The sequence below is a fragment of the Cetorhinus maximus genome, chromosome 3, assembly GCF_964194155.1.
Source record: "Cetorhinus maximus chromosome 3, sCetMax3.hap1.1, whole genome shotgun sequence".
NCBI classification, from domain to species: domain Eukaryota; kingdom Metazoa; phylum Chordata; class Chondrichthyes; order Lamniformes; family Cetorhinidae; genus Cetorhinus; species Cetorhinus maximus.
Genome location: NC_135881.1, coordinates 117421438 through 118574870, shown reverse-complemented (window position 1 = coordinate 118574870; position 1153433 = coordinate 117421438). Strand labels below are relative to the sequence as shown.

The 1153433-nt window shown below is 44.4% G+C and overlaps 2 protein-coding genes, 1 long non-coding RNA gene and 1 pseudogene across 4 annotated transcripts; 3 read left to right on the top strand and 1 right to left on the bottom strand.

Annotated features, from left to right (window-relative positions):
- Nucleotides 1-168637: 168637 nt before the first annotated feature.
- Nucleotides 168638-170603, top strand: LOC144678864 (twist-related protein-like). The gene is made up of 2 exons (XM_078538857.1): nucleotides 168638-169296; nucleotides 170009-170603. The coding sequence occupies exon 1, from the start codon at nucleotides 168776-168778 to the stop codon at nucleotides 169274-169276; it is 501 nt and encodes a 166-aa protein (XP_078394983.1). The 5' UTR covers nucleotides 168638-168775; the 3' UTR covers nucleotides 169277-169296; nucleotides 170009-170603.
- Nucleotides 170604-205976: 35373 nt separating this feature from the next.
- On the bottom strand, nucleotides 205977-841046 carry LOC144678862 (histone deacetylase 9-like). 2 transcript variants are annotated; one of them, XM_078538855.1, is made up of 25 exons: nucleotides 840529-841046; nucleotides 721999-722240; nucleotides 718388-718538; nucleotides 701813-701936; nucleotides 699141-699262; nucleotides 624591-624722; nucleotides 590276-590379; nucleotides 574810-574947; nucleotides 568421-568631; nucleotides 540830-541056; nucleotides 529900-530166; nucleotides 406782-406959; nucleotides 400961-401094; nucleotides 384376-384496; nucleotides 374938-374987; nucleotides 367148-367255; nucleotides 346756-346811; nucleotides 346411-346498; nucleotides 335785-335904; nucleotides 335410-335507; nucleotides 284941-285059; nucleotides 261130-261263; nucleotides 227443-227527; nucleotides 219444-219597; nucleotides 205977-207045 (listed from the first exon to the last, which is right to left on the bottom strand). In XM_078538855.1, the coding sequence occupies exons 1-25, from the start codon at nucleotides 840641-840643 to the stop codon at nucleotides 207006-207008; spliced, it is 3318 nt and encodes a 1105-aa protein (XP_078394981.1). In that variant the 5' UTR covers nucleotides 840644-841046; the 3' UTR covers nucleotides 205977-207005. The 2 variants fall into 2 exon arrangements, with proteins under 2 accessions (XP_078394981.1, XP_078394982.1); XM_078538856.1 differs by having other exon boundaries at nucleotides 574810-574944.
- On the top strand, nucleotides 235810-256616 carry LOC144678863 (uncharacterized). Its single transcript, XR_013576199.1, has 4 exons — nucleotides 235810-236047; nucleotides 247280-247428; nucleotides 255600-255723; nucleotides 255951-256616. It is a non-coding gene; the product is annotated as an uncharacterized LOC144678863 (long non-coding RNA).
- A 9654-nt stretch (nucleotides 841047-850700) lies between the features above and the next one.
- LOC144674249 (large ribosomal subunit protein eL32 pseudogene) lies at nucleotides 850701-854089 on the top strand (annotated as a pseudogene).
- Nucleotides 854090-1153433: the final 299344 nt, after the last annotated feature.

Genomic DNA, 1153433 nt, shown 5'->3' with positions numbered 1-1153433 from the left:
GCGGGATTGGTACAGTACGGCACGAAAAGCAGCCATTGCGGCTGGCGGGTAAAGCCTTCTTTTTCCCGTCCGCTACCACACTTAGTGCAAATGTGGGACGATTCTGCCCATAATGTTACTGATATCTGGGTGGATTGTTGAGAAACCCATGGACTCGTTTCTGGGAAGTGGGCCTCTCTGGCTAGGCCAGCATTTATTGCCCATCCCTAATTGCCTGTTTTAGAGGGCTTTTAAGACTCAACCACATTGCTATGGATCTGGAGTCACATGTAGGCCAGACCAGGTAAGGACAACAGATTTCCTTCCATAAAGGACATTAGTGAACCAGATGGGTTTTTCCGACAATGGTTTCATGGTCATTATCAGACTTTTATGGCAAGACTTTCCCTTCATCGGGCGGGCGCGGCAGCGAAACAGACTGCTGCCCGCAATTGACCCCGACCATGATTTCACGCTGGCTGGCCAATTAACAGACAGCCAGCATGAAAGGCGCGCTGAAAGGCTCAGCGCTGCCAGGGTGGGAGCGGGATGAGGGCAAGCGCGAAAGTCTGCATATGCCCGGGGGAGCGTGCGCTGACAGCTCCCCGAGGACACAGAGCTGCCTCAGGGAGCTGAGAATTTGGACAAAGGAAAATAAAGATTTAATAAATGATATAAACATGTCCCTACGTGTGACTCAGTCACATGGTGAGGGACATGTTTAAAACGAAGTGGAAATTTTTTTTTGTGTTTTTTACTTACCGTTGAAACCTCATCCCGAGCGTGGATGAGGTTTCGTTAAAAAATGCAAAGGCCGCCTGGCCTATTCACCTGCCCGCCAGCCAACCGAAGGGTTGAGCTTGCAGCAAAAAATACAACTTAATTAATTGTTTAACAGCCTTAATTGGGCTGAATTATACAGCATCAGTTTTCAACCCACCGACCTCTGTGAAGGAATACATCATTGGCTTTTGATTCTGAGCTCTGGAACCCATGTGAAACAATATTTTTTTTCTCTGTGATCTCTGCACTGTAAATCTTTCTTTTCTTTATTCCGTCTCTTTACTATCTGAGTGTGGGGGCAATGTTGCGACCCTCTTTTTGCATTTTGAGTGTGTGCAAATAAAGTAACCCTTTGAGTTCATCTTATCTCAAGTTTGCTATGGGGTTGTTCATAGAAAATCTCTGCGTATCTTAATTGTTGGCCGGGGCGCTACCGACTCTCTGTGTACCCGCCGACCAAAAGAGTGCATGATGATGTCAAGATACTTGCCTGACGCCATCGCTCATGATTTTACACCCGATCAGGTCGGGCATGTGCCCACCCGTCAAATGTAAAATCCTGCCCTTGATTCCAGGTTTTTCAGCATCTGCCATCGTGAGATTTGAACCCAGGTCCCCAGAGCATTACCCTGGGTCTCTGCAATACTACCCCAGCAACAATACCTTTATGCCACTGCCTCCCTTTGTTTGTTTGAAACCCATGGAATCTTGTGGCTTTATTCATGGAGCAAGTGTTTGAAATCTCAAATTTTGTCTTGTGAGAGGATTAGGAACGCACACTGTATATTTTTATGATTTTATATAGATATCCTCATGGCTTTTTCTAAAATTTTAAAAGCTGAACAGAGATCCTTAAAATGGCTGAAACTGTGTCTGTCTGCAACCACAGAACAGAATAAGCCACTTTGCAGTTTTGGGAAATCTTACACCTCATTATCTCTACGGAGTTGCTAACAATCACCTGGAGACCACGTGGCCCAATTTCAAAGACAGCTTTTCAAAGGCCATCTGCATTTAATAACCTAGGCTGGCCAGAGGGAGATGGATCATCTGCTAAGGTAAAAGCCCCACAACCTTCCTTTCATTTCCTAATGACTAAGACTCTTTGGAATCCAGATGATGGATACACATCCTTTGTCAAAGATGGTGGACAGATGGGAGTCATGTATCATGGGCCTCTGGATCTTTGGCCGCACCAAGCAGAACACCACTGCTCTAATGGGCTACCTTTCCCCAGTGGCACACAGCATGGCTGCCTTCTTCACTCAAAGTCTGCTCGCCACAGAGAGGGCTGCTTGGAGCCTGGTTCTCTGGTCCTCTCTTTTTAACTGAACTGGAGCTTTTTCCTATCTCTGTCCCCTCTCTGGGACTCTTCGTTTGGAAGTAATATTGCCTTGATGAACTGCATATCTCAGCCTGCTGTTTACTATCTAACTGGAAACCTCACAGAAAAGGAGCTCTGCCCAGGTTGAACACCTGGCCCCATCTACACTGCTTTTGCTGCAAATTCTGGACCATTGCCGACAAGGCTGATTAACTTCTGCATGCCTATCGCATTGTGTGAAGTCAACACCACTGGAAATGTGAATTATACAGCATCAGTTTCCAGCCCACCGACTTCTGTGAAGGAATACATCATTGGCTTTTGACTCTGGACTCTGGAACCCATGTGAAACAATATTTTTTTTCTCTGTGATCTCTGCACTGTAAATCTTTCTTTTCTTTATTCAGTCTCTTTACTGTCTGAGTGTGGAGGCAATGTTGCGACCCTCTTTTTGCATTTTGAGTGTATGCAAATAAAGTAACCCTTTGAGTTCATCTTATCTCAAGTTTGCTATGGGGTTGTTCAGAGAAAATTGGATCACACCAAATCCAAGGGGCTGGGAAATACGCCACCAATTATAAAGAGAGAAACAAATCAAAACACCTTTCTGTTTACAGAAGGGTGGTGGGAGGAGAAATTAGTGCTGTTTAAATTTACCCCCTTCCTGCCCGTAACAGTCCACTTTAAAGAAAACATTATTGTTCTCTAACCAGATTTTAGCAACAACTTGGGGGTCTAGCTAAGGATCATAACAGATTTTTAATGTTTCAAAAGGGAGAAGAGCAATATGCTATTTTCATTATATTATAAAAAAGTGAGGATTTGACAAACATCACTTGTTGGTAAATAAACAAGGTCAGTTTTTAATGAAGTTGGCTCCCCTTCAGACATGCAAGTTATTTAAGAAAGTGGCTAGCCTTGAAACGAAAACACTATTATTCATGTTGTCTGCTCAGTATCTCACTTTCAGTAAGAAACTGATTTGTCTTATAATTGTTTTGTGTTTCGTATCTGAGATTATTTAGTATACAAAGCATGTGCATAGGACTGAACCGTGCAGCTGTTATCTGTCAATGTCAGATGCATAGTCCAACAATTAGCAAAGTTGTATTTCCTGGTAATGTCAACATTTGATTATTATCAACTGCTTGAATGGAAAAGTGAAGCTGACATTAAGAGTCGTGTGTTGCGATATATTATGTTACTTATATTACAGATGTTGTGAATGTGTTACAAGGGCTCTCCACAATAAATGGAATCTCCAACCGATATACTTTGTGATCAAGTACAGTTACTTTTAAGGAGTTATTAAGCATTCATGAAATGTTCTAAACTGTACAAAAGAAGATTTTCTGGATATTGAAAGGCCTTTAAAGCTTAGACTGCAAGAACACAGTAGATCTATTTAGTTAATATTGCAGTGATTTTTCTGTGCTGGCAATAACTGGCACACTAGGTTACACTGAAACCTAATGTCCAACATTATTTAGACCAGAAAGCCACCCACTGGTGACAGAAGGGAGAGGGTGGAAAGTCTACCTGAAATAGAAAGTGATGGCTACGCAAAAGGTTTTTGTCATGGTCGCCCACCCACCACCTGAATGGCATCTGAACACAGGAGTCTTGTTCAGAGTCCTGTCCCACCAAGAACAAAACTTCTCCTGTGACTCCTGCTGGGAGAGGGCACATATCTGTTTGTTTTGTTTTAATCAGTGGAGTAGAGTTAAAACCAACCTATAGAAGGTAAAAAGAAATCAAAGATCTGGTAAAATTATGATGAACTGCAAATTTTAGTTCCAAACATGTTTTTTATTATTTCTAAACTAGATGTGTTTCCTTATATTGAATTTGCTATTAAAAAACCCACAGTAGTAAAATTTAAGTTTAAAAATTTAATGACATTCTTGAACATATAAATTTGATATTATTTGCTTTGCACATGGGCAATGACCATTTGCATTTGGAATGTGTTTTGATTTCTGACAAATATTAAACAGTGCCTGTTGTCACATTGTAAACCTTTTGCTTCTAAAAATATACTCAAATTATTAAACACTAACTAACTGACTTTTCAGTAAGTTCATCATATTCATATAGGCTCCTTAAAAAGTGGATAAGAAAACCCCATTTTTTTTTTAAAAAGGGACACTATAACCAGTTTGTATTTCCCCCCTCGTTTTCTCTCCCTTTGTTTATTGGAGTCTTTGGGCCAATTTTTGTACTCGCCCCTCTAACCAATCGCAAGTCGGGCAATGTGCTCAAGAGAGGTACCTCAACCAAATGCATCTGCACCAGCCTAAATTTTCAAGTTCAGGTAGTTTAAATAGTGTGGGCATGAACCTGGCAATCCTTTGACCTGCAATTGGGTGCATGCTTATTAGAGGAAGAACTTCATGCAATGCTATGATATTTAACGGCTGCAATAGCTTTAAAATACAGTTTGGGTGTCTGTAATTGAAGATGGAATTTTCCTGTGGAAGTTGCCTCTGATGTCTGACGGCTGTGTTGGAAGAAGCAAGGCTCTCCTGCTTTGACAACAACAATATTGAAGTATGAATGTAGATAGTGGAGCAAAGAAGCTTCCATTTCCCTGACATAACCGTAGGTTGTGTAATAAACTTGGAGTGCAGGACTGGTTTCTTGTAAGAAACAGTAAACTTCATTTACAAACTCCTGGTGAGGCTACATGCTTGTTCCAAGACCAAGGAACAAGCATGTAGCTCTGCCCCTAAGATTCCCCATGCTTAGAGCTGATTCGTCTGTACACTCAAATGATCACCATAACAGTAAGAAATGGTTTAACTTACAATTACAATATTCCTCCCCCTTTAATTTTGTTTTGCCCTCTTATTTACAAAAACATCTCAACCCATATTATATACAATTATATACAGTTCATGCCATTATGAATTTAGTCTTCAGGTAGAGCGATGCAACTCTACAACTGGAGGTTCTTCCATTGGATCAACTTGAACAGGAACTGCAGCTTCAGGGACATCCTAGACAATGGCTGTTCAGAACTATCTACTTCAACGGAGACATCTGGTATGTCTATTCTTTGTCAATCTGGCACCTCAGGGGCCGAAGTTGTGACTTTGATTTCAGGTGGGTTAACTGGTTGTTGGAGTGTGTCTTGACTTCTGAGATGATCCACATGTTTCCTAACAATCCTGTTTTCCACTTCTAGATAAGATAACGGTCATGTTTCAGAGGCGATTGTACCAGGGGCCCATCTCAGTCCAGTTGCAAAATTTTGTACAAAAACTGTCGCTCCCACATTACACACTCAACCTTTACTGTGAACATCATGATTCACTTTCTGACTACCCTGGTTCCTGTTCACCTTCCCCTCTAAATTAGGGAATACTAGGCTCAATCTTGTACAAAGTTGGCGCTTCATTAACAATTCTGAAGGTGTTAAACCAGCGGTCACATGAGGAGTTGTGCGATAGTGGTACAGGAATCTTGAAATTCGCATTTCTAATGTTCCCTCTGTAAGTTTCTTCATGCCTGTTTTAAAAGTTTGCACTGCTCTTTCTGGTAACCCATTGGATGAGGGATGATACGGTGCTATTCTGATGTGTTTAGGTTCACCAATCTTTGGAATTCAGTGCTATTGAAAGCAGTGCTATTGTCTGGCACAATAACTTCAGGTAAACCATGAACACTGACACTCTAGTGCAGTTTTTCAATGGTTTCAGATGAAGTAGGTGATCTCACTTCATACACGCCCATCCACTTTGAATGTGCGTCAATGATCACAAGAAACATGGTACCTCGGAATGGACCTACATAGTCTATATGTAGTCTAAGCCAGGGTCGACCAGGCTACTCCCATAGATGCAGTGGGGCTGAAACAGTCAACTTCTGCTGTTGCTGACACTGGAGACAGTGTTTCACCATTTTTTCTATATCACTGTCTATACCTGGCCACCAGATATAACTTCGTACGAGCATCTTCATTTTCAAAATACCAGGATGTGCACTATGAAGTTCTTTCAATAATGGTTCTCTTCCTTGCAAAGGGATAACGACTCTTTTTCCCCATAACAAGTTACCATTTGACAACGCAGTTCAGAACTATGTACAAAGAATGGTTTTAATTCTTCAGGGATTTTGCATTTGACCATCCTTGTAATACCTGTTCATGGACTCTTGCTAAAATTGGATCCCCATTTGTCCAATTCTTTACCTGTCTCGTACAAACTGGTGAGGAGTCCAGGAAATTCAACACAAGTACCACCTCTTGATGTACTGGAACATGTGTAATACTATCAGGCAAAGGGAGATGACTGAGGGTGTCTGCATTTGCTATATGCACAACTGAACATTGCGTAAAAGTATACTCGTAAGCCAACAAAATTAAAGCCCATCTTTGAATTCTAGCAGAGGCTATTGGTGGGATTGCCTTATCTTCACTAAACAACCCTAACAGTGGTTTGTGATCTGACACTATGGTGAAGTGTTGACAGTACAAATATTGATGGAACTTCTTTACTCCAAATATGATAGATAAGCCTTCTTTTTCAATTTGCGAGTAACCTTTCTCGGCTGCAGAAAGGGTTCTGGATACATATCCTATCACTCTCTCCGATCCATCTTCTATCTTGTGTGACAATAACGCTCCTACTGCATATGGAGATGCATCACAAATGAGTATCAATTGCTTAGATGGGTCATAGTGCACTAACAGACACAACGAATGGCGAAGCTTCTTGACTCTTGTGAAAGCTTCCTCTTTCTGTGCCTTCCAGGACTATCTGTGGTTCTTCTTCAATAATAAGTGTAAAGGGGCTAACACTGTAGACAGATTAGGCAAGAATCAACCGTAATAATTTACCATGCCCAAAAAAGACTTGAGCTCTGTGACATTGGTAGGAAAGGGGGCTTCCTTGCTTGCCCTGACTTACTCCTGCAATGGATGCAACCCTTGGCCATCCACTCAATGACCCAGATATGTAATTTCCTTTACTTGGAAAGTGCACTTTTCTTTTTTGAAACGAACATCAGTCTCTAAAAATCTCTTCAGAACCTCTTCCAGGTTTGCCTCATGCTCTGTTTCTGTGATTAGGACATCATGCAGATACACTATAACTTGGGGAAGCCTTTGTAGTAAGCTTTCCATGGTTCTTTGGAAAATTGCATAGGCAGAGGACACACTGAAGGATAGGCGTGTATATTGATACAGGCTCTTGTACGTGTTTATGGTGACATAGCCTCTGGATGTGTTGTCCAGCTCAAGCTGTTGATATGTATTACTCATGTCCAGTTTAGTGTAGGATCTTCCTCCTGAAAGTTTGGCATATAGATCTTCAATCTTTGGGATTGGGTATTTGTCTAATTTTACAGCTTTGTTTACCATTAATTTATAATCTCTACAGATGCGAATCATTTGGTCTGATTTCATCACAGGGACTATGGGTGCTGCCCATTCTGAAAATTGGACTGGCTGGATTATTCCTAACTTCTCCAAATGACATAGTTCCGCATCTGCCATTTCTTATAGAGCGTAAGGCACAGGTCTTGCCTTAAAAACCCGTGGTGTTGCTTCAGAGTCCAAGCATATTTTAGCTTGTAGACTGTTGATTTTCCCCAATTCATCTTGGAATACTCTGTCATACTTTTTTAGCAACTCTAGAATTCCTCCTGTCCTGACCTTAAAAATTTCTGACCAGTTTAGTTTGATTTCTTTCAACCGATCATGGCTCAGAAGGTGAGGTCCTTCTCCGGTTAGAACAATTATTGGCAGCTGAGCTATCTGTTGCCTGCATGATACAGGTACAGGGGTAATGCCTTTCAATGCTTCTCCTTTATACGTTTTAACTGAGCAGCCGTTTTCGCCAAACTCAAGGGCTGGGTACCTCCTCTGAGGTATTTAAAGATGTGTTCTCCCACCGCTGTGGTCGATGCTCCTGTGTGAACCTCCATGAGCAAAGGCTTTCCATTTACTTGAAGGGTAAGAGTGATTGGTTCAATTTTCCTGGCCTCAGTAACTTCTGGTTCATCTATATTGTGCACTTCATTTAACTTGACCTGCTGTCTGAATGGCTGTCTTGATCCAGCACTGCATTGTTTAACAACATGCCCTTTTTTGTGGCAGTAGTGGCATTCTGCCTCTTTAAATCTGCAGACTTCAGGTGCATGATTTCCCCCATAATGGTAACACTTTAACTTCTGGGTTACCGGTGAGCTGCTTCCAGCATTTCTTTTTTGTTTTTCTAGCAGTAGGGGCCATGTCCTGCTTTGCTGTTGCTTCCCTGGTCTTCACACCACGCCTGACAACAGGTTCCCACCCTAACTGCAGAATGGCACCATGTTGCACACTCTGCAGAGCCTGCGAGTCCCTCTCAGCAGTCTCCATTGCTATCGCTATCTCCATGGCGTACTTCAGGTTCATCTCAACTTCTGCAGGTAAACGGTGCTGAATGGCGTTGTCATTTATGCCGCAAACCAAACCATTTCGCAACATGTCGTTTAAGTATCACCGAAGTCACAGTGCTCTGTTATTTGTTTTAACTTCGCAATGTACATTGCGATCGACTCACTGGGGGCCCTTACTTGAAAGTTAAACTTGAATATTTGCATAATCACCAAGGGGTTAGGCTAAAGATGTCCCTTCATAAGGTATGCTAACTTTCTTTCATTAAAAATCAAAATACTCACAGTCGCAAGGCAAGGTACTGCGTGGTGCTATCCCATCCTCCTCACCAATTATAATAAACTTGGAATGCAGGGCTGGTTTCTTGTAAGAAACAGTGAACTTCATTTACAGACTCTTGGTGAGGCTACATGCTTGTTCCAAGATCAAGGCTAAAAAGCTCCGCCCTTAAGATTAGGGCTGATTCGTCTGTACAGTCACATGATCCCATAACAGTTAGAAATCATTTAACTTAATTACAACAATTGACTATGAAGAAAAGAACATGGCAGGAGGTGACTGATAAGATAAATGCCATAAGCACTGTACAGAATTGTGACTGCAGTGCCAGAAAAAAAATATTCAATTACCTTACCAGGCGTGACAAGTTAGCTGGTTACAATGCCGCCTTACATTCATGCTCTAAATCAAATAGTCTTATCCATGTATTTCTTTACTTTCTCTGCACTTTACCATAGGTGCTCCATGCACTTTCCACCATTTTCCATACTCTGTATCATTTCCTTCATTGCAAAGATTGCCAGGACATTCTGCTGACACTTCCCATGCCAGCACCATCATGCTGTACATTTCTGCATTCACAGACACCACAGGAGTTCAGAAGATTTCAAGTAGCTAATGTTAGATCATCAGTGCATGCTCTAAACTTATAGTAGAAGGCAGCGCATAATATGATGCACGTGTCCATAACTGGAGGAGTAGCGGAAACCTGCATCCTTTGACTCCTTTTTAAGAGTGGTCCCTTCAAATTTAAGGTTAGGACTTGGAGGAGAAAGTAGGATATTGGGAAGAAGGAGCATGACAGCAACTTGGAACTTGCCTCATGTTAAATTTTCCTTTATACTCTATTCCATTTGTTCATATAAGCACTGACAGGACAGCATACATTAGCAGCTCTTTGGCAAAGGCAACTGTCCAATAACTTCTAAGGGAACTTTCTTTCCTGTACCCGCAAGTAGGACAGAAGAAACTGCCATAAAGGCCTCAGAAAAGGACTTAATAGCACCCCTCCTGGTATCTCATTATTCAATCTCAGTCAGGCAAACACCAGCCTGGGTCCATTGATTGGGGCATTTAGGCATACACTTTTGGAACAGAACACAGGGTGATCCATGAAGAACAAGCAAGCATCAATGAAAGTGAACCAAGCAGAGATGGAAGCACCTGGCCACAAGTAAGGAGGACAGGGATTCTTCCCAAAAATGAGAAATTGTTGAAGTTGTTGGGCTTTTCACCACACAATGGCAAAAATAGAGGACTACACAACCTGTGACTATGGTATGCTTATATACAGCATGGGAAACATACAGTCAACATTGGGATGAGTAGTAACTCATTCTTAATCTTAGCATCCCTCCTGAAGGCTCAGGCTGCTGTCATATACACCTTCTGCTGCAATGTCAGCTCCTCCTCGGAGAAGATAGACAGTTATCGAGGTTGAATGTAGACTTCACCAAAGTCCCCTCACCCAAAGATCATTAAGCAAAAGTGGCATTGATGCCAACAGAAATGGCAGACTGAATCTGGAAATTCAGGTGGTTGTCTCTTCCATTGGCAATATAACCCTACCAATCTGAACTCCTTCCCACCACCAAACTCCCTCCAATGACTTACTGGGAGTTAAGGATAACTGGGAGATAAGCTTGCCCCATGCCAGTGGAAATGCAGCTACCAGCAATAGTTTCACCCAAAAGGCAATGCAGAAAGAGGTCCAGAACCAACCCATTCCAAAGAACTTCTTAGACGTACTCAGTTCTTAATAATCTCATGGGTTCCATTCCAGGGAATTGTACTGTGAAGAAACACTAGGTTAAGTAAACATGATCATTCTCCCATTGCTCCTCCACATTACAACCTCCCCTCCCACCGCCGCCACTGCACCCCCCACCCCACGCCACCCCCCCAAAAAAGTAGTAGCATGGAGACTGGAAACTTGCTGCGGAGAAATTGTGGTTTCCAAAATTATGTTCCACATGTTAACCATTCCTCAATTTTTACATGATGCAATGTATAGAATCCATCCTATTTGCTTTTACATAAAATATTTGCATCCACTGAAGGTAGATTCTTGTACTTTTACTTGGTTCAGATTATGCAGCTTTTAGCCTGTGACAAAATGATTCATGGATACTGACTGTAATTGGGAAGCAAATATTTCAGAAAACATAATACATTTGGACTAAACTGTCCTACATGGCTGTCTGAACATTCCTTCATGTATGACAGGAAGGGGAAATATGAAAACCACAATGAAGGAGTGGTTCCCTCTGCAGCAGGGTTTGTGGGATCAAGCAATAAATATGAGAATAACTGTGCATATATAACAAGTGAAAGGTTAGCAATATAAATATAAACAAGGCTGCCCAGTACTGCCTTTGTTGGAATATGAATCAAGTCTTATATGTTCTTCCTGCATAATTTGTGGGGCCTTTACCGGTTTAAAAAATCACTTTTCATGACAACCGGATGTCTCAATTTGCTTTACAGATAATGAAGTACTTTCTTGAAGCTTAGTCACTGTTGTAATGCAGCAGTATGGCAACCAATTTTGTGCACAGCAAACTCCCACAAACAGCAATGTGATAATGACCAGATATTGTTTTTTTAATGTTGATTGAGGAATAAATATTGGCCAAGGCAATAGGGATAACATCTCTGCTCTTCTTCAAAATCGTGACATGGGATCTTTTACATCCACCAGAGCAGACAGATGGGACTTTGATTTAACATCTCATCTGAAAAAGGGCACTTCCAACAGTGCAACAACCCCTCAGTGCTTGACTAAAGTGTCAGTCTTGCTTTTTGTGCTCAAATCCTGGAGTGGGACTTGAACCCAGAACATTAGTCACTGAGGGAGCTGTAAGGTTTTGTGTTAATAATTTAGTTATCATTGGGTCCGGTGCTAGTTCAATAAACTGGATGGATTTTCACAGACTCTGCTGACCTTTAAAAATGGTGGGTGGGACCCGGATGCAAAGGCCCCTTTTCCAACAGATCAAATTTTTTCCAGCAGGGGAAGGGGAAGGGTCAGAATCACACAAAAAGGAAATCCAAACTCAGCGGGGCCATTTCAACTTAGTGCTGAGTTCAAACAGGCCTTATTTTGCCCGGTCCATGGAGCTTTAAACCACAGTATGAAGTCACAAATTGATGGAGTGCACATAAACGCTCTGAAAGAGCGGGTAAGGTCTTTTTAGGTGTCATGATTTGAAGTTTTCTAAATCCCCTGCTCCATTAACTTGAAAAAGCTGTCAGTGAGTGTTAAAAAAAAACACCACCTACTTGACTGCTTTGTTTCACAGACAAGCTGTTGCAGGTTAGAAAAAAATACCATCTATTAGTATGGTTTCAATAGCATTCTTTGCTGACATATTATTATGGCATTATGAATTCTTGGTTGAATTCAGAAGTTACAATTATCTCAGCGGGACTTCTGAATTCACAGTTTGATTGACAATTCAAAGTGGTTATTAAAGGATTAGCTGTCTTTGATGTGGGGTCTGAATAGAAGTTTGTTTTTTCTAAGAGATTGAACACATGAGGAGATTTAAAAACTTCGAATGGGTTTCATGAATGGAAATGTTTTCCACTATCAAGTATGTAACAGTGAGGGGTGTATTAGATTGTTAAAAGTTTATTTTTTTCATCTGCACATGGCTCCTGAGGTCTGCCCATGGGAGATACTGGGTGAGTGCCAAGGGGTTGAAATGGGCATAAGCCCCATGGGGAGTGTACGGTAGGCACAAATTGGTTTGGAGGGGCCATGGGGTGTATGAGGGGCATGGGGTGTGGGTGGAGAGCATGAGCTAGTGGGGGTGGCTTGGGGAGATGAGAGGGTGTGAGGTTCAACTATTAGACCTAAAGGCTAACAGGTTCCCAGGACCAGATGGATTGCATTCTAGGGTCATAAAAGTGGCTGCAGAGATAATAGATGCATTGGTAATAATCTACCAAAATTCTGAGATACTGGAAGAGTTCCAGTGGATTGGAAAATAGCTAACGTAACATCTTTATTCAAGAAAGGAGGGAGAGAGAAAGCAGGAGACTACAGGCCAGTTAGCCTAACATCTGTCATAAGGACATTTCTAGAATCCATTATTAAGGAGCTTACAGCAGGATACTTGATGCCCGACTGGCACTTAACATGGCGGGCCTTTCCTAAAGGAGGTAACACAGGGCATTCGCCTGAGAATGAGATTATTGAGACCCTTGTCAGCTCATTAAATCCCACCCATAGATTATGAATCCCACACTTTGAGCTGGATTTTGTGAAGCCCACTGGAGAAGGCAAGATGGCGGGTGGGCAAAGAGAATTGGGTGGGAGACCACGCGCCAGATTCCCAGTGGCAGGAAAACTGTAAGCACTTAAGTCAGCAGTGGAAGGTAACAAAACGGGAAACTATGTGTAGTTGCCCACTTGCATATAATTTGAAGACAATTTGACATATTTTAACCCTGCCTCCCCAATTTAATGATTTTCATGCCTTCAGTGAAAGCTTATAACTTGTAGGTGGCTTCCTTGACTTAGTGAGAGAATCCTTTGGACTTCCAGGAGACTGAGTCACAGGGCTTTGGATTGATCTTGGAGACATTTTCTCTGTGTAAGTAAAAACTTACTGAGCTGACACCCTGAAGGGTAGAGCCTCAGGCAGGAAATTCAGAACCAGAAGTACTGGGTCCAAAATTTAAAGGGGCAGGGCATTAGGGAGGTGCAGAGGGGCCATCCTTAAAGTGGCATCACACATCTGAGTCCCTAAGGGGAAGACACTTAGGAGGCTGCCTGCAAGGAAAGGGAGAGGTTGTGGCTGCATGGGAATCATCCACACTGTCCCTCTTCATCTTTGAGCACTCAAGGGGATGCGCTGGCTGGAATGTGACACCTCAGGCCTCGGTTGAACCCGTTGATGAACCGAATGATCTTGTGTGATGGCGGAGGAATCTTCTCCCTGGGCTTTGGAATATCTTCTTGTGCTGGAGCAACAGAAATTCAGATGCAGGAGATTTAAACTGTAGGGCTTTCTTTCAAAGCCCGAAAGACGATTTCCAACTCTAACATAGGCCTGCCTGCCCTTTAAATATGGCGCCAGCTCTGCATGGTCATCGGGTGATGCGGGCTTCCCGAAGTCAGAGCCACACCACCCCCCCCAACCATGTGACAAGCGCACGTCACCTGCGTTCATGACGCAATTGGGTTCATCCGACCGCACCAGATCCAGACCACCAGCGGGTGCCACGATGATGGGACTAAATCCATCCCCTTAGTTTTTCTATTTTTCTCTTTCTTAGGTCCAATAACATCTTAAAAACACCAGCTTCATTTCCTTGACCTTGTATGGATATTTTTCCCACACACCATTCACTAAGACAATGAGTATATGTATTCTTTCCACACAATCATGTTTAATTTTAACAATCCCAACAGGTGCCTTACCTCCCCCAAAGGGTGTGTTACCTCTCCCAAAGGTGTCCTGGGCCCATATCTGGTTTACTCAGTTAAATAATGTTCCTCCTTGAGTGATCTTTCATCAGTTGCCAAAATACTGGCTAATTCCAACTAATTTCACAGTTCTCAAATGTCTTACCAGCCACTTAAATAATATGAGGCACAAACTGTTATTAATCCAGTTGAATAGAGCACAAAAACTTACATAACTTATTTTACATTTAAGATTAAACTGATGGACCTAAGGCTTGAACAGAGAGAAACAATTTTGGATAAGTGAGAGTCAGTGCTATCAAAGCTAGCAGATGAAGGCTATGCCCCAGATTTTCATCATGATGGAGAGCCTCTCCGTTCTGGTGAAATGACGGGCGAGCCTGGAAATGCTAAGTTCCACCCCCACACACAGAACTTCCAATTTTTGTGATGATGGGACTGGAGTCGGTTGGGGGTTTGCACATACAGATATTATGGAGGCAGCTGGCCATCTAAATCACCAGCTGCCTCCACTAAAGTGTGATCTTGGTAGCCCATAGGTGTGAAACCTGGAATGTGCAGATTAGACCAGTAAGAGCAAGTATGATTTGGTGGATTTGTTTGGATAGCCCTTTGGGAGAGGTGAGATATCCCTTTGGATATGGGCCCAGGACACCTTTGGGAGAGGTAACACACCCTTTGGGGGAGGTAAGGCACCTGTTGGGATTGTTAAAGTTAAACATGATTGTGTGGAAAAAGTGCATATACTCATTGGAACTGTCAAAGCTGTCAAGGAACTTTCAAGGAACTGTCAAACTTGTCAAAGCTGTCAAGGGATTTTCACGGATATGTCAAAGCTGTTGAGGAGCTGTCAAAGCTGTCAGGGAACTGGCAAAGCTGTCAAGGAACTGGCAAGGCTGTCAAGGAACTGGCAAGGCTGTCAAAACTGTCAAAAGATATGAGGTGACTTGGCGTGGAGGGGATAAGGGCAAAGGGTAGTATGTGGGGAGTATGGGTTGGCATGAGTTGGCACTAAATTGACAGTGGCTATAAGCGCATAGGTGTTATTAAGTGCCATGGGATGTGTGCAGAGGAGCATGGGTTGGCATAGGGGATATGAGGGGTCATGGGATGTATAGAGGGACATGGGTTGGCATAGAGGTGTGAGGGGCTTTGAGGGCTGGGCAGGTGGCATGGGTTGGTATAGGTTGGCATGAATGCAGATGGGGAGTATGTGTGGGGGGGTGAGGGGTGAGGTCTGGAGGTCTATTTTTTTAATTGTAATTTTTTTTTTAAATTCAGCTCAACAAAGTGCTGAAGCACAGAGGCAGGCCTTCCACCCAGCCTGTCCCTGCACCAGGCAGCCTCCACAATCACTCTGGGGATGGCGGGCTCAACGTCTAATCCAGCCTGCATCCTCCGAGTGAAAATCCCAACTGCGGGCAGCGATTTTTAAAGGTTGGGTTTACAGAGCTGGGAATTCTCCCATCTCTGCACACCCAACCCGGGAGAAAAATCTGGGCCTATGCGCTCAGTCTCTTCAAACCATTTTAATGAAGGATTGAAGGACTGACAAAAATATTTCATATTTTTCCTTTTGATGTTCCTGCCACACAATGCTTTCATTCTGTGACACCCATCCATGATCCATGCCTTCACTTATCCACCCTTCCAGGCCCACCACACCTGAACAACACAGATGCAAAGAGGACCATGTAACCACCCAAAAAATCATCAAGCATACACACCATTGGCACTTGGAAGTAAAAATTCAAGTACCTGGATTCCCCTGGAGGTTTCTTACAACATGGCCCAGGCAAGGTGGTTTGCTGCATTCTGCAAAACCTGGCAGTGTCAAGAGGAGGAAAAATTAGATGAAGGTGAGGGAGAAACACAAGGAGGAGGAACAGCAGAATGCTTTGCAGCTAGATGGGCCAGGGAGCAGTTGATATAGGACCTTCAGTGACCTCCTCAACACCTAATCTGAGAAATCAGGAAAAAGCCCCTCAGCATTAACACTCCTTGACACCCTTTCATCACTCCCTGATTCAGTGTTGAAGAACACTGAAACCATTTGGATGGGAAACTTGCTTGTAAGATTCCAATGAAGCCAAGCTGTTAAAATACTATGCATTTGTTTTCTAGAGATAAAATCAGGGTCTTATGATGAACTTCTTAGCAGCAGTATTACAATTGTCAGTTAATGAACAGCTTGCAGATCAAACAGATACCTGATTTATCTGCATGGCCTGCTCTTTCATCCCCCTTTTTTCAACTGAACAGCATGACACAACTGTCCTATGTCACTATAAGGCTGCAATTCTTAAAATACAAAATATCACTCATGGCTTCTATATGCCCAACCTGAAGTCCATGTCCATATTAGTAAGTGTATACTGGTGGTTTGATGTGAAGCTTTTGAGATATATGAATGCGGAAACATTTTGAATTGTACCTTGCTGAAGTAGGGTCCTAACTTAGATATAACGAAAGAGCTATAAGGTTGTTTCAGAACTTGATTTTGGTTCGTGATATCCATGGGCCAGGTTGAAAGGGTACATTTTATGGCACTTAATCTTGCCCCTTTAACCACCTATGCAATATCGTTGAGTAGTCTTATCCTGTCAGGTTCCTTAGAATACACTAGTGTTGTCCCTGGAAGATTTGGAGTAAAAGGCCCACTTTATTTGAGTCTTCCTAAGACCCATCAATAATCAGCAAGGCAGTAATAATAACAAAAGAGGTAAATTTAGGCTGGTTTATGCTCAGGTGTATGTTTGTGCATGTATACATGGTATGTCTTTATTGCAGGTGTCTGTGTGTGAGTGTGTATGTGTGTCTACATGTACATTTTTGGGCTTTATATGTTTGACACTGAAAACCCACAGGAGGGATGCATGCTCATATAAAATCTCCATCGCTGACCCTTCTGAATTTCACAGAGCAGTGGGTGACTTCCTCAATTACCAATGATGGGTCCCATTTGGGGCATGTTTGCAGTACCCACCTTTTGACAAAAAGTCAGGAAAAAGAACGATTGGCTGGGAGGCAGAGGTGATGCAAAGCTGAGTTTACCTCTCAGTTTGCCCCTGGTGGCTCCCTTTATAGAGGACGCAGCTGGCTAGAAATAAATTTCCAAGTGGGCCTCACATGCCATTCAGCAGATAATATGCTAGTCTTGACAACTGTACCTCTACCAGCTGTGTGTTGGGTTAGTGTGATGATCAGAAAAGGGGAAAGCCCCGACATAGTGTGGCAGTTTCTGTGCCCAGGCCACAATACCCCCTTGCATCAATGAACATGTTTGGGTCAGGCTGGTGCTCCATCTCTGCAAGATCATTTAGAGTGTCCAAAATTGGGCCAGGATCTTCTCCCATTACAGTCCTTTTGGCAGCATTCTGCTGAAGTTACAGCAGGAGTATGCTGATGGAGCAACAGATTTTCAACACTTTGCATATGACTGCATGTGTTTGTGTGCTGTGTATGTCCATATGTGACTGTGTACATGTGCAGGCATGGTTGTGTATGTATGTTGCCTGTATACATATGTGCCTGTGTCTCTATCTGCTTGTGGTGCCCATGTGTACATGTGAATGTGCGTTGAAAGAAAAGCCTCCTTTAAGGATTGAGAATTTTGCCGAGCACCAGGCCCACTTGTACAATCATCACTCTTGGATGAAAACTACTACAGAGAGTTGTAAATAAAGGTACCTGGAACATGTTGTTATATCGGGCACTTTAGACATGGAAAATCTTCCACACAGTAATGAAGACAGGAACAAGCCAGAAAAATGTATGGCATTCTCCATACCTGAAGGTATTTCTTTTCATCAACATTTTTGTTATTCTACTTGTTAATTATTAACTTATGGCACTTGGCAAATAATATAACAACATTAAGTATATCTCTGACAAACTGGAAGGAGGGAATTCCCTATTGATCTGGCTGAGGCAATTTGCCCTCAAACAGTCTAGCCTGTTTCATGATGCCATAATCCAATAAAGCCTTTGTCAGTGGCAGATACTTCAGGTAGACTTTATCCTGACCACCTCCCTTGCAGGCTATTATCTTATCTCAATGTGCATCTGGTGGATGCCTTGGAGAGCCTGAACTGAGCCCTGTAGGCACTTAAGGTGCAGTTACATTTTATAAACATTTTTAACCATTATCTGCACTCCATAATTGATGAGCTCTGGGGTTGATTTGAAAGAAAAAAACAAAATGATTTGGACAGCAATCACACAACCTGAAAGTGCAAGAGTACCATCATCCAGGCTGTAATTTGGTTTTGAACCGCATGGTGGAGCCATAACATAGAACAGATTTGATATAGGAGTGACTGCAATTGCCTGAAATTCATTTACTCTTACTTAAGCACATTTATTGAACAGGCCAAATACACACAACACATTTTTACGTCAAGTACTTCAAATCTAAGTTGGTGTTGAATGAAAAATTGATTATCTCTCACTTTCTACCCGCTCTCTGTCTCTCTCTTACACATACATCTTACTCTTATCAGAAGCTTGGCAGCAATAAAACTCTCAGTTTTAAATCTATGAATCCTGGCTCTCTATTTCTTCACATTCTAATCAATGCAATATTAAAACTATTTTCTGTAGCACCCATACAACATTCTGTGCAAAATAAATGGTTATTATAAAAGGAAAGGTATTTTCATATAGCATCATTTGTGATCCCAGGACACCCCTAATCGCTTTGCACCAAATGAAGTACTTTTGAATCGTAGTCACTGTTATAGGAAATGAATGATCATATTTCAACATTGATATAAATTATCACATACTATAGGTGTCGCAGTATAACTCCACCTTTGAAGCCTCCATAAATAGTTCCAAAAACAAGGGTTGACTAATAGGCTGAGTATAAAATGTGAAGCGCTGATGTGGGTGTATGTGGTCTCTATGTTGAAATGTTAAAAACCATAAGACCGATAATTCATATTAAATTAATGTTTAGAGAAGAAATTGTACTGATATAACTTTAACGACAAAGATAATTTTTTAAAGCCCATCAAATTCATTGGCTTCAGCATCCAACACTAAGTTTATCAAATTCGTCTTGAGTCACTTTAGCCAAAGGTATGGCATCATTGAAAGGATCACATTCTAATAAGCTTCATTCTTTGTGTAGGCAACGTACTCTACACATTATTAATCCATACGTTCACTCTATCCTCATCCATCCAACTGTTGTCACGAAATATCTATAAGGAACTTGATTTTTGACATGGTTTAGCATTTGAAAATTATCATAGGTTTTAATTTTGTTCTGTCGGCCTTGTAGGCTAGTACAACTGTGAACCTTGTCTTCTCGTGTCCTGTGGTTTTCACTAGACTTGTTTTTGAACCTTTCCACTGCACAATTAAGTTGCTGGAAACTCATGGGGTGTTTCATCAATGTTGCCGATGTGGCATAATGGGTACTTTTTGGCCGCTGTCTGATGAGTTGCTGGAAACTGGTAATTTTGACATTGAGGTCTTTTGGTAGTCTCTGAGCAATCTTGATCTTCTGCCACAATACCATACATTTTCGTTCCACAATGCCGTTACACCAACTAGTTACTCTGAAATCTTTGTTGGACTCAGGGTTTGATTTCGCCCACATAAGTGTGTATATACACGTTGCATTTCTGGTGATGATATAACCATTCTGAAGATTTTCAAGGGTGCATTCCGACACATGCTTCTTAAGATCAAGCCATTGGCTGGTTCCTGTTCAAGTGGTGCATTTGCTGTTGGGCATCTTCTTCAGGGCATATTCCTTCTTCTCTCATTCTCACACCAGTTTTTTAATAATACTGAATTCCTTCACTGCAGCACAGTTATTTGACAAGCCAGTAAATATTACAACTTTTAACTTTAAGATTGCTTCATATTTCAGTCATTTTGTTGGAAGACCCATTCCTCTTAATCGTTCGTCATGTGAGGACTGCTCTGTGTAGGCATATCTTCAACTCCCATGCATCTACGCAACACAGCCTACACTGCCTGCTCAATGCTTTGTGGTCAGTTATAAGGTAAGTAAAACATACTTTTGTGGGGTGAAAAATTGAGGCTGACTACTGTTATGACTGGTCCCCCGGTGAGGTCCCTCAATTTTTATGATCCCCGATGAGATACCCCAAATTGTTAACTTCCAGAACGGGTTCCCAATTTTGTTATGTTCCTGGGTGGGAAGAATGAGCTGGCTTCCCTCCTTTATTCAACCCCCTTGGTTGGTCACAACAAGGTTTAATTTAAAAGGGATCTCTGCCCTCATGGATACCTTTTCTCAGTCCAAATGTATTTATCTTTTAGAAGGAGCCAATTCAACCAATTGAGTCAAAGAAAGAGTAAGTTTATTAGTTACTAAAAACCCAAGAAAAATAATAAAATTGCAACACACATACATACAGATCAGTAATGAGAAGTTGAGTCCAAAAATAAAAGTTAAAAAAGATATATGAATCAGTCTTTGGCTTATTCATGAGGAGTAGATGGCAAAACGCTGCGGCTATTAAGTTGGGTGATTCCAGTAGAGCTGGCTTTGGCAGTTGAGCACTTGGTTTGGAGATGCTTGGTTCTGCAGATTAGCTGAAGGAGTTTCCCTGTTTCCTTTTTGTCTGTGGCTTTGCTGACTTGCCTCCAGCCAGAGAGAGAGAAATAGACATTTACCTGCAAGCTGCAGGAATGTCTAGTTGATGTTCTTCTGCTGTGACCTTCACGGCACACACTAGCACATCAGAACTAGGTTTGCAGCTGGCTTTTTAACCTATTTCCCTGGAAGGGGAAAAACAAACATGTCTTTTGCCCAGAATCTGCTTTCTTTCAACTCAGACCATTTCCACATTCTGAGGTATAACTCAACAGGAGATGGTTTCTACTGAGATGTGGTAATCAGTCTCCATTGTCTCTGAGACCACATGAGATTGTCTCTGACAGGATTTCCGCCTGTCTCTTCTGCCTTGTTCACCTTCATTGCTTTCCATTTCTCTCCTGGTGTTTGACAAGGTGTTTACTAAAACCCGCTTTCACAGCCATATTTCCTTTCTCAGTGACTGTCTCCGTCTCCAACTTACCCCATGTGGATTTCAACTGAAATTCCATCCCTCTTGTTTCGAACCCACCCAGGATTACAGGTATCTCCGGGACATAAAACGTTTCTCGGACTGCTGTTCCCATCGCATTATAAGATCCACACTCAGTGCCATGCGCCACCATATGAACACACTCGACCTCTCCATCCAGCAGCACCGCCGCACCCTTTTTCAAAGCTGCGCGTGCCCCCAGTTTCATTTTATTCTTCATCTCATCCGACGCCTCAACAAGAAACTTTTTCTCTTTCTCTCAAGTGCTAAGGAACGCAAGCTCCAACAACTCATCGACACCAACACCCATCTGGGACCCTCCACCCCTGCTTGTCCCTCCGTCCCCACCCCATCTTCCAATCCCAGCCCCAGCCGCGTAATCACTGTACCCCCTGACCATCCCCTCTCCGATGCTGAACGTTCAGTGCTCAGAAAAGGACTTAGTTTCATACCCTTACGCCCTCATCTCAATGAATTTCGGGCTCGGCACGATGCTGAACTCTTCTTCCGCTGTCTTCGTCTCCGTGCTCACTTCTTTGGGCAGGAGTCCTCTCCCCGTTCAACGGATCCTTTTACCCACCTCCAATATTCTCCCTCCACCTGGACCCCTCCTTCTGGATTCTTACCTTCTCTTGATCTTTTCATTGAGAACTGTCGGCGTGACATTAGTCGTCTCAATTTCTCTGCTCCTCTCACCCATTCTAATCTGTCTCTCTCTGAACTTACTGCACTCCGTTCTCTCAGGTCCAACCCCAACATTGTCATCAAACCCGCTGACAAGGGTGGTGCTGTTGTTGTTGTCTGGCGCACTGACCTCTACCTCGCGGAGGCTGAGCGTCAACTCACAGACACTTCCTCCTACCTCTTCCTGGACCATGACCCCACCACTGAACATCAAGCCATTGTTTCCAGGACTGTCACTGACCTCATCTCCTCTGGAGATCTTCCTCCCACAGCTTCCAACCTGATAGTCGCCCAACCTCGGACGGCCAGCTTCTACCTCCTACCCAAAATCCACAAACAGAACTGTCCGGCAGACCGATCGTGTCAGCCTGTTCCTGCCCCACGGAACTCATTTCTCGTTATCTTGACTCCCTTCTCTCTCCCCTTGTCCAGTCCCTTCCCACCTACATCCGTGATTCCTCTGATACCTTACATCACATCAACAATTTCCAGTTCCCTGGCCCCAACCACTTCCTCTTCACAATGGATGTCCAATCCCTCTACACCTCCATCCCCCACCAGGATGGTCTGAGGGCCCTTAGCTTCTTCTTTGAACAGAGGCCCGAACAATTCCCATCCACCACTACTCTCCTCCGTCTGGCTGAACTTGTTCTCACACTGAACAATTTCTCCTTTAACTCCTCTCACTTCCTCCAAATAAAAGGTGTGGCTATGGGTACCCGCATGGGCCCCAGCTATGCCTGTCTCTTTATGGGGTATATGAAACATTCCTTGTTCCAGTCCTACTCCGGCCCCCTCCCACAACTCTTTCTCCGGTACATCGATGATTACTTCGGTGCGGCTTCATGCTCTCGTTGGGACCTGGAAAAATTTATTAATTTTGCTTCCAATCTCCACCCCTCCATCATTTTCACATGGTCCATCTCTGACACTTCCCTTCCCTTCCTTGACCGCTCTGTCTCAATTTCTGATGATAGACTGTCCACCAATATCCATTACAAGCCTACCGACTCCCACAGCTACCTCGACTACAGCTCCTCACACCCCGCTTCCTATAAGGACTCCATCCCATTCTCTCAGTTCCTTCGCCTCCGTCGCATCTGTTCTGATGACGCTACCTTCAAAAACAGTTCCTCTGACATGTCCTCCTTCTACCTTAACCGAGGTTTTCCACCCACGGTCGTTGACAGGGCCCTCAACCGTGTCCGGCCCATCTCCCGCGCATCCGCCTTCACGCCTTCTCCTCCCTCCCAGAAACATGATAGGGTCCCCCTTGTCCTCACTTATCACCTCACCAGCCTCCGCATTCAAAGGATCATCCCCCGCCATTTCCAGCATGATGCCACCACCAAACACATCTTCCTTTCACCCCCCCCGGCGACATTCCGTAGGGATCGTTCCCTCCGGGACACCCTGGTCCACACCTCCATCACCCCCTACTCCTCAACCCCCACCTATGGCACCTCCCCATGCCCACGCAGAAGATGCAACACCTGCCCCTTCACATCCTCTCTCCTCACCGTCCAAGGGCCCAAACACTCCTTTCAAGTGAAGAAGCATTTCACTTGCATTTCCCCTAACTTAGTCTACTGCATTCGTTGCTCCCAATGCGGTCTCCTCTACATTGGAGAGACCAAACGCAAACTGGGCGACCGCTTTGCAGAACACCTGTGGTCTGTCCGCAAGAAAGACCCAAACCTCCCTGTCGCTTGCCATTTTAACACTCCACCCTGCTCTCTTGCCCACATGTCTGTCCTTGGCTTGCTGCATTGTTCCAGTGAAGCCCAACGCAAACTGGAGGAACAGCACCTCATCTTCCGACTAGGCACTTTACAGCCTTCCGGGCTGAATATTGAATTCAACAACTTTAGATCTTAAACTCCCTCCCCCATCCCCACCCCCTTCCCATTTCTTCTCCCTCCCTTTTGTTTTTTCCAATAATTTATATAGATTTTTCTTTTCCCACCTATTTCCATTATTTTTAAATCTATAACTGTAATACCTCAGTCTTTCCACCCCACCCCCACTACAGCTGTACCTTGAGTGTCCTGCCATCCATTCTTAATTAGCACATTTTCACATTTTCTTAGATAATATCAACACCTTTAACACCTCTTTGTTCCTTTTGTCTGTGACATCTTTCGATTATCTGCTCCTATCACTGCTTGCTTGTCCCTACAACCACACCCCCCCCCTCCCACAACTTCTCTCCCCGCCCCCCACCCAATCCCCCAACCTTAAACCAGCTTATATTTCACCCTCTCCTAACTTCACTCAGTTCTGCTGAAGGGTCATGAGGACTCGAAACGTCAACTCTTTTCTTCTCCGCCGATGCTGCCAGGCCTGCTGAGTTTTTCCAGGTAATTCTGTTTTTGTTCAACATTCCATGTTCTCTCTGGACTAGTCCACATAGCAGTTTTCCAGAAAGTGGTTACTTTACATTCTCAGCCAGCATTTGCTTGCAGGTCTTTTTAAAAAACAATGTCTTACTTAAAATTTCAATATGTTCATAAGTAATTTGGGGCTGTGATCCGCTGTCATGACACTACTAATGCGGGTATAGCATTTCATGGCTGATGGGGTGGGGGGTCAAGTTATATGCTGAGTGCATGCAAGAACATGATTTTTGGGTCTGGAAAAACGGGGCTCTGTTGAATGGTATATGTGGTACTTTCCGCATTCTCACAGAGTTGAAAACAAAGTGCTGGAAAAACTCTGCAGGTCTGGCTGCATCTGTGGAGAGAGAAACAGAGTCAACGCTTCAAGTTCAATATAGCTCTTCCGAAGAACACTTTCTGTTTTTATTTCAGATCTCCAGCATCTGCAGTATTTCGCTTTTATCTCACAGGGTTGATGTTTGTTGAGTACATTTCTAACCAGACAGTAAAAGAAAGCAATGATTCAGATACACTCAAATCCAAGTATTCAAACCATAGCAAGGAACATTAGTTAACTTTCAACCAACACAAATCAGATAGTAAAGAGTTTTTGAGATCAAAATAACTTGTTCAGTTCAGAGTGTTCTCAGGGGAGGTATAACATACCTTAGTTACAGAATAACTTTATTTTGTTTGCCCTAGGAATGTGATTGCTACCTCAATTGTAAGGGGGAATTTGTCATTATTGGCACCCCTGAGGTAAATAGCAGATTTGTTGCCTAAAGCCAGCAATGTAGAGGAAGCGAGGGGCCTCAGGCGGGCTACTATCAGGCAGGCCTCCGAAGCAGTACCCCTGCTGCGCCAAAATAAAAAGCAGGCCACAGCTCAGCTGCCATTTAGCAATGGAAGGTACACAGGAATGTAACATCACTACACAAAGAAGCAACTCAAGGATTGAGTAATAACATCATGCTCCTGCATGGCTCCCATTTGTTACTATGGAAACAAAGGGGGATTTTAACCCCCAAGGACAGGCAGGAAAGGTATGGGGGGGGTAGAGTTTAGAAATAAAAAAAATTGGGGAGCCTGACGCTAAACTGTCCACTTCCAATTTTAATCGAGGTAGATTGAGTGGAGGGGCGGTGGGGGGTGGAACAGGGGCAGGGTGTGGGCAGCCATCCTGTTCTCTGGAGGCAGGCCAGTCATTAAAATATTTTAATGAGGCTGCATTTCTAAACTTTTATCTTTGTTCCAGAATTAATACTTGCTGACAGGTTTCCTGGGCCTTGGAAAAACGATCAATCAAAAGGGGTGATGGCAATTGACTAGAACATGTAAGTGCCTTTCCAGCATAGTTGTGGACCAAGAGGTACAAGGCCCTGCAAGCTTACTCACTTCCCTCCTCATAATCGGGCCTCCACAATTGGAGCCCTGCACCGCTGTCCCCATCACCAAATGGGTCTACTCCACTCCTATGATCAGGCACTCTAAATCTCCTACACAGAGCCCCCCTCGCCCCCACCACAATTTTTGACCCCCGCCTGGATCCTGATGCGGCAAGCCTACCTACATGACAGCCAGCGACACTTTCAATCAGGCTGGCTATGGCCAGGAAACTGATACAAAATGTTATAAGAGGCCTTGGTGTTAAATTTGGCAGGACCTCCCGGAAATCTATTCCTCCAGATTTTCCAGGTGCTAAACCTCTCCCCCAGCTCCCACCTATCTCCCTGTTGTTATCAGTGTTAACGTGGCTTGTGTGGCATGGCAGGTAGTGGCCAACCCACCCAACTCTAGACTGTACCAATATGAGTATTTCTATTTTCCACACCAGCTGTTCTGATGAGTCAGATGCCAACTTAGAGCCAAGAGCAAGCAACTGTATAGTGTCAGCCTTTGTCCATTAGCAACTGGCTTGAAGCTATCCAAACTTACTTTAAATGCAACTCTTCTATGCAGTAGAGAAGGGGGTGAGCGGGTTTCAGTCCTACTACATGAAATAGAATAAAACCCAGGACCCAGAATTCTAACGCCAGTCCTCTAAAACTACTACATCATTCATCATTATAATTTTTAGCTAGAATAGCAATTCTGGGATAGAATTGAAAAACAATCCTCTACAGGAAACTAAAAGATCATTAAACTGCACACAAGCGAGCCAGAAGGCCGACAGAATTATAAAGAACCTAAACCACGAAGCATTCAAAACAAGAAGAACAAACAATCTAATGGACATCACATTTTATTTTCAATAGTTAGATATCTGCCACGCTGAATTTAAAAGAAATGCGAGATAGTGCACTTGAAAAAGTATTAATTTTTCTTCGACAGATAAGTGCACAAAATGTGAGTACATTAGTTTAACGAGTGTGTATGTGTGCGTGTATCTGTGTGGATATATGTGGGTAGTCAGAGGGTAGAGTGGATAAAGATGGGTAATGTAGAAGCAACAAAGGAACTAAGTTGTGAGTTCTTGATATAACACAGCAAATGAGTTTGGGATTGTCTTTTGTTACTAAAAGTGTCTTAAGAAGGTACTGATAGCATCGCTGTGATGTTATCACAATATTTTGTGCAGTAACCAAGCAGTAATGGATGTGGGAGAGTGCTGTAAACTGTAACATGACTGTAGGCTAAGTCTGTCAATTATATAGTTGTCCTTTGTATACAGTCCACTGGACAAACACATTGCTTCATTGATTATACTTAACTAAAAGAATAAATATGTAATCAAAAAAGATGCTATTGGGCCCCAGTAAGGTCAGAGGCAGCAACATAAACTGTAACTTTAAGAGTTCCTCCCACAGTTAAAAAAAAAGTGGCTTAGAGAGAAAGAGGGCAACAGAATTTCTAGCGCCATTAACTAACGTACTAGTTCACACATATCATTCTGTTATGGCTATTCCTGCTGCAATTCTTGGATCTCCTTGAAGTATCCCTCAATAAAAAATTCAGTGCAGCCATGTGGCAAATCAAAAGTCCAAAAAAGGTATGATGTAATAGCTATAATAGATGGAGAATGGTGGGGGTGGGGGGGTTGGCGGGGTTGCAGGGCAGGGAGGGTAAATTGCTAGTTGATCTGGGGAGGACAGTGATAAAAGGCCTTCTTTATTGTCGCAGATAATTTTAAGGTGTTACCTTTTGATTGCCCGTGATCAAATATATTTGCATGTGGATGCATGTATTTTCTTATCCTCAGAGTGACTGATTCAAGTAAATAACCCAGTAACAAGGTTTCATATTTTAGGAAATTAAGAAGTTTACTTTATTTCACACACACTTGCCCCAGAGGTTAATGAAAATGTAACACCTCACTCACACAACTCACCACACTAACATGCACACAAAAACTAGATGCAGATGAAGGTAAAACAATCATTATAAAAATAGAATTTAACTCAGTCTCTATTTCAGCACAGGCCTGATGTTTCATAGTCAAGTTGTTACTTTAGCTGAAGTGAAGGTCTCAAAAATGCAGAGATTTCTCAGTAGCTGTTGTGATGGCATTTTCCTGGAGGTTATTTTCACAGGTAGGTTTGAAAGTGGAGCAGGTTTGAGAAGAGAGATTTTCTTTCAAGTTATTGTAGATAGTTACATTGCTGCTTATAACTGGCTGCAGCTTTCGATGACTTTGCCTGTCAGACCCTTTCTCTCTCTCTCTGATGGAATTCTGTCTGCATCTCTAAGGATATCTCTGAAAAGCAGTGTGAATTTTCTGCTATATCATTAGCAGGGAGTCAAAATGGCCACTGTATCATGTGACCTCACATCAGTGTCATGTCATGGTTCCAAATAAGGGATTGTGGTAATTTAATTAACAGGCTGAAGTCCCACCTGTGTTTTCTTTTGGTGGCCAAAGCCTTTAGATCTAACAAGACAAATTTGCATTTTTACAATGAAGGCGTCAATGGAGTTTTGTTTATCTCTTGGCCGAAACTACAGTTAGGCAATGTCAGAAAAGAAAATCTGTCCTCTTGAAAGATAAGACCCACAAAACTGTCCTGTAGCTCTAAGGGGCCACCTTAAGTCCCTGTTTTATTTATTTTTAAAATGTAGGCTCTTGAAATATGCCTTTAAATATGTATAATATCATCATGCAAATATGTTTCCAGAAGGTGGAGCTGAAAAATAATGGTATTTCAAAAAGGTTGATTAATGTCTAGTGTAGAATTAAAGTGGGAAGTGTGCATTCAATGGGATAGAAATTGACCTCTTTGTGTCTGTTCTTAAGGCATAAAACAGGCACAACAATGCCTAATCACAAGTTGTCAGCCTTAGCTGAGTTGTAGCAACTCTTGTCTCTTGAGTCAGAAGGTCAAAGATTTAAGCCTCACTCCAGAGCCTTGAGGACTAAAGCTAGGCTGACACCTCAGTGTAGCACTGAGGGAGTGCTGCAGTCAAATGTATTATCTTATAATAAAATATAAGAATAAGACATCAAACCAAAGCCCTTCCTGTCCTCTCAGATGGACATAAAAGATCTATGGCACTCTTTGAAGAGCAATGAGTTCTAAAGCTCCTGGCAAACATTTATACCCCCAATAAGCATCACTAAAAACAGATTATTTGAACATTACCATGATAGGCCAAATCTTCCAGTCTCCGGATCGTTGGAGACTGGATGTATGACGCACGTCAGGACCTTGTGGAAGTCAGGACCTGGGGAAGCCCTGGCGTACATACCTACATGGCAATTGCCTGGGAAGTTTCAATTTATAGGCAATTCCCCTGCTCCCCAGGACCCTCTGCGAATGCCTCCAACTCTAAGTTAGTGTTAGACACTTGAGGGAGTCCCACAGTACTTACTTGGATAGTTACCCAGGAAATATTAGACAGATTAAAACCTATATAGTCTAACGTCTGGGTAACTATAAAACTGATTCCCCAGACTACCCCGACCCCCTCAACTTGCCCTGATCCAATCCGACTACCCCCACAATTGACCTGACTATCCACCTGATCTGACCTGATTACATCACCGATCTGATGACTCCAAGACCTGGCTGCCCACCTACCCCCTACCCACCTCACCCACTTACCCACCTACTCACTTATCCACTTCACCACCTCACCCACTCACCCGCTACCCTATGGGAAGTGTGCATTCAATGGAGTAGAAATTGACCTCTTTGTGTCTGTTCTTAAGGCGTAAAACAGGCACAACAATGCCTAATCACAAGTTGTCAGCCTTAGCTGAGTTGTAGCAACTCTTGTCTCTTGAGTCAGAAGGTCAAAGATTTAAGCCTCACTCCAGAGCCTTGAGGACTAAAGCTAGGCTGACACCTCAATGTAGCACTGAGGGAGTGCCGCAGTCAAATGTATTATCTTATAATAAAATATAAGAATAAGACAGCTACTTATCCACCATGCCCACCTCACCCATTTACCTACCTCCCTCACTCACTTACCCGTTCATCCATACACAAACGTTCAAGTAACTTACCATGTGGCAAATAGTGCAGCTAGTCTGTTGTACTGATCCTCTTCACAGGTCTCTGCTGGAAAATCTCAGCAGGTCTGACAGCAGCTGTAAAGAGAGAAAAACAAAGTTAATGGTTCGAGTCCATATGACCCTTCTTCAGAGCTGGATGCTGCTTCAGAAATCGGACCCTTTCAAGATTACCAGGTAAATGCACAGTTTACTGACTGATCAGCATCAGACGCAGCGGTTCCAGCACCGATCAGAAGATTTGGGCCATCGTTTTCTGTGGGACCTTGCTGTACAAAAATGATCTCTCCCTACAGTATGACAATAATTACATTTCAAAAGTAATTCATTGGTTCTAAAGCCCTTTTGAACAACCTGAGGTTATAAAAGACACAATATAAATGCAGGTTCTTTCTTTTTCAAATTTGGGGACGAACATCCTGCATCCAAGAATGCTTGAAAAATGTCCCACCTCAAATTGAGTCAGGCCAGTTCCTCCAAAATCGGTGTTATGTATGTAAATCAGGACATTCAAGTTTGGGTGACCAATACAGCTGCATCACCACCTTCACATCTAAAACCAGGCCCTAATGAATTTCTCCATGTGCGTTTGTGCACATCATAGATAAAGTAGTAGAATTTAATAGAACAATGGTGCTTAAACATGTACAAAGGTGCATTAATTTCACATTCATAGTCACTAACATTACAGGGGAGAAATTTGACTTCCAAGTGTACCAGTTGTGAAGTCGGACACATGGCCACTTTGCTCATCATTCATGTTACTGTGTCATAAGATGCAATGAGATCTCAGCAGAACATTTGACTATCATTGCAATTTATGTAATGACCATTTTGAAATGTCAGTAATGCTCATAGAACATCATTTCAATGCATGAACTTCAGATCCTTGCAGGGCATTCATTGATTCATTATAAGTTTTAGTGAAGTGTGGTGTAAAATCCAGAATAATTTAACGTATAATTTAAAATATTTAAATAGAAACTTTTCATTGATTGAATATATGTAATCCATTAACTCTATCTATTTTGTACATGGAGTAAAAAGCTCTGATAATCACATAAAAAGAATGAAAGAAAACAGTCATTTACTGATTCCAAAAGTATATTTTGAGATTGAAAAAAGATCTTCTGTCGACAGCTCATTAACTGTCTGGTAGACATAAAATCTGGTCAGGCTCCCCCAAATGGCCGAGGCAGCGTTGATGCTGTCTGCTTCATGTTATTTTTTCCCCCCAGTCTGATATTCAAAGAATCATAGAAGCTTACAGCACATTTGGTCTGTCATACCTCTGCTGCCTCTTTGAAAGAGCAGTCATAGTTAGTTCCACATCCCTGCTTTTTGTCTGCAGCCCTATCAGCTCCTCATCCTCACCTACCTGTTTAGCCCCCTTTGTAAATGATTTATGGATCAACTTCTACCACCTTTTCAGGTAGAGTTTTCCAGACCTTGACAACTCTCCTAGTATAATCATTTCTCCCCATGTCCCCTCCGGATCTTTTACCAATGATTTCGAATCTATAGCCTCTAGTTATTAACTCAGTTTCCAGAGGGAATAATTTTTCTGTATCTGTAAATTTTCTAAATTTCCTAAATATCTGAAAAGGAGGCATGTGCAAGAATGTGGGGAGAGGGTGGGAAGTGGCTGCATGTGAATTGCTCCTATTAGGAGAGCCAGCACAGACATGATTGGCCGAATGGCTTTCTTCTGTGCTGTTCTGACGCTATGATACTCTACGCTATGTTCTTTGATTGTATTGAAGCACCTCAGAGTGTATCATGATCTATGTAGAAAACTTGAATATTATTGCACTATGATGGCCATTTGGAAATGTTTTGTAATGTTCTTTCAGATATTTTATGAATAACATAAATCTTTGCAAAAAAAAATGACTGTGTCATAAGTAATCAGGCAGATGACAGAAGGAGGCGGACAATAGTCTCTTCCCTACCACAGCCACATCAAGGGCATTGTCTAGAGGGGGTGAGATTCTGTGCACATAGGAAGGATCTGATGGGGAGGGCCTTTCTCATCATCAGCTAGTCAACATCTAAGTGCTTGTTTGAAAGTTCTGGCGATGAGGCATTCTGCCAAATAACTTTGACAGTCTGTTCAGAGAACCATCCGACAGGATCCACCATTTACTTTCCTCTCAGGGCTTCGAGGGCATCATGCGCTGAACACTACCTGATGGACTTGTGGTGAAAGGTGTTTTTCTGCATAAACTTATCCATGAAGGATACCAAGGGTCTTACACATAGCTCGATGCAGCCACACAGAAAAGTGGCCATCAGCATAAGGGTGATGTTGGGCACTTTTCCCTCCTTTATCGAGAGGTTTGTACATGGTGTCCCTGCGAACACGGCCCATTTTTGACCTCCAGATAAAGCAGAAGATGGCTTGGGTGATTGCCACAGCACAGAAGTGAGGAATGGGCCAGGCCTGCGCCATGTACAGCAACACCGAGAATGCCTCGCACCTAATGACCAGGTTCTTACCCACAATGGACAGGGAGCATTGCTCCCACATGCCCAGTTTTTGTTTCACCATGGCTACATACTCCTTTCAGTTTTTAACACATGCCCCAGTCCCTCTGAAACATATCCCCAGCACCTACAGGTTGTCTGATCTGATTCCTCCGGGATGTGCCTTTGCAAAGAAGATCCAGAGAGAGATGCAATGATTTTTTTGTCAAGGTTCATCCCATCAGCTGGACTCTATGCTCTATGGGCTGTTCCCAGGGATGCACACCAAGATAAACATCAACTGCAGCTGGAGGACCATCGACATGGTGAAAGACGCTCTTTGGTCTGCCTGAAACTTGCTGGTCTTCCAGTGCAAAGAGTTGTCTGCATCTGATTGAAACGTATAAAATTCTGACACAGCTGGGCAGACTAGATGCAGGGATGATGTTTCCTTTGGTGGGGGGGTCGGGGGTCTAGAATAAGGGGTCACAGTCTCAGGACACGGGGGTGGCCATTGAGGACTAAGATGAGGAGAAATTTCTTCACTCAGAGGGTGGTGAACCATCGGAATTCTCTACCACAGAAGGCTATGGAGTCCAAGTCACTGAATATATTTAAGAAGGAAATAGATAGATTTCTGGACTCTAAAGGCATCATGGGGAGAGAGCAGGAGTATGGCGTTGAGATAGAGGATCAGACATGAGCATATTGAATGGCGGAGCAGCATTGGAGGGCCGAATGACATAGGGCAGAATTTTCCTGTTGGCGTGTGGGGGTGGACCCCGCACTTCAGGCCTTTGAGGCACCAATTGATGCTGATTTTTCAGGGCCTGTGCGATCTTCGGTTCGCCACATGGGTGCAATGGGCAGGCGGGTAGGACACATTTGTATAAACCTCATCCACGGGTGGGATAAGAAGGGTCAGTGGGGTCGCAAATGTGCTCAGTCAGATATTTAATTTGGAAAGTTACTGACACTTGCCTGTGTGAGCAGAAATACTTCAAAACTCATACCAGATGCTTGGACAGGATTCACAATCTTCAGGTCAGCACTCTACAGTGCAGATCCTTTTAGGGGCCCGCAGGTTTCAGGAAGCCTTCCCTTAGCCTGGGAATAGGAGTTGTGCTCTCCACTGGAGGCACCTCCTCTGAGAAGGAAAGAAGGGACAGAAGGGGGGATGAGGGTGGGGGGGGGAGACCAGGAGTGCACATTCAGCCTCCAGGGGATCCACGTTTGGCAGGCAAGGCGCAGGCACAAGGGGTGCGGGGCCAAGAGGTAGTCCAAGGTGGAAAGGGCTGCAGAAGACACCACTACCCTGTGCCTAGGTGCAGATCCTCCAGGCTGCCCCCAAAACAGTAATGTGGGTGTCACTGTATCACATGCTGCGGGTGCAGAATCCATCTCATCACCACCCTCTCAGGGTGACCTAGGCATGGGCAATATCTGCCGGCCTACCCAGCGAAGGACACATGCCGTCAATGATTCAATGCAGTAACTACACTCAGAGTTAGGGGGGCAGTGGCCAGGGGGGAAAGCCCACCTGCTGGGCTAAGTGAGCAATGAAAACGTGGTACTCACCCTTCCCAAGCGCAAGAGGTCGTTGAAACACTTGTGACACTGGATCCAGGTGCGCCGCATCACGTCGTGAGAGCTCACCATCTCTACCACCTCCTCCCAGGCACGTTTGGTCTTGTTGGGGGGGCCTCCTCCTCCCGTCCCTGGGAACGGAGACCTCCTGCCGTGCTGCCACTTCCTCGAGGAGGGCAGCAAGGCAATTGTCTGAAAAATGACTGCCCCCCTGCCCTACCCTCCTGCCTGGCCTGCTCACCAGCAGTGCTCTGGGGAGCCCTTCTGCTGACCATGTTTGACAGCCTTTGCAAGGTCGCAGGAGCACTTTTAAATAGGCCACCAGATCGCCATTAGACCCAGCAGTCATAGAAGTCCCGCCGCCCCCCCCACCCACTCCCGCTGTCCTCAGGAGCCGCGTTTCATGCTGGTCAGGCCTTAATTGGCCCACCCGCGTAAAATGGCGGCACGGACCCGATCGCGAGCGGCGATTGGGTCCGCGCCTGCTCCCGCTCCTGCTCCCGCACCGCCCGCCCAACAGGCAGAAAATTCTGGCCATACTCCTGCTCCTATTTTCTATGTTTTATGAGTGTTGCAGACTGGCACATTCCAAGGTCCAAGACTACATGCTAAGGGATGCACTAAAGCTTGGGACAGCCAATGTAGTGTTACAATGGGGAAAGGCCACTGTTTAAGGCCTTTCAGTCATAGTACACAGAGGGGCTAGTAACTGTGTAAAACCCCTTGGGCTGTACGCCTGACATGGAATGTAAATTGTGAATATCAAGAGTATTGAAATTGTATTGTACTGGATCAGAGTGAACTATGCTGTTTGGAGAAAAGTTGAATTCCATTGCACTTTCTGTAATTTCCAATTTGATATGTCTTGGAATGTACTTTTACAAATTTTATGAATGAAGTATATTTCTGGAAAAAACATTACAATGTCACAAGCGAACTGCAGGCAGCAAACGGACGTCCTACTGCAGCTCACTGGATCCTTGCAATGCAATAACTTTTGCACTCACTTTTATGGGACCCCTCTCCCACAATTAGTTGGAGCATTCATGATGCATGTTCTGCTCATTTGTACCTGAATCTTCCAATTGGGATCCAGCAAGCTTGATACATGATGCCCATTAACAAGCCTACCTGAATATTGCATAAGGTGAGCCTTGGCCTGAATTTTGCGTTCGTCGGGCGCAGGAGCGGACGGGAAAAAAGCCCCTGACCGCGATTTCACACTGGCTGGCCAATTAACAGCCAGCCAGGATGAAATGCATCCTGAGAAAGGCTCAGCACTGCCAGTGGGAGCGGGAAGAGGGTGGGCATTACCACGGGTCTGGTGAGCGCTTCCACTAAGCTTCCTGAAGGTAGACAGATGCCTCAGGGAGCTTCAGACCTCCAAATTATAAAAGCACAAAAATGCTGCAAAAAATGCCCATGCAGCACAATCAAGCACCTGAAAGCATACCTCCTAAAAATGCTGTCCCCAGATGTTTCTATTTATTTTATTTCCTAACGGAAATTTCATCCCGCCCTTGGATGAGGAAATGATTAAAACGTGAAATCCGCCTATCCGATTTGCCCGTGTGACAAGCTAAAAATCACACAGACAACGTAAAATCGTGGGCAATAGGCTTTTTAATGCCCTTAATTAGCCCTTTGTCAGCGGGCGCTGCCCCGACTCCCGTGCACGCCCACTGACCTCAATATTGCACACATGCACGATGATGTCAGACGCAGACCTGATGTCTTTTCACGCTATTTTACTTGCGTTTGGGTCGGTCACTTGCCTGACCTCGGAACGCAAGACTCAGGCCTTTGGTATCAATGGGTGTCTGAGGTGCCTACTCCCTGCCCCAACTTTGAACTGTCTGCTGCTCATTTCTCAGGCAGAAAACAGGTGACCGTGAGTTGAATTTGATATCTTTTGATATCCTTGGTATTTTTGTTTACCTCTTTAAGAGCATTCTTTAAAAAATACCGATCTTCACAAAAAAGTGCAAGGCAAAGCTTTTCATTAAATTTGCTTCCATACAATGAGGTAAATTGCATCAAAACAGGTGGGCCACGTATGACATTGTATCAAATATGATGCAAACCTCTTCTGAATTTCCTTTTCCTTTAATGAGAAAAGATTTTCCTAACACCTTTTCATGAGGGCCTGAAATAATCTGTTAAAAAGAGCACCTTAGCTTTAAAAGCCACAGCAAAATGTAACAGTGGAGAATTAGTCTGTTCATTAAACAATCTTACTTGTCATCATAGTGACTATAATATGGAAAAAAGACTACGCAAGGAAAGTTTTCCTTTTATCAGAGTTTAGTCCATTGAGATAAATTATCGTAGGAAAATAAACCTAAGTGCGTAGCAAACCCTTAAAAGACAAAATACATTTAACTCCCTGTTAAGTTTGCACTTGTGTGTAACTTTATGAAACAAACATTCAGTGTTAAACTATGAAGAGAATGTGAAAACCTAATTCTACCAAGTGCTATAACAAAAACTGTTTGGAGAAGGGGAGAAGGGTAAAAACCACATTCCCTTCATGGTGCTTATGTTGCTTACAGTTTTATAGTTGCTTTTCTGAAGCAGTGTTTACCTAGCCTCTAGTGCCTGAGATTACTTCATAGTCTCACAGCTACCCTGGTGCAGCTGTAGTTTCTCAGCATTGTCATAGCAATTACTGGAATGTGAGCATCATGTTTCCCGTTAGTAAAGAAAACAAGGAAAGTATAAGAAGCAACTACCACCAGGGGGTAGATTGCAGACTGTCCAAAAATACTGCTAGGAAAATGAATTTATGTACTGCTATTTTAGAAGTTTGGCAACAAACACTTTGGCTGTGAAAGGAATGTGAAATAAAACTTAAGCAGCCCAGAAACTTTGGTTGTTAGAGTGGCATGCTGTAGCAGTTGGAGCATGATTTGCAGAAAGTGTTGCCCTTTGCTAAATTTCATGTTTGATAAAAACATAATTTAATGCCAACAATAATTCACAAGGTAGAATTTTAAATGTGCTTTTTCCTCAATAACAAAAACAATTCTTTATTGTCCTATCATCCATCATTAATTTCAAAGTTAGCCAATGATGTAGCTTTCAACACAGACTGACAGGAGCACCTCGCGCCAATAACTAATAGAGCCGTGTATGTCCCCTCTATCTTATATGTTTATTTTCCCCAATAGTTTCGCATGAGTTTCTTTTATCTTCTGCTGAAGCTACTGACTGTTTCTGAAGTATAAGGGTAAATTTTCCAAAATTGTGGCAGCATAGATTAGAATACTGATCAAAAAAAGGAGAGTGTGACTGATATGCAGTTTGTCAGATTTTCTACCTGTTCAAATTAATGGACATAAAATCTCCTGAACTACAAAACAGGAACACTGTCCTTTGTGCCCAATATCCCAACATGACTCCTTCTAGGATGACTCAGAATACACCAAGTGATGCATTCACCCAAGGAACAATCACAGAAATCTGACTAATTGGGAGGAATTTTGACTTTGCTCAATAGTGTAAAACTAGTGATCGTGAGCTGGCAGTGCATTTCACAATTGCTATTTTTACTTCCTTCGATTTCAATGGACATAAAAATCAGGAAAGATGTAAAACTGGCTACCGATTCCATATCACCCATGTTATACAATCGCAAAGTCAATATTATCTGCAAATAATTCTAGAGCTGCTTCTTTTCTGTTTCTGCAAGATGCTGAAATTATATTTTGCCTTTTCACTTTGCCTCTCTGAGAAATACACAAAATATTTGTAATAAATCAGAATTATCAACAATACATCAGAGGGTGGATTATCCAAGTCCCTGTATACGGTGAGGTATCTTGCATGATACAAGTGTTCATTCAGAGGCCTAGTGCCTGCAGTCCTCCACCCATTTATTTCCATGGATAAAAAATCACTGATGATGGGCCCATAGTTTTCATGACGTGCAAGGTGCCTCACCACATGTGAGGACTCGGAATATCCACCCTCAAATGTCAGCTTGCTTTCTAATCTAAATGCAAAAAGTTCTTGCAACTAAATAGATATAAGACTGCCAAACAGCAAACATCTGATTGGATCATTTGAAATGTTTCAGCAGACTTGTGGCTTCCTCTGAACCAACTGCTATTGATAACTGCAGAAAAATAGATAATTGCAACTCTCCTGGCACTGGAAGGTTAGCCACATGACCCCTGACCCAGCTAGAACAAAGTACTAATTGCCACAGGCAATCAAAATGGCTTTTCTCTAATTTATATAATTATGTTATTAACATGTCCAAGTAGAAGGGTAATATTGAAGTCATAATGTGATCCTGGGAACCTGACATGGTGTTCTGGCAGGTGTCAAGGAATGAAAACAGGGCTGATCTCTACTATTTTTAATAGATGTAAGAAAATTCAGTTTAAAATTGATATCAGGTGTTCAAAGCACTGGAGTTACTGAATCACGTCCTTAGTGGCATTCTTCTTTCCCATTGGACAGGATAAAAGACCAGGGAGGCCTGTTTCCATTTGGTCAGCTACTTTTGGAAAATGGTTGTGAAAGGAACTGCTTGAATTACAGATTTCCCGTACATCCTGGGTGGATCTTTGGCCTTCACTGGTTAACTACCTACTCTAGAGTGCTCACAGTGCATGTTGATAGAAGGTAACTCAATGGGTGCCCCAAGAAAATAGTAGTGGACGAATAACCTGTGATAGACAACTCAATCTGAAAGCAGATTCCTCCTTTCTGTCACTCTTTAAGGATGCTTTCTCCCAACTCAATACTAGATGTTGGTCTTTCAAGTACATATATCAGAAAACAGCATTCTGCATTCACTCACTATACCAAGCTCAAAATGCTTACTAACAGAGCAAGCTGGGGAGGGGAGAAACTTTTATACAAACACAATGGAGCAGAAATTTCTTTGTTGATCCTCGAAGATCATTGCTCCCATTATTCTGGCCAAAGTAACAGAAGGCTTTGAAGTAAGCTTGTAGATCTGGCCTTATTGAAGCTAACCTTTAATATTCCACTCACATTTAAGTCTGCTGTCCTTCTATTTAGTCACAATATATGTCTTCTAAGTCTGATCCCTGGCTACATTTCGGTTTGTCTGTTTTTATTGTTGTGACTCTTGAGAGAATATTGGCCCAGAAATTGCCGGAGTGGGCCATCTCATGATATCATCCTAGTACAGGCATGAAGATATTACAAATTCTAAAACAGGCGTTCTTTTTAAAACAGACACTGATGAACTGTTAAGATGGTTGCCACATGGTTCAGGTGACCTATGCAGCTTCAACACAAACTATCAAGCTTCCAGAAAAGTTCGGAATTGTAATGGGCAGGGTGTCCCCCTTAAATGGACATGTCTTAAACAAGACACAGAGACAATAGACCCCAGGCTCTATGTCTCCAGGTTTGAAATATAATAAAAGAAAGCTGACGAGGCCAGTCATCCACAAGTTAAATGCAAAAGGCCTACATTTACCTTATATTGTATATCAATGACTGTCAATCATGTGATTGAAAGTGATTCTCTGACCCCACCGCCCCGCCACCACCCAGCCATCTGAACTCACCTGAATTACAATCCCAGAGTGGGAAAAGCTCTCTTTCTCACTGGGCTCTCAAAGACATATGAACTATTGATTATTTTTGTTGGTTTAATACTTGTGAAGTTCACAACCTTCTTTCATTGTGTCTTTCTTGAGTGAGTGCTGCGTGCCTGATGCAGCATTTTGGATTCTTCGGGGTGAGTCTGTGAATAAATAATCCTCTTGGTTTAAGCCAAGAATGCTGCTAGTGACTTTTAAATTGCCAACACACCAACAGGGGTTTAGAAAAACACACACATCTAGCTTTTAAAACTAAACCACACGGATTATAGACAGAAGAGCAGAGGATTGGAAGTTTCAGCTTATCTCTCCACCCTGTCCATAACAATGGCATGTGTCATGTGTTGCATTTTTCTCTTACTCATCAGCTCTAATTAATGTTGCAATATGGCAGGTGGTAATTGCAGGGCTGATCAAATCCCAAGAGAAACATGGCCAAGCTATCACAACTTGCAATTTGTATCTTATTACAAGAAGGTATGTGCGCTGAAGTCATAAGTAAAGATTCCACTACCACTTTTGGAGATTTAAAATATTAAATTAAACCATTTATTAATAAAAGAAAAGAAAAAAATCTTAAACACACAAGATTACAGTTAGACAGTTAAGTTTAGAAATCTTTTGGGAAACGCTATAAGACTACTTAGCTAGACTCACAAATAAACATCCTTTTTCAGGTACCAGTCCCTATAGATTCTTAATCTATAAAACATCCAGTAATATTACTACAAGGAACCCACTGTTACCATAAGGGAGGTATTTCACAAGCTTCTCTCTCCCTCGCACTCGACAATGAAAATCCAAGGCTTGTAACAAAACCTTGCTTTCTGGAAGAACCAGACACTTCCCAGGGGTGGCTAGAAGCTGCTGTTTCACAGGACTGTTTTCACACAGCCCATCCTTCAAGATCTCACAACACCACTCACCTCATACAGCTTTCTATCTTTCATTAAATATATTTTACCCCCTTTCATTAAATATATACTTAAACCCATTGTTCTTAACCCTTCTTTTGAAAGTTATCTTTCCGAGAATCCACAAATCTTTCATGTTGTCATTATAGCCAGCACTTTCAAGAAAAATAGACTCAATAACTTTGCTTTATTTATTTATGATCTTTGCCAGCTGTAAAGCGTCCTGTTATTTCTCTTTGAAACTCAACAGCTAAAACTTCACTTCTCATTTATCTCCTAATGCAAATTCCTATTCAGGCTATATCTACTAGGATAAAAGCAAAATACTGCAGATGCTGGAAATCTGAAACAAAAACAAAAATTGCTGGAAAAACTCAGCAGGTCTGACAGCATCAGAGAGAAAGAAAGAGTTAACATTTTGAGTCCGTATGACTCTTCTTTAGAACTAAAGAGAAATAAAAATGTGGCAAAAATAAACTGATTAAGGGGGGTGGCACAGGTGAAGCTGGAAAGAAGGCCAGTGATAGGTGGAGGCAAAGGAAGGATTGCAGCAGATGTCATAAACAAAAGGTAGAAGGGGCGTTGATGGTGGTGATACTGGCTAAAGGAGGTGCTAATGGTGATATTAAGAGTAGAAAGCAGGATGAGCAAGTGAGAGATGGCCCTAGTGGGGCAGGGGAAGGGGATGCTGTGGGAGAAAAGATCTGTCACTTGCTCATCCTGCTTTCTACTCTTACTGTCACCATTAGCACCTCCTTTAGCCAGTATCACCACCATCAACACCCCTTTGACCTTTTGTTTATGACATCCTTTGCAATCTCCTCTTTGCCTCCACCTAGCACTGGCCTTCTATCCAGCTTCACCTGTCGCACCCCCCCTTAAACAGTATATATTTTACCATATTTTATTTCTCTTTAGTTCTGAAGAAGAATCATACTGACTCGAAATGTTAACTCTGTCTTTCTATCCACAGATGCTGTCAGACCTGAGTTTTTCCAGCAATTTTTGTTTTTAATCTACTAGGATCCCATCTTGTCCATCTCCATTTCAAAATGCCTGCTTTTACACCTTAGCCCTTTGATGATTTAAACCTTGCAGTCTGACCATCTTCAGTTTAATTAAATTAGTCTCACACACACACACACACACACAACATGCACACAGCCCCCACAAGCCTGCTTCACAGTATCCCACAGTAATATTGGAAAAAATTATATTTTCTTTACATTAACAAAACCTCTAGGGATGATTTACTACCTACAAGAGTGAGGCTTTGCAGTTTCAATTGTTTCCTTTCTGCAAGTATTGCAAAAATGTCTAATTTTATTATTCATGTGTTTTAGGAATATAACTTTTAGTTTGGCAATTTAAATTTTTAAATGTAAAATAAACAAAAACTCCTGGTTAGGATGATAGTAAACAAACCTAAAGTAATTGCAATTCAGATAGTGGTCTGTGTTTATTTAGTAAGGTCAGGGTTGGAAATGGAAATAAAAAAAACAATAGGTGACCTCTTTCTGAGTTTCTTGGTGGAGACGAGATGTCGACAGTTGTCCTCATAAGGAACTTAAATTATTCATATGGTTTCCTAGAACAAAGAGAAGGTTTGGGAATGGGAGATAATTATTTTAACTTACTATCTGGGACATCCCAGGGGTGCCACATGATCATGGGGATAGAGTGCAGTGAGGTATTTTTTGGTTGGGTTTTATATATGTGATTTATCACAGAGAAAGACAGTTGGAGCTAGAAACCAGCTTTGAGACAAGCAGGGAGAGAAATCTGCCAGAAGCTGTAGATCAGAAGCAAAGGATTTTCAGGAGCCAAGGCTGTTTTCTGACTTGGAATCACTAAGCAAGAAAGCAGTGAGGTCCATGCTCGAGCTGGGGTGTCCACCATCATGAGGTGCTTAAAGAAAGTTGTAAGATTGCCTTTGCAGATGCCAGTGGAAGGACACCAAGGTCCTCATACCAAGAAATCTCATACCTCAGAGAATAGTGAGAACACTGAGGAGAATCAAAAAGAATTCCTGAGAGTTGTGGCACACCTTGGTTTGGTCCCATGAGTAGTAACCCTCAAGATCCAGGAACATATAGTGGAACTCTTGGGTTGAAGTATAGAACAAGGTGTGTACTGTTCGGATTTTCGTATGTAAAGTATTTACGAAATATAGGCCAGAGTTTTCCCATTGGCATGCGGGGGCGGGCCCCACACGCCAGCGTGTAAAATGATGTGCGGTAATGTCGAGCGAGCGTCCTGACCTCGCCGCGCGCCATCACGATATTTCGTTGGGCAGGCACGCGTTGATCTCCGATGCGCATCCACCATTAATTAACGGGCCACTTAAGGCCTTTGAGGCGCAAATCGATGGCGAGTTTATGGCGCATGTGCAATCTTCGGGTCAGTGCATGGGCACAACAAGCAGGCAGGTAGGACACATTTGTTTTAATCTCATCCACGGGCGGGATAAGAGGGCTCAGTGGGGTCATGAGTGTGCCCTGTCAAATATTGTTTTTTCAAAGTTACTAATTCTTGCCTGTGTGATCTGCAATACTTCGAAATGCATACCAGCTGCTTGGTCTGGACTCACAACTTTCAGGTCAGCACTCTGCAGTGAGTAATCTTTTCTGGGCCTGCAGGTTTCACGAAGCCTTCCCTTAGCCTGGGAATGGGAGCTGAACTCTCCACTGGAGGCACCTCCTCTGAGGAGGGAGGACTAGAAGGAGGAGGAGGCCAGGAGTGCACATTCAGCCTCCAGGGGAGCCACCTTTGGGAGGACAGGCGCAGACATGAGAGGTGCAGGGCCAAGAGGTTGTCCAAGGTGGGAGGGGCCACAGAAGACACCACTATCCTGCTGCCAGGGTATACAAGCAGCGAAGCAGCTACCTCAATATGTCTGAGGTGCAGTGACGAAGGAGGCTCCATCTCTCAAGGGAGACAGTCAACTATATTGGTCAGATGATTGGGCCTGAGAGCTCTGTGAACTGTATGGATGGACACCCCATGCCAGTGGCTCTAAAGGTCACAGTTGCCCTCAACGTCTCTGCCTCTGGTTCCTTCCAGGGTCGGTGGGTGATCTTTGCAGTGTCTCCCAATCAGCTCACTTGTGTCAAGCAGGTTACAGACGTTTAGGTGTGCATTGACTTTCATCCACTACCGTTGGGACCAGGCAAGCCACACATAGCGAGCCAGAGGCTTTGCGGCCATTGCTGGCTTCCCACGCGTCCAGGGTGCAATAGACTGCACACATGTGGCCAAAAAGGCACCAGCAGGTGAGCCCGGTGCCTTCGTCAACAGGAAGGGCTTCCACTCCATGAACGTGCAGATAGTGTGTGAACACAGGATGCTGATTCTACAAGTCTGTGCAAGGTACCCAGGCAGCTCCCACGACGCCTACATCCTCAGACACTCCCAGGTGCCGGGGCTCTTCAATGCTCTGGCTCGGCTGGATGGATGGCTGCTGGGTGACAAGGGCTATCCCCTCAGAAGGTGGCTCATTACGCCTCTCCGCCATCCAAGAACAGAAGCCGAGCAGTAGAACAATAGGAGCGACGCCTCCACAAGGACTGTGGTGAAGAGAACCATCGGTCTTCTCAAGATGTGCTTCCGATGCCTGGACTGTTCAGGGGGCGCACTCCAATACCCTCCAGATCGTGTGTCACTGATAGTAGTTGCATGCTGCACTCTCCACAATCTTGCACTGGAAATGGGGGGGACACAGTGGATGATGAAGATGTAGGCGCAGTTGCTCCGGATGCACACAATGAGTCCAGCAGTGAGTCCGAGGATGAACATGCACAGGGAAATGCTGAGGGGGTAGACGCTGACCCGAGCATACTCCAGGGAGGCAGGGACACCAGGGAGACTTTAACCCAATGAACCTTCAGCTAGCACACCATATATGGACCTCCAGGACAAGCCTGGGCTGCAGACTCCATACTCGATACCTTAGTGCAAAATCTGCCAGGTTAAGAACAGTAACTAAGGGCCTTGTTAATAAAGCTGAATGTCCCACAAATCACTCATAACATTTTTGGAAACCATCAACCTGCAGAGGAAAAGAGGCACCCTCAGCCACGGCGACAAATCTGAATTTAATAATAAAACCAAAGGAACTTAAAAAAACAAAATGACAAAGGTGTTAAAAATCGCACCAACTCATAAAGACCTCATTGCGGGCCAACACAACAGCACCAGTGATAAACCCGTGGTGTGCCTAAGGTGTCTTATGTTTATGTTTTCGGATGCTACATTTTGGTGCTGACCCCTCTCTGGGAGTGGCATCTGAGGCAGCCTGTTCACTCTGCTGTCCTGTTGGCCTCGATGACCTTGGCGACCACCCTCTAGCCCATGGAGCCTGTGCTGGCCCCGCCTGGGAGGGAGCTGCCAGTTCCACAGCTGGCATCTCCCTCGTCATCGTAGCCTCACCAGATGCAACAGTCACTGGCAGAGGGGCGGAGGAGCTGCTGCCCTCATCTGGAGTGCCCTGAGAGGAGCCCGCAGAGATGACAGGCAGCTGCTGTACCAAAGTGAGGTCGCTTCGGACCTCCCTGCTCATCGTGGATGGATGGGCTGGGAAACTTGGTGCCCAGACCATCTCCCACATTGGCACTGACCAGCTGAGGTCAATGCCGATGAGAGGGCTTGCTACTCCAGGCACATCCCCAGGAAGTCCTGATTGGTCTCCTGGAGGAGCCTCTCCATGAGAGTCGCCATTCTCTCCATGGAGGATGCATGGTGCACGGCCATGAGGTTCATTGCTTCAGCGATAGTCCATGTAGACTCCTCCACCACGGATACCAAGCCAAGCATAGCCTCATGTAGCTCCCCCAGATGCTCCCGCACACCCTGCTGCATTTCCTGCTTTTGCTGTGTCGTGGAGTCCAGAGACACAGCATCTGGCACCGACTGAGCATGTGCCTGATCCCCTGCAGCCCTCGTACTGCTGGCACCATGGGCACTCTCTGTCTCTGCCAGCACCTCCAATGGCTGTGGAGTGCCCTCACCGCTGTGCCCTGGGACACTAGCCGATGTTCTAATTCCCACCGAGGTGCTAGTATCTGCGCTGGTGCCTGTCTGGCAGAGATGGTGTGACGCTGGTGAGACTTCAGGGCCCTCAGGTGTGAGAGGGGCGCCTCTGCTGCTCCTCCTCCTGGCCCTGCTGCGCTGATGCTGAAAGGAGGAATAAGGACATTGGATCAGTTAACGTGGAGACAATGTCAATGTGCATCCCTGTCCCCCAGATCATTATGCGCTCATCCTTCCATAAGCATTGGTCAAGCCATGTTTCAAACTTCAATCACTGATTATTCAGCACTGCCATAGCTATTGGGAGAACAATGGTGACCTCAGTGCTGGGCCAGCCTCTCCGACACCGGTGGACCTGGGAGCATGGCACCTCTCCAAATTTAGGGCCTCCTGTTCAAAGCGGCTGAGAATTGCCAACTTTGCCGGGCCGCCACCAGTCCTCACCTGCTCAGCGGCATTATGTGTATTCTCCTCCTGCAAAAGAGAGAAGAGCATTGATTAGTGCTACTTGTACCTGGATTCTCTTCGCGGATGGCCCACCCCAAACAGAGTGGGACATTGCAGGGCTCCAGTGCCTCCTCACCCCGCTGCTGCTGAACACTCACAAAGATGCTAGGCCTGTCCCCCCCGCCCACCACCCCCTTGGCCAAATGCTGCGTACATCACATTATGCACCACACGGTCTAACGGGCGCCAGGGGGGAAAGCCTACCTGCTGGGTTAAGTGATGAATGCCAACACAGTACTCACCCTTCCTTAGCGCAACAGGTCGTTGAAGTGCTTGCGACACTGGACCCAGGTGCACCACACCATGTCTCGGGAGCTCACCACCTCTGCAACCTCCTCCCAGGCACGTTTTGTCATGTGGGGAGCCTCCTCCTCCCATCCTCGGGTACTAGGACCTCCCACCATACTGCCACCTCCTTGAGGGCAACAAGACAATCATCGGAAAAACAAGGGGCACAGTGCCCCCCTGCCCTACCCTCCTGCCTGGTCTGCTCACCAACAGTGCTCTGGGGAGCCCTTCCACTGGCCATGATTCACAGCCTTTGAAAGGCTACAGCAACTTTTTAAAACAGGCCGCGGGGTCGCCATTGGGCCTGGTGGTCATTGCAGTCCCGCCGCCGCCCGCCCATTCCCGTTGTACTCGGGAGCCGCGATTCACACTGGGTTGGCCTTAATTGGCCTGCCCATGTAAAATGGTGGCACGGACCCAATCGCGGGCGGCATTCGGGTCCGCGCCCGCCCACGCCCACTCCCACATGGCCTGACCAACAGGCAGAAAATTGTCCCCATAGGGTTAAGTAGTACTTGTTTTGTTTAACTCTTATAATGTAAAAGTTTTTATTTAAAATGTGAAACCTTGTGGCACAATTCTCTCAGTTAATAACTGGGAGTTTGAATTTATTTTAAAAAGTTATTAGTCTCCCTCAAGATCATAACACAAGATTAAGTAACAGGTCATGACCACACATCATCCCACGAACAAGATCCTTAGGCTGCAAGGTAGCAGCCCAAACTTTCAGCAAAAAGCACGTGTTCAGCAATTTCTTGAAACTCATGAAGATATTGACAAGAAGACCCTGTTTTTGTGAGGCTAATTGCAGCGAGGTGCAAATTGTCTAGTAATTTGTGGTGATTTGCAACTCACAGATATCTCCTCCTCTTCCAACTTGCTGAGTGTTTTATGCGTGAATGAAGGTTTGAGTGCTAAACTTGCCTTTATTTTCCCAGCAAATTTTGAGTCTGTATTGTTCCCAATAGTATTACGCTTATTGGCTATCAGACCATGTCCTACCCATTCCATTGCACCAGAGACACTATTCACTATTTTTAATTGTTGCCTTAAAGAAAACTTTGCATTTGTCTTAATAATAATGCCAACAATATGTTTTGTACCAGCACGGAAACTGTAACATTGCAATTGCATGTATAAATAAATATAAAAAAGTATGCACTAGATAGAAATGAATGAGGATTTGCTAACAGGACATTAAGAAGGACTCCGTAACAAGATATAGACAGGTGCTCATTAATACAACAGAAAAAATCAATTACTAGCAGAGCATGGAAGAATATTCTCCAAAAGGGCATAGAAACTTTTCTCTTACCCATCTTTATTTTATTGAAAAGATTCCCATGTTCTCTCACATCTCATAATTGGAGCCTCTCACCCTGCTCATTCTGAAACAGTGTTAAAATTTGGGTGTAGTGCATAGTTGCTGGAGCATATGGCTCACGTGGAAAGGCTACAACTCGCACAGACACGCAGTGCTGAGCATCCATAACAAACTGAAGCCAGTGAAGTCAGTGGGACAGGGGTATTGTAACAGTTACGAACAACTGCAGTGCACATTCAAGATTGGACTTTCAAGCCTGCAAAACAGAAGAAAATTTAAAATATAGAAGTATAAGGATAACTGATTTTTAAATTAAAAATAATTATCAGACATTCTCCATAGAGTCAGAGATGAGGGCCGGAATTTTCCAGGCCGCTGGGGCGGTGCCAGCAAGCCGCTGAAATCTCCACTCACATTGGCGGGACTGGAAGATCCCATTAGCGCGAGGGTCTGGAAAATTCCAGCCAAGAAGAATTTTTTTCTCACAAAGGGTAGTGAGCCTTTGGAATTCTCTTCCTCAAAAGGTGCTGGAAGCAGAGTCTTTCAATATTTTTTAAGGCAGAGCTAGATAGATTATTGATAAGCAAGGGGGTGAAAGGTTATCGGGGGTAGGCGGGAATGTGGAGTTGAGTATATCAGCCATGATCTTACTGAATGGCAGAGCTTTTTTTTTGAAAAATATACTTTATTCATAAAATACCTGGAAGAACATTACAAAACATTTCAAAATCGCCATCACAAAAAGTACAATCAGATTCAGCTTTTACACATGGATCACGGGGTGCATCAATACAATCAATGAATATTACAATCATTTCAATATGGTCATTACAGACAATCAGACAATGGTATTGAAGTTATCAACATACATCATGTTGCACACTGAGGTGCTTCAATACAATTATAATACAATTAGTATTCAATGCATACATTCATTGTCAGCTGTACAGCCCGAGGAGCTCTAAACAGTTCCCAGCCCCTTGATGCACTATGGCAGAAAAATTTTAGACAGCAACCTTTCCCCTTTGCGCCTTTGCGGCGGCTGCCCCAAGCTTTAGTGCGTCCCTCAGCACCTTGGAATGTGCCAGTCTGCAACACTCGGTCGGGGACAACTCTTTGCGCTGGAAGACCATCAAGTTTCAGGCAGACCAAAGAGCGTCTTTCACCGAGTTGATGATCCTCCAGATCTTATTGAATGGCAGAGCTGGCTCGGGGGATGGGTTGGGGGGAAGTAACCTACCCCTGCTCCTAATTTGTATGTTCGTATGTAGAACACTAACACATCTCAGTAAATCTCTTCTATACCCTCTCTATTACCTTGACATCCTTTCTAGCATGAAGTGCCCAGAACTAAACACAATGTTGTACCTGCAGCTTTGACAATCATTTATACAGATTTAACATTGCCCCTTTTTGCATAACATCCCTATTTACGAAATCCTATTTGCTTCCTAACAGCCCAGTTTGGCTGAAGTATTTGCAATCGTATTCAATCAAAAATAACAAGTCTTATTTGGCCTCCTTCTGTAGGCCCCACCATCATGAATGCAAATGTGCAGCCACTTTGTTTCCCTTCACATGACGTTAAGAGGCAGCTGAGTAAAAAGAGAAAGAAATTTACATTTGTAATTTTAATGCCTCAAGCAGGACAAAGGATTTTACAGTCAACAAATTACTTTGAAGTAAATAATTCTATTTACAAACATGGGAGCTAATATGTGCTAAGCAAGGTCTCAATCTGCTTAGTCTGGACACAGCAAAGAATACGACCCTGAAAACATTCCAGCTGAACTGCTGAAAGCCTGCACAACAGAACTAACTAGCCCCTCAACCAAGCTAGTCCAATGCAGCTATTGCAGATGTTTATATCCAAAAATGTGGAAAATTGCCTGGTATGACCTTTCCATGAAAAGCAGGGCAGACCTAACCTAGTCAATTATTGTTCTATCTGCCTTCTTCAAATCATTATCAAATTGTGGAAGATATAACAGTTCATCAAGTGATGCATACTCATCAATATCCTGTTCACTGACATGTGGTTCACTGACATGTGGCTCAAGTCCCATCAGAACCATATGTTTTCAGACTTCATCATGGTCTTCATCCAGACATGGATCCAAGAGATCAATTCCAAAGGAGAAATGTGACTCGTTGCACTTAGCATCAAGGCAACATTCAACCAAACATGCCACCAATGAGCCCTCAAACAACTGAGTTCAATGGTAAAACCCTCCAGAATTAGAATCTATCCTTCTAACAATGCCACGAAAACAAATCCACTGTCATGAATCGCATGGCTGTTCATAGGACCTTGCTGTGTACATAATTGGCTGCTGCATTGGCTTTCATCACTGCAGCAAGCATGCTTCAAAACTTGAGTTACCATCTACGAGACTCCTATCAGGAATATGATGGAATGCTCGCCATTCATGTGGATGTGTCCAGCAACAACCAAGAAATGGCACATCGTCGAGGACAAAGCAGTTCATTCCTGCCACTGAATTCAATATTTGCCCATTTATCACTGGTACATGGTACATGCATCACTGCATAATCTAGAGGATGCACTGCAGCAACGCACCTTGTTCACAGAATCACACAGTGCAGAAGAGGCCCTTCGGCCCATCGAATCTGCACCGACACGTGAGAAACACCTGACCTACCTGCCAAATCCCACTTCACCAACACTTTCTTTCTTATGATTTCCTCCATCTGGAAGGACAGGGAAGACCATCAGCTTGTTCCCTTCACATACTATTTTGACTTGGACAAATATCGCCAATTCTTCATCAGTACTAGATTAAATTCCAGGAACTCTTTACCTTGCAGTATGTTGGGAGCACCTTCATCATATGGTTTGCAGTGGTTCAAGAAGAAGGACCACCACCAAACAACTACATATGGGCAATAAATGCCAAATGAATAATTAAAAAGAAGTACAAACCACTTGTATTGTCAATATGCATATATTAGAAGATATGCTAGAGTGGCCTCGACAAGGAGACTCACCAAGTGCTAGTGCGCAGGAGCATGGGCAGGGATATAGGATGATCTGGGAAGCAACTAAGCAGAAGGACAGCTTGCCTCTTTTCCCAGCTGCAGAGGACACAGATGAAGGTCTTCAGGGAAAAGCCTAAAATCAAACTGATCCCTAAAGACCAGGACCTCGCACTGGGCAGCCAGAGAACTTGCGGTCAATGGCACAGAGCATACAGGAATCATGTGCCAGCTTCAGTGCCGTCACCGAGCAAGGCATTCAGATCATGTAGTCAAACATGAGCAAGTGGGTCAGCTCTGTGAACATTATAGTGGAGCCTACAATGATGGAGCCTGTGGTGACATCCTTGGCAGGAGTTCAGACTTCCACCATTGTGGCTCTGGCATCTAGTATCCCCGCAGTCTTTCAACTCTTGAAAGCAAGCCTGGATAGGAAAGTGGAAAGTATGAACAGTGAATAGGGGCTTCCAGAGTATCATTACACTCCTTTCACTCTTCTTATGGATAGAAGACACTTTAGAATTGCAGCCTTCAAAACAATGAGACTGGTTCCACGGGAGAGTCTATTCTCAGTAGCACATTTAGGAAATCAACAAAATCTAACAGCATGTCTACCTCCCAAACTCCCATAATAAAAGCCAACAATTTTCTATCCAATGCCCTTCAGGGTCAAATGTCTTGGGTCTTTGTAATTGAAAGTTACGTTTTCAATGTTCTTTAATGCAACGTGAGGATGATACACAATACAATATGTGAGGCACCAGAACTCTGGGTAACAAGAAGCTGTGAGTGTGTTTGCATATGTGAGTTCACTGCTCAGGTTGAGACTGTACAGAAGAGAGGGTGAGCAGGTACAGGTCATGCTGGTGAAAGAGCTGGAAGAGGCAGACAAACAATACCTGGAATGAACAAAGAGAAATAAACCTGAAGAAATAAATTGCAAGGGAGGTGGCTGTCAATGCAATGAAGGCAGACAGACAAGAAAGAGTGGGAGAAAAAAAAATCAAGCACATTAAAAGGAAACAGATGAGGCAAGTCTACAAGACAGGCAGGAGATGGATATAGTTGGCAAGCATGTTCTGAGCTACAGCCTACCGTTAGGGAGGAGGAGGCAGACGGAAATGATGGAAGTAACTCCAGATCCATAAACTACTGAGTCTTAACCATGCATAGAAGTGCCACGCATGTAATATAAATCACTCATGCCACTCCCCCACCCGCAAATGCCCATACAAATCCAGCTGTGCTGAAAAAATGTACTTGTATTTAAAATAATGATTTTTTTTTGAGAATCGTGGCCATATGGATTATGGAAATTTGCTTATACTTAATCACAATTTTGTTTTAGTTTCACTTTGTAAAGACCAAACTTTTCATGTTTTGAATGCACTGCAAAAATTTTGGGTTTGGATTAAATGAATGAAGTTCTGGCTTTAGATATGGTCAATTATTCTGTTCAGTGCACATACAGTCAAAGATACAGAGGCAGCCATCCTCCATCTTGACTTAGTAAAGATGTATCTTCTGTATGTCCACTCACCTTTGTGTGCACTTATGCCTTTCCCATAGCTAGAATTTGCTGTTGTCAAAATATCTCAATTAATACTACTGGTGAAATAGCAGGAAGATGACTGCCATACCAATGCATTTAAATTATTACCAACAGCAATTGCACTGTTTTATTCATCAACACAGATATGTTGGTAAAGGCGGTGCATCCTCAGCATGTAGGTGCACTGGTGCATTGCCCTCTCTCTACATCCGTAGGGACTTTTCATTCCCTACCACTTGAGCCGAATCTAAACACATTCATTCATAGGATGCAGGCATTGCTGATTAGACAACCATTTATTGCCCATTCCTAATTGCCCTGAGAAGGTGGTGATGTGCCACCTTCTTGAACTGCTGCAGTCCAGATTTTGTAGAAACACTCACAGTGCTGTTAGGGAGGGAGTTCCAGGATATTGACCCATCGACAATGAAGTAAAGGTGATATAGTTCCAAGTCAGGATGGCGAGTGGCTTGGAGGGGAACATGCATCTGCTGCCCTTGTCCATTTAAGTGGTAGAGGTCATGGGTTTGGAAGGTGCTGTCGAAGGAACTTGCTGAGTTACTGTAGTGCATCTTGTAGATGGGACACACCACTGCCACTGCACATTGGTGGTGGAAGGAGTGAATGCTTAGGTGGTGGATGGGGTGCCAATCAAGCGGGCTGCTTTGTTCTGGATGGTGTTAAGAAACTTGAGTGTTGTTGGAGCTGCACTCATCCAGGCAAGTGGAGAGTATTCCATCACACTCATGTGGACAGGCTTTGGGGAGTCAGGAGGTGAGTTGAGTTACTTGCCACAGAATTACCAGTCTTTGACCTGCTCTTGTAGCCACAGTATTTATATGGCTCTCCCAGTTCAGTTTCTGGTCACAGGTAACCCCACAGGATGTTGATAGTGGGGGAATTCAGCAATGGTGATGCCATTGAATGTCAAGAAGAGATGGTTAGATTCTTTCTTGTTGGAGATGGTCATTGCCTGGCACTTGTGTGGCATAAATGTTACTTGCTACTTATCAAACCAAGCTTGAATATTGTCCACGCCTTCCAGCAAATGGAGACAGACTGCTTCTGTATCTGAGGAGTCCTGAGTGGTGCTGAACATGTTTGCTGATGATTGCACAATCCCCACTTCTGACCTTACAATGGATGGAAGGTCACTGATGAAACAGCTTAAGATAGTTGGACCTAAAAAATGTTAAGGATCAAGTATATACATGCAATAAAAACAAAAAATACTGGGAATACTGTGGTAATCTGAGGGGCAATACACCTTTAAGAGAATGTGAGCAGATTGACCACGTGACTATACAGCCCAATAGCTGTGTAGCACAGGCTACAATGTTAATATTGGTCTAGAATAAGGTCAGGTTGGAGAAGTACACATGTTAGTGCTCTATTGTCTTTGTAAATAAATAGCTTCACCTCATATTAGTCTCTGCATCTGCAGTATATAGTTACCAACTCACCCATCAACAGATAAGCGTGCAACCGGTTCGCAAGCAAAACGACCCATAGTAGAACATAACTGGCGATGAGGCAAAACACGACCAGTCAACGACACCAAGGAAAGCTATGAAAACTCAACTGTAGTGAATCAGCCGTGCCCTGCAGGCCGATTGTAAGTACATTACAATTGTAAACCCTCATCGTAGTCGAAGTTATCTCGCTCCCGTATGCCACATTTGGCCACATTGAACCATTTGATCAGGCCACTGATGACTGGTCACGTTATATTGAACGCCTCACATTTTTCTTTTTGGCCAATGACATATCAGGGGAGGAGAAGAGGGCGGGCGATCCTCTTGGCGACATGTGGCAGTAAAATGTACGGCCTAATCCAGAGTCCAACGGCACCCAACGCCCCAGATTCCAAGGGCTTTAATGAGTTGGTGAATCTTGTGAAAAGCCACTTTCAGCTGAAACTCTTGGTAACAATGCAGTGTTTTAAATTCAATTCAAGGTGTTGCGCCCCTATGTAGCAGCCATGAAACAACTGACGGAGCATTGAGAGTTTGGGACATCAATTAATGACATGTTAAGAGACCGATTAGTATGTGGGATTAATGAAGACGCCATTCAAAAAGTTTGTTGTCAGAAACAAATTTAAACTTCAACAAGGTGCTGGAGTTGGCGTTCGCAATGGAAAGCGCAGTCAGGAATTCAGAAGCAATCAAGGGAGCACAAATTGGTGCCGTCCTCCGCATTGGGAGGGAGGCACCGGCTAGAAATGGTGCAAAAGCGCAGGGCTCCACGGAAAGGTGGGAAACAGCCACCATTAACAGACCAGCAAAAAGCAATGGTTTAATGGGTAGAACCCACATTAATAATGGCAGAATTGGAACCAGACAGCCTGCAAATGAGCAACAAATTAAAAGAACCGAGTGTTTCTACTGCCATAATGGGCACATTCTGCAATATTGCAAAGACAGGTTGAGACAAAATTTCAAACAGAAAGGCAGAAGTTGTGAAATTCATATAATGGAGGAATCAGAAGAAATAAAGACAGACATTTACTCGCTACACAACATAAATAGGTAAAACAGAGCGAATCTACGTGACAGTAGAAGTCATCAGTAAACAATCCAAATCGAGGTGGATACAGGGGCAACCACGACAGTTATAGGGGACACACGTTTAAGTATCTGAATGGAGGCAGCCACTCACTAGAGCTGGAAAATTCAGTTGCTAGATTAAAGGTGTATACTGGCGAAGACATACGAGTAAGAGGTACATGCAAGGTTCCAGTACAATATAGAAGTCAGTCTGCTAATCTACCCCTGATAGTGGTAGCAGGGGAGGATCCAACTGTACTTGGTCAGACCTGGCTTAAGAAAATAAAGTTGGAACGGACTGAGATTTTTCAACTCAGAATGAAAGTTCTGCAAGAATCAATACAGAAATATGCCTCTATGTTCAGGGAAGAGCTTGGGAAGATTCAGGGGCTGCAAGCTAAAATCCACGGGGATCCTGGGGCAACCCCCAGATTCTTGAAGGCGAGGCCAGTCCCCTGTGCATTACGAGGAAAAGTGGATATTGAATTAGACAGGCTGGAAAAGTTGGGAGTATTTACAACCTGTACAGTTTTCTGAATGGGCAGCACCCATAGTTCCAATACTAAAGCCTGACCAGAGTGTGCGAATATGCGGGGACTACAAGTTGACTGTTAACAAAGTGGCCAGACCAGGCAGGCACCCTATACCAAAAACTGATGAATTGTACTCCAAGCTAGCAGAGGGAACCGCACATGCGAAACTCAACATGAGTCACGCTTACCAGCAAATCGAGCTAGAAAAGGCCTCTTGGGATTTTGTGACTATCAACACACATAGGGTAACCTGGTACACTGGTATAACCCCCTTCAGAGTCTCATCAGCTTGTGCCATTTTCCAACAGACTATGGAAAATTTACTTCAAGGTTTACCCCATGAGGTGGTTTATCTCGATGATGTCCTCATAACAGGACTGATGATGAACACCTGGCAAACTTGGAAGAGATAGTGAAGCATTTCTCACAAGCCGGAATACGTTTGAAAAGAGAAAAATGTATCTTCCAAGTAAAAGAAGTCATAGGGTCGACTCACAGGTCTTCACCCAGTAGAAGACAAGGTGAGAGCTATTCATGAGGGGCCAGCACCAAAAAACGCCACAGAACTCAAGTCCTTCTTGGGAATGGTTAACTACTATGGTTGTTTTCTCCCAAATTTGTCAACAGTACTGGCTCCATTGTACGGGTTACTCAAGAAAAACCACAGGTGGACTTGGCAAACTCCACAACAACAGATTTTTACGGCAGTAAAGCAGTTGTTACATTCATCGGCCCTGTTGGTACATTTCGACCTAAAGAAAGAATTGATTTTAACATGCAGTGCATCCCCTTATGGAGTAGGGGCAGTACTCTCCCACCGGATGGCGGATGGGTCCGAACGGTCCATTGGCTATGTCTAAAGAACACTCAGTGTGGCTGAAAGAAGATGCTCACAAATAGATAAAAAAGGCTTATCCATTGTATTTGGCATTAAGAAATTCCACCAATACATCCATGGTCACCACTTCACCATCGTATCCGATCACAAGCCACTACTAGGCTTGTTTTGGGGGAGATAAGGCAATATCCCCAATTGCCTCTGCACGTATACAAAGGTGGACACTGATTCTAGCTGCTTACGAATATACTTTTATCCACCGGCCAGGAAACCAGATCGCCAATGTCGAAGCGCTGAGCCGATTACCTCTAAAGGACAGCAATGTGAACGTCCCCAGCCCTCAAGAACTTTTCTTGTTATTAAACTTCTGGATTCATCATCAGTGAATGCCAAACAGATCAGAAATGGACAGACTGCGATCCAATTTTGTCTCATGTCAGGGAACAAGTTTTGCAGGGATTGTCTAACAAGCCAAAGTCAGACAAAATGAAGCCCTTTTTTAAACAGGAGATACGAGCTCACCTGCCAGGATGACATCTTCCTGTGGGGAACGAGAGTCATTGTGCCTCCCAGAGAAAGACAACCATTATTGATAGCACTACATAGCGCTCACCCCAGCATCTCTAGAATTAAAATGTTGATGCGCAGCTACTTATGGTGGCCAGGGATGGAGTTGAAATCAAAAACATGGTCAAGAGCTGCATCCAGTGCCAACAGGTGCAGAAATTACCTCCTTCTGCTCCACTGCATCCCTGGGAATGGCCAGGAAGGCCATGGGTCTGCCTCCACATTGACTACATGGGTCCCTTTTTGGGCACGATGTTCCTCTTACTTGTAGACATTCATTCCAAATGGATGGATGTATACGAGGTGTGGTCACCCACATCTGCCGCCACCATAGACAGATTGCATCAGAGTTTTGTGATACACGGTTTACCAGAGATAATAGTGTCTGATAATGGAACGGCATTCACCAGCGGGGAATTCCAAAGATTTACAAGTCTCAATGGTATAACACATGTCAAGGCCTTGCCATAACACCCTGCATCCAATGGTATGGCCCAAAGGGCAGTCTAGACCTTTGAGGCCGGAATGAAAAACTAGGTGGAGACTCTATAGCAATTATCACGTTTCCTGCTCAGTTACAGGACGACGCTACACATGACCACCGGTATTCCCCCTGCAGATTTATTAATAAAGAGACGTCTCAGGACATGGTTAAGCCTCATAAGACCAAATTTAAGAGGCAGGCTCGAAAGAAGTCAGGAGGCCCAGAAAAATGAACACAATTAACACAGTCATGAAAGAAACTTCACTGTAGGAGAAGCAGTTTTTACAAAGAACTTTGGAGATGGGCCCAAATGGCTATCAGGTGAAGTCAGTGCAGTGACAGGACCCTTGTCCTACCATATATGGGTTGAAGGTTGGATAATCAGGAGACATGTAGATCACCTCAGGAAAAGGGAATCGGATCCACGAGAAAAGATGCACCAAACATTCCCTTTGGAGTCTACGCCACAGGTAGAAGGAATTCCTCTTGCTTTGGAAGTATCTGTAGGACCCATTGAGCCTGAGTGTGTCGAAGAGGCAAACCTACAGGCTTCTACTAGGCGCCTAGTGGACAGATAACTCCTGAGAGAGAGGCTACAGATAAACCAGCCGAAGACATAAAACTATGATGGTCGACATGTTTAATAAAGCCTCCTGAGAGGCTGAATTTGTAAATAGTTTATTTACGTAAATAGTTAATATATTGAATTGGTAATCTGAGGTGCAATACACCTTTAAGAGAATGTGAGCAGATCGACCATGTGACTGTACAACCCAATAACTGTATAGTGCATGCTAGTATTAATGTTAGTCTAGAATAGGGTCTGGTTGGAGAAGCACGTGTTAGTGCTCTGTTACCTGTGTAAATAAATAGCATGCACTTCACCTCATATTGGTCCCTGCTTCTGCAGTATATAGTTATCAACTCACCCACTGTCAGATAAGCATGCAACCGGTTCGCAAGCAAAGCAACCCCACGGTAGAACATAAATACTCAACAAGGCCTGGCAGCATATGTGGAGAGAGAAAAATAGAGTTAACATTTCTGGCCTGTACCCTTCTCTCTGAAGTGTATTTATACTCTTGCTATTAGTTGAAGCAGAGTCTACAAAATTTTTCCCTTAAGTGATTTATAAGCAACAACTTCACAAACTTCACAATGTATAAAAAAGGGGTGATTTTAAAAGAACCAGCCCACTCATCCAAAATTGCATGTGTCTATTAATCCGTGCTTGCAAGCCCAATGAAAATTCTACAGAAATGTGATGGCAGTGGGGTGATTTAGAAGCACACATAAATGTATGGATATCTATTTCCCTTCATAACATTAAGAGGGTAATTTTTTGAGTTTAATGTCAGTGAGGGAACAGCACACACTAGCTTCACATAGGGGAAATTGTACATGTGATGTCCACCATTTTCTATACCAATCAGCCCAGCCATTATATCCTGATTTGCCAGCAAACTCCCCACCGGAAGTGACATCAGAAAGTTATTCCCCCAGACTGTTGCTCAGGATATAGCTGTTGTTCCTCAAATTTTATACCAACGAATTGGCACATAAAAACACCAACATCTGACTCAACCACTCACTTGAGCATTAAGGTGCAGCTCAGCAGCTACTTTCACAATAATTATGCAAGGCACATTAAAGCACGACACAAGCAACAACAGAACCTAGAAACGAGGCTAATGATCTGACTTTAGTGGCTTCAAACTCCCACTTCTGCCAGACGTGCTGCTTGTTTTTACACTAGAGCCAGACCAAAGGCTTATTTTCTGGACCTGCCCAGGAGCATTCTTCTTAATATTCTGATGCTAGAAGAAAGTAAATAGACTGCTGCAACATTAAAATTGTATAGGTGCCCCAGGAATGCAGCTCAGTGTACATGCGCAGTGCTGCTTTGTCGTTGATCTCAGAGAAGTGCAATGAAGGCCGCACTGTTGATAAACAGTTTGAGTCTTTGTAGTTCAGCTGCAACATTGACAGTACACTGCCACCGACAACGACCGGGAGTTTTGCAAATCAGACAGCAGCGCAGTTAACCGGCTGAATTATAAATCACCGTGATTAAGACCAATATACTGAAATAATTGAGCAGGGGACACACCCGGAATCCTCTCAGACCTATCCAGTTACTGGTCCCTGTAATCTTTCTCTGTAGTTACAGCGTGGCATGGAGACTGCTGAGAACTGGGAATGTTTAGTCTTTCCTCCCGCTAAGCGTGGACTGCTTGCTCCTGCACTTCAACACGGTTCAAATATCACAAGAGTCAAAGAGAAGGAGTCAAGTCCTATGACCAAGGTCAACAGCCCGTACTTAAAGCTCCCTGCAGTATCTCCAAACTAAACGACAAGATTTATGGCGAGAGGGTGAGCGCACACAAACACAGTTTCCAGATCCGCTCCCTCTCCCTCACAAGTGGCTGGAGCTGCTCGGTATCAGTAACAAGGGACTCCTTAGGATTTAATTAATCGTGTACTAAAAGTGTATCGTGTCTCACAAATAATTAAACCACAATAGTCCCAGCAGAGCAATTGAAAGTGTAACCTAAATCATACACAAAGGGCTGCTGTTAATCTTTACTGTTGTTTAAAAGAATTACTGCAGAGAACGGGATACGTTCACATGCACTTCTTTGTGGTTTACAGGGCGAGACTTGCTGCTTTATATTAATGGTCCTGTTTTTCCTACATGTGGTCAAGTTTCACTCGCCCAGTATGGTCCCGGTGCTGCAGAAGATGAATTCTAATTATTATGTCACTCAGTGAAAAAGTCCGATGCTATCAATTTTTATTTTGCAGTAATTACTCGGCAGCTTCCTCGGCACTAATTCAGTGCAGGCTTTCCCCTTGTTTGATATATGATCTCCAGCGAGAGGACTCATGACAGAGAAGCTGCAGCTCACTGCTGTGATTCTTTCTGTGGCGAAGGGTGCACAGTACCGCCCAACTCCTTAAAGTTGAAGTACACATCACAAAAATTAAGCTGACCACGCTACTGTACAAGGAGGCAGTGTTCTACTTTACAAGTGGAGGGGACTGTCTCCAGGAAGCTGTGTTTGGAATCTGGGTAAATGTCCTCATAGCGAAGGGAAAATTGTAAGGGAAGTGAAGACAGAGCGCGCTGGAAAAACTCAGCAGGTCTGGCAGCATCTGTGGAGACAGGAACAGTTAACGGTGGGTGGTTTTGGCAGCGCCCAGCCTGCCGTCCGTAATGGCGGCAGCGCGCAGAGGTGCGTTTAGCTCCGAATCACCTGGCGGGTCGGGAGCTGATTCGTCCGTCCGCCCGCCATCAGCTGGCAGGTTCGAAGGTCCGGGTGCTATATTTAAAGGCCAGTCCAACACACAATATTACACTCTCCAGCCCACCAGAGATGTCTACAGCACATAAAAGAAAGGCCGAGAGCCTCAGGACGAAGCCTGCACCCCGCTTTACCCACCAGGCCCTCCAGGCTTTGGTCAGAGGGGTGCAGGAACAACTGCACGTGCTCTACACCACAGGTGGCTGCAGGAAGCACAGCGACCTCACCCCTCGGGCCTGGGACACCATATGAAGCAGGTCAGTGTGGCTGACACCTGCCTGTGAAGTGCCACCCAGTGCAGGAAGAGGATGAATGATCTCATCCACTCTGCCAGGGTAAGTCATCCTTAAGCACCTTCCAATATCAAACTCTCATCATGGCATCATGCACTCAAACGGCTACTCTCTTCAGGGATCTCACACAACCATTAGCGGGATACACATATCAACACTTATTCTCTCACTGAGACTTTCACATCACCACCATCCCATCTATCATGCTGCTCACACTCCATCCTCTGGTCCTTCTGGGGAAGGCTCACCACACACAGGGGACATGCATCCCACCCAACCTCTGCTCCATCCCTTCTCATCACATGCCTTTCTTTCTTCTTCATACAGGCCAAGCTGGTGCACAACAGGTGTGAGAGAGTGTCGACCGGGGCAGGGACAGCAGACATCATTGTCCTCACTGAGTTTGAGGAAGCTGCAGCCAAGCTGGCTGGGGAGGACAGGGGTCGCTCCTGTGGGGAAGGGGAGATCGGCCTCTCCCACCAACCCAGTACAGATCACAGCTCCATCACTTCATCAAATCCTGACATTCACAGTGAATCACGTGCAGTCTTATCTAGCTCATGCTCATTTACTGAAACTCTCTTTTCCACTTTCTAGGCACCAGCAGATTGAGACCCCTGAGCCATTCTAGCACCACCAGTGTGAGCCCATGGACCTCATCCAAGGACGAAGCTCTGGAAGAATCGTCACGGTGCTCACACACACCCTCCACCAGCTCAGAGACACACACGCCGGTAGGGCACAGCTGTAGATTAGGCTCGGGCTCACTTTCTGGGGAACACCTCACTGACACGTCCCCACAGCAGTCGGAGACAGGGACAGCCCAGGTCTCCGGCACTTGGAGGGCTGCTGGAGACCAGCCACCAGCTCAGTCTGAGTCAGGTGATGAGCCTCTGGAAGCAGCTGCCAAATCTATGCTGGAGATGCAATGACAGGCAGCGGAGATTCGACAGTCACTCAGCAGACCAGAGCGAACGATGGAGGAGTCCATCTGCGTTCTGTCTGATGTTGTGGCTCCAACATCCGAGCGCCTCGAGGTCACCACGGGAAGGCTGGTGTTCACCATGGAAACGTTGATCCAGCAGGTCTTGTCGGATTTGCGCTCGGCCCTGCAGTCCATGGCCACACACCCTGGTGGGCACCATCAAGATGTAGGCGACATAGGAACAAGGCATCTTGACCTCCCTCCAGGTGCATCATCTCCTGCAGGAGTCAGGGCGGGGCCTCGGGCACCCACAGGGAGAATGAGCGTCAGCCGGACACCCCAGGGGCGGCCTCTCAGGACACTCCAAGGATGTGCAGCCGCTCACAGCCCCCTCTGACTGTGACCCCATCCACTCCAGCTACTCAGGCTGCTAAGGGTGCTTCTGCCCCTGATCAGGTGACCCTTATCAGGCCAGAGCCTTCCAGGCCTTGGGTCACCAGGGGACATCTGCCAAGGTCATCACAGACATCAGGACGTAACAGTCAGCGGCTGCCTCCACCTCTGCTGCGGATGTCGGGGCTGCACCCAGGCGTAGCGCTAGAGTTAGGAAAGTTAAGAACAATTGATGTCACTTTTTGGTCACGGGTGTGCTAGACATGTAAATAAATTACCCAATTGTTAATACATTTGATAGTTATGTGAATGTTCCTGTTAACTGAAGGTGTTGTGATTTTCTACTTTGGAATCCTCTTATTTCGAGGTTTAGCCTTCCTCCCCCTCAGTGATAGTGTCCCACTGTGAGATTCACATTCCTGTGATGTCAACCTCAGTTGAACTGGTCTCTGCGCCGCTTGTGTGCTGTCTTGGAGATGTGTTGATATCTTAATTGGAAATGTGTGATGTAAGCGTTTCTAACCCTTCTTCCTCAAGGAATACCATTGAGTGAGGGCAGCTCATCAGCATTGATATTCTAGTGGAATTTGTGTCTCCTCAGTGGTAGTGGCAGAAGAAAAGACATGCACAGGAGGAGAAGATCCCCAGGCATGTCCACATCTCAGTCGCAGCGGTCATTGCATCATTAGATGGTGGCGAAGGCTTCAAGCCTTCTCCCACATTGATCTTGTTCCTAAGTGAGCTCTCAGTTCTGAGTAAGCTCACTGACAGGTCTCCACGGACCAAAGCAAAGATCATGGCCTAGTGATTCATGAGGCAAGTGTGCACGCCGGACTCGCTCTCGCTGCAAGTGGGTGGATATCCCCTGAGTTGAAAGGAAATGGCATTGAGGGCTAGGAGAGATGTGGCCATATTCCCTCACTTAACTTTACTTTTCCTGGAACCTGCCAGCGATCACAGGCCCGTCTCCCACGCCTTCCTTCCTCCATGGCGTAATCACTCTCATATTGACTCTCAGCAGCCTCCTGAGGTTCCTGAGCCTCTGGATCTTTATCCTCTTAAGAGCTCTCATCCTCTTCCAGGTCATCCTGTGGCAGGAGGTCACCTCTTTGCATTGCCAGATTTTGAAGGGTGAAACACACTGTGATGATGCGGGAAACTCTGTCGGGATTGTATTGGAGTGAGCCACCTGAATGGTCCAAGCATCTGAAACGCATCGTCAGAAGCCTATGGTCTGCTCTATAAGGGAGTGTGTGGACCTGTGAGCAGTGTTGTACCTCTCCTCAGACGGACTCTAAGGGCGACGTGCCGGTGTCATCAGCCAGCGTTTCAGTGGGTACCCTTTATCCCCAAGCAGCCTTCCCTGCAGACATAATGGCCCCTCGAAAATCTCAGGCACCTGGGAGTGACTCAGGATGTAGGAGTCATGACAACTCCCAGGGTGCTGTGCACAAACTGCAGTATGTGCTTCCTGTGATCACACACCAGCTGAACATTGATGGAATGATAGCCCTTGTGGTTTATAAACATTGGGGGCTGCTGCCATGGAGCCCATATAGCCACATGGGTACAGTCTGTTGCACTCTGCACTCTAGGGAAGCCTGAGATGGCGGCGAAGCCGGCGAATCTTGCAGCCTGGCTATCTTCATCCAGAGAAATCCTGACATAATGATGGGCTTTTTTGTAAAGGGCACCAGTGGCCTCCATTATGCATTGATGTGATGCGGATTGACAGATGCTACACAGGTCCCCTGTTGATCCTTGGGAAGAACCAGAGGCCAAGAAATTGAGTGCTGTGGTCACCTTCGAAGCCACTGGGAGGGGATACCCTCCAACTCCACATGGCGTCAGGTCTTCAGGAAGAATGTGGCACATGTGATTTACCAGATCTCGGGACAAGCGCAGATGTGCACAGCATTGCCTCTCACTCATTTGTAAATAGGAGACTCTTGGACGATAAGCCCTCAGTCTGGCAAGTCACCCCAGTTGTCCCGGTCTCTCCTCCTAACCCTCCTGTTCATGCTGTGGCTCCACTTGACCATGTACCTCCTGCAGGGGCTGCACACTGAGTCACCTCTACTTCCTTCACCGCTTCCATTGCATGAGGACCCTGACAAAGGCAGCATTTATCCCTGGATCCATATCTGCTTTTGCCTTCTCTCTGAAAGAAAACATTGAAGACATTAATGATTTAAGGGGCAAGAAAGTGAAGCTCAGAAGATGACATATTTTGAAACTGTGGGCTGAATTTTGCTGTCGGTGAGCAGGTGGGGCCCGCTCGCCAATGCGTAAAATGACGCGGGATGACATCGGGGGAAACCCCCGCCATGGAGGAAGGAAACCCCTGACGTCATCCCGCCCCATTTAAATTTTCAGGAAGGCGGGCCCACAGCAAAATCAGCTGTGGGCCCACGACCTGTCAGTGGCCAATTGAGGCCATTGACAGGATCATTCAAACACTTAAAGGACCTGCCCGTCCAACCTTAAGGTTGGCGGGCAGGCCAGGAGCCCTGGTGGGAATTAAAAAAAACATGAAACCTCATCCACCAGTGGGATGAGGCTTCATGTAGGGATTTAAAAAGTTTAATAAATATTTAGTGTAAATTATGAACATGTCCCATCTCATGTGACATTGTCACATGAGGGGGACATGTTAAGGATTGTTTTTCTATTTATAATGTATTTAAAACTGTCAGTGATCTCAGCACTTAGCCTCATGGAGACGTGCACATGCGTGAAAGAGCGCACTCTCGCTTTTGGGGAATCCCGCCACCTCCCCCCCCACCGCCCCGCACAGGAAGTGCTGGGCAGGCCGTAATTAGCCCGCTCATGTAAAATGGCGGCGGGGCCCGCTTCTCCGGTGGGGATCGGCTCCCCGCCCGCCGGAGATTGTGTTGGGCCCGCCCGCCCGACAGGCAGAAAATTCTGCCCTAAAAGTTTTTCCTGCCCTACTTGCATGGTGGCTGATGCTGCCTTGTCCCTGAGACACTAACACACACATTGAGGTGACCAAGATGGCATTGCAGATGTAACATCCTGAGCCCTGCATGGGATGCTCAAGTTTAAATGAGATGATTGATCCAACCTAGCTCTGTGCTCCAGTCTCTGATGTGGCTTATTAATGACCAATCAGTTGCTCATGATCAATGAGCGGATGCCCTTTGGCCTGTTAGGAGTGTCAAATCTGGTGAACACGTGACATGCCTTTATTGATGGAATGCCATATATGATACAGCTGTGCCTCCTTCACTATTGCCTACATTCCGAAATTCAACATTCCTATGTGTTACTCTTGAGATGCAGTGACTGTGATGTGAAGCCACTGAATTCTGAGTAGCCCTTTAACAGTGCTAATGAAGCCATTGGCTTTCATCGCAAGGAGGCCTTCCTCCGTTCTTTCTAAACAGGCTCCTACTTACCCTGGCGGCGACAAGAAGTTAGAGGGCGACCCCAGAAAGGCCTCTCTCATTTTCACCCTCCTGACTGCCATTCCACAGCCTTCCCTCCCTGTTGCCCCCGACGTGTTCATCAGCCCGACCCCTTGCCTCACAGCCACCACCAGTTGAAATGCTAGTCTCTGAAAGTAGTGGCCCGCATGAGTACCACGGCACAGTGGTGTTCTTTGGGACGATGAAAGCAAAGAGAAGGAGACAGTCCAACCCTACAGCCCCAGCAGAGTGGCATTCATCGCAACAAGAGCGGCGCAGCGCTATTGCTGGTATGTTCCACTCACCTCAAAGTTACCAGCTAACTGAGGTCCGATTTATGCACGCCACCCCTTTTTGAAATGGGTTTGACACTGACGTAATTTCCCGCAGGCGTGATGGAAGATTGGAAGGTGTGGCAAGATTCCAGCGAGCAGCTGTTTTAATGAGCATTCGTGACATGCTAATGAATGCAAATGGCATTCGCGCCACTAGTCAGTGGGATAACCGGCCCGCCATGAACACACCAGGACAATTTTGACCTGTTTTTACAATGGCGGGTTTACGATTTTTTTACCTCCTGCTGGATTCTCTCCTCTGCTGGATTCTCCACTCCCACCTACCAGGAAACCCGCCATGGGTGAGATGGGAGAATTCCACCCAACATTTCAAGTCAAATAACTATTCTTGGGAACTGAAGGGAGGTAGAAATGTGATGGGTTTTATGCTGTTAAAAGTGGGAGAGGTCTGGGATTGGATAGAGGGTGGGAGAGATTAAATAACTGATGTCATTGAACAAAAGGCAAAGGGAGTGGTCCTGGTAAAGAAACAAAGCATAGGTAAGGAGTAACTGTTAATGGTAGGATAACAAACAACTCTGAAAGCAAAAATCATGAAAACGATACAGACTGGCATTTGGCCAAAACAAAAATCAAAATGGTGGACAAGAGTTCATGGTCTGAAGTTGTTGAACTCCATGTTGAGTCCACAAGGCTGTAAAGTATGTAATCAGAAGATGAGGTGCTGTTCCTCATGCTGATGTTGGCCTTTATCGGAACATTGCAGCAAGCTGAGGATAGAAACGTGAGTGAGAGAGCAAGGTGGTGAATTAAAATGGCAAGCAACCGGAAGCCCAGGGTCTTGCATGCAGACTGAGTTAAGGTGTTCTGCAAAGTGGTCACCCATTCTTGATTTGGTTTCCCCAATATAGAGGAGACCCCATTGTGAGCAGCTAATACAGTAGACTGAATTGAAAGAAGTACAAGTATATCATTGGTTCACTGGAAAGGAGTGTTTGAGGCCTTGGACAGTGAGGAGAGAGGAGATAAAGAGGCAGGTGTTACACCTCCTATTGTAAGGTGCTTATTTATAAATTGTTAGGTGTTTTTGCCACCTTCTCAAGTTATTAACGGAAATACAATTTATACAATATCGGAGATTGTGTTGTGCCAATGCTTGTCAATAGCAGCTATTTTATACTTAAGTAAACAATGATGCAATAAATACTTTATTTTTTCACCTTGCTGTGGGAAGCACCATGGTTTGGGGGCAAATTGAGACAACCCACGGGCAGGCCTCGTCATCATGTTCTGGAGCTGGTTGCAGTGAGGTGTGAGAGAAAAACCCTTAGCTTTTTGTCACTTCTCTGTATGGAGGTACTTCACCTTTTCTCAGCTGTGTTTTGCTTTCTCCCTTAATGCCATACAATGTGCCATTCTTCAGTGGAGTGAACAAACAACTTGCACCCAAACATTTGTCGATGTCGATATAAAGTTGGTTATTCAGAAGTGCATGAGGGTAATCCTTGCACTCCAATATTCCCTATCACCGCGTACAGAGGTGATCACCTACCCTGAATGGCACAATTAAGACTACAGTTATATAGCTAGTTTCATGCTGGTGCTACAAGCTCATCAACACAGAATTGGCGTCAGACTGTGGATGAAAGCATAGTGGCAGAAACTCTCAGCTGACACCAGTTTGAGATTTTAAAAATTTGTTCATGGGATGTAGACATCGCTAGGCCAGCATTTATTGCCCTTCCCAACTGCGCTTGAGAAGGTGGTGATGAGCCACCTTACGAACATACATACTTACAAACGTATGTACAAATTAGGAGCAGGGGAGTAGGCCATTCAGCCCCTTAAGCCTGCTCTGCCATTCAATAAGATCATGACTGATCTGATTGTGGCATCAACTCCACATTCCCCCTACTTCCAATAATCTTTGCTTCCCCTGTTAGTCGGCAATCTATCTACCTCTGCCTTAAAAATGTTCATTGACCCTGCCTCCAATGCTCTCTGGGGAAGAAAGCTCCAAAGACTCAAGACCTTCTGAGAGAAAAAAAATCTTCTCATCTCCGCCTTAAATGGGAACCCCTTATTTTTAAACTGTGTCCCCCAGTTCCAGTCTCTCCCACAAGGGGAAATATTCTTTCAGCATCCACCATGTCAAGTACCCTCAGGATCTTATATGTTTCGCTAAGAGCACCTCTCAATCTTCTAAACTGCAATGGGTACAGGCCCAGCCTATCTAACATTTCTTCATAAGATAACCCCCACCATCCCAGGCCTTCTTGAACCACTGCAGTCCATATGTTGTAGGGACACCCACAGTGCTGTTAGGTAAGGAGTTCCAGGATTTTGACCTAGCGACAATGAAGGAACGGCAATATAGTTCTATGTCAAGATGGTGTGTGACTTGGAGGGAAACTTGCAGGTTCCCATGCATCTACTGCCCTGTCCTAGATGGTAACGTTTTTGGGTTTGGAAGGTGTTGAACAAGCCTTTGTGAGTTGCTGCAATGCACCTTGTCAATGGTACACACTGCTGCCACTTTGGGGAGTCAGGAGGTGAGTTACTTGCCATGGAATTACCAGCCTCTGACCTGCTGTTGTAGCCACAGTATTTATATGGCTGTTCCGGTTCAGTTTCTGATCAATGGTAACCCCCAGGATGTTGATAGTGGGGGATTCAGTGATGGTAATGTCAGTGAACATCAAGGAGAGATGGTTAGATTCTCTCTTGTTGGAGATGGTCATTGCTTGGCACTTGTGTGGCCCAAATGTTACTCACCACTTGTCAGCTCGATATTGTCCAGGTCATGCTGCATTTGGACATGGACTGCTTCAGTATCTGAGGAGTTGCAAATCATATTGAACATTGTGCAATCATCTGCAAACATCCCCATTTCTGACATTATGATGGAGGGAAGGTCTTTGATGAAGCAGCTGAAGATGGTTGTGCCTAGGACACTACCCTGAGGAACTCCTGCGGTGATGTCCTGAGACTGAGAGGATTGGCCTCTTTCTTTCCATCACATTGCTGACCAGGAATCTCTCCCAGCCTCTGACCTGCTCTTGGAGGCACGTCATATGTCTGGTCCAGTTAAGTTTCTGGTCAATGATGACAGCTAGGAAGTTGATGGTGGAGGTAATGCCATTGGATGTCAAGGAAAGGTGCTTAGATTCTTTCTTGTTGGAGGCGGTCATTGCCTGGCACTTGTGTGGCACGAATGTTACTTGCCACTTGTCAGCCCAAGCCTGAATCTTGTCCAGATCTTGCTGCTGCTTGAGTTCAGACAGGCTGTCTTTTAACTCCATCCAAAAATAAGCAATTTGGTGTGTGAGTGATTAATTACCATTTAATGCATTTATAACTAACAGATAATTAACAAACAATGTGACAGAAAGGACATTACCCAAGTGAACTATTATCTGCAGTATAAAGCACTAACCTTAAGATTTCTAAATGCAACAGACTTTCAGCTTGGAGTAAATGAGAAATATTTCTGCTTTGCCAGACATTACCTGACAAAACATACACCTACTTCTGTGGAATTTATGAGCTTTCCCCTGGAGACAGCAGGATTCAATATAAATGTTCATCTAGCAGCCATTACATATTAAGGCTGTTGGCTGCAGATGCTATTGTAGATCTGTCTGGCAGATGCATGTACTGTCAATTCAAGTTTATCTTTTTTTTTATGAATTTTGAGTATATCAAGGTGAGAGATGCATTTTTTTGAAAATGCAGCACGTTCCATTTCAAGCAGCCAGTTTCAGCATCAGGGCCTTCCAGGTCAAAACAAAAAACTAGATAAAAACAAAAAACTACTGCGGATGCTGGAAATCCAAAACAAAAACAGAATTACCTGGAAAAACTCAGCAGGTCTGGCAGCATCGGTGGAGAAGAAAAGAATCGACGTTTCGGGTCCACACGACCCTTCAACAGGTCGGTTATACGCAATACATTTGATACATGTATCATGTGAAATGAACATCCCAGTGCAGTTTACCAGGGTACGCAGAGAGAAAGAGGGACAGCAAATAGGAAGTATAGGAATTTGGGAAGAGATCAGTCAAAGAGATAAATTTCAGGAGGTTTCTGGAGGTAGTGAGAGAGAAACAAGGTGGAAGAGTTTTAGAAGAGTTCCAGAGGGGATTGTGTTGCTGAAAGATTGGGTCTCTGATAGACTCGCAGGGTTGGAGAATGTGGGTGTCATGTTTAGCTGAACAAGTTACCTCAATTAGATGAGCTGAAGCATAAGGGATTTAAAAATGAGCCTGAAGACCTTGAAACTAAAATATATTAGGCAATAAATGGAGTAGAACGTGTTAATCCTGACTGCTATTCAAAATGAAACAATAGTTGCAGGACAAGGTACAAACTGGTAAAAGGAAAGCTCAGGACTGATGTCACAGGATACTCCAAAACAAAGCAGTCCGCTTGACTGGCACCCCGTCCACCAACTTAAACATTCATTCCCTCCACCACCAACACATAATGACAGTGGTCTGTACTATGTACAAGATGCACTGCAGCAACTCCACAAGCCTCCTTCAACAGCACCTTCCAAACCTGCGACCTCTACCACCTGGAAGGACAAGGGCAGCAGACGCATGGGAACACCATTACCTGCAAGTTGCCCTGTACGCCACACATCATCCTAACTTGGAACCATATTGCCATTCCTTCAGTGTCACTGGGTCAAAATCCTGCCACTCCATTCCTAACAGCACTGTTGGTGTACCTGCACCAGGTGGACTGCTGTGGTTCAAGAAGACAGCTCACCACCACCTTCTCAAGGGCAATTAGGAGTGGGCAACAAATGCTGGCTGAGCCACCAACACCCCACATCCCACGAAATAATAACAAAAACTTCACACAAGCTGTGTCGGATGCCTGAAATGGCCATCTGGGCAAGAGTAATGGATGCCAGAGCTCTGGAGTCAGTCATGAGGCAGATAATGAGAAATGTGATGAAGAGAGAAATTGTAACTTTTTATAGAAGAAAGGGTTAGATGGGCTGAATGATCTCCCACACCCAGCACTCCCCTTTGTAATCTTTTTGGTTACCTGGTACAAGGAGCTGGTGGAGCTGGACAATTGACACCGAGTATGTACTTTGAAAAGAAAGAAATTAGTTTGCAGAGCTGTGGGTTAGCAGGGATTCATAAAGGGCAAAGGCCAGTGAAGAGAACATCTTTGAGGAAACAATTGATTGCATGAGAGTTTCAGGAAAAATAGGTGAAGTCGAAGCAAAAATGAGCAATGTTCCAGCATTGAGTGGAACTGATTTTGGCAACGAAACAGATGAGTGATATGAAGCTTAGCCTAGGACCCACTCTGAGTAAGCAACTAAAAAAATATTACCTGAAGCACTGAAAAAAGACAACTTGCAAAACTCAGTGTAACACAACATTAAGAAGCTGAGTTTATAACAAAATTCTCATTGCCTACCATAGCCAAGCCCCAAGTTTCTCTTACAAAAACAGGCACCATGGTTTAGTATAACAAAACAGTGTTAGAGCTGAGAATATTAAAACAATAGTAAAGGCATTACAAATCAGAAGGAAAAAGAGACTGGTTAGTGAGTAATGGATTAATACTTGACCTGCTGGGAGGAATGATTTTTCAAGTACACAGTGGCAGTGGGGTCTAAATATATATATACATATAAATCATGAGCAGCACCCTGGAACAGTTCAGAAAGGAGTCCTGCAGTCAGTATATACTCAGAAAAGCCATTGCACTGTTCTTTCAGTTTGGGACTTGGGTTTGAATCTGCTCCAGACTAATTTCATGAAAGTACTGTACAGTATGTGAAATTAATCTGGGCAGACTCAGCAGAGTTCCAAGAGGTTGCAGATCAACAGTACAATATAATTTAGAACTGAATTGGCCATGGAAACAAAATTGAGGATGCTGTTCTAAGGCTGAAATTATGGCACATATTTGAAGCAGAGTAACAGGAACTTCAGTCTGTTTTTCATGGTGCTGTTCCTACCCTGTGATTGTTTAATAATGTCACCAAGTGCCAAAAATGGAAAAGCCACCTCATTGAACGAAAAAAGCACATTGAAAAAAATATTGAAAAGTCATATTACATTTTCTTTAAGACAAGTTTTGAATGTTTCCCAGAAACCACGTAATTCAATACATGTTTTATAGTCCTCTTAATATTGTTGAATATTGTCATGTACACAGGAAATTCAGATCTGGATTTTTTTCACAGCTATTTTTAGGGATTTATTAAATTGGGTATATCAAAAAGTATAATGTCAGATTTTTCCCAGACAGATTTTGGATTCTATGACAGACCTTTAATATACTAACTGTTAAGGATTTAGACAGTAGTTAGAGACTGGAGTATTAGAATCAAACGGGAACAACAATTGCCTTCAAGAGTTGCTCTTTTGGGCAAACTCAGATTTTGCTTTGCCTTCTCGCGGGTCAAACATTTATACTTTAAGGCGACATTGCTGAGCAATGCACAAGGTACTGTATAGATACAGTTGGTAAACAAGATCAAATTACAGTTATTCGTATCTGTTCTGCATTATGCAATGGTAACATAAAGAGGACAGATCTGCTAATGCCCCTTGTGTAGTTAAAAAAATTCAAGTAGAATGGTTGAATCAATGTTATGGTAGGAATCACACAGGCACGCTTCTCATAGTTGTGGGCCATATTGGTACCGATGACATAGGTAAAAAGAGGGATGAGGTCCTGCAGACATATTTTAGGGACCTAGGAAAGAAACTAGGTAATAAACTCTGGATTATTCCCAGAACTGCGTGCTAGTGAGTATAGAAATAGGAAGATAGAGCGGATGAATGCATGGCTGGAGAGATGGTGCAAGAGGGAGAGCTTTAGATTCCTGGGACACTGGGACAGATTCTGGGAGAGATGGGACCTGTTCAGGCTGGACAGGTTTCACCAATGTCCTTGCAGGATGATTTGCTTTGCTATTGGGAAGGGTTTAAACTAACTTGGCAGAGATATGGGAACCAGGAGGTAATATTAGAGAGGAAAAACAAAGTGCACAGGGAACCAGGAGAGAAGTATAGTGCCAGGAAATGGTAAGGTATTAAATGCTCTGTTTCCTACATTACAACAGTGACTACACTTCAAAAATACTTAATTGGCTGTAAAGCACTTTGAAATATCCAGTGGTCATGAAAGTTGCTGTATAAATGCATGTCTTTTTTTAATTAGACTGCTAAGGATTGGACAGATTTACATTAATTATCAGGCCACACACCTCCTTCTCCTCCTTAAACTCCTATTGCTCAGATAGACCTATAACCCCTATGTTTCAAAATTCTTTCATTCCAACCTCCACATAATGAAAAAGAATTGGTGCTTGAAGTGACAAGACTTAATTTATGTGACAAGTTTAGTTTGTATCTACTGTGCAAATATAGCAACTTCACACCATTCAATGGATTGCACTCACAGGCAGACAGCAAGATACTTATTCTGAGTCAATGGTAACTCTTGGATATTTGTGTTACCCATGCATCTCACCCACACCTAAATTTGCTGTACTATTCTTGCATAAACAAAGGCAATTGGCATTAGCCTCACCGTTACTTTGACAGCAAATTCTGCCTTGGTCAGACCAAAAGAATCAGACTGTGTTGGAATCTTTCAGTTGAAATATAAATTCAGATGTACCATGCACTTTTAATTTACCTAGTTTTCCCATGTTGTGCTGTTAGGTACAGGCTAATCATATTTTAGTTATATATTATGTGGTACAAAGTCACCTATAAATTAGTTTCGCTGAAACTGAAAAAGAGTCTGAGTCACACACAGGTTTTTAATTTTTCAGCAATTTTAGCTGGAGAATCAGGTATGTTCTCATTCTGGAATTAACACGGTCAAGTACAGAATAGAGACTATTCTACCTTGTCCCAATAACACGCCTTGGAAGTAGATTTTCATGGAGATACTCGTACACATCTGCCATAGCCAAGTTGGAAGAGCCTTGGAAACCCAGGAAAGATTTACAGGCATCCATAGCAAAGATAAAATGGGTGAATGGAAAACTCTCAAGGCAGAATTTTCCCAGCCAAGTCGAGACAGGTTTGGTGCATGTAGGGTGTCAGATCCCCTGAAATTGACTTTTGGTTGGATCCCAATATCATCCTCTCCTCATCCAACTTTCCCTGGAGCAGGTCTAGCAGGAAAGCACTTAAAAAGGCAACAACAAGCCTTCTTACTTCTGGATTTCTTCCTTCCCGACAACACACAAGTTCCATGTTGTATCTGCACCTTGCCAGGGTCACTCAGATGAGTGCAAAGTGGGAAGAGCTTCTTCAGTGAAACTAGCAAACTGGGGAGGCTTTGATAAGTGAAATTGAAAAGCTCCAGCAATGGCCATGTGACAGCCTGTTGTCAAAGAGTCTCCAAGAGTGCTATCACTGTTTGACACATGATTGCCAACTGCTTGGAAGACACTTCACCTGTCTAGTACTTCACTCGCCTTCAGCTGTACTACCCTGCTGCCAGCCTTAACCATGGCATGGGAGCAGTTTATGTGGCCCAACCTTCCATCTCTTTTTTTTAAATTAAATTCGTTCATGGGATGTGGTGTCACTGGCTAGGTCAGCATTTATTGCCCATCCCTAATTGTCCTTAAAGAGCAAGAGCCAAAGGAAAACCACTGCCAATAGCACCAACAGCATTAGGAGCTCCACCAATAGCAAAGCACCAGCTGCGTTTTCCTCAGCTGCATGTGCCTCCACAGGGAAGAGGGGATGGACATCAAGATTCAGCTACAAAGCAGTGAGACTACCCCCAACCTTGACCCCTCCAACAAACACAGGATCTACGGCAGAGGATCAGCTCTCTTGACGTGTGAGCATCAGTGCTTAAGGAAGCTCAGGTTCTTGGGGCAGGTCACTGCTAATATCTGCAGCCTCCTAGAACAAGACCTCCTTCCCAATGGAGCAGGTGTACATGCATTGCCAATGGCCAACAATTAGTCCTTCATTGTTCCTGGTAGTTTATGTAGTCAGAAAGGCTAGTGGCCTATTGTCCTTATGTTTTGTAGAGAGTTCAGGCAATGGAAGGTGTGAAGTCCATCAGAAGAACTGCCTACAGGCATGTCTCCTGGTAAATCCACATTCAGAGTTTCCAGACTTGGCAATTTGTAGATCAGTTGATTTCTGCAGACATTTTAAAGTAATTGCCTTTGCTTTGCATAAGTCCTTTTAAAGAAGTTCAATATATATCTAACCAGCCGATGAAATCAAAGATTAATATTCCACATCGCCGTGACATGGTGCAGGAGTCACCTGAGATGGGGTGCAACTATGCTGCCATGGCTGCCATAACCAAGGCTGCTGCCTGGCCCTTTTATCAGGAATTATGGTGGATCTTTACTGAGCTGACCACACTCCTCTCCACATACAAACCACTAAGGCAAGCACATTGTGATATCCCTACCTTGGTGAATTGCATGAGGCCATTCGCTCTCTAGTGGAACTGCAACCAGGTTCTAGGGGCCACCCATGGCTGCTGACCACCTCTACAATCTCCATCCAGGCTTCCTTGGTGCGCGGGGTGGGGATGCAGATCTCCTCCTCCCAACCCTTGTTCGAGCAGCATTAAGGAGACACTGTAGGGAAGCATTGCTAAACCATGGGGCCACCCAGGATCTTGCTCCTACCAGTATTGCAGTGACCTGCTCCCTGTTGCTGTACCTTTCAGTCTTGACTCCAGCGCTAACATTTCAAAAGATTTCTAGCAGTCCTTAAATGATGGCACCAGTACTTCAAATGGTGTGATCTCACACCATCTCCGTGCCCCAGTGGATGCTGCACTTGCCTGCCAGAAGTTAATTGGCTAACTGTCAAATAACTGCAATTCTCAGGCCATACTCCACCATGCAAACGGCAGTGGAACTATAGGTGACACTGAACAATTCAGCCAGAGTATGGGGTTTGGCACCTGAATGTGTTATGCCACTCACCCGTCATGCCCTCCTGAGGTCCTGGATCCTCTTGGTGCACTGTCGCCAGGTTGAAGGGACCACACTTCTGCTGCTGACTCCCTTGTCCACTTCTACCCCTAGTTGCTTAGTTGGAGAGGTTGTCCTTTTCCTCCTCTCCTTAGAAGAGTTCACCTCACTGTAGCCCCTCAGGACTACCACAGCAAGACCCCCAGATAAGAGTGAGAGACCTGGGGAGCTGCCTTCCCAAGTCTGTCTCTTTCCATTTCTGTGGGTGCTTCAGTCTCAAAAATCAAAGTGCTCGTGAGCCATATAAACAATACCTCCTCCTTCAGTTCTCTGCCTGAAGGCAGATCTGACCCATAAATATCACGACCTCTACCAGTGGTAGGGCAAGGGGGCAGATCCTGAATCTAATCCCAGCCAAAATGGAACTCTGTGCTGTTGGCACCAATCTGATCCAAACCAGCTGTCCATCCAACGGAGCCCACACCAGCACCCCCTTCCTGCCCCCACCCCCCCAACCCCAAAGTGTCCAGGTTGCTGTGGCACCATGCACTTTTACATGCATGTTGTAGCCCAGAGCTCTGAAGAGTGATGGTAGAGACTCCAATTTTCTTTTCATCACATTGCTGACCAGGAATCTCTCCCAGCCTCTGACCTGCTCTTGAAGCCACAATATTTATATGGCTGATCCAGTTAAGCTTCTGGTCAATGATGACCACTAGGAAGTTGATGGTGGAGAACTTAGTGATGGTAATGCCATTGAATGTCAAGGAGAGATGGTTAGATTATCTGTTATTGGAGATGGTCGTTGCCAGGCATTTTTGTGGAGTGAATTTTTCTTGCCGCTTATCAGCTCAAGCCTGAATATTATCCAGGTTTTACTGCATATGGACACAAACTGCCTCAGTACCTTAGGAGCTGTGAATGGTACTCAACACTGTGCAATCAGTAGCGAACACCCCCATTTCTGACTTCATGTTGTAAGGAAGGTCATTAATGAAGCAGCTGAAGATGGTTGGGCCCAGGACACCACCTTGAGGAACTCCTGGAGCGATGTCCTGGGGGTGAGATGATTGGCCTCCAACAACCATAACCATCTTCCTCTGTGCTAGAAGTGACTCAAACCAGCAGAGAGTTTCCCCCCTGATTCCCATTGACTCCAGTTTCACTAGGGCCCTCTGCAGGAGAAGGGAACGCACAACTCCAGGGAGAGACAGAGAACCAGGGATAGAACAGCAGTCATAGCCACTCTAAGAACTGCAAAGGAGAAGGCCATGGAGGTCAGCAGGGTGATGGAGTGCATGCCCATTGGCGGTGCAGAGGTGGGAATTTCCCAGATATCCAGTGGCAGAATTAGAAACCATACTGCCACTTGGCACATAACAATCACCCAATAGTAGCTGAAATATGATGATCTGCATAATGATGAATTTGAATCCATCTCAGTTCTAATTCATGTATTTCATCTCCCACAGGTTCTTCAAATGTGATGCAAGAGTTGATATGGGGAGATGCTGAGGAGTTCTGAGAGGAGGTCACACTTTCTGAGGAGGTACAATTACATGACTCATGCGCACCCTCCACCAGTTCACATGCACACACTTCAGTGGGGTCTCCAAGTCTACCTTGTCACACCATGAGCCACACATCATAAGTGAGCAAGAGCAGATGCCAGATGTAGATACAGCAGTGGAGAGTCCCCATTACTATCTCTTACTCTAACTAGCTATGGAAAAAATACATAAGTATGTACTTTTTCTGCTTTATGTATCTCTAGATGTGGGAAGCCTTCTAAGTCTGAGTCTATTTCTTACTCTAGTGCTCTCTGTCTGTCCCTGCCCTCTGTGCACTTTGTTTCTCCTTTCTAGTGCTACATCCTGGTTCCCATCCCCAAGCCAAATTAGTTTAAACCCTTTCATACACCACTAGCAAGCCACCAGTGAGGGCACTGGTCCTGTCCGGCCTCTTTAGGTCCCACCTCCCCCAGAACCTGTCCCAATGTCCCAGGAATCTTAGACCTTCCTCCTGCACCATCTCTCCAATTACACATCCATCTGGTCTCTCCTCCTAATTCTGTACTCACTAGCCCCTGGCACCAGAAGTAATCTGGACATTACTGCCTTTACGGGTCTACTTGCAGTTTCATTCCGAGCTTCCTAAAATCTGCCTGTAGGACCTCATCCATCTTTCTACCTCTCTTGTAGGTGCCCATAAGAACCACAACCTCTGGCTGTTCACGGTCTCCCCTCAGAATGTTCTTCAGCTGTTAAGTGACATTGTGGACCCTGGAACTAACATACCATCCTGGAATCACGTATGGAGCTGCAGAAATGCCTGTCCATAGAATCTAGCTGTAGAATCTAACAGAATCCCTGACACTATTGGCCCTCTTGGAAGGAGGTCTTGATCCAGGAAGCTGCAGATGTCAGCAATGACCTGTCATGAAATTCTGAGCTTCCTGAGGTATTGGTTCTCAGTCAAGTCCAAGAACCCATGTCATTTAAGCCAAAATGCAGGATTAAATCTTCAATCATTTGCCACATTGCAAATGGTAGTTGTCAATCTGCCTGTCCCATGAATGTTCTCAGACACCACGAAATGTAAACTGTTTCAATACAAAAGTCAGTGGGAGCATGTCAAATTTCTAACACAGGGGCATCTTTTTCAGGGGCAGAATTTTATGGCCCCGTTGTGGCAGAGATGGGGCCATAAAATGCAGTGAGCTGTTCAAAAGTTCGTTGACTTCGGCAGGACCAGAAAATCCTGCCAACAGGAGGGGCTGTAAAATTCCACCCATGTTTTAATCCCCCCACACACACACACTGAGACTTCCCTCTAACCTCCATGAATGTCATTTATCAATACGTTGATGCTTCTTTGCAGTTCCTGCTGCTTAGGGAAGGTAGACACCATAAGAATGAGATTAAAAAGTGACAAAAATAATGGGAAATCTGATTTCACTGATGTATGCTGATAAGGAAGGATAATATTCTGACTAGGTTGGTATAAAAAGGGAGGAATATAAATGATGTCATCTCAAAGAGAAAATTCCAACATCAGCACTGAATCTCTGATGGATCTCTCTTGGAAACAATGGAAAATCATGCCAAGCAATATGGAATTTGATGATTATCTTTTTTGGTAATTTTGAAATGTTTTGGTTTCCCTGTCTTCCTGAAAATGACAATTGTTGCTGGCATCTGGAACTATGGATGCCAGCAGTCCTCCAGTACCTCAGCTAAGTGACCATTTTATATTTGTGGTTGCAGAAAATGAACAATAATAGTTTATTTGACCAGTGTTTGGTTATTTGTGTCAATCTTGGCCTCAGAGTAAGAAGGTTGTGGGTTCAAGTGCCATTTCAGAGACTTGAGCACAAAATCCAAGCTGACCCTCCAGTGCAGTGCTGGAGGCACTATTGGAGGTGTGAGCTTTTGGTTGAAATGTTAAGCTGAGGCTTTGTCTTCCCTCTCAGGTAGATGTAAAAGACTCCATGGCACTAATCAAAGAAGGGCAGCGGAGTTCTCCCTGGTCTCTTGGCTAATTTTTATACTTCAACCAACATTACTAAAGCAGGTTATCTGATCATTATCTCATTGTTACCTGGGGGACCTTGCTGTGTGCAAATTGGCTGCTGTGTTCCCTACATTGCAACCGTGACTATACTTCATACTTCATTGGCTGTAAAGTGCTTTGGGACATCCTGAGGTCATGAAAGGCAATATATAAAGACAAGTTGTTTCTTCCTTTTTCATACAAGGCATCATAGCTCAGCTCAATCCTGTTCTTAATCCAACATCAACACACATTTGATATCCAGTCGGGCCCAGTACAAAGTAATTTAAAATGGAACTGATTTTTTTTTTTTTTTTTTGCTGTCTAACCAGGGATTGCTGTAACCAATTCCAGTGCCCCACCTATGGTTCTGGTTGAGATCGGGTATCTAAATACAGACAGGGAATCAAACATGTGATCTTCCAGTCTGGAAGCCTCACTGCTGCACTAGATGTTGCCTTTACACACGGTGCTATTAAGAAAGCTCTTGCTTGTGGATTAATAGTTTTAATCATTTGCTTACGTGACAGGCTCACTCTGCAGTGGAGGCAAAACAGTCAATGAGGGCGAGGTAAACACTGTTTTGCAGCAAAAGTGTGTTTGTTTTCATAGAAAATTCTTTGTCACACTATGGAGAAATATTCTTCTTCGACCCAAATTGCCACTGTGCATCTATTTAATATAAGCACAGCCAAACCTAGCTCAAGTTTTTTAAAAAAATTCTTTTACACAAACACACATTGTGCCCTTGGCACTTATTTGTGCCCGTTGGACAGAGTGACAGATATATCTGAATCCAAAGTGTTCAAACTTGGGGGCAATAGAATCTCAGATAAATTCAATATGAATGACTTTGGGTTCCTTTTAGCTTCCAAATATTAAAGATAAACATTTCTGTGTCTGCAAAATGTTATAGTTTCTATATAGATTATCCTAGCTTGCTGCTCATCCTCATGGAAATCCAACTACATAAGAACATGGGAATCCATGGGTGCAGGAAAAAATGTTGGCCTCCGCAAGTCTGTCCAAAGATGTGATTCCTTGCTTTTCCTGAAAATGTAGTTTTGAAATTAGTAATGATATTGCAGGGGCAAGGAGCTACTCCACTGGAAAATGCTGCCCAGCGAATTAGTGAGGAAAGAAGCCTCAACAATCGAAACAAAATTAGCAGAAAACAGGAGCAATTGATTTTCATACAGAATGTTTTTTTGCTTTAGTTTCATTCTTCATTGATAATGCTTTCAAATGGTTGTGCAGACTATTTAAAATGTAGGAGTTGGCAAATTAACATGCTTTCTTCACCAGATTTGTCCATAACTGCGTAATGGATCCAACATCAACAGTGCAGTTGAAAGAAAATGATTCTGTCAGCACCCATGGGATATTCTGTGTAGAAACCATAACATTTTGCAGACACAGATATGTTTATCATGAATAGTTGGTGGGAAGCAGGCCACTAATCGCTGAAATATGCCATTTTTGAATCCTGGCTTCTGTTTTAGGTGGGGAGTAGACTACATTTTTGTACAGATGTTGGGAAATTCTGTCTGGATACAAAGGAGTGGGGCCTCATTTGCACTGTTGTGTACAACATTTGTTTTATTCTAACTGGGTAGACATTCTTGGGGCCTGACTCAACAAAGGGTGCATGGCTGCAAATATAGAAAGTATATACCTTTTCTGTACATGCCTTCTAGAGACTGATGTTGAACTTTCAAGAAGTCAGCTCCCATATTTCTGTTATTTGAGGAATAAGATTTGATTTGGCTTAAATAACTTTGGGATTGTCTCTTTCTTTAAAAAAAAATGCTATTTTTGTTGAATCCGGACTCCTTGACTTATGACTTAATTTACAGGTTAAGCAATAAATATAAGCATATCCTGATGATCAAGTTGGGTTGGTGTAAGGGTTGTCTTTAACATAGTAAAACATCCCAAAATGATTCACAGGCGCTTTGTCAAAGAAATTTGACGCCAAGCCACATACTAAGATATTGGATGACTAAAGCTAGGTCAAATAGGTAGGTTATAAGTGTCTTTAAAGAGGGAAATTTGCAGAACTGAACATTTAGGGAGGGAATTCAAGAGCACATGTGCTCTTTACCCTGTCCAGAGAAGACCTGAAAATCTAGGCCTAGATTTTGCCAAATGAGCAGAAGTCTCAATGCTGGGGTCATGTGCGGGTCAGGCGGTCACACAGGTGGGTGCAGGACTTCCTCAGCAATCTTCCCATCTGTAACTAGTTAACATCTGGCAGGTGGGGTGCCAGTCAATAATGGGTAACAGTGGGAGGTAGTGTCAGCAGGTCAATGGAAAGCATCGTTTTTAAAGGCCAGTTTGGAGCCTTAATACAGGCTTCACATTAGAGGGCATTGGAAGGTGTGCAGTGAGGATGCAGGAAGCCTGTAGATGAATGGCTATAATGAAAGAAAGAATGGCTCCACAGTTCATTGTTGCCTCCCGGGAGGTGCTCCTGCAGGTGGCAAGGGAATGAAGAAAGGTTTTCTTCCCAGTGGATGGGGGGAGGAAGTCAGTAAGCCTCATGAAGAAGGTATGTCTGGAAGTGGCTGAGGAAAAAAGCAGCTACAGGGTGGTTGCACGATCATGGGTGCAGTGCTGGAAGTGATGCAATGACCTGGGGCAGTCTGGCAAGATGAGTTGCATACATAATTTCAAGCTTGCAGCCCTACATGTTGTAAATGCAATCCATGAGATGTGAGATGAGCTGGCTCATGCCATGGCCATGCATCGGTCATGACCAGGCACCATCCATCCGCATTGAGCCACAGAGTTGCCTCACTCTAGAGATCTTTGTCAGTCAGAGGTGATGGCTGCATTGACCAGGCTGAATGGCTGCTTCTAGTATGCCTCCAAGTGATGCAATGTTGCACGTGGAAAGTGGGATAAACTGAAAAACACAGCTGGGCAATGAGACAAGACTGACATTGTGTATATCTGTGGTCACAACTGAAGAGTGTACTAAATGGTAGGGAGCAGAGATGAACAAGAGATGGTGTGCCCTTCATTGCTGTGGTTGATGCTGATGGAGGAGGAGGTGATGGAAATAGAATGGGCTTCAGGAGGGCAGCCTATAGCTGAGGGCAAGGTGGGTGTGGAACCCATAGAGAATAAAGAAAATGATGGACATGGGCATCAAACTTTCTGATCAGTTTTAGCTAAGGCACCTATGTGGGCTTTGATGAACACAGGAGTCTCCTGATCAAGGAGGCAGCAGGACTTGGTTGAAAATGCAATTTGTTGACATCAATCTTGTCTCTCCCAGAGGTCCAGTAGCAGCTGAGACACTGACAATAACTCCAGGTCCGCTTGAGACCTCAGAGGAAGATTCGCCATCTGAGGAAATAGCATCACATCAGTCTAGCACACCCTCCACCCGTGCAGATATTATCACCAGTCAGTGAGTGTTCATGCGCCTTCAGAAAGAACGGCTGGTGTGCACGGCATAAATGCCCGTGAGTAGGTAAAAGGCAATGACTGCTGCACCCACTCTAAATCCACGGAGGATTTAGAAAAAGCCCAGCGATAGTCCGCTTCATGCAGATGGTGAGCCTCGTGGGGTGGCAGATGCTGGAGCAGGCATGTGAAATATGTGACATCTGTCAGAGTTCCCAGAGGCTGTTCGCTCCAATGTGCAAGTGATGGAGGAGTTCATCCATGCGCTGGGTGGGGCCCTATCCCTGCATGTGGGTGCATGGTCTCCTCCATTGGGAGAGTGGCAACCCCTATGGAGAGTCACATGCAGCAAGCCACTGAGTGGATGCAGGAGATGCACACCAGCTTGCACAGTATAGCCTCCTCCTTGACCTGTGTTGAGCACTGGCTGGGTAAGATGGCCCCAAGATGCATGGACCAATGCCAGATGTTGAACCACTCCAGGTAAGCAGGGTGAGCCTAAAAATGGTCAAAGAGTGGCTTCCTAAAGACTTATGGGGGCTCTTCTCAAGGTGTTCTTTGGGTTTACGGTAAATCCTTGGCTCCTTTGATTCAATCACAGCATGCAGCCCTGATGACAGTGGCAGCCCCCACACAGATACAGATGGCTCCAAATGTGCCAGGCCCCTCTAGGGCTCAGGCACCCAGAGGTCATCCACTGGCAACATCTCATGCACCAGAGCAGGAAAGGCAGCAGCCTGTCTCCACATCAGCTGCAGGTGTCAGGGGAGCACAATGTTGAAGCACCTGGACACATTCATATAAATGCAGCTAGTAGCACTTCAGGTCTCACTGGGTGATATTTATTTGCTGAATGCCGCAGCATTAGGGCTTTGTGCAACTTCAAATTTCTTACAATACATACTTTAACAGCTCGTCTCTTCATTTCTGCACTAGTGAGATGAAGGGTATGAAAATGTGTGTGCAGAATGAGGGTAATGGTGAATGTAACCCTGGCACGATGTAATGATGGATCCAGTAAGATAGTAGAGGCATTTAATGAAAGGCCACAAGGCTACCACAGGGAGAATACTGAATCATTTCCAGGGTCATTTAATGGTATCTCAGGAGAAATATGTGCTTATGAATAAGTCACAAATCTCTGACACACATCTCAATACCTGTTGACATCGGATTTGTTGGTGCATTTCCATTAGCCACCTGTCTGGAAAGCCACCATTTCATCCTCCCCAGTGGAGGCAGCACTTTCAATACGGTCAACCATTTCCAATGCAACTCCCCTCTGGAGTGCCAGGTTGTGCAGAGCACAACATGCTAATACAAAATCCTTGATGGGACATATGGCAGAGCTCTGCCAGATCTATCTTGAAACCTGAACTTCATTTTCAGAGGGCCTATGGCTTCTTCAGTGGTCACCCTTGTAGTCAGATGGCAGCAATTGTAGTTGAACTGGGGTTACGCACAGGTAAGCAGCCATGTCTGTAATGTCACCTATCCATGAAAGTGTTCAGGTGGTCTGAGAGCTGAAATACCTGGGACTGTCTCAAGGTGTGCAAGTCATGACAGCTTCCTGGGAACCTAGCACTCATCTCAAGCCTCTTTTTAGTGTTGCAGATTATTTAAACATTCAGCGAGTGGAAACCTTTCCTGTTCACGAATGTGCCTGGCCGCTCTGTGAAAGCTTTGATGACCACATGCGTGCAGCTGACTATCATTCTGCACCTGAGGGAATTCAGCAATAAACCCTAATATAATCGCCCTCTTGGCCTCACTGGCTTGATTGGTGCGATACCTGATGTATTGCCCTGCTTTCTGACATATGGCATCCTGCTTGATGCTGTGATGGGCCGCTGACAGAGATCCTACATATGTCTCTGGACAAGCACTGGAATGACTCTGAAGAAAAATGTTGAGCATCATGGTCACCTTCACTGCCACAGGCAATGAGTGTCCACTACATTCCACTGGTCTGTATACTCTTTCATCTAGGTAATGGCTTCTGTGAGCTTTAGTCTGTCTTATTTCCCCTATACAGTCTCCTTGTCCATGTCCCATCACAGCTTCATGATGTTGGTGCTCCTCTGGCCGCTGCAGCCCTGCTCCATGTGACTGATTCCATAGCTCTCTCTCTCACTCTCCTCACCGGGGCAGTCAAACTCAGAATGTGGAGCACACACTGAGATTTGGAGCCTTCAAAGCCCAATGCTTCTCAACTCCCTAGTGTTGCCTGCATGCACTGCAGAGGACCTGGGACACACCCTTCCATTAACTGCCCTCCGCCATGGTCTCTTACTCTGTAATCTCTTCAGCTGTACAAACCTTCCCCTTAACCTCAGCCTGCCTGATTAATAATACAGCTGTACTCAATGGCTGCCACTTCCAGCCAATACTCACCTGCTGCTGAGCTCTCGCCACCTTTGAGCAGGTGAGCTGCTGATGTTCTGTGGAACCAGTGCGCCAAATGGAAAACTGAAAAAAACACCATAAAAGTACCTCAATTGCCTGCCTGCTGCCATCCTCCTCATTCAAAATCCTGCAGCCTGACAGCCCCTGGGAAATCTGCCAAATGGAGAGAGGACATTTGAGATCTGCTCTGGCATTGCTCCCCACCATTTACCAGCCCACACCCCACTCCTCCAAGCCAATGGCCACAGGGTCAGTGAAATTTATCTCCATATAATCGATGTAGATGGCCACTTAAGTACCCTGTCCAGAACTGTTTTAGGATATTCCATTGAAGTTGCATGCACGTGATATGTAGCAGGTTCTGTGGAGAATTGTTTAAAAACTGCCATTGACTCTGACGTGTTCACTTTTCCTGCAGCTGCAGTTTTTTTTCTTCCCAAGCGATAGTTAGAACACTAAGGACTACATTCATTTATGGAGAGCCAAAAGGCATTAAATGGTGCAGTCCACTACAGCCAGTCATTTCTGACATGTCCTGCACAGCAGCGATGCTGGGCAGGGTGTCCCTGCATGCATGATCTATACATTCACCAGTAGCCTGAGCAGAGACCAAGCAATCCCCTGTAGCAGAACTGGTCTGCAGCCTTTTGTCCAGTGACTGGCACATAAACTATCCTTTTCCACTGGCTTGGCTACAGCCAGTTCATGCACAGTGACTCACCACATGCAGATTCTGACACTATACTGGTCTCTAAAGTTTACACAGTGCCAGTATCTGAGTTGGTGGCTATCAGTGTCAGATCAAGTGACAGTACTTCTTCATCAGTGTGGTGCTGTTTATTTCTCTTCATCCTGGAGCTTCTGTGGCTGGGAAGGCAACAGTTCTTGGCTATCTGAAAGTGAAAAAAAAAATCACAGTTGGAGGGTTGGGGTGACGGTGAAGGTGGTGGGGATGAGGTGTAAAGCAAGAAGCCCATGGTCACACCATCTGCAGCTTGCACATAATGCCATATAGCAGGAAGAGGGTGAGGTAAGAGTCGAGAAGGAGCACATGGCAATCACCATCATCCTGAATGCTCTTGATGATGCCAGATGCCACATACCCTGTCACAGCTGGCCCTTTGATCCACATCACCACCTATTCTGTCAGGGGATGATGATGAGCCTGTCCCACCACTGGCCACACACCCCATCCCCTGCCGCCACTCACCACCACCACCCCCCACCCCCCATCCACCCACCCCCGCACCCCTGCCTCAGCTTCAGCTTTGCTCCCTTCTATTGTGGATAGCCTTGTCCTGAAAAAGAGAGGGAAGAATGACAGTGATTGTCTTGTATTGTGTTTGGGTGATGTGCCTGTCACAGCTGAACAGCTGGAGATATGCAGAGGCAGCGAGACATCGATGTGCAGCTAGCATCATTGAAGGGTGTGTGAGGGTGAGGGGAAGTATCTGAAAGTTAGACATAAGTCCTGAAAACTAGTGACTAGGGTGTGGAGCGTTGATCTGTTTGAGAGGTCAGCAGTGTGGTAGGTATGCATTCACTGACCTTAACCACCTGTGTGAGGTCATTAAACTTCTTCCAGCATTGCTGCTAAGTCCATGGGGCCAATCTCCAGGAGTTCAATGTTGTGTTTGTTGGATCCCATTCCTTTTGAAAGACATCCATTGAGAGCCTTCTGGCCCCCTGCAGAAATATAGCATTTCTCTTTCTGTCCAATTGCATGACTAAAGTCTCTAGCAACACATCTGTAAACTGTAGACGCACTTTCTGCCCTGATGCTTCATTTTGTTTCTCTCCAATTGCAGCACTTCCCATCAGCAGCAACCTCCTTTCATTCAGTGCATCTTCCCTTCAAGAGGGAGAGACTGCCTTTAAGAGCTGGACAAGCTGGGCTACAGACGAGCCTCACACACTTTTGGGACTCTTGTTCAGCATGCAGCCAGCAATGCAGGCCATGCTGAGCTGCACACTGAAATCATTCAAATGAGAATGCAGTATAAAGTTTGCATACTGCCTGCCTCAATGGAACAGATGCGCACAGATCATGAATTGCAACTCCTGCGCCCAAAAACAGGTGCGAAAGACCTTCTAGTCAGACATTTTCAAATCAATGGCACACTTGAGTGGGAAGTTATTATTTCCTGACTGTTCAGACGGTATACAATATTCATTTGAGAATCATGCATGTCAATGTTCTGTATGCAAGAGTTCATACAGCTCCTACATTCTCAGACGGTCATGTGTGCCAAAACTTTTCAAGGGAGAATTAATTTTCGACGGGTGGTTTTAAGTTTTTGAAATTCTTGGCTTTTTAAAAATTTTTTATATTTTGGCCCTCCATGTTTGAGTCTGAATTAATAGATGAGCTATTGCTCCCAATGTCTCGGAAAAAACATGTTTTTGCTGGCCTTGATACCTAGATAAATATATCGCATTTTCAGAGAGTGAGCTGAGAACTCTCTTCTTGTTTCAGCCATTAATTTTATTCTCTGTATTCATGTGATTCTCAGTTACTTTTGAAGGTTTTTGAACAAGAGTACATGAGACTAATAGCATTGATACAAAACATAACATTACAGCTTAACTAAATCCTGGTGCAGCAGAGAACTAAGTTCATCACCACTATGTCAAACTATGATTAAAACATTATTACTCTGCGTAATTCTTTTCTTTGTGTTACCTTTCCTGGATGCTCTCTTCCCTGATTAGCTCTCTTTGAGGGTACAAGCAGACTTCCTATGTTGAAAATTCAGGTTGATAATTAGCTGGGAGATTATGACTGGGAAAAAGATAGTTTAAATAAAACTTTAGTTTGAAAACAAAATGTCAGTGAGACACAAAGTTGAAGAAATCCCACAAGATGTTTATGCTTGACTTGAATGTCTTGGCTTGTCTCTTGGATATCAGATACAAATGAGCTAGCTAACATCTGAAACAATTCAATGAATCAAGTTAAACTGAGCTATTATTTTTTGTGAGTGTTATCACACAGCCGGTGGTAAAGGCTGAGTTGTTCAAATCCCAGAGGGAAACTTGAAACAACTGTCATAACCCATTTTTGCAATTTGTATGTTTCGAGGTGCAGGCTTTGAATTCAATAATAATAAGACCACCGAGTCTCAAGAGTTTTATAAAACTAAATTAAACATCTATTAATACAAGAAAGATTGTAAGCACATACATAAGTCTATAAAATTACTATTATAATAACTACAAAGATCCCTTAATGAATCTGACTCTCAGTTAGACCCCTGGTAAGGCAACAGTAAAATACATAGATAAAGACAGATTTTGGCAAAGCATACCCAGGACAGTCATATTCAAAATGAGTTTCTTTCAGCTCTGGGTCCTTGCAGACAGACTCGAGGCTTACAGACTAGAGGCTTTAAACCTTAGAATCCCTCCTCCTTTTACCAACAGCCTTCTCTTCCTTTATACATACTTTCCTCTTTGAATGCAAATTCTCATTGTCACTAGGTTTTTTTTAACTTGAAATATTCTAACAATAAAGCCCTTTCATAATACCCACTTTACCAGTAAGCTTAAAAAAACACATTGGGCGGAATTTTCTGAGCCCACTGGTGGCGGGCATGATAGGTGGCGTGCGCATAAAACATGGCGAGACCCACTTCATGACGGCGTGAAGGCAGGTCGCAAACTTTCGCTCAGCCCTCCCGCCATCGGTCATGGGGAGCTAATTGTAATACATTAGCATATAATTAAAAGGCCATTCCGCCAGGCTCTTGGAACCTTGCCAGTTCATCCATGCACATCGGCGGGAAAGCACGCCCATGTGTTTTGCAACAGCACACAGGCAATGTGCACCTGGCAGCCTTCACTTTAGGGGAACAAAGGTGAGTGAGTAGCAACGTTCTCCACAGTTCACCTCATTATTTACAGGTCTCAGGGGCGCCAGGGGTTGGGGTAACTGATGCCTGGCCCCACAGGTGACTGCTGAGGAGTGGGGGGTGTCATGGGGCAGTGCTGGCCAGCCTCAGAGGCGACTGCTGAGGGGTGTCATGGGGCAAGAGCTGGCCAGCCTCGGAGGTGACTGCTGAGGGATGGGGGGTGTCTGGAGGTAAGTGCTGGCCAGCTTCAGAGGCGATTGCTGAGGGATGGGGGTGTGTCTGGGGGCAAGTGCTGGTCAGCCTCAGAGGTGACTGCTGAGGGCTGGGGGGTGGCATTGGGCAAAGTGCTGGCCAATCACGGAGGCGATTGCCAAGGCCTGGGAGGGTGTCTGGGGGCAAGTGCTGGCCAGCCTCGGAGGTGACTGCTGAGGAAGGGAGGGAGGTCAAGTGCTGCCCTGGCGCTGCATCTGACGCACAGGCATTCAAAGTGGGGGGTAGGGTAAGAGAGGGAAATGGCCACACATTAGGGACACCTACATAAACTGACCATGCCTCTGTAACTAAGACAGATCAGGCACTGCCACAGTGATATGATTGGGGTCGGGCTTCTAACCTGCCCGCCTACGCAAGCATCGCGAAGGCACCAAAGGGCCACCAAGCACTCCAGACTTTACCCCACCCCCACACCAAGCTCCCCGCCCCTCCCACCCTCCCGGCACAAACTTCGAATCTGCCACCACCTTATTGGGCCGTGGAGCAATTGGACTGCACACATTGTACACCTCCTCACCAGTGCTGGCCATGTAGCAGTCACTGCTGGAGCCACTCACAGCCCCTTGCAATCTCAGCATCCTGATTTGGACCAGTGTCCCCCATGTCGCAGGTTGACAGAGCAGCCATGCAGTGGCTCTGCCATCTTATGGGTGACCAGCACTCATCTCTGGCCATCTTATGGGTGACCAGCACTCTCCGGGGAGCATTCAGGGTCAGTCACACAAGGCCAGGAAAGGTGCTAAGTACAGCCATGATAACCACGTCTCTTTTTCATGCTGCAGGAGCACCACATCAGGATCATGGATCTTAGAGACCTAGCTGTATGCCTGATGGCCTACAGAGACCGTAGCAGATGGAGGAGAGAGCGACTGAGGCTCCTGGCTGCACAAAGGCAGGAGCAGCAACCTCATGAAGAAGGGGCAGCAGGGGTTCCCACACACGCTGCCCAGGAGCGACAGCGAGCCGTGGCTGGTCGGCGCCTAGCGACACCCAGGGTCTATAGACGCCGCCTGCCATTCCTGCAGATGACTGAGAACCAGTGTTGCTGACAACTGCGCATGTCTAGGGACCTGGTCGCTCACATCTGCTATTTACTGCAGGACTTGGCTCCAAGGGGACATGGAGGCCATTCACTGCCTGTGGCTGTGAAAGTGACCGTGGTGCTCAATTTCTATGCCAGTGACTTCTTTCAGGGCTCCACAGGTGACCTCTGTGGGATTTCACAATCCGCCACCCACAGATGCATCTATGAGGTCACGGATGCCAGCTTCTCCATGGCACACAACTTTGTGCATTCGCCTGGGACTGGGACAGCCAGGATGCAAGGGCCATTGGATTCACCCCGATCTCGAGTTTCCCACAAGTACAGGGTGTGATTGACTGCACTCATGTGGCGTTCAGGTCTCTGTCGCTACAACTACAAGGGCTTCCACTCACTAAACGTGCAGCTGGTATGTGACTACCAGAAACACATCCTGCAAGTATGCGCACAGTTTCCAGGGAATGTGCACGATACCTAAACCCTGAGTCGCTTGCAGATCCCTGAAGTCTTCCAGGGTCCACAGAAGCTGCAGGGTTGGCTCTCTGGGGACAAGGGCTACCCGCAGAGGCCATGGCTGATGACACCCGGACGATAGCCTCAGACTGCAGCAGAGCGACACTGTAATGAGGCTCATGTTGCAGCTCACAACTTGGTGGAGCAGACCATCGGGAGGCTGAAGATGCAGTTCCGGTGCCTGGACCAGTCTGGTGGAGCCTTGCAATACAGTCCGCAGTGGGTGTCATGCGTCATTGTTGTCTGCTGCGCCCTTTACAACCTGGTGCTGCAACAGGATGAGGAGCTGGCTGAGGAGGAGATGGAGGAGCTGCATGTCTCCTCTGATGAGGACACTTCGGGGATGAGGATGAGTAGGTCCTCAGTGGTGACGATGACGGGGATGAGGCTTTCGCACTGGCTAGACGAGGCAGGTGCAATCGGGAGGCCCCCATAGCTGCCAAATTTGTGGAGGATGATGACGACACGTAGTGGGGTGTCCCTGTAGATCCTCACATCGCAGTTGTGAATATTTGACTTTAGTCTGGCTTATCTCAGAGCCAATACCCTCTGAGAGAATGCTACTGTTATGGAGATGCAGTGGAGGCCCTAATAGTTGTTCGATCGCAGGAGGATGATGACAAAATGCAGTGAGAACACTCCATAGATCTTTACATAGCCTCTGAGGATATCTGACTCCTGTCTTGCTGAGGGCAGCACGCTTGCGCTCCATGATCAGGACCATCTCATAGACGCAGCCATGAAACTTTAGAAGCATCTGATGCTGTGTCTGCCTTCAGCACCTCAGCCCTTCAGGAGCTGGTGCACAGCACCACTGGTCACAGATGCTGGTGTGATGGGGGCCAGCCCCACCTTAAAGGTGCTGAGAGCACACAGAGAGTAGGAGAGAACTCTGTGACGCCTGCCCACTACGTTCTGGCAGTAATGACCAGCACCACCGAGGTGCAGGCAGCAGTAATGTTTCCAGGGAGTGTGAGACTGGACCATCACTGTGGTCTGAAGGCTGCACAAAGCACAGGGAAGAGGCCCTGGACCGAGACACTTGCCTTTTACCTTGTGCAGAAATATTTCACATCTGAGTGACAAGAACACTGCTCATCAGAGCAAGGAGCCACAGGCAGGGAGACGTTCTTGGGAGTTTATTGACAATAGTGAACAGTATGTACCTGATTAGCACCCGTGCTCGAGCTGTGCAACTACATCATCTTAACTTTCCTAACCCTGCCGCTACGCCTTGATGCTCCCCAGACATCCACAGCAGAAGTGGAGGCAGCCTGCTGACTGTGACGTCTTGTCTGTGATGACTTTGGTATCCTCTGGAGGGCCGAGACTTGGATGGCCCCAGTCAGCTTTCAGGGTCCTGCTGTGTGGCAGTGGCACCCTCCCCAGCCTGTGAAGATGGAGCTGCGGAGGTCACAGGTAGAGGGGATTCAGATGGGCCGGTCACTCCCAGAGTCACCTGGGTGGATAGCCCCGGAGTGTGCACCTGCTGATCCTCCTCCCTATTGGTGCCCGAGGGCCACTGGCTGACTTCGTGAGCGGAAGGGGTAGCTGGAGTGAGATCAAGCAGCCCAGCACCCCTCTCATGTACACACTATTGGAGGTCAACTATGGCCTCAGCGATAGGGTTAAGCCTGCGCTGCAATGCAGGAGTGATGTCCTGGACAAAGGTCTCCATGGCGACCACAATCCTGCCAGTGTTGACCTCAGTGCATTGCAATACCAGCGCTATCACCTCAGCCTGAAGACGGACGGACTCCTCCATCGTGCCTTGCAATCTGAAGAGTGCAGCGGACATCCCTTCCTGATATTCCTGAGCTTGCCTTTGCTGCTCCAGCAACTGTGCCATGACCAAGTACAAAGGCTCATCATCTGACTCAGACTCAGCAACTTTCTGGCCTCCAGCAGTCCTCCGAGTGCCGGGGACCTGGGAAGTCCCTGCCTTCGCCTACTGTGGATCAGAAAGTGTGATGTGCTCACCAGATTGTGGTCCCGAGGCCACTCTGAAGCTAGGTCACTCTGAGGTGTGTGTCTCTGCACTGGTGGAGGGTGTGGGTGAGTGCTGTGATGGGATTTCAGGGAGGGTGCCTTCAGATTCCTCTTTGGAGGTTTCTTCGGAGCTTGCTTGGAGGCTTTGGGTCGTGGATTTCGTCTGCTGCTTCCCAGATGTGCCTGCGAAAGCAAGGGGAGACAATTAGTGCACGGCAGCGGCCTGTGAAAGAGGACACATCACTCACGGCATGGTTATCTGATGGATGTTGCACTACTGGATCCTCATTTGGTAGAGCACCACTGACCTCACCATCAGCACAGGACCAGTCCCGGTCATCGCTGCCCAGCTGGATGGCTCTGTTTTCAAATTCTGTCAGAACTTTGAATTTCGGCATCTTTCCACCTGTCTGCGACCTTTCCCTCCAGTTTTGAGCCAGTTTGTTCTGCATGGATAAAGATGGGGAGTGTATCAGGACACCTGCCATGCCAGATGATAAGTATGCCTGGCCTATGTGGGTGGTGAGTGGTCCTAGGGATGGGATGAGGACAATGGTGGTGTATGTGAAAGAGTGAATAGTGAATGAGTGCCCTGTGGGTGTGTGATGGGTTTGTGAGTGTGTGAGTTGAGAGTGATGGAAAGAGTGGCTTACCCTGGCGGAATGGAGGAGATCATTCATCCTTTTGCAGCATTGGGTGGCTGTCCTCTTCTGAAGGACATTGGTGCTGGCCGCCACTGCCACTGCCTCCCAAGCCAGGTTGGTGACATTGCTACCTATCCTGCGGCCAGAGCGGGGATGGAGTACATCCCGGCGGGCTTCCATGGCATCCAACAGTCGCTCGAGGGCCCATCATTGGAGGGGGGGGCTGTGGTCTTTTTGCCTTTTCAGGCCATGTCTCCCAGGCAGTGGTGGTGAGCTGGTGGCGATGAGCGCTTTGTTGGCAGCTGCCTTTTAAAGATGGCAGCAGGCATGATGCAACAGTGGGGCGACGGCAAGCGGGTGAATGAGAGCCCGCCCGCCATAGAAATGGCATGTTTCACGGGAGTGAATATATAATGAGGTGGGTTCGGGAATATACGTTGTGAAAACCCACCATTTTCATAGTGCAATTCTGGGGAAATTCATCCCATTGTTTCTGAACTTCACCTGATTAGGTGTAATATGTCACTCGCTCTTTTGAATGGTCTATTTAAAAATGCAAATTGTCCCCTTTACACCTCACCTTCTACTTCCCTATGTTTATCTAATTACCATTTCAAACCTACTTCTCTTCTGTACATCAAAGCCTCTAGACCAGCTAGCTTTAATCCAATTAAGACACACACACATACATACACATAGACACAGACACCACCAAACTCTACTTTAAATTAATTTCCAATAACATTATTGACATCATTATATCTTCTTGACATCCCTCCTTATCGAAAAATGAAACATCATAATTCTAAAAGACAGCTTCATTTTTATTAACCCATTTTACACTATCTCCTATACTTAACTATATACTTACACTATTATATTACCAGATGCATGCATTATCATAACAATATATATACAAATCCTTGGTATCAGCAGAAATCATTCCAGTTCAGTGTCCAGGTTTTAAAATGTCCAATTTTCCCTTTTAGCTTCAAACTCTTGATAATGCATCTGCAATCAGATTCTCTCGTCCAGCGACACATATTATTTGTAGATTAAATGGTTGCATTAATAAACTCCACCTAAATAGCCTTGTACCTTTGTCTCGAAATTTGCCCAGAAACGTTAAAGGATTGTGGTCTGTATAAACAATTGTTTCTGCTGAATTGTTTGCCACATAGATTTCAAAATACTGCAATGCTAACTCCAAACTCAATATCTCCTTTTTAATCGTTGAATATCTTCTCTGTTGTGCATTCAACTTCCATGAAAAATACCCTATCGGTTTTTCAATTCCAGTGTCATCTTCTTGTAACAGTACGGCCCCAATGCCTATATTGCTTGCGTCAACGGCCAACTTAAATTGCTTGGCATAATTGGGTACTACCAAAACTTGTGTCATACTTAATAGTTTTCAAACTATCAATGCCTTCTGACACATTGAAATTTCTTGTTCCTTTTTAATAGTTCAGTCAGTGGAACAACCACACTGCTAAAATTTGGTACAAATTTGCAGTAAAACCCACCATTGCCCAGAAATGTCAAAACTTTTTGTTTTTTGTAGGCAGGGGGAAATCCACGATAGCTTTGACTTTCACATCTCTCGGAGCCACCTTACCATGTCCAATCGTATCGCCTAGATATGTAACTTGCGCTTTTGCAAATTCACTTCCAGCCAAGTTCATCACCAAAATTAGCTTCTTGTAATCGAGTAAATAATTCTTCTAGATGTTTTAAATGCTCTTCCCACATTTGCCTGAAGACTATTAAGTCATCCGTATAAACAGCACAATTGCTTAGACCTGCAATTACTTTGTCAGTCTTTGAAATGTCACAGATGCATTCTTCATACCAAATGGCATGGCTTTAAACTGATATAGTCCATTTGGGTCACAAAAACCAATATCTCCTTTGCTCTCTCTGATAACGGTACTTGCCAATATCCTTTTAACAAGTCAACCTTTGTGATAAATTTTGATTATCCCACTTTCTCAGTACAATCCTCCACCCATGGTATAGGATATGAATCTGCTTTTATCACCGCATTCACCTTTCAATAGTCCACACACAGTCTTTGTGTTCCATCTGGTTTCGGTACCAGTACAATAGGCAAGCTCCAGTTACTGCAACTAGACTCAATGATATCATTTTGAAACATGAAATCAATTTCTTTCTGTGCTTGTGATAACTTTGCTGGATTTAATCTATAAGGATGTTGCCTTGTCGAAACTGAAACTTCTACAGAGACATCATGTATAGCTAAATCTGTCCTCCCCAACTTATTTCCACAAATAGCTTTGTGTGACTGCAATAGTTTTTCCAAATCACTTTGACACTTGTCTGGAAGGTAACTCAATACTACATTTAAATTTTCAAATATTCCCTTATTATCCAATTTTATTAGAGGAAAATCAATTTCAGAATCCTGCATTTGTTCTTCTTTCTCATTATGTAACACTGCCAACACCTCCTTTTGTTCCTCTTCCCTGTCAAAATACTTTTTAAGCATATTTACATGACACACCTTCTGCTTCTTTCTTCTACCTGGAGTATTTACTAAATAATTTACTTCACTCAATTTCTTTTCAATCCTGTAAGGCCCACTAAACCTTGCCCTTAATGAGTCACCCAGTACTGGTAACAGGACTAGCACTTTCTCTCCAACAATAAAATTCCGAGCTGTAGCCTTCCTGTCTGCTTTCACTTTCATCACTTGCTGTGGTATCTTTAAGGGCAGAATTTCACCCATGTCGGGTGGGGTCAGCGGGGGTGGGCGGGGGCATTTGGGAAGCCAACTGCCAACCACGATTGGGACCGGAAGGCAATTTCACGCTGGCGGCCCAATTAAGGCCTGCCCAGCGTGAGACGCGAGCGGCAGCACTCAGCGCTGCCTGTGCAGGCTGGGCTGGGGTGGGGCGGGGGGGAGTGCAAGCCGGGCAAGCGCAATCTTCATGCATGCCCACGAGTGCGGGCTTCATAGTCCCCCTGAGGCACGGAGCTGCCTCAAAGAGATGAAGAGATATGAAAGAAAGATGTAATGAAACATGTCCCCTTATGTGACTCTGTCACATGAGCAGGGACATGTTATTAATGGAAAATTAAAATTTTTTATTTTTATGTGCTTTTGGAAACCTCATCCTGCCCACAGATAAGGCAAATAAAGACGGTTGGACGGGTAGCAAAAATTTCTTTTAATTAACTTTCTAATGGCCTTAATAGACCTTTTAATTGCCGGCAGGCATGCTGCCGACTCCAGCGCGTCCAACCATCCCTCCTCCTTTACCAACAGCCTTCTCTTCCTTTATACATATTTTCCTCTTTCAATGCAAATTCTCATTGTCACTAGGCTTTTTTTAACTTTAAGTATTCTAACAATAAAATCCTTTCATAATACCCACTTTACCAGTAAGCTTAAAAAATAAACACATTGTTTCTGAGATTCACCTGGTTAGGTGTAATATTTCACTCTCTCTTTTGAATGGTCTATTTAAAAATGCAAATTTCCCCCTTTACACCTCACCTTTTATTTTCCCATGTTTATCTAATTACCATTTCTAATTACCTACTTCTCTTCTGTACATTAAAGCCTCTAGACCAGCTGGCTTTAATCTAATTAAGACACACACACAAACACACACATAGACACAGACACCACTAAACTCTATTTTAAAATAATTTCCAATAACATTATTGACATCATTATATCTTCTTGACATGAATGAATCTTGTTTTAAACCCTTAAATACCTTTACAGGATTGAAGAAATCAATGTCTTGCTATATCTTTAAAAACATGTCTCATGTTGTCACACATAGCTACTGGTAGATTTGGCTTAATCTGGACTTCATACGTTCCTGTGTACTCCATGTTCAATAAGATTCATTTGAGTGCCAAGACTAAAACTGGATATTTGAGGCGTTCATGTCATGTTTTCATGCTCAGTCTCAGGAAGAGGGCAATTTGTTGTGTGAATCAGAAAATATGTACAATATAATTTTGGGTTGTTGTATAATTTCTTAATCTGGCCGTTCGTAAAATCATATTATCTATCAGGACAAAATGATTCAACCCATTATGACTGTGCTAGATCTTTGAAAGGGCTATCCAATTAGATCTACTCTTGCTCTTTCCACGTGGCCCTACATTTATTTGCCTTTTCAAATTTTGTATCTATTTCCATTTTGAAAGTTACTATTGAAGCTACTTCAATCATTCTTTCATGCAATGCATTCCAGATCATAATAACTTGCTGCATTAAAAAAGGTGTCCTCAGCAACTTATATTTATCTAGTACCTTTAATGTAATAATGCATCCCAAGATGTTTCACAGGAGTGTTATAAAGCAAAATTTGATACTGAGCACATAAAGTGATATTAGTGCAAATTCCCAAAAACCTGATTAAAGAAGTAGGTTTCAAGGAGCTCTCTGAAGGATGATAAAGAGGTAGAGAGTCAGAAAGGTTTCAGGAGGAAATTCTGGTGCTTAGGACATTCAAGAACATAAGAACACAAGAGATAGAAGCAGGAGTAGACCATATGACCCATCAAGCCTGCTCAGCCATCCAATACGATCATGATTTATCTTGGGCTTCAACTCCACTTTTCCATCTGCTCCCCATATTTCTTGATTCCCTGAGAGACCAAAGATTTGCCTATCTCAGCCTTAAATATAATCAACGATGGAGCATCCACAACCCTCAGTAAAGAATTCCAAAGATTCACAACCTTTGGTTCTTTGAGTGAAGCAATTTCCTCTCATCTCAGTCCTAAATGATCGACTCCTTATTCTGAGACTGTGACCCCATGTTCTCGATTCTCCAGTCAATGGAAACAATCTATCAGTGTCTACCATGTCAAGCCCCTTCAGAATCTTTTATGTTTCAATGAGATCACTTCTCATTCTTGTAACCTTCAGAGAATAAAGACCCAATTAACTCAGCATCTCATCATAGGACAGCCCTCTCATCCCAGGCACCAACCGAGTGAACCTTTGTTGTACTGCCTCCAGAGCAAGTATATCCTTCCTTAAAAATAGAGACCAAAACTGCACTCAGTACTCCAGGCGCAGTCTCACCAAAGCCCTGTATAATTGTAGCAAGACTTCTTTATTCTTGTACCCCAATCCCCTTTCAATAAAGGCCAACATGTTATTTGCATTCCCAATTGCTTGCTATATCTGCATGGAAACTTTCTGAGTTCTTTGTAGAAGCACATCCAAGTCTTACTGAACATTAACATTTTCAAGTTTCTTGCCATTTAAAAATATTCCTATTCTTACGACCAAAGTGAATACCCTCACAATCCCTGATATCATACTCCATCTGCCATCTTGTTGCCCACTCTCTTAATACATCTATATTTCTTCGCAGCCTCCATATGTTCTCCTCACAACATACATTTCCACCTAGCTTAGTATTGTCAGCAAACTTAGATACATTGCTCTCTGTCTCTTTGTCTAATTCATTAATATAGATTGTAAATAGTTGAGGCCCCAGCAGTGATCCTTGATGCACTCCGCTAGTCACTGCCTGTCAATTTCAGAATACCCCATTTATGTATACTCTTTGCTTCCTGTCCTTTATCCAATCCTCTATCTGTGCTAATATATTGCTATCAACTCCATTAGCCCTTAATCTTGCCTATTAACCTTCTGTGTGGCACCTTATTGAATATCTTTTGGAAATCCAGGACCAGAATTTTTCACTTTCGGGTGAGCACCCCGACATCATCACGCACTCGCACGATATTTTGGTCAGCGGGCACATGCAGGTGTCAGCAGCACACCCACCAGCAAATAACAGGCCTAGTAAGGCCATTAAAGTAATAATTAAATGCAATTTTTCGCTGCCCATCCAACCTTACTGTTTGCGAGTAGAAGAATCAGCCAGGAAGCCTTTGGATTTTTTATGAAACCTCATCCACAGTTGGGACAAGGTTTCCAACAGGAATAAAAAATAAAATGAAAATGTTTAAATCTGATTTATAAAATGTCCCTGCTCATGTGACAGAACACATAAGGGGACATGTTTTTAACATTTTTAAATCCTGTATTTGTGTTTTTAAAATTCTTCAGCTCCCTGAGGCAGCTCTATGCCTTCAGAGAGCTTTCAGTGCACGCACCCACGCGCATATGAAAACTTGCACGCTCGCCCTCCTCCCGCCCCACCCCGGCAGCGCTGTGTTGCAGCACACGACTCACACTGGCTGCCCATTAATCCCACCTAATCCCACTCCCCTGTTTTACCTCACAACCTTGCACACTCTCTCTTTTCAGATAGCAATTCAATTCCCTTTTGAATACCTCGATCGAACCTGCCTCCACCAACTTTTCAGGAAGTTTGTTCCAGACTCCAACCGCCCTTGAAGGTGGGCAGGGGGGTGGGCAGGTGTGTGGGGGTGGGCAGGTATGTGGGGGTGGTGGGGGTGGGTGGGTGTATGGGGGCAGGGGCGGGAGTGTAAAATTATGGCCATATTTGCAGTCCAAAGAAGGTTCACTCAACTCATTCCTACAATGAGGGATAAAAGTTTTGAAGAAAATTTGAACAGGTTGGGCCTATACCCATTGGAGTTTAGAAGAATGAGAAGTGATCTGATTAAAACATATAAGCTCCTGAGGAGATTTGATAGAGTAGATACCAGGAGGATGTTTCCACTTGTGGGAGAGACGAGAACCAGGGGACACATTTTGAGAATAAATGGTTTACCGTTTAAGACAGAGATTAGGAGAAATATTTTCTCTCAAAGGGTTGTTATTGTGTGGAATTCTCTTCCCCAGAAAGCAGTGGAGGCTGGGTCATTGAATTTATTCAAGGCTGAGTTAGACAGATTTTTGATAGACAAGAGAGTCAAGGGTTATGGGGAGCAGATGGAAGAGTGTCGTTCAGACCACAACCAGATCAGCCATGATCTTACTGAATGGCAGAGCAGGCTCGAGGGGCCAAGTGACCTATTCCTGCTGCTACTTTGTATGTATGTATATAAGTAAAGATAGCCTTTCCTACATCTCCTTCCTCTCAATTGTAAGTTCTTCTAGTGTACCAGTTAGCTCCTCTCGCCTCAGCCTGTGTAGCAAGTTCTTCCTTCGTAAAGACAGATGCAAAGTACTCATTCAACACCTCCACTATTTCTCCAGCCTCCATACGCATGTCCCCTTTTTTGTCCCTAATCAGCCCTACTCTTTCTTTTACCACCTTTTATTATTTACATGCTTATAGAAGACTTTGGGATTCCTTTTTATGTTTGCTGCCAGCCTCTTTTTGTGATCTCTCCTTGCTTTTCTTATTAGTTTCTTCACTTCTCCTCTGATCCTTCTATATTCAGCCTGTTTCTCCATTGTATTTTCTACCTGACATCTGTCGTACATGCACTTCTTCCTTTTCATCTTTAGCTCTATCTCTCTCATCATCTAGGGTGCTCTGGATTTATTTGTCCTACCTTTCCCCTTCAAGGGACTTTACCTTAACATTGCCTGCAATACTTTTTATTTGAAGTTGGCCCATTGTTCAGCCACTGTCTTTTCTGCCAATGTTTTATTCCAACTCACTCGATTCAGATGCATTCTCATCCCATCGAAGTTGGCTTTCCCCTAATTAATTATCCCTGCTCTGGATTGTTCTCTGTCCTTTTCCATGATTAACTTAAACCTTGCGATACAATGGTCACTGTCCCCTAGAGGCTCTCCCACTGGTATTTGATCCGCGTGGGCAAACTCATTCCCCAGAACCTGGTCCAAAAGTGCATGTCCTCTCATTGGACTGGAGACATACTGCTGTAGAAAATTATCTTGAACACATTCCAAGAACTCTCGCCCCTCTTGTCCTTTTGTACTATTCCTATTCCAGTCTATATTTGAATAATTCGAAGTCCCCCATTATGATTACCCTATAACTCTTTCACCTCTCTGTAATTTCTTTGCAAATTTGTTTCTCCACATCCTTTCCACTAGCTGGTGGTCTATATGCTACATCAATCAATGTTATTGCACCTTTCCCATTCCTTAACTCTAGCCAGAGATTCTGTCCTTGACCCCTCTGAAACATCCTCTCTCTCCAGTACTGTAAAGCCACCTTTAACCAATATTGCCACTCCGCACCCCCACCCCCCCTCCACCCCCCACCCCCCTCGCCCCTCCACCACCACCTTTTCTTCCTTTCCTGTCACTCCTAAACACCTTGTACCCAGGAATATTTAACACCCAGTCCTGCCCTTTGAGCTATGTCTCTGTTATAGCAATAATATCATAATTCCATTTGTCAATATTGAACATAAAAGTAAGGACGTTATTCTTCAGTTATATAGGGCATTGGTGAGACCACACCTCGAATACTGTGTGCAGTTTTGGCCTACTTACTTAAGGAAGGATGCAACTGCATTGGAGCTGGTTCAGAGGAGGTTTACTAGATTGATACCTGGAATGAGTGGGTTGCCTTATGAGGAAAGGTTGGACAGACTGGGCTTGTTTCCACTGGAGTTTAGAAGAGTGAGGGGTGATTTGATTGAAGTATACAAGATCCTGAATGGCCTTAACAAGGTAGATGTCGAAAGGATGTTTTCTCTTGTGGGTGAGTCCAGAACTAGAGGGCACTGATTTAAAATTAGGAGTTGCCCTTTTAGGACAGAGATTAGGAGAATTTTTTTCTCTCAGAGGGCTGTGCGACTTTGGAACTCTGCCTCAGAAGGTGGTGGAGATGGGTTCATTGAATATTTTTAAGGCAGAGGTAGATAGATTCTTGTTAGGTAAGGGAATCAAAGGTTATCGGGGTTAGATGGGAATGTGGAAACGACACACAAGAAGATCAGCCATGATCTCATTGAATGGCGGATCAGGCTAGAGGGGCCGAATGGTCTACTCCTGCTCCTATTTCTTATGTTCTTATGTAACCTGTGCCCGCAGTTCACCAATCTTATTAATCACACTCTTTGCGTTCACATACATGCACATTAGCCCTGAATTAGGCTTTTTTACTTTCCCGCTAATTCTGACCCCATCTAATGACTTACTGTTGCCTACTCTAATTCTATCAAACTCTCCAAGTATTCTATGTACCTCAATACAGCTCTCTGATATATCCTCATTATCAGTTGATACTTCACTCCTTCCCACTGCCAGTTTTTCTCCTCTGCACTTTGAATTTCCCCCAGGTTCCCATCCCCCTGCCATCTGCAGACTTTCTTGGAATTTTTTATCAAGACTTCACCAACACTCAATATTTATTCTGGAAATTCTTTGAGGCCATCACCTAAAAGGAGTAAATACTGTGCTACTGCACTTTAACGGACACTTAATGGGGAGTGGAAAATGCTTGATCTTGCTAGGGGTCCCCCTGGAACTGCAAGAGAAATGTGAGGAGCAGATCAGGCTATTCAGAGCAGCAGCACCTGTTGCAGGAGACAGGGACAGGAGGTCAAGGTGGACTGCTTCCTCCATGGGTACAGAACACCCCTCCTTTTTGTCATATAAGGGTCTGGCATTGTAAGGGTTAATGTGGGACTGGCTACAGTACCGCTCACAGTGTGATATAAAGGAACACTTGACTTGAGCCTAGAGGGCAGTCTTGCATCGGACAGAGATATGAAGAGGCTCCTAGCTTATACCTTATACTGTATGTGTGTATATATTATAAGTAGTTAATATACACTTACTGTTAAATTATAAAGATCAGAACCCCTTCATGAGACCTACTAAACTACACACATCTTGCAACACCATGGACCTCCTCCACCAGGACCTACAGGGTCACATCTGAGAACCTGTGCACTGTCACTCGATGTCTGAGCTATCCCGAAATCTGTTGCTGTGTGTCAGCCAATGTATTCCACACCTTCAATAGAGGTGGATGCATGGAAATCACATAACCTACTCCAAAAATATTGCATCTAATCAGCACTTGAGTGCTAAGTTTGCGGGTTCCTGATTTAGTATCTCCAGGCAGGTTCAAATTATTGTAATCAGCAATTAGGACCAGACTCTAAAATAGGCAGCTTTTGATTGCACAGCACCAATTTAATGCATGTTTTCACCCTTTCATTAAAATAACACCCTGGAACTGTTTGCCAAGCTATTTCTCTACCATTTTTCTAGAAGTTCCCCAAACTCTCATTTCCATTCCTAACTTGGTTTATATCTCCTGCTCAATATCCATCATGCTTACTGTACATATTTATCTAATGAAATTTGCAATTTAAATCCAAATTGTTTTCCAAGTTAATGAACATTCTCCATTCTTCACTAGGCATAATCGTTCCTGAGCACAGCGTGAGTGAGTTGTGTGTGTGACACTATCACCTGGCTAGCAGTTTTGCTTGTATGCTGCAGTACTGAAGCCATGAGTGCTGGCAAACTCTCATGAATTGTGCTTTGCTGTTGCTTACTAACAGCTACATTACCAATAGGCACTGCTCACTTATAATAAATTATTAACTTTTTATTTACTGGGTAAGTGCTGACAATTAATTCTATAGCTAGTTAGTTCACATTAACTGAAGGGATGCTTGGGGCCAGTGATGAAACACATTGTGCTGGAAGTGCAGTGCAACAAGATAATAGGATCTATCAATTTTACATGGCAATAGTCTAATTTTTCATGTGTTAGTGTATTCATGTGTTAGGATAATGTCTAGTCACAGTTGTAATATAAATCCAAAGTACTATCAATATAGATGTTCAAACTAAAATTGGGAAGCAAAACACTCGGTGAGATTTTCCTCTTATTACACTTTGTAATAGCAATAATATCATAATTCAATTTGCCAACCTGTGCTTGCATTTCATCAATCTTATTAATCACACTCTGTGCATCTGTTTATTGGATTGCATGGGCACAACAGATAGAAGGAAGTCAGACAGGAAGAATTGGACACCCGAGCAAAGTTCACCTAATTTTTCATCCATTCATTTGAATGAGTTGAAATTTGGGTGTGATCCATTGCAAGTGTATGGTCCACCTTACCTGAATTTCTTCTATTTGCTGTGCTCAGTTGATCATTTACTCCCAGATGCAGTAATAATCGTCTCCAATAACATTTTATGACAGACTTTACACACTTTCTGAGATACATTTTCATGACTTATGGGCTATTTGTTGCAGCTCTTTCATGATTCTTTTATTTAGACATTGTTATGGAAATAAACTTATTCTGACAAAGTATTTGAAATCTGGAGATTCATCAGGAAATGTCATTTGTTCTACACCAGTCTAAAAGATCCATGTAAATTCAGCAAGATGATCATGTAATTATCGACATACATTGATCAGCTCTTAAATTCACTGAAGAACATAAAACAGGATCCCTCAGAGCCCACTTGCTTTCTTTTTTCAATTTTACAAATGTCAACCTGCTTTGTAAAAGAATGCAATGGCAGAATTCTCCAAATATCTGAGATGTCACATGTCATAATGCATTGTCTTTTAAAGACAGGAGGCATGCCATTGTTTAGCACTAGTTAAATCATTTAAATAACTTTGATTTGTTTAACTCTCTGGGTTCCTTTGTTACCTTAAACAAGTGAATGCTACACTTGTGGGATCATGTTGCCAAAGGCTGAAAATTGATTCAATTACTTGTATCTGGTTGATAAACCAGAAAATGGCCAACATAAATCCTCAGTTTTCTACTAGTTGTCATAACCTTACTTATTCAATTTATTTTAATCTGTTTAAGGGAAACTTGCCTTTATTTAAAAATGATCATGTTAACAGTTTCTACCAAAGTACTTTCTCCCACATATTCAAGACCATGTATTACTGATACCACCAAATATTGTGGAATTAAGTGGAGGTCTCCGGTTTTATATGGCAACAACAGGTACCTGCACCATTGAGGTACATGTACGGGGGTACTGAGGTGCCAAACATATTAGAGAGGCCACATCGTCTGGCACAAATAGCCAGGTCTGTTTGGGGGTGGGATGGTGGACTGCAAATGCAGTCGACAGAGCCTAGCTATCTAATGCACGCACAATCACTGACATACTATAGGCTGCACGGTGACCATGTGGATGTGGTCAGTTACCCTTTGTGAAATGCACAAGTCACTAACCATGACCTGCTGCTGTCACTATATAGTACGAATTGAAGTAGAAGCACTGGTCTTACCAAACAATGCATCTAGGTTGATGCATCTTGGCTGATGCATCTTGGTTGATTGATCTGTGGACAGCAAATTAGCCATTTCAGCAGTTGATTCTTATGCTACCCTGAAATGAGAGGAGCATAATATTGAAGAGATAACACCAATTGCCAATGCTAATGCCATACCCTATGGTGATGGCTGGTTACGGGTGTTCTTCCAGAGATTGCACAGCTCTGCAATTATCTCTTTGGTGATGAAGAGACTGTGGAGGCAATCCAACTTAGGGCATTGCCAGATAGCCACACGAGGTCCAAACTATAGGTGTGATTACTTAATGGTGGGACTATTTGGATCTGGTGCCAGCTGATCTCCCTGGCATACATTGTTTCATCTTTTGTGCCTTCAAGTATAAAAGCCTGTAGCAGAGGTACTTTGAAAACATATAGAAAGTACCCATAAAAAAAATCACCGTGTGCCTTTAAGAGCTCCTGTCTCCATATGCAATAATATTGCTGCCTTTTAATGCCATGGTGGCAGAAAAGGAAGTTGAGACGTCAGCAGGTTATTGGGAATGGTGCCAAGGAAGCAAAAGTTTGGTTTCACTGTCAAATGAACTCAAGATAGGGCACGAAGGGAGATAGAAAAGATATTGGCAAAAGAAACAGAATTGAGGCTCAGGCACAAATGTTTGTAGGAGGATGCAGAGGGAGGAAGGATTTGGATTGGTTAACAAGGGGAAAGGGGGTATGCAGTAGAAGCAACTAAATAGACTACCTCTTTGTGGCAAAAATGTCCATCAGCCACTTACACTTATTCTTGTGGAGGAGCAGGGGAAATGGTTTTGAGGAGCGAGTTTTTTAGTAGAGAAATTATGCCAAAGGCTGTTTTTCCTTTCAAGGAGGCTCCTGGTGCAGTGGGCAATTTTGGGAGAGTGAGACTGAACAGCACTTGTTTTGATCCAGCCAGATCTGATGACGGATAGCTAAACCTGTATCTGGCACAAGGATGAAAGCCATTCCAGATGAAAGGACCAGGATGGGAGAGAGTCAAGATTTTAATGAGGACAAAGGGATTAAAGGTGGAGAGGACAGCATGTTTGAGCAGTTTGAAAGATATTTAAATATTATGGTAAATGGTTGGGGATTTTATCAGCCATTTGGGTGAGCTTTGCAGTTGTGGACAGAGAAAGAAGTGGGTTGGAAACTGATAGGGGATGTAGTTCTTTTTTTTAATTCATGGGATGGGGGTGTCACTGGCTAGGGCAGCATTTATTGCCCATCCCTAATTGCCCTTGAGAACTGAGTGACTTGCTAGGCCATTTCAGAGTCAACCACATTGCTATGGGTCTGGAGTCACATGTAGTCCAGAGCAGGTGAGGATGGCAGATTTCTTTCCCTAAAGGGCATGAGTGAACCAGATGGATTTTTACAGCAATTGACAATGCTTTTCTGGTCACCATTAGACTTTTAATTCCAGACTTTTTATTGAATTCAAATTTCACCATCTGCCATGGATTTGAACCTAGGTCCCCAGAGCATTACCCTAGGACTCTGGATTACTAGTCCAGTGACAATACCACTATGCCACCACCTCCCCCTGGAAGCTTAAGGTGGCGTAGTGAGTAGTGAGTAGTGGTGTAAGTGGGGAGTCTATATGAGGTGGTAAAGTTGAGGATGACATTGAATATTGGTCAGAGGGTTTATATGGGTGGAAAGGTTCAGGGAGAATAGGAAGGTAGTGAATTTAGGGGAAAGAGGGCAAGGTGAGCAGAGATGGAAATTTAAATCCCAAGAGCAAGGGATCACTCAATGCAGAGGTTGAGATAGGAGTAGAACAAGGAAACTCAGTGTGATCTTTTGTGCCCTAATGAATAAACATTTCAAAGGAGATGATTGAGTTTGAAACATCAATAAGGACACCACTGAAGAAGTCCTTACTGGAGGTGTTAGATTTTAAATGACACTCCTCATCCCATTGCTCACTGTGAGTTGGAGGTTTTATAAAAGCCTAAATTATGCATTGTCAGGCACACTGACCACAGCATTGAGGGTATTTATGGATTTGTCATTACAAATTTAGGGTCTTAGAGTTTAACAGCACCTTGTGGTATGTTTCCAGGACCTGGGAGCACTGAGCGGGAGGAAAACTGGAGAGAGAGATTGTAGGAATGCTGAGGTAAGTGTGGAATCTGGAAGCACTCAGCAAGGTATCCTGGACAGAAAATTATAGGAGGGCAGAGCAATGTCCTGGACATGCTCCAGAATGCACCATTTGTGAGTTTGCTGTCTTATACTCTCATTAACAAATACAAATTTCCATAAATAATTTCCCATAAAATGCTTGAAGTTTATTTTTTGTGCAGTTGCTGAGAATTTAGATGAAAATAATCATTGTTCAGATGAGGTTTTTAAACTCAATATATACAATCAAAAGCAATCTAACCATGAATAGCTCTTATTATTTATCCTTGTTTTGCCGTAAGGAGAAAATAGAAAAGTACCACTTTGAGATATTTATATAAGTCCATCACTTGTCTGAAATGAAGCATTTGAGATGCCAAATTTCAATGTCTTTAAGTCATCTTGGTAAAGTCATTCTTAAATCCTCACAACAGAAGTGGACAAGAAGGTTCATCCTAACACCATCATCTCATCATGACCATCATAAACTCCTTTGTGAACAATATTTTCGAGAGCATCACAGGTGAGTGAGGTTTCCCACCTGGGTCAATACAATAAGTGCTCAACAATCGGCTCCTGGAAGATCCAGCGCCTGCTTTTGCTCAAAGAGTTGGGCGAGCACAGCATGTCAAAGGGGACAAAGGCAATGACCGATGGTACCTTCAAGTGGAACTCTGCAATGAAGTGAAAAACTCACCCTTCTGCCCTTTAACACCTGTTACTGCACAGATTGCATGCTGGAAAGTTCTGCAAAATGCACATTGACCGGCTGTACAGATGTGATTAAAAGCTATCTCTTACCTATTATGAAGTAAAACTATCCAATCCAAACCCAGCCTTTTTGAGGCAGGCTGAGGCCTTCGAGGCAAAATGTTATGGAAGACATTAAAAGACCCAAAAGACAATTCAATAGATAACCATAATTCTGTTGTTGCGACAGGTGTATTTTTAAATGTTATTTGAACTCTTATTTTGGAAATTAAAAGTTACAGTTAATGATGAAAAAAGGCAAATGAAAAAGTATTCGGATGACGGTTGAAACGCTGTCACATGAATAGGAGAGATGAGACAGGGCAGGTGTCATCAGATATGGGGCACAAGGAAAAATCTGTAGATACTGTTCACATTGGAGTTCTGAATGGAAAGATGGCAAATATGCCATTCTTGATATAAGGCTATTATAACACACATTTAGGGTTTTTTTTTTATTTTTCAAAGACCCTGCAGATGAAACCCCTCTTATATGCATTGAAGGATTAGGCCCATTACCTTCTAATCAAATGGGTACAACCATATTATCCAGAACAATAGTAAATCCAGATACCCTTAGAGTAGACACATCATAATTCACGTGATTGTATTTCCATGCCTGGACACTGGATAGCATTGTAAATCACATGTGTCAACTTTCATCTGCATACTTTTTCATTTGCCTTTTTTAAATAATCAGTAGCTGTAACTTTTGTTTTCCAAAATAAGATTTCAAGTAACATTTAAAAATGCATCTGTCACAATAACAGAATTAAGTTTATCCATTGAACAGACACATCATAATTCACAAATGATGGTGTATATTGAGCATGTCAATGACTGCCATCCCAAAATCTCTGTTGTTTATGCAGCAGTGTGTGCAGGTGGTATGTCAACATGCTTGGAGTTTTTTTTAGAAAAACACTAACTACATCTTTCCTTTGAAAGATGGATCACGAGACTGTTTAGCATTTCACGCATAAGCAACTTAGTTACAACATTGGTTGGATGAAGTTAATATTGTTACGAATTGTTAAAATGCAAATAAAAGGATGAGCGTTAATAAACTCTAAATATTTAGTGTGGCTGCCAATGTGGATCATGACACTTGCTCTGTATACGAGTTTTAGTTTCAGATTATTCGCAGTTTGATTTGAAAGACTTGAGTTTTGCTTTGTACAAACCCAATGTAATCACTAACACAGAGTGGAAGCCTCATCCTCCTCCCTCCCGGGGAATTGCACACGTCCCTCGGCCTTTCTTTTCAATATGATAATCAGTTTCTAAGTTGAATCTAATCAAATGGCCTCTTTTGTTCCTTTCATCCTGACTTTAGCAGCTCGGAAGCAAGTGGCTGTTCAGTTTTAAGAAGGAAAGACACCTCTGAATGTGGCCTTGGTTTGTGCGGGGCCAGAACTTTGACCAAACTTTCCGCGCGTACGAAGGAGACGCAGTGGAGTAGGAACATTATGGACGTTTTGCGTGGGATTCGTGCAGAAAATAGTGACCAGGAGAAGAGGTCCTTAAAGAAAAAGAAAGTGCGAAGGAGGAAGAGGATGCTGACAGGAGTTAGCCGTCAAAGAAGGGCCGCCAACACCAGGGAGAGGCAGCGGGTTCATGGAGTCAACCTGGCTTTTCAGGACTTGCGCAAACTTCTGCCGGTCCTGTCCGAAGTGGAGGTGTCGAAAATCGACATCCTCAGACTGGCCGCTAAATGGATTGCGCATCTTACTGCCATCCTGCTGCTGGATGATCAGAAACGACATCAGCGCGAACATGGTTTGCGGGCGGAAGCTGGCGAAAAGTTCGCAGTTGTGAGCCGAGTCTGCAAAGAACTTGCGACAGATTTTATCATCTGTCAGACTGAGGACCCGCTCTGCCTCGGCGGCCGTGTCCTGGGTGGCTTCACCAGTCTCAGTTCTTTGGCCAGTAGTGAAATATCCCGGGAAAATGGCTATTTCTCTTCGTGCCTGCACCAGACGGACCAAGCATGGTGCTGAAAGCTAAGTACGTGTCAGTTTCTTCAAGGTTTCGCGCGTGAATGGGCTGAAACTGACACGGAAACTGCCGAGAGGCGTCCAATCAAACCCATGTTTGTAAATTTAAGCCGAGGCTTTTGATCAGGCGGAGAGTGTTAAAATAAATCTTGTGTATATCGATGTTGGGTTTTTTTTGTTAGTATGGAAATGTAGCTCAAACCAAGCTGAGTTAAATTGTGCTGGGCGAATTTGGTTGGTCATTGCCCTACGGGTTGTAAGTTCTGTGAACGGATCTGCCGCTGTCCTAAACACTGTTCAAAGTACTGAATTAAAACATACTTCTCTAAGGACAACAACCAAATGTAAACACCATCTCGAGTCTTGCTTTCCCGGGTTTCTGTGAACGAACAGTCTCTTTGAGGTCTTCAATTACAGTTCGCCTAATATTATATTGCCAGAGATCAGCATTTAATGCTCCAAAATCTCAAACGCTCCATGTGTACATACATAAACATGTGAATTTCTCAAAACTTCTTGACAATCTTGTCAACCCCGAAGTAAAATCGATCTTGATGTGCGGTCATCTGTTTTCGACGCTAATTCCACTTGATGTAAGATGGAGACTTTATATTGCTCCCTCATTTCCCGGGGCTCTCGGTCTTTTCAACCTTATTGATGCCCTGCAGCATGCACGGGCCTTTGGGTCAAACCCTTGGTTTCTCAATTCGAGATCCAAAAATTCAACCGGTGTTAACGATACTCAATGTCTTATTTCCATAGTTCTCAGTGTTCCTAAATATTCATTGAATCTAGTGGCCGTCTTTTAAAACTCGATTGTTTTTAATAGGGGCAGGGGCGGCGATGAATAAATCATTTGTCTGAAATGATAATGAATGAAAAAGAACTTTTACGGGATGTAGCATAGCATTATGCGCACTGGTCGCCATTTTACAGCTTTATAAAGAGTTTCAGAATTGCCAAAAAAATTTCATCCCTCAAAGTTAAAATATTGCTTTAACATAAGTACACATGTAGACATGTAAACTACTTTCATTAAAGGAAAACGAGATGGAACCGCACAGAAAAATAGCTTCCTTTGAGACGCAGATTGCTGAGCTGCCTTGAAGGCTCTTTCAGATCTGCATGGGCCACAGCTATTCAAGGTTTGAGCGCAGCGTGAAGACTATTGATACTCTCGGGGAATGCTCGGAACCTTGAGAACTTTCGAGTATCAAGGGTGAGATTAGGCAGCACAACACAAAGAGGCGAACGACTCTCAGTGTCTCTCTACATTCAGGATCAGCGCCCTGTTAAAAATTGTCTGATTCCTTTGTGTGTGGCATTTTATTAGGTCTTCTTTGTCTGCCCTGCAGCCCAGTTTTCAGCACTGCGGCTCTCCATTGGTGAGATGGTGCTTGTTTTGCAGGGTAGATTAAAGACTTTAAGATTAGGGGTTTTTTTTTTGGTTTAGAATATGAAAGCTGTGTGTTTGGTATTGCTTTGAAATCGAACTTTCAAGTGTGATGACGTGTGCCCGCTGTGCATAAAATGAGCAATAGCCTTCCTGCACAACTGAGGTCTCAAGTCAGTGTTTTCATGTGCAAGGCGTGACATGACGTTTTATTATAATGACCTGCCAAAATTAGTTGGCGCAGTCTGAATCTGACCTTCCCTACAAATTATTGTCTGACAACAGGGAGTCATCATTCACTTCATCAATGATTTGTTTCTTCCAACTTCTGCGAGGTAATTGATCATCTGTATTGATTTAGCCGCATGGTTTCCGCATGCACGACCAGAGGCGCAAATTTGCCGCACAAGGCTAAGGTTGTTAACGAATGGATATGTATGCAATCTCTGATATGCTAGCGTTGTGAGGTAACATCTCAATTTGCTTCCAGTAGCTTGGACTTGGTATAGGGCCTCATTGAGAATTTTGAAACAAAGCTTTTAAAGTGTGCCTGAAAGACTGTGGGAAGCATGTTTTGGTGTTACATTGCTGTGTTAAAAATGACCATGGAAGATAAAAGCGTCTGCAGCATCACAAACCTTCTCCAATGGTCCATAAGTCACCGCAGCAGGCTAGTTCTGTTTTCTCAAGGAGCTGTGATTTTCCCAGAAGCTGCCTGTCAAAGTAATGATGTCCCCTCATCTTAATGACAGGAAAAACCTGAATTCTACAATTCTCCTACATAAACAATGATTATGGATAATAAAATACTGTAGATGGTGAAAATCGCATCTGGAGTATTGTGTACAGTTTTGGTCTCCTTATCTAAGGAAGGATATACTTGCTATAGAGGAAGCGCAACTGAGGTTCACCAGACTAATCTCTGGGATGGTGGGATTGTTTTATGAGAAGAGATTGAGGAAACTGGACCTGTGTTCTCTAAAGTTTCAAAGAATGAGGTGATCTCATTGAAACTTACAGAATTCTTGCAGGGCATGACAGGGTAGATGTAGATAGGATGTTTCCCCTGGCTGGTGAGTCTAGAATTAGGAGACACAGTGTCAGAACAAAAGGCGAGCCATTTAAAATGGAGATGAGGAGGAATTTCTTCACTCAGGATCTTTGGAATCCTCTATCCCAGAGGGCTGTAGAAGCTCAATCTTTGAGCATGTTCAAGATATAAATCAATAGATTTCTGGATACTAGTGACATCAAGGGATATGGGGATAATGAGGAAAATGGTGTAGAGGTAGAGATCAGCCAAGATCTTTATGAATTATAGAGCAGGCTTGATGGGCCAAATGGCCTACTCCTGTTCCTATATTCCTGTGTTCCAAAAAGCAGAGAATGCTGGAAACACTCAGCAGCTCTGTTGGCACTTATGAGGAGAACAGACATGTTTATATTTCTGATGGGAATCTTCTCCCGAATTTAAAAAATAAGAGTCAGGCAGGCAGTTTAATATAGTCACACTAAGGAGATGGGGAGAATATATATATATATATAAAGCAGAGGGAAAAGGATCACGTGTAATAATGTAACAGATAATCTAATTCAATAATAAATAGAAGCATTAAGGCATTAACCAAACAAGGAGTATATAAATAGTACAAGGAAGTGGAGGCCAAGAGAAATGCAAGAGAATGGGAGAGATGGAAGATGTGAAAGGCCTGGATTTAGATATAAGATTAAAACAAGCTTCATGATAAGGATATAGCTAACGTTTGTAGTTATCAAAATAAAAATTGCCAGCAGAGAGTTGAACTTTGGTGGAGCAGAATAAAAAACCACCGGCAGAGAGATCACTGTAGGAATAGGAGGGGAAGCTAAAGGGGAAAGTCATAGGTAACTAGAGGACCAAATGTTTTTCTGTTTTTACTTCAGATTTCCAACATCCACAGTATTCTGCTTTTTGACAGAATGGAGGTATTTGGAGTTATGTAATCCACATTTCGTTTCTCCAAAAGTAGAGGACATGAGTAGCAAATACTGAACACTATATTAGAGGAAGCACACTACTTCACATGGAAGGAAAGTTTGGGGCCCTGCATAATTGTGTGTGAGGGATTTATTGGGCAGGTATTTCAGCTCCTGTATTTATGCAGCAAGATGCCAGGAAATGGTGGAAGACTAAACCAAGTATTGTGGGTGGAATAGTCTGTCTGAAAGTGGAGAATGGAGGAGAGGAGTGCAGGATCAGGAATGGGCCATTCAGCCCCTTGAACACATTCCACCAAAGATGTGTTTGGTCATGGGATTATGTTGGAGTTGGCAGAAATAGCCAATGATGATCTGGCAAATGCAGAGACTTGTAGGTTGGAAGCTGAGGACCAGGCAGGAACATGTCTTTGTCACTATTGCAAGAGGAGGGGGAGGGATTTGAGGCAGAAACATAGGAAATGGGGCAGACCCAGTCAAAAACTGACTGTGCAGAGAAAAGGAAGACATTTTGAAAGTTCTGATGCTGAAGTTAGAGTCATCAGAGCTGATTTGATGGAAGGCAAAAACTGGGAGAAGGGGATTGTGTCTTTACAGGACATGAGAGGGAAAGAACTCCAGGGATTTTCTGGAATTGATGTACATGGGATAAATATCAGTGAAAACCCTCAAATGCTAGAGATTGAGAAGTCCAGAAAAGGGAGAGAAGATTCAGATAGGGGCTGCATGAAGCTGAGTGATGGATGGAAATTGCAATGTTAACATCATTCAGTATTGGTGAATGAATACTGCTTTGAGGTGTATCAAGATAAGAACATTGTTCTTAACTTGTGATTTTTTAAAAAACAGATTGTAGGTTTCTCTCCAATGGTTATATTACATAATAGCAATGGAAAAAATTTCATCCTTCCCTATCATTTTGGATCAGTTGGTAGAACTTTCATTTTTCAAATACAGCATGGGGTTCATGTCACTTCAGGTTTTGAACACATAATCTAGTTTTACTGAGAGTGTATTGCATCATAAAAATGCAGTTGCCTGCATGAGACATTAAACAAAGCTGTCTGTTCAGGTGGAAATAAAAAATCTAAATCAATTGGATTGTTAATGGCCTTAATAGGCCTTTGATTGTCAGTGGGCACTCTGCCAACTCCCGCGCGTGCCTGCCAACCGAAATAGCGCATGAGTGCACAATGATGTTGGGATGCTTGCCCGCCATCATTGCATGTCATTTTGTGCTCGAGTGGGTCAGATGCACGCCTGTCCACTCAGCAAAATATCCTGGCCGTGGTACTGTTCTGCATTTTGCCAGGATACATTGTGCCACTGCTCATTGGAACACCAAAAGCTCAATTACATGAAATAGCCAGATGAGCTTCTGAGTTACTCAGTTCCCTAACTCAGCTTTGCTGCTTATTGAGGTATCACATGTAGGCCAGGCCAGGTTCATCAGAGCGGAATAAAATCAGTAGAAGTGACTTTACTGTCAAGCCTCAATGAGTGTGATAGCGAAGTTCTGATGGTACTGACATAGCTGCCCAGAGGTCTTCAATGCAAATCCCACCATGGCAAGCTCTGAAACTGTATCCAGTAAATCTAGCAATTGCTGGGCTAGCTGCAGAAAATGCCTCTGAAAATTTCCAGATTTCCACAATCGTTCATGAATTCCTTTCAACTCAGATTAGCTGATCAGCTAACACAATGCAGAAAAGAAAACCAGCCACTCCTACCAGGTCTGGACTAAATGTAATAAACTCTTAAAAGAAAAGCAAAATACTGCAGGTGCTGGAAATCTGAAATAAAAACAGAAAATCCTGGAAATACTCAGCAGGTCAGGCAACATCTACGGAGAGAGAAATAGAGTTAATAGGCAGAATTTTCCCGGTGGCGTAAAATGACACGCAATGACATTGGGTGAGTGTCCCAACGTCACTGCCCGCCTTTGCGATATTTCGTTGGGCGAGCGCGTGATGATGTCCGATGCATGCCAGTCATTAATTAACGGGCCACCTAAGGCCCTTGACTCACCAATCAATGGCAATTTTTCGGTGCCCGTGTGATCTTTGGATCAGCGCACGGGTGCAATGGGCCGGTGGGTAGGAGAGATTTGTATAAACCTCACCCACGGACGGGATAAGAGGGCTCACTGGGGTCGCGAGTGTGAATTATCCCGGTATTTATTTTTCAGATAAACTTGCCTGTGTGATCTGTAGTACTTCAAAACGCATTCCTGCTGCTTTGTCTGGACTCTTAACCTTCAGGTCAGCACTCTTTAGTGAGGAATCTTTTCTGGGCCTGCACGTTTCAGGAAGCATTTGCTTAGCCTGGGAATGGGAGCTGAACTGTCCACTGGAGGCAGCACCTCTGAGGAGGAAGGGAGGGCTAGAAGGGGGAGAAGACCAGGAGTGCACATTCAGCCTCCAGGGGAGCCACCTTTGGGAGGATAGGCGCAGGCACAAGGGACACAGGGCCAAGAGGTAGACCAAGGCGGAAGGGGCCGCAGAAGACACCACTATCCTGCTGCCAGGGTATACAGGCAGAAAAAGCAGCTACCTCAATATTTCTGAGGTGCAGTGCTGAAGGAGACTCCGTCTCTCAAGGGAGACAGTCAACTTTATCTGTCAGATGATTGGGCCTGAGATCTCCACTAACTGTGTGGGTGGACACCCCATGCCAGTGACTCTGAATGTCACAGCTGCCCTCAACTTCTATGCCTCTGGGTCATTCCAGGGGTTGGTGGGTGATGTTTGCGGTGTCTCCCAATCAGCTGTCCATACTTGTGTCAAGCAAGTTACAGATGCTCTGTTCAGCGATGATTTGACTTTCATCCACGACTGATGGGACCAGGCAAGCCGGACACAGCGAGCCAGAGGCTTTGTGGCGATTGCTGGCTTCCCCCACGTCCAGGGTGCTATAGACTGCACACATGTGGCCATCAAGGCGCCAGCAGGTGAGCCCAGTGCCTTTGTCAACAGGAAGGGCTTCCACTCCATGAACATGCAGATAGTGTGTGATCACAGGATGCTGATTCTACAAGTCTGTGCAAGGTACCCAGGCAGCTCCCACGACACCTACATCCTCAGACACTTCCAGGTGCCGAGGCTCTTCAGTGCTCCAGCCTGGCTTGATGGATGGCTGCTGGGTGACAAGGGCTATCCCCTCAGAAGGTGGCTCATGTCGCCTCTCCGCCATCCAAGAACAGAAGCTGAGCAGCGGTATTATAGGAGCCACCCATTCACAAGGGCTGTGTTGGAGAGAACCATCGGTCTCCTCAAGATGCACTTCCGATGCCTGGACCGCTCGGGGGCGCACTCCAGTACCCCCCATATGTGTTGGTGATAGTGGTTGCATGCTGCGCCCACAATCTTGCGCTGGAAAAGGGGGGGGGTGCATTGGACGGTGAAGACGTCGACGCAGTGGCTCTGGCTGCACACGATGAGTCCAGCAGTGAGTCCGAGGATGAGCATGCACAGGGAAATGCCGAGGGGGTAGACGCTGACCCGGGCATATTCCAGGGAGGCAGCAATGCCCGGGAGGCTTTAATCCAATGAACCTTCAGGTAGCACATCACATATGGACCTCCAGGACAAGCCTGGGCTGTAGGCTCCATACTTGACACGTAAGTGCAAAATCTGCCAGGTTAGGAACAGTCACTAAGGGCCTTGTTAATAAAGCTGAATGTCCAACAAAGCACTCATTACATTTTTGGAAACCATCCACATGCAGAAGAAAAGAGGCACCCTCAGCCATGGTGAGATATCTGAATTGAATATGTCAAGCAAACAAACTTATGCAAAAAAAAAGACAATAGTGTTACAAATCAGAACAAATCATAAGGACCTCATCTTGGGCCAACACAAAAGCACCAGTGAAAAACCCGTGGTGTGCCTCAGGTGCCTTATGCTTCCATTTCCAGGTGCTACGTCTTGGTGCTGCCCCATCGCTGGGAGTGGCATCTGAGACAGCCTGCTGACTCTGCTGTCCAGTTGGCCTCGATGACCTTGGCGAGCGTCCTCTGGCCCGTGGAGCCTGTGCTGGCCCTGCCTGGGAGGAAGCTGCCAGTTCCACAGCTGGCATCTCCCCAGTCATCGCAAATTCACCGGATGCTGCGGTCACTGGGAGAGGGACTCCAGAGGCACATCATCAGGCACCGACTGAGCATGTGCCTGGTCCCCTGATGTCCTCCATTTGCTGGCACCATGGGCACTCTGTCTCTGCCAGCTCCTCCAGTGACTGTGAAGTGCCCTCACCACTGTGCGCCGGGACATTAGCCGATGTTCTAATTCCCACCGAGGTGCTGGTATCTGCGCTGGGGCTTGCCTAACAGAGATGGTATGAAGCTCGTGAGACTTCAGGCCCCTCAGGTGTGAGAGGAGGCCTCTGCTGCTGCTCCTCCTGGCCCTGCTCCGATGATGCTGAAAGGAAGAACAAGAACAGTGCATTAGTTAACATGGAGGCAATGTCAATTTGCATCCCTTTCCCCCGGATCATTATGCGTTCGCCCTTCCAGAACAAAGCCATGTTGCAAAATTAAATCATTTAACATTCAGCAATGCTATGGCTGTTGGGAGAACAATGCTGGCCTCACTGTTGGGCATAAATACCTGGCCGTGGCACACCAGTCTCACTGACACCAGTGGACCTGGGTGCATGGCACCTCTCCAAATCCAGGGCCTACTGCTCGAAGCGGCTAAGAATGGCGATCTGCGCCAGGCCGCCGCCAGTCTACACACACTCTGCTGCATATTGAGCATTCTTCTCCTGAAAATGAGAGACGAGCATTGATTAGTGCAAATTATACATGGACTCTCTTCGCGCATGGCCCTACCCCACCAAAGTGGGACATATCAGGCCTCCAGAGCCTCCCCACCCCGCTGCTGCCGAACACTTACACAAAGATGCTAGGCCTGTTCCCCATCCCCCACCCCCACCTTGGACACATGCTGCCTACATCACATTAGGCACCACATGGTATATCCTTCCATAGCAAGGAGGCACAAGCACGTGGAGTGCAGAGTGCAGTGGATGGTTTGTTGCCACAACACCTTGAAGCTCCCCTCCCAGCATGTCATCACCCTGACTTGGACACATCCTGCAGTTCTAACACAGCGTCTAGGTGTAGCTCCTCCAGGTTACCCCCAAACCAGTCATGTGGGACTCAATGTAACACATGCTGCAGGGGCAAAACACATCTCTTCATTACCCTCTCAGGGTGACCTCAGCATGGGCAATATCTGCTGTCCCACCCAGCAAAGGACACATGCCGTTAATGATTCAATGCAGTCACTACACTCAGACTTGGAGGGGGGGTGCAGCAGTGGGGATAAGGCTACCTGCTGGGTTAAGTGCCCAATGCCAACATTGTCCTCACCCTTCCAGAGCACAACAAGTCATTGAAGCGCTTGTGACACTGGATCCAGGTGCACCGCACCAGGTCGTGGGAGCTCACCACCTCTGCCACCTCCTCCCAGGCACATTTCGTCATGTGGGGGGGCCTCCTCCTCCCAGCCTGGGGAACCAACACCTCCCGCCATGCTGCCACCTCCTTGAGGAGGGCAGCAAGGAAGTCATCCGAAAAATGAGGGACACATTGGCCCCCTGCCCTACCCTCCGGCCTGGCCTGCCCCTGATGGCCTATCCTCCGGCCTGGCCTGCCCCAATGGCCTACCCTCCGGACTTGTATGAACTTCATTGCCCCTCTGCACAGCCCTTCACCCAGCCATTGAGAGCAGCCTTTCTAAGGTTGCCAGGGCCTTCCATTATGCAGGCCACCGGGTCACCATTGGACCTGGCGGCCTGAGCGCGCCCGCCCACTCCCGCAGTGCACGGGAGTCGTGAAATACGCTGGGCAGGCCTTAATTGACCCGCCCGCCCGACCCCCCCACCCCCCCACCGCCAACCAGAAAATTCAGCCGGATGTTTCAGGTCAATCCTTGACCTTAATTGTAATAAACTCTTAATGGCCTCAGAGCTACTAACGATGGACAATAAATTCTGCATCGCCAGTATTGTGTATATCCCAGGGACTAATGTATAATAATCAGGCAATATTCTGGGATGAAAAACCCCACCTTGTCTCTTAGCCTCCAATATGGATGATAGAAGAGCATTGAATTGATAGTTTCAAGCTACAGCAGGTAGAATATGATAAAATTATACTGCTCCACAATGGTTTACTGGGTTCATGCACTGGCCAGTGTGATATTGAAGCTTACAGAGCAGAAATCTGATCTGCATGAAGTTAACCAAACTGATAAGATTTCAGGTGCTAACTGCTGGATTCTCCTTTGTTGATGGAATTAATGGCTGCCTTGTGACTTCACTGATAACCCACTGCAATTTCTTCCTGAGACCTTTATTTTACACAGGGTGTAAAAAACATTCCAGTAACTTAAAGAAACGTACCTTTCTCAGCAGAACAGAATGATAGCCTTATGGGTGTCAGCAACTGGCATGGCCCCAGATTCTTCAACATATACACGGAGGCCTTTTTGGAAGAAATGAGCTTCAGAAGAACATTGTTGTTGGGTGTGAAGGGTGACCCAGTCTGTCTGGAGGGAGGTGACAAAGGTAGTCAGTGGAACCTGCAAAATCACAAAAATGCTGTACAGGTTTGGAAGAGGTTCAATGGCCTCACAAAGCATAGCAAAGGCACGACTAGGCATTGCGGTCAATACCTCTCTCATTCATACTGCCTTCATTCACCTTCATTTACTTTCTCTTTCAGTATCTAGGGGTGTTGGGGAATTGATTAATACATTGTGCAAACTCTCAAAACATTTAATCATCACTTGACCAACGTCCACTCTGTAAACTCATATTGCCTACCAAAAGAGTTTCTGGTAATCCTCAAGGGCATTTTATTTTAAATGTAAAAAGCACTTTACCTCATCATCATGCATGCTTGCACTGTATTGGGCAAATGTCTACCCCACTCATATCCTTTAAACATGATGAAAGCATTATAATATTTCCCTTGATATCTGGCATTGACCTGCAAAATAATGTGGTTGGTATCAAACAGTAACTGGACATTAATAGAATGAGGATCTTTTCTGTAAAATTGAGCAGTTGTCAATTTTCCTGTCAATTACTCTGTACACATATAAGAACCCTGCCAGTCTGAAGAATTGGATAGCTCTCTCTCTCTCTCTTGCACATAGAATTATATAGAATGTACAGCACAGAACCAGGTGATCAACCCAACTGGCCTATGTCACCATTTATATGCGCCTCCCACTCTACTTCATGTAACCCCATTAGAATATCCTTCAATTCCTTTTGCCCTCAACATACATATCTAGATTTCCTTAAATTCATCTATGCTATTGCCTCAACTACTCCTGTGGAAGTGAGTTCCATTCTCTGGATTAAGTTGTTTCTCCTAAATTCCCAATTGGGTCTGTTAGTGACAATCTCATATTTATGATCCAGAGTTTTGGACTCCCCAATAGACCTTCCTTACTTTGGCTCTAGCAAATTCCCTTTATTTTAAAGATCTCTTTTTGGTCACTCCTCAGCCTATTCTTTTCTAGAGAAAAATCCCCAGCCTGCTCAGTCTTTCTTGATAACTATAACATGATATTTACAATCTCTTTGTATGTTTCTATTGGGAAGAATATGAATTGTATAACCCTCCTGAATATAAAATCAGTGACCTTCTTGTGATGAGCAGCTTCTTAAGTAATATGGAAAAAGTTACCAGATGCCACCTGGAAGGATCCAATCACAAATAAATTCAATGCAATGGTAATTTCGACTGATGTAGAAATGCCATTCCCTTGGTGAATGTAGGCTGCAGTCAGCTGTTGATATATTTCCCTGATAGTCACCAAGTGAAGCACAGCCTTTCACCACCAACAATCAGAAAAGTCTAAGTAAGGCCTTCTTGGTAAGTAGAAACTGATGACTGGGTATATGCGTGTTGGGAGAAGATTTTTTCTGTGATTCTTTATTCTAAGAACCTCCAATATATGCTCTTCCAGAAGAAGAGATAAACAAGTAGCAAAAGCCCTTCCAAAGCACTAAAGAGATCAATGACCAGTCAAAGTCAACCTTCAGTAGTGGCACATAAAATGTCCTCCTCTAGCACCAGTTATATAGTGGCAGAAATTATTTGGAGCAGATTTGGGTGAAAATTATGTGGTTAGCCATTTCCCAGCAATCTAATTGGCTTAGAGCTGATTGGACAGCCAGGTTCCTTAAAGAGGTCTGGCAATATTTTTAATGGATAACATGTTACAGTTTGTTGGCAACAGGTTTGAGGTAGTAAACTTTAGGACTTTTGCACAGCAGTAGCGCCCTTACTCCTGATACAGAAGGTTGTGGGTTCAGGTCCCATGCAGATACGAGTATAAAATTAAGTCTGACAGTTCATTACAGTGCTGACAAAGTGCTGTACTGTCAGAGGTGCTGTCTTTGGGATGAGATGTTAAAGCAAGGCCTTGTCTGCCTTCACAGGGGGATCTATAAAATCCCATGTCACTATTTTGAAGAACAGCAGGGGAGTTTTCCCTTGTGTCCTGTTTAACCTTTATCCCTCAATCAAACTCACTAAAGCAGCTTTTTTGGTCATTATCACATTGCTGCTTGTGGGATCTTGCCATGCACTAATTGTCTGCTACATTTTGTTTGAATTCATTCATGGGATGTGGGTGTTGCTAGCTAGGCCAGCATTTATTGCCCATCCCTAATTGCCCTTAAGCAGGTGGTGGTGAGCTGCCTTCTTGAACTGTTGCTGTCCATGTGGTGTAGGTACACCCACAGTGCTGTTAGGGAGGGTGTTCCAGGATTTTGACCCATTATACCCTCTACATTATAACAATGACTATATTACTTAATTGGCTGTGAAACACTTTGGGGTGTCCTAAGGCCATGAAAGGCATTTTATTACCACATGAATGTTATATTGGCCCAGTCTACCAATCAAGATCATCAGAGACCAGATGCATAACTGGAGATGCACATCGGGACCCTATGGGCCTTGACCTAAGTGGGAATTGCCCGGGAAGTTTAAACTTCTGATGGACAACTTCCCAGCTCCTCAGGACCCTCCTCAAAAGTCTCCGACTCTAAGTTGAATACAGAGACTTTGGACAATTTTGATGTACTTACCTGGATAGTTACCCAGTTTTTTCTTATTCTTTCATGGGATGTGTGCATCACTGGCAAAGCCAGTATTTTTTGCCCAATTGTCTTTAAACTGAACATTTCAGGGGACAGTTAAGAGTCAACCACATTGCTGCAGGTCTGGAGTCACATGTAAGGTAGAACGGCCGATTTCCTTCCCTCAAGGACATTCAAGAACCAAGTCGGTCTTTTACAACAACCAGTGATAGTTTCATGGTCACCATTACTGAGAGTAGCTTTATATTCCAAATTTATTAAGAAAATTTAAATTCCACCAGCTGCCATGGTGGGATTTGAACCTACATGCTGAGAGATTTAGCCTGGACCTGTGGATTACTAGTCCTGTGACATCACCATTATATCACCATCTCTCAAGTCAAGGATCATTCATTTCGATTATAAAGTTGTTTATGTTGCTCTGCTATTAAAGAAAGGTAACAGAGGGAAACCAGGGAATTATAGAGCATATATAACACCTACTGTCAGGAAATTGCTAGGGCAGCATTTTCGGGTCATAAAATGACGCAGGGTGATGTTGGGCTTGTGTCCTGACATCACCCGCATCATTTAGATTCTCAGTTCGGTGGGCGCGCAGCCAAAGGTTGGCGGGCAGGCGAAGAACCCAGGCGGCCTTCCAAAAAAACATGAAACCTCATCCATGGGCGGGGGATGAGGTTTCATGAGGGATTTAAAATGTTCGGAAAATTGTTAAATTAAAGTAATGGGCATGTCCCAGCTCACGTGACAGTGTCACATGAGGGGACGTCAGGAAAATTTTTTCTTGCCTTTAATAAATTTTTAAAAGTTCAACCAATCTCCCTGAGGCAGCACATTGCCTCAGGTAGATCTGTGCGCCCTTCCGCACACATGCGCGAAAGATTGCACAGACCTGCTCAGGGAGTCTCCCCCCCACCCGCACAGGGAGTGCACAGCGCTTCCAGGCGGACGTCACGCTGGGCGGGACTTAATTGGTTTGCCCACGTAAAATGGCGGCTCGCCCCTGACCGGGGCAACGATTGGGAACCCGTCCGCCCGCATGCGTGGAGGCCTGTTAATTGTCGGCGGGTGTGCTGCCGACTCCGGCGCGCACCCTCTAACCCGAAATATCGCACGAGTGCTTGCCTAATGTCATCACGCATCACTTTATGCTCAAGTGGGTCGTGTGCACGCCCGCCCACTCAGCGAAAAATCTTGCCTATCATATTTATTAACATCATAGATGATGGAAGAGAAAGCCACATGTCCATATTTGCTGATGTCACAAAGATAGCCTTCATTTTAAGCAGGATGGAAGCATAACATTCAAACATTGATGGGTTAAGTGAATGGGCAAAACTGTGACAAAATAAAAAGGATAAAGCAGAATGTTTTCCAAATGGTGAAAAGCTGGAAACTTTGGAGGCCCCAAGTAACTTGGGGGTCCAGGTACATAGATCATTAAAATATCATGAACTGATATAGGAAATGATCACAAAAGCTAATGGAAAGCTGGCTTTTATATTTAGAGGACGTAGAATGCTTCAGCTATACAATGCCCTGGTTAGACTGTGTTTGGAGTACTTTGAACAGTTCTGAGTACAAGACATTAGGGAGGACATATTGGTCTTGGAAGGAGTGCAGCATAGGATACCTCAGCTCCAAGGGTTAAACCACAAGGAGAGATTACTCTAGGGCTGTATTCCCTGGAATTTAGAATGTTAAGGAGTAATTTGATCAGTTTTAAGATACTAAGGGGACAAAAAAATATGGGCAGAATTTTTTGTCCTACGGGTGGCCGGGGGACCGACCTAAATGAGAGTGGAATAGTGCGAACGTCGGGCAAACGTCCTGATGTCATCGTGCTCTGTCTTTTGGTCGGTGGGTGCGCGTGAAAGGTGGCAGCGTGCCCGCTGACAATGAAGAGGCCTATTAAGGCCCTCAAGTAATTAATTAAGCTGCATTTTTCGCTGCCCACTCAACTGTTCGGTTGGCGGGTAGGCAAATAGGCCAGGCGGCCTTTGCATTTTTAATGAAGCCTCATCCATGGGCAGGATGAGGTTTCCAGCGCTTACTAAAAAAAAGTGAACACTTTTTGTTATCCTTTTTCACATGTCCCTCTTCCTGTGACTGAGTTACGTGTGGGGACATGTTTATCTCATATGTTAAAAGTTTATTTTTATATTTCAAATCCGTCAGTTCCCTGAGGCAGCTCCTCCACGCATGAGCACACCTCAGCGCTCGCGCATCCCCCACCCCCACCCCGGCAGCGCTGAGGCTCCCAGCGCGCGTTTCACACTGGCTGGCTGTTAATTGGCCGTGAAATCGCAGTTGGAACTCGATCGTGGGGGGCGGTCGGTTTTGTGGCTGATCCCAGGCCCGCCCGCCGCATCCTCCCAACGAGGAAAAGTTCTGCCTATATTTCTGCTGATTGGGGAGCTTAGGACAAGGGGGCATAATCTAAAAGTCAGAGCCAGACCTTTGAGGAATGAAATTAAGAAACATTTCTGCACGCAGGGAACTCTTTTCCACAAATGACACTTGGTCAATTGTTAATTTTAAATCGCGATCGATAGATTTTCATTAACCAAAGTTAGTAAGGGATATGGGCAAAATCAAGGTCGAGGAATTAAGTTGCAGATCTCATTGAATGACAGAACAGGCTCAAGGGGCTAAATGACCTATTCCTGTCCCATGTTCCAATGTACACAGTATAATTCTGCTAAGTCTTCTTCAGTCCACAAATCTAAATGTTTTTGAAAGCGTATTGTGCATGCAAAATAAATAATTTATTGCTCCTCACAATACAAACCCGAAGCCAGGAAATTACATACATGGGGTGGAATTTTCCCAAGTGCGGTAGAAGCGTGGGCAAAATGGCGTTCCACCCGCCGACGGCGATGGCGGGTTTTCGCGCTGTATCATCCCGAGCCCGCCAGATTACTAATGCATTCCCGGGAAATGCACTGTTTCCATGGTGAGCGGGGTCTCATTTGCCCACCTGCCATCGCCCCGCCTTTGCATCACAATGGCCACCGTGTTTAAAAGGCAGCCACCAGCACAGTGCTCATCGCCACCAGCTCATCACCACTGCCAGGGAGACATGGGCCAGGAAAGGAAAAAAGACCATAGCCCCCCGCTTCAACGACAGGTCCCTTGAGCAACTGGATGCCATGGAGGCCCGCCAGGTTGTCCTGTACCCTTGCTCTGGCTGCAGGATGGGCAGCAACGTGACCAATCCAGCTTGGGAGGTGGTGGCAGCGGTGGTCAGCTCCAACGCCCTTCAGAAGCGGACAGCCACGCAGTGCCATAAGAGGATGAATGATCTCCTCCATTCTGCCTGGGTAATTCAGTCTTCTCATCACTTGCAACTCACACACTCACAAACCCATCACACATCCACAGGGCCCTCACTCACTGCAGTGCAAGGGACATCACCATTCACTCTCTCACACTCACCATCTTTGTCCTCATCCTGTCCATGGGACCACTCATCACCTACACAGGCAAGGCATACTTATCATCTGGCCTGGCAGGCATCCTGCTTACGCTTTCTCCATCTCTAGTCATGCAGGACAACTGGCACATGACAACAGGGAGAGGTCACAGACTGGTGGAGGAATGCCCGAAATCAAGGTCCCCACGGACTTTGAAAACAGGGCCATCCAGCTGGCTGGCCATTTATCGGGACTGGTCCTGTGCTGACGGTGAGTTTGGCGCTGCTCCACCAAGTTAGGATCCAGCAGTGCAACATCCATCAGACAACCATGCTGTGAGTGATGTGTCCTCTTTCATGGGCCACTCCCATGCACTAATTATCTCCCCTTGCTTTCGCAGGCACATCTGCCAAACAGCTGACAGAGTCCATGACCCAGGGGCTCCAATCAAGCCCTGAAGAAACCTCTGGAGAGGAATCTGAAGGCACCCTTCCCTGAAGTCCTGTCACAGCGCTCACCCACACTCACCACCAGCGCAGAGACACACACCTCGGTGGGACCTAGCTTTAGAGTAGCCTCGGGATCACAATCTGGTGAGCACATCACACTTTCTGATCCACAGCAGGCGGAGGCAGGGACTTCCCGGGTGTCCAGCACTCGGAGGACTGTTGGAGGCCAGAACATTGCTGAGTCCGAGTCAGATGACGAGCCTCTAGTATCGGACGTGTCGCAGTTGCTGGAGCTGCAAACGCAAGCTTGGGAACAACAGGAAGGGATGTCAGCTGCACTCCTCAGATTGCAAAGCACAATGGAGGAGTCCATCTGCCTTCAGGCTGAGGTCATAGCGCCGGCATTGCAAAGCACTGAGATCAATGCTGGTTAAGTGGCGGCCGCCATGGAGACCTTGGTCCAGGACATCACTCCTGCACTGCTGTGTGGGCTGAACTCCATCACTGATGCCATAGTTGGCCTCCAACAATGTGTACACGAGACAGGTGCCGGGCAGCTTGATCTCACTCAAGCTACCCCTGCTTCTCAAGGAGTCAGTCTGGGGCCCCCGGCTCCCATAGGGAGGAGGATCAATGGGTGCACACTCCGGGCCCATCCATCCAGGTGACTCTGGGAATGTCCGGCCCATCTGACTCCCCTCTTCCTGTGACCTCCAGCTCCACAGGTCGAGGAGGGTGCCACTGCCACACAGAAGAACCCCGTAATGCAGGCCGGGGCCCTTCAAGTCTTGGCCCTCTAGAGTTCGCCCGCCAAAGTCATCACAGACAGGGTGTCACAGTCAGCAGACTACCTCCACGTCTGCTGTGGGTGTCCAGGATAAACAAGATGCAGCAGCAAGGTTAAGACAGTCAAGGAGAATTAGTTGCACAGCCTGGGCATGGGTGGTAATCACTTGTGCCTAATGTTCACTATTGTCAGTAAACTCCCAAGAATGTCTCCTTGCGTGTGGCTCCTGGTTCTGATCAGCAGTGTTTGTGTCACTGAGATGTGAAACCTTCTGCACAAGATAAAGGCTGGTGTCTCAGTCCAGGGCCTCTTCCCTGTGCTCTATACAGCCTTCAGACCAAAGTGATGGTCCAGCCTCACACTCTCTGGAAACATTCCTGATGCCTGCACATCGGCGGTGCTTGTCATTGCTGCCAGAATGTAATGGACAGGTGTCGCAGAGTTCTCTCATTCTCTCTGTGTGCTCTCAGCACCTTTAAGGTGAGGCTGGTTCCATGTCTTCGATATCTGTGACCACTGATGCTGTGCTCCAGCTCCTGAAGGGCTGAGGTGCTGAAGGCGGACACAGCATCAGATGCTTCTAAAGTTTCATGGCTGCGTCTCTATGAGATGGCCCTGATCATGGAGCGCAAGCAAGCTGCCCTCGGCCAGACATGAGGCAGACATTCTCAGAGGCTGTGTGAAGGCTTATGGAATGTCCTCACTGCATGTCATCATCATACTACTGCAATCGAGCGACTATTAGGGCCTCCACTGCATCTCCATGACAGGAGCATTCTCACGGAGGGTATTTGCACTGCCATAAGCCAGACTAGAGTCAAATGTTCATAGATGCAATGTGAGGATCTACAGGGGCACCTCACTGCATGTTGTCATCATCCTCCACAAATCTAGCAGTTATGAGGGCATCCTGAGCACCTGCCTTGTCTGGTCTGCCACTCTCTAGCCTCATCCCTGTTATCGTCGCCTTCGAGGACCTCCTCACCCTCATCCCCGTTAGTGTCCTCCTCATCCGAGGAGGCCTGCAGCCCCTCCATCTCCTCCTCAGCCAGCTCCTCTCCCCATTGCAGCGCCAGGTTGTAAAGGGCTCAGCAGATGACAACGATGCATGTCACCTCTGCGGACTGTATTGCAGGGCTCCACCAGACCGGTCCAGGCACCGGAACCTCATCTTCAGCATCCCGATGGTCTGCTCCACCAAGTTGTGAGCTGCAGCATCAGCCTCATTATAGCGTTGCTCTGCTGCAGTCTGAGGCCACCGCATGAATATCATCAGTCATGGCCTCTGCGGGTAGCCCTTGTCCTCGAGAAGCCAACCCTGCAGCCTTTGTGAACCCTGGAAGACTGCAGGGATCTGTGACTGACTCAGGATGTAGGCGTCGTACACACTCCATGGAAACCGTGCATATACCTGCAGGATGTGTTTCTGGAGGTTGCATACCAGCTGCACATTCAGTGAGTGGAAGCCCTTGCGGTTGATTAAGTCCATAATGTGTAGCGACTGAGACGTGAGCGCCACATGGGTGCAGTCAATCGCACCCTGTACCTGTGGGAATCCCGAGATCCGGGAGAATCCAATTGCCCTTGCATCCTGGCTATCCCGGTCCCGGGCGAAATGCACAAAGTTGTGTGCCATGGAGAAGATGGCATCTGTGACCTCATGGATGCATTTGTGGGTGGTGGATTGTGAAATCCCACAGAGGTCACCTGTGGAGCCCTGAAGAATAGAAATTGAGCACCGCAATCACTTTCACAGCCACTGATAGTGGATGCCCTTCATGTACCCTTGGTGCCAAGTCCTGCAGTAAGTGGCAGTGTGAGCCACCACGTCCCTAGACATGCGCAGTCATCGGCGACACTGGTTCTCACTCATCTGCAAGAATGACAGGCGGCATCTATAGACCCTGGGCGTCGCTAGGTGCCGACCAGCCACGGTTCGCTGTTGCTCCTGGGCAGTTTATGCGGGACCCCCTGCAGCCCCTTCTTCTCGAGGTTGCTGCTCCTGCCCTTGTGTAGCCAGGAGCCTCGGTCACTCTCTTCTCAGTCTTTTTCGCTCTCTGTAGGCCATCAGACATACAGCTAGGTCACCAGGATCCATGATCCTGATGTGGTCCTCCTGCAGCATGAAAGAGAGAGAAACGTGGTTACCATGGCCATACTTAACACCTTTCCTGGCCCTGTGTGACTGTCCCTTAATGCTTCCCGGAGAGTGCTGGTCACCCCTCGGATGTCCAGAGATGAGTGCGCTGTATGGCTGCCCTGTTAGCCTGCAACATGGGGGACACTGGTTCAAACTGGGATACTGAGTTTGCAAGGGGCTGTGAGCGCCTCCAGCAGTGACTGCTCCATGGCCAGCATTGGGGAGGAGATTGTACAACGTGTACAGTCCAACTGCTCCGCTGTCCAGTAAAGTGGTCGCGGCATTGTAGTTTGTGCTGGGGGTGGGGGATGGGCTGAGGTCTGGAGCGCTTGGCAGCACTCTGGTGCCTCCGCATTGCTTGCATGGGCAGGCAGTCTAGGATCCTGACCCCAATCATATCACTGTGGCTGCGCCTGATCTGTCTCAGTTGCAGAGGAATGGTCAGTTTATACAAGTGTCCCTACTGCGTGGCCACTCCCCTCGCCTACCCTGGCCCCCACCTCGATTTCTTGTGTTCGGGATCCAACGCCAGGGCAGCAGTTGCCTCCGGACACCCCCCAACAGCAGTCACCTCCAAGGCTGGGCAGCAGTTGCCCCCAGACACCAACCCCCGACAGTAGTCACCTCCCTGGCAGGGCGGTGCTTCACCCCGGCCCCCCGGCACCCCTGAAGCCTGCAAAGTGACAGGCGACCCTGATGAGCTCTGTGGAACGCTGCTGTTCACTCACCTCCAGTTCACCAAAGTGAAGGCCACCAAGTGCACGTCCCCTGTGTGCTGTTGTGAAACACGTCAACGTGCTTTCCTGTCGACATGGACGGACAATCCGGCGGGGGGCCCATGAACCTGGAGGGATGACCTTTTAATAATATGTTGATGTATTACAATGAGCTCACGGATGACCATCGGTGGGAGACGTGGCCCGCCATTGGCCTGAGCCTTCCTGCCGTCGTAAATCAGTTCACGCCATATTGTCCACACGCGCCACCTATCACACCTGCAGCTAGCGAGCACGGAAAGTTCTGCCCAAGGAATTTACAGCATAGAAGAAGTTTCTCTTTTTCAAGGAAGACCGTAGTGGCAATGACACTGGGATAGTAATCCAGAGGCCCAGGCTAATGCTTTGGGGACATGGGTTAAAATCCCATCATGGCAGCTTGTGGAATTTAATTTCAATTAATTAAATATGGAATTGAAAGCTGTCACTGATTGTTGTAAAAACCCATCTGGTTCGCTAATATGTCTTAGGGGAGGAAATCTGCCATCCCTACCTGGTCTGGCCTACATGTGACTCCTGACCTACAGCATTGTGGTCGACTCTTAACTACTCTCTGGCATGGTCTAGTAAGCCACTCAGTTCAAAGGCAATTAGGGATGGGCAACAAATGCTGGCCTTGCCAATGATGCCTGCAGTCAATAAAGAGAAAAAAAAAGAAACTTGCCATTCGGCCAATTAGCCTATGCTGGTATTTATACTCAAAATGAAACCTTCCAACCTACCCTCATATGCTTTCATTGCCTTCTCCCTCATGTACGCATCAAACTTACCCTTAAATGTGTCACTGCTATCTGCTTCAACTTCACATGGCAGTGAGTTTCATGTTATCACCACTCTGTGTAAAGAAATTATTTCTAAATTCTTTATTTGATCAGTTAATAAATATTAAGGTGTGCCTGCAGGCCATCCTGTGGAGCCTCTTCAAATTTTTCTGGTTCACTTTCTTTGTTTTTGTAAGTGTGGTTGCTAATGTTATTTTTAAGTCACAGGTCCCAGACATTCTGTGTTGATAATTTATGTTCAGCTGATGAGAAGTTTTTCTCTACATTTCAAAAGACTGTTTAACTTTATCCTTTATAAACATAATTTTGGAGGGAATTTGTTTATGAACTAATGATCATGATATAGTGAATAGGGGAAGCATGCACATGCACTATTTATATTATAAAAACGCTTATTAATAAGAAAATAACACATATTTAATCTACTTTTTAAACAGTGTTTATCTCGAAAAATACATTGAACCTATATAGTCGTATAGTGAGTCTTGTTTTCTTAACTAACTATAAATGGTCTGTAAATAAGTATATCATCTTTGTTTTAGGAATGATTGTTAAAATATGATAGGAACTTAGAGTGTCTTTTTAAAATTACCATTCGTATGGAGCATCCTTGTGAGGATGATGCATCTGACATGCCACAACATACTACTCAGAAACAATATATCTCTCTCCACAAACACACAAGCAGACACATTTATTTTATGATTAAAGCTCTAAATTTCACTTTACTTTTTCATTCAAAATGTCAATCACATGTTCCAAGGGATGTTCCATGAACAGCTTTTACAAGTGGTGGCATTGTAACACCCTGTTTTACTGTCCTCTACTGGACAAACAATGAATAGTGTCTGAAAGCCTTTGGTTTAGTTTCTCTCCAACTCCATCTGCATTTCACTGAGGGGATACTATTCTTCATTTCTGTGTCTCTGATTGTGACACACTATCAAGCTGTTTCTGATATTACAAAGGTTACGTTACTTTCTTTCTTTCTCACTGGATGTGTTTTGCGGTTTAAGACAACTAAATCATCCAGAATTTAAAATGAGCAAAATCATTGAATATTCTTCCCTACTATTTGAATAGCACCATGGGATCATTTACATTCATTTAAACAGGTGGACTGGGCTTTGTTTCAACATCTCATCCAAAAGGCAGCACCTTCAACAGTGAAGCACTCCCTCACCACTGCACTGAAGCAACAGCCTAGATAATGTGCTCAAGTCCTGGGCTGGGATTTTCCGTGTCCACCGGCATTGGGCATGTTCGGTGATTGAGCAGACAATATGGCGGAAAGGCGAAAAATCGGTTTCACGCCGTCGTGAAACCAGTTTGCGATCATCCACTCAGCCTGTAGATGGCGGGCTGTGTTCCCCACCATCAGATGTTGGGAACTGCATTGTAATACATCAACATATTATAAGACCAGCCCGCTGGACTTATCACCCACGTCGGCAGGAAAACATGTCGACATGTTTCACAACAACATTTGTAAGGCGTGCACTTGGCAGGCTGCACTTCGCTCAGGACTTCAAGGTTTGTTTGCCGACCTTGCTTCGGTCAGCACTCGCAGTCATCAGCGCCAAGCTTCACGGACAGCACCACATCACTTTTAGGGGGACTCACGGGTAGGTCTCTACCTGCCTGATCAGCCGTATGTGGGTGGCTTTTCAATGGCTGCAGGGCTAGGGCTTGCTTGGGGAAGGGGAAGAAGGCGCCTCAGGCAAGAGAAGAGGCTGCAGGATGAGGACTGTACTGGCGAAGGGAGGTATTCCAGGGTGTGTGGGGGGGCACATGTTGATCTGTGCAAGTGGCCAGAGGAGATGAGGCCAGAAGTACATGTGAGGGTGTGTGTGTGAGAATGGGTGGCGATGTCCCTTGAGCTGGCAGTGAGTGAGATGCCAGTGAATGCATGTGAGTTTAGAGTGATGAGATGGTTGCCATACCCTGGCTGCATGGATGAGATCATTCATCCTCTATCTGCATTGGATGGCCAACCTCTTCTGTGCAACATTAGCACTGATCACCACTGACATCACCTACCAAGCTGGAGTGGTGATGTTGCTGCCCCTCCTGTGGCCAGAGTGGGTGTAGAGGACATCACAGCGGGCCACCAGGGAACTTGAGGGTTGCAGTCTTCTTGCCTTTTGGGGCCATGTCTTCTTTGCTGCAATCCTGGGCTGCAAGCACTGATCACGCCTGTACTTTAAATGTGGTGCCTGGCATGATGAAACGGCGAAGTGACGGCGTAGGAGGCGAATTGGAGCTGGCCTGGCATTGAAGCAGCGTGTATCTCAGGAATGCATAATTAATACAGCGGGTTTGGGACGATACGGCATGAAAAGCCACCATTGCGGCCAGCGGGAAAAACAAAGCACTTAGTACAAATCTGGGACAATTCCACCCCTAGAGTAGGGCTTGAAATAATAGTCAGAGGTGAAAATGCCACCACTGAGCCAAAAGACATTTAAGCCAGGGTTTTTTGTTCGTCGGGTGGGCGCACGCCCAACCCGAATGAGCATAAAATGATTCGCGATGACGTCGGGCGGGTTTCTCAACGTCATTGCGCACTCATGCGATATTTCGGTTGTGCCCGCTATTAATTAAACAGCCTATTAAGGCCTTTAAGAACCAAATTGACTCGAATCTTTCACTGCCCGTCAAAACGTTCGGGCGAAGAGGCCAAGCGGCCTTCGCATTTTTGGCGAAGCCTCATTCACGGGCGGGATGAGGTTTCAACCAGCGATTTTTAAAAAATTTAAAACTTTTTACACTCATATTTAACATGTCCATGCTCCTGCGACAGAGTCACGTGAGGGGACATGTTTTCATTGTTTTTAATATGTTTGTTTTTATTGTTTAAAGTCTTCAGCTCCCTGAGGCAGCTCTGTGCCTCAGGGAGCTTTTACTGTGCGCAACCCCGCAAATGCATGAACTTCCGTGTTCTCCCTCCTCCTGCCCCCACCTTGGCAGCGCTGCAGCACCTGATTCCTGCTGGCTGGCCGTTCATTGACCAGCCAGTGTGAAATCCATGCTGGGGCTCGATCGCGACCCCTCCTGGGCCTGCCCGCCCTGCCCGCCTGACGAAGGCAAAATCCTGTCCTTAGTAATAAATTGAAAATATCTCCTATCAATTTTTTCTGTCTCATTTTGTGAAAATGATTGTGTTTTTTGAATCTTATGTGACATCACTGCAAGAGTTCAATTCTTCTCAATCACCATTGAAACAATTCTCCAAGTCATCAAATTTTAAACCATTTAACAATCCTTTACGATGTTACTTTGTAACTTTCTGGATTTTCCCAACCAAAACATAGCTGCAGGGGGTGCACCTGTGCTATTGTGTTTGTTGGAGCCTAAGACTTACAGTTTGCATATTAAACCCCAACTGACATACTGGGACATTGTTGGCTCTGTATAATCACACGTATACACTCTTGGAATTGCATTGTGGGTTGCACTTTTAAGAATTGGCATCTTGCATTCCCTCTATTGTGCAAATTATTTGCATTTGGGAACATTTCAAGACCTGGCTATGATCGTGTTGGAAAATGGTGTTTTCTCATGAGCTGCAAGTTAACAAGAGAACTGCATATTTGGCAAGTTGGTTTATTTTTTAGAGCTATGTTTACATTCTTTGGCTCAACATCTTGAATCTGCAGGTTAGCTAATGATTTCTTATGCTTTTTTAATTTATTTACGGGATGTGGGTGTTGCTGGCTAGGCCAGCATTTATTGCCCATCCCTAATTGCCCTTGAGAAGGTGGTGGTGAGCTGCCTTCTTGAACTGCTACAGTCCCTGTGGTGTAGATACACCCACAGTGCTGTTAGGGAAAGAGTTCCAGGATTTTGAGCCAGCGACAGTGAAAGAATAGTGATATATTTCCAATTCAAGATGGTGAGTGGCTTGGATGGGGACTTCCAGGTGGTGTTGTTCCCATCTATCTGCTGCCCCTGTCCTTCTGGGTTTGCAAAGGTAAAGTATGTATAAATGTATTGTACAGAGCCATAAATAGATGTCTGCGCCCACATAATAAAATTTCCTTTTTTTAAATATTACTTTAAATAAGATCAAAAAGGAAAAACTTTAGTGTATTTTTAGCATTATGGTCAGGATCAATTTTGCAGTAAGAATGCTATCCATAGATGCACACAGCTTGAATGGATTATTCAGTCAGTGAGTACATAATGGAAAACAGTAGTTCCCTAGCAACTCTTTAATACTGTTTGCTTAATGACATGGCATCACATCTCATCTCCACTTTAGGTAGGGCCAGTCAGCCATAGCTGTAGCTCTGCCTATTTGACACTGAGCTGTTGTGATTATAGTATCTGCTTCCTTAGAAACTGAAAACAAAATTCCCTCAGTTTTCTTAGATTTAAGGCTGCACATAGCACGCAAATGCACCCTTCTTCTGTCAGATTAAGAAGTAGAAAATAAGTGAAGTGCTGATTGCTGTCGTTCTTCACCTCACGCCTAAAATAACAGTTCTGTGCACAGCTTTTTGGTGGAGTCTGGAAGACTGGACTTCATAAACATAATTTTTTATTCATTCATGGGATGTGGGCATCGCTGGCTAGGCCAGCATTTATTGCCCATCTCTAATTGCTCTTGTTCAGAAAGTGCTTAAGAGTCAACCACATTGCTGTGGGCCTGGAGTCACATATAGGCCAGACCAGGTAAGGACAGCAGATTTTTTCAACAATCGACAATGTCATCATTAGACTTTTAATTCCAGATTTTTATTGAATTCAAATTCCAACATCTGCCATGGTGGGATTCAAACCCAGGCCCCCAGAGCATTACCCTGGGCCTCTGGATTACCATTCTAGTGACAATATTGTCACTAGACCGGTAATCCAGAGACCCAGGGTGATGCTCTGGAGACCCGAGTTTGAATCCCATCATTGCAGATATCATAATATAAATATCTGGAATTAACAGCCTAATGATGACCATAAATCGATTGCTGTAAAAACCTATCTGGTTTGCTAATGACAGAAAGAAATCTGCTGTCCTCACATGGGCTGGCCTACATGTGACTCCAGACCCACAGCAATATGGTTGGCAAAATGCCCTCTGAACAAGGGATGAGCAACTTCCACAAACAAAAAATGTTTTTACCCAGTTTAAGAATTGTAGGATTGATGTAAACAAAAGACTTTCAGAGCTAAGGCATAAGGAACTCCCAGCACAGTAAATTTATCTTCCCTCAGCTAATAGATACCACTGACTATGAAAATATTCCAGTTTTAAATTGGTTGTTACTTAAGGAACATTCTTCCCAGCTTTAATAGCCTCTGACTTTGAACTAAAGAGCTGCACATTGGTTCCTAATTAAAGGGAAATGGGGCAAAGAAAACCCTGCATCATTTAGAACTTCCTTCTCTAGGTTTTTAATCCTGACATTGTCAAGACATCATACCCGCTTGTAGGTCAAAACATATATGGCAGATATCTATTAATTATCAAGTCCTAATACTTAGAAACAAGTTATATTACCTTAGCTTTTACAGTAATACTAAATTTAACATTGTCAATCTGCTTACCTTTTGTAATTAAACTCTACAGTGTTTTCAGAAACAAAAGAACCTCTAGGAAGAATACAGCAATCCATCAACATCTGTAGTGACAAACAGTAGATTAACATTTTGAGTGCGGAATTTTGATGGGAACAAGTCATCTGATGAAGGATCTACACCCAAAATATTGACCTGTGTTTTCATTTTACAGGTGCTGACTGGCCTGCTACATGTTTCCAGCATTTTCTGTTTTTATTTCAGATTTCCAATATTCATAGATTTTTTTTAGGCTCCAGTTGATAATTGTATTATTTTTAAAAGGTGATGGAGTCGATGTATGAAAAGGAAACAATTTTGTAACATGCAATAGGGCCTTCATCTTATTTGATTTAACTCATATATTAGAGGGGCTGAATTGTATCTTTATTATTCACAGAAAATTTCCCTTTTTTATCCTAATGCTTTTCCTTGCCTCACAGGTTTCATGTAAATATAATTATGGGTTCTGAAGAGCACCACTTGTTAAAGTTAATAAAAACATTGAAACAACACAATCAATAAGGAGAAACATTTTGATATCTGCAGGATTAAAATTTCTGTGCATGCTGTGCTAAATTCCATGCTCTATTTCTGATCTACTACTGGAGTCATGAAACACTCAGGGATCACTTCCAACGTAGTTTAACGTTACATGAGTGCAGCACATTTAATTCCACACAAAGAAAGAACGATTTGCATTTCCATAGCACCTTTTATGACCTTAGGAAATTCCAAAGCACTTTAAAGCCAATGAAGTATTTTTGATGTGTCGTCATGGTTATAATCATAAAATTATAGAATTATACCACTGCCTTCTTGAAAGAGTTTTCCAATAGATTCTGCTCTACTCAATTTTCCCAATGCCCCTGATTTTTGTTCCTTTTCAAGTATATATCCAATCCCTTTGTAAAAGTTGTTATTGAATCTACCTCCAGCAGCATTTTAGGAAATGTGTTTTAGATCATTACATCTTGCTCCACAACAAAAGAATTCTCCTCACCTCCGTGCTGACTTCTTTTTGCCAATTATCTTAAATCTGTATTCCCTGGTCACCCAACTCTCTTTCCAGTGTAAACAGTTTCTGCCTATTTACCCTATCAAAACTGCTTGTAATTTTGAACACCGCTAATATATTTTCCCTCAACCTTCTCTCATCTCAGGAGAAGAATCCCAGCTTCTCTAGTCTTTGCACACAACTGAAGTCACTCATTCCTGATACCATTCAAATCTGCTGTGCATACTCTTCAAGGCCATAACTCCTTCTTAAAGCATAGTGCCCAGAGTTGGACCAAATATTCTAACTGAGACCAAACCAGTGGTTTATAAATGTTTATATGCAGCATATAATGCTGCATATAATGCAACAATGCAGCAGCCATTTTGCGCACTGCACGGTCCCACAAACTGCAATGTGATAATGAACAGATGATCTCTTTTAGGTGTAAATAATGGCCAGGACACTGGGGAAAACAACCTGCGCTTCTTCAAAATAATGTCATGAGATTTTTTTAAGTTCACTGAGAGGACAGACGTCGGTCTTGTCCAAACATTGTCACCTCTATCAGTGTACAGAGCTGAAGTGTCAGCCCAAAACTTGCGCTGAAATCCCTGCAGTGAGACTTGAATCTACAACCTTCCGACATTGAACTGAAAGTGCTATCACTGAACTATAGGGTAACAAAAGGGTAACATACAATCTATGGTGGTCCAAGAAAACATAGCAGTACAGCAGAAACAATTTCCAGTGTTGTCCACAGCTGCTCAATAAGGTATGCATAGCATCAGTCACACCATGTATTCCAGTTACAATGAATGGAATGTGTTGTAATCAAGGAACAATTGCAATAAAATGCTTGTCAGTAACCTGTACAATGTAAGTACCAAAGAGCCAAAGGTTGCACTCTATCTTTCAGCGAGCTTGCAATAAGAGATAAGAAGATATAAAACTTGAGTTGCTTCAGATTTAGGGGTCCATATAATGAGAACGGCAGGGGTTTGTACCATAGTCAAACAATAAGATTGTGAAAATTAAGCTGCATTAAATAAGATCAGGCAAGATTACTTAAAAAGATGTTGAGAATAAATGATTGGATCAAACTATCATTGCACCACACAAATGCCAAAAAGAGATGCATATTGTTCCAGCCCAGGATCTCTGGAGCAGAAGCATGAAAATTATTTCTTTTCAGAATGAAAAAATGCTGCAAGTGAGCATTAACTTCAAACACTTCTCTGGAATCTGTCTGTCATTTGTTGAGTTCTTCCCTGTCTTGAACTATTTCTTTGCTGAAAAATACTATAGAAGATCGAACTTGTCGAGGAAGAAATGTCAAGCCCTCTAAATCAGAAACTGTTACCAGATGAGTAAAGAAAAGGAAACTCCAAAAGAGCGAGCTTAAAATAAAAAATTGCATTCATTCATAAATTAATAACGAAACAATTCTTATTGTAGCCAACGAGGGAAATGAACTGAAAACAATATCTAAGAAAAATAGGAATCCTTAAAAGAGGATAAATGTGATAAGTTGCCTGTATACCCCTCAGGACAGATGGGCGGATAGGTTAAAGAAGATTGCCAGAATACCTGTTAAAGTTAGGAAGTTGCTACACTGCAGACATGAAAATTGAGAAATATAGCAGACTACTTGAAAGAGCAGGAAAAGGGAAAGTCATTATCTGAAGAAATCATAGAATTGGAAAATGTTCCATTGTTGACAGAAGCCATTTGGCCCATAAAGTCTGTGATGATGATTTCCTCTGCATAAGCCACTTAGTTTAATTTGATTCTTTTGACAGTCTTCCACCAAAGTCATGGCAAGAAATTTGGAGAACCCTGCCTGAAATTATCCTGTCACAAGCTCTAATAGTTTAGCAACAACTAAAGTAAGATGAACTGATCTATGATTTCTTGGTTTATCTCTGTCTCATCTTTTGAAAAGGGATGTCACAGTTGTCTTATTCCACTCCTCTGTCAGTATTTTCCTTTCCACAAAACTTAGGAAAGTTACTTTAAGAGCTTCTATAACTTCTTATCTGACTTTCCTAAAGAATCCTGAAATGTAAACTAGCAGGTTCTTGGGATTTGTCTACCTTAAGCCTAAATAACTTAGTTAGCTTTAATGTTCTTTGAGTAAACAAAAGCAAAATACTGTAGATGCTGGAAATCCGAAATAAAAACAGAAAAAGTTGTAAATTCTCAACAGGTCAGGTAGTATCAGTGGAGAGAGGAACAGAGTTAATATTTCAGGTCGATGACCTTTCGTCAGAGCTGGAAAATGTTAGAGATATAACATAAATACTGAAGCTGCAAGAACAGATCAGAGACTGGAAATTCTGTGGCAAGTGACTCACTTCCTGACTCCCCAACTACAAGGAACTCAGATGTGTAATGGAATACTCTCCTACTCTCTTGCCTGGATAAGTATAGACCTACAACAGTCAAGAAACTCAACACCATCTATGTCAAAACAATCACTTAATTGGCATCACATCCACCAGCTTAAACATCCACTCCCTCACCACCAGTGGCAGCAATGTGTACCATTTACAACAACTTGCAGCAACTTGCCAAAACTTCTTCGGCAGTACCTTCCAAACCTATGAACTCTACCACCTAGAAGGACAAGGGCAGCAGGCTTATGGGAAGACTACCACCTGCAAGTTCCCCTCCAAGTCACACTGACTCCAGCAGTTAAGCTGACTACACTTCCTCCCATCTTCCTGTTCCATTCTCCTAGTTTATCTTTGTTGCATCTATTCTGATGAGGACACTTTCCATACCAGTGCTTCTGATATTTTGTCCTTTCTCCTCAAGTGATGATTTCCCTCCACTGTGGTTCACAGGGCTGTTGACCATGTCTGTTCTGTTTCCAGTACTTCTGCTCAGTCCATTCCCTCCTTCTCAGATCCATGGTAGCATTCCCCTTGTCCTCAACTTGCAGGGCACTAGCCTTCAACAGATCATTCTCTACTATTTCCACCACCTCTATCACAGCGCTGCCACCAAAGCGCCCGCCCTTTCAGCGTTCTGAAGCGACTGTTACCTCTGTGACACGCTGGTCCACTCCTCAATCATTCCCAACACCCGTTCTCTACCAATGCAAGCGTAAGAGATGCAACATCTGCCCTTCTACCTCTTACCTTTCCCCTGTCCGGGGCCCTAAACATTCCACCAGGTAAATTAGCAATTGACTGCATTTCCTTAAATTTAGTATACTGTGTTTGTCACTCACAGTGTGGTTTACCCTACACTGAAAAGACCAAACACACTTTGGGTGACCACTTTGTGGAACACCTCTGTTATGTTTGCAAGCATGACCCTGAGAATGCAGTTATCTAGCATTTTAATTCTCTGCCCCACTGCCACTTGGACCTCTTTATCCTCAGTCTCCTAATGCTTTCCAAATGAAGCTCAATTTAAGCTCAAAGGATAGCACCTCACTTTTCAGTTAGGTACACTACAGCCATCTGAACTCAAATTGATCATAATCCCCGCCCCTATTTTTTGTATAACTGCTGTTGATAATGATTCTGCTATTCCCATTAACACCTTCAATAGACCCATCTTTTGTTTCTTTACTTGTAATGTTACCATCCCCTTTGGTCTTGCACCATCATCTCTTTGTCAATAATCTCTCCTGCCTTTCACCCTATCACAGGCATTTGTCATTTGTTCTTTCTTCCCCTTCCCTTCTTTCTTTGCTGTTTAAAATCTGTTACATCTATAACTTTTTCCAGTTCTGAAGGAAAATCATTGACCAGAAACACCAACTCTGCTTCTATCTTCTGACCAATTGAGTACTTCCAGCATTTTCTGTTTTTATTTCTACACCCGCCACTGGCAAGAATAATGTGCAACAAAACATAACATGCCTGAAATGGTAGATGAAGTAAAGAAGCTAATTTCTCTCCAGATCAGTAAGGCTATGCAGGCTGCACAGATGTTTTAGATAACCTGTTCTTTCCCATTGTGAAGTTACCTGCTATTGTGCTCTGCGCTGTTGGAATTTGTACTGCAGGAAGAAATGTGGGTGGATGGCTGGCTGGGACATGTGGACATCTTGATAAGACAACAACTGTCCCGCTGTCTCACAAAATCCAAAGATGAGAGCCTTTGGATACTTTGTTGAAGAGGAATACCGTACAATGTCAGGTAGTCTCCTAATGCAGTAGTCAAAGTTTTTGAAATAAAATATCTCAATTAGTCTTGGAGGCCATTGAATGCTGTTAATGGAGGAAAGGAAAGACAACATGAACTGTGTTCAGTTGTCCTTAAACCAAAATAAAACGTATTGGCTGTTGTGATGATTTGTCCTGATTGTTATTTATTCTTCCTTAGACAAGATTATGGAGGTTTCTATATTACAGGAAGAGAACAGAGGCAGCTGTGAACTACTGAAGAGCATACAATAAAGAGAAGATATACTACCTGACTTTGAACATGGATTGTAATACCAATGTCTCCAAGGACAGCTCATTAGAAGTTAAATAGTAAGCAAGAGAAACGATGGGTGGAAACTATGGACCAGAAAAAGATCGCCATTGACTAATGTTTTAAATCCACTGAAGACTTTGCAAGTTAATGTGACAAGTGATCTTACAGTGAAGCATACTGAGCAGAAAAGTCTTTGTTTCTATACTAGGAAAGAAATTGAATAGGGTTTCCACTTCCTATTATGTCCAGTGGCTTTGCTGCAAGTGCATTTGTCAGGTGAATACAGGAATAGGTTTGATGACAATGTTCCCTGCAACTGAATAATTACTGTTCAGGTTGATGCATGAAGAATAGTTATTTGGGTGATACACTGAGAGTTGCCACTGCTTTTGGAACTGTATCCTCACAAAGGTCACCATTTCAGGAGAAGAATGGTGAAAGACAAAAATAACCTTAAGGCTCGCAAAAATGAGCGAGATCCAGGAAATGACCTGAGAGTGTAAATAAAGTCCACCACATTCTCCTGCCAAGGGAATGGGTTACTTCTGAATAATGCAGCATAATTAACTTACTAATGACAATTGTTAAGCCACATTTCATGACTTTTCAGCTACCTGTTCCATGTGAAAAAGTTGTTATATCTAGGTATATTGGAACCGAGGACTTTACTGCTGATGCCAACCTTCAATTTACACCAATATACAGTGCTTCCTTAAGCTGTTGGAGAGACTGAAACTTTAGTAAACCTTTTATGTACTATTGTGATATTGTTTCTGTCAATGTAAAATAAAAATCAGACAAGAGCTAATGTTCAAGCGATCAAGTTGATACTTTGATCTGAGATGATTGTGATATTCTGATTAAAATTACAAATAGCAACATAATTATAACAGTAGGGAATCCCATGTCTGAAGAAATCGATTTGATGATCACTGTGAATGCCTGAAAAATTTGACATTTGAGTGAATCTTCAGAATCAAAAATATACATTCCATCCTAGCTACAAACTTACATCATTGGATTATGAATTTTATCTTTGTTAGTTGTATGTAATGTATTCCTATGATCAACCAAAAGCAATTAAAAAAAAATCTGTGGTAAATAACTGAACAATGCAAAACAAACCTTGAAATTCTGAAATTCTGGGTGGCCAGTTTTTAAACTCTGAATGACAGAAGCATATACGAGAGGCAGCAAGGTAATGTTTTTCACAATGAATTATCAAGGGCTTTATTTGATAAGTATTTGGAGACACTGGAAGAAAATCTCAATAAGTTTTGTACTACTCAGAAACAGTTTCAATTTTGAACCAGTGTTAAAAGTATGGGGGTAGAATTACCAAGGGTGTTCTCCTGATGACCTGCCACAACTTCAGTAAAGGATCAGCTGACACATGAGAGAACCAACAAAACAGCTATTTAAATCACCAAAACAAAAGCAAGGTACTGTGGATTCTGGAAATCTGCAATAAAACAGGAAATGCTGGAAATGCTCAGCAGTTCTGGCAGTATCCATGGAGAGAGAAAAAGAGTTATCATTTCAGGTCAAAGACCTTTCTTCAGAATAATTCTTTAAACCATGAAAATTCCATCCTATGGAGTGTAAATTTGGTGTGAAGGTCTCAATTAACTATGAAGCAAAATACAGTAGTGCGAATACCCTGACCAGAAAACGTCATTCCACTTTTCCACAATACCAGGCAGGACCCTGACTCCAGAAATAGGATTCATTTCCAGAATAACTGCAGCATAGGTGTAAATCAAACCAGCCTGCAGCAATGCTACACTATAGAGCAAATGCATCCTCGGAACTGGCTGCTTATCCATAAAACAGCGATAGAAATGAAATGTCCAGTTGTTCTGTCAAGTCTATTCCATACTCTCATTTTTAAAAATTCTTTCATGAGATGTGGGTATCACTGACAAGATCACCATTTGTTTCCCATCCCTAATTGGCTTTCTAGGCCACTTCAGAGGACAGCTAAGAGTCAGCTACATTGCTGTGGGTCTGGAGTCACATGTAGGCCAGACCAGGTAAGGATGGTAGATTTCCTTCCCTAAAGGAACTGATTGAGTTTTTATGACAATCAATTATAGTTTCATGGTCACCATTACTGAGACTAGCTTTAGATTCCAGATTTATTAACTGAATTCAAATTCCATCATTGCGAGATTTGAACCCAACAACATTACCACAATGCCACCATCTCCCCTCATGGTAGAACCTATGCATACCATGACCACCCCAGCGAAGAAGCCAAACAATATCCTGAGAAAGGGAAATAAAGGAAACACACTGGGCCAATTTAGTGGTAAAATAAATCTTTTGGAAATTCATCTCTGAACCCTCATGGCAATCAAACAAGTTCCAGGAGATTATGGTGATTGGGAGGTATACCCCACCTACCTTATACGATTATTAATGTTGGCCATTGTTAGGAACTAATGTAGCTGCCTATTGAACATGTACAACAAATCCACAATCATCGTTCCCTAGATTGAAGGCTCCCTGTGAAAAGAAAGGCCTTCTGACATTTAACCTAGTTTTTTTTCATTCATTCACGGGATGTGGGCTTCGCTGTCTGGGCCAGTATTTATTGCCCATCCCTAGTTGCCCTTGAGAAGGCGGTGGTGAGCTGTCTTATTGAACCGCGGCACTCCACGTGATGTAGGTGCACCCACAATGCTGTTAGGAAGGGAGTTCCAGGATTTTGACCCAGCGACAGTGAAGGAACGGCGATATATTTCCAAGTCAGGATGGTGAGTGACTTGGAGGGGAACTTGCAGGTGGTGGTATTCCCATGTATCTGCTGCCCTTGTCCTTCTAGTTGGTAGTGGTCATGGGTCTGGAAGGGGCTGTCTAAGGAGCCTTGGTGAATTCCTGGAGTGCATCTTGTAGATGGTACACACTGCTGCTACTGTGCTTCAGTGTGGAGGGAGTGAATGTTTGTGGATGTGGTGCCAATCAAGTGGGCTGCTTTGTTCTGGATGGTGTCAAGCTTCTTGAGTTTTGTGGGAGCTACACTCATCCAGGCAACTGGGGAGTATTCCATCACACTCCTGACTTGTGCCTTGTAGATGGTGGACAGGCTTTGGGGAGTCAGGAGATGAGTGACTCGTCACAGGATTCCTAGCCTCTGACCTGCTCTTGTAGCCACAGAATTTATATGGCTAATCCAGTTCAGCTTCTGGTCAATGGTAACCCCCCACGATGTTAAGAGTGGGGGATTCAGTGATGGTTATGCCATTGAATGTCAAGGGGTGATGGTTAGATTCTATCTTCTTAGAGGCGGTCATTGCCTGGCACTTGTGTGGCATGTATGTTACTTGCCACTTGTTAGTCCAAGACTGTATATTGTCCAAGTCTTGCTGCATTCAGACATGGACTGCTTCAGAATCTGAGGAGTCGTGAATGTTGCTGAACATTGTGCAATCATCAGCGAACATCTCCACTTCTGACCTTATGATGGAAGGAAGGTCATCAATGAAGCAGTTGGAGATGGTTGGGCCGAGGACACGACCCTGAGGATCTCCTGCAGTGATGCCCTGGAGCTGAGTTGACTGTCCTCCAACAACCACAACCATTTCCCTTTGTGCTAGGTATGACTCCAACCAGTAGACAGTTTTCCCCCAATTCCCATTGACTCTTGTTTTGCTAGGGCTCCTTGATGCCACACTCGGTCAAATGCACCTTGGTGTCAAGTGCAGACACTCTTTTCTCACCTCAGGAGTTCAGCTCTTCTGTCCATGTTTGAACCAAGGCTGTCATGAAGTCAAGAGCTGAGTGGCCCTGGCGGAACCCAAACTGGGCCTCAGTGAGCAGGTTATTGCTAAACAAGTGCCACTTGATAGCACTGGCAATGACCCCTTCCATCACTTTACTGATGATCAAGAGTAAACTGATGGGGCGGTAATTAGCTGGGTTGGATTTATCCTGCATTTTCTGTACAGGACATGCCTGGGCAATTTTCCACATAACCAGGTAGATGCCAGTGTTGTAGCTGTACTGGAACAGCTTGGCTAGGGGTGCGGCAAGTTCTGAAGCACAAGTCTTCAGTCCTACTGCTGTAATATTGTCAGGGTCCATAGTCTTTGCACTATCCAGTGCCTTCAGCCATTTCTTGATATCATGTGGAATGAATTGAATTGGCTGAACACTGGCATCTGTGATGCTGGGGACCTCCGGAGGAGGCCGAGATGGATCATCCACTTGGCACTTCTGGCTGAAGATTGTAGCAAATCCTTCAGCCTTATCTTTTGCACTGATGTGCTGCGATCCCCCACCATTGAGGATGCAGATATTTGTGGAGCCTCCTCCTCCAGTGAGTTGTTTAATTGTCCATCACCATTCACGAATGAATGTGACAGGACTGCAGAGCTTAGATCCATTGCTTGTGGGATAGCTTAGCTCTGTCTATCACTTGCCACTTATGCTGTTTGGCATGCAAGTAGTCCTGTGTGATAGCTTCACCAGGTTAACTCCACATTTTTAGGTGCTGCTCCTGGCATGCCCTCCTGCACTCTTCATTGAACCAGAGTTGACACCCTGGTTTGATGGTAATGATAGAGTGGGGTACATGCTAGGCCATGAGGTTACAGATTGTGTTCAAGTACAGTTCTGCTGTTGCTGATGGCCCACAGCGCTTCATGGATGCTCAGTTTTGAGTTGCTAGATCTGTTCAAAACCTATCCAATTTAGCACGGTGGTAGTGCCACACAGCATGATGGAGGATATCCTCAATGTGAAGGCTGGACTTTGTCGCCACAGCGACTCTGCGGTGGTCACCCCTACTGATACTGTCATGGACAGATGCATCTGTGGCAGACAGGGTGGTGAGGATGAGATCAAGTATGTTTTTCCCTCTTGCTGGTTCCCTCACCACCTGCCACAGATCCAGTCTAGCAGTATGTCCTTTAGGACTCAGCCAGCTCGGTCAGTAGTGGTGCTACCGAGCCACTCTTGGTGATGGACATTAAAGTCCCCCAACCTGCGTGCATTCTTCACTGTTTCCACCCTCAATGCTTCCTCCAAGTTGTGTTCAACATGGAGGATGATTCATCAGCTGAGTGGGGGTTGGGAGGTGAGGGGGGTGATACGTGGTAATCAGCAGCAGGTATCCTTACCCATGTTTGACCTGATGCCATGAGACTTCATGGGGTCAGGAGTTGATGTTGAGGACTCCCAGGGCAGCTCTCTTCTGACTGTATACCACTGTGCCACCACCTCTGCTGGGCCTGTCCTGCTGGTGGGACAAGACATACCCAAGGATGGTGATGGTGGTGTCTGGGACATTATCTGTAGGATATGATTCTGTGGGGATGACTATGTCAGGCTGTTGCTTGACTAGTCTGTGAGACAGCTCTGCCAATTTTGGCACTAGCCCCCAGATGTAAATAAGGAGGATCTTGCAGGGTCGACAGGGCTGAGTTTGCTGTTGTCGTTTCCAGTGCCCAGGTTGATGCTAGGTGGTCCGTCCTGTTTTATTTCTAAGTGCTAAGTTATGTAACTGTCCCTGGTCCTCTCTAACCCACTGAACTTAAATAACATACATATAGGAACATAAGAGCATGACTAAGTCATTCAGCGCTTCAAGCCTGCCCTGCTATTTATTTAGATCATGACTGATCTGTATTTTAACTACACCTACTCACCTTCATTCCTTAATTCTTAATGCACTTGCCTTACAAAAACCTAGCAGTCTCAGTTTTGAATCGTCTCTTTTTCCACTATTTTCAAGACATCAATAAAATCTTTTCAGTATCTATACTTTTCTAGATTAAAAGTACAAAGTACATAAATACTGCTATAATGAAGGACATTTCCAATGGCATTAGCACTTAGCTTAAAAAGTGTTTAATGTTCTATCCGTAAATTGTAAATAGTTTTTGTAGTCTGTATCTGAGTGCAATATCCGCCATTTCCAGAAAGTGTAATGGTGTTTGTGTCTATGGGGTAAAATGTGGCAAGTAATGATCGGGTGCAAAACTTGTTCGCGCGTTTGTTGCTTATGAGTGACGAATGTGGATTATAACCCAAAAATTCCTCCTTACATTTGTTTGACTACTTCAGTTAGCTTGATCATCCTCGGTATTGGTAGGTACAGTTTGTTAAAGCCAGCGCTGAGCTTCGATTTCCTAACCACGGGCTCAGTTTGTGCTGTAACAGGACAAAGTGTAACAACCACAGAGACCTAGAAGTGCCCTGGCTATGCCTATTGGTCCGCAAGCATCTCATCTGCCTTCCTAATGTAGCAATGCAAGTTGGCAAACTGGTGTTTTGGGGTCAAAAATGTTGGCGTAGCCTTAGATCTCTGACAGTTTAAAATGTAGCCGAAGTGGAGTGAAAGAGGAAAAGGCTTTTTTTAGAGAATCAACTTGCTCTGTTATACACAAGCTACCAGTGTAAGCAGCGTGAAAATAATACCCTCATTTAATTTGTACGTGAAAAAGCTCAGTAGCAGCCAAGCAGTCGTGATTGTGTCAAATAACACAACACAATCCTAGCAACAACTGAACAACCGGGAGCAGAGCTCCTCTTTGCTTGGATAGCAGAGTTCTATTGGAGACAATACAAAGTTCGAAGGGGAAGTTTCATACTTTCCCTTGTAAATGGCTCACCTGAGACTGATGCACAACTCAATGTAAATTAACCAACTTCGATTTGAAAGTGTGTTGCACATGAAAGTGATATTCGTATTGAAATATTTTCAACAATTGAGAAACTGCTAAAATTGGATTGAAGTACAAAGATATTTTTTCAAACCATGGAGGATAAAATGCCAAACAGTTCCAGCCATATGATCCATAGCACTGTTGTAAGAATATTGTTATTTCCTAACATCGAATTAACAATTTAAATAACGGTAAAAAGAAATGACAGCAATTCCTGGCACAAACTAACCAACGTTGAAAGTTTCAATGGCCCCGGTTGTGTACAAAAGATAAAACTCAATAAAAAAAATCTTGGTTCTTTATTTTGGCTGCTCCTTGGGGAAGATTGTTTAACTCATTTGTCGAAGAAAGCTGTCTGAGTTATTCAGGGGAATGTTATATACGGTTCTTCCACTGCTTAGTTAGTATAATGGAGATCCTATTATTCAGCTTCCATTGCACTCGGATACAACGTCAACAGTTCACGGTGACCCTTTGTGTGCAGGTCCTGTCTTCTCAACATCATTAAAGCATACATGCACTTGTCAAGAGGCCTGGAGATTTCAGCAGAGTTTACCAGATCAGTCCAAGAGAAAGGGAAACAAACTGACTGCTTTGCAAAACACGAAAGAATTGCGTTCCCAAGTATGCTAAGAAGATTTAAGAACACACAGCAGGTAAGATCTGGGGACTATTGCCAACAAGGATCTAAAGTTGGTGGTTTTGAAAGGATGCTATCATTTTTAAAGTACTCCTAGAGGTATCCACGCGCCTGGAAGTGTCGGTTGTCTGCACTCATCAATGTTAAACTCGGCTATTTTCTTTTGTGCTCTCTATATTCCCTTTTTAATCCCATTAGCTTTGTGGTTATAAATATTGATGTCCTCACACAACAGGCAATTACAGCAACCGGGATTGTCCCATAAATGACATGTCATCACCTGTTTCACCAGACGCACTCCTGAAGGTTATCTTTTGAATCTACACACACAAAAAAAAACAATGGAATTTCAAGAAAACCTCACGGATTCTTCTGTTCTGGACTTTGTTACAGAAACAGATTTTGTCCTGGGCTCCCCAGAATCAGACCAGACCGAAGTGCACAGCGTGGACCTGTGCGACAGGCTGTGTGATTTTGCAGGGATACGGACGTTTTCGGATGAGTCAGCTCCATTTACAGCAGCCAGGGATCAGGTGGAAGGATTTGGAGAACAGGGAACATCCCTTAAGATGGGGTCTCTCGCTTCTCTGATGGTCAGACCCCAAAGGAAACGTGTGATCACCTATGCTCAGCGTCAGGCTGCCAACGTCAGGGAGAGGAAACGAATGTTCAGCCTGAATGAAGCATTTGATCAGTTAAGGAAGAAAGTACCTACCTTTGCTTACGAAAAACGACTGTCCAGAATTGAGACCCTGCGACTCGCCATTGTCTATATCTCATTTATGACTGAACTTTTGAATAATAAAGAGAAAAACCCAATTCTAGAATAATTATATATATATTTGACAGATACTTTATTACAACATGCAAAGGAACCTTCATCGTATTCGTATTGTTTAAAAAGATGCGCTAATTATAGCTCAAATCTTCACAGGAGACGAGGGCGTCACACTGCTAAACCATTTCACTTTAAGGACTTGGTTTAACTATGGATGATTTAAGCATTTTAAGTATAATCTTGTCTTTCCATGACCCTACCAGACAAAATGCTAGACATTTATGATTTCAAATGTGTTTAAAATTGTGCACGCCAAAATATTTTGGATATGGGGGATTTCGTATCAACATTGCAATATAGGCGGAACGAATATGCCACAAAATTCAATGTCACAGCTCAAACCAGCAGAGTGTATAAACTATTAATATTTTCATGAGGTAAGCTCAAACCTTTTGCGACATTTTACACGATTATGTTAAATTAACTTTGGAAAGGAAATAATGCTAATGTATATCCATTCAGATGTTACCGTGATTGTAGAGAGACTAACTTGATGTTTAGCGAGAATTGCATTTAGGAAATTGAGGGGGAAAACTGTTGAACATTTTGATTTTTCAATTTGGAACTGCTGATGTAAAGAATCTTTGAGAACTACAAATGTTGTTCTAGCAGGATAGAAAGAGGGGAGCTCAATGTTAGAAAATGTGGATGCCACTTATCTAGTCATTGTTCTCAAACATTGCGGCCGGATACCTTAGAAACGGCGGCTCTCCTTTTGTTGGAGGTTCACACGGGGACTAATTGGCTTTTGATAACTGTTGATTCTGGCTAGTTATACCTGCAGGTGGGAGGGCTGAGGCTTCACAAGAAAAGTTAAACGAATCGCAACTTTAATTATTTTGGCATTAACCTTTAAAACGTATTCCAGTTGGACACTGTTACATAATGGATATCCTTAAAGGCGGGTAGAGCAAATCTCCGTCTACTCTTTCTGAGGCAAGAGTATATGTGTGCCGTTGTACTGGCTGCTGCTTGTGAATGGAATTAGTAACCGCTGTGTGGCATTCTTAGTGAAATGACTGAAACAGAAGTAAACATTGGCACCTGTTTGCAAACAGCGAAGTAAATAAACATCAAAACAAAAGTCACACTGTTGCACTCTTCCAGTTCTGTATAGTGCTTTCACCGTTTGTTTTGTGGTGTTGTGCTGATGCTTTCTGAATTTCCCTGAGGTGTTCACACTTATTGCTTGACCTCTTGATGGATTCTGTTCTCTCCCCTCCCACACACACCCTCTCTCTTTCTCTGACCATTACAGATGAAACAACGAACAATCTTGCGCGTTGAAATATAGTGAATGGAAAAGTACAGCGACTTATTTCAAAATAAAAACGTGAAGTTCTGCTGCACTTGAACCTAATCGAACACTTAACGCTGTCTTATCCGGAAGGATCACTGTGGTGCATTCCAGGGATAACTGTGGAACGTCAGGCAACTGCAATAAAATTCATTTTTATTTGTTTGTGTTTATTTTGGAATTCGATCTAACTGGCGTCAAACAGTTGTTTCTGTTTCTGCGGCTTGCACTATAAGGAGTCTACTGTTATCAATGATCTCCATCAAATCTTGCTTTTAATACAATATTCTCTGCCTCGTTACTCGGAATTTTTCAGCCTTTGAGCGAACTGGTGAGAATTGGAAATATTACACTGGTCATTGTAATTCTTCCTACCCGCTTAATAATGTCCAGTATGGTGTGTGTGTGTGTGTGTGTTGTGTGGGTGTGGTAGGGTGGTGTACCTGTACTACTGTCAGCCTGAGCTCCGAGCTTACAGCAATTCTCCCCTGCACTCGCCACATGCCACATTGAAGATATATGAATTTCAGCATCACTGGTCGTGATTCTGGTTCACCAGGCCATTAGTTCCACTTCCTTTTAAAAAAAGATTTCAAAAGAACGAAAGTAGACGGACATCAGTTCCCAATGCGAGAATTTAGTTTCCAGGCGTGCTTGTAAGTACAAATTATACGGTGGCCACCCTATTAACTGGACGTTATCATGTTCACAACTTGTCAGTGTATCTTTTATTGCTAAATTCAGAAATGTGCAATCTGAAACAACATTGATTACATGTTTGAGCAATTAAATTGAGTATTTTCTAATTCTAGGCTCGGTCAGGATGAAATTACATTGACATGTGTCAGGATTTGTAATATTAGGTGCCAGGCTGACTATTTGCCCAATTCGAAACTTACTGGATAGACCGAAGATCAAAGCTTGCACACCCCTATGTGTCAGCGTGACACATCCACATCCACATCCACCAGTAACCAACTGATAGTTGCATTGCACGGACTTATTGCAAGCGTATTTCCCAAACAGGCTTAAAGCTTCACAAGTTGGGAAAACTGCATTCGGACTTGTAAAATGAATTGCATTCAGACGCTAATTTCAGGTGTAACGGTTAGCCAGCCGTCTGGTATCGAATTTAATCCTAACACAAGAGCGCCTCCTACAGCACAAGTGCGGCACTTTTATTCCCTACGCCAGTGCCGAGGTTTCCCACTACCAGAAGAGGTTTCCATTCCAGCAGGAGTCAAACCTTGGTTAAGAACAGTTTGTAAACAAACACAGTCACAGCACAGACTGGAGGGGAGTGATACAATGGAGGGGAGAAAGTGAATAACAGGTGAACTTACAAAACTGACCCTGTCTGTCCCTTAAATATTTTTTTCATGGGATGTGGACTTTGTAGGCAAGGACATTTGTTGCCCATCCCTAATTGCCCTGGAACTGAGGAGCTTGCTAGACCATTTCAGAAAACAATTAAAGCCCCTTTTGCTGTGGGTCTGGAGTCACATGTAGACCAGACCAAGTAAGGGTGGCAGATTTCCTTCTAATGAACCAGAAAGGTTTTTACAACAATCGATGATGGCTTGGTGGGTACTATTGCTGAGACTGAATGCTGCAGTGGGATTTGAACCCAGGCCACAAATGCATTGGTCTGGGCCTTTGAGCTACGCGCCCAGTGACATTACCATTACAGCACCATACCTCTCCCACCTCCTCCCATAGATATCAGAATATATAAACTTCCTATCAACCAGGAGCCATATATTCTTTTAGGAGCAATAAAGAAAAAAACAAGCCAAATAGGGTGGCAAAAAAAATCCTGTAAGTTCTCTCTGACCCCTTTGGAAACTAGACATCCCATTCGCCATAACTGCTGCAGGATAAAGGAAGGGACCAGTAGCTGAAAACTCTGTGGATCCTGCTGTCCCCAAAGATCTGTGGCCGGACTTAATTCGATTTCCAGTTTAAACTGAGTTGGGCTTCAGCACGAGGAGTGACGTTGAGTGTTTGCTGATACCAAACTGAGGAGTGGGAGGAACGTGCGAGGAACAATCTGGGGTCGCAGGAGGACATCCATATGTTAGAGGAATGGGCAGATGGGTGGCAGATGTTGATCTATGCAGATACATTTGAACTAGTTCTTTTAGACAAAGCGAAAAGAGGTGTAAATTAATGATAAAGAGCTCTAAGGGTGAACGCATGACGAGGGAGAAATTCACCCACAAACTACCTGAACAGGCAGCGGTGCTGCGGCCGCGTTTTCCCCTCAGATATCATTGAGAAAGTCCGCCCCAGATAACGCAAACAGCCATCAGCAACACTGCCTGCCTTAGGGAATCGACGTAGTTTGCGTAGCCCGCTTAAAGTGGTATGACGCTAACAATGTTCTCCTAATGTCCTGAAACTCTGTATGGTTCTCCCAGGCTCTTGTAACTGTGATGAGGAACTGGTCGGAGGGAGAGCCTAAATTACTCATTTCAGCACTTTGTACTGTCTCTGAGGATTCTGCTGGCCCCCAGCCAAATTTATACTGGAAACCGGGTGAAATCCCATGAAATTTCATGGTCAGCGGTTTTTAACGATATGAGCTCAGTTAAAGGCTATTTTTAAAAAATGAGATTCTGGGCTTTATAAGATCATAGACTTGTCAAGGGGTAAAGTTGAATTCGCACAAGACATTGATTAGGCCACAGTTGGAATATTGATTGCAATTCTGGGTAGTCTTTTAGGAAGGGTATTGGAGACATAGAAAGGATACAGCGAAGATTTGATAGAATTATATGAAGAGCTTAAGTTATTTTTAAAAATACTTGAAAATAGGAACACAGTAGGTTCAGGGACATCCAATTTAAGTTGACATAATTTGAATGGGTAAATAGTAGGAAAAAAGCTGTTCGTAAGAGAGAGGCATGGACTATTATTATTCAAAGGAGGAAGAGGCAAAGTAGAAGACGTTTTCCATTCTGGAGATAATTGGAGCATGAAACGCTTTAACACAAATATTGGCTAAGGCAGTGGTATAGGGTGGATGATACAATCTCAGTACAGTAATTGCAGGCCAAACAAATAAAGGGACATGAACACAGGTGGCTTAATTACAAGAAGATTAACACCCCAGAGGGAAAAAAATCATTTAAAAAATGGGCTCCCCTTTGCCCATTGCTAACAACAAGTGGTGTGGATTTGGAGTACTGCTCAGGCATTCCTTTCACTTTATGGGGCTTCGGCCTGATTTGAATAACTTCCATGGTCTTAACAGACCAGGTGCAAAATTGTGAGAAAGTTCCTGGTGCACAAGGCAATTCCTGACTGAATTGGCCTGAACTGATTGCATTGGCATGGAATGGGTCACAAATATGGATCACAGGTCACCTAATAATATGGGACTGACAGCTGAAGTGTTTAGTGCTTGAGGACACTTCATTGAATCATTTGCCTCAATAGCAGCATTTGAAATGGAATTGGATAATATTTCAAAAAGAAGAAAATAACAGTATATGGGGAAAGAACAAGAAAATTGGATTATAAATACAGAGCTCAAGTTCAAAAAGCTAGAATTAGCACAGCCATCATGGATTGAATGGCTTGCTTGTACCCTGCAATTTCTACAATTATGTGTGTTAGTGTATCACATTGTGCATTTATTGCACAGTATGCTTTAATAGAATAATGCAGCATAGGAAGAGGTGATTTGGCCATTGTGCTTATGGTCGTCCTTTGGAACAGCTATCCAGTCACAGCCAATTCCTTGTTTTTTACTCCGTACCATTTGAAATGTTTTGATTTCAATTATGAATCCACTTCTCTTTTAAAGCTATTTTGGATATGTTTTCATCACCATTTCCGATAAGGTATTATGCCTTAAAAAAACCTTCCAGTATCTTCCTTTTTTTAATGATAATCATAAAATATTATCCTTGTTTTATGACTCACTGACCAATAGAAATCCTTCTTTTGATCAAAGTTTTTCAATAATTGTCAATATTTCAACTAGTTTTCCTTCCATGTTCCAATGCAATGAGTCCCAATTGCTGCAATCATAATTACAGATTCTATTTCTCTGTATTGTCTTAGTCAACCTTTTCTGCTTCCTCTTATTGGTTTATCTCTTCCTTTTTCCTTCAGTGAAAATGTGGCAAATGATAATGCTTCATTTTTCTGGCACAATTTCCATATCCGCGAATGTTTGAAAGACTGTGGCAAAGGCTCTGCTATTTCCTCTCTGACGTACCCCAGCATTCTAGCAACATGCCATAAGTGTAAAGTAAGTTAGTGACTATGCTAACAAACTACCAGCCCAATGTCTTGGCTTGAAATCCTACTACTGCAATTTATGAAATTCAATTCAATGAATCTATGTGTTGGTGTTTGAGCTTTTGCCACAAAAATAACCATGATACCTTCTTGATTGTTGTAAAACAAAAACTAGTTCAATAATGCCAATAACCCTCTGAGAACAAATTAAGAAAAACTGAAAGAAAATTTGTTAGAACCACAAGTGGAAAAAACATCACTTTTATGGCATGTTGCAATATTCAATTTTGAGGGCTGTGTTGTTTTATATTATTTTATGCCAATTTGAAGCCTAAATGTTATGAATACATGATGAGTTGAGAATATAAGAATGAATCACTGCGACATTACTCAGATTTTACCCTCCAGTCTTCTTTCTTCTCTTGAAAGTAGGAATATAGAGCATAGGAATACAGGAAAAGGTATAAATCCATTTATCCCCTCAAGTTTGTTCCACCATTCAATTAAATCATAATTGATCTGTGGCCTAACTGTACTTCCCCATCTTTGTCTCATATCCCTTAATATCTTTGATTTAAATAAAAACTACCAGTCTTAGATTTTAAATTAATAATTTACCTAGCATGGGTTGCCATTTGCGGAAGAGAGATCCAAACTCCTACTACCCATTGCATGTAGAAGTGTTTCCTAATTTCACTCATAAGTTTAGATCATATTTCATAGGCACTGTCAATCTTCCACTAATTTGTTGAAGTGGTCATTCTTCAACAACATTCTTCTAAACAGTGATTGTCAGTTTACTGTTCAACTCTTGAGCACCATCATGCCAGATCCTATCCTGATCTTGTGCTCATCTACACAGCAAATGCGTGCTCTTGACATTGGAGCAAAATACTGAGAATGCTGGAAATCTAAACAAATACAGAACATGCTGGAAACACACGACAGGAACAGCAGCCTTCCCAGAGAGAGAAAAAGAGCGAATGCTTCAGGTCAATGACCCTTCATCAGAATTGCTGCTATGTTTAGCTTTTTCTACTTCAAGTGAATTCTAGCAATATTTCATGGTGATGTCATAATTCATGCAGTCCAAGATTTTCTATCGTAAATCATCACAGAGCACAACAATATTAAATATTGTAAAATAAAGCAAGCTATCTTAAGAAAATGTGATCAAACTATGTATATCCTTACTCATATCCACATTTTATAAAGGTGATGCAACATTGCATTCTCCTAACTTGAATTGTTGTTCGGTAAAAATTTGGAAAAGATATTAACTGAATAAACTCATATCTCAGAATGGCATTTGCACTGTTTCCAGCTGGATTGAAGCTGTACTGCAAAAGAACCCAATGCATCATTAAACTCACTCACTACTTTTCCAGAACTGCTTCATCCAATTCATGGTCTCAGGGAGTCAGGGCCTACCCTGACAGGCAATGGGCATTAAGCGGGGCACATCCAGGATGGGAAACCAGTCCATCACAGGGCACACTCTCACATGTAGACACACACAGACTGGGGGACAATTTACCATTGTCAATACATCTAACCACCATGTCTTTGGGCAGTGGGAGGAAACTAAAGCACCCGACGGAGACCCACGCAGACACGGGGGAAACGTGCAAACTCCACGCAGACAGGCACCTGAGGTCAGGATCGAACCCAGGTCCATAGAGCTGTGAGGCAGCAGCACCAAGCCACCATGTCACCCCCATTATTAAGTTTGTGTTTTACTAAAAAAAACTTTATAAAGTTCTTTCTTAGATTAAGCAGGATACAACATGCAGATTCAAGGGATGTGTTTTCCATATCACTCATGAAGATGTCCACAACTCACTTTTTTATAATATATGAAATGTGGGTGTCAGTGGCAAGGTGGGTATTTATTGCTCATCCCTAACTGCCCTTGACAAGATGATGGTGAGCTGCTTTCTTGAATACAACTGAATGGCTTGCTAGGAAATATAGATGACAGTTAAGAATCAACTATATTGGTGTTGGCCTGGAGTCACATGTCGGCCAGACTGGGTGAAGACAGCAGATTTCCTTTCCTAAAGCATTTAGTGAACCAGATAAGTTTACTCCAACCCCATAGTTTCATTGTCACCTTGGCTGATACTAGATTTTTATTCCAGATTAAATTCTCCAGCTACTCTGGTGGGATTGAAATCTATCACAAGATTATTAGCCCAAGTCTCTGATAAATTAGTAAATTAACTCAACTACGATGCTACCATACCTTCTCACTGCTGAATGATCAAGTCAGATCACACATAGGATATCAATCATATCCTTTGGATCTTCATGTGAAATTCTCTATTTGTTAGGAACAATTTTCTTAATAAGCAAGATGTTATTGGTATTTTACTTTCATTTTTCTTTTCTCATTAATTTTCAGCAACAATTCTCCCTCCCACCTTCTTATTCTTTGACTCCTTGTTGCAATTCACAATCTGTATAAATGATTTGGATGTGGGAACCAATTGTAATATTTCCAAATTTGCTGATGATGCCAAACTGGGTGGGAATGTAAGTTATGAGGAGCATGCAAGGTGGCTTCAAGAGGACTTGGGCAGGCTAATTGAATGGGCTAGAGCATGGCAGGTGGAATATAATATGAATAAGTCTGAAGTTATTCACTTTGGTCGAAAAAAATAAGAAAGCAGAGCATATCTTAAATGGTGAGAGGTTGGGAAGTGCAGATGTACAAAGTAACCTGGGTGTCCTTGTTCATGAGTCACTAAAAGCTAGCAGGCAGGTGCAGCAAGCAATTAAGGGGGCAAATAGCATGTTGGACTTCATTATGAGGGGATTTGAGTGCAGAAGTGATGATGTCTTGCTGCAGTTATATAGAGCCTTGGTGAGACCTCACCTGGAGTATTGTGCAAAGTTTTGGTCCCCTTACCTAAGGAAGGATATACTTTCCATAGCAGGGGTGCAACAGAGGTTCAGCAGGTTAATCCCTGAGATGGCGGGTTTGTCACATGAGGAGAGATTGAGGAGACTGTGTCTGTATTCCCTAGAATTTTGAAGAATGAGGGGGTGATTCATTGAAACTTACAAAATTCTTACAAAGCGTGACAGGGTGGATGTAGATAAGATGTTTCCCTTGGATGGTGAGTCTAAAGCCAGGGGACATAACCTCAGGGTGAGGGGTAGGCCACTTAAGACTGGGATGGGGAGGAATTTCTTCACTCAGAGGGCGGCGAATCTTTGGAATTCTCTACCCCAGAGCGCTTTGGAAGTTCAATCATTGAACATATTCAGGGCAGAAATTGATAGAATTCTGGAGAACATTGACATCAAAGGATATGGAGATCATGCAGGAAAGTGGCATCGAAGTAGATGATCAGCCATGATCAAACTGAATGGTGGAGTAGGCCCAATAGGCCAAATGGCCTACTCCTGTTCCTATGGTGGCAAGTACCTTGAGGACCAGTCACCCTTTGGTTCTTCATCTGGATGACCCTTATTCATGTTTCCTCAACATCCTGCATCAGAAAGTCATTTGACTGCAAGGGGCTTTGCGGATGAGTGTGATTCTACCCTCACCCAGCATCCACATGTACATTTCCAGGAGGAGTCATTTGGATACAGATCAAGAAGCTGGAACAGTTATCCCCTCTAGAATGCAGAAATGCTTTGACCATTTTTAGCATCCATGCTATTGCTTTAGGTAAACTCAGGCAAGCCAGGGCAAATTGGACACAGGACCTTTCTGATCTGTATGATTCAGTTACTTAAAGAACACCCTTGATCAAAATTGTAGACAGCTTATCTTTTGCCTTCATCACTTCCCCCTTTTCTCCCAAAAATGTTCCACCCTCCAATTGTGTGAATATTAATTTACTCTTATTTTCTCCCTCCCTCACCTCACTAGTGATCTTTTATATCAATTAATAATTATTTCATGACACAATTTGCAAGTATTTTGATTCATCAACTCTCTTTTTGCATTTGGCAAAACTTACTTCACCATTTCCTCTGTTTTTCCAACCTTACTAATAAGCCAGTTTGTCTTTTAGCTATTAACCTGTCTCTTATTTTTACAGGTGCCAGCTTACCTGCTGTACATTTTAAATTCAGATTTCCAACATCCATAGTGTTTTTTTCCCCCTTTATATTATGGTAAAGCTCAAGTTTTATTTGACATGCTTATAAATGTTTACTAAACAACCTTCAACACATATGAAGTATTTACTGTATACATTTGATTTTCACATGTGACCGACATATAACATTTGTTTATCAAGGTTAGGAGTGACAGTGTTAGGTAATGGAATATTTAATCTGAGTCTGTGTATCAATCTTCACTTTCAGGAGCTATTGGTGAAGAATTTCAGTTCCTTGCAGGGCGCCACCTAATGCTCCAAATGGGCATTCTAATTGTATATTTGTGTTCTGTCTGTGACCTCTGAGGGCAATACTGCTGAAACATGGTTTGGGACATTTATTGGGACAGCTGGCAGACAGGAAGGGATCCTTGTCTCCTCTCTTTCTCTCTCTGGGATGGTTTTCAAATCTGGTCATAAAACTGAATGGATACTATTCTAATATGTAACAGCAGTCTATTCACTATGACCCTATCATGCCATTCTTGCTTTATCTTAACTTACTACTGAGTATAGTAATAAATTTAGGAAATCCTTATCTAATAAAATTCTATAGTTTTTTTTCTCTCTGTTTTGCCAAAACCAAGGGTGCCTGTCTTGTGCTAATGCAAAGAAGTTTTGGTGTACATGGATGAAAAAAAAGCCAGCAAAACTCAAAAGTCAGGTCACTTATTTATGTGTGTTCAAAACCAGGACTATGTATAAGACATGGAGGTAGCCTCATGCCACTGAGAGTTTTCACTGAGTGCTGTACAACTCCGACATGCCACAAAACAATGTTGTACAATGCCCTGGTGACTTATTCGTAAGAACATAGAGACTCAAGTAGGCCATTTGGCCAATCAAGCCTGTTCTGGCATTCACTGACATCATGACTGATCTGTGACCTAAGTCCTTATATTTACCTTTGCCCCATATCACTTAATGCCTTTGTTAACAAAAATCTATCAATCTCAGGTTTAAAATTAACAATTGACCTAGCATCAATTACTGTTTGAAGACGAGAGTTCCAAACTTGTCCCATCTTTTGCATGTAGAACTGTTTCCTAATTACAATCCTGAAAAGTCTATTTTTTTGACAATGCCCCAGTCCCCTTTACCAGTGGAATTAGTTTCTCTTTATCTCTCTGTTCCCTTTAATATCTCAAAACTTTGATTAATTTACCCATTAGACTTTTAAATTCCAGGGAATACTGCACTAGTATGTGTAATTCCCTCCCCCCCACTAATTCAACCTTTAAAGTCCAATAATCGTTGGTAAATCTGCACTCCATTCATGACCAATACATCCTTCTGAGGTGTGGTGCTCAGAAGTGCTCACCAGTGTGGCTTTACCAGAGAGTAGCTGTAATATAACTTGAACCCCTTGTATTCTAGTCCTCTAATATAAAGACCAGCATTCCACCAGTCTTTTTGATGATTTGCTGCACTGATCCATGATATTTTAATGATCTAGGTACATGGACACCCTAGGTCAATTTGGACATCCAATGTTTCTAGCTTTTCACCATCTAGAAACACTTTGCTCAATCTTTTTTAGGTCCAAAGTGGATGACCTTACATTTGCCAAAAACGAAATATATTTGCTGCAGTTTACCCCATTTGCTTAACATCTTCTTGTAATTTTACATTATCATCTCCAATGCTCACAATGCATCTATCTTTGTTCCTTTGGAAAATTTGGATATGTGGCCTTCTATCCCATCACCTAATTAATAAATATAATGAATGGTTGAGACTCCAATACAGGTCCTTGCGAGACATCGATAATCATATCCTAAGTACTTTATCCCTATTTTCTGTCTCCCACCATTCAAACAATTTCCAAACCAAGCCAATAATTTTCTTCAATTCCATGAATTTCAGCTTTAATTAATAATTTCTTATGAGGCACTTTATCAAATGCCTTCTGGAAGCCCATATACATAACATCCATAGGCATTCCCTCATCCACTACTTTAGTCATCTCTTCAGGCAATTCAATTAGGTTCCCCAGGCCTGACATATCATTTACAAGTCCACTCTGTCTGATCAGCTGAAAATTTAAGGCGTTTAGTCACACTATCCTTAATTATAGACTCTAATTTCCTGACAACAGTCATTAGGCTAACTCATCTATAATTCCTGGCTTCCCTCTCTCACCGTTCTTAAACAATTTGCCTAATTTTCCAAACAAAAGGAATGGTTCTTGATTGAGATTATAGTTAGAGCATCTACAACGTTCTCACTTCCTTCCTTTAAATCCTTGGGATGGAAACCATCTGGTCTTGGGGATCTGTCGCTCTTTAGTGCCATTATTTTCTTCATTGCTGTTATTTTGTTAATGTTAATTCTGGTGAATCCTTGCCCTTTTCAATATTGGTTTTTCTGAGATCTCCTGCACTCTATCTTCTTCCTTTACTGTAAATACCGACACAAGCTAATTGCTCAATGTGCCCACCAGTTCTTTATTTTCATTAAAAACATCAATGTTGTCAGTTTTTAGGGGACCCATATTGCTGCTGATCATTCTCTTTCTCTTAATATAATTGTAAAAATTGTTTGTTTTGGTTTTGAAATCCCTTGTATTTTGTGATCCCTCTTCTAGCTCCTACTATCAGTTTTGTATATCTCCCAGTCGCCTGATCTGTGCTAGTTTTTGCATTTTTTTTCTTTTGACTTTATGCTGTCTCCATACTTCTTTAGGTGCCCATGGTCATTTATTTTGGCAAGTGGAGCTCTGGTTCCTTAGATATAGAAACTCATTCTGTATCACATTAAAATATTTTTGAATATCTGTTATCTGTTCCACTAGAATGACCACATTATGCCTTCCAGCACACCCTCCCCCCAAAAACCCCCAACATCTGCCCCCATAATGAGCACATACAATAACTTTCACTAAGCACTGAAATAATGGAGAAACTTTTAAGTACTTGCTGCCTCAAGTTTAGATGAACTACTACAAGTATTTGAAGCAAAATTCATCAGCTCCTTCTGCTCTGTACCAAATTCCCACTCTCACCATATTTACAAATTGATGCTCTGTTTATGTCAAATCTGTGAGATCACTCTGCGCATCAGCAACTAACTTTTTTACTTTTATGGAATTTTTTTGAGCCACACCCAAGTTACAAATACTGGCTCAGCTTTCTGCTCATAGTAACTAAGCCCTGTTCAGGCAATCACTTACAGTTGAGTAATAATGCACTGTCACTGACAACAGTAAATGTTGAGTAAGTTGAAGTTTCTTTTGCAGGTATCAAAGTTCTAAATTCAAAATGTTAAACTAAATTTCAGTTTCACTTCAACCTCTTAGGCCTTGAATGCAGTCAACAGAACTGTCTTTGTCTCTGAGCTTTGTGTGAGGTATATTCAGCAGTACAACTTGGGATTGTCAATTGAGGATTGTACTCGACCGATTTTGGTTTCAAATTGGTAGCTATTGTATAACAACACCCCGGTAAGTGCATAGCACTAGCAGGATATCAAGAGAATATTGTTTCATCCTGCTCATAGATATGCCTTTTTAGTTGAATAAGTGTAGTGCCAACAACTTTATTCCACTTCCCTACCTCCTTCTCTGAAAGTGATAGACAAAAATCCTGAATGTAAGGGAGTGAGAGTTCTCAGTTGGTAGTACATTACCTCTGGGTGAGATTGTGGGTTTGAATCCCACATGAGTGCTTTCCAGGGTGATGTTCTGGTGCAGTGCTGAAGGGGTGGTGCACAGGTTGAGGTAGTGCTGTTTGGATGAGATATTAAACCGAGGTATCTGTGCATTTGATAGATTTTAAAAGCAGCAATGGGATGATTATAGAGGATATACGGCACAGAACCAGGTCATCCAGTCCAACTAGTCCATGCCAGTATTTATGCTCCACTCAAGCCTGATGGAAGGATTGGGATTTAGGAAGGATGAGGTGAAAATGGACAAAGAGCTTTCTTCATCCAAAAGTTATTTGCTAAAAGGCATTTATGTATTCCAGGCCTGATTTATTTTTTAGCAGCAACAGTTTCATGGGCAGTCACACAACAAGAAATTAGTTGAAATTCACCTTCCTTTCTCGACAGCAGGCTGTCATCTTAAATCCCTCTACCCTGTCCCCTCCACTCTCACATCTGACAAAAAGTGTGAGGGATTCATGGGCTTCTTCCTCACTAAGATTAAGACAAATCGATTAGCTGCCTCTGCTGCATCCCTCCCTTCCACTATCCCACTTGGCCAAACTTTCTTTACTACTTCCCCCTGCCCTTGCTCTGAACTTGCCTCTTTAGTTTCTTTCCTATCTCCTCACATGCCCTCTCTGAGCACATCTTGCCATGAGACTCACCTCCTGTTTCTTTGATCCTATTCCCACTAAACTTCTGATCAGCCAACTTCCCCTCCTAGCTTTCATTTTAGCCGATATTGTAAATAGGTCTCTCTTCAGCGGTTAGTCCATCCCTTCTTTTAATCAACTACCATCATCCCTCTCCTCGAGTACCAGTCCTTGGCCTTGCTGTCCTTTGCAAACTACCTCCAACCTCCCTTTTCTCTCTAAAATCCTTGAATGTGTTGTCATCTCCCAAATCCATCCCCATCTTTTCGGGAACTCCATGTTTGAATTCCACCCCCAAGCAGGCTTCCTCCCTGCCACCATACCAAAACTGCTTTAATCAAAGTTACAAATGATATCCGATGTGACAAAGGTAAATTTTCCCTCCTCATCCTTCTTGATCTGTCTGCAGCTTTTGACCTGGTTGACCACACTATACTCCTCCATCACCGACCCCCCCCACCACCCCCCCCCCCCGCCCCCCCGCCCCACTGTCATCCATGGGTGGGACTGCTCTTACCTGGTTCCATTTATTTATTTAATCATAGCCAGCATATCACTTTCAATCATTTCTCTTCCTGCTCCTGCACTGTTACCTCTGGTAATCCCAAGAATCAATCATTGCACCCCCCCCTCCCCTATTTCTCACCTACATGCTGCCCCTTGGCAACAACATCCAAAGGCACAAAAGCAGTTTTCACATGTATGCTGAGAGCACCCAAATGCACCTCACCACCATCTCTCTCAACTCCTCCACTGTTGCTAAATTATAAGACAGCTTATCCAATGTCCAGTACTGGATGAGCAAATATTCCCTCCAATTAAATACTGGGAAGACTGCAGCATTGTTTTTGGTGCCTGCCCCAAATCCCATTCCCTAATTACCAACTCCATCCTCCTCCATGGCAGCAGTCTGAGATTAAACCAGTCTGTTTGCAACTTTGGTGTCACATTTGAACATGAGATGAGCTTCCAACCTCATATTCATGCCATCTCTAAGATCACCTATTTCCACCTCAACTTCGCTCCTGTTTCAGCTCATCTGCTGCTGAAACCCTCATCCATTCCTTCATTACCTCTAGACTTGAATGTTCCAACGTGTTCCTGGCTGGTCTCTCACATTTCTACCTTTTGTAAACAAGAGGTGATCCAAAACACTGCTGCCAAAGTATTAACTTGCAGCAAGTCCCATTCCCCTATCACCCCTGTGCTCACTGACCTACATTGGTTCCTGATTAAGCAACAGCTTGATTTGAAAATTCTCATCCTTCTTTTCAAATCCCTTCATGGCCTTGCTCCTCCCTATTTCTGTCACCTCCTCCTGCTCCACAACCCTCTGAGATATCTGTGCTCCTCTAATAATGACCTCTGGTGCATTCCCAATCATAAATGCTCCACCATCGGTCGCAGTGGCTTCAGTTACCTCGATCCCAAGCTCTGGAATTCCCTCACTACACCTCTCCACCTCACTTGCTTCACTTTCCATCTTTCAGACACATCTTAAAATCTATCTCTTTGACCAAGCTTTGTCACCTGACCTAGTATCTTCTTAAGTGGCTCCATGTAGTATTTTGTTTTATAATGCTCCTGTGAAGTGTAACGTTTCATTAGCTTAAAGGTGCTATATAAGTATAAGTTGTTGTTGTTACTGAATGCTAAAGTTACCGATCCCCCTACTTCAGCAAAAACACAGCATCAAATTAGTTTGATCTGCAAATACTAATTAACTGTTGAATCCAAAAAATAAGGATTATTTTTACTCATTTAGGTTTATTATCCTGGTTACTATCGCGTTGTTTATAGCAGCAGGAGAAAGTTTAGAGGATGCTAGGATACATGCTAAGCAACATAAATGACCAATTCGGACAATAAGCGTTAAATTCCTGACCTGCCACAATATCAACTCAATTCCCTTTACTTTGGATTACCATCGCATTTTATTTCTATATTTCCACGCCCTAAATCCTCCTTTCAGTAATTACCCCTCTGGTATTCATTCTCTATCTTCTCGCTTTCGCGGTATTCACCCACTCCTGCTCTAATCCAGTCTTTCGCTTTCAATCAAAGCAAAATATTGCAGAGGGGCGAAATCTGAAATAAAGAAAAACAGAAAGTGCTGGAAAAACTCAGCAGGTCTGGCAGTATATATGAGGGAGAAACAGAGTTAACGTTTCAAGTCGAATATGACTCTTCTTCAGATGTGAGAAGAGTCATAAGAATAATCAGACAGTATTGGAAAGTTAACTCTCGCTTCCAATGTTATTTTTCTTTTGACGCTTTTGCTAGGAAATTGCTCCCTCTGTCGCTCACAGTTGGTCGGTGCATTAGTGAACGAAAAGCTTCAACTTGTATACATTTGAAACGTTGAAATAGTGGTGCTTGAAACATACTAAAAATGAACCGTTTGAACTGCTAGCGGGACATGTTCATAAACGGATTTTTGTCACATCTTTTTGAAAGTTAAAGAGAAAATTGATTTCTATCGCAACTCTGAGATGAAAGGCGATGCAGCCTAGGTTACTATTAATTAATATTGCTATGTTTAGCGGCGAGCTATCACCAAGTACTATCTAGATGATTAAAAATGTTATCTAATGGAACAGCCACCACATTCTGAAAGTGATTCGCGTTTAGATTGCAATGCAAGTATTATTTAGAATAGGATATTATCCAGTCAAATAGGAAATATATAAATAAATGCGGTTAATAAATCAAAAATGCATTTCATGTACAAATATATGAAATTCCCTGTATAACATGTGTTCATGTATATCTGTGCTTATGTGTGAGTATATATCTGATTCAATTCTCCAAATGCACCAAAGATTGTTTTATTTGATTGAAACGAAGCCGTTACACAGGAGAAGTTCAATGCCCTGGTGAACAATTACTACTGGTCATTTAGAAATACTGACAACGATTAATGACATACCATATAGGCAACTTTAAACGGCACCAGGTCACATTAAACCGTTTTATGTGCTGTTCTTGGACGGTTTTCCTTTTTTTCTCTCACCAGGTGATGTTTATGTTGCATTTGGGCCTCACAGTTTGACTGTTACTCGGAGATCCTGCTGTGTCTGGAACTTTGCACGAGAACTCCTTGTCCCTGAAGGAATAAAGTTGATGTATCCGGCTGGGGATTTCAATGAAAGCATTCAACGAATTATGCTGCACTGCACAGGTATCCTTTCTATATCATGTATTTAAAATAGGTATTATTTTGGGCCTAGTTTTTGGAGCATTCTGAATCCGGGACTTTTGAAAACCAAGTGCTCTCAACTTTTTGATTGTAACAATTTGTGCCCCTGTTTGATGTTATCTCTCCATTTGCTCTGACTAACTCTCCTCGCTAATTCATCTCTTATCTAATTCATTTAGCAATGAAGCCACTCTGTGTTAACTTGGTTCTTGCCACGATTTAAGAATTAACCGCACTTAGTGTCCTTTGCGTTTTTATCAATTTATTTGTTCCCATTTTGCTTTTTAGTTAATGTGCGCCCTTATTAAACGTGCAAGCAACTAGCAGACGCAACCACCTCACCCTGGGGTAGATGCTGTACACTGGTGCAAGCTTACGTCCCGATGTGCAGATGTACGACATTAATTGAGAAACCACCCCACTGAGGGAAAGGATGTGCTTTGTAGATAGAATATTTCTTTGTTCGCCCCAAGTATAAAAATTCCCTTACAGATGAAGTGCGGGGTGTAGTGCATGTTTCCTTTTCTATTCATTGCCAAGAATTACGTGGAATGTCTGTTTGACACCAATGCAGTGCCTGGCGGGAAGGGAATAACTCACCAATGGAACTATTAAAGATGGTAGAAGATGGAAAAGATAAAGGTCAACTAGTTAGAGCCTGAGTTAGTCATATGTAGTATAAGCCGTCAAACGCTTCATGGTTCATCTTCAAATCACTTTCGGCCAATGTTCTCAAGCGTGTAGATAAATTTGACCTAAATCTGCGTTGTTCTTTGAAGTAATCAACATCTTTGCAGCAGACACCGCCCAGAGTTGTTTCTCATCTGCTTTATGTACAATTTATTTTTAAAAATGCACATAATGTCATGAACCCATTGCAATGCAAATCAATCCTCTAAAGGCAATACGAATGGGCAAACTAGCGGTCCTGGACATATCTGATATGACTCCTCTAACAAATGATCGTTCGTTGAGTTGATAAGCAAATGCCAAGTGTTTTCCTTTTTAAAAAAAAATATTCTGTATGGAAAGATGACGCCACAAGCCGCTTTAGAAGCCTGTGTTTAAAATATTTGCTGCAGTGGATCTCTTAACTGATGGTCTTTGCAACAAGGCTCCACCTCATTTCGTGATGAAAATTCATAATAGCCAATCAGGTCGATCTCCCAAAAGATCCAGGCACCCAGAGCTATATTACCCCTTTGAAAAGTTTCCTGTAACTCAGAGCCGTCTTTCAGAAGTTATCGTTTGGATAAGTTCAGCTCCTTTTGATAATTCATTTGATTAAAGTCGACCCCTGTAACCGCGCCGCGGCTGGCAGCTGGATATCCCAATATTATACATTTTCCTTTCTTTAAACCGATGTTAGAAGCAATCATGCAGGACGAAGAAAACTCCCCAGTCTCTCCAGTAGAGAGCCTGAGCAACAGTGAGGACGAAGGAGACAGGCAGCTGAAAAAAAGTGTCAGAAAGAGGCGACCGAGCAGGAAATCTGGAGAGGAAACAGACAGCCCTGCGTCAGTGAAAAGGGGCAAGAAGAGGGACGGTAGCCCCCAGTCCTTCGAAGAACTGCAAACCCAGAGGGTCATGGCCAATGTAAGGGAGCGCCAGAGGACACAATCCCTCAACGAAGCCTTCTCTGCCCTGCGCAAAATCATTCCGACCCTACCGTCGGACAAACTGAGCAAAATCCAGACCCTCAAGCTCGCAGCGAGGTACATCGATTTCCTTTACCAGGTCTTACAAAGTGACGAGCTGGACAACAAAATGTCGAGCTGCAGTTATGTGGCACACGAGAGACTCAGTTACGCTTTCTCAGTGTGGAGGATGGAGGGAGCCTGGTCCATGTCCACATCACACTAGCAGCTACCCTTAGGACAAAGGTAAGCATCAGCATGGCATATTTATTAAATGTGTTTTACACCCCCACCCACCCCCTCCCTCCCAAAAAGCGCTTATTAAATGGTCAATAAAGGAAAAGCGGGTTTTCACGTTCCCTGTATGCCCAGGCCGGATTTATTTTCAATAAAATGGCATTTCAGCGGGACATTTAAATCCAAATGCACCATTTTCAAAATGTTTGACCACAGATTTATTTTGGAAACGGTGATTGATGTTTCTCACTTTTGCTGGTTTAGTTTTCATTTTATTAATTCACGCGTCCACTTCCCCTTCACCTTGCTTTCTGGGGTCTCTTCCTTATTTCCTCCTCCTCCCAGCACCCTCCCCCCTCCCCCCACTAGGACACATGTATCTCCATTTCTCATCATTAACGATCCTCTTCACTTCTTCACTCCTCACCCCAAGTTGTTCCACCACCTTTGCTACAAGAATTCAACAACTTTCACTTCCTGTCCTTTCTCTAGGGCCACTGTCCAAAACCATCATTGGGTGCAAGTATCAATGGCAGGACGCCAAGAAGGCTAAAACTACAAAATTCACAACTGCAGGATGCAACACTTTATCTGAATTGAGATTCCCCCCACCCCCCACACACACACCCTCCCGCCTCCCCAAGCCCTGACAAATAGAGGTGTCAAAAGCAGTGGTCCTTTGGCTCGCTAATCCCAATGTAATCCATTGCTGTTTTCCTAGGTGAAAAAGATTTGCCACAAAAGGGCCAACGGCTGGACAGACAACAGAGTTTGACGTCTGGATACTTAAACACGTTGATCTTTGCCACTGATGGATCATAAGAGAAAAGTTAAAAAAAAAATTCTAATGGAAAGGGCGTGGGAAGCACTTACAGAAATCGAGTCCTGGACGTGGACCCATCCAATCGTGCGGCTATACAATCATTTGTACATCTGAGGTGTATTTTGCCATTCGCATCATTTTATCCTGACGATGAATGTTGTTGGAACTCATTCCTCCTTTACTATGCATGCCTTCAACAATCATGTCTATATCTGCTATTGAGGACGCAGGAAAGATGAATTACCTTATTTTCTTTTTTCCAAAACTACTACGGTGACCAGGTCTAGAGTGACAATAAGTTTTAGAAAATGGACCAAACTGTTATTGCAAAATCCGGTTGGTTAGCCTTTCCTCTCTTGAGAAAACATTTATTTATTTATTAATGTGCCATGTCTCAATGCATAAAGATCTGGTGTCTAAATGCATTCATATTTTTGTGATCGTTTTGTAAATATCTTTGTATATTTTCTGCAATAAATACCTATGATCTAAACTTTAAGGCAAAGCTATATACACATTCGGCTATTTAACGGTATAATTCGGTTGTTACTGAGGGGGTAAACTTGATGATGAATAGCTGTTTGTAGTAAGTTGTAACGGCCCCCAGGGGAGAGTGGAATCTAACAAACAAACGGTGCACAAAAGACAAACAGAGCGGCTACTGACAGACAAGGCGAGTGAGCTAGAATGAGAGGGAGAAAGGGTGAACACCGTCTAACACGGGCTGATTACTGACCTTTTAGAGGGCTGTAATTAAAAGCATGCACAGCAATGTTGTGTTGCTTTCAAGATCTGGATTCATGTCAATACTGCAGTGTTTGCTTGGACATAACTACGGGCTGCGAAAAGAAGGACCAAAAGAGCGAATCGCGCCCTTACCATTTGTATATAAACTAGTTCGTGAATGCAGAAGGTATTTGTGAATTAAAGCTATCTTTCACAGACTGATATAGCATCGTGCATGGACTGTGGAACATAAACACCCGTACATCTTAAAACACGTGACAGAATAACTACTTTAGCAGGGAGTTAAGTGCAGAATGCTAAGGAACTAAGTGAATGATTTATCTAAGCTCAGTATAGGTTGTTCTGTATACTTCCTTGGAACGAATTGGACAGTGCAATTTTTAAAAAATTACCCAAAATGCAGAATAAAAAGAAATCTACCTTATTTATTTCGCTGGTAATGAAATAAGATGTTAATGTTCTTCAGCTTTCTAATATAAGCAGCGCGTTTAAAACATTTGTCTCTCATTATGCTTCTGCTAAACTGCACACATATTCTAGTTTAAATTCCTCCACATGAAAGCTGAACGGTTCGCGCTTTGGAAGGATAGTTCTGTACAAAGGCGGAGAAGTTTGGCTTTGTGAAGGGTTATTCCAAATGGTGCAGCCTGACAAAACCCTACACTTAATAGACGAGCAAGTCATTGGCGCATACGCTGCTGCTACTTTCTTACAGTACTCGATTTTTCCAATAAAGTGCGTGCCAATGGTAATGTGTAATTGAAATGTTTTTGTAATTTTACTCTTGCGCTAGATATTACCACACAGGGTGATTGCCTTACATTGCTTTCTTATTGATGGATTGGCTATCGAGGTACATCATTCCGTTATAACATTCGTTCTTGAGCGTTTTAACTGAAATATCAAAAGGTTCAATATATAGCGCATTTTTCACTTAAAGGGGCTTCCATTTTCAGTTTTATTCGTTGCTGTTTGCCACAGTAATGCGCATGGTACCCGAATCGAGCAATTCTTTTTCGGTTTGATCACGCTTGAGCAAGGTTGAAATAGTATGGTATTAAATGTTACATCCATAGGATAATGTATATGCATGTAAAGGGAGAAAGCAATGAATTAGGATCAAATCGAGATTAAAGTAGTACGTTTGAGTTATTATGGATACTGTAATTCCCACATTCCTGTCGATCCTGGGAATGTGAGTTCCACAGCGCGATTTTATATGGCTTCGGCATCAATTGCTGTTCGCCTGTCTTTGACATTTCATCACACATCAAAGACCTGTCCAGAGATCTACATTCCGTCACACTTTTAAAGCTGTACCGAATCCTCCACCCTCCCCCGTTTGTAGGCCCAAAGGCTGAATTTCAACCCCTTAGGAAAAAAAAACTGCCCAAAATATAACCCGCACTAAATCTCTGTCAACGCATCCAAGCAGCAGAAATAGTTGTACAATATGGACGGCGCTAACGCTCAATTCAGAAAACAATTACATTACACCGAAGGTCGATTTAATCTTCAACTGTTTTGAACCAGTGAAGGGGATGGTACCACCCCCGCCGAATATGATTTCATGATATTGAAATTGAAAACCAGAGTTAATGCGACGAATGTGTCCCCTGGAAGGCTGGACACTACGTTGCACTGTATTGTGCGAGGGGCTCAGAGTTAAAGGCCACTGTACTTAGAATTCCATATCTGGGCCTGCACAGGCTTCATTCCAAAGCCCCAGAACGCGACCTCCCCACCACAGTCTCATTTCCTCAGGAGTGTTTTAAAATCCTCACGGATCCTCTTAAAAGTCAGTGGCCGAGGACGGGGGAGGGTGGGGGTTGGGGGTGGAGGGGGAGAGTTATCAAAATAAAAGCCAAATAATAAAAGGGTCGACCCCTTACTTAGAAAACAAAAACCCGACAAGCCTGTGTTTAAGCAAGTATTTTTTTCTCTTAGAAATGAGTGCAGCTCGGTTCACAGTTAAAAGGGTTATGCCTTGGTTGAATGGGAAATTGCCACAGCATTTGGGTCCCACTAGGTTAGAGGAGGATGGTAGTGCGGCATTTGTGGCTGGAAACAGATTTTTCAAGGCTGCATTCAACCTTGTGTGCTGCATGGCTTATTATCCCGAAAGATAATTCTTCAAAATATGGATTGCACACAAAGCCTTTCTCGGTGGTTTTTGGAGCTTTTTAAAAAAAATCCCCGTGTGATGTAATTTGTCTGTGCTGCCAGAGGGAGTTGTAGCTTGTATTGTGGAGTAACATGTTCCAATCATTTATTTGGATAAATCTCTAGCTGACCAGTGTTCGAATGGGGAATCCATATTATTGTTTCGTGAATAACTCCTCCGCCCTGCATTTCCCCTGAGCGAATCCATGACTGTTGTATTTTAAATGATTCACCAAACAACTTTAGACTCAAACAAATGACGAGCATACGGTTTCTGCAAGGCTTGCGGGGACAGTGAGCAGCTTGCATTCCCATTCGATCATCTTGTTAACTTGCATCCGCGCCAAAAGTGATTAAAATAGAGTGAACTCATTGAAGAGCCGCCCGCCGGAATACAAGCGAGTTGTATAAAGCTGGGAGTGGATGGACGTTATTGGGTCCAGATCGGTATATTTGTTGTTCAGGATATTACTGAAGCTTTTCTCGGGGTTTCTGGTCGGCGATAGCGGAACCCTGCTGCCTGTGGTGATCAATAAGGGGCGACAGCATCGCGGGGCTGCGCAGCAACAGAATGTCAAACCAGCTTTTGTCAATGTTATTGCAATAACCTTGTTTCTAGGAGGAAAATGATGTTATAAACCATAAGTTGGAGTGTTATTAAAGGCAAGGCTTGGATGGTTTTTTTTTGTGTTAAAGCTGTGGTGTTCTGTTAGCTCGACTTTGGCAGATATTCTGACCTTGTACAGTATCGAATTCTTCCAAGGCACATGATTTCACTTGAAGTGCTGCCCAGGAATGCTCCGAAGTGACCGTTTCTCCCAATGAAATGATGTAAGGCTTTTCTTCTTTCACCCCATCCCATAAACAGCTTAAACAAAAGTTGAACAAGGTGACGTGGAGGGTTTTGGGGATGGTGGGTGGGGGGTGGAGCTGGTAGCTCGTTACAGAATTATAAACAGCATTCTTCACCTGGGGGCTGTGCGCAAAAGAAATCCCGAGCCATTTGAGGATGAATGTTAACTGTTAACGTGTGCCCTCCTCCCCCCCCACCCCGCAACAAACACACACACAAAAGTGAACGAATGTTCCATGACATAGACATTTTGCTGCTCGATAATATTAGTTGCCCCTAATGTGGCTTTTAGAATTGAAATGAAGCGCCTTCCCTGTGAAGGTGCGTGATTAGAGTTTTCAGGCACCCACGACATCACCAGATGTCCATACAATCAAAACAGCAGGCGGCAGGTCAGTACCAAGAACGCCAATTTAAAATAATTCCCCACCAATTGAGTTTCCAACTTATTTTTCTTAAGATAAAAGAGCTGGTGACTTATGGAGTGGCACTCATCTAGCATGGTTTTCTAATTACTAATTTATTATAGCAAAGCCCAACATTGAATGGCCGCGTATTAATGCCAACGCACTCCAATTTAAAACAAACTTGCTTGGACATTACGTGGGATAGCTTTGAAACAAGGTTAAAAACAATCCCAAGTCCTGAGATGGTCTGTAGATGATACGCACACCTGCTTCCAGGTTTGTTTTTAACGGAGTGGGGAACATGTGTCTATGCGGAGTTATTTGATCTGTTCAACTCTGCGGAGTGAAACAAATGTGTGTTCACAAGAGGGGAACGTCAAGCCTGATCTAATGGGCATCCTTTAGGCTCCACACCCCTTCTGAAATCAGCTGGGAACTTCCTGACTTCTAGTTCATCACGCTGTGCAACTGTGGGGGCGGGGGAGAGGGGATATTTGCACAACCCGTTGCTTCTTACCGTCTATTTTAAATGGTATTATCCGCAAAAGTAGTGAGTTGAAATATTGCTGTTTTCCGTCGCTGCATTTCGGGCCTTAACCCAGAAAGTGAGAGAGTTAGCAAGTGATTATATCAACCCAATATGTTGGCCAGCGCAATCTACCTGAATGGGGTTAAGCAGATGTTATAGATGGTGCAAAAAAAGTCACGTGCCGCAGAGCCCAGATGTGCAGGTTTGCGAATACCACGCCTCCCCAACACTTGCAAGCAAAATGGATTGAGGTGGGACGATAAATCACTGGGCAGAATCAAGGAGAGAAAAAAAAGTGATTTTTATTTCGTCGGGGTGCCGGTGACATTAGAGCGAGCAGGTCGTATTTTCTTTTCTCTCTCTTTGCTAGAGATGGGTGGCTGTTTGATCCTTGGGAAAAGTATCGGATTCGGTGCCAGAAGGCTGAGACGAATCGATTGCTGTTTGATGGGGTTTGAGGATGATAAGACGAGAGGGAGCATCATGAAGCAGGAATGTCAGTTCTGACAGCCGCACCAGCCACAAGATGCATGGATGATATGAAAGAGACAGCGGTACGCTTTATAAATGTAGCGAACAGAAACCATAATTCCAAAGGCCTGTTTAATTCACGTGTCGTGAGCAATATTTAAAAGGATAGCAAACAATATTTAAAAGGATAGCAGTCTTTAATTTTATTCCCTAATTAAAATAGATACATACTCATAACAGAGCTCCAGCTTCACAACAACTATCCTGCATAGCTTTCATTATATGGCACTGGTTTAAATGCATCTAATGCACCATAACTTTATATTGCTAAATTTTGATCAGCAGAAAATAGCTACAACGAATGATGATCAGCAATACAGAAATATTGGTTTCTCTGGTAAATACAGGTTATTGTTAACTCTTGTAGAAGCCTCCAAAACGAATATTATTTCATTGAGGCACATGAGTTCCTGCGTACATTTTCTCCGAGTAGACACACTTCTCTTAATTTGTGTGAAGGGAGTTTTTTTTATTGTAAGTTAATTCCCCCTCCTCTCCCCGCCCCACCCCTTCCCGAGTGCTTCATATTTTTCGCACGGGTTTGAGTGAAGTGGTTCTTGAATGTCCTGAATTTCCATTGATAAGCGATGGTTTTACTGGTTTTGTATTGTGAATACAACATGTTGAAAAGAAATGCATGACGCACATTTTCGACCCCCCTCCCCACCCCGCCCAGCCACCACTTTCCATTTTCCCCGCACAATCTGATCAGTCGGAGCTTTTGACGAAGGTCTGCAGACAAGATTTAACACGTTAGAATAACTAAATGTATTTAAAAAAAAAAGAATCATCCAGCACAAACATAACATTATCGCACGTTATAAATTTGCTAATTTTGTATTTGTACAAAAATACTGTAACGGATTAATTTAACATTTACGACAACTGAATGTCAAGGGCCTCTTGCTTTACTTATCAGTACAAGGAATAAGTACACGACAACAAATCTCTGTATACCTCTATAGCTACTGCATGATTTCTCTCATCGCCCCAGCTTAGAGGTTTTAGAGTCTCCTGCCCTGGTTCTATTTACAGGTGACAGCTTTCTTGTAAATTAAAACACGCCCCACTTAAAATTCACAGCTTTTAAATAATATTGAAATTTGACAAAGCGTAAGATTGCTCGGTGAATAGACACAATTGTCCTCTGCAGAGATTAACGTCCTAAACCTCTCTTTCTAGATGAACAAAACCTACTTCTTAAAGTGTACAGAATATCTATCTTGTGTTTATTTACAGAGGCGTTATTCTTTGTGTTGGTCTGTGAAACCACTGGTACTGTTTGATTGGAAGTCTTACCGTCTTTATGCTTTGATGTAAAATGCAAATACGAAATGGACGCATTAAAGGTCTAGCATAGTCAAACTGCATGATATAAACCTGACTTCTTTGATGAGGGAGAGGAAAAGAAATATTCTCTTAGGGTAAGGAAACTTCTCCGCTCACCTCCTTAGCGGCCAAATTGACTCCACTATTCCATACTTAACACCCACTCGCTGTTACATTGAGATGATAACATCGCCCAAAGATATTGACCTACAAATCCCAGGAGATACTTCTGCCCCACTCCCATTTTATTTAAATTACCGAAGTTACGTGATGAATTATGATCAAGCTATATTAAAATATATCTTACTGAAGATATGAGATTTTTTTGGGGAGGGGCATAAGTGGCGCTCCCGTTCTTAAATACAAAAGGTGTATGTGCAGTGAATCGTGGCAAATCAAAGGTAGAATTTAGATGGACAAATACACTGAATGTGATTGAAAATCTGAACATTAAATGGATAAAAGTAAGCGTGTGCAGCAAGATACATGAACAATCCAGTTTCAATCAGGCCTTTGAAGTTTTATTCCCACATTATTCTGAAAGTAAAACTAACAATTACTTAATGGTATTAGCTCCAAGAGGCTTTCAAGCAGAAATGAAATCAAATCAGGCTATGTCTGAATAAAACTGGAGCGCAATGGTGTTTATGCAGAAAGACACCTTTCTGCCGGGCTCAGGAGAGAGGCACCAATCTTTGTCACAATATTTAAAAGTTATCATCTGTACTTGTAATGATCAGTGACAGTAACTCGCTGCAACAGGGCGAAATTCACGAATTGCTGGAGGAAGGGAAACGATGAGAAAGAGTCGCTTTCTCATCACCGAACTTCCCAAATCACCGTGACACCTCAATTCCCCACAGTAAAACGCACGTGTCGGCGTTACGATAAACTCCTAAACTGTTTGTATTACACTTTGTTCTATTATTATATTGCCTTTTGCTTAATATCATCATGTGTGGCAACATTCCATATATTCATCCAGAAAGCAAATGTACTTCTCTAACAAGTTGTAACGCTGCTTATGGACCTTGTGCAATGTAAACGGGTAGAATAAACAGAGCCCTGAAGAAAGAGACAGTGCTGATTGTGTTGGCGCAATAATTGGGGAGAAGGCAGGTTGGTTTACATGGCGCCTTCTCTTTTCGTCACAGTGTAGTCTTATATAAATGGAGGCGTACCTATAAGTTGCTCACATGGCGTTATGTAATCTTCATTTTTTTTGCAGAATGTAAATTTTAGCACTGTAAAAGGCCAGCCGTACCTTAAAGAGATGAGCGTTCCCTTTCATTTACTTTGATGTCTGTTCTCTTCACGAGCTGCTGTAGTAGTGTCCTGCAATGTGCTGAATTCCATGACCGTTCCCACTCCCATCAGTGAATGGAAAGGACAGATGGATTTAATAAGCCACGAGTTAATTTCTTATAAAACTGGGTGTAGGGCTCCTTATAACCGTGATGTACGTATTGAACAGTAAATTATATTTTGGGTTAATGTACTCGGTAAGACATGTAATATTTGTCATTTCCCCTTGAGTGATAAATTGAGTCGGCAGCAAGGTGTTATATTCGCTTTGCATTTCCTTAGCCTCGCAGTTTCATTCGCTACAATGTCCAAATGCCTAAGCTAAGGCAAACTGAGAGGTTTTCCAATCGTTTGTGAGTTCAGTCTGTGGAGGTTAACATTATCAGGTCTGACAGGGTTTAGAGCACTGATTTTCACTGTGCTCTCCGATCAAACCGACCCGGGTGTAACCAGGACAGTGAGTTTATGGCTCAGATACACAGCCTTTGATCGTTCAGGTTTTTTTCTGTGCTCTATAAGGAAAGGCTCTCGGGACGCTCGTTTCATTTGGCTGCTGCACGATGATTTATTGCAAACGTTTCTTTATTTGGCAGCACCAGATGTCAGACTTCAAATACCGCTATCTTCCACAGTTTGGAAGAAGAGATGGGTCTAATAGCCATGAAAGCACTTCACTGGCCTTGAAGGGATTGGAAGGGTTAACATATGTGTGCCTGCGCAGTTTCTTACCAATGCGTGATCAGGGCAGTACAAGTAACATACGATTTCTATGTATGTGCTACGCCGAAACAAAGCGTGGCCTGCAAAGTTACCCATTGCTGTTTATTTTATATTGGTACAACTCTAGTAATAAAAAGAACTGGTAAGATATGCAATATTTAATGAATATTGCATTGATGGTGGAATTTCGTCATCAACTCGACTTCATTCGCTACAGCACTTCTACCTCAAATTGAAATATATATAAAATTTACTATTTATGTAGCGAGGCATATCCACAATTAAATCATCAATCTATTTGGCAACATGGTGATGTGTTTTAACGTTTTAATGGGTGACATATCTGTAATACATAAATGCAACCTCTGACATAAGTGTCAGAACTGAACAATTGTTTAACTAACACATTTTCCCAATAAATAACAGGCCCGCCAGCGGTGCTTCATTAAATGGATATTTCGAATTTTCAGATGGGGACAGTGTTCAAGTGATGTCATGGAGAGAATTCCATGACTAACTCTTCCACCTGGAACAGACGAGGCACCAGTCAGTGTTGATTTCTGGGTGACTCAGCCCTTCATCTAATCGGTTTAGTGCAGTGATACTGCATCACATGGAAACAGACCAAGCCAACCTTGTAATTAAGTTGCAGTAATGCTGGAGCTACTGGCCTAAGCGGGGTATAGTCTGTGGCTTGCAATGTTGCAACTGTTGCAGACACGATGGGCCGAATGGCCTCCTTCTGCACCGTAACAATTCCGTGATTCGGTGAATATTGCTGCATCCATGGCCACCAATTTTTAATGCTAAAAGAGAGGCTAGCAGAATGAGCAGAGAAGTGGCAGATTCAAATTAACAGAGAAATTTAAAGTAATAGGAGAAATGGTGGAGTAGTGGTAATGTCGCCTAACTAGCACTGCAGAGACTCAGGCTAATGCTCTGGAGGCAGGGATTCAAATCCCACCATGGCAGCTACTGAAATTTGAATTCAATTAATAAATCTGAAATTATAAAGCTAGTCTCAAAAATGGTGATCATGAAACTCTAAAAACCCATCTGGTTCGCTATGCCCTTTAGGGAGGAAAATCTGCCATCCTGTCTGGCCTACATGTGACTCTAGACCACAGGAGTATGTGGTTGACTGTTAACTGCCCTCTGTAATAGCTCTAGCAACAAGCCACCCAGTTCAAGGGCTGTTAGGGATTGACAATAAATGTGCATTACCAGCAACACCCACATCCCACGAAAGAATAATAAATAATAACATTCTGGGGCCAAAGCAAGTAATGAGTGTATACACTCAAAGTTGAAGGATATGAATGATCCAAGATCACACTGGCACATACTCATAAACTCAGATGCATAATGGTAACTCTGGAAATGCAGGTAGATAAAGCTGTAGAGCATAGTTGTACAAGGGCAACAAAAATATAATTTTGTACAAGGCAGTGGTTAGGCTATAGATAAAATATTGTGTATGGTTTTGTTGCCCACTATAGAAATGGCATTAAGTCATAGAAAATGGTCAGGATAAATTCATCAGCATTATACAAGGGCTGGGAAACAACAGTTATGAAGGAAATCAAGTTATTGGAGACCTTTTTCTACTACAGCAATAAAGGCTAACAGGAGATTTAATAGAAGATTTAAAAATTCTGAATTGTTTTGATAAGATTGGGAAGTCATCGATGAGGAGCTATGAATTTAAAATAGTTACCAATATCAATTGGATAGCTCTTCATAAGTATTTAAGGGAGAGGTTAAGATAAATTTCTTGATATCAAAAGTTGTTAGGGCATGGAATATTTTGCCACAGCAAATAGTTTAAGACAACACTGTTGCATCTTTTCACCTCTAGCGGCACAATATGAATGTTCTTGGCCACCCTCTTAATGATGGCCCAATAGAACTAGAGTCCTATTTTGTGAATTGTCACAAGATGCTGGCTGATTTGCACTGATCTGCCATTAGATTCATGAAATCCAAACTTGCGTTTAACCTCCCCATGATTTGTATGAAGTTGCTATATTTGCACATTAATTCCTCATGAAACAACTTGCTGTGGAGGGTTTAGTAATTAACAGTATAAGCACATTTTATCAATGTCTTTGTCCAAAAAGAGAGTTTATAAGTGTGGAGTCTCATTGCTTCATGCTGTTGAATTGATTTAAGAGATTTTAAAAATGTTGGTTTAAATGGTTTAATTCCTTTCTTACTTTTCCTTTCTCTTTTTTCTCTCTTTCTTAATCCAAACTTTCTTTTCATTACTTTATTTCTTTTTCTGTGTTTGATTAGACATTGAATTCACACATTCTAATTCACCCGCCTTCTCAGTCCTTCCTCTGATAATTTCTCAACCATCAATCTCATTGCTCCCAATTTTCATCAAGGTCCCACTTGCCTGTTTGCCTTCACTGCATTGTTATCAGCTCTCACTTGCATTAACAATTTGAACAACATTTTTAAAAGTTATACGTATGCAAACATGCCTAAATAATTGGGACTTCTGTGGGATTGACAATTTATAATCAAATCTTTTTGACAATTCAAATTGCAGTGAAAATCAAATTAAACTTAATGTGGCTCATAAATGGAATTATAATAAACCTTGCAATGAGCTTCCACATTATACTTATTTTTACTATTCTACTTTGATTGTCCGTTGGTTGCCAGAATTTCAGGAGTTAGAGCCAAACATTCCTGATGAGATTTGCCACTTGATAACACTCAGTGTAATACTGAAATCTGGCTGCTTAAAAGTTATAATTTCTGATTGACAAGTAGCAAGCTGAATTGATGGCATTTCATTGAGGTCTTAATACCATTAAGTGTTAAATGATATTAAATTCAACCCAAGTACCCATGGTTCACAGGCAATAAGCTGTGGAAAAATATAATAGTGATCTTTAGGCTGTGATAATGATAGACCACCTCTACCTTGCAAGACCAAGATTTAACTGACTTGATTCACATACTTGGGCCTTTGGTCTAACCTTTCTCCAGCTGCAGAAGACATTAATACCACATTAATATTTACTGCCTTTGATGTATTTAATGGAATTAAATGTTTGACACATAGAAAAAAATATTTTAGCTACCATTTTATAAGCAGAACTAAGTTCTGCTGAAGAGTCATATGGACTCAAAACGTTAACTGTGTTCCTCTCCACAGATGCTGCCAGACCAGCTGAGTTTTTCCAGGTATTTTTATTTTTGTTTTGGATTTCCAGCATCCGCAGTTTTTTGCTTTTATTTTATAAGCAGAATCTGACAAAATTGTCTGCCAATCGGGTTTCTAGGCACCTGCTAGTATAAGTGATTTTCTGTTGTCGGGGACTGGTCAGATGTGTGTGCAAGCAGAAGTTGATGTGATAGTCATAAATACAAGACAGAAAAGCTGCAAGTACAAAGGAAATACCTTTTTGGACTATCTTTTAGTTTTCCAAACCTCCAAGGTTTATTCTTGTGGTAATAAAATGAATGTCAGGCGACTGTCTTCGATTGTAGACACTTGTGCTTTATCCTCATATTACAAAGAACATTCCTTCCATTTTTTTCGAGAAATTACTTAGCTTTCTAAACCTCAAGTCCATTTTCAGTTTGTAGAATTTATTCAAAATGCTTTTAACATTGTCCACCCTCATTGTCTGTGATTCATCAGCTTGTTTATACATGACAAGTAGATGAAGGTCAAGTGCTAACTCAGGTTTTGTATTTTCTTTCCAGCATTACATTGTTGCAAAATGAATTGTGTGGTTTGGATGCAGAAATACTTGAAGTAAACAAAGACAATAGGCATGAGATTGCTTCTCGGCAGCCCTCTCACACCAACTCAGTTTCATATCCACTGCATTACAACTGCAGCAATATGAAGAGAAGTTTAAAAAGTTCCTTCTGTGCTTACATACACAGGAGTTAATTTCCTCTGGCCAGAGAGCTCCTTGGAACCAGTGTGATAACTCTGGTCAGTCTGAGCAGGTACCAGTTTTAACTGTAACATTTCTGTTGATTATCTTTCTCTTGTGACAGACCACTAACTAAGCAAGTGTATAAAAAAATGCATACCAGTAATTTTGATATTTTATGACTGATTTGGTGAAAGGCCTGTGACCTCCTTTCGCAGTGCTGTATATAGCTGGTGACAATACTATGCATTTTTTTCCCGAAGTAGGTGGCTAGTTAGGGTCTGATAATACTTTTCTACATGCCAAAAATGGGCTGGAAGGAGTTGTAACCCAAAAATGAAAGAGAACATTATTATGTTGGCCCTGTCTACGTTCCATACATTTGATGTCTGTGGAAGTTAATATTTAATTCTCTATAGTCCTTTATTGCATTACACTACATCCAACTCAGCTGTCTGCAATTTTACTCTCTTTCTTTATAAGTCTATTTTATAAAAACAAAAAGGAATTCAGACATTATTTCCTCCATCTGAAAATTCCAATAAATAACTGTTTCCTTTCTATTCTGCAAAAATGGTAGGAACTTCCTCCTCATTGATACAGTTTATGTAGATAAATAACTGGTATCATTTTATGAATGAGTTCCTTACAAATTTTATAATCTTTTATGAGGAAACATTTTTTCTTGCTGCTTCAAAGCTTTCCTTTAATTCTATGCTAATCAAATATATTCTTTTGTGCGCTCCACTAATAATACACTGTCACACAATCTGAACAATATTCATGAATTTCTTGAATGTGAACCAACTCAAATGGTATCCTGGGATCATGTCCAAAATAAAATGCTCTTTGAAAATAAACCCTGCACTGCCATCCTCAGTAAAAACTGAACTATGGCAATTTGTGGCCTATTACTGAAGATGTTAAAATGGAGATTCAATAAACCATAAAATATCCTTAAGGGACATTACTGACAATACATTATCAAATGTTCTCATGTCATTGTATAATTTGTGAATAAATCCAACTGAATCTCTTGAAACTTTAGATAGTCTATTGTTATCCTGCAGGACAAATGATACATCAAACAAGGAACTTCAGTTTAATGATATGCACAAAGCAGGTTAGCCTATTGATCCAGTTATGTCTCACTAAGTATAATTATATATAGCATATTAAATTAAATTATTTTCACAATTATTATATTGTCAACAGAAGAAGTACGCTTGGCAACATTACTATTAATATAAAAATATCCCCAATTTAATTGTTTAGGATGATTTCATTCTTTATCACTATTACAGGTTTCAGGACTCCCTTAGATATTCTCTTGGATGCACTGGCACAACAGGAAGCAGCCTTGACCATTTGTGTTCTGAACTGTGCCTGTACTGTTTCATATCTAATTATATGGTAACTTGCATTAGGGGTATAAAATAGGACCCTCTAGTAATCTGAACTGAATGTTGTATTTTTTCCCTCATTTACATTTCTCCAATCAGGAAGGTGGACTGTAACACCTTGTAAGACATGGCCAGGCACAAAGCATTAAGTAACTTATAGACAGCAAGTCAATGTACAGCCCCCATTCTTCCCTTAGTCTCACTTCTGGCTGTGAAAATGGAATAAAATAATAAATCACCTGCCCTGTTCCTTTTGCTTCCACTGAGCTTCACTGGAACAGTGCAGCAGGCCTGAGGACAGCGATGTCAGCATTCTACAAACTGCCTCATCTGGCTTTAACACACATGTTCAATGTCCATAGTTTGTGACTTCGTTAAAAAGGAGACTCTATAAATTTGTTCTAAAACACAACATTTAACTATAACCCAATCTGTATTGAAAAGAATGTCAAAATCCCAAAATGCAATAATGACTTTTTGCCAAATTTCAGCAAGTTCAGCTTGAAACATAGCAAAGCAGCATTTGTAATGTGAACAAAAGATTAAACTGTAACATGTATCCCTAAACAAAATTCTTATTATATACGTCTTCTAGAATCCTCATTTTCTTTTTACACATCCTAACATATAAATATCCAATATATCTATTCTAACAATATTCATCTCTTCTATGTTGAAATGAAGTCTATAAGCAAAGCAAACAATACATGTGTTTTATCCATAGTTCCCATGATGATCATTCTTACGTGTAGATTTGATGATGGTACTTTCCCCCTCCAGCTGTCACTGTTGGATGCCATAGTGTCCAAAGATGGATAGTCCCCAAAGGTTATTGTGGTGACCCCTCAACTTCATCCTTGACTTATGATCAGACAATAAACACTCTTGGGTTTTTACCTGTAGCTCAAGATTCCAAGGAGGAGTCTTGAAATCAAACAAAACTCTGAAAATGTACATTTTCTCCAGCTGAGCCATACACTTGATGGATCACATAACTTTCTACTCAGAAACCTAATTCACTGGTTTGTTCTGATCTTATTACAACAGCTATATTCTGGCATCCGATCTTCATTTGTCTTGTGAATAAGTGTTTTTTAAGGATTGTGTGACAATGCATCTGGTATTGCATAAAGCTTTTCCTTCAATGTTAAACTTAAAAGTGGAATTCCTGAGCAGCATAGCCCATTCTGAGAACCATTTACTTTAGTTTCTTTTTTCCATTCACTACTTCTAACCACAGTGAAACGGTCCCTTGCACCATATGATTAAAATATTTCCATCGCCCACATCAACTCAAGGCTGTCATACAGAATGGCTGTGAACCTGACATAAGCATCCTTTGGTGACTTGAATAATGACTTTTATCTTCTATCATTCTCAGAACATCTTTTGCTTAAACCCAAGTCATGGTGCTCTGATTTTTCTTTTAGAAATTGCTACATTAAAGTCACATGTCTTTAATATAACTATCTTTCCCATATTGTTCGGCCTTATGCTTCCCATATTCATTCATAAAATATTGTTTATTTTTTCAATTCATTCATGGGATGTGGGCATCACTGGCTAGGTGCCAGCATTTATTACCCATCCCTAATTGCCCTTGAGAAGGTGGTGGTGAGCTGCCTTCTTGACCCGCTGCAGTCCCTGAGGTGTAGGTTAGGGAAGGAGTTCCAGGAATTTGACCCACCAATAGTGAAGGAATGGCGATATGTTTCCAAGTCAGGGTGGTGAGTGGCTTGGAGGGGGACATTCAGGTGGTCATGTTCCCATGTGTCTGCTACCTTTGTCCTTCTAGATGGTAGCGGTCATGGGTTTTGAAGGTGCTGTCTAAGGAGCCTTTGTGAGTTCTTGCTGTACATTTTGTAGATGGTACACACTGTTGCGACTGTGCGTCGGCAGTGGAGAGTGTGAATGTTTGTGGTTGTGGTGTCAATCAAGTGGGCTCCTTTGTCCTGGACAGTATCAAGCTTCTTGAGTGTTGTGGGAGCTGCGCTCATCCAGGCAAGTGGATAGTATTCCAACACACTCCTGACTTGTGCCTTGCAGATGGTGGACAGGCTTTGGGGAGTCAGGAGGTGAGTTACTCACCATAGGATTCCTAGCCTCTGACCTGCTCTTGTAGCCACAGAAGTTATATGGCTAGTCCAGTTCAGTTCCTGGTTAATGGATGTTGACAGTGGGGAATTCAGTGACAGTAATGCCATTGAATATCAAGGGACATTTTGTTCTCTATTATTTTTGTTTTTATTTTTGCACCATTGCTAGGCCTGTCATATCCAAACCCGAGGAGGGCAGCAAACTTTCTGACCAGTTACTGAGAAGCTTCAGAGTGACTGACTTGTGACTCATTCTCTGACTGTCGTCTATTCCATGTGGAAATGCCTTTTTTCTACTTGTGCTCTCCTTATGGTATGACTGAGATCAGGGGCTATTTGACCTGAAAAATCCTCACTTTAAATATGTCAGATAATCATTGGTTGAATACTCCTTTATATTTGTTTCTAATATTCATTCATGTCCTGCCTACACACAACACTTAGAGTGCTTGTTTTTTGTAGTCATTCTAAGCATTAAGGTTTTTGCTGTCTTCTAATTTGAAACAGAAACATGTGCGTATGAATGTATGATTCTTAAGGATCCTGTTTGTTCAGGCTCCTTTCAAAAATATATTAATGTTCAGGGTCTTCAGATCATACATTTTATTTTAATCTATAAGATCTATAAATAGATGTGTCTATTTTGGAAATACATCCTTTATTGATTATCTTTGATAACTTATGTATCAAACATAACAGTGTCTGTACATGGCACATTCTACCAGAAATAGAGTACAAACGGAAGACATATAGTTCACAAGCTGGTATGGTGATTAAATCATTTCTTAGTGACTTAATTTTCTGAAAACCACTTCCCCCTCTGTATTTTGTTTATTGCACATACCAAGTAGAAATGCAGTTCTTTTGAAATACTCTAATATAGTTTTTAATCAACTACAATACCTTTTGATTTCTCTGTTCTTTAGTTTAAATATAGTTGACAAACTGACTCAGAAATCAAGGTTCTATCCCATTAGATACAGTCAAAAGTTTGTTGACATTTATTGGATCACCCATTAAATTAAATGTGAACCTTTTAGCATCAGGTGAAAAATAAACCATTATAAATAAATCAATGCTTTCTAATCCAAGCATATGATTTTTTAAAAAAAGCGTCAGGCTTTTAGTGAAAGTGAACTAAAAAAACTGATAAGTTTGTGATTCCTCATGTGTTTTTCTAATTTTGCTTTATATTGATTTTACAGTAAGATATAAATTATTAGATGGAGAAAGACCAAGGTCAATTTAATCTGTATTTAGCATACTGGTAGCCACATGATGCAACATAATGGATTTCTTGACTAATTGTAGCATTCAATCTCTCACAATTAGTCTACAGTAAACCCAGGCATGATATGAAGAAAACCCAAGTGATGGAAATCTTTGGAAATCACGTATGTTTATTACATAAACCTTTAATTTGACATTGATTATAGAAACATTGTAGGCTACTATTTAATTTAAAATGTTAATGTTTTTGAATTATTCTGCCCTTGGGTCAAAATTCTTAATTATGGGCTGTAGGAGCCAATTTTAAGTTTTGGCAGGCATTGGACAGATGGTGGGCAAGAATGACCGGGCCATCTGCCTGATATCATCAGCAAGAGACTGGAACTGTTGATGGTGGGCTCATTCGAATCACACTGGCCAGCTACTCATGCATTTTCAATGATGGGCAATTCACTGACTTATTTAAGCTGGTAAACAGGGATTCTGCCTCATTTCAAGTAACATTAAGTGATGGTGTAGCAAAAGCAGCTCCAAGGGAATTCAGCTCCTGTGTCTACAGGGTGATTCTACAGTAGCTATTGACCTTGTTGGTCAGTGGTTGGTAATCACTGGACTGGTAAGAAATTGTGTTCAGAGTTCTCACTGCAGTAAGGGGGAGGGGAATAAGTCAATTGAAGTGCTCCTCAGTTATCTGTCGCTGAATAGCTCTGGTACAGGCTGGTACTTTGATGTGGGCATTATGCAAGCAAATTTTGTGTCCTCTGAATATGTCAAACAGGTCATTGTTGCGTTCCTCACAAAAACCAACCAGAGTATGCCCATGGATACCACTATCCAGCAAGAAAGAATTCTAAGTTTTGTAAATAGAGAAGGCTGTGATCATGTGATCAACCATGTGAACATCATGTGCTAGTAGCCTTCATGATCAGGAGGAACTTCCACTCAGCTGGCAAGTGATCATCCCAGCACATCATGCAGGTCTGTGCCACAATTTTGGGCACTAGTGCCCCACTCCTGCCAGGTGGAGTCTAACAAAATAGGCCCTATTGTTTCAAACGTTACTTTATATCTGGTGTGTATGCACAGCCGTAAGCTAATAATTCTATTTTGAATACACAGTAAAATTCTTTTTTTTCTGTAGTAATACATCTTCATATTCAATTGTAATTTTAAAAAATGAATCCTTTGAAGAATATGACTGAATAGTTATCTCATGATGTGACTGATGTATTTCGACAAAAGGAAATGAAAAAAAAGTAGCAATGTCTGTGGAACATATGCACAGAGATTTAAGCTGCCATCTGAGGCTGAGAGGCAGATTGTAATCTGCTTCTTACAGACCAGAGTGATACTGTTGGGTGTGTGTTCCTGGGTCTTGGCAGCCATATCAGCCAGGAGAGGGCTCTACACATGCATGGTTACATGCCTGCACAGAGCTCTGATTGTATGTCTACAAATTTATAATGGCTGAAAATCTCCAACCCATCTTGGACACTGCCCCATAGCTGGCCTGCAGTACAACGAAAAGCATAAATTAAGCTAAGACCTATAAATTAGGGTTCTAGGCTTTCTTGGAGTTTCCAGGTGGCTTCTCCAGGGCAGAGCCTCTGCCCATCCCAAATCAAGACAGTGCCAGAGCATTGAAAGGGAGCAAGGTGGGGCAGGGGTTAGTTGTTGGGGACAGGAGGGGTCCTTCCAAGGGTGTGGCCCTTGCTGCCAGCAGGGGTCCATTTGTGGCTACATAGTACCTGATTAGGAGGCGTCCCCTATTGTGAGCCTGGAAGAGTAAACCTGGCAGCTTTCCACATGGCGGAAGGCCCATTTGCCACTGGTAAAATGCCAGCCACAGCAGAAAAGCCCTTCAGTGGCTGCTTAAGAGTCTCAATTGGCCTCTGGGAGGGAAGGGCATCCTCCACCTGCCCTGCTGTTGGTAAAATGCCAAAGGTGGTTGGAAGGCAACTGGCACGCCACCCCCTGCCCTTCCACACCCCCCTCTCCCCCGCACACACCCCCCCCCCCCCCCCCCCCCCCACTCCCAACCCACCCATCCCGGACTATCCCAGCTCTTTCTCTGAGACCTGGTAACATCCTGGTCCATATTTTCAAAATTTAAGACATTTACACCAATATTCTTTATCGGTATAATGAGAATGGGGATGTATTGATTTTTAATAACTTTACCAAGGGTCCCAAGTGTTTGAATGAATGTATTCATGCATACAACCTAGAAAGTTCCAGACATAGCTGCTGGCGTGTGCTGAGTTAGCTGATTCCAGGCAGGACATCAGTAGAAGCACAATTAGTGTCAGAATGATGCATTAGGAAAGGCAAAAGGAGTATGGATTTCACTCTCAGTTCCTATTGGAAACGCATATGTCTGTGCTTCATTGGGACTTCTCTCCTCATAGCTGTAGTTTTTTTTTATAGTTTCTTATCACTGACATCAGCCTGATGAATGCACATTGTAAGCTTTCTATTGTTTTAATAGAACCATCGAAGGTTGCAGAATAGAAGGCCATTTGGCCCATAGGTGGAATTGTCCCAGATTTGCACTAAGTGCGGTAGCGGTTGGGTAAAGTGACGTTTTACCTGCAAGCCGTGATGGCGGGTCTCCATGCCGTATCGCCCCAATCCCGCCATATTATTTATGCATTCTTGGGAAACACACCATTTTGATGGCGGCCAGGGTCTCATTTGCCCACCACCACCTCACTGCTTCATCATGCTGGGCGCTATATTTAAAATCCAGCTGCGTGCACACATCTCAGTGCTTCCACACCACGACTACTGCAGGGAAGATGTCCACAAAAGGTAAGAAGACTGCAGCCCCCCAGGTTTAGCAACGCGTCACTAGAATGCCTTTTGGATGCTGTGGAGGCCCGTCGCAATGTCCTCTACCTTCAGTCTGACCGCAGGATGGACGGTGGTGTTACTAACCAGGCTTGGGAGGTGGTGGTCAGCGAAAATGCCCTGCAAAAGAGGACAGCAACCCAGTGCCGCTACAGGATGAATGGTCTCATCCGTTCCAGCTGGTTAATTCACTCCTCTCATCACTCTCAACGTAGACACTCTCAAACCCATCACACATCCACAGGGATCTCACACCTCAAGGGACAACACCACTAACTCTCACACACACACTCACATCTCCATCAGGCTCATATCCTCTTGAGCTCACATCCTCATCCCATCCATGGCTCTGCTCACCACACAAACATTTCATGCAGTGCCATGTGTCCGGATCATACTCTCTCCATCCATTTTCACGCAGGAGAAGCCTGCTCACGTCAGCCGGGGGAGGTCTCAGACCGGGGTTGGATGGCCCACATTAGGCCCCTCACTCACTTTGAGGACCGTGCCACGGTGCCAACTCGTGAGGATGTGGACCCTGCCTGTGGTGACGGTGAGGTCAGCAGCGAACACCCACTTGAGGATCCTGTACCATATCATCCCTCCCTCAGCGCAGCTGTGTGTGCTCTCTCTTCTGCTTTTGAATCTGCTGTCATGCACTACTTATCTTTACTTTTGTTCACAGGGAGATCTGCCAAGGGAACAACAGCCAGCCAGTCCCTCAGCTCCATCCACGTCATCATCTGCAGCCAAGAAGACACCTCCTCCAGTGAAGAGCTGGAAATAAGCAGTCCGGCAGACCTGTCACCGCAGAGGGAGTGAGTGATTCTGGAGGGAAAAGTGTGTGTGGGGGGCAGGGCCTTTTGGAGCCTCATGCACACATGGATCCTTTATGTTTCACACTCAACTTACTGTCCTGAGCATTTTGAATGCTGGCTACTGGGGTTCGTTTTCAGTTGTCCACCTGAGCTGACCTGCATCTCCACCCATGCACTGATCACACTCCCATGCAGCACATGATCTCGCCCACCATGACTCACGTTTCACTTTCGATTTAGCCAGCATGATCTGGTTTCACTTCATTGTGCACTCCCACGTCTTTTACCCTCCCCCAATTCAACAATTTCCTCTCCCCCATCACAGTTGACTCCCACCCACCCCGGCAACCCTTTGCACTTCCCCTCTGTTACCTACCAGTCACAACTCTTTTCCTTCAGGGATGTCCAGGTGAATGTATACGTTCCTTTCCTTCCCAAAAATCTCACTCCCATCTACATTCACCTCCCCAAACTCCTCCTTCCTGCCCCTAGGGTGCCTGTCCCTCGGTCCCCAGTAAACACCCCCGCCATCTCTTCAATTGCTACCATCGAGCCCTCAACATCTCACCCTACCGCCTTGCTCTGCCGTAGGTCATTGTCACCCTTCCTCCATACCACACCCGTCCTCAGTTCGCTCCACAGGAGGCAGACATGGACCTATCCTTCCCCTCCTGCGCACGTTCACCTGCACATCACCCACCTCTGCACCCCTTGCCCCCGAACCTCTTCCTCCCCCCCAGAACCCCTTCCCCCTCCCAATCCTCCCAACCCCCCAAACCCTTCACTGCTTAGTCCCTGCCCCTCCCAACTCCTTTCTCCAGCCTTATCTCTTCCTCCAGCCTCACTTCTTCCTCCAGCCTTAATCCTACCCCCTTTCTGACTCCTTCCTCCACTCTTACTTCTTCCTCAACCCTTACTCCCTTCCTTCTCCACACCTGTTCCTCTCCCCCAGACACCCCTCTCTGCACCCATTCCTCCCCCTGGACACCCTCTCCTCTCTGCACCTATTCCTCCCCAGAACCCCTTCCCTCCCGGAACCCCATCCCCTTCGAACCCCTTCCTCTCCCTAGACACCCTCCTGTCTCTGCACTCCTTCCCTTGCACCTTCCACCCTCCCTTACACCTCCCCCATTGTGGTCTTCTCCCCCATTACCCCCTCCTCCCCTTGTTCTCCCTCCCCCCGACATTTTCATTCCCCCCTCCCAATCTCACCATATCCTGACACCCTCATTCCCCCCTCCCAACCTCACCCCCCCCCCGTCACCTCTTCCTCTTCCAGTTGATCCTAGACCTTCCTTTTCCACCCTCTCGACCATCATTCATTGTGAGCATCAACGGTGACTTTCCAACTTCTGTGAGCTGCTTCACAGCAGAGCCATGTCCATGAGAATCCACCCAGCGTGCCATGGACGCTCCACCAGTGTGCCGCTGGTGTTGGGCTCCAGCACCTTCTGCTCTTTGGATGTCCGCGATGTGAGCAAGGCCCTGGCAGCAAGTCCCAACTTCTGCATATCACAGTTGTCAAGATGTGTTCTACACCGGCATGCTTTCCCACCGACGTGGACAGATGATCCAGCCGAGGCCAGTGGGGGAGGGGTTACAATGCCAGCGGGCAGGCCTAATAATGATATGCTGATGTATTACAAAGAGGTATCTGACATCCGATGGCAGAGATGGCAGGCTGGGTGGATGATCGCGAACTGGTTCCATGCCGTTGTGAAACCGATTGCGCCATATTGTCTGCTCATGCCACTGAACATGCCCGATGCCGACAGGCATGGAAAATCCTGGCCATAGTGTCCATACAAACTCTTTCCTATAACAGTCCAAGACTAATTCTGTTCTGCTTTGCCCCCATATCTCCTCTGCTTTAAACATTTAGCCACTTTTCATTTGAAAAGTACATTAGTTTCTTTACTCAAGCATTCGCTGTGCAAGAGATTCCATGCTCCCAACACTTCAGCCTATCACTTTTTCTAAATTTTATGTTGATGATCTCCCATCATTGATTCCCCAATTGGTGGATGTAATCTTTCCTTATTCTCTCTATTATATCTTCCTTAATTAAAAAAATCTTGCATTAAATCTCCTCTTAAACTACACTGCAATGAAAATAGTCCCTGTCTTTCTTCATAACTAAAGTTTTCCATCTTTGGCATTAATATTTTGAATCTACATTGTACATTATTTGTTTTTAATGTTCCTTCTACAATAGAACACACAAACTTTACACAGCATTCTTAATGTTGTCTTTATTAATTCTGTGCTTTAATACACATCGCCCCTTTTTGTAAAGCCCCAAATGCTATTGGACTCTTTATCACTATCAATCTGCACTCAAACTTTAAGGTTATTTGAATCTCTTGGTCAGTCTGCCTGTCCGTCTCCACTCTTCGGTTTCGTTCCATTGAGTATATACTTCCCTTCCTTGTTTTTCCACCCAAAATATATTACCTCATAGTTCTCCCCATTCACTACTTCTGATACTTGAATGCCCACTTCATTCAACCTGCTTCTGCTTCCCCTGAAACCTTTTACTGTTCACCTCATTGTCACAGAATGCTCCTTTACACTGAAGATGCAAAGTGATTGCAAGTTGTTAGCTTCAATTATGAAGAGTTATGGGTGACTGCAACATTACTTGATTGCCTTAAGGAGTCAGAAAAGGATTTGTCATGGGTTTTTTTCTGAATTGACCTCTATTTCTCTGTATTTTTGTCTCATCCAGAAGAATGCATGGTTGGGAGTGGGCAAATGACCTGTGATTGTCATGATGGGATGGGTGTTACGGGCCTAATGATGCTTTCTACACTCTTGTGTTTGTACATGCAATTAGTGCTCATCAGTACTGCACCACCAGGCTCTGCAGTCTTGAATCACTTTATAATGTGCTCTTGTCAGATGTTTACTAGTTCTCTCCCTTCTGAGATTCTGTTTTAATTTTCCTTCCCAACAAATTAAATACCTTAACTTTTAGTTGAACAAAAATGTAATGAGCTTGGGTTTCTTTTTCTATTTCTATAAAGTGAAAATCCCTAAAAGCTGTCACTTTGAAACTACTTGTCTCTTCATTCTGTTAGTCTGGTAGCTTGAGACATTTGCTCCAATCATAAGGGTATTGAAAACAATTAGCTCAAGTTGATTTCAATTCCTCTGGCGATAAAATAACTGGTTAAAGATTAGGCAAAATGAATGGCTTTAGGAGAAGTTATATATCTTTTATTTACATCAAGACAATATCAAGTTGTCAAAACATGGTACAAAATACTGGACTATAACAATTTATACAACACTTAGTGACTAACAGCTAGACAAGACAGCAACTAGCACAATTTCTACAGTTAGATTGCTGTAGACTTGCTGCCTACAGTTTACATGTTATCAGCAATATATGACTTTTCACTAAAGAATTCTCTGTTAATGAATGCTTGGTATGGATTCATTAAGAGTAACCTATTTCACTTCAAGATATTATAAATTCATTTATACCTTAATTAAGACAAGTATTGGTAGTGCATGTAAGAGTCAAAATAATGATGCACACACTTTGCGCCCATCTTTAATTTCTCATCCAGAAAACAAACAATCACAGGTGAATTGGTTTCAATAACTGGAATCAACTTGTTAGTCATACAATATGGCCTATGGCCCGCCTGGTGACAAATCCAATACCAAGTGTGGCAATGAGTCATTCATACCAGAAAGGCCCCAGCTTCAACCACTAGGCTCTAGAATCAACTGATCTCAACAGGGTAGTAATTATGATTAGTTTCAGTGGGGGTGAAATTGGTCAATGGCAGTCACTCAAAATGGTCTGATGGTGAATCGACTTCAAATTAAATGTCGATTCGCTATTAGCCTATTTTGCACAACAGGCAATGGATAATTTCACCTCCAATATCTCTAAGCAGGGGAAGGTCAAAATCATTAGAGACTCCCCTTTCTATTTGCTATTAATTGCATCCTTTTGAACTTGCAGGTGGGCCACCATGGTGGAGGACAGGATTGGCTTTAAATGTGATGCCCTCCGTTGTCAAAAATAGCATATCTGCATTCATTGCCTGCTTCACATATAGTGAATGGTCATGTAGTTTAGGTACTTAGAGCTGCTAGAACCTGTGGAAGCATTTCCCTCATTAGTTACCACATTCAGAAGAGGATAGGAGAAAATTGTGGAAAAAAATACAAATCCAGACACTGTAAATGTGATACTTTTTCATTACACTGAGCTGGTTCATAATTCCCAATTTGCTCCTTTACACACCAGAACCCAATTCACTGTTACATTGCAATCTTCACCACTTTGTTCCACACAAAACAAAAAGAAGCAGCACATCCACAGAGCTTTATATTTGGTGCTACAGCTCAATGTACAATAATTATATATCACCTTTTTCAGATAGATGAATATCAAAGGCTGGATTTAATGGGACACTGGGATCCCCGCCCACCTCCACATCCCCTCACCCCCGCTGCCCCCATCTGCCCAGGCAGAAAAGTAGGGGATGAGCCCACCCTTGCTCCGATGGCTTGTTCCGCAAGCATTTAACACTCGGACGGGAGATAATTGGTTTAAGGCGGGACTTCTGCCCCCATCTGGGCAGGAAATCCTGCCTCAGAGAACTGCTAGCAAATCAAATGGCTGGTAGCTCTCAGGTCCCAGCAGTGCCACCGGGAGCGGTGGCCAGTGCTGGGACTACAACAATTCTCAATGCCGAGGAGCCAAAGCTGGAGTGAAAGGTAGGAAGGGAAGGGTTATTGCCAGGGTCAGGCTAGAAAGCCACACAAGGCGGGTGAAGTTGGTGGGGGTTTGGGCTAGACAGACCGGGAGTGGGGGGTGTGGAGGTGAACCGGGAAAACGCCTGGGTGGGGGCCATCTCATGGGTCCAGAGGGCCCCGTTAAGGAGGCACTTCTCCCCCCCACTCCCTACCTCCCCAGCCACCCCCACTACCTGCCACCAGCCTGGCAGTGAAAGTTGCCAGGCTGTACGGTCTGTGTGGGCCTTTTTCCCCCTCCGCTGGTTAAGTTCCAGCAGTGGAGTGATGAGCGCATGGGTGGGTGGGCCACCTCCTACCTCCTACCCTCCTCCTGGTAAAATTGCGCCAGAGGCAGAGGTGGGTGGGTAGGCGGTGGACATGGCGCCCACGGCATTATACAGGCCCCCGCCTGCAAACCAGCTGCCAGGAGGCCATAAAATCCAGCCCCAGATTTGTATTATCCACACAAATTATATGGACAACCTGTGTCACTGCATCTCTGAAAGAATATTTGGCTCAGTTGCACACTGGTACTGTATTTTCACCCATGAGGAGAGAGAAGAGTGTAATTATACCCATATTGTCCATGATTTCTAACTCCTTAGCCAATATATCCCTCTCTAATTCAATCTGGTTTGAAAGAGCTAATTATCTTAAACATTAGAACAAGATGGTTGTGAGATTTTGTTAATAATAAATAATTTTGGAACATAACATGAATGGTATAACAGTATATCTACTAATAAGAGTGTTCTGTAATTTTTAGGAGCTCAATTCTCCCAGCTGTTCCACTGGAGTTCTGTTGAAACTGGAGTGGAAGTCCATCAGAATGGTTTAGAAAATGCTTGGGACATAGATGTGCTGGATCCTGGGAATTCCCTCTCGGGTCTTGTTAGGGGGCAGAGCCTCTGCCACCAAAAGTCCTTTAAGCAAAGGTGCTTGCTGCAGGCACTTCCAGCACTGGCAGTTTCCACTTTGCCAGTCCATACGGGACACAGTACAACAATAGCGAGTACACACCAGCTGTTAGAAGAGTGAAAGTGGACCTCATTAAAGAGGAAAGAGAAGCAACCTGGACATCTGAAGGAGAGTAAGAATTTAAAAAAGCTATGTTATATGGATCAGAAACCTTCCTAGAGAGCTGAGGGGAGGAAATGGGGTCTCCAGTGTCAGGAAATCTGGAGATGCAGCTGAACATGGCTGTTCTGCTGTTTCTCTGAGAGTTCTGCTGATCTCCTGCTTGAGTTATTGTGGGAGACTGGGGCGACCCTGATGGAAATTCAGGGTTAATATATCCTGCAAAATACATTGCAGGAGGGGAAAAAAAGTGGAGAGCTTGTAAGTTGTTGATATCTTCCAACAAAGGTATTAAAAGGGTTTGAATATCGATTGTCACATGGGTAATAATACACAAACACCTGGACTTTCCACTGGAGTTTGTCCAGATTTTGGTAAGGAAAGTGGAGAAGTGGAGCAAATGCAAACTGAGAAATTAACAGCCATTTATTTTGGAAAGGGAAATTCACCCCCAAACAGGCCAGGCCACCAAATAGGGTAACACTGTCTAGTACAGTCTTTGGTAACACTGCCTATTACCAATTATCTACACATCACACAGAAACACACCAAGTGATGATTATCAGCTTCTTCAGAATGTAGGTTGTTCAAGCAACATATAAAAGAACAGACTTTGTTGTAACTAATATTAATATCAACCTCCACGCACAATACATTTAGACAAATAAACTTCTTATATTGGATGGGATGGAGAGAGGGAAGTATGAGCTTCAGCATTTGCAGTGAGCAGTTCCAATATGAATGGACAAGCTAAACCTTAGTCTAATTCTCATTAAAAGTAATTTCATTTCAATGTTGTTTCCCAAAGAAATTTGTTAAATTTATTAACACTTCTTATTTAAATGAGTGGATCTTCTGTGATATTACTCAATAGTCATCAGAGGCACAGTTGTAAAATCTAGCTGTTAATCTGGTCAGTACCTTTAAAGTCACTGCTCAAGTACATCCTGTGAGAAGAGTAACTGGAACTGAGATTAGTTAGGCATTGTTAACTTATTGTAAATTTCAGACTCCAGATGATTGATTGACTTTCTTTCATCTCCTTTTAGAAAGATTAATTTGGACCTATCATGAAGTGTCACATCTGCCATGTGAGGGCTGGTGTGTGACATATGAACATATAAATATTTCAAAATTTTGACTCTTGTGTTTTAATGATGTCCAGAGCTGAAGCTCTGGAATTCCCTCCCTAAAGCTCTCTGCCTGTCTTTCCCCTTTTGGGATGTTTCACTACATTCAAGATGCTGCGTAAATGCAAGAGGGCTGGCTAGTTCAGTTGGCTGGATAGTCACTGCATGGTTAAGAATAATGCCAACAATTCCTATTCAAACTGAGGTAAACCTGGGACCTGCTTTCACACTCTGCCCCTGAAAGTGGAAGGCAATGGCAAGCCACCACTGACAAAAACTGCCAAGACAAATGGCTCAGGATGAAGCATGAGAAGACAGTGAGTCAAGGACCTACCTTGGGGCAGAGCACTCATGGAATAAATGCAAACTGTTGATTTTGCATATGATCTCATTCAGACACTGTCCAAGACTAATGAAAGAAAAAAGAACATGATGTAGATTTTACAAATCTATGTTCTTATTATGGAGTTTCATATACTGGGAATATTTGATGGGCATTCGGGCATGCAGGTCATGACAGAAAATCTGTAGGGCCTACTTCTAATCTTGCCTGAATTCCCAGTAAGCACTTCCACTGCTTGGAGCTCTGTGTCAGGAGATGAAAATCATAAATTTACTCTTATTTCTCTCAAGACACATGACAGATTGCCTGTTAACTTTCTAAAACTGATTGGTGTTAATTTTTCAGTGATGTCAAACCACATGTAGCTTGCATTTCAAATGTGTTATCTAAAGTATAAGATAAATAAGGATTGCACGACAAATGGAAATTTAAATATAAAATGTCAAATGTAAGGAAATGCATTGACCCATGCTGGGAAATATATTCATAGACAAAATTCAACTCCAGTGTGATAGTTCACTACAGTTAAGCACTCACTCCATAGAAAAATACCACTAAATGTCAGTCTCCATTAAGCATGGAATGCTGTTTGATGCAATGATTTCACAGCCAAACTGCCAAGAAATATTGCAACAGTGTAGTGAGTACCAGTTAGTCTTTGCATTTATTGATTTCTTAAGATGTGGTTCTCATTCATCTGAAAAAGATTAAAGCTGACTGAACCCTTCACAATTCAAAACCAGAGTTCAGCATTCAGCCAACTAAGTTACCCAACAAAACTATCGAGACTCATACATGCAATCTCAGATGGTTTATTCATTGTTGGGTTGTGGGTGACAGTGATATTTATTACCTTTCCCTAGTTGCCCTGGGAATGTTTGATACAACTGACTAGTTGCTAGGTTATTTCATAAGGTAGTTAAGAATCAACCACATTGGTATGGGACTGGAGTCACATATAGGCCAGCCTGCATAAGGTTTCCTTCCCTAAAGATCATTAATGAACCAATAGTTGTTTTAAAAAATAAATCCAACAACTTCATGGTCATTTCTACCGATATTAACTTTTTACTTCCAATTTTATTCTCCCCAAACTGCCATGGTGGGATTTGGACTCAATTTCTCTGGATTATTAGTTCTCTCCCGTAAGAAAAGCATCATATCTGACTGATTATTTGATCAACTCAGTCAATATCTGTCCATTTAGGTTTTAATCAAATTTCTAACCAGACATTTACTCAACCCTTTTTTTTGAAAGATCTAAGTGACACAGTTTTTACTTCATCGTTTTGGACATCCCATGGTGAAAGTGGATACACTTTATGTATTAAATTTAAATTCTAAAATAAAAAATACATAAGTCAGCTACATAAGCCAACTGAGATATTGAAACTTTAAGCTACTGCAAAAACTTTCAAACAGTCTTCAAAGGCTCCACTTAATCAGCCTTAATAAACTCATTTTTATTTTTGTTGATGTTGGATCCTTCAACTCTGCCTGAACTCACCCACCAAAAACTTGGGAAACATTCGACCTTTGCATTCACTCTGACCTGGTGAGACTTAAAAGCAACACGACCTGCAGCACCTGCAGGTAACACAGAAAGACAAAACCCAATATCTACACGGTCATTTTAAAATTGCAATTGCCTCTGAAGGAAGGTTACATTCTTCTTTACCTCTTCTACAAATGATATCCAACCCTGTCAGTTCAATTAAGTGTAAAGAACATGAACACTGAAGATATATAACAACATCCGAGGCATGAAGCAATGAATAAATCAACAAACAACAGAGTATCCCTATCAGATCATTGCTGTTAACTGTGCTGATTCCACTGTTTCTGGGTAATGCTAATGTCAGCGATGCATGTTCATTCGTTTGAGAATTATATGGTCAAGTTACCCAAAGGGCAAAAACACAATGGCCGGAATCTTGCTATGGCATTAAGTGTCCCGATGGCAGAACTGAAAGTGCACCGGACATCCACTTGTAGGTGGCATGGCTGGCCAAGTGCAATGACGTGGCAGGCAGCCAATTAGATGTTCATGGAGGAGGTTCCCTGCAAATCGTGTAGCGGAAGTGGGTAGGAAGTCGATAACTCTGTCACTACTTCATGCGGTCGAAGGTATGGGTGCCATATTTAAAGGGCACCTGGACAGGTATTCATTCCCTGAAATCCAGCAGCATCAGTCTGGCTGTGTGAATGGGTGCCTTGAGACTACAGTTGCTGCTAGAGTGCTCTGACCTACTCACCAACCACCCCCCCCCCCCCATCCCCCACTCCACATGAGATAACCCCAGCTGCTGTAACCATCTGCTCATCTTTCCCCTGGATCATCTCAACTGCTGCTTCTGCCTCAGTCACTTTTGACCTTCCCTTTTTCAGCCTTAACCCCCACTCCATCACCTTGATCTGCCCTCTGTTACTCTGGACTGTCAAGACCTAACTATTGACCTTTCCTCAATAACCCTGGATCTCCCACAATCATGCTTGACCTCTTGCCTGTAAATATTGACCTTCCTCGTGTAGTTCAGCTTCCTCCCTCTGTCCCCCATGAGCCCTCGTAGGTCCGCTCTGAACTACCCTCCCGATCTGCCAAGCCCCAATCCCCTTGCATTGTCTAATCTCAGTGCATCATTGACTCCTCTCCTGTGGTACAACTAAGCTCCCATACAAGAAAAGCAGCTCCTACTCAGGCCAAATCCACCAGGAAGACGACCTCACCTGCTGCATGCCATCCCTAATCAGCAGTGAATCCAAAAACAAGTGTTTCTGATTCGCTGCTAAGGTAGCATTCAACCTGGTGAAATGGTGTTTTAATGAGCTTCCATTTCATGCTAATGCATTCAAAATAGGTTTCTGCTGCTTGCTGTCAGGAAGCTTGATCTGCCTTCAATCCACCACAAACTTAATTCCCTATTTTTATCTTGCTGTTAGGAAGCAGACATTTTGCCTCTCACACAGTTAAGTGCACCCGCCTTACTTCCCGCAGCCAGTAGCAGCACAAGATTCTGCCTACGATACTGTATAGCATTTCAACCATATGTCAGAATGTGGCAGAGGACAAAGCAAAAACAACTAATGCGTTTTTAAATTTACAATGGGCTGGCGATGCAGAATATAATGAATCAATCAAACAACCGCCATTGCATTGGGTAGTACAGTGCTGGATCTAAATGTACATTATTCTTGGGTGAGTGAATGACAAGGCAAGAAATGGTATTCATGCTACATGAAACAGACCTGACCTGGACATGAAAGTAGGGTCATGGATTAGAACAATAACAAATAAATGTAAAAGTAATTCATGCATGAGCAATAAACATATACAAAGCTTAACACTGTAAACATTGGTGACACTAAAATTGCAGTGACTTGCGGTAAATTTTGAGATTGGAACTTTTTAAAAGAGCGATTTTTCCTTGGCTAGACAGTAGTAAGAGGTTCCTAAGCTATTCAGAGGCTGGGGCCAAATGAAGTACTGGGACAAAAATAAAAATACCTGGAAAAACTCAGCAGGTCTGACAGCATCTGCGGAGAGGAACACAGTTAACGTTTTGAGTCCGTATGACTCTTCAACAGAACTAAGGAAAAATAGAAAAGAGGTGAAATATAAGCTGGTTTAAGGGGTGTGGGACAGGTAGAGCTGGATAGAGGGCCAGTGATAGGTGGAGACAGCCAAAAGATGTCATAGACAAAAGGACAAAGAGGTGTTGAGGGTGGTGATATTATCTAAGGAATGTGCTAATAGGTGACATTAAGGGTAGGAAGCAGGACGAGCAAGGTACAGATAGCCCTAGTGGGGGTGGGGTGGGGGGAAGGGATCGAAATAGGCTAAAAGGTAGAGATAAAACAATTGATGGAAATACATTTAAAAATAATGGAAATAGGTGGGAAAAGAAAAATCTATATAAATTATTGGAAAAAAGGGGGATCGGAAAGGGGGTGGGGATGGAGGAGAGAGTTCATGATCTAAAAGTTCATGAACTCAATATTCAGTCCAGAAGGCTGGGATCCTTTTCTCAATGAATGGAGGATCTAAAGTTTTCCAATATACAAGTAACTGAGCTTGCACAAACTGAAATGCTGTTAAATAACTTGCACTATTTGGACAGTGCATTGTATTTTGTTCTTAAAGAGTTTAGGTGTGGGTGATTGTCAAAAGAAATAGTGATTCACATTTTTTTTTGTTTCTTTTTCTATAAATTAACAATAATACCAGGGGAACTAACTTGATAGAGATGTACAGCCCGGCAATGGTGTGAGAGATAGAATTGAACAGCCATAATTAGAATAGCTGCATCACTTGTTGAAGCGTCACCTTTGTTATTGCACCTCTGTATGATTTTGTGGCTTAGTCATTCCTCAAAGCCAAGGATTCCCCACTAATGTCATTGTATTTATTGTTTAAGTGAACCAGTGGTGAAAGTAAAAAGGACCTTGAGTTCTTCATCATTCTATTACAGTTTCATTTGGAGCTGCTGCTCTTTAAAAGCTGTATTCCTGTGAGCTGCATATTTTGCCAATTTGCTCATTATTTTTATTAGGGTCTGTGTGCATTAGATAGATTGATTGTGTGGTATAAGACTATGGGAGAATTTTCAGATGAACAGCATCAATGCTACCTGATTTCTCAATAGTACAATTGCACATCCACCATTCTCCACTCCTTAAGGGTGTTGCTCTTAGCCCTAATCTGAGCAAGTGGTGTAAAACTCAATAATGCTATTAAAAAAAAGTCAATAAAACATTTGTAATCTTTCCAGTCCCACAACTCTCCAAGACATCTGCATTTACCTAATCCTGGCCTCTTGAGCATCCCCAATTTTAATTACTCCACTATTAATGGTCATGCTTTCAGTTGCATAGGCCCTAAGCTCTGCACTTCCCTCCCTACACATCACCACCTCTTTACCTTGCTTTGTTCCTTGAAGACACTGCTTAAAATCTATCCCTTTGACCAAGCTTTTGGTTACCTGACCTAATATCTCTATATACATTATACAATATAAAATAGAGCAGAAAGTGCTGGAAAAACTCAGCAGGTCTGGCAACATCTGTGGAGAGAGAAACAGAGTTAATGGCCAGGGTTTTCCCCTCGGCGATTTGGGGGCGGTGCCTGCTCGCCGAGGGGAAAATGATGCGGGATGATGTAGGGAGGAACCCCCAACGTCATCCCAGTCCCTTTAAATATTCACAAAGGTGGGCGGACAGCGAAATCAGCTGTCCACCTGCCTACCTGTCAATGGCCAATTAAGGCCATTGACAGGCTAATTAACCTTATTAAACACCCTGCCCAGCCAACCTTAAGGCTGGTGGGCAGGCCAGGAGCCCCAGCGGCCTGCAGATTATTAATGAAACTTCATCCACTTGTGGGATGAAGTTTCATGTCCATTTTTAAAAAATTTAATAAATTTTATGTGTTTATTACTAACATGTCCCATCTCATGTGACATTGTCACATGAGGAGGACATGTTAATAATTTTAATATTTATCTATTTTTAGAGTTTACTTATCTCTCACGAATCTCCCTGAGACAGGACTTTGCCTCAGGGAGCAGTGCGCTCTTTCATGCGCATGCACGAAAGAGCGCACTTTGACAGATGGGGATTCCCTCCAACCCCCGGAACAGGAAGCGCATAGCCTTAATTGGGCCGTCCACTCAAAATGGCGGTGGGCCCTGTTTCGGCGAAGGGGTTCGGCTACCCACCCGCTGTCGAGCCGGTGGGGCCCGCCCGCCAGCCAAGGGCTAACTTCTGCCCAATATTTGAGTCCAATATGAATCATATTGGACTTGAAACATTAACTCTATTTCTCTCCCCATAGGTGCTGACAGACTTGCTGGGCTGAATTTTACCCCCGTGTGGGGGGTTGTGCGGGAGCGGGTGGAAGTGAGCGCGAACCCGATCGCCGCCCCCGATTGGGTCCATGCCGGCATTTTATGTGGGCGGCCAATTAAGGCCCGCCCAGCGTGACATTTGCCCGGAAGCCCTGAGCGCTCCCTGTGCGGGTGGGGGGTGGGATTCCCTGAGTCCGGCCCTATGCTCTATAGCTCCCTGTGCCTCAGGGAGGTCAGTTTGATATTTGATCAGTAAAGGAAAAAAAAATCTTATAAAATGTCAATGAATTTTTATAATAATTTTTATTGAATTTTAAAACACTTCATGAAACTTCATCTCGCCCTTGGAGGAGGTTTCATGAAAAATGCAAAGGCCGCCTGGGCTCTTCGCCTGCCCACCAACTTTAAGGTTGGACGGGCAGCTCATTTAACTGTTTTAATTAGTTTTTAACAGGCCTTAATAGGCCTTTGACAGTTCGGCGGGCGTACAGCCGACTCAGCTGCATGCCCGCCGAACTGACAATCTAAGTGACACACAGTGACGTTGGGACGCCCGCCCGACGTCACCGCGCTCGCCGATCGGAAAATTCTTCCCGCTGAGGTTTTCCAGCACTTTCTATTTTCATGTCAGACCACCAGCATCCTGAGTATTTTGCTTTTATTCTAATATCTACTAATGTGGCTCAGTGTCATGTTTTCTTTCATAATGCATATGTGAAGTGCCATGGCAAGTTTTATTACATTAAAGGCACTATTTAAATATAAGCTTTTTTGTTGTGTTGAAGGGATCAGCGAAAAACAAAGATTTTCCTTATCATTGTCTGGTCAGCATGTTGGCCCTTCTTAAGTAGCTGCTATTCTCAGTGAGGTGGAACCCCAGCTTTGGGAATTCTCAGCAATTACTGGCCAATTTAACATTTACCTGGTTCTTTCTCATAATTTGTATTTTTTGTGCTGAATTTTTTTGCTCTCCAGGAATGATCAGCGGGGAATGGTATGCACTTTTTGCACCCAGTTCAGCATCAAGCATCCTCAGGTCAGATAAAATGTAAGGTCCTCTCAACTTTGTGATATCAATGAATGTTAACCCTATCCTCAGGAAAGTAACCCTTACTTTACTGATGTGAGATTTCCCTGTAGCCGCTGAGTAGTTGCCAATTAACTGCCATTTGGCTTTGGCTAGCTTTGCACTGTGGGGCTTTATTAGGAACAGGGTGAGACTGACAAACTCAGTTAAGCCAGCAGAGAAAATAGAAAATAGAAAACTTCATCTCAATATTATGGGCTGGAGTTGAACAGTGATCACTAAGGGTGAGTGGGTAATTGCTCCATCTAGTCCCTTTTAAGTATTATTTCATTTATAATCTCACTTGCACCTGTACAAATGCTGCTAGGCCAGAGTCTCTCCCTCTTATTGGAAAGGGAGTATTTCTCATTTCATCCATAAAAAAAACACTAATTATCCACACCACAAAATGCAAATATTAAAATATTGGCAAAAATTGAAAAATTGTGGAGCTGAGATCATAGCCATATTAACAAGGCTCGTGACCAGGATTATGATCAAATAGTAATATAATCAATTTATAACACAACATGGCAAGGCTATGACTAAGATCTCAGTCCATCCAACTTTCAGTGATAAGTTTTTTCTTATTACCCAAGTAATCCACAATGTTCTTTTGTCGCTGAAGTCCGAAAGCCATCAGAAACAGCTTCTGAACTTGGTCAAATGCGGTCATTTTATGGGCTGATCCTGTCCTTAGTTAACTTTGAGTTTTCAATGAGAATACATTAACATATATTGTATTTATATATTTTTCTTGATTAGCACGCAGATGTGTTATAAAACAAAATTGAAACAATAAAACAATCAGAATTATCCCTCAAAACTCTCAGAAGAGAAACATCCAAACTGTTAAAATTTGACAGCCAACAACACATTTAATTTGCTGTAACACAAACATTTATAAAAATATTTGAAAACGGAAAAGGTCTGACCTTAAACATACCCATATGTACGGGGAAAATTATTGCCTGACAAAAAGGAAAAATATTGTCATTTGAATAAAACCGGCTCCATTTTTCCCCCCGTTCTTCTCATTAAGGTTTAAGATAAGTAAAAACATGTTAAAAAGTACAAGAGATGCTTGTTTGAAATCAAAGTTTTGTTCAAATTTACAAATCAAAGAATGACAGTGGGTGCTCACTTATGGCCTTAATACAATGGTTGGAACCTATTTACAGCTCAAAAAATACAAAAATGAATTATGAACTTGGTCATAAAATCAATACTGATATCAAGAATATTGTAGACAAATAAATACTTCAAGGTATTATTGTATCATTAATGATTCTTGACATTGAAGGAGCACAAAATAAAAACTTTTCTTTTTTTAACCAGTATTTGTAAGGCATTTTTGTTAAAGTGTTAGGTACTTTTCCCCCATCTTTTCCAAAGGCACAATGACAATATCAACCTGACCTCAGTTCTGAAGGTTTCAATGCTTTTAAAACATCCATCCTTCATGAATAAACAGAATGGTTTCAGTACATCACTGAAAATCTATGAGTACTTCAGCATCCAAAGAAAACAGCCAGCGATAGAGTCAAAAGAAAGAAATTTGTGAAAATATTTCTGACCTGTAAGACATTCCTTTATTTGAAAAAATAACTTTATAGATGTGTCCTTTTAAGTATTCCAAGATCAAGAGAAATTGTCACTGTTTGCAGGCTGCCCTGTCTGAAAGATCCAGCTGATTTATACTACCCAAACAGCAGACACGACATGTCTGGGAGAGTCTTAGGGGACCGACAATGATGTCATGTTAAGGAAATAGCTGGATGAACTTGGCACTTCACAAAGCTGGCTCTTCTTCCATTGGTTCATCAGACGTTCTAGAAAAATAAATATGCAATCAGAATGATACACATAGACATTTACAATCTCTACGTGGGGTCACAGTTGAATTTGAATTATACATGATGTTTATTTGTCTTATCCAGTCACTTATAAATAGAGTATCTTTTCCTGAAGCAACATTAAAGGGGAATAGCTAACAGTCAAGGACTGTCTCCAAATATATTATAATAATGGCATCCTCGGGAACTGAAAATTAAAGTGCACCTGAAGAAATATTCCAGGATTCTGACTAATCTCAAAGGTTCAAAAGCATTGCCATGCCAACAATGGTTATAGCGTGAAGGACTGTCAAGTTTTAAGTGCCCCTGGGTTTATAAACAATTTGGAGCTATTATTATCTTGAAGCTCATTTTGCCTTTAAATCAACGTAAAAATATATTTTAATAAACTGAGAGTAAAATTAATGAATATTCATTTAAAATAGATATCAGAGACAGTTCTAGGCCTATTGCTAAGATCAAGTGTGGTGCTCGTTTGATCTGAGTCACAAGTCTTTTAGTTTTAAAAAAAAATTTGGGTGGACCTCAATGCTGGCTTTGGCCTTATTCCCCAACGACATGCAAGTTTCAATGTGATTGGTGGATCTTCATGCTGGCTCATGCTTAACGCCAATATGGTGCATACTCAGCATCCCAGAATAGCCACAATCAACATCTGAGCTCCAAGCCAGAGGGTGTCCTGTCACAGAGACAGTCAAGAAATCAGAAGGAGGCATGCCGATGGACCGAACCTTCTTTGTGAAGATGATCCTGTTTGACTGCGGTAGTTTTCAAACAGTGGATACCTTCCACCTGTAAGGTTGCCCTACAGAAGATATTTTGACGCTACCTTCAAAAATGTCGCAGGATGCTGGAAATACTTGAAGGTATTCAAGGGGAAAGAAAATGGGGTGCCACCATCAATCCTTACTGCAGAGCCGCTGATTGATCTGTCATTGCAACAAAACGGCATTGTGATAATCCATCTGTACGATTCCTAGGCCAGAATTTCACGCTTTGTGGGCAGACGCACGCCCAACCCAATCGGGCACGAAATAGCGTGAGTAGACGTCAGGCGAGTATCCCGTCGTCATCCTGCACGCTCACAATCTTCAGGTCGGTGGGCACGCGTAGGAGTAGGAGCCGCGACTAGCATCAATAAAGAGGCCACTTAACGCCATTAAAAAGCGAATAGAAGCCGATTTTACGTTGCCCATGCGATTTCGCACTCATCACACGGGCAAAACAGGCAGGCAGGCAGCCCACATTTTGCAAAACCTCATCCAAGGGCGGGATAAAAAGGTTCAGCAGCATTGCCAGTGTGATTAATGAGGAGTTGAGGAGATAGTTTGCTGCTGGTTGCTTATTTAAACTTGACAGCTTCATCTCTGTTCTGAGCTTCATTCTTAGCATTTCTAAGCTTCATTTCAGGTCTCCTTTTTGTCTCCAAGGACTCCGGAGGATTCAAACCATGTGGACCCTTCCAGATATCAGATAGCCTTCTGTAATCCTGATAATGGGGATTGTGGTCTCTGCTGGAGGCACCTCCTCTGAGGAAGAAGAGAGGGGCAGAAGGGTGAGGAGGCCAGGTGTCCCAATGCAGCTTCCAGGGGAGTGACCTGTGGGAGGAGAGGCGCAGGCACAGGGGGTGCAGGGCCAGCAGGAAGTCCAAGGTGGAAGGAGCCGCAGAAGACGCCACTATCCTGCTGTCAGGGTTTACAGGCGGTGATGCAGCTACCTCAATATGTCCGAGATGCAATGCTGATGGAGGCTCCACCTCTCTAGTGAGACCATGACCTCCATTTGTCAGATGATTGGGCCAGGGATCACCTCCAACAGTGTGTGCGGAAACCCTTGCCAATGGCCCTGAATGTCACAGTGGCCCTCAATTTCTATGCCTCTGGCTCTTCCCAGGGATCAGTGGGGGATCTGTGTGGAGTCTTCCAATCAGCTGTCCACAGTTGCGTCAAGCTGGTGACAGAAGCTCTGTTCAGGCGGGTAATGACATTTATTCATTTCCATATGGACGAGGCCAGCCAGAGAGTTTGCAGTGATTGCTGGGTTCCCCCCTCTGTCCAGGGTGCAATCGACTGCATATGTGGCTTTCAAGGGGCCAGCAGGTCTGCTGGGTGCCTTTGTCAACAGGAAGAGATTCTACTCGATGAACGTCCAGATAATTTGTGGCCACAAGACACAGGTTCTGCAAGTCTATGCAAGGTACCCTGACAGCTCCCATGACGCTTATATCCTGAGACGTTCCCAGGTGCCAGGGCTATTAAGTGCTCCAGCCCGACTGGATGGATGGCTGCTAGGTGACAAGGGCTATCCATTGAAACGGTGGTTCATGACGCCTCTTCGCCACCCAAGAACAGAGGCAGAGAAGCGTTACAATAGAAGTCATGCATCCACAAGTGTAGTGATAGAGAGGACTATAGGTCTTCTGAAGATGCGCTTCCGGTGATTGGACCAATCAGGGGGAGCACTACAATATCCCCCCAGAGCGGGTATCATCGATAGTGGTTGCATGCTGCACTCTCCACAATCTGGCACTGGCAAGGGGGCACCCACTGGAGGAAGAGGACCTTGACGCAGGTCCACTGGCCACAGCGGCTGAATGTAGTAGTGAGTCAGAAGAAGAGCATGGTGAGGAGAGCGCTGAGGTTGTGGAGGCAGACCTCTGTATCTTTCAGGGAGGCTAGGACACCAGGGATGCCTTGATCCAATGCTCCTTCAGATAGGCTGCCAAAGGTCTGCTTCCACCTCATGCCAGGGCTGCTGCCTCCATCCAGGATGTCTGAAATGACCCTTTCAATTGGACCCAAAATCCACTCAATTCCTGTACAATAAAGTTTAGAGCCACTCTTGTTCAGCATTACATACTGGCGTACCCTGCACCAAAAAAATACAAAGATGGCGAATACTCAGACCACGAGGACAAGAACAAAGTTTATCTCATTTTGATAATCCAAAAAAAATTAACTTCACCTTCTCTGGTCTTCATTCCCAGACCAGAAAACATAAACAAAACATTACACAACAGAAGATCACCTGTGGACAGTTCCCCTTGTGCTCATGGTGACTTAAACTTACGTTTGCAAGTGCTACATCTTGGTGCCACCCCCCCACCCCTCGCTTGGGCAAGCATTGGGGGCAGCCTGCTGACTCTGGCGTCTTGTTGGCCTTGATGACATAGGCAGTCATTCTTTGGCCGGTGGAGCCTGTGCTGGCCCCACCTGGAAGGAAGTGGCCAGTGCCATGGCTGACATCTCCCCAGTCATCACAGCTTCATTGGATGCCACGGTTACTGGAGGAGCTGCTACTTTCACCCAGAGCACCCTGAGAGGAGCCTGCAGAGACGACAAGCAGCTTGTGCGCCAATGTGAGGTCGCTCTGGACCTCCCTCCTCGCCATTGATGGACGGACACCTAGCAAGGGTACTGGGTGCCTCATCCATCTCCCACACTGGCACTGACCACCTGAGGTTATTGCCTGTGTGAGGGTTTGCAAGCCCAAGTGCAACCCCAGGAACCCCTCATTCTGTCCCTCGAGCTGCCTCTCCATTAGAGTCACCAATCTCTCAATGGAGGGGGCAGTGCACTCGGCCATGAGGGTCAACACAATGCTCACGCTCCGCATGGACTCCTCCAAAACAGAGACCATGGCCTCATGGATCTCCACAAGATTCTCCCGCACATCACACTGGACATACAGCATCTGCTGCCTAATGGACGACTTCACAGGCTCACCATCAGCCTTCGGCTCAGCAACATCCTGGTCTCCAGCAGTCCTCCAACTGCTGGCGCCCTGGGCACTCTCTGCCTCCGCCTGCTCCTCAAGTGAGTATGAAGTGCCCTCATCGCAGTGCTCTGACATTCGAGCCGAAGATCTAACGCCCACCGAGGTGCTGGTGCCTAGTGCAGAGAGCGGGTGCGATGCAGGTGCATGTGAAGACTGGCGGTCCTCTGGAGTCAAGGGTGGATCTTCGGGGTCCTACCATTGAGTGCATGCTGGCGAATCTAAGGGAGAACAACAACATGTCATTAGTTTAAGTCATCACACTAACACTGTACATGCGAGGCACCATGGTGAGACAATGGGGTTTTGCATCATGGTGCCATCATCTTTTAATGATCAATGGGGAATCCAGTTTTGAGGCTCCCATCAATGAGGCTACACAAGAATGTTTGCAACAACTGAAACTCTCACCTCTGTGCACTGCACTCTTACCTTCATCTGACACCACAGCCTCTCCATGGCCAGTTGTCTGAGGTGCGTGGCACCTCTCCAGCTCCAAGGCGTCCTGCGCAAATCTGGATAGGATTAGAAGATTTGGGGGTCCTTCGCCCATCTGTTGCCTCTCAATGTTATTATGGGTAATCTTCTCCTGAAAGGACAGAGGAGCATTGATTAGTCCACTCTCTACCTGCAGCGCCATTGCAGCCTGGCCAACCTCATCTGAGGAGCACCTTGTAGGGCACATCCGAGTTGTGGCCCTCGAGCCGCAAGGCACTTAGTCCAAGCAGCCAGGGTCACCACCTTGGCCAGTTCTGGCATCATTGACAGTTGTCACTCAGACTCTAGCACCCCTGAGATCCATGGGGGGATGGCCAGACTTTAACACATCAACACACTGATCCATGGCAACACGTTACTCACCCTTCCGGAGTGCAGCAGGTCGTTAAACTTTTTGTGGCACTGCACCCATGTACGTCGCACAACCTCATGGCTGCTGACCAGCACTGCCACCTCCTCCCAAGCTCTTTTTGTTAGGAGCGGTGGTCTCCTCCTTTCATCCCTGGGAACAAGGAGTCCTTCCTGGCAGTCACCTCCTCCAGGAGGACCGTGAGGCACTCGTCCAAAAACCTGGGGGCCGAATGCCCACCTGACCTGCTGTCCTGCCTGCATCTCCAGCCACACTTGATGCCACAACTTCATTGTTCACAGTGCAGGAGATATGTTCTTCCCTGGCAGCTTTCACGGAGCTGCCTGTGCCATTTTTAAACCGCCTCCTGGTTCGCCATTGAACCCAACGGCCGACAGGTCTCCGCCATTGCCCACCCCTTCCCGACCATTGGGAAGACATGTTTCACGCTGGGTGGGCCTTAATTGGCCAGCCAGCGTGAAATCGCAGTCAGGGACCGATCGTGGGTGGCGGCCCTTTTCCCGACTGGGCCCGGACGCGCCGATCATGCCCGCTCGCCAAGGGTAAAATTCAGGCCCTACATTCCCATCATGGATATTCTCACATTATCGTCAGGTACATTGAGGCAGCTTGAAACAGCATTGAGGTCAATGCCCTGTTCAGGATTTGGATAAGCAAGTGGCAGGTCCAGGTGACCTTGAAAGTGGTTGCCACGGGAACCATCCTTCACCCTCCTTCCAGCTCTACTATAGGGGGAATTCAAGGCTATTCAGTCTACCTGGGGCTGTCCAGAGTTTGTTGGATCAGACTAGCTTAAGGCATGGGGATATGGTTTGGAAGTGTGCAGCGAAAACTGGGAGGAGCTCAGAGCTAACATGAAACAGAAACTCAGCATGTGGGACTGATGTTCCATTTCCATTGCAGCTAAAAACCTAGTCATTAGGAGTGTAGTGCTCTTGGTGTTGCTGTATGTGGTACAGGTCTGGCCCATACCCTGCTCCTGCACCATGGTTGTCACCTGAGCAATCTACTTTATCTGGAGACCAAAAATAGACTGTGTTCTCAGGGATATGATATAGGAATGTCTGGATTATGGGAGGAAAATCTTTCCCAACAGCATCCTCATCCTGATGGTCACCTTGGTGTGCAGCTGCCGCAAGTAATGCATAGACCCTTGGTATGCAAACACCAAGGGCTAGATTTTACCAGCCTTCTGGAAAGGGACTGGAAGTTGAGATGTTTTGTCAAATGGTGACAGGAGCCATTGGAAAAGGAGCAGCTTATTAAACCAATTAAGTAGCCAATTAAGGGCACTTCACTCCCCTGCCAGCACTTTAACAGCATTGGAAGGGACTGCCAGCCCATGGGGAGATCGTCAAGTAAACCCTGGTGGCTTCCCAGTTTATTCCCGGGGGAGGGGTGGAGGCCTCCTTTATGGCTGTTCCAATGTTCACCAAGGATGTGCTCCCCTGATTGCTGGGGCATGCCTGTTTGGCCCCGGCATGGTCAATAAAAAAAAAATTACCTTGCCTTCTTCCTGCGGCCTCAACAGTGGCTACCTCTATTGGTGGCATAACTGGGGCTGCTGGCCATCACCAATAAAGTGCTACCCAGGGCCCTGCTTTCAGTGCTAGTAGTAGGTCAACACTGAACTTGAGAAAATTCCAGCCGAAGTCTCACTGCACGCTGAGGCTCGATCTGTCCCCAGTGCCTTTTTTAATTTGTTCATGGGACGTGGATGTCACTGGCAAGGACAACATTTGTTGCCCAGTCCTTGAGAACAGTTAAGAGTCAACCACATTGCTGTGGATCTGGAGTCACACATAGGTTAGACCAGGTAAGGATGGCGGATTTCTTTCGCTAAAGGACATTAGTGAACGAGATGGGTTTTTACGATAATCAATGATGGTTTCATGGTCACCATTACTGAGACTAGTTTTCCATTCCAGATATTTTTATACATTGAATTTAATTTCTACCAGCCGTGGTGGGATTTGAAGGCATGTGCGAGAGCATTAGCCTGGGCCTTTAGATTACTAGTCGAGTAACATTACCACTACATCATGGTTCCTTAAAGAATGGGTCTGGCCACATTGCCATGGAAAGCTCTATCAGTTGCACCATGCCACATTGCCTCATGGAAAAGTTTGTCTAGAAAAACACCATAGACCACAATTCCAGGCTGTGATCCGCATGTAACATCTTTGACGCCATGTGGGTAAAGGAGATGGTAGATCTTGTCAGATGGTTCTCTGAGCGGACTAGGTCATTTGGCAAGCTGACTTTTCACCAAAACTTTCAAACAAGCATCAAGACATAGCTTGGCTGATTGTCAGAAGGGCCCTCCCCATCAGAACATTCCTGCACACCCTGAGTCTCAGTGTCACCAGACGTTGCCCTCAAGGCAACTTGAGTGGGGGAGAGACTTTGCAAAACAAGACCTGGAAAGAGAAGCAGTGGTTTTTATTGTGGTTCATCCTGAACAGTTACATGACGCAGGACTCTGTGGTTTACAGGCTGTTCCCAGGGACGGACACTGGAAAAAAACATCAGCTGCTGCTGGAGCATCAATATGGTGAAAGACACTCTTTCATCTGCCTGAAACTTGTTTATCTTCCAGTGCAAAGAGGTGTCCATGACTGAGCATTAAAGACTAACACATTTCAAGGTCTAGGACTACATGCTGAGGTCTACTAAAGCTTGGGGCAGCCACTGCAAAGGCTGAATGGCCCTCTTGCCATAATATACTGAGGGGCTGGAACCTATGTAAAGCCCCTTGGGCTGTATGCACCCCAGCGAACATTTGACATGAAATGTATATTGTAAGTGTAGTGAGTCACCTCAGATTGCCAACTATTTTACTGGAAGAAATTGAACTGTATTTATGGGTGGAATTTTATGCTCTCTCTCGAGGCTTGTTTAGAAGCGGGGAGGGCATTTAATCAGGTGGGAGGGTGGGTGTGCGAGAATCCTGCTGCCTTCTCACCTTTATAAAATTAAGCTGGGGGTGGGAAGACTGGGGTTGGACTTCCCACCATGCTGCCAACTGAGATCCTTAAGTAGGCTGTTAATGACCAGTTAAGGGCATCATCAAGCAGCTGCTAGCATTAACCCAGCAACGGGGAGCATGACAAGCAAACCTATGCAGGCTGCTTGTGGTCTCCTGGGTGGAAGGGGGCCATTGTGCAAAAGCAGTCACTTCTCGATTGAAGAACCCAGTATTGGGAAGGTGGGGGGGGGTCCTGCTGAGACCCTGCCCTTGCAGCTGACTCCCTACACTCCCGCCCCGCGACTCCCACACTGTGATACCCCTCCCACCATTACTTACCTCTTACCTGGACCGCTCCTCAATCCTGGCCTCAAGTGGGTATCTTTTCAGCAGCAGCCAAAGCTGAGCTAAAGAGCTGATGGCCTCTGGCAGTTCTTGGTAGATGGGACTTCCACCCCCGGGGTCCTGATCCCAGGGAAGGAAACACGCCTGCCAGGGGCATGAAAAATACAGCTGAGAGAGAGAAAGAGGGAGAGGCAAACTGTGGTGAAGAGCAGGAAAAGACTATTCTTGTGTTAGCCACCCAGCAGGATGCTGGTGAGAGCTGATACTCTGTTTGAAAGGAAAAGAACAGAATAGATGGGACCTTTGGAGATTAAAGGAACAAGGAGTCATTGAGGTGGGCCTTGCTGGTGAAAGTCAGTTCAAGAATACTCAGGCTAAGTGGAACTATTTTCAAAGGACACTGGAAGAATCAACCTGGTGTGGCAGGATGTAGTGAAAAGCTCGGAATAACTTGGGACTTAAACTTGTATCGCTTCACATCTGCCAGAAGTGTGGTGCACCTTAAAATAAGTTATAAGATGTATCTCAACTACGCTAATTAGTTAAAGCAAAAGTACATTTGGTGTATTTGTTGCCTGTTAAATAATGTTTGACCTAGTTGATTTTAGAAAAACTCTTAAAATGTGAAATTTTGTCCTCTGGTGTTGGTCACTGGGAAAGTCATTTAAAAAAAAAAGTTATTAGTCTTTTTGATCTTTCTTGAAGTGTTAAAGTACCCATTTTGTAAAATATTATTACAATATATAATCATTCTTAATTAAAAAAGCAATTATTAACCTATAAATTACACAAAATGAGCAGAGCTGCACATATTTGCTCAGTATGTAAATTATTCTTGGGGCATGGTCTTAGGCCACACAGGTTGAGTAAATGCCAGGGTTCATCCCTAGCCTGCGTTGAGTTACATATTTTGGCCTCTGTTAGCATCATGCTTGCATCACTAAAACTCACCTCAAGATGCTTGAGCGAGGAAGGAGGAAAGATAACCAGAGACCCGTTTTTCATTGCTAGCCAGCAAACCCCTGTCTGGCAAACTGTTCAGAACAAGCAGGGGAATGGGACCAACTGGATAGCTCATACAAAGAGCCTGCACAGGAACAAGTGGCTGAATTGTTCCTTCTTTTTTCTTCAAAAAATTCTTCAAAACCAGTTCCTCTGACATGTCCTCCTTCTTCCTTAACCGAGGTTTTCCACCCACGGTCGTTGACAGGGCCCTCAACCGTGTCCGGCCCATCTCCCGCACATCCGCCCTCACGCCTTCTCCTCCCTCCCAGAAACATGATAGGGTACCCCTCGTCCTCACTTATAACCCCACCAGCCTCCGCATTCAAAGGATCATCCTCCGCCATTTCCGCCAACTCCAGCATGATGCCACCACCAAACACATCTTCCCTTCACCCCCCCTGGCGGCATTCTGTAGGGATCGTTCCCTCCGGGACACCCTGGTCCACTCCTCCATCACCCCCTACTCCTCAACCCCCACCTATGGCACCTCCCCATGCCCACGCAGAAGATGCAACACCTGCCCCTTCACTTCCTCTCTCCTCACCGTCCAAGGGCCCAAACACTCCTTTCAAGTGAAGCAGCATTTTGCTTGCATTTCCCCTAACTTAGTCTACTGCATTCGTTGCTCCCAATGCGGTCTCCTCTACATTGGAGAGACCAAACGTAAACTGGGCGACCGCTTTGCAGAACACCTGCGGTCTGTCCGCAAGAAAGACGCAAACCTCCCTGTCGCTTGCCATTTTAACACTCCACCCTGCTCTCATGCCCACATGTCCTTGGCTTGCTGCATTGTTCCAGAGAAGCCCAACGCAAACTGGAGGAACAGCACCTCATCTTCCAACTAGGCACTTTACAGCCTTCCGGACTGAATATTGAATTCAACAACTTTAGCTCTTGAACTCCCTCCTCCATCCCCACCCCCTTTCCGTTTCTTCCCCCTCCCTTTTGTTTTTTCCAATTATTTATATAGATTTTTCTTTTCCCACCTATTTCCATTATTTTTAAATCTATACTTTTAATCTATACCCAGTCTTTCCACCCCACCCACACTAGAGCTGTACCTTGAGTGTCCTGCCATCCATTCTTAATTAGCACATTCGTTTAGATGATATCACCACCTTCAACACCTCTTTGTTTCTTTGTCTGTGACATCTTTTGATTATCTGCTGCTATCACTGCTTGCTTGTCCCTACAACCACCACCCCCCCAACTTCTCTCCCCCCACCACCCCCCCTACCTTAAACCAGCTTATATTTCACCCCTCTCCTAATATTACTCAGTTCTGTTGAAGGGTCATGAGGACTCAAAATGTCAACTCTTTTCTTTTCCACTGATGCTGCCAGACCTGCTGAGTTTTTCCAGGTAATTCTGTTTTTGTTTTGGCTGAATTGTTTCTTTTTGTGCTGTATGATTCTGTGGCTTCTAATTCATGTAAAAACTCCTAACTTCTGATTCTCCATTCTTCATAACATTGTTACTGTTGCACAGATCCCTTGCCTCAGCTTTGACATCATTGTTCCCATGAAATCCTACACTGCTTACAATCTCTGCTGCTTCCGTCGTATAGTCTACAATTTCATTCTCCTTAGTCTGATAGTTATAAACGCAAGCACAGCTGATACACCACATTCGGTGGGATTTTCTGATCCCACCAGTGGTGGGCATCATTAATTGACATTTGGTCGCTCTCCAAATTTTCCTGTCCCACCTGCGATGATGCCCACCGTTGGCGGGATCAGAAAATCCCACCGACAGTCACTACCAGATTTGACTCAACCATGTCAAGCCATACCATGCCTTGTTCTTCCTTAATCCCCTACTACTCAAGGATTATTTTTGAATGCAAGGGAAGCAAAAACTCCTTTTCTCCTTGACTAATCGCTTCTGCAATTTTCTTTCCTTCTACATTTCCTACAATCTCTTTGCTCTCAACTCCAATACTAGATATGAACAGTTCATGGATTTCTTTGTTTCCAAGACTGAGACCATCCATATAGCTGTCTCTGTCGCCACTTCTCTTTTGTGCCTTAATGCTTCTGTTCTCTTCTACCCACTCTAGCTTTCAGGCTTTCCTGTCACTACAGATTCTTTCTCATCTCTTATATTCTTCAATTTAATCTCTTTAATGAAACCTACCTTCTGCTCCTGGATCCCTTCCATGCCCAACTTCTGATATTTAACTGCCCCACCTAAACCCCTAAGGTAGCGAATGTTGTTAATGGCTCCTTTTGTTTAGACATATCCCTTTCCTTTCAAATCCACTGTGGTCACAACTCCCCAACTTTACTACTCCATCCTTAACCCACTCTTGTTCTCATTTATATGCTGTCATTTGGTGACATCATCCACAGTCAAGGAATCAGTTTCCTCTTGTGTGCTAATGATATATTGCTTTATTTCTTGACTGTTTATCTTGATCCCAGAGCCATCTCCGTTATGTCGCACTGTCTTTCTGACACCAAGTCATGGGTGAGCTAAAATTTCCTCCAGCTAAATATTGGGAAAATGGAAGCTATAGTTTTTGACACTACTCCTCTGCTACAAGCTCCATTCCCTTTACTGGTTACACTCATGAAGGTTCAACAAGACCATTTGAAACCTCTGTATCTTGGTCAACCTGAACTGAGCTTCAAATCCCACATCCTATTCATCATCAACACTGCTTACTTCCAACTCTGTAACATTGCCCTACTGTGGTTCATACTGCAGCTCTGCCACTGCTGAAATCCTTACTTATTTTCTTGTAACCTCGAAGCTCAATTATTCTAATGCCTTTCTTCTTGGCCTTTCACCTTCCGTTCCCCAATATCTTGCCTCCTGTATCCTGTCCTACACTAAATACTGTGCATGCATCGCTTTGATGCTTGGTGATCTATGTTGATTCCTTGTCTGCTAATACATGGCTCAATCTTCACTGTTTTATTTATTTTATTCCTCTGAAAGGTCCCTTGGAATGTTCTCCACACTAAAGACTCTTTACAGGTAAATTGTTGTTTAGCTGCTACCTTCATAAAAAGGGACAAAAATGTGGGGGGGGAAAGGAAAAAATCCTCCATTTCTGTTTTCCTTTTATTTCCTCCCCCATGTTACTTCTTGGGATGTAAAGTAAACTGAAATAATGAGTAATTCAAAAATAGTGTATGTACTTCATCCATACTTGAAAGCAGCAAACACTCCTATGGCACAACAGGCTTCTAAAATTATATCAATCACAGGCTACCCCACGGTACTTTTTTCCATTGGGTCTTGTTTGAAATGAAGTCCATATATCACTCTTTCAGAATATCATATTCGATTTGTGAAATAATTTTTCAGCTGAAGTTGAAACACAATCATATACATGTCATTCATTTCTCTGCTGTCATTAATGCTGTATTTTTTTTTCTTTGCTCTGCTCTCTATGTAGCTGCTGACCTGCTCTCTTTCTGTGAGTGTCTCTGTTTGGTATCCACTGAAAGTGATGCCATGGCAGTCACTGTTTCTGTTTCTTTTCTCTCCAGGTTCTGGGCATCTTTGAGAGACCAGTCAACTTCTGAGGCATATTGTTGTACAGATTTCCAATATTTTCCTGAGAATGAAAGTAAAGGTGGTTTTCATGTCCAATGATCAAAAATGCTGTAAAGTTGACTCAAAACCCATTCTAGATATCACAATTGTAACATAATTTTCTTAAAAGATTTGCAATATCAATCAAGAGATATTGGGTGGCATTTAATGGCGGCAATGGGGGTTTTGCCCCAGCTAGCGAGGGCCCTAGTGTTATCTGTCAGGAAGTGACAGTCAATGCCTCATTCAGATTCAGTTAAATGGTATTGCATATGCATGTCATGGAACCCTGATTTGCATTTATTAATGAGATTCTCGCCAGAGTCTAGAGAAAGCCCCATCTGCAGCCAACGCTAGTGCCATTAAAATGGGAAATCAACAGGAATTAAGAAGGAAATGGAGTCACTCTTTTCCTGCAGGTTAGGGAGAGTTAAAATTCATGCTTGGGTGTCTAATAGAGTTCTCTACAATCACTTGCTGGGTGTTGCCCAGAGTGACTTGCCCAGTAACGCTCCCATTTCACCTAGATTGCATAGTTGAGATCAGAAGCTTACTGCAGCCACACTGCGTGCATCACCCCATATGATACCTCTCAGTAGCCCAGCATGCATGAACAGTATCATGCTGTACTATCCTAGAGATCATAGTTCAAGTTCTGATGAATTAAGCTCTTTAAACATTGTAAATGTAGCATGGAGGTGCTCAAGGCACCTTGCATCTGCTCATTGATCACTGCTTGTGTGAAGCCTCATTTGACTTGCAAGAAGCTGGGACTCCCAGCTAATGGTCTGAATTTTACTCTTGGTGGGCGGGCGTGATCAGCAGGCCCAGGATCAGTCGGGAAACAGGCCCCTAGCTGCGCTCGGCCCATAATTGCGATTTCATGTTGGCCGGCCAATTAAGGCCCGCCCAGCGTGAAACACGTCTTCCCAATGGCTGGGAAGGGCCGGGTGGGGGTGGGGGCCTGTTGGGCGCCAGGTCCAATGGCGACTCGGGGGGCGGTTTGAAAACGGCACAGGCAGATCCTTGAAGGCTGCCAGGGGAGAATCATATATTCTGCGTTGTGGAGAGTGAAGCTCTTGGTGCTCTTGGAGGAGGCGGCTACCAGGAAGGACGCTCTCATCCCCAGAGATGGAAGAAGGAGGCCACTGCACCAGACAAAAGAGCCTTGGGAGGAGGTGGTAGCCTCGGTCAGCAGCCACGACGTTGTGCGATGCACATGGGTGCAGTGTCGCAAAAGATTCAATGGCCTGCTGCGCTCGAGAAGGGTAAGGATTATGTTGGCATGGATCAGTGTGCTGAAGCGTTAAGGTCTGGCCATCCCTCTGTGGAGCTCAGGGGTGTTAGAGTCTGAGTGCCAATTGTCAATGACGCTGGAGCTGGCCAAGTGGGTGAGCCCTGGCTGCTTGGACTGAGTGCCTTGCAGCTCGAGGGCAATGACTTGGATGTGCACTGCAAGGTATTCCTCAGGTAGGGTAGGCCAGGCTGCAATGGCGCTGCAGGTAGAGAGTGGACTAATCAATGCTCCTGTTTCCTTTCAGGAGAAAACGAGCCATAACAACATTGAGAGATCACAGACAGGCGGAGTCCCCCTGCCAAACCTCTTAATAGTGATTAGGTTTGAACAGGACACCTTGGAGCTGGAGAGGGGCCACGCATCTCGTTCAGTTGGTCGTGGAGAGGCTGGGGTGCCAGATGAAGGTAAAAGTGCAGTGCACAGAGGTGAGAGTTTCGGATGGTGCAAACATTATTGTGTAGTCCCTTCATTGATGGGAGCCTCAAAACTGGAGTCCCCATTGATCATTGAAAGATGATGGCACCATGATGCAGATCTCCATTGTCTCACCAGGGTGCCTGGCATGCACAGTGACAGTGTGATGACTTAAACTAATGACATGTCCTTGTTCTCCCTTAGATTCGCCAGCTCGAAGTCAATCGCGGAACCCAGAAAAGTCACCCGTGATGGCAGAGGACCGCTGGGCTTCAGCCGCACCTGCGTCAGACCCGCTCTCTGAACTAGGCACCAGCGCAGATACCAGCACCTTGGTGGGCGTTAGATCTTTGGCTCGAATGTCAGTCCACAGTGGTAAGGGCACTTCACACTCGCTTGAAGTGCACGCGGAGGCAGAGAGTGCCCAGGGCGCTGGCATTCGGAGGGCTGCTGGAGACCAGGATGATGCTCAGCCAAAGGCAGGTGATGGGTCTCTGGAACTGTCCATTAGGCAGCAGATTCTGGATGTCCAGCAGGATGTGTGGGAGGATCTGGTGGAGATCCATGAGGGTATGCGTGCCATGATCTCTGTTGTGGAAGAGTCCATGCCGAGCATAAGCACTGCGTTGACTCTCATGGCCGAGCACAGAGTCTCCCTCACTGAGAGAGTGGTGACTCTCATGGAAAGGCAGCTCCAGGGACAGAATCAGGGGTTCCTGGGATTGTGCTCGGACCTACAAGCCCTCACACAGGCAATGACCTCAGATGGTCAGTGTCAGTGTGGAAGATGGATGAAGCACCCTGTATCCCAGCTAGGTGCCCGTCCATCAATGGCAAGCACAGAGGTCCAGAGTGACCTCACTTTGGCACACAAGCTGCCTGTCATCTCTGTGGCCTCCTCTCAGGACGCTCTGGATGATGGCAGCACCTCCTCTGCCCCTCTGCCAGTGACCATGGCATCTGATGAGGCTGCAATGACTGGGGAGATGCCAGCCATGGCACTGGCTGCTCCCTCCCAGGCGGGGCCAGCACCGGCTCCACTGGCGAGATGACGTCCACCAAGGTCATCAAGGCCAACAAGACAGCAGAGTCAGCAGGCTGTCTCCAATGCCGGTGCCAGTGAGGGAGGGGCGCCAAGACGTAGCACTCATAAATGTAAGTTTAAGGCACCATGAGCACAAGAGGGACTGGTCACAGGTGATCTTGTTTTGTAATGTTTTGTTTATATGTTTACTAGTGTGGAATTGAACACCAGAAATGGTAATGTTAATTTGTTTTGAGTTTGAAAATTACATAAGTTTAGTTTTTGTCGTAATGGCCTGAGTATGCTTCACCATTTATTTTTGGTGCAGGGCAATCCAGTATGTAATGCTGGACATGAGTGACTCTAAATGTTATTGCACAGGCACTGAGTGGACTTTGGATTCAAATAAAAGTGTAATTTCAGACATCCTGAATGGAGGCGGCAGCCCTGGCATGAGGTGGAAGCAGGTCTTTGGTAGCCTAGCTGAAGGAGCATTGGATCAAGGCATCCCTGGTGTCCCTGCCTCCCTGAAAGATACAGAGGTCTGCCTCCACCACTTCAGCGCTCTTCTCACCATGCTCCTCTTCTGACTCACTACTGGGCTCATCCTCTGTGGCCTGTGGAGCTACATCAAGATTCTATTCCTCCAGTCTGTCCCCACTTGCCAGTGCCAGATTGTGGAGAGCGTAGCATGCAACCACTATCAGTGACACCCACTCTGGGGGGTATTGTAGTGCTCCCCCTGAAGGGTCCAGGCATCGGAAGTGCATCTTCAGAAGACCTATGGTCCTCTCTATCACCGCCCTTGTAGAGGCATGACTTGCATTGTAACGCTGGTCTGTCTCTGTTCTTGGGTGGCGGAGAGGCATCATGAGCCACCTTTTCAATGGATAGCCCTTGTCAGCCAGCAGCTGGAGCACTGAAGAGCCTCAGCACCTGGGAGTTTCTCAGAATATAAGTGTCATGGGGCCTGCCAGGGTACCTTACACAGACTTGCAGAATCTGCGTCTTGTGGTCACACACTATCTGGATGTTCATCATGTGGAATCCCATCCTGCTGACGAAGGCAATTGGCTGACCTGCTGGCACTCTGATGGCCAGATGTGTGAGGTCAATTGCACCCTGGATGCGGGAGAACCCAGCAAGCGCTGCAAAGCCTCTGGCTCACTCAGCCTGGCTGGCCTCTGTACGGAAATGAACGAAATTCGATACCTGCCTGAATAGAGCTTCTGTCACCTGCTTGACAGAACTATGGACAGCTGATTGGGACACTCCACACAGATCCCCCACTGAGCCCTGGAAAGAGCTGGATGCACAGAAGTTGAGGGCCACTATGACCTTCAGAGCCACTGGCATGGGGTGTCCACCCACACAGTTGGAAGTGATCTCAGGCCCTATCATCTGACAAATGGAGATCACTGTGTCCCTTGAGAGGTGGAGCCTCCTTCGATTTTGCACCTCTGAGATATTAAAGTAGCTGCATCGCTGCCTGTAAACCCTGGCAGCAGGATAGTGGTGTCTTCTGCGGCCCCTTCCACTTTGGACTGCAAGCTGGCCCTGTGCCCTCTGTGCCAGCGGCTCTCCTCCCACAGGTCCCTCCCCTGGAAGCTGCATTGGGACACCTGGCCTTCTCTCTGTTCTGCCCCTTTCTTCCTCCTCAGAGGAGGTGCCTCCAGCGGAGGCCACAATCCCCATTACCAGGGTTACAGAAGGCTGTCTGATACCTGGAAGGGCCCACATGGTCTGAATCCTCCGAGGACCTTGGAGACATAAAGGAGACCTGAAATGAAACCTGGGAATGCTAAGAATGAAGCCCCAAACAGAGATGAAGCTGCCAAGTACCAATAAGTCACCAGCAGCAAACTATCTACCAAACTCCTCACTACTCACGCTGGCAATGCTGCTGACCCTTTTTATCCCACACGTGGATCAGGTTTTGCAAATTTCTGGCTGGCCGCCTGCCCGTTTTTCCCATGCGATGAGCGTGAAATTGCACGGGCAATGTAAAATTGGCATCCGTTGCTTTTTTAATGGCCTTAACTGGCCTCTTAATTAATGGCAGACAAGGCTCCGACTCCCACTGAATGAAATATTGCGCGAGTGCGCGATGATGTCAGGATGCTCACCCAACATCATCGTGTTATTTTACTCTCGAGCGGGTTGGGCAAGCGATCACACGCTCAGCGAAAAATTCTGCCCTAGTGAAATAACTTTGAAGAATTGCACCCCAGTCCATAATAGACATGGAGCTGGATTTTAAGGCCCCATGAGCCATGCTTTTGGCAGGACATGAGACATGTCGGGCGGGCAGCCCACCAACTTCCAGCTCACCCCCAACCAACCTAGTCCCCATAATATTGGGGGTGGGGGCAAGTAAGGTGCCCTCTAGCCTGACTGCCCTGAGGCCCATTGAGGGCCTTATGTGGCCAATTATTGCCCACTTAATCCCCTCAATCTGCCTCCACTGCTGAGCAGTGGCAGGAGGGCGAGTGGGAAGGCCATGTTTTGAACAACTATATTGAAAAGGTAGGAAGGAATGGGATGCACATCATTTGGGGGTGTTGCCCACTTGTGCATCAGGCACACTGCCCCAAGAAGTTACCACCCCCCGTGCCTTCGCTCCTCCCTGCCTGGCCTCCAAAACCTGCCCCCCAGCCCCTTCACCTCAGTCCCTAGGCTTCCTGTTCCCTCCTCATCCAAAACCCCAGACTTCTCTCTCTCTGGTGGCCACGTCCTCTTCATCCCGGGGCCTATTTGTAGCCCCATCAGCACCCACTACGGGGTTCTGCACTTCTGGGACTGCTAGAGCTGCCAGCCAATCAGATTGGCCAGAAGTTCTTGAGGGTGGGACTTCCCCCCACAGATTCAAGATCTTGTATACTTCAATCAAGTCACACCTCGCTCTTCAAAACTTCAGTGAAGTCTGACCCTCAGCTTTCGGCCACCAGCAGCATGTTATCGCTGCGGGCAGCCTTATTTAAAGTTGGTCGGCTAGGAACTGACTTTCCTATCAAGGGTAGTGAGTAATGCCTCCATAAACTCCAGCCCATGGAACCTGTAACACAAAATTTACCATGAACTGGCACTGCCACTCAGAGAGGTGACAAGAATGGTTGCTATAGGAAATGGAAGTGCTAAGCTGACGCTGTGGGCATTTATCTAAGGTTGAAACTAAGACACATTTTAGAGAATATTGGGGACATTATAGTTGACTCTGCTATATCTGTCCGGTGATTGCTTGATACTGGCAGTGGGTGCCTGAAATGAGAAATTGTTCCTTTCCTTCGTTTTAATACCTCTTACCTCAAGAGCACAAATAAACTGACCAAAACATTTTAAACAGAAAAAGGAGCAACTTACAACCTGCAAGAATCTGTAATATCCTACTTTTCACATTTATACAATGAGAATATATTAAAAGTGGCTTATTATTTTTGAAAATTGAAAACAAACATGTCAGCATTTGGCTGAATTAAACAATCAAACAACTCTTTTGACAAGAAGAAGAGTCATACGGACTTGAAACGTTAACTCTGTTTGTCTCTCCACAGATGCTGCCAGACCTGCAGAGTTTTTACAGAATTTTCTATTTCTAATTCTTTTGGCAAACTATGGTAACCTTTCTAAGTTATGTCTGACTCAAATAGCTTTTTCAAGCTGTGTTATATAGTGCTCCCAATAATATTTCACTGACAAATAATGAGATTCTGATTTTAGGCAGATCCCTATGGCAATGTGAGAATATCTGGGAATTTGGAGTGGCATAGCCAGGTGAAGGGAATGAGATACGAGAGATCATGCAGTTGAGTACCATATAACATAGTTAAAAATGAATGAGAAAATGCACTATTTTTTCAAAATTATATTAGATCCAATCTTGGCATGAGTTTATTGGAAGTCTGCAAGATAAGGGAGAACAAGTTTCTTTTAGCCAAATCTAGCTAAACTGAACCATTTTATGTAATTTTAAAAAGGTTGATCAAATCAACCTAGTGCAATACAAGCCACTTAAAGCTGCTCCTTCTTACTCATATGGTCATGTACTTCTGAGCAAGTTTGTTTTCATTGTGATATTTCACTGAATCGCCTCAACTTCCACAGCCATTGGTTTTGTGCAAAGCAACAAAGTACTCTCAGCAGAGTGAAGAGAGGGATTGAGTATAACTTTTAATAAAGTCTTGTGTCTTTTAGAACATTTTCAGTCCTACCTGTTGAGATTGGGATGTCTCCATTAACATAGCAACAGCAGAATTTGGGGAATAGAACAACAGGAGTGATCAATGGGATAGGGTGGAAAATCTTCAATCGCATTGATTGTTTTATGTCCAATTAGTGTAAAATATTAGTGGAAATTTTGTGCATAAGTGGAAGACTGATAACATAAATTCTAATTTGCCAGGGATGCAGAAACTATTTCAATGGCAAGCAGGAGCTGCAGTGTTACTTACTGGGATGCATTCTTGGCAACACATTTTCTGCAGCCCCATTCATTTTGTACAATTTTTGATAATTTTACAAGATACGTATTAGGAGTTGAAAGAGGTTGTGGTGGAAAATATTCCAGTTCTCATAACTGCAAAGCAAATTTAACATGCCAAGAGTTAATGGACCACTCACTCTCACCACACAGTTCTGTTGCCAACATCGTTAGATTATTTGCTATTCATCTAAAGAAAAGGCTGCCAGTTTTGCTTCACTATTGAATTCTGGATTTTATAAGTCAAGAATGGAAGATTTTAATTTCTGGACTTTTATTATCAATGCAAATACACATGATAGTTTATACTGGAGAGCTTCCAGGATTTTTTCTCTTTTGGAATAGACAAAGTAAAGCATTTATACTCTGAAGGAATAGACCTCCAGCCTGAAGCTTATTTGTTTTAGGAAAGATTTCTGAGTAAATCATTATCTTCAGTTATTTTATAACCTTAGATAAAAGCTTTTTTCATTGTGTTTTTATAATTTATTTGTGTAAACATAATTTGTTTCTTCTTTGAATATGAGCCCGTGTGCAATCAGATGCAAACTGACATATTGGTTTAGAAAAGTAGTAAACAGAGAGACCTTCCTGGCACTTGCTAGATAATAAATCATTTTCCTGTAATTAAACAAATGTTACTCAAACGACTTACTTTGAATTTCAATTGTTTTTTCCAGAGAAGCTACGGCATTGGCATTTGGCTTCTGAAGCTGAACTTCTTGGGGAAGAGGCTCCAGCTGTAAAGATTCAAATAACTTTGTGATAAGATGAGTCAATTTGCTGTTTAAAAATGAACTCCCCCTCAAACATTTTCCTGTGACTTTCTAACCCTTTTCCAACCTGCAACCTTTTGAAGAAGAGCTCCAGTGTACCCTATTGGAGAGCACTTGAGAGTAATTTTTAGTTCATTTTATTAACTGTTTAACTGTCTACAGAGGCTTGAAGTCTATGAATATTTACTGAAATGTGCTCATTTATCACAAAAACTATCTCAATTACTTGTCTTTACATTTATAATGTTCGGTTAAGCAAAGGTCAAATGCTTTTTGTTGAATTATTAATCTTCATTTTAAAAAAATGATGAATAGTTTTTTTTCCTTCGCCACCTTTTGTCAATGGATGGTAGCTTTTCCCCCCTAGTTGTTAGTAGAATACAGGCCTGCAGTGTTTTTGTTTCAGCTTATTAAAGAACCCAGCTGATTAATCCCCTTGTACCTCGCTGGATGTTTTCTTCCAGGAAAGCAACAATGAGTCCTTTTAATTATCTTGGAAGTTATTGGACAACTTCAGTTTTGACGTTATCACACTATACTGTTAAAGTAACTACACAGTGTGCTATTTACACAATATACAAAACTGAACTGAAGTGAGACTACTACTTCCAGTGACTAAAATATTTGAAATGATCAGCTAAGCATCAAGTACATTGAAGCCATTGTCCCTGCCCCCACCACAAACTCTGTTGCCTCACCAGCGATTCCATCCCCCTCCCTGGCTATGTTCTCAGTTTTAATCAGACTGTTTGCTACCTCAGCATTTTATTTGACCCCGAGATGAGCTTCTGATCTGTATACACCCTCCATCATAAAGATTCCCTGATTCCACCTCTGCTGTCCATATCCTAACCCACATCAAGTCCAGCTCACCTATCCCTCCTTTGTCCACCAGTACCTCCAATTTATAATTCTCATCAAAGTCTTCAAAGTCTTTTATGGCATTTTCTCCACCGTCACAAACAACCCTGCACCCCCAACCCCTCCCATATCTCCGTACCCTCCCGCAGCCCTGCAACCCTTCAAGAGACCTTCCAACTCTGGCTTCTTATGCATTTTCCAATCCCATATTCCGCTATCAGCAGCCAAGTCTTCAGCTGTCCATACCCCAAGCTCTGAAACTCCCTCCTTGAACCTCTCCATCTCTCTCACTCTCATGCTTCAAGATCTTCCTTAAAACCTAACATTTTGGCTAAGTTTTTAGTCACTCCTCCAATTTCCTCTTTTTTGTTCAGTGTCAATTATTTTGTCAGATTACACTTTTGCAAGCTCTGGGGTGGAAACTTCTGGACTTAGTCCCTGCTGGAATGACGGGACCATTTTTGAGTTGGGAACCTGATCTAGAAATGGACGGGCTTAATCAGAGGCATTCCGCCTCTGGGTTGCCTGACCAACCAGCGTGGGTGGGTGGGATGACATGCCCTTTCTGTCATAGGAAGAATTTCTAATTAAAGGGTCCACAGCATGTGTTACATGGGCTTACCAACACTTAGATTTTTAAGACGGCAGCAAACCCAGCAATGGAGAGGAGATTTGGAGACTTGGGTTGGGGGGGTGGGGGGGGTGGGCTCTTGCCTTCTTCTAGCTGGATCTTGGTGCCCATCCTCTCTGCCCTGTAGAGGGGCATGTGCCCAATAGAAGACAGCTGGTGCTATGTGCACTGATGAAGGCTGGCAGCAGGGAAGTGCAGCTGAAGCTGAGTGAAGTGCAGGACAGGTGAAGTGCTATCCAAGAAGTTGGCAATGACACTTTAAGCGGCGAATGTACTCTGAGAAAAGAAGTGCTTTGGACAACAGTCCCTCTTCTGGCCATGGCTGGAGCTCTTCAGTGTAACTAATCAAAGCCTTCCCAACTTGTCAGTTTCACTGAAGAAACTCTTCCCATTGTACATTTGCCTGCATGATCCTGACGAGTTGCTGGCAGATTGGGCAACAGGTGTTCTGGCTAGGAAATCCAGATGTTAAGGTTTAAGCAGTCCTTAAATGGCTTTTTAATTACCTTAATAACATACCCAACAGATCCAAAGGGGTTCGCTGTTCAGCTTCAGTCCTGCCCCGCTGAAAGCCGGAAGAAGGTGGATGATGTCAGAATTCTGACATGATGTCAATTTGAGGAGATTTAACTCTCCACACGCTTGCAAGTCCACCTCTCTTTACTTGGGAAAATTCACCACCCGCCCCCTCCCTTGCCTATGGTTTCCTTAGACTCAAACATTCAAGACAATTTTGGTTTCTAAGGGATTCCATTTTACCTTGGATAATCCATGGCCTGCAGTTTGGGGATTACTTCTGCCATTGCTTTCAGGATTTGGTGGTCTTTCTTAAACATCCTCTTCAATCGTCTCTTCAAACAATTCACAACTAAAGTTGTTTCTAACTGCCTTTCTTGGGAGACTTGGGGCCAGAACTTTGGGCTTTGGACCGTGACCCCAATTTTGGGGTCAAATGCAGGTCCCAGACCCACACTGTGTCAGGAGTAGTCACACGGCAGTGATTAAGCATGATTGATCAATCAGTGGCCAGAGGACATGTTCATCATCCAATTAATGTGGATGGGTGGGCTCTTGAAGCTGGAGGGTTGATATGAGACCCTTCAGCCTGGAAGGAACTGCAGCCTGCCATTGCTGCTAAGAGAGAGATTCCCTCACAGCGACCTTGGAAATAGTTGGGAATAAACAATGGCCACAACTGCCGAGCCACCATTGTGGAGGGGGAGACCCTTCCACAGGATAGTCTGTGGAGGCAGCTATAACCTATAAGTGGGGCAGGGGGTGGGGTGCATGGAGGTGTGATGGAGCCTCAAAGGCATCCTGGAATGCTGGACCCCAGGCATGTTGCCAGGAGGGTGCCTCCAGGCAGCTGCCATGTTCCTGATGCTCCGGGGAACAGGGGCAGCAGAACGTTTCGAAAATTCCAGTCAGCCTCTGATAATTAGCCTTAATTGGCCTTTAAATCATCTCAACAGGTTACCTGCTACTTGCGGATGGGTAGCCGTTCCACCCCCGAACTGGCCTCCAGCAAAATGGCTCAGGGGCAGGATGGTGCTGGGAAACTGGCATGTCCGCCCACATCCATTCTCACACCGATATCACACCAAAAACTCTGTGATGGATTTTAATGATTTTAATGTGTAGCAGGAGTCCCATTGAGATCTTGCTGCACACAAACTGCCTGTCACTTTTCCCTGCATTACAACACTGGCCTGTCAAGGTGAACTAAGGACTGAGCATTAAAAGGGTTCAGGACTCCTGCTGCTGACACTAGCAGGTGTCCCCATTGCCTAATGTACACAACATGTAAAATCACCCCTATCATTTTTAAAATCTGTATTCATGAATCATAACTGGTCACTTCAATTTTGACAAGAGCTAACTTGCTTTTCTCCCTTGCTTCAGTGACTATGGCCAGAATTTTTCTGTTGGCGTGTGGGGGGCGGGACCCGCATGTCAATGAGTAAAATGAAGCGCGGTGGCATCGGGCGCGCGTCCCGGCGTCGCCGCGATATTTCGCTGGGTGGGTGCGCGACGATGTCCGTTGCACGCCCGCCAGTAATTACCGGGCCAATTAAGGAAGTTGAGGCTCCAATTGTCGTGGATTTTAAGGTGCCCGTGCGATATTTGGCTCGTCGCACGGGCGCAACTGGTAGGCGGGTATCCGAAACTTTAATGAAGCTCATCCACGGGCAGGGAAGAGGGATCAGTGGTTTTGCAAATCCAGACATTTAATTGTTAGTTCTCAGAAGTTATTGAAACTTGCATGTGTGAGGTGGAGAACGCATAGCAGCTGCTTGGACTGGACTCATTACCTTCGGGTCAGCACTTCTCAGTGAAGATTTGTTTTGGGGCCTGTAGGTTTCAGCAAGCCTCCCTGAGCCTGGGAATGGGAAGTGATCTCTCCACTGGAGGCACCTCATCTGAGAAGGAAGGGAGGGCTAGAAGGGGGAGGAGGCCAGGAGTGCACATTTAGCCTCCAGGGGAGCCACCTTTGGGAGGACAGGTGCAGGCACAAGGGGTTCAGGGCCAAGAGGTAGTCCAAGGCGCAAGGGGCCGTAGAAGAAATCACTATCCTGCTGCCAGGGTATACAGAGCACGAAGCACCTACCTCAATATGTCTGAGGTGCAGAGCTGAAGGAGGCTCCGTATGTCAAGGGAGACAGTCAACACTATCTGTCGGATGATTGGTCCAGAGATCTCAGCAAACTGTGTGGGTGGACACCCCATGCCTGTAAATTTTTCTAATGGTCACAGTTGCCCTCAACTTCTATGCCTCTGGCTCTTTCCAGGGCTCAGTGGGTGATCTCTGCGGTGTCTCCCAATTGGCTGTCCACACTTGTGTCAAGTAAGTCACAAACAAGTAGGCATGCACTGACCTTCATCCACTACCGCTGGGACCAGGCCAGCCAGACAGAGCGAGCCAGAGGCTTTGCAGCCATTGCTGGCTTCCCCCGTGTCCAGGGTGCAATAGACTGCACACATGTGGCCATCAAGGCGCCAGCAGGTGAGCCCGATGCCTTCGTCAACAGGAAGGGCTTCCACTCCATGAACGTGCAGATAGTGTGTGATCACAGGATGCAGATTCTGCAAGTCTGCGCAAGGTACCCAGGCAGCTCCCACAATGCCTAAATCCTCAGACACTCTCAGGTGCAGGGACTCTTCAGTGCTCCAGTCTGGCTACATGGATGGCTGCTGGGAGACAAGGTGGCTCATGACGCCTCTCCGCCATCCAAGAACAGAAGCTTAGCAGCGGTATCATAGAAGTCACGTCTCCACAAGGGCTATGGTGGAGAGAGCCATCAGTCTTCTCAAAATGCGCTTCAGGTGCCGGGGGCACACTCCAGTATCCCCAAGATCGAGTGTCATTGATAGTGGTTGCATGCTGCTGCGCTCTGCACAATCTAGCTCTGCAAAGGGGGAATGCTGTGGATGAAGAAGATGTAGACGGAGTGGCTGGGGCTGAACATGATGAGTCCAGCAGTGAGTCCGAGGATGAGCAAGCACAGGGAAATGACGAGGGGGCAAAGGCTGACCCGGGCATGCTCCAGGGAGGCAGGGACACTCGGGATGCTCTAATCCAAGGAACCTTTCGTTAGCACAGCACATATGGATCTGCAACACAAGCCTGGCATGTAGCCTCCATCCTGGAGACCTCACCTGTCTAGATAGGAGGATTGGCGATGGGCGTAGTCAATAATTCTAAAAGATACACAAATCACTCATCAAATCTCAGGAATCCATGCACCTTCCCAAAAAAAGAGATACCCACAGCCATTTGAGACAACATAAATTTAATACTGTAACCAAAGTCTCTTTACATAACAGAAATAAAGTAGTGTTGCAGTTCACTTAAAGCTCGATACAACTCATAGTGGAGGAGACAACAGAAAAGCACCAGTGATGAACCCAGGGTGTGCCTAAGGTGCCTTCATCTTTTGTTTGCGGGTGCCATGTTTTTGTGGTGCCTCGTCACTGACACTGACAACTGAGACAGCCTGCTCTCTCTGGTGTCCTGTTGGCCTTGATGACCTTGGCGGACGTCCTGTGGCCCATCGAGCCTGTGCTGGCTCCGCCTGGGTGGAGGCTGCCAGCTCCACAGCTGGCGTCTTCCCAGTCGCCACAGCCTCATTGGGTGCCGCGGTCACTGGCAGAGGGGCGGAGGAGCTGCTGCCCTCATCCGATGCGCCCTGGAGGCACCAGCAGAAACAACAGGCAACTGCTCCACCGACGTGAAGTCCGTTCAGCCCTCCCTGCTCACCGTAGATGGATGGGCACCGAGGTGGGATACCTCGTGGCCAAACCACTGCCCACACAGGCACTGAGCAATTGAGGTCAATGCCCCTGTGAGGGCTTGCAGGTCTGAGCACAACCCCAGGAACCCCTGATCCTGTCCCTGGAGCTGCCTCTCCATGAGAGTTGCCAATCTCTCCATGGAGGAAGCTTGGTGCTCAGCCACGATGCTCAATGCATCAGCCACAGCCCGTGTAGACTTCTCCACCACTGACACCAAGCCAAGAAGAGCCTCATGTATCTCCACCAGATGGTCCCACGCACTTGGCCATATCTCATCAGTTTGCTGCATGGCCCACGACTCCAGAGGCTCATCATCTGCCACGGACTGAGCATGTGCCTGGGACCCTTCAGTCCTCTGACTCCTGGCGCCATCAGCACTCTCTGTCTCCGCCAGCTGCTCCAGTGACTGTGAAGTGCCATCACCGCTGTGCCCCGGAACACCAGCTGAAGAGATGATGCCCACCGAGGTGCCAGTATCTGCGCTGGTGCCTGCCTGGCAGAGAAGATGTGATGCTTCTAAAGGTGCAACTTCATGCCCCTCAGGTGTCAGAGGGGCCCCTGCGCTGATGATGCTGAAAGGAAGAGTAAGGACATTCAATCAGTTAGCCTGCGGACAATGTCAATGTACATGCCTGTCCCTCGGATCATCATGCACTCATCATTCCATACGCAATGGGCAAGCCATGTCGGTAACGTCACTCACTCAACAATCAGCATTGCCATGGATGATGGCAGATTACTGGTGACGTGAGTGCTGGCCACACATACCTGCCCGTGGAACCCCAGCCTCTCCGGCTCTAGTGGACCCAGGCGCGTGGTGCCTGTCCAAGTCGAGGGCCTCCTGCTCAAAACGGCTAAGCAGCAAACTCTGGCCTGGCCCACCACCAGTCCTGAGCCACATGGCATTGTTATGAGAATTCTTCTCTTGTAAATGAAAAAATTGTATTGATAAGTGATAGTTGTACCGTCAATCTCCTTGCGGCCGGCCCACCCCAAGCCCAGTTGGCCATTGCAGGGCTGCAGTGCATCCTTCCCCTGCTGGTGGCTGGCACTTACACTACTATGCCTGGTCCTTTCCCCCGCTGCCCCCCACCCCCCACCCACATGCTGCCTTCATCACAGTTAGGAACACACAGTTGAACCTGCCATTGCAAGGAGGCACAATGACGTGGAGCGCGAAGGGCAGCAGATCCATCTGTGCCACAGTGCCTTAAACATTCCCTCACACCATGTCATCACCCTGACTTCGACATGTCGTGGAGTTTGACCAGTGCGCCTGGGTGTAGTTCCTCCAGGTTGACCCCACCACAGTCATGTGGGTGTCACTTCACCACATGCTGCGGGTGCAGAACCCATCTCATCACAACCCTCTCATGCTGACGGACACATAGGCAATATCTGGTGGCCCACCCAGCTAAGGACACATACCATTACTGACTCACTACACTCAGGCCACTCAGACATGGGTAGTCAGCCAGCAGGGGAGAAGGTTACATGATGGGTGCAGTGAACGATGCCAACATGCTACTCACCCTTCCCATGTGCAGCAGGTCGTTGAAGTGCTTGCGGCACTGGATCCATGAGCACCGCACCACATTGTGGGAGCTCACGGCCTCTGCAACCTCCTCTCACGCACGCTTGGTCAAGTGGGGTGGCCTCCTCCTCCTTTCCTCGGGGACAAGCACATCCCACCATGCTGCCACCTCCTCGAGGAGGGCAGCAAGGCACTCACCTGAAAACCTGGACGCAAAGTGACAACCCACCCTACCCTCCTGCATGGCTAGTCTCAATGTGCCTTGGCCTCGACCTCTGGCCATGTACAGCAGCCTTGGTGCGGCTGCAGCTTGGCCTTTAAACAGGCTGCCGGGTCGCCATTGGACCCGGTGGCGATTGCCACTCCGCCTGTGCCCGCCCACTCCCGCCGTCCCTGGGAGTCGCCAAACAGGCTACGTGGGCCTTCATTGGCTCACCTGCGCAAAATGGCGGCGCGGTCTTGATCTTGAAAATTCTCCCCTATATATTATGATTTGGTATCCAAATAGTCATTTTCAGATGCATTATTTATATGCAAATACATTTTAATTGCAAAACACTTAGAAAATACCCGAGTAAAATGGAAAAATAAACTACTGGAAATCTGAAACAAAATTGCAAATACTAGATCTTTATCTCATCTACTTTCTTCACACCAGCTGACTAACCCACTGTTTTAACTTTTGAATCTCCACTCAGAATGTTGGCTTTGTCTCAAAATCTTACAAAATTAAGATAAAGTTCCTGGAAATGCACAAATGAGAGAGTTGTCCTCCATCAGAAGGAAATTTAGGAAAATCTTGCACTAAGTTGATAATCTTGTTTCCCCTTATGTTTTGTTTTTTTAACTCGCTCATGGGATGTGAATGTTGCTGATAAGGCCAGCATTTGTTGCTGATCTCTAATTGCTGTTGAGAAGGTGGTGGTGAACAACCTTCTTAACCACTGTAGACCATGTAGTGTAAGTCTACCCATGCCGTTGTTAGGGAAAAAATTCCAGGATTTTGACCCAGTGACAATGAGGGAACGGCGATATAGTTCCAAAACAGGATGCCGTGCAGTTTAGGGGCGAACTTACAGGTGGCTGTATTCCCATGCGTCTGCTGCCCTTGTCCTTCCAGATGGTAGAGGTTGCTGGTTTGGAAGGTGCTGTCAAAAGAGCCTTGGTGAGTTGCTGCAGTGTATGTTGTGGATTATCAGGAAGAAATAATAATGTCCATATTATTATTGGAATTTATTGTAAAATAGAGTCTGCATGTGTATATGTGTGTGTGTGTGTGTGTCTTAATTGAATTAGAGTCAGCTCATTTGGGTGCTTTGATGTAAGAAGAGAAGTTAAGTTTGAAATGTTAATTAGGTAAACATGGGGAAGTTTTAGAATGTGAAGTGTAAAGGGGGCAATTTGCATTTTTAAACAAACTAGTGTGCCTTGAATTCAAAAGTGGGGGTGTAATGTATACCTAACAACAGAAGTAGTAAGAAATCTTGTGTTTATTTATTTTTACAAAAGGTTACTGGTAAAACTTAGTGGTATGAGGGATTTTTATTACCAGGAAGGTAAAGTCCAAAGACATAGGGGCCAGAATTTTTGGCTCAGCAAGTGGGGGCAGGGCCCGCTTGCTGAGGTGTAAAATGACGCGGGGTGACGATGGCCGTGAGTCCCAAATTCACTGCACGTCATTTAGATTTTCAGTTCAGCGGGCGTGCAGCCGAGTTGGCTGTGCACCCGCCGAGCTGTCAAAGGCCTATTAAGGCCATTTAAATGTCAATTAAAGTAATAAACTGAGCTTCCCGTCCAACCTTAAGGCATTTTGAGATCTAACAAGTACGAAAAGCCTTCAGCATCTATGCCTCTAGCTGCTGCCTCCAGGGACTGAAGTTAAGAGAACTCACTTTGTGTCTGACTGTTCAGGGCATCGTTTACTTTGCCTGGGTCTTTTAAAATCTATGGGCAAAATTTTTAGCTCGGTGGGTGGGTGCACACCCGACCCGCTCGAGCGTGAAATGACGCGCATTGATGTCAAGCGAGCGTCCCAACATGAATGTACAGTCACGCGATAGTTCGGTTGGCGGGCGCGCGTGGATTCGGCAGCCCCTCCCCCACCCCCACTGAGCCCGTCCGACATGGGCTAAATTCGATCTTACTATTGCGTAAATGAAAGTGTAACTGAGAGTTAGATTGATTAGGGGATTTAGGAGTTATCATTGTAATTTGTAGATCTATGTATGTATTTAAAATCATTTCTCTTATTAATAAATGTTTAATCTAGTTTTGTAAAAATCTATAAGACTTGGTGGTCTTATTACTATTGAATTCAAGGCATGCATCTCGAAATTTATACAAACTGCAAAACAAGTTGTGGCAGTTGTTTCAAGTTTCCCTTTGAGATTTGAACAACTCAGCATTTACCAAAGGCTGTGCCATAACATGGATGGTACACACTGCTGCCACTGTGCATTGGAATTAATGTTAAGGGTAGTGGATGTGGTGCCAATCAAACAGGCCGCTTTGTCCTGGATGGAGTTGAGCTTCTTGAGTGTTGTTGGAGCTGCACTCAAACAGGCAAGTGAAGAGTATTCCATCGCACTTGTGCCTAGTAGACGGTGGACAGGCTTTGGGGAGTCAGGAAGTGAGTTACTTGTGCAGAATTCCCAATCTCTGACCTTGTTCTTGCAGACACAGTAATTATATGGCTGGTCCAGTTCAGTTTCTGGTCAATATTAAACCCCAAATATTGATAGTGGAGGATTCAGCGATGGTAATGCTGTTAAACATTAAGGGAGATTGTCAGATTCTCTTCTGTTGGGGGTGGTCATTGCCTGACAGTTCTGTGGTGTGAACGTTACTTGCCACTTATCAGCACAAACCTAAAAGTCATCCAGATCTAGTTGGTTGTTGGCAAGGATTGGTTTAGCATCTGACGAGTGGCAAATGGTACTGAACACTTTGCAATCATCAATGAATATCCCCATTTCTGACATAATGAGGGAGGGAAAGTCACTGATGAAGTAGCTGAAGCTGGTTAGACCTAGGACACAATCCTGAGGAACTTATGCAGCGATGTCCTGGGCTGAGATGATTGGCTTTCAACATCCTCAGCCATTTTCCCTTGTGAGAGGAATGATTCCAACCAGATTATATACCAAATCCTAACTTCAAATAGTATGAGTTATGTTCTGCACCCAGTGGCTGTTTGTCCCAATGCAAACATAGTGAGATACGTATTTTATTTCCTATGTTGCTGGTTCATGTTTAACTGGGGTGGAAAGTATGGGATAATCTTCTTGGATCAAAACTATTTGCAAGGCCTTCATTAATGCATAGTTAATCAGAAGCTGGTGGGTACACTCCCTACCTTTTACCCTCTATTCTCAGATAATCTTTCTCCAGTTCATCATTCTTCCGAGACCATCAGGTCTGTTACTGAGCATCCAGAGCACCTGCTTGACTCAGGCAGGTGACCTTTCTAATTTGCAAACTAGAGCCCTAAAAAGCAAATAGGACTCAGTTTGCCATTTTAAGGCAGTGTTAGGTGGAGCATGCTCCTCAGAGATCCAGAAACCCAACCTGAGTCACTGCTTCTCCACATTACTACTCCCCACTCCCACTACACTGCCCATGAATTCTAACTCATCCACCAAGGACTTATCATTTTCTGGTTCAGAGGTCAGCCAGTCCACCCAACATTGTGGTCTCTGGTCTGGCAGACTGCCTTTGGGGATTTGTATTCTGCCTGCAACTGGTTGGCTGAATGCTAAATATGCCCGGCCCTCTAAATGGCCCAGGACTTTGGTAGGAAGAAGGCGGGACAGCTGGCCTGTGTCTCTGGCTGACTGTCCAAGGTCTGTAGCAAAGAGAAAATCCCTCCTTGTTGGTCCAGCAAACCCCTCAAATAAGTAATGTTACAACTAACTCAGGGCTGGCATTATTGCAAAAAATAGAAAAGGGGCACATTCTTTGTCATTTTGGTATTGAAGAACTATAAAGTTCTGTAAACCTGCAAATTACTTTATTGTCTATTGCTGTTGCTTGTCTGTTATTTTTAATAGACCTGTCTTGCAGTTTAGGGCTGAGACTGTAGGCTGACAGAATGATTTATGAAATCTAGCGATTATGAAAGAACTTGCATCATATCCAGTAATCTAAATATAGCAACAAGGGTTTACTTGACATCTGGGCAATGCTATACAACAGATATTGTTCATCTAAGGTTGCACAATGGTTCATCGTAAGGACTTGCTTATGGGAATAGTCCTTTATGTAGGTTACAAGTAAAAATTTGACTAAAATCCAAAAATATAACATAAACTTTTGAAATAGCTTAATCATCTGTAGAGTATTATCTATTGAAGTGGAAATGCATTAACTTCATAACAAATTGTATTTGTACCATTCTTGTTGGTGGATACAATTTATTGATGCATCCTAGTTTGTAAAATGCCCTGAAACTACAATTTCTTGGATTCTTTCTTGCTGCACAGGAGACTCCTGCACTTTGTCTATTCTTGGAAGACATCAAAGCAACTGAAAGAAACATTGCTCAGTAGCCATAGGGAGTTTGTAAGTTTTGCCTGCCTGTCTTGAACTAAGAAAGCTTGAGTCAGACCCTTTAAAACTGGACCATAGGAGAAAAGAAGAAATAATCAATTGTCAACAATAACCTCCAATGAGTTATGACCTAATTAACCACCAACAAGAATGGTACAAATACAATTTGTTATGAAGTTAATGCATTTCCACTTCAATAGATAATACTCTACAGATGGTTAAGCTATTTCAAAAGTTAATGTTATATTTTTGGATTTTAGTCAAATTTTTACTTGTAACCTACATAAAGGACTATTCCCATAAGCAAGCCCATATGATGAACCATTGTGCAACTTTAGATGGACAATATCTGTCCTATAGCATTGCCGAGATGTCAAGTAAACCTAAATTAATAAACCTAAGTTATGACCTAAAATCTCATGGGTAGAAGCAAATATATAACTAAAATTTTTTCAGCATTGAACTCATTAATGGTGCTTTTCACAAAAGGTGACCAGTTATGACTGTTAGAAACATTGGGGAGAATTTTCCCCATGTTGAGGGGGTTGTGTGGGGGCGATTAGGGGCGGGCGCGGACCCGATTGGCACCCCCGATTGGGTCCGTGCCGCCATTTTATGTGGGCAGGCCAGTTAAGGCTTGCCCAGCATGATGTGTGCTCGGAAGCACTGAGCACTCCCTGTGCAGGCTGGTGGGGGGATTCCCTGAGTCGGGGCCTGCACTCTTTCGTGCAGAAACCACCTGGAGGCACAGAGGTGCCTCAGGGAGATTAGTTTAAGTTTTAAAAATTTAAATAAAGAAAAGAAAAAGTTTTAAGACATGTCTTATACTTAAGACAGTGTCACATGAGCTGGGGCATGTCAATGAACATTAATGAAAAAATGTATTTAATTTATAAACCTTTCATGAAACTTCATCCCACCCGTGGATGAGGTTCCATGAAAAATGCGAAGGCTGCCTGGGCTCTTCGCCTGCCCGCCAACCTTAAGATTGGATGGGCAGCTCAGTTTATTACTTTAATTGATATTTAAATGGCCTTAATAGACCTTTGACAGTTCGGCGGGTGCACAGCCGAACTGAAAATCTAAATGACGCGCGGTGACGTTGGGACGCCCGCCCAATGTCACCGCGCATCATTTTACACCTCGGTGAGCGGGCCCTGCCCTTGCTCGCCGAGCTGAAAATTCTGGCCATCATGCCCTTATTATGCTTTAGAATAAGATTACCCACAAAGGGTAAAATAGGGGTGGATTTTATGTTTAGAAATTAGGATCGTTGCCTCCAACACCATACCCCAGCACATGCGTAAAAACTGTCAAACCGCTAATTGCTAACCTGACATCATCACGTCGATCTCTTACAATACAGAAGTTGGGCAGGCACCAAAATCAGCAGCTCACCAGCCATTTAAAGAAAACTAATTAACAAGCTATTAAGCTTGTTAACAATGCAACAGGCCTGCATTTTATATTGCCCATGCCACATTTTGGTGGGTGCATGTTCAGAGAGAGTCACGCCAGGTATCAGGATGTGCTGCAAAGGCGGATATAAAGGCTCAAAATGGGGTTGTAGCTGCATTCATCAGAAAACTCTGATGCTGAAGGTGGGAGAGTTTCAAAGTAGTTTAATTCTGATTTTTCATAGTTTTCAGCCTGTATTAGGTCACTTTCTCAATGTAAAAGCACATCAGAGGGAACCCATATAGGCACTAACTCCCTTGACAGCATGCAGTCATTACAAATCAAAACCATCAGCTCACACACACAAAATACAAAAGCAGGTGAGGCATCAAGTGAAAAGAACAATTATGTAATAACAAAATGAATCAACAATTTTCATAACTGTCAATGAACACTCACACATGTGAGCCCATTTCTTACTAAAGTGATGTTTTCTTAAATTGTTTTGGGGTGCTATGGCGTGGTCCTCTCCCCTCGCTGTCAACTGTGGTGGAGATAGGCTACTGATCCTTACACCTATTTATGGCTGCCCTGTGGTCGCCTGAGGCCATGAGGTCCCCGACATGCTGCACAGTGGCATGAGGCTTATCTGTCCCATTGGCACTCTGAGGCATTAGTGTCAATGGCAGAGGGGCAGAGGAGAGGCTGCTCTCATCAGAAGCGCCTTGTGTGGTGTTCAATGGTGACAGCAACTGCTTATCCGTTGCCGCAAGGCCCATTTGGCCCTCCCTGCTTTCCTGTGAAAAGTGACTCCAAGATCCTCATCCCCCTCTAGCCCCGGCTCTGGACATCAGAGCTCAGAGACAAGGTGATGGAATGCAGGTCGGCACACATACCCAGTATCCCATCCATGACGTGTTGGGTTGCCATCACAGTTGCTAGTGTCTAAATGGTGGAAGCCATGCATTCTGAGGAGCAGGCGTTCGCAGCGCTGGTGGTCTGGATGGACTCCTCCAATGTCCGTGCCAATGTGCCCAATCCTTCTGGAATCTCTCCACATCTCCATGTACCTTGTGCTGTACACCCAGCATCTGCTGCATGATGGATGACTCTAGAGGCTCATCACCAGACTGGGGCTCAGCATCTAGGTCGCCTTTAGCGCTCTTCCAACTGCCAGAGGCCTGCTCCATCTTAATCTCCAACAGCTGGTTTTGTGACCGTGATGTGTTCACACCAATGTGTGGATCTCTTACAGCGGACACATACACATCCACCATGGTATCTGCACTTCTGCTGGGTGCGGAGCAAGGATGTGATGCTGCACCCTTTGAGGCTTCTCTTTGTCCTCAGGGGTTAATGTTGGTCCCTCAGGACTAGTGGCTGAAGCTGATGGTATTTCATCCGTGAGGGCAAAAACAAGGAGAACGAAGGACACCAACATCATCTGAGGTGACTTCAGACAGACACACTCACTAAAAACACACACTTGTGATATTGGGAGATGGTAACCAGGGTTTGAATCATGGGCCCTTCAACATGTTGCTCCCCGAATTCTGCAGGCCTCCAAAGTCAAAAGCCTCCTCATCCCTTCCCCAGTTTCCAATTCTCCCTTCCTTCAGCACTGTTTACTGGAGAGAGATATGCGCCCTTGGAACCTCATCACCCTGGGGCCTTCCTCCAACCTTGTCTTGCCCATTGGTGTGACTGCACTGATTTTCTGACAGCTCCAGCACTTCCTCCTCAAGAGGAGTGAAAATGGCCACGTTGGCTTGGCCATCTCTGGTTCTGGCCCTCGCTTGGGCATTTGTGCCCTCTTCTCCTGCAAATAAAAAGGGGCATTGTAATGCTGTGCGAGGAACATGCTTCCAAATATGTGACCAACATGTCCTTTGTTGGCGGCCAACAATTCTTAATGATCCTTGCTAACTAGCAGAGGTGCCTCACCCCACACACCCACTCCATGCACCTCCATAATCCCCTGTGCCATGCAGAGCAGTATTTCTGCTTCATGCTGCCTTGTGTACTTGGTGAATACACTAGGAAATCCCATACTTGACACACATCACTCTCTCACACCCTTCCATATAGGTCCATCTCCAAAATGGTTACACACTCACTCTGGCAGCTTGTAATTGGTCAATCAACCTCTTACGGTGTTGTAACCAAGTTCCTTGGATGACCCCATGGCTGCTGACCTCCTCTGCAACCTCCGTCCAGACTGCTTTGGTCTGGCTGGTGGGTCTCATTTTCCCGTCATCAGGCATGAGGACCTCCCGCCGACCCATCACAGACTGGGGAAGGACTTGCAGGGAGTCAACATCAAACCGTGGGGCCCTCCTTGGTATGGGCCCCTCAGCAGCTCCTCTCTCCACCATACAGTGGCCTTTCAGCCTCTGTGGAGAGACAAAGAAAGCTAAAGGATAGATATTGAGTCTTTTCCTAAACACTTGTTATTCAGAAGGGAAATGGGGCAAGTATGCTCAAATGTTCTTTCCTCCTTGGCAAGGGTCCTGATTGAGACAGTACAGGCAAATAGTCACCAAAATTTAAAATCAAGCTCCTACCTGCTGCTGTTCCAAAAGCTCAAAGGATTTCACAGTCTTCTGGCTCTAAACTTTGGTCTGAAATCCATTAATATGGTGCAGCTGCCACCAGCCCGTGGCAGGGTGCCTTTAAATGGGTGGCCATGTCTGACTTTCAGATCACAGCCTGTCCCCTCTCTTCCAGGATGTCCCACCCTGGAGGCCCGATTAGGTGAGCTGACCACCCTTCCCTTTCCTAGTTGGCTGGCTTCATGCCGGGTGGCCATTAATTAGCCACAAGATGCTTTATTCGGCATTTTTATCAGGCAGGGGAAACCGCACATTCTGGGACGGACTCCTGCCCACTGCCGATAAGCGTAAAATTCATCCTACACTCCAGGAATAGACTATTCAGCCCCTTAAGCCTGTCCTACCATTCAGTCAGAATCATGGCTGACACGCATCTCAACCACACTTACCCACTGTAGATTTATAAGTCTTGATAGCCTTACTGAATATAAATCTATCAAACTCAGTCTTGAAAATTTCAATTATTTCAGAACCCACATCCTTTTGGAGAGGAGAATTCCAGATTTCCTCTACCCTGACATGAATGGAAAGCATGCCAACAGAATCAGCATAACTGCAACAGAGACATTTGGCTCCAGATGTTACATGAAGGCACTGGATAAAACTGATTCATTGACCTTTCTGAAATCGAACCAACACAACTTAGGATGTTAAATCCTGAAAAACTGCTGACATGGATAATCTTCTGCTCAACCAAGGACTTCTTAGCCTAATTTTAGCTTTGCTATTTGACCAAGATTTGACCAAGATATTCCCCAGAGAAAGAGGTTCCAAAATCACTCACAGCTTCTGACTGTGCTTCCGGTCCATGTACGTCAGCCAGAGTTGAAAACAACCTCCTTGGAATCAGCAGTACTCTTTGTAATCACGTGCATCAGTTATAGCAAATGCAGTCCTAAGTTTGGATATCTATTCCAGCAGCTGTCCTTCTGACAAAAATGGCAGCTGCAACTTTGGTTAAAGCGTTGAGACAATACAAAAAGACTTGGGGGTGAAATTGGTCAATCCCAGTAGAGCAAAACAGGCTGATAGAGAATCCATTTTAGATCAACTTCATTATTTTTTCATTGATTTCAGTGGAGAAGAAAATCAGGTGGAGTGCAAAGCAGGCTGCCAAATTGCTATGAGCCCATTTGAGCAATTTCACCCCTTTTGAGACAGATACACCAATACTGTTCTACAGTCATTTCTCTCACATAATCTATGGCATCTCATCTTCACGTTGAAGACACCACAGTGACAAGTAGAATAGACTAAGAACAGATCTATCAGCTCAAAACAGCACATCCACAAGGTGCTGTGTGCCATCAACAACAGCAAAATTGTATTCCACCACAATCTGTTAATGTTCATAAGATGCTCAATAAGGAACATTGAAGAGCATACCAGCAGCAGTGCCAGGCAAACCTGAGGAGGTATCCTAGTGAAGCAACAGCACAGGACAATGTGCTTCTTGAACTATATAAACAGCATGCTATAGACAGAGCTTAGTATTTTGCAGGCTGCAGATTCAATTCTAAGGAACAAAGTTATGTTGAAGAGAGTCACCTTGACTTTGATCAAAAACTCAACGACAGAGCATACAACATTTAAAGCCTAATGTCTGATATCAAGTGGAATCCCCAAGTTGTTCAAAAAATGTGCTTTCCTCTTCCATTTCAAATGCTACTTTTCTCTTCAACTCTTCATAAATCTCAAGTTCATCATAATGCGAATATTGGTCTAGTGTCTGAAATAGTCTTCAAACACCTCTCTAACATTCCTGGACAGGATATAAGACAAATTTAGTAGGTTATCCCTCTCTTATCTGAACATTTCTACCTCTCTCTTTCCACTTTAATTCATTCTTGTATTTAGTTTATTGATGCCACTATGGTCAGTGCTCTTTTGAATTAACCTCTTTTGTTTCTTCTCAGCTCCTAGTATGCTGTCCTATTCGCTCTTTATTAAATTCCCATTGTGTTTACTTTCATAGGATCTCAAAACACTGGAATTCATTACCTCGTTAGTCTTCCCTTCCTCTTAAAATCCATAAGATTTTAAAAGTTGCTCCTTTATGCTGAGGTGGAAAACTTTCCCCATAACTGTTTCATTACTACGACCATCTTTCTTCCATTAACATTTCCTATCTCTCCTCCATGGCTGCCAAGACTCTAATCTATACCTTTATTACTTGATGCCTGCCTTCCTGAGGATCTGCCAACCAACTTCCTCACTTTTGCTTTCTGAAAACCACAACTCATTCAGAATGCTTTGATTCATGTCCTTGCCTGCTCAAAACTCCACATCCCTATCAGCATCGTTCTTGTCAGGTTTCACTGGCCTATGCCTGTACAAATTAATTTCAAGGCATTTAACTCCTACTTCAAATGTCTCTCTGGCTACACCCCAGCCTCCCTTAATGATCTCCTACAGCTCTGTGTTCTTACTTACAGGCTTTGCGCTTCTGTCATTGGTCAACATTATGGGCAGAATTTGACCCATGTCGGGAGGGCTCGGCGGGGGCAGTTGGGAAGCCACCCATGATTGAGGCCGGACTGTGATTTCACGCTGGCAGGTCAATTAAGGCCTGCTCACCGTGAAACGTGAGCTTCAGTGCTCAGCGCTGCTTGTGCAGGCGGGGGCAGGAGGAGCGCGAGCGGGGCAAGCACCATTTGCAAATCTCCCCGAGGCACAGAGCTACCTCAGGGTGATGAACAGATCTTTTAAAAAATAAATGATTTTATAAATGTTATAAAACATGTCCCCTCATGTGACTCTGTCACATGAGCAGGGACATGTTATTAATGAAAGAATAAAGTTTTTATTTTATTTTTATTTGCTTTTGGAAACATCATCCCGCCCGTGGATGAGATTTCCAAAAAAGTGCAAAGGCCGTCTGGCCTTTTCGCCTGCCCGCCAACCATAAGTTTGGATGTGCAGTGAAAAATTTCTTTTAATTAACTTTTTAATAGCCTTAATAGGCCTTTTAATTGTTGGCAGGAGTGCTGCCGACTCCGGCCTGCGCACGCCGACCAGAATATTGTGTGAGTGCACGATGATGTCAGGATGCTCACCCGAAGTCATCACGTGTCATTTTATGCTCGGTCGGGTTGGGCGCGCGCCCGCCTGCCGAGCTAAAACTTTTACCCTATGTTTTCCAACCTCTTTACTTTAGCCACTGCTTTTTCAACTATTATGTCCCTGCCCTCTTGAACTCCCATATTAAAAACCTGTGCCTTACCTCTTCCTATCCTTCTTGCAAAAGGGTATTAAAATTAATTTAATTTAACCTTTTAACTCTCAGTTTGGCTCTGCAGTGTTCTCATTTCTAAGTCAAAAGCCCATTAAGAGCTTTTGCACAAAACCTATGTTGACACTGTCAAGGAGGGTGATGCATTGTCAGAGGTGTTGCCATTTAGGTGAAATATTAACCTAAGGCCCAAGCTGCATTTTGAAGTGGACTTAAAAGATCCAACAACTTGATTTGAGGAAGAATGGAAAAATTCTCCCACTTGTTACAGACGGGAGACAGGCAAACTGAACTTCTTTATCCTCTCCCTGTCTATCCATAAGCAGAGGTGTTCTTGAATTATTTTTAAAGCAGGCTGTGGTGGGTTTCCCCAACTCTCGGTTTTTGTGGTCTAATTTTATAAGTACCATGCAAAGTATCATGCAGCAAACTTTCTTTAGATTTAACTCAAAGGGTTAGTTTACTTTACATTCAAACCCTGGGGGTGGGGTTATTCACAACTTCACATGTACATACACAGGGGGATGGAAAAGAGGGAGATTTTACAACTATGGGTAATGACAGTAAAAGAACCACAGAAATTAATTTTCTTTCACGTCATTTTCAGAGTCCAAGAGGTCAAAGTCCAGAGGTTGTTTCCTTCATGGCAGAGTTCAGCCCAGATGAGTTCCTGGTTGGAGACAACAACATGAAAATCATTGAAATGACTGACAATGCCGCATGATGAGGGATTTCTATGCTTATACCTCTTGGAAGGTGATGATCAGAGACTTTTAAAAATTAAACAGGCTTCGAAGAGTTGAGAGCTGGTGGCAGGCTGTTTGGTCTGCTGAGAGATCCGCTGGAGTTCTTTCTGGTTTGTGTTAAATCAGCAGACTGAGCTGTAAGGCTAGAAATGTAATATTAAAATGGCCCAAAAGGCTATAAGCATGGGGCCATGTGACATGGCCCATTAATGAGTTAATTGCAGCCTCACAAACAGTTTCTGTACTCCTGGCCAAAATCCATTGTTTCCCTTAGGAGCAAAATGGCGGCTATTAACACTTCTTCAGGTATAATGAGTTTCAATGTCTCTATCTTTGCTATCATCCCGGTTGGTTGGGAGTCAGTTTGTTTGTTAGTTGCCTAATTTCCTGATTATAATGCGGCCTTATGATCAGGTGTGAGATTCCATTAGGATGAGAGTGGAATGCTTTTGTTCTTGTAATCTCTGTTGGCAGCTTCTAGAACAGATCTCCAATCTTGTGAGTCAGTTGACCTGTAGCAGTCATCTTGTGGTTCAGCAAAAGTCAATTTTAAAAATAGTAAAAAGAATAAAGTTTTGATATACACAGTTTTGATTACTTTTCAGGTCTTATTAACCTGATACATTATACTAACCAAATTTTATGCTGTAACCAATATTTACAAAAATTAGCATTTTACCAAAACATTTGCTGTTTGTGGGACATTTATGTGTGTAGAATTACTGTTATTTTTGTCTATGCAACAGTAGCTGCACTTAAGTTCTTATGTTTTCCAGTCACATGGTGTTCATTCTACTCCCTAATCTGTATAATGTGCTGGGACATCTTAACATTGTGAGGAAAATTATGCAAGAAAGTTACTATTTTGTCTTGTGTTCATGGTCTAGATGCGGTTCTTTATGCTTTGACTGTTTCCCTAAAAAAACTACTTAAGAATGTAGTTTGTAAAAATCATTATTATATGTTTACAGTTCTATGTACATCTCACCGATTCTACACAAGGTTGAACTTCTCCTTCCCTTCAGATCGTTGTTACTTAGTCATGTGACATTGCATCATATTTACATCAGCATCAGGTGCTTATGATGTTAACCCTTTACTCTACATCTCCCCCAAATCTATCTGTATCTAGGTGAGCTAGTAACATGCGTCAAACCATATTCCTTTGCAAAGTTGTGGAATAATTTGACACTATAATGTTTGGGATACCATGTGTTAAAAAGGTTCTCTTCATTGATTGAATGACTGATTCCTCCATGATACTGTGCAATCTGTTCACTTCAATCCTTTAAACTCAAATAAACCCATTCCCAGGCATCCCCATGGCCTGGATGGAAAATTGGAGGTTGGCAGTGATTCTCCTTGCCCTTGGCTATTCACTTCACACTGAAGGGAATTCACGATTAGTTTTTGTACAAAATGATGAAGGCCTGGCCACAAGACTGACTGTTGGGCTCTTGCTCAACATTTTTCTATCTCCAAGTGACCTTGGTGAGTTTTCTGGAGAATTTCAATTTGAAATGTTTCAAGGATGATTAATCTGTCATTAAAAACTAAGAAATTATCAGTGATTGTGAAATGCTTTCTCTGTTCGAAGTACAGAGTACTTCGGTGTAGTGCTGCATTGTTAGGAGTATAATCTGGTCCCCCTTTCTGGCAGTATTCCATTATTTTAATACATATGTCATCCTGATGTTGTGCTTGTTTAATCTCCTGCGATCTCTTTTCAGTGGTCGGTAAGTGTATGGTAATGAGTGATATATACACATCCACTTCCTCAGTGAAATTCAAATTCCATGGTGGTTTTTTCCATTGATATTCCTGACAGCATCTGTTGTCATATGGTACTTACCTTGAACATACTCAGTTACTGAATCATTCCCCATTAGCCTCAGTCTGAAACATTGGAATTTTACAGCTCCATCGTAACGGGGAGGAGGCCATAAAATGTGGCAAGCCATTCTAAACTCCATTCATTTTGGTGGGACTGTAAAACCCTGCTGGTATAAAATTCTGCCCATTGAATTCTAAGTGGCATCTTTGCAATCTCCTTTAGGTTAAGAAGAATGACCAAAGGCTTGTGGTCAGTTTCAATTTTAAACCATGATCCAATCATGTAATCTTAGAACTTCTTGCACGCCCATGTTGTTGCTAACGCTTCTTTCTCAATTGGTGCATATCTTTTCTCTATGTCTGTGAGTGATCTTGAAGCATGATAAACTGGTCATCTTTTACCATCTTTTTGAACTTGAAACAAAACTGCACGCAGACCTGTTGATGATGTATCTGCTGCTAATACAGTCAGCAGTTCTGGATCATACTGCACTACGATTTCAGCTGAAATTAAAAGACTTCTAACTCGTCAAAATTATTTTGCTGGTCCATATTCTAGCACCACTGTTGACCTTGTTTCAACAGCTTTCTCAATGGCTCATTGATTTCTGCCAAATTTGATAGGGTCTCGCCTACTGCCATCCCAAAGAATCTTTGCAGCTCTGCAACATTCTTGGGTTGTGGTCTTGGGTTGTGGGAACTCTTTAATTACCTTATTTTTCTGTGAGTTGGCTGTTATTCCTGAAGTTTGCATAATGTGCCCCAGGAATTTAATCACTGACTTTGCAAACTCACATTTCTCATTCAATGTCAAACCTGCTTCCTGCAGAACTTTGAGGTCTGTTCTCAATCTTCTTGTTCTCAATGTTCTTCCCTTGAGGAACCGTGTGATCCATATGGCAAATTACTCCTTCCATGCCTTCCAGGGTCTGGGACAATGGGCAGAATTTTCAGGATGGCAGGGGGGCGGAACCGGTCCGTGCCACCATTTTACGCAGGCGAGCCAATTAAGGCTCACGCCGCATACTTCATGACTCCCGTGCATAGCAGGAGTGGGCGGGTGGTGGAGGGCGCACTCAGCCCGCTGGTTCCAATGGCGACCCGACGGCCTGGAAAAAGGAAGGCCTGGCAGCCTTGGAAAGGCTGCTCGCAATAGCTGGGTGAAGGGCTCCGCAGAGGGGCAATGGATGTGATGCAAGTCCGGAGGGTGGTCCATTGGGGCAGGCCAGGCTGGAGAGTAGGGCGGGGGGGCCAGTGTGCACCTTGCTTTTTCGATGACTGTCTTGCTGCCCTCCTCGCGGAGGTGGCAGCACAGCGGGAGGTGTTGGTTCCCTAGGATAGGAGGAGGAGGCCACCCCACATGAGAAAACGTGCCTGTGAGGAGGTGGTGGAGGTGGCGAGCTTCCGCAACGTGGTGCGGCGCACCTGGATCCAGTGTCGCAAGTACTTCAACGACTTGTTGCGCTCTGGAAGGGTGAGGACAATGTTGTCATTGGTCACTTAACCCAGCTTTCCCCCCTGCTGCCTCCCCCCCCACCGCAAAACCTGCTGAGTGTAGTGACTGCATTGAATCATTAACGGCATGTGTCCTTTGCTGGGTGGGCCAACAGATATTACCCATGCTGAGGTCAGCCTGAGATGGTGGTGAAGAGATGTGTTTTGCCCCCGCAGCATGTGTTACACTGAGATCCACATGACGGTTTTGGGGGCAACCTGGAGGAGCTGCACCTAGGCACTATGCTTGAACTGCAGGACATGTCCAAGTCAGGGTGATGACATGTTGGGAGGGGAGCTTCAAGGTGGCATGGCAATGAACCAAATGCTGCACTCTGCGCTCCACGTGCTTGTGCCTCCTTGCTATGGAAAGATATACCGTGTGGTGCTTAATGTGATGTAGGCAGCATGTGTCCAAGGGGAGGGTGGGGGGGTGGGGAGCAGGCCTAGCATCTTTGTGTGAGTGTTCGGCAGCAGCGGGGTGAGGAGGTTCTGAAGCCCTGATAGGTCCCACTCTGGTTGGGGTGAGCCGTGCGTGAACAGAGTCCATGTGTAATTTGCACTAATCAATGCTCGTCTCTCACTTTCAGGAGAAGAATGCTCATAACGCAGCAGAGTGTGCGAGGACTGGCAGTGGCCTGGCGCAGATCACCATTCTCAGCTCATTTGAGCAGGAGGCCCTGGATCTGGAGAGGTGCCATGCGCCCAGGTCCACTGGTGTCAGTGGGGGTGCCACGGCCAGGTATGAGTGCCCAACAGTGAGGTCAGCATTGTTCTCCCAACAGCAATGGCACTGCTGAATGTTAAGTGATTTAATTTTGCAACATGGCTTGACCATTGGTTATGGAATGATGACCGCATAATGATCTGGGGGACAGGGATGGACTTTGTCATTGTCTCCACGTTAACTGATACAAAGTCCTTGTTCTTCCTTTCAGCATCAACGGAGCAGGGCCAGGAGGAGGAGCAGCAGAGGCCCCCTCTCACACCTGAGGGCCATGAATTCTTACCAGTGGCACACCATTTCTGTGAGGCAGGCACCAGAGCAGATACTAGCACCTCGGTGGGAGTTAGAACATCGGCTAGTGTCCTGGGGCACAGTGGTGAGGGCACTTCACAGTCGTTGGAGGAGCTGGCAGAGACAGAGAGTGCCCATGGCGCCAGCAGTTGGGGGACAGCAGGGGACCAGACACATGCTCAGTCGGTGCCTGATGATGTGCCTCTGGCGTCATCTGCGATGCAGCAAGGGCAGGAAATGCGGCCAGGTGTGTGGGAGCATCTGGGGTAGATACATGAGGCTATGCTTGGCTTGGTCTCCGTGGTGGAGGAGTATACGCGGACGCTTGCCAAAGCAATGAGCCACATGTTCAAGCGCCATGCGTCCTCCATGTACAAAGTGGCAACTCTCGTGGAGAGGCTCCTCCAGGAGACCCGTCAGGGCTTCCTGGGGATGCGCTCTGACCAGCAAGCCCTGACATCGGCATTGACCTCAGCTGGTCAGTGCCAGTGTGGGAGATGGTCTGGGCACCAAGTTTCCCAGCTCGGTGCCCATACATCCACGGTGAGCAGGGAGGTTCGAAGCGACCTCACATCGGCGCAGCAGCTGCCTGTTGTCTCTGCGGGCTCCTCTCAGGGCGCTCCGGATGAGGGCGGCAGCTCCCCACCTTTCTCCCAGTGACCGTAGCATCCGATGAGGCTGCGACGATTGGGGAGATGCCAGCTGTGGAACTGGCCGCTCCTTCCCAGGCAGGGCCAGCTCAGCCTCCACGGGCCAGAGGACGACTGCTAAGGTCATCGAGGCCAACAGGACAGCAGAGTCAGCAGGCTGTCTCAGATGCCACTCCCAGCGATGGGGCAGCACCAAGACATAGCACCCGGAAATGTAAACATAAGGCACTTTAGGCAGACCAAGGGTTTATCACTGGTGCTTTTGTGTTGGCCTGAGATGAGGTCTTTATGATTTGCTTTGAATGGGAACACCATTGTCGTTTTTTTGGCTTATGTTTCTTTGCTTGTGATATTAAATTCAGACATGTAACCATGGCTGAGGGTGCCTCTTTTCTTCTGCATGTGTATGGTTTCCAAAAATGTTAGGAATACTTTGTGGGACATTCAGCTTTATTAACAAGGCCTTTAGTTACTGTTCCTAGCCTGGCAGATTTGGCACTTAGGTACCGAATATGGAGCTTACAGTCCAGGCTTGTCCTGGTGATCCATCTGTGGTGTGCTAGCTGAAGGTTCATTGGATTAAAGCCTCCCGGGTGTCCCTGCCTCCCTGCAGTATGCCCAGGTCAGCGTCTACCCCCTCAGCATTTCCCTGTGCGTGCTCATCCTCGGACTCACTGCTGGACTCATCGTGTGCACCCAGAGCCACTGCGTCGACGTCTTCATCGTCCACTGCGTCCCCCCTTTCCAGCGCAAGATTGTGGAGAGCGCAGCGTGCAACCACTATCACTGACACAAGATCTGGGGGATACTGGAGTGCATCCCTGAGCGGTCCAGGCATCGGAAGTGCATCTTGAGAAGACCGATGGTTCTCTCCAGCACAGCCCTTGTGGAGGCATGACTCCTATTGTACCACTGCTCAGCTTCTGTTCTTGGATGGCAGAGAGAGGACATGAGCCACCTTCTGAGGGGATAGCCCTTGTCACCCAGCAGCCATCCATCAAACCGGGCTGGAGCACTGAAGAGCCACGGCACTTGGGAGTGTCTGAGGATGTAGGCATTGTGGGAGCTGCCTGGGTACCTTGCACAGGCTTGTAAAATCTGCATCCTGTGATCGCACACTATCTGCACTTTCATGGAGTGGAAGCCCTTCCTGTTGACAAAGGCACCGGGTGCCTTGATGGCCACATGTGTGCAGTCTATTGCACCCTGGACATGCGGGAAGCCAGCAATCACCGCGAAGCCTCTGGCTCGCTGTGTCTGGCTTGCCTGGTCCCAACGGTAGTGGATGAAGGTCAATGCATGCCTGAACAGAACGTCTGTAACCTGCTTGACACAAGTGTGGACAGCTGATTGGGAAATACCGCAAAGATCACCCACCCAGGAAGGAGCCAGTGACATAGACTTTGAGGGCATCTGTGACCTTTAGAGCCACTGGCATGGGGTGTCCACCCACACAGCTATCGGAGATCTCAGGCCCAATCATCTGACAGATATAGTTGACTCTCTCCCTTGAGAGATGGAGCCTCCTTCGGCATTGCACCTCAGACATATTGAGGAGGCTGCTTCGCCGCCTGTATACCCTGGCAGGAGGATAGTGGCATCTTCTGCGGCCCCTTCCGCCTTGGTCTACCTCTTTGCCCTGCACCCCTTGTGCCTGTGCCTGTCCTCCCAAAGATGACTCCCCTGGAGGCTGAATGTGCACTCCTGGCCTTCTCCCCCTTCTCCGCAGAGGAGGTGCCTCCAGTGGACAGTTCAGCTCCCATTCCCAGGCTAAGGAATGGCTTCCTGAAACCTGCAGGCCCAAAAAAGATTCCTCACTGCAGAGTGCTGACCTGAAGGTTAAGAGTCCAGAAGAAGCAACTGGTATGTGTTTTGAAGTATTGCAGATCACACAGGCGAGTTTCAATAACTTTGAAAAATCAATATGTGAGAGAGCACACTCGTGACCCCAGTGAGCCCTCTTATCCTGCCCGTGGATGAGGTTTATACAAATGTGTCCTACCCGCCTGCCCGTTGCGCCGACCGGAAGATTGCATGGGCGCCGAAAAATCGGCGTCGACTGGTGAGTCAAGGGCCTTAAGTGGTCCATTAATTAATGGCGGGCGCGCAGCGGGGATCATTACGCGCTCGCCCAACGCAATGGCGCACGGTGACGTCGGGACGCTCGCCCAATGTCACCATGCGTCATTTTACGTGCGGACGCGTAGGGCCCTACCCCGCACGTCAACCGGGAAATTCTGCCTCCTGTTCTCAAGAATATTTCTGGTGCAGATGCAATTCCGAATGGTAATCTATTAAAGCAATAATGACTGAATGGTGTTCTAAAAGCGGTCAGCAGTCTGGATTCTGTGTCTAGAGACAGCTGCCAAAAGCCACTATTTGCATCTAGTTTGGTTAATAGGGCACTCTGCTAATTTGGCAAAACTTTCATCCACTGATCTCATTGGTTGGATGTCACATTCCTCTGAGTTGTTTAATGGAGTCAAGTCCATGCAGATTCTGATTGAGCCATTAGGCTTTGGGACTGTGACCATTCCAGAACATCACTTTGTCAGTATGGTTACTGGAGAGATAATCCCCTGCTGTAACATGTGCCAAATTTCACTCTTGACTTTGCCCAGGAGCGGGTGAGGGACTTTCCTTGGTGTGAAGAGGCAGATCGGTTCAATATCAGCTCTTCGGGTTACATGATATTCGGTCTTCAGCTTTCCCAAGCCTGTAGGTGATGTTGGAAATTCATTCCTGAATGTATTACTGTCCTGTTCATCAGAAACTTAATTAGCTATGTAAATCAGCCTCAATTGTAAGCATCCCTTCCTGCTTAATGATGATAATTCTTGGATCTGTATGACATAGAAAGATTCAATGATTTTGCTATCCTTGTATTTTAATTTTGCCAGGTGTTGTCCTATAACTTTCAGTGTATGCTCATCTGGACCTTGTAATTGGATGGATGATGGCTGTAATGTGATGTTCTTCAGCCATTTTACTTTGTCAGATCAGAATGAAACACCCGCCCCTGTGTCTAACTTGAACTCTGTGGGGTGTCCACCCATTTCTAGTTTAATGCTCCAGTAATTATTTTATGTTTCATTCACTTCCCTTAGGAATGTTTTTGGCTTTTTCTGTGGTTTTTTTCACTTCTCGTACTGACCTGATCCTTTTGTTTCTTCCTGTGCAAACTAGAAGCGGTTCTATACTTAACAAAACTCTTCCTCCAGATATCCCACTTCTGAGCTGGTCACAAGCATTCAGAACTTTGGAAGGGTTTCTTCTGTGAGTGGCACCCACAATTCTATGAGTTTTTCATGTGAGTCTTTGATCAATTTTCTTTTTTATCCTTCTTCCAATGATCTCTCGGTCTGTCAGGTCCATAGACTTTTCCTGGAGTTTTTCTATGCTTTTTACTTACTGTCCACTGCCACAATGTTTCATCTTGTGTTCGGGGTCTAGATGGAGTTCTTTAGGGTTTGACTGTTTCCCTAAGAAAGCTACTTAAGACTGTAGTTCATGTAAATCATTATTATTTATTTACAGGTTATGTACATCTCAACAACTCTACACGAGGTTGGACTTTGACTTCCCTCCAGATCTCTGTTACTTAGTCATGTGACACTGCATAATAGTTACATCAATATCAGATGCTTCTGATGTTAACCCTTTACTTTACCATTTCTGATGTTGATGTTACACCGCCGCTACTTCCTGGTTTCAGGAGCCTTCTTTATTATGATTTTCAACTTTGATGATGCCTGATTTCTCAAGTAAAAAGGTGCATATGAATACTTCCAAAGTTTAAAGTAAAACAATTAATATGTTTGGCAAAGATGGAAATAGTAATGTTTAAACTACTTTGCAGCGATGTTCACAAATTAGGATCAGCTAATTTTAAAATATGAAACTATTTGTGAATTTCTGTCCTTCTGGGGAGTGGAATTGAGCCTGCTGCTTCCTTGAGGTCCTCTCCACTTCCTATACATGTGGGAGCTTCAGACACGGGCCCAGCAAACCTTACCACTGTAACAAAAAGGCTGTTACAGGATGGATTCCCTGGGATAGCTGCTTTCCTGAGACAAGAGTCATCACAGGCGTCTCAGTGCTCCAGGGAAATCATCCCAGTCACCCATCGCTGAACCTCTTCTCACTCAGTGAACCTCTTATGTTTGTAATAGATTATGAGCTGAAGCAAGTAAGTAAACTAGATATGATGCTAAGAAGTTGTAAATCGAGTGATTAAATGTTTTGGTATTTAGCGAACACTCTTTGTGAGGTAAAATCTGCTTGTTGCACACAATCCTGAGTTCATCTCCACATATGGGGCAACATTTTCTCCCCGTCAGGGGGATGTGCGGGAGCGGGCGCGGACGGGCGGGTTCCTGATCAGCGCCCCTGATTGGGGGGCACACCGCCATTTTATGTGGGCAGGCCAATTAAGGCCCGCCCAGCGTGACGTCTGCCAGGAAGCGCTATGCGCTCCCTGTGCGGGCAGGGGGGGATTCTCTGAGCCGGGAGTGCGCTCTTTCACGTATGTGCACGAAAGAGCGCACAGATCTCCCTGAGGCAAAGTGCTGCCTCAGGAAGATCGGCTCAAATGTGAAAAACAGTTTAAACAATAGAAAAAATTTTGCTGCCATGTTCTCTCATGTGACATTATCACATGAGTTGGGACATGTCCATAAATTTTATTTTAAAATATTCTGAATTTTTTTAATCCCTCATGAACCCTCATCCTGCCCATGGATGAGGTATTATGTTTCTTCAGAAGCCCGACAGGGCTCCCGGCCCGCCCGCCAACCATAAGGTTGGACGGGGAGGACCATTAATGATTTCAATTACTTTTTTAATGGCCTTAATAGGCCATTGACAGGTCGGTGGGAACACAGCCAACTCGGCTGCGTGCCCGCTGACCTGAAAATGTAAATGATGCAGGGTGACATTGGGACACCCGCCCGACGTCACCCCGCATCATTTTATGTGTCGGCGAGTGGGCCCCGCCCCCTGCTCGCCGACCGGAAGATGCAGCCCGTGCTTTCAGCTTATCAGTGTTTGGAAAATGGTAGTGGAAATGTGGGCTTTGTCTTATGAAGAGATTTGGCAAAAGTGTTTGACAGTGAGGTATCTGTGAAGAGCAGGCAAGTGAACTTGCGTGTTGATGTACCAACTTTTATTGAAAGCACAGGAATATCAGTTGTATCTCCTTTTTCATGCAGCACTACCCCACATCATCTCCTCCTGTGCACCCTTTTCATGGTGTGGGAGGAATGTCCTTTATCCCCCTCTATTATTGTCCCCTTCAGCTTCAAGAAGCAGCAAGTTTATCTTCATTGTAATATGTAAGCAGCATGTTGCCTTGATTATTGAGACACTCACTGGGCTGTAGGGCATTTACTAGATTTATCTAATGGGACTAAAATGGGCTTGAGAGTTCCTACAGTGTGCTCTATGACAATTCTGGCATGGGATTAATTATACTCATTGTGTGGAAGCTTTACTGGAATCAACAGCCAAGGTAGTGGAAAAGTTCTGATTGCCAAGTAAATCTCCAGATCGATGATCCTAAGTCACGAGGGCTGGAATGATGGATTGTTACATGCATGAAGGCTTCAGGGGACTTCCCTGGGTATCTAGCACTAAAGTGTAGGATAAGGTGGTTGATATTGACTGCTAACTGGATGTTAATCAAATAAAACTTTTCTTGAGAGGGGTGTCATACGGGGCTTTGAGTTGCATGAGTATTCTGTCGCCTCCTCCTTTAAGCTTTGGGAACCCTTCCAGCCTGTAGAACTGGGTGACTTTCCTTCTTTGTTTATTTGTTCCAATTGAAAGGATATGAATTGCATTGTCCTCCATTAGAGCATCAGTAATCTTGATTCAGTGGTGGACAGCTGGCCAGCTAATGCGGCAGAGGTCACCAAATGTTACCTGGAAGAATTCCACCATAAAGAATTCAAGTATTAACTGATACAGATGGTTTTGTTCTCTTGGTGGAAGTAGGCTGCAGATGTCTAGCCAGTTGTTGATATATCTCTGCAATCGTCTCTAGGAGAAGCACAGCCTTCAGTCACTGATAGTCAAAAAAGTCTAAGACCTCCTTGTTCTTTAAACATTGGTGAGTGAGTACAAGTATACATAGAGCCAATGACTTTTGTGCAGCCTGACACTAGGAGCTTCCAATCTAGTTTCTTCCATAACCTCATCCATCCTTTCATCATAGTATAAGAATACAAAGTTTTCTACTGGAAAGTCCCTGGTGCCGATGGAAAACAGAGCAGAGCTAATTTCAACCAAATTCAAACATCCTGACTAAATCTCTAAACTACTTAAAATGATGGATATGCAAGCATAGTACACCACCCTTCAGTAGCAGCACACAAGAAAGCCTCCTCAATGTGTTATCTGCCTCATAATCAACATCGTGGGGGTTACCATTGACCAGAAACTGAACTGGATCAGCTATATAAATACTGTGGCTACAAGAACAGGTCAGAGACTGGGAACTCTGCGATGAATAGCTCACCTCCTGACTCCCCAAAGCCTGTTCACCATCTACAAGACACAAGTCAGGACTGTGATCGAATACTCCCCACTTGCCTGGATGAGTGCAGCTCCCACAACACTCAAGAAGCTTGACACCATCCAGGACAAAGCAGCCTGCTTGATTGGCACCACATCCACAAACATTCACTCCCTTCACCACCGACGCACAGTAGCAGCAATGTGTACCATCTACAAGATGTACTCCAGGAATTCACCAAGACTCCTTAGATAGCATCTTCCAAACCCACAACCACTACCATTTAGAAGGACAAGCGCAGCAGATAGATGGGAATACCACCACCTGGAAGTTCCCCTCCAAGTCACTCACCATTCTGACTTGGAAATGTATCGCCGTTCCTTCACTGTCGCTGGGTCAAAATCCTGGAATTCCCTTCCTAACAGCCCTGTAGGTGTACCCACATCACATGGACTGCAGTGGTTCAAGAAGACAGCTCACCACCACCTTCTCATGGGCAATTAGGGATGGGCAATAAATGCTGGTCCAGCCAGCGAAGCCCACATCCCGTGACTGAATAAAAAAAACAATTGGGTAGATTCCAGTGAAGAGGCAACAGCTTCGGGAGAAGAGAGGAGCAAAGAATAATTGGCAGTGAAAATAAAAATAGCCGTAACATGAATGTTAGAAGTGCCGTTCTTGTTTTGCTACTTTCACCAGAGAAACTATATGGAGTAGACATGAATAGCTGCACAACATTGAATGATAGATGGAGCAAATGAATTTAGCTGGGAATTTCCTTGGACCTGCTCCCGCTTCACTGACTTTTCCGAAAATGGAGTTCTCGCTTACTGTGAATACAGGATTTCTAACAGACTTTCTGCAAACTTATAGCAACAGATCAGAAATAACTCCAAAAAGTCTCAACTGTTCTTATTTTTTTTTTTACCTTGCTGCTACAGAAAGGACAACATTTGTTTTCTTATTTAAAAGAGACTGATTATTATTTTTATAAAACCATAACTAGAATGCACTTATGTTGCTTGTGCCTTGTTTTCTATGGCATAAGCAAAGTGTGACAATCTGATTATTTGCTTCAAGAAAATGATTTGAAAACAGTTTTGCATGAAGCTTTTATACCGGCCCCATACCAAGTTTAAAGAGAGATTAGGGCTCTCCAAACAAACAGAAATAATTGCCATGGCCACAAAATGAAATGCTAAGAACAACTGAGGTGGCACATATCCTCCTGAAGCAGAAAAACAAACTGCTAAATAGATTGGCTCCATATTATTCCTTGAAAATAACTTCCAAAGAATACATAATTAATAATTCCATGTACAAACTGAACCTTTTTATATGCTGTGGTCACCTCTAAGTGATTGATTTGTTTTCCTTTTATTCAGTAGGTCAGAGATGCTTGCACTCATTGATAGGAATGAGGATTAATTGCAGGATTTAGCCAGGCAACCACTATCATTCTCAATAAAATTAGGCAAATGTCTCTATGAGAAATTCTTTAAAGGTTGAGATAATTATGTTATTTATTAAATATAACCTAGGCAAACTATCAAATAATGGCCTCTTGCCTTTCTGGAGAATAACAGTGCTTCTATCGAAGTATTTTGCTGACAGTTATTTGGAAGGAAAGAGTACCACAGGCTTTCCGGTTGCAATTAGCCCACACCTACACATCTGACCCACTTACAAAAAGACTTCAAATTACTGCTAATCACACAATTTGTTTCTATTATTCTGTGGATAATCAAAGCTTATGGACTAGTGTGTTGCTTATTTCAGAAACTGGGGCCAAAAAAAACAACATACAAAGGAATATACTTTGGAAGAAAAATGTATCAAATGTTTATGAACTTAAATTCCCAGCACATGAATAAGTACTTGTGAGAACGCACAGAATATCTGCACAGGGGTCCTTGGGTGTTTTTTTTTACAACCAGAAACCATTTAAATTGCCTGAATCTTAAAAAGCCAAAACAATTGTAAATTAAGGCTGTTGAGATCCTGTGTTGAAGTTCTTCCACATTTTAGTCAGTGGGAAACTGGTCAAAGAAAATAATTAGACTAACGATGAAATTCATCACTTTACAAATGCAACTCTGTTAATGCTTGAACAACTGTTTTGAAAATGTGATCACAACAGGAAAAATAGACCAGCAAGTTTGAAAGTTTCTAACAGAGCATTGACTTGCTTGAAAATTGTACCTCATTTCCTAGCAGGGCGTAAAAGCAGGCTTCTGATGCTTCACAGATGGCAGTAAGATTGTGCCCACCTTCCAGAGCCAAAATCACACGTCCTTTTGCCAAACTCATTAGCTCCTTAGTCAGGTACTGAAAACCTAAGATAGAGAAAAGAATAAGTCTCAACAATCTTAAGTAATCCAGACGCTGATGCATTAATTTAGCACAGTATTCAACTAACAATGTACTGTGCATGCTGTTCTTCTTCAGATTGTAGCCCAGCTACTTTGTCTAGCATGTTTATTGTTTCTTTTTGCCTGGAGCAATAGAGATAGGAGCCTGTTCTGTATTCAAAATATTTTTTTCTTGGTTTCCCCTTTCTGGGATTCCCTATACCCCACACTACAGTTAACAAGCTACGGACAAACCTTTGCTAGCTCTAGGACACTGCTTTCATCTTCATTTGCTCCTCATGGGGAGGGTTTTGGTTTCTGCTGAGTATTTCCCTCTGAAGACACAGCTGAGATCAAGAATTCACCATGTGTCGGTGGGGGTGGACAACTTTCTCTGTGTGCCCTTTGCAGCTGAAACTATAAACCTGTTCTTTTTAAAACTGGCATGAACCTGCAACAAAGAATCTTTGGAGTCCCAATGGTCTTCGCTACTATGTCACAAATTTTTGAAACAGCACAATACAATTCTTCAATACTATTTTAAAAATTATATGACAAGGTTTCAATGCATCTAATTGTTTAGTTGCATTGAAAACCAATTTATCTATAAGTGTAAAAGTATTTTTGTCATTTTTATTTTGAATTAAGTTTAACCTTAAAATGAAACATGTCATTTGTAACATGTGAAATTATGGATTCAGGATATAAAGCTTTAATATTGAGATTATATAAACTAAAATAAGATGAAAGTTGAATAATCTAATTAACCTTGACAGTAAAACTGAAGCAATGGCTACATGCTTTCTGAACTGTTAGATTGTACTGTAGATTTTCTTTTCTCACCAATATTATTTAAACTAATATTGTGATATTCGGGTGTGAGGGGGGAGGAAGCCAAATCAATATCCTATTTCTCAAGACTTTTGTACATTCTTGTGTTGTGATCAATCTAGACCATAATTTTAAAACTTAACTCATTAATAAACAATATACCAGCTAAAACAGAACCACGGTCCATATTTTATATTCCTCTTTTGTTTCATTTGCATCAAATGGAGACAACATTCATACTGATGTCTCCATCTCACCTAAGAACATTCCTGTTATTAATTGAGTTAAAAAAACATTACTTGGCGGTGGGCTATCCCAGGTTCCTTTGTAATGTGAAACCAGCCTGTTTCCTGCAGTTAAAATAGCCTGTTTAAGACTGCAGCTGATAATTCTGTGTCCTAAGTGTACTCCTTGACTCATGCTACAAAGCAAGATGAGAAAGACAGTAGTGGTATTTAACATGGAGTCTAATGGGTTGAAGATTTTGACAAAAATTAGACTGAATAGTTATCATGCAGCCATAAAGTTAAGCATTGGCTGGAATGTGTGGTAGCAATAACAGCTAAACTGACAGTGCTCACCATTATTATTGGGTAAAACTAACAGCAAAGTCTGGCATTCGCACATGAGCAGTTAAATGTGGAAATTCACAAGTTTCTGTAAGAGATGCCCTGCTCCTCCACAGGGTGTACTGCTGTAGTTTTCAGAGATAGAATCAACATAGAAATCAGTGATTTGCCATGTACTTCAACTAATTACCCATTATTCTTGCTGAAAAAGTTAATCCTTGTTCAATCAAGAGTAACTGATTTTTAATGGTTAACTGTACTGCTGAAAAACCTCTCATGTCTGAAATTTTTTTTTTACAAATGTGGAGTCGCATTCCCTCCAAAGAAAATTAAAAGGTTGCAGATGTTTTAAAAATGTATTTTGAAAATGTTTGTGTTTTGCTGTTTATGTTTCTCCCTTAATTCAACATGTGTGTCCCAATCTTTATTTAGCTTTCTGTACAATTATTTAAATGTAACTTATGTGTCTTGCTTTTTACTTCTTGCTTTCTCATCTGTGAAAATTCTCAATCTGACTGGCTCTTCAGCTTGTCTGCTGGCTGCCCTGTTGCTAGATATCCACAAATCCCCTGTAGAAGATGCAAAATTCAAATGGACATCAGAAAAAAAAGGAAGTTTGTGCTCCAGAGAAAAGGGACAGTGTCATAGTGGAATGTTACTGGTCTAATAAACCAGTAATGACTAATGCTCTAGAGACATGAGTTCAAATTCCTTCATGGCAGGTGGTGGAATTTAAATTCAATTAATTAATAAAATTGGAATTAAAAGCTAGTCTCAGTAGTGGTGACCATGAAACTACTGGATTGTCATAAAAACCCATCAAGCTTGCGAATGTCGTTTGGAGAAAGAAATCTACTAATCTTACCCAGTCTGGCCTGCATGTGACTCCAGACCAACAGCAATGTGATTGGCTCTCAACTGCCTTCTGAAATGGCCTAGCAAGCCACCTAATTGTGCCAAACTGCTACTGAAAATTCAAAAAGAAATGAAACTGGATGGACCACCCAGCATCGACCCTGCTCAGCAGACTCGGTAAAGTACTCTTCACTAACACCTGGGGACTTGTGCCAAAATTGGGAGAGATGTCCCACAGACTAGTCAAACAACAGCCTGATATAGTCATACTCATTGAATCATACCTTACAGCCAGTGTCCCAGACTCCTCCATTACCATTCCTGTGAATGTCCTGTCCCACCGGAAGGACAGACCCACCTCAGTGGTATACAGTTAGGAGGGAGAGGCCTTAGGTGTCCTTAACATTGACTCCAGATCCCATGAAGCCTCATAGTACCAGGTCAAACATGGGCAAGGAAACCTCCTGCTGATTATCACCTACTGTCCTTCTTCAGTCATGAATCAACACTCCTCCATGTTGAACACCGCTTGGAAGTAACACTGAGGATACCAAGGGCACAGAATATACTTTGTGTGAGGGACTTCAATGTCCATCGCCAAAAATGACTTGGTAGCACCACTACTGATCGAGCTGGCTGAGTCCTGAAGGACATAGCTGGCAGACTGGGCCTGAAGCATGTGGTGAGGGAACCAACAAGATGGAAAAACCTGCTTGAGCTGGTCCTCACCAATCTACCTGTCACAAATGCATCTATCCAATACAGTACTGGAGGGGAACCACACAGTCCTTGTGGAGATGAAGTCTAGTTTTCACACTGAGGATACTGTCCATCAAGTTGTATGAGACTACCACCAAGCTGGATGGAATATCTTTGGAATAGATCCAGCAGCTCAAAACTGAGCATCCATGAATCACTGTGGGCCATTATCAGCAGCAGCGCAATTATATTCAACCATAACCTGTAAACTCATGGCTCAGCATATCTTGTACTCTATCATTACTGTAAAGCCAGGGGATCAACCCTGGTTCAATGAAGAGTGCAGGACAGCATGCCAGGAGCATCACCCGTTATATCTAAAAATTAGGTGCCAACCTGGTCAATCTACAACATAGGACTACATTCATGCTAAACAGCAGAAACAGCATGCGATAGACAGAGCTAAGTGATCCCACAATCAATGGATCAGATCAAATCTCGGCAGTCCTGCCAAATCTAGCCGTGAATGGTGGTGGACAGTTGAAGAACGAGCCAGCGGAGGACTCTACACAAACATCCTGATCTTCAATGGTGATGGAGCCCAGCACGCCATTGCAAATGCCAAGACTGAAACATTTGTGACCATCTTCAGCCAGAGGTGCTGTGCTGAATGGATGATCCATTTCAGCTTCCTTCTGAGGTCTCCAGAATCACAGATGCCAATCTTCAGCCAATTCATCCACATGATATCAAGCAATGACTGAAAGCACTGGATACAGCAAACACTATAGGCCCTGAAAAAATCCCAGCAGTAATACTGAAGGCTTGTGCTCCAGAACCAGCCCTGCCTCTTGCCAAGGTGTTTCAGTGCAGCTACAACAATGGCATCTACCCAATAATGTGGAAAATTACCCAGTTATGACCTCTCCATAAAAAACAAGACAAATCTAATACAGCCAATGACTGCCCCATGAGTCTACTCTCGATCATCACATACCATTGCTACAAGAGCAGGTAAAAGGCTGGGAATTCTGTGATGCATAACTCACCTACTGACTCCCGAAAGGCTGTCCACCGTCTATAAGGCACAAGTCAAGAGTATAATGGCATTCTCTCCACTTGCCTGGATGAGTGCAGCTCCAACAACACTCAAGAAGCTTGACACCATCTAGCACAAAGCAGCCCACTTGATTGGCACCCAGTCCACCACCTCAAGCATTCGATCCCTTTACCACAGGCATACAGTGGCAGCAGTGTGTACTATACACTAGATGCATTGCGGAAACTTGCCAAGCCTCCCTTGACAGCACCTTTCACACCTATGACCTCTACCATCTAGATGAACAAGGGTAGCAATCGTATGGAGCGAAATTTTACGGCCCTGTCACAGCAGGGGGCGGGGCTATAAAATGTGGCAAGCCATTCAAAAGTCCATTGACTTTGGTAGGTCTGTAAAATCCCGCTGGCATAAAATTCCACTCATGGACACATCACCACCTGCAAGCTCCCCTCCAAGCCATATGTCATCTTGACCTGGAACTATATCACCGTTCCTTCTCTGTCACTGTGTCAAAAACCTGCAACCCCCTGCCTGCAACACTGAGGGTGCACCTACACCAGATGGACTGCAGCAGTTCAAGAAGGCAGCTCACCACTAACTTCTGAAGGGCAATTAGGAATCAGCAACAAATGCAGGGCTTGCCAGCAACGCTCATATCCCATGAAAGAGTTTTTAAAAGTAAGTCTGCTAAAATGATTTTGCCAGCTTTTCTCAAGGTGAAAGGCATGTACCATTCTTTCACTACAAACTATAAAACCTGGGCCATTACCACAGAGGCAGAGGACTAAAGGCAAGGGCTGAGGTTTAAAGGTGAATTAAGGAGCGAGTAATTGATAACTTTTATAGTGTATGGTGTCAGGGAAGCAGTGTGGGTCATCCTTTGTTGAGAACTATAAAAAATAGTAAAATGTGTGGGTTGCACCAAATAGAGCCATTCAGTTGATATTTATAGTGACCTTCCTCTGAATGAATCCACAGAATTGATGTAGATTGAGTAACTTAAGGTTATAAGATTAAGTTTTGATAGAGATGGCTAAATGTTTTGTGTAACACAATTGTTGCTGATCATGCAATATTAACATCATGGATCTGTCATGCCAAGATAAACAACTGGTCAAATATAAGGTAGAGTCAGACAGGTAATTTAAAGTTTCACTCAATTAAATTTGGAGGAAAGGGGAGGCTTTTTGCAGAATCTTCCCTTTATGGGGTTAAATACATTGGGTAGAATTTGTCATAGTGTAAATTGTACATGGTCTGTGGAAAAACATGATTGCTTGATGAAATTATCTATTGCCCTCTTGCAACCATGCCTCACAGTCACCCTCCACAATTGTTGTCTTTCCCTCCTCTCCTCACAAGCAATTACGAATCCTCACACTCCTCTGTTTTATTGGACTCTGGCAACATGTGCCCACCTGCTCCACTGGTAAAGGGGTGTCGTTCCAGAAGGCTGGAGCTGTCAGCAGGGACCTGTCATGAGCGCCTGAGCCTCCTAAGGTACTGCCTCTGGTGCTCGGACAAGTCAGGAGAGCTGACCCTCAACCTGTAGACCCTGTGCTGAAGATGGCACCTCCTTCCGGCTGGATCTCAGTGTTAACCCCCCTGCCCTGTAGAGGGGGCATGTGGCTGAGGTGAAGACCATTGGTGCTGCTGTGCTGCTGGTGCTGTTGCTGGTTGTGCTGCTTCTGCTCTTGCCCTCATTAGAGGTCCACGGTGGAGCGGCATAAGCTGCTTCCATGCCGTGGCGAAGGCTGGCAGCAAGGGAATGCAACTGAAGGTGAGTGAAGACAGGTGGAGAGTCTTCCAAGATGTTGATAATCACTTAAGAGTGCACCAGCAGACAAGGCTGGCGTGTGCAATAATATTAAAAAGACAGAGTCAAAGGCTCTGTATCTGAATGCAACATTCCTAACAAAATGGATGAATTGTTAGTACAAGTAGAAATAAATAAGTATATCCTGATATCCATTACAGAGGCATGGTTGCAGGGTGACCAAGGCTGGGATCTAAATATTGAAGGGTATTTGATATTTTGAAAAGACAGGGAGCTAGTAAAAGGTGGTTGGGTAGCTTTGTTAATTAAGGATGTTGTTAGAACAGTAGGGAGAGATGACCTTGGCTCGAAAGAGCAAGAGGTAGAATCAGTTTGAGTAGAGATAAGAAACAGTAAAGGCAAGAGGTCATTTGTGGGAGTAGTTTTTCGGCCTCCTAACAGAAGTTACATGGTAAGGCAGTATATGGGAAGAAATAAATGAATGAATTGGCTGAATGGCCTACTCCTGCTCCTTGTTTGTATGTTTATATATTCTTGGTAAGCAAGGGGGTGATAGTTTATTGGAGGTAGGTGGGCTGCAGATTCCAGGTTACTATCAGAGCAGCCATGACCTTATTAAATGGCAGTGCAGGCTTGAAGGGCGAAATGGCCTACTCCTGCTTTGTGCTCATATGTTCATCTGTTCACATGTAAGAAAGGTACCGCAACAATCATGGGTGACTTTAATCTACATGTAGATTAGACAAATCAGATTGGCAAATGTAGCCTGGGACATGAGTTTTTGGGACACTCTCAGAACAGTATGTCCTAGACCCAACCTGGGAGCAGGCTATTCTGGGCCTGGTAAAGAGTAATGTGACAGGGTTAACCAATAACCTCATAGGAAAGGAGCCTCTAGGCGACAGCAATCATAACATGATTGAATTTCATGCTCAGTTTGAAGGGGAGAACTGTGACTCTAAGACTAGAGTTTTAAACCTTAATAAAGGTAATTATAAGGAAATACAAGATTATGTCAGGCATGGACAGGGTGGATAGGGAGCAGCTGTTCCCCTTAGTTGAAGGGTCAGTCACAAGGGGGCATAAGTTCAAGGTGAGGGGCAGGAGGTTTAGGGGGGATGTGAGGAAAAACTTTTTTACCCAGAGGGTGGTGACGGTCTGGAATGCACTGCCTGGGAGGTTGGTGGAGACATGGTTGCCTCACATCCTTTAAAAAGTACCTGGATGAGCACTTGGCATGTCATAACATTCAAGGCTATGGGCCAAGTGCTGGTAAATGGGATTAGGTAGGTAGGTCAGGTGTTTCTCATGTGTCGGTGCAGACTCGATGGGCCGAAGGGCCTCTTCAGTAATTCTGTGAAAAGCTGATCTAGCAGATTGGGAAACTAGGTTAAAAGGAAGGACAGTAGAGATGCAAAGGCAGATATTTAGGGAGATATTTAATAACTCTCAGCAAAGGTTTATCCCAGTGAGAAAGAAAGACTCTTTGAGAAAGGTGCATCATCCATGGCTGAATGAGGAAGTTAAGGATAGTAACAAATTGATAGAAACACTGGGCAAACCTGCAAAAATTAGAGATAGGTCAGAAGATTGGTCAAATTTTAAGAACCAGCAAAGAATGACTAAAAAAAAATTAAAGTGGGAGAAAGAAGAGTATGAGAGAAAGTTAGCTAGTAATATAAAAGCAGATAATAAGACTTTCTACAAGTGTATTGTCACAATGATGGGAATTTGCGACTGAGTGAGATCTACCCATAACTTCACCAGCTAACCAAAAACATTTTGAACTGTTTAAAGAGGACCTGTTTTTTAAAAAAAAACACAAGAAAAGACACTGATCAAAGATGTCTACCACATGGGGCAGGATTTTTATCTCGTTGGGCAGGCAGCCCGGGAGAGGTTGCAAAATGACTGCCGCCTGCGATCAGCCCCCAACCGCGAGTTCATGCTGGCTGGCCAATTAACAGCCAGGCAGCATGAATCGTGCGCGGCAACACTGAGGGCTGCCAGGGTGGGGACGGGAGAAGGGCGAGCATGCAAGTTTGCACATGCACACGGGTGCGTGCACTGAAAGCTCCCTGAAGGCACAGAGCTGCCTCAGGGAACTGAAGAATTTTAAAAACGTTAATAAATAATTTAAAAATGTTAAAAACTTGTCCCCTCATGTGATTCTGTCACATGAGCAGGGACATGTTATAAATGAGATTTAAACATTTTTATTTTATTTTTAATTTCTGTTGAAAACCTTATCCCGCCTGTGGATGAGTTCCATAAAAAATTCAAAGGTCGCCTGGCCAATTCGACTGCCCGCCAACCGTAAGGTTGGACAGGCAGTGAAAAACTGCATCTAATTGTTACTTTAATGGCCTTAATAGGCCTGTTAATTGCCAGCGGGCACACTGCCGATTCCTGAGTGTGTATGCCGACTGAAATATCGCGCAAGTGCACGTTGACATCGGGCAAAAAAGGGACTCTTGAAAGGAAGGCATATAGAATGCAAAGTGCTGAATTTTAATCAACAGTAAAGGTAATGGGCACTACTAATCAGCCAGATACACCAAACAGACATTCAAAACCCCATGTGGAGGTTTCTACTGTTGGTTTCTAGTATCTTGAAATGCGTTTTAAACGTTTCTGAGATGAATGATCAAAAATATGATTACTTGTTCTATAACAATGGCTGCATGATATGTTAATCAGATTCCCTCTTGGAATACCCAAGATTGTAAGAAGCCTTCTATTACTGTCAGTGAACACCCATAGAACACAACTTCTGCTCACATCAGCTCTGATTTCAGGATCCAGTAAAGGTGATGAACCATCAACACCAAATACTTCTTCCTGTCCAACTCCTGTGACGATCACTTGCATTGCCATAACCTCCAGGGCTATGAGCCAAGCGCTGGAAAATGGGATTAGTGTAGTCAGATCTTTGTTGACCAGCGTGGACATGATGGGCCGAATGGCCTCATTCAGTGCTGTAGGCATCTAAGTCCATGAATATACAGACAGGAGGTTTTTAAAGAATTGTTTTTCTGCCTAGCCAGAAATAGAGGGGAGTCATCAAAGTCATCTGGAAAAACTGCAGCAAGGAATCTCTCTCCCTCTCTGAAGCTAAGGTAGTCTCCTGCACATTGCAGTTACCTAACATCAATTCAACTCCAGGATTTTAAAGGAAACCAGCTAACTTCAAACGGCTGCAATGTTCAACAGCCTATACCTCAAGGACAAGCAATGGACTTAATTGTATATTCTTTTAACTTTTATTTGGACTCTAACATTTCTTACTGCTGCAACGTGTGTGTGTGTCATTGCGTCTTTATTATTTTTTTCTTGGGTTTAATAACTAATAAACTTACTCTTTCTTGACTAAAGAAAACCTGGGGCAGGATCTTCCGGTCGGCGAGCGGGGGCGAGGCCCGCTCGCCAACGCATAAAATGACGCGGGATGACGTTGGGTGGAACTCCCGATGTCACCCCGTGTCATTTCCATTTTCAGGTCATCGGGGGCGGAGCCAAGTCAGCTGTGTGCCCGCCGGCCTGTCAACAGCCTATTGAGGCCATTGAAAAACTAATTAAGGTCATTAATGGACCTGCCCGTCCAATCTTAAGGTTGGCGGGCAGGCCGGGAGCCCTGGCAGGCTTTGGATAAAGGGTTGGTTAGCTAACAGGGAGTAGAAGCAGGGATAACTGGGTCTTTCGGGGGTTGGCAGGCTGTAACAAGTGGAGTGCCATAGGGATCAGTGCTGGGGCCTCAACTATTGACAATCTACTTCAATGATTTGGATGAAGGGACCAAATGTATGGTAGCTAAATGTGCCAGTGACACCAAATAGGAAAGTAAGTTGCCAACAGGAGGTAGAGAGGCAGCTTAAGTGAATGGTCAAAAAATTGGCAGGTGAAGTATAATGTGGGAAAATGTGAACTTGTCCACTTTGAAAGGAAGAATAGAAAAACAGTATACTATTTAAATAGAGATTGCAGAGCTCAGTGGTACAGAGGAATCAGGGTGTATTGGCACATGAATCACAAAAAGTTAGTATGCAGGTACAGCAAGTGATTAGGAAGGTAAATGGAATGTTGGCATCTAGTGCAAGGAGAATAGAATATAAAAGTAGGGAACTTTTACTGCAGCTGCACTGGGCCTTGTGAGACCACATCTGGAATACTATGTATAGTTTTGGTCTCCTTATTTGAAAAAATATATAATTGCATTCGAAGCAGTTCAAAAAAGGTTCACTCGACTCATTACTGGGAGGAGGGCCTTATCTTATGAAGAAAGGTTGAACATATTGGGCCTATACCCATTGGAGTTTAGAAGAATAAGGGGTGATATTATTGAAACATATAAGATCCTGAGGGGATTTGATAAGCTAGATACTGGGATGATGTTTCCACTTGTGGGAGAGACTAGAACCAGAGGACACAGTTTAAGAATAAGAGATCTATTGTTTAAGACGGAGATGAGGAGAATTTTTTTTCTCTAAGGGTTGTAAGTATGTGGAATTCTCTTCTTCAGAAAGCAGTGGAGGCTGGGTCATTGAATTTATTCAAGGCAGAATTAGATTTTTGATAGACAAGGCAGTCAAGCGTTAGCGGGGACAGATGGCAAAGTGGATTTGAGACTACAATCAGGTCAGCCATGATCTTATTCAATGGCACAGCAGGCTCGAAAGGCTGAATGGCCTACTCCTGCTCTTAAGTTCCTTCCTTCCTATATTTCAAGCAGTGAGAGAAGAAGTGCTTTAAGCAGCAGCCTCTCACCTTGCCATGCCTGCAGCTCTTCAATTTCACTGATCAAAGTCTTTCCAGCTTGCCAGTTTCACTGAAGAATTTTTTCCCATTGTGCACTCACCTTGGTAACTCTGGTGAGTTGCTGACTGGGGGTCAGAAGCCAGGTGCCCTGGCTGTTAAATCCAGAACTGAGGGTTAAAATAGTTCTTAATTAGCTTTTTGAACAAACGAGTTACTTACCCAACAGATCCAAGAGGGTCTCTTACCCTCAATCCCACCCCATTAAACCCAGAATAGGGATGGATGATGTCAGGATCCCAACCCAATGGCAGTTTCAGGGGATTTAACTCCCCACGTGCACCCATGCAAGCCTGCCTTCCCTAGTTTGTAAACTTCTAGCCAGAGTGTCAACATCTGGAGCAGGACCCTCTAGTGCCACATTACTAAATCTTTGGTACAGTTTCAGGTTAAATGAATCAAATGCCTTGCTTCCTGGGAGAAATAGGAAACAACACCTACATCCTCTTTCACTGATAACTTGAACATCCACGGATAGATTCACAAGCTGCTAATGCTTCATCTTCACGGTGACATATGGTCTATATACGCTTGCTGTAGGAATGAGGGTGATAATATTTCCAAGAAACTCCTGATGGATTAACACTAAAAACTTCAGGATATACAATCCTGTCAGCCAGCAGTCAGTGGTGACATACACTTCTCACAGCCCAATTGCCAATGACCTGGAATTAGCTTAGATCTCTGCTCACATCCTTTAGTCAGAACTTGATGACTTCAGTTTCACTGAAAGGGATATCTTGTCCATAACCTTTAACAAGTTGACATAAAAAATAAATTTTGCATAGAAAAACTAAATACCTCAATTTGCTATTGATATTGTTACAAAGCATGGTTTATCCATTTGTTTTCAATTAATTCCTGATTATTTTTCTCCCTTGCACTTAAAGAGAAAAACATTTGGGGAGGTATTTAATGTAGGCGACGAGAGTCTTGCCCGCCGGCTGGGGAGCTGGCGAGAGCTCTACATCACCTATTTTAGGGAAGGTCCCCCGACCCCGTGTTAAGTGTTACTCAGGCTATCCTCGGGCTATCCCGCCACGGGCTTAATTGGGGTGGAGGCAGCAAGGTGGCGGGGTCCTCACCTCCCACCATCCTCCCACCTGATTAAATGTCCCCCACTACCAAACTCAACATGGGACAGGGCATTAAATTCTGCCCTTGGAGTGGAGTGATGAAATTGCTCCATTCAACTCTGATGCAGCACTCCTAACATTACATCCTGATTGCAGAAAGGCATTATAAAGGGACAAGTGCTAAATAGTTCACTATGTAATTCTACCCTCACAACACAGCAGTGTTGATATCACACAATTTTTTTAAACCATTATAAAACTTCTGACTGCTGCACATCATCAACATTAAATGTGTGAAGCAATGAAATAAGAGAGCATCAACCTATATCTGGGATGGAGGAAGTCATGCATTATGTTTGCGATTCCAGAAGGCTGGTATCCCTGTTGTATATTAAGTTCAAAGAGGACTCAGATATCCTGCCAAGTTTGACATCAGGCTGCAATAAACAGACAGCCAGGAATAATTTACCTTTTATTTCTTTAATGTCAAAGTCAACCCTGCATATGCCTTGGACAACTACAAACCACAGGCCCCAAATGAAGAAACTGAATGTTTCCTTTGATCATTCTGCATTGCACAAATTGTCATATTTTCTGTAATTAGGCACATTTCATTTTCAGTCTTCAAATGACCAGAATACGTGCACAATTTATAGCCAGTTTTTGAAAAGACAATTTTCCAGAATAAAAATCAGAATATTTTGTACTTTCTGTGAAGCATAGCAGGATCTGAGTCTCATTTAAACTGTACAATTGCATGTTTTAATGATTAAATCAAATCCAGTTTTTTTTACATTTAAATTCAAAATGGAACAAGAATAAAATTTCCCTCTTCTCCCGCTTAAAAAAAGGCTATTTCTACAGTGCTGCTGTGCTCAGTTTTAGATTTTCTAACTAACTAAAATTGTGATAAAGAACAAAATGCAGATTTGGTGTGACCCAGTTACGTGGATTACAGTTGCAAAATATCACTGACTGTGAGCTCCTGTGTCACCTGAAACAAAGGCTGTCCTTGTATGCTTATCTAACCTCGTTTTTGTTCAGATAACAATTGAGAAATGTTAATAGCAAAATATTGCGGATGCTGGAAATCTGAAACAAAAACAGAAAATGCTGGAAAAACTCAGCAGGTCTAACAGCATCTGTGGAGAGAAAAAACAGGGTTAATCAGAGCTCTGAAGAAGAGTCAAACGGACTTGAAATGTTAACTCTGTTCTTTTTCTCTCCACAGATGTTGTTAGACCTGCTGAGTTTTTCCAGCGTTTTCTGTTTTTGTTTGAGAAATGTTAATGTTGGAGCAAGGAGCAGAATCAATTTTGGGTAACCTATACTGGCATCAGGCACTTTCTGTGCCCAACCATACTGTACTGGAACTAAGTGAGACTACCAATTTAAGGGCTGAAGATCCACTCCCATATACCAGTGGCACTGGCACGTGCCAGTTGCAAAAGAAATAGAACACCAACAATACGAGTCAATGCAATTGATTTGTGCTTGCCCTGGTTTTTCATATGTGCCTGCAGTGGGGGCGCAGGAGTCTTGGCCTGCTCCATGACACAAGCTTGATGACAACCTTTCTTTTGGGGCATATTCTTGCTGACCTAGGAATTTCAATCAATTACGTGCTTAGTGATGTATACCTTTAAAATGTCGAACTTAAAGCAGACTTCTGCAATTGGAAGTAGCTTTAAAAGCCCCTTAATAACCTGGAACCCTAACAGCACTGAGGATGTACCTACACCACACAGACTGCAGTAGTTCAAGAAAGTGATTCACCACCATCTCTCCCAAAGGTAATTAGAGATGGGCAATAAATGCTGACCTTGTATTAATGAATAATAAAAACACCAAATCACTAATATTTTTAAATTCTTAACAAAAAAATTGCATTGTAATACAACTTTTTATAAATTTGCAGATGTATGTTGCTGTTATTTTACAACAACTTCCATAGATTTACATCTTACACTATTCGTGAAGCTCATTAAAAATCAATGGCTTTTAGCAGAATTTGTTTTGGCAGAGTTTGATGTATTTCCATAACTTGAATTAATTTTATATAAGATTTGATTTTATTTGATTTTATATATATTTTATATATAATCATATATATATATATATATTCTCCTGAGGTCTGATCCTCAGCAGAAAGCTTTAAACTAAGTTCCTCCCCATTCCCTCAATGGTAAATAAAACCAGATAATATCATTATGACACCTCAGGCTCCCTGGAGCTAGGACCAGCCCAATCTCTAGACACTAGCAGGGTGTGAAAGCCTGAGGGTTAGCAGACCAAAGAACAGATGGTTTCTAATCACCACATGCAGCTAAAACACACAGAGACAGGCATCGGAGTCTCCTCAAAATCAGCAGGACCTTTCCTAGCCTTAAATCCTGGCAGTGGAATGAGTTGCTTGGTAATCGCTTGAGTTCTTTTTCTATCATTTATCTACTTTCCATTGCTTATGTTTGAAATGTGTTGGAAATTAAACTATGATGCTCAGATAATTCAGAATAAGTACTTGAAACAACAATTCACATCACAGAAACACTAAATAGATGATGATTCTTGACATAAGGTGTTAACAACAAATTATCTGCAGGTCACGTAAAATGCCTGGCACCTCAAATTATTTGTATCTTTTAATATAGAAATCCAACAGAATGCATTCATCTTGTGAACTACAGAGATAATTTCTGATCAGCTACATCAGGTGGGACAAACATGCTGTCATCCAGCAAGGTTCATCATAGGAGCTCTGCTCATCTATTGACAACACTAACTTTATAAGGAACGTTGTGCCAAATATTTTGCAAAGTTAATACCATTTATCTTAGCATCATGGAGTGCTTTGCAGATTTTACAAATTAACCTAGTCATCCAGCAGGTTATTTGTAATGTTGCCTCTGTAGGGATGTCCAACATTTTGGAGCTCATGGCCAAATATTTTGTGTCAAAGCTAATGAAATAGCTTATGAATTCACAGTAAACAGACCTGATTCACAGAAAATTCAAACAGCTCAATGAACAGATATCATGGGATGGCATACACAAGAAATAACACCACATTCATGAAAAAATTGGGACCTCACACAAAAAGTCTCATTCCCCACTCATTAAAAAGTTAGACCATGGATATGCACAAAAAGCCAGACCCCTATACAAAAAGACAAGGGGGTGGAATTTACATGGGGAGGGGGGGGGTCTTATTCACTCCCCCTTTAGAAAATTCTGTCGTGGGCTACCTTAACAAGATCAGCATGGGATTTCTGCCCTTAATTGAAGGAAGTCCCACCCTCGTGAATGATGACCAATCTGATTGGCCAACAGCTCTTGCAGTCCCAGCAGTGCCAGAACCCAGCAGTGGGCACTTCTGATACTGCAAACAGTCCCACAAAGAAGACAACAATGGACACTGGACTAAGGTAAGTCTGGGATTTTTGGGCAGTGGGGAGGGGATTGGGCCCCCTAGGGAAAAGTGGGAGATGGTGGGGGCTCGGTTTTGGAGGCTGGTGGGGGGAGGCACAAAGGGCGGGTACCATCTTGGGGGTTGGCCCAGATGTGCATAGGCACACCGCAAAAGAGGTACCCCGCTTCCTTTGTGAAAAAGCAGCCTGCCCACTCTTATCCGCCTTCCACTGCCAACCACATTATGGCGGCAGAGGCAGAATTAGATCTTTAGGGGGGAATCGTTCCAGATTTGCACAAAGTGTGGCAGCGGGTGGGGAAAAAGTTGTTTTACCCACCGGCCGCAATGACGGGTTTTCATGCTGTACCATCCCATTTCCGCCTCATTAATTGTGCAGCCACAGGGAACAGACTGTCTTGTTGGTGGGCGGCCTCCGATTTGTCCATCATGCCGTTTCCTTGCCATTTCCTCCTGCAAGGTGCCATATTTAAACTGTAGTTGCGCGCACACTTCTCAATGCTTGCAGCCCAGGACTGCTCTGGTGAAGACATGACCCCAAAAGCCAAAAAATGTGCAGTCCCCTGATTCAGTGATGCATCCCTATGATGCCTTCTGGGTGCTGTGGAGACCGCTGTGATGTCCTCCACCCTCGCTCTGGCTGCAGGAGACGCATCAGTCTCACCTCTGCAACTTGGGAGGTGGTGGCAGAGGTGGTCACTGCCAGTGCTGCACACAAGAGGTCGATCATCCAGTGCAGAAAATGGTTGAATGATCTCATCTGTGCTGCCAGAATAAGGCAACTGTTTCATCACTCTAAACTCACAACTCACAAGGCCATCACACATTACCTGGCATCTTACTCACTGCCAGCTCAAGGGACATCAACATTCACTCACTCACACACACCCTCACACCTCCATCTGCCCTCCTCTCCTTTGGAGACTGCCTCCCCAGCTCTCACCATCTTGAGGCCACTTGCACAGATCAACTTGTGCCCCCACACACATCCTGGGATATCCCTCTTCCCCAGTTCAGCCCTCACCCTGCAGCCTCTTCCCTTGCCTGAGGCCACTTTTCCCCCTTCCCCAAGCAAGCTCGAGCCCTGCAGCCATTGAAAATCCACACCTGCCGTAGGTAGAGACCTGCTCGTGAACCCCCCTAAAAGCAATGTGGTGCTCCCTGTGAAACGTAGCGCTGATAACTGCGAGTGCTGACCGAAGCAAGGTAGGCAAACAAACAGCAAAATCCCGGGCGAAGCGCAGGTCACTAGGTACATGTCGCTTATGTACAGTTGTGAAACACATCGGCATGCAATCATGCCGACATGCCTGGATGATCCAGAATGGGGGGATGATTCCGGTGAGCAGGGCTTATAATGAGATGCTAAAGTATTGAAATTAAGATTCCCAACTTGTGGTGGCGGGAAACACAGCCTGCCATTGACAGGTGGAGTGGACGATTGCAAACTGGTTTCACAGGGCATGAAACCGATTTTTGGCCTTCTCGCCATATGGTTCCTACCCCCTGCCCAGTCCCCCCCCGGCTCGCCATAATGCCTGATGCCAACGAGGCCAGAAAATTCCGGCCTTAATTGCCCCTTAATTGGGCAGTTAAGGGTCTTAACAGGCCTAAGGGTGGGTGGGCTAGCAGGTGCTTTACTTACACACCTTATTATGAGGAACCAGTCAGGGGTGGGCGGGAAGGTGATGGGTTAGTCACCCGTCATATTTTATGTGTCCTTCCACCAAAAACAGCCCAGTGGAGAGCCATAAAATTCAGCCCCAGGTCCCCTGGCACAAGAATTCCAAAGCTCAAAACACAAAGCTTAAGGCCTCTCCTTTCCCTACCAATTTCAAACCCTATCTTTCTCTGCTCCCCATTCACACTCATCCTTCTATACTCCCAACCTGACTCCCAATCTTCCTTCACCATCTTTCACCTCACCCAAAGTTTGAAATCCAATAAGATTGTTTCAGCTCTTTAATCCATCTAGTTCTTCAAATTCAGGGAATTTGAATGGTTGCAGCTAAACTTCATCCAGCCCACAATTAAGTGCACAAAGCACAATGGCCGTTTCAACTATGAGTAACTTCATCTTCACAGAACATGTAAAGAATTACAAACCATATCTAGCTGGCCTTAATATGCTGTTTCTGTTTTAACCAGCAAATGTTGGGCTAGATTTCCAATTTGTCACCCAAACGTAAAATTGTCACTGTGGATCATTCGCCCATTGTAGAAATGGCCCAAATTTCATTCCCATCAAAATCAACAGCAATAAAATATCCAGATAATCTGTTTTCATGATACTGGTTGATAAAGCTTAGTTTTGTTGATTAAGGGACAACCAATTATGTCTAGGGTGGCATTTCTCTGGTTTTGTGCCAGGCAGTCTGGTTCTCAATGCATCTGGCCGCATTCTGGTACCCTTAGGTCTAGTGTTTTGAGGTTTGAAATGCTGAGGCCCAGCCTGAGGGGAAGATCCATGATTCACAGGCACTCTCTGTTTGTCGCGACCAATGGAGATGATTTTAAATGATTGATATCAGAATTGACAAATGATTGAATGTTAGAGGCTGGGCAATTCAGCTGGAATTTTGTGTACAGTTCTGGTCACCAGGCTACAAGACGGACGTAATTGCTCTGGAGAGAGTACAGGGGAGATTTACAAGAATGTTGCCAGGGCTTGAAAATTGCAGCTATGAGGAAAGATTGGATAGGCTAGGGTTGTTTTCCTTGGAACTGAGGAGGCTAAAGGGTGACTTGATTGTGGTGTGCAAGATTACGAGAGGCCCAGATAGTGTAGACGGGGATGCCCGATTTCCCCTAGCAGAGAGGTCAATTATCAGAGGCACAGGTTTAAGGTGATTGGTAGAAGGATTAGAGGGGACATGAGGAAAAACTTATTCACCTAGAGGGTGGTGGGTGTTTGGAATTTGCTGCCTAGTTTGGTGATGGAAGCAGAAACCCTCAACTCATTTAAAAGGCAGCTGGATCTGCATTAGAGTGCTGTAACCTGCTAGGCTACAGACTGGGTGCTGGAAGGAGGAATTAGAATCGGTAGCTAGTTTTTTCTTTTTTTCTTTTTCGGCTGGTGCAGACACGATGGGTTAATCTGTGCCATAACTTTCCTATGGTTTCTAATTACAAATGACCATGTAAACTTTATTGGTTAATATTAATGTTGGTCGTATGAAATCATTTCCAGATCAGCGAGTGTCTATGAAGAAAGATCCTATTGGACATGTACTGTATCCTATGACACCACCATCAACATTATACAATGGGAGGAATCTTCAGTGCTCGTTGGTGTCGGGCATGCTTGGCGGCTTGAGTGGACAATATGGCGAGAAGGCCAGAAACCAGTTTGCGATCATCCACTCAGCCCGTTGATGGCGGGCCGTGTTCCCCACCATTGGACATCAGGAACCTCATTGTAATACACCTGCATATCATTATAAAGCCAGCCTGCCGGAATCAGCCCCTCACCCCCGCTGGATCATCTGCCCACGTCGGTGGAAAAACACGCTGTGTAGAACACATCTTGACAACCTTGGCATTCAGAAGTCAGGACTTACCACCAGGGTCTTGCTCACCTCATGGACATCCGAGGAGCAGAAGATGCCGGAGCCCCACAGCAACGGCACACTGGAGGAACATCCATGGCATGCTGGGTGGATTCTCATGGACATGACTCTGCTGCGAGCAGCTCATAGAAGTTGGAAAGTCATCAGGAATCTCAGAGGCTGTCCTCTCCCTCTGAGTCCCCTTTGTCTGTGAGCTCCTCAACCTTGTCCTCTGTCACCAGCTGGCCAATGAGTGGTTCTGGAGGGCGAAGTATGTGTGTGATAGGGCCTTTCGGAGCCTCGTGCAAGCACCCTCACTCGCCTCAATGTTCTGAGCATTTTGAATGCTGCCTGCTGGGGTTCACTTTCAGTTGTCCATCTGAACTGATCTGCATCTTTGCCCACCCAAAGCTCTGAGAGGTGTGCACACGGCTGCACTTGAAATGTGGCGCCTGGCATGATGAAGCGGCGAGGTGATGGCGTGGTAGGCAAATGCCAGCCTGTTCACCATGGAAACTGTGTTTCCCAGGAATAATTAATGCCGTTTTACCCGCCTGCTACCGCACTTAGTGCAAATCTGAGATGATTCCGCCCAATGAACATGGAACTGTTGCCCTACTGACCTCAATGGGAGGCAATGGCATAGTGGTATTGTCACTGGGCTAGTATTCCTGAGACCCAGAGTAATGCTCTGGGGACCTGTTTGAATTCCACCACAGCAGATGGTGAAATTTGAATCCAATAAAAGTCTGATGATCACCATGAAACCATTGCTGATTATTGTAAAAACCCATCTGGTTCACGAATGCCCTTTAGAGAAGGAAATCTGCTGTCCTTACCTGGTCTGGCCTACATGTGACTCCAAGCTCACGCCCACATCCCATGAGGAAGTAAAAAAAAATGTCAGTAATGTAAAATCATTTCCAGGTTACCGGGTGCCTGTGATAAAAGATCCTATCATGTTGTTCTCAACATCCGCATTCAAAATGCCTAAGAGAAAAGCATTGATCAATGTGGAATGATGAAAAGAATGTGACTTCATAGCAAAAATCAGAAGCATCATGCATTCTTGCCAATGTGATACAGATGTCAGCCACTGAGGTAAGGGTAATGAGAATCAGCATGTTTTGTCAAAAAGCAGAAAGTTAACACTCGATGTGCAGGTACATCATCATTGAACTTTTTAAAAAATTGCCTGCTTTGTCTCGAAATGACTGCAGCTGAACGAAGTAAAGTCTACCATGCCGTGAGGCACCACCAGACTTATAGGAGTATCGACTGCAGTGTAAAAGTTGAAAAAGAAATCTATAATGACTTTTCCATGATGAGAGACCTTACATGTGGGAAAAAAGTTGAAAACACTGAACAAAAATGTTCTATCACCATATTCTGCATAGAAGCACTTGAATTACATTAAAGCTAATTATCTTTTTTCCCCTTGGCAATTGATGCCTCAAAGAAGGGTACAAACAAAGTGTTTCCCCTTAGTTTTGAAATATTTAGTTTTTGAGAAGTGAGCCCAGCATTCACTTTTGGATTTATATAGTGAAAGCCAGGAAACCTCAGAAGCAATCGCAACAGAAAAATTATCCAATATCTGTTGCCTTCGATCTCAGCCTAGGGAGACTTCTGTGTATTCAAATGGTGACGCAAACATTAGTTACGGAAGGCACAACAGTGTTATCCAAAAATTGAAAGGTGCTCAAAAGGACATTTTTGCAGCCAACTGTTTGGCTCATATTTTACACAACGCAACAAGGTATGCTGTTAGAAACCTTGATGTTGATGCATAAAACATCATTCTTAAAGTCTATGCTCACTATAGCATTTCTGTGAGCAGAACACAGCAATCAAGGGAGTTCTGTGACTTTGGTGAAGTGGAGGAGTGAAAACTTTTGAGACACATTGTGACCAGGTAACTTCCTCTACTGCCGGCTATTGACAGATTGCTGAAATGCAGGAAACCTTCAGCTCCTTTCAGAGTTTAGTGAGGAAGACTGTCCCAAAATAACATGGAAATGCCTTGAGAATGAGGGGGTTGCTAATGAAGTGGCACAGCTTTACTTTCTCTTTCTCAGCAATGCTCCGAAACTACTCATGGACTGTATTGAAGTTTTAGAGGCCATTCAGCATCCTCTCAGTGTACGAGCTGATGAGTGACATGAATAGGAACCTGGAGAGAAGGATTCAGGACATGTTTTTTGGGTTCACAGTGAATGGCAGACTGAAATGATTAACACCAGATGTGGCAGGAAAATGTGAGAGAGACTTTGTAATTTTTTTTTACAAGAGAGTCCAGAAGTATTTGAATGGCAGATATGACTTGTCTGAAAACAACTTTCACAACAGAATGTCCAAATTAGCCCTTGCAAAACTGTGTCCTTTGAAGAATCTTGCGATGGTGTTCAAGCATGCAATCTTAAAGAGACTGACATGGACGCGCTTGTACGAAGAATTCAGCAATGTGGAAAGTGCTACATCCTCCCGAGATGAAGAATTACCAGACTAGTGAGGAGAGCTACCTGAAACTTTTCAGCAAAGCCCAGGGAAAAAATTCATGAACATGAAGGAAATCCACTCCTATGTTTTTAAAAAATATTTTTGGGGAATATGGTGTTATTCTGTGGAAAAGGCTATGTGTCTGTGTGTGTGTATCTCTGTGTGTCTGTGTGTGCATGATTTAATTAAGCTGGGCAGAGATTAATAGGATACAGGTTGTCTGGGGGTTTTGGAACATGAAAAGGATAGAGGTGTTAGGTTTAAGGTACAATTGAATAGGTTAGATCTAACATTTACATTTTCAGATGAGTAGAGAATTTGTTTGAATATCAAAGACAATATTCTAATGCTCTGAGAGAGGATAGATCTCGAGATTCATCACAGACTGCTGTGCCTTTCAAAAGTGGAGTGTACACAAACAGTGGGTTAGGATGTCATCCTACAGATAGCACTTTAGCATCCATCCTGAATTGTGCTTTGAATTTGCATACCCTGTTGGCTGGGTTCACCATTGTACATGATGCAGTTCAGGGAACCCTCAGAAAAGCACCCTTGGTTCAAGCACCTTCAGTTCCTTTATCATTGACATAAGGCCAGGAATTGGGGCTGCCACTGACAATTCCTTAGTATTCAGCTCCACTCATAATTTCTCCAATATTGAAGCCTATGCCAGTGTACAAAAGGACATGGATAACATCCAGACATGGGCTGACAGGCAGCTGGTAACATTCGTACCATAGCAGAGAATTCCCAATCTAAGTATGGCTGCTGAAGCAAGGGGCAGAGCTGTGGAGCAAAGGCCCAGATGCTAGCCTCCTTGGGAAAGATGATGAGCTCTTCTCCTCCATAAATGGTAGATATAAATAAGAGAAAATCTAATCATTTTCCCTTGAACTTGAATGACATCGCCATTATCAAATCTCCCAGCATCAACACCTTGGCAATTACCATTGGTCAGAAGCTTAACTGGACCAGCTGGACTGTTAACAACATGGCTATAAAACAGGGCAGAAGTTAGGTACTATGCAATGTGGATTACCTCTTGACCCCTCACTGCTTCTCCACCATCTAAAAGACTCAAGTCAGGAGTGTAATGAATACTCTAGGGAGAGTCATATTTGGCTCAAGACATTAATGTTTTCCATGGAGGCTGCCAGGCCTGCTGAGTATTTCCAGCACTTTCTATTTTTATTTCAGATTTCCAGCATCTGCAGTATTTTGCTTTAATTTTCTGATCTGATTTTCTACAATAGTAAGAATGCAGTGAACTGGTAGTCCACAGATAACTGAAATATAGTTGGTGTCTGCAGAACAGAAAATGCAGACAAACCAGCAAATGATGTATGTCAAATAGCTGGAAGTCCGCAGTATTGAACAAACCAGTGGAAGGCAGAAGTACTGAGGACACCTTTTAATGTCACATTTTCATGTTATCCCTCATTTAGTTACCAAACAATTTTTGATCACCACAGGTTCCAAGGCACAACATAGCATGAAAGCTATAGTCTGTACATGGAGAGATACTCATGGCTCGTAAGCTTAACTGTGTTTGTGGTATGACTGAGTTGATGGCTTTGTACTGTTGCAGCATTGTGTTGATAATGATATATAAGGGTGTTGTGTAATCGCAGTGCTAGAATTAAATAAAGCCCAGTTTGCATTCTTTTCTACTTGCATCTACATCAATCTTTAAACCTAGATTAAACTTGTTTTGACTGTTGCCTCAGTGTATGGCTGCTCTATACTATATAGAAAAAGTGTAATAAGATAAATGTTGAATTGTCAACTTTATGCAGTGAACTGGCGATCTTTGGAAAATGAATTGAGATGGTCTGATATCTTTTCACTTGAGATTCTCATCAGCGGTTAAGGACAGCTGACTTTCATCTGAGCAATCTGAGACGGCATGGAACTAGAATATCAGTATAAAAATATACAATTCTATATAAAGGAGATTTTGTGAATTTGCACTCCAGAGCTTTGAAATGAATGAGCAAATAATCCTAAGCGGTGTGTTGACCTCTATGCCCCAAAACACAACTGAGAGAACAAAATCATAAAACATACCCAATAGCATAGAAACGTCAACCTGGATATGAGACTTGACTGCTGAAAATATTTAGTAAAGGTTAAAACCTTGCCAAATGACACGTTTCTACAAATGTTTTCCACAATTTTTTATTATTTTGAAAGACTGTAAAACTGCTATCAGTTAAAAAGTCCTGAGCTGAAATAAGTATTGGGGTCTGGGCCAGTTGAATCAGCCAAGTTCAACAGTTGGAAGGGAGGAGTGAGGAAGAACCTTCCTGCCAGTGAAGTTGTGCAGTAGTCTGTAGACTCATTTGTCAGATCTCCCACATGCATGGAAGAGAGCAGCTAAGTTATAATGGTAGGAGGATATAACCTGATGGAACAGAATCCAAAATAACAGTTGTGCTTTGAGTGTTTGTTTTTCACAGGTTTTCCTACTGTGTAATCTTAGTCACAGCACAGAGTTGGAAGGACTTACATTTGGCTTTGACTTTGTATCCACCCAATGGAGAGGCATGACCTTCGACTGCATCAAAACCAGCTGATACCAAAACCACATCTGGATTGAACTCACTGGCGATTGGCATGACCACAGTCCTGTGGGACAATGATAAAAACTATGAACGAGTCTGCAGTAAATTCTTAACTTCATTCTCACAGCAAGCCACCTGGAAAAATTCAGTTTCTGCTTTCTTATTTCAAGAAATTTACTTTTCTATACATTGCACAGAGAACCTCATAATACAATTTCATGTCAGTTGACTATCATTTAAAATTTTAGTTGAGCAGTCTTTAACTCGTAAAGTTGGGCAATGTTACATTCTAAAATCAAGTTTTAAATTTTGAACAGCAAACAGAAGAAGGCTGCATGAAGCAAAAAACAAATATAAACTGCCCAACAAAGTTGTTTAACATTACTAATGCAAACAAATGGGATAGGTCGTGAGTCTTGTAGTCAAACCAATCACTTTTAAGAGCTAGTCTATCTAAGTTTTTTATCAAAGTCAAAGTTAAAATTATTGCTGTTGCTGGTGATTCTGTTTATCCCATTTGTATCTCATCTAGACACATCTTTTGTTTCTTTACTTGTCCCATTAATATTTCCTTTTGCCTTGAAGCATCACCCTTTTGGCATTTAATTTCTCTTGTCCTTTCAAAGACTTTCTCTTCTGTTCTTCCTCTCCCACCCCCCACACCTCATTTTTCTGTGTTTGCTTAAAGCTTGCTACACTTCTAATATTTTTCAATTCTGACGAAAGGTCACAAACCTGAAACGTTAACTTTGTTTCTCTTCACAGATGCTATCAGACTTGCTGAGTATTCCCAACATTTACAGAATTTTTATTTTGAACATAATTCTATATTTCTTACTTTTTATCTGTTCTAATGTATTTCAAATCTATATGCCAATATTGGTGTAATTTTGCGAGGCTCCGCTTCCACAATGATGCCTTACTTGGGGAGAGCAAATGTTGGAGAAAGCGTTACTATATAAGAGGAATGAATCCACAACCTATGCTCCTGTCTAGATAGGCTTCCCACCAGGTGAGTAGACTAGCAAAATCATCCCTTTTGTATATGAATTCAATGAAATCACTCCTTGAACATCTATTATATATTAAAATTTCTGCATTCCATTTCAAAATACATTGAAATGTCCTACTGAGAAGCTGCAGGACAAAAATATTACAATTTATCTACAGTGCTAGTTATGCCTGTTGATGGTGCCATGATAGGGATTCAGAATGAAAAATGCGACATAATGTTAACTGCTAAAATAATAACCGTGAAATAACATATTGCGTGATAATATAAGAAGAAACATTTTCATCTGAATGGCTCTACCCATGAATGTTGTTGTGGAGTGTCCTAGATTTTGAGGCTTTATTGTGGCAGCCAGCAGCCATGTTCATATAAATAAGTGGAGAGGTAAGTAATTCTGTTTAAAAGCAAACAATATATGTTTTTAAAATTGCTGCATTGAAGTTGTCACAGAGTTACTTCCACCCCATTCTACTGACCAATCGTTTTTAGTGCTGATAAAATGTTCCACCCTGGACCACCTTGCAAGGAAGTTTACCCAACTAGAATGCCAGGCCATTATTACGTCCACCTTGCTCCTCCAGGCCACTGGATTGCTGTGCCTCTTTGTGCACAGATTCCAGCACTTACCAACCCAATAATCTCCCCGGGTGCTCTGCAATTCACTGAATTTTGATCAACAGTATTGCTCTCTCATCACACTGCCCCATGAGTCAACAGGCATGGTTGAAAAGCTGTTCCCCATGAAAAACCTTGCACCCTTCCTCATTCATTTTCTTTTGCAATGCCCCCTTCCCCACTGTGTAGTGTTTCCCCAAAGGGAAATTGTCCCTATGCCACTGCCCTATCACTAAACAGCAAAATGTGCCCTCAGAAATTATAACCCACCACTAATCATCCAGACCTCCTCCACCCTCTCTTCCCCATCCTCCTTCTTTACTCATCTCCTTTTTCCCTCCCCCACTTTGTTCCCTTTCTCCCAGCTTCCTTCCCAATCCTTCACCCATCTCCACCCTTCTTAGCCTTTATTTGCTTTGCCCTTCTTTATTCTGCTCTCTATATCTCTCTCTCTCTCACTCTCTCTCTCCCTCTCCTCTTCTGTTTTTCTCCCCCACCCCATGCCCTCTTGACCCCACCTCGTCCCATGTTCCTCCCTGCTCCCTAATCCTGCTGGGCCTGAGTTTGAATCCCCATTTGCAATGCCATATGAAATTGATTAGCTCTTCTTTAGATTTCAATGTGATATGTAAATATTAACAGACCAATGATGTCACTTATTGGTGGAATTCTCAGCATACTCTACTGCTGAGTTTTAAAATCTAGCAGTACAATCTCTGAATTATGGTCTGGGAAACAAAGATTATTACATGTGGGACTGTTTGTTAAAATGGCGAATCAGTGGAGTTAAAATATTTCTGCAGGGGTTCTGTTGGTCTCCTGCTGTTACCTCAGAGGGAGACTGGCAGAACTCCTAGAGAAACGGTGTAAATGGCTGAAAATGACTGCTTATGTCATTTCTCTGGGGCTTCTTTAGGTCTGCTGCCAAACTAACAGCAGTTTTGAGGTAGCCCTGCAGAATTACAGGGCCCTGGCTTTATTCAACTGAGAATATTAAAATGAATGATCCTGAAGTGAAAGAATTTTTGTTTGATATTCCTACTATTGCTTTTGATATGGAGTAGCTTTAGAATATCATCAATGCAAAACTAGCATTATAATTCAGGTAACAGGTCAGTGATTGCAGGACCTTGTAAAGGTAATAGGTGTGAGACTGTGAGAACATTTTCAGGAGATAGTTACAGTCATTGAACCTTGAACCCCAGTCATTATAAAGCTGCAATCAATTTGATTCCATGTTCCCAAAGTTCAATTAGACCATGGAGGGATCCTTGAACTTAACTTTTAATGTTTGCAATGTTAGCAGGCTGTTGACTCTCTCCAAATATTCAAGTTTAATTAGATTTCAGAGACTATCGAGTGAGATTATGTACAAATGTGCAAGCAGGTTACTTGCAGAGCTTCACTGTCACTGCCCAGAGAGAATTTGGGAGGCAACAATATTACTAGGCTCTATCTTCATCAAATTCTACAGATACCTGTTCGAGACCAGTATGTGTAATAAACTGCCCAAAATTGCTTTTAAATGGTATGGCTTTCAGCAAGGTGGGAACTACTTTGGAAGAGAATGCCTTGAGTTGATTAATAAAAGGCAATGTTCGTGTTAGATTAAGTGTACAGAGGGGTCATTTTACAAACATATACTTCTGGTACAGTCTTGTGCACTGTAAGCGTGTATCTGGAATTCAGGCGTGGATCTAAGCAGGCCCTACTTAATTTCCCATCCATTACAGAAATGAGAAACCTCACACCAGGGATGAAATTTGTAGGATCTACCTGATGAAATATTTACTCTTAGATCTGTCAGACAATAGACAGTTTTAAGCAAACCCTGCTTCACTAAACTTATCCTCAGTCTGATGGACCTTCTACAGATCCACTCATTTTAGACAAGCAGATTCAACGCAGACATGCTCCAATGATGCTGAGCAGAAGGATCCCCATGGAGTGCATGCACTAACAGGCATTGAGTTTCATAGAGTTCTTTTAATATGTGCCAATTGAGAGCTGTTATTTTATTCCTGAACCTGGCCTGCTGAGTTTTACTGTTGGTCCTAAATAGACTTTGAATGACCTTTGACAGATTTATAATGCATAGTATAGTCCGCTTTGATGTCCGTATGTAGCATGGAAACTATTTCTAATTACAGATTGATTTACTTTATGAGAATTGTAAATGAAGCTAGGTGGGGGCATTCTGAGGATGAGCACTGCTCCCCAGGAAGACTTCACAAGGAAGTGAGCTTCAACAGTAAACCCGATTGCAAAAGCTGAAGCTATTTTTAAAGTTAGATCAACAACTTCTTCATTGTTCATGACACACATGCGTGTTATATGTCATCATGCAAACTTCAAACTGAATTATAGCAACTGATTCATTGTTTATAGCACTGTGCTCAAAGAAAGTAGCAACAAGCTAATGGCTGTAACCTTCTGGGTAGTGCAGCACATTCACAGGCAGGGACAACAACTCTGAGGTTAATGTTGAGACCCTTATAGTTGGTAGGGACTAGTTTAAAGACTTGAGAAAGCTTGTGAAATTAAGTGAAATCATGGAAAATATCAGCCACTATCCTTAAGGAAAATGGTTGTGATCTTGTGGATGGCTGTGCCACACAGTGAAGGAGAGATAGTCATAGTCATTACAGCACAGAAGACAGCCATTCAGCCCATTGAGTCCATCTCACTGTAGAGCAGTCCATTCAATCCTATTCTCCAGCTCCATCCCCGTAGCCCTGTGAAATGGGGAACATGAGCTCATAAATAGAACAGGGTTTCAGGGAATTTGGCAGTACTTTGTTGATGAGTGAAACTGCAAATTGAACTTTGTACAAAATAGTTATAATCTCACCACTGATGCCATCCTTGTGTATGGAAGCTGGTTGCCAATCTTAAACATAGACCAAGTATGTATAGAACAGTACTGGTGGAAAATAACTAGTTTCTCTTGGATGCTGATACCCCCCTCCAGGTGTAGATAATGATGTCAACCCTAAGGCATGGATGTAACAAGTGCCATTGGATGAGGGAGCAACAGCAACCTTGTTGATGGCAGCTGCAGCTACATAGAAGGTGTAGCTGATTTAATGGGCAACTGTGGTATTTTTGAAGTTTGATATGTCACTACCATGGCTGGATGATGCAACTTTTCAAAAGGTCAAGACATTTGTCTTCAATGTTTCTGAGGGCAATATAAATGTAGGATGGCAGCTCGCATTTATGGTTTGTATCAGTTATCATGAGCAGAATCCTCTGGAGCTGGGGAAAGAGAGATGACAGTTCAATGCCACTAGTGATCTTATGACATAACTGTTCACAGGTCACCTAGTCCAGTATTGGGAAAAAAATAATAAATTATAGCAAAATGTGAAATGTGCAATAACTAGCAAAGTAAGCAGTCTTGCCAATATATATTATGTTTCTTATTAATTCAATGCATGCTAAACCACAAACCTGTAAATGTGTTATTCATGTTTCCTTGTTCAAATAATCAGATTTTCTGTGAATTATAATTATGTGTTAATGAAGAACCCTATCAATTAAAATTAGCTTTTAATCATTACATTTAGCATTTATTTAGTGAAAAATAGCTTTTATATTTTCTTTTTAATGTCCCCCCAACTATGACAAAATACTTTCACTTGCAATGTGTTCATGATCCTTTTCTAAATCGTTTTGCTTTTTAAGGATTATCACAGCCATGGGTTAAATTTCTTCTGTTTTGTGGCATTAACACTGTTGCAAATTCCTATGTGCACTATTCAACTGAAGTGATTGGTTGACGTTTTTTTTGTGGGCTAACAACTGCGCATAGAAATCTCGCAGAAGCACGTTAATCAATGTACTTAAAATAGCACACAGGAATTCAACCCCTCTGATGTGACTTCCTATCATTATTTTTTCATGTATTTTATCTACAAGAAGTAGTAGAATATAATTTATTATAACTGTCTGGAAAATCCTTTTTCATTTAGGTTGAAATTATTGCCAACGATATTATCACAATGTGCTTGTATCAAATTCTTCTTCCCATTATTTTATGGGAAGTTAACCCTTTAAATGGGTAGATAACAGTAATTTCTATCCTTTAGTTTACAAACACGCAAAGTTATGCTGTAATATGTTGAATCATAAGAGTGACTCTGATGATTATGTACTCCTGACCCAAAGCCCCACCTCATGGGAGAACACATCTGGAATTTGAGCACAGAGGTCAGCAGGTCAAATAGCATTTTCTCTCCTTTAATTTAATAAATTTGCAAAAAATAAAGTGTATATAATGACCCCATAAGGCCTCAATAGTTATTGAGTCTGCCATTGGTCTCCCACTTTATCCCTGCTGCAAGATTAGCAGAAACTCTAGAAAAAGTCTGGATCACAACCCCCATGGTCCCCCGCACCCCAATCCTGCCTCAAGCATCACAAGAATAGAATTTTGTCTTGTACATTATTGTTGCCAGGGGTTTGAGAGGAATTGTGGCTGAGACAAGAGGTTGTGGATGGTGGGCAGTTGCTGGAGTTTCCAGAAGTCATGGGAAGGTGGGTGCTGAAGATATGCAAAAAGTGCTGCTGTCCCGCATAAATAAGGAATCCTTCTACTGACCCCATTAATTCTGACAGAGACAGGGCACATGGTCTTAATTCCAGTGCAACTGTTGAGCTCATAACCTTAGGATTTTTTTATTATTCATTCATAGGATGTGGGTGTTGCTGGCAAGGCCAGCATTTATTGCCCATCTCTAATACCTAGAGAAGGTGGCAGTGAGCCACCTTTCTGAATTGCTACAGTCCATGTGGTGTACACCTACCGTGATTTTAGGGAGGGGGTTCCAGGATTTTGATCCAGCAACTGCGAAGGAACAGTGACATATTTCCAAGTAAAGATTGTGTGTGCCTTGGAGGGTATCTGAGAAAGGATGATGTTTCCCTTTTCTTCTAGGTGATAGAGGTCAGAGGTTTGGGAGGTGCTGTCAACGGAGCTTTGCTAAGTTGCTGCAGTGTATCTTGTAGGTGGTACAGGCTACAGACACTGTGCACCAGTGGAGGGAATGAACATTTAAAGTGGTGGATGGGGTGTCAATTGTCCGCTTTGTCTGAAATGGTGTCTAGTATTGTTGAGGCAGCACTCATCGCGGCAAGTGGAGAGTACTCCATCACACTCCTGCTTTGTATCTTTGAAATGGTGGAAAAGCTCTAAGGAGTCAGGAGGTGAGACCCGTTGCAGAGAACCTGGACCAGGATTTTATGTCCTGAGGGCGGATGCGCGCCTGACCCAAACGGATGTGAAGTAGCGCGAGATGACGTCGGGCGAATGCCCTGACGTCATCGCGCACTTGCACGATATTTCGCTCGGTGGGCGCATGCGGTAGTCGGAAGTGCACCCGCCGACAATTAACCAGGCAATTAAGCCCATTAACGATTCAATTAACAGCAATTTTACGTGGCCCTTCCAGATTTAGGGTTGGCGGATAAACCATTCTCCCAAGCAGCATTCACATTTTTGCTCAAACCGCGATCTAAGGTGGGATGAAATTTCTGTGGGAAAATAAAAAGATGTATTTGGGGACTGTTTATTTATGAGGTATGCTTTCAGGTGCTTGATTATGCTGCATGGACATATTTTGAAGCATTTTTGTTATTTTCTTTATTCTGTGGTGGTCTGCAGCTCCCTGGGACAGCTGTCTGCCTTCAGGGAGCCCAGTAGAAGTGCTCACCCGCACCCTCAGTTAGGTCAGCACCCGCCCTCTCCCTGCCCCCACCCTGGTAGCACTGAGCATTTCAGTGCGCATTTCATGCTGGCTGGCCGTTAATTGGCCAACCAGTGTGAAATTGCAGTCGGGGCCGGTCACAGCCGAAGGCCCATTCCCCATCCGCTTCCAGGCCCACCAATCACGCATGCCCGATAAACGATAAATTCAGACCCTGGTGTCTGACCTGTTCCTGTAGTCACAATATTTCTGTGGCTATTCCAGTTAGCTTTCTGGTCAATAGTGACACCCAGGATGTTGATGGTGAGGGATTCAATGATGGGAATCTTGTTGAAAGTCAAAGGGAGGCATGTTTACATTACCTCTTGTTTAAGATAGTCATTGCCTAGCACTTGTGTGGTCATAATATTGAAAATTACAATGTTTTCTGACTCTTCTCCCATTTCAAAAAACTTTGCAATTTCCTTTTCATTAAAGCTGTTCCTTCAAAATAAATTGATCAATTTATTGGGTAATACGTTTATCTGCACAAATTAGGAAAGTCTCAGGTTTGGTAGCTGGTCTGTACCAAGTTTGCGTTGGTAGGGGTAATATATTTGACCTAAGCAATTGGCCATATCCAAAATCGTAATGACTATTCACAAATGCCTGCTACAAATGCAATTCTGTGGGAATTGGGTGAAGATGGTGTAGGATTCAGCTACATGATTACCCTACATCTATGTAACTTGTCAATACTCATAGCCAACATGTAAGTGACTACTTGGTGAGAAGCTGGGAGGGTGTCAGGTATTCTGTAGAACCTTACCCAACAATAAATCAGTATGTGCAGAAAAGGAGCAGGGGAAAAACTGGCAAGAAAAGTGACAAGTCTCAGAATTGGTTACAATGTCAAAACCAGAGGCGATTGCTAATTGGGTGAGGAATTAATTTCATTAAAAAGAAATGTAGCATCCATTCTCATAATATTAAAGTATGTGGAACCGATGTTCTTAATGGGAATTAATTGGATCCCCAAACCTTTTTAAAAAAAAATTCTTACTGGAAAATACTAGCACCATGGAAGGCAGCCATGTTTCCGATATTACTTTTTCAGCGATTAGAAAGAGCTCAAGCTCTCCATCTACAGGCCTTAAAACTCATTGCACCACTCTTCCTTCAATATAAGCGAAACACAATTCCAAAGTCAGGTATTGTTTGACAGCACGGAATTCCCGAAATGATTTATGTTGGGAATTCTGGTACCCTATCGTTGATAAAATAAAGTCTATATGATAAGACTGATGCCAATCCACTGCAGATTCTGGAAAAGGCAGCGCAAAAAACCGGACATGAGAACCTATTAGGGCAGAATTTACTTATTATGCTTGCATGTAAAGGATTGTCGAGGTGTAGGAAAATCAATTTGGGAGAATTTTACATCTGTATTAATATATTTCCAATTTTCTTCCCATTAATTTAAATGGACAGAAAATCGACTAGGGTTTGCCCTCATGTGTGATTCAATCTAGTCTCTTTTCCACTATAATTTGCTCCCAGGAAATTCTTTATGCCCAAGTTTAATAAGAGGACAATTGGCTTCATTATGTCTTGAGTTTCGTTAATGAGAAATATACTGGGGTAACTGCAGTCCTGGGACTAAATGGTCAGGAGCTCAGTGGCCAGCATACCATTTGCTCAAATCACGCAGAGCAGATCCAGCGGGATCTCCCAAGATTGATCTTATTACATTTTCACAGCGAGTTCCTGGCACAGATAGGGCCTGCCTGTGGAAGCTTGCTGTGAGTGGAGGCAGGAAATAACACGTGGCTGCAGTTCTTAAATTTGCAGCTGCAATTTAAAGGAACTGCAGGCAGAAACTCTGTTCTTGAACACAAGTTTGGAGCACTCTTCGAAAAAATACTTTAATTTTTTATTGGATAACCAGAATTTCTCTGATCCTTTCAGGAGGTTGGATTTAGTGGTCATTACTGTTACAGTAGAGTTGAAATAATGGCAATACTAAGTCAAGAATATCCTGAGTGGGTTTATTTCAGCAGCTCTCGGTGCCCACCAACCCCCACCCCGAGTGCTGTTTGCAGGGTCAGTGGAAGTGGCCTAAGATAGTCCAGCTACAACCTAGAGCAATCAGACATGGAGCAGCTGCAGCTCCTGATAGAAGCGGGGCTTTGTTTGAGCGGTTCTAATTCATAAACTGATGCAGTAGCTTTAACCCTTTGGCTTTGTCAGGTTCCTATTAGTTTCCTTTCATTGACTCATGCATAATGGGATCATTCAGGAAGGTGATAGCAAACCTTTAAGTGTATCAAGAGGTGTCATGCTATGTCACAGGGCTGAAAATTCTTAATCCAAATATATGAATAATAGTTTTCAAAATAAATAATCACTAGCTTGTATTAAGCCTTGATTATTTTTCCGATGCAAGTGCACAAATTGTATTTTCCCTGGGGCTGCACTTAGCATGATCATTAATGTTAAGAATAGGTGTGTTGGGACTGGGTCCAACTGCCATGTTGTATCATTTACTGGTTAAGCTCTTGGATGTACTAGCTGGGAAATTCCAGAGGTGGCTTTAACCTGTTGGAAGCGAAACAGGGCGGAATTCCCAACTGCCGCCTTGATGCCTCACTATCGCGGTCAGATATCATGGGGTCGGCTGTTGTCACCTGCTGCAAGCTGGAGTGACCTTGTGGCCACATAAAAGTTAAGGGCCACAGTGATCTTGAGAGCCACAGGCAGTGCTGTTCACATCCTTGCTTCAAGGTTTGATTTGTGTAGCAGGTGTTGCAAGTCATGGATGGCCTCCACAGTGAACCAAAGGCACCCAAGACATTACTCCTCATAGTAGCTGGGGTTTGAGAAGTGTTCCTTGAAAACCTGTCTTGGGCATGGTCTCCTCTCCAATGCCCACCTCCACCCTCTTCTCCTAGCTGCTGTTCCTCGCTCCTGTCTTCTTGGCTCATTCCTCTTGACCTCCAAGTGCAAAAGCCATGAGTAGTAAACAAAACAAAAGCAGTCCAGCGCCAGAAAAAAAGCAGAAGTCAGAGATCAGATGTAGGAGGCAGAAAATGCCCAGAAATAAATCAGCAGCCTAAAAGGAAAAAGCAAAAAATAAACTACATGTCGTGGATGAACCTTTTCAATAACGCTGTTGAAGGTTCTTTGCTGAGTGCTAGCACCATGAGTTGCTGAGTGAGCTTATCATGTGCCAAGTCAGATGCTGGCAGGGCAGGTCAATTTCATGAAAGGATCCTATAACAATTGTAGTTCACTTGTTTAAAAATGATAATGAGACTTTTAAATGATTCCAGAAGGCCTAAGGAAGAGACTGATTCAATGTGGAGGGTGGCACACCTCCTATGCGGAAAGAGCGCCTGCCATATTGGATTCTTAGGTATCTGTTTTAGGCCTGTAAAACAGGCACGATGCAATCAAATTTCTAGGCCATTATTTCTGAATTTTGGTCAGGATTCTCCTGATATGACACAATAACTTTAGTGGGAGATCACTGGAGAAAGAGAGGAATAACCAAAACAGCCAGTTCCACCACTTCTTTAGGGTTTCTCAGATCTTCCACCAAAGTTATAGCAGGAGATTGGAAATTCAGAGCTAATAATATCTAGTTCAGGTCAGACAGACATATTTACATACCCCCTCCCGGATTATGCAATTGTAATTTTATATATCACCACTATGGGCATATTCCAAAATGCAAAACGTTAGATTTCTTGTGGGAGTGATCAGGTTGCTGTACCTGAAGGAATAGCTAACACAATCCCAAAACTAACATGTGTCTTAAATTGAAAGGCAGCCAATAGACTCCTTTACCTGCAGTAGAACACACACACACGCGCACACAAAAACATGAAAATGCTTCACTCAATGCTAAGATATTAAACATCACTGTATTAAGCCAATACTGCTTGAACAAGTGACCTGTTGTACGTGCATGTGGATGGCATACCCATGGGCATGAGTCAACATAAATACAGCACTGGCACTAATTATGAGACTTCTGATGGATTTTGTCAGCCCATCATTATCCTGTCATTCACAAAATTCACTTCTTCTGCCAAAATTTACTTGGTATTATCAAAGGTGGAATTTTGGCATTTCTGAGTCCTGTCCCGAATCTTGACCCATCCACCAGAAATCCATAAGTTTTTTTGTTGTTTCAAAGCATCTTTCAATATATTCCTGGGTTGGCGGAGCAAGTGGAGTTCAGGAATAGCACAGAGTGACTAGAAGGCATGATTATTTTGGCCTCCAGCATGATCTTCATTCTTACAGGGAGGCGGGAACTACTGCCCAGCCTGCCTAAAGATCAGGAACTTATGTTGTAGGGAATTATGGGTGCAAAAAGACATCACTCAACAGTTTCTTGTCTGCAATTTCAGAAACAAATTGACTTGCAGCCAAAGCCAGTTAATAACAAGTCTCATCTTACACACCACATCTGGGGACAGAAGCTAGGGAACAGATAAGTTCACAGTTTCAAAATGTTTTCCAAATTTTAAGGTGAATATGAAGAAAAGAAGAATGGTCATTTCGCACCAAATACCTCTTCTTGGTCCTTAAGTAATTGACCTCAGAGAGTGCCTGTTCTGTTATGCACTTAAATATGATTAGCAGCCTAATTTATTTCAGTGAAGGTAGATATCCAATCTTTTACCATTCTTGCAGTAATGCTCAGGGGAAAAAAAATAGGTACTGCATAGTGTTTTTGTGATGAAATTCTTTTGCTCTCTTATATTCAGATCCAGTGCAGTCAAGCCAAACCAAGTTTTTGAGTCCGAACACAGATGATATTTTGGTAAAATATAATAAAATATTATTATTGCATACTACCATTAGCATATGCTTTGGACTGGGGAGGCTTTCTGATTGTTGGACATTAAGGCATTCATGGCAAGAAATTCAGCTCCATAACACCCTTGGTGCTGGGACTACAGAAGCATGAAACTTCAAAAGCATCTAGTGGGATGCTTCTGGTCACCTTCAGCACAGCCCATGCTGTGCACCCCAAATGAAAGGGCACTGCCAGAATCATGTAGCAGAGGTGGATCATAAAGCCTCTAAGGCTGATTTGGTGCATGATATGCCATGTTAGACCTTGTATCAATGCCCTCTCTTAATCACATGTCTTCAACCACATGGAGCCCCTCCTTCCCTCAGCGCTACTTAAAGGAATCACTATGGGACTTCCAGGTGAGGTGCTTTTGATTTTCTTTTGCTGGTGCAAAGTTAGCAGAAGTTCTGTGGTAAACGTTATTGGAGGGGGTTGGGAAAGCTTCTGGATTCTCAAGGGAGTAGTGCCAGCCTTTGATGGGGAGATCAGCGAAATTGGAAGGCCTGTCAGGAGAAAGTCTGCTTTCAGTAGTTGCAGCTCCTCTTGGACTGTAGCATGATATGGAAATGCAGCACTGGCAGCACAGAGACAGAAGGAGGAGGTGGACTCTCAATAGAAGGCCTTACCCAGTACAAAAGCAGGGAAGTTATGCTGAACATTTATAAAGTTCTGGTTAGCCCACAGCTAAGGTATTGTGTCCAGTTCTGCACACTTTAGGAAGGATGTGAAGGTCCTTGAGAAGGTGCAGGGAAGATTTACCAGAATGGCTCCAGGGATGAGGGATTTTAGCCACAAGGTTAGGTTGGAGGAGTTACAGTTGTTTCTCTTGGAGCAAAGAGATTGCGGGGAAATTTGATAGAGGTTTACAAGATTGTGACAGACTCGGATAAAGAAAAAAACTGTGCTCATTAGCTGGTGGCATAAGGGCTAGGGGGCACAGATTTAAGGTTTTGGACAAGAGATGTAGGGGCAGATATGAGGAAGAACTTGCCTAAGGCAGCAAATAGCAATGACCTGGAACTTGCTGCTTTCGAGGGTGGTGGAAGCAGAGGTGATCAATGATTTGAAAATGAAATTGGATGGGCACTTGAAGGAAATAAACTTGCAGGGCCTCAGGAATAGAGCAAGAGAATGGGACTGATTGGATTGTGCACTTTAAGGGGCACTTCTCCGACCTTCAACTGAACCAGAAGCAGTGTCAGAGATTCTTACATTTCATCAACGTGTTGGTGATTGAATTATACCACCTCCTATAACCCGACTCGCTGCCACACAGTATGTTGACGATAGCGCTACTATCGAGAAGATCACCATGGCCCTAAATTTCTATGCCAGTGGATCTTTCTTGGTGGGAGAAGGTGACATTTGCAACATTTCACTGTTTGCCATGCATCGCTACATCCAGGAGGTGAAGAAGGCCCTGTATAGAAGGAGAGGGGACTTATAAAACCATTGGGTGATTACAGCACAGAAAGAGGCTATTTAGCCCATTGTGTCTATGACGGCTCTCTGCAAGAGCAATTCACCTAGTGCCACTCTCCCACCTTTTCCCTATAGCCCTGAAAATTTTTCCTCCTCTAGATACTGATCCAATTCTCTTTTGAAAGCCACAATTGAAACTACCTCCAACACACTCTCAGGATGTGCATTCCACAGCCTAACCACTTGCTACGTAAAAATATTTTTCCTCATGTCACCATTGTTTCTTTTGCCAATCATCTTAAATCTGTGCCCTCAAGTTCTCAATCCTTCCACCAATAGGAACAGTTTCTCCCTATCTATTCTGTCCAGACCCTTCATGATTTTGAATCGCTGTATCAAATCTCCTCTTAACTTTCTCTTCTCCAACTACTCCAATTTATCTACATAACTGTTGTTCCTCATCCCTTGAACCATTCTCATGAATCTTTTCTGCACCCTCCCTAATGCCTTCAAATCTTTCCTAAAGTGTGGCACCAAGTACTGGATGCAATATTCCAGTTGAGGCTGAATCAGTTTTTTTATGCAAGTTTATCATAACATCCTTTCTTTTGTATTCTATATCCCCTTTCATGAAGCCTAGGATCCCATGTGCTTTTTAAGTGCTCTTTCAACCTTCCTTGCCACCTCAATGATTTATGCACATATGTCCCCAGATCTGTGAGCTCCTGCACTCCATTTAAAATTATACCCTTTATCTTATATTGCCTCTCCTCATTCTTACCAGAATAAATTACTTCACATTTCCCCGTGTTAAATTTCATCTGCAATTTGTCCGCCCATTCCACCAACCTGCCTATGACTTTGTTGTCTTCTCTTTTACCAGAGAGAACCAGAAGGACTTGAGCACATGGGCTTGCCAGAGTAGTAAGATTCCCAAATGTGCAGAGACTACAGAATGCGTGCACATGACTTTGCAGGTCCCACAGATTAACAGTGAATGTTAAAGTCTACCAATAACAGGGTATTGGTGTGTGTCCATGCCCAGAAAATCCTCTCGGTGAATGATCACTATTCCAGCAACAGCCATGACACATGAATCCTGTACAATTTTGTCATGCTCATCATCTTTGGGCCACCACAAAGAACCAGAGGCTGGCTGTTGGCTGACAAGGCATACCTATTCTACGCCTGTCTCATGATTCCCCCTCCACCACCCGACCACACGTGGATAGTGCGCCTACAATGAGAGCCATGGAGCAACCAGAAACATCATGGAGCAAACCATCAGCTTCCTGAAACAAAGGCCGGAATCTAGTGGTCGTGGAGGTGGGCCTGTCTCATGGGTCGAAAGCTGGTGGCAGCCTCGCCACGGCCATTTCCGGAAACCCCGTTGGGATTAAGCCTCAATCACGCAACCTGCTGGCTCCTGTTGGGGTTCCTGGCTCCTACAGGAGGAGGAATTTCCCGAAGCAATTTCTCCTGCAAGGCAGATGCCCCACCTCTGAGAGCTGCCAGCCAGTCAGAGGTTGGCAGCTCTTCAGTACCAGTAGTGCTACCGGGAACAGTAATGCTGTAGGTCCCAGGGTGAGGATTGTCGCTGGAGCAGTGGAAAGCAGGTAAATGGGATGGGATTACTGGGGCCAGTCAGGGAGGCCCTGGCAAGTGTGGGGGGGGGGGGGGGGGGGTGTGGGCGGGGAGGGGGAAGGGGAGTCATTATATAGAGAAGGTAGACTCCTCTGTTGGGCACAGGGTGTCCGAGAAGAATGGACACCCCCCCCCCACCCCACCCACCACCATTGCCTGACCACAGGCATGCCCGCCAGGGTTTATCTGGCAGTTTGCCCACCAGCTCCAGAGAGCAATTCAGGAGGAAGAGGTTGAGGGGGAGGACACCTTCAATCCAGATGGGCTGTCCATGTATATTCGGACATTGATTCTCCCGCAATGTCCTCCCCATATCACAGTTACTCCAGAATTCCCCACCTTTTAATCCATCTGCTATGTAACGGTGTTCTCTTGGCCAAAATCATGAAATAAAAGTCGCCAACAAAAAACATTTCACTAACAACTTTATCCAATAACACTTCCTATGAAACATACAAAATTGAGCTATTCATTCTCATGTATTCCCTTAGTATCTGTCCTGTCCTACTGCTCCTATGCAGTTATACTCCAGTGACAGCAACATGGCTGCAGGAAGGCTGCTGATGTTCACCGAAGGAGATTGCAGATGGCCTTGCAGGATGTCCCATGGGCCCAGCTTCTCAACGCACTATCTCAGCATGGGCTGGCTGGCTGAGCGATAACTGCTGGGGCATTGGTGGAGTGGCAATGTTGGGAAGCACAGTTGCTGTTGTCCTGAGAGAGGACAGTAGGTTTTTGCACCACAGAGCCACTGCCACTATCCTGGGGTGGCACCCCAGCAATCCTAGCAATCTGCTGCAGCACAGATGGCTGGGTTGCTGTGACACCCTGCAAGCCCTTTTGAGCATTGGTACCCGCAGCTATATATCCGCAGACTGAGCCTACATGGTTCGGCTTGCACAGGAACAAGTCTGGATCTCATGATGTCCATCCTCCACAGCAGCACTGAGCTGCTGGGTGGATCCTACCTGTGCTTCAACGGGCACTGAGACATTGGCCATCATATGCTGCATTACAGCTGAATTCACAAGTGTTCTCATGGAGTTGACCACCAATTCCATGCTGGAAAGGATGGATTCCAAGCTTTGCACAGAGCCCTGCACTAAGTTGGAGTTGGACTCCTCCATGCTCCTTGACAGTGGCAACAGGCCTGCTAATTCATCAAGCATCCTGCTTTGTATGCCTGTCAAAGACACCCCATTGCAGTTCACATCGGAGTCCCCTGTAGCAGAATTCATCTGTGACCTTGTCTTCTGTGGCACAGGCACATGAGCTATCCTTTCCTGTTATCCTGGCTGCAGCCCACTCATGTCTGATGGCTCACCATTTGCTGACAGTATGTGCAGTGCCTATATCTGAGCTGGTGGCTGTGAGCATCAGGCGGTGCTTCTTCACCAGAGATCTGGTGTTGCTCTCACTCTTCCTGACCTGATGAGGCTACACTTGTTGACCAAGTGGCAAATCTTGGTTATCTGAAAGCAAAATTGCAGAAGGGGAGGGTTAGGGTGAGAACAGTGGGGTGGAAATCAGAAAGTTCATGGTCACACCATCTGCAGCTTGCACTTCATGTTAGATAGCAGGATGAGGGTGAGGCGGGATTTGAGAAGGGGCAGAAGACAGGAGCATACAATCATCCTGATGTTCTCAATACTTGGCCTCAGTCACAGCTAGTTCCATGATGCGGAGCACCAGTTGGCTCAGATGATGCAGGCATGCCCGTTCCCCCACTAGTTCTCTGCTATTCCCTCCTGTTATGAGCCACCTTGTCCTCCAAGAGATACGAAAGAATGTCAGTGATTGTGTTGCAATGTACTGGGGTGATGTGCCTGTCCTAGCTATATGGATACTGCAAGAATTGGGTATGAGGCTGGCAACATTGGCAAGTGTATGAGGGTGAGTAGAAGCCTCTGAATTTTAGGCATGAGTCTTGAATGTTGAATGGTGTGTGATGGGAGTATGGTGCATTGAGCAGCGTGAGGTGGGTGGTACATTGAGCAGTGTGAGGTTGGTGGTGCGTTGAGCAGCGTGAGGTGGGTTGTACGTTGAGCAGTGTGAGGTTGGTGGTACGTTGAGCAGTTTGAGGTTGGTGGTACATTGAGCAGTGTGAGGTTGGTGGTATGTTGAGCAGTGTGAGGTTGGTGGTACGTTGAGCAGCGTGAGGTTGGTGGTACATTGAGCAGCGTGAGGTTGGTGGTACATTGAGCAGTGTGAGGTTGGTGGTACATTGAGCAGTGTGAGGTTGGTGGTGCATTGAGCAGTGTGAGGTTGGTGGTACATTGAGCAGCGTGAGGTTGGTGGTACATTGAGCAGCGTGAGGTTGGTGGTACATTGAGCAGCGTGAGGTTGGTGGTACATTGATCAGCGTGAGGTTGGTGGTACATTGAGCAGTGTGAGGTTGGTGGTACATTGAGCAGCGTGAGGTTGGTGGTACATTGAGCAGCATAAGGTTGGTGGTACATTGAGCAGCGTGAGGTTGGTGGTACATTGAGCAGCGTGAGGTTGGTGGTACATTGAGCAGTGTGAGGTTGGTGGTACATTGAGCACCGTGAGGTTGGTGGTACATTGAGCAGCGTGAGGTTGGTGGTACATTGAGCAGCGTGAGGTTGGTGGTACATTGAGCAGCGTGAGGTTGGTGGTACAGTAAACAGGTGACATCTTTGGAAGAAGCGTTCACTGACCTTGACCACCTGTATGAGTTTTTCCAGCATTACAGTCAGGTTCTCAGAACCAGGCTTCAGGCATTAATTTCCATGGCCACCTACTCCTATTCCCTTCACATGGTATGCCCTGAGGGGGTTCTGATTTCCTCTGCAAACATGGTATCTTTCTTTTTTCGACCTCAATCACTTAGACCTCTAGCATCATGTCTGAAAACCTAGAAGCTCTCTCTCTCAGCTTGCTGCTCCTTTTGCAGTGCTGTAGCTTCCACCAAAACCTTTCTATTCCAACAGCTGAGTGCAGTCCCCATTTAAGAGGCACAGGTTGACCTACATACGTGCAGGCTAGCTGTGCATCAAACTAGCCACAAAGGCACCTCAGGCCTCCGCTGAGCATACAGCCTGTCAATAGTATGTTTCACCCTGGGTTTCACGCTACAATCACATTCATGAGCAGGCAGCATGAAGATTGCACGCTGCCTTCTTCAACACGACAGAGCACAGATTAATTGCACTTTGTAATCTCTACAATTTATATCAGGCCTTATTGAATTTTTCCCCCAAAAAGTACTGTCGTAATGTGTACGCTTACCAGCCAGTGGGAACACTGCACTTTTCGAAACGCAGCACACCCATCTACTGGTTAGTACTTTGTCCTCCACCCTGGACTGTGTGATCTGTGAAATTAGCAGCAATTGGACCAGTTTGGGCCAACATTGCAAGAATGAATGAAGTGCCAAAGTCTTCCAGATGAGTGACATTGCCAAGACAGTTATGTTCAAAGAGAAGCTCCTCTAAACCTCTGGAATTGGAGACCCCCCAAAAAAACATTTCCAGAATGAGGCTTAACTGAAACTTTGGGCAGATCTAACACTTCAGCAGTTAAAATAGTTAGACATGGTCAGTCAGTCTGCTGGTGCTTCTGACTGGCAACCACTGCCTGTTTGGTCTGCAGGCACCTTATCCTGGAAATTCCCAGGACAAAAATGTTACAAATGGGACAAAATGTCTAACTCTAGATGAGAAGGTTTGACTCACACCAGGGGAAGGGATAGAGTATTGGATTCTTTATCAAGATTGAATGAGCACATGTTTTTCTTTCAGCAATCTTTGGGTGTAATGGACTCAATATTCTAATTAGGTATATCTCTGATGGCACGAGATTTCTGCCATGGAGATGTCCCCACCCATGACCCCAGCTACATTTTTTATTACAGAATTAGGAAGTAAGCTCTTCAGTGGAGGCTGTGCAGCACATGACAGGGTGTTGGAATCATGATGCGGAAGGCCGCAGGGATCTGCAACTGTGTCAGGATCGCAGCAGGCCCTGTGCTGTTGGGAAAAAAAGTGGCTAGTATTTTGTTTAAAATCTCAGTTGTAGCCTTGAGTCTACAAGGCAGTGCTCTGTGAGCACCTGCATATGACTTATGAGTAATAAAGATTGTTTCACCTCGTCCATTGACCAATGGCTGCTGAGTGGTTGGGCCTAATGAATTCTTGTGTCCAGCAGTCAAAGAGATCATCAGACAGGATGTATGGCGGTAGTCTATATTTCCCTTATTTAAATGTATGTGCACCATCCCTTATGCGAGCAGGTGTACTTTGAGTCCGCTGTGAAATGGGAGGGTTTGGACTCATCCATGCAGCCTCACTAAAGTTTAACTTGTTTTTTCCTTTTAGCAGAATATATTTTTCCTGCATTCTGTTTAACACTGTTAAATGTTTCCCTACAATGTTGTTTGCCAATATTGTTGCACATTTTATTTTCCCAAGTTCAATTAAGGATGGCAGCCCGCCTCTCCGAGCTGTCTCTTTGAGCCGGTCAGTGGGGCCACCAAAAAATTGTCAGGGCTTGGAAGAAAATCAAGTTCAGTACTTTTATTTAATTACACTTTTTGTTTCTTGGCCCCTTGTTACTTTAAATGGTGCTACAAATGTTGTAAGGATATTACTTTGCTCTACAGATGCAGATTTCTGTTTGAAAATGGGAATTGATTTTAGTTTGGTTTTTTTTAAATGTAAACTGTGTCCTTCTAAAACTGTTCACAAGGTGATGCATGTGATATCTAGGGCATGAGATGTTCTTTCATGGTTTGCATATATTCCAATTTTCCAACCCATCCCTTAGGGAAACTCCTTGATACTGCATTGCAAGCCCTGCCTCCACCCTTCAACCCACTACACCCATGGCCAAAAGCCCTGGCTGAAGTCAGCTTGATATAAAAGTAATTATGTAACATAAGCCTATGTCTACCGCATAGTGGCACTGATAGCTTGATTGCAAAGTGCATATTACGTCCTGTGTGGCTATGTAATAGCAATATTGGTAGGAGAATAAATGCTTTAAAATGGGTTTAAAGATTGTATCCATAAATGTGCGTAGCATTAAATCTACTACGCGATGTGTTGTGACCTTGGACTACCTAGCCAAGGTCAAAGCTGACCTGTTGTTTCTGCAGGAGTGTGCGATACCGCACCTCAGCTCCTACAGGCAATGGTCACGATGGTGGTCCCACGGGCCATCGATCTGGTCGGGCGGAAACGACTCTCGTTCCTCCGGCCTGGGTATTCTGCTGCGGGGAGGCAACTTCACCGTCTCCGAGGTCAAGGAGGTGGTGGGCGGGCGACTCCTCGTAGCAGACGTAATGTACAAGAACGCTCCACTCCGGTTAATTAACGTGTATGGCCCGGCACAAGGGGCTGAGCGGCTGGAGGTTTTTCAGCAGCTCCCACTGCTGCTGGCGACCTCCAGGCCGGTCATTCTGGGTGGTGACTTCAACTGCATCATCGATGCGGCTGGACGATCCGGCAGGGCCGGCAGCAGATTGGACGCTACGTCCAGATCCCTGATGGAAACAGTTAAGGATGCCAAGCTGCACGACGTCTTCAGCAACCCTGCAGACGGAGCGCAGCGTAGATACACCTGGTCGCGGCCAGACGGGTCCATTCGTTCCAGGATAGACTTCCTGTTTGTGTCCCGTGCATTCACAGTCAGATCCACCGAGGTCAAGCCGGTGTTCTTCTCTGACCACTGCCTCCTACTGGCGGACTGCCACTTGGAGACGGACCTGAGGGTGGGCAGGGGGGCATGGAAGCTAAATGTGCAACTGCTGACCCCAGAGAACATTGAGGAGCTCAAGAGGGATTACAAAGGTTGGAGAACCGTGAAACCCCTCTTTGAGTCCCTGACACACTGGTGGGAAGCGATCAAGGGAAGCATCAAGAGGTTTTTCATCCTCAAAGGCACCCAGAAAGCTAGAAAGGAACAGAGGGAAATGTCCCGACTCCAGAAAAAGATGCAGAACCTGCTCCGGCTGCAGTCGATGGGGGTCGATGTCAAGGAGGAGCTCCAAGAGGTGAAGGGCCAGCAAGCCTCGCACTTTGCCTCGGAGGCCTCCAAGATCATCTTCCGTTCCAGAGTCCGCTCCGTGGAGCAGGATGAGACGTGCTCACGTTTCTTCTTCCAAAAGGTACACAGAGAGCGCTCTGTGATCAGCAGCCTGAAGGAAGAAGACGGCTCAGTAAAGTCATCACGGTCCGACATTCTGAGGATCAGCAAATCCTTTTATGCCGGATTGTATGACGTGAAGCCCACGGACAGCACGGCCTCCCAGTCCTTCCTGTCCTCTATCACGGAGGTCTTAGACGACAGTACGCGGGAGAGCCTGGACAAACCGCTAACTCCTGATGAACTGACTAAGGCCCTCAAGTCCTTCGAGAAGAGTAAAACCCCCGGAAGCGACGGCTTGCCGGCGGAGTTGTATTCGGCTCTGTGGGACTTGATCGGCCCAGACCTGCTAGGGGTGTACGAGAGTATGCTCCTGGCCGGTAGTATGTCAGAATCCATGAGGAAAGGCATCATCACCCTCATCTACAAGCACAAGGGGGAAAGGGAGGAAATTAGAAATTGGCGACCCATTTCACTGTTGAATATGGACTATAAGATTCTGTCCAAGGTCATCGCCAATCGGGTCAAATCCGCTCTGGAATTGGTGATTCACCCTGACCAGACCTGCTCTGTGCCAGGCAGGAAGATCTCTGACAGCCTGGCGCTGCTCAGGGATACGATTGCCTATGTACAGGACAGGGGTGTGGATACCTGCCTCATCAGCTTGGATCAGGAGAAGGCCTTTGACAGAATATCGCACACCTACATGGGGGATGTGCTCTCCAAAATGGGGTTTGGGGAGGGAATTCGAAATTGGATCCAACTGCTCTACACTAACATCAGTAGCGCAGTCTCAATCAATGGGTGGGAAACAGATAGCTTTCCGATTAAATCTGGAGTCAGGCAGGGCTGTCATCTCTCGCCTGTTCTTTTCGTGTGTTGCATAGAACCCTTTGCCGAGTCCATCAGGAAGGATCCGGGCATAAGAGGAGTGACGATCCCAGGCAGTGGAGGCACTCAGGTAAAAGCCTCCCTGTACATGGACGACGTCGCCGTCTTCTGCTCGGATCCGCTGTCGGTGCGCAGACTGATGCACATCTGCGACCAGTTCGAACTGGCCTCGGGAGCCAAGGTAAATCGTGGGAAGAGCGAGGCCATGTTCTTTGGGAACTGGGCTGACCGATCCTTTGTCCCCTTCACTGTCAAGGCTGACGGCCTGAAGGTGCTGGGGATATGGTTCGGAGGGACCGGGGCATGCGTTAGAAACTGGAAGGAGCGAGTGGCTATGGTGAAAAGGAAACTGGGCATGTGGGAGCGACGCTCCCTCTCCATTGCGGGTAAGAACCTGGTCATCAGGTGTGAGGTACTCTCGCTGTTGCTGTACGTGGCGCAGGTCTGGCCCATTCCAGACTCCTGCGCGATGGCGATCACTCGAGCCATCTTCCGCTTTATCTGGAGGTCGAAAATGGATCGTGTCCGCAGGGACGCGATGTACAAGCCTCTAGATAAAGGGGGAAAAAACGTGCCCAACATCGCCCTCATACTGATGGCCACCTTTGTGTGTGGCTGCATCAAGCGGTGCGTAGACCCTCAGTACGCAAACACCAAGTGTCACTACGTGCTGAGGTTCTACCTGTCCCCGGTGTTGCGAAGGATGGGTCTGGCCATGCTGCCGCGGAACGCTCCAAGTAGTTGGACCGTGCCGTACCACCTGTCCCTGGTGGAAAAATTTATGCAGAAAAACACCTTTGACCACAAGTCCATCAGGCAGTGGTCAGCACGTAACGTCCTAGAGGCCCTGAGGGAAAAGGAGAGGGTGGACCCTGTGGGATGGTTCCCCGAGCAGACTGTCAAAGTCATTTGGCAGAATGCCTCATCGCCAGAACTTTCCAACAAGCACCAAGACGTAGCTTGGCTGGTGGTGAGAAAGGCCCTCCCCGTTAGATCCTTCCTACACGCCAGGAGGCTCACCCCCTCTGCACGTTGCCCTCGAGGTGGCTGTGGTGGGGAAGAGACCGTTGTTCACCTCCTTGTGGATTGTGCCTTTGCAAAGAAAGTCTGGAGAGAGATGCAGTGGTTGCTGTCGAGGTTCATCCCGAGCAGTTCTGTGACACAGGACTCTGTGCTCTACGGGCTGTTCCCAGGGACACACACCGAGACAAACATCGACTGCAGCTGGAGGATCATCAACTCGGTGAAAGAGGCGCTTTGGTCTGCCCGAAACTTGTTGGTCTTCCAGCACAAAGAGTTGTCCCCGACCGATTGTTGCGGACTGGCACAATCCAAAGTCCAGGACTACGTGCTGAGGGACGCACTAAAGCTTGGGGCAGCTGCCGCAAAGGCGCAATGGGGAAGGGTCGCTGTCTAAGACCTTTCTACCACAGCGCACCGAGAGACTGGGAACTGTTTAGAGCCCCTCGGGCTGTACAGATCAAAATGAAAGGCTGTAAATGACTGTAATATTGTTTGTACTGATGCACCTGGTGATACATTTTGTAAAAGTTTAACCTGGATTGTACCCTTGTAATGTTGTTTTTGAAATGGTTTTGAATGTGATTGAAGATAATTTATGAATAAAGTATATTTTTACAAAAAAAAAAAAAAAATGTAATAGCAATATTACACGCCAGGAGGCTCACCCCCTCTGCACGTTGCCCTCGAGGTGGCTGTGGTGGGGAAGAGACCGTTGTTCACCTCCTTGTGGATTGTGCCTTTGCAAAGAAAGTCTGGAGAGAGATGCAGTGGTTGCTGTCGAGGTTCATCCCGAGCAGTTCTGTGACACAGGACTCTGTGCTCTACGGGCTGTTCCCAGGGACACACACCGAGACAAACATCGACTGCAGCTGGAGGATCATCAACTCGGTGAAAGAGGCGCTTTGGTCTGCCCGAAACTTGTTGGTCTTCCAGCACAAAGAGTTGTCCCCGACCGATTGTTGCGGACTGGCACAATCCAAAGTCCAGGACTACGTGCTGAGGGACGCACTAAAGCTTGGGGCAGCTGCCGCAAAGGCGCAATGGGGAAGGGTCGCTGTCTAAGACCTTTCTACCACAGCGCACCGAGAGACTGGGAACTGTTTAGAGCCCCTCGGGCTGTACAGATCAAAATGAAAGGCTGTAAATGATTGTAATATTGTTTGTACTGATGCACCTGGTGATACATTTTGTAAAAGTTTAACCTGGATTGTACCCTTGTAATGTTGTTTTTGAAATGGTTTTGAATGTGATTGAAGATATTTTATGAATAAAGTATATTTTTACAAAAAAAAATGTAATAGCAATATTGTGCAGGACCGAGCTGACAGCACATGCCCGATACAGGAAAGAACCATTATATCATAGATGCTGTATCACAGTCCTGTCCCTGTACAGTGCTATTATATCAGTTATTTATTGTAGTGGCTCAGTGATAGCATTATTGCCGATAAGACAGAAGGTTGTAGATTCAAGTCATAGCTCAGAGGCTTGGGTTGGAATTTTACCAGCAAGAGTGAATCCTGATATTGGGTGGAAATGTGTGTCCTGAGCTCACGCTGGTGGCAGCAGGACCTCAGAGACTGTTTTACCAGTGGCAGCCAATTAAGAGGCCACCATCAGGGCCGCCGTCTAATTAAGGATGGCGGCCCGCCTCTCCGAGCTATCTCCTTGAGCCGGTCAATGGGGCCAACAACTCTACAGCGCCAAAGGTAGAGGTGGCCACTGGTGAGGTTGCAAGGAGAAAAAAAAGGGTGCCGCGCATGTACATTGAAACTTTTATTTCTGTGCCAGGGCCAGGGAGGCAGTGCCCGGCAATCGGAAGGTCTACCCACCAGCGACTGAGTAGGAATGTTGGTGAAGAGCCCATCATGGGTCATCTAACCTCCAGAAAGGATGATCCCCATGGGAAGCTGCTGGGAGGACATTTTGCTGAAGTTGGCGGACTCCTCAACAGTCAGGGGGGCATTTTGACACTGGTAAAATGCTGGTAAGATTGTAAAATGGCTGCTAACAGGCCAATTAATGGAATTAAATGCAGATTTGATCGCTCAAGTCCCTGAAATGGAAAGGTTAACTCTGTTTTCTCTTCACAGAGGCTGCCTAACCTGCTGAGCATTTCCAATATTTTCCATTTTTATTTCAGATTTCCAGAATCTGCAGTATTTTGCCTATCAATAAGTTGGATTAATTGGCTGCCCACCTCCAGTCAGTGAGTGGTTGCCATTCCTGCTTCTGGGAGTACCCTCAACAATGGGAACACGTGGGCTTTCCTCCCGATGCTTTGCGCTACCATATTAATACCCCTCCCGCATCCCAGCCTACCTCAAAGGGCTAGTAAAATTCCAGCCCTGAATATAAAATCTAGACTGACCCTCCAGTACAGTACTGAGGTAGTGCTATGGTATCTGGGGTGCTGTCTCTTGGCCCTGTTAACCCTCTCCAATGGACATAAAAGATCCTGTTTTGAGGAACAGCAGGAAAGTTCTCCCCAGTGTCCTGTTAAAATTCTATCCCTACCAACATCACTAAAACAGATTATTTGTGTCATATATACATTACTGCAGTAGATACACTTCAGAAGCACTTCTCTCTCTCTTCAGGTACCATGCCCTGAGAGAGCATTGGTGACCATGGGCTTCCAGGTGTTGCTCTATGGTTATAATTGGCAAGGTACTGCAGTGGTTGCTGCTGCCTTCTGTAGGTTCTGGCTGACCAGGAGACTTTCCTGTTCTTACTGCCAGCCGTAGGCACATTGGAAGGATTTACAGGTTGATGTTCAACCTGCTTGACCACATTACGTATGTACTTTCCTTGGCCATTAAGTCCCGGAGTGGGACTCGAACCCAGAGCTTCTGGCTCAAAAGGTAGGAACACTATCCACTGCAGCACAAGACCTCCTCCCAAAACAAAGCACTTTGGGATTTCCTGCGGCCCTACAAAGTGCAATATAAATGCAAGTCTTCCCTCCTTCTTAATGGAAGCACTGATAAACGTCCATGTTTTCATGTTACATTTCTCCATGTTATGGAATCTCATGCCCCATATATAATAATAAAAATAGAATAAAGGAAGAACGACATGTGATGTGCAAACATGGGAAGGGAGAATGTGACCATAAATGAACAAGGAGAAGAATAATTCAGAAAGATGTAGCCTTTCAATAAAAAAATGAAATATTGCTGGAGCAACTGCCCAACAGTATGCTGTTAATGAGCTGAAAAGAAATAAAAAGAAAAAATGCAAAACTTTAATATATTGTCAGATCTGGTGCCAAATGCCAAGTCCAACCTTAGTGGATGAACTCGTAATGAAATAAGTGCTAACAAATGCCAGAATGGGAAAGTCTGCTTAGTTCCAGAAACGAAAAGCCAGGCTTCTCTTGAAAAACTTCAACTATGTTTAGGCAATTATCTCCAATTTCTGTATGCTAACATCATTGTGACTAATTATACAATGGCTTCCAGTGCAATGTGAAACGTAAATTCAAACAAATCCATGCGTAGGCTGAACACAAATTGCTGTAATCAGGTACTTCGAACTCTCGTGTGAAGTGTTCATTAAAGTCTTGCCTCATAAAATCTAACTTCTTTTCCATCAAATTTTTTCCACATCATGTGGACTCAAGTTTTTTGGGGCGGAGGGGGAATATAATGAATTAGGTCCATGTGAACAAATGCCTACGCAGAAAAAGAATGGCATTCTTGACACTGGAGAATACTTAATGCACCATACAGTGTGGGAAAATTCCACTGATCCTGCTGCCATTCCAGCTAAAAGTTTTCAATAAAACATCCTGATGGAATTGATATTTATGAAAAGGGAAATTGTCCCTATGTTAAAGCCTGGTGGTGGAAAGAAATGTGATTTTAGGCCTGTGCTTACTGCAGTGTTTCCTTTTAGTCTCGAGCCAGATAGTAATCTGAAAATGTGTCAGACTAGTTAAATTACATTGTTTATGTTTAGTGTGAAGTGGTTGCAGCTTCACATCCACGCAAACTCTGGAGCGTAATTCAAGTCTTAATCAGCCAAATTGGGGTGAGACTGTCTCATTCCCATTCCCATTGGTGGAAGGCTGAGAACCAGAAGACATCTGATTTAAGGTGATTGACCTTAAAACAGATGCAACATTTTTATGCAGCAATTGGTTAGGATTTGGAATATAGTCCCCAAAAGTGTGGTGGAGGTAAATTCAATCGTGGCTTTCAAAAGTGAATTGCATAATTATCCAAAGGAAAAAGAGTTGCAGGGCTAAGGGGAAACACAGGGGAATGGGACTAGATGAGTTGCTCTTCCAGAGAGCAAGCACAGGCATGATGGGCTGAATGGCCTCATTCTGTGCTGTAGTTATTCTATGATTACATAAGCAGTCCTGCACTATGTTAACTTTGTACCAGCTGCAGTGTAATTACAGACCAGTGTAAAATGAACTGCAAAGATGAAGTTCAAAATGTTTATTGTTGATTGGACACTCAACTACCCGCTGAGATTAAATTTTGTTTTGCAGTGGGATGTTTTACTACATTAAAGTAACAAATGCAAGTTGTTGCTGTTCCATCCACTATTCACATGCTGGTAAGTGCATTTCTAGTGGAAGACCATTTTGGGTTGCACTGTGTCTCCTGCCAATGCAAGATGGCTGTGCAATATGGCCACCGATGCCTGTCTGTGCATGAGCACTTGACTGTGCCTGCACAGAATCCTATGTCATCATTTGCAGAAGACACAGTGCTGGTTGGAAGCTGATCACCCAGTTTCTGGGCCCTTTGGTGGGCAGGCAGTCATGGTGTGGCCTCCCTGCAGGAGATGCATTTGATTCCGGAAATCGGGATGTGGAGGGAGAAAAGGCGCCTGATCCCTGAAGCCATTCACTCAGTTTCTGAGCCCCACCGCAGGCAGGCAATCGGGGCGCGGCCTCCTTACAGTTTCCGAAGATCGGGGTGGGGAGGGAGGGAAGGTTTCTATTCCACTCGGTGACGGCTGCAATTCCATTTGCAGCTCTGGGGCTTGTTTCTCCCAGCACAGCACATGTATGCAACAACAGGCAGATAGATGATGGAATACAGGCTCAGTTACTATACCATCACTTCCATGCTGCTATAACAAGATGGTTTATTGGAAGAAAGGTGCCTTCCCTAAAGAAAGGGGGACAAAAAGGCAAGAAAAATGTTAAGGAAATCAAAGGGGATAAAGAAAACTGTGGGACCCCTGAGACATTCTGATGCTGGCGAAGTAATATTTGTACTTCCAGAGCCAGTGATCAGCCCGCATGCGCCCTGCTGGATATTGCTCTCTATAAAGATGATGGCCACGCATACAACTGAACATGCACAGCAGTGGCAGTAAATGCAACCATTTTGTGGCCAAAGGGCATTGCATTGCCAGACATCTCAGCCGGGATTTTCAATCTAGGGTCAGGACCCAATGCCCTGATAGTTTTTGGGTCCCAACACTGCACCTTGCCTGTGTTGCTCATGCAACGCTACCCTCAAATGCAGAAGTGCCAAATTCTTAGCTCTGAGCATTGCCAGAAGGTGGGGGCTGACTGCTGATTACAATCTTCAAAGGCAGACGGCAGCCATGACTGGGCAAGCAGTTGCCTTTCAGAATGAAAGAGGCAGAACATCAGAGGACCCAGCAGCCTCATGGTGCAGAAAAGTGACAAAGCAGCCAACTGAAAGGTACTGCACCCGATTTGAGAAAATAACCCTTATTGCCAAACATTTTGTCATCAGAAAAAACATTTCTTGATGGCTCGCCGCAACGCACCTGATAGCTGTGCACTAACGTTCAGCAATTTGAAAATTGCCTTCTGGCCCACCCACACCCATTGACAAGCTCCTCAAGGAGCTTAATGGGCAGTTAATTGGAGGCGAGCAGGTTCCCGGCTCCACCCCAATGCCACCCAACCCCCCAGCTTCCTCATCCACGCCCACGCTTTGAAAATGTCAGCACATCCTGGAGGCGTCGGGACACTGACACACCATCCAGGAGTGCTGTTTTCAAAGTGCTCCCGCTCCCATTCTCACCCCCATGAGGGATTGAAAAATCAAGCACCTCATCTGAGTTTGCTGGACATGCGTAACTCTTGGTAACTATTGGTGTCAAATCGATCAACATCCTAAGTAAATGTAATATAGAGATCCTGAAGACGTATTAGAGTCTACGTTAATCTGTTACTTCATTATAGGATTTCCTCATAAGCGATAGCACTGTCCACCCTGTTCATCTGTTAAAATCATTCCTTGTTAGTGAACAAGGTTTATTTTATTTATATGGAGCCTTTACCATCGAAAAACATCCAATGGCACTTCGCTGAAACTTAATTAGACAGAAGTGAACACAGAGTCAAATGAGGAGATCTTGGGGGAGTTTTAATTTCAAAATGGGCAGGTTTGGTGTCAGGTAGAGATTAAAATCTTAATGGCCTTAACCCCAACTCAAATCCGCCTCCAAACCGCCCATTTCTGATTTTAACTGAGACAGGAAGATGAGCAAGCAACCAACCCATTTAAGGTAGTGGGTTGGCACTTTAAATATTATAATTAGGCTGAAAACTTCCATTGTTATTCTCATTTAAAATTTAGCTGAGGATGGCCAGACGTCCCAACCTTCAGCAAACCCAGCTGTTAAACCCAGACCAGAACTTCCGTGACGTGACTTCTAGCCCAAAGCTTCTGAATTCCCCCACAAGACCTCCGATAATACCCAGATCTCTGATACACCCTTCCCCAAAGCCTTTGTACCCTCCCCACTGAGGCACCCAGTCCACTCCAGGCCTCTGATACTTTCCATCCACCGAGCCATCCAGTCCCACTCCATCCAGACCCTGGGATTCATGCCCCTGGGCTCCGGGATAGACCCCTCTCAGCCTTTATCAGCTCCTCACCTTGGTATTGAACTCCTTGATCAGAAGCCAAGACTATCAGTCAGGCTAGCTTCTGAGTGTTATCTAGGGAACCATCTGCTGATATCACATACCAGCTGTGGTGTTAAATTCCGACTTCTGGTTTCCCGGTGCCTTAACAACCCCCACCCCACCCCAACTTCCCAACTCCACCACTCCCCTGCTCCTGGGTCAGTAAGTTAAAATCCATTATGTCTAAATGCTTGGTCAAAGAGATAAATTTGAAAGAGAGTTGGATGAGGTTATTGAGATTTGAACACAAGGGTGGGGCTTTTAAATTTGAGACATTAAGGGCACTGGGATCCAACCTAAAACAGCAAAGGAGATAGGTAGGTGGGAGTTCATGTGAGACAGGAAACAGGCAGCAGAGTTTTGGATGAGCTGAGGTTTATGGAAGGTAGAGGATAGGAGGCTGCCTGGGGAGCGTTGGAATAGTCGATTCAGGAGGTGACAAAGGCAAAGGTGTGGGTTTCGGCACCAGATGAACTGAGATGCAAAGTCACCCATTGGTATTTAAATGAAGCTCAGATATTAAAATAGATATCAAAACTCAGTCACTGAAAAATGTTCTGCAGTTAAAGTCATGAGCCCTGTCTTTAGATGATAGGAGGTCATCCAGGAGAGCATCAAAGGCAATGAATAAATGAGGAAGAGAAGGGGACCAAGAAGAGGTTCCTGGGAAACTCCAGATGGAACAGTACAAAAACAGGAAGAGAAGCCATTGCTGATGATAGATGAAAAAGGCTTCATTCTGAAGAGAAACATGGCGAGGGGCAGAGAATCCACGGGCAGAATCCAAGGGTACAGTGTAGGGTGGAGTATACAGGACAGGAAGGAGGTTAAAGTTAAATGCATTGAGTGAAGAAAATCAGTGAAGAATCAGTAAAACAGATTATCTGGTCATTATCATATTGCTGTTTGTGGGACTTAATTGATTGTAAAATGCTCTGTGACCTTTTGAGATCATGAAAGGGGCTAGACAAATGTAAATTGTGTATTTATTTATTTTTATTATCCAGTTGGATTCTTCAGATAGATATGACAGGAGGAATACAGGGGCTCCACTGCTCACACTGGTACAAATATTGAGATATTTTTTAGGATTTTTATGAAAAAACAAATATTTCTCATATTTTAGACCTTGACTTATTTCAAGATAGGACTTTTAGTAAACCATATTGGAAGAAACGATAGGACAGATTGTTGTGATAGTAAGTCCCAGTTTTATGACCAAAACCACATGACATGCTAAACACACATTGTGTAGAATCTTTGTTGTTTTAAATCTCTATGTAGAGTGCCCATTTGCTGCAAATGGCCCAGCTATTATTGACATGAAACTGTACCAAAATATATATTGCTGTTAGACACCAATCTATTAACAAACTATTTCCTGATTCTGTTTTAAATGGCAGGAAACAGCTGACAAAATGGTTTCCCTTTAACCCATAACAAACTCGCATAAGAATCAGATACTTATTCTTTTTACTTCTTAACATTTTTAAAAAATTCTCAAGAACAAAGACATTTACCAACCCCTTCAAGAGTACAATAACAATGAACGATACTGAAGATAATTTCTACATTAAAAACAATATAATTTTTTTACAATCATGAGCATAGTGACTGCAGGGATGAATTTCTGCTTGCCAGTTCATCCAAGGTGTCCATTGATTGTATGTGTACATGAGGTGGGGGTGTTGAGTAGAATGATATCAATCAGGCTGTGTTTCAGGGAGTAATTCCAATCAGGCTGCTTGTGTGAAGAAGTAAGTGATGTTGATCAGACTGTGAATGTCAACAGGAAGTGATATCAGTGAATTGAGTGATGCACTCCTGGCTCAGCCAAAAGACTCAGGCTTCTCATTGGTTTCAAGGGCTGGATTTTACAAGCCATCCAAGGGCAGGAAAGCAGGCAGGTGGCAGGTGGACCAGTAAAGTAGACATGCACCATTGGTGGTCCGCCCACCAATGGCCTGTTTGCCCTGATTTTATGAGCAGCGGGGGAGGTGAATGGTGGGCCCGCCCTCGACCCAATTATGGCCCTTAAGTGACCAATTATTGCCCACTTAAGGGCCTCATCCTGCTGCCACTCAGATTTAACAAGTAACTTGCAGCCCACTTGGCCCTTCAGGCTGTGGGCCAGTGGAAGGGGGTGAGCCTCCGTTCCAGGCCCCTGGTGGCAATTGGAACCCCCCCCCCACACCACCCCTCAGTTTTTGCTCCTGTACCCACCCTCTGCCCCATGCCCTACCCTCAACGGAGCCTGCCAGTCCAACCCCAATAAGGACCCAGACTTAGCTGGAGTTCTGGATCCATTGATGAACACCTACTCAATGTCCTCGCTGAAGAACCGGCTGTGACCACCTTTCCTGCTGGAGCTACAAGTACTGTGTAGCTGCTGGCATCCAATCTGGCTGCAATCTTCAGCCAGAAGTGCCAAGTGGATGATCCATCTCAGCCTCTTCCGAAGGTTCCCAGCATCACAGATGCCAGTCTTCAACCAGTTCAATTCACTCCATGTGATATCAAGAAACAGCTGAAGGCACTGATAGTGCTAAGGCTACTGGCCCTGACAATATTCCGGCAATAGTACTGAAGACTTGTGCTCCAGAACTTGCCGCACCCCTAGCCAAGCTATTCCAGTCAAACACTGGCATCTACCCGGCTTTGTGGAAAATTGCCCAGATATGTCCTGTACACAAAAAGCAGGACAAATCCAACCTGGCCAATCACCGCCCCATCAGTCTACTCTTGATCATCAGTAAAGTAATGGAAGGAGTCATCAACTGTGCTATCAAGCGGCACTTGGTTAGCAGTAACCTGCTCACTTCACTGATTCCCAGTTTGGGTTCCGCCAGGGCCACTCAGCTCCTGACCTCATTATAGCCTTGGTTCAAACATGGATGAAACAGCTGAATTCCCGAGGTGAGATGAGAGTGACTGCCCTTGACATCAAGGCCACATTTGACCGAGTGTGGCATCAAGGAGCCCTAGCAAAACTGGAGTCAATGGGAATCAGGGAGAAAAATCTCCACTGGTTGGAGTCATACTTAGCACAAAGGAAGATGGTTGTGGTTGTTGGAGGTCAGTCACCTCAGCTCCAGGACATCACTGCAGGAGTTCCTTAGGGTAGTGTCCTCGGCCCAACCATCTTCAGCTGCTTCATCAATGACCTTCCTTCCATCATAAGGTCAGAAGTGAGGATGTTCGCTGATGATTGCACAATGTTCAGCACCATTCGTGACTCCTCAGACACTGAAGCAGTCTATGTCCAAATGCAGCAATACCTGGACAATATACAGGCTTGGGCTGACAAGTGGCAAGTAACATTCGCGCCATAACTGTGTCAGACAATGACCATCTCCAACAAGAGAGAATCCAGCCATCGCTCCTTGATGTTCAATGGCATTACCGTTACTGAATCCCCCACTATGATCATCCTGGGGGTTACCATTGACCAGAAACTGAACTGGAATGGCTATATAAATACTGTGGCTACAGTATTGAGGCTAGGAATCGTGCAACGAGTAACTCACCTCCTGACTCCCCAAAGCCTGTCCACCATCTACAAGGTACAAGTCAGGAGTGTGATGAAATGTTCCCCACTTGCCTGGATGAGTCCACAACACTCAAGAAGCTTGACACCATCCAGGACAAAGCAGTCCATTTATTGGCACCACATCCACAAACATTCACTCCCTCCACCACCGTCGCACAGTGGCAGCAGTACCATCTACAAGATGCACTGCAGGAATTCACCAAGGCTCCTTCAACAGCATCTTCCAAACCCCAAACCCACGACCACTACCATCTAGAAGTTCTCCTCCAAGTCACTCACCATCCTGACTTGGAAATATACCGCTACTCCTTCACTGTTGCTGGAACAAAATCCTGGAACTCCCTTCCTAACAGCACTATGGGTGTACTTACACCACATGGACTGCAGCAGTTCAAGGTGGTAGCTCACCGCCACCTTCTCAAGGGCAACTAGGGATGGGCAATAAATGCTGGCCCAGTCAGCAAAGCCCACATTCTGTGAATGAATTTTTAAAAATCCAGTTGGCTGGCAGCTCTCTGAGGCAGGAATTCTTCCTGGAGATGGGTGGAGGTCTCGACTTATAATAATTAAAGGCCCATTGGCTGAAAAATTAAAGTTGGTCGAACCAGCCAAGTGGAGGCGGGCTCACCCACAAATTTACACTGGGCTGCGGGGAGCCCACCCTTAGCATATAATCCAGCCTAATGTGTTTGAAGAGGGAGATCTGACTGTTTTCCATCAAATAGAGGATTGGAGGTGGAGCAGGCATTAAAAGTTCTCAAAAAACAAGTTTTTGCCTCAGATGCTTAACATCAGGACATTGACATTTTAATATAACTATTATTTAATATAGACAGTCATGTATGAGTTATATTAGAGGGGTAGGAACCTGATATTATTATTAATAAAACAGCCCCATTTAGGATTTACAGGTACGAGCTAGTGAAGTTTTTTCAATTTTAAATGTAAAAAAAATCTTGCCCATAATCCAGAGGAGGTATGCTAGCATGTCATCTCCTAGATCCTATTTAAAATATTAACATATATGGCTGTTTGATATTTGCATTTCAATTTGTGTGACATCTGGATTAATTTAAATAAAACTATCTTGTAATAAATGCAATGCAAACATACCACAAATACTTGGGTAAAAGTTGAGTTTCTAAGACTAAATTTTTAGTCAAAATGTAGTGGGTCGACTTTTAAACGAGTAATAATTTCGAGAGGTTGAAATCCACCCTCTCCCATCATCAATTGTCAGGACGGAGACTATTCCTGCCAACCCTGCCCTCAAAGTTGCACAAAAGAAGCAAAAATGTATTTTTATTATTGGATTTTTATTTATAAACAAATAAATAATAACTTCCAAGGAGACAGACATTAATTTGTGTAAATTAATCAAAGCTATCAAATTTATTATAAACAAAAGCCATGTATATAAATTTATACAACTTAATTCAGTGTTTTTCATGGTCGGTTATCTTCGCTAACACTGCTTTCTCTCCAACTTTGCTCACCACTTGACTGGCTGGTATGTCAATCCTTTGAGTTTGATCCACGTTCCCAATACAGGCCAATCTGTATCCATTCTTCTGTTGATATTTGAGTACAAACCACTGAAATCGGTAAGCCTGTCATCAAGTTCTGTTGGGAGACACTCTGAAATCTTGGTCTTCTGACACAGTACAAGATTCTTTCTCTTCATAAACCTGGTACACCATCCAGGGCTGGCTTTGAAATCTGCAATGCCTAATATTTTTGCTTGTTTCAGGGCAAGGATTCAGATAGATCCGCGAGTAGCTGAGAGTCCATTCTGGAGATTTTTACTGACGTGCTTTGCAACTTCATTTTCCAACTGCGGCCACATCTGTTTCCACATTTGTTCTTAAGCATCTGCCTAAACTGAGTAGGGAGATTCCTCCAATCTCTAATGTTCTTCTCTGATAGCTTGAATTCTCTAGCTGCTGCACAATTACTTGTCTGCTCTGCAATCTCAACAGCTTTAAGTTTGAACTGGACTGTGTATCTGCCATTCCTTCTTGATACCATGGGCAGAATTTTGCCGTCGGTAAGCAGGGGGCGGGGCCTGCTTGCCGACATGTAAAATGATGCGGGATGACTTCGGGCGGAACCCCTGACATCATCCTGCCCCATTTAAATTTTCAGGAAGGCAGGCCTGGAGCCCAAGCGGCAAATAGATAAAACATGAAACCTCATCCAGCGGCGGAATGAGGTTTCATGCAGGATTTTAAAATTTTTAATAAAGTTATTATGTAAATTATGAACATGTTCCACCTCATGTTCAATTCCATATTTTATTAATTGAATTTAAATTCCATAGGCTGCCATAGTGGGATTTGAACCGGTGTCCCCAGAGAATTAGCCTGGGTCTATGGAGTACGAGTCCAGTGACATTACTACTATGCCACCGTCTCCCCTATCCTTGTCCCATATCCTTTAACAATTTGGGTTAACAAAAGTCTATAACTCTTAGTTTAAAATTAAAATCTAGCATCAATTAACATTTGCGGAAGAGACTTCCAAACGTCTAATGTAGAAATATTTCCTAATTTCACTCCTGAAAGGTCTGGCTCTATTTTTAGACTGTGTTCCCAGACCTACACTCTCCAAAAGACAGAAATAATTTCTCTCTATCCACCCTTTAATATCTTGGAAACTTTGATCAAATCACCCCTTAAGCTTCTAAATTCCAGAGAATACAAACCTCGTTTGTCTAATCACGCTCCATAATTTAACTCTTGGACTCAAAGGCAGGAATTTTCCTGTGGTCTTCAGGATCCCACCATCAGGCTCAAGCGTGGTTCAGAAGTCTGCACTGTAACTCAGCTGGGATTTTCCCTGAATTAGCCAATTAATGGTCAGATCCAATTAAGGAAGATGCGCGGGTTGTCGGATCAGGAGGGCCTATAAGAAGCCCTCTAGCTTGGAAGCAACAGATAAGTGAGGGATGAAGCATCCAAAATGTAGATGCCCCCTCTAACCTTTTTAGGATTTATAATAGAAAATAGATCCAGCGATTGGGCCACCAATGTGAGGGATGGGGTGGGGCACCTCTCCACAAGGCAGCTTGTGGCAGTTACTGAACAGGTAGGCAGGTGATCCTCTAAGCCTACCTAGCGCACTGAATCTCCAACTGTTGCCAGGAGGCTGTCTCCAGGCAGTTGTACTGTCTCCACACTCCACCCCACCCCACCCCTGCTACCCTTTGGACATACACAATTTCTAACTTTCCACCGTTTAGAAAGTAGCCTAATCTGCGGGGTCCTGGATGCTGACTAGAAAACCATAGTCGGCTTCTGCCGAACCCCCATCCCACTTCTAGGAAAATGACCCATGGCTGAATGGAGCTGGGGAATTAGCACGCCAGCTGATGACACTATATTTGGCGTTGCTTGCCTCCGTGCTCGCAGGGCCCAAAAATCCAGCCCCAGGTATCAATCGGATAAATCTATGATGCACTCTTTGCAAGGCCAATACATTTTTTCTATGATGCAGTGCTCATAACTGCTCCCAGTACTACAGGTGTGATCTAAACAGGGTTTAGTATAGTTGAAGCATGACTTATATCCCCTTGTATTGTCCTCCTCTAGATATAAAGGCCAGGATTCCATTAACCTCTTTAATTATTTTCTGTACCTATCCATAAAATTTTAATAATCTATGTACCTAAGCGCCCAAAGTCCCTTTGGACATGCACAATTTCTAACTTTCCACTGTTTAGAAAGTAGCCTGTTGTATCCTTTCTAGGGGAAAAGTGGATGACCTCACAGTTGAAATCCATTTGCCACAGTTTGCTCACTTAAGCTATCAATACCTCTTTGTAATTTTATGTTTCCATTTACACTGCTTACAATACTGCCTATCATGTGCCATTAGCAAATCTGGATATGTAGTTTTCTATTCCATCAATGATGTTGTTAATAAATATGGTGAATAGCTGAGGCCTCAAAACATATCCTTGCAGGACATCACTAGTCACATCCAGTCAGTTAGAGTACCAGCCCATTATCCCTGCTCTCTGTCTCCCGCTGCTCAGCAAATTTTCTAACCAGGTCAATAATTTGTCTTCAAATACATGAACTTCAACTTTAGCTAGTAGTCACTTACAAGGGACTTTATAAAATTCATTTTGAAAGTCAGTATAAATGACATCAATAGGCATTTCCCCTATTTACCATTTTAATTGCCATTGCAAACAATTTGATCGGGTTCATCAGGCATGACCAACCATTTTCAGAGCCATGCTTGCTGTCTGTGATCAGCTAAAAATTATCAAGGTGCTCAGTTACCCTATCCTTACTTATAGACTTTAGTGATTTCCCAACAACAGGTGTTAGGCTAACTGGTCAATAATTCCCACTCTCACCTTTCTTAAATAACAAAGTGATGTGCTCAATTTTTCAATCTAAAGGAATGGTGCCCGAATGAAGACAATTATGAATGATTATAGATGGAGCATCTGTAATGTTCTGAACTATGTGACACCAATGTGCTCAGTGACCTATATTGGCTCTCTGTCTGGCAATATCTTGAATTTAAATTTCAGATCTTTGGGGCTGGATTATACGCTGAGGGTCGGATCCCTGCATAAATATCGGGGTGGGGGTTTGGGGGCGAACCCACCTCTGGTTGGCTGGCTCACCCCACTTTAATTTTTTGACTGACGGGCCTTTATTTGTTATGAGGCTAGACATCTGTCCACATTGAGCCTTATAGACCTGCCGGCCAATCAGAGGCTGACAGCTCCACAGTATCAGCAGTGCCATCAGGAGTGGCCACTGCTGGTATTATGCTGAGGACATCGAGGAAGCATTCAGCAATGGATCCAGATCTTCACCTAAGTCTGGGATCTCCCAAGGCTGGGCTGGCAGGCCTTGGTGAGAGAGGTGAGGGGGGTGGGGGGATTTCGACAGAGAAGGGGTGAGGGAGGGGTGAGGGAGGGTGGACGCAGGGAGGGAAAACTGTATGTTGGGGGGAAGGTTTTGATTGGCACCAGGGACCCGGAGAAGAGGCACATTCCCACTTTTCATTGGCCAGCAGCCCACAGGCCTCTCCCACTGTCTGCTACATCTGAGTGGTGGTAGGATGAGGCCCTTATTTGGGCATTAATTGTTCACTTAAGGACCTAATTTGAGTCACGGGCGGCAGCTCACCCAATGCATCCCTGCTGCTTGTTAAATTGTGGCAGGGTGGGCCGGCACCGGGCACATCGCCGATGATATGGCACCCTATTTTAAGGGTCCACCGGCCTGCTTTCCACAGATGGCCCCTAAAATCCAGCCATTGGTTTCAAATCCCTCAATGATCTTGCCCCTCCATATCCTCCTCCAGCCTGACGGCCCTCTGAGGATGTTTTCAATTCCCACCTGTTCCACTTTCCTGACTTTTATCAATCCACCATTTGCAGCCATGTCTCCAACTGACGGCATGAGCTCTGAAATTTGCTCCCTAAACCCCTCCACTTCTTTTCCTCTCTTTCCTCCTTTAAGGCATTTATATCTTGGGTAAATGAGTTCATTGGCCAACCGAACTCTAACTGCATGCCTTTCTATATTCTCCTCAATTGCCGCCTGCAATCAATAATGAGGAGACACTGATGTAGGAATACACAGTGATGGTTTATTGAGACACAGGGAAGAGCACCAGGTCATACGCACTCACTCAGAAACTTCCAGAACTAGACTTACAGTTTCCAGTTGCCCGCTCTGCACAGTGATTCGTCAGTGCTCTCACATGATCAGTACACCTGCATTCTCTTAAAGGGACTGGGTACCTCACTTTATCACATCCCTCCCCCTTTACTTTAAAATACAGCTAACAAGCTTAAAACACGCTAACTATTTACACAATAACTACTTACAGGTCAAGTCTGTCATGAGGCCTTCTTTGATGGATTGGGCGTTGTAGCCCAACAGCCTTGGCTGGTGTTTCCAAGACCTCCTTTTCAAGGGCTGTTGCCCACTATGTCTCTCAGTGGATGATTTCACCATCTTCCGGGTGCAGTCATGTTCACTCCTGCTGCTCCTTCCTTCCAAACTGAACCAGAAAAAGGGCAACAAGCACAAAGCAATACGGCGATGAGCTATATGATGTGTGAGGAGAAAGAGGAAGTGGAAAATCTTTGTGATTTTCTTTCCAAGTATTGTCAATAATTTCTCTTTTTCTTCCTGCATTTCCTTTTCTTGGTAGCACTGACCCGTATCTCTGTCTTCTCTTTAATTTCACCGTTGGCTGGACCAGACTCAGGCACGAGCTGAATGTGAATGAGCTCAGTAGTTGGGTTTTCTGACAACTCGTCTGAGAATTCAGGGCCTTCTAGCTTTAAAACTTCAGGGCTTTTACGCAGCTGCTGCTTCAGCTCTTCCAATTCTTTCCTATTCTCATTAATAGTTTCCTGGCTATTCTCAGCTAATTCATTCCTTAACTTGGCCAGATTGGCTTAATTCTTCTTTTTCTTCTTCATGGAGCAGAACTTCACATTTGGCGTGTGGGGGTGGGCCCGACACGCCAGAATGTAAAATGATGGGTGATATGTCGGCCGTGCGTCCTGACTTCATAGTGCTGTCTCGTAATATTTCATTTGGCGGGTGCGCACTGGAGTCGGCTGCGCACCCACCTATAATTGAAAGGCCTATTAAGGCCATTAACATACTAATTAACTTCAAATTTATGTTGCCCATCCAACCTAACAGCTGGCAGGCAGGCAGGTGAAAAGGCCAAGCGGCCTTTATGTTTTTTAGGAAACCTCATCCACAAGCAGGATAAGGTTTCCCAAATAAATACTGATTATATAAAAACTTTATTTTAAAAGTAAAAACATGTCCCATCTCATGTGACACAGTCACTTAAGGGGACATGTTTTATTAAATTTTTAATATTTTTAATAATGTCTTTAAAAAAGCGCTTCAATCTCCCCGAGGCAGCTCCGTGCCTTGGAGATTGAAGCGCTCTTTCTCGTGCATGCCCAAAACTCCCTCCTCCCCCCGCCCGCACACGTAGTGCTCAGCGGCTGGGCCTTAATTGGCCCACCCGCTTGAAATCGTGGTGCCGAGCCGATCACGGGTGACGGTCAGCTCCTCGGCCACTTGTGCCCGCACCCGCTCCCGCCAAGCCTGCCCGACCAATGTAAAATCCTGGCCCATATCTTTTTTGTGGTACAAATTGGGAGTTGATTGTAATTTTTAGCACATTAAAATCCTTTAATAGATTTTCCATTTCCTTTCGAAGGATGCTGACTTCAGCTTGATCTCTGTCCCGGTGTAACACTTCTATGGGCTTCTCCCGTTGCGTCTTTGCGTACTCATTTTTTCTTGCAGCAACACTTCTGGTTTCGAATTGGGAACTTCGCGGGCCTTCGAGATTTATTTCTCCCAGCCAGTTCCTTCCGAGGAGACTCGGTCCCCTGCCTGACATTACAAATAGGGGTAATTTTGCAGACTGTTCCTCATACTGCACCTTGACTTGACATATCCATTTCACATTCATTTCTTCGCCCATGTTTGTCCTCAGCTTTGTGTCCGAAACTTCTAACTTCAAAGGATGGGTTCCTTTACACAGATATCTCAATGTATAATCTCCAATGATCGGCCAGATGGACTGTGCCATTTTGTGTATCTTCTTTAACTTCAGAATTTCTAACAGCACTCTCCATTGCGGTAGCTTATTCTAATGACTTACTGAAGTCTAGACTAGGTTCGGCTAGCAAACGCCTTTGGATAGCATCATCTCCAATCCCGCATATCGGCAGGTCTCTCAACATATTACTAATGGACGTTCCGAATTTGCAATGCTCAATTAAAGCCTTTAAAATTGCCACATAATCAGCTATTATCTCCTCCGGAAGCCTGTCCCTTAAATTGAACGTGAAGCGCTACATGGTAATTGAGGGCTTTGGTCTCAGGTGGCTCTGTACAATTTTTATTAACTTGTCGAAAGTCTTTGAGACTGGGGCGCTAGGTGACATAAGGCTGTGGATTAGCCCGTAAATTTTGCTCCCGCATGAGAACAAGAGAATTGTCCTCTTCTTCTCTTACTCCGTGGTGTCGTTAGCGGTAAAAAAGAACGCTAGGCATTCGACATACTGAGACCAGTCATCTGAAATGGGGTCGAATGGATCAACACACCTGAACTGCGGCATCGTGAACGACTGCAAGGGGACTGTGCTTCCAATGGGCTTTCCAGGTAATGATGAATTTAGGTATTTGGCTTACCACGGAGTTGCCTTCTCCCTGGGGTCTTTTATAATTTTCTGTCCATAGCCATTTTTCATGTATTTATTCTTTTAAATGTATTACCGCTTTAAGAGTAGACACTTTTTTTAAACTCTGTCTCTGCAGCTGTCGGCTTTTCTCTGCAGGGCTTTGCGCTCTTTTTGAGTTTTGGCAGGATCCCCATGATCATGATTCTGCAGCGTTTTTTTTATTTCAAACTGCAGCACTGCTTTCTGCACTGATTGCCGGCTTTCACCTATTTTACAAGAAAAGTATAGATGCTTTTTCCAATGCTTTGCTCACCCATCTTGTGGACTGACACTCGGAGGTCTTGCAATGTTTTCATCCTCATTGCCACTTTTATGTCTTAGGTAAATGAGTTTGTTGGCCAACTGAACTCTAACAGCACGCCTTCCTATGTTCTCATTAATTGCTGCTTGCAATTAATAATGGGGAGAGACTGATGTAAGTATAAACAGCGATGGTTTATTGAGACATAGCGCAGAGCACCAGACCATATGTGCTCATTCAGAAACCTGCAGAACTAGATTTACAGTTCCCAGTTGCCCACGCTGTACAGTGATTTGTCAGTGCTGTCACATGATCAGTAAACTTGCATTCTCTTAAAGGGACAGGGTACCTCACTTTACCACAAAGACGCTCCTTAAAACCTACTTTTTTGACCAAACTTTAGGTCATCTGCCCTAATATCTCCTTACATGGCTCAGTGGCATTTTATGCTTGATAATGAACCAGTGAAACGCCTGAGATGTTTTACTTGTTTCGTTCCTCCAATAAAGAAGTTTGCTAAACACTTTTCCATGATGACAATAACTTCTTTCTCACTGCCGGCTGCTGGTCAGTGGAGAGGGTGGAATGCCTCCTTTCCGGGCTCTGCTGCCAATTGGAGGTCCCCCTCCCACAGTTTTCCCTCCTCATGTCCACACTCTCCTGCTTCCCTGTCCAACACGACCCCTCTCCCCACCCCCTCAACTCTGTCACCCCCTTACCAGAACCTACCTGACATCCCTGGAGATCTGTGTCCATTGCTGAACTCCTCTTCTTTAGCCTATCTGAAGTTTCAGCAGTAGCCACCGCTCCTAGTGGCGCTGTTGGCACTACAGAACTGCTGGTCTCTGATTGGTTGGCAGCACTATGAGGCGGGACTCTCTCCTGAAGCGGGTGGAAGTTTCGCCTCATAATAATTAAAGGCCCATTGGCCGAAAAATTACAGCAGGGCAAGCTTTTCCCAGAAACGGTGGGGGCAGGGTTGTCCCCAGCTTTCTGGCTCGCCATCAGGGCTACTGCTGCCAGCATTAAATTCAGCTCAGTAAAACATTAGAAAAGGATACAAGCAATGTTAATGGGAATGCAATTCCACTGGGATTCTCACACTGCCTTAAATTGAAAAAAAAGCTTTGCAACAACACCAGAAAAACAATGGTTCTGCCAAAGTTATGGTGGATGTTAGGGAGAATCATCCACGGAATTTTGCCCCAATACTACAACAGGTTCAATCATGGGGAAAGTGATAATGAACTAGCTATATATACAGAGGACAGGGTAGATTTTTGTCTTTAACACCTGAGCATTAAGTATCATCTGGGTGTACTGTGCAAAGAAAAATCTGGTGGGGAGGATCACATGCTGCGAACATATTCTGCTGGCATTTCCTTCCATGTTGAAATTACAAAAATCTAACATGGTGCCTCAACACTAGGTGACTGCTTTTGTACAGTTCAAATACTTACAAGAATGAGAAATGTTTAATACCAGTGGGTAGTAATTCATCAGTTGGGAGCAGAAAGGACAAAGTATGGCTAATCTAGCAGAGTGGTCATATATTGTCGGAAAGCAGCAAAGGGTGGGCTCCCTCCATGTTAGTGAGCATGAACAGATAAACTAAGAAAACTCACTAATGAGGTAATCAGGTGCGTGCTTGTGAAAGCATTCGAAAATTAAAGTTGGAAGGTGAAGTTCATGGATGGCTGGCAATGTAACGTCGATGTAACTCTCATGAAGTTTTCTGTGATGTGAAGCTATTTTGTATGGCACACAAAATACTTGAAAGTATAAGGTTGCAATAAATTTCTGTCAAAAGTTTTTTTAAGAAGGTTTCAACCAGTTCATTTATCCCCCTGCCTTTTTCCATATTGACCTTTACCCTTGCTTTTCCTAAAATCTGAAAACAGCCAATGTTGATGAAACATATAATGGCTCCTTTCCTGTGCAGTAAAGTCGGCTGTAAAGTCTGGTAATTAAGGTAACCAAGGAGGCTGAGCCCAGCAGGCTAATGGTGCACCAAACACTTTTATAACTTCAAACGATATCAAAGTCACAGGAGTGGGCTCAGAGTTGAACTGGTTTGAATTAAGCTCACTTCCACACGCTCTGCCCAAAGAAAGCTCCAAACTTCTGGATTTCATTAGAGCCAATTATCTTATCTTTTTCATCTCAGGCCTGACCCTAAGGCTGGCAGGCAGCGAGTCAGCATGTTTGTGTGGTTGTTTAAGAAAGCCTGTAGTCATTCAATGTCCCGAGGACCTGCTAATTAAAACACTTACCCCCTGCCTCTGATAATTAAATATGATAATAATGCTTGTCCAAATAATTTTCCTTATTATTTTCATTAATTTTATTGTTTATCATATAAAACATCCTTAACTAGTTACTTTTATTGTTTACTCACACAGTATGATCTTGAAGGACCTATTGTTCATATTTTGAATTTCAAATTTATTCTCAATGCAGAATTCCTGATAAATTGTACAAATACCGAGGCTGTATAATTTTGTGAGGCCTGAATTTAACCCAGTTTGTCCAACAGGAATGAAATGTGACGGTTCATAACTTTCTCTTCTCTAAGCAGAACAACCCCAGCTTCTCTAATCCATCCACGTGACTGAAGTCCCTCATCCCTGGAACCATTTTTATAAATCTTTTCTGCACCCTCTCTAAAGCCTTCACACCTTTCCTAAAGTGCGTTGCACAGAATTGGACACTAATACACCAGTTGATGCTGAACCAGTATTTTATCGATTCATCATGATTTCCTTGCTTGTACTGTATGCCTTAATATATATATATAGTATTGTATATGCTTTTTAAAATGACTTTCTCAACCACCCTGACAAACTCAAGGATATGTGCACATATAGCCCCTGGTCACCCTGTTCCTTCACCTCTTTTAGATTTCTATCCTTTATTTTACCTTTTCTGGTTCTACCTACCAAAATATATCAATTCACATGTCTTTGGATTAAAGAGGAGACAGTGGCATAGTGGTAATATCACTGGACTAGTAATCCAGAAGCCTGGGCTAATGACCTGGGGTCATGAGTTAAATCCCATCACGGCAACTGCTGGAATTTAAATTCAATTAATAAACCTGGAATATAAACCTAGTCACAGTAATGGTGACCATGAAACTATCACCAATTGTTGTAAAAACCCATCTGGTTCACCAATGCCCTTCAGGTAAGGAAATATGTTGTTCTTACCCAGTCTGGCCTACATGAGACTCAAGACCCACAGTTGACTTTTAACTGCCCTCTGAAATGGCCTGGCAAGACACTCAGTTCAAGGAAAATTAGGGATGGGCAATGAATGCTGGCCTTGTCAATGACACCTGCATCCCATGAATCAATTAATAAAAAAAAAATTAAATTTCATCTATCATGTGTCTGCCCATCCCACCAACCAGCTTATTTATTTTTAGTAGGTTTCTTTGTAGGCTAGGAGGAGTAGGATTGGTCCTAAGGAAACCTTATGCCTCCCTTGCTACCCAGATTCCCTCTTTTAATCCCGTTTCCTACCTCTTCACTGCACCTCACCATTTGCCTTTGTGGTGGGGTCTGTTCCCTTGGGCTCCCTGCAGCAGCCTCCTGGTGTGCGAGATCTCACTCACAGCTGTGGAATTCCTTTCATTTTTGCTAGGTATGGTTGGGAGTCAGTTTTAAAAACTGGTACTGAGGCCCAGGATTTTAAATAGCTCAGGAATCATGCCAGTGCCATCAGGAGTGCTTCCACTCTACAATGGTCCCTGTATGCTGCACTTATACCCTGAGATAAAGTCAAGTCTATAATGTGCAATTCAGTTAATGAATTGATCAAAAATCAATAAGTTTGTTGAATCAATTTACTAAAAAAATCATGATCTGATATGCCATTTGGTACTTTCAAATTTATTGAAATTGCCCTTCTAAAATCATTTTCACATTGAAAACAATGGTAGCTTGAAGGGGTAACACAGTGTAAGCCCCGAGGACAACATTTCCTTTACACATTCCAACCATTCATTCGGTTGGAATGGGGGCAAGTATACAAATCCTTCTACTGATAATTTATTCTACCATCACATAAGAACTTCCAAGAAGAAGTCAAACCTTACTACAAGAGGCCTGAAGTTATTGGCAGGATTAACTGGCTGAATGTTAAAAGCATTGTCCTGTAGTACTAAGTGCACAATATACCCTTGGTCCCCAAAGAGCTATTCAATGCTGTCAGTGTGCACGTTAAAATGTGATCTATTAGGGTCAATTTTCATCTTCACTGCCTGGATGGTTATCTGTTGACAGGGTGAATTGCATGGCCATTATAAAATAACTTAATTTTCATCCCAGAGTGGTTGGTCACATTGCTGGAAAAGATGTCCTATATCAATTGATGTGGGCCTTGGGCAGACTTGAGAAAGAAGATAAGGTTCATCGTGAAATTGATTTGCTGGGACACTAAAAACCAATAAAGATTGACAGGGACATGGGTGATGGGAGAAATTTGTGCAAGATAGGATTTGGGATAAGATTCAGATTATCTGAAGGTTATAAGAATGTAGCTGGGAAACTGCCAAGTAAACCCTTCAACAAATTGATCCTCAAGATGACAGTAATGTAAATAAGGCTTCAGTAGTAGTGAGGTAAAGTGATTCTTGCTCTTAATTCTTTCATGAGATGTGGGTATCACTGGGAATGCCAACATTTGTTGCCCATCCCTAATTGCCCTTGAATTGAATGGCCATTTCAGAGGGCAGTTAAGAGTCAACCACATTGCTGTGGGTCTGGAGTCACATGTAGGCCAGACCAGGTAAGGATGGTGGATTTCCTTCCCTAAAGGGCATTGGTGAGCCAGGTGAGTTTTTACAACAATGAATGATAGTTAGTTTATTGAATTTAAAGTTCAGCAGCTGCCATGTTGGGATTTGAACCCATGTCCCTAGAGCATTAGCTTGGGTCTCTGGATTACTTGTCCAGTAACATTGCCACTACACCACCATCTACCCTACAGCAGCATAAGTAGATAATCTTCTGTTGTGTTTTGTAGTAATTATATTCAATAATGAGATATAACTATAATTAGCAAGACTGCCACTGAGTGTTGTAAATATACTCAGGTATATATATATACTCAGGTATATACTCAGAGAATGCTGCATGAGCAATTCATGGATATTAAATTTTATGAGGTTAAAGAAAGCATCATATTTGCATGTTTATGATTTTTAACATTATTGCTTTGCTTTTAACGTTATTAACCTATATTGGGAAGAAAATCACTGTTATAGCTACACTATACAGGCAGGATGAACAAGATGACATTACTATTGAGGGACATTCCCTCCACATAGTGGTTTCAGTCAGGGAGTTATATAGCACATCTGTTGCAATGTGGTTACAGTCACATAGTTATATAGCACATCTGCTATAATGTTTCAGTGGAATTATGACCTTAACATATATACCACTTGAATTATCAGGATGATTGAAATGCTCACACGCTCAGAAATTTTAAAACCACCTTTGCTGAAGTGACTTGAAAATAAATTGCTGGCAATCCACCTCTCAGCTATAAAGGCAGCACCTATGCATAATGTTCAATCACAAATGTTGTTCCTTACTTTATTCCTTCACAACAAGGTTCTAAAATGGACTCATAAACAAAATATGATCCTTGTATGTGTGTGAAAAACATAATTCGAGGTTTATTGCGCGGTTTAATATATTATCATAATAGTTTATCAAAGTACATCAAACATTCAAGTGTTTGGATGAGTATCAGTGTAATCACAGCACCAGTGACTAATTCTATAAGTAAGAGTTTCTTACTGTATCTTATGTATTTTACTGTAGCATTTTCCAACTTCCTAACAGTTCCTAGATGATGATAAGTTCTATGGCAATAAAACAGAGAAAAAACATTGACGGGGGAATATGAACAGGCTATGACACACTCAAGTGGCTTAAATAGTGGCACTAAATCATTCAACCCTAAAAAAATGCTGCTTGGGACATATTCTCTCAACTAGAGTTTCTTTTTTAAATATAAGCAACAGTCTGGCGATACTTTAAAATAAAATATCACTGTGCAATGTTCCTATTGGATTTGCATCATTCATTATCCTTACTGACCACCATTTGGACCTTTAATTTGTTTCATGTACATGTAGCGCTATGTCATGAAGTGAGAAGATTGGTGCTCAGCAATATTATGATGTTCGACAAGGTTTATGATGTGTTCAGCTGAGTGTTGTACTGAGAACCAGTACACTTTTACAGAGGTCCTGTACACATTATGCACATTGTGTGTGACACCACACGGTCAATCTAGTTTTAATAGGTTGAGACAAAAATCCCAAATAAACAGCACTCAACATGGCATCTTGTCTGGGAAGATTCTGCCTGACCGACCTCTTTGATTTTTCCAATGAAGCAACAACCCAAGTCAACTGTGGTAAACCCTACAACATTATGTATTCAGTCTTCCAAAACACATTTGATAAAGTTCTACATGAAAGGTTGCTAATTAAGCTCAAAGCTCTGGAGATTAAGAGCAAAGCATATGTTTGAATAAAAAGCTGTCTGAAGGGTAGGAAACAATGGGCACTGGTTAGAGAGAGAATATCAGGGTGGGAGTTTGGGGTGGTGGGGGTGTGGAGGGGTAGGGTGGTGTAAGCATTAAATGGGATGTCCAAGGACTCAGTGTTAGAACTAGCTCTGTTTTCAATTTACATCAATGAGTTGTATTCTGAAACCCAATGCAAATTAGTTAAATTTACAAATTATACCAAATTAAGAGGGATGTTGGAATTGAAAGGAGAGATCAGAAAATGCTGAATGAGCTAAACAAAATATAGGAGCAGACGCATAAAGGCAGATGAAATTTAATGCAGATGAGTGAAGAGTGTTGAACATAGAAAGATAAAATTAGTAATATAAATACTACCTGAATGTGCTGAAATGGCCACGGATGAAGTTAAGGGAGACTTGGACTCAACACTCAACATGTTCAAGCAATAGTGCAGTAATCAACAAAGCCAATAGGGTGTTGAATTACACAGCCAAATCAGAAGAATACTAGTCAGACTGAGTAATGGTCAAACTGTACAATGCTCTGGTTAGACCACATTTTGAGTACTGAATCTAGTTCTGGATATTGAGAAACAAGTGAGACAGTCAAGAGGTGGTGTAGTGAACAGCCAAAATACTGACATCCAGGGGGAAATTTCAACCCCCAAAAACTGGTGGGTTTAGGTCAGATGGGACATTAAAGTGTTAAATATCTGAATTCCAACCCCAACCTGCTTCCAATCCATCCACTTGCAGTTTTAATGAGCTGGGAGGGGAGGTGGGGAACAGAGGACAACCTGCTCCCAAGAGGAAGGTTGACAATTTAAATATTATAATGAGGCTGCATGCCCCATATCCTCATAGTTATCCACTATTTCAACCCAACTCTGTTCATCCAGGTTTCCCAAACCTTGTGAAAACCAGCAGCTACAGAAAGGTGAGGACTGCTAGATTAACGAGGTAAATGTCATTGCAGTTACCTGTTGGATCCAATGTATCTGGCCTGCCAACCCTCCTGTGATTAGACACTCATCCCCAAATTTTCCAATCTCTCCTTGACCTCCCAACTGCTGAGGACTCCCATCTTCCCATCCCAACTCCCAAGACTTCTATCCTCCCACCTCCAAGGTGACTGGTCTTTCTCCACTTCCCCCCACCACTCCAATGCCTCCACCAATCCACCACCACTGACCTCACACTGCCCCCCGTTTCCACCCCCCACCACCCTCTCGGTCAGGAATTGGTGCCCTCCTCACGCTTCAAGTCAGGGCTCAGACCTACCCGGTTCTACAACTCTTCCTAATGCTCCCAACAAGCTGGAAGCCAAGCTTTGCCTGTCAATCAGATTGACTTCCGGGCAGGGAACCTGCTAGTAATGGCACACGTGTGCTGAGGAGTTAAAACTTCAGAGAATGCGGGAAAACCCTAACCTCCAGATTCCCCACATGTTACCAGATAACCCTGTTCCCAGTGGGTGGAAAAGTTAAAACCTCTACCTCGCTCCCCCGTCCAAAGTGGATACATTTGATTTGAGATGAAATCTTATACACTTTTCCAATGATCTCTATATTCAAAAGAATACATTAGCTTTGAACTTGCCCAAATATCACTATAGGTGGGAACACACCTGAAAGCTGTAAGGTATTCCACATCTCCCATAGGGGGATCAAGACCACCTGTCCAGGCGATATTCACATTGAAGCCTTCACCAGGGCCGCTTCCAACCTGAAAACAGGACGGCACCAAGAAAGAAAAATATATATTTTTGGATAAAATAGCTTTGAAACCAACATCAAAGAACATGCCGAAATCAACCAGACGATGCTTGACAAGCACTGGTTGGGGCCGTGCACTTGGTCTGTACTGGGACACAGTCCCGGCGGACAATTTTGCAATCCACAGCAATTTAAAGTGCAACAGCGAAGAATGAGCTAATTAGGAATAATCATGCAACGCAATTAGACCAGAACGATAAAAGAGGCCGATGAGAAATGCAACCTACCTCGTCTGGGGCTCCACTACCAGGGAAGAAGTTTCCTTCATCATAACGGTGGAGGGAAATATAAAGCACGTTGGGGTCATTATAAAAGGCTTGCTGTGTACCGTTACCATGGTGAACATCCTAAAGGTGAAAGGAAACAAATGACAAATGTAATAATGTCCAGCTCCTGCTTAAAGGTCACTTTTGCCTTCCCCCTCCTCCCCCTCACAAACTTCCTGAACCTTCAAACAAATTACTCCTTAATGTGCTCATTTTTTAAGCTTGTTTCTCTAGTCAGGAAACCATAGCAAACATGCCCTGGAGACTCCAGAAGAGCAGTCACTGAGAAATTCCAGCTCTTTTCCACATTTAGATATTTATACCCTGGGTCTTTGTACTATTTGTCTCAGTGATAGAATCTAGCATCCTACTTTATGCAAGAATTTTATGACTTATTAACTGCTAACAGTTCATAACCCCTCAGGGTCAATTAGCTGCTTGAATTAGCCTCTAAAGAAAGCCAAGTGTTACATTACAAAAACTGTATTTTTTAGTATAATCTGTAGGGCACAACAATTATGTGAATTTCCAATCAACAGGAAGTTTAATTTTCAAAAGTAATGTGCAGTGAGATTTATTACAGCAAGTACAGTTTTCCTGGAAACTTCAGAGAGACCCAGTGCCAGACTTGCGAGGAAGTGACAATACTTACAGAGGAAGTGATGCAAAATGTAAGTTTAATAGAAGGTTTATCCCATTTACAGATTTGTCAGCTGTTGAAAGGTTTAGGCCAGTTCTTCATAATCATATTACATGTACTCCTGATGGTAGATTGTTTGCAATTTTTCTTTCCCTGCAAAATTATTCTAGCCTATTGTAAAAAGCATGTTTTCCTAATAGAATCAATGTAATTTCAAAAGATTTAAACTGATCAGATTATTCCAATGACTCTAAACATTTACAGACATATATGCACATTTGAAAGGCCTTTAGGATGGTATCCTTTATCCTGTAACTGGTCATAAATAAAGACTTTTGGTATGAAAGTTTTTTTTCTCCTTTTTCAGGGATTACGATTCAGGATAGTGATGATGTGATTTATTACTTGCAAAAAAAAAATGTGGCAGTTACAGGTGGGACTCATTATTATTCGATGCCAAGCTTGATTTCCTCTGCATTCTTTTCACTGGCTAGCTTATCACATCACCTTGTGAGCTGTCAGGACAGTCAAATATAGTTTATCCAATTATCAATATTTAGTACTCTTGAGCCTAATGTAAGTGTAACAATAACAGAAAAGGTCATATGCGTTATTATTGAATTAGAACTTAAATATTTATACAAACTTACGAAATAGGAACAGAAGTAGGCCATTTGGCCCTTCGAGCTTGCTCTGGCATTCATTAAGATCACGGCTGATCTGTTTGTGTTTCGAATTCCACATTCCTATCTACCCCCAATAACCTTAGATTCCCTTACCCAACAAGAATCTATCTACCTCCGTCTTAAAAATATTAAATTACCCCGCCTCCAGTGCATTCTGAGACAGAGTTCCAAAGTCGCACAACCCTCTGAGAGAAAAAATTCTCCTCATCTCTGTCTTAAAAGGGCAACCCCTACTTTAAAACAGTGCCCCCAAGCTCTGGACTCACCCACAGGGGAAACATTTGATGGAGATGGGCATTATTCTTTAAAGGTAATAAGAGTTTATCAACACTACCCAGAGCCTGCTTGCTAATCCAAATGGTCTGTGTATTTTTACTTGCATTGCATACTTAGTTGTGTACATTCTTAGTAATTCATGCAGATTAAGCATATTGTTATTGACACATGCTATGGTCATAGAATTTTGCCTTCAAATTACAAAATAATTACTTTGTTCATAGGGTTGCCAGAAATTAGCTAGCTTATTTTCTGACAAATTGCCAAAAGTTATTAATCCAACATTGTGAATGTCAACAATAGTAACAATTTGTAATAACATAATAAAACATCCACTTGTGATTCACATTGGGGATAGGGGGTGCCAACCAAGAGTAGAAGAATTAGATTATATGAACATTAGGAGAGAAGTTTTGAAAGAGGGGAAAGAAGCAATGAAGTGGCTATAGAAGGGAATTACAGAAGTATGATCTGGTTGCCTGAGGATTCTGGCATTGAAAAAGGAATGGCAAGGAATGGACACAAGGTGCACTGAATGCTTACAGGGACTTGGCCAGTACACAATCAAGTCCAAAACTCAATAAATTCTCCATATGTTTGATTAAATATTTTTAATTCTTAAAAAATTGAATACAATTGTGCCATTTCAAAGCAATTCAAGGATTTAAATGAATTTTCTAAAATTTTGAATTTGGCTCTGGGGTTTAAAAGACTTCTGAATCCTAAGATTCCATTATGGATTTTAATCATTCCTAGAGTTCACCATATTGTATCATAATGTGAATCATGAAATAATATCCTTCTGAAATTTTGACAATATACTTCAACCAGTGTGATTTTCTGTCATCAATAGAATTTTCATTTTTTAATCACAGCCTATAATAATCAAAAGCAATCCTAATGCTAGTGAGTAAGTAAAAGGCTGAAATTTAATCTCAGGGTTCATATGACGTCCATAAACTACTTGGACTTTGCTCTTGTGGTTTATAATGTTATTTGAAACCTTCAAGTAAATTACAACCTTCTTACTCATTTCCTACTATCTGTAATTGTTTTGGGGAGTAGCTCTTACTAGTGTACACTACAGTTGCTTTAAGTGTGTGGATGATTACCACTGAATATGCTTGTTCTGCCACTACAGCACTATTTTCTGTCCTTAATAAAATGGATATCTTATTAAGGCAAAGGGATGGCAATGCTAACAATTGGGTGCAGTATGATATACAATATGCTCACAATATTTGGGGTGGTTAGAACAGGCAGTCCTTTTACCTCTGGAATCAGGGATCAAACCCACGGGCAGATTAATACGATGAACATTTCCTGTGGATGGCCTAAGACGTATTTGGAAAAGAATTCTTTTAGGTGCCAGATGCAGTGAAATCGTAGGCACATTGGCCCAGACCATCCGGTCTCTGTATAGTCGGAGACGGAATGTACACCCCAAGATAGGCTACAGGATCCCTCGGAAGTCTCAACACAATAACTCTGTTGGAATTGCCCGGGAAGTTTGAACTTCTGATGCGGCAACTCCCCTGCTCCCTGGGACCATCTGAAAAATTCTCCATCTCTGAGTTAGAGTCAGAGGCCAGAATCGTCCCAGATTTGCACAAAGTGCAGTAGTGGGCAGGAAAAAGGATGTTTTAACCGCTGGCCGCAATGACGGGTTTTCAAACCATATCATCCCATACCCAGCACATATAGCCTCATTAATAATGCATTCGCAGGAAACACTCTGATCGCTGGTGGGGTGGCCTCTGATTCACCTACTCCGCCGTCACCTCAGGCCTTCAGTAATCTGGGCGCCATATTTAAAGGTTGCCCTTGCACAGAGCTAGCACTTTCTAAGAGATCAGAAACAGCTGCTAAGTCATGTCTGCCAAACATGCTGCCTCCAAATTTAGTGATGCCTCCCTCCAGCGCCTACTGGACGTAGTGGAGGCCCGCTGCAATGTCCTCTACCCCCGCTCTGGGCGAAGACCAGCATGCAAGCTCACCAATCCAGCATGAGAGGCGGTGGCAGCAGTGGTCAGCGCCAATGCCCACCAAAGAAGGACAACCACCTAGTGCCGAAAGAGGATGAATGATCTCCTCTGTTCCACCAGGGTAAGCCGCTCTTCTCATCACTCTCAACTCACACGCTCACAAACCCATCACACACACATCCACAGGGATCTCATTCATTGCCATTTCAAGGGGCATCACCATTCACTCTCTCACACACCTTCATTTGCCCTGTGAATTGTGCCTTTATCCCACCCATGGCACCACTCACCACCCACACATGCCAGGCCTGCTTCTCATCTGGCCTGGCAAGCGTCCCACTTACACTGTCTCCATCTGTCTTCATGCAGGACAAGCTGACAAAAGGGAGAGGTCGCAGACTGGTGGAGGAATGTCTGACATCAAGGTCCTGACAGACTTTGAAGATAGAGTTATCCAGCTGCCAGCGATGATCGGGACCATTCCTGTGCTGACGGTGAGGTTGGCAGTGCTTAAGCAAGTAAGGATCCAGCAGTACAACATCATTACAAGACTTTGTCTCCGAGTGTGATGTCCGGTAGAGGCAAAGGCGGTAAAGGTCTCAGTAAAGGTGGTGCTAAACAGCACCGGATAATCCTCTGAGATAATATCTATGGGATCATTAAACCCTCCATTTGCTGCCTCACTTGATGTGGAGGTGTTAAATGCATCTCCGGCCTTTACGAGGAAACTTACGGTGTTCTCAAGGTCTTCTTGGAAAATATCATCCATCTGACAGCCATGGTGTGAGTGTGTTCCTCTGTTCTGCAGTCCCCTGCCATGCACTAATTATCTCCCCTTGCTTTCGCAGGTACACCTGGGAAGCAGCCAAGGAGGTTCATGTGCCAGGCCCTCGACTCTAGCCTCGAAGACACCTCGGAAGAAGAATCTGATGACACCCTCCTTGAAGTCCCATCACGGCGCTCACCCACAACTTCCACCAGCGCAGAGATACACACCTCGGTGGGACCTAGTTCTAGAGTAGCCCCAGGGATCACAATCTGGTGAGCACATCACACTGTCTGATCCACAGCAGGCGGCGGCAGGGACTCCCCAGGTTTCTGGCATTCGAAGGACTGCTGGAGGCCAAAAATCTGCCGAGTCCAAGTCAGATGACGAGCCTCTGGACTCAGTCATACCTCAGCTGGAGCTACAAAAGCAAACTCAGGAACATCAGGAAGGGATGTCTGCTGCACTCCTCAGATTGCAAGGCACAATGGAGGAGTCCGTCCACTTTCAGGCTGAGGTGGTAGCACTGGCATGCCAACACACCGAGGTCAACACTGGTAGGATGGTTGTTTCCATGGAGACCTTGGTCTACGGCATCGGCCCTGCACTGCTGCGTGGGCTGAACCCCATCGCTAAAGCCATAGTTGGCATCCAAAAGTGTCAACGTGAGAGGGGTGCAGGTCAGCTCCAGCTTCTCCTTCTCCTCAAGGAGTCAGCCAGGTGTCCTCGGGCACCCATAGGGAGGAGGATCAGCAGGTGCACGCCCCGGGGGCATCCACCCAGGTGACTCTGGGAGCATCAGGCCCATCCGTACCTCCTCTTCCTGTGACCCCAGCAGCTCCAGCTCCACAGGCTGAGGAGGGTGCCACTGCCACACAGCAGGACGACGAAAGCAGGATGACAAAAGCAGGCCGGATCCTTCCAGGTCTCGGCCTCCAGAGGACACCCGCCTAGCTCATCACAGACAGGGCTTAGCAGTCAGCAGGCTGCCTGCACCTCTGCTGTGGATATCAGGGGAGCACCAAGATGTAGCGGCAGTTTTAGGAAGGTTAAGAAGATGTAGTTGCACAGCCTGGGCACGGGTGTTAATCACATGTACATAACATTCACTATTGTAAATAAACTCCCAAGAATGTCTCCCTGCCTATGGCTCTTTGTTATGATGAGCAGTGTTCTTGTCACTCAGATGTGAAACCTTGGTCCCTGCACGAGATAAAGGCAGGTGTCTCTGTCCAGGGCCTCCTCCCTGTGCAGTGTGTAACCTTCAGATCAAAGTGATAGTCTGGCTTCACACTCACTGGACACATTACTGATGCCTGCAGCTCGATGGTGCTTGTTATTGCTGCAGGATTTGTGGGCAGGCATCACAGAGTTCCATCATTCTCTCTGTGTGGCTCTCAGCATATTTGAGGTGGGGTTGGTCCCCCATCTCTTCAGCATTTGTGACCCGTGATACTGTGCTCCTGAAGGGCTCAGGTGCTGAAGGCTGACAAAGGATCAGATGCATTTAAAGTTTCACAGCTGTGTCTCCATGATATGACCCTGATCACAGAGCGCAAGCGAGCTGCCCTCAGTCAGGCAGGAGTCAGACATTCACAGAGGTCATGTGAAAATCTATGGAGTGTCCTCACTGCATGTTGTCATTATCCTTCTGGAATCTAATGAATATTAGAACCTCTGCTGCGTCCATGAGCACTGAGGGTATGTGCGCTGCCATCAGCCACACCGGAGTCAAACATTCACAGATGCAAGGTGACAATGTCAGGACTGTCCTCACTGCATCTCATCATCCTCCATGAATGTTGCAGCTATGAGGGCCTCTTAAGCACGCCTGCCTCTTCTGGCCAGTGCAATGGCCTCATCGCCAGTGTCCTCGCCTTCTCGGACCTCATCATTGACATCCTCTTCGATGTCCTCCTCATTGGAGGATACGTGCAGCTCCTCTAACTCCCTCTCTGCCAGGTCAAGTGACAATGATGTGCAACACCCTTTGGGGACTGTATTGTAGTGCTCCACTGGACCTGTGGAGGCACCAAAAACTTATTTTCAAGATGCCTATCATTTGCTCCACCAAAGTCCAGACCGTGGCATGAGCTTCGTTATACCGTCGTTCTGCTGCAGTCTGAGGCCACCGCACGGATGTCATCAGCCACGTCCTCTCTGGGTAGTCCTTGTCCCTGAGGAACCAACCCTGCAGCCTCTGTGGACCCTGGAAGGTGCCAGGGATCTGAGACTTGCTAAGGATGCAGGAGTCATGGACGAATCCCTGGGAATTGTGCACAGACATGTAGGATGCGTTTGTGGTGGTCACACACTAGCTCAACATTCAGCAAGTGGTAGCCCTTGCAGTTGACGTAGTTGACTGCTTGTTTCCACAGAGAACTAAGCGCCACGTGAGTGCAGTCAATGGCACCCTGCTCATGTGGAAAACCTGAGATCTGTGCAAATCCCAGCGCTCTTGCTTCCTGGCTTTCCTGATCACGGGCAAAAAGCACAAAGTTGTGTGCCTTCATGAAGATGATGTCCGTGACCTCCTGGATACACTTGTCTGTGGAGGCTTGCACGATCCCACACAAGTCACCTATGGACCCCTAGAAGGAGCCACTGGCATAAAAACTGAGTGCTGCAGTCACTTTCTCGGCCACTGGCAATGGATGCCCTCCTTCTCCCCGTGGTGCCAAATCCTGCAGCAGATGGGATTTGTGACCGGCCAGTTCCCTAGACATGCACAGCCTTTGGCGACAATGGTTCTCAGTCATCTGCAGGAATGATTGGCCCTGTCTATAGACCCTGGGTCTAGCGAGGTGCCTAAGAGCGATCGCTCGCTGTGGATCTTCAGCTGTGTGCACAGCAGGCCCTGCTGCATCTTCACCTTGGAGGATGTGCTCCTCTCTTTGCCGACCCAGGCACCTCTGCCGCTCTCTTATTCTTCTTCTGCCTTCAGCCATGAGGCATACCGTTAAATTACCATGATCCTGATGTTCTCCTCCTGCAGGATCAAAGAAAGAGATAAAAGCAAAATACTGTGGATGCTGGAAATCTGAAAAAGAAACAGAAGATGCTGGAAAAACTCAGCAGGTCTTACAGCATCTGTGAAGAGAGAAACAGAGTTAATATTTTGAGTCTGCATGACCCTTCTTCAGAGCTGACCCTTCTTCAAAGAGAGAGATGCCTGGGTTAGCATGGGTGTACTAAGAACCTCTCTTGGTTAAGTCTGAAGGCCCCTTCATGCATGTTGGAGAGTGCTGACCACCACTTGGATAGCCAGTGTGTAGTGCACTCATTGGCTATCTGAAATCCTACCCAGCTCCACCCCACTCCACTTGACTGATTAGCTGCAACTTTGACCTCTGGACTGCATGCTGTGCTCTCAGCTTAGGCACATGCATTCTCCTAACACACACTGCAAGGCTGCACTGTTAGCTTGGACCATAATGGATACTGGTCCAAATGTTAATGAAGACATTTCAAGGGGCTGTGAGTGCCTCCGCCGGTGACTGCGCCATGGCCACCTTTCGCAAGGGGATTATACAACGTACTCAGTCGTCCGATTGTTCTGCTGCCCCCTAGAATGCACATTAATTTGCAGTCTGCGCCTGAGGGGTAAAAAGTTCTGGAGCATTTGGTGGCACTTTCATGCTTTTGTGTTGCTTGTGTGGGCAGAAAAGCTTCAGAGGCCCAACTCCAAGCATGTCAATGGAGCTGCTGAACGGTCTCAGCTGCGGAGGAATGCTTTCCCAATTGCGTGGCTGCTTCCCTCATCACCCCACTCACTCCAACCCCCTGGCATGTGCTTGAGTATTTCCTTCAGTCTGTGCTACCAACCAACCAACCCGTGCTTGCAAAACTGAAAACAGTGTCCAACATTAGGTGTGATTTTACAATTGGACAACATTTGCTATATAATCCTCAGTATGCTAAGAATTACGCTGACAACAATTTAAGATTGTCAGTCGGGCTCACATGGCGCATTTGCGTGTATTGAAAGCTACATATATTAATATACAGGGCCCTGATCTTTGCACACAGAAAGAGCATGTACACACATTGTGCCTATTTCAGCTAAACAAAATAAGTGACAGCCATTCACTGACTCATTCCTCAGGGGCAATGCCTTGACCAATCAGGTTCAGGCTGCCTAGTTTAAATTTCAAACAATGTTTGGAAGTTAACTGACAGTCACCATCACTGGTACATTCTCCATGGCAAGGCCACTTGCCAATCAATCAGCACTCTCTTCACATACAGTATAAATTGTTTCCCCTTATATTGGTATTCTTGCGAAGTGTCCTGATGAGTACAAGACAAAAAGCTCAGACATTTTTCTTTTTTCAGCAATATTCCATTTGATAAACACAGATTTACCAAAACATAAATGCTTAAAATAATTGCTCATCTATTAATAATGGAATTGTCTATGTTGAATGTACAATGGAGATGAAGTTGATCTACACCAGTAGCGTAAAACAGGTTCATAGCAAACTGGGAGCCCATTTACACAGCTGCTGTTTTTCTAGAAAATCAGGTGCAGTATAATATGAACTGTTGATTCACAATGAGTTTGTTTTGCGATGCTGTTGTAGGTCAATTTCACCTTCAATATTTGCTTCTTTTGAAAGCATATTAAGAGGAACATCAAGATGCACAATGATGCAACATCATGAGCTCTATTCAAGAAGTCCACAAGAAAGAACCAGGTCTATAAAGCAGAACTTAAAATAAGTAGCTACATTTACACAGGAGTTATAGTCTCACAATTCTTAACAAATCACCATAAAGCAGATGGGTCAGAAAAGATTTACTAAGATGATTCCAGGGATATGGGGCTTTAGTTGTGGATATGGGCCTCTTTTCATTACAGCAGAGAAGATCCAGAAGAGATCAGATAGATAATTTCAAAATCATGAAAGGTTTGATAAGATAATCAGGAAAATGTATTGTACTTGCCAGTGAATTATTAGATAGAGGGCATTATTCTATACATTATCCCAGATAGCTCCAACTCTCTCTAATAGTTCAACACATAAACAATGAATACAAGTAGTGGAATGATGGGAGAGCCTAGGAGAATTATTTATACAGACAACATTGTTACCACATTGAAACTCTATCAGAAACAATGATGAAGGAAAAATTAATAATCGCGTTTATAAAGGAAGTGGCAAAATATTTGAAAAAGGAAAAACTTAAAAGTGGAAAGAGAAGGGGATTGGCATGAAGTGCATAGCTTTCAGAATCCGTGCACAGGCACAATGAGCTCTTTCCCTACAGTGAAGCTTTATTATCATATAATTTTATACATTAAACAGGGTTACTGTCCAGCTTTCATTTTGATTTAGTTTAAAACACTTTCAAAGCTGTTCTTTCAGATTAGAATCTTAATAATAATCCTAAGTAATGTTGGTCCATAGGAAAACTAAGAGCTTCCTGAATTCATTTGTGATAAGAGGGTAAATCAGAAATTCTTCCAAAATGTCTTTGGTTTTGTGATGATTTTGATGTCTTTATACATGCAAATAAATACTATTACCAGACAAAAATATTGAATATACTGCTCTGGTGATATTATTACAATTATCAGTTGGTGCACATTTTTGACTAATTAACCATCCATTTTTAGTTCCACTAAGTGCACTAGATCAAGGATACAAAGTTTTCCTCTTTCCTGATCATGTAACTTAAAATAAATACCACAAGAACAACTGTTACTTTCACCAGTAAAATATTTTTCTTTTATAAATTGTCTTCTTTTATGATCTGTCTTCTGCATTTGGGTCAGCTCCTATCGAATCCTATCGTCGATAAAATTCTGAAACTTGGCAGTACATACTATGACAGCAAGTCAGGGTTGACTCTGCCATTGATTTTACCAACCATTTCCTTGTAGGGAACTGACTAATCTCCATTCTATGTTCCCCTAAAGTGATGCATCTCAGCTTAGGGATTCAGTGCATGCAGATGGTATATGTGACACTGGCCATCATTAGCCCAATATCCTAGTACAATGTATTGTGACACTATATGTCATTTCTTTAATTGCACTGAGCAAAATAACATTAACAACTCTCAAACAATTGAATAATCGAGAATCATGAAGTCGAGCAAATTTGAAACTTGTCTCCTGTTTAAAAAATTATTGAGATAGCAGTCCTCAATATCTGGTAAAGGGCAATATCTAAAACATATCATTCATAAAATATCTCTGTATTGTGCCTTGAATATTAATATACATACCCAGTCCACGATTAATATCTTGCCTATATTTAGCTTGTGCTTCAAGTACTTGGCAGTAATTGCCACAGAATTAAAGAAGCAGAACCCCCTATGGAATAGAGAAAAGAGAGAAATAAAAAGGCAAATCTGTCAGGAAAATGGTTATAAATAATGATCTGGGGCATTTTTTAAAATGCTATATGATCTCTGTGGCCATAAATCTGCTTCTGGGAGTACCTAGAAAGCTTTTCCTTTTGCGTTTTACAGCCATCTGTTAATAATTAGAGTGTTGTAGAGGCCAGAGCTATGCAGGTGACTGGCAGTAACCCCAGCGCTGTTAAAACAGGCAATGCCTCTGGTACTTACATGGCAGTGGACTCTTCGGCATGATGGCCAGGGGGCCTGACAACAGCAAATCCATTCTATAAAACAGAAAATAAATACTGGTTTAATCTAATGACAGATTTCCGTGAGCTTTGAAGCATTTATTTATTTTTGTTTTAGCGCACGTAAATCGAGAGCTGACTGTGATGGAATAAACAGAACATTTTTCTACTCTGCATTTACAAAGTTCTCAAGCATCCAGAGAATTAGTACACTGCCATCCATACACCAGTTAGAGTAGAAAATTAACACCCCCCACCCCCATTCCCACACAACAATTACTTTATATGCAATTGAAGGGAACCAGAACCACCCAAAGGAGAAAAAAAAGAGCATTATTATTATGGGGGGAAGATTAATTTTGGTTCATTGTGTGATGTGTTTCATTATATACAGATTTGATTTTGTTATAATAAGAGCACTGAACAAATCTGGTCACCATTTTTGTAACAATCCACCATTTAAAAGTGCAACAATGCTCTGCAGTTTTATAGCATCTTTAACATACAAACTTTCCCAAGGCTTTTTATTGTGCAAAGAAAGAGGGAGGGGACACCAAGCTGGGGAAGTTTAGCAGGGATGACTGAAAGCTTTTGAAGAACATCTTCTAAAGGGGAAGAGAAAAGTAGAGAGGAAGACGGATTTAGGCAGGGTGTTCCAGAGAGCAGGGTTTATATGCTGAAAATGCTGTTAGAAATTATGGTATGCAAAACTGGAAACAATTGATGAATTAGTGAATTAGAGCTGAAAATCAAGGGGTGGAAAATCCAATCAGATTTCTAGCATCCACAGTACTTTGCTTTTGTTTTAGTGTGACTCATCCAACACTCAATGTTAGGGAGGAGTGTCTGAAAGCACAGAAGATGTTGCGGGGTTAAAAGACGTGGTCAAGAGGTAGAGATAAATATCATCAGCATACATATGGAAGGTAATTTGTATTTGCAGATGATGTAAATGATAAATAGCATTTAACTGAAGAGAAAGTGAGAGTTCAGGATAGTGCCTTCTACTGAAAAATACGTGCGTGGACGTTCAGGATGAAGCACAGCTGTGATTCCCCCAGTGTTGAGTTACCTGTTAACATTCACTGGTCAGGTTTATGCTTGTAGAATGACCGCTTGAGCGATTAGAGAGGGCATTCCTTTCTCCATTTAATTAACAAAAGTATATAATTATTTGATATAAACATGTTGAAATAGGGGAATGGGTAATATGTGAATGCATAATGCATTTGCCTGTGAGCATCAGCAAAGGTAACTTTCAGGCTACAAACTCTCTCTTAACATAGGAAGGATGCAGTTGATATGGAGGATTTTTATTCCAATTAACATGTTGTGGCACTTGTTCCTGAAGCTCTTCAGACAAAGCGCACTGATTCAAGTGATGATTAAGCCAACAATTTGCATCTTCTTAGAAGGCAATGCAGGCCTGGTTTCTTACAGCTTGTAAATTTTTGTCTGTGTAGTGTTAATTAAAGAAGAAGAATGTTTCAAATATATAAAATCTCATTGGCCAGACAGACAAAAAATCTAGAACAGAATTTTACATTCCACGGGCGGGCGCACGAGCATAAAATCGTGCAAGGAGAGGTCGGGCGAGCATCTCATCATCGCACATTCGTGCGATATTTCGTTTGGTAGGTGCGTGCGGCAGTCAGAAGAGCACCCGCCGACAATTAAGTGGGCAATCAAGCCCATTAAGGGAGTAATTGTCAGCGATTTTTCATGGCCCATCCAACCTTACGGTTAGCAGATAGGCAAATTGGCCAGGCGGCCTTTACATTTTTGATGAAGTCTCATTCAAGGGCAGGATGAAATCTCCATTAGGAAATAAAATAAAAAGAAATATCTGGGAACAGCATTTTTATGAGGTATGCTTTCAGGCGCTTGATTGTTTTGCATGGGCATTTTTTGCAGCTTTTTTGTGCTTTATTTTAATATTTGCGGGTCTGCAGTTCCCTGAGGAGGTGCCTGCCTTCAGGGAGCTCTCTCAAAGCGCTCACCCGAGCCCGCGGTGATGTTGTCGCCCGCCCTCTTCCCGCTCCTACCTTGGTAGCACTGAGCTTTTCATTGCATGTTTCACGCTGGCTGGCCGTTAATCGGGGGCTGATTGCGGTCAGGGCCCTGTTTCCCGACTGCTCCCGGGCCCGCCAATTGTGCGCGCCCAATGAGGGAAAAATTCTGGCCCTATTGCTAGGAACACTCACAATACAAAACTCCCTTCACCAAGTCCATCTCAAACAGCTGGATTAATTGGTATTGGCCCACTGTACCATTTCATAGGTCTTTTTTGTAAAAGCTCTCATTTTGTGCATACATCCATATATCTATTATGCGTGGGTGTGTGAACGTCAGGTGCTGCATAAAAATGAAACATGTGCTTGCATATAGAAACTGCTTTTGGAGAGGTTAATACAAGTCGCAGGAATGGACATGGGGTGCTAGAGGAGCATGATTACTACAGTCAGCGGCAGGAAGATGGGGGAGGGATAAGGCATCAATGTGTTAAAAAATGTGGTTCTTACTGGAATGCATTGACCAAGCTAGTAAAATCTAGACTCTATCTGGCACTGATTCTGATCCACAATTTACAGTGCAAAAATGAAACAAATTTTGTCAGCTGCAAGGTAAAATTCAGTTTGTCGCTATCAAGTGATAGGTGATATAGAAAAAAAATGTGCCCAATTGCCTCATGATAATTAAGAGATTTGTACTGTCATATTTTTCTGCAATCATTCCCATTTTAATAATCCCTACCCATCCCAATCATAGTTATTTGCCACAATATATCATGTACAGTGAGTCAGCTGAGAAGAAAACTAAGGGCAGGATTTTTCAGTCATTGTGCTGGGGTGGGCCCGACATGCCAACACGTAAAATGACACGCGATGACGTTGGGCGTGCTTCCCGACGTCATTGCGCTGTCTTGCAATGTTTCGTTTGGTGGGCATGCGCTGGAGTCGGCTGCGTGCCCACCGATATCTAAACGGCCTATTAGGGCCATTAAGGAAGTGATTAACAGAATTGTTAACATTGCCCGTCCAACCTTAAGGTTGGCGGGCAGGCGAAAAGGAAACCTCATCCACGAGCGGGGTAAGGTTTCCTAAAACTTTTATTGATTAAATAAAAAAATGTTCCAAAATATAAAAACAGGTCCCATTTCATGTGACACAGTCACATGAGGGGACATGTTTAATTAAATTTTTAAACCATTTCTTTAATAATTTCAGTAGCGATTCAATCTCCCTCAGGGAGATTGAAAGGCTTTTTCTCGCGCACGCGCGAAACAGTGCTGACCCTGAATCTCCCTCCTCTCCCCGCTTGCACAGGTAGCGTTGAGCACCATGGCTCGCGTCTTATGCTGGGTGGGCCTTAATTGGCCCTCCCGTGTAAAATTGTGGTGTGGAGTTGATTGCGGGCAGTGATCGGCTCCGCGACCACCCACGCCCGCTCCCGCCGAGCCCGCCTGCCGCCTGAAAAATTCAGGTCTAAGTGCTCTATTTGCAAAAGGCCTACAGGTCACTTAAAGCCTACAGGCAAATACTAGTACAATGCTCACACTCCTTAGTTCCTATAGGCTCAAATAGGAATCTTACTAAACCTATCCTGAAACATGGCATTATTGTTGACCAAACAAGACCAAGGCCTGATTCTGCACGGTACCCTGTACAATTTTGCATTCTTACACAACTCTTACATATAAAGGACAAAACACATCATCTATTACCGAGCAACCTGTTTCAGCATTAGAAAGTTCAAAGCTTTGTTTTTCAAACTCTGGATGCAAGTTCCTGGCAAATGATAAACATCTCTAAAAGCTGAAGGTTGAAGATTGTAACCCAAAAATCTGCTACCGGCATGTAAATAGTAACTGCGTAGTAAGATGTGGGATGGGTCCTATTGGGGATAAAGAGGGTGATGTATGCTTAGAGGCACCAGGCAAGGTAGAATACTTAATGAGTGCTTTGTGTCGATTTTACTCAGAAAAAGCATGCTGACAAAATACCGGTAGAAATGGATATGTTAATGATGGGGTGAAAATTGATAGGCAGGATGTACTGGAAAGGCTGGCTATACTTAGAGTGGGTAAGTTGTCTCATCTAGATGTCTTGCATTTAAGGCTGCTTAGAGGAGTGGAGGTGGAGATAGTGGAAGGCTTGCCATAATCTTTCCATCTTTCCTAGATACAGGGAAGATGCGAGGGGATTAGAAAGTGGCAAATGCGACATCTGTGTTCAAGGAATGGTGTTAGGATATTCTTATAACTATAGGCCGGTCAGTTTAATGCCAGTGGTGGCTAAGGTTTTAGAAACAATAATAAGGGAAAAAAAAAACAGATACTTGGGGCAGAATTTTGTCCTCATCAGGCGGGCTCGGTGGGGGCGGGCAGGGGGTTCGGGAAGCCGACCGCCGCCCGCGATCGGGGCCGGACCGCGATTTAATGCTGGCGGCCAATTAAGGCCCGTCTAGCATGAAACGTGTGCTGCAGTGCTCAGTGCTGCTTGTGTGGACAGGGGAGGAGGGCGAGCGCGCAACTTCGCGCATGTGTGCGGGTGCGCGCTGGAAAAGCTCCCTGAGGCACAGAGCATGCCTCAGGGAAATGAACAGTTTTAAAAATTAAAACTAAAGCATTGTAAGATGTTAAAGAACAAAGTCACATGAGTGGACATGTTTTTTAACATCATAGAATGCTTTATTTGCATCATTTGCCTTTTACAAATCTAGGCTGGTGCTCTTGTGACTCTGTCACATGAACAGGGACATGTTAGAAATTAGTATGAAAATTTTTTATTTTTTTAATGACGGATCAAAACCTCATTCCGCCCGTGGATGAGGTTTTGCAAAAAATGCAAAGGCCGCCTGGCCTTTTCGCCTGCTTGCCAACTGTAAGGTTGGACGGGCAATGAAAATTTTAAATCAATTGGATTGTTAATGGCCTTAATAGGCCTTTTAATTGTCGGCGGGTGCGCTGCTAACTCTCGCGTGTGCCCGCTGACCAAAATATCACGCGAGTGCACGATGACATCGGGACGCTTGTGCAACGTCATAACGTGTCACTTTACGTTCATTTGAATCAGGCGTGCACCCACCTGCTAAGTGAAAAATTCTGCCCTTGGAGAGGCCTGAGTTAATCAAGGAGTGCCAGCAAAGATTTGTAAAAGGCAAATGGTGTTTGACTAATCTAACTGAACTTTCTGATGAAGCAACAGGGAAGGTTGATGAAGGGGAAGCAATGGATGTAGTTTATATGGATTTTAAGAAATTGCTTGACAAAGTATCACATAAAAGGCTTGCAAACAAAAAGGCTTATGGAATAGCAGGGTTAATGTCAGTTTGGATTAAAAAAAAGCTTAAGGACAGACAGCAGTAGCCGAAATTTTCTGGTCCCACCCTGTGATGATGCCCGCTGGTGTTGGGGCCCTAAAATCCCACCCAGTGAGTCTGTATATAAATAACTTGGATATTGGAATACAGTGTAAAATTTCAAAATTTGTTGATGATACCAAACTTAGAAATGTGGCAAAATCAACAGCAAATGGATAGGCTAGCAGAGTTGGCAGTCAAGTGCTAAATGGAATTTAATACTGAGAAGTGTGGGGTGTTGCATTTTGGCAAGAGGGATAGGGAGAGGCAATATATACATATTGGGCAGAATTTTGCCCTCGGATGGCGTCCGGGCCCCACCTCGCCAACAAAATGGGGCCTACTGCCATTTTGAGTGGGCGGGCCAATTAAGGCCCGCCCAGTGGCCTGCCCAACAGGAAGCGCTATGCGCTCCCTGTGCTGGGGGGGAGGCGGGGATTCCCCATCTGTCAAAGTGCACATTGATCCCTGAGGCAAAGTCCTGTCTCAGGGAGATTCGTCAGAGGTAAAAGTCTAAAAATAGATAAATATTAAAATTATTAACATGTCCCCCTCATGTGACAATGTCACACGAGATGGGACATATTAATAATAAACACATAAAATTTATTTAATTTTTAAAAAACGGACATGAAACTTCATCCCGCCAGTGGATGAAGTTTCATGATTAATCTGGAGCCCACTGGGGCTCCTGGCCTGCCTGCCAGCCTTAAGGTTGGATGGGCAGGTCTTTAATTATCTTAATTAGCCTGTCAATGGCCTCAATTGGCCATTGACAGGTCGGCGGGCGGACAGCTGATTTCGCTGTCCGCCTGCCTTACTAAAAATTTAAAGGGTCCGGGATGAAGTCGGGGATTCCTCCCGATGTCATCCCGCGTCATTTTCACCTCGGCGAGTGGGCCCCGCCCCCAAATCGCCGAGGGGAAAATCCTGGCCATTGTCACAGTTCTAAAGGGTGTGAAGGGACAAAAGGGCCTGGTGGTTCATGTGCATGGATCTTTGAAGGTGGCAGGACATACTGGACTAGCTGATAGGTTCCCCGCAGGCGGGTTTGAAGGTGTATGTAAAATTCAGTGGGCAGCCTTCCTGCTGCTATCCCCCCTGCCCCTGCCACCAATGCAATTTTACCAGCGGTGGGGATGGGATCTGGTGACTCACCTGCCAGTGTGCCAATTGAGGCCCTTAAATGGGTGATTAATGCCTACTTAAGGGCCTCATCAGATCATAGGACCATTAGAAGTAGAAGCAGGAGTAGGCCATTCGGCCCATCAAGCCTGCTCTGCCATTCAATAAGCTTACGACTGATCCGAGTGTGGCCTTAACTTTCCTGCCTGTACCCCATAACCTTTAAACTGCGTGTCAATCAAAAAGTCTAACTCAGCCTTGAATACATTAAGTGATCCAGCCCCACTAGCTCTCTGTGGAAGAGAATTCCAAAGACGAATGACTCTCTGAGAGAATTCCTCCTCATCTCATCTTAAATGGGAAAACCCTTATTTTTAAACTGTGATGCCTAGTTCTATATTACCACACGAGAGGAAACATCCTCTCAGCATCTACCTTGTCATGTCCCCTCAAAATCTTATATGTTTCAACTAGATCACCTCTCATTCTTCTAAATTCCAATGAGTGTTGGCCCAACCTGCTCAACCTTTCCTCATAATACAATCCTTTCATCCCAAGAACCAGCCCAGTGAACCTTCCCTGAATTGCTTCTAATGCAAGTATATCCTTCCTTAAGTGAGGAGACCAAAACTACACAAAGTACTCCACGTGCGATCTCACCAATGCCCTGTACAGTTGTTACAAGACTTCCCTACTTTTATACTCCATCACCCTTGCAATAAAGGGCAACATTCCATTTGCCTTCCTACTTGCTGTACCTGCATGCTAACTTTTTGTGATTCATGTACAAGTACTCCCAGATCCCTCTTTACTGCAGCATTGTGCAGTAAATCTCCATTTAAATAACATTCTGCTTTTCTATTCTTCCTGTCAAAGTGGACAACATTACATTTTCCAAATTATATTCCATTTGCCAAATTTTTGCCCACTTATTGAACCTATTTATATCCCTCTGCAGATTCTTTGTACCCTTCTCAAAACCTGCTTTCCTACCTATCTTTGTATCATCAGCAAATATGGCCACAATACACTCGGTCCCTTCATCCAAGTCATTAATATAGATTGTAAATAGTTGAGGCCCCAGCATTTATCCTGCGGCACCCCACTAGTAACAGCTGAAAATAATTCATTTATCCTGACTCTGTTTCCTGTTAGTTAGCCAGACCTCTATCCATGCTAATATATCACCCCCAACACCATATGGCACCTGGTTGAATGCCTATCGGAAATCCAAGTACAATACATCTACTGGTTCCCCTTTATCCACCCTGCTTGTTACATCCTTAAAGAATACATATCTTTGGGGATCCTTTAGCTCTTCCTCTGTTAATCCTGACATGTTCAGCCTGTGTAGACCTTCATTCCCAATTGCTAGGTGAATTTTTATGGCTTGTTTATCTAGTTTAGATATACTTGAATGAAGAATCCATACCTCTGTATGCTGTTTAAACATTTTGATTTGGATAATAAGTCAGCTGGATCCCAGTTCAAACTGGGGGATTTTGAGGACATTCTCACGATATCCCTTTGACCCTCCTTTTTCTGTAGTACCTGGGATGAGTGTCACTGTGGTCGCTTTCACGCCCTATTCAAAGGTTTGCCCACGATGACAAGGAATGCACCATGGAGTGATGGTGTCTTTGCTTTTTATTCAATTTATTGTTCAGCAACTATCGATGCTGCTCATTGTAATTGCAACCTTCTCTGGCCGATTTTTATGATTTTTTTGTTTATCTCTCCCTTGCTCACTATCAATCCGACCCACACCCTGGTCACTCACCATTTCTGGCTGAGCTAACCCGGTGCTGGTCCTCTTAATGCACTGTCCCACTCACGGAACTGACAGGCTATGCGCTGCAAAGAGGGATCCATCTGCTTATCAGCTCTTTATTTCAGCACTAGCTCGGTGCTGTGTCTTCAAAGCTTTCCTTCACAGGCACCATGCTATGTTTTCAACACTCTCTGATGCTGTGACATTGTTGTGATCTGACCAAAGCGTTGAATTGTCTCATGCCATGTGGCACAATGTAAGGCTGTTCACCATGTTGGTACCTCTTTGACAACCAGTGATCACCATGTTGTGTTATTATAATGATGTTATACCTTGGGCTTATCTACTGTGCAAGACACATGGCACCAATCGCTCATTAGAGATTGGGTAAACACATTGTGGGTTCATTTATTAAGACTAGGAGCATGAGAACAGTTATACATAAGTATAAAGCTTGAAGACATCAGAGCTCTGTGTGTGTATGTGCTCTGCTCAAAGCAAAAGTGAAACCAAGACTGGATCACATGACATGTTTCCCTTCGAGTGATGGCATGCAGATACCCCTTAAAAGCAAATTACAACGCTCTCCACTGGTTGGAATCAGACTGAGCACAAAGGAAGACCATTAATGTTCGAGGTCAATCATCTCACTTCGAGGACATCACTGCAGGAGTTCCTCAGGGTAGTGTCCTAGGCCTAATCATTTTCAGCTGCTTCATCATAAGGTTGGAATTTGGATGTTTGCTGATGATTGCATAATGATAACACAATTTGCCACTCCTCAGATACTAAAGCAGTCCATGTCCATATGTCCAGTCCAGCAAGACCCGGATAACCTTCAGGTTTGGACTGATAAATGGCAAGTAACATTTATGCCACACAACTGCCAGGCAATGTCCATCTTCGACAAGAGAGAATCTAACCATCACCCTTTGACATTCAATGGCATTACCAGAGGCTAATCCCCCATTATCAACATCCTATGGGTTACCATTCACAAGAACCTGAATTGGACCAGCCATATAAATACTGTGGCAACAACAGGTCCGAGACTGGGAACTCTGTAGCAAGTAACCCACCTCCTGACTCCCCAAAGCCTGTCCACCATCTACAAAGCGCAAGTCAGGTATATGATGGAATACTCTCCATTTGCCTGGGTAAGTGCAGCTGCAACAATATTCAAGAAGCTTGACACCATCCATGACAAAGCAGCCTGCTTGATTGGCACCACATCCACCTCTTTAAACATTCACTCCCTCCACCACCGATGGGCAGTGACAGCAGTGTGTACAATCTACAAGATGCACGGCAGCAACTCATCAAGGCTCCTTCACCAGTACTTTCCAAACTCGCAACCTCTATCCCCTAGAAGGACAGGGCAGCAGACGCACGGGAACACCAGCACCTGCAAGTTCCCCTCCAAGCCACATACATCATTATATGGAAATATATCACCATTACTTCACTGTCACTGGGTCAAAATCTTGGAACACCCTTTCTAATAGCACAATGGGTGTACCTACACCACATGGACTGCAGCGGTTCAAGAACTCGGCTCACCAACACCTTCTCAAGGGCAGCTAGGGATGGATAATAAATGCTGGCCTAGCCAGCGATGCCCACACCCAGTGAAGAAATAAAAATATCCCCAGTCTCACCCTCTAAGGGACTAATGTTCACTGTCACTACTCTTTTCCTTTTATATACTTGTAGAAGCTCTTACTGTCTGTTTTTATAATTTTTGCTAGTTTCCCCGCATATTATAATTTCTCCCTCTTCATTATTTTTTTAGTCGTCCTTTGCTGGCTCCTAACATTTTCCTAATCTTCTGGCCTACTATTAATCTTCGCAGCATTGTACATCTTTTCTTTTGATTTGATATCATCCTTAACTTTCCTAGTTAGCCATGGATGGTGCATGCTTCTTGTGGAATCTTTCTCAATGGAATATATTTTTGTTGAAAGTTAAGAACATAAGATAATTAAAATTAATAAGGGCACTGATGACAATCGAGTAAACAGATTAATTGTGGTGATGTAGTCAAATAAAATTGGAGTCACCCATTTAAATTGAGATGATATTCATAATCTTTATTTTCCTCCAGTGATCAGGACAGACTCTTTGCAATCATCGAAGATTGTGTTAAACAATGTGATCACAGCAGAAAGAAAAACATAAGAACATAAGAATTTGGATTTAATCAGCGGAGTGAGAGTGCCACATCAAGTGACCAGCCCAGCAGGTTTCCGTGCATGGGCAGTTAGTAGGTGGGGGAGGGGCACTGCTTAATGAACCCATTGGCCCCATCAGAGGGTCCCCCCAAAAGGTGTTAACCATCAGGTTCCACTTTTCCCAAACTCCAGCACCCCCACCCCACACGCTGGGGCCTGCTAGCATGGGCCAGTAGAGATGCCCACACAGTCACCAAGTCCTGATCAAGTGCAGATCGCCTCGTCAGATCCAGAGTGTAGTACCGGCAGTGGCCACCGCTGCTGGTGGCACTGCTGGTGCTGGAAAGCTGCTGGCCTCTGATTGGCTGGCAGTTCCCTGAGATGGGACTTCCTGATCCAGATTGGCAGGCGTCACGCCTCCAGCTTTTTAACGGCCAATAAATGTCTGCAGGCAGCTGGTGGGGGCAGGATATGAATTTATGCCACACATAATTCATCCCATTGAGAGATTAGTTAGCAAAACATATGGGATCTTGGGCTTCGTAAATAAGAGATATTGGGTTTGATTTTCGCTACTGAGGCAGGTAACTCGACGTGGGAAATTTCTTTTACCCGTTATTTTCAGACCTGGGAGGCTGATGTGGGATGGAGTCAGGCCTGTCACTGCCCAGACACAGGCCAGAGACTGCCACTGGGGTGACCAAGTTCTGAGGTGGGCTGTATAAACAACCCACTTAAGTTCTCTGGGACTTTGTCCCTGTTGTTTTGATACATCTTTGGCCCTCTAGCCCTCATTGCTTGTACTCCTTCACCCATTCCCCATGCCACCTCCATGCCAACTCATGCCTCCATCCACCTCCATGGCCCCTTATAGCCTCCATGCCAATTCAATATTAACTCATGCACCCCACCCACTCCCTATGGCCCTCATACCCTCCATGCCTACTCATGGCCCTTCCATGCCCATTCATCCAATATGCACACTGCACAGATCCTATAGTAACAATGGCATGAGTTAAGCGGCTTAAAAAACATCCATTCATAATATTTTGAAAAAGGACTGGTATTCCTACAATCCCAACAAAGTGTCAATAAACCAAACTATTAAAGTTTCAATAACAGAACTTTTAAGCACTTGACACATTTTAATCTTGTGCAAATAAATATTGAGAGATTAACAAAAGAGATCACAGAGAAAAAAGTAACTTATTAACCTCATAGGGTTGTTGATCAAGCAAAGCCCAACACTTCTCTCCAACCATGTAAACAGAGTTAATCCTTTTAAAAGTCTGGGTTCTCAGCTGGGGATGCATAATGAGGCTTGGCTGAGATCTATAAAGGGGGCTATCATGGCCATGGGGGTGGGAGGGGTGCTTTTGAGCAAAGTGGAAACTGGGGGTTAACACCTTTTGGGGGTGTCCACTGATGGGGCCAGTGGGTCCATTAAGCAGGGCCCCTCCCCCCACCTACCAATCGCCCATGCACAGAAACCTGCTGGGCTGGTCACTTGATGTGGGCCTCTCCCACCGCCGATTAAATCCAAACTCTTATGTTCTTATGTTTTTCTTTCTGTTATGATCACATTGTTTAACACAATCTTCAATGACTACAGTCCTGATCACTGGAGAAAAATAAAGATTATGAATATCATCTCAAGTTGCTCCCATTAGCTGATGGTACAAGAATTTTTAAAAGTCGTTTGTGGGATGTGGGCATCACTGGCTAGGCCAACATTGTCCTTCCCTAATTGTCCTTGTTCAGAAGACATTTTTAAGAGTCAACCACATTGCTGTGAGTCTGGAGTCGCATGTAGGCCAGACCAGGTGAGGATAGCAGATTTCCTTCCCTAAAGTACATTAGTGAACCAGATGGGTTTTTATTACAATCATTTTGTGGTCATCATTAGATATTTATTGAATACAAATTCCACCAACTGCCTTGGTGGGATTTGAACCCTGGTCCCCAGGGAATTACCCTGGGTCTCTGGATTACCAGTCCAGTGATAATACCACTATGCTACCACCTCCCTATTCATCCAATGGAGGATACAGATTTAATGTTTTGGGCAAGAGATGCAGAGGGTAAGTGAAGAAGAGCTTTTTAAGCAGTGAGTGGTAATGACCTGGGCCTCCTCAGGTACCAAGTTGCCAGAAGCTGAGACGATCAATGATTTCAAAAGGAAAGTGGATGAGCACTTGAGGGAAATAAACTTGCAGGGCTATGGGGATAGAGCAGGGAATGGGACTGACTGGTGCCATGACAGCAGGTCATAGCCCCAAATTATTTAAGGGCATATTGAACTTTTAAGTAAGGCATGTGTTTTTTTCAAAAAGGACATACAAACAAAAGCGGGCTGAGAATGTAAAGTAGCCACTTGCTAGAAAATTCCAATGTGGATTACACTTGACCAGAGTCCAGAGAACGGAATTGTGCACCTAAAAAAGTGTCAAGGCCTACTTCAGACAGAAACACTTCAAAGGTAAATATGCAATGCAAAAACTGAACTGTAATCTCCTGTTGTTGCGCAGGTGATGGAGCCTCCATTACCATCCTAGCAGAAACCGTCTCCTGTGAGTTATATCCCAGACTATGGACATGATATGAGTTGAAAAGAAAGCAGATCTGGGTGAAAGGCATGTTTGATTTTTCCCTTCTAGGAATACACAAGAGAAGGGGTTAAAAGCCAACTGTAATCCTGGTCTCTGTGTCCTAGTTTTGGTGTTCCAGGCGAGGGTGTGCTGTGAAGGTCACAGCTGAAGAACATCAACTGGGCATCCCTGCGCTTGCAGGTAAAAAAGTTTACTCTCTGATTGCTGGAAGCAAGTCACAGGTCAGCAAAGCCACAGTCAAAAAGGAAACAGGGCAACTCCTTTCAGCTAACCTGCAGAACAAAGAATCTCCAAACCAACTGCTCAACTGCCAAAATCAGGTCTACCGGAATCATTCAACTTAACGTCTGCAACATTTCATCATCTACTCCTCATGGACCAGCCAAAGGCTGATTCATATATCTTTTTAACTTTTGATTCTAGACTCACTTCTCATTTCTAATCTGTGTGTAAGAATGTTGCGGTTTTATTATATTTTTCTTGCATTTTAGTAAATGATAAATGCACTCTTTCTTTAACTGAAGAAAGCCTGGCTAAATTGGCGCCTTTGAAAACATAAATACATTTGGACTGGGAAAAGGTATCCATGACAGAAGGGATCCTTTTTAAATTAACCTTGTTGCAATCAACCAAGGGGGTTGAATAAACAAAGGGAGCCAGTTCATCCCTCCTCAGCCTAGAGCAGAACAATTTGGGGTACCTCGTCCAGGATCATAACAAATTGGGGGACCCTCACCCAGGGACCGGTCGTAACATTGGATTTCTCTACACAGAGCTGACGTCGACTTGATGGACCAAATTTCTTCTTTCTGTACTGCAATGACTCTGGGCAGAATTTTGAGGTGGGTGGGTGGGCGCAGTCAGCAGGATCAGGAGCGACCGGGAAACGGCCTGCCGCCCGCGATCAGCCCTGACTGCGATTTCACTCTGGCCAATTAAGGCCAGCCCAGCATGAAAAGTAGCTCATCACTGGTTGGGAAGGGCCGAGCGGGGGCGGGAGCCTCTCTGCCGCCGGGTCCAATGGCGACCCTGCGGCCGGTTTAAAAACAGCCCAGGCAGCCCCAGAAAGGCTGCCACGGAAGGATGCCTGTTCTGCATTGTTTTGATGGAGTCGAGTGCGGCTGGAGACGCCAGGCAGAAGGGCAGGTCAGGTGGGCACTCGGGCCCACACTTTCTGGCTGAGTGCCTCACGGTCCTGCTGGAGGAGCTGGCTGCCAGGAGGGACACCCTTGTCCCCAGAGATGGGAGGAGGAGGCCACTGCACCTCACAAAAAGGGCATGGGAGGAAGTAGCAGCGCTGGTGAGCAGCCATGACATGGTGCGGTGCACATGGGTGCAGTGCTGGAAACAGTTCAATGACCTGCTGCGCTCAGGAAGGATGAATACCTTGTTGGCATGGCTTAGTGTGCGGTCGCGTTAAGGTGTGGCCACCCCCCCATGGACTCAGGGGTGCTAGAGTCTGAGGGCCAGCTGTCAATGATGCCATAGGTGGCCAAGGGGCTGAGCTCTGGGTGCTTGGAATGAGTGTCTTGAGGCTCGAGGTCCACAACTCGGATGTGCCCTGCAAAGTGCTCCTTAGCCAGGTTGCAATGGTGCTGCAGGTAGAGAGTGGACTAATCAATGCTCCTCTGTCCTTTCAGGAGAAGACAAGCCATAACCAAGCAGAGAGGGCACGTACAGGCGGGGGCCCACCCAACCTGCTGCTGCTCTCCCAGTTTGAGCAAGATGCCCTAGAGCTGGAGAGCCAGCACACTCCCCGTGCAACCGGGCGTGGAGAGGCAGGGGTGCCAGACGAAGGTAAGAGCACAGTGTACAGAGGTGAAACTTCTGGACTGTGCAACCATTCTAGTATAGTCACTTCATTGATGGAAGCCTCGAACCTGGAGTCCCCATTGATCATTGAAAGACACTGACACTAGGATGCAGATCTCCATTGTCTCACCAGGGTGCCTGGCATGCACAGTGACAGTGTGGTGACTTTAACTATTGACATGTTCTTGTTCTCCCTTTTAGGTTCACCAGCACACACTCACTCTCTAGACTCCGAAGGGCCAGCCCTGACACCGGAGGACCACCGGGCTTCACTTGCACCTGCGTCACACCCAATCCCTGAAGCAGGCACCAGCGCAGATACCGACACCTCAGTGGGCATTAGATCAGCAGCTAGAATGTCAGTGCACGTTGGCGAGGGCACTTCACACTCACTTGAGATGCAGGCGATGGCAGAGGGTACCCAGGGTTCCAGTAGTTGGAGGACTGTTGAAGTTGAAGACTGATGATGAGCCTCTGGAGTCGTCCAGATGCTGGATGTCCAGTGGGATGTGCAGGAGGATCTGACGGAGATCATGAGGGTCTGTGTGCCATGGCCTCCATTGTGGAGGAGTCCATATGGAGCATGAACACTGTGTTGTCCCTCATGGCCGAGTGCACTGCCTCCTCCATTGATAGAGTGGCAATTCTCATGGAGAGGCAGCTCCCGGGACAGAATTAGGAGTTCCTGGGATTGCGCTCGGACCTGCAAGCCCTCACACAGGCAATGACCTCAGGTGGTCAATGCCAATGTGGGAGATGGATGAGGCACCCAGTATCCCAACCAGGTGTCAGTCCATCAATGGCGAGCAGTGGGATCCAAAGCAGCCTCACGTTGGCGCACGAGCTGCTTGTCATCTCTGCGGCCTCCTCACAGGGCGCTCTGGATGACGGCAGCAGTTCTTCTTCCCCGTCACCAATGACCGTGGCATCTGATGAAGCTGCGGTGTCTGGGGAGTTGCCAGGCGTGACACTGGCTGCTCCCTCCCAGGCGGGGCCAGCAAAGGCTCCACTGGCCAGAAGACAACTGCCAAGGTCAACAAGACAGCAGAATTAGTGGGCTGTCTCCAGTGCCGCAGCCAGTGAGTTGGGGGAGGGGGGTGCACAAAGATGTAGCACTTGCAAGTTTAAGGCACCATGAGCATGAGAGGAACAATTCATGGGTGATTTTCTGTTCATTTCTATTTGGTTTACATGTCTGCTGATGTGGACTTCAACACCAGTAATGGTAATAGCATAATGATTTCAATGTGACGATAACATTAAATTTGCTTTTGTTCTGATGGCTTGAGTATGCTTCACGTTTTTTGTTTTTGGTGCAGGGTATGCCAGTATGTAATGTTGGACGTGAGTGGCTGGATATTTTATTACACAGGAATTGAGTGACATTTGGATGCAAATGAAAGGGTCACTTCAGGCATCTGGGATGGAGGTGGCAGCCCTGACGTGGGGTTGAAGCTGATCTTTGGTAGCCTAACTGAAGGAACGTTGATCAAGGCGTCCCTGGTGGCCCTGCCTCCCTGGAGGTTACCGAGGTCTGCCTCCATGCCCTCAACATTCTCCTCCTTGTGCTCATCTTCTGACTCACTACTGGACTCATCCTCTGTGGGCAGTACAGCTACGTCAAGATCCTCTTCCTCCAGTGGGTCCCCCCTTGCCAGTGCCAGATTGTGGAGAGGGAAGCATGCAACCATGATTAGTGACACTCACTCTGTGGGGTATTGTATTGCACCCCCTGAATGGTCCAGGCATCGGAAGCGCATCTTGAGACTACCTATGGTCCTCTCTATCACTGCCCGTATGGAGGCATGACTTGTACTGTAATGCTGCTCTGCCTCTGTTCTTGGGTGGCGGAGAAGCATCATGAGCCACCTTTTCAATGGATAGCCCTTGTCACCCAGCAGCCGTCCATCCAATTGGGCTGGAGCACTGAAGAGCCTCGGCACCTGGGAGTGTCTCAGGATATAAGCAACATAGGAGCTGTCAGGGTATCTTGCACAGACTTGCAGAATCTGCATCCTGTGGTCACACATTATCTGCAGGTTCATGGAGTGGAATCCCTTCCTGTTGACGAAGGCACCCAGCTGACCCACTGGCCCCTTGATGGCCACATGTGTGCAGTTGATTGTACCCTGGACACGGGGGAACCCAGCAATCGCTGCAAAGCCTCTGGCTCACTCAGCCTGGCTGGCCTCATTCGTATGGTAAAGAATAAAGGTCAGTACCCGCCTGAACAGAGTTTCTGTTACCAGCTTGATGCAACTGCGGACAGCTGATTGGGAGATTCCACACAGATCCCCCACTGATCTCTTGAAAGAGCGAAAGGCATAGAACTTAAGGACTGCTGTGACCTTCAGAGCCACTGGCATGGGGTGTCCATCCACACCGTCAGAGATGATCTCAGGCCCAATCATCTGACAACTGGAGGTCACGATCTCCCTGGAAAGGCGGAACCTTCTTCGGCATTGCACATCAGACATATTAAGGTCCCTCCCGTGGGACACGTGGCCTCCTCTGCCTTCTGCCCCTTTCTTCCTCCTCAGAGGAGATGCCACCAGCGGAGACCACAATTCCCATTACCAGGGTAACAGAAGGATGTATGATACCTGGAAGGGTCCACATGGTCTGAATCTTCCAGGGGCCTTGGAGACACCAAGGAGACCTGAAATGAAGCCTGGAGATGCTAACAATGAAGCTCCGAACAGAGGTGAAGCTGCCAAGTACCAATAAGTCACAGCAGCAACTATCTACCAAACTCCCCACTACTGACACTGGCAATGCTGCTCACCCCTTTTATCCCGCCTATAGATGATATTTTTGAAATTGCCGGCTGGCCACCTGCCCATTTTGCCCATGCGATGAGTGCAAAATCGCACGGGCAACAAAAAATTGGCATTGATTGGCTTTTTAATGGCCTTAAGTGGCCCTCTCAATTAATGGTGGGCATAGCCCTGGCGCCGGCACGCACCTGCCAACTAAATATTGCAGGACGTTGGGGCGCTCACCGGAAGTCATTGCACGCTATTTTACGCTCCAGCATGTCGGGCGCGCACCTGCACGCCGAGCGTAAAATTCTGCCCTATAACTTTATGACTCTAAGGGCAGAATCGTCCCAGATTTGTACAAAGGGCAGTAACGGGCAGGAAAATAGTCACTTTACCTGCCAGTCGCAATTGCAGGTTTTCGCACCGTATTGTCCCATTCCTGTCTCATTAACTATGCAGCCACAGGAAACACGCTGTCATGCTGGCAGGCGGTATCCTATTTGCCTGCCACACCGTTACCTCGCCAGTTCCTCACGCAGGGCGCCATATTTAAACTGTAGCCGTGCATACACATCTCAATATTTGCAGCCCAGGACTGCTCCGGTGAAGACATGGTCCCAAAAGCCAAGAAGAGTGCAGCCCCTGATTCAGCGATGTCCTCTACTCCCGCTCTGGCCACAGGAGGCCCATCAGTCTCACCACACTGGCTTGAGGGGCGGTGGCAGAGGTGGTCAGTACAAATGCTGCACACAAGAGGTCGGCCATCCAGTGCAGAAAGCGGATGAATGATTTCATCCGTGCTGCCAGGGTAAGGCAACTATCTTATTACTCGAAATTCACACACATACAAGGCCATCACACATTCACTGGCATCTCACTCACTGCCAGCTCAAGGGACATCACCACTCACTCTCTCACACGCATCCTCACATCTCCATCTGGCTCATTTCCTCTGGGGACTTCCTCCTCAGCCCTCATCATCTTGAGGCCACTAGTACAGATCAACATGTGCCCCTACATATACCCTGGGATACCCTCCTTCCCCAGTACAGCCCTCGACCTGCAGTCTCTTCCCTTGCCTGAGGCCCCTTCTCCCCCTTCCCCAAGCAAGCCCTAGCCCTGCAGCCATTAGAAAGCCACCCCTACCTTACGGCTAGTCTGGTAGGTAGAGACCTGCCCGTGAGCCCCCCTAAAAGTGATGTGGTGCTGCCTGCGAAACCTGACGCTGATGACCACAATTGCCGCCCGAAGCAAGGTAGGCAAACAAACCTCGAAGCCCCGAGTGAAGTGCAGGTTGACAGGTGCATGTCACTTATCTACAGTTGTCAAACATGTTGATGTGCCTGGATGATACACCGTGGGGAGATGATCCTGGTGAGCAGGGCTTATAATTAGATGCAAATACACTAAAATGACATTCCCAACGTGTGGTGGTTGGAATTGCAGCCTGCCATTGGCGGGTGGAGCGGACAATCGCAAACTGGTTTCACAACAGCGTGAAACCAATTTTTGGCCTTTTCGCCATGCTGTCAATCCCACCCCCACCCCCGCCTGCCATGATGCCCCATGCCAACTGAGCTGGAAAATTCCAGCCTATGCGTTGGCTGAAGAAGGTTTTGCAACTATGGTTTGTAGATTACATTGTCTGATCCAGAGTAAGTGGCTCAGAGATGAAGTGTCTTTTAACTTAATTGGGATGCAGGGCTGAGCTGGCAAGAATTATTTTTAAATTTAAGCAGTAGGGCAAGGGAGGACACAATGGGATGAATTATGAAATTAGAGAGCAATTACAATGTGGCATTCCCAGAACAGGAAAGAGTACACCTGAAAAAATTGCCAGTGATTTATTGTTCAGCAGAACGAGAGCTCCTATTCTGAGTTGAAGCAGGGGTTACTATGGAATCGTTTAAAAATTTAGCAGGCAGTTTATTTTAATTTATAGTCAGTGGGATATGAAGAGGTGGGGATCTAACAGATGACATATAAAAAAGCAGGATTTTCAAAATTTTCAAACCATGTTCACATTTCTACTCTCTCGCAGTTTTGTAGGTATTATGTGATAGTGTTAAAATTACTCTCCAGCCTGAAAGGACTCTCTGCAATATTCATTATAAAAAGGGAAAATATCCACATATTTTCTGCTGGTAGCCTGGGACCTTCCTGTCAAATTATAGCCACACAGGGTGTATACATTTCCCTTAACGTGTCCAGCCAAGACTGACCAACTCATCACAAATTTATTCCACAAAAGAGTTCCGCAGTAAAAGGACATTCTATGTGTGAGGAATTTTAATTTTAATTCAATGTACTGTTTTTTGCTCTTCCTATTTTTAAAATGTTTTGCTTTGGGTTACAATAAACTCTCAACAAAAAGAACTTAGTTAGAAAAGCACAAACAGATTCTATCCCATTCTGAGTAACCTTCAACTGGGTCAAGGCTGTATAAATTTAAAACTTTTCACCAGGCCCAGATTTGCAACAGACTTTTTGCACTGGGAATATTTCTTTTCAGGAAATAAAGCTTACCAGACATTTTAGTATAAAGAAAAGTGAAGTTAAAAGTACAGTAGGAGGACAACAATCTGCAGATATAATTTATCTATTTCATAATGCATCACAATTATGTGGGCAGTTACCCTTCAGATCAGCAATTTCTCAGTCAACCAATTATTTCCCAATGAACAGGCCTTATTATTTGAATTAGCTTTCTCTGTCTCTTGTTTCCTCAATAATTCCCACACACAACGTTGTTGGACCTCACCTTTAGCTCTCCAGAGGCCACTTTGGAAGCCATCTCAATGACACAGCCAACGGCCATGCGTGCAGCACTGGACGAGTGCATCTCATTCCAAATGGTGTCACTGTCCACCTGAGCAAACAGACAGCAAAGAGAAACAAATCTGTGAGGGAGGGCTGGCAGGATGACAGCCAATGTACAATAACATTAGTCTTCCTTCTTGGCCAGCTGAACGGACCTTCTGGACACGGATTGCTTATGCTTTTTTATACACAGCCATGTCCAATGGAAATACATTCCTGTCATGCCTCACTGCCATTCTGTGTTTAGACTTCATTACAAACAACATCACATGCATGGACCGGATCTGGCTTACTTTGCAAGACTGTTATACACAGGCCACAGTAGTGGTTTGATATGAGCCAGGGGTCTGTGGTATGTGCATGACTCTGTTATACAAGTGCCAAAGAAATTGAAAAGAAAACCAAGTGAATGTTTATCACATTAGATACTAACAGAAAGCATACTCAGCAATTTTAGAAGCATTCTTTAAAAATGCAATTCTACCTCCAGTATTTTTAGTTACATAAAGCAGTCTAGTTATTTAAATGAAAGTAGCTAGATTATGCTTTATTAAATGAATCTGCCTACATTTCATTTATAAAAATACAATTCCGGTACTAGTATTTCTTATCCATTAATAAAGATTTCAGTTTATAACTGTTATAATTTCTGTCATTTTATCCTCACTTTTTATGCTATTATAGTCAAAGCAGTAATGTATTATTTTTACAAGATGTACCATTCAGAAATTAACCGAATAAGACAATCACTGAATATATTAAACATATATTTTGTTACTGCTGCTTGTAAGAGAGGGATATTCAACAGTAAAAATTCTTAGTTTATTTATAGTCAACAAGAAATAATCGTCAGTATTTGCCATTTTGATGCCAAACACTAATGGTTCAGCTGACTGAGACAATTTATGAAGCAGATCAATTTTATTATTAGGATCCATGAATTTATTGAGAAAGAAAAAATATGTATGCTAATCTGTGCTGCATGATGACAGGATTTCAGTATCACCAGAGTATTTTAGTTATAAACAGGATGAACAGCCATTCAGGGATGGCCTTAGGGTAGCTGGTGAGACCTGAGTATTATTAAATGCCTCAGCTCACTGTTAGTTTGGGAATTCTGGAATAGAAATTGGTCTTTGTTGCTCCCATTTTATGCTGTATCTAAATTAGCCAGTGGCTGAGGAAATATGATGCTTGTACGAAAGGATCAATTCATCACTGCAATATCTAATACCCCAACAATGCCTGAAAAACATGTGATCTGAAATTGGTTGGAGCCATTTTCCAGGGATCAGTTGCCTAAAACAGTCATTAGTGCCCTTTAAAGAAGAAACAACGCTGCCTTATTAAGTTTATTTTATTTAAATGAGGGTGGGTGTGTCATATATAGGCATCTAATAAATTGTATACTGTCTGAACATAACTAGGAAGTGTGCATTGTGCAAAACTTAACTCTTTCATCAACACATGTTTTTAATTTACAGTTCTCTACTGCATTTGCTGATTGCACTGTTAACTTCACTTTTCATTTAAAGAGTCTTGTCAGTACACTTTTAAAAAACCACAAAATATTGTGACATATCTTTGCTTTCCATTGGTCTAGACTTGTAATTAAAATATTTTGTCTAAATGGGTAGTGCAGCTGAGGTAATTGGGAGGGCACTGTCAGAGAATTTACTGAGTCTGCTAGTGATAAGAAGATGCAATATTTTACAGTCAGGGCACTTTTTCTTGACTCCTCAAGGCAAAGGGCTGAATTTCCATGGACCCATGGAGATGGGGTTGGAGGCAGTGAGGGATGTGGTGTCAGGAACAAAGGGAGGAGCCACGTCAGGAGACTTCCCTGATACATTCCTGCTTCTGGGAAAATTCTTGGGTGGAGTCCAGCATCAGCTGCTCAACATACGCTGGCGGGCAGGCAATTAAGGCAATTGAAATCCCACTTATGGACCATTTTGCATTGGCAGTGATATTTTCCCACTGTCAGAGCAGCCTCCCTGCTTTGTGTGGAGGCTGTGAGCTTGTCCATCACTGCTCCTGTGGAGGGGTTTCCCCTTCACCCCAATGTCCCTACCAGCTTCAGGTCACTTTATTTGTTGACTTCCCTACAGGCAACTGAGGGTGCCTCCATGTTTAAGCGCCTTCATACTCGCCTTCCTGCCTCAGCAATGTCCACCGCTCCTGGTGAGGCTGCCAGCCCCCACTGATTGATCATCTCACGTCCCTAATCCACCTGCCATCCTTAGTTGGACTCCTGGAGCTCCTGGAGGCAGCTTCTTAATTGGTCGCCTCCAGGAAGATCACAACTGATAACCTGCCTCAGCCACTTCCACGTTCCCTATCCGGAATTGAAGCCAACGTTGGGATCGCAGCCCAGCCAGGAAAATCCAACTCATTTGGTGGATTTTCGTTGCTGGGATTGGGTCAGAATGGAGATGGGTAATGGAAAATAAAATGGCACCAACATCATGCCTCATAAGGTCCTGCCACTGGTCCCAACCCTGCCACTTTTCATGAGGGCAGTAATGGGCAGGGTGAGAAATAAGGTTTTCCACATCATTAATTGGGCGCATTTAACTAATTAACTAGCTCCTTAAGAACTCGCCTTCTAAGCTACTGGAATTTTCGCGGTGTTGGGCAGCTGTTGGGAACTGTATAAAGCAGAACAGTTCCAGCCTATCAGGAACAGTGTTGGGCAGTGTGGAAAAAAATGTCATTTGATTGAAAAAAGTGGAAGTCTTGAAGAAACTCTATTCCACATAAATAAAACTTGCATAACACGAGCATTTCCCTTCTTGATCCTGGATTGCAGCTCTCCATCCGCCCTGGCCAATTTGAAGATTTGTATGCTTTAGTTATTTTTTAACACCAAGCACAGGTGGTAGCCACAGCAATGGTTGCAAAGTTGGACCAGAAATGACCCACTTCCATGGTGTACCACCTCCACTCCCACACTTAGAACATAACAACATAAGAAATAGGAACAGGAGTAGACCATTCGGCCCCTCGAGCCTGCTCTGCCATTAAATAAGATCATGGCCGATGATCTTGTGTTTTGCTTTCCGCATTCCCTTGCCTAACAAAAATCTACCTACCTCTGCCTTAAAAATATTCAATGACCGCACCTCCACCACCTTCTGAGGCAGAGAATTCCAAAGTAGCACAAACCTCTGAGAGAAAAGATTTCTCCTCATCTAATTTTAAAACAGTGTCCCCTAGTTCTGGACTCACCCACAAGAGTAAACATCCTTTCGACGTATACCTTGTCAAGGCCATTCAGGATCTTGTATACTTCAATCAAATCATGCCTCACTCTTCTAAACTCCAGTGGAAACAAGCCAAGTCTGTCCAACCTTTCCTCATAAGATACCCCACTCATTCCAGGTATCAATCTAGTAAACCTCCTTTGAATCACCTCCAAAGCATTTACATCCTTCATTAATTAAGGAGACCAAAACTGCACACAGTATTCGAGGTGCAGTCTCACCAATGCCCTGTATAACTGAAGCATAACGTCCTTACTTTTATGTTCAATCACTCTCGTAATAAAGGATAGCATTCCATTAGCCTTCTAAATTGCATGCTGCGACTGCATACTGACTATTTGTGACTCATGTACTAGAACATCTAGATCCCTCTGCACCTCAGAATTATGCAGCCATTTACCATTTAAATAATACTCTGCTTTTTTGTTCCTCCTGCCAAAGTGAACGACTTCACATTTTGCCACATTAAACTCCATTTGCCAGATCTTTGCCCACTCACTCAAGATATCTATATCCATCGGTAACCTCCTCATGTCCTCTTCACAACGTACTTTCCTACCAACCTTAGTGTCATCTGCAAATTTAGCTACCATGTCTTCACTCCTCTCACCTAAGTCATTGATGTAAATCGTAAAAAGTTGAGGCCCCAGTACAGACCCCTATGGGACTCCACTCGTCACATCCTGCCAATCAGAAAAAGACCCATTTATGCATACTCTCTGCTTTCTGCCAACCAGCCAATCTTCTAGCCATGCTAATGTGTTATCCACTACACCATGCACTTTTATTTTCTGTAATCTTTGATGTGGCACCTTATCAAATACCTTCTGGAAATCCAAATACAGTATGTCTACAAGCTCCCCTTTATCCGCTGCATATGTTACTCCTTCAAAAAACTCCAATAAATTGGTTAAATATGATTTTCCTTTCACAAAACCAGGCTAACTCTTCCCTATTTCCTTGAGCTCTTCTAAGTGCCCAGCTATAACCTCCTTAATGATCAACTTAATGATTTCCAGCCACTAATTGGCTGCCAATGCCAACCCCTCACCAACTAACCCCTCACCTACGCCAAAATCAGTAGCTTTGTCTGCTTCATGTTGCGGGAGGGTTCGTGATCAGAAAACAAGCCTGCCTCTTGAATCCTGCCTTCTCAGCCAAATTCGGGCTCAAAGTGTTAGAAATGGGAAATTAAACTCTCTTCTATCTTGGGTATCCAGTATCTGTATTAAGCACCCTCCTGACAGAAGAAAAGGAAGAAATTACATTTTTTTAAAGTTTTTTTTCCCCCTAGCAGAATAGTTAGTTGCAGAATCAAGCTTTATCTATGCTGTCCAATAATATTATTTAAGCCCAACGTTAGAACAGCAACCCCCATTGCACCAGTAGCTTTCCATTTTTATACTAAGCATCCTTGTGGCCCTGCAGTGTGAGATTACCAATAATTAGTGTCAGATTATGGATAGGTTTGTGCTGTAGGCTCACTGAGAATTGGGTTGAGACTACTCAAATATGTTTTACATAGAAGTATTGCAGCTGGCAGGAGAGAGCTTTCATCTTATCATTCTGGACTTGATTCAAACCCAGACCCCTGATGTGAAATTCAGTGTCCAAACACATTGCATCACTCCGTCCATATGTGAGTCAAGTTCGACATTTAAATGGATATATTTCAATATTATTGTGCAGAATATAAAAATTAATTAGCAAAAACCAGTATGCAAAGTCAAGTGTGATCATTAAATTCACTATAATGAATATTTATCCCACATTGAGAAGCATATGGTTAGTAAATTAGCAAAATTAGTTGTTGCGTAATTTAATTTAAAAAATGTTTAAATGCTCCCTGCAGGATTTTTCTTTGATGAAGTTAAGATGTGCTGTGTTTTCATTTTTCAAAAAATTAACATTTGCATTTCAGAGTACTACACCCTTAGATTATTGGTCCCTATAGGCCCTTTACTTGCTCATTGTCAAGTTCAGAGACAGGCATATAGTGAAACCATTGCATCTATTCTTGCATAACATGTCATAAAGGAAATGGAATCAGCCATCACGAAAGATAGTAATGCAGGTCTGCAGTTTCCCTATCTCAATACACACTGATTTTCAAAGTGGTAGATCATTGGCATGGGGTGGGGAAGCAAGGTTCTACTTAGTTCTTTTAAATTGGCTACATCTTTAACTTTTCTTTTTAATTCCTATGATAGTGATTTTACTACTAATGATTTGGACTTGGATCTCGGAAATGCATCTTTCAGAGCCAAATGTCTCAGTGAGGAAATTACTGTCAGAATGCAAAGTGACTGACTCAGTTCATGTCAAAATTAATTCCAATGATCCAGTCATTTGTCAAAGTGATCCAATGTTATTTCTCCACCAATTTTGCCATCCTGTAGCTTTTAGGTACAATTTCAGTGAATTGCCCCAATTCAGATGATACAAGTCAACTGGTATTCTCTGATGTGTGCTGGGTATTCTCCAGGGCATCAGGAAAGAAATCACCTTATATAAAATCATATTCTGGTTGCAAACATCATATTCCCTCAGCCACCAGCTAATCTAGATGTATTAACCCTAGCCAACCTAAGAGCCCATTTCTCATCCAGTGTCATGAGCACGGCCCTTTTATATTTTTATGACCCTGTCAAAAAATAATATTTGCTGCCATTGGTGATGATTTGAATTGCCTCCTCTGAGCTGTGCAAATGGAGAAAAAGGTCTGTTATCAATTTTGCTAAGCGTGCCTAGAGAATTGTGGATTGTTTCAGGTCCAAGTTATAAATGACAACAAACGCTGCAAAGCCTTTTGAAGTAGAGCAGCTGATGATGGTATTGTCATAAAATCTGGCTTGTTCCTTTTTGCAGCACTATTTGCACTCGTCCAGGAGATTAAAGGCTATGATTATTGAAAAGAATTGATACTTTTATAGCCAAGATCAGCTAACATGCAAACTGGAGCTCAGTTGTGTGCTGATTTACTCCAGTATACAACAGTGTATTAGTTTAAATACATCCACACATCCATGGAATCTTTTATTCTACAATTATATCAAATGAAATAACAAGGAAATACCTGAAAATGTAGAAATATGAAATAGAAGGAGAAAATGTTCAAAACACTCATCAGGTCCATCAGCACCAGGCAACGAATCTCTACCTGTTATTTCACTTTTCAGATGCTGAGAGACTCAATGTGTATTTCCAACATTCACTCGCATGGAATCATAGAATGGTCACAGCACAGAAGGAAGCCATTCAGCCTATCAGGTCCATGCTAGTTCTCTGCAAGGGAAATTCAGCTAGTCCCATTCCCTTGCCCTTTCATCACAAGTTATAATTTTATTTTTAAAGAGTTGAACCAATAATGGATATAACTGTTGCAAAAATGTTCTGTGTTCTAACCCTATTTTCAAAGACACGTTTGGACAAATTTTTTTGCAGCTGCAAAGGCTTTCGAAGGTATTTGCTCCTTCAAATTATGCAATGGGCTCTGCTTCAATATAGTTTGCAACCTCTAATCTAGAAATTAGGACAGTTATAATTTCTGGCATCAGTAATCACTCCACAAATATTCAGGCCAGCAACTAATAGGACTCAAAGCCACAGGCATTGGCATGAGTTGAAGTGGTCGTAAATTGCTAGTGCAGTGGCAATAGTGAATCATTTCAGCCAGAGAACGATTGAGGAGGCTTGCAGCAATTACTGATGCACATTCTTCATCATAATATGTGTTGTTTGCAACATAAGCAGATGATGGCTTTCCCATTCATTTTTATATAGATTTTCTTATATCTCCCATCTCTACACAGGACAGTCTTTACACAAGACTTGTGGGCTTGTATTATTTCCTGCAGCATGTCCCTCTCCAGCTTATCATAGGTTGTTTTATTGTCCTTAGTAATTTTTTGGGGAGGGGGGCAAGTTTAAAAGTCAAAATTAAAATTCCAGAAGAGTTTTATTATATATTTTACTTCAGGATGAGTCACTAAGCTTTCTTTTTATTGCTGTTGTAAGATATATCACAAGACAAATATTTCCACTAGTTTGCAAATCATCAGTGCAATGACTGCCACTTCCTGTTTGGTGAATGGTGAGGTCAGCCTCCAGTTCTATTAAAAGCAGGGAAAACTTTAGGAAAGCACGACTTTATGACATGTTTTTGAGTTAACGGTGTATCACTAAGGCTCCTTTGGATTGAATGTAGGAGGATATTTGTAAAGAGTAGTAGAAAAGACAGCATAAAATGTCACACAGAGGGTGCATAAGTGATGTCTTTTCCATCTGGGGTTAAATATTCGAGAACATTTAGTGACTCACTGAGCAACCAGTGTTTTGCTTAAGAATAGTTGGGGGAATTCTCCAGCTGTCAGACTTTAATGAAAGCCTGACTAAGACTTAATACAGTGCACAGATTTTTTAAAAACTAACATATAGAATGAACAGCAACAAAAGTTATACTTACTCCGAGACCCCCACATGGGAGAGCAGTGAAGAAATTTTGCGTGACAGATCCTAGGTGAAGAAGGAAAAAAATAAGTAGAGTCTTAATTGTTGCTAGTTCAGATTTGCATTCTTTAGATTTTAGAAGCCAAGTTCCATGTAATAAACAGAGGAAACTTGGTGGAAGAGCACGGAGTACAGAAAACATTCAAGTCTGCATAGCCTCACAAGATGTTCATTTCAAGGTTGAGCTAATGTGGAATATTTTCTGTTCATTACACAGATGCCCATTACACATTTGTTTATACCCCAAGATCAGCACACATGGGGATTTTAAAATTAAACTTTTCTCCCTTCCTTGCCTTCAAGTGCTGACTTATGGTAACATAGGCCTGGACTTTCCTCTAGTTGGCATATTAGCTGTAAGACAGAACTTCGAACCATCACTTTCGACCAATATCCTGATTAGATATTTAATGCGGGCTCCCGGCGGGATCGCTACCACCAGGATGGAGCCAACACAGCAAGACATGCAGCACGTGAAGGGGGGGAGAGGTTTTAAAGGGAGCTGAAGTGTCCCAAAGTGAGGGATTTTTAATTATTTTAGATCTCAGTCTAGTTTGAAGTCTAAGGAGTACGTGTTTGGGGCCTATATGGAGGTAGTCTCTATTTCTAGACTCTCTCCTCTTGCATGTATCAATTTAGGAGGCTCAACACTTCTAATCCAGAAATCACCATGATCCTCTCCTTGTTGATCCTGGCACTAGAGGTCGTGGCAGGAACATTGTAGTCTTCCCAAAACCTGAATTTGCCTCATTAACCATCTTTGCCCTGTCCAATTGCGGATGACATAATGGAGGAAAAAGCAGCCACATTGTCCATACATCCTCCAAGTTCCCTCACACCAATAAGTAATCAATAGGCTCTCAGGTGATTTTGGGGGAATAAAATATATGTATAGTTGAACACATCAATCATTATTAACATTTTTAATGTGTAACAGTTTGAAGGGATAACTTTAACTTTTGCTGATGGTGTAAGTTAGATGGTATCAGATTGGCTGCCCATTAGACTTCCTGCTTGAGTTTCCTTTCCACTGAAATCAATTAACAGGAAATTTTGGCAAGCTGTTTAATGGCTGGTTGATCCAATATTGCCTATTTCCACGATTGCCCAAAATTAAAATTATTTCCAAATGCTTTTGAAAGTCTTTATGTCATTTAATTTAACATACTATTGATTTACCTAATCTTTTCCCAACAATTTTCAATCTTGATAGTTTCCTGCACTTAATGTTTGGGTCCTTCATCCAGGTTTCTAAATTTAAAAAATAAAATAAGCCTTGCTCATTTCTTACCGCCTAACCAAATTGCAAAAAGAAACTTTCTATTTGTTCTAGGAATTTGGAAATGCAGTCAAGGCAGCATTTGTTACCCATCACTAGTTGCCCTAAGGGCATTAAGAGTCGACCACACGGTGTGGGACTGGAGTCATGTACAGGCCAAATTGGGTCAGGATAACAGGTTCCTTTCCCTGAAGGACGTTAGTAAAACGGTTGGGTTTTTTCCTTTCAACGAGATTTCCTCATGCCATGCTTTGTTCCATACTCTTTTTTTTTTGTATTCCTTCAACACTCTGCTTTTTGCATTTCTTGTACCAAAAAAAGAGTAAATATTCATTCCGGAAAGAATTACAAGTGAAAATGCATAACCTCGCAGTCTGCAGTGAAACATGTTTCACAGCTAATCTAATATATTGACTGCAGTACTATTGTAGTGATATAGTAATAAAAAATATTGAAAAAGCAAACATCTCAAGTACAGATTTGCACAGTATTTTTGAGGGATGATTTTAATCCACTTCAGCTGGACTAAATGGGGCAGTGTGGCCTGAAAATGGCATCAAGTCACTTACCACCCCATTCTGATGGTGCTCAGGTACTTGTCACCTTCAATAGGATCCTGAGATGTGAGGCTGTTGGGGTTCTGTGAAGCATGCTCCACCCATTTGACCCAGGTGTTGAGCAGCCTAAACAGTAATCCTTAAAAGGACTGCTGGAGCTATCTCAAAAATGAACGCAGGAAAGGTTTATATTTTTTTTGAGTGGAGGGCAGGTGTCCTAGACTCACAACTAGGGCAGAATTTAGCCATGTTGGGCGGGCTTGGTGAGGGCGGGTGGGGAAGCCGACCGTCGCCCGTGATCGGGGCCGGACCACGGTTTCACGCTGGTGGGCCAATAAAGGCCCGCCCAGCATGAAGCGCAAGTGGCAGTGCTGCCTGTGGGGGGGTGGGGGGGGAGGAGGAGAGTGAGCGGGATGAGCACGAACTTTGCGCATACGCGTGAGTGAGTGCTTGAAAATCTTCCTGAGGCACAGAGCTGCCTCAGGGAGATGAAGCACTTTTAAAAAAATAATAAAGGTTTGAAAAATGTAATAAAACATGTTATTAGTTAAATTTTAAAACTTTTAATTAATTTTTTTTGCTGTTGGAAACCTCATCCCGCCCGTGGATGAGGTTTCCAAAAAAATGCAAAGGCTGCTTGGCTTTTCACCTGCCCGCTAAAATGTAAGGTTGGATGGGAGTGAAAAATTTAAGTTAATTGAATCTTTAATGGCCTTAACAAGCCTTTTAATTGTCGGCAGATACGCTTCTGACTCCGGCACCGCTGCTGACTGAACTATCACGTGACTGCACATTTACGTCAGCGCGTTCGGCCAACGTCAACACACATCATTTCACGCTCGTGCGGGTTGGGCATGCACCCGCCTACCAAGCTAAAAATTTTGTCCGTAAATTCTATCTCACTGACGACTGTAGTAATTATGGTTTTATTTAGTGCGTAATGTACCTTTAATGCTTGTTAAGGAAGATCACACGATCTGTAGTAACCAATAGGAGAGTAGCGCGGGCTACTTCAGGAGACAGGGTAGAGATAGAGTTGAAGTTGAAAGCACACGTGTAGTTGCTGTTGAGTACATTGTAAATAAACTTAATGGGCAGAAATGTCCCCCTGTTGGAGGGGGCGGGGGTGGCGGAGAGTTGTGCGGGGGCAGGCGTGAGCATGATTGGCACTGTGCTGCCATTTTATGTGGGTGGGCCAATTAAGGCCCACCCAGTGTGACACGCGCCTGGAAGCACTGAGCGCTCCCTGTGCGGGCGCGTGGTGGGGGCGGGGGGGGGGGAGGGGAGACGACGGTTCCCTGAGTCGGGTCCTGCACTCTTTCACCTCAGGGAGATTAGCTTAAGGTTTAAAAATTTATTGTAGAGAAAGATTGAGACCAAGGCTCAAACAAAAAGGCAGAAGTTGTGGAATTTATATAATGGAGGAGCCAGAAGAAACAGAATCAGGTATTTACTCCCTGCACAATTTAAAAATGGGTAAAACAGCCAATCTACCCGACAGTAGAAATCAACAGAAAGCCCCTTTGAATGGAGGTGGATACAGGCACATGTTTAAGTATCTGAATGGGGGAGGCCACTCACTAAAGCTGGAAAACTCAGATGCCAGGTTAAAGACATATACTGGCAAAAACATATGAGTGAAAGGTATGTGCAAGGTTCCAGTACAATATGGAGGCCAGTCTACTAACCTACCCCTGATAGTGGTAGCAGGAGGGGGTTCAATTCTACTTGGTCGGAACTAGCTTAAGGAAATAAAGTTGGAGTGGGCTGAGATTTTCCAACTCAGAATGAAAGATCTACAAGAATTATTACAGAAATATGCCCCTGTATTCAGTGAAGATTCAGGGACTGCAAGCTGAAATCCACGTGGATCCCGGAGCAACCCCCAGATATTTGAAGGTGAGGCCAATCCCCTATGCCTTATGAGAGAAAGTTGATGTCGAATTAGACAGGCTGGAAAGGTTGGGAGTCTTACAACCTGTACAATGGGTAGCGCACATAGTTCCAGTACTGAAGCCTGACCAGAGTGTGCGAATATGCGGGGACTACAAGTTGACCATTAACGAAGTAGCCAGACTTGGTAGGTTCCCTATACCAAAAATTGATGAATTGTAGTCCAACCTGGCAGGGGGAACCGCATACACGAAACTTGACATGAGCTACGCTTACCAGCAAGTCGAGCTAAAAAAGGCTTCTCAGGATTTTGTGACAATCACATAGGGGGTTATACCAATATACCAGGTTACCCTTTGAAGCCTCATCAGCTTGTGCCATTTTCCAACGTATTATGGCAAATTTGCTCCATGTTTACCCCATGTGGTGGTTTACCTCAATGACGTCTTAGTAACAGGACTAACTGATGAAGAACACCTGGCTAACTTGGAAGAGGTATTGAAGCATTTCTCGCAAGCGGGAATCCACTTGAAAAGGGAAAAATGTTTCTTCCAAGCAAAAGAAGTGGTTTACCTGGGTCATAGGCTCGAGTCACAGGACCTTCACCCAATAGAAGACAAGGTGAGCGTTATCCGTGAGGCACCAGCCCTGAAAAATGCCACAGAACTCAAGTCCTTCTTGGGAATGGTTCATTTTCTCCCAAATTTGTCAACAGTACTGGCTCCATTATACAGGTTACTCAAGAAAAACCACAGGTGGATTTGGCAAGCTTCACAACAACAGGTTTTTACGGCGGTAAAGCAGTTACTACATTCATCTGTTGGTACATTTCGACCCAAAGAAACAACTGATTTTAACATGTGATGCATCTCCTTATGGAGGAGGGGCAGTACTCTCCCACTGGATGACAGATGGCTCCGAATGGCTCATTGGCTAAGTTTGAAGAACACTCAGTGAAGTAGAATGAAGATACTCACAAATAGAAAAAGAAAGCTTATCCATCATATTTGGCGTTAAGAAATTCCACCAATACTTTCACGGTCACCACTTCACAATACTATCCGACACAAGCCAATACTAGGCTTGTTTGAGGAAGATAAGGCAATACCCCCAATCGCCACGGCATGCATCCAGGCGTGGGTGCTGATTCTAGCTGCTTACGAATATACTTTTATCCGCCAGCTGGGAAGCCAGATTGCCAGTGCTGATGAGCTGAGCTGATTACCCCCGTGGACAGCAATTTGAATGTTCCCTTTCCTCAAGAATTTGTCTTGTTATTAAACTTTCTGGATTCGTCACCAGTGAATGCCAAACAGATCAGAGGATGGGCCAACCGTGATTGAGTTTTGTCTCATGTCAGGGAACGTCTTGAGGGATGGTCTAAAGAGCCAAACTCAGATGAAATGAAGCCCTATTTTAACAGGAGATATGAGCTCACCTGCCAGGATGGCATCTTACTGTGGGGATCGAGAGTCATTGTGCCTCCAAGAGGAAGACAACCATTATTGATAGAATTGCATAGCGCTCATCATGGCATTTTCAGAATGAAAATATTGGTGCACAGCTACTTATGGTGGCCAGGGAAGGACACTGAGATCGAAAACATGGTCAAGAGCTGCATCCAGTGCCAACAGGGGCAGAAATTGCCCCCTTCGGCTCCATTGCATCCCTGGGAATGGCCACAAAAGCCATGGGTCTGCCTCCACGTTAACTACATGAGGCCTTTTTTGGGCACAATGATCCTCTTACTTATCGACGCTCACTTCAAATGGACGGACGTATACGAGATGAGATCATTCGCACCTGCCGCCACCATAGACAGATTGCGTCAGAGTTTTGTGATACATGGTTTACCAGAGATAATAGTGTCTGATAATGGAACGGCATTTACCAGCAGGGAATTCCAAAGATTTACCACTCTCAATGGCATAACACATGTCAAGACCTCGCCATAACACCCTGCATCCATTGGGTCGACCGAGAGGGCAGTCCAGACCTTCAAGACTGGAATAAAAAACTACAGGAGGACTCTATAGCAACAAAATTATCATGCATTCTGCTCGGCTACAGAACCATGCCACATATGACCACCGGTATTGCCCCTGCAGAGTTATAAATGAAGAGACATCTCCAAACACGGTTAAGCCTCATAAAGCCAGATTTAGGGGGGAGGGTAGATAGAAGTCAGAGGGCCCAGAAAAATGAACACGATTACCATAGTTTTGAAAGAAACTTCACTGTAGGGGAAGCTGTTTTCGTGAAGAATTTTGGAGATGGGCCCAAATGGCTATCAGGTGAAGTCAGTGCAAAGACAGGACCCCTGTCCTACCAAATATCAGTTAGAGGTCAGATAATCAGGCCCCACATAGATCACCTCAGGATACAGGAAACAGATCCACAAGAAAAGGTGCGCCAAGTATTTCTGTTGGAGTCTACACCACAGGTACAAGGAACTCCTCTTGCTTTGGAAGTACTTGCAGAACTCATTGAGCCTGAGAGAGTTGAAGAGGAAAACTTGCAGGTTCCTATTGGGGAGCCTAGTGGACAGATAACCCCCGAGAGGGAGGCCTCAGAGAAACCATTCGAAGTCACAGAACCAAGATGGTTGACACATTTGAAAAAGCCTCCTGAGGGACTAAATTTGTAAGTAGTTCATTTTTGTAAATAGTTAATATATTGTAAAACATACTTTCAAGTAAAGGGTGAGGGATGTGGTAATCTAAGGTGTAATACACCTTTAAGAGAATGTGAGCTGATTGACCACGTGACTGTAAGATGCAATAGCTGTGTAGCACAGGCTACCATGTAAATGTTAGTCTAGGTTCTGGCTGAAGAAGCACGCATCATGTTAATGCTCTGTTGTTTGTGCAAATAAATAGTATGTGCTTCATTTCATATTGGTCTCTGTGTTGGCCGTATGTAGTAATGGACTCGCCTGTCGACAGATACACGTACAACTGGTTCGCGAGCAAAGTGACCCATCGCTAAAACATAACAGTAATCTATTTAGGTCACTGGGTAGATTCACAGGGCCTCCACCCGGTTGAGGAGAAAGTGAGAGCCATAACAGAGGCACTTGCACCAAAGAATGCCTCAGAGCTCAAATCATTCCTAGAAATGATCAACTATTATCTGCAATTCTTGCCCAATTTGTCTACAGCGCTGGACTCCCTGCATTCTCTACTCAAAAAGAACCAACGTTGGTCTTGGGAGGTGCCCCAGAAAGAAGCTTTCATAAAGGTGAAACAGTTGTTGCACTCATCCAATCTATTAGTGCATTATGACCAGATGAAAGAATTGGTACAGACATGTGCCACATCTCCCTATGGAGTGGGAACAGTGCTCTCTCATCGGATGGACGACGGGACGGGAGGGGCAATAGGTTACGTATTAAGAAGGCTCATCACAGTGGAAAAGGGATACTCACAGGTAGAAAAAGGCCTGTCTATCATCTTTAGTGTCAAGAAATTTCACCAGTACATACACGGCCGCTATTTTGCAACCATTTCAGACCACAAACCATTGCTAGGATTGTTTAGTGAGGGCAAGGCTATATCACCCATAGCCTCAGCAAAAATACAACAATGGGCTTTAATTCTGGCAGCATACAAATACACTTTCATACATGGGCCTGGTAATCAAATCGCATACGCTGACAACCTTAGTCGTTTGCCTTTACATGAAAATGATAAGCATGTCCAGTTCCACAGGAATTTGCTTTACTGTTAAATTTCTGAGATTCCTCACTGGTATGTGCTCGACAGATCAGAGACTGGACAAATCGGGACCAAGTCCTATCTCAAGTACAAGAACAAGTGCTACATGATTGGTCACAGGAGCCCGTATCTGACGAAATGAAACCATACTTCAACAGAAGACATGAAATAACCAGCCAGGATGGCATCATATTGTTGGGAGCACGAGTGATAGTTCCTCCAAAGGGAAGGGAGCCACTTTTAATTGAACTACACAGTACCCATCCAGGAATTTCCTGAATGAAGACCATAGCATACAGCTATCCATGGTGATGGATAGCGAAATAGACAGGTTGCTAAAGCACTGCGTGTAATGCCAGCAACTTAAAAATTTCCAGCGACAGCTCCGTTATGCCCTTGGAAGTGGCCAGGTAAACCCTGGGTCTGGTTACACATTGACTACATTGGACCTTTCCTGGGAACATTGTTTCTGCTCATTGTCAATGCCCATTCAAAATGCTTGGACATATACGAAGTAAAGTCACCAACATTAACCGCTACAATTCAGAAACTAAGTCAAGGTTTTGCCATTCACGGACTACCAGAAGTAGTCATTTCCGATAATGGCACGGCATTTATGAGTGCTGAGTTTAAACGGTTTATCAGCCTCAACGGTTATCACTCATGTAAGAACTGCACAGTACCACCATTCCTCAAATGAATTGGCTGAAAGAGCGGTTCAAATGTTCAAGGCAGACATGAAAAAATTAACTGGTGATTCCTTAGCAACCAAGCACACTTTCTGTTTCATTGTAGGACTACCCTTCACACAACAACAGGTGTCATACCTGCGGAGTTATTGTTGAAACACCGTCTCAGGACGAGATTGAGCTTCGGGGGGGGAAGGTGGAAAGGAGTCAGGGAAGCCAGAAAACTAGAAACAACTGGTATAGTCACGAGAGGAAATTACCATGGGAGAGACAGTATACATGAAGAACTTTGGGGAAGGACCAATATGGTTACCGGGTGAAATAAGTGCGGTGACTGGACCTCTATCTTACCACGTGGAGACAAAAGGCCGGATCATCGAGAAACATGTGGATCATTTAAGGAAGAGAGGGACAAAACAAAAGATTTTGTTTCACCAGTCTGTGTTTCCAGTTGAGAATTCTCAACCCAGGACAGACATGTCTGATGTTCCTGTAAGAGTTGAGGATACAGAACTACAAGTGCCTATCGAAGCACCTGATGGTCAGGCAACTCTGGAAAAGGAGGTTCCTGACAAAGCATCTGAAGTTGTGGAGCTGTGACATTCCACACATACCAGGAAACCTAAAATACTGAACTTGTAAACTCCTCACCTTGTGTAAATGTTATGTTGTCTTGAAAAATTTGTACTTATAAATATAATATAGATAGCTGTGATAAAGGGGGAGGAATGTAGTAATTATGGTTTCATTTGGTGTGTAATGTATCTTTACAAATAATGCTGGTTATGGAAGATCACATGATCTGTAGTAACCAATGGAGAGTAGCGCGGGCTACCTCAGGAGGCAGTGTAGAGATAGAGTTGGAATTGAAAGCACACGTGTAGTTGCTGTTGATTACATTGTAAATAAGCTTAATGTTTTCACCCAAGAAATGTCTGCAGATCAACTCTATCAATAGTAGCAACTTGGCCACCCTCTCAACACAAATCTTCCTGAGACCCTCCGTTTGGTTCGCTCTGTATACCTACAGGGGAATCTTCAAACTTCAGGCTCTGCCTTAATAGGATGGACACACATTTTACTATAACTTTGCCTTCGGTCAAAATGGCAACAAATAATATAAGAATATTCCTAAATTTGGATAAATATGTTGGAAAAAGTAACAATTCGACACACTTCTGGCCACTTTATGCTGATACTAGTAAAGACTTATGAGTGTTATGCAATATGCTGCTATCAGTAGAAAAAGTCTCTACAAACCTAACAGCTTCCTTGTGTCCAGCCTTTGCCTGTTGAGGAGGTTGGTACCAAAGAGCAGCGAATGATATTCAGAGTGAACCATTTGTATTTCCTCCAAAGTGGCTTTTCGACCTCGGATTTGCTAAAGGAAGATTACAGTAAAACATATATTCACTCATAGAAACCTGCACAATCTTATTAGCAATTGTTATTCTTACAGAGAACACTATTAAAGACACCTTGACCTACAAATTAATCTGAGGTCTCAAAACCTTTCTGCAATTTTGTAGTAAATGACACAGTTATGTTCTAATCACATTCTGACATATTACCCATCGCAATAACCAGATTGCATAGGATGTGCATGACTTAGGAGGTCATGTTGAACTTGTATAAAACACAAGTTTGGCCTCATCTGGAGGACTGCTTCCAGTTCTTTGCATCATGCTTGAGGAAGGATGTGAAGGCATTGGAGACAGTACAGAGGGGATTCACAAAATGATTCCAGGGATGAAGAGCTATAGCTATGAGGATAGATTGGAGAGGTTGGGACTGTTTTCTTTGGAGAAAAGAAGGCTGAGAGGACACTTGATAGAGGTATTCAGTTTCCTGAGGGATATGGACAGGGTAAATAGTGAGAAACTGTTTCCACTCAAGGGACCATCAAGAACATATGAATAGGAGCAGAAATAGGCCATTTGGCTCCTTGAGCCTGCTCCGCTATTCAATATGATCATGGCTAATCTGTTTGTGTTTTGAATTCCACATTCCCATCTACCCCCGATAACCTTTGATTCCCTTGCCTAACAAGAATCTATTTCCTCAGCCTTAATTATATTCAATGACCCCGCCTCCTCTGCCTTCTAAGGCAGTGAGGTCTAAAGTCACACAACTCTCAGAGAAATATTTTCACCTCATCTCTGTCTTAAAAGGGTGACCCCTAAGTTTAAAACAATGCCCCCTAGTTTTGGACTCACCCACCAAAGGAAACATCCTTTTCTTGTTCGCCTTGTTCAATACCATTCAGGATCTTATATACTTCAATCAAGTCACCCCCCACTCATCTAAGCTCCAGTGGAAACAAGCCCAGTCTGTATAATCTTTCTTCATAATACAACCCGCTCATTCCAGGTATCAATCTAGTAAACCTCCTCTGAACTGCCTCCAACACATTTATACCATTCCTTAAATAAAGAGACCAAAACTGCACACAATATTCGAGATGTGGTCTCACCAATGCCCTGTATAACTGAAGAATAACACCCTTACTTTTATGTTCAATTCCTCTTGTAATAAAGGATAGCATTCTATTAGCCTTCTTGATTAGCTGCTGTACCTGCATACTAACTTTTTGAGACTCATGCATTAGAACATCTAGATCCCTCTGTACCTCAGAATTCTGCAGCCATTCTCTGTTTAAGTAATACTCTACTTTTTTATTCTCCCTGCCAAAGTAAACAACTTCACATTTTCCTAAATTATACTCTATCTGCCAGATTTTTGCCCATTCACTCAACCTATCTATACCTGTCTGCAACCTCCTTAGGTCCTCTTCACAGCATACTTTCCTACCTATCTTTGTGCCATCTGCAAATTTAGCTATCATGCCTTCACTCCCATCATTTAAGTCATTGATATTAATTGTAAAAAGTTGAGGCCGCAGCACAGACCCCTTCGGGACTCGACTCGTCACATCCTGCCAATCAGAAAAAGACCCATTTACACATACTCTGTGTTTTCTGCCAGCCAGCCAATCTTCTATCCATGCTAATATGTTATCCCCTACACCATGAGCTTTTATTTTCCGCAGTAAACTTTGATGTGGCACCTTATCAATTGACTTCTGGAAATCCAAGTACAGAACGTCTACAGAATCCCCTTTATCCACTATGCATGTTACTCCTTCAAAGAACTCCAATAAATTGGTTAAACCATGCTGACTCTTCCCGATTACCTTGAGTTTCTCTAAATGCCCAGCTATAGCCTCCTTAATGATTGATTCTAACACCTTCCCCATGACAGATGCCAAGCTAACTGGCCTATAGTTTCCTGTTTTCTGCCTCCCTCCCTTCTTGAATATTTGCTACTTCCCAGTCTGATGGAACTTTTCCAGAATCTAGGGAATTTGCACACTCTCTTTAAGACGCTAGGATGAAGTCCATCAGGGCCCAGGGACTTGACAGCCTGCAGCTCCATCAGTTTGCTCAGTACTGCTTTCCTAGTGATGGTAATTTCACCAAGTTCCCCTCTCCCTTCCATCTCCAGATTTACAGCAACCAGAGGGCACCAATTCAAAATAATTGGCAAAAGGAGTAAAAGTGATGTGAGGAAAAATGTTTTCACCCGGAGGGTGGATGGAGTCGAACATACTTCCTGAGAGGGTGGTGGAGGCAGGTTCATTTGAGGTATTCAAAAGGCCATTGGATTGCTATCTGAAAAGAAAGAATGTGCAAGGTTATGGGGATAAGGCAGGGGAGAGGGACTATGTAGAATGCTCTTTTAGACAGTCAGTGAAGACTCAGTGGGCCAAATGGCCTCCTTCTGCAACGTAAAGATTCTGTGAGTTCTATTTTTAACATGAATGACCAAACTAAATAACACACAAGTTACATATTGGTCGTAATTTTAACCTAATAATCTAGGCAGGAAGCCCATAGGGTTGAGCTGACGCTTGTTTTACATCTTGCCCAATATCACTCTCAACTGAATTCAGTATAGAGTAAAATCGAGTGTGGTATGGAACCAATGATGCACCTGACTCTGTTAGTTTCCCAACAGGCAAGATAGGTTAAAATTACCCCTACTGAGTCATAACTACGTTATGAAATTGGGCTCTGTTGTATTAACATGGTGATATCTGAAGGAAGCTTGTTGAAAATATGTTGATTCTGACCAGGAGAAAGGAAATATAGGGTAGAATCGTCTGCCCCTGTCGGTGGCAGGCATCAGGGCAGGTGGGGCGGACAATGTAGCAGGAAGGCCAAAAGACTGTTTCACGTAGTCGTGAAATCTGTTAGCTATCATCCGCTCCGCCTGTCAATGACGGGTGGCCGTCCAATGTCGGGAACGTAATTTCAATGCATTTGCATCGCATCACCTTGCCTTCCCACCAGAATCATCCCCTCACGTCAAAGTTACCTCCCACGTCGGCGTGACTTCAGAATGACGTGGTTCACAACACATGGTGAGCTGAGCTTCGAGCGGAACTTGGAGATGAATGCGCACTAATGTTGTCCAGTGCTTGCAAGGGTCGCCTGTTCGGCTTCAAGGAAGAACTTCCAAGCACATTCAGGCGGGAGCACAGGCAAGTTGCTTTTTTCCGGCTGGCTGAGGGCTTCCCGGGGCAAGGGCTGAACTGCGGTTGGGCTGAGGGCAGGGGGGAAAGGCAGCATGGTCTGATGGTAGTGCAGAAACACAGGGAGGGGGTTGGGGGGTGGGGGGGGGGTTGAGGGAGGGAAGTGGCCATGTATTAGGGAAACCTTGCATAAAGTGAGCATTCTTCCGCAGCTGAGACAGTTCAGGCGCAGCTACGTTGACATGCCTGGAGTCAGGCCTCTAGTTTATCTGCCCATTCAAGCAATGCAAAGTGCCACCAAATGCTCCTGAACCTTTCACCCCTCAAGCACAAATTGTAAATTAATCAGCATTTTAGGGGGCTGCAGAACAATTGGCAAGTTGTACAATCTCCTTGTGAAAGCTGGCCATGGAGCAATCAGTAGTGGAGGTGCTCACAGCCCCTTGCAATGTCTTCATTCAGGTTTGGACCAGTCTCAGCCTTGGTTCAAGCTAACAGTGCTGCCTTGCAGTGTGGGTTAGGAGAATGCCTGCACCTGAGCTGAGAGCACAGCATACAGTCCAATGGGCAAAGCTGCCGCCAATTGGGCAGGTGGAGTCGGGCGGAGGTGGCACTAAACTCTGGCCATCTAAGTAGTGGCCAGCACTCTCCGTTAAAGGACCTTGAGATAGAGCCGGAGCTGCACATGTAACCATGAGAGGTCCCTAGGAGACCAATGCTAAGCCATGTGTCTCTCTCTTTCATCCTGCAGGAGTACATCAGGAGCATGGAGCCTGGTGACCTAGCTGTATGCCTCATGGCTTACAGGGAGCGGAGATGAAGGCGAAGAGAGTGGCAGATGCATCTGGCTGGGCAGAGGGAGGAGCAACATCCTCAAGAAGAAGGGGCAGCTGGGGCTCCTGTGCACGTGGCTGGACAGTCACAGCGAACCTCGCGGGTTGGTGCTTAGCTAGACCCAGGGTCCTGCAGAAGACACTTGTCATTCCTGCAGATGACTGAGAACCAGTGTCGCTGAACACTGCGCATGTCCAGGGAACTGGTTGGTTACATCTGCCACCTGCTGCAGGATATGATGCCACGGGGAGGGACTTGGAAGGTATCCACTGCCAGTGGCCTTGAAAGTGAGCATGGCACTCAATTTTTACCCCAGTGGCTCCTTCCAGGGTCCACAGGTGACCTGTGTGGGATCTTGCAAGCCTCCACACACAAGTACATCCAGGAGGTCAAGGACACCTCATTCGCGAAGGCACAGAACTTTCCACAGGTGAAGGTGCCATCGACTACATTCACACGTGCTTAGATCTCCATAGCAACAAGCAATGCAGTATGTGAACCACAAGAATTTCCACTCGCTGAATGTTCAGCTGGTCTGCGGCCACAGCAAACACATCCTGCAGGTCTACGCAGGGAGTATCCATGACTCTTCAGCAGGTCTCAGGTCCCTGACGTCTTCCAGAGTCCATAGAGGCTGCAGGGCTGGCTCCTTGGGGACAAGGGCTCCCCACAGAGGACGTGGCTGACGATGCTTGTGCGGCAGCCTCAGACTACAGCAGAGTGAAGGTATAATGAGGTTCATGCTGCAACTCGCACTTCGGTGGAGCAGGCCATCAAGATGTTGAAAATGAAGTTCCAGTGCCTGGACTGGTTTGATGGAACCCTGCAATACAGTCCGCAGAGGGTGTCACACATCATCATCGCCTGCTGTGCCCTTCACAACCTTGCGCTGCAACCGGGAGAGGAGCTGGCTGAGGGGAAGATGGAGGAGCTGCACGTCTCCTCTGATGAGGAGGGTGTTGACAGGGATGAGGGTGTCCAGGCGAGGAAGACATGCTTGGGAGGACCTCAAAGCCACTAGACTCATGGTGGAAGGTGACGGCAGGCAGTGAGGAGACACTTTAGATCCTCACATTGCATCTGTGAATGTTTGACTCTTATCTGGCTGATGGCAGTGCACATTCCCTCTGTAATAAGTCTCCTATTATGGAAATGCAGCGGATGTCCATAGTCCCTACATTCCAGGAGGATGATGATGACATGCAGTGGGGACATTCCATAGATCCTCACGTAGCTTATATGAATGCCTGAACCCTGCCTGGCTGATGGCACCTCGCTTGTGCTGTGAACAGGGTCATATCATTGAGATGCAGCGGGGAAACTTTAACTTCTCCTGATTCTATGGCATCCTCCATGAGCTGAAGCTTTCAGGACCACATTCACTGGACCAGATGCTGGTGAGATGGGGGCCAGCCACATCTCAAAGGTGCTGGGAAGCGCACAGAGAGAATGATGGAACTCTGTGCTGCCAACCCAGGACATTCTGGCAGCAATGATAAGCCCCATCAAGGTGCAGGCATGACTGATGTGACCAGTGAGTGTGAAGGCACATCATCAGTGTGCTGGGGAGGTTGCACAAAACCAAAGGGAGAAGGCCTTGGACTGAGACACCTGCCTTTGTCTTGTGCAAGAACCAAACTTTCACTTCAGACTGCCATGAACACTGCTCATCATAACAAGGAGCCATAGGCAGGGTGACATTGTTAGGAGTTTATTTACGAGAGTGAACATTAAGTACAAGTGATTAACGCCTGTGCATATGCAGTGAAACTACATTTTCTTAACTTTCCTAACCCTACCGCTACATCTTGGTGCTCCCCTGACATCCACAGTGGAGGTGCAGGCAGCCTGCTGACTGCTACACCCTGTCTGTGATGACCTTGACGGGTGTCCTCTGGAGGGCCGAAACGTGGAGGGCCCCGGCCTGCTTCCAGGGTCCTGCAGGTGGCAGTGGCCCCCTCCTTGGAATGTGGAGCTGGAGCTGCTGGGGTCACAGGAAGAGGGGATTCGGATGCTCCTGGAATCACCTGGGTGGATGGGCCCGGAGTGTGCACCTGCTGATCCTCCTCCCTATGGGTGCCTGAGGGCCCCTTGCTGACTCCGTGAGGAGCAGGGGAAGCTGGAATGAGATGGAGCTGCCCTGCACCCATCTCACGTTGACACTGTTGGAGGCCAACTATGGTGTCAGCGATGAAGTTCAGCCTGCGCAGCAGTGCAGGACTGATGCCCTGGACCAACGTCTCCATGGCGGCTGCCATCCTACCAGTGTTGGCCTCGGTGCATTGGCATGCCAGCGCTCTCACTTCAGATTGAAGGCGGATGGACTCCTGCATCATGCCTTGTAATCTGAGGACCACAGCAAACATTCCTTCCTGATGTTCTCGAGCTTGCCTTTGCAGCTCCAGCAACTGAGGTATGACCGAGTCCAGAAGCTCATTATCTGACTCAGACTCAGCAGATTTCTGGCGTTCAGCAGACCCCCGAGTGCTGGAAACCTGGGAAGTCCTTGCTGCTGCCTGCTGTGGATCAGACAGTGCAATGTGCTCACCAGATTGTGACCCTGAGGCTACTCTAGAACTAGGTTCCATCGAGGTGTGTGACTCTGTGCTGATGCAGGGTGTGGGTGAGCGCTGTGACGGGACTTCAAGGAGGGTGCCATCAGATACTTCTTCCAAGGTGTCTTTGAGGCTTAAGTCGAGGATCCTTGGCTGCTTCCAAGATGTGCCTGCAAAAGCAAGGAGGGATAATAAGTGCATAGCAGGGGACTGCAGAACAGGGGAACTGACTCACAGCACAGTTGTCTGATGGATGTTGTGCTGCTGGATCCTCACTTCGTTGAGCACTGCCGAGCTCACTGTCAGCACAGGAACAGTCCAGATCATCACACGCTGCTGGGGTCACAGGAAGAGGGGATTCAGATGGGTCAGATGCTCCCGGAGTCACCTGGGTGGATGGCCACGGTGTGTGCACCTGCTGATCCTCCTCCCTACGGGTGTCTGGGGGCCCCTTGCTGACTCCTTGAGGAGCAGGGGAAGCTGGAGTGAGATCGAGCTACCCCGCATTCATCTTGAATTGACACTGTTGGAGGCCAGCTGAATAACTCTATTTTCAAAGTCTGAGAGAATTTGATGCCAGGCATTCCTCCACCACTCTGCGACCTCTCCCTTTTGTTGTGTGTCAACTTATCCTGCCTGAATACAGATGGAGAGAGAGAGTAAACAGTACATCTGCCAAGCCAGATGACAAGGATGCCTAGCATGTGAGTGTTGAGTGGCGCCATGGATGAGGACACGATCCTCAGGGGAGATGTTGGCGCGTGTGAGAGAGAGTGAATGGTGATATCCCTTGAACTGGCAGTGAGTGAGATTCCTGTGGATCTGTGATGAGCGTGTGTGTGTGTGAGTTGAGAGTGATGAGAAGAGTGACTGACCATGGCAGAATGGAGGAGACCATTCATCCTCTTGCGGCTCTGGGTGGCTGTCCTCTTTTGCAGGTTGTTGGTGCTGAGCACCACTACCACCGCCTCCCATGCTGGATTGGTCATCTTGCTTGCTGGTCTTTGCCCAGAATGGGGTTAGAGGACTTCACAGCAGGCTTCTACAGCGTCCAGCCAGCGCCCCAGAGAGACATCACTAAATTTGTGGGCTGCCATCTTCTTTGCTTTCAGGGCAATCTGTCGCCTGGAGTAGTCCTGGTCTGAAGACATGAAGCAGGCATGCGCTCTGGTGTACTTTAAATATGGTACCTGGAGCAAGGAAAAGCTGAGGTCACAGTGTGGTGGGCAAACCCGAGCCTGCCCACCAGTGTTCTGCCATGTTTCCCAGGAATGCATAATTAATGAGGCTGCGGGAATGGGACAATAAAGCATGAAAGCTGCCATTGCGGCTGGCGGGTAAAACGTCGTTTTTTCCTGCCCATTATCACACTTAGTGCAAATTCGGGATGATTCTGCAGCCGGAGGTGGGGTGGGGGGGGTGGGTGGTGTGTGTGTGTGTGTGGGTGGGGCTGATGGCGGGGTACAGTGGGATGTGCTGGGATATTGAGATCTGTGGATTTTTGGATTTCTGGGCGCCACATAGACAATTACAGAACCATAGAATGGTTACAACTCAGATAGAGGCCATTTAGCCCAATGTGTCTGAGAAACACACCTAATTCCACTCCCCTGCCTTTTTTAAAAATTCATTCACGGGATGTGGGTTTCGCCAGCATTTATTGCCCATCCCTAGTTTCCCTTGAGAAGGTGTTGATGAGCTGCCTTGTTGAACCTCTGCAGTCCCTGTGCTGTAGATACACCCACAGTGCTGGTAGGGAGGGAGTTCCAAGGTTTTGACCCAGCGACAGTGAAGGCACGGCGATATATTTCCAAGTCAAGATGGTGAGTTACTTGGAGGGGAACCTCCAGGTGGTGGCGTTCCCATCTATCTGCTGCCCTTGACCTTCTAGGTGGTAGTGGGTTTGGAAGGTGCTGTCTAAGGAGCCTTGGTGAATTCCTGCAGTGCATCTTGTAGATGGTACAAGCTGCTGCTACTGTGCGTCGGTGGTGGAGGGAGTGAATGTTTGTGGATGTGGTGCCAATCAAGCGGACTGCTTTGACTTGGACGATGCCCAGCTTCTTGAGTGTTGTGGGAGCTGCACTCATCCAGGCAAGTGGGGAGTATTCCATCACACTCCTGACTTGTGCCTTGTAGATTGTGGACAGGCTTTAGGGAGCCAGGAGGTGAGTTACTAGTCGCAGTATTCCTAACCTCTGACCTGCTCTTGTAGCCACAACATTTATATGGCTAGTACAGTTCAACTTCTGATCAACAGTAACCCTCAGGATGTTGATAGTGGGGGTTTCAGTGATGGTAATGTCATTAAACATCAAGGAGCGATGGTTGGATTCTCTCTTGTTGTAGGTGATCATTGTCTGAAACTTGTGTGGCGTAAATGTTACTTGCAACTTGTCAGACCAAGCCTTGATTTTGTCCAGTTCTTGCTGCATTTGGACATGAACTGCTTCAGTACCTGAGGAGTCGTGAATGGTGCTCAACATTGTGCAATCATCAGTGAACATCTTTACTTCTGACCTTATGATGGAAGGAAGGTCATTGATGAAGCAGCTGAAGACGGTTGGGCCGAGGACACTACCCTGAGGAACTCCTGCAGTGATGTCCTGGGGCTGAGATGACTGACCTCCAACAACTACAACCATCTTCCTTTGTGCTAGTTATGACTCCAATCAGCAGAGAGTTTTCCCACTGATTCACATTGACTCCAGTTTTGCTAGGGCTCCTTGATGCCACACACGGTCAACTGCGGCCTTGATGTCAAGGGCAGTCACTCTCACCTCACCTCAGGAATTCAGCTCTTTTGTCCATGTTTGAACCAAGGTTTTAATGAGGTCAGGAGCTGAGTGGCCCTGGCGGAACCCAAACTGAGCATCAGTGAGCAGGTTATTGTTTAGCAAGTGCTGCTTGATAGCACTGTTGATGACCCCTTCCATTACTTTACTATTGATTGAGAGTAGATTGATGGGGCAGTAATTGGCTGGGTTGGATTTTTGTCCTGCTTTTTGTGTACAGGGCACACCGGGGCAATTTTCCACATTACCAGGTAGATACCAGTATTGTAGCTGTGCAGGAACAGCTTGGCTAGGGGCCCAAGCACAAGTCTTCAGTACTATTGCTGGAATATTGTCAGGGCCCATAGCCTTTGCAATATCTAGTGCATTCAGCCGTTTCTTGATATCACATGGAGTGCCCCATGGCCCTGAAAAATTGTCCAATGTTATTTTAAAACCTCAGTTCTCCTTCCACCACACTCTCTGGCAGTGCATTCTAGATGCTAACCCCATGCTTCTTTTGCCACTGAATTGAATTGGTGTCCTCACCTTCTTGAGCCTTCTGCCAACAGAAATAGTTTCGCCCTATCTACTTGGTCTTGACGCCTCTTGATTTTCAACACCTGTATCAAATCTCCTCTTAATTTTTTCTTCTCCAAGGAAAACAGTCCTAACCTCTCCAATCTATCCACCTGACTGAAGTTCCTTATCCCTGGAATCATACACACAAATCTTTTCTGTACTTTCTCTAATGCCTTCACATCCGTTCTAAAGTGTGGTGCCCAGAACTGGACACAATGCTCCAGTTGAATCCAAACCAATGTTTATACGGGTTTATCATAACCTCCTTGCTTTTTCACTCTCTGCCTCTAGAGCTTAGAATCCCATTTGTTTTATTGACCCAGAAGTATCGCATAGATGATTCATCTCGGCCTCCTCCAGGGGTCCCCAGCATCACAGATGCCAGACTTCAGCCAATTCGATTCACTCCACATGATATCAAGAAACAGCTGAAGGCACTGGATACTGCAAAGGCTGTGGGCCCTGACAATATTTTGGCAATAGTACTGAAGACTTGTGCTCCAGGACTTGCCATGCCCCTAGCCAAGGTATTCCAGTACAGCTACAACACTGACTCCTACATGGAAATGTGGAAAGTTTCCCAGGAATGTCCTGTACACAAATAGCAGGACAAATCTAACCTGACCAATTACTGCCCATCAGTCTACTCTCCATCATCAGTAGCTTGATGGAAGGGGTCATTAACAGTGCTATCAAGAGGCACTTGCTTGACAACAATCTGCTCACTGAAGCTCAGTTTGGGTTCTGCCAGGGCCGCTCAGCTCCTCATTACAGCCTTGGTTCAAACATGGACAAAAAGAGCTGAGCTCCTGAGGTGAGGTGAGAGTGACTACCCTTGACATCAAGGCAGCATTTGACTGAGTGTGGCATCAAGGACCCCTCGCAAAATTGGAGTCAATGGGAACCAGAGGGAAAACTCTCCTCTGGTTGGAGTCATACCTAGTACAAAGGAAGATGGTTGTAGTTGTTGGAGGTTAATCATCTCAGTTCCCAGGCATCACTGCAGGAGTTCCTCAGGTTGTCCAAGTGTCCAGAGTGTCCTAGGCCCATTCAGCTGCTTCATTAATGACCTTCCCTCCATCATAAAGTCAGAAATGGGATGTTTGCTGATGATTGCACAATGTTCAGCACCATTCGCGACTCCTCTATACTGAAGCAGTCCATGTCCAAATGCAGCAAGACCTGGACAATGTCCAGGTTTGGTCTGACGAGTGGCAAGTAACCTTTGTGCCATACAAGTGTCAGGCAAAGACCATCTCCAACAAGAGAGAATCTATCCATCGCCCTTGACATTCAATGCCATTACCATCACTGAATCCCCGTTATCATCATCCTGGAGATTACCATTGACCAGAAACTGAACTGGACTAGCCATATAAATACTGTGGCTAAAAGAGCCGGTCAGAGGCTAGGAATCCTGTGGCAAGTAACTCACCTCTTGACTCCCCAAAGCCTGTCCACCATCTACAAGGCACATGTCAGGATGTGATGAAATACCCTCCGCTTGCCTGGATGAGTGCAGCTCCAACAACACTCAAGAAGCTTGACACCATCCAGGACAAAGCAGTCTGCTTCATCGGCACCCCTCCCACAAACATTCACTCCCTCCACCACCAATGAACAGTGGCAGCAGTGTGTACCATCCAGAAGATGCACTGCAGAAACTCACCAAGGTTCCTTAGGCAGCACCTTCCAAACCCACAACCTCTACCGTCTAGAAGGGCAAGGGCAACAGATAGATGGGAACACCACCACCTGGAAGTTCCCCTCCAAGCCACTCGCCATCCTGGCTTGGAAATATACCACCGTTCCTTTACAATCGCTGGGTCAAAATCCTGGAACTCCCTTCCTAACAGCACTGTGGGTGCATCTACACCACAGGGACTGCAGCAGTTCAAGAAGGCAGCTCACCACCACCTTCTCAAGGGCAACCAGGGATGGACAATAAATGCTGGCCTAGCCAGCGATGCCCACATCCTGTAAATGAATTAAAAAAAACTTTCTCAACCTGCCCTGCCACTTTCAATCATTTGTGCACATTCATTCCCAGGTCCCTCTCCTCCTGTAACCCCCTTAGAATTGTATACTTTATTTTACATTGTCTCTCCATGGTATTCCTGCAAAGAAAAATCACTGCACACTTCCCTGCATCATCTGTCACATGTCCGCCATTTTCACCAACATGTCTGGGACTTCTAGAAGTGTATCACTCTCCTCCTCACAGTTTACAATACTTCCAAGTTTTGTGTCATCTGCAAATTTTGAAATTGCCCTGTACACCCAAGTCTCAGTCATTAACGTATATCAAGAAAAGCAGTGATCCTAACACCAACCCCTCGGAAATGCCATTATATACCTCCCTCCATTCTGAAAAACACTTGTTCACCACTGTGTTCTGTTTCCTGTCACTCAGCCAACTTTATATCCAAGCTGCCACAGCCCTTTTTATTCCATGGACTTTAACTTTGCTGAAAAGCCTATCATATGTCACTTTAACAAAAGCCCTTTTGAAGGTCCATTTTATCCACATCAGCCAAATTACTCCCATTAACTCTGTCTGTTACATCATCAAAAAACTTAGTCAAGTTAGCTAAATGTGATTTGCCCTTAACAAATCCATGCTGGCTTTTTAAAATTAATCCACATCTGTCCAAGCGACTGTTAATTATGTCCCAACTTGTTGGCTTGTAACTTTTGAGCTCCAGGGCAGTGTAACCCAAAGATGCGCTGGAGAACACTGCTCCCCACCCCGCCCCGGATGATCCCAGGTAAGGATTGCACGGCAATCACCTGGAAAGTTCAAACTTCCAATGGGCAATTGTCCTGCACTGGGAACCATTTAAAAATGTGATTTAAATTGCAGACCTCAGATGGTTCCTAAGTTCTTACAGTAATCGTTACAGACAAAAACACCACTTCTAGCTTCTTTTTTCTAAAATGGGGGCATGGCCTCCTTGCGCCTGACTTTGCAGCCCTTGACAGAAGGCCTCAGGATTGCGCTGCAATCCATGGTCCTCGCCTGGCCTGAGTCACAAAGTCGGGTGAGAAAGAATCAAAAGAATTTTCAGGCAAGAAACTAGGAGTGGAGTGGCATTCTGGCTCTGACTGCCATTCTGCGGAAGTTCAGGTCCATTGTTTCTGAAAGCTTTCCCACCACCCCTGTTAAAGTGACAGGCCTGTAGTTGCTGGACTTATGCGATAAGGCTGTAACATTTGCATTTCTCCAGTTCCTGGCACCATCCTTGTGTCTAAGGAGGACTGGAAGATTATGGACAGTGCCAAATTTCCACGCTCACACCTCCCTCAGTATCCTCAGTGAATGATTAGTGTTAAGTACAGCAAGCCTATCTAATACCTCCTATTCATCAATTTTTAGCCCAACAGTGTATTAACAAGAATCTCTTTTACTATGACTTGGGCAGCATCTTCATTCTAGGTAGAGACAGAGGCAAAAATAGCTCAGCCATGAATGCTGCCTCTATGCATAAATCCCCTCCCTAATTGATACCGCTCCTCCTTTTACCAACCTTTTACAATTTGTATGCCTATATTCCCTTTTATGTTAACTGCCAGTCTCTTCTCATACTCTCTCTTTGCTTCTTTGTATTTCTTTTTCACTCCCCTTTGAACTTTCTATATTGAGTCTGGTTTTCAATTGTATTATCCACCTGACATCTGTCAAATGACCCTTTCCTTTCCTTTATCTTACTCTCTATCGCTTTTGTTACCCAGGGAGTTCTGGACTTGTTTGCTCTACTTTTTCACTTTATGGGAATGTATTTTGACTCTACCCAATCTATCTCCTCTTTAAAATTAGCCCACTGTTCCATTACAGTATTGCATCCTAATCTTTGATTTCAATTATCCGGGCCAGGTCCATTCTCACCAATTGAAGTTGGCCCTCCTCAATTCGTGATAATTTTTATTTCTGGGTATGATCTCTTTTGGAAGTGCATCCGCTGCCAAATTGGCAGAGAGAGAATTCCAATTCCCCAGGCTACCAGCCAAAATCAAGCATTTACCCACTGAAATATGCTTATCGGCACCTAATGGGGAAAATACATGCTTCGCTCAACTTTTCTGGGTTGACAGTGGAACTCTGCAGAGCACCAAAGACCAAGTAATTTTTAATGTAAAAAAAAAATTACCTTCATGTTGATACAGAAAGGGAGAAAATGTACTTCCTGGCTCTACATCAATACTGTAGGCAACTACCAACTTGCAATCACATCCCCACTCCTGTTCACCTCTCCCCTAGGAATTATCTCTGGTAGTGTCTACTTCAGAACCGTACATGTTTTCCAGGTGAGCTGCATTGAGACACTCAACTGGCATCTACAGCTCACTGGTTTGATGTGTACTGTTTCCAGTAGGCCTTCATCCTTCACCTCTGGATTTACTGGCATGTTACAGGCTCATTGTGTGTTGCATTGGTATTAGGTGCACGATGACAAGTTTCACAACTATTATCTGAAAGATATTTACAAATGTGTCAACTGACAAAAATTCAAATTGAAAAAGTGAAAAAAATGATGGTCCGTTTAAGTCTTACAACAAAAGATATTAGGTGGAATCTTGTAGAGGCAACATGGATCTCACCTGCCAGCTGGAGAGCCGGTGACAGACCCATGTTGCCTCCTTTGGGGAAGGCCACTGAACCACGAGTCAATAGGCAGTTGAGACACCACTGTTGGGCCTTTCCCCAGGATCAGGGCCCCGGAGGCAGTGGCCCAGCCTGCCGAGAGCTGTCAACCAATCAGAGGCCAGTAGCTCTTTTGCTCAGCAGCATCTCAGGGAAGGCAGTAGCTACTGCCGGAATGGCAGCCACTTTAGGCCCACGATCACGGAGTGACCCAAGTCAGAGAATAATGATGGGAGGGATTTCATCGGGTGGGGGTCATGGAGTATGAAGGGAAGGGGGATGCAGGATAGATTGGCAGCAAGGGCAGGGAGTTGGCTCTCAGCGGGCCCCCACTTCCCGCTGCCAGGTCCCTTAATTGGGCACTCAGTGCCTGTGAAGGAGGCACATCCCCCCTTCAACCCCAAGATACAACAAACAGCCCACACAGTTTACTTGTTATGTTCCCACATGGTGACAGGTCCACCCACAGTTGGGTTAATACTAGTGGCAGTGGGATGAGGCCCTTGAGTGGTCATTAATTGTCCACTTAAGGGCTTCAATTGGTGGTGTGGCGGGAAGGCCGACCACAGGCATTTCCTCCCTGGACCTAATTGGGGTGGAGGCGCGAAGGCGTTGGGGTGCTCACCCGCCAAGTCCTGCCTGATTAAATGCCATCCTTGCCTCTAAACACCGCCACAAGAGAGGGCAGAAGATTCCGCCCATTTCAGTAGAGTTAAAGCTGGAAATGTTTTTCTGTCAAACAATGAGGATTTTCCATGTAATTATCCCATTGAAAATTCATAACCAATAGATTTAGAGACAGGAAGCGTATTGTATGAATGGTTTGAAAACAGCCAGATCTGATATTGTTAGTATTTATTACATTAAACAATCACTTACCTGGTCATTTATCAAACAAATATTGAAAAAAAATCACAGGTTCAAAATGTGTGCTTTTGTGAAAGTATTTATAATTAATGTCATAGAAATGATAAAACAACGTTTAATATAAACATCATCTGGGATTTTCCAGTCCTGCCGTGGCAGGACCCACCATGGGAGATTCAGTGGCCCAGGCAAAAGTCCACTGGCCTACGGCGGGATTGGATGATCCCGGCGATGGGCAGGGCTGGAAAATTCCGCCCCTCATCATCTTGGTAACATAATTGGCCAATCAACAAAAGCAATAAGTTGTGTTTGTTTTTAATCCTTTAATATATTAAAATCAGACACAGTGAAATGCTTCATTTTTTGACTGCATCAAACAGAATATTGAAGTTGAATGCTAGCATCGAAACCCATTAACTTTGGTGTCCGATTCAAATCTTCACTAAGAAATTGATGCATGAGTCGTAATTGCTTTATCATAATTAAAGGGTTGTTTTTGTAAATTCTATGCTCATTCAGAAACACTTTTGTGAATTCTAATTTGAACTTGTATTGCTGGCTGTAAATTGAATTGGTCATAGATTTTATACCTGGTGATTTTGTTTCCATACTACCTAAACTTAAAATTACCCCTATATATAATTCTATGAAATGCATCAGAACCTCATATTTGAGACACTGTCTGGTAATGTATGCACTTTTTATTAATTGTATTCAAGATGTTCAGCTTATGGGATTCAAAATGTAAATTCAGCGGTGGCTTTCTTTATGCATTCACAAGATTCTTAACGATCTACTATTAATTTAAATATATAGTTGAAATATTTGTAGAGCTTTCCTTTGAGATCCATGGAATTTTAACATTCAATAGATATTGCATGTCGGTGCAAATAATTAATATTAAATAATTGCAGGCTTTGCCGGAATGTTTCATCGCTTAACTCTTGAAATGTTTATTCAGTGTCTGGAAGTAGTTTTAGAAATTTATGTCTACTAGTCCATAGTTCAAGGTCACAGTTCCATGACATGAAAATGAGTAATTTCTTACACCCCACCTCACCTCACAAATGCTGAGCAATCCTGTTTCCTGCAACCTTGACCAGATGCTCTGTATCCTCCCAGCATGCTCAGGGTGATTGCTATGGTTACCACAGATGCACTGGTGTTTAAGCATGATGGTGTCATAGGCTACTCCTGTAGTAAGAGAATAGCAAAGGGATAAAGAAAAGAATAATGGACTTTTAAAGTTAAAAACTGTATTCATGTTACAAACAATAAGGAAAATAACCCAACATAAGAGAAAAATAATTTAGACTTTTCTGAGGTGAAGATTTTCCACTTTGCTGCAGTGGTAAGTAGAATTTTATTAAAGTTATACATTTTATATTTTTTAAAAGTTAATTTGTTCATGAATTATTTAAATTTACATTTTAAATAACACTTTACTTTATAAAATAAACAAAATTCTTCCAGGTCAATGATTTGGGCTGCAAACTTGCCAATAGAATAAATAGGAATAAAGAAATAACAACTTCCAGAAAGGCAACAGAAATTTAAAACACCGCAGCTCTTGTTATATCAAAACCCTTCGTGATGATGAAATCTGAACTAACAGAACTTCTGAAAACATCAGTATCTTCCAGTAATGCCACCTTCAGAACACTCCAGCTCTTTCATTTTTTCTGATAATTGTAATGTGATGGTAGTGTACTCGGTAGTTATCCATTAGTACCTTTTGGTAGGGTGTGTCTAAGAATGGACATTTAACTTAATTTTGAGGTCAGAATTGAATGACTGAAATATTGTCAGACTGTGTTTACATTCAGCAGGAAACATAGACACAAACGTATTATCAAGTGGGTGAGATTGGTAGAGAGTTTCAGATATTTCTAGAATGTTGTGGAAATACAAGTCATCTGCATAGACCTATCTAACTACCATGGAAACTGAAGCCTCAATAAGATAGGGTCGTCTAGGAACAGGAAATGGTTACATCAACTTAATCAAGTCTCAAGGGATACCTTATCCACCGGGCTACCATATACATAAGATAAACAGATGAACTGCATAGAAATAGTGATAGAAATTAAAACATAGTTGCAAGAAACACGTACCTTTCAGATAGTCCCTTTCAGCTACTGAAGTCAGATGCAAACAAAACATGCAAATGTTTGGCTTGAGAAATCCAAAATAGTAGTACACATACGTAGTATAGACAAAAAGATCTAAACCTCCCATTATACATACAGACCCCAATATTTATTAAAACGAACGCATGGAATTAAAAATAATTGGGTTAAAAATTATATTCAGAGTCATCCTTACTAGGAATCAAAGCCAGCAACAGGAAAACTAGCTATCATTTTATACTATTTTATACCTCTCAATCATTGAGCTCCAAACATCATTCATGATTTTACTGTAGCCTGCATTTAATACTAATTTTGTTTACATTTTATCCCATTGAGTTCCTCAACTAATTTTTCTTTATAAATCTGAATTAGTTTTCATTAAACTCAAGCTGGAGTTGGCTCAGTTTCTTGGGTCTGTTCAACTAAAGAAGGAATTACTCAATTTATGTTTCTATGGGAGTAATATTAACAACTGCACATCCTCCTGCCTGCCCCTCATAATGGACAGGAGAGGGTCTAGGATGGGGTTAAAATAGTAGAAGTGTGAAACCCAATACCAGCCTGACACCAACGTGTCCACGGCGGGTTTGTGGCATCCAAGTAACCTGTTCTAGAGGCACGGGTTTGTGATTATAATATTTAAATGAGGCTCCATTCCTCAGATTTTGGGAATCATTTGAATTTGTCAGATGCAATCTAAGTTCCCAGGGTTCATTAAATTCTGTTAGACTGCTCCGTTTCTGGCATTTCTGGACTACCCCAACTTTCCTGCATATATTCTCCCCCACGCCCCCCTGCAAATATCAGTGCACATGTCATTATATTCACTAACATTGTTTTTATTCGCCTCCCAGTTCTCCCAAGGCACTTGCAACCATACCACCGCCTCTAATGTTTCTGCTCATGGGGTTTTCTCCAGGGTGACTGAGTTTTTATCAGATCTTAAATAAAGCTGACATTTTTTTTATTGTTTATCTAGTTTTAGCAGGATTTGTACACATGTAAGGATTATGTATCTTAAATAAGGTTCCCGTCGTGTTTGTGATGGGTTGTTTCCTGAGGGTTGAGGTGGATAACTTTGTTAGTTAAACTGAGTTCCTGTACTGATTTGCAAAAACACCGTTTTCAGTAATTTATCAGCAATGAGTCATTTGTAGTGTATTTACAGAAAAGTTCACCAACAGGCAAGAGAGTAACCGAAAGCTGCAATTTAACAGATTGGGAAAAGCTTTGTGAACATGGCCCTAAGGTGCTACCCGTTATCCTGCGGGGCCTCCCTGATATGCTGCAGCTTCTTCTTCACCATGAGAGCCTTGTCTCCCACAAATAGAATGGCTTCTGTCTACTAGTGATCTGATGACCCCACTGTCTATTGAGTGATTGGATAGGTTAGGTGAATGTGAATGACTGTCAGTGCCTTTATGCATTCTCAATGTGAGAGAGTTAATTTACTTGTAATCATGACTTAACAGGGCTACTTCATTCTACGGACAATTTAATAGAGGGATAAATGCCATTCAGAAATTCTTTAAATTGCTCTTGTATTGAGGCCTCTGCACATAAAATGTTGAAGACAGGGGGGAAAGATGATATGTAGTGTCCTTTGCTTGCAAGTTTTTCCATATAAATGCTAGGTATAATGTGAGTCAGGAAAGAACATATAGCTGTGATTTCAATCTGTCCAATGTACGACCTCTGTAAGACAAAATAATTGTTAGCCAGATACAAATTCACTGGGATTATTACATAATTTGGGTGTACCCATTACATTTTGTTGAGGACCTTTACTTTGAAGGATATCTTGTTGTCCCTAATGGAACAGGGACCTACTGAACTATTGATCAGTTTTAAGTCCAATGTGCTTTGGTTTACGTTTTTCACATTTGACTGAATGCTCCCAATTCCTACCCAAGGATGGGCATGAACCAGTCCAGCTACAGGATCAGCAGAAAGGTTTAAGGCACAGTATCATTTTAGTAAATCCATAAAATTATTTTATATTTCCAAGAAAAAAAATACTGTAAGATCTGATACTTTCACCCTTACACTATAGTAGACCTGTAATTTAAAAATAATTTTACAAAATTTTCAAAACTCAAGTTACTTTGAAAATGATTACAGTGCAATTTGAATGCTGTATTAAAGATTGTGGGAATAACACAGAAACAAATAAAAAATACATTTATTAAGGATTTAAATTTTTATTAAGTTTTCAACACATCATTACATTTTGATTGAATTCTTACGACTTCTGCAGCAAAGTGGTTAAAATATACATCACTTATAATTAGAACTCTAAAGCTAGCAGCCAGTAGCTGTTATTAAAAAAAAGCAAAATTTAAAAGTTCACATTTTAAAATAATACAACCTTTTAGTTTAAAGTTTGACATTGTCTTAAAGGGCTGAGAATAAATGTAATTGTCAGCTTTGGTTTATTCATTGCCTCAACTGATGAAATATTCCATGCATCAAATCCCTTGGACACAATTTAATCCCATCTATGTCAGTGTGAAGCATGTCATTCCTTCTTTTTCACTAACCTCCAACCCCACTCTCCCCACAATCCCTACCACAAAGCAAGCATTGGTGCAAAAATTGAGGTACACAAATATACATTAGAAATGAAAAGAAAAACATGTAAATAATGGAAATATAAAACTGTTGGAAATACACGGCAAGTCTGTTTTGCATCTGTAAAAGGAAAAGTGAGAAGTCCAAGGTTTTCTACCTGAAATATTAAGCTGTATTGTCTTATTCAAGATGCTTACTGGACTTGCTGTGTATTTCCAATGTTTTCTGTTATTGTTTAGGTCTATATACATGGGAGTCTAATTTCCACCGGAGTATCCAGGACTCTCCCTGTAATTTGGCCAGAAGATTCACAAAGACTTCAGACTGGAATCATAATTGCCCATTTTTTAGCTATGTGTGACATTCTCCAGGGCTTCTGCCATTCTTCTACCCAAGCTCTGGCAAGAGATCAGGACAGCTGCTATGGAAACTTCACCCCATGTTTTCCAAAGTAAAATACGACAGTAAAAGATCATAACCCAATGTTAAATACAAATGAAGCAAATTCACTGACTGTGCACAAGCAGCAACAGGGGGACAGGCAATACCTCCTGGAACAAGTTATTAAAGTTGGCACCATTTCCAAAATGTTTTGTTCTTATTTTAGACTTTTCCACCTTACCATAAATGAATCACAAAATAAAGCTGGATGATGTAGTCCTCTCTCAAACTTAAAAGCATTTTTTTGTTATTTGAAGACTAAAAAAGGCAAAAATCTATAAGAATAGAGGAGAAGCCACTCAACAGGAGCTTTCCGTTTCTTTATACTGAATAGCACATTTAACCATAACTTTCTGACTAATTTTTCACTTACATTGAATGTTTGTGAGCACAACACTGGTCCAACAGAATGTTCTACAGTACATAAATTCAATGCAACTTAATATTAGACTGTGAATTTCCATAACAGCTCAACACAATTTTTAGTAGTGACAAAACAGCACAGTACTGCAGCAAAATATTCAATTGAACCCAATGAGTCATGTAAAATTAAAAACTGTAAAAAGCTATTTGTCAGTTAATTTAGAAAAATAGCAAATCAAACAAATGCTATTCCTTTAGTAACCTTTTAAGGACAGAGCTCAAAAATCAAATGTAGAGCAAAATTACAACTTGCTGTTTATTTTCTGAATACAGTTATGCATTTCTTACTTTCTGTACAATTCCTTAACTGTACTTTAGAACATTAATTGCTGGAAACCTGCAGAGAATAACTTTTGCAGTATTAAATGCAAAATACAAAATAAAAAGGCCAATTCTAAAAAGTAACATACCCTTTTTAAAAAAACCCCACAAATTCCCAATAGCAAAATGACTGCAAAATTGAAAATTTTTCCATGATCACAACAACAATTATTGATATTGTTTGAATTGAGCTAAAGTGATCCTTTAATTTATTTATATTTTACTTAATGTGAACCTATTCTGTTTAGCCTTCCAAAGCAACAAGACATAAAATCACTCGTCTTTTTTTCTCCCCATCTGTGCTGAAATGTTTGTCAGTTTAGTTGGGTTATGATTTTCTACGGGCCTATTGGTTCCAGCTAATGTGGGCCAGAGAGTTTTCCATTACAATTTTGTCAATATACAGCTATCTGAACCTTTCATATGCTTATTTTTATACTTTTTCTTTCTTTGCTATTCAGAAGAAAGCAGTGTTCCTTATGAGCTGAGCTTACGCATTGATTTTCTTTCCATATGCTAACATTACATGTCAGCTAAACTTAATTTGGGAGAAAAAGAGCACAAGCACAGTTATAAAGAGATTAATCATTAGGTGAATGACTTTCTGGACTAGGTAACTGATTAAAAAATAAAGCAATAGCCAGGTGCTTTGTTGAGCTGCAGTTCTCTAGTGTGGAACAGAGTCTGCACGTTCAAACACAATATCCAGTAGCAGTAGTATTCTGACAGAATGAGTTCTAGGCTGCTTTTAATTTGAAATTGGTTGGCTGTGTACAGGTAGGATTAAAAAATGAGTGTAGAGCAAATTAGTACTCACTGATCACTGATTTTAAATAATTGAGGATTTACGTGACATCAAATAGCAAATAAAACAAGTAATAACAGAAGTGTAACAAAAGTGCAATTTGTGGCACTTACAGCATTGGAATTTGTTGAGCTCCTAAGCATACTGAATTTAGAGCGCCTATTAAAGAATTCCTTTGGGGCTCCTACCAGTGGTGTAGACGTGCCTGATGGGATGGTCCATAGAAGAATGTGGTAATGTGGAAGCAGCAGGGGACGACTGTGTCCTGGAAACAGGCCTGTGTTTGTCTAATCCTGTCATGCCAACCATAGCCATCTGAGCTTGGTACAGTCGAAGTTGGTGGACACGCTGGTGATCCAGGAGCTGCTGTTACCATAGAAACAACACAGTAGGAAGAAATGTGAGAGGGATCAAATAAGACACTTGGAGAAACATGTCAACAAATTAAGTTCATTCGGTCAGAACCATAATAAACACTGCGAAGACCTGAGGCCTAGTCAATAAATCCCTTCAACAGATGTTCTCACACTGTCAGTCATTACAACCATTTAGTATGGGAAACTTCTTGATCCTATTGATTACTTTTTGAGACAGTATTCTTTGTATGAAATATACTACAGCTGTCTGGCATTTCAATTGTACAAAAACATAATGAGTAAAATTCAGATATTTCACAAAAACATCAAAATTAAAATGTAACATTATGGCACACTGGATGTCATGTTACAACCCAATGGGTGTGATTACCTCTCATAGTTGGAAACTTTTTTAATAATGCAGGATATTTGTGTATTGCTATTAGATTGTAGTATTAGTATGTAGTCTAAGAATTTCAATTCTTTGCAGAGCTCAGTTTATAAAATCAGGTAACCCTAATCCTGTGACGCCTTGTCCTCCCAATCACAGAGCCAGAAACAGTACAATAGGACTAATGTAAATTGAAATTCAAAATAGATTTATATAGAAAGATATCATATCCTGGAGTAGAGAGAAACTAAACACCATGCTAACGCAAGCTTGAAGTGTATTGCACGAGTAGAATATTTCACAGCCACATAAGCTTTTCAGTGCATTTTTACATTAATTTTAAAATTTATTATATACAATTAATTTGCAAATTTAAGAATACACTTCATTCTTTGAAAGTGCCAAGAATGTATAATTTGGAGCACTTCCTATTAAACAAAAATAAGTAATTTGGTTTTGACATACAATTTAACTTATATAGTCCTCACTCAAACTGTTGAAAATGTTAAAGCTGACATGATACTTACTATAAGATTGAATTTGTGAAAAAAAACAGAATTAGATGATTTCTTATTCCAAGATGGTTGTAGTACAATCTTTGTTTACAAATTTCATGAAACAGATCTGCAGAGCATGTGGTTAAGGTAAATCAATAACAGCTTTTGAAGGGGATTAAGTTGCTTGTAAATTGTTATAACTTAATATTATACAAAGTATATTGCACCAGGAGCAATGAATTCCAGAAGTTACTGTAAAAATCTAATAATTCTTGCATACTTTAGTCAGGAGTCGATTTTACTGCTCTGCCATACATAATTACATTGTGAAGAAGAGAAGCAATAAGAGAAGGATCTTGGTTGCCAAGATGGTGTCCAGTCCCAATATTTTTCTATCAGCCACTGCTCCCAGTTTACCTATGGTGGCACATAGTTTTCATGTGCATTCCCTCATCTGAACTGTGATTACACAGCTTGTTTTGCAGTCAGTACTACATTTTTCAGAATCAAGAATAATTTTGTGCAGTATTGAAACCAATGAATTTCATGTATCCAAAATGCTAATAGTTAAATGTCAAGAGTGACTTACTGTAACATGATGCATCTGCGCAAATATCAATTTTAAGTAAACCTACAGGCTAAACAGCTCTTAGACACCTATGGCCAGTAAGCCATAACATTCAGCTTCCCCAGTTTAAAAGAAGTACGACTGCTGCCTGAGTGGCTCAGTGAATATATGTCCCATGTTGTGTGGTACTGGAACTGAACCATACAGAGCAGGAAGGCCCAGGCTTCATCCTTGGTCTATGCTGAGGTAACTGATTTCAGCTGGCACCACTGGATTAATGAGAGGAAAAATCAGCCAGGGTTCCCACTTTCAGAACACATGTCTGTTTCTCATCAAGGAGCATTTATAAACTCAGTAATATTTAAAACATTATTAAATTGCACAAACAAGAATGATTGCTAGTCTTTGGAAAGTATGCGTGTGTGAGGACTGGACTGGACTCAACTGTAATATAATAAAAGAGCAACTAGCAGTTACAATCTTAATTTTAAGAGTCATAGACAGGTTATTAGCTGGTATTAATATTCTAGACATAGGTATGCTCCAAGTAGCAATCACAAAGCAAGCTTTTCCAAACCTTGTAACTAAAAACTAACATTGATCTATCTGGTGAAATATATGGACTAATTTTAAGCTTTAACTTCAATGGAAAGGAAAAACAAGATGGATGATTAATGGGTGGTCAATCTGACATCATCCATTTTTACACAGTTACCCAAAATTAAGGTTATTTCTATGCTTACGTGAGAAATTCAGTTATACCACATAATAAAGTGACATCATAAAGCAAAGCCACCCCAATTGCTCAGGCTAGTTGAATGAGAAAAATTATTGATAAAAGTAGTTACCTCAGTTAAAGGCTAAGTATCCTAGATTCACCGGGCTTTATTTTAACATTTGTGCCCACTCGCAGTGAAGGAGGCCCGCAGCAGGTCAGGAGCCCAAAAGGTAGTGGAGCAGGTTCCCCTTGGCTCTTTAACTCAGCATTGATGTTCCACTTCTGGGTTGCCCGAACAATTGGAGCTAGCAGGTGTGATCACAACCTGCACCTGACTGTTGAAGCCTCAGTATTTAAAGGGACCCCAGTGAAGGACAGAAAGGAACCATTTTACAACTGGTAATAGAGGGGCAATAACTTGAGTGATGGAGCCTCATTGAGGGAAGGTTCTCCAAGGTTTTCTGAAGCAACCCAGGAGATCATGCTGTAGGCTAAAAGGGCCTGCAGAGACAATTTGTTCCCAGTGGGCATAAGAACATAGAACATAAGAGCATAAGAAATAGGAGCAGGAGTAGGTCATTTGACCTCTGAGCCTGCTCGCCATTCAATAAGATCATGGCTGATCTGATCATGGTCTCAGCTCCACTTTCCTGTCAGTCCCCCAAAACCCTGGGTGCTCTTATAGATTAAAAACTGGTATAACTCAGCCTTTAAAATATTCAATGACCCAGCCTTTACTGTTCTCTGGGTAGAAAATTCTAAAGATTAAAGATGGTAATGACACATGTGCTTTGGGAAGCATGTATTTTATTTTTGTGCAATGTCCCTTTAAGACCAATGTGAGCTGGGGAGTATTCTGAAAGAGGGTTAATTGGTTTCCTGATTATTACATCATTAGGTTCTAAGAAATGCCCATGTGATTGGGGTTGCTATGGTTATGAGCAGCTAAGAAGCAAAGCATAAATAGAAAGCTAACTGTAGTGGGGTTGGGCCAGCCTATCTTTTCTGTTTAGCAGTTCAGGTCACACTGAGAATTTTTGCAAAGGGAAAACAAGTAAGGTTCTCTCTGAATGGAACAGTTTTCTGTTTGACAGTTTTAGCACAGAACCTGGGGCAGAAAGGGCCGTGAAGGGTTGTGTGGGGGCGGGCACGAACCCGACCGGGGCCACGCTGCCATTTTACGTGGGTGGGCCAATTAAGGCCTGCCCAGTGTGACACGTGCCCGGAAGCGCTGAGCGCTCCCTGTGCGGGCGGGGACAGGGTGGGGCGTATTCCCTGAGTCGGGGCCTGTGAGCGCAGAAATCTCCCTGAGGCACAGAGGCAGATTAGTTTAAGGTCTAAACATTTGAATAAAGGAAAGAAAATATTTTAAGGCATGTCCCTCATGTGACAGTCACATGAGCTGGGACATGTCAGTGAATTTTCTCAAGATTTTTTATTTAATTAATAAACACTTCATAAAACCTCATCCCGCCTGTGGATGAGGTTTCATGGAAAATGTGAAGGCCACCTGGACTCTTCGCCTGCCCGCCAACCTTAAAGTTGGACGGGCAGCCCTGTTAATTGGTTTAATGACTATTTAAATGGCCTTAATAGGCCTTTGACAGTTCAGCAGGCGCGCAGCCAAGTTGAAAATCTAAATGATGCGCAGTGACGTCGGGACGCCTGCCCAATGTTACCGTGCGTCATTTTACGTATCGGTGGGCGGGCGGCGAGCCCCGCCCCCACTCGCTGACCCGAAAATTTATCCCCTGGTGTTGAAGCAGAGCTCTGAAAATAGAGCAGAGACTATGGGGCGGAATTTTACGGCCCCGTCGCAGTGGGACGGGGCCATAAAATGCAGCGAGCCATTCAAACGTCCATTGACCTCAGCAGGACCATAAAATCCTGCAGGTGTAAAATTCTGCCCCATGTTACTATGGGCAGAACTTTGCCCTAGGTTGGCAGGCAGGGCCCACTGGCTCGGCGGAGAGTGGGCAGCCGAACTCTGCCGCCGAAGTGGGCCCCACCGCCATTTTAAAGTGGGTGGGCCCAGTCTGCCCAACGGGAAGTACTATGTGCTTCCTGTCCGGTTGCGGGGGGAGGGAATCCCCAACTGTCAAAGTGCGCTCTTTCACGTTGTCTCAGGGAGATCACTGACAGTGCTTCAAAGTGTCAAAATAGAAAAATAAAAAAAAATACTAACATGCCCCCTCATGTGACAATGTCACACGAGATGGGACATGTTAATAAATCTCACATGAAGTTTATTTAAGATTTTTAAAACGGACATGAAACCTCATCCCGCCAGTAGATGAGGTTTCATGTTTTATCAGAAGCCCGCTGGGGCTCCTGGCCTGCCCGCTAGCCTTAAGGTTGGATGGGCAGGGCCTTTAATTACCTTAATTATCCTGTCAATGGCCTCAATTGGCCATTGACAGGTCGGCGGGCGGACAACTGATTTCGCTGTCCGTCCGCCTTCCTGAATATTTAAATGAGGCGGGATGACGTCGGGGGTTCCTCCCGATGTCATTTTCCCATCAGCGAGCAGGCCCCGCCCCCAAATCGCCGATGGGAAAATTCAGGCCTATGTGTATTATACAGTTGGAAGGGACAGAACATTGAAGGTGAGAATGGTGAAGAATTATCGATTTGACAATACCCATGGCTATTGTATCAGTGTTGCCAGAGCCAACCAGACCATCTAAAGAGAAGGCAGTCTCCGGGACTCTGTGCCATCAGGACTGTTGTGGTTTGAGTGAGAGAGAGTTTGTAGACGTGTGCCTTGTCGGTAGTAACTGTGTCCGGGGATTTCAGATGGAATATGACTGCTGGTGAATGTGACTCAAGGGCTGAAATGGTTGGATGGGAAGTGAGAGACCCTACAGAATGAAGGCCCAGATGGAAAGACTGTGAGATTACGTGTGGTCAATATTTGTGAGGGAAGTAATGCGAGCGCTTGTAACTATGTGAGGCGTATCTTTGTTGTAACGACTGTTTAATGTGAAATTTACCTTTTTTTTTGAAATATCCTTCACCTGTTAAATAATTTTTGTATTATATTGATTTTAGTTGGTCTGTTACAGTATAAGTTTGGAGAAAATGTTGTCTTTTCCAGTAGTTTTCTTTCCATTGGCATTGTGGGGATTCCTTTCTTTTAACAATGTTATCAGTCTACCAGGGGGATCATAACAAATTGGGGGCTCATCCAGGACCTCAAAGCACTGTGACAGGAAAACAGGTACACTGGAATTTTCAAGAATTTCAACAAACAAGATATTGCATTTTCTTTTGCTATATTTAATGAAAATCGATATGGCTACCTTAGTGCTCAGACCCTTCTGGAGAGTATTGATTTATCTCTTGGTAGCTTGGAATAGTCAACAAAGGTTAATTTGAAGATTGTAGCAGAGGAATTAAGGGCCAACTTGAAATTGGGAGCTTGGAAAGCATAGATAGTTGAAGTAGTGGTTCAGCATTTGCAGCTCAAGGGAGAAGAGGATGATTCTATGCATGTTAAGGGTGAATTAGCAAGAATTGAATTAGAAAAAGAGAGAATGAAATTCAAGAGAGAAAATGAAAAAAGACTTGAATTTGAAAAAGAAAGATTAGAAAATGACAGAGGAATGCAAAAAATTGAAATAGAATTGGAAAAAGAAAGACTCAAAGCTGATGCATTGGAAGGAAATAGTGAGGGTAGTCCATAGCCAGCAGCTCATACTTTTGATTTGGCAAAGAATATTCACTTGGTACTGAAATTTATTGAGTTAGGGGTAGAAATGTACTTTGTGTCATTTGAGAGAGTTGCCGCAAAACTGAAATGGCCCAAAGACAATTGGCCTGTGATCCTACAGAGTGTTTTTGTGGGAAAAGCTTTGGAGGTGTATTTCTTTCATAAGAGCATTCAGAACAATCAATGATAAGGTAAAGAATGCTATTTTCAATGCCTATGGCCTGAATTTTTCAGGCAGCAGGCGGGCTTGGCGGGAGTGGGTGGGGGTGGTTGCAAGGCCGATCGCTGGTCGTGATTGGCTCCGCACCACCATTTTACCCGGGTGGGCCAATTAAGGCCTGCCCAGCGTAAGATGTGAGCGGTAAAACGCTACAGGGACGGGGGGGAGGAGGGAGACTCGGGGCCAGCGCTCTTTCACGTGCATGCGCGAAAGTGCGCTTCAATCTTCCTGAGGCATAGAGCTGCCTCAGGGAGATTGAAGGGCTTTTGAAATTATTAAATAAAAGAGTAAAAAATATATTTAAACATGTCCCCTCATGTGACTGTGTCACATGAGATGGGACATGTTTTTTATATTTATTAATTTTTAAAAAATTTAATTAATAAAAACTTTAGGAAACCTCATCCCACTCATGGATAAGGTTTCCTAATTGGCCTTTCTGCCTGCCCACCAACCTTAAGGTTCAACGGGCAGCATTTATAATTAACTCAATTAGTTCCTTAATGGCCTTAATAGGCCATTTACATATGCCCGCCGAACACAACATCGTGATTCAGCGTGATGACGTCGGGACGCACGCTTTGGTGTGTCGGCCGCCCCCTCCTCCGCCTCTCCCCTCCCCCCCGCCAAGCCAACTGAAAATTCCTGCTGTATGAGAGAGGACCAGAAGTCTAGACAGAATTTTAGAAATTTGAGAAGATAAGAGAATCAAACCTTTGTGGAATTTGCTAGAGAGAAGGAAATAGTATTTGATAATTTGTGTGGAGCAATGAAGGTTGAACAAGACTTTGAGAACCTTAGGGAGGTGATTCTGGTGGAAGAATTTAAAAGTAGTGTCCCTGTGGGAATAAGGTTCCACCTAGGTGAAGGTAAAGTTCATAAAATAAAGGATGCTGCAGAAATGGCAGATGATTACAAACTGACTCACAAGTATATTAGTAACAAGCCCCAGTCTGGAAACTCAGAGAGAAACTGGAGAGTAGGGAATTTGATGGCAAAAAGAAACCTAGTTCTATTGAGGAAGAAGGTCAGGGTGAAAAGATTAGTGGTTTTCCGGTTAGTAAAAGAGAAAGGCTGGGAGATAAATTTGATTCAAGGGGACCAATATAATATTCTCGTCATAAAAAAGGGACACGTAAAGCTGGGACGTTGGAAGTGGAAAAACAAGGCTGTAGCATTGGCACAGTTGCACAGTGTAAAGCATATGACAAGCTGATAGGTTCTCCTATGTTTACTGATGGAGTAAATCAGGGCGCAGGAAATTATAATAGTTTTCTGTTTCAGGGTGAAGTGTCCCCAGTTTTGACTGGTGAGAGATACAGGAGCAACTCAGTCACTGATGGTGGCAAGTGACAGGAAGCTCTCTCGAAGAAGTCCACTGAATAAAGATATATTGCTGAAAAAAGAGATATATTGTCAAAGCTTTTCGTCTTGCACTCATCAGGACAATTCGCAAGAATACCAAATTGTAAAGGGAACAACAATTTATACTGCTTGATTGGTTGTCAATTGGATGCTGATTGGTAGAGGTGTTGCCATGGAGAATGCACCAGTTAATTGATAACTGACAGCTAATTGCCAAGCTTTGTTTAAATTCAAACCAGGGAGCTTGACCCTGACTGGTCAAGGCACTGCCCTAGGGAATGAACCAGGGATGGCTGTCGCCTATTTTGTTCAGTTGAAAAAGGCACAATGTGCGTATATGTTCTTTCTGTCTGCAAAGGACAGGGTCCTGTGTATTAATGTACATAGCTTCTAGCATACGTAGCTGAGCCACACTGTAAGCCTAACTGATAATCTTAAATTGGACATCAATGAGCAGGTTATTGTTGTATATGTGTCCCTTGATAGCATTGTTGATGACACCATCCATCACTTTGCTAATGATTGAAAGTAGACTGATGGGGCGGTAATTGGCCTGATTGGATTTGTCCTGCTTTTTGTGGATGGGACATACCTGCAGGATTTTTCACGTTGTGTAGATGCCACTGTTGTAGCAATGCTGCAACAGCTTGGCTAGGGGTGTGGCTAGTTCTGGAGCACAAATCTTCAGTACTGCTGCTGGGATGTTGTCAGGGCCCACAGCCTTATTGTATCCATTGCCTTCAGCCATTTCTTGATATCATGTGTTGTAAATTGAATTGGCTGAAGACTGACACTTCTAATGCTGGAGACCTCAGAAGGAGGCCGAGATGGATCATTTCCTCAGCACTTCTGGCTGAAAATATTTGCAAATGCTTCTGCCTTGTCTTTTGCACTGAAATGCTGGGCTCTGCCATTGTTGAGGATGAGGATGTTAGTGGATCCTCCTTATCTGTTTAATTGTTTAATTGTCCAGCACCATTTCAGGTAATGTGGCTGTTGCTATTTCTCTTGTTGCTCGTCAGAGATCCAAGGATGGGGGGTGGGGCTGGGGGTGGGGGGGCCTGCATTAGCTGCTCCCATGTTGTTTTGTAGGCTGGCACCTGGGAAGTGCAGGTCAAAGGCAAAAAAAGGTCAAACATAGCAGATATGATCTCCAAAATCTTAGAAATTACTGCCAAAGCAGTTAAAGCTCTCAGAACAAATCCCGTGAGCAAAAGCCTTTCACCTTGGTAAAGAAGCAGCTGTCAGCTCTCAGTATTTAAAGGCATTCCAGCCTGTCATATTGCCCAGCCATGTCTTTCTTTGCTGTCCTCTCGCCTTGTTAAACTAGGTGAGGTTCAGACAGTCGAAGAATGTGCACTGGCATTAAAGCTAGAATTCAAATTAAAGATCCATTCAATTGGCTCAATCATAGACGCTAAGATGAAAGCAAAATACTGCGGATGCTGGAAATCTGAAACAAAAACAAAAAATGCTGGAAAATCTCAGCAGGCCTGGCAGCATCTGTGGAGTGAGAAACTGTGTTAACGTTTCGAGTCCATATGACTCTTCTTCAGAGCTAAAGAGAAGTGGAAATGTAACGGATTTTATATGTTTAAGAAGGGGCGGAGCAGGTTGAGCAAAATAGAAGGTCAGGGATAGTTAGGAACTAAGGAGAGATTGTCAAAGATATCATGAACATTTTACATGTTTCTTTAATTTTAATTAATTTATTTATATTTATTTATTTATTCAGTTTTTTAATCCTTTTCCCAAACACTGTGCCCCACCCCCATCCACCCACACATCTGTCACTGGTTTCTATGGGCAGAATATTACACTCGGTGTGCGGTGGTGAGCCCAAATGACGCACGATAGCGTCGGGCATGCGTCCCGATGTCATCGCGCAGTCTCGCGATATTTCATTCGGCGGGCATGCGTCAGAGTCCTCTGTGCGCCCACCAATAATTAAAAGGCCTATTAAGGCCATTAACAATCTACTTAAATTCAAATTTACACTGCCCATCCAACCTAATGGGCAGGCGAAAAGGCCAAGCGGTCTTCACATGTTTTAGGAAACCTCATCCACGAGTGGGATGAGGTTTCTGAAAGCAAATAAACATTAAATAAAAACTTTATTTTTGAATTAAAAACATGCCCCAGCTCATGTGACAGAGTCACATGAGGGGGCATGTTTTATTAAATTTTTATTCTTTTCCTTATTCTTTTTACACAGCATTTCAATCTCCCTGAGGCAACTTTTTCTCATGCATGCACAAACTGTGTGCTAGACCCGCTCTCCATTCTCACCCCGCCTGCACAGGCAGTGCTCAGCGCTGCAGCTCGCGATCCACCCGGGGCGGGCCTTAATTGGCCCACCTGCGTAAAATCGCAGTCCGGAGCCAATCGCAGGTGACAGTCGGCTTCCTGATGCCCCCGCCCGTCCCTGCCGAGCACCCCTGCCAAGGGCAAAATCCTGCCCAATGTTATGCTTTCACAGAGCGCTGACCCTTGTTCTGCTATAAATATATTCTGTTCTTACCTTTTTGCCACTATCACCACCTTCTTTAGCCTTTACCACTACCATTAGCGCTCCTTTATCTTGTGTCCATGACATCTTTGTTAATCTCTCTTTAGCTCCTACTATCCCTGACCTTCTATCTTGCTCCACCCGCTCTTAAAAGGTGCAAAATCCATCACATTTCTTCTTCTCTTTAGCTCTGAAGAAGAGTGATATGGACTTGAAACGTTACGCCTGTTTCTCTCTCCACAGATGCTGCCAGACCTGCTGAGTTTTTCCAGCATTTTTTGTTTTCAATCACAGGTGTGCCTGTTGCACGGGAACTTCCTACACGCCAACAGACATACAAGGGTTAAATGCGGAAATTGGTGGATTCCTGCCAACTTCCCATCGCTCCAACATGTTTGCTTCTTTAATTTCCCACATGCACCCATCCACCCTGGCAGATTAAAATTCTGTGTTAATAAAACTGTGTGAATAAAAAAAATCCATAGCTAAGTCCTGATCTCATTACTCAAAGTTTAAGCAAAGAAATTTTATGCAAAAAAGTTTCTTGTGTCATGGCTGATAGTAAGATAAATTTAGAGATCTATAGTTTGGAAATTCCCACATGCATATGACAATTATATTATAATGAAGTTAAAATAGAACATTTACTTACTAAATGTGTCTTGTTTCTTTCACATATGTCTGCTTTCACCAGTCATTGTTTGCCAACTTTATGTTTAAAGAATTATTACGATATTATTCAAATAAAACACAGCCCAATAACGGAGCGCTCATAAAATGAATTCTGAAGACCATTCACTGTAAAATTCTAAAATAATGCTCAAAGGAGTTAATGCATTTACTGTGAACAGAACATTTGCAGATTTTGGTGTGAAATATGTTGTTAATTTACACATCAAGATTCAAATTTACCAGAAGATTGGCGAGTTTAACTCTCGTGACAAATTTCATTTGACATCTGGAAACTATGAGCTTTAAAAAAATGTCTATTTAATCTGCTATCTGACAGCTACCAGAAGGTTAATAATGTGACAGAAACAGTAGTGTGAAAAAAATCCTACTGAGACTAGATTAAATCACTTACACCAAAGGTGCCTTGTTTGGCTGCAGTTAAGATTCCTTATAAAGTTTGAGATGACTCTAACACCAGTGCTCGCTTTATAGAAAATTTCTTTAGTGAGCCTGAATGCTCTTTAAAGGCAATTGAACAAAAATGTACATTGTCTCTTAAATAATTATTCTGCTCTGCTGTCCTTGATGCGTCACAGGCAATGGTGGTAATGTGCAGGTTTCCTGTTAGATATGTGGGTTCTGCTTGCTGAAATGACCCAGATGATCATACTGCCATCCCATCTTCATTAGAGTTCAGCTTCTTTTGTATACTGCTGACCTGCACTAAGAAAGCAAATTACTTCAATGTTCCAAGAAGCCAACAGAATGTGTTATGCAGGGACACCAAATGGTGAAGAGAAATCCAGCAAATTATTTTAACATCAGTGGTATTACATTTAGCTATAACTACATTCAGGATTTGTCATTAACTAGTTGCTCTTCCAGCGCTTCCACTTGGAATTAGCAAACTGGACCACCGGTTTAGCTTTTCTTTGAGATCTCATCAACCACAGCTCATCAAACAGGAAGATAAGAGTAGACTTTGAATCTCTCTACATCACCACAGTGAAGAGTCTGCCAAATTGGCCTTGATGTTGCATCTGCATTTCCCCAGTGGTACTCTTATCCTTAGTTGGGTCATTTGAATGCATATGCTTCTGAAAGCAGCTCAACCAAAATAACTGATGAAAACTGACCCAGTTCCTTCTCAATGACTACTGATATCTATAATGCTCCACAATTGTGGAGCCAATCTTGTCTTATTTCTGGTTCAGTGAAAGCAAGCAATTGCAAAGTCAGATCAGCTTGGGTGTTGTAGGTGAGAATATCAGGCTCTGGTTAAAAAAATCTTAACTTTAAAATAAGAATACTGATGTGACAGAGAAGTATCAATCACAGAGGAATCCTTGCTATTTCCATTACAGATATGGGCATGCTCAATAGATATTTACATTTAGTTCACGTGAATTAATTAATCTATCATCTGCTGCTACTTTGATCAAGACTCTATTTCAAAAGTATTGGATTTACCTCGGTTTCATAATACACCTGAAATGATGAGGCTTGATACCAATTCAAACACTGTTCTCGGTGGCACTGCTGGGATGAAAGAGGTAAGACTTCCTCCCCAGGTGAGGCAGGAAATCTTGCCTGAAGATAATTAATGTCCCAACGGATATTAAGTCACTGTGGGGGCACGAGACTGGGCAGGAGCAGCCATTATACCCGCTTCTGCCCATACAACCTGTGCCCTCAACTCCCAATTCTGCCAGCAATTTTCCTAAGTTATTAAGGTATTGTTTACAGCATTTACAATATTACACCATGAGACATTACAATACTAATGCATAAAATAATGCATCATGGTTGGATTGATGATGTAATTGTTTATGTCTCTATTTACTATTTTATTCAAACAGTATGCCTTGTGAAAGCTGGGCAGCACAAAGGCCTTAAAATAGGATATCAGTGTACAATCCAACAGAGGGCATTAGTGAGAAGTGACTGAGCAGCATTCTGGGAGAAGTCAGTGCAGTCACCACAACTCAGAAGGGGATCGAGGAGAAGGACCCTTGCACTCAACAGGTGGAAGAACATCCAACAGAGGGCGGTAGTGAGAAGTGCCTGAGAAGCATTCTGGGAGAAGTCAGGGCAAGGTCGTGAAGCAAATGCCAAAACCAATCGAACCCCATACCATGGGGTACCTAACACCGTCCGAGTCACGGTGAGGAACAGCGAAGGAGGAGCACCTATGGATCGGGCCTTCTTCACCAAGAGGATCCTGTTAAAGGCATGTGGATTCGAAGCTGCGGAGATCTACTCCCTGCAGGACTTCCCTAACGCTGGATATTTTGATGTGACGTTCAAGCAAGTGGCAGCCTGCGTCAAGTTCCTGAAGGTGTTCGAGGAGAAGAGAGACCTGCCGGAGATGAAGATCCTGACGGTGGAGCCGCTCTTTGCTCTGCCGTTGCAACGGGACCATGTGGTGACTGTGCATCTTTACAACCCCTACGTCCCTGTCGCTGACGTGCTCAATTTCCTCACCGGTACTTCGACAAGGTTGGGAGCTGCACCGAGGTTAGAGACGATTTGGGGATCTGGACATGCAAATGCCAGGTTAAGGTCACGCTCAAGACCGAAGGTAGGGGAGCCACCTTCCACCCTCCTTCCAGATTCGCTATCGGGGGAAGCTGTGGCTACCTTGTCTACGCTGGGCAACCGAAACTTTGTCGCTCATGCAGCAAGCCTGGTCATATGGCGGCCAACTGCAGTGCCACCCTCTGCAAGAACTGCAAACAGGAAGGGCACCAGACAAAGGACTGCAAACAGACTAAGTGCTGCAACCTGTGTGGCAAGGCAGGTCACCTCTACAGGACCTGCCCCAAACGCTGCCTCACTTATGCACAGGCAGCCAAAGCCAACGAGGGGGAAGCAGAAGAAATGCTTCGTGTCACTCCGACCACCAAGGCCCCCAGGGAGAACAACAGGACAAAGGAGGACACAGAGAGAGACAAGGTGGAGGAAAAGATTGAGGCAACAGACAGCCAATCAACAGCACTGCCCCCTGAACCTCCCACTCCTCAGGAGAGCGAATCAATGGAGGAGGTGGAGGAGGCAGCAGTGGAAAAGCAGCAGGGGGAGAGAGCCAAAAGGAAGAAGGGGCTAAGAAGGAACCAAGCCATTTCCCAGACAAGTGGCAAGAGGCGTCTCCCATCCGACACAGAAGACAAAGGCAGCAGCTCTTTGGACGAAGAAGTGCCAGGGCGGCACCGACAGAAGAAGCGGCAAAGCTCTAGGGATTTGGAGGACGAGACACCCGAGCTCCAGAACATGGGAGTCAATGAGAAGACCAGCGCACCCCAACTTTGCCTACAACCCGAAGAGGCCAGTGCACCACAGCCCCAGGAATCTGGGAGCAGTGAGGCGCTCAGCGCACCCCAGCTCCGGGAAGCCGGGAGCAGCAACGCCCCAGAGGGGGAGAGGATTGGAGAAGCTTCTCCAACAAAGGTCATTTCAAACCCCGCTCTCTGCACGGACCCCCAGATGCCACCCGAGCAGAACACTGCCAATGGGGATTTCCTCAGCCCATCCAAAGTGAGGCAATTTGAGCACACTACGGGTATGAAGGAGCAGACTAAAGGTCTGGGACTCTCAGAGACAACAGGTTTGGTAAGAGAATAAATGCTTTAAAATGGGTTTAAAGATTGTATCCATAAATGTGCGTAGCATTAAATCTACTACGTGGTGTGTTGCGACCTTGGACTACCTTGCCAAGGTCAAAGCTGACCTGTTGTTTCTGCAGGAGTGTGCGATACCGCACCTCAGCTCCTACAGGCAATGGTCACGATGGTGGTCCCATGGGCCGTCGATCTGGTCCGGCGGAAACGACTCTCGTTCCTCCGGCCTGGGTATTCTGCTGCGGGGAGGCAACTTCACCATCTCCGAGGTTAAGGAGGTGGTGGGTGGGCGCCTCCTCATAGCAGACGTAATGTACAAGAACGCTCCACTCCGATTAATTAACGTGTACACCCCGTCACAAGGGGCCGAGCGGCTGGAGGTTTTTCAGCAGCTCCCACTGCTGCTGGTGACCTCCAGGCCAGTCATTCTGGGCAGTGACTTCAACTGCATCATCGATGCGGCTGGACGATCTGGCAGGGCCGACAGCAGATTGGACGCCACGTCCAGATCCCTGATGGAAACAGTTAAGGATGCCAAGCTGCACGACGTCTTCAGCAACCCTGCAGATGAAACGCAGTGTAGATACACCTGGTCGTGGCCAGACAGGTCCATCCGTTCCAGGATAGACTTCCTGTTTGTGTCCCGTGCATTCGCAGTCAGATCCACCGACGTCAAGCCGGTGTTTTTCTCTGATCACTGCCTCCTACTGACTGACTGCCACTTAGAGAAGGACCAGAGGGTGGGAAGGGGGGCATGGAAGCTAAACATGCAACTGCTGACCCCAGAGAACATTGAGGAGCTCAAGAGGGATTACAAAGGTTGGAGAACCGTGAAACCCCTCTTTGAGTCCCTGACACACTGGTGGTAAGCGATCAAGGGAAACATCAAGAGATTTTTCATACTTAAAGACACCAGAAAGCTAGAAAGGAACAGAGGGAAATGTCCCGACTCCAGAAAAACATGCAGAATCTGCTCCAGCTGCAGTCGATGGGGGTCGATGTCAAGGAGGAACTCCAAGAGGTGAAGAGCCAGCAAGCCTCGCTCTTTGCCTTGGAGGCCTCCAAGATCATCTTCCGTTCCAGAGTCCGCTCCGTGAAGCAGGATGAGACGTGCTCATGTTTCTTCTTCCAAAAGGTACACAGAGAGAGCTCTGTGATCAGCAGCCTGAAGGAAGAAGACGGCTCAGTAAAGTCATCACAGCCCGACATTTTGAGGATCAGCAAATCCTTTTATGCCGGATTGTATGACGTGAAGCCCACAGACAGCACGGCCTCCCAGTCCTTCCTGTTCTCTATCATGGAGGTCTTAGACAACAGTACACGGGAGAGCCTGGACAAACCGCTAACTCCTGACGAACTGACTAAGGCCCTTGAGTCCTTCGAGAAGAGTAAAACTCCCGGAAGCGGCGGCTTGCCGGCGGAGTTGTATTCGGCTCTGAGGGACTGGATCGGCCCAGACCTGCTAGAAGTGTACAAGAGTATGCTCCTGGCCGGCAGTATGTCAGAATCCATGAGGAAAGGCATTATCACCCTCATCTACAAGCACAAGCGGGGAAGGGAGGAAATTAGAAATTGGCGACCCATTTCACTGTTGAATGTGAACTAAAAGATTCTGTCCAAGGTCATCGCCAGTCGGGTCAAATCCGTTCTGGAATTGGCGATCCACCCTGACCAGACCTGCACTGTGCTGGGCAGGAAGATTTCTGACAGCCTCGCGCTGCTCAGGGATACGATTGCCTATGTACAGGACAGGGGTGTGGATACCTGCCTCATCAGCCTGGATCAGGAGAAGGCCTTTGACAGAATATCACACACCTACATGGTGGATGTGCTCTCCAAAATGGGGTTTGGGGAGGGAATTCACAATTGGATACAACTGCTCTACACTGACACCAGTAGTGCAGTCTCAATCAATGGGTGGAAATCAGATAGCTTTCCGATTAAATCTGGAGTCAGGCAGGGATGTCCTCTCTCACCTGTCCTTTTTGTGTGTTGCATAGAACCCTTTGCTGAGTCCATCAGGAAGGATCCGGGCATAAGAGGAGTGATGATCCCAGGCAGTGGAGGCACTCAGATCAAAGCCTCCCTGTACATGGATGATGTCGCCGTCTTCTGCTTGGATCCGCTGTCGGTGCGCAGACATCCACATCTGCGACCAGTTCGAACTGGCCTCGGGAGCCAAGGTAAATCGTGGGAAGAGCGAGGCCATGTTCTTCGGGAACTGGGCTGACCGATCCTTTGTCCCCTTCACTGTCAGGGCTGACGGCCTGAAAGTACTGGGGATATGGTTCAGAGGGACCAGGGCATGCGTTAGAAACTGGAAGGAGCGAGTGCCTATGGTGAAAAGGAAACTGGGCATGTGGGAGCGACACTCCCTCTCCATAGCGGGTAAGAACCTGGTCATCAGGTGTGAGGCACTCTCGCTGTTGCTGTACGTGGCGCAGGTCTGGCCCATTCCACAATCCTGCGTGGTGGCGATCACCCGAGCCATCTTCCGCTTTATCTGGAGGTCGAAAATGGATCGTGTCCGCAGGGACGCGATGTACAAGCCTCTAGATAAAGGGGGAAAAAACGTGCCCAACATCGCCCTCATACTGATGGCCACCTTTGTGTGTGGCTGCATCAAGCGGTGTGTAGACCCTCAGTACGCAAACACCAAGTGTCACTATGTGCTGAGGTTCTACCTGTCCCCGGTGTTGCGAAGGATGGGTCTGGCCACGCTGCCGCGGAACGCTCCAAGTAGTTGGACCGTGCCGTACCACCTGTCCCTCGTGGAAAAATTTATACAGAGAAATACCTTTGACCACAAATCCATCAGGCAGTGGTCGGCACGTAATGTCTTAGAGGCCCTCCGGGAAAAGGAGAGGGTGGATCCTGTGGAATAGTTCCCTGAGCAGACTGTCAAAGTCATTTGGCAGAATGCCTCATCGCCAGAACTTTCCAACAAGCACCAAGACGTAGCTTGGCTGGTGGTGAGAAAGTGAGAAAGGCCCTCCCCCTCAGATCCTTCCTACACGCCAGGAGTCTCACCCCCTCGGCACGTTGCCCTCGAGGTGGCTGTGGTGGGGAAGAGACCGTTGTTCACCTCCTTGTAGATTGTGCCTTTGCAAAGAAGGTCTGGAGAGAGATGCAATGGTTTCTGTCGAGGTTCACCCCGAGCAGTTCTGTGACACAGGACTCTGTGCTCTACGGGCTGTTCCCAGGGACACACACCGAGACAAACATCAACTGCAGCTGGAGGATCATCAACTCGGTGAAAGACGCTCTTTGGTCTGCCCGAACCTTGTTGGTCTTCCAGCGCAAAGAGTTGTCCCCGACCGAGTGTTGCAGACTGGCATATTCCAAAGTCCAGGACTACGTGCTGAGGGACGCACTAAAGCTTGGGACAGCTGCCGCAAAGGCGCAATGGGGAAGGGTCGCTGCCTAAGACCTTTCTGCCACAGTGCACCGAGGGACTGGGAACTGTTTAAATCCCCTCGGGCTGTACAGCTCAAAATGAATGCCTGCAAATGATTGTAATATTCATTGTTTGTATGATGCACCTCGTGATACATGTTGTAAAAGTTGAACCTGATTGTACTTTTGTGATGGTGATTTTGAAATGGTTTGGAATGAGGTTGAAGATATTTTGTGAATAAAGTATATTTTTGCAAAAAAAAACAAGCACCAAGACGTGGCTTGGCTGGTGGTGAGAAAGGCCCTATCTGTCAGATCCTTCCTACACGCCAGGAGTCTCACCCCCTCGACACGTTGCCCTCGAGGTGGCTGTGGTGGGGACGAGACCGTTGTTCACCTCCTTGTAGATTGTGCCTTTGCAAAGAAGGTCTGGAGAGAGATGCAGTGGTTTCTGTCGAGATTCATCCCGAGCAGTTCTGTGACACAGGACTCTGTGCTCTATGGGCTGTTCCCAGGGACACACACCGAGACAAACATCAACTGCAGCTAGAGGATCATCAACTCGGTGAAAGATGCTCTTTGGTCTGCCCGAAACTTGTTGGTCTTCCAGTGCAAAGAGTTGTCCCCGACCGAGTGTTGCAGACTGGCACATTCCAAAGTCCAGGACTACGTGCTGAGGGATGCACTAAAGCTTGGGGCAGCCGGCGCAATGGGGAAGGGTCGCTGCCTAAGACCTTTCTGCCACAGTGCACCGAGGGACTGGGAACTGCGTAGAGCCCCTTGGGTTGTACAGCTCAAAATGAATGTCTACAAATGATTGTAATATTCATTGTTTGTATGATGCACCTCATGATACATGTTGTAAAAGTTGAACCTGATTGTACTTTTGTGATGATGATTTTGAAATGGTTTGGAATGTTCTTGAAGATATTTTATGAATAAAGTATATTTTGGCAAAAAAAAAGCATTCTGGGAGAAGTCAGTGCGGTCACCGCAACACAGAAGGGGATTGAGGAGGACCCACTATCAAAGAACGGATTAGCCCCAAACATTACATTGCTGTTGTGTTTCCATCCCTCCCTCCTTCCTCAAGCCAAAAAAAAGAGGGAGTGGCAGTACCTTCAGGAGTGCACCAGACCTGCGAGGGACACTCTTCTGAAAGTGGATTTTTAAAAAAAGCAGCTGACTGGTGAGTAAATCCTGGTGAGTTTTTTTTCCAATCTATTAAAGTAATTCATTGCTTAATACTGAGGTAGGAGCTAACAAAAAAAGTATAGAGTAGTACTGTACAAGTATAATTAGTCAAGAAACAAGGTTCCTAGCTAACATAAATAAGGCGCCGAGCTAGTGTATTTTTTAAGGGAGTAACTAGCTTAATCAAGAGGGACGCCATGGCAGGAGAACTCAGACCTGTGATATGCTTCTCCTGCAGGATGTGGAAAATGAGGGACGCTTCCAGCGTCCCTGGTGACCATGTGTGCGGAAGGTGTGTCCAAATGCAGCTTCTAGCTAATCAGATTTCGGAGCTGGAGCTGCGGGTGGACTCATTGTGGAGCATCTGTGATGCTAAACAGGTCGTGGATAGCACGTTTAGCGAGGTGGTCACACCACAGGTGGAGATTACACAGGCAGAAAGGGAATGTGTGACCATAGGAACAGTAAAAGACTCAGGAAGGTAGTGCAGGAGTCCACTGTGGTCATCCCCCTCTCTAACAGATATACCGCCTTGGATACTGTTGGGGGGGTTGGCCTCTCTAACTAATTATCTAAGTAGAGATGGCTGGGCAGGTGATGTGCTGTAGCTGTATGATGTGGGAGCTGGCAGATCCCATTGCGAGCCGCAATGACCACATCTGCAGCAAGTGTAGGTTGCTGGAGGAACTCCGGCTCAGAATTGATGAGCTGGAGTCCGAGCTCCGGACGCTGCGGCACATCCGGGACGGGGAGAGTTACCTGGACACTTTGTATCAGGAGGCGGTCACACCTGGTAGATTAAGTACCTCAAGTCTGGTCAGTGGACAGGGTCAGCAGGGTGTGACTGCAAGTGAGGCAGGTAGATGGATCCTGTGTTCAGGAACAGAGGAGCCTCAGCTCTTTACCTTGTCCAACAGGTACAAGGTACTTGCTCCCTGTGTGGATGAGGAAGCGGGCTGTCGGGAGGAAGAGCCAGCCGACCACGGCACCGTGGCACAGGAGGCCATTCAAGAGGGGGGAGCAAAAATACGTGGTAGTTGTAGGGGATTCTATAATTAGGGGAATTGATACCTTCCTTTGTAAGCAGGATCGAGAGTCCCTCATGGTATGTTGCCTGCCCGGTGCCAGGGTGAGGGACATCTCTGGCCGGCTTGAAAGGATATTGGAGAGGGAGGGGGAGGATCCATTGTTGTGGTCCATGTCGGGACAAATAACATAGATAAGACAAGGAAAGAGGACCTGTTTGGGGATTATCAGGAACTAGGAACTAAATTAAAGAACAGGTCCTCAAGGGTTATAATCTCCAGATTACTACCCGAGCCACGTGCAAATTGGCATAGGGACGCGAGAATAAGGGAAGTAAACACGTGGCTAAAGGAATGGTGCGGGAAAGAGGGGTTCCATTTTGTGGGGCACTGGCATCAGTATTGGAACAGGAGGGATCTGTACCGTTGGGACGGTCTCCACCTGAACCGATCTGGGACCAATGTTCTAGCGAAAAGGGTAAATAGGGTGGTCAACAGGACTTTAAACTAGAAAGTAGGGGGGGGGTTAAAGTCTCCAGAACACAAAATAGGACAGAGTGTTTGGAAAGGGCTAGGAATCTAACTTCAAGCACATCAGATAAAGGGACGACAATGAGAAAGGGGACGGGAAATACAGGACTGAAGGTGTTGTATCTGAATGCACGCAGTATACGAAATAAGGTAAATAAGCTTGTGGTGCAGATTAGAATTGGCAGGTATGATGTGGTAGGCATTACGGAGACATGGCTGCAAGGGGATCAGGGCTGGGAGCTAAATATCCAAGGGTATACATCCTATCGAAAAGATAGGCAGGTTGGCAGAGGGGGTGGGGTTGCTTTGTTAGTAAGAAATGAAATTAAGTCGATAGCAAGAAATGATGTAGGGTCAGATGATGTAGAATCTGTGTGGGTAGACTTGAGGAACCGCAAAGGTAAAAAAACCATAATGGGAGTTATGTACAGGCCTCCGAACAGTAGTCAGGATGTGGGGCACAAGGTACACCAGGAGATAGAAAAGGTGTGTAAGAAAGGCAAGGTTACAGTGATCATGGGGAATTTCAATATGCAGGTAGACTGGGAAAATCAGGTTGGTAGTGGATCCCAAGAAAAGGAATTTGTGGAATGTCTCCGAGATGGCTTTTTGGAGCAGCTTGTAGTGGAGCCCACTAGGGAATAGGCAATTCTAGATTTAGTGGTGTGTAATGAGGCACATTTGATAACGGAGCTTAAGGTGAAGGAACCCTTAGAAGGAAGTGACCATAATATGATAGAATTTACCCTGCAATTTGAGAGGAAAAAGCTGGAATCAGATGTAATGGTATTACAGTTGAATAAAGGCAACTACAGAGGCATGAGGTATGAGCTGGCCAGAATTAACTGGGAGATGAGCCTAGCAGGAAAGACAGTGGAACAGCAATGGCAGGAGTTTCTGGGAGTAATTTGGGAGACACAGCAAAAGTTCATTCCTAGGAAGAAGAAGCATACTAAAGGGAGGACGAGGCAACCATGGCTGACAACGGAAGTCAGGGACAGCGTAAAAGCTAAAGAGAAGGCATACAATGCGGTGAAGAGCAGTGGGAAACCAGGGGATTGTGAAGCCTACAAAGACCAAGAGAGGACAACTAAAAAAGAAATAAGGAGGGAGGAGATTAAATATGAGGTTAAACTAGCCAGTAATATAAAAGAAGATTGCAAGAGTTTTTTTAGATATATAAAGGGTAAGAGAGAGGTAAAAGTGGACATTGGGCCGCTGGAAAATGACGCTGGAGAAGTAGTAGTGGGGAATAAAGAAATGGTGGAGGAACTGAATAGATACTTTGCGTCAGTCTTCACAGTGGAAGACACGAGTAACATCCCCAAAGTTCAAGAGAGTCGGCGGGGGCAGAGGTGAGTATGGTGGCCATTACCAAGGAGAAGGTGCTAGGAAAACTGAAAGGTTTGAAGGTGGATAAATCACCTGGACCAGATGGATTACACCCCAGAGTTCTGAAGGAGATAGCTGAAGAGATAGTGGAGGCATTAGTGGTGATCTTTCAGGAATCACTGGAGTCAGGGAGGGTCCCAGAGGACTGGAAAATCGCTAATGTAACCCCCCTGTTTAAGAAGGGAGTGAGGCAAAAGACGGGAAATTACAGGCTGATTAGCCTGACCTCGGTCGTTGGTAAGATTTTAGAGTCCATTATTAAGGATGAGATTTCAGAATACTTGGAAGTGCATGGTAAAATAGGGCAAAGTCAGCATGGTTTCATCAAGGGGAGGTCATGCCTGACAAATCTGTTAGAATTCTTTGAGGAGGTAACGAGTAGGTTAGACAAAGGAGAGCCAATGGATGTTATCTACTTGGACTTTCACAAGGTGCCGCACAGGAGACTACTCAGTAAGATAAGAGCCCATGGTGTTAAAGGCAAGGTACTAGCATGGATAGAAGATTGGCTGTCTGGCAGGAGGCAGAGAGTGGGGATAAGGGGGTCCTTCTCAGGATGGTGGCCGGTGACTAGTGGAGTTCCGCAGGGGTCAGTATTGGGACCACAATTTTTCACTTTATACATTAATGATCTAGGTGAAGGAACTGAGAGCATCCTGGCTAAGTTTGCAGATGATACAAAGATAGGTGGAGGGACAGGTAGTGTTGAGGAGGCGGGGAGGCTGCAGAAGGATTTGGACAGGTTAGGAGAATGGGCAAAGAAGTGACAGATGGAATACAACGTGGGGAAGTGTGAGGTCATGCACTTTGGTAGGAAGAATTGAGGCATAGACTATTTTCTAAATGGGGAGAGAATTCAGAAATCTGGAGTGCAAAGGGACTTGGGAGTCCTAGTCCAGGATTCTCTTAAGGTTAACTTGCAGGTTGAGTCAGTGGTTAGGAAGGCAAATGCAATGTTGGCATTTATTTCGAGAGGACTGGAATATAAAAGCAGGGATGTGTTGCTGAGGCTTTATAAGGCTCTGGTGAGACCACATTTAGAATATTGTGAGCAATTTTGGGCCCCGTATCTCAGGAAGGATGTGCTGGCCCTGGAGAGGGTCCAGAGGAGGTTCATGAGTATGATCCCAGGAATGAAAGTCTTAACACATGAGGAACATTTGAGGACTCTGGGTCTATACTCGATGGAGTTTAGAAGGATGAGGGGGGATCTGATTGAAACTTGCAGAATACTGAAAGGCCTGGATAGAGTGGACGTGGGGAAGATCTTTCCATTAGTAGGAGAGACTAGGACCCGAGGGCACAGCCTCAGAGTAAAGGGAAGACCTTTTAGAACAGAGATGAGGAGAAACTTCTTTAGCCAGAGAGTGGTGAATCTATGGAATTCATTGCCACAGAAGGCTGTGGAGGCCAGGTCATTGAGTGTATTTTAGACCGAGATAGATAGGTTCTTGATTGATAAGGGCATCAAAGGTTACGGGGAGAAGGCAGGAGAATGGGGTTGAGAAACTTATCAGCCATGATTGAATGGCGGAGCAGACTTGATGGGCCGAATGGCCTAATTTCTGCTCCTATGTCTTATGGTCTCTCAGGGGAAAGCAGCAACAGCCAAGTTCACAGCACCGTGGGTGGCTCTGCTGCTCAGAAGGGTGGGAAGAAAACAAGTGGCAGGGCTAAAGTGATAGGGGATTCAATAGTTAGGGGCACAGACTGACGCTTCTGTGGCCGCAAACGTGAATCAAGGATGGTATGTTGCCTCCCTGGTGCCAGGGTCCAGGATGTCACGGAGCGGCTGTAGGACATTCTGGGGAGGGAAGGTAAACAGCCAGTGGTCGTGGTACACATTGGTACCAATGACATAGGAAAACTAAGGGATGAAGACCTGCGTACTCAGTACAGGAAGTTAGGAGATAAATTAAAATGCAGGGCCTCAAATGTAATAACCTCAGGATTACTCCCAGTTCCACGTGCTAGCGAGAGCAGGAATAAGAGGATAGACCAAATGAACACGTGGCTGGACAGATGGTGTAGCCAGGAGGGATTCAGATTCTTGAGGCACTGGGACCGGTTCTGGGGAAGGTGGGACCTGTACAAACTGGACGGGCTGCACCCAGGCAGAGCTGGGACCAGTGTCCTTGCGGGGGCTTTTGCTAGTTCTGTTGCGGAGTATTTAAACTAGTGTGGCAGGGGGATGGGATCCTGGGAGTAGGATCAGATAGGTCAGATTCAGATCAGAAAAATGGAGGTAGAACATTAGCTAGAGATGTTGTGATAGGCATGAAGTTACAGGAGAAGCAAAGTTTAAAAAGTGTCCAGCAAGGGAAATTGACGGGGTTAAACTGTTTATACTTCAATGAAAGGAGTATTACAAAAACAAAGTAGATGAGTTAAGGGCACAGGTAGACACATGGCAGCAGGATGTCGTTGCTATAACGGAGACCTGGCTAAAGGAGGGACAAAACTGGTAGCTTAATATCCCTGGTTATAGAGTCTTCAGATACAATAGAGTAGGAGATAAAAAAGGGAGGGGGGTTAGCACTAATGGTTAAAGAATCAATTCCAGTTGTGAGAAGGGATGATATATTAAATGGGTCAATAAACGAGGCTTTATGGATTGAGCTTAGAAATAAAAAAGGGGCAGTCACACTACTGGGAGTATACTACAGACCCCCAAATAATGAAAGGGAGATAGAAGAACAAATATGTAGGCAAATTTCTGCTTGTAAGAACAAGAGGGCAATAATAGTTGGAGACTTCAACTCTCCTAATATCAACTGGGATTCAAACAATATAAGGGGCACTGAGGGAGAAACATTCATGCAGAGTGTCCAGGAAAATTGTTTCAACCAATTAATGACAAACCCAGCGAGAGGAGATGCAATTCTAGACCTAGTCTTGGGGAACAAAGAAGGGCAAGTGGGTGAAGTGACAGTTGGCGACCATATCAGGGGCAGTGATCACAATTCAGTTCGATTTAGCATTACTATGGAAAAGGACAGAGATAAGGCAGGAGTAAAAGTCTTGAACTGGGGGAAGGCAAATTTTGCTGAAATGAGAAGGGACTTGGCTGAGGTGGACTGGACAGCACTGCTGGAGGATAAAACAGTGGAAAACCAGTGGGAAGCACTAAAAAGCGAGATCCTAATTGTACAAAGTAGACATGTCCCCTACAAAAATAAGAGTGGTACTGCCAAATCTAGACCCCCCTGGTTGTCTAGAGGAATACAGGGAAAGTTCAAACAGAAAAAGAAAGCATACGATAGGCACAAAGAACTAAGCACTGCAGATAGCCTAGACAAATATAGGAAGTGCAGGGACGAAGTAAAAAAGGAAATAAGGAAATCAACGAGAGGGCATGAAAAAAGATTAGCAAATAAAGTTAAAGATAACCCAAAGATGTTTTATCAATACATTAATGCTAAAAGGTTAGTTAAGGAAAAGGTGAGACCTATCAGAGATGAAGATGGAAACTTGTGTGTAGATGCAGAGGCTGTGGGAAGGGGTTTGAAAGAATATTTGTCTCCATGTTTACAAAGGAAAGGGAGGATGTAGATATAGTAGTCCAGGAGGAACACTGAGAGATATTGGACGGGATAGTCATAAAGAGAGAGGAAATACTCGAAGGGTTGAAATCCTTGAAAGTTGATAAGTCACCAGGGCCAGATGGATTGTTTCCGAGGCTACTGAAGGAAGTCAGGGAGGAGATAGCAGATGTTCTGAGGATGGTTTTCCAATCTTCACTAGATACAGGGGAGATACTGGAGGACTGGAGAAATGCAAACATAATTCCATTGTTTAAAAAGAGATCAAAGGAAATGCCAAACAATTATAGGCCAGTTAGTCTTACATCGGTGGTGAGCAAATTAGTAGAATCAATCCTGAGAGATAGGATTAACTGTCATGTGGAAAGGCATGGACTAGTCAGGGATGGTCAGCATGGATTTGTTAAAGGAAGGTCTTGCCTCACAAATTTGATTGAATTCTTTGAGGAAGTGACAAGAAGGGTTGATGAAGGTAGTGCAGTGGATGTTGTGGACATGGGTTTTAGCAAGGCATGTGACAAGGTCCTACATGGCAGATTGGTCAGGAAAGTAAAAGCCCATGGGATTCAGGATAACGTGGTAGACTGGATAAAAGGTTGGCTTTGTAACAGGAAAGAAAGGGTAATGGTCGATGGTTGCCTTTGCGAATGGAAAGTTGTCTCAAGTGGTGTTCCACAGGGCTCGGTGTTAGGACCCTTGCTGTTAGTGTTATATATTAACGATTTGGGTGTGAACGTGGAGGGCATGATTGGGAAATTTGCAGATGACACAAAGAATAGCCAAGTAGTGGATAGTGTAGAGGATAGCCATAATCTCCAAAATGATATAGATGGGTTGGTGGAGTGGGCGGTAAAGTGGCAGATGGATTTTAACATAGAGAAGTATGAGGTGATACATTTAGGGAGGTCAAACAGTTACGGGGATTACACAATGAATGGGAATATACTAAGAGGGGTAGATGAAGTGAGAGATCTTGGCGTACAAGTACATAGGTCCCTGAAGGCAGCAGTTCAAGTAGACAAGGTTGTAAAGAAGGCATATGGAATCCTCTCCTTCGTTGGCAGAGGTATAGAATATAAAAGTAAGGATATAATGTTGGAATTGTATAAAACACTGGCGAGGCCACAACTGGAGTATTGTGTGCAGTTCTGGTCACCACATTACAGGAAGGACGTAATAGCTCTGGAGAGAGTGCAGAGGGGGTTTACAAGAATGTTGCCAGGGTTAGAAAAGTGTAGTTACGAGGAGAGATTGGATAGATTGGGGTTATTTTCCTTAGAACAAAGAAGGCTGAGAGGTGACTTGATTGAGGTGTACAAAATTATGAGGGGAATAGATAGAGTGGACAGGATAAAATTGTTTCCCTTGGTGGAGAATTCTAGAACCAGGGGACATAAATTCAAGTGGCTGAAGGTGTAGGGTAGACATGAGGAAGAACTTTTTTACGCAGAGGGTAGTGGGTGTCTGAAATTCACTGCCCAAGTTGGTGGTAGAGGCAGAAACTCTAAACTCTTTTAAAAAGTACCTGGATCTGCACCTTAAGTGCTGTAAGCTGCAGGGCTATGGGCTGGGTGCAGGAAAGTGGGATTAGAAAGGGCACCTGGGTGTCCTTGGGCTGGCATGGACAAGATGGGCCGAATGGCCTCCTTCTGTGCTGTAACTTTTCTATGGTACAAAAGGCTTAATACAGTCATTTGAAATTCCTCTCTCCACTGTTTTAACTGAGACATATAAAATATATTAGCTAACATCCCTGCTTTAATAGCAAGCCCAATTTTTTCAGAAGACCGTGCGAACCATCCCTAAACTACTAGAGCATAACTTGAAGAATGTAAGGATTGAAATTCTTTTAGGACAGTGCATTTGAAGTGAAAGTCTCAACTGGGGTCTGAAGCTAATCTTAAATTGGACTTCAGGCCTCATTGATATTAACTGGGTGAGCTGTTGGCACTTATTGTGCTTCTATAGGCAGCTCACCCATTGAGGCAGTAGGCCAACATGGTGAAGGAAGGCAATTGGAATATTGTGCCGATCCTTCTGGCTCCACATCAACGTTTTAAAGGATTGTTTTTAAAAAATCCTACCTTTTGTTGCTGCCCCAGTAGTTGTTCTACTCTGAAATCCAACTTGCCAGGGGGCCTAAGACAGACTTTAGGTCCCTCGTGTAGGTATGTAATGAGCCTTATATCTATAATAGGTGACCTCCAGGCATACCTGAAAAATGGCCTAAGCGAATCATGGGTTAGATACCTTTTAAGCATCCTTTGGGCAGGGGCCATTGTTCAGAAATTGACACACAGTGCATCCACTTTACTTGCGTAAAATGGGTGTATCGAGGTCCAATTCCACCTCATAGTGTTTGATGCTATATTCAATTATGGCAGAGCTGGCTGCTGCTAGCTTGTTCTAGAATCAACCTAGCCCAAAAGCGATCAATGTGAGCATAGTGTTCTCTTAAAAAGACCCTGTTTTGTGATGGCACTTCATTTCTTTTATATTCTCAAAAAATATTGAAAGTGTTTGCAACTATAAAACTGGAAAGAAGAGTAACAAGTGCAAACAAAACACAGGGGCTCATTTCTAAAGGAATAGAATTCTAAAGGAGAGAAGTTACATTAAATTTATACAGAACCTTTTTTGGCTCAAATCTAGAGCATTGTGGAATTCCGGCCTCTGAAGCACAGGGGAAAGTGCAAAAAAAGAAGAGATTTACACAGATGATACCAGAACTAAGAGGGTACAACTATCAGGAAAGGCTGGACTTGGTGGGGCTCATGGATTTCAAAACTGGAGGATTGAGAGGTGACCTGACAGGGTCCTTTAATAGTGTGGACGTAGAGAAGATGTGTCCACTTGAATGGTAGCCCAAAATTTGACATCATGGGCAGGATTTTTAGGTTGGCATGCGTGTGCATTCGGTGGACGAATGGACCGCTGACCGCGATTGGCCCCCGACCATGATTTCACACTGGCTAGCCAATTAACAGTCAGCCAGCATGAAATGCACGCTGAGAAGCTCAGCGCTGCTGGGGTGAGAGTGGCCGCTGACGTAAGTGTGGGCACAGGGGAGTGCGGAATGAAAGCACCCTGAAGGCAGAGGGCTGCCTCAGGAAGGTGAAGAATTTAAAAGCAATAAATAAAGTTTTTAAAATCTGGAAAAAAATGTCCACGCATCAGAATCAGTCACCTGAACATATACACGATGAAAATTCTGTCCATACACTTTGCTTTAATAGTGGAAACCTCATCCTGCCCCGGATGAGGTTTCATCAAAAATGCAAAGTCCGCCTGGCATATCCACCAGCCAGAAGGTTGGACGGACCACGAGAAATCGCGGACAATTGGAACTTTAATGGGCTTAATTGCCCCCTTAATTGTTGGCGGGCTCGCTTCCGACTTTGGCATGCACTGGCTGACCGAAATATCGTGCGAGCGGGGGACGACATTGGGATGCTATTTTATGCTCGAGTGGGTCAGGCATGTGCCCGCTGCCAAGCTAAAAATTCTGCCCATGTATATAAGATAGTCACTAATAAATCCAATAAGGAATTCAGGAGAAACTTCTTTATCCAGAGAATAGTTAGAATGTGGAGTTTCCTACTGCATGGATTAGTTGAGATGCATCACATTAAAGCACTTGAGGGGAATCTAGATAAGTATATGAAGGATAAAGGAATAGAAGAGAATGTTGATAATTTGTGTTGAAATGAGGTGGGAGGATGCCCATATAGAGTATAAATATCTATATGGACCTTTTGGATCGAATGGCCTATTCCTGCACTGTAAAATTCTATGTAATCTATATAAGAGCTTTAAATAATTCAGGGAGTTGTGAAAATTCAAAAAACTGAAATAGTTATATTGTTTATGCAATATCTAAAATGTGTCACCTATACAAGATTATAGGTGGAGCCAACCAGAATTACAACTGAAAACATTCTGGCAGCGAACAAGATGTTGTCAGTCTCTTTTGTCTCTTTCTCTCCATTTCGTCATAGTACCTGTTTATTATAGACATCTCTAGACCAATTATATTGGGCGGGATTTTCCACACCCGTCGCCGGCATCTTCCGGTCCCACCGCAAGTCAATGGGCTTCTGGCTGGGGTGCCGCCTCATCCGCGGCAGGGCCGGAAAATCCCGGCCATTGTGTCACTCTGAACAGCCACCAGGGAGCGCAAGCAGGGCGAAAGTAGAATATTAGGCAATTGTTTCAGAATTTCCTCCTTTGTCTTGGAATGAATTGTCATTCTGGCGGATGATCTTTTGAATTTCTGGACACTTTGTGGACATTTCTTTTAAAAAGTGGCACGTTGCTATTTTGAGTGCACTGTCCAAGCAGATTATACATATCACAGATAAGTCAAAGGCAGCTTTTCTGAAGTAGTGAGTCAGTTCCAAAGTCTCATATTCTGGTGGTGCTGATTCTATGGAATATTATTTACAATGATGATACAGACCACATCCTTTACATTATATATCATATTCGCACAAATAATTTGGTAACCCTTCTTTCTTTCCTACACTGTTTAATGTAGACACAGGCTTTGTTGTTGACTTTTTTTTTAGATCAGGAAGTTAGACATGTTTTGACAAAATGATCTATTGATTATGAGACCATTTTTGTGGCCTCTCTCAAAATAAATCAATTATCTCTAAATGAGGCATTCTCCTAATGTTAAGCAATTACTGACCACTACAACCCCTATAAAGAAGAGTCACAACAATCGGACAGCACAGTGCCCGCAAGACAGCAAACAGTGTTTATAGTAATTCCTTTCAGCTGTCAGAGGCAGGAAGTCTCCAAAAGGGCTATTCACTCTCTCAGGGGTGAAGGGCTTTGATAATGTAGCATGTTTTCTGCCCAGTGTAGCAAGGTCAGGCGAACATATAAAGAGCAGCGATTAAAGAAATACAATATTAGCAAAGTGTGGCAAAACTTTCAAAGAAATTTTTGACATTATGATTCCATTTCAGAAGCACCTTGGGCTATTTATGTTAGATATATAGCGAAGGATAACTCATTTAGCAATGGCATTCCAGAGAACTTTTTGAAGTCTGCCGCTAGAGAAAAGCGAGACACTATTAAAAGAAAACAGCACTGATCTCGACAGATAAATGACTTAATTAAATTTTCATTAACTATGCAGTCAATTTAATTGAATATCCTTTATTCTTAAGAGGTCGGAAGATTCTCTTCCCTACATTTGAGATTTGGTGAATTTAACAGGAGAATTATTACAATGCAAAAAATCAACAACATTTTCTGATTTTGTCGTCTATGTAAAATATGACTTGTAAACAAATATTTCAAGTTGAAAGCAAATATATTTGTGAGCACATTTAAGATTCATATGTCATTTACAGTGGGTGCAGCACACGACAGGAATTTCTCCTGCTGGTGACCTGACTGGGGTTACTGTTGGGGAGGTCATCAGATATTTAACGGTTGAGTTGCAGAAAATTCAAAAAAATGCAAAGTCTAGTTAGGAACATAGTAATTACTACATGAGCAAAGACCAAGGTCCATCTAGTTCACTGTCTATCATCCTGGTAGGTGTATGATACAATGAAAATGAATTTAATTACTTTTTGGTAGTTTATATTTCTCACTAGAGCTCTTATTTTGGTGCATGCCACAAAAAAAATTGTTTAAAAGTAGATTCTGTATTTCTCTTAATACCTAAGTGGGAAAATGCATCATGTGCAATGATACAAGCCAGGAAGATCCCAGATTCAATTCATGGTTTGCGTTAAGTTAGTTAATATCAGCTGGGGCAACAGTTCAAACACTACAGCCGGCTCGTGTCCCTGGGCTAGTTGGGAAATGGGAGAAAATGGGGGTGGGGGGCGGTGGGGGAGTGGAGAAAAAAAAAAAGTATTTCTTCATGAATTAACCTCATGGGCAAGAAAACTGCTATTGAGAGGATTTGAAAGTGTGCTTTATTCATCAGCATTAATCTTACTGTGATAACTGTTGCATTTCCAATATATTGAAAAAGAAATTCTTAGGGATCATCATCTCATGTTTGCACATTCACTATTTTGAGCGTGAAAGGGAGGGCTGATAGCATTTATGACGCCATCACACCAGGGGCGTAATTTTGACTTTGAATGATAGTGTACAATGGGCAATATCAATTCAGCCACCAATTCTATGGGCTGAAATTTCCCCCCATCGGTGGGGTTGTGCGGGGCGGGCAGGAGCGAGCGCGAACCCGATCAGTGCTCCCGATTGGGTGTGCGCCGCCATTTTACGTGGCGGGCCAATTAAGGCCCGTCCAGCGTGACGCTGAGTGCTCCTTGTGTGGGCAGGGGTGGGATTCCCTGAGTCTGGGCCTGCGCCCTTTCATGCATACACGTGCAGAAATCTCCCTGAGGCCCCGCCCCTGCTCGCCGACCGGAAAATTCTCCCATACATTTCTGCCTATTTTTATTTCCATTGAAGTCAATGCAAATGAAAATTAGGAGGAATGTATAATGGGCAACTGAATTGATATCTCCCAGCTTACACTATCACCTAAGGTCAAAATTGGCCCTAGGTGTGCAGCTGAAACAATATAAATCATGGAGTCATTTTCTAGATTGTGCCTGGATGGGAAAATCATGGTGGCCTTTTATTTTCCAAATTAAAGTCTAAACCCTCATTTAAAGTCCTTTCCAGGTCTTAGCAAATAGGAATATCAAGCACTATTTAAACTGGTATGCTCTTAGATGCAGGAAGAAATGCTTCATTAATATAATGATACATGTGCAAACGAATGAGAGCCTGCCCGCCATGGAAACGGCGTGTTTCCCAGAAATGCACAACTAATACAGCGGGTTTGGGATGATGTGGCATGAAAAGACGCCATTGTTGCTGGCAGATAAAATGTTGTTTTATGCTCCTGCTACCGCACTTAGTGCAAATCTGGGGCGATTCCGCCCCACATCTTTCACTCACGACTCACAGGCACACACATTGGAGGAAAAATACAGTTAAAGAGAATGCTGCACTTCTACAAGTTTTAGACAAAATAGTCATGACTCACAACAAAGTTATATCCCAGTGAGAAAGAAGAATTCTAGGAAGGGGATAAATCAATCATGGTTAACCAAGGAAGTTAAGGTTAGTTTCATATTGAAAGAGAAAACATACATTGTGGCAGAGATTAGTGGAAAGCCAGAGAATTGGGAAAATTTTAAAAATGAACAAAAGATGACCAAAAAAATAATAAAGAGGGAGAAATGAAACTTTGGGGGTAAACTAGCAAGTAATATGAAAACGGACAGTAAGAGCTTCTTTAAATATATAAAAAGGAAGAGAGGGGCCAAAGTGAACATAGACCCCTTAGAGAATGAGGCTGGGGAAATAATAGTGGGGAACCAGGAAATGACAGAGTAATTGAATAAATACTTTGCATCAGTCTTCACGGTAGAAGATACTAATAGCATTCCAAAAATATTAAATAATCAAGGGGCAAAAGGTGGGGAGGAAATAAATACAATAACTATCCCTAGAGTTAAAGAAGTAGGGAAACTAATGGGGCTAAAGGCTGATAAGTCTCCTGGAACTAATGTGTTTCATCCTAGGATATTAAAGGAAGTAGCTACACAAATAGTAGATGCACTGGTAGTAATCGTCCAAGAATCCTTAGATTCTGGAAAAGTCCCAGGAGATTGGAAAACTGCCAATGTAACACCCTTATTCAAAAAGGGAGAGAGACAAAAGAAAAAACAGGTAACTATAGGCCGGTTAGCTTAATATCCATCATTGGGGAAATGTTAGAGCCGATTATAAAGGGTGTAATAGCAGAGCATTTAGAAATGCATAATATAATCAAGCAGCGTCAGCATGGCTTCATGTAGGGGAAATCATGCCTGCCAAATTTATTGGGGCGAATTTTCTCCCCATTGGGGGGGTTGGGCGGGAACAGGCGCAGGCGGGCGCGCAGCCAATCGGCACTCCCGATCGGCTGGGTGCCGCCATTTTACGTGGGCGGGCCTTAAGCATGACGCACTCTGAGAATAAAGGTAAAAAAAATTTTAAGGACACATGAGCTGGGACGTGTCCATTAATTTTATTTAAAATTTTTCAAACACTTTAAAAACATTCATGAAACTTCATCCCGCTTATGCTGAGCCAAAGATTCTACCCAGTAGAATTCTTTGAGGAGGTAACAAGCAGGATAGATAAAGGGGAACCAGTAGATGCAATATATTTGGATATCCAAAAGGTGTTCAATAAGATACCGCGCATAAGGCTACTTAATAAGATAAGAGCCCATGGCGTTGGGAGTAGTATATTGGCATGGATAGAGGATTGGCTAACAAATAGAAGACAGTTGGGATGGGGGGGCATTTTCAGAATGGCAACCTGTAACTAGTGGAGTGCCACAGGGATCAGTGCTGGGGCCACAATTATTTACAATATATATTAATGACTTAGGTGAGGGAAGTGAATGTACTATCGCCAAGTTTGTGAATGACACAAAAATAGGTGAGAAGGCAAGTGTTGAGGGTGACACAAAAAGTCTACAGAGGGACATAGACAGGTTAAGTGAGTGGGCAAAAACTTGGCAGATGGAATAAAATGTGAGAACATGTGCATTTGGCAGGAAGAATAGAGGAGCTGAATATTATTTAAATGGAAAAAGACTGCAGAAAGATACAGCACAGAGGGATTTGAGGTTCCTCGTGCATGAATCCCAAAAAGCTAACATACAAGTTCAGCAGGTAATAGGGAAGGCAAATGGAATGTTGGCCTTTATTTCAAAGGGAATAGAGTATAAAAATAGGGAAGTCTTACCAAAACTATACAAGGCACTAGTTAGACCACAACTATAATACTGTGAACAGTTTTGGTCCCCTTATGTAAGGAAAGATATACTGGCATTGGAAGCAGTCCTGAGAAGGTTCACTAGGTTGATCCCGGGTATGGAGGGATTTTCTTATGAGGAGAGGTTGAGTTGGTTGAGCCTGTACTCATTTCAGTTTAGAATAATGAGAAGTGACCTTATTGAAACAAATAAGGTTCTTAGGGGGCTTGACAGGGTAGATGCTAAGAGGTTGTTTCCCCTTGTGGGAGAGTCTAGGACCAGAGGGCATAATCTTAGAGTAAGGGGTCACCCAGTTAAGACAGAGATGAGGAGGAATTTCTTCTCTCAGAGGGTAGTGAATCTGTGGAATTCTTTACCGAAAAGGGATGTAGAGGCTGGATCGTTAAGTATATTCAAGGCTGAGATAGACATATTTTTAATCAGTAAGGGAATCAAGGGTTACAGGGAAAAGACAGGAAAGTGGAGTTGAGGATTTATCAAATCAGTCATAATCTCATTGAATGGCGGAGCAGACTCAATGGGCTAAATGGCCTACTTCTGCTCTTATGTCTTATAGTCTTATGGTTTGTAATTCACGTGATTGGCTCATTGGAAAAAAAGCATGTGTGCAGGCTCAGTGAAGAAGGTGTTTTCACTCCTGTGGGGGAGTCTAAGTGGATTCAATAGCCGGAGTCGTATATCAGAATTTTTGCAGGATTCCTTCAAAAAGATGGATTTTTAGCAGGTCATGAAGTTGTTACTTATAGTTTTGTAACCAGGCAGTCAATTTTCTGCACTGGCCAGACTTGAAAAGGAACAGGTTTGGAAACCTTATGATGTTGCAGCCTCCAGGTCTTAAAGGTGCAGATGTTGCTGCCCTTTCTGCTGCTGCTGATTCCACAGTTGTTGTTCTGTGATCTGCAGACAGCACTTAAGCATTTTTGTTAAAGGGTGACCAACATTGGTTTTTCTATGTGCTGCTCCACAACTCCCTTCCAAATATGGGCTTAAGTTAATCAGCCACAACCTGGGTCTTTGTGTGCAGACATTCAACCTGGGGGTCTAAAACAATTGCCGTCTTTTGTTCCGAAAATATCCATTCAAGTCAGGAAACACCCTTTGGATGCTTTCAGGAGATGAGTATTGAAACTTCTTAGTCTGCAAGGTGTCCTTTCATCCTTTTGAGACACTGTGGCAGTTTGAATCCACAGATCAAGTCAGGTGACTCTCAACAGTTACATTTTGCAGCATTTTAATGTCAATTTTTACAAGAAAAGTTAGTTCCAGATGACTTCAAACCAATTACAGTTTGTGTTTTTGAACGTTATGGATAGGACATGCCCCTGTTGGGCATGACACAAATATTAAATGCAAATCATTGTATCCTTCGCTATTTAATCAGGAGGTACTCTAAAATATCTCTCTTGCTTATTTCAAACTCACTCACTTTCTCCTTTCTTTTCTTCACACCAGACACTAACGCCATTCTTTTCTCACATGTAAATACTTGTGCAACCACCATTTAGTCCCAACAAGGTGGAAGGGGTTTAAAAGTAGGGAAGTCTTGCTACAACTGTATAGAGTATTGGTGAGACCACACCTGGGGCACTGTGTGCAGTTTTGGTCTCCTTATTTAAGGAGCGACATACTTATACTGGAAGCAGTTCAGAGAAGGCTCACTAGGTTGATTCCTGAGATGAAGAGGCTATCTTATGAGGAAAGGTTAAGCAGGCTGGGCGTTTACTCGTTAGAGTTCAGAAGAATGAGAGATGGTCTTATTGAAACATATAGGGCTGAATTTTGAGGTCGTAGGACTGGCGCAGAGGGTGGGCCTGGGAGCTGCCAGGAAAAGATCCACCGCCCATGATCAGCCCCCGACTGCGAATTTACGCTGGCTGGCCAAGTAACAGCCAGCCAGCATGAAAGGTGCACTGAAACGCTCAACGCTGCTGGGATAGGGCTGGGAGGAGGGCGAGCATGGAAGTCTGCGCGCACACAGGGGAGTGTGCACTGAAAGCTCCCTGAGGGCACAGAGCTGCCTCAGGGAGCTGAAGAATTGGAAAAACAAAAATAAAGTTTTATAAGATGATATAAATATACCCCCACATGTGGCTCAGCCACATGAAGAGGGACATGCTTAAAATGAAGTTGAAACATTTTTTCAGTTTTTTATTTACCGTTGGAAACCTCACCCTGCCCGTGGATGAGGTTTGTTAAAAAATGACAAAGGCCGCCTGGGCTATTTGCCCACCCACCAATCGAACAGTTGAATGGGCAGTGAGAAATACAAGTCAATTAATTGCTTGAGGGCCAAAATAGGCCTCTTAAAAATAGGCTGCCGACCCTTGCATGCGTCTGCCGACTGAAAGATCGCGAGAGTGCGCGATGACATCGGGACGCTCGCCCAATATCAGCGTGTGATTTTGCGCCTGATCAGGTTGGGCATGTGCCTGTCTGACAAACGTAAAATTCAGCCCCTAAGATTCTGAGGGGCCTTGACATGGTAAATGCTGAGAGGATATTTTCCATTAAGGGGGAAACCTAGAATTAGGGAGCACAGTTTAAAAATAAGGGGTCTCCCATTTAAGATGGAGATGTGGAGGGATTTCATCTCTCAGAGGTTTGTTAGTCTTCTCCAGAGAGCAGTGGAGGCTGTCATTGAATATATTCAAGGCTGAGTTAGACAGATGTTTAACGGAGGTGAAGGTATGGGGAACAGGCAGGAAAACAGAGTTCTGTAATTGTGCTACTCATGGCTTTGTTAACCACTCAGAGCTTGGAAAGTTCTACGGCTTTTCCTTTCAATGCCTCCTCTTTGCCATTCAACTGCTTCTTCAGCTCTTCAGTTTGTTTCTTGTAGCTTTCAGCTTCTGACTGGAATGTAGAACATTGCTGAGTCTTCTCCATCCCCAACTGGTTCTTCAGTTTGTTCAGGGTGACATTAAATTCATTTTCTTTCCCTTCGTAATTTTCCAGAGGAATAAACTTTGACCTGAGGGATCTTGTAACATATAAAAATTCTTCAACAGGTTTTCCTTTTTTTTGCTAAACTTGTTTGCTTCACCTTGAGTTTTCCCGTAATTCAGTAGAGTCTCCTTGAGTTTCTTCTGCTGTGCTCCCATTCTGCTCAGGATAGTCCTCGTTTCATGTTGCTGAATGGTTACGCATTCCTTTTGTATTTGATCTTGAAGGAGAATCAATTGTTCTTTCAACTGTTTATTTTCTTGTTGATCTCTTGCCAACTCACTCTGGGCTTCAGTGCATCATTTTGTTGCTACTGATAGTTCCAGTGCCGCTTTTTCTGAAGTGATATTCAATAACCTTTTTAGCTCCTCATGTCTTTCCATGGCTACATATTGATTCTTCAAAGAGTGTTTCAGGGTTGCAACTTCTTTGCGTGCCTTTTCTGCCTGCTGTTTTACCTGGCTGTACATTTGATTGAGTTTTTCCAACTTTGCCTTTGATTTGCCAACTGGGGAATTAAGGGTCATTATTTCCTCCTCATACCTTTATATCATCTCTGAAATTTGTTTGTTCAGATCTCAAACAGCTTGGTTCATTGAAGACTTCAGTTTATCATGCATTATCAGAGGCATGTACTCATCTTGAATCTTGCACTTCAAATCTTCCAGTTCAACTCTGATGCAAACATTCCCCTGTAGAACAGCTTCATTTTCAAAAATCTCTATCTTTAAGCCTTTCAGCTGCTTGTCAGCCATTTTGTTCTTCTGTATGAAACTCTTTGGCTCGTGCATTTCATTGCCTTGACATGGTCAGCAATCATATTGTGGTTTACTTGAATATTGTCTCCCTCGTTCTGGGGTCTTTTGTTTCTCTTGATTTGGGGTCTTTTGTTGCCCTCACTCTGGGCTCTTTTGTTGTCCACTCTGAAGACTTTTGTTGCCCTGTCTCTGGATTTTCTTGTGGCTGTTGCTCTCCGTCACTCTCTAGGGCCCTCTGTTGCCCTCTGCACTTTATTGGGGGTGCACTAGACCTTCTTCTAGGGTCTGTGCTCTCCACAACTACAATATTTTTCAAAGCTTTTCAATATCTCACCAAACGTTGTTGAGTATTGATCTATATATTAGCTGTGGAGTACTTCACCAGCAAACGAACCAAAGATGAATAAAAGTTTATCAACTTGTACTTCTTCTGATTCCTTGGGAAGGATCTTCTGCTCGGCGTCTGTGTGTGTGCCTGACATGCCCGTGCGTGAAATAGCACATGATATTTCGGGCGGCAGGCGTGCGTGAGAAGCACGCCTGCCGACAATTAATAGGCCTATTAAAGCCATTAATCAATTAATTAGCCACAATTTTTTGCTGCCATCCAACGTTATGAGTGGTGGGCGGGTGAATCGGCCAAGCGGCCTTTGGATTTTTGAGGAAACCTCATCCACGGGTGGGTGATATTTCCGATGTTAATTAAAAATAAAATTAAAATGTTTGCGCAGCATCTTTGTTATCCACATGTTGGGTGAGTGAGTCCCACGTGTGGGCATTTTCTCTGCATTTTTAATAACTTTATTCATTGGTTTAAAATTCTCCGGCTCCCTGAGGCAGCTCTCTACCTTTAGGGAGCTTTCATTGCGTGTTCCCCAGCGCCTGCGCTGACTTCAGCGCTCGCCCTCTTCCCAACCCCACCCCAGCAGCGCTGAGCTTCTCCACGTGCCTTTCACGCTGGCTGTCCAGCCAGCATGAAATCACGGTCAGGGGCCGGTCGTGGGTGGCGGGCCATTTCTCGGCTGCCCGACGACCTCAAAATCCTGCCCCTTATTTAGTCTTAAACGTCTCCTGTACGCTAAAGATTGTCTTCTCCAAAACTCCCACTCTTGGGTCTGGTTTAGCCCTTTCCTGAGCAAAAATGCATCTGGCTTTTCTAAGTTGCTGCCCAAGGCTTTTTTTTCTTGTAGTTACAGCTTTGAACGTCATTGCCCCTTTAAGGTCAGTACAGTAACCGTTCTTTCTACTCAGCCTGTCTGCAGCCTGTCAGTTCTGTCTCCGTTTTACCTGTGCTTTTTTGGGATCACTGCGATCGTGGGCTTTTTTTTTCAAACATCTGAAATAATTACTGCAGAAATTTCTTCTCTGGGCTGTGAAAATCAATTTCAAGACAATTCTTTCTCTTTTTTGAACTCTGCAGGTTTTTTTTTCTTCTCTGTAAACATCCCGTGGTTTCCCAATTTTACTGGGCTCACTGGCAATTAGCCACTTTGCTTTTTTATTATGGCTTTTGAGCTTTTGGAACTTTGTCTTTTAAAAAAAAACAAAACGCCACTTTTAAAATCTGCAGGTTTCCCTCTAAGCTTTAGGCTTTTGTTTTTCAATTTCAGCCTGGCCACCACGTGTTATATAGTGCCAGCTAACATTGCAGCTTTCCTCCAGCTGCCTTATGGATATGCTGAGCCCTGGGACTATCGCCTATTCTACAATGTAAGTACAGCTTTTTGTATTTTTTCTCACCGTCTCATGAACTGTCCCTGTACTTGAACTCTGCGTCACTCAGGGTCTTGCAATTTTCTGCAGTGTTGCTCACCTAACTTGTGATTCAGAGGCCTTGTAATTTTTGGTAGTGTTGCTCACCGTACTTGTGATCTGAGCAGTCTTTTTTTCTTGTTTACTCTGCATCACTCGATGGTCTTGCAATGAACTTCCACTCTCTCAGGTGGATTCCTCAATTCCTAAGTCTGTAGCGAAGCTTCTTCAACTGTTTTTTCAAGGTTTCTTCTTAGGTGCATGTCTCCCTAGTCCGGCTTCAGCTGCTTTTAGTTGTTCATATCTTGGGATGCTGTTCCAGGTTTATTGCTTAAAATTCCACCTTTCATATCACCACTGCTGTTCATTGTGTTGTATTATAAGCGACCACCGCTGCCAACCATGTTGTATTATCACCGTTGATCACCAAATTGGCCCTTAAATTGTTAACATTGGCTATGCTATGGTGTCTCATTTATGTGAGCTTGAAACTTTTATGCTTAAACATGAGCTGATTATTGTTAATTTCTACCTATTTACAGATCCCAGTTTCTGCTGTCATGCATGGTGCTGCTCCATGCAGGCTGGTTCCAGAGTGTTCTCTCTAGACTGTTCTCTTCGTCTATTACCATGTGACTCTATGCATCATACCATGGGCAATGCTATTCTCCAGTCTCACATTAACCCTTACTCTGCAGAACACATTTACATTACAACGGCATGTGGGCACATACAACATCATACAACAAACATCACAATGTAATTGGCCACCTCCATGTTAGCCGTTCTATTTAGGATGCTACAAGTCCAATCTGAGGGCCACCAAATCTGGAGCCTTGGCAGCCCCACTGGAAGAGCTGGGCTAGTGGGGGATGACAAAGGCACCTCAACATGGCTGGCCAGAATACAGAACAAAAAGACCTCTGAAGCTAGTAGAGCCATCAGAGTGAAGGATAAATCCCTCCACATGATTGTAAGTGGCAATGATTGTGTTTTTTCATTTCTGTAGCCCCATCTGGCTCCGATGACCACAAAATTGCCCCTAACTGGGATCTTAGCCAGGGAATTGGTTGCTTGCCACCTGATATCAGCCCAGCCCTCAGAAAGTTCCCTGGCAATGGGAATAAGTCAGGGAACCGACCTGACGCAACTCCCTTCTATTTTTTCTGCAGTACCTCCCACCACCTAACCATACCTCCAAGCCCAACTCCATGGGCCGGGAAAATCCAGCCATTGGGGCCTGTAGGTTTCTTGGGGAAGTCATGAGCATCTTAAGGTATTCCTTGTCACCTAATAGCCAGCCATGTCCATTACATTGGGGCTCAAGGATCTGTGGGACAGATTACTAATTGCTATAACTGGTTTGTGGTAGCTGACTGGATAGCAGGCATTTACCTGCATGGCGCACTTCTGGTGATCACAGACAAGCTACACTTTGAGGGAATGGAATTTTTTCCTGTTCCTGAAAACCTCTGACTTGCAAGGGCACATGTGTAGAGTCAACAGTCCCTGCAACCCAGTTGAATCCTAGAGCTCTCTAGCTCTCTGACTCTGGTCTTCTCTGGTAATGCTGAATGATATATAAACTGTATATATATATCATCATTTCTCAGCGCATATAGGACCACAGAGACCTCCCTTATGCAATAGTGTGCAGAAGATTGTAACATGTGACTTATATGATCTGTGGCAGCCTGGATAGTTTCAGCAGCATACCCGTGTGACCACTGCCACAAGCAATGCAGTTTTGGATGTGCTGCGATATTTGCATCTTCCATGAGACCACAGATCTCTGTGACAGCCTCCTTTGTAAAACATGGCCTTCTCATGCTCCGGTCTTGGGCCATGTGAATGTAGGATTAGTGCTCTCTGAAGACCCTGGATGGATTAAGGCCTCTTGCCAAAAGCCCTCTTTGACCTCCTGTACTTTTCTCCTCCAGCATATAATGCTGCTCTGACTGGCCTCATGTCTTATTCCAACTTCTCATCCAGAGCAAGGGCACCCCTAGCAAAATGCCCATGACCAAGCACCCCTTTCCTCATGGTGACTCTTATTAGGTGTCCAATGATGTAGAGTAGCACAGCACTCTACTTAGGTGAAATGCTGAAGAAGATTTCTGCAAAAAATGTTAATAGAATTTGGTGGACGTTTGTCAAAATGGCCCAGAAAATCACCCATAATGTCACAAAAGTCCTCGTCAAATGCAGTCGATCTCAAATAGAAAGTGAACACTGAAATCTGAGCGTGGTTATTTGCATGAAATGCTCAGCAGTGAATTTTTCACGCCTGTTAAACCAGTCAACATTATGAGAAGTCATTAAATGAAGCGTTATCTGCCTAAATCACATGCAGTCTCTTTAATGAACAATATAGTAGGCAATTTAATTGTCAATCAAAACTTTAACGATCCTCCAAGCAGATGTTACTAACTTAAACTTCAACTCTTTTCCCAAAAAGGTGTCCTGCATTAAACACGGGTTAAACCAACAATGCAGTTTAAGATTCTGATTTTGATCTGGTTGTGATGAAAAGTCATGACCTAAAACCTTAACTTTGTTCCCCTCACCACAGATGCTGCCTGAACTGCTGAGCATTTCCAGCATTTTCTGCTTTTACTGCAGCTTAAGACCGCATTTTAACCATTTTGGAGCTGTTTTAGCATCTAAAGTATCCGTGGAAAATTGCCTCCTCTCGCGACCCTGTGAGCATCAGCTAAGAGCCCTCTATTTCACTGTTCAGGAGCTCTCAAGTCACCAATCCCACTAGATTTTGCTGATGGGTCTGAGACTACACAGGGGATCCATGCATTGGAATGCAGGGCCCGTAATAACATGAACAGAGTGCAACGTTTAAGTATGTTTGCCTGGTTGGGTGCCTGACACAGCCAAAATCTGTCAAGTTAAAATGATGAAGGACAGGACTGGAGCCCACATATGCAATTTTAACCCTCAACTGCCCTGTTCTTGCCAGGTGGGCTGGGTTAAAATTGGTCTTTAAATTGTTAACATTGGCTATGCTGTCAGAGGAAGGCAACAAGCAGGAGCTGTAGATTCAAAGAAAAACTTGGGAGGCAGGAGCAATTACCATGATCTTTCTCAGTAGCCTCAAGGAGGGCGGAACTTTAGTAACAGCTCACTTCCTCAGCTGAGGAATGGAGAATGGGAAAGATAAAAACCAGAAAATAACATATTACAGTCTTGCCAACATTTTATATCCTGTGATTTGAAAGAGATTTTTAATACTTGTAATGCACCGTAGCTCTTGGGAGGCAGGAAACGAGTGAAGACTAACAGTGGCCCACAACTGTTCTAAGGAGCCAGGAGGAGCACCCCTAGCTCCAGACAAGGTAAGTTAAAAAGTTAGGTTGCATAAAGAAACAAAAAAATGAAGCAGAGCATGCCAGTGCATATTCCACTCAGTCTCTGACCAATTTTGGATAGGGGTCCTTAACAGGAATTAAACCTTGTATTTGCAAGAGTCTTAGGGCAGAACCATCCCAGATTTGCACAAAGTGCGGTAACAGGCGGGTAAAATGACTGCAATGGCGGGTTTTCACGCCGCATCATCCCAAACCCGCTGCATTACTTATGCATTCCCGGGAAACACGCCATTTCCCTGGTGGATGGGCTCTCGTTCACCCGCCACCCCATCACCTCACCGCTTCATCACGTCAGGTGCCACATTTAAAGTACAGTTGCGTTCAGTACTTAAAGTTCAGGATGGAAGCAAAGAAGACATGGCCCTGAAAGGCAAGAAGGCTGCAGCCCTCGAGAGCCTTTTGGACACCATGGAGGCCCGCTGTGATGTCCTTTACCCCCTCTCTGACTGCAGGAGGGGCAGCTACATTACCACTCTGGCTTGGTAGGCGATGGCAGTGGTGATCAGTGCCAATGCTGCACAGGAGAGGTTGGCCATCCAATGCAGATAGAAGATGAATGCTCTCATCCACGCAGCCAGGGTATGGCAACCAACTGATCACTCTAAACTTACACACTCAAGCCCATCACACATTCACTGGCATCTCACTCACTGCCAGCTCAAGGGACATCACCACTCACTCACTCACTCACACATACCCTCACATCTTCATCTGGCCTCATCTCCTCTGGAGACTGCCTCCTCAGCTCTCACCATCTTGAGGCCACTTGCATAGATCAACATGTGCCCCCACACACAACCTGGGATACCCTCCTTCCCCAGTACAGCTCTCGTCCTGCAGCCTCTTCCCTTGCCTGAGGCCACTTCTCCCCCTTCCCCAAGCAAAACCTTGCCCTGCAGCCATTGAAAAGCCACCCACATATGGCTGACCTGGTAGGTAGAGACCTACCCGTGTGCCCCCCTGAAGATGATGTGGTGCTGTTTGTGAAGCCTGGCACCGATGACTGCGAGTGCTGACCAAAGCAAGGTAGGCAAACAAACCTTGAAGTTCTGAGTTAAGTGCAGCCCATCAAGTGCATGCCTTATATATGTTGTTGTGAAACATGTCAGTGTGTTTTCCAGCCGATGTGGGTGGACAATCCAGCAGGGGGTTGGGGGAAGGATGAGTCTGGAGGGCTGGCCTTATAATGATATGCTGATGTATTACAATGAGGCTCCCGACGTCCAATGACGGGGAATGCGGCCTGCCATCGGCGGGCTGAGCTGATGATTACCAACTGGTTTCATAACATCGTGAAAGCCTTCTTGCCACATTGTCTGCTCATACCACCGAACACGGAAAATCCCGGTCTCAATGTCTTTTTAAGGTGAACATCAAGGACAATTTGAACAGCGACCAAACCAATATGATGTTAAATGTATTTCAGGCAGATTGGTGCCCATGACAGAACCTTGCAAAATTGACCTATTGCTTCTATTTCATACCCATGAAATGAGTGAAACAATGTCCAGTTTTGTCCCTCTGCATTTTTAAAATGTTGATTATAACTTAAAAGTGCATTATTGCACCATCTGTCACCTGCTTTATAATGTCACTTTGATCTCTCATGTAATTTATAGATGTACATATTATTTTTGACATACAGGTAATTGTTAATCAACAAAGGTCTTTCCCTTTGGTCCTGCTCTACTGAAAATAAATCCTTAAATTCACAGATACTTTCTGTTTCACTCAACAAAGATCTGGGATTACCAAGATTGCTTTTATTACTAAAATAAAAACATCTATTACAATACCTCATACATTTTAGCAAAATATTTCATTCAAGTCATTACACACATAATTCATTTAGGAAAGAAGCTAGTCATATCAACTGAACATTATAACAGTTCATGTTTGTTTCAAGACTCCAAATGCAAATTAAATTGCTCAGCACTATACACTCTAGTAATGAGTTGAAGTATAGCCATAATTTGAGTATGAAAGAAAGCATGTTGAGATTTTATTTAACAAATAAACATTGTTCTGTTGTGCCCTTCAATTTTATGTTGAACTACATAGTCCCATTTTTTTGCTTTACCCAACATGCAAATGAGTCTCTTTTGATTCTGTGCCAAACATCTCAAGCAAATAAATGTTGCTGATTCTCCTGACTGTGATAGCCTTACTCCAGAAACCTAAATATTTGATGTCAAGATCAAGAAAAGCAATCAAAGAGAACAAAGTGCAGGACCCAGCCAGGAAATTAATGGCACCTTAATCAGCGCATAGGTATTTGCGGTGATGCTCAAGTAGATCAATGAGGGGATTGGTTTAGTTATTGATGCCCCCTCCTGCTGGGGGAGGCCAAGTTTGCCAGCCAGTCACCCTGAATGCTGCCTCATTAATCAAGCTGGGATGGTAGCTGTGCATCAACTGTCAAACACACCAATCAGATGTTGAGTTAAACCAGATCTGATCCACTTGATACTCTTTGAACACAGGAGGTGCTCATTCTCTTCACCCTTTATCTCATTAAAGTTAAAAAGCAAAATTAATCTGTTCAATAGTGTGTTTAACATTACCCTGGATAGCTGATGATTCATTTTGACAATAATCACTCTTTTTTCTTATCAGATAATACTTGGTTGTTTTAATTCTATCCACAAATTTATCAGAAATGACCTTTACCTAATCCCACTGACCTCACCCTTTGACCCAGGATGATGAAAAGGGAATTGAATCAGGAATAAAAGTGAACATGAAATCCTTTCACATGAACAAATATGCATGAAAAAAGTATAAAACAGCCTCCAGTTATCTTAAAGAAAACTTTTATTATAACCTCTGGAGAAAAAAATAGTTAAAATGGATCGTATTGAAGAAATATGATATTCATATTTTAACAAAAAAACATATTCCAGTATGATTTCTAGTTAGAAGTCATGCCTATAGAACTAAATGCTGCAATATAGTAGGTCAATTAATAAACACTAGGCAGTGGTTTCTGCTCGCTCAGGGCTGTAGGAGTACTTCAGTGGAGAGTACCCCTGGACAAGTTTATTCCATTCTTAATGTTGACTCTGTGGAGCCCAGAGTGCCTGAACTAGGGGGTTGTTCCTTTTTGTCTTCTTTGCCTAGTCAGATATTTCTAGAAAACAGGCTTGAGTTCTGCTCACAATAAGTTTTTAACCAAGAAACGCAAAGCAAATATTGTGGCTGGGATAATGCACTTTGTGGAGTTCCCCACAGGTAAGTGTACTGATGGGGTGAAATTGGTTGTTTTTTTTCACTCATTCATGGGATGTGAGAATTGCTGCTAAGGTCAACATTTATTGCCTATTATTAGTTGTTCTTGAGAAGGTGCTGGTGAGCCACATTCTTGAACTGCTGCAGTCCATGTAGTGAAGGTATACCCACATTGTGTAAGGGAGGGAGTTCAGGATTTTGACCCAGCGACAGTGAAAGAACGGTGATATATTTTTCCAAGTCAGGATAATGTGTGCCTTAGAAGGAACATGCAGCTGCAGGTGTTCCTCCATGTCTACTGCCCTTGCACTTCTAGATTGTGGAGGTTGCGAGTATCATTTGCAATGGCTTCTCTTCCTGCTCCTGCACCGTTATATCTGCTGTCCCCATCATCCAAAAGCACAGCGCTAGTTTTCACATGTATGCGGATGACGCCCACCATCTCTCTTGACTCCTCCACTGTTGCTAAGATTTCAGACCACTTATCTAACATCCAGTACTGGATGAGCTGAAATTCCCTCCAATTAAATATTTGGAAGAATTTGATGGGATTTTCCGGTCTAGAAAATTCCAACCATTGGGCAGCATTTTATGCCGCCAGGATTTTGTGGTCCAGCCGAAGTCAATGGACTTTTGAACGGCTCACCACATTTTATGGCCCAGCCTCACCGTGACAGGGTTGTAAAATTCAGCCCATGGCCATAATTTTTCTGTCGGCAAGTTGGGGGAGGGGCCTGCTCGCCGACGTGAAAATGACGTGGGATGACGTTGGGGGAACCCCTGACGTCATCCCGCCCCATTTAAATATTCAATGTAATATTGAGTTAGCTCCTAAACACATGTCAAAATGATTTGGGGAATCTATTGCAGTCACACAAACCTATTTATGCGAATAAGCTGGGGAGGGTAAATTTAGCTATACATGATGTACATGTAGGAGTTTCATCTTCGATAAGGCAACATCCTTATAGATTTATTCCAGCAAAGCTATCACAAGTACAGAAAGAAATCGAGTTCAGGCTTCAAAGTGATATCATTGAGCCTAGTTGCAGTAACTAGAGGTCTTCTATTATGCTGATACTGAAACTGGGTAGAACACAAAGACTGTGGCCAGGATTTTCCTGTCGGCGATTTGGGGACGGGGCCCGCTCACCAATGGGAAAATGACGCGGGATGATGTCGGGAGGAACGCCCGACATCATCCCAGTCCCTTTAAATTTTCAGGAAGGATGGACAGCACGATCAGCTGTCTAGCCACCGACCTGTCAATGGCCAATTGAGGCCATTGACAGGATAATTAAGCCAATTAAAGGCCCTGCCCGTCCAACCTTAAGGTTGGCGGGCAGGCCAGGAGCCCCGGTGGGCTTCTGATAATACATGAAACCTCATCCACTGATGGGATGAATTTTCATGTCTGTTTTAAAAAACTTTAATAAACTTTATGTGATATTTATTAACATGTCGTGTGACATTGTCACATGAGGGGGACATGTTAATTTTTTTTTATCTTCCTATTTTTTAAGTTTATAAAACTTTCAGCGCTCTCCCTGAAACAGCACTTAGTTGGGGAATCCTCGCCCCCCCCGCACAGGAAACGCTTAGCGCTTCCCGTCGGGTGGCCCGCTGGGCGGACCTTAATTGACCCGCCCACTCAAAATGGCGGCGGGGCCCGTTTCAGCAGCAGTGATTGGCTGCCTGCCCGCCACCAAGCCGGTGGGGCCCGCCCGCCCATCAAGGGCAAAATTCTGCCCCATGTCTTTGGTCTCCATTCTAAACTCCATTCCCAGCTATCAACTCCATTCCTCTCCTTGGTAAAAGTCAGAAATTAAGCCAGTCTGCTCACAACCTTGGTATTTGCCCCTGAGGTGAACTTCCAACCTCATTTTCATGCCATCACTAGGACTGCTTATAACATTGCCTTAAACATTCACTGTCCCCACCACCAGCGCATAGTGGCTGCAGTGTGTACCATCTACAAGATGCACTGGAGCAACTCGCCAAGGCTTCTTTGGCAGCACCTTCTAAACAACACTAACAGCAATTTATACTTATATAGTGCCTTTAATGTAATAAAACACTCCAAAGCATTTCACAAGAGCATCATGAGCAGAACCTTGCCCTTATCGGGAGGGCTGGTGCAGGCTGGGGCGGTTTGGAAGCCGACCACCACCTGCGATCAAGGTGGAAGGCAATTTCATGCTGACGGGCCAACTAAGGCCCGCCCAGTGTGAAATGCAAGTGGCAGCGCTCAGCGGGAGGAGGGCAAGTAGAGCGAGCGCGAACTTCACACATGTGCGTGAGTGCATGCTTCAGAATCTCCCTGAGGCACAGAGCTGCCTCAGGGAGATGAAGAGTTTTTTTTAAAAAGTAAAGAAATTAAAAATGATATAAAACATGGTCCTTCATGTGACAGTAGGGACATGTTATTAATTAGATTTTAAAATTTTTAGTTTATTTTTATTTGTTTTAGGAAACCTCATCCCGCCCATGGATGAGGTTTCCTTAAAAGTGCAAAGGCCGCTTGGCCTTTTCGCCTGTCCATCAACCGTAAGGTTGGATGGGCAGCGAAAAATGTCAGTCAATCGATACTTTAATGGACTTAACAGGCCTTTTAATTGTCGATGGATGTGCTGCCTATTCCCGCACATGCCCGCCGACTGAAATATCGCTCGAGTGCTCGTTGATGTCGGGACGCGTCATTTTACGCTCGAGCGGGTCAGGCACGTGCCCGCCCGCTGAGCTAAAAGGTTTGCCACATGAAAAAATGACACTGAGCCACATAAGGAGATATTAGGTCAGATGACCAAAAGCTCGTTCAAAGAGGTAGGTATTAAGGTGTGTCTTAAAAGTGACCTTAAGTTGGAAGGAAGGTCATTGATGAAGCATTTTAAGATGGTTGGGCATCAGGACACTGCCCTGAGGAACTGCTGCAGTGATGTCCTAGGGCTGAGGTGATTGACCTCCAACAACCACAAATATCTTCCTTAATGCAAGGTATGACTCCAAACAATGGACAATTTTACTCCCTGATTCCCATTGACTCCAATTATTCTTTGGCTCCTTGCTGCCTTGACATTTAGGGCAGTCACTCTCACCTCACCTCTAGAATTAAGCTCTGGAATCCATGTTTGGATTAAGTCTGTAATGAAGTCAGGAGCTGAGTGGCCCTGGCAAAACCCAAACAGAGCCTCGGTAAGCAGAATATTATTAAGTGCTGATTCATTCATAGCGCTGTCAAAGGCACCTTCCATCACTTTGATGGCCCAAAATGACCAACATGAATCAGCAACACATTTTACACTGTGCCTCATTTTCTTTTCCAGATTCCCAGTGAAAAAGAAAAGTGGTCAAGAGTGTAAAACATGCCGGCAATTCACTTTTACCAACTTTGAACTGTCACCCAAGACCTATTTCGCCCCACGGATGTTACTCAGTGAGATGGGTAGGTCCCAAGTTCGATCCCTGCTTTATGTTGAGTTAACTGACTTAACTTGCAACAGCAGTGAAGAGATGTTACAATTAACCTCATATCTGCACCTCTCCCATCCACCCACTATGGTTGAATAATGTAGCTGAATTCATAGTCCAGGCTCCCACTTCAGCTGACGTACTGGAATATTGCCACTAATTTTGGAACTATTCCCCTAGAATGGAAAGCCATCCTCTAGTAAGTTACTCTTTGTTAAATAACAATGCAAAGAAAAATATGGTCAGCAGGCCAGCAGTGCCAGTGACCCAGCGTTTTTTTAGAGTAGCATCACAGGTAAATACATAGTTTCTGATAACAGTAGAACCTAGTGCAAGTTGCCTGATTTTATTTAACCAGTTTGTCTCAAAGTCACAATAATTAGTGACTCTTTCATATGCCTTTTGTTCCACCAGTTACTGCGTCTATTTTAGCATTTAAAGAACGTAACATGTGTCTCCTGATACACTTCTAGAACAAAGGTGACAGTGTCAGACAATTTTAACATAATTAAATTGGCTTAATGTATCTGCTAGAATAGTAGGCCAAACATTTTCATATAAGCCTGTAAATGGTTTGTACCAATATCTCCAAATATCATTTCCAGCTGTAACATTTTTAATATTCTAGAAAACTAATACAGTCTAAACTCAGATTTTTGCTGACTTACCCAGGACCACCGCAGGCCTGAACGTGAAGGCACATTTCCATTAAGGTCCTTTGATGAAATAGTAGTTGTATCTGCACTGGCAGTACAGTCCATGACACTTTGTCGTCTATAAGCATGGTTCAATCGTATCGCAAACCTTATAAAATCAGAACCGCGTGTCTCAAAGTTAACTGGCATACTTGTTTCAGATAGATCAAGCTAAAATGTTTTCAACAATAAAATCAGAAGGCTCAACCAAACACAGCAAACGTTACCATGACTGGTCATTATTTTATTTGTAGCATAATTATGCTACAGGGTGTTCAACCAACCAATAGATAATAAATTAGCATGATTGCCTGTAATAGAAATTTTAAAAACTTTAAAACGTCTTCATGTGATTAATATACAATGTTTATTAGTTAAACAGGGGATAATAGATGGTTAGCAATGCATTACATGGCAGTAATTTGAATTATGTGATTTAAACTGCATGAGCAAGGCTCGAGTAGTTTGTGAACCTCAGAAGAGCCTTGAGATTCAATTACGGCCTTAAGCTCACTGCCAGATGTCTGTTATTCTTCATAATAATATAGTTTATTTTTTTTAAATAACGTTTTTTTACTTTTCTTATCCTTACACATTAGGCAGACGGCACGCTGCAGAGGCGTGATATGGGTGAAAGGGTAATGCAATGAAAAGTGACATATGTGGCATTCCGTGACTTGAAGAAGAAAGTCTTGCACTTATATAGCATGTCAAATACAATGAGTTACATAGGATTCCTTTTTATGCACAGCAAGATCCCATGATGACTGAATAGCTTATCTTTTTTTTGGGTGGTGTTAATTGGAGGAATGAATGTTGACTAAGATTCCAACTAAAAACCTCGCTCTTCTTCAATGCACTCACTTAGAAACACTCTCTCATTATTGCTTTCAAGTGTCAACCTACATTACATATTAAAGTACTAACTGACTCAGAGGCAAGAGTGCTAACAACTAAGCCTTGCTGAGAGTAAAATTAACTCATGCTAAATAGAAGATATTGTATAGCTATCAACAGATTACAAGGCAATAATTCAATCTGTGCTTCAGTTGGTATTCTAAATACCAAAAGTAATTTTTAACAGGTTATATCCAATAGTTGTACAGAGATATTGGATTTTTGCTTGTAATTCATGGGCATCAAATATTATTTATAATAAATGAAAGTAATACTTTTTTGGGGAAAAGAATTTAGGCCTGCTTTTGAGTACAGCAGTCATCACAGTGATCAGTCTGTGCCCAGCTCCATTTAGACAGCAGCATGCAAACTTCTGCTGCCTCCTCATTTAAATGACTTTAATGTGCATCCTTAGGCACCCAGGATGCTGACTGGCTGCATGCTGAATAGGGGGCCCCTGTGCATGGCTGGCAAGTTTTTCAGCTAGCCTACACATCTTAAAGGTAATTTGTCCCTCTTAAAGGGATGATGCACTCATGAAACAAAATTTCCAGTGTCAGCCATGCCACTGTTGATAACACTCTTGCCTCTGAGTCAGAAGGTTGTGGGTTCAAGTCATGTTTCAGGATTTGAGCACATCAATCTAGGCTGAGGGAGTGCTGAACTGTTGAAGGTTCAGTCTTTCAGATTAAAGTAAAACCAAGACTTTGCCTGTCTTCTGAATGTGTAGCTACAAGATCCCATGACACTATTTCGAAGAACAGGGGAATTATCCCCGGTGTCTTGGCCAATATTTAATCTTCAATCAACATCACCACTGGGAGCAGAGTCTGCTGCCTGTAATACAACTGAATCTTCATCAGGGATCATCGTTGGATTCCTAGAGAAAAGTAAGTGAGGGCAGGGTGGGAGGTGCAGGGAGGGGGTCGGTGGCGATGAAGTGGGAAGGACGTCAGAGTAAAGGACAGGGGGGTGGCTCTCAGCAGCTATCCCCTTCCAGATTCTGGGTTCCTCGATCAGGCACTGAGTACATTTGAACGAGGGGTGCCCTCCCACTAGGCAACAAGCATTCCTTGCCTGTCTTACCACATGGTGTCCCCTGCCTGCAACTGCTTGAATGCAAAGGATGGCAGGATGAGGACCTTAGGTGGGCATTAATTACCCATTTAGGAGCCTCCATTGGCATCAGGGCGGGAAGGCTGTCCTTGAGCCTTCGTTTCCCAGACTTAGTTGGGTGGAGGCAGGGAATGATGGTGTCCCTGACTCATGCCCTCCCATCCAATGAAATGGCTCCCCACCTCCAAGCCCACCTCCAGGTGTGGCATTAAATTCTGTCCAATGTTTCTGTAGGGGGTCAAGATACCCTTAAGGCAAATCCTGAGAAAGGAATGGGAGCAGGCAGCCAGGAAGATGAACTCCAGGAGTCTGGCTTGGAGGCAGCAGTGCCCAAAAAAGTTCAATGACTACGCATGGGTGATCGAGGTGAGTGAATGCATCTTCTCATGACATCTCCCACCCACTGCTCTACCCATGCTGCTCAATGTGCTGTCCCATCAGCTGTCCCTTGGATGAAGGATGATGTCTACTTAGGGTGGCAAGTTTCTGCCATGGATCTTCATGTGACTGAACAGGCTGATATTCAGCTCACACATCTTTGAGCACATGGGGGAGGATATGCCATGAGCTAGTGGAATCTAGGATGCAGGATTTGTTTTCTTTTCTTCCCTTCACTGCCGTTGCTCTCCTCATCATTAAAAGGTTGTGACTCAAAGAGTTATGGACAAGTTGTCGCCATTTTGAATGATTGGTAGCAAGATACTCCCAGTCATTAAGGCCAATGCTGCTATGATTTAAGGAGGACTTGAGAGTGTCTTTAAAAATTTTCTTTGTCCTCCCCTGGAACCTTGGCCATTTGAGTGTTGTGAAATCAGGTCCTGCTGGGGGAGACGCTTTCCGGCCATCCAAACAGTGTCCAGTTTATCATAGTTGTCTTTGCAGGAGTTTTGCCTGAATGCTTGTGGAGCTGACTTCAAGAAGGACACCAGCATTTGATCGATGGTCCTCTCACTGAGGCCAAAGGATGCGGCAGAGGCATTGCTCATGGAATTTCTCTAGTGCTCTTCTGTGTTGCTGAGTCCAGGTTTAACTGCAGTACAGAAGTGTGATGACAACAATTACTCAAGGACTTTTTTTGACTTGCAGAGGCCTTTATTGACAAACACTCACTGCCGTTGTTTGTAGAAGGCTGGCTGGCACAGCTGATCCAGTCTTGGATCTCCTCATCAATGGTGGCCCTTTGATAGACGTGGCTGCCAAAATATGGGAAGTGCTCAACTTATTCCAGAGTCTCTCCTTCAACGTACACAGGAGGTGGAATACTTGGCTGAGTTTTTTTGGGCAACATTCAAGGACAGGCAGAATTGAAGAGGTTGAGAGTGACTTGCAAATCTCGTGCAGTGGGCAATGACACCGCAGTCATCTGCAAACCACAGATCATGTATGTCTATGGTGGTCAGTGTAGTTTTGACTTGGAGATGACTGACATTAAAGAGTTTTCGATCTAGGCAGTAGTTAATACTCACACCAGAGGACAGTTGATCTTTGATAAGCCACTGTCAGGTAGATTGTAAATAGTGTGTCGGCTATCACACAGCGTTGCTTGACACCAGTCTGGATATTGAAGGGGTTTGTTTCAGATCTCCCACTCAAGACAGTTGCAGTCACATCATTAGGAAGCATTTTCAGGATTGTGATGAAGTATCTTTGGAGCGCAATCCACGAGCCTCATGATTTACTGAGTCAAATGCTTTGGTCAGATCAGTAAATGTAATGAAGAGTTCTTGAAATTTTTCTTGGATTTGTCTGGCAACAAAGACTATGGCCGGGATTTTCCAGCCCTGTCGCGGGTGGGACCCACCACAGGCGAGGCAGTGCCCCAGCCAGAAGTCTGTTGAATTGCAGCAGGACCGGAAAATCACGGCAGCGGGCGAGTGCGGAAAACTCTGCCCTATGTCAGAGATTCCTCTGGAAGGCCTTAAGCCACACCCCCAATGTATCACGCACACCATCATTCATTCATCAGCAATCAGGCCTCAGGTCTATCATTCAGATACTATTTATCTTCATGCTTTCCACCCAGTCCCTCCTTCAATCCAAACCACCTCTTCTACATTTCCGCTTTCAGATACCAAAGAATTGTCAACTGGCCAACCACTCCAATCTCATGAGGAAGGGTGAAAGCAACAGGTCTCTGATGAAGAAGCATCATTACTTAATCTGACAGTCATAGCCCCTAGTTCAGATGCATACACTATGCATACCTTAATGGGTAGTATAGAGTCAGGATATGCATATGGTGAATCACCAGACATGAATGGGCTGCAGCCAGGCTTGGGGGAAGGATAGCCAGCTCACTGTTCACAGACGAGTTCTGCTGCAAATGACTGAAGTGAGAGTTTCAATGGGGCAGCATAAATAGTGATGGGCATGCACACCGAGATGCTGTGTGTATTGCCAGGCTTGTCAGACAGCTTGTGGCCACTGTCAAGGAGCATGGAAGTGTCTGGCTTCAACTTGGTATAGAGCTTTTCACAGAACTTGTAGCCCATCCTTTACAGCATTGAAGTGGTTGCCAACTCCATGACACCCCTGTGGGCCCAACCATGATGCAACATCTGGTGGGCAATATCTCACCTTACACTACAGCACAGGCAGCAGCCACCTAACCTCTGGGTGTTGCAGTGGATAATCATACTGAGGTCACGAGGTCAATGCCCGTTGCCATGCAGGCTCAGGCTTCTGCCATCATGGCTGTGAATACCAGTGTTCAATAGCCTTGCAGGCTTTCACAGCAGTCCAGCAATCTCTGCTCCAGCACATTACTAGGACTGCTAAGGCACAGCCCTAGGGGAGTGCCAGTGGCTCTGTAGTGCATGAACCTCTGTCCTCTCTTAGGATTATAGTATTCGTGCTCCTACCACTGCCACCCTGCTAGTGCCCTTAATGTTACCTTTATCCAGCAAATCCAGACTGCTGCCAGACAAACTGGGAATGTTCAGGAGAGGTTGCTAACTTGACCTGTATGGTTCAAAATGGCAGATTGTGTGCCAAATCAGCATTAGAGGATGTTTGATCTCACGATCCACCCATTATGCATGCTTCTGGCACATGCATGGCATGCCTGCAATAGCATCCTGATAGGCATGCCATGTGGGCCAGTCCAGAGGTGGTCAGAAGCATCCAACCACCATTATTTCACTTCAGAACTTCTGTTGTACTGGCACCAGGGTGCTAAGAAGCCCAATTTCGCAGCCTTTATCTTTTTAATTAAAGATAGAATGGCACATACAAACATACAAACCATGAAGAGGAGTAAGCCATTTGGCCCTTTGAACCTGTTCTGCCATTTGATAAGTTCACGGCTGATCCAATTGTGACCTCAATTCCACTTTCCTGTCTACCCCCTATACACTTTGACTCCGTCAAGAATCTATTTAACTCAGCCTTAAAAATATTCAATGACCCCGCCTCCACTGTTCTCGAGGGAAGAGAATTCCACAGACTAATGACCCTCTGAGAGAAAAAGTTTCTCCTCATCTCCTTCTTAAAGACCCCTTGTTTTTAAACTGTGTCCCCGAGTTTGAGATGCACCCACAAAGGAAAACATCCTCTCAGCACCCACCTTGTAAAGTCATTTCAAGGTTTTATATATTTCAATAAGATCACCTCTCATTTTTCTAAATTCTGTCCAACCTATCCTGTCCAAACTTTCCTCATAAGATAACCCCTTCATCCCAGGTGTCATTCGAGTGAACCTTCTTCTCAAGCAATTATATCCTTCCTTAAATAAGGAGACCAAAACCATACACAGCCTTGGTTTAAACATGGACAAAAGAGCTGAACTCCTGAGGTGAGGCGAGGGTGACTGCCCTTGACATCAAGGCCGCATTTGACCGAGTGTGGCATCAAGGAGCCCTTGCAAAACTGGAGTCAATGGGCATCAGGGGGAAATGGTTGGAATCACAGCTAGCACAAAGGAAGATGGTTGTGCTTGTTGGAGGTCAGTCATCTCAGCATCAGGACATCATTGCAGGAGTTCCTCAGGTTAGTGTCCCGGGCCCAACCATCTTCAGCTGCTTCACCAATGACAATCCTTTCATCAGAAGTGGGGATGTTCGCTGATGATTGCACGATGTTCAGCACCATTTGCGACTCCTCAGATACTGAAGCAGTCCATGTCCAAATGCAACAAGACCTGGACAATATCCAGACTTGGGCTGACAAGTGGCAGGTAACATTCGCGCCATACATGTGTCAGACAATGACCATCTCCAACAAGAGAGAATCCAACCATCGTCCCTTGATGTTTGATGGCATCACCATTACTGAATCCCCCACTATCAACATCCTGGGGGTTACCATTGACCAGAAACTGAACTGGACTAGCCATATAAATACTGTGGCTACAGTATTGAGGCTAGGAATCACGCAACGAGTAATTCACCTCCTGACTCCCCTGTCTACCATCTACGAGGTACAAGTCAGGAGTGTGATGGAATACTCCTCACTTGCCTGGATGAGTGCAGCTTCCACAACACTCAAGAAGCTTGACACCAGCCAGGACAAAGCAGCCCACTTGATTGGCACCACATCCACAAACATTCACTCCCTCCACCACTGACATACAGTAGCAGCAGTGTGTACTATCTACAAGGTGCACTGCAGGAATTCACCAAGGCTCCTTAGACATCACCTTCCAAACCCACAACCACTACCATCTAGAAGGATAAGGGCAGTAGATAGATGGGAATACCACCACCTGGAAGTTCCCCTTCAAGTCACTCACCATCCTGACTTGGAAATATATTGCTGTTCCTTCACTGTCACTAAATCAAAATCCTAGAACTCCCTTCCTAACAGCATTGTGGATGTACCTACACCACATGGACTGCAGCGGTTCAAGAAGGCAGCTCACCAGCACTTTCTCAAGGGCAACTAGGCATAGGCAATATATGATGGCCCAGCCACTGAAGCCCACATACCGCGAATGAATAAAAAAAGCTCCAGATGTGGTCTTACCAATGCCCTGTACAACTGTAGCAAAACACCTCAACTTATACACTTGATTCCCCTAGCAATAAATTACAACATTCCATTTGCCTTCCTAATCACTTGCTGTACCTGCATATTAACTTTGTGTGATTCATGTACCAGTACACCCGGACCCTCCTCATTAACAGGTCCAGGCAGCAGGTGATCGAGGGGGTCATCCGACCCCACTGTCTGCTTCTCTTCTCCAGCCACGTTTGCGGCTGGGTGTCTCTGGAGAGGGAGAACACGATGTCTGCTGGGGAGGCTTTCTGTGCTCGGGCACCTCAGGGACTGGGGGGTGTTTTATATACCCCTTTAATAACATTTTGATTTAATATTGGTAAGTTTCCTTTGTATTTTGTCTTTTGTTTTTGCAGTTTCCCTTTAAGGGGCTGCTTTTACTTTTTCCCTGATTTGTTAATTTAGTTTAATTGTTTTGACTGAAAAGAGTTACACCCAGAACCCTTTATACCAGTTCTGCAATTTCTCTTCATTTAAATAGTATGGTTTTTTTTTACATTCTTCCTGCTAAAATGGACAGGTTCACATTTTCCTACATTATACTCCATCTGCCAAATTTGTGCTCACTTATTTAATGTATCTCTATTCCTTTGCAGACGCCTTGACCTGGGTTTTCACGGAGTTGGGTTGACTCAGGACCCTTTAAAAATGGCGGGCGGGATCCAATTCCAAGATTCCCGACCCCATTGCCAGGCTGTCCGATTTTCTGGAGTGCCTTTAAAGGGTGTGGGCTGGTTCCTGTCAAAAACCCGCATCTGGCACTCCCGACCTAGCCAGCTCCACTGCAGAGATAGGTATCTCCTATGCCTCCGCAATTTCCATGGAGCCTGGCCAGGTTCTAAAAGAGTCATAGTTCATGGTCCTTAGAGGGATTGTGAATTCTAGTCTGCATGAGGGGACCTTTTAAAACGTAAGTTCAACTGGTCCCCCTCATGCCCCCTAGGCCAAGCTCTATCCTTCCACCCCCATTCCTGGGCTCACAGAAGATCTACAGAATTGGACGACTTATACCTACCAATAACAAAGGCTCAATAACTTCCATCTCCGATATCTATGACCTTAGCATCATATAGAAAGACAAAGATACCAATGAAGCAGTCCTTTCTCAGGCAAACATGCTACGCATGGTAGCGCTAATCAAGTAAAAAAGGCTTCACTGGCTTGGGCATGTGCACAGGATAGAAGGTGCCGCATCCCCAAAGATATGCTACACGGGCAGGGAGCCCATGCCAAGAGACCATTAGGGCTTTGATTCAAGGGTGCTGTCAAAAGAGACATGAAGGCCCTCAACATCAATCACAACAAATGGGAAACTAGCTGACAATTGATGTAAATGGTGACATCAGCTGTGGGCAGGAATTTGCCACCATGACTAGATTTGGTTTCAGAAGCTCCAAAGCAGACACCAGCTGTGGAAACAAAACATCGGCAGAGACCATTTTGCACTGGTAAGGAACAACTTCATGCGCAGCACTTCTGGCAGACTTTGCTTTTCCAGAATTGGCTTGTTCAGCTATCAAAAGACATGCAGCAGATGATCTCATCTGACTTCACCAAAGTCTGCATTCCCATCATCTCCCATCGATGGAAGGATGCCAACTGATAAACCAATGCAGGAGGCGCTAATTTCAAATCATTAGAAAAATCTCAGGGTCAGGGCCTAAATTGAATATTATAATTATGGTTGTGCCTCTCCAAGCAGGTAACTCAAATCTTCCGAAACCCATTGCAGTTAAAACAGAAACAAGGGTGTTCATGGTGGGTTGAAATCAGATTTCACAAATTTGCTGAATTAATCCCCTCCCGACCCTGTCCTGCCCATACTGTTGGGATATGTTTAAAAGTCCTCAATGTTTAAGAACCTATAAATTAATTGTTTATTCAGAAAAAAATTACTTTTTTGAAACAGCTCTTCTAATTTCAGTTGACTTTGCGAACTGTGCAAGACACCTGTAAATCATCACTCTGATCACATTATGCTCCATTAGATTATATAATCACTGTATATAAATGGAACAGCAGTTAAAATCATCGGTATCATATGACAATTATAGGGTCATGAGAGGCGTGGAAGAAAGTGTAGCAATACCAAGGGCACAATCATGAATAGCTGACTATGTAGTGAGCGCACACTTCAGAAATCCCTACAATATGAAACATATCTAATTGGCACACCTCTCAACTGTTCTGCTACAGTTGGGGATGTCTTGATGTTAAAGAGCATGCTGACAAAAGTGATAAGCAAATCTCATTGGCGAAGTGAGCTGAACTCATCTAAGAATTCCACCAGTTCAATACATTGCAGGTTGACAGATACTTTAATGGCTGGCTTAGTGCAACTAATGCTATTATTTAACCTCTGGGCCAGACTTATATGCTCCACCCACTCCTTGTGGGTTCTGAGGTGCAGAGGGGGGAGTGTGAAATTGCATGGAAGGGATTCCCTCCGAAATCCCACCCACCCCGACTTGGTTGCGATTTTACACTGGGCGGGCAGGGCCTCAGACAGAAAGCCCGTTCTTTCCCCCAATGAAGGCCCTTAATGGCCACTTAATGATGGGCAGAGGTCCCGTTTTATGCCAATCAACATTTGTTAGAGCATGAAATGGTATCAGGCCTGCTGGAGTCAGCAGGGATCTGCTCTCTGTCTCTGTAGGTATCCAACACACACCTTAATGTGGGTGTTATAAGTAGAATGTCAAACCTGAGGAAGGACAGAAGCTTGTCAAAATATTCCAAGGAATGTGATATAATTCAATTGAATGGCAGCTCAGAGGAAATTTTAACCCCTCTTCTGACAGAAACCAGGTGGTTAAAATAGACTGGGGAGCTTATTTACACATTCCTATTGACTGTGATGTTAAATTGCAGGTATCAAGGATACCCACCCAAAGCCAGCAGATTCAGTCTGTTATTGGAGCTGGGTCCGCAATTTTAACCTAAGGTCTGACAGGGGGCGCAGTGGTGCCTTTTCAGCCAGGCCAAATCTGTTAGGAACAGGATTCAGAGGCACAAGAAGCCCAGAAAGGTAGGTTTTAAAAAAATTAACTGGGCCTTACATTTACACAAAATTGTCAATGATTCATTAAGCAGTGGTTGGTTTGATAAAAATAAAATTTTCACACTGGCAGTGAGCATAGTTGTTCAGAGGTTGAGAAGAGGGTCACCTCAGGCTCACAGTTGACTCCCACCACAAAGCTTTCCAGGGGCTGAGCCTCTACCAGGAGTGCAACTGGGCCATTTAAATGACTGGCCTACCTTATTCAGATGCACAGAGTTCCTGTTCACACACAAATCACTCTGAATGCAGCCAGCCTCTACTCTTTCTAGGCAAGGGAGAACCATAAAAATTGGTCACATTGTCTCACAGATATTTCTTTCATGCCATAGTCAAACTACCCACTGCCAAAAATTTATTCTTTGCAATATTGGCAATGAGAACTTAGTGTGTTCAGATGATATTTGTTAGTTATTAAACATTGGCTCATTTATTTTAAAGTTATCAGTAGCTGCCTGATCTTACTTTCCATTGACAGCCAATTCATTATCGCTCATTTTGTGTTACATTCAAAGTTTCACCCCCTACTGTTTGTAACATTAGCATGTGTCATTTTTAATGGGAGAGGTGAAGCAGCAGGGTGTGCTTTTTGTAAGTATGGAAGTCAGACTGTGCAAAAACTCATAAATGAATTGGAGCGTGTGGCGTCTGTTTGTAATTGGCTTTGAAGGTAAAATGAGACCCAAAATTGTCCAAAAATCCAACGGAGTAAATGATGTGCCCTGAATCAATAATTTTATGCCTTAGATGTTACAACAGTGGCATCTACTCAACAATGTGCAAAATAGGTATATCCTGCACATAAAAAGCAGTATAAATCCAATCTGGCCAATTACCACCCATCGTCTACTCTCATTCATTAGCAAAATGATGGAAGGTGTGGTTGATAGTGCTCTAAATCACACTAACTCAGCATTAACCTACTCACTGATGCCCAGCCAGGTCACTTGGTTCTAGACCTTAATACAGCCTTGGTCCAAACTTGGACAAAAGAACTGAACTCAAGAGATGAGGTGAGAGTGACCTCCCTTGACATCAAGGCAGCATTTAACTGAGTGTGGTATCAAGGAGCCCTAGCAAAATTGAAATCAATGGGAATCAGGGAGAAAACTCTCCACTGGTTGGAGTCATACCTTGCACAAAGGCAGATGATTATGATTGTTGGAGACCAATCATCACAGCCTCAGGACCACCCATCACTACAGGAGTTCCTCAGGATAGTGTTCTAGGCCCAACCATCTCTTCAATCGTTTCATTAATGACCTTCCTTTCATCAGAAATTCAGAAGTGGGGATGTTTGCTGATGATTGCACAGTGCTTAAGTGCCTTTTGTAACTCCTCAGGTACTGAAGCAACTAATGCCTGCATGCAGCAGGATCTGGACAGCATTCAAGCTTGGGCTGATAGGTGGCAAGTAACATTCATGCTGTTTAAGTGCCAAGCAATAACTTTCTCCAACAAGAGAGAATCTAACCATCTCCCTTTGTTCAACAATGTTACCTATTGCTGAATCCCTCACCATCAACTTCCTGGGGTTTACCATTGACCATAAACTTAATTGGACCAACCATATAAATACTGTGGATACAGGGACAGGTCAGAGATTGGTAATTCTGCAATGAGACACCTCCTGTCTGCCAAAGCCTATCCATCATCTAAGGCAGTTTGGAGTGTGATAGAACACTCTTCAGTTGGCTGGATAAGTGCAGCTTCAATAACACTCAAGACGCTTGATACTATCCAAAACAAAGGAGCCCACTGCCCATTTGATCAGCAGCCCATCCACCATATTAAACATTCACTCCTTCCATCAGTGGCTGCAGCATGTGCCATCTGCAAATGCATTGCAGCAACTCCCCAAAGCTCCTTCAACAGCACTTTCCAAACGTGCAACCTCTACCACTTAGAATAACAAGGACAGCAGCCACAGGGGAACATTACCACCTCCAAGTTCCCCTCCAAGCCACACACCATCCTGACTTGGAACTATATCGCCATTCCTTCATTGTGGCTGGGTGAAAATCCTGGAGCTCCCTCTCTAACAGCATTGCAGAGGTTCAAGAAAGTGGCCTACTACAACCTCCTTAAGGGCAAGTAGGATGGGCAATAAATGCTAGCCTTTCCAGTAATGTTCACATGTCATGCACAAATTTTTAAAACTATATTTTAAAAATACAATGGGCTATAATGTAAATAGCATAACATTGTAACATTTGTGTCATAAAGCTAGGTAGGAAATATTTAGGTTGTTCCCTTTCTCTGAGCATTTTACACCAAATAGCATGGCACAACCAGAACTTCGACCACTTTTTGTGAAGCATATATTTTTTAAATTGGGCCTTAAGTCTGAAACAAACACATGGCAGACTAAACATTTTTTAAAAAGTATTCCTTTCATATTTCAATCAATTTCACCAATTCATCCAAAAATATGCAGTTTTCATTTGTTCATAAATGTTTACATAATGTTTTCCACATGGGGTACATATGAATGTTCGCCAATGCCAGCTTATGTGACAAATATAATAGAGTTTCCTGCATGGCACCTAAATGAATAAAGACCGCCAAGAAATTAGACAAAAATTATGCTAAAGTCATTATTAATTCAGTGCCAAGTTCACTTATTAGAGGTGGCCCATTTTTCCAATCCACAAAAATTTTCCATAGCAAAGAGTAACAAGACCACGCCACACACTATCTTCAGCCCTAATATTTAACACTTACCTTGAACTTCCCATTCTCGGTTCTCTTATTCCTCTGCCATGGCTTGAGCTATATTCCCCCATGAGAAAAATCGTAAACAATGTCTGCATTTTAATGATCTGTGACCATGACTCCAGGTAACAATAAGGTTTTGGATAGATTCCCTCTCATTACCATGTCTCTGGAAAACTTTGCAGAAGTCAAATATTTGGATCGTTTTCCTGAACCTAATGTCATAAAGTTGGCATTGGGTCTGTGTCCCCAATAAATATATTCTTGCCAAATCATATTAAGAAAGCAACTCTGTAGCCAAAGTCTCTGACAAGCTGCCAAACCTCTGCTAAATAATCCTATTCAATTTGCAATTATTTGTTCAATGAGAGTGTATTAGATCCTCAGAAACACCAGATTAACATCACTTCATACAGCTCCTGTTTTCATTTTTGAAAAAGCTATTGGGGCAGAATATTTGACCTAACTTTTTAAAATAAATGAAACCACGCAAAGAATTGAGATTAAAGCCAAAGTTTGGAATTGCCTGTGTTTTGTTGCATTTTTCAAGGATACCTGTGTTGACCTATGGAGAAAAAAATCAAAAAGTGTTGAGGCCCACCTTTAGGTTGTTCTCTCAAACACTGGGCAGTGGACTTTCCTCAGACCCAGCTGGGACAGAACTAAGGAACATAGGAACATTGGAATAGGAGTAGGCCATTTAGCTCTTCAGGCGTGTTCCACCATTCAATGAGATCATGGCTGACCTACAATTTAATTCCATATACCCATTTTGCTCCATATGTAATTCCTCACTTAATGTCCTAGTTGCATTCCTGAAAAGTGTGACTTTAAGTGAAACAACATTAAATGAATCAGATTTTCCCATAAGAACTAATGTAGAAATTGGAGTTAGGTTCTTTTGGGCATTTCTCTTCAGGAAAAAAATTATAACTTGAAATACTGTACATGTAACAATATTTTCCCAAATGAAATAACTTTAAAAATGAAATAAATTTCTATATATAAAAGAAATATAATAAAAATAGAGGCTGATTTCATCAATATATTTAAATTTGCCTTGTTGTAGCCCCTTGCCAAATGGCACAATAGTGACGTTAAAGGCATATATGTTCCCAGTTGTATCAACGATATTATAACTTGACGATGTTGACTCAATCAACATTAATTGATGATTCCATATATTCTTTAATACTTTTGCCCAACAAAAATCTAGCAATATTTTAAAATTAACAATTGATCCAGCATCAAATGGTATTTTCAAAAGAGAGTTCCAAATGTTTACCACACTTTGCGTAAAGGGTTTCCAAATTTCAAACCTGAAATGTCTGCTTCTAATTTTCCCTCAGTTCTAGACTTCTTAATCAGTAGAAATAGTGGGTTGGGTTTTAGTTCTGGGGCTGAGGCCCCGACCTCAGAAGAATTTCTGGGTCCCAACCTCACACCACGTCAATGTCAGACATCTGACACGATTTTTGAAGGGGTGCCGGGGTGAAATATAGGACTTAGGAGCAGGAGTAGGCCATTCAGCCCTTCGAGTCTGCTCTGCATTTGGTAAGATCATGGCTGATCCAGTTGTGGTCTAAACTCCAAGTTCCTGTATGGGAGCGGAGATAGCCAGACCTGAGAGGGACACCTCTACTCGGGCAGTGGGCAGAGTTTGAAAAAAAAGTCCAGGAGTGACATCACAGGAAAACTGTAAGTTCATTGGTTGGTGAGAAGCTGCAGACAGGGAGTGTGCTTAAATAGCTTAAAACTAGAAAAACGCGTCATTTATAAAGAAGTAGCTACTTGAATTTCAGTAAGGAACACTAGCAATAGGAAAGTAAAGTTAAATCAAGTTAAATCAAGTCAAAGTGAAATAAAGTAATAAAGTAAACCAAAGTCAGAGAAAGTTTGCATAAGTGTAGGAAAGCTATGTTACTAGTAATTTATTCTACTCATTCTACTTACTCTAATGTAATAAATAGTTTTTAGAGTTACGGGATGGCAGGTCAAGTGGAGTGGACATCCTGCGGTATGTGTGAAGTCATGGATGCACCATGTGTTCAGTTTGGGGATCAAAGGTTACGGGGAGAAGGCAGGAGAATGGGGTTGAGAAACTTATCAGCCATGATTGAATGGCGGAGCAGGCTCGATGGGTCGAATGGCCTAATTTCTGCTCCTATGTCTTATGGTCTTATGGTTTTATGGTTCCTCATAAACACATCTGTAGGAAGTGTCACCAGCTGCACAAGCTTGAGCTCTGGGTTTCGGAACTTGAGCGGCAGCTGGAGTCACTGTTGTGTATCTGCGAGGCAGAGAACTACATGGATAGCACATTTAGAGAGGTGGTCACACCGCAAGTCAGAAGCTTACAGCTAGAGAGGGAATGGGTGACCACCAGGCAGTCTAAGAGAACCAGGCAGGTAGCGCAGGAGCCCGAGTCTATCCTGCTTGCCAATCGGTTTTCCATTTTGGATGCTGACGAGGGCGATGGTTCCTCAGGGGAGTGCAGTCAGAGCCAAGCCTGTGGCACCATAGGTGCCTCAGCTGTGCAAGGGAGGAGGAAGAAGAATAAAAGGGCAATAGTGATAGGGGATTCCATTGTTAGGGGATCAGCATTTCTGCAGCAGTAAACATGACTCCAGGATAGTGTGTTGTCTCCCTGGTGCCAGGGTGAAGGATGTCATGAAGTGGCTGCAGGACACCCTTCAGGGGGAGGGGGATCAGCCAGAAGTCGTGGTCCACGTTGGTATTAACGACATAGATAGGAAGAAGGATGAGGCTCTGAAAGCAGATTTCAGGGAGTTAGGAAGGAAATTAAAAAGCAGAACCTCAAGAGCAGTAATCTCAGAATTACTCTCAGTGCCACATGCTAGTGAGCATTAGAATAGAAGGATTGGTTGATTAAATACATGGCTGGAGTGCTGGTGTAGGAGGGAGGGCACCAGATTTCTGAGGCATTAGGACCGGTTCTGGGGCAGGTGGGACCTGTACAAGCTGGACGGGTTACATCTTAACAGGACTGGGACTGATATACTCGCATGGAGTTTTGCTAGTGCTGTTGGTGTGGGTTTAAACCAGTTTGTCGGGGGGTGGGGTGAGAACCTGAGGGGTGGCCCAAGTTAGAAGAAAGTAAAGTTGGTAACAGGAAGTAGTAGTGAGACTAGAAGGCAGGAGAAACAAAGCAGAGCATTGAGTATGCTTCAAATGCGGAATGGTGTAAAAAAGACAAAGTTAAGGGCACTCTACCTGAATGCGCGCAGCATTCTCAATAAGGTAGATGATCTAAAGGTACAAATAGAGGTAAATGGGTATGATATAATTGAAATTATGGAAATATTGTTGCATGGTTACCAAGACTGGGAACTGAATATTCAAGGATATTCAACTTTTAGGAAGGACAGACAACCTCAGATTTACTACTACTTTTGGCAACTTTATAACCCTTTTCTTTTAATCTTATACAATCCCTTAACTTCCTTTGTCAGCCCTGGTCGACTGACTTGTTTCGGTTTTTGCACCTTGAAGGAATGTATAGGTGCTGTAAGCTATGTAATAGTTCTTTGAAGACTATCCATTGCCTATGTACAATCATACATTTTAATGTATTTTCACAATCCACCTCAGCCAATTTGTCGTTCGTGCCTTCATAATTTCCTTAATTCAACTTTAACACCATTGCTTCAGATTGAAGCAAGTCACTTTCAAACAGAAAGTAAAATTCTATCATATTGTGGTCACTCATCCCTAAAGGCTCTTTTACAACACAATTATTAATTAGCCCTTTTTCCTTACATAATACTAGATCTAAAATTCTTGCATTGGCAGGCTGTGACTAGTGGGTACTGCAAGGATCAGTACTTGGGCCCCAGCTGTTCACAATATATATCAATGATTTGGATGTGGGGACCAAATATAATATTTCCAAGTTCGCAGATGATACAAAGCTAGGTGGGAATGTGTGTTGTAAGGAAGATGTAAAACAGCTACAGAAGGATTTGGACAGACTTGTGAGTGGGCAAGAACATGGCAGATGTAATATAATGTGGGAAATGTGAGGTTATTCACTTTCATAGAAGGAACAGATGTGCAGAGTATTTCCTAAATGGTAAGAGATTAGAAAGTGTAGATGTGCAAAGGGACTTGGGTGTCTTTGTCCATAAGTTACTGAAAGCTAACATGCAGATGCAGCAGGAAATTAGGAAGGCTAATTTGAGTACAAGAGTAGTGAAGTCAATTGTATAAAAGCTTGGTTAGACCACACATGGAGTACTGTGTGCAGTTTTGGTCCCCTTACCTCAGAAAGGATTATTGCCATAGAGGGGATGCAATGAAGGTTCACCAGACTTGTTCCGGGGATGGCAGGACTGTCTTATGAAGAGAGATTGGAAAAACTGGGAGTGTATTCTCCAGAGCTTCAAAGAATGAGAGGTGATCTCATTGAAACCTACAAAATACTTAAAGGAATAGATAGGGTAGTTGAAGGTAGGATGTTTCCCCTGGTTGGGGAGTCTAGAACCAGGGGACATCATTTCAAAATAAGGGGGAAGCCACTTAGGACTGAGATGAGGAGAAATTTCTTTACTCAGAGGGTTGTGAATCTTTGGAATTCTCTATCCCAAAGGGCCATGGAAGCTCAGTCTTTGAGTATGTTTAAAGTAGAGAATGATAGATTTCTGATTAACAATAACGTAAAGGGTTATGGGGATAGTGTGGGTAAAAGGCATTGAAGTGTTCGATCAGCCATGATCGTATTGAATGGTGGAGCAGGCTCGACAGGCTGAATGGCCTTCTCCTGTTACTATGGTCCTATGTCTGCCCCTACTTTCCCCAGTACTGGTGCCAGTGCCCCATGAATCAAAACCCATTTCTCCCACGCCAATCTTTGACCCACGCATTCTTCTCTATAATCTTATTTACCCTATGTCAATTCATATTCATACTCCCTAAACAGAATATCTTTCCTAGTCCTATTTATGTCGTTGTTACATACGTTGACCATGACAACTGGATTCTCCCCCTCCCACTGCAAGTTCCTCTCCAGCCCCAACCAGGTATCCCAAACCCTGGCACCGGTGAGGCAACACAGCCGTCTGGAACTCTCCCTCTTGGCTGCAGAGAACTGTCCATTCCCCTGACTATACTGTCCCTCACTATCACAACATTCCAATTTATTCCCCCCACTTGAATGGCTTCCTGTACCACAATGCCATGGTCAGTTCCCACATCTCTCCGCCTCTCTCCTTGAAGGTAACATGGCATCCAGAAACAACCCAGCACCTGAATTGGTCCATGAATGGGGATACCCAATGAAGCAGGGATATTTACACAGGTCAGGTTTCAACTTCCAGCTCTCATTGTATGAACAATGTCAACAGAAACTGCCAGCCCTTGCTGAAAATGTTTCTTTAACACTTCTCAGCTGGCATTGCAATAGGTGTGCTTTATTGCTTATAGCACATACGGAATTGTCAATATTATTACTTGCTTTTCACTTAAGGATGGCCAGCAGGCTCCTGAAGCTGCCGGGCCAATAGAGGACCCTTCAGCCCTGAGAGAGAAGCGGCCCCACAGTCAGAGGTGGGTGCTACCAATGCTGGCAGGAGAGGGAGAGGGCATCTCAAGATGGAGGCGCCGTCTTCAAGCTTATAAAATTTCTGCAGTAGAAACTGGCCACAGCTGCCAGAGAGGCATTGTGGAGGGAGAACCCCTTTACAGAGCGGCCTTTGGTCATGCTGCATTATTTATAAGTCGCAGCTGTGCGAGGGGGTTTAAAAAACCAACTGGAGCACTGGCTCTCCGGTCTGATACCTGGAGGACACCTCCTTGGCCAGGATCCGGCCACTATTGGGGAGTTAGTGTGCCAACTGTCCTTTTATTCCTCTGTTGTAGTTTGAGTTTATTCCTCCATGATGGGGGAGATGGACATTACTAGATATGTTAATCTATATAGTTGACTACTCACCGCTTGCAGGTGGATAGTCGTTTCTCACCCAAACGTCTAGCATGTTCCAAAATGGCTCAGAGGCAGGAACATTCCAGAAAACGGATATGCTGGCTGGTGTTGGGAAATTACGGGCCCACCTGTCTCATGCGATTGAAAATTCTGCCCAGTTTGTCTCTATCTACTCTATCTATTCCCCATATCATCTTGAAAATTTCAATCAAATCACCCCTTAATCTTATAAATCCCAGCAAATACAACTCTAGTTTGTTTGATCTCTCTTTGCAATTTAACTCTTGGAGTCCAGGGATCATTCTAGTAAATCCTAGGCCACACTTTCTCCAAGGCCAGAATATGCTTCCTATGACATGGTGTCCAGAACTACTTGCAGTACTCCAGACATAAACTAAAGCATTACATTTATCACCTAGTTTTCTATTCCTCTTGATATAATATGAGCCTTTTTGATTGTTTTCTATACCTGTTCACAAAAGTTGAATAATCTATGCACCTCAACCCACTGTTTCCAGCTTTTCACGACTCAGAAAGTTTCATCCTTTCTAGGGCCAAAGTGGATAGCCTCACATTTGCCTACACTGAAATACATTTGCCACAGTTTTGCTCATTCAGTTAATCTTTCAATATCTCTTTGTAATTTTACACTTTCACCTATGAACAAACAAATATATGAAATAGGAGCAGAAGTAGTCCATTTGGCCCCTCAAGCCTGCTCCGCCATTCAATAAGATCATGGCTGATCTGTTTATGTTTCGAGTTCTACATTCCCATCTACCCCGATAACCTTTGATTCACTTCCCTAACAAGAATCTATCTATGTCTGTCTTAAAAGTATTCAGTGACCCCTGCATCCACTGCCTTCTGAAACAGAGAGTTCCAAAGATGCACAACCCTCTGAGAGAAAAAAAAGTTCTCCTAATCTCTGACCTACAAGGGCAACATCTAATTTTAAGACAGTGCCTATTAGTTCTGGACTTACCCACAAGAGGAAACATACTTTCCACATCCACCTTGTCATGGCCATTCAGGATCTTATATACTTCAATCAAGTCTCTCCTCACTCTTCTAAACTCCAGTGTAAGCAAGCCCAGTCTGTCCAGCCTATCCTCATAAGACAACACACTCATTCCAGTTATCAATCTAGTAAACCTCCTTTGAACCGCTTCCTTTCTTAAATAAGGAGACCAAAACTGCACACAGTATTTGAGATGTGGTCTCACCAATGCCCCTTATAATTGAAGTATAACATCCTTACCTTTATGTTCAATTCCTCTTGTAATAAGGATATCATTCCATTAGCCTTCTTGATTACATGCTGTACCTGTATACTAACTTGTTGTGATTCATGCACAAGAACACCTAGATCCCTCTGCATCTCGGAATTCTGCAGTTGTTCCCTGTTTGAGTAATACTCTGCTTTTTTATTCTTCCTCCCAAAGTGAACAATGTCACATTTTCACACATTATACTCCATCTGCCAGATTTTTGCCCACTCAACTTATCTCTATCCATCTGCAAACTCCTTATGTCTTCTTCACAACATACTTTCCCACCTATCTTTGTGTCATCTGCAAATTTAGCTACCATGCCTTTGTTCCTCCCGTCTAAGTCATTGATGTAAATTGTAAAATGTTACGGCCCCAGCACAGACCTCTGTGGGGCTCCATTAGTCCCATCCTACCAATCAGTCAAAGACCCATTTAGGCATACTCTCTGTTTTCAGCTATCCAATCCTCTATCCAGGCTAATATGTTATCCTCTACACCATGAGCTTTTATATTTTGCAATAACCCTTGATGTGGCCCCTTATCAAATGCCTTCTGGAAATCCAAGTACAGTACATCTACATGTTCCCCTTTATCCACAGCACATGTTACTCCTTCAAAGAACTCAAATAAATTGGTTAAACATGATTTCCCTTTCACAAAACCATGCTGACTCTTCCTGATTATTTTGGGCAGCATTTTCTCCCCGTTGGGGAGGATGTGCGGGAGCGGGCACGGGCAGGTGGGTTCCCGATCGATGCCCCTGGTTGGGAACGCGCCACCATTTTACATGGGCAGGCGAATTAAGGCCCATCCAGCGTGATGTCCGCTTGGAAGCGCTGTGCGCTCCCTGTGCGGCCGGGGGGGAGGGGAGAGGGGAGGGGGTATTCCCTGAGCAGGGAGTGCACTCTTTTGCGCTTGCATGCAAAAGAGCACACAGATCTCCCTGAGGCAAAGTGCCGCCTCAGAGAGATCAGTGGAAGTTCTAAACATTTTTGGAAGGGTAGAAAATATATTCCTGACATGGCCCCTCATGTGACATTGTCACATGACCTGGGACATGCCAACTTCTTTTATTTAAACATTTTATACAAATTTTAAATCCCTCATGAAACCTCATCCCGCCCGTGGATGAGGTTTCATGTTTTTTCTGAAGGCCGCCTGGGCTCTTCGCCTGCCCACCAAGCTTAAGGTTGGGTGGGCAGGTCCACTAACTGGTTTAATTACTTTTGGCCGTTGACAGTTCGGCGGGCGCACCACCAAACTGAAAATCTAAATGACATGGGGTGACGTCGGGACGCACGCTCGACGTCACCCCGTGTCATTTTATGCGTCGGCGAGCGGGTGGCTGGGCCTGCTCGCCGGCCAACAGATACAGCCCCTTGTGTTTTTCTAAGTGCCCAGCTATAACCTCTTTAATGATCGACTCTAACACATTCCCCACGACAGACGTCATGCTGACTGGCCAATAGTTTCCTGTTTTCTACCTCCCTCCCTTCTTGAATAGAGGGTTTACATTTGCTACTTTCCAATACATTGCTTACATAAGAAGATAAGAAATAGAAATAGGAGTAGTCCATTCAGCCTCTTGATCCTGCTCCGCCATTCAATAAGATCAGGCCTGATCTGATTGTGGCCTCAACACCATTTTCCCACTTGTCCCCCATAATCCTGGACTTCCAATTGTTCAAAAATCTGTCTAACTCAACCTTGGTTATAGTCAATGACCCAGACTCCATTCCTCTCTGAGGTAGAAAATTCCAAAGATTAATAATCCAATGAGAGAAAAAAAATCTTCTTTATCACAGTCTTCAATGGGTGACCCCTTATTTTTAAACTCTGCACCCTAGTTCAAGATTCCCCCACTAGGGGAAACACCTTCCCAGCATCTACCCTGTCGAACATCCTCAGAATCTTACATGTTTCAATAAAATCATCTCTCGTCCTTCTAAACTCCAATCAGCTTAGCCCCAACCTGCTCAACCTTTCCTCATAAGGCAACCCCTTTATCCCAGGAATCAAGCTAATGAAGTTTCTTTGAACTGACTCCAAGGCAAGTATATCCTTCCTTAAATAAGGAGACCAACACAATACTCTAAGTGTGGTCACACCAACACCTGTATAGTTGTAACAAGACTTCCCTACTTTTATTCTCCATCCCCCTTGCAATAGGTGCCAACATTTCATATGCTTTCCTAATTGCATGCTTTACCAGCATTCTAACTCTTTGTGATTCATGTGTGAGGATACTCAGATCCCTCTATACCGCAATGTTATGTAGTCTCTCTCTATTTAAATAATATTCTGCTTTTCTATTCTTCCTATCGAAGTGGAGAACAAGTTCCCACATTATACTCCATCTTCCAAATTTTTGCCCACTCACTTAATCTATGCATATATCTCTTTGCAGACTCAATGCCCTCTTCTTAACTTGCTTTCTCACGTATTTTTATATCGTCAGGAAATTTGACTAAATTGCATTCTGTCCTTCCATCCAAGTCATTAATATAGATTGTGAATAATTGAGGCCCCAGCACTCATCCCTGTGGCATGCCATTTGTTAGATTACCAACCTGAAAATGACCAATTTATTCAGACTCTCTGTTTCCTGTTAGTTAGCCAATCCTTTATCTGCACTAATATATCACTCCCAATGCCATGAGCTATTATCTTGAGTAGTAACCTTTAATGTGGCACCTTATTGAATGCCTTTTAGAAATACAAATACATTACATCTACTGGTCCCTCTTTTTCCACCCTACTTGTTACATCCACAAAAAACTCAAATTTGTCAAACTTGATTTCCCTTTCGTAAAATCATGTTGACTCTGCCTGCCTGTATTACGATTTTCTAAATGTTCTGCTACTACTTCCTTAATAATGGACTCCAGCATTTTCCCAATGACAGATGTTAGACTAACTGGCCTATAGTTTCCTGTTTTTTGTATCCCTCCTTTCTTGAATACGGGTGTTACATTAGCGGTTTTCCAAAGCACTAGGCCTTTCCAGAATCTAGGGGCAGGATCTTCCCCCCGTCGGGGGGGTTGTGTGGGAGCGGGTGCGAACGGGTGGGTTCCCGATTGGCGTCCCTGTTTGGGGGCATCCCCCATTTTACGTGGGCAGGCCAATTAAGGCCCACCCAGCGTGACATGCGCCAGGAAGCGTTGGGCGCTCCCCGTGTAGGCAGGGGGGGATTCCCACATGCGCACGAAAGAGCGCATAGATTTCGACTCAGGTTTCAAACATTGAATAAAGATGATTAAAAAAATTATTGACATGTTCCCTCATGTGACACTGTCACGTGAGCTGGGCCATGCCAATTTCTTTTATTTAGAGATTTCATACAAATTTTAATGCCCTCATGAAACCTCATCCCGCCCATGGATGAGGTTTCATGTTTTTTCTGAAGGCCGCCTGGGCTCTTCGCCTGCCCGCCAACCTTAAGGTTGGACAGGCAGGTCCATTAATCAGTTTAATTAATTTTTAAATGGCCTTAATAGGCCTTTGACAGTTCAGCCAGTGTGCAGCTGATTCAGCTGCGCACCCGCCGAACTGACAATCTAAATGATTGTCGGGGCGCATGCCGCTCGCCGACCGGAAGATGCAGCCCTAGGGAATTTTGGGAGATTGCAACCAATGCGTTCACTACGTCTGCAGTCATTTCTTTTAAGACCCTAGGATGCAGAACAACAGGTCCAGGGGCGTGTCAGTCTTTAGTCCCATTCATTTTCCTAGTACTTTTTCTCTAGTGATTGTGATTGTTTTATTTTTCTCCCTCCGTGTTACCCCTGGACTTTCTACCATTGGAATGATTTTAGTGTCTTCTATCATAAAGGCAGAAACAAAGGGCGGGACTTTCCCCTCCGTGGACTAACTGTGGTGGTGAGCAGGAAAGGCGGCGTTCTCCCTGCCGGCCGCAATGGTGGGTTTTTGCACCCGATTGTCTGTTTCTCACCTCATTAAGTTTGCATCAGCAGGCAACATATCGTATCACTGGCAGGCAGGCTATGATTCACCAGCCCTGCCATGACTCCAGCCGAACCTCACTCCCGGTGCCATATTTAAACTGCACCCACGCACAGCTTTCCCAATGTGGAAAGGTGAAGGTTTGGTGTAGAAGGAGGAATGTAGATAAGCATGGAGAAGGGTAATCTTTCCTTGAACTCTGTATACCCTCTGTCATCCGTGAGGCTTTGCAATCTAAAAGCCCATACTTGGTGCTCGTGCACGCTCCTGTCTGCTTTATGTATTGTCGACTCTACGAGTGTACATCTGCTAAGCTCACCAATAAGTGTGTGCACCTTCCCTTCAATGTGCCGGTGCCCAGCCCACTGCAGGCACATAGCCCACAAGGCTACCATCAAAACAGGAACCCTTGTGGGATGGTTCCCCGAGCAGACTGTCAAAGTCATTTGGCAGAATGCCTCATCGCCAGAACTTTCCAACAAGCACCAAGACGTAGCTTGGCTGGTGGTGAGAAAGGCCCTCCCCGTCAGATCCTTCCTACACGCCAGGAGTCTCATCCCCTCTGCACGTTGCCCTCGAGGTGGCTGTGGTGGGGAAGAGACCGTTGTTCACCTCCATGTGGATTGTGCCTTTGCAAAGAAGGTCTGGAGAGAGATGCAGTGGTTGCTGTCGAGGTTCATCCCGAGCAGTTCTGTGACACAGGACTCTGTGCTCCACGGGCTGTTCCCAGGGACACACACCGAGACAAACATCAACTGCAGCTGGAGGATCATCAACTCGGTGAAAGACGCGCTTTGGTCTGCCCGAAACTTGTTGGTCTTCCAGCACAAAGAGTTGTCCCCGACCGAGTGTTGCGGACTGGCACAATCCAAAGTCCAGGACTACGTGCTGAGGGACGCACTAAAGCTTGGGGCAGCTGCCGCAAAGGCGCAATGGGGAAGGGTCGCTGTCTAAGACCTTTCTGCCACAGTGCATCAAGGGACTGGGAACTGTTTAAACCCCCTCGGGCTGTACAGCTCAAAATGAAAGGCTGTAAATGATTGTAATATTGTTTGTACTGATGCACCTGGTGATACATTTTGTAAAAGTTGAACCGGATTGTACCCTTGTAATGGTGTTTTTGAAATGGTTTGGAATGTGATTGAAGATATTTTATGAATAAAGTATATTTTTGCAAAAAAAAAAAATGCAGCACTGGCCCACACATTCTGCTTAGCATAAGCTCACCTAAACATTCGCTGAGCTCAGTGATACAACATCCATATGGTGATGTGTTGCGGTCAATGAGTATGATCTTGATATGGATCTCCTTGATGTATTTTGTCAGACATAAGGCACGCTGCCATGAATGCACTGAGGATTGCTGTGCAACTCCTGTCTCTTGTAGGCTGCTGTATTGACTAGGATGCTAGATAGATGCTTGAAGATGTAGCACCTTCTGTTCTCATCCTTCAAATGGTGAGCCTAATGTGTAACTATTCATTCTCAGATTGAAGAGGATGATTGAGATGAGAAGGCTAGCAATGCTGGTGGTGATGTGAGTCTGTCATGGAGGGTACTTGTCTGAGAGGATAATCTCTGCTAGTCGTCATCATCTTCCTGGAATCTGATGGCTATGAGTGCCTCACACCTGCCTCGTCTGGCTCTTGCTATGACCTCTTCCTCTGCAGTCTCAACTTTGTCGACCTCATCAGCCTAAGCCCTCTTGGTATCCTCCTCATGGAGGAGACATGCAGCTCCTCCATCTAACAAGTCCTTCCCCCTTTGCAGCACCAGGTTATGCAGGACGCAGCAAGCCACGATGATTGGTGAGATCCTCTGGGGAGTGTACTGGGCTGCTCTGCCAGATCTGTCAAGGCATCAAAATTGCATATTCAAGATGCTAATGGTTTGCTATATCAATATCCATGTGGCAGAATGAGTATTGTTGTACATTCCTTCAGATGGAGTTTGTGGCTGCCGCATGGGTAGCCTTTGTCACAGAGGAGCCATCCCTGGATCTTGTGTGGTCCCTCGAAAATGTCCAGGACCTACCATCTACTCAGGATGTAGGAGTTGTGGCAGCTTTCTGGATGTCTGGCACAAACTGGCATGATTTGTTTCTTGTGGTTGTAGGCCAGCTGTACATTGAGTGAATGAGCCCTTTCCTGTTGATGTATTGCATTGCCTATTGCCAGGGAGCTCTTATAACCACATGAGTGCTGTCAATGGCTCCCTGCATCTGTGGGAATCCCAAGATAGCAGCGAAGACCAGTGCTCTGGCTGCCTGGCTGCCTGGCTAGCGAAGTGCACGTAATTGTGAGCCTTCGCAAAAAGGGCATCCTTTACTTCCTGTATGTACTAGTGAGTGGACGCCTGAGAGATCCCGCAGAGGTCCCCAGTGGAACCCTGGACTGAACCACTTGCGTAGAAGTTAAGAGCAACAGTGACTTTGACAGCCACTGGCAATAAATGTCCTCCCAGGCTATGTGGCATCAACTCCTAGAGAATGTGGCAGATGTGAGCCATCAGATCCCTGGACATGCAGAAGCATTGATGACACTGATTCTCACTCATCAGGAGAAAAGACTTCTGTGTTCTGTCTTCTGTGCACCCTCGGTCTTGAGAGTTGCCTGCTTGTAGCATTTCTGTGCGGAGTCCGGAGGATGAAGTTCCTCCCTTTGGCGAGCCTAGTGCCGCCATAGTGCTCTTCTCCTTCTTTGCTCCTGCCTGCTTGCGATGATGCAGGTAACATTAAATGCATCTTCCAACTTCCTCAAGTTCTCCTCTCTGTATGATCATTGCAAAAAAAAACGAGTGAGCACCAGCTTCCAAAAGTTCTCTTTCTGTTGCTGACTATTGAGTCACTTTGGGTTCAAGGGCTTAGTTAGAGTCTAGGCACATATTCACCATTACAGTCCTGGGCAGCGCAATGAGTGCACACAGTATCACAGTGTCCTTTCCCCCCTCCGCCCACCCACCTCCACAACATGACTAGAAATATTGCTATGAGATTGCTTTGGCCAGGTGCTTGAATGTCCTGCATTTATTCCATGCACTAGATTCCTCATTCAGTGCACTCTGAGTTCCTACTGTGGAAAACACTTGAGGGCCAATGTTCAGTGAGAGGATAAGATAACTTTAGGAAGGGGTTGCTGGGGGTTTCCAATCTCTGAACCTGCCAGCCGCAAGGTTTGAAGGTGCCGGTTCAAATAGGCATCTGCAGTTTGTCCAGGTGCCTACTTCACAATGGGGAATCCATTTGTCCAGGTGCCTACATCACAATGGGGAAGCCCTGGGCACACCATGCTGGCACAACTGACACTGGACTGATATGACCTCCCCCTTCCTCAACTGGGACAAGGACAGTCTTTGCAAGCTCATCTGACAAAAGTGAAGTTTTACTATTTGGCTCTCTAGCCATTCTGGCCACGAGGACTTTTCTCTTCTCCTTCACACTCTGCCCCCTCTCCCCCAATCATGTGTCTGTGTGCACCCTTCTTAGTCTTCTCCCCCCAGTCACGTGTCTGTGAGTACCCTTACCCAGTCTTCCTCCCGCCCCCAGCGAAGCCTGTGCCCTCCAACCCCTTCCCTTGCCCCTGCCTTGTCTCTGCCTCACCCGGCCACCCAGACAAGTCTTTGCCCTCCAGTTCCTTCCACCACCCGCCCCCGGCTGGCTTACCGCTTACCTTGTTTGTGAAGCCCCCATGAAATCAATGTGCTGTTACCTGCACAGCCTGTCACGGAGCCGGAGGAGCCAGGAGAGCAGTGCGATGCAAGGTAGGTGCCCATACTTTGAAGTCACAAGTGAAGTGCAGTTCACCAGGTGCACGTTGCTTAAGTCCAATCGTGAATCATGTTGATCTAATTAGACGCAGGCATGGCCTTTTGATCCTGCGCGAGGACGTGATTCGGGTGAGCTGCCTTGACAATGAGCATTCATGATATTCTAATGTATTCAAATGGCATTCCCAGCATGGCGCAGTGGGAAATGTTCTCCTCCATTGACGTCTGTAGCACTCGACCGCAACCTGTTTTCACGCCGACGGGAAACTGAGTTTTGCTCCTGCGATATTTTCCCATCCTGCCTGCCATTACATCTGCCACGGGTGGGATTGGAAAATTCCAGCCATAACACTTGTACAAAGTCTCTGCCATTTCCTTGTTTCTGTTTATTAATTCCCCAGTCTCATCCTCTAAGGGACCAATGTTTACTTTAGCTACTCTCTTCCTTTTTATGTACTTACAGATGCTCTTGCTGCTTTTATATTCCTTGCTTATTTACTTTTTTATTCTAATTTCTCCCTCTTTTTTTAAAGTAATCTATTGTTGATTTCTAAATTTTTCCCCAATCTTCTGGCCTTTCACTAATCTTTACAGCATTGTACACCTTTTCTTTCAATTTGATATCACCCTTAACTTTCTTAGATAGCCACAGATGGTTCATCCTTCTCATAGTTTTTCTTTCTCAATTAAATATATCTTTCATAAGAATTATGAACTACCTCCTTAAATAGCTGCCACTGCTTATCTACCATCTTACCTTTTAACCTATTTTCCCAGCCTAATGTAGACAATTCTGTCTTCATAGCTTTGTAATTGCCTTTAAGTTTATGACACTAGTTTCAGACTCAAGTTTCTCATCCTCAAACTGAATACAAAGTTCTACCATGTTATGATGACTCTTCTAAGGAGAATCCTTTCTCACAGGTACAGTGCCTCAAATCTGGCTATCCGAATACCGGTGATGTTCAACAACTGGACATGTTTTTTAAGCTGCCACCTATGAATTTTAATTATTATTAGATGAGTAAAATAACTTACCGCCTTGTTCGGCTAGGTGCTGCATTGGTGTGGCGGCCTGCCTTTTCCTGCACTCCGAGTGGTTCAAGCAACCCTTGACCTCACTTGAGCCTCCTACCCAAATCGCCTGACTCAAAAGCTGGAAAAATCCACAATCCTGTACAAACTTAGTCCTGAGGTTGCCGGCTTTGAGACACTTGTAACTGTACTTAGAGATCATTAATTAATCCAGATTATCAGGTCTAAAATAGTCTGTTCCCTGGATGATTCCACAACATTTTTTTCTAAGAAACTGTCCCGAATACACTATACAAACTCATCCTCCAGGCTACCTTTGCCAATTTGATTTGTCTAATCTAGATGAAGCTTAAAATTGCTGATGATCATTGTAGTACCTTTTTAAGAGCTCCTGTTATTTCTTGATTTATACTCTGACCTACAGTGTCACTAGTTTTAGGGGACCTGTAAATGCTCCCACTAGTGACTTATTTCCATTGCTATTTCTTATCTCCAAGGCAAACTGTATCTACATTTTGATTTTCTGAGCCAAGGTCATTTCTCACCACTGCACAAATATCATCCTTTATTAACAGAGCTACCCACCTCCTTTTCTTTTCTTCCTATCCTTTTGAAATGTCAAATACCCTTGAATATTCAGTTCCCAGCCTTGGTCACCTTGCAACCACATCTCTATAATGGCTATCATATCATACCCAATTATTCCTATTTGTGCCACCAATTCTTTAATCTTGTTACAAATGATGTGTGCATTCAGATAAAGAGCCCTTAATTCTGTATTTTTACCATTTTCCCTACTGTGATCCTATTTGCTGGTGCCCTTTTGTGTTTGTATGCTTTGACCCTTTCTGATACCCTTTGGTTATCATTACCCATATGGTTACCCAACACCATTGCTTTGTCCTTTCTCTTCAACTTTTAAGTTTCCTGTCACCTGAACCCTGAAACCTGCACCCACCCCACCCCACCCTGCCTCCTCAATACACACTATTTAGTTTAAACCCCTCTCTACAGCCGTAGCTGTACAATTCACAAGGGCACTGATCCAAGTGTAGTTCAAGTGAATCTCGTCCCAGTGGTACAGCTCCCTCCTTTCCCAGTACTGGTGCCTGTGTCCCATGAATTGAAACCCAATTCTCCAATTTGCCAATCCTTGAGCCACGCATTCAACTCTCTGATCTTATTTACCCTTGGCAATTTTGCTCGTGGCTCAGGTTTATGATTCGATTTTTAATTTAGCCCCTAGTTCTTCATACCCCCTTAGCAGAACCTGTTTCTTAGTTCTGCATATGTTATTGGTGCCCATGTAGACCACTACAACTGAATCCTTCTCTTTCTATTCCAAGTTTCTCTCCAGCCCCAAGGAGGTGTCTTTAACCCTAGCATCGGGAAGGCAACACAGCCCTTGGGACTCGTGCATGGCTCAAGGGAAGTATATCTATCTCCCTTACTGTATTGTGCCCATATTACTCATTCTTTTTTGCTCCCCGAACTTGAATGGTCCTCTGTAGCTTGGTGCTGCGATCAGTTTGTTCAGCTTCCCTGCAGCCCCTGCTCTTGTTTACCAAGGCGGCAGAAACCTCGTACCTGTTGGACCAATGTAAGGGCTGGATCTCTTCCAGTGTTATATTTTGGATCCCCATAGCTGCTGTTCTTTTAGTCACACCCTACTGTCCCTGCCTATGGACCAAATCTGAAGTACTTAACCTAAGGGGTGTGACCTGCCTATCTTTGTGTCATTGACAAAATTCGAAATATGGCTTTATATCCCATCATCTAAGTTGTTGATGAATATATGAACATTTGAAGCCCCAAAACAGATCCTTGAGGGATACCATCAATCACATCCTGCTAATTAGGGCACCCGTCCATTAACCCCACTCTCTTTTATCTTTCACTCAGCCAGTTCCTTAACCAGGTCAATAATTTGTCTTCAATTCCATTACCTATAACTTAAGCTGTTTCGAGGAACTTTGTCAAGCGCCTTCTGGAGGTGTATATAAATAACATTCATAGGTAGTCCCATTTCCTCTATTTTAGCCACCTCTTCAAAAAATTCAATCAGATCTGTCAGGCAATATCTACCCTTTATGAATCCATGCTGGCTGTCTCTGATCAACTGAAAGTTTTCAAGGTGTTCAGTCATTCTGTCCTTAATTGTAGACTCTAGCAATTTCCCAACAACAGTTGCTCGACAAACAGGCCTACAGTTTCCTGGTTTCCCTCTCTCTCATCTTAAATAATGTAGTGTCTGAACATCTTCAGTTGCTGCATGCCTACCCGGTGTAAATGAGAGCAGGTGGATTGGGTTCTCTGCAGCATCACATTTCCCTTGCTTTCCAAATATCTGAGAGGAAAAAGTGTTGGGGAGTCTGTCTGTGACAGGCTAGAGGAGTTCTATCGCCGAAGGCCATAGGGACCAAATTAGTATGTGTTTTCTTAATGTTAAAGTTGGTTTAATTATGATTTTAGTGAAGTTTCCTTTTTAACATTTCCTTAAATTTATTTGTTTTTAAGTATTTGTCAGATTTTAAATTATTTTAATTTTTTAAAAACTATCTTAAAAAAGTTTTACTACTGTAAATTTGGCCTTGGGAAGAAGTAGGATATCCTTTAGGTCTCTTCCGTTCCTCTGCTTTAAGGTGCAGGAAGGGAATGAGGATTAGAAGGTCCACCTCAAACATTGTGGATGGAACCCACCTGGCATCCACACCTTCCCACTTGTAGCTGCAGTCAGGCTCCTTCACTACAATCCCCAGCAGTGCTTGAGAGGGTTGTGTCCCCTCACAAAGTGAAAACTGTGTTGTGTCAATTGACAGGCAGCTCAAAAGCAAAATCTTTAAATCCAGTGTATCCTGACATCATGATTCCCTTTTGATAATAAATTTATCAGCTGTCGTCTGCCTGATATATAACCCTCCTGCAGGATCACAAAGGCTAATATTTGGAAGTCATTACTTATTGGTGCAGCCTCTCCCCATTTTGCTCCAAATCAATGGCTGGGATTTTCCAGTCCTGCCCATGTTGGGACCCATTGTGGGCGGGAACAGAAAATTTGGAGAGCCAGCCAAAAATCCATTGACTTTTGGCAGCACCAGAAAATCTCTACCATTCTGCACATACTAGGCTGGATTTTACCAGGCCTCTGGGGATGGGTGCCTATAAAAAGGAAGGTGGGGGATGGAGACCATGTTGCCTTTCTGCCGCCATGGAATTTTACCATCAGCTAGGAAGGTGGCGACAGCTCTCCTGCCTAGTGGCCAAAGAGCCACTGAAGTGGCCAATTCAGGGCTTCCTCCTGCCATCACAGGCATTTTATCAGTGGCAGGTAGGCCCTCTGCTATGTGGAGGAATTGTCCGGGAGCCTCCCTGCGAGCTTGATGTGGGCCCCTCCTAATGGGGCATTCTGTAGCCCACAGAGGGACCACTGGCAGCAACGGCCGCCTCTGTGATAACAACTCTCTCTGCCCTTACCCTCTGCACCCTGCCAGGACCTACCTGACTGTCCCCAGCAACCCCAAACCCCATTCAGTCATCATTGCATTCTCTCAGTTTGATGAAATCCCAGCAGTAGCCATCACACTTGCAGGCTCTGCTGAGACTGAGAGCTGCTGGCCTTCCAATTGGTTGGTGGCTCTTGGAGGTGGGATCTTGTTCTTTAAAATGACGGGAGCCCCAACAGAAACTAATTAGTTGCTGAATGGGCCTGAATTGTGGCCAAGGGTCTTCTAAATGGTCAAGGCGGGGATACTCCCAGCTTTCGGGCCCATTGCCTTGGCCCTTGCCACCCTGACTAAATTCAGCCCATTGTATCAGTGACAAAAACATCTTACTGACAATAGATTTGACAGCCTTCCTTCAGTTTAAGGCCACTGTGAATTCCCTTTATGCCTACGCTAGTGGGTCTTTTCAATCTTACCAACCTATTAACTAATGATCGCACAAACATGAAGGCCAGGATTTTATGGCCCCTCCTGGCCGGCGGGATATTATGGTCCTGCCGAACTGAATGGAGATTTAAATTGCCCACCGCATCCGCCAGGGGGAGACACGCTGTGGTGGGGCCATAAAATCCTGGCCTAAGTGTTAAACTTTCCTTTGTGCAACACTCTAGGCATAATGTGAAGCTGCTCTGGAGCCCACAATTCAGAGTTCATCTACTGGTTTCCCAAACTCCTACCCAGCTTCCCATCAAAACCCTTTCTCCACCATTTAACTTCCAGCCAAAAAAATAATAGTATTGAGGTGGTACTTCCTGAACTTCTGCTGTGGGCAGTTCTGGCTTTGAGTAAAAAGTAGGGAAAGTGAAGACAATCTGAATGCCATTATATAGAATACAATCCAGGTTTCAGAGGGCATTGCTAAATGTATTTGGTACCAAGGACACCTTCCATGGATCTAATCATACCTTTTTTAGGCCTCAGGGCCTAAAAGCTGGGCTTTATTGGATTGCTCTGATGAGAAAAATGTGTGCATTTTACATTCTAAAGGAAAAACAGCATCTGGTACAGTAAACAAGGATTTGCTGCAAGGTATCGGAATGTGGCCCCTGGTCAGTGAGGAGCCACCCAGCTGATTTTAAGACGGAGTATATTTTTTCCACATTGTGGAAAATCATGGCTCTAAATACAAACCATTCAGATGACAATCCTGATGCTGAATTAAGCATCAACAATTTTATATAGTTATGCTGAATAATTTATTAAAGTATGAGATGACTAAAGATTATTTGTCTCACCAAAACCCTTTGTTCAACTGATCATGTACTATGTACTCTAACATAGAGTTTGTCTCACTTTTTTAATTTTCTGGAGAAAATATCTTCATTAACACCCCATAATCTGCAAACATTAGCAAACAATACTTCAAAATGTTCTTCTATTTCCACATAATCACTATTCAACCTTGCCCTCTACAGATAGGATTATCTCCTGCTCCAGCAACACGAGATCCATCATGTCTCATGAATTATTTAGTTATAACACCAAAAGAAATAGGAGCAGGAGTAAGCCATTTGACCCCTCGATCCTGCTCTGCCATTCATGAAGGTCGTAGCTGATCAGTTATGGCCTTAACTCTGCTTTCCTGCCTGTCCCCCATAAGCATTAACACCCTTGTCAGTCAAAAATCTGTGTATTTCAGCCTTGAATACATTCAAAGACCCAGACTCCACAACTCTTTGGGGAATAGAATTTCAAACACTAACAATCCTCTCACAGAAGAAATTCCTTCTCATCTCTATCCTATATGGGAACCCCTCAATTTGAAACTGATTACAAAAATAGAGGGCACCAATGGCATGATGGCATTTAACCATGGGGAGGTGAGTTTTCAATTTGAGGAACTGGGCCAAGACCAAGTGCAAGTGTAATAGGTGAACAGGGCTTGATGTGGGATGGGACATGGGCAGTGTAATTTTGGATAAGCAGAAGTTTATAAAGAGCAAAGAAAGGGATGCCAACTGGAAGATCGCTGGAACAGTTGGTGACAAAGACATGAATGAGATTGGCTGAAGTAGAAGCAGAGGTGGATGATGTTACAGAGATGGAAGGTTTCACGATGGAGATAGGATTGGAAGCTCAGTCTTGAGTCAAATAGGATGTTGAGCTTGCAAAATGTCTGGTTTAGTCTGAGGTAATTGCCAGAGAGGGTTTGGAATTGGGGGCTGATATCATAGTAATAAAGCCACTGAAATATCAGGATATTAAATAACCTTAATCCTGTAGTATAAATTCATCTGAAAAATAAACATGTGGCTGTGAACATAGAGGACAAAAGGCGCTACCAGCTGAGCTGATCCTGTTCTCATCCTGCATTTACACATGTTTTTCTTGCAGGGATCACTGGATAATTGAGAACAAGAATATTGGCTGATCTTAGCCTTTAACATCAGCTTTCTTCATTATCATCTGATTAACATGGATAATCTATATGAAACATAACAGCATGTAGGAGTTGACAATATGAAGCGTGTCAATCTGTAACAGAAGAATTAAGGATCAAATCACTGTGTTATGATCTCACTTAATTTTAGTATAAGGGCCCACACATTGGCATGGGCCAACCTGCTGGCACAGGGATCGGTGCCTTCGCTAGGACTGAGGCCCACCTAATATTGGTCCCCATTTACATCAGATCAGCAAGCTACAGACTCTGGCTAGGCAGCAGCTTGTCAGAGAAGACCATTTAAATTTCAGGTAGGTCTTGGGGAAAGGAGGCGAGGAGCACAATTGGAGCAAATGGAAACAATTGGTAGAGGTGGGTGATAGGTAGGGGTGGGGGTGCTGGGCAACCAGGAGAAAGGAAATGATCAGGAAGAGGATAGAGGAAATGATCAGGAGGGTGCTTATTTTTAAACGCAATATTTTGGAGACAGCCATGCCAGCTGCATGTAAGGCAAATCAGTTTGATGATGAAGGCATCAAATAGGTAATAACCCATTTATTAGCATAAGTAAATTCCAGATGTGGTCCCTGATTGCCTCTTTGATACATTAACCGTTATGGTGGATGGATCACTTCTGGCTCAGAATGTGTGTGCACATATTGAACACTATGGTGCCAAGTTTTACTCCAGTAAAATGGAAAAAGCATCACGAGATTTCTATACTATGGATTTCTGCTTGCTGGGAGTTCTTACACAAAAATGTTTGAAAATCTTTGGCCTAAATATCATGGCGAAACTAAATAGTAGGTAAAGAATTGTTTCTCCTTCATCATTCGCAATGAGCTCTGGAGGTAGATGCTTTACTGACATGCCTGCAGGCTGGCACGTGAATCTCGTAATTAAATTAAATGGCAGGAAATATCTTATCCATATGCATGACCACACAGGAAGTGCAACAGTAAGTCCTTTCTTCATGGAGGAGTTTAGATAGTTTAGAAATAAAATATTCTCAAAATGTTGGTTAGGTTTGGGGGTAAAGAGGGATAAAAATAATGTACAACTGTGAGTGAAAGGTGGCTGTGTCTGGCCAATTATTTTGAAACAAGAGATTCTCAAAATTTTTACACTGTTATTTCATCAATTTTAGTCAGTTTTATGGTTTAGTTAAAAAAATTACTTGCATATATTCTGTAAAAAGATGATATTTTGTGATTGTGATTTAAGATGTTGATGATCTCTCTCCTTCACACCCTGTGGAAATATTTCCCAACTGCAGCACCATTAAACTTTAAGGATGTGGGAATTTCTCTGATGAAACTACAGGGGTAAAGATTTTGCTGGGTCTGCTCTGCCGCTGCATGTAATATGGTTAGGGTTGGGGAGAGGAAGCAGGTAGAGGGTGGACAGGAAAGAAATCCACGAGAACTGACCCTGTCTAAAATTGAAGAAATAAATTCATTAGCCTGGTTGTGGCAAACACATCACATTCATACAGCTGCTTCAGCAGTTTCAGAGCAGTACCTCATCATCCAGATGCATCAAATGCACCTTGGACTGTCAGAAGTAATGGAGAGTAACTAATGCTTTTAGCAGATATTCTGTCTGCATATATTAGAAATTAATATATATATGCTGCATTCAATAATCCTCAATCTTTGCTTCTGTATATTGTTTAAGGGTAAATTAGCTAGATAGCAGTTTTAACCTGTGCAAATATAGTTTAGTGCAGGATCTTTTTCACCAACTGATGGACTGAACATATTGGGAACATTTTTCCATATTGGTAAGCGATTGATTTTAATTAAAATCACTTTTGATTTTGTAAGTCTTTAATCTTAGTTTTTTAACTTCACAAGGCAGTAAGCGTAGATGCAGATTTTAGACACTAAGAAATTACAGAAACCGTAGGGAAGCTAGTTGATCAGGAAAAAGTGTTGGAAGTATCTGAATTTTAAGTCGTCATAGTTGCTACAAACTACATGGTGTACAGTATAATATTACCAAGCTAGCTTTACAAAAAAGTTCAATTTTAAAGCTTTGTGTTTATTATACATCTGGGAATTAGGCATTTCATCAATTTTAAATAAGATAATTTACCTTCATCTTACCTGAGTTTCTGGATGGATTTGTCGGGTCCCGTCGGTGGCGGGCGGTGGCCATGAGCGGACAATATGTCAAGAAGGCCAAAAATTGATTTCATGCTGTCGTGAAACCAGTTTACGATCATCCATTCCGCCCATCAATGGTGAGCCGCATTTCCTGCTTTCCATTATTGTGCTCTCATGCCAGAATTAATCCCCCACGACAAACTTACCGTCCACGTCAGCGTGACTTCAGAACAATGTGCTTCATGACTGATTTTAAAAAGCATGCACCTGGCAAGCTGAACTTCTGAACTTCGAAGTGAGTGCACACAACCTTGCGCAGTACTCATGAGGATCACCTGTAGGACATCAGGAATCGGCATTTGGGAAGGGAGGTGGCAGGCAGCACAGGCAAGTCGCTTTTTCCCAGCCGGCTTTCAGTGCTGGGACAAGGGCAGGGTTGGGGGGTGGGGTGGTGTGGACAAGGCAGCACAGACTGAAGGAAATGCACAAGAACATGCTGGGGTGGGGGAAGCTGCCACGCACTTGGGAAAGCTTGTCAAAAGTGGGCATTCTTCCGCAGCTGAGACCATTCAGCTGCAGCTCCATTGACATGCTTGGAATCGGGACTCTGAAGCTTTTCTGCCCACTCAAGCAACACAATAACATGAATGTGTCACTAAATGCTCCAGAACCTTTCACTCCTTGGGTACAGATTGCAAATGAATGTGCATTTTAGAGGGTAACACAACAATTGGATGACTGGGCAAATTATAGAATCCTCTTGCGAAAGTTGGCCATGGCGCGGTCACTGGTGGCGGTGCTCACAGGCCCTTGCAATGTCTTTATTAAGGTTTGGACCAGTATCCATTATGGTTCAAGCTAACAGTGCAGCCTTGCACTGCGGGTTAGGAGAATGCCTGCGCCTGAGCTGAAAGCACAGCATTCAGTCCAGTGGCTGAAGCTGCTGCCAATCAGTCAAGTAGAGTGGGGCAGAGGTGGGTGGGGTTTCAGACAGCCATGAAGTGCACTACACACTGGCCATCCAAGTGGTGGCCAGCACTCTCTTGCATGTATGAAGAGGCCTTCAGACTTAACCATGAGAGGATCTTAGGAACCATATGCTAACCCACGCATCTTTTGCTTTGATCCTGCAGGATCATGGAGTCTGGTGATTTAGTGGTATGCCTCATGGCTTACAGGAAACAGAGAAGTAGAAGAAGAGTACAGCGGAGGCGTCTTGCTTGGCAAAGGGAGGAGAACCTCCCTCAAGAAGATGCGGCTGCAGGGCCTGATGCACAGGCAGCTGAAGATCCACAGAGAGCCGTCGCTCTTAGATGCATCGCTAGACCAAGGGTCTAAAGATGGCACCTATCATTTCTGCAGTTGACTGAGAACCAGTGTCGCTGAAGACTGTGCATGTCTATAGAGGATACAAAAAAAATTCCAGTAATTTCTGTAAATCAGGAGATGGAAGGAAGAGGGGAACCTAGTGAAAATAAAATCGTTAGGGAAGCAGTACTGAGCAAACTGATGGAGCTGCAGGCTGACAAGTCTCTGGGTCCTGATGGACTTCATCCTAGGGTCTTAAAAGAAGTGGCTAATGAGGTAGTAGACATGTTGGTGTTAATTTTCCAAAATTCACTAGATTCTGGAAAGGTTCCATCAGACTGGAAATTAGCAAATATAACCCCTCTATTCAAGAAGGGAGGGAGGCAGAAAACAGGAAACTATAGGCTTGTTAGCTTGACGTCCGTTGTGGGGAAGGTGTTAGAATCGGTCATTAAGGAGGTTATGGCTGGGCACTTGGAGAAACTCAAGGTAATCGGGAAGAGTCAGCAAGGTTTTGTGAAAGGGAAATCATGTTAAACCAATTTATTTGAGTTCTTTGAAGGAGTAACATGCACTGTGGATAAAGAGGATTCTGTAGACATTCTGTACTTGGATTACCAGAAGGCATTTGATAAGGTGCCACACCAAAGGTTATTGTGGAAAATAAAAGCTCATGGTGTCAGGAGTAATGTATTAGCATGGATAGAAGATTGGTTGGCTGGCAAAAAACAGAGAGTACTTATAATTGGGTCTTTTTCTTATTGGCAGGATGGGACAAATGGAGTCCTGCAGGGGTCTGTGTTGGGGCCTCAACTTTTTACAGATTATATCAATGACTTAGATGAGGGGAGTGAAGGCATCTTAGCTAAATTTTCAGATGACAAAAGATAGGAAGAAAAATATGTTGTGAAGAGGAGACAAGAAGATAGCGGATGGATATAGATAGGTTGAGTGAGTGGGCAAAAATATGGCAGGTAGAGTATAATAAACTTGAAGTTGTTCACTTTGGCAGGAAGAATAATAAAGCAGAGTATTACTTAAACAGAGAACAGCTGCAGAATTCCGAGCTGCAGAGGGATCCAGGTGTTCTAGTGCATGAGTCACAAAAAGTTAGTATGCAGGTACAGCAAGTAATTGAGAAGGATAATGGAATGCTATTCCTTATTACGAGTGGAATTGAACATAAGAGTAAGGATGTTATATAGGACTTCAGTTATATAGTAACTCAAATACCGTGTGCAGTTTTGGTCTCCTTATTTAAGGAAGGATGCAAATGCATTGGAGGTGGTTCAGAGGAGGTTTACAAGGCTGATACCTGGAATGAGCAGGTTGTCTTGTGAGGGAAGGTTAGACAGTCTGGGCTTGTTTGCACTGGTGTTTAGAAGAGTGAGCAGTGACTAGATTGAAGCATACAAGATCCTGAAAGGTATTTAAAAGGTGGACGTGGAAAGGATGTTTCCTCATTTGGGTGAGTCCAGAACTTGGGGCACTGTTTAAAATTAGGGGTTGCCCTTTTAGGACGCGCTGAGGAGAAACATTTCCCTCTCAGAGGATTGTGCGACTTTGGAACTCTGCTTCAGAAGGCAGTGGAGACGGGGGTTCATTGAATATTTTTAAGTTGGAGGTAGATTAATTCTTGTTAGGCAAGGGAATCAAAGGTTATCAAGGGTAGATGGGAATGTGGAATTTGAAACACAAACAGATCAGCCATGATCTTAATGAATTGCGGAGCAGGCTTGAGGGGCTGAATGGCCTAACTCCACTCCTATTTCATATGTTCGTATGTCAAGAGAACTGGTCGGTCACATATGTGACCTGCTGCAGCATTTGGCGCCACAGGGACATGGAGGGCATCCACTGCCAGTGGCTGTGAAAGTGACTGCAATGCTCAATTTTTACACCAGTGGCTCCTTCCTGGGCTTCACAGGTGACTTGTACGGGATCTTGCAAGCCTCCACACACAAGTGTATCCAGGAGGTCACGGATGCCATTTTCACGAAGGCACAGAACATTGTGCATTTTGCCTGGGATCAGGGAAGCCAGGAAGCAAGAGACCTCTGGCTTTCCACAGGTGCGGGGTGCCATTGACTGCATTCAGCTGTCACTTAGATCTCCATGGCAACAAGCACTCAACTATGTCAATCGCAAGGGCTTCCACTTTTTGAATGTTCAGCTGGACTGCAACCACCACAAATGCATCCAACAAGTCTGCGCACAATTCCCAGAGAGTGTCCATGACTCCTACATTCTTAGCAAGCCTCAGATCCCTGAGTCCACAGAGGTTGCAGGGTTGCTCCTCGGAGACAAGGGTTACCCGCAGAGGACGTGGCTGATGACGCCCCTGCAGCGGCCTCAGACTGCAGCGGAGTGACGGTACAATGAGGCTCATGTGTGACCCAGACTTTGGTGGAGCAAATGATAGGCATTTTGAAAATGATGTTCCGGTGCCTTGATAAGTCCAGTGGAGCACTGCAACACAGTCCACAGAGGATGTCACGCATCATTTCAGCTTGCTGCTTGCTACACAACCTGGCGCTGCAGCTGGGGGCAGACCTGGCTGAGGGGGAGATGGAAGAGCTGTACGTCTCCGCCGATGAGGAGGACTTTGAAGGGGATGACGGTGATGAGGTCCTTGAAAGCGAGGATGCCGCTGATGAGGCCATTGCACTGGCCAGATGAGGCAGACACACTCAGAAGGCACTCACAGCCACAAGATTCGTGCAGGATGATGACGAGATTCAGTGAGGACAGTCCATACATCTTCACATTGCCTCTGTGAATGTCTGACTCCTGTCTGGCTGAGGGCAACTCGCTTTTGCTCTGCGTTCAGGGTTACATCATGGAATCGCAATGTGAATCTTTAAATGCACCTGATCCTTTGTCAGCCTTCAGCACCTGAACCCTTCAGGAGCACAGCATCACTGGTTACAGATGCTGAAGAGATGAGGGGCCAGCCCCACCTCAAATGTGCTGAGAGCACACAGAATGGCAGAACTCTGTGGCGCCTGCCCATGACAATCTGGCAGCAATGACAAGCACTATCGAGGTGCAGGCATCACTAACGTGTCCAGTGAGTGTGAAACCGGACCATCACTTTGGTCTGAAGGCTGCACAAAGCACAGGGAAGAAGCCCTGGACTGAGACACCTTTTCTTGTGCAGGAACCAAGGTTTCACATCCGTGACACGAACACTGCTCATTAGAACAAGGAGCCATAGGCAGGGAGACACACTTGGGAGTTTATTTACAATAGTGAACATTATGTACAAGTGATTAACACCCGTGCCCAGACTGTGCAGCTACATCTTCTTAACCTTCCTAACCCAGTTGCTGCGTCTTGGTGATCGCCTGAAATCCACAGTGGAGGTGGAGGCAGCCTGTTGACTGGTACGCCCTGTCTGTGATGACTTCGGCGTGCGTCCTCTAGAAGGCCCTAGCCTGCTTTGGATGTCCTGCTGTGGGCCAGCTGCACTCTTCTCAGTCTGGGGAGGCGGAGCTGCAGGATCACAGGAAGAGGAGATTTGGAACCGCTGGACATTCCCGGAGTCACCTGGGTGGATGGCCCCAGGGTGTTGAGCTGCTGATCCTCCTCTCTATGGGGGCCCAATGGCCCCTGGCTGACTCCTTGAGGAGAAAAGGAAGTTAGAGTGAGATAGAGCTGCCCCCATCCCTCTCGAGTTGACACTGTTGGAGGCCAACTATGGCGTCAGCAATGGTGTTAAGCCCACACAGCAGTGAAGGACCAATGTCCTGGACAAAGGTCTCCATGTTGGCTGCCATCCTGCCAGTGTTGACCTCGGTGTGTCGGCATGCTGGAGCTATCGCCTCGGACTGAAGGTGGATAGGATCCTCCAATCCTCCATCATCCCTTGCGATCTGAGGAGTGCACCAGACATCCCTTCCTGATCTTCCCGTGATTGCGTTCATAGCTCCACCAACTGATTGAGAGCTGAGTCCAGAAGCTTATCATCTGACTCGTACTCAGCAGATTCCTTGCAGCAGCCTCTGAGTGCCAGTGATCAAGCGTGTCCCTGCCTCCGCCTGCTGTGGAACAGATTGTGTTCTGTGCTCACCATATTGTGATCCCTGAGGCTGCTCTACATCTAGGTTCCATCGAGGTGTGTGTTGCTGTGCTGGTGGAGGGTGTAGGTGAGCATCGTGATGGCTCTTCAACAGTGCTGCTTCAGGGTCATCCGAGGTGCTCTCGGCGCTGGGGTTGGCATCAAGATTGCCTGATGGTGATGTGTCAGATGTGCCTAGGAAAGAAAGTTAAGATTATTAGTGCTTGGCAGCCACGTTGAACAGAGAACACTGTATTCAGAGTAGCATTGGGAGAGGGATGACGTAGTGCAGGATCCACACATGGGTGTTCGCTGCTGACCTTACCATTGCCACAGGAACAATCCATGTCCTCTCTGGCCAGCTCTATTGTGCAACTCTCGAATGGAGTGAGGACCTTGATATGCGGCACTCCATCCCTGATCTGGGACCTCTCCCGTTGATTGTATGCAATCTTGTCCTGCATAAAGACAGACGGAGAGAGTGTGATCAAGGCGCATGCCAGGCCAAATGAGAAGGATGTGTGCTGAGTGGAGCCATGGATGGGATGAGGAGGCTACCTCCAGAGGAAATGAGGCCAGATGGAGATATGATGGTGTGTGTGAGAGAATGAGTGATGATGTTCCTTGAGCTGGCAGTGAGTGAGATGCCAGTGAATGTGTGAATGCTTGTGACTGCTTGTGAGTGCATGAGTTGTGATTGATGAGATGGTTGCCTTATCCTGGTGGCATGGATGACGTCATTCATCCATTTTCTGCACTGGGTGGCCGACCTCTTGTGTGCAGCATTGGCACTGACCACCTCTGCCACTGCCTCCCAAGCCAGAGTGGTGAGACTGATGGGCCTCCTGCAGCCAGAGCAGGGATAGGACATCACGGTGGGCCTCCATGGCATCCAGAAGCTGTCCCAGGGATGCATCACTGAATCAAGGGCTGCACTCTTCTTGGCTTTTGGGGCCATGTCTTCACCTGAGCAGTCTTGGGTTGCAAGCATTGAGATCTGTGCACGCAGCTGCAGTTTAAATATGGCACGCTGCCTGAGGAAGTGGCGAGGTAACAGCGTGGAGGGCAGATTGGAGGCTGCCCGCCAGCAATCTGGCATGTTTTCCATGACTGCATAATTTACGAAGTGGGAAGGGGACGATATGGCGCGAAAACCCGCCATTGGGGCCGATGGGTAATTTTCATTTTGTGGCCGCTACTGCGCCTGGTGCAAATCTGGGATGATTCCGCCCTCTGTTTATTTAGCTGGTCTTACTAAGATACTAATCTAAATCTGTCACTAGAACACTAGTTACCCAGCAAAGGTCAGCATCAATGTGTATGTATAATCTACTAGTAACTTTGGTAGAATAGCAGGACTGCTTTTCCTCTTGTCATTAATATAGCGAAAATTATAATTTTATTTTATAAATGGTATAATTTTAATTGGAAAATCATCAGCTCTAGATTGTCCACAATATCAGTAATTCTGCCATAATCACTGGCAAAGTACCTCTCTGATGGTGTCATCGTTAAGGCTGACATCAAGATTATTCACGTCTCTGTAAAGATACATCCAAAATGTTTCTAGCAAACCAGGCTGTTAGTCAACACTAATCAATAGTTGATTTATAACAATTGATTGGCCCCTTGATTGCGTTTGAGAAATCACATCTTCATTAAGTAACAGATTCAGCAATTTTCACAATCTTGTTACCTTAAAATTACAAAATCTTTAGTTTCACCAAGTGTTTTAGGTTGAGTTGATTTCAGAATGGCCTCTGTCTTTAGAACTGATGTAGATTCAATTCCCTGACATATCTCATTACAAGGAATTCACAGAATAAAAATACTGCCATAGGACAAAACTCAGTTAAGCATTCCAGAAGAAAGGAATGACTACACAAAATTATATTAAATATCATTTACAGCTCCCCTGATGATTCAACCAGTGAAGTCAGTGAGCAGCTGAGCCATAAAGACCAGTAAGTTCCCATGTTTGATCTGTGGTCTGTGCTTAGTTACCTGGGACAGAATCTTCCCATCCTGGCATCAGTGGGATTCGTGACACACGGGGCAGAAGATTTTTGGGTATTTCAGGTGGGTCTCCCAACATCGGGAAATGAGATCAGGATCTTCTCCTCCCAACATTCATGGCGGGTTGATGGCAGGTTGGGTTTCCTGCTGAAGCTCGGTGGGAACCCATTTTTGATCGCATGCATGCTTATTAAAACTGCAACAGATCAGAATTGTGCGCCCCATGAAATCTTCTGCTCCGCCAGTGAGAATTTATGCCATTTTGTTACCTGACTGCATATACGTGGTGTGCATCCAGCGAGGGAGAAATTTATAGCACTTACCTTACAGTTGATGCTGGCTGCACCATTGGAGCTGACCACAGGTATGGTGTGCGCAAAGACAAGAGTTGGGGGAGTCCAGAGGAGACAAAGGGGGAGGTGGGTGGGAGAGACGAAGAGGGGGATGTCCACAGGAGAAGAAGGTGGGGGGGTGAATGTCCAGAGCAGAAGAAGTGGGGTATGTCCAGAGGAGAAGAGGATGCCCGGAGTCAAAGAAGAGGGGAGTGTCCATCCAGAGGAGAAGTAATGGGGGAGAGCAGATGAGAAGAAGCGGGGGGATGTGGGTGGGGTGAGGGGCAAGGATGGCTTGAAAGGGAAGGGTGAGTGAGAAAGGCATGAAGGGGAAAGGGGATCGGGGGATGGGTTGGGGTGGGACCAGAGTGTTTCAGAGGGAAGGGGCAGTTGAGTCAACATTGTAACCCTGGGGGGAGAACTGAGAGTGCTGGTGACAGGAAGGGATGGTGGGAGAGTAGAAAGTGAGCTGGGGTAGGGTGGGAGGGTCAGGGTCTTCATATAGTTTTCATCTAGGGGAGGTAATTGAGGGGGACAGGATAGTGGCACAGATTACAGGAGTGGAGAGGATCAGGGTGGGCACAGGAACAATGACTGGTGCGAGCTCAGCAAGGAGGGAAGACATGTCCAAATTGACTGTGGTAGGGTCCAGCATGATGTGGGGAGGCTCAAGGGTTATCAAGGGGAGTGTGATGGTGACATTGGGGGTGTCGATGGGGGGGGAAGTTGGTGGGTGATGGGGAGGGTAAAAGATGGTGAAGACAGCCTGATATGAGACACACACCATTCTGAGACAAAGGCATCTCAAGACCAAGGCAATGCCCTTGATGTCCAACTGTAGAACATCGATGCAGCAAGGATCCAGGTGAGTGGCGCTGAAGGACAACTAAAAGGAACTCCTAATGCTAATGTGGAGACTGCATGAGAGCTTTTTGCTTTGCAAATCCTCAGTCTGGCGAAGACTACATGGCAGCAGATGTGGCCCAGAGGATTCTCATTACAACGAGATCCCAGCAAGGTGTAGAGTTGCTGGTCACTCTGAGCCATTTGCCATCAGCTCCAGGCAGAATTAGGGAAGGAGGTTGAGAGGTAGGGAGCGGGATGCCTACAAGGGATATGCAGGTGAATGGCAGCCAAATCATGACTGCAAACCTCTATCCTCCCGGGGGAATGGACCTGACTGACAAGGGCTTATGTGGTTAGTCTTTCCATTGTCACAAGGTCTCTCCATCGAGTCTCGAGGGCAGTGGTGGCAAGCTGAATAGTGTGCCTGGGAAGCTCCTCACACATGGCAGTCATCACCCTTCTCAAAGAGTGATGTCTCCATGCGCAGGCATATATTAGGGGAGGGGGAAGACCCATCCTTGGTCCCCAACCCCCTGGAAGGGGTGGAGTGTGTGCGACCACTGAAACAACTCGCAGTAAGAATGAATCCAGGAGATTTCCGAACAGTGCAAGGTAACATGTATTTCAAAGTGCAAAAACTATATACAATGATTATACACCCATGCCACCAGTGTTAATTCAATATTTCTTAATTTTCCTAACTCTACTGCCACAGCTAGGTGCATCCCCGACATCTGCAGCAGAGGTGGAGGCAGCCTGATAACTACTATGCCCCCTTGTCTGTGATGACTTCAGTGGGCCTCCTCTGGAGGTGCAAGGCCTCAGGGTCCCAGCCTGCTTTGAGTCTCCTGCTCAGGGGCAGGTGCACCCTTCTTGGACTGAATAACTGGAGCTGATAGAGTCACAAGCAGAGAGCATTGAAAATGCCTAGACACACTTGGAGTGTCCTAGGTGGATGCCCCTGAGGTGTCTGCATGACGGTCATCCTCCCTTTGGGTTCCCGAGGGCCTTCCCTGATTCCTTGAAGAGAAGGGGCACCTGGAGGGAGATTGAGGTACCTCATCCCCCTCTTGTGTAGCCACTGCAGAAGCTGACCAATGACCACAGCGATGAAGTGCAGGCCTGAGCGAATCTCCAGCAGAAACTGGGAGGTCTGCTGGACCAGGGTCTCCATGACGACTGCAATCCTCCCCATGGAGACTTTGATGCATTCACATGTCGGAGCCACGACATCAGGGCGCACACGGACGGACTCCTCTGCCCCTTGTGCCACACTGTTGGGTGCCTCTGCCACATCTGCCTGATGTTCCCCTGTGACTCACTGACAATCCAGCATCCTCTACATGGTCACCTTCTGCTTGTACCGTTACAAGACTCGATGTGAACCACGTGCATGCATAGCTAATGAGGCAGGGAGCGCACGATTGAACATAAAAGCCTGCCCCATTCCATTGCGGGAATCACTCTGACTTTCTGATCCCACAGCAGAACTCAGGGTGGGAGGGGCGATTCTGTCCCTGGTGTCAGGCAGGCAGTGACAGCAGCAATATGTCCTTCTCAATGCTCCTCGGTTCAGAAGGAGAAATTCGGACAGGGTTCCCAGTTTGGAAAGTAGAGACAACTCTTGCTGCAAGTTTGTGTGTGTGGACAGGACTGGTTTGGTTAAGATGTTTCCTTCTTCCTCCATCCTCTTGAAAATATACAGGCTCCTTTGTGAATAATGCCACATGGGCCAGGGCCTGGCTCCTATGGAATTACTACTCAGCAAGAAGTCAACTCCACCAGGAGAGAAGGAAAAGGAGAAAAAAAGGAGGAAGCAGCTAATTAAAAAAAGGCTAACAGCTAAAATTTCCTGGATTTTAAATGTTATTCAAATTTTGATGAAAAGTTCTACTTTTTCTCAAGTAATGTATAATACTGCAATTATTCCTTAATCTCAGTGGTACAAACTGCTGATGAGCAAACTGCTCATTTGGTGGTAGCAGTGTTTACACGATACCATTATAATTGGATAATTGTTTGTGCCAGAGCAAAAGATTATCTCCACTTACAAATATATAAATCAAATCAATGACCATTTGCATGAAGGAGCATGGGTGGGGATAGTGGGGGTATAACATTCCTGGGGTGAATGCTAAATTCACTGAAATTTGTTTGAAATGACTCTTACTCCCCTGCTCTCCATAATAGATAAATAACAGACTGTGGGGATTAATTTGTATAGTACTAGAAACTGGGCATGGGAATCATGATGTGTGATTAACTCACACCTGTAGATTAAAATGCAGGCAGCATGCCAACTTCCTGCTGCCTGCCCATCTGAATGATTTATGTATCCAGCCAGCATCAACTTTACTGTTCATTAGCTAGATGCATTAGCAGGGATCAATATTGTGAGTGGCTAGACCACTTAATGCTAGCTTACATTGTTTAAAGCTAGCCTGCATCTCTTAAAGGGGAGGTGTATTATAGTTAGAGCAGGTGCTGCCAGGTGTGATTGAAGAGAATCTGACCTGGGAAAGGATGAGGAATGGCACAACAGGGGAGAGCGTGGGGTTCCAAAGTTTTTGGATGCGGCAGTGTAGGCCTTGGTGAAAGTGACGGAAAGGAGGAGCGATGTCCTGATACTGCAGGGGAAAGGAGGCCCTCCATATATATGATCCAAAGGCAGTGGGAGCAGATAGACATGGAGGCCATTGCCACAAGTAAAGTCCAGAGGTCCTAGATGCAGTGTCGTAAGAAGTCAAATAACCTACAAGCAATGTTCAGAGTTAGCAAATCATCTTCAAATGCCAAATGCAAGAAACTGCACCACTAGCCTCACACACTGGCCAATGCACCAGACCTCCTCCCCTCATTATCACCTACCAACAATCTGAATGAATCAGGGCTCATACCTTGCATTCATGTACTTTACTTCATCCTCACACACTTAGCATGACTGCAAACCTCACACCACATGTCAAAGGTTGTACCCACTATCAGCTATTCAATAAGAAGAGCCAAATCAGCCAAACAGATTGTATCACATTCACTGACATACTTGTTTCTCTCTTTCGGAACAAGATGGCACACAGCTGGAAGCAGCAAGAGCTAACCAGACAGGCATGACTACATGTCCTCACTTCCATGGAGGAGATGATGCTTGCCATTATTGGGGCAGCCAACACTGAGGCCATGGCCAGTGGTGGGGCTAAAACAATCTAAGATGCTAGTATCCTCATACCTAATCGTTCTTCTCATATTCCACTTTTCCCCTCAACTCACATTCTTCTGATTTACAAGTTGTAGATAATGTAAGCATGCACCTCTTACGATCCCCCCACCTTCCCACACCACAACCTTATCTTTGTACTTTCAGATATCCAAGTGGTCCAACTTGGCCAGGTAGTGCAAGAACAGCAAGAAGAGAGCCATGATGAAGACACAGCAATATCACTTGATTTCATGCTCTCAGCCATCAGTTCAGTTACTGACACTGTGTCTGTCTTAAGGGGATAGATTCGAAGCAGACACCAGGCATGAGTAGCCTGCAGCCAGGACAGAGGCAAAGGATATCACAGGTGCCAGCTTAGCAAAGCACAATGTCACACACAGGTAATGCTGCAGGGGACTCAGGTGAGGACTTTGAAGGGGCAGCCTACAAAAGAAAGCTGATGGATGTGCACACCAAAATGCTTGGTGCACTCGGAAGCCTCTCAGGATGCTTGCAGCCAATGTAAAGGGCATGGAGGAGGCAGCACCAACAATGCAATTACAAGTACACAACTTCAGAATGAGGCACAGATATTCTCCCACAATCTTCTGATGAATGTGACTAGTGCTTTGGACCACAATCCTTCTGTAAAAACCTCCTCAGGTAGCCCTCCAAATGCTTGACACAACATTGCTGTGTCGGCTGCATGCAATTCCTGTTTATTTAGTAGGTTAAGTGTTATATGGAATAATATATCGGTGGATGTCTGATAAATCAGTTTCCATTCTCATGAACTGCTCCCTAGATGATATTTAATTTTGTAATTTAAAACATCTCACAGCCGTGCAGTAGTCTGGAATGTTGTCGTTTTCCTCAGGAATTTAAGTGAGCCCCTTTGCAAAAGTCTGCAGTTGCCACTAATTACTTCTAACTCCATTGAAAGCTAATACACTTCAGGTTGAAAAAGTAATACACATTAAGCCTTTTTCTTCAAATTATTTACAGCCTCCTAATTTCTCAAGTTCTGACATCTATCGTTTAATTAAACAGCCTCTTGTCTGCCTAAGTTTGAGCTGTTTACCACCCCAGGAACTGGTTGATGCAAGGTAACCACTCGAACTCAAGCATACTGCTATTGTAGCTCAGTAAATTATTTAACAGCTTAAATATTGTGATAGATAATATTCTAATGTTGCTGAGGTAGCTCATCTACTCAGGGTTGGAGAACAGTATTCTCACATCTGCGCACTGTCATGGCATAACAGTGTGACTAAGAAGGAGGAAACCAGTAGAATGTTACTTATGCAGTTGTGGAGCACAGCATGCTACCTTGGAGTGACAGCCGCAACATCCACGGCTCCACGCATTTGTGCAGAGTTATTTCCTCCACCACACTTTAACAGTACTCATTGATCACATGCTGAAAATGATTAGTGGGTGTAAACATACGAAAGTCAATGAGAGCATTTTAAGATGCATGGCTCACGATCCTTTTGCCTTACAATTGCCCTGCTAAAATATCACGCAGAGGACACTGTGGGGAAGGAATGGGTCCAGCTGCTCCACAGTGCACAGATCAGGACCCCCAAATATTAGTTGCCGAGGTGTAGAAGAGGAGAGAGTGCTGTACTCTGCTGGCCAGCGCAATCCTCCAGCCACCACAAAGAAGGCCTGGCTTGAAATTTCTGCTGTGGTGAGCTCTTGGATACAGTGCTGGAAAAGATTCAATGACCTGCTGCATTCCAGCAAGCTGAATAGCTTTGTTCGTCCACACGGAGGTCCAAGTGAGGGGTCAAATCTGCTTGCTGCAGCTAAGGTGCGAGATCTGGCACATGGCTCTGCTTCAGCATTGAGGCTTGTACATGTAAGCCATTCATGCAGGTGCGCACAGAACAGATGTGAATGAGCAATGTGATGCGGACTCATCTGATGTGAATGAACAATTTATTACAGAGAATAATCCCTGCATGCACTTTATATCGAACATGAATTCAAGCTGCCTTTGCAGTTAAAGAGGGTGAAGAATGCCAAAGAGATGGCCCAGACTGGGGGTGGTTCAGACTGGTTGCAACAGATTAGATCGGTGGAACAGATGGCCATAGATTGCCAGAGCAGCTGTCTGTTGGTGATGGTGAATTGCCAGTAGCAGATGATAAAGGCCGTGTTAAAATCATCTTGGAACATGGTGGTAATGGTGGAGGTTATAATGTGAGTTCACTGAGCACAAGAGGACATTGGCATGGGAGGGAGTACAAGGATGAGGTTGTATCATAAGTGCAGCGCGGAATGGCATGCATCAGAGTGTGCCTTCACAATGTGAAGGGCTACACTTAAATAACTCAGTTTGTGTCTCATACAAGCTCTCTCAGCTCTGCTCCCTCATCGCCACCCCTCAGTCCCCCCTGGGCCAGATCATCCTTGGGCATCAAGAGGAGGAGGATATGTCTGAAGAGGCAGCGTCACATCTGACTAGCCTACACTCCACCAACTCAGATACCAGCACATCAGAGAGGTGTAGCGCGCATGTGGAGTCAGTGGCATAAGGTGAAGGGCACTGCACCAGAGTGCAGGAGGAGGTGTTAGAGTCAGAGACATCTGTCCACAGTCCCCTCGGAGGAGGGAGGTAGGTCACAATGATGCCCCACTGAGCAGGAATGTGGATTCTCAGGAATCACCTTTTGGGGAACAGTATTTAGATAATCAGCAGCAGATGTGTGGGCATCTGGTGGAGTTCCCTGAGGCAGTGGACTGGAAATGGAGGAGTCCATCGCCATCATGAGCTCGACATTGTCCAGGTGGCTCAATCGCTTGAGCTCCAACTATGAGAGATTGGCCAATCTCATGGAGAGACACATGCAGCGACACTTGGAGTCAATGCACGAGCAGGGTCTCAGCTAGGAAAGGGTGAAAGCCTCCCTCAGTATCCTGGATCAGTCTGCTCAGAGTTGCACTGACATCCACGGAATACATGAGGAGCTGCGTACCCTTAACAGGCCAGTCCACTGTTGGCCCAATGTTTGCTGAAATGGATGACTGCTGCACACCAGCAGCCAGCCCTATCGATCCCATTGAAGATCAATTGGGGCTGTGGAGATCACTGAGGAGGATGAAGATACTGAGAGCTTCTCAGTACCCTCTTCTTCTCCCACCTCCCCAGCCCATCCGCCAGAGACCTCATCTGTTCTGCAGTTGCCAGTGACTATGGCTGCCAATGCAGAGATGCAGAGGTTGCAGTCTGAAGCAGGTCCCCAATGGGTGCCTGCATGGAGAGGCCAGCAACAATGCTTCTCATTTCCATAGAGACCAAGAAGTGAGTAGCCTGCCTCCACCTCCTCTGAGGCAACACAGAGGGAACTTAGTTGGAGTGTGCGTGAGTGCAGGGTGCTGTCGCATGCAGAGCATTTGGTTACACTTTTTAATTTGTAAACATCACAACTGAGCACTTTTTGAATATATGTACACACAGTCGTAGATGCCTCGGTGTGTTTTTGTACATGACAAAACTCAACAAGATTGTTAACATAGGACAGGATTTTGAGGTCGGTGGGCAGGCCAGGGAGCAGCCGGGAAATGATTGGCCCCCAGCCACGATTTCACGCAGGTGGGCCAATTACGGCTCGTCACTGGTCGGGAAGGGCCAAGTTGGGGTGGGTGCCTGTTGTCCGCTGGGTCCAATGGCAACCCGGATGCCGGTTTAAAAACAGCCCAAGCAGATCCTTGAAGGCTGCAATGGAAGAATGTCTGTTCTGTGTTAGCAAACTCAAGTGATGGAGTCAAGTGCAGTTGGAGACGCCAGGCGGTAGGGCAGGTCGGGTGGGCACTCGGCCCCCGGCTTTTTGGATGAGTGCCTCGCGGCCCTCCTGGAGGATGTGGCTGCTAGGAGGGACACCCTTGCCCTAGAGATGGGAGGAGGAGACCAACGCACCTCACCAAAAGGGCATTGGACAAGGAGGGCCGCGCCAGTGAGCAGTCTTGACATGGTGCGGCGCACATGGGTGCTGTTCTGAAAGCGGTTCAATGACCTGCTGTGCTCAGGAAGGGTGAGCGCTGTGTTGGCATGGGTCAGTGTGCTGAAGTGTTAAGGTGTAGCCATCCTCCTGTGGACCTCAGGGGTGTTAGAGTCTGAGTGCCAATTGTCAATGACGCTGGAGCTGGCCAAGGGGGTGAGCCCTGGCTGCTTCCACTGAGTGCCTTGCGGCTCGAGGGCCACAATTTGGATGTGCCCTACAAGGTATTCCTCAGGTGGGGTAGGCCAGGTTGCAATGGTGCTGCAGGTAGAGAGTGGACTAATCAATGCTCCTCTGTCCTTTCAGGAGAAGACGAGCTATAAGCAAGCAGAGAGGCCATGCACAGCAGAGGCCCACCCAACCCCCTGCTGCCCAGCAGGTTCGAGCAGGACGCCCTAGAGCTGGAGAGCCAGCACACTTCCCATGCAATCAGGCATGGAGAGGTGGGGGTGCCAGGCGAAGGTAAGAGTGCAGTGCACAGAGGTGAGAGTTTCAGCTTTTCTGGTGTAGTCTCTTCATTGATGGGAGCCTCAAACCTGGAGCCCACATGGATCATTGAAAGACAATGGCACCTTGATGCAGATTTCCATTGTCTCACTCATGTGCCTGGCATGCACAGTGACAATGTGGTGACTTTAACTAATGACATGTCCTTGTTCTCCCTTTTTAGGTTCACCAACAATTGCCCTGTGGACCCCAAAGGGCCACCCTTGACGTCGAAGGGCCACTGTGACCTTCAGAGCCACTGGCATGGGGTGTCCACCACACAGTTGGATCTGACCTCAGGCCCAATCATCTGACAAATGGGGGTCACTGTCTCCTTTGAGAGGTGGAACCTCCTTCGGCATTGCACCTCAGACATATTGAGGTAGCTGCATCGCTGCCTGTAAACCCTGACAGCAGGACAGTGGCGTCTTCTGCGGCCCCTTCTGTCTTGGACTTCCTGCAGGCCCTGTGACCCTTGTGCCTGCGCCTCTCCTCCCATAGGTCCCTCCCCTGGAAGTTGCATTGGGACACCTGGCCTCCTCTCCCTTCTGTTCCTCTCTTCCTCCTCAGAGGAGGTGCCTCCAGTGGAGACCACGATCCCCATTACCAGGGAAAGCGAAGGCTGTCTATTACCTGGAAGGGTCCACACGGTCTGAATTCTCCGAGGGCCTTGGAGACACCAAAAAGTCCTGAAATGAAGCCTGGAAATGCTAAGAATGAAGCCCCAAACAGAGATGAAGCTGCCAAGTACCAATAAGTCACTAGCAGCAAGCTACTACTGACACTGGCAATGCTGCTTGTCCTTTTTATCCCACCTGTGGATGAGGTTTTTGAAAATGTCGTCTGGCTGCCTGCCTGTTTTGCCCGTGTGACGAGCGCAAAATCACACAGGCAACAAAAAATTGGCGTCAATTGGCTTTTTAATGGCCTTATGTGGCCTTTTAATTAATGGCGGGCATGGCTCCGGCACCTGCTGATGCCCACAGACTGAAATATCGCGAGAGTGCTCGATGACGTCGGGACACTCACCCGATATCATCACCCGCTGTTTTACGCCCAATCAGGTCGGGCGCACGCCAGCCCGCGGGACGTAAAATTCTGCCCATAATGAAGGACGTTCTTACCAGTCACACCGCAGGTGGCATGCTGCAGTTGATCTCACATTGATGTCATCAGGACCAAAGGCGCGGCCAGATTTGTGAGACAGTGGAAGGCTTCTTCATTCTCTGGTCCTTCATATAACGTTGCAGTGTTCAAAGGCTCAAGGACAGGGATGCTCCTTGTATCATTGTCTATCCATGCTTGACTTTAAGTGAGGCTCAATGATCAGACTCCATGAATAGCTGCTGGGTTGCAGGTGCATCTCAAACATGAATGCTGGATGCAAGGCACTCATCCGCAAATCAGTGATATGCATTGGCCTAGGTGTAGGCAGCGTAGCTCAAGATGCCATGTATGCTCCAGGGAATATTACTCATCTGCTGTCCCCACTACTTTGGATGCCTTTGTATTCCAGTTAGCAGAGGATGTGTTTTGTGAGGGAAGCAGAGGTTTATGGAAGCCTGGAATGTTACATATGGCGCCCACCTCAGAAACTGGACCATTGGCTGAAATGGATGCTGCACAAATTGATTCAAAGAGCACAGTTCTGGCCTCATTCTGCTATATCGGCATGTATGTTGGCACATACAATCCTGTCAAAGGTGTAAAGTCTTAAGTCCTACTGGCACTCTTAGCATTGTGGTCATGGTTTGAGTATGCACAGGGTTTAGCACCTCATTTACAGGCACTGGTGTTTATGTGAGGGGGCCAGGCTGTGAAGGACCTCTTTGCAATATGTTGAGGCCCATGGTTATGATGGTGAGGGTTGCATCCAATTTAATGTGACTGTGAATCAAATTCATTGATGTTGTTTTTCTCTCTTGTTGGGGATGGGCATTCCCCTGAATAAGTACAGCTTCCATGTAAAAAGTTCTTTAGTTGGAAGTTGCTCACCACCCAGAAGGAAAAACCAGTGATGGCAAGGGTGATTTTGGAGGACCCTATGTAAATCTATTTTGCATAGGGGCACGTCTGGTGATGAGCCCCTCCGGCATAAAATCAGCCCTAGCTACATGGCCATGCCTGCCAGCTGCTCTGTTATTGGCGGCCTCCTCATCCTCCTCTATTTCATAATCATCAGATTGGAGAGGGGCTTCCTCCTCCTCCTCAGAGGTTGGAGTTCTGGCCATGGCATCTTCCTCTTTGAGTTGTTGGCCCTTCTGTTGTGCAATGTTGTGCAGCATGCAACACACCATTACTATTCCTGATACCCTTGCTGAGGCATATTGCAGAGCTCCACCTGAGCGATTGAGGCGCCTGAAGCACACTTTAAGAAACCAATGGCCTGCTCGATTGTACTCCTTGTGACAACATGGCTGTTGTTGTAGTTGCGTTCTGGCTCAGTTTGAGGGTTTCTAAAGGGGGTCATTAGCCAAGTTCTTATCTGCTAGAAGCCAACTACAGATCTGTGAAGGTAGCTGCAATAGCTAAGGGAGTTGGGAACTCCTTAGCATGAAGGAGCCGCGGCAGTTGCCAGGGAACCTTGCACCGACTTGAAGAAAAACCTTGTTGTGGTCACAAACTACCTGGACATTGAGAGAGTGGAAGGATCATCAGTTGATGAAGGTGTCCAAATTATGGATTGGAGCCTTTATGATGAAGCGGATGCAACCAATAACATCCTGCACCTGAGGGAAGCCTGCCACTTGGGCAAACACCATGGCTTTCTGCGCCTAAGATGCTAAATCAACAAGGAAATTAAGGTAAAAGCAAAATACTGCAAATACTGGAGATCTGAAATAAAAACACAAAGTGCTGGAAAAACTCAGCAGGCAGCATTTGTGGAGAGAGAAGCAGAATTAACGTTTTGAGTCTACTATGGCTCTTCTTCGGAACGGAAATTAACGTGCTCCCCTAAACGAGCAAACAGGGCATCAGTCATTGCATTGTGTGTTGGTGGCTAGCTTATACCAGACAGATCTCCTGCTGAGACCTGGAAAGAGCCTAAGACATATAAATTGAGAGCCACTTTTACAGGCACTGGTAGGGCCTGGGGGTCAAAAGAGTGTGGTTCAAGTTGTTGCTGGACCATGTGACATATGTCAGGGACCAGTTCATGGCTATTGAGGTCTGATGTCTGAGGTCAGCAGACCCTTCCCACAGGGTAATACCTGGTTGTCTTCCCTCTCCTCCTCCTTTTTCCTGGCGTGCATGGTGCTGCCTCTTACTCATGACCTTGTGCCCTCCCTCTGGCCTCCGTCTGCTCGCATTGACTTGCTTCTATGGCGCCTATGTGTGAAGGTGTCATGCCCATCTTGTACATTCCTTGGCACAAAGTGCAATGTGCCCTTCTCAAGCACAAAGTTCTTCCTGCCATCTGGGTGCACTAGTCAACAGGGACAAAAAAAAATTTGCTCTGCCAATTCCAGCAGCCCCACCCGCTTGGGTTAAAGCCAGACAGTTGCTATTGAATATTTGCCACTTCTGGAGCAGTTAATACAACTTTAGAGTAAATTACTAAGGGGTTCCTGCACCTTTTCAAAAGGGTACCCTACCTATCCAAACAAATCCATGAAGTTCAGACCTGCTCCTACCAGGTCTAATCTGCATATGTCATGTTTCACACAGCTCGGTCACAAAATCAGACATGAGCGGAGCAGCTGCTGATATATATGGGCAGCTTCTCCCACAAAACGTGCACGCAACCTGCCCCCATGAAAATGGTAGTTGCTGTGTTTGGGGGCAGGACTTCCACATTTTGATGTCTTCCACCATTCTGGCAACAATGGAGATGCTCTCTGGCATTGCAAAAATTCAGGCCCTAATGTTCACTAAATGTTCAACAATGCAATGCATCACAGCTCTGCAGTAAGATGATATGCATGCACAGTTCTTTCTCTTTTAGGGGAGGAAGACACGGATACTCATCCTGCACACATGCTATAATGGGGGTAGCATATTCAGAATATTCACAGCCTATGCTATCTGATCCTCCAGAATGACCATATAGCAATAATGTGAGGAAAGGTAAATTTCTCTTTGGAAAGAAAGGTTTCTTTCACATTTGATTTCAAGTTCAGTCAACCTCCCTAAAAACATAAAACACAAAATAAACACAAATGTACGATATCTGAAGCAGATTTCCATTGGACCTCTGGATACCTAGATTTATAAGAGTTCAAGAGCGTACGGTTCATGTTCATTATTTTTTGTAAATATGCCAAATATAACCTGCAACCTTATTACTTATAGGGCTGCATTTTCTGGTTGGCGAGTGGGGACAGGGCCCACTTGCCAACGCGTAAAATGATGCAGTGTGACATTGGGTGGAACTCCTGATGTCACCCCGCGTCATTTACATTTCGGGTCGGCGAGGGCTCAGCCAAGTCGGATGCACACCCGCCGACCTGTCAACAGCCTATTAAGGCCATTAAAAAAGTAATTGAAGTCATTAGTGCACCTGCCCGTCCAACCTTAAGGTTGGACGGGCAGGCTGGGAGACCTGGCGGGCTTCTGAAAAAGCATGAAACCTCATCCATGGGTGGGATGAGGTTTCACGAGGGATTTTAAAATTTCAGAGTGTGCTAAAATAAAAGTTATGGACATGTCACAACTCATATGTCACATGAGGGGACATGGCAGCGAAATTTTTTCCTCATCTTTATTTAAAGTTTCAAGTCTGAGCCGATCTCCCTGAAGCAGCACTCAGGGAGATCTGTGCACTTTTTCGTGCGCATGCGCGAAAGAGCGCACTGCCAGCTCAGGGAATCCCCCCCTCCGCACAGGGAGCGCAGAGTGCTTCCTGGCGCATGTCACGCTGGGCGGGCCTTAATAATTGGCCCGCCCACATAAAATGGCAGAGCGCCCTTGACCGGGGGGCGCTGCACGGGAACCCCACCCACGCCCACTCCAGCACATCCCCCCAGCGGGGGGGAAAATGTTGTCCATAAGGTATTTCAGCACAATGAAAACATTAAACCATATCCATGCCTTATTTGGTAAGCTTCAGAACAATTTCCTAACTCAACCTTTTTCAAAGAAATACATTCCTGCTATTGCTGAGTAAAACTCTCAAAGTGCAGCATTATTCCCTACTCTCTAGTCTTCCATGTCTTGGATTTCCTTCATTCACCACTGCATGAATCATTTTTACTTCCTGTTTCTACAAGGTATTTCCTGCTTAGCTGTGTGGAATAATCCCATTGCTAAAGCACTGCATTAGGAGCTTGGTCAAGTTTCACTTTAACAACTCTCCATTTCAGCTGCACAATTTTTCATATCTAATTGACAGTAAAAAGGCACAAAATCACCAACTGTTCACCCTGCAATTTCCTCTAATTATTTGTCTTCTGGACAATACAAGTTTTATGAACGTTGATATTTTTTGTGCTTATGACTAAACGTGTTTTTTCCAGTAGTTTAGCTTGCAAATAGCCGGTCCGGCATGTAACCGAATGGCATGACAACAAACTGCATTTTTATATCACTTTTAATAAAATATTAGAAGTGAAAATAATCAGACACTGAGCAGCAGAGGTAGAAGATCTGAGGTTGGTTTTGAAGACTTGTTTAAAGGAGGAAAGAGAGATTGGAGAACATTTCAGAGAGTGGAACCAAAATGGCTGAAGGCCATGCAACTGAAGGTAGCACCAAAGCAGAGGAAGGAAAAAGGCAGCCAGAATCAGAACAGATCAGGGCTGATTAATGAAGTTGCAGAGCTAAGAGCTAGCGAGCGACTTGCAGATAAATGCAATTTGTGAGGGGCTGAACTTATAAAGCCTGCACAGAAAGCATTTGCGTAATCAAGAATGAAGGTTATAAAGACATGGATAGAATTTTTAAAGACAATAGGGGTAACATGGGACAGAGGCTGGCAATGTTGCAGAGTTGGAGATAGGTCTTCTAGGTAGTGTCTGGAATGTTGGTTTTGAAGCTCAGATCAGAGTTGAACAGCACACTGGCATATTAAGCCTGAGCAGGCCATCAGGGAGAATGCTGGAGATGGCGAACTAAGGAAGACTATTTGACAAAAGCCGAACAGCATGACCTTTGTTGTACTGGTGATAATTTAAAGAAAATTCTTGGTCATCCAGAACTTGATGTCAGCTATGTAACCAGACTACCAGCACCGACCAGGAATGTTGCAGGTTCAATCCTTGATGCATGCTGATTTAGCTTATCTCAGCTGGGTTGGAAAAGAGGATTCCCTTAGGCTAGAAAGGGGTAAAAATCTGCTGAAGTTTGAATTCTTATAACTGGTTGGAAAAATTGTATGACTGAATGTGATTTCAACATTACAACAGTGACTGCATTTTAAAGTACTTAATTAGCTGTAATGTGTTTTGGGATATCCTGAGGTCATGAAAGGTAAATGCAAGTATTTCTTTCTTTATCAAATGAAGACATGGTCTAGCTTAACTTTAATGCTTTCCATGATCAAAAACCTGTTGAATCTCACTACCTGAGCTCACATATGAACAGTGGCCACTTAACACATACCAAAGAATGATTGACACCTATGGAACTGTATCACATTATGAATCAGCTCTTTGAGAAGATAGAGAAAATGGTAGGGAAAAGTGCATATAAGAAAAGTTCATTTATGTTACTGCGCCTCTACTTTGCTTAAGTATTCAAGTTTGTATTAAATGCTTCCTCTGTTGCTTCAATATTAAAACAGTAAGCTACGGTTGGAATTTTACGGCCCCATAAAATTCCACACTACATTACACATTTTTAAAGGAAATTTATTTTGTTAAATATAGTATTAGCATTATTAATTAAAAAATGAAGTAAGAGGTTGGTTGTGTTCTACCTTTTGAAAGTCAGGCATATTAATTAATATTCAATAAATCTCAACTGTAAATTATCTTTAGCAGAAAATGGCTTGGTTCTACTGTGACACTTAATTTTCCACTCAAGCATGCTTTCACAATAGCTCATCGTTGCTGTGCTGTGCTGAAGCACGCATATTTTCAGATTTGAAAAACAGAAAGACTGGCCCAGAATTTGAAATATTTACTGCACGCAAATATCTCGGTGTATAGTTGTCTGTGGTTTGAGTAATAATAACATAGCACACATTTTTGGGTTATAATTTTCCCTTTCAGAAATGACTGCATAATATAAAGAAATAAGAAACTCTAAGAACACTGTCAGTTTCTGTTTGACAAATTCATTGAATTAAATACCAATACCTGCACTAGCGTTTCATCTTTCTGACGTGCCTAGCATAATCCTCATATAGAGTTCACTGCTATAATTCCTTCAGCTACCCTGACAAGACATTCCTCTGGTGGACGTATAGGGCAGGTCTTGTCAAAGAAAAAAAAGCTTTAATGATATGTCATAAGTTCCAGGATGAGTATAAATCCCAATGTCAAATCTGGGCTTATTCAAACATATGCACTTTGGTGGCACCGCATTAAACTTTACTGGGACGAGAACACGATAAACTATCTCTTTCCATGGCAAGTGTTTGAGGTAAGCCGCATTGACTTTGACAAGAGGCCACTCTCTCATCTCTATTGAGGGCATCAACCTTCAATTTGCCTTATTATCATTTACCAGCCCTGGCCTAAATATGGGAATGGAAAAGATGGTTAAATAATCATTTAGCATAGAGCCAAGAAGACCATTTGTTCAGGCCACCGCTGGAGCTAAAGATTCCTACCTTGCTCATTGCACATCAATTTTGGTAGGGTAGTTAGAACAGATGTTAGAACCCTTATTTACACATGTAAGAGATCTAATCCCTGTTTAAGGCTCCTGCTAAGGTTAGGGTTGAGGGTTAGGAAAAATAGCCCGAGCCAATTTTGGGTCGGACATATTTCAGGCATCCTTAGCATTCGTGTTACAACTTTAATAAAGCACTAATTCAATTGGTTAGGGATGCAGTAATGTGATGCTGAAGATAAAAAACACACTGAGTTACGAACAGATTTGTCTCTTGGATGATTTACCAAGCTCAAAAGTTGCTACAGTGGGCGTGTAAAGCATCACAATTCAGGCTTTCTTCAAACACTTGCTCTTATGTTCACAACTAGATAGCAGTTTCTATCAGTAGACTTGCATTTTTATGAAAAAAACTTGTATCTTTATCCACTACCTTGTATAGAATAGCAGACACAGGTGTAACAATTACCCCTATTCATGGTAAATTGTTTATGGGGAGAAGATGGGGCAGAATCTTCAGCTCAGCTGGTGGGTGCGCACCCGACCCGACCGAGCGTGAAATGACGTGCGTTGACGTTGGCCGAGCGTGCCACCGTCAACGCTTAGTTGTGCGATAATTCGGTCTGTGGGCGCGCACCGACCGTCGAGCTGAAGATTCTGCCCCATCTTCCCGACCGTCCCCACTGATCCCGCACGCCAAGGGCAAAATTCTGCCCACGAGAGCTATTCATCCTATTCATCATGGCACCTTCATCCCCAGAACAACATATGTGGGATTAAAAAAAGACTTAAGTACGCTTATGTGCGAACAAAATGGCACAGAGGGGCAAAAATAAACCGAAGTTTATCTAAAACAGGAGAACTGAAAGCACTTTTGAAGGAATTAATATACTCTTTGGAACTCTTACAGTCTCTGACAAGCAACCTTTTGGATGAAACAGGTAGGTCCGTTTTGTACAATTTCAAGATATGACATTTTCTGTGGACAATACCAGTTCCAATTTGCTCGAGCAGTTTGCCAAAACTGAAAACTAACAGCCAGCATTGTAGTTCTATTACATTGGATTTCTTCTCATCACTATGTTTGAAGTAAGCCAACAGAGTATAGGTCTTCTGATTTGACCCCTAGTTTACCCAGAGACTGGCAGAAAAATTTGCAGTCCTGAAGGGATTCAAATTTTCCTAACAGAAATGGCTGGCAATGCTGAACCCAAGAAACTATCTAACATAAAATCCCCAAAACATAACTCAGATATTAATTTGAAACAAGAATATGTTTTAATTGTAAGGTAAAAATAAATACTAGAAATAAAGATTGAAATCTCAGCTTTCATCACAACATGATCAATAGTATAAATATTTGATATTATGAGAGGAATTGGCCAAATAAATTATCAAGCATTATTGTCACACTCACAATTGAAAATATTGATCATTTCTATATGACATTTATAATGGAAAAGAAAGAAACCAGTTTAATGTGGTTTATAACATCATTTTTGTATGCAAAGTAACACCTGTGGAAGTATTTTTGCTTCTACTGGGATTTTTCTGCATTTCAGAAAATGTACATGATAATGAGCTTTTATCTGGCAATTTTCCAGGAGGAGAATTTTTCCCTCATTGGGCTGGCTCGGCAGGGGCAGGCGGGGGTGGTGGGGAATCAGGGCCGGAGTGCGATTTCACGCTGGCACAAGTGCTCAGTGCTGCCTGTGTGGGGGGGAGGGGTGGAGGAGGGCAAGGGCAAACTTCACACATGCGTGCGGGTGCGCGCTTGAAAATCTCCCAGAAGCACAGAGCTGCCTCAAGGAGATGAACATTTTTCAAAATAAAAATTAAAAGATTTTTAAAATGTTATGAAACATGTCCATGAGCAGGGACATGCTATTAGTTCAATTTTGAAACTTTTATTTTATTTATATTTGCTGTTGGAAACTTCATCCCGCCCGTGGATGGGGTTTCCTAAAAAATGCAATGGCATGGCCTTTTTGCCTGCCCGCCAACTGGAAGGTTGGATGGGCAGTGAAAAATTTATTTTAATTAACTTTTTAATGGCCTTAATAGGCCATATTGCCTATGCTGCCGATTCTGGCACACACGCGCCAACCAAAATATCGCACAAGTGCGCGATGACGTCAGGACGCTGGCCCGACGTCATCGCGTGTCATTTTACGTTCGGTCATGTTGGGCATGCGCCTGCCCACCAAGCTAAAAATTCTCCCCCAGGTAAACTTTAATATCCATAAACAGCTACCAAATATAAAGGTTTTTGGTTTCAATTTTACATAGCACAGATCTAACAAGGCTAACCGCATTCGTACTCAACTTTTAAATATTGGGGTAACACAGAAGGGCAGTGGACACAGCGCATGCACTTACTTGCCATATTTTTGGGGCATTGAGATGGAGTGATCCCCAAAGGGACTGTTCGTGCAAATTCCATTTCTTTTTACGCAGTTAATTTAAACAGAAAGAAGTTTAATAAATTGAGCTTATTAGTATCCTAACTCTGTCCAAAAATGTTGGTACCCAACCACTCTGATGTGACTTGTGCATGAGTGATATTAATCTTTAATTTCATCGGCTGGTCAAACATATATTGAACAATTTAAAAAGGACTTTTAAAAAGCACACAAGGAAATTGACCTTAGATGGCTGCCACAAGTTACCTGATGTCTAGTATTACAGTTTTTTGTATTTCCAGTTTTCTGGAAGGTTCCAGTGTGGAACATAATTAAGACATACCCAGACATCCTCCTATGGAATTTCACACCAGCTGATGTCAAGAATTACTTCAAAAGATGTACTGAAACTCTACTGGACCTTACATTTGCATTTCTATAAAGTTACCTCTCAAGCGGAGAGAAAATGTCGACCAGGACAATAACTATATGGAAAGGTGTTCTTCCTATCGCATCAAGATGGAAAATGGATCATTCAAGAGTTAATAGCTGGGACATTACAGAATTTAATCACCTCAGCCCTAAAATAATCGCCATGGCCTGTCAGACATGAGCTAAGCAAATACCTTCTGAAGTCATTATGGGCGGAGAGGTCATGTATTAGAATAACCATTTTTGAAATGTCTTTTATTACAACATGCAAGCTGTGAAGCACTAGTCTGAAAGAAACCTGCCAATGAGGTAGTAATACTCTTCTTCTCCACTTCACTCCCAAGTTTCAAGACCCTATCTTAATGACAGTTTGAAATCCAGCACACAGAGGGAGAATTGCCATCGAATGGAACATCAGATGCAAAAGTAATCAACTTTTGGAAAATACGGATCACGTTTTTAAAAAGAAAATGGGCAGAATTATCCCAGTTTTCACTAAGTGCAGTATTGGGCAGGTAAAAACCATCGGCAGCAATGGTGGCTTTTCTTTTTTTTAATTCATTCAAGGGATGTGAGCTTCATTGCCTGGGCCAGCATTTATTGCCTATTCCAAGTTGCCCTTGAGAAGGTGGTGGTGAACTGCCTTCTTGAACCGCTGCAGTCCATGTGGTGTAGGTACACCCAGTGCTGTTAGGGAGCGAGTTCCAAGATTTTGAGCCAGTGACAGTGAAGGAACGGTGATATATTTCCAAGTCAGGATGGTGAGTTACTTGGAGGGGGACCTCCAGGTGGTGGTATTCCCATCTATCTGCTGCCTTTGTCCTTTTAGGTGGTAGTGGTCGTGGGTTTGGAAGGTGCTGTCTAAGGAGCCTTGGTAAATTCATGTCGTATCATCCCAAACCTGCTGCATCAATTATGCATTCCTGGGAAACACACCGTTTCTATGGTGGCCGGGCTCTCATTCGCCACACCATTACCTCACTGCTTCATCACGCCGAGCGCCATATTTAAAGTCCAGCTGCGCACACACCTCTCAGTGCTTCCAGCTCAGGACTGCTGCACAGAAGACATGGCCCCAAAAGGCGAAAAGACTGCAGCTCCCAGGTTCAGTGATGCATCCCCCGGATGCAATGGAGGTCCGCCGAGATGTCCTCTGCCCCCACTCTGGCTGCAGGATGGGCAGCGGCATGACCAATCCAGCATGGGCGGCAGTGGTCAGCGGTGGTCAGCGCCAATGCCCTACAAAAGCAGACAGCCACCAAGTGCCACTACAGGATAAATGGTCTCATCTGTTCCACCAGGGTAAGTCACCTGTCTTATCACTCTCAACTCACACACTCACAAACCCATCACACATCCAGAGGGATTTCACACCTCAGGGGACAACACCACTAACTCTCACACACACCCTCACATCTCCATCAGGCTCATACCCTCTCAAACTCGCATCCTCATTCCCATCCACGACGCCACTCACCACACAAACATTCCATGCAGTGCCATGTGTCCTGCACACTCTCTCCATCTGTTTCCATGCAGGAGAAACTGGCTCACATCAGCAGGCAGAGGTCCCAGGCCGGGTGTGGAGTGGCCCACATTAGGCCCCTCACTCACTTTGAGAAGTGTGCCATTGCACAGACTGGTAAGGACATGGCCTGTGCCTGCAGTGATGGTGAGGTCCACAGCGAACACCCATGTGATGATCTTGCACCACATCATCCCTCTCTCAACGCAAATGTGAGTGCTCTCTCTCCTGCTTCTGACTGCTGATATGTACTAATTATCTCTACTTTGGTCCACAGGGAACCCTGCCAAGCGACTGGCACCCTCAGCCAGCCAATCCCTCACCTCCATCCGTGTCCTTATCTCCAGCCAAGAGGACTCTGCCTCCATTGACGATTTGGAAATAAGCAGCCTTGAAAACCGGTCACAGTGCTTATCCACACCCTCCACCAGCGCAGAGACATACACCTTGATGGGTCCTAGATCTCGAGCAGGCTCGAGTTCACAATCTGGTGGTACCCAGTCCAGTCCCCTTAAGACCATAAGACGATAAGACATAGGAGCAGAAATGTGGCCATTCGGCCCATCGAGTCTGCTCCGCCAGTCAATCATGGCTGATAGGTTTCTCAACCCCATTCTCCCGCCTTCTCCCCATAACCTTTGATCCCCTTACCAATCAAGAACCTATCTATCATGGTCTTAAATACACTCAATGACCTGGCTTCCACCGCTTTCTGTGGCAATGAATTCCATAGATTCACCACTCTCTGGCTAAAGAAGTTTCTCCTCATCTCTGTTCTAAAAGGTCTTCCTCTTACTCTGAGGCTGTGCCCTCGGGTCCTAGTCTCTCCTACTAATGGAAAGATCTTCCCCACGTCCACTCTATCCAGGCTTTTCAGTATTCTGTAAGTTTCAATCAGATCCCCTCTCATCCTTCTAAACTCCATCGAGTATAGACCCAGAGTCTTCAAACGTTCCTGATATGTTAAGACTTTCATTCCTGGGATCATTCTTGTGAACCTCCTCTGGACCCTCTCCAGGGCCAGCACATCCTTCCTGAGATATGGGGCCCAAAATTGCTCACAATATTCTAAATATGGTCTGACCAGAGCCTTATAAAGCCTCAGCAGCACATCCCTGCTTTTATATTCTAGTCCTCTCGAAATAAATGCCAACATTGCATTTGCCTTCCTAACTACCGACTCAACCTGTAAGTTAACCTTAAGAGAATCCTGGACTAGGACTCCCAAGTCCCTTTGCACTCCAGATTTCTGAATTCTCTCCCCTTTTAAAAAATAGTCTATGCCTTCCCCCCCAAAGCCCTTTTCCCCAGAACCCCTTCCCCCCACTTTAGTCCTCCCAACCACCGGACTTCCCCCGCTTAGTCCCTCCCCTTCCGGACTCCCTCAGACACCCTTACTTCTTCTGCAAACCTTAGTCCTTCCCCCTCATGACTCCTTCCTCCAGCCTCACTTCTTCCTCCAGCCTTACTTCTTCCTCCATCCTTACTCCCTCCCCTCTCCGCACTCCTTCCTCTCCCTGGACTCCCTCCCATCTCCGCACACCTTCCCCCCAACAGACTCCCTCCCCTCTCCACACACCTTCCCCCCCCCACAGACTCCCTCCCCTCTCCGCACTTCTTCCCTTACACCCTCCCCTCTCCTCACTCCTTCCTCCCTCTGAACTCCTTCCCTTACACCTTCAACCCCCACCCCCCTAGCTACCATCATCTCCCCTGTTACCCCCTCCTCTCCCTGTACTCCTTACCCCCCTCCCAACCTTCCCCCCGAAACCTTTATTCCCTCACTAACCTCACCCCCTGATACCTTCATTGCCCCCTCCCAACCTCACTCCCCGCCACGTTCACTCCCCTCTCCCAACCACATCCCTTCCTGACACCTTCATTCCCTCCTCCCAACGTCACTCACCATCACCCCCCCCCACACCTTCATTCCCTTCTTTCCAACCTCACCCCCCCGATTCCCCTTCCTCTCCCAAGCCCTCAACCATTATCCGTTGTGAGCATCAACGGTGACTTTCCAACTTCTATGAGCTGTTTCACAGCAGAGCCATGTCCATGAGAATCCACCCAGCATGCCATGGACCTTCCTCCAGTGTGCCGTTGCTGTCGGACTCCAGTATCTTCTGCTCCCCGGATGTGCACAATGTGGGCAAGGCCCTGGTAGTAAGTCCCAACTTCTGCATGTCACAGTTGTCAAGACGTGTCCTGCACCGGCGTGTTCTCCCACCAACATGGACGGATGATCCAACGGGGTGGGGATGAGTCTGGCGTGCTGGCCTTTTAATGATATGCTGATATATTACAATGAGGTTCCTGATGTCTGATGATGGGGAATGCAGCCCGCCATCGACGGGCTGAGCAGATGATCACAAACTGGTTTCACGATGCCATAAAACTGATTTTTGGCCTTCTCGCCATATTTTCCACTCACGCCACCAAACATGCCTGACACCAGAGGGAATGGACAATTCTGCCTATTGTCTCCGGCAATTGCATTTAAGAATACTATGACAAAAAATCTGCTGCAGCCACAGATACCAGCCAAGGACTCATAAACAGTGAACTCTCATTTTTTTTTTACTTTTTAGCATGGAATTTTAATTAGGACAAAAAGTAACTCCCTACTGTATAGCTTTTGCATGTTTGTGTGTGTGTGTCTGTGAGTGTGTTGCAAAGGTTGGGCATGGATTTACATTTTATGAATATTTTTATATCTTTACCTGGGTTGATTTTTAACATGATAAAAACGAACCCCTTTTTGTTTTTGAGAAAGACAAGAAAGACTGCCAGGCTAGTTTCTTTGCAATCAGCACATAAATGGTTAAGCACAGACACTGAGTAAATGCCTTCATCCTTGCTAAATTTACAAAAAAAACCCTGTTACGGTCAAACTTGAGTGGTATAATAGGGGGGTCATTTTTACCCCTCCTCATGTGGCTGTAACACTTGGTTTTTCTCAACTCTTCGCTCAAGGACTGATGCTGTGATCCAATAACAGGAGAGAAGCACTTGTAAGGACTGCTGCTTCGAAAATCACAAGAGCACAGCTCATGATTATCTATCAACTAAAATGAATGAATGCAAGATCATCAGCTGCATGCCTACAATTTCCTGCATGGTACATCCTGTGAGTGCTGTTCCCCACTGAGAAAGTTGGATCACAGAGCCTCATGTCTTTTTAACCTTTGGTGAATCTTGAAAAATGTTTTTCAATAAAAAATTAAACTTGGAAGAAAATGGTTGACAATCTGGTTCTACCCCTTGTCCCCTTGTTTTCATCATCTACATCCTGTGCTTTGGCAAAATCATCCCGTAGAATAGGACCAACTTTTATATGTAAGTTGATGAAATCCACCTCCAGTGGATATCAATTCATAGGTGAGCAAGAACTTTCTCCAACGTAAAATCAGTAGGATCAGGACCATCCCAGTCAAAAACTCTGCATTCTAGCTCAAAAGTCCCCCACATCCCTCCTCAAATGGTATGCAGCCCTGGTGTGCTACATTACTCTCAGTTGAGCTAGGTTTCAAGCCGAATATCCTATTCATTACTATAACTGTCCACTTTCACCTCTGCAACACTAGCCATATCTGTTCTTCATCCTCATCACTGTTGAGCTCTCATCCATTCTTTTGCCATCTCCAGGCTTGACATCTCCAATGTTTTTCTTACCAGTCTTGAGTTCCATCCAAGGTAAACTGCAATTTTACCCAAACTTACCCCATACTGATGCCAGAATTTTCGCTCCTCAGTCGGTTACAGTCGGGAAATTTCCTAACTTAGCAAACCTGCCTCAGGAGAAAGTGTCCTGACCCACCGGATTTTTTTTCCAGTGGAGCAGGTGCTAACTAGAGTTGGGCCTGCAGCCCCCAGAAACAGTGCAGAGGTGGCTACAGGGGTTGCCGAGTGCCGAGGCGGGCTGTTTAAAAGGCCCACCTTGGTGCTCTGGGATTTTCGCCCCTGTTGTAATAATAAGAATACAACAAAAAAAAACCCTCTAGCCCTCACCCCTCACACCCACTCACCTCTTCCACACACACTCCCCATGCCCCATCCATGCCAACCTATGCCCCTCTACCCGCCCCGCTCTGTCATACCTTCCATACCAACCTACGCCAATATAACCACCCCACATTGCCCCTCATATCCTCCATGCCAATCCATGAACTCCTATTCATCCCCATGGCCCTTTATAGCCCCTATGTCAACTTAGTGCCAACTCATGCCAACCCAAGACCCCACCTATCACTCTTTGCCCTTATACCCTCCATGCCAACTCGCCAAGTAGCTACCATGGGCAGGTTTCAGGATCCATGGTGAGATGAAATAAAATAAAGTTTGAAGTACCTATTACAGGCATCACTGTATTAAAAAAACTCTGATTGATAAAAGCCCATTCATACATTTAAATCTCTTCAAGTACTTAATCCCTTATAAGCACAAACAATTGTATCCATAGCCTCACATCAAAGACAGCTAGTCTCTTTATAGCCGCTTGGGGCTGACAATCAAACTATGAACTTACAGGCTCCCCACTGTGATGATGATAGGTTATGGAAGCAGTCAAGCAGAAATATTGTTATAATGATAACACTCTCGCTTATGTCACCAAACACCTATTGAAATTGCAAGCACCAATTTTTTTAAACTGTAAGCTGACTCTTTTTTTCAAAATTTAAAGGGCAGGGGATTTAAATGATGACAGCATGACAGTTCAACAGATATTCTCCACTTTTTAATGCACCTTCATGACTACTCTTAATGATCCCAAAGGGGTACTTGATCTCTCCAAAAAACTCCAGTAGGTTTAGACATTTCATTCAAATGTGTAAAGCCCACAAACCTGGCTAACCAAAACTGCTTTTATTTGAAGGCAGTTGCAGTTTTAAATGTGCTGCTGTCTCTGTAAAGAGCGGATGTGTGAAATATGTCCCGCCCTCATTCCCACCTGCGCCCCTCCCCCCCCTCCCCCTACCCCCGGCAAAAATGGTGGGTGCAGGATTCAGGAGGGTGGGACTTCCACATTCTGGGCTCTGGCGCCATTTTGGTTAAGGTGGGCAGCCCTGCCAGCTTTGCAAAAATTTGGGCCTATGTTCTACACTCCAACAACAATCCTTTTCTATGCTCCAATGTAGGAATTCAGAATGCTTGCCCTCATTTACAAGTGCCTCTGCATTCTTCTCTAGTTTTAATAAGTTATAATACAAGCTTATTTCTATAAATCAAAATACTATACATAGCTATCATATTTTTCATGTCAGCTATATTTTCTGCAAGGTTATGAGGCACAGCAGGATTCAGTAAAGTCTGTTACATTGGCTATCTTCAGGACTTTGAGGAACTATTCAGTTAACAAGTCATTCGTTGTTGTCAGAAAAAGCTCTCCTGATAAAATAGAGAGAAATAGCTTTAAAATTATGCCTGTGTTTTTGTTTGTAATTAGAGACAATAGGTAGTTAATTCCATTGACGCTCCAGGCAGAGGACAGAGGGTAGTCTAGCACCGTTCTATTGGCCCTGTCACTTTAGCAGCACCCAAATGCACTTGCATGGCATTAGGGATACAGTGGTTTCTCTGCTGCTGTGGATGCTGGGAAAAGAACAAAATGTTGCTTCTTTGACAGAATAATTTCATACCTCATGCTATCCTAAACCAAGGAAAGTGTGTGCCGACAGCATGATCTTTCCTATTCTAGCTTGGATGAATACATGAACCCCAAAGGAAACAGGTGGACTTGAAAATTTAAGAATACAGTACAATATGCTTCATTCATATAGAATATAAAATATAAATATAAAATATATCCTATAAACATATAAGATCCCCGGCGGACTTGATAGGACAGATACAAGGATGATGTTTCCACTCATGGGGGAGGCAAGAACTAGGGGGCACAGTTTAACAATAAGGTATCTCCCTTTTAAGATGGAGATGAGGAGAAATTTTTTCTTCCAGAGGGTCTTTAGTCTGTGAAATTCTCTTCCCCAGAATGCAATGGAGGCTGGGTCATTCAATTTATTCAGGGCATAGTTAGACAGATTTTTGATAGACAAGGGAGTTAAGGATTATGGGGGGCAGACAGGAAAGTGGAGTTCAGATCACAACCAGATCAGCCATGATCCTATTGAAGGGCGCAGCAGGCTTGAGGGGTCGAATGGCTTACTCGTGCTCCTAAGTCCCATGTTCCTATGTTGCTATATTCATGAGTGGTCCTCATATTTTAAATTAACCTGTATGAAATCAACTCAGCCCATTTTCCTTCACTAGACTTCAACATGACAGTTTTAACGAATGCAAGTAAGCAAATTTGTTTAGCCATCAAACGACTCTGGCTCAATGTTAGATCACAACCATTATGATCAGCAAAGTACAAATATTGATGTATTAACTTTCAAATCAAATGCTTTAGAACCATTCAATACTACTGTTGGAAATCAGGGAGACAAGTGGGGCTTCTCGCCTGTGGTTTGCCCCTGTGTATATCTTTCCGACTGCGAGAAGCCTCCTGGTTCACAAAACCTCTCACACAAGGTGGCGCAAGGCTGTCAACAAAGATACTCAACTACTGTGGACCAACCTTTGTGAGATTAAATACAGTAATATTTGCAAACTGTGGGTAAGTATCATATGATCGAACAATCATATTATAATATGATTGATGTAAAATGGATAGGCGTCACATGATCAATTCTCCAGAAATATGTGCTAGAAGATTGGCAACTGCAGTAGGATCAAGTTTCAGAAAAAAATATAATTGAGTGGAATAGGTCCATGTAATTCATGAGAGTTGCACACATGTGTGAATTTTGCCAGCCATGGAACAACTTTACATCCTGCTATACACCAGTTGTCAATATAGTTTAACCATTGGTCTAGAGTGACAATTGTTTCCATATCCTATTCTGCACTCATCACTACCACACTTCACTGTCTGTCTAGTGCATGTGTTCAACACAATGCTGAAACCTCAGGGTTGAGGTAATACAAAATGTGGCTGACCTTGGGCCTTACCTTCAGCAAATAGCCAACATCATTACTTTGCAAAATGTCACCTACAAAGAATGCTAATTCATTTTGGTTCAACAATGCAACGTGTTTTGAGGTAGCTTACTCTAATAACTGTGAGGTCTTGTAGTTCAGTAAGATCGTGCCCCTGCCTCTAAGCCAGAAGCTACAAGTTCAAGTCCTGCTCCATGACTTGTTGGCTATGAAAGGAGTGTTAATAGTGTGGTTCAACAGGTTGATAATCAGTCTGCTAATCCTTCTAACACCTCCCCAAAAGAGGGGAAAAGTATGTGTGAAGATATGATACTAACAAACACAGCTCCATACAATTCAATAAGTTTAAAATCTGTGTCACTCTTCTTGACCATACATCTCACTGCTGCTGACAACACTGGCAAGTGCTGAAGTTACTCAGGCTGCTGACTTTCTCTGGCTTCTTTTTGAACATTAGTAGATTATGTAATTTTTTACTTACCTGGTGGAAAAATGTTGCCTTCTCCTCAGGATCGCTCTGTTTGAATTGGATTTCATCATCGCTGTCTGGGGGCTCCTGTTTCACCTGCACAATGTTTGGCTGAAGTTCTCCTGTTGGTCTCTCATAGGTGCCATTGCTGTGGCTCTTGTTGCTATGACAGGGAGGCCCCTCATCCTCCTGTATAGCCTGCTGTTGGCAGAGTTCTTCTTCTGTCTCCTCAGGGTGGCTTTCAGGCTGTTGAAGCTGCTCGTGGGGTTTGGAAAGTGTCTGTAATAAAATCATCACAATAATTCATCTACTTTGCAACATAAAATATGGAAAATCTTTTCACATATATCCACATATGGTAAATGCAAAAGCTACATGGTGAATCTTATGAATTTCTGCTCTCGAAGAAATGCTTTCTCCAACAAGAACATGCATGAGGAATTTTGTGGACGTAGAGATCAATGGGCCCATAGGACTTCATATTTGTTGAAAATATGGGTACAAAACCATAAAATTACCCCCTATATTCAAACTTACATCAGTTTCAAGAGTAACTCAATTACTTCCCTCATTAAAAAATCATTAAAAAATTATAACAGATAGGGTTGATTTTCTGAGTTTTATAGAATCAAAGTTTTACAGAATCAATAAACAAAGATTCTCGCCTTAAAGGCAAAATGATAAAGCTGCTAAAAATGTGCATGAGATCCTTGACTTTCTAAGTAGATGCACAGAACACAAGTGCAAGTATGTTATGATAACCCTTCATAAAATATTGGTTGAGTCTCAGTGAGAATATTGTGTCCAATTCTGAGTACCAACCTCGAATAGGTGCAGAGAACATATAGAAGAGATTTACAATAACAACAACAAAAACAAAATATGATGCCGAACCACATAAGGAGTTATCATTGTTATACTCCTGATAGATAATTGGTGAAAGAAGAAACCAGAGCAAGGCTTTACTTGGAATAGATTTATTCATAGAATGAAACATTGCAGGTATATATCTCCTGACTCCATTCTACTCCTTTGTCAGTAAGTATCTATTTACATATTATCCTCCTTCTTCAGGTACCATGCCATAAGAGGACATTGGCAGCCATAGACTTCTACTGGATTAGTCCATGATTATACTTGGCGAAGTACTAAAGTGGTTTGCCGTTGCCTTCTATAGCATGGCTGAGGGGAACCAGTAGATGTAATATATTTAGATTTCCAAAAGGCGTTTGATAAGGTACTGCACCTAAGGCTACTTAATAAGATAAGAGCCCATGTGTTGAGGGTAGTATATCAGCATAGATAGAGGATTGGCTAACTAATAGAAGACAGAGAGTTGGGATAAGGGGGGCATTTTCAGGATGGCAACCTGTAACTAGTGGAGTGCCACAGGGATCAGTGCTGGGACCACAATTATTTACAATATATATTAATGACTTGGATGAGGAAAGTGAATGTACTATTGCCAAGTTTGAAGATGACACAAAAATAGGTAGGAAGGCACATGGCGAGGATGACACAAAGAGTCTACAGAGGGATATAGACAGGTTAAGTGAGTGGGCAAAAACTTGGCAGAATAAAATGTGAGAACATGTGAGGTTATGCACTTTGGCAGGAAGAATAGAGGAGCTGAATATTATTTAAATGGAGAAAGACTGCAGAAAGCTGCAGCACAGAGTATTTGGGTGCCCTCATGCATGAATCACAAAAAGCTATCATACAAGTTCAGCAGGTAATTGGGAAGGGAAATGAAATGTTGGCCTTTATTTCAAAGGGAATGGAGTATAAAATTAGGAAAGTCTTGCTAAATCTATACAAGGCACTAATTAGACCACACCTAGAATAGTGTGATCAGTTTTGGTCCCCTTATCTAAGGAAAGATATATTGGCATTGGAGGCAGTCCAGAGAAGGTTCACTAGGTTGATCCTGGGTATGGATGGATTTTCTTATGTGGAGAAGTTGAGTAGGTTGGGCCTGTATTCATTGGAGTTTAGAAGAATGAGAGGCAGCCTTATTGAAACATATAAGATTCTTAGAGGGCTTGACAGGGTAAATGCTGAGGGGTTGTTTCCCCTTGGGGGAGAGTCTATGAACAGTGGGCATAATCTCAGAGTAAGGGGGTCACCCATTTAAGACAGAGATGAGGAGGAATTTCTTCTCTCAGTAGTGAATCTGTGGAATTCCTTACCGCAGAGAGCTGTAGAGGTTGGGTCGTTAAGTATATTCAAGGCTGAGATAGGCAGATTTTTAATCAATAAGGGAACCAAGGGTTATGGGGAAAAGGTAGCAAAGTAGAATTGAGGACTATCAGATCAGCCATGGTCTCATTGAATGGCGGAGCAGACCTGATGGGCTGAATGGCCTACTTCTGCTCCTACATCTTTTGGTCTTATGGAGTCTCTCCTGCTCTTAGTGCCTGCCATCAGGCATGCTGGGAGGATTTATAGGCTGATAATCCACCTGAATGGCCACATTATGAACACACCTTCCATGGCCATCAAGTCCTGAAGTGGGACCTAAACCTGGAGCTTCTGGCCCATGGGTAGGAATGTTACCACAGTGTCACAAGATCTACGTGTCTCTTTACGTGTGCTCAAGTAGCATCCAATCAATGCCTTGCACCGGAATGCACTTAATATCAATTGATACAATTAATAATTAGGTCAAATGACAAAAAGCTTGGTTAAAGAAATAGATTTTAAGAAGTGACTTAAGGAGGAAAGCAAGGTAGAGAATTTACCAAAATGGTACCAGGAACATGAGAAAATATTGGGAGGGGTTTTGATAGAGTAGATAAGGAAAAACAATATCTACTGGTAAGAGGAGTGGTAACCAGAGGATACAGATTTAATGAAATTGGCAAATGAACCATAAGCAAGATGGGGAGAATTTATTTTATGTCGCGAGTTGTTGTGATCTGGAATGCACTGCCTGAGAGTGTGGCGGAAGCGGATTCAATAGTAGCTTTCAAAAGGGAGTTTAACATATACTTAAAAAGGAAATCTTTGCAGAGCTATGGAGAAATGGTGGAGTGGGACTGATTCGATAGCTTTCAAGGAGCTGGCAAATCATCGCACAAATGTGAAAAACAAGCCTGAAGAGTTTTCAAACATCTAGGCCTGGAATTTTGCGGACTTATGGAGACTCTGTGGACTTTTAAAAATGGCAGGACCCGCATGTGGAAGTGCCGCCTCCTTTTACAACAGATCTTCTCCGGTGGTAGAAAATGGCAGGGTGTGCTTCAGACATGAGAGAAAACCTTAGATAAGGGGACCAAAACTGTTCACAGTATTCTAGGTGTGGTCTAATTAGTGCCTTGGATAGTTTTAGCAAGACCTTCCTATTTTTATACTTCATTCCCTTTGAAATAAAGGCCAACATTCCATTTGCCTTCCCTTTTACCTGCTGAACTTGCATGCTAGCTTTTTGTGATTCATGCCTGAGGGCCCCCAAATCCCTCTGTGCTGCAGCTTTCAGTTTTCTCTCTTTCAGCTTTCAGAGCTTTCAGTGCTGAGTTCAAACGAACAGCATTTTCACTGTAACAAGGGCCTCAACCCGCAGTGTGGGAGTCACAAATTTTTAGAGTAGACATAAATGCTCTTGAAGGGCGGATAAGATCTGTAGAACTGTCATTTTGGGAAATTATTTAATTCCCCAGCCCTTTAAAAACTAAAAAAAAACAGGTTACCGATGTCAGTGAGAGTTCAAATAACTCTGTTCTAGGAGTGACAATAGTTGTTTGTTGACATTTTCCCAAGTGCCATCATTATGTCATTGTGACAGTTGGTTGTTTTCCAAAAGCTATAATTATGTCAGAAGGGGTGTCCTAAGTTCACTGTTTGATTGACAGCTGAAAGTGTTTATCAAACAATTAACTGTCTTTGATGTAGGTTTATGAATAGAAGTTTATATTTGAAAGAGATTAAGCACTTGAGGAGATTTAGAAGTTTTGAATGGGCTTTCATGAGTGGGAGCTTTTTTCATATAGTTAAGATTGTGATAGGAATTTAGACCTTTATTTTGTTTAATCTCAACATGACTCCTGAAGTCTGTCCATGGTTAATACTGGTTGAGTTGGCATGGAGGGTGTAAGGCCTAAGGGTGGTATGGGTTGGCATGAGTTGGCCTTATGTTGGCAGGGGGCTATAAGGAACCATGGCGGTGGGTGGGGTGCAAGGGTTGGCATTAAGTTGGTAGGAGGGTATGGTGGTGGCTTGGGGAGTCAATGCTGGTATGAGGGGTGAGGGTTAGAAAGCCTAAAATTTAATGAAACAACTGAGACAAAGTCCCCAAGAACCGAGCCGGCCTTTTAATCAGCTCATCTCAACATTTGGCATCCCCTGTGGCCACCTCTGTTCTGCATCTGGTGGTGGTGGGCCCAACTGTATCACACCTCGGCTCCCCCAGAGCGAAAACGGGATCTGAAGGAATACTTTCTACCGAGGTGGATCTGTTGAATCGGGAAAATACAGCCTCTGCAGCAAAAATTATATTTGGCATCCTTCAACGGCTCCCATCTTCGTTAATTCCAGTGTCTATATAATTCAATTCACTCCACTTTGCATTAAGACAAGTCTGAGTGCACAAAAATATACTGGTTGTGGTGTTGAAGACTTGTGCACCTCGAGCTAGCTGCTCCCCTAACCAAGCTGTTTGAGCACAGTTATGACCCAGCATTATGGAAGATACCTAGCTTTGGCCTAGCCATAGAACAATACAAAATACATGCCAACTGTTCAACTTGAGTAGCAAATGGAGAACAGTGGAGGGAAAATTAAAGATGGAAAATTAGACCTAAATATATAGGGAAACATTGGGTCATAGTGAGTAAAGGCCATTCTGCCAAGCTAACTTGCCTCATCAGTGATTCCTCAAATCAGCAATGCTACCTAACACTGGAGAAAAATGTTTTCCTTTCCTCTGCTTGTAAACTGATTGAGGATGATGTTGAAGAGCACATTTTTAGTGATATTTTTTGTCTAGAGACAACAATAAGCATTCTCAGGTTAGGTACAATACTGATTAGTGTTGAATTTTGGGAAATACTGCTGGAAGCGCATGTTAAAAATTCAGGCACACAGATCAGTGATTTCTGTCTATTCAGTTTATCATACTAGCAGCATGAATTTGTAGGCCGAGAGTTTCACAGAATCAGGCCAACTCCAGAGGCCTTTAAAAATGACAGGCAGGACCCAATTTGTGGATTCCTGACCCCATTTCTGGTGCTGGCAGTTATTGCTGGCCTGGGATAAGGGTACCAGTTGTGAGCCTGTATCCTGCACTCCCAACCCGGCTGGCTCCATTTTGGGTTAGGCATATCACACCACCCACAATTTTCATGGAGTGGGGCCAGCTTCTCAAGGACTCATGGTTCACAACTCCTCAGAGCAGCCTTGAACCATAGTCTAGGTTCAGGAACATTTTGACAGCTAAGTCTAAAAGGTCTTACCCATGCCCCTCCATTCCCTCCTCCCTTCTCCACTCATATCCCCATGTCCCCTTATATCCCCTATACCCTATCATATCCTCTCCATCCCCCTTCATTTCCCCATGCCCCCTTAATGCCATCTTATACCCCCTTTATCAGATGGCCAGACATTTGTTTCTCCAGGTGGTCTCATTATGAATGTTTGGCTGAGCTCCAAGACTCACTACTGGAATCAGCTCAGCAGGGGATCTGTTTAGTCAGCTTGAGGGGGAGTGTTAGCTTCGACTGATTGACATCTTTATGAGGTTTAAGAAGTTATTATTTTATTTAATGTGGTATCTCAATGTCTGCATGTTTATTTGAACAAGATTAATAGGTGTGAAGGGGGAAAGCTTCTGTTTTGATACTATCAATGGCTGCATCTAATCGACACTTTTATAAATTTGGAAGAGCAGCAGTTTTTTTGAAAGTAGATTTTTTTTGGGTGTTCTTTGGATTTTTTTCATGAGCATTTCAAACACGCCACTGTTATTGGTTCTGGTTCATTGGTTCTATATATAGGGTTGTAAGGGGACATGAGACACATGGAGGAGGCATGGGGGTAGGGCGGGCTGCTGAGGAGGTGTGAAGGGCATGAGCTAGAGGGCCTAACTGCCTATACTACAAATGGGCCAGTCTGAGAAAACCGAGGCGTGTCTTCTAACCTCCTCACTCACCCGCTTCCATGGCCACTTCCAAATTGCCTCTAGAGGTGGTGGGCTCAAATCCATCCTACCCACAATCCCGCAGAGTAAAAATATGGTGGGTGGGGGCTCGTTTGAAGGGGACGGGTCTGCGGGGCTAGGAAATTTCCTGGTGCAACTTTCCCACATCCTCACAAAAATCCAGTCCGTAGAATCATTATCAATCTTTCTTTACAAGCCTATTACCACCGTTTAGCTCAGACCATGGAAGAGCAAGCCCCACTGCACGAAAAAATTGTGTTCCATTCCTCGCCACATCTGTCATTAACATAATAGAGTCAGCTTGCTCAGCTAGTGCTAATTAGATTAGTGTTATGACCTGCTAAACCTGGGAATGATTTGAGATCACCCTAACTCATTTTATTTAAGTTGCTTTACAAAGGAGAACTACTTCCAGAGGTTGTTCTCCAATGCTGGTTCCCAGTTCAGTGGCTACGAAAGCCACTTTACTTATGAGGCATTGCATTTTCTGCAACATTGACTTATGACCAGTGAATTCACCAAAACTGTCTCCTAAATGGCTGCAAATTTCCTCAGAGCTGCTCCTGCTCTGTCACTATAGCTTTAAAGAGGAAATTTCCAGGCTGTGTCATTGACGTTTCTATCTTCCCCAGTGTTCAAGAAGGGCTTTGCAGCCTACTGATGGAAAAGCTTCTTTGCTGTCAAGGGTTTTAGGGATAAATTGCCATCTTCATATCCTGACTGGGTTGCCTGAGCAGACCACTCACTTGCCATAGGAACTATCAGTTTCATTCCATTGAAATGAATGTAGCAAAAATGAAGTGGGTTGTACAATGAGTTGGCAAACTAGGTTACTGTCCAGCCAATGAAGACAAAAGTTTTCTCCTGACTATTTCAATTAGTTTGTCTATTGATCACTTTCACCTCCGAAAGCATAGTACCCCAGAGTTTACACTGGGTTGTGGCCTCTGGAGGCAGGAAAGGAAACTATCTAATTTGGTGGTTCTGCCTGTCTCTAAATGCAGATACACAGCAATATATACATATTTTTGTATTTGCTATTCAGTTTGGGTATGCTGCCAGTGATGAACACACAATAAAAATTAACTAAAAGTATTTAACCCATCAGTCCAGCCTGGAACTTAACCAAAGATGTTAAAGCACAATCGACAATTCTTCTTAGCCCAATATGCCACACAACCTCATTGATATCTTCTTAAGTGTCCTCTCCCTGGCAACTATCCACGACTAAACCAGGCTGTTAGCAACTGTGGTGTCTTACTTGACCCTAAGATGAACTACACATCCGCACCTGCAATAAGACAGTCCGTTTCCACCTCCGTAACATTGCCTGACTCTGTCCCTGCCTCAGCTTATCTGCTGATGAGACACTCAACCATGCCTCTGTTACCCCTAGAACTGCCACTTCCAATGCACTCCTAGTTGGCACCCATGTTCTACACTTCATAAATTGCATTTATCCAAAACTCTGTTGTCTATGTCCTAATTTGCACCAAAACCCATTCATCCATTGCCCCTGTGGTTGCTTACCTATATTGACTCCCAGTTAAGCAACACCTTGATTTTAAAATTCTCATCTTAGTTTTCCAATCCTTCCCTATCTCTAATCTTCTCAAGCTTCATAACCCTCCAAGGTATCTGTAATCCTCTAATTTTGTCCTCTTGAACTTCCCTGATTTTAATTCCACCATTGGTAGCCGTGCCTTCAGCTGCCTGGACATTAAGCTCTGGAATTCCCTCCCTAAACTTCTCCACCTCTCTTTCCTCCTTTAAGATGCCCTTAAAACCTACCTCTATGAGCAAGCTTTTGGCCATCTGCCCAAATTTCTCTGTATGTGACACAGTGTTAAATTTTATTTCATAATGCTCCATTGAAGCCCCCGGGACATTTAATTTGATTATAGGTGTTATATAAATGCAAATTGTTGTTGTTGTAATATAATCATTTTTAAAAAAAAATAAAATGACTTTCTTACAGTTGTATATGTTTATGAGTTCCACAGTAATAGTATAGCGCTGGTAATGCAAACAATTAAGGATGAAGATATAAAACTTGATTCTGTCACTTTATTTATAGCATTTCATCAAACAAAAGTTAATAGGCAGAGAGCTCCATTGCCTTTTCACACAAGAGTGAAATTTACTGTTATAAGCCTGCAACAATTTCCATTTTTCATGTACAACTGCTTCAATTCAGGAAATTAAAATGGACATAATTTACAGGGCTCTCTAAGCCACAGTAGTTTCAGAGAGAGAGAGAAGGAATGCAACTAAATGAGCCACTGAAGGACTGCATGAGGCTCAGTAGAAAGCACATCAAAGAAAGTAATACCTGTCTGCCTCAGCAGGTGGGAGACATAGCCTTCTCTCTGGCCCAAGAACACAGGGCCTGTGTAAGTGTCATGCAGGGCGTAACGTTTTTATGTTGGTATCAATGAGCAGTTCAACACATCTTTTAAAATCCTAACCCTCCTGTAAAAATCTAGCAGTAGTGAAAACAAACATCAACTCAAAAGGCTGGTGTGCAAATCAACAGTTCACGAGTAAGAACAAGAAGCAGAGGTTACTGAAATAAATAAAGTGCTTTTAATGATATTTAAAGCATTGCAAATGCCTTTCAATTTACTCAGCAATTAGTTGAATCATAAGGGCCAGAGAGGTCCCATGTTTAATGACTAGACTGTGATGAGTGACAAGACATTTATATAGCAGATTTAAACACAGGAGCTTCTCATGATGATTCCACAGAAGCATAATCTGCCAAAGGCTATTGTCAAACCAAAGAAGGCCATATTAGGAAGGGTGACTAAAATGTTGGTCAAAATATGGGTTTGAACAAGGGTGTTAAAGAAGGAGACAGAGGTACAGAGGCTAAGGGTGTTCTAGAACTTCAGGTCTAGATGATTGAAGATTCAACTGCGAAGGATGAAAGGAGAGTGGGATATGTAGCAGGCTAGAGTTGTAGTTCTCAGAGCATTGCTGGGCTGAAGGTGGTTACAGAAATACAGAGAAGACTAAAACTATGAAGGCATTTGAGCAAAAGGATGGGAATTTCAAATTTGGGATATTGATGAACTGGGGCCTAATGCAGATCTGCAAGCACAGGGGTGATAGGTGAGTAGGACTTTGTGCATATTTGGATGAGATTAAGTTTTTGCAGAGAAAAAGAGGATGGGATGCTGGCCATAAGAGAATTGGAACAGTGAAATCAAGAAGTGGATAAGGATTTCTGCAGCAGACGGGTTAAAGCAGGAGCATAGGTGGAAGATGTTTTGGAGTTGGATGTTGTCAGTCTTTATTAAGGAGAGCTGGTTATGAGGATGGAAGCTCAGCTCAGCGTCAGACAAGACTGTGAAATTGCAAATAGCCTCGTTCAGTCTGTGATAGTGGACGGGAAGCGGGATAAAGTCAGCAGAAGGGGAAACAGAGTTTGTTGGAGGTAGGGGAGGTGGGGGTATGGTGGCGGAAGTGGTGCATGGACAATAGTTTTGGCCTTCTTAATGTTCAATTCTAGGAAATTATTGTTTTCACCAATACAGCTTTTAAAGAAACTGTAGTTGTCACATTCTTGCTCCAAACAGAGGAATGGTAGTCCTTTGGTCTGATTTTGTTCATTATATAACCTTTAGATAAAATATTATGTAGACCATCTACCCACCTTACATCCTGCTGTATGTGACAGTTAACAACTGAAGGAGAACCACAGTTGCCTCAAGGGCTGGCAGGCATGTCAGTCTCCTGCATATTAAATATCATTCTGATGAAATATCATCCATCTGAAACATTGGGCGGAATTTAAATAGTTGTGGTGGTGGGCCCATCCACTAACTGAAGAGCTGATGGCACCCTTGCTGTGGCCATTTCCGGGTGCCTCGATGCAATGAAAGGCCAATCAGGCAATCTGCTGTCTTCTGTCGGGGCTCCTGAGTCCTCCAGGGTGGATGTCCTGCCTCTGAGAGCTGTTGGTTAATCAGAGGCTGGCAGCTCTTCAGAACCAGCAGCACAGCCAGAAGCAATAACCACTGCTGGTACTTCAGTGGACCCCAGGAGAAGGATTGACGAATGAGCCCCAGAAAACATTTAAATGGAATGGATGCACCAAGGCCATTCAGGCATTCCCCGGCGAGTGGAGTGGTGGGAGGGTGAGGTGGTCAGTGTAAGGGGCAGGGGTATCTTCCTGTGGGGACAGCCCTTGCCACCACCGGATCCCTCCATTGGGCATAGGGTTTCCAAATAGGAAGGACGACCCTGCCAGGTTGCACGATTGCCTGCCACTGTATATGTGGTGGCTTGCCCACATGGCAATGGCATCCTTGCCACTGGTACAATGCCAGGGGTGACAGGTTAAGGGCTTCAATTGGCCTCCAGGAGGGAAGGCCATCCTTGAACTTTCCTGCCCTGGACTTAATTGGGAGGAGTCGGGAAGGTGACGGGCTCTTTATACTCCATTATCCAGCCACCTCCTGCCTCCCAACCTGCTCCCAAGGTGGCAGTGGGGGTGGGGAGGCGGGGCAGTGTGGTGGTGCAGGGATTACACTAAATTCCACCAATTGACTCTGTTTCTTTCTCCACCGACGCTGCCAGACCGCTGGAATATCTCCAGCATTTTCTATTTTTATTTTATGTTAAATATGAACTATTTTTCAATGCAAACTGCCAGGTTCAGATTCACTTTAAGTTTATTAAGCTCATGCTTGAGTAAAGAAGGATGTGTTCAGTGGTTTTCCATGGGCATGCACATTTTAAATGCCAGTTGCCACTCACTGTTGACACAAAAGAAGCACTGACCTTGGTCAACTGCATCTGCTGCTGGTACTGCTTTTGTTTTTCCAGGAACTGTTGATGTTGCTGTTGAACAACCAGTTGTGCCAGGGCCTGTGTGCTTTGTGGGAGTGGCGCAGAGTGTGTTCGATTAAGTGGCCTGTGGCGTGGCAACTTGTTTGAAGCTCTGAGGGTTGGTGATAATCTCTCGCCTGCTGCTGCAAATGGAGAATGAGCATGAAGAGGAGCCACACCTAAAATACAGTACAATGATTTAGTTAACAGTAGCCTGGATATGATATTTTACAATGTCGTATTCCTATATAGTGGAGATTTCTATAATAGTTCTTACATGGTAACCTATGAGAACTGAACTGAATTCAGAGTTTAAAACGTAACATTTATTTAAAATCATCTCAATTCACAATAAATAATGGAAATATTTTCATAACAAATGCCCCCAGAAATTGCCTATTACCCAGATGCAAACGTCAGGACAAAAAGGGCCCTGAGACTCTTAATTCCATCTCGTTCCTCTTGCAGACATGATGGGCCGAATGGCCCCCTTCTTTGCCATAGCAATTCTGTGATTCTGTTAAATAGCTTTGAATTTACTAGCCCATCACATTTAGGCACTTCAAGGCTGCATAGGTTGACATACTTTAGGCACATTAACTCAATCCAGCACACAGATGCAGCGTCCCCGAGAAAATTGGCCACATTACCTTTTATAGAAATACCTTACACACCTGCTTTTAATGGCTTGTGCACAGAGGTGTCTAAAATACTAAAGCATAATATCAATGATAGTATTGTCACCAAGATGTCTAAAATTTCAGGTGCATTGAGGCTAACAGCTGTAGAGCAGATCTGAAAAATAAAAATGCAAGAAAAATTGCAAATAAAATTGTCACACAACTCCAGGATTCTCAGCTGTTTTGCTGTAAGGTGACTTTGGGCCATGTTGTATCTGAATATTTGAGTGTAAATCTACACCAGCTCATCACTGACGTAAATACAGAAAGCTCACGAGAACTGTCCTTTTAATGGGGGACAAAGCTAGCTCACTTAGTAGCAAAGGGATTCATCAGAGGATCCTCAGGGTGGAATTTTCCATGCCCGCTGGCATTGGGCATCATGGCAGGCACGAGTGAACAATATGGTGGGAAGGCCAAAAATTGGTTTCACGACATTGTGAAACCAGTTTGCAATCATCCGCTCTGCCTGTCAATGGCGAGCCGTGTTTCCCGCTGGATGTCATTATGAGCCCTGTTCGCTGGATTCATCCCCTCATGCTGCATCACCTGAGTCGGTATGATTGCACACCAATGTGTTTCACAACAGCATTTATAAGGCATGTACCTGGTGAGCCGCACTTCGATGGAAACTCAAAGGTGAATGCACAGGAACATTGCGCAGCACTCAGGAGGGTCACCTGTTAGACCTCAAGCTTGTGGCGCCAGGCATTCAGGCGAGGGCACAGGCAAGTTGCATTTTTCCAGCTGGCTGACAGTGCAGTGCCAGGGCAAGGGCTGCACTGCGGTTGATGGTAGTTCACAAGCACATGTGGGGTGGGGGGTGTGGGGCGGGGCAGGGGAGGAAGAAAGCAGCCATTAGGGAAATTTTGTATAAAGTGACCATTCCTCCACAGCTGAGACAATTCAGCCACAGCCACATTAACATGTTTTGAGTTGGGCCCCTAGCTTATCTGCCCATTCAAGCAACGCAGAGGCCACCAAGTGCGTCAGAGCTTTTCACCCCTTGGGCACAGACTGCAAACTAATCAGCATTTTAGTGGACTGTAGAGCACTTGGATGACTGGGCAAGTTGTGTAATCTGCTTGCGAAACCTAGCGATGGAGCAGTCACTGGTGGAGATGCTCACAGCCACTTGCAATGTCATCATTCAGGTTTGAACCAGTCTTCCCCATGGTTTAAGCTAACAGTGCAGCCTTACAGTGCGGGTTAGGAGCATGCCTGTGCCTGAGCTGAGAGCACAGCATGCAGTCCAGTGGGCAAAGCTGCTGCCAATCAGTCAGGTGGAGTGGGGCGGAGTGGATGATGTTTCAGGCAGCCATGCAGCGCACTAAACACTGCCCATCCAAGTGGTGGCCAGCACTCTCTAAGATGCATTAAGGGGCCTTCAGACTTGACCAAAACAGGTTCTTAGTACAGCCAAGCTAACCCACACGTCTCACTCTTTCATCCTGCAGGGGGAGTACATCAGGAGCATGGAGCCTGGTGGCCTAGCAGTATGCCTCATGGCTTACAGAGAGCAGAGATGAAGGAGAAGAGAGCGACAGGGGTGCCTGGCTGGGCAGAGGGAGGAGCAGCACGCTCAGGAAGAAGGGGTGGCTGGGGCTCCCATACACACTGCCGAAGAGCCACAATGAGCTGTCACTAGTCGACACCCAGGGTCTATAGACGTCGCCTTTAATTCCCGAAGATGACTGAGAACCAGTCTCGCCAAAGACTATATATGTCCAGGGAATTGGTTGGTCACATCTGCCACTTTCTGCGGGATTTGGCGCCATGGGGACATGGACGGAATCCACTGCCCACGGCAATGAAAGTGACCACAGCATTCAATTTCTATGCCAGTGGGTCCTTTCAGGGCTCCATTGGTGACCTCTGTGGGATATCACAAGCCTCCACAGACAAATGCATCCATGAGGTCACGGATGCCATTTTCGCCAAGGCACACAACTTTGTGCATTTCCTCTAGGGTCAGGGAAGCCAGGAAGCAAAAGAGCTGGGATTTTCCCAGATCTCAGGTTTTCCACAGGTGCAGGGTGACAACAACTGCACTCATGTGGCACTCAGATCTCCGTGGCAAGCGGTCGACTACGTCACCAGCGAGGACTTCCACCTGCTGAATGTTCAGCTGGTGCGCAACCATTACAAACGCATCCTGCAGGTCAGGGCACGGTTCCCACGGAGTGTCCATAACTCCCACATTCTCAATAGGTCTCAGATCCCTGATGTCTTCCAGGGTCCAAAAAGGTTGCAGGATTGCTCCCCGGGGTCAAGGACTACCCGTAGAGGGTGTAGCTGATGGCACTCGTGCGGCAGCCTCAGACTGCAGCAGAGCGAAGGTAAAATGAGGCTCGTGCTGCAATTCGCATCTTGGTGGAGTAAACCATCAGATGCCTGGACCGGTCTAGTGGAGCCCTGAAATACAGTCCACAGAGGATGTCACGCATCATCATCGTCCACTGTGCCCTTCACAAGCTGGCGCTGCAAGGGGGAGAGGAGTTGGCTGAGGAGCTGCAAGTCTCCTCCGATGAGGAGGATGTCGATGGGAATGAGGATAAGGAGGTCCTCGAAGGCAAGGATGACTTCGATGAGGCCACTGCACTGGCCAGACGAGGCAGGAACGTTCAGGAGGCACTCATAACTGCTAGATTCGTGGAGGATGATGACAACATGCAGTGAGGAGACACCATAGATCCTCACATTGCATCTGTTAATGTTTGGCTCCTGTCTGGCCAATGGCAGTGCACATTCTTTCTGTGATAAGGCTCCTGTCATGGAGATGCAGCGGATGCCCATAGTTCCTACATTCCAGGAGGATGATGATGACATGCAGTGGGGATACCCCATAGATCCTCACATAGCCAATGTGAATGTCTGACTCCTGTCTGGCTGACGGCAGATCACTTGTGCTCTCTGAACAGGGTCGTATCATGGCGATGCAGCGGGGAAACGTTAACTTCTCTTGATCCTATGGCGCTGAACCCTTCAGGAATACACTGTCATCGGACACAGATGCTGATGGGATGGCGGGCCAGCCCCACCTCAAAGGTGCTGGGAGCACATGCAAAGAATGATAGAACAGCAATGAGAAGCCCTATCAAGGTGCAGGCGTGACTGATATGACCAGTGACAGTTGAAGGTGCACCATCAGTGTGCTGGGAAGGTTGCACAAAGCACAGGGATGAGGCCCTGGACTGAGATACCTGCCTTAATCTTGTGCAGGAACCAAGCTTTGACATCTGAGTGACACGTACACTGCTCATCATAACAAGGAGCCATAGCCAGGGAGACATTCTTGGGAGTTTTTTTTAACAAAGTCAACATTATGTACAAGTAATTAACACCCATGCCCAGGCTGTGTAAGTACATCTTCTTGACCTTCCTAAACATGTCTTGGTGCTCCCCCGGCATCCACAGTGGAGGCAGAGACAGCCTGCTGACTGCAACGCCCTGTCTGTGATGACCTTGACTGGCGTCCTCTGGAGGAGCGAGACCTGGAGGGGCCTGGCCTGCTTTTGGGATCCTGCTGTGTGGCAGTGGCACTCTCCTCGGCCTGTGGAGCTGGTGTTGTTGGACTCACGGCAAGAGGGATTCGGATGGGTCGGATACTCCCAGAGTCACCTGAATGGATGGCCCCGGGGCATGCACCTGCTGATCCTTCTCCCTAAGGGTGCCCAAGGGCCCCTGGCTGACTCCTTGAGGAGAAGGGGAAGCTGGAGTGAGATCAAGCTGCCCCCGCACCCCCCTCGCATTGACACTGTTGGAGGCCAACTATGGCATCAGCAATGGAGTTCAGCCTGTGCAGCATTACAGGACCAATGTCCGGGACAAAGGTCTCCACGGTGGCTGCCATCCTACCAGTGTTGACCTCGGTGCATTGGCATGCCGGCACTATAACCTCAGATTGAAGGTGGACAGGCTGCTGCATTGTGCCTTGCAATCTGAGGAGTGCAGCGGACATCCCTTCCTGATGTTCCCAAGTTTACGTTTGCAGCTCCAGCAACTGAGGTATGGCTGAGTCCAGAGGCTCATCATCTGACTCAGACTCAGCAGATTTCTGGTCTCCAGCAGTCTTCTAAGTGCAGGAAACCTGGGAAGTCCCTGTCTCTGCCTGCTGCGGATCAGAAAGTGCGATGTCCTCACCAGATTGTAACCCCAAGGCTACTCCAAAGCTTAGTCCCACCGAGGTGTGTGCCTCTGCACTGGCGGAGAGTGTGTATGAGCGCTGTGATGGGTCTTTAATGAGGATTCCAGCAGATTCCTCTTCTGAGGTGTCTTCGGGGCTTGAGTCGAAGGCCTGGGTCATGGACTGTTTTAGCACAGCCGATGGTAAATGCTTAGCTGATCAATCCCAGAGGGAAATTTGAAACAACTGCCACAACTTATTTTGCAATTTGTATAAATTTCGAGATGTGAGCCTTGAATTTCATAGTAATAAGACCACCAAGTCTTATAGGTTTCTTACAAAACTAAATTAAACCTTTATTAATAGAAGAAATGATTTTAAATACATACATAGATCTACAAATTATTACTATGATAACTTCTAAATCCCCTAATTAATCTAACTCTGGTTACACTTTCATTAAGGCAACAGTAGGTTAAGGCACATAGATTTTAAAAGACCCAGGCAAGGTGACATACAATACCCTGAACCAGTTGAATTCAAAGTGAGTTTTCTTAACTTCAGTTCTTTGGAAACAGCAGCTTAAAGCTTAGATGCTGGAGGCATTTCATACTTGGTTAGGTCTTAGAATTCCTTCCCTTACACACAGCCTTCGCTCCTTTATACGTATTTTTCCCTTTGAATGCAAATTCCCATTGTTTCACTATGTTTTTGGACTTTACCTCTCTGATAATAAAAATCTCTCATAGTATCAATTTTACCAGTAATCTTTGGGAAAAATAAACACACTGTTTCTTACTTTTCCTGGCTAGGGTACACATTTCACCCCTACCTTTGAAATAAATCTAGTCTGGTTTATTTAAAAATGCAAATGTTCCCTTTACCCTTATGTTTACCTACTTAACATTTCAAACCTAGCTTAATTCTAACACATCAAAGCCTTCAGACCAGCTGCCTTTAATTCAATTAAGTCACACACCCAAACACATAGACGCGACCCCGATATTACTCTACTTTACAATAAAATCCAATAACATTATGAGAATTATTATACCTTCCTGACAGGGCTCCCTTGACTATTTCCCAGATGTGCTTGCAAAAGCAGGGAGAGATAATTAGTGCATGGCAGTGGCCTGTGAAACAGGATACATCACTCACAGGATGGTTGTCTGATGGATGTTGCACTGCTGGATGCACATTTGGTTGAGCACCACTGACCTCAGCGTCAGCACAGGAATGGTCCAGATCCTCGCCGCCCAGCTGGATGACTCTATTTTCAAAGTCCATGAGGACCTTGATTTCAGGAATTCCTCCACAGTCTGCAACCTCTCCCTTTTGTTGTATGCCAACTTGTCCTGCATGAATACAGATGGAGAGGGTGTAAGAAGGATGCCTGGCAGGCCAGATGATAAGTATGTCTGGCATGTGTGGGTAGTGAGTGGTGCCATGGGCAGGATGAGGACGATGAAGGTTTGTGTGAGAGAATGAATGGTGATGTCCCTTGAATTGGCAGTGAGTGAGATCCCTGTGGATGTGTGATGGGTTTGTGAGTGTGTGAGTTGAGAGTGATGAAAAGTGTGACTTAGCTTGGTGGAACGGAGGAGATCATTCATCTTCTTTCAGCACTGGGTGGCTGTCCTATTTTGCAGGGCGATGGAACTGACCACCACCTCCCAAGCTGGATTGATGATGTTGTTGCCCCTCCTGCAGCCAGAGCTGGGGTAGAGGACATCATGGCAGGCCTCCAGGGTGTCCAAAAGGCATTTCAGGGACACCACATTGAATTCGCTGGCTGCAGTCTTCTTGCCTTTCAGGGCCCTGTCTTCTGTGTAGCAGTCCTGGGCTGGAAGTGGGTGTGTGCGCGGCTGTGCTTTAAATAAGGCGCCCGGTGTGAGAAAGCAGTGAGGTGACGGTGTGGCCAGCGAATCGGCATGTTTCCCTGGAATACATGATTAATGAGATGGCACTGGGGTGATACGGCGTGAAAAGCCATCATTGCAGCCAGCGGGTAAAATATTCTTTTTCCCGCTCGCTACTGCACTGAGTGCAAATCTGGGACGGTTCCGCCCTCAGAATCATAGAATGATAAGCACAGAAGGAGATCAGTTAGCCACTGGTGTTCATTACACTCTTTGAAAGCTACCCAATTCGTCACACTCCCCTGTTCATTCCTCATAGCCCTGCAAGGTTTTGCTCTTCAAATATTTATCCAATTTGTTTTTAAAAATTATTATTGAATAATTTTTAATCCACTACCCTTTCAGTCACTGCACTCCAGATGATTACAACTTGCTGGGTAAAATTAGTTTTCCTGATGTATTCCTCTGGTTCTTTTGCCATAACCTTAAATCTGTGCCATCTGGTTACTGACCCTTTTCTCACAGTAAACAGGTTTCTCCCCAATTACTCTATCAAAGCCATTTAAGATTTTGAACCTCTTTATCAAATCTTCCCTTAACTTTCTCCACTGTAAGGAGAACAACCCCTGATTCTCCAATCTCTCGATGGAACTGAAGTCTTCCATTGCTGACTCAGTTTTAGTAAATCTCTTCTGCACCCTCTCTAAAGCATTGCCATCTTCCCTAAAGTTTGGCGCCCAGAATTGGCCACAATACTCCAACCTGTTTCGGGTTCCGTCTTTGTTGCCCTATCAGCCCACATAAAATCCTGGCCAATATAAACTAAATGGTACAATTTTAAATGGGATACAGGAACAGAGAGATCTGGGACATACATACACAAGCATTAAAGGTGGCAGAGCAAGCTATGAAGGCTGTTGAGGAGGCACACAGGATCCTTATTTTTATAAAGAAAGTCAAAGAGTATAAATGCAAGGAAAATATGATAAATTTCCATAAACCACTGATTAGGCAGTGAGGACTCTTTCTTTGATCCCTGAGGAAGAGGACCTCTCACCTTACCCGAGTAGCCTCGAGGAGTTCATGTAGGGAGTAGCCATTGAACTGCGAGACCACCCAGGATCTTCCTTCTACCATGCCATTTAGTTTATATCGGCCAGGATTTTATGTAATCTGACAGGGTAGGGAAGGTGGAACCAGGAGCAGGTTGTGATAGGCCTGTGTGATCTCCTCTAGGCTCCTCAGGCAAGGTGGGAGGTCCTCTTCCTCAGGGCCCAAAAGAAGGGACCTAACTGCCTATCCAAGCAAGCCTGGAGAGAGGTCGCGGGGGAAATAAGCAGTCATGGGCTCATCTGGAGAACCTGGCTGCTGTGTGCAAGTGCATCAACAATCTTCTACATTCTGCAAGGATGTGAACGACACCTTGGTCTCTTAGAAGTCATCAACTGGTTAACTGTGATGGTAGGATGCTGAGGAGGGAGAGCCCACCATGTAATTGCAAAAGTGTTGAGGCCGCAGCATCTCCTTGGAAAGGAATAGCAAGCTGCAATGCTACCCATCACATTCCCCTGTCAGGCCTGTCTCAATTGATCCCCCTGTCAGATGTCTAATGGCAGGATGGGGGCTCAACCCCATATCAATGGCTCCTCAACTCCCCCTTCTCCATGCTAACCGCTCAGACAGTGCTGCACCAGATGTCCTATGAAGGCAATTTGCCCAACCCAATGGCTCCCTTTTGCAGCAATGACCTCAGCTGCTGCCTGACTGCTGCCCTTAAAAACCTGCCATGGCTCTAATGCCCCCTGATGCCCATACACTCCTCCTAAAATGTGGAGGGACCCATCAACATTCGGTCTGTTGGATCCTTAATGCTCATCCTTAACCTGTCAATTGTCTATTTCAAGAAAGCAAGCTCCATGCCCATGAGTTGTTGTCCGCCATTGGTAAAATGTGACCTCAGTGTTGCGACAGAGATCTATCATGGTACCACCCCTCGTGATTCTATGACTGCCACCCCCTCCTCCATTGTCTTCTGATTGGGAGCTGTAAAATAACAGCCATTGCCTCTCCTTATTCTTTTTACCAAAATGAATCATTTAACACTTCTCAAGAACTCAATCAAGTTAGTCAAACACAATTTGCCTTTAATAAATCCATGCTGGCTTTTATTCCTAACCTGTTACAACTGGTCTCTGGGCGAGGTCCCCCAATTTGTTTTGATCCCGGACGAGGTACCCTAAATTGTTACGCTCCTAGGTGAGGAGGGATTAACTGGCTCCCTTTCTTTATTCAACCTCCTCAGTTGGCCGCAACAAGGTTAATTTAAAAAGGATCCCTTTCCTCGTGGTTACCTTGTTCCAGTCGAGATGTATTTATGTTTTAAAAGGAACTAATTTAACCAGGCTTTCTTGAGTTAAAGAAAGAGTAAGTTTATTACTAAATGTGAGAAAAAATAATAAAAACACATACATTATTAATGATTAGAAATGAGAAATTGAGTCCAAAAATAAAAGTTAAAAAGATATGCAAATCAATCCTTTGGCTTGTCTGTGAGGAGTAGATGGTGAAACATTGTGGCTGTTAAGTTGGCGTGATTCCAGTAGCGCAGACTTTGGTAGTTGAGCAGTTGGTTTGGAGATTCTTGGTTCTGCAGGTTAGCTAAAAGTTGTTGTCCTGTTTCCTTTTCAACTGTAGCTTTGCTGACTTGTGACTTGCTTCCAGCAATCAGAGAGAAAGACTTTTTACCTACAAACTGCAGGGACGCCCAGTTGGTGTTCTTCAGCTGTGACCTTCACAGCATACACACACACCAGAAAGAACACCAGACCAACACACAGAACTAGACCTACAGTTTGCTTTTTTAAACCCCTATCCTTGTGTATTCCTGGAAGGGAAAAACAAACATGTCTTTCGCCTAGATCTGTTTTCAGTTCATGTTCACAGTCTGGGATATGACTTAACGGGTGGTGGTTTCGATTGAGATGATTATCATTTTCCATTATCTCCACAACCACAGGAGATTACAGTTCAGTTTGCATTGCATCTTTTCCTTTGAAGTGCCTCTGTCTGAAGTAGGTCATATCACACCTTTCAGGTGCTGTAATTGCGAGGTTTATCCCTCTCCTCTTTTTAGAAGTGTGGTGTAACATTTGCAAACCCCCAGACCTCCAGCACTACTCTCATATCTAAGTAGTATTAAAATATTGTTGCCAGGATCTCCAAATTTTCCACCCTTACTTCCCTCAACGACCGGGGATGCATCCCACATCCCACCGAGACAGGGTGATTTTTTTCAATGCCTCTTTTTTCTATTTTATCCAATCAACTTTCTCCACTGCCCTCCTCCTTCACTGCTATATTGACAGCATCTTTTCTCTCGTGAAGTCTGATGCAAAATATGAATTTAGTTTCCCGCCTCCACAAAAAGATTTCCTTTTAAAGCTGCGTAAAGATCAAGGACACTCACATGTACTGGTTTTAGTGTAAAACTAGCACATATTAGTTACCCATGAATTGACTTATGCTATTCTTATGCCATAGTTAAGGCAAAACATTCCAAAATGCTTGAGTGTGTATTCTGCATTTACCAGCTAATTTTTTTCGACTAACTTTTTTTTGTAAAATAGTAATTTTCAGTGATGACTACAGGTTCAATCTATGTGTGTTTATTTATAAAGAGTATCAGAAGGCTTATGTCTGAAATTCTATAGGCCATGGTCAAAGCAATTTCTCCTCTAACACTGATCCCACCAGAAAATAAGGGGCTGAGGGAGGGCACCTAAATAGCATGAGACCGTTGCTCACATCTTGGATGCCCGCCCTCCCCAAGTTTCCAGGAAATTGGGCGTCTGGATTCCAGATTCAGAAGGACTATTGTGACCCACTTTGCAATACAGGAACATTGGTGCCCAAATATTTGACAAGACATTAAGAAAGTAGTTTCTCTACTAGAAGTCTTCAGGGTACAAATTGTTTCTTTGGCCTGGATCGTCCTGGTTGAGGTGTGCTTCAGCTCGAGATCTTTATTGCACCAATACATCCCTGTTCATCATGTACCAGCCTCCAAGGTTACACTGATGATGCCAGGTCATGGGAACTACTGATTTAGGATGACACCACTTCTTCACAGAGATTACATTTAGCTACATTTGGTGACTCTCTCCCCACAGACCATCCCAGAAAATTTGTCCTGCAGCCTGGACCCAGTTCAACAGGGTCCCAGCTAAGTTTACAGCAATTCCAGTGGGCTTCCACTAAAGTTACAGCAGGAGCCCTCTTGGAATAGTTGAGGAACATTATTCAATTGCTATTTTACTTTTCTCCTATCACTTGACAATGAACTTCAGCAGAAACAGCTTTTTTTTCCAGATTGAATTTGCATGGCATACATTGCAATAAAGCTGTCTGCTACATTGGACTTTTAAAAAGTTGGAAGATGTGATCTCTCCATAATGTATTCACATGTGTGATCTGGTCATTGATGAACTAAGTAACAGATAGAAAGACCTGTAAATCTGTAACACACTTGTATGTTTTTGATGATGTCATAAACTCTTACAGTAATGCAGAAGTGCTTCATGCAGTCATCCAAGACTGAATTGGATTTGTTTTTTGTTATTTATCCTTTCATGGGATTTGGGCATCGCTGGCCACACCAGCATTTATTTCCCACCCCTAATTGCCCTTGAGAAGGTGGTGGTGAGCCACCTTCATGAACCACTGCCGTCCATGTGTGGTAGGTACACCCACATTGCTATTAGGAAGGGAGTGAAGGACATGACCCCCGAGCTGTAAGAATATAAAACAGCTAAACCTCAAAACTGCACGCAGAGGTGAACTGATCAGCCATTAAGGGGTTAACTGTAACTCACAGAGGGGGAGCTAACTGAAACTCTGGCTCAACAAGAGACTAAGAGATAAAAACAAAAAGCTAAAAGCTACTGCGGATGCTGGAAATCCAAAACAAAACAAAAACAGAATTACCTGGAAAAACTCAGCAAGTCTGGCAGCATCAGCGGAGAAGAAATCAGTTAACGTTTCGAGCCTCCATGGCCCTTCGGCAGGCAGTTCTGCCGAAGGGCCATGGAGGCTCGAAACGTTAACTGATTTCTTCTCCGCCGATGCTGCCAGACTTGCTGAGTTTTTCCAGGTAATTCTGTTTTTGTTTTGTTTAAGAGACTAAGAGAGCCATTGTCATGGACAATGGCACAGAGAAACTGCCATTACATAACCCAATTAGCTCCTGCCAGGAATGAAAGGAACATTCACACCTCAGTCAACCTTGGAGCCAGGTAGCCCTCACCATGGGGAGGGGAGCACATTGTTTTCTGTTGTGTAAACAGCAGAAGAATTGACTATGACCATACAGTCCTGTCTAGAACAGGGCATTGAATAACCCAAGGTAAAGAGGTGCGAAGCATTGGACGACTCAGCAGAATGGTAACAGGATCTGTGCCTGTGACAGTGTGATATGAATCATCATAAAAGTGGACAACATTGGAGAGCAGACACCGCAGTCAAGGAGAAGAAGGATGGGGATCGGTCATTTCCACATCCAGGCCCACAATCAACACCGGGGACAGCCAGTTGTGTGGGTGATTTTAATTTTCACCTAAATCAGCAAGGGATTTGTGTTGTGAGGTATTTTGTAAATTTCAGTCAACCTTTTGTATCGGGGTTTGTACTATGAGATACTGCTGTTAATTCTGGTCAAATCACAGAGGGTTTTGTAGTGGAGGGAATTTGTGAGTTCAATAAGCAAATGAGTCTGAGGTTGAGCCAAACCCTGTGTCGCGAGCATTTTGTTCTCGTAATTCCTGGAGTCCAAGAACTATTGTAAGAGGGGACAGGAATGGAAATTCTTACAGGAGTTCCAGGATTTTGATCCAGCAACAGTGAAGGAATGGCCATATACTTTCAAGTCAACATGGGGTGTGGCTTGGAGGTGGTGGTATTGCCATGCATCTGCTGCTCTTTTCCTTCCAAGTGTTAGAGGTCACGGGGCTGGAAGGCGCTGTTAAAGGGGCCTTGGTGAATTGCTGCAGTGCATTTTGTAGATGGTACACACTGCTGCCTCTGTGCATTCCTGGTGGAGGGAGTCAATGTTTAAGGTGGTGAATGGAATGCCAATCAAGCAGGCTGCTTTGTCCTGGATGGTGCTGAGCTTCTTGAGTGTTGTGGGAGCCGCACTCATCCAGGCAAGTTGGGAGTATTCCATCACACTCCTGACTTGTGCCTAGATAGGGGACAGGTTTTGGGGAGTCAAGAGTGAGTTACTCACGGCAGGATTCCTAGCCTCTGACCTGCTCTTGTAGCCACAGTATTAATGTGGCTGGTCCAGTTCAGTTTTGGGTCAGTGGGGATTTAGACCACTCCTAATTGCCCTTGAGAAGGTGGTGGTGAGCTGCCTTCTTGAACCGCTGCAGTCCATGTGGTATAGGTACACCCACAGTGCTGTTAGGAAGGGAATTAAACTTCATAGTGGTTTGATACGACTAAGTGGCTTGCTCGGCCATTTCAGAGGGTATTTAAGAGTCAACCACATTACTGTGGGACCTGGAGTCACATGAATGTCAGACCAGGTAAGAACGGCAGATTTCCTTCCCTAATGGGCAATAGTGGACTAGGTGGGTTTTTGCGACAATCAACAATGGTTTCATGATCACCATTACTGAGACTAGCTTATAATTCCAGACTTATTAACTGAATTTAAAATTTCATCAGCTGTCGTGATAGGTTTTGAACCCATGCCCCGAGACTATTAGCCTGGGCCTCTGGATTACTAGTCCAGTGACATGGCCACGATGATGCTGCCTCCCCATTTTTGCTTGAGAAGGTGATGGCAAGCACCTTCTTGAACCACTGTAGACCATGTGGTGTAGGTACGCCCAGAACGCCTTTAGGGAGGGAATTCCAGGATTTGACCGAGTAACAGTGTAGTATTTCAGTACTTCCAAGTCAGGATGGTGTGTGACTTGGGGGAACTTGCATTTGCTTGTGTTCCCATACTCCCGCTGTCTTTGTCCTTTTAGGTGCATTTTCATTCAGAGTAAAAAATTGGCAATAATTTAAATATCCATAATATCAAATCACAAGGACCATAGCCCAAAAAAATCAAAAGCACTGGGACACAAATATGTTGGGATCCAACCTTCTGTCCAAGACTCCAGGAGGAACCATGAACGTAAAGTTTCCACCTGTTTTGTAAAAGCTATTGTCGGTAAGGAATGTTGAGGTGAGTATTGAATTGAATATTGGAGTTCCTGTGCCCTGGGCTTTCAGTATATGGAGATGGAGTACTCTTGTTCAGACCAGACATATTATCCCAACAGGGAACAGGGTCAGGTGGAGAACACGTGAGAGACCAGGCTGGGAGCAAGATCTGTGAGCCTGAAGGTCTGGGTGTGAAGGCTTTGTTTCAAATTTTTTTAAGGGGTCAGTACCTCTCTGTCTTACACTATGGAGCCACAAACATGGATAATAGGTCCCTATTGGCCCAACCATTTGCAGGCAAACTAGGGAACCTTCCTAGGGATCTCCCTTGGTGATATGACAGTGGAGGTTCCATGTGTTGAATCCCAACATAAAAATTGAGGACTTGTTCATTCCAGCCTAAGTATTCTGTTAATGGAAATGGTACTTCTTTCTCTTCCAGATTCTTGCAGTTCATGAGTGAGGGGTTAACTATGTCCCATTTGTTTGTTATCTATTTTCTGGATTTAACATAGTCTTAAAACTAAGGTATGAAATTCTTTTTGAAATAGTGGATATTACCACACAGATTAGAGATGGACCAATAACTTTATTTACAATTCAGTAATAATCAGAAAGCGTTTTTGTAAAAGTAGCTTTTGTTTGAGTGTGAATTGGGAATTGTATAACTAGTTTCTGATTGTTAAATTTAGCCTGTTTTATGAATCTTTAGTAAGTACTTGTCTCAGTGTGTCCTTTAAGAAGGTATGATAATAAGCCTCATTCTGCAAAACATGCCCCTGCGCCCAGGTCATTTTGCAGGTTCAGCAATGGATATCTGAGGCAGGCACATGTTGACACTTAAGCTGATAAATGCTTCCCACCAATTTCCAGGGCAGCTGATTTTATGTAAATATTCATGCATTCCTGTAACAGTGTAGCAAAGAATGTTAACTAATTTTATCTGCTCCTCTCTGTGTTCATTATTGCCCATTTTCTGCTGTCATTGCTGTTCAAGCTGCACATAATGCTTCATTTTGGTTTCAAAGATATGGTCTTGTTCATTATTGATAATTAAACCTGTTAAGGAAATTAGCTGCATGTGGTAAATAGTTGCTGTGGCTCAGTTCATAGCACCCTCGCCTTTGAATCAGAGGGCTGTGGGTTCATGTCCCACTCCCGGAAAACCAAGAACTGTGATTGTACTCGAAAGAAGTTGCAATCTGTGACTGTTGGTAACTCGAAAGAGTCTCCCTCTCTGAAAAGGCACTCATTTCAAAGTGACAAAATACAAAAGGCAGTGAAATAAAAATTGTCACTTGATAAAACATAAATACATACTTCAATCACAAGCACTGAACATTATAGACCATATTGAATGTGAAACAAATGGCTGGACATGCACTGGCCCATGGACTTACTATGGTAATTTGAACAAGTTGTGTTCAGTCAACCATCCTAAAAATGCAGTGACGTGTAAAGGGCAGGTAGCTGTGTACCTCCTTAACCAGTCAGATTGAATAATACCACGAGACATAGGGGCAGAAATTAGGCCATTCGGCCCATCGAGTCTGCTCTGCCATTCAATCATGGCTGATAAGTTTCTCAACCCCATTCTCCTGCCTTCTCCCCGTAACCTTTGATCCCCTTACCAATCAAGAACCTATCTATCTCGGTCTTAAATACACTCAATGACCTGGCCTCCACAGCCTTCTGTGGCAATGAATTCCATAGATTCACCACTCTGGCTAAAGAAGTTTCTCCTCATCTCTGTTCTAAAAGGTCTTCCCTTTACTCTGAGGCTGTGCCCTCGGGTCCTAGTCTCTCCTACTAATGGAAACATCTTCCCCACGTCCACTCTATCCAGGCCTCTCAGTATTCTGTAAGTTTCAATCAGATGCCCCCTCATCCTTCTAAACTCCATCGAGTATAGACCCAGAGTCCTCATATGTTAAGCCTTTCATTCCTGGGATCATTCTCGTGAACCTCCTCTGGACCCTCTCCAGGGCCAGCACATCCTTCCTGAGATACGGGGCCCAAAATTGTTCACAATATTCTAAATGTGGTCTGACCAGAGCCTTATAAAGCCTCAGCAGCACATCCCTGCTTTTATATTCTAGTCCTCTCAAAATAAATGCCAACACTGCATTTGCCTTCCTAACTACCGACTCAACCTGCAAGTTAACCTTAAGAGAATCCTGGACTAGGACTCCAAAGTCCCTTTGCACTCCAGACTTCTGAATTCTCTCCCCATTTAGAAAATAGTCTATGCCTCTATTCTTCCTACCAAAGTGCATGACCTCACACTTCCCCACGTTGTATTCCATCTGCCACTTCTTTGCCCATTCTCCTAACCTGTCCAAATCCTTCTGCAGCCTCCCCGCCTCCTCAACACTACCTGTCCCTCCACCTATCTTTGTATCATCTGCAAACTTAGCCAGGAGGCCCTCAGTTCCTTCATCTAGATCATTAATGTATAAAGTGAAAAGTTGTGATCCCAACACTGACACCTGCGGAACTCCACTAGTCACTGGCCGCCATCCTGAGAAGGACCCCCTTATCCCCACTCTCTGCCTCCTGCCAGACAGCCAATCTTCTATCCATGCTAGTACCTTGCCTCTAACACCATGGGCTCTTATCTTACTGAGCAGCCTCCTGTGTGGCACCTTGTCAAAGGCCGTCTGGAAGTCCAAGTAGATAACATCCATTGGCTCTCCTTTGTCTAACCTACTCGTTACCTCCTCAAAGAATTCTAACAGATTTGTCAGGCATGACCTCCCCTTGATGAAACCATGCTGACTTTGCCCTATTTTACCATGCACTTCCAAGTATTCTGAAATCTCATCCTTAATAATGGACTCTAAAATCTTACCAACGACTGGGGGGTTACATTAGCGATTTTCCAGTCCTCTGGGACCCTCCCTGACTCTAGTGATTCCTGAAAGATCACCACTAACGCCTCCACTATCTCTTCAGCTATCTCCTTCAGAACTCTGGGGTGTAATCCATCTGGTCCAGGTGATTTATCCACCTTCAGACCTTTCAGTTTTCCTAGCACCTTCTCCTTGGTAATGGCCACCATACTCACCTCTGCCCCCCAACTCTCTTGAACATTGGGGATGTTACTCGTGTCATGTAATAATCATTAATAGGCAGCAAACTGAACCAAAAGTGTTATGTGGAATAGTGAATTCAATGTAAAATCAGGTGCTGAAAGTGAAATAAAGCGAGGAAAAGAAAGATTGGATAAAGAGAATAAAAGTGACAGAAAAAAGTAAAAGAAAATACATTATGAAAAAAATCTCCAACAATAATTAAATGATAAAGGAATGAGAGTCCACTGTGGAATTTTGCCGTAGCGGGGTATTTACATTGCTGCCAAAGTCAATGGAGTTTAGAATGGCTCACTGCATTTAATGGCTCCCTCCCCGCCGCGGCAAGGCTGTAAAATTCCGCTCCATATTTGGAGAGTTACTGTTCAGTGCCAGAGAGTTTGTTTGGCTATAATCAAGACTTACCACAATGTTAAAAGGGTACTTTGAATGGAATGGATGAGCCCTAACTTTTAGCATGTGTCTAGTCCTTATCTATGAGGTATGCACGGGAACTTCATGCCATTCAATGTACTTGACCCCTGAGACAAACAGTGCAATGATGATTTTGTGTGGTTTTGGGAGGAGCAGAGCAGTTCAGAAAACAACTTTCGGATTTTTGTATATAACTGCACTTGTGCGGCTGCCAGAAGTTGCTGTCCAATTTCCACATAACAAAAAATGATGAGCATTGTTATCCTCATCATTATTTTCTCCACAAAGCCAAGCCCTAAAAAATCCAATTATCTTGCGCTATCATTTGAGTTCTGAAGAGCTGATTTGCAACCACTATCCAGAGTTAGAGATTTCTGATGTGTAAATGGATAATGTCACATCGATGACAAATTAAAATAAGGAAGATTCTATTTGCCACGCTCCTTAAAGATCTGCAAGGCAGCAGAATGATGGCTATGCCGCTATGAGGAACAAAGATATCAAAATCTACCCAACAGGAGGGGCATACTGTATCTGATTAGTGAATTCCATGGCTGCTGCAAGATTATTACCATATTAAATACTTTTGGCAACTGTTCCATGAAAGATGTCCGTTGACATTACTGATTGACAGTGTGCATGCAAAAGAGCATTTCTATTCATTTCTTCTGAGTGGTACTTTAAAGAAAATAATACTTTGATCTTATATCCAATGATGCCAAAACAAAAATTAAAAACTGATGTCAAATCTTTGTTTGAACTGGTATTTATAGACACAGTTTTTTTCAGTTAGTTTCAGATTTTTTTAATGACAGTAATCACTTAAAAAAGTTGAGTCTGGATAAAACCAAACACAGGCCTGAGTGCTTAAAGCTGTTCTAAAAATATTCAATGCCACCAGAGCTTTGATTTAAGCAATGTGTTTATAGTGAAAGGGTATAAATGTACTGCAGAGATCCTGAAACTTCTGCATCACGATTGAAGTGTTCTACTGAAATGACAGGTCAAAGATGTGAGGGCTGATTGCCAGTTCCACATGCTGGAAAATAATTGGCAAAGCCTTTTTCTCCCCCTTGCCCAATGCATGTTAAATATAATTTTTTGATTGGGCCATATTTCAGCATAGTAGGATTCTCACCTTCAGTTAAAACCTCAAAATTATCATGCATTCAAATTGCCTTCTGGGCTGAATTTTCCCAGCCCATTGGGTCAAGCTGGGAGGTGGGAGGGCTGGAAATATGGAAGACAAAGGAGTCAGAAGGGTAGGCCAACGTTTTCCTGCTGCCATGGCATATTACCAGCAGCAGGAAACTTAGCAGTGTGAAGGCCCTTGAGCCATTTAAATGGCCAATTATGGGCCACTTCCTCCCAACCTGGGCATTTTGCCAGTGGACATTACCTTATATCTCAGCCTACCTTGCCAGCCCTCTGTGACTCCTGTGCCCACAAATGCCAAGACCTGCCTGTTTGACCCCAGCTTCCCAAAAAACCTATTGGTCTTCGAGGGCGCCTTGCCATTAAGACGCCCTCATCCTGGAGCTGCAGCCTCAGCAATGGCCACTTCTAGTGGTTACTGAGCTGTTGGCCCTCTAACTGGGCAGCAGCACCTGGGGGTGTGCTGTGGCTGTCTCCCTCAATTGGATGGTGGCTCTGATGACAGCCTCTTAATTGTCTGCCGCCAAGTTCCTGCTGCCGCCAGAATGAGATGAGGAATGGGGGAACAATGGTGTTGGTGAGTAGGCATGAGGTTGGGAGTGGGGTAACGATGGTGTTGGTGGGGGGTAAGGTATGGAGGGGGGAGGAAGTACAGAGGAGGAGGGTGTAACAGTGAGAATGCAGCATCTAAGGAAGTAAGTGTAAGGGAGGAAGAAGGTGTAAGGGAAGGAGTTCAGAGGGGGAAGGACTCCGGGGGGAGGAAGGAGTTTGGAGCGGGGCAGGATGTTGGAGGGAGGAATGAGTTCAGAGGAGGACAGGAGAAGGAAGGAGTCCGGGGGAAGGAGGGTGTTTGGAGAGGGGAAGGAGTCCAGGGGGAGGAAGGAACTAGGGAGAGGAGAGAGTAAGGGTGGAGGAAGGAGTAAGGATGCAGGAAGGAATAAGGGTGGAGGAAGGAATAAGGGTGGAGGAAGGAATAAAGGTGGAGGAAGGAGTAAGGGGGTGTATGTCCAGGTGAAAGTGCAAAGGAGCAGTCTGTGGAGTTGATGACTGCCTTCTGGGGGTGTGAAATGAGGTGGACGTGGTCGGGTGGAATTGTGAGGATGAGAGAGAGCAGAGTGAGCTGGTAAGTGGAAGGGTGAGGGTGCGAAGATAGCAGTAGAAGGGATGACAGGGTGGTTGACGGGGACTCGGAAGAAGACACGGGCCCTGGGGGTAGGAAGGAGGAGATCGGAGAGGCCAACGTGTATGAACGTGAGATTCTCAGGAGGATAGGAAATGTGCATGTTCACCTGGACATCCTGGAATGACAAGGGTTCTGGTTGGTAGGTGACAGTGGGGAGGTGGAAGGTGATACCGGGGGCTCAACGGTTTTGGGAGAAAGGACATGGATGACTTAGGGCAGGACAGGACGAGGAGCTGAAAATATACTTAACAACCACCATGCTTTTGAAATCAAAAGTGAGAGAAATCTCGTGTTGGGCAGGCACAGGTGCCGCTTGGGAGTGCCATCAGTGGGTGGGTGGAGATGCAGGTTAGCTCAGATGGACAACTGAAAGCGAACTCCAGCAGGCAGCATTGAAAATGCTTGGGACATTGAGATAAGTGTGAAGAGAAAGGCTCTGCAGGCTTGGGAGAATGCTTGCACAAAGCTCCGAAAGGCCCTGCCACACGTACACTTTTCGGTCCAGAATCGCTTGTGGTCCAGCTACGTGCAGCTGAACTGCTAGTGGTGGTGGGGGTAGTGGGAGGGATGCAGGGGGAGGACTTGCGAAGCCTGTAAATGAAGCTGAAAGACACTATTACATGTTATTCAGTGAAAGTGAATATATTTTCAGATTATGAAGTGACAAAATGTGTTCAGCCGTGCAACGACTTGTGATCAGAAATTCTTAACTTTTCTAGGCCTAGTACTCCTTCTAGGTGCTGCCCTGACATCCGCAGCAGGGGTGGAAACAGCCTGTGCAATGATTGGCCCTGTTGCCTCTGATGACTATGGCATGGGTCCTCGTGAGAGCCGAGGCGTTGAGGGCCCCAGCTTGTTTCGGTGTCCTCCTGTGGGCCAGCTGCTTCCTCTGTGGTGACAGAGGACAAGGTTGAGGGGTCACAGGCAAAGGGGCCCTGGAGAGAGAGGAAAGCCTCTGAGATGCCTGAGTGGTTGAACCAGGATGCCCAGCTGCCGCACCTCCTCCCTTTGGGTGCCCGAGCACCGTGGCCTGACTCCTTGAGGGGAAGGAGCACCTGGAGGGATGTTGAGGTGCCCTGTTTCCCTCTCACATTGCCACTGCAGGAACTCAACCATGGCTACTGTGATGGAGTGCAGGTCTGCGAGCATCTCCGCATTCTGCTGGACCATGGCGTCCGACATTCATCCATGGAGACCTCCATATGAGCACATGTGGGCATCACTTTGTCAGAGAGCAGACAGATGCACTCGTCTGGCTCACATGCCACTCTGTTGAGGGCTTCCAACAACTCTCTATGATGTTCCCCCGCCTTCTGCTGACTCTGTACAATGAGTTCAAAGGCCACATCCAGAGACTCGTCATCTGACTCAGACCTCACAGATACCTCTTCCCCAGCAGTCCTCCGAGTGCCAGGGAACTCGGCTGAACAAGCCTCCTCCTGCTGGAGTCAAGTGTCCGTGTGGTGACCGCCAGATTGTGAACCCGAGCCTGCTCTAAATATAGGTCCCACTGACGTGTGTGTCTCTGAGCTGGTGGGGTGGGTAAACACTGTGACGGGTCTTCCAGGTTGCTTACTTGCATCTCTTTAATGGAGGAGGTGTCCTCTTCTGGAGGTGCAGACCTGGATGGAGCTGAGAATTTGGCTGGCTGAAGGTGTTGGTCACTTGGCAGAGCTCCCTGTGAACCAAAGTAGAAATAATTAATGCATGACAGCAGAGTCAAAAGCAGGAGAGAGAGCACTCACAGCCGTGATAGAGAAGGATGAGCTGGTTCAGGGTCTTCATGTAGGTGTTCGCTGTCAACCTCACTGTTGCCACAGGCATAGTCCACATCCTCACCATTCAGCGTGATGGCATGCTCCTCAGGGTGAGTGAAGGGTCTAATATGAGCCACTTCCCCCCAGGACTGGGACCTCTCCCTGCTGATGTGAGAAGGCTTCTCCTGCATGAAACCAGATGGAGAGAGCAGGACAAATGGCACTGCTTGGAATGTTTGTGTGATGAGCGGAGACATGGACGGGATGAGGACACGAGCTCTAGAGTATACGAGCCTGATGGAGATGTGAGGATGTGTGTGAGAGTTAGCGGTGTTGTCTCTTGAGGTGTGAGATCCCTGTGGATTTGTGATGGGTTTGTGAGTGTGTGAGTTGAGCGTGATGAGAAGATTGACTTACCCTGGTGGAACGGAGGAGATCTCTAATCCTCTTCCTACACTGGGTGGCTGTTCTCTTTTGCAGGGTGTTGGTGCTGGCCACCACTGCCACCACCTCCCATGCTGGATTGGTGACCCCTTGCTTGCTGGTCTTTGGCCAGAATTGGGGTGGAGGACTTCGTGGCGGGCCTTCACATCAGGCGCTTGAGGCATGTTTCCTCCCTTTGGCAGCCATTAGTTCGCAGCAGCTTCTAATCCCTTGAAGAGTGCTAGTTCTGTGCAGGGGCGGCCTTTAAATATGTTTATTGAAGGTCTGATTGGTTACTGAAGATTACAGTTTACTGAAGGCCTGATGTGATAGTGGGCTGGGTGGAAGGCCTGCCTTGGTGCACTGGCACAGTGTTTAAATAAATAAATAAATAACATAAAAGATTTAAACAAAATCAGCCCTCACCTCTCAACCCCCCACACACTCTCCATGTGCTATCCATGCCTATGCCCCCACCCACACCCATGATCCCTCACACCACCAATGCCAACCTATGTCCCCCACTTTGCTCTTAGCCCCACCATGCCAACTCACCTAGCATCCTTGGACACTTCCTTGACAGCTTTGACACTTCATTGCGAGCTCTGATACTTCCTCAACGGTTCCTTGACAGCTGGACAGCCCTTTGAGAGCTGGATAGTTCTTTAACAGCTGGACAGTTATTTGACAGCTGGACAGTGCTTTGACAGCTTGACAATTCCAATGGGCTTATGCATAAAAAGCGCATAATCATGTTTAATTTTAACTATTGCAAAGGGTACCTTAACTCCCTAAAGGGTGCATAACATCTCGCAAAGGTGACCTGGGACCCTACCCAAAGGAATACCTTACCTCTCCAAAGGGGTACTTTGGCAATCCAAATGACTCCACCAAATTCAAACCTCCTCTTACCTGTTCTAATCTGCACACTCTTGGTTTCACATCCTGGCCTACCAGAATTACACTTCAATGGAGGCAGCTGGTGACTTAGATGGCCAGCTGCCTCCGTGAGTCACACTTGCATGAACCCCAGCCTGACTTCAGTCCCACCCCTACAAAGATGGGAAATGCTGGGTTTGAGAGTGGGACTTAGAATTTTTAGCAATTTCTGGGAAAGCCTCTGTCATGGCAAAAATCTGGCCCATTGTTTGTTAAAAGGTTCTACTGAACGAAGCTTGATTGAATCAAGCTTCCCTGCATTTGCTTAGGTAGTGTGGATTCTTCAGTTGTTCTCAAATCTGTTACAGCCTTCATATGATCTGAATCCTTAAATAATAATTGTCCAATTTTCATTGGGGAGGATCTTCCAGTCGACGAGCAGGGGCGGGGCCCACTCGCCGACGCGAGATGACGTGGAGTGGAACTCCCAACGTCACCCCCCGTCATTTCCATTTTCAGGTAAGCGAGGGCACAGCCAAATCAGCTGTGCGCCCGCCGATCTGTCAATGGCCTAATGAGGCCATTTAAAAAGTAATTGACACAATTAATGGACCTGCCTTAGGGTTGGTGGGCAGGCCAGGAGCCCTGGCGGGCTTAAGGAAATGCATGAAACCTCATCCACGGGCGGGATGAGGGTTTTAAAAAATTTAATAAAAGTTTCAGTAAAAATGATGGACATGTCCCAACTCATGTGACAGTGTCACATGAGGGGACATATCAGGGAAATCTTACTATCATTTGTTTAACATTTTTAAATCTCCGTGAAGCAGCACTTAGCCTCAGGGAGTTGAGTGCGCTCTTTCGTGCGCATGTGCAAAAGAGCGCACTCCCGGCTGAGGGAACCCCCCCCCCACCCACACAGGCAGCACATAACGCTTCCTGGTGGACATCACACTGGGCAGGCCTTAATTGGCCCGCCCACGTAAAATGGTGGCGCGCCCCCAATCAAGGGTACCGATTGGAGGCGGGCCTGCCCGCACCCGGTCCTGCACTTCCCCCCTCGACAGGGGGCAAATTTTTCCCATTGACACAACTTAGACATTAGCAAAACCAATACAGGCAAAACCAAAACATTTCTCATGTGACTAATAAGTGGTAGCTATGTAGGATGAATATTTTTCAGTGTGAGTATTGCTGAAAAAATACATTTTGTTGAAGCTGTCCGTCTTGCACTCATCAGGACAATCACAAGAATACCAATGTCAGGGAAGCAACAACTTTATACTGTATGACACAGTGCTGATTGGTTGGCAAGTGGACATTGATTGATAGAGGCGTTGACATGGAGAATGTACCAGTTAATGGTGACTGACAGTTAACTGCTAAGCATTGTTTGACTCTGATTGGTTAAGGCATTGCCCTGAGGAATGAACCAGCGAATGGCTATCATTTATTTTGGTTAGCTGAAACAGGCGCAATGTGCATACATGTTCTTTCTGTCTGCAAAGAACAGAGCCCTGTGTGTTAATATACGTAGCTTCCAGTACTCGCAAGTGAACCACACTGCGAGCTCGACTGACAATCTTAAATTGGTTGCCGGCGTAATTCTTAGCAGATTGAGGATTATTTAGCAAATGTTGTCCAATCACAGAATCAAATCTAATGTTGGACACTGTGTTTTGAGTTTTGTAAGCACAGGCTGTTTGGGTATGGTCTGAACCTTGACCATTGTGCACAGCGGAAGGGACATGATGTTTAATACGATCCGCCAGTTTTTCGGACTTACGGCCTACCTATCATACTGGCACTGAAATTCATTTACCGCATTACACATTTGTGTGATAGGCAGAATGTCTCTTTGGTTGACGGCAGCATCCTGTTAGTGGCAAATACCACTGCAATATTGTAAAGTGCTTTGAGATGTCTGGTGGTTGTGAAGGATGCTATGTAAGTGTAAGTATTTCTTTTAGCCAATTTTATAACCATTCCCAACGTTTTGAGCCTTTCTAAAAGTCCAACTGTTGTGATAGTGGGACAAGCTGCCAAGTCATCAGTCAGGTTTAGGATGCACTTTAACACAAGTGTTCAATGCCTGTGACTCTCCTATTTTCAGAGACAGGTAAGATACTATTCTCGTTGAGTGTTACCAATGCCGGTAAAATGCCCTTCTTTTTTCATCAATGGCCAGAATTTTACAGCCTGATGAGGGGCGGGATGGCAGGCAGGGGGAGGGGGACAAGGGGCTGTAAAATTTGGCACCATTGAAGTGGCACCATGCTTATAACCTACCCACCCCTGCCCAGATCACCCCTGGCAAAATTTTACTAGTGGCAGGCAGCCAACTCATCCATGGGCTAATTGAGGTCCTTAAATGGACAATTAATGGACACTAAAGTGGCTCCTCCTGTCAATGCTGGGATTTTACCCATGGCAGGGGAAGCCAGCACCGAGTATCCAGTCCATCAGGTGAAACTGTGTTTCCCATCCCCCCAAACCTTGGGCATGCCGGGCCCCCATAATGCTTGCCAGGGCATGCCAGCCTTGCACTGGCAAGATCCTGGATTTAACTTTCTCTCCTCTTCTTCAGGGGACTGCCTGTAGTTCAAGCAGTGGCCACCTCTCTTGGAGGTGCTGCTGGGCCAAGAGAGCTGCAAGTTGTTTGAATGCCAGCAGTTCTCAGAGACAGGACTTCCTCCCCGACGGGTCAGAGGCCTACTTCAACAGTCCAACATCTGTTAGATGGGTGTGGAGCAAGCTGGCCAAGCAGGGGCAGGCTTGCCCCCGACTTTTACACTTAGGGGTAGGAACACCACACCCAGTGTAAAATTCAGTCCAATGTTTTTTTCAATCTTATAAGGCCAATCACTACTTTACCACTTACATTTTCCATGTCAATTATCTTATGGCCTTTCAAAAGAAGGGTGTAGTTCTTTCGCGCCAATTAGTGCCAAATTAGACAATGGCCTAAAATTCCATAAATTCCTTTCATTTCAGATCATTGCATCTTATAAAATCAGAAAACTTTCACGCTCTCAGTTTTGGCTGAATTTGTACCCATGTTCCAGATGTTCATGCACAATGTTCAACCCACTGTAATATTCAATCTGCACTCTTCTTTCTTTACTCAGGTCTTTCTCTTTTATCTCATTTCTCCAAGGAGTAATGTCTCCTGTTGGCTTATGGTTCCTCAGGCTTTGGATAGTGAAATAAATGTTCCTCTTTAAAGCCTGGCTGTAAAACATGATCTGCTACAATGCAGGCAGGAAATCTGGTAAAAGATTCCATGCCTCTCATATCTGATTTTGTTTCTGTTAATTCAAATAGAAGGAAAATTGGGCAGGCTCTGTTACATGTTTGCAACCACCCCAGCCAATCTTCCTCTTTGGACTGCACCCAGGCACTGAAGATTTACATCCCCACACCATACGCCCCCCTCCCCCATCGCCCCAAGCCCCCAAGCCCATCATTTCCAAACATCCATTTACAAGTATCTTCTGGAGAGGCCAATGATTAGTGAATGCGAACATGAATCCTGGGCAATCCTCCTTCCCTCCCTGGTTCACCTATTCTGGCCCAGATCTTCTCCTTTGAGGCGGGTGCGCAGGGTCAGAAAATTTTCCAACTTGCCAAATCCACCTCAGGAGAAACAGTCCAGAATGGCCGGATTTTCATTCCAGCTGCTGCCAGAAACCAGGCACAGATATTCACAATGACATGGGTGAAGCTGAGGTATGAGAAGTGCTTCCTGAAGGCATGCAGTGAGCCTGGCCTCCTGACAGTGGCTTCCTCTTCCTATTTTTCCCTACTGCTCCTGCTCTCTCCAGCCTTCTTAGCTGATGCCCCTCCTCCTCCAGCCTCACAGGCAGACCTACTTGACCACCCATAACTACAATCCAACAGTTTACAAAGCAGTCAAGCACCAGTGCAGATTTCTTCATTGAAGCCAGAATTCAACTGTAGAACACAGGTAATAGCCAAAAAAAGGTCCAGAAGTTGACCAGCAGCTTAAGAGGACAAACCAGTAAAACATCTGTATGGAGTGGATGAGCCCTTGAAATGATGCACCTGCAGGGCCTTGCTATCTGTTAGTGCCATGATTTGTTGGATGTGTTTATCATGTAGCAAGTCAAGTGTAGAGGCAGACCCTTACTTGAATATTAAAATTGGGCATTTTAAATGCTTCTGGAGCCCACCCTTGATGCCTACTAAGCAACCTGATCCAATATGCTGGACTCTGCACACTCTGCACACCAATGTGAGGGCTTATGGCATCCAAATCACGCTTTCAAATCAGGAACAGTGTGGTTGACTTTCTAAACTGCTGAGTTTTCAACTAATTCATTTGAAAATAAATCTTGCAAGTTATGAGGCTGTGCAGTCTAGTTTCCCTGGCAATTTAAAAAACCCATAACCTCATTGTATGCAATTAAGAATTTTCAATAGTCAAACTCATCAGCCCATTTGTTAAAAATGATGTAGTCCATAAATTATCTCAGAAAGGGGCGAGGGAAGATTTTCTCTCTGCACACTATATTAAAAAACCCTAACTTTATTTAGGTTTATCATTTCATTAAGCAAGATACAGGGTAGAAATCTCACTCGCATGTGATAATTCTGAAACACATTAATTCTGAATCAAATATATAATTCCAACTTACAGAAGCCCCTCTTGCAAAATTAACTCACAAGTGAACATAAATAATCTCAGCAAAGTGCAAACTTTCAGTTAGAATCCAAAAGTTTCAGTTACAAATTCAACTCACCAGTTGTGAGGGGACTCTGTTTTCGAGCCTGTTCCATCAGAAGTACGTGCTGTAGCAGAGCATGATGGGTGCTGTTAACCTTCCCATCAAAAGGAGCAGGTGGCAAGTAAGCAGATAAGGGAATACTTCCTCTGAACTGTCCAGGAAGGGCTGTTCCCTGATTCAATCCCTGCATGGTATGTCTGTCGGTATTTTGGTTTGTTGTTGAGGCCTATAACAAATGTTTATTTTTAAATTAATACTTAAGTTGCAATTTATACCTTGGATGTAGTTTAATAGAATTTGTTTTTCTTTGCCATTGTAATAATTTCTGCAAAAATAACGGAACATCTGCTAGATTCCCCAGCACCCCGTCCCCCACCCCATACCCTCAATCAAGCAGGCAGGTCAGGGGAAGAGAGTGCATTCTTGGGCTCCCTTCAGAATTCCATCTTTAAAAGTTTGAGAACTGGCACAAAACCATTTCAGGCTTTTTGATAGGCCACAACCATACTCAGACTAAGGCAATAGTTCCCAAAGGAGATTGATCACCTCATGACTTCAGGCAACATGGCTTCTTTCAGTTGAAGGTTGGTGCAGTTTGCATTTGCCTCTGGCCTGAAAGGCCTCTGGTGGAATGATGGTGGACCAGTCTCTCTTGCAAGGCTAGATGAAGCAGCCACTGCTGAAAGGCCCTTATAAACAACAGTGGTTGGCCCATTGGGACCAGAGCATTAGCCATTTATATATGTGGAGACATTACTCCAAACACACACACAATAGATAAATACATTCAGTAATTTATATAAAAAAGTCAAAAGTGTTTATATTTAATCAGAAAGCCTGAAAATTCCTGGGCCACAGTCTTGGCAATTATATCAGGCCCACACCTCCTGGTAGCCTCTCGTGCTGACCTGGTTGGAATGTGTACAGTATTGTGATGTCACATCATTGCAATAAAGCAACTGATGTCCAGGCCAATCCTGTGCACCCAACTTATCCTGGGATGCTACAAATGCAGTGTTACTGTTAAGTCATGGAAGAACAGGAGAGGAAATGTTGGAGTCTCTGGTCAGAAAGTTGCTTTCAGCCTCCAGCAGCTCCGTTTCAAGGGGCCACATGAAACACTGAAAGAAATGTTACTTTATTAGGTCTTCGGGAGCCTAGATCACTTCCATGCCCCTGACCCCCAAAGTCGTCCCCATATTTGCCTTGGAAAAAGCTGGTATGCCTCTTCTTACTGGCTTCCAAAGAAATTCTTATCTTTTTGTAGGCCAAGATCACAGGACTCCCAATGTCTTCCACTCTATGCCTCCCCTCTCCACATCACTGACTTTGCACTGCGTCAAGAGAGTTAACACCAGAGAAAGTTAGGGGCTGGTGTGAATTGGATCAACCTAAGTGCAACCATTCTGCCAAGCTCCTGCCAGACTTGTGGTGGAAAACTATCAGAATGGCTGAATAGGTTGGAGGCTAGTCTGAAACTTTTACCTTTGCACAAACAAATAAATTTAAAAGGGCTATGTTGGTCTGTAACTATAAGAAGCATAACACAGGACCACTGCACAGTGAAAATTCAGGACGTCCAACCCGCTATTGTTTTCAACCTCATCGTCACTTAAAAGTTTCAAACATAAAACAGATAGGGGTGAAATTGGAAAAAAAAATCGAAGAGGGTGCAAAGAGGGCTGACAATTTGCTCTTGCCCATTTTGCACTATCATTGAAGACCAATTTCCCTCTATACTGTATGTTTGAACCAATTTCGAAAAATGTGGGGCTGAATTTCTGCTGTCAGGAGGAAATGTGGTTTGGGATTCCACACATACCTAGGTCAGGACCCAGAAAGTCACTTTTGAGGAGGTGGCCAATTAAATGGCTTTCAGAACTCCCATCCAATTAAAAACGATGGGTGAGCTCCCATGGCTGGGGGTCCAATAGGAGGCCTTCCAGCATTCATAGACTGGCAGCCTGATTGGTAGAGACGGGAGCTGCTGATGTAGGTGGGGTAAAGAGAGAGAGAGAGAGAGAGACAGAGGGATCTTCTGAAGTGATTTTTCACAGTAAAAAAGGCCATAGCTGCCAGGCCATCATTGCCGGGAAGCAAGCACTCCACTGAATGGTCAGCGGCCGCAGCTGTGGCCTGATGGCTATGGTGAATGCCAAGGTGGGGATTTGGGGGTGGATGAAGTGCTGCCTCACCCCCACTACCCCTCCCCTCTCAATCCATCCCGAGGAGACTGCCTCCATGACTTGGCTGTGTTTCTGCCTTAATGGGGGGCCCATGTGCTAACTGGAAAATTCCAGATGGCATTTGGAGCTTGACCTCAATAGACCTTTTAGTTGGCCTAATGGGCTGCTCGCCACTTGTTGGAGGCTAGCTGTCACCCCCCCAATCCTCCTAGATTGAAAATGACCCAGAGATGGGACCATAATGGAGATCGGCATGATGCCTGTTGGTGGGAAATTAAGGGCCCGTCTGCCTCTGATCCTGCCTCCACAGCCTGAAGTTGATGGTTGTTGGCATTGTTCCAGACCAAATGTTTACAGTTCCCATGTTAAGCAGCTCTTGATTGTTACCTTCCCCTCTCTGACTCTAAATGATCTGTCCTCAGCAAAGGTCTCAGCTTCGTTCCCTTATGCCCTCACCTCAGTGAATTTCGAACTTGGCATGAAATGGAGCTCTTATTCTGTCACCTCCACCTCTGTGCTCACTTCTTTGGCCAGAGTCTTCCCTCCAGTTAGCGGACCCTTTCACCCATCTCTAGTATTCTTCCTCTGCCAGGACACCTCCCTTTGGCCCTTCACCTTCTATGGATCTTTTCATTGAGAACTGCTGGCATGACATTGGATGTCTCAAATTCTCTGCTCCCCTCACTCACTCCAACCTATCTTCCTCTGAACATGTAGCACTTTGTTCTCTCAGGTCCAACCCTAATATTATTGTCAAATTTGCTGACAAGGGTGGTTCCTTGATTGCCTGGTGTCTTTAACTAGCAGAGCCGAAGGTCTACTCTCAGACAATTTCTCCTACCTCACCCTCGACCATGACACCACGACCGAACATCAAGCTATTTTATCCAGATTGTCACTGATCTCATTTCCGCTGGAGATATTCCCCCCATAGCCTCCGGCCTCATAATCCCCCACATATGTACAGCCTACTTCTACCTCCTTCCCAAAATCCAGAAACAGGATTGCCTAGGTTGACCCATCATTTCAGCCAGTCTCTGCCCCATTGAACTTTCTCAATTTCTGCTATCACCTTTTCTCCTTCTTTCCAGAACCATGATGGTTCCCCCATTCCCCAGCTTTCATCCTATGTTCTGCCTCTTTATCCAATGGATTATACTCCACCATTTTCACCACCTCAAGCGTGATCCCATGTACCACCAAACACATCTTCCCCTGCTCTCCCCTTTCAACATTCTAAAAGGATCATTCCCTCTATGACTTCCTGGTCTACTCCTCAGTCACCCCCAACATCTTTTCCCTATCCTATGGTTCCTTTCCATGCAAGCACAGAAGTTGCAACAACTGCCCATTCACCTCATCCCTTCTCACTATCCAAAACCCCAAACACTCTTTCCAAGTGTAACAGTGACTTATTGTACTTCTTTCAATTTAATATACTGTATTCGCTACTCTCAATGTGGTTTCATCCACATCAGGGAGACCAAACGCAGCATGAGTGAACACTTTGCTGTACACCTCCATTCAGTCTGCTAGCATGACCCTGAGCTTCCTGTCACTTGTCATTTCAATTCTCCACCTTGCTTTCACTCTGACCTTTCTATCCATGGCCTGCTGCAGTGTTCCAATGAAGCTCAACTCAAATTTGAGGAACAGCACTTAACCTTGCATCTTGGCACTCTACAGCCTTCTGGACTCAACAATGAATTCAACAATGAGTTCAACAAGACCATAACCTCTGCCTCGGTTTTGTTTCTTTTTATGTTCGCTGGTTCAGCTTTTTCTCATTTATTTCTTTATTCCTTCACTCTGCATTCTGACGGCTGCCATGCAGCCATTCACACCTCATCTAGACATGTCTTTTGTTTCTTTACTACACCCATTACCACTCCCTTTGGCTTTTGCACCATGCAAGCTTTGATTGTTTAATCTCTCCTGTCCTCCACCATATCACAGATTTTTCCTTTTGTTCTTCCTCTCCTCCTCTTCCCTTTCAGCTGCTCAAAGCCTATTACATTTCTATCCTTCCTTAGTTCTGATGAAGGGCCATCAGCCTTAAATGTTAACGCTTTTTTTTCATTCAGGGGATGTGGGCTTCGCTGGCTAGGCCACCATTTATTGCCCATCTGTAATTTCCCTTGAGAAGGTGGTGGTGAGCTGCCTTCTTGAACTGCTGCCGTCCATGTGGTGTAGGAACACCCATAGTGCTGTTAGGGGGGAAATTCCAAGATTTTGACCCAGCGACAGTGAAGGAACGGTGATATATTTCCCAGTCAGGATGGTGAGTGGCTTGGAGGGGAACTTCCAGTGGTGTTCCCATGTATCTGCTGCCCTTGCCCTTCTAGATGGTAGGGGCCATGGGTTTGGAAGGTGATATCTAAGGAACCTTGGTCTGTTTCTGTAGTGCATCTTGTAGATGGTACACACTGTTGCCACTGTACATCAGTGGAGGAAGTGAATGTTTGCAGATGGGGTGCCAGTCAAGTGGGCTGCTTTGTCCTGGATGGTGTCAAGCTTCTTGTGTGTTGTGGGAGCTGCACTCATCCAGGCAAGTGGAGAGTATTCCATCACACTCCTGAATTATGCCTTGTAGATTGTGGACAGGCTTTGGGGAGTCTGGAGGTGAGATACTTGCCCCAGGATTCCTAGCCTCTGACCTGCCCTTGTAGCCACAGTATTTATATGGCTAGTCCAGTTCAGTTTCTGGTCAATGGTAACCCCCAGGATGTTAATAGTGGGGGATTCAGCGATGGTAATGCCATTGAATTTCAATAGTTGGTGAATGATGATGGTTAGATTCCCACCTGTTGGAGATGGCCATTGCCTGGCACTTGTGTGGCACAAATGTCACTTACCACTTATCAGTCCAAGCCTGGATGTTGTCCAGGTCTTTCTGTATTTGGACATGGACTACTTCAGTATCTAAGGAGTTGCAAATAGTGCTGAACATTGTGCAATCATCAGCGAACATCCTGACTTCTGACCTTACGATGGATCTCCACAGATGCTGCCTGACCTGCTGAGTATTTCCAGCATTATCTGTTTTTATTTTTGACATTTGTACATGGAAGACAGGATTTCTTATTGGACTAAGGGAGAAAAATAAATAGCTTAAAGATATAGAAAAATAAACCAGGGTGAATGTTCACTGTCTACCTCCTTGCTGGACGTCTGATAGCCACAATATACCTAAAGTATGCTATACCTGTCCAAGGTAGGAAACTTTAAATTTCCTGTCCTGGGCTATTTGGATGGCCTGAACATACTTCCAGCGCAGGTCCATGCCCTGTATGTCATGGCATCGGAAAGCAGGGTAGAAAATAGCAGTGCAGCTGCAAGCACCTGGCAAGCAGTTTCAGGACCATCACCCTGTGACATAATAAGGAAAGCACCTGCAAGATCTTTTGAGGTTGCTTGCCTTCAACCTTCAGGCCTCCCCCAAGACCACTCTGGACCTTGGGGTCTAGGCACAAGTTGCAACAATGCGTTGGGGGAGTTGACAGTCAGAGCTGCAGAAAAGAGAGGTGAGAGGCTGGAAATGTCTTCTTCCACCTCATTACCATCATGACACTGCGCATGGCCCAAGAGGATGCCCTGTGAGCACCAAGAAATCTAAGGATTGTGCAGTGAAGGTTTGACATGACAGCCTCTGGCCATACTTCCTCATTGCTGCCTGGAAATCTTGCAGGTACTGTGAAGAAGGATAACACCTCCACTAGCTGAATAATTCTTTATTTGTTTCAGAAGTCTCACTGAGTCCAAAGTACTTTAGAAAGTCTATGCAGTGGAGGGGCTAAGACGACCTTTCTTCAGTTTTTAAAAAATCTCTTTCTCTGGATTATTTCTATAATGCAAGGTCTACATCTCAAAGAGCAAGTGGGTAGTCTGCTCCCAGTCCTCCAATGGTTTTCTTTGAATCAACCACTATGACACCAGCCCAGGAATTATTCTCTCTCATGTCCTGTGGGCAAGCACCTGGTCTCCACTTGGTAATTCTTCCAACTGAGATTAAGATCTCAGCTGTGTGTGTGGAACCACTGGCATAGATCCCATTACTCTGTGGCCTCATACCAGAGATGTAATTTTTGTTTAAAGTATGGTAACCGTACTATAATGGCTGACCGCGTTGTTGCGGGTCATATAGGATTATTATGTACTTCAACTGATGTTACAGATTAGAGAGATTAAGTTATCCTTTAGCCTATAATTATTACATACGTTAATGTGAGAGGAGGCAGATGAGACAGCTGGAGCTGGGAGACCCAGAGTAATATTGGGTAATGATGGTGATGTGTAGAGATTTAGTGCATTCACTGATCCATCCCAGTTCAGAATCCTGTGATGTGGCAGCAACTGCTGTTGAGAAGAAGAACTGTAAGAATTAACTCATCACATACATTCCTCAGTGTTTAAATCTGCTTCTGCATAAAATTTGGTTTAAGGCATACAATGGTATTCCAGCAGAATGGGTGGTCACAGTGTTTGGAATCCAGATGCTGACCATCTTGTTTCCAATGCAACTGCTTTAAAGCTGCTTTTAAAAGAGATGTGTCATTTGTCAAGAAGGGGTACAATGCCAGGAACAGTTTAAAAAAGAACAAGTACAAACAATAATGAGATTAGAGCACCAAATGCGTATTGAAATAAGATTTTCCAATGATTTTAAATGTAGATTCTTCAGGGTGGATTCTTGTCTTTACCGCATGGGCATTGAGCATAGGAACATAGAAAGTTTACAGCACAGAAGTAGGCCATTTGGCACATTGTGTCTGTGCTAGCTGAAAAAGAGCTATCCAGCCTAATCCCACTTTCCAGCTCCAGCTCTTGGTCAATAATGTTGCAAGTTACAGAACTTCAAGTGCATACCCAAGTATTGTTTTAAATGTGATGAGGGTTTCTGCCTCTACCATTCTTTCTGGAAGTGAGTTCTAGACCCCCATCACCCTCTGGGTGAAAAATAAATTCTCCTCAACTCCCCTCTAACTCTTCTGCCAATTATTTTAACTTTATGCCTCTTGGTTATTGACCTCTATGCTAAGGGAAATTGGTCCTCCCTATCCACTATATCTAGGCCCCTCATAATTTTATACACTTCAATTAAATCTCCCCTCAGCCTCCTCTGTTCCAGAAAAATTAACCCCAGCCTATCCAATCTTTCCTCAAAGCTAAAACTCTCAATTCCTGGCACCCTCTTCATAAATATCTTCGGTACCTCTCTAGTCTGATCACATGCTTCCTGTAATACAGTAACTAGAAGTCTACGCAGTGCTCTAGCTGTGATCTAGCAACCTTATACAGTAGGAGGGAAAATACTAGAATCTATTATAAAAGATGTGATAAACGGCCACTTGGATAATAATGATCTGATCAGGCATAGTCAACGTGGATTTATGAGTGGAAAATCACATAGGAGGAAAGGATGTACAGAGTGATTCTTAATGTTAAGAGATTAGAATATGTAGATGTACAAAGGGAGTCCTCGTCAATAAGTCGCTGAAAGCGAACATGCACGTGCAGCAAGTAATTAGGAAGGCCAAGAGTATCTTAGCCTTTATCACAAGAGGATTTGAGTACAGTAGAGAAATCTTGCTTCAATTGTATAGAACCTTGGTTAGATTGCACTTGAAGTACTGTGTGCAGTTTTGGACCTCTTACCTTAGGAAGGATATTATTGCCATAGGGGGAGTGCAACAAAGGTTCACCAGACTTGTTTGCGGAATGGCAGGACTGTCCTACGAGGAGAGATTGGGGAAACTGGGCCTGTATTCTCTAGAATTTCGAAGAATGAGAGGTGATCTCATTGAAACTTAAAAAATACTTAAAGGGATAAGCAGGGTTGATGTAGATTCTAGACTACCCTGGTTGTGGAGTCTAGAACCGGAGAAACAATTTCAAATTAAGGGGAAGCTACTTTGGATCGAGATGAGGAGAAATTTTTTTACCCAGAGGCTGTGAATCTTTGGAAATCTCTACCCCAGAGGGCTGCGAAAGCTCAGTCATTGAGTATGTTTAAAGTAAAGCGTGACATATTTCTAAATACCAGTGACGTAAAGGGATACAGGGATAGTGTTGGAAAAAGGCATTGAAGATGATCAGCCATGATCATATTGAATGGCGGAACAGGCTTGATGGGCTGAATGGCCTACTCCTGTTCCTATGTTCCTAAGGTGATTGGCAAAAGAACCAAAAGTAACATGAAGAAAAACCTTTTACACAGCGAGTGATTAAATTTGGAATGCACTGTCTGAGAGTGTGGTGGAAGCAAATTAAATCATGACTTTCAAAAGAGAATTGAATAATTTTCTGAAGAGAAAAAAATTTAGGGCTAGGGGTAAATGACAGGGGAGAGAGAAAGTAGAGTTGCCCTTAAACTGAGCCGGCACAGACACAATGGGCTGAATGGTCTCCTTCTAAATGTAATCAATCTATGATTTGTGTGTTTATACAGTTCTAGCATAATGCCCTGTAAATGAATAAAGGAAAACATCCCCTTTGTTCATGTATACCAAGGTCCTTCTGCTCCTGTACACTTCTGAGTATCCTACCATTTCCTACCTACTCCCTTGCCTTGTTTGGCTTCCCCAAATGCATTACCTCATACTTCTCCAGATTGAATTGCATTTGCCACTTTTCTGCCCATCTGGCCAGATCATTGATATTTTCCCACAGTCTAAAAAACAACCATTCACCACTACTCTATTTCCTGTCATTCAGCCAACTTCAAATCCATGCTACCACTGTCCCTTTTATTCTATGGGCTTCAAACTCGCTGACAAGCTTATTATGTAGCACTGTATCAAACACTTTTTGGAAGTCCTTGTACACAACATCAACTACATTACTCCCATCAAACTTTTCTGTTACATCAAAGTTAGTTAAACACGATTTGCCTTTAACAAATTCACGCTGACTTTCTTCAATTAATCCATACTAGTCCAAGTAACTGTTCATTTTGAACAGGATTATTATTTCTAAAAGTGGTGCCACCACCGAGGTTAAACTGAGTGGCTGATAGTTCCTGGGTTTATCTTTACACCTGTTTTGGAACAAGGGTGTAACATTTGCAATTCTCCAGTCCTCTGGCACCACTCCCTTTTCTAATGAGGGTTAGAAGATCATGCCAGTACACTTACTTCCCTCAACATCGTCAGGTGCATCTCATCTGGTCTCCGTGACTTAACTCTAAGTGCAGCCAGCATTTCTAATATCTTGAGTCATACGAACTCGAAACATTAACTGTATTCCTCTCCTCAGATGCTATCAGACCTGCTGAGCTTTTCCAGCTATTTTTGTTTCAGATTTCCAGCATCTGCAGTATTTTGCTGTTATTTCTAATATCTCTCTTTGTCAGTTGTTAACCTATCCACTATCTCAACTGCTTCCTCTTTCAGCATACAGCTTTCATCCTCACTCTCAACCACACATCCAATTTTTACATCTTCTGCAAAATTCTTAATCATGCCCCCCGGCCCACATTTACCTCCTCAAAAAATTCAATCAAGCTAGTCAGACACAAGCTTCCCTTAACAAATCTGTGCTGACTGTCCTTAATTAATCCATGCCTTTGTAAATAATGATTAATACTGTCCCTCACCTGGCAAGAGCACTGGACAGAAAATCTGGGGATAAGGATTGGACATGCATACCAGAACCCACCCAATCATCCTTAGTACCTAGGTGATAAGGCACCTGTGTAGGTAGCACTTGAGATATCTCAAAGCCTCATCTTGTAAAAGGTTCAGTCTTCCTTGATACACTGTATTATATGCATGATTAATAAACAAGCATTTCTGGCTTGTAATGATGTGTGATCCTTAAACCAATATCATGAAGTCAGAATCTTGATTCCTATCAAAATAGCTAGAGTAAATAAATTTACATTGTTGCTTTTGCACAGGACATTTAAAGGGCACAAGAATTTAAACCAGAAGGGTAGATTTTTTTAAATTGCACTTTTAGAGTGCAAATTCATAAAGGTTAACCACAGTGCAAAAGAGACTTTGTACTGATGTTCAGGGGTGGCATGATATCATTTTGCATGCTACAACCATATTTCAGCTAGTGCAAATCCCCTATGGAACTTTAGAACAGCTGTATTCAGGCAAGGATAAGCAGGCAAGGCTAACTAAATGGAGATTGTAAGGATACACTATGGAATCAATTTTCTCCTCAATTTATTTGTATATAGACGATGCCTGGAGAAACTCTGGCAGATAATCTGAAAAAGGAATTCACAAACGAACAATAGCTAAGCCCCAAGATCAGGTACAGCCTTCAACTCCCTCCGAGGCATGTATTACATTTTCGATATGTACAAATAATTTTGGCCTAAAGAATGACTCTTGGTAATGTGCTTTGGTACCACAGATTGGTGAGTATGGATTCTCCTTCACTTTTCCCTGGGCTTTTAGTTTCTAATTTTAGCTAAAAAATTATGGGAAAATTTGCTAGAGGTAACCAGATGCTGCAATAAAGGGAGAACGGACCGCTGTTTGTTATTGCCAACATTTTTAATTCGCTCAGGAGTCTCAAAATTCATGAAAGTTTTTAAATGCTCATAAGTTATGTGGGAAATATAAATATAGCTTTCCAAATGCTTTAGTTTTCAACATTAATCTTGAGCTTTACAAAACACAACCTGGGTAACTTGTGAGTAAATCACCTCAGCAACTCTGTTATTGAATAGACAATTCCGTGTCAACCATTTTTGCGATTTTGTCCCAAAGCCGTGTTGATAAAAACTTGGAAAAGGCTGACCTTGGTGAACAGTAAATTTCTTGGAGAGAAGTCATGATGAGGAGAAAATGACATTGAATTTAGCTTTGGAGGAGGCTCAGCCAGTGCCCTTGTCCAATAGGTATAAGGTTCTTGCTCCCAGTGTGGACGAGGGCACAGACTACAGGGAGGATGAGCAAACTGACCACAGTCCCGTGGTACAGGGCGCCATTCAAGTAGGAGGAGAAAAGAGAAATGTAGTAGAAATAGGGGATAGCATAGTTAAGGGAATGTTCTCTGCAACAAAGACAGAGAGTCCCAAAGGCTGTGTTGCCTACCTGGTGCCAAGGTTAATGACGTCTCTTCTAGGCTGGGAGGAACTTGGACTGGGAGGGGAAGGATCCAGTTGTTGTGGTCCACCTAGGTACCAATGACATAGGTAGGACTAGGGAAGAAGTTCTGCTGAGGGACTACAAGCTGCTTGGGGCTAAATTAAAAAGCAGAACCACAAAGGTAATAATCTCCGGATTACTACCTGAGCTATGTGCAAATTGGCGTAGGGTAAATAAGATTAGAGAGATAAATGCGTGGCTCAAAGATTGGTGTGGGAGAAATGGATTCCAATTCATGGGGCACTGGCACCAGTACTGGGGAAGGAGAGAGCTGTTCCATTGTGTCGGGCTTCATTTGAGCCATGCTGGGACCAGCATCCTGGTGAATCGTATAACTAGGGTTGCAGATAGGACTTTAAACTAATTAGTGAGGGGGGAAGGGTTCAATTGAAGGGAAGCTTAAAAAATCAAAAAGAACAAGAGAGCAGAGGTGCAGGGTAGTGAAGAGGCGAACAATAATCAAAGTGTGACAGGAAGAGGCAGAAAATATAAGCAGAAAAGTGCAGCAGAAATTAGAACCAGGGTGAGTAATAATTGTAAAAGTTCAAAGCTTAAGGCTCTTTATCTGAATGCACACAGCATTTGTAACAAGATAGATGAGTTATGGTCCAAATAGAAATAAATGAATATGACTTGATAGCTATTATAGAGACGTGGTTGCAGGGTGGCCAAGACGGGGAATTCAATATTCAAGGGTATTCGACGTTCCGGAAAAATAGGCAAAAAGGAAAAGGTGGGGTAGCTTTGTTAATAAAGGAAGATATCAGTGTGGTGATGAATAGTGATATAGGTGCAATAGATTGTGATGTGGTATCAGTTTTGGTGAAAATAAGGAATAGCAAGGGATAGAAGTCACGGGTGGGAGCTGTCTATAGGCCCCCTAAGAGTTGCCTCACTGTAAGACAATTTATAAATCAGGAAATTATGGAGGCATTTAAGAAGTGCACTACAATTGTCACTTGTGATTTTAATCTACATATTGACTGGACAAATCAGATTGGCAGGGGTAACATGGAAGACAAATTTGTAGAGTGCGTCAGGGATTGTTTCTTAGAGCAATACTTTGCAGAACCTATCCAGGAACAGGCTATTTTTGATCTAGTAATGTGTAATGAGGTAGGATTAGTAAGAGATCTCGTAGCTAAGGGTCCTCTAGGGGGTAGCGAACACAATATGGTAGAATTTCAAATTCAGTTTGAAGGTGAGAAAATCGGGTCTCAAACCAGTGTCCTCAACTTAAATAAGGGAAATTACAGAGATATGAAGAAAGAGTTGTCTAAAGCGGGCTGGGAAAATAGACTAAGGGGAAGGCCAGTGGATGAGCAATGGCAGACATTTAAGCAGATAATTCATAAAGCTGGACAAAAATTTATCCCGGTCAAAAAAAATGATGAAAAAGAAGGTTGAACCACCTGTGGTTAACAAAGATGGTCAGGCAGAGTATCCAATCAAAAACTAAGGCATATAAAGTGGTGAAAACTAGTGGCAGGCCAGAGGATTGGGAATATTTTAGGAACCAGCAGCTGATGACTAAAAAGCTAATAAAGAGGGAGAAAACTGATTATGAAAGTAATTTGGCAAGAAATATAAAAATAAACAGCAAGAGCTTCTACAGATATATAAAAAGAGAGTAGTTAAAGTGAACGTGGGACCCTTGGAGGATGCGACTGGAGAATTGATAACAGGGAACAAGGAAATGGCAGATAATTTAAACCAATATTTTGAATCGGTCTTCACAGTGGAGGACACTATAAACATCCTAACGATACCAGATAAGCAAGGAGCTAATGGGAGGAAAGATCTTGTTACAGTCTCATGAGAGACAAGGTGTTTGACAAGCTAATGGGACTAAAGGCAGACCAGTCACCAGGACCTGATGGCCTGCATCCAAGGGTTTTAAAGGAAGTGGCTGGAGAGATAGTGGGGGCATTGGTTGAAATATTCCAGAACTCACTGGATTCCGGGAGGGTCCCACCGGATTGGAAAACCATTAATGTGACGCCCCTGTTCAAGAAGGGAGGGAAACAAAAAGCAGGAAACTATGGGCCAGTCAGCCTGACATTTGTCATTGGGTAAATGCTAGAGTCCATTATCAAGGAAAAAATAGCAGGACATTTAGAAAAGCTTAACACAATCAAACAGAGTCAACATGGTTTTGTGAAAGGGAAATCATGTTTGACAAATTTGCTGGAGTTCTTTGAGGATATAACAAGCAGAGTTGATAAAGGGGAACCGGTAGTTGTAATGTATTTGGATTTCCAGAAGGCATTTTATAAGGTGTCACATAAAAGGTTATTGCACAAGATAGGAGCTCACGGTATCAGGGGTAATGTATTAGCATGGATTGAGGATTGGTTAACACACAGAAGACAGAGTGTCGGGATTAATGGGTCTTTTCCAGGTTGGAAAGACGTAGCTAGTGGAGTACCACAAGGATCAGTCCTCAGGCCTCAATTATTTACTATCTATATTAATGACTTGGAGGAGGGGGCAGAGTATAATATATCCAAACTTGCTGACAATACAAAAATAGGTGGGAGGGCATGTTGTGATGAGGACATAAGGAATCTGCAAGGGGATATAGATCGGTTGAGTGAGTGGGCAAAAACTTGACAGATGGATTTTAACGTAGGAAAGTGTGAGGTCATGCACTTTGGTAGGAAGGATCAAATGGCAGACTATTATTTATATGAGAGAGGCTCCAAAAATGTGCAGAACAGAGGGATCTGGGTGTTTTTGTGCATGAAACACAAAAGGTTAGCATGCAGGCGCAGCAAGTAATTAAGAAGGCAAATGGAATTTTGGCCTGTATTGCTAGGGGGTTGGAGTTTAAAAATAGGGAAGTCTTGTTACAACTGTACAGGGTGTTGGTGAGGCCACACCTGGAGTACTGTGTACGGTTTTGGTCCCCGTATTTAAGAAAGGATATACTGGCATTGGAGACAGTTCAAAAGAGATTCACTCAGCTGATTCCTGGGATGAAGGGGTTGACATATCAAGAATGGCTAAGCAGGTTAGGCCTTTATTCATTAGAGTTTAGAAGAATGAGGGGTGATCTTATTGAAACGTACAAGATTCTGAGGGGTCTTGACAGGGTAGATGTTGAGAAGATGTTTCCACAAGTGGGGGAATCTCGAACTAGGGGACATAGTTACAGAATAAGGGGACACTCATTTAAAACTGAGATGCGAAGGAATTTCTTCTCTCAGAGGGTAGTGAATGTCTGGAATTCTCTACCCCAGAGAGTTGTGGAGGCTAGATCACTGAAAGTATTTAAAGAGGAGGTAGATAAATTTTTGAAATATCGGGGAGTTGAGGGCTATGAGGAGCTGGCAAGAAAGAGGAGCTGAGGCCTGGGCAGATCAGCCTTGATCTTAGTGAATGGTGGGCAGGCTTGAGTGGCTGAATGGCCTACTCCTGCTCCTATTTCTTATGTTCTTATGAAATGGGAGAAAAAAAGGTAATCTTTTAACCACATAAGCCTGGAACTAAATGTGTGTTTAATAAACAAAGATTTCAGTTCTGATGAAAGGCCATCGACCTGAAACACTAATTCTGTTTCTCCTCAGGCGCGCATCCTGATGTCACCACGTGTCATTCTGATTTTCAGTTTGGCGGGCGCGCACCTGTGTCGCTGCATGCCCACCGAGCTGTCAAAGGCTTTTTAAGGCCATTACTCAACTAATTAAAGTACTTGTCAGGGCTGCCCATCCAACCTTAAGGTTGGCGAGCAGGCGAAGAGCCCAGACGACCTTCGCATTTTTCATGGAACCTCATGCACGGGCGGGATGAGGTTTCATGAAGGGTTTATTAATTCAAAAAAATGTTTTGTAAAAATTCATAAACATGTCACAGCTCATGTGACAATGTCACATGAGGGGACATGTCTGACTAATTTTTTTTTCTTTACGACCAAAATTAATCTCCCTGAGGCAGCTCTGTGCCTCAGGGAGATTTCTGCGCTCTTTTGTGCGCATGCACGTGAAAGAGTGCAGGACCCAACTCTCCTTCCTCCCCCCGCCCGCACAGGTAGCGCTGAGCGCTTCCGGGTGTGCGTCACACTGGGCGGGCCTTAATTGGCACGCCCACGTAAAATGGCGATCGGCTTTGCGCCCACCCGTGCCCCCTCCCAACTCTCCTGCCCGACGGGGAGAAAATTCTCCTCCAGATTTCTTTACTCAAGTTCACACCCTCTGAACCAATATCTCAATAATGTAGGGATGAACAGAAGACCCTTTGTATTCCAGCTCACAACTTATATCATATATTCTGTGTGATCTTGCTTGATTTCACATGGCAAAAGAATAAGAACTGTATAAACCACAGCCTAGGCTGTAAACCGACAACTGGGCTTTAAACCTTAAATTGACAAGTGAACAGTAACATTGACATGCTGCAGGTAACAATGGCCACAGGCTTAATTATTCCTGCACAGAATGATAGAAACAAACAGTTACATCCACTGAGTTAAAGCTTAGTGTGTCTGTTCACTGCTGATCTTCCATCAAGTCTTTCTAGCCCTTTATCTTGTCAATGATTTTTAGATAGACATCTCAATTGGGCAAAAGTAATTTAAACATCTAACTCAAATAGAGATGCCAATCAAACACATCAAAGAAAGCCATGGAATGTTTATATTTGAATGGTATAGTTGGGCCCAGCCTCAGATATCTGTTATAGATGTAACATCTATTCTGGGGTAATTGTACATCAAAACAAGGGCCTGAGTTTTTAGGTTGGCGGCGGGTGGGATTGGCAGGCCCGGGATCAGCTGGGGAACGGACCACCAACTGCGACCAGCCCCCAATTTCACATTGGCTGGCCGTTAATTGGCCTGTGGATGAGTTTTCATGGAAAATGTAAAGGCCACCTTGCCAATTCGTCCATCCGCCAACCATAAGGTTGGACGGACCACATAAAATCAGAGTCAATTGCTCCATTAATGGGCTTAATTGCCCTTTTAATTGTTGGCGGGCGCGTTTCCGACTTTTGCATGCGCCCACCGACCGAAAGATTGCACGAGCACGGGATGATGTCGGGACACTCCCCCAACGTCATCTCGCGAGATTTCACATCTGAAATCAGCATAAAGTTCTGCCCAAGGTGTGCCACTTTTTTGTGACTGAATCTGGTTTTTAGTCCTGAATGAATGGTGTGAAAAAGAAAGAAACCAATAGCATGGTAGGTTTTACAGACAGAATTCAAAATGTTCCAGAGTTTAATATGAATCAAACTCTTCTTTAATTTGTTATTTTTTGCAGAGTACAATTAGGCTCTCTGCATGTTTTGAAATTTTAGCTTAGGTCCTACTGAAGAGGGTCAAACAAATTTATGTATATTTACCTTTACAATGTTTCTCAAAAATGCCCCAAATTCTCCAAACGCAAGATATTACATCAAACTGTAATCTATGTTACATTGACAAATACAAATATCATTTAGTACATAGCAAAATAAAACAGAGATGAATAATCAGCTACTCCGTATTTGGTTACACAAGTAAAATACTGCGAATGCTGGAAATCTAAAATAGAAACAAAAATGCTGGGAAAAAATCAGCACAGCAAGCAACACCTGCTAAGAAAGACATAAAGTTAATGGCCCAGATCTTCCGGTCAGTGTCAGACAGGCTGCATCTGATGCTGGCTACGATTTAAACTGGCCACTTAGCATTTTACACTGGAACCTTTGCACCTTCCGATGCCAGCTCCAGCAGGAATGCAGGGACGAACAGAGTTGGGAGGCAAATTCTTGGATGTAATTCCAGCACAGTCATATCCCCTTTTCTTGTTATGAACTGAGGACATGCCCCTTAAGGTCTGTCTTCTGATCATTGACTACACTGTTTTAAATGGAGCTATCAACCTCTGAAACTGCACAGCGTCACCCCACAGACATTGCAAACACCCCCTCACCCTTACAATGTTCAATCCCCTTCTCTCACCCCTGATAGTATCCATCCCACTTCACCCCAGACAGTATTCACCCCAGCTCATTCCACAAAAATGCTCAACCCCGCCTCCCTCACCGCATTCCCCGACAATGCTGATTCTTCCAACATTGGTCAGACAGGAGCCAGGGATTCTGGAAGGAGAGGGTGTTTGGGAGGGGGTGAGCACTGTGCTGTCCAAGGGGCAGGAGGGGGTGAGCATGGTCTCTCTGGGGGTGGGAGGGGTGAACATAGTCCGGGGGGATTTGGACATTGCTAGGATGGGAGTTGGGGGGTGAGCATGGTCAGGAGGGAGATGATGAACACGCACGGGTGACTGAATCAGTCGACCACCCATTGAACTCAGCTTCCTGGCTCTATGTGACATTATTGGCCCTCTTCCTTGTCTCACACCTGAGCCCCCAAATGCATTGGTGGACAGATAGTGGCGATCCCTCTTACTGTACCCCCACATGGACCTGACCCATACAGTGATTTTGCAGGTGATCTGGGCAATACCTTCTCAGACAAGCATCTCCCAGTTAAGCATTTATTCACTGGCCCTCTGAAAGTTCTGCACAGTAACTGAGACTGAAGCAGAGTTTAAAGCACAATCAATAATCACTCTTTCCTCCTTCCATGTACAGTAAAAATATCCTGTGACATCTCGGGGACGGTGGGGGAGTGCAGCTGCACTGCTGGGATGGGATGGGAAGTGGTGAATATTGTCAGAAAGTGTAGGTGGAGGTAGGGGGGGGAGAGGAAGGTTTGGGGGGTTGGTGGCGGTGTTGGTGGTGTTGAACATTGCCAGGGGTTGAATATTGCTGGGAAGGGATGGGGCAGCGGAAGGGTGGGGGGAGTGAACATTGTCGCAAAGTGGGGAGGTGGTGTTGAACATTGCTGGGTGAGGGGGATAGGTGAACATTGATGAGAGGGGGTGTGAACATTGCTAGGACATTGGCTGAACATTGCTGTGGGTGCTGGAATGCTTTGACTCTCAGCTCATTTACTTAGAGCTTCACTGCCTCTGATTTGAAAAACTCTTAAGTAAATCCATGTAAAAAGCCCAAGTCTCGGTGGTTCTGGCCATCTGATCCCACTGTCATTGGCATCATGGAGCAATCCGGGCAGGGTAAAACTGGCAATCGGAACTTTAAACTTCCTGCTTAACTACTGCGAATGTGTGAACGTTGGGACTTCTTCAGGGTTCTGATGCGCATCAGTGATATAAGTTGAATCGGAGGCCTATTCCTATATCAGAAGATTTGGGCCATTGGTTTCAGGTCAATGAAGCCCTCTTTCTCTCTCCACAGATGCTGCATGACCTGCTGAATATTTCCACTGTTTGCTGGTTTTATTTCTGTATTTGGTGGCATTGGCTTAGGGCAGAATGTCAGGAGGACATTGGAAGACCTCCCTGTTGTTTCCCAAATAGTGTTCTGGGATCTTTAATGTTTACTGGAACCCCTGAAACAAGCAGAGCAGTCTTTAGATTTAAAGTCTCTTGCAAAGGACTGCATCTCTGACACATCGCAATCTCCGAATACTGCACTGCAAAATGGAGCATCAATTATAGCACTCAGTTCCAAGGGTTACCGCCCAAACTGAAGCAATAATATTCTGTACTGAAATTGCTGCTGGACTTGTGCCATTTTCTGAACAGTGTGTTGACAATAATGCCACCAATTTGTGCATTAATAACTGTCCAAACCTCCACAATGACAGAATCACAGTAGGAATTGGTTCCAACTGCATTTCCTTTATTAAAAAAAAAGTTGAAATTCTAGCTGCAAGGGATAGGATAGTTGATCTGAATTTTTTTCCAATTAGCTCAATTTCTGTCCCACATCTCCCGCTCGGCACTCAAACACAAGAGAAGGTTACACAGTTTGCCCTTTATTTTGTGGCTTCTTGGGGACTCCCAGCTGTAATATGACTCTGACCACAGGGGAGAAACTTGGATGTAAAAGAACACCTAGTGTAGCAGTATAGCAACAATCATTGCTTACTTCCCAAACAAAAAAGCATCTGTGACTCAAACAAAAGAGCCACCTCCATGAGGGAAACAGCACACGGGTCCTGGCCTGACAGAATTGTAATAATTTGTCACCTCCGCTTTTGAGACCTTTAGGTTCTGAGATATCAATTATCTTGGGCAAAAAAAAGCATAAAAAAGCAGGCCATGAATACCATGCTGTTTCTCTTGCAGGCTTTGGCAGATTCTTAACATGAAAAATAACACCGAATGTTTTTGCTCAAAACAGAACCTCCCACTGAGGCTTTATGGGGGCATTCTGACATGAAACAATAGGTCACAGAAACTGCGCCAATGAACAGGTCACTGAAAACAAAGGTGTCATAATATGGATTATCTACTAACACAGGGAATGCCAGGATTTATCAAGATCACATGATTCTCTACAGCTTTGAGTACTCCTGAGCCAATTGAGCAATATATCTATTTTTAAGCTTATTTTCTTAATTTCATTATACTAACCAGCTAATTAAATGAATGCTTGAATAGCTATCTCAGTTGCTTGCAACATTTATGACAAGATCAATTAATTTGTGCTACTTTAAGTTCTCTAAACGCTTCAACAATATTCTTCTCTTTCAAAGCTGTACGAATATTTTAACTCTTAAAATATGAATCTGTTTTTATCATACAAAGTCCGACAAAAATATTTTTCATAATTATTATTGGAGAGTTGGGGAATCAGGGTAACAACAGAAAATGTCTTAATTTATTGATTTGTTTCAGTCAATTATTCTTGTTATACTTGATGAGGAAGTACTGTTGTGTCCTGCAATGGGTTAAAGAATGGATGCTAATTACTACTTTAATCTACAGTGCTTCAAACACATACTTTCTGTCATGTAACATCTGGGAAAGAGATTTTCTACAAAATTTAGACACATATATAGGCTAATAGATTGCAGGCAATGGTTAAGGCTGTAATTTAACTGAGGTACATGTACTGATGATGTGATAAACCACCATCTTGAAGCTCGAGCTGCTTGAGAAGATCAGGAGAACTCAAATCAATTTACAGCTTTAAACATACTGCCAGCTATTTTTTATTGCATATAATTTGTTGCATATTGCAACAAATGTTTTAATGCTTAAAGAAAGGTTTGGGGCAGGATTTTCCGGCCCTGCCTGTTGCCGGGGTCGTCCGGTCCTGCCGAAAATCAATGGACTTTTGGCTGGGCTGCCAAGTCTCCCTTGGCGTGTTCCACCATGACAGGGCTAGAAAATCCTGGCCCTGGCTTGCCACTTCTTTCCATTGTCTGACAGGTTTTGGGAACTTAGTTATACAGTGGAGCTAAGGAGGGGACATATGCTAGTATGGGGCAATAAGGGTGATAAAGTGATAGAACCTGAAGTAATTTGGCATCATGTGGCAGTCTTTGCATCAATATGATGTTTCTCAGATGTTGTTGCTCAGTAGGAACTATCTTGTGTAATATTGGGACTGAAAATGCAATGACATGCATTTGGTGCTCTTTTTCATATTTCTGAGCACCAGAGGTCTACAGTTTTGAGCATGTCTAATTGGCTCAGCAAAGCAAAAATATGGCTGACAGTGTGAAGGGTTTTGGGAGACTGTGCAAAATCTGTGAGCAAAGCTCATCAGGATCATGGAAAATATTTAAAGCAGGAACTTCCCCATAATCCAACTGGAGTGCCTGAGCAGTGTTCTAGTGCCACCCCCCAGAAGGAAAAACCAGGAGAACTTGGGAATAAGGATAGTGTTCGAATTGGCGTTCCATTTTAAGGTATACAAGACCAGTTCAGGTCCAGGTGCTTCAACAGAGGGCCTATTAAGAAATAGAGAATTATCTTTACTTGCCACTTCTCTCAGAACAGTCTCATTCCCCACCACCCACTCCACACCCCCACCACTGATAAACATGCCCTTTTAGAATACAATTTTCGCTGTGCTTGAAACAGCAAACAGAAGAAGTTTTCAGAAACATACTTGAGTAACTGATATCCCACCAACCCAAAAGACTGGCCAAAAGAAAGGCTTTTCCAGCTGTCAAAGGGAGAAAGCTTTCATCCTATCAATCTGGATTTGATTCAAACTTAAGTCCCAGAGGATAACATGTTAATCCACTGCACCTCCCAGTCTCAGAAACTGATAGGCTAATAATATTTATTTTTTTCATGCAAAATATCCGTGGCAGGTTAAGTATACAGTTTTTCTATTAATACTTTACTAGAAAAATATGGTAGAAGATTATCTATGCTTCTTAGCAAAAATATCATTCAGTGGTTGTCATCAAAATCCCAATTGTCGACCTAAGCATAACTGCATGGAACACTCAACTGGAAATGGCACAGCAAAGACCAAGGGGGTTTTCAAACATCAAGAGGATGAGTCACTCACAGAACTCTGACAGCACACCTGAAATCTCAGCTGGTTTCTATCAAGCTGCATTTCAAACTCTTTATTGTATAAATTATTCCCCAGGAATTTTCTTCTGCTGATGTTGGTGCCAAAAAGGATTTAACAGAGAAATAAAGGATGAGAGACAAGAAAGAGTGCAGGGGAGGGAGCGGCTAAAGAGAGTGTGTTAAAGCCAGAGAGGGGAAGACAGGGGAAAGTGCAATGACCAGTGCAATAAAACACTGAACTCTTACCTCAGCCTGTGAATTCGATAATCCATTCTCTATTGACAAGCCGCTGGAGCTATTATTGGGAGAGCTGGGGCCAGATCCTGGGGCACTGTTACAAACTGAGGAACCTTCAAGAAAAAAAATAATAAAATCAGAAATTACACAGTTACTATTTATCCACAGTGAGAATGGGATCAGCAAAGCAGCGATTTCCTTTCTGTTAAGTACATTCGGCAAAACTGAGGTGTATTTTTAATTTATTAGTAACCTTGTCCGTCTTGATCTGTCCCGCTCTTGCTCACTCTTTAAGAAAGGGGACCAGAGGATGTGTTCCAACTATAGAGGGATCACACTTCTCAGCCTCCCCAGGAAAGCCTATGCCAGAGTGCTGGAGAGGAGACTTCATCTGTTAGTCGAATCTCAGATTCAGGCAGATTCCGCCCTGGTATGGAACAGTGGACCTGTTCTTTGCCCTCTCATGGATATTTGAGGGAGTTTGCTAATCCAGTCTACCCCTGTTTTGTAGACCTGGAGAAGGCATACGACTATGTTCCTTGGGATATTTTGTGAGAGGTGCTGCGGGAATATGAGATGCTGGTGCCGCTTGTGTGTGTTATCAGGTCCCTCTATTCGCGGAGCGAGAGTTGTGTCTGCATTCTCGGCGTAAAGTCGAATTTGTTCAAGGTGGGTTTTGGACTCTGCCAAGAATGCGTCTTGTCTCTGCTCCTGTTCGTGACTTTCATGGACAGGATATTAAGGCACAGCTGAGGTACAGAGAGTACCTAGTTTGGGGGCTTGAGGGTGGTCTCTCTGCTGTTTGCAGATGATGTTGTGGTTCTTGCCTCATCCGACTGTGATCTCCAGCACGCACTCGAACGTTTCAATGCGGATCAACAGCTCCAAATCTGAGGTCATGGTTCTCTCCTGGAAAAGAGTGCGTTTCTGTCTCCAGGTGAGTGGGCTACAGCTTCCCTTAGTGGAGGAGTTCAAGTATCTCGGCATCTTGTCCGCGAGTGATGGTAGGGGAGAGTGTGAGATTGACCAGCGGATCAATGCGGCGGCTGCAATTCTGCGGGCGCTCGACCAGTCCGTGATGTTGAAGCGGGAGCTGAGTTGTAGGATGAAGCTCTCGGTTTACCGGTCAATCTACATCCCCATCCTCACTTATGGTCATGAACTGTGGGTAATGACCGAAAGGATAAGGTTGTGGGTACAAGCGGAGGAAATGAGGTTTCTCCGCTGGGCATACACTCTGGGACAGGGTGAGGAGTTTGGCAATCCAGGAGAGCTTCAGAGTAGGGTCGCTGCTCCTCCAAATCGAGAGGGACCAGTTGAGGTGGTTCGGGCATTTGATAAGGATATCCCCTGGTAGGCTCCCACTGGGGCTGTACCAGCCACGGCCCACTGGGCGGAGACCTCAAAGCTGACTCAGGACATGCTTGAGGGATTACAGCTCTCGGCTGGCCTGGGGATGCCTGGGAATGCCCCAGGAGGAGCTGGAATCTGTGGCTGAGGAAAGGGATGTCTGGTCAGCCCTGCTCAGCTAACTGCCACCATGACCCTCACCAGGAAAAGTGGTTTGAAAATGGATGAATGGTTGGATAGCCACCTTTTTTAGCCTATACTTAACCTGTTGGATTTACAGGTTCCATCCTTTTAAATCAAGAGTATTTTTGAACAGCCTGAGCTCAGCTAATAAGGATGGACTTCACGTTGACTAAGACCATGGCAATAATTTTTGTTTTCCCAATTTTCTCTCCTTAAAATGACTCTCATGAAAGCATACTGTTCCACAGACACTCATATCCTTCACGTGTGAGCTTAGACAGGGAATGTTGGCAGGCCTTTCTGCCATGGTGGAGGAACATTAATGTTAAATGACATCTTGTTTTACCAAGTATCCAAACATATGCACTTTGAAGCATGGGTCACTGATATCGATCACAAACTAGAAACCTGGCTAATTTTTTTCTTCCCTTATTCCAAGTGTAGTGCCTCCACCATCACCCTGGCTGGAAGCAGCTAACTCAGGACAGCTTAAAAGACTGAACTGAGAACCTTCCAGTTCTGTATGATTGAGCACCATGCTTTGCAATGCATTCACCCACTGAACGATTAGAATTATTCAGTTTTAACCTAACTTTTCTTCAGCTAGCCCTCATACAGTAAGAAAGAATAAATGAGTATAAGAAATCATGGAACAAGAACGAGTCATTCAACACATCAAGCCCACCCCCCTTCCTCAGAAACCATACAATCTATACTATCTACAGCAAATTACAATTCCATAGCACTTCTAAAATAGCAAATCCCAAGACACTTCATGGTGAGGGTCAGACCTGAGCAGGAGTAGGAAGCAGGTTAGGGAAGGTGGCTAAAAGGGATATTGAGGAGGGACATTTGTATTGTTTTTTTAAAGATGGGAGAAATGTAGCAAGAATTCTCCAAGCTGTTCACTCAAATAACAGCATTACACTCAACAAACTTGAGTTACTTTGTTTATCCTACTTGTTACTGTATTTTCAACAGATGTGTAGTATTCTATTGATTGCCAATAGATGGGGCCTGTGTAACAGAAACACTTTATTTGTCTTGTCCAAAACATACTGGCTATAATACCACCTGGCAACAACTCTTGGGGGGTGGGTTTTATAGTCCCTTGCCGGCAGGTTTGAAGGCTGGTTGGGGGGAAGGGGAGGGCTTATAAAATGCAGCTCATGGCCTTCCTGCCACTTTCCTGCCCACTCCAACCTGTCTCCCATTTTAAGGGGGGAGCAGGGAGACACCGTTGGGCCACCCGTCCTTGGGCCTATTGAGGTCCTTAAGTGGCCAATTAATGGTCATTTAAGTGCTTCATCTCACCCCCCCTGCTGTTATTTTACCCGCAGCAGGGGGAGGCTCACGCCAAGCAGGACGCCCGGCAACATTTACTGGGTGGACTGATGTTGGGAAAAGAGGGAGGCCTCCTTGTGGTTCCCCTGTGCACATTAGAGGAATCCCCCACTGAGTCACACCCACCAAGCCCTCCACTCCACTTCTCAAACCCAGCCCCCAACCCCCTCACTTGGGCCTGCCAGCCAGGCCCTGCCGATACCCCGGACTTACCTTCAGTCCATCCTCCATAACCTCCTCTTCTTTGGGGACTGCTTGTAGTCCCAGCAGTGGTCACAGTGTGAACCTGGTGCTGCTGGGACTACAGAGCTGTAGGCCAATCAGATTGGCTCACAGGTCTCCAAGGTGGGACTTCCTACCCAGGAGGAAATGGAAGTCTTGCTTTGAGCTGATTAACGTCCTGCCTAGCATCAAGTGGGGCAGCTGGCTTTTTCATGGGTGGGCTCCCGACAAACTTTTTTAGTCGGGAGTGGGGAACATGCTGCCCTGTAAAATCCTGCCCTTAAGTTTTAAAAATGAATAAAATTACATTGCAATATTTAATCCTTCACTGTGGATGTCATTGCACATAAATGACATGCAGCACACTGGCTTTCTATGCACTGTTACGAGGATGTGCCTTTTTAAAAAGTTACAATTTCTCATTTTTATTTTCCTGAATGGATTTTTTAAAAACTGAAATCCTCTTCAGACAATGGAGGACTGCCATACGGCTACAATATACAAGCTTGCATTCCACCAAGTGAGATGAAAAAAGAATAGACATTCAACCCCTGGGGAGTATGAAGGACCCCATCTCCTGTTGACTTAACACTATCCTGAAACTTCTCAAACGTTTCTGAGGTGAGGCACCAAAATGAGTTTTTTTGGAGCAAAATACAATTACCTGTTCTAAAAAGAATGACTGCAGCGGGCATGGACTAATAGAATTTCCCTGGAATGTACTTTAAGAGACTGTTACCAAGCAGGGGAGGGATCAGAGATCAGAATGCTGAGCTGAAAACAGGCTGCAAAAGTCTGTTGCCCTCTCTCTCACTTGAAAGTATTGTGCCCAGATTTGCAAAGTAACCATTCTGAGAGGAGAAATTTACTGCAAACAAAGATCTTTTGGGAATAAATCTGCTCCATACAATTACAGCCAGGAAGACAACTGATCAAAATGGCCACAACATGGAATCACCACATCAAGACCAGCAAAAGAACAGCTAACCGTATACTCTTTTGTTTTATCTTCTTCATGGACTGTGAAACATCCTTAAGCTATCTTTTTATTCTACCATCTGTACTAGGGTGTGAGTAGACCCAGGGAATGATGGGTGTGATTTACCTAGTTTTTTTAATATATTCGGGAGATAGTTTCAATAAACATCTTGTTCTTTATTTAACCTCAGAAAACCTGTCTGACTAATTCTTTACAATCTGAAAGTGTAAATAATGGGACTCCTGTAGTATTGGCAAAGCACATCCTCTCTAAATTCACAAAATAACCTTGCTATGGTCAGACCTGGAGTGGTAGAATAGGGGAGTCATTTTACTCCTATCCACATGGTTGTAACAACACTGAGAATCACTGTCAGGAAATCAAGAGCCTTATGAAACCACCTAACATAATTCAAATGATAGATTTAAAAACTAAAAGCAAATAGCTATTTCCAGAGTTATTTCAAGGCTACATTCTCACCTTAGGCTTCAGATGGTACCCTCACAATTGAAGATGTCTTATAATCATGCAAATATATCCACTCTCTTACTACTGTCACTTCAATAATACACCTTAGGTTGGACTATGAAATCAAGGCTCAAATACATAAGCTGGATTTTCTGATCAGTGTGATTTTATTATGGGTTACTACTCATTTTTAAATACAGTAACACCAATTAGAAAATCCAGACTGCAGAGAGTGACTAAGTTATTGTTACTGCAGTTGAAGTGCATGAGTGTTTTTACTTTAGCTTTACTTATAAAATTTTCCATAACTCACAACCAACACTGATCATGGAATGAGTATATTGACATTTATTCAGAGTTGGGCCTGGATTTAAATTGTACAGGAGCTGTCTTTGAGCATTTTGGAATTGGGGTCAATTTTCATCTTTAGCCCTCCCAGAGCATGAAACTCTGTTCCAAAAATACTGATGATGGAAGTTCACTCCACTGATTCTGGGGCACCCAATAAACAGTGCTCAAGTAGAAATTCTTGAATTCCATAGTCCTTTCTTTCCTCTTTACTTTATCAGTGTGTCAATTAGTGGCTGGCTGGTGGGAAGGTGAGTCAATTAGCATTGTGAAGGGGGGCTCTGCGCCCAAATGGGCATCTAGGGCAGGACATACATCATGAGAGGAGTTAGGCTGTGAACTAGAAGTCAGTTCTGGCTATCAATTTATAGGTCTCCTTATAAATCATGGAATAAAAGGGACAGTAGCAACATGGAAACAAAATTGGGCAAGTAATAGGAAACAGAGAATAATAGTCAATGAATATTTTTCAGGCTGGAGGGTTTGTGGTGGAGTTCCCCAGGGGTCGGTACTGGGACCCTTGCTTTTCCTGATATATATTAATGATCTAGATCTTGGTGTGCAGGGCACAATTTCAAAGTTTGCGGATGATATGAAACTTGGAAGCATTATATGTGAGGAGGACAGCGTAGAACTTCAAAAGGACATAGAGAAGTTGGTGGAGTGGGCAGATAGGTGGCAGATGAAGTTCAATGTGGAGAAGTGTGAGTTGATGTATTTTGGAAGAACATGGACAGACAATATAAAATAAGGCCGAAAATTTTGAAGCGGATGCCGGTGCAAAAAGACGTGGATGTGTATGTGCATAGATCATTGAAGGTGGCAGGGCAGGTAGAGGGACCAGTTAATAAAGCATATAGTATCCTGGGCTTTATTAATACAGGCATAGAGTACAAGAGCAAGGAGGTTATGCTGAATTTATATGAGACACTCATTAGACCTCAGCGGGAGTATTCTGCACAGTTCTGGGCGCCACGCTATAGGAAGGATGTGAATGCATTGGACAGAGTGCAGAAGAGGTTTACAAGAATGGTTCCAGGGATGAGAAACTTCAGTTATGAAAATAGATTGGTGAGATTGGGACTGTTCTCCTTAGAAAGGAGAAGGCTAAGAAGAGATTTGACAGGGGTGTTCAAAATCATGAGAGGGCTGGATAGAGTAGATAGGGAGAAACTGTTCTCGCTCGTAAAAGGATCGAGACGGAGAGGGTGCAGATGTAAAGTGATTTGCGAAAGAAGCAAATGTGATGTGAGAAAAAACTTTTTCACACAGCGGGTGGTTCGAGTCTGGAATGCACTGCCTGGAAGTGTGGTGGAGGCAAATTCAATCAAGGCATTCAAGAGGGCATTAGATGATTATTTGAATAGAAACAATGTGCAAGGTAACAGGGAAAAGGCAGGAGAATGGCACTAAGTCATAATGCTCATTTAGGGAGCCAGTGCAGACATGATGGGCCGAATGTCCTCCTTCTGCGCTGTAACAATTCTGAGATTCTATGACTCTCATTCATCTCTCCTTAATTGTAATGTCAGTCTATAAAAACTGAACAAATAAAGTCTATTAACAGCCAAATACTACTACCTTCAGCAGCAGACTCTGCTGCTACATGCAACCTTGATCCCATTTGCAGGCCTTTCATCCACCCTTGTGCCACCTCCTCATACCTGACGTAACTCACTTCCGATGTCTTTTCTGTGCAACCAGCAAAAAATGGAGTGTGGAAGAAAATTTGCAGTCACTTTACTTTTTAACAAGCTCAATAGCTTCTTAACTGTTTCTTTTAAAACGGTAGGCGGGCTTCCGCTTTCCACACTCGCTTGCCTTCTCTGTTATCGGAGACTGGCGGGATGATGTCGGTATACTGAGCCGACGTCGTGTGTGTGTGTGTGTGTGTGTGTGTGTGTGTGCCTGAGTTTGGCCATAAAATCCAACCCAATGTTTTTCCTATGTAACTTGTGAAAAATGGAGTGGGCAAAGAAAAATTGCAGTGGCTTGGCTTTTTAACAAGCTTAATAGATTTCGGCGCCCGCTCGCCTTCCATATTGTCGGAGACTGGCATAATGCCCAATTTGTGGCCATAAAATTCAGCCCACGGTTTTATCGATAGAACAATTTAATCATCGAATGATGACAGAAGGAGGCTCTTCGGCCCGTTATGTCTGTGCCAGCTCTCTGCAGGAGAAACTCAGCTAATCTCACTCTCCCACCCTTTACCCATAGCCCTGCAATTTCTTTTGTCTTCAGGTCCTTATCCAATTCCCTTTTGAAAGCCAGAATTGAATCTTTCTCTACCACACCCTCAAGACATGTATTCCAGGTCCTGACCATATGCTGTGTAAAAAAAGTGTTTCCTCACCTCACTGTTGCTTCACATTATAATCATGTTTCACAACATTCACAAGGAAATGCAGTGAAGGTCATGATAACTGTATAGTTCTCCACTTTATAGTGTGGATATATTCACTATTAGTCATTCTTAGTCAGGTTGTACTAGAGTTTTCTTGGAAGGGGTGAGTGCAGGGTTAAAGTTTTGCAATAGACTATGGTAGCAGAAGCTCAGTGTTGGCCTTGTGCAGGATGTTGCAGAACATCCCTCTAGTAAGAAGCCCTGGGGCTGATCAGCTTGAGCTGAGTGGGAAGTTTGCTCACAGGAAGGGCTTCATGTCTCCAGTTCCATGTTCAGCTTACACTCACTCTGACTAACGAATGACCCAGGTGTCCAGAGAACCAAGTAAGTAGGGGCAGGTTGGATTTCACCACATCTTTTTGCTGCCAGTAACAATATTCATGAGAGGCTGCTGGTGCTAAGTGTTCTTTCACCCCTGCAGTGGTAGGTAAAGTGTACACACACTCTCGTTCAGAGGGATGGTTAAGCCTTTTATAATTTCAGTGGCCTGATACACACCTGTTTTGCCACCTCCTCTTTACTTTGATTAAAAAAAATTCTAAGTGAGATATCATAAAAATGAGTCCCTTCATTGAAGAGTTCAGGCCAACAGAGTGGAGCAAAAATTCCCTCTCTGCTAACAACATCCTGTTTTATATAATCAACCTTCTCCTTTCCCCAGAATTTTTCAGACAACAGAAATATAAATAAAATTGGGAGAGTGATAGAAAGAAGTAATTTCATGAATATGAAGGCTCGGATTTTTGCAGAGTTATGGAGACTGCCGGGACTCCGGATCTGAGAGATCCTATTTTCATGGGGAGGGGCTGAGATATGATTCACACATGGGGAAACTTGAACAGGAGTGCCATTTGAACTCAGTGCTAAATTGAAATGGACCCTATTTTCACTGGAGTGAGGTCTGTTTCCTGCAGTAGTAATGTGCATAAACGATGGATACGGTCTGTGGAACTGGAGATCTGTCAAGTCATTTAAATACATGCTCTTTAAATTTTGAAAAAAAATACAACAGCCTGCTGTGTCTCTGAGTTCAGAAAAAAAAAAACAATTTCCATGGCTGTTAGTTGACAGAAGGCTGAGGGTTATCATTATAGTATTATTACTGCTTGACAGCTGCCACAACCTGTCATTATCACAGTGGGGGGCTGTAAATTCACAGTTAGGTTGACAGATCCATGAGGTAATTAAGGGATTAGCTATCTTTGATGTGAGTTTACAAATACAAATGTTTGTTTTTAAGTGGGCTTTAATCAATGAAAGTGTTTTTTTCATAAAGTAAAGGCTGTAATTGATAATTGGAACTTAATTATATTACCATATTTCATCCCAGCAGTTTGCCCATAGTGGGTGAGCTGCCATGGAGGGCATAAGGGCAAAGGGTGCTGGGTGGGGGTTCATTGATTGGCATGAGTTGGCATTAATTTGGCAGACGGCTATAAGGAGCCATAGGGATGAGTGGGATTCATGAGTTGGCATGGAGAATATGAGGGACCGTGGGGGGGTGGGTGGAGGCATGAGTTGGCATGGGGATTGCGTGCGAGGGTGAGGACTAGAGGTCCTAACTGCTTTCATTACAAGTGGGACAAAGTCCCATAGCACCAAGGTAGGCCTTTTAAACAGCCTGCCTTGGCACTTGTCCACCTGTTAGCGCTTCTGAACTGTTTCTGGGGACAGCAGGCCTGAGAAATTTCCCTGTTGTGTATCTGCCTCTGGAGTGAAAATCCAGGCCGAAAGGTGTGTTAACAACAAGAAAACTCAAGCTTGAAAAAGGAAAAACTCATAAGATGCTACATTCTATCCACATTCCTGTATGCCTCAGAAACCTGGACATTAAATCAAGGTCTGGGGGAGAAAATAGAGGCCTTTGAAATATGGGTGCTAAGATGTATGCTTAAAATTCCACATACAGACCACAAGACAAATGAAGAGGTGCTTGAAATTACAAGATCAAAAAGAACTCTGAGAAAGTGACATTGAGAAAAGAAAATGTCAGTTTCTTGGCCATTTGATCAGCTGCAAAAGCTGAAAAGCTACAGCGATCTCTTCTGGAGATCTAAGTGGAGGGCAGCAGAAAGAGGGGTCGACCTAAGTGTAGTTGGATGACAGACATCAAAGAGCAGTTGCAGATGAGCTATATTTGATATGTGAGGGTGGCCCAAGACAGACAAGTGGTGACATACCATGACAACAGATCTCCTGGTCGGAGCAGCTACAAGCAGGACAGGAAAAGACAGAAAATTTGGCCCGCTATCAGGCTAGAACTCAACTGCTTAAAACAGAGATTTTCATGTCAATTCAAAAGGGCTATCCCTTCAGATGCAGGCATACGTGAAGTATCTAAACGTATTAGTGATAGCCTAACTCATGGAGCTTTACACAAAACCTCCCAGCAAAAATCTAAATGAATAGAGTAGGTCCATCCCACCACTGGAGAGTGTGGACACTATTCAGATGAATGTGTCCCCTCACCTTCTCTCCTTGTTCCAGCTGCTGAACTTTCTGCATCCAGCATGGTAAATATCAGCTCTTCTACATACTCTCTACATCATAAGCCCCAGAAAAGGCAGAAATCAGCCATAAACACTACACTATTCCTGCATCGCACTCACATACCAACCAGCTTTTTAAAAAAAAAATTACTTTGTGGGATGTGGGTGTCGCTGGCAAGGCCAGAATTTGTTGCGTATCCCTAATTGCCCTTGAACTGAGTGGCTTGCTAGGGCTATTTCAGAGGGCAGTTACGAGTCAGCCACATTTTTGTGGTTCTGGAGCCACATGTAAGGCAGACCAGGGTAAGGGTGTAAAGGAGTCTAGTGAACCAGGTGGGTTTTTATGACAATAATATAAAAACAAAATACCACAGATGCTGGAGATCTGAAATAAAAACAAGAAGTGCTGGAAAAGCTCAGCACGTCTGGCAGCATCTATGGAGAGAAAAACAGAGTTAACGTTTCGAGTTTGATATGACTCTTCTTCAGAACAGTTTGTTGCCAGATCAATCTGGTCACCATTACTTAGGCTAGCTTTCAATTGCAGATTTATTAATTGAATTTAAATTCCACCAGCGACTGTGGTGGGACTTGAACCCATGTCCCCAGGGTGTTAGCTTGGGCCTCTGGAACACTCATCAAGTGACATTGGGCGGAATCGTCCCAGATTTGCACTGTGCGGCAGCGGGTGGGAGAAAGGACTAGCTGCAATGGCGACTTTTCACACTGTATCATCCCAATCCTGCTGTATTAATTATGCATTCCCGGGAAACATGCCATTTCGATGGTGAACGGGCTTTCATTTGCCGGCCACACCATCACCTCACCACTTCCTCATGCTGGGTGCCATATTTAAAGCGCAGCCATGTGAACCCCTCTCAGTGCTTCCAGACAAGCACTGCTGCAAAGAAGATGTGGCCCCAAAAGGCAAGAAGACTACAGCCCCCCACCCCACCTCTGGTTTAATGATGCGTCCTGCGAGTGCCTTTTGGATGCGGTGGAGGCCCCCCGCAATGTCCTCTACCCCGCTTCTGGCCACATGATGGGCAGCAACATCACTAATCTGGCTTGGAAGGTGGTCACAATGGTGGTCAGTGCCAACACTCTACAAAAGAGGACAGCCGCCCAGTGCCGAAAGAGGGTGAATGATCTCCTCTGTTCCACCAGGGTAAGTCACTGTTCTCATCAGCCTCAACTCACACACTCACAAACCCATCACACTTCCACAGGGATCTCACACCTCAAAGGATGACACCACTAACTCTCAAACACACCCTCAAGTTTCCATCAGGCTCATATCCTCATAAGCTTGCGTCCTCATATCGTCCTTGGCTCCACTCACCACACAAACATTCCATGCAGTGCCATGTGTCCTGCTCACTCTCTCTCTACCTGTTTTCACGCAGGAGAAGCTGGCTCACATCAGCAGGGAGAGGGCCCAGACTGGAGGTGGAGTGGCCCACATTAGGCCCCTCACTCACTTTGAGGAGTGTCCCATGGCGCTGACTGGTGAGGACATGGACCGTGTCTGCGACAACAGTGTGGTCGGCGGCGAACACCCACCTGAGGATCCTGCGCCACATCACCTCTCTCTCAACGCAAATATGATTTCCCCCTCTCCTGCTTTTGGCTCTGCTGTCATGCACTAATTATCTCTACTTTGGTTCACAGGGAACTCTACCAAACGACAGACACCCACAGCCAGCCAGTCCCTCAGCTCCATCCAGGTCCTAACCTCCAGCCAAGAGGACACCTCCTCCATTGAAGAACTGGAAATATGCAGCCTGGAAAACCCATCACAGCACTTACCCACACTCTCCGCCAGTGCAGAGACACACACCTCAGTGGGACATAGATCTAGAGCAGGCTCGGGTTCACAATCTGGTGGTCATCGCATGGACACGTGTCCGCAACAGGAGGAGGCAGATTCAGCTGAGCTCCCAGGCACTCAGAGGACTTGGGCAAGAGGCATCTGTGAGATCCGAGTCAGATGACAAACCTCTGGATTCAGCCTTCTAACTCATTCTGGAGAGTCAGCAGAAGGCGGGGAACATCACACAGAACTGCTGGAAACCCTCAACAGAGTGTCACGCGAGTCAGAGGAGTGCTTTCACCTGCTCTCTGATGAAGTGGTGCACACATTTTCAATGCTGTCTGCTGGGGTTCTCTCTCAGTTGTCCATCTGAGCCGACCTGCATCTCCACCCAACCACCGATCACACTCCCATGAAGCACCCGTTCTCGCTCACCACGACTCTTGTTTCAATTTCAAAATAGCAAACATGGTAGTGCTACAGTTTTTCTTGCGCTCCCCCATCCTTTCCCCTCCTGAAGTCACCCATTTCCTTTCCCCCATCACTGTTGACCCATCCACCCCCCCATCCCCCACCCCGCACCACCCGCCCATCACCTACCAGCCATAACCCTTTTCTTTTGGGATTGTCCTGGTGAATGTGTACGTTCTCTTCACTCCCGAAAATCCCACCCCCATCCCTGACCTCCTCCTTCCCATCCTCGGGGTCCGTGTCTACCTCAGGGTTCCCACCAACCACCCTTGCCATCCCTTCTACTGATACCGTTGCAACCTCACCCCCACCCTACCACCTCACTCTGCCCTCGGTCATTCCCACCATTCCCTCCTAACACGCCCACCCTCAGTTCATTCCCCAGGAGGCAATCATGGACTCACCAGAGCCCTCCCTGGCACATTCACCTAGACATCGCCCCCGCTGGACTCCTGCGCCTCATGGAACTCCTTCCTCCCACCGACTCCCCCCAATCCCCGAAACCTCTCACCTCAGTCTTTCCCGCTTCCTGACTCCTTCCTCCACCCTTACTTCTTCCGCCACCATTACTGCTTCCCCTCTCTAGAATCCTTCCTCCCCCTGGACTCCTTTCCCTCTCCAGGCTCCTTTCCCTCTCCAGACTCCTTCCCCTCTCCGGACTCCTACCCCTCTCTGGACTCATACCCCTCTCCAGACCCTTTCCCCTCTCCGGACTCCTTCCCCTCTCCGGACTCCTTCTCCTCTCCGGACTCCTTCCTCCCCCTGGACTCCATCCCCTCTCTGGATTACGGCCTCCCCTCTGAACTTCTTCCCTTACACCTTCGACTCCTCTTACGTCTACCTCCCCAGTTGCTGTCTTCACCCCCCCCTTAAGAGAGAGGCAAAAGTGGACATTGGGCCGCTGGAAAATGATGCTGGAGATGTAGTAGTGGGGAATGAAGAAATGGTGGAGGAACTGAATAAGTACTTTGCATCAGTCTTCACAGTGGAAGACACGAGTAACATCCCCAAAGTTCAAGAGAGTCGGGGGGTAGAGGTGAGTATGGTGGCTATTACCAAGGAGAAGGTGCTAGGAAAACTGAAAGGTCTGAAGGTCTGAAATCACCTGGACCAGATGGATTACATCCCAGAGTTCTGAAGGAGATAGCTGAAGAGATAGTGGAGGCGTTAGTGGTGATCTTTCAGGAATCACTAGAGTCAGGGAGGGTCCCAGAGGACTGGAAAATCGCTAATGTAACCCCCTTGTTTAAGAAGGGAGTGAGGCAAAAGACGGGAAATTACAGGCCGATTAGCCTGACCTCGGTCGTTGGTAAGATTTTAGAGTCCATTATTAAGCATGCGATTTCAGAATACTTGGAAGTGCATGATAAAATAGGGCAAAGTCGGCATGGTTTCATCAAGGGGAGGTCATGCCTGACAAATCTGTTAGAATTAGAGTAGGTTAGACAAAGGAGAGCCAATGGATGTTATCTACTTGGACTTCCAGAAGGCCTTTGACAAGGTGCCGCACAGGAGGCTGCTCAGTAAGATAAGAGCCCATGGTGTTAGAGTAAAAGGTACTAGCATGGATAGAAGATTGGCTGTCTGGCAGGAGGCAGAGAGTGGGGATAAGGGGGTCCTTCTCAGAATGGCGGCCGGTGACAAGTGGTGTTCCGCAGGGGTCAGTGTTGGGACCACAATTTTTCACTTTATACATTAATGATCTAAATGAAGGAACTGAGGGAATCCTGGCTAAGTTTGCAGATGATACAAAGATAGGTGGAGGGACAGGTAGTGTTGAGGAGGCGGGGAGGCCGCAGAAGGATTTGGACAAGTTAGGAGAATGGGCAAAGAAGTGGCAGAAGGAATACAACGTGGGGAAGTGTGAGGTCATGCACTTTGGTAGGAAGGATAGAGGCATAGACTATTTTCTAAAAGGGGAGAGAATTCAGAAATCTGGAGTGCAAAGGGACTTGGGAGTCCTAATCCTAATGTTAACTTGCAGGTTGAGTTGGTAGTTAGGAAGGCAAATGCAATGTTGGCATTTATTTCGAGAGGACTAGAGTATAAAAGCAGGGATGTGCTGCTGAGGCTTTATAAGGCTCTGGTCAGACCACATTTAGAATATTGTGAACAATTTTGGGCCCCGTATCTCAGGAAGGATGTGCTGGCCCTGAAGAGGGTCCAGAGGAGGTTCACGAGAACGATCCCAGGAATGAAAGGCTTAACATATGAGGAACGTTTGAGGACTCTGGGTCTATACTCGATGGAGTTTAGAAGGATGAGGGGGGATCTGATTGAAACTTACAGAATACTGAAAGGCCTGGATAGAGTGGATGTGGGGAAGATGTTTCCATTAGTAGGAGAGACTAGGACCCAAGGGCACAGCCTCAGAGTAAAGGGAAGACCTTTTGGAACGGAGATGAGGAGAAACATCTTTAGCCAGAGAGTGGTGAATCTGTGGAATTTATTGCCACAGAAGGCTGTGGAGGCCAGGTCATTGAGTGTATTTAAGACCAAGATAGATAGGTTCTTGATTGGTAAGGGGATCAAATGTTACGGGGAGAGGGCGGGAGAATGGGGTTGAGAAATTATCAGCCATGATTGAATGGTGGAGCAGACTCGATGGGCCAAATAGCCTAATTTCTGCTCCTATGTCTTATGGTCTTATGGTCTACCCCCTCCTTCCCCCATACTCCCTCCTCCCCACCCAATCTCACCCTCAACATCTTCATTTCCCCCCTCCCAACCTCACCACCGCACCCAACCCCCATCCTCCCAACTCACCTTCCTCTCCCAGTTGAATCTAGACTTCCTCTCCACCCACTTGACGATCATCTGTTGTGTGCAGACCCTCAATGGTGACTTTCCACCTTCCGTGAGCTGCTTCACAGCAGATCCATGACTATAAGAATCCACCCAGCATGCGATGGACATTCCTCCAGTGTCCCATTGCTGTTGTGCTCCAGCATCTTCTGCTCTTTGGATGTCCGCGATGTGAGAAAGGCCCTGGTGATAAGTCTTGACTTCTGCACTTCATACTTGTCAGCATGTGTTCTGGACTGGCATCTATTTTAGCCATTGTGCTCGGATGATCCAGCGTGGGGGGATGATTCCGGTGAGCTGGGCTTATAATGATATGCAGATGTATTGCAATGAGGTTCCCAACACCCGACAGTGAGAAATGCAGCCCGCCACTGATGGGCAGATTACAAACTGGTTTCATGATGTCATGAAACCGATTTTTGGCCTTCTCGCCATATTGTCTGCTCATGCCGCCAAACACGCCTGACGCCAGGGGGTACAGAAAATTCAGCCCATTACTATTATGTCACCATCATCATCTCACCACCAGTTAGCCTTCTCCCTGCTAAGGCACAGTGTTGACCTTCATAAGAATCTCAAAGCTTTAAAACATGACACTAATAGCTTGTTACCAGTGGAAACTGTTTTCCCAAAAGCTGGCTGACAAATTCCATATCATTCAGCTTGAGTACCTCCACTATCTCCACTTTTCCATCTTCAAACACTAGCATGCTCTATAAAATCAATGCAAATTGACACCATTGAAGCTATCCCTCTAAACCACAAAACTGCTTCACAAGCACACCTCAGCACTAGCTGACACGCTAAACCTATGTGACTCCTGGCAGTATTACCTAGATCAGACAAACACAACTCAAGAAGAAGATTGGAAGAAAGCCATGAGACTAGCCATCACAGGCTCAAGCAGCAACAGAATGAGAGTGGAGCTAATTAAAATTCTTCACTGTGGATACTGCAACTCAACCCTAATATATATGAGTGTTGATGGAACAGTGACCATAAAAGCACACCCCTGCACACATTCTGGTCACGTTTAAATACTGACAATGTGCCATCAATAGCAGAAGGACTGGGACTTGTTAATGACACACTCTCAACGTAAAATGGCCTTTTATTGATTGCAATTTACAATGGTGTAACACCATTCTTAAAGAACTATCTGACCTCTACAAGAAAATTAATAAATCAAATAGCAACTCATCATAGCAGATTTTTCATTGATTGCTCAATCAGATCTGGCTGTGATTTCTTCAATGTTTATATCGCCACCTAAAAATTCAACCAGGTATGAAACTTCAGCCAAGTATTTAATATATATGGATATTTAAAATAATGTGCATTCATCCAACATCTACATGGATTCCTTTATCAGATAAATAAGTTGTCAAAAATGCAAATGACCAAATCTGTAACTGGAATATACATAACACTATAATTATTCAATCAATGTAGACAAATGATTTAAAACTTCCTTGACACATTATTTACACTAGATGAAATCAGAATCTGGATGTAATTAGTGCAAGGTTTGACATTTTTTAATATTTGAACAGTTGTGGTAAACAATGCAAACCTAAATATTCTCAAGACCCAGCTTTGTTTAATTTAAACTAACATTTTGGAATCATGCCTAACTAACAAATATAAAAAAAATGAAGTGTTCCTATTAACATCCCCATTGCCCTGAAGGTCATTTTCTCCCTGAAAGTCCAGGGATAAAGTGAGTTATTTGAGGAATGCTGTATTCAATTATAATATGGAAAGGTGCCTGGACACTCCAGGATGAACAATAGGTTGTAATTTCACCAGCCCTTTTGAGACATTCACTGTCCTATGTTTCCTGTGAGTTTCTTAGTCACCATAAGGAGGCATGCCTTTCCGAACGCACCGGGGAGAATTTTTCCTATGTCAGGCGGGCTGAGCGGGAGAGGGCAGGGGCGGGCGCGGAGTCAATTAAGACCCGCCCAGCGTAATGCGTGGCCAGTAGCGCTCAGCGCTATCTGTGCGGCTGGGGGGAGGAAGGAGAGTTGGGGCCTGCGCATGCACGTGAAAGAGCGCAGCAATCTCCCTGAGGCACAGAGCTGCTTCAGGGAGATTGAATGGATTAGAAAACTTCTCAATAAATAAAGTAAAAATTTATTTAAACATGTCCTCTCATGTGACAGTGTCACATGAGCTGGGACATGTTTGTGAAGTTAGGAAAATGTATTTATTTACTTTATAAAGGCTTCAGGAAACCTTATCCCACCTGTGGATGAGATTCCCTGAAAAATGCGAAGGCCGCTTGGACTCTTCGCCTGCCCGCCAACCCTAAGGTTGGATGGGCAGGGTTCCGAACAAGTTTAATTATATTTTTTAGTGGCCTTAATAGGCAGTTGACAGTTTAGCGGGCGTGCAGCCACCCGCCTAATAAAATATCGAAATGATGCGCGATGACATCGGGATGCACACCCAACGTCATCGCATGTCATTTTACGCATTGGCATGTTGGGCCCGCTCCTGCACGCCGATGGCAAAATCCTGCCCATGTAAGCTTTATGGTGGTGCTCATCAATGATGGGCTGTATTTTATGGGAGGGTGTGTTGCTTGCTCACCCTGTTGGAGAAGTCGGTTGCGAGCTGACCAACTTTAAAAAGTCTGCCCTGCAGCAATAATGTGCTGGGGCCACCTCAACAAGCTGAGAGTGGGATTCCCACCCCTCACTGACAGGAAGTCCTGCCCTCAAGAATTGCAGGCTAATATGATTGGCTGGCAGCTGAATCATCCAAGCAACGCCAGAATTCAGTAGTGGGCACTAGTGGGACTACAAGCAGTTCGAAAAAGATCATCATAGCAAATGGACTCAAAGGTGAATCCCAGGGTTTTTCAATGGAGGAGGATTGTGGACACTAGGGAGGAGAGGGTGGGAGGAAAGGTTGGGGGTTGGGCTTTGGAGGCCAGGTGGGAGGCACAAAGGGGGAGGGTTACAATTTTAGGGGGTTGCCCCCAATGCACACACACTCCCTTCCTTCCAGCTTTTCATCTCAGATAGTGAAAAAGTCGGCTGGCCTCTCTCCTTCCGCCTTTCACCGCCCACCATATTGTGGCAGTGGAAGCAGAATTGGGCATTTAACTGCCCATTAATTGGCCAGTTAAGAGCCTTAATAGGTCTAAGGTGGGCAGACTGGCTGATGCCTTCCCCACCCAGCACATTATGGGGAAAAGCTCAAGAGTGGGCGGGAACGCCGTGGGCTAGCCATCCTTCCTATTTAATGTGCTGCCTCACCTCAAACGTAGCTGGGGGGATGGGGTGCCATTAAATCCCCATGATATTATCCATAGGTGTGAAGTCAGCTGTTGAACACCTTGATTCCATGCCTGACGTTGCACTTTCAGTTCATCTGTGCAGCACCCAGTTAAGGATGTGCCACCTCAACATCCAAAATTTTGACATTATCCAGTTCAGACCTTGCCAGAAACTCCAAACTCTGGTCCCTCATCGTACCCATTTACTGAATTCCCAATCAAACTCAATGTACACAACCTCAATGCCCTATCTAACCCTGAACTGAGCCTCAAACTGCACATCCAATCCATCACTAAGCCTGATTACTTCCACCACTGCCACATAACCCACCTCTGCTCAGAGCCCAGCGCACTGCCATTGAAACTCTCATCTATGGCTCCATTTCCAGATTCAACAGTTCCAATGTCTTGCTGACTGGTCTCCTGAACTTCACCCTACAAAAATACCAATTTAACTAGAAATCTATCCCATAATATTATCTTGCATAAAATCTCACTCACCTATCTACTCAACCTTAACAGTCTCTATTGGTTAACTGTTGTTCAATGTATTGATTTGAAAGTCCTCATCCTCAAATCCTTCCATAAATTTGTCTCTTTACCATTGAACATCATCTAGCCCATGTCACTGCCTGCTTTTCCATAGTTGGCCTGTCACAATAATAACATCAGCAGCTTGTATCTATTTAATTTCAACAACATAGTGTCACAGGCAGAATGTATTTGCTCTCTTTCTGCCCATGATCAATCTGTTTTGTATGGAAGGTGGTGTATCTTTTCTTATCCTTGGAGTGTACATTCAAATTAAATACATTCAGCAGGCATTTGTGAGTTCAAAATAAAGAAGGCTATTTATTCTCACAAACACTCCCCAAATTAATGCAGCATTAGAACACTTGGTCTCATGCACACACACACACACACACACAGACATGCGCACACACACACAGACATGCGCACACACACACACACACACACAGGCACACACACAGATTGGATATAGATAAAGACAGTGCGCTTTTACAGGTTACAGTTAGTTCAGTCTCTGATTTATGATTTCTGGTCACCCATGTGGCTGGCCTGTGGTTACCTGAATGAGTTCAAATCATTTAAAGCAGCAGTGAGTGCCCTGTAAAGCCAATGGTTCACATCAGATTGTGAAGGTTCCTGTAGTTGAATATCTAGGAGGTTGGTTCTCAGGTAAACTTTGAAACTGGAATAGGTTAAGTACCATGGCTATTTGATGATTTGCAGCTAGTTTCAGAGTCTGGTTCTCAGACTGGCTGATTATTGATAGTCCTGATGGATCTGCCGGGTCCTGGGGTAATCAGGGTGCCATCCCTGAAAACAGCTCCCATCACATGATCACTGGGTTAACACTTCAGAGGCCTACCCAGTCTTGTTAGATGGGGGAGCCCATTGTGATATAACGGGAAATTGATCGTGTTAAGTTTTAGTATTCCCTTTTTTCCAGTACGAAACATGGAGACAGGCATATGGAAACTCCGTAGTCTTTAGGTGTTGGCCCATCCTTAAACAATGAGATATGTGAATTCCAGAAATGGCTATGAGATACCCTCACCTATGTCCATATTTTAAAAAGTATTCGCCAGACACTTGATACTGTCTGTAGTCCAAATGCCAAAGCTCACATGATTTGTGGCAGGCATCTTAACAGCTTGTTTGTCTCCAATTTTTAAAAGTATTGACAAGTTCATGCCTAGACTGGGCAGAGCAATAGAAAAATGTTCTAAGGTGCTTCACAGAGGCATTAGAAAAAAATATTATGTCTATTGCACATTCCCCTCCCTTCACTTTATCATCAGTGGAAGAGCCTTCAAGCATGTTTCCTCCACGGCCTAGGACCACATCTTTAACCCCTTCACCTTACGACATCTCTTCCACCTTTAAAAGCATTCTTAAAATCTACCTTTTTGACAACACCTTTGGGCATCTCCCCTAAACTGCCTCCAGCACCTGCTCGAATTTAACCCTCAACAATGAAGTGCCACTAACTGATCTCCAAGTTGTGGCCTCTCCCGCTCCCTGACCTCCAAGTTACAGCCACTCACCCCTCCCCGACCTCTGAGCTGTGGCCTTTCCCGCTCCCCGCCCCTCCAAGTTGCAGTCTCCCCCACCCTCGCTAACCTCTGAGTTGCAGCCTCTCCCCGATGGTGCAGAAATGCTGAGCTGGGGCCGCCACAATCCATGTTTTTTATTTAAAAAATGACTGTTGAAGCTGCTCCTGTCTTGCTGTTCTGCTCCCGAGTCCTCACTTACAGCTAAGATTCTGGAGAGGGAAGCGGTTAGTAGGATTGTTTAGAAAAAACACGGATTGTCTCAGCCCAGCTTGGCATTTCCGCCCCTTCGGGACTCGCACTTCCACCATATTGGAGATCTGGCTTCAGATCGGATCTGGATCTTCAACAGGAACGCAAGTCCAGGAGATGGAAGTGGCCAGAGGGTGGATCAGGGAGTGGGAGGTTTGGTGAAAGGATGGGTCAGGAGGGGGAAGAGGCTGCAACTCAGAGATCAGGGATGGGGAGAGGCCACAACTTGGAGGTCAGTGAGGGGACACAATTTGGAGGCTGGAGAGAGGGAGAGGACACAACTCGGAGGCTGGAGAGAGGGAGAGGACACAACTTGGAGGGTTGGAGAGCAGGAAAGGCCACAACTTGGAGGTCAGGGAGGGGGAGAGGCCACAACTCTGAAGATTGGGGAGAGGGAGAATCTGCAGTGATCAGGAGGGTCAGGGAGCAGGAGGTTTGGGAAGCAGGATCCGCACCGAGCAGGAGGTACTGTATGTAGAAAGTTACATTTTTCTTTTATATTTTTAAACTTATTTTATTTTAAAAGTTATTTTATTTACCAATGTAGGAATTTAGCAATGTAAAATATTTCAACTTTCAATTATTTTAATATTTGTATTTTTTTTCTGATAAGGAAGGTCGTATAGAACCTAACTACAGTTTTAACATTGATTTCTTGTTTCACTTAAAGCTTTTTCACTTAAAATCATGATTTTCAGGAACACAGCCAGAACTTTAAGTGAAGACTTATTGTATAGAGAATGCTTAGTTATTAGCCTTTTCACTCATTTATATCTCTTGCTGTCTCTCATCAACTTGGCCTTCTATAACATAATTTTATCATTCTTCCTAACCTGTTCCTTGTACATTTCAGAAGTTTATACAACCATTTCTTTCTCCTTAATGCCTTCATGACTTCTCTTTTCATCTATTTTGGTTTTATTTTCCTGTTTAGTCAACTGGATTCTAGTATATTCTGTCTCTGCAATATAAACATTTCCTTAAAGCACATTTCCCCTCCACATTCTTCCACTGAAATAGTTATTTTCATTATTTTTTTTCCCCTTACCAATAGTAATTTCATCTCTTCGGAGTCTGGTCTCCTGCAATCCATTTTCTTAAAAGAACTTATTAGCTCTTCTACCCCCATTTCTATCTCAAACTTAAGAACCTCATTATCAACAGATCCCAAACATCCCCTTACTACAATCTGGTTTAGTGTTCTCTCCATATTAGTTCAGATCTAATCCAATATCATCTTCCTCATTATGGTCCCCTTACCTGGAGGCAGGATTTCTGCAGGCCTCCCCTCCTCTAGTCCCACTGTGGGCAGGATTTTAACCTTGCCAGGCAGGTGCAACAGGCGGGCCTGGGAGCAATCGCGAAACCGAACACCGCCAGCGATCAGGCCCCGACATCAATTTCTCGCTGGCTGGCTAATTAATGGCCAGCCAGCATGAATCATGCAATGCTGAGTGCTGCCAGGGTGGGGGCAGGAGGAGGGCAAGCACGGATGTTTGCGCACGTGTGCGGGTGCGTGCACTGAAAGTTCCCTGAAGGCACAGAGCTGCCTCATGGAGCTGAAGATTTTTCAAAACGTAAATAAAGACTTTGGGCAGAATTTTCTGCCTGTCGGGTGGGTGGTGCGGGAGCGGGCGTGGGTGGGCACAGACTTGATCACTGTCCACAATCGGGTCCGCGCCGTCATTTTACGGGGGCTGGCCAATTAAGGCCCACCCAGCGTGATCAGCTCCCAAGGACAACGGGAGTGGGCAGACGGCAGCGGGACTGCAATGACCACCGGGCCCAATGGCGACTCGACGACCTGTTTTAAAAAGTTGCTGTAGCCTTTCAAAGGCTGTGAATCATGGCTAGTGGAAGGGCTTCCCAGAGCGCTGCTGGTGAGCAGGCCAGGCAGGAGGGTAGAGCAGGGGGGCACTGTGCCCCTCATTTTTCTGATGATTGCCTTGCTGCCCTCCTTGAGAAGGCGGCAGCATGGCGGGAGGACCTCGTACTCCAGGACGGGAGGAGGAGCCCCCCCACCCCCCCTCCATGAGCAAACATGCCTGGGAGAAGGTGACAGAGGTGGTGAGCTCCCACGACGTAATGTGGTGCACGTGGAACCAATGTCGCAAGTGCTTCAACGATCTCTTGAGCTCAGGAAGGGTGAGCACCATGTTGGTAGTGGTCACTTAACCCAGCAGGTCGGCTTACCCCCCTGACACCGCCGCCCACCCCCCCCACCACCCCACCAAGTCTGAGTGTTGTCACTGCATTGAATCAATGATGACATGTGTCCTTCGCTGGGTGGGCCAGCAGATATTGCCCATGCTGAGGTCACTCTGAGAAGGTGGTGAGGAGATGGGTTCTGGCCCCGCAGCATGTGGTACACTGAGACCCACATTACTGTTTTGGGGGCAACCTGGAGGAGCTGCACCCAGGCGCAGTGCTGGAAATCCAGGACATCTCAAAGTCAGGGTGATGAGATGCTGGGAGGGGAGCTTCAAGGTGGGGTAGCACCGATCGATCTGCTGTCCTCTGCGCTCCACGTGCTTGTGCCCCCTTGCTATGGAAGGTTAGACTGTGTGGTGCCAAATGTGATGTAGGCAGCATTTGGCCAAGGGGGTGGGGGGGAGGCTTAGCATCTTTGTGTGAGTGTTTGACATTAGCAGGGTGAGAAGACACTGGAGCCCTGCAATGTCCCACTCTGGTTGGGGTGGGCTGGCTGTGAAGAGAATCCAGGTACAAAAAGCAGGAGAAGAATGCACATAATGCCACCGAGTGGGTGAGAACTGGTGGAGGGCCAGCCCAGTTGGAAATTCTCAGCTGCTTCGAGCAGGAGGCCCTCGATCTGGAGAGGCGCCATGAGCCCAGGTCCACCGGTGTCGGTGAGGCTGGGGTGCCACAGGCACATATGTTTGCCCAGCACTGAGGTCACCATTGTTCTCCCAACAGCCATGGCAGTGCTGAATGTTCAGTGATTGAAGTTTGCAACATGGCTTGACCATTGCTTATAGAAGGATGAGCCCATAATGATCCGGGGAACAGGGATGCACATTGACATTGTCTCCACGTTAACTGATCCAATGTCCTTGTTCTTCCTTTCAGCATCAGTGGAGCAGGGCCGGGAGGAGCAGCAGCAGAGACCCCCCTCTCACACCTGTGGGCCCTGAAGTCTCGGACTCACCAGCGTCACATCATCTCTGCCAGGCAGACACCAGCACAGATACTACCACCTCGGTAGGAATTAGAATATTGGTTAGTGTCCCAGGGCACAGCGGTGAGGGCACTTCACAGTCGCTGGAGGAGCTGGCAGAGACAGAGAGTGCACTTGGCTCCAGCAGTCGGAGGACTGCAAGGGACCAGGCACATGCTCAGTCGGTGACTGATGGTGTGACTCTGAAGTTGCCCGCGGCAAACGCAGGAAATGCGGCCGGGTGTGTGGGAGCATCTGGTGGAGATACATGAGGCTATGCTTGGATGGTGCTGTGATGGAGGTGTCTACGCAGGCTATTGCCGATGCAATGAGCCTCATGGCCGAGCGCCATGCATCCTCCATAGAGAGAATGGCGGCTGTCATGGAGAGGCTCCTCCAGGAGACCAATCAGAGCTTCCTGGGGATGCGCTCGGACCAGCAAGCCCTCACATCAGCATTGACCTCAGCTGGTCAGTGCCAGTGTGGCAGATGGTCTGGGCACCAAGTTTCCCAGCTCATTGCTCATCCATCCATGGTGAGCAGGGAGGCGCAAAGTGACCTCACATCTGCGTAACAGCTGCCTGTTGTCTATGCGAACTCCTCTCAGGGCGTTCCAGATGAGGGTGGCAGCTCCTCCGCCTCTCTGCCAGTGACCATTGCATCCGGTGAGGCTGCGACAACTGGGGAGATGCCAGCTGTGGAACTGGCAGGTCCCTCCCAGGCAGGGACAACACAGGATCCACAGGCCAGAGTACGACTGCCAAGGTAATCAAGGCCAACAGGGCAGCAGAGTCAGCAGGCTGTCTCAGATGCCACTCCCAGCGAGGGGTCAGCACCAAGACGTAGCATCCGAAAACATAAACGTAAGGCACCTTAGGCACACGACGGGTTTATCACTGGTGCTTTTGTGTTGGCCCGCAATGAGGTCTTTATGAGTTGGTTTCATTCTTAACACCTCTGTCATTCTGTTTTCTTAAGCTCCTTAGGTTGTAATATTAAATTCAGACATGTCAACATGGCTAAGGGTGCCTCTTTTCTTCTGCAGGTGGATGGTTTCCAATAATGTTATGAGTGATTTGTTGGACATTCAGGTTTATTGACAAGGCCTTTAGTTACTGTTCCTAACCAGGCAGATTTTGCACTTAGGTATCGAGTATGGAGCCTGCAACCCAGGTTTGTCCTGGAGGTCCATATGTGGTGTGCTAGCTGAAGGTTCGTTGAATTAAACCCTCCCGGGTGTCCCTGTCTTCCTGGAGTATGCCCGGGTCAGCGGCTACTCTCTCAACATTTCCCTGTGCATGCTCATCCTCGGACTCATCGTGTGCAGCCTCAGCCGCTGCGTCGACGTCTTCGTTGCCTACAGCGTCCCCCCTTTCCAGCGCAAGAATGGTCCAGGCATCGGAAGCGCATCTTGAGAAGACCAATGGCTCTCTCCACCACAGCCCTTGTGGTGCCCTGGCTCCTATTGTACTGCTGCTCAGCTTCGGTGCTTGGATGGCGGAGAGGCGTCATGAGCCACCTTCTGAGGGGATAGCCCTTGTCATCCAGCAGGCATCCATTCAGCCGGGCTGGAGCACTGAAGAGCCCCGGCACCTGTGAGTGTCTGACGATGTAGGCGTCATGGGAGCTGCCTGGGTACCTTGCACAGACTTGTAGAATCAGCATCCTGTGTTCACACACTATCTGCACGTTCATGGAGTGGAAGCCCTTCCTGTTGATGAAGGCACCGGGCTCACCTGCGGCGCCATGATGACCACATGTGTGCAGTCTATTGCACCCTGGATGCGGGGGAAGCCAGCAATGGCCGCAAAGCCTCTGGCTCGATGTGTCTGGCTTGTCTGGTCCCAACGGTAGTGGATGAAGGTTAATGCATGCAGGATAGTGGTGTCTTCTGCAGCCTCTTCTGCCTTGGACTACCTCTTGGCCCTGCACCCCTTGTGCTGCACCTGTCCTCCCAAAAGGTGGCTCCCCTGGAAGCTGAATGTGCACTCCTGGCCTCCTCCCCCTTCTAGCCCTCCCTTTCTCCTCAGAGGAGGTGCCTCCAGTGGCGAGTTCAGCTCCCATTCCCAGGCTAAGGGAAGGCTTCCTGAAACCTGCAGGCCCAGAAAAGATTCCTCACTACAGAGTGCTGACCTGAAGGTTGTGAGTCCAGACCAAGCAGCTGGTATACGTTTTGAAGTATTGCAGATCACACAGGCTAGTACCAGTAATTTAAAAAAATCAGTATTTGACAGAGCACACTCGCAACCCCACTGAGCCCTCATATCCCGCCCGTGGATGAGGTTTATACAAATGTGTCCTACCCGCCTGCCCGATGTGCCCATGGGCCAACCCGAAGATTGCATTGGGGCCGAAAAATCGCCATCGATTGGTATCTCAAGGGCCTTAAGTGGTCCGTTAATTTATGGCAGGTGCGCATCGGACATCATCGCGCGCCCACCCAACGTAATATCGCGATGGTGGGCGATGACATTGGGATGCTCGCCCAACGTCATCGCGGACTATTTTACCCTCATTCGGATCGGGTGCATGCCCACCCGATGAGAGAAAAACTCTGCCCTTTACCCTTCAGTGGAAGAAGCAAAAATCCAGGGGATACAATATAAAAAGCCCCAAATGCTCCCGAAGTCTCATGACATGCTCAAAGGTTAGTTTCCTCATGCATACCAATTGTTCCCAATCTTGTCAAGAACATAAAAATTGCTGCTTATTTTAAACAAGGCCTCTGCACTTATCCTTTTCCACAGCAGTAGATCCGCCTCAATTTTATCTTGTGTATGCACACAATAATGATTAATGTTTGTACTCAGATGATGTTGGAATTTACTTTGAGTTGGTTTTAATCCTTTTATAACATAATGACGAAAATCAAGAGCAGATGGTGATTATATCTGACCTACCCCTGATGTAAACAAAACAGTTACAAGTGTCTGAACTCTTGTAGCTCTTAAGTACACATCAAGATAATAATCTTCAGCAATATCCCTATGGACATTTGGAAGTTTATAAAACCTGCTTCTTGCCAATCTGCACCTTAATTCTCTAAGCCTGCACTGGACAAAGATGGAGGGGAAAACAACATATGTTTATGACAATTCTGTAATAATATAGGAGTTACTAGACTTAATAGATTTTTTTTCAAGAAAACTAGAAAGATCACGATATGATATACAAAGGTCAATTTGATCAAGCAGTGAAAATTTTTTTAAAGAACAAAAGATGTAGACAAGTTAAGCAGGCAATGAATGGGTAAAGAAAAACACATTCAGGTCCAAAATAGAGGAGAATGAAATGAAAGGTGGATGGATTTGTCAGGCAAGAAAATTAGGGAAGCAGTTGATCTTTCTGTCTCTCATCTCATTGTTCAAACCAATGTTAACACAATCTTCAGGAACAACACTTGGGCCTGGATTTTCATGGAGTCTCTGGGAAACTTTCAAAATGGCGGGTGGGACCCTGCCCTCATTCCTAACAAATCTTATTTTTGCCAGGGGAGGGGCTTTGGGGAAGTAGGAGCAGAAACCCAAACTCAGAATTCAATGCTAAGTTTAAACAGACCCCGCTTTTGCTGGAGCAAGGACCTTATCCCACAGTGTGGGGGTTATGAATTTTTAAAGAAGTTGTAAATGTTCTTGAAGGGCAGATAAAGTACATAGAACTGACAAGCTGTCAAGTTATTTAAATGGTGAGCCCTTTAAAAATTGAAAAAAAAACTGCCTGCCTGTATCTGTGACAGTTGAAAAAAATCTGCTCCAGTAGTTTCAATAGCTGTTTGTTGACATAACCCAAAGCGCTATCATTATAGTATTATTAATGGCTGGCTGCTTTCCACAATCTATTATTATCACAGTTGGGGATTGTAATTTCATAAGTTTGATTGACTGCTCAAAGCCGTTATTAAAAGATTAGCTGCCTTTGATATGGGGTTATGAATAGAAATGTTTGTTTTTACTGGGATTAAGTACTTGGGGTAATTTAAATGTATTGTATGGCATTCATAAATGGGATTTTTTAAAATATTGAAGTCTGTAATAGATATTTAGAAATGTATTTTATTTTGTCTCAGTATGGCACCTGAGATCTGCCTGTGGTAGATATTGGGTGAATTTACATGCAGGGTGTAAGGGCAAAAGATGGTGGGTGGGGAGCACGTGCTGGCACTAAGATGGCATGGGGCAATAAGAGGCCATTGGGGTGGGTGGAAGGCATGTGTTGGCATGGGGAGTGGTTGGGAGGTTTGAGGGGTATGAGGGCCTAATATTATAAATATTATTCTTTTAAGAATCCTAAAATCTCAGAATTTAAAACCTTTTCCTAATTTAGGAACATTGTTCCCTCTTAATCCCCTTCCAATATTTTTAAAGCAAATATAGGAATAAAGAAAGTTACACAGTGCCTTTCATGAGTTCAGAAATGACTAGATAATAGGTTTTATGACTAGATAATAGGTTTTAATGTTGGTTGAAGGCTAAATACTGGCCAGGACTCCCCCTACTTATCCTCAAAATGCTGTTATAGGATCTTTCACATCCACCTAGGGAGGCAGTCTAGAGTTTCAACCTAGATTATACGCTCAGGTCCCTGGAGTGAGACTTGAACCCCAGATCTTCTAACTCAAGTGAAGGTGCTACTACTGAGTCAAATAGAGTTAACAAATGTGCTTGTTTGGAATGTGAAATTGAAAAATAAAGAATAACAATGTATGGCATGTCTTTGTCACTAAGGGCGAGACCATTTGATCAGCTGCCTCTGCCGCTTCCCTCTCTTCCACAAGTCTACCTGGCCAAACTGCCTCTAAGGTTCTTCCCTACTCTACCTCTGAACTTACATCATTCTCTGGTTTCTCATCATTCTACCCTCATGCAAAGGGCAGCGTCATCTTAACCACGAGACCCATGTCCTGCCATATTACCTCTAAATGGCTCACCATCCAGCTTCCCTTCCTGACTTCCATGTTAGTTGATATTGTTAATGGTTCTCTCTCTTCAGGAACTATTGCCTTCTCCGAGAGAGCCATAGATGCTCAGTTGACAACATATTCAAGACTGAGGTTGATAGATTTTTGGGCACCAAGAGACACAGGAAATATTGGGATAGTGCAGAGAAGAGAAGTTGATGTAGAAGTTCAGCTATGATCTTATTGAATGAGAGAGGCTCGAAGAGCCATATCACCTGCTCCTGCTCCTATTTCTTATGTTCTTATGGGGCAGAATTTTCCCTTTGGCATGCGAGGGCGGGCCCCGCACATCCGCACGTAAAATGATATGCGGTGTTGTCGGGCAAGCATCCCGACGCCACCGCATGCCATTGCGATATTTCACTGGGCGGGCGCGCGATGATGTCTGACGCGCGCCCATTATTAATTAATGTGCCACTTAAACCACTTGAGGTGCCAATCGATGCCAATTTTTCAGCGCCAGTGCAATCTTCGGGTTGGCGCAACGGGCAGGAGGGTAGGACACATTTGTATCAACCTCATCCATGGGTGGGATAAGAGGGCTCACTGGGGTCGCGAATGTGCACAGTCAAGTATTTATTTATGAAAGTTTTTGAAACTTGCCTGTGTGATCTGCAGTACTTCAAAACGTATGCCAGCTGCTTTTTCTGGACTCTTAACCTTCAGGTCAGCACTCTGCAGTCGGTAATCTTTTCTGGGCCTGCAGGTTTCAGGAAGCCTTCCCTTAGCCTGGGAATGGGAGCTGAACTGTCCAGTGGAGTCGGCTCCTCTGAGGACGAAGGGAGGGCTAGAAGGGGGAGAGGGCCAGGAGTGCACAATCAGCCTCCAGGCAAGCCACCTATGGGAGAACAGGTGCAGGCACAAGGGGCATAGGGCCAAAGGGTAGTCCAAGGTGGAAGGGGCAGCAGAAGACGCCACTATCCTGCTGCCAGGGTATACAGGTGGCGAAGCAGCTACCTCAGTATGTCTGAGGTGCAGTGCTGAAGGAGGCTCCGTCTCTCAAGGGAAACAGTCAACTATATCTGTCAGTTGATAGGGCCTGAGATCTCCACTAACAGTGTGGGTGGACACCCCGTGCCAGTGGCTCTGAAGGTCACAGTTTCCTTCAACTTCGATGCCTCTGGCTCCTTCCAGGGCTCAGTGGGTGATCTTTGCGGTGTCTCCCAATCAGCTGTCCACACTTGTGTCAAGCAGGTTACAGATGCTCTGTCCAGGTGTGCATTGACTTTCATCCGCTACCGTTGGGACCAGGCAAGCCAGACACAGCGAGCCAGAGGCTTCGCGGCCATTGCTGGCTTCCCCTGTGTCCAGGCTGCAATAGACTGTACACATGTGGCCATCAAGGCTCCAGCAGGTGAGCCCGGTGCCTTCATCAACAGGAAGGGCTTCCACTCCATGAACGTGCAGATAGTGTGTGAACACAGGATGCAGATACCGCAAGTCTGTGCAAGGTACCCAGGCAGCTCCCACGACGCCTACATCCTCAGACACTCCCAGGTGCCAGGGCTCTTCAGTGCTCCAGCCTGGCTGGATGGATGGTTGCTGGGTAGCAAGGACTATCCCCTCAGAAGGTAGCTCATGACACCTCTCCGCCATCCAAGAACAGAAGCTGAGCAGCGTACAATAGGAGCCATGCCTTCACAAGGGCTGTGGTGGAGAGAACCATCAGTCTTCTCAAGATGCGTTTCCGATGCCTGGACACTCCAGTACCTCCCAGATCGTGTCTCGGTGATAATGGCTGCATGCTGCGCTCTCCACAATCTTGCGCTGGATAGGGGGGACGCAGTGGACGATGAAGATGTCGACGCAGTGGCTGCGGCTACACACGATGAGTCCAGCAGTGAGTCCGAGGATGAGCACGCACAGGGAAATGCTGAGTGGGAAGACGCTGACCTGGGCATAACCCAGGGAGGCAGGGACACCTGGGAGGCTTTAATCCAACGAACCTTCAGCTAGCACACCACAGATGGACCACCAGGACAAACCTGGGCTGTAGGTTCGAACTTGACGCCTAAGTACAAAATCTGCCAGGTTAGGAACAGTCACTAAGGGCCTTGTTAATAAAGCTGAATGTCCAACAAAGCACTCATTACAGTTTTGGAAACCATCCACCTGCTGAAGAAAAGAGGCACCCTCAGCCATGGTGACATATCTGAATTTATTATGTCAAACAAAGCTACTTATTCCAAAAAAAAGAGAATAGTGTTACAAAACAAAACAGATCATAAAGGACCTCATCTTGGGCCAACAGAAAAGCACCAGTGAAAAACCCATGGTGTGCCTGAGGTGCCTTATGTTTTCATTTCCAGGTGCTACGTCTTGGTGCTGTCCCATCGCTCGGAGTGGCATCTGAAACAGCCTGCTGACTCTGCTGTCCTGTTGGCCTTGATAACCTTAGCGGTCGTCCTCTGGCCTGTGGAGCCAGTGCTGGCTCCGCCTGGGAGGGAGTTGCCAGTTCCACAGCTGGCACCTCCCCAGTCGTCACAGCCTCACTGGATGCTACTGTCACTGGGAGAGGGGTGGAGGAGCTGCTGCCCTTATCCCGAACGCCCTGAGTGGTGCCCGCAGAGACACCAGGCAGTTGCTGTGCCGACGTGAGCTCACTTCGGACCTCCCTGCTCACTGCGGATGGATAGGCACCGAGTTGGGAAAGTCGATGGCCAAACCATCTCCCACACTGGCACTGACCAGCTGAGGTCAATGCCGATGTGAGGGCTTGCTGGTCAGAGCGCATTCCCAGGAAGCCCTGCAGGTCTCCTGGAGTAGCCTCTCCACGAGAGTCGCCAGTCTCTCCATGGAGGACGTATGGCGCTCGGACATGTGGCTCATTGCTTCGGTGATCGTTCGCGTAGACTCCTCCACCACGGTGACCAAGCCAAGCATAGCCTCATGTATCTCCCCCAGATGCTCCCACACACCCGGCCGCATTTCCTGCGTTTACTGCATCACGGACGACTCCAGAAGCACATCATCAGTCACCGAGTGAGCATGTGCCTGGTCCCTTGCAGTCCTCCGACTGCTGGAACCATGGGCACTCTCTGTCTCTGCCAGCTCTTCCAGCGACTGTGAAGTCCCCTCACCACTTGCCCCGGGACAGTAGCCGATGTTTGAATTCACACCGAGGTGCTAGTATCTGCGCTGATGCCTGCCTTGCAGAAATGGTGTGACACTGATGAGGCTTCAGCCCCCTCAGGTATGAGAGGGGGCCTCTGCTGCTCCTCCTCCCAGCCCTGTCCGCTGATGCTGAAAGGAAGAACAAGGACATTGGATCAGTCAACGTGGAGACAATGTCAAAGTGCATCCCTGTCCCCCAGACCATTATCCACTCATCCTTCCAGAACCAATGGTCAAGCCATGTTGCAAAATTAAATCAATTAAGATTCAGCAGTGCTATCGCTGTTGGGAGAACAATGCTGACCTCACTGTTGGGCATAAATATCTGGCCGTGGCACCCCAGCCTCACTGACACCAGTGGACCTTGGCGCATGGCTCCTCTCCAGATCCAGGGCCTCCTGCTCAAAGCGGCTAAGAATGGCAATCTGCGCCAGGTCGCCGCCAGTCTATACACACTCTGCCACGTTATGAGCATTCTTCACCTGAAAATGAGAGACGAGCATTGATTAGTGCAAATTGCACGTGGACTCTGTTCGCGCCATCCCACCCCAACCAGAGTGGGACATATCAGGGCTCCAGAGCCTCCTCACCCCGCTGCTGCTGGACACTCACACAAAGGTACTAGGCCTGCTCCCCTCCCCCTACCCCCAATTGGACACATGCTGCCTACATTGCATTAGGCACCACACGTTATATCATTCCATAGCAAGGAGGCATAAGCACGTGGAGTGCAGGGCGCAGCAGATGATTCATTGCCACGTCACCTTGAAGATCCCCTCCCAGCATGTCATCACCCTGACTTGGAAATGTCCTGGAGTTCAAACAAAGCGCCTAGATGCAACTCCTCCAGATTGCCCCCAAACCAGTCATGTGGGACTCAGTGCAACACATGCTGCGGGGGCATAACACATCTCTTCATCACCCTCACAGGTTGACCTCAGCATGGGCAGTATTTGCTTCCCACCCAGCAAAGGATAAACGTCAATGATTCAATGCAGTCACTATTCTCAGACTTGGGCTGGGGGGGGGCTTGGGGCAGGGGAGACGTGGGTGGGGGTGGAGGAGGGTGGGGGGGGGGGGGGGGGATGGGGGTTGGGGTGGGGGGGCGGGTAGCGGGCGGTGGTGGGGTAAGCTGACCTGCTGGGTTACATGACCAATGTCAACATGGTACTCATCCTGCCAGAGCACAACAAGTCATTGAAGCGCTTGCGACACTGGATCCAGGTGCACCACACCATGTCGCGCGAGTTCACCACCTCCGTCACCTCCTCCCAGGCAAGTTTCATCATGTGGGGGGGCCTCCTCCTCCCATCCTGGGGAACCAGCACCTCCTGCCATGCTGCCACCTCCTCAAGGAGGGCAGCAAGGCAGTCATCCGAGAAATGGGGGGCACACTGGCCTCCTTCCCGCCCTACCCTCCAGCCTGGCCTGTCCCACTGCCCTACCCTCCAGCCTCGCCTGCTCTGCTGGCCTACCCTCCGGACTGGCCTGCTCACCAGAAGCCCTCTGGTGAGCCCTTCCACTTGCCATTGTGAGCAGCCTTGCACAGGCTGCCAGCGCTTCAGATAAACAGGCTACAGGGTCGCCATTGGACCCGGCCGACAATGCACTCCCGCCGCTGCCCACCCACTCCCGCTATCCTCGAGTGCCGCACATTACGCTGAACGGGTCTTAATCGGCCCGCCCACATAAAATGGCGGCACGGACTGGATCACGGGTGGCGATGGGGTCCGCACCCGCCCATGCCCGCTCCCGCTCCCTGCCAAACAGAAAATTCTGCCCATGGTGTAACTAAACTCCAGTAAAAACCTTTTGGCCTCCTGTACTCAATATTATTCTCTGACAAGGAGGTGTGCAGCTCCAATCAATATTAAAGAGGACAATTGACTGACTGGCTGTCCCTACTTCTATTGACAATTAGTCAAGATATGGAATACTGGTATATGACATGAGTAAAGTTGAAGGAATTTGAACTTGAAATATCTGGAAGAAAGTTTTGTTTAAAATATCTTAATTGAAGTTTTCAAAATCTTGAAGGAGATAAACAAAACTACTACATGAAAACCTGCAGCCAAGAACTCAAACAGTAGGAAAACATAGTTAATATTAGTTATTTAGAAATAAGAAGGTAATTGAGGCAAAACTATTTTACATTCAGGATAATGGAGTTGTGGAATAAGGTACCGGCAATGGCCATTTAAGATGATAATATAAATATGTTTAAAAGATAATTAGATATACTTCTGGATGGTTTGAGAGATATGGTGGGAAAGTAAGTGTGCAGGGAAAAGACCAATCAATCAAAAAGTGATGACCATTTGGAACAAAACAGGCTTTTTTCTGTGTTCACACTAATATTTTGCTTTATTGTATCTGAACTTACATTGTTCCATTTCCCATGTCCAATTCATTTCTATAGCTAGCAAAACATTGATTCTATGACAAGAACAGCTCTAACTAACTAACTAGGTTATTTGTATCGTTGTGCTAAACTAAGATACAGCCAAGATCTTGGATGCATTAAAGATACCCGTACAAAGCAATGCCAGCTTTTATGAACAGCCTTGTGTTCTTCCCAACTACCTGTTCTCTCAAGCGTTCTCTTCTTGAAGGTGCTGATAATGGTGCCATCTTTTCTGCGCAATAATGGACTACTCCTCCTCTCTGCCACTTTCTGTTTTAACTTGGAACGCACCTTCAAATTTGGCTCTGAGGCTGTGAAAACATGAGAACATGATTTTCGGGCAAACAGTATCAAAATTACATTCATATCACATAAAAAGGAGAGTGCATTTAGCTGCAGGAGGATGGGTTTTTCCTGCAAACTGCTGCTTTCATTGTTCAATTGGGGAAAAGAAAGCAGGGACTGGGTTGGCCAAGCTAATCGTCCAACCAATAATTGTCCATCCAAACAACACACAAAAAACAAACATACCTAAAAATTTACAAGCTACTAACTCTCACACCAAACTGCAAATCTGCTGCAAATATTAGAAAGTAAGAAGTGTATAATAAGCAGGAGAACATCCCTGTATCCAATGCTACTGGCCATATTCAGCCTTCACCAATAATATAGCACCTCAGTCACATGGGTTACTTCAGTAGTTGCTGCTGCTGTTTTAATCTTTGGTCTGTTTTAGTGTCTTGGGGAGATTCTCCTCCTTAAGGAAGAGTTCCAGCAAGTGGGAGTTCTGCACAACCCTCCATATTTATCCTACCCTTGACCCAGATTCCTTCATAGTGGCTCATTACTCTGAATTCCCACATCAAGAAGGAGCCTGTCCATGCAAAGGTAAGAACTCTGGAAGTGCTACCGCAGGGATAGCACTTCAGTGCCAGAAGATGAGGAGGGGGGTCCCTAAAGAAAGCAGAAATCTCTAGAAGATTGGAAGGGAGGCATCCACTATAGTGTTCAGTGAGACTAGGGACAGCATGGACAGTTACAAAGCCCTCTTTCTCCATGGGGCTGAGGTAGAGGAGTTACCGCTGCTACTAGGGCCCACCATCTTTCCCATGACAACCTTAATAATGGCTGAAAGAAGGACCTGCCTCCCCAGCCAAAATTTGCATGTGGGGTTGAAGGAGTGGGCAGCGGCAGGCCCAGCTGGAGCAGGAGGAATGAATTATTGGCCAGGTGGTGAAGATGCTGTTTTCACCATGTTCTTTCCTGACCTCGGCTGGAAGTGCATAGAAATACATCCCCCTTAGCCTCATTTTATATAAATGTACCTGTCTTTTGAATCAACATGCATCATATTGCTTTAGTTACAATTCAGCAATTTTTATAGATGAAAGTTAACTGATCTAAAACATTAGACATTCAATTGTCATGCTTTTTTTTTGTAAAGTGACTCTCAAATCTCTGAACTCAAGCTGTTAATAAGTAGATACATTTAAATTACTGTGCTATATTTCAAATTATAATAATAGAGGTTTTGTAAAAGTTTTAGCAGATTTATCTGATGAATACCTTAGCCAATCAGACCTGGAAGCTCTTAAATTCTATCTCTAGTTTGTACTGAACTTGCTGGTGCCAGTCAGGCAGGGATGTGGGTGCACAAAAAAGGAAAATAGTTTGGGGGTCCCAGCTTCTGATCACTATACAGTAGCCCCTGTTACAGGAATATGTGTGTGAAGATCGGGTGAGGACAAGATCAGGTACTGTTCTGGTTTCCCTGCAGTCAACTAACCTACTGATACACACTGTATAGGTTTATATGAGTAATGGCCATTTAAACAAGTTATTGGGGAAAGAGGCTGTTGGCAGCACGGAGTCAAAGCTTCAGAAGAGTGAAAGGGTGGGGGGATGCGAGTGGCACTCTAACCCATCATCTCATGAAGAAGGATGATGAGTATAAAATGAAGAAACAGGAACAATTTATTTTAGCAATCTGACTCAAAAGACAGTGGCCAGCATTTTCTGTTTGGCGTGCGCATGCCCCAACTCTCCCTCCTCCACCCATCCGCACAGGTAGCGCTGACCCAGGTGCGCATCACGCAGGGTGGGCCTTAATCGGTTTCGCACCTGCCTGTGCCCGCTCCCGACTGGCCCACCCGACGGGGAGAAAATTCTCCTCTGTGGGTTCAAATGCCACTCCAGGGTCTTGTGAATGTCACCTAGAGTAACACTACAATATTGTATTGAGGGAGTGTTGCCTTGTTGGAAGTCTTTTCTTTCAGATGAGATATTAACTCAAACCCTGTCTGCCCTTCCAGGTGCACCTAAAAGATCCCAAGGCATTCTTTTGGAGAAGGACATTGGATTTCTCCCTGGTGTCCTGGTCAATATTTACCTCTCAATTAAAATGCTGTTATCACAGAATCACAGAATTGTTACAATGTAGAAGGAGGTCATTTGGCCCATCGTGGCTACACCGGCTCTCTGAGCATTTTAACTTAGTGCCAATCTTCTACCTTTTCCCCATAATCCTGCAAATTGTTTCTATTTAAATAATAATTCAATGCCCTCGAATGCCTCAATGAAACCTGCATCCACCACACTTCCAGGCAGTGCATTCCAAACCCTAACTATTAGCTGTGTGAAAAAGTTTTTCCTCACCTCACATTTGTTATTGAGAGCTTGTTGTGCACAAGTTTGCTGCTGCACTTTCTATTTTGCAACATTGACTACACTTCAAAAGCATTATTGGCAAAGCATTTTGGGATGTCCTGAGGTTCTGAAAGGAGCTATACAAATGCAAATCTTTCTTACTCACTGCAGCACTCTGACAAACATGTTTCTACGTTTTAAAGTTTGGATATCTGCTGTGATCAATATACCCAAAAGAACTTGTATATGCCAAAGCAAAAATCCATCAGTAATTATGTTAATAACATAATTATTTATTCTGCATTGCAAAGCAGGACTTTGCAACACCAAATAAAAACATAACAGTAAAGCGTCCTTCGCTCCCTGTCCATTGTTGCTCATACAGACACATTCTTAAAATAAAGAATTCAAGGCCACCCCTAAGCCATAAATAGTAAATACAGCACATGGGGTGCTATTAAGTCAAAAAACCCAATATTAGCTCTGAAGCTGAGAGGGAACAGGGGGCTGTTCTGATGTCAGAAAACCTGAAAGAGCAGGTTTCCTTCATATCCTGTTGGCTTTAAAGGCAGAACCTAATTACTGGCTTTGTTATAGTTTCCCAAACAGTCAGATGCAACCTCATTTTAATTATTTAAATGAACAGCCCACCTTCTGGGAATGGGTTAGTTGCCTCCTCCTGCACATCACCCACTGTCCAGCCACCACCTCCATTCCACCTTCATCGAACCAGAAATGGGCAAGTTGGGAGCAGCTTGAAATTTGGTTTTGGATTTTTTCATTTTTTCAGTTCTATCCGACCCAAACCCACCAGTTTTTGAGAGTTAAAATTCCTCCTAAATAGACTAAAAATGGCACTGAGATTCCGTCATTAGAGAGATTCTCCCCCTAGTTGCTGGCTGAGTCATACTAGGATATAATCTGCACGTTAGTCAGCCGCTGGCTTGACTGTCATTACTCGTGTGTGGATCTAAACAGTAAATGTTGTCAGGCTATTCTGTCCTGGAGCATCACAGCCTTGGGTGATTCAATTCCATTCTTCTTAGACATACACACACCACACACATTACACACATACACAGATCACCCATACTTTCTAGCAGGGGTTGCTGGATAGTAATCTGGAATTGACACCCTTGCTGATGTTCTCCTTCCAGGCAATGGGCACATAGAACAGTTAACACCAACATAATTACCCTATCTGACATCATCTCAATGCAGATTAAAGTTTGAATCTGGTACCTTCCACGTCTATATGGCAGTGTGCCATACCACTTGATAAATGTACTCACTGAGCTATTAGGGAAACCCTACAGGGAGTCATTTTTCTAATATTTAAAAGCATTTTCTACCTAAATACTAAACCACATGAAGTAGAACAAACCATTTCCCCATATGCTGTTCATTATGACCATTTACTCCAACCTATTGAACAACACTAAACCTATGGGATTCCCTGATGCAATAAGAATCAATCTCAATGGTATCTCAGGAACAATCACTGAACCTGGATTTACACCAGTCTTTACCTCATTCTCTTTCCAATGTACTATTGAGAAAGGCAGCCAACCGAGTAAGATTTAGAGGGTTCAAGGAAAGTAGAAACAAAGCAACAGACACATACAACAACAATAAAAGAAAGGAAAGGAAGATACAGAAGGAATGGCATTTTGAACTGAAAAACAGGCCTTGCAACAGCAAAGGAGAAAGAAAGAAGGAAAAAATGAAAGAAGGAAAAATGAAAAAAAGAAAGAGAGAAAGAAAGGAGAGAAGGAGAGAAAGAAAAAGAGAAAGAGAGAGAGAAAGAAAGAAAGGAGAGAAGGAAAGGAAGGAGAGAAAGAAAGAGAGATAGAGAAAGAAAGACAAAGGAGAGAAAGAAAGAAAGAAAGGAGAGGAGAGAAAGAAAGAAAGAAAGAAAGAAAGAAAGAAAGAAAGAAAGAAAGAAAGAAAGAAAGAAAGAAAGAAAGAAAGAAAGAAAGAAAGGAAGGAAGGAAGGAGAGCAGGAGAGAGAGAAAGAAAGCGAGAAAGAAAGAAAGAGAAAAGGAGAGAAAGAAAGAGAGAAGAAAGAGAGAGGAAAGAAAGAGGAAAGAAAGAGAGAAAGAAAGGAGAGAAAGAAAAAGAGAAAGAGAGAGAGAAGGAAAGAAAGGAGAGAAGGAAAGAAAGAGAGAGATAGAGAAAGAGAAAGAAAGAAAGAAAGAAAGAAAGAAAGAAAGAAAGAAAGAAAGAAAGAAAAAAGGAGAGAAAGAGAGGAGGAAAGAAAGAGAGAAAGAAAGAAAAGCGAGGAGAGAACAAGAAAGAGAGGGAGAAAGAAAGAAAGGAGAAAAGGAAAGAAAGGAGAGAAAGAAAGAGAAATAGAGAAAGAGAAAGAAAGAAAGAAAGACAAAGGAGAGAAGGAGAGAAAGAAAGACAGAAAGAAAGAAAGTGAGAAAGAAAGGAGAGGAATGAAAGAAAGAAGGAAAGAAAGAAAGAAAGGAAGGAGAGAAGGAGAGAAAGAAAGAGAGAGAAAGGAGAGAAGGAAGGAGTGAAGGAGGGAAGGAGAGAAAGAAAGAAAGAGAGAAAGAAAGAAAGAAAGGAGCGAAGGAGAGAAAGAAAGAGAGAAAGAAAGAAAGAAAGAAAGAAAGAAAGAAAGAAAGAAAGAAAGAAAGAAAGAAAGAGGGGAAGAAAGAAAGCAAGAAAGAAAGAAAGAAAGAAAAAAACTGAGAGAAAATCAAAGTAAACTGTGAGGCATAAAATAAAAAGGAAAACCTGCAAAGCTGAAGATCTGAAATAAAAAGAGAAATGGGCTGAAATTCTTTTAAGCCCATGTTTACACCTGAAATAAACGCTGCATAAGGAGTGTACATCCCAACTGGGAGGCCCAAAGCAGGCCTATACTTGGGCTTCTGGCCTCATGCCTCATTGCATTATTTGGGTGAACTGCCAAAGCCTGTACAACGTCTCCAAAGATAGCTCACCCCCTTTAAAAGGATGAAATGAAAACAGAAAATGCTAGAAAAACTCAGCAGGTCTGGCAGCATCTGTGGAGAGAGAAACAGAGTTTACTTTTCGAGTGTGAACAAATATACGGACTCGAAACATAAACTCTGTTTCTATCTTCACAGATGCTGCCAGGCCTGCTGAGTTTTTCCAGTGTTTTCTGTTTTTATTTCAGATTTCCAGCATCCACAATATTTTGCTTTTATTTTAAAAGGATGAAAGTCGGACTGCCTGCCTCTCTGGCAGCTACCCAGAATAAAGACCTCGGTGGGGGCGGGTCAAGGACCAAGAGGGCGGTAGGATGAGGGGTGATTCTCAGGTCATCAGCAGCATTTGGAAGTACTGCAAAGCCAGGAGAAGCAGACTCTGCTTCACATCAAACTTAATTAAAAACCTACCATTTTGGTAGCACCCACTTGCTGTGCCAAGCCTGGCAAGAGCTATTGCAATGGGACTATCATCACTATCAGATGGAATCTGGATAGATAGAAGGGTTTCACGTTCCTACGATTTAACCTTTAGGCAGAAACACACAACCTCACCATCCATCCAAGTTCAAAATAACATCCTTGACAGGGTGGCTTGAGTGCTACTTAAATTCCTATTAAGATCTTGTCTCCTCCCAATTATGCCATTCAAAGTATACTGATCCTTTAGGTGTACAACTTGCAACTGTCTAGTTAATAATATTCAAGCAAGACAATTCTGGTCACAGACTTCATGAAGAAAAGGGCACATATTATTGCGATAATGTTATAGGTGCCAACATCAGTTACCGCCCAAATCATGAAACACATCTGGATAATTTATCCCCAGTGTTTACGGGGAGGTGTGGAGGTTTTGGAACGACTTTTAGCGGTTGGGAAACCTGGTATTATGGGGAATGCAGAGCTCCTTACGAATTCAACAGCAAGATCTTGTTTGAATTTTTTTCAGCAATTTCACAGCCAGCAGCTGGTTAGATTTAGAGGTCAATTGGCCTGCGGTTAAAGACCACAGCCTGAAACCAGGCATGAGGGAGGGAGAGAGGATGGGAGAGATCATGGGGAAGGGAGCCGAAATGCCGATCATAATGGTGCTGAAGTGCTCATCGCCAGAAGAGTTAAAGTGCTGATCGCGGGGAGGAGGGAAGATCACGGCAGGTTAGCTTGGGGAGCCTGGTTGGAGTCACAGGGAGGCATCCCTGTTCTTCCTGGCCCACAAGCAGTGCTGGAAAAGCACTTGCCTGCTAGATCCGGCAGTTCTTGTCTCACTTCCATTGCTGTGTTTCTTGAGCCCTAGGTTGCCCCAGCCAGCAGCTGTTACATCCATATAACTACTTAAATGGGAAGTTCAGTTAAATATGATAATTACTGACATGGCTCTTGAGAACAGGTTAACAGATCACTTAACCCCCGAACTGCCCCGGTTAAACTGGAAGTATATGTGCTTCAGTGGGTTAGGGTCATTTATCCCTTTTTTAAAGAATTTACCCTGGACACCACTGTCACTCTCCTGCCTGTCTTGGGGACGTTAAAATTTCCCTTTCTATGCTTATATTGCACAGCAGCAAAATGCATTGCATCGTCTTTCACAGTGGAAATGAGAATCAGAAGAACAGATATTCTGGCTGTTACTCCCTTCACCATTTTCAGTACTGCATTCAGTTTGAGGTCCAGCTGATCAGAAGGCATGAAATAGGTTTCGGTAGAATTCCAGTTTTTCTGAGGATTAATGCAATGCCTGAAACACCATCAACATTCGACTATTTCTTAATAGCCCTTGTCAGCATTCTGTGATATCTTCCACCATGACCATTGTAAGAAACATTCCAACTCCAAATGAAGTGTGTGTCATTTTGTTTATTTTTATTTTAAAAATCTTCACCAGTGGGCCAGCTGAAAACTTGGCTTTGTGGTATTGTAGTGTTTAAAATAATATCATGCAGTTGCGCACATATCTATCATAGGGAATCTAGTCTTCCATGCATTGCTTTCATTCTCGTGGCTGACAGACAGAGATCAATAAATGAAAACATGTGCTGTTAAAGGAATGAACAAAGAGACCATGATCTCAAAAAAAGGAAGTGTATCTAAAATATTCTTTGAACCAAGTTCCACATAGACAACAGCCAGTCTCCCCATCTCATTAAAAATGATATGCCACTTTCTTCAACTCCCAGGGAGAAAATGACTGTTATATTTTCTTCACATTGTGTGATGCCATTTTCAAAGACACTTCAAAACTATCTGCTATTTACTCAGCTCCAGCTACATTTCCAGTGGAATTTGTCAGGGATCCTCCAAGGTAGCCCTTGAGATTCCAAGGGCTTTATAATGGCCAACATTTGCCCAGTAATGCAAATAAGATATTACAGGTGTAAAGGGAAAGGTGCATATATTCCTATTGTTGGTGAAAACGTCAATATGTATAATGCAAGAAAACAACATTTTCTCTTTTGTTAACAATGGCAAAGAGAGAGAAAAAACTCCTTAACTTTTAAAAAATTGTATGCTTGTTTCAAAAATATTCCCTAATGGCAGATAAGTGCCCCTAGAATGTTTTGAAAGTGTTTATTTTTAAATGTGCTGGAAGGATACAGCCAATGGCAGGGATCATTCAGGAATGAGAGATTACTTACAAGTTAGGCCACAATTCATAAGGAATCTGACCTATTTAATAAGAGTCTATTTCAGTGCTTCAATGTTCTGACAGTACATTGGTGCAATCACCAATACACTTAGAAATGAGAGAACTCCCTGGTGGCCTGGTGTCTGAAAGCACCTACGATCATTCTAGAGAAGTTATAGTACTGAGGCATAGGGCTAAACTTTACCACAGGCTTCAGAACCATAATGCTGCTCTGAAATGCAGGTTCCCAAGCCTGCATTTGCCAGCAGCGGGACAGCATCAGCAACTTTACCACAGGTAGCCTCCTAATTGACAGTGCTGGCTCAAACAGAGGGCCGGCAGCGTTGAAACCTGAGCAGCACCATCAGAGGAGGTGGGTGCTGCTGAGGCAGGTGGAAGAACTAAAGGGTGCTTCAAAATGAAGGCGCCCTCAGACAGTTAAGAAAACAGTAAAATTCAGGATGGTCAAGGGCCATCAATCAGAGAGGAAACCCTTCCAGAGTGGTCACTGGAACAGTGGGGGGGATCCTTTTCCTGCCTGCAGACCTCACTCTGGGCCATGAAGCTGCTACCTCCATTGCCACCTTGGACTCATAGGGAGGCTGCCCCATGAAGTTGGCAGTGTCCTCATGTGGCAAGGAGTGGGAGAATGGGGGAGGGGGGCCACCCCGTGCTGACAAAATTCCAGCGACCTTCTAAAATAAAAAATAAGTTGGGGCCTTAATTATGTAGATCAGCTGCCTGCCTCTGTGGAGTGGGCAGCCCATCCACCTTGCTGTCCTCCACTTGGAAACTTCCTCAGCAGGGCTGGCTATAAGTGAAGCCTGTACAGTTGAACCAAGGGCCAAGGGAAGATCAGCCCAAGGCCTCACTCCCAATTGCAACCCAGCGATACCTACTGGGAAGTGTGCATCCTGAGTGAGAACAAGACCATTCTTGATGTTCTCTATGATTGAACAGTCTGTTGACACTAACTGTTTAGCGTGACACATGGAGAATTCTGATTGAGTGATGTACTTAAGGATTAATGCTACCTGATGACTTGTACCTCGTAAAGAACCTTCAAGAGAACGGAAGAAAAAGTAAGCTATTGAAAAGCCTGTGTTCAGGGCTATGGGGAAAGTATGTAGGAGTGGGATTAATTGGACAGTTTTCTCAAAGAGCCAGCACAGACCTGGTGGGCCAAATGGCGACCTTCTTCCTGCAATATTTTAAGAAATTTGAAAAACAAATGGAAATGGAATTCATCCTCTGGGTGCCTTAAGGACTGTCATCAGTGAAAAAAAAACTTCTACTTGAGTTCCATCAACAATCAAGGAATAGAAAAAAAAGAGGAAACAAACTGGCATTTTGTTCAGGGTCATTTTATTTATTAGGTCCCTGTACCACTGAGCAGTAAAGAGATTTCCATTTGAGCAGTTGGCTAATGCAATGCAAATCCTCTGGGTTTGGTGAGAGCTCTTCAGGGCAGGCTGAAAGAAGCTGGAATTACACACAAACCTATTTCACGCACAGCTGCATAAATTAGTTTCTATTTTTGGCCACAGATTCATCCCTTGTTGCAATTCAGATCAATCACATAAACAGAACGCTTCCTGTCAAGTGCTCTGCAACACTCTGCTCACACAAGAGCGAAGATTTAACAGCAGTAATAATAAGAATTCATCACTGCATTCCACCACCGCAATTGTCTGTGGGAAAAACATAGGGACTACTCTACTTGAAAGCAAGAATAATATTCTACAACCACTTTCCTGTAAAAGAAGGAAAGATAGACTGAGATCAATGAATTTCCTACTTGCAATATGCTTTAATAAGTCCAGTGAGAGGAATGTACAAAGCATAACACATTAAGACTACAGTGAGGCTTAATTGAAGTGAAGCAATTGGAGACAGTCAAAGCAGCCTTTGGTCTTGGAGGGCTGCAGCACCAATTCACCAGAAAAATCATGTTTAACACTTAGCGAATGCACACGTTTCAAAAGACATTCGGTACCCAAAAAGGATAATCTGCTCTGTTTAATTTCAATGTCGTGTGCCAGTGGCAAAACAATTGCTTTGGCTGTTTTTTTTTTATTGCAATTCACTGCTGTTATGAAGAGTTTACTTTAGTTTCAAATACTTTTTAAAAAAGACATTTAGAAGTGTTTCCTTGCAGTAGCTAGCCTTTCAATTCCAGTTACCGGTTTTGTATAAGGTCTGAGGCCAGACATTGCAGCATACAGTCTCCCAGTACAACCTTTTGCTCCACTGAAAACAATGGCGTGTCTGGGGCTAAAAGAGTTAAATTCTGAAGACAGGTTGAATAGATTAGGCTTATATTCCCTCGAGTATAGATGATTAAGGGGTGGTCTAATTAAAGTGTTAAGATGATAAAAGTTGACAGGATAGAGGAAAACTATTTTCTCTGGTGGGGGAGTCCAGAACAAGGGAGCAAACCTTCAAATTGGAATGAGACTGTTCAGGGATGACACAAATGTTATTGGAAATCTGGAACTGTGGGCTGAAATTTCATTTCCTGACTTAGAGCAAACCCAAGTGGAAGGGGCCAAAGTGGAGGCACAACGGGATGTGATTTTGAATTTCCCTAACGATTATCACCGCCTGCCATTTTTGGCAGGTCGAGCATCATGGCGGGTCGTAACCCGACACTAATTTAAAGTGACATCAAGTTCGCAATTTAGATCTCTGCTGGTAATTCAAATTTCTCTGCATTTGGTATTTTCATGTAGGCGGGTGGGTTCCTGAAGTCTGTGGGAACCCCACCAGGTAAGTCAGTGCAAGAACAATAGGTGAAACCTGCTGAGGATTTGGGACCCTTTTGAAAGGCAAGTTTAAAAGCTGTTGCCAATGCCCCCGCATATCTCGATGCCCAGCCCCCCCCCATACACACTCGTATTCACTCCATACCCCCATGCCCTCTCCATACCCCTTTCATTACCCCCAGGTCCCATGCATGCACCCCATGCATCCTCCATATCCACTCTCCCAGTATCCACTATTGCAATGAGCCATTAGCAAGTTCAGCAAGTCTTTGAAATGCTGTGTCCAAAAGAGCAATTTTAACAGATGGCCAGACATCTGTTTTGAGTGCATACAGTTTCCAGGTGGCCTCATTATGAATTCTTGGTAGAGCTCCAAGAATGGCTAATAGACTCAGCTCAGCTGTTAACACAGCTTGAAATGGAGTGCTAGTTTTGTTAGATTGACATCTTTATGACCTTGTAATAAGTTATTCCTTGTTTGATGTAGCTTTTCAATATCTATTTGTTTATTTGGACAGGGTTAAGAGGTGTGAAATGGATTAAAGCTTTATTCATTGATACTATGAATGGCAGTGGTTGATTGACACTTTTCAGAGGTTGTAAAATTATCAGTTTTTTTCAAATGAGATTTCCTAAGCCTCTTTGCTTATTGTGTCAGTTTCATGAGCATTTCAAAGACTTGCCAGGCTTGCTAGTGGCTCATTGGTTCCCGGTGGATACTGGGAGAGTGGGTATGAAGGATGTCTGGGGGCACAGGGTAATGGAAGGGGTATGGAATAGGCATGGGGCTAAAGGAAGGATTATGGAAGGGGTATGAGAGTGGAGGAGGCATGGGGGTATGGAGGGGACATGAAGTTGTATGGAAGGGGCATGGGGATATGAAGAGGCATGCAGATAACACAGGGAATATGAGGGGACATGGAGGAGGCATGGGGTGTGGGTGAAGGGTTGGCGAGATGAAGGGTGAGGCTAGGGGGCCTTACAACCATGTAGAGGACTAGGCCATTGCCCCGGAGAACTGATGTGGGCCTTCTAACAATCCACCTTGTCATCCTCACACCTTCGTTGCTGTCTCGAGCTTGCCTAGGGAGATGGCAGTCCTGAACCTTGCTTTCCCATGTCTCACGCAGATGAAAATACTGTGGGAGTGGCTGGGATCACAAAGTCAGGAAATGGCATGACTTACAGTCCCTGACACTGAGGGGAAGATCCAGCCCTGTCTTCCCAAAAGGCTGTTGAGGCTTGGTCAATTGAAAATTCCAAAACTGCGGTTGAAAGATTTTTGTTCAGCAAGGGTATTGAGGGTTACTGAACCAAATTGGGTAAATGGAATTAAGATACAGATCAGCCATGTAATAACTGAATGGTGGAACAGACTCATGGAAAGTGTATGGAATGGGCATGGAGGTAAAAGAGGGAATATGGAAGGGGTATGAGGGTAGAGGAGGCATGGGGGCATTGAGGGGATATGAGGGGGCATGGAAGGGGCATGGGGGATATGTAGGGACATGCTAGTTTCCTTGCTAGCTCCCTAAAATCTGCCTGCAGGACCTCAAACCTCTTTCTACCTACATTATATACACGGATATGGACCATGAGCTCTGGCTGTTCACCTTCCTGATAAACAGTAAAGAAACAGACAATTCAGCCTAACCAGTCCGTGATGGCTTATGCTCCACTTAAGTGCTCTCCCATTCTTCTTCATCTAACTCTATCAGCAGAACCCTTTATTATTTTCTCCCTCATATGCTAATCTGGCATCCGCTTAAATGCATCTATGATATTTGCCTCAATTACTCCCTGTGGTAGCAAATACCACATTATTATCACTCCCTGGGTAAATCAGTGTCAGCTGTGGTTCAGTTAGTAGATCTCTCACGTTTGAGTCACAAAGTTGGAGGCTCAAATCCCGCTCCAGGAGTTAAGCACAAAAATCAAGGTGAATATTTCAGTGCAGTACTGAGGGAGAGCCACATCTTTCAAAATGAGATAATAAACCAAGGCCCTGTCTGCCCTCTCAGGTGGGCATAAAAGAAGAGCAGGGGAATTATCCCTGGAATCCTGGCTAATATTTTTCCCTCAATCAACATCACATGGACAGGTGATCTGGTCATTATCAAATTGTTGTTTGTGGGAGCTTGCTGTGTGCAAATTAGCCTCTGTGTTTCCTACGTTACAATAGTAACTATACTTTCAAAAAGTACTTAATTGGCTGTAAACTGCTTTCAGATGTATGATGGGCATGAAAGGAGCTTCCAAGTGCGAGCATTTCCTTGGCTTGAGTTGTAAGGATGGCAGCGTCTTGTTTCCTGCCATCTGAAGAGTCAGCGAGGAATTCATCCCCACCGACTCCGTCTGCCCCGCAGCCAATTTACGCTCCAGCAAGCAGCAAATGGCTGCAGGCAGAACTTCCATCCCTCACTCGGGAGGAAGTCCCACCTTAGAGAGCTTTTGTTTTTTTATGTTGGCTACGCCAGCATTTATTGCCCATCCCTAATTGCCCTTGAGAAGGTGGTGGTGAGCTGCCTTCTTGAACCGCTGCAGTCCATGTGGTGTAGGTACACCCACAGTGCTGTTAGGAAGGGAGTTCCAGGATTTTGACCCAGCTACCGTGAAGGAACAGCAATATATTTCCAAGTCAGGATGGTGAGTGACTTGGAGGGGAACTTCCAGGTGGTGGTGTTGTCATCTATCTGCTGCCCTTGTCCTTCTAGATGGTAGTGGCCATGGGTTTGGAAGGTGCTGTCTAAGGAGCCTTGGCGAATTCCTGCAGTGCATGTTGTAGATAGTACACACTGCTGCTACTGTGCGTCGGTGGTGGAGGGAGTGAATGTGGATGTGCTGCCAATCAAATGTCCTGGATCGTGTCAAGTTTCTTGAATATTGTGGGAGTTGCACTCATCCAGGCAAGTGGGGAGGACTGCATCACACTCCTGACTTGTGTCTTGCAGGTGGTGGATAGGGTTTGGGGAGTCATGAGGTGAGTTACTCGCTGCAGGATTCCTAGCCTCTGACTTGCTCTCGTAGCCACAGTATTTATATACTAGTCCAATTCAGTTTCTGGTCAATGGTAACCCCCAGGTGGGGGATTCAGTGATGGTAATGCCATTTTATTCTGTGAAAAAACTTCATGTGAATTTCCATCTACTCCTCTTCCCTGACTACCCACCTCCCCACCTTCTATCCTTTTCCGATTTAAAAGTGTGACAAAAATAGGTTTAGCTCTATGAGCTAAGTCATAATCATCAGCTATCTCTGCTGATTAACTTATAGTTTGTACCTCCACTTGTGTTCCCACTACCAAAGGAATTGAATCTTTAAATTCTTCCAAAAGAATTACCTCTTTAAGAGCTGTATATGTTTTTTCTATCTTTAATGCCCATATACACCGGTTAAAATGACTTTGTTTTACTCTTTCAAACTCTATATAAATTTGCCCAGGCTGTTTTCTCATATTCCTAAATTTCTGCCTGTATGCCTCAGGAATAAACTCATATGCACTCAAAATAGCTTTTTTTTTACAACATCACCATTCACCAACATTTCTTCTGACAGTGAAGCATAAACCTTGTGCTCTACCCACCAACCTGGATTGTAACAACAATGTCAAGTTTTTCTGTGGCCATTTCATTTGTTTAGCTATCTTCTCAAATGAAATAAAGAATGCTTCCATGTCTCTTTCCTCAAACTTTGGAAGAGCTTGTACAAATTTAAACATCTCCCCATTGGGTTTTAGGCTAAAGGTTTTTTCAACATCAGAACTTTCCTCAGCACCTGATGTCTCCTATTCAAAATCCAGCTTTTTAAGCTGATAATCTCTGTCTCTTTCCTTCCTTCTCTCTTCCATTGCTAACTTTTTCCTCTGGAAATCAAGTTATTGCATTTTCATTTCTTTTTGAATTAATCTCTCTTTTTCCCTTTCTTTTTCTGCTGCCTCTAGTTACAGTTTTTTCATTTCCAATTCTTTTTCCTTTTAGTTTGCCTCCAATTCAAGTTTTCTTAGTTCCTTTGACTGTTCAAATTCAAGCCTTTTCATTTCTAATTGAAGTCTCACTACCCCCAGCTGTGACTCACTTGTGTCAGGTATCACTTCCAACTTTAAATGCTGTGCTATACCTTCAATTATGCCTGTTTTCTTCAACCCTGCAGGTACCTCCAATTATAATTTATCTACCAATTCCATTAACTTAACTTCAGTTACCTTTTGTAAACCAGCAAAAGTTATAACTTCAACTCCCAGATAAGTCTGAGCAGCTGCCAAAGCCATATTGCAGTCTCACCACTTAAAAAGAGCCTCACACCAACTTCTGAATTCAAAGTGCTTCTCATACTTGTAACCTTAAGATTCAACAACTCCAACCCAATCAAGGAATTTCAAATATATCCCACAAAGAATCCCCAACTATATTATGGCACAGCTGATGGTAAATGCTGAGTTGTTCAAATCCCACAGCTCTTTTTTTTTTTGCAATTTGTATGTTTTGAGTTGCGGGCTTTGAATTCAATAGTAATAAGTCCACCAAGTCTTATAGGTTTTTACAAAACTTGATTAAAGATTTATTAATAAGAGAAATGATTTTAAGCACATGCATATGTCTACAAATTACTACTATAATAACTTCTAAATCCCCTAATTAATCTGACTCCCAGTTACATCTCCATTAAGGCATGTGAAATTTTAAAAGACCCATGCAAAGAAACATGATACCCTGAACAATCTAATTCAAAGTGAGTTTTCTTAACTTCAGCTCATTGTAGACAACAGCTTGAGGCATAGATGCTGAAGGCATTTCACACTTGTTAGATCATAGAATGCCTACCCTTACACACAGCCTTCACTCCTTTATACATATTTTCCCCTTTGTATGCAAATTACCATTGTTTCACTATGTCTTTGGACTTTACCTCCCTGATCATAAAAACTTATCATAGTACCAATTTTATCAGTAACCTTTGGGAAAAATATACACACTGTTTCTGAACTCTACCTGGCTGGGTGAAAACAATCTAGTCTGGTTTATTTAAAAATGAAAACGTCCTTTTATACCTTACATTCTAAACTTCACCCATGTTTACCTACTTAACATTTCAAACCTAGCTTATCTTTGTTACATCAAAGCCTACAGACCAGCTGCCTTTAATCCAATTAACTCTCTCACACACACACAGACACATATGGGCGCAGGTACCACTATTTTATGATAAATTCCAATAACACTATTGTGTCTTCCAGACAGTCATTGCCTGGCACTTGTGTGGCATGAATGCTACGTGCCACTTGTCAGCCCAAGCCTGGATATTGTCCAGGACTTGCTGCATTTAGACATGGGCTGCTTCAGTATCTGAGAGGTTGCGAATGGTACTGAACATCCTGCAAACATCAGCGAACATCCCCACTTCTGACTTAATGATGAAAGGAAGATCACTAATGTAGCAGCCGAAGATGGTTGGGCCAAGGACACTACCCTGAGGAACTCCTGTAGTGATGTCCTGGAGCTGAGATGACTGACCTCCAACAACCACAACCGTCTTCCTTTGTGCTAGGCATGACTCCAACCAGTGGAGAGTTTTCCCCCTGATTCCCATTGACTCGAGTTTTGCTAGGGCTCCTTGATGCTACACTCAGTCAAATGCGGCCTTGATGTCAAGGGCGGTCATTCTCACCTCACCTCGGGTGTTCAGCTCTTTTGTCCATGATTGAACCAAGGCTGAAATGAGGTCAGGCCCTGGTGGAACCCAAACTGGGCATCAGTGAGCAGGTTATTGCTAAGCAAGTGCTGCTTGATAGCACTGTTGATGATTCCTTTCATTACTTTGTTGATGATCGAGAGTAGACTGATGGGGCAGTAATTGGCCAGGTTAGATTTGTCGTGCTTTTTGTGTACAGGATATATCTGGGCAATTTTCCACGTAGCTGGGTAGATGCCAATGTTGCAGCTGTACTGGAGCAGCTTGGCTCACTGTGCGGCAAGTTCTGGAGCACAAGTCTTCAGTACTGTTGCCGGAATATTGTCAGGGCCCAAAGCTTTTGCAGTATCCAGTGCCTTCAGCCATTTCTTGATGTCATGTGGAGTGAATCAACTTTGCTTGAGATAATCTTCAATATCTGTGATGCTGGGGACCTCCGGTGGAGTCCAAGATGGATCATCCACTTGGCACTTCTGGCTGAAGATTGTAACAAATGCTTCAGCCTTATCTTTTGCACTGATGTGCTGAGCTCCCCCATCATTGAGCATGGGGATATTTGTGGAGCCTTTTCCTCCAGTGAGTTGTTTAATTATCCACCGCCATTCATGACTGGATGTGGTAGGGCTGCGGAGCTTAGATCTGATACGTTGGTTATGGGATCACTTAGCTCCCTTTATCACTTGCTGCTTATGCTGTCTGGCACACAAGTAGTCCTGTGTTATAGCTTCACCAGGTTGACACCTCATTTTTAGGTATGCCTGGCACTGTTCCTGGCATGCCCTCCTACACTCTTCATTGAACCAGGGTTGATCCCCTGGCTTGATGGTAATGGTAGAGTAGGGGATATGCTAGGCCATGAGGTTACAGATTGTGTTCGAGTACAATTCTGCTGCTGATGATGGCCCATAGCGCTTCATGATGCCCAGTCTTGCGTTGCTAGGCCTGTTTGAAATCTATCCCATTTAGCACGATGGCTCTGCCACAAAGCATGATGGAGGGTATCCTCAATGTGCAGATGGGACTTTGTCTCTACAACTACTGTACTCCCAGGGCAATTCCCTCCCGACTGTATACCACTGTGCCACCACCACTGCTGGGTCTGTCCTGCCGGTGGGACAGGACATACCCAGAGATGGTGATGGTGGTGTCTGGGGCATTACCTGTAAGGTATGATTCCGATGGTACACACTGTCACCACTACCTGTCAGTGGTGGAGGGAGTGAATGTTTGTGGAAAGGGTGCCAATCAAGTGGGCTGCTTTGTGCTGGATCGGGTCAAGCTTCTTGAGTGTTGTTGGAGCTGTACTCATCCAGGCAAGTGGAGAATATTCCATCGTGCTCCTGACTTGTACCTTGTAGACTGTGGACAGGCTTTGGGGAGTCAGGAGGTGAGTTACTCACTGCAGGATTCCTAGCCTCTGACCTGCTGTTGTAGCCACAGTATTTATATGGCTAGTCCAGTTCAGTTTCTGGTCAATGGTAACCTCCAGGATGTTGATAGTGGGGGATTCAGCTATGTCAAGGGGTGATAGTTTGGTTCCTTCTTGTTGGAGATGGTCATTGCCTGGCACTTGTGTGGCACGAATGTTACTTGCCACTTGTCAGCCCAAACCTGGATATTGTCCAGGTCTTGCTGCGTCTTGATTGGCTGGCAGCCCCTGCAATGGACACAAAAGGAAGCTCAAGAACACTTTGGAGACTAAGTCCAGGAAATGGAGGCCCAGATAAGTCCAGGGGATCCCAGGGTGAGGAGGGTACAGAAGGCTTGGGGGTTCATGAGGGGGACGATCAGGGTCTCGGGGGAGAGGCCAGGGGAGGGAGGTCCAGAGGCCCAGAGGCCACCAGTCCTTAAGGGGGAGTTGTGGGGGGGGGGGTTCCTGATCTCAGAAGGGGGCTTCTGATAGAGGATCCTCACCCCTTCCTCTCCGGTAACTGATGTATTTCAGGCATCCCCCATGGAGGTTTAATATTCCTGCCAGCCTAAAAATTGAGACAGGGCAGGAAACAGCCCTTAAGTGGCCATTAATTGGCCACTTAAGGGCCTCAAATGGGGCAAGGGTGGGCTTCCTGTCCAAAGCCTTGTCTGCCCCAGCATAAAATTGCTGTGTAGTCAGGGGAGGCGGGAACCCAATGGGAATTCCTTCTCTTAGTTTCACCCTCCCCCACCCACCCAAAACCCACTGGTGGGGAAGGGTAAAATTTTGGCCCTTCTTTTACAAGGCCAGTGGTGTTGTTTAATGAGCTTTTATTTATATTCCTACCACTTTCTGGAAGATGAGTTGTTTCTAGAGCTGAGCTCTTTTCTTTAAAAACAATCTCTTCTTCTTATCAATAACACAATTTATGAAGTATCAGCTAAGCAGAGTTCCATGAGTCAGATAAAACGGCAAAATACATTGGATTCAGTCTGCAGGACAGGGACTGTATACCTCTGCAATATGGGACCTCTTATGAGGCAGGCAATAGGTCTTGCTGTCAGAACAGGCTATGGGGGTCTTCCTACATTTGTTCCAAGGATACCTTGTCTTTAAGCAGTAGAAACTGATGCTGGCAACATGATTGTTCAATTCCTCAGCATTGAGTTTTCCTGACTCCACTGTAAGTTCAGTCGAAGAGTTGCAGAAACACAGGAAACATGGCATAAAAGTTGTATTTGCCATTCTTCTCTGAGCTTTCCATGGCTCTTCCACCGTAATTATGGTCAAATAATTGGATGCCCACTGAAACTCATTCCCATAATATGGCACTAACATGAACTTTTCACTCAAACAGAGTGTTCAGCATTTTTTGGACTAGCCTATGCAGGTCAACACTACAGATGAGTAAGTTCTCCTTTCCTCAGTCTAGGACTTCTGCCATGGTATAAACTTTCAACTGAAAGGGAAAGTTGAACTTAAGCCATCATTACTTTGCAAGTAGCTGCACTGAGATGCACAAAAGCAATTTCCGAGGCTTTGAGGTTTTCTCCCTTTCTCCGTACTAAGCAGATCTCATGTGGTAACACCGCTGAATCAGGAGCTAATTTTGTCGAAAATCCCAAGTTCAAACTTGCATCATACCGCTTTGCCATGCTTCAGCATACTGCTATCATTTTAAGAGCTCTTGGAAAGTTCTTATCCAGCTAAATGAAAGAAGCTGAGCAGATATTTGAGATCACAGCGACCAGCCTGTAAGGTAAATTTTAAGACTGATCGTTAAGGAAGAATAAACAATTCCAGGCTGTAATGGCAACATGGGAAATGGATATATTAAACTGGATGCAGGTAGTGGAAACTTTTATTGTATTTTACAAACAATTTCAAAACTCTAGGATAAGAGAAAGATCTCAAGGCTCAGAGCAAATGGAAACAACAAATCACTAACCAAATAGGGGCCAACTATATTATTATAAAATCAAAAAGTCACTTAGTCATTAAAAAGGTCATGACAGATGAAAGTTGTGGTCACATTTGCTCTTGATGAAGTGAAATAAATGCTTTTGCTGGATGTTCTGGTTGACCTTAAACATTAGAAAAATATAACAAACTTTGTTTTTGTCACAATGTTTCTTGCACCATATTCATTTGGTAAGCTAACTTATCAATGTAAGTTTTGGAGAAAGACACAAAGACCAGAAAAATGGCTTGATCTTTGTTCCTAGCAGTGGTAACTGTATGCAAATATCACAATAATGCTTGGAGACATGGAGGAGTGAATCCTATGTTCATGAAGATTTCATGTGCCTCACTTGAGAAAGTTTTGAAGCCAACCTGTCATTTCCAGTAATCCGTGGATATTGATGACATAGATTACTAACTGATTTAGGATGTTGTGGGCCCTTTGGAAAGTATATGACATCAGAGGTCCAAACGTTTTGAGGTGATTGTTCTCAATGTGCATCTATCAGAAATGATTTTGGTCTTGGGTGAATTTATGGATTTATTTTGCCAATGATAGTAATACAGTTGACTTTATTTATATATTTAATACTCAATAAGAATGGCCTATTAGTCTAAAATATGAAGAAGTATGGATTAACCAGAGCACATAAAGGCATACAGAATATTATAGTGACTTAATGGGTGGAACCCTATCAGCCCTGTGGGAAAAAAGTTGCATGCAGAACTGGGAGCAACATTTGAAAATAACGCTGGATCCCTGACCTGCTTCTGCTTCAGAGTGATCTTGTCAGAAATGGGGTCAATGCGGCAGCGGCTGCTCACCTGGCAGCACTTGGTAGCCATTAGACCAATTCAGGGACAAATTGGTTGCTGATGTCAGATGGGCTCCTTGTTGAGGCCAGTGTCCAGCAGGGAGCTGGAGGCAGCCTCCTGGCAGCAGATCAGGGGTCATCGACAAATCCGCAAAATCTCCCCACGCCCTTCACAGAGTCATTGCACAGGCCACAGCCACATGCAATCCCATGAGGTGTTTCTCCTCCACAATGATGGCCTGACAGCTGTGACCATTCTTTATTTTCAAAATATCAGGAGGGTTCAGAGAAGGCCTCCATGTTGATGTGTCCTGCGATCTCCTGCCTGCCCCAGTAGCATTCACCTTCCCTGGGGGGCAGCTGCCAGCTTTCCAGAGATTTGGGCCCTCTGTTTGGACCTCCTGCCTCAAGAACCTGCCCGCCATCCTTAACTGGACGGCAAATGAGGAGACAGCCTCTTAATTTGTCACCTCCCACAAGATCATGTGCCAAGTGGCCAACCAACCCCAGTGGCTTCAAGACCAGCTTTTGGTCCCAACAGCAGAAAAATTTCAAAGCTGGTAGGGTTCCACCTAAGAAAAGCCTTTATTAACTCCACCACTGAAGACAGGTGGCAGTTAGGTTTTTGCCCCTGTTATTCTGTTTGTCTGTAAACAATTTATCTCAAAACCTAAAGGACGCATTGCAACAAAATGTGACACACATGTAGGGATGGGCCAAGGAAGGGCTAATGCGTTTTTGACAAAGATGCAGATCAGATCTGGATCCTGGAATTTTTTTGAAGGATGCATTAACATAGGGACACAGGATGAATTTACTTTTTTTTCCAGAATATTTGTGGTTTGTTTCATTTAGAATGTCATTGATTGTTTTAGAATGTTGAAGATTGTCTCAGCAGAGGTGGTGGAATTTGTCATCGCTGTCAAAAAGTGGGCAGAGTTTTCAGAGCAGGTTGTTGGATGTGGAGTGGCCTGGAATCTCCTCAGTGAGATGGAAGCTCTTAATAAAAAGCTCTGCAGTTAGAGAGCATCAGCCAGACAGGGAAACACCTGATGGAGCCTCAATTGAGTGAACAGAGCATAGCAGAGGTAAGCACTCAATTGAGTGCCCTCTTCACTTATTCCCTTTTGAATTGATAGTGAAAAACAAACATCTAGCTTCAAATCTCTAGTTGATAAAAATCAGCTTTGTTTTCCCACTGAATTCTGAGTGTAAGGGTCACTGCATCTACTGCACTACAAACCTTTTCGTCTACTTGTTTTTGCATGTTATCATAATGAGAAATTGAGGAATGTCAGTGGGGGGTAATGGAACACTCTTTCATCTCAGACAGTCTCAGGCATCAAGTTCTCCCAAGTTCCTTCTAGCACAGTGAGTTGCTAAGTAAAGTTCCCTCAAGCCAGGTGCAATTAATATGTCGTAACTCCAGTCTGATGTGATACTGTACAAAAGTCTATTTTCTCACTTCATCATCAGTCACCTTTCTGGTTCTTTCTCAAATGAGATTGCTAAATTAGTGTTAATTAGGCATAGTTTTGTGCTGTAGACTTATCCACAACTAGATACACAGGTCTTTTTAAAAATGTATATACCACAGTAATTCCAATGTTAAAAGACACAGGGCTGGAAGTTTATATGACCCGGTTAGCGGGCACAGGGGTCATGGTTCACCACCCGGCTGCACTGCTTATGAATGAGGTGGGTAGTATATAAAATTGATGCATCCATCTCATATCCATGATTGTAACATGGCCTATCATGGATCCCATGCTGCAATATTGTCTGTAGTGCTGGCTTGCCTCTACGCACCACAGGAAGCCAGATAGTATTGCGAACAGACCATGTACTCCAGGCAACTTTCCCTTTTTAAAGGTACAGTACTTATAAAAGGGAGTCTGCAGCAATGCGCTGCAGGCTGCTGGGTAATCATTTTGGAGCACTGAGGGTGAATGAGAACGTCACACCGCACTAGAGGAAGGGCTTCCGTCTCAGTAACGGCACCTTGGAGGCATTGGTTAGAGAGTTGGAGGCCAGGAGTGACACCAAGGCACAATAAGCCGTCAAGGTACACCCTCAGAAGGGAACAGGAGCAGGTGATGAGAACAGCTAATGCCCAGAGTATTGCCCTGAGGATATGGTGGTGGTACAGAAAATAGAGTAATAACTTCACCCAGCAGCCTAAGGTGAGTGAATGCATCCACACATTACATCTCACATCCGCCACACCACGCACCTCTTACATTGTTCAAAGCATCACACCCCCATTACCCATCAGCAACACATCTGAGGCTGCGAACTCACCCCTAACATCCTTATACTACACCTCAAAACCACAGATACTGTTTAGTCATGCCAGCCACACACAGACCTCTCCACACTTCCACAGACCGACAGCTATTCAGCCAAAGCAATCACATCACCAAAGCACACTGATGCACAGTCTTGACATTTGGCCCTCTCCCTTTTATGGAGGACTAGCATGCCTATATTAGCCTTGCAAAGATGGTGCAACAAATAAGCAGGACAGATGCCACAGAGCCAGTGGCATCTGGGGGTGCTGCTGAGATCATGCCGGATGATGGTAAGTTGCTGCCCTCTGCACCTTTTCCAATCACTCCTCACCCTCCTCCTGAAACATGCCATGAAATAGAAACTGTAGCTGGTGTGACTGTGGAAAAGCTCATTTCCTCCCAATAATCACTACCCTCAATCCTATCATGCCCTCATGTTTGTTTTTTGCTTTCATAAAGTCAAGAACTGCCAGCTAGAAAGCCTCAGCAGAACCCGGAAGAAGAGGAAGAGCAACCCCATGACAGTACTGAGGAGACATGTTCATTGCATCTTACAATTACAGCCACCAGCTCAGTTATTGGCATTCCATAAACTTTAGAGGCTAATGTAGAGCTGGGATTTGCACATCGGGCATGAGTGGGCTACAGCCAGGCTGGAAGGAAATGGTAGCTCATATGCCAGTCCCTCCGAGGGCGAGAGAATAGCTGATGAGTTCTGCTGCAGATGACTCAGGTAAGGTCTTTGACAGAAGAGAATGATGATGACAGTGCACAATGAGATGCTTGATGAATAGGTGGGCCTGACAGACAACCTCCTCGTACTATCTAGCACCATGTAGGAGTCTGGCTCCAACATGGCAGAGCACATCGGACAAAGCTTGGAGCCCATCCTTCTCACCATGGAAATGATGGCCAACTCCATGAGAACACTGGCAAACTCGACCTGAAAGGAGCACCTGCTGGCTTCTGTCGCAGCTTCCACTGCGTCTCACTGCTACACTGGAATCTCAGCAGAGGTCATAAGATCCATGCCTGCTTCCGTGCAGGCTCAAGCTGCAGTCATCATGGTTGATCTTGATGTTCAAAGGGGCATGCAGGCTCTCACAGCAGTCCAGCAATCGGTGCTATACCAGATCAACAAATTGCAGAGGTGATGCCCCATTAGGAGTGGCAGTCACACCATAGGGCATGATCCTGCTGTCCTCACTCAGGGAGCCAGCATTTATGTTTCCCCGACTGCCGCTCTGTCAGTGCCACTCAGCCAGACAACCCAGATTGCTGCTGCCCATGTTGAGGCGGTGCAGGTTGAAGCCAGGCCCCTAAAGCCCAGAGGTGCTCGAAATCATCCTGAAGGCAATCTGCAGTCACCCCCATTGAAAGTCAGCAGGCTTCCACCAGCCAAGTTGCTGAGGTAACACTGCATCAGAGCACTAGGGCAAGCAAAGCTACACGCAAGTCAGGCACTAAGGGAATGCACAAGGGCAACTAGTTCATTTTAGTTTGTATAATTGAATGTGTTGGTAGATAAGGATATTTGGTGACTGCTTCTGTTGGCCTTTATTGTTAGATGCTAGCCAAGTGAATGTGGTGATGGGGGGTCTGAACTGACTGTGACAGTGGGGAATGGTGGATCCATGTTGGGATGGGAAAATTGTTATAGTAGAAGCTGAGCTTCAAAGTCCACTCCCACATGGTCTGTCCACTTACATGGGTTCCAGGATGCTTCCTCCCTGCCGTCTCCTCTTCTACCTATTCCTCCACTTCCTCTTCCTCATCTTCCTTCCCCCTATGAAGATCTTCTCTTCTCTGCCTCATTCATTCCAATTCCTGGTCATGTTGCAGACCTAGAGGCACTGCAACAACTGCCCCAAACCTGCCTCAGCTACCAGACACCTGGGAACACCACCACCTGGAAGTTCCCCTCCAAGCAACTCACCAACCTGACTTGGAAATATATCACTGTTCCTTCACTGTCGCTGGGTCAAAATCCTTGAACTCCCTTCCTAACAGCACTATAAGTATACCTACACCGCATGGACTACAGTGATTCAAGAAGGCAGCTCACCGCCACCTTCCCAAGGGCAATTGGGGATGGGCAAATAATGCTGGCCTTGCCAGTGACATCCACATACCATGAATTAATAAAAAAAATGCCCTCACTTCTCATTGGCAAAAATATCTCCAAGAGACCAGCACATTGCATCCAACAACTCTGCCTAAGCAAAAGTTCCTCAAAAGCACTTTATCTGCAACTTGTTGAGTGAGCCTTTAATTGGCACTGCTTTAGGGCCCAGCTTACAGAATGCCTGATCTTTGTTGATGTATGAATATATCATCTGCACGAGCATTGCTCTAGTTAAGCTCTATTAACCAGTTAGACTCTATGGCTGGAATTTTCTGGCCCTGTTGGCGTTGGGCATCATGACGGGCAGGAGGGGACAATGTGGCAAGACGGCCAAAAATTGTTTCACACCATCGTGAAAGCAGTTTGCGATCGTCCACTCCACCTATCAATGGCAGGCCATGTTTCTCGCTGCCACACATTGGGAACCTAATTTCAATACTTTAGCATCTTATTATAAATCATGCTTGCCGGAATCATCCCCACATGCTGGATTGTCCGAACATGTGGGCATGATTGCACGCCAACATGTTTCACAACTGTGCATAATCGACATGCCGGGCGAGCTGTACTTCGCTCGGGACTTCGAGGTTTGTTTGCCTACCTTGCTTTGGGCAGCACTCACGGTCATTGGTGCCAGGCTTCACAGGCAGCACCACATCACTTTTAGGGGGGCTCACAGGCAGGTCTCTACCTAACAGACCAGCCTAAGGCTAGGGTGGCTGCAGAGCTTGGGCTTGCTTGGGGAAGGGGGAGATGTGGCCTCAGACAAGGGAAGAGGCTGCAGGACGAGGGCTGTACTGGGGAAGGGGGGTATCCCAGGGTATATGTGGGGGCGCATGTTGATTTGTGCAAGTGTCCTCAAGGTGGTGAGGGCTGAGGAGGCAGTCTCCAGAGGAGATGAGGCCAGATGGAGATGTAAGGGAGAATGTGAGAGAGTGAGTGGTGATGTCCCTTGAGCTGGCAGTGAGTGAGATGCCAGTGAATGTGTGATGGCTTTGTGAGTGTGTGAGTTTAGAGTGATAAAATGGTTGCCTTACCCTGGCAGCACAGATGAGATTATTTATCCGTTTTCTGCACTGGATGGCCAACCTCAAGTGTAGCATTGGCACTGACCACCTCTGCCACCGCCTCCCAAGCCAGAGTGGTGAAGCTGATGGGCCCCCCTGCGGCCAGAGTGGTGGTAGAGGACATCGTGGCGGGCCTCCACCATGTCCAGAAGGCGGCTCAGGGATGAATCACTGAATCGGGGGGAGGCTGCACCCTTCTTGGCTTTTGAGGCCATATCTTCACCAGAGCAGAACTGGGCTGCAAGTATTGAGAAGTGTGTGCATGGCTGCAATTTAAATGTGGTGTCCTGTGTGAGGAAGTGTCAAGGTAATGGCATGGCGGGCAAATCGGAGGCCACCCGCCAGCGAGATGGCATTTTTCCTGTGGCTGAATAATTAATGAGGCAGGAAGGCAACGATATAGCACATAAACCCGCCATTGTGGCCAGCAGGTAAAGCGACTTTTTTCCCACCCGCTACTGCACTTTGTGCAAATCTGGGACGATTCCGCCCTATGACATCAGGATATTTCTGACTCCAAGTCTTTTGGTACATGCTGGGACTACCCCTTTGTGTGCCCTTCTGCTCCCAGAACGCCATATGGGCCATGCAGGAAATGGCCAGCGGTGGGAAAAGCACCTAGAAAGTGGCGGTGAGCATCCACACAACCCAAACTTGTGCTTTAACATTATGGATCCATTATCTGCCGAAGTATAATCTAGTCTGCCCGATAGTAACTAGCAAATTAAGTTAGGTGACTTAGGCCTGAATTTTTTGGTCGTTGGGCACGCACGATCAGCGGGCCCAGGAGTGAATGGGGGATGCGCCTCCGACTTCGATCGTTCCCCAATCGCAATTTCACGCTGGCTGGTCAATCAATGTGAAACATTGGCTAGCTAACATGAAACACGCACTGAAATACTCAGCGCTGCCGAGGTGGGGACGGGAAGAGGGCGGGTGCTGCCTAACCAAAGGTGCGGGTGAGCACTTCAAGAGAGCTCCCTGAAGGCAGACAGCTGCCCCAGGGAGCTGCAGTCCTCCACAGACTAAAGGATATGACAAAAATGCTGCAAAATATGTCTATGCAGCACAATCACGCACCTGAAAGCATACCTCATAAAAAACCTGAAACTGAACCTGAACCTGAACCAGATACCTCATTTTATTTTATTTCCCCACGGAGACTTCATCCTGCCCTGGATCAGGCTTTGAGCAAAAATGGGAATGCCACCTGGGAGAATGGCCTGTCCGCCAACTGTAAATCTGGATGGGCCATGTAAAATCGCTGTTGATTGCATCATTAATGGGCTAAATTGCCCACTTAACTGTTGGCGGGCGCACCTCTGCTGCACGCGCCTGCCGAGCGAAATATCGCGTGAGTGTGGGATGACATCGGAATGCCTGCCCGATATCATCTCATGTTATTTCATGTCCATTTGGGTCATGTGTGTACTTTCCCGTGGGACATAAAATTCTGGCCTTACTGTTTTCATTGTAACTGGGTCAGCATTTAAAGGAAACATGGTCAGTTAGGAAGAGCAGGTTTGGCTTTTTGTGTACAAAGCCAATATGAATAAGTTGGCCTGGCTGAACAATTTGAGTTGAATATGATATCAACTCTTGAGATGCAATCCAAGCTGAATTTTAGAACCAACGGAACCTGAATTGAATTAATGTTGGTTAAGTTAGTAATTAATGTGTGACTTTGATTTGGTGCAGCTACCTTACATTTTTGTTGACCCATCTGTTCAAAACAGTGAGTGGATTCTATTTCTGAGTTCAATTACAGTGATAAGATTCAGTGTATCTCCTAATTATCAATTTTAAAGAACTCATTATATATCATGTGTCTATTGGGGAGAAAAAAGGAATGTCATGCTTAGTGGCCTAATTGGTAGACTTCCAATTCCTGGTAGTATATCATGTTATAATTTACTGCTCATTCACTGAGTAAAGGAGGAATCTGAAGTCAGTCTTTCCTAAACATAGGTTTATTGACAAAGGACACACTTCCACTTCTTTTCCCTTCACCATCCTAGTGGAAACTGGTTCTTATATATGCTTATGAAGAATGCCCTAACCTTTCCCCAGTTAGTAACAGCTGCTCTCACTAACAACAACAGCATGCACTTCATTGTGACAGGATTACAACATTAGCATATCAATCCAGTTTTTGTTCCTTTATCATTTATTTTTATGGCAGTCAAGTTAGCGGGAGGGATAAGCAATACCTAAGGTTACTAGGAAAGAGACATACCCTGGTGATGGTGACACATTTGTCTGGCCCATGATATATAATTGAAAGTGATGAAAATCGTCACCTATCAGAGTATGGAAGCAATTTAATCTGTGTTAAAGAAAAGTGGTTAGGATTGTTTTCATTTTTCCCTACAGAAGAATCAAACTTTTCCAAAACTAAATTCAGGAAACAAATAAGCTTAAATTCTCAAGTGTGACCACACAGCAAAAACTTCACCCCATCACTTTCTGCTAAGCATCCATCATGATCACCTAAAGATCTCTACTTTGATGTTGTAAGGGCACAAGAAGCCCTAGTACACATGTTGATCCAAGTGTTCAAAGAGTAAGCGCCATGTTTAGAATATATGTTTTAATTAGAATATATCCTTCATTGTCTGGTGCTTCAGGTGAAAATTGATAATGTATGATCAGTGCCACGTTTTATAAAAAATAACTGCATTGATATTCTCAATAGTTCCTCAATCCAGCATTGAATCGTTCCATTATTAAACACAAATCCTCTCCAACTATATTCTTGGGCGGAATCATCCCAGATTTTGCACAAAGTGTGGTAACGGGCAGGAAAAAGGATATTTTACCCGCTCGCCGCAATGGTGGGTTTTTGTGCTGTATCGTCCCATTCCCACCACATCCAGCCTCATTAATAATGCATCCCAGGAAACACTCTGGATCACCGGCAGGCAGGCTCAGATTTGCCCACCCCGCCGTGACCTCAGCACATCCTCGCTCTATGCATCATATTTAAAGCACACCAGAGCACAGCCTACTTCATGTCTAAAGGCCAGCACTGCTCCAGGCAACAGATGACCCCGAAAGCAAAGAAGATGGCAGCCCCTAAATTTAGTGATGCCTCTCTGGGGCGCTGCAACGTCCTCTACCCCCGCTCTGGTTGCAGGAGGTCCACCAGAGTCACCAATCCGGCCTGGGAGGCAGTAGCACCAGGAGTCAGCTCCACCGGAGCACAGGGGATGTCAGCCATCCAGGAGGATGAATGGTCTCCTCAGTTCCACCAGGGTAAGTCAACCACCTCAACACTCTCAATTCACACACTCTTGAAGGGAGGAGAGGCGGCAGCTGGACATCCCTGGGTCATCCACTCAGGAATCTCAGAGGCTGTCCACTCCCTCCGAGTCCCTTTTGCCTGTGAGCCCCTCAACCTTGTCCTCTGTCACCGCAGATGGAGCAGCTGGCCCACAGGAGGACAGTCAAAGCAAGCTGGGGCCCTCAAGGCTTCGGCTCTCCAGAGAACACTTGCCAAAGTCATCAGAGGCCACAGGACCAACCCTGACAGACAGACTGTCTCCACCCCTGTTGCAGATGTCAAGGCAGTGCCTAGAAGGAGTGGTGGTCCTAGAAAAGTTAAAAAAAATTCTGATCATAAGTGGTTGCCCGGGTGAACACATTTTGTCATTTTATAATCTGAAAATATCTTCACCTTCACTGAATAATGTGTAATGTTACCTTTCAGCTTCATAGTCAGTCTTCACGGGTCCTCCCATTGCACCCGCATCACCTCCCCACCACCCTCCCCCCCCCACCCCCCCCAACCTCGCCCCACCCCCGGCCAAACTAGCAGTTCAACTGCATGCAGCTGGACCATGATTCTGGAGGGAAAAGTCTGTGTGTAATGCAGGGCCTTTCGGAGCATCGTGCAAGAACTCTCCCACGCACACGGAGCCTTCATCCATCACACTCATCCCACTGTCCTGAACATTTTCAGTGCTGCCTGCTGGGGTTCTCTTTCAGTTGCCCATCCGAGCTGACCTGTATCTCCACCTACCCACTGATCACACTCCCTCCCAACCTCACCCCACCACCCACTGACACCTTGGTTCCCCCCTCCCAACTTCTTCCCCCCACTGGTACACCTTCCTCTCCCAGTCAAACCTAGACCTTCCTCTCCCACTGCCCCCCCACCTCCATGCAGCACCTGTGCCTGTTCAACACGAGGCCCTGCTCACTTTAAATTTCGACAACGATGGTCATAGTCAGATTTTTGCTCAACTCCCTTGTCCTTTCCACTCCCCAGTAACTCACGTTCTTTCCCCAATCACTGTCGACCCCCCTGGCATCACCTTCCACATCCCCACCGTCACCTACCAACCCAAACACTTTTCTTTCCAAGATGCCCAGGTGAACATGCACATTCCCTACCTTCCTGAGAATCCCACCCCCAACCACATTGATCTCCCGACCTCCTCCTTCCCACCCCCAGGGCCTGTGTCTGCCTCTGAGTCCCCACCAACCTCCCTTGGCGCCTCTTCTATAGCTACCGTCGCACCCTCACTCTCCCACCCTTCCAGCTCCCTTGCCCCCTCTCATACTCACCATTTCTTCCTACCATGCCCACCCTCAATTTTCGCCCCAGGAAGCAGTCATTAGCTCCACAGACCCCTCCCTTGCACGTTCCCATGGATATCCCCCCTTATCCCCTCCTCCACCCTTATTTCCTCCTTCACCCTTACTCCCTCCTCCCCCTGGACATCTTCCTCCCCCTGGGCTCCTTCATTCCTCTGAACTCCTTCTGCCCCCGGATTCTTTCTCCGCTTCGAACTCTTTCCTCACCCCAGACACCTTCCACCCACTGGACTCCTTCCCCTCCCCAAATTCCTTCCCTTACGCCTTCCTCCCCCTTACGCCTACCTCCCCACTTGTTGCATTCTCCCAATTATATCCTCCTCCTCCTGTACTCCCTCCTCCCCTCCCAACCTCACCCCACCCCCCACTGACACCTTGCTTCCCCCCTCCCAACTTCTTCCCCCCACTGGTACACTTTCCTCTCCCAGTCAAACCTAGACCTTCCTCTCCCATTGCCCCCCACCTCCATTAGACCTTCCTCTCCCACTCACGGCTGGACCTTATCTCCCCTCCCTTGCTGATCATCCGTAGCAGTTCATGGCCAAGACCGCGACGTTCCGAAGCAGACCTGAGGCATCAATCAGGCCTCCCACCTTCCGTGAGCTGCTTTACGGCAGAGCAATGTCCATGAGAATCCACCCAGCATGCGAGGCATGTGTTCCTCCAGGGTCCGGTGGCTGTAGGGTCATAGCATCTTCTGCTCCTCGGATATCTGTGACGTGAGCAAGGCCCTAATGGTAAGTCCTGGCTTCTGCACGTCACACTTGTCCAGACATGTTCTGGGCTGACGTGTTTTCCTGCTGGCATAACAGTAAGTCTGGCGTGGGGGTACGATTCCAGTTGGGCCTTACTTTGCATCTCATGCAAAGCGGGTTCACGCCGGCCTCTAGTGGGATTGGCATTCCACCATGGCGGACACCATCAGGTGATCCCACTGTGCTTTCACGCTGGCGTGGAAGCAATTTTTGGCCTCCTCGCCACATTGTCATCCCCCCACCCGCCATGACGCCCGACGCTAACAGGACCGGAAAATTCCAGGCCTTTTGTCTGAGTCTTAATCTGCTCACCATTGTGTCTAGTAATTGCACATTGTTTTTGCTTTACACCAACTAAAGATTGTTTTTTCTGTCTATGAATTGCTCATATACGATTTCATTCTGGAGTCTTGGATCTGTAAATAAAACTGGCAGCTCATGATATAATTTATATTTGATAAACTATATGCCCTAACATTTGGTTTAATGCAGCAGCTATGAGTCTTCAATTTTATAACCTACCTATAAATGTTAGCAAGAAAATATATAAAATATTTTAATACCTGATATAAGATGTGGTTGAAACTTACAAGATGTAAAATGAGCTACTATTAATTATTTTTGATGAAATACAGAGTAATTGAATCAGTAAAGTTGGTAGGTTTGTCATTTTTGTGTAGATTCAAAATTCTCAATTTTCTCCCGAGTCTTGCTCGCCTTCAAATGAGTTTGATTGGATTGTCAGGCCGTTTGATATTAAGAGGCAAGGAGATCAGGCTTATAAGTACTTTCAATTTGATTTTACCATCAATGTATAGGAAGGTACCTGGCTTCCTCTCTGCACATCCTACAGGGAAACACCTGAAACCAGCAGCTCAGTGGAATGGAAAACTTAAGCGTCTCTGTCACTGCCATGGGGCTGGTGACTGGTCCTCAAATGTGTTGCACTATTAATATGCGAGTAATACTATTACAATCAATCACTTCAGCAGTTTCCTGCAGAGGAATGTGATCCATTGCCTGATCACTGTACTGCAGAAATATTGTAACATGGGTACATCATATGACATAACACTTACATATCCACCATAAAATTTGAAATTTTCCAGAAACAAAAAATGAACTATAACAACAGCATATGTTGTTTGGTAAACCTGTGAGTACAGATGACTGGTTAAAAGAATTAGAAATAGCTGAGTTACATTCCAAGTACTATAATTAACTGGAGAGAGCGATGAGTAATATATTAAAGTGTAATGACATTATTCCTTAGGGTTCACTCTCTATACTACCAGGGGTCTGATGTTTTTTTGGTGTATTATTTAAAACACCATGTTGTATGGAAACAGGTGTGCTAACCACAAAGGACTAATTCAGCAACAATCTCCAGTCTTACGCTAATTGTGATTATGCGATAAATATTTTTAAATAACTACAAGAATGTTCATTAAAACACACAGACAAAATCTTGTTTATAATGAACATTGCAAAACCACAGTGGGTTTGATCAATTAGATGCATAATTATTGCTTTTGCTGACAATAGATGGTCAAGACCTTATATTCGCATTGTGTGTCAGTGAGGATTCTTATTTGAAAGCAGAGGATTCCTAATAACAACAGGACTCCAGTCCTCCTCTCATCAGACCTCCAGAAGCTAAGAGAAATGTTCTACCTTACAAATGCAGCAGGCACACTTTTTATTGTAAATAAAATGTTTAACATGTATGCTGAGTCTCCATCCTTAATTGCTCTTTTGATTCCACACACCACTGCCCCACAAAACACAACTCCCTGACTGAGAATACATTATGCCGCAATGTGTTAGAGCACCAGTGCATCATTCCATAACTTGGTGAGATGCAAGTTTAGTCTTCTAATCTGTTGATGTTTTGGTCTCTTCACTGCTTCAGGGAGGCACTCAGCAAAGAGATGGAATATATAATTACTAACTAGGGAAGTCTTCAAAGAACTGCAGTTACAGATCTTCAACTACAGTATGGGCAATACCTCAATCTCTCAACCACAAGAGCTGTACTGAGATTGGAAAGAGGAGAAAGCTGAAGGAGAATAGAGCAATATAGAATCATGAAAATTATATATGCACTCCAAAAAGATGAAATATGCAATTCTGGGGAAGTTTGACAGATCTGACTACTTGTTAGCATCTGCCAATGAAATGTATAGCACTCGCCTATCACTCTCAACAGTATTGCAAATTTTGCAATGACCTGCCTTAGGTCAGGAATCTTATCACTCTGCTACCATCATTTAGCATGCTAACACCATTTCTTTGCAGATGCTTGATGCTGAATTAGCACTGAAACATTGGCCTGCAATCCAGGTGTTAAATACATGAAAGAATGTTTAGAGAAAATGGGACACAAAATTACTTTTGCATTTACCCAGTGTGGTGGATCCTAGGACTCACCTAGTTTCAATTCTTAAGAATTTCAATATTGTATTTTAATATACATTTGTTTGATCTAGGTGTTAGAATGCTTAAAGTGGAAGCCACAGTAGGTGTGATTATTAAAAATTGATGGCCAAGAAAGTTGTTGGTGCCAGGCTTGGAAACGTTCGGTAAGGCAGATAACATGCACACCATATTCAATGCTGGAAGTGCACTGCTTGCCATATTGGTAAAAAGAAGAGATGTCTAGGGCCCATGCCTGAAGTAGACATTTTGCCTATATGCAAATAAGTAGGGTTGGTTAGCTCAGTTGGCTAGATGGCTAGTATGTGGTTCAAAAAAATGCCAACAGTGCAGGTTTGATTCCCATTCAGGCTGAAGTAGACTTGAGAGCTGCCTCCTCACTCTATCACCTGGAAGTAAATGGAAAACCACCACTGACAAAAACTGCCAAAAAAAACAACTCAGGCAGAGTACACATGAATGAAAATGTAAATAAGGAGGTTTTTGCCTGCTTGAGACATATTTTGCAAAATTGGGCTTGCCTAAGAAAATTGGCTTTTTTCACGCGTATATGTAAAATATTAAGGGTAGGATATTGAGGTCGGTGAGCAGGGGGCGGGGCCCACTCGCCAACGTGTAAAATGACGCAGGATGACATCAGGCAGAACTCCTGACATCACCCCGCATCACTTCAATTTTCAGGTCGGCGGGGGCGTAGCCAAATCAGCTGTGCGCGCGCCAACCTGTCAACAGCCAATTGAGGCCATTTAAAAAGTAATTGAACTCATTAAAGGACCTTCCCGTCCAACCTTAAGGTTGGCGGGCAGGCCCGGAGCCCTGGCGGGCTTCAGAAAAAGCATGAAACCTCATCCACGGGCGGGATGAGGTTTCATGTCGTTTTTAAAAAATTTAATAAAAGTTTAATTAAAAGTGATGGACATGTCCCAACTCATGCGACAGTGTCATATGAGGGGACATGTCAGGGAAATTTTATTTTTCTATATTTAACATTTTTGAATTTAGCGCCGATCTCCCTGAGGCAGCACTTAGCCTCAGGGAGATGAGCGCGCTCTTTCACGCGCATGCACAAAAGAGCGCATTCTCGGCTTGGGGAATCCTCCCCCGCCCACACAGGGAGCGCATAGTGCTTCCTGGCAGACGTCACAATGGGTGGGCCTTAATTAGCCCACCCACATAAAATGGAGGCAAGCCCCCAGTCAGGGGCACCGATCGGAGGCGCACATGCACACGCCCTCTCCTGCACTTCCCCCCCGACGGGGGGAAAATTCTGCCCTAAGAAGAAAGCTAATTTATAATATCTTGCATTATGACATATTGAGAATAGAATTTGAAACCCAGGTTTCACTGCATGTCAGTAAGTGATTGTTTTACAGCAGTGCATTATACCACTAGTTCAACTTTATATTTTTCCAAAGCTATACAGGAATGCCTGTTACAACATCCCATTAGATGTAGGATTCTAAAAGATCAAACTAGTTTGTTAGATTTTCCTATATTTTAGAAAAATTATAGAATCCCATATGGCCAGAAGCAACGTCATCATTTTTATTGTACATATTCATGTAATGCTTGATTTAAAAATGTTCCTTCAAAGCAACAGTTGATACCTTACAGTTATAAAAGAGCTTATTTGTGTAAAGCAAACATTGCTGTCAAGCTTCATTCAAGTATTGTTTGTTTTCTTTACACATGACAGCTGCCAATCCAGCATGTTTGATAACATTTTGAAAGAACAAGTGCTATCTTTGTGTGGACTTGGTATGTGCTGACTTCAAATCAAGACTTAATGAGGACAGACAGGAAATAGGGGAGGGGGCCCTCAGTGAACAGGCAGTGATCTGGTGGGCAAAAAGCAAATACTTGGAAATCTGAGCAACAGGAAACGACCTTCTTGGAAGTTGTTGATATTTCTGTAGAATTGGTGGTAAAAGATTTCATTGCTTTGTATGTCAATTCAGTCAAGCAGGAAAAACAAGAAGGCAAAATGACTCCACTGCAAAGCATAGTTAGAAATCAATAGTAAGAAATTATTTTTACACCTGTGTCACCAATAGCCATGAAGAAAGATATTAAAGGAACACTGTCATCCTGGTAAAGCAATCAGGATGTAATTTTGAAAGCACATGTGTAATTACATAATTGGTGTTAAGCATGTCTGCAATAGTTCTTTTAAGGCAGTGTGGTATTGGTGCAAATCAGTATTTTAAATCATCATTTAAAAAGTGAGTAAGGGATAGACCAAGTAATTACAGGCCAGTCAGCCTAATCTTGGTGTTGGGAAAAGTATTGCAAAAAAGTTCAGAGGGACAGGATAAATCTTCATTTAGGAAGACAGAGATTAATAAAGGCTAATCAGCACCGATTTGTTAAGGGAAGGTCATGTCAGACCAACATGACTGAATATTTTGAGGAGGTAACAAAGATGGTTGATGGGGGTAATGCATTTGATGTAGTTTATAGGGATTTTAGCAAGGTTTTTGCTCAGGTTCCACATGGCAGACTGCCACAAAGGTAAAGCCTATGGGATCCAATGCAAAGTGGCAAGTTGGATCCAATATTAGCTCAGAGGCAGGAAACAAATGGTAATGGTTGATGGATGAAAGCAAAATATTGCAGATGTTGGAAATCTGAAATAAAAACAGAAAATGCTGGAAAAACTCATCAGGTCTGGCAGCGTCTGTGGAGAGAGAAACAAAGTTATCATTTTGAGGCATTTCAAGTCAGTCTAAGAAAACGTTAACTCTGTTTCTCTCTCCAAAGATGCTGCCAGACCTGCTGAGTTTTCCCAGCATTTTCTGTTTTTATTAATGGTCGATGCATGTGTTTTTTGACGAGAAAATTGTTTCCAGTGGGGTTCTGCTGGGTTCAAGCCCCTTGCTTTTTATGGTATATATCAATGATCTGGCCTTGAAAGTAAGAATATAGATTTCCACTGGAGGCCCAGAAGGCACATCCTAAGAAGGGAATAGGAGTAGGTGATCAGTGTGCTCAAATCCCAGAGTCTGGTCTCAAGGACCTGGCTAAAGTGCTGGAAAAAGTTCAATGATTTCACACAGGTGGTCAAGGTTAGTGAATGCATCTTCAAATGTTGTTTCCTACCGACCATGCCACCATCTTCTACACTGCTCGATGCACCACAGTTCCTTTCACTCAGTCACCAGCAACTGGATTGACTAACATTGAATGGCTCCACCTCATCTTCATACACTGACCAATGACAACAGCCTTCATCAACATCTGCTGCTTCTACATACCTCCAGCTATTCAGCTATTGTAGACACATTACCCAAACATAAACCCACACACTCACTTTTCCATCTCTCGAGTAGGACAAGGTGGCTCATAACAGCAGGGAGCAGCAGAGAAGTGATGAGGGACAGGCACACCTGCATCAATTGGCTGAGTCCCCTGGAGAATATGGTGCTCTGCATCATGGGGCCTGCTGTTATTGAGGCCATTGCTTCCAATATCACTGAGAATATTTAGGATGACGGTATGCTCCTGCCTTACGTACCTTCGCAACTCCTACCTCACATCCTGCTATCTGGCATGAACTGCAAATTGCAGATATTGTGACCATGGACCATTTGATTTCCTCCCGCCCCTCCAGCCACCCTTCTTCCCTCATCCCAACCCCCTCATTTTTAGTCTGGCCAGCCAGTGAAGCCTCATTATGAAGGACAAAAGACCTTTGAGGAAGGAGCACCGTCATTCGATCTGACACTCACAGCCACCAGCTCAGATACTGGTGCTGAGCACATGCGAGAGGATAGTATAGATTCGAGATCAGCGTGTGGCAAGTCACTGGGCATTACTGGGCTGCAGCCGAGCCAGCATGAAAGGATACCTGACATGTCAGCTCATAGGAGAGCTAGGTAGCAGAGGAGCTCTGATACAGATGACTCAAATGAGGACTTTGATAGAGCAGGGTACAGGAAAAGGTTGATGAGAGAGATGCTTGGTACATTAGCAGGCCTGTACACACAGTGCCTCTTGCCACTGTCAAGGACCAGGTAGGAGGCTGGCTTCAACTTGGCTCAGGGCATGCGCAGAGCTTTTGACCATGGCCTATCCTTTCCAGCATGGAAGTAGTGGCCAATTCCGCAATAGCACTTGCTGACCCACCTCTGATGCAGTGCCTGATGGCCAATCTCTCAGCTTCCATTGCAATCCAGGCAGATGTCACCCAGCATCGGAGTGCTGCCTTGGAAGTTCAGACTGAGGTCATGAGATCCAAGTTTGTTGCCATGCAAGCTCAGGGCTCTGCATCATGGCTATGGATCTCAGTGTTCAAAGGGGCTTGCAGGGTCTCAAAACAGTCCAGCAATCTACCCTCCAGATTTCTGATATTTCCAGGGCACTGTCTGAGGTAATGTCAGTGGCTCTGTGGAGAATAAAGAACCCTGCTGTCCTCTCTCAGGATGACAGTGTTTGTGCTCCCACTGCTGCTGCCGCTCCACCAGTGCCTATCTATTGCCTTTCAGCCAGCCAGCCAAGGCTTCTGCTGGCCATGCTGAGGTAGATAAGTCTGAAGCTGGCCCACAAGGCTCAGTGCTACTGAAAGTCAGCAGCCTTCCACAAGCCATGCCGCAGCCACTGGGACAGCACTATATAGGGCATTAGGACAGGCAAAGGCACCCAAAAAACAGGCACTAAGGCACTTGAGTGAATAGTTCAGTTTTATACATATTACTAGAAGCATTGTTGGATAAAGTTGTTATGAAAAGTCTTTTGTTAGTAATTTTTAGTTCAAAATTCTGGCCAAGAGGAAGCTGTGATGGTCTATAACAGAGGGATTGAAATGTGGGGAAATTGGCGCAATTGTGATGTGAGCGATGAGATGACAGCAGACCTGGAGACATACTCCATTGAGTACTGGGGGCCACCAGCTGAGTTGTCCACACAGCAGAACTGTTATTTCAGGAGGCAGGGGGTTTGCTCCACGACGTTACTAGTTACTGCATGGCCCTCATTATAACCACGTTGTCCATGCATGGTTGGTGGTGAAGGGGAATCATGAGCCAGGTGTAGAGCAAGTTTCTCATGTCACCTAGCAGCCACTCTCTGGTTCCTTGTGGTGGGGCAAAAATGGCGGTCATGGCTGACTGGCACAGGGTGAATGCTTCACAGCTGCTGCCAGGATAAAGGACATTCAGTGACACAGGCTTCTGGGCATGTTTGCACAACATATGCACGTTAATGGAGTGGTAGGCCTTGCGGTTGTGGAACATTTCCCCCATTAACATGGGAGGGAGAATCACGTGTTTGCAATCGATAGCACCAAGCGTCACTGAGAACCCCACTAGCCTGACAAATCCACTTGCTCTATCTACCTGCTTTTCTCTGGTAAGTGAGAAGACATTGAAATCCCCTCTTCTTTTTTACAGTGCCTCTGTCATCTCCCTGTCCAGTGGCAAACTGTGGAATGTTACTAATATTGTCTGCTTCTAACTAGAAGAATCCAGTGGCATAGAAATTTAGGGCCACAGTGATCTTGGGAGCCACTGACTGTGATGTCCTCACTCTGCTGTGTAGCTGCAAGTTGGGTTATAAAAGGTGGCACAGTTCAGCCACCACATCCTTGGCAACAAGGTGCTCCAGACATTGTTCTTGCTGAGGTGCAGGTAGAACACATTTTCTCAGAATTCCCTGCCCTCTACTAAGAGCCCTCCTCCTTCTCCTACACACTGCTTCCCCTCGCTATTCCATCTCCAAGTTATGCTGCAGCCCAAGTGGAACTGTAACTCTAGTCCCTATTACTGTTGCAGGCTTTCTTCTGGCAGGCATATCGACTCCTCTGAGCTCCTTGTCAAAATCCAGCACCACTGCCTTATAAATCCAAAAAATTTGCAAAAGTTCCCCAATATCACTCAATGAAGCATTTTCACTAACTCTGCAGCACCAAAAAGGGGAGATAGTAGTGTAGTGGTAATGTCACTGGGCTAGCAATCCAGAAGCTCAAGCTAATGTTTTGGGGACAAGGGTTCAAATCTCACCATGGCAGTTGTGGAATTTGAATTCAATTAAACTTCTCACCTGGAAGTTGATTGGTTAGCTTTTTAAATAGTGCTAGTGGGGGTCCTTCATGCAGCTGAACACATGTTTAGCTGGGAAGAGTGGGAAATGGGAAATTGTGCACCAAATCCACATTAGAGGCTGTTTGATGTAATGATCTGCCCACTCCACATGTTTCTGGCACACAGGCTGCAAGGGCCATGCCAGGAGCATTCCAGCTGATATCTTTTGAGTTTCATGCTTGTGTAATGCTCACACCAGTAGGGCTACCCCTCTCTCACCTTCACATGGACCATCTCTGACACTTCCCTGCCCTTCCTTGACCTCTCTGTCTTCAGTTCTGGTGATAGACTGTCCACCAATGTTCACTACAAGCCAACTGACTCCCACAGCTACCTTGGCTACAGCCCCTCACACCCTGCTACCTGTAATTTTCTCCACCTCTGTCGCATCTGTTCTCATAGACTCATAGGCTCATAGGCATCTACAGCACAGAAGGAGGCCATGCAGCCCATCATGTCTGCACTGGTCAGCAAAGATCTGACTACACTAATCCCATATTCCAGCGCTTGGCCAATAGCCCTGGAGGCTATAGCAACACAAGTGAATATCTAAATACTTCTTAAATGTTACAAGAGTTTCTGACTCAACCACCCTTTCAGGCAGTGAAATCCAGGCTCTTACCACCATCTGGGTGAAAAAAATTCTCCTCAACTCCCCTCTTAGTCTTCTACCTCTTACCTTAAATCTATTATTATTGACCCCTCTACTAATGGGAAAACCACCTTTCTATCCACCCTATCTATGCCCCTCATAATCTTATACACCTCTAGCAGGTCCCCTCTCAACCATTGCTGCTCCAAGGAAAACAACCCCAGCCTATCCAATATTTCCCCATAGCTCAGACCCTCCAGCCTAGGCAGCATTCTGGTAAACCTCCTCTGCACCCTCTCCAGTGCAATTACATCCTTCCTATAATGTGGTGAGCAGAACTGCACGCAGTGCTCCAGTTGTGGCCTAACCAGCCTTTTATACAATTCCAGCATAACCTCCCTGCTCTTGTATTCTATGCCTCAGCTAATAAAGGCAAGTATGCCATATGCCTTCTTAACCACCTTATCTACTTGCCCTGGTACCTTCAGGGGTCTATGGATATGCACACCAACGTCCCTCTGAACTTCAGTACTTTCCAGGGTCCTACCATTCATACTGTAATCCCTTGCCTTGTTAGCCATCCTCAAATACATTACCTCACAATTTTCCGGGTTGAATTCCATTTGCCACTGCACTGCCCACCTGACCAGTCCATTGATATCCTCCTGCAGTTTACAGCTGTCCTCCTCACTATTTACCACCCTACCAATTTTCGTGTCATCCGCAAACTCCTTGATCATAACCCCTACATTTAAGCCCAAATCATTTATGTACACCACAAACAGCAAGAGCCCCAGCACCGAGCCCTGCGGAACCCCACTGGAAACAGACTTCCAGTCATAGAAACATCCCTCTACCATCACTCTCTGTTTTCTACCTTACAGCCAATTTTGGATCCAACGTGCCATTTTGCCTTAGATCCCATGGGCACTTACTTTCTTGACCTGTCTGCCATGAGCGGCCTTATCAAAAGCCTTGCTAAAGTTCATGTAGAGCACATTAAATGCATTACCCTCATCAACACTCCTGGTTACCTCCTCAAAAAATTTGATCAAAATTTATCCCTCCCTTAACAAATCCATGCTGCCTATCCCTGATTAATCTGTGTTTCTCCAAGTGCAGATGTATTCTGTCCCTCAGAATTCTTTCTAGTAACTTCCCCACCACTGAGGTTAGACTGACTGGCCTGTAATTTCCTGGTCTATCCCTTCCTCTCTTTTTTAATAATGGGACAATGTTAGCAGCCCTCCAGTCCTCTGGCATCTCACCTGTGGTCAGAGAGGATTTGAAAATTACTGCCAGGGCCCCTGATATCTCTTGCCTTGCCTCCCTCAACAGCCTGGGATACATCTCATCTGGGCCTGCGGATTTGTCCACTTTTAAGACCGCTAAACCTGCCAGTACTTCCTCTCTCTCTGTTAATTTCCTCTAATATTTCACAGTCCTTCACCCTGATGTCTATATCTGCATGGTCCTTTTCCATTGTGAAGACTGACGCAAAGTATTCATTGAGGACTGCACCCATGTCTTCTGGGTCCACACACAGATTACCGCTATGGTCCCTAATTGGCCCTATTCTTTCCCTAGTTATTCTCTTGCTCTTTATATATTTAAAAAACCCCTTTGGGTTTTCATTTATTCTACCCACTAATGCTTTCTCATATACTCTCTTAGCTTTCCTAATTTCCTTTTTAAGCTCCCCCTGCATTTTTATACTCCTCTAGGGACTCTGCCGTATTGACTCTGCCCTCTGTATTTGCCATAAGCTTCTCTTTTTTTTCTTAATCCTTAGCTTTATGTTCCTTGACATCCAGGGTTCTCCGGACTTGGTCCCCCCCTTTGTCTTTACGGGAACATATTTGCCCTGTAGTCTCGCTATTTCCTCTGTGAATGTCTCCCATTGCTCTGACACAGTTTTATCTGCAAGTAGCTGCTCCCAGTCCACTTGTGCCAAATCGCATCTCATCTTAGTAAAATTAACCTTTTCCCAGTTTAGAACTTTTATTCCCGACCCAACCTTATCCTTTTCTATAACTATCCTAAATCTAACTGAGTTATGGTCACTATCTCCAAAATGCTCCCCTACTGATACGCCTTCCCACCTGCCCAGGTTCATTTTCAAATATAAGGTCCAGAACTGCCCCCTCCCTTGTTGGGCTTTCTATGTACTGGCTAAAAAAGTTTGCCGGGATTCAACTTAAGAATTTTGCTCCCTCCCTACCTTGCACATTAAAACTATCCCAGTAAATATTTGGGTAGTTAAAATTCCCTACTATTACTGCCCTATTATTCTTACACTTCTCTGAAATTTGATTACATATTTCATCCTTTATCTCTCCCTAACTGTTTGGGGGCCTATAGTACACACCCAACACCATGTTTGCCCCTTTTGTGTTTTTTACTTCTACCCATATGGCTTCATTCGATGATCCTTCCAAGATATCATCCCTCCTCACTGCTATAATTGATTCCTTGATCAATATTATGACTGCCTCCTCTTCTCCTATCCCCCTCCTCTTCTATTCCCCCTCTCTATCTCGTCTGAATACCCTATAACCAGAAATGTTGAGCTGCAAATCCTGCCCTTCTTTTAGCCAAGTCTCCATCATAGCTATGATATCACACTCCCTCGTGCCTATCTGTGCCCTCAGCTCGTCTGTCATATTCATCAGGTTCCTTGCATTAAAATTTATTCCATTTAGCCTTGCTAAACTCACTTCTTTCTTATCTAGCTTATGTTTCCTCTGCCTTTCAGACTCACTTACTCGCGTTTTAACTTCTAATTCCATCTCAGCTTCTATCCCCTCTGAACTATTTTTCAGGATCCCATCGCCCTGCCAATTTAGTTTAAATCCGCCCCAACAGCATTAGCAAACCTCCCCACGAGGATGTTGGTCCCGTTCCTGTTCAGATGTAACCAATCCAACTTGTACAGGTCTCATCACCCCCAGAAATGGTCCCAAAGTCCCAGTAATCTAAAGCCCACCCTCCTGCACCATCTCTCCAGCCACGCATTCATCTGCTCTATCCTTCTGTTCCTATACTCACTGCTACATGGCACCGGGAGTAATCCGGAGATTACTACCTTTGAAGTCCTGCTTTGCAATTTCCTACCTAACTCCCTAAAGTCTGCTTGCAGGACCTCATTTCTCTTTCTTCCTATGTCATTGGTCCCAACATGGACCACGACATCTGGCTGTTCACCCTTCCCCTTCAGAATGTCCTGCAGCCGTTTCATAACATCCTTGACCCTGGCGCCCGGGAGGCAACATACCATCCTGGAGTCATGTTTACGGCTGCAGAAGTGCCTGTCTACTCCCCTCACTAAAGAATCCCCTACCACTATTGCCCTTCCACATTTCTTCCTCCCACCCTAAGCAACTGGACCACCCACAATGCCAAGGCCTTTGCTCTGGTTGGCCTCCATAGAGGAACTGTCATTCTCACCGTTTTCCAAGGCTGAAAAACGGTTTGTGAGCAAGATGCACCTAGGGAATTCCCTCACTACCTTCCTGGTCCTCTTCTTCTGTCTGGCGGTTACCCCATCCCTCTCTGCTTGCACTTCCTTAAACTGCAGTGTGACCACATCCTGAAACGGGCTAACCATGAACCTCTCAGCCTCATGAATGCACCATAGTGCCCCCAGCTGCTGCTCAAGCTCCAAAACTCGGAGCTCAAGTTGCTCCAGTCGGAGGCACCTCCTGCACACATGGTCATCCAGATGTCAGGAGCGTCTAAGATTTCCCATATAGTGCAGGATGTGCAAATCACGGGATTGAGCTCCTCCTGTTGTCACCTTCCAAAAGGGCGCTTTTGACATGTCTTCCTTCTTCCTTAACCAAGGTTTCCCACCCACCATGGTAGACAGGGCTCTCAGCCGTGTCTGACGCTCTGTCTTGTGTCCATGACATACTTGTCAATCTCTCCTTAGCTGTCACCTATCCCTGACCTTCTATCTTGTTCCACCTACTCCACCCCCCCTTAAACAGTATAAAATCTATCATATTTCTCCTTCTCTTCAGCTCTGAAGAAGAGTCATATGGACTCAAAAACGTTAACTCTGTTTCCCTCTCCACAGATGCTGCCAGACTTTCAGAGTTTTTCCAGCATTTTCTGTTTTTATTATTGTATACTGCACCTGATTTGCCACTGCCAGTTGAAATTGGAAGTTCCAGTGTCTGAAGGCCTTTGTTAATGCAGTGACCTAAACTGAATCCAGTCATCCAAACACACCTTTAACCTAATGCATTACACTCATCACAAGTGGCAAGCATTGTATAATGTAAAATTGCATATACCTCATTTTTTGAATATTTTTCTAATACTTTTCCAATCCCAAGATCTGTAGCACAATCAGATGCAGTGCAAAACTCCAACCACTCTGTTCCAACATGCATCTCAGAACAGCACCACCTACTAAACCAATGTGAGATCGAGTATTGCTGAAAAAAGAGACATGTTGAAGCTTTTAATCTTGCACTCTTCAGGACACTTCGCAAGAATACCAATATAGGGAGAAGACAACAATTTATACCGTGCGTGAAGAGAGTGCTGATTGGTTGGCAAGTGGACTGTGATTGCTAGAGGCATTGTCATGGAAAATGCACCAGTGATGGTGACTGATAGCTAACTGCCAAACATCATTTGAAATTTAACCCAGGCAGCTTTGCCCTGCTTGGTCAAGGCATTGCACTGAGGAATGAGTCAGCGAATGGCTGTCACTTATTTTGCTTAGCTGAAACAGGCACAATGTGTGTACATGTTCTTTCTGTCTGCAAACAAATGTGTATTAATATATGTAGCTTTCAGTACACGCAAATGTGCCACACTGCAAATCCGACTGGCAATCTTAAATTGTTTGTCAGTGTAATTCTTAGCATACTGAGGATTATTTAGCAAATGTTGTCCAATCTGCAGAATCACAACTAATGTTGGACACTGTGTTTTGAGTTTTTCAAGCACAGGCTGGTTGGGTAAGGTCTGTACCTTGCCCATTGTGAACAGCTGAAGGGACATGCTGTTTGATATGATCCGCCAGTCTTTGGGATGTATGGCCTACACACCTAGCATCACACTGGCACTGAAATTCATATACCACATTACTCATTTGTGTGATGGGCAGAATATCTTTTTGGCTTGATGGCAGCATCCTGTTAGTGGTGCATACCACTCGTGTTGCTATTGCATAGTAGCAGCATGAAACAGCTAGCTTCACCTGTTGCTCACATTTTTGAGATACCTTGCCCTTCCAGGGTAATCTGAGTAGACTGGCCTCTTTTCAGGGCCAAAAGTGACAGCCTTAGGCCCGTTCATGAGTTTGCGTAATATACAGCGCAAAATGATCTGATCAGGGTAGCTATTATCCTGCAGGATGTCTTTTATGCACCCTATTTCAGCATCAAGTTTGCATGGTGAGCAAATGGCTCGGGGCCTATTTACAAGTTTGCCAATAAGACCAATCTTATAGCACGTGGAACTGTAAGAATCCCAACACGTATGTTGGCCAGTGAAAGTAGGTTTGCAGTAGACCATGGTAGAGAAACCCCGGCAGATTTCTCAACTAGTACGTCAAGGGAAAGGAGTTCATTTGACTGCTCCATTTCAAAGGTGAATTTGAGTGCAGGTTGGAGATCATTAAGACATGTAAGGAAATAATTCCATGCAGCTGTAGATTTAAATATAGCAAACGTATCATCCATGTATTGGAAATATGTGAGGGGTAGGAGGTTAGGTGTCATTTCCATTGAAGACATGTTTCTCAATAATGGGCTCCATCCTGTGGTGTCCTGAAGAGTGCAAAACAGAAAGCTTCGACATGTCTCTTTTTTCAGCAGCACTCAAGTTCTGTACTATCAAATGTGGTATCATTGAAACCATTCTTGGGCAACCTCTGAATGAAACTACCAGTTTAATGCCAAGTTATCAGCAGCTATGTTCTCCGATCCTGTCATTACATAATAATGAAGTGCCATGGCTTCAGCTCATTTCAAAAGATTATTACCGCTGTCACTGAAAGATTTTCACCCTACTGTTCTGAGCTCGTTTAAAACTCAGGTTCCACAGGAGGAAAGATAACACTCTGTCCATTCTGCCAATGAGATCCTATGACTTAAAACTTTTTAAATATATATTTTTGCCACCACTTAATGCAAATTATTTCCCCTCCCTCCACGAATGGCTTCATCTTTAAGCTTAGAGTTTGGGATGTCATTGGCGGTTGTGCTCTCACTACTGGCTAGCACTATGTTAATCAACACTTCATGGAGCTGGACTGAACCTTCTCCCTCTCATTTTGTCATAAATTGTAGTACTCTAACAACAGCACATATTTATTGACCTTGCTAGGTCATTAGACAGGAAGTCCCAATCATAAGATGAATGAAATTCTACATGGAAAGCAAGAGATAAGAGTTCATTTAAATCTACTTATTGCAACTGTTAAGATGGCACAGGGTTGGATTGAATAAAACAAGAATAAAAAACAGATGAACCATTTTAAATCTAGCCCCTTTCAAAAAATAAAAACAAAATCTACCCATTTCATAATGTATTCAGCATGTATACACTGGGGATCCTACCTTCCACTTTACATACCAATTACCATACATAATATACTTTTGTCATATGGTAGATTCGTTTAACATGTATGATTGTGTGTCACAGTAATTCAATGAGACATCAAGCGAAAAAGATTTAAAAGCTATTTCCTTCACTTCACAGTAGAATTGAGCAAAAGTTTAACATGATTGTAATTTGTAATAGTAAAAGGCAACAGGAGGCATCATTTTTGGTTCTACTACTTCCCCATGAGAAAATTAAAGAGAACATTTGTAGCTGATGACATAGTTATGAGCCTCTCAGAACCCGTTAGGCTTTTTCTTTTCTTTACTTCCAACCCTAATGGTAGTTAATAGGTTTCCCAAAGCTGCAGAAAATGTAAACAAAACAGGACAAAATGACTTTCAAGAGTCCTGTCCAATTTTGCTAATGGGTGACTCTTACCAGATTTGGGAATACACAGACATTGTAAACTTCAGATTAATTCTTTACAGCAATCACAGTTTTGCCATAATTATTGCTATTTTTTCAGCATTAAAACTCTTTTTACTTCAGTGTTTCAACTGAAGTCCCTGGCTCATGATAGGATATGGTTCACAGGAGTCAAATACCATCCCATACCTTTCCAAGTGATATTCTTCATGTGGGAGCCCAGGTAGTAAGGGTAAGTTCTCTGCCTATTGGATTCTGGGTGGCATCACATTTAAGCTTGATCCTGTCTTCATCCAATATGAAGACTTCCAGAAGGAATCGCTGCATGATTTATCTCTTCTGTAGTCCAGGCTACTAAGGCCAACTCTATACTGAAGCAAAGATCAGCTAAGCACAAAGCAAGGAGCAAACAAAGGCTCTCTTGCTCTATCTTACTTAATTCTGCAGTGAACTGTGCAGATAACAACTGACTCATGGGAGAAGCTCAAATTCTCTCTTGCCCAAAAAAAATATAATTTCAACATCCATCAGTACTTTCCTCGGCACTGATCTTGACTAAATAACTTTCTCTTTCAATGGAATTAGTCTTATTTACTTCAACGCAAAGGGGAAATACATTGGATTTGTTTAAAGAGAGGAGGAAATAGTGTAGAACTCCCATTCCTGTCTACAGTGATTAAACCATGTTTAAAGAGTAAAAGATTAATCTATAGTCTTGAAGTTCAACTCTCCATTGCTCCCTTTGCTGGCCTGTGCCCAGCACAAATTACAACTTATACAAAATATATCCCCATTGACCAACAATGAAAACTTCCATTTATATAGCACCTTTAGTATCTGGCACAACAGCAAATCAATTTCAGGATCCTGCTCTCTACCTTCCTCCGTTCTGCCAAAACAGATTCAATTCTCACTCTGATCCTCTGTCAGTGATCACTATTGTGTCATTATGTTCCTGTTCTCTGAAACTCTCTAAAAACTCTTTCAAACCACCTCCCTCCTTGCTTTTGAAAGCTCCTAAGAAACATTCATTTTAGTCTTGCTTACAACCCCTCACCCAAATTCTCTGTTTCAACCACTAGCCCCTGTCCCGTCTCCATTTGTGTCCTGTGCCCTCCAGAGCACTCTGAAACACTTTTTTGTATATGAGGAAAAATGTGGAAATGTAAACCATTATTAGGTGAAAAATGATCGGAAATTATCACTTCCAATGAGGACACCATGAAACTATTCATTCCATATATGGACTATCACATTGACACAAAGACTGAACAGCTTGATGTATTATACGTAATTAAAGGGTGGAAATTACTATTCTTGATAGCACATTCATACACTTAGCACATTCATGTGCCATTCCTCTCTTGTTTTTTTCATGGAGCTGTTAACATACTTAATTGAAATACCAAAGCGAAACAGCAGAGAGAAAAATGACATACGTATGACAAAGGATCATCGACCTGAAACATTAGCTCTCTTTCTCTCCACAGACGCTGCTTGACCTGTTGAGTGATTCCAGTATCTTCTGTTTTTATTACAAATGTAATGTTTGTCCATTCTTGTCACCTTTGAATGTGGTTAAATTGGCAAATTATGCCTGCGCTGGGAGGAGATGGAAACCTTGGAGATAATCAGGCCCCGTGATGTCTCAGATTATATCAATCCTCACAAAGCAGGAAATCATGCTCGTTCTATTATATCATGATATTAGTTATCATTCCTTATCCATATTTTGTAATGCAATTTTAAAAATCTAATCTAGGAAAGTAAATAGTAATGGAGTAATCAGAAAGGATGACCAGCTCAGTTAAAAATGAAAGGTGTAAAAACTACACACACTCTGCAATTTATTGGTTACATTAAACCGAAAGATAAAACAGCAAGGTCAGGGATGCCATTCAGTTGTACACAATATTTTAAAACCATTATGACTGTGGAATTTTCTAATAGAAATAAATTAAAACCAGTCTGTTCCATCCCCTATAACATATAATTGAATTTTTAAAGAACATGTAAACAGGGGTAGGCCATACAGCCACTCGAGCCTGCTCTGCTATTTAATAAGATCATGGATGATCTTTTACATGAGCTCCACAATCCTGACCTATTCATATATTCCTTAATGAACTTGGTGCCCAAAATCTATTAATCTCAAAATGGCCATGTTTATCTTTTTGAACTGATGACCTTCTTTAGTTCATCTATCACTGTATGCCTTTATTTTGTTACTTCTTTGAAAGGGAAACAGCAGAGAGAAAATACTGACCTTCCAACTCAGCCTCAGTATAGTTGATGTCTTATTGAAAATACTCAACCACTGTGATCACAATCTATATTAGATGTGACGATCTGGTATACCAGGAGTAAAAGTACAGGCTATTTTGTTCCTGAAGAAAACAATATGTAGGCTGCATTTCATTTGTTGTTGCCACCCCAGCGAGTGACACAAAAATTGTGCATGCATCATACCAGAATGCGGCTAGTGCCATTTAACATCATCTAAATCTCACTGTTATTGTGAGGGGTAGAACAGCTGCATGAACTGCAGGGATTGTCGTTTCACAGAGTTGCTGAATTTATGGAGAAGACTTAAAATTTATTTTAAAGGGATGATGCGCTGTTGTAATTTTGTCCCTTTGGGCACACGAGCCTCTTTATGTGGAAATGTTGCTCTGAAACAAAAAACAATGGCACAGAGCCACAGCTGCATCAACATATACCTGGAATTATTAAGGCCGGGAAAGCATTAAATAATGATTCTGGTATCTTGTGTGCCAGTTAGCCACAATAGTCATTATGACTCTTCTTCAAACATATGAAAAATGTTATCACTGGTGCAGACATTATTACTCAAACGGCACTGCGAGACCTCATTTTAATTCATTGCTCAACAGCTATACTGTGATAGCACATTGACTGAGAAAACAGAGGGGACAGGTCATCAGGATTGTGCTAACATGTCCCTGCATTTGATAAATTATGGAATGCTGGTTGCTATTATTGCTGGAACAGTCTGGCAGTAAGCTGCATCTTTTCTGAAAATGAATCAAATATTTTAATGAGGCTTGTGAGTGTAAATTGTTTGGGGTGTATATAATGAGAAGGGTCTTTACATTCAGCTTGGTATTCAATAAATAACTAGGATGACAAGAACTAACGTACTAATCCAGAGGGTCCTATGACTCTGGAGGTGGTCAAATTTTATACTGGGGGATGGGGAGGAAAACAGTCTGCCCTTGTGTTAAAGGTCATCCATAAGCCCAGTCAAAGAGTCTGGTCATTACTGTGGGTGTTCCTGTGACAAGTCAGCATGAAGTGGTCCCATGAAGATGCCACAGGCTCTGTGCAGTCCCCAGGGACAAAGCAAGGCATTATGGTCACCTCACCAGTTTAGGGTCACTTGGCATGTGTCATCCTTGTTCCTGTTACTCTTCCTGAAAAAGCTTCAGGACAAGAGGTCAGTTGACATAGGTCCATTAGGGTTATCGGTCCAAGGACCAGGGGTTAGAGCCCACTTCTTCTTTTCGAGTGACCTGTGATGTAAACTAAGGCACTTGCTATTACTGTGTGCAATACTCAGTAATGTGTTGATCACAAACTCATATGTTTCATTGTGGGCTCATCTGCGAACAATTAAGCAGCTCTGGTCTTTTCATTAACCTTTTGGGTAGCTCTTGCCTAATGTTGCCTGCATCATTACAGCACAGCTCTGCATCACACACTCAGCCGCTAAGAAAGCACAGATGTAGCAAAATACTTAACTGGAACTGACTGCTATACTGGCAAATCCACTTTGTGAAAACTTGATATTAATAAGTTCCTTGTAAATTCCATGGGCAGTTATTTTTAAACCGAGTTTCAATTTGTTGCTTATTGGCATGTTACGTGCAAACCTGATTATGACCAAGCAATTGCATACATATACCCACATTCCAGTAAATGTGTGTTCAGTTAACATATAGGGATCTGTTTTAAATTAGCCCTTAACAACAGAATTTACACTGAAGATATATGTATAAAATGTGCATGCTAGTGCTTACTCAGGGAATTCAAGGAACATTGAATTTTTCTTCTACAATTCACTTTCACACTATTTATCAGTACAGTATTAACTTGACATATTGCATACAATAAAAAAAAAGCCTGTGCACTTTAAAAACTGCAAAATGTAACCAGAACTGAAAAGGCAATTAAAGAGCAGCATTGCAGCATGATGCCTTCCTTTAACTGACTATTTAGGAGAGAAGGTACAAGTAAGAAAAACACCGTTACCTACAAATGCTTCATAACAAGGTTGTCCTTGGCTAAGATCGAAAGAGCCATTTGTCTTATATGCCCATAATCTTTCTGCTGGTATAAATCTCCCCCATAATAAGATCATATTGAGGGGCTTTGCAAGAAAAGTTATGGAAAGGTTGGAATTTGCGCATTAAGAACCAATGAGGATTTTACACTTATCAAATGTCAGACCTCCAGCCTTAAGATAAAGCCTATGGATGCATGTGCTGCAGTTTCTTACTGTTCATGGTTAGCTAAGTGGATTCATGACATTATAGGGTTGATAATTACTTTTCATAGGGGAGGGGGTGTCTGGTGGAGCATGCAGCCCATCACCCCTCATCCCAAAATAAAAGTTCAGGCAAAAAAACAGTGCCCAGGCCTCATTCAAATAAACCTGGTGAGATGCTTGACCCAAATGGCATTCTGACGCATCTCACTGGATTCAGGCTGTCGCAACATGGGGGTCCGCCCAGTAGGGCTAGCCCTGCTAACAGCTTCCAGAGAGGAGGGAGAATATTGTAATTGAGGAGAAGTGTGGGGCCCAGAGGGATGCCCCTGCTCCTTTTGGCTCCACAAAAATAATTGAAAACTTATCGTTCCAAGGCTTCTTTGGCTTTATGCCAGTAAAACTGGTCAAAGATTACACGGCACAAGTTCAAACCAGTCATGTCCTAAAATGGTTATTAAGGTCAATGACCTGAAACAAGCAGTTGCTTCGACCAGCCAATTGTAAGCCCCCATAATCGTGGGAGCAGGCAGGGCATCAGCATTAATGTAGCATTAAGTTTATCAACCTCATTTCGAGGCTTATGAGCTCTTAGTACCAAGTGCAGCAAGTTAAAATTGACTCTATGTGGCTTCAGAGTAGGATTTCCAACACTGGCTAGAACTATTCCCAAGGTTTTATCACATAATGAATGACCACATGACATCTGCTCATGTTTTTGGATTAGCTCAAAGTTGGGTCTGCCTGTATGGTCTCATCAGCAGCTGTTATACAAGAAGTTACCAACTTTACATTCATGCCTTGCTTTGTCCCTGGGGACTGCACAGAGCCTGTGGCATCTTCATGGGATCACTTCATGCTGACTTGTCACAGGAACACCCATAGTAATGACCAGACTCTTTGACTGGGCTTACGGGTGACTTTTAACACAAGGGCAGACTGTTTTCCTCCCCATCCCCCAGTATAAAATTTGACCACCACCAGAGTCATAGGACAACTCTGGATTAGTACGTTAGTTCTTGTCATCCTAGTTATTTATTGAAAACCAAGCTGAATGTAAAGAGGGGGAGGTCAGGGATTTGTACTGGGAAGCTAGAAGTGAAGGAACTTTGATTCTACCAATAAAATTCACTGAATTTGCATCAATAACTAATAGTAATAATGGTAAAACTCAGATTCTAATAATAGCTAACAGTAATACAGTAATCATTTGTGTGGTAATTATGGTTTTAACCAACATGTAGTATATCTTTAAGAAGAGTGTTATAAAGGAAGGTCACATGATCTTGTGTAACCAGTAGAGTAGTAGCAGAAGCTACCTCTGTAGTCAGTAGTTAGTAGTCAGAAGTATGGAGATAGGGTTTGATGTGAAAGCACACATGTGCAGCTGTTGAGTACCTTTGTAAATTAACGGAATGTGTTCCACCTCAGAAATTTCTGCTGATCAACTCTATCTATAGTACCAATTCTGCCATCCCACAACAATCATGCAACTGGGATTCCCAAGTCCCAACAAACTGGTGACGAGGAAAAAGATGGATAAAGCAAGGATAAAGCAAAGATACAAGAAACTCGCATTGAGAGTAAAATAAGTTAATGGAAGAAATCAAGAGAAATGAAATTGGGCTGTACCTCACACAGAAACTGTAAGTAAAAGTTCCGTTCAAATTCTCAAAGCAATCCCCTCACAGAATGCCGCGATTCAGAAGAACTGATTTTTTCAATCCAGCCACCGACGATTGCTCTCATTACATTGAAAGCCTTGTGTTCTTTTTCCAAGCGAACGATGTATGTTTTTAATTTGGCATCAGTTTCTTCCAAACTTAATTGATGTCCACCAAAATTCAGATACTTGAAGGTGTGTTCCCCAATTACTGTAGTGGAAGCTCCTGTGTCCACTTACATCCTAATAGGTCTTCCATTTACTTTCACTGTCACATATATTATTATAACATATTACATATACCATTGCGCACTCTCACGATATTTCTCCAGTGGGTGCGGCCGAAAGACAGCAGCACTCCCGCCAACAATTAAGAGGCCTAGTAAGGCCCTTAATCAATTAGTTAAATTGAATTTTTTGCAGCCTGTCCAACCATTTGGTTGGTGGGCAGGCAAATAGGCCAAGCGGCCTTTGCAATTTTTGCAAAACCTCATCCACGGGCGGGATGAGGTTTTGGCCAGTGATTAAAAAAAAATAACTTTTAAAACTCATGAGCTGGGATATGTTAAAAATGTGACAGAGTCACATGAGGGGACATGTTTTCCTTAATTTTCCATTCTTTATTTTTCATGTTAAAAATCTTCAACTCCCAGAGGCAGCTCTGTGCCTTCAGGGAACTTTCAGTGAGCGGACCCATGCCCATGTGCTGACTTCCGCGCTCGCCCTTCCCCCACCACCACCCAAGCAATACTGAGCGTTCCAGCGTACGATTCATGCTGGCTGGCTGTTAATTTGCCTGATCGCAGACTCCCGGGCCCGCCCGCTGCGCCCACCCGACAAGGGGAAAATCCTCCTCTACAAGATTCCATCAGGTCTAAGTTTGCACCACTGGAAAAGTATGAAAAGAAACAGAAAGAATTCAGCACTTTTCTGAATAAACTGAAGACTGAATTGGCAGAGAAGACACAACAATGCTCAATTTTCCAGGAGGCAGCAAACAAATACAAAAAGAGCTGGAAGAGTTGAAGGATCATCTAAATGAAGCCAAAGAGGTTTTGGAGGCAAATGTCACAGAATTTTCTAAGAAGCAGACAGGTGATGACATTCTGGGAGACTTAAACACTGAGTTCACTCAAGTCGAGTTTACATCTGAGAGTAGTCTGGCCAAAGTTTAAGTTGAAAAGAAGGCTGAGATTAAAGTAAGTGCTAGAAAACAGAAGGCGCATAGAATGAAGACACAGAAACACAAATAAGGCCTTAATCCTGGCAGCATACGAGGACACTTTTGTACATAGGCCTGGAAATCAAATTGCAAACACTGATGCATTTAATCATGTGCCTTTACAAAAAAAATGATGAGGATGCCCCAGTTCCACCAGAACTTGTTTTATTGTTAATTTTTTTACATTCCTCGCCAGTATGTGCTAGACAGATCAGAGAATGGACAAGTTGGGACCCAGTCCTATCTCAAGTACAAGAACAAGCGCTCCAAGGTTGGTCACAAGAGCCTGTATCTGACTAAATGAAACCGTACTTCAACAGAAGACATGGAATAACCAGCCAGGATTGGTAGCTTATTGTGGGGAGCACGAGTAATAGTTCCTCCAAAGGGAAGAAAGCTATTGTTAATTGAACTACACAGCGCACATCCAGGAATATCCCAAATGAAGGCCATCGCACGCAGCTATCTATGGTGGCCTGGGATGGATGGAGAAATAGGGAGCTTAGGGAAGAATTGTGTGCACTGTCAGTAATTGCAAAAGTTACCTTCAACAGCTCTGTTACAGCCTGGTAGTAGCCAGGAAGGCCACGGTATGATTACACATTGACTATGTGAGACCTTTCATGGGAACAATGTTTCTGCTCATTGTCGATGCCCACTCAAAATGGATGAAAATATATGAGATGGAGTCACCAACGTATTCTACTACAATTGAGATGCTACGTCAAATTTTTGTCATTAATGGACTACCAGAAGTGGTCGTTTCTGATAATGGCACGGCATTTACGGGTGCTGAGTTTCGATGGTTTATCAGCTTCAACAGTATCAATCATGTAAAAACTTGTAAACCACCCTTCATCGAATGGACTGGCCAAAAGGGTGGTTCAAACAGTCCAGTCAAGCATGAAAAAGTTAACTGGAGATTCCTTAGCAAGCAAGCTAGCATGCTTTCTTTTTCATTGCAGGACTACCCCTCACATAACAACAGGTATCACACCTGCAGAATTATTGATGAAATGCCATCTCCAGGATGAGATTGAGCTTAATAAGGCTGAATTTAGGGGCAAGGTGGAAAGGAGACAGGGAAGTCAGAAAACTAGACATGACTGGCATAGCTGTGTGACGAAATTTACCGTGGGAGAGACAGTATATTTGAAGAACTTTGGAGGAGGACCAAAGTGGTTACCAGGTGAAATAAGTGCAGTGACTGGACCTCTATCTTACCACGTGAAGATAGAAGGCCGAGTCATACAGAGACATGTGGATCATCTAAGGAAGAGAAAAACAAATCACCAAGAAATGATTCTACCAGTGTTCACAACCAGGTCAACGTTTCCTGTTGAGAGAACTCAACCTCGTACACATGTGTCTAATATTTCGGATGTACCTGCAAGAGTTGAGGAAACAAATTTGCAGGTGCCCACTGAAGAACCTGATGTTCAGACAACTCCAGAAAAGGAGGTTCCTGACAAAGCATCTGAAGCTGTAGATCTGAGACATTCTACACACCAAAGGAAACCCCCAGAAAGACTAAATTTATAAATTACTTATCAGTGTAAATAATTTGCTATTTTGAGAAAATTGTAATTGTAAATGAAAAATGTATTTCCAAGTAACGGGGGAGGGATGTGGTAATTATAGTTTTATCTAATGTGTACTATACCTTTAAGAAGAATGTTATAAAGGAGTATCACATGATCTTGTGTAACCAATAGAGGAGTAGCGCAGGCTACCGTAGTCAGTAGTCTGTAGTTGGTAGTCAGAAGTATGGGGATAGGGTTTGATGTGAAAGCACACATAAGTAGCTGCTGAGTACCTTAGTAAATAAACAGAATTTGTTCCAACTAAAAAGTGTCTGCTGATCAGCTCTATCTATAGTACCAACTCAGCCATCCCACAACAAACATGCAACTGGGATTCACAAGTCCCAGCAGACTAGCGACGAAGACCCAACAGTTTGATAATCTATACTTGACTGCTGTAATTGGTGTAACGCCCTGTAACTAGTAGTGTTCCTATAACCTATTGATTTTCACCTGATAACTATAGCCAGATTCTTCCTGCACTACACAAGGTACGGTCAGGATTTCCAGTTGGATACTTTCAACTGGCTCTATTTCTCTCCTTATCTCCTTGGATTCAGGTTCTGTGTGAAAACCCTGTGTGGCATCCTCAGTCAGAGCTGTTCTGAACTTGGACTTCACACATTAAAACTGTCCAGCACAAACTGACCAGAACCAAACTGAGAGATTGCACAAAGCACAGTGTTTGAGGCATTTCTCACAGGGCACATTGCTCTAAATTCAGTTCAGCACCAGCATCTCTAAACCATTCTCTGGGCTCAGATTCAATAAAGAACAGTTTTCATAGAATGATAGAAATTATAGGAAAAGAAGAGGCCATTCTGGGTTGTTACCTATGCCTGTGCTGCTGCTCTCCCCTGTAACACTATTCTCCCTGATCATTTTATGTTTCCTCTTTTCAAACATTTTCCATTCCTCTTTAAAAAGTGATTCTAGTCTCTTCCTCAATAGCAAATGGTGGTGAAATATCCTATAGTATAGTAGCAGGTCAAAAACATTCCTTCTTGGTTGTTAAAGTGAGAATCCTTTGTCTCTGTCTCCTTGTTCCTCATTCATCCACCAGTGGAAATGACCTATTACAGTTTACCCACAGTAAGAGCCCCAGGTTTCTCTCAAGTGTTTATTGGTTGCTTTTCTCTCAGTGCCATTCCCCCAAAACATGTTGCTTCTGCTGTTCCTGGCTCGACAAGATGGGCTCCACATCGAACCCATTTCTCAAACCCTCCTCCCTTTTCTCGAGTTCTGATCCCCCAATATCCAGAGTCTCCCACTCTCCCTGCTGTCTGAGGCCCAGCCCTTGACCACAAATCCCCATTCCCCAGCCTCCCTCTTTCCCCTCCTCTGTCATCTCAGAGCCTCCTGCCCCGTGTGATATCATGATGTGGGGGTGGGGCACTGCTACAGCAAGAAATTAAACAGAAATTTTTTTAGGAGGTTTTTTTATTATTCGTTCACTGGGATGTGGGCTTCGCTGGCTAGGCTAGCATTTATTGCCCATCCCTAATTGCCCTTGAGAAGGTGGTGGTGAACTGCCTTCTTGAACCGCTGCAGTCCATGTGGTACACCTACAGTGCTGTTAGGAAGGGAGTTCCAGGACTTTGACCCAGCGACAGTGGAGGAACAGCGACATATTTCCAAGTCAGGGTGGTGAGTGACTTGGAGGGAAATTTCCAGGTGGTTGTGTCCCCTTCTATCTGCTGCCCTTGTCCTTCTAGATGGTAGCGGCCATAGGTTTGGAAGGTGCTGTCTAAGGAGCCTTGATGAATCTCTGCAGTGCATCTTGGAGATGGTACACACTGCTGCTCCTGTGCGTCGGTGGTGGAGGGAGTGAATGTTTGTGAATGTGGTACCAATCAAGTGGACTGCTTTGTCCTGGACGGTGTCAAGCTTCTTGACTGTTGTGGGGGCTGCACTCATCCAGGCACTTGGGGAGTATTCCATCACACTCCTGACTTGTGCCTTGTAGATGGTGGACAGACTTTGGGGAGTCAGGAGGTGAGTTACTCATTGCACGATTCCAAGCCTCCGACCTGCTCTTGTAGCCACAGTATTTATATGGCTAGTCCAGTTCAGTTTCTGGTCAATAGTAACCCCTAGGATGTTGATAGTGGGGGATTCAGTGATGGTAATGCCATTGAACATCAAGGGGTGATGGTTAGATTGTCTCTTGTTGGAGATGGTCATTGACTTGTGTGGCACAAATGTTACTTGCCACTTGTCAGCCCAAGCCTGGATATTGTCTAGGTCTTGCTGCATTTGGACATGGATTGCTTCAGTACTTGAGGAGTCGTGAATGGTGCTGAACATTGTGCAATCATCAGCGAACATCCCCACTTCTGATCCTATGATGGAAGGAAGGTCATTGATGAAGCAGCTGAAGATGGTTGGGCCTAGCACACTACCCTGATGAATTCCTGCAGTGATGTCCTGGAGCTGAGATGATTGACCTCCAACAACCACAACCAACTTCTTTTGTGATAGTTATGACTCCAACCAATGCTGCTTGATAGCACTGTTGATGATCCCTTCCATTACTTTACTGATGATGGAGATTAGGCTAATGGGATGGTAATTGGCTGGTTTGGATTTGTCTTGCTTTTTGTGTACAGGACATAACTGGGCAATTTTCCACATTGCCAGGTAGATCCCAGTGTTGTAGCTGTACTGGAACAGCATGGCTAGGGGCACGGCAAGTTCTGGAGCACAAGTCTTCAGTGATATTGCTGGAATATTGTCAGGACTCATAGCCTTTGCAGTATCCAGTGCTTTCGGCCATTTCTTGATATCATGTGGAGCAATTCGGCTTGGCTGAAGACTGGCATCTGTGATGCTGGGGACCTCCGAAGGAGGCTGAGATGGATCATCCGCTCAGCACTTCTGGCTGAAGATTGTTGCAAATGCTTCTGACTTGTCTTTTGCATTGATGTGCTGGGCTCCCCCGTCATTGAGGATGGGGATATTTATGGGGCCTCCTCCTTCAGTGAGTTGTTTAATTGCCCATTCACGACTGGATGTGGCAGGATGGAAGAGCTTAGATCTGACCTGTTGGTAATGGAAGCACGTAGCTCTGTCTATCACTTGCTGCTTATGCTGTTTGGCACGCAAATAGTCCTGTGCTGTAGCTTCACCAGGTTGACACCTCATTTTTAGGTATGCTTGGTGCTGCTCCTGGCATGCCCTCCTGCACTCTTCATAGAACTAGTGTTGATTCCCTGATTTGATGGTAATGGTAGAGTGAGGGATTTGCCGGGTCATGAGGTTACTGATTGAGGTTGAGACAATTCTGCTGCTGCTGATGGCCCACAGTGCCTCATGGTTGCCCAGTCTTGTGTTGCTAGATCTGTTTGAAATCTCTCTCATTTAGCATGGTGGTAGTGCCACACGACCCGATGGAGGGTTTCAATACAATATTTTCCAATCTAATGGAAACTATGCACTAAGTTAGAAAGTACCTTCTTATGGATACACATTATTGAACATCACTTTTGTAGGAAATACAATAATTGCAATAGTATTTAACTGAACTTCTGGTTTTGAATTCTCTGAGCCTTTAAAAAAGTTTCAAAAGCGCATTAAAATATTTTGTTGAAGAAAATCTCATCACATGTTAAAGTTAGTTTTCTTTTGCTGATACAGTGAAACCACACTTGACAACAATACACATCACAAATAACACCAGTTAGAAATCACGAGTTTAATCTAATGAAAGAAAGAAGTTGCATTTATATACTACCTTTCATGACCTCAGGATGTTCCAAAGTGTTTTCCAGCCTAGTAATTATTTTTGAAGTACAGTCAATGTTGTGTTGTACTACTACCATGCTGGTTAAATTAATTACATTAAATGCTTCAGCTCAGTGGGTAACCTGTCTATTTTAGACCGTGCACTATAACTGAACTGCAATGAGGACTTTTGATAAATGTAGTTAACAAGAAACTTAGAGTTAATTTTCATCTTCACCAAATGGACAGTAATCTTGCTAAGTGTTACAGAACCAGCTGAGATTAATGGGATAAAGTCAGGCAGTGGGAGTGCTGCTTGTTCCATTAGATTACACAACCAGAAACAAAGAAAAACATTTACCTGCTTATTCTATAAAGGAATTTCATGATATTAGAGTTAATTGGATAAAGAGATTGCAAATTACCTCATTTCACAAATACCTTTATAATAAATACTCTCACTTCCTAGCATATGTTTGCTCTCATCTCTTTGCTATTTTCCCCGACCTCCCATCTACTGAGCACACATTCATCATTCACCAATAGATATCTATCTTTTCCTCAATTGTTATTGTGACAGCACATCAGCAAGCTGCCTCTTTGTAGATGGGGGGAAGAAAGGAGCGGAATGTTCTGCTCTTAGAGGGTGGAAACTGCCCAGTCCTATGGAGATGGGCTTCAAGCTGGGACCGGGAGGAATTTCAGAGAATTACACATCAGGTCAGCAATTAAGCTAATGTGTTCCTGCCACCTTGTCTCACCCTGTTGTCTGTCCTGGAGACCTGAAGACAGTGAGTATTTTTGGCTATCGCAGGATGGAAGCATCGTGGATGCTGCAAGGATAGTGGGCATTCACTGATGTGAATTTCTTGGTACGGTCACACATTTAGAGATTGGTGGTCCTTGTGGTTGCGGTATCACTCCCTGTTGGCATGGGCATCCTGGAGGGCCACATGATGGTGTGCAGCACCATTGGATAGTCTGTTGTCCTGGTGAACAAGGTAGCAATGACAACACCTAAGTGGTAGGGAGCAGGCAGAGCTGTGTGTTCTTAGACCCATGGAAGGGTTAGTGTTCACCATCATTGGAGCAATCGTGACTGAGGCTGTGGCCAGTGGTAAAGCTGAAACCATCAAAGATGACAGTATCCTCATAACTAATCCTCCTTCTCACTTCCTCTTCATCCTGCAATCCCTGCTGATTTACGAGATGCAGGTGGTTTAAACCTGCACACCTTGCTTTCACCCCCTCCCCTCAGCCCAATCCTACTCCTGTGCTCTTCCCTTTTCAGATATCCAAGAACTGCAACCTGGCCAGGTAATGGTGGAAGAGCAAGAAGTGGGAGAGCAGGAAGACAATAATGAAGAAGGGACACCATCACTCAGTCTCACACTTGCAACTACCAGCTCAGATACTGACACATCGTATACTTTAGAGGATAGCTTAGAGGCAGGATCTACACATGCTGAGACACTAGGCATGAGTGGTCTGCAGCCAGGGCGGAGGAGGGGAAGGGTAGCACAGTTACCAACTTGCAGGAGGGTGAATTCGCACATGAATTCTGCCGCAGAGGACTCAGATTAGTACCTCAATGGAGCAGCCTACAGAAGAAGGCCAATGGGTGCAAAATACTCAGAACATTGACAAACTGACCAGAAAGCCTGCAGTAATTGCCAAGAAGCATGAGGAGTCCAGAACAGGGCTTTGCACAGAACTTGGAGCCCATCCTCTCCAGCGTGGAAGTGGTGGTCAGCTCCCTGAGAACTCTTACAAACCCAACTATGATATAGTATTTGATCACCAATGTCTCAGCATCCATTGCAACATCAGCAGAAGACATCCAGCATATACGTGTTGCAGTGGAAGCTCAGGCTGACATCATGAGAGCTCAGCCTCTTGCCATGCAGGCTAAGATTGCTGCCATCATAGCTGCAGATACCAGTATTCAAAGGGGTTTGTAGGATCACATAGCAGTCCAGCAATCTGCCCTCCAGCATGTTGCTGGGATTGCTAAGGTGACATCGCAGGTGAGTGGTAGTGGCTCCAAAGTGCACAAGCTTGCTGTCCTCTCTTAGGATGGCAGTAGTCAACCTCCCACTACTGCAACTCTGCCAGTGCCCTTGCTGCTGCAGCCAGCCAGCCCAGACTGCTGTCACACATGTCAAAGCTGGACCCTCCAAGTCCAGAGTTGCTCAAGTTGATCCTCCAAGGCATCTGCAGTCTCCCCTATGAACAGTCAGCTGGCTTCCACCAGCCATGCTGCAGCCACTGGAATAGCATTGAGTAAGAGCATTAGGGCAGGGGAAAACACATGGAAAACAGGCACTAAAAGAATGCAAAAATAATGATTAGTTGACTTTTGTATGCAATGTGGTTTGGTTTGATTTATAAATTTAGTTTGAAATATTTGTTTTGTGGTTTTTATTTTTGCATTGTGGTGAAGAGAATGCTGTGATAGTCAATGACAGGCGCAAGGTAAGTTGAATGGGGTTGCATTCACTGGTACCACAGTCACATGGGTTGATCATGGATAGCCCAGTCAGAAAGGGGCTGTATTGGTTGTCTCCTCCCTTCCTTTTCCTCCTCCTCAGCTGGAAGCTGTATCACTGATGGCAAGCACTGTACCCTCATGATGGCGGAGTTGGGCAGAATAAAGCAGATCACAATGATTCTTAACATGCGCTGTCCCAAGTACTGCATGGCTTTCATTATATACACGCTGTGCACATGTCTGAGGGTTGCACTCTGGAGTCATGAACCATGTGATCAAGGGACAGCCCTTGTTGTCCAGTAACCATCCTCTGGTTTGTAGGGGTGATTCAAATGCAGAAGGCATTGTAGAATGAAGACATCATGAATGCTGCCAGGAGCCTGTATGATATGGTGTGTATGGTTACACACCAGCTGGATATTTGTTTGCGGTACATCTCAGAGCTGATATGCGGCTTCCACAAAGCAATGTACATGCAGTCAACCACATCCTGCATAAAGGAGGAAGTATATAACCATCATGAAGCCACATGCATGTTTTGCCAGCTTCACTTTGGCAAGACAGAATGAAACGTATTCAACTCTCTTCAAGTAGAGAACCTCAGTGACCTCCTTATAGATCACTGGATGCTGAATTGGGAGATGTTGCAAATGTTGCCTGCTCCAGCCTGGAAAGAGCACAATGCAGAAGATTTATCTGCCAAGGTTATCTTCACAGCCACTGACAATGGAATCCTCATCCTGCTCTGAGGCTGCAGTTGTGGCTTCAGCAGCTGGCAGTTTTCAGTGAGGATATCCTTAGTGAAGCAAAAACATCTAACACACTGTTTCTTGCTGAACTTGAGGCTGGAGAATTGCTTCCTGAACTCTGAGGGTGAATATGGCTTCTTGCTGAGTTCCCCTTTCCCCATCTTCCTCCCCTCTCTTCCAGCAACTTGACCTACTCTATGTTGCCTAATTTTCCCTGTCATGCTACAGTCCAAGAGAGGTGCAACCACAGTGCCCACTTTTGAGAGCAAGTAGTTTAAACAATATCCTTTAAATCAGGGCAAGGTCCTTCAGCATGTGCCAAACTACACCTTGTAGACTTCAACAACTTTAAACGATGCTGGAAACCATCAAACACTTCTATAATTCAACAAGAGCCAGCAGAAATTAATCAGCAACTAACCTGAAAGTTAGTGCTCGTGAGGGGCCCTTCCTGCTGATAGATGCATATTCAGCTGTGCAAGCTCATGTTGGCATCCAAGCAGTGTTACACACTGGCTGATGTCACAGTCTGACTACTCTGCATATTTTCGGCATATGTTTTCTTAGCATGCGTTAACATCTCACTAAAATGGCACTGGAGACAGCTAGCACCAGAAGTGTTCATGTGCATCATGGAATCCATTTTAGAGGCAAAATGATCCACCTAGTGCAGAAAAACTTGGTGCTACAGAACAAAATTTCGCACCCAGACATTTTTATCAGCGATTGTACAGGAGATCACATTATCTCAAATTGTCACAGTGAACCTCCCATTTTGAACGAACATTCCCATCGTTCCTTCTAAAGTGATTTTAAGGCCCTGATGGGAATTAAAATCTTCCTAAAATGAGGTTGGAATCAGAAAGGTTTTTCCAAGTCTCACAAGCTTTTAGTAACAGAAGTTGACTATTTTCCCAACTCTAGGTAACCCCCCTCCACACTGATTGTTCTAGATTGGGAGTGGGAGAAGAGAAAATTCCAAAAGATGACACAGTCCTAATCAAATTGTACTAATACCTTTTTATATAAAGCACAGTGCCACATAGATTTAAAAACAAATATGTATTAGTTTAATGTAATCACAGGACTATTTAAAAACAGCATGTGGACAGCTATGAAATTAATTTTCAAATGTTGCCTCAGGTTACACAGTCATCATCCAAGACAATTGTGTTGATTTACAACATCACTTAAATATGTATAATTCTAACATTGGAGTTACAATATAAAAATGTAGACTTAAACCTGTCACTTGCATCATTTCTACGCAGTGATGCAATGAGTTGCTTAATTGTTTCTATAGGTGATGCGCCATTATAGAAAGGATATCAAAGCTATAGAGAACATTAAGCATAGATTCATCAGAAAGTTATCAGGATGAGAATTTACTTTTGTGTGGAGATATTTGGGATACTGGGGCTATTTCCACTGAAACAAAGTAGAATAAAGGGAGATTCAATTTTCATATTACATTTCTTAATATTGTGAAGGATCTTGTCAGAGTGAGCAGGGAAGTCTATTATCTCTGGTTGTGGTGTTAAATTGCCACTAAGAGGGTGAAGAGAGAACTGGGAGAAATGTCTTTATACCAGAAGCTTGATTCAGGGGATAGTTGAGCTGTATAGATACCGATGCATCATTTACAAGAAGAATAGATATAATATTTAAAGCTGAGGCAGACTCGGGCTGTGGGGAGGCAGCCTGGCAGGGAGGGGAGTGGTTTTGAATGATTTTGAAAAGAGGCAACTGAGACTCTCCTATTGACAGGCAGGTTTTCCGAACTAGGGTGGGGACATGGCAATATTTCGGTGCTCCATAGAAGGCCACTGCCACAGGTAGGAGCTTGCAATTGCTAATCAAAGCATGAGGGGCTCCAATCCTTGATCCTGGGGGGTGTCTGGCCCCTGGTAGGTGGAAGGGAGCTCTTTCAATGTAGGGGGAGATGTCAGATGTAGCGGGAGAGCCAATCCGATTACAGGGAAGAAGTGAGTTTAGAAATCTGAAGGAAGCACCCCTGCTCCTACTAGCTGACAAGCACTGCTGAAAGTGCACTTACACTTTCCATGAAAATGTCCTTGCCTCCCTTCAGCTGTCAGGTTTCCTGAGGCCTGGGCAGCCCAACTGATCAGGGTTAAAGCTGGAAAATAGGTCAAATCTAAGGCTGCCAGCCTCATTATTGTATTTAAATAACCAACTCACCTCCTGGGAAAGGGCTGGCTGCCCACCCCCTCCCCACACACAATCTCCTCCCAATTCCACCTGCGTTTTTCCCAGAAGTGGGGGGGTTGCAAGCATGTTGGGAGCAGTTCGGAAAAGGTTTACCAGACCGATACCTGGAATGGGCAGGTTGTCTTATGAGGAAAGGTTAGACAGAATAGGCTTGTATCTGCTGGAGTTTAGAAGAGTAAAGAGGCGACTTGATTGAAACCTTTAAGATCCTGAGGGGTTTTGACAGGGTGGATGTGGAGAGGATGTTTCCCCTTGTGGGAGAATCTAGAACTAGGGGTCACTGTTTAAAAATAAGGGGTCGCCCATTTAAAACAGAGATGAGGCGGAATGTTTTCTCTCAGATGGTCGTGAGTCTTTGAACTCTCTTCCTGAGAAGGTGGTGGAAGCAGAGTCTTTGAATATTTTTAAGGCAGAGGTGGATAGATTCTTAGTAAGGTGGTGATAGGTTGTCAGGGGTTGGTGGGATACAGATTTCAGTTTACTACCAGATCAGCCATGACCTTGTTAAATGGTGGAGCAGGCATGAGGGGCTGAATGGCCTACTCCTGCTCCTTGCTCATATGTTCGTATGTTGGGGTCAGATTTGGGGTTTCACAAATTTTTGCATTTCAGTCAACCCTAATCCATTTATTTTTTAGGGGCTAACATTCACCCTAATGGATCAAATATGCCTCTTGTTCCAAATTTCTAACTGTGGGTGGATGCAGACAATGTTTTCAGTTCCTAAGAATCGTTATTTTATGGGCTAAGTGCTTAGTATGCTTAATAAAATACATATCATTATTATCCTTATGAACTGGTCTTGATGGAATTACAGATTGGAGATGACATTAATTTGTTGCAGCCCTAATTGTCTTGCCTGGACTTCTTTAAGCACAGCTCTTCACAGGAAACGTGGAATAGACAAACTTATCTTTACACATATTCGTTATTGGAAATTTGCAGCTCGTTCCAGTTTTATCCATTTGCCAATTTATCTTTCCATTCATTATCAGGAAATCACCTGCAATATAACTTATAGAGTCTCCCAAGGACCTATCCTTGGCTCCCTCCTATTTCTCATCTACATGGTGTATCTCGATATCATCACCCAAAAGCAACAGTTCCACATATACGCTGCCGACACCCAGCTCAAGCTGAACACAACTTCTCACACCTCTTCCACTATCTGGTTTGTCACACTTGCTTGTCCAACATCCAGCTCTGGATAAGCAGAAATTTCTTCCCAATAAATATTGGGAAGACTGAAGCCATTTTCTTCAGTCCCTACTACAAACTCCATTCCCTAGCCACTGACTCCAGCCCTCTCGCTGGCAAATATCTGAGGCTGCATCAGACTATTTGCAACCTTGGTGTCATATTTGACCCAGAGATGATCTTCTGACCACATATCCGCTTCATCATCAAGGGCACCTACTTCCATCTCCATAACATCACCTGATTCCGCCCTCGCCTCAGCTCAATTGCTGTTATAACAGACATCCAAGTCACTGTTATCTCTAGATTTGATTAGTCCAATGCACTGCTGGCCAACCTCCTAATTTCCACCTAACTTAAATTTGCACTTATCCAAAACTCTGATGCCTGTATCCTAACTCAGACAAGTCCCGTTCACCCATAACCCCAGTGTTCGCTAATCTACTTTGACTCACAGTCCAGCAGTGCCTCAGTTTTAAAGCACTCATCCTTGTTTTCAAATCCTTCCATGACCTCATCCCTCCCCGTCTCTGTACCCTCCTCCACCCCTCAACGCTCCAAGATTTCTGTGCTTCTTATGATGTGTTGCCATGCTGAAGGTGCTATTTAAATGCAAGTTGCTGTTATTGTATGGTGCCAATTTTTAAACAGGGTACTGTGTCTGCATGGTGGAAGGTGTGGAATACGTAAAGTGGTTTGCAGATTCCAGAAGGAAATGATTCATCCCTCTTCATATCAATTACCTGAAGGCAGCCCCTGTCAAAACAAAATAATTAAATTAAGCAGATGCACATGTCATTTAAGACTGAGCTAGCCATATTGATGAATAAAGTGCAGCAGATTCCAAGTCTACCCAAGTTATTGAAACAGTTAATATTGATTACTACATTGTTCCCTGCTTACAATTAGCGGTTCATGATCTTTACAACTGTCTCATCAAGAGGGCTTGAACCCTAGCTTTTTTTCTTTCTTCTGCAGGTGTGTGAATTACTTGTCAGTTTGCTGGAAGTGGACCCTGCCACTTTCGATTTCTAATTTGACTGACGATTTTGACTAATTATGAAGGCAACATTTTATTATCCTGCCACGTCAGTTTGACTCTTGAAAATGATAGGGCAACTTTCAAATTGTTCAGGCAACCCATGGTTCTTTGGTTCCCTTTTTATAACAAAAGCCTGCATTTACATAGTTTTTTTTAACACAGTTATTAAACACAATATATGACTCCAAATTACTTAAGAAGGTGACCAAATGTTTGCTCAAGGAGGTAGGTTTTAAGGAGTGCCTTAAAGGAAGAAAGTGAGGTAGAGAGGCAGAGAAGATTCGAAAGGGAATTCCAGAGCCTAGAGCCTAGGCAGCTGAAGGCATGGCTGTCAAGGGTGGAACAATTAAAATCAACGATGTGCAAGAGTCCCAAAATGGAGGAGCACAGAGATCTGGAGGGGGTAACAGAAATAGGGAGCAAGGAAGCCATGAAAGGTTTTGAAAACAAAGATAAGAATTTTAAAAGTGAGGTGTTGCTTCAATTGGGAGGCAATGTAGGTCAGTGATGGGTGAAAAGGACTAGGTATGAGCTGAGTTCAGCAGAGTTCTGCCTCAGCTCAAGTTTGTGGAGGGTAATATAAATAAATACATACATAAATACTATGGCTGCAAGAGCAGATATGGGGCTGTGAATTCCGTGACAAATAACTCACCTCCAGATTCCCCAAAGCCTGTCCAGTATCTATAAGGCACGAGTTAGGAATATAATGGAACACCTGCCTAGATGAGTGCAGCTCCAAAAACACTCAAAGCTCAACACCATCCAGGGCAGTCTACTCGATTGGTACCCTGTTCACCACTTTACATACCCATTCCCTCCACCACCGATGCACCATTGTAACAGTGTGTATCATAAACAAGTTGCACTGCAGCAACTCGCCTACTCGCCTTTGACAGCATCTTCCAAACCTGTGGCCCCTACCACCTAGAAGAACAAAGGCAGCAGGCACATGGGAACACTACCACCTACAAGCTCCCATCCCCAAATTACATACCATCCTGATTCGGAAATATACTGTCATTCCTTCACTGAGGCTGGTCAAAATCCTGGAATTCCCTCCCTACAGTGCAGTGGATGGACCTGCACCACATGGCACTACAACAGTTCAAGGAGGCAGTTCATCAGCTTCTCAAGAGCAATTAGGAATGGCAATAAATGCTGGCCTTGCCCACATCCCATGAATGAATTAAAAAGAATGGTGGGAATGGGAGCCCCATGTAGAATGGTTAAGTCTTGAGGTAACAAGGACATGGATGAGGGTGTTAACAGCAGATGAGCTGAGGCAGGGACAGAGCAGGACAACATTAAGGAGGATAATCCTGGAATAGTGAGCAGTTTTGTCAGAGGAGAGCAGGATCTGATAGTGCTTTACATGGTCCAGCCAGATCTGATGATAAATGGTTAAACCAATTGTCTGCCAGATATATTTCAGTCTGTATCCCTTGGACTTAAGGGAGCGCAGAATAAGGGTATATCGGGGGAACGCCCGAAGTGAGAGAGATTAATGGTTATCTGGGGAACAGAAAGCTGGAGGCAAGGGTGGGGTTGAGCTGCAGAAATTTCCAGGAATTTCCCAGAGATTTCCTGGTGAGGGCTGGTTGGATATGGATTGGAGCTTGACCTGTATTGGCAGCAGCAGCAGGAAAATTGCACTAATGTTAATAAGGGAAGAAGATGAATTGTCATGCACGGTTCATTCTTTTGTACTAGACAGTGAGTTGTCTAACCACCATTCCATATGGGGACTGCTGCAGACCACACCAGAAAAACACAGAGTTTTCTTGCAACCAGTAATGCTCCTCCTGAACCAAGAAAAATACTGTGACTCATTCCAGATGCAGTGTTTCCCCTCCCCCCCCACCCAATGTGCATCCCTCTCCCTTTTTCTAATTCCATCTGACTTGGATCATCCATGGAGCTATTTGATTTCCTGTTGTGGCAAACTGTTCACTGGTGCTCATGGACCATTAGACAGCTTGCACAAGTTTTATTAACAAGCCCTGAGGCTGAAAATAATTGGGGCTTCCCAATGTTGGCTTCAGGCAGGTGGCCCAGTTTCTCCAGTGACCACACTCAATTTGGATGGGAATTGAAAATGCTATCCCCCCATTGTCTCCTGTTTAGGGGGGAATTAGGCTACCGAAACCGCTGTCAGCAACCCTGGGAGGTGAAAACAAAGCTAGTGGGGTTCCATCTCTTGATTACTATCCAGTAACCTCTGCTGGAAAGTGCATGTTGGGACAAGTGAGAATGTGTATGGGCAAGGGTGTGAAAGTGAAGATGGAATACAAGTAAATGGGGAAACTGTGGAGATGAACCAATCCCACAACAAAAAGTGAAAACAAAGGAAGAAAATGAAGACGTGTCAAAAAAAAAACTGGTTAGTCTTAAGCCCCAATATTTTCTTGGAGCTCTGGCAGTGGGAGTATTTGGAAATCAGGATGATGTATTAGAGATCATAAGGGGTGGGTGAAGGGGAGGGTCAGAGCTCATAGGGTGTACAGAGGTAAGCTTGTTGGGCCTGGAGGAAACACTACGGCTCCTCTTGGCCCACAGGCAGTACTGTAAATTCCCTTACTTTAAAGCTAAGGCCCTTCTCGCTTCCGTTTATGGGCCAGGATTCCCAAGTTTGAAAAATCCCAGCCAAAATTAGTTAAAAATAAAACCTGTTAAAATGAAGGTACAAACCTCCTTAAAATATTTCAACCTGCTTACCTCCTAAGAAGGGATTGTTTGCCCGACCTCCAACCCCTCCAAGCCACACACCATCCTGACTTGAAACTATATTATGTTCCTTCACTGTCGCTGATTCAGCTTTCTGGAACTCCCTTCCTCACAGCACTTTGGGTGTATCCACACCAGATAGACTTCAGCAGTTCAAGAAGGTGGCTTACAACCACATTCTTAAGGGCAATTAGAGATGAGCAAGAATTGCTGACCTTACCAGCAAAATCCACATCCCAGGAAAAATAATAAAAAGAAGCACCTCCATTAAAAGCAGAAATGGATGGGTTGGGATCGGGTTTGAAATTTAAAATATTTTTATTTTTCACCCAACCCAAATCCTTCATTTTGGGAGTGGAGGGTGGGGGGGGTGGGGGGTGGGGTGGGCGGGTTTAAAATGATCCCCATCAGTTCCTGGATAGTAAATGCTTGTTTATGGTTACTGACTCACATTCAATATGGTGCGTTATGATGTTAATTTTTTCCAGTACAGAAGTTGTCAGATTAAGTAATGGCAACAAAAGAAACTGATTACATGACACAAATAATTCCATTTTTAAAATGTGATGCTTCATTACCCATCAGATTGGAAGGTACTCTAAATGTTTTTCTTTTCCAATAATTATCGTTTACCCTAAAGCAGTATAATAAACTTATAAAGCGCTACCACTAAAATGGAAAAATCTCTGCGGTTACACACAATCATTGTGATCACTTTTTTTACATTCAAACACTGCCGAAACTTGGTTTACTCATAGAATGGAAAGATTATGGTTAAATTTCCAACTTTCTGCTCCCAATAGGGAGTCTCATCCATCAAGAATATGTTACTGAAATCGGGGCATGTGCAGCATATGATGTTCTGAGCACTTAAATGGCCAGAAAATAATTTGTCTCAATCACTTTTATTTCCAAAATGCATTCACAGCAAGTGAGGACCTTCACCTGGATCATTAAGATGCAAAATTATCCTATCATTCATCATAAAAAGCTTATTATAGCACCACCTCAGCTTGGCTTAGTTGCATGTTCACCTCTGGAGGACTTGAGCACAAGAAATAGAGTGGACACTCCAGTGTATTAAGGCATGGTGACCTAGTTGTCAAAGGCACTATCTTTTACATGAGGCATTCAATCGAGGCTTGGTCTGCTAGTGCTTCAGTCTGTTCCTCAGTTGGTCGTTAAAGATTTTATAGCAACTTTTGAAGAACAGAGAAATTTCCCAGTATCCTGACCATCATTCTTCCCTCAAATAACATCATTTAAAACAAAACAGATTAATTGACCAATAACCTCATTGTTAATGATGAGACATTGCTATATATAAAATAGCTGCCACATTTTCATAGCAATTTATTGTATGTGCAATACATTCAGATGTCTTGAGAGATTTGGTTCGGGTCTATATAAATTTAAATTCTTTCGAAAAAGTACTGGATCTCCACCTCATCTTTTCCATTTATTTTTTAAATGCTTATGAGAGAATCACTACAGCACTTTTTGGGAGTAATTTTGAGTTTGGGTGATAGTGTAAACAGGCAATATTGATTCAGCTGCTTGTTACACATCTGTCTTGATTTTCATTGCCATTATCAAAGTCAAAATTACCCCATTAGCTGTTATCACAAGATAATCAACTCCCAAAGGAGGATGAGGTTACAGCTTATCTTATAAAACTGTCCCTAACTTCATTAGATCACTTTAAAAAAATCAAGGCGATCAGTCAAAATCCTTCAGTACATTTAAAGGTTGCTCCTGTATGTAGAAAAAAGATAACTTAGAAGGAAATGTTATTTCTTTAGCTGCAGCGTTATTACAATGGTTGCAGGGGTCTTGCTTTTTATATGTTGGCCAAGGTTTTACGCCGGGGTGGGATCTCTGCCGCCTCCACCCTTGTCGTGGGCAGGCCCACCCCCATTCTGCTGGCTTGTCCCACAGCCAATTTAACAGCCAGTAAGCCATTAATTAGCTTGAGACAGGCATTCTGACCCCATCTAGGGAGGAAGTCCCACCTTGGTCTGAGAGCTGCTGGCCAAACAAATGGCCAGCAGCTCTCTGGTCCCATTAACGCCCCCAGGAGCAGTGGCCACTGCTGGGACTGTACTCAGTCCCCAATGGCGATTGCCACTGGAACCAAATGCAAAGGCAAGTGTGTATGGGGAGGTTGGGGTGGTACCTCTGGGGGCAGGCTTGCAGACCCCAGAATGGGGACAAGAGATGAGGAGAAGCCAGGTTGGACAGGCCATGGTGGGGGTGGGGAGGTTGAGAAATGCAGGGGTATGCAGGAGAAGACTTTGCTGGGGGTTGGGTTGGTGGGGGGGGGTGGGGGTGGAGACTGCGATAGGCCTGGTGGTCTGTAAATGAGGTACCCCCGCCCTTGCCTGTCACCAGCCCAAGCAGTGTAAGTTTTCAGGCTTCACATTCGACACTGGTCTCTGCCCTCTGTGGGAAAGATTGCAGTAAGGGAGGGAAGAAGCCCTTAAATGGCCATTAATTGGGCCCATGACGTTGCACCCAATTTTACACCTACCTGCCAAACTAGCCCTGGGGGGTGCATAAAATTCAGTCCCTTGTGGCACATGTGCAATTCAAGTTCGTTAACCAATAGGATCCATGACGCCAAAGCCTGGTCTATGACCTGCAGGAGAGATTTCCTCTGTGGGCTACCTGGAGCAAAACTGTAAATGCATTCTCCTGTCCTGTCTTTAGATAATGATCAGAAGATGGAGAATTGGCTGATCCAAAGCTGCCAGACTAAAATCAGCTAATTGCATAAAGTAGAGGTTTAACCTGAAACACTCTTAGTCTAAATGGCTGAGAACCACACCATGTAGAGTAATTGGGGGATCTGTGAAATCAATTTTATTTATTTGTTTATCACATAGTGTACTTTTGATAAAAATGACTTAAAAGGACTACAGAACTTGGGATGAATATTATTAGAGTAAATGTGAACTCGTGCTGGAGATGAATGTTAAACTGAACTGTCCCATAATCCCTCAACGTTATAAGAGGAGTAACTCATATTTGCTGCTGTGCTCAATGCTGGTTAAAGGCAGACTGAGGACAGTCATTTTTAATAAAACTACCTCTCATGTGACACCATGAATGGTGACGTTGCCTTTAGAAAACTAATTGATCCCGGAAGCCACTTAGGAGAATTGTATACAAAATATCCCTTCATCAGTTCTAGAACATAAAACATTTTTAAAATACAATGCGACTGGGAAGCACCACTAAGAGAACAGGAAAGTCCTTTAGAACTGATAGAATTATTTGACAATCCAGTAGATTATAGTTTTCCTTGAAGTGCTAAGAGTAAAAAGCAAAACACTATAGCCACATGAAATCAGGAACAAAAACAGAAACCATCAGAAACACTTAGCAGGTCAGCAAGCAACAGTGGAGGGAATAGGCCAGATGATTTTGGTATGGATCCTTCTTCAGGCAAATGGTGTATGCCTGCAAAGTTTTGTCCTGACAGATGCTGTCAAGCCTACTGAAAGTTTCCACCATTTCCTATTCCTGGCATGAATAAGTTGTTTACCAGAAAACAAACTCAGGTAAATGTTGACAGTAAAGGGCCAGCTTAAATATTAAAAAGATCACAAAAGGCTTTACTTCACGTATTCAGTTAAATATTTGGCTGCTTTTTTCTCAATACAAGCCGAATCATCCTGTGCGTGTACTATTATCCTGATGTAAAATTAACTGGGTCATTCTTATTAAGTCATTGCAGGTTCAAAAGGCTTTCACAGCTAAAGGAGTAAACATGGATCTTGACTCACCAGTTTTCCGCAGGGGAAAATCATCCTTTGTGTCATTAACTCCCGGTAATGATTGCTTATATGATGGAGAAGTTCCACTCTGTGGTGGTGAACTCTGGTCCAGTGAAGCATGGTGGGCCCCCCTGGCACAGGAACAAAGAATAGTGAATTAACCATTATATGGACTATACAATAAAATGGCAACACTTTGCAGATGGCCTGCATTTCAACTAATTTAAGTGAGCTTTTCTATGTCAATCGTCATATTTGTGTTCAACTGGCTGAATTATCCTGAATCAGATCTGTCCAAGATTTCTTTTTCCATTACTATTTTCTGTTATCCATAAGCTTTTGCTGTTTCCCTCCTACTTTTTGACATTCCAACTCTGTTTAACAGATGGTGGCTGAATTGAAAATTAATTGTAACTCTTTTCCAATTTTGAAAACATCAACTTTCTACACAATCGACAAACAATTTTTTTTTGGCATTCCTATCACTTTGTCAAAATTCTGCTGTCCAAAGCCCCTGACTGGTTCATGGTTGGTTGGTTCAGCATCAGAAAAGGAGGTGCAGACATTACAGTAGAGAACAGAAACATTCAGCATGGGCGTGTGCTAATGCTAGCTCAAATGAAATAATCTACTCAAATTCCATTTCATTATTATTTCCCCATATTTTGTGTCCACAGCCACTTGTGATAAATTATTCCATATTCTGATAGTCTCAATGTGAAAAGAAATATTCTAACTTCAACATTCATTTTTCCGGAACTTCAATATTGCTGAAAAGAGATGTAGCTTTTCATCTTGCACCATTCAGGATAAATACAAGAATGCCAAATTTCAAACAATCACAACAATTGATTGGAGAAAAAGGTGTGCTGATTGGTTAGCAAGTTGGCTCTGATTAGCTGAGGCATTGCCATAGAGAAAGCAATGGGGAACTATCTACTCCCATGCTTCCAGGTAATTCAAAGAAGATGCAAGGCTTGAACATATTATTTTTGTTTGCAAACAATGGATCCCTGTATGTGAATGTATGTCACTTATAGCATGAGCTATATTCTAAATGAGCCAAATTTTGAGCTCGGCTGATTACCTTAAATTGACTGTTGGAGTAGCTATTATCACACCTAGGATTGTTCAACAAGCGCTGTCCAATTGCAGAATCACATCTAATGGTAGAATCTTTTGAATTACCTAGAAGCATGGGGAGCCTACATAGTTCCCCATTACTTCTTCAATGGCAACACCTCAGCCAATCAGAGTTAACTTGACAGCCAATCAGCACCACCCTTTCTCCTATCTTTTCTTCCAGTCAGTTGGGAAACACTCTCAAGGAGGCCGCAGTTACAAGTATGTCACCGCTGCTGTGCGTGGGAGAGTGAGGAGGCTTGTGACCCAGGCTGGGGCAGTCCTACTTCCAATGCTGTGGTTTCTGCAAACCTAGGGAATTCCCGAACCAGGACGGGGCTGTGATTGCTCCCTAACCCTGGAGAGGATCTGATCACTGAGCCAAAGGGGTAGGAGTTTGTACGGGGAGTGAAGATTCATGTCTAATGGCTGGGAGCCTGGAGGGAAGTACTGAAGTTCTCCCCAAGGTGTCCTTTGACTGTTAGGTTTTCCAAGGCCCTTTGTTCCACCTCCATTAAATCCAGAAGTGGATGGATCAAGTTTCAGATTTTCAAAGTTTTAATATCTCACCAACCTCAACACACCCGTTTTGTGGTTAAAATTTATCTTGCTATCTTTCAAATGAGACGTTAAAACCAACGTCACTAAAAAACAGATTATCAGATCAAGCAATCAAACAGAATGTCCTGTGCACAAACTGGCTGTAGCAACATTAACTGAACTTCAAAGGTAAACCATTGGCTGTATCAAAGTAATACACAAGTCAATATGACACTTAGCCTGTCATATTCTTTATAATTACCTGCAAGGGATATGTATTTTTTATTATGGCAACAATAACTCTCGTGGAACTAGGGCTACAATTCAGATATTGGAAGAGGGAGTAAGCACCAGCCTGGTACAATTGTTAGCACTCTTATTTTTTAATCATTAACTTATTAACTTCAAATCACACCCAAAGTTATCTTACTGCAATACTGAAGGATGTTGCTTTGCTAAAGATACTGTTTGCCTGTTTGAACAGATATTAAAGATCCCGTGGCACTATTCAAAGAACGGGAGTTGCCCCAGTCAACACCCCTCAGCTACTATCTGAAGCAGATTCACTCAACATTTATTTCATATTAGTTTGTGGGAATTTGCCATGTTCAGAATAACTACCACATTCAACTACATATCACTGGCAAGTAATTCACTGCGCGTGAAACATTCTGGGACATCTTGAGAAATGTAATAAAGCACAGTGTAAATACAAGTTCTTTCTTGCTTTGTTTGGGGATGATGAAAACTCCACTTTATAGTGGGGTTTTATCTTTCATTTCATTAAAATAACCACTTGAACCTTTCACCAACTTGTCCAGTGAGACCAAAGTCTTGTTTTCACCTATATTAGTCCTCCTTAGAGCATGGAAAATTATAATTATGAAACAACTGAAGCGGAAGCCAACACCTTTCCTAGGGTTTACAAATGTAACCTCATTTCTGAACGTTGTAACTTAATCAAAGTAGCAGTTTTTCTTCAAAAATATAAATGCTATTAATAGGACGATGACACTTACTTATACCAGTGTTTGGGATGTTGGGGGAAGGAATGGTTCTGTCCACTTGATGGAGACTCTTTTGCTGATTTGCTCAACAGGAACTCCTGAAGTTTCTGTTTGACCTCACTACTGGCCACAGCACCTGAAAATATATATTATTTAGTAATTGCCACATTTTGAGGTCTTTTAGCCACTTTTTAACAGAAAGGTTTCAGGAAAGAAATTATTCTAAAATATGTTTAAAGCATGGTATTTTCACGGAGGTTTAATAAAAGGCTTGAAGACAATAGCTAGTTAAGATACTAATAGGTTACACCATAGACATTAAATAATAAACAATTAGTTAACCTGTCTCAGCATTAGATGGCATCTCAAACTTACTGGGCTGAATTTTATGGCGGGGGGGGGGTGGCAGACATATTGCTCGCCCCCATGTTACCATCATAAAAAAAGGCTGCATACACTAAAATAACACGCAGCAGGTAGCCTTAGCTACCTGAGAGTGGAACTTACACCCTTCAGTGGGAGGAAGTCCAACCCTCGAGTGCTGCTGGCCAATCTGATTAACCAACAGATTAACCAGTTCTAGTAGTCCCAGCAGCGCCAGAACTGAGTAGTGAGCACTGCTAGGACTGCAAACAGGCCAAGGGAAAACAGAGCAATGGATCCCAGAGCACCCAGACTAAGGTTAGTCTAAAGCTTTTAGGGCGGAAAGGGATCAGGAGCCTAAAGAGAGGGGCAAGGAGTTGGGGGGCAGGTTTTAGGGGCCAGGCGGGGAGACACATTGCGGGGAAGAGTTTCATGTCGGGATTTGTTTCCACTGCACACAGAACACTCTGGAATGACGTGCCCTTCCCTTCCTTCCCACCTTTTCAACCAAGTTATTTAAAAGACGGCCTTTTGAATCTCGCCCACCTTCCCATGCCAACAGTCTTCAGGCATGGGCAGTGTAATATTTGGGTCATTTGGCTTGTTAAGAAACTCAATTGCTCATTAACCAATTTTTCTTGAAATGGCAGGCAGGCTTCTGACTTTGGCGCCCGCCCACCAACCGTATTATGGGGTCCAGGTCCTTGGTAGTTGGGAAGGCGACGAGCTAGTTGAAAACATGCCCAGTAAGTGGGGGGTGGGGGTAAAATCCAGCCTGTTCTCAAGAGTCTTTGATCTGTTTCTGGCTGTGAATACACTGGATAAGAATACAAAGGGTGGAATTGCCCGTGCCCGCTGGCGTCGGGCGTGTTCAGTGGCTACATTATGGTGAGAAAGCCAAAAATTGGTTTAACAATGTCGTGTAAACAGTTTATGATTGTCCCCTCCGCCCGCCAATGGCATTTCCCGCCATCAGATATCTCATTGGAATACATCTGCATATCATTATAAGCCCAGCACGCCAGAATCATCCCCCTGCTGGATCATCCACCCACAACAGCGTATAAAATTCATGCGCTTGGTGGGCTGCACTTTGAGGGGAACTCGGAGGTGTAATGTTGCGGAGCGCTTGCCCAGGCTGCCAGGAGGCAAGTTGGGGGCATTGGGCAGGAGGGGTGCAGGGGCAAAGGCTGACCTGTGATTGAGACGCGTTGTGGGTAGGGGGCTGCAAGGGCCGCCCTGCGGTTGAGGCGAGTTGGGGAAGGGTAAGGGCTACCCTGCGGCTGAGGCGTGATGGGGTGGGGGGGGGGGTGGGGGGGGGGGGTGTGAGGGGGCGAGTGGGGGAGGGGGGCAAGGGCTGCCCTGTGGTTGAAGGTAGTGCACAAGCACATGCAGTGTTGGGGGCATGCGTGAGGGAAGCGGCCACACATTAGGGAAACCTTGTATAAAGTGACCATTCCTCTGTAGCTGGGACAGTTCAGGCACAGCCACATTGATATGATTAGAATCGGGCCTCTAGCTTATCTGCCCGCTCAAGAAACGCAGTGACATCAAAATGCCACCAAGTGCTCCAGAACATTTTACGCCTTGGGTACAGGCCGCAAAGTAATGAGCATTTTAGTGGACTGTAAAACAGTTGGACGACTGGGCACGTTGTACAATCTCCTTGCTAAAGCTGGCCATGGAGCAGTCACTGGTGGAGGTGCTCATAGCCCCTTGCAATGTCATCATCCCAGTTTGGACCAGTCTCCCCCATGGTTCAAGCTAACAGTGCAGCTTTGCAGAACGGGTTAGGAGAATGCCTGCACCTGAACTGAGAGCACAGCATGCAGTCCAATGGGCAAAGCTGCCGCCAATCGGTCGGATGGAGTGGGGCAGAGGTGGGTAGGGTTTTGGGCAGCTATGCAGCGCACTAAACTCTGGCCATCCAAATGGTGGCCAGTACTTTCCGGGATGCATTAAGGGGTCTTCAGACTTAACCAAGACAGGTTCTTAGTAAACCCATGCCAACCAATGCATTTCTTTCTTTCATCCTGCAGGAGGAGTACATCAGGATCATGGAGCCTGCCTTGTGGCTTACAGAGAGCAGAGACGACTGAGAAGAGTGCGACTGAGGTGCCTGGCTGCACAGAGGGAGGAGCGGCACTCTCTGGATGAAGAGGTGACTGGGGCTCCCGCACACGCTGCCAAAGGGGCACAGTGAGCCGTCGCTGGTGAGTGCCTAGCTAGAATCAGGGTCTATCAACACTGCCTTTCATTCCTGCAGATGACTGAGAACCAATGCTGCCAAAAACTGTGGATGTTTAGGGAACTGGTTGCCATGAGGCCACGGATGCCATCGTCGCGAGGGCACACAACTTTGTGCATTTCAGCCGGGACCAGGACAGCCAGGGCGCAAGAGCAATTAGATTTGCCTAGATATCGGGTTTCCCACAAGTGCAGGGTGCCATCGACTGCACTCATTTGGCACTCAGATCTCCGTCGCAACACACGGTGGACTACATCAACCGCAAGGTGTTCCATTTGCTGAACGTGCAGCTGGTGTGCGACCATCAGAAACGCATCCTGCAGGTGTGCGCACGGTTTCCAGGGATTATGCATGACATCTACATCCTGAGTCGCTCACAGATCCCTGAAGTCTTCCAGGGTCCACAGAAGCTGCAGGGCTGGCTCCTTGGGGACAAGATGCAGAAGACGTGGCTGATGACACCCGTGCAGCAGCCTCAGACTACAGAAGAGCGACGCTAAAATGAGGCTCATGAAGCAGCTCACAACTTGGTGGAGCAGACCATTGGGATGCTGAAAGTGAGTTTCCGGGGCCTGGACTGGTCTGGTGGTGCCTGCAATATAGTCCACAGAGGGTGTCATGCATTGTTATCACCTGCTGCGCCCTTTACAACCTGGTGCTGCAACGCAGAGAGGAGCTGGGTGAGGAGGCAATGGAGGAGCTGGAGGTGTCCTGCAATGCAGATGCCAATGGGGATGAGGGTGAGGATGTCCTCGAAGGTGACGATGGCAGGGATGAGGCCCTCGCACTAGCTAGGTGAGGCAGGTGCACTTGGGCAGCCCTCATAGCTGCTAGATTTGTGGAGGATGATGACGACATGCAGTGAGGAGACACCATATATCCTCACATTGCAACAATGAACATTTGAGTCCAGTCTGGCTTATGGCAATGCCCATACCTTCTGTGATAATGCTCGAGTCATGGAGATCAGTGGAGGCCCTGATTATCACTAGGTTCCAGGAGGATGATGATGACATGCAGTGAGGACACTCCATAGATCTTCACATAGCCTCTGAGAACATCTGACTGCTGCCTGGCTGAGGGCCGCTCGCTTGCGCTCCATGATCAGGGTCATATCAAAGAGACACAGCCATGAAACTTTAAAAGCATCTGATCCTTTGTCAGCCTTCAGCACCTGAGCCCTTCAGGAGCACAGCGTCACTGGGTCACAGATGCTGAAGAGATGGGAGCCAGCCCCATCTTAAAGGTGCTGAGAGCACACAGAATATTAGAGAAATCTATGGCACCTGCCCACAACATTCTGGCAGCAATGACAAGCACCGTTGAAGTGCAGGAATCAGTAATGTGTCCAGGGAGTGTGAGGCCGGACCATCACTGGTCTGAAGGCTACGCAAAGCACAGGGAAAAGGCCTCGGACTGAGACACCTGCCTGTATCTTGTGCAGAAAGGTTTCGCAACTGTGACACGAACACTGCTCATCAGAACAAGGAGCCATAGGCAGGGAGACATTCTTGGGAGTTTATTGACAATAGTGAACAGTATGTACAACTGAAACAAAAACAAAAATAGTTGGAAAAACTCAGCAGGTCTGACAGCATCTGCGGAGATGAATACAGTTAATGTTTCGAGTCCATATGACTCTTCATCAGAACTGAGGAGAAGGTAGTTGGTGGTGCTGCTGCTGGTGTTGCTCTTGGTGTTTTGTTGCTGCTCCTCTTGTTCCAGAGGTGCAAGGTGCTGCTCCATAAGTGTGTCCTTTGCCACAGTGAAGGCTGGCAGCTGGAAACTGAAGGTGAGTGAGGTGCAAGACACGTCACCTACCTTCTAAAAAGTTGGCAAGCACTGAAAGCACTCTCTGAGAAGAAGGGTTCTGAGCAGCATGCTTCTCACCTGGCCATGGCTGGAGCTCCTCAGTTTTACTGATCAAAGCCTTCCCAGCCTGCCAGTTTTACTGAAGAAGCACTCCCCACTGTGCATTCACCTTGGTGACCCTGACGACTCGGAATACGTGCATGCTGTCTGTTAAAGCCAGAAGGCTTGATTACAACATCAGTTAAATACCTATTTGCATATTACAACACTGCCCTCCCACCCCAAAATGTAATCCCTGAGTGGAGGGGATGATGTCAGAATCCCACCCTGATTTCACTTTTCAGGGTTTTAACTGCCATTACTCCCACAAACCTGGCTCATCTTGGCAATTAAGATTCTGCCCATTGTCTTCAGCTTTCTGACATTTGTTTGGCCACCTATTTCCAGCCTGAGCCATCAGCTGACTAACTGAGTGGGACAGCATGAAGCATCTGGTATCTGTATCCATGTAATGGTTTACCTGTGTTCACAAGGCCACAAGATAAACAGCACATGTATCCAACTACCCAGTTCTGATTAAGTAACCAGATTGAAAAGTCATCACCTGGAAATGTTAACTGTTTTTTTTCCACAGATGCTGCCAGACCTGTTGAGTATTTCCAGCATGTTCTGTTTTTATTTTATATTCTCAGTATCCGTAGTATTTTGCTTTTGCTTCTAAATTACCTGGAACTGTTTCCTAAAATCTGTCTCTTAATATTAAATGACCTTCATAGACTGTTGCATATTTGCTTCTACTTTTTAATGGGGCAGATGTAAGAGACCACCAGATGTAGTGCCACGATGGGCAAGAAAAGCAGGTCATTGGTTGCAGATATTTCAGCCAAGTGGTGAATGGAGGAGAAGGCAACCAATGACATGACCCAAGAGTGACGCCCACCTGCCATACCAAGGTGAAGATGGGATCCACAGTGTTCCAGCTGCACTGCTATCTTGGGGCCTATCATATATTGCAGAAGTACCCCAATGCACAAGAGCTCAATATGCCAGGCATAGGAGTTGCACATCCCTTGAGTAGGTTTCCAAGTGTGTCCTTGGCTTCTGGGTCCAGGTGGAACTTCAGCTCTGCAGACAACTGAGTGGGGAATACATGGAAGGAAATTTTAACCCCAGAACTGGTGGGTTCGGGTCAGAGGGATATAAAAATTTTTTAAATCTCAAACTCAAACCCAAATTGCCTTGAACCCATCCACTTTGGATTTGAACAGAGTTTGGACGGAGGGTTTGAGGTTAACCAACCAGCTCCCAGAAAGTGTGTCGCTGATGAGGTTGCCTGCCTCAGATTTTACCACCATTTTTAAATTTAACCCTGGCCAGCCAGGTTTCCTGGGCCAGAATCTTCTGTTCGGCGTGCAGGGGAGGGCGTCACATACCTACATGTAAAATGACGCACAGTGAGGTTGGGTATGCATCCCGATGTCACCGTCCGTCATTCCGATCTTCAGTTTGGCGTGCGCACCGGAGTTGGCTGCGCGCCCGCGAACTGTCAAAGGCCTGTTAAGGCCATTAATAATCTAATTGAACTAATTGTCAGGGCTGCCTGTCCAACCTTAAGAATTCCTCCTCACCCTTGCCCACCACTTGGAAGTTCAGACCCATCGAAATTGGGTCCACAGTCTTTGAATGTGAGCCAAAGAGCTAACACATATGTGACCCATAATGGGGAGGGAGAAATGTCACATTTTGGGATCTTACAAGACCACAGAAAGGCTTTCGGAAAAAGCAGCTTATCAATTCACATCAGACCTTGCCTCATCTAGGCCAGGGAGTTCCTTAAAGCCGCTCTCACTGTGACAGCATTACATCAGCAAAAGTGCAGCAGAAGCACTGTTTACTCGTGCAAACAAGCTTTCCACTGCACTGCTGGCAAAGTAGCACCAACAGACCAGGTGTGGCTTTGAGGAATTTCCTGGCCCGAGTGTTTACTTGGCCTGTTTTCAGAAAGAGAGGCACATGGCAACATGTCCAAGAGCCACGACTATCCAGTTCTGGCCACACAATGATGCTATTATTATACTCCCTCTCTGCCTGCACTTAGATTATCTTTAAAATAAATACAGGACAGTGCCAGTCAACGGCCATAAAATGAGATGCTCAGAGCATCAATAGGAGTGACTAATGCTACTGAAAGTATTTACAGCACACCCAAATTCTCAATAGTAATATATTAGCAAACCTGAATATATAGTCAGAATATCAGTTCACCATCAATGCATAATACACGTTATTATCAATTATTTATAAATTATAATTGTAGTTATGTATTTATTTATTAGTTCATTCCAATGTTGCTATTATAATAGCTTGTTTACTGGACACAGTAATGTGATCTTGTCATAAATATTTTACTATATATTTATGATTAGTGCAGCATTCTACTGCTTAGTGACTTTTCATAAAGGTTATGAAACATTTGAAGAAGTGCCAGCCCGCAAACTTATCAAAACGGTTTCCTTTATTCAGAGTGCCTGACACATTGGGATGTATTTTATGTTGGGGGTGATAGTCCTGCTCCCACATGTAAAAGCCAGGGTGAACCCACCTCCGGTTACCAGGTTCACCCCACGGTCATTTAACTGCTGACTTAATTGGCTTGAGATGGGACTTCCACCCCTCAGCCTCAGAAAGTCCCACCTCATAGAGTTGGTGGCCAAACAGAGGCCAGCAGCTCTCCAGTACCAGCAGCACCCCTGGGAGTGGCGGCCACCGCCATTACTGTATTGAAGCTGTATTAAGGCATTCTGCACTGGAACCGGGACCAGAGGTAAATCAGGGGCTCTCGCCAGGGCTAGATTGGCATGTCCTGGCGAGGGCATGATGGGGGACCGGGGTAGACAGGTCTGGAGGAAGGGAACCGGCGGTGGCCCAGGAGGCCTGTTAAAGAGGCAACCCCGCCGCACCTAGCCCCCCCACCACCACCACCCCCACTTGCTTATGACCAGCCCACGCATTGAAAGTTGCCTGGCTAGATATTTCATGAGGGCCTTTCTTGCTGCTGATTAAATCCCAATGCTGGTGGGGTGAGGACTTTAAGTGGCCATTAATTGGGCACTTTAGGGCCTCAATTGGCCAAGGGACAGGCAGGCATCCTGACAACTGCCCTGCAGCTTGTAAAATTGCAGTGGGGCTTGGACCTTGGCCAGGTGGGTAGGCGGTGGGCATGGCAACCATAACAGTTTAGGCATCACCCACTTGCCTGCCAACCAGCCAACAGTGGTGGATGTCGAATGGGGGTTGTAAAATCCAGCCAATTATAAAGACTTTAATAATATATTCTAACATTTCCTTAAACTATAGAATGGTTACTCAAAAAGGTGCAACTTTCAGAGTATGAATTGAAATCTGGATTAAAGAGTTATAGTCCATTGATAACAAAATCAATACAGTGGCAACATATTTTTGATTGCTCTATGAGCGATGTTTATGATGCATGATGGAGAAAAATATTTTTTTCTAAAGTGATTATTGTTCTGCATTAATGGGTTAATTGAACTATTGTTGCTATAGCATAACAGCAAATATTTTCTAGTAGAGTAGAAATATGGTAACAATGGAGGATGTTGCCTAAACATATAATGGAAATTGGTGGATAGTTGATATTTCAAGCAGCATTTTCTCTACTACAGTGCTCCTCTCAGCAAGATAACCCATATTGGCATATTTAAACTGCTGGTTCAAAATTCCCTAATGCACTCATTGAAAAAAAATCCAGCAACTAGATGTGAGGCAATAAAACTTATTGTCTAGTTCTGTCCATGGTACCCCAGCTGCAGAGGTGAGTACTGTCACAACAGTATTTTCATGACAGTGTTACAAATTTTGAAAGAGACTGTATTTTAAGGTTACCTTTAAAAACATTGAATTGATTAAAAAAAACTGAAACAAAATGGATCCTGGTGGTCATACAGTTTCTCTTGTGAATTTGACCCGTACCACTCAGATGTGGACCAGACTATGGCCCAGAATTTCATCCCTGGGTCAGGTTCACTGAATCGGGAGATTTCCCGGCTCGGTGAATCCGACCTTTAAAAGTGTCTGCCCACAAGTCGGATTTTTGGTCAGGGTGTTGGGGGTTGGGGGGAGGGTGGGGCTGGCGTGTGGGGGGCTGGGCAACCCCAGAACCAATACGCAGGCTGCGGAGGCGGCCCACGCATTGAAAGTTGCCTGGCTAGATATTTCATGAGGGCCTTTCTTGCTGCTGATTAAATCCCAATGCTGGTGGGGTGAGGACTTTAAGTGGCCATTAATTGGGCACTTTAGGGCCTCAATTGGCCAAGGGACAGGCAGGCATCCTGACAACTGCCCTGCAGCTTGTAAAATTGCAGTGGGGCTTGGACCTTGGCCAGGTGGGTAGGCGGTGGGCATGGCAACCATAACAGTTTAGGCATCACCCACTTGCCTGCCAACCAGCCAACAGTGGTGGATGTCGAATGGGGGTGCAAGGCGGGCTGGGTGCAAGGCCTGCCTTTGTGCCCCTGGACTATGTTTAAATAAATGAAAAATAATAATGGAACAAAAAACAGTCCTCCAGCCCTTGTCCCTCAGCCTCCACATACTTCCTATGCCCCATCCATGCCAATTTATGCCACCCCATGTCTTCCCATTTGACCCCATGACCCCATACTCCCTAAGCCAACTTAATTCTCCTCTACCCAACCCCCATGGACCCTATACCCCCATGCCAACTTAGTGCCAATTCATGCCAACCCATGCCCCCCCACAACCACTCTTCATCCTTACCCCCTCCATGCCAACTCAACTAGTATCCTTAGACAGTTCCTTGACAGCTTTGACACTTCCTAGGTAGCTTTGACAGTTTTGATGCTTCTGGATATCATGGATAGCTTTGACAGGTTTGACAGCTGGGCAGCTCCTTAACAGTTCCTTGCCTGCTGGATAGTTCCAATGAGTTTGTGTGTAAAAAGTGCACAATCATGTACACTTTTAACAATCCCAAAGGGTGCCTTACCTCTCCCAAAGGTGTCCTGGGACCCTATCCAAAGGGATAACTTACCTCTCCAAAACAGTACCCTGATTATTCAAATACATCCACAGTTCAGATCTCTTCTTATCTGTTCTATTCTGCACACTCCGAATTCCACATGTCTTCCAAAATCCCACTACAGTGGAGGCAGCCAGTGATTTAAATGGCCAGATGCCTCCACGTATTGTGCATGCGCAAACCCTGGCCTGACTCCAGACGGGAATCGCCAGGTTAAGGAGCAAGACTTAGAATTTTTTGCCATTTCCGGAATTTTTGCCACATTGCGAGGCTCTCTGTCAAGGCAAAAACCTGGGCATGTGTTTATCTCGAGTGGATTCACAAAAGACATTTGTGCTCAGATTCTTGTCCATCACCCACTATCTATTGCTCTTAACACCTACAGGTTAACTCACCTAGTATCCTAGGACAGTTCCTTGACAGCTTTGATACTTCCTGGATAGCTTTAACAGCTTTGACACTTCCTGGATAGCAATAACAGGTTTGACACTTCCTGGGTAGGTTTAACAGCTGGATAGCTGCTCAACAGTTCCTTGACAGCTGGATGGTTCTTTGACAACTGGACAATCCCTTGACAGTTCATTAAGAGCTGGACAGCTCCTTGATAGTTGGACAGCTGTTTAACAGTTCCTTGACAGCTGGTTAGCTCTTTGATAGCTTGACAGTTCCAATGAATTTGTGTGTAAAAAGTGCATAATTATGTTTAATTTTAACAATATCAAAGGGTGCCTTTACCTCTCCCAAAGGGTGCCTTATCTCTCCCAAAGGGTATCTTACCTCTCCCAAAAGTGTCCCAGGACCCTATCTAAAGGGTTAGCTTGTCTCTTCAAAGGGGTATCCTGGTTAACCAAACACATTCACCAAATTCAGACTTCCTCTTATTTGTTTTAATCTGCACACTACAGATTCCAAACCACTAGTCTTCCAATACCCAAGTTCGGTGGATGCAACTGGCAATTTAAATGGCCAGCTGCCTCCACAAATCATGCATGTTCAAACCCCAGCCTGACTCCAGTCCCGCCACTGCAAAAATGGGAAATGCTGGGTTCAGGGTGGGACTTAGAATTTTCTGCAATTTCCAGGATTTCCGCCACAACAAAGATCCTCTCCGTCATGGCGAGAATGCAGGCCTGGGAATTCAACGGGCCCTCAAACAGACATTGGCTAAGATAGGCGCCCGAGTACAGGCCTAACCAGTTTCCTTATTTGGAACATGATTCAACATTCTTGAGACAATGGCTTACAAGAGGCAGATCCATAGAGAACCATTTTGAAAACATCTTCAGAGAAGCAGACAAGAACTTCAAACTCAGGGAGAGGGGGACCAACCAGGCTAAAAGAGTGCCACACAGCAGTTCTTTGAAAGGAATCTAAAGAAGCTCTTCTCTGCCATCTGCCTGATTCTATTCACTAAGCTACCTGTGAAAGCACCCTCCGGCATTTCGACAGTGGAAGCTATCACAGCAGCAGAAACAACTCTACAACCTAGGAAACTTTCATTTCAGACAACGCAATATCTTGACTTCAAAAATATCAGGCTTGCACCGAATATGGACTAAGTTGATCCAATTTGTATAAGTATCGTTTTATCTTCATTTGTAACTAATCTTTGTGTGCGTATGCATTAGTAACTTCCACAGCAATAGAGTGAAATGAACTAACCTTTTTTTAAGTAAAAACGCTTTGCTGCTGGGTTATTTTAACTTGAATTTCCCACTCCACAGGTAAGAAAATACACACACACAAACAAATACAACATTATTCAAGGGTGACTTTAGGGAAACACCTTTAAAAACATCTGTGACAGTACTAAAAGTAATATATCCTCCAACACTGATATCAGCATTGTGGAGCTGCTGATTTAAGACTGCCTGCTAAAACGCACTAATGTACCAATGAGTAGTGCGTATGTGGAAATAACACCAGCTGGTTACCAGCTGATGTTACACTCAGTACCACGCTACTCCATGCTTAAATGAGTAGACTTTCCACTAGCTTTAAAAATGATGACACTACTGAAATCAGAGCTGCACGGACTAGCAATGGAAACCCAGAAAGGCAATGCAACACTTGACTCTGTAGCCTGGGAGTTTCGAGTTGCCATTGGTTCAGAGTTTCTTGGCCACGTCACCTGGGTCCAACCACTGGAATTGTGAGCAAATGCTTAGAGGAGTGGAGCTGTCGGGTGCCAGCTGATCTTACTAACAGAAGCAGAATGTGGGTGGAGAAAGATAGGAAAATACACTGGCAGCCCAGGCATCTGACTTGTCCCTCATTATCAGCAGAAATTTTAATAGATACACAAAAAGCAGCAAATGGGAGCACAGAAAATTGATGTATTGATTTCTTATTTTATTAGCTTCTTTTATAGTTGACATGTTTCAGCCTTTGTAAATGTTAACTGCTAACTGGTAGCAGCCACTTGGCAGTTTACAATAACCAAGTTTGTACTGGTTCTGGATATATGTGAGACCAATACTGTGGGCTTTGCCCTGGGTCCCCATGAATCATTTTCTTTCTTATTCCCTCTTTCCTTTCCTTGCTGGGTGACGCATACCTACTTGCCAACATGCCTCTAGTCTCTGGCCCAGATGGTTACTTTTTGCTTGTGAGCCTGGGCTGAATGTCGGCAGGCTATGCAACTGTGTGTGGCATCACAACTGAGTCCATTTCTGTCCTTACTTGATTTACACATACATGCACTTTCCAGCCAGAGTCATTGGGTGGCAAACAGAATTGATTTTTTTCCCCCTCTCCAGGAACCTAGAAATGTATAGGTCCAGAAAAGTCCAGCTCATCCACTAGCTGCCTACCCTAAAGGACAACTAAGGTTAACTATAGTGCTCTAATGCTGTCCCACCCCTGAAATCAGCTAACAAAACATAGACCAGGATGACTACATTCTGTCCTGCACACTCAATGCACTTACAGTGAACCTCTGAACAACTGTCTTTCAGACCACTGTTAATGGCAGGGCTGCTTACTTGAACCACTTTGCAAAGAGATGTTAGCAATTGCCTTAAGTGGTGAAAGGAGGGTGCCCATTTATAAATGACAGCAGAACCAGGATACAGCAGGCTGGCCTTATACATGGGATTCAGCACAACAGAGTTCACCATGCTGGGAGATGATACTAAGTGATACAGGGGTGAGAAATTTTCTAAAACTTAATACTGCTCTTTGCTTTTATTGCCATCATACTGCATCTATATCAATTTACTTCCCAGGTTTTCCATACAAATGGAGTTCTTCTTGTATTCTGGGGTGTTCTGGAAATGACAGAATTGTTGTTGATTCTTAGCTATACAGAAATCTCCTTTAAATGAATCAGAAGCAAACTGAAACAGTCCGAAATGAGTGAACCATAAACCAAATTAAACTATGCTGATGAAATATATGGGTCCCTGTTGGAGGTCTCTGCATTGACCCCTTTCAACAAGTATAGAAGCTTCAAAGAACTGTACAGTCCTCTAAAGGCATGCTTTGCATTGGTTCAGTTCTTCAGTTCCTGCTTCATTTTCTCTATTACATAGATCAGTACTAGTAAAGTTAAGGCACCAAATACCTACTGTGACACCATTGCAGCTTTGACCTAAAGATTTTACTGTCGTCACACAGCTATTTGTTGGTTATTTACAATAGCTTTTGCTGGCATCAGTAGCTGACCTTTTCCAACTGAGTACTGACTGAAAGCATGTACCAGGACAGGGCATTTGGAACTGATTTATACTTAAATTGTTTCCTGGCAGCACTGTTTACATATCAGAATCACTGTGTGATGTCTAACTTTGAACTGTGGTTTGTTCCATGTCGTGCAACTAATGATGTTTGTTAAAGTGCCCTTTGCTGTTCTAGGTGAGCTGGAATTGACAATTTGTAGTCAGTAATTTTACTTTTAGCAAGCAAGATAATTTATTAATAAAATTAAAATAGGAAATAAAAAATAAATGTTGGTTATAGAATTGTTTCTAATAAGATGACTGATATCTTAATGAGCCATGTATTTGAAAAATAGCTGGTCTACCATGGCTGACAGGATCCATGGAATTGTCCGCAGTATCAACCACTGCCATCTGGAGGGAAAGGGACAGAATTGGGAAAAAAAATCACAAAGAAACACAACTGAATATTTTTACAATGTGTGCATTTACAGTAGATGGCTTATGTGCATTTATACATTTGTGCATTATACATATGTGCATTTACAGTTGGCAACTTATTTAAACAGACTGCTATTACTCTTTAATTTTTTGGTGTTGATATTCATTGGGTGAACAGTGAGCAGGGAGCCTGTTAACATCAATGAAATGTTTAATCCAGGTTTGTGATCAGATCTCACTTTCATACTCATGGCAAGCTGCTAGTTCCAAATGAGGGTTAGTGGGCCGCTCACTGAACAGGATGGAAAGTCTGGTGGTTCCTTCATGTAGCCAAGCCAGAGGTTTCTCAAGATAGGTAAGGAAAGAGAAGTAATCCCATGGATGACATAAAACAAAGGACATGGCATGTGCACAGGAGAGCATTCACACAGCTTGTAGCCCCACAAGAATCTCAGGAAAACTAGTTTGAAACTTTTTTTGGAGCAGTTAGCCCTTGTTTGACACCTAACATTCAGTTCCAGTGGAGAGGAATGCAAGCTGCCCTCCCTTCACACACTGCAAGGCCAAATTTGCATCAGGGTGCTAACACATAGTTGGAACACAATTTAAACATTATAATGTAGTTCCTGCATAATTCAGGAGGGAGTGCTGGCTGACTAATCAAGGCCTGTAGGAAAATTGCATCGAACAAGCCTCAAGCAAAAAGTCAGCATTGAGTTGTTCTAAAAATGTTCATCATGCTCCAACTTATTCATGCTGAAAATAGAGATGGAAATCGCCCCCGAGGTGTCATCATCTTCCTCTTTCACAGCAATTGTTTAAGGCTTCTTTTCAGCTCTATAGGATAGACTAAACTGATTTCTCAATTTCTCAACCAACACTTTCTCAAGGGCAACTAGGGATAGGCAATAAATGCTGGCCCAGCCAGCGATGCCCACATCCCGTGAAAGAATAAAAAAATGCTTTTTTGTCTGGCTACTTATTATTAAAGTTATAGACATGTCACACTATCCATGAGGGAAAATATGAGTGCCAGGATATCCCTTCTGCTTTTAAATAATGAATGAAACATTGAGAAATCATCTACTTCATTTCACAGTCCATGAGGTAAGAATATCAGTGAATGTCACAATTTCCTTTCGGCAAATGTGGTATCTAGATTTTTATGACCGCTGGTAATATGCGAAAGCTGAATGTTTTTGCCAAAAGCTTGCAACTATGCTCTTTGTTTTAGTTGAAAGAGAGAAACAATTACAGCCACATCTCAGGAAGAACTAGCCTGGTTTCTACAAGTGAGTTAGTGTTCAATAAATCACCCAACTATCAAGGCAGAAATTATTGCTGGGTGCTGTTAATGTGCTCATGGCATTTCCTCTCTCTGCCATTTTAATAAATGCTAAGGCCATTAGGCATTCAGATGATAATATCACCCCAGGTTGGTTTACCAGAAGAAGTATTAAAGTGGATATATTCTCTCCTTCATGTCCTCCCCATCTCAACTCCTGATGTTGTTGACAAAGATGATGGGCAGAATTTTTCCATCAGCGAGCTGGGGGTGGGGCCCACTCACCGACACATAAAATGACGTGGGATGACGTTGGGCAGAACCCCCGACGTCATCCCGCCCCATTTAAATTTTCAGGTAGGCGGGGGGCGCAGCAAAATCAGCTGTGGGCCCGCCGACCTGTCAATGGCCAATTGAAGCCATTGACAGGATCATTTGAACAATTAAAGGACCTGTTCGTCCAACTTTAAGGTTGGCGGGCAGGCCAGGAGCCCTGGCGGCAAATAGAAAAAACATGAAACCTCATCCACCGGCAGGATGAGGTTTCATGCAGCGTTTAAAAAAGTTTAATAAAGTTATAGTGTAAATTATGAACATGTCCCATCTCATGTGACATTGTCACATGAGAGGGTCATGTTAGGGAATTTTTTTTTCTCTACTTTTAATCTTTTTCAAAGTGTAAGCGATCTCCCTGAGGCAGCACTTAGCCTCAGGGAGATGTGCGCTCTTTTGTGCGCATGTGCGAAAGAGCGCACTCTTGCTTTTGGGGAATCCCCCCCCCGCCCACACAGGAAGAGCATAGCACTTCCCGCCGGGCGTCACACTGGGTGGGCCTTAATTGGCCCGCCAATGTAAAATGGCGGTGCGGTCCGCTTCTCCGGCGGGGATCGGCTCCCCACCCACCGGAGATTGGGTCGGGCCCGCCCGCCTGACAGGCAGAAAATTCTGCCCGATGTATGGGCTCACAGATACTGGCAGCTATCTAGTATCTTGCCAAGCAGCAATTCTTTATGTGAGCTTGAACAATAAATGTTGGCAAGTTATTCAATAAAAGACGGACATTGTAGCCACGCCTATTCCTATCCTCATCTTCCACCCACAAAGATAGAGAGATGGAATTGCATGGGGCTTTCTGGATAGTCTGCTGCAGAATGAAGACCTGGGAAAACCCTAGGAAAGCTGCTAGTTGAGATCAGAAGAAAACCTACAAAAATTCTAGGCATCAGCTTCCAACAGGTTAATGGATGGACACCAGGGGTAGGAACTCTGGATGATTTTTCCCCAATAGCTGAGGACAATTGTAGTACTAAAGTCTGGATCTTCCTCATTATTTGTGATCAAGTACCACATTGGGTACATTAACCAACTGAGAACTCGGGGTGTTTGGTAAATTCTTCACTTAAAACCAATAACATGATTATGTCTTCTCTTGTTTTTGGTCTTAAAATTCAAATATGAGGGAAAAGGGATAAAAAATAGCAACTAAAAATAAGCGGTTCTTCCCTGGCGAAAATAATTATTGCAATAAAAATAAAGCTGCAAAGAGGTCATTCGCGCACTGAGTTAAAATTGTATCATCCATAATGCATGATATTAGTACCATTGCTGGCTCCATTAACAAATACAATCAACATTTGTCTGTAAAAGGCTGACGGATTTTCAGTTCAAGCACAAAGAACAGCACACAGCAGATGCAAGACTGGATTGAAGTACATACTTTCTCTGCCCCTTTCTTTATTTCGAAGAAATAGAAGGTGCTGTTCCCGTAGCTGTCGTCCGAACGCTTGTTCCTGGCGCTGTTTCTCCAGTTTACGTTCCTGTTCCAGAAGCTCCTGCTGGTGTTGCACAGCTAGCAGTTCCTGTTGTTGCTTTCAAACAAAGGCAACTCTTAGGACACAAACATTGCAGAGGAATCTATCAGTTCCACAACTGTCTCACGACTGATTGGCCAAGGGGATGGCACAAGCTGCTGAGTGTTGGATCTCACCCAGAGGCTGCTGAGTTCAGACTGCAAGGCTGCCAGTCATTGGGGTCCTTTGCCTTGGCTACCTGAGCTTTACTTACACCAGTCCTTAGCTTGGCCACAAGATGAAGCACTATACATCAGCAAGGTGATTCATCTTGGGGTGCGGAGGTGGGGAGGGGGATAGGTGAGCTGCTTGTATCATATGACCTGCAGAATGTGTTGGCAGCTGACATGAAAAAGCCCACAGCCATGCAATTGTCCCATCTTTCCAGATGGACTGGAAGTAAAGTTTTTTGCTTTAATAAAGAGGAACAAAATGGGACAAAACCGCATACTTCTAAATAACTTCTTAAATAATATAAACTACCTGGATGGGACCTTCTCCTGTTATATATTATAGGTCTTTTGGCTTGAATGCAATGGAAGGTAAGCCAGCATGACTTGAAATGATCACTCAATTGTTTTCAGAAGTTCCTGATAGTAATGTTTCAACTGAATGACAGTGTGAGTTACACTGTACCACAAATAACACACACACAGTTCTGGATATTGCCCTTTAATTGGTGCATTTTTTCATGAAGAGATAATTATGTATATTTATTCTGTTGCAGACACTTCCAGCAGTTGAAGTTGACTCCTGTAGGAATGTGACCCCTTCACAGATTCTCTAATCCACTACACAGGAGATGCACAATAGGGAACTATGGGCTATTGAGCCCAAAAAGACTCAAGTGGGTCGGTGTTCATTGAATTCAACGAAAATGAATATTGGTCAGTTTAAAATAATGCAGTCAATCTACAAACACTAGTTTTATCTTTGGGTGGCAAGTTTAAATCTACCCTAAAACCTCAACACTCATAAATGACAAAACTATCAGTGAGACCACTCAAATTCTTAAGCTTAGCAATGAATTCAATAACCCATTGATCTCCACTGTATTTTGTGAGTTAGAAGTTTTAGACAAGTAATACAATATTAAAACAAAAACAGAATTACCTGGAAAAACTCAGCAGGTCTGGCAGCATCGGCGGAGAAGAAAAGAGCTGACGTTTCGAGTCCACATGACCCTTCAACAGAACTGAGTGTAGTTAGGAGAGGAATGAATTATAAGCTGGTTTAAGGTGGGGGGCAGGGGGAGAGAAGTTGAGGGTGGGGTAGTTGTAGGGACAAGCAAGCAGTGATAGGAGCAGATAATCAAAAGATGTCACAGACAAAAGGATCAAAGAGGTGTTGAAGGTGGTGATATTATCTAAGAAAAGTGCTAATTAAGAATGGATGGCAGGATACTCAAGGTACAGCTCTACTGGGAGTGGGGTGGAAAGACTGACAAGGTATTAGTTGTAGATTTAAAAATAATGGAAATAGGTGGGAAAAGAAAAATCTCTATAAATTATTGAAAAAAACAAAAGGGAGGGGGAAGAAACGGGGTGGGGATGGGGGGAGGGAGTTTAAGATCTAAAGTTGTTGAATTCAATATTCACCCCGGAAGGCTGTAAAGTGCCTAGTCGGAAGATGAGGTGCTGTTCCTCCAGTTTGCGTTGGGCTTCACTGGAACAATGCAGCAAGCCAAGGACAGACATGTGGGCAAGAGAGCAGGGTGGAGTGTTAAAATGGCAAGCGACAGGGAGGTTTGGGTCTTTCTTGCGGACAGACCGCAGGTGTTCTGCAAAGCGGTCGCCCAGTTTGCGTTTGGTCTCTCTTCCGGGCTGAATATTGAATTCAACAACTTTAGATCTTAAACTCCCTCCCCCCATCCCCACCCTGTTTCTTCCCCCTCCCTTTTGTTTTTTTCAATAATTTATATAGATTTTTCTTTTCCCACCTATTTCCATTATTTTTAAATCTACAACTAATACCTTGTCAGTCTTTCCACCCCACCCCCACTAGAGCTATACCTTGAGTGTCCTGCCATCCATTCTTAATTAGCACTTTTCTTAGATAATATCACCACCTTCAACACCTCTTTGATCCTTTTGTCTGTGACATCTTTTGATTATCTGCTCCTATCACTGCTTGCTTGTCCCTACAACCACCCCACCCTCAACTTCTCTCCCCCGCCCCCCCACCTTAAACCAGCTTATAATTCACCCCTCTCTTAACTACACTCAGTTCTGTTGAAGGGTCATGTGGACTCGAAACGTCAGCTCTTTTCTTCTCCGCTGATGCTGCCAGACCTGCTGAGTTTTTCCAGGTAATTCTGTTTTTGTTTTGGATTTCCAGCATCCGCAGTAGTTTTTTGTTAATACAATATTAAATTGGTTAAGTTGTTATCATACGGTGACAGTTTCAAAAACACCAAAGTGTGGGGAGGGCAAGCGGGAACCAAAAAATGGTTGTAGGAAAACATGACCTTAAATAATATTGGAAACAGCTGAGCTTCTATGTAATGTTATCCACCTTCAGTTACATCGGAGATGTCAATATGATTGCTTGATCGTGTAATGTTGCCTATCACAGTTGTAGTGAAATAGCATTTAACAGTATATGCATTTTCCACGAGGATTGTCATATCCTTAACAATTGGGCTGCACAAAATGAGCTATTGGACAAGGCTTATCCAAGCCTCTGAGCTGAGAATAGATCATTCAAAGATAGTCACTTACCTCTGGTGCTATGCACAACAGGCCTAGGTTTTCATTTTTCTACTCAGGAATGCCAATGCAGATCTATATACTTGTCTCCACTGCTACCTGACGTTTCTGGTCAGGGCTGCTTACAGAGAATGGGTCCCCAGCAAGAAAGTGGAAGCCCAACTTGGAAAATTGGACGCTGTTGCTGCAGCACCTGAAGTGGCAGATTTTAGTTTAAAGGAGACACTCGGCCCTCCGATAATTGAAGGGTAACTGTAATCAAAGGTAAGGTTGTGGGGCCTGAGCTGCTTTTCCTTCCATCATCAGGCCCCTCCACTTCTGCCCCACTTGCTCTTTCCCTCATGGCAGTTCCGAGGGTGGCAGGGACATGAGTAGAAGATGCTGATGGTAGTCATCAATATCCTGTCCTGCCACTATCCTGCCTGACTTGAGATGGAACATCAGAGGAAGATCCAAGCTATGGTGTCCTCATTCCTATCAATAATTCAATAATATCATCACATGTAGCACAGCCCAAGGATGTTATTGGCCATACTATTTTTGTGGCACTACACTAAAGAATTCAATTGTGAACCACCTGACAAGGTGGAGTGTTACACAGCCATTTGGGTGATCCCATCTATTAAATCTATTTCATTTAGATACTCATAAATAATTAGATGCCTCCATTCAACTCAGGGAACACTAGCAATTTCAAGTATTCTGGTGTTTATCATCCCATCTATGTGCAGTGCATGTTGGTGGATTTGATGAGTTTTAAGCTGCATTACCTTGAGGTGTTCCTGAAGCTGGACTTGGTGCTGTCTGGTGAGGGTTTCATGCTGTTTCTGGAACTCAGCAAAGAGAAGCTGTTTCTGAAGCTGTTGTTGCTGCTGCAACAGGAGGAGTTCTTGCTGTAACTGGTGTTCTCTTGCAGTTGGGTCCACAGCTGGCATTGTGATCCGCAGGTCAGTTCGTAAGTCTACTGGAGCGGTTGGTTGTAGCGCCACTGGAAGTGGCGAGCTGACTTCAACTATTCAATTAAAAAAAATATATAAACTGTCATTTCTGTCACTGCCTTTAGAAATGTATTATTTTTCTGTTTATCAATTCATATTTGTTTCCTTAACCATTTGCTTTCATGCCATCTGTCAAGGTGAAGATAATGACCTTTGCCATGACCAGCTTTAATGCCAATGTCAGATTAACAGGAGGGCACAGCAGATGGGGTAAGTTAGACAACATAGGATAGATTCTGACTTTGTGCAATAAAAAAGAAAAAAGAAAGACTTGTATTTCTATAGTGCTTTTCATGGCCACCAAACGTCATCATAGTGCTTTACAGCCAATTAAATACTTTTCAAATGTATTGTAACATAGGGAAGAATTTTCTCCCTGTTGGGGGGGTTTGGGCGGGAGCAGGCGTGGGCGGGCGCGCAGCCGATTGCCACCTGTGATCGGCTGGGCGCTGCCATTTTATGTGGGCAGGCTAATTAAGGGCCGCCCAGCGTGACGCGCACCCGGAAGTGCTGAGTGCTCCCTGTGCGGGCGGGGTGGGGGGGTTGCCTGAGTCGGGGAGTGCGCTCTTTCGCGCAAACATGCGGAAGAGTGCAGAAATCTCCCTGAGGCACAGAGCTGCCTCAGGGAGATTAGTTTAAGTTCTGAAAATTTTAATAAAGCAGAAAAAAAAAGTAAGACATGTCCCCTCATGTGAAAGTGTCACATGAGCTGGGACATGTCTATGATTGTTATTAAAGATTTTTATAAAACTTTAAAACCCTTCATGAAACCTCATCCCACCCATGGATCAGGTTCCATGATAAACCCGAAGGCTGCTTGGGCTCTTCGCCTGCCCGCCAACCTTAAGGTAGGACAGGCAGCTCAGTTTATTGTTTTAACGACTGTTTAAATGGCCTTAATAGGCCTTTGACAATTCGTGCGCGTCTGCCGAACTGAAAATCTGAATAGCACGCGGTGATGCCAGGACGCGTGCCTGACGTCACCGTGCGTCATTTTACACAACAGCAAGTGGGCCCTGACCCCACTCACAGACCTGAAAATTCTGCCCATAGGAAACACAACAGCGAATTTGTGCACAGCAAACTCCCACAAATGACCAAATAATCTCTTTCAATGCTGTTGATTGAGGCATAAATATTGATCAAGGCACCAGAGATAACTCCCCTCCTGTTCTTCAAAAGAGTGCTATGGGATCTTTTACAATACTTTACATCCACCCAAGGAGGCAGTTCGGGCCTTGGTTTAGCATCTCATCTGAAAGACGGAGAGTATATAACAGTGACAGAAATAAAAAACAGGCTTGCATTTATATAGTTTGTGCCTTTTACAACCTCAGGTTGTCCCAAAGCTTCTTGTAGCCAGTGAAATACTTTTGAAGTGTAGTCCCTGATATGCTATAGCGAAACACAGCAGCCAATTTGCTCACAGCAAGGTCCCACAAACAGCAATGTGATCATAACCAGATAATCTATTTTCATGATGCTGGCTGAGGAATAAATATTGGCCAAGACATCAGGAATAATTTCTCTGGAAGTTGATGGAAGGAAAATTCAGGAGAGATATAAAATGGGCTACCAGAACACCCGGTGTCTGCATGGTGCACCATCTGCTGGTTCAGCCAAGAACTGAAAAGAAATTTAAGTGTGGGACTTCCCAGCTTAGTTGCTGAAGCAAGAAAATGGGATGCCCAACTTCTGGTAGGATGGAAGTTCATTTAAAACTGGATTTGCAAATATTGAAATAATATTGTTAAAAGTAAAATATTTTATTTTCTTAAGCATTCTGAGGCAGATTTCCGTCTTCATCGGCTGGGTGGTGGGGTAATCATTAGGGTGAATTGTGCACTTCCTGTACAATATGGCCAATTTTACTCCATTGATTTCAAAAGCAGTCCATTGAAGCCAACACTGGAGGCTCAGCAATGGAAGAGCAATCCTCAGCACCTTAACTACCTCTTATTATCACCACCACGACTACTGCAGAAACACCAATTAAAAAACAGCCTCCATAATGGTTCACTGGGCACAAATAATTAATTAATTTAATTGTTCTAACGCTTACAACAAAACTGCAAATTGGAAGTGGATCATGCATGAAAGGAAACTGGTGGGTTTTTAATATTCAAGAGATACATTTATTGGGGAAATTTTGAGACTTGGCTACTTAAACTGCTGTTCCATCTGCCTCTCGGGTAAAGCTGGTGAAAGGGGTCTTGTGATTGGATGAGACCACAGGGAGAGGTGGTGGGTAAGGCAGAAAATGTCAAGGACAGGGGAGGCTTAAATTTTCCTTGTGGGGGCTGAAGACCTGAAATAGTAGTCTTACTCCTGGCTCCACAAAGTTAAGAGTAAGACTTATATCTAGAGGCTTTTTCTTCTTCCTGGCTGGTCTTGATTGGCATTTCCTGCTCAGGCTCATGTTAAAATTACAGTCAAACCCAAGCAAGTCATTTGACCTTAATCTGCATGGCCCTGCCGACTGTGGTCAGGCAGCTTAGCTGGTTGGCAGGATCCAGGTGACTATCCAGAATCTTAGCAACCCAGGGTATTTCAAACACATATCCACCCCAATTGGGTGTGTTGGGTTAAAATTGCTCCCCCCACTCCACCCCTGCTGCCCCCCTCCACCACAACCCCAACCCACAGACAGAAAAATATGCAGGGAATTCCCCTTCTACCTGGACACCTCTCTCAATCAGCATCAACAAAGAAGATTTATTGGTCATTCATTCCATTCGCTGCTTGTAGAACCTTTCTGTGAAAATGGAGTCGGGTAACAACGTCATGAAAGAAAAACCTTTCTAACAGGGAATACAAAAATGGAAGAGATGCTGAACAAACATTTTGTCCTGTCTTCATTGCAGAGATGAAGAAAGGACAACAGAAGCCCTGGAGGACAGCATGAAGGAAAAATAATAGAAATTGCAAAAAATTGCAAAAGTAACTGAACGCAGGACAGCATTTGCCTTCATATCAACAATCGCTGCTCTTCAAAAAGAAAGCCATTGTATGTGAAGTCCTTTGAGGCATTTTTAAGGGATTTGATAAAGCACTGCATTAAGGGGAGGTGGTGGCTTAGTAGTACTGTCATTGGACTGGTAATCCAGAGACCCTGGGTAATGCTCTGGGGACCTACCGGCAGATGGTGGAATTTGAATTCAATTAAAATCTGGAATTAAAAATCTGATGGTGACCATGGAACCATTGCCGATTGTCATAAAAACCCATCTGGTTCACTAATGTCCTAGAGGGAAGGAAATCTGCTGTCCTTACCTGGTCTGGCCTACATGTGACTCCAGACCCACAGCAATGTGGTTGACTCTTAAATGCCCTCTGAACAGGGAAATTAGGGATGGGCACTAAATGCTGGCCTTGTCAATGACACCCACATCCCAACAACGAGTAAATTAAAAAGAAAAGTGCAATCTTTTCATCCTGATAAACAGAAATCCCAGAAGCTATATTGCCAGTCAGGTTCAAAGCAATCCCACTGGCCAAGAATATAAGTGCCAAAATACCTGGGTAAATTTCCCACATTGACTGTGGATACATGGTCACCTGTGTTGCATTTCGCCATATGGGTTGGAAGGTACCAAGATGAATCTCCAGGCTGCATCGGGTTAGTTAAATTTAGTCAAGAGACTGCATATGGCCATTACAATTGAGTTGTTATAGAAGAGGGCAAAGGTAGCCCAACATATGGGGTGGAACTTCTTTGAGGAAGCGACAAATTCTTTGAGGAAGTGACAAGAAGGGTTGATGAAGGTAGTGCAGTGGATGTTATGTACATGGATTTTAGCAAGGCACTTGACAAGGTCCCACATGGCAGATTGGTCAGGAAAGTAAAAGCCCACGGGATTCAGGGTAACATGGCAAACTGGATAAAAGGTTGGCTTTGTAACAGGAAACAAAGGGTAATGGTCGATGGATGCGCTTGCGAATGGAAAGTTGTCTCAAGTGGTGTTCCACAGGGCTCGGTGTTGGGACCCTTGCTGTTTGTTATATATTAACAATTTGGACGTGAATGTGGGGGGCACGATTGGGAAATTTGCAGATGACACAAAGATTGGCCGAGTAGTGGATAGTGTAGAGGATAGCCATAATCTCCAAAATGATATAGATGGGTTGGTGGAGTGGGCAGTAAAGTGGCAGATGGATTTTAACATAGAGAAGTGTGAGGTCATACATTTAAGGAGGTCAAACAGTTAAAGAGATTACAAAATAAATGGGAATATACTAAGAGGGGTAGATGAAGTGAGAGATCTTGGCGTACAAGTACACAGGTCCCTGAAGGCAGCAGTTCAAGTAGACAAGGTTGTAAAGAAGGCATATGGAATGCTCCCCTTCATTGGCAGAGGTATAGAATATATAAGTAAGGATATAATGTTGGAATTGTATAAAACACTGGTGAGGCCACAACTGGAGTATTGTGTGCAGTTCTGGTCACCACATTACAGGAAGGATATAATAGCTCTGGAGAGAGTGCAGAGGAGGTTTACAAGAATGTTGCCAGGGTTAGAAAAGTGTAGCTACGAGGAGAGATTGGATAGGTTGGGGTTATTTTCCTTAGAACAAAGAAGGCTGAGAGGTGACTTGATTGAGGTGTACAAAATTATGAGGGGAATAGATAGAGTGGACAGGATAAAATTGTTTCCCTTGATGGAGAATTCTAGAACCAGAGGACATAGATTCAAGATAAGTGGCAGAAGGTGTAGGGGGGACATGAGGAAGAATTTTTTTACACAGAGGGTAGTGGGTGTCTGGAATTTGCTGCCTAAGTTGGTGGTAGAGGCAGAAACTTTAAACTCTTTTAAAAAGTACCTGGATCTGCACCTAAAGTGCTATAAGCTGCAGGGCTATGGGCCGGGTGCAGGAAGGTGGGATTAGAAAGGGCACCTGGGTGTCCTTGAGCTGGCATTGTCAAGATGGGCCGAATGGCCACCTTCTGTGCTGTAGCTTTTCTATGGTTCTATGGTTCTAACTTAGCCCTTGTCAGGCGGGCTCGGTGGGATGGTCGGGAAGCCGACCGCCACCCGCAATTGAGGCCGGAAGGCGATTTCACGCTGGCTGGCCAATTAAGGCCCACCCAGTGTGGAACGCGAGCGGCAGCGCTCAGCGCTGCCTGTGCAGGCAGGGGGAGGAGGGTGAGCGGGGCGAGCACGAACTTTGCGCATGGACGCAACTACGCACAGAGCTGCCTCAGGGAGATGAAGAATTTTCAAACAAAAAATATGAAAAATGTGATAAAACATGTCCCCTTATGTGACTCTGTCGCATGAGTAGGGACATGTTACAAGTGAAATTTAAAATTTTTATTTTATTTTTATTTGATGTTGGAAACCTCATCCCGCCCATGGATGAGATTTCCAAAAAAATGCAAAGACCGCGTGGCCTTTTTGTCCGCCCACCAACCGTAAGGTTGGACGGGCAGCGAAAAATGTAACTTAATTGAGACTTCAATGGCCTAAACAGGCCTTTTAATTGTTGGCAGGTGCGTTGCCAATTCCCGTGCACGCTCACTGACCAGAATATAGCGCGACTGCGCGATGACGCCGGGACGCTCGCCCGACACCATTTTACGCTCAAGCGGGTTGGGCGCGCACCTGCCCACCGAGGTAAAAATTTTGCCCCATGAAAAATTGGCCATTTGACTAAGGCATAGGAAAGGTACCAGCACTCACACAACTGTACCTCAGGAAGAATCAGCACTTTCCTGTGGGTTAGGGGAAAACTTGAATAAAAATGGGAACATAGAGGAGCAGAAACCATTAAAACATTTAAAAACAGTAAAAACAATTAAAATTTTTCATTACAGTAAAATATTAATTTAAAAAGTAGAATTGTGCAAGGACTAAGAAAAATATCATTTCTGTCCCTGAAATCCTGACAAATGATTTATCCTTTTAACAAGATTTTGTGGTGAACTGGTTACTCAATTACCAGGAACTGACTGTACCACAGTTAGCACACACCTTGCTTTGAAAGGAAATGATTTTCAAGAAAAAAAGCTTGACCAACACTCCTTTTGTGTTTGGGGAAAGGAAGCAGCCATTTGTCAATTTGTTATGCTGCTGTTGTGCCCAACTAATCCAATAATACCTTGAAATGAGATTTACATCACAGTGTGTGTTTGTAAACAATATGAAAAGATTTGCTGACAATTTTTGCGAATAGCATCCCCTTACATGCTAGCACTTGTAGCAGATTTGTGCTTTGCCATTCAACATTGGATTTCATTGTTTAGATACAATACTGATGGCTTTTGGAAGCACACAGCAAGCACATCCTGAATGCTGGTTATCCCACAGGTCCGCAGACCACACAGATTAGCTAAATTGAGTGGAGACTCAACCCTTTGAGCACTGGATTTCCTTTGCAGCTCTCTAAGTATGCACCTGTTTTCTGCTACACCACATCTGCAATAATATTTTTTTGCTGTAACTCGTCAATGTTGAGTTATGCCTCGTTCCGCCTGGCCTATGACAGCGACCCTGTTCTCCTTTGGGATCATTTTGAGGTCAGTTTGACAATACTCGGGCTGCCATAAAATTTACTGGAACCTGGGTTTGACTATTGATACGTCCAGACAAGGCATCTAATTTGAACATCCCGCTGACAAAAGAAATGTTATCACACAGATGGCATATCACCAATACTGTGCCACCATATCAGTCAGGGTATTGATGCCATGTTGTCTGACACAATGAACAACCTTGTTGGACAAAATTATTTTAATTCTCCACAATGTGCTTCAGTTTTATATTAATGTAGATGGGGAAAGCAGCATCTACTAAGCCAGCCTCAGCCTAGGGCAAGTCTGTGTGCAGAAGCTGTCTCTATGTTTAGCAGTCTCTTGAGTAATCTAGGACACAAAAAAATAACTCGCAAATCTTTTAGAACTCTTCCCTGAAGCAATGCTGCTAAAAATAAGTCCTCAAGGTTTTCAATCAGACAAGAATTTTTAATTTGCCCCTTCAGAAGAAGTGAATATATAGGAAAAATTCACTCCTCTTACTAATGTACAGAAAATGCTCATTCAAGATTATTTTTATACAAGCTCCTGAAAAAAAAGTAATTTAAACCAACTGTCAGACATAATTATGAAATCTTGTTGTACTCACAGAACATATTCAATGGAGAGTAAACCTGCTGAGGAAAGCCTAACTTCTACATCTCAACTGCAGTTATCAGTAAGCCAAAACAAAACACACATACAAAAAAAAAGTTTTCCACAAAGCTTTAGGCATCAAACCAAAAATCCAATTTAGTGGACTGTAATCTATATTCCAACCTTCGGGACTAAATATAACCCAGTTTACAGGGAAAAAAATCAATAGTGCATGGTAAGCGCAGGGCAAGTACATAAATATTTCATTGCACGGGGAGATGGCAATCAGCAAAGTGATAGCTCTGAGTGGGCAGGTTTTGGCCCAAAGGATGAGTCACAATTACTCAGTGCAACATTGAACAATCGCTTGTCCTTTGCATGTCACAAATGCCACCCACTCACAGCATTCCTAGGCCTCGTATCATTAAAAAAAATGCTTGAGTATGACTAGAACACTTTATCACAGGAAGGATTTACTACCTTGCTTCTCTACAGCTATAAACTGGGTATTTGTATTCTTTTCAGACACCAGGGATAGAATATTGAGCTCAGTGGGTGGGCATGCGCCTGACCTAGCCGAACGCAAAATGATACGTGATATTTTGTTTGGCGGGCGCGTGCCAAAGTCGGCAGCGCGCTCGCCAACAATTAAAAGGTCTATTAAGGCCATTTAAAGGGTAATTAAATTCAAATTTACACTACCAACATCCTGGTTGGTGGACAGGCGAAAATGGCCTTTGCACTTTTTGGGAAACCTCATCCATGGGGGGATGAGGCTTCCAACAGCAAATAAAAATAAAGTCAAAATTTTACACCTGAATTAAAAACATGTCCTGCTCATGTGACAGAGAGTCACATGAGGGGACATGTTTTATGACATTTTTATTTACTTCATTAGTTTTTTTAAACAGCGCTTCATCTCACTGAGGCAGGTCCGAGCACGCCCACCAAGGGCAAAATCGTGCCCCAGGTTTACACATTGTTTGATATTTCTTTTTCTCTTTTGAGGATCTTTGATAAAATCAAAATGTAATCTGAATTTAAATTTTAAACAAACTCACTAAACATTGTTTCTATTGTCCTTAAATCAATTTACCTTATCATTGTGGCTCGTTTATCAGAAACAACTTTTGTTCACTTCATCACCAATCCCCTGGCTATCTCAAACTTTGCGCCACCTGCAGCTAAGGGGGCAAAGACCACGGGCTGAATTTTCTGTTTGGTGGGGGTGGGGGGGAGGGCGGAGTGGGAACGGACGCAGGCGGGTGTGAACCCGATTGCCGCCTGCGATCAGGTCCACTCCGCCATTTTACGTGGGGGGGCCAATTAAGGCCCGCCCAGTGTAATGTACAACCCCCGAGGATAGCGGGAGTAGGCGGGCGGCAGCGGGAGTGCATTGTCTGCCAGGTCCAGTGGCGACCCGGCGGCCTGTTTATATGAAGCGCTGGCAGTCTTTGCGAGGCTGCTCACAATGACAAGTGGAAGAGCTCACCAGAGGGCTTCTGGTGAGCAGGATAGTCCGGAGGGTAGGCCAGCAGAGCAGGAGAGGCTGGGGGGTTGGGTGGCGGGACAGGCCAGGCCGGTTTCTCAGATGACTGCCTTGCTGCCCTCCTTGAGGAGGTGGCAGCCCGGTGGGAGGTGCTGGTTCCCCAGGATGAGAGGAGGAGGCCCCCCCGACATGACAAAATGTGCCTGGGAGGAGGTGGCAGAGGTGGTGAGCTCCCGCAACATGATGCAGCGCACCTGGATCCAGTGACGCAAGCACTTCTACGACTTGTTGCACTCTGGCAACATGGTGAGTACCATGTTGGCATTGGTCATGTAACCCAGCAGGTTGTCTCCACGTTAACTAATCCACTGTCCTTGTTCTTCCTTTCAGCATCATCAGAGCAGGGCCGGGAGGAGCAGCAGAAGCCCCCTCTTCACACCTGAGGGCCCTGAGGTCTCACCAGCGTCACACCATTTCTGCCAGGCAGGCGCCAGCGCAGATTGTAGCACCTAGGTAGGAATTAGAACATCGGCTAGTGTCACGGGGCACAGTGGTGAGGGCACTTCACAGTTGCTGGAGGAGCTGGCAGAGACAGAGAGTGCCCATGGTGCCAGCAGTTGGAGGACTGCTGGGGACCAGGCACATGCTCAGTTGGTGCCTGATGATGTGCTTCTGGAGCCATCTGCAATGCAACAAGGGCAGGAAATGTGGCCGAGTGTGTGGGAGCATCTGTGGGAGATACATGAGCCTATGCTTGGCTTGGTTTCCATGGTGGAGGAGTATACGCGGACGATCGCCGAAGCATTGAGCCACATGTCCAAGCGCCATGCGTCCTCCATGGAGAGAGTGGCGACTCTCATGGAGATGCTACTCCAGGAGACCCGTCAGGGCTTCCTGGGGATGCACTCTGACCAGCAAGCCCTCACATCGGCATTGACCTCAGCTGGTCAGTGCCAGTGTGGGAGATGGTCTGGGCATCAGCTTTCCCAGCTCAGTGCCCATCCATCCACGGTGAGCAGGGAGGTCCGAAGCGACCCCACATTGGTGCAGCAGTTACCTGGCGGCTCTGCGGGCTCCTCTCAGAGCGCTCCGGATGACAGCGGCAACTCCTCCACCCCTCTCCCAGTGACCGTAGCATCTGGTGAGGCTGCGACGACTGGGGAGATGCCAGCTGTGGAACTGGCAGCTCCCTCCCAGGCGGGGCCAGCACAGGCTCCACCAAGGTCATCAAGGCCAACAGGACAGCAGAGTCAGCAGGCTGTCTCAGATGCTACTCCCGGCGATGGAGCAGCACCAAGACGAAGCACCCAGAAACGAAAACATAAGGCACCTTAGGCACACCACAGGTTTTGCACTAGTGCTTTTGTGTTGGCCTGAGATTAGATCCTTATAAGTTACTTTGTTTTGTGACACTATTCTCTTTTTTTTGAAATAAGTTGGTTTGCTTGGAATAATAAATTCAGTCATGTCACCATGGCTGAGGGTGCCTCTTTTCTTCTGCATATGTGTGGTTTCCAAAACTGTAATGAGTGCTCTGTTGAACGTTCAGCTTTATTAACAAGGCCCTTGTTAAGAAGACTGTTCATAACCAGGCAGATTTTGCTCTTAGGTGTCGAGTATCGAGCCTACAGCCCAGGCTTGACCTGGAGGTCCACCTGTGGCGTACTAGCTGAAGGTTCATTGGATTAAAGCCTCCCGGGTGTCCCTGCTTCCCTTGAGTATGCCCGGGTCAGCGTCTACCCCCTCAGCATTTCCCTGTGCGTGCTCATCCTCGGACTCACTGCTGGACTCATCATGTGCAGCCGCAGCCTCTGCCTCGACGTCTTCATCGTCCACTGAACCCCCCTTTCCAGCCCAAGATTGTGGAGAGTGCAGCATGCAACCACTATCACCGAGACACGATCTGGTGGGTACTGGAGTGCGCCCCCTGAGCAGTCCAGGCATCGGAAGTGCATCTTAAGAAGACTGATGGTTCACTCCACCACAGCCCTTGTGGAGGCGTGGTTCCTATTGAAGCGCTGCTCAGCTTCTGTTCTTGGATGGCAGAGAGGCATCATGAGCTACCTTCTGAGGGAATAGCCCTTGTCACCCAGCAGCCATCCATCCAGCCAGGCTGGAGCATTGAAGAGCCCCGGCACCTGGGAGTGTCTGAAGATGTAGGCGTTGTGGGAGCTGCCTAGGTACCATGCACAGACTTGTAGAATCAGCATCCTGTGATCACACACTATCTGAACGTTCATGGAGTGGAAGCCCTTCCTGCTGGCGAAGGCACCGGGCTCACCTGCTGGCGCCTTGATGGCCACATGTGTACAGTCTATAGCACCCTGGACACGGGGGAAACCAGCAATTGTTGCAAAGCCTCTGGCTCGCTGTGTGTGGCTTGCCTGGTCCCAACGGTAGTGGATGAAGGTCAATGCCCGTCTGAACAAAGCGTCTGTAACCTGCTTGACACAAGTGTGGACAGATGATTGGGAGACACTGCAAAGATTATCCACCAACCCCTGGAAGGAGCCAGTGGCATAGAAGTTGAGGGCAGCTGTGACCTTTAGAGCCACTGGCATGGGGCGTCCGCCCACACATTTAGCAGAGATCTCAGGGCCTATCATCTGACAGATATAGTTGACTGTCTCCCTTGACAGACGGAGCCTCCTTCGGCATTGCACCTCAGACATATTGAGGTAGCTGCTTCGTCGCCTGTATACCCTGGCAGCAGGATAGTGGTGTCTTCTGCAGCCCCTTCCACCTTGGACTACCTCTTGGCCCTGCGCCCCTTGTGCCTGTGCCTGTACTCCCAAAGGTGGCTCCCCTGGAGGCTGAATGTGCACTCCTGGCCTCCTCCCCCTTCTAGCCCTCCCGTCCTCCTCAGAGGAGCTGCCTCCAGTGGACAGTTCAGCTCCCACTCCCAGGCTAAGGGAAGGCTTCCTGAAACCTGCAGGCCCAGAAAAGATTACTCACTGCAGAGTGTTGACCTGAAGGTTAAGAGTCCAGAAAAAACAGCTGGTATGTGTTTTGAAGTACTGCAGATCACACAGGCAAGTTTCGAAAACTTACATAAATGAATACTTGACTGTCCGTTTTATATTACTTGCTAGTTTACCCTCAAAGTTTACTTTCTCCCTCTTTCTTTTTTGGTAATCTTTTGTTGGTTTTTAAAACTTTCCCAATCCTCTGGTTTACCACTAATCTTTGCCACATTGTATGTTTTTTCTTCCAATTTGATACTATCCTTAATTTCCTTGGTTAACCATGGTTGGTTTATCTCCTTACTAGAATCTTTCAACAGGTGACTTGTTCACTAGTTTCTGCCATGGCAACTCAGAATATGGAAGTGCTGGTCCTCCAATTTTAACAGATAGGTCTGGTTTCTGCTCGGCACTTCCCTATAACCGTGAATTACAATCTTCAGGCAAGCGAAAGAATGAAAGATCTTGCATTTGTACAGCATTTTCACAACCTCAAGATGTCCCAAAGCACTTTACAGCCTATGAAGCACTTTTGAAGTGTAGTCACTGTTGTAGGAAATGGAGTAGCCAACTTACATGCAGCAAGATCTACATAGGGCAATGTGATAATGACCATGCAATCTATTCTTTAGGTGTTAGATGAGGGATAAATATTAGCCAGAACATCAGAGAGAACTCCCCTGCTGTTCTTCAAAATAGTGCCATTGGCTCTTTTACCTCAGAAGGCAGACACAGTTTTCATTTAACATCTCATCCAAAAGACAGCACATCTGAAGGTGCAGCACTGCCTCTGTACTGCACTAGGTTTTGTGCTCAAGTCTCAGTAGTGAGATATAAACATGGAACATTCTGACTCAGAAGTGAGAATGCTACCCGTTGAGGTCTGACTGGCATGTGCTAGTTCTCCACTGTGCTGAAACACCAACCTGACAGACTGACATTTTTAAACTTCCTTTCCTTTCATTTTTTAAAATTCATGCACGGGATGTGGGCTGCGCTGGCTGGGCCAGCATTTATTGCACATCCCTAGTTTCTCTTGAGAAGGTGGCGGTGAGCTGCCTTCTTAAACTGCTGCAGTCCATGTGCACTTTTTTAAAGTTGCCCTGTTAGAAAATATGAGACCAATCCACATAAGGAGATATTACATTACAACAGTAACTACACTTCAGAAGTGTTTCATTGGCTGTAGAGATTTGGAATGTCCTGTGAAAGACCCTAGATAAATGCAACTCTTTCTTGCTTTCTTTTATCAATTCAGGAAAATATTATGGCCAGAATTTTTCTGTTGGTGATTTGGGGGTGGGGCCCGCTCGCCGATGCGAAAATGACACGGGATGACATTGGGAGGAACCCCCGACGTCATCCCGCCCCATTTAAATATTGAGGAAGGCGGGTGGACAGCGAAATTAGCTGTCTGCCTGCCGACCTGTCAATGGCCAGTTGAGGCCATTGACAGGATAATTAACCCAATTAAAGGCCCTGCCCATCCAACCTTAAGGTTGGTGGGCAGGCCAGGAGCCCCAGCGGGCTTCTGAAAAAACATGAAACCTCATCCACTGGCGGGATGAGGTTTCATGCCTGTTTTAAAAAACTTGAATAAAGTTTATGTAATAATTATTAACATGTCCCATCTCGTGTGACATTGTCACATGAGGGGGACATATTAATAATTTTTTGATTTTGCTATTTTTTACGTTTATTAAACTTTCAGCGCTTTCCCTGAGACAGCACTTAGTGTCAGGGAGCAGTGCGCTCTTTCGGATGCATGTGCGAAAGAGCTCACTTTGACAGTTGGGGAATCCCTGGAAATAAATAGACTGGAAGACCCGTCACAGCGCTTACCCACATCCTCTACCAGAGCAGAGATACACACCTCGGTGGGACCTAGATCTAGAGCAGGCTTGGGTTCACAATGATGGGTTCAGACAGCCACTGCACGGACACATGTCTGCAGCTGCAGGAGGCAAATTCATCCGAGCTCTCTGGCACTCGGGGGACTGCTGGGAATGAGGCATCTGTGAGGTCTGAGTCAGATGATGAGCCTCTGAATTTGGCTTTCCAATTCATCCTGGAGAGTCAGCAGAAGGCATGGGAACATCACGCAGATCTGTTGGAAGCCCTCAACAGAGTGGCACATGAGTCGGAGGAGTGTGTCCGCCTGCCCTCTGATGAAATGGTGCCCATATGGAGGTCTCCATGGGGAGGATGATGGACGCCATGGAGACCCCGGTCCAGTTAAACGTGGAGATGTGTGCAGACCTGCACTCCATTGCGCGAACCATGGATGAGTTCCTGCAGTGGCAACGCAAGAGGGAAACGGAGCACCTTGATGTCCCTCCATGTGCTCCTTCCCCTCAAGGAGTTAGTCCGGGGCACTTGGGCACCCGAAGGGAGGGGAAATGGCAGCTGGACACCCCTGGGTCATCCACTGAGGAATCTCAGAGGCTGTCCTCCGCCTCTGAGCCCCCTTTGCCTGTGACTCCCTCAATCTTGTCCTCTGTCACTGCAGAGGGAGCAGCTGGCCAACGAGTGATTCTGGAAGGAGAAGCGTGTATGGGGCAGGACTTTTCGGCGCTTCATGCAAGCACTCTCCCATGCACACGGATCCTTCATGTATCACACTCACCTCAATGTCCTGAGCATTTTCAATGCTGTCTGCTGGGGCTCACTTTCAGTTGTCCATCTGAGCCGACCTGCATCTCCGCCCACCACTCTCACACTCCCATGCAGCACTTGATCTCGCCCACCAGGACTGTTGCTTCACTTTCGATTTGGACAGCAAGGTCTGGCTTCATTTTCTCATCAGCTCCTCTGTCTTTTCTGCTCCCCCTGTCACCCATTTCCTTTCCCCAATCACAGTTAACCCCTCCCACCCCCGGCATCACCTTCCACCTCTCTTCTGTGACCTATCAGGAACAACCCTTTTCCTTTGGATATGTCCAGGCGAATGTGCACATTCCCTTCCTTCTTGAAAATCCAACCTCCATCCACATTCACCTCTCTGACCACCTTCTTCCCAACCCCCAGGGTCCTTATCTGCCCCTGAGTCCCCACCAACCACCCTCGCCATCCCTTGTACCACTACCATTGAACCCTCACCCTCCTACCTCACTCTACCCTCGGTCATTCTCACCTTTCCCTTATACCATGCCCACCCGGTTCACTCCCCACAAGGCAGTCATGGACCCAGCAGACAGCTCCCTTCCACGTTCGCCTGGACACCTCCCCCTCAGGAGTCCTTCCCCCCCTCTGGAACCCCTTTCCCCCCCAGAAGCCCTTCCCCCGCTTAGTCCCTCCCCCTTCCTGACTCCCTCAGACACCTTTACTTCTTCCACCACCCTTAGTCCTCCCCCCCTTGATTCCTTTCTCCAACCTTACCTCATCCTCCAATCTCACTTCTTCCTCCAGCTTTACTCCTTCTTCTTGACTCCTTCCTCCACCCTTACTCCCTCCCCTCTCTGCACTCCTTCCTCCCCCTAGACTCCCTCCCCTTTCTGCACTTCTCCCTCCCTCCAGTCTCTTTCCCCTCTCCGCATCCCTTCCCCCCTCCAAACTCCCCTTACGCCTTACACCCCCCCCATATACCTACCTCCCCAGTTGCCATCTTCTCCCCCATTACCCCCTCCTCCCCCCATACTCTCTCCCCCCACAACCTCACCCCTCTGACGCCTTCATTCCCCCTCCCAACCTCACCCCTGACACCTTCATTCCCTCATCCTAACCTCACCCCCCCGACACCTTCATCCCCCTCTCTCAACCGCCCCCCTGACACCTTCATTCCCCTCCTCCCAGCCTCACCCACACAACAGCTCTTCCTCTCCCATGTCGATCCTAGACCTTCCTCTCTCACCCCCTCATTCATCACCCACTGTGAGCATCAACGGTGACTTTCCAACTGCTGTGAGCTGCTTCACAGCAGAGCCATGTCCATGAGAATACACCCAGCATGCCATGGACATTCCTCCTGGGTCCCGTTGCTGTTGGCCTCCAGCATCGTCTGCTCCTCGGATGTCCGTGATGTGAGCAAGGCCCTGGCGGTAAGTCCCGACTTTTGCGCATCACAGTTGTGAAAGACGTATTCTGCACCGGATTGTTTTCCCGCCGACATGGGGGAATGATCCAGCGGAGGGGGATGGGTCCAGCAGGCTGGCCTTATTATGTTATGCTGATGTATTGCAATGAGGTTCCTGACGTCCGATGGCGGGGAACATGGCCAACCATCAGCGGGCTGAGCGGACGATCGCAAACTGGTTTCACGACATCTTGAAACCGATTTTTGGCCTTCTTGCCATATTGTCTGCTCACATCACTGAACACGCCCAACACCAGCAGGCACAGAAAACCCCGGCCACAGTGCCGGTGCAGAGAGGCAGGCTTTCTGCCCAGCCTGCCTCCACACCCAGCAGCCGCCGCAGTCATTCTGGAGTCGCCCACCCCGGCTCCTATTTCAGCCCGCCCCTCCTGACCAAAAATCTGACCTGCGGGCGGCTATTTTTAAAGGTCGAGTTTATAGAGCTGGAAAACCTCCTGACTCTGCGTACCTGACCAGGGAACAAAAATCTGGGCCAAAGTATTTGTTCAGTTTCTCTGCCATTTCCTTATTCCTCGTTATAAATTCTGTCTCTGTCTGTAATGGGCTCACATTTGTCTTTGTTGATCTTTTCCTTTTTACAGACCTACAGGAGCTTTTACAGTCTGTTTTTATGTTCCTCTCGTATTCTATTTTCTCTTTATCAGTTTCTTGGTCCTCCTTTGCTGAATTCTAAAAAATCTTCCAACCCTCAAGCTTACTGTTTTTTTTTGGCGAATTTATAAGCCTCTTCCTTTGATCTAATACAATCTTTAACTTCTCTTGTTAGCTACAGTTGGATCACTTTTCCTGTTGTGTTTTTGTGCCTCAAAGGAATATCTCCTGTTACTTTGTAATTCGCAAATTAAAAGCATTTCTTATCACTTGATAGCTAGACAGTAGCAATTAATAATGCACAGGAGTATCCATGCCTTTGACACTCGCTTACTTTTCTTGGATTGATTAAATAGTAGCTAACATCCTGAAAATACTGTCGATGATTACATTAACGTACTTGTTTTCTAGAATTGACAATTATTGATAACACATTTAAAATAACTGGCTTTCCATTAATTCCCTTAAATTTCTTTAAATGTAGCCAAAAGTCATAGATCGGAAAATAATTTCAACATTTTCTTTCCTTTCGGACACTAGTCCCAGACAGATAATCAACATGGAGCCAAGGAAGGAAATCCAAGAATAACTATTGGCAATAGAAGGACAAGTTCCTGTGTTATAGTTTTCAAATCAGGAATGTTCTTAGAATTTTGAGAGCATATTTTTGAAAAGGCTATGTTCTTGCACTGAACAGGGTACATCACTTTAGGGCTTCAAAACTGTGTACTGTAATCCTCTCAAGGACATAACTTGTTTGCCTGGCAATGATGTTCCTACTTTGGCCTCTGTACAGGTCAGCACCATTGAAACCATTGCATTCTATTTTTGGCACATACTTTACTACCTGCTTTGAAAAGGAGATTAACTCTGCAATCAACCTACCATAGCGCATCTTTGCAACAAAATTTCTTCCGGTTTGTATCCATGTCAAATCTGTCATCTACACTGTGACTATTGAACATCTGAATTTGTTGTATAGATCAACAACTGGTTAATTGTCTTCTTATTGGCTCAGTGTTTAGTTCTCTGTGTTCTTCTTTCTAACTAGCTACTTCTGTTTTTGTTTTTTTCTTATTAGTTTCATCTAAAACTTCTTCTCCCATTTCAATCGCAGCACACCAAAAACAAGATTCTACATAATGATCAAAACAGGGAAACAAAATTCTCTGAGAGATAACTAATCAACCAATAGAACAGTTCCTCACCCACTGAATTACATGCCACTAAAAATAACATTAATTATATAGATGTAAAAATATAACAAATTTACCCAGAATTTCCAATAACTCATCTGCCTCCTTCACAAAGAGCACAATGAATTTCATTGGGCCTTTAACTTCCCGCTCCTCGGGCACTTTATGGTCCTCACACAGTGGGCAGTATATGGAGGTGACAGGAGCCTCGCCTGCCGGCAAGAGCCTAGCATTATATACTTTGGGGAAAACCCACCAAATTAAGTGCCAACTGAGCACTTAACAGGGCAGTGGCGGGCCTTGCCCAGGATCAAGGACCCAGGGGGCAAAAGTCCCGCTCATCAGGAGCTGCCAGCCAATCAGAGACCGGCAGCTCTTAATTGATTGGCAGCGCAATGGTCAGGTGGTGGGGTGGGGGGTGGAGGAGGGTGGCAGCAAGGGCTGCTGCCAGTATTGCACCCACCTGAGCATAAGATGGACACAGGCACAGGTGAAAGATGGCAGGAGGGGGATCATGGGGCGGGACTGTGTGACGCAGCCAGAGCAAGGGGGTGGGGTGGGGTGGCTGTTAGCAGCCCACAGCCCCCTTCCCAATGCTGCATCCCTCAATCAGGCATTAAATGTCTTTGAACGACCCATCATCAAACTTGCCATGGGAGAGGGCATTAAATTCTCCTTAGTAAGCCAAATTTCTACAGAGGCCTTGCAACATGCTCCAATACACAATCCTCAATGGCACTATAATTCCCAGAAGTCACGGAACAACTGGGATGCCTTCAAATACACAAATAGTCAGCTGGCACCTTCCATAAGTGTAAACTTAAGTACCCATGTGACTTCTGACAAGACCAGAATTCCCATAAGCCAATGCACAGTTGGGAATCCACTGCATGCACAAACTGGCCATCTAAACTCCCAAATTTATTTAATTACTTTTCAACCTCATGGTTAAGGAAAACAAATAGAAGCTGCTGAGGATAGAAATTAGCCCCAAAGAAGTACAATGCACAGCTAAAAATAAATGTATTTATATATCACCTGCCACATCCTCAGAATATCTAAAATGCTTTGGAGTCATGAATTACATTTGAAATGCAGTCACTATTGTTTTGGGAGAAAACCTGGTAGCCTACATATGCACAAGGAGACCCCACAAAGAGTATAAGAGATGAATGACCATTTAATCTGTTTCAATGGTGGTGATTGAGGATTGGAAAAAATACCCTTGCTCTTCTAATTGGGATCTAATTAAATCATAATACAGCTGGAGAGGAAAAAATTAAATATTATCATCAGAGAATGAGAGAGAGTGGAAGGAACTTACAGAGTAAGAAGAAATATTTAGGGGAAGAGGGAGTAAGCTGGAAGAAACAAGGACTCCAATTCCAATCAAGACACTTTGAATGCTGCTCATCAGCAACAGTAGGAGAGGTAAGAGCTCAATCCAAACAAGTCCATGAGCTTGCCACACTTGGGTCAACTATTCTTTGTAAAAATTTTCTACAGCTTGTTTGATTTTCTTTTTTTTCTCTATCTTCATGTTACTCCTATGTTGTTCTCTTTCTGCTTTCCTCATATTACCATCCGTTGATGATACACTGCAGGCAACTAATCTGCTCAGGCCTCCCAAACTACCTTCTGTAAACACTCTTTGGATAAAATGTTTAACCATGATATTTGCCATTTAGGTAAACATTACAGCACTGAAATTGCACAATGGTTATATGGAAAGATAAGATTATTTGCCTTCTTCATTCAAACTCATCTTAAATTGTCTTAAAACCTATTAGCAGATATTTAAAAGCCTGCAGTTTCTTTATCTCTGACCTTCCTTCCCCCCCATCCCTCTGATCCATGCTCAGCTCCTGCTCAAGTGCATGGTTGAGAAAGGGAACTTGCACACCTAAGAATATTAGGCTTAAATCCATTTCTCACCAATATTCATTGGTCAAAAAGTGTCACTGCCTCAACACCCGGATTTACTGCTATTTCATTTTTCAGTAGTTCTCAATAGTAACCTGTGCTCCATGTGGAGGATGGTACAGCTGTAATTTATCAAATACTTGAGAAGAATAGGGCAGAGCACAAAACAACTATTTCTTAGACAATCTTTGTTTGAATAACTAAAAACGAAGATTGGAAGTGCATGAGCATTTTGGTGAGGGCAAGAGCACAGATAAAAGTGTAATTGATTGTAATGTCCCTTCTTTATTTCCAGAGTTTTACCAGAAAATCTGTTGTTTATCATTTTAACTTTAAGTTTATACCAACATTCTGGAAGATAACATAAATTTTCTATCAGTTTTAACAGCAATTAAAAGATAAGGTGAACATACTGCTACATTAGCACATATTATCAAGGTTGGATTTAGACCTTATACAACCCAATTTTCTTTTGGTGGGGGCAGGAAGGCAAAAATACAAATAATTGAAACATGACTTCCAAATGGAACATGAACAGGCTACTGCCAATCATCACAGGCATTGTATCATTTTTTTCTGAAGATAATCATTAAATTAATTCATACACAGAAATATATTGGGCAAAGGGTCCCATATACTTTGGTGCAGGAGGTCCAATAGACACTTTTTTTTATTCAGGGGTTGTGGGCGTCACTGGCTGGGCCAGCATTTATTGCTCATCCCTAGTTGCCCTTGAGAAGGTGGTGGTAAGCTGCCTTCTTGAACCACCGCAGTCCATGAGCGGTTAAAGAAGGCAGCTCTATGATTCATGCAGCTCTATAACTTAGATGCCACTATTTTACAAACCAAACAATTTGATTGACAAGAATACCTTATTGATTTCGTTTAAAGTTTGACATCTGTTTTGGGGAAAAGGACTTCAACAGTACATGAATCACTATATCGCAAATGAAGCTATGTTGGCTCTTATACAATTTGGAGAAAGGTTATGCACAACAATAAATGATAAAAGTTTTCCTAGCTGACCAAACAACAACGAGGCAGCTGCAACGACACTTGAAATGGTGCTTAAGTAATGTTTTTTGACAGATAAGTACATGCAGATTTTTACTTGGAAAGGTCCATTGTGTTAAATGTAATTTAAAAGACTAAAAGTACTTTTTACTTTTAAGTTTATTTATTCGATTCCCATATCTCCAATTCACATGTGCATCTGCACGCGTGCACTCACACACACAATTCCATTTGATTAGTCCCTTGCTCCTACTACAATGAACTCTTCGCTGGGAGATCAGAAAATGTACTATTTATTCCAGTGGGTTTCAACCCTGAAGGTGGTCCACAAATCAAATACTGCAATATGAGGTATGTGATAGCCAAAGGATTTAAGTATTTCACTGTATTGTGTGCTCTCAAATACAATTCTATGCTGAATGTATTAGCAACTTAACCATTCTTCTTGAATGCATTGTACACATCTAAACATGAATCTGTGGTACATGGTTTTGGAGCTTCATTGTCATCTGCTGCATAGCAGACTTGTAGCTGGCAATTTGAAGCTTGCACCTTTTCGTCTTCCCTACAATCACCTGGTCTATCACTGCTCCAGCTCAGTGCTTGCAGACACCACTAGTGCAGTATTTACCGTTTCCTGTTCTTTGATCAAAGTAAATAAAATGGTGAAGAACAAATGGTGAGGAATAATCCAAAGGTTCCCTTTGGGAATAGTACGGAAGTAAGTTTCTGTGCAGTTGCATATATCCTGCGGCCTTTCCTATAATCACATTACACAGGAATAGCAATATGATGGTCACTGAAATATGTACTATTCTGAGGGAGCTTGGCATGGTAGATGCTGAGGTTGTTTCCACTCATGGAGGAATCTAGAACTGGGGGGCACAGTTTAAAACTAAGGGATCTCCCATTTAAGATGGAGATGAGGAGGAATTTCTTATTTCAAAGAGTCATTGGTCTTTGGAATTCTCTTCCCCAGTGAGTAGTGGAGGCTGGGTCATTGAATATATTCAAGGCTGAGTTAGATAGAATTTTGATTGACAAGGGAATCGAGGGTGTTAGGGGCACAGGCAAGAAAGTGCTGTTAAGGCCACAATCGGATTAGCCATGATATTACTGAATAGCAGAGCAGGTTTGATGGGCCGAATGGCCTATTCCTGCTCCTATTTCTTATGATCTTATGATCTCTGTGATTCCGCATGCAATGAGCTTCCAATCTCTGACATGCAGTCAGCCTGGATCATCAAGTAAATGTTTGGCATCTCACCTCAAGGAGTGAAAATAGGAAGCCATGTAATTTTAGAATTCCTATTCTTCTTCATTGTTACTTTTGACACAGACTGGATATAAAAAAAACATAATGCAAGTTACAAAAAAGACAAAACATATATTGCAAGCCATCTGGAGAAGGCAACAAGTGAAAGTCAGGTGCTTCCCCACAGGATAGGCAAAAATAAGGCCTGAATTTTCACAATGATGGAGAGCCTCTCTATTACTGCAAAAATGGTGGACATGCCCGGAAATCGGAAATCCCGCTCCCCCCAAACACAGCAACTACCATTTCTGTGGGGGCAGGAATCAGGGCAGGTCACGTTTCACAAATGCGTGTTTCATGGAAGCAGCTGCCCATATAAATCAGCAGTTGCCTCCACTCAAGTCGGATTTTGGTCTCACAGGTGTCTGAAATGTGATAGCTCAGAGCAGACCTGCTAGAAGCAGATCTGAACTTTGTGCATTTATTTGGATAGCTGGGGTACCCCTTTGGAGAGGTGTAGGTACCCCTGTGGAATTTGTTTCAAACTTATCTTAACTGCCCCAGAATTGGCAAAAACTCAATTCAAACGGTCTTGCTTTAACCCCAGGGTGTAGAAGGGTGGGTTTGCTGCATTAAAGGACAGTTTTTTTTTTACTCCTACTGACACATGCACCCAGGTGAAAGGAAGATCTTTGTGCTTGAGAAAGGTGCATTGTGCTTCATGCAAAGAAAAATACAAGATGGGCATGGTACCCTTGGACATAGACGCCAATCAATTTGAGCAGCTGGAGCCCAGAGGAAGGGCAAAAGGTCAGGAGGCAGAGGCAGCACCAGGAATGAGGAGAAGGAGAGGTGAGACCTCTAGGTACCAGGGACATCATATCTCAATACGACAGAGAACCAGTGCTGAAGGTAACTGAGTTTAAGCCATGTGGTGGTGACAGATATGTATTACATGGTCCAGCAACAATTCGAGCCACACTCTATTGACCCCCAACGCCCTGCAAGTGGCTGGAAAGGTAAGCACCGCTCTCAGTTTTTATGCCTCAGGCTCTTTCCAGGGCTCAGCAGGAGACCTTCTGGTATATTCCAGCCAGCAGCACAAAGCTGCATTAAGGCTGTAACCAATGCCCTGTTTGCTTGTGTTGGGGATCACATTAATTTAATTATAGATTTGGGGTCTCAGATGCAGAGTCATGGCTTTTGCCCAATTAGCAGGCTTCCCGCAGGTGCAGGATGTTATTGATTGCACCCATGTTGTCATAAAGGCTCCAAATCATCATTCGGACACTTTCGTCAACCAAAATTCCTTCCACTCAATCAATGTACAGATAGTGTGTAACCTCTACAAGGTCCTTCTTCAAGTCTGTGCAAGATTCCCTGGCAACTGCCACGACTCCTTCATACTGAGCAGTTCCCAGTCCCTCAGCTTTTTCAGCTACCTTCAATGGTCTGTGGTTGGCTTCTAGGGCAGAAGGACTACCCAGTAAGAACTTGGCTAATGACCCCTTTTAGGACCCCTCAAACCGAGGCAGAGCGCAACTCCAACAGCAGCCATGTCATCACAAGGAGTACAATCGAGCAGGCCATTGGCATTGTAAAAATGCGTTTCAGGTCCATCGGTCACTCAGGTGGAGCCCTGCATTGTGCCCCAGCAAGGGTATCAAGGACAGTAGTGGTGTGCTTCATGCTGCATAACATTGCACAGTGAATGATTCCGAAATAGAGGAAGATGAGGAGGCCGCCAATGGCAGAGCAGCTGGGAGGCACGGCCATGTAGCCAGGGCTGACTGTGCAGGAGGGGATTATCGCCAGATGTGTCCTTGTGAAAAATTGATTCACATCAGGTCCTCCTATCTCACATTTGTCATCAGCCAGTCCCTGGTGAGCAACTTCCATGTAAAGAACCTTTTACATTGACACCACAATTACTCAGGGGAATGCCCATCCCCTAGTGGAGAGAATCATCATCAATGAGTTTGATGATGAGCATCCTCCGTTTCATTAGAATGGCTGAAATCCTCAACATCATAACCATGCGCCTCAGCATATTACAAACACACTTGGTAAGAAATCCTTCACAGCTCAGCCCCCTCACATAACCGCCAGTGCCTGAAAATGAGGTGCCAAAGCCACCACCTTGTCCATAATCAAACCATGTCAATAATGCTGAGAGTGACATGGCTTAAGACTTTACACCCTCTCCATGCTGATCAGGGCGTATGTACCAGCAAAATGCAGATAAGGCATATTTCACAGGATGAGCATAGCGACAGCTCTTTGAAAAACCTGCGCACCATCCATTCTGGCCAATGGTGGTTTCTGAGGTGGGCGCCATATGCAACATCCCAGGCTTCCATAAACCTCTGTTGCCCTCACAAAACACATCCTCTGCCACCTGGAATGTAAAAGCTGCCAAAGCTACAAAGTAGTGGGGACAGCAGACATAAGAACATAAGAACTAGGAGCAGGGGTAGGCAATTCAGCCCCTCGAGCCTGCCCTGCCATTCAATACGATCATGGCTAATCTCACTTCGGCCTCAACTCCAATTTCCCGCCCTCTCCCCATAACCTTTCAACCTGTTACTAATTAAAAACCTGTCTATCTCCTCCTTAAATTTATTCAGCATCCAGTGCACTCTGAAGTAGTGAATTCCACAAATTCACGACCCTTTGAGAAAAGTAATTCCTCCTCATCTCTGATTTAAATATACCATCCCTTAGCCTAAAACTATGGCCTCTCATTCTAGAATGCCCCACAAGGGGAAACATCCACTCCGCTTCTACTTTGTCTAACCCCTTTAGCATCTTATATACCTCAATTAGGTCTCCTCTTATCCTTCTAAACTCTAGCAAGCATAGGCCTAAACTGCTCAATCTCTCCTCATAAGACAAGCCCCACATCTCTGGAATCAATCCAGTGAACCTCCTCTGAACCGCCTCCAGTGCAACTACATCCTTTCTCAAGTAAGGGGACCAAAACTGTGCACAGTACTCCAGGTGCGGTTTCACCAATGCCTTGTACATTTGCAACAACATTTCCCTATTTTTATACTCTATTCCTTTAGCAATAAATGCCAAAATTTCACTTGCCTTCCTTATTACCTGCTGTACCTGCATATTAGCTTTTAGCGATTCATGCACGTGGACACCCAGATCCCTCTGCACTGAAGCAGTCTGAAGTTTCTCTCCATTTCTCTCATGCAGGCGGACAATATTCCCTGGAGCATACATGGCCTGATGAGCTGCGATGCTTACACCTAGGCCAATGTGTGACAATGCCATGTGCCTTGTATCCAGCACACATGCTTGAGATGCACCTGCTGCCCAGATTTTGTTTGTGGAGTCTGATCATTGAGCCTCTCTTAAAGTCAAGTTTGGATGGACACTGAAAGATGCAAGGAGCATCTCAGTGCTTGAGCCTTTGAGCACTGGATCCTTATGTGATAGACCAGAGAAGGAAGAAGCCCTCCAAGGCCTCATTAATCAGGTGACAACATTGCTTCTGATGACTTCACCTCGAGATGGGCCTCAGCATAGCTCCTTCATTATCACTGGTAAAAACACCCTTTATAATGTTAACATTCTTTTGGAGTTCCGTAGTGTACAAACATACACCAAGTTATCTACGAGTGTATGTAAATGTATTCAAAAAATGCTCAAATATGATGTATACAGTGTGGATGGTGTAACCACAGTGAACCCATTAGTACTCTAGGTGCGCACTCATGCACACTCCTACAAATTAGCCCACCCCTCCAGTGTTGCCTTGGAAGAGTGGAGGCAGGCTGTTCACCCCTTGCTCTATATGGCAATGAGGACCATGGTGACCAGTCTTGTCATGCAGGCACCCTTTGAGGACCTCCTTCAGGCTGTGGTCTCTGCATGGGCTGTCGTGTTTACTGGCACATGTAGAGCAGACAAGGGCTCTGGCAGAGGTGCTGGGGAGGTGAAAGAAGTTGAAGGTGCTGAGAAGGTCCCTCCTTAGTTACGTGCATAGACCTGGGTTGGCCTTCAGGTGGGGTTTATGGGGCTGGCTGCTGATGTGCAGCAGTCAGCCATTCCAGCGGCCGCTGTGCTTATACTGTGACCATCATGTTTGGGGTACTCAGCTCCTTACATATGCCATGGATGTCAACACTCATACTCTGAATAGACTGATCCTGGCTACTGAGAGAGGCTTGCACCCTTTCCCAGCCGAGATGCTGTTCTTGCATCCACTTTGAATGCTGTGGCATGTGTTTCTCCGCGAGAGTGGTCAATCTCTCATGGTCAGAGCTCATGTGGTTGAGCCCCTGGGACAATGTGGAGCTCATAATGGTGATGGACTCCTTTTTTCACAGTCACAGAGCTCCACTGCCTCAGGGAACTCTGCCAGATGTCCACACATTGCTGTCCCACAGGGATGCAGGTGAGGGAGTAGACTCAAAAGGAGTTATTTAGATATAGCTCTTCTCACTGTGTAAGCATGCCCTGAAGCACACCTTGGCCTTTAACCATGCTTGCACTGTCTGGATGATGCAACCCCATCCTTTTACTCCCTCTCATGCCAACATCCTTTTGTGCTCAGAAAAGTGACCTCCACCATTACCACTATGTTCCAAGGTGATCTTAACACCACTTATATCACCTGCTACTGGGGTTCATCACCAAAAGACAGCTGCTCAGTGAATCTGGAAATCTCCATGGCCATCTGTTCAACCGAGTGAATTGTTCTCAGCCAGGCTGACCCACCCCTATTCCGGCCCATCTCCTGAGTGTCCATCACCCTTATCGACTGCAAAGAGAACGGGGAGAATTTTTCCCTTGTTGGGTGGGCATGCACCTGACCCAAGTGGGAGAAAAATAGTGCGCGATGATGTCGGGTGAGCGTCCCCATGTCATCGTGCACTCGCACGATATTTTGGTCAGTGGGTGCGCGCGAGAGAGGGCAGCGTGCCCACTGACAATTAAGAGGCCTATTAAGGCCCTTAGTCAATTAATTCAATTGAATTTCTCTCTGCCCGTCCAATCTTACAGTTGGCGGGCAGGCAAATAGGTCAAGCGGCCTTTACATTTTTTGCGAAACCTCATCCACAGGCGGGATGTGATTTCGACCTTTGATTAAAAAAAATAAAAACTTTTAAAACGCATTTTTAACATGTCCCTGCTCATGTGACAGAGTCACATGAGGGGACATGTTTTCCTTTTTTTTTGAAAACTCTATTTTTAATTTGAAAAATCTTTAGCTCCCTGAGGCAGCTCTCTGCCTCCAGGCAGCTTTCATTGAGCGCACCCGCGCGCGTGCGCTGACTTCCGCGCTCACAGTCCCTCCATCCCCCTCTCAGGCAGTGCTGAGCGTTTCAGTGCATGATTCACTCTGGCTGGCCGTTAATTCAGTCGGGGCCCAATTGCAGGCGGCGGTTGGTTTCGCGGCCACTTCTGGGCCCGCCCGGCGTGCCTGTCCGACGAGGTAAAAATCCTGCCGAACGTGATTTTATGTTAGCTTGATATATAGTGCATGCAGCGATGTTTCTCTTCACTGTCTCTGTGCATCACAGTGCTCATTCACATCTGTGCTGTGTGCATCTGCATGAGCAACTTACACATACAAGCCTCTATGTGGAAGCAAAGCTTTGTGCCAGGTCTCACACTTTAGCTGCAGCGTGCAGATATGACCCTTCACTTGGAGCTCTGCGTGGATGAGCCAAGCTACTCACCTTGCTGGAATTCAGCAGGTCAGTGAACCTTTTCACAGAAATACAGAATCACACAGTACAGAAGAGGCCCTTCGGCCCATCGAGTCTGCACCGACACGTGAGAAACGCCTCACCTACCTAATCCCATTTACCAGCACTTGGCCCATAGCCTTGAATGTTATGATGCACCAAGTGCTCATCCAGGTACTTTTTAAAGGTTGTGAGGCAACCCAACTCCACCACCCTCACAGGCAGTGCGTTCCAGACCGTCACCACCCTCTGGGTAAAAAAGTTTTTCCTCACATCGCCCCCTAAACCTCCTGCCCCTCACCTTGAACTTATGTCCCCTCGTGACTGACCCTTCAACTAAGGGGAACAGCTGCTCCCTATCCACCCTGTCCATGCCCCTCATAATCTTGTACACTTTGATCAGGTCGCCACTCAGTCTTCTCTGCTCCAACGAAAACAACCCAAGTCTATCCAACCTCTCTTCATAACTTAAATGTTTCATCCCAGGCAACATCCTGGTGAATCTCCTCTGCACCCCCTCCAGTGCAATCACATCCTTCCTATAATGTGGCGACCAGAACTACACACAGTACTCCAGCTGTGGCCTCACCAAGGTTCTATACAACTCCAACATGACCTCCCTACTTTTGCAATCTATACCTCAATTGATAAAGGCAAGCGTCCCATATGCCTTTTTCACCACCCCACTAACATGCCCCTCCGTCTTCAGAGATCAATGGACACACATGCCAAGGTCCCTTTGTTCCTCAGAACTTCCTAATGTCATTCCGTTCACTGAATACTTCCTTGTCAAATTACTCCTTTTCCTGTACTGAATCTGTGAGCACTGATGGAGTCTCCTGCTGCACTCACCACAGTTGCAATTTGAATCAGGCTTGTTTGAATTGCTGCAGAGGCATTATGGTGCCCAACAGGGTACAGGACTGCTCTCCTCTTCTGGATCTCTTTCACCAAAACGTTAAGGTCCTGATCAGAAAAGCGTGGGACCCATCCCTTCCCCCGCATCTCCTCTGTGTGACATTCTATCAATAAAAATGTAAAGCGAAAGGTGTCGTGAGCCATTCACATTATAATGCTCTCATTCACTTTTGTGTGCTTACGTGCACTAACCATTTTCCCTGTATCATTAATGACTACCGTTAAAGTGCGGTGGAGAAAACGGCACTGCACAAATGTTTGGTGCCATGTATGTTGCAGCTGTGACTCCAAGGTAGCATGCTGAGTTCCATGACCACTGACAGTCCTACTGGTTTCCTCTCTCTTCATCACACTGTTTTGCCACAACAGTATGCAGGTGTGAGGGAACTGGCAAAGGTTCAATTGTGCGGCCACATCCTGATGGACAGCTGGCAAGAGGGCAAGTGGGTGGGATAAGAGCATGCCCCTGTTCGTCATCCATCCACTGAGTCTTGGCAATTAACTACGTAACTGCATAATATCTGTACCAGGCAGTGATGCAAGACAATGCTCTCTTCATGGCTGTGTATTGAGAATCCACTCCATGCTTTCAGTGATTCAGAACAGTACACTGTGAATAGGCAACAATACTGACAATTTTTTGATGGCAATGATGCGCCACCTATTCCAGAGACAACTAACAGTTGGACAACATTTACAGAGTTCCCACTCACTTGACATGTCAATGATGCTTCCTCCAAGGCACAGGGAATTCACCATAGGCGACCAACCTCTCAAATGGGTCTTTCCAATGGTCTGCTTTTTATCTGAACCCGAGCCGCTCAATCTGCGCCGGGCCTACCTCCAACCCTTCATTACTTCTGTGTTCACCCGCCCTGACTCCTAATATAGCCCGGCCCCTGGGCTGAAAATCTGACTTTCAGTCAGACATTTGTAGAAGCCAGGATCGTGGAGCTGGGAACGCTCCCATCTCTGCGCATCCAACATGTGGGCAAAAATCTAGGTCTAAATAAATTTAAAATACCCGAGATTGAGCCAAGAAGGACTGCAGCTTCAATCAAGTCTTTCCACACAAAGCTGCAGCAAACCCATCCTAATTTCACTCGACACACTCCATTTTCCAATCTATGGCTGGGATTTCCCGGCCCCATCATGGCGGGACCTGCCATGGGAGATTTGGTGGCCCAGTTGAAAAACCATTGACTTTCGGCAGGATTGGACGATTCTAGCAGTGGGCAGGACTGGAAAATCCTGCCCTGTGTGCATGCACTTGCACATGGAGTATTTTTACATAAGGGGTGAATTTATCCTCAATATACTTCCCAGTGATATGTAACCTGACTTATTGCAAATTTTGCCTGGCCCAATTAATTGGCATTGAAGAGAAGTAGGAGGGAATTCTTGTACAGATGAGATATTGGCCTGTGGTTCTGTGTTTATACAGTAAGCAATTTATGTTACATTCTCCCCCCTTGCATATAGTTAATTTTAGGCCACACTTTCTAACATTGTTAGCTTCAGACCCACAAGACAATGAAATAAATCATTTTTAAAATATATAATATCCTGAAGCATAAGAGCCCTCCTGTTGGCCCTTCTTCCTGAGTGAACCTAAGCAGTGAGCATCATTAGATTGATCAACCATGGGAGTACGACGGCCATATCCAATCCTGTCCAATGAGAACCCTGGCTAACCTTTAACCTTTCCCCCCCACTGCCAATGAAGTGCTTCAACATCACCTCAGCTGACACCAGAGTTTCATGATAGGGAAGTGAGTGGTGAGGCAAGATGGAAACTTAGCTGCTATGGCAAAATTCTGACCCAAGATATTTTAACTCCTGCCCAGAATGACAAGGGCACTGACTGGCCTGAGGTAAAATTGCATTCAGGACCCAGTCATGACATTGAGACCTGACATGCATATGTAAGGAAGGATCCCATCAACTTTGATTGGGTGTCCTTGCTGCTGGCTCTGGAGAACAGGCTAAAATGTTGGTCAATGGGGTCCTTGTGGCTCCAAGGCAGCTAAGTGACTTGAGATATTTTAACTGCCTACCCTTACAGTTTCTGCTGGATAAGTAGGACTAAAATTTCCCACAGCTAACTCAGAATTTAGAAATTGGGACCAGTCAGATCTGTAAAACCCAATGCCAAACATGGTGCATTTACCCACTGCACCACTCAGGATAAACTGATAAAACAAATCTTAATGCTACAATTATTTCATTACAAAGGCACAGTAAAACTTCATTATAATTTTCCTCTGTTTTCCACCCAGCAGGTGGACAAATTGGCAAGTTGGTTGACTGCTGGCTGCCAGGATAGAAAACCAGGGGCAGGAGGCTGCAGTTGTTGACCCTTAGGGATGATCAAACACCAAGATTGGAGATAAGGGTTGGAATGGATGGAGGGGAGGGGCTTGGGATGCGCTCTTAAATCAGTTAGCAGGACAGGATGCAAATCACGACTCAAGTGGTGGATGAGAGGGCGAGGGAGATTGTAACAGAAGCTATAGAGAGGCCATGAGCAGCAGAGGGAAGACCGAAGCCTTCCTTGAGAGGTCTGAGTGAACCTTCCCGCTCCTCTTGGCCCACAAGATGTGCTGTTACTTCTGAAGATGGCAGCTCAAACCTTCATTTAGTTGCTGGGTTGCCCACACTTGGGAAACACAGTCCTCAGCAGTTAAGTTTAAATTAGGCTCCCAATTGCCTGATTCAAATGTGCGAATGAGGTCACTCACCTCTCCGAGATGAGGCACTCACGCACCTCACTCCCTACCACTGTAAGAACAGCAATGGGTGCATACATGATGGTTATTTAACCAACACCCCACACCCTGATTTCCTCCCATCCTTTTTGGAGGGTGTTTACCATTGAGATCCTGATTATTCCACTCGGAAATTGCTCAGTACATCAAATAACTGTGTTTGTTTTTTAATTTTCTTCCCCTCACGTGTGTTAAGAATTTTTTAATTCTTTCCCAGGATGTGGGCTTCACTGGCTAGGCCAGTATTTATTGCCCAACCCTAATTGCCTTTGAACCATTCTTGAACCACTGCAGCACATATGGTGCAGGTGCACAGTGCTGTTAGGAAGGGAGTTCCAAGATTTTGACACAGCAACAGTCAATTGTGGGTAGCACTGTGGGTGTACCTGCACCACATGGACGGCAGCGGTTCAAGGAGGCAGCTGACCACCACCTTCTCAAGGGCAACTAGGGATGGGAAATGAATGCTGGCTCAGCCAACGAAGCCCACATCCCATGAACAACTAAAAAAAATTGTCCTGTGCCACACAGCATTCCCCCACCTGGGTGACTGGAGGAACACTTACTCCTACTCTCTTCCCTGGTAGCTCTGTGACCAGCTGTTCAAAGGTGTGTAAGATGCTGGTTGATATTTTCTCTGTATTTTGCTCATTCCGTGATGGGGTACCATCCAGCACTAGCTTCTCACAGTTGACACTGGGAGAATGGCCAAGAAGCTGCTGCAGCTTGTCAGGCAGCCAAAATGCCAAGTTACTGTTCTGCCTGTAATATATTTTATTTTGTTCTGACTCTCCGAACAACTTCTCCTTCAAGAAAGTAAAAAAAAATGTATTTCACTACCTTCCAGAATAACAGTCTGACCTCTGTTTATACTTTAAGTTATAGAAGAGGATTAGAATCAATGGCTTTAGTCACAACATTTAAAGGTGATTCCTGAGGCATAATTATAAATAGAACTCCAGAACCAATTTACTGGATGATCAAAGGCCAGACCCACCCACCATCACCTTATCACTAGCTCTGTCATAGCAACACACTTGCCAGAGTGACATCAAACGATTAGACGATTTATGCAACTGAGGCTTTCAAATCAATAATTCATCACAAATTATAGCATTCTCTTCTCCCTGGCTGTTTGTAATGCTTTCCTGCAGGTGACATCCATATTTAGCTCTCGCCAGGTACGCCAGCTGCATGTACAATGAAAGGTAAGCACTGCAGCAGGATAGGGCAGGATCTACAGATAATGTTTCATTGTTGTTTTGTTTAAGTTTCAATCCACCAGCGTTCTTACACTGTTCCTTGAAATAATGCCCATAGAGACTTAGTAAATGTGGCTATTCTGACAACAGGCCCATTTCCACCAATATCCATTACAAGCCTACCGACTCCCACAGCTACCTCGACTACAGCTCCTCACACCCCGCTTCCTGTAAGGACTCCATCTCATTCTTTCAGTTCCTTCGCCTCCGTCGCATCTGTTCTGATGACGCTACCTTCAAAAACAGTTCCTCTGACATGTCCTCCTTCTTCCTTAACCGAGGTTTTCCACCCACGGTCGTTGACAGGGCCCTCAACCGTGTCCAGCCCATCTCCCGCGCATCCGCCTTCACACCTTCTCCTCCCTCCCAGAAACATGATAGGGTCCCCCTTGTCCTCACTTATCACCCCACCAGCCTCCGCATTCAAAGGATCATCCTCCGCCATTTCCGCCAACTCCAGCATGATGCCACCACCAAACACATCTTCCCTTCACCCCCCCCCCGGTGGCATTCCGTAGGGATCGTTCCCTCCGGGACACCCTGGTCCACTCCTCCATCACCCCCTACTCCTCAACCCCCACCTATGGCACCTCCCCATGCCCACGCAGAAGATGCAACACCTACCCCTTCACTTCCTCTCTCCTCATCGTCCAAGGGCCCAAACACTCCTTTCAAGTGAAGCAGCATTTCAATTGCATTTCCCCTAACTTAGTCTACTGCATTCGTTGCTCCCAATGCAGTCTCCTCTACATTGGAGAGACCAAACGCAAACTGGGCGACCGCTTTGCAGAACACCTGCGGTCTGTCCACAAGAAAGACCCAAACCTCCCTGTCGCTTGCCATTTTAACACTCCACCCTGCTCTCTTGCCCACATGTCTGTCCTTGGCTTGCTGCATTGTTCCAGTGAAGCCCAACGCAAACTGGAGGAACAGCACCTCATCTTCCGACTAGGCACTTTACAGCCTTCCGGGGTGAATATTGAATTCAACAACTTTAGATCTTAAACTCCCTCCCCCATCCCCACCCCCTTTCCGTTTCTTCCCCCTCCCTTTTGTTTTTTCCAATAATTTATATAGATTTTTCTTTTCCCACCTATTTCCATTATTTTTAAATCTATAACTGTAATGCCCTGTCAGTCTTCCCACCCCACCCCCAGTAGAGCTGTACCTTGAGTGCCCTGCCATCCATTCTTAATTAGCACATTCTCTTAGATAATATCACCACCTTTCACACGTCTTTGTTCCTTTGTCTGTGACATCTTTTGATTATCTGCTCCATTCACTGCTTGCTTGTCCCTACAACCACCACCACCCCCCCCCAACTTCTCTCCCCCACCCCCCTCCACCTTAAACCAGCTTATATTTCACCCCTCTCCTAACTTGACTCAGTTCTGCTGAAGGGTCATGAGGACTCGAAACGTCAACTCTTTTCTTCTCCGCCGATGCTGCCAGACCTGCTGAGTTTTTCCAGGTAATTCTATTTTTGTTTTCCATTTCCACTGATACTGGCTTCCCAGAAATTCAGGTTTGTCCCAAATTGATGTGGCGTGTTTGAGTTCTGGTGATAGCTTGAGCACTCTCTGCATCCCCTGAGTCCAATGGTGGAACTGCTTCTTGTCAGTTATACCCAATGATGAGAGCACTGCAGGCTCATTTCAAATGATAACATAAAGCAAATGCAAAACATAGAGGAAGGAAGGGCAGCTGAAACAGCTTTGTAACAATATATTTCCTTTATGTTTATATAAACCACATAGCTAATTTAAAAAGATGTGATACAAATTTAACATATGGCATCAAGTTGGCATATGAGAGGAAAATAAACCACTTAAGAGCGAGGATCACAAAGCTTAGCTGGTTTTGGCAAAGTTATTGGGTTATGTAGACAAAATAAACACCACAGTGTAAATTTATTTATCTCTGTGTCTTGAGCTGACATTAACTTCAAAACTAGTTTTGAACTATTTCTCAAGAAAATGGATTGCAACAACTTTCTTTTAACCAGTATGAGACAAACAAGGGTAAATTTTCTTGCTTTGCTCCCCACCCCAGCTCTTTCAGAAGCCTTGGTCTGAATTTTCCCGAGGGAGTGGAGGTGAGTTTGGAGCTGGGGGTGGGGGGATGGTGTGAAATTTAGATAGTTGTGTGACAGAACAGCTGCCAAATGGGCATGATTTCCAGAGGCAGGCTGCCACCCGAATTAGCAACTTGCTCTACAGAGGCAGGCAACCAATTAGGCCAATTAAGTCTCCACGTAGAGGCTATTTTCAAAGTCTGCTAACATTTTCTCAGTGCTGGACTGCACCCTCTACCCCCTCTGCGCTGAGTCCAGTGGCAGTTACTCCAGCAGCAGCCTGGGGGGGCCATCGATGCTGCCTCTCACTGGCTGAATGAAGGAGCTGCAAGTATGAAAGGCTGCGGCCATGATCAAAACCATTCCTGTGGAGGGGTTTCCCCTCCATACAGATGGCCCTAGGCCTTCTTTAATTTCAAATTTTCAGTAGGATTTCGAAAGCACCTCCAATTTGAGACACCCTTGTGCTTGCATTTTTGTCTCAGCAGCACCCACCTCTCCCAGTAAGCTTCCTGGATGGCCAGTTCTGTGGGCCCTCTCGTTGGGCCTCCCGTCTCAGAAACCCACTCACCATTCTTATTTAGACACCAAACGTGGAAGCAGCCAATTAAGAGCCCACCTCATGTAAAGTTTTGCCGCCGGGTGCTCTAATGACACACGTGGGCTCAGGACCCACATATGGTCCCAACATCAGGTTCACAACGCCCACAGAAAAACTCAACCCAGCATATATAAAGTGTGCTGCTTCCGTCCAGTGTCAGGGCAGAAGGTACAAGGGCGCAAGTCTGCAGTTTTTTTATACGGCTTAAATTATTTTAATCTTTTGGTTGCTGATAATGACCACAAGACCCTGATTACATTGATATATTCTGGGGCATCAAAATTCTAGACAGGGACTTATCTTGGATCTTTAGCTTGCCTCCAAGTCTTCTGTGGACTCTCAGGTTGGGGAGAGTTCAGGGCAGATGACAGTGCTGTGTTTCTCCAGGCATTCCTGTGCTGGGGTCAGAATTTAATCCAGGAAATTGGTTAGGAAGCTCAGAATGCCATTTGCTGCCTCACTTGCATGGCTCCAACCAGTCCGCACCTACTCCAGCCATGGATCCTGGGGCAACACTCTCCCATGATTTCCCTGGAAATCCCAGAGGCAATATCAAAGGGTTGCAGGCCTTCCAAGGCTGGTTTCTGTTCCTTCTTCCTGAAGGAAACAAGGAAACAGCATTTCCCTGATATGGGCAATGGGTCCCAATATTTTCAGGGTTAGTGGTCAAGAGCTATTGGTGGAATTCAGAAAAGCAGAAGGACTGAAAATGCATAGAACAATGTTTGCAGTAATGCAGCTGAGGCTAGATTGTCCTAAGAATTTCTACTTATTTGTGTGTGGGCTTGGACAGGCCTCAGTGGGTAACTTATATGTATATATTGGCCTTAACATTATAAAACATCCCAAGATGATTCACAAGAGCATTACAAAACCAAACATAGCATTTAACCATATATGGGGATATTAGATCAGACAGCCAAAAGTTTGGTCATAGAGGTAGGTTCTGAGAAGTGTGTTACAGGAGAAAAGCAAGGAAAAGAGCTGGAGAGGTGTAGGGAGGCTATTCCAGAGTTTAAGGCCAAGGCAACTGAAGGTGCATCCACCAATGGTGGAGCAATCTACCAGGGAAGTGCCACACCAGCTTTTACGAACGTTTCTGAGATTTTCTGCCAGGTTTATTCCTTTTATTAGCAGAGGAGGAACGCTAATCCATATTTTGGCAATTAATGATCTAAATGGCATCCATTATCCCTGAGTCCACTGCAATTTAATGGTGACCGCACGGCTTTCCCACATCCTCAGAAGGCCATCCAGCAAATCCTGTCGGGTTCACCAATGGCCTCGTGGGAGGGGGAAGGACGTCCCACCCTGGCCAAATTCTATGACAATCCAGCAACTAATGAGCTAATGGATGGGAGATCACCTCCATGAGCTGCCAACCAATCGGAGGGATAGCAGCTCTTCAGTTCCAGCAGCACCACAGGAGCGGTGGCCACTGTTTACACTGACCCAGCCTTGATACATAGTGATGGTTGCCAGACTCAAAACAAGTTAAGTGGGTTTCGGGGCTGCTGGGGCCAATCAGGCAGGCCCAGCAAGGAGAGGAGTTTGTTGACGGTGGGGCAGACTATTGCTGTGAGGATGGCCATTGGAGCCAAGAGGCCCCTCCATGGGTCACAGGGTGCCCAATTAAGACGACTCTCTCCCCAAACCTGAAAGAAGGCCACCAGGCTTCATAGGCAGTCTTCCTTTGTGGCAGAGTGCTCATCCACCACTGGTAAAATGACAGCCAGCAGTGGTAGCAAAAGGACCTTAATTGGCCATTTAAGTGACGCAATCGGCTTCTGGACAGGAGGGCCATCCTCCATTTTCCCCACTGCTGGAAAAATGCCATGGCGGCGGGAAGGCAACAGGCATGCCACAGCTCCCTCAATTTTTCAGCCCCGTTACCTCCTCTTCTGCTTGTGCAAGAACTAAAAAAATCAAGGCTATGTTTCCAGTTGACATAAAACTCAGAAATGCAGTAAAGATCATGAAGGATAGTAACATACTTCAGGAGGATAGAGTGGGCCTATTGAAATGAGCAGACATATGGCTGATGGAATTTAACGTGGACAAATATGAAGTCATACACTTTGGTAGGAAGAATAATGAGAGGCAATATAAACTAAATGGTACAATTTTAAAGGGGGTATGGGAACAGAGGGACCTGGGGAGGTTTGTACACAAATCTTTCAAGGTGTCAGGACAAGTGAGAAGGCTGTTAAAAAAGCATATGGGATAGGAACATAGGAAATAGTAGGAGTAGGCCATTCAGCCCCTCGAGCTTGCTCTGTCATTCAACTGGATGATGGCTGATCTTCTACCTCAATGCCATTTTTACACTATCCCCATATACCTTTATATCTTTAATATTTAGAAATCTATTGATTTCTATCTTGAACATACTCAGTGACTGAGCCTCCACAGCCCTCTGGGGTAGAGAATTCCAAAGATTCACCACCCACCGAGTGAAGAAATTCCTCCTCATCTCAATCCTAAATGGCCTACCTCTTAATCTGAGACTGTGCCCCCAGGTTCTAGACCACCCAGCCAGGGGAAACATCCTTCCTGCATCTGTCCTGTCATACCTTTTAAGAAATTTGTGTGCTTCAATGAGATCGCTTCTCATTGTTCTGAACTCTAGGGAATACGAGGGCAGTCTCCTCAATCTCTCCTCATAGGACAATCCCACCATCCCTGGAATCAGTCCGGTGAACCATCATGACACTCCCTCTATGGTAGCAAGTATATCCTTCCTTAGCTTAAGGAGACAAAAACTGTACACAATACTCCAGGTGTGCTCTCACCAAGACTCAGTGAAGAGAGGAATAGAGGTAGAGAACACAAAAGCAAGGAAGTTGTGCTGCACCTTTATAAAACACTGGTTAAACTTAAGCTGGAGAATTGTGTTCAATTCCAGGTAGCACAGTTTAGGAAGGATCTCAAGGACTTAGCAAGGGTACCAAGGATGAGGGACTTCATTTATGTGGACTGATTAGGGAAGCTGGAGTCATTCTCCTTACAGCAGGGAAGGCCATGGGGAGATTTGATAGAGGTGTTCAAAATCGTGAATGGTTCTTATAGGGAAAATAAGGAGAAACTGTTTACCATGGCAGAAAAGTCAGTAACCAGAGTATAAAGATTTAAGGTGATTGACAAAAGAACCAGAGGCGACATAGCAAAACTTTATTTTTTACAGTGAGTTGTGATTCGGATTGCACTGCTCTGAAAAGGTAAAGGAAGCAAAATCAATCAGAACATTCAAAACAGAACTGGGCAGATACTTGAAGTGAAAAACTTGCAAAAAATTGGTTCTGGGGAAAGATTAGGCGAATCAGAGTAATTGGATAACTTCACCAAAGAATTGCACATACATGATGGGCTGAATGGTCTCCTGTACTGTAATATTCCATGATCCTATGGCCTGCATATTTCTGTGGTGCGGTACAGAGGCAGAGGGAACTGAGTTTCACAGGGGGAACCTGGAAGCCTGGGCGATCGACAGGTTTGTCTGCCAGTTGGGTGGGGAAGAATTCTGGAGCAGGCTGGAGGATGCAGGCGGATCCACACCCCAGGTGGGCTGGGGCGAGTTTTGGGGGTCTGATTCCAGCCCCAAGAGCTCTTTGTATAGTGGGGTGGGGTTCCTGATGCTGGGGAGCTTGGGCGGCTGGGGGAAACACTCCTGCTCCTCCTGGGCCAGAAGCAGTGCTGTAATGGCACTTGCCTTCTTCCCCAAGCTACAGCTTTGCTGGAGCTGTTGGTTTTTTTGGGGCATCAGAAACACAGCCACCGGCAAAATTCAACGTTAGCAGGTTGGAGCTGGCATCCCAACATGTCAGGGATTTTTCAGCAATTTAACCTACTCCCGCACCCTAATCCGACTCGCTTACTCATGTTAAATGTTAAACCTGCACCTGCCACCAGCCCCCCACAACCCCCAAACAATCCATAATGATCAAAATGAGTTCCAGGAGATCATTGTCGCCATGAATCATGGCATCCAAAACCTCATCCATCTTCCATATGCTGCAAAAAAGCTTTGACTTAAAATCCAATATTCCTTTGGAATATTTGTGAAGCACCTGCTGATGTTTTTCTCATTAAATGCAATTGGTTTTCTGTAGTATGAAACATAATAGTTTGTAAAAGGAAATGGATATATACTTAAAATGGAAAATTTTGCAGGACCATGGGGAAGAGCAAGGGAATGGGATTAACTGGTTAGCTCTTTCTGAGAGCTGGCACTGCCACAATGGGCCAAATGGCCTCCTTCCGTGATGTATGATTCTAAGATTACAAAATAATTAAAAAAGAAATGAAAGCTTTTCCTTTTCTTCAGTTTAAAAACAACGTAATCATTCTGATGCCGCTAGTTGCAATTAGCATATTTTAATATTCATCCAAGGAATATAAAGGAGAAAACTAACTAGTTAATCATTTGTTTTCCAAGTGCACAAAAAGGATCCTCATGAAATGTTCTCCCAGGAACAAAATCGTGGGCATAAATATAATCTGCTGTATTATGAAAACATCTTTCTTAGATAATTAACGCTTTTTGAAACATTTAACACCCAAATGTTGTTAAGATTCTCACTGTAAAAAACATTCCTGATTATAAATCCAATTTTCCTTTCTTTATATTTAAAACAAAATTGAAAACCTTGCCAAATGAAAAGGGAAAAAAAATGGAAAGGAAAATATTTTAAGAAAGCCAGTATTTTAATTATGCAAAAACATATTACATGTCACTAGTCAGTATTGTTACCACTTTATTCATTTTACTCATTAAAATTCATATTAAAATGTAAATGAAGTAAAGCTCTCTATTGTGACAGCCTGTCTCAATAAGTATCTATGTTTCTATATATAACCCAGGCGAAGGTCACTTTTCTAACCCCAGGGGAATATTAAACACAAAAACTGCAATCACTATTTGTTCTATCTTGCTGTTGGACTACAGGCTTTTATCAGTATGTGTACAAGCTAATAATGTTAGCTAGGACTGGAATAATAACTGCAGGCAAGTGGCCTTTTGTTGTACTTCTACTGCTACTGAAAGTCATTTTAGTCCATGGTGGTAACAGAACAAATAAAGATGAATTTACTCTTTCTTCACATGTTAACTGTAATTATCATACATTGCATTACTCAGAAAATTAAAAAGGTGTCTCCCAACCATTTTCTCCTTGCCTACTCCAATTTGTCCACCTTTTCTCACTCTCATCTTCGATCACGCCTGTGTCACTCCCATTTTATCTATATACCCCTCGTAGATGTACTCTTACTGAATTGCAGTGTTCCAGACAACAGGAATTTGAAGAGGATTGTGCTCTGATGTCATATACCTAGCCTACGGATATACACTGACCGAAATACTAGAGGACACCTGAACTTCCCCGTTGCAAATGTGCAGTTCAGACTACAAAGCTAGCAATAAGTAACAAGAAATTTTTAGGTAATTAATAAGCACTTCATGCCAGATGTCAGATTGGGGCTACAGTGTACCCTCAAAATTGGAAACGGTTGCATTTTGGCTTCAAAGCAAACTGCAACTTCTAAAAGAGAAATTCCCGTAACGGATAAATGCTAATATACTCCTTTTAAACACAACAACTGGATGAATATTTGGAATATTGGATATTAATGGGATATTTATGTCAATTACTTATATGAGTGGGCCAAGAGTAATGTATCTAAATTTGCAAATGAAACAAAATTAAGTAGTAAAGTCAGCTATGAGGAGGATGCAAAAAGTCTGCAAAAGGGTTTAGAGAAGTTAAATAGTGAGGCAAAAATGAGACAGATGGAACATAATGTAGCAAAGTGTGAAGTTATCCACCTCGGTAGGAAAAATAGAAAAGCAGATTTTTTTTCAATGGTGAGAGATGGAGAATTGTTGGCATTCAGAGGGTACTGGGTGTATCTTTTTAATTCTTTCATGGGATGTGGGTGTCGCTGGTTAGGCCAGCATTTATTGCCCATCCCTAATTGCCCTTGAGAAGATGGTGGTGAGCTGCTCTTTTGAACCACTACAGTCCATGTGGTGTAGGTACACCCACAGTGCTGTTAAGAAGTAGGTTCCAGAGTTTAGACCCAGCGTCAGTGAAGGAATGGCAATATAGTTCCAAGCCAGGATGGCATGTGGCTTGGAGGGGAACGTGCAGGTGGTGGTGTTCCCATGCATCTGCTGCCGTTGCCCTTCTAGATGGTAGAAGTCATGAGTTTGGAAGGTGTTGTCAAAGGAGGCTTGATAAGTTCTGCAGTGCATCTTGTAGATGGTACACACTGCTGCCACTGTGCGTCGATGGTAGAGGGAGTGGATGTTGAAGGTGGTGGATGGGGTGCCAACCAAGTGGGCAGCTTTGACTTCGATGGTATCGAGCTTCTTGAGCATTGTTGGAGCTGCACTCATCCAGGAAAATTGAGATACTCCTGACTTGTGCCTTGTAGATGGTGGACAGGCTTTGGGGAGTCAGGAGGTGAGTTATGCACAGAATTTCCAGCCTCTGACCTGCTCTTGTTTATATGGCTGGTCCAGTTAAGTTTCTATTCAATGGTAACCCCAGGATGCTGATAGTGGGATATTCAGCAATGATAATGCAATTGAATGTTAAGAAGGGATGGTTAAATTCTCTCTTGTCTATGAATCATAGAAAATTAGAATGCTCCTCTTACTTCTCCTCTTCGTAGGCAGTTTCTCAGGATTGAGAATGGCTTTCTGCCTCTCTGAATTGGCTGATAAGCCCAATGCATGATCTGCAGACTCTGTCATCGAGGGGACAGACGGTGCTTGAAGGATTGGGTAGATGGGCTGTTTGTGGGATTGTGCGTTCTCTCCGATACCTTGATTTCAACTCTGTGTTCCTAATGAAGTCTTTCCCATTGTTCATTCCCTTCTAGAATAAACCTTCTCCATTTTGGTCAGTCACAGGCCAGGGACTTTAAGAGTCGGTGGGGAGGTTTGGCCCCTTCAGGGTTTGAGGACACCCCTAAAGCAGTCCTGGGAGTCTCCTAGCATAACCGAATTCTGATGGCGTATTGCTTCGTTAGCCTGGTGTCAGACACAAGAATGACATGTCCCACCCAGCAGGGCTGGTTTTGAGTAATTAGCACCTTGAATCTGGGCATGTTGGCTTGGGAGAGGATGCTGCTGTTGAATTGTCTTTCATGTTGTCGGATTTGAAGGATCTAGCAAGAGTGATATTTCTCCGGTGCTTTGAGATGCCTGTGGTAGATTTTCCAAGTCTCAGAAGCATATAGGAGCGTGGGAATGGGAAGAGTAGTGCACCCCATGAAATCTCAGGGACTGTATTCAAGAAGGGAGAAAAGTCCGATTGCAGTAACTACAGAGGAGTTTCCCTGCTGTCTGCCACAGGGAAGATCATTGCAAGGGTTCTCCTCAATCACCTCCCAGCGGCTGAAGAGCTCCTTCCAGAGTCGTAGTGCAGTTTTGGCCCATTGAAAGGCACCAGACATGATCTTCACTGTGCAGCAAACACAAGAAAAACGCAAAGAACAGCACTTACCGCTTTCTTGACCTCATGAAAGCCTTTGACTCTGTCAACTGTGAAGGCTTATGCAGGTACAGCAAACAACTAGGAAAGCACTGACCCTTATTCCAAAGGGATTAGCGAATAAATGAAGTCTCACTATAACTATATGGAGTCTTGGTGAGACCACACCTCGAGATGCTGTGCACAGGTTTGGTCTCCTTCCCTAAGAAAGAGTATGCTTGCCTTAGAGGAATTGCAACGTTAGGTTTATGAGACTGATTCCTGGGGTGACAGTATTGTTCTATGAGGGGAATTTGGAGGCCTACATTCTCTGGAGTTAGATAAATGAGAGGTAACCTCATTGAGATGTATAATTCTTAAGGGGCCTGAAAGGATAAATGCTGGGAGGATGCTAGGGATGGGGGGAGGGGATGGTGGTCACAGTCTCAGAATAAGGCTTCAGCCATTTAAGACTGGGTTAGGAGAAATTTCTTTGCTCAGAGTTGTGAATCTTTGAAAATCTCTACTTTTAGAGTGCTATGGATGCTCAGTCGTTGAATATATTCAAGATAGGGATTGATTTTTGGATACTTTGGAGCCAATGGATTTGCAGATTATGCAGGAAGGTGGAGTTGAGAAAGAAGATTAGCCATGATCATATTAAATGGTGGAGCAGAAGTGAGAGCTCTCTGCCCAAAGGCAAATCTGATCCAATGCACCACAGCCTCCATCACAGATAGACTCAGATCCCAAATCCATCCCAGCCCGAACAGGGATCAAACCCAGTGCTCTTGGCACTGATCTGATCCAGTCCAGCCAATTGAATCAACCGCACCCCCCCAGAGACCAAGTTGCTGTGGCAACCCGCACTTTTATATACATGTGGTAGGCTGGAGCTATGGATGGTAATGTTAGAGGCTCCAATTTCTTTCCATCGCATGGCTGACCAGGAATCTCTCCCACTCTTATTAACTGCATTGGCACATGTTGGAAGGATTTACAAGTTGATACTCAACCTTTTTGGCTGTGTTATGAATGCACCTTCCTTGGCTATCAAGCCCTGGATTGGGACTTGAACCTGGAGCTTCTGGCTCAGAGGTAGAGGCACTACCATTGTGCCACAAGACCTCCTGTTCTCATAATAAAGACTGCTATAATAAGGACTGGAACAATCCGGGCTGGAATAAATAGAACAGGATCAACTATAAAAAATCATAGGGAGAGATAATCAAATAGCCTATAGTGCACTACAGTTCCTGTCTTGGCGGGACCATGGAAATGTCAGTTGTAGAGAACAACTAGGCAAGCTTGAATGATGAGGGGCTTAAATGTAGACTGATATTGTGGAGGTGTTTCAGCAATCAAGACTATGACTTAGGCCAGTTTGTACAGACTATGGGAGCAGGTTTGTTAAGCTGTGAGGCCTTTCTTTCTCCAGGTTTTCTGATATTTCAGGTTTAAGTACTTAAGTGTTATTCAGAATGCTTTGTACAAGAATGAAATACAACAAGAATTTACATTTATGTAGCACTTTTAACTTAGAAATGCATTACAAAGTGTTTCACAGGGGTATAGGGCCAAATTTTCACCTCAGCGTGTGGGCACACGCCAGGCATGCACGAGCGTGAAAATAGTGCGTGATGACGTCAGGCGTGTGTCCCGAAGTCATCGCAAACTCACACGACATTTCGGTTGGTGGACACATGCGAGAGTCGGCAGCGTACCCACCAACAATTAAGAGGCCTATTAAGGCCGTTAATAAATTAATTAAATCAAATTTTTCCCTGCCCGTCCAACCTTACGGTTGGTGGGCGGGTAAATAGGCCAAGCGGCCTTTCGATTTTTGAAGAAAGCTCATCCACAGGTGGAATAAAAATTCTCAGAACTCATTTTCAACATGTCCCTGCTCATGTGACGGGGGGGGACGTGTTTTCCTTTTTTCTTAAAACTTTATTTTTAATGTGGAAAATCTTCAGCTCCCTGAGGCAGCCCTATGCCTTCAGGGAGTTTTCTGTGAATGCGTCCACACACATGCACTAACTTCCTTGCTCGCCTTCCTCCCCCCCACCTAGGAAGTGCTGAGTATTTGAGTACGCGATTCACACTGGCTGGCCGTTAATTGGCCAGCCAACATGAAATCGCAGTCAGGGCCCGATCGCAGGGGGCGGACCGTTGCGTGGCGGCTCCTGGGCTCGCCCGCCGTGCCCGCCCAATGAGAGGAAAATCTTCCCCATAAAATCGAATGGACACTAATCCGAAGAAGGAAATATAAGAAGAGGCAACCAAAAGCTTGATTAAAGCATTGAGTTTTAAGAAATGATTAAAGGAGGAAAGGGAGGTGATTGGGAAGGAGCACATAGTCTTAAATGTAAAAGTTCCAAAGGGCATTGATATAGTTTCCAACTGCTCCCTTATTGGTGAACTCCATACCCACACAGCAATAAATCTCTTTTGGATAGATTGCCTATTGATAATGGCATTTTAGGTCCCACATACAGCCCCGCACAACAAGTACATTTCACACGTGGCCCTGTTCAGGAAGCACACTTCATACAGGCATAACTTCTGCTGTCCATATAAAAGGCATAACTGATGGGATTTGGGAGGAAGACTGGGATATCTCCACTCATGGGGCAGAATATTACGGGCGAGCGGAAGGCTCCCCCCAACCCAAGAAGGAAAGTCAGCGTGGAACCGACCTGCTCCATGCCTGCCTGCCCTGCAGCCATAACATAACACACTGTGGGTGGGCTAACTAGGGGCAGTATAGGACTTGTGCCCCTCACTGTGGAGGAAGGCCCACCCTTGGGAACTACTGGCCAATCCAATCGAATTGGCCGGCAGCTCCATCAGTCCTAGTGGGCGCTGCCAGAACTGAAACAAGGAAGAAGAAAGCCCAATGGATCCTGGGGACGGGTAAATCTGGGGACTTGGGCAGGGAGGATTTGGGCAAGTCAGGGAGGGGGTAGGGGGCGTGGGTGTGGTGTGTTTAATTCAGCATGTGAGTAAGAAGAAAAGGAGGTTCCATCTTAGCGGAGGGAGCGCCCCCCGATCCGCAAAGGGCAGCCCGAAAAGATAGTAACACCCCTCCTTCCCGTCCTTTGAAATTTTTCTTCTTTAAAATCGGGTCCCACCCAACTGCCCAGGCCAACTGTTTTATAACATGGGCCGCATATTATGGGTATATCGATGCCAGATTTTCACCCCCAGAAACATTCAGAATTACTAGGAGGCTTGTGTCTTTAAAAATACACAAAAGTAACACAGATCTCACAATACCTTATCAATTAAGGAACAATAGAGATAAAGATTGATACAGCACACATAAGAAACAAAAACGTCTTACTTCACCCTCATCTAAAAATATAGCTGCAGTTCTTTATTTAGCATTTGATAGTAACATCTCAAGAAATAGCAATTTCTATTGAAACCACAGAGAATGAAAACCACAGTAACAAGTGTTAAGATATCATAAATTAAACGGAAAGAGACTGGATCTAATATTATACCATGACTTTCCCATTAGTTTGTCTAATCGCAGTACAACTTGACTCAAATACTTTTATAGGCACAGATGGGGAGATGGCAGCATAGTGGTAATGTCACTGAATGAGTAATCCAGAGACCCAGGCTAATGCTCTGTGGACATGGGTTCAAGTCCCTGCTGGTGGAACTTAAAATTCAATTAACTTAAATAAAAATCTCAGCAACAGTGCCATGAAACTTTCATTGATTGGTGTGAAAACCCATCTGGTTCACTAATGCCCTGCAGAAAATCTGCCCTGCATATGACTCCAGGACTGTGCTTTGAGAGTTGACTCTTAACTGTCCTTTGAAGGGCCAGCCAGCTCCTAACCTCATAACAGCCTTGGTCCAAACATGGACAAAAGAGCTGAACTCCCAAGGTGAGGTGAGAGTGACTGCCCTTGACACCAAGGCAGCATTTGACCGAGTGTGGCATCAAGGAGCCCTAGCAAAACTTGAGTCAATGGGAATCAGTGGGAAATCTCTCTGCTGGTAGGAGTCATACCTAGCATAAAGGAAAATGGTAATAGTTGCTGGAGGTCAGGACATCACTGCGGTAGTGTCCTCAGCCTAATCACCTTCAGCTGCTTCATCAATGACCTTCCTTCCATCATAAAGTCAGAAATGGGATGTTCGCTGATGAGTGCAAATGTTCAGCACCATTCGTGACTCCTCAGATACTGAAGCAGTCCATGTCCAAATGCAGCAAAACCTGGACAATATCCAGGCTTGGACTGACAAGTGGCAAGTAACATTCGTGCCATACAAGTGTCAGGAAATGACCATCTCCAACAAGAGAGAATCCAACCATCGCCCCTTGATGTTCAGTGGCATTACCATTACTGAATCCCCCACCATCAACATCCTGGGGGTTACCATTGACCAGAAACTGAATGGGAGTAGCCATATAAATACCGTGGCTTGAAGAGCAGGTCAGAGGCTAGGAATCATGTGATGAGTAACTCGCCTCCTGACTCCCCAAAGCCTGTCCATCATCTACAAGTCACAAGTGTGATGGAATATTCCCCACTTGCCTGGATGAGTGCAGCTCCCACAACACTCAAGAAGCTTGACACCATCCAGGACAAAGCAGCCTGCTTGATTGGCACCACATCCATAAACATTCACTCAGTCCACCACAGATGCACAGTAACAGCAGTGTGTACCATCTACAAGATGCACTGCAGGGATTCACCAAGGCTCCTTCAGTGGCACATTCCAAGCCCACAACCTCTACCATCTAGAAGGACAAGGGTAGCAGATAGATGGGAACACCACTGCCTGGAAGTTCCCGTCCAAGTCACTCATCATCCTGACTTGGAAATATATTGCCATTCCTTCACTGTCGCTAAGTCAAAATCCTGGAACTCCCTTCCTAACAGCACTGTGGGTGTACCTACACCACATGGACTGCAATGGTTCAAGAAGGCATCTCACCACCACCTTCTCAAGGGCAACTAGGGATGGGCAATAATTGATGGCCCAGCCAGCAAAGCCCACATCCCGAGAATGAAAAAAAAATCGCCTAGTGAGCCATTCATTTGTACCAAGCAATGACAGAAAAGTCAAAAAGGACTAAAACTGTACAGAGCACCTGGCATTGACTTAGGCACCAGGAAAAACAACAGCGAACGCAGCCCTGTCGACTCTGCAAATTCTTCCTCCTTACTAACATCTGGGGGCTTGTGCCAAAATTGGGAGACCTGTCCCACAGGCTAGTCAAGCAACAGCCTGACATAGTCATACTCACGGAATCATACGTTACAATGTCCCAGACACCACCATCATCATCCCTGGGTAAGTCCTGTCTCAAAGGTAAGACAGACCCACCAGTAGTGGCAGCACAGTGATATACAGTCAGCAGCGAGTTGCCCTAGGAGTCCTCAATATTGACTCCAGACCTCATGAATTCTCATGGCATCAGGTCAAACGTGGGCAAGGAAACATTCTGCTGATAACCATCCCCTTCAGCTGATGAATCAGTACTACTCCAGTACACCGCTTGGAGGAAACACTGGTGGTGGCAAGGGCACAGAATTTACTCTGGGTTGAGGACTTCAATGTCCATCATCAAGAGTGCCAGCACTACTGACCAAGCTGGCCATGTCCTGCAGGACATATCTGCAAAATTCAGTCTGTAGCTACTGGTGAGGGAACCAACAAGGTGGGAAAAAACCTACTACACTCGGTCCTCATCATACTATCTGTCGCAGATGCATCTGTCCATAACAGTGTTGGTAGGTGTGACTATCGCATAGACCTTGGGGTGACAAAGTCCCATCTTCACACTGAGCATACCCTTCAACTTGTTTTGTGGCAATACCACAGTGCTAAATAGGATAGATTCAGAACAGATCTAGCACAGGCACCCATGAGGCACTATGGGCCATCAGCAGCAGCAGAATTGTATTCAACCACAATTTGTAACCTCATGGCTAGGCATATCCCTCACTACCATTACCATCAAGCCAAGGGATCAAAATAAAAGCAAAATACTGCAGATGCTGGAAATATAAAATAAAACGAGAAAATGTTGGAAAAACTCAGCAAGTCTGACAGCATCAGGAATTAGCTCTGGAGAAGAGGGGTGCTGACTCGAAACATTAACTCTGTTTCTCTCTCCACAGATGCTGTCAGACCTGCTGAGTTTTTCCAGCATTTTCTGTTTTTAAGCCAAGGGATCAACCCTGGTTCAATGAAGAGTGGAGGAGGGCATGCCAGGAGCAGCACCAGGCATACATAAAAATTATGTGTCACCTGGTGAAGCTATGACACAGGGCTACTTGCGTGTCAAACAGAATAAGCAGCAAGTGATAGACAGAGCTAAGCGATCCCACAACAAACGGATCAGATCTAAGCTCTGCAGTCCTGCCACATCCAGTAGTAAATGGCAGGAACTCATGAGAGGAGGAGGCTCCACAAATATCCCCATCCTCAATGATGAGGCGGCCCAGCAAATCAGTGTAAAAGACAAGGCTGACGCATTTCCAACAATCTTCAGCCAGAAGTGTCGAGTGGATGATCCATATCAGCCTCCTGCTGAGGGATCTAGCATCATGGCTGAGATCAATTTTCAGCCAATTTGATTCACTCCATGTGGTATCAAGAAAGGGCTGAAGGCACTCGATACTGCAAAGGCTATGGGCCTTGACAACATCCTAGCAATAGTACTGAAGGCTTGTGCTCCAGAACTACCTGCAACCGCAGCCAAGCTGTTCGAGTACAGCTACAATGCTGGCATTTACCTGAAAATGTGGAAAATTGCCCAGGTATGCCCTGTCCACAAAAAGCAGGACAAATCTAATCTAGCCAATTACTGCCCTATTCACCCCCTCTCAATGATCAGCAGTGATAGGTGTCATAATCTGCTTTGTCAAGTGCTATTTACCCAGCAATAATCTGCTCACTGAAAGTCAATTTGGGTTCCACCAGGACCACTCAGCTCCTGATCTCATTGCAGGCTCGGTCCAAACATGGACAAAAGAGCTGAACTCCAGAATCAGGTGAGAGTGACTGCCCTTGACATCAAGGCAGCATTTGAATAAGTGTGGCAAAATTGATACCAGTGGGAATCAGGTAGGAAATGCCCCAGTGATTGGAATCGTATCTAACAGGAAGGAAGATGGTTGTGGTTGTTGAAGGCCAATCATCTCAGTCCTAGGATATCACTGCAGCAGTTCCTCAGGGTAGTATCCTCGGCCCAATTATCTTCAGCTGCTTCATCAATGACCATCCCTCCATCAGAAGGTCAGAAGTGAGAATGTTCACAGATGATTGCAGTGTTCAGTACCATTCGCAACTCCTCGGATACTGAAGCAGTTCATGTCCATATGCAGCAAGACCAGGACAATATCCAGGCTTGGGCTGACAAGTGGCAAGTGATGTTTATGCCATACAAGTATCAGGTAATGACCATCTCCAATAAGAGAGAATCTAACCATCTTCATTTGACATTCAATGGCATTACCATCACCATCAACATTCTGGGGATTACCATTGATCTTAAATTGAACTGGACCAGCCACATGAATACTGTGGCAACAAGGGCAGGTGGGTGTCTCACCTCCTGACTCCCTAAAGTCTGTTCACCATCCACAAGGCTTTAGTCAGGAGTGTGATGGAATTCTTTACACTTGCCTGGATGAGTCACTGTCGCTGGGTCAAAATCCTGGAATTCCTTTCCTAAGAGCACTGTGGGTATACCTACACTGCATGCACTGCAGCAGTTCAAGAAGGTGGCTCACCACCAACTTTTCAAAGGCAATTAAGGATGGGCAATAAATGCTGGCCCAGCCAGCGATGCCCACATCCCATGTAATAAAAAAAAACTAAGTCCTCTCATTAAGTTGCCTCAAAGTTAGAGTTAGGCTGTAGCTTTTGGTCAAGAGTGAAATATGAGTCATTTACAATTCTCCCTCCCCTGAACATGTTTTAAGAATTACATTTTTCCTCATAATCCCCTTTTCAATCATAATCATATAAAACTGATCAGAATTCATAGCTGTGGGTAATCTGGCTGAAGATGCACACTGACAACAAGTAAAAGCTGAGGTGAAAGTTTTTGATAGCCTGAATGCCAGTGAGTTGGAAATCACTTGTAATTCCTTTAGTGAGTAATAAACATTTACAATTTACACTATTATTTTAAACAATTAATGACTATTAAATGCCTAATGAACTTTAGTGATTTTATCAAAGTAATTCATCCTTCAGCACCAATATCATTATACATCAATGAAACAGCAACTGGCAGTGAAACACTGAACAAACCTCCCAACCCCATCCCATTAAATCTGAACAATATATAGTGATAATAACATTAAGTTACATATAGCTCAGAGTGATTATAATTTATTTTGAAGGGTTCAGATGACAATTATAAAGAAATTGTTACTTATAATGTCATCGGCATCCTTCTGTGAGATTACTTCTCTGCAATCACTCCCAATTATCAACTACTTTCTATTTACTCTTCATGGTTTCACACCAAGTTATTTACTAATTTGGATTTATCATATTACTATAAATGAATTTAAAGGTAATATAGGCCCCAAAAATCTATTTTGCTGATCTGTATATAAACCAAAGCTGAATCCATAAATAGTGGATTGAGCATAAACTGTGAAATTAGTGGGACTGATGTGCTGAAAGGCTTTTTCTTACTCATGCTTTCTTCCATTTTTAAACCTAAATTTTACAAAAACATGAATATAACTTGTTAAAAAATGGTATTATCTTCTGGTGAGGTGCTTGGTGACTATCACAATCTTAATAAAGTGGTACTATTTTCAAATGAGGTGTGCAATGTCACAAACTTAATAATATTGAGCATTATGAATCTGATAACTGAGAGGTTGAATTGCATGTAGCTGGAACTCTGCACTGTCAAAGTGAATTATAACTCCAAACTTTGTTATCTTAGGTCAAATGATAGGCTAACACTTGGCTGGCCAGCCACAGAATTCTGCTGTAAAAAAGCGACCTGAGTTACTAATTTAACATTGTTGGACTGTTAACAGAGCAAAACTATTCAACAATGCTGTAAACAAATTCTTATCTTGAGCCATAAAAAAGGAAAGTTAATAATGTAATACTCTAAAGCAAATTGTAAATCAGCAAAGCCATCTACTATAAAAGAAATAGAAAATGCTGGAAATACTTAGATCAGACAGCAACAGTGAAGAGAGAAACAGAGTTAAAGTTTCAGGTTGGTGATGATTTTTGGAAGAAAAGTAATCAAACTGAAATGTTGGTGGTAATTTTAACTCACAAATGTTTTGGTGGGAAAATATTAAAAATCTGAAACAGAAATGCAACCTGCATCTAACCTGCCAACTATTGGTTTTAATGGAGGTTGTGGAGAGTGTGGGGTAGGGGGTATGCGGGCAGCAGGCAAGTGGTCTGCTGTCAGGGGATGGGTCGATTGTTGAAACCTTTTAAGGAGCTGCATGCTTTTATTTTAATGGGATTTTTTATTTTTAACCCATGTTAGCTGAGTTGGCTAAGTGACAGGAGGAAGAGGGTAGTAATGAATGATTGTTTTTTGGATTGGAAGAAGGTATACAGTGTGGGATTCCCCAGGGGTCAGCACTTTGCCTGAATGACTTGGGCTTAGGTGTACAGGGCACAATTTCAAAATTTGCAAACGTCAAACCTGGAAGTACAGTGAACTGTAAAGGTAAGTAGTGATAAACTTCAAGAGGACATAAATAGGTTGGTGGTATGGGTGGACACAAGGGAGATGAAATTTAATTGGCTTTGGGAAACTCGGCAGGTAGAAGGTGAGAAGGACTGAATTAAAGTAAGTGTCTTTTTAGCACTGCTTGTGGATGAAGAGAAGCAGGTGTGTTTCCTCCTTTTGGTTGCCTGCCCCTCCCCCAACCTCCAATAAAAATGTAAGTGGGCAGGTGAGAGGCAAGTTGGGTTTCTGCTTCAGGTTTTTAACATGTTAACTACCCACTAAAACATGCCCAACAAACAGACCTGCAAACAACCATGATCTCTCCGGTGACACTGTCTAAAAAAATGACCCACCCCGCAATCTCTCTAACTCCCTTGTGATCACCGGCACCCATATTTTCAACCCCCTCCCAATCTCTGACACCCCCAACCATGAACTCTAACTCAACCCCTCCCTGACCCCATATGATCATCTCCCCACCTTCCCAACCATGCTGTACCCACCCCAACCCACCTAGTCCTGTCATGATCTCTACTGCCAACGTCTCCGAAACCTATCTGCTCCTGGGTGTGGCATTTTTTGAAATATTCTGCACCCAACAGGCAGCCGAGAATGTCAATCAGGTTAGCTTCTGGGTAGGGAATCTGTTAGGATGAAATTTTGTAGCATTTGGTTTCTGACCGTCGCTTCTTGTAAACCCTCCGCTCTAAACTAAAAACCTGACCTAGTAAATACCGGGGCTGTTAACTTTGCTCCCCTCCCCACAGATGCTCCTGTGTGACACATGCTGAGTATTTCCAGTTCTTTTTGCTTTAATTTCCAATTTTCAGCATCTGTACGCTTTCAGTATGCTTTTGTAATGTTATCTACTAAATGGTTAGAAGAAATTCATTATAAACTTTTCTGCTGTCTTGCTGAAAGGCAATTAGCCTGGTACTGTTGATTTTTTTTCTCTGAGTTTCCTTTGCAACACAAGATTTACTGAAACTTATTCATGTATGCATGCGCACACACCACATGCATATATAAATACATCACACACAGGGTAGAGACATCACATCTCAGTCATCCAAAGAAACAGACACCACTGTGCCAGCGTTTATGGTGCAATTTTCTTGCATTATCAGCTTACAAACTTGGACAAATTTCCCTTGCATTGCTTGTCAGCAAGTATGCCCATCATGAACATTCACATCACTATTTGTGAAGGAAGGCAGCTATAAATACAGAGTTATAAAGAATCCAGCTATAAATAAATTGGCCACTTAAGGACTTCAATTGGCTCAGAGATGAGCAGAGCAGCTGATGCCTTCCCTGCCACGGGTAGAATACACAGGATGGGCAGGTAGGCAGTGTCCACAGAGCACCTGCCATAACACCCAATTTTGTGCCTCCTCTCTGCAAACACGCTGCCAGAGGAGCATAACATTCTGACCATAGTTGCTGGTGTTATGGTAGGCAAGGCAAACCTAGAGCCATTGGCACATATCACAATTCCACAATACGGGTTACATTTAACAGTCAGTGATGAAGCGATGAGCGCTCACCACTGCCCTTAAAGAGAGCTGTGCCCAAAGATGTAGCTGTCTCTGTGGCAGTGACTTATTTTACTCATTCATAGAGTATGGGCTAGGCCAGAATTTATTGCCCATCCCTAATTGCCCTTGAGAAGGCTGTGGTGAGCTGCCTTCTTGAACCGCTGCAGTCCATGTTGTGTAGGTACACCCGCAGTACTGTTAAGGAGGGGGTTCCAGGGTTTTGACCCAGTGACAGTGAAGGAACGGCAATATAGTTCCAAGTCAGGATGGTGAGTGGTTTGGAGGGGAACTTCCAGGTGGTGGTGTTACCATGTGTCTGCTGCCCTTGTCCTTCCAGATGGTAGCGTTCGTGGGCTTGGAAGGTGCTGTCTAAGGAGTCTTGGTGAGTTCCTGCAGTGCATCTTGTAGGTGATACACACTGTGCGTTGGTAATAGAGGGAGTGAATGTTTGTGGATGGGGTACCAATCAAGCGAGCTGCTTTGTCCTGGATGGTGTCAAACTTCTTGAGTGTTGTTGGAGCTGCACTCATCCAGGCAAGCGGAGAGTAATCCATCAGACCCCTGATGTGCCTTGTTGATGGTGGACAGACTTTTAGGAGTCAGGAGGTGAGTTACTCACCACAGGATTCATAGCCTTTGACCTGCTCTTGTAGTCACAGTATATAATTGGCAAGTCCAGTTCGGTTTTTGGTCAATGCTTATCCCCAGCTTGTTGATAGTGGGGGATTCAGCGATGGTAATGCCATTGAATGTCAAGGGGTGATGGTTAGATTCTCTCTTGTTTGATTTAGTCATTGCCTGGCACTTGTGTGGCATGTTACTTGTCAGCCCAAGGCTGGATGTTGTCCAGGTCTTGCTGCATTTGGACATGGACTGTTTCAGTGTCTGAGGAGTCAAGAATAGTCCTGAACATTGTGCAATCATCAGCAAACATCCTCACTTCTGACCTTATGATGGAAGGAAGGTCATTGTTGAAGCAGCTGAAGATGGTTGGGCCAAGGACACTACCCCGAGGAACTCCTGCAGTCATGTCCTGGAACTAAGATGGTTGACCTCTAAAAACCACAACCATTTTCCCAGGCATGACTCTACCCAACGGAGAATTTTCCCGCTGATTCCCATTGACCCCAATTTTCCTAGGGTTCCTTGATACCACACTCAGTCAAATGACACTTGATGTCAAGGGCAGCGACTTTCACATTACCTCTGGAGTTCAGCTCTTTTGCCCATGTTTGAACCAAGGCTGTAAGGAGGTCAGGAGCTGAATGGCCCTTGCGGAACCCAAACTGAGCATCAGCGAGGAGGTTATTGCTAAACAAATACCACTTGATAGCACTGTTAATGGCCCCTTCCATCATTTTACTGATGATAGAGAGTAGACCGATGGGATGGTAATTGGCCAGGTTGGATTTGTCCTAATTGTTTTGTGCAGGACATACCTGGGCAATTTTCCACATTGCCACGTAAATGCCAGTGTTGTAGCCATACTGGAGCAGCTTGGCTAGGGGCGCGGCAAGTTCTGGAGCACAAGTTTTTAGTACTATTGCTGGAATGTTGTCAGGGCCGATTGCCTTTGCAGTATCCAGTGCCTTCAGCCGTTTCTTGATATCACACGGAGTGAATCGATTTGGCTGAAGACTAGCATCTGTGATGTTGGGGACCTCCACAAGAGGCCTTCTTCTGGACCCTCTTTCCCAGCAGCACTTTGAATCAGGCACCTGTCTACACTTGAACCTCCAGGGCTCCAGCAGCAGCGATGTCATTTGATATTCCACAAATACAAAATTTGCATTTCAGGATCAGTGAGGGTATTTTAGCAGTAATTATCAAGTAAGCATAATATTACAAAGCCCAGTTACTCCTCATTCAACAAGTGTAACATTTTCAAGGATTTTTTCAATGAGACTAACAGTGTGAAAGAGGAAGATTTTGTCAATTCACTGATTGGTTAGGGGCTGCAGTCTGGGGGATCCTCAACAGAGCACACTCTGTTGAAATGTAGAATTACTCACAACATCTTTAGGATTGCCATTTATTCTGCACGTGTGCAGACTCCCAAGTTGCTGTCGGTTTCAGTGGAGTAATAATCGCGAATCCTGATGCTTTTTCCGTTGTTATTTTTCTGTTAAAATCTGGTGCAATAATATTAGTGACTAGTTAATCTATTTTGAGTATCTGTTCTTGTTATGCCTGCACCTTTCCCACCCTTGCCATAAATGTGAAGGCCCCAAAAACATCCCAATCATCAAATTTGGGCCACAGTTCAGATTGATTAATGCTCATCCCGAACAAGAAGCACATAATTAATGTTTAATTTATTCCAAAAGTGCTGTAAGCTAAGAAATTTGTAACAAACTTGTAATTTGGGTATTATGTTCTATCTTGGATTTTGAGCTATTGCTGCAAGGTGAATCTGAATGCAGTCTGCAACTTCCCGTTATGGGAAATTTCACTTTCTTAGCCTTGTCCATCCTGTCCATAGCCTGCTGTTGAGGACTGAGAATTCAACATTGGCTGTGCTTGTCCATAACTTGAATCATGCCCACTTTGGCCTGTCTGTATCCAGAAGCAACACCAGGCTGTTTGTGCTAGGAATAGCCACCCAGCAGATCATTAAGGAGCTAATTGCCAGCCAGTACTAATTAACAAGGCCACACAGCACTTTGGTGGATAGCGCTTGACCTAACAGTCTACCCTAAAAGCAAGCAGCTGAATGGGCATAAACAAGTTGTTGCTGAGGATTTTGACTGCTACTTAAACTATATCACTGTTTGTTGACCCTTCAACAGAACTGAGGTTGAAGGGTCGTATGGACCCGAAACGTCAGCTCTTTTCTTCTCCACCGATGCTGCCAGACCTGCTGAGTTTTTCCAGGTAATTCTGTTTTTGTTTTGGATTTCCAGCATCCGCAGTAGCTTTTTGTTTTTATTACTGTTTGTTGTTCATTTGCTGCTGGACATTGGCTGAGGGCTTTTGAAACACATCCGGGCACTTTTTGAGACACTTTACCAAGGCTCCACCAATGAATTACCCGATGACATCACCAAAAGGAGTACAGTAAGTGCTGTGCTAATGTACCTTATAGGAGTCACCAGAAGAAAGAGAGTGCTTGTATTAATGACATGAGATGTATATGGTATATAATCAAGAGAATTACAATTGTTTGAGACACCTAGCAGTAGAACATAATCTGTGGATACAAGTTGAATTTTATGGCACTTGCTGTAATTCTCGAGTGAAATGTTTTGTAATGTACTTTTACAAATTTTATGAATAAAGTATATTTTTGAAAAAAAAATCTTTCTTACTTACTAACCTTGGTTTGCAGGAGGAATGAAAGAAGAACATAAAGCCAAGCAGAGCAACATCAGCTGCTGCAGGAGAGGGCGACAGAAGGGCAAGGTGGGCTCATTGTCCCCGGACCTCCCCCCACCAGCACCTCCAACACCGTGATCCCTGAGCCATCCTGAAACATGTTGTTGTGTGTCAGCCAGCCCACTCTACAAATTCAGTTGCAGTGTATGAGTGGACCCCACATGTATGCTCCACGAAAATTGCACCAATCGACATTTAAGTACAAAATCTGCAGGTTGTCTCTGTTTTAGCACTTCAGGCAAGTTCAAATTATGGTAATCAGCAATTAGGAACAAAATTGCATGCTAAACCCAGATTTTCAGACAGATGTGCCTTGTTAGCACAGCTCCCATTTCGCACCAGGTTTCACCCTTTTGCCAAAGTAATCCCCAATGGCTTTTGTAAATCGGTATCTCTTCTGTTGATTACATGTTATTAACTAGGAGACAATTAGGCAAAGTTAGCTTCATGATATTATTATTCACGACAGATAATTGGTTCAGTGCAGGCTTCTGGCACATAAGCATAAAACAGAGCCACGTATGAGAAATGCAACAAGTTTTGGTGCTTTGAAGCAATTGCTTAGCATTCAAAAAGGAAGAAACACTTGCCATAATACACACCTGGCTTTTGTGTCAATTGGATTAAAATGCATGTGTTGATTATGCGTTGTTGCACTTCATCACTCAAAAGCCTTGTGAACAAGTGAAGCTATCACCTTGACTCAATAAGTAGTGCTCTCACCTCTGGGTCCGAAGGTTGAGAATTTAATTTCCACAGCAGGATCTTAATGTGCATAATGTAGGCAGAACTCTACTGCATTACATGGGGGACTGAGGCTCTGTTGAAGCTGCCATGCTTCAGTTGAGATGTTAAACTAGACTCTGTTTATCTGTTTAGGTGAGCATTTGAAACTATAATGAGAAGATAAGGTATTCTGGAAGGATGTGGTCAGATTGGCACATTTTTCACACTTAAATCTATTTAATTTCATTTAGGACTTACTTTGCTAAAATTGAAAATATATATATATATACTTATAAAAAAAAGTGCCTCCAAAATAAAATACAAAGAGAAAGTAGGGAGGAAAGATTTTTCACAGTAAAGCCTTATGGCCAGGATTTTCAGGTCGGCGGGTGGGCTTGATGTGCGGGCCTGAGAGCGGCTGTGAAACGGACCGCCACCTATGATCAGCCCCCCAACCGCGATTTCACGCTGGCTGGCCAATTAACAGGCAGCCAGCGTGAATCGCACAGTGCAGCGCTGAGTGCTGCCAGGGTGGGGGAGGGGAGGAGGACGAGCACAGAAGTTCACAGATACCTGCAGGTGAGTGCAGTAAAAGCTCTGAGGCACAGAGCCGCCTCAGGGAGCTGAAGGTTTTTAAAATACAAAGTAAAGAATTTTAAAAAGTTAAAAACATCTCCCCTCATGCGACTCTATCACATGAGCAGGGACATGTTAGAAATGTGTCTGAAAATTTTAATTTTTTTTCATATTCACTAATCAAAACCTCATCCCGCCCACGGATGAGGTTTCGCAAAAAATCCAAAGGCCGCCTGGCCAACTCGCCTGCCCACCAGCCGTGACGTTGGCCGGGCAGCAAAAAAATTATTTTAATTAGTTTACTAGGGGCCATAAAACGGGCGCGCTGCCGACTCCCACATGCACTCACCGGCCAAAATATCACGCAAATGCGCAATGACTTCGGGACATTTGCCCAACGTCGTCGCACATCATTTTATGCCCGTTTGGGTCGGGTGCATGCCCGCCTGACGAGTGCAATATTCTACCCTATGTGTGCAGAACTCTAAGAAAATATTAGAAGTCATATGAAAGTCATTTGGTCATCATTCAAAGTAAATTTCCTTGGAGGGGTAAGGATTTGGAGCCAAAGAAAACAGAGGCCAAAATATATTCTAATTAGGTACTGCACTTGGACTTAAAATGATAACAAGACAAAGATGGGTCGAATGCCATTTGCTCAGCATATCTTCTTATACTCCAAAAATGATTTGTTCCATAGGCCTCAACTATTTAAAGGAGCAAGCAACATTCAAAACTCCAGATATTCAAGGACACCATTGTAAACCAGAATTTATTATATTTATATGGTTTCATAAATATCACAAAAAATGAGGTATTTACCTTAGGCCTGACAGCCCCATTTAGGCCAGCTATTGGACCTGATTTCTCTATCTTTAGGCTCATTTTGTACACGATAAATTTTGTGCCAATGAACACCAGCATAGATTTATCATATGGTGCTAGGATGTGTAATTTCTCTTTAAAAAAACATGGAAATTGCCTGTTTTTGTTCATAATTAATGATTTAACAACCAAATCACAGAATAGATTTGAATCCTAACCCCCTTGCTGAAAACCAGGCAGGCGGGCAGTTAAAAATGAGGAAGTTACTTGCCTGTTCAGATCCCAACTATTTCTGACCATTTGCAATGTTAATATGAAAATTTTGCAGGCAATTGAGGTATATGCATAAAGCGGCCTCTTTGCACCCTCTTCACTCCAATTCAAGTCCTGGATTTTTCCTATGGCAGGCGGACTGGGCGGGAGCGGGCGCGGAGCCGGTCGCTGCCTGCGATTGGCTGCGCACCGCCATTTTATGCGAGTGGGCCATTTAAGGCCTGCCCAGAGTAATACGCAGCTGATAGCGCTCAGCACTGCCTGTGCGGGCGGGGGGAAGAGGGAGAGTCGGTGCCAGCATTACTCTTTCGCGCAAGCGCACGAAAAAGCGCAGCAATCTCTCTGAGGCACGGAGCTGACTCAGGGAGATTGAATGGATATGAAAATAATTAAAGAATCGGTTTAAAAAATTATTCAAACATGTCCCCTCATGTGACTGTGTCACGTGAGTTGGGACATGTTTGTAAAGGTGGGAAAATTTATTTATTTATTTTCTAAACGCTTCAGGAAGCCTCATCCCTCCCGTGGATGAGGTTTCCTGAAAAATGCGAAGGCTGCTTGGGCTTTCCGCCTGCCCGCCAGCCTTAAGGTTGGATGGACAGTGTTCTTAACTACTTTAATTAATTTCTCAATGGCCTTAACAGGCCCTTAACATTTTGGTGGGCACATGCCCGCCGAACGAAATATTGTGATGGTGCGCAATGACGTTGGAACACACACACCCAACGTCATTGCGCATCATTTTACGCGTTGGCGTGTTGGGCCCGCCCCCACACACCGATTGGAAGATTCTGCCCCAAGGGTGGAAGTGAATAGGTTGTATTCAAATGAGACCAGGTCCAGATTTTCTGGGCACCCCAGATGAAGTGACTCTCTGTCATGGTGAAAATAGTGGAAATGACCAAAAATCATAAGTCCTGACCCCGAACACGGCACTTCCCATTTTTGCGGGGAGTTGTGCACGTTTTACTAATGCAGGTTTTACGGAGGCCGCTGGCCATTTAAATCATCAGCTGCCTCCACTAAAATGGGACTTTGGTAGGCCAAGAATATGAAACCCTAAGTTTGCAGATTGTACCAAATAAGAGCAGGTCTGAACTTTGTGGATCCATTTGGATAGCCAGGTTGGAAGAAATAAGGTATCCCCCTATGGATATGGTCCTGGGACATCTTTGGGGGAGGTCAGGTGCCCATTGGGGGAGGCCAGGTCCTTTTTGGAGTAGGTCAGCTGCATTTTGGGGTAAGTAGGAGAGTCTTTGGAATTATTAAAGGTAGGCATACATGTGCTGAAAAGTGCATAAACGTAATACTTTCAAGCTCATTGGAACTGTCAACCAACCTGCCAAAATCAATTGTCAAAACTGTCAGAAGCATCGGCCAAAGGGAGCTGTCAAAGGGAACTGTCAAGCTGTCAAGGCATTTAAAAGTCCTGCCCTTTAAATCTTTGAAAGTGTTGTCTGGAGTGTTAAAAATAAAATGATTGTTTGCTATTTCACTCTGTCTTTTGACATAAGTCCCAGGGCTTCCATTACTGGATAACTGTGTCATGGCTGATTTCAGAACCATCCATTATCACAGTATGGTGCTTGTCATTTCAGCTTGATTGACAGCTATAAGTGACAATAGGCTCTTTGATATGGGACTATGAATTCCAATACTTGTCCTTATAAGGGACTTTGCACTTGAATGAAACCTTTGTTGTTCTAAGACTTTATTTAGTTGAAGGAATACAAATGTAGCAAATAGGTTTTTATTAATGAGAGTGTTTTTTTTTCAATATAGTGGTCTACAATAGACAGAACTTTATTTTACAGAACTTTATTTTATCTCATCTCTGCATGGGTCCTGAGGTCTGCCCATGGTGGAAACTAGGTAAGTTGGCATAGGTGTAAGGGCAAAGCATGATGGGTGAGGTGCATGGGTTGGTATGAGTTGATACTAAGTTTGTATAGGGGCTATAAAGGGCCATACGAGTGGGTGGAGGGCCGAGGTTGACATGGAGGGAATGAGGAATTATAGAGGGTCAGTGGAGGGGGCACAAGATGGCCGTTATTGGGCAATGGGTGTATATGGGGAGGTGAGGGGGTGAGAGCTAGAGGGGCATTTCATGTCTTATTGTTGAGCTTTGGACACACTGCTGGAGCCTCAAGGCAGGTCTTCCACCCACCCATCTCCACACCCAGCATCCTCCTCAGTTGTTCCCGGGTTGCCTGCCCCAATTTCTAATCTAGCCTACACCCCCCCAAGCTGAAAATCTGACGAGCCAGCCATGTTTAAATGTCAACTTTGCAGAGCTGTAAATTTTCCCGTCTCCGTGCACCTGACCAGGAAGCGAAAATCTGGGCCTCAGCAGTTAAAATTGGCATCGCCTTCTACTCCTCCTCTGGCAATGTTTCTCGACATAAACCTGTGCCAAACAACCTACACCTACAATCTGAAGAAACAACCATTTTAACATTGTAGATTCTAAGGATTTAATGATGAGGTTTCTAATTGTGGAGAAAAACAGGCATTCCCTTTATAAGAAAGAGGTATTACAATGCTATTTTTATATCCCACCCATTTGCACTGACAAGCTGTGAATTCTAATCGTCAGTATTCTCTTTGTTCCTGGAAAAGATCAGCTAGGATCATGGGCACTATATAATGAGAATGCAGGACTTGACTGGTCTTTTACATCCTTGATGTATTATTGTTATTGGCAATAAATCCAATTATTTTAATCTGAAACGTTTTAAGTAGACTGGTGGAATAATCCAAGGGCGGGATTTTCTGCTCCCACAAGCTACCGGGATCTTCCGGCCCTGCAGCAAATCAATGGACTTCTGGCTGGGGTGCCGCCTTGCCTGCGCAACACGGCCGGAAAATCCCAGCCCAAGTGGGTGAGGGGTATGAGTTGATACTAAGTTTGCATAGGGGCTATAAAGGGCCATGGGAGTGGGTGGAGGGCCGAGGTCGTGAATTAGTGATCGAAAAGTACATCCAATAAAAAATGTTTGTGTAGTGGAGACACTGGACATTTCTCCACTTCAATGGTGAACAGGGAAAGATTAAATATTTAGGTATATGTGTTTCTAACGGAGGGGGTCTAATTATTGATTGTTAGTTGAATATTGATGTGTTTGTACAAAATCTAAATCACCTCATCAATAATAAAATCTGAATGTTATGAGCCTAGGCAGAGCAGATTAAATGCTGAGGTAGCCAAATGTGACATAATGCAGAGAATACAGCTCATGCAAATATTTTTCATACTTGATGATGAATCTGCTGTGGCATTGCTCACAAAGAATCCAAAGGTATGACACCTGCATTATATTGTGGAGTACACAATTAAATTAAATAATCGCATTAATAAACAATGGGCGGAATCGTCCCAGATTTGCACTATGGATGGCAGCGGGCAGGTAAAGCGATATTTTACCCGCCCGCCACAATGGCGGCTTTTCACGTTGTCGTGTCACAAACCCGCCACATTAATTATGCATTCCCTGGAAACATGCCGTTTCCATGGTGGCGGGCTCTCATTTGCCCGCCACACCATCACGTCACTACTTCATCATGCCAGGCGCCATATTTAAATCTAGCCGCGCGCATACCTCTCCGTGCTTCCAGCCCATGACTGCTGCAAAGAAGCCATGACCCCAAAAGGCAAAAAGACTGCAGCCCCCTGGACTAATGACGCGTCCCTCGAATGCCTTTTGGAGGCAGTGGAGGCTCACCGTGATGTCCTCTACCCGCGCTCTGGCCACAGGATGGGCAGCAATTTACTAATCTGTCTTGGGAGACAGTGGCAGTGGTGGTCAGCGCCAATGCCCTGCAAAACAGGACAGCCACCTAGTGCTGCTATAGGATGAACGAGCTCATCCATTCCATCAGGGTAACTCACTCTTCTCATCACTCTCAACTCACACACTCGCAAACCCATCGCACATCCACAGGGATCTGACACCTCAAGGGACAACACCACTAACTCTCACACACACCCCCACATCTCCATCAGGCTCATACCCTCTTGAACTTGTGCCCTCATCCCGTCCATGGCTCCGCTCATCACGTAAACATTCCATGCAGTGCCATGTGTCTGGCTCACACACTCTCCATTTGTTTTCATGTAGGAGAAGCTGGCTCACATCAGCAGGGAGAGATCCCCAGCCAGGGGTAGAGTGGCCCACATTAGGCCTCACACTCACTTTGAGGAGCGTGCCATTACAATGACTGGTGAGGACGTGGACCGTGCCTGTGGTGATGATGAGTTTGGCGGCGAACACCCTCATAAGGATCCTGCACCACATCATCCCTCTCTCAACGCAAATGTGAGGGCTCTCTCTCCTGCTTTTGACTCTGCTGCCATGCACTACTTGTCTCTACTTTGGTTCACAGGGAACACTGCCAAGGGACTGACACCCTCAGCCAGCCAATCCCTCAGCTCCATCCAGGTCCTCACCTCCAGCCAACAGGACACCTCCTCCATTGAAGGGCTGGAAATAAGCACCCTGGAAGACCCATCACAGCGCTTACCCACACCCTGCACCAGCACAGAGACACACACCTCGGTGGGATCTAGACCTAGAGCAAGTTCTGGTTCACAATCTGGTGGTCACTGTACGGACGCGTGTCCGTAGCAGGAGGAAGCAGGTTCAGCCGAGCTCTCCGGCACTTGGAGGACTGCTGGGGAAGAGGTATCTGTGAGGTCTGAGTCAGGTGACAAGCCTTTGGATTCAGCCTTCCAACTCATCCTGGAGAGTCAGCCACACAGTTTGGGAACATCACACAGAGCTGTTGGAAGCCCTCAGCAGAATGGCATGTGAGCTGGAGGAGTGCGTCCACCTGTTCTCTGATGAATTGGTGCCCACATGTGCCATATGGAGGTCTCCATGGGGAGGATGGTAGATGCCATGGAGACCCTAGTCCAGTAAAACGTGGAGATTTGTGCAGACCTGCACTCCATCGCGGGAGCCATGGATGAGTTCCTGCAGTGGCAACGCAAGAGGGAAACGCTGCACTTTGATGTCCCTCCAGGTCCTCCTCCCCCTCAAGGAGTCAGACAGGGCCGCTGGGCAAATGAAGGGAGGAGGAGTGGTAGTTGGACACCCCTGGGTCGTCCATCAGTAATCTCAGAGGCTGTCTTCTTCCTGCAAGTCCCCATTGCCTGTGACCCCCTCAACCTCATCCTCTGTCACCACAGAGGGAGCAGCTGGCCAATGAGTGATTCTGGAGGAAGAAGTGTGTGTGGGGCAAGGCCTTTCGGAGCCTTGTGCAGGCACCTTCCCACGTACATGGATCCTTCACATAACATACTCACCTGAATGCCCTGAGTATTTTGAATGCTGCCTGCTGGGGTTCGTTTTCAGTCATCCATCTGAGCTGACCTGCATCTCCACCCACCCAATGATCACACTCTCATGCAGCACCTGGTCTCATCCACTACGACTCTCGTTTCACTTTTGATTTGGACAGCATGGTCTGGCTTCGCTTTTCTGTGCGCGCCCCCATCTTACCCGCCCCCACCCCCCACCAACGCCGTCTACCCCAGACACCCATTTCCTTCCCCCATCACTGTCGACCCCTGGCATCATCTTCCACCTCCGCCCATCCACCTTCCACCACGCCTATGCATCCCTTTCTCTCGCAGCCGATCCTAGCCCTTCCTCTCCCACCCCCTCGACCATCATCATCGACCATGTTGTGAGCATCAACGGTGATTTCCCAACTTCTGTGAGCTGCTTCACAGCAGAGCCATGTCCATGAGAATCCACCCAGCATGCCATGGATGTTCCTCCAGGGCCCCATTGGAGTCAGGCTCCAGCATCTTCTGCTCCTCGAATGTCCGTGATGTGAGCAAGGCCCTGGCAGTAAGTCCCAACTTTTGCATGTCACAGTTCTCAAGACATGTTCTTCACCGGCGTGTTTTCCTACTGACGTGGGTGGACGATCCAGCAAGTTGTGGGGGGAATGAGTCTGGCAGACAAGCCTTATAATGATCTGCTGATGTATTACAATGAGGTTCCTGACGTCTAATGGCAGGGAACACGGCCTGCCATCGATGGGCTGAGTGGACAATCGCAAACTGGTTTCACAATATAGTGAAACCAATTTTTGGCCTTCTCGCCATCTTGTCCACTCACGCCACCGAGCACGGCCGATGCCAGTGGACACGGAAAATCCAGGCCAAAATGTTTGTCAGCCTTACCTATGGTTGTATAGGGGAAAGAAATAACTAGCAAGCAAAGTAAAACAAATGTGAAGACAAAAAAGGCACCTGTGGGGAGATTAAACAACAGCACAGTACCAATACAAAAACAGAATTACCTGAAAAAACTCAGCAGTTCTGGCACCATCGGCAGAGAAAAAATCAGTTAACGTTTCGAGCCTTCATGGCCCTTCGGCAGAACTGAAGCATAGTTAGGAGAAGGGAGAAATATAAACTGGTTTAAGGTGGTGGGGGGTGGGGGGGGGGGGGGGGGTGGGGGGCGGGGGGTGGAAGAGAGACGTTGAGGGTGTGGTGATTGTGGAGATAAGCAGTGATAGGCACAGACAAAAGGGTCAAAGAGGTGTTGAAGGTGGTGGTCTTTGTCTGAGAAAAGTGCTAATTAAGAATGGAAGACAGGATATTCAAAGTACAGCTCTAGTGGGGGTGGGGTGGAAAGGCTAACAAGGTTTTAGTTTTAGATTTAAAAATAATGGAAATAGGTGGGGAAAGAAGAATCTATATAAATTATTGAAAAAAAAGCCGGGGGCGGGGGGGAGAAACGGGGTGGGGATGGGGGGAGGGGGAGTTTAAGATCTAAAGTTGTTGAATTCAATATTCAGCCCGGAAGGCTGTAAAGTACCTAGTCGGAAGATGAGGTGCTGCTCCTCCAGTTTGCGTTGGGCTTCACTGGAACAATGCAGCAAGCCAAGGACAGACATGTGGGCAAGAGAACAGGGTGGAGTGTTAAAATGGCAAGCGACAGGGAGGTTTGGGTCTTTCTTGCGGACAGACCGCAGGTGTTCCGCAAAACGGTCGCCCAGTTTGCGTTTGGTCTCTCCAATGTAGAGGAGACCGCATTGGGAGCAACGAATGCAGTAGACTAAGTTAGGGGAAATGCAAGTGAAATGCTGCTTCACTTGAAAGGAGTGTTTGGGCCCTTGGACGGTGAGGAGAGAGGAAGTGAAGGGGCAGGTGTTGCATCTTCTGCGTGGGCATGGGGAGGTGCCATAAGTGGGGGTTGAGGAGTAGGGGGTGATGGAGGAGTGGACCAGGGTGTCCCGGAGGGAATGATCCCTACGGAATGCCGTCGGGGGGGGTGAAGGGAAGATGTGTTTGGTGGTGGCATCATGCTACATCATCACAGTACCAATGCTCTTTGATGGCTGGCAATGTGGAAGTGCAGCTGCAAGAACTGGATGTGAGAAGCTTCGCCCTCGAGGGCACCCTCAAGAATTCAAGTAGTGCGCCATGTCGGCAAGAGGCATGCGGTCAGCCTTTATCCTGTATGCTGTAGTCATATGATCCAGGAACTCGATATAAACCATTTTATCATAGTCTCAAGGTACAACTGTCCATCAATACAATTTACCAGGTATATAGCTCAGCAATATTCGGAGAGGAGAAACCTCCTGTCTTGTGTTGTGTCCCAAACGGTTGCTTCCTGTACTTTTACTCCTTTCCCCAGATCCCTTTAGCCACTGAATGCAGGTAGGATCTGGTCTGATTGACCTTGGGGAGCCTCAGTCTCTGTACAGGCACATCCTGAATACATTCCCCCACCCACCGTATGAACCAGCTGCTTGTGTTTCTGATAGCCCTGGTGACATTGTGCAGACATAGCCTGGGTTGATGGAACTTAGGCAGTCTCACTCACCAGAACAGGTACGTTACCCTGCATCTATTTCCCTACCCACCGTATGAATCAACTGTCTTTGTCTCTGACAGCCCATAAATCCATCATGGAGCTCAAGTGCTGAGCTGTTTGGATCATTGATCTTTCTTTATGTTGTCTCTGATGAGCCACAGAGTTGAACCTGGGGCTGGGATAAGGCATCAGACCAGGTCCAGAAAATAGAAAATCTTCTGGATCCTTATTCAGTCTAAAAGGGAGATGCAAATTCCACTTTGTTAATAGTATGTTAATTTATCCTGAATTATATTGCATAATTTTTCTCTTTGACAATTCACTTTAATTCCCTCTTCCTCTCTTTTCTTATCTGTCAGTCAGGTATAGGTGGGATCTGAAAACAAAAACATTTCCATCATGGAGATGATAGGCTGAATAGCCTCCTTCTGTGTTATAAATATTTCAATGTTTCTTCTTGGATATAGCACAAAGTACAAGTATATAGTGTCTTATCTGTCAACCTGTTGTACATGCCAAACCCTCACACAACCTTACAGCTCCATTATTTCTGCCCATATGTACAAATACTGCATTCATACTACAAATTACAACTTAAAGCCTTTGCACATTCACATCTTCAAAAGATATAACATAACACCTTTGTTGCATAATCTAGCTGTAAAATGCAGGGTCACATCTTACAGATCATGTCCCATCCCGGGGTGTGTCCTGTCCCATGGGCAGGGCAGACCCAGCAAAGGTGGCAGCACAGTGGTATACAGTTGGGAGGGAGTTGCCCTGGGAGTCCTCAACATTGACTCCAGAACCAATCTCATGGCATCAAATCAAACATGGGCAAGGAAACCTCCTGCTGATTACCACGTACCGTGCTCCCTCAGCTGATGAATCAGTGCTCCTCCATGTTAAACACCACTTGGAGGAAGCCCTGACTGAGGGTGGCAAGAGTGCAGAATGTACTCTGGGTGGGGGACTTCAATATCCATCACCAAGAGTAGCTCGGTAGCGCCACCACAGAGCGAGCTGGCCGAGTCCTAAAAGACATAACTGCTAATCTGGGTCTGCAACAGGTGGTGAGGGAACTAACAAGAGGGAAGAACATACTTGACCTCATCTCACCATCTTACCTGCTGCAGATGTATCTGTCCATGACAGTATTGACAGGAGTGACAACTGCACAGTCCTTGATGATATCCTCCATCATGTTGTATGCACTACCCCCATGCCAAGTGGGATAGATTTCAAACAGATCTAGCAACTCAAAACCGGGCATCCATAAGGCACTGTGAGCCATCAACAGCAGCAGAATTGTACATTCAATGGTAATTCCATCACTGAATCCCCCATTATCAACATCCTGGGGGCTAACATTGACCAGAAATTGATCTGGACTATCCACATAAATACTGTGGCTACAAGAGCAGGTCAGAGGCTTGGAATCGTGCAATGAGTAACCCACCTCCTGACTCTCCAAAGCTACTCAGCTCAAGTCAGGAGTGTAACAGAATACTCTCCACTTGCCTGGATGACTGCAGCTCCATCAACACTCAAGAAGCTCATCACTGTCCAGGACAAAGCAGCCCACTTGGTTTGCATCCCATCCACAAACATTCACTCCCTCCACCACCAATACACAGTAGCAGCAGTGTGTGCCATCTACAAGATGCATTTCAGGAACTCACCAAGGCTCCAGAGGCAGCACCTTCCAAACCCACGACCACTGACATCTAAAAGGACAAGGGCAGCAGATAGACGGGAACACCACCACCTGGAAGATCCCCTCCAAGCCACTCACCATTCTGCCTTGGAACTGTATCACCGTTCCTTCACTGTCACTGGGTCAAAATCCGGGAACTCCCTCCCTAACAGCACTGTGGGTGTACCTACACTATATGGACTGAAGCGGTTCAAGATGGCAGCTCACTGCCACCTTTTCATGGGGAATTAAGGATGGGCAATAAATGCCAGCCCTAGCCAGCGATGCCCACATTCTGTAAATGAATAAAATAAAAAGGTGCACTATTCTCTCTCTATGGATTTTCTCACATCCTCATCTATCCATCCACTGAAACTCACCCTAATTCTAATGTAATGTCATCTCTCTCCCTCATAGTGACCCTGAACAAATTTCTCCATCTATTGGGTGAACACATGACATTGCCCCACTCATAGGTCACTTCTTTCCCTCCTTGAAGGAGAAGAGAGCACAAAAGAGAAGATAGAGGCAGAGAACTTCGGCTGGCCCTCTAGCCAGCTTTCAACTAACAGCTCTGGAAGAAGAGGAGGAAGTACTAGAAATCAACAGTGTCTTGGTGTGCCTGGCTATCGGAGATCAGAACCTCCAGCAACAGAAAACAGGATTAAATATCAGCAGCCACATGGCATACAGCACTCACTCATGTTGGCTTAGTGTCAATAGTGAGTGAAATATAATCACGGGGCAGGGTTTTCGGGTATTTGGTGGGCGCAGTAAGTGGGCCCGGGAGCGGCCAGGAAACGGTCCGCCACCCACAATCGGCCCCTGACCGCGATTTCACGCTGGCTGGCCAATTAACATGAAAGGGGCACTGAAAGGCTTAGCACTGCTGAGGTGGGTCGGGAGGAGGGCGAGCACTGAAGTCTGCGCAGGTGTGGGGGAGTGCGCAATGAAAGCTCCCTGAAGGCAAAGAGCTGCTTCAGGGAGCTGAAGAACTTTAAAATCAAAAAAAAATTAAGAAAATCTGAAAAAAATGTCCCCATATAGGGCTCACTCACATGAACATATACATAATAAAAATTATGTAAAAGTATTTATTTTAAATTAATGTCAGAAAACTCATCCTGCCCATGGATGAGATTTCCTCAAAAATACAAAGGCCGCCTAGGCCGCCTAGCTGATTCACCTGCACAACAACCGTAACACTGGACAGGCAGTGAAAAATCTGTTTTAATTAGTAAACTAACGGCCTTAATAGGCCTCTTAATTGTTGGCAGGCGCGCTGCCAACTCCCATGCACGCCCGCCGACCAAAATATCGCGCGAGTGCGCAATGACATCAGGATGCTCGCCCGATGTCATCACACGCTATTTTACGCCTGATCGGGTCAGGTCCCCGCCGCCCACCCACGGGATGTAAAATTCTGCCCATGAAGTTCAAACACTTTTACTTTGCAAGCATTTATTTACATATTTTATCTTCTGCTGCACCCTCACATGTTCACCATGAGTGGTCAAGGTCGCTAGCACTGCCAATTCCTCGGAGGATCTCAATCCCACTTCGGCTGCCTGATCACAGACCATACACCAGCTCTGATATGCACATTGTCTTGCACCTGTGGGAAGCCAGCCAGAGCTACAATCCTGAGTGCCTGCTCACTCTGATAGGCACTAACACAAGCAAAGTTGACACAATTGGCAGCCTTGACAAACAACCAGCAGTCGCCTGTTTTATGTAAAAGCAAAATACTGTGGATGCTGGAAATCTGAAAGAAAAACAGACCCTCTGAAGAAGGGTCATTCGGACTCGAAATGCCAACTCTGATTTTCTCCCTACAGATGCTGTCAGACCTGCTGAGTTTTTCCAGCATTGCCTGTTTTATGTATTTGTGCGTCAACAACTGTGGGATCCTGCAGACATCTCCAACAGAATCTTGAAAGGATCTAGAGGTAAGAAGATTGAGGGTGGTGGTGACTTTGACTTCCATTGGTAAAGCCTGGCCAGCAGATCCAGCTGGCTGCAAATGGCTGCCATGACCTGACACTACACTCTGAGCTTCCTGAGCCACTGGTGCTCAAAACATGTTGAGGGGGTTTTTGCTCTGCCTGTAGATCCTGTGATGCGGGTATGGCCTCCTGTGACCTATCTGCTGTTCCCCTCTCTTTTGTGGAAATACAGGTGATGCTGCAGCTACAACCACTGTCAATGCTGCTATTATTGATCAGCCCTGTCTTCATCTGACGTCCAATCTAAGGCAGCATAAACAGCATCCATGCTGACCTAATAGCTCAGAGCTCCAAAGTGCAGATCACATCACAAACTTCCAAAACGTAGATGATATTTCTCAGCACAATTACTGTGAACAAATCCTTTCCCAAAAGCAGGCCAGAAAGCAGCTGTGTGTAATGAGAGCTTACTGACGTATTTCCCCGAGATCACATCAGCCCCTTCAAATGTTGCTGTGTACTAGCCTTGCCTTCACAGGTGATTACAGGAAACCCTTAGACCCGAAGTTAAACTTGAAAATCAATATCAATATAGCTCTAATTAAGAGGTGGTTGCTACCACACAGACTAACATGCTGTGGTGAAACCCAAAAGTCAGTTTCCTGGTGAGCTGGAAATTTTGCTGATTTTAAACCTCTATGTACTCCCAAACCCACTGTAGTTTGCACCTAGATGCTCCCTAAGCTCCTATGAAAACCTGTCTTGGAAGAGCTCCTTTTTTCATGTATCCTCTATTTTTTTGCATCTGTTACTGTCCAGCTGAAGTTTTCGAAGTATTTGTCTTCCAGTCAACTTCCCACTGACTTAGCAGTGAATGGATTACATTGTTGTGAAAAACTGTGTCTGAAACATATGTTCAGAAAAGCACATAAAGTTTAATTTTCTGACTTTGAGCTTCTGGCCGGGGGTCTCGCTTCCCTTTTGCACATTGCAGAAATTTGGACTTTTTAAATTGTGGGTCAGAAGATGGTGTACCAAGTGCACCCAAATTTCTGATTTGCATTTCCAGAGGTGAGGGACCCACCAGCTATACTGCAAAAATAATCTTGTTATTTAAAAAAAAACTATATATACATTTGACTGGTTGCAAAATACCACAATGGGTACATTAGATGAGAAGTAGGCTTAAGGCGTAATCACTTGTCTCACAATTCCCATTGGGCTAATTCACTCAGGAAAGCAGATAGGAAAAACTACTCTCATTTTTAGGAAGTAACCCTAGAGATGTTACATAGCTTAAAGCCTATAAGGTATGCATCAAATAATGGAATATGCTAGGGCTAGGAATTTATAGGACCTCTGGGAGCATATTGGGTGGAAGGGGTCACTTAAGGGCCTCTTCCCGCTGCCACCGGTACATTACTAGTAGAAGATGGACACTTAGCCACATAGAGAAACTGCCAGCTATATCCTGGCAGCCTCGATGCGCATTCAGGGGAGATCCTCCCGATCATGCACCCTGTGGCCCACAGAGGGCCTCCCTGACAGCAAGGGCCAGTCCTGCAGAAAGAACTCTCACTCTGCCCTCAAAAGCGACCCTCACATCCCTTGCCAGGATGTGTCTGACTGGCTGAAGCAGGCACCGTAAACTTACCTGCACTCCAGGGCCTTCTCCATGCTGGCTGGTCCGGGGGCTGCTGCAGTGCCAGCAAGGGCCACTGCTCCTGGTGGTACTGCTGGGACTGAAGAGCTGCTGGCCATCTGATTGGACGGCATCTCTTAGGGGCAGGACATCCTCCCTTAAATGGGGGGGAAGCCTTAACTGCCAATTAATTGCCTGAGGACTGTAAGTCGGGGCTTCCATAAATATCTGAGGCAGGGTTGCCGCCCACTTTCCGGCCATTGGACAGGGCCACCGCCACCCTGTAAAATTATGGCCTGGAAATGCATAACAATATTTATCAAAAGAAAACAAGTTAACACTTAGTTGTACAAATGACATCAGAAGCTCTCATTGGAAACATGAACCCCTCCTTCACTTTTCAGATGTTGTATTTGGCATGTATTTCCAACATTTTCTATTTTTATTTGACACATAGCAGCTTTTTTCTTTATCAGTGAGTCAAATAAACTGTTTTAGCTTTTATATCTGGGCACTTGTAAACATTAGGACCATAAGTAAACTTAGCTAAACGGACCAACGTATATATATTTACTTAAATTTAACATTAATAGCACAACATTATTGATGCACATGCGGGCAGTACAGCTGTTGCCAGTTGCTACTCACTGGTTGTTATTAATGAAAATTACCTCAGATTTTACATTTTTAAAAATTTGGGTTTTGTTGTGCCCAAAATTTCATGCTCTTGCACTGACAACTTCTTTCTGTATATATAAACATCAGTTGTCAGAGGTAGTTATGAATTGGTGTTGTGTGTAATTACAGAAGACTAACAGGCTTCCTTTGTCTTGAAGATAAAACATTGTGATCTAGTAGTTACATTCTGATCGGATCATATGCAGTCTATTATTTGTGTAAAGGCAAGGAATTCCTTTTCCATCTTGTGACGTTCAGAATATAAGTAATACAAGAAGTTGGGAGGGACATTCTTCAGGTTTAATTCTTAGAAGTCACAGTGAAACTGGATCCAGGAACTCCATCATTCACAGTAGCGTGTACAAATCATGTGCTCAGTAGAGAACCATGCAATGATAATATCATGCATACAACTGTGCACAGATCAAATTTAAATATAGTTTTCCCTTCCACTTCTAGCTTCTTTCACTCCAGAAGCCCCGTTAGTTCATTCAAGTATCCTGCCTTACCCACAAGAACTGTTCCAGACTAAAGTCTTTAAATACCAACAAAGGTTAAGCTTTAGCTACATGTTGAATTTATGCCAGCTAGAATGTTTCTGCAATATAGCACTGATGGTACCAGCCTTGTACCAACAGTAATTTGTCAATGAACTCAAAGGTCACTTTTTGTCTCAAAGGTGAGTTCCTTAGTGAAGCTGGAAAGAAGTCACAACCAATGTCCATTTACATTGCAATGCTCTTGTTGGATGTATTGCTACAATATAAATGAGGCAGTGTTTGTGTCTCAGAAACACCAAGATCTGCCTTAGGAAGGGGTTTACTTTCTGCCTCAAGAAATAAAATTGAACCAATGGACTGCAGGAACACTCCTGCTCCTCCAGAGCTCACAAAGAAAAGAAAATAAGTTATCTTTTTGAGCCTTCTCTGGCCCCAATCTACTTCCTTGTTGTTCTCACCTAGCAGGAGAGTCACTGTGTTTCCTATTCTGGTTGGTAGTTAAAAATTGCAGATGCAATAAAGGACTCTGCTGGTTTTGGGTGGGTGGTTTTGCTGCCTCCTCAGTTGAGCAGGTTAAATCAGGAACCCTCAGCACCCAGCATTTCCTGGCTGGTTAAGTAACCTGGCTCCACATCTGGCAGGTAGGGTGAAATGTATCTTCATTGTGTTATTGTCCAACCTCCAATTTATTCTCCAGTCGATTGAGGCTCTGCTCTATAAGTGCAGCCTCACTAAATTTGCCCTAGGATATCTTGTGCCAATTATTTTTTTTTTCATTACTTCATACCCTGGACTCATAACACAAGAAAGATATCAAATACAAGTACAACTCTTTCTCCAGTACATCGATGATTGCTTCGGTGCTGCTTCATGCTCTCGTCTGGACCTGGAAGAACTTATTAATTTTGCTTCCAATTTCCACCCCTCCATCATTTTCACATGGTCCATCTCTGACACTTCCCTTCCCTTCCTTAACCTCTCTATCCCAATTTCGGGTGATAGACTGTCCACCAATATCCATTACAAGCCTACCGACTCCCACAGCTACCTCGACTACAGCTCCTCACACCCCGCTTCCTGTAAGGACTCCATCCCATTCTCTCAGTTCCTTCGCCTCCGTCGCATCTGTTCTGATGATTCCACTTTCAAAAACAGTTCCTCTGACATGTCTTCCTTCTTCCTTAACCAAGGTTTTCCACCCACGGTGGTTGACAGGGCCCTCAACCGTGTCTGGCCCATCTCCCGCACATCTGCCCTCACACCTTCCTCTCCCTCCCAGAAACATGATAGGGTCCCCCTTGTGCTCACTTATCACCCCACCAGCCTCCACATTCAAAGAATCATCCTCCGCCATTTCCGCCAACTGCAGCATGATGCCACCACCAAACACATCTTCCCTTCACGCCCCCTGGCAGCATTCCGCAGGGATCATTCCCTCCGGGACACCTGGTCCACTCCTCCATCACCCCCTACACCTCAACCCCCTCCCACGGCACCTTCCCATGCAACTGCAGAAGGTGCAATACCTGCCCCTTTACTTCCCCTCTCCTCACTGTTCAAGGGCCCAAACACTCCTTTCAAGTGAAGCAGCATTTCACTTGCACTTCCCTCAATTTAGTCTACAGCATTCGTTGCTCCCAATGCGGTTTCCTCTACATTGGAGGGACCAAACGCAGACTGGGTGACCACTTTGCAGAACACCTTCGGTCTGTCTGCAAGCATGACCCAGACCTCCCTGTCGCTTGCCATTTCAACACTCCACCCTGCTCTCATGCCCACATGTCTGTCCTTGGCCTGCTGCATTGCTCAAGTGAAGCTCAACGCAAACTGGAGGAACAGCACCTCATCTTCCGACTAGGCACTTTACAGCCTTCCGGACTGAATATTGAGCTCAACAATTTTAGATCATGAGTTCTCTACTCCATCCCCACCCCCTTTCCGATCCCCCCTCTTTTTTTTTCTTTTTTCCAATAACTTATATAGATTTTTCTTTTCCCACCTATTTCCATTATTTTTCAATGTATTTCCATCCATTGTTTTATCTCTACCTGTTAGCCTATTTCGATTCCTTCGCCCCACCCCCACTAGGGCTATCTGTACCTTGCTTGTCCTGCTTGCTACCCTTAATTAGCACATTCCTTAGATAATATCACCACCTTCAACACCTCTTTGTCCTTTTGTCTATGACATCTTTTGGCTATCTCCATCTATCACTAGCCCTCTATCCAGCTCTACTTGTCCCACCCTCCCCTTAAACCAGCTTATATTTCACCTCTCTTCTATTTTTACTTAGTTCTGTTGAAGAGTCATACGGACTCAAAACGTTAACTGTGTTCCTTTCCGCAGATGCTGCCAGACCTGCTGAGTTTTTCCAGATATTTTTATTTTTGTTTTGGATTTCCAGCATCCGCAGTTTTTTGTTTTTATCAAATATAAGTACTTAGAGATATTTCAATAAGGGTGACCATTCGTAAACCTTTGCAAGAACAAAGGAAAGTCCAAGAACAGTTTATAACATATCGGATCTGAAATTCTAAGGGTCTCATTTGTCAAAGAAGAACCATGGTTTTTGTTCAAAATTGTAAGAATGGGTTGGTTGCTAAGGTTACCCACCATTGTATTATTGTAAAGCAGGCTGGGCCACATCCTGGGGTGAATTTCCTTTGACTGATAGGTTTGAGTCTTCACTTATACCTCAGGACCAGTCATGCTGTCAGCAAGAAAGAGTTCTGCTGCAGCCTTATAAAGGCATAATGGACAGAAATTCTGGTGCAGTAGTTTCCCCAAACACATTCCCTTCGTGTAAGGGTACAGGCAGTGGACCTCACCTTCATCTCAAGTGAACACAAGCCTAGTCTATGCAATTTGTCCTCATAATTTAACTCTTTTAGCTTGTTATCATTCTGTCCAGCTCTCTTACCTTTAATTCCAAATATTCAATGAAAGGATTATTTCCTCCGTCAGTAAATAGATAATGCAAAACTAGCATTCATACCTTTATGGTGCACTTCTCTTCCAGGCAACAAGTGATGATAATTCCCCCTTTAGCCTGGCTGCTACTGGATTTGCCATTATTATGATTCTGAGATTACTTCAATTCTTTATGATCAGCGAAATAAATCCAATCCACTTTGGAGTTTTGTTAATATCTGTCCCATAATCTTGTCACAGTCTAAGAATAAATATCTAAAATAAACTCTCATCCCTTTATGGTAAGTTTTCTTCCCTATAAGAGCTATGGGAATAGGTGGCAGCATGCCCTTTTCGTGGTGTTCCAGCCAGTGTTAGTAAACTCAAACTTTTAAAGAGCTTATTCTGTAAAAGAATTTTAGCAAAGGCACTTGCACATTACATTGGAATGTCTCTATTCCTTTCTCGATGAACAAACTACACTGAATATCTCTAACAAAAAAGTTAGGCGATAGCACACATTTATGTTTTGCAATAGCATTGAATGTTACTTGTACCATGCATCATATTTACTCGTGGTTCACTTACAATAAAATTCTGCTCATTGAATTCTAATTTCACAAATTATAAAGATTCCAAAATTCCTCAGGCCACTCTCCCAGCAGTTATGCCAGAGTCACACCTGATAGTGCCCTCCATCACAGACCTTTTTGAAGTTTGCAGGATTCTTATTGGGTAACATTTTAACTAGACACAAGTGCCACTTTGAAAGGATCTTTGGCAGCTGACTGTGCCATGCCTATAGGAACTTGGATGCTCACCTGCCCTTGGGAGGGTGTGAGGGGGGTTGGTGGTGGCATGTAGGCCTAGCATAGTTCCCCTTGGCTCCTGAGTAAGGGAGTCAATCCACTGATTTTTTTTTTTGTTTTCATTCAGCAATTCCACCTAAGGGAGCTTCTGCCCCAACCTCACCTTCTGTCCATCATTCATGTTGTAATTGGCAAATTACATCCACCCCTCATTAGGCTCTAATCAGACTTCCAGGACACTGAATCGCCACTGTTTTCCTAGGGATCTCAGCCAGTCTTCCACTGAAGATATAGTGAGAGATTAGCATAAGTCTCACAGACTGTCCAAAAATATTTTCTGAACATAATTTAGCACTTAGCACAGTACCATGAGACAAGTTATTGCTAATGGAATAAAAGGGACAGTGGCAACGTGGATACAACATTGGCTGAAAAATAGGAAGCAGAGAGTAATAGTCAATGGATGTTTTTCGGGCTGGAGGAAGGTTTGTAGTGGAGTTCCCTAGGGGTCGGTATTGGGACCCTTGCTTTTCCTGATATATATTAATGATCTAGATCTTGGTGTGCAGGGGACAATTTCAAAGTTTGCGGATGATATGAAGCTTGGGAGTGTTGTGAACTGTGAGGAGGATGGTGTGGAACTTCAAGAGGACATAGACAAGTTGGTGGAGTGGGCAGATAGGTGGCAGATGAAGTTCAATGCGGAGAAGTGTAAGTTGATGCATTTTGGTAGGAAGAACATGGACAAACAATATAAAATGAGGGGTGAAATTTTAAAGGGAATGCAGGAGCAGAAAGACTTGGGTGTATATGTGCATAGATCATTGAAAGTGGCAGGGCAGATGGAGAGAGCAGTTAATAAAGCATATAGTATACTGGGCTTTATTAGTAGGGGCATAGAGTACAAGAACAGGGAGGTTATGCTGAATTTATATAAGACCCTCATTAGACCTCAGTTGGAATATTGTGTACAGTTGTGGGTGCCACATTATGGGAAGGATGTGAACACATTGGAGAGAGTGCAGAAGAGGTTTACAAGAGCGGTTCCAAAGATGAGAAACTTCAGCTGTGAGGATAGATTGGAGAAGTTGGGACTGTTTTCCTTCGAGAGGAGAAGGCTGAGAGGAGACTTGATGGAAGTCTTCAAAATCATGAGGGGGCTGGACAAAGTTGATAGGGAAAAACTGTTCCCACTCATAAAATGATCAAGAATGAGAGGGCACAGATTTAAAGTGATTTGCGACAGAAGCAAATGTGCTGTGAGAAAAAACATTTTCACACCACGTGTGGTTTGGGTCTGGAATGTACTGCCTGGAAGTGTGGTGGAGGCAGGTTCAATCAAGGCATTCAAGAGGGCATTAGATGATTATTTGAATAGAAACAAGGTGCAGGGGTACGGGGAAAAGGCAGGGCAATAGCACTAGGTCAGAATGCTCATTTGGAGAGCCGGTGCAAACACGATGGGCCAAATGGCCTCCTTCTGTGCCGTTAAGATTCTGTGATTCTGTGACTATGTAGTGCCTTTCTTCTCATAAGGCTGGTCCAAATGTTTCATAGCCAATGAATTGCCTTTGAAGTACACTCACCCCTGTAACGTGGGCCAGGATTTTCTGGCCCCGTCGTGGTGGGACTCACCATGGGAGATTCAGTGGCTCAGCATTGACTTTCGGCGGGACCGGATGATCCCAGCAGTGGATGGGGGTGGAACATCTTACCCATGGGCAAGTATCACTGCCAAATTATACACAGCAAATTCCCACAAAAAAGAACTGAAATAAATGACTGGGTTAATTATTTTGGAAGATTGTTTGAGGGATAGATGTTGATCATGGCATCGTGAGAGATGTCCTACTCTTCTGCAAACAGTGCAATGGTGCCATTTGCACCTCCCTGAATAGGCAGGTGGGCTTCAGTTTAACAAGTTTTTTTTATTTATTTACAGGATGTGGGTTTCACTGGCTAGGCCAGCATTTATTGTCCATTCCTAATTGCCCTTGTTCAAAGGCACTTAAGAGTCAACCACATTATTGCAGATCTGGAATCACATGCAGGCCAGACCAGGTAAGGACAGCAGATTTCCTTCCCTAAAGGAAGGACAATCAGCAATGGTTTCATGGTCATCATTGGACTTAATTCCAGAATTTTATTGAATTGCATCATCTGCCATGGTGGGATTTGAACCCTGGTCCCCAGAGCATTATCCTGGGCCTCTGGAATTACAGTCCAGTGACAATACCACTATACCACCACCTCCCCACTAATCAAAAGTTGGCCTGGCTGATAATGCAGCACTTCTTCAATATTTCATTGAAGTATCAGCCTAGATTATGTGCTCAAGTGCTGGAGTGGGCCCATGGTTAAGTGCATGACTCTTACTTAGTGCTGACCACATAAAACTCCAAAAGAACATACTTACAAGATTTTTTCAATTGTATAAAGCATATAGTTAAAACCTAAAATGAACCCAAGATGTACAAGCAAATAGCTAAGTACATGTTAACCAATGATTACTTTATTAGGAGAATATCTAAGCTCGATGCTTCATACGTAATCAGAACTATAAATTTCTATGGACTATTTTAAACACTAACCACAGCTAAAGCAGGAAATAGGTTCTTATTTTAAACCAAGACATGTTAACGCAGCAACATAGCCCTCCAAAAGAGGAAGACTGTCAACTTAAATAAAACAATTCCTTTCATAGGAGCCTCAAATTACTGGCAGGGCACATTTCACTGGACAGCATCATCAAGCTTTCCTTCTTCATACTGTGCTCTGCACATGTAATGTGCAACTGTTCTTCATTCTGTTAATGTTTACATTCATAGCAAAGTACTTCAAGTGAGTTCTATCAGGCTAACCTGATTGCCATTGCAACCGAAATACACTGCACTATAGATCAAGCAGTTGCACATCAAACTGACTCAGAAAGAACTGAAAGCTCTGACTTTTGCAGTCATAAAGGGCACTTTTGTGTTAAATTCGATCATACATTTTGGCAGAATGTTTTAAAAAATGAGTCATGCAGATTATAAATAACTGATAATTATGTTTCTTCTACTCTTTGTAATGCCTTTGGTAATCATCAATAAGGTTAATGGGTTGAGGATCAGAATTATAGTCTCTTCCACTTAATGTTCCCAGCCAGTGTCTAATATTTCTACCAAGCATCCCCAGTGGTGAATTTGTCTGGAAACCAATACTCCCATAGAACAGATATAATCAAAATTAGGATAAATGCATTGAGTGGGATTAAGTAATAATGAAACAGGAACATATTTAATCATGGTCAGAATCATTGATTTATTCTGGTTGAATATGTCAAATTCCATTTATATTACATGGGATTAAGGGGCTTTTACTAGAGTTTGGAATCAAATTTTGCAATCCCATTGATTTCCTGTGAGAAATGTAAATCAGGGGCCTTGATCATAGGTTTTAGTGCCAGGGATAGGGAGGTAAAAAGTCTATCCAATTGCTCTTGCTGGAACATGTACATGCATAAATGCCAAATGAGAAAACGGTGGGTTTTGTTGGGATTGTCCACGAACATGAAATGTCTGGATTCACTGATAAACAACAGCCACTTGGGCAAGTTATATAGCTCAGCAGAGAACAAATTAAAAGTAAATGCTCATGGAACTGGCACTGGCATAATCACCAACTTCATGAGAAGATGGGAGAGAATTGGACAGGAAAATAAATGCTGTCAAACTTAGATTATTTCATGGAACAGCCAGGAGAAAGCCACCACTCTGGCCATCAGGGAGAATTCTATTATCTACACCATTAACACAACCATGTCACGTTCCGAGCTTTACCCAACGGTTTTCACTACAATCACTTTTGTCTTTAGTAACTTCCCACAGCAGACAGGGACTCTCTACTGAAAGCCATTGGATTTCTACAACAGTGTTTCCAGGAGAGAAGAGACATACCAGCCACAACTTTAAACCAAAAGCCTCAGCTGAAAAGCCAATGTCTCTGGATACAATCAGTAAATCTTTATTGACTTTCCGTTTTTCTAATCTGCATATTAACTTGGATAAGTTTAACATCTGATACTCTGTAAAGTTGTATTTTGTATGCTAGGAGTTTGAGTGTGTGTTTGCGTACATTGGTGTATTTGTAAATTCTTTAACATTTTTAATATTTTTACCTGGGTGGGTTTTGGCACAATAAAATTAACCCCTTATGTGTTTACCTCAAGAATACCTGTCTGGCTTAATTCTTACAAATTGCACACAATCAAGTACATACTGAATTGGCAATATAGCATCTTTTCAAAATTAAAAACTTCTGCTACAACCAAACGAGGAGTGATAGAAGAGAAGAGTCATTGTTTCCCTCCTCAGCTGGTCGTAACACTAGTATCTAAAATTGCCTTTATTCAATATTGATGACTAGCTATTTCATAGGATCAAAGAATCATAAAACATGGAAGGAACCCATTAGTCATGCCCATGCCAGCTCTTCTAAGGCCTGGCCAATCAATCCCACATACCTCCTTTCCTCAAAGTCCAATAATGCTTCACCCTTCAAGTTTCTATCTAGCTCCCTTCTCAAAGTTAAAACTGAATCTGCATCCACCACCTTTCTAGGCAGTGCATTCTAGGTCACTGGATAAAGAAGATTTCTCCTTATCTCCCCTCTGGTTCTTTTGTCAATTAACATAAATATGCCAGAGGAAACAGTTTCTCCTTATTTATTCTATCAAAGCCTCAGTTTGGTAAGTGTTTATATGTATCCTGTTTGTTTCCAGTTAAAGAGGAGAATTCATGTGGCAGCACATGGCACATTACACTGTACTAAGTAAAGGGAAGGAGTTCTCAGCTGCAATCTTTGGGTCCTGCTATCATCTGTCCAGTTTTGTGCCAGGGAAGGTATACTACACATTGTAGGTGACATGAGAATGTAAGAATTATTATTTTGACTTTGACAAAAGAAGGCACTCTATTTTTTTGACAAGCATTCCACAGCAATTATTTAGAAAAAAGATGCATTCACCCTTCGGTGTTTATCAGGAAGAATTGAGTTTTCATTCCATTTTTTTAAGTACAGTGAAGACTGTAATAGATATTTAGACCTTTATTTTCTTACATCTCAACATGGCTCCTGAGGTTTTCCCATGGTGGATATTGGGTGAGCTGGCATGTAAGGGCCAAGAGTGGTTGGTGGATTGGCATGAGTTGGCATTAAATTGACATTGTTATATTGTTATATAATAATAATATTTTTGTACAATGTTACTTGTTGTTACAACAGCTTAAAATAACCAGAAGTGATAAAGGACAAAACCAGAAAAATTGCTTTAAACACATAATTATCTCCCTTCAAGCTACATTGATCCTCAAAGCCCCACTTTTTTCAGGTGTGGGATTGAGTATTTCGCCATAAAATATGTGCATCTCAGAAGTGAAAATGGAATGAAAATTCAATTCTTCCTGATAAACACTGAAAGGTGAATGCATCTTTTTTCTAAATAACTACTGTGGAATGCTTGTCAAAAAAATAGAGCGCCTTCTTTTATCAAAGACAAAATAATAATTTTGATCTGTTCTGTGTGTAGAATTGTGAAATGCCTCCTTATTGAGGTAGCTGATGATAAAATCCATGTAATATCAGTGCTATCAGTCCTTGTCACCCAGAGAACATAAAGCCAACACTTAATGTAATTTCTAGTGATGCAGAACATGACACTGATGGTTGTATGCTACAGTCATGGTTACCTGAGGCATTTTTTGAAGTATTGCTTCAGCTAACAACAAACAGCTGCAGTTTGAGCACTGACGTAAACTGCTAGATTAAATGTACCCCAGAAACGATTTATCTGTTCATAATTTGTGTGGGCAATGATTTCTTACAAAAATAAATCAACCAGATAAAAGCTGAAAAAAAAATTCCATGGCAAAATAAAAGAGACAAGTAGAAGTTACCTAATTAGAATTATAGGAATATAAAAGGCATTGTTTTGGGTACCCTCAAGGGTCCTAGCTATGTCTGCCTTTTTGTGGGATATGTGGAGCACTTCTTGTTCCAGTCCACAGAAGTATTCACTTCTCTGCCATTTGCTGTAGTGTTACTATGCCACCCAACCCATTGCAAACCCCTCCCCTTGTCAGACAGGACATATAATGCATTTCCCATGGTGTTTCGTCTTGATTGAAACATATAAGATCCTGAGGGAACTTGACAGGGTGAATCTGGAGAGGATGTTTTCTCTTGTGGGAGAATCTAGAACTAGGGGTCACTCTTTAAAAAATAAGGGGCTGCCCATTTAAAACTGAGATGAGGGAGGCAAATTTTGTTCTCTCAGGGGGTCGTGAGTCTTTGGAACTCTCTTCCTGAAAAGGCAGTGGAAGCAGAGTCTTTGGGCAGGAATTTTAGTTCAGGGGGTGCGCGTGATTGGCGGGCCCAGGAGTGGCCAGGGAACGGACCCCCGGCCGTGATGGGCCCCCGACTGCGATTTCATGCTGGCTGGCCAATTAACGGCCAGCCAACTGAAACGCGTGCTGAAAGGCTCAGCACTGCCGGGGTGGGGGTGGGAGGAGGGTGAGCACTGAAGTCAGCGCGGGTGCAGGGGAGGGCAGATTGAAGGCTCCCTGAAGGCAGAGAGCTGTCTCAGGGAGTTGAAGAATTTAAATGCTATAAAAACAGGTTTTAAAATGCAGAAGAAATGCCTACGCATCAGAATCAGACACCTGAGCATATGCAAATTGAAAATTCTGTCCATACATTTTTATTTTTTTTACTTAATAATGGAAACATTATCCCGCCTATGGATGAAGTTTCCTAAAAATGCAAAGGCTGTCTGGCCGATTTGCCCGCCCGCCAACCGTACCGTTGGACGGGCAACAAAGAATCTCTGTTAATTACAACTTTAATGGCCTTAATAGGCCTCTTAGTTGTCGGCGGGCGCGCTTCCGACTCTCGCATGTGCCCGCCGACCGAAATATCGCACGAGTACGTGATGACGTCAAGATGCTTGCTCGACATCATCACACACTTTTTCATGTTCGAGCAGGTCCAGCATGCGCCCACAGGCCGAGCAAAAATTTCTGCCCTTTGAATATTTTTAAGGCAGAGGTGGATAGATTCTTGGTAAGCAAGGAGGTGAAAGGTTATCGGGGGTAGACAGGACGCAGATTTGAGGTTACTATCAGATCAGCCATGATCTTATTGAATGGCAGAGCAGGCTCGAGGGGCCGAATGGCCTACTACTGCTCCTTGTTCGTATGTTCGTATGTTCCTACCTTGATGGAAGTTGGACACCAGGCTGCTTGGCCAGCATCTGAAATGCATGGCACTCTCCAGTGTGCCCACTTCACAGCACATGGACTGACCCTCCTACCAGCAATTGATGAGTAGTAGAAGCAGAGGCCTTTAGAGGATGCAGAGTAAGCCTATGATGTTGCAATGCACATTCATGCCACTGTGATACAGCAGACCATGGCCTGAATTTTTCAGATGGCAGGGGCTCACTTCCCGCCATCTGAAGTGTTGGCGGGGAGCACATCCTTGCCGACTCCAACTGCCCCTCAGCCAGTTTATGTTCCAAGGAACGTTGATTGGCTTCAGGCAGGACCTCTGCTCCTCATTCGGAAGGAAGTCCCACCTTAGAGAGCTGCCAGCCAATCTGATTGGCTGGCAGCTCTCCAATCCATGCATCGACAACGCTGGGGAGGGTAGGGAAGGCCTGGGAGGAAATCGGGGTCTTGGGGGAGATGCTGGGTGCGGGGTGGGTGGGCGGTGGGAGGTCCAGAGGTCACTGGGCCTTAAGGGGAGGGCTCCCCCAGTCAGAAGGGAGATTCTGATAGAGACACGCCCCCCTCAACCCCCCACCCCGACCTTCCCGCCCAAGATCTGACTTTGATTCTTTCCGGCCTTCCCCCACGGAGGTTCAATGTTCCCGCCAGCCTAAAAATTGGGGAAAGGCCAAGCTTCCCATCCAAGGCCTTACCCGCCCCAGCGTAAAATCACTGTGTGGTCAGGGCGGGCGGGAATCCTGAGGGAGTCCTGTCCCTGCAATCTTACGCTCCCCCCACACCCACCTAAAAACCTATCGGTGGGGGAGCATAAAATTCAGGCCCATTTCTTTTCTGCTCACTGCATGACTGCGCTTCTTATCCCCACTGTTCATATTACTTGACCTAATCTATCGTACTTTTCCCATGCATTGGAAATCATACAGATCCCATTCATTTCACCAAAGAACAAATGGACGGCAGGTTAATTCAGTTTTAGGGTAATTAGCTAAAATAATGACACTAACATGAAAACAACCAAACTGTATAAACTTAGGAAACTTTCTGCAGAATCCTTTAGCTACAGTAAATCCACTGTTAATAGTTATGCATTTGTAACAATGTAGTAATTGACATATTACTAGGTGAAAGAATATCACTTCACTATTCTTCAAGTATACTGATTTTTGAGAAATTATCAGAAAAACATAGTCAGGCTGACAAATATACTTTTTTAAAAAAATCACTTTACTACCATTTTATAGAACAGATCACAAGTGTCTACAGCCTGCTTAGGCTGTACTTTGGTTAGGATCTGCTGCACTTTTATTTATAAAAACTTCAACACATCAAAGGCTGCCTAACCAAACCATTCTTTTGGATAGTACCCGGCCTATGTTGAAGTTAACCCAGAAACTGATGCATGTGCCCCATCCCATACATCTTGGATTGACTGGGATTATTTTTCTGTAAGCAATATACAAAACATGAGCTGGGTCTTCCCAGTGACTGAGTGGATAGACATAAGCATGATACTGATCCATTGCAAATGGGTCCATGGAAACCATGATTGGCTTCAGTGATCTCAGGTGAGAGAAGGGGATATATCAGCCAGGTTATCCACTCCTTTTAAGTACCCTGTGAGCTACTGTTGCAAAGTGTATGGGATGAGTATTAGGCCAGAACCTTCAAGTTTAGTTGAGGCGTCTCATAGTAAAATAGCCCAGTAACAGATATTTGGCAGAATAACACGGGGGTGCAGATGGTACGTGCCCTCCCCACCCCACCCCACCCCAGAAACCACGGGAGCCAACATGCCCCACGCCAACCCGACCCGCCCTGCAGCCATAAAGCGCTGTGGGGCAGACAAACGAGAGCCAGGTAGGAGTTCCATCCTTCATTAAGGCGGAAGTCCCAATCAGATTGACCGGCAGCTCCATTGGTCCTAGCAGTGCCAGGAAGGTGTCAGTAGCAGCTGCCATTACTACAGAAAACAAGGAAGATCCCAGGCCCACGGATCTCCAGAGCAGGTAAGCCTGGTCTTGGGCCAGGAGGGTTTCAGTAGGTTAGATAGAGGGGGGCGGGGGTGGTTTTAAGGGATGAAGCGGGTAGGGGGAACCGTGGGGTTCGACCTAAGGTGGGGCCTCTCTGCGATCGGCAGCCCCTGAAGAGTGACCTCCCCTTCCTTCCTGCCCTTTAAACATTTAATTTTTTAAAGCGGGCTTCCTGCACCTGCCCTGCTGCCCACGCCAAACGTTTTATGGTGTGGGCAGTGTATTATCAGGGTCAATTGACTTGATTAGAAGCTGAATTTACCCTTAATTGTTTATTTAAACCTAGCAGGTGGGCTGCTGATTTTAGTGCCCGCCTGCCCGCCCCCCTGTATTATGGGGGTGAGCTCAGGGGTAGGCGGGAAGGTGGTGGGATGGGCGGCCAATCCATTTTACGTGCCCCCCACCCCCATGGGAAACAAGCCTGCCGGGGGCACATAAAATTCAACCCCTTGTCTGGGTTCACGCAAGAAGACCGGCCACTTGAGTGAGTTAGTGGACAATTACTAAGTGCCTTGGAATTGAAACCCAATAAAAACAGCATTAGAAGAGGAGGATATCTATATGTGAGCATGTTGCTGACCCTGTGTTCTCCCTATTACACATAATATTGTATGTCACCTTAGATGTTAGATAGAGTGAAGGAAGAATGTGGGCATTGAGGTACGATTTATTTCTGATCCCAAAGAGGGTATGAAGCATTTACTCAAAAAATCTGCTCCCTATTATTTATATGGGACCAAGGTTATTGTTGCATTTCTCAAAAAGTTGATTTAAATTGTGTGAAAACACTTAGCATTGAAGGCAGTTAAGATCCTTTAATTATGTCAGTTCTAATTAGTAATTATAGCACTGATAATGTTAAACAATCTAAAGGGCTTTGTGGAGCAACTACAATGAAATAAAATTTACCAGAAAGAAAAAAAAGTGTGTGACATAGATTACACAGAGTAAGATGGGGGATTTGAGTGTAACTTAGGATAAAGAAGGAGCAAACACCTTTCAGGAACACAAATTTGCATTGACTCTGAGTATGTTTGGATTATTGTCAAAAGTTCATAAGGTGCAAATTGGGATCAAAGTGTAATATATAGGAGTGAATAACACATGCGTACCAAGAGGCAAACACATGTCTACCAGCAGATGATAGGGGAATCAAACATTCACTTACGCTTAGAATGCAAGAGAACCAGACACGTACCCACCACAGGGTCATTAGGGTTTACACCCTAATGAATTGGCACACAAATTCAACAATATCAATCAAGGAATGTAACCCATACCCTGCACTCAATCATCACGTGCACATTACCGTTAGATTATTAAAGTAGTGGCGATATATTCACAAGAAAAACAACAGGGATTAACCACCACACAACCAAGTAATTGGATACTTATAATCATTAGAAAACCGGCAAATTCATTTCTAATTGTATTGGAATACCAGGGAACTGAGCACATACCCAGTACAATGATGTCAAAGAATTGGATACATACTCACCACAATAATACCCAGGAATCAGAAACATTGCCACAAAACCAAGAAGGAACCCATACCAACAATAGACTACCAGAGAACTGAACACCTAATTTGACTATCAGAGAATCAATAATGTATTGCTAAAATCAGCCAATTGAGAATATAAACTGAGAAGCAGTAGCACTATTTAAGAAAAAACATAATTAATATCATTTTAAACAGGCCACGTGTCTGTTGCTAGGTTACAGGTCAAAATACTAGATCAATCTACTGGGTGTTATTTGCATACGTGTGAAATTATGGCTATGAACTACATAAATTACAGTCTGAGTCACTTTGTGTCCAAAAAGAGCTAATTGGCATGAAAAGGGGATTTTTCTTTCAAAGCAGGAGGAAGTGACATTATTGTAATGATTAATCTACTTTTGTCAATTGTAAGTACAGTGACTAATTATTGTACTTGTCATTTCTAGAACATAGTACAAAGATACAACTAGATTCTTACAAAGTTTTGAAACCTAGCCTTCTGAGATAAAAGATTGCAACTCTTTTGACTCAGGGACTAAATGTGTGTGTTTTTTTAAAGCATGCAGACCACTTGAAGTTACCACAAAGATGAGAGAAATGTGCGACTAACTTATAATCATTCTAGTATTTACTGAGACTTGAGGTATTTTAAGAAGCAGCTCAGATGTCCTGATAATGCCTAGCAGTCTAACCTCACCATGTAAATGCCATAAGCTGGATATAACAAGCCCACAAATAGCTGAACTGAGAATAGAAAGCTTTCTGCACTGAAATAAATATTGTACTGTGCACATCCTAAAGTCTACAGAATGAGTGCAGTTAGCAATGAGGAAAATGTACCATGTGCAGTTTATAGACTGGACATGAAATTGTAGTGTTGTTAAGAGACAGGTGGATAAAAGTAACTGGGCTTCTAATTGTATATCATAAGCTGAACAGTAAAAGGCAGCAATAGGTTCAGGCATATAATTAAATTATGCATTCCTGGTCTTGGCTGTTGAATTATATACAAGGAATAAATATTTAACATGTTTCTCACCTAATTTATTACATATACTTTAGAACATCCACCTTTTCAAGTTGCAGTAACATTAGTCCCCATTTTAACATGAGGCACCCAGTGAGCGTAGGGTCAGCAGAGTGATTGCAAGCTATGTTGACTCCAGGGTCTTATTTAAACTTCCCGAGCCTAACTCCTGCCCAAGTCCAGTGTAAACGATGTGAGGTCAGCATACAGCAGTCAGATAAGCTCGGCAAGAGATCGCTAGGGACCAGCGGGAACAGCCCCCAATAGTCAGGTTAGTGGATTGGATGGGGGCATGGGGTTAGGTGGCGGGGGGGAGGTGGTAGGCAGTCATGGTTGGTTGTTCAGGGAGGGAAAGAAGAAAGAAGGCCAGGGAAAGGAAAGCCCTGCCTTTTCTTGTGAGGCCTAATGGGGCACTCCTGGTTCACAGGCCCAGCTTATTAGTGCATGGTGCTTCAAGTCGGGCTAACACCCTGCGCCAAAAACACTTGTACCATTGGGATCTGAAATGTGTCATGGGGCACCAATTTTTAAACGACAATAAAGCTCTCTCCTGCCTGGGACAAGTGGCTTGTATGCTGCTCGTCATGGCGCAGGACGTATGTATATCATGGATCTCATGAGTAGGGTGCAGTTCCAATTTTAACCTCCCTGCAGCCCTGTTCTAGCCAGGCATAGTGAGGGTTAAAATCCAAGCTATTTTTAGGTAAATTCTGTATCCAATCCATAGTATTTGATGTCTGGCAGGTTTCTGTTCCGAAAAAGCATTTGAAGAGTTTGACAAGAGAAATATTAATTTTAGTCACAGAGAATATTTGGCACTAGTGTTTTGACCTATGGTCCATTTCCACCAAGTTGCAAGGTGTGCACTGGAATATGTTTTCAATTTTTATATGTAACATGCTAAACAACAGACCAGTTTCTCCACAAGCTGTGAAAAGGTTGTGCTCTTCCACTTTTATTCTGGGCACAGGTCTGTAACCGACTGTGCTGCCCAAAATTCCATGAAACAAACTATATAACTAAGGTTGGGTGGTTTGTTTCATTATTTTGGTTTTTCCTTGTTGGGTGGAGTGACTCATACCCAGGTATGTTTTCATGACTGCTAGCATCCCTCTCATACACTACTCTAATGTCTATTATATATGTGGCAGCCTGGAGAATGTGTGTTGTAAGGTTAATCTATCATGATGTGGATGTGGGACATGATGGCTAAATGTAATTCTGTGCTAGCTCATGTCCACCACACACATTTCCTTTCCATTAAGAATCATTGGCTATCACATGAGGGTGAGAAACCTGGCTGATTTTTTTTGCATTCCTGGCCAATTGCAATATTCCTCACTGTTGCCCTGGTTGATATCAGCAAACTCACTGTGGATTGGGTAGTGCAGTTGCTTACTGAGTCAGCCATAATGAGTGTAAATTAATACCCTCCCCCTTACCAGCTTTGGTGGCAGGAGGGCATATAATTCAGTGGGAGGGTGTGGCAAGCTTGGTGGCAGAGGGCACTTAATCGGGCAAGAGGATGGCGGTGGGAACTGTGCCACCTTCCCACCTGTGACCAAGTAAGTCCATCTCGTGGAGGGCCTTCCTTCCCTGCCGCTATTTGAGGCCCTTAAGTGGGAAATTAATGAAAACCCCAATGCCAACATTAAATTCCGCCCAATTTATTAGTTACAATATTAAGATCTGTGCCACAAAAAAAAATCTATATGAATTTGATACCATACTGAAGAAAACTATACTTAAAATCTTATGATATAATTGAATGGCAAATGTAAAGCGAATTAATGTCGCATGTTTACTTATAACAAATGTATTTTGAAAAAGTAATGCTCCTTGAGAATTTCTTGCTGAAACCTTTTGTTACCTTGTTTTCACCACAACTTTCCATAATCTTGCTGGACGTTAGCCAAGAGTGTAACAAGAAGGGTGGGTGCACATGAGAATTTCATTAACAATGTGACTGCAGTGGTCGAATCCTGTCAGATTACATAACTTTACTGGCATATTATCAAAGGAATTTTCATTTAAAAGACAATGCTAGAATTTGTCAGATTTCTACAAACTTCATTATCGCTCCTTGTTGCAATAAATTCACTGAAGACTACACCTGTATTAAACACTGACACAGAAGCTAAATGAAGACCCTTTTAATTGGTGAGTAACAATTGAAATAATGGGCATGATTTTGGTCGTTGGGCGGGCACGGTGGGTGGACCCGGGAGCGGCCGGAAAACGGCGCACCACCTGCGATCGGGCCCCAGCCGCGATTTCACACTGGTGGGTCAATTAAGGCCTGCACAGCATGAAACTTAGCTCCACACTGGCTGGGAAGGGCTGAACGAGGGCGGAGGCCTGTCGGCCGCCTGGTCCAATGGCGACACGGCGGCCGGTTTAAAAATGGTCCAGGCAGCCCCTGGAAGGCTGCCACGAAAGGACGTGTGTTCAGCGTTCCCAATGAAGTCAAGTGCGGCTGGACACGGCAGGCGGGAGGGCAGGTCAGGTGGTCAGTCGGACCCCCACTTATCCGACAAGTGCCTCGCCATCTTCCTGGAGGAGGTGGCTGCCAGGAGGGACACCCTTGCCCCCAGAGATGGGGGGTAGGAAGCCACCGCACCTCACCAAGAGGGCATGGGACGAAGTGACAGCAATGGTGAGCAGCCATGATGTGGTGTGGCGCACATGAGTGCGGTGCCAGAAGCACTTCAATTACCTTCTGCACTCAGGAAGGGTGAGTACCGTGTTGGCACGGGTCAGTGTACAGAAGTGTTAAGGTTTGGCCATCCCCCCAGGGGTGTTAGAGTCTGTGTGCCAACTGTCAATGATGCTGGAACTGGCCAAGGGGGTGAGCCCTGGCTGCTTGGACTAAGTGCCTTGTGGCTCATGGGCCACGACTCAGATGTTCCCTGCAAGGTATTCCTCCAGAGGGATTGGCCAGTCTGCAATAGTGCTGCAGGTAGAGGGTGGACTAATCAATGCTCCTCTGTTGCTTCAGGAGAAGACAAGCCATAACCAGGCAGAGAGGTCACGTACAGGCAGAGGGCAGCCCAACTTCCTGCGGCTCAGCAGGTTTGAACAAGACACCCTGGAGCTCAAGAGCCGACACGCTCCCCGTGCCACACGAAGGTAAGAGTGGAGTGCACAGAGATGAGACTTCCGGCTTGTGCAACCATTCTATTTTATTCTCTTAATTGATGTGAGCCTTGAACCTAGAGTCCCCATTAATTATTGAAAGGTGAAGGCACCATGATGCAGATCTCCATTGTCTCACCAGGGTGCCTAGCATTCACAGTGGCAGTGTGATGACTTAAACTAATGAAATGTCCCTGTTCTTACTTTTAGGTTCGCCAGCAGGTGTTCGCTCTGTGGACCTTAAAGGGCCACCCCTGACACCGGATTTGGTGGCGATCCTTGAGGGTATGAGTGCCATGGTCTCCGTTGTGGAGGAGTCCATGCAGAGCATGAGCACTTATCTTGTGCAGTAACCTTTTATGTGGCATCTTATCGAATGCCTTCTGGAAATCCAAATACAATACATCTACTGGTTCCCCTTTATCAACTCTGCTTGTTATATCCTCAAAGAACTCTAGCAAATTTGCCAAACATGATTTCCCTTTCACAAAACCATGTTACTCTGATTGCGATAAGGTTTTCTAAATGTCCTGTTTTCCTTTCTGAATAATGACCCTCATGGCCGAGTGCACTGCCTCCTCCATTGAGAGGCATCATGGAGAGGCAGCTCCAGGAACAGAATCAGGGGTTCCAGGAGTTGCGCTCGGACCTGCAATTCCTCACACAGGCATTGACCTCAGGGGGTCATTTTCAGTGAGGGAGATAGATGAGGCACCCTGTATCCCGGCTAGGTGCCCGTCCATCAATGGTGAGCATGGAGGTCCAGAGTGAGTGACCTCATGTTGGTGCATGATCTGCTTGTCGTCTCTGCGGGCTTCTCTCAGGGCGCTCTGGATTGATTGCAGCAGCTCCTCCGCCCCTCTATCAGCGACCATGGCACCTGATGAGGCTGTGATGGCTGGGGAGGTGCCAGCTGTGGCACTGGCTGCTCCTTCCCAGGCGGAACCAGCACAGGCTCCACTGGCCAGAAGATGACTGCCAATGTCATCAACATGACAGCAGAGTCAGCAGGCTGGCTCCAATGTTGGTGCCAGCGAAGCAAGGGGGTGGGGGGGCACCATATTGTAGCATTCACAAATGTAAGTTAAAGGTACCATAAGCACAAGAGGAACAGGTCACAGGTGATTTGATGTTCATTTATGTTTATATTATCTATACTGCTCTGGGAATGAACATAAGAACATAAAAAATAAGAACAGGAGTAGGCCATTCGGCCCCTCAAGCCTGCTCCACCATTCAATAAGATCATGGCTGATCTGCCCCAGGCCTCAATTCCTCTTTCGTGCCAGCTCCTCATAACCCTCAACTCCCTGGCATTTCAAAAATCTATCTACCTTCTCTTTAAATACTTTCAGTGATCTAGTCTCCACAACTCTCTGAGTTAGAGAATTCCAGACATTCACTACCCTCTGAGAGAAGAACTTCCTTCACATCTCAGTTTTAAATGAATGTCCCCTTATTCTGTAACTATGTCCCCTAGTTCGAGATACCCCCACTTGTGGAAACATCTTCTCAACACCTACCCTGTCAAGACCACTCAGAATCTTGTACATTTCAATAAGATCACCCCTCATTCTTCTAAACTCTAATGAATAAAGGCCTAACCTGTTTAGCCATTCTTGATAAATCAACCCCTTCATCCCATGAATCAGCCTAGCGAATCTCTTTTGAACTGCCTCCAATACCAGCATATCCTTTCTTAAATACAGGGACCAAAACTGTACACAGTGCTTGAGGTGCGACCTCACCAACACCCTGTACAGTAGTAACAAGAATTCTCTATTTTTAAACTCCAACCACCTAGCAATACAGGCCAACATTCCATTTGCCTTCTTAATTATTTGCTGCCCCTGTATAATAACTTATTGTGTTTCATGCACAAAAACACCCAGATCCCTCTGTGCTGCACCTTTTTGGAGTCGCTCTTCATTTAAATAATAGTCTGCCTTTTGACTCTTCCTCCCAAAGTCACACTTTCTTACATTAAACTCCATCTGCCAAGTTTTTGTCCACTCACTCAACCTATCTATATCCCCTTGCAGATTCCTTATGTCCTCATCACAACATGCCTTCCCACCTATTTTTCTATCATCAGCAAATTTGGATACATTACACTTTGTCTCCTCCTCTAAGTCATTAATATAAATAGTAACTGAGGCCCTAGGACTGATCCTTGTGGCACTCCACTAGTTACGTCTTTCCAACTTGAAAATGACACATTAATCCAGGCTCCCTGTCTTCTATGTGTTAACCAATCCTTAATCCATGCTAATACATTACCCCCAATACCATGATCTCTTATCCTGTGCAGTAGCCTTTTATGTGGCATCTTATCGAATGCCTTCTGGAAATCCAAATACAATACATCCACTAGTTCCCCTTTATCAACTCTGCTTGCTATATCCTCAAAGAACTCTAGCAAATTTGTCAAACATAATTTCCCTTTCACAAAACCATGTTGATTCTGTTTGATTGTGTTAAGCTTTTCTAAATGTCCTGCTGTTTCTTCCTTAGCAATGGACTCTAGCATTTTCCCAACTACAGATGTTAGGCTGACTGGCCTATAGTTTCCTGCTTTTTGTCTCCCTCCCTCTTGAACAGGGGTGTCACATTAGTAGTTTTCCAATTCGCTGGGACCCTCCCAGAATCCAGTGAGTTCTGGAATATTTTGACCAATCCCCCCACTATCTCTGCAGCCACTTCCTTTAAAACTCTTGGATGCAGGCCATCAGGCCTTTAACATCATTAGTTTGTCAAATACTTCATCCCCCGTGATAGAGACTGTTACAAGATCTTTCCTCCCATTAGCTCCTTGCTTATCTGATATCTTTGGAATGTTTATAGTGTCCTCCATCGTGAAGACCGATGCAAAATATTGGTTTAAATTATTTGCCATTTCCGTTTCCTGTTATCAATTCTCCAGTTGCACCCTCCAGGGGTCCCACGTTCACTTTAGCCATTCTCTTTTAATATACCCGTAGAAGCTCTTGTTGTTTATTTTTATATTTCTTGCCAATTTACTTTCATAATCAGTTTTCTCCCTCTGTATTAGCTTTTTAGTCATCTGCTGCCAGTTCCTAAAAAATTCCCAATCCTCTGGCCTACCATCAGTTTTCGCCACTTTGTATACCTTAGTTTTTGACTGGATACTCTCCTTAACCACCTTTGTTAACCATAGGTGGTTCATCCTTCTCATTGAGTCCTTCTTTTTGACCGGGGTAAATTTTTGCTGAGCGTTATGAAATATTTGCTTAAATGTCTGCGACTGCTCATCCACTGACTTCCCCTTAGTCTATTTTCCCAGCCTGCTTTAGACAACTCTTTCTTCATACCTCTGTAATTGCCCTTATTTAACTTGAGGGCACTGGCTTGAGACCCGAGTTGCTCATCCTCAAACTGAATTTGAAATTCTCCCATGTTGTGACCGCTACCCCTTAGAGGATACTTAACTATGATATCTCTTATTAATCCCACCAATTACACATTACTAGATCAAAAATAGCCTGTTCTCGGGTAGGTTCTGCAAAGTATTTCTCTAAGAAACAATCCCTGATGCACTCTACAAATTTGTCTTCCATGTTACCCCTGCCAATCTGATTTGTCCAGTCAATGTGCAGATCAAAATCACCCATGACAATTGTAGCGCCCTTCTTACACACCTCCATTATTTCCTGATTTATACTTTGTCCTACAGCGAGGCAACTCTTCAGGGGCCTATAGATGACTCCCACTCATGACTTCTTCCCCTTGCTATTCCTTATTTCCACTCAAACTGATTCCACATTATAATCTATTGCGCCTATATCACTACTCACCACCGCACTGATACCTTCCTTTATTAACAAAGTGACCACACCTCCTTTTCCTTTTTGCTTATTTTTCTGCTTATATTTTCTCCCCTTCCTGTCACACTTTGGTTACTGTTGCCTCTTCACTACCCTGCACCTCTGCTCTTGATTATTTTTGATTTTTTAAAGTTTCCTTCAATTGACCCCTCCCCCCCAACTAATTAGTTTAAAGTCCTTTCTACAACTCTAGTTTTACGATTCGCCAGGACCAGAGAAGTTTATGTGAATAATTTTGAATTGTCAAAATGAGATAAATTTTGCTTTTGTCATCATGGCTTGTGCATGCTTCACCTTTTTATTTTATGCATACAGGGTGGCCATGATATAATGCTGGACGTAAGTGGCTCTGAACTTTATTGAACTGGCATTCAGTGTTCTTTGAGTTTTGGGATGGAGGCGGCAGCCCTGGCATGCAGTTGAGGCTGATCTTTGGTAGATTACCTGAAGGAGCATTGGATCAAGGCATCCCTGCCTCCCTGGAGGTTACCAAGGACTGCATCCACGCCCTCAGTGTTCTCCTTACTGTGCTCCTCTTCTAACTCACTACTCGACTCATCATCTGCGGCCTGTGCAGCTGGGTCAAGATCCTCTACATGCAGTGTGCCCCCCTTGCCAGCACCTGATTGTGGAGAGCGCAGCATGCAACCACTATCAGTACACCTGCTCTGGGGGGTATTGTAGTGCACCTCCTGAATGGTTCAGGCATCAGAAGCGCATCTTCAGAAGACCTATGGTCCTCTCTACCACCACCCTGTTGGAGGCATGACTCCTATTATAACGCTTCTCTGCCTCTGTTCTTGGATGGCGGAGAGGCATCATAAGCCACCTCTTCAATGGATAACCCTTGTCACCCAGCAGCCATCCATCAGTCGGGTTGGAGAACAGAAGAGCCTCTGCACCTGGGAATGTCTGAGGATGTAAGCGTCATCGGAGCTGCCAGGGTACCTTGCACAGACTTGCAGGATCTGCGTCCTGTGGTCACAAAGTATCTGCACATTCATGGAGTGGAAGCCTTTCCAGTCGACGAAGGCACCTGGCTGATCCACTGGCGCCTTGATGGCCACATGTGTGCAGTCAATAGCACCCGCGACGCGGGGGAACCCAGCAATCACTGAAAAGCCTCTGGCTCAGCCTGGCTGGCCTCGTCTATATGGTAAAGAATAAATGTCAGCACCCATCTGAACAGAGCATCTGTCACCAGCTTGACGCAACTGTGGACAGCTGATTGGGACACTCCACAAAGATCCCCCACTAGGCCCTGGAAAGAGCCAGAGACATAGGAGTTGAGGGCCACTGTGACCTTCAGAGCTACTGGCATGGGGTGTCCACCCATACAGTCGGAGCTGATCTCAGGCCCAATCATCTGACAAATTGAGGTCGCTGTCTCCCTTGAGAGGCGGAGCCTCCTTCGGTATTGCACCTCAGACATATTGAGGTAGCTGCATCTCCACCTGTATACCCTGGCAGCAGGATAGTGGCATCTTCTGTGGCCCCTCCCACCTTGGATTTCCTGCTGGCCCTCCGCCCCTTGTGCCTGTGCCTCTTCTCCCACAGGTCCTCCCCTGGAAGCTGCACTGGGACATCTGACCTCCTCTCCCTTCTGCCCCTCTCTTCCTCCTCAGAGGAGAAGACACCAGCAGAGACCACAATCCCCATTACCAGGATTACAGAAGGCTGTCTGATACCTGGAAGGGTCCACACTGTCTGAATCCTTCAAGGGACTTGCAGACACCAATGAGTCCCAAAATGTAGCCTGGAAATGCTAAAAATGAATCCCCAGCAGAGATGAAACTGCCAATTACCAATAAGCAACCAGCAGCAAACTATCTCCAGAACTCCTCACTACTCACACTGGCAAAGCTGCTGACTGTTTTTATCCAGCCCTTGGATGGGGTTTTTGAAAATGTCGACTGGCCAACTGCCCGTTTTGCCCGTGCGACGAGTGTGAAATCACACGGGCAAGGAAAAATCGCCATCAATTGGACTGTTAATGGCCTTAAATGGCCTCTTAATTCATGGCTGGTGTGGCTCAGGCAATGTTTGTGCCTTTCAAACGAAACATCACGTGAGTGCGCGATGGCAGGATGTCGGGCACGTGCCCGCCCACGGGGCATAAAATTCTGCCCAATAAATTTTTTTATGAAAAACAGTTGTTTTCTATAATCTGCTCTTTCTGATATTAGCAAGTAGGAATAGTTTGTATCTCACAAACTGAAAGTTCTAGTCCCATAGGTTTAACTAGTCAGATAGCTGTATTATATAGGATACAATCAATAGCTTCATTAATGAAGCTAACCAGAAGTAGTCATTTAGTAGTGCAGAATTTGAGTATTGCTGAAAAAAGACATTGGGCATAATTTTACATCCCATGGGTGGGCAGGCACCCGACCCGATTGGGTGTAAAATCACGTGAGATGACGTCCAGCGAGCATCCTAACACCATCGAGCACTCGCACAATATTTCATTCGGTGGTAGCACGCAAAAGTCGGAAGTGTGGCCACCAACAATTAAGCTGGCAATTAAGTCCATTAACATGGACAATCATCTGCGATTTGTCTGGCCCATCCAACCTTACGGTTGACATGTGGGCGAATAAGCCAGGCGGCCTTTACATTTTTCATTAAATCTCATCCAAGGGTGGGATGAAATCTCAATTAGGAAATAAAATAAAAAGGAATATCTGGGAAGAGTGTTTTTACGAGCTGTGCTTTCAGGTGCTTGATTGTGATGCATGGACATTCTTTTGCACTTTTTTAGAGTTTTATTTCATTATTTGCAAGTCTCCAGCTCGCTGAGGCAGCTGTCTGCCTTCAGGGAGCACTCTTGCACTTGTGCCCGCGGTGACGTTGACACCTGCCCTCTTCCCGTACCCACCCTGGCAGCGCTGAGCTTTTCAGCGTGCATTTCACATCGGCTGGCCATTAACTCACGATAGACAGAATGTCTTTTTGGCTTGACAGCAGCATCCTGTTAGTGGCGAATGCCACTCGTGTTGCTACTACATAATAGCAGCAAGAAACAGCTAGCTTCACCTGTTGCATAAATTTTTGAGACACTTGTCCTTCCAGGGTAATCTGAGGTAGACTGGGCACTTTTCAGGGCTGAAAGTGACCATTTTAGGCCCATTCATGAGTTTTGCGTGATATACAGCACAAAATGATTTGATCAGTGTAGCTATTATGTCCTTGATATTCCCTATTTCAGCATCAAGCTTGCAAGTTGGCAAATGGCTTTGGCCCTATTTACAAGGTTGCTGATAAGGCCAATCTCATAGCGCGTGGAACTGTAAGAATCCCAACGCATGTATTGACCAGTGAAGGTAAGCTTGTGGTAGAGAACCCCAAATGGATTTCTCAACTAGTACGTTAAGGAAGGAGAGTTCATTTGACTGCTCCATTCCAAAGGTGAATTTGAGTGCAGGATGAAGCCCATTAAGACATCCAAAGAAATTATACATGCTGCTACAGATTTAAATATAGCAAGTGTTTCATCCACATAACGGAAATATGCAAGAGGTAGGAGGTTAGTGTCATTTCATCAAAGACACGTTTCTCATGAGACCCAACAAAGATGTTTGCGAGATCTGGACCTAGAGGGATCCCATGGCAACACCTTCTATTTGCACATACATGATGTCACTAAAGCTGAATTCAACATCGCAAGTTGCCGAGTTCAAAAGTTCAATGAATACTGATTTACGCGATGGTGGCGGTTCTAGATCACCATGTTATAGTGCTGCAGTGCAAATATCTATGGCTTCCTTAAGTGGAACTTTGGTGAATTGGCATCAAGCCAAAAAGACATTCTGCCTATCACTCAAATCAGTAACCATGTGCCAGTGTGATACTAGGTATGTAGGCCATATGTCCCAAAGAAGTACACCCCAAAGATCCTATCAAACAGCATGTCCCTTCCTCTGTTTGCAATGGGCAAGGTATAGACCTTACCCAACCAGCCTGTGCTCGCAAAACTCAAAACACAGTGTCCAACATTAGATGTGATCCCGTAATTGGACAACATTGCTAAATAATCCTCAGTGTGCTAAAAATTATGCTGACAACCAATTTATGATTGTTAGTCGAGCTCGCAGTGTGGTGCATTTGCATGTACTGGAAGCTACATGTATGAATACACAGGTCAAATGAGTACATGGGCACACATTGCTATTGATATGCAAGTCCTGTGTGGTCTGTGCAGGAACCCTTCATCATGTATCTAGAAAACATGTTCAAAACTGGTTCTAACAACCATTTGGCCAATTCATATTGTGCAAAACCGGTCAGAGATAAGATAGGGTGTAAAGGGATATCACTTTTGTGTATCTTGGGCAGCCCATACATAGGCGGATGCAATGAGCCGTGAGGATTAACCCCGTCATATATATCATGGAGCAACTCATCGCTCTGACACAAATCCAGCAAGCACTTTTTTAGCTTACTTTTGAGCAAGGCTGTCTGGTCATGTTGAGTGTCAGGTCAAATGGACACGAATTTGGACCCGTCATAAAAAGTGACGTGCATTTTGTTGATATAGTCCCGCTTGTTAAAGATGACTATTCCCATCCCTTTGTCAGGTTTACTGATGTGTATGTCCGGTTTGGTCTTAACACCTCACAACGCTCTATGTGTTAAGAACTAGAGGTAGTTTAAGTAAGTTATATTTGTATTTATGGGTATTAGGAATGAGTTCTAGTTTTAAATTTAACTTTAATTTGTCTTTATGTATTGATGTGTTAAGAAAGAGGAGAACTTGAGTTTTAATTTCATTTTAAAATAGGCCTGCATTTTAATGAGTGTTTATGACTCTTGAAGGGAAGTTAAAGCAAATACAAGGTAGAAAAACTAGCAACAGGGGTCCAGCGAGATGGACCCACAGAGAGAGAGAGAAAAAACAGAAAAGTAGTTAGTTCAGTTGGAAGCATGTGCCAGGAGAAACTGGACACAGGAGAGGGAACTGCAGGAAGCAGTTTCAAAGAAAAAAAGTCCTAAAACCAGGGAGTGGAACTGGAGAAAGGTCCCAGGAAAATAGTGAAGTCAAGGGAGAAGAACAGGAATCTGAACAAGATCCTGTTCAGTGGAAATGAAAGTAATGAGCAGAGAGGAAGGCTCCAAGCTTAAAGGAAAAAAGCTGCAGGATGCAGACTTAAAGCAAAATAGGCTTTGAGAAGCCAAAAGATTTAAGGAGACAGCCAAAGGTTTTTAACTCCTCAGTATGGGCATGTGAAGCAGTGGTGGTCTGTTGGCATGGCTGAGTATCTGAGAGAAATTGCATGGAAGGCAAAGCTTGAATGCACGAGGCAATCCAGGGGAGAGGAACATCAGAAGAAAAGATCAAAACCCTGGAGGTGGACCCCTTGTGGAAGGTGCCTGAGAGAAAGCGTCATTTGGGAGAAGATTCCAAAGAGGGTTCTTTGAGAGCGGAGATTGGAAACTCTAGCGTGAAAGACAGTTCAGTGAGACCAGTTGGCTCACAGTCTGGGGAAAGTTGATCAGAAATCCATCGCATCTGTTTGGGGTGGCATCTGTCACTTGGTTTCAGGGTGTGGTGTGTCTGATCACAGGTCGCCTATTGGTTTACATGGACTGTGCACTTACTATGAGCATTAGAGTATAAGACAACCTTTGTAACTTGTGTTATCCTTATGAATCTGTATATATCTGTAAAGGTATAGGTATGGGTGGAGGAGTATTGTAATATAGTTCATCTTTTCTTGTTTAATAAGTTTCTTATTCTTTTGTTAAAAGTTTATCTGCTGAATCCTGTGGCTCTGTTCAGTAGCCAGTCTCCACATGTCTAAACAAAAGATATAAGTTACGATCCATCAAGCCGGTTCCACCCTAGGATCTGGCTTGTCCAATAGTAACATCAGCTGCAATCATTATATAAGACATTCGCGTTGCATGTGAAAACCAGACAGGTCGTTTGGAATCCTGCAATATGCGTGCACTTGATCAGTTAGGCATGCTTTCAAAAATTCGGAATCCTCAGTGGACGCTGGTTTGTGGTGGGATAGTTGGGAGTAGAGGAGTTTGAACTCCTCTTCCTGTTTGATTTGGGATGAGGGTACATCAAAATTGAAACCATGCACAAGAACAAACTCCTTACTTTCTGAGAGTACATGGTCAGATGGTCAGAGAGATTTGTTATCCCTTGAGCAGTCCAGGCATCGGAAGCGCATCTTGAGAAGACCGATGGTTCTCTCCATCACAGCCCTTATGGTGCCGTGGCTCCTGTTGTAGCGCTGCTCAGCTTCTGTCCTTGGATGGAGGAGGGGTGACATGAGCTACCTTCTGAGGGGATAGCCCTTGTTACCCAGCAGTCATCCATCCAGCTGGGCTGGAGCATTGAAGAGCCCCGGCACCTGGGAGTGTCTGAGGATGTTGGCGTCGTAGGAGCTGCCTGGGTACCTTGCACAGATTTGTAGAATCAGCATCCTGTGTTCACACATTATCTGCACGTTCATGGAGTGGAAGCCCTTCTTGTTGACAAAGGCACCGGGCTCACCTGCTGGTGCCTTGATGGCCACATGTGTACAGTCTATTGCACCCTGGACACGGGGGAAGCCAGCAATGGCTGCGAAGCCTCTGATTCACTCCGTCTGGCTGGTCTCATCCCAGCGGGAGTGGATGAAAGTCAATGCACGCCTGAACAGAGCGTCTGTCACCTGGTTGACACAAGTGTGGACAGTTGACTGGGAGACACCATAAAGATCACCCACCGACCCCTGGAAGAAGCCAGAGGCATAGAGGTTGAGGGCAGCTGTGGCCTTCAGAGCCGCTGGCATGGGATGCCCACCCACACAGTTTACGGAGATCTCAAAGCCTATCGTCTGACAGAAGAAGGTGACTGTCTCCCTTGAGAGGCAGACCCTCCTTTGGCACTGGACCTCAGACATATTGAGGTAGCTGCATCGCCACCTGTATACCCTGGCAGCAGGATAGTGGCGTCTTCTGCGGCCCCTTCCACCTTGGACTTCCTGTTGGCCCTGCGCCCCTTGTGCCTGCGCCTCTCCTCCCAAAGGTGGCTCCCCTGGAGGCTGAATGTGAACTCCTGGCCTCCTCCCCCTTCTGGCCCTCCCTTCCTCCTCAGAGGAGGTGCCTCCAGTGGACAGATCAGCTCCCATACCCAGTCTAAGGGAAGGCTTCCTGAAACCTGCAGGCCCCAAAAATGATCTTCACTGTTGAGTCCTGACCTGAAGGCTGTTACTCCTGTCCAAGCAGCTGGTGTGAGTTTTGAAGTGTTCTTGCTCACACAGGCAATTGTCAGTAACTTCCACAATTAAATATCTGACAGATAACATTCGTGACCCCACTCACCCCTCTTATCCCGCCCGTGGATGAGGTTTATACAAATGTCTCCTACCGCCTGCCCATTGCGCCCATGCGACATCCTGAACATCGCACAGACTCCAAAAATTGTAAATTGTTGCCTTAAGGGCCTTAACTACATGATTAATTAATGACTGGCGTGCATCAGAGAACATCGCACGCCCGCCTACCTAAATATCGCTATGGCGCGTGGTGATGTCGGGACACTCGCCTAACTTCACTGCGCATCATTTTACACATTGGCGTGCGGAGAAAATTCTGGCCCATGTATGCCCAAATAGATGGTGTTGCCATGGGATCTCCTCTAGGTCCAGCTCTTGCAAACATCTTTGTTGGGTTCCATGAGATACATGCCTTCAATGGAATAACACCTAACCCACTGCCACTTGCATATTTCCAATATGTGGATGATACGTTTGCTATATTTAAATCTGTAGCATTTCCTTGCATGTCTTAATGGGCTCCATCGTGCGTTCAAATTCACCTTTGAAATGGAGCAGTCAAATGGAATGCCGTTCCTTGACAGACTAGTTGAGAAATCTTCCAGGGGGTTTTCTACCACGGTCTACCACAAGCCTACCATCACGAGTCAACACACGCGTTGGGGTTCTTACAGTTCCACGCACTGGAAGGTTGGCCTTATTGGCAACCTCGTAAAGAGGGCCCAAGCCATTTGCTCACTCTGCAAGCTTGATGCTGAAATAGGGCACATCAAAGGAATCCTGTGGGATAATGGCTACCCTGATCAGATCATTCTGCGCTATATATCGCGCAAACTCATGAACAGGCCTAAGGCCATCACTTTTGGCCCTGAGAAGTGCCCAGTCTACCTCAGATTACCCAGGAAAGGCAAGGTATCTCAAAAATTTGAGCAACAGGTAAAGCAACCATGCAGTAGCAGCATGAGTGGTATTCGCCACTAATAGGATGCTGCCGTCAAGCCAAAATGACATTCTGCCTATCACATAAATGAGTAATATGGTATATGAATTTCAGTGCCAGTGATGATGCTAGGTATGTAGTCTGTACATCCCAAAGACTGGCTGATCATATCAAACAGCATGTCCCAGCCACTGTTCACAATGGGCAAGGTACAGACCATACCCAACCAGCCCATGCTTGCAAAACTCAAAACACAGTGTCCAACATTAGATGTGATTCCACAATTGGACAACATTTGCTAAATAATCCTCAGTGTGCTAAAAATTATACTGACAACCAATTTAAGATTGTCAGTCAGGCTCACAGTGTGGTGCATTTGCAACTACTGGAAGCTACAGGGCCCTGTTCTTTGCAGACAGAAAAAACATGTGCACATATTGCGCCTGTTTCAGCGAAACAAAATAAGTGCTAGCCATTCACTGGTTCATTCCTCAGGGCAATGCCTTGACCAATTTGGGTCAAGCTGCCTAGTTTAAAATTTCAAACAATGCTTGGCAGGTAACTGGCAGTCACCATTAACTGGTGTATTCTCCATGGCAACCTCTCAACCAATCAGAGTCCACTTGCCAACAATCAGCGGTCTCTTCTGATACAGTATAAAGTTGTTGCTTCCCCTAACATTGGTATTCATGCGATTGTCCTGATGAGTGCAAGATGAAAAGCTTCGACAAAAAGTCTTTTTTCAGCAATACTCAAGAAGTTAACTATATTAATCATAACTAATATGACCTAGGTAATCCCATCACACTACTAACTGAATCTTACTTAAATACAAATTAAACTTAAGTACAAGGGAAAAAAGCTTGAACAGATATGGCAGACAACTGATTTAGCCATTCTGCACCAGAAATGGCAGGCAAGTGTTGGTTGCTGGAGGAACTCCGGCTCAGAATTTATGAGCTGGAGTCCGAGCTCTGGACACTGCGGCACATCCGGGAGGGGGAGAGTTACCTGGACGCTTTGTTTCACGAGGCGGTCACACCCGGTAGATTAAGTACCTCAAATTTGGTCAGTGGTCAGGGTCAGCAGGGTGTGACTGCAAGTGAGGCAGGTAGACGGATCCTGTGTTCAGGAACAGAGGAGCCTCAGCTCTTGACCTTGTCCAACAGGTACGAGGTACTTGCTCACTGTGTGGATGAGGAACAGGGCTGCAGGGAGGATGAGCCAGCTGACCACGGCACTGTGGCACAGGAGGTCATTCAAGAGTGGGGAGCAAAAAGACAAGTGGTAGTTGTAGGGGATTCTATAATTAGGGGAATTGCTAGCATCCTTTGTAAGCAGGATCAAGAGTCCCGCATAGTATGTTGCCTTCCTGGTGCCAGGGTGAGGGACATCTCTGACCGGCTTGAAAGGATATTGGAGAGGGAGGGGGAGGATCCAGTTGTTGTGGTCCACGTCGGGACAAATAACATAGGTAAGACTAGGAAAGAGGACCTGTTTGGGAATTATCAGGAACTAGGAACTAAATTAAAGAACAGGTCCTCAACGGTTATAATTTCCGGATTACTACCCGAGCCACGTGCAAATTGGCATAGGGACGCGAGAATAAGGGAAGGAAACACGTGGCTAAAGGAGTGGTGCAGGAAAGAGGGGTTCCATTTCGTGGGGCACTGGCATCAGTATTGGAACAGGAGGGATCTGTACCGTTGGGACGGTCTCCACCTCAACCGATCTGGGACCAATGTTCTAGCGAAAAGGGTAAATAGGGTGGTCAACAGGACTTTAAACGAGAAAGTGGGGGGGAAGGGAAGGGTAAAACTCCAAGAAGTATGACTAATGGGAAACAAAACAGCAGGTTAGCGTGTGGGGGGGTGGATTCAACTTCATGGAAAATTATGAAAAAACTGAAAAGAAAGGAGAACCCAGGGGAGGCTATTAAAGTCTCCAGAACAAAAAATAGGACAGAGTGTTTGGAAAGGGCTAGGAATCTAACTTCAAGCATATCAGATAAAGGGACGACAATGAGAAAGGGGACGGGAAGTATAGGACTGAAGGTATTGTATCTGAATGCACGCAGAATACGAAATAAGGTAAATGAGCGTATGGCGCAGATTGAAATTGGCAGGTATGATGTGGTGGGCATCACGGAGACATGGCTGCAAGGGGATCAGGGCTGGGAGCTAAATATCCAAGGATATACATCCTATCGAAAAGATAGGTAGGTTGGCAGAGGGGGTGGGATTGCTTTGTTAGTAAGAAATGAAATTAAATCGATAGCAAGAAACGACGTAGGGTCAGGTGATGTAGAATCTGTGTGGGTAGAGTTGAGGAATCGCAAAGGTAAAAAATGCATAATGGGAGTTATGTATAGGCCTCCGAACAGTAGTCAGGATGTGGGGCACAAGATACACCAAGAGATAGAAAAGGCATGTAAGAAAGGCAAGGTTACAGTGATCATGGGGGATTTCAATATGCAGGTAGACTGGGAAAATCAGGTTGGTAGTGGATCCCAAGAAAAGGAATTTGTGGAATGTCTATGAGATGGCTTTTTGGAGCAGCTTGTGGTGGAGCCCACTAGGGAACAGGCAATTCTAGATTTAGTGATGTGTAATGAGGCAGATTTGATAAGGGAGCTTAAGGTGAAGGAACCCTTAGGAGGAAGTGACCATAATATGATAGAATTTACCCTGCAATTTGAGAGGAAAAAGCTGGAATCAGATGTAACGGTATTACAGTTGAATAAAGGCAACTACAGAGGCATGAGGGAGGAGCTGGCCAGAATTGACTGGGAGATGAGCCGAGCAGGAAAGACAGTGGAACAGCAATGGCAGGAGTTTCTGGGAGTAATTTGGGAGACACAGCAAAAATTCATCCCGAGGAAGAAGAAGCATACTAAAGGGAGGCAACCATGGCTGACAAGATAAGTCAGGGACAGCATAAAAGCTAAAGAAAAAGCATACAATGCGGCGAAGAGCAGTGGGAAACCATGGGATTGGGAAGCCTACAAAGACCAACAGAGGACAACTAAAAAAGAAATAGGGAGGGAGAAGATTAAATACGAGGATAAACGAGCCAGTAATATAAAAGAAGATTGCAAGAGTTTTTTTTAGAAATATAAAGGGTAAGAGAGAGGCAAAAGTGGACATTGGGCCGCTGGAAAATGACGCTGGAGAAGTAGTAGTGGGGAATAAAGAAATGGCGGAGGAACTGAATAGGTACTTTGCGTCAGCCTTCACGGTGGAAGACACGAGTAACATCCCCAAAGTTCAAGAGAGTCAGGGGGCAGAGGTGAGTATGGTGGCCATTACCAAGGAGAAGGTGCTAGGAAAACTGAAAGGTCTGAAGGTGGATAAATCACCTGGGCCAGATGGATTACACCCCAGAGTTCTGAAGGAGATAGCTGAAGAGATAGTGGAGGCGTTAGTGGTGATCTTTCAGGAATCACTGGAGTCAGGGAGGGTCCCAGAGGACTGGAAAATCGCTAATGTAACCCCCCTGTTTAAGAAGGGAGTGAGGCAAAAGACGGGAAATTACAGGCCGATTAGCCTGACCTCGGCCGTTGGTAAGATTTTAGGATCCATTATTAAGGATGAGATTTCAGAATACTTGGAAGTGCATGGTAAAATAGGGCAAAGTCAGCATGGTTTCATCAAGGGGAGCTCATGCCTGACAAATCTGTTAGAATTCTTTGAGGAGGTAACGAGTAGTTTAGTCAAAGGAGAACCAATGGATGTTATCTACTTGGACTTCCAGAAGGCCTTTGACAACGTGCCGCACAGGAGGCTGCTCAGTAAGATAAGAGCCCATGGTGTTAGAGGCAAGATACTAGCATGGATAAAAGATTGGCTGTCTGGCAGGAGGCAGAGAGTGGGGATAAGGGGGTCCTTCTCAGGATGGCGGCCAGTGACTAGTGGAGTTCCGCAGGGGTCAGTGTTGGGACCACAACTTTTCACTTTAAACATTAATGATCTAGATGAAGGAACTGAGGGCATTCTGGCTAAGTTTGCAGATGATACAAAGATAGGTGGAGGGACAGGTAGTGTTGAGGAGGCAGGGAGGCTACAGAAGGATTTGTACAGGTTAGGAGAATGGGCAAAGAAGTGGCAGATGGAATACAACGTGGGGAAGTGTGAGGTCATGCACTTTGGTAGGAAGAATAGAGGCATAGACTATTTTCTAAATGGGGAGAGAATTCAGAAATCTGGAGTGCAAAGGGACTTGGGAGTCCTAGTCCAGGATTCTCTTAAGGTTAACTTGCAGGTTGAGTCGGTAGTTAGGAAGGCAAATGCAATGTTGACATTTATTTCAAGAGGACTAGAATATAAAAGCAGGGATGTGCTGCTGAGGCTTTCTCAGGCTCTGGTCAGACCACATTTAGAATATTGTGAGCAATTTTGGGCCCCGTATCTCAGAAAGGACATTCTGGCCCTGGAGAGGGTCCAGAGGAGGTTCACAAGAACGATCCCTGGAATGAAAGGCTTAACATATGAGGAACGTTTGAGGACTCTGGGTCTATACTCGATGAAGTTTAGAAGGACGAGGGGGGATCTGATTGAAACTTACAGAATACTGAAAGGCCTGGATAGAGTGGGCGTGGAGAAGATGTTTCCATTAGTAGGAGAGACTAGGATCCGAGGGCACAGCCTCAGAGTAAAGGGAAGACCTTTAGAACAGAGATGAGAAACCTCTTTAGCCAGAGAGTGGTGAATCTGTGGAATTCATTGCCACAGAAGGCTGTGGAGGCCAGTTCATTGAGTGTATTTAAGACCGAGATAGATAGGTTCTTGATTGGTAAAGGGATCAAAGGTTACGGGGAGAAGGCGGGAGAATGGGGTTGAGAAACTTATCAGCCATGATTGAATGGCAGAACAGACTCGATGGGCCGAATGGCCTAATTTCTGCTCCTATGTCTTATGGTCTTATGGTCTTATGGACCACATAAAGCACTATCAGTTCCTTCTCTCATCGGCTAAAATTGCTTACTATAGCATGATCATCCAGTGTGCAAAGATAACCCCCGGCTTTTTTTGCTCTCCTGAAAGCCATCTTCTTAAACTCCTCGGCCACTCTCTCCTCCATCCTCACCTCCAATAATAAGTGTGAGGAACTCATTGATTCCTTTGTCACTAAGACTGTCTGATCAGCTGACCCTGCTCCTTCCCTTCCTATCCTAATCTACCAGGCAAACCTCCTCCAAAGTTTCCCCTGTCATACCCCTGAACTCACAACTTCTCTAGTTTTTCTGCTATCTCCCCTCATACCCTCTCTGAGCTTATCTTATCCATGAGACCCACCTTCTGTTCCCTCAAGCCTATTCCCACTAAACTGCTGACCATCTGACTTCCCTTCCTGGTTCCCATGTTAGCTGACATTGTTAATTATTCTGTCTCTTCAGCTGCTGTCCTTCTCTCTTTTAAATCTGCCATCATCGCCCCTCTCCTCAAAAAAATACTCCAGATCCCACCAACCCTGCAAGCTACCATTCCATCTCCAACCTTACCTTCTTCTCAGAAGTCCTTCAACATGTTGTCACCTACCAAATCTGTGCTAATCTTTTCCTGAAGTCCATGGGCAGAACTTTCTGCCTGCTTGGTGGGCGGGCGGGCCTGACCCAATCTCCGGCGGGCGGGGAGCCAATCCCTGCCAGAGAAGCGGGCCCCACCGCCATTTTACGTGGGCGGGCCAGTTAAGGCCCACCCAGTGTGTTGTCCGGCAGGAAGCGCCATGCGCTTCCTGTGCTGGTGGGGGGGGATTCCCCAAAAGCGAGAGTGCGCTCTTTCACGCATGTGCACGAAACAGCGCACATCTCCCTGAGGCTAAGTGCAGCCTCAGGGAGATCGCTTACACTCTGAAAATGTTAAAAATAGAAGAAAAAAAATCCCTAACGTGTCCCCCTCATGTAAGTCACATGAGATGGGACATGCTCATAATATACATACTAACTTTATTGAAATGTTTAAAACCCTGCATGAAACCTCATCCCGCCGGTGGATGAGGTTTCATGTTTATCTATTTGCCGCCGGGGCTCCTGGCCTGCCCGCCAACCTTAAGGTTGGATGGGCAGGTCCTTTAATTGTTTTAATGATCCTGTCAATGGCCTCAATTGGCCATTGACAGGTCGGCGGGCCCGCAGCTGATTTGGCTGTGCCCCCGCCTTCCTGAAAATTTAAATGGGGCAGGATGACATCGGGGGTTCCCCCCGACGTCATCCCACGTCATTTTACGCATCGGCGAGCGGGCCCTGCCCCCTACTTGCTGACGGCAAAATTCTGCCCCATGTTTAAATCCCTCCAATCAGGTTCTGGCCCCCTCACAATACCAAAATGGTTCTTATAAAAGTTACAAATGGCATCCTATGTGACTGTGACAAAGGTAAACTTAACCTCCTCATCCTTCTCAACCTGTCTGCAGCCTTTGACACGGTTGACCACACCATCCTCCTCCAATGCCTCTTCACTGTCACCTAGCTGGGTTGGACTGCATTGACTTGACTCCATCTTACCTATATAATCATAGCCAGTGAATCACCTGCAATGGCTTCTCTTCCAATTCCTGCACTGTTATCTCTGGTGTCCCCCAAAAATCTATTGGCCCACTCCTATCTTTCGTCTGCATGTTGCCCCTCAGTGACATCATCCGAAAGCGCAGCATTTGTTTTTACATGTATAATGATGATCCCCAGCTCCTACCTTACCACCAACTCTCTCAACTCTTCCACTGTTGCTAAATTATCATACTTTGTATCCAACATCCAGTTCCTTCAATTAAATATTTGGAAGAGAGAGCCATTGTCTTCAGTCTCCATTCAAAACTCCATTCCCTAGCTACCAACTCCATCCCTCTCCATGGCAACTGTCAAGACTAAACCATACTACTCACAACCATTGTCCCAACCACAGTAAAGGAGGTCTTGTGCCTCAGTAGTTGTGTCCTTGCTTCTGAGATGGAAGCCCCGGATTCAAGGTCCACTCTAGCACTTGTAAGACCATGGAAGGAGCATTCATGATGCAGGTCAACAAGCTGATAGTCGACCTGCTAATCGTTCCAACACTTTCCTGCTATTCCCCAAGGGAAAAAAAGTGTGAAGATATAAAGCAAAACTCTGTACAATTTCCTGACTTTACTCTTGACTCAGCTCATCTGCTAGTGAAGCCCTCATTTATGTCTTTGTTATATCTAGACTTGGCTATTCAATCACAGTCCTGGCTGGCCTCCCACATTCTATCCTCTGTAAACTTGAGGTCATCCAAACTCTGCTGCTATGTCCTTACTCACACCAAGTTCTATTCACTTCTTATCTCTGTGCTCGCTGATCGACATTGGCCCCCAGTCAAGCAAAGCTTTGATTTTAACATTCTCTCCTTGTTTTTAAATCCCTCTGTGGCCTGGCCCCTCCCTATCACTGTAACTTCCTTCAGCCCCATGACCTTGTCTCAAAAGGTCAAAGAAATGTAATTGTAACTCTAAAGTGATGTAATTTTTATTAAACCACATTTGTGAAAAAAATAGCTTCTATCATCTGCTAAGAACTTTCTATAAGTGTTTTGAATGTACAGATTTATTCATGAATTGATGAATGCAAGGAGCAGGTGAAGTACAAATATCTGAAATAATTTTTCAATTTTGGGTTGCTGGTAGGGAGCTTTGTTGGAAATTCAAGCAATTTTCCAACCAAATGAATAGCAGCTCACATATGGTCATGGTTGAGTTTCCTACAATGCACTAACTAATTCACCCTCAATTTTAATGTCATACATTCACCTTTAGTTTCATATTTCCATTATGAATTTGTTTATCCACATTTTTACCAGGAACTTTAATGTCAATCTGTCACGTATTAATTATATCCCACTTTGCTCTGTCATTGCTCTTTCTCTCTGATAAATCCTCTTTTCTCCTTCTATCTCTTCCTTCCCTCTTTTTTCTATTTAGACCCCCCTCTCAATTAAACTGTTGGTCTCTTTCTTTCTTTGAACACTACTTCTTTCTCTGTCTCTCTCTCAGCCTCCTCTCTTTATTTCAATGCCCTTCTCTTTCAACCCTGTTTTCACTCTTTCTTCACCACACCACTTTCTCAACACCTTCTCTAGCTCTCAACTTCACTCTCTTACTTCCTTTCTCTCACGCAACTCCCCTTTCCTCTTTCTCTCACACTTAGCACCTCTCAGCTTCCCTCTCTCAATCATCTCTCTGCCTCATAAGTTTCTATCTCCTTTTGTCACTTAGTTTCCTCTCTTAACCCATTCACTTTCTCAAATTCCTTCATCTTCTCTCAACTCTCTCCCTCCCTCTATCTTGTTTCTCAACTCTTTCTCGATCCTCAGTTAGCCCTTTCCCTTGTCCTTTCAACCCTATTCTCTTCTTGCTTCCATAGAGTGCCTTTGCTTGCTCCCAAATTGACATTTTAAATAATCAAATAAGACTGTTTTCCTTTCTATTTCAATTTTTTTGTTTTTCTTTATTTCCGAATTTTAGAAATTCATCCCTCTCTCTCACAGGTCTAAGTCATTAGTACCGATCTCTTCTAACAGTCAACAAAGCACGGATCTATTAATTAGTTACCTTCAAAATTCAACTTTTTTTTAAACAACATTAGGATAAAAAGGTACTCTTTTCTCACACCTTGGCCTGAATTTTCGCTCTCACATCGGGTGTGCAGAGTCAGGAGAATGCATGACTCCGTGAACCTGAATTCATGGCTCTGTGAACCTGAACCTGGAACTTCTGATTTTTGGTCCAGGGAGTTTTTAATGGGAGTCATGATGTGCAACCCAGGAGAGCCACAGGGGCTTTCAGGTGCAGAGACAGGCTAGGCGTAAGGCCAGCCTCGGTGTTCTGGCACTCTGCCCCGGCCATGAATCAAAGAGCGAAACAAAAAACAGCCCTCCAGCACTCACCCCTTACACCCCCTCAACCCTCACACACTCGCTATGTGCCAACTATGCCAACCCATGCTATCTCATGCCCCACCACCTATCCTCCATGGCTCTACATACCCTCATGCCAACCAATGGCCCCACCCAATCCCCATAGCCCTTCAAAGCCTCCATGCTAATCTATGCCCCTCCACCCAGTCCGCTTGGCTCTTCATACCCTCCATGCCAACCTATGACCCTGCCCACCTCTGATGGCTCTTCATACCCTCCATGCCAAAATTCTTTAATGACCACTGATGAATTCACTACTTAAAAAAAAGCCATTGACATAAAAAAAAACTTTCATCACATTTAACTTCCTTTAATCTCTTATCAGAACAAGCATTTATATTCAAAGTCCCATTTCAAAGACTTTATAAGCACTTACAGCTGTTAATCAAACTGTGAACTGACAGGCACCCTAGTGTGATAATGATAGGTTATAAAATCAGTCATGCAGCACTAGTCCTGTAATGGTAGCCTTCAGGCTTATGTCAATGGACAGAGTGAAATAGCAAACACTTTTTTTCAACACTGCAGTTAGTTTTTTTTCCAAATATTTAAAGGGCAGGAGATTAAATGTCTTGACAGCTTGACAGTTCCTTTTCACAGACCCCTTGACAGTTCCATTGAGTTTATTTGCATTTTACACACATTAACGTATAGTTTTAACAATCCCAAAGGGCACCTGACTTCTCCCAAAGGGCATCTTACCTCATGCAAAGGGCACATTTTCTCTTCCAAAGGTGTCCCAGGGCCATGTCTAAAAGGGTACCTCACCTCTCCAAAAGGCTACCCTGCCTCCCCAAAGAACTCCAGTAATTTTTGACCTTCTTGTGCGCAAGTAATATTTCCTGTCCCTCTTTGCAAAAATCAGATCAGACTGAATGCAGTTGCAGAGTTTGGGGGCTGGAGTTCCACATTCTGGCCACCAGTGCCATTTTTGCAAAGACGGAGAACCTCTCTATCTGTGTGAAAATTCAAGCCCTTGTCTCTCTCTCTCGTAGCGCACTCTCTTCTCCAACCAGCTTAATACATTTTCTGAAGTTCACAGCTAGAATAGGTGTATAATCAGCAAACTGTCAATTTTTCTTATTCTATCAAGAGACATTATTATACAGCCTATTTAAAGACAACACCTCTATAAATTTCACTTCAATCAAGCTTTAAAATTTCTCTCTGTTTTTGAAAATTATTTTAAGAAAAGCGACTGACCAGAAAGTTGAAGCTAAAGAAAAATATTCCATTGGCACAGGTGACTGAATAGTACTGATACATCCTGGAAAATTAAGTATGCGGCATATACAATTCAAATTCAGCTCACAGAGTCACAGGTCTGAATAATTATATCAAGAGCTGGCCCAGGTTTTTTGGGAGAGGTTGGTGCTTGGCGAGGTGAGGCGAGGTAACAAAATGCCAAGGTGGGGTGAGGCTAGGGTGGTAGCGTTTTTTGTGGAGTCAGGCTTTGAAAAAAATTCCTGGCTGCTCCCTCATCGGAACGCCAGTGTACCTGGGCACAACCATTGTGTCACAAGCTCTGCCCATGTGTACTTTATAATTACACTGACACTGGGACCCCAGTTTGCAGGGGAAAGGGGCCTACTGCTTGTTTTAGGCAGACACTGAACCATACAGCGGTAGGCCTCTATGAAAGTTATATTAGGCTGTTAGGCAGGTAGTTTAGGTGAACAGTGAAATAACACTAACAACTCCATTTTAGGCTCTCACTCTATCTGCCCAATTTCCCATGAAAGTCTCACCTATGTCACACATTCGGACACGTTTAACATTGAAATACCTATCATAGTGCTACCGACAGAAGTAATAATCAGTGGAAGTACTTACAATAGTCTTGAATTGAAACACATACACCACATGTTGAATTGAATGTGTGATAGATACCATTTTCATTTCTAATCTATTTTTGGAATGTTCATCAATTTTATTTCCATTTCTGCTGGGTGACAGATTAACTGACCAGACACACTATGTTAGGCCTGACCTAACATCAGCCAGGAATGACCCTCTCAGTGCTTTAATGTTCCTTTTTGCTTGATATTTAGAAAGAAGACCTCAGTGTGCTGCTCTCCCAGTTTGTACTCATGTTTTGTCAGAGACCTGTGCAGGACTGGCACTCAAAGTACATCCTTGATCCTCATGGGTTTCAGAGGCATAGGGATAAGGGATTCCAAGATAGAACACAAGAGAACACAAGAACACAAGAGATAGGAGCAGGAGTAGACCATATAGCCTGTCAAGCCTGCTCCACCATTCAATATGACCATGACTGACCTTGGGCTTCCACTCCATTTTCCTGCTTGCCCCTCATGTCCATTGATTCCCTGAGAAACCCAAAACTTGTCAATTCCAACCTTAAATATAGTTAACAAAGGAGCATCTATAACCTTCTGGGGTAGACAATTCCAAAGATTCATAACACTGAGTGAAGAATTGTATCCTCATCTTGGCCCTAAATGATTGACCCCTTATTCTGAGACTGTGTCCCCGTGGTCTAGGTTCACCAGCTAGTCTAACCTGTCAAATCCCTTCAGAATCTTCTGTGTTTCAATGTGATCACCCCTCATTCTTGTAAACTCCAAAGAATATAGACCCAATTTATTCAGTCTCTCATCACATGACAACTCTCTCATCTCAGGGACCAATTTAGTGAACCTTCGCTGTACTGCCTCCAATCATATCCTTCCTTAAATATGGAGACCAAAACTGTACACTGTACTCCAGATGTGGTCTTACCAAAGCCCTGCACAATTGTAGCAAAACTTCTTTATTCCTGTACTCCAATCCCCTTGCAATAAAGGCCAACATGCCATTTGCCTTCCTAATTACTTTCTGTACCTGCATGCTTACTTTCTGGGGAGAATTTTCTCCCCGTCAGGCGGACTGGGTGGGAGTGGGCGCACAGCCGATCGCTGCCCGCGATTGGCTGCGCACCGCCATTTTGCATGCGTGGGACAATTAAGGCCCGCCCAGCGTGACATGCACCCGGAAGCACTCAGGGCTACCTGTGTGGGCGGGGGGAGGAGGAAGAGTCGGGGCCTGCATTCTTTCGCGCATGTGTGCAAAAGAGTACAGAAATCTCCCTGAGGCACAAAACTGCCTCAGGGAGATTAAGAAAAGTCATAAAAATGTGAGAAATAAAAAAATTAAATTATTCAGACATGTCCCCTCATGTGACATTATTACATGAGCTGGGACATGTTTCTGAATTTACATGAAACATTTTATTAAATTAATAAACTCTTCCTCCCGCACATGGATGAGGTTCAATGAAAAATGCGAAGGCCGCCTGGGCGCTTTCCCTGCCCGCCAACTTTAAGTTTGGACGGGCAGCCCTGACAAGTACCTCAATTAGTTGATTAATGGCCTTAATAGGCCTTTAACAGTTCAGCGGGTGCGCAGCTGACTCCGGTGCGCACCTGCCGAACTGAAGATCGGAATGACGCGTGGTGACATTGGGACGCACGCCCGACGTCACCGCACATCATTTTATGCATCGGCGAGTAGGGCCAGACTGGAAGATTCAGGCCACCGAGTTGCCTGTAAAGGCACACCCAAGTCTCTCTGAATTTCAACATTTTCAAGCTTTATGCCTTTTAAAAAATATTCTGCTTTTCTATTCTTACAAGCAAATTGAATAACCTCACACTTCCCCACATTTTACTCCATCTGCCATCTTGTTACCCACTCACTTAACCTGTCGTTATCTCTTTGCAACCTCTCTGTGTCCTCACAATTTACATTTCCACCTAGCTTTGTATCATCAGCGAACTTAGATACAGTACTCTCTGTCTCTTTATCTAAGTTGTTAATATAAATAGCTGAGGCCTTACATACTCCACTATTTACACAGTCACAACTTGATAATGCTCGACTTATGGCTACTCTCTGCTTCCTGTCCAATAACCAATCCTCTATCAATGCTAATATATTATCCCGAACTCCAAGAACCCTTATTCTGCCTATTAACGTTTGTGTGGTACGTTACCAAATGCCTTTTGGAAATCCAGGTATACAACATCTTCTGATCCCCTTTATCTACCCTACCGGCCACATCCTCAAAAAACTCTAATAACTTTTATAAAACCATGTTCAATTTGTCTGAAGAAACTATGACAGAGTCAATACTATTGGAGGCTGCTCTTCCTGAAGCAGCAAAGACACTACTGAGTCAACCACAACTTGCATACAAGGAGGCTGTACAAACTCACTGGGGTTATCCTGATTGAAGTTCAAAGTATATAAACAACTCTTTCCCCACATTTACTCCAGTGATGTTGATGTCCTTTACAAGTAAGTTTATCAATCCATGTTTTCACGGAACTGCATTTTTATTCCTTTGCTGTAAATCCAACTGTTTACTCAGAGCACATCTGACTGCAGGCGAATTGCACATCTAAAGTTATCTACAGTCCTGTAAAAGCACCAGGTCTCTGATTTTCCCTTCCGCATTGGTACCTGGCCTGTAGGCATTTCCACCAAACATTATAGTTGAAATTAGCAATTCTGATGAGTGGGGTAAATAATGACAGGGAATTGAAATTGCAGCCCCCAACCACCCTCAGGTAACATGGCATTCTATTTGTATAATTTAAGATATTGTGTCCCAAACTGTTCTTTATAATCACCACACATAACGTATAAAAACAAATTCAAGTAACACATTAAAATACCATGCGGCAACAATCTCCTGTTAATATTGCATAGGTCATATCTTTGATAATAATGCAGAATTTCCCTGTGGTCCAATTATCAGGTTTAGTGAATGTTTGGTACAGAGTTCAAACATCTTAAATTTAACAGAATATAGAGAATAGAGGAAGCACTGTCATATGCACAGTACCTTTGTGAAAGCAAAACTGCTTACCTGAGTTGAGCATACTGTGCATTCGGTCCTGAGCCAACAGCTGGATCGGCTGCTCTCGCCCAGAAACCCCATCTGAGGAGAAACATGATTCAGTCTCATAAATAGTCTGCAGCATCTTTCCTTTGAGTCCTCACTTCAGCCACATAAAAGATTCATCAGAACACCGACAGAGTCATTTCCTCCTTAATTCCTCCTCCTGAAACAATCGGATGACTTGCACATTACTACATCGTAAACTGCTCTCTCTCTCTCTCTCTCTCTCTTTCACTTCTAAACTATAGGCTGAATGCCTCCCTCAATTTAATATTCTAGGCAAGCTAAATATGCACAGTTATAAAAAGCAACCCAAACTCTTCTTTTCAAAGGATACGTAATTTTTTTCGATCTTTTTTTAGCCTGTTTGGTTTGTCTCATGGAGGAAGCTGAAAGCAGCTGGAAAGGTACAGTAACCACAGTTGAGGGAAGCCTTTTTTCCTTCTTAGCAGGCACCAGAGGTTTTCAAGTGTAGTATCAAACCACTATCCTTACAAATGTGTTCTGCCTCTGTTTACTCCCCTCCAAGTTGGTAAAATCAAGTGATAAAACGTTTACATATGAATCAACAACAACACAGCCCACAGGCGACAGAAATAGAACAATGGCTTGTGTTAACCAAAAATAGGTCATGCATGGCAGGGGATTGAGCTGTATTAATGCATTTGAAAAATACCACTGCAAGTGCAAACAGTGTACAGCTGTCCAATCCCTCAGCTGGAAACACTGTTCTCCAGTCCTGCTGCAATGTCTCAAAAAGTATTGACATCTATTTTTGTTCATATACTCAGAATAGAAGCTACATCACCAGATCCTGTTTATATTAGGCAAAATCATTCAAATTTGTCCAAGTTACTTGCTGTTCCAAATTTGAAGCAACCGTGTGAGTGATGCTGATCATTCATAATTCATGTCCCGTATTTAAAATGCTCTATGTCCAGACTTGGTAACATTTTAAACAGGCTCCTGAATTACAAATGGAATTCAGTTCATGTAAACACATGGTCAGAACAAGTGTCAAATTGGCTGTACAACAGTTTTATCCACTGGGTTTAGTAGGTGCACTCAGTGGGGGAAGTATTAGCAGAAATACAACATTCTACCACAGTTCAGCACTGTAGCACCTGAATGAAATGTAGATAACTTATTTTTAGTATACTACAAAATTAGTAGAAACCTTCAAATAGAAGTGGTTCTGTAGGATGTTGGGGCTTTTGGTAGAATGGGATTTAACTCATTTACATTTCAGGGTGCTTCCATAATGTCAGAACAATGGGCAGAATCTTCGGCTCGGTGAGCGGAGCCCGTGGTGACATCGCCGCGCGTCATTCTGATCCTCAGTTCAGTGGGCGCACAACAGAGTCGGCTGCGCACCCGCCTAACTGTCAAAGACCTATTAAGGCCATTTAAAAACTAATTAAACTAACTAACTGAGCTGCCTGTCCAACCTTAAGGTTGGCGGGCAGGCGAAGAACCCAGGCGGCTTTCGCATTTATCATGAAACCTCATCCACGGGTGGGATGAGGCTTCATGAAGGTTTTTAAAGTCTTGTAAAAAATTTTAATAAAATTAATAGACATGTCCCAGCTCATGTGACAGTTTCACATGAGGGGGCATGTCTTAATTTTTTTTCACTTTATCAAATTTTTTTGAACTTAAACTAACCTCCCTGAGGCAGCTCTGTGCCTCAGGGAGATTTCTACGCTCGCACTCCCGACTCAGGCAACCCCCACCCCCACCCATACAGGGTGCGCTTAGCGCTTCCGGGCTTACATCACACTGGGTGGGCCTTAATTGGCCCGCCCACGTAAATTGGCGGCGCCCAGCTGCACGCAGGCTCACACCCGCTCCTGCCCAACACCATCCCACCCCCCCCCCCCCACCCCCCCCGGCGGGGAGAAAATTCTCCCCAACCATGTATATGCAATTGGTTAAAAGTTGCCATTTGTGACTTTAATTTATTCATAAGAAACAAGCAACTTGTATTGAGTTAGATCATCCATAAGTACTTCCAAAGTGTAGTCACTATTGTAACGTGGGGAAATTCTACAGACAAATTGTGCAAAGCAAGGTGCTACAAACAGCAATGAGATAAATGACCACACAATTTAATTAGGGCTGATTAAAGAATTAATGTTGGCCAGGACATGTCCCTGCCCCTCTTCGAACAATGCTTTAGAATCTTTTACGTCCATCTGAAATGTCAGGTAGGGCCTTAGTTTAATGTCTAATCTGAAATTTGACACCGTTAACTGTGCAGCACTCATTCAGGACTGAATTGCCAGCTGAGCAGTAGTCTATGAGGTGAGGCTTGGGCCTACAACTGACTAACTCAGGGACTAGATTGCTACAACTGAGCCAGAGTTGATATTTTACAGGCAGAGAAGGACAGCATAATGCAAGTAATGGTATGATAATGCCACTCCACTGAAGCTCTGGTATGCCAGTACTTCAATTTAAAATTTTTAGGTTGAATAAAATGTTTTATTGTTACAGTGTTACATTAAGAATGGATATCAAGACTGTGGGGGTGGTACAGTGTGGATTTACAAGAATGGTACAGGTGGTGGAAGACTCAATAGGAACATTCAACAGAGAACTGGATAAATACTTAAAAGGAAAATTTTACAGGGCTATTGAGAAAGAGCAGAGAACTGGAATTAATTGAATAGCTTTACCAAAGTGCCGGCAGAGGCACAACATTACCTCCTTCTGTGCTGTACCAATCTAATTTCAGTAAATGACTGAATAGAGTCTCTCTACATTCAACTGCTGATAATTTTGTCTGTTTGGGCTGAAAAGGATTAAAGAAGAAATGACTCTTGGTTTGCCTTGTGCTGCAAGTATTTCATTTATTTCCAAAGATAGTAAAGCTGATTCAGCAAATATCATCCAAGCGTCACCTACACTTGGACAGGATGAAGCCTGAGCCAAAGCAAAATGAAATTTATTGAAAATCATTTTAAAGTACAGTCCACAGAAAACAGAAGCAAAACACCATGAGCGCTAGAAATCTGAAATAAAAACAGAAATGTTGGGAATACTCAGCAGGTCAGGCAACATCTGTGAAGAGAGAAACAAGGTTTATTTCAGGTTGAGAACTTTTCATCAGAACTAGATAAAGTTAGAGACATAACAGGTTTTAAGCAAGCTCAAAGACAGAGAAAGGCAGGAGGGGAGGAAAGAACAACAGGGGAGGGTATTGGGTGGACAGCAGAAGAGGTTAAATGACAGAAGCAAATGACAAGGTAAACAGGGATGGTAAAACACTTCACATGCAGCCTTCTGGGCGCAACATTAAATTCAATGATTATAGATTATAACAACTGATTCGATTTTTTGGGAGAGCAACTGTTGCTCTAGCCATTTGCCTCTAGACCCATTTTTTATTTCTTTACTGACCACATTACCATAGTTTACTGATAAACGGATCTGGCTCTTTAGCATGAATGGCAGTCCTACTGACCTACTTTACATTCTACAAGGAACTTCATGCAACCATATTGCTCCAGTAGCACCTTTGCTCCTATTGAGATAGCCCAGATAAAAATCTCACTTGTTCATACACATTGTTGACTAAATCTTGTAGCAAACTATAATATAACACTACAATTGTGCATGATTATTTGATGTGAACAAGCCTCCCTAATTGTGTGTTGGTGTCAAATTTACACAAATGCAAATGCATACAGGGTTACCATTTATTATTATAATACATTGGTGTTTTATATATATTTTGGAAGTCTTGTGGCACAGTGGGCAGTGTCCCTGCCTCTGAGCTAGAAGCTCTGGGTTCAAGTCCTACTCCGGGACTTGATGGGCAAGGAAGGTGTATTCATAATGTAGCCGAACAGGTTGATTATCCACTTGTAAATCCTTCTAATATGCCTATGTAGACGGTAAGAGTGAGAGAGTATCCAGGTCAGCCATGCATGATGTGGAGTGGCACCTCTCAAGCTATAGCCCTTGGCGACAGGCTTTACAACTAGATTTGAAAACAAACACAAGCCCTTGCTTCATCAGCTTCATGTACCACTAGACAGGGGAGAGAATGAAGGAAGGATATGTGTCATGTTAAGTTACTGCAATTCCCTTGGAAACAATGCAAATGAGATGGTGTACATGGCCCAGAAGAAGAACACATCGCTTCACAAGGTGGCTTTATTCCCTGTCATTGAATCAAAAGCCTAAATGACAGCAAACCTACATGACTATCCTGAAAGAATTCACCATTGGCTCTCAACCTGACTAGCCAGCAATTGGATTTTGATATTCTCAGCTTGCATAGACCCCAACATGCCCCCAAGCCTCAACCTCAGCCCTCAACCAATATCAAGGAAGCACTGTGGCCTGAAGTGTAAAGTCACAATGTGGCTGAAGAGAACCTGCACAAACAAATCACATGCATAATTGTACTATCTCATTAGATAGTTTAAACAAGGAAAATTCAGATCAGAGGCACCTGCATTGTGTCAGCCATGGTTCAGTTGGTAGGACTCTTGCCTGGGAATGACAAGATTGTAGGTTCAAGTCCTACTTCAAGACCTAAGTGCAAAAATCAAAGCTGTCGCTCCAGTGCAGTACTGAGGGAGTGCTGTCTTTTCAATGAGATGCTAAACTGAGGTCCTGTCTGCCTTTTCAGGTGGATGTGAAAGATCCCAAAGAGCATGGCATTCTTGTGCGAAAATTGCATGCTGCACTTCCTACATTACAACACTTCAAAAGTACTTTATTGGCTGTAGGTACTATAAGTTGTCCACCAGTCATGAAAAGTGCTACATAAATACAAACCTTTTTTTTACAGTCATGGTTACTAAAGTCTCAAACATTATTTATTCTTTGCTGTAGTAGGTTATCGTTTTATTCTGCACCTGGGTCTATCACTCATTTCATAACCTCACTAATGGAGCATAATATTGCCAAATATGAAGCCAAGTTCAACATTTACCCAACCAGAACCAAGCAAGTATTGAGTAGAATTAAGATTGCATTATAACAGTACATCTTCCTTTCAGCAAGCTGTTCTTTTAAACTATTTATCGCTGCTCAGAAAAAAACAGCCTGAGAACTGTGTAATGACAATATACAAATCTCAACATACAAAATAAAACAAATAGATTCAAAAACAAAACAAGAATCATATATATTAAACTAAGGGATTAAAATATTTCCTCACCAATTTCTGCTTTCCTATACCAGGGGTACTGAGAGTAATTGTACTGGCTGTGTCATCATTCCATTGAGATCAGCAGACCAGGCATTTTAGGGATCATGGTGGGACTTCACTCACTACAATGCTGCCCTTGGACTTTTCTCCTTTCAGATACCCAAGAACTGAAACCTGATCAGGCAGTGATGCAGGAGCAAGAAGTGGTAGAAGAGCATGAAATTGATGACAAAGAAATACTGTCACTCATTCTCTCACACTCAGCCACCAAAATAGTCATTAACATTGTGTGAACATTAAAGGATAGCTTAGAGACAGGGTCTTGGTGAGACAATGGGGCATGACTGTTGGGTATGCACATAGAAATGCTTGGTGCATTGGTGGGCCTGTCAGAAAGCTTGCATGCAATGACAAGGAGCATGGAGGAATCTGGCACTAACCTGGCCCAAAGCTTTACGCAGAGCTTAGAATTCACTGTTTTTACCAGGAAGTGGTGGTAAACTCCATTAACACATTTGCAGACTCAAAAGTGACGCAGTCCCTGATGTCCAATGTCTCAGCTTCCATTGCACAAATCGAAGACACCCAATGTTTGAATGCTGCACCTGAAGTTCAGACACAAGTCGTGCAAGCTCAGATTGCTGCCATGCCGACTCAGACTTCTCTGATCACGGCTGATCATGTGCTCAAAAGAGCTTGCAGGGTCTCCCAGTGGTTCAACAATCTGTGCTCCAACACAGCAATTACTAGGATTGCTGAGGCGCCGCCCCACAGGAATCACAGTGGCTCGATGGAGCTTGCTCTTTCAAAATGACAGCATTCGTCCTCCCACTGCTGCTGCTCTGCCAGTGTCTTTGCTGTTACCTTTCGGCCAGCCAGCCCAATCTGCAGCCGTCCACCCTGAGTTGACACCGTCCAAAGCCAGAACTGCTCGAGATCATTCTGCAAGGCCCTCTGCAGTCTCTCCCACTGAAAGTCAACAATTTTCCACCAGCCATGTTTCAGTCACTGGGTTGGCAATGAGGAGGACACAGGGCAAGTCAAAGGCACATGAAGCACAAATCCTAAGGGAATTCACAGGTGATTGGTTGACTTGTTTGGAATATTGTATGATCTGTTTGATAAACATGGTTTGGAAAGTGTGTAGTGTGGTGGATTTTATTTCAATAACATGAGCAAGTGAATGCTGTGATGGTCAGTAACAGAGGGATGGTAATGTGTGGGACTGTTGGAGAAGGGGGAATTGGCATTGAGTTCATTGGCACCACAGTCAGATGAGCCGATCAGGGATAACTTAGCCAGAAAACAAAGTGTTGGTTGCCTCATGCTCCTCCATTCCTCCTGCTCAGCTGCTCACCATGTGAGGCAAGGACAGTGCCTTCACAATGGAAAGATTGTGCAGGATGCAGCAGACTATGATAAATCATAGCATGCAGTCTGGAGAGTACTGCAAGGCTCCTTCAGAGCAGTACTGGCACTGGACGCATTGTTTGGGCACTCCAATGGTCTGCTTGATGACATTTTATGTAGCATCATGGCTTTCAATATATGCATATTGCCTGCTTATGTGTGGACTACACCATGGACCCATGAGCTGGGGTCAGCAGATAGCTCTTGTCATCCAATATGCAACCTCCTGTCTCTCTTAGGGGCACAAATGTTGATGGTACAGTAGACTAGCACAGGATAAAGAAATTATGACTGCTGTTACCGGAGGCATTGACAAGCCTGATGTGCTGAGGTTGGTCACATACCAGTTGCACATTGTGGTTAAAGCACACCCCTGTATTTAGATTTGGCATCAACACCGTAATGTGCATGCAGTCACCCTCCACCCTGGAGAACCCCACAATCATGGCGAAGCCATGTACGCACTGCACTTGTCTCTTTCTGGAAAACGATAAGGCAATGTTTTCCTGTCTCTCCTCATTCTGTGTGCCAGTCACCTTTCTTATGCAGCTGTGGATGGTGAAATGTGAGATGTTAGAGAAGTCCCTGCTCCAGCCTGGAAGGAGCCTGATGCAAAGAAATTCATGACCAAGGTCACCTTCACAGCAACTGGCAATGCTGCCCTTGCCATGTTCTGAGTCTGCCTGTGAGAGGTGGCAGATTTCAGTGAGCACCTTCTTGGTGAAACAGAGATGTCACACATACAGTTCCTCACTGGAGTTGAGGTAAAAAAATTGCTCCCTGAAGTCCTTGGGTGGATATGGCCTCCTGCTCAGAGCCCTTCTCCCCCTCCTACTCCCTCTTCAAGCAGCTTGTCCTCCTTTGTTTCCCATCTAATCAATCTCCCTAATGTGCTACAGGCCTAGGAGGGTAGAAACTGCAGCACCCATTTGTGGGATCAAGTTACCGGAGCAGAATCCTTGAAATGAGAACTTAGGCATTCACCACATGCCACTCCACTCCCTGTAGACTTCACCAATGTTAACAGTGCAAACTACCATAAACTTCCTCTCACTCAACCACGTCCAGTAGAAATCAAACAGGAACTAACCTAAAAGCAGCTGATGATACCTTTTAATAGCACTGATGGGGGTGAGGGGCCCCTTCCTGCTGCAGAATCAATGTTCATCTGAGCAAGGTTAAGAGAGAGCAGTAGCTGGAGCATTGAAGTCAAAAATATTACAACTGACAGGACTAACACGTCATCAGCAAGCAGTGGTCCCTTTAAGATGGGCACATATGTGGCTGCGCAGCGATTTTAAAGGGGCCACACGGTGCAAAAAACCAAGCCGCACATGGCAAATGTATATCAGAAGGTACATTGGTTACATTTATTAACTCTGCATAGTTGAGGGGCATGCTCCCAGCACGCATGCACCAGAAGTCTGCTTGTGCAGTACCATTTTGTACCCCAAATGGCAACTGCAGCGGTGTAAAAACAAGCAATATGTATACAAATTTGCGGCCCAAATCTTTTTAACAGTAGTAGCAGTTGCTGAATTCGTCCATCAAAAAATACAATTCGATTCTGTTTTATTGCAATCATAACACATTTGAAACATCATTTACAGGAAATGAATTTTAACGGCATTGGATTAAAAACCCATTAATGGTTTATGAAGTTATTTGCTGGCAAAAGTATGAAAGGTTAAAAAATAGCAAATTTCACGATTTAATGGAAACAATTTAGAGTCACAAGCTAGGGAATTCTACTGCTTTCAAAAAATATCTAAAGTGAATTTAAAGGTGTTGTACCTGTCCCTACAGAGATCAGTACAATTTCTAGTTTATGTACTGATTCACTGACCTTTATACTTTGCACATGGAAACCTGTGAATGACATAACCCCAAAAGTAACCAGTGAAGATCAATGACATCAATAAAGAAAGTATACCAATCCCTGCTGTGGATAAACCTAAAGGCTGGAGCTTTGTCCAGGTGGCAGTTAACTTCTAAATTTCACTTGGCATTGGTGACATGCCATTTTACCAACAGAGACTCCACAGTTGCTCACCACTTGAATGTGTTACCATTTTGGTAGAGACCAGTAACTTTTTTTAAAAGTTCAAAATCCCATAATTCAAAATCCCAGTTATTAACTAAAAGAATGAAGCCACACAGCTTAAAACAGAAAAAATATATACAAAAATCAACAAAGCAAGCACTAAATACTATCTATCCTATACTCTAGCATCTAGAATTAACATGAGTTTAACATGAATTAACAGGCAAATTGTGGTCGAATCTAAACTACAAATTGCACATTTGATGGCAGATACAACTAAGACAGATGTGATGAATTGGCTCAGCAGCCCACTCAGATTTTGGTGATCACCCTCATTCACAAAGTCCTTTGAACTCTGTCTTCCTCATGAGGAATTTCAGCTCCTCTCCTTTCTCTCGGAGCCAGTCTGATCACCAGCTGACAGCAGCGCGCAACCATGGACATGATCTTCACCAGAAATGGCACAAATCTGCAAAAACCTCCTTAACTCAGTCTAGATGGGGTAGACCCACCAATGTTATCTTCCAGTAACAGAAACAGCCACAGCAACTTATTCTCAGCTTCTGGATCTGGACTTTTTCAGTCTTCTTCAGCTTGCTTGTACTGCACCAGTGGACTTATCAATTGCTACTCCTCAGCCTTGACTGATCTGGGTCCTTTAATACATTTCAACCAGGCTTAGTTTGCCAGAAGTTTTGATTTCCAAGACACAGAACAGACTGTGCCCAGAAAACCATGTACTTACCATGAGGTCTTTGTAAATAGTTCTTAATAAATAGTTTCAAGAGAAACTATATACTGACTATCTCAAATCACTCGGAGAATAAGCAAAGCCTCATCGAGACAAGGTAACACTCGCAAAACATTTACCTGATCTGTTTCCCTTTCTGTTCCCTTTTCAGTTCAGTTTCTGTTTTAGTTAGGGTCTGCCTCAAAAAAATACAAATTACATTTTAAAAGATTCTCTCACAAATTTAACAACAGATTATCATGTCAAACTCAAAATATTGAATTTTCAACATTTTTGGAACAGAAGTGCAAATGCAAAATCGAGAAAGCCTTTAATGCACACAAAGTACATTGTTTGCTTTCAATAGTCTGCAAAATACATTACTGTAGCATGAGTCACACTCTGGAATGAGTTTGAGGTTGGACTAACATCATAAATACAAGAGGGGTAATTTTAAGCATTTGTATTCCTGAAATGGAAAATTGCCTACCAGGAATGCATATCAGGTTTTCGGGAACATTTACCTCCTGATATTCTGCCCATTAAAATAAAGTGTATTTCTGCATAACATACACGCTTAATGATGTTTACTTTTCATTTAAGTGTTTCTGTTTTCATTATTTATGCTCACAGCAGCAACGTGCTTTAAAGGGAATTACATTGTGCCACATGATTTGAAAAGAAGTGATATTAATGCTCGCAAAGTAACACATATTGAGGAATGTTGAATAGAGAACGCTACATTTGTTTGAAGCATGTTACATATGGAATGATGCAAATTTAGGAATATGTTGTATATAGGAGACTTCGAATTCAGAGTATGTCATATATAAGATAACACACACATAGCAGTGCATTCAGTAAATAAATTAGCTTCAAGGTAACTTCGATTCAATTGGACACCAGGCTACCACAGATCTATGATGACTCATTCACAATGGTGTGACTCATATCGCAAATTATTAGAAGTAAACATTATGCCTTGTCTGTATTATTATCCCTACAGAAAGATTTGTTTATTTCATGTATTTCATTTTTAAGGATCCCTTGTTCTCAAACGCTACTGTTAGTTCAACCTTCTCATGTTCCCCAGCAGGGAAAGCAGGCAGGGGACCAGTTTCAAGATCTTCATTAATGTTACTCTATCACTGGCCACTTGGATATGCAAGAACAGCTGTAGAATAGCTATCCCATTATAAAAATGCCATACTTGGCAACTTACAAAATTCAGAAAAGCTGACCAACAGCTTCAAAAAAGCTGACCCAGTTCCATAAGGCTGACAACCTAAAAAAAAATGCCTAGAACGGCAAAACAGCCCAAAATGAAGCCCTATAATCACTACCACTTCAGGTGACTGCATAAGCCAAATTTCTTTTTTGTTACAATGTTTTTCATATGAATTTCATTAGTTCTAGACAGGATTTTCAATAATGTTTTGGGATTATGGGCTGAATTTTCTGAATAAACTGGGAGACAGGAGGGCTGGCAAATGGCAGGGGAGAGCATCAGGAGGGGAGTCCAGCGTCTTCCCGCTACCATGCCATTTTGCCAGCTGCAGGAGTGTTGGCAACTTGGACACCCTCTGGGAGATCAATTGAGCTACGTAAATCACCATTCAGTGTCACTTCCTGCCTCTCCAGCCTCCTAGCAGATTCTTCATTTATGGGAGTTCCTTGGCCCAAGATAGGCCGCCCAGCGGCCACGGACACCCTTGCAGCAACAACAACACTGGTGCTCCAAGACCATTCTCTCGATCGTGGGGGCCTGCCTGCCTGGCCCTGGCTCCAACTCAACTCACCTGTCTTTGAGGGCGCCCCACCAATGAGATAGCTTCTCCCTGCAGCTGCAGCTTCAGCACTGACCACCACTAGTAGTGGCGCTGATGAGCTGCCCTCCTTCTGATTGGGCAAATCTTGGTGGTGGGCTGCCATCCTTAATTGGACAGCAGCCCCGGCGGTGGCCTCCTAATTGGTCACCACCAGAAATATGCTGCCCTGGGTGACACTGCTGGCTGAAGCGGCATCGCTATCTGGCTTTCAGCCCCAGAAGCAGGAATTCACTGTTACCAGCAAAATTCAGCCCCAAATTTCAGCATTTACATATACCAGTGTCAAAGTCCACAGGCCCTAGCATTGCAAGAATTACTGATTTGGATATGAACAGGGGTGGGTTACATAGGCTGAGGTGGGATGGGGGAATGGAGTTTTGGACAGGAAACTATGGAATCTTAACTCCACAGCACATGGCTTTTGTACCTGACAGTTTGCCCATCTGAAGTCAGCCTGATTGACAGGCTTAGCTTCCAATCGGGCAGCAAGGACTTCAGGGAAAGCCACAGAAGCAGGTAGACTTGATTCACAGCCTGGTGCGAGTCAGTCGAGGTGGTGTGGGGGGTGGGGGTTGGTGGTAGTGGGTAGGCGGTCCAGGGTGGGGTTGCCATGTAATTCTTAACCTCTGACCTGCTTTTGTAGCCACTGTATTTGCATGACTGGTCCAGTTAAGTTTCTGATCAATAATGACCCGCCTCCAAGATGTTGATGGTGGGGGATTCAGCAATGGTGATGCCTTTGTCAAGGGAGATGGTTAGATTTTCTCTCACTGGAGATGGTCAATGCACAGCATTTATAAGATGAATGGCACTTTTATGATGAACATTTTACTTTCCACTTAATAGCCCAAGCCTGAATATTGTCCAGGTCTTTCTCCATGCTTCATTATCTGAAATGTCTCACATGGTACTGAACAATGTGGAATCATCAGCGAACATCCCCACTTCTCAGTTTATGATGGAGGCAAAACCATTGATGAAGCAACCTCAGCTGCTCGGACCTAGGGCACTGCCCAGAGGAACTCCTGCAGCAATGTTCTGGGACTGAGATGATTGACCTCTAAAAACAACAACCGTTTTTCTTTGTGCTATGTACGACTCCAGCTAGAGGAGACTTTTCACCTGATTCCCTTTGACTTCAATTTTATTCAGGGTCTTTGACACTACAGTAGGTCAAATGCTATCTTAATGTGCAGTTATGGTCATCTCACCTCTGGACTTTAGCTTTTTTGTCCATGTTTGGACTGAGGCTGCAATGAGGTCTGAGCCAAGAGGTGGAACGTAAACTGAGTAACAGTGAGCAGGTTATTTGTCAGTAAGCCCTGCCTGATAGCACTGTTGATGACATCTTCCATTGCTTTGCTTATGGTTAGGAGTAAACTGATGTGGTGGTAATTGGCCAGATGGACTTGTCCTTTTTTTTGGACAGGACATACCTGTGCAATTTCCCACTTTGTCAAGTAGATGCCAGTGTTGTAATTGTCCTGGGACAGTTTGACTAGGGGCATGGCTGGAAGAAGTAGTTGATACTAGGGTACAATCCAGGGATGCTCATCTTTCTGTGTCTTGCATAAGTGGATATTCATCACATATGACAGAAAATGCTAGCTAACCAATCAACAACTGGGGAGAGGGGAACTGTTCCCCACTTGTCCTATTCTCATACATGCAGGCACAAAGACACAGTTCATTAATAGTCATCAGATATTGATCAGCAGCAGGAGAAGGTAGTTGAGGCCAAATGTCACCATCTTAGATGTGATTATGTAACTCAGCAGAGAACAGTGATTAAACCTGTGAGGCTTCTTGGGCTGTACAGCTCAACTTCACACAGAACATTGCACTTATTAACTGAACCATTGGGAACATGCAACAACTTCTTGTGCCGAGCGAGAGGCCAACAGGTACCATGCCCTAAGACCACATCTAAAGCCGGACATTGTGAAGAAACGCAGAATGAAGTTCATTCGTCACCAGTCAGATCGCTAAGTCGCTAAGATCGCTAAGTCGCTAAGATCGCGCGGAACTGGCGTAAACCCAGAAGGATTGACAACCGAATGTGCAGGAGGTTTAAGGGTCAGATTCTGATGCCTAGCGTCGGTTATGGCAGCAATAAGAAGACCAAACACAGGCTGCCATCGGGATTCAACAGGTTCCTTGTCCATGATGTCAAGGAGCTAGAAGCCCTAATGATGAGCAACAAGACTTACTGTGCTGAGATCGCTCACAATGTCTCCTTCAAAAACTGCAAGACAATTGTAGAGAGGGCAGCACATCTTGCAATCAAGATCACTAATCCCAATGCCAGATTATGCAGTGAAGAGAATGAATTAAGTGTCCTGCCATAGCTACATCTCTTTAATGAAGGTTTAAAATACAAAAAAAAACAAAAATTTGCAATTATATAACACCTAACTCATTGTAATTTGTCCCAAGAGAACTCACAGAGGCATAATCTGACAAAAATTGGTACTGAGTCAAAAAAGGTCAGACAACTAGAAATTTGGTCAAAGAAGTAAGTTTGAAGGAGTTCCTTAAAGATGGAGAGTGAGAAAGAGAGGAGTTGGGTGGGAATTCCAGAGCTTTGAGCTTAAATAGCTGATTGAACTGTAAACAATGATGGGGCAAAGGGAGTAGGGGATGAACACAGAAGGTCAGATTTTCACCAAGTCATAAGGACATTTAAAAATGGCAGGTGGGACCCAATTCCCGGATTCCCTCCACTACTCCGGGCAACTCCAATTTTTAGTGGCATGGGATAACCTGGCCGGCTCCATTGCAGGGTTCAGCATCTCCTAGGCCCCAAAATCTTTGTGGCATTGGCCAGCTTCTCCATGACTCATTGTTCACAAGTCCTCAGAGGAGTTGAGAAGCTTAGTCTGCATTTGGGAACATTTTGAAAAGTAAGGTCAAAAGGTTTTACCAATGCCCCCATCCATGCCAACTCAGGCCAACTCATGACCCCACCTAGCCCCACTTGACCCCACATACCCTCCAAGCTAATTCATGCCCCACCCAACCCAATGGCCCCTCATGCCCTCCATGCCAATTCATGGCACTTCCATGCCCACTTACGCAGTATACGCTGTACAGTGCCAACAATTCCAATATTGTAACAATGGCATGTGTGGAACTGCTTAAAACACCCATTCATAATTTTCTTTAAAAAAAAACTGCTGTTGCTGCAGCCTAATAAAAATGTCAATCATCCAGACCTTTAAAGCATCAATAACAGAAGCTATAAGCACCTGACACCTCTTTATCTTCTGCAAATAAACATACAGTAGGCCACTGACAAGAGAGATCACAGAAAAAATAGCTTATTATAATATTATAAAGCTGTCAATAAGGCAAAGTTTTCCCTCCTCCCCAGCTGTGAAACCTTTCATGAGATCTGTGCTCTCAGCCAAACATGCGTAACGAGTTGGCATGGAAGGTAAAAGGGGCCATGTGAGGGCATAGTTTCGCATGAGTTGGTCTGGAGGTTGCACAGGGAGTGGTGGAGGTGAGAGGGGTGTGAGGGGTGAAGGCTAGAGGGCCTAAAATATTAGTAAATAACTTGAACTAACGGCAGAATTTAGCCCTTGTCGGGCGGGATAGGCGGGGGTGGGTGGGGGTGGTTGGGAAGATGATCAATGCCCGCGACTGGGGCCGGCCTGTGATTTCACACTGGCGGCCCAATTAAGGCCCACCCAGCATGAAACGCGAGCGGTAGCACTCAGCACTGCCTGCGTGGGCGGGGGGAGGGAGTGCGCGCTTGCAAACCTCCCTGAGGCACAGAGCTGCCTCAGGGAGATGAACATTTTTCCAAATATAAAATAAAGATTTCAAAAATGTAATAAAACATGTCTCCTATTGTGACTCTGTAACATGAGCAAGGACATGTTATTAAGGAAATATAAAATTTTTTATTTTATATTTATTTGCTGTTGGAAGCCCGTGGATGAGGCTTCCTAAAAAGCGCAAAGGCCGCTTGGCCTTTTCGCCTGCCAGTCAATTGTAAGGTTGGACAGGCAGTGAAAAAGTTCTTTTAAGTACCTTTTTAATGGCTTTATTAGGCCTTTTAATTGTCGGCAGGCAAGCTGCCAACTCCGGCGCACGCTCGCTGGCCAAAATATCACGTGACTATGCGTTGACATCGGGATGCTCGCCTGACACCAATGCGTATCATTTTACGCTCAAGCAGATCGGGCGCCCGCCTGCTCATTGAGGTTAAAATTTTTCCCTATGTCTCAGAGAACACGGGTGGGCCTTTTAAACAGCCTGGCTTGGCACTTGGCAGCCCCTGCGGCATCCTCTGATCTGCTTCTGGAGACAGTGTGCTGAACGCAATCCCACACCCGCACCTACCTCCCCCCTCCCTGAGCGAAAATTGCATCTGACGGGGCACCTTCTACCCAGGTGGGTGTACTGAGTCAGGAAATTTCCCAACTCCAGCCACCCACTCCTGTAGTGAACATCTGGCCCAGAGGTTTTGGAGGGTTGTTAGGCTGGAGGATGCTACAGAGTTAGGGATGCACATACTTCACAAAGCAAAGCGTTCAAAATGAAAAAGTACAAAGGAAACCCAGTTCTAAAGAAATTAAAGCTGCTTGGTGACAACTCAGTATAGATTTCTTAAAGATGCCTGTCTGAAAGCCATTGAAGGTTTATTGAAATGTGCAGCCTTATATACCTAGTTGCTGAAAAATTTTGAACTGAATTACACATAAAATCATTAAAGATTTATTAAAAGACAGTTGCATACAGTCATGAGAGTTATTAAATAGTTTTGAAATATGAAGGCTTGATAATTGAATTTGTGATCAATAATGTATAAGCTATTATTTTATCAATTATATTCCCAACAGCAGGATAAATCATGGCACAGCTTCACTCTACCTCTTACAATTTATAGTAAGAAATGATTTACTCTAAATAAGTAAGGCCACCTACAAATAGGTTAAATAAGTAAGATGTAAACAATGAAAAATCTCTTATTAAGTTCTAGCTTTAGTTAGCAAATCAATTAGATTTATCTTAGCCTGAGACACAATTAATTTAATTTGTGAAGAGCAGTACTTTGTGTATGCTCACCTTAATAGATTTTACCTTTTATCAATAGGTGAAGCAGGTTAAAGAACAGTTGGTACCATTTAGACTTCCTGCACTAACTGAAGCTTTCCAGCTTTTAATTAGCATTAAAATGGTCTGGTCTATGTGGATCAGACACAGAACAAACTTAGTGCCATGATATTATTATCCTTAACTTGCGTCATTGAGCTTCTTTGTCTTTAGCTTCAGTAATATACTTAAGCACATACGTCAGTGAAATATCTGACAAGCTGACTGTTGACTTTTGCAGCCACTGATCCAGTCATTTTCACCACATCATTTGCAAAACAGCAACAAGGTTGTAAAAGAGGGAGAGATAAAAGCCTCTAACATTTGCTTAAAAAAATACATTGAAAATTTGAATTAGATATCACAATATATGGAACAATTTTGGGAGCAAAATGTTCACCCAAAACCACTGAAGCGGTTATACAAAAAGGCAAAATATTGAGCAATGAATGTTTTATAACACACAAATCACTCCAGTTATTGAATCAGTAAGTGTGCAGTAGAGACCTGGAGAGTCCTCAACTTGTTTTGCTCTACTTTTACCGGTAATACAGAAAATAAATGACTTATTAACATTTTTAAGATGCCACTAATAATGTTTGACAACACAGAAGATGGGTTAATCTTGAATGATTGAAATTTATACCCTGTTTATATACTAGAGTACACAATCGGATTATTTTTTACTGAGTAGATTGAGCTAATTGTGATCCCATAGGATTTATACTGAAAGCTGCCACCCCAGAGTCAGATTGCAAGCTTACAAGTATTAAGAACTTTGGTGACAGCATTTTAATGTACATGAGACACCATATGAGGCAGTTAGACTCAGCAAGTGGAATGCATTTTTGCTAGAACCTCTGGCAGCACCAATATTAAAACGAAAGGAAAGATGGGCACTTATATTGGTTCATTGTTTCTCTCCAGTACAGGGCAGATATCAAACCTGGAATCTTTCCAGTGAAGAAGTTTTGTGTACGAGGGCTACATTACCTGGAATTAGGTCGCAGATTAGCCATGATCACTTTGAATGGCAAAACAGGTTCAAGGGGGTAATTGACCTACTCCTATTCCTATGTTCCAATGAACCTCGCAGATCACATTTAAATGTTAAATCCATGGGCTGCATTTTGCATGCCTCCATGGGGTGTGTTTTTGGAGGGGGGTGCATAAAATAGGGCAGGTGCCCAACCCAGCACCTTCCCACCCACCCCCGAGCTCACCCCCATAATAAAGAGGGGGTGGTGGTTGGGGGGCTGCTGAAATCAGCAGCCTGCGCAATGCATTTAAATAAATAATCAATAATTAAGCTTTTCAACAAGCCAACTGATACTGAAATTATGCTGCCCACGGCATAATACGGATGGCATGAGCAGCCGGGTTGGAGTGGGCACAACTGTTTTTTTGAAAAGGTTTTTTAAAAGGGCAGGTAGGAACAAGGGGTACTATCTTTGGGGGTGCCTTTTACACAGTGGGGGACAGCTCCCCTAAGATAGTACCCCCCCCCACCCCGCCCCCATTATTCCTACCATCTTGCCCTGTAAAACACAATGCCCCCAACACCCCAGCTCTTGGCGCTGTTGGGACAGCTGTAGCTGCCGACCAATCGGGTTGGCCGGCATCTCCCGAGGGCGGGACTTCCTTCCTAGTGAGGGGCAGGGGTCCCACAGGCAGCTGTTTAGCCCACCTGCAGTGCGTTACGGCTGTGGGGTGGGCTGGCATGGAGTGAGTTGCCTACACACCGACTTTGTTTCCGGTTGCGGGGGGAACGAGCCATCTACCCCTCCACCCGTAATATGCCCCCCATGTTCCCATTGATTTGTAAATATCTCAAATTGTGGATTTTAACAGATCTTTGCGTTCTGGTTTAGGATTTATTCACCAATATGGCACCAACAGTGCTGAGAATAGCCCTTCCCAAACTTACAGGTCCACAAATTCAAAATGGATGAGACAGGGAGTTAAAATAACTAACTTGTGTGAAAAGCTATATTGCCAGGGCTCCTGGGACATAGCTGAGACCTCCTTGATGTAGGACCTTCAGGTTAGTTTGGCTTACACTTACCAGCTGAGCCATTTCGATAATTGTATATGCTTTGGGGGTGCAATTGACCTATGCCAGTAGCTCGATATGGGCTCACAGCCAATTGGCAGCTGGTTTATCATTGCGCTCAATAAACATTCCACTGGCGTTCATAGAATGAAAGTTCAAACTTGTTTTGGAGGATGGAATAGTCACACTGTCACTTTTACTTGCTTTGAAATTAAAAATCTTGGCAAACTTGCCCAAGTCAATGGAAAATAAAAGCTAGCAATTTTTTTATCACCCATTTCAGGCTACTCTAAGACCAATTTTCCCCCCTTTCTTTTTTCCTCCCACAGATCATGTGTGATCTTTTAACCAGCATTCTGCCGCAAATATTTAATCTCCTGAGGAGCAGTTCTGCATAAAGAATCCTTAATCCCAAAGCTAATTAAGTGCAACACTTGAAACTATTGTTTCCATTCATTTCATGGTATGATAGCTTACTCTTAGGGCTGGATTTCCACGGAGTTGAGCCAGATCCAGGGTCACTTAAAATAGTGGGTAGGACCTGAGTCCAGGATTCCCGCCGCTATTCTCGGCACCAACAGTTTTTGTTGGGGTGGAATAAGGGGGTGCGGATAGCGAGCCTGCACCCTGCACTCCAAGCCTAGCTGGCTCCATTGTGTGCATTGGCATCTCCTAGCCCCAAGCAATGTTTACGGATTTGGGCCAGCTTCTCTGTGACTCATGGTTCACGGCTCCTCAGGTACCATACACCATAGTCTGGATTTGGGAATCTTTTGAAAGGTAAGTTCGCAAGGTCTTACCCATACCCCTCAGCAGTCCTTATGCCCCCTCATACCCTGTGTACCAGTGCATTGCCAGCTCATGCTCATCATGTCTCATCCCATCATGTCCTATTCTGAACTTCAGCTCAATTTTTATATTTTAAAAATGGACACAAAAGGCTGAAAATATGGATACCTTGATGGTCACCTGACTTATTTAGTGGATTGAAACTACTCCCCTGTCTCAAGAGGGAATAAAAGGAATATGACTGAGGTGAATCAATGCCCTTCCCCAAAACCAATCCAAAAGTGTATTATCAAATTGAATGGGTCATTCAAAAACAAAGACACCGTCTCAAACTCCCAACATGTTAAACCACAACACAGGATGTTGGAATCAACATAAACACAGCTTCTTATTTGGAAAAAAGTTTGTATTTGTGAAAAGGTCACACGATAAGGGGGCCATGTTGCCATCTACTTCTAAAATCAGCTAGAAGCTGTTTGCAGGCAGTTGCACCAAAGCCATTAAAGTAGCTGCAGAAATTCAAGCAGCCAAGGTAATCAACAGTAATACCTTATAAGTGGGATATCACAACAGAGAGAAGGACTGTCCCAACCTGTTCCAACTTTGAGTTCACCTGAGAACCAACCTGCTGGAAATTCGACTACAGGAAACCTCATAGCCAACTGAGAACCCTTTGTTTTACAAGACCCCCACTTCAAATTTAAAGCATCAACTTCCTTCAAGAAACTGGGCCTGCCTCGCGGGAGACCAGAGGTCACAAACCAAAGGCTGAGTTAGCTGTAATTTGTACTAGTGTACTACCTTTACCTGTAACCAATCTTTCTGTGTGTGAGTGTGCATATAGGAATGAGTGTGTGAGATGTTGCATTTTAAATTCAGGTTAAGTACGTGAGGATAAATAACTTTCTTTTGTTGAAAACTCACAAAATCTTGCTGCTGAATTGTTTAATTAACATACACACTTCAAGAGGTAAGAAAGCACACCATCTTAATAGAAAACATGGGGCAGGATTTTTCAGTCAGTGTGTGGGGGCTGGCCCAACACGCCGACACGTAAACTGACGCGCAATGACCTCAGGCATGCATCCCGACATCATCGCGCAGTCCCATGACATTTCATTCGGCGGGTGCACACCAGAGTTAGCTATGCGCCCACTGATATGTAAATAGCCTATAACAGCCATTAAGAAAGTTATTGATATCATTAGTAACACTGCCCGTCTAACCTTAAGGTTGGCGGGCAGGCAAAAAGGCCAAGCGGCCTTCGCATTTTTTAGGAAACCTCATCCACGAGTGGGATGAGGTTTCCTAAAGCTTTTATTAAATAAATAAATATTTTTTCCTAAATATAAAAACATGTCCCATCTCATGTGACATAGTCACATGAGGGGACATGTTTAAATAAATTTTTCAACCATTTATTTAATTTTTTGAACAATGATTCAATCTCCCTGATGCAGCTCTGTGCCTCAGGGAGATTGAAGTGTTCATTAGTGTGCATGCGCAAAAGAGCGCTGGCCTCGATTTTCCCTCCTCCCCCACCTGCACAGGTAGTGCTGAGCGTTACAGCTCGTGTATTACACTGGGCGGGCCAAGTAGTTAAAATCCAGCTTCTATCTTTTTAATGTTGTTGGTTGAGGACCAACTATTAGTCTAGACACCAAAATGTTCGTATTCAAAAAGTAAAATTGAATCTTATACATCCAATTAAAAGGCCAGATGTGGTCTTGTTTTAAAGTCTTATCCAAAGGGCAACATCTCTGACTGTGCAGCACTCCTTCAGTATTGCACTGACGTGTCAGCCTGGATTACATCTTCAAGCATCTGGCGTGTCTTGAACCCAGAATATTCCTCTACCTCTAAGCTATTGTGGACAAAACAGCTTTTTGATAAACCTCCAACTGGATAGCTACATGTTCTTCTTTCTTCTCCTCATGGGAGAGAAAGGCTTTCCTATTTCAGAGATAAACGAAAGCATTTTTGTCATCATCTGGGCAGTCATCTGACAAAATGGATCACCCACTCGCATTTGAAACCGTCTGATTTTCACTCCATTTGATCCACTTTCCCAGATTACTGCCCAGACTGCAGATATGGACATTTACCTCCAAAATGTTAGCATTAAACCCCACCACCAACATTAAACCTCCCCTCCCCCTGCCTCCACCCCCCCTAGGTCAGGTACAGCATAGCCAGCTATACAGTTGTGTTCTCTTCACTCTGCACCCGTCACCTCATTTGAACCATAAGCTTTGTCAGGGAGTCTCAGTTGTATCAACATTATTTGTTCCCTTTTTCCACACCAGCTATCCTTATGGTCTATTTTGAGTAAGGCTGACAATTTAATCCTAATTAGTGGCGAATTGCTTTCAGTTCTGTGACATAGAGGAGCACCCAGTATAAGGTAGGTTTGGCCTGCCCAAATTAATTTAAATTAGTTTCCTTGTAGTTGTAATATTATGGAGACTTTCATCCTGTTAATTTGAAATGAATACAAATTGAGGTTCTGGAGGAGAAAAAACGCTGCAGCAATTATGCTACTAAAATGAATATATGTGTTTATACTAAAGAACTGTTCCAAAAAGCTTGTGTACATACAGTTAAAGTTACAACTCACTACAATTCACAACTGGCAGCTGTACCTTAAGATATTCGTAGTACATATGGAAACCCAGAAAGCCTGGCACTGTGGGCAGTGTTTACATTTGCCACTAGGATGTTGCTACCTCTGGATGGCACCACAGAAAATCACCTCTTCAGGCAGGTGTTAGTGGGTTTGGATGTGCCGGTGCTATGAGGTTAAAGCAGAATTTAGTCACTGTGCATCAGCACTACTGGGCTTTTTATGTGTATAGGTCAGCTTAAGTTGCGGATGAACAGGACTGGATAAAGGCTAAATTCAAGCTGAGCTTATCCATAGATCGGGTCTGGGGTCAATCTTGGAGAGGGAAGTGCACGGGCCAGCAGCATGTGCAGCATTTTTGTGGAGTGTTACGATCCCAGCTGATGTTACCGCTGGTCAAGTCAGATTCTAGAGGGGAACCTGACTTGATAGATCCTAACCATTTTTTTGAAACAGTGGAGGAAAGTTACTGGACAAATGTACAGGAGTCTGCTGATGAACTTTTAACACAAGGGATAAAATGTTTACTAAACAAGAAAAATGAATTATATTACTCCAGGCAGATAGGTTGGCAAGATCTCAATACGAACCCAAGAATATTATTCAAATATTCATTATTCCTTCACCCCAGCTATATCTTTACAGACACATACAAATTTGGAAAGATAAAACAATTTACCATATCCATCTGATACTCTAATATTCAGGGTAAGGATGCGGTATATGTGAATTAACAGGCGAACTGTGGTCAGACACACCACACTCAAAAATAAATGACAGATGTGACCAAACCAGATTCCATGGATCTCTCAACAACCCACCTAGGCACTTGTCACACTGTGAGCCAATGGGTCTCACTGAAACTCTGTGTTTCTCACAAAGGCTTCCAATCTCCAAATTTGAAGAACTTGCCTTGGAATTCTCTCCGAATATCGCTCCCACTTTAATGGCTTCAACAAGGATTCATCTCCAGAGTTTCAACTGTGCCTTCTGAGATTCCTTTCCCCTGGATCTCTGAGTACACTTAAGCTTCACCTTCCAAGCACACTTTCAGATCTTCAACCATGCCAAGCGGAACACCACTGTTCCAAAAGGCCCGCAGTAAGGAGTCAACAACCTTCAGCTGCCTCCTCGGATCTTCAGGGCTTCTCTCAAGCCCACTTTGCTTAAAGTCTGCTCTCCGCAGCTCTTTCTTTAATTTGGAGACTTTTTCCCTGCTCCGGTCATTTATCTTGATTCAATGAGATCTGTCTCTGAACCCTGTCTTTGTCCCTGCCTGGGATTTTCTTCTGGGACCTCTTTCTGTCCCACTCCCTGTGTCGTGCTCCCTTGGGACACCTTCTCTGGAATGGCACTCCAGTTCAGGTCACCTGACATGTAGTTTTGCACCGTTTCACTTCTTTGTTTCTGAGCATGTGCGCAGGGCTGGTTCCTGACCTAAAGACATGAAAATGGATGAACTGTGCATGTGCGGCCATTTTCCAGCCAGTGCATGCACAGAAATCCCGAGGCTGGGAACTGTAGCTCCCGACCTGCGGCTGCCGATTCAAAACCAAGGTAAGTATCAGGTTTTGTTACAGCAAGCGGGGAGACCTGCCTGAAATTGTCCCCAGAATATCTGGGGTGTGTGTGGAGTGGTCATCAACAATCCTTTTAAGGACCATTAGTTAGGTTGCTCATTGCCTTGTACATTCCTACAATTGGTACAGGGCCCTAATTTGCATATGCAAGCATCCTCCCTTCCTCACCTTGCCTGGGCTGGAGTTTACTATAGGGCATCCCCTACATTCATCCAACAACAAGTGGGTGACCGGCAATTGCAAATTGGCCCCATTATTCCTAAAATCTGCTGCAGTTTCAGCAAAGTTACCATGACAAAAAAGGAATAGCTCCAAGGAAATTCCTAGCCGTTATCTTTGAAATTCACAAACCATAGCTGTAGCAGCCTAGCTCCATTATAACTCTCTGGCTTGTACCAATTGTGTCAGCTGTGGCTCAGTTCATAGCACCCTCGCCTTTGAGTCAGAAGGTAGTGGGTTCATGTCCCACTCCTGGAAAAAAAAAAGTCAAGAACTGTGAATGTACTCAGAGTTACATAGTTGTTGGGAAAGATTTATTCCAGACCACACAGCTCAATACTCTGGCTTGTACCAATTCAATTGTTCCAGAAGCAGCCATGGGAATCATTAGATCAAAAGGAATTTGTTACAAGAAAATGGATTGGTAGCGAAAATGCTTCCAACCATGAAACATTTTCATCTTTGCTTTCCAGCACAACGTGAAACCTTCCATAGTTGGTTACATTTCATCAAACTCCGAGACTGTGGTAACTTGATACAATCTAAACTGTTTAAGGTCCTGCTAAGATCTCTGCAACTCCATTATCAAAAAAGATAGATTGTGCATAATCTTTACAAAATGAAGATTCCTAACGTTCATATAATTAATAAGTTTAGTGGCTTTAATTTATTTTATTCATTCATGGGATGTGAGCATTCTGCTTATATTCAGGCTGGAATTTTCTGGCCCCATTGGCGCTGGCCACCATGGCAGGCAGGGAGGGACAATATGGCAAGAAGGCCAAAAATCGATTTCACACCGTTGTGAAACCAGTTTGCGATCAGCTGCTCCACCCGTCAATAGTGAGCTGCATTTCCTGCCGCCATACGTTGGAAACCTAATTTCCGTACTTTAGCATCTCATTATAAGCCCTGCTTTCCGGAATCATCCCCCCCATGCTGGATCATCCAGGCACGGCAGCTTGTGTTTCACAACTGTACATAAGCGATGTGCACCTGGCAGGCTGCACTTCGCTCGGGACTTCGAGGTTTGTTTGCCTAACTTGCTTTGGGCAGCAACGCATAGTCATCAGCACCAGGCTTCACAGACAGCACCACATCACTTTTAGGGGGGCTCAGGGGCAGGTCTCTACCTACCAGACCAGCCGTAAGGCAAGGATGTCTTTTCAATGGCTGCAGGGCTGGGGCTTGCTTGGAGAAGGGGGAGAAGTGGCCTCAGGCAAGGGAAGATGCTGCTGGATGAGAGCTGTACTGGGGAAAGGGGGTATCCCAGGGTGTGTGCGGGGGCACATGTTGATCTGTGCAAAGTGGCCACAAGATGGCGAAGGTTGAGGAGGCAGTCTCCAGAGATGAGGCGAGATGGAGATGTCAGGTTGTGTGTGACAGAGTGAGGGGTGATGTCCCTTGAGCTGACAGTGAGTGAGATGCCAGTGAATGTGTGATGGCCTTGTGCATATGTGAGCTTAGAGTGATAAGATGGTTGCCTTACCCTGGCGGCACAGATGAGATCATTCGTCCTCTTTCTGCACTGGATGGCCAACCTCTTGTGTGTAGCATTTGTACTGACTATCTCTGCCACCAACCCCCAAGCTGGAGTGGTGAGGCTGATGGGTCTCCTTAAGGCCAGAGCTGGGGTGAAGGACATTGTGGTGAGCCTCTACGGCATCCAGAAGGCATCCCAGGGATGAGTCACTGAATCGGGGGGCTGCACTCTTCTTGGCCTTTGGGGCTATGTCTTCACCAGAGCAGTCCTGGGCTGCAAGCATTGAGAAAAGTGTGCTCATGGCTACAGTTTAAATATTGCACCCTACGTGAGGAAGCTACAAGGTAGCGGTGTGGCGGGCAAATTGGAGGCTGCCTGCCAGCAAGACGGTCTGTTTTCTGTGGCTGCATAATTAATGAAGCGGGAATGGGACGATATGGTATGAAAATTCGCCACTGCGGCCGGCAGGTAAAACAACTTTTTCCCACCCCCTGCTGCACTTGAAATCTGGGGCAATTCTACCTTCAGAATATTTTTCTGGGAAAAGAAAAGCATCTTGTTAGCTCTTTGATATGTTGTTGGTTGATCATATACTAAATATGACTGGTACCTAGAGTCACAGAAGTCGTCAGCACAGAAAAAGGCACTTCAGCCTATCGAATCTGCACCGGTCAAACAAATACCTAACAATTCTAATTCCATTTTCCAGCACTAGGCCCATGGCCTTGTATGCCATGGTATCGCAAGTGCACATCCAAATACTTCTTAAATGTTATGAGGGTTTCTGCCTCTACCACCCTTTCTATAACGTAATTTTCTGACTGGGTCAAAGGCTAAAACTCCTATTGGGTAACTGATTTCCTCAAACATACATGCTTTCCATGGACCTAATACTCTCTGGATACTCTCTGCATTACAATGGGCATCACAGCTCCTACTTAATATCAAAAAATAATTGAACATTTCTTGGTCTCAATTATGCAGCATCTTGGATGTTATATCAAATGTTTTGATCTAACAAAGCCTGGAATTGTCTGTCATTTCCTTTCCTGTCCCTTCGATGCAATTAAGCATCATATTGTATAGAAAACAAACATTGTGCCCCTTTTAATTCCCACCTTATACAAGCCCTACAAAATGCTAGGATTGTACAAATAGCATTATCATAATACAGAACTCTTTGATATAATTGTCCATGATGATTATTAAGTTTGCCAGTATTAGGCTGCTGTGTTTCATTGAATCTGTGTCTTCCAATATTACTTATTTCTTTTAGACACTCCAGTGTATTTACAGTTCAAATGCTTACGTTTTGCATTTAATAAAAGTCAATTTAAAAACCAAATATTATAATATGCCTCTTCTCCTTCACATTCATTTAAAAATAAAAACATTCAATCAAACATGGACAAATTTTAGAATTAATATTGTCACGACTCACTGGGTATAGTGCGCTGCAATATCAAGCCCCACTGCTCCCTGAGCCGTGACAAATGTGAAAAGATTCATCAACCCACCTAATTGTTTAATTTAGGTTAACAGAATACAAGCACCAGGTTTGTAAACTTAATAAATAAATAACTGTTTATTGAACAAATTGTCTTTAACCAGCGGCAAAAGAAAGAAATATGAACTGCTAATTTCTAACTCTATAACCTAAACTCTACCCCTTCTTAAATCCCTATACATGCGCTTACAAGACAGATAAGACACACAAACATGGGTTTTAAGGATGGGGATAAAACAGTTCAATAGCACCAATTCTGGAGTACAGGATTCGATGGGTTGATTTTGATTGATGTCTTCCAAATTCCTTTCAGTTCTTTGTTGATGACACGAGGTGGTCTTCCAGCACTTTCAGTCTTAGTTCACTGGTTGAACATTTGCTTTCAATGTCTTTAATTGTGATTTTCCCCTTTTCCTCTTGACAGGGGTTTTCAGAGAGAGAGCAGGTTATAGAGATATGAGGATAAAAAAAAAGCAGCTAGCTATTATTGTAGAATTACTGGAATCTGACACGCGCAAAGGTTTTAGGTCTTTTCCCTTTTCAGGCTAGGAGCTATTCTGCTGTACTACTCTCACACAAACCCTGGTCACCTGGTCAGGAGCCAATTAAAATGTTTTTGCTAGGCAGTTTCCCAGTAGTCCGGACTCCTCCTCAGCACCATCCTGTCTTTCATGGCACACTCTGTTCCAGGACAGCAACATTGTATATATCCCTCACACTGTTCCAGTAGACATATCTTTCAGACTGCAGCCATTGTAATTTTAATCCACAGTCTAACAGAAATGTTAAAAGTGTTCTTTACATGCCTTTACCCTTAAATGAGATGAAACACCATTTCAAAGATGCACTTCATCACAAGGTATGTGATATAAGGACAACAAAACACAATACTTACTTCCATTCATCCTTCCTCTAAATAGAAGAACACCATCTCTAACTGTCCCAGTATTTTCGCATTGGCTAGTCGAATTGTAGGAGGTTCACTTTGTGCACTATTTACTTCTCCTTCTACCTTACTCTTACTGTCTCTGTCATCCTCCAGTACTTCTACCACCTGGCATACTTGCTCTTTCCCATCTTCCCTGCATTGATATTGCTTCAACATGTATATGTCACATAACTGTTTCTTCTGCCTATGCTCCGGAGTATCTATCAGATAAATTACCTTACTAACTCTCATAATTACCTTGTATGGGCCACCAAATTTCACTTTCAGGAGTTCACCCTGCAAAGGCAATAATATCAATACTTCATCTCCTGATTGGAACATTCTAGTTGTAGCATGTTTGTCTGCCTATTCTTTCATTTTTGCTTTGGAAATTTTTTAATGCTCTCGTGCTACTTTACATGCTCCTGTGAGTCTTTCTAGAAACATGGACACATAATCCAACATGGTGGATTCATCTTTCTGCTTTAGGAATTTTTCCTTAATCACTTTTAATGGACCTCTTATTTCATGGCCATAAATCAATTCAAATGGACTAAATCTAGTAGATCCAATTGGAGAATCTCTGGTAGCAAAAAGTAAGAAATCTAATCCTTTGGGTATTCATGGCAATAGGTATTAATCATAGTTTTGAGAGTCTGATGGTATCTCCCTAAAGTTCCCTGTGACTGTCCCTGTGTTCCCTGTGGTACACTTTAGTTGTTTGATACCCAAACTGCTGATTATGTCCTGGAAAATTTTAGAAATGAAGTTAGAACTTTGGTCAGATTGTATTTCAATTGGTAGGCCATAACAAGTGAAAAACTGAGTTAACTTTTCCACTACCACCTTAGCTGTAATTGTCCTTAAAGGAATAGCTTCTGGAAATTGGGTTGTCATGTCCATGATTGTAAGGGTGGACTGATGTCCTGCTTTCATTTTGAGTAATGGTCCTACACAATCTACTAATACCTGACCGAATGGTTCTTCAAAAACTGGTATGGGTATTAAAGGTGCTGGTTTGATTACATGTTGAGGTTTACCTACTACCTGACATGTATGACACGTTTTACAAAATTGCACTATGCCCTTATGAAGTCTTGGCCAGGTAAAATGCCTGTTTATCGATGCTTAGGTTTTTCGTATTCCTACACGTCCTGCCATTAGAATTTCATGTGCTATTCGCAATATCTTCTTACAATATTTGGGCAGTACCACTATCTGATGAACAACCATCCATTCCTCATCCACAGATCTGTGAGGGTGTCTCCACTTCCTCATCAGAACTCCGTTTTTAAAGTAATAGCAGTCCAGAACTCCTTCAGCCTCAGCTTCAGTGTGAGCTGACTGTGCTAATTTGTTTAACTCTGAATCTGTTTTCTGAGCCTCAATTAATGAAGATATACCAAACACTTCCTTTGAATTATCCTCATCTTTAAAGAAAGTTTTGGCTACTCTAACATCTGCTCATTATATTACTTTGACCTCTAGTGATGGACTTTGTTTAGCCTTTGCTTTGGTCACCACACATGATGGAAAAATACCAGGAAATGGTTCTTGTAACTGCTCCATCTCTTTAGCCTCTTTCAGATTTTCTGTGATTATGGGCGAATCTATAACCTTCACTCCTGCCAAATCATTCCCCAGGAGTAAAATAACTTCATCCATGGGTAATTTCTTAACCATACCTATAACCATCAATCCAGACAACAAATCACACTCCAATTGCACTTTGTACAATGGAACCGGGATATACTCTCCACTTATCCTGTTTACCAATACTTTAGCTTTCATTGAACTCTCTGGAGAGAAAAGTAGGTCCTTCTCCAGCAAAAAAGTTCAAATAGCTCCTGTGTCCCTCAGTATAGTTATGGGTTTAGCTGCATCATTTGATGAAAAAGGGGTTATCTTTCCTTTAGACAAAAACCCTTTATATCTCTCATCTACCTTATTCATTTCACCTGCATTCACAGCAGTGTTTACCTCCAGTCCCTTATTTGTAGTTAAAGCTACAATTTGATCTGTGGCATTTTCTTTTTGAGTCCCCTTTTTGGACTCACCCTTACAAACTCTAATAAGTCCCATGGCTATCCCTTGCAACTTCCAGCATTCTGAACAAATGTGTCCCACTTTATTACAATGGAAACACTTAGGCCTTCGAGTTTCACCTCCACCCTCAGTACCTTCCTTCCTGATCTGGGGAGGAGATCTCAAGATACTCCGAGCTATCCATTCTTTACCCTGACTACTTGCCTTCCTTTCACTCTCCCACTTTCCATCCTTTTCAAATTTATGGGGGTGATGGGAAAAAAAGGTTTAGTATTATGGATCAGCTCATAAACATCGATCATTACTGCTGCCTGTCTAGCAGTTGCAACCCTTTGGTCTTCAACATGGGTTCTTATTACATAAGGTAGGGAGTTTTCAAATACTTCTAAGAGAATGGTCTCTCTGGGCTGCATCTTCCGGTCGGTGAGAGGGTGGCGGGGCCTGCTCGCCGACAGGTAAAATGACACGGGGTGACGTCAGGCGGGCATCCCGACGTGACCCCACGTCATTTACATTTTCAGGTCGACGGGCGCGGACCCGAGTCGGCTGCGCATCCACCGACCTATCAACAGCCACTTCAGGCCATTAATAAAATAATTGAAGTAATCAATGGACCTGCCCATCCAACCTTAAGGTTGGTGGGCAGGCTGGGAGCCCAGGCGGGCTTCTGAAAAAACATGAAACCTCATCCACGGGCGGGATGAGGTTTCATGAGGGATTTTAAAATTTCAGAATATTTTAAAATAAAAGTTATGGACATGTCCCAACTCATGTAACAGTGTCACATGAGGGGACATGTCAGTAAAATTTTTTCTATTCTTTAAACTGGCTTTCACATTTGAGCCGATCTCCCTGAAGCAGCACATTACCTCAGGGAGATCTGTGCGCCCTTTCGTGTGCATGCACGACAGGGGGAAGATCCTGCCCTCTGAGAACTTCATAGGCAGTTTCAACTCCTAATGCTTGTATCCACCTGTCAAAACTACTTTGCTTAATCCTTTCAATTTCAATGTAAGTTTGCCCAGGCTGTTTCCTTAAATTTCAAAACTTTTGTCTGTATGCTTCAGGGGCCAAGTCATATATACTCAAAATGGCCTTTTTCACCACATCATATTCCCTAGAAACCACCTCTGACAGTGAAGCATGAATTTCCTGTGCTCTACCTGTTAATTTGCTCTGCATGGGCAATGTCCAGTTTTCCTTTGGCCAGTTCATCTGTTTAGCTATCTTCTCAAATGAAGTAAAGACTGCTTCAACATCTCTTTCCTCAAACCTTGGAAGGGCTTGTACAAATTTAAACATCACCCCACTGGGTTCTGATCTGGAAACAAGTCTTGCCTCACCTACTGGTGTCTCTTTTTTAACTGCCAGCATTCTAAGCTGGAATTCTCCCTCTCTCTCTCTTTTTCCTTTTCTTCCTTTTCTAACCTCACCATTTCTAATTCCCTTTCTTGTTTTCTTTTTCTCTCCTGCTTTTCTGCCTGTTCCCTTTGAAATGCTCTTTCTCTTTCCTTTTGTTTTTCTTTCTCTGCCCTTTCTTTTGCTACTGCCTCTAGTTCCATTTTTTAAATTTAGACAGCAGCTGAATTTGAGCTCATTCCAATGAACCACTCTTTCGAGAACTTGGTCTCTCGGGTATTTCTTCCAATTTCAAATACTGTACTATGTCTTCGATTATCTGTGCCTTCCTAGCTTTGGCAGGCAATCCTACTCTTAATTTACTTACCGATTTGATTAACCTGGCTTTTGAGATCCCTTGTAAAATCGTCAGGGACATCTCTTCCACCTGTACGAAAACTTTAGCAGTTTTCAGTGCCACCTTATTTTTGACAGTACAAACCTGATATTTCCTTTTAGCTTTTATTACTTACTAAATCTACACCCACATTGTTGTATCTTTGGTTCCAAAATATCCTGGACCCGAGCCCCCAAACTTTGTCACAATTCACTGGGGATACTGCGCTGCAATATCAAGCCCCACTGCTCCCCGAGCCAATACAAATGTGGAAAGTTTGATCAACCCACCTAATTGTTTAATTTAGGTTAACAGAATACAAGCACCAGGTTTGTAAACTTAATACGTAAGTATTGAACAAATTGTCTTTAGCCAGTGGCAAAAGAAAGAAATATGAACTGCTAATGTCTAACTCTATAACCTAAACTCTACCCCTTCTTAAACCCCTAAACATACACATACAAGACACATAAGACACACAAAAACATGGATTTTAAGTGTGGGGATGAAACAGTTTGATAGCACCAATTCCGGAGTACAGGATTCGATGGGTTGGTTTGATCGATGTCTTCCAAATTCCTTTCAGTTCTTTGTTGTTGACACAAGATGTTCTTCCGGCACTTTTAGTCTTTAATTCACTGGTTAAGCACTTGCCTTCCAATGCCTCTAACAGTGATTTTCCCCTTTTCCTCGTGACAGGGGTTTTCAGAGAGGGGGCAGGTTATAGAGATATGAGGATAAAAAAATAGTTAGCTATTATTGTAGAATTACTGGGATCTGACATGCACAGGAGCAAGAGGTTTTAGGTCTTTTTCTTTTCAGGCTACGAGCTATTCTGCTGCACTGCTCTCACACAACCCCTGGTCACCTAGTCAGGAACCAATTAAAATGTTGTTGCCAGGCAGTTCCCCATTAGACCAGACCCCTCCTTGGCACCATCCTGTCCTTCATGGTGCACTCTATTCCAGGACAGCAACATTGTATATATCCTTCACACTGTTCCAGTAGACATGTCTTTCAAACCACAGTCCAACAGAAGTAAAAAGATATGTTATTTACAATATCACCACATTATTCACCTTATAAAATATCCAGTGTTATTATACAACCTTCATTTTTAAAGCTCCTTTAACATATTAAAAATGCCCCAATGTGCTTCACAGAGAGAATAAACTTAGGAGTAGAAGAATTAAAGCTTGATAGAAGTAGCTAGATGAAGGGACTTAGGATGAAGTTCAAGGGGTAAAAACAAAAAACTACTGCGGATGCTGGAAATCCAAAACAAAAACAGAATTACCTGGAAAAACTCAGCAGGTCTGGCAGCATCGGTGAAGAAAAGAGTTGACGTTTCGGGTCTACACGACCCTTCAACAGAACTGAAGTATAGTTAGGAGAGGGGTGAAATATAAGCTGGTTTAAGGTGGGGGGCGGGGGGAGAGAAGTTGAGGGTGGGGTGGTTGTAGGGACAAGCAAGCAGTGATAGGAGCAGATAATCAAAAGATGTCACAGACAAAAGGATCAAAGAGGTGTTGAAGGTGGTGATATTATCTAAGAAAAGTGCTAATTAAGAATGGATGGCAGGACACTCAAGGTACAGCTCTAGTGGGGGTGGGGTGGAAAGATTGACAAGGTATTAGTTGTAGATTTAAAAATAATGGAAATAGGTGGGATAAGAAAAATCTATATAAATTATTGAAAAAATCAAAAGGGAGGGGGAGGAAACGGGGTGTGGATGGGGGGAGGGGGAGTTTAAGATCTAAAGTTGTTGAATTCAATATTCAGCCCGGAAGGCTGTAAAGTGCCTAGTCGGAAGATGAGGTGCTGTTCCTCCAGTTTGCGTTGGGCTTCACTGGAACAATGCAGCAAGCCAAGGACAAACATGTGGGCAAGAGAGCAGGGTGGAGTGTTAAAATGGCAAGCGACAGGGAGGTTTGGGTCTTTCTTGAGGACAGACCGCAGGTGTTCTGCAAAGCGGTCGCCCAGTTTGCGTTTGGTCTCTCCAATGTAGAGGAGATCGCATTGGGAGCAACGAGTGCAGTAGACTAAGTTAGGGGAAATGCAAGTGAAATGCTGCTTCACTTGAAAGGAGTGTTTGGGCCCTTGGACGGTGAGGAGAGAGGACGTGAAGGGGCAGGTGTTGCATCTTCTGCGTGGGCATGGGGAGGTGCCATAGGTGGGGGTTGAGGAGTAGGGGGTGATGGAGGAGTGGACCAGGGTGTCCCGGAGGGAACGATCCCTACAGAATGTCGCCGGGGAGGGGTGAAGGGAAGATGTGTTTGGTGGTGGCATCATGCTGGAGTTGGCGGAAATGGCGGAGGATGATCCTTTGAATGCGGAGGCTGGTGGGGTGATAAGTGAGGACAAGGGGGACCCTATCATGTTTCTGGGAGGGAGGAGAAGGCATGAGGGTGGATGCGTGGGAGATGGGCCGGACACGGTTGAGGGCCCTGTCAACGACTGTGGGTGGAAAACCTCGGTTAAGGAAGAAGGAGGACATGTCAGAGGAACTGTTTTTGACTTCTCCACCGTGCTGCCAGGCCTGCTGAGTTTTTCCAGATAATTCTGTTTTTCTTTTGAAGTTCAAGGGGGTTGGAAAGTAAACAGGTGAAAGCTCTTATAGCAAATGAGAAGATGCAGGGAGGGGGAATTGACAGAAGAATAAAAGCAGTGACCCACATAAAGCTCAGGCTAGGAAAAACGTGCCTGAAAGAGATTGCAGAGACAGGGCAGACAAGGCCAAAGAGAGATCAATAATCAAGTGCAAAGATTTTTAATTTTGTGTGTTTGTTAGCAGAGAGACAGTGGAGGTTGGTGAGGGCCAGTTGGGGTGGGGTGGGGGGGAAGCTTAACGAGAGACTCGATGCAGACAGCAGAGTATTTGATGACTTGCCATTTGTGGAGGGAAGATGGGGGGAGTTAGGAGACCAATCAGGAGGACATTGGAGAAATGAAATCTTAAAGCAATAGAAGCTCAGGAGGAGGACATAAAAAATCTCAAAGCACTATTTGAAAAAAACGTCAGGTTAGTTCTCCCAATGCCCTCACCAACATTTATCTATCTATCAATGGTCTGACATTGTGCATGCTGTAATGTAAATGTGAGTTGTTCCTTTCCCTACCTGCAAGCTATCCAGCTTTAACAGTATGGGCTTATTAAGGCTCAATGCTCTATCTGCAAGAGCAGATTGAGAGGCATTGTCTTAATGCAGCCAGCAAACAGTCACTGCCTTCTAAACTGGACGCTAATCATATAAGATTTTAATATCGAGAAATAATGACCACCTGCTGTTTGAGTGAAAGCTCCATAACACCAAGTAATCCATTTAGCAGCTGTCATTAATGCTGCGTAATTTGCAACCACAACATTATAAGCATCACTGCGCACTCATACAAATAAAATAGTTCATACATAAAAAGAAATAAAATAATTTGCACAAATTACAGTAATTCACTGCTAAATTCTTCCACAATATCCACAGTCACATAACATTTTACAAGAAGAGAACTCTTACATTGTGAGACCCTGCTCCCAACATAAGAGTTTTGCTCATCTGGAGTACAAAGCATTACCAAGTGTTTACAGCCCAGAAACAGGCCATTGGCCCCAACAAGTTTATGCTGGTATCTGTGCTCCCACCTGTCTTCAGCTAATTTGAGCAGCGCATTCTTTTATTTCTTGCTCCTTCATGTGCTTATCTAACTTTCAGGTGTCATGAACTACTAAGTGTGGCTCAGTGGGTAGCGCTCACATCTAACTCTTAAGATTGTGGGTTGAAATCCTACTCCAGGAATTGAGTGGGGGAAAGAAAAAATCAAGGCTAACAGTCCTGTGCAGTACTGAGGGAGTGCTGCACTGTTGGAGGTGTTATCGTTCACCTGAGGTGTTTAAAGAACAGGCCTTGTGTGTAAAAGATGTAAAAGATACATTACATGAATCTGAAGAAGAGCAGGAGAATGAATCCCACTGTCCTAGCCAATGTTTATCCCTTATGCAACATCACAAAAAAAACTATTATCTGGTCATTGTCTGATTAGTGTTTATGGGATCTTGCTATATTCAAATTGGCTGCTGGTATTTTCTATATTACAACAGTGACCACACTTCAAAAATACTTTGTTAGCTGTAGAATGCCTTGAGATGTCCTGTGGTTGTGAAAGGCTGCTATATTAATGCAAGTTTTTCATTCCCCTTGAATGCAGGCTTTTCACCTCAACTAATCCTTGTGGTCACAAGTTCCATGTTCTAACCACTCATTGAGTAAAGAAGCTCCTACTAGACGTATTAGTGATTATCGTGCATTTAAGAGGTTTTTGTGGTGAAATGGGTAGCGTTCTTGCCTCTGAGTCAGAAGCTTCGGGTTTGAGCTCCACCCAGGATTTGTTGGCCAAGGAAGATGAATTCATAATATGGCCAAACAGGTTGATTCTCAACTTGCAAATCCTTCCAACACATGCCAATGGCAGACAGTGAGAGTGGGAGAGATTCCTGGTCAGCCATATGATGGAAAGAAGTTGGAACTCTGACATCGCCATCCATAGCCCCTGACTACAACATGCATGTAAAAGTGTATGTTGCCATTGCAACTCAGACTCCCTGAGTGATCTGAACACGCCACCACCATTGTATATTTATGTCCCCTATTTCTGGTCTCAATCACAGATGGAAACATCGCTATATTCACCAATAAACCCTTTCATAATTTTGAAGACCTTGATCAGGTAAGCACTCAGACTCCTCTTTTCTAGAGAAAAAAACACAGCCTGTCTAAACTTCCCAGGTTGGCGTAAACTCTTAGTTCTGGGGCAACATTTTCCCCCCATTGAGTGGGATGTGCGGGAGCAGACGCGAGCGGGCAGGTTCCCGATCAGCGCTCCCAATCAGGGGCGCGCCGCCATTTTATGTGGGTGGGCCAATTAAGGCCCACCCAGTGTGACATCTGCAAGGAAGCACTATGCGCTCCCTGTGCAGGCAGGGGGGGGATTCCCTGAGCCAGGAGTGCGCTCTTTCGCACACATGCGCACGAAAGAGCGCACAGGTCTCCCTGAGGCAAAGTGCTGCCTCAGGTAGATCAGCTCTGGTTTGAAAATATCAATAAAGAAGGGGGAAAAAATTACTGACATGTCCACTCATGTGCCACTGTCACATGAGCTGGGACATGTCAATTTCTTTTACTTAAATATTTTATAAAATTTTAATACCCTCATGAAACCTCATCCAGCCAGTAGATGAGGTTTCATGCTTTTTCAGAAGCCCGCCCGGGCTCCCCGCCTGCCCGCCAACCTTAAGGTTGGACGGGCAGGTCCATTAATGATGTTAATTACTTTATTAATGGCCTTAATAGGCCTTTGAGAGCTTGGTGGGCATGCCCGCCGAACTGAAAATCTAAATGATGTGGGGTGACGTCAGGACATCATTTTACGCATCGGTGAGTGGGCTCAGAGGATTCTGCCCCTGGTATCATTCTAGTAAATCGTTTTTGCACCTTCTCCAAGTCCCTACATCATTTTGTAATATGGGCCTAAATTTTTCAGGCAGTGGGCGGGCTTGGCGGGAGCGGGCGGGGAGGTCGCGAGCCAATCGCCGCTCCCGATCGACTCCACGCCACCATTTTGTGCTCAGAGCTACCTGTGCGGGTGGGGGGAGGAGGGAGAGTCAGGTCCAGTGCTCTTTCGCGCATGCGCACGAACTGCGTCACATGAGTTGGGACATGTTTTTATATTTAGGAAATTTTTTTCATTTAATTAATAAAAGCTTTAGGAAATCTCATCCCGCTCGTGGATGAGGTTTCCTAAAAAACGTGAAGGCTGCTTTGTCTTTTCGCCTGCCCGCCAATCTTAAGGTTGGACGGGCAGCGTTAACAATTACCTTAATTACTTCCTTAGTGGCCTTAATATGCCGTTTACATATCGGTGGGCGCGCAGCCGACTCCGATGTGTGCCTGCCAAACGAAATATTGCGAGACAGCGCGATGATGTGGGGACGCACGCCCGCGTCATTTTACATGTCGGCATGTCGGGCCCGCTCCCGCACGCCGAATGAAAAATCCTGCCCATGGAAACTAGAATTGCTAACGTAGTCTAACCAATAATTTATAAAAGATTAACATAACTACTCTGTTTTTCAATTCTCTTCCTCAGAAATGAATCCTAGTGCTTTGTTTAAGGAAACCAAGCAACTTAGTGCACATCAAATAGGACAGTGGGTGGTGGGGGTGGTGGGCGGCGCGAAGTGGTTGGAATGGAATTTCTAACTTTACTGCCTGGCCAGTAAACCTGGTCACGGTATTTCACTGGCCTTATTAACTTGCATCACCACTTCTAGTGTTTGTTTTTTTTAACTGTACCCTGAGATCTTTCTGTCCCTATACCCCATTTAGACACTTATTTTCTAAGGAGTATGTTACATCCTTATGCTTCCTACCTCTCACTTATATATATTGAAGTTCATCTGTCAGTTATACATACACGCCATAAGTTTATTAGTCTTTCTTCAGAGAATCAGATGTGGAGGTCAGCACCCTTGTTTTGTGTCACCTCAGATTTTACTGGCATGGATTTTAATGGCTGAAAAACTGGGAGCGAGGTGAATTTTGTCCTCAGTGCAATTCTCTAATCTTTACTCTGGGTAAGCAAGGTTTCATGCTGGGAGCACAATCATATAATTCTGGGGTTTAAATATCTCAGGTTTGCTGATGGGCAGATGCTCTGTGAACATGATAGTGAATCATACAGATCAGATGATCATTGGAGTAATTTGCAATTCCACAACTTGAATGTAACCTGGTGGAGGAGATCACCCACCTGAAGGCAGTGGAATGAATATTGAGTTGGTTCAGGAGTGGGTAAATCATCCACTTGACCAGACTATCAATCAGGTAGTAAAGATGGAAATTATTCCCCTATTTGTTTGATTCCTGATGTGTATTAAGTTACATGATTGCATCTGAGACAGTAGTGAGGTTCATACAACTGGGCTCAATACCTCTTCGCTAGGAGGTGAAAAAATCAGCCGAAGTTCTTAATCCTGATCTCTTTCCCTGGTGTCAACAGGAGCACAGGGTCAAGTCTGATTTTGATGCTTTTGCATGACAGAATAGTTCACATTGTAGACTTACAAGCAAGATGACCCAAAAGGTAGTCAGTAGCCATGGAATCAGACGTCCATACAAGTTAGCACTAACAGGAAAGGATGGAAGAAAAATGGGAGGAAATTAGTTACTTAAAATGTGTAGTCTCAAACCCAAGAGTCAGAAGTTGACTATAGAATAGAAAAGTCACACCAATTCCTAAATTCTTAAAAATTAAAACAAGTTCTTGTGGCCCATTGCTCATGCTGCTTGAAGTTGAGTTGCTAAAGTTTTTGTTGCTTTTTGTGTCCTGACCAAAGTCCCACTGTGGGCACAAACAGCAGACAATGAAATATCACAGCACGCAACAGCATATATCATGACTCCCTTGTGCAGGTGTGTGTGTGTGTATTTTGTATTTCTGTGTAGATGCAAGGTGCTATCTAGAAATTCAATGAATGCCAAGTAGTACTAATATGTGTAGCCACAAACGCAAAAGATTGTCTACTATAAATTTAACCTAAATAAATTTAGCATGATGATTAGCAGTCTCCATTTAAGTACAACTCACATTCAAATAGTTCACTTCATTTCTTAAGTTCCTGCTATTTTAGGAACTCTCCCATGTAGGGTCTCTGCTCTCTAATAGTTCATCCTGGAGCCTGTATAGATCATTGAACTTACTATGTACTTCAAGTCACAACATTGAAGACATTACTTTCCCATTTCTCTTTCTTTGCCATCTCTCTCTTTCCAGCTTTGTCTCACTGCCTGTTTTCTTTTTGTTGCATCTTTCTCCTCTCCTTATTTCACTGTGACTCTATCCCCTATCTCAGGTCCCATTTATACCAGGAAATCAATATTTTTTAAATTGTTGTTGAGAGTGAGTTACAGTGAATTATGCAGAATTATGCCACATGAAGGCTTCTCTGGTGTAGTAGTTTATGCTGAATGTATTATGCATTCCCCAGGTGCTCATAAATGATCAAAACAAAGAGATGCACAGTTACGAGATGTATCAGAGTATGTTGGAGAATAATTTAAATTCATATTTAATCTTGTTGCAATATCCAATATAACCTTTTTGAGCTGATCACGCCCGGCACCAACAAAACTAGCAAAGCACCCTTGAGTATTCTGTGCACACACTAACCCAAAAAGAATGAAAACATGTAAAGTGGATCCTTAGTGTTTTGCGTGTATGTAAATTGGCTGTGACTAGTCAATAAACCTTAAAAATACTGATGTTTTGATATCGTAACTGAATGTATGTATACATGATGTAATATTCATAACAAAGCCACTAAAGGGAGCATGGTTATTGGTCTGAGCAATCAGGAAGGTATCAAAATTTCCAATCACTTTAACTTAAATTGGTAGATTTTCACTTTCATTGCCTGGATGATAAAGGCAAAAATATACTTCAAACACACCAAAGGCTACTTGAGGCATTAGGAGCCAGAGGCAAAAGCAGCATAAATCTTTGTCCTTGGGCCTCCCAATGCTTCTTCACTCAGCATGGAGATCCGCACAATCTCAACCTTCTGACCTCCATGTTCAGGGTTCTGATCTCAATGGAATGAAAATCAGGCCAATTCTACAACCACTTGCTCAGGCAGACTACCACCCAGCCAGCAAAAATGGAAAGCTACTCCAATGCTGCTAATTTCCTCCATTTCTCTAGCTTCTATCACTGTGGAGAATAAAAATGCTTTGCAGGTGTCAATAGCCCAGTATCCATGGTGAGAGGAAAAGTGTGACCTCTTTGTCTACCTTAAAAATTAGCACAACATTATCACTGCTGTTAGGAAATGAGCAGAGAGTTTTGAATGAGTTGAAGCTTTACAGAAGCTTGAAGATGGGAGTCTGGCCAGGGGAGAACTTCAAACTTCTCTTTCGTTTGGCAAGGCAAAATTTTACACATTATGCAACAACAGCTTGCCTTTATATAAGCGTCCCATGGCACTTCACAGGAGTGTTAATCAGGGAAAATTTGACATCAAACCACTTAAAAAGATGTTAAAGCAGGTGATTAAAAGCTTGGGGCAGAATTTTGCCCTTGATGGGCGGGCGGACCCCACTGGCTCGGTGGCGGGCGGGCAGCCGATCGCTGCCGCCGAAACGGGCCCCTCTGCCATTTGAGTGGGTAGGCCAATTAAGGCCCGCCCAGCAGGCCACCCGATGGGAAGCGTTATGTGCTTCCTGTGCAGGCGGGGGGATTCCCCAACTGTCAGAGTGCGCTCTTTCGCAAATGCGCGCGAAAGAGCACACAGCTCCCTGAGACTAAGTGCTGTCTCAGAGTGAGCGCTGAAAGTTTTTGTAAGTGTAAAAATAGAAAAATAAAAAAATTATTAACATGTCCCCCACATGTGACAATGTTACACGAGATAGGACATGTTAATAAATATCACAGAAACTTTATTAAAGATTTTTAAACCGACATGAAACCTCATCCCACCAGTGGATGAGATTTCATGTTTTTTCAGAAGCCCGCTGGGGCTCCTGGCCTGCCCACCAGCCTTAAGGTTGGACAGGCATGGCCTTTAATTGATTTAACTACCCTGTCAATGGCCTCAATTGGCCATTGACAGGTCGGCGGGCGGACAGCTGATTTCGCTGTCCGCCCGCCTTCCTGAATATTTAAATGGGGCGGGATGATGTCGGGGGTTCCTCCCGACGTCATCCTGAGTCATTTTCATGTCGGCGAGCGGGCCTCACCCCCAGCTCGCCAATGTAAAAATTCTGCCCTTGGTCAAAGAGGTAGGTTTTAAAGAGTATCTTAAAGACAGATAGTGAAACAAGAGAGTCAGAGGAGTTTAGGGAGGTTGTTCCAGAACTTATGGCCAAAGCAGATGAAGGCATCATAGATCAAGGATGCGCAAAATATCAGAATTAGAGGAGCGCAGAGATCTCAAATAGGCATAGGGCTGAAGGTGGTTACAGAGAGGGGTGAGGCTATGGAAGGATTTGAAGGATGACAATTTTAAACCTGAGGTATTGCTGGACTGGGAGCCAGTGAAAGCCAGTGAAAACAGTGGAAATGAGTGAATGGGATTGATGCATGTTGGGAAATGAGCAGCAGAGTTTCAGATGAACTGGAGTTTTACAGAGGCTGGAAGATGGGAGTCTAGCCAGAAGACTTGAATCTGATTGTATTTGAAAGCTCCACTGTCTCCCACCATCAATGCAGTTGTTAATGCTTGCAAATACTTAAGGGGGCTGGCAGTTCTTTTCAATTATTAATTGGGCCTCTGGGGTTTTCCTTTTGCCTTTTAAAAGCTTATCATTTTTGCCAGGTTTTTATTTCAGCTGCATTTATTTTATATTCTTCCCACTGTGAGACACTGTTCTGGCGATTTCCATTTGGAATCTGGCTAAAGCATTGCTTCCTATAGTTGCCAGGAGATATGCCTCCGTCGCTCTAATGATAATGAAGAAGATCAATGAGTCAGAGTAGCTGCATCCATGGCAATGGAAAAGGAAACTCAGATTGCATCACATAGAGGCCATTCCCTTGCAACATAGAAACAGAAATAGGTCATTTAGCTCATTGAGCCTGTTCCACAATTAGATCATGACTATCTCTGACCTAATTCCATATATTCACATTTTCCCCTTATCCCTAAATACATTTGGCTAAAAACCTATCAATCTCAGATTTAAAATTAACTATAGTAATTAAAAATGGCATCAATTGCCGTGTGCGAAAGGCAGTTCCAAACTTCTACCACCCTTTGCATCTCCATCTATCCTATCTGTTTCCCTTAATATCTTGAAAACTTCTAACAAATCACCCTTTAACCTCCTAAATTCCAGGGAGTACAATTCTAGTTTGTGTAACGTCTCCCTTGGAGTCCAAGTATCATTCAGGTAAATTTATACTGCAATTTTTCCAAGGCCAATATATCCTTCATAAGGTGTGGTGCCTTAGCTGGCTCACAGAGCTTTCCCTATGAGGTGGACACTGCTTGCTACTTTTAATCATGGGCTGAATTTTCCGGTCAGTGAGCGCAGGCGGGGCCCGCTCGCCGACGCGTAAAATGATGTGCAGTGACATCGGGCTGGTGTCCCGACATCACCGTGCGTCTTTTAGATTTCCAAAAAGCTAAAAGCTACTGCGGATGCTGGAAATCCAAAACAAAAACAGAATTACCTGGAAAAACTCAGCAGGTCTGGCAGCATCGGCGGAGAAGAAATCAGTTAACGTTTCGAGCCTTCATGGCCCTTCGGCAGTTCTGCCGAAGGGCCATGAAGGCTCGAAACATTAACTGATTTCTTCTCCGCCGATGCTGCCAGACCTGCTGAGTTTTTCCAGGTAATTCTGTTTTTGTTTTAGATTTCCAGTTTGGCGGGCACGCAGGTTGGCGGGCAGGTGAAGAGTCCAGGAGGCCTTCGCATTTTTCACGAAACCTCATCTACGGGCGGGATGAGGTTTCATGGAGTGTTTTAAAATTCAATAAAAAATTTTAAAATAATTCTTTGACATGTCCCAGATCATATGACAGTGTCACATGAGGGGACATGTCTTAAGATTTTTAATTACTTTATTTCAGTTTTGAAACACCAAACTGATCTCCCTGAGGCACCTCTCAGGTTCACGCCCGCCCCCGCCCGCCCCCGCCCACCTCCGCACATTGTTCCCCATGTTTCTGCTTCTAGCAAGAGACAATGCCTCTTGATCGAAACATTAAGGCATAGGATTTGACAGAAGTTAAAAGGCTTGCTTTTCACTGTCTTTCTTGATTTATCTTTCTCTACATAATCTTGTAACTAAAAGGTGGTAAACATTTCTGCCATAGGGAGATGAAATATGAAATAATTGAAAGAAATAGTCTCACTTCAGTCATAGCTTGCTTCCATCATGTTTAGTGATGCTGAAATGTACAAATTTGCATATGGAAAAAAATCGAACCCAATGAGCACTTTGGAAGTGCTGCAGACAATATATTTTTTGTTGCAATCTTACATGAGCAAGCATGAAATGCCTAACAGATTAGATTCGGTCCACATGCCATATGTTGTGTACCACTGAATTGTGCAGTAGGTGTTCAACTCACTGCATTGGTATAAAATTAATTACACAAGTGATGGTCAGGCAGTTTCTCCAATGAAGTAGGTAGGGTGGTAGTGATAAGGGGTGGAGGGCACCCTGTGCAATCCACAACATCAGTTTTTTGCCTATGGCAGTAAGTTGAATCTTTCCCAGTCAGTCTGTTACCTTAGTTTGATGATCAATTACCATATATACGTCTAAATATGGATTATGGAGCACTAATGGATGAATATTTAATATCATTGTTTCTAGCCTTACTCAAATTAAAGATGTATTTGATACTACAGCTCATTCAGTTATTGAGTTTGTACAAGCAGATCTGTGAGTATTCAAACGCAACTGTAATGCTTGTACCTCATATTGGCTATAAAGTGTTTTGGGAAAACCTGAGGTCACGAAAGGCACTATATAAATGCAAGTCTTTTTCTTTCTTTGTTTAACAAGCTAATGATTACTGCTGGAATTTTTTTAATGATTAAAAAAAAGCGAGCAAGGTGTGAGTTCTTTTCAATCATTATTAATAGAAAGACACTGTGGCAGGCTGCCTGGAAATCTTCTTTTAACTTAGCTTAACAAATCCATTGTGCGTCAACTGCATTCATCACAATCAGTGTGGGATCACCTCTTCCAGGCATTAACACAGGTGTCATCAAACAGCGACTCAACAAGTGTCATTTTGGTTCATTGAACTAGTGATGATATTAATTTACCTCTCTTTTGAAAGGGATGTTTAATAGAGGCCCTGTCACCCTGAGAAAGAGCAATTGGAGTTTTGCAGAAATCTTAGCCAAACTTATTAATTGTACATTTAACTCATTTGCAGTTTTTGCAACCTTCCTTTGACTGTCTTGTTTCCACGTGACAATGGTGACTACACTTCGGAAATAATTTATCGCCTATGAAGCACTTTGAAAATGTTTATGCATAGCAGTACAAATAAGGTTAAAAACAAATGATAAAACAGTACACGGTCAGCGTCATCAGTTACTGCAGTATAGTGTCATCAAAATAAAAAATGGTAAAGAGATTAGTTTAGGGATGAAATGAAACATTTGGTTCGAAAAGATATTTTGACCCTATATAAATTTGAAAAAAAGTGTTGCAAACTGGTGGAATTCTAAATAATTGTGTATTCATATGTTTAAATGAGCAGATTGCAGAGGGAGCATTGCTTGGCTGAGAAAACAACCTGCCAATGGGAGAACAATCCAGTAGAGGGTGCTGTCCAATACAGAAACCATCGGTCTTGGTTGGGTAGCAGCCAGTCAGAAGCGAGGAACACATATCTGGGTCATGTGAGAAGAACAAGACAGCAGAGCTGCTTCTTTGCTGTCTTAATCATTTTCTGTTCAGTGGTTCAATTCCCCTGGCTGTCTCTCTGGTTTAATTGCATAAAAATGCAAAAATCCCTGCAGTTTTGATTGTTTTCTTTATTTTTCCATTTCATTGCAATTTCTGTGGTTGTCTAGCCATTATAAATCTGTGGTACTAGAACTCCCAGGAAGTACTGAACCAAAGAACCATAGAACCACAGAACACTACAGCACAGAAAAACAGGCCATTCGGCCCTTCTAGTCTGTGCCGAAATATTATTCCGCTAGTCCCAATGACCTGCACCTAGTCCATAACCCTCCAGACCTCTCCCATTCATGTATCTATCTAATTTATTCTTAAAACTTAAGAGTGAGCCCGCATTTACCACGTCAGATGGTAGCTCGTTCCACACTCTCACCACTCTCTGAGTGAAGAAGTTCCCCCTAATGTTCCCCCTAAAACTTTCCCCTTTCACCCTAAAGCCATGTCCTCTCATGTTTTTTTTCTCCTAATCTAAGTGGAAAGAGCCTACTCGCATTTACTCTATCTATACCCCTCACAATTTTGTAAACTTCTATCAAATCTCCCCTCATTCTTCTACGCTCCAAGGAATAAAGTCCTAACCTGCTTAATCTTTCCCTGTAACTCAACTCCTTAAGACCCGGCAACATCTTAGTAAATCTTCTCTGCACTCTCTCAATCTTACTGATATCCTTCCTGTAGTTAGGCGACCAGAACTGCACACAATACTCCAAAGTTGGCCTCACCAATGTCTTATACAACCTCACCATAACATCCCAACTCCTATACTCAATACTTTGATTTATGAAGGCCAGTATGCCAAAAGCTTTCTTTACAACCTTGTCTACCTGTGACGCCACTTTCAGGGAATTATGTATCTGAACTCCCAGATCCCTTCGTTCCTCCGCACTCCTTAGTGCCCTACCATTTACTGTGTATGTCCTACCTTGGTTTGACCTTCCAAAATGTAACACCTCACACTTTTCCGCATTAAATTCCATCTGCCATTTTCTGGCCCATTTTTCCAGTTGGTCCAGATCTCTCTGCAAGCTTTGAAAGCCTTCCTCGCTGTCCACAACACCTCCAATCTTAGTGTCATCAGCAAACTTGCTGATCCAATTCACCACATTATCATCCAAATCATTGATATAGACAACAAACAACAATGGTCCCAGTACAGATCCCTGAGGCACACCACTAGTCACAGACCTCCAGTCTGAGAAGCAATCATCCACTACCACTCTCTGTCTTCTCCCACACAGCCAATTTCAAATCCAGTTTACAACCTCTCCATGGATGCCAAGTGTCTGAACCTTCTGAACTAACCTCCCATGTGGGACCTTGTCAAAAGCCTTACTAAAGTCCATGTAGACAACATCCACAGCCTTTCCTTCATCTACTTTCTTGGTACCCTCCTCGAAAAACTCTACAAGGTTCGTTAAACACGACCTACCATGCACAAAGCCATGCTGACTATCCTTAATCAGCCCTTGGCTGTCCAAATAATTATATATCCGATCTCTCAGAACACCTTCCAATAATTTACCTACGACTGACGTCAGGCTCACTGGCCTGTAATTACCTGGTTTACTTTTGGAGCCTTTTTTAAACAATGGAACAACATGAGCTACTCTCCAATCCTCCGGCACCTCACCCGTGGCTAAGGACATTTTAAATATTTCTGCCAGGGCCCCTGCAATTTCTACACTAGTCTCCCTCAAGGTCCGAGGGAATCTCATGTCCGGCCCGGGGGATTTATCTACCTTTATTCGCTGTAAGGCAGCAAGCACCTCCTCTTCTTTAATCTCTATATGTTCCATGAAACTACTGCTTGTTTCCCTTCCTTCCTTATACACTATGCCAGTTTCCTGAGTAAATACTGATGCAAAAAAACTGTTTAAGATCTCCCCCATCTCGTGAGGCTCCACACATAGACAACCACTCTGATCTTCAAGGGGACCAATTGTGTTCCTTACTATCCTTTTACTCTTAATATACTTGTAGAAACCCTTCGGGTTTACCTTCACATTCACTGAGGATGTCCTTTCACAATCTGTTGTATCACTACAGTCTGTTGGCAATGGATCTATCATGTCGCTGAAGGTCTAGAAGATTTATTTATCCACAGATTGTGAAAATCCTGACAACAAATGTCGTCATGGTGCTTACTCCTCAGACTTTGGGTAATTAACACTTTTAGTTTGGGAAACTGTCCAAACAGATTTGAAAGCTTATCTCATTGATGAGATCAGACAATAAGGGCTATGGAAGGCTTTGAAATGAGATCTGTACATGGGTTATGTTTATTCTTTAAATTAAACTGATTTTTAATCATACTTTCTGCTATGTGAAGATACTGTTCATTGCACTAGTGATGATAATAATTATGAACGTACGAATTAGGAGCAGGAGTAGGCCATTCGGCACCTCAAACCTGCTTTGCCATTCACTAAGATCATGGCGATCTGATTGTGGCCTCAACTCCACATTCCACCTATCACTGATAATGTTTGACTCCCTTGTGCATCAAAATCTATCTACCTCTGTCTTAAAAATATTCAATGACCCTGCCTCCACCTGGCTCTGGGGAAGAGACATCCAAAGATTCACAATGCTCTGAGAGAAAAATGGGAGAACCTCTTTATTTTTAAATTGCGTCCCCTAGTTCTAGTCTCTCCCACAAGGGGAAATATCCTTTCAGTCCCCTCAGGACCTTATCTCAGGTTCAATCAGATCACCTCTTAGGAAGAAAAAGAATTAGCATTCCTTACTTGGGATACCAAATCTATAAAGTAGGAGTATTGGGATAAATGGTGTGATTCAGACTTTAGCACAAATGAAATACAATACAAAATTCAACATGGTCCAAATGATATGTACCATTGCAATAGAGCATAAGAGCATGTGAATTAGGAGAGGAGAAGGCCACCTAGACCCTTGAGCCTGCTCTGTCATTCATTAAGTTCATTGCTGATCTGATTGTAACCTCAACTCCACATTCCCACCTACCCCCGATAATCTTTCAGCCCCTTGCTTATCAAGAATCTATCTACCCCTGCTTTAAGAATATTCAAAGACTCTGTTTCCACCACCTTTTGAGGAAGAGGGTTCCGAAGACTCACAACCCTGAGAAAAAATTTCTCCTCATCTCTGTCTTAAATGAGCATCCCCTTATTTTTAAACTGTGACCATTGGTTCTAGATTCTCTCACAAGAGGAAATATCCTATCCACATCTACTCTGTCAAGCCCCCTCAGGATCCTATATGTTTCAATCAAGTCGCCTCCTACTCTTCTAAAATCCACTGGATACAAGCTTAGCCTGTCCAACCTTTCCTCAAAAGACGACCCTCCCATTCCAAGTATTAGTCTAGAAAACCCGTCGCCGAACTGCTTCCAAAGCATTTACATCCTTCCTTAAATAAGGAGACCAAACTGTACACAATACTCCAGATGCGGTCTCACAAATGCCCTGTATAACTGAAGCATAACCTCTCTACTTTTGTATTCAATTTCCCTCACAACAAATGTAACATTCTATTAGCTTTTCTAATTATTTGCTGTCCCTGCATACTAACTTTTTGCGATTCATGCACTGGGACACCCAGATCCCTTTGCATTTCAGAGCTTTGCAACCTCTCACCATTTTGATAATATGCTTCTTTTTTATTCTTCCTGTCAAAATGGACAATTTCACATCTTCCCACATTGTACTCTATTTGGCAGATTATTGCCCATTCACTTTTATCCCATTGTAGCCTCCTTATGTCCTCTTCACAATTTACTTTCTTACTTATCTTCGTGTCATCAGCAAATTTAGCAGCCATACCTTCGGCCCCTTCATCCAGGTCATTTATATAAATTGTAAAAAGTTGAGGTCCCAGCACTGATCCCTGTGGTACCTCTTGTCAACCAGAAAATGATTAATTTATGCCTACTCTCTGTTTCCTGTTAGCTAGCCAATCTTCTATCCATGCCAATATGTTATCCCCTACACCATGAGCCTTTATTTTTTGCAATAATCTTTGATGTGGCACCTTATCAAATGCCTTCTGGAAATCTAAGTACAGTATGTCCACCAGTTCCCCTTTATCCACAGCACATGTTACTTCCTTAAATAACTCCAATAAATTGATAAAACATGATTTCCCTTTCACAAAACCATGTTGACTCTGCCTGATTACCTTGAATTTTTCTAAGTGCCCTGCTATAATATCTTTAATAATAGCTTCTAACATTTTCCCTATGATAGATGTTAAGCCTGTAGTTTCCTGCTTTCTGACTCCCTCCCTTTTTGAGTAAAGTAGCTACATTCGTTATTTTCCAATCTAATGGGACCTTCCCCGAATCTAGAGAGTTTTGGGAAATTAAAACCCACGCATCAACTATCTCACTAGCCACTTCTTTTAAGACCCTAGGATGAAGTCCAATAGGACCTGAGGATTTGTCAGCCCACAGCTCCGACAATATTCTTGGTACCACTTCGCTGATGATTGTTATTTTCTTGAGTTCCTCCCTCCCTTCCATTTCCTAATTTGCAGCTATTTCTGGGATGTTAAGTATATCCTCTATAGTGAAGACCCATGTAAAATACCTGTTCAATTCATTAGCCATCTCCTTATGTTCCATTATTAGTTCCCTAACTTCACTTTCTATAGGAACACTGCTCGCTTTGTTAACTACTTTCTTTTCAAAATATCTATAGAAACTCTTACCGTCTGTCTCTATATTTCTAGCTAGCTTTCTCTTTTAGGCTCTTAAAAGAAGTGGCTGGTGAGGTAGTCGATGCTTTAGTTTTAATTTTCCAAAATTCCCTAGAAGTAACATGTGCTGTTTTTTATATTCTGTCCAACCTTGCCACCCATCTTTGCACAATTATATGCTTTTTCTTTAAGTTTAGTACTATCTTTAACTTACTTAGTTAACCACGGATGGTGGGTCCTCCCCTTGGAATTTTTCTTTCTTGTTGGAATGTTTCTATCCTTGTATTCTGAAATATCCCCTTTAAATGTCTGCCGCTGCATATCTATTGACATATCCCTTAAGCTGCTTTACAGTGGCTTCCCCCATACCACTAGCCCACCATGGCAAATGTCCTCCAGCGTTTCCTCTGCCCCTATCCATGACATCGAGTTCTAGCTCACCACCAACTGTCTCGACACCTCCACTGTCTGTAAATTGTCAGGCTGCTTGTCCAACACCCAGTACTTAGGTAGCAGAATGGGCCAGTTCTAATTGTAAGATTATGCCCAACATTCTCTTTTATTTGGTTATGCACAGCCTATTCTTTTAAATATGGAGTACCTTTTATTCATTTTGTGTTTATTAAATTGCTTTTTTATTCATTCATGGGATGTGGGCTTCGCTGGCTGGGCCAGCATTTATTGCCTAATCCCTAATTGCCCTTGAGAAGGTGGTGGTGAGCTGCCTTCTTGAAATGCTGCAGTCCATGTGGTGTAGGTACACCCACAGTGCTGTTAGGGAGGAAGTTCCAGGATTTTGACCCAGCAACAGTGATATATTTCCAAGTCATGGTGGTGAGTGGCTTGGAGGGGAACTTCCAGGTGGTGGCGTTCCCATCTATTTGCTGCCCTTGACCTTCTAGATGGTAGAGGTTGTGGGTTTGGAAGCTGCTGTCTAAGGAGCCTGGGTAAGTTTCTGCAGTGCATTTTATAGATGGCACACACTGCTGCCACTATTCGTCGGTAGTGGAAGGAATGAATGTTTGTGGATGTGGTGCCAATCAAACGGGCTGCTTTGTCCTGGATGGTGTCAAGCTTCTTGAGTGTTGTGGGAGCTGCACTCATCCAGGCAAGTGGGAAGTATTCCATCACACTCCTGGCTTGTGCCTTGTAGATGGTAGACAGGCTATGGGGAGTCAGGAGGTGAGTTACTCATCACACGATTCCTAGCCTCTGACCTGCTCTTGTAGCCACAGTGTTTATATGGCTAGTCCAGTTCAGTTTCTGGTCAATGGTAAACCCCAGGATGTTGGTAGTGGAGGATTCAAAGATGGTAATGCCATTGAATATCAAGGGGCAAAGATAGATTCTCTCTTGTGGGAGATGGTCATTGCCTGGCACTTGTGTAGCTCAAATATTATTTGCTACTTGTCAGCCCAAGCCTGGACATTGTCCAGGTCTTGCTGCATTCTGACATGGACTGCTTCAGTATCTGAGGAGTATCTGCCACATATGCGCAGTATCTTAAAGGGGACAACTTGTGTGCAGCCTGCATGGTAACTCCCAGGTTGCTGTCTGGTTGTGCATGCACACAGTTTATGGGGAACTTTGGTTAAGCCTCCTTGTTCTGCATTCCTCCACCAGAAGAAATAAATCTCCTATTTACCCTATGGAAGAGTGCATTCATCTCCACTGAGTTCTTAAGGCCTGTGGAATTCAGTGGAGTTACTTGGTGCAGTGCCCATTCCTTTAATCATCTTAAACACCTCAATTAAATCACGCTAATCTACTTTACTCAAGGGAATACAGTACTCCAGTTGCAGTCTAACCAAAGCTTTATACAACTGTAACAAATCTTCCATTCCCTTTTATTCCAGCTCACTTGACCATAAGACATAGGAGCAGAAGTAGGCCATTCGGCCCATTGAGTCTGGTCCGCCATTTAATGGTGGCTCCTTCCAAGGCTCCATGGGTGATCTGTGCGGGATCGCACAAGTCTCCACACACAAGCGTATCCAGGAGATCATGGACACCATCTTTGCAAAGGCTTTTCACCCAGGATCAGGGAAGCCAGGAAGCAAGAGCACTGGATTTGCACAGAGCTTGGGTTTTCCACAGGTGCAGGGTTCCATCGACTGCACTCATGTGCTGCTTAGATCTCGGTAGCAACAAGCAGTCAACTACCGCAACCACAAGGGCTTCACTCACTGAATGTTCAGCTGGTGTGCAACCACCACAAACACATCCTGCAGGTCTGTGCACGATTCCCAGGCTGATCTGATAACCCTCAACCCCACTTTCCTGCCTGTTCCCCATAATCCGTGATTCCCTTACTGATTAAAAATATGTCTATCTCAGCCTTGAACATACTTAACAACATAGCCCCCATAGCCCTCTGCGGTAAAGAATTCCACAGATTCACTACCCTCTGAGAGAAGAAATTGCTCCTCAACTCTATCTTAAACAGGCAACCCCTTACTCTGCGATTATGCTCTCTGGTTCTAGACTCTCCCACAAGGGGAAACAACCTCTCAGCATCTACCCTGTCAAGCCCCCTAAGAATCTCCAAATGTTTCAATAAGGTCGCCTCTCATTCTTTTAAGCTCCAATGAGTACAGGCCCAACCTACTCAACCCCTCCTCATAAGGAGGGCTTCGGACAGCCAATGAGCAGATTACATACTGGCCATCCAAGTGGTGGCCAGCACTTTCTTGCACGTGTGAGGGGCTCTTCAAACTTAACCAAGAGAGGATCTTAGTACACCCATACTAACCCACATATCTCTCTCTTTGATCCTGCAGGAGGAGAACATCAGGATCATGGAGCCTGGTGTGATTTAGTGGTCTGCCTCATGGCTTACAGAGACCAGAGAAGTACAAGAAGAGAGCAGCAGAGGCACCTGGCTCGGCAAATGGAGGAGCACCTCCCTCAAGATGAAGGGGCAGCAGGGCCTGCTGTTCATGTAGCTGCAGATCCACAGCTAGCCGTTACTCGCTAGACCCAGGGTCTATAGATGGCACCTGCCATTCCTGCAGATGACTGAGAACCAGTGTCATCGAAGACTGCACATGTCTAGGGAACAGGTCGATCACATATGTCAGCTGCTGCACGATTTGGCGTGATGGGGGCATGGAGGGCATCCACTGCCAGTGGCTGTGATAGCAGCGCTCAACATTTACGTCAGTGGCTCCTTCCAAGGCTCCACAGGCGATCTGTGCGGGATCACGCAAGTCTCCACACACAAGTGTATCCAGGAGGTCATGGACACTATCTTTGCAGAGGCTTTTCACCCAGGATCAGAAAAGCCAGGAAGCAAGAGCACTGGGATTTGCACAGAGCTCAGGTTTTCCACAGGTGCAGGGTTCCATCAACTGAACTCTTGTGTTGCTTAGATCTTGGTAGCAACAAGCAGTCAACTACCTCAACCACAAGGGCTTCACTCACTGAATGTTCAGCTGGTGTGCAACCACCACAAACACATCCTACAGGTCTGTGCATGATCCCCAGGGAGTGTCCACAACTCCTACATCCTCAGCTGGTCTCAGATCCCTGACATCTTCCAGGGTCCAGAGAGGCTGCAGAGTTGGCTCCTCGGGGACATGGGCTACCCAGAGAGGACATGGCTGCTGACGTCCGTGCTGCAGCCTCAGGATGCAGCAGAGCGAGGGTACAATGAGTCTCATAGCGCGACCCGGACTTTGGTGGAACAAACAATGGGCATTTTGAAAATGAGGTTCCGGTGCTTCAACAGGTCCAGTGGAGAACTGCAATACAGTCCTCAGAGTGTCGCGCATCATCGGCGCTTGCTGCACACTCTACAACCTGGCACTGCAAAGTTGGGAGGACCTGGCTAAGGAAGAGATGGAAGAGCTGCACATATCCTCCAAGGAGGATGACATCAAAAGGGTGATGGTGATGAGGTCCTCCGAGGGTGAGGATGCCGGCAATGGACAGACAAGGTGTGCTTGGGAGGCTCTCATAGCTGCAGGATTCATGGAGGATGATGATGAGATGCAGTGAGGACAGTCCTGACATCCTCACCTTGCATCTGTGAACGTTTGACTCCTATGTGGCTGATGGCAGAGCATGTACCCTCAGTGCCCAGGATCGTGGAGACAAAGTCGCTAGATCCCAGGAGGATGTTGACAACATGCAGTGAGGGTGCTCCATTGATCTTCACATAGCCTCTATGAACGTCTGACTCCTGTGTGGCCAAGGACAGCTCGTTTGTGCTCTGTGATCAGGGTCATATCATAGAGACACAAGTCTCTAAATGCACCTGATCTTTTGTCAGCCTTCAGCACCTGACCTCTTCAGGTTCACAGAGTCACCGGTCACAAATGCTGAAGAGATGGGGGGCCAGCCCCACCTTAAAGGTGCTGAGAGCAAACAGAGAGAATGACACCTACTCACAACATTCTAGCAGTAATGACAAGCACCATTGAGGTGCAGGCATCACAAATGTGTTCAGTGAGTGTTAATCCGGGCCACCACTTTGGCTGGAGGCTGCACAAAGCACAGGAAAGAGGCCCTGAACTGAGACACCTGCCTTTATCTTGTGCAGGGACCAAGGTTTCACATCTGAGTGAAATGAACACTGTTTATCAGAACAAGGAGACATGGGCAGGGAAACATTCTTGGGAGTTTATTTACAGTCATGAATATTAAGTGTAACTGATGAACATCCATGCCCGGGCTGTGCAACTACATCTTCTTAACCCTCCTAACCCTGCCACTGTGTCTTGGTGCTCCCCCAACTTCCACAGCGGAGGTTGGAGGCAGCCTGCTGGCTGTTATTCCTTATCTGTAATGAACTTGATGGGCATCCTCTGGAGGGCCCCAGCTGACTTTCAGGGTCCTGCTGTGTGGCAGGGACATCCTCCTCGGCCTGTGGAGCTGGATTTGCTGGGGTCACAGGAAGAGGGCATTTGGATGGGCCAGACATTGCCGGAGACACCTGGGTGGATGGCCTTGAGGAGAAGGTGAAGCTGGAGTGAGATCGAGCTGTCCTACACCCCTCTCACTGTTGGAGGCCAACTATGACATCAACCCGTGCGGCAATGCAGGAGTGACGTCCTGGACCAAGGTCTCTATGGCGGCCGCTATCCCACCAGTGTTGACCTTGAAGGTTGGCATGCTGCGCTATCACCTCAGACTGAAGGCGGACGGACTCCTCCATCATGCCTCACAATCTGAGGAGTGTAGTGGACATCCTTTCCTGGTGTTCCCGAGCTTGCCTTTGCAGCTCCAGCAACTGAGGTATGACCGAGTCCAGAGGCTCGTCATCTGACTCAACAGATTCCTGGGCTCCAGCCGTCCTCTGAGTGCTGAAAACTTGGGAAGTCCCTGCCACCACCTACTGTAGATCAGGCAGTGCAGTGTGCTCACTAGATTGTGATCCCAAGGCTACTCTAGAACTAGGTCCTACCAAGGTGTATGTCTCTCCACTGGTGGACTGTATGGGTGAGCGCTGTGACAGGTTTTCAATTAGGGTATCATCAGATTCTTCTTCCGAGGTGTCTTCTGGGCTTGAGTCAAGGGCTTGGGTCATGGATCCCCTCGGCTGCTTCCCAGATGTGCCTACGAAAGCAAGGAGGGATAATTAGTGCATGGCAGGGCACTGAGGAACAGGGGAACTGACTCACAGCATGGTTGTCTGATGAATGTTGCACTGCTTGATTCTCACTTGATTGAGCACTGCCGACCTCACCGTCAGCACAGGAATGATCCAGATCATTGCCAGACAAGCTGGATGGCTCTATTTTTGAAGTCTGTAAGGACCTTAATGTCAGGCATTCCTCCACCAGTCTGAAACCTCTCCCTTTTGTTGTTTGCCAGCTTGTCCTGCATGAATACAGATGGAGTGAGTGTAAGCAGGACGCCTGGCAGGCCAGATGATGAGGATGCCTGGCATGTGTGGGTGGTGAGTAGAGCCGTGGGCAGGATGAGGACATGATCAGGAAGGCAGATGAAGGTGTGTGTGAGAGAGTGAATGGTGATGTCCCTTGAACTAGCAGTGAGTGAGATCCCTGAGTGGGTTTGTGAGCTTTTGACTTGAGAGTGATGAGAAGAGTGACTTACCCTGGTGGGATGGAAGAGATCATTCATCCTCTTACGGCACTGGGTGACTGTCCTCTTTTGCAGGTTGTTGGCGCTGACCACCACTGCTGCCGTCTCCCATGCTGGATTGGTGACCTTGCTTGCTGGTCTTCGCCCAGAGCGGGGGTAGAGGACCTCACGACGGATCTCCACAGCATCCAATCAGTGCCCCGAGGGATGCATCGCTAAATTTGGGAGCAGCATGTTTCCTCCCTTTGGCAGCCATGACTTTCCAGTAGTTTCTGATGCCTTTGAGAGATCGAGTTCTGTGCAGGGGTGCCCTTTAAATATGGCACCTGGGTCACTGAAGGCCTGAGGTGATGGTGGGGTGGGTGAATCAGAGGTGGCCCCGCCAGCGATCCGGCGTGTTTCCTGGGAATGCATCATTCATGAGGCAGGACACGCCGGGAATGGGACGATATGGCACTAAAATCCATCATTGCAGCCGGCCTGTAAAACGTCCTTTTCCCCGCCTGCTACTGCACTTTGTGCAAACCTGGGACAATTCTGCCCACAGCCTTTTTAAAAAAAAATAAGTAACTTAATTCTTTTCTTAGAAAAGGTATCTTATACAAACCTGCCATATATTTAGCCTTTAATATCAATAGTAATTAAAATGTGTTGTAGTACAATAGGAAACAAGAGCTAAGAAACAATTTTTTTTTTGCTAACAATAAGTTACTGCAGTGTATATGATGTACCCTTATCAAAGCATAAGACATAGGAGCAGGAGTAGGCCATTTGGCCCTATTAGCCTGCTCTGCTATTCAATAAAATGAAAGCTTATCTTTTATCTCAACTCCACTTTTCCTCGATTCCTTAGTAACCAAATATCAATCAATCTCTGTCATGAGTATGCCTGAAACTGATCATCTGCAGCTCTCTGGGGTAGAGAATTCCAAAGATAAACAGCCCTTGCAGTAAAAAAAATTCTCTTCATCTCAGATCTAAACAGTTGGCCCCTTATTCTGAGACTGTGACCCCTAGATCTACAGCCAGCCAGGGGAAAACAACCTCCAGCATCTATCTATCTACCCTGCCAAACCCCTTAGGAATGTTTTATGTTTTGCTGAGTTACCTCACATTCTTCTAAGCCCTAGGGGACACAGACCTAGTCTACTCCAGCCCCTCATCACAGGAACCAGTCTAGTGAACCTTTGTTGCACTTCCTCTTAGACAAATGCATCTTTCCTTAGGTAAGGAGACCAAAACTGTACACTGTGCTCGAGATGTGGTCTCACCAATTCCTGAACTAACTGCAGTAAGACTTTTTTATTCTTCTTGTATTCCAAACCCCTTTCAAGAAAAGCTAACACACTATTTGCTTCCCTAATTGATACCTGTACCTGCATGTTAACATTGTGATTCATGTACAAGGACACACAAGTCTCTCTGAATACCAACAGTTCCCAGTCTCTCACCGTTGGAAAAAATATTCTAGGCAGAAATTTGCATTGAGCGGGCAGGCACGCATCCGACTCGCTCGAGCGTAAACTGACGCGCGATGACGTCGGTCGAGCATCCCGATGTCAACGTGCACTTGCGTGATATTTCGGTTGGCAGGTGCACGCAGGAGTCAGTGCATCCAACAACAATTAACAGGCCTATTAGAGCCATTAAAGTTCTAATTGAATGAAAATTTTCACTGCCCATCTAACCTTACAGTTGGCGGGCAGGTGAGAAGGCCAAGCAGCCTTTGGATTTTTTAGGAAACCTCATCCACAGGTGGGATGAGGTTTCCAACAGCTATTAAAAATTAAATTAAAATATTTTAAATTAATTTATAACATGTCCCTGCTCATGTGACAGAGCCACATGAGCGGGGATATGTTTTTAACATTGTTAACCTTTTTATTTATATTGTTATAAATCTTTAGTGTAAATAGATGCTGGAGGTTGTTTTCCCCTGGCTGGCTGTAGATCTAGGGGTCACAGTCTCAGAATAAGGGGCCAACTGTTTAGATCTGAGATGAAGAGAATTTTTTTTACTGAAAGGGCTGTTTATCTTTGGAATTCTCTGCCCTAGAGAGTTGCAGATGATTAGTTTCAGGCATACTCATGACAGAGATTGATTAATATTTGGTTACTAAGGAATCAAGGGAAAGTGGAGCTGAGATAAAAGATAAGCTTTCTTTGTGCGCACTTGTGCACATGCGCGAACTTCCGTGCTCGGCCTCCTCCTGCCCCCATCCCGGCAGCTCTGAGCACTGCAGGGTGAGTTTCACGCTCGCTGGTCGTTAATTGGCCAGCCAGCGTGAAGTTGATGCCCAGGCCTGGTCATGGAAGGTGGTGGCTTCGCGACCACTCCCGGGCCCGCCCGCTGTGCCCGCCCAACAACGTAAAAATCCTGGCCTTTGTTTCTTTATTTTTCCTACCAAAATGGATAACTTCATATTTCTTCACTTTATATTCCACCTGCCAACTCCTTTAACCTGTCTACATCTCTCTGTTATCTCTTTTAAATCCTCCTCACAGCATACTTTCCCATTTAACTTTGTTTTGTCACCATACCTGGATATATTATACTCAGTCTTTTCATCTAACTCATTGATACAGATTACAAATAGCTGAGACCAAAACACTGATTCATGTGGGTACCCCACAAGCTACAGCCTGCCAACCCAAAAATAACCCGTTTATTCCTATTCTCTGTTTTTTGTCCATTAGCCAATCCTCAACCCTTGCTCATATGTTTTGCCAATCAAATCAGCCCTAGTTTTGTACAATACCTCTCGTGTGGCACTCCAAATTATTTTTGAAAATGCAAATACACTACATCTACTGGTTCCCCTCATCAACTCTGCAACTTACAGCTTCAGAAGCTCTAACGGATTTGTCAAGCACATTTTCCCTTTCAAATCCCTATACACTCTGCTTGGGCATATTATGATTTTCTAAGCATCCTGTTATCACATCCCTAATGATAGATTCTCGCAATTTCCCTATGACTGATGTCAGGCTAACTGGCCAAAGTTCCCTATTTTCTTTCTTCCACCTTTTTTGAATAACAGAGTTATATTTGCTACCTTCCAATCTGCAGGGACTAGTTCAGAATCTAGGGTCGAGCTTTACGCACCTCCTCCAAAACTGTTCCCCCCGCCCCACTCCAAACTGAGCAGGATGGGAGGCAGGGGCCCTATAATCAAGCGCCATGGTGACAGCGCAATGCGTGATGCCTCCCCACCTCCGCTGGTATTTTAATAGTGGTGGGGTTTGGACAAACCACCCACCCTTGAGCCAATTGAGGCCCATAAGTGGCCAGTTAATGGCCACTAAGGGCCTCCTCCCAGTGCTGCTGGCATTTTACCAGTGGCAGGAGATGCCCATGCCACATGGCAATGCTACCATGGGCTGAGGGGGAGGGCCCCTCCTCTTCGGCACACTATGACCAACAGAGGACCCCCACATTATTCTCCCTATCCCAGCATTTTGGCCGCCCTTGCCTTCCCGAATCAGGCCCCCCAGCCCCTTGCCATGACTTGCCAGCCTGGCATTCCACTGGATCTCCAGCTCCATGGCTCCTCGGCATTCGGGACTAGTCCCAATGGCATTGCTGGGACTTGATGCTGCCAGCCATGTGATTGGCTGGCAGGACCTAGAGGCGGGACTACCTCTTGGATGGGGATGTAGTCCTGTCCTGACCAATTAACGTCGTCCATTAAATCCCTGCGGGTGACCTGGCCAAGAGGAGGTGGGCTTGCCCCAAGTTTTCAGCCAGGGGGGTGGGGCCTCCACCGCCAGGCAAAATTCCAGTCTGGGGAATTCTGGAAGATCAAAATTAATGCATCTACTGCCTTTGTATCTATCTCTTTTGAAGCCCTAGGATGTAGGCCATCAGATCCTGATGATCCGTCAACTTTTAATCCCATTAATTTCTCCAGTGTTATTCCTTTACTAATACTAAATTCTTCAGTCTCACTGGTTCCCTACTATTTCTGGATTTTTTTTTTGGTGTGTTCCAGTTTTATTTAACGTCTCATCGATTTCCTTATTCCCCATTACAACTTTTCCTGTTTCTGGCTGAGGGATCCATGTTTATTTTCACTGATCTCTTCTATTTTACATACCTTATAGAGGTTTTCACAATCTGTTTTTAAGTTTCTCGCTAGTTTACTCTTGTATTCTATTTTCTCTTTCTTTATCAATTTCTGTATCATCCTTTGCTGCGTTCTAAAATCCTCCCAGTCCTCAGACTTACTATTGTTTTTTGCAACATTATCAGCCTTTTCTTTTAACCTAATACTATTTTGACAATAATCTTTGTTTAACTATCGTTACTTAATTACCTTTACCAACTCTGGTTCGATATGTTTGCACCACTTTTCCCATGGGGCTTTTATTCCCTAAGGAAATTTGTGTTTGTTGTGAATTATAAATTAATCCTTTAAATGTTTGCTGTTGCCTATGTACTGTTATATCTTTTAATCTAGTTTTCTAATCTACCTCAGCTAAACTTGCCCCTCACCCTTACCTAATTTGCTTTCTTCAGTTTAAGACTCGAGTTTTGGAATTAGCTAAATCCCTCTCAAACTCAATATAAAATTCTTTCATGCTGTCATTATTGTTCCCTAGAGGCTCCTTTACTACAAGGTTATTAAATAGCCCTTTATCTTTGTGATACTAGATCAAAAATAGTTGGTTCCTCTACATATTGATCTGAAAAACTAACTTGAATGCGTTCTATGAACTCATTCTCCGCACTATTACTGCAAATTCACTTTGTCCAAACTATATAAAGATTAAAGTCATGAGTATTGTATTATCCTTGTGGCATGCACCTCTAATTTTGCAATTATCGCATCTAATGTTTGCTCATTCCTTCATTTGTAGTAATTTACACATCAGGGAATATTTATATGCATGTAATGAGCCTACGGGGATGCCAGACTCAGTTAACGTGTGGATCAGATTAATGCCAACAGCACGGAGTTCGATCTCCTTTCCGGCTGAGGTAGACTCCTCATCCTACTTGCTGGAAAAACCACTTAGGTGTGGTTCGATGAATAATCGCCAAGGCCCTGCCTTCAGGCAGAGAACTCGAAGGAAAAGAAAAGCAAGTCCATGTCAAAATGCTGAAAAGGCAAATAGTCAAAAAGGTGTTTGGAGGAATATCATAGCTCATATACTTGATGTACAGTATACGCATTACTAAAATTGTCACTTCATTACTTAATTAATGTAGTTTACACACAGTTAAGTACAATGTTTAAATCCCTTCTTAACTAGAATTCAGCTGCATACGAACTTCATATGCATTGACTGAAATATAGATGATACATGTCTGCGATCTCAAGCATTGGAGAATGAAGCACTCACTAACAGTTGAATATCCATTTGCTTTTTATACACGGATTCAGGGTTCAATTCCTACCTTGATTTGGTTGCAGGGTGAGTCATAGCTGCTAAAGGGAGTAAGGGTGGAAATTGTAACTCTACTGACCATAATCTTCCAATCCTCCTGTGGGTTGTGCCAGAGGATTAGAGAATTGCAAATGTTAGACCCTTGTTCAAAAAAGGTGTAAGGATAAACCAAGCAGCTACAGGCCAGTCAGTTTAACCTCAGTGGTGGGAAAGCTTTTAGAAATGATTATTCAGGACAAAATTAAGTTACTTGGACAAGTGTGGATTAATTAAGGAAAGGCAGCACGGATTTGTTAAAGACAAATCGTATTTAACTAACTTGATTAAAGTTAGTTAACAGAGAGGGTTGGAAAAGGTAATGCAATGAATGTAGTGTACATGGACTTCCAAAAGGTATTTGATAAAGTGCTACATAATAGACTTGTCAACAAAGTTAAAGCCCATAGAATAGAAGGGTCAGTAGCAGCATGAGTTCAAAATTGGTTGAAAGACAGGAAACAGAGAGTAGCAGTGAACAATTGTTTTTCAGACTGGAGGAAGGTGAAGAAATAATGATTTCCCCAGGGACTGGTACAATGGCCACTGGTTTGTCTTGACCTATATTTATCACTTAGACTTGTGTGTACAGGACTTAATTTCAAAATTTGCAAATGACACAAAACTTGGAAGTATTGTAAACAGTGAAGAGGGTAGTGATAGATTTCAAGAGGATGTAGACAGACGGATGGAATGGGTGGATGAAATTTAAGGTGGAGAAGTCTGAAGGGATACATTTTAGTAGAAAGAATGAGGAGGGGCAATGTAAAATAAAGGATATAATTCTAAAGGGGATGCAGGAACAGAGAGGCCTGGAATATATGTGCACAAATCGTTGTAGGTGGCAGGGCAGGTTGAGAAAGTGGTTAAAAGGGCAAGTGGGATCATGGGCTTTATAAATAGAGGCACAGGGTACAAAAGCAATGAAGGTATGGTGAGCCTTAATACTGCAGTATTGTGTCCAATTCTGGGCACTGCACTTTAGGAAAGATATGAAGGCATTAGAGAGGGTGCAGAAAACATTTAAGGGAATGGTTCTAGTGATGAGAGACTTCAGTAATGGGTGTAGATTGGAGAAGCTGGGGTTGTTCTCCTTAGAAAGAGAAGGTTGAAAGGAGATTGGGTAGAGGTATTCAAAATCATGATGGTTCTGGACAGAGTAGATAAAGAGAAACTGTTCCCGTTGGATGAAGGTCGAGAACCAAAGGACACTGATTTAATGTGATTGGCAAAAAAGTAACAGCAACATGTGGTAAAACGTTTTTATGTAGTGAGTGGTTAGGATCTCGAATGCACTGACTGAGAATGTAGTAGAGGCAGGTTCAATTGTGGTTTTCAAAAGGTATTAGCACTTGTGGGGAGGTGGTGGCAGTGTAATGGTGTTGTCACTGGACTGGTAATCCAGTGACCTGGGGTAGTACTCTGGGGACCTGGGTTTGAACCCCACTACAGCAGATGGTGGAATTTGAATTCAATAAAAATCTGGAATTATAAGTCTAATGATGACCATGAAACCATTATTGATTGCTGTAAGAAAAACCCATCTGGTTCACTAATATCCTTTAGAGGAGGAAATCTGCTGTCCTTACCTAGTCTGGCCTACATGTGACTCCAGACCCCCACAACAATGCAATTGACTCTTCAATGCCCTCTGAACAAGGGCAATTAGGGATGGGTAATAAATGCTGGCCTGGCTGGCGATGCCCACATCCCATGAACAAACAATTTTTAAAAAGGCTCCTTAAAAGAAGAAAACTGCTGGGCTATGGGGGAAGTGGACCAGCAGAGTTACTCTTGCAGAGAGCCGGCACAAACAGAATGGGCTGAATGGCCTGCTTTTGTGCTGTGCTGTAACCATTCTATGATTTGTTATACTAATTCACCAGTGCAAGGGAGATATCTTAAACAATGTTATTTCACTTGCACCAGGGTTGGGTTATGGTGATCACTTACTCTAAAATGTGAAGCATTACTGCACACATGTTTAAGTGTTCTGTTTTAATGTACATCTAAATGCAGGCAATTTTATATTTACATGATTAAAAGTATAAAGTATAACGTGAAAAATCCTATAGTAACAAGGGTTAAGATGGCATAGTGAGTATCCCACTTTTCCTTCAGTACCTAGTTTTTAAATTCTCGTAATACTGGTCCAACAACGTTCCCTCTTTAATGTTATCGATGTTGGATTGCAAACAATAGCCAACCTATAAAATCTGTGGCATCCCACAAATACCCTGAATTTCCTTCCCAGTGGATTCTTGCAAGATCTCATGCCTTTTGTAGAGTCCTTTGCATTCAAGTATTAGCATTTGGAATTCATTCAAATAACACAGGAGAAGCAGAAAAATGTGCTGTATTATTATTGGATTCACTTGCTTTTACTTAGAGGTTGTAGAATATTAGAATGACTTCACTCACTGGAGCCAGATGGGGTGAAAGGACATATTGTTCATCAGGCTTAAGATACAGGGTGTGAAGCCTCTGCTAGAAGCTCCACAAAACAGAATAAATGCAAGTTCTTCCTTCCAAGTTCACCATGGTCCTGATATTTATGGGGAGACACAGAGGGTGCATGATTGCAACAGACCCAGAAATGCCAGAGATACAGAGGTCCGGCTGAATTTAATGACAGAGCCACATTATCATTTTATTGCTCCACTTCCTGCCTAGCAGCTGGCCAGATTGCAAGGTTAGTCAGCTCCTGAGTGGGAGGCCAGTAATGCAAGGCCACAGCCAGGGACCATTGGAGATGTTCCGTGGGAAACAGGAAACATTGCAGGTTGGTCACTGGTGAAGTGGGGAGGGTGCATAGGGGTATTAGAAGTCAGACCAGCAATCGTGAAAAAGGGGAGAACTAGAAAATATCACAGTTTGTGGTTCGTGTGCGAACCAGCAAATGGGTGAGAGGGGGAGTGGAAGACATCATGGGTTGGGAGGTGGGGGGGTTATGAAGGGTGGTTGCCACTTGCAGCAGAGGATTTGCTTGAGAGGCTGGCTGAAGGGCTCCTGTTTCTCATGTTCCACAAGCAGGCCTATAGAATGTACTTACCTCCTGGTTCCAGGTGCTCCCACCTCCCTTTAGTTGCCAGTTTTACCGAGCATTGGGAAACCCGGCTGACCAGCTATAAATTCAAATGGCTACCAAAATCTCAGGAACAGGGAATGTGATAGGATGTAAGAAGGAGGATTAGCTATGGCAGTAAGGTTATCTTCGATGGTTCCAGCTCTGCTCCTGGCCACAGTTTCAGCAGTGGACATCCCAATAATGGCCATGAAGTTAGGACACGTAGGCACATCTGTCCCCGGGCAGTTAGCTCCTGCTGCCTCCGCTTGTCTGTTTGGCTGATGTGACTGTCATGATTAAATAGCTGGCAGTTTGTTCACCCTGTGGGATGTGAGTGTGACCCTTGCAGCAGTGCTAAGTGTGTGAGGATGAGTTGAAGCATATGAATGAGGTCTGAATGATAGAGATTGTTGGAAGCTGCAGTGCTTTGAGAAGTGCCTGAGGTTACTGGTGCAGTTGATAGGATATGGCATTTGAAGATGCATCCATTAACCTTGACTACTCATTTATGGTCATTGAATTTCTTGTCGCATTGTATCCAGGTCCTTGGAGCTTGACTCCTGGCATTAACTCCATGGCTATCTGCTCCACTTCATTTTGATCATATTCCTGAAAGGCCTCCTTCCCCACTGCAGACTGATCATATCTCTTCTCCATTCCACCCCCTCCACTAGGGCCTCCACTAAAGGCTCCAGTAAAGCGTCCAAAAACCTTGAAGGCCGCCCTCTCCACTGTTGTGAACATTCCTCAATCTTTCCCAGGTCAGATTCTCCGCAAACATGACTGCCAGCACCTGCTTCAACCGCAATGCACTTCCCCTTTAAGAGTTGCAGCTTAGTTTTAAGTGGTGCTGGCCACTCGCAATTTTGGCCCCCTTTTGATGCATCCAGCCAATGAACAGTATGGGTAATGTTGGCTGGATGCAGAAACCATTCAAAAGAGCAGACAGCACAAAGTTGCCATGTTGCCATTATTGCAATTAACGGGTGTAAGTTAATCACACATCACAAAACCCAGGCCCATTTCAGGGGCTTTCCAATTTAGCCCTCCCTGTGGGTTGAATTTTCTGGCTGGCGTGCGGGTGGTGGAGCCCACACGTCAGTGCTTAAAATGTTGCACGCTGACATCGCGCGAGCCTCCCGACGTCAGCGCACGGCATCGCAATGCTTAGGTCGGCGGGCGCGCTATGCAGCGCGACGTGCACCCACCATTAATTAAAGGCCTGGTTAAAGCCCTTAAGTCTGCAACTGACAACAATTTTGAAGAGCCCGTGTGATCTTTGGTTCAGCGCATGGGCCCAACGGGCAGGAGGGTAAGTGATTTTTTCACAAACCTTGTCCACCAGCGGAATGAGGTTTAATTTCGGCTTTAAAAAAGTTTAATAAAGTTTTTGTGGACTTTATTAACATGTCCCATCTCGTGTGACATTTTCACATGAGGGGGACATGTTAATGATTTTTTTATTTTTCTATTTTTAAACTTTCACAACCTTTCCGCAATCTCCCTGAGGCACCACTTATCCTCAGGGAGATATACGCGAAAGAGCGTACTCTGGCAGTTGGGGAATCCCACCCCCCCGCCCGCACAGGAAGCACATAGCGCTTCCCGCTGGGCGTCACGCTGGGCGGACCTTAATTGGCCTGCCCACTTAAAATGGCGGTGGGGCCCATTTAGGCGACGGTGATCGGCTGCCCACGTGCTGCCGAGTCGGTCGGGCCCGCCAAGGGCAAAATTCTGCCCTGTATCTTTAGTTGTTAAGACAAGTGGCATTTCTAGGAATAAAAAAGCTATGGCCTCAAATATTCACCATCATGTTACCTATGCACAAAGAAAGATTCCAATATGTACAACCGGTCTTTCTATTTCAGTCTCACACAGCTTGCTTGTTTTGACAGTGAGGACTAAACAACCATACCTCAACAATAGGCAATACCAGTTTCAGAAGCATGTTATGTAATTGCTGAATGCCCTTCTGGACAGAGTTATTTTTCATGACTTTGAATGAAGCCAGGAGATAGCTTTCAAGCTGGATGTCTGCTAAAAATAGAACCACAACCACAGGAACCAATGGACATGTTTGCCCCTTAGTTTTCTAATAGCTGTTAGTGGACCACAGTCTGTAAGACTCTGAACAGTGACAAATTATATTGGGATAATAACCCTGAGGATTCATCATCTTAAGTGTGGCTATTAGTATATTGGGGAAGTGAAAAGACCAATAGACCTGAGTTTAAATGAACATAAAAGACAGGAGAGGAGGAATTAAAATGAAAAAATCTAATCTAACTAAGCATGCTATTATTTGGGATTGTGCCAAACTAGCCATTGTTGTGCAGAACTATCAACAGATGCATGCACTGAAATAAAACTCAGCAGGAGTAAAGGCCAGAACTTTACATCCCACAGGTGGGCGCACGCCCGACCTGAATGGATGTAAAATTATGCGGGATGATGTTGGGCGTGCATCCCAAAGTCATTGCACACTCGCGCGATATTTCACTCGGCAGGCACGCGCAAATGTCAGAAGAGTGCCCACCGACAATTAAGTGGGCAATTTAGCTCATTAACAGCCCAGCTGTAAGCGATTTTTCCTGGCCCATCCAACCATATGGTTGGCGGACAGGCCAATCAGCCAGGCGCGCTTTACATTTTTTGATGTAATTTCATCCAAGGGTGGGATGAAATCTCCATTAGGATTTAAAACAAAAATAAATATCTGTGGACTTTTTTTTATGAGGTACGCTTTCAGGTGCTTGATTGTGGCTGCTTGTGCTCCAGTACAATTAGCCAGCCAGAATGCAATTGCAGTCAGGGGCCGATCGCAGGCGGAAGCGCATTTTGCGTTCGCTTCCGGACCCACTGATCGCGCACGCCCGACGACCGTTAGATTCAGGCCAAGGAGTTGGAGTATAGAAATGGAGAGGTAGAAAATAATAGTGTTGATTGGCAGTCCTAAAATTGAGGCTTTTATTCTAGAGGTGCCCCTGTTTCATATGATAAGGTTTTCTCTGTGTTCCATGCGTAATAAAATTACAAACCATTTGAAAAGAATGGAGTCAAATATCTGTGGGCCCAACAGGATGATAGAAGTGCTGGGATGCACCTGCCTGTCCATTGTTGACCCAGCCTGACTATAAAGGGCCTGGAGAAGCTCACCTCATTTTAACAAATGTCTTTCATTATAACAAAGAACAGATGTCCAAATATTCGATCAAAGAGGCAGGATTGAAGGAGCACCTTAAAAGAGAGAGATTTTTGTAGAGATATATTCCACTTCAAGACTCGACTTTTTTATTGCAGCACTGTCCTGCTTAGCTGTGCATGTTAGACATAAATCACAAGGCAAGAAAAGGAGGCCATTTGGCCAATCATGTTTGTTTCAGCTCTTACAAAGAGCCATCCAATGCAATCCAACCTTTTTTATAGCTCTCCTTATAGGTTAATCAAGCAAATCATGTTGCAATTTATGCATTTATAGAAAGAAAGTACTTACCCCACCCCACCCATCATCATCATCATGCTGGAATATGGCAGTGGTGGCAGGGAGAGTGGTGGCTGGTGGTGGCCTCAGTGTAAGCCAATTGGAGGATGGAATGGTAAAAGGAGTTCACCTGCCTGGTCCGCGCATTGGGTACTCTCTGATCCACTAGCACTGAGGAAACTCCAGACCTGGAAATCCTCACCCACTGGTCATTAACCCATTCTGATGTGAGTGACATTCCTTGGGAGCTATGGAGACTATGCCCCAAACAAGGCCTTATGCAAACTAGCAGCGAACACCAGAATTCCACACTTTTGGGTCCTGGTATAATTTCTGGCTTTTCTACTACACTCCCATAGGTCTTATGGTCAGAGTATACAAAATGGCTACAGGTGTTTGGGCTCCAATGGGTTTACAATGCAGCACATATAAGAAAGTTTGTGCAATTGAGTGCCCACATGTTATCATGAATCACACTTTATCTATTTGCCAAATACAGTTTTCATTATTTGTGGATGGCTGCTGCAATGACATGTCATTAATTGGAGTGAATTTACTGTGAGAGCTGGCAGATTTCTGTGTGGAGTAATGAGCGTATCTTGAACATATAGAACAAATTGTATATTATATGTGTCTAAAGTGACATGACAAATAACACTCTGTCTCCATTGATACTCCTATTTAATCTTTGGGCCAATCAAATCATCATAGTCAGTCACATGGTTGGATATTTCTCCCTTCTTCTAACTATGCTTCAGTTCTGCCGAAGGGCCATGAAGGCTCGAAACGTTAACTGATTTCTTCTCCGCCGATGCTGCCAGACCTGCTGAGTTTTTCCAGGTAATTCTGTTTTTGTTTCACATGGTTGTGCTGGTCTATCTCAACAAAAGACAGCAATGTAATTCACAAACGTTAGATTTGAATCATTTTAAAACTGTTAATAAATATTATTTGCTTTCTATATAAATGAGCATTTGGACTAATACCTGGAATGGGTGGGTTGTCTTATGAGGAAAGGTTGGACAGACTAGGTTTGTATCTGCTGGAGTTTAGAAGAGTAAGAGGTGACTTGATTGAAACATATAAGATCCTGAGGGGTCTTGACAGGGTGGATGTGGAGAGGATGTTTCCTCTTGTGGGGGAATCTAGGACTAAGGGTCACTGTTTAAAAATAAGGAGTCACCCATTTAACACCAAGAGGAGGAGAATTTTTTTCCCTCAAAGGGTAGTGAATCTTTGAAATTCTTCCTCAAAAGGTGGTGAAAGCACAGTCTTTGAATATTTTTAAGGCAGGGGTAGATTCTTGATAGGAAAAGGGGCAAAAAGTTAACGGGGGTACTTAGAAATGTGGTTACATTTAATTCAGGCATAATCTTATTGAACGGCGGAGCAGGCTCGAGGAGCCAAGTGGCCCACTCCTGCTCCTAATTCATATGTTTGTATGTTCGTATGTTCCTTATAGACATATATTAGTTTCTGATGAAAGAGTCCACATTCACTATTGTGCACAGCATTTCCTCCCCATACGCATGCATACTCCCATCGAGGGGTCTTGACTGGATGGATGTTTCCTCTTGTGGGAGAATCTCGAGTAGGGGTCACTGTTTAAAAGAAGACAGAGATGAGGAGAAGTTTTTTCTCTCAGAGGGCCATGAGTCTTTGGAACTCTCTTCCTCAAAAGGCGGTGGAAGCACAGCCTTTGAATATTTTTAAGGCAGAGCTAGATAGATTCTTGATTAACAAGGGGGTGAAAGGTTGTCGGGGGTAGGCAGGAGTGTGGGGTTGAGGTTACATTCAGATCAGCCATGATCTTATTGAATGCTCCTAATTCATATGTTCATATATATGCTCTTCACTCCTCCCCACTTAACTGGAAGATCAAAACTGTAATTACAGTCAGCTCCATTTAAGTGTGTGCCTGTCAAGTATATTGTCTTTTAAAAGCTGGAATGTCTACTCATTTACATGGGAGCCTATTTCTGTTGAAATTCAATAATCATGGTAATTTTCTGTTAAGTGTATTGTTATGCAGTTCATATTCTCCATTCTTTCTATTGTAAATGCTAATCTGTTAATTGTCTGTCTATTTGCGTAAACATCATATTCTAAATTTTAATAGCAACCCAAAATTGGTTAATTATTGTAAATATAAAATAGCAAAATAAATTATTATGCAATATGCTTTATGTATCTATTTCTTTAAAGGGTGCACTCCTGATAAGTGTGTAGCAAATTGTAGAGACTGAATTCTACCCATTGCTTGTCAATTATGCTTTCACTCTTTAATATTCTTTAAAAGGGGTTATTTCTGCCTGTACAAATATTACTGATTCATGTCATTACTGAAAGATATCATATGAACAAACATACATACAAACATACAAAATAGGAGCAAAAGTAGACTATTCGGCCCCTGCTCAGCCATTCAAAAAGATCATGGCTGATCCATTTGTGTTTCAAATTCCACATTCCCATCTATCCCCGATGACTTTTGATTCCCTTGCCTAACAAAAATCTATCTGCCTCCACCTTAAAAATGTTCAATGAGCCCACCTCCACTACCTTCTGAGGCAGAGAGTTCCAAAGTTGCACAGTCCTCTGAGAGAAAAAAATTCTCCTCATCTCTGTCCTAACACGCCTGATTTTAAAACAGTGCCCCCTAGTTCTGGACTCACCCACGAGAGGAAACATCCTTTCCACACCCACCATGTCGAGACAGTTCAGGATCCTGCATACTTCAGTCAAATCACCCCTCACTCTTCTAAACTCCAGTGGAAATAAGCTCAGTCTGTCCAATCTTTCCTCATAAGACAACCCGCACATTCCAGATATCAGTCTAGTAAACCTCCTCTGAACTGCCTCCAACATATTTACATCCTTCCTTATCTAAGGAGACCAAGGTAATTGTTTCCTCTATTCCTTTTACCTTAAAGGGAAAACCAAACAGCATGTTAAAACTCAAACTATTTTTTGCTGATTTGGCATTAAATTTTGCTTCCATTACCTTTTGACTGGTGGTGGAGTTATGGGAGGGTTGGGGCAGGGGAATGGGGGCGGGGAGTGGGGGCAGTGATGTGGCCTGAATGGAACCTTGGACTTATGTACAGGACAATGCTGTTTTTGAAGAGAAAGCAGGAATTGGTCAGTGAAATTTAAGGACAAACAACCTTCTGCCTTTTCCCTGTCCCCCATCCTGCCTAGACACATAGGTATTTACACAAACAAGCAAACAAACAAACACATGCAACCAAACACAAACGCACAGACAATTTGAGGTCTCCAATGATAACTTATTCCTTCTATGGTAATGTGACAAATTAAAGTCGATAGGAAGGAAAATTCAGTGGATGTATAATGGGCTAGATTTCCATGCCTTCCCCCAGCACCGCCCCCCCTCCCCCCCACCCCAAGTTCAATATAACATTGATATGTTCAGTTTTACCTTGAACTAAGATCATAATAGCATGAAGGAATGAAAGCTAATGAGGAACATTCCCCTTTTCACAAGCTACACAAACTTTATTGGTAAATTGAAATTGTTTTGTGATTCTGCATTCCCTATCCACTGTACACAGTGGGTGGCATCTGACAAGATTATCCTCTGCAAACCTTATGTTTGTGCAATCCAATCCCTGAATAAAGGCTGTTCTACCAAATGAAAATTCAACACCTTTCTGCTGCCACCTACTGGTTTATTGCATCTTAACAGTTCCATACCCACATTATGAATTGAGAAGTAAATTAAACAAAATATCTACTTAATCTTTCAAAATTAGTGCTGTTTGTAATAATAGCATTTTTAGGATCATGTGCTAAATTATTATGTGTTAACTTAGTGTTGAAATTGTATTAATTAATTGTTTTATTTAAAAAGGCACATCTCTCCAAAAAATATTTGGTGATTCTTTTTTAACTTATATATTTTAAAAGTGCACCAAGGGAAAAATTTAATGACCCCCGGCAGCGAGTTTGGAGGGGGGAGGTCATATAATTGGGTGGGAGGGTGCGGGGTGGAGACCAACTAATGCCCACTTAAGGGCCTCATCTCATCGGGTGGGAAGCCCAAAAAGCAAACCATGTTATGTTTGCTTGCAGGCTACCAGAGGGGCTCCTTTGTTCAAAGGCACTCAAGAGACCTGCTAATGAGAAGGGACAGCCTGCTGAGAGCCATCTGTGCCCTTCCTTCAGACGCGCTCTCCCCCTGCAGCCAGCAATGCCCCCCTACCTGCGACTCCCATGCCACCCTCACTCACCTGAGACCTATGGGTCCTTTGTTGATCCTAGGTTCTGGTAGGTGCATTACTGGCAGCAGCCACTGCTCCCAGTGGCACTGATGGGCCTCTGATTAGCCAGCAGCTCTCAGGGAGTGAGATTTCCTCTGCCAGGATCCAAAATCCTGGGGAAGGCCCAATTCTGTCCTAGTAAGTGCCTGTGGTGGTCCTGCTGATTCGCCAGCTGAAAGGCAAGATCCCTGTCACCAACGTTAAATTCCGCCTCAATAGTGTGAAACAGATCAGTGATTACTTGCGTGTGATACTGCTGTAATAAAAATGGTATACACAAGAACACAAGGTAGCTATGAAGAAGGGAGGGCATTCAGCCCATTTACCATATCTAGCCAGAAAAACTCAGACTTCCCATCATAACATATAGCTGTTCCTTGAATGATTCCAACATTTTTGCTTCCATGTTTTAACACAGAAGTCCATCCATATGTTAGTCACTGTTTGTGTGAGGAAGGGTTTCATGGCAATGAATGAACACTTGACTTTTACAAATTAAAACTGTTCCTCCTTGTTGTACACATTTAAGTGGTATTCCAGGTTCACATTAACTACAATACTGACTATTTTGATACCTCTATTGAGCTATTTCTCACTTCTCTCCTTTTCATACCGAAAATCTCCAGTTTATCTAGCCTTTTTTTATTCTTTAATGGAAGGAAGTTCATCTACTGTCACCTCTCAGCCCTATTACAAATTTTGGAAAAAAAAAAGCATACTTTATCTTTAGGACACAAATGGCCAGATTCCTTCCTCACAGTAGAAGCAACATGCACCTATACACCCTTCTAAAGGTTGGTATATTTATTTTTTCTTGGTATACTGCCCTCCAATCTTATACCAAGTCCCCTCTGCTCCAGGGAAGCAGGAACTTCCAGGTTAGGGCACCGCTGCCAGCCCCATCACCATGCCCTTGACATTATTAGCCTTATAAGGGATGAGCAAAGCGTTTATGTCCCATACAAATTTAAAAGGTACTTCTAGAGTTGGCAGAGATCTGCCATATCTGGGTCCTGTTTCCAAAACATTGGGCTGGATTTTTGTGGAGGTGCCAGAAAGGTCAAGTCAGGAAACTTCCTGACCTCGCAGGCCCGCCTCCTTTACACAGGCCCCCACCCACCATATTTTTGTTCCAGCGAGGTGGGGGTGGAATGGAGATGTGCCCACCACCTCTGAGGTGACAACCGAGGCAGGCGAATAGCCAGGCCAGCAGGATAGATGCCCGCCTTCGTTTACTGGGATATTGATCTACTTTTAATGATGAATGTCAGGGCCTCAGACCCTCACCCCTCATCCACCTTAACTCCCCACTCACCCCACATGCTCTGTCCATGCCCCTTCATATTCTTCATGACACCTCCATGCCTCCTCATGTTCCCCATGCCCTGTCCATGCCCCTTCATACTCCCCATAACCCTGCCATGCTCCCTCATATTCCCCATTCCACCCCATGTCCCCCATACACCCACACCACCTGCTTGCCCCTGTATCCACAAGCCCCTCACACCCCAATGTTCCCTCCAAGCCTCCTCATATTCCCCATTCCCTCTTCATGCTCCCTCATATTCCCCATGCTACCTCCGTGCCCCATACCCCCGTGTTCCCTCATACCCCATTCCACCTCCAAGTCCCACCCATGTGACCTACCTAGCCACTCACCCAGTGTTCACTATGGGCAGACCTCAGGAGCCATGGCTTTGAAATGAAAATGAAAAATAATTAAACTTCCAACAATCTAATAGAGCATTCACTTAAACCCACTGCATACTGAAAAACCTCTCATTTGGAAATCCATTCAAAACACTTAAGTCTCCTCAGTGTGGTTGACTCTTAAATGTTCTTTGAAATGGCCTATCAAGCCACTCAGTTCTCGAGGGCAATTAGGGATGGGTAATAAATGCTGACCTGGTCAATCAGACATCTATTTCACTAATCAAATCAAAGACAGAAAATCCTTTAGTAATCTCTTAAACTGTCAATCAAAATGTGAACACATCCCTCTGCTGAGAAAAGTGATTCTGGACCATTCAAAACTTAGCCAAGCATTCATAATAGCTCAACTGTCAAAACAAAGTGTTACCAGTGCAAACATTGGAATCTACTGAAATCGAAAAACCAGATGGCCTTTTTCTTTCTTCAGTTTTAAATGCATTAAAGCACTTTTCCCAAGGGAAAAAATACTCTAATGCATCTCAACATGTATAGAATGAGGATCAATGTAATTGTCAAATTACTTTTGAAAGACAGAGTCCTATAATCAATCACTGCTATAAAAACACTTCCGATTTACAATTCAGCATCTAACTGTTGAAATTGAAAGAACATTTAATATGTGTGTATTTCAAAGCCTGTCAATGAAAGAATTCCAGGAGCAGGTGGCAGTATTTTTTTTTTGGTTCCCCACTTGGGACTGATGTTCCCGCATGGTCCACACCTCCTCTGAGAGATCATGAACCATGTCTACTTAATGAAGGGGTCCAAGTCCACTAAAAACGCAAGGGGTTTAAACTGTTCACCCCTGCAATAGAACCAGCAAGGGCAAAAGTGCTATGTGCAGGCTGGCTGCTTGCACCCTTATCTAGCTGAAGCAAAAATTCCTGTAAATTGGAACAGGGGGTTGGGAATCCTGGAATCGGGTTCCGCAAGCCACTTTTAAAGGGCTCCCGAGTAATCCCGACTCAGCAAAAATCTGGACCATTCTGATAGATTCCCCCATAATTATACAGGGAGTCCAGCAGAACTTCAAGGAAATTCAGAGGCATTCTTCTCTCTTGCCCTTTAAGATGATCCTGAAAACCTATCTCTTTGGCCAAGCTTTTGGTCACCTATTCTAATATCACCTTATGTGACCCATTATCAAATTTTGTTTGATGAATCTCCTGTGAGGACCTTGGGATGTTTTATTATCTTATGGGAAGAATTTTCCCCCTGTTGCGGGGTAAGTGCAAGAGTGGGCGCGCAGGTGCGCCTCTGATCGGCGCCCCCAACTGAGGGCGTGCCACCATTTTATATGCGCAGGCCAATTAAGGCTCACCCAGCATGATGTCCACTAGGAAGCACTATGAGCTCCCTGTGCGGACAGGGGGGGATTCCCTCAGCTGACAATATGCACTTTCGCACATGCGCGCAAAAGAGCGCACTCATCTCCCTGAGGCTAAGTGCTGCCTCATGGAGATCGGCTCCAAATGTAAAATGGTGAAGGTACAGAAACAAAATTTCCCTGGCATATCCCCTCATGTGACACTGTCACATGAGTTGGGATATGTCCATCACTTTAAATCAAACATTTATTAAATTTTTAAAAACTCTCATGAAACCTCATCCCGCCCGTGGATGAGGTCTCATGCTTTTTCTGAAGCCTGCCAGGGCTCCCGGCTTGCCCGCCAACCCTGAGGTTGGACGGGCAGGTCCATTAATGAGGTTAATGACTTTGTCAAAGGCCTCAATAGGCCGTCGACAGATCGGCAGGTGCACAGTTGATTTGGCTGCGCCCCCGCTGACCTGAAAATTGAAATGAGGCGGGGTGACGTCGGGAATTCCGTCCGACATCATCCCGCGTTATTTTACACGTTGGCGAGTGGGCCCCATCCCCCCCATTTGATGACTGAAAGATCCTGCCCTATATGTATTACATAAATGCAAGTTGCTGCCTTTGTTCTATTATATGTTTATTGATGATTAGTGTGACTTCTTACATTTCATGAGGATGTTGACTGCTGTAATATGTACACTACCAGCTACTCCACAGTTACTCCTGAAAAGAAATGTGCTTCCATGATCAACAGATAAACAAACTGAAAACAACTTCCAGTTACTGAATGCAACTGGGTGCTACAACTCCTTCCATGAAGAGAGCATTGGTCCACATCACTGCAGTAAAATCCCAAACCTGTTCAACTTTTATAAGTAACTAAAATCTGTCATCACTCTAATGCTATTCCCTATTTTATTTCCAAACCCTGGCAATTTCATTGCTGTACTGATAGAATGGTTAAATGGTGTCACTTCATTCAGTCACATCAAGTAACACTCCCATTATTTAAAAAAAAGTGTTTGCAACTAGTATTGAAGAATTGGACTATCACGTAAAGCAATAGTCAACAACCAGAAAGTGACTGTTAGAAAAAAATGCTTCAAAAAAGCTGCATTACATGTAACACAAAAGCAAAATACTGTGAATGCTGGAAATACTCAGTGGGTTGGCAGCATCTGTGGAGAGAGAAATAGTTAATGTTAAGGTTCTGATGAAAGGTCACAGACATGAAACATCAAATCTGCTTCTCTCTGCACAGATGGTGCCAGACCTACTGTGAATTTTCAGCATTTTCTTTTTATTACTGCATGATATGCAACTTCTTGGGGACACTAACTAACTACAATTGCAACTGCATTTTTCTTGAACTATTAGCTCATCTTCAAATGTTTCCACCTTAAGCTCATGTTCAACTAAGAGCAAAAGACAGTGACATTTAGTTGATTATTTCGACCAGCCTCAAAATCTGTCCTTCAATTAAACTAATTTTATTGGCTTTAAAAGCAGTTAATCCCATCCATCAAGAGATCTGATTGATCCACACAGCGTGGTTAATCTGGTTCGTTGATATTTGTGACCTGCACTGTCAATGAGTAAAGCTGTTTGTCCTTAGTGATACACTTAATAAGATGGCACTTGAAGTTTTCTTGTGAAATTTTGATAGGTTGAAATAGGTATCCTGGCAGCTTAAAGCATCGGCAGTTGGCATGAATGCAGAGCACTGTACAGCTTGTGGGTGACTTCATCTAACATGTATCTTATCCTTTTCGAATCCTCTCCCCATATTCAGCAGAGTAAAAGAAAACAGTCAAGCACCATTTCAGGAAGAATGGTGACTCTTTGTACAAAATTATTCTAATCTTAACAAAAAATTATTAGAGTTATTTTTGTTGTAGCAGGAAGCAGACAGGCCAGATATTAAAAGCATCAAACATCAATTACATATCCCTAAAAACAAAAAACTACTGCGGATGCTGGAAATCCAAAACAAAAACAAAATTACCTGGAAAAACTCAGCAGGTCTGGCAGCATCGGCGGAGAAGAAAAGAGTTGACAGGGTCATGAGGACTCGAAACGTCAACTCTTTTCTTCTCCGCCGATGCTGCCAGACCTGCTGAGTTTTTCCAGGTAATTTTGTTTTTGAATTACATATCCCTGCCTTGTTCAGAGGCTTGCTTCCCATACAGCACAATTGTATATAATAAAGTAGCGGTAACATCATAAAAAGAGTTGCAAAAAGGAGCTGATACTTCAGTTCAGAAGGTGATCACAAGTTACATTACATTCAATCAACATTTTGAATGGAGCTGTTCAGAACTGCTTTTTAAAACAAAATGTTGTTAGAGTTGAATTTTGCTGATTTTATTTACGTCTTGTTCTAATGCTTAATACCAATATTTTAGTTGTTTGATTAAAACTTTTCCAAAGATGACTGCATAGCAAGTCCCTATCTATTAGAACGTGCAGCTGGGAATTTCACATGGTCTGATCCTAAGCAGGCTTTTTTAAATTTGTAGGGTTTTGGGGGAAGGGAAGTTGGGGTTGCTGCTCTGAGGATGTTGATTATACACACATGTATATATATATCAATGAATCACAAACTCTCATCCCTTTAAACATATTCCCAGTAAAATCTCATCACTGCCCTTTGCCCTAAAACTTACACCATTGTTTTCAATTTTGAAATCTAAAACAAAATTGTGACAGGGCAAACTCATTCATTTGGGACCTTGGGTGCTCATCAGAGAGGAGATTATCATCCCATTTGTCTGAGTCTTGTCCCAAAGGTGAAAGGAATACTTCTAAATGGCCCAGCAGCTCAGTTTTTCAATGTCTAGACAGGAAATATTTAAAGCAATAAATTGATAAATAGAAGGTAAACTATATAAAGGTGAAAAGAACTGCGTCAATTTGGTTTTCTAATAATTAATAACATTTTTCTTTAGATTTTGAGGCAGAATTTGCCCAAAAAGAAGTAACATTAAAACCTGACTACTTTGCATAACTTTTATTGTCACTTCCTGCTTATTGTTACCGCTTTCCTAATACTTCCACTCTTTTCCATTCATTATTTATCTTCATATCTAGTGTGTTCATTCATATTAATAAATTTCCCTACTGTTGCTTTCACTGGCAAATATCAAGCACAAGATCCTGCAGCCTTGAAAGGTAACTTATTACAACTTTAATTTTACCACCACAAATTGGATTTTCCACAGTGTTATGCCAGGGTCCCTCATGACCAGGGATGTAAGAATTTCCATGAACCACACCAGAACCATTGCAAGATTGCAAGGGTTGGGCTGGATGGGGGGCAGTGGGGAAGGGGAGGTGTTCTACCCTCCAAGTGTGATGAATACAGATACCTTTGTTTAGCAACTCACACAGCTGGGAACTGTGGCAGATTTTAATTTCTTGCAGCAAATTGAAGAACCAGGCATTATTAGATTTTTTACTACTTACCACTAAAAATATATAATTCAGATAATAACCATATCTGAAAAGGATTCAGAGTTCCCAGATTGCAGATGCAGATGTGCTACTACAGGGGATTAGAAATTAAAGGGTCACCACCCTTCAAACTGAGAGAGAATAGTCAATGGGAAATTCATGATTCCACACATTACCTGTTAGTGCAGGGGAAAAAAGGAAGGTTAGGCAAGGTAAGAGGAATCAGCCTCTGTCCTTCTTAAAAGATAAGGTAGTAAACAAGTTCCCTATTTACATTATGTTCCATTTACATTTAATTAGATGCTTCAGTCATATATTATTAATGTCCACGAGGTACAATGGGGTTTTTAAACCCTCAGACTTCACTTAGAAATGCTCCTTCACCTCCACAAAAAGTGTCATGTAGAATGTACTTGCTCAGTGTATGGACCTGTCCTCACAACCACTATTAGCTACATGCTGACAGCAGCACGGCAATTCATGGTAACTGAGAACAGTTTGGCCCTTTCAGTGTTCCTTTTCTAGAACTAGGCAGTGCAAAGAGCAGGTGGGGGGCCGATTAACCTTATACCACTAACTCCATATGAAGAACATGTCTCCTTATGGAGAGACCTGATCTAGAGTGTTGGTGATGTGACATTAGGAGAGAATCTACCAGCTGAGGGTTCATTATGATATTCTGCTTCTCATCTTATTGTGTGCTTTATTGATTATTATTCCCCTGACAGTGATAAGTGAACTAGGCTCCTCAGGAAACTATTCTAATCTCTCTTCCTTTTTCGTCCCTCTAGTTGTGTTACAGCATAAGAAACAAGCAGGCTTTACAGAACACACCCTCAGGAACCCTCACTGTATTGTTCCCAAGAGCCTGTCCAGAGACATCCATCCAGGGGAATTAAACAGTGAGAAAAAGAAGAGTGTACTGGGTCACACACAGTGTACAAGTGAGTAGTGCCACACAAAGAGGATGTTCTGCTGGTAGAGATTCAATTGTATCACCTCTCAGCTCAAGTGCTTGGGAACCTATGGCTTATTAGTTCTCTGTCTAGAAGAAAAGTATGTGCAGTGCATCAGGCATATTTGCAGTGCAAAGGCCTGTATCAGACATTGTACTGCAGCTTAGATTTAGTCCACTGGCAACATGCATAGGACTTGATGTCCACCATTTGCCATGTGGCCACTCTAAAAAGATTCAGCAAAGGCACAAAGCACAGATACCCTAGGACAGTATTTTCACCCTAAACAGTGTCAGAAAGACCATGGAGGCTAGATTAGGAAGAGCTGTCTTTTTCCATCTGGGTGTAACTGAAATACTTTAAGCCAACTTAATGGAGATCAAATGGGGCAACCTCCTCAAATTGACCAGCATTCCCCAAGAGTCCAGACCTCCACAGCCAGCTAGGTACCCAAGGTCCACCCTTAGCCTTCTGGGTTCCACCAAATTACAAATCCCCTAACCTTGCAAACGCTTATAGCAGGATCAGTGCTGGAGGTTCCAGACAGCTGCATCCTGACATTTAAGTTGGAAAGTCAACCTTGTGGACCTCTGGCCCCTGGCTCTCATACTGTTAAATTGTGCTAAATATTTAACAAGTCCAATCTTGAGTTTACAGATACTATCCACCTCCACTGTCTCCCAAGGCAAATTGGTTCTCACATTCACTACCCTCAGTTTAAAATAATGTGCTGTGTTGTTTTGTCTTTGCAATCTATTTAATAAATTGGTGTAAGGAACACCAGGAATATACATAGAATCAGCAAACATGTGTCTTTTTAAAAATTACTTTTTAACTACCACTCAATAGTGGTGCTCTTACCTCTAGCTCAGAAGATGTGGGCTCTTATGCTTGATAAATCCCAATCTAAAGACTGAGCGCTTAATTTAGGTCAACATTTCACTGCAGTACCAACAGTGTGCTGCACTGTCAAAGATGCTGAGCAGAATCATCCCAGATTCGCACTAAGTGCAGCAGCGGCATGAAAAACGGCATTTCACCCGCCCGCCACAATGGCGGCTTTTCATGCCTTATCATCCCAAACCCGTCACATTAATTATGCATTCCTGGGGTACACACCATTTCAATGGTGGGCAGGCTCCAATTCGCCACCTCGCCACTTCATTACACCAAGCACCACATTTAAAGTACAGCCGCACTCCGTGCTCCCAGCCCAGGACTGCAGCAAAGAAGACATGGCCCGAAAGGCAAGAAGACTGCAGCCCTCGACCGCCTTTTGAACACCGTGGAGGCCCGCTATGATGTTCTCTATCCCCACTCTGGCCACAGGAGGGACAGCAACATCACCACTCCAGCTTGGCAGGCGATGGCAGTGGTGATCAGTGCTAATGCTGCACAGAAGAGGTTGGCCATCCAATGCAGATGCAAGATGAATGATCTCATCCGTGCTGCCAGGGTATGGCAACCATCTCATCACTCTAAACTCACACACTCAAGCGCATTACACTTTCACTGGCATCTCACTCACTGCCAGCTCAAGGGACATCACCACCCATTCTCACACACACATCCTCACATGTCTATCTGGCCTCATCTCCTCTGGAAACTGCCTCCTCAGCCCTCACCATCTTGAGGTCACTTGCACAGATTAACATGTGCCCCCACACACACCCTGGGTTACCCTCCTTCCCCAGTACAGCCCTTGTCCTGTAGCCTCTTCCCTTGCCTGAGGCCGCTTCTCCCCCTTCCCCAAGCAAGACCTTGCCCTGCAGCCATTGAAAAGCTACCCACATATGGCTGACCTGGTAGGTAGAGACCTGCCCATGAGCCCACCTAAAAGTGTTGTAGTTCTGTCTGTGAAGCCTGGCGCTGATGATTGCGAGTGCTGACTGAAGCAAGGTCGGCAAACAAACCTTGAAGTCCCAAGTGAAGTACAGCCCGCCGAGTGCACGCCTTATATATGCTGTTGTGAAACAAGTTGGCATGTTTTCCTGCCGATGTGTGCGGACAATCCAGTGGGGGACGACTCTGGTGGGCTGGCCTTATAATGAGATGCAGACGTATTACAATGAGGTTCCCGACGTCCGATGGGGGGAAACGTGGCCAGCCATTGGCAGGCTGAGCGAACGATCGCAAACTGGTTTCACACTGTCATGAAACCACTCGTGCCATAGTGTCCACTCACGTCACCGGACATGTCCGACGCCAGCGGGCATCGAAATCCCGACCGCTGTCTTTCAGTTGAGATGTTAAACTAAATAAGGCCTTGTCTCTCTACTCAGGAGGTCATAAACAATCCTATGACTATATTTTAAAGGAGAGCAGAGGAGTGAGTTATCCCTTGTGATTAGACAATATTTATTCTTCAACAGACCATCTGGTCATTACCACATTGCTGTCAGTGGAAGCTCAAAGTCAAAGGTGAATGTTTAAATCCTTTTTGAGGCAAATTTCTGGCTTACGAATGGTTAATTCATTTTTCAAGTTACTACTAAGGAAAATATTCCCTTCTTCTGTATCCCACTTCAGCTCATGTGAGGTCATTTAGAACAACAATTTGAAACAGTAAGATTGATTTGTGAGGAGTGTGATTTGCTGTGTGAGGAGGTGGCCATCAAATTTTATGTATGCCCAGCTCATTGTTACTGACTGCTTAAAAAATATACACACTGAATATAATGACATAAAAATATCACGAGGTTGTTTGTCATTTACTTCTGAGATGTTTTGTTGTATATCTTGGAAAATTATCCCCATGGGTAAGAAAGGGACATTGATTAATGTTATTAAATACAACAACATTCAATAAGTTCATTAAAGATTGCCAAGTAGCTGAAGTGGGCCAATCTTTACAAGGACATGTATACACACATGGTCATACACAAACATTTCCTTGCATTCCTGTGCATCAAAGGAGGCTAGCATCTAATGAGAGGAAGTTCCTCATGAAGTTTAAGTGTCATGAAGCAAGTGACTAGCAATTGCCCCCAGATGTATGGGCAGGTGGACAACACCAAACTTGGAATAGGTGTTACAAGAGTTGTGACATTGCACATGAAGATCTTGCAAGACAATTAGTCCCATCTGTGATTATCCACAAATGCTATTGCATTATTGGTGAATAATGTTCTGAGACATATTTTAAATGTTGCAAGAAAATATTATACAGGAAACATGCATACGTAAATATTTGAAATAATAAAACAGATGAGTATCAGCATAAGTTTACGCTAAAGAAACATCCAACCTGACAATGCAGTTCCATTAAAACCAACATAAAACTATACATAATGTTAGCCATTGTCCCAAGGAGGGTTTTTTTCCAGACTTCAGGTCAAGCTCCATCACTGATCTGCTGATTCTAAAACTTGTCGTTAAGTTCATTTAGCTGTAACTAAGACAAAAAAACCTACACATTTCAAGAATGTTTTGATTGAGGAGTTTTATTCAGTAGAGACTTGCAGTTTCTCATGTTCTCTCCCCAAGGAACCTCTAAGATGGGAAGTGGGAACAAAAATGCTTTAGTGCTGTATCTCCAAATGCTGACTCCTCTATAAGTCACTATACAACCTAGATAGTAATTACGCACACATTTAGGACAAAGACACTACTTATGGATTTTGAACTACGCGAGGACCATCATGCTCATACTGCTGCAACTCTTGCAGCACAGATCTTAAATGCCTGTGTACCCCCAGGTTCCTATTTCCTTTTAATTCAGCTCAGGAGGTCAGAGTTCTCTCCACTTGTTCAATCGGAACACTTTGCTGCTACAGTCATTACAATTATTTCACATCCACATTTATTCCCCAGTGTTCTTTTCAACTATGTTTCCTTGGTAATCATGCCTGCTATGAGGCCCCTTCCTTCCGTCTTTCAAACATTCCAATAAAGTACAGAAAATTGTGTCATTTTGGTAATCTAGGCTAATTTTGTATGCTTACCAAATTTTTGTTTTGTTTTACAGGAAGAATAATAAGAAATGATGTAAAACGATAATGATAAATGATTCTATTCTAGTCCTTCTATGTTAATACTAATGGAGAAGTTCTAACATTTTATCAGTTAAGGTGCAATTCACTGTATTTGCAAAAGTTCTATAAGATTGTTAGTTATGGATTTTAAAGTTTTGAATGTTTTCTCACTGAGATTTCCCTATATCAAAATGGAGTCTGATAGGTTCAACGTAACTAGTATAGAGCAGGAAAGTGTATGTTTTACATGAAAAGTAATTGCAGGATTAAAATATCTTATAACCAGGAGAAGGAAACCACTTATCGAAATATCACTTATCTGAAACAGCTGGACTTTCCATCATGCCCACCATGTGTAATTATTTCATCACATTATAGATCAATTTATATAGGGAGCAGAGTTTAATCTAGTATAATAACTGGAACTACCACATAATCGGTTACTCAAATTATTCACTGATCTGAGCAGGGCAATTAGGGATGAGCAATAGACCCTGGCCTTGCTTGTGATGTTCACATCCCATGAAAGAGTAAAAAAACTGTTCTTTGCATCTATTCTATCGATTCTGACAATTAGTTGGTCTCAACAAGAATGGTAAGACTTCCAAATTTTCAGCAACTGCAGTATTTTGCTTTTGTGTTGGTGAGACATGCAGTGTTTTTGTTGACTGAAAATAATAAAGATATAAAGTTGTTTTAAAGACAATGGTGGGTTGATCTTGAATTTATATTATACTGTAAAACGAGTGATAGCGAGGCGACCACCGGCTTTACATCTTACCCGATTTTGGATCTTCATTGACTTCAATTACCATCCCTTCCCTGTCCATCATATACAAATGCCAGTTGGGGGGGTGGGTCTTAATTTCCCAATCTATTTTTGTCCTACCCACCCATCTTAATGCCAGTTTTCAGGGCCTCCCAAATAAAACTTATTCGTGGTCCTGGGGTCAGTGGAAATAAAGTCTCAAAAGTTCCTTGATGGAGTGATAGGAGTGATCTCCTCTGTCTCTATTTTTGAGCAATCGTATGTATGCAAATATATAAAAATGGCTGACTGGGAAAGAGAATCTTATCCATCAAGTTTTCCCCACATGGCTATGATGTCTGAAGCATTGTGGTTGGATATTTCCCTGTCACCAGCAGCTATGAAATCTCCTGAGAGAAGCAAATATCAGACAAAAAGTCAATGCCAGAGTGATCAAAAATGAATTCAGGAGACCATAATGACTATGGGCTGAATTTTATGCTGGGGCAGTGGTTCTGAACGCTTTGCATAAAAGTCAGGGGGAAGCCCGACTCCACTTGGCTGGCTCACCCCGCAGCCATCAATGATTGATGGACCTTTAATTGGCTTGAGGCAGGACATCCGCCCTTCACCAACTGGAAGTCCTAGCTCAGAGAGCTAACAGCCAATTAGAGGAATAGCAGCTCTCATGTCCCAGCAGTGCCATCAGGAGCAGATCATTGCTGAGGCTGAGAGGAAGGAGTTCAGCATTGGAGCCAGGATGTAAGTGACTCTGGGGTCTGGAGTGAGGGGAGTGGAGGGCATGGTTGTAAAGGGTAAAGGGGGAATACTGGGGGAGGGGGGATGGGCGTGCCTCAGGGAGGCCATTGATGAGCATGGGGTGCCCATCAAGGGCACTCCCCTCTGTTTGGCATCAAGGCTCACTAGGTTTTATCTAGGACCTCTGGTGACTAGGACCTCTGTGCAATGGTTAAAGTTCCTGCGGCAGTGGGAGGAGGCCCGTAAGTGGCCATTAATTAGCCAAAGGCCTCAGTTGGCGCATGGGTGTGCGGGCTGCCCAACACCTCCCCCACTGATGATAAAATTGCAGTGGGGATGGTTAGGCGCCAGGAACCACTGCTATGGTGCACAATTGTATGCCCCCCACCCCCGTCTGCCATACCCTTTCCCTCCCACGTCCCCCCAACTCCCCCCCGCACCACGGCCATAGAATTCTGGCATTGATGAAGCAAAAAAGGGCATTTTATGAGCATTGATAATGCTAAACAAGGATAGTTTCCTAACCATCTCTGAAAAAAAGAGTCAAAGGCATTGACCACTTGTATTGACAGAGGCAAGGGGCTGGGGCATGAGTCACACAGGTGGGAAACCTGGTGCATGACCAGGGCCATTAGAAATTAGTGCTAAGTTCAAACAGACTCAATTTTCACTGTACCAAAGACCTTAATCCATAGTGTGGGAGTCACAAATTTATGGAGGAGGCATAAACATTCTTGAAGGGCAGAAAAGATATTTTTATATGTCTAGATCTTGAATTATTTAAATCCCCAGCCCTTTAAAAATGAAAAAGAAACAGGCTGCAGCTGGTAGTTAGAGTAAACAAAAACACCAGCTACTGGAGTTCATTGATTGACAGGCCATCTGGTGTAACTTAGGCCAGGATTTTTCCCTCAAAGGGCAGGCTTGGCTGGGGTGGGTGGGAGCAGTCGGGAAGCCAACCACCGCCCGCGACCAGGGCCGTACCACGATTTCACACTGGCGGGCCAATTAAAACCCACCTAGCGTGAAACGTGAACTGCAACACTCAGCGCTGCCTGTGTGGGGGAGCAGGAGGGTTGCCTCAGGGAGCTGAAGGTATAAAAAATCAAAAATCAAGATTTTAAAAATGTTACAAAACATGTCCCCTGTTACATGAGCAGGAGCATGTTATTAATGAAAACTTAAAATTTTTATTTTATTTTTAATTGCTGTTGGAAACCTTATCCTGCCCGTGGATGAGGTTTCCTAAAAAATGCAAAGGCCACTTGGCCCAGCGAAAAATCACATTTGATTGGTACTTTAATAGGCCTGTTAATTGTTGGCGGGTGTGCTGCTGACTCCCACGCGCACCCGCCAACCGAATTACTGCACAAGTGCACAATGACATCGGGATGCTCGCCCAACGTCATCGCCCATAATTTTACGCTCAATCGGGTTAGGCGCGTGCCCGCCCGACGAGGTCAATATTCTGGCCTTAGGAAAACACATTACCATCTGTTTCTGCAGTTTCAATGGACAACATTGTTGACATTTCCAGCGAATTGTTATTACAGCTAAGTTATGAATGCTTGGTCAAGTTTCAAAAGCTACAAAACCAATCAGCTGGGGTACTAAGTTCACACTTTGATTAACAATTAAGAGGCTATTAAAGAATTAGCTGTCTTTGATGTGGTTATTGAATAGAATTTTGCTTGTTTTAATAACGGATTGATCACTTCAGGGGATTTAAAATCTTTGTTTTCATGAATAAGTCTTTTTCTGTATCAAGTGGATATGAGTGAGAGCTTTCTTAGAAGTTTAATTTTTTTCATCTCCACATGGCTCCTGAGATCTGCACATAATGGACACTTGGTGTGTGGATAAGGAGGTTGCATGGTGGGGTTTAAGGGTACATGGAGGCCGCATGGGGGACATAAAATGGCATGTGTGCAGTATGGAGGTATGAGGGGGCATGGAGTTGGCATGTGAGTATCAGGCGGCATGTAGTTGGCGGGGTATAAAGGAGCATGGGGGTGCATTGGGGGTGAGTGGTGAGGGCCTGAGAGCTAGAGGGTCTAGCAGCCTTTTATAAAACTGGACCAAAGTCTCAGGGAACTGAGATTGGCCTTCTTACCAACATGCTTCAACACCGGCCACCTTCATACCTTTGAACAGCCTCAAATGGCGGCAGACCCACTCAATAATGCTCATGCTGCTTCCTCTGCTGCCGCACCCCAGAGTGAATATCGTAGTGCAAAGGTCAGTTTCATGGAGATGGGTCTGCTGAATTGGGAGATTTTTTCAACTCAAGATTTCCTTCTTCATGGTGAAAATTCGGCCCTATGTGTCTTTTGAAGGTTTGCAAAGAGACTAAATAACAACAATTTGCATTTATATAGCACCTTTAACACAGTTAAGTGTCCAAAGGCACTTCATATAAGGAGATATTAAGACAAGTGACCAAATGTTTTGTCAAAGCGGTAGGTTTTAAAGAACATCTTAAAGGAAAGTGAGATGGATGTCCAGAGAACTTTAGGAAGGAAATTCTTGGGCCAGAATTTTATGCCCAGTGGGTGGGTGCCGCCCGCCTGATCAGGTGTACAATCGCATGAGATTTTGTCGGGCGAGCATCCTGACGTCATCGCATACTCATGTGATATTTTGCTCGGTGGGTGCGCACAAAAGTCGGAAGCGTGCCGCCAACAATTAAGCAGGCAAATAAGCCCATTAACAGCGCAGTTGTCTCCAATTTTTCGTGGCCCATCCAATCTTATGGTTGGCGGATGGGCGAATCGGCCAGGCAGACTTTATATTTTTCATCAAACCTCATCCAAGGGCCTGATGAAACCTCATTATGAAATAAAATTAAAATAAATATCTGTGGACAGCATATTGATGAGGTATATTTTCATGTGCTTGATTTTGATGCATGAACATTTTTTGCTGCTTTTTACACCTTTATTTCATCATTTACAGGTCTGCAGCTCCCTGAGGCAGCTGTCTGCCTTTAGGGAGCTCTCTCGCAGCGCTCACCTGCACCTGTAGTGACTCATCGCCCGCCCTCTTCCCGCCCCCACCCTGGAGGTGCTGAGCTTTTCAGCGCACGTTTCATGCTGGCTGGCCATTAATTGGTAAGAGAAGAGGCTGCAGGATGAGGTCCGTACTGGGGAAAGAGGGTATCCCAGGGTGTGTGTGGGGGCACATGTTGATCTGTGCAAGTGGCCTCAAGATGGTGAGGGCTGAGAAGGCAGTCTCCAGAGGAGATGAGGCCAGATGGACATGTGACGGTATGTGTATGAGAATGGGTGGTGATGTCCCTTGAACTGGCAGTGAGTGAGATGCCAGTGAGTGTGATGGGCTTGAGTGTGTGAGCTTAGAGTGATGAGATGGTTGCCACACATTGGCAGCACAGATGAGATCATTCATCCTCTATCTGCACTGGATGGCCAACCTCTTCTGTGCAGCATTGGCACTGATCACCTCTGCCATTGCCTATCAAGCTGGAGCGGTAATGTAGCTGCTCCTCCTGTGGCCAGAGCAAGGGTAGAGGACATCACAGCGGGCCTCCACGGAGTCCAATAGGCACTCAAGGGCTGCAGCCTTCTTGCCTTTCAGGGCATGTCTTCTTTGCTGCTGTCCTGGACTGGAGGCACTGAGCGCAGCTGTACTTTAAATGTGGTGCCCAGCATGATGAAGCGGCGAGGTGACCGCGTGGCAGGTGAATCAGAGCCCACCCGCCATCGAAACAGTGTGTATCCCGAGAATGCATGATTAATGTGGCGGGTTTGGGATGATACAGCGTGAAAAGCTGCCATTGCGGCCAGTGGGTAAAACGTCATTTTACCTGCCCACTACTGCACTTCATGCAAATGTGGGATGATTCCAGCCTTTGGATGGACAGCCAAAGTGATGAATCTAGGCTAAGGATATCCAAATATGCATAAACAGTGACTGTACAACAATGTACGTGTGCATTAGGTCCATCAATCTCTTCAGTGGAAATATTAAGAAATCATTTAACAAAACTAGAGACTCAAATAAAAGAGACTGGAGATGCACTGTAGCAGCTCAAGTAAAATGATTGCTAAAAAACATTGGACAGAATTTGGAGGTCGGCAGGCGAGCATGGTCAGCGGGCCCAGGATTGGCCGGGAAACAGGCCGCCACTTGTGATCGGCCACCCACCGTGATTTCACGCTGATGGGCCAATTAAGGCCCACCCAGCGTAAAACGTGGCTCCCCACTGGTCGGGAAGGGCCGAGCAGGGGCCTGTTGGCCGCCGGACCCAATGGCGACCCGGCGGCTGGTTTAAAAATAGCATAGGCAGGACCAGGAACGCTGAGATGGAAGGATGTCTGTTCTGCGTTAGCGATGGAGATGAGTGTGGCTGGAGATGCCAGGCAGAAGGGCAAGTCGTGTGGGCACTCAGCCCCCCACTTTTCGGATGAGTGCCTCTCCACCCTCCTGGAGGAGGTGCCAGGAGGGACACCCTTGTCCTCAGAGATGGGAGGAGGAGGCCACTGCACCTCACAAAAAGGGCATGGGAAAAGGTTGCAGAGCTGGTTAGCAGCCATGACATGGTGCGGTGCACATGGGTGCAGTGCCGGAAGAGGTTCAATGACCTACTGCGCTCAGGAAGGGTGAGTACCATGATGGCATGGGTCAGCGTGCAGAAGTGTTAATCTGGCCGTCCCCCCGTGGATCTCAGGGGTGTTACAGTCTGAGTGCCAACTGTCAGTGATGCCGGAGCTGGCCAAGCGGGTGAGCCCTGGCTGCTCGAACTGAGTGTCTTGCGGCTCGAGGGCCATGACTCAGATGTGCCCTGTGCGCTGGTACTCAGCTGGGGTTGGCCAGGCTGCAATGGCGCTGCAGGTAGAGAGTGGACTAATCAATGCTCCTCCGTCCTTTCAGGAGAAGACGAGCCTTAAGCAAGCAGAGAGGTCATGTACAGGCGGATGCCTGCCCAGTATGCTGCTGCTCACCAGATTCAAGTGGGATGCCCTAGAGCTCGAGAGCTGGCACGGTCCCCTTACAACCAGGCATGGAGAGGCGGGGGTGCCAGATGAAGGTAAGAACGCAGTGCACAGAGGTGAGAGTTTCGGCTTGTGCAACCTTTCTAGTGTAGTCTCTTCATTGATGGGAGCCTCAAACCCATTGATCATTGAAAGACGATGGCACCATGATGCAGGAGATCATTGTCTCACCAGGGTGCCTGGCATTCACAGTGACAGTGTGATGACTTTAACTAATGACATGTCCTTGTTCTCCCTTAGATTTGCCAGCAGGAACTCGCTCTCTGGGCCCTGAAGGGCCACCCCTGATGTCAGAGGACCATTGGGCTTCATTTGTGCCTGCATCACACCCGCTCTCTGAACCAGGCACCAGTGTAGATACCAGCACCTCGATGGGCATTAGATCAGCAGCTAGAATGTCGGTGCACATTGGTAAGGGCACTTTACACTCGCTTTAAGTGCAGGCGGAGGTAGAGAGTACCCAGGGTGCTGGCAGTTGGAGGACTGCTGGGGACCATGACAATGCTGGGCCGAAGGCTGCTGATGAGCCTCTGGAGTCGTCCATTAGGCAACAGATGCTGGATGTCCAGGGGGATGTGCAGGAGGATCTGGCAGAGATCCATGAGGGTCTGCATGCCATGGTCTCTGTTGTGGAGGAGTCCACGCAGAGCATGAGCACTGTGTTGTCCCTCATGGCCAAGCACACTACCTCCTCCATTGAGAAAGTGGTGACTGCCATGGAGAGGCAGCTTCAGGGACAGAATCAAGGGTAAAAGCAAAATACTGCGAGATGCTGGAAATCTGAAACAAAAGCAAAAATTGCTGGAAAATCTCAGCAGATCTGACATCATCTGTGGAGAGAAAAACAGAGTTAACTTTTCGAGTCCAGATGACTCTTCTTCAGAACTCAGACAGAATTAGACGTTCCTGGGTTTGCGCTCAGACCTGCAAACCCTCACACAGACACTGACCTCAGGTGGTCAGCGCCAATGTGGGAGATAGATGAGGCACCCAGTACCCCAGCTAGGTGCCCATCCATCAATGGTGAGCAGGGAGGTCCAGAGCGACCTCACGTTGGCGTACGGGCTACTTGTCATCTCTGCGGGTTCCTCTCAGGGCACTCTGGATGATGGCAACAGCTCCTCCGCCCCATCTGCCAATGACCATGGCATCTGATGAGGCTGCAATGACTAGGGAGATGGCAGCTGTGGCACTGGCCGCTCCCTCCCAGGCAGGGCCAGCACAGACTCCACTGGCCAGAGGATGACCGCCAAGGTCATCAAGGCCAACAAGACAGCAGGGTCAGCAGGCTGTCTCCAATGACAGAGACCACTAATGCCAGCGACGGGGAGCACCAAGACGTAGCGTTCGCAAGCCTAAGTTAAAAACACATGAGCACAAGAGGGATAGTTCACGGGTGATTTTCTGTTCATTTATGTTTGGTTGATATGTCGGCTGATGTGGGTATCATCACTAGTAAAGGTATTGTAAAAATGCAATCAATGCGACAAAAACATTAAATTTGCTTTTGTTCTGATGGCCTGCGTATGCTTCAGCTTTTTTGTTTCTGGTGCAGGGCACACCAGTATGTAATGCTGGACGTGAGTAGTTTGACACTTTATTGCACAGGCTCTGGGTGGACTTTGGGTTCAAATGAAAGGGTCATTTTAGACGTCTGGGATGGAGGCAGGAGCCCTGGCATGAGGTGAAAGCAGATCTTTGGCAGCCTAGCTGAAAGAGCATTGGATCAAGGCATCCCTGATATCCTTGCCTCCCTGGAGGTTATTGAGGTCTGCCTCCACATCCTCAGTGGTCTCTTCACCGTGCTCGTCTTCTGACTAACTACTGGATTCATCATCTGTGCCTGTGCAACTACGTCAAGATTCTCTTCCTCTACTGGGTCCCCTCTTGCTAGTGCCAGATTGTGGAGAGCGCAGCATGCAACCGTTCTCAGTGACATCCACCCTGGGGGGTATTGTAGTGCAACACCTTAACGGTCCAGGCATTGGAAGCGCACCTTGAGAAGACCTATGGTCCTCTCTACCACCGCCGTTGTGGAGGCATGATTCGTATTATAACGCTACTCTGCCTCTGTCCTTGGGTGGCAGAGAGGCATCATAAGCCATCTTTTCAACGGATACCCTTGTCACCCAGCAACTATCCATCCATCGGGCTGGAGCACTGAATAACCTCGGAACCTGGGAGCATCTGAGGATGTAAGCATAATGGGAGCTGCCAGGGTACCTTGCACAGACTTGCAGAATCTGCATCCTGTGATCACACACTATCTGCACGTTCATGGAGTGGAAGCCCTTCCTGTTGATGAAGGCACCCGGCTGACCCGCTGGTGTCTTGATAGCCACATGTGTGCAGTCTATTGCACCCTGGATGTGGGGGGACCACATTGCTGCAAAGCCTTTGGCTCACTCAGCCTGGCTAGCCTCATCCTTATGTAAAGAATAAATTCCAGTACCGCCTGAACAGAGCTTCTGTCACCAGCTTGATGAAACTATGGACAGCTGATTGGGAGACTCCACACAGATCCCCCACTGATCCCTGGAAAGAGCCGGAGGCATAGAGGTTGAGGGCCGCTGTGACCTTCAGAGCCAATGGCATGGGGTGTCCACCCAGACAGTCGGAGCTGATCTCAGGTTCAATCATCAAGTGAAAAATGGAGGTCACTGTCTCCCTTGAGAGGTGGAGCCTCCTTCGGCATTGCACCTTGGACATATTGAGGTAGTTGCATCGCCACCTGTAAACTCTGGCAACAGGATAGTGGCCACTTCTCCAGCCCCTTCTGTCTTGGACTTGCTGCTGGCCCTGCGCCCCTTGTGCCTGTGCCTTTCCTCCCACTGGTCCCTCCCCTGGAAGCTGCATTGGGAAACCTGGCCTCCTCTCCCTTCTCTTCCTCTCTTCCTCCTCAGAGGAGGTGCCTCCAGCGGAGAGCACAATCCCTATTACCAGGGTAAGGGAAGGCTGTCTGATACCTGGAAGGGTTCACACAGTCTGAATCCTCCGGGGGCCTTGGAAACACCAATGAAAGGAAAGTGTCCCTTGTGAGTCTGTCACATGAGCAGGGACATGTTTTCCTTATTTTTCAACTCTTCATTTGTAATGTTAAAATTCTTCATCTCCCTGAGGCAGCTCTGTGCCTTCAGGGAACATTCACTGAGTGCTCCCCCACGCATGTTACCCCCACTTCAGCGCTCACGCTCCTCCCACCTCCACCCCGGCAGTGCTGAAGCTCTGAGCACGCCTTTCATGCTGGCTGGCCGTTAATTGGCCAGCCAGCGTGAAATCGCAGCCAGGACCTGATCACAGGTGGCAATTGGTTTCCCGGCTGCTCCCGTGCCCGCCCTCCCGATGAGGTTAAAATCCTGCCCTATGTCAACCAAAAGCTGGAACTGGGGGATTTTCCATGGTCAACACTAATATCACTTTATGTCAGCAATTATAAGCAAACAGGTTCTCCCAGACCATTTTTAGATCTGGAATTACACAACATGGTATTCAATCCAATCTTGCATTTAAAGACTGCATGAACAGCAACTCATAGAATCATAGAGTCATAGAGGTCTACAGCGCAGAAAAAGGCCCTTCGGCCTATCGAGTCTGCACCGGGCAAACAATTCTAATCCCATTTTCCAGCACTAGGCCCATAACCTTGTATGCCATGGCATCGCAAGTGCACATCCAAATACTTCTTAAATATTATGAGGGTTTCTGCCTCTACCACCCTTTCAGGCAGTGAGTTCCAGATTCCCACCACCTTCTGGGTGGAAAGATTTCTTCCTCACATCCCCTCTAAACCTCCTGCCCCTTACCTTAAATCTATGCCCCCTGGTCAGTGATCCCTCCACCAAGGGGAAAAGTTCCTTCCTGTCTACCATATCTATGCCCCTCATAATTTTATACACCTCAATCATGTCCACCCTCAATCTCCTCTGCCCCAGGGAAAATAACCCCAGTCTATCCAATCTCTCCTCATAACTAAAACTCTCCAACCCAGGCAACATCCTGGTAAATCTCCTCTGCACTCTCTCTAGTGCAATCACATCCTTCCTATAATGCGGATTCCAGAACTGCACGCAATACTCTAGCTGTGGCCTAACCAGCGTTTTATACAGTTCCAGCATAACCTCCCTGCTCTTATATTCTATGCCTCGGCTAATAAAGGCAAGTATCCCATATGCCTTCTTAACCACCTTATCTACCTGTCCCGCTACCTTAAGGGACCGGTGGACATGCACACCAAGTCCCTCTGATCCTCAGTACTTCCCAGGGTCCTACTATTCTTCATGTATTCCCATGCCTTGTTTGTCCTGCCCAAGTGCATCACCTCACACTTATCCGGATTAAGTTCCATTTGCCACTGATCAACCCATCTGACCAGCCCATCTATATCCTCCTGTAATCTAAGGCTATCCTCCTCATTATTTACCACCCCACCAATTTTCATGTCATCTGAACTTACTGATCAACCCTCTTACATTCAAGACTAAATTGTTTATATATATCACAAAGAGCAAGGGGCCCAACACTGATCCTTATGGAACCCCACTGGACACAGGCATCCAGTCACAAAAACACCCCTCGACCATCACCCTCTGCTTCCTGCCACTCAGCCAATTCTGGATCCAATTTGCCAAATTGCCTTGGATCCCTGGGCTTTTACCTTCGTTATCAGTCTCCCATGTGGGACCTTATCAAAAGCCTTGCTGAAGTCTAAGTAGACTACGTCAAATGCATTGCCCTCATCTACACACCTGGTCATCTCTTTGAAAAATTCAGTCAAATTGGTTAGACATGACCTCCCCTTAAAACCATGCTGACTATCCTTGATTAATCCCTGCATCTCCAAGTGTAGATTAATTCTGTCCCTCAGAATTGCTTCCAATAGTTTCCCCACCACTGAGGTTAGACTGACTGGCCTCTTTTTTTCTTTCTGACTCATGGGCAAGGTAACAGCTAAATATTTGAGGTTGATGTTTAAGCACAATTCAGCTGGTACTGCTACCAGCTCGGCTGGCTGTCCACCCTAATCCGACTTGGATACTGAATTCAGGTAGCTGTCTGGCATTGTGTAGTACTTAAGCACGCACTGCTGCTGGGAGTGAAATTCCCTCCGTTCTCACAATTCACAAAGCTGCTTAGAAGGGAAAGGCATAGATTTGTTCAAGGGATTAGACACAACAGTTTTATGAACATAAATTGGAATAGAAGCAGCTGTTTGAAACATGCTGCCCTGCCCTGACAGCTTATAATGAATACAGAGTGGGTGGTACATATTTGAAAGATCCCGTAGCCACTCAGACATACAACCCAGATAAAGGCACAGCTGCACAGGGCAAGGGCATGATCACACTCTGAGAATGCGAGTGACTATTATACTTGTGCAGACAACACTGTGACAGGTGGCATGCAATAGGCTGTTCAAAGCTGAGTCTGGTATGTGTGTGACAGTATGGGATAACAGGCAAGGGTATGGCCAGATCCTGCTTACTGCTCATAAGGCAGGTGCTCAAAACCTGGCTGGGGGTTGGGGTGTGTGGTAACAGCATCATGAAACAATATCGCCAACAGCATGTGTCCAATGCCCTTGCAGCTGGAGGCAATGGGAAGTAGTGGGGTGCTGAAGGCTTGACTCCAGTGACTCCAAAGGTTCCTTCAAAGCATCAAAGATGTGAATAGCGATACAAATGTGAAAACCAGATATAATTCAAAAGCAAGTTTAATTGGATGTGTTAGTTTAAAATCAAACACTACAATTTTTTCAGCAGTAATTTTTCTTGCAAATTATTAAGCAAACTAGCAGATCTTCCATGGCGTTTCTGATGGTGGATCAGAAGATATGTCGCTTTATATTAATGTGGTGTGAAACCATGTAATACAAAGTTTATTATTGTATAACTTAATTGATCTCATGTGCCATTACTTCCAGTGAAAATTAAAAGCAAAATTGGATCTCTCTTCAAAGCTTTCTCTTATTTTCTGCTCTCTAATTATTCTTGTGGTTTTATGTATTTCCATTCTCTTTCTTGCCTCTTTCTGTATGTCACTGAGACACTTTTCCTACATTATAACCGTGACTACATTTCAGAAGTACTTAATTGGCTGTAAATGCTTTGGGACACTCTGAGGTTGTGAAAAATGCTATATAACTGCAAGAGTTTATTTATTTTCTCAATGTGGTGGCTAGTTGTTTAATTGTCTCCAAATGTTCTTTTCGCTGCTTGCTTCAGTCTCTCCTTTGCTTTATATCCTCTCTTTGTATCACATCCAATTTGCATGACTCTCACATGTGATGCTTTTACCTATCTATTTGTTTTATTTATGCTATCATTTTAATGCACAGGACAAGATGATAAGCAACTTACAGGGTTGGAGGCAACTATTGAAATCAAGCCTGGGGAAGGAGTCCAGGCGATGGTGGAGTGCGCTTAAGTGAGTTAAAGTAATGGGTTGAGAATCAGAGGAGGAGAGTTAAGAAGCAGGGGTTGGGAGGAAGCAAGAGATTGGGGTCAGGGCATGGAAGAGAGTTGGGAAGTTAAGATGATATTTGGACAACTTAGTAAGTATGAACGTTGTGAATACAGTGCCAGAGGGATAGGGGAGGAAGGCAACTAAGGTGTTGGTCAGTTAGTGCACTGCAGTGGAAATTCTGAACATTCAAGGGGAATGGGAGATTGGAATAATTTTGACTGTGTAGGCTCAGAAATACTGGGGGGTTGGAAGCAATGGGAAGGGTCTGTGGCAATGTGAATTTCTGGGATGTGAGAGAACTAGGGCAGAATGTTTAGGTTGGCATGTGGGCATGCGCCCAACCCGATTGGAAGCAAAATTGCATGGGATGAGATCATGCAAGCATCTCGATGTCATTCCGTGCTCGCGCAATATTTCCATCGGTGGGCGTGGTGGGTGGCGGAGCCGCGCTCGCCATCAGTTAAGAGGTCTATTAAGGTCATTAAAGTTGTAATTGTCTCTGATTTTTCGTGGTCCGTCCAACCATACGGTTGGTGGACGGGCAAATCGGCCAGGCAGACTTTGCATTTTTCATGAAACCTCATCCAAGGGCGGGTTGAGGTTTCCTCATTAAATTGAAAAAAATAAAAATCTATGGACAGCATTTTTATCATGTTTATGTTCAGGTGACTCATTGTGATAGTTGGACATTTTTTTCCTGATTTTACAAATGTTCTTTCACTGTTTTCAAGTTTTCAGCTCCCTGAGGCAGCTCTCTGCTTTCAGGGAGCTTTCATTCAGCGCCCACACCTGCACTTATGTCAACGCCCACCCCCCTCCTGCCCCCACCCTGGCAGTGCTGAGATTTGCAGCATGTGCTTCACGCTGGCTGGCTGTTAATTGGGGGCCGATCGCGGTCAGCGGTCCGTTCCCCACCCGATCCCGGACCTGCCGATCGTGCCCGCATGCTGCCCTAAAAATTCTGCCCTTGGTGTCTTTAGGTTTTATAGCACTGGGACGATCTATGCTTTTGTAATAGTCGGGGTAATTGTAACCATGGCGCACCATTTCTGAAAGCGGAACAGGAAGTGGGTGTCACTTCTGCTCTCCTGTTTTTTGCTGGTTCCCATGTGATTACAATTAAAATTTTAAGTGTCACAGCATGCATGGGAGACGTGTGCGGTGGAGAAAGCTATTCCATGTTAAACACACCATCAGCTGACAAAGCAGCAGGTACGGGCAGGCTATAGAAGAGCCTCCTGGACAAACAGGGAAGCTCTTCATCACAGCCACAGCTTTCCTGCCCAACTTCATTTCCATTAACATAAAGCTTAGTGAGAGCACAAAGGGCGTTTTTCAAATTTAAATTTCACTTGTAAATATTTCACATCAAATTGGTTTCACTCTATTCATGTTGGCATCATTATTATTTGCTGAGATTAGCTTAGTCAGAGAGCTAAATGTACTGTACACTTCATGGTTGGCGTATATTGATGGTTACAGGGGGGGTTAGGGACATTTTCTTTAATGTGGAAGAAACGAGACGTTGTGTTTTTGCATTCAGTCTTTATTGAATGTTCATGTTAGTGTCCAGTGTTGTACTCGCCACTCTGTGGGACATGGCTGAACTTGCAGGCTCAGCTGGCCCTCTCTTCAATGTATTGGAAAGGACATTGCCTAAGAGCACTCTCAGTGAAGATAATTAAAATGTTGTAGGTGAATTCAAAGCTGTAATGACTCGGCCAGCAACACCCTGAGACTGACCCTCATATGGGCAGTACTGAGACTACCCTTTCGGCCCTTCATTTTCTTACCTTGACTGACTTCCCAGCACCCCCACCACAGCCAGGGTCCCAGGCTTTTCCTACTTCACTCCTCCATGCCCCCTACCTCACCCCCTGTCCTCCCTTCGATCCCTCTTCTACTCTGTCATGTCCTGACCCCACTTCGCACATCCCACCTCACCACTGACTCACCCTTGCTGCCCCCAAGCTTCTGTGCCAGCTGCCATTCTCCTGCTCTTCTCTCTTGTGCTGCAGAGTTCAACAAGGCAAGCCACTAACTGCAGACACAACTGCACAAGGCTCCACCTTTAAACAAAGAAGAACCAGGTGCCATGAGATCCCACGCACCACTGACTTCATCATGAAGGTAGGATGTAAAAACAAAAGAATTAAATATAATAAGTATTCATGGTGCATTCACGGAACGTGACATGAGAAAAGCTTTTCCACACAGCGTGTGGTTCGGGACTGGAATGCACTGCCTGGAAGTGTGGTGGAGGCAGGTTCAATCGAGACATTCAAGAAGGCGTTAGATGATTATTCGAATAGAAGCAATGTGCAGGGATACGGGGAAAAGGCAGGGCAATGGCACTAGGTTATAATGCTCATTTGAAGAGCTGGTGCAGACACGATGGGCCGAATGGCCTCCTTCTATGCTGTTAAAATGTTGTGATTCTGTGATTGTGAATGGTGTGAGGCCTGACACGCCACAAACACTGAGTTAATCTTTAAATTTAAACCTGGTAGCAAAAAAGCCAAATTAAGTCACCCCATCAGCCATGTTTTCCGCTATTGCAAGCCCCATGAAACACCACCCAGTCAACGGGCGGAATCGTCTGTGCCCGCTAGCTTCGGGCATGCTCGGCGGCGTGAATGGATAATATGGCAAGAAGGCCAAAAATCAGTTTCACGACGTCGTGAAACCAGTTTGCGATTGTCTAGTCAGCCCATCAATGGCAGGCCGGGTTCCCACCATCGGACGTCGGGAACCTCATTGTAATACATCTGCATATCATTATAAGGCTAGCCCACTGGACTCAACCCTTCCCCCGCTGGATCGTCCGCCCACATCGGCTTCATTGCACGCCGATGCAGAACACACATTGACAAGTGTGACGTCCGGGGACAGGAGTTCCAAGGGGGGAAGGGATCTGGAGGGGGGGAAGGGTCCAGAGATGGGGATGTCCAGGTGAACATGCAAGGGAGGGCTCTGTTGAGTCCATGGTTGCCTTCTGGGGAGCAAACTGAAGATGGGCATAGAATGAGAGAATGGTGAGAATGTCCGAGGGCAGGGTGAGGCAGTAGGATGGGAGGGTGAGGGTTCGACAGTAGCGGTAGAAGGGACAGCGAGGGTGTTTGGTGAGGTCTCGGAGACAGTCACGGATCCTAGGGGTGGGAAGGAGGAGGCCGGGGAGGTTAATGTGGATGGGGGTGGGATTTTCCGGAAGGGAGGGAAGATGCATGTTGACCTGGACATCCCTGAAGGAAAAAGGCTGTGGCTCGTAGGACACGGAGGGGAGGTGGAAAGTGATGCCGGATGGGTCAACAGTGATGAGGGAAAGGAAATGGGTGATTAGGGAAGGGGAAAAGATGGGAGAGCTGACGAGAAACCGAATCCAGACCACGCTGTCTAAATCGAAAGTGAAACAACAATCGTGGTGGACAAGACCAGGTGCTGCATGGGACGGTGATCAGTGGGTGCGTGGAGATGCAGGTCAGCTCAGATGGACAACTGAAAGAGAACCCCAGTAGGCAGCATTCAAAATACTGAGGACATTGAGGTGAGTGTGATACATGAAGGATTTGCGTGCATGGGAGAGTGCTTGCACAAGATTCCGAAAGACCCTACCACACATACACTTCTCCCTCCAGAATCACTCATTGGCCAGCTGCTCCCTCTGTGGTGACAGAGGACGAGGTTGAAGGGCACAGGTAAAGGGGACTCGGAGGGAGGGGACAGCCTCTGAGGTTCCTGAGTGGGTGACCCAGGGGTGTCCAGCTGCCGCTCCTCCTCCCTTCGAGTGCCCGGGGACCCCAGCCTTACTGGTTGGGGGACCAGAGCACCTGGAGTGGACATTCAGGTGCCCCATTTCCCTCCCGCATTGCCACTGCAGGAACTCACCCATGGCTCCTGCAATGGAGTGGAGGTCTGCACACACTCCGTGTTCTACTGAATCAGGATCTCCATGGCGTCTGCCATCTTCCTCATGGAGACTTCCATATGTTCACATGTGGGCACCACTCCATCAGAGATCAGGTGGATGCACTCCTTCGGCTCGTGAGTCACTCTGCTGAAGGCTTCCAACAGCTCTGTGTGATGTTCCCCCACCTTCTGCTGACTCTCCAGGGTGAGTTGGAAGGCCAAATCCAGAGGCTCATCATCTGACTCAGACCTCACAGATGTCTGATCCCCAGCAGCCCTCCCATTGCTGGGGAGCTTGGCTGAACCTGCCTCCTCCTGCTGTGGACATGTGTCTGTGTGGTGACCACCAGATTGTGAACCTGAGCCTGCTCTAGATCTAGGTCCCACGGAGGTGTGTGTCTCTGCGCTGGTGGAGGGCGTGAGTAAGCACTGTGACGGGTCTTCCAGGCTGCTTATTTCCAGCTCTTCAATGGAGGAGGAGTCCTCTTGGTGAGGGCCTGGATGGAGCTGAGGGACTGGCTGGCTGAGGGTGTCGGTTGCTTGGCAGAGCTCCCTGTGAACCAAAGTAGAGCTAATTAGTGCATATCAGCACAGTCAAAAGCAGTAGACAGAGCACTCACATTTGCATTGCAAGAGGGATGATGTGGTGCAGGATCTTTACGAGGGTGTTCACCGCTGACCTCACTCTCACTGCCAGCACAGTCCACATCCTCACCAGTCAGCATGATGGCACACTCCTCAAAGTAAGCGAGGGGCCTCATGTGGGCCACTCCACCCCTGGTCTGGGACCTCTCCCTGCTGATGTGAGCCAGCTTCTCCTGCATGAAAACAGATGGAGAGAGTAAGCAGAACACATGGCTCTGCGTGGAATGTTTGTGTGGTGAGCGGAGCCATGGACAGGATGAGGACACGAGCTCAAGAGGGGAAGAGCCTGATGGAGATGTGAGGGTGTGTGTGAGAGTTAGTGGTGTTGTCCCTTGAGGTGTGAGATCCCTGTGGATGTGTGACGGGCTTGTGAGTGTGTGAGTTGAGAGCGATGAGAAGAGTGACTTACCCTGGCAGAACGGATGAGACCCTTCATCCTGTAGCAGCACTGGGTGGCTGTCCTCTTTTGCAGGTATTGGCGCTGACCACCACTGCCATCACCTCCCATGCTGGATTGGTGATTCAGCTGCCCATCCTGCAGCCAGAGCGCGGGTAGAGGACATCACAACGGGCCTTCACGGCATTCAAAAGGCGCTCGAGCGGTGCGTCAGTGAAGCTGGGGGCTGCAGTCTTTTTGCCTTTCAGGGCCATCCTGTCTTTTGTGGAGCAGTCCTGGGCTGGAAGCACCGAGATGTGTGCGTGTGGCTGCACTGTAAATGTGGCGCCCGGTGTGATGAAGCGGCGAGGTGATGGCGTGGCAAGCGAATGACAGCCTGCCTGGCATGGAAACAGCATATTTCCCAGGAATACATAATTAATGTGGTGGGTTTGGGATTACATTGCATGAAAAGCCGTCATTGCGGCTGGCAGGTAAAATATCATTTTACCCACCCACTACCACACTTATGCAAATCTGGGACGATTCCGCCCAATGGATTGTAGGGTGTTAGATACCATTCGGAAGGTCTTAATGAAGTCTTTGTACTCTTATGTAGGTACTGTATGTATTAATTAGCTATAAGAGCTATGTACATATATACAGATCAGTTAGCATGGATTTTTCTTGATTTGGAGGATGGGAGAGTGTAAAATTAGATCGCAGCTAACAAATACAAATCCTTCGTTCCAACTTTCGAAAGCCATGCAGACCCTGGGATTTCTGACATTGCACAAAGGAGCTTCAGAAGCTCCTTTTGTCCTTTTTATAACTCACATTAGGCAGTCTGACAAACTACAGCCTGTAGAAATGTCCAGATTTAGATTTCCTGTAGCAGCAAAGGAAGCTCATTACTATTTATGAGAATTGTCATCCATTAGGTTAAATACCAAAACTGCTTAAATCATGATACATCTGTGGCCCTCTAATAGGCTATATTCAGGAGACCTGCACAATTGTGCTTCCAATGACAATACATCCTTCGCTTTGAGGCCCATGGCATCAAAATAATGTTTTCTGCAACAAGAGAAAAAAAGGTTCACATTTATAGCCCCTTTCATGATTTTTGGACTTTCCAAAGTGTTTTCCAGCTAAGTCTGAAGCCTTGCAGTGTTTGTAACCTAAGAAATACACAGTTAATTAAGGCACAGCCAGATCTTGCAAAAATGGGATAATGCCCTGGTAATCTGAAGTATCAAGAAATCAGTTGTTCTGATGTCTCCAAGGAGTTTCTGTTCATGCGATACTCCTATCCTGAGACACTCACACCTTGCTGTGTTCAATAGGATGGACTATTTTTCCAGCACATAATAATAATTTTGTTATCTCTTTAAGACTGAAAGTAATTCTAAAGACCACTACAGCCCTTGCACTGAAATCTATATCTATAATATACCTACATATTTTCCACTGCTCTATGAACTTTTATCAGTCTTATTAACCTATCAGTTCCTTTCATCACAGATCAAATGTTCAATATTGCCATTTCTGTGGTGCAGTTAATAAAACTGTCATTTATTGAAAATGTACACAGAGAAAAACTTAAACATGCCAATAATAGCAAAGTTAACTTTTCTCATTCCAGTACACAAGAAGGACACGATTATAATGTGATTTTTGTTTTTGAAATAGCGCCTTGTATTAGTGTAGAAGAACATTCCAATTATACATTTCATAGAAATGTAATTAAAAAATATATAATATTTTACATTGTAGAAGAGCATATGCTTGACTTTTAATTGTAGAGAGATCTGGTGAGACAAATCTAAGGATTGAATAAGAAATTGACCCTTCAATTATTTTTTTACTACAATTATACTAATTGATATATTTTATGGCCCTTTTTGTCACATCAGTTGAAGGTGGCCAGGGTGGGGTGGGGGTTAAGGTGTGGTGGGGGCAGGGGCAGAGTTTGGAAGGATCAAGCAAACAAAGCACCTGGAACAGCCCAATGAAGGGTTTTCCTGAAGATGCTGTTAATGGGCTAATGTTCAAGTGCTAGCAAACAAAAAGATAGTTTTAACCATCAGGATAGACAGTGGAGAAAAAGTCAACAATGTCCTTTACGCTCAGCATTGTGTTGCAAGAAACCTGTTTTCTTTTAGGCTTTAACAAAATACTTTACATATTCATCTTTGTCATCCAAACTAGTTAACAAAGGCGGCCAGTCTGGAGGCAGTATAGACCACTATTACATATAGGAAACCTAAAACCGCACGGAGACAAATAACCCATAAAATAATGGAGGGAGAAAAGTAAAATCTCTTCTTTAAAATGTGACCAGGTTAGATTTTTCATTAATTTACGGATGAAGTTCACTTTGCTGTACATGCCTTGCTACATTTAAAACTGTAAATGGTATGGCTCCCATGCTAATAACCATGCTACAAGGTTTGTTCAGCAAATTACATGGCAGGCTGGAAGGAGAATGTCCCATCACCCCGAACTCATAAGTCACTGCAATCCCTTTTCCCCATGGCAGGCGTAACTGCAGATCAAAGCTTTGAACAAAGGCAGAAGGTGACACCGAAGCACAAGCCCCAGAACTATTACAACAAATGAGATGATTAAGAAGGGAATGCAAGATGACACAGTCAACAGGTAGAAACCTTTCTGTTTATGTAATCAAAGAGTGCAGTCCATGAGGAGATAAGCGCAGGAATAAAATCTCACTGCAGCCCTTAAGGATTGCTGTTGAAAAACGTAAGCAAAGCCTTTCACTTCCATATCATTTAGATTCAGGGAGATTTTACTTTTACCTGGCATCCAAAACTTTCAAATTTTTCTGAAATAAATTTGTTTATTTAAAGAATGATGCACACCTGGTTTACATGACAAAATTTGTAGCAGACTGACCACACGAGGAAGTGAAGTTGATATTATACCAAATGTAGAAATTCATTGGCACCTACTGTCAGGTCTGAGTAGCAATGTGACTGCATTGAACGCTTGAACATGGAAACCATTGGATGTCATCTAAATAATCTCAGATCTAAATAAATGCAGTTCTAATAGTTTAATAGTGGAATCTTACATTCTATTGTGGGGAAAAATCATGATACATCTGCAACCCTCTAATAGGCTATATTCCGATCTGAACGATTCTAAAGTAGGGTTAGAATCTTGACAGCCTATAGTGCCAGAATATATGCCTGGTTTCTGTTACCAAAAAAAGTTTTATGCTTACTGTTTATCTCTAGTGGTTTATTCAGTTCCTAATATAGTGGCAGAATATATATTCAACCCCTCATGTGAATCATGCTGTTTGACCATCTGTTCTATCCCAGATGGGTTGGAATTCAGAGATCAGTCCCAAGGTTATAAACACCTGAATTTTAGAGCCCATTTCAGAATCCTCCCAAAACACAAAATCCCATCCAAATGCCCAAACACAATGTGGTAAGGAAGCGCCACTTCATGAAATCTAGAATTAGTTACTAAAGAGACAAGGGGCAAGAACTTGAGCTAGAGGTAGGTATGTAGACATAAATTCAGTATGGTGAAATAAAATTGGAACTACATTTATGCTGTGTTAAGTTCACTTTTGATAACAAGCTAACAATATAGTCTACTTTGTTAGTCATTTAGTTAGAATTAATAAAGCCTAGATTCATTCAGAATCAGAATTGAATATATAGAACTACACTGTTGTAGAACCTTGGCATTTAAATTATCTTTCCTTGAAAAATTCAGAAAAAAATTAAGTGCAGAATAATTGTTACAAGAGCCCTGAAATTCTGAGGTGTTCTGATTTATTTTTAATCATGCATGTCATTTCTCCGGGGTGTCCCAGCCAGAAGACAGGAAGGAAAATATTATACATATATATATCTACGTCAACCTGGCTACTTTATAAAATTATTACTTTTATTTGAAAAATGGACAAGGCTTTACCCTGACTAGCCATGACTCATACCAGAGGAATTTCTAACCTTCAGAAACCAGCAGGGACCTCATTATCTTTGAAGAGGTGCTAATGTCCTCTGTGATGGCCGTCAATCAAATTCCAAAGAAATGCACCCACCGCCTTTACATTTCTAAGGCAGGGCTCTGGCCAAAGGAGACAGTGTGTCTGCAAAGGACAAAAGGGACCCTGATTCCTCTATTAAACACTTCCAGATTCCAAACCTGGGAAAATACATCCTTTGTCCAACACCCAGGAGAAGAAGTGGGAGGTATGTCACATGACCTCCCCAAGCTGCTAGAACCTGTCATATTGCAATGTGGAACTGAACCCAGGCAGTCTATCATTTTATAATCTAATAGGTTGCAGCAGAAAGAACTCTGTCCAGGTAAAGTGCCTAGCCCTCATCTACACTGTGAACTATTGGAACATTGGAACAGCTGCATCTGAGCTTTAAAGATTAATTCACCTCTAAGTGCCTTCTCCCAACGTGAAAGTCCTTGCTTCTGGGAAAAATGGATCACCCTGCAACAGTTTCAGCCTGCTAACCTCTGAAGAAATACACCACTGGACCTTTTGATCCTAGATTCTGGACTCACGTGAAACCATAACTCTTCATTTTATCGTGGTCTTTCCCTGTACCCCTTACTATCCCATATCCTTCTTTTATTGTATGAGTGCAAAAAGGGGAAGACATTGAAAAAACCTCTACCCACATTTTGTGTGTGCAAAATAAACCAATCCTCTTATTTTACCTTATCCTGAGTTTGCTGTGGGGTTATTAACAAAGGATTGGATCACTCCAAACTGAAGGAGAATGTTGGGGAAAACACACCACCACAAATGAACATACAAACATCCAAAATTAGAACAGGAGTAGGCCATTCAGCCCCAATGAGCCTGCTCCTCCAATCAATAAGATCATGTTTGTGATCTGTTTGTGTTTCAAGTTCCCCATTCCCATCTACCCTCGATAACCTTTTATTCCATTGCCTAACAAAAATCTATCTATCGCTGCCTTAAAAATATTCAGTGACCCTGCCTCCACCGCCTTTGGAGGCAGAGAGTTCCAAAGTCGTACTGAGGGAAAAAAATTCTTCTCGTCTCTGTCCTAAAAGGGCAGCCCCTAATTTTAAAACAATGCCCTCTAGTTCTGGACTCACTCACAAGAGTAAATATCCTTTCAAAATCCACCTTGTCGAGACCGTTCTGGATCTTATATACTTCAATCAAGTTACCCCTCACTCTTCTAAACTCTAATGAAAACAAGCCTGGCTTGTCCAACCTATCCTCATAAGACAACCCGCTCATTCCAGGTATCAATCTAGTAAACCTCCTCTGAACCGCCTCCAACGCATTTACACCCTTCCTTAAATAAGGAGACCGAAACTGCACACAGTGCTCGAGATGTTCTCACCAAAGCACTGTATAACTGAAGCATATCACCCTTACTTTTATGTTCAATTCCTCTCATAATAAAGGATAGAATTCCATTACTCTTCTTAATTACTTGCTGTATCTGTGTACTAGCTTCTTGTGATTCATGCACTACAAAACCTAGATCCTTCTCGTAATAAAGGATAATATTCCATTAGCCTTGATTACTTGCTGTACCCGCATACTAACTTTTTCTGACTTATGCACGAGAACACCTTGATCCCTCTGCACCTCGGAATTCTGCAGTCATTCTCCATTTAAGTAATACTTTGCTTTTTTGATCTTCCTGCTAAAATGAACAACGTCACATTTTCCCACACCTGTCCATTCTCCGTCTGTCAGATTTTTGCCGACGCACTCAATTTATCTATGTTCGTCTGCAAACTCCTTATGGCCAGGATTTTGTCCTTGTCGGGTGGGCTTGGCGGGGGTGAGCGGGAGCGGTTGGGAAGCCAACCGTCGCCCATGATCGAGTCGTGACCACGATTTCACGCTGGTGGGCCAATTAAGGCCCACCCAGTGTGAAACGTGCACTGCAGCGCTCAGCACTGCTTGTGTAAGGGGGAAGGAGAGCAAGCGTGGAAGTTCACAGGCACGTGCAGGAAAAGCTGCCTGAGGCACAGAGCTGCCTCAGGGAGATGAAGATTTTTGAAAAAAAAGGACAGAGTCACATGAGCAAGAACACGTTAGAAAGTAGTTCGAAAAATTTATTTTTTTAATGACGGATTGAAATCTCATCCTGCCCGTGGATGAGGTTTCGCAAAAAATCCAAAGGCCGGTCCGCCAGCCGTAAGGTTGGACAGGCAGTGAAAAATTTAATTAAATTAGCTCTTTAGTGGCCTTAATAGACCTGTTAATTGTTGGCGGACACACTGCCGACTCCCGCGCGTGCCTGCTGAACAAAATATCGCATGAGCGCGCGATGACATCAGAACGCTTGCCTGACATCATCGCATGTCATTTTACACTTGTTTGGGTCAAGTATGCACCTGCCTGACGAGTGGAAAATTTTGCCCTATGTCTTCTTCACAACATACTTTCCTACCTATCTTTGTATCATCTGCAAATTTAGCTATCATGTCTTCACTCTCCTCATCTAAACCATTGATGTAAATTGTATAAAGTTGAGGCCCCAGCACAAACCCCTGCAGGACTCCACTCATGACTTCCTACCAAATAGATAAAGACCCATTCATGCATAGTCTCTGCTTTCTGCCAGCCTGCCAATCTTCTGTCCATGCTAATATGTTACCTCCTACATAATGAGCTTTTGTTTTCTGCAATAATCTTTGATGTGGCACCTAGTCAAGTGCTTTCTGGAAATCCAAGTACAGTATATCTACAGGCTCCCATCTATCCAGCACACATGCTACTCCTACAAAGAACTCCAATAAATTGGTTAAACAGGACTTCCCTTTCAGAAAACCATGCTGACTCTTGTCTTTTTCTAAGTGCCCAGTTATAGCCTCTTTAATGATCGACTGTAACACCTTCCCCACGACAGATGTCGAGCTAACTGGCCTATAGTTTCCTGTTTTATACCTCCCTCCCTTCTTGAATAGAGGGGTTGTATTTGATACTTTCCAGCCTGACAGAGCCTCTTCAGAATCAAGTGAATTTTAGAAAATTAACACTTCTACTACCTCATTAGCCGCTTCTTTTGAGACCCTAGGATGAAGTCCATCTGGACCCAGAGACTTGTCAGCCTGCAGCTCCATCAGTTTACTCAGTACTGCTTCCCTAGTGATTGTAATTTCACCAAGTTCCTCTCTTCCCTCCACCTCCCGATTTATAGCTATTACTGGAATGTTTTTTGTATCCTCTATAGCGAAGACAGAAGAAAATATTTTGTTCATTTCATCCACCATTTGCTTATTATCTACTATTAACTCCCCATTCTCACTCTCTAGAGGACCAGCACTTGCTTTACCTACACTTTTTCTGTTTAAATACCTGTAGAAACTCTTGCTATCCATTTTTACATTTCTAGCTAGCTTCCTCTCATACTCTAATTTCTTTCTCCTGATTAACCTTTTAGTCATTCTCTGCCGTTCCTTATATTCTGACCAATCATCTGACCTGTCAACTCATCTTTGCACAGTTATGTGCTTTTTCTTTAATTTTGGCTGCTTTCCCTAACTTCTATAGTTAACCATGGATGGTGGATCCTCCCTTTAGAATTTTTCTTTATAGTAGGAATATATTTATTCTGAGTATTCTGAAATATCCCCTTAAATGTTAGTGACTGCTTCTCTATTGATCTATCCCCTAGCCTGGTATCCCATTTCACATCAACTAGCTCAGCTTTCATGCCCACATGGTTGCCCTTATTTAAGTTTAAAATACTAATCCTAGACCCACTCTTCTCCCATTGAAACTGGATGGAAAATTCAATCATATTGTGGCCACTGCTTCCTAAGGGTGTCTTTACTCTGAGGTCATTAATTAATCCTGTCACATTAAACAATACCAAATGCAATATAACCTGCTCTCTGGTTGGTTCCAGAATATGCAGCTCTAAGAAACTATCTCAAAAGCATTCTATGAACTCCTCATCCAGGTTACTACTGTCAATCTTATTTTTCCAGTTTATATGTAGGTTAAAGTCACCCACGACTATTGCCATCCCTTTATCGCAAGCACCCAATAGTTCTTCCTGTATACTTTGTCCTACATTGTGTTTTCTATTAGGGGGCCTGTTGACTACTCCTACTAGTGACTTCCTTCCCCTGCTATTTCTCATCTCCACCCAAACCGGTTCTACATTCTGATCTCCTGAACTAAGGTCATCACTAACAATTGCACAAATGCCATCCTTGATTAACAGTGCGACCCCTCCACCTTTACCTAACTTCCTATTCTTGTTGAAGGTCATATGCCCCTCAATATTCCGAACCCAATCCTTGGCATCTTGCAGCCAGGTCTCTGTAATGGCTATCATATCATATTTATTTACTTAAATGTGCACTATCAATTTGTTTACTTTGTTATGAATGCAAAGCGCATTCAGATACAAAGCTTTTAGTTTAGTCTTTTTGTTATCTTTGTGGCATCTAGTCTTGATTCTTTATGCATTCTTAGGCTTTTTCTCTCTTTTCCTTCCTGACATTCTCTGATCCTCATATCCCATATTACTGTTTTCCTCTCTCACCTTGTCTCTACTCTTTGACATACCACATCTTTCCACATTTGATCCCTTGCCCCCACTATTTAGTTTAAAACCCTCTCTACTTTCCTAGTTATGCAGTTCACAAGAACACTGGTCCCAGCATGGCTCAGGTGTAGACCGTCCCAATGGTACAGCCCCCACTTTTCCCAGAAATGGTGCCAGTGCCCCACAAACCAGAACCCACTTCTCCCACACTAGTCTTTGAGTCACATATTCACCTCTCTAAATTTATGTACCCTATGCCAATTTGCATGCGGCTCAGGTAATAATCCAGAGATTACAACCTGTAAAGATCTGCGTTTCAATTTGGTACCTGGTTCCTCATATTCTCTGCGCAGATCCTCTTTCCTAGTTCTACCTATGTCATTGGTACCTACATGGACCACAACAACTGGATCCTCCACCTCCCACTGCAAGTTCCTCGCCAGCCCTGAGCAGATGTCCCGGATCCTGGCAACCGGGCAGGCAACATAGCCATCTGGACTCTGGCTCTTTGCTACAGAAAACAGTGTCAATCCCCCTCGCTACATTGTCCCCTACTACCACTGCGTTCCTTTTTGCTCACCCCACTTGAATGGCTTCCTGTACCATGGTCAGTTTGCTCATCCACCCTGCAGACCCTGCTCTCTTCCAAACAAGCTGAGAGAGCTTAAAACCTATTGGAAAAGTGCAGAGGCTCACACTCCTGCACTCCTGCCCCCGCTTACCTGCCTCACTCACAGTCACACTCTCTTGTCCCTGACCACTGACCAAATCAGAAGACCCTATCCTAAGTGGTATGACTGCCTCCTGGTACAAAGCATCCAGGGAACTTTCCCCTGATGTGTCGCACAGTTTGCAGCTCAGCCTCCAGCTCAATGACTCTGAGCCAAAGTTCCTCAAGCCACAAACACTCACATATAAAGGTGGAAAGGTGAAAATCAGAAATCAAAAACACCTTTCTGTTAGTGAGAGGAGAAATCAGGGCTGTTTAAATTAATCCCCCTCTTGTCTGTAGCAGGAGGATCTGCTGATCTTCTGGTAAAGTTATAACAGTAGATCAGGAGAAATCCCATGGAAATTCCAGGCCAAGAATTTTTTTAAAAGAGGGACAAGATATCCATATTGTGCTTCTAAATAAATGATTATGACTGCCATGTCAAAATGTAATGAAATATAGCCTTATGGCCTGGGGTTTCCATTCAGTTGTATTGGCTGTTTTGGTGCAATCCCCAACAGCGAAGTAACTGGCCTAAGAGATTGTGGAGTTTGAAGCTCAAGTTATGTTCAGCGCAACTCAAGTTTCTGAAATCTTTTGTGCTAATTTAAGATACATTACACTGGTAGGAGGCACCATCCAGAAAACTGACACTCCACCCCACCCCCGCCCCCCCCCCCCCCCCCACCCCCCGCCCCCCGGCCCCCAGGATGAATTCATCATCATTGAGAGATTCTGTCAATTTCACTTATATGCTGAACCTAAAGGAGGCTTCGAAAATTGGATTGGATTAAGTGGGCGTAAGGACACTAACAGGTATGTTTTAAAAGGTTTGAATTAAACTTTTCTTAAAATTTACTAAGGAACTGACAACTGTAACTAATGAGAAAATATTTTTTTTAAATGTCTATAAATCATTTTCATTCATTTAAACTAGGGTTAGACTCAGGTGGTAGATTGATGCTGAGTGATTCTGGCTTCTTCTGCACTCCCTTCCTTTTGCCCATATTGGCAGCCATGCCTTCAGTGGTCTGGGCCTTACACTCAGGTGTTATTCTCCAAAAATCTTCCAAATCTCCATCACCCTCTCCTCCCTTAAGACCTTGCTTAAAGCTTTGAACAAGCTTTTGGTCACCTTTCTTAATAACGCCTTCTTTGGCTTGGTTTCTATTGCTTTCAGAAAAAAAAACACTGTGCGCAGAATTTTACGGCCCCATTTCGGTGGGGATGGGGCCATAAAATGCGGCGAGACATTCTAAACCTCAAAATCCCGCTGCCGTAAAATTTCGCCTTGTGAATTACCTGGGGATGTTTTTCTATGCTAAAGATACTATAAATATATAGGCAGGAAATTGCTGATGTTTTCATTATTTGTATATATTTGAGGGTGTTTCCAATCTTTGGCTATAACTCTAGCTTCAGCAGAACCCATTGTGAAATGACATCCTTATGGTGAGCCCCCGTACCTAGGGTTTCCAGTTAACCTAATTCAATTTACCCACCTTTGCCTATATCTCTTAATGCATTTGGTTAACAAAAATCTACCAATCTGAGATTTAAAAAAAGTAAGAATTGATCAATCATCAATTGCCATTTGCGAAAGAGAGTTGGAAACTTCTGCCACCCTTTGCACGTGGAAGTGCTTCCTAATTTCACTCCTGCCTCTAATATTTGGACAATGTTCCTAGCCCTGGAATCCCCAATCAACAGAAATAGTTTCTCTCTATCCACCCAACCTGTTCTAAAAGCGATGATTAACTGGACTATATATACAATATATATATTCTTAATAAAAATAATGTAGTACATTTAGCCCCACTGTTTATACTCTAGAATATAATAAAGAAAGACTTGCTATTTTGTAGCACCTCACCCAACCTCAGGACAACCCAAAGTGCTTTACAACCAATGCATTATTTTTGAAGAGCAGTCACTGTTACAGTGTAGGAATCATGGCAGCCAATTTCCACGCAGCAAGGTCCTACAAACAAAGTGATAATGACCAGATAATCTGTTTTAGTGATGTTGATTGAGGAATGATTATTATCCAGGCCACCAAGGAAACTCCCCTGCTTTTCTTTGGAATAGTGTCATGGGATCTTTCATGTCCACCTAAGAGAGCAGGTTACCAGCTCATCTGAAGAAAGGGACCCTGATGTGCAGCCCTCCACTGATGTATCAGCCTAGTTTCTGTGCTCATGCCTCTGGAGTGAGGTGTAAATCCACAATCTTCTGGCTCAGAGCTGAGAGTATGCAACAACTGACATGTACTGATATAGTTTATTGTGTGCATCTAACTAGAAACCTGTCACCATATAGCAAACAACCTTTGCACTGTCACAATTTTTACATCAGTACCAAACAACGAATTGATGAATTGAACAGCACCAAAAGGATTGGATTTACTTAATAGCATAAGCATATTGGCTATGTTGCTGAATAAAACTAGTGATTTCTTTCTGTAGTATGCCAAAAACATTAACTTCATTGAAACAGGTTGGTTTATATCCAAAGCATTCGTATTTTCATATACATATAGCAAGATCAGTCCCACAGAAACTGATAGTTTAGGAACTCAGAACTGGAGAATTTGCAATGGGATTTTAATGTTGTTCTGTTGCTATGCTCCCATGTTTTCTGATTCAAAATGACAGGTCTTTTACATTTGAAACATTGCTACCAATCAAAAAGCATACGCTGGTATTTGTAATTTCTCTGCAATGTCATTTTTTCTCATAGTCGTGTCACAATCACCTTGCTTTCTTCAAGATTTGTTAAAATGCCAGTTCTGAGGAGTATAAATACATTTAAATCCAGTGAACCTGTGCACAGAATTTAAATGCAGTTTCATAGTGTCCAAAGGAAAAAGAAGCTACAGATTTAGTGAGATTGTGCAGTCGCATCATTAGATCAATGTGTTTGAAGAACTATGGCTCCTCAGGGATTCTCCATTGGGGCCACAGTTACTCTCACAATATTGCCCCCCTGTGGAGATAGGAATGTGATCCAGTTCACAAGCCATGGAGCCAGCTCAGCATTGATTTAACACACTCAACTAGACAGTAGCTAAATTGTTCTTTCAACTCTAATTATTCTTAATCTGCATCCCACGTTTGACAGCAGGGCATAAGGTGTTAAAAACCAAACCTTCCCTAGAGCCTGATTGACAATTACATACTTAATTGACTTTTCTCACTGCCTCTTTAAGAAGATTACGAAGCACAGGTTAACCTTCTGAACTTGCGGCATGTTGTTTAGCATCAGTCAGATTTATAAATCATTGACCTCAAAGGAGTAAAAGTGTAAGGAATTTAAACTTCATGTAGGGAGATGGTAAATAGATTACCTACATAGAATCCATATATATATAAATACCACATCAACAACAATCTATTTTGGATGGCAAAGGAATAGTTTTAACATTGCTCAATAAATCAGTGCAGGTACCCAACTGCTATAGCTCCTAATTTGATTCTTTCAGGGGGTTTATGCTCAATTTTTTAAAAATTCATAATATCTAAACCATACCCATTTTATGAAAAGTTTGTTCTATTTTTGAATTTGTGCTTATATGACACAAATTGCAAGAAGCTTTATTTGTAACTAAAAGCACATTTTGTGAACATTCTGTCCATATAACTCCAAAACCCTTTCAACTCTCGTACCAGTAATATATTGTATCAGTCAGTACATACCAACAGCAACAAAAAACTTACATTTATATGAGATTGAATATGCAAGGCAATTCAAGGTGTTTTATAAAGCGATAAGAAGAGTTAGGTCAAGTGGCTGAAGGTTTAGTAAAAAATATGGTCCTGAAAGGAGGACAGAAAAGTAGAGGAGAAGAGCAACTTGAGGAGGGGATTTTAGAGAGTAGGGTCAACATAAGTGAAAGTTCTGCCAACAACGGTGAGTTGAAGGGAGAGGGAATGCCCACGGGGTCCAAAGTCTGTGGATGGGGATATATGGCTGGAGGGAGTTGCAGAGTAAAGAACTGAAAAGTCAGGGAGGGATTTGAGAAGACAATTATTTAAAATTGGATATATTGGAGGGTAGCAAACCAGTGCAGAGAAAGGAGGCAGGGGGTGAAGTATAAACAGACAGAATACAGGGTAACTGGGTTTTGGACATGTTAGAGCTCATGGATAGTGGATGATGGAAGGTGTTATGACAGTGGATTAATGGTACCAATTACCTACGGGCAATTTAAACCTCTTAAGGAAGACCTGTGTTTTTTTTTTAAAAGACATACAAGTGAAGACACTGAGTAAAATATGGCTGATAATGTAAAGTGACCGCCTTCTGGAAAAATCCTATGTGGATTAAACTGACAGACCTGTCCTGAGAGAAGATGAAATGTTGCACCTGAAAATGTGTCATGGCCTTCTTCAAGCAGAGATGCTTGAAAGAGAGATAGGAAGGATGCAGAAGACGGAACTTTATTCTCCTGTGGTTGCGGAAACAAACGATTAATTTGCACATCTCAGCAGAAATCCAAAATCCAACTCCCGTTGATTTATATCTCAGAATGTGCAAGTGGTCTGAAATGAAAAGAGCATTGACTCTGGGTGCGAGTCATAGTTTTATCCCTTCGAGAATACACAGGGAAAAATCAGTTTAAAAGATGGTGTATGACTGTGTGTGACAGCAGGCAGAAGAACAAGCTAGTCACCAACTCCTGCAATTTACAGATGAAAGATTTTTCCCTCTCTCTGTTGCTGGAGGCAAAGCTCAGCAGAAGCCACAATCTAAAGGAAACAGGATAGCCTTTCAACCATCCTGAAGAACCAAGTGTCTCCAAACTAACTGCGAAACTGCCAAAATCTGCTCTACTGCAATCACCCAACTTAATGTCCATAATGTACTGCCATCTAAGCCTCATGGACAATCCAAAGACTGATTTGTATTTTTTAAAACTTTTATTTGGACTCCTAACTTCTCATTTCTGATTGGTATGTATGTGTGTTGCACTATTATTATTTTTCTCAAGTTTTAGTAATTAATAAACTTACTCTTTCTTTGACTCAAGAAAGCCTGGTTAAATTGGCTCCTCCCAAAATAAAAATACATTTCGACTGGAGAAAGGTATCCACGAGGAAAAGGATCCCTTTTAAATTAATCTTGTTGCAGCCAGCTGGGGGAGTTGAATAAAGAAGGGGAGCCAGCTCATTCCTCCTCACCTGGGAGCATAACAAAATTGGGGGCCCTTTCGGGAAGTTAACAAATTGGGGGACCTCGCCCAGGGACTGGCCATAACAAAGGCAAACAAGGGGCAGCAGCATTAGTGATAAAAGTCTTAATGAAAGTTTCAGAAGCAGCATGGGCCAAGGTTGGGGCAGCAGCAGACAATGTTATATGGTGGAAGTAAGCCAACGTGGTGATGGAGTGGATGTAGGATATGAAACTCGGCTTAGAGTTAACTACGACAGTGAAGGTACACATGGTTTGGTTCAGTCTAAGTGATTAGCTAGAGAGGCATATGGCATAAGTGGAAAGGGTTTGAGGTATATAAAGGATGCAAAACTTTTTGCTGGCATGTGGTAAGGCCAGCTCACATGCAGCACTCCCACCTTTAAGGGTTCCATTCCAGGCGCTGGGCAGTTCGAAAACCTGCCACAATTTTTGAGGACTCTGGGTCCTTCCATAAGTAGACGTGGTTCACAGCCTCTCAGAGAAGTCATGAGCCACAGGGAATCCCAGTCCCAATACAAAACAAGCTGTTCTTTCAGTTTCAATAGCTAGATGCTGCATTATATGTTAGTTGTGTTGTTACTGCAGTGATTGATTATAGGACTCTGTCCTGCAAAGGTAAGTTGACCATTACACTGATCAGCATTGTGTAAGTGTTGAGATACATTTGAGCTCAAAGTGCTATTATGCATTCAAATTAAAGAAAAGAGCACTTGGGAACTCTAGTGTCATGACCTGAAGTGAATTACGTGTCCACAGTACTTTAAATTTGAATTTAAAAATGGTCCGCAGCCTTAACTTAGAAAAGAAAAACAGTCACCTGCCTCTGGACTGCTTTGATTGACAAGCCATCTGTTGTAGATTAAAAAAAAACCTAGCCATATGTTAGTTCAGTTTCAAGAGGCTTCATTGTTTACATTTGCAAGGGTTTGTTTGGACAGTTGAGCACATTATGAATGCTTGGTTGAGTTTCAAAAGCTACAGAACCGCATATCTCATCAGGAAGTTATGTAGCCAGTTATAAGAGGTTATTAAAGGATTATCTATTTTTGATGTGGTCACTAAATAGATGTTTGTTTTTATAATAGATTGATCACTTTAGGGGATTTAACTTCTATTTTTGAATGGCGCTGGAGCTTTTTTCCAGTATGAAGCATGTTTGAGCGAGAGCTCTATTAGATTGTTAGAAATTTACTTTTTTTTGTCCATTTCAGTGACATGGCTCCTGTGGCCTGCACATAATGGATACTGGATGAGTGGCTATGGAGGATACATAGAGGGCAAAGAGGGCAAGGGGGCATGCGAGGCAATAAGGGGACATGAGGTATGAAGAGACTTGGGGGACAGGGGGTGAGTGGGTGTGGTTGAGGAGTGAGGGTTTGAGGGCTTGACATTCATCATTACAACAGGGCTGATATCTCAGTAAATGGAGGTGGACTTCTAGCCTGTCAGCCTTACGATCCCCACAACTCTATTGCGGCCAGGGGTGTGCCTCCAGGGACAGTGGGCCCAATTCAATCCCACCAGCCGCTTCCCCGACATGAAAATATGGGGGCCAGGGGCCTTTTAAAGGAGACAGGTCTGCTGAGTTGAGAAGTCTTCCACCTTGACATTCCCACCTCCTTCACGAAAATCCAGCTCATGAAGTCAGACAGGCAACCATTTTGTTTGGAAATCATGTTGAGGTAAAGAAAGTGACGGAGAGGTAGATCTGGATATCATTTACATACATGTGGAAATTGGCCCCATTTTTTGTTTTATTCTTTTGTTGGATGTGGACATCGCTGACTAGGCCAGAATTTGTTGTCCATTCCTAACTGCCCCTGAGAAAGCGGTGGTGAGCCACCTTTTTGAATCATTGCAGTCCATCTGGTGCAGGCATAGCCACAGTGCTGCTGGGAAGGGTGTTTCAGGATTTTGATTCAGCGACAGGGAAGGGACGATGATATAGTTCCAAATCAGCATTTTCTGCGGCTTGGAGGGGAACTTGCAGGTGGTAGTGTTCCAATGCATCTGTTGCCCTTGTCCTTCTAGGTGGCGGAACACAGCTTTGGAAGGCGCTATCGAATGAGCCTTGGCAAATTGCTGCAGTACATTTTATATATGGTACACATTGTTGCCACTGTGCATCTGTGGTGGAGGGAGCACTGACTAAGTGGGCTGCTTTGTCCTGGATGGTGTTGAGCTTCTTGAACATTGCTGGAGCCACATTCATTCAGACAAAAGGAAAGGATTCCATCATACTCTTGACTTGTGCCTTGTAGATGGTGGACGAGCTTTGGGAGTCAGGAGGTGAGTTACTCTCACCTGCTCTTGTAGCCACAGTATTTATATGGCTAGTCCAGTTCAGCTTCTGGTAAATGGTAACCCCCCAGGATGTTGATAATGGGGGCATTCAGCAATGGTAATGCCCTTGAATGTTATGGGGAGATGGTTAGGTTCTCTCTTGTTGGAGATGGTCACTGCCTGGCACTTGTGTGGCCCAGGTTTCTTGCCACTATCAAGCCAAGCCTGAATGTTGTCCAGGTCTTGCTGCATATTGGCACGGAGCGCTTCAATATCTGAGGAGTTGCATATCATACTAAACATCATGTGCTCTCAGCATACATCCCCACTTCTGATCTTATGATGAAAGGAAGGACATTGATAAAGCAGCTGAAGAAGGTTGGCCCTGAGGAACTCATGCAGCAATGTCCTTGGACTGAGATGACTGACCTCCAACAACCACAAACTTTCTTCACGCTAGCTTTCATTCAATCATTGAAGAGTTTTCCCCCTGATTCCCACTGACGTCAATTTTACTAGGGTTCCTTGATACCATACTCGTCAAATGCTGTCTTGATGTCAAGGGTAGTCACTCTCACCTCCCCTTTTGAGTTCAGCTCTTTTGTCCATGTTTGAACCAAAGCTGTAATGAGGTCAGGAACTGCGTGACCCTAGCAAAACCCAAACTGAGCGTTAGTGAGTAGGCTATTGCTTAGCAAGTACCACTTGATAGCACTGTCAATGACACCTTCCTTCACCATTCTTCCATTGAGAAGAACTTGATGGGCCAGTAATTGGGCGGATTGGATTTGTCCTCCTTTTTGTGTACAGGACATACCTAGGCAATTTTCCACATTTTCGGGCAGATGCCAGTGTTGTAGTTGTACTGGAACAGCTTGGCTAGGGGTGCAGCTAGTTCTGGAGTTCAAGTCTTCAATAATATTGCTGGGATTTTGTCAAGGCCCATAGACTTTGCAGTATCCAGTGCCTTCAGCCGTTTCTTGATATCACATGGAGTGAGTCAAATTGGCTGAAGACTGGCATCTCTGATACTGGCGACCTCAGGAGTGGCCAAGGTTGATCATCCACTCAGAACTTCTGTTTGAAGATGGTTGCAAATGTTTCAGCCTTTGGCCTCCCCCGTCATTTAGTTGTCAACCACCGTTCACAATTGGATGGAGCCTGTCTGCAGATGATATCGGTACGGGGCATCATATGGATAAAAAAGAGCAAGAGGTCAAGCACAGATCTTTGGGAACTCCAGTAGGTACAGTGTTGTGGAGGGAGGAGAATCTATTGCCAGAGAGGTGCTGGTTTCATCTAGACAAGTGGGGCTAAAACTGCACAAATCAGTTCAATGAAGCTTGACAACAGTCAGTAAGGAGTCTACTATGAGCAGTCAATTATCAATATCAATGTGAAGTCTGTAACTATGGTTAATCAACCAAACAAAACTGAAGAAAATTGGAATTCCAATGTGAGGTGAGTTTGAATAGTTTGTATTAATCATGAATAAACTATTTGAACTCTTCAGATTACTGGTGTCCCTTTAAGACTATGATACAAATGTAGAAGCACTTTGGTCTCACGACAGTATTGCACTATTTCTTTATAACCTGCCTAATATTTGCAAGCATGGCTCACAGGCCTCTTGTGTTCAGATTAAAAGGAGTAACTGTGACAAAGATAGGGGTAGATTTTAATTAAGGTGTTAGCCTTGGCTCAGGGGGCTCATGCTTCTGAGTCTGAAGGTTAGATTCACTCCAGAGGCTTCAGTGCATAAATCAGCAGGCACTATTGTGCAGTCGTGGGAAGTACTTTCAAGAGAGTTGTTAAACCAAGGTCCTGTTCTCCCTTACTATTTGAAAATGAGTAGGGCATTCTTCTGGTTTATCCCACAACAACTATTATCAACAGCCTAATGGGTATTTGCCCTGATTTCCTTAATAGCCTACTGACAATTCATCCTGATTTCCGGATTGGCCGACCGGAGATGTATCCATGTGATTTTCTTTCGGGGCCATCTGCAGTTCCATGTCTATGGCATCTGAATGTCTTGGTAGTCTCAGGGTCTGATCAAATTCTCTGCAATTTTTACATTTTTGAGTTCTCTGATGGCAATGGAATACTTATTGGCACCATAATCTTTGCATTTATCTAAATGCTGCAATCTTCCAGTATAAAGATCCTAATACGATAACAGTTTGGGGCAAATGCCAGTTTCCTGGGATAAAAAAGATTGTAGCATCTTTCAAACTGATAAGTAACCAAAGTTTATATTGATCAGCCTTCATATTCCCGGTAATATATAGGCATCATGGGTTGGCATCACTGATTTGCAGCATTAACAATTGGCATGCACCCAACCCTCCCAGAATGCAAATTGAACATATGGTATAATCTTGTGCTTGAGTCTTCACCAAACATATCTATGAAGACAGCTGCCTGTTGTGACTCTAATTGAAAAGCAGATATAAAAAGAGATATAAAGCAATCACAGAGCTTCTTGAACAATGTAAGGTGATGCTATGCCAGAATTGCATGTCAGTTTGCACAAGTTCCAGATTCCAGTTATGTAAACGTGGACCTTGCATTGACTTCTCACATTGATGGAGGAAAGGAATATCCACACATCTGGGCTCACACGCCCACAAACACAGTGATGTCACCCCTTGGCTTTGTTTATACTTAATCTTACAAGATTGGACGGCACTCGAAGCTCAATAGTGCATGTTTGTAATTGATCCTTTGCTGAAACTGGAATCTGAAACTGGTCCAAAAGCTCCAGCAATGGGGGCAGCAGCACAATTCCCAATCCCTGTTAATAACAGTACCATTAAAATAAATAAGCAATTAAATAAAAATACAAAGAAATACATTATGACAAAAAAAGATTCCATCTCAGTGCTTCTGGCACACGTCAGCAGCACATTAGGGAATTACACCATTCCTCACCCCCACTCCAGCCCATCATTTTCTGGGGTGAGGGCAGTGATTTTTACACTATGTGCTCCTATGTGCAAGAATGTTTCTTCTAAGATATTAAATGTGTCATAAGAAAATATTTTTGTTGCAAAGGGTGTGATAGGATTTATATGAAACAGGCAGTGTAAAGTGGAATGTATGTCTTCTGCTATAGTGTTCCACACATTGGGGTAAATTTTCATTTTCAGTAGTAGGACAGCAATCTGGCGGATCAAATTACCCACCCAATATAGAACCCATTCCATTTTCATTCCATTAATGATGAAAACCTGTTCCATTAAGCAACTGACACTCCAATGTACGCTGAGCAGGGAAGAAAATTTAACACACCTTACAATTTAAGATATGGTAAACCTCCTTAGTATCTTAGCATTTAATACTAATGGATTTTTTTTTCTTTTGTGTGCATGTTGTGCAAGTTCAAAAAAGCATTTTCCTGAAGTATCCTATAAACCAATGAAAATTTAGGAAAATATATTTTTTTATACTTACATCATTTCATAAAGCAGTTTTACCAGTAGAGGGAGCAAATAACTAACAACCAGCATGATCCCTAACAAACACATTTAATGACAAGAAAATTTCAGAACCACAACCTGCTCATACAATTTAGTTGTATCAGACAATTAATATCCACAGAGAGGTCTAGTCGAAATTGTAACTTGGAGAAGTTTGATAATGGAATGTCTTTATTGCATTGATTTACATCTGCCTAATAGTGACATCACTTTTTTCCTCACAATTTTTACTTAATTATAATTACATTAAATTATACTTATACTTATAAAAGACTGGTGGTCTGTCTCATAAATAATGACACAACATGAGTACTACACACATTCCTGCAGGAAATTCAGTCACTGTCCCCTGGGGTGAGCTTGTCAAACAAAGTACTCTTCCATGCCATTCCCAGGGATTCCCAGCTTCTTCAGGCTGGTGATGTAATCTCCAAGCTTCTTGATCCCTGTATTTGGAAGAAAAGCCAGGGAGTTCACTGGAATCTTTTAAATCCACTTGAAAGGGCAGCCTGGGCTTCAATTTAATATTTTGTCCGAAAGACGGCAGCTCCAATAACATTTCACCTCCTCAGCAATTCAATGTTGACCAGGATTATGTTCTTCCATCTCTGGATGGGGCTTGAGACTCCATCACAACAAAAAATACAGTCAGCCTAGAGACAACTTCTTATGGCTTTGACTCCACTATCAATGAGAACACATAAAGACCTGAGAAACTGAACTAATGTATCAATGGGTAATGGAGAGTATTTCCATAACCTAATACTCAATTCAGGCACCCTGATTAGTAAGGAATGGTTAATTCTACATTTATTTGTTTACTTCTTTGCATTGAAAATTGAGCATAAATTAATGCATAAAGTGTAAGTTTTCTAATGTATAGCAATAAAAAAATCCTAATTCTACCTATTGTCAGGATGTACCAAGCTTTTTTTTGCTTAATTGAATTAATTATCCTTCCATCTCTTAGCCACTTAAAAGATCTGTAGTCCAATTCCAGATATTCCAAAACTTTTCAAACTATAAAAAATTCAGCACAGTTAATTGTGCCTGTGCCAGTTTCCTCTCTGCATCACAGATAAATATTCATTCTAATTCCATTATGTTCTCAGTGATAGAGGTCATGAGGCTGGCCAGTCCTACTGAAGTCAGCTGGGTGAGTTTTTACAGTGCATCTTGTGGACTGTTGATAGTGAAGATGATGAAAGGAATTGGAATTGAGTCCAGTGACAACGGTACCAATCAAGCGAATTTTGCTACCTTAGATTTTTCTTCAAGTACTTGAGGGCCTGAATAGCCCTTGCAAATAAGTGCAGGAATCTTGATGCACAATTATCCTACACCCGTTCAATGTAATGCAGACTGCAAGTTAACATTAGGGGGTCTGCACATTTGAATGAATACCACATGCAGCCAATGTTGACCACACTGTTCACTGGCTACACGCATCAGCAGGGGGCCAAGAAATGTAACTTCAATGCACCACATAAAGTTAGCCTGTGCATTTTAAAGGATAAATGCATTATGGCTAGAATGGACATTGGCAGTTGTGCAGCAAGTGAATCTGATTGGGGAAACCTTGAAAGATGGCACAGCATGAGAGGTAATGGGCTACAAGGTTGTCAGAAGCTGCTCTGGAGGCCTTGATGGATGAGGTGACAAATAGGAGAAATGTCCTCTATCCACAGGTGGCCAGGAGGTCCAGGAAGACACACTCTTGAAAGTCTTTTTTTTTTGCAAAAATATACTTTATTCATAAAATATCTTCAATCACATTCCAAACCATTTCAAAAACACCATTACAAGGGTACAATCCAGGTTAAACTTTTACAAAATGTATCACCAGGTGCATCAGTACAAACAATATTACAATCATTTACAGCCTTTCATTTTGAGCTGTACAGCCCGAGGGGCTCTAAACAGTTCCCAGTCTCTCGGTGCGCTGTGGCAGAAAGGTCTTAGACAGCGACCCTTCTCCATTGCGCCTTTGCGGCAGCTGCCCCAAGCTTTAGTGCGTCCCTCAGCACGTAGTCCTGGACTTTGGATTGTGCCAGTCCGCAACAATCGGTCGGGGACAACTCTTTGTGCTGGAAGACCAACAAGTTTCGGGCAGACCAAAGCGCGTCTTTCACCGAGTTGATGATCCTCCAGCTGCAGTCGATGTTTGTCTCGGTGTGTGTCCCTGGGAACAGCCCGTAGAGCACAGAGTCCTGTGTCACAGAACTGCTCGGGATGAACCTCGACAGCAACCACTGCATCTCTCTCCAGACTTTCTTTGCAAAGGCACAATCCACAAGGAGGTGAACAACGGTCTCTTCCCCACCACAGCCACCTCGAGGGCAACGTGCAGAGGGGGTGAGACTCCTGGCGTGTAGGAAGGATCTGACGGGGAGGGCCTTTCTCACCACCAGCCAAGCCACGTCTTGGTGCTTGTTGGAAAGTTCTGGCGATGAGGCATTCTGCCAAATGACTTTGACAGTCTGCTCGGGGAACCATCCCACAGGGTCCACCCTCTCCTTTTCCCTCAGGGCCTCTAGGACGTTACGTGCTGACCACTGCCTGATGGACTTGTGGTCAAAGGTGTTTTTCTGCATAAATTTTTCCACGAGGGACAGGTGGTACGGCACGGTCCAACTACTTGGAGCGTTCCGCGGCAGCGTGGCCAGACCCATCCTTCGCAACACCGGGGACAGGTAGAACCTCAGCACGTAGTGACACTTGGTGTTTGCGTACCGAGGGTCTACGCACCGCTTGATGCAGCCACACACAAAGGTGGCCATCAGTATGAGGGCGATGTTGGGCACGTTTTTTCCCCCTTTATCTAGAGGCTTATACATCGCGTCCCTGCGGACACGATCCATTTTCGACCTCCAGATAAAGCGGAAGATGGCTCGAGTGATCGCCATCGCGCAGGAGTCTGGAATGGGCCAGACCTGCGCCACGTACAGCAACAGCGAGAGTGCCTCACACCTGATGACCAGGTTCTTACCCGCAATGGAGAGGGAGCGTCGCTCCCACGTGCCCAGTTTCCTTTTCACCATAGCCACTCGCTCCTTCCAGTTTCTAACGCATGCCCTGGTACCTCCGAACCATATCCCCAGCACCTTCAGGCCGTCAGCCCTGACAGTGAAGGGGACAAAGGATCGGTCAGCCCAGTTCCCAAAGAACATGGCCTCGCTCTTCCCACGATTTACCTTGGCTCCCGAGGCCAGTTCGAACTGGTCGCAGATGTGGATCAGTCTGCGCACCGACAGTGGATCCGAGCAGAAGACGGCGACGTCGTCCATGTACAGGGAGGCTTTTATCTGAGTGCCTCCACTGCCTGGGATCGTCACTCCTCTTATGCCCGGATCCTTCCTGATGGACTCGGCAAAGGGTTCTATGCAACACTCTTGAAAGTCAGTGGGAACAGATTGTCGTGGAGGTCATTGCCAGGAATGTAACTCCGAGGAACTGGATATAGTGCTGTAAGATGTTCAATGGCCTCACAGTCATGGTTACTGTCAGTATGAATGCATCTTCACATGCCGTATCCTATCAACTGTGGCACGAGCCTGAGACACTGCTCAATTCACCACAACCCCCAACTCAGCTACCAAGAATCTTTATCAATCACGACTCATACCATTTATATGCTTCACCTACCCTTACATACTTAGCACTACTGCAGGCCTTAAATGTACATTTCAGTTTACACAAACATAAAATGCTGCAGATGCTGGAAATCTGAAATAAAATAGAAAATGCTGGAAATTCTTAGCAGTTCTGGCAGAATATGTGAAGGGAGAAAAGGAGCCGAATTTTTGCCTAGTCGTAATGACTCAGCAGAGCTTTAAAAATGGCGGAGGTGACCGCTTTCAGAAGTCCCTCCCCCATTTCTGGCAGACACCATTTTTGTCAGCAGGGGAGAGATGGTGAAACGCACTGGCACAAAAGATAAATCAGCTGGGCCATTTAAACTTAGCACTCAGTCCAAACAGACCCAATTTTCACTACTGCAACAGTCTCAACCCACAGTTTGTGACCCATGACTTTATGGCGGAGATGTATACAGTTCTGAAGGCCTCATTGAAGGTGTTGTAAGCCTTATATAAAACCATGCAAATTAATAGGTTAAATACTGAAGCCTTACTTCTGAGATTGATGTTGATGGCTGACCCCAAGGTTGGTTGGGGGAGGTGATGTCAATGAAAGAGGAAGATCAGATCCGTGTGGGGCCTTTTGATTGTTCTTTGCTTTATCAGCCAAGTGGGTGACGATCTGGATAGATTGCCAGGCTTACTGGATGAAGAGCATGTGGTTTTATTTTATTCCTTAAAGGAAGCTTAAAGAAATGGGCACAACACCTTCCCACATACGGGAAACAGCAGTGTGCGGCCACAGCCCAGAGTAACTAGGCATCACAGCCACCAGTGAGAACAGCAAGAAGGAAAGGTTGAGATATTACCTTGAGTGAAGGGTGGACCGAAACAGAATATGTTTCCTCAACATGGCCATAAGGCAGTACCAGTGAAAGTTGCAAATATCAAAAGACATGGTTAGAGACATCTATGCCATGGTGGAGGAAATCCTTGAGCCTTGATCAACTGGTCCGCAAGCTCTGCGTGTTGCACTCAAGGTCACCATGGCCCTCAAGCCAGCTCCTTCCAAGGGTCTGCCGCAGGCCTATGTGGCACATCTCAAGCAGTGGCCCACCAGTGCATCATTTAAAGTTCTTTACTTTTGCAAATGAGGTGTAGATTAATTGGGGCTGGCTAATGATAATTTTGTTAATGGACTCCATTGTTCCAGTGATATTTCAAATGAAAATCCAAAGCAGCGCCATTTTGAGAAATTACATTAGTTTCTGCTCATTGTGGAAGTATGAAGTTTTCCTATCTTATTATTAATGATTAAAAATTACCTTTAATTTATCCTTATGGCTATAAATTTTCTCAGAATCAAATGGATAGGTTTCATTAATTCAATAAGCTTCAAAACTGTTTTCCAATTAAAATATCTTGTAAAAAATATAGATCTTTGAGAACAGACTTGAGACTGAACTCAAGATAGATAGTTTAACAAATCTGTTTGAAAAACCATATATTTATTTTCTCAAGAATTGATTTACCCATAGTCACTTAATCCAACTCACAGAGAACACAAAGAATTTGAATGTGAGCTTTGCACTCACTTTTCAACACTATGATATTGGTTCTGGTTGCCACAGATGGAGAGACATTATGGACCAAATTTTCATGGAGAAGGCAGAAAGTCGAGCCAGAAAACTTCCCGACTTGGTAGGCTCGTCTTCTTTAAAAATGTCTCTGCACACTCTTTTTCACTCAGGGAGGTGGGGCTGGGATAGAATTGGGCATACCGCCTCCAGGCATCTATCCGCGGGCCTAAAGTGGCAACGGAGGTGGGCAGGTGGCCAAGCCAGCAGGCTAGAATGCCCATCTCTGTTTACTGGGACATTAGCCCAGTTTTAAAGATCAATGTCAGGCCCTCAAACCATCACACCTTAACCCGCAACACATCCCACATGCCTCCTCCATTCGCCCTTATATTCCCATAACCATGACCCTTCATATCCCCTTCCCCTCATAGCACCATGTCCCATCCATTCCCCCAAGCCCCCTCCATGCTGCCCATATCCCCTCAATGCTCCATTATACCCCCATTCCCTTTAAGACCCCTCATATTGCCATGCCCTCTCCATGGCCCCATGTATCCTCCTTAACCACTCAATCAGTATCCACTATGGGCAGACCAGGAGCTATGTCTTTCAAATGGAGATGAAAAAAAAACTTCTAACAATCTAATAAAGTTTTCATTCAAACATATTTCATAGTGAAAAAAACCATATTCATAAAACCCATTCAAAAAATTTATATACCCTCAAGTGGTCAATCCACTAACTACATCAAAGACAGATAATCTTTTAATAACTTTTTTAAACTGTTAATCAAAAGGCAAACACAGCCCCCTGCTGAGAAAAGTGGTTCTGGAGCTTTTGAAACTCAGCCAACCATTCAAAACGGACTCAGCTGTAATAACAAACCATTGCAGCTCAAAATACAATGAAGCTTATCGAAATTGCAAAAATATTGCCATGATTTTTTTTCAAAGCTACACCAGATCAACATCCTGGGGGTACCATTGACCAGAAACTGAACTGGACTAGCCATATAAATACTATGGCTACAAGAGCAGATCAGAGGCCAGGAATCCTGTGGCAAGGAACTCACCACCTGACATCCCTAAGCCTGTCCATCTACAAGGCACAAGTCAGGAGTGTGATGGAATACTCTTCACTTGCCTGGATGAGTGCAGCTCCAACAACACTCAAGAAGCTCAGTGCCAACCAGGACAAAGCAATCCACTTTATTAGCACTCCTTCCGCAAACATTCACTCCCTCTACCACTGATGGGCAGTGGCAGCAGTGTGTACCATCTACGAGATGCACTGCAGGAACTCACCAAGGCTCCTAAGGCAGCACCTTCCAAACCCACGATGATTACCATCTAGAAGGACAAGGGCAGCAGACACATGGGAACAGCACCACCTGGAAGTTTCCCTCTAAGCCACTCACCATCTTGACTTGGAAATATATCACTGTTCCTTCACTGTTGCTGGGTCAAAATCCCTGAACTCTCTCCCTAACAGCATTGTAAGTGTACCTACACCACATGGGCTGCAGCGATTCAAGAAGGCAGCTCACCACCACCTTCTCAAGGGTAATTGGGGCTGGGCAATAAATTCTGGCCTAGCTAGCGATGTCCACAGCCTGTAAATGAATTTTAAAAAGATGGCTTGTCAATCAATGCATTCCAGTAGCAGGTATCTTTTTCTCTCCCTTAACTGCAGATTTTTTTTTTCAAATTTTGAAGGGCTTTGGATTTAAATCACTTCAGATCATGATACTTAGAGTTCCCAAGCAATGTTTTCTTCAGCTATGAATGTATAATAGCACTTTCCCAACCGGAAAAGTACTCTAATGCGTCTCAACGCTGATACAATGTTGTTGAATGTAATGGTCAACTCACCTTTGCATGACAGAACCCTACAATCAATCACTGCAGTAAAACCACATCTATCTTACAATTTAGCATCCAGCTATTGAAACTGAAAGAATAGTTATTTCAAAGCCTGTCTACAAAAGAATTCCAGGAGCAGATGTCCCCTATGGAAAAGAATAAATCCATGATCCTTCTGAAACTATGCATTCATGGCACCTTGAATAGGAGCAGACAATGAATGCATAAGGAATTCCATTCAAGAAAGTGATATGATTCAGTGATTAAATATATTCTCTGAAACAAGCTTCACTTGGTTGATTTGAAATCTCATACATTTAATCTTGTATCTACGGACCCTCATTTTAAATCCTCTCAATTTCTGGAAACTGTCTGTTTATAGCTATTCCACCCCGTTCTTTCATAATTTTAAACACTTTTATCATTTTGGGTTTTGTTTAACTAAATGTTATCATCTCACATTTTTTGACATTGAATTCTGTCACTTTTAGGTCCATTTCCCCCATCTTATTAAAATCCTTTTGCAGTTTTCTTTGTTCATTTAAAGAATTAAACAGGATTCTTTATCCACACCTCACTCGCTCTGGGAATGGTGTGGACACGGGTTAAGATAATTCACATCATGTTTCCAATATGTTTCCACTCCCCATTACATTAACTTGCCTGAAAGACAGCCTACTCCAGATTTGTATCCTGATGCTAGTGTCGGGACTTGCACGCCATTTTAATTTCAGACTAATTAATGGCTGCACAGTGTCAGTGTCACTATAGAAAGCTTGTGACAAGAAGCATCCTGTCCCCACAAGATTCAACTAGGCTTTTTTAAGAAAACACTTTATATAAATTCCTAGAGTGTCATGAGGCGAAGGCCAGCTTCTTGTGGGCAAACATGGTTGCCTTGGGGCTACCCTGCTGAGGACTTACCCCTCATATTAATCATGGACTTTGCCTATCCCATCCGCTTCCACATTTACCTTGCAGGGTATCGTTTTCATGGTCCACCTGATCACTACGCTCGCTGTGAATTTTCACTTTGCCCTGTTGACATCATTTCTGCTGGCCTCATTCAGGAGTCAGTGCCAAGGCACTCAAATGGGGCCTGGAAATTAAAATTTCCTAGGCCGCATGTTAGGAGAGACCAGCGGGATTGTTGCCCACTTCAGCCCCCACACTCCCAACTCCCGCCCTGAGTAAAAAAAAAACTGGGGCTTAACTATACATCCAAGTTAGGTCACTACTCCTTCTAGACCTAAGTCACTGACCTTTTCAAAGGCTTCCCTAAGTCCATCTTGCCTACCTTCACTGCATTACTGCTATTCTCCGTTCTCTTCCTTTTAAACCCAGTTTGCTATTCTCCCCAAACTGAATATAAAGGAAGAAAGCAGTGAATAGCAGAAGAAGTCGTTTTTCCAGACTGGTGTCACAAAAGGCCTAGTTCAGGGATCACTTCAGTTTGACACCTACCCCTACTACACCTGCCCTCCAAGTATGCTATGGCTTGGAGACATGAGAGCTTTCTTCTGCATCTGGCAGAACATCATCATCTGCAGAATAGGACAACACTATCAGCATTGCTGTCAGCATGGCTGGAAAGCTGAGTGTACATTTCAGAATGACTGAACTGCAAGGACAATAAGGTTTTTCAACAAAAGACTGATTCGAAAGGGAAGAGAATCAACCTTTGGGCCTTCTGGGACTAGAAGAGAAGAACCCAGGGCACTCCGAGGAGCTTGTTGCTCCATCTAAGGACTCTGGGAAGAAACTTCAGATGAGGAATGATCTTCAACTCTTGGGAAGATTATCACAGCTGTATCATCAACTGCTGCATCAAAGATTAGAAAGGCATTGACTATCTGAAGGGAAGCGACTGCATGGTGGTATTGTCGCTGGACTAGTAATCCAGAGACCAAGGGTAATGCTCTGGGGATCAGGGTTCGAATTCCACCATGGCAGCTGGTGGAATTTGAATTCAATAAAAATCTGGAATTAAGAGCCTAATGATGACCATGAAATGATTGTTGTAAAAGCCCATCTGGAAATCTACCATCCTTACCTGGTCCGGCCTACATGTGACTCCAGACCCACAGCAATGTGGTTGACTCTTAACTGCCCTCTGAACAAGGGCAATTAGGGATGGGCCAGTGACATCCACATCCCCTGAATGAATAATAGAAAAAAATTTCAATGAATTTAGACGGCTGAGGGAAAAGAACAACAGAATTCCAGTAAGCCTTTCAGAAGAAGAGGTGATTTCCCAATTATATTTTGAAAGGAATGTCTGCTTTCAATGGTAAAAGGGCTACACTTTTCTCTGTGTGAAGCAGCTCCACTCTGGGCAATGGGAGGAATTGCTGAGAATATGGGGAAGATCAGCACGATCTTCTGCACTGGGACGAATTTCAACAATAAAATGAAGACAAATTTCCTGTAGTTGAATAGCTTTGGGATCTGTGCAGGATTCTCCAGCTTCAGAAGTGCTAAAGATTCTGCCACAGCTTCTGTGCTGTGCTGAGCTCCAGCTCTGAAGGGAAACTGGGACTGAAATGTGGATGCTAATTGACCTTCACAGTGGGAAGGTACCAGCTCTTGAACAGTGTGATCCTTTATGGGCTCTGATGGGAACTCAGGCAATGCACTCTCTGTGGAAGACTCTTCATGGACAATGGGATATAAAATAGGCAATACATCAGCGGATTCAGTGGGACTAAGATCTGAATGCTGCTCAGCCACTAAAAGCACAGCTGATTCCTCTAAAAGGAAACAGAGACATCATAAGGGGCATCCATCAATGGGAAAGATGAATCATTCTCTAGGAACTCAATCTCCAAGAGATCGCTCAGTATTACAAGGGATTCTTCTTCATCAATCTCTAGGCAGAGCCAATTCAAATCCAGCAGGTCTTCATGCGAATGGTCACTGTCTGCTGCAGTGCCTTCTGTATCCTCCACCTCTGGCCTGACTTTGAGTAGCTGAGAGATTCATAACTTCCTCGTCTGCCCTGTGTCTAGTTGGTGTTGTCTCTCTAAAAGGAAGGAACTTACTGCTAAGTGTATAAACTTCCTCAGTATATGAAGGCTGAGTTTCCACTGTTTCTAAATAAAAAGGTTGAAGATTGTTGCATGAAGGACAGTGATCATTCAAATAATGAGCATCACCTGTTTTTTCTAGGATTACTAGAAGTATGTTAGCGTCACCATTCAATAAGGATGTACATTGATGGTGAAGAACATATCAACAGATCTGTTCAATCAACAATCAACAATCTGTTGACCCTTGTAGCTAAGAGGAGCAATAATTTTGCCTTTAATTGGAAAGTCTATGCCGCCTGGACCTTGTAATTTGATATCTGATGGATAAAAGGGTATCAGCTGAAGTAAATCAAAGTCATCTAATATGTTAACAGCCACCCCAGTATCAATTTTAAAAGTAGTATTGAAGCCTTGAACTTGGACTGTAACTGACCAATAGTCTGGATTAAGACTATCTACTTCCCTTCTGTAGGGTCATTGTTTTCTGGACTTTCCATTTCTGGGGAGGAATGTGTTTCATAAATATTACTGGTCTGCGACTTTGATTAAAATTGCTGGATTTGCAGAAATGCTTGAAATATCCAGTTTTGCCACCCTGGAAACATTCTGCGCCCCCTGCTGAGCAGCCTTGGCATCTATGCTGTGCTTTTGCACCACAACACAAGCACCTCAGTTTGTTTGGCAAGTTTTCATATGGGTGGTGCCGCTACCTGTGGGTCTACCCAATCGATGGAGTCATGCGAAGGCTTGTGTCGTCATGAATTATAGTCCGTTTAAATGCTCTAAGCTCAGCCTGCCTCGCACACTGGACCACCTGATCCAAAGTAAGATCACATTTGGTCTGCAGAAAGTCGGAGAGTTTCTCATCCCAAACACCCACGACAAGCAATCACAGATTAGCTTGTCCTTCAGCACCCCATATCCGCAAGAACTAACTAGGCGATACAGGTCAGTTAGAAATAATTCAATCGATCCCCTGGTCCTTGTGAGCGCTGGTTAAAATGTGCTCTATCAATTACTAAATTTTGCTTCGGCCTAAAATAGGTGTCAAAGACTTTAAGAATGGAATCAAAATCTGGGGTGGTCTCCTGAACATATTGCTTTAAGCGAACGTCGTCTGCTATTGGACACACTGCATAAAGAAAGGAACTAAGTTGGAGCTTTAGTGCTTTTTCATGAAGACCAGACGCTGCTCGGTACCAGAGAAAATGGCATTTCCATAACTCCCATAGGAGCGGGCCCTCCGGGTAGTCAAATGGGTGGGGCATGGGCAGGGATTGCTCACTAGGTTTGGTCATCATTACCTCTCTCCAGTGTGCCTCCTTCTACGATCGGAATTTCTTTGAGCTGCTTTCAAAGTTTTCTTCACTCTGTGGTTCCTTCGATAACATGGGTGTGTCTTATACATCGATGTCTCCACTGCTGATACCATGTTCTGTGATTAAATCCTTCAATGTTTGACTCGAGGCTTGGGATTTGGTTCTTAGACAGACTGTAGGCATACTCTGGTATCTGTTTAACATTTGTTTATTAGTACTACTTCTAAACAAATTATGGGCCAGAATTTTCTGTTCGGCGTGTGGGGCCCGGGCCCGGCACGCCAACACATAAAATGATGCATGGTGAATGGCACTTAATGTGACAAGCCTTCTTAAAAAGAGGTGATGCGGGGCTCTTGCTGGCTCTCCAACCTGCAGGTGAGACCCCAGTTGCCTACATTAAATTCTGCCCATAATTTCTGGTACCTCAGCAATTTACTTCCTCATCTCCCTCAGGATTCGACAATGTATCCCATGTCACCCTGGTAATTGCCTTCCCTTAATGTACCTTTAAAACTTATTTATTTAAAATTTTCCTTTAAATCATCATAATGCCACTCAGCTCACTCTCAAACACTCCAGGATCCACCTCTCCAATATCTTTCCCTTTATGAAAACTAATACAAGTACTCATTGAGTGTCCTCCGCCATTTATTGTCAACCATCTACAAAGTGACAATACTCTCCTCTCAGAGCCCAAACTCTATTTCATGACTCCCTTTTTACTGATACACTATAAAACACTTTACTCTTCCATTGATGATCTTTTTCCCCTTGTAGTCTGTTAGTTTTGCTTATACTTCTCTTACTCTTAGGTTATTTTTCATCCTTCTCCTTCAGTATTCATTCTTCTTATTTTTATAGCCCTTATGGATCATCCTCTTCAATTTTATTTGCTGTCTGACCGCTATTATCTACAACACTTATTAGAAATTCCATTCCAATTTCTCCATTTGCTCCCTCTGTCACTATTGATTAGTGACTAATCAAAGTTTTGCAGAACAATTATTCTGTAATTCCAGTCATTTTTATGATTTGACTGCAGGTTTCCTCTTCCATTTCCTTCCCATAATTTGGAGGTCTGTAATACTCTAGTAGGTAAGGCCTTTTTTGTCCCATTAGTCACCTGAGGCATTGATGACTCCCAGGGTTGCTGTAATTCTGTTACGTTTGGCAATTATATTATCCTGCTGGTACCAGCTCTGTTGAAGTCATTCGCAACAGCCCCATTAGCCCCTTTAATTGGACCCTCTCCCTACTTAATAAGCTTAATTAGTGGTTTCACAACAGGTTAAAAAAAAACATATTTATGGCAGATAACTACTGTTTCCAACAGATGGATGTGCAGCATTATTATTTCTAGTGTAATTAAAACTGTTGTCAATATCTTTGGCAGCTAAAAAGTTAACCCCAGTGTATCAAGAGGTTTTCCAAAGCTCCCTGCATCATTTTTTGACAACTTTAATCAATGTGTTTTCTGGTTAAAAAAAAGTTTGCCAAACTATTGTTCATATTTACATTTTTACTGTACCAATTTTTAACTCTTGGCAGATTTATGTTGCTTGGCAAAGTGTGTGCAATACTAAATAAGGGTCTAGCAGAAGTAGAATATGTTTACATTGTGGAATATTTCAAAAAAGAGAAAACTGTGCATGCATATAGCTTTTAAATTATAACATGCACTGACAGTTTTGACCACTGTCCTTTCAGCTAATAGCTGAAGATCTGTACGGTCTAGGAGTTAAAAGTTTACTTCTTGGGCCATTCTGGGTAAACTGAGCTTGCTAGAAAATATGACTCCCTGTGTCTCTGAAGTCAATGTCCACTTATACTAGTTAATAGCGCTCCCATCAGAGGCACATTTACAAGCTAGTTCTTATGAAGGGAGTGGTGTCAGGAGGCAGTGACAGCATTGCTTAGTTCCACACTGCTGCAGAAAGCACTGGGAGGTAAATGCACCATCCATGCCCAAAGATTCTGGTCTTCACAGATCCAAACAAAGTAGCTCCAACTCTCTCCAAGGTGCTGTTGTGAACAATATCTTGCTTTCTTCTCAGTCGCATCTGACTACTTTGGACTGTCCGTTGTTCAATGTTAGACAGCTGATTATCCTTTATAGGTTTAACCTCGTCTGCTAATGTTAGCTTTATATTATTAAAATGCGAAGTATGCAGAAAAGTCATCTCAGTTACCTATTTTAAATAAACCAATAGTGGTTATCATTTGATCCTTCAGGTGAGTACTGTTCTTTTTCACCAAATAATTCAATCTAACAAATATATGCTTCACTGGATAGGCTGTATGTATAATTTAATCATTTGACCTCAACATCTTGATCACTGCCACTAAAAGCAGTGGAGAAAATTGGATAAGACCCAAAAAGGGGTGTGATGATACATACTTTACACATTCATAGCTTCAGTCACCCTCAAACACCTAGCACTGATGAGAATCTCACACACATTTCACAGCTTGCATACTGTTAGCCATTCAACTATGGCAAGCTCATCACCCAGAGCCACTAAAAGCAGTGGGGAAAATTGGATAAGACCCAAAAAGGGGTGTGTTGATCATGATGAAACTCTCACCTATCCTTCTGACACAAGCAGCATGCAAACTGTATTCTGCCTGCTCATTTAAAAGGTAGGGTAATGTGCAGCCCAGCAATAAATGAGTAGCTCCAGGCATCAGCAGGAGGTCCAAATTTGTGCAAGGCTAGCACCACTTAAAGCTAGGCAGCTGTATTTAAAGCCAACTTGCACCTCTTAGCCTGGAGGTGTGTGCTGACTGCCGTAGGCACTGGAAGTGGCTGGGGAAGAGTGGCTAACCTGCGAGAAGAGTTCATCAGGGAAGAGAAGGTGCTCCAAGGTTCTCAAGTGCAGCGTTGGAGGCCTCGGTGCAGGAGATGGACCAGAGGAGAGAAGATCTCCAGACAGACACTGCAAAGGCAGTGGGAGCAGATAGTCATCATGGTTAATGACAACAAGGCAGCCCCAAGGGCCTGGATACAGTGCTGTGACAAGTTCAATGACTTCGCAAGAGCAGTCAAGGGCAGTGAATGCATCTTCAAATGTCATATGTTTACAATTGAACCACTAGCTTCACACACTGCTCAATTAACCAGCTTCCCCCCACTCACCTATCAACAATCTCCATCAGCCATGATACATACTTTACATATTCATAACTTCAGTCACCCTCAAACACCTAGCACTGATGAAAGTCTCACACACATTTCACAGCTTGCACATACTGTTAGCCATTCAACTATGACAAGCTCATCACCCAGAGCCACTAAAAGCAGTGGGGAAAATTGGATAAGACCCAAAAAGGGGTGTGATGATCATGATGAAACTCTCACCCATTCTTCTGAGACAAGCATGCAAACCGTATTCTGCCTGCTCATTTAAAAGGTAGGGTAATGTGCAGCCCAGCAATAAATGAGTAGCTCCAGGCATCAGCAGGAGGCCCAAATTTGTGCAAGGTTAGCACCACTTAAAGCTAGGCAGTGGTACTTAAAGCCAGCTTGAACCCCTTAACCACAACTCTAATCTTTTGTGTATTTTCCCTTTCAATACCCAAGAGCTGCAACCAGGTAGTTTTGCAGGAGCAAGAAGTGGAAGAGGAAGAAAAGAAATAATGAAACACCGTTGTTACATGATTTGTTGCTTTAGTTAGACATATGTGCTGAAATTAGGCCATTCGGCCCATCGAGTCTGCTCTGCCATTCAATCATGGCTGATAAGTTTCTCAACTCCATTCTCCCGCCTTCTCCCCGTAACCTTTGATCCCCTTACCAATCAAGAACCTATCTATCTCGGTCTTAAATACACTCAATGACCTGGCCTCCACAGCCTTCTGTGGCAATGAATTCCATAGATTCACCACTCTCTGGCTAAAGAAGTTTCTCCTCATTTCTGTTCTAAAAGGTCTTCCCTTTACTCTGAGGCTGTGCCCTCGGGTCCTAGTCTCTCCCACTAATGAAAACATCTTCCCCACATCCAATCAATCCAGGCCTTTCAGTATTCTGTAAGTTTCAATCAGATCCCCCCTCATCCTTCTAAACTCCATCGAGTATAGACCCAGAGTCCTCAAACGTTCCTCATGTGTTAAGCCTTTCATTCCTGGGATCATTCTCGTGAACCTCCTCTGGACCCTCTCCAGGGCCAGAACATCCTTCCTGAGATACAGGGCCCAAAATTGCTCACAATATTCTAAATGTGGTCAGACCAGAGCCTGAGAAAGCCTCAGCAGCACATCCCTGCTTTTTATATTCTAGTCCTCTTGAAATAAATGCCAACATTGCATTTGCCTTCCTAACTACCGACTCAACCTGCAAGTTAACCTTATGAGAATCCTGGACTAGGACTCTCAAGTCCCTTTGCACTCCAGATTTCTGAATTCTCTCCCCATTTAGAAAATAATCTATGCCTCTATTCTTCCTAACAAAGTGCATGACCTCACACTTCCCCATGTTGTATTCCTTCTGCCACTTCTTTGCCCATTCTTCTAACCTATCTAAATCCTTCTGCAGCCTCCCCGCCTCCTCAATACTACCTGTCCCTCCACCTATCTTTGTATCATCTCCAAACTTAGCCAGAATGCCCTCAGTTCCTCCATCTAGATCATCAATGTATAAAGTAAAAAGTTGTGGTCCCAACACTGACCCTTGCAGAACTCCACTAGTCACTGGCCGCCATCCTGAGAAGGATCCCCTTATCCCCACTCTCTGCCTCCTGCCAGACAGCCAATCTTCTATCCGTGCTAGTACCTTGCCTCTAACACCATGGGCTCTTATCTTACTGAGCAGCCTCCTGTGCGGCACCTTGTCAAAGGCCTTCTTGAAGTCCAAGTAGATAACATCCATTGGCTCTCCTTTGTCTAACCTGCTCATTACCTCCTCAAAGAATTCTAACAGATTTGTCAGGCATGACCTCCCCTTGATGAAACCATGCTGACTTTGCCCTATTTTACCATGCACTTCCAAGTATTCTGAAATCTCACCCTTAATAATGGACTCTAAAATCTTACCAATGACCGAGGTCAGGCTAATCGGCCTGGTTGGTGACTGATATAGAAGTCACAGGAACACAAACAACATACAATGGATAGGTGGGTTCTTTATGGTAACTTGAACTGGAACATATATACGGACCACAAGTACAGAAGCACACATCTACACATATCTTACTCTATCCAGCCTCTGGTTGACAGCATTCGGTCTCTCACCACTGTCACTCCACCAGTGCCCTTGCTGTTGCCTGACAGCCAGCCAGCTCAGACTGCTGCTGCCCAATCATAGAAACATAAACATAGAAGCATAGAAAATAGGAGCAGGAGTAGGCCATTTGGCCCTTCGAGCCTGCTCCGCCATTCATTATGATCATGGCTGATCATCCAACTCAATAGCCTGCTCCCGCTTTCTCCCCGTATCCTTTGATCCCTTTCGCCCCAAGAGCTATATTGAACTTCTTGAAAACATACAATGTTTTAGCCTCAACTATTTTCTATGGTAGCGGGTTCCGCAGGCTCACCACTCTCTGGGTGAAGAAATTTCTCCTCATCTCAGCCCTAAACGGTCTACCCTGTATCCTCAGACTGTGACCCCTGGTTCTGGACTCCCCACCATCTGGAACATCCTTTCTGCACTAACCCTGTCTAGTCCTGTTAGGATTTTATAGGTTTCTATAAGATTCTCCCTCATTCTTCTGAACTCCAGCGAATATAATCCAAACCGACTCAATCTCTCCTCATATCTCAGTCCGGCCATCCCAGGAATCAGTCTTGTAAACCTTCACTGCATTCCCTCTGTAGCAAGAACACCCTTCCTCAGATAAGGAAGCCAAAACTGCACACAATATTCCAGGTGTGGTCTCACCAAGGCTCTGTATAATTGCAGCAAGACAATCCTGCTCCTGTACTCAAATTCTCCAGCTATGAAGGCCAACATACCATTTGCCTTCTTTACCGCCTGCAGCACCTGCATGCTTACTTTCAGCGACTGGTGTACGAGGACACCCAGGTCATGTTGCACATTCCCCTCTCCCAATTTATAGCCATTCAGATTATAATCTGCCTTCCTGTTTTTGCTACCAAAGTGGATAACCTCACATTTATCCACATTATACTGCATCTGCCATGCATTTTCCCACTCACTCAGCTTGTCCAAATCACGGTGAAGCATCTCTCCATCCTCCTCACAGTTCACCCTCCTACCCAGCTTTGTGTCATCTGCAAATTTGGAGACATTACATTTAGTTCCCTCATCTAAATCATTTATATTGTGAATAGCTAGGGTCCCAGCACTGATCCCTGTGGTACCCCACTAGTCACTGCCTGCCATTCGGAAAAAGATCTGTTTATTCCTACTCTTTGGGCAGAATTTTCTGCCTGTTGGGCGGGCCCAACCCAATCGCCAGCGGGCGGGGAGCTGATCCCCGCCGGAGAAGCGGGCCGCACTGCCATTTTACGTGGGAGGGCCAATTAAGGCCCACCCAGCGTGATGTCTGCCAGGAAGCGCTATGCGCTCCCTGTGCAGGCCGGGGGGGGGGGGAAATCCCTAAAAGCGAGAGTGCGCTCTTTCGCACATGTGCACGAAAGAGCGCACATCTCCCTGAGGCTAAGTGCAGCCTCAGGGAGATCACTTCGATTTTTAAAACTATTAAAAGTGGAGAAAAGAAAAATCCCTTGCATGTGCTCTCATGTGACAATGTCACATGAGTTGGGACATGTTCATAATTTACAGAACAACTCTTAGTATAATTTTTAAAACTCTACATGAAACCTCATCCCACCGGTGGATGAGGTTTCATGTTTTCTCTATTTGCCGCTGGGGCTCCTGACTGACCCGCCAACTTTAAGGTTGGACGGGCAGGTCCTTTAATTGGTTAAATGATCCTGTCAATGGCCTCAAGTGGCCATCGACAGGTCGGCGGGCGCGCAGCTGATTTTGCTGCACCCCCGCCTTCCTGAAAATTTAAATGGGGCAGGGTGGCGGCGGGGGTTCTGCCCAACGTCATCCCGTGTCATTTTATGCGTCAGCGAGCGGGCCTCGCCCCCTGCTCACCGACGGCCAAATTCTACGCTTTGTTTCCTGTCTGCCACCCAGTTTTCAATCCATCTCAATACACTACCCCCAATCCCATGCGCTTTAATTTTACACGCTAATCTCTTATGTGGGACTTTGTCGAAAGCCTTCTGAAAGTCCAAATAAACCACATCCACTGGCTCCCCCTCATCAACTCTACTAGTTACATCCTCGAAAAATTCCAGTAGATTTGTCAAGCATGATTTCTCTTTCATAAATCCAATTCTGCCACTGTTTTCCAAGTGCTCAGCTATTAAATCTTTTATAATGGACTCTAGAATTTTCCCCACTACTGACATCAGGCTGACTGGTCTATAATTCCCTGTTTTCTCTCTCCCTCTCTTTTTAAATAGTGGGGTTACATTAGCTACCCTCCAATCTGTAGGAACTGTTCCAGAGTCTATAGAATCTCGGAAGATGACCATCAATGCATCCACTATTTCTAGGGCCACTTCCTTAAGTAATCTGGGATGTAGATTATCAGGCCCTAGGGATTTATCAACCTTCAATCCCATCAATTTCCCCAACACCATTTCCCTACAAATACTGATTTCTTTCAGTTCCTCCCTCTCACTAAGCCCTGTGTTCCCCAACATTTCTGGTATGTTATTTGTGTCCTCCTTTGTATAGACAGAACCAAAGTTTGTATTTAGTTGGTCAGCCATTTCCTTGTTCCCCATTGTAAATTTCCCTGTTTCTGGCTGTAAGGGACCTACATTTGTCTTCACCAATCTTTTTCTCTTCACATACCTATAGAAACCTTTACAGTCAGCTTTTCTGTTCCCTGCAAGCTTACTCTCGTACTCTATTTTTCCCTTCTTAATCAATCCCTTGGTCCTCCTTTGCCGAATTCTAAACTGCTCCCAATCCTCAGGTCTGTTGTCTTTTCTGGCCAATTTGTGTGCCTCTTCCTTGGATCTAATACTTTCTCTAATTTCCCTTGTAAACCATGGTTTGGCCACCTAATTTCCCTTGTAAACCATGGTTTGGCCACCTTTACTTTTGCACCAGACAGGAATAAACAATTGTTGCAGTTCACCCATGCGCTCTTTGAATGTTTGCCATTGCCTATTCACCGTCATCCTTTTAAGTAACATATCCTAATCCATCATAGCCAACTCACGCCTCATACTTTATTAAGATTCAGGACCCTAATCTCAGAATCAACTGCATCACTCTCCATCTTGATGAAGAATTCTATCATATTATGGTCGCTCATCCCCAAGGGGCCTCGCACAACTAGATTGCCAATTATTCCTCTCTCATTACACAATACCCAGTCCAGGATGGCCTGTTCTCTAGTTGGTTCCTCAACGTTTTGGTCCAGAAAACCATCCCGTATACACTCCAGGAATTCCTCCTCTATATGCAGATTAAAGTCATCCATAATTACAGATGTTCCTTTATTGCATGCATCTCTAATTTCCTGTTTAATGCCATTCCCAACATCACCACGATGGTTTGGGTGTCTATGTACAACTCCCACTACCGTTTTTTGCCCCTTAGTGTTTCTCAGCTCTACCCATACAGATTCCACATCGTCAGAGCTAATATCTTTCCTCACTATTGCGTTAATTTCCTCTTTAACCAGCAATGCAACTCCACCGCCGTTTCCTTTTTGTCTGTCCTTCCTAAATACTGAATACCCCTGGATGTTCAGTTCTCATCCCTGGTCACTCTGCAGCCATGTCTCCGTAATCCTGACTATATCATACCTGTTTACATCTATTTGCACGGTTAATTCATCCACTTTATTGCGAATGCTCCTCGCCTTAAGGCTTGTCTTTTTAACATTACTTGTCCCATTCCCACCATTTTTCACTGAGGCCCTGTTTGATTCTTGCCCTTGATTTCTCTGCCTATCACTTTTCTTATTCCCCTTTCTGTCTTTTGTTCTTGTCCTTGATTCCCTGTCCTCTGACTCCTTGCATATCAGATGATGCTGTCTGAAGCCAGGACCTTCTCGGCCCAGAACTGCTTAAGGATGAACTGCAAGGCTATCTGGAGTCTCCCCGACTGAAAGTTAGCAGTCTTCCGCCAGGCATGCTACTGCCACTGGGGTAGCACCACATACATTCACCAGGACAGGCAAAGGCACATAGAAGACAGGCACTAAGGGAATGCACAAAGGCGATCAGAATACTTTTTATGGAATATTGAATGGTCTGTTTGATAAAGTTGGTTTGAAATGGTTGTTTTCTAGTGGTTTATATTTCAGTTTTCTGGCCAAGAGAAGGCTGTGATAGTCTATAACAGACGGAAGTTAACGCGTGAGGTTGTTAGCGAATGGGGACTTGGAGTTGTGTTCATTGGTACGACAACTGAATGAGACAATCAATGACAGCCCAGCTGGACAGAGGATGTGTTAGTTGACTCCTCCCTTCCTCCTCCACCTCCTCTTCCTCCATCTTTTCCTCCAGTGCTTGCTGTGATCCTGGTGAGCTGGTGGAGCATGTATGTGGCCATTCCAGGATAGCGGGCTTCCCCATGGTGCAGAGTGGCATCCATTGAATTTAGATGTAGCAACTACAAAACCATATATGTGTAGAGATGAACTGCAATCACAAAGGGCTCCACTCCCTGAACATATGTGTGACCAGGTTGTGTGTGATCAGGCTCAGCCCCTCGTGCAGGCTGTGCCCTCACGATGGCAAGGTTGTGCCCAATACAGCAGACAACCATGAAATGGTTACATACTCCAATGAGTACTGCAGGGCTTCTTCAGAGTAGGGTCCAGGCAGTGGAAGCTAGGTGGCCAGTGGTTAGCCCTGGTTGCCCAGTTGCCACCCTCTGGTTTGACAGTGGCTCAAATACTGATAGTGCAGTGCACTGCCTCAGAATAAATGAATCATGGCTGCTGCCAGGATACAGGCATTGAACCGCATGAGGTCTGAGCCTGGTCACACTCAACGGCATTTTCAGGGAGTGGAACACTTTATGATTGTAGTACATCACTGCCCATATGTGGTTTTGCAATTGCTGGATCTAAATTCAGTGGATGCCAATCTGCATCAGGGGGAAGCCCGCTATCCTAGCAAGGCCACATACATGCTCCACCTGCTTCTCTCTGGCCAGAAACAATGCTATGGGCTCCCTCTCCTGGCATAAAGAGTGTCAGTCACCTCCTTCATATAGCAGTGAATGGCAAGCTGGGAGATGTTAGAAATATCCCCTACTCTAGCCTTGAAGAATCCTGAATTAGTGGCCATGGTCATTTTCATAGCCACTGACAGCACTGTTCTCACCTTGCTCTGAAGCTGCAAGTCCACCTGCAAGAGATAGCAGACTTCAATGAGCACCTCCTTCATAAAATTGAGACATTGCATGCACTCTCCATTCAGGTAAGAGAAATACTCCTGGAAGACCTGGAACTGTGGCTCTATTGGTTCCTTGCCTCTGAATCACAAGTTCTTGGTTCAACTCCTACTCCTGAACACAGAAATCAAGGCTGAAACTTTAGTGCAGTACTGAGGGAGTGTTGCAGGATTGGGGTTGCTGTCTTTTGGCTGAGACATTAAATTGAGGCCCAGGCAAGATCCTTGGGTGGATGTAGCAGATCCTCTGGCACTATTTTGAAGAAGAGCAGGGGAGTTAGCCCCGGTGTCCTGGCCAATATTTATCCCTCAAACAACATCATAAAAAAAAAGATTTTCTGGTAATTATCAGATTGCTGTTTGTGGGAGTTTGTTGAACACAAATTAGCATCCATGTTTCCTACATTACAACACTAACTACATTTGAAAAGTGCTTCATTGGCTGTAAAGTGCCTTGAGAAGTCCGGTGGTAGTGAAAAGATAGTCATGGAGCCATTTATGGCACAGAATTAGGCCAATCGCTCCATCGAATCCATGCCAACTCTCTGTGGAGTTTATTCCTTCAAATGCCCATCCATTTTCCTTTCAAAATCATCAACCATCTCTGCTGCCACCATTCTCATGGGCAGCAAGTTCCAGGTCATTACCACATGTTACATAAAGAAGTCCTTCCTCATATCTCCCCTGCATCTTCTGCCAAACCTTAAGGGCAGAATTTAGCCCTTGGCTGGCAAGTGGGCCCCACCGGCTCGGCGGTGGGTGGGCAGCCGAACCCCGTCACCGAAACAGGGCCCGCCGCCATTTTGAGTGGCTATGCACTTTCTGTTCCGGGGGGAGGGAATCCCCAACTGTCAAAGTCCGCTCTTTCGCACATGCAAAGTCCTGTCTCAGGGAGTTTAGTGAAAGGTAAGTAAAGTCAAAAAATAGAGACATTTTAAAATTATTAACATGTCCCCCTCATGTGACAATGTCACACTAGATAGGACATGTTGATAACAAACTCATAAAATTTATTAAGTTTTTACAAAACGGTAATGAAACTTCATCCCGCAAGTGGATGAAGTTTCATTAATAATCTACAGGCCACTGGGGCTCCTGGCCTGCCCGCCAGCCTTAAGGTTGGATGGGCAGGGTCTTTAACAAGGTTAATTAGCCTGTCGATGGCCTCAATTGGCCATTGACAGGTCGGCAGGTGGACAGCTGATTTCGCTGTCCACCCACCTTCCTTAAGATTTAAATGGCCCTGGATGACGTCAGGGATTTCTCCCGACGCCATCCTGCGTCATTTTCCCCTCGGCAAGCCGGCCCAACCCCAAATCTCCAAGGGGAAATTCCTGGCCTAAATCTGTACTCCTTTCACCATCAGTTGATGGAAACAATCTTTGCTTGTCCACCTTATCCAAGCCTATCATAATCTTATACACCTCGATCAAATCTCGCCTCAATCTCTTTTGCTCCGAGGAGAATAACCCCAGCTTCTCCAACCTAACCTTGTAGCTAAAATCCCAATCCCTGAGACCATTCTGGTAAATCGCCTCTGCATCCTCTCACGGACCCTCAGACCTTTCTAAAAGTGTGGTGATCAGAACTGGACACAATCCTATAGTTTTCACCCAAACAGAGCTTTATAAAGGACCCAAATCCAGTGCCCAATGGCGTTTGACAAAAAAAAACAAGCAAGAGAGTGTAAGATGTTAATAACTGTTTTCACAAAAAGATTTTTCAGTCACTGTTAATAATGCAGAGGAAACGGTACATGTTTGTTTTATGCTTAATAACCAGCCATGTCTGCACCAATTGGTCCATGATTGCACTTACCGCTTTCTGAAGCGACAACAAGATTTTAAAAGACATTTATTGCTAGTTGATCTCTCGTGTAATTTCTCACGAACAAAAAATTTTGCAGATGTTAATATATATAGAGGAGGTTTTTTTAAATACTACAAGTGAAAAGAAAAATTTTTAAATCCTGGAGTGGAATTCTGCCATGCCCCCATCAGTGGGGTCATGAAGGGCAGGGGGGGAATTCAGCAGGAGATCGAAAAATCAGTTTCACCTTGGCGTGAATTCACAGTGGGATCTTCCGATACTGCCTGCCATGGCGGACCGCAATTCCCGTCAGACGCCAGCGTGTAACCAATCTGCAATCCGCTAATGGGGTGCAGGTGAAGGCCCAAGCAGAATCATCCCCCCATGTCTGATTCTCCGCGGTGCCAGAGGGTAAACACACCGCTCCAGAATATTTCTGGACTAATGTGGCGTGCAAAAGTTGGGACTTAAATTAAGGATCTTGGTCAAGATGGAGGACTCCAGCTACCAGACCCTGGAACAACATGTGAAGCACAGGGTGGGTGGAGCTTCAACCATGGGGCTCCACCACGAAGTAGCTTCCAGAAGGTGGGAGCTCTCCTCGCAGCAACTTGAGAGGTCGGGGTGGGGGGTGTTATGTCCAGGTGTGAAGGGGAGGTTATGTCAAGTTTGTGAAAGGAGGAGGGGGTGCTATGTCCAGCTGTTGAAGGGGGGGATGGGTTATGTCCAGGTGTGTGAAGGGGGGTGGGGGGGTTATGTCCAGGTGTGTGAAGGGGGCGTTTATGCCCATGTGTGAAGGGGTGGTTATGTCTAAGTGTGAGGCTGGGGGTGGGGGAGGTTATGTCCAGGCGTATGAAGTGGAGGTGTTATGTCCAGGTCTGGCAGCAGTGGGGCGGGGGGTGGGTGTTTATGTTCAAGCATGTGAAGGTGGAGTTATATCCAGATGTGAAGTAGCGTGGGGAATTATGTCCAGGTGTGAAGGATGGGGGCATTATGTCCAGGGGCAGAATTTTGAGGTTGTTGGGTGGGCGTGGTGGGCAGGCCGGGAGCGGTCGGGAAATGGCCCGCTGCTTGTGATCGGCCACTGATCGCAATTTCATGCTTAATTCAATTAATTTCAATTAATGGTCAGCCAGCATGAAAGGCTCAGCACTGCTGGGGTGAGGGCAGGAGGAGGCTGGGTGCTGAAGTTAGCGTGGGCGTAGGAGAGCATGCAATGAAAGCTCCCTGAAGGCTGAGAGCTGCCTCAGGGAGCTGAAGAATTTAAAACATCAAATAAAGATTTTAAAATTCAGAAAAAAGTGTCCACACATCGGACTCACTCACCTAAACATATAGATTATAAAAATTCGGCCCAAACATTTTAATTTTTAAAAAATTAATATCAGAACCCTCATCCCGCCCTTGGATGAGGGCCCCAGCTTACTTTGGCTGTCCTCTTGCGGGCCAGCTGCTCTATCTACAATGACAGAGGACCAGGTTGAAGGGGTCACAGGCAAAGGGGATTCAGAAGGTCTGAACAACTTCGGAGATGCCTGAGCGAATGACACAGGGGTGTCCAGCTGCCACTCCCTCTCTCTTTGGGTGCCCAAAGGCCCTGGCATGACTCCTTGAGGGAAGGGACTGGAGGGATGTCGAGGTGCCTCATCCGCCTCTCACGTGCCAACTGCAATAGCTCCTCCATGGCTACTGTGGTGGACTGCAGGACTGCACACATCTCTGGCAGGATCTGCTGGACTAGGATCTCCGTGTAGTGCGCCAACCTCCCCATGGAGACCTCGATGCACGCACAACTCGGCACCACTTCATCAGAGAGCAGGCGGGCTGACTCCTCCAACTCGTGTGCCACCCTGTTGAGGGCCTCCAACACATCTGCCTGATGTTACCCCACATCTTGTTGACTCTCCACCATTAGTTCAAAGGCCGTTTCTAAGGGCCAGCATCGGACTTGGACCTTGCAGATGCCTTGTCTCCAGCAGTCCTCCGAGTGCTTGTGAGCTTGGCTGACCCTGCCTCCTCTAGCTGCAAACACGTGTCCATGCGGTGACCACCAGGTTGTGAGACCCTTCCTAAGCTAGAACTAATACCCACTGAGGTGTGTGTCTCTGAGCTGGTGGAGGGTGCAGGTGTCTGCTGTGACGCCTGTACAGGTGCACATCTCTCCTCTCATCCTCTCTCCTGACTCCTCTCCAGGCTAGTGCTTCTGCTGAGGCCTAAAAGGGAGTCCTCAACCTTGGGCCTTGGCCTCTTCCTGGTGGCTGTGATCTGAAATGCAATGCCTGAAAGGGTAGAGGAAGCAGATTCAATAGTACCTTTCAAAGGGAATGGAATAAATACTTGAAAGGAAAGCAATTGCAGGGCTATGGGGAAAAACCAGAGGAGTAGGACTAATTGGATAGCTTTTTCAAAGGGCAAGCACAGGCATGATGGGCCAAATGGCCTTTCTGTGCTGTATTGTTCCATGATTCTACAAATGAGAAGAGGAATGAATATTAATATAAGATACTATTTTACAGTGCCAAAATGTAAGGGGATGGTGAAAATCTGAATCCATTTGGCTAGAATTAAGGATTAAGAGAGCTAGTGATGCATTGAGAGTTTATTAAAGAGTGCTGAACAGTGAAGAGGAGATAGAGGAAGAGATACATGGTTAGAGAAAAATATCGAAACAACGGGAAAATAACAATGGGTAAATCTAAATATCCAAAGAGAGGCAAGGGTAAGAGTAATGGAAATGGAAAAGCAAGAGAGGGGTTTCTATCAAGTGTGATTTTAGTCGAGCAAGGAAAGTAGCAGTGCTGGATCCGATTGACAAAGTGGGGCAAAAAGGGATCGTGAGAGTTGATCAATATCTAGGGCAGAATCTTCTGGTCAGTGTGCGGGGGCGGTTACCACACGCTGATGCGTAAAATGACGCACGGTGACATTGGGCATGCATCCCGACATCACCACGCGTCATTCCGATCTTTCGTTCGGTGGGAGTGCTCCGGAGTCGGCTGCGCTCCCGCCGAACTGTCAAAGGCCTATTAAGGCCATTAATAAAACAATTAACCAATTTGACAGGGCTGCCTGTTCATCCTTAAGGTTGGCGGGCAGGCGAGGAGCCCAGGCGGCCTTCGCATTTTTCATGAAACCTCATCCACGGGCAGGATGAGGTTTCATGAAGGTTTTATTAAATTAATAAATATTTTTTATACATTTCATAAACATGTCCCAGCTCATGTGACGCTGTCACATAACGAGACGTGTAAACGATTTTTAACTCTCTTTATTTTAACTGTTAAACCTGAACTTAATCTCCCTGAGGCAGCTCTGTGCCTCAGGGAGATTTCTGCACTCTTGCGCACGCATGTGTGAAAGAGTGCAGGCCCCAACTCTCTCTCCTCGCACCCCCCGCCCGCACAAGCAGCGCTGAGCGCTACCGGGTGCGCGTCACGCTGGGTGGGCCTTATTGGCCTGCCCACGTAAAATGGCGGTCGCCCGCTCCTGCACCGGCTCCCGACCAGACCGCCCGACGGGGAGAAAATTCGCCCCCTAGAAACCATAACATACTTAGAATTATTATAAAAATTGTAAAGAAGAACACTCAAAAATAAAAAATACTTGGCTGGGAGAATTTAACAACAAGAAAGGGAAATAACTCAAATAAATTGGCAAATTAGGCAGTAGGAATAGGAAACTTTCAAACAAAAGTGGAAATATTTGGGCTGACTTTGACTCATTGCCCCCGATCTCCCCGCCCATAATACGATTGGGGTGGTAACAGCCTGAAAATGGTGGGTCAGCTCACTTAATGCTCCATTTGCCTAATGTTCAAGCCTCCTCCATCTTAGGTAGGATTGTCTCAGGGAGGAGGCTACTCATAATATGCAACTTGGAGTCCTATGAGGTTCCTCACAACTAACGATCTGTAGGGCCATACTCATTGGTGTCCCCAAGTGGCATGTGAGTGTGTTTGGGCCTGCCGCCCATGCAATAAGCACATGAAGACATGGCTTACCAGATGTAATCAAAACTCAGTTATTCCAGCTTCATTTTACTTCCACTGCATATAGAAAATAATTAATTTACATGCAATTCCACATTGTGGACTATTTTATTCATTCATAATTCTAGAGTTACCTTATTTGCTGTACAAATACTAACTATAAGAAATCAAACAATTGCTTTTTGGCCTATGGCCTAGGTCAATGCCTCCTCTTCCTGCAGTCACTGTTTTTTCTCAAATCAGCCTGACTCCTGTGTCAGCTTTCACTCATACTAACTACCCCCAACCCAAGAGGGAATCCACCAGCCTAACTTGGAAATGACCCCATCTGAGTTCAAATGAATAAAGAGCTGTCACAGAAACAATAAGTGTGAATAATCACTGGAATGTTAAATTATCTTTCATTGTCTGTGGCACATTGGTTCAGACATCCTGTCTGAAATCTAATCTACATCTCCCAGTCCTGATATCCTGTCAGTTTAATCTCCTGTTAACTAACCTTGGCTCAATAATAACATTTTTAACATATATTGCATCGCTGCCCTTCACTTCCCGCATCCCACCCCCTAACACCCCCACCCCACCAAACCCTCCCTCCTTCCATCATGGACAGTCAGAAATATTAACACATGACAAACACAAAGGAATATTGAGTGGACTGTGCAAATACAGAATAGCAACAAAAAAGAGATATGAAGTTCATGTGGCAGAATTCAAAGGAAGGATGGGGGTTTATTTCACCTCTCTTCTATTTTTACTTAGTTCTGTTGAAGGGTCATTCGGACTCGAAACATTAACTGTGTTCCTCTCCGCAGATGCTGCCAGACCTGCTGAGTTTTTCCAGGTATTTTTCTTTTTGTTTTGGATTTTCAGCATCTGCAGTTTTTTGCTTTTATATTATATAAGGATGGGGGTTCCCTGATGCACTGGCTGATTTTATTCCCTCAGCCAACACCATCAAAAATAGACTCATTAGGCATTCATTCATTTGCTTTTTTGGGGACTTTGCTGTGCACAAATTGGCTATTACACCTACCTATGTAACCAAAGGTGTAGTGCAGCCGGAGTGCACTGGAGCACCACTCCGGCACCTCCTCCTCCTCTAGTAGTTTTGATGGGTTCGGCTGCAGTGACGGTGCAGAAAGTGTAATGGCGGAATTGTTGTGATTCTGTCTCGGCTGTGAGAAAAGGAACAAACCCTGGCTTCCCTTTTCCTCTGCCCTCTTTCCTTCTTCCCCCTCCAAGGCTGCGTTGGGAACTGAACTGATCGGAAAATGGTTGCTCCACCTGTTCGGGGACTCAGCTTGTGGCGTCACTCAGCCCAGCCAGCAGCCGTCCGCCTCTCTCCAGGAGTGGGGCTGGCATGCTGGCCTCATCTGGGCAGCCATCCTGGCACCCTCACTGACGGTGTACATTGAATTTGATGATTCATGGTGGAAAAAAGCAAGCCTGTGTGAAGGTTTACGCTGAAGCCGTATTGTTTTCCTTGTAGAACGTACTCAGGTGGGCCCCTAGGAAAGGTTCAGCACTCTTACTGGGAGGAAGGGTTAATGCTAGCTAATGGCCTGCATTGACTTATAAAGCACTAGTAGATTGTGTTGGACTCCATCACTCCAATTGAGTTCTTTGGTGACAGGGTAACAAATTTTTATGCTGAGCATGCTGCCCTTCGACTATTTAAAGAGGATTTGGACAACCAGAATCCCATTGTCCGAGATAATCAAAAACTTCAGGAATCTATGAAATCTTGAATCAGAGAAAAGAAAATTCAAGAGATATTCAGAGGTCCATACAGTTTGCAGGGGCATAGAGTGAAGATCTACCAATCTCCTGTTTAAAGGCTTCAATAGCTACTCCTGTAATCCACCACCCTGCATGATTCATAGGGGCCATAATGAATAGTTACCAATGTTGTCTGTGACATTTAGATGCCCGTTCTTAACTCAAAGAGCTTTTGGGTCAACTCAACCTTTCCAAATCCAGCCTCTCTTTCCTGACAACAATACAAAACGTTGCTAGGGAAGTGAAATTAGTCATGAAGGTCGCAGTAATATAAACTTCCAGAGTTCAGCTGCGAATTTTAAAACTAATATATGAACAGTACCGGGTGGAGAGGGAGGGCAGTGAACATGCAAAGTGGAGAAACCTCTATTGAAATCATAATAAAGCTGAAAATTCAGAGTAAGTAAAAATAATTTTAAAATGTATTTTGTAATAAATTAACCTGAGGATTAACAAGAAACATGAACATGGAAAATATGAGGCTTGACTTTGGGTGGAATTTTCCGTGGTCGCTGGTGGCGGGTGTGATAGGTGGTGTGCGCGGACAATACGGCATGATCTGTTTCACGATGGTGAGAAGGCAAGTCGCGATCATCTGCTCAGCCTGCCAACAGCAGGCTGCGTTTTCCACCAACGGTCGTCGGGGAGCTCATTGTAATACATCAGCACATCATTAAAAGGCCATCCCACCAGGCTCTTGCACCCCTGCCGGATTGTCCGTCCATGTCGGCAGGAAAGCATGTCAACGTGTTTCACACCAGCACACAGATGACATGCACTTGGCGGCCTTCACTTTGGCGGAACTGAGATGAGTGAACAGCATGGTTTTCCACAGCTTTGTCAGGGTCACCTGTTGTTTTGCAGGCTTCAGGAGCACTGGGGGGCCTGGGTGAGGTGCTGCCCTGCCTCGGAGGTGACTGTTGTCAGGGGGGTGTCCAGGAGTAACTGCTGCCCAACCTTGGAGGCAACTGTTATCGGGGAGAGTGTCCGGGGGCAACTGTTACCCTGGCGTTGGATCCCGAACACAAGAAATCGAGGTGGGTGGCAGGGTAAGTGAGGGAAGTGGCCACACAGTAGGGGCACCTGTATAAACTGACCATTCCTCTCCTCTGAGACAGGTCAGGCGCAGCTACAGTGATATGATTGGGGTCAGGCTCAAAGACTGTCCGCCCATGCAAGCAACACAGAGGCACCAAAGTGCTCTAGACCCTACTCCCCCTGCACTGCACCCGCCCCCCCCACTCAGCCAACTGTACTCCCCCAAACACAGACTGCGAGTCTGCAAACATTTTACCAGACAGTGGAGCAGTTTGATTGCACACGTTGGTACAATCTCCCCTCCAAAGCCAGCCATGTAGCAGTCACTGCTGGAGGCATTCACAGCCCTTTGCAAGCTCAGCATGCCAATTAGGAGCAGTTTCCCCCATGTCGCAGGTTGACAGGGCAGCCATACAGCGCACTTATCTCTGGCCATCCAACGGGTGACCAGCATTGTCCGGGATGCATTAAGGGGCGGTCACACAGGGCCAGGAAAGGTGCTAAGTACAGCTGTGATAACCATGTCTCTCCTTCTTTAATGCCGCAGGAGGACCACGTCAGGATCATGGATCCTGGTAACCTAGCTGTATGCCTGATGGCCTACAGAGAGCAAAGAAGATGGAGGAGAGAGTAACTGAGGCTCCTGGCCGCGCAAAGGCAGGAGCAGCAACCTTAGGAAGAAGAGGCAGCTGGGACTCCTGCACACACTGCTCAGGAGCGACAGCGAGCCGTGGCTCGTCAGCGCCGAGTGACACCCAGGGACTATAGATGCTGCCTGTCATTCCCGCAGATGACTGAGAACCAGTGTCGCCGACGACTGTGCATGTCTAGGGACCTGGTCGCTCACCTGCCACTTACTGAAGGATTTGGCGCCAAGAGGACATGGAGGGCATCCACTGCCAGTGGCTGTGAAAGTGACAGGGGCACTCAACTTCTATACTTCTTTCCGCCAACTCCAGCATGATGCCACGACCAAACACATCTTCCCTTCAACCCCCTGGCGGCATTCCGCAGGGATCGTTCCCTCCGGGACACCCTGGTCCACTCCTCCATCACTCCCCAACACCTCAACCCCCTCCCATGGCACCTTCCTATGCAACCGCAGAAGGTGTTACACTTGCCCCTTTACTTCCCCCCTCCTCACCGTTCGAGGGCCCAAACACTCCTTTCAGGTGAAGCAGCACTTCACTTGCACTTCCCTCAATTTAGTCTACTGCATTCGCTGCTTCCAATGCGGTCTCCTCTACATTGGAGAGACCAAACGCAGACTGGGTGACCGCTTGGCGGTCTGCAAGCATGACCCAGACCTCCCTGTCGCTTGCCATTTCAACACACCACCCTGCTCTCAAGCCCACATGTCCGTCCTTGGCCTGCTGCAATGTTCCAGTGAAGCTCAACGCAAACTGGAGGAACAGCACCCCATCTTCCGATTAGGCACTCTACAGCCTTCTAGACTTAACATTGAATTCAACAATTTCAGATCATGAACTCTCTCCTCCATCCCCACCCCTTTTCCGATCCCCCTTTTTCTAAATTTATATTTTTAAAATATATTTTTCTTTTCCCACCTATTTTTAAATTTATTTTGATCTATCGTTTTATCTCCACCTCTTAGCCCATTTCGATCCCTTCCCACCACCCCACCCCCACTAGGGCCATCTGCCACTTGTTTGTCCTGCTTTCTCCACTTAATGTCACCATTAGCACATTCCTTAGATGATATCACCATTGTCAACACCCCTTTGTCCTTTTGTCTATGAAATCTTTGGCAATCTCTTCTTTGCCTCCACCTATCACTGGCCCCCTATCTAGCTCTACCTGTCCCACCCCAACCCCCCCTCAACCAGCTTATATTTCACCACATTTCTATATTTCTTTAGTTCTGATGAAGAGTCATTTGGACTCGAGACATTAACTGTGTCCCTCTCCGCAGATGCTGTCAGACTGCGCAGTTTTTCCAGCAATTTTTGTTTTTGTTTCTATACCAGTGGCTCCTTTCAGGGCTCCACAGGTGACCTCTGTGGGATATTACAAGCCACCACCCACAAATGCATCCATGAGGTCACGGATGCCATTTTCTTGAGGGCACACAACTTTGTGAATTTCGCCTGGGACTGGGACAGCCAGAATACAAGGGCCATTGGATTTGCCCTGATCTCGGGATTCCCACACGTACCGGGTGCAACTGACTGCACTCATGTGGTGCTCAGGTCTCAGTTGCTACACTTGGTGGACTTCACTAACTACAAGGGCTTCCACTCACTGAGCGTGCAGCTGGTATGTGACAATCAGAAACGCATCCTGCAGGTGTGCGCACGGTTTCCAGGAAGTGTGCACGACGCCTACATCCTGAGTCAGTCACAGATCCCTGCAGTCTTCCAGGGTCCACAGAAGCTGCAGGGTTGGCTTCTCGGGAACAAGGGATTCCCACAGAGGCCGTGGCTGATGACACCCGTGCAGCAGCCTCAGACTGCAGCAGAGCGACGCTATAATGTGGCTCATGCAGCAGCTCGCAACTTGGTGGAGCCGACCATCGGGATGCTGAAGATGAGGTTCTGCTGTCTGGACCAGTCTGGTGGAGCCCTGCAATACAGTCCACAGAGGGTGTCTCACATCGTTGTCGTCTGCTGAGCCCTTTACAACCTGGCACTCTAACGGGGAGACGAGCTGGCTGAGGAGGAGATGGAGGAGCTGTACATCTCCTTGGATGAGGAGGATGCTGACGAGGATGAGGCTGAGGAGGACCTCGGAGGCAACGGTGACGGGGATGAGGCCATTGCCATGGCTAGATGAGGCAAACACACTCGGGTGGCCCTCATAGCTGCTAGGTTTGTGGAGGATGATGACGACATGCAGTGAGGTGATCCCATAGATCCTCACATCGCATTTGTGAACGTTTGACTCCAGTCCAGCTTATGGCAGCACCAATACCCCCTGTGAGAATGCTCCTGTCATGGAGATGTAGTGGAGGCCCTAAAAATCGATCGATTGCAGGAGGATGATGACAACATGCAGTGAGGACACGCCATAAATCTTCACGTAGCCTCTGAGAATGTTTGACTCCTGTCTGGCGGAGGGCAACTCACTTGCAATCCGTGATCAGGGTTATAGGGTTATATCATAGAGATGCAGCCATTAAACCTTAGAAGCATCTGATGCTTTGTCTGCCTTCAGCATCTGAGCCCTTCAGGAGCTGGAGCACAGCATCAGTGGTCACAGATGCTGAAGAGTTGGGGGCCAGACCCACCTTAAAGGTGCTGAGAGCACATCAAGAGAATGAGAGAACTCTGTGGTGCCTGCCCACTACATCCTGGCAGCAATGACCAGCACTGCCGAGGTGCAGGCATCAGTAATGTTTCCAGGGAGTGTGAGGCTGGACCATCACCATGGTCTGAAGGTTGCACAGGACACAGGGAAGAGGCCCTGGGCTGAGACACCTGCCTTTATCTTGCACAGAAAGGTTTCACATCTGAGTGACAAGAACATTGCTCATCAGAACAAGGAGCCATAGGCAGGGTGACATTCTTGGGATTTTATTGACAAGGGTGAACAAGTGATTAACATCCATGCAAAGGCTGTGCAACTAATTCCCCTTAACTTTCCTAACCCTGATGCTACGTCTTGGTGCTCCCCGGGCATCCACAGCAGAGGCAGAGGAAGCCTGCTGACTGTGACGCCTTGTCTGTGATGACTTTGGTGGGCATCCTCTGGAGGGCCGAGACTTGGAGGGTCCTGGCCTGCTTTCGGGGTCCTGCTGTGTGGCAGTGGCACCCTCCTCGGCCTGTGGAGCTGGAGCTGCTGATGTCACAGGAAGAGGGGAGTTGGATGGGCCAGAGACGCTCAGAGTCACTATGATGAATGGGCCCAGAGTGCACACCTGCTCCTCCTCCCTATGGGTGCTTGGGGGCCCCAGGCTGACACCTTGAGGAGCAGGGGTAGCTGCAGTGAGGTCGAGCTGCCCAGCACCCCTCTCGCGTACACACTGTTGGAGGCCAACTATGACATCAGCGATGGAGTTAAGCCCACGCAGCAGTGCAGGAGTGACATCCCTGACCAAGGTCCCCATGGCGGCCGCCATCCTGCCAGTGTCGGCCTCGGTGCATTGGCATGCCAGCACTATCACCTCAGCCTGAAGGTGGATGGACTCCTCTATCATGCCTTGCAATCTGAGGAGTGAAACAGACATCCCTTCCTGGTGTTCCCGAGCTTTCCTTTACACCTCCAGCAACTGTGACATGACCGAGTCCAGAGGCTCGTCATCTGACTCAGACTCAGCAATGTTCTGGCCTCCAACAGTCCTCCGAGTGCTGGACACCTGGGAAGTCCCTGCCTCCGCCTGCTGTGGATCAGATAGTGTGATGTGCTCACCAGATTGTGATCCCGAGGCTGCTCTAAGCTAGGTCCCACCAAGGTGTGTGTTTCTGCGCTGGTGGGAGGTGCGGGTGAGCGCTGTGACAGAACATCAAGAAGGGTGCCTCCAGATTCCTCTTCAGAGGTTTCTTCGGGGCTTGATTGGAGGCCCTGGGTCATAGAGTCTGTTTGGTAGGTTTGCCTGTGAAAGCAAGCGGAGATAATTGGTGCATGGCAGTGGCCTGTGAAAGAGGATACATCACTCACGGCATGGTTGTCTGATGGATATTCCACTGCTGGATCCTCACTTGATAGAGCAGTGACGACCTCACCGTCAGCACAGGACCTGTCCAGATCATGGTCGGCCGGCTGGATGGCCCTGTTTTCAAAGTCCATGTGGACCTTGAATTCGGACATTCCACCGCCGGTCTGCGACCTCTCCCTTTTGTTGTGTTCCAGTTGTCCTACATGAATAGAGATGAAGAAAGTGTAAGCAGGATGCCTGTCAAGCCAGATGATAAGTATGCCTGGCCTGTGTAGGTGATAAGTGGTCCCATGGACAGGATGAGGACAATGACGGTGTGTGTGTGAGAGTGAATGGTGATGTCCCTTGCACTGGCAGTATGTGAGGGCCCTGTGGGTGTGTGATGGGTTTGTGAGTGTGTGAGTTGAGAGTGATGAGAAGGGGGACTTACCCTGGCAGAAAGGAGGAGATCATTCATCTTCTTATGGCACTTGGTGGCTATCCTCTTCTGAAGGGCGTTGGCACTGACCACCGCTGCCACCACCTCCCAAGCTGGATTGGTCACATTGCTGCCAATCCTACGGCCACAGTGGGGTTACAGGACATCCCAGCAGCCTCCACAGCATACAGCAGTCGCTCGAGGGACCTGTTGTTGAAGCAGGGGGCTGCAGTCTTTTTTCCTTTGCTGGCCCTGTCTCCCAGGCAGTGGTGGTGAGCTGGTGGTGATGAGCATTGTGCTGGTGGCTGCTTTTTAAACAAGGTGGCTGGCATGATGCAACGGCGGGGTGATGGTGGGCAGGCGAATGAGAGCCCACCCGCCATGGAAACGGCGCATTTTCCGGGAATGCATTAGTACCTTGGTGGGCTCGGGGTGATGTGGTGTGAAAACCCGCCATCGCCGTCAGCGGGTGAACAGCCATGCGCTAATTATCTCCCCTTGCTTTCACAGGCACATCTGCCAAACAGCGACAAAGTCCATGACCCAGGTCCTCCAATCAAGCCCTGAAGAAACTTCTGAAGAACAATCTGGAGGCACCCTCCTTGAAGTCCTGTCACAGTGCTCACCCACACCCTCCACCAGTGCAGAGACACACACTTTGGTGGGACCTAGCTTTAGAGTAGCCCCAGGATCACAATCTGGTGAGCACATCACAGCGTCTGATCCACAGCAGGTAGAGGCAGGGACTTCCCAGATGTCCAGCTGCCTCCAATGCATTCCCGGAAAATGTGCCAGGCGGGCTCCCATTCGCCTGCCCGCCATCATCCCACCTTTGCATCACGCCGGCTGCCATGTTTAAAAGGCAGCCCCCAGCACAGTGCTCATCGCCACCAGCTCATCACCACTGCCAGGGAGACATGGCCAGGAAAGGAAAAAAGATTGCAGCCCCCGCCGCCCACCCTCTACTGCACTTAGATGGCAGAATTTTCCCAAATTTGCACAATCTACTTTCAGGTTTCTTAGTTCTCACCCAAAATTTACTGATCTTTAAAATGTGCCAGAACTGAATGATGGGATTGTTCTGATGAATTTATCATTAGCAATGCTGAACAATTGTTTTTATATAAAACACCAGATTGTCAGTGATAGTGTACATTTGCCTATGAGGTGACACTAGGGAATGCATCATTCACGTATCACACGTATATGGTACAGGAGCTACTCACCATGTCTATAGGAGCTATACATCGTGTGAATGGCCAACATATCTCTGCTTAACTCAACTTAGATGCCAGAAAATGAAACAATGCCTTTTTCCTGCTACCAACAGAGCCTGTCCAACAGTCCCAAAGATTATTGGCTAGGTAAAGTCATTGGCTTTTCCGTAACCCTGGCTCCAGCCTTACCCCTTTCCCAATACCTCCTATTTTACCCCTGGCACCTCCTATTTAAAGGCTGGATAGTAAGCTCTCCTTTGGTGACTGGCCACCCATTATACACCCCACTTGATTTTTCTTTCCAATGATCTCAGTGGAATCCACTCCATTGATATTCTGACTGGATTTTCAATCTGTAAAATTGGTGTTGATTTTAATCTGCACTGTCTCCAATATTGAAGCTACTTGTTTCCAGGAGTAACACACGGAAGGGGATTTGGCTTATTGATGGCAACAATCAGAACTGGACAGAAATCCTCTTGCATACAAATCGGACTGCGTGACTTAAGACACAGAGATAGCCACCGCAGAGACCATGTCGAGTGATTATTATGCATTACTACGTGGGGCACAAGGGCAAGTTTGGCCATGCGTTCCTGGAGTTTGAGTTCAGGCCAGATGGTGAGGGTTGTCTGGAAAGTCCAGAGCTTGCGATGGGACTGTGAATCTGGAAGCTGGGGAGGTTAAGATGTGGCAGACGGAAGGCCAGGCCCAGGATCCCAGGCCTCACGCTGCTGCTGAATGTCTCTGAGTCCATGTGCAGCAACAGCTACAGCAGTAATCCTCCTGTATAATTCCCTTACTATAAAAAAAACATACAGGCCTTATATCCCTGCACACAGCTTTCTCCTAAACTGGGTCTTTTCCACAGTCATGTATTAGAAATCCCAGTTTTGTTTTCAAGGTCCTTTTAGTTGATTCCCTACCTACTCCACTACATATCCACAAAAGAGCTGGAATTTGGATTTATGCAGTGCTGTTCGCATCCTCAGAATGTCTCTAAATTGTTTCAGTGCCAATGATTATTGGTATAGGTTGTTACATAGGCAGATGTGATAGCCAATTTGCACGCAGCAAGATCCAAAAAATGAAGCAAACGAATGAATGCCTAATGAATTTTTTTTATGGTGTTGCCTAAGGGAACAAAAGCAGCAGGGAACCCCCTTCTTTCCTTTGAATTGTGCTACATGAAATTTATGAACTCTTATTTTTGCCACTCTTTATGAATATATCAAATGTAAGCTACCTTTAACCACATAGATAATGTATAAATATTCTGATCTCAATGATTCCTGGGCAGTTTAATTAAGACATAAAATTTTGACACTTTACAATTAAAATTCACAGCTGAGAAGGTTTACTTGGTAAGTTGTTCACATTAGATAATGAAAGCTAGAAGAGAAAAATCGTATTATCTTACCGAATATCTTCCCAAGCTCAAAAAACTAGAGCCTTAAACTTTTATTTGGGTACAGAATTCATTTAAATCTCCATCCTCCCACCTTGCCCATATCCAGCTGTGCAATCTTGCCAGAAACCTTATACTTCGTGCTGGCAGGATATGAATTTGTGTTGATGTTGACACAAGGGATAAACTCTCTCTCTCCTTTATTTGTTAACGGTTAACTTTGCCCTGCCAACTTCCAATGCAATTAGCAAAACAAACTTCTCACAATCCCCTTGCTATTTATCAAATTAACTTTAAACTATCCAGAAAGACTGTCACAAAACATTATGATTTCCATCCTCCACACACTGACAGAGTCCCATGACCATTTATATTTAGACCTGGGTGCTTGCTGTGTCACTGATTTGACAACTTAATTCTTTATTATCACTATATGATGCAGTTACAGTCAGTCACTAGGCATTATTATTAAATTATGTATAATGGCACTTTATATGTAATGTGGATTTAACAACTCATAGCAAAAGTAATTTGAAAAATCAACATTGAAAGATATAAAGCCAGTAACTGTGCATTGAATATCCTCCCTAAAGATTTAATTATTCAACTTGGTAATGTTTGTTTACATTTGCATCTTACAAGCAAATGTCCATAATACTTCTTGGTGATGGGAATAAAGATGAATGTTCTGGAAGAATGATTCTGTGATTTTGTACTCCCACTGGGGACTGAATTGCAGGCACATGGGTCATGATTTTTAATTCATAATTTTAATAGACAGAAAGCCACAAGCTATACTCCAGCAATTCCCAAGTGCCACTATTAATGCCATTTCTTGGGATCACTTCTTGTACTTTCTGAAGTTTTGTTACAAGTTTTTTTCATTTGTCTGCATTTTCAACCATTTATGTATACAGCAAACAACATAAAGGTTAGCACAAGAACTATAATATTAATAATGCTTGCTCTATAAATGATTAATTATGTCAAAATGAGGAAAACTCCGTTTGTCATCAAATACTGTCCTGAAAACTTTAATCTGAAGCATCAGAATAACAGGCTGGGCCTCAGTTACACATGTCAAACATGGATCTCTGACAATGCAGTATTCCCTCAGTACTCCATCGATGTGCTATCCTAGGTTATAGCATAAAGTCAGATAATTCAGTGCAATGCATATTTTGTCCCAAGTCTTGTTTTCTGAGAAATATGGGTATTTCCCACAGGATGAATTTAGCCATCAGTAGCTGTAAGGCCTTTGACTGTGACTGTAAGGCATAAATTGCTTATTTTGAAACTCAAAGTTGATGTTAGGAGTTCTTTACTTTTTAAAAAAAGATAATGAAAGAGAATGAATAGGGATCACCTTATAGAGAGTGTAGTAGAGCGGTACCGAGGAGTTGTGGAGTAGTGGCTGTAAGGAAGTAGATCCTAGAAAGATTTATTATTACCCATAATGTAACAAGTGAATTTGGAAGTAAGTAGTGTTTGTGATGGAGAGTAAATGGAGTTGGAAGCTAAATTTGGAATTGAGAATGATGCTGGATTAGGAGCTGTCAGGTTCATAGGACTACATAGGATTGCAAAGGATAGATGGAACAAAAACAGGCCTTTCGGCCCAACCAGTCTATGCTGGTATAAAAACAGAAAGTGCTGGAAACATTTAACAGGTATGGCAGCATCTGTGGAGAGAGAAACAGAATTAATGTTTTGAGTTCAATATAACTCTTCTTCAGAACTGAAGAGAGGTAGAAATTTGATGGGTTTTATGCTTTGAGAAAGCACGGAAGATCAGGTGGAGCAAGAGAGAAGGTCAAGGATGGATTAGAGGGCGGGAGAGATTAAATACCGAAGATGCCATAGAACAAAAGGCAAAGGAAGTGGTAATGGTTGTGATAAAGAAACAAAGCATAGGACCAGAGTAGGTGGTAATAGTAAAATAAAGGTCAGCTCAATCTCAGTGAATAAAAAATCTATTCACTTCAACCACTCCCTGTGGTAGCCAATTCCAGATTCTCACCACTCTTTGGGTAAAGAAGTCTTTTCTGAATACCCTATTGCATTTCATGGTGACTATCTTATTTGAAGGCCTCTGCGGAAACATTCTTTTTGTATCCACTCTATCAAAACCTCTCATAATTTTAAAGACCTCTATTAGGTCACTCCTCAAATTTCCTTTTTCAAGTGAGATGAGACCCAGCCTGTCAATCCTACCCTGACCTGTATACCCACACCTTTCTGGTATCATCCATGTAAACTTTCTCAACACACTCTCCAATATCGCTATCTAAAATGGTAACCAGAACTGAACTCAGAACTCTAAGTGAGGTCTAACCAAGGTTCGATACAGGTGCAGCATAATTTCCCTGCTTTTCAATTATATCTCTCTAGAAATAAAGCCTAGTTCTTGGTTTGCTTTTTTAAGCTCTTGCTAACCTGTGACCTGTGATGTATTTGTACTCCGAGATCCCTTTGTTTTTCTATCCCACCTAGACTTACATTTTCCAAGTAATATCAGTAGCCTCCCTAATCTCCCTACAAAAATGCATTATTTTTTAAATCTATGTTGAACTTCATTTGCCATTCTATGCTCATTATGCAAGTTTATTAATGTCCTCCTGTAATTTGCAATAGTCCTCCTCAGTACTGACAAATCCCCACCCACCCACCACCCCAACCCCTCAATTTTGTGTCATCTCCAAATTTAGAAATCGTGTTATCAATCCCAAAGTCCAACCCATTGTTGTAAATTGTGAAAAGTAGTGGTCCAGCACTGATCCTTGTAGAACACCACTTCCCATCTTCTGCCCCTCTGAATAACCAGCCTTTACTCCCACTCTCTGCTTTCTGTTTTGAAGCCAGATCGCAATCCACTCTGCCACTTGTCTCCTAACTCTACATTCTCTGACCTTATTCATTAGACTATTATGGTGCCCCTTACTGAAAGCCTTTTGAAAATCCAGATAAATTATATCTACTGCATTACATTGCCTACAGTCTCTGTAACCTCCACAACATTCAATGAGATTACATGCTAACTATTTATTATTACATTTCTTATTTCTAGACATTCTGCTATTTTCTCCTTCTGTAAAAATGTCATTATTTTCCCTACCGCTGATGTGGATTCTGTGGATTGAAACAATGGACAGGAATAGGGCGGCAATCAGTGGTGAGGCCACAGAGTTTATGACAGAATCAAAGAAAATGGCCTGTATTTTGCAGTTAATGGTGGACAATTGATGCCAGTTATTCATTACTCTTATACTTGCCCACAAACTTTCAGTGGACTTTTGCACTGGAGCATGCTGAGATCCATTTTGATCCTGCACCCTCAAGAGAGGATCTGAGAACTGTGTGAATAGGGTAAGCAGTTGTCTATCTCCTTAGTTAATCAGGTTGAAGAATTCCTACTGAGGCACAGGGCCAGATTTTTGACGAGTCGGGTTGACTCTGGAGGCCTTTAAAAATGGCGAGTGGGACACAAATGTGGAATTCCCATCCGCCGTTTCCAGCAGATCTCACTTTTGCCAGCAAGGGGAAGCACGTGGGATGTGAATCACACAGGGTAAGAAACCCGAATTCAATAGAGCCATTTGAAATTAATCCCAAGTTCATACAGACTCCATTTTTGCTGTCCCAAAAGTCTTAACTCATAGTGTGGGAGTCCCAAATTTATAGAGGAGACATAAACACTCTTGAAGGTCTGTTTAACTATCATGATCTGAAGTTATTTCAATCCCCAGCCCATTAAAATAAAAAAAACTAGGCTGCAGCTGTCAGATAGAGTGAAAAAAAACACACTTTGCTGGATTGTATTGATTGACGGGTTACCTCATGTAGCTTAGAAAAAAAACATTAGCCCCTCTTCCTGCAGTCTTCATAGTATTAATTGCTGACATTTCACAAGGACTGTTATTACAGCTTAGCCCATTTTGAATGCTTGACTGAGTTTCAAAATGGCCAAAACCACTTATCACAGCAGGGATGGGCCGAGTTCACATTTTGATTGACAGTTTCAAGAGGCTATTAAAGGATTAACTGCCTTTGATGTGGTTACTGAATAGAAGTTTATTTGTTTTTTTTATAATAGATTGATCACTTAAAGGAATTCAAAATCTTTGAATGTAAATACTGAATGTGTTTTTCTTTTGTATTAACCGCATATGAGTGAGAGCTCTATTAAATTGTTAGCCACATGGCTTCTGAGGTCTGTCTGTAGTGGATACTTGGTGAGTGGCTATGGAGGCTGCATGGGGGTGCATGAGACAGCTTGAAGGTTGTTTGGGGGGTATACCGTAGCATGGGGGTATCAGGGGACTTTGGGGTGGGCAGGGGATATGAAGAAGCATGGTGGGTTGTTGGGGGGTGAGGGGTGAGGGCTAAAGGGCCTAACAGCCTTTTATAAAGCTTGGCCGATCTCTGAGAACTGGGGCAGGCCTTCTAAATAGCCCACCTCGCCCATCTCAGTGGGTGCCTCACAACTGCCTTCGGAGACGGCAGGCCCAACTTGATCACTCCACTGCCCCCGGCTCAACGTGGAAATTATGTGTGCAGGAGTCATTCTCATGGAGAAGGGTCCACCAGGTCAGGAAATTTCTCAGCTCAAGCTTCCCCCCTCAACGGTGAAAATCCTGCCAACACAGCCTGACCAGGAGGCATAAGTTCGAATGTTTAATTAATAAAAAATCATGTACAGAAAGCAAAATAAAGGGAGGAAAAATAAAATGGGATTATGAGAGAGAGAGATAATGGAGATGTAAAAAAAATTTTCAGAGAAGACTATTCTTTAATTTTTTTTTAATCTTCAAGAATAATTAAAGTCTGAAGGTATGATATTCCATAGTTTATTTTCACTGTTAAACGTTGTTTGGCAGTCAATAAGACATAGAGACCCGCCCAATGTCCTCTATCCCCTCTTTGGCCGTAGGAGGCCCATCAGTCTCATCACTCTGGCTTGTAAGGCGGTGGCAGAGGTGGTCAGTGCCAACGCTGCACACAAAAGGCCGGCCATCCAACGCAGAAAGTGGATGAATGATTTCATCCATACCATCAGCTAAGTCAACCACCTCAACTCACCCACTCAAGCCCGTCACACATTCACTGGCATCTCACTAACTGCCAACACAAGGGATATCACAACTCACTCTCTCACACACACTCTCATATCTCCATCTGGCCTCGTCTCTTCTGGAGGTAGCCTCGTCATCCCATCCATGGCTTCACTCAGCACACACACACATGCTTGGCATCCTTCTCATTTGGCCTGGCATACGTCTTGCTCACACTCTATCCATCTGTCTTTATGCAGGGCAAGATCATGCACAATCAATGGGAGAGGCCCCAGACTGGGGGGAGTGGAGTGCCGGACATCAAGGTCCTCACTCCATTCAAGAGTCGCGCATTGGAGCTCGCTGGAGAGAACATGGACTGTTCCTGTGGCGACGGTAAGGTTGGTGGCAAATGCCCACGTGAGGATCCTGCACCACATCATCCCTCTCTCAATGCTACTCTGAGTCCACTGTTCTGTGTTCAACGCAGTTGACAAGCACTATTAATCTCCAATTTCTCTCCTAGGCACATCTGACACGTCGCCCTCCAGCAACCTTGACCCCGACCCCAGTGCCGAGAGCACCTCGGATGAAGACCCTGGGGACAGCACTGTTGAAGACCCATTACATCCACACCCTCCACCAACACAGAGACACACACCTCGGTGGGACCTAGATCTAGAGCAGGCTTGGGTTCACAAGTTGTTGGTCACCGCAAGGACACATATCCACAGCAGAAGGAGGCAGGTTCAGCTGAGCTCCCCAGCACTCAGAGGACTGCTGGGAAATAGGCATCTGTGAGGTTCAAGTCAGATGACGAATCTCTGGAATCGGCCTTCTAACTCATTGTGGAGAGTCAGCTAAAGGCGGGGGGACATCGCGCAGAGCTGTTGGAAGCCCTCAACAGAGTGGCATACAAATCGGAGGAGTGTGTCTGCCTGCTCTCTGATGAAGTGGTGCCCATATGTGAGAGTATGGAGGTTTCCATGGGAAGGATGCGGATGCCATGGAGACCCTGGTCTAGCAGGACCTAGAGATGCATGCAAACCTGCATTCCATCGCAGGAGCCATGGGTGAGTTCCTGCAGTAGCAACGTTAGAGGGAAACCTCAATGTCCCTCCAGGTACTCCTTCCCCTCAAGGAGTCAGGCCGGGGACCTTGGGCACCCGAAGGGAGGAGGAGCGGCAGCTGGACACCCCTGGGTCATCCACTTAGGAATCTCACAGGCTGTCCACTCCCTCCAAGTCCCCTTTGCCTGTAACTCCCTCAACCTCGTTCTCTGTCATCGCAGAGGGAGCAGCTAGCCTACAGAAGGACAGCCAGAGCAAGCCAGGGCCTCTCCAGAGGACACACACCTAAGTCTTCAGAGGCAACAGAGCCAACCCTTGCACAGGCTCTCTCCACCTATGCTGTGGATATCAGGGCAGCACCTAGAACAAGTGGTAGGCCTAGAAAAGTTAAAAATTTCTGATCACAAGCGGTTGCATGGATGAACACTTTTTGTCACTTTATAATCTGAAAATATATTCACTTTCACTGAATAATGCGTAATGTTATCTTACAGCTCCATTGACAGGCTGCACAAGTCCTCCCCCTGCATCCCCTTTCCCCACTAGCAGTTCAGCTGTACTCATCCAGACCACAAGTGATTCTGGAGGGAGAAGTGTTTGTGTGGGGCAGGGCCTTTTGGAGCCTTGTGCAAGCACTCTCCCATGCATGAGGGGTGAGCATTTTCAATGCTGTCTGCTGGGATTCACTTTCAGTTGTCCATCTGAGCTGACCTACATCTCTGCCCACCCACTGATCACACTCCCATGCAGCACCTGTACAGAGATTTGAAGAAGAGTCATATGGACTCGAAACGTTAACTCTGTTTCTCTCTCCACAGATGCTGTCAGACCTGCTGAGTTTTTCCAGCACTTTCTGTTTTTGTTTCAGATTTCCAGTATCCACAGTATTTTGCTTTTATCTTAGGTAGGAAAGTAAGTTGTGCAGGGAGCATAAGGAGTCTGCGAAGGGACATAGACAGGTTAAGTGAGTGGGCAAAAATTTGGCAGATGGAGTATAATGTGGGAAAATGTGAACTTGTCCACTTTGGCAGGAAGAATAGAAAAGCAGCATGTTATTTAAATGGAAAGAGATTTCAGACCTTTGAGGTATAGAGGGACCTGGGTGTCCTGGTACACAAATCAGTAAAATTTAGTATACAGGCACAGCAATTGATTTGGAAGGCAAATGCAATGTTGTTATCTATTGCAAGGGGAATAAATGAAAAATGCTTCCCCTTGAGAAGGAGATTAGAACCACGGGACTCAGTTTTAAAATAAGGGGTCTCGCATTTAAGACAGAGATGAGAAGAATTTTTTTCTGTCAGTGGGTTGTGAATATTTGGAACTCTCTTCCCCAGAGAGCAGTGGAGCCAGGGTCAATGAATATTTTTAAGGCAGAGGTAGATAAATTCCTGACTAACAGGGGAGTCAAAGGTTATCGGGGGTAGGCAGAATGTGGAGTTGATGCCACAATCAGATCAGCCATGATCTTATTGAATGGAGGAGCAAGCTTGAGGGCTCGATTGGCCTACTCCTGCTCTTAATTCATATGTTCATATGTACCAAAGTATAGCAGAGTCCTTTTGCCATTTCCAATAAAAACAAAACATGTGGGCTAAGTCGCCTGTATTAGACATTGCGCTAATCTATACCATACTCTAATTTTAGAAGAAGGAGCACTGCAGTAGTCTGAATCATACAACAGTAACTGCAAAACTCTGGTTTGCTGTTTCAAATCCTCTATATGTTAAGCAGCATAATAATATACATTCTTACACCATCAAGCATTCGCATATAACCACAGGAACTGCTCGCTATCTTTAACAAAAGTTTCACAAATAGTTGCAAACCTCTCGCTTTTTGTGCATTGTAAACCTAGTTTGTGGTTTTGGTGTACTTGCTATCTGCAGAAAACAGATCTCTTTGAGCTATTTGTATCGTAGCCAGTTTGATACCACAGAAGATCATGCTCAATAGCACTTCACCGTCATCCACTCATGTTAACACCAATCTTCCGCTATTTTATGGCTGGCACAGGTGAAACCCTAAACATCGGATATTTGCGGCTACAATATTCTTAATTTAGCTGCAAAGTAACTGTGACCATTAAGCAGCATTAAACAGTAAAACATGAAAGAATGCTACGTTTGCAATACTTAACAATTTACAGGGCATTTAAAGAGCGAGGTAGTTCCCACCGTTGTATGTACACTATTTTAAATTATAATACAAGATTCTCTTGATAACTAACTCTCCACTATTTTGTGCACTATGATGACGAAGTCTCCCATCTAATAGACGGATAACTCTCATTTACTCTGGGTGCACTATCTGAGAAGTGGTCAATTCTGGACAACTGCACATGGCCCCACATGTTGCACTGAGAAGTAGTTAAGTCAGATAGAATGGGCCTTATGCACATACTTTTTTTATTCGTTCTTGGGATGTGGGCATTGCTGGCAAGCCCAGCATTTATTGCCCATCCCTAGCTGCCCTGGAGAGGAATAGCTAAAGAAAAACTAAGTGACTTTTAGCAGATTGGAACTGATTAAAGAACTTAAAGAATTGGGACATCTTTACAAAATCATGCTTCCTGTACAGAGCCTTGCCAAACATCAGCAGGTATTTATCTATAATCCGGGTGCCGATTCCTCCCCCACTGTGGTTTTGCTTTCATTCATTTTAATGGTGGAAAATGTGGGGAGCACAAACAAATTTTCAACATGCTCACTTGGTGGAGACTATATGGCTGGAGCATGATTACATAAATGACTCTATATGGAGCAAAGTGATTTGCAAAAGAAGCAAATGTGACGTGAGAAAAAACCTTTTCACACCAACGAGTAGTTGGGCCTGGAATGCACTGTCTGTAAGTGTGGTGGAGGCAAATTCAATCAAGGCATTCAAGGGGGCATTCAATGATTATTTGAATAGATACAATGTGCAGGGGTACGGGGAATAGGCAATGGCTCATTTGGAGAGCTGGTTCAGATACGATGGGCCGAATGACCTCCTTCTGTGCCGTAAAAATTCTTGTGAGTCTGTGATTTTTATGCTGGCTAGCTGCTAATACTGTGTGTTTCACTTTGGAATCATTCCTGTAGTTCTGAAACATTAGTTAATAGGCCTAATCTCACTGGATTTCCCTCAAAGTGCCTCAAATTGAAGTTTTATTCCCTGGTTGACACAATTATGCAAGATATAGCAAACATAGTTGATTTGGGTACCTAAGCGACTTGAGAGAAGTACCCTCCTTACCTCCCCTAACATGAAATCTCTGTTTGAATGCAATAATTATATGTTCCTCTTGAATTCGGCTGACTTTGCACTTCACTTTGTCAGGGTTTTTTCAATGCCATCCTTGGCCAGGCTAACAGTTGATGCTTTTGGTCAGCTTGCAGCCATCTATCCAATTTGCCTGTTATTTCAAAAATAGATGGCACAATGGACTAGCCCATAACAAGGCACTGTGACTTCTGCCAGGGCATTGCATATTGACCTGCATTATCCATTATTATGGTTGAACACTATCTTCACATTAATGGAATAAAATCCTTTTCTATCCAAAGAATGCATGGAGTTGTTGTGAGAGGCCTGATACCCATATGTATGCCATGAATGAAGAAAACCTGCTACTTGGTCAATATGCTGCAACCTGTCATGATGATGTTTCTTTTCCATGGATAAAGTGTTTCTCCTGGCAAACACAGCTTATCTCACTTGTTTTTCAATGTGGAGACCTGACTGATGGAGCAAATATCAGTAATGGTAGCTTGGAAGAATAGGGGTGCATAAAACTGTAATGTTACATAGAGGTCTCTCCACAGCAACATTCAGGATCATCCCTGTGGCTTATATTAATAGAGGTTGGTGTCAAGTCAGTGGGATAACTCATGAAGCATTGAAAGCAGCGGCAGTTTCTTCCAATATCCCCAAGTACACACATCTAGGTCTCTGTGCCCACTGTCCAACTGCTTACTATGTCTGGAGTAGGTAGTCCATGTCTCACAGGCGTATAGGAGGGTAAGTATTAGCACAGCTTTGTAGACAAGTTTTGTTGAAAGTTTGAAACCTTGTTTTCTGCACAGTTTCTTGCATATGGGCAAATGCTGAGCTTGCTCGGGGATTCCTATTTGCCACCTCGCTGTCAACACAGACATTTCCTGGAGATTGTGCGTCCGAGATAGGTGAAATTAACTACAGCCTTCAGGGTTGTGTCATTGATAGCTATAGTAGATGGGGTATAGTCAGAATTTGGTGGTGGAGTATCTGTCTTCCTTAAGCTGATGGTTAGCCCATAGTCATCAGCCGCTTTTGAAGGACAGACCATAATCCTTTGAAGGTCATGCTCATAGTGTGACATGAGGGCATAGTCATCAGCAAACAATCCAAATGGCTGTTGCAACATGAACCTTTATTCCCCCACACCTGGTGCACCATGCATGATCCACCAAACAAGTATGGTAGCCTCAAATAAGCGATATACTGAAATTATGTGCTTACAGAGCTAGCACATGCATTCCTGGAATGTAGCCTTTCAAAGAGCTGTATCCGTAATATGTTTCATGCATTACTTACAGCTTCTGTCTGCTGTTGCACTTTTGCACTGAAATACTTCTTTCCTACATTACTGTTGTTGACCACAGCTGCTTCATTGGCAGCTACCACAGTACTGAGCACAGGAATTCCACCGAGCATCCCAATAACTGTAATGGATTTGTGGAAGCAAGAGGACTTCCTGTAGAGGGAAGAAATAAGGCTGGTGCAGTTCTGATATCTGCCCACTGCCAACTGCGCCCACTGACAGGTTACGCATGCGATTAATTCAGAACATCATGGGCATCAAATGGAAGGACAAGGTGCCTGACACTGAAGCACTTCAAAGACCAGAAATCTTTGGAATTGAAGCACTCATCATCAGAGCCCAGCTCAGATGGAGTGGACATGTAGTACATATGGCTGATGATAAAATCCTCAAGGCAGTCATGTATTCATAATTAAACTTGGACACGGCCTGCAAGGTAGGCCAAGATTAAAGTTCATGGACTCCTTGAAGGCAAAGCTCAGGAAATGTGACATGTTCACCACAGACTGGGAGAAAAATGCACAAGCAAGAACTACCTGGGCAGCAATCTCAAGTAGTGGTGCTATTTCCTTCGAACAGCAAATACAGGCAGCAAAAAATAAAATGCAAGCTAGAAAGACCAAGCAATCCTTACAAAATCAGAGAATTGCTCCTTGCCTACACTGTCGAAAGACACACTGGTCTGCATTCGGGCTCCGCAGCCACACTAGAAAGCACAACAGATAACTCGATGCACACAAGAAATGGCCATCTTTGATAACGAAGGGAAACCAACAATTAATTTTAATTTTCAGATTGCAGTGCGTGTGTTGAAAATACACAAAATCTATCAATTCAGGTTGAAATCTCCTTGAATGTACTGACAGTTAAAAAGTTAAAAGCCACATACCAGTGTGCATTAGTGGAGAAGAAAGCCTTTATGTTCCTGAAGGGCAAATAGAAATCCCAAGCAAGCTCAGCATTTGCCCATATGCAAGAGACTGTGGAGAAAGCAAGGTTTCAAACTTACCATAAAACTTGTCTACAAAGCTGTGGTAATACCTACAGCTTAAGGGAGTTGAAGATTGCAGTCGGTTTCATACTGTGCATTAGCAGTGACAACAGGAAACCGATTGGAACTCCATCAAGTGTCACGGAATTGAGTGCAGAGGCCATATGATTGTATGCATGTCATCTATTTTCAACTGCACTTCAGGGAATGCATCCTACGGCAATGCTTCATGGGCATCTTCCTTGGCAGTTGTTACCAGAGAACATTTTTATTGACTTTCTTTGCAATAAAACTCCTTTCTGGGCTTTACTGAGCAATCTTGAGCTATCAATTTATCAGACGATACTGAAACAAATCAAGGAGCAGGTATTGCATAAGTAGTTAAAATGCCGTTCCAAAAGAAATACTGCTCAAAATTTTTTACATTGATTAGCTTTATTTTTAAAAAGTTAGTATCCTCATTTTCATTTTAAATGCAGAACTTTAGCAGAATAGCATTCAGCATGTTTTTATGGACTAAGATGCATTTCATCTCAGTATAATTAACAGGATATGAATAGTGAGGAATGGTGCTGAGGGAGTTGCTTACAGGGTAGAGTATAATTGCACTTGACAAGAAAGGAGTGTGACCCTGGAGGCTTAGAGAAGCCAGAGGAAAATATCCTTTTGCAGAAGGAAACCTGCCATCCTTACTCAATCTGGCTTTTGGTGACTCCTATGTGGTTGACACTTCACTGTTCTCGGAAGGCCTAGCATGCCACTCCGACGTATCCGAAACCACTGTAAAGAATTCAAGAAGTCTCACCACCACTTTCTCAAGTAATGGGAAGGAAAATAAATGCCAACAATGCCTAATTCATGAGAATGATTTTTTTTTTTAATTGGAAGGTACTGATAGCCAGCAGCAATGTGAGCAGACTGGGGATGTCAGAATGTTTTGAGAATATGTAATCGGAAATCAAAGTACGAGCTTAGGGGGAGCCCTGAGCACTGATGGAAAGATGAGTTCTTCTGTGACATCAATTGTTAGTCTCACTTTTCCTTTCATATCCACTTGCATGCCATGCTCTTGCACAGCGATGGAAGGGATTATCCTGGCATTTGGAATCCCAGTGAAGAAAATAGAACATAGTCACTGATGTTGAGAATGCAAGGAGAGTCTGATCATCATGCCATTCCCCTCAAGGCTGACAAAGAAAACTTGAGAGGGCAGTATGATTTTAAGATGAAAGGCAGAATCAGTTATGGAGAAGAGCGAGCTGGGAGATAGCGATAGGTAGGAAATGGGTAGAAAGGAGGGTTGAGACTTACCTGCGAGGAGAGGTTGGAGATTGAGGCCACAAAGATTTCAAAGAGTTGAAAAGAGGGACATTTACTGAAATTATGCAATGAGTGAGACCATCTAAAGGGTTATATTGGGGAACTGGGGATGAGCAATGGACAATTGGGATGTTCTTTTTGGGAGGATGGGAATGGTGAAAGGAGGAAATTACATGTTCCATTGAGCTATTAAAATGTGAAAACTTTCAGTAATTCCTCAAGTGCAACAGTTTCACACCTCTAAAACATTGAACTATTCCTATGGTGGCAAAGTGATAATATGCTACGGAAAAATTAACTATCTATAATTGATGATATCCTTTACTCTTTTCCATTGTCTGTGTTTTAGCAAGACTGCTTGAGAGCAATAATGATAGAAGAGGGTCTGTAAGAAACTGCAAAAGATATTGTCCCCTTTCTAGCTGTAACATTGAACTACTGCTAAGTGTCTTAATTTTGCATTGAGCTGTTGAAGGCATTAACGCTTTTTACATCTAGTATTTTTCAGTTTGAAGGGATAAGCTAGGTGCTAATTGAACACAAACTAAGCATTGTCTTTATTGTTAGGAATGAAAGCATTTCCAGAGTATGAAAAATCAAAAATATACTAGAAAAAATATATATGTAAGTGTAATCTATGAAAATGAATCATAAAAATATGGAAAATATATCTTGTTTACTTAATACACCTTGTTAAATTAGCTTCTGATTAGCCAAATAAGTTATTTGTAATAATTACCTTTGAGAAAGAGTGGAATGTCAACTTTTAACATGATTTGTCCTGCACTAATTTAAAGAACTGATTCTGCACATAAAGGAAGTCTACAAATGTCATATATTGATTACCCAAAATAATTCAGAAAAATGCAACACATTTGCATATCTGTAGCTATAAAGTGACAAAATAAAAACTTGAACAAATAAATAAATAAATAAAGCTCAAAGAATTACCATAGGAAATTCTTAGTCAAATGACATCCATTGTGTGTGTAAAACATTTCTCATGATATGATTACTCTCATTTATCAAATACCAATTCAAGTATATCCTCTAATCTTGACTAGCAATAAGCATCCTCTATGTGTCCAAAACTAAATATATCCACCAATCACTCATTTTTCCGACGAGTGTCTCGCTGAAGGAGGAGGTGCCACCTTGTCCCCAGGGACGGGAGGAGCCCCCCCCCCCCCCCCCCCCCACCTCACCAAAAATGCTGGAGAGGAAGTAGCATCCAGGCTGAGCTCCCATGATGTAGTGAGGCGCACATGGGTGCAGTGTCATAAGTGCTTCAATGACCTCCTGCGATCGGGAAGGATGAGTACTGTGTTGGCATGGGTCACTTAGCACAGCAGTTAGGAGCAGCCCCCCCACCCCTGCACATCAGAGTTTTTACAGGGTGGATTAATCAATGCTCCTCTCTCCTTTCAGGAGAAGACATCCCACAACAATGCAGAAAGATTGCGGACTGGTGGAGGACCGCCCCACCTTCTAATCTTGAGCAGATAGGAGCAGGAGGCATTGGAACTGGAGAGGCGCCATGGGCCTAGGTCAACCGACCACGGTGAGGGTGGGGTGCCACTAGGAGGTAAGAGTGCAGTGCACTGAGGTCAGAATGTCTGTAATAGCAACCATTTCACTGTTGTCTCTACATTGATGTGAGCCTCGAACACGTGATCCCCAGTGATAATGGAAAGACAAGGGCACCCTGATCCGGGTGCCAGGTATGCACAGTAACAGTGTAACAACTTCAACGAATGACATGTCCTTGTTCTTCCTTTCACCAGAAGCTCGTCGGGGTCAGGAGCCTGAAGGCCTGCCACTCACTCCAGAGGACACAGACAATAGAAACGCACCAGCGTCACACCCTCTCAGCCATGCAGACACCAGTGCCGATACCAGCACCTCAGTGGGCAGTAGATTGTCGGTAGTATCTCAGTGCACAACGGTGAGGGCACTTCACACTTGCTTGAGGTGCCCAGGGCGCCGGCCGTCGGAGGACTGCTGGGGACCAGGAACATGCTCAGTCGGTGGCTGATGATGGGCCTCTGGAGTTGTCCCTGAGGCAGCAGATGCTAGAAGTCCAGCAGGTTGTGCGGGAGGATCTGGCGGAGATACATGAGGGAATGTGTGCCATGGTCTCCGTTGCGGGGGAGTCCATGCGGAGCATGAGCAATGCAATGACCCTCATGGCCGAGCGCACTACCTCCTCCATGGAGAGGCTGGTGACTCTCATGGAGAGGCTGCTCCAGGAGCTGAATCAGGGCTTCCTGGGGATGCGCTCGGACCTGCAAGCCCTCATACCGGCAATGACCTCAGGTGGTCACTGTCAGTGTGGGAGATGGATTGGGCACCAGGTATCCCAGCTAGGTGTCCATCCATCAATGGTGATCAGGAAAGTCCAAAGCGACCTGACGTTGGCGCACGAGTTGCCTGTTGTCTCTGTGGGCTCCTCTCAGGGCACTCCAGATGATGGCAGCAGCTCCTCCGCCCCTCTGTCAGTGACCGTGGCATCCGATGAGGCTGCAGCGACTGGAGAGATGCCACGACTGGCCGCTCCCTCCAAGGCTAAGCCAGCACAGGCTCCACGGGCCAGAGGACGCCCGCCAAGGTCATCAAGGCCAACAGGACAGCGGAGTGAACAGGCTGTCTCCAATGCCGGTGCCAGCGAGGGGGGAGCACCTAGACGTAGCACCCACAAATGAAAACTTAAAGCCCCTTAAGCACATCACTTATCACTGGTGATATTTTTTTTCCCCACTTTTACGTTAATTATTAGCAGATGTGATGGAGAACACCTTTCCATTTAATTTGTTTTATGTATGCCAGGCTCCACACCAGTAAATTTGTTTGTGTTCGACAAGCCTCTCGATGCTTCATTAGTTTTGCAGGTGAAGGGTAACCCATGATGTTATGAGTGACTTGCTTGTCATTGAGCTTAATTGAAATGGCACATAGTGCATGTTGTTCACCAAGCAAATGGTCTGCCAGGTATCGAGTATGGAGCCTGCAGCCCTGGCATGTGGTGGTGGTTCTTCTTTGGTAGGCTAGCTGAAAGAGCATTGGATCAAAGCCTCCTGGGTGCCCCTGCCTCCCTGGAGGCTGCCCAGGTCAGGGTCTATCCCCTCACCATTCTCCTGAGCGTGTTCATCCTCAGACTCACTACTAGACTCATCGTCTGCTGCCAGAGCAGCTGCGTCAAAATCTTCTTCCTCCATTTCGTCCCCTCTTTCCAGCGCCAGATTGTGGAGAGCGCAGCATGCAACCATTATCAGTGACACACGATCTGGGGGTATTGCAGGGGGTAATGAACGGTCCAAGCATCGGATATGCATCTTGAGAAGACCAATGGTTCTCTCCACCACAGCCTTGTGGAGGCATGGCTCCTGTTGTACCGTTGCTCGGCCTCTGTTCTTGGATGGCAAAGAGGCATCATGAGCCACCTTTTGAAGGGATAGCCCTTGTCGTCCAGCAGCCATCCATCAAGCCAGGCTGGAGCACTGAAGAGCTTCGGCAACTGGGAGTGTCTGAGGATGTAGGCGTCATGGGAGCTGCCTAGGAACCTTGCACAGACTTTTAGAATCAGCATCCTGTGATCACACACTATCTGCACGTTCATGGAGTGGAAGCCCTTCCTGTTGACGAAGGCACCGGGCTCACCTGCTGGCACCTTGATGGCCACATGTGTACAGTCTATTGTACCCTCCGCGGGGGAAGCCAGCAATCGCTGCAAAGCTTCTGGCTCGCTCTGCCTGGCTGGCCTCGTCTGTGCAGTAGTGAACGAAAGTCAATGCACGCCTGAACAGAGTGAGTGTCACCAGCTTGACGCAACTGTGGACACCTTATTGGGACACTCCACAGATCACCCACCGACCCCTGGAAAGAGACAGAGGCATAGAAGTTGAGAGCTACTGTGACCTTCAGCGCCATTGGCATGGGGTGTCCACCCACACAGTAGGAGCTGATCTTACGGCCAATGATCTGACAGATGGAGGTCAAGGTCGCCCTTGAGAGACGGAATCTCCTTCAGCATTGCGCCTCAGACATATTAAGGTAGCTGCATCACCGCCTGTAAACGTGGCAGCAGGATATTGGCATCTTCTGCGGCCCCTTCCGCCTTGGACTTCCTGTTGGCCCTGCACCCCTTGTGCCTGCGCCTGTCCTCCCATCGGTTGCTCCCCTGGAGGCTGAATACGGACATGTGGCCTCCTCCCCCTTCTGACCCTCTCTTCCTCCTCAGAGGAGGTGCCTCCAGCGAAGACCAAAACCCCCATTCCAGGGTAAGGGAAGGCTGTCTGATACCTGGAATGCCCCAAGTGTTATGACTCCTCCGGAGGCCTGAACTCTTATTTCTGTCAAAGCAGCTCTGAAGTGAAATGAAGTTGTTCTATTCACACAAGCAAGTAGCAGTAAGTTATAATCTAAACTTGCATTAGCGAGCCCACTCACCTCTCTTATCCCGCCAGTGGATGAGATTTTTGAAAATGTGGCCTACCCGCCTGCCCGTTGCGCCTGTGCGATGCCCTGAAAATCACATGGGCTGTGTAAAATCAAAGACAATTGGTGCCTCAAGGGCCCTAACTGGCCCGTTAATTAATGGTGGGTGCGCCTCCGTCCTCATAGTGTGCCTGCCTAGCGAAATATTGCGACGGTGCGCAGTGATGTCGGGACGCACGCCCAATGTCATTGCACGTCATTTTACGTTCCGGCATGTCGGGCCTGCCCCCGTACACTGAATGTAAAATTCTGCCCTAGCTTTGACTTTTGTTTAAATTACATAAATCTGGCTTTACACATAAGGAATGAACCTTTAAATGGATGCCTTCATGTTCATCAACTGGCAAACTTTAAGTCAACAAGTACTGACTCAGCACCAACCGTAAAACGAATAAAGATGATATCAAATCTTGATTGTTTTAATTTAGATTAACAGGTTGATAATCTAATCAAATTTCCTGACCCAGTTAGTTTTTTTGAAGAGTGTGACACTGAACTATCATGCTGATAAAGCCATTGGAATGCTCATCCCAACTGTTTTAATGTATCACATTCACATGGCCATCATCAACTAATTTTTCTTTTGGAAAGGCAGTACTTTATTATTGTAATATCATTCCTGTACAACAAATACAATTTCAAAAAAATTTATATTAGTGACTGGAACTAGCAGCTTTATGCCTCAAACCTAAATTTCGGAGTTCCAAATTGAGTATAGTTCCCAGTTTTCTGAAATTTCTATTTACCACATCATATTTATATGAAAATGCCAGATGTTATGAGTATGAGATAAGGGCAGTTTAAAACTAAATGTATGGTCTTATGTAAGGTTCTTGCATGTTAGTCTTAAAGTTTGAAACGGTTAGCAGTTAATCCATTTGTTTACACACAAGCTACAAGGTCACACTTGGGCACTGGATCTTGGTGTACATCTTTTTAAATGCAGAATGTTTCATCAACAATACGTCAAGTTGTCTTAAATTTCACATTCATAAAACCACAACAGATCAGAACTAAACATGGAAAATGCAAGTCAAAATGAGCAAAGCTGTTAGGAAAAATAGCAATAAGAAAGCAAGGAAGCAACAGAATGATCTCATTCCTTAAAAATGTAACCAATCCCGAATTGACAAGTACTGTGGCAGGGACCAATCAAACCAATCACTCCAAAGATGTTGTGAAGTTGTTTTCTACCATAATAAATGAAATAGATGTAGACTTCCTCAGAACCTTTCATACCAACGGCAAATAAACTCTTGGCATTTTTACCCATTTAATGGTGGCCCATCCTCCTTCTGGCTGGTGTCTCATTGCAACACTGCTAAATTCTTCTACCTAGAAATGTCAGGCTCCCTCTGTGTGGCAGGGATCCCACTGGCAAGGCCAGACTGGCAGCTAGTTTTCTCAAGTGTGCTATTTTACACTTTTAAAAAAAATTAAATTACAACTTCTGTCTATCTGCCCACTCAGGCAAGTTTTTTTACCCACCAGAAGAACACCAAAAAAGATTGTAAACACAAGACCAGACAAAAAATTATTGATTAAGTAGAGGACTGGGTTAGTTATAAACAAAGTCAACCAAAAATAAAACCCACTCCCACCAGGAGTTGCGTCTAGGAAACAAATAGGTGGGGGGTGGCAACTTGTATATAAGAAAAGTAGCTATACCGTAGGATTTAGAAAAGGATAAGACATTGATATTTATTACATCAGTGAAAGAAAGAAAAGACAACTTTAAATTAACCGATCAGGATGCCATTTGATTGCCCCAGTGTCACTAATAGAAAAGCAACTGCATAAAAATGTTAATCCAGGCAGACAAAAGAGAGAGGAAACAGTGGGGAGAGTTACAGTGGAAGTGAAAAAGGAACAATTAATGCAGAAGAAATAAACAGAGTGGAAGAGTCATCACAATGAGAAATGTATGTGACAGCCATACAGAGAGTACAAGATGAGAACAGGAGTGAAAAGTCTGGATGTTAATGGCAGAGGACAGAATTTTACCAGAGGGTCCATGTTGTAAAGATGGTGCCTTGGAAGGCGGCTGCCTGGCTCTGATGAATCACCCAGAGGGGTTTGCGCTGTAATCAGTGGGGCCTTCCCCCTCATTCATCCAGAAATTTAATTTGCTCTTATCTCTGGAGGGTCCCTCCATTTTGAGGTATCTCTCAGGTTTCCTGTCTCTCCTGTGACCGGGTCAGCAACATCAGGAGCACAAGCGCCTTCCTTAATTTGATGACAGGCCAGTTAGGAGGCTGCCTGTGGTAAAATCGCTGAATCGGTACAGTTGTCACCCTGATGTCAGAGTCCAAAAGCTCACAGTAAACTTCAGCCCAGAGAGAACAATAGATAAATTATGAGAAAATGAAAACAGCAAGCTATTACTGGAAGAGAGGTGAAGGGGTAGGAATGCTAATTTTTAAATTTCATTCATGGGATGCGGATATCACTGGCTAGGCCAACATTTATTGCCCATCCCTAACTGCCCTTGAGAAGGCGGTGGTGCTCTTGTAGCCACAGCGTTTATGTGGTTAGTCCAGTTCAGTTTCTGGTCAATGGTAACCCCCAGGATGTTGATAGTGGAGGATTCAGCGATGGAAATGTCATTGAACGTCAAGGGACAATGGTTAGATTCTCTCCTGCTGGAGATGGTTATTGCCTGGCACTTGTGTGGCATGAAAGTTACTTGCCACTTGTCAGCCAAAGCCTGGGTATTGTCCAGGTCTTGCTGCATTTGGACATGGACTGCTTCAGTACCTGAGGAGTTGTGAACGGTGCTGAACATTGTACAATTATCAGCGAACATCCCCACTTTTGACCTTATGATGGAAGGAAGGTCATTGATGAAGCAGCTGAAGATGGTTGGGTCTAGGACACTACCCTGAGGAACTCCTGCAGTGATGTCCTGAAACTGAGACAATTGACCTCCAACAACCACAACCATCTTCCTTTGTGCTAGGTATGACTCCAACAGCGGAGAATTTCCCCCCTGATTCCCATTTACTCCAGTTTTGCTAGAGCTCCTTGATACCACACTGGGTCAAATACTGCCTTGATGTCAGGGGCAGTCACTCTCACCTCACCTTAGGAGTTCAGCTCTTTGGTCCATTTTGAACCAAGGCCAGACAAGGCTGTAATGAGATCAGGAGCTGAGTGGCCCTGGCAGAACCCAAACATAGCGTCAGTGAGCAGGTTTTTGCTAAGCAAGTGTCGCTTAAATAGTACTGTTGATGACCCCTTCCATCACTTTACTGATGATAGAGAGTAGACTGATGGGATGGTAATTAGCCGTGTTGGATTTATCCTGCTTTATGTGGAGAGGACATACCTGGGCAATTTTCCACATTTCCAGGTAGATGCCAATGTTGTAGCTGTACTGGAAAGCTTGGCTAGGGGCACAGCAAGTTCTGGAGCACAAGTCTTCAGTACTATTGCCAGAATATTGGGCTGTAACCTCCGAGCTTCCCCGCATCGGATTTGCTGGGGTACCCCAAAGATGCGCTAGGAAATCTCTCTCGGAACTTCCCAGGTAAGCGTTTGTGTGGCAATTCCCAGAAGTGCAAACTTTCTCTGGACAATTGCCCTGCACTGGGAAACATCTGAAAGTGCAGTTTAAATCGTTAAATGGTTTAATGGTTCCGCCAGGTTACATCAATAGTTACTCAGAAAAAATTAGAAGAATTAAAACCTCTTCTACCTTCTGGGTAATTATTGTAAGGACCCTGATCGACCCCACCGGACTCCCTCCGCACCCCCGACAAACACCCCCCCACCATGGAACTCCCCACACTCCCCCAACCACCCAACATCCCTGACTCCCCCATCCACCATCCCCCAACCCCTAAATTCTCACGCCAATCTCTGACCCCCCCTACCCCTAACCTCCAACACCCCCACACTTGGACCGCCAATTCCCCCACCCCCACACCCCCAACCTCTGACCCTCCAGTCCCAACCTCCAACCCCCATCTCTGATGCTCCCACCCCCAACCTCCGACCTCCCCCACCCACCCAACCTCAAACCCCCTACCCACCACTGACCTCTGACACACCCCATCCCCATCTCAGAACTCAGACCCCGCCCACTCCCTCAGGAAATCTGACCCCCCCTGCCCCGACTCACCCCAGACCTGCGACTGCCTCCACCTGCATCCCCCGAACCTCCGATCGACCGCCCCCTCCCTCCTCAACCTCAGACCCCCTCTGGACCTCGGACCCCCCACCCCGGGCTTCCCAACGGACACCCCACACCCCCGGACACTCCCCACCCCACCCCCTGCACCCCAACCACACCCCTCCACCCCCCAAATCCTATCCACGCATCTCAGACACTTACCTCTCCCTGGGCTGTCAGTTTCACTGGCCCTTTAAACTCATCTGCTTTACGGCAGCAAATGCTGTGAAAAAAGGGGTCGCGACTTCCTATACTTCACTGGGGCCTGCGAGGAGTCTTTCAATGCAGGCCCCAAGCAGCTCCGGCGAATGGAAAGCTCGGTGTAATTTTCAAGACCGGTAATTATGCATTTATTTCTTCTAATTCCTGCAGGCCAGCACTCTCCGATGCTAGTTGTAAGTTATGACCTATTGTCAGAGCCTGTGGCTGAAGACTGGCATCTGTGAGGCTAGCGACTTCCGGAGGAGGCCAAGATGGATCACCCAATCAGCACTTCTGGCTGAAGATTATTGCAAATGCTTCAACTTTATCTTAGATACGGCTGAAGCATTTGCAACAATTCTGCTAATGTTGATGGCCCACAGCGCCTCATAGTTGCCCAGTCTTGAGTTGCTAAGTCTGATTGAAATCTATCCCATTTAGCACAGTGGTAGTACCACACAACATGATGAAGGGTATCCGCAATGTGAAGATGGGACTTCGTCCCCACAACGACTGTGTGGTGGTCACTCTTACCGATACTGTCATGGACAGATGCATCGGCAGCGGGAAGGTCCGTGAGAATGAGGTCAGGTATGTTTTTCCCTCTTGTTGGTTTCCTCACCATCTGCCGCAGACTCAGTCTAGCAGCTATGTCATTTAGGACTCAGCTAGATCGGTCAGTAGTGGTGCTACTGAGCCACTCTTAGTGATGGACATTGAAGTCCCCCACCCAGAGTACAATTTGCATCCTTGCCACCCTCAGTGCTTCCTCCAAGTGGTGTTCAACATGGAGGAGCACTGATTCATCAGCTGAGGGGAAATGTTACATGGTAATCAGCAGGAGGTTCCCTTGCCCATATTTGACCTGATACCTGATACCGGAGTCGATGTTGAGGGCTCCCGGGGCAACTCCCTCCTGTATGTGTACCACTGTGCCACCACCTTTGCTGGGCCTGCCTGCTGATGGGACAGGACATACCCAGTGATGATGATGGTGATGTCTGGGACATTATCTGTAAGATATAATTCCGTGAGTATGGCTGTTGCTTAAGTAGTCTGTGAGACAGCTCTCCCAATTTTGGCACGGGTCCCCAGATGTTAGTAAGGATACAGAATTAGTGCAATCTTGGTGGGGATGGTGGAGGAAGGAACTTCTTTCTGCCTCTCCTTAGCTTCACTGAAAGGTTCTGACGGGGAGCACTTCTTCCACAGGCACCTTTGCAATATAATTATTTTAGGTGAACCCCACAACTGATAACCAAATTCAGAGAGGTCAGTTACCATTTGGAGAACAACACAATGACAAAGGAAGAATGATCAAGTAACATTTCTCCCTTTCAACACTTGGGCCAATATAGACATTTCAACAAGGAGCCATTCTGGAATTTGGCTGTCTCCTTATTAAATTGACTTCATTCCTGGGATTTGGAATGGGGTCAGAGCCTAAGGCAAAGACGTGGACAGAGATCCAGTCACACCATAGTTTGAGTGGCAGAACAGGATGTCCTGTCATTTCTAGGTTATAATAGTTTATTGGCTGTGAGTGGTATCACAGGAAATCTATGATTATATAAGGTGTGCTCATGATATAAACCTCCAGTTCTCATAAAATAGTGTATTCTCTGACTTACTATCAGTGGCACCAGAGAGCTACTATAGTTTTAAAATTAGATAAAATGTCTATTCTTGTTCACTTTTCCAATCTATGACTAATCTAATACTTGTCATCTGGTTCTAGAAAAGGGGTTATGGGATTATTTTTTCATCACAGTTGCTTTTCTGTCATAGGAAATTGAGTTTAAATTAAAGTCTGATGAAGATTGAAAAGGGTATTTATGGTAAAGTGGAGTGCTATGTAACTTTAAGGGAATTTAGATAACTGACCACGTGACTGTATCAACCAATCGCTATACAGCAGGGTCTACTTGGGAAACTGTAAGTCTAGAGCTGAAGGTGATTGAAGAAGCACACATGGTGTTAGTGTTCTGTTCTTAGTTCCAATAAGCCACCAGTGTTTGTTCAGTTAATCGGTCTCTCTGCCTATATTGTTTCAAGCACCAACTAATGTGTGAATAGCAAGAGGGCAGCTCATGTTCACTGGACAAAGCGAACTGGATAACCTAAAACATAAAAGTATTACTCTCCTCTGTGAGGGCATTTAAACAATATTGCCATGGTAGGGTCATGTACCAGACTACAGAAATAATCCATCTTCCACTTTTCTCAGCCCAAACCTCTTCTCACTTCCTGGTCTATTCTCAGGATGTTATTTGTGTATACTCTCCTTCCACTTTAGCACAGACCGTGCTGGACATGGAGGATCATACTATTAGATCTGTTTGGAAGATGGAAAGTTACCTAGAAATGACAGGACATCCTGTTCTGGAATCTAGAGGCCCAGGCTATTGCAGGCATGGGTTCAAATCCCACCATGGCAGCAGGTGGAATTTGTATTTAATTAATAAATCTGGAATATAATGCTAGTCATCAGTGATGGTGGCCATGAAACCATCATTGATTGTTGTAAAACCCCATCTGGTTCACTAATTATGCTTCAAGGAAGGAAATCTACCAACCTTACCTGGTCTGGCCTACATGTGACTCCAGATCCACAGCAATATGGTTGACTCTTAAATGCCCTCTGAACAAGAGCAATTAGGGATGGGCAAGCCAGCGACGCCCGCATTCCATGAACGAATAAAAAAAAGGAATATGAAAAGTAGCACAGTGGATGGGGAGGACAAGCAGAAAAGGAAAAGAAAAGATTTATATTTATCTGGTGCCTTACACAATTTCATGTCAAAGAACTTTATGGCCAGTGAAGTACATTTTACTGTCATAATGTAGGACAGAAAGGATAAGAATCTTCATTAGCCCAGAATGGCAAGTGCCTCCCCAGAAAACCAGGAGAACACCAAAAAGACAGTACAGGTGACAAAAGACAAATCGGGATAGAACAGTGTTGAACAAATAAAATCAGGAACCAACTCAGGAGAGGGGTCCAAGAAACAACCTGTACATTGGAAAAATAACTATAGGAAAATAAACATATAACATTATTTTTACACTGGACAAAATATTGCTACTGAGAGTAAGCATGTGGCCCTTCATTTCAGTTTCACTTCACATTTTTGCACATTTATTTCTTGAGGGCTTTATCTAGAAGGAAAAGACAAAGCTTTGGTGCCCATGGCAGTGAAAAAGTATTAAGCATTATTATTTTCCAATTATTTAATAATTGAAGCGTAGCAGCCAATGATTTTAATCACCACATCTCACACAGTAGTTCATGGTTACAAAAGAAGCCTTTATGATCATATAGTTAAAGGTCACAACATATCACAGAATGTATGCAGCCATGTATGGTAATTTTGTTTTTTTCTAATTTAAGATACTGCTTATTTGGCAGAAGGTCACTTTCTCATTTTTTAAATCTTATCCATCGATCTCTGCTACCTTTCTGCCCTCATTTCCTGACTTGACTAATAGTAAATCATATTAAGGCATTTCACTTTCTATCATCATAAAGAGAAAAGCTTGACCTTAAGCCTATCATGTACTTGCTGTCTTTCATTAGCTATTGTCTCAGCTGGCTGCAGATCAGTCTATCCCTATCTCGACAAAACAAAGTATAAGAGAACCTGCCTGTCCTTCATCTATATTGGAGTGATCATTTCCTCTAACAATGTGATTTGCAGAAAAGTACTGCATTCCAGATGATCACAAAGGTGACTTCCTTATCTTTCTTATCATAGAATGAGACTTCAACTGTTCAGCATGAGGGAACAGTAGGTTTCTTAGTCGTATCTCCCAGTCATTGCCCTGCAGAAACGATAAACATCATTGTTATCGAAATCCTCAAGAAAGAGTTTAATGCCTCAGGCTTTTGTAGTATTGTGTTCTGTGTGCTGTCACAGCATACAATATTCCTAGTAAGGAGAGATATCAAAACATTGAACCATCATAATAGTCTTAAGTAAGGAGTAGTCACGTATATAAATCTATTGCACTTAAGCAACTTTGGTCAACAAACGAAGTAAAAGGCAGCATCAAGTGAAAAGAAAAGCCATACATAAATGCAAGGTAAAGTGGAAATCCAGTGGACCAGGAGAGTAATAAAAAGTAACGAAATGATTTGAAGACAGTAAAAGAAATGCAAAATGGAACATGAGAAGTATTTGCAATAGATACCAATGCTAACAGAAATTTACTTTGTAAAGCAGTTCCAGGTCATTACCACTCGCTGCATAAAAAGTTCTTCCTCACATTTCCCCTGCATCCCTTGGCCAAAACCTTAAATCTGTGTCGCTTAATTAGTCTGGGAACAGTTTTTCTTTGTCAACCTTAACTAAACCTGTCATCTTGTACACCTCTATCAGATCTGTTCTCAACCCCCTTTGCTCTAAAGAGAATAACCACAGCTTCTCGAACCTAATCTTGTAACTAAATTCCTTCATCTCCAGAAATATTCTGGTAAATTTTCTCTGCACGCTCTCAAGGACCTTTACATCTGCTGTAGTGCCCAGGACTAGATGCAATACTCTAGTTATATCCTAACCAGAGCTTTGTAAAGGTTCAACATAATCGACACAATTCAGTGTATATCACCATGGTGTTTTATAGCAGAAAATAAACTATATTATATTAGGTTAAGAGACATAATTAATATGGATGCAATTTTCAAAGCCGCAATGTCTCACCTTCATCCATGACACCTGTAAATGAGTTCTTTGAAAATATGAACATTTATCAACAATAAATATAGTAAACAAGCAAAAAAACAGCAACTGTAATTTTCTGAACTTCTGTAAATGTGACTGCGGCTACATTTGGGCGCTACACAATATCATAACTGAGCACAGTCTTCAAGTGCAGGGACCTGTAGTAATAGCATAAATGATCTGCAATAAATTAAATCAAGTTCCAGTAACTTTAAGCTGGAGAGAAGGTATTAGATTATATTTTAACTAATTGCATTAATATTGTTGGTCAGAACACATGCCATTTGTTTTTCCATTAATATCATATCTTGATGACAGTTGCTGTAAGAGGAAGTTCTTATGTAGGATCAAAATCCCCTCCAACAGGGAAATTTATGAATATAATTTCAAACCCACGGACATGTTTTGACCTCATGGTTGGAACTATAAATTACAAATGATAAGCTGTAGTTAGCAGTACAGGGCTGGGCAGCAAGGGGTTAATTCAGACATTTAATAAAAACACAGTGAGTCATCAAAAGGGTTTGGACATTGACTAATGCAATCAAGAAGTCTGATTACCCAATACAATGGTACAAAGGATATATTATCAATACAATACACTCAAGGAATTATGCAACCACCACAGACATTAGTACAGGAATAGGGTCATTCAAATCAAATTAACTTTGGAGCTAGGTGCTGTTACTGTGTTGTTACTGTGCCACCTCAAACAGCAGGAGAATTGCTCATATAATGAGAAATGATAATATTCATCTAGATACATCTTCCATGAAAAACCCCATATTGTTTCAACTAGCAGGAGCTGATGACATTTGTCTGGACTTTGCGTGGAATCAACTAGATGGATATTGGAACAACAGGAAATATGTTTTGACATGTCTGAATTAAATTATTATAAAAGAAGAGCAGATCTGAGTTTCTAGGCTGCAGTTGGAAGGGCAGTCAGGGCTGGACACCTTGACTCAGGCCTATATTCTACACCAGATAGACCAGCCATTTTGGGGATTGTAAGCATTTTCAGTCATATCATGGTGATATTGGCCTGAAGGTTTTTGGCTGCAGTCGGAAGAAGGATCGAGTTTGGTTACCTTGACTCAGGCCTACAGTCAACACCAGATAGACCAGCCATGTTGGGGATTGGAATCTGAATGCATTTGCAATAACATCTTCAAGATAACTAGTTAGGATACTATAAAGATCCTATAATGATACTATAAACTATCCTATAGGATATTATAAAGCAATATGTCATAGAAAATCAAATAAAGTTGATTGTGGCTGATTTACAGCTATGAAGACAACCTGGTTATATCACATTGAATATTAACTCAGAAAATTAAATTTGACTTATTTATCTTACCATATGATATGTAATCTAATGAAATATATATAGTAAGTGCTCCTTAAAGCTTCTATCACATATGAACAGGAGATATTCCACAACGCACTGACCTGATTTCAATATGATTCAGTTAGGCCTTAAAGCTAAGAGCAATAAACCAAAAAAAATTCCTAAAAGCCTTTCCACCATCTATAAGGCACAAGTCAGGAGTGTGATGGAATACTCCCCACTTGCCTGGATGAGTGCACGTCCAACAATACTCAAGAAGATTGGCACCGCCCAAGACAAAACAGCCCACATGGTTGGCACCCCATCCAGAACCTTAAACAATCACTCCCTGCCCCCGCAGTGAAACATGGCTGTAGTGTGTACCATATACGAAATGCACTGCAGCAACTCACCAAGGCTTCTTTGACAGCACCTCCCAAGCCTGCAACCTGTACCACCAAGAAGCACAAAGGCAGCAGGCCAGTAGGAACACCAAGATCCCTTCCAAGTCAAACACCATCCCACCTTTGAAGTATATAGCTGTTCCTTTGTCATCACATGGTCAAAATTCTGGAGCTCCCTATCTAATAGCACTGTGAGAGTAGCTTGATCAAATGAACTGCAGCAGTTTAAGAAGATGGTTCACAACCAACTTCTCAAAGGCAATTAGTAATGGACAATAAATGCTGGCTTTGCCAGCGATGCCCACAATCCAGCGAATGAATAATAAAAAATATTTGTATAAATGGACATGCTTTCCAAACTTGAACTCTTCCATTTACGTATAGTTCATGCCAGAGGAAGCATTGTCTGAAATAATAAGCCTTCTGTGTAAAATGTCACAAACATGACCGGATTTCCATTGATCTCACTGTTCTTCATTTATCATTAAATATGCACTTACCATGCCCTTGGTGATGATGCCAAGGTAGTGTCATTGCAAATGGATCAAAACTTCTGCTTAGACTGGTGAATCTTGTTCCATGTGCAAACTGCTTCTTGATAGGTACTTCTGCATTGTAGACGGTTCTTTTTCTCTCTAGAATAACTTTAATGCAAAATAAGAAAACCACTGAACACAAGAACAGGAAAGTTCAACATGCTACTTCAAAAGTTGCTCTTCTCTACCTGCAAACCTACAGTTAAATATAGGCAAAAGTGTTCTTCACCACCAGCTTCTTTAGTGAATATGATGGAAGCTATTCACTGTATTTGCATGACTAGATTTAAAACAGATTCAGAGACACTGGGGGTGAAATTGGTCCTGACGGTAATGCAATGGAATGGACAGGAAAATCAGACAGGGCAAGATCACACCTTGAATATTGTGTGCAATTTGGTCTCCTTATTTAAGGCAGGAGGCAGTTCTGAGGAGGTTTACTAGATTTATACCTGGGATGAGTGAGTTGTCTTATGAGGAAAGGTTAGACAGACTGGGCTTGTTTTCACTGGAGTTTATAAGATAAGGGGTGACTTGATTGGAGTATATATGATCCTGAACGGTATTGACAAGGTGGACATGGAAAAGATATTTCCTCTTGTGGGTGAGTCCAGAACTAGAGGGCACTGTTTCAAAATTAAGGGTTGCCCTTTCAGGACAGAGGTGAGGAGAAGTTTTTGCCCTGAGGGTTGTGCGGCTTTGGAACACTGCCTCTGAAGGCGGTGGAGGTGGGGTCATTGAATATTTGTAAGGCAGGGGTAAGGCAAGGGATGACACTATGCTAATAAGACAAGGGATTACACTATGAATGGTAGGGCCCTGGAAAGTACTGAAGATCAGAGGGACCTTGGTGTGCATATCCATAGGCCCCTGAACATAGCTGGGCAGGTAGGTAAGGTGGTTAAGGAGGCATATGGAATATTTGCGTTTATTAGCCGAGGCATAGAATACAAGAGCAAGGTTATGCTGGAACTGTATAAAACGTTGGTTAGGCCACAACTGGAGTGTTGCGTACAGTTCTGGTCACCAGATTATAGGAAGGATGTAATTGCAGTGGAGAGGGTGCAGAGCAGATTTACCAGGATGCTGCCTGAGCTGGAGGGTCTGAGCTATGAGGAAAGATTGGATGGGCTGGGGCTGTTTTCCTTGGAGCAGCGAAGGTTGAAAGGGGGCCTGATAGAGGTGTATAAGATTATGAGTAGCATAGATAGGGTAGTTAGGAAAGCACGTTTTCCATTAGTAGAGGGGTCAATAACCAGGGGGCGTAGATTTAAGGTAAGAGGTATAAGGCTAAGAGGGGAGCTGAGGAGAAATTTTTTCACCCAGAGGGTAGTAGGAGTGTGGAACTCTCTGCCTGGAAGGGTGGTGGAGTCAGAAACTCTCGTAACATTTAAGAAGTATTGAGATATTCACTTGCATTGCCATGGCCTCCAGGTCTATGGACCAAGTGCTGGAAAATGGGAGTAGTGTAGTCAGATCTTTGTTGACTGGTGCAGAGACAATGGACCGAATGGCCTCCTTCTGTGCTGTAAATGTTTATGTGCCTATGAGTCTATGGTAGATATGGTAGATAGATCCTTGTGAGACAAGGGAATCAAAGGTTTTCAGAGGGAGATGGGAATGTGGAGTCTGAAACACAAACAGATCAGCCATGATCTTATTTAAGGCAGAGCAGGCTCGAGGGGCCAAATGGCCTACTTCTGCTCCTATTTCATACGTTCATATGTTTGTATAAAAAGGGCTGCTTATTCACTGGCACCCATGCCATGCCGATTTAAATTCCGGTGGCATAGGATGAATGTGTCATATATGAATGTGCAGATGTTAAGCACTCTACTTCTAATTCTGCTTTATAACTGAACTTTAGAAATTGATGAAAATAATTATTTAGACATCACCTTAAAATTATAAAATTCACTGAATACATTAGGATTTAAATATCATTTTTTTTTCCCTGTTAGAATGGCACACCACATGCCAGGCCAATCACGACCTAGGAATAATATGCATGATTTGAGGTGATTTAAAGACTACAGTATCAGAGGGCAGAATTTTCCACTCACCCAGCCCTCCTCCCCATGGCAGGTTTAGTGGCGGACGGAGTGGGGGCGGGGACAAAATGCGGCACAAGCTGAAAAGTCAGTTTCCTGCCGGCATAAAATGATGGTGGGAACTTACACTCCCACCTGCCATAGTAGGTCGCAATTTGCGCCAGAGGCCGGCGTGAAACTGTTTTGCATCCCGATAAAGGAATGTAGATGAAGGCCTGACCAGATTCGTTCCCTCCCCCCCCTCGCCCCGATTGTCCGTGCCACCAGCGGGATATCACACTAGGACACAGAACACATCTGGACCAGCGTGGCGTGGAGATGTCAGGACTTACCTGAAGAAGGCCTGGGGCAGCCTGTGGAGATCAGGATGGAGCCCTCCAACGACCCTGGATCCTGGAACAAGCAGCACAGGGGTGGGACACCTAGCAACCTAGCAGGTGGATCTCTGAGCTTCAGAGTCTTCCAGAAGGTCCATCTTCTATGTTCGGAAGGTCCATCTTCTATCTTCAACGGTGGGTGAGCTGATGTGTGGGCGCCTTTTAAATGTGACGCCCGGATATGATGGCGGGGTGTGAGCCATCCAGCCTGCCCCGATGCACAAAATGTCAGGAAACCCCCGACTGCATAATTAGTGAGGCCAGTGTCGCTCGATGTGGCAGGAATTCCCATAGGCCTCCGTGATGGAAAACAGTCCCTTGTCCCGTCCCCGCCACAGGACTTGCTCCTGGGATGGAAAACACCGCCCAGAGTCTTCAAAAATCAAGCTGTTGCATGAAATTTAAACTAAAGTCTCCATCCCTTCTTTAAAGGTCCTTTACAATGGGTGACTACAGTTTGCAAATAATTAACTGGCTGCAAAGCCTTCAGAGGTCATGAAAGAGTCTATACAAATGCAACATCTTTCTTTCTATCTTCTTTTGATTGAGAAGATATCATTGAAAACAATGGAAAAGAAATTTGGGCAGTGCCCAAAACAATGCCCAGTGCACAGAAAAGTGCCAAGTCCACCTCAGATTACCCTGGAAGGGCAAGGTATCTCAAAAGATTGAGCAACAGGTGAAACCATCTGTTTTGCGCTGCTACTATGCAGTAGCAACATGAGTGGTATTTGCCACTAACAGGATGTTTCTGTCAAGCCAAAAGGATGTTCTGCCCATCAAACAAATGAGTTATTGTGCCAATGTGAGGTTAGGTATGAAGGCCGCATGTCCTAAAGGCTGGTGTATCGGATCAAACAGCATGCCACAGCTGCTGTTTACAACGAGCAGGGCACAGACCGTACACAACCAGCCCGTGTTTGCAAAACGCAAAACACAGTGTCCAACATTAGATGTGATTTTATGATTGGACAACATTTGCTAAATAATCCTCAGTGTGCTAAGAATTACGCTGACAACCAATTTAATATTGTTAGTTGGGCTCGCAGTGTGGCACATTTGAGTGTACTGGAAGCTACATATATTAATACACAAGGCCCTGTTCTTTGCACACAGAAAGAGCATGCATTGCGCCTGTTTCATCTAAACAAAATAAGTGACAGCATTCGCTGACTCATTCCTCGGGGCAATGCCGTAACCAATCAGGGTCAAGCTGCCTGGTTTGAATTTCAAACAATGCTTGGCAGTTTACTGTTTGTCACCATCACTGGTGCATTCTCCATGGCAACGCCTCTACCAATCAGAGTCCACTGCCAACCAATCAGTACTCTCTTTGCATGCAGTATAAATTGTTGTTTCCCCCTCATATTGATATTCTTCAGAAGTGTCCTGATGAGAAAAGAAAAGCTTTGACATGTCTCTTTTTTCAGCAATACTCAAAATTGGGCAGCGTGTAAACAAGCTACCAATGTGCTATCGTCCATTTTACACCACATAAGAACATAAGAAATAGGAGCAGAGAAGACCATATGGCCCATCAAGACTGCTCCGCCATTCAATATGATCATGGCTGATCTTCAGCTTCAACTCACTTTTCCGGTTGATCCCTATCTCCCTTGATTCCCTGAGAGGCCAAAAAATCTGTCTATCTCATCCTTAAATATATTCAGTGATGGCACATCGATAACCCTCTGGGGTAAAGAATTCCAAAAATTCACAGTCCTTTAAGTGAAGAAATTTCTCCTCATTTTAGTCCTAAATAATTGATCGCTTATTCTGAAATTGTTCTAGATTCCTCAGTCAAAGGAAATGATGGTCAGAATTTTACGTTCCTCCCCTACTCCTGCCAGGTTCTGAGGCAGGGGGGACCATGAAATTACATGGACAGGATTTACTCCGGGTTCCCGCCCGACCCGGCCATGGTGGCTGTGGCAGGCAGGACCTCAGACGGGAAGCCTGCCCTTGCCCCAATTAAGACCCTTAAGTGGCCACTTAGGGGCCATTGCCCGCCCCCAGCTTCAATTTTTAGGCTAGTGGGTGGATGACAGCTCAAGGTGGGAAGGCCGGAAATTAAGGGAGTAGGTCTCGGGCAGGAAGTGGGGTAGGGGTGCCTCCATCAGAAGCCTCCTTCTAACTGGGGATACCCTGCCTTTAAGACCCGGTGACCTGCGGACCTCCATCTCTGCCACCCCACCCCCCACAGCCTATCCCCCGAGATCCCGACCATCCCACTCGTGGCCCCCCCTGGTCTTCCCTGCCCTCACTGCCCGGACCCTGACACTTAGCTTTATCACTGGTTCCCTGGGGCAGAGCTTTTCATACCATGGACGGACACGTGCCTCAACCCCCCGATCGGAAGTAAAAGAGCGTGCGATGACGTCGGGTATGCGTCCCGACATCATCGCGCACTCACGCGATATTTCGCTTCGTAGGCACGTGCGGGTGCAGGAGCAGCGCCCACCATTAATTAAGTGGCCACTTAAGGCCCTTAACAGTCCAATTGACTGATTTTTCCTGGCCTGTGCGATATCCTGCTCATCGCACGGGCAAAATGGGCTGGTGGCCAGCCAACGTTTTCACAAGCCTCATCCACGGGTAGGATAAAAATGGTCAGCAGCATTGCCAGTGTGAGTAGTGAGGAGTTTTGTAGATAGTTTGCAGCTGGTTGCTTATTGGTACTTGGCAACTTCATTTGTGTTCGGGGCTTCATTCTTAGCACTTCCAGGCTTCATTTCAGGGCTCATTGTTGTCTGCAAAGCCCCCGGAGGATTCAGACCGTGTGGACCCTTCCAGGTATCAGACAGCCTTCCCTTACCCTAGTAATGGGGATTGTGGTCTCTGCTGGAGGCACCTCCTCTGAGGAGGGAGAGAGGGGCAGAAAGAAGAGGAGGCCACGTGTCCCTGTGCAGCTTCCATGGGAGGGACCTGTGGGAGGAGAGGCGCAGGCACAAGGGGCCCAAGGCAGATTGGCTGCAGAAGACGCCACTATCCTGCTGCCAGGGTTTACAGGCGGCGATGCAACTACCTCAATATGTCTGAGGTGCAATGCCGAAGGAGGCTCCGCCTCTCAAGGGAGACAGTGACCTCCATCTGTCAGATGATTGGGCCTGAGATCAGCTCCAACTGTGTGGGTGGACACCCCATGCCAGTGGCTCTGAAGGTCACAGTGGTTCTCAGCTTCTATGCCTCTGGCTCTTTCCAGGGCTCAATGAGGGAATCTGTGTGGAGTCTCCCAATCAGCTGCCCACAGTTGTGTCAAGCTGGTGACAGAGGCTCTGTTCAGATGGGTACTGACCTTTATTCTTTACAGTGACAAGGCCAGCGAGGCTGAGTGAGCCAGAGGCTTCACGGCCATTGCTGGCTTCCCCCGCGTCCAGGGTGCTGTAGACTGTACACATGTGGCCATCAAGGCGCCAGCAGGTGAGCCCGATGCCTTCGTAAACAGGAAGGGCTTCCACTCCATGAACGTGCAGATAGTGTGTGACCACAGGGTGCATATTCTGCAACCCTGTGCAAGGTAACCTGGCAATTCCCATGATGTTTACATCCTGAGACACTCCCAGATGCCGAGGCTCTTCAGTGCACCAGCCCGAATGGATGGATGGCTGCTGGGTGACAAGGGCTATCCGTTGATGGGGTGGCTCATAATGCCTCTCCATCAACCAAGAACAGGAGCAGAGAAGTGCTATAATAGGAGTCATGCCTCCACAAAGGCAGTGATAGAGAGAACCATAGGTCTTCTGAAGATGTTTTTCAGAGGAAGATGCATCTCTACAGGCCACAGAGGATGAATCCAGTATTGATTCCGAAGAACAGCAAGGTGAGGAGAATGCTGAGGGTGTGGAGTCAGACCTTGACAACCTCCAGGGAGGCGGGGATACCAGGGACATTTTGATCCAACGCTCCTTCAGCTAGGCTACCAAAGATCAGCTTCAAATGCATGCCATGGCTGTCACCTCCATCCCAGAAGTCTGAAAGGACTCCTTCATTTGAACACAAAGACACTCAGTGCCTGTGCAATAAAGTTCAAAGCCACTTACATCAAGCATTACATACTGGCATTCCCCACACCAATGAAATAAAAGGATGAAGCATACTCGGCCATGATGACAAAAACACAATTTATGTCATTTTGACAGCTCAATAATCTTAACAGAAACATTTCTGGTATTCAACATTAAACCAGTATACATAAAGTAAAAATGAGCATATAATCACCAGTGACCTGTCCCTCTTGAGCTCATGGTGCCTTTAACTTATGTTTGCAAGTGTTACATCTAGGTGTTCCCCCCTCGCTAGCACTGGCACTGGAGGCAACCTACTGACTGCGCTGTCTTCTTGGCTTTGATGACCTTGGTGGTTGTCCTCTGGTCAGTGGAGCCTGTGCTGGCCCCGTCTGAGAGGGAGCGGCCAGTGCCATGCCTGGCATCTCCCCAGTCGCCGCAGCCACGTCAGGTGCCATAGTCACTGGCAGAGGGGGAGGAGCTGCTGCTGTCATCCAGAGAACCCTGAGAGGAGCCCGCAGAGATGACAATCTGATTAGCTGGCAGCTCTCCAATTTACTCAGCCTCTAATCACAGGACAACCCTTTCATCCTAGGAATCAATCTAATGAACCTTTGCTGTACTGCCTCCAATACTAGTATATCCTTCCTTAAATATGGAGACTGAAATTGCACACAGTATTCCAGGTGTGGTCTTACTGAAGCCCCATACAATTGTAACAAGCTTTGTTTATTCTTGTACTCCAATCCCCTTGTAATAAAGGCCAACATGCCATTTGCTTTCCTAATTGTTTGTTGAACCTACATGCTAACTTTATGTGTTTCTTGTACAAGTACACCCAAGTCTCTCTGAACATCAACATTTACAGGTTTCATGCCTTTTAAATAATGTTCTGCTTTTCTATTTTTACAACCAAATTGAATCACCTCACACTTCTCCACGTTATACTCCATCTTCCATCTTATTGCCAACTCATTTGGCCTGACTACATTTCTTTGAGCCTCTTTGTGTCCTCCTCACAGATTGCATTCCCATCTAGCTTTGTATCATCAACAAACTTAGATACATTACTCTATATCTCTTCGTCTAAGTTATTAATGCATATTCTAAATAGCTGAGCCTCCAGCACTGATCCTTGTGACACTCTACTAGTCACAACCTGCCAACTTGAAAATGCCCCATTTATCCCTACTCTCTGCTTCCTGTCTGTTTGCCTCTCCTCGATCCATGCTAATATATCGCCCCAACTCCATTTGCCCTTATCCATTCATGTGGCACCTTTGGAAAACCAGGTGCCTTGTATACTATATCTGCTGATTCCCATTTATCTAACCTACTAGTTACGCTCTCAAAAACTCTAATAAATCAGTCAAACATGGTTGCACTTCCGTAAAACCATCTTGACGTGGCCTAATCATACTATGATTTTCTAACTACATTGTTAAGGCTTCCTTAATAAAAGATTTCAGCACTTTCCCAATGACTGACGTCAGGCTAACTGGCCTATACACTGCTGTTTTTTGTCTCCCTGTTTTGAATAGGAGTAATATATTTGTTCATTTGCAATCTGCAAATGGATAATGCCAGCGCATCAATTATTTCTACAGTTATCTGTTTTAGAACCCTATGATTTAGGCGGTCAGGTCCTGGGGATTTGTTGTATTTTAAACCCTTCTGTTGTTCCAGTGCTACTTCTCTGTTGATATGAATTACCTTAATTTCCTCACTCTTATTAACCCCTAAGTCACCCTCTATTTCTTGTATGTAACTTGTATCTCATACTGTGAAGACAGACACAACATGTTCAGTTTCCAGCATTTCCTCATCCCCCATAATAATTTCTCCGGGTTCTGCTTCTAAGGGAGCAATGTTTACTTTAGCTACTCTCTCACTTTTTTATATATTTGTAAAAGCTGTTACAATCTGTTTTTACGTTCCTGGCTGGTTTACTCACACATTCTTTTTTCTTCCCTTTTATCAACGTTTTGGTAGCCCTTTGCTGGTTTCTAAAACATTCCCAATCCTCAGACTTACTGCAATTCTTTGCATCATTTTAAGTCTCTTCTTTTAATTTAATACTATCCTTAACCTCCTTAGTAAGCCACAGATGGATCTCTCTTGCTGAATGTTTTTTCACTTGAATGTCTTTTTGTCAACATTCTGAATTGTTTCTTTAAATGTTTTTCATTGTTCATTTACCACCATATCTCTTAGTCTATTTACCCAATCAAACTTTGCCAACTGTCCCCTCATATACCTATGTAATTGGCTTTGTTTAAGTTTAAGATCCTTGTTTATGGTTGGAATATGTTGTTTTCAAACTTAATTTGGAATTCAGTTATATTATGATCACTATTTCTTAATGGAGCTTTTATTATGACATTTCTAATGAACACTGCCTCATTGCAGAATATTAGATCTAAAATAGCTTTGTCCCTACTTTTTTTCCGCAACATATTGCTCAGGAAACTGCCACAAAAGCATTGTACAACCTCATCTTCTAGGTAACCTTTGTAAATTTGCTGCTTGTCCCCAGCTATATGAAAATTAAAGCCCCCACGTTGTCTTTGTTACAAGCTCCAATAATTTCTTATTTAATGGGATTTCTCGAGTTAATATCAGTCATATTCACAGCATGCTACTGGAAGAATTCTCTTCCCTCTGTGTATATTAATTCAGATCTCATATTATCTGAGTCAATAATCTGTCAAGCAATTTCAAACTTGATGCCAACAAAAGATAATTAACAATAAAAGATGGACAACTATCAGCAGAAAAAAAACATGGGGGAGAATTTTCTCCCCATCGGGCGGGCCGGTCGGGACCAGGTGAGGGCAGGCACGGAGCCGATCGCCGCCTGCGATCGGCTGTGCACCGCCATTTTACATGGCCGGCCAATTAAGGCCCACCCAGCATGACACACACCTGGAAGTGCTGAGCGCTACCTGTGCGGGCAGGGAGTGCAGGGAGGGTCAGGACCTGCGCTCTTTCGCACAGAAATCTCCCTGAGGCACAGAGTTGCTTCAGGGAGATTAATTTAATAATAAAACACTGGAAAAAGAAAATCACTCAGAAATGTCCCCTCATGTGACATTGTCACATGAGCTGGGACATGTTTATGAATTTTAAAAAACATTTTATTTAATTAATAAACACTTCATGAAACCTCATCCCGCCCATGGATGTGGTTTCATGAAAAATGCGAAGGCCGCCTGGGCTCTTCGCCTGTCCGCCAACCTTAAGGTTGGACGGGCAGACCTGACAATCACTTTAATTAGTTAATTAATGGCCTTAAAAGGCCTTTGACAGTTTGGCGGGCGCGCAGCCAACTCCAGTGCGCGCCTGCCAAACTGAAGATTGGAATGATGCGCGGTGATGTCGGAACACACGCCTGACATCACCGTGCGTCATTTTACGCGTCAGCATGCGGGGCCCAGAAGATTCTGGCCACGGAATTAACTTACCAGTTGAAAACTTTGTGAGTGATCAGTTAAAACTGTGCTAGTTACTTAATCATAACTCACCTCTTTCCCACCAATAGCTGCCATCTTAACCTACAGGGTTCTGCAGGAGATTAAATTGCAGGGCTATAGTTCTCAGTCCAATGCAAGAGAAATGATTTATTTTGGTGCTCGCTACAGAGCAGGGGAAGGTTTATTGCAGATCTCACTACAGAGCAGTAGGAATGTGCATCTATGGCTGTAATTCCTCGTAAGGTAAATATTTGATCTTGCTCACAGCATCAGATGCCAAATAAATGCAAAGCACTTCCACACAGGGAAGAAGGGAGGAGCAGGGGCCAAGTCATTCATTTAGGGGAGGTGGTGGCATAGTGCTATTTTAGCTGGACTAGTAATCCAGAGACCCAGGGTAACGTTTTGGGGGCCTGGGTTTGAATCTGACCACAGCAGATGGTGAAATATGAATTTAATAAAAATCTGGAATTAAAAGTCTGATGATGACCATGAAACAATTGTTGATTGTCATAAAAACCCATCTGGTTCACGAATATCCTATAGGGAAGGAAATCTGCTGTCCTTACCTGGTCTGGCCTACATGTGACTCCAGACCCACTCTTAAATGGCCTCTGAAATGGCCTAACAGGCCACTCAGTTGTATCAAACTGCCACAAAGTCTAAAAGCAATGAAACCAGACGTGCCACCAGGCATCGACTTAGGCATTGGGTCAAAATCCTGGATTTCCCTCCCTAACAGCACTGTGGGTGTACCTAGACCACATGGACTGCAGCGGTTCAAGAAGGCAGCTCGCCACCATCTTCTCTAGGGCAATTAGGGATGGGTAATAATTGCTCGCCAGTGATCGCTCACATCCCATGAATGAATAAAATAAATTCAGGGTAGTTGCAAATCTTCTTGGTGTTTGGCATTAGGTGAGGCTCAAAGAGGACAAAGGAAATAAGTTTCATTAGGGAATAAAGTGTCTTTGATATTAAAGAAAACAGAGGCATTAAGAAAACAATTGGGTTACTAACTTCTTCTAGAGTGTGTCTTTGATTTCACAATCGGTAAAATATGATGGTGATGTAGTTGCTACAGCATCTAACTTAATACTCTGCCATGAAGTAGCATGATGTAAGCTAGGTCACCACTCTACAACATTGCTTAGTTGAAGCAGGGCTGAGGAGATGCACCTCCTAATGATTAGCAGAGAGCATCATTTAAGGAGTGCGAGAGTAGATTACCCATGGGGTCAGCTTCCTGATGCTATAAAATTTTAAATTTTTCTCTTGTTCCATTACTAAAAAGATAGTTACTCTGTTTTTATTAAAGTTTAACATAGTTCATTTATTTGAAAGCAAAATACATACATCAGGAATGGGATGGGTGAGTCAGCAGCCACCTGTGATCATGTGGCCCTATAGGTATCAACTATGAGTGACTAAGTAGCTCATTGAATCATATTACTGGTCTTTGGGTGAACACATTAGCATGATATATTCCAAATGATCTGTGAAATTTTCCATTGGCCAATCATGAAAGCTCTGATGAGAGCTCTGATGACAGATGTATACTTTGTCATGCAATTATTTGAATCACAATGATTTCTAAGACTATCTACCAGGTTATCAAACTGTGGAGAGCAAAATGGCAATGTGTTGTTGTCACTCATATAGATTGGCCATACAAATAAATTGCACCACTTAACTGCTATACTAGATCACATTGATAAGCACGCCAGTAAAATGATTGTACCGCTGTGCTACAATCAATTCCCATGGTCACAATACTCCCATTAACTAGTTGCCTTGTCAAAATAGCTCACTCAGAGAAACAAAAGTTATTTGGTAGCACATAACTTGAGTATTGCTGAAAGAAACAGACATGCTATCAAAGTTTTTTGTCTTGCACTCATCAGGATAGCTCTCAAGAAATTACCAACAGTGAAGGGGGAACAACAATTTATACTGCATGAGGAGAGAGTGCTGATTGGTTGGCAGGTGGACTCTGAGTGATGGAGAATGCAGCACAGAACAGATAACTGGCCAGCTTTGATCAAATTCAAACCGGGCAGATCGACTCTGTGAGGAATGAACCAAGGAAATTTGGGGAGATAGTGGTGTAGTGGTAATGTCGCTGAACTTGTAATCCAGAGGCAGGCTAATGCTATGGGGACATGGATTCAAATCCCAGCATAACAGCTGGTGGAATTTGAATTCAATTAATAAATCTGGAATGTAAAACTAGTCTCAGTAATGGTGACCATGAAACCATGTTGATTACCATCTGATTCACTAATGTCCTTTAGGGAAATCTGCCATCCTTACCTGATCTGGCTGAAATGTGACTCCAGACCCTCAACTGTCTCTGAAATGGCCTAGCAAGCCCCCCTTTTCAAGGGCAGATGGAGTTGGGCAACAAATGCTAGCCTTGCCACTGGTACTCACATCCCATGAAAGAATTAAAAAATATATATCATTTCTTTGTCCATCCCTAATCCAGTTGAACATATATCTGATCCAAACAGAATCCTACTGTTAAAAATCATTCACATTGTGTACAGTGAACAACCTCAGAATGAAGCTTATCAGTTGTCTGGATGGGAGTGATTAACATACTGATAAGTTTCCCTGGAGGCACTAGTACATTTTAAAAGTCTAATATTATCCATTTTTGATGTTTGAAGCTAATGATTTGATTACACAGATACAGCTGGAGTTTTAGCTTCAGTTTATAGACTTTCTGGTCCAAACATAATCTTGATCCAAGCATAACATTTTTTGTAAGTCACTTATGTGTTTATCAGTCTTATCTGTTAATCACAAATGTATAAAAATAAATGCTTTCTGCGTTCTGATTAAAATCAAAAGTTTGCTACACGACACCAGATGTAAGGGTTGATTTTACAAATTGGCATTCCCGGTGCACTCTCAGAACTCCACATTCAAATGCCTGAAGCTCCATACTGGGAGTACGAATATAATCTACTTGTATTCTTTCATAGGACATGGGCATGGCTGGCTAGGCCAGCATTTTTATTGCCCATCCCCAATTGCTTTTGAGAAGGTGGTGATGAGCCACCTTCTTGAACCACTGCAATCCATGCATTGTAGGTATACCCACAGTGCTGTTACGAAGGGAGTTCCAGGATTTTGACCCAGTGAGAGTGAACGAACGGCAATATATTTCCAAGCCAGGGTGGTGTATGGCTTGGAGGGGAACTTGCAGGTGGTGATGTTCCCAAGCACCAGCTGCCCTTGTCCTTCTAGGTGGTAGTGGTCGTAGGTTTGGAAGGTGCTGTCGAAGGAGGCTTGGAGAATTCCTACAATGCATCTTGGACACGGTACACACTGCTGCTACTATGTGTCGGTGTTGGAGGGAGTGCATGTTTGTGGATGGAGTGTCAACCAAACAGGCTGCTTTGTCCTGTATGGTGTCGAGCTTCTTGAGGGTTGTTGGAGCTGCACTCATCCAGGCAAGTGGAGAGTATTCCATCACACTCCTGACTTGCACCTTGTAGATGGTGGACAGGCTTTGGGAGACAAGAGGTGAGTTACTCGCCACAGGATTCCTAGCTTCTGACCTGCTCTTGTAGTCACGGTATTTATATGGTTAGTCCAGTTCAGTTTCTGGTCAATGGTAACCCCCAAGTTGTTGATAGTGGGAGATTCAGTGATGGTAATGTCATTGAACATCAAGGCGCGATGGTTAGATTCTCTCTTGTTGGGGATGGTCATTGCCTGGCACTTGTGTGGCACGAATGTTTCTTTCCACTTATCAGCCCAAGCCTGGATATTGTCCAGGTTTTGCTGCATTTGGACCTGGACTGCTTCAGCATCTGAGGAGCCGTGAATGGTGCTGAACATTGTGCAATCATCAGTGAACATTCTCACTTGTGACCTTAAGATCATTGATGAAGCAGCTGAAGTTGTTTGGGCTGAGGACGCTACCCTGCGGAACTCCTGCAGTGACATCCTAGAACTGAGATGATTGACCTTCAACAAACACAGCCATCTTCCTTTGTGCTAAGTATGATTCCCACCAGTGGACAGTTTTCTCCCTGATTCCCATTGACTCCAGTTTGCTGGGGCTCCTAATGCTCCACTGGGTCAAATGCTGCCAGTCACTCTCACTCTCTTGAGTTCAGCTCTTTTGTCCATGTTTGGGCGAAGGCTGTAATGAGGTCAGAAGCTGAGAGGCCCTGTTGGATCCCAAACTTAGCATCAATGAGCAGGTTATAGCTGAGTAAGTGCCATTTAATAGCACTGTTGATGACCCTTACATCACTTTGCTGATGATCGAGATTAGACTGATGAGGTGGTGATTGGTTAGGTTAGATTAGATTTGTCCTGCTTTCGTATGCAGGACATACCTGGGCAATCTTCTACATAGAGGGGTAGATGCCATTGTTGTAGCTGTAATGGAAAAGGGTAAGGGTGCGGCCGGTTCTGGAACACAAGTCTTCAGTTGTATTTCTGGAATATTGTCAGGGCTCATAGTCTTTGCACTGTCCACTGCCTTCAGCTGTTTCTTGATATGGCGTGAAGTGAATCGAATTGGCTGAAGACAGGCATCTGTGATGTTGGGGACCTCCGGAGGAGGCCGAGATGGATTGTCCACTCGGCACTTCTGGCTGAAGGATGTTGTAAATGCTTCAGCCTTGACTTTTGCACTGATGTGCTGGGCTCCCCCATCGTTGAGGATAGCCCTATTTGTGCAGCCTCCTCCTCCATTGAGATGTTTAATTGTCTACCACTATTCACGACTGGATGTGACAGGACTGCAGAGCTTAGGTCTGATACGTTGGTTGTGGGATCGCTTAGCTGTATATATTGCGTGCTGCTTTCACTGTTTGGCATGCAAGTAATTCTGTGTTGTAACTTCATCAGGTTGACACCTCATTTTTAGTTATACCTGGTGCTGCTCCTGGCATGGCCTCCTGCACTCTTTATTGAACAAGGGTTGATCCCCTGGCTTGATGGTAATGCTAGATTGGGGGATATACCAGGCTATGAGGTTACAGATTCTGGTTGTATATAATTCTGCTGCTGCTGATGACCCAGAGTACCTCATGGATACCCAGTTTTGAGATCCTGGGTCTGTTCAAAATCATCCCATTTAGCACAGTGCTAATGCCTCACAACATGATGGAGGGTACTCTCAATGTGAAGACAGGACTTCACCACAAGGACTGTGTGGTGGTCACTCCTACCAATACTGTCACGGGCAGATGCATCTGTGACAGGTAGATTGCTGAGAGCAAGGTCAAGTATATTTTAACCTCTTGTTGGTTCCTTCACCACCTGCCAAAGACACAAGTTAGGATTTTCTGCCCCCGTTGCCATTGGGCGTCGTGGAGGGGGGAGGGGAACACTATGGGGAGTAGGCAAAAAAATCAGTTTCACGTTGTCGTGAAACCATTTTGCGCTCATCCACTCCACTTGTGAATGGCGGGCCGCATTTCCCTCCGCCGCACATTGGGAATATCATTTTAATACATTTGCATCTAATTATAAGCGCATCTCACCAGAATCAACCCCCCACATCAAATTTACTGCCCACATCGGCGTGACTTCAGAACGGCGTGTTTCACAACTGCCTTTAAAGGCGTGCACCTGGCGAACTGAACTTCGAGGGGAACTTGGAGGTGATTGTACACAACCTTGCGCAGTGCTGGTGAGCATTGTCCGTAGGATGTCAATGCAGAGGCACTGCACATTCATGGCGGCGGCGGCAGCTGGGGGGGGGGGGGGGGGGGGTGCAGGCAAATCACTTTTTCCCAGCTAGCTTTCAGTGCGGTGCCTCGGCAAGGGCTCCAGAGCAGGTTAGACCTGGAGGTGGGTTGGCACGGATGGGACGAGGGCAGCACAGACAGACTGAAGGAAAGACTCAAGGACAAGCTGGGTGTGGGTTGGGCTGGAGGGGAGATGGCAGTGAGAGAAGCGGCGACACACTTGGGAAAGCTTGTCAAAAGTGAGCATTCTTCCACAGCTGAGACCGTTCAGCTGCAGCTCCAATGGCATGCTTGGAGTTGGGCCTCTGAAGCTTTTCTGCCCGCTCAAGCAATGCAAAAGCACGAAAGTGCCACAAAATGCTCCAGAACTTTTCACCCCTGCGAAAGACAACAAACTAATGTAAGTTTTAGGGGCCAGTAGAGCAATTGGCTGACTGGGCAAGTAGTACAATCCTCTTGCAAAAGGTGGCCATGGCGCAGTCACTGATGGAGGTGCTCACAGCACCTTGCAATGTCTTTATTAAGGTTTGGATCAGTATTCATTATGGTTCAAGCTAACAGCACAGCCTTGCAGTGTGGGGGAGAATGCCTGAGCTGAGAGCACAGTATGCAGTCCGTAGCAGCCGCCAGTTGGTCAAGTGGAATGGGGCAGAGGTGGTTGGGGTTTGGACAGCCAATGAGTGCACTACACACCAAGAGAGGTTCTTAGTACACCCATGCTAACCCACGTGCCACTTGCTGCAGGATTTGGCACCATGGGGGCATGGAGGGCATCCACTGCCATTGGCCGTGAAAGTGACTGCGGCGCTCAATTTTTATGCCAATGGCTCCTTCCAGGGCTCCACAGGTGACATCTGTGGGGTCACGCAAGCCTCCATTAACAAGTGTATCCAGGAGGTCACAGGCGCCATCTTCGCGAAGGCACAGAAATTTGTGCATTTCACCGGGGATCAGGAAAGCCAGGAAGCCAGGGCGCTGGGGCTTGCGCAGGTCTCAGGTTTTCCACAGGTGCAGGTGTGTCATCGACTGCACTCACATGGAGCTTTGATCTCCATAGCAACAAGGGGTCAACTATGTCAACCGCAAGGGCTTCCACTCACTGAATGTTCAGCTGGTGTGTGACCACCACAAACACACCCAACAAGTTTGCACATCATTCCTAGGAAGCATCCATGACTCCTACACCCTTAGCAGGTCTCATACCCCTGACATCTTCCAGGGTCCAGAGAGGCTGCAGGCTTGGATCCTCAAGGACAAGGGCTACCCAGAGAGGACATGGCTGATGACGCCCATATGGCAGCCTCAGACTGCAGCAGAGCGACAGTACAACAAGGCTCATGTCATGACCCAGACTTTGGTGCAGCAAACGATAGGCATTTTGAAAATGAGGTTCCGGTGCCTCAACAGATCCGGTGGAGTGCTGCAATACTCCACCTGGAGGGTGTCGCGCATCATTGTTGCTTGCTGCACACGCTCCACAACCTGGTGCTGCAAAGGGGGAGATGGTGGTGTAATGGCAATATTGCTGGGCTAGTAATCCAGAGACCCAGTATAATGCTCTGAGGACTTGGGTTTGAATCCCACCATGGTAGATGGTGGAATTTGAATTCAATAAAAATCTGGAATTAAAAGTCTAATGATGACCATGGAACCATTGTTGTAAAAACCCATCTAGTTCATCAATGCCCTTTAGGAAGGAAGTCTGCTTTTCCTTACCCGGTCTGGCTTACATGTGACTCCAGCAGTGTAGTTGACTCTTAAATACCCTCAGAACAAAGGCAATGAGGGATGGGCAATAAATGCTGGCCTAGCCAGCAATGCCCACATCACATGAATGGATATATTAAAAAAAGTGGGAAGGACCTGGCAGGGAAGCAGATGGAGGAGCTAAATGTATCCTCTGATGAGAAAGATGTTGAAAGGGATGCCGGCAATGAAGCCATCACACTGGCTAGATGAGGGAGGCCCTCATAGCCACAAGATTTGTGGAGGATGATGACAATATGCAATGACATGTCATAGATCTTCACATTGCCTCTGTGAATGTCTGGCTGAGGGCAGCTCGCTTGCGCTCTGTGATCAGGGTCATATCATATAGGCGCAGCCATGAAACTTTAAACACACCTGATCCTTTGTCAGCCTTCAGCACCTGACCCCTTCAGGAGCACAGCGTCACTGGTCACAGATGCTGAAGGGATGGGGACCAGCCCCACCTTAAAGGTACTGAGGGCACACAGAGAGGATGACAGAACTCTGTGACGCCTGCCCACAACTTCTGGCAGCAATGACAAGTGCCAGGCATCATTAATGCATCCGGTGAGTGTTAAGGTGGGCCACAGCGAACATCCCTTCCTGATGTTCCCAAGCTTGCCTTTGCAGCTCCAGCAACTGAGGTATGACTGAGACTAGGGGCTCGTCATCTGACCTGACTCAGATTCAGCAGACGTCTGGCCTCCAGCAGTCCTCCAAGTGCCTGAAACCTGGGAACTCCCTGCCGCCGCCTGCTGTGGATCAGACAGTGTGATGTGCTCACCAGATTGTGACCCCAAGGCTACTCTAGAACTAGGTCCCGACAAGATGTGAGTCTCTGTACTGGTGGAAGATGTGGGTGAGCCCTGTGATAGGGCTTCAGAGAGGGTGTCATCAGGTTCTTCTTCCGAGGTGTCTTCAGGGCTTGAGTTGAGAACCTGGGTCGTGGGCACCCTCGACTGCTTCCCAAATGTGCCCGCGAAAGCACGGAGAGGTAATTAGTGCTTGGCAGGGCACTGCAGAACAGGGGAACTGACTCACAACATGGTTGTCTGATGGATATTGCACTGATGGGTTTTCACTTGGTTGAGCACTGCCAACCTCACTGTCAACACAGGAATGGTCCAGATCATCACCAGCCAGCTGGGTGACTCTATTTTCAAAGTCTGTTGGGACCTTGATGTCAGGCATTCCTCCACTAGTCTGCAACCCCTCCCTTTTGTTGTGTGTCAGCATGTCCTGAATGAATGCAGATGGACGAAGTGTAAGCAGGACGCCTGCCAGGCCAGATGATAAGGATGCCTGGCATGTGCGGGTGGTGAGTGGTGCCATTGACAGGATGAGGACACGATCCGCAGCGGAGGTGAAGGTGTGTGTGAGAGAATGAATGGTGATCTCCCTTGAACTGGCAGTGAGTGAGATCCCTGTGGATGTGTGATGTGTTTGAGAGTGTGTAAGTTGAGAGTGATGAGAAGAGTGACTTACCTTGGCAGAACGGAGGAGATCATTTATCCTCTTTTGGTACTGGTGGCTGCTCTCTTTTGCAGTGCATTGGTGTTGATACCACCTCCCATGCTGGATTGGTGACCTTTCTTGCTGGTCCTTGTCCAGAGCATGGGTAGAGGACTTCACGACGGGCCTCCACAGCATCCAGCAGGTACCTGAGAGAGGCATTGCTAAATTTGGGAGCAGCATGGTTTCCTCCTTTTGGCAGCCATGACTTTTCAGCAGTTTTGGAGTCTTAGAGGGTGCTAGCTCCTAGCAGGGGCACCCTTTAAATATGGCGCACAGATTACTGAACACCTGAGGTGACGGCAGGGTGGGCGAATCAGAGTCCGCTCTGCCGGCGATCCGGCTTGTTTCCCTGGAATGCATTATTAATGAGGCGGGATGTGCCAGGAATGGGACAATATGGCAGCAAAAAGCCACCATTGTGGCCGACGGGTAAAGCATCCTTTTTTCCACCCACGGCTGCACTTTGTGCAAACCTGAGGCAATTCCATTCCCAGTCTAGCAGCGATTTCCTTTAAGACTCAGCCAGCTTGGTCAGTAGTGATGCTACCAATCCACTCTTGATGATAGACATTGAAGCTCCCCCACCCAGAGTACATTCTGTGCCCCAGCCACACTCAGTGCTTCCTCCAAATGGTGTTCAACATGAAGGAGCGCTGATTCATCAGCTGAGGGAGTTGGGGGGGGACAGTACGTGGTAATCAGCAGGAGGTTTCCTTGCCCATCTTTCACCTGATGCCATGAGATTTCATGGTGTCTAGAGTCGATGTTGAGAACTCCCTCCCAACTATATACCACTGTGCCCCCACCTTTGGTGGCTCCGCCTTGTTGGTGCGACAGGCCATACCCAGGGATGGTGATAGTGGTGTCTGAGGCATTGTCTGTGAGGTATGATTCCCTGAGGATGACTTATGTCAGGCTGTTGCTTGACTAGTCTGTGGGACAGCTCTCTCAATTTTGGCACAAACTCCGAGAAATTAGCCAGGAGGATTTTGCAGTGTCTATAGGGCTGATTTTGTCATTGTCGTTTCTGGTGCCAGGCTGATACATTCGCTTTCATTCCTTTGTGTAGGCTGGCAAACAATTTGATACAACTGAGTGGCTTGCAAGGCAATTTCAGAGGGCATTTAAGAGTCAACCACATTACTGCAGATCTGGAGTCACATGTAGCTCAGGCCAAGTAAGGCAGGAAGATTTCCTTCCCTAAAGGTAATTAGTGAACCAGATGTATTTTTAGGACAATAGTTTCATGCTCACGATTTCTGAGACTAGACTTTTAATCCAGATTTATTAACTGAATTTAAATTCCATGGTGGGATTGGAACTCATGTCCCAGGATATTAGCCTGGTCTTCTGGATTAACTCATCCAGTGCATTACCACGACGCTGCCGCCACCACCTCCCCCTGTATATATTCATTTTTCATGGAATGTGTACTGTACAGAATGATGGAATTATTGTTCAGGTCCATTAGCAGTTATTTTAGTAAGGAGAGAATTCCAAATTATTAGGGGAGTGCTTGGCTTCACAAACCCAAAACATCCTTCCTGGTTTTGGAGGATTCCATTGCAATGGAAAAGAACTTTTTGCCACTCTCTGTTCCTAAACTTTCAAGCCCTGGTTTTAACTTGACTAGCAGGGCGGAATGGGCACACATGGGTCAGATGCCCATTAAACTCAATGCTATTTTCTGTTTGAAGTCAATAAGAAGTAAAATTTGGCACAGATAAAGTGAGCATTCAACCTGATCCCATCCCATTCCTGCTAGGTGGATTAGGTTAAAATCCGGTCTGAAGAAGCCCTGTAACAATGCTTGAATGCATTTGTATTAGAAAATGTTTCATTCAGCCTTCATATTGTATTAAAGCTTTCTTTATTTGCAACAAAGCATAAAAATTGTGATTAAAACAAATAATACCCTAGTTAATTTTTAATCCTGGAGATTGCTATTTATACTGGATTTTCAGAAGTCATTTGACAAACTGCCACCTCCACAAGAGATTGTTATACAAGATTAGGCTCATAAACTTGGGCTTAATATATTAGCATGGTTTGAGATTGGTTAATGGACAGAAAACAGGGCATAGGAAAGAAAAAGGTCAATTTGGGGATGGAAGTGTGTAATAGCGGGGTACTACAAGGATCAGTGCTTGGCTCTCAGCTGTTTACAATCTATATCAATGTCTTTGATGAGGCGTGTCATGTATCAAAGTTTGCTGACAATACAAATTTAGGTGGGAAAGTAACCTGTGAGAAGGCCCAAAAGAGGCATGCAAAGGGATATAGACAATTAAATGGTTGAGCAAGAAGGTGGCAGATGGAGGAAGTGTGAAATTGTCCACTTTGGTAGAAAGAATGGAAAAGCAGGATATTTTTTAAAAGGTGAGAGACCAGTAATGTTGGTATACTGAGGGATTTGGGGATCCATGTATATGAATTACAGAAAGTTAACAGTGGAGAGAGCAATTATGGAGGCTAATAGTACTTTAGCCTTTATTGCAAAAGAATTAAAGTATGAGAAGAAAATCTGACTGTAATTATGCAGGGCTTTAGTGAAACCCCCATGCCTGGAGTATTGTGCACAATATTGATCTCCTTACCTAAAGAAACTTGCCCTGGAGGGGGTGCAACAAAGTTTAACTAGAATGGACATCCCTCTTAGCCCAGGAATTAATGAGAAAAAAATGAGTAGAATTTGTCTATATATATCTTACATTTAGAAAAATGAAAGATGATCATATTGAAAGATATAAAATTCTTAGAGGACTTAATGGGGAGGCGCTAAGAGGCTGTTTCCCTAGGTTGGAAGTGCAGAACTAGGCATAATAGTTTCAGGATAAGGGATTGGCCATTTAGGACTGAGATGAGGACCAATTTTTTCACTCAGAGAGTTGTCAATCTTTGGAATTCTGTACACTAGAGTGTGATGTCTTGTGGCTCAGTCAGTAACAGATCAGATCTAAACCCTGCAGTCCTGCCACATCCAGTCGTAAATGGTGGTGGACAATTCAACAACTCAATGGAGGAGAAAGCTCCAGAGATATCCCCATCCTCAATGTTGGAGGAGCCCAGCACATCAGTGCAAAAGATAAGGCTGAAGCATTCAAAACAATATTCAGCCAGAAGTGCCGAGTGGATAATCCATCTCGGCCTCCTCCGGAGTTCCCCATCACAGATGCCAGTCTTCAGCCAATTCAATTCACTCCATTTGATATCAAGAAATAGCTGAAGGCACTGGATATTGCAAAGGCTATGGGCCCTAACAATATTTCAGCAATAGTACTGAAGACTTGAGCTCCAGAACTTGCCGTGCCCCTAGCCAACGTGTTCCAGCACAGCTACAACACTGGTATCTAACTGGCTAAGTGTAAAATTGCACAGATATGTCCTGTACACAAAAAGCAGGACAAATCCAACCCGGCCAATTACTGCCCCATCAGCCTACTCTCCTTCATCAGTAAAGTGATGGAAGGAGTCATCAACAGTGCTATCAAGTGGCACTTGCTGAGCAATAACCTGCTCCCTGACGCTCAGTTTGGGTTCCACGAGGGTGACTCAGTTCCTGACCTCATTACAGCCTTGGTTCAAACATGGATAAAAAAGCTGAACTCTAGAGGTGAGGTGAGAGTGGCTGCCTTTAACATCAAGGCAGCATTTAACAGAGTGTGCCATTAAGGGGCCCTGGCAAAACTGGTGTCAATCGGAATCAGGGGGAAAATTCTCCACTGGTTGGAGTCATACCTAGCACAAAGGAAGATGGTTGTGATTCCTGGAGGTCAATCATCTCAGTTCCAGGACATCACTGCAGGAGTTCCTCAGGGTAGTGTCCTAGGCCCAACTATCTTCAGCTGCTTCATCAATGACCTTCCTTCCATCATGGGGTCAGAAGTGGGGATGTTCGCTGATGATTGCACAATGTTCAGCACCGTTCACGACTCCTCAGATACTGAAGCAGTCCATCTCCAAATGCTGCAAGACCTGGACAATATCCAGGCTTGGGCTGACAAGTGGCAAGTAACACTCATGTTACACAAGTGCCAGGCACTGACCATCTCCAACAAGAGAGAATCTAACCATTGCCCCTTAACATTCAATGGCATTACCATCACTGAATCCACGAGTATCCTCATCCAGGGGGTTACCATTGACCAGAAAGTGAACTGGACTAGCCATATAAATACTGTGGCTATAAGAGCAGGTCTGATGCTAGGAATCCTGCGACGAGTAACCCACCTCCTGACTCCCCAAAGCCTGTCCGCCATCTAAAAGGCACAAGTCAGGATTGTGACGGAATGCTCCCCACTTGCCTGGATGAGCGCAACTCCAGCAACACTCAAGAAGCTTGACATCATCCAGCTCTAAGCAGCCGACTTGGTTGGCACCTCTTCCACAAACATTCACTCCCTCCACCACCAACACACAGTAGGAGCAGTGTGTAGCATCTACAAGATGCACTGCAGAAACTCATCAAGACTCCTCAAGCAGCACCTTCCAAGCCCAGGACCACTACCATCTAGAAGGGCAAGGGCAGTAGATACGTGGGAACGCCACCACCTGGAAGTTCCCCTCCAAGCCACTTACCATCTTGGCTTTGAAATATGTCGCCGTTCCTTCACTATTGCTAGCTCAAAATCCTGGAACTCCCTCCCTAACAACACTGTGGGTATACCTACATCACTTGGACTGAAGTGGTTCAAGAAGGCAGCTCACCACCACCTTCTCAAGGGCAGTTAGGAATGGGCAATAAATGCTGGCTTAGCCAGTGATGCCCATATCCCGTAAATGAATTTTAAAAAAAATAACACCCATGCCTCTGAGTCAGAGGGTCCATGTTCAAGCCTCACTCCAGAAGAAGCGTTCAAAATGCGGGCCAACATATTGATAATCAACCTGTTAATCTCGCCAACATGCCCATGGCAGGCGATAAGAGTGGGAGAGATTCCTGGTCAGCATTGTTTGATGTAAAGTGGTGCTCCTCAATCTGTTACTGCTTCTTTTTTTATTCATTCATGGGATGTGGGCTTCGCTGGCTGGGCCAGCATTTATTGCCCATCCCTAGTTGCCCTTGAGAAGGTGGTGGTGAGCTGCTTGTCTCTTTCTAACAGATAGCGATGCCTATGGTCCCTAGCGATGCCTATGGTCCCTAGCGGACTCTGGCTAATTACTGATGGACCCCAGAGGGCAGTGGACTCAGTTGCTTAGTAATTACAAGATTGAAATTGATTGATTTTTGGCCACTAACAGTATCAAGGGATCTGGGTATTGGGTGGGAAAGTGGAGTTGATGTAGAAATTCAACCATGATCATACTGAATTGTGCAGCAAGCTTGCGGGGCTGTACGACCTACTCCTGCTCCTATTTCTGATGTTTTTATCTAATGGTGTGCAGAGATTTAATACAATCTTCTGATATTCCTCTAACCTGTAACAAAAGTATTAACTAATTTGTTTTAACTAAGGTAATGCCTCAAATAGCACAGAGAGTTGACACCTGAAATACATCAACGATTCATATAGTAATGCTGTAAACAATAATTCCTAGGCATTAGTGTCAACTGCGACTCCAGGAATACTCTATAAGAATTGTACTCAAACATAGTGCTAAAATTCAAAGAAGCATGATGAACATGAAATGCTCGATAACCTAATTCTGTGCTGTTTGTCTTCTGAACAGTGGTATGATACCAACTGAATAATATCTCTGTGCTGTCTATTTTTAACTCAGGCAGTGAGCTTGATATTCACACCTCACCCTGTCAAAGATTCCCTGTTAGCTTTGCACCACTCAGTTTCCTTGGATTGCTGCATAAAATATAAACAAATTAACTTGAAAAATCCTAGCTATTTATCTTGGACACACTGTATAAATATGGCCTTCCATGGGATTGAGGAAATTGCTTAGTCATTATCCTGCTCTTCAGTAAACACTCATGATTTTGTTGCTTACTAATTGTGAAAACAAGTCTGAACTGCACTAAGTTGATATTTACGAGTCAATTTGTCGAAGATATGTTCAATGTTATTTTTCAGCAAATATGCTGATATTTAATTGCAACCCCAACTTTCTGTCACTATGCTTTGTAAATAAAGTCCTTCGATGCATGTATAATATGGGGTAAAAATCTGTACGGATTTTGCGCACTTTATAGGATGTAAAATGGGCTCAAAACATAACAATTTAGTAGCCCAATCTGCTCAGGCATTGACCCTATTCATAAACCCCATTTTGAAACAGATACAAGACCACTTGAATAAGTTAATTAGCAGCTGAATGCCTGTTGAAAACCCCTGTCAAAATGAATTGCCGATGAGTGGCGTGAGGGTTAGGCTCATGATTCCTCAGCAGTCTGCCAACTAAAAGTAAGAATGGAAAATTTTTTTTCAATAAATAAAACCTTGCAGTGGAGCCAGGAGAAGCAGAGTGTTCCGCTGAATCTATCGGTATTGCATTCACACCCCCTCCGCCAAACCCCCTCCTGAGATTTATCACAGAACTAGTTCCCGGCAAGGTAGGGAACCTGAAAATGGATTCTCCCGGTGGGCCAGCTGCCTGTGAAAAGGTGCAACTAGCTCACCTGACTATGAGATGAGGCTATGTACTTTGCACTCCTGTGTTCATAGTGTGTTCAGCTACATAACTTTAAAATAATTATTTCTTACAGAAAGAAAAGCTGACAGATAGCAGCCATCATAGTTAACTGCCAAGCTCAGCAGGACACACAATCCCAGTGGACTCAGATAACCCTAGGCGACTTCTCAGTCCTATGCCTCCACAACCCTTACCCTAACAGGCCTGATCGAGTGAATGAAGGAAAAGGGGTGAAACGATATGGGAACGGAGTAGGTAAATGTGGTCAGAGCTAATTGCTCATATAGAAAAAAAACACAAATGTGGACTTGCTGGGTCAAATGATGTGTTTCTGTGGTGTTACTTCTATTTCCAACTAGAATCTTGGTCTGTATGTGCCTTCTATCTACATAAGAATGTAATCAGCATCATATTCAAATATTAAGTAGGTAAGTAGACAAAATCAGAGCCATGGATTTATTTATGTAACTGCAGTGAATAAGTTAAAAATGCATTAATTTATGTATTTGATTATTTTTTGATATTTTTTATCTGCAAACAGTGCAGCAGGAGACCCACTAATATTTATAATAACACAACTAGATGTGACTTCACAGCAGTAATGTGATTTCAGGGCTCTAATATGTAGTATTAAGGATTAACGGATGGGATATGCCATGGGACCATGAGATATGATGGGGTATGATGTAGATTTTTTTTTATTCGTTCATGGGATGTGGGCATTGCTGGCTAGGCCAGCATTTATTGCCCATCCCTAATTGCCCTTGTTCACAGGGCATTTAAGAGTGGTGGATCTGGAGTCACATATAGCCCCGACCAGGTAGGGACAGCAGATTTCCTTCCCTAAAGGGTATTAGTGAACCAGATGGGTTTTTACGATAGTTGGCAATGGTTTCATGGTCATCACCAGACTTTTAATTCTAGATGATGTGCTGTACTGACATCAGTCAATCACGTGTCAGACTCTCTCCCTCAAGAGAGAGAGGTTGGAATACCATGCCTACGGGCAAAATGTCTACTTTGTAACCTGTTTAGAAGTAGTACTAGTAAATAAATGTTAAGCAGATACCAGAGTCTGTCTACCAATCGCCACGCCTAGAGTCCACAGACAGAGAGACCATCTCAGAATATAATAAACCTTTCAAACTTTCTCTCACAGTTTGTAACAACACTAACGTCACTTAATTGAATTATTGCCTTGTAACTCCTGCCAATTATCCTGTACATGCACAATGCTTGATAATGGCAACAATACTAGAATTTCATTGCAATTTCATGCTGGTGTATAACATTTTGCTTTTCTCGCCACCTTCCATCATTTCTATCATCTGTATTGCTCCACAGCCAAGAATACACATCTCGTACATTTTTGACAAATGCTAGGATGAAAGTGGGCATGTAGGGGGAAATCAGCAATGGGGAAACAATGGTGATTGTGGAGTTCGCTTAATTAAGGCTTGAACAAGTCATAAAGAAAAATATTTTGTGATTTCCCTGTTCATAAATAGCCCTCCAATGTAAGCAGAGAACAATTTTTATTTGAAGAGTGAGAAACAATGTAGAAAAGTGGCAGAATTAAGCATTTCTGCTTTGCATATCCAATCATGCAGATGGATCATTCCGATACAATGGGCTGGATTTTCCGGTCCTGTCAGCAGTGGGTGTCATGGCGGGCAAGACAGGAAAATGTGGAGAACGGCCAAAAGTCAATTTCCCGCCAAAGCAAAAATAGTTTGCAATTTTCCACCTATGACTTTCATGAAGGGTCAGGCAGCCCATTGCACCATGTCAGGAACCACACTTTTTTCATTCATGAGACGTGAGCATCGCTGGCTAGTTCAGAGGACATTTGCTGTGGGTCTGTAATCACATGTAGGCCAGACCAGGTAAGGACAGCAGATTTCATTCCCTAAAGGATATTAGTGAACCAGATGGGTTTTTCCAACAATCAACAATGGCTTCACAGTCATCATTAGACTTTTAATTCCAGATTTTTATTGAATTCAAATTCCACCATCTGCTGTAGTGGGATTTGAATCCAGATTATTACCCTGGATCACTAGTCCAGTGACAACACCACTGCACCATCACTTCCCCCAAACAAATTTGCATTTGTTTGAATCTCATGAATAATCATTAAAAACCCAGTTCACTGGAATCACCCCCCCCCACCCACTCCAGGTCAAAGGCCACACTGGCGGCTATTTAGATCGGTGGGATTCACAACTGGATATAAGTGACGTGCACTTGGCGAGAACCACTTCACTCGTGACCTCGAGGTGTGTGTGTACAGTGTTCACCTACGTTTCACGACGCCATGCTCTCAGACGCTCTGACTCGGTGCTAAGGCTGTGCAGGTAAGACCAGCAGGAACTCAGGCGGGGGGTGGGGGAGGAGACAGTCAGAGCCAAAGCTTACCATGTGAGACCAGTGGGAGGGTGGGCAGGTAGTGGGGAGTTGGAGGGAAAAATCTTGACTGGGATGGGGGTACTGAGACAAAACAGGGGCAAGGGAAGAGGCTGGTGGGCAAAGGCTTAATTAGTGGAGACGAGGGTGGCAATGGAGCCTCAGGGAAAGGGTGCACAGAAACACATGACTGGAGGGGGGATGACTGGGGAAGAGAGCACATAGACACATGGCTGGAGTTGGAGAGGGGTATTAGTTGGGGCCAAACAGCATAGACAGCCCTGGGCAATCGAGCAACGCGTGGGCGAGGCCAGAAAGCATAGATAGTCCTATGGATCTGCACCACAATTTAGAGGGCTGTGCTTGGCATACCTGTCCTGGTCCCAGTGCAGGAAGGGGGTGGGCCTGTCAGTCCTGTGTCAGTCATGTCCAGCATGGTGCACATGGTGTGGTCTGTCCTTCACCCATGTCCAGGGGGTTGGTGGCTTGATACTGGGCTGCAGATGACACAGTCACAGTCAGTGGAGGCAACTGCAGCCTGCAGATGGGGAATGGGTCATGTGGGGGTGGGAACTCAATGGTATCATGGGGGGAGGTCTCAGTAAGTCACAGTACAATGGGTTTCAAGATGGGGAGGGGTCAGGTCTCCATGGGGCACTGGGATAGCAACATCAAACGGTTCAGGAGGAGGACAGGAATATCAACCACTATAATGATGGGATCAAGAATTAGAGGGGAAGGAAGAGGAGTGATTGGAGAGAGGGAAACCTGAACATGATGCTCCTCCAGAGCGATGGGAAGGACGTCAAAAGTCACCAAGGTGTTGGGGGGTGCGAGTGGGGTGCTGGAAGCTGTTCTGGTAATAATATCTCAGCACCACCATTTTTCAAGCTGATCCAATGATGCAGTTGAAAAACAAGGTATGAAAACATTTCCAGAGGTGGGCTCTCAGGCCATGTGGGAGGAGTTGGCCACTGACCGTGGGCCGATTGAAGGGCGACCCAACTCATTTCCATTTTTGCAAATGGAGAGGAAGGCACGGCTGAGACACGTTATAGCAGACTAAAGCCAATTTGAGGAATGTGGCGCCCTCACTCATTTTGCACATTCTTGTGAGAGTATAAACCTGTTTGAGGCCATTGCAGGATTGGCTTCCCTAGCCCCTTTATCCCTCTCGAGTGTCAGAAGGAATGAACTAAAAAGGGGCAACAGTTCAAAATGCATATGCCTAATGGCCCAAAGAGCTCTAAACCTTGCAGCTGGTAGGTTCAGGAGTTGAACACCAAGGCCCCCCCAACCACCCACCGCCCCCCTCTCCACACCACCACCCCACCCCCACGCCCTCCAATACTCTCATAACATGAGTTTGAGTTGGGGCTGCTGTATAATCAAAAGGAAATAGTCTGTGCCCTGGCTGAGGCTGGCAGAATCTGGCAGAAATCAGTCGAATCCAAGCCCCTGTGTCAAAGTTCTGTCATGCCTGTGTCGTTTGGGGGGGGGGGGGGGTTTGCTTGGGACAAATCCCATCCCACTCTGCCACGAGATAAGATATGTTTCACGTTCATACATAAATAATAAGCTGAAAAGCAGACAATCTGGTGGGGAAAGCCGCCACACTGGCCAGTGGGAAACGTACTGCTAATCCCAGCCACCACTGTGCTTTGTCTCTGGATTGGAAAATTCTTCCCATTGAAATTAAAATCTTGCAAATACAGCACCTTTCACAACCATCGATTATCACAAGGTGCTTTATAGCCAATGAAGCACTTTATAGCTGTAATCACTGTGTAACGTAGGGAATGCAGCAGCTAACTTGTGCACAGCAAGCTCCCAAAAACAACTATGTGATAATGATCAGATAATCTGTTTTTTGTGATGTTGATTGAGGGATAAATATTGGCCTGGACACTGGGGACAATACCGCCCTTCTTCAAAAAAATGCCATGGGAACTTTTATATCCAGCTGAGAGAGCAGCTAGGGCTTCAATTTAACATCCTTTCCAAAATGCTCTGCTAAAGCTATTATCAGTGGGAAGAACCTTTTTCACGCATCAGTAACAATTTTGCAACAAAACAAAATTAAATCTAGAAAGGTTACCTTTTTTGAAGTCATCCCAACAGGATTTTTTTTTTAAATTTCATAACTTTGCCAGAAGTATGGCAGCATTCTGGTGAAGATACAGCGCTGCACTGAAGAATTTCTAACTATGAATGAAGATTGTTCTTAACCTTTGACCTTCTTCTGCCTTTTAAAAAAAATGGTATGGAGGGAATGTAGTGAGGCAGAAATTGGACATAATTGTGCCCATTTTCCAAACAGAAAATGAAGCAAAACTGACTAATTTCACTTGTGTCTCAAGCGACATTGGGATTGGATGATCTTCTGATGTTTGAGGGAGCTAACTAAAACATGATTGGAATGTTTGGATATGCTAATGATGGCCACATGGCTGTTTTAGATCTGTTCTGTCAAATTGGGCAGTTCTGATTGGATCAGTTCTTAGGTCTGCAATGCTGAGGTATTCAGGGCTCATGAACCGACAACTGCTGTAAGGGTAAATTAAATTATAAATAATTTCATCTGGAGCCTTGGGAGGAACTGGAATGCTCCCGGTTCCACAGCATTCTTGACAGCCACTGGCAGCTGCAATTGGTTCCCCTTCCACAATCCTCCCATCCACAGCACCCCCCACCGCGCCCCCCCAACCCACCCCCCACCCTGCCACCATCCCCTATACCCTTCCAGGCACGTGCTTGAAGGCCACTACTGGCGATGCCAGTGGCCCAATATTTAACTCCTGAAATGGATGAACTACTTGTGGAGGTATGACAGATGCCAGCAGCTTACCTCAGTTATTGAGCTATAGCCCAAGACCCAATTTTGGGTAGGCCTCAGCCCTCCCGGTCTAGGCAGCAGTGAGCCTAGGCCCAAAACCTTTTTCTTTACTATAGTACAGGCAAGGAAAAGATTAAAAATCAAGCTTGGCAATTCTGACAAATAAATAAGGAGTGATACTTCACTGGTTTTGATTTACAATTTTGATTTAATGAATCTAATTTTTTTGTTGTTGTGATAGTAATTAGAAAGGTCTTTATGATTTAAGATGAAAGACTTTCTGATTCAAAATGGTATGTCTTAACCTGGAGATAGACATGCAGTTCACCATACATTTTCAGAGTCCACTATTTCTTGCAACAGTTTGAAAGTTGAAAATGATAATATTTGAAATGACATCCATCAACATAGATCATCCTTTCCTGCAAGATATTTTTGGTAGGACAAGCTAGACGAAACAAGATTCACTGAAGGCCAATTTTGGCTCATGAACAGATTTCCCACCATTCATTTTAATGGCACTGATATGTCCAATCACACTTTCCTCAGTTCTAATTCATAGACTGTGACAGCAGGGAAGGTAGTATTATCCAAATGAGAACTCTGGTTGCTAAGTTTCAGTTAGTTTGCTGCCTCTGGTTGCTAAGTTTCAGTTAGTATGCCGCATTTGTATTCCCCCCCACATGAAGGTATGTAATTGAGAAACAATTTATCCATATTTATACCAGAGGTTGCATTGCTCACAAAAGTATTTCTATTCCTTAGATGAGCACAACCAAATGTGGTACATACTGTGCCAAAAAGACTGAAATCAGGCTCATCCAGCTGAACTCATGACAAATTAATGCAGGCATTGTCATGGGACTGGATTGTATGGGAGGGCGGACTGCTCACCCCTGCTGGCAGGCTAAACTAGCTGAGAGTGGGACATTCGCCTCTCAATGGCCCATCCTCGAAGGCTCTCGGCCAATCTGATTGGCTGGCAGCTCTAGCAGTCCCAGCAGTGCCAGAGGTCAGTGGTGGCTGCTGCCGAGATTGCAGGAAGGAAAAGAAAGGAGTGATGACTGCCAAAGAAAGAGAAGTCCCAGGCTTTTAGAATACGGGGGGATCCGAGAGCATGGGGTGGAGGCAGGGGCTAGGTTTTTGAGGGCAGGCAGCAAGGAAGGAAGGGGGAGTGATATCTTCAATGATTCACACAGGGAACCTTGAGGTATTCCCTTCCTTCCCACCATCTTTCATCAACACCACAAAAAAGCGGCCTACCTACTCCCACCCATCTGCCCATGCCAATTGTATTATGGCATGGGCAGCATATTATCCCTGTCAATAGGTTTGCTAACAAGTCTAATTGACCTTTAAATATTCATTTAATTATGCCTGATGGGCTGCTGATTTTGGCACCCGCCCACCTAGCGTATAATGGGGGTCAACTCGGGGGTGCGAAGGAAGGTGGTGGGCTAGTTACCTGACATATTTTACCTGCGTTTTCCCCCAACCCCCACAGCAACCACTGAAAACAAACCCGGTAGGGGCCATAAAATCCAGCCCATTGTTTTTATTTTATTTGCTGCCTGAGAAAGTGCCTAGATTGACCTTATGTAAAACTTATTCACATGGAGCCATCGAAATTTAAAGCACAGGAGGTCATTCAGCCCAGCTTGACCGTGCCGGCTCTTCACTAAGGCAATTCAAAACTAATTCCATGCCCTGCAATCTCTCTGTAACATGTGTTATTCCTCTGCTTCAAATGTTTACCCAACTTGCCCTAAAAAGTTGCAAGAATCTTTCCCCAAGGGTGAAGGCATGCTCCAAAAGCCCTTGGCAATGGTAGAGGTAAAAAACAGCAGACAAATATGGATCCTATAAGTTTCCTCACTGCAAGTGTTCAATAGCTCTTAAAGTTTCCTAAATCTTTGTTATTGTTTGAATTTTCCATTTCTTTCACGTTATATTTAGAATTCCATTTCTTTCTTTCAAAAGCCTGTGTGCAACAGAAATAAATGGGAAATAAAAACAGAAAATGGTGGAAATACTAAGTGGGTCCGGCAGCATCTGTAGAGAAAGAAACCGACTTAAAGTTTCAGGTCAATGACCTCTCATCAGACCTCAGAAGAAAGCTGATTGGTGTACACATCCAAGTGATTGATGAATTGGAAAGCCTGCCAGAAAGCCTGAGCTCAATGTCAAGGGGCATGGAGGAGTTCAGCACCAAACTGGCACAGTGCTTTGTGTACAACATGGAATGGCTGGTCACCCCCATCGGCACTTCTGTGGAACCCAGCATGGATTCAACATCTAATGGACAATGCCTCACCTTCCATCGCAATACAAACTATTGACATGCTGGTTTTATTGCTAAGAAGATTGGAAATAGGAAGATATGGAGGGTTAATGCATGGCTTGAGGCACGGTGCAAGAGGAAGGGCTTATGATTCTTGGGCACTGGGACAAGTTCTGGGGCAGAAGGTACCTATTTAACAGGGATGTTTGCACCCCAACAGGACTGGCCTCGAAGTCCTTGTGGGGAGGCTCATTAGTAAGGTTGGAGAGAGTTTAAACTAAAATGGCAAGGGGACTGATACCAGCATATAGAAGTAGAAAATAGGAATAAGGTGCATAAAGTGAGACTGTTGGACAGTACTAGAGATGGAGTAGTTCCATATTAGGTGGACAAAGAAGGACTATGACGAATGCAAAGGTTTATGTTGCATGAATGTGAGTGCACTAAGTGTGGTGAATAATGTTGATGAGCCACGAGCACAATTAGCTGTGTGGAAACATGATGTAGTGGCAATTACAGAAACCTGGCTTAAAAATGGTGAGGATTGGGTGCTTAATATTTATGGATAAAAAATGTTCAGAAAAGATAGGGAAGGAAAAAGGTCGATCGAGTGGCAGTACTGATTAAGGGAGACATTGTAATGTTGGAAAGAGGTGGTGTCCTTGAAGGGGAAAGGACAGAATCCATTTAGTTAAGAGTTCAAAAACAAAATGGAAATGATCACGCTACTAGGGGTCTTTTTTGGCCTCCAAACATTGAGAGAGAGATAAAGGAACAAATATGCAGGGAAATCACTGAGTTGTGAAAGAACTATAGAGTGGTGGTATTGGGGGACTTTAATTATCCATATATTGATTGGGATAATGTTAGAGTAAAGGGTAAGGAGGGGGAGAACTTTCTGTATTCTGGAGAACTTACTTGACCAGTATGTTCTCGATCCAACTAGAAAGGAGGCATTACTGGATTTGGTGCTGGGAAATGAGGTGAGCCGAGTGGACCAAATTATGTGGGCCAACACTTGGTTAAGAGTGATCATTGTATCAAAAGTTTTAGACTAGTAATGCAGAAGAGCAAGGAACAATCTAAAGTAGAACAGCAAAACTGGAAGAGGGCTAATTTCAACAGGATTAGAAGGAATTTAGCCAGAGTAAAATGGAACCAAAGACTGACAAGGAAAATCTGTGACAGAACAATGGGTGACATTTAAGGAGGAGAGGCTTCAGATGCAGGCTAGGTATATTCCAACAAGGATGAAAGGTAAGTGAATCAAGCAGGATTCCTTGGATGATGGGGGAGATAGAGAATGTGACAAAATAAAAAAGGTGTATGGTGCATGCCGAATGAGGTCTTCAAGCAAGAACCAGTTTAAATACAATTGGTTGAGAATGGAAGTGAAGAGGAATATAATACTGGCAAAGGGAGAATATGAGAATAGAGTGACAGTCAACATAAAAGGAAACCCAAAAATATTCTACCAACATGTAAGTAGTAGGTGGATAGTAAGAGATGAAGTGGGTCCTATTAGGGACAAATACATATATGCTTAGGAGCACAGAGCAAGGCTAGAATATTTAATAAGTACTTTGTATCGTTATTTGCTAAGGAAGAGAAATCTGACAAAATGTCGGTCAAAGCGGAAATAATAGCGGTAATGGATGGGGTGAAAATTGAGGAAGCAGGTACGGGAAAGGCTGATTATATGCTTAGAGGGGTTATGTCACCCGGTTCTGGTGGCTTGCTTCCCAAGTTGCTAAAGGGAGTGGGGCTAGAGATAGCAAAAGAGCTTGCCATAGCTTTCCAACCTTCCCTATATACAGGAGAGCCACTCAAGGATTGAAGAATGGCAAATGTAACACTTTTGTTCTAGAAAGGGTGTAAGGACGTTCCTAGTAAGAATTAGAAAGAATAATCAGGGAAAATCAACAGGCACATGGTGAGGTTTGAGATAATTGAGGAGATTCAGCATGGATTTGTAAAAGGCAGATGGTGCTTGACTAATCTAATTGAAATTTTTGATGAAATACCAGAGAAGGTTGATGAACAGAATGCAATGGATGTTGGCCATGTGGATTTTAAGAAAATGTTTGACAAAGTGCCACATAAAAGGTTGGTTAATAAAATTGAGGCTCATTGAGTAGGAAGACCAATGTCAAATCAGATAAAAGAAATTGGTTTAAGGACTGAAAACATGGTAAGTAATTATTTTTCAAACTACAGGATGGTAGATAGTGGTGCTCCTCAAGCGTCAGTGCTAGGGCCATTGCTTTTTGCTATATATAAATAACTTGATATTGGAATAGAGAGTAAAATTTCAAAATTTGTCAATGATATCAAACTTGCAGCAATGGCAAAGAGTGAGGGTGATACTGCAACAGGACATAGATAGGCTAGCAGAATGGGCAGACAAATGACTGATGGAATTTAGTACCAAGATGTGTGAGGTGAGTGGGAGCTGAGAATAGAGTCATTCAAGCTCAGATTTCTGCCATCATGGCTTTGCATACCAATGTTCAAAGGGGTTTTCAAGGCATCTCAGCAGTCCATCAACCCGTCCTCCAACTAGGATTACCGAGGCACCACCTGAAAGTGGCAATGAATCAATGAAGTACAAACCTGTGTCCTCTCTCAGGATGCTAACATTTATGCTTACACCCTTGCCATTCCACCAGTGTTCTTGCTGCTGCCTGTCAGCTAGTCAGCCCAGACTGCTGCAAGGTGGGCCTTGCTCTGAAGGTGGTCCTTTTAGGCCCAGAGTTGCTTGAGCTCACCTTTCAAAGCCATCCACAGCCTCCTCAAGTGAATACCAGCAACTTTCTATCACTGCAGCTTCTGGGAAAGCACCTCGTAGGATCATCAAGGGAAGGAAAAGGTGCACAAGAGGAATAAATGAATGAACAAGGGTAATTAGTTTATTTTTTTATGTATTAATTCATTATTTAACTTTGATTGGAAGGTGAATTTTCTGTTAGCTTTTGTTTTTGTCTTGTCGAAAAGCTGACATTGTGATGGTCAGCGATAGAGGAAAGGTGAAAGGTATGATATTGTTGGCGAATGGAACAGTGTGGTTCAGGTTACTAATATTGCTCTTGAATTACTTGATCACATAGGACCTGGGTAGAAAGGGGATGTATACCTTGTATCCTTCCTTCCTCTTCCTCTCCATCCACTTCCTCCTTCACTTCTTTCTTATGGTCTTACTCCTCAGCTTCTTGCCTGATAGGTTGTGACAAAGGCTGCTCCATCCTAACAGCTTGATTGTACAGCATGCAGCATACTACTAAAAATCTTGATGTGTGTTTAGCTGAATACTGCAGGACTTTTCCAAGCAACGGAGGCATTGTTTGTGGATGCCGGTGGTGTGCTCCAATAATAATAATGGTTCTTGTGCCAGCATTGCTCTCATTGTGCGCCTGCTGTGCATGTGTGCATGGATTTTGGACGGGAATCATGAGCTATGTCATGAACGAATAACCCTTGTCAAGTGCAGCTGGCACAGAGGACTGCCACATAATGAAGTGTTGATTACTATCAGGATAACAGGCATTCACCAGCACACTAGCTGCCCATTGAGGGACTGCAATCCCTTTCAGTTCAGGCAAATGGCAGAGTTCACATGAGGTACATGCAAAGCAAAGTACATGCAAGGAATGGCACCAACCAGACAACTCCCTATAGGCCTTTCAAACTTTAGACAAGTATAGAAAAGCTCCAAAAATGCATAGAATTGTACCAGCAGCCAAAAGAAATAATCCAGTAACCAACTTGTAAGTTCATGATCTCTTCAAGTAATGCTGGTGGGGCTCCTTCGCACATATGATGACAATTCCCACATGACTGGTTGTTATTGTGTTGTATATTTTCTTTTCCTGCATAGGCTTTTGTCAATCTTTTGGGAGTTTTTCAAGTAGATTACTGTGTTATTGTGGTAGTATACTTGGAGAAGATACAAATATTATTATAGATGACAGTAGTAGTTTCCACCAAGGTCCTGTTTGGCAGCAAATTCCCTTAATGAGTGTAGTAGCCTTGAAAAGTGATAGTATTATCAGAATGTGTATTGGCATCAGGAAACAGTTCCCCTTTCACTGTCATGAAGAGGAAGAAGGGCCAGAGATCATTACATCAGGTGTCTGGCCCACCCTCAAAAATCCTGGATTTCATAGGACTTCCCCAACTTTAGTATCTGCGCTTGTACCTGTAGAAGACGCAAACCCAACATTCCTATTACGAGGTGGGAGGGAGAGTTCCTGGTTATCCTGCCTCACCATCCTGCTGATCTAATCACTAGCTACCCAGTGTAAGGCTTGACACCAGTGCATGGCCTCTAGACCCTGTGGACTGAAAGACTGCAATGATATAAGGGGTAGGTTAAAGAATAAATAGGCAAGTTAAGTTTTTTTAGTAAGAGTAATTCCCACTAGGATGGTTTGAACATAATAAGAACATAGAAATAGGAACAGGAGTAGACCATTCAGCCCCTCGAGCCTGCTCTGCCATTTAATAAGATCATGGCTGATCTTCTTGTGTTTCGATTTCTACATTCCCATCTAAACCTGATAACTTTGATTCCCTTGCCTAACAAGAATCTATCTACCTCTGCCTTAAAAATATTCAATGACCCCGCCTCCACCACCTTCTGAGGCAGAGAGTTACAAAGTCGCACAACCCTCTGAGATAAAAAAAATTCTCCTCATCTCTGTCCAAAAAGGGTGACCCCTAATTTTAAAACAGTGCCCCCTAGTTTTGGACTCACCCAAAAGAGGGAACATCCTTTCAACATCCACCTTATCAAGGCCATTCAAGATCTTGTATACTTCAATCAAATCACCCCTCACTCTTCTAAACTCCAGTGGAAACAAGCCCAGTCTGCCAACCTTTCCTCATAAGGCAACACACTCATTCCAGGTATCAATCTAGTAAACCTCCTTTGAATTGCCTCCAATGCATTTACATCCTTCCTTAAATGAGACCAAAACTGCACACAGTATTCGAGGTGCAGTCTCAACAATGCCCTGTATAACTGAAGCATATCATCCTTACTTTTATGTTCAATCCCTCTCCTAATAAAGGATAACATTCCATTAGCCTTCGTAATTACTTGCTGTACCTGCATACTAACTTTTTGTGACTCATGTACTAGAACACCTAGATCCCTCTGCACTTCAGAATTATCCAGCCGTTCTCCATTTAAGTCATACTCTGTTTTTTTGTTCTTCCTATCAAAGTGAACAACTTCACATTTTCCCACATTAAACTCCATTTTCCAGATCGTTGCCCACTCACTCAACCTATCTATATCCATCTGCAACCTCCTCGTCCTCTTCACAACATACTTTCCTACCTATCTTTGTGTCATCTGCAAATTTAGCTACCATGTCTTCACCCTCCTCATCTAAATCATTGATGTAAATCGTAAAAAGTTGAAGCCCCAGTACAGATCCCTGTGGGACTCCACTCATCACATCCTGCCACTTTGAAAAAGACCCATTTATCATACTCTCTGCTTTCTGCCAGCCAGCCAATCTTCTATCCATGCTAATATGTTACCCACTACACCATGCACTTTTATTTTCCATAATAATCTTAGATGTGGCACCTTATCAAATGCCTTCTGGAAATCCAAGTACAGTACCCTTTATCCACTGTGCATGTTACTTCTTCAAAAAACTCCAATAAATTGGCTAAACATGATTTTTCTTTCACAAAACCATGCTGACTCTTCCCTATTGCCTTGAACCCTTCTAAGTGCCCAGCAATAACCTCCTTAATGATCGATTCTAATAACTTCCCCACAAGAGACATCAAGCTAACTGGCCTATAGTTTCCTGTTTTCTGCCTTCCTGCCTTCTTGAATAGAGGGGTTATATTTGCTACTTTCCAATCTGATGGAACCTTTCCAAAATCTAGCGAATTTTGGAAAATTAACACCAGCACATCAACTACCTCATTAGCCACCTCTTTTAAGAACCTGGGATGTAGTCCATTGGGACCCGGAGACTTGCCAGCCTGCAGCTCCATCAATTTGCTCAGTACCATTTCTCTAGTGATTTCAATTTCACCAAGTTCTTTTCTCCCGTTCTCCTCCTGATTTACAGCTACTACTGGAATGTTTTTTGTATCCTCTACAGTGAACACAGAATCAAAATATTTGTTCATCTCTTCCGCCATTTCCTTATTATCTACAATTAACTCCCCACTGTCACTCTCTAGCGGACCAACACTCACTTTACTTACTCTTTTCCTTTTTAAATATCTTTAGAAACTCCTGCTATATGTTTTACATTTCTAGCTAGCATCCTCTCATATTCTAATTTTTTTCTCCTGATTAACCTCTTAGTCCTTCTCTGCTGTTCTTTATATTCTGTCCAATCATCTGTCCTGCCAGTCATCGTTGCAGAGTTGTATGATTTTTCCTTAAGTTTGATGCTTTCCTTAATTTCTTTAGGAAACCATGGATATGGGTCCTCCCCTTAGAATTTTTCTTTATAGTAGGAATGTACTTATTCTGAACACTCTGAAATATCCCCTTAAATGTCTACCACTGCTTCTCTACTTATCTATCCTCTAGCTTAGCTTCCCAGTTTACTTCAGTTAGCTCAACTTTTATTGCCACATATTTGCCCTTATTTAAGTTTAAGATACTAGTCTTAGACCCACTTTCAAAGTAGATGTAAAATTCAATCATATGGCAGTCACTGCTACCTAAGGGTGCCTTTACTCTGAGGTCATTAATTAGTTCTGTTACATTATACAATACCAAATCTAATATAACCTGCTCTCTGGTTGGTTCCAGAACATGCTGCTCTAAGAAACAATCTCAAAAGCATTCCAAGAGCTCCTTATTCAGGCTACTACCAATCTGATTTTTCCAGCTTATGTGTAGGTTAAAATCACCCATGATTATTGCCGTCCCTTTAGCACAAGTACACAATATTTTCTCTTGAATACTTTGTCCTCACTGTGCCTACTGTTAGGGGGCCTGTAGACCACTCCCGCTAATGGGTTTTTTCCCCTACTATTTCTCATCTCCACCCAAACTGATTCTACATCCTGATCTCCTGAACCAAGGTCATCTTTAACTATTGCACCAATGCCCTCTTTGATTAACAGTGCTATCCCTCCAACTTTACCTAGCTTCCTATTCTTCTTGAATGTCATGTACCCCTCAATATTAAGGACCCAATCTTTGTCATCCTGCAGCCACGTCTCTGTAATTGCTATCAGATCATATTTATTTACTTCAAAGTGGGGCATCAATTAATTTACTTTGTTATGAATGCTACGTGCATTCAGATAGAGAGCCTTCAGTTTTGTCTTTTTGTTATCTTTGTAACATCTAGTCTTGACTTTTGAAATATTCTTAGGCTTTTCCTCTCTGTCCCTTCCTGCCATTCTCTGACCCTCATTTCTGATATTACCAATTTGCTCTCCTGTCTTGACTCCGCACCTTGAATTGCTACCTCTACCCATGCTTGGTCCCTCAGCCCTCTTGTTTAGTTTAAAGCCCTCTCTACTTCCCTAGTTATGCGATTTGCAAAGACACTCGCCCCAACACGGTTCAGATGTAAACCGTCCCAACAGGACAGCCCCAACTTTCCCCAGTACTGATGCCAGTGCCCCACAAACCGGAACCCAATTCTCTCACACCAGTCTTTGAGCCACGCATTCGTCTGTCTAATGTTATTTGCCCGATGCCAATTTGCACGCGGCTCAGGTAATAACCCAGAGGTTATTACCTTTCAGGTTCTGCTTCTTAATATGGTACCTAGCTCCTCATGCTGACTTTGCAGAACCTCTTTACTAGTTCCAATTATGTCATTGGTACCTACATGGACCACGACAACTGGATCCTCCCCCTCCCACTACAATCTCCTCTCCAGCCCCGAGCAGATGTCCCGAACCCGACTAGGCGCTTTACAGCCTTCCGGACTGAATATTGAGTTCAACAATTTTAGATCATGAACTCTCTCCTCCATCCCCACCCCCTTTCCGATTTTCCCCCTCCTTTTTGTTTTTTCCAATAATTTATATAGATTTTTCTTTTCCCACCTATTTCCATTATTTTTAAATGTATTTCCATCCATTGTTTTATCTCTACCTTTTAGCCTATTTCAATCCCTTCCCCCTACCCCACCCCCACTAGGGCTATCTGTACCTTGCTCGTCCTGCTTTCTACCCTTAATTAGCACATTCCTCAGATAATATCACCACCTTCGACACCTCTTTGTCCTTTTGTCTGTGATATCTTTTGGTTATCTCCACCTATCACTGGCCCTCTATCCAGCTCTTCTTGTCCCAACCCCCCCCTCCTTAAACTAGCTTATATTTCACCTCCTTTCTAGTTTTCCTTAGTTCTGTTGCAGAGTCATACGAACTCGAAACGTTAACTGTGCTCCTCTCCGCAGATGCTGACAGACCTGCTGAGTTTTTCCAGGTATTTTTGTTTATGTTTCCCGAACCCTGGCACTGGGCACGCAACGTAGCCACCTGGGCTCTTGATCTTTGCTGCAGAGAACAGTGTCAATCCCGCTCACTATACTATCCCCTGCTACCACTACATTCCTTTTTGCTCCTCCAGCTTGAACGGCTTCCTGTACCACAGTGCCATGGCTAGTCAGCTCATCAACCTTGCAGACCTCGCTTTCATCCACAAAGGTTGTGAGCTCCTCAAACCTGTTTGACAATTGCAAAGTCTGAGGCTCCTCCACTGTTGTCTGCTCAGTCCCATTACCTGCTTCACTGACAGTCACATCCTCCACTGCTGACCAAAACAGATGACCCAATTCTAATAGGTGTGACTGCCTTCTGGAACAAAGTATCCAGGTATTTCTCCCCATCCCTTATGTTGCATCGTGTCTGCATTTCGTCTTCCTGATCAATAATCCTGATCCAGAATTCCTCATGCTGCTTACACTTCCTGCAGATGTGTTTGTCATGGATTGCCTTAGCGTCCAAAAGCTCCCACATCTCACATGTGCAACATAACACCTGTCCCGCCATTCTAATTTATGTAATTTAGTTAATCTGCTTTAATTGCTTTATTCCTATGTACGCTACAATTTACTGTGTTTATTGAATGCTAGTACCACTGACAACTAAGGTTTTATGTTTCTTAACTACAAGGTATGTGTTTTAGATGTTTGTTTAAATTACTTTATTTTTATTGCTTTTTTATCTTTATTGTTTTATTTTAATTTTAAAGTCTTCAAATTTTGGTTTATTATTTTAAAGTTTTAGTTCTTTTTATTTATAGATCTACGTTGACTCGCCTGTCCTAAGCTGGGTCATCACACATTGTCCCTTCTACTTTTTGGTTGCTGCTTTCCAGCACCCCCACCACCACCCTCCCCACCGCCTTCCTCCCCACCATTGTCCTGGAAGCAAAGTCAGCCTGGAGCCAACCCGCTCCATACCGGCCCGCCGTGCAGTCGTAATGCATTGCAGGCAGGCTAAACAGGGGCAGACTTGGACTTCCACCCCTCACAGCCAATCCCATTAGCCAACAGCTCCATCAGTCCCGGCAGCACCAACAGCGCATTAGTGGATGTTGCTGGAACTACAACGGGAAACAAGAAGAAGGACCAACGGATTCCTGAAAACAGGTAAGTCCAGGGTCTTGGGCAGGGGAGGGTTTGGGCAGGTTAGGAAAGGGATCCATGTCAAACATTTTATGGTGTGGTCAGCGTATTATTGGGATCAATTGGCTTGGTAACAAAGCCTAATTGACCCTTGATTATCTATATAAATATGATAGGCGGGCTGCCGGTTTTGGAGCCCGCCACTCTGCGTATTATGGGTTAAGATCCAAGGTGAGTGGGAAGGTAGTGGGGTGGGCACCCATCCTATTTTACATGCCCCCCTGCTGAAAACATGCCCAATGGGGGCACGTAAATTGCAACCCTCTGTGTAAAGCAGAATTTCCTGAGATCAGTCTAAAACTTGCTTTTTACTAGTTTACACCTGTGCCAATTGTCCTATTGGCATGATTTAAATTGATATCTCAGGTTTCCTAAAAAGTACAAAGGCCGCTTGGCCTTTTCGCCTGTTGGCCAACCGTAAGGTTGGACGGGCAGCGAAAAATGTATGTTAATTGAGACTTCAATGGCCTTAACAAGCCTTTTAAATGTCGGCAGGCGCACTGCTGATTCTGGTGCGTGCCCGCCGACTGAAATATCGCGCAACTGTGCATTGACACTGAGACACACGCCTGACGACAACGCGCGTCATTTAATGCTCCAGCAGGTCGGCGCGCGCCTGCCCACCAACGTAAAAATTTTGCCCTTGGAAATCGAGTATCTTGCAGATTCATGCAACTGTATAACTGACATATTTAGCCATTCTACAATTACAGACAGTGTTAGCAATGGTGAAGCAACCTGTGACATTGAAGACTACGTGATCGCAGTGATTTCACTTTCGACTGCGAATCATGTTATACGAGAGGAGTTGAAGGCAGAATTGGTGATAGACAGCGCACTACAGAAAGTAAATCAGTACCTAAAAACCACGTGACCTCACAGAATAGAGGAAGAATTGATCCCATACTACAGAGTACACAATTAACTCATATTGTTTGATGATCACCGTATTGCACATGGAACTCGAGCAGGTATCCCAAAGCGCGACAGCAACCTTGCCCTTGAACAACATCCGGGTGTTGTTAAGATGAAACAATGATCCCTTAGCTTGGTGGCCAGCAATAGATCACCACATAGAAGAGTTCATTAGAAACTGTGTAGCTTGTCTGCTCAGTGAAAAATTTGTTAAACTATGTCCTGCATCATTGCAAATGACCACATTGCCAACAAAATTATGACAATAACTCCAAATAGACATTTTTGGAAAAGTGAGAGCCCCTAGTAATCAATGTATTTTGCTTGTTGTTCATGATCTACATTTCAAATCACCGGAAATTGCTACTACAAATTCCATAAACACCACTTGACATTCTAGACAAGTTGTTCACCAAATGGGGTTTGCCCGAGGCTGTCACTATAGATAATGGACTTTGACTGGTTGCAACATTTGCATGCCGCTGACTAATTTTTAGCCATCACTGCTATCAAACAATATTTGCTATCCAATTGTAATGGAGATGTGTTATAAATGCAGTGATTCATTCTAGGCCTCTATCCATTACATTGACCAGTATTAAGTGTTGAGATGTATTAGAGTACATTTCCATTTGGAAAAACTGCTCTTATGCATTTAAAACTGATGAAAGCACTGCTTGGGATCTCTATTGCAATGATCTAAAGTGATTTAAACACCCAGATCTCTTTAAATCGAAAAGAATCATTCAGCAGATTTCACTTAGGAAAAAATGCCCATTTGCTACTGGACTGCTTTGATTGACAGGACATTTTTGGTAGCTTATAAAAAAGCAGCTTATAAAATCTGTTCCTGTAGTTTCAATAGGCTCCATTGTTTGCATTGGTAATGGTTTGAGTTGACAGCTGAGCCTATTATGAATGCTTGGTTGAGTTGCAAAGGCTACAGAACCACTTATCTGGAAGTTTTAAGAGGTTATTAAAGGATTTTCTGTCTTTAATGTGTTACCTGAATAAGTGTTTGTTTTTACCACGATTGACCACTGAAGGGGATTTACATTTTTTTGCTTTTTCGAAAGAAGAGTTTTCCTCAGTGTGAAGAATGCTTGAATGACAGCTCTGTTAGATTGTTAGAAGTTCATTTTTTAATGTCCATTTCAAGTCATCCTGTGGTCCGCCCTTAGTGGACACCAAGTGAATGGTGATGGAAGATACATGGGTGCATGGAGGTGGCACGGAGGTGTGAGATGGAATGGGGGTATGAGGAGTTATGGAGTGAGCATGGAGGAAGGATCAGGTGACAAGGGTGTATGGGGGCATGGGGGTATAAGATGGCATTGAGGGGTGATGGGGGTCTGAGGGACAATGACAGCTGGGTGGTGGCAAGTGGGTGAGGAGTGAGATTTAGAGGGACTTTGAATAATGGTGAGAGCTGAGTTTCTGTGTTGGAGGCCTTCTAACCAGCCATATTTGTCCTGCACTCAATCGTAGCTCGCAAACTGCATTGTGAACCTGAGCCTGGTGTGAAAAAACAAAAATCCCAGGGAAAGTCATAGATGGGTCAGGTATGCAGTTCAGAAGCTGCAAAAGTGTGCAAGTCGTGTTTTCCTGAACATACATGAGAATCTGGGGCATGGTATCCACATAGATATTAGAGCTCTTTGTATCAATTTCATGGTTTTCATAAAGAAAAAGTGTTTACACTGTGGGGGAGTTCAAAGCTATGGGACATAAATATAAGATAATCACTACTAAATATAAGAAAGAATTCTGAGGAAACATCTTAATTCAAAAGTTGTTAGAATGTGGAACTTGTAACCACATGGAGCAGTTGAGGCGAATAACATAGATGCCTTTAAAGGGAAGCTCGGTAAGTACATGAGAACCAAAAGAATAGAAGGAAATGGAGATTAGGTGAAATGAAATAGGGTTTGAGGAGGCTCATATGAGGCATAAACACTGGCATAGACCATTGAGCCAAAAGGCCTGTTTCTATGCTATAAGTTCTATGCAATTCTATGAATTAATGCCTGGGTGGTATCTGACCATTGTAGCATCATTATGAACATCTCTGAAGCCATGTTGCCTTGGGTGATCTGATTTGGTATCTTTTAAACTTTGCACATTGAATATAGGAACAGAAAATTAGTTAAGGAGCTTTTCCACTAGCTCCCTGCATACCATTTCTACATCCAATACTTTCTGACAGAAGTGATGATGAGTTTTGAATGATGTTCACACAAATATGAAACTGCCTTCCCACGACAAAGTTATTCTTTTATTTGCAAAATGTCTAACAGTAATATGGTGTAACTCACCCTTAAAATAATGAGGAAAAAGCTGAAACTGACAAGAGTATGAAGAAGTGTCAGTGATTTCTAGAAAACAATATCATTAGATTGTATTTTATCTGATCCTTAATCAAGTTGCCCCAAACTGATGGTGTTACCAATAAAACATCTGCATAATTTATTAATCAAATTGGCAGGAATTTTATTTCCTACAACTAACCACTACAGAAAGATTATGCCCTAGGTATTCCTCTTTTTAGCATAATTATGATGCAGAAATCAGAAATCAAACTGTGTAGATATTTTTGTACTTGATACTTGGTAAGGTTTTCCTCCATAGTCTTCCACAAAGGAATTTTCACAGGAAGTGTACAATGAGTGCAGTTGATGGTTGCACCAGTTAAACGAAGTTCAACAGGTTTTGCTTAAATGTGTCCTTATAGGGCATGGAGATTAAGCTTTGTGGGAGGTTGTTCCAGCCCTTAATTGTTCTTTGGGAAAAGGGACTAGCAAAGGAAGCATGTTGGGGTGTGTACAGTTGGAGCTGTTGGTTGTGAAATCTTGGAGCTCGGTAACTTTTGGGCTTGATGTACTACTTAGAAATTTTTAATTGTCCATTCAAAATTTTATAGAGGTACGTCAACCTGTGGGCCTTTCTTTAGTTCTGGGTACCACTTTTCTACATCCCATGGTGTACTTAGTTGAGTCTCTGAGGTGTTCCCAGGCTACCTTGATAATCCTGTCAAATGCTTGTTAATAGGCCCAGTGGACCTTAGTGTATTGAGAACAGAAACAGCTCACATTCATGGACCAGCACAGGCCCCACCACTATCGTAATCAATCCTCCAGTGAGTCAAGATTCTGCTGGACTACAGGCTAGATGCCCTTATTATAATGATAAAAGCATGACCATGTATCCCTAATATTCAGATAACCCTGTCGCTGGTATTTGGGATGGAATTGCTATCAGATTAATAGTTTATTTTCTTTCCCTCCACGTTCAAAAATTCCTGGCCTCTTTTTCACTCTTTCCCACAGTTCTATTGCTAAAACTGAGAGCTCAGTATTTGGGAATTATTAGCCCAAAAGAATATCCAATTATCCATAGCACTACAAGTTAGTGCTCCTCTTTAATAGTTCATTTAAAATATTTAGTCCTGTATTAATCAAAATGTCATTTTTTAACCTTCATTCTCATGCATGCTGGAGTGCTGGTGGCTGAGGGTTTGATAGACCTACAATTTGAAAACAACTCTCTGATGATTGCCTCAGATGTGAAGCTTAATCCTCTTAATTCTAGCCATGATTACATTGATGGAGATCTCAGGTAAATGGTGCTATTGCCGGGAAAAAGGGGAGTGAACAGGGAAGATGAACATTATGCTATGTTCTTCTTTTAAACCATGTAGATTCTGTTATCAATCAAGGGGGCAAAGATGGTAAATTAAGATAGGCATTCTTGTGGATCTTCTATAAGGATTTTTCAGAGTGATTTAGGAGAAATCTAAATGCAAGGCACATTCAAACGCACAAAGCAAGAGGAACAAAAAAAGGGGTAGTGGAAAAAATAACTTTAAAAAGATTTACTCAGAAATTTGTGTATTTGTCCTGTGTTTTTCTGAATTAATATAATATAAATTTGAAATACAGAATTACAATTGTGCTTAAATGTTGCATACAAGTGCATTCAGAAGAGCCAAGTCAAAGAGTTTGTGAATAACATCTGAAAACTGGGATGAGTTATGGCCTGGAATCTCCCTTATCTCAAAACATTTTGCTTTTGTACTTTACAGTCTATTGTGCCTGTGAGGCCACCATTAAATACAAATATCTATAATGAAAAACAGTAATAGGTGACAACAATTATACTATGTGACAGCAGAACAGAAATGATCACCTTTGGGCAGAAGTATTAATAGTTTTAAACATGGATGAACCAGTCTAAACTGAAAATCATCCAACAAGGGACAGAATTTAATGGTAAATCCAAAATGACTCATTTTGACTCATTGCAGATGTTGAATTTGCTTTAGTTCTCACTGTAGAACTGATAAATAACTGGAAGATATAATGTTTTGTGTAAAATGCCACTGCACAATCACAAAATAGATCTGAAAGTTTATTTTTTTATAAGTATCTCAGTATCTTTTTGTATAAACAAGGAAGTGGAGACCAAGGCTGATCGTGGACAATAAAATGAAAATGAAAACCTGGCTGTATAATTATTATTAATGATATGTACTTAGGCACGTATGGATTTCTTTTTAGTTTACATTTTATCAATAGTATTTTAAGTCATTTGTACCACAAGCGGGCAGGGTGGTCTAAGTTTCACTTACATTTAATTTCTTTTTAATGTTCTCTTCCCCTGAAAGTTCTGACTCTTGCTAATATGCAACACAACAAATGCACTAGCCCATCAATGCGCCATTCTTCACATATGAATGCAGACAGTAACAAAGTAATTTTAGGAAATCATGCTCCTGGCATGTTGACTCACCCACCAGGATTACACATTGGGATGTTGTGTGCATACTGTCTAACATATTTTTCTTCAGTACCTCTGCTCCTGAAGGTGGGTGGGCGTAATGTTCTCGCCCACTAGCCTGTTTGTCTGTGAACAATATATCCCAAAAAATAACAGATGGATTTCAATAAAGCTAAGGAACAAAAAGGGTGCAATTCCATTGCTCGGTATAGTCTATGGACCGCCAATAGTGAGAAGAACGTAGAAGAACAAATCTGCAGGGAAATTACAGAAAGATGCAAGCATTATAGAGTAATTATAATGGGGGACTTTAATTACCCGACTGTAGACTGGGACAGTGGTATGTAAAGGGCAGAGAGGGGCAAAAGTTCCTACGTTGTGTTCAGGAGGATTTTCTACAGCAGTATGTGCCCAATCCAACAAGAAAAGACGCACTGTTGGACCTGGCTCTTGGAAATGAGGCGGGCCAAGTAGATCAAGTGTCAGTGGGGTAATATTTAGGAGACAGTGATCATTGTATTGTAAGTTTTAGGATGATGATAGAAAAGGGCGATAGGCAATCCGGAGTAAAAATAATTAACTGGACAAGAGCTGTCTTCATTGGGGCAAGAATGGAGCTGGGCCAAATAGACTGGAATGAAAAATTGACAGGAAAAACTGTAACTGAACAATGGGTTACCTTCAAAAAAGAATTTGTTTGGGCACAATCAAGGTATATTCCATTGAAAGGGAAAGGTAGGACAAACAAATCCAGAGCTCCCTGGATGAAAAAGGAGATTAAAATTAAATTAAAGAAGAAAAAGTGTGCTTATGACAGGCATCAGGTAGAAAATACAATTGAGACCCAAGAGGAATACAGAAGGTTCAGAGGGGAGGCAAAAAAGCATATTAGAGAATCGAAGGGGGATTATGAGAAAAGACTGGCAGCCAACATAAAGGGGAACCCCAAAGTCTTCCATAGGCACATAAATAGTAAAAAGGTAGTAAAAGGAGGTGTAGGGCTGATTAGGGATCTAAAAGGGAATTTACACATGGATGAAGGGGCCGTGGCTGAGGTATTAAATGAATACTTTGCATCCATCTTTACCAAGGAGGTAGATGCTACCCAGGCCATGATGACAGACAAGGAAACTCTGTCACTAGAAGGGTTCAAAATTGATAAGGAGGAAGTGTTGAATACACTGTCAGTACTTAAAGTTGACAAGGAACAGGGAACAGATGAGATGCATCCAAGGATATTGGAGGAAGTGAGAGTAGAAATTGCAGGGAAACTGGCCATAAGCTTTCAGTCTTCCGTAGACTCAGGGGCAGTGCCAGAGGACTAGAGAACTGCAAACATTATGCCCTTGTCTAAAAAAGGTTGTAAGGATAAGCCCAGCAATTACAGACCAGTCAGTTTAACCTCAATGGTGGGCAAGATTCTAGAAACAATTATTCGGGATAGAATTAGTAGTCACATGGGAAAATATGGGTTGATAAGGAAGAGCCAGCATGGATTTCTAAAGGGGAAAACATGTTTAACTAACTTACTGGAGTTTTTTGAAGAGGTAACAGAAAAGGTTGATGAGGGTAATGCTGTTGATGTGGTGTACATTTTTTTTAATTCATTCGCGGGATGTGGGCTTTGCTGGCCAGGCTGGCATTTATTGCCCATCCCTAGTTGCCCTTGAGAAGGTGGTGGTGAACTGCATTCTTGAACCGCTGCAGTCTATGTGGTGTAGGTACATCCACAGTGCTGTTAGGAAGGGAGTGCCAAGATCTTGACCCGGTGACAGTGAAGGAAGGGCGATATATTTCCAAATGAGGATGGTGAGTGACTTGGAGGGAAACTTCCAGGTGGTAGTGTTCCCATGTATCTGCTGCCCTTGTCCTTCCAGGTGGTAGTGGTCGTGGGTTTGGAAGGTCCTGTTTAAGGAGCCTTGGTGAATTCCTGCAGTGCATCTTGTAGATGGTACACACTGCTGCTGATACTGTGCGTCGCTGGTGGAGGGAATGAATGTTTGTGGATGTGGTGCCAATCAAGCGGACTGCTTTGTCCTGGATGGTGTCCAGCTTCTTCAGTGTTGTAGGAGCTGCACTTATCCAGGCAAGTGGGGAGTATTCCATCACACTCCTGACTTGTGCCTTGTAGATGGTGGATAGGCTTTGGGGCGTCAGGAGGTGAGTTGCTCGTCGCAGGATTCCTAGCCTCTGAGCTGCTTTTGTAGCCACAGTATTTATATGGCGAGTCCAGTTCAGTTTCTGGTCAATGGTAACCCCCCAGGGTGCTGATAGTGGGGGGTTCAGTGATGGTAATGCCATTGAATATCAAGGGGCGATGGTTGGATTCTCTCTTGTTGGAGATGGTCATTGCCTGACACTTGTCTGGCATGAATGTTACTTGCCACTTGTCAGCCCAAGCCTGGATATTGTCCAGGTCTTGCTGCATTTGGACATGGGCTGCTTCAGTATCTGAGGAGTTGTGAAAGGTGCTGAACAATGTGCAATCATCAGCGAACATCCCCACTTCTGACCTTATGATGGAAGGAAGGTCATTGATGAAGCAACTGAAGATGGTTGGGCTGAGGACACTACCCTGAGGAATTCCTGCAGTGATGTCCTGCAACTGTGATGACTGACCTCCAACAACCACAACCATGAAAAGGCATTTGATACAGTGCTGCACAAACAACTGTGAGAAAAGCTATTGCTCATGGAATAAAAGAGGCTGTAGCAACATGGATACAAAATTGGCTGAAAAATAGGAAGCAGAGAGTAGTGGTCAATGGATGTTTTTCGGGCTGGAGGAAGCTTTGTAGTGGAGCACCCCAGGGGTCGGTATTGGAACCCTTGCTTTTCACAGAATCACAGTCACAGAATCACACTGTGCAGAAGAGGCCCTTTGGCCCATCGAGTCTGCACTGACACGTGAGAAACACCTGACCTACCTACCTAATCTCATTTACCAGCACTTGGCCCATAGCCTTGAATGTTATGAAGTGCCAAGTGCTCATCCAGGTACTTTTTAAAGGATGCGATAGTGCACCAAACAGTACCTTGCAAAAAGCTTTCAGAGCCATTTTGAATTATAATTTAATTCTGATCTTAGGAGGAGATCACATCTTTATGTTGTAATACTGGCAACGAGCTCAAAGAGCCTGACACAAAAAATGCCAATTGATTGGAAGATGCAGGTCATTTGTGGTCACAACAAACTAACCTTCCTCTTTGGAGTTCCACAGTTTATTGCCCAGGTTCATGAGCATTTGTCCCAATTTTTGAATTGCAGCTGACTCCTGGATGTTGTCCACTCTAATTTTCCATGATTGATTTGCACAGGAATGTAACCACTTGTGCCTTATGTACCACATAAGCAGGTGTAACCTATGACTCCTTCAACTATTGGGAGTCCTACATCAAGAGTCATGCTGTCACTCACTGCTTCTAAAGAAGGACATGAAATTCCTAGCTTGAGTGAACAAGGCATCTGCGATTTATTAAATGCATGTGTGCAGATGATTACAAAATGTTACTTATGTCCCAGTGATTACAGTGAAATGACCTTTCAGCATGACAGTTAAGGGCAATTGTGACCTTAACAGCTAGTAGTAATGTAACACCTATGGTGAAGGTGGACTGTTGATTTGCTTACAACGTGTAGCATAACTCATAATGAGGTGTAAGCCATATTTTTTGCTTGGAACTACACAAAAATGGACAAGCACCTCCTATGACCACTTGAAAAATAAAGGAGATCTGGCAAACATAAAACTGGGCAGAGACCCAGCGTAACGGGACTCCACCCAATTTTCTGATTACATTTCCCTAATTTACACACGTTATTCATTCAGGAACAGTTGGAAACGAGACTTATATAACACTAGAACCAGCAGAAACCAAGAATTAGAAAAGCTCCATCAAAACTGTGGTAGGGAGAGACAGAGTAAAGCCAGGCTCTGTGGAAATAACAAGCTGAGGCACATTACATTGGCTTGTTAGTTTCTCTGAAGTGAGATTCGACTTCTTATACATCATAACTCCATCTTGAACAGACTGGGGTAACAGTCAGCTCTGAGGTGTTAACCTATAACCATCTGCCGATAAACCCAGTCCTCAGTTCCACTAATAATTGTCGGCTACCAAGTTATTGTTGCGCTTTCCTTTTGTCTAGACTGTTGGTGAGGTAATGATCAATGGGTTTCCTTTCTCACAGGCCTAAAATTTATGTTTATTTAATATATAACTTGATTTTATTGTGTTTGCTTCATGTACCACTCTGGAAACAGCTCAGCAGCTGTCGGAAGGAAACATCACCTGATCAATAACTGTTATGTTCTTCCAGTGGATTTTAGATGTGCTATCACTTTGACATTGGAAATTAAATTGGAGAACAGGTTTAATAGGCTCAAAACAGCAGACAACTCATTCCTGACCAACAATCACATTATGGGCAAAGAAATACATCTAAATTTACTGGCTGCCAATGAAATGGTGAGATCATGCCATAGCTATATTTTATCGATATGGTTTTATTTACCCTGCCTGACTGAAATCCATGCAATGGAATGGTAAATAATAACAGAATACCGACATGCCACAGGTTCCACTCATTGCACAGCAGTGATGTGCTAAACTGTTGAAATTGCAAGCTAGTGATAGTGGGGAAACCCAATCAGTAATTTTTGCTGGCACTGTTAATTAGTAAAATGCCACATTTCACAACAGTGTTAAATGCTTGACAAGACTGCAAAATGTATAGATTCCTTTGATTCAGTCATTAACTGAGCCAAGCACAGTGACTAAACTGTGCATGTAACTGCTTTTTGCAAGCTATATGTAAAAGTTCTGTGATACCCATACTGTCCTATCATTGTACTGTACTCTGTGAGACATTTAAATAAGTTTTTAATTATTTTAACGTATTAATATTTCTAAGCAGTTACAGATTGGAACTACTTTTCTAATACAGACATAAAGCATTAAAATATTTAATTTGCAGCTATAGTCACATTTTTCTAACTTCTAGTTTATTTTTCTTACCCTTATAGTTGAAGTAACATTTTTTGGATTACATTCATTTACACTTATAAATAAACGATGCGATTAGAATCATGAACTCACCAGTTCTACTCTTCATTTCCATGCGAAAGGCTCAACTAACTATCGTGGCTTGCTCATAGTAATAAGACTTCCCAGGACCTACGTTACTGGTTTTTCAAAGCAACAATCAGAGGAAGTGGTTTGTCGACACCAATAGCTGTACTTACGAGTTCTAACACTACCACTCACTGAACAGAGCTCCTGTGATAACAGACTCAGCATTGAAGTAGATTTTATGTACAACTACACATTTATTTGCCAATATAAATGCATATAAAAGAAAATCATTCAAATAAGAAAATATAAACTGATCTAAAAAAACTATGTTTGCAAGAATATTTTCCTTCATTCTTGACATTATTACTTCTGATTAAAATTGTCTAATTGTTCTATTTTGGTGGAATTCCTATCTTGCTGTTTTGATTTTGCATGGAGCAGCATCTTTTTACCAGGTGATTTCTCCAACAGTTCACTACTTCAATCTGAATCTCTGCAGTCAGTCTTAGCTTTCAAGGTAAATTAGGCCCTTAGACCCTTTAGTAGCCACAGTAAAAATATATCCATACATCCAAGTACTATACAACAGAGGACAACTAAAAAAGAAATAAGGAGGGAGAAGATTAAATATGAGGGTAAACTAGCCAGTAATATAAAAGAAGATTGCAAGAGTTTTTTTTAGATATATAAAGGGGAACAGAGAGGCAAAAGTGAGCATTGGGCCGCTGGAAAATGACGCTGGAGAAGTAGTAGTGGGGAACAAAGAAATGGCGGAGGAACTGAATAGGTACTTTACGTCAGTCTTCACAGTGGAAGACACGCGTGACATCCCCAAAGTTCAAGAAAGTCGGGGGGCAGAGGTGAGTATGGTGGCCATTATCAAGGAGAAGGTGCTAGGAAAACTGAAAGGTCTGAAGGTGGATAAATTACCTGGACCAGATGGATTACACCCCAGAGTTCTGAAGGAGATAGCTGAAGAGATAGTGGAGGCGTTAGTGGCGATCTTTCAGAAATCACTGGAGTCAGGGAGGGTCCCAGAGGACTGGAAAATCGCTAATGTAACCCCCTTGTTTAAGAAGGGAGTGAGGCAAAAGACGGGAAATTACAGGCCGATTAGCCTGACCTCGGTCGTTGGTAAGATTTTAGAGTCCATTATTAAGGATGAGATTTCAGAATACTTGGAAGTGCATGGTAAAATCGGGCCAAGTCAGCATGGTTTCATCAAGGGGAGGTCATGCCTGACAAATCTGTTAGAATTCTTTGAGGAGGTAACGAGTAGGTTAAACAAAGGAGAGCCAATGGATGTTATCTACTTGGACTTCCAGAAGGCCTTTGACAAGGTGCTGCACAGGAGGCTGCTCAGTAAGATAAGAGCCCATGGTGTTAGAGGCAAGGTACTAGCATGGATAGAAGATTGGCTGTCTGGCAGGAGGTAGAGAGTGGGGATAAGGGGGTCCTTCTCAGGATGGCGGCCAGTGACTAGTGGAGTTCCGCAGGGGTCAGTGTTGGGACCACAACTTTTCACTTTATACATTGATGATCTAGATGAAGGAACTGAGGGCATCCTGGCTAAGTTTGCAGATGATACAAAGATAGGTGGAGGGACAGGTAGTATATAGGAGATGGGGAGGCTGCAGAAGGATTTGGACAGGTTAGGAGAATGGGCAAAGAAGTGGCAGATGGAATACAACATGGAGAAGTGTAAGGTCATGCACTTTGGGAGGAAGAATAGAGGCATAGACTATTTTCTAAATGGGGAGAGAATTCAGAAGTCTGGAGTGCAAAGGGACTTGAGAGTCCTAGTCCAGGATTCTCTTAAGGTTAACTTGCAGGTTGAGTCGGTCGTTAGGAAGGCAAATGCAATGTTGGCATTTATTTCGAGAGAACTAGAATATAAAAGCAGGGATGTTCTGCTGAGGCTTTATAAGGCTCTGGTCAGACCACATTTAGAATATTGTGAGCAATTTGGGCCCCGTATCTCAGGAAGGATGTGTTGGCCCTGGAGAGGGTCCAGAGGAGGTTCACAAGAATGATCCCAGGAATGAAAGGCTTAACATATGAGGAACGTTTGAGGACTCTGGGTCTATACTCGATGGAGTTTAGAAGGATGAGGGGGGATCTGATTGAAACTTACAGAATACTAAAAGGCCTGGATAGAGTGGACGTGGGGAAGATGTTTCCATTAGTAGGAGAGACTAGGACCCGAGGGCACAGCCTCAGAGTAAAGGGAAGACCTTTTAGAACAGAGATGAGGAGAAACTTCTTTAGCCAGAGAGTGGTGAATCTATGGAATTCATTGTCACAGAAGGCTGTGGAGGCCAGGTCATTGAGTGTATTTAAGACCGAGATAGATAGGTTCTTGATTGGTAAGGAGATCAAAGGTTAACGGGGAGAAGGCGGGAGAATGGGGTTGAGAAACTTATCAGCCATGATTGAATGGCGGAGCAGACTCGATGGGCCGAATGGCCTAATTTCTGCTCCTATGTCTTATGGTCTTATGGTCTTACTATCACAGCTGGCAGTGTCCCATGTTGTGTAGGATACAATAAATAATGACATTTTCTGTTTCCTCCGTCAGGTCTGCATTGTGATCTGCAAATTATGAAATCTAAACCTCCAGATCTGGTATTTAAGAGGCTCAGAGCACATGCCTTTATTGTCCTTAATGTGTACTTCATTATACTTTTCTTTTAGGTAGGCTTGAGGATATAGCTTTGAGATGTGATGTAAGACTTTGATATCTGCCAAAGTCAGGATATCATTAAAGGCAAACAGTGAAGTTTGTAACTGGATGGATGTGTTCCCCAGCAATTGTCCACCACTCTGTTTATTTTGTAAATCTTCATCGACTTTAAGATTTGACACAAGCAAACACGTCATGAATGTTGTCCGGGTACTGCATAGCCTGGGATGTTATTTCTGTCATCACCCAGCAGTTATTGATCAATAAAATAGAAACCTTTCCCTGGCAAAGTAGAATCGCAGCTCCCGAGAACAACGGGAGTGGCTGGGTGGCAGCGGGACTGCAATGACCACTGGGTCCAATGGCGACCCCGCGGCCTGTTTTAAAAAGTTGCTGTAGCCTTTCAAAGGCTGTGAATCGTGGCCAGTGGAAGGGCCCCCCAGAGCGCTGCTGGTGAGCAGGCCAGGCAGGAGGGTCGGGCAAGGGGGCACTGTGCCCCTCGTTTTTTAGATGGTTGCCTTGTCGCCCTCCTTGAGGAGGCAGCAGCACGGCAGGAGGTCCTTGTACCCCAGGATGGGAGGAGGAGGCTCCCCTACATGACCAAACGTGCCTGGGAGGAGGTGGCGGAGGTTTTGAGCTCCCACGACGTGGTGCGGTGCACCTGGATCCAGTGTCGCAAATGCTTCAACAACCTCCTGCGCTCAGGAAGGGCGAGTACCATGTTGGCATTCGTCACAACCCAGCAGGTGGGCTTTCCCCCCCCGGCGCCCCCCACCCCCTGGCACCCCCACCCAAGTCTGAGTGTAGTTACATTGAATCAATGACGACATGTGTCCTTCGCTGGGTGGGCCAGCAGATATTTCCCATGCTGAGGTCATCCTGAGAGGGTGGTGAAGAGATGAGTTCTGGCCCCGCAGCATGTGGTACACTGAGACCCACATTACTGCTTTGGGGGCAGCCTGGAGGAGCTGCACCCAGGTGCAGTGCTGGAACTCCAGGACATGTCCAAGTCAGGGTGATGACATGCTGGGAGGGGAGCTTTAAGGTGGTGTGGCACCGACCGATCTGCTGTCCTCCGCGCTTCATGTGCTTGCGCCTCCTTGCTATGGAAGGTTAGACTGTGTGGTGCCAATTGTGATATGGGCAGCATTTGGCCAAGGGGGTGGGGGTGGGGGGGACAGGCTTAGCATCTTTGTGTGAGTGTTCAGCAGTAGCAGGGTGAGAAGACACTTGTGTCGGTGAGGCTGGGGTGCCATGGGCAGGTATATTTGCCCAGCAGTGAGGTCACCATTGTTCTCCCAACAGCCATGGCAGTGCTGAATGTTCAGTGATTGACGTTTGCAACATGGCTTGACCATTGCTTATGGAAGGATGAGCGCATAATGATCCGGGGGACAGGGATGCACATTGACATTGTCTCCACGTTAACTGATCCAATGTCCTTGTTCCTCCTTTCAGCATCAGCAGAGCAGGGCTGGGAGGAGCAGCAGCAGAGGCTCACCCCCCCGACACCCGAGGACCCTGAAGTCTCACCAGCATCACACCATCTCTGCCAGACAGGCACCAGCGCAGATACTAGCACCTCGGTGGGAATTAGATCATCGGTTAGTGTCCCGGGGCACAGTGGTGAGGGCACTCCACAGCCGCTGGAGGAGCCGGCAGAGACAGAGAGTGCCCATGGCACCAGCAGTCGGAGGACTGCAGGGAATCAGGTACATGCTTAGTCGGTGCCTGATGATGTGTCTCTGGAGTCGTCCGCGACGCAGCAAGGGCAGGAAATGCGGCTGGGTATGCAGTAGCATCTGGTGGAGATACATGAGGCTATGCTTGGCTTCGTCTCTGTGGTGGAGGAGTCTACGCGGACGATCGTCGAAGCAATGAGCCACAAGCGCCATGCGTCCTCCATGGAGAGAGTGGCGACTCTTGTGAAGAGGCTGTTCCAGGACACCCATCGGGGCTTCCTGAGGATGTGCTCGGAGCAGTAAACCCTCGCATTGACTTCAGCTGGTCAGTGCCAATGTGGGAGATGGTCTGGGCGCCGAGTTCCCCAGCTCCAGATGAAGGCGGCAGCTCCTCCGCCCCTCTGCCAGTGACCATTGCATCTGAATGAGGCTGCGACGACTAGGGAGATGCCAACTGTGAAACTGGCAGCTCCCTCCCAGATGGGGCCAGCACAGGCTCCACAGGCTAGAGGACGGTCGCCAAGGTCATCGAGGGCAACAGGGCAGCAGAGTGAACAGGCTGTCCCAAATGCCACTCCCAGTGAGGGGTCAGCACCAAGACGTAGCACCCGGAAACATAAACATAAGGCATCTTAGGCTCACGATGGGTTTATCACTTTTGTGTTGGCCCACAATGAGGTCTTTATGAGTTGGTGTGATTTTTAACACCTTTGTCATTTTGTTTCATTGTTGCTTTGGTTGTAATATTAAATTCAGAAATGTTACCATGGCTGAGGGTGCCTCTTTTCTTCCGTAGGTGGATGGTTTCCAAAAATGTAATGAGTATTTTGTGGGACATTCAGCTTTATTAACAAGGACCTTAGTTAATGCTCCTATCCAGACAGATTTGGCACTTAGGTATTGAGTATGGAACCTCCAGCCCAGGCTTGTCCTGGAGGTCCATATGTGTTGTGCTAGTTGAAGGTACATTGGATTAAAGCCTCCTGGGTGTCCCTGCCTCCCTGGAGTATGCTCGGGTCAGCGTCTACCCCCTCAGCATTTCCCTGTGCGTGCTCATCCTCGGATTCACTCCTGGACTCATCGTGTGTAGCCGCAGCCGCTGTGTTGACGTCTTCATCGTCCACTGTGTCCCCCCCTTTCCAGCGCAAGATTGTGGAGAGTGCAGCATGCAACCACTATCAGAAGACATGATCTGGGGGATACTGGAGTGCGCCCCCTGAATGGTCCAGGCATCGGAAGCGCATGTTGAGAAGACCAATGGATCTCTCCACCACAGCCCTTGCGGAGGCGTGGCTCCTATTGTACCGCTGCTCAGCTTCTGTTCTTTGATGGCGGAGAGGCGTCATTAGCCACCTTCTGAGTGGATAGCCCTTGTTACCCAGCAGCCATCCATCCACCAGGTGTGCTGGAGCACTGAAGAGCCTTGGCATCTGGGAGTGTCTGAGGATGTAAGTGTCATGGTAGCTGCCTGGGTACCTTGCACAGACTTGTAGAATCTGCATCCTGTGATCACACACTATCTGCACGTTCATGGAGTGGAAGTCCTTCCTGTTGACGAAGGCACCGGGCTCACCTGCTGGCGCCATGGTGGCCACATGTGTACAGTCTATTGCACCCTGGACACGGGGGAAGCCAGCAATGGCTGCGAAGCCTCTGGTTCGCTGTGTCTGGCTTGCCTGGTCTCAATGGTAGTGGATGAAGGTCAATGCACGCCTGAACAGAGCGTCTGTAACCTGCTTGACACAAGTGTGGACAGCTGATTGGGAGACACCGCAAAGATCACCCACTGGCCCCTGGAAGGACCCAGGAGCTTAGAAGGTGAGGGCAGCTGTGACCTTTAGAGCCATTGGCATGGGGTGTCCCCCCACACAGTTCACGGAGATCTCAGGCCTAATCAACTGACCAATAAAGTTGACTGTCTCCCTTGAGAGACAAAGCCTCCTTCGGCATTGCACCTCAGACATATTGAGGTAGCTGCTTCGCCGCCTGTAGACCCTGGCAGCAGGATAGTGGCATCATCTGCGGCCTCTTCCGCCTTGGATTACCTCTTGGCCCTGCGCCCCTTGTGCCTGCGCCTGACCTCGCAAAGGTGGCTCCTCTGGAGGCTGAATGTGCTCTCCTGGCCCCCTCCCCCTTCTAGCCCTCCCTTCCTCCTCAGAGGAGGTGCCTCCAGTGGAGTGTTCAGCTCCCATTCCCAGGCTAAGGGAAGGCTTCCTGAAACATGCAGGCCCAAAAAAGATTCCTCACTGCAGAGTGCTGACCTGAAGGTTACGAGTCTAGAAAAAGCAGCTGGTATGCATTTTGAAGTATTGCAGATCACACAGGTAAGTATCAGTAACTTTGAAAAATCAATATTTGACAGCACACTCGCGACCCTACTGAGCCCTCTTATCCCGCCCGTGGATGAGGCTTATACAAATGGGCAGGCGGTCCTACCCGCCTGCCCATTGCCCCTGTGCGCCGACCCGAAGATTGCACGAGCGCTGAAAAATCACCATAGATCAGCGCCTCAAGGGCATTAAGTGGCCAGTTAATTAATGACAGGCGTGCATCAGAGATCAACATGCACCCGCCCACCGAAATATCGCGATGGTGCGCAGTGACGTCGGGATGTTCGCCCGACATCACCGCGCGTCATTTTACCCGCCCCCGCGCGCCAGCGGGAAAATTCTGCCCTCAGTGTTTGGATGATGTTAGTAGCATACTACAAGGTGAGTACTGAAGTCACCTTCAGGGGCATGAGCAAAAGCACTGGCGTCAATCTGATATTCCAAATCCACTTCTTACTTATTAAATCAAAATCACTGAAAACAATGTCAAGTTCAATCAATAAGTCTAATGAGATCTGTAGATCCTGAGGGCTGTGTCTTTTTCTGCTGTGAGAGCATTTTTGTTCCTAATAATCTTCCACTATTGTGAGATCAACAAACAGGAGGCCAGCAACCATTTCGTTCTCTGTCTGTTAATTCCATTGCACAGTAGAGTATAACCAACTTTTCAGTTGTTTTTTTAATAAACAAAATGACAAATTTAATTCAAAATAGCTCAATTACAAAGGTGCAAAATGGGTTGCTAACCAACTGAAAATATACAGAGCATAAAATTCCTTAAACTAAGGGAGAGAGATGATCGTGTACTGATGTTATTCTTGAGTACTGCTTGTATCTGTGGCTTTTTCTTCTGACCTTGCACTGTCATCTGAAATCAGCTCATAGTCATAAATATGCAGCACGACTGGCATTCTGCGAATGATGCAATGGGAGTGCCATGGATCAAGGGACAGATTATACAATGCTAGCAGCTCTTAAGAGGACAGTGATCACTTTAAAGTCATTCCACAACTGAGGGAGACAATGGCTCCAAACAGACAAAGGGTTAGACCTGCCATGGGTCCAGTGACACCAGCAAGGTTGGCTCTATTTAGAGTTCAGGGATTCCAATAAAGAGGAACATTGAATTGAAGTGAATGAGTAAATGAATGCTGCATTACATGTGATCAGTATGTGGGAGCAGGTGAAAAATAAATTTGTTGGTCGAAGCAGGTTACCAGGTGTGTAAGTGTTGACCATAAGTGCTAAATTTCTGTGCTGGCTTGTGACTTAATTTTACAGGGTTAGCATCTTAGGAACAGGAGCAGGATTAGGCCATTCAGTCCCGGTTTGGCATCCATTTAGATTATGAATGACCCTATCTTAACCCCAATGTACCTGCCTTGGTTCTGTAACTCCTAGGCCTGAATTTCCGCTCTGGTGTGAAGAGGCAGGCTGCGTGGAAGGTCTGCCTTGGTGCTCTGGCACTTTGTTGAAGATATCAAAAAATCAGTAAAACAAAAACAGCCCTCCAACCACTACCCCTCACACCGCCTCATCTCCACACACTCCCCCTGCCACAACCATGCCAACACATGTCTGCTCATGTCCCCCACCCACCCCATGGACCCTCATGCCTTCCATGCTAACCTATGCCCCTCATTCCACACACACACCCCATGGCTCTTTATAGCCCCTCGGCCAACTTAGTACCATACATGCCAACTCATGCCCCTCACCCTTTGCCCTTACACGAAACATGCCAATTCACCCAGCATTCACCATGGGCAGACTTCAGGGCTGATGCTGGGATTAATAAAGTTCTTAGGACCGGAATCTTACATTCGTTGGGTGCACACAATCAGCAGGCCCGGAAGCAGACGCAAAATGTGCTTCCGCCCGTGATCGGCCCCCAAACGCGATGTCATGCTGGCTATCCGTTGAAAAAGGCTCAGCGCTACCAGTGGGGGCATAGAGGTCGGGTACCGACGTCACCGCGGGTGCTGGTGAGCGCTTCCACTGAGCACCCTGAAGGCAGACAGATGCCTCAGGGAGCTGCAGACTTCAAAATAATAAAAGGAAGCACAAAAATGCTGCAGCAAATGTCCATGCGGCACAATCAAGCACCCGAAAGCAGACCTCATAAAAAAAACAATCCCCAGATATTTCTTTTTATTTTAAATCCTAATGGAGATTTCATCCTGCCCTAAGATGACGTTTCATCAAAAATTTAAAACCCACCTGGCTGATTGGCCTGCCTGCCAACTGTAAGGTTGGACGGGCCACGAAAAATCACTTACAATTGGGACATTAATGAGCTTAATTGCCTGCTTAAGTGTTGATGGGTGCTCTTCTGACTTTTGCGTGCACCCGTCAAGCAAAATATTGTGCAAGTGCGCGATCGGGATATCGTGCAAGTACCCGATGTCATATCACACGATTTTATGCCCATTCAGGTCCAGCATGTGCCCACGGGACGTAAAATTCTGGCCCAAGTGTCTATTGATTAATTCACTTTTATGGAAAAACACCATGTTCATTGATAAAAACCCATTTGACTTCCTTGAATCACTTATGAGAATAAACATTGATATTCATAGTCCCACTTCAAAGAGTTTATAATCACTTGGAGCTGTCAATCAAACTGTGAATTGAGATAATGATAGGTTGTGAAATCAGTCATGCAGCACTAATCCTGTAATGATAACCCTTAGGCTTATGGCTTATATCAATAGACAGAGTGAAACAGCGAGCACTGTTTTTTTTTAACAGTGTGGACAGTGATTTTTTTCTAATATTTGAATGGCGGGACATTCAAATGCTTTGACAGATGAACAGTTCACTTAACAATTCTCATGACAGTTCTCTTGATACTTCTCTTGACAGTTCTCTTCACACTTCTCTTGATAGTTCCAGTGAGCTTGACAGTTCCAATGAGTTTATGCACTTTTTACACACATTCATGTGAGATTTTAAGAATCCCAAAGGGTGCCTTACCTCTCCCAAAAGGCACCTGACATCTCCCAAAGGTGTCCCTGGACCATAAGCAAAAGGATATCTTACCTCTCCAAAAAGGTACCCCACCTCTCCAAAGAACTCCAGCCTTCTCCTACCAGCAGTAATCCAGAGATTATGACCTTTAAGGGTCTCCTCTTTAATCTTTTCCCAGCTCCATAAACTCTGCCTGCCCAGCTTAATCTTCCTCCTATTATTGGTTCAGATATGAACCATAAATTTTGGCCATTTCCTGTCCCCTCACAGAATGCCCTTCACTCGTCTGTGGTTGCAGAAAAGCCTGCCTATGCCCTGACTATTTAATCACCTAAGAAATTGCTGCATTTCTATACTTTCTTGAACACCCTTGCCCCTGTACATCCAAGTCTCTCACAGTGCTGTGGATTTGTTCTTGACTGTACTTCACCAGGAAGTCAACACCCTCACTGTTTTTTAACACTAGAATCATGGTTTATGAGTGCCACTTTCCCAGGGGATTCCTGCCTATTCCTCCTTGTCTGTCTGTCTGGTGGTCACCCACTCCTTCATCACTTGAACTCTCAATAGCTGTGGGGCAACAGCCTCCTGAAACATTTATTCATAATTCTTTAAGCTTCTTGTACGCACTGTAGTGATGCCAGTCAACTTCCAAGCTCAGTAATTCTGAGCTCAAGCTCCAGCAGTTGGCAGCACTTCCTGAATATGTGGTTTTCCAGTACCCACAGTGTTGTTGGGTTTCCATGTTTTAAAGGATGTACAAGTGACAAGCCTTAGCTGTCTGACATGTTTGAAATAACTGTTAGCTTCTATTATTCTAACTGTTAGTTTAGCTTTAAGGCTATTTAACTGTTTAGATTACACATAAATACTAAATCAGTGACCAATCTCATGCTGTTTTATGCTAGGCCAGGTCCCTGCTCCACTTTGTCCTGAACTGGGAGTCCACTCCACGTTGTACTGGACCAGGTCTACGCTCCACTTCATACTGGACCGAATCCCCACTCCACCTTTTACTGGACCGGGTTTCTGCTTCACTTTGTACTAGATCAGGTCTCCATTCTACCTAATACTGCTCCAGGTCACCATCCAATTCATACTGGACTGGGTTCCTGCTCTACTTCATACTTGATTAGGTCCATGCCCCACTTTATACTGGACTGGGTCTCTGCTCCACTTTGGACTGGAGTGGGTCTCTGTTATGACACAGCAGTTTGTAAAGGCTGAGTTATTTAAAATTCCAGAGGGAAACTTTAAACTACTGTCATAACCTATGGCCAGGATTTTCCGGTCGGCGAGCGGGGGGCGGGGCCGTCTCGTCGACGCGTAAAATGATGCGGAATTATGTCGGGCGGAACTCACGGCGTTATCCCACCCCATTTCAATTTTCAGGTAAGCGGGGGCTCAGCAAAATCAGCTGTACGCCTGTCGACCTGTCAATGGCCAATTGAGGCCATTGACAAAGTAATTAAAGTAATTAGTGAACCTGCCCGTCCAACCTCAAGGTTGGCGGGCAGGCCGGGAGCCCTGGCGGGCATTGGAAAAAGCATGAAACCTCATCCACGGGAGGGATGAGGTTTCATGTAGGTTTTTTAAAATTTAATAAAAGTGATGGACATGTCAGGGAATTTTTTTTTTTTCTGTTTTTAACATTTTTGAATGTGGAGCCAATCTCCGTGAGGCAGCATTTAGCCTCAGGGAGATGAGTGCGCTCTTTCATGTGCATGCGCAAAAGAACGCACTCTCGGCTCAGAAAATCCGCCCCCCCCACCTGCACAGGGAGCGCATAGTGCTTCCTTGTGGACGTCACGCTGGGCAGGCCTTAATTGGCCCGCCCACATAAAATGGCGGCGATCGGAGGCGTGCCTCCATGTGCCTGCTCCTGAACTTCCCCCCCAACAGGGGGAAAATTCTGCCCTATATTTTCAATTAGTATGTTTTGAGTTGCCGCCCTAAATTCAGGAAAATGACCGCCAGTTCTCAAGAGGTTTTTATATCAAACTACATGAGACATTTATTAATTTACACAAGTTAAACATTTACACATGTCTACAAATCACTACTACCATAACTTTTTAACAAATTCCCAAACTAATCTCCACTAAGGCAACAACAACCCACAAACTTTAAGCAGACACCAGGCAAAGTATTTTCACCTTACACATTCAAAATGAGGTTCCTTTCACGTTTGTTTCTTTGCACACAGTTGTAGGCTTACAGCTGCTTCAATGTTACATGCCTCTGCCCTGCACACACACAAAACTGCTTTCTGTTATACCCAGCACTTCTGTTTGAATGTAAATTTTCTTTGTATCACCAGGCTCTTCTAGTTTCCCCTTTCATAGTACCAATTTTATTAGTGATATAAACATTGCTTTTGTCTCCTAGCTAGGTGCAAGATTTCACCTTCAGTCTTTGAATGCTCTATTCAACAAAATGCAAGTGTCCTCTACCTCTGGGGGACAATTTTCCCCATGTCGGGCGGGCCATGCAGGAGTGGGCGGACGCGGACCCGAAGGCCACCCGTGATCGGCTCCACGCTACAATTTTATGTGGGCGGGCCAATTATGGCCCACCCAGCATAGTTCACGACTCCCATGCATAGCGGGAGTGGACAGGCAGCGGCGGGCGCGCTCAGACCGCCAGGTACAATAACGGCCCGGCGGCCTGTATAAATGAAGGCCTGGCAGCCTTAGAAAGGCTGCCCGCAATGGCTGAGAGAAGGGCTCAGCAGAGCAGCAATGTTGGTGATGCAAGTCCAGAGGGTAGGCCATCAGGGCAGGGCAGGCCAGAGGGTTGGCCAGCGGGGCAGTATGCCCCTCGATTTTCAGGCGAGTGCCTAGCTGCCCTCCTGGAGGAGGTGGCAACGCGGTGGGAGGTCCTTCTTCCGGGGATCGGGAAGCGGACGCCCCCCCACCTGACCAAACGTACGTGGGAGGAGGTGGCCGAGAGTGTTAGCTCCCAAGATGTGGTGCGGCGCACATGGGTCCAGTTCCGCAAAAGGTTCAGTGACCTCCTGCGCTCAGGAAGAGTGAGTAACATGTTGCCTCAGGTCACTTAATGCAGCTGTCACCCTTTCCCCCAGAACACCCCCACCCCTCCACACCCCTGCCACCTCTGAGTACAGTAACGTCATTGAATCCCTCATGACATGGATCCCTTGCTGGGTGTGACAGCAGAGATTGCCCATACCCAGTTCACCCTGAGAGGCTTGAGCTAGGATGTGTTCTGCATCCGCAGCATGTGTGACACTGACACCCAGAGTATAGAATGGGGGTGAAAGTCAAGGGTCAGCATCTAGGCAGAGTGCTGGAACTGGGAAGCATGTCAAAGTCAGGGTGCTAACATGCTGGGAGGGGAGCTTCCAGTTGGCAGGGCACCAATCCATCTTCTGGTCTTTGCGCTTCATGTGCTTGTGCCTCTTTGCTTAGCAAAGTGACACCTTGTGGTACCACATATGAAGGAGGCAGCATTTGGGCAATGGGGGTGGGGTCAGCCCTGGCTTGTTTGGGTGAGTGTGCGGCAGCTGCGGGGTGATGAAGAACTGGGGTCCTGCAATGTCCCACTCTGGCTGGGTTGGCAGGGGTGCAATGGGAATTCAGGTGCAGGCTGGACTAATCTATGCTCTTCTCTCCTTTTCAGGAAAAGACTACGCACAATGCATTGGAATGAATGCAGACTGGCGGCGGGCAGGCCCAGTTGCCATCCTGACACCTTTTGAGCAGCAGGCCATGGATTTGGAGAGGCGCTCTGCCCCCAGGTCCACTGGTGGTGGTAAAGCTGGGGTGCCACAGGGAGGTATGTGTGTCACAGAAGCCATGGCACTGCTGAATGCTCAGTGATTGAAGTTAGCAACATGCGTTGATCTTTGATTATGGAAGGATGAACACATAATGACCTAGGGGAGCGGCATGCAAGTTGACATTGTCTGCACTGTAACTAATCAAATGTCTTTTTTCTTCCTTTCAGCATCACCAAAGCAGGGCTGGGAGGAGGAGGCAGAGAGCCCGAGCAAGTGCACTCACCAGCATCTCACCATCTCAGCCAGGCAGGCACCAGCGCAGATGCTAGCACCTCGGTGGGAATTAGATTTTCGGCTCGTGTCCTGGGGCACAGCGGTGAGGGCGCTTCACACTCGCTTGAGGTGCGGGCAGAGATAGAGAGCGCCCAGGGCGTCGGCAGTCGGAGGAATGCCGGGGACCAGGCACATGCTCAGTCAGTGGCTGATGATGTCCCTCTGGAGTCATCTGTGAGGCAGCAAATGCTGGAAGTGCAGCAGGGTATGTGGGAGGATCTGGCGGAAATACATGAGGCTATGCGTGGCATGGTGCCCATGCTGGAGGAGTCCACGCGGAGCATCACCAATGCAATGAGCCTCATGGCCAAGTGCTGTGCTTCCTCCCTGGAGAGAATGGCGACTCTTGTGGAGAGGCTCCTCCAGAACAATCAGGGTTTCCTGGGGATGCGCTCGGACCTGCAAGCTCTCACAGCGGCATTGACCTCAGCTGGTCAGTGCCAGTGTGGGAGAAGGTTTTGGCGCCAAGTATCCCAGCTTAGTGCCCATCCATCCACGGTGAGCAGGGATGTCCAAACAACATCACATCGGTGCAGCAACTGCCTGTCATCTCTGCGAGCTCCTCTCAGGGCGCTCTGGTTGAGTGCAGCAGCTCCTCCACCCCTCTGCCAGTGACCATGGCATCCGATGAGGCTGCGGTGACTGGCAAGAAGCCAGCTGTGGAACTGACCATTACTCCGGGTGACCGCCAAGGCCATCGAGGCCAACAGGACAGCACAGTGAGCAGGCTGTCTCAGATGCCAGTGCCAGCGAGGGGACAGCACCTAGACATAGCACCCATAAGCGTAAATTTAAGGCACCTTAGGCACACCATGGGTTTATCACTGGTTCTTCTATGTTGGCCCATAGTACTTTGTGGAAGACATGGTGTGGTGTCCAACACTGTTTTTGTTTTGCTTTATGAAGTTACATTTGTTTACTCAATAAATTTTGACATGTTGCCATGCCTCAGGGTGATTCCTCACTCCTGCACGTGCATGGGAAGTTATGATGTTATGAGTGAGTTGTTTAACATTGAGCTTTATTGACAAGGGCCTTAGATAATGTTAGTATCCAGGCTGATTTAGCACTCAGGTATCGAGCATGGAGCCTGCAGCCCTGGCGTATGTTGAAGGTCCACCTGTGGTGTACTAGCTGAAGGTTCTTTGAATTAAAGCCTCCCGGGTGTCCCTGCCTCCCTGGAGTGTGTCCAGGTCAGCATCTACCCCCCTCAGCATTTCCCTGTGCATGCTCATCCTCGGACTCACCGCTGGACTCATCGTGTGCATCTGGAGAAACTGCGCCTACGTCTTCCTCATCCACTGTGTCGCCCCTTTCCAGCGCAGGATTGTGGAGAGTGCAGCATGCAGCCACTATCACCGACACACAATCTGGGGGGTATTGGAGTCCGTCCCCTGAGCGGTCCAGGCATCAGAAGCGCATCTTGAGAAGACCGATGGTTCTCTCCACCACAGCCCTTGTGGAGATGTGGCTCCTATTGTACCGCTGCTCAGCTTCTGTTCTTGGATGGCGGAGAGGCGTCATGAGCTACCTTTTGAGGGGATAGCCCTTGTCAGCCAGCAGCCATCCATCCAGCCGGGCTGGAGCACTGAAGAGCCCCAGCACCTGGGAGTGTCTGAGGATGTAAGCATCGTGGGAGCTGCCTGGGTACCTTGCACAGACTTGTAAAATCTGCATCCTGTGATCACACACTATCTGCACCGTTCATGGAGTGGAAGCCCTTCCTGTTGACGAAGGCACCGGGCTCACCTGCCACCTTGATGGCCACATGTGTACAGTCTATTGCACCCTGGATACGGGGGAAGCCAGCAATGGCCGCGAAGCCTCTGGCTCGCTCTGTCTGACTTGCCTGGTCGCAGCGAAAGTGCATGTAGGTCAATGCACGCCTGAACAGAGCGTCTGTAGCCTGCTTGACCCAAGTGTGGACAGATGATTGGGAGACTCCACAGGGGTCACCCACCGACTCCTGAAAAGAGCTGGAGGCATAGAAGTTGAGGGCAGCTGTAACCTTTAGAACCACTGGCATGGGATGTCCATCCACACAGTTAGCGGAGATCTCAGGGCCAATCATCTGACAGGTGGAGGTGACTCTCCCTTGAGAGTCGGAACCTCCTTCAGCACTGCACCTCAGACGTATTGAAGTAGCTGCTTCAGCGCCTGTAAACCCTGGCAGCAGGATATTGGTGTCTTCTGCGGCGCCTTCCGCCTTGCACTTCCTGTTGGCCTGCACCCCTTATGCCTGCACCTCTTCTCCCAAAGGTGGCTTCCCTGGAGGCTGTATGTGGACTCCTGGCCTCCTCCCTCTTCTGGCCCTCCCTTGCTCCTCAGAGGAGGTGATTCCATTGGAGAGCACAACTCCCATTCCCAGGCTAAGGGAAGGCTTCCTGAAAGCTGCAGGCCCCAGAAATGATCTCTACTGTAGAGTCCTGACCAAGGCTTATACTCCTGTCCTAGCAGCTGGTATGAGTTTTGAAGTCTTCCTGCTCACTCAGGCAAGTATAAGTTACTTTCACACTTAAATACCTTAAGCATCACATTCGCGACCCCACTCATCCCTCTTATCCCACCCGTGGATGAGGCTTATACAAATGTCTCCCACGCACCTGCCCGTTGCGCCCATGTGACATCTTGATGATCGCACGGGCTGTGAAAAATCGAGATCAGTTGCTGCCTCAAGGGCCTTAATTGGCCCGTTAATTGATGACGGGCGCGCTTCCGTACTTATAGCGCTCCCACCTTCCGAAATATCGCAATGGCGCACGATGATGTTGGGACACCCGCCCGACGTCACCGCGCATCATTTTACTTGCAGGCATGTGGAGGCTGGTGTTTACATCTCAAAACTACTATACATCAAAGCACCCAGACTAGCTGTCTTTAATCCAATTAGCACACAGACACACCCACAGACTAAACCTCTATTTTAAAGAAAATAATTTCCAATAACATTATATACATTAATAGCTTCATGACAGTCTCTACTCCACTTCGTACTGGGCCGGTCTTCACTCCTCTTCACACCCGATCGGTCTCTACTCCACTTTATATTGGACTGAGTCTTCTCCGCAGCTTGTATTGGACCGGTCCTCCACTCTCCTCCTATTTTATACTGAGCCAGGTTTGCTCCAGCACTGGTTTATATTGGTCTCATGCTGTTTTATATTGGATATGAAACTAGAGTTAAATATAGATCAGGCCAGGTAAGGATAACAGCTTTCATTATATAAAGAATATTAATGAACTTGTTGGATTTTAATGACATTCCATCAACTCACTGGTCACTTTTACTGATGCCTGCATTTTATTTCCATGGGCAGAATTTTGCCCTTGGCCGGGGTGCTCAGCAGGGGTGGGGGGGGGGTGGTGGCGGTCGGGAAGCTGTCCACCGCCCGCAATCAGCACCGCACCGCGATTTTATGCCGGCAGGCCGATTAAGGCCCGCCCAGCGTGGAACACAAGTGGCAGCGCTGAGCGTTGCCTGTGTGGGTGGGGGAGAAGGGCGAGCGGGCCTTGCACGAACTTTGCGCATGCGCGCAAAAGAGAGCTTCAACTCCCTGAGGCACGGAGCTGCCCCAGGGAGATGAAGCACTGTTTCAAAAAACTAATGCACAAAATAAAAATGTCATAAAACATGTCCCCTCATGTTTTTAATTCAAGTGTTAAATTTTTATTTTATTTTTATTTGCTTTGGGAAACCTCATCCCAGCCATGGATGAGGCTTCCTAAAATATGCAAAGGCTGCTAGGCCTTTCCGCCTGCCCACCAACCGTTAGATTGAACAGGCAGTGAAAAATGCAGGGCAATTGTTAACTTAATGGCCTTATTAGGCTGTTTAATTGTCGGTGGGCGCGCTACCAGCTCCAGCGTGCGCCCGCCGACCTAACTATCACAAGAGTGCACGTTGACGTTGGGAGGCTTGTCCAACGTCAATACGCTTTATTTCACACGTGGGCATGTCGGTCACGCGCCCACACGCCAAGGGTAAAACTCTGCCCCATATTTTCTTTCTATATGAGAAGGAAACTGCAGCTGATTGTAAAGTACACAGGGGAGACTTTGATGAAGAAATAGGAAGCAATGTGCTGATGGCAGGTTGATCAAGGCACAAGGACTGTGTATGTAGAGTCTCACTTTTTGTATTTGTGGATGTCATCAGTGGGAGAAATACCCTTTTGCACATATGGAGGTCCTGCTCTTTTTTTTGCAAAATAAGGCCTCACTTTTTGGACCGAATTTTCAGCATGTTCAGGAAAACCCAACCTGCGCATTTCGCGACTTGCAAAGTGCACATCCAACTCATGTGTGACTTTACGAGGGATTTTCAGATTTTCACACCATGGTCAAGTTCACAGTGCAGTTTGTGAGCCATGGTGGAGTTCCTGCAGAGTGTAGATGCAGAGTGAGCTGGTTAGAAGGCCCTGCCTCGGTTCTCCAATACAATCCAGCTCCCAACATCATTTAAAGGTCCCTGAAACATCACCCCTCACCCTCCTACCCACCCACATGCCCTCCCATGCCCCATTAGATACCCCCATGCCACCCCATGCGACCTCACATTTTCTGATGCCACCTCATTCCCCCATCAGGCTCCCCATGACATCCCATGCCCCTTCACAAACACCTATGCCACCCAGGCAACCTCTATTCCCCCCATGCCACCCCACTCCACCTCACATTCCCTGTGGTACCTCTATGCCCCCCACATGTATCCTGCCCTCACCCAGTACGTACAGTTCTCAGGAGCCATGCAATAGTAATGTGAATTATTTTAAAATCATTGGAAAACCATTAAGCCTCTAACAATCTAAGAAAACCCTGAATTCAAATTCTCCATCATTAATACTGACCCAAAAAACCCAAAGGTAAAAAAAGCTTGTAATCTTTTAAGTGCCTATTAGGTTTGTAAACAAACAAGACTTCACATCAAAGACATAATCTGTTGTTACAGGCTCATAAAGGTTTCAGTAGAGGATCAATAAAGGCCACCTGCTGAGGCCAGCCAAGCATTCATAATGGAGCAGCTGTCATACAAAGGATTCCAGCTCCACTGATGGAACAGATATCCATTTCCATTTAAAAGCAGAGTGCCTGTCAAGCTTTCGAGGGAGAGCAAGTGGAGACTATTTTTTCTACCTTCAGAAGCAGTTTTTAAAAAAAACATCCAGATCTGCCAGACCAATTAATCAGAGCAAAAAACATGACAACAGGGGACATTTTTTAATCCGTTTCTCAATTGGAAAAATACTGTATTGCGTGCAAACAATTATATAATGCTGGTCAATGTAAGGGTCAACTTACTTTTACAGGGCAGATCCCTATGATGAATCACAACATTAAAAAAACGCATTTACATTTCAATACAGTACCTAATAGTGACTTTTGAAGGTGTCAAAACATTTTACACTTACCTTTCAGAATGTTGCCAACTCCTCAGCAGGCTTTCCATTTTCTTCACAAACTCTCAAACCCGGTGTGCTTGAAATGGGATTCCAAAATCCCGCACCGCCAGACAAAAACGGTGTGAGAGGGGAAATCCGATTTTCATTCCGCATTTAAAATGGAGAACCTGGCCTCAGCGAAGGGCGGGTGTGCATTTTGCACACAAGGCATTCCCAACCTCTAAAAAGGCTAGAGGAGAACGTGCTGGGTTGGGAATGTGGAGGAAAATCAGATTTCCTCCAAAAAAAATCACTGTGGCCATTTGCACAATGAAATACGTCTCCACAGCCAGGCAAAAACTCAGCCCTCTGTGTATAGAGAATTTTTTGTACATGGGGCGATTATAATTTCTCCTAAACTAGAAATATGTTGTTCCACATGGAGATGTCATTTTTTTTTTTTCCCTTCCTCGTCTGTCCTGCCCAAAAGAAGTAGCTCCATCCCATGAATGACGTGGTTTGTCATTAGAAGTTATAGACTTAATAAATGCACACGATTCAGATTTGGTATTTGATCAAACAAAAGTTTATCAGTGCCAGAACATGCCCAGCCTGCACCTTATCCCTCTTCTTAATGACCTCTGGAATAGATGGTCAGCAGTTGCTGTCCATCCTGGTACAGCTGCGTGCAGCATTTTTTGTTCCCTTTTTGGCCTAGTTCAGATTAATGCACCTTTGCAGACTGCATAATATCAATTTCTAGAAATTGGTTTTATAGCCAGTTGTAGGGTGGTCAAAGAGCTATTCCTCATCATTGATGAACTAAAAACCATGTTCCATTTTAGAAATGACATTCTGTTCAATATTGTGTTAGTCTTTACTGAGACACGTGTGATTTGCTCTTTCTGCTGTGCTTGTAACATCCAAACAACTTCCCTTTCCCATGGGAAAAAGGCCACCCTGTATTAGGATACTTGCAAAATGATAAAATATCTGCATTGCAAATGCTTAGACTTCTGATACAAGAGTCAACAGCAGCAAATGAACTGAATTCAGCAAAACAAATGCATGCCGTGGCTAAAACCCCTGGTACATTATTCCCCTGATTCTTAGAATTCAGTTTCAACATATCGGGGCTCTCCAGGTTATTCTGTGGACAATTAGTGAGTCATGCCTTTGAAATTTTCAACAAAATTTCTGCACAAAATGTACCTGTGGAAAGTTTGCCACATATTAATGGGCAGGGGCCTAACGGCTGCAATGCAAAGAAAGCAGAAAGTTCTTATTGAAAGATAATCACACACAGTCACATAAATACAACTTCAGGTACATTGGACCATTAATGTTTTCTGATTTTCACTGCATGAAAACAGGGCAAAGACAATTTAGAGAAACTATATGCAGCCTTTAAATACAAACCACAAATAGAATTAAAGAAAAATTCCATGCCTCTGTTTCTCTATTACTCAGGTAATTCACAAAGTACCCAGGCAGAATTAATTGTTTAAAAGAGAACCGTTTTTCCCTCTGTTTATTTATACATTTCAACCGATACAAAAAAGATGAGTGCACTATTAAAAGTATGTCAAACTAAAACAATAAAACTGGCAGATTCCAAAATAGAAACAGAAGAAAATTGAAAAAATGCTTGCATTTCCACAGCACTTTTCACAACAAAAATAGATTTCTAGACATTAAAGGAGTCAAGGGTATGGGGAGAGAGTGGGATTATGGTGTTGACATAAAGGATCAGTCATGATCATATAGAATGGCAGAGCAGGCTCAACGGGCCGAATGGCCTACTCCTGCTCCTGATTTCTATGGCCAGAATATTGCTGTCGGCGTGCGGGGGCGGGCCCGACACACCAATACTCAAAATGACGTGAGATGACATCGGGCATGTGTCCCAACGTCATCGTGCGTCATTTAGATCTTTTGTTTGGCGGGCGCACACTGGAGGCGGCTGTGCACCCGCCAAACTGTCAACAGCCTATTAAGGCCATTAAAAAGGTATCAAGCTTATTAACAGCGCAGGCGAAGAGCCCAAGTGGCCTTCGCGGTTTCCATGAAACATCGTTCATGGGCAGGATGAGGTTTCCTGAAGGTTTCATAAAATTAATAAATAAATTTGGTAAACTTGACAACCGTGTCCCAGCTCATGTGACACTGTCACATGAGGGGACATGTTTAAATAGTTCTTAACTTTATTTATAATTTAATTTTTTTTTAGCAACTTAATCTCCCTGAGGCAGCTGCGTGCCTCAGGGAGATGGCTGCGCTCTTTCGCTCACATGCACAAAATAGCGCAGGCCCCGACTCTCCCTCCTCCCCCCACCCGCACAGGTAGTACTGCTACCGGCCGCGCGTTATGCTGGGCGGGCCTTAATTGACCCTCCCACATAAAATGTCGGCGCACAGTCGATCGCGAGCGGTGATTGGCTCTGCACCCGCCCCCGCCCGCTCCCGCCCAGCCAGCCTGACATAGGTGAGATGCAGCCCTATGTTTCTAACTACCAGACACCTCCAAGTGCTTTACAGTCAATCAAGTACTTTTTGAAGTGTAGGAAGTATGACAGCCAATATGCACACAGCAAACTCGGACAAATAGCGATGTGATAATTACCAGTTTTTCTGTTTTCGTGATGTTGATTGAGGGATAAGTATTGGCCAGGACACCAGGGATAATTCCCCTGTTCCTCTTCAAAATAGCACCATGGGATTTTTTTATATCAATCCAAGCAGGTAGATGGGGCCTCAGTTTAACATCTCATCTAAGGGCGGAATCTTCCCGGATTTACACTAAGTGTGGTAGCGAGCAGGAAAAAGAACCTATTACCCGCCGGCTGCAATGGCAGCTTTTCATGCCATATCCTCTCATTCCCGCCTCATCAATCATGCGTTCCCAGGAAACGCGCCATTTCGATGGCGGGTGGGCTCTCGTTTGCCCGCCACGCCATCACCTTGCCACTTCCTCATGCCGGGTGCTGTACTTAAAGTGCAACCGCACGCACATCTCTCAAAGCTTCCAGCCCTCGAGTGCTGCACAGAAGACATGGCCCCAAAAGGCAAGAAGACTGCAGCCCTCCCACCGATTCAGTGGCACGTTCCTGGAACACCTTTTGGGTGCCATGATGTCCTCTACCCCCTATCTGGCTGCAGGAGATCCAACAATCTCCTCACTCCAGCTTGGTAGGCGATGGCAGTGGTGATCAGTGCCAATGCTGCACACAAGAGGTTGACCATCCTATGCAAAAAGAGGATGAATGATCTCATCCATGCCGCCAGGGTATGGCAACCATGTTTTCACTCTAAACTCACATGCTCAAGCCCATCACACATTCACTGGCATCTCACTCACTGCCAGCTCAAGGGACATCACCACTCATGCTCATACACACACCTCATATCTCCATCTGGCCTCATCTCCTCTGGAAACTGCCTCCTCAACCCTCACCAACTTGAGGCCACTTGCACATATCAATATGTGTCTGCACACACAACCTGGGATACCCTCCTTCCCCAGTACAACCCTCGCCCTGCAGCCTCTTCACTTGCCTGAGGCCACTTCTCCCCCTTCCCCAAGCAAGCTCTAGCTCTGCAGCCGTTGAAAAGCCACCCTGCCTTATGGCTGGTCTGGTAGGTAGAGACCTGCCTGTGAGCCCCACTAAAAGTGACGTGGTGCTGTCTGTGAAGCCGGGTGCTTGCCAGGTGACTGCAAATGCTGCCAAAGCAAGGTAGGCAAACAAACCTTGAAGCCCCAAGCGATGTTCAGCTCCCAAGGGGCACGTCGATTATGTGTGAAACACATCAGCATGCAATCAAACCGACATGCTCAGATGATCTAGTGCAGGGGGATGATTCCAGTGAGCAGGCCTTATAATGATATGCAGATGTACAACAATGAAGTTCCCAACACCCAAGGGTGGGATATGCGTGCTGCCATTGACGGGCTGAGCAGATGATTGCAAACTGGTTTGACGACATCCTGGAACCGATTTTTGGCCTTCTTGCCATATTATCTGCTCACACTGCCAAACACACCAGCCGCAAATGGGCGCAGAAAATTCTGTCCTAAGTGATGACACTCTGACAGTGCAGTGCTCCCTCAGTTCTGCAGTGGAGTGTCAGTCTTGATTTTTATACTCAAGCCCTGAAAGGGGACTTGACCCCAGGACCTTGTGACTCAGAGGAGAGAGTGCTACCAAATGAGCTACAGCTGACATTAACCGACTGCTAGAGTTCACAAAGACAGGTGAGATCATTTTGATGGCTGTTGGAGCTCCTCAAGTCATAGGGTGGAATCGTCCCAGATTTACACTAAGTGCGGTAGCGAATGGGAAAAAGGATGTTTTACCCGCTGACCGCAATGGCAGCTTTTCACACCATATCATCCCAATCCCGCTTCATTAATTATGCATTCCCGGGAATCACGCGGTTTTGATGACGGACGGGCTCTCATTCACCCGACATGCCATCACCATATGCACTGATCGCAGCTTCATCATGCCGAGCGTCATATTTAAAGTGCAGCCACATGCACACCTCTCAGCGCTTCCAGCCCAGGACTGTTGCAAAGAGGACATGGCCCTGAAAGGCAGGAAGACTGTGCCCCCTTCCGGAGGCCCGCTGTGATGCCCTCTACCCCCACTCTGGGTGAAGACCAGCAGGTAAGGTCACCAATCCAGGGGGGTGACCGTTGCAGCAGTGGTCAGCGCCAATGCCCTATAAAGTTGGACAGACAACCAATGCCAAAAGAGGATGAATGGTCTCATCCATTTCATCAGGGTAATTCACTCTTCTCATCACTCTCAACTCACACACTCACAAACCCATAGCACATCCACAGGAATCTCACACTCTCAAGGGTCAACACCACTAACTCTCACACACACCCTCACATCTCCATCAGGCTTATATCCTCTGGAGCTCGTGTCCTCATTCCATCCATGGCTCTGCTCACCACACAAACATTCCATGCAGAGCCATGTGTCCTGTTCACACTCTTCATCTGTTTTCATGCAGGAGAAGCCTGCTCACATCAACAGGGAGAGATCCCAGACTGGGGGTGGAGTGACTCACATTAGGACTCTCACTTACTTTGAGGAGCGTGCCATCGTGCTGACTGGTGAGGATGTGAACAGTGCATATGGTGATGGTGACGTCGGCAGCGAACACCCTGGTGAAGATTCTGCACCACAGCATCCCTCTCTAAATGCAACTGTAAGGGCTCTCTCCCCTGCTTGTTACTCTGCTGCCAGACACTAATTATCTCTACTTTGGTTCACAGGGAGCTCTGCCAAGCAACTGACACCCTCAGCCAGCCAATCCCTCAGCTCCATCCAGGTCCTCACCTCCAGCCAAGATGATACCTCCTCTATTGAAGAGCTGGAAATAAGCAGCCTGGGAGACCCATCATAGCGCTTACCCATACCCTGCTCCAGCGCAGAGACACACACCCTCAGTCGGACATAGATGTAGAGCAGGCTCAGGTTCACAATCTGGTGGTCACCGCACAGACACATGTCCGCAGCAGGAGGAGGCAGGTTCAGCCAAGCACCCCGGCACATGGAGGACTGCTGGGGAAGAGGTATCTGTGAGGTCGGAGTCAAATGATGAGCCTCTGGATTTGGCCTTCCAACTCATCCTGGAGAGTCCGCAGAAGGCAGGGGAACATCATGCAGAGTTGTTGGAAGTCCTCAACAGAGTGGCACATGAGTCAGAGGAGTGCGTCCACCTGCTGTCTGATGAAGTGGTGCCCACTTGTGCGGATATGAAAGTCTCTGTGGGGAGGATGGCCAATGCCTTGGAGACCCTGGTCCAGCAGAATGTGGAGGTGTATGTAGACTTGCACTCCATCACAGTAGCCATGGGTGAGTTCCTGCAGTGGCAATGGGGCACCTTGATGTCCCTCCAGGTGCTCTTTCCCCTCAAGGAGTCAATGCCAGGGCCCTCAGGCACCCAAAGGGAGGAGGAATGGCAGCTGGACACCCCTGGATCACCCACTCAGAAATCTCAGAGGCTGTCCACTCCCTCCGAGTTCCCTTTGCCTGTGACCCGCTCAACTTCATCCTCTGTCACCGCAGACGGAGCAGCTGGCCTACAGGAGGACAGCTAAAGCAAACTGGGACTCCCAAGGCCTTGGATTTCCAGACCGAAGTCATTAGAGGCAACAGGGCCAACCATTGCACATGCTGTCTCCACCCCTGCTGTGAATGTCAGGGCAGCAACTAGAAGTCTAAGGCTTTCAAAAGTTAAGAAATTCTGATTACAAGTGGTGGCATGGGTGAACACATTTTGTCACTTTACAATCTGAAAATATATTCACTTTCACTGAATGATGTATAATGGTGTATTTCAGCCTCATTGACAGGCTTCACGTGTCCTCCCAATGCGTCTCCAACACCTCACCACTGGCAGTTCAGTTGCACGCAGCTGACCCACATGTGATTCTAGAGGGAGAAGTGTGTGTGTGGCAGGGCCTTCTGGAGCCTTGTGCAAGCACTCTCCCACGCACGTGAATCCTTCCTGCATTATGTTCATCTCAATGTCCTGAGCATTTTGAATGCTGCCTGCTGGGGTTCACTTTCAATTGACCAAGTGAGCTGAACTGCATCTCCGCCCGCCCATTGTTCACACTCCCAGGGCACCTGTTTTCGTCCACCATGACTCTTGTTTCATTTTCAATTTAGTAAACATGATAGTGCTACCCCCTTCCTTTCCCCTCCCCCAGTCACCCATTTCCTTTCCCCATCACTGTCGACCCCACAGCGTCACTTTCCACCTCCCCACCCTGATCTAGCAAGCACAGGTTTTTGTTCCAAGGTTTCCAGGTGAACATGCACGTTCCCTTCTTTCCTGAAAATCTTGCCCCCATCCACATTAACCTCCCGACCTCCTCCTTCCCCCACCCCCAGGGTCCATGTCTGCCTCCGAGTCCCCACCAACTATGTCACAACTCACTGGGGATAGTGCGCTGCAATATCAAGCCCTACTGCTCCCCAAGCCGTGACAAATGTGAAAACTTTTGATAAACCCACCCAATTGTTTAATTTAGGTTAACAGAATACAAGCACCAGGTTTGTAAACTTAATAAGTAAATAACTGTGACTGAACAAATTGTCTTTAACCAGTGGCAAAAGAAAGAAATATGAACTGCTAATTTCTAACTCTATAACCTAAACTCTATCCCTTCTTAAGTCCCTATACACGCAATTACAAGATACATAAGACACACAAAAACATGGATTTTAAGAGTGGAATAAAACAATTCAATATCACCAATTCCAGAGTACAGGATTTGATGGATTGATTTTGATCAATGTTTTCCAAATCCTTTTCAGTTCTTTGTTGAGGACACGAGGTGGTCTACCAAACTTTCAGTATTTAGTTTACTGGTTGAGCACTTGCTTTTCAATGTCTCGAAATGTGATTTTCCCCTTTGCCTCACGACAGGGGTTTTCAGAGAGTGAGCAGTTTATAGAAATATAAGGAGGAAATGCCAGCTAGCTATGATTGTAAAATTACTGGATTCTGACACACACAGGAGGCAGAGGTTTTAGGTCCTTCTCCTTTCAGGCTAGGAGCTATTCTGCTGCACTACTCTCACACAAACCCTGGTCACCTGGTCAGGAGCCAATTAAAACATTGTTGCCAGGCAGTTCTCCATTAGACCAGATTCCTCCTTGGCACCATCCTGTCTTTCATGGCACACTCTGCTCCAGGATAGCAACATTGTATATATCCCTCACAATGTGCCAGCAGACATGTCTTTCAAACTTCAGCCATTGTAATTTTAATCCACAGTCCAACAGAAACAAAAAGACATGTTCTTTGCAACCACCCTTGCTATCCCTTCTACCGATGCCATCACACCCGAACCCTCCCACCCTATCACCTCACTCTGCCCTTGGTTATTCCCACCACTCCCTCCTGTCACGCCAACCCTCACTTCACTCCCCATGAGGCAGTCATGGATTTAACAGAGCCCTCCCTTACACATTCACCTGGGTATCCCCCCCTCCAGATTCCTTCCCCCCTTGGAACTCCATCCCCTCTTGGAACTCTTTCCCCCTACTTCCCCCACAGAATTTCCCCTACCCTTATTCTTTCCCCCTTCCTGACTTCTACCTCCATCTTTATTTCTTCAGCCACCCTTACTCCTTCCCCTCTCCGGACTCCTTCCCCCTTTCTGACTCCTTCCTCCAGCCTTACTGCTTCCTCCACCCTTACTCATTTCCCTCCCTGAACTCATTTCTCCCCCGGGCTCCTTCCCTTCTCCGGACTCCTTCTTCTCCCTGGAGTCCTTCCCCTCTCCAGGCTCCTTTCTCCCCCAGGAATCCTTCCCTTCTCCAGACTCCTTCCTCTGCCCGGAGTCCTCTCTCCCCCTGGATTCCTTCCCCCCTCCAAACTCCTTCCCCCCTCCAAACTCCTTCCCCCCTCCAAACTCCTTCCCTTATACCTTCCTTCCCCTTAGACCTACCTCCCCAGTTACTGCCTTCTCCCTGTTACCCCCTCCTCCCCGTACACCCTTCCCTCCCTCGCAACCTCACCCTCCCAACACCTTCGTTCCCCCAACACCTTTATTCCCCCCTGCCAACCTCACCCGCCCGACACCTTCGTTTCCCCCTCTCCCAACCTCACACCCCCCAACACCTTCCTCTCCCAGTCGGATCTTGACCTTCCTCTCACCCCAGGTACATCTTCCGCTCCCAAACATATTTGGACCTCCTCTCCACCCCCTCGACAATCATCCGTTGTGAGAAGACCCTCAACGGTGACCTTACACCTTCAATGAGCTGCTTCGCAACAGAGCCACGTCCATGAGAATCCACCCAGCATGCAATGGATGTTCCTCCAGGGTCCCGTTGCTTTCAGGCTCCAGCATCCTCTGCTCCTCGGATGTCTGCAATGTGTGCAAGGCCCTGATGGTAAGACCTGACTTCTGCACGTCACACTTGTGAAGACATGTTCGGCACCAGCATGTTTTCCCACTGACGTGGGTGGATGATCCAGTGTGGGGGATATGATTCCGGCAGGATGGGCTTATAATGATATTCAGATGCATTACAATGAGGTTTGCGACATCCGACGGCGGGAAACACAGACCGCCATTGACGGGCAGAGCTGACGATTGTAAATTGTTTTCATGATAATAGGTAGATTACAACTGAGCAAAGAATATCCAAGGAGGTTGCTTGGAACCTCAAGCTTTAAGGATGTATAAGGTAACCAAGGTCAGACAAAACACTTCCAAAATAGAAGCAGGTGTAAAAGTCATGCAAAATAAAAATACCTGATGCCCCTAATGATGTAGTGAGTTATTAAGCAATAAAGTGTGTAAAATCTAAGATTGTGTTGAGTTATCTGATGTTAAACAAGACAGCAATTTAGTAGGCAAGTGGCAAGTGGCAAAGAAGGGGAAGAGTTTCTATAATGTCTGCAGGACTGCTTTCTAGATCAGTACAACTTTTGGACAGTACAAGGAAAGAGGCGGTGTTGAGCCGCGTTCCAGTGAATGAAGTGGGACATGCAGCAGGCAATCGTGTGTGGGTAGGGGAACATCCACAAAACTGAAAAGCAGCAAGAACAGTAAAAGATAATAGTAACAAAAGAGCAAATTACTGCCAATGCTGAAAATCCAAAGTTAAGACCAAAAATACTGGAAACTCTCAGCAGGGCAGGCAGCATCTGCAGAAAGGAAAAGTTGGATGTAATGTTTCAAGATTCTGACAATAGGCCATTGACCTAACACATACCTTTCTCTCTCCACAGATATTACCTGACATACTGTGAGGTATTTGATGAGACTGTGAACTACTTAGGTGGGCCTAAACAATCCCATGCACTGTTCAAAGAGGAGCAATTATTGCTTTAATAGTGTTGACAATGGTTCAGGCCCACATGCTCCCTTAACCAACACCAGCACCAAATAAAGTGTTATTTTCGATGAGATAAAAAATGGGACTTGTCCAGATAAAGAGGAAAGAGAAATTGGCAAAGGACAGCATTCAAACATTGAAAAATGTTCACAAGGATGATAGAATACAGATTAGATTTATTCCCACAAGAAGTAACTGTGATGCTGGACTGTCTTGGGTAAGTAGGGAACTTAATAAGAGAGTTAAGAAACGTGTCAAATGGTGGATTAATATTTTTTTAAATCAAGCCAAATATATAAATTACAGCAGGGAAGCAAAAACGATTAGAAGTCTATAAAGTAGGAATATACTTAGGATGTCTCTGATGTGCTTTGATTCCATCAATGATTTTCTTTTAAAGTTTGGTTACTATTGTTATGTTGACAAACAGGATATCACATCTGTGCACAGCAATATCCCTTTAAACGGCAAATGAATGACCAGGTAAACATTATTTAGTGCTGGTGTTGATTAAGGGAGCATGTGGGCCAGAACCATTGTCAAAACCATTAAAACACTAACCGCTCCTCTTTGAACTGTGTATAGGATTGCTTAGGCCCACCTAAGTAGTTCACAGTCTCATCAAATAGGCCACACCACCAAAAATCTAGCACCCTTTCCTGCACTAAAGAATCAAGTTAGATTATGGGCTGAATTTTACGAGTTGGCAAGTGGGGTTGGGGCCCGCTCGCCGACACATAAAATGACATGTGGTGATGTCAGGGGGAATTTTGGGATTCCCCCCCGCCCACACAGGAAGCACATAGCGCTTCCGTGTGGACGTCACACTGGGCGGGCCTTAATTGGCCTTCCCACGGAAAATGGCGCCGCAGCTCCGATCGGGGGCGTCAATCGGAAGCGTGCCCGTACACGCCCGCCCATCAACTTCTAAAATTCAGCCCTATGAGTTTAAATCCTGCAGCTGGTCTCACATCCACATCTTTTAATCCAAGGGCAGACGCATTAACAAATGAGCCAAGATGACTGGAAAAAAAGTCAATCCCTCATTCATCAAAGCTTAGATTGCTGTTATTGATATATTTATCCTCTTACTGCAAATGTAGACATGGTAATTGACATTCAAACATTTGCCGACAGCCCATAGATGTGATTTAGTATTTCCAAACATATATCTACTTACCTAGGGGGCAATGGTTAATGCTGAGAAATGGTATAGATCAAAGAGCCCAGAAACAAGACTGTGATGTAATACAGCAAACTAAAAAAAAATGAGGTAAAGGGGAAAATATTATTCTGCAAAACAATTGCAAAGTATTCAGGTGTATTCTGGGTGCTAGTTAACAACCTGCATCTCACGCACTCAGTTAGAAGATAAAAAAAGCATATAGATTCTGATGCATGTGGCTTAAATTCTGAGAACAAAATGGTAGTAAATATGTTATCTTATGATAGATGAAGAAGAGAAAAGGACATGCGGGCAGGAGACTACACCTGAGTGAGACATAGATTGAATAAGCAATTGGGAATTTGGTTCAGTTGGGAATTCGGTGCAGAGGTGCAAAGGGGCTCTCCTCTTTCTACTTTTTTCAGTCTCCAATAGTTGGTGAGTTTCTTTCCTTGCCTTCATCTGGGTGACTGCAACTTTCTATGACTTTAGCTGTGTAAATTATTAACTAAATGTCTAATTAATTAAATAAGGTTAGACAGAAATGACAGGGCTGGTGATGTGCTGTGACTGCAGCATGTGGGAATCTGTGGAATGCACTGCAATCCCTGACAACCATATCTGCAGAAAGTGTCTGCAGCTTAAGCAACTTCAGCTCAGAGTTGCTAAACTGGGGTTTCAGTTGCAGACATTGCGGAGCATCAGGGAGGAGAACAGTTACCTGGATACTTTGTTCCAGGAGGAAGTTAGGAAAGACAGACAGAATGGTAAAGGAGGAGAGATAGCCCTGACAATAAAAGGTAAAAATGACATAAGGACATTAGTGAGAAATGATCTGGCCTCAAAAGGTCATGAAGTAGAATCAGTATGGGTGGAAATTAAGAAAAGCAAGAATCAGAAAATATTGGTGGGAGTAGTTTATAGGCCCCTTAACAGTAGTTATACTGTTGGGCAGAGCACTAAACAAGAAATTATTGGAGCTTGTAACAAAGGCAATGTAATAGTTGTGGAGGACTTTAATAAATTGGGACAATCAAATTGGCAGGAATGGTCTAGAAGATGAGTTTGTAGAATGTCTTTGTGATAGTTTCTTGGAGCAATACATTGTGGAACCAACTAGGGGTAAAGTTATCTTAGATCTAGTATTGTGTAATGAAGCAGGGTTAATTAGTATTGTTGTGGTAAACAGTCCTCTGGGAAATAGTGATCATAATACCATTGAATTCCATGTTAAGTTTGAAAGTCACATGCTCCTTTCACAAACAAGAATCTTAAACTTAAATAAAGTGAATTACATAGGTATGAGGGGAGAACTGGCAAAGGTTAATTAGATAAATAGGCTAAAAGATATGGAGGTAAATGAACAGTGGGAAACATTTATAGAAACAATTCAAATCTTCAACAAAAATCCATTCTTTTGAAAAACAAAACTCAGTGAGAAAGACCTATCCTTAGCTCATTCAGGAAATTAAGGATAGTGTTAGATTAAAAGAAGAGGCTTACAACGTTGCAAAAAAAAACAGTAGCAAATCTGAGGATTAGGAGTGCTTTAGAAACCAGCAGAGTGCCACCAAAAAGTTGATAAAAAAGGGAAAAAAATAATACATGAGAGTAAGCTAGCCAGGAATATAAAAACAGATTGTAAGAGCTTTCATAAGTTTACAAACAATAAGAGAGTAGCTAAAGTAAATCTTGGCCCCTTAGAAGCAGAGACAGGAGAAATTATCATGAGGAATGTGGAAATAGTAGAGGCATTGAATAAATATTTTACACCTGTCTTCCCAGTAGAAGACACTAGTTTCATACCAGAAATAGACGGTAACCAAGAGGCTAAAAGGAGTGGGGAAATTAAGGAAATTAATATCAGAAAAAAAAGCTATTGGAGAGAATTGAGGGATTAAAATCCAACAAATTCTCGTGACCTGATGGACTGACCCACAGGATTCTAAAAGAGATAGTTGCAGAGATATTGGATGAGCTGGCTATGATTTTCCAAAACTCCTTAGATTTGGGAACGGTCCCATTTGATTGGAAGTTGGCAATTTTTAAAAATTCTTTCATGGGATGTGGTCATCACTGGCTAGGCCAGCATTTATTGCCCATCCCTAATTGCCCTTGATAAGGTGGCAATGAACTGCTTTCTTGAATCGCTTTAAATGTTACACTACTTTTCAAGAAAGGAGGGAAAGGGAAAACAGTGAACTACAAGCCAGTTAGCCTAACATCAGTTGTTGGGAAAATGTGAGTACCTATTATTAAGGAAGTCTTAACAATGCATTTAGAAAAGCATAGTGTGATTAGAACAAGACAACATGGTTTTACTAAGGCAAAATCCTGTTTAACAAATTTATTAAGGTTTTTTGAGGATGTAACCAGTAGGGTAGATAAAGGGGAACTAGTAGATGTAGTATACCTAGATTTCCAAAAGGCATTTGATAAAATGCTACAAAAAAATTAGTAGGCTAGATAAGGGCTCATAGGGTTGGGGTTAATATTTTAGCATGGGTGGAGGATTGGTTAACAGATAGAAAGCAGAGAATGGGCATAAATGGAGCTTTGTCAAGTTGACAGGCAGTAAATATTGGAGTGCCTCAAGGATCAGTGCTGGGCCTCAACTATTTACAATCAATATTAATGACTTAGATGAAGAGATAGGGAGTAATGTATCTAAGTTTGCTGATGATACCAAGCTAGGTGGAAAGGTAAGCCGTGGCGAGGACACAAAGAGGCTGCAGAGAGGCATAGACAGGTTAAGTCAGTGGGCAACAAGTTGGCAGATGGAGTATAATGTAAGGAAGTGTGAAGCTATTCACTTTGGTCATAAGAATAGAAAAGCAGAACATTTTTTTAAAAGGTGTGAAACTTGTAAGTGTTGATGTTCAAAGACACATGGGTGTGCTTGTACAAGGAACATAGAAAGTTAACATGCAGGTGCAACAAGTAATTAGGAAGGCAAATGGCATGTTGGCCTTTATTGTAAGGGGATTGGAGTATAAGAATAAAGAAGTCTTGCTACAGTTGTAGAGGGTTTTTTTTTAGACCACATCTCAATGCTGTGTGCAGTTTTGGTCTCCACATTTGAGAACGGGTGTACTTACCTTGGAGGCAATACAACAAAAGTTCACTAAGTTGGTTCCTGGGGTGAGAGAGTTGTCCAATGGTGAGGGGGCTGAGTAAATTGGGCTTATATTCTCCGTAGTTTAGAAGAATGAGAGGCAAACTCATTGAAACCTACAAAATTTTGAGGGAGCTTGATTGGGTAGATGCTGAGAGATTGTTTCCACCAATTGGTGAATCTAAAACACAGCGGCACAGTCTCAGGATTGAGGGACCAATCATTTAGGACAGAGATGAGGAGAAATTACTTCATTCAAAGGGTTGTGAGTCTTTGGAATTCTCTACCCCAGAGGATTGTGAATGCTCCATCGTTGAATACGTTTAAGGCTGGGATAGATAGGTTTGTGGTCTCTCAGGGAATTAAAGGATATGGGGAGAGGGTAGGAAAATATATTTGAAGCCCAAGATCAGCCATGATTGTAATGAATGATGGAGCAGGTTCAACAGGCCATATGGTCTACTCCTGCTCCTATTTCTTATGTTCTTCTGTATCAACAAGTTTGCTAGAAATGAGTGATGTATTCGTGTGCTTCTGTTACATTTCTGTAAAATGATTTTGTAATGTTTATTTCCATATCAAAAGACAAAATAGGGAACAAAAACAAAAATACCTGGAAAAACTCAGCAGGTCTGACAGCATCTGCAGAGTGGGATACAGATGACGTTTTGAGTCCGCATGACCCTTCATCAGAACTAAGACATATAGAAATGAGATGAAATATAAGCTGGTAGAGGGGGGTGGGACAGGTACAGCTCGACAGGGGGCCAATGAAAGGTGGAGGCCAAGAAGAGACTGCCAAAGATGTCATAGACAAAAGGACAAAGGACAAAGGGGTGTTGACGGTGGTGATATTATCTAAAGGATGTGCTAATGGAGACATGAAGGGTAGCAAGCAGGACAAGGTAGTGGCAAATGGCCCTAGTGGGGGTGGGGTGGGGGGAAGGGATCGAAATATGCTAAAAGGTGGAGATGAAACAATAGATCGAAATAAATTTAAAAATAGGAAGGAAAAGAAAAATATATGTGTATTAATACGTGTAGCTTCCAGTACACACAAATGTGCCACATGCTGTTTTCCCACTGCTACGATGCAGTAGCAACACGAGTGGTATTTGCTAATAACAGAATGTTCCCGTCAAGCCAAAAACCTGTACTGCCTATCACACAAATGAGTAATGTGGTGTATGAATTTCAGTGTCAGTGTGATGCAAGGTATGTAGGCCTTACGTCCCAATGATTGGCAGATCACTTCAAACAGTATGTCCTTTCCACTGTTCAGAACAGACATGGTACAAACCGTACCCAACCAGCTAGTGCTTACAAAACTCAAAATACAGTGTCCAACATTAGATGTGATTCTTCAATTGGACAAAATTTGCTAAATAATCCTCAGTGTGCTAAGAATTACGCTGACAACCAATTTACGATTGTCAGTCAGCTCGCAGTGTGGCACATGATGAAAAGCTTCGACAAAGAAAATCTCTTTTCTTCAGCAAAATTCAAGCTCTGTCTACCAAATGACAAAATGTAAGTTGTTGTTGTATAAATAGGTATATTTAAATGAGTCTGATAGACAATATAGAAAGTGTAATACAAATGTGCTACATCAATAAATGTGATGCTTACTGGAGGTTTGCTTGATCTGCAAGACTTTTCATATTCTATGTGAATACATGCGCTTGGTTAATTTGTAGTGGGCATCCTGATATGTGACTGAGTGGACAACTCCTTCACAAAGGAGGGGAAATTTTGGTACAACAGCAGTGCAGATCAAAGGATCAACTGTGGAAACATGAATAGCTTGAAAAACTCAAAAAATCTCTGTTGACTATTGGTGAATTGAGGAAATCTTAAATTTCTTTCTAAAAATCTAATGTGAAGGTTTAACATTTAACTGCAAGTGTTGTTTGAATTCTAAGTCTCATCCAAGGGCCTAAACCGGGAGATAGAAGCAATCCATTGGCAGCAGCTGAATAGCTAATTAAGGAAACTAGCTCAAACTGGTTTGTTCTGTACTTGGGGTCAGTCCCTTTGTTTCAGAACATATAAATTCAGCCATTCCAAGTGCGACTTTAACGGAGTATGAGAGTTTGGTGAGCTGAGGGACTTCAGTGAGGAGGGGGTAGAGGTACCCATTTGTTTGTGTTCTTTTTTCTAATTTTTTTCACCCTGCAGGAATTGGTTCTTGCTCTACTACAGGGAAGAAGCTAACTGTTTTGTAAGTATGTGGTAAATGGATAAGGCTATTCTATTCCTAAGGTTCAGAATAGTGCAGAAATTTGTGATAAGATTTATAAAATACATAAAAGAAATTAAATAATTGAATAAAATAATTAAGTAATTAAAGCACGTAAAGATGGCAGGACAGGTGATGTGTCATGGCAGCAGCATGTGGGAGCTCCTGGGTGCCAGTGTGATCCAAGGCAAACACGCCTGCAGTAAGTGTCTGCGTCTTGCAGAGCTTTGGCTTAGAGTCATTCAGTTGGAGGCTGAGCTATAGGCACTGTTCACATCAAAGAAGGGAAGAGCTACCTGGGTGCTTTGTACCAGGAGGAAATCACACCCCTTTGGATAGGGTCTTCAGATTTGGAAGGTGGCCAGGGAAAGGCTGTGACTGTGAGTGAGGCAGGTAAGGAGACCCGGAGGCCAGGTGTGCAGGAGTGTGAGCCTCTGCAATTGTCCAGCAGGTTTGAGGTTTTGTCAGCTTGTTTGGATGCAAGCGGGGGCTGCAGGGTGGATGAGCTGACTGACCAGGGCACTGTGGTACAGGAAGACATTCAAGTTGGGGGAGCAAAAAGGAATATAGTGTTAGTAGGGGACAGTATAGTAAGGGGGGTTGACATTGTTCTCTGCAGCAAAGAGCAAGAGGAACTTAAAGTGGGAGGGGGAGGATCCCATTGTCGTCATCCATGTAGGACCAATAACATTGGCAGGACAAGGAAGGAGGCTCTGCATAGGCTGTATGAGGAGCTAGGCACCAAATTAAGAAGCAGAACCTCAAAGGTAATAATCTCTTGATTATTACCTGAGTCTTGTGCAAATTGGCATGGGGCAAATAAGATTGGAGAAATGAATGTGTGGCTCAAAGATTGGTGTGGGAGAAGAGGATTCCAGTTTGTGCGACACTGGCACCAGAAATGGTGAAAGTGGGGGCTGTGCTGTTGGGACGGTCTATGCCTGAATCGTGCTAGGACTGGTGTTCGAGTGAACCGCAAAACTACGGAAATGGAGAGGGCTTTAAACTAAATAATGGGGACAAGGGACCAAATTTGGGGAGATGTGGTAAACAATAGAGTAGAGTCAAGACAAGAGAGAAAGGTACTAATATGGGAAATAATAAATAGAATGTGACAGAAAGGGACAGAGAGTACAAATCTCAGAGTAAATCGACAGGAAAGAGCAGAAATCACAAAAACAATAAAAGAACAAAATGAAAGGCTCTGTATCTAAATACCCATAGCATTCAAACCAAAACAGATGAACTGATAGCGCAAATTGAAATAAATAAGTACAATCTGATAGCCAATACAGAGGCATGGCTGCAGGATGACATAGGCTGGGACCTGACTGTTGAAGAGTATGTGACATTTAGGAACGACAGGAAGCAAGGAAAAAATGGAGGGGTCGCTCTGTTAATTAATGATGGTATTAGCGCATTAGAGAGGGATGACCTAAGTTCAGAAAACCAGAATGTAGAAGCAGTTTGGTTGAGATGAGGAATGATAAAGGCAAGAAGTCACTTGTGGGAGTGGTGTACAGGTCCCCTAATTGTAACTACATGGTGGGACAGAGTATAATGGAAGAGATAATGGGAGCTTGTCAGAAAGGTACAGCAATAATCATGGAGGATTTTAATCTACATATAGATTGGGAAAATCAGATGGGCAAAGGTAGCCTAGATGAGGACTTCATAGAATGTTTTCGAGATAGTTTCTTGAAACAGCATGTTCTGGAGCCAACCAGAGAGCAGGCTATACTAAACCTGGTACTGTGCAACAAGATGGGATTAATTTATAACCTCATAGTGAAGGTTTTCCTAGGTAGCAGTGATCATAACATGATTGTATTTTATATTCAATTTGAGGGAGAGAAGAGTGGGTCCAGGACTATTATTTTAAACTTAAATATGGGCAATTATGAGGGCATGAAAGCAGAACCAGCTAAAGTGAACTTGCAAATGAGATTAAGGGATAGGTTTTTAGATGCAGTGGCAGATTCTTAAAGGGATATTTTAGAATACACCGTATAGATATATTCCAATGAGAAAGAAAACTTCCAAGGGGAGACCCCAACATCCGTGGTTAACTAAAAAAGTTAAAGACAGTATCAAACTTAAAGAAAAAGCATACACTTGTGCAAAGATGGGTGGCAGGTCAGAAGATTGGACAGAATGAAAAGAACAGCAAAGAATGACTAAAATATTAATAAGGAGGCGAAAATTAGAGTACAAGAGAAAGCTAGCTGAAAATACAAAAACGGATAGTAAGAATTTCTATAGGTATTTAAATAAGACAAGCTTTAACAAAGTGAGCGTTGGTCCTATAGAAATTGAGTCTGTGGAATTAATCATGGAAAGTAAAGAGATGGCAGATGAATTGAACACGTTTTTTGCATCAGTTTTCACTATAGAGGGTTTGAGTAACATTCCAGAAATAGCTGCAAGTCAGGAAATAGAAGGGAGGAAGGAACTCAGGAAAATTACAATCACCAGAGAAGTGGTACTCAGTAAATTGTTAGAGCTGCGGGCTGACAAATTCCTGGGTCCTGATAGATTTCATCCTAGGGTCTTGAAAGAAATTGTTCATGAAATAGTTGATGCATTGGTTTTAATTTTCCAAAATGCCCTAGATTCAGGGAAGGTTTCATTGGAATGGAAAAACACAAATATAACTCCTTTATTCAAAAAGGGAGGGGGACGGAAAGCAGGAAACTATAGGCCAGTTAGCTTAATGCCTAACATACGGAAAATGTTAGAAACTATTATTAAAAGTGTTACGGCAGGACGCTTAGAAAAGTTTAAGTCAATCAGGCAGAGTCAACATGGTTTTGTGATAGGGAAATCACGTTGCACCAATATATTGGAATTCTTTGAAAGAGTCACAGATGCTGTGACTAAAAGGGAACCAGTGGATGTACTGCACTTAGATTTCCAGAAGGCATTTGATAAGGTGCCACATCAAAGGTTATTGCAGAAAATAAAAGCTCATGGTGTAGGGGGTAAGATATTGGCATGGATAGAAGATTGGCTAGCTAACAGGAAATAGAGGGTAGCCATAAATGGGTCTTTTTCAGGTTGGCAAGACGTAATGAGTGGTGTGCCACAGTGATCAGTGCTGGGGCCTCAACATTTTACAATTTATATCAATGACTTGGATGAAGGGACCGAAGGAATGGTTGCTAAATTTGATGACGACGTAAAGGTAGGTAGGAAAGTAAATTGTGAAGAGGACGTAAGGAGGCTACAAAGTATAGATATAGATAGGTTAAGTGAGTAGGCAAAAATCTGGCAAGTGGAGTATAATGTGGGCAAATGTAAACTTGTCCACTTTGGCAAGAAGAATTTTTAAAAATTATCTAAATGGTGAAAGATTACAGAACTCTGAGATGCAAAGGGATCTGGGTGTCCTAGTGCATGAATCACAAAAGGCCAGTATGCAGGTACAGTAAGTAATTAGGAAAGCTAATAGAATGTTATCGTTTATTATGAGAGGAGCTGAATACAAACATAGGGAGGTTATGCTTCAGTTGTACAGGACACTGGTGAGACAACATCTGGAGTACTGTGTACAGTATTGGTCTCCTTATTTAAGGAAAGATGTAAATGAGTTAGAAGCAGTTCAGAGAAGGTTTACTAGGCTAATACCAGGAATGGCCAGGAATGAGGAAGGTTGGACAGGTTAGGTTTGTATCCACTGGAGTTTAGAAGAGTAAGAGGTGACTTGATAGAAACCTTTAAGATCCTGAGGGGTCTTAACAGAATGGATGTGGAGAGGATATTTCCTCTTGTGGGAGAAGCTGAAACTAGGGGTCATGGTTTAAAAATAAGGGATCGCTCATTTAAGACACAGATAAGGAGAATTTTTTTTGTCTCACAGGGTCATGAGTCTTTGGAACTCTCTTCCTCAAAAAGCAGTGGAAGCAGGGCCTTTGAATATTTTTAAAGAAGAGCTATGTTCTTGATTAACAAGGAAGTGAATGGTTATCAGAGGTAGGCAGGAGGTTACATTCAAATCAGTCGTGATCTTATTGAATGGCGGAGCAGGCTTCAAGGGCCGAGTGGCTTACTCCTACTCCTAGTTCATATATTCGTATCAGGAGGGTCACACATTGGACGGGTTGGCCTCTGTACCCAATTCTACAATCTACACTCCGATTGAGTGAGATTCCATGCTGGGAATATGGTCTCACAAAATTTACTCTGTGGTCTCTATAAACCTCCCAGAAAGTCTAGATTGTTTTATATTGAATTCACATCTTTTGAGACTAACAAGGATTTTCTGAACTTAATCCATCTTTGACCACAGTTACACATTAAGAAAAAAAACCTACATCCCACTGCATGACCACATTTACTCTCAAATTTCCAGCATAATAAAATATTGGAACTGAAAGATGAGTAATTCCCCACCATCACCACTCCAACTCAAACCACTAAATAGCTTGAGCTGAAATTCTTTGGGGGTTCATCAGGTCTCCTGCTGTATCTCAGCCAAGAGACCAGCAGAACGCCTACAGAGTTTCAGGCCCTCGAGATTTTTCCACATATTATGTATACTCATTACTTTGCTATATTGAAGAATCTATAAGATAAGAAAGTGCAATATTTATTTCCAATCTGTTACATTAAAATGCATTTTTTTTCAGAAGTTTCCCCAAGCACATTCCTTTGAATTGCTGTACTCATTACCATATAAAACAGCTTCTTGTTTTTTGAGACCATATGTTCTTCTTTAAAATAACTTACTATTTTTAGCTCACTGCTTGCCTACAAATTTCCATAAAATTGCTGCAATTACATGAGATGAAACTGATACAAAGTCACACTAGTTTCCATATGAATCAATGCAACTAAATGCAAGGAAAATTTCTGCCAATTACTAGTTTATAATCACCTTTCATTTAAAAAAAAAGTTTGCTTGTATTTTATGACCAGTCTGTAAATGTAATTAGCTCTGTTCATTTATCTGTTAATTAGAATCAAAGTTGCAATTTAATCTGGTTTTATAAACTCAGTTTTTAATACAATGTTTCTGAAGTTCAGTTTTATTTATTTATAGGAGATCAATTATTGTTAAAAATGTTCAGTTGTCCTTTTACTCGTAGCTCTTAAAATAATTGAAGTCATTGCTATTTGGGAAGTTATTTTTGGCTTTGTGACTTTGCAATATGTAAGGAATCCCAAAAATGGTATTGCTTACTTTTGTTTCGTTCACTAAAATGGAATCCACAGGCAGTTTAAGCTGATAAAAATTTTTGGGAGCAAATAAGGTTTCCATAGCACCAGTGATATGGAAGCCTAAAACCCTTTTGCTAGGCTGCGCTGCACTGCAAGCTGCTTCTGACACAACCCACATGGTACACCTTCTTGAGAAAGGCTGTGCGCAAATCCCCAGTGCGCACCTGAAGCAATTGATTCAGTTTTAGACAGACATCATGCACCCCTGTCAACTAAAGTGAAGTCAGGCTTCCTAATTTGGACTACCCAGGTTTATTGAATGAATTTGCGCATCACTCTATAAAGATCATGTGCTGATCTTCAAGAGGGGCTCTGCACTATGTTTAAAGAGCCAGGCGCCCAACTTGCAGGTATGGTAATTTTGAAAACCTTCTACTACAGCAAAGCCTCCAGAAGTAGCTCAGCTCAGCAAGGAACCTTTGACAGCACCTTCCAAACCCACAACTTCTACCACCGAGAAGGACATGGGCAGCAGATGCATGGGAACACCACCACCTGCAAGTTCCCCTCTAAGTCACGCAACATCCTGACTTGGAACTATATTGCCGTTCCTTCACTGTCACTGGGTCAAATTCCTGGAACTCCCTTCCTAACAGCACTATGGGTGTTCCTACACCACAGGGACTGCAGTGGTTTAAGAAGGCGGCTCACCACCACCTTCTCAAGGGCAACTAGGGATGGACAATAAATGCTGGCCTAGCCAGCGATGCCAAGATCTCAAGAATGAATATATTTTTTTTAAAGAGTACTCTGGAGTGTTTTTGAAGGTGTTGAGGTGAGTTCCTTGATTTGGTAGAAAATGTTGTTGCATCCTCAAAGGGAGAGCAGAGGATTAGGTGACCTGTTCACACAAAGGCTGAAGCAGGTGTTGGGGCAGCAGAGACAGTGCCTCTGGTTCTGCAGCACAGGAAGATGGAGCATAGGCTGTAGAGAGAGGAAGCTCTGTGCAATATCTGCTGCTACCTTGGAGTCACACTCCTCCATGTACCTCGGCAGTAACCGGAAGGTGTCCGGCAGGCCAGCCTATGTACCCAACATCTTGGTGTGTATACCAATTCAGTGTTCTCCTGCATGCCCCCATTGATGTCATCATTTGAGTTCTCTGCAGCAGAACTGCACGGCAACCCTGCCCTCTAGTGAGCTGCCAAACAAATCATCCTTTACCCCTGCAACAATACAAAAGCAAAATACTGAGGATGCTGAAAAGCTGAAATAAAAACAGAAAATCCTGGAAATACTCAGCAAATCTAGCAATATCTGTGAAGAGAGAAGCGGGGTTAATGATGCTGCCAGACCTGCTGAAAATTTCCAGCATTTTCTGTTTTTATTGTCCTTTACCTTTGATCTGACAGCAGCCTACTTGTGCCCATTGACTCAGCACATGCTGATCCCAATTCTATGCTAGCCATTAAAGTAAGTGCAGTGCCAGTATCTCAGCTGGTGGCTGCAAGTGTCAGATGAAGGGGCCTCTCTATCAGTGCTGCACTGTTGCTATTTTTCCTCCTCCTGGGTCTGCTTTGGCTGGGAGTAGGTCTTGGATGTTTGAAAGTAGAAAATCTGAAGGGAAAGCTAGTGTGAGGGAAGGGGATTGGGATGGGAAGCAAGAGGTCCAGAGTCACACCATCAGCAGCTTGCTCATAATGCTAGATCTCAAAATGAGAATGAGCTGGGAGTTGAGAAGTGGCATAAGGAAGGAACATACTGTCGTCCTCAATATTCATAGTGACAGCGAATGACATGGGCTCTGTCACAGCTGGCGCCATGATGCTGAGAAACATCTCCTCTCTTGGACTCAGGGGATGCAAACATTGTTGTTCCCCACCACACCAACATCCCAGCCCCGCCTATTGCATGACACCTCATTCGCATGACTGAGGGAAGAATGTCGGTGAATGTGTAGCTCTGTATTCAGGTGATGTGTCTGCCATTACTGAATAACTGGAGTTAGGTAGAGTCAGCAAAATTTGGGTCTGAGGATGGCAGCATTGGTACGTGCATGGGTGGGGGTGGGGGTGGCGGAGGTGGAGTATCTGCATGTTAGGCATGAGTCCTGAGGCTAGTGATTGCTGATGAGTGAGAGATGGGGGTGTGATACATTAAGCAACGTGAGAGGCTGGTGGTGTGCTGGGTAGGAAATGTCATGAAAATATGTATCCACTGACCTTAACCATCCACATGAATCTTTGGGCTTCTTGTTGCACAGCTGCCAGGTCCTCCAGGCCAGACACCAGAAATTGACCTCCTTGACCACCTGCTCCCAATCTTTTTTGAGGATGGTCCTTAAAGGTCTCCTCCTGCACCCCAGCTCCCCCCCACCAGAACCATGGTCTCTTTTCCTGTCCACCTCAACTATTAATGCCTCCAGTGCTACATCCATCACCCTAAAACCCTCTCTCTGCCCTAGTATTCCATTTTCCACATTTTGAATTGCAGTAATATTATTCAGTGCAGGTTCCCTTCAAGATAGACAGATTCCCTTTAAGAGTTGAAGGCTGGCTGCACAATGTCACTTAGCCCCGTTCTGAGCAGAAAGACAGCCAGAAGCACAGCAAAGGCTTGGCACTATGCTATAATCATGGTAATGAGGTGGGAGCACCTAATTTGTGTGCTGCCTACCTCCACAGAACACTGATATGGACAAGTCATGAATTGTGACCCATGCCCCCAAAAAACAATGTAAGCTCATTTTTTGCCCACCTATTTGCAATTAGGATAACTTTGCATACAGGAATTTATGCTAATGTATGTGATACAAGCTACTCAAAGCTGCACAATGCTACTATTTTATTCATAGTGTCACATTCTAAAATAAATGTCTCAAGAGCAACCCAGGTATAACAATTACCTCACTGTTCAAAATAGTGGTTTTCCTAGATATTGGTCTTTTCCTATTGCTGCATAGGAGAAGAGGGTGGAACTTACAACCATTAGGTCACACACACTACTTATTATCAATCATTAAAAAACATCGCGTTGTATTGTGCAAGCTCTTTCCACTCCAAAGTGCTGTGGTGTTCATTAGAAATAGAAGGAGGCAACATCACCACCAACATCCTAGGGGCAACCATTGACCAGAAAAAGAAGTGGACCATGTTGTAGCTCCTAGAGCAGGCCAAAGGTTGGGTATACCGCAGCGAATGGCTAATTTCCCACCTACAAGACAGAAGTCAGGAGTGTGATGGAAGGTGCAGCTCCAACAACACTCAAGAAGCCCAACACCATCTGGGCAAAGCAGTCCACTTCAAAAACAAAAATACCTGGAAAAACTCAGCAGGTCTGGCAGCATCTGCGGATAGGAGCACAGTTAACGTTTCGAGTCTGAATGACCCTTCAACAGAACTAAGTAAAAATAGAAGAGAGGTGAAATATAATCTGGTTTGAGGGGGAGGTGGGATAAGAAGAGCTGGATAGAGCAGTCCACTTGATGGGCAGCTCATCCATTGGTTTAAACATTCACTCCCTCCAACATTGGCACACCAAGGCATACACTCAGTTTGCCCCATCTAAAGGATGGGCTGCAGCAACCCTCCGAGGTCATCGACTACAACTCTCAAACTAGTGACCTCCGCTACCTGGAACAAGAGCAGCAGGTTCATGGAAATGTCATCAGCTCCAAGATCCTCTCCAAGTCATACCCCATCTTGACCTGACCCTTCACCGTCACTAGATCAAAACCCTGAAACTCTCAACTCAACAGGGTTGTGCAAGCACTTTCATCCTTTCATCCTACAGGCTGCCGTGGTTCAAGATGAAGGCAGCTCACCACCTTTTTAAGGGCGGCTAAGGATGGGCAATAAATGTCAGGCTTGCTAGTGACACCCACATACTAGAATTTTTTTTTTTAATTGGAATTCTGTTTAATATTTCCTCTTCCCTAGCTAAGGATGCTGAAGCCCTGCTGTCCTGTTCTTAAATAATATAGTTAATTTGATTTAGCTTTACTGTTCAACTAATTTGTTGCTGCATAAATAGACTGTGTAGTCACATAACATAAACCTGAGAAATAGCTGAAAGCCACCTAAAAACAAACTCAAAACCACACACCAGTTTCTGGAGGCCAATGGTTTGCAGTAGAGAATGGCTACTTCTCTATTCTGTGGTTGCAGTGTTCATATGTAGAACTTATTTCATTCTCGAAATTGAGTTATCTTCATAAATGTAAATAGCATAAGCTCCATGAGTAACAGGGCGGAATCATTGCAGATTCACACTGAGTGCAGTAGCGGGCAGTAAAAACAACGTTTAGGTCTGGGCAAAGACCAGCAAGTAAGGTCACCAATCCAGCATGGGTGGTGTTGGCAGCAGTGGTCAGCACCAACATCCTGCAAAAGAGGACAGCCATCCAGTGCAGGAAGAGGTTGAATGCTCTCATCCGTTCCACCAGGGTAAGTCACTCTTCTCATCACTCTTAACTCACTCTCACAAACCCATTACACATCCACAGGGATCTCACACTTCAAGGGACAACATCAATAACTCTCACACACACCCTCACATCTCCATCAGGCTCATGTCCTCTTGAGCTCGTGTCCTCATCCCATCCATGGCTCCGCTCACCACACAAACATTCCATGCAGTGCCATGCATCCTGCTCACACTCTCTCCATCTGGTTTCATGCGGTACAAGCCTGCTCACAACAGCAGGGAGGGGTCGCAGACTGGGGGTGGAGTGGTGGACATTAGACCCCTCACTCGCTTTGATGAGCACCCCATCGCGCTGACTGGTGAGGTCGTGGACCGTACCTGTGGCGACGGTGTGGTCGGTGGTAATCACCCACATAAGAATCCTGCACCAGCTCATCCTTCTCTCAAAGCAACAGTGCGTGGTCTCTCTCCTGCTTTTGACTGCGCTGTCATGCACTAATTATCTCTACTTTGGTTCACAAGGAGCTCAGCCAAGCAATAGACACCCTCAGCCAGCCAGTCCCTCAGCTCATCTTCACCTCCACCTTCACACTGTCTAAGCCAGTGTGCGGATACTCTTTGGAAGCTCCACCAGGTTTATATTTCACACTGCGATTCCAGCATCTGTGGCTCATGAATGACTCCAGAAGTTCATCATCAGCATTGGGCTCAGCATGGGCCTGGTCTCCCACATTCCTCTGAGTGTCAGTGACCCCGGCTGTCACAGCCTTTGACAGCTGGTCAGGTGTATGTGTGTGCTTGAACCAGGTTATGACTCTGAACCCACTCCCTGAGTGTATACCCACTGAGGTGACAGTATCAGCACTCATGGAGGGTTGGGGGGGAATGGGTGGCAAAGATGTGATCTTGCATCCTCTGAGGACCTGCTCCCCACCAGCCCCCCTACCCAACAGAGGTGGAAGAATGGCGGCTCTCTGGTCCTGTGATGGACTGCATGAGAAAACAGAATGCTTGGGCCCATTTGCCCCTCCAGGTAGGAGTCCATAGAGTCAGCTGCAGCTGACTCCGTAAATTGGAGGACGAAACCATCCCCCATGCTCGCCTGATGCTTTCTTTGTGCACATTTCCAAGGAAACTCACCCTCCTCTGATTGCACTCTGGCCTCACCATCTACAATTGAAGGCTGCCCTTGTAACCTGACAGCTGCAGAGCCTCCTCTTCGATTGGAGTCAGAATGCCATGAGCAGAACGCCACCACCTGTCTGAGCCTTCTCCCTGCTCTTCTGGGCCTTTGTCTCCTGTGGGACTACACAAGGATGATGCTAGTGACAGTACTAGACCAAGCATAAAGCCTAATTGCTTTGCATGGATACTGCAGTGTCTGTGGCCTTTAGCGCATATCTGGCACTGGGCAACTTTGGACCACCCTGTGGTAAAATGGAGTACCATGTACCCTTAAGAGAATACAAGTGGACTAACCATGTGACTGTACTCACCAATCACTGTACAATGTGGGCTACTGGTTAACTGTAGCCTAGAGCTGGAGGTGGTTTGGGAAGCACACAAGGATTTAATGCTCTGCCCTCTGTTACAATAAACAATCAGTCTGTTGTTATGTCAGTCTCTCTCCATTATTGATAGTGAGCATTAACTAATAAGTCTATATGAAGGCGTGCAATTCGAGTTTACTTGACTAGTGAACTCATAGACTCAAGACATAAAACACCCTTACGAGTATTGAGCTCACTCACATTCAGCTCACGCCTGAGTCTAGTCCAGCCAATAGCGAAATTAAAGATAAGACTGGGATATGGATCAGTGCTACCAAGAAAATGACACATAGGAAGAAAAAGAGGAATTATTGACAATTCTCGAAAAGAAAAATAATTTTTTTTTCACTCTGTGTTGCGTTATACTTCTTGCCCTTTATGTGTTTCAGTTTGGAGGGGAGGGGCAGCAGGGATAAACGTGACTGCACCCGGAAAATGGTGAAATCATCCACTCAGGAACCTTACGGACAACTGTCCCCTGAAAAGGTCTCAGAAAAAACAGCCGAGGTTGTTGAACTGCGACGCTCAACACGTCCGAGAAAGCCTCCTGAAAGACTTGATTTGTAAATAGCTATTAGTGTAAATAGTTCACATGTTATTAAGTTTGTCAACTGTATTTTTTAAGTAAAGGGGGAGGGATGTGCAAAGTGGAGTACCATGTACCTTTAAGAGAATGCAAGTGGACTAACCATGTGACAGTACTGACCAATTACTGTATGGCACGGAATACTGGTTAACTGCAAGTCTAGAGCTGGAGGTGGTTTGGGAAGCACACAAGGATTTAATGCTCTGCCCTCTGTTACAATAAACAATCACAGTTTGTTGTTATGTCAGTCTCTCTCCATTATTGATAGTGAGCATTAACTAACAAGTCTATATGAAGGCGTGCAATTTGAGTTTACTTGACTAGTAAACTCATAGACTCAAGACATAAAACACCCTTACGAGGTTTGCGGTGTCAGGCATGAACCCTCTGACAAAGCTGCAGCCATTCCTTTCCCAGGAAATACTGCAGCCTCCAGCTATAGCCATCGACATGGTGGGCTCTCCGCCCCCCCCAGGCTCCATAGCAACACACTTACATTTGCAGCCCCCCAAAGGGAACTGAGGTTTGTCACTCACCCTAGCAGAACGAAGAAGGTCTATGACCCACTTGCGGCACTGCAGCCAAGTTCTCTGGATGACCTCATAGCTGCTGACCTCCTCTGTAATCTCCATCCAGGCTTGGTTGTTTAGCTGGACAGGTATCCTCCTTCTGTCCCTGGGGAACAGGACCTCCTGCCTTGCTCGAGTAGCCTGAAGGAGGTTACTAAGAGTCGTCACTGAACTATGGGGCCACCCGGAATCTTGCTTCTGCTACACCAACAAGTGGGTGAAGGGTGGCGGTGGGGGGGGGGGGGGAGGGGGAGGTGGGTGGGTGGTGATGGTCTCAGACTGAAGGGGGCCGGTCTCAGACTAAAGGCCACAGCTTGATTCAAGGCTTGGCTGCTGGAGCCACCAGCACATCATTCTACATCAGGTGACAACATGGTCACTGCCTCAGGTTCCAGCTCCACCTGCAGCCTGAGACCCGCCTCAGCTTCCAGCCATTAATTGGCCAGCTGGCAAGAGGTCTCTCTGCAAATGGAAGTCAGAGTGGGAGGACCTTGTGCTTCTGGTTCCACTTCTGCGATCCTGCCAACCCCAGTTAAATTCCAGCCAATTGGTTGGACGGGAGAGGGGATTGTTGGAATGGCACTCTTGCCCAAGTTTCCCTCCTTGCCTGCTGCATTTACATCAGGAATTTCAGAAGAGCGTCTGCCTTGTTTACTTTAATTGGGGCCACGCCTCTATTGCTTTATTTTTTTCAATCATATGCTAAATAATTACTAGCAATAAAATTTTGAATATTATTCGACAATAAACATAAACATTGCTAAAGAGACACAAATAAAGGAGCTGGACATGAAAGTAATATGTATTTAGGAGGGAAGATTTGGAAAACTTGGGATCTGTGGAGGCTGGGTAGGATCTATGCATGATAGAACTTATTCAGATTCTCAAGGATGGTCATCGTTGAGGATGAAGTTCAGGCAGAGCTGAAACCATTGATGATGATGGAGTCCTCATACTTAATCCTCCTTCTCACAACTCACTTCCTCCTCATCTCACACTCTCTTTTGATTTCCAAGTTGGAGATGGTGTAAGCATGTACTTGCTCCAATTCCATTCTCCCTGCACCACAACCTTACACTTGTGCTTTCTGCCTTTCAGACAAGAGATGGTCAGGTAGTGGTGGACCACAAACAAGAGAGCAAAAATGAAGACACACTGTAGCCACCAATTCAAATTGCTATGACCAATGCAGTTGGTAAAGCGGAGTTATTTAAAATTCCCAGAGGGAAACCTTAAATAACTGTCATATCCTATTATTTTAAGCGTTATGTTTGAGATGTGACACTAAATGCAGGAATCAGACCACCAGTTTGAAGTTTTACATTAAATTAAAGGAAACATTTTATTAATTTACACAGGTTAGAATAGATATACACATGGCTACAAATTATTATTATCATGACTTTTAACAAATTTCCAAACTAATCTCCATTAAGGCAACAGCAACCCATAGACTTAACCAGGCACCAGACAAAGCATTTTCACCTTACGAGTTCAAAATTAGGTTCTTTCACTTGATTGCTGTGGAGCCAGTTGGAGGCTTGCAACTGCCTTTTGATTTTACATTGCCTCCACTCTGCACACTCAAAAACAATTGAAGTTATACCTACCAGCCCCATTGAATGTTAATTCTCCTTGTATCAACAACCTCTGAACTAAACCTTTCTAACAATAAAACCTCTTTCATAGTACCAATTTTATTAGTAATATAAACACATTGCTTGGTAGCTGCTAGAAAGGCATCAGTTTTCACCACTTCTTGGATGCTCTATTCAAAAAATGCAAATGCACGCTATCTCTCTTATATATCAAAACTAGTACATATCAAAGCACCCGGACTAGCTGGCTTTAATCCAATTAAGACATACCCACAGACTAAATCTCTGTTTTAAAAGAAAAATATTTTCCAAAATATTATATACATTGAGAGCTTCATCACAAAATACTGACACTGTGTATTTTAGAGGATAGATTTAGAGGAGAAATCTGCATGTGGTGAGACACTGGCATAATTGTTATGCAGCCAGGACAAGGAATAAGGACAATGCCAGGTCACCAAAGGGTGATGTCATACACACGTTCCACTGCAGAGGACTCAGGTGAGCACTAAGAAGACTGGTGGGTATGGACAATGAAATGCTTGGTGTATTGGGAATCTATCAGGTAACCTCTGTTCAATTCCACCTTCTCAAGGGCAATTAGGGATGAGTAATAAATGCTGGCCCAGCCAGCAATGCCCACGTCCCATGAATGAATTTTTTAAAAAGGAGCTAGGTGCAGTCCAGCACCAACTTGAAGAACTTGGAGCCCATCCCTTCCAGTGTGGAAGTTGTGGCCAATTCCATTTGTACATCTGTGGACTCAAGCTTGATGCAGCCTCTGATGGCTGGTGTTACAGGTCCCATTGCAGCATTTTCATTTATTTATATGACTGGGGAAATAGTTATAGTTTGATGTTGAGATCAACAATCCATTCAAGGGCTTCAGCTGACTCAGTGTGAATGGTTGTAATGCCACCAGGGATGATCTCTCAGGGCAGGAGTTCAGTATGTGGGTGATGATCTGATTTGGCTGGCCACAGTCACAATTTGAGCTTTTTCTCATGTTCCACTTGTGGAGCAAGTGGTGACATCTTCCCTGGCCCGTTCTCAAGCAGTTGAGGGTTGTCCAGATTTTCTATGGAAGGTTGAAACCTGGGACTTCATCACTTGGGTCAGTTACCAGGTTGCAGTTGGTGGTGTTTGCAGTCAACCAGGAGGTGTGCCATTGAGAGTTGGGGCTGTCTTCAGTTTGTAAGGTGTGGAGTGTGTTCCAGTCTGGATTATAGGCAGGAATTTTAGGACTCCGACGCAGCCGGCAGAGGGCGGTAAAATGCGACAAGCCATTTTACACTCCATTCACTTCAGCGGGACCGTAAAATCCCGCTGGCGTAAAATGCTGCCCATGGTGTTTTTTGATAATGGGAGTGCCTTATTATCTGTCAGCCCAGTGCTGTTCATTGAGGAAGATCTTTTCCCTGCAGACATCAAGAGTTTTAATGTATGTTGGCACAGGAAACCGCTCAAGCTGTGTTGGTCCTAACATCCGAGAAATAATTCTCATGGCTTCCTGGAGGTAGATATCTACCTCCTTTGTGTGGCGAGCAGTTGTGGCCTGTGTGGAAACTTGCCTGTTGGAGGGCATTGCTGCATCTATGGTGGGGCTCAGTCTGTTTAGCAGGTCAGGTCTTTATTGACCGGCATGGACATGAAGGGCCTAATGGCCTCCTTCTGTGCTGTAAACGTCTATGAGTCTATGAGGTGTTGTTCCAGGGGAGCAGGGTGATGGGATGGTAGCTGCATGGGTCCCCTGGCATGGCAATGGCCACTATCATGGATTGGCACCAGGTGTTTGGAGTGGTACCTGTGCTGTGGATGTTGGTAAACAGCTTTGCAAACCACTTCCTTCCCTGTAATCCGATGTTCTTCCGGAATTCTGGGTAAATCCATTGACTTCTGCTGCTTTGCCTGTCAGGGCACTGTCTTCTTCCTCTTGTGTGTAAGGGCTTGAGAAGTCTGCCTGCTCTGGGCCAGCCTTGAGAGACTACAGGGCTGTTTTTACTGTGCACTTATTTCCTTGCTGGCTTTAAGTTTATGAGGAGCGGTGAAGCGATAGCATCAGTGTTGATTCTGAGCTGCTGATGTGGTTGCTGTTCGGCTACTCCCAAGCAGCATAGAAATTTCCAAGCCTTTTGGCTTGAATGCATGAAGTCAATCTTCTCCACTGTTTCCCTTCATTTTATGAGGCATCTTTCATCAAGTGGCTCGATGCTGTTGCCAAATCAAGGTCTTCAATTTCCCTGTATTCATCCAGGAGCCATTCACCTTCCAGGTTCCAGGAGGGGATTTAAGTTTTTCTGAAGCCCTGGGGAACAAATCTGGTGGTTGCCAGTTTGAGAAGTCAAGTAAAGCGGTTGCAGTTTTTGGCAAGGGTGGGATCCAGCTAATGGTGATTTCTAGGTATCTTCTGTCAGCATCCCAGTTGCCTTTCCACAGATCCCAGCGTGGCTTTGGCTTTGAGCTTATGGATGGTAGTTCAAGGCCGATGCGAGCGGGAGTTGGATGATGTTGGGAATGAGGGAAGATGGGCAGAACTTGTTGGGGGTGCATCAGTGGTTGGCCATTGCTGTCGCAGGTCTTGAAGCAAAGATCCTTCTTCCAGCTAGCGGAATGGAATGGGCCAGGCTGCTTTGCATCATATCCAAGTATTAAGTTATGCATGGAGGGCTAGTCTGACAGTTGTTCTCCCATGGAGTTGTTGTTGAGTTACCCCACGTGATGTTGGCTGTTGAAGTCAACAGTGTTGATGGTTGGGTGTGCCGCAGGCTGTAGTGCAATATTGGGCCACATTTGGTGGCTTGTAGACATTTGTGATGGTTAGCTTACCTATTTTGATGGAAATGGAGTAGGGGTCATCTGATTTTAGATCTTCTGAATCTTTGTATGTGGCTAGGCGTTGTCTTGTTACCCCTGCTTTCAATGACTGGCTACCTGGGAATGTGGGCTTGAAGTCTGGAGTGATCCGTGAGGCAGGTTTCTTGCAGGATAACTATGTTCACATTGCTGTCAGAGACTTCCTTTGCAAGTAGCTCAAATTTTGCCTTCAACGTTGAGCTGGTCTTGTTGCTGGTCATGTTTCTCAGCTTTGTTATCCCTGAGAGAATCCATTTTCCAGTGGGTTTTTACTACTGAGACCAGGACCCCAGTGGTCGGGATTCTGTCACATTCTTGACAGCATTAGTTTGCAGGTTTTTAGGTTAGAAAACTTACTTTAACAGGAGAACTACATGGAGGTTACTGTCTGCCTCCAATGCAGAATAAGCAGCAGCCATCTGACGCCTGAGTGCTACAGTGGAAGCTTGAACCACTGACATGCAATGTAAGTTTACTGTGGATTACAGTGTACAAAGGGTCTTACAAGATGTCACAGCAGTCCAGCAATCTGTGCTCCAACAGATTGCTAGGATTGCTGAGGCCATGCCCCAGAACAGTAGCAGTGGCTCCATGGCTTTCTCAGGGAGACAGCATTTGTCCTCCCACCCCTGCCGCTCTGCCAGTGCAACTGCTATTGCCTGTGAGCCAGCTAATCCACACTGCTGCCACCCATACCAAGGTGGTGCAGACCAAAGTTGGGCTTTCTTGGCCCAGAGCTGCTCATGGTCATCCTCCAACTCGGCCAAATATTGTAAGGCTTCGTCAGGGTGATCCAGGCAGCATAAGCATTGTCAACGGTCTGTTCTATTAGATTTCATGTAGCAGTGCGGCTTTCATTGTATGCATGCTGCGGACATGTACATGATTTGCACACTGGAGTCATTGGCCATGTCATCAGTGGACAATTCTTTCATCATTGATTTGCCATGTTGGCTTAAAGGTAGAGGGCACAGCAGAGTGCCGCAGGATGGAGACATCATGACTAATGCCAAGATAGTGGGTATTGTGCAGTGTATTTTGCTGCCTATGGTCAAACATCAGTTGAACCTTGAGGTAGTGGAATAATTTTCAATTCCAATATAGGGTAGAGTTGACATGCAACATGAGGAATCCTGCAATCCTAGAAAGGTTAGGGCTCATTCCACCTGCTTCTCTTTGGAATGAAAGGTAGATTGCTTTCAATAAATAGAGAGCCTCAGTGTCTTCCTTTCTGCAACAACAGACAGCAAACTGTGAAATGTTGCAGGTATCTTCAGCTTCAGCCTGGAAGAAGCCATGTACATGGAAGTTTATGATCATGATGACCTTCACAGCCACTGGCAATACTGCTCTCAACCTGTTAAGAGGTTGTGGTTGTGACAGCAGCAGGTGAAAGAATTCAGCGAGGATGTCCTTACTGAAGTACAGGCATCTCAGACATTGTTTCTCTTTGAAGTATAGGTAGGAAAAATACTCCCTGAAAATCTTAGATTAATATGGCATCCTGTTCAGAGCCCTTCTCCCTCTCCTCCTTCCTCTTCAGCAACTTGTCTTACTCTGCATGACCTCTATTAATTCCCCAAGGTATGCTCTAATTGAAGGAAATGCTTACCAGTGCACCCATGTCTGGGAGCAGCTGGTTTGTGCATAGGCCTTGAAGTCACCGCAAAAGCAAAAGCCATGTACAGCATAAATATCAGTAGATTTTTGCAAATTGAAACATCTACAGAAAGCACTAGTATTGTAAGGAAGTAAGTAATCATGATCTCTTTAAATAGCACTTCCTTGCTACTGCTGAACATGTTTTCAACTGTGCTGGATTGTTGAGCTCCAAAATGACAACACTGGTACCAATTCAATGTTGCAAGCTGATTGGCATCATGATCTGCCTGTTCTTCATATGACCAGCAGATGTTTACTGCACGCACTAATACAGCATCTGGCATGATTCACCCCAGATGTGTGCATACATGCCCCAGCATGCACTAATACTGCATGCACTAATACAGCATCTGGCATGATTCACCCCAGATGTGTGCATACATGCCCCAGCCACCATTCTGGAACTCAAAAGACACTTTGGGCAGAATTTTATGGCCCCGTTCCAGCGGGGACAGGGCCATAAAATGCAGTGAGCCATTATAAGCCGCATTGACTTCAGAGGGAACGTAAAATCCTGCTGCCGTAAAATTCTGCCTTTTGGGTGCCCAAAGAAGACCCACAAACAAGCCCACTCTCTCCTCCTTGATCTTTTAGGTCCCCTACAACTGCCATCCTGCTGTTCCAATTCCTCCATCTGCCTGGTAGGCAGGACACATTACATATTTGGTCTCCCTGTGCCTCCATTTGCAACATTACTCTGGAATTCAGAGGTGATGTTTGTAGAGGACATTTTTATTTTCTCCTCCCTGAATATAGACAATTCTAATGTCCTGCATTGCTCCACCTCGTGTTCTCACTGGAAACTGACAAATCGCACAAAAAAGTCAGGAAAGTGAGATGCCATGAAGTAAGAAATCAAATATCTGCTGCAAGGGCTAATGTGCCAGCTTCATCATAATTACTGCTGAAAATGTTAACCCTGGTGACTTACCTGTTGCACGTTCAATGTTATTTGAATTCAGGTTAATAAATGTGTCGGGTTTGTCATATGCATTACTGCCATTGCTTTGTTGACATTTGCTTTCCACGCAGATCCAGCTGTTGCCTAGAATTTAGCTGTGTTTGTATTTCATGAACATAATGATTAATGAATATAAGAATCTAATAAGGTACTTCTATACAGGATTTAACTACTTGCAAAGATAAAATCCCTAATTTTAATGTAACTCACCAAGCATGGAGTGAAGTTGGGTCACACTTCTATTTTCCATCCATTCAATTTTGCTCCAGAACTTGCCGTGCCCCTAGCCAAGCTGTTCCAGTACAGCTACAACACTGGCATCTACCCGGCTATGTGGAAAATTGTCCAGGTACGTCCTGCAGACAAAAAGCAGGATAAATCCAACCCGGCCAATTACCTTGCCATCAGTCTGCTCTCAATCATCAGTAAAGTAATGGAAGGAGTTATCAACAGTCCTATCAAGTGGCACTTGTTTAGCAAAAACCTGCTCACTGACGCCATGTTTGGGTTTCGCCAGGGCCACTCAGCTCTTGACCTCAACCAGCCTTGGTTCAAAAATGGACAAAAGAGCTGAATTCCCGAGATGAGGTGAGAGTGACTGCCCTTGACATCAAGGCTGCATTTGACTGAGTGTGGCATCAAGGAACCCTAGCAAAACTGGAGTCAATGGGAATCAGGGGGAAAACTCTCCACTGGTTGGAGTCATACCTAGCACAAAGGAAGATGGTCATGGTTGTTGGGGGTAGGTCATCTCAGCTCCAGGACAACATTGCAGGAGTTCCTCAGCGTAGTGTCTTAGGCCCAACCATCTTCAGCTGCTTCATCAATGACCTTCCTTCCATCATAAGGCCAGAAGTGGGGATGATTGAAAAATGTTCAGCACCATTCGCAACTCCTCAGATGCTGAAGCAGTCCATGTCCCAAACGCAGCAAGACCTGGAAAATATCCAGGCTTGGGCTGACCAGTAACAAGTAACATTCGCGCCACACAAGTGTCAGGCAATGACCATCCCCAACAAGAGAAAGTCCAACCATTGCCCCTTGATGGTCAATGGCATTACCATCACTGAGTCCCCCACTAACTGTGGGTTACAATTGACCAGAAACTGAACTGGACTAGCCATATAAATACTGTGGCTACAAGAGCAGGTCAGAGACTAGGAATCCTGCAACGAGTAGCTCACCCCTTGACTCCCCAAAGCCTGTCCACCATCTACAAGGCACAAGTCAGGAGTATGATGGAATACTCTCCACTTGCCTGGATGAGTGCAGCTCCAAGAACATTCAAGAAGCTTGACACCATCCAGGACAAAGCAGCCCACTTGATTGGCACCACATCCACAAACATTCACTCCCTCCACTACCGCTGCATAGTGGCAACAGTGTGTACCATCTACAAGGTGCACTGCAGGAATTCAGCAAGGCTCTTTAGACAGCACCTTCCAAACCAATGACCACTACCACCCAAAAGGATAAAGTTAGCAGGTAAACATCACCATCTGGAAGTTCCCCTCCAAGTCACTTACCATCACTTACCATCCTGACTCGGAAATATGTCGCCGTTCCTTCATTGTTGCTGGGTCAAAATCCTGGCACTCCCTCCCTAACAGCACTGTGGGTGTACCTACACCACGTGGACTGCAGGGTTCAAGGAGGCAGCTCACCACCACCTTCTCAAGGGCAATTAGCGATGGGCAATAAATGCTGGCCCAGCCAGTGAAGCCCACATCCCATGAACGAATAAAAAAAATTACTCTTCATTGGCTTCAAGCAAGTTAAAATTAGGATTATGAATTTCACACATCTAAGGGTAGATTTTAACCCCTCCCCCGCCTGCAAGATACTGATGCTGGCAAAGGAAGTGGCATTGAGGGGGATTAGGGCTGCAAACCTGATGTGTTCTCACACTGCCCAGCCCTCCCAACTCGCCCCATTTACACTTACCTGAGTGTAGACCCAGAAGAGCAGGGGACTAATTTATGTAACAATAACGTGTCCTGATGATGTCAATGAAAGAACATACCATTTTAATACCAATATTCATCACAAGCGGGAGATCACCAACTTCCACAGCTACCTCGACTACAGCTCCTCACACCCCGCTTCCTGTAAGGACTCCATCCCATTCTCTCAGTTCCTTCGCCTCCGTCGCATCTGTTCCGGTGATGCCACTTTCCAAAACTGCGCTTCTGACATGTCTTCCTTAACTGAGGTTTTCCCCCACGGTGGTTGACAGGGCCCTCAGCCATGTCCGACCCATCTCCTGCACCTCTGCCCTCACCACTTCCCCTCCCTCCCTTAACCATGATAGGGTCTCCCTTGTCCTCACTTTTCACCCCACCAGCCTCCGCATTCAAAGGATCATCCTCCGCCATTTCCGCCAACTCCAGCATGATGCCACCACCAAACAATTCTTCCGTTCACCCCCCACCCTGTCAGCATTTCATAGGGACTCTTCCCTCTGGGACACCCTGGTCCACTCCTCCATCAGCCCCAGCACCTCATCCCCTTCCCACGGCACCTTCCCATGCAATCACAGAAGGCGCAACAACTGCCACTTTACCTCCTCCCTCCTCACCGTCCAAAGCCCCAAACACTCCTTTCAAGTGGAGCAGCTCTTCACTTGCACCTCCTTCAATTTGGTCTATTGCATCCTAATATGATCTCCTCTACATCGGGGAGACCAAACGCAGATTGGGTGACTGCTTTGCGGAACACCTACGGTTGTCCACAAACATGACCCAGACCTTCCTGTCGCTTGCCATTTCAACACACCACCCTGCTCTCATGCCCACATGTCCATCCTTGGCCTGCTGCAATGTTCCAGTAAAGCCCAACACATACTGGAGGAACAGTGCTTCATCTTCCAATTAGGCACCTTACAGCCTTCTGGAATTAACATTGCATTCAACCAACTTCAGACCATGAACTCTCTCCTCCATCCACTTCCCTTTTTTTAATCCCCTTTTTTCTACACATTTTTATTTTTCATCCACTTATTTTTATTTTAATTCATTTATCCGTGGTTTTGTCCCTTTTTTAACCCCCCTGCTATCCCATTTTCTAGCCTTTTTTCCCCGAGATGAGCATCTGATCACATATCCACAGCATCACAAAGAGTGCCTATTTCCAAATCTATAAAATGGCCAGACTTCGCCAATGCTTCAGCTGAGTTCCTAATCCATGACTTTGTTACCTCTAGCCTTGATTATTCCAATGCACTCTTGGCCAGCCTCTCACAATCTATCTTCCATAAACTTAAAACCATCCAAAAACTCTGCTGCCTATGTCTTGTCTCACACATAGGGCTGGATCTTATGAACACCTACCAGCGGGTTTGAAGGTCAGGGTGTATGTAAAATCCAGCGGGTGACCTTCCTGTTGCCTACCCATCCAAAGGTCATCCACCCATTTAAACCTCCCCTCCAGCCTCTTGAACCCAGCCTCCATTCCCTTTCCTCCTCCTCCTCCTCGAGACCCCGACCTTAAGGCTTACCTGGGCTCCTCAGCGTAGTGGGACTCCTTTAAGCGTTAAGTTGCTGTGGAGCAGCCATCAGGACCATGGAAGGGCTCCCCCCGATTCTGACATTTTATTTGAGGGGATGGGGACCATGGCACCCCATAAAATCCAGCCCATATTCTCATTCACCCATTACCCGTGCTTGCTGGCCTACATTGGCTCCTGATTTAACAGCACCTAAATTTTTATAATCTCATCCTGTTTTCAATGCTTTCTATGACCTTGCCCCTTTCTATCTCTATAACCTCCTCCAGCCCTACAATTCTCCAAAACAGCTGCTCCCCTCCAGATCTGACCTCTTGAGCCCCCCTGAATTTAACCTCTCCACCAATGTTGGCCATGCCATAACCCGAAGCTTTGGAATTCCCTGCCTGAAACTCTATGCCTCTCATCCTCACTTTCCTCCTTAAAGACACTACTTAAAACTTACTTCTTTGACCATGCTTTATGTAATGTCATCTGATCTGATATCTCCTCATGTCGTTGATGTCATATTTTGTTTTAAAGCTCCTGTGAAGTGCTATGTTAAAGGTGCTATTTAAATACAAGTTGGTGCTGTTATATGGGCCTGGATTTTCAAGGAGTCGGGCTGACTCCAAAGGCCATTAAAAATGGCAAGCAGGACCCAATTGTAGGATTCTCACCCCCATTCCCCTTTCTGGCAATTTTTGCCAGCACGGGATAAGGGTGCGGGTAATGAGCCCCTACCCTGCACACCCTGACCAGCTCCATTGTGTGGATAGGCATTTCATACCAGCCCTCCCACCCGCGCAGTTTTCGTGGAGTCCAGCCAGCTTCTTGACTCATGTTCACAGCTCCTCAGAGGCATCATAAACCATGGACCTGGATTTTCCATGCCCACGGGCATCCGGCGTGTTTGGTGGCATGAGCAGACAGTATGGTGAGAAGGTCAAAAATCAGTTTCACGACTTCGTGAAACCAGCTTACGATCATCCGCTCCACCCGCTGATGGCGGGCCATGTTCCCCGTCATCGGATATTGGGAACTTCATTCTAATACATCAGGATAAGGCCAGTCCGCCGGACTCATCCCACGTCCCGCTAAATTGTCCGCCCACGTCAGCAAGAAAGCATGCCAACGTGTTTCACAACAGCATATATAAGGCATGCACTTGGCGAGCTGCACTTCACTCGGGACTTCAAGGTTTGTTTCCCTACTTTGCTTCAGTCAGCACTCGCAGTCATCAGTGCCAGGCTTCACAGACAGAACCACATCGCTTTTAGGGGTCTAACGGGATGGTTTTGATCTACCAGATCAGCGTAAGGTAGGGGTGGCTTTTCAATGGTTGCAGGGCTAGGGCTTGCTTGGGGAAGGGGGAGAAGTGGCCTCAGGCAAGGGAAGAGGCTGCAAATCTGGGACGATTCCTCCCATAGCCTGGATTCAGGAATTTTTCGACAGGTAAGTTTAAAAGGTCTTATTTATACACTCTCATATTTCTCCATCCCCCTCCATGCCCCCCGTTCCCACTCAATGCCTCTATATCCCCATGCCCCCTCATAGCCCCCATTCCCTCTCCACGCCTGAGTGCTGTACTGGGGAAGGAGAGTATCCTTGGGGCACATGTGGGGGCACATGTTGAATTATGCAAGTGGCCTCAAGTTGGTGAGGGCTGAGGAAGCAGTTTCCAGAGGAGATGAGGCCAGATACACATGTGAGGATGTGTGTGTGAGAATGGGTGGTGATGTCCCTTGAGCTGGCAGTGAGTGAGATGCCAATGAATGTGTGATGGGCTTGAGTGTGTGAGTTTAGAGTGATGAGATGGTTGCCATATCCTGGCTGCACGGATGAGATCATTCATCCTCTATCTGCATTGGATGTCCAACCTCTTCTGTGCAGCATTGGCATTGATCACCTCTACCATCACCTACCAAGCCGGAGCGGTAATGTAGCTACTCCTCCTATGGCCAGAGTGGGGGTAGAGGACATCACAGCGGGCCTCCATGGCATCCAAAAAGCATCAGAGGGCTGCAGTCTTCTTGCCTTTCAGGGCCTTGTCCACTTTGCTGCCATCCTGGGCTGGAAGCACTGTACTTTAAATGTGGTGATGACACAGCGAGGTGACGGGATGGCAGGCGAATCAGAGCCCGCCCACCATCAAAACGGCATGTATCCCGGGAGTGTATAATTAATGCGGCAGGTTTGGGATGATACGGCATGAAAAGCGGCATTGTGGCCGGCCAGTAAAACGACATTTTACCCACTGCTCCCGCACTTCGTGCAAATCCGGGGCGATTCCTCCCATAGCCTAGATTCAGGAATTTTTCGACAGGTAAGTTTAAAAGGTCTTATTTATACACTCTCATATTTCTCCATCCCCCTCCATGCCCCCCCGTTCCCACTCAATGCCTTTATATCCCCATGCCCCCTCATAGCCCCCATTCCCTCTCCATGCCTCCATGGCCCTTACATATGCTTTCATTATTCCATGCCCCTTATATGCCCCTTGCATCATTCATGTCCATTCACCATAAATATATAAACATACATACGAATTACGAGCAGGAGTAGGCTACTCGGCCCCTCGAGCCTGCTCCGTCATTCAATAAGATCACCGCTGATCTGAGTGTAATCTCAACCCCACATTCCTGCCTACCCCTGATAACCTTTCACCCCTTGTTAATCAAGAATATATCAAGCACTGCCTTAAAAATATTCTAAGACTCTGCTTCCACCGCCTTTTGAGGAAGAGAGTTCCAAAGACTTACAACCCTCTGAGAGAAAAAAAATTCTTCTCATCTCTGTCTTAAATGAGCGACCTCTTATTTTAAACAGTGACCCCTAGTTCTAGATTCTCCCACAAGAAGAAACATCTTCTCCATAGCCACCCTCAGGATCTTAAAGGTTTCAATTAAGTCACCTCTCACTCTCCTAAATTCCAGTGGATACAAGCCTAACCTGTCCAGCCTTTCCTCATAAGACAACCCGCCCATTCTTGGTATTAGTCTAGTAAACCTTTTCTGAACTGCTTCTATCGCATTTACATCTTCCGTTAAATGGGAGAAGTACAGTACACAATACTCCAGATGTAGCCTCACCAGTGCCCTGTACAACTGAAGCATAACCTTTCTACTTTTGTAATCAATTCTCCTCACAATAAATTATAACATTCTATTAGCTTTCCTAATTAATTGCTGTATCTGCAAACTAACCTTTTGAGATTCATGCACTAGGAAACCCAGATCCCTCTGAATATCAGAGCTCTGCAAACTCTCACCATTTAGATAATAAACTTCTTTTTTGTTCTTTCTGCCAAAATGAACGATTTCACATTTGCCCGTATTATACTTCATTTGCCAGATCTTTGCACACTCACTTAACCTATGTCATTTTGTAGCCTCCTTACGCTCTCTTCACAATTCACTTTCCTACCTATCTTTGTGTCGTCAGCAAACTTAGCCACCGTTCCTTTGGTCCCTTCATCCAAGTCATTTATATAAATTGAAAAAAGTTGTGTCCCTTGCACTGATCCCTGTGACCACTCCTCACATCCTGCCAATCAGAAAAAGACCCATTTATGCCAACTTTCTGTTTCCTGATAGCTAGCCAATCTTCTATCCATGCCAATATATTACCCCCTATACTATGAGATTTTATTTTCTGCAATAATCTTTGATGTGGCATTTAGCAAATGCCTTCTGGAAATCTAAGTACAGTACAGCCAACGGTTCCCCTTTATCCATAGCAAATGTGATTCCTTCAAATAACTCCAATAACTTGGTTAAACATGATTTCCCTTTAACAAAACCATGGGCAGAACTTTTCACTTGGCATGTGGGTGCGCGCCTAATGCGCGCGAGAGTAAAATAGCACACGATGATGTCGAGCAAGCATCTCAACAGCACAGCGCACTCACGCGATATTTCAGTTGGTGGGCGCACGCTAAAGTCTGAAGCACACCCCCCCAACAATTAAGAGAGCTATTAAGCCCATTAACGGCTCAATTAACTGGCATTTTTCGCTGCCTGTCCAACCTTATGGTTGGCGGGCAGGCGAATCAACCAGGCGGCCTTTGCATTTTTCAAGAAAACTCATCCAGAGGCGGGATGAAGTTTCCATCATTAAATTTTTTAAAATAAAAATGTTTGGGCAGGGGTTCTGTCTCCCTCCCTTTTTGAATAAAGGAGTTACATTTGCCATTTTCCAATCTAATGGAACCTTCCCCGAATCTAGGGAATTTTGGAAAATTAAAACCAATGCATCAACTATCTCACTAGCCACTTCTTTCAAGACCTTAGGGTGAAGCCCATCCGGACCTAGGGATTTGTCAGACTGCAGCCCCAACAATTTGCTTAATACCACTTCCTTGGTGATTGTAATTGTCCCGAGTTCCTCCCTCCCTTCCATTTCCTGATTTACAGCTATTTCCTGGATGTTACTTGTGTCCTCTATAGTGGAGACTGAAGCAAAATACGTTTTTAATTCATCCGCCACCTCCCTACTTTCCATTATCAATTGCCCAGGTGCACTTTCTATCGGACCAACGCTCACTTTGTTAACACTTTTTTTATTTAAATATCTATAGAATCTCTTACTATCCATACTTATATTACTAGCTAACTTTTTATCATACTCATTTTCCCTCTTTATTAACCTGTTTGTCATCCTTTGCTGTTCTTTATATTCTTTCCAATCTTCTGACCTGCCACCTGTCTTTGCATAATTATATGCTTTTTATTTAAGTTTGATACTGTCTTTAACTTTTTTGGTTGACCACGGATGATGGGCCCTCCCCTTGGAATTTTTCTTTCTCATTGGAATGTATATGTTCTGTGTATTCTGAAATATCCCTTTAAATGTCTGCCATTGAACCGCTATTGACCTATCCCTTAACCTCATTTGCCAGTTCACTTTAGCTAGCTCTGCTTTCATGCCCTCATAAATGCCCTTATTTAAGTTTAAAACACTAACTTTGGACGCACTCGTTTCTCCCTCAAAATAAACATAAAATTCAATTCACCTAGGGGTGCCTTCACTATGAGGTTACCAATGAATCCTATCTCACTGCTCAATACTAGGTCTAGTATAGCCTGCTCTCTGGTTGGCTCCAGAACATGCTGTTCTAAGAAACTGTCCCGAAAACATTCTATGAACTCTTCGTCCACGCTACTTTTGCCCATGTGATTTTTTCCAGTCTATATGTAGATTAAAATCCCCCATGATTAATGCTGTGCCTTTCTGGCAAGCTCCATGTCATTACAATTAGGGACCCTGTACACCACTCCCACAAGTGACTTACTCCCTTTATCATTACTCATCTCAACCCAAACCACTTCTACATCCTGGTTTCCTGAATTTAGGTCATCCATCTCTAATATGCTAATACCATCATTCATTAACAGAGCCACCCCTCCACCTTTTCCTAACTTCCTGTTCTTCCTAAATGTCACGTAACCTTCAATATTCAGGTCCCAATCTATGTCATCCGGTAGCCATGTCTCTGTAATAGCTATCAGGTTGTACTTATTTATTTCTATTAGCGTTATCAGCTCATCTGTTTTGTTTCGAATGCTATGTGAATTTAGATACAGAGTCTTTAGTTTTGTCCTTTTATTATTTTTGTAGCGTTTAGCCTTATCTGCTGATTTACTCTTAGAATTGTACTCTCTATCCCTTCCTGTCACAGTCTGTTTATCATTTCTCTCTTGCCTTGTCTCTACTCTTTGGTTTACCACATCTTCCCATATTTGACCCCTTGCCCCCACTATTCTGTTTAAAACCCTCTACTACTGTGTCTCACAAGGACACCAGCCCCAGCACAGTTCAGGTGTAGACCGCCCCAATGGTACAGATCCCACTTTCCCCAATACTAGTGCCAGTGCCCCACAAACCGGAACCCACTTCTCCCATACCAGTCTTTGAGCCACGCATTCATTTCTCTAATCTTATTAGCCCTATGCCAATTTGCATGTGGCTCAGGTAATAATCCAGAAATTATTACCTTTGAGGTTCTGCCTCTTAATTTGGTGCCTAGCTCATCATACTGACTATGCAGAGCCTCTTTCCTCATCCTGCCAATGTCGTTGGTACCTACATGGACCACAACCACTGGATCCTCGCCCTCCCACTGAAAGTTCCTCTCTAACCCAGGGTAGATGTCCCAAACCCTGGCACCGGGCAGGCAATAAAGCCGTCTGGACTCTTGCTCTTTGCTGCAGAGAACAGTGTCAATTCCCCTCACTATACTGTCCCCTACTACCACTATGTTCCTTTTTGCTCTCCCCACTTGGATGACTTCCTGTACCACAGTGCCATGGTCAGTTTGTCGATCCACCCTGCAGCCCCTTCTCTCATCCAAACAAGCTGAGAGAACCTCAAGCCTATTGGACAATTGCAGAGGCTCACACTCCTGTACTCTTACCCCCCTTTACTTGCCTCATTCACAGTCACACCCTCCTGTCCCTGGCCACTGACCAAATCAGAAGATCCTATCCTAAGTGATGTGACTGCCTCCTGGCATAAAGTATCCAGGTAACTTCCCCCTCCCTGATGTGTCGCAGAGCCTGCAGCTCAGCCTCCAGCTCAATGTCCCTGAGCCGAAGTTCTTCAAGCCGCAAACACTTACTGCAGACATGTTTTCCCTGGATCACAATGTTATCCAGGAGCTCCCACGTGCTGCATTCTTGACACATCACCTGTCCTGCCATCCTTAATGTGTTTTAAGTAATTACTTAACTATATTAATCACTTATTTATGTTGCATTCTTATATATTTTATTAACTTTACCACCAATTTGTGTACTATTTTAAACCTTAGGGATAGAATAGAACTTGACCACTTATCAAATACTCACCAAGCTGCCAGCTCCTTTCCCAGTAGTAGAGTAAGAACCAATTTCTATAGGGTGAGAAAGATAGAAAAAGGAAACAAACTCGTCCTTCCCACCCCCGACCCCCCCCTGTCACCAAACTCCAAGTCTTCACTCAGTCAGCTCAGCTGCACTCTATTTGCCAAGGCTGCACTAAAGAACCCTGAATTTATAGTAAAACTGAACTGGGGCTACAGTAACCAGATTCAACCAGTTAGCTAATTAACTATTCAGCTCCCACAGCTGAGAGTAAATTTACCCTGTCTAAACCGCAAGAAAGGAAGAAATTACCCTGCTTACACAGTACTTTCCAGTTACTGCTAATTACAGAATACATTACATTGTAAGAGCAAAATTTAAGAACAAAATTAACTCTTAAACCTTCCCTCTCACCAATCTCTGAGTTTTCACTCAGTTAGCTCAGCTGCACTCTGTTTTCCAGGTATGCACTATGTACAGAACCAGTGAGCCATATAATAACAGTGGCAAGTGTTTGAAAAGCTCTATTATTTATTGCAAGGAGAATTAAATACAAAAGTGGGGGGGGGAGTTAAGCTTCAGTTATGCAGGGCATTAGTGAGACCACATCTGGAGTATTGTGTACAATATTGGTCTCCTTATTTAAGGAAGAATGTAAATGCATTGGAAGCAGTTAAGAGAAGGTTTACTAGATTAATACCTGGAATGGGTCGGTTGTCTTATGAGGAAAGATTGGACAGTCTAGGCTTGTATCCGCTGGAGTTTAGAAGAGTAAGGGGTGACTTTATTGAAACATATTAAACTCTGAGGGGGTCTTGAGAGTGTGGATGCGGAAAGGAAATTTCATCTTGTGGGAGAATCTAGAACTAGGGGTCACTACTTAAATATAAGGGCTCACCCATTTAAGACATAGGTGAGGAAAATGTTTTTCTCTCAGAGGGTCCTGAGTCTTTGGAACTCTTCCTCAAAAAACGGTGGAAGCGGAGTCTTTGAATATCTTTAAAGAAGAGGTAGATGGATTCTTGATAAGCAAGGGTGTGAAAGGTTATTAGGGGTGGGCAGGAATGTGGAGTTGATGTTAAAATCAGATCAGCCATGATCTTATTGAATGACAGAGCAGGCTCAAGGGGTTGAGTGGCCTACTCCTGCTCATAATTTGTATGTTTGCAAATTTCCTTTGAAAAGAACTCTTACAACTTTATAAAAGTTTCACTCAGCCACAGCCACAGCCATTCCTAGTATCAATGGCAGATGCTTTACTTCACTTCACACCTCTTAATCTTGACCATATAAACATACAGACATTGAAATATCACATCAAAGAAAGAATAAATTATTATAAGCTCATAAAAATGCCAATCAATCAAAGCTAATGCTCCCCTTCAACTTGTGTAAACAAACTCTCTGTTGGACTGATTCTAATAATGAGTCTTGGAGCTCATAATGTGGCCAGTTGGAAACTGTATCAACAGAAACAAATGGCCAGACATCTACTTCTTCAGATGAATTAATTATGAAAATATGACAGGTAGGGATCCTTTTAAAGGAGTCCAGTCTGCTGAGTTGAGAAGTTTCCTGACTCAACCTACCCACCTCCTCCACGAAAATCCAGCCATTGGTCTTTCAGAAGGTATTTCACAAAGTGCCACACAGGATGCTTATTAAGATGGAAGTGCATGGAATTCAAAGGAAAGTGGCAATATGGATGTGTTCAGTAACAGAAACTAAAAAGTGGTGTTTTTCAGAATGGAGAGTGTTTGAAGTGGTGTTCCACAAGGATCAGTTTTTGGGCCCATTACTCTTTTCAACTTTTATTAATGATCTAGGCTCAGGTGTAGCATTGTAAAGTTTTCAGATGATACAAAATTTGTCAAATTAGTACAAAGTAATGAGGACTATTATAGCCTTCGGCATGATATAGGCAGGAAATGGGTAAAATCAGGCCAGATGGAGTTCAATGTGGAGAAGTATGAATTGATGCAATTCAAGAGGACTAATATGGAAAGTCAGGTTACTATAAATGGTACCAATTTGAAAAGTATAGATGAGCAGAGAGACCTTGGTATCTATTTGCACAAATTCTTAAAGGGGGTGGAACAAGTTGTTAAGGTGGTTAAAAAAGCATTAGTTAAATTGAGTTTCTAAATAGAGGAATAGAATACAAAAACAAAGAGATCATGCCAGAACTTTATAAATCACTGGTACTTCAGTTATGAGGAGAGGTTGGAAAGTTTAGGATTACTCTCCTTGGAACAGGGAAGGTTAAGAGGTGACCAAAAGAGGTTTTCAGGATGGTAAGTGGTTTTGCTAGAGCAGGTAGAGTAAAACACTGGTGAGAGGCTCAATAACTAGAGGTCAGAGATTTGAAATCATTGTCAAAATATCTGGAAGACAGGTGAAGAGCATTTTTTTCACTCAGAGAGTTATCGAATTCTGGAATGCTCCATCTAAAAAGATGAGGGAACTTGATTCCAAAAACAGTTCTAAAAGGGAGCTGGACAGGCACTTGAGAATAAGGAGCATACAGGTGACTGAAAAATAGTGGGAATGTGGGACTAAGCAGAACTGCTCTTTCAAAGAACCAGTATTAACATGATGGGTTTAATAGCCTGCAACTGCACCATATGCTTCTATGATATCTGGTAAACACAGAAACATAGAAACTAGGAGCAGGAGTAGGCCATTCGGCCCTTCGAGCCTGCTCCACCATTCAATATGATCATGGCTGATCCTCTATCTCAACACCATATTCCAGCTTTCTATCCATACCCCTTGATACCCCTAATATCCAAAAAATTATCAATTTCTTTCTTGAATATACTCAGTGACCTGGCCTCCACAACCTTCTGTGGTAGAGAATTCCATAGGTTGACCACCCTCTGAGTGAACAAATATTTCCTCATCTCAGGCCTAAATGGCCTGCCCCATATCCTGAGACTGTGGCCCCTAGTTCTAGACTCGAAACCAGGGGAAACATCCTCCCTGCATCTAGTCTGTCTAGACCTGTTAGAATTTTATTAGAATGTTATATGTTTCAATCAGCTCCCCTCTCATTCTTCTAAACTCTAGTGACTACAGGCCCACTTGAATCAATCTCTCCTCATATGCCAGTCCTATCATCCTGTCAGCCTAGTGAACCTTCGCTGTACTCCCTCTATGGCAAGTATATCCTTTCTTAGGTAGGGAGACCAAAACTGCACGCAATACTCCAGGTGTGGTCTCACCAAGGCCTTATATAACTGCAGTAAGACATCCCTACTTCTGAACTCAAATCCTCTTGCAATGAAGGCCAACATACCATTTGCTTTCCTAGTTGCTTGCTGCACCTGCCTGTTTACTTTCATTGACTGGTGTACAAGAACACCGAGATCCCTTTGAACATCCATATTTCCCAATATATCACCATTTAAATAACACTCTGCCTTTCTGTTTTTCACACCGAAGCATATAATTTCACATTTATCCATGTTATACTGCATCTGCAATGTGTTTGCCCACACACACAACTTGGCTAAATTGCCCTAAAACCTTCTTGCATCCTCCTCACAACTCACAACCCCACCCACTTATTCCCACTCTCTGTTTCCAGTCTGTCAACCAATTCTCAGTCCATGCCAGTATATTACCCCCAATCCCATGTGCTTTAATTTTGCCCTGTAGCCTCTTATGTGGGACCTTATCAAAAGCCTTCATGAAATCCAAATACACCACAGCCACTGGTTCTCCCTTATCTATTCTACTAGTTACATCCTCAAAAAACTCCAGTAGATTAGTTAAACATGATTTCTCTTTCATAAACCCATGCTGACTTTATCTAATTCCATTAATGCTTTCTAAGTGTTCTGTTACCACGTCTTTTATAATAGACGCTAGCATTTTCCCCACTACTGATGTTAGGCTAATTGGTCTGTAATTCTCTGTTTTTTCTCTCCCTCCCTTTTTAAATAGTGGGCTTACATTTGGTACTGACCTAAAATTTGCAACATGGCAACAGAGAAAAAAAAGGAACAAATGACCAGCTGGTCCATCAAGATGATATCTCAGGATGTCAAGGTTCTGCTAAAGCCAAGCTAAAAAGACATTGTGTTCCTTCAAGACAAATACACTACACAATTATCTCACAGCGCAATTTCAGTGTCTTCATTTCACAATTTAGCACCAAGGTCTAGCTGGGAGACTCAGTATATGTTAATACACGACTATCTCCTGTAGGATACACCAGTTTCAAGTTCTAAATGCAAATTTTATTTTCTAGGATATTCCTTCAATAGGATTGTCCACAATTCATTACATCCTTCAGTAGAAGGGGACTTTAAATGTGCCACCTTCCCTAAGACCCCTACTTCATTAACCTTCGTCAAGAAACTCCCAAATGTCAGAACGTGCTAGTCTCATCACATCATGGGCTGGAAGTATTCAATTCTAATGGATACTTTCATCCTCAAGCCTTTCTTAGATAGTTCAAGCAGCAAGGTCCCACTCCCTAAGCTTTACATACAGTCTGTTTTTGCCTATTTCACAAATGATTACGAAGTACATGTTCATGAAATATGGTTTAATCATGAAATATGTATAAACAGTCATAATAAAAAAATTACATGAGATATACATCATGTAATTGTTTGAATGAACATCATAGAAGGAAGCTAAGAGCCTTAAAGTCTCAGTTACCCACAGTAATATGCAATCAGCAAAAATAAATGCCACAAAGAAAAAGAGCACATAGGGATCCAAAGGTGGATCCGCAACACATCAATAAAATCAATGGTAAATCTAGACAGCAGAGCTAAAGTAAACTATTCCACAACTTGCACACATATGAGTAATACATTCAATGGAAGCTGGAAAGAAAAATCCAAAAATAATTATCTTGAAACCATGGGCCAGGTGTTCAATGAATTCCAGTTCCCGACTCCAATCCTGAACGATGTCACTATTGTGATGTTATTTTCACATTTAAGTGGCCTAATTGGCCAGAAGGTGAGCTCAGCATCCAATTAAAGGTGCCGAGTATCTCCAGGAGCCAGGAGCTGCCTAAAAACAAAAAACTACTGCGGATGCTGGAAATCCAAAACAAAAACAGAATTACCTGGAAAAACTCAGCAGGTCTGGCAGCATCGGCGGAGAAGAAAAGAGTTGACGTTTCGAGTCCTCATGACCCTTCAACAGAACTGAGTAATATTAGGAGAGGGGTGAATCCTGTCTGGCACCAGTGGCAAAGGTAGGCAGCAGCCATGTTGGGGGCTGCTGCTGCCTCGCTGATTAGAGCGGGCAGCTTCTCAGAAGGCCAGGAGGTTGAAAGCAGCCATGGACAATAAGATTTTTTGCAGCGCTTGTGTCGTTAGTTGGTCCCTAAGATTTCAACTCAAAACAAATGCTGGGAAAATTATTTGGGCCTCGTGGTGAACTTGTCAGTTGTGCACTATAGTGCACAAAACTGTTCGGGCTCACAGGAAAAAAACATTAAAAATTCCAAACCCAAATGGAAAGGCCCTTAATGTGCCTAAAGGGCTGTTAATTAGTGGCAAATGGGTTTTCTGCTTACTTCCCCCACCCACATTTTCAAAACTCGAGACTACCCTAAAAGCACCAGGATCCCAAGAAGGAGTCTGAGACCCGGATTGATGTGGTTGTGGACCCACCTTTGGGCTAAATACATTTAAGGCTGGGATAGACAGACTTTTGGACTTGTAGGGAATTAAGGGTTACGGGCAGCGGGCAGAAAAATGGAGTTGAAGCTGAAGATCGGCTATGATCGTATTGAACGGTGGAGCAGGCTCAATGTGCCAGATGGTCTACTCCCGCTCCTATTTCTTCTATTTGTGTTCTTGTGACCCCAATTTTTAAATCCCGTCCGCAACGGCTCCCGATCCCGCAGCCTTTTGAAAATTTGACCCCACATCTTGGAATCATAAATCTCCATCAGATATTGTTTAAGAGTTGATTGATTATATCTGTTTGAGTTACAAATGAAAAATAAGTATTTCATGGTGATTATTAACTGGGTGAATTGATAAATGTGACTGGGAGGAAGTGTGTACGTATTAAAAACATAAATTTAACTTTCGATGGAATTTTCCCTTCTCAGCAGGTATCTTGCTCACTGC

Bases quoted from the DNA above. Each gene is read 5' to 3' on its own strand.
- LOC144678862 (XM_078538855.1), bottom strand. From the start codon at position 840,643: ATGCTGCAGACTATTTATGAGACTGAATCATGTTTCTCCTCAGATGGG. The intron at 624,723-699,140 runs GTGAGTCAAGAT...ATGTTTTCACAG, and splicing joins TTTTCCCCTGCGGAAAACTG to CCTCAGAGCCAAATTTGAAG. The intron at 541,057-568,420 runs GTGAGTTGAATT...ACTGTATTTTAG, and splicing joins ACAGAGTCCCCTCACAACTG to GTGTGGCTCCTCTTCATGCT.
- LOC144678864 (XM_078538857.1), top strand. From the start codon at position 168,776: ATGTTAGAAGCAATCATGCAGGACGAAGAAAACTCCCCAGTCTCTCCA.